A 1153433-nucleotide genomic window follows, 5' to 3' on the forward strand; every position below is an offset into this window, starting at 1 on the left:
GAATCGCCTTCTCTTCTTAACTTTTCCATACATCTACTCTCCATTCGTCCATGTGCTTAATAGCTGCAAGACATTTGGATTGACGTAAACCTCTAAACTCTCATCATAAAAAAATACCTACGGCTAACACCGAACAATTTATGTATTTATCTATTCACAGTACTACATTTAATTTACGATTTTATGGACATAAGTAATAACAATACTATTGTATTAGTGATTTCGGCTTAAATTTCAATCGTCTGTCCTTTTCTATAAATTTAAAATGCAATTTATATTATCTCGAAGACATTGTAAATAACTGTATATATTTATTTTTTACCTGTTTTATTTTTGTTGTTTTTTACGCTGCATTTCGTTTTCAAGCTCAGTGTTCTATGCACCACTGGGTGCTGAAAGGGCAATGATGATGATATTTTTACCATGAGGAATGTTCCTCTAAAGTTTCTCGTTCTGGCCCTGAAAAACTGTGTATATTACAAAAATAATAACGTACCTATCCCTAACTCCATGAGACCAAAAGCCCTGTGTTGAGTTAGGTTACAACATAATGGAAAATGGAAGCATACGTATGATTTTAGAATACAAAAATAACAATTATAACATAAACATCAACTTCGATCGCCATATAAATCAATATATGCAATATTTTGCAGCAGTTTCCTGCAATGGTCTCTTCCCCTAGACAAAATCCAAATATGATATTTATATTTTTAAAAAAACGTTTATTCTGTGATATAACAAAATCTTATTTTATCTCTAATTCTTAATATTTTATATTTTTTTATATTTTTGACACTTGTGCAATAATATTTACACACATGTCCACCCTCATTCCATAATAACACCCACCCAGCTTCCCTCTCACACACTTACACTAACACAAACACACTAGCATGTATTGTACGAGTATTTAATGTATTTCTGTGGATATCTGTCATTGGTTTTATTCTCTGTATATTTTATTTGTTATATTTTTTTTACATGTATTACTGTTGATATCCCTAATAAATAAAATAAAAATAATAAAAAAAATAATAAAATAAAAATGTCCACCAATAGCCTATTATAAGAAAAAGGTTCATCTAACTGATTAACATTTGGTATTTTAATTCGTGAATAATTGTCTGACTTATTTTTATTCTCTTACGGACTTTCGTCGTGATCAGACGTGACGGTACGTGAAGTTATTCGTATCTTGTTTTTACGTAAATGACTCTATTTTGTATTATGATTTCCTTTTCTCTATGATCTCTTTTTCAAAGTGTTAACGACAACACAATGTTTGCTGTATCTAAGATGAACATGTTTTAGTATAAGGAAAGCGTGTCTCATATTTGTTTATTATCTATAAAATTAATCTTCAAAATTAAACAAAATCGAGATCACGCCAAATCAATAATAAATAAATATGTTTTGGCGCGTTTCTAATACACAAAAACTTTGGAAATTATGGTAAAAAAATAAATAATAAAATAAACGGCAAATATAACAATAATACGAATTAAAAAAAAAAAAAATTAAATAAAAGTTGAACCCATTTTTACACTTTGAAGTCTTGATTTTCGTCAGATTATTTTGTTAATAATGTACATCGATAAAAGAAATAAAATAAAGTCGTAGATTAATCGATAATGACCCGTCTCACAGAGGCCTTTGATCTTTCTTTTGTCGATCATTGTCACCAGCGAATTGTGACTTGAAATTATTACCTGTGTTGGATAAATACCTGCTAATATACGAGACTTCGTGTGCGATTCAGTTTCGCATCGCGTGCAGGCTAAAATATTGGCGGTGTGTGCCTCACTCGTACAAGATGCAACCTCAGTCCTTGTGGCCTGCATACTAAATAGCACCACAGGATTCTGATACTTCCAATGCCAAACGGAACCAGACAAAATGAAAAGTCAGTGTCGCCGAAATCCTGTTTAGACTCCATACAAAAAGGTATAAAACATACTTCCAGATACCCGAGCTTTTGAAGTTAAAATTTGAATCCTTTGAATATCTACTTATCACTGACGTCACATAAATAGACCCGTCACTCCTTTACTAGGAACATTAATCTAAAATAAAGCAAATATTGCGTTGCCCTCATCAATAAAAAAAAAAAATAGCATAGTATCACGATACACACGCTCTCATTCGTGTAAGAAAGAGATATACACATTTCTTTAGTTCATTTTTTTTATGTACCTTGTTACCTAGATACGACACTATTTGGCGACTGACGACATTTTGAAAAAAGCTACTCTAAATCACGAGGCCGATAAAGAGAAATATTCGCGTTCTTATGATTTATCTAAATATTTTAATTTTAGGGGCCCAGTTTAACATTTTTGCGTATATTAAAACATCTTTTTTTTAGATAAATATTTACGTTCTCATGATTTTACCCAAATATTTGATTTAGAGGGCCATTTTCAAACGAGTTGTAAATAACTTACTATTAGAAAATGGGAATCAAGTTGGGGCAGAGTGGGATTCGAACCACGGACCTTTGAGCCGTGAGTCCGAGACACTGGCCACGGGACCACAACCCGATTCATCTGTCATCATCATCCCCCCTTTTGCACCCAGTGGTGCATAGGGTAAACCAAATGCAGCATAGTTTAATAATCTGTTTTATGAAGGTAAGATGATCAGTCTTACGCTTCAGGTGCCAGTCCAGAAACAACGAAAAAATTATAATTCTCTTCGTATTAAATATCTGTAAATCTTTTGTGAAATAAATTATTATGAAATACCAACGTTAAACTATTTTCGAGCTTTATTTTTTTTTTTAATGTACAAGCTACTGAGTTTCTGATCTTAGTATATGAGTTTCTTTTTAAATCAGCATCGTCATCGTTATTATGAAATTTGTAATACGATTAACACACTTTTTTACGTTTCATGAATGCATCTATGTAATCACATGCAAGTTACAAAGTAAACTTATTGTAAGTTAGATGTGATGGAATTCGGTCGATGTTACCTTTGTTACCTTAAAATATCTTTTGAATTGTGCTTTTTAGCACCTGTTTCTGTATTTACCGTTTAACCCAACAGGTATCAACAGGATACAGGAGACAGGTACGGGATAGTCAGGATTCCTTCCTAACAATAGTAGGGAGACCCTCCCTAAATATATCATAGCCTTAGCGATGCAATGCTGAACAACTCAACACCTTTATTCAAAGCTTTTTGTATTATACATACCTGGGATTAGTGCACATTTTTGCAATGGTTCTAATGTGTAAACATACATTCTGCTTTTTTGAGGGTTTGAATTTGCTAATGCACTATTTGAATGTCGGCAAATGTTATTCAGCGAATCGTTTTTACTCTTTGTTATTTTTTTTATGGATCACTTAAGGGCCGTTTGCGTAGGGCTGAACACGTACACAATAAATCATTTTATATTTTTATACATAAATATATACTATTTACCTAAGTATTAGTTTTAAATAATAATACATATATTTTTTATTTTTTTCGTTTAATGTTATTCAAAATTGTTTTCTTACTTGTTTTTAACTGGTTCAAAGTATTTCTAATACCAAATTATCTTTTTTTATCGATAATTCTATAACTGGTAATATTTTATTCTTTTATATAGTCTTTTTTAGACTTTCTTAATTTGTCAATTAATAATATTGTTTTAAATGCTCTGTATTACTTATAATTATGCTAACGTGTATGTATATTATATTGTATTTGTAACTAATATATAAAAGGCACTAAGTGCCGTTTATTTCAATAAAATACAAAAAATACCATATTGTTTTGTCCCAGGACTCGACCATTGTCCACATGTAAACAACAATTTGTAGGACAAAAAAATATCCCGAGACATCGCCACTGAGATAGACGGGCAGGCTGTCCACATTTGATGATTGTGAGTTATTTACAACTCGTTGTAAATGGCCCTCAAAATTAAATATTTGGGTAAATTATAAGAACGCAAATATTTATTTAAAAAAAATAATTAAACGGCCCTTTACACTGCATAACAAACTCTCGTTTTTTTTTTTAAATTAAAAGAAAAACAAAACTGTAAAAAACAAAAATTCCTCAATGAGTTTTTTTAAATCTCTCTAGGAATGCTGGGTAAAATTATATATAGTTTGATTATTTGTTAAACCAACAGAGAGGGGAAAAAATTAAGAAGAGAATATCAAAGTCTAAAAATTTACAAGGCTGATGACCTGTCACCGGCTGGTTTAAGTGGTGACTATAAGCACTGTGTTTGTACATCCTCTCTGTTTGCAATAAATTTCAATATTTTTAAGAACTAAGTAAAATCCAGCCTTGTCTACATACATTTTGACGTACTCAAAATATTGTTGTATAAACCACTTCAATTTTCAGCCATACCTGTACGTCGACCTGTTTTAACTCAAGTTAAATTTAATTGAGTATTTATTATAGAAGTTTTTGGTTGATAGTTTGACTTATTTCTAATCTTTTAAGATTGTCTAAACGAAAACCTCTTTTTGTGTCAAATTTCCGAAAATATTCCATTTATGATTTGTTTTAACTTTTTTTCATCTTTCTTTTTTTTATTTCCCTCAATATTTTATAGTATTAATAGTGACGCAAGTAAAATGATTAGGTATCCTTGAAACCGGTCGACGTACAACTGAACATTAAAGTGGTTTATTCAAATTTACGTAAAGTGTCACACCACAAAGTGAAAAATGTTTTTTATATTAAAAATGTGAAAGTGTTTTTAAATCGTTAAGTAAAAGAGCTCCAATGACAGACTTCCATATTCCTTTCTCAAAAATGTTTTCCCTCTCTGTTGAAATAAATTTAAATAAATAGATCAAAGATCTTTTATTTGAGGCCTTTTTCTTAACAACTCTAGACTTATACATAAGTCTCCTAGTATAAGTTCCTTTCACAAATTCCTCGTTCCTTTTTGTTGTAATTAGTTTCAGCCCGTAGTATTTGTCTACTCCCCCACTCGAGGGCAGGTTCCTCTCTCTTCTCCGGAGTATTGAATCTCCTTTCCTCTCCGGTGGTCTCCTCCAGTTTCCCATAACATCTGTTTCGATCGCTTCTGATTAAATTAGCCCTGATGTCACGGGACATCATTCATAGAGATAATGCCCGTGGAAACTGTGAAAATAAGCGTTTCACGGTAGTTAGTTTTAAATTCAAGATATTAAAATAAAACTTTTTTTGATTTGCTGGTTTGATTTAGTCATAATATTATTTTTCGGCATATTTTACACGCAGTTTTAAAACCCTTTTCCTGGCAATGTATTCTATAGGTATAGACGATGGGAAGGAAAAGTTACTAAGCATGTAGCAATTTAACAGAAGAGCAGATTTAAGTTTTACTGCTTTTTAAAAATTAGTTAAAGAATCTAACTATTTGGCATAATCCTTACATAATTTAAATAAACATTTTAAATACGAGATTTTTTATTAATTAAAAAAAAAACTTAATAAGGAAATATCACGTTTTTTTTACATTTTGAAAGCAATAAAGGTCTATGAAATACTGTCCCGTTAAAAACTATTTTTTTGTCAATTGTTAGTAGCAAAAAAAAAACTTTTTAATTTGTAATTTTGAATTCTTGCAAAAACAGCCATTCCATTAGTCACGGCCTTTATACTCCACGATTCATGTTTATTTGTTCCTGGTCATTGAACATTGTTAAGAACAATATCACGAATCTTGACGTTACAATAACCAAGGCCAAACACGTCGCATTTTTTAGTAACGCATTTTTATTAAATTTCTTTTTTAAATTTCTGTATGAAAACATTTCTCCACAGCATCCATATTGATTTTGAAAATACAAATAATTATTCTTAATCCATTTCAAATATTTTTTATCGGTATTCGTAGTATGTGATATTTTTCTATTGACTCTTCTGTAATGTTGCTATATGTCACTTGGTAACTTTTTTTCTTTCTACCGTCGATATCATCTTACCTTTTGTCAAACTTAAACTTAAACAAGAGCAAAACATTTTCATTAAGTCTCATATTTTTCATTTTCAACTGTATTATAAAAATCTGTAATAAACTTTGGTGAAAACAAAAATATATTTGGGATTCTGAAGCGTTTTCAATTATCTAGTGTTATTTTTTCGTTTTGTCAAAATAAGGGTTAAAAATCAATTCAAACATCCTAATTTACATATTTTTTGTGACTATCAAGAACTTTTTTCGAATTGTAATTATAAATAATCTTAATTTGTTGCAATAGAGAAGGAAAACATTTTGAGAAGGGAATATGAAGTCTAGGCTTTCCCTCTCTGTTGTAAGAAATTTAGTTTTAAATAACTCCCCTGGGAGGAAATCCAGCCTGTCTGCAAGCATTTGGACTGACTCAAAACATTATTGAAATGTAATTAACTTATTTACTAACCATCTGAATACACAAATGCCCATATATATATATAAATATATATTTGGATAATTTATATAGCGTCGTTTTTGTGAGAATCACCTCAAGGGCGCTGTACAGTAAATAAATATCCTACCACGTCAAGATGTGGTAGGATATTTATTTAGGTCAAGACGTGGTGCTATCCTATCCTACCACGTCAAGACGTGGTAGGATAGGATAGCAGCTACAGAGCGCATGGACGGTTGGGATTCTTGTTCCTCGTCTCTAATTATGATATACAGGAGCTAGATTACAGCACGTCTTGCAGCTACAGAGCGCATAGACAATAAGAAATCTAGCCCCTATTTACATTTTTTATTAAACAATATAGTTTAGAGATTTAGTGATATTTAAAAAAAATATATAAAAAACAAATTTATAAAAATAGAAGTTAGATAACAACAAGTCTTGCAGCTACTGAGCGCATGGACGGTTGGAATTCTAGACCTCATTTACTAAATTTGGATATTTGATAGTTGATAACATTTACCTATTGAAGCTAGATTACTAATCGTCTTGCAGCTACAATGTGCATGGACGAGTGAAATTCTGGCAACTTAAAATTATCAATAAATTTACAAAAACAAACATTGAGCATAATAGTAAATTTGTAAAGTGTTCGTGCTAAAAAGTAAACGATAAAAAACTAAACCCTTAGTCGGTTATGACGAAACGCGGTCACTAGTAAAATACTTAAAAGTGGTCAAAATTCAATATTTCTTCAAGAAATGAAGACAAATGCAATTTATCACAAAGTTGTGTTAAGTTGGCTTAGTCGGGGATCGAATCCGGAACTTCCTATCGTTGTTAATCACGAAATTGTATTATAGAATAATTCCGATACCTTGCGGGAAGTTCCTTAGACTGTAGAGGTGTAAACTCAGCTCTTCGAATCCAAGTGTGGTCTCAACACCAATAAAAAGCTAAAAATAATTAATCGCCACGACCGACGTATTTATTCGGCGATAATTTCGCATTCCTGTTTTTGATGACAGCTGCTTAATTCTCCGTTTAATTAAATATTTACGATCGGTTAAAATCACATTTCTGTTGACAATTTCTACATCTCACATTTTTTTAAGATTCTTGAATCGATTTGGAGACAGTTAAAATATTTAGTAGCGCAGCTTGAAAACATTAACATTAAATTTGTGCATGTCATTCTACAGTTTTATTATTTAATTTCTCCGGATACGCGATAATCGTCAATAATGATTACAGGAAATTGGCAGCATTAAAGCATGTTGTAATGTAGGTACTTTTAAAAAACAGCTGGTGAAAAATAATATGTAAACGTACTTCCTAAATCACTCATCAAATTAATGATATACGGTAGGGTCTCAAAGGTTCCATTAAGTCGACGGTTCTAGGGACTATACTTACCATTTATATAACGGCACATCAAAATCGCCAAACGCCAAAACTGTGTGATAGCGTATTTTTATATCAGCTTTTATGTACATTTAATAAATACACAAAAATTGTACTTTGTTTCCAAATCATCAATTTATTTACATACAGTAAAGACATGTCCATGGGATTTAGTTACTATGTCAAGTTGGGACGGATAGTACTATAACAAAGAAAATTATTTTTTTTTATATAAGATCACAGTATCACCCACATAATACATGTATTTTAATGGTAAACTGATGAAAAAAACAAATAGAGGCATTTCAATTACTGAAAACCAATATTTATATCATTGTGTGCATCAAGGACTTTTAAATTCAAATTTTGAACCTTTGGGAAAATTCCGTTCTGAACATTTCTCCTAAAATTTGATTTTTTCATCGCGAGTAAAATACGTTCTTCCAAAATATTTAAAACTCGGTGCGATAATTATGGTTCGTCCGATGTTCGTTTGGCCACATAATTGGCATTGCTGGTCCGGGGTCAATGAGCACCCGACAGCGAAATTAACACCAAAATTAAAACACTTATTACGAATGGAAAGAAGCGAGCGGCCATTTTTTCAACAATTGAGCAATTATCCAGTAAGCATTTTGAAATATGGAGCCAATTTATCTTAAGACAATTAAGGTTACAAAATAACCTTTTTTCAAGAGTACGAACCGAATATTAACAATTCAAATCTCCTTCTTCATAGAGTGCTAATAAACTTCGTCATAGTTTAGCGGTTAGAGCTTCGGGATCGCATCAATGACGTCCGGGAATTGATTCCAATAACTGTTATATTTATGTATTTATTTGAATCTTTTGATTATTTATCAAAAAATGAAGATGATTTTACAAATTCGTGTTTGTCTCGCAGTGGTTTATTGTGCCTGGATTTTGAAAAGAAAGAATTGAAGTTCCAATGCTCTCGTCATGAAAATTTTATTTTGTAACTGTATGAGTATATTTTGAACCTGGGGATTCGGGATCCTATGATCGATGGATCAAAACTCCACTCCGCCAAAACAAGTCTCTTACTTTAAAACTCAAGACTTAATTCTAAAAGTCATAGTTTTTTAAATCACGCACGTTTAACTGTTTAATTCTAAAAAAACAGGCTTTAAAAAATGTTTTCATGCCGTTTTTATATACCTAGAGCATTCACTTAGCTAGCTGTTTGAATAATAATTAGACTTTTTAATCTTACACTTATCTTCTTTAAATGGTTCATAGTTGCATCATTTCATGGGAAAAATCATTGTGGTACAGAAAAACAATTAAACGTTTTTATAAAAAAATCCAATGTTGTAACGTTATGTTGTAATGTTATAATCAATATTATTTTCTTGTCCTTATAGAGCGTTATGTCCATTGCAAATAATTAAATTGGTACGTATTTATGATTTAAATTACAAATCCTACTGTTTTTTCTTTTCTGATTATGTTATATAAAAACAAGTTTACAATTACAATATTCATAATTTTCAACAGCACATACGTTTTGGTTGATTAATTTATAAAACCTTGAAATTTCCTAGACCAGAATCGTATTGAATTACATTCGGTAGATTGTTTCAACTCGCAAATTATTATCATTAGCTTGTTGATATAACAATATACAGCTGGTCACTATACACATAATGGAGATCTAAATCTCTGTGTCGTTACAAATGCTTGCCATATTTAGCGAGCCACGAAGCTAAATAAAACACCCAGCCAAATAACTCGTCGCGAAAGGAATTCCCCCTTTTAATTTATGGTCTTATCCTTTTTTTCTACCGGCAGAAAACGGAAAATAAGAATACTACACAAATCATTGTTAGTAAAGGAAACTATAAGCGAGAGAATTATTTATTAGGAATTTGTTTTTAAAAATCTCGTCTACGATTTGATTCAATTGACCACAATGATTCCACGTAGAATCATTTTTATTTTTCAAGTGATTATTATAATATTTATAAGTCTTTTAAAATATTTCACTCACAGATTTTCAGGGTACACACACAGACCTTATGTAAATTTGAGGCTTGTGTCGTTGTTATAAAAAATGTTTGTAATTTTTCCATGAGTGTATTTTTTTATACAATGCAAGTACAATGCCAGTATAGCTATAATAATAGATAACTTATATAGCGCCATTTTCGTAATATAATACCTCAAGGGCGCTTTACATAGTGATTCTATAGATAAATAAATTTAATAGAAGCTTTTAAATAACGTATGAGAATAATAATACAGAACTCAAATGTATTTATAAGCACTTTTTTTAAAAAGAAAAATTTGCGTGCTTACCCAACTATATCAATTTTGGCCATTTTCAACGAGTTGTAAATATCCCACTATTAGAAAATGGGAATCAAGTTGTTAGAGAGCGAGAGTGCGAACCTTAGACTATATTCCGCGAGTCCACGACAATAGCCATGGGAGCACAACTCGAGTTATTATAATATTGTCGCGTTTCTGGAACAATTTGATAACTACTTTTTTTTTTTTAAATGAGATTAAATTATTACTGGCATCAAATGTTTTTTTTTTAAGTAAATAAAAATATTTCTTATTTCGTAAATACAAAAATTTTTTTTTTATTTAACTAGCAGTTTTATTTAAATTGTTGATTTGGGATGAGATTTTAATTTCAAAAGTGCAATATCTCAAATTGTGTATCCGTATTCAGTATCTATAAATGTAACATCGGTTTAGATTCCGGGTTAAAGACATTTTCAATATAATTTTTTTGATTTTTTTTTTCTATTGCACTAAGATTGTACTACTAAAAAGTAGCGTTCAAAAATAAAATTCAGCGTAATTTAAAATTCCGAAACAACCTTGTTACAAGCCAGCGTAATCAGCAGGATTTTCTTAATTCAGTTTACTGTAGGTATTACTAAAAATCTTCCGGCTTATCTTGTGTGCTTCAGCCGCGGAAACGCTACGTAAACGTTTAAGACAATTTCAGTTGATGGTGTTTTAGATAGATAATTATTTTAACGAGACTTTTGTTAAACGTTGCTTCCCGATGTGTTAAAATCATGGCTTCGGTAGAGTGATTGATGAAACGACTAAATTAGCGCGCCGCACTTCATAAACTGTTCCTCATATTTCTTTCAAAGCAAAATGTTGAATTCCAGCCGACGTGGCGCGGATTCGGCCATTTCTTACACCTTTCTTGTGGCGTTTTGGTGATGATAGATGAACCGTTCTTGCGGTCTGCGTTGATGTTTGTTTTTTGCTTCGTTTCGTGTATTGTTTTATTTTTTTGCTTCCGAGATTAAGACATCGGCAGTTCCCGGCTTCGCGTTAATTTATCATTTACCTTTTGTGTGCGCTGGAGAATTAACTCTTACGAATGACTCCGCTGGCTTTGTTTCTTACCTATTTGTTTTGTGGTTATTTCGAAACCATTCTCACCTCAAGTTTCGCTACGAGACAAATGGAATTAATAGAATTAAAAGCAATTATCTGTATGGTCTTTGTTTCGGTCTTCATTCGTTAATCTTTCACTCACTCCGCGTCAATAGTAAATTACGCTATTGTCATTGAACTAAGCACTCCTATTTTAGACAGGTTTTATGTTTTTCGATACTCACCGAAGCCTTTTAAAGTAAACACAAAACACAATACGGTTAAATTTTCTTCGTACAATAACATCTTCGAAGCTTACTCGGATGTTTTGTGGCGTCTTCTATTTTTGGTACACGATCCATCAGTCAGCTTCCAAATAAGGCAAATTTTCAGACGTTCCGTGAATAAAGTGGAGATTTTTATGAAATGTCATTATAAAGTTTTATGTATACATTCATTACAATACTCAAAACGTGACAGTGATGAGTGTGCTCGAAGTAATAACCGCTGTTACTTGAAATGAGATTAATTTTTGTTTTTGCTCTTAATTATTAAGAAGAAATGTGATCATTAAGGTTATTCAAATATTGGTATAACTTAGCCTTGTGATTATGTTTTGTAACTGGTAAATTTCGTGTGAATCTTTTAGTCATAAGGGAATTTCGTTATGTCTGTTAAGTTCAACCACATAAGTAAAGTGTGAACGTCTTTGTGTGAAGATTGTTACATATTACTACATTGGAACACGTAACCTGATATATTGCTCTAATTATACAATTAATTACAACTGTAATTACTTGGGTTCTCGAAGATTAATTACTTCACATGCTCTATTAAACTAAATTCGAAATATTTGATCTCGCTTGTGTAATCCTTCGCATTATCCTTTGATTTAAAAAACAGCGTTCAGCTAATTAAAAATTTGAATAATTGTGCTATTGCGAATATATAAGCGCATTGGCGGTGAATTCAAACGAACTGTTTAATGTTGTCTGCATAATTTTTTTCACTCCTTTAGCAGTAATGAATATGATTTAATCCGCATAATTTTTTAACTATCCATATTTATGTCCTTTCCCCGATTTAAGTGTCTAAACAGGTTTATTGTTTTCCATATTACACGTCATCAGACCTCACCTTTCATTTGTGATATTGTTATAAATACATATTTTTGAAATAATAAACAGTCTACATGTTACCAACAGAAAAATACTTCTATTAAATCAGTGAATTTCCTGTGTATATTTATTTATTTATTTATACTTTTACATTGTTTGTATTATTTTTTTATACGTAATAATGTTCCCTCACTGGGGTGTGTCCCGTTTACAAAATGTGAAACATGCCTTAGATTAGTTATTAAACAAAGTTAACATAATAATACGTAATTTATCCAATTAACCTAATTATCATTAACATAATAAACAATAAAAAACTAAAATAATCATTAAAAACATAACCAATATATATAGACCAATAGAACAAATTTCATAAACAGTACACATATTTTACCTATTTGGCTTGATCCACTCATCAATCCGTGTGCAACCCACCTCCACTATCCATTTCTTAATAGCTATTTTATATTGTGAGAACTTACTTATTGTCCTTATGGACAATGGAAGTAGATTGTACACTTTAACCGAGTAGTAGGCCAATCCTCTTTGACCGAAAGTTGTATTTATTTTTTTGCAGCATCCGGGTGGAGTATCTAGTAAGTCTTGTATTTGTAACGGAAGGTAGAGAATAATGTTTACGTGCGTATATTAACAAAGCTTGTACATAAAGTTGTTTTATAGATTTTACATTAAGATTTTCAAATATACCGATAGAGCTACATATTTCTGATTGGGACTCTTAAGATAATTTTTATTAAAGCTTTTTGTGCAATTGTTATTTGCTTGATCGGTGTGTCATTTGCACATCCCCATTGTTAACCTGTTTGAGAATTCTATAGTGATTGAGTAAAAAATTGAATAATGTTAATGCGATTATTATGTATTACTAGTATTCTAAATTAAAGCGAGCAGCTTGAAGTTACTAATGAAAGTTAGTTTCAAAATCATATCCAGCCCATTTTCGAAGTTGTTGACGCTACATTTTAAGACCAACTTTTGTCCCAGCTTATTCCTCTCCCATCAACAACCCTTTGCTCAGGAAATGCTTCTATGGGTTATAATAATAATAATGTTTGGATAATTTATATAGCCCCATTTTTGTGAAAATCACCTCAAGGGCGCTGTACAATAAATAAATGTCCCAACACGTCTTGCAGCTACAGAGCGCACGGACAATAAGAAATCTAGCCCCTATTTACATTTTTATTTAAAAAAAATTTTAATTACAATGAAGTTTAGAGTTTGAGTGATATTTTAAAAACGAAATAAAAAGCAAGTTTATAAAATTAGAATTTAGATAACAACAAGTCTTGCAGCTACTGAGCGAATGGACGGTTGAAATTCTAGACCCCATTTACTAATTTTAGATAATTGATAGTTGATAACATTTACATAATATGATAAAAATAATATGATCGCTAACATCACAAAAAGTCTTGCAGCTTCAAAACGCATCGACAAATGGAATTTCAACAACATAAGAATGATTTTAAAAAGTTAATAATAAAAATAATTTTAAGAAACGCAATAATAATACATTGAACATAACGTTGAATCTGGTTTTCTCCACCCCGAAACTTTTGCCTTAATGTCGAGCGCCATGTTTTAGTTTGCACTTAGAATAAAAATGTAATTATTTAAGAATTTTGTATCGTATATCTATCGAGTCACCCTTTTCGCTGTTTCTGCAGCGTTTTGAGATCGAGCAGCCTCTGCACATATGGAAGTCGTTTCAGGCTCGGCGACAGCTTTGTTGAAATTTGATATAAAAATAAATCAAGAATTAATTTTGTTCTTTTAGTAAAAGTAACTCCTCAGTTGGTCTAGTATGAATGGACTCAAACATTTTCGTGAGCGCTGATTGTTCATACAATTTGTAAACAAACTTTTTAATGAAAGTGTGTCGATCTGCAAGTGTTGGAGTACCAAAAAAATGTTGTCGCTAACATACAATTTACACACATAAAACGACGATCACGAATTATTCACTATTCGGTAGGAACTAGTAACTAAAAAGATTTTATTGTTAAGATTGACGGTTTTGCACGACGACCGTTATATATCTTGTAATTCGGTTGGCTCTGTTGTGCAATAATGTTTGATATGAAGTCCTACATGGAAATGTGTTTAAAATTCAAACAAATTATCTGATAATAATAATTTATTTGTTAAACAATTTCATGTTGTATTTTTGATGTCTATAAATATCCATACTCTGGTAATAAAATCGCATTTATGACATACCGTGTCTTTCCCAGTCTTCCTCGATTTCTGCAACCATAAACTTTTTAGGCGTTCTTTCGCTGTCCATTCGCTCTGCGTGTGCAAACTAACGCAGCACTCATATTCGGCGTTAGTTTGGACACGCATATTTTTTCGATAATACTTGTCCCAGCTTTGCATGATGCACGAATCTCGACAGTTGTTCACCTGTCGTAATTTTTTTTACCAGATATTCGCCCGAGAGATGACATTTCGACGGCGTTCAGCCTATTTCATCCTTTATTATTATAAAAATAGTAACTTTGTTTTTAGTATTACACGTTTTCTTATCTTATTTATCGACGGGTGATATAAAAGTTTGGTATAAGAATGCTCTCCCGAAACTATAGTTTTTTCCTTCTAAGAGAATACAACGTGTAACACTTATAACAAAGTAATAATTTATAATGAAGTGTTACGAAGTAAATGCCGATTGATATTACTTCATCCTTATTTTTCTATTCCATACTTCTCTTTCATTCATAAAGCTCGACACCAGAACTCCATTACAAACTGTTAATTTGGTCTCCTGCAAAAAACTACGTAATAATAATGTAAGTGAATTAAGCTTTAAAAAATAAATGTATTATATTTATTGTTACACTTTTTGTATTTTTCTCTATTAGAAATATTGATATTTCTACATCCAATTACAGAAGTTATATTCTTTGAAAAAAAGCGGGACCGTCTTGCTCTGGCAACAATAACCGGTCAACCTCTTGTTCTTTAATAAGGATAATTATTATCTTTATCAAAGGACAAGAAGTGATAGGCCACGTGTTAATTGCCGGCCCTGCATTGAACGAACCCTCAGCGGTGTCCTGGACTATTCATTAATCCGAATCAGAACCACCCACGTGCCTACGCCTAGTCGCAACCAGTTTCCTACTAACAACTTATCTTAACCTCTAAACTCGGGTTAAACTGCATAAATTAAGATGCATTAATTAGCTACTCGAGCTATTAATCATTGATTGTTTGTAGCTTGAAATATTTTCCAAAAAAATATATCAAACAGGGTTCTAGTCCCGTGGTAATGTTGCGGACTCATGGATCAGAAGTACGATGACCAGACTCTACTGTTCCATATCTTGATGACATATTTGTTTAAATTGAAATATTCAATAAATGTATATAGTTTTTCATAGTGATAAACATTTTATTACATTTTTAATATATTACAATCCATTCTTAAATTTACTTTCACGAGATATTTAAATTCGCCGTGCCTTCATAAAAATGAAAAAAACTCACGTGCTAAGGAAAAGGATATTAAACTTAAAAATTTTAATAAAAAAAGAAATAATTATGAATATAATTCGGGTTGTGGTCCCGTGGTAGTATTGTAGACTCACGAACCAAAGGTCTTAGGTTCAAATCCCTCTATACTACAACTCGATTTCCATTTTTCCAGCACAAGTTATTTACGACTTTTAGGAAATGATCTGAAAATTTAAATATTTGAGTAAATAATAAGAACTCTAGTATATATATATTTTTAATGTATTATACCAAACACAATGAGTTAGTTTTGTGTTATTATGCCGTGTGTCGTTCACTGTGTCACTATGCCGTGTGTCGTTCGCACTCTTTTCTGGGGTTAATGATCTTCTACAAAAGTTAGAGATCTTCTGAAATCAGAAAAAGATCGAGACCTTCTCGAAGCTGACTGACTGTATTTACACCTAGAGTGAAAGGCTGTTAAAACAAATAAATCATTTTGCCCTTTTTAGACAGAGAGGAAAGAATGCTATATCACTCTGTTTTTGCATACATACCTCGCTTCCTTTTTATTCAAACATCTTCTAATGGACGCGCGTCGATAATTCCTATATTTGACATGCCCGTTTAGCTCTACATGTCCAAACCAACGTAGAACTCCTTTATTGATTTTGTCGATAATGCTTATCTCGGCCTTACATTGTGTGCGATCTCGACTAGACAGTTTATATTGCCTTAACGTATCAGATGTTCGAGATACGTTTCATTTATTATTTGGTGCACGGATTCAGTGCCCTATGCACCTTAAAGTCTGATAAGATTATGATAATGCTGATTTTATAACTACAAACGAGCTAAATCATTTGAATAAATCCGTAGCACGTGACAACAAAATAAATTGTTTTAATTAAATTACAAATTTAAAAGCTTCAATTAAATTAATTAAACAATAGAATCACCATGTAAAGCGCCTTTGAGGTATTTTATTACGAAAATGGCGCTATATAAGTTATCCATAATAATAATAATAATTAAAAGCACATTTGTGACTTTGAAATTAGCCCGACGATAAATATGATTTTATAAACCTTACTTATGTACATGTCACCTCGGTTGGAAAAACAACATTGTTAATATATTAATCCAACCAATCAATAATACTTACCATAAAAACGAGTTTCCTGATTATAGCGATGACATTTGGTCAAAATTATTATGATAATGACATCTTCATTACGTTATTCGGCACCATTTTGGTTATTCTGAGAATAAATTTAACAGCTTTTGGGAATTGGACACTCGTTTTCAATTATTATGTCGCCATTTTGAATAAATAATACTTCGCGGCTAATGAACCAACTCAAATCCTTTGAGTATTTTTATACGTCTTTTTTTCGACATATCCGATTGGTATATAAATATTTAAATCAGTGATAATTTAAAAAATAATAATAATGTACGCATCGTACACATGAATCTAAAAATTAATAAAAAAAAAATGTGGAATTTATTTTTAATTAAAATAGTTTCTTATCACGGGAAATTTTTAAATTGAAAAAAATTGGTTTTATAATAATTTAATGAAGTTTATAAAACTAAAATAAAAACCAGAATTAGATACTCTTTTATTTAAGTAAAATTTTTAAAACTTGGTAAAATTTTCATATGACGCGTTTCAATAATTAAAAAAAAACAATGAGTTTTCGACTTCACTTTCAAAACAAACGTAAATTTTGGATCAGATTCCGCCAAAAAATGCTGATCATTGTAGGTTCCTTAGCTTAAAAAAACCTCTTTTAGAGGAACACTAAATCTTTATCACACTCATTGATATTTGCTATTTCATTTCATAATAATTTTTATTCGTTATCTCCTTCTAATGGTGCATAGGGCACATCACTCATACAAAAATTACAGAGTTTCATCATTACAAGGCACTGCATTGGTACACCAATCGCAGCGTATCTTGATCATTATTTGTAACATGAAGGTTCTATGATCAGTCTTACGCTTCAGGTACCAGTCCAGGGACTATGAAATATCCTAGCGTGAAAACACACTTTTAAATTTAAAAAATCACCTCAACCATGTCGGGAATTGAACCCAAGACCTCTCCATGTCCATGGTAGGCGAACGCGCTGACCATTTTGCCGCAAGGCCGACTGTCAGTAGACAGAGTATCACTTACCTAAATACGAATAAATGCGTACCTATGCTTGTGATGCCTTTCTACGTTATGACAAATACTGCTGTAAAATCACTTTTTTAAAAATAATTTATATAACATTTCTTATTTCCTTGGCCGATCTTATGGTGCATATGATACTGCACCGATTTACAATTCTCACTGTATGTCAAACGTTTTTGGTTACATGACGTACGATTATTTTTTGGTCTTACGTGCTAGTTCAGAGACTACGACATATTTAAAAATGAGTAGTTTACATAAGTTATTATGTTACTATGTTCATATACATAAGTTACTATGTGACTATCTTCATATACATAAGTGACTATGTTCCTTAGATGGTTTGCAAAAAAAAAGTTTTATGTCTACCATGTTAGGAATATTATGTGTGATAGGCAAACGCGTTGGCCATTAGACCACGAGACGGACAAATCAGTAGTGTGTATTTTACAGTAATATATATTGGTTAAATGGAGGTACAAAATTTCACCCAAGAGTACGAAAATTTATCTGTGTCCAGGCGGATAAAGAAGATAGTTAGATAGTCCCAAAAACTAGATTTGGAGATCGTGCTTTTGCCGCCGCCGGCCCCTCTGCCTGGAACCAATTGCCTTCAAACTTACAAATCATCGACAGTCCCAGTCAGTTTAGATCCCAACTAAAATCCCATTTCTTTAAACTATCATACACTCAATTTTAAATCTGGAAATATAATGTATCACTTAAGTTTAGTTAGAATGTAAGTTTAGATATACAATTGTAAAGCGCCCTTGAAGTGATTTTTTACAAAAATAGCGCTATATAAATCAGCCAAATATTATTATTATTATATTATGTGTGTGAAATAGAACCAGGACTCAGACGAGTGTTTTCGACTCGATGGCTGCTTTCAGGTATAAGTACGGAATAAGGAAGTCGAGTGCAGATAAGTTCGCCTTATTGTGTAGTGGTTGGCGCGTTCACTTTACATTCTTGAGGTCCTGGGTTCGATTCCTGGCAAATTCGGATTTTGAAGGTTGTTGAAAATGCAATATTTTATTGTTCCTTTACTGGCATATGAACCATAGTACTGATCACCTTACCTTCATGTAACCGAATCAGATGATCGAAATACGCACTGCAGTGCGTCCCTGGGTGCGAAGAGGGAATGAAGATTTACCAAAGTTTGTAGGTAGACATGTTAATGTAATTTCATTAATTTTGCCCTGTTAAATTAAACATGATGGGGAGTATGAATAAATTGTATTTAGAGTACAAAATATATTACCTCCTAGGGTAGACTAATGGTCGCTTATTGGATTTACCAACATTTGAAAGCAAAGGTTTAAATTAACTTTTCGGTTTACGCTTCCAGTAAATTAACACGAAAATATGACATACCAATCTAGTTATAATGTAATATATACGTAATAATGTAATATTTTTTTAATTTGAAAATTTATTTAAGCACAGTAATTTCCAATAAAAATATGTCAATCGAAGGTAAACTGGCAGTGCACAACGGAGTTTTAGTCCCAACACTTATGTATGGAAGTGAAACATGAAACTGGCAGGGAAGGATGAAAGCCGAGTAAACGCGGTTGAAATGCGATCTCTTAGACGAATGTGTGGGAAATTAATGTATGACAGGGTTACGAATGATGAAATCAGGCGAGAGTGTAAATCTGAGTCAAGTATAATTGATAAGATTAAGAAACGGTCTCTGAGATGGTTTGGTCACGTAGAACGAATGGACGACGAAATAATGGTAAAACAAGTATATATGGCGAAAATGAACGGCAACGTGAGACGAGGACGACCAAGGAAGGCGTGGCATGATCAGATAAACCAAAATCTTAAGTCTGGTCATGTCAAAAGCAGACAGAACCGAAGGGCATATATGACAAGATGTATGAATGTGGAGGAAGCTAGGAATGTATGCCAGGATAGACGTGTGTGGCGGTCCATTCTCTCTGCCTACCCCTACGGGGAAATGGCGTGATGGTAGTAGTAGTAGTGAAAATTTATTTATAAACCCTTACGGATTATTACATTCATTTTACATAAAAATAATATAAACATTTTTCATTCATACTCTGTTGTTCAAAATAATATTTTTTACATCTTTTGAAAAGTTTGTCTGAGTCTTTTGTTTAGTTTTGTCTGGTAGTTTGTTGTATAATTTCAGTCCCTGGTTTATTAGTCTTGATTGTCCTTGTCTTGTTTTAGAATGTTGTATATGGTATTTGTCTGATATTCTCGAATTATGTCTATGTTGACTACAATTTTTTACAAGTTTTAGTTCTTCGTCTACAATTACATTAGTGGCTAATTTATAGATAAATTTTAATGATTCTAGTTGAAAGAGTTCAGTTATATTTAATTGCTTAGTTTGTTTAAAAAGTTCTCTAGTTGCAGTTAGATAGGGAAGGTCATATACTAACTTTAATATTTTATTTTGTTGTCTTTGTAGTCTGTTTATGTCATTTTGATATCCTGCTCCCCATAGTAGTTGCGTATAACATATTTTAGTTTTTACATAGGCTTCATACATTATAATTTTTTCCGTTTTTGGAACAAAGTTTTTGATTTTTAAAAAATGACTCGATAATGTCGCCACTTTGCTAAATTAATTGTTGATATAAATTGTCCATGTCAATTGTCTGTTTATTGTTAGTCCTAAGTATTTAACACGCTCAATTTCAGTAAGTCGTTCATTGTTTATGTAAGAATCTACTTTATGTAATTTTTTTCTTTATACCAAATGGATAATATTACATTTTTTTTCATTAAGTGTAAGTAAGTTTGTGTTTGTCCATTTAGTCAACATAGTTAGGTCTTTGTTTATGTCATTGTTTGTTAATACGTCTGTTTGATTTTTATAGAATAGTCCAATGTCGTCGGCATACATAATAATTTTTCCCTTGAAATTGCATATAATATAAACGTAAATTAAGTACGTTTAGATTCGGCCTCGTGGTGTGATGGTCAGCGTGTTTGCCTACCATTCGAAAGGTCTCGGGTTCGATTCCCGATATGGTTGATATGAAATATTTATTTATTTATTCATTAAAAATTACACTAGTTTAAATATTAATGAATTTATTAAGGATTTTTAGGCTATGCCCGTGTCAAGCCACAATAAATAACAATTAAATTACGTAGTAAAATTAATTAGATCAAATTATAATAATGACATAGAATAACAATCTAGAAAAAAAGGTAAATGTAATAAATAATATAATTCCGAAAAATACAATGCAAAAAAAATAATCAGAAATAATCTTTAAAATATAAATTATACAAATTAAGAATCACACATAATCAAATATATAAAATAATGGTATCATTCAAATCAACAAAATAATAGTAAAATATAGAAGTATAAAAAAAAAACAAATAAGAGTATCCTTGAAATCAACAGAAAAAGAATATATATATAAAAACACAATTGAAATGATGATTGAGATATGTTTTCTTATTTAAATGGATGTTTTCACACTAGAATATTTCATGGACCCTGGACTGATCATCATACCTTCATGTAACGAAAATGATTAAGATATGCTGCGATTGGTGTACCAATGCAGTGCCCTATGGACCATTTGGTGCGTAAAGGGAATTATATTTATTTTATTAACTTAAAAACGGCAATACTAACATATTTGGCTTAATATTATTTTTTTTAAAAACATAAATTTCCTTTTACCCAAGATTAATAAAAATTTAAACCTAAAAATCACACAAAATTTATGAAAAGAATATATATAAGTGTAAACAATTTAAGAATCAATTAAAAAACAAATTAATTAGTATAATATTTTAAAGTAATAAAACAAGAAAATCGTAAGTACTGTTTCATACAGCTGGGCAAAGTGAACAAAAATTGTGTATATTATGAAATGTTTAAATAAATAAATATAATTACCATTCACCATCGTTAAAAAAGTTCAAAAGGTTTGTTCCATACGAACAATACCCTACACTAAATATATCTGATACGTGGGAATAACTATCGCCGAGTTCATGAAGTCTGTTCAATACGGCATTACAAGTATACACTGTCCGTGAATTGTTGCTATGATGTAAATATAAAAATAAAATATATACTCGTACATAAATGCACATCTGTTTTATGCAAAACAAATAATTTTATAGATTACAAAAAAATATTAAACAAATGTGTGCAAAATAAATAATGGTATAAAATGGGTTTTTATATTTTCAAAATTTAAGTCCATGAGCAATGTTTAATGCTCGTGTCCGTTTGGCTACGCCAATCACAGGACGTTCTGCTAACGAATTCGCGCCGAAGTGAGACCACTGACAGTTGTGCGGCGGAAAAATTAGATCAGAGGAGGTACCTGTCAATTTTTTATTGGAGATACTATATTTTTTCCATTAGCTACGTTACGATAGTTAGAAATGATAGATAGTTTATTGATTTACCACGTATGGCAATGAAAGATCAACAGGATTCAAACATTAGGCTTTACGCAATATCGTTATTTTATCGGTTGATTTGACAGTAGTAACAATTGTTAGCTAAATCACCGGGACATTTCTCGATTTTGTATTAATAAAATTTGTTTGTGGTGGATGCAGACAAGCTTGTGTCAAATGTATATTAATTGTGTAAAACCATTGCAACCTCCGTGGAGGATACCCTTGTTTTACAGTAGATTATCATTTTTTTTTTTTTTTTAAATGTTTACTTTAGTTTGAGAAAATTGTAAAACTGTCCTACTTTTGTTAAGTAAGATTTTAATTTTTAATCAAAAACATTTATTGAGCAATGAACCGGGTATTCGTCCCATGGCTTGGTATATTCACGGATCAGAGGTCCGAGGTAAAATAGCCATCAAAATTGAAATATTTGGGTACATCATAAGAATGCAGATATTTCTTTTGAAAAAAAAACTCTCAATTTTATCCGTTTTTGATAGTAGCAAAGTTGGGTTTAGATTTTCAAAGCGCGTTGTATTTTGGAAATGATAAAAATAAGCGTTCAAAAATATTACATTGTTAACTTGAATCAGAGCTTTATGTCACCAAGGTGTCGGAAATTTACTATCAAAAATTTAGGATGCACAATAAAATGCATTTTTTATGTTTCTAATGGCGTCCCATTTAAAATCAATTACGTGACTATCTCTTCTACGATTCGTTAGAACATTACTTCAATAAGATTTTTTAGTTGGAATATTCTGTCTCTCGATGAACGGGTGTTACCTTAATGTAAAATACATGTAAGACCATTAACGATAATACGTTTTATGATTCCTTATACGAAAAACATCACCCTCGGATCATTAGCAATAAAATTATGTCTGTAAAACTTCCCGCCTTGTGAGTTGAAAGTAGATTGTACTAATGAAAAGGTCTCATTTTTGTAAGCTGAGAAAGTTAGTGAATTGTGTTAAGTTAATTGCATAATAATGTTCTTTTCCCCTAGTTAGGATTGATATTGTTGGTAAAAATGTTGTTTGTCAAGAATCTATACAAATATTTTCAATGCGAAAGTGTGTTTGTTTGTAATTCCTTCACGTCTCAACGGAAAGACCGATTAACGTATTTTTTTGCATAGGGATAGCCAGAGAGGTGGGAAATAAAATATAATACTTATTTTTCACCCCGAAAAAAAAAAAAAGTACAACGAAAAAAATATATAATATGTTAACAATGAGCAACAGTATTTTATAATGAGGAAGTAGGCGGTAAGGTAAAAAATAATCCATTTGAAATTAATTCTTTAAATTTCCATAATTTACTTGATTTATCTATGTTTAGTTCAGTTGGCTTTTTGTTTTGATTTTGTAGTAGGATTTCGATTTTTTGAACAGAATAACATCGATAAACAACAAAACGAATTAATTACTTTACTAATGAGAGCAAAGCCTCGAGTAAAAGCTAGTAATAAATATAAATAAAAATCCATGTTTTATTTTTTAATTTAAAAGTTCTATAAAGTTTGCAAACCGCACCACATTGGTCGGGACTGTTCCGAATTCGGACCTTTGTTACATAAAATAGTGATCAAGTGTCCCTGAAATAAACGTGTGAACGTATATCGACCAATATCATATATACCTGATTACTTGCTGTCAAATGCTCTTTCAGGCGAATGTGTGTTAAAACTATATACGATAGGCACACAAATGTCGACTTCCGTGCGTAACGTAAGGCTAAGACGAGCATTTTCGACAAAATAAAGGAGTGCTATGTTAGTTTAAATGTTTAAATGTTCAAAATTCATGTGTATAGCGAATGTACAGTAGAAAATCGGCGATTTATCATGTAAATGTTGATGAATCCAGATAACGAAGACCGAGAAAGACATGACATGACCAAATTCAACAAGAAGATGGTCTAGTCAAAAGTCGGAATAATCGCCGTGCGTGTATGACAAGAGTTTTGAATGTAGAAGAAGCTAGGTCTGTTAGCAAATACAGATTGGTGAAGCGATATATCCTCTATGTTGAGATACTACGAGGAATATATAATACATATTGTTCATAGTACCAAGAGTCTTCAACGGCTTGCCGCAGAAGCTCAGGGAATAAAAAAAATGGAAATAAAAATATGGATTATAGACCTATAGGAGCAATTAGTGGAAAACTTATTTTTTTTTTGTCGTTTTCATAAAGCGTATACTCTTTAACTTTCTTATTTATGTTTTTAAGAGCCAAAGCACTCGCAAACGGCTGAAATCCTATATATATGTGTAATATGAATATTTATATTTAGCGCAATTCGATACAGGGCTACCTAGTGAGGCAGGTAATAAAGAAATAAAATGATTTGTAAAAATGAAATTAACAAATAAATAAAATAAAATTAAAATTGGAGTAGTTTTTTAAATTACGGGTAGCCACGTTTTGTACTTGGCTGTCGACGATCGATCAGCTACTTTAGTGGAATGTTATTCGGCGAATAGGTTTTAGTTCTAGTTGTCAGAACCGGCTTTGATTTGTATCAGCAATAACAATTAATACATAAATATTATTGGTACGGCTTTATGGAGCTGGTTTTAATGCCTATTCTTTCAAAAGCGATTGTAAGAATTTAGAATTGGAAACCTACAATAACCCTAATACTGGGCGTTATCAAATTATAAGCAAAAAATATGTTAGAATTAAATACATATGTCTTTAATCTGTAAAAATAATTAATTAAAAAATAATCCGACTACAAAATATGCAAATGTTTAAAATGAGGTAAAAACTAATTGAATGAATAATGTTTGTATTTAAATTTGTTGCAACAGAGAGAAAAACATTTTGAGAAGGGAATATGGAAGTCTAGGCATTTACAGGGCTTATGACCTGCCATTGGCTGGTTTAAGTGGCCACATTACACACTGTGTAACATTCACCATTTTGCTTATGTAAGAACATCCATATTTCCTCAACTCTTCCATCTGTTGACGTTTGTGAAGTAAAAGAGGTAAAGAATGTTTGAAAGGTGAAATCTCATAAATGTTTTCCCTCTCTTTTGCATTTTTTTAAAATCTGAATAACTAGGGAGGAAATTTAGCCAGTCTGCAAGCATTTGGACATACTCAAAACACTGTTGAAAAATGTTAGCATTAAAATCATATGTACCCATGTTTTATTTTCTTTTATTCAGGAAACATTCAGTACAATATAGTTTTAGACTATACAAAATTAGATCTGATTCTAATGGACCAGTGAAATTTCCATATTTTATTAGATGCTAAGGTTATCAAATTTTTTTTAATGATTTTAAGCACAGTAATATTATAAGTGATAAAAAAACAAAGCTGTAAGTAGAACAATTAAAATTAAAATTAAAATCAATGAAAACATGAAATTAAAAACATACTCGAAGCAATTCCAGGAAAAAGATACACATAAAGTATCATAAACATGAACTGGATTCAACTCCTCTGGGAGTTATTAATATTAATTTATTACAACGGAGATGAAGAACATTTTATAGAAGGCTATAAAGAAGTCTAGACGGAATCAGTATCACTTAATATTTAAATTATAATCAGTGCACGGTAGCGTTAGCTACTAAAAGCTTGTGTCCTATTAGTACACTGTTTTTTTATATTTCTGCGACTATGGTGAAGGTGTATAGGTTATTAGCATGTCAGTTTCATTAGTGTCCTGACAAAGAGACGGGTTCACCTCGAAAGCGGTAGACATAGAAAAGTCTGTAAATGGTTGCATAAATATTTACTATTTAACAATATTTTGAGTTTGTCTAAATTTTTGTAGAAAAGGACTGGATTCAACTCCCTGGGGAGCTGTTAACATTAACACATTACAACAGAAATGAAGAACATTTTAGAGAAGGTAATATAGAAGTCTAGGCATCTACAAGGCTTATGACCTGTCATTGGCTGGTTTAAGTGGCCACTTTACACACTGTATCATTCACCATTCTGCCCATATTTGAACATCTATAATCCTTCAATTCTTTCATCTGTTGATGTTGTTGATAAAAATTTCATATTGTTGATAAATGCATCTGGTCCGTGAAGAAGTATAGAAATTGAAAAAACCTAATTTTCAGGCGTTGCCTAGTATGTAGGTGAAATAATTCAATTAATTGAATCTCACCCGCATTAATAAGGGTTTCAGCTCTTTAACTTCACAAACATCAACAGATGAAATGGTTGAAGGAATATAGATGATTGAATATGGGCGGAATGGTGAATGTCACACAGTGTGTAAAGTGGCCACTTAAACCAGCCAATGACAAATCATAAACCCTGTAGATGCCTTGACTTCTATCTTATCTTCGCTAAAATGTACTTCATTTCTGGTATAATATGTTTATACTACTTAGTAAAATTATATATATTTTCTTTTTTTGTTTTGTTGAACCCAGTATTTAAGGCAAGTAGTGTAGTGGATATGTTTAGTAACTGGTTCTGAGATAAACCAAACGAACGACCAGTGCATATCTTTCCAGGTGACAGTACGGGCAATCGCCAGTTTGAATCATACGGCTCGGACAGACGATGTTTTATATTGCGGGCTTCGGACGTTTATTTATTTATTTGACAATCATTGTCGTTGCTTCGCGAGATCATTAAAAGCTCCAGATAACCAAAAAAACTTGTTTATTATTTTACTATCCGTGTTCAAGTTTCTACCGCTGACTTTTTGCGCCATGTTTTATTGTCGAATCAATCGACACGTTTGCTAAAAACACAATTAAAGCTTGGCACAATCAACATTACTCATTTTTATTACTACACTTAATTTATATATATAACATTATCAAATATTAAAAACTGAAATATTATTTTATCGTAGATAAAATCAAATTACAACAGGGATGTAGAATACCTTAGAAAAGGGAATATGGAAGTCTAGACATCTACAGGGCTTATGATCTGTCATTGGCTGATTTAAGTGGCCACTTGTAACATTCACCATTTTACCTATGAAACATCCATATTTCTTAATTTCTTCCATTTGTTGATTTTAGTGAAGTTAAAGAGCTGAAACCTTTATTAATTGTGAAGAGATTCATCTGACTGAATAATTTTACATACTAGGCATCGCCAGCCAATGACAGGTCTAAGCCCTGTAGATGCCTAGACTTTCATATTCCCTTTTCTAAAGTTTAAAAAAAAAAAAAAAAAGAAATATTTGCGTTCTAACGATTTACCCAAATATTTAATTTTTAATGCCATTTTCAACGAGTTGTAAATAACTCACTATTAGAAAATGGAAATAAAGTTGGAATAGAGTGGGATTCGAACCACTGACCATTGGTCCGTGAGTCATGGACACTAGCCACAGGACCACAACTCGATTCTTTCTATTCTCCATCCCTGTTGTAATTTGTTAATCTTAATGACTCCCGAGGGGGTGAAATACATTAAATTTATTTTTATTATTTTTCTACAAACATTTGGACAAACTCAAATATTGTCATAGAAATAATCAGTTATTGTTTTGAATTTTTGAGTTTTGCTGTCAATGTGTAATATGTATTATACGGTATGGATGTACGTATTGTGTTTTTTTCTGTCTGATGATGTAGTGATTAGCGTGTTAGGATACAAGTAACATTCATATCGTTCCGGATATTTTTAATTTTTTTATTGATTAATTTTTTTTCCACAAAATAAACAATGATTACCAATAAAAATAACGTAATTCACGACAAGGTCAAAATGAAATATTTATTAAAAAATGTTTTCTAATTAAAGTTTTAGACTGCAGTTAGGGCTAGTTACACAAAAAAATTACAGTCGAACGTTATGACGAGGAAGATGGAACCGACTGAATTCGATCGTTATACGCATTACTCGTTATACGTTACACCAGGGCCCCGATTACAATGGGAGGTTAACAGAGTTATCTTCAAATGTCTATATAGTAACATCGATATTAGTGTACGAAAATGAGTATATTTGCATGAACATTTAAAGTAATTTCGTTTGTAACCTGTAATTGAACATGTGTAGATGAAATTGAAGATAAATGTTAACTTCCCATTGTAATCGGGGCCCAGAGGAAGGGAAGAAAATAAAAAATCCAATCATAAATACTGTCACTATTGAAAATTATAATAAATGCTTACAAAAATCATTTTCTAAATTTCTTTTGCTGATAAATAAATATTCGTATTTTTTCACAATGTTGACACTGTGAATAAGGATAGAGAAAATTTTATACACACTCCCAACATTTTTCTCGCAACGTTCTATTTCACAAATAATTGCCAATTTTTCACGAATTGAAACACTTCTGCTTGTTAGCAGTTATCTGACATCACCCACTAGTAATGTTAATTTGGCATCGACCATAGAACATTAAAAAAAAAAGAAAAACATTGTGGAAACCCCCGGAACAAGGATGTCATTCACAAAGTACAAAGAAAGTTGTAAATTTCAATTAATTGCCGAGCCCATACTTAATAAGTTCACAAAGCTTGGATTTTTTACTCGCAATAACAACCATACGTATGATAATTTGTCAATGTTATATATTTTATATATATTTGGATAATTTATATAGCGCCGCTTTTGTGAAAACACATCAAGGGCGCGGTACAATAAATAAATATCCCACCACATCTTGCAGCTACAGAACACATGGACGGTTGGGATTCTTGTTCCTCGTCTCCAATTATGATAAACAGGAGCTAGATTACAGCACGTCTTGCAGCTACAGAGCGCATAGACAATAAGAAATCTAGCCCCTATTTACATTTTTTATTTGACAATAAAGTTAAGTGATTTAGTCATATTTAAACAAATTTAGTAAAAAATAAATTTATAAAAATAGAAGTTTGATAACAAAAAGTCTTACAGCTACTGAGCACATGGACGGTTGGAATTCTAGACCTCATCTACTAAATTAGGATATTTTATAACATTTACCTATTGAAGCTAGATTACTAATCGTTTTGCAGCAACAAAGTGCATGGACGAGTGAAATTCTGGCAACTTAAAATTATCAATAAATTTACAAAAACAAACATTGAGCATAATTGTAAATTTGTAAAGTGTTCGTTAGCGATAACAGTAATGAGGTGCTTAGACACTTACATATGTGTTATTAACGTAAACCGATCCCCCATTTGGATTTTATTGCTTAGGTTCTAATAATTTTGTTAAAGATTAAAGAGTTTTCGCTTAACTGTTGACAATATTTTTGTTCGGTGTGTCCGAGAAGTAGCTCGATAAAAAAGTGAATAAATGTATAGAAAAAACAACAGGCTAAAATGTCAACTAACGTTTCCTTATTATATCCGAGATCTCGCTATTTCCGTGATCGTTATAACTAAGTTCAACTGTAGTTTAAAAAAAGTTCAAAGTAAAATGATTTATGCCTTTTCGTCAAAGTGGGCAAACTTTTTGTTATTCTCTTTATATACGAAAACCCAAATTTAAAACTTCTTTTCATGCAACTGTGTCTTAGACCGTTTTTTTATTAAGAAGATCTTTTTAAATGTTATACTACTTTCGATAAAAAATGAGTATCTTATTCTTTATTCCCTTTCCGCACATAATAGTGCATATAGCACTGTATTGGTACACTGATCGCAGCGTATCTTGATCATTTTCTATTTCCGGTCCAGGGATTATAAAATATTCAGGCGTAAAAACACCTTATTAAATAAATATTTTACAGCAAGCATGTCGGGAATCGAACCCGAGGCATCTTGCGTGGCAGGCAAATGAGTTGACCACTGCACCACGAGGCCGTCTGAGTATAATAAACATTTATTTATACGCACTGATCAACCAAATTTGTTAAATTCAGCGAACAATTAAATTTTGGGCAATCGCTTCAACAGTTTTCTTGACTGCGATCTTTCGTCTAATCATCTTGCTACTATATAAAAAGTGAAATATTTTACTATACGATACCTTGTACACAACCGTACTTAATCTGCAGTCAAAATATAAAAATAAAAAAAAACAATCAATGAAATGGATCGCTCTTGCCAACTTTCTGTCTGTTTGGTGTTTTAACCGCCTGTGTATATATGATTTTACAGTATAAACATCTGTAAAATCACTTGATGAAGGTAAATAATACAATCACGCATTGAGAATTCACCATTCAATTTCGTGTGTATTTCGTACGAGAAACGCTAGTTTACATGACAATGGATTATGTCGTCAATATTGAAATCGTATTCAACAGTGACTCTAAATATAGGACCATTCTAGGTTCATTTGCTCTAGCAAAACAATCGGAAATGTATCGATCAAATAATGACGCGTTGTATCGAGATGTATTATATACAGCTATTACTGGTAGCGCTTGGTACCACCGCCAACGGCCACTAAAGAAATCACTATTTGAATACCTATCGTTTCGTCAATATTAGCGTAAACTTCAAAAGTCAAAATTGCATGTAGAATAGGACACATTGCGTCTAACAACTTCAATATCACCATTAGTAAAATAGATTATGATTAACAAATTACAACAGGGATGGAGAATACCTTGAATAAGGAAATATGGAAGTCAAGGCATTTACAGGGCTTATGACCTGTCATTGGCTGGTTTAAGTGGCCACTTTACACACTGTGTAACATTCACCATTCTGCCCATGTTTGAACATCCACATTTCCTCAACTCTTCCATCTGTTGACTTTTGTGAAGTAAAAGAGCTGAAACATTTATCACGTGAAGCATTTGGACATAATCAAACATTGTTGTATTCAATAATAGTTTTTCATCGGGTGCTCATACATTAGTTTTAATTAATAATCAAATAAAAAGAGTACAGACATAATACTGTATACGTGTAAAATAATAAACATAAAAAAAAAAAAAAAATTGTTTTTTTAACACATATATAAATAGTGTGCTCATAAATGTAATTTTAAATTGTAAATCCAAAGGATGAAAGATAATGAAAACTTTGATTTTCTTTACTCTTCGAAGTCTCCTCACGGAGACACGGTACGCGGTACGCGGTACACGGTGCGCGGAGTAACCATTCTATATGTAAATAAGACTAAACAAGTCCCGAAGATTACCTCGGTTAGGTGTACTGGCCTAACTACTCATTAATATAATAATTTGTTGAAACATTCTTTAGATTCATAAAAGGCTGCATAATAATCGAATCGCGTTTGTGTCTTTTTTCTTAAATAGAGTATCTAAAATGGCCATATCATAATATAAGGAATGATACAGTGTGTAGTTTTTTTGTTGATGTTGTTCTTCTCATTTCAATTCCACGAGTTAACTTCCAGACTACACCAATATCTCAATCATTTAATACTTTTTAACTGGTCCAATGTATTTTTAATACTCGCAGTTGCATGTCGCTTTAGATTTTTTGGATGGTGCTCTCAGCGGACTCGTCTTTTATGATCCGTATTTTGTGCCCTTTACTACGAGTACATGAAATAGACGAAGGCTGGGGTTCCCCAGGGATCCATTCTGGGTCCCTTGGGTTCTGAGCACCTGACGACGAACGGTAGGCCCCATTATACACCTTGGTAAAAATCCACACGGCACGATGTAACAATAGTATAGGGTTCATTGATTTTTGTTGCATTATTATCCTTTTTTTATTTTTTTTATTTATCTAATGCCAGACCAACGCAACAACCAGTACATCACGAGGCAGACTAATCTCCACTCGACTTCCTTTTGCAAGATTTTTACCTACGAGTAGCCACTGAATAAATAAAAAATAAATACAAAAGAATACAATAAATGTCAATCGACCCTAATTTCACCGGGTCTCCTGAACTTGGACGATACGCGAGAAATGGGCCTTTAAGTAAATTATGGGGTGATTTAATTCTTGATTTTTTTAACGAGGTTTAAAAAATATCAATTTTGCTATGGTAAGTGAATTACTACTACTACTACCATCACGCCATTTCCCCGTAGGGGTAGGCAGAGAGAATGGACCGCCGCACACGTCTATCCTGGCATACATTCCTAGCTTCTTCCACATTCATACATCTTGTCATACATGCCCTTCGGTTCTGTCTGCTTTTGACATGACCAGACTTAAGATTTTGGTTTATCTGATTATGCCACGTCTTCCTTGGTCGTCGTCGTCTCACGTTACTGTTAATTTTCGCCATATATACTTCTTTTGCCATTTTTTCGTCGTCCATTCGTTCTACGTAACCAAACCATCTCAGAGACCCTTTCTTAATCTTATTAATTATACTTGGCTTTGATTTACACTCTCGCCTGATTTCATCATTCATAACCCTGTCATACATTAATTTCCCACACATTCGTCTAAGGGATCGCATTCCAACCGCGTTCACTCGGCTTTCATCCTTCCTCTGCCAGTTCCATGTTCTTCCATACATAAGTGTTGGGACTAAAACTCCGCTGTGCACTGCCAGTTTAGCTTCGATTGACATTTTTTTATTGGAAATTACTGTGCTTAGTGCTCCGTTCATTTTGTTGCCCGCATTCACTCTCCTTTCAACATCATTTTCTACCCTTCCGTCTCTTGAAAACATGCTTTACACAAATTCTTCTACTTGTTCGAAACATTCGTTGCTTACATTTATTATGCAGTCAGTAATCTCACTATCCCTTTTAAATACCATCACTTTTGACTTACTTTCGTTCATCGCTAATTCGCTCTCCAGGCTTACATCATACATTCTAGAGACTATTTGTTGCAAATCATCCTTGCTGCTTGCTAACATAACTGCATCATCAGCATACAACAAGCAGCTTACTGAAAAATTATACATTTTTGCTCCAATTCCCATACATTATATCTCTTTCATACAGTTGTCCATACTTGTATTAAATGCAAATGTTTCTCAATTATGAAATTCATGCATGTTACGGTCGACGATAACTCGAAATAAAATAAGATGATTGTTGTCCGCACGATAAATTAAAATATTCTGAATCCGTCGATAGCTGTTCATGATAATTTTGCTATATCGTAATATTTCGTGCAATTGTGTGAACAGCAGCGAGCGTAAAAACAAAATGACGCGTTCACCGCTCATTATCGTTTTGGATCTAATTAACCCTACTATTCGTATTACTCATGATGTGTTTTGTAGATTTATGATTCCAAATTCAATTGAGTCGCCCATTTCAAAAAAATATTTTGTCAATTTTGCTTTGTGAGATTTTCACAAAAATGTGTATGAAACAGACCTCTGTATTAAAAAAGAAATCTCTAATAAAATTTACATCAATTTTTAGCGTTAACGAAAAACATAACATCGTCGGGTTTCTGGCACAAGTTGGTAGCTTCAAATTCTCAAAAAATGAGATTGATTCATAACTGGCACAAAATAATCTTTGTTTGAAAAGTAAATAAAAATATATCCTATTTTATAAATTCAATTGCTTTTATAATGTTCTACTGTGGTTTTATTTAAATTGCTAATTTGGGACGGGCTTTTAACTTTTATGATCGGGTTGTGGTTCTGTGGCTAGTATCTCGGACTCACGGACCAAAGGTCTGTGGTTCGAATCCCACTCTACCCCGACTCGATTCCCATGTTCTAATAGTAAGTTATTTACAACTCGTTGAAAATGGCCCTCAAAATTAAATATTTGGGTAAATCATAAGAACGCAAATATATATATATATATATATTTTTTAAAAACTAAAAATGTGAAATAAGTCACAATTAGTGAAATATTAATTACCAACTAGAAACCCGATGATATAAAATATAGTTTTTAAAAATTATTTAAAGATAAAACATGGACAAGAAGATGACTTTTAACTGTCTTTAGTATATTATTTATTATAACGAAGAACGAGTATTACAAAATATTATGTTACGTCACTATGAACAAGATTATTTAGAAATTGGAACCGGAGGGACAAGATGCGTTTTGGAATTGGACGATACTTTTCAGCCATTATACTGACTGTAAATGATAAATTCTAGAATTTTTTTATTGAAGACATAAACTGCCAAAGTTAGTTCATTTTTTATAAAATCTGGACAGGATGAATTTTGGAAATGGGCGACTCAATTCCATTTACCAAATTAACAATTTGCTTAAATTTTCGCGTAACGAACAAACGCGATTTACTACACATTATATGTATTTGTATATAATTCGATCACTGCACCAATTAATTCAACATTAAATAGCATTGAGACAATATATTCCGATGGTGTGCATAAATTAATTGTATTCATTCGTTAATGTATTTATACTATGTGCCAATATGGCGCTAATTCACCATTCAATCATTATCGCTTTATGCGACACATTGCACAGAACCCACCCCAATCAAATAATTTAAATGTGCTCAAGTAGAAGGGCGGGCCATACAGACGGAAAAAAAAATATTTTTTTAAACGTAAAATGATATATATAAAAAATTATTTAAGCTTTCATATTGATCCAAAAAACGTATTTTTTATAAAGTATTATTGTAGCATTATTTTTCTTTTTCATTATTACCTAGCTCAATACTAGCCACTTTATGTTTGTGTTAAATTATTATCAATTTTACTTTGTTACATTTATATTTAGAGCATAAGATTTTCTTACTTTAATTGTTATCTTTTATTTGTCATCTTGGATATGTTATGTTTCTTTTTTACGTTATTGTAGTGTTTTTTTTTCAAAATATTTTACTTTAACAATTTGTTTAGTTTTAATTATTCAGTTGAATTATTAAGTAGCAACGAGGTACAATATTGACAACCATTTAATTTCGTAAAATAAGGCATTGTTATATTTAAAAAAAACAATGAAGTTGACTTGAGCCCCGCGGGGCCCCGTGCCGAAAAGATTTTGTTGAATTACAAAATAAAAAATAAATCACGTATACCCTTCTACGTAGGCATAATTCAATTATCTATTTATAGTATCATTATCATAATCAACCCATTTCCGCGCCCTGTGGTGCATAGGGCACTGAATTGGTAAAACAAATGCAGCTTAGTTCGATCATCTTTTCCATAAAGGTAAGGTGATCAGTCTTACGCTTCAAAATTGAAATTTTCAATAAAATTATTATGTTTTTTTTAAGTGTATCATTATCATATACGGTTCTTGGTCCGAATATGTATGCAGGATCAGCTTCTAAAATGCTCGAATTTATTTCTAGAGTACACCTATATAATGTATTCTAAGAATTACAGTTATTTTTAATAAAATACTTCTTTAACGTACTTATTTAATAAGTACATTTATTAAATAACCACACAGATAATATTATTTTTATAGAATTAATAATATTTTTTTCTGCTAATAGTATTATTTATTTTACTGCTCATTGCTATAATCAATCAAATACTGCTCATTGCTATACATCGAATCGTTCGAAATTTTTTGTAGAACATTACTTTATATTTTACTCATTTTAAGATTTTATTACGACGAGACGGCAGTATACTTTTACATACACCGACGCTGTATTAATTTATTGACAATAATTAGTAATAGTAATATCTATAATTCCAAATATCGTCGATATATCGTATGAAAACAATTGTTTGTCAGCCTCAGCGCGTTTGCCTACCATGCAAGAGGTCTCGGTTTCGATTCCCGACATGGATGACCTGAAATATTTATTTCAAAAGGTGTTCTTACACTAGATTATTTCATAGTCCCTGGACTGGCACCTGAGGCGTGAGACTGATCTTTTTACTTTCATAAAACTAAAAAAATGCGCTGTGATTTATGCGTGTACCAATGCAGTGCCTTATGCGCCATTAGGTGTTGAGAGAGAATGATGATCATGAAAAATAATACATGACGGATAATATCTGATATCAGAAGTATGGTAGTCAAATATTTGGTCATATTTCTTGCTGTAACAAATTATCTAAAAGCTTCTGTTGTGAATATTTCGCTCATTTACTTTTTGAGTGCAATATGCAACTCATTGTCAATAGTGCACCCCAAAACCTGACTATATATACGTGAGGGAATTTGCTTCAGGCAAATATTCAGCATGCTTTCGAGTTTTGCCTTTGGGTACTATGCCAGTTATCCGACCCCATTCTCTAATTAAAATCCTCCGTTGCTTATGTTCCAGAGTTTAATGAGGGATGATAGAAGACATTGCGGTCAAGCAAAAATCACACACTGACAGGTGTATTTTTGAAGGGCTAATTACATTCAAACCGTCAAGTTAAAATCAAACAAAAAAATGGGTTGCATAAAAAATATCACATCCACTCTACATTTTATTATGAAATCGTAACTATGTATTATTTTATTTCAATTTTCTTTTAACTTGGCTTATTTAGTGCAACTGGAACATTGCTCATAAACAATATAATTTTTTAAAAACCGTTTCAATTAATTTTAAAAAAATAGAATAGAGAATTTGTGTTAAATTGATTTTTTTTAACAACATTACTGAAAACTCTACATAAAGGTATCTCCGCTTATTTTATTATGATGCAAATTATTTTTATAAAAAAAAAAAAACTATCGAGGTAGCTTACATGAATATTCATTAACATTACTATAATATGCAGAATAAATTGTCAATTAACATATTAACCGAAATCAGGCGATAAATTATGTATTACACATTTTTTTATTTAAAAAAAATTATGGCACTCATGATGAAGATAAAGATGAGATGGAAAACAGAACAAATTAGTTCAGTTTTTTTAAAATAAAAAAATAAATATTGTTTAAAGGTTTATTAATAAGTACCTAAACATATATTTCTTTTTTAAATGTGGTTCACTGTAGAAAGTAAATATTTTTGAAAATGTCTCTACAACATTTGGAAAAGAAAACTTGCGAAAAAATAAGTATGATAGGGATAGAAAGAATATCTGTATCATGAGACATAGGAAGTCGCACTTACCTTACGAAGAACCAGCGAAAAGCGGCTCCTAAGGCTGCATTTTCCAACGTCTATTCAGACTTGGAATAAAGACCAAGCTATCTATAACAAATAATGTGTGTAATTGTTTTTAAAATCTAATGTATGTATTTTGTTGTTACAGATCTGGTTCTTTACTGATGCTGATAGTCCTGTGTATCAAGAAAAAACAAGTTAGTCGTATGACTAGAATTAAAATACTTAGTTGCTTTAGTTGGATTAGGTGTAAAAGTTTTAGTATTTTTTATTCAACTATTATTTTTAAAAATTTATTTATTTACATACATAAGTTTATTGTAGTACTGGTTTGACATCTCTAAAGGAGTCAAACAGGGATGTGTAATGTCACCGTGGTTATTCAACATATACATGGATAAATGTATGAAAGAATTGAAAAGTATGGATGTGGGAGCGAAAATGAGTAATCTAATTGTCAGTTGCCTTCTGTACGCCGATGACGCAGTCCTCCTAGCTGACAGCGAAGAGGAACTGCAATCCTTGGTTACAAAGGTTTACGAAGTGTGCAAGGAGAGTGATTTGCTAATGAATGTGCAAAAGTCGAACGTCATAGTCTTTGAAAGAAATGTAACTATGACTGAATGTAAGATTGTAGTAAATGGAGAAAGTTTGAAACAGGTCGAAGAATTTGTATGTCTGGGTAGTATGTTTACTAGAGATGGAAATATGGACAAGGATATTGAAAGGAGGGTTAGTGCCGGTAACAGAGTTAATGGTGCCTTAAAGTCTGTCGTAGCAAATAAGTGTTTATCGCAAGAGGCTAAATTAGCAGTTCATAATGGAGTTCTGGTACCAACCCTAATGTATGGAAGCGAAGCATGGAGTCTGAAAAAAAGGGACGAAAGTAGACTGAATGCTGTTGAAATACGATCCCTCAGGCGAATGTGCGGAAAAACAATGTATGATAGGTGCCCTAATGTCGAAATTAGAGCAGAATGCAAGGCTGAGTTAAGCATTATCGACAAAATTAAGAAAAGTCTTTTGCGATGGTTCGGTCATGTGGAGCGAATGAATGATGAAAGAACGGCTAAAAAGATTTATGATGCGAATGTGTCTGGTTGTAGAAGTCGAGGAAGACCGAGAAAGACATGGCATGATCAAGTACAACAAATTCTTGAAAGTGGTCATGTGAAAAGTCGGAATAATCGACGTGCGTGCATGAGAAGATGTATGAATGTGAAGGAAGCAAAGGAAGTGTGCCAGGACAGAGTGGTGTGGCGTTCTATCCTCTCTGCCTACCCCTCCGGGGAAATGGCGTGATGGTTAGTTAGTTAGTTAGTTAGCCAGGAACTAATTGCCTTTAAACATACGAATCATCGACAGTCCCAGTCAGTTCAGATCCCAACTAAAATCTTACTTCTTTAGTTTATCATACCCTCAATTTAGAATCAGAAAATATAATATGTCACTTAACTTAGTTAGAGTGTAAGTTTAAGTATTCAATTGTAAAGCGCCCTTGAGGTGATTTTTCACAAAAATGGCGCTATATAAATCAGCCAAATATTATTATCATTAGGTGTGGATGAGTGTCATTATATACTATGTTTTAATTCTATACTCTCGACAACTACTCCAGGATTTGGACCACATCAACGAATGGACTAAAAACTGGCTAATCTTGCAGTAAGCTGAATAACGTACTTTTCTTTACATAGGCAAAAACAATCCTATGTATACTTTTATATTGGGTGGTGTCTAACTCAAACCCGTAAAGCATCAAAAGATCTTGTCATAATTATATCAATGGATTTAATATGGGAAGCTCACATCATCATCTATCGCCAAGAAAGCCAAGTCATTTTTTGTTGTTGATAAAAATGAATTCGAAAATGTACATCGAAGATATTTCAAAAAAATATTCAACACCTATGTAGACCTTAACCGAAGAATAGATATCAAGTATGGAGTCCTTACTTCACTAAAGACATCAAGCTACTGGAAATAGTCCGAATATGTGCTACAAAAATCCCCAAATTACTCACTTCTGCTCTTCCACGGTAGCTTTAAAAACATTAGGACTTACGTAATTATAAAAACTACAGAAGATAGAGGGACTTGATAGATACATATTAAATTAATGATTACTATGACTGCCCACTGCACGAGATGCATCAATTAAATCCCAACACAAATGTATGTGGTCAAAACTGGAAGCTCTATCGTCCCTAATGCTACCTCAATGCCAAGAAAGATTTCCTTTCCAGCAGGGTAGTTTCAGACTGGAATAAATTGCAAGGCCTAGTTGTCAATTCAATTTTGGTCAACCAGTTAAAAAGCCGTTAGGATGCTTTTAAGAAGGAAGAACAACGCAGACAAAAAGCAGCACGAAAGTCACGAAATATAGGCGCACCAGCAAAGGATGCCTGCCTATAACGAATTATAATTAATAAATAAATATTTCATATATATTCTAGCGAATCTTACATCATTCTAGACCCGGGTGTAAAGTAAATGTGGCATGTATATTATAATATATACTATACCTATTGCAAAAATGTTTTTTTTTTCAAAGTATTATGATTTTTTTTATTTTATATTTTTTATAATATTCCCCTTTTAAAAATGTTCTCCATCTATGTTGGATACGTACATTAAAAAAAAATCCATATGGAAGTCTAGGTATTAACAGGACTTATGATAAATGTCATTGGCTGACTGAAGTGCCCATTTTACACCCCGTCTAACGTTCACCATTGTGGCTATTTTTAGCATGCTCATTTCTACAATTCTTCCAGCTGTTGATTTTTATGTAGTTCGAGAGCTGAAACTCTTATTGATACGGGTGAGATTCATCAGATTAGATTATTGCATCTACTTAGTATTGCCTGAAAATACTTCTCAATATTCATACTTCTTCTTGGGGCAGTTGGTTAAATCAACAAACTACCAAAGGGTGAATGGCACACAGTGTATAGTGAATAATTAAACCAGACAGTAACTCGATAACTCCCCAGGAAGTGGAATCCAGTCTTATCTACAAACAATTTGACTTACTCAAAATACATTTAAAAAATAACTAAAAATAATATGTTATAACCTTTTCTTCTCTCTTAATATAAAAAAAGGTCATATTATAATGCATTAGTATTGTAGATTTGGTATAAACCATTATTTCTAAATCCGCCTATGAAAAAATATATCAGAACTGGATCATATACGAGTTTATAAATCTTAAATGTAAATCGAATCGTAAATTGTACGTCTATAGTTTTTTTCTGATGAATAATTAATATGATCGTCGAAAACTGAGTGGGCGCGGTCCGCCTCCTTTAACCCTCTATCCCCCAAAACTACTACTTATTCAAAATTAATGAAAAAATAACATGAATTTATAAGTTACAATTGAAAAACGAATAAGCACAGTGAGCATTTTTACCACTAAACGAGCATTTGTTATTGAAAATATATTTACTAAAGTACTTATTACTAAGAATAATTATTGCCAGTAAATTTCATGTTGAGTATAAATCTCACTAAAAATTATCAAGTTTGTTAGTAAACATTCTTGGTAAAAGGTCATTGAAATTTTATAGATACTACTTGAAATTCACCAAACAAATTTGTAACAACAAGTTACCAATTTCATCGCTTTTGCGAAATCTTCGAGACTCGTATCTTTATTATTATACCAGTTTTAAAGAAAGCTATGAAATTTATTCCTAATTTGTAGATTTAAGTATCATTGGTAATTTATTTCTTGAGTGAATCTCAATTGACTATATTTTACGAAAATCATCTAAGATTTAAGTTATGCGTCAGATATTCATGATTAAAATGTTCGTCGCACATAATTTTTATATTGTTAAGACAGTTTAGTTGTCCTGAAGGCAGGTTTCCTCAACTTGAAAAAAAAAAAACAATTCATTGATTTAAACCAATTTTTTTTATTTGCTTAATAACGAATGGTTTAAAGGGTTATTGGTAAACCAGTCTTGAAGTACTAACTGCTGCTCACAGATTCGACTTTCGAACCGATTTTAATACCATTGATCCGAAAGTTATTCTTAATTGGTTATTCGTGAATTAATTAATTTAATTTTAATGGTAGCCGTTCTGAGCGTCAAACAAATATAAATATTCATCCTTTGTTTAACTGGAACCAAAATATCCACCCCGCGATACAAAGGAAACTCATAATATAATATGGCTAATTGTATTCACAGACCAGTTTTTGAAGCTCAAATGTGAGAATTTTAGATGTTTATTTTTCGGAATTATTTCTATCTTGAATACACGATAGTTTAGTTAACGATAAAGTTACGCCGTATTTTCATGGCAGTATCTTGGAATTAAAGGAAGTTATCTCATTTTTGTATGATTGCAATGTTTTAACATTTGATTGAATTTCATTCAAACCATCACGTCACATGACTTTGTCTTAGCATACAGACTTAGCTGCTTCGACATTAATATATTTTCTTATTATTCTGACTTTCGACATGTCCAGATATATGTTTTTTTTCATCAACATTCGTGTCATCAATATTTTTAGTTATTTTTGCTGTATATTTGCTCTCCACGTCCAAATCAACGCCTCACCTCTTGCTTGATGTTGTAAATAATGATCATCTCAGGCTTACATAAAACATATAGTGAACCTACCGTACATAGGTTTACCACACATTCACCCGAGAGATCGCATTTCGACAGCATTCAACCTAGTTTCATCCTCATTTTTACAATTGCATACTTCGTTTCCATTGATAATAATTGGCACCAGGACTTTGAATTTGACTGTGATTAAATTTTTGTGTAATACACAAACTAATAATAATAGAATAATGCTTTTTATTTTTTCAATAATAATAGAATAATGCTTTTAATTTTTTCTATAGATCTTGTGATCTGCTTGATAGGATATTAGTCTCGATTCTGCAGTGCAGACGTCCAACTTTCCCTCCACCTCTTCGGTTGTCGTCCTGGTGGACGGCGTCCTTCTATGATTTCGTGCATAACAATCTTAGGAATCCTCGATGAGTCCACCTGCCTACTCCATCTCACAATGTCCTCTAAGTTGCACGGCGAATCATTTAATTTGGTATCCTATGTCTGAGGGTTGTACCTGCGATAGGTCGCAACGTTTTCATTCTGAAGTTCTAAGGAGATGTTTTGTTCGAGCAGTATCTGCTCTTGCTGATGCATTTTTTAAATATATTCTGACTTTGCTTTCCACCAGCATATGCTCATTGGCCCAAACAGTGTCCTTCAGGTATCCGGAAACAACCTCTTCGGATTAATGCAACATACAAAATTATCACTTTTTCGATCAAAATAAATAGTTTTAACTGTAAAGAAAAAAAGTTAATTTTGTATACTTAAAACTTTAAAACCAGATCTTAACTCAAATATGCGTACATATTTCATAATATTATTATGTATATTAGAAATGTCGAATTATCTAGGTATGTTTTCAATCAAAATTCATTGCGTTAATATAGGTTGATTGAATTTATAATATGATTATTACAGACGTATGTAAGTAGGTAGATATGTAATTATTACTTATCTAAAGCAGGTCATTCAACAATAAATTTTATCATAGTAAATTCCATGGCACAGTGTTATCAAACAAATATTATTATTATGATTACAAAATTATTCTATACTCCAGAAATTAATATGATATTTATGGAAAATACTTTTCTTTGCAAGTGTACTCGCTTGTAAATTTTGTCAAAGGGTTCGGCTTAAGCCTTGTCCCTAAGGGCCAATTGCGAATCAAAAAATTTATGAAAAAAGAAAAATAATTGCGTTTTCGTCGAAATGCTTTATTTTATTCAACCTAGGTATTTTGTCAACTATGACGCAAGAATTTATTTTTAAACATAAAGTTTTCATAAACTTGATTTTTTTTATGCAATTGTAATTAACCAATAAATATTTAAGACTTATTTTAACAATGTTTCAAAATAATCTTAACATTAATAAAATATTCAATCTTATTTTGAATTATCAGCATCATCATTTATCTTTCCACACCCAGTGATGCGTAGGCCACTGCACTGGTAAAGCAAATGCATCGTATTGCGATTTACTGTTACATAAAGGTATGGTGTTTAGTCTTACGCTTTAGTTGTCAGTCCAGAAACGATTAAATATCTTAACCCCTTAAATCAATATTTTCCGTCCACCCTGAGAAGAATCGAAACAAGGACCTCAATAATGGAAGGCGAACGCCCCAACCACTTTACGACTAGTTGGATGTATCTTCACTCGATTTCCTTATTTGATATTTTTACTTGATAGCAGACATCGAGTCGAAAACACTCGTCCAGTTTGGGATCTATTTTACGTAATTGTATTCTTCACCCGCCTGGACACAGACAGTCAATAAACAAGAAGTTTAAACAATTTAAAAAAATGTATTTTGCAATTATAAAATAGCAATGCTAAGTACTCCTAGATCGTATAAGTTACTGTGAACAGCGGTAATTACATTTTAAAGCTAATTCAGTAAATGAAATAACTAAACTTATTGTAAAGATGGATAGAGTAAAAATTCGCTCCCGCTTATAGAGATGCCCTTTCGCTATATTGCATAGAACAAAAGCGTTCCAAATTTTTGTTTTGGTTTTTGGTTTAACAGCACGGTTTGGTTTAGCTAACTTCGTTATTAAACTCACCCTCACACCCAAATACACTCATACACATATTCACATACCTACCAAAACCACTCACTTACCCACGCATCCTCACACACATGCACTTCTGCGTGTATTAATATCTTACTGAACTGGATTTTTATAATTGTGTTACTGTGAAAAACTGATTTGACTTTATTTTATGTTTTTTTTATTTTTTATAATGTTGTGTATATTTTTTTGTACTGTTGTTTTTCTAAATAAACAAAATTAAACATTAAAATTGAATCATATGATGGTTTTTGTCCGTATTGGCGACTCTTTAAGCCTCTGAGGTAGTACCTATACCGAATGCTTATATTTGAAATTGCCATTTCTTCGTAATAAAACTATTACCAAACGCAATAACATCTAACCGTTTAATGTAGAAATTTTTTTTTCTTATTTTTTATATAAACCATGTTAGAAATAAAACACATTTAATTTGTACATCGAGTAAATTAAAACTGGAAGTACAAATTACAATTTTTAGTTGGTTTTTAAAAACAGTTTTTTAAATATTTTTATTTCCTTATAATTTAAAAAAAAACCCTTAAGAGTTATAAAATAAATTATAAGGTCAAGTTACGTTATGTCTCGTCTGGTTAGTGTAGTCATTCCGTGTTTGTCTTCTTTAGTTTGTCTGTAATGTCACTCTAGTCTACGACAGAGACGCTGTTCTGTGACCGGCGTTTGTGTAAAACAGATTCAACCGGTTATTGACAGTGATGAGGGACGCACGCGTGTAAAATGAGCAGCGTATTTATGATTTTAAATTTATTTTGCCATAACAGGGCTAAATTATATGTTTGTTTTTATAAATTATTGAAAAAGAACTGTTAAACAGTATGTCTCCATGTATTTTTTTAAATATCTGAATTAAAAATATTCCGTCTTTTGCTTGTGGTAACACGGCGTTACATCACCGCGCGCAAAGGACTTATTTACCACAGCTTTTAAGAGTTAATCTTGATTTTAAATTTGTATTCAAAGTAATTTTATGTTTTTTTCATTTTTTATTTTCAATACGTGTTTTGGTATTATTTAATTTAGCACTTAGTCTTATTTGGCATATTATTTATTAATCCTATTTCTTACTACGGTGTAAAGTGAGTTTATAGAAACCATATCTCAATTATCATTTCAATTATGTTTTTATATATATATATGTACATATTCTTTTTCTATTGATTTCAATGATACTACGAGTATTATTTTGTTTTTTTTCAATACTAATATATTTTACTTTTATTTTGTTAATTTCAATGATACTTTTATTTTGTATATTTGATTATGTATAAATCTACATTTGTTGTTACATTTGTTTATAAAAAATATTTTTTAATTAACATTTTAATATTTATGTCTGATTATCTTTTTTAAATTGTATTCTTTGAAATTTTGTTATTTATTATTTATAAATATTTTTTCTGGATTTTTATTATATTGCATCACATGTCATTATATTTAAATCTAATTAATTTTGCTTTGTATTTTTTATTGTTATTTATTATGGCTTGACACGGGCATAGCCTAAAAAGTCTTAATAAGTTCACTTATATTTAAATGAGTGTAATTTTGAATGAATAAATAAATAAAAAAATCAAGTAGTAAGGCATGTCACTATAGTTAGCACATTTAAGTTCATTGTGTAGTATTTTTGCCTGTTCTTCGAAATCGTACATAAATAAATATATCTACTATGTTACCTGAGGCATATTTTGAGAAATAAAACCATATTTTACAAAAGGGTTATCGTTGCAAAGGAATAATGTTTAATTTATTGCTGTTAAACTAGGTGTATCACCGAACAGGTGTTAAAGAATTTCAGGGAATCCTCGGCGACACCTACTCGGAATTTATTATTTAACCCCTTTGTCCTTAGTTCTGGAGAATTTAGTTATTTTTCATTATACAAGTGTGATACAATTTATTCACATTATTGTGGTGTTAGAAAAGGTATCCAAATTCTAAGTATATTAACATATTACAACAGAGATGAAGAACATTTAAGAGAAAATAATACAGAAGTCTAGGCATCTACAAGGCTTATGACCTGTCAATGGCTGGTTTAAGTGGCCACTTTACACACTGAGTAACATTCACCATTCTGACCATATTCGAACATCTTTATTCCTTCAATTCTTTTATATGTTGATGTTTGTGAAGTTAAAGAGCTGAAACCTTTATTTATGCGGGTGACCTAGTATGTAGGTGAAATAATTAAACAAGATGAATCTCACCCGCTTAAAGAAAGGTTTCAGCTCTAACTTCACAAACATGAAAAGATGAAAGAATTGAAGGAATATAGATGTTCAAATATGGGCAGAATGGTGAATGTTACACAGTGTGTAAAGTGGCCACTTAAACCAGCCATTGACAGGTCATAAGCCCTGTAGATGCCTAGACATCTATATTACCTTCTCTTAAATGTTCTTCATCTATGTTGTAATATGTTAATATAAACAGCTTTCCAGGGAGTTGAATCCAATCCTTGTCTACAAAAATTTGGACAAACTCAAAATATTGTACTAATGTTTTTTTGTAATTTTCTTTAAATTTTAATTCGTCGTATGTAAATTTTATCATCAACAGCAGGAATCTGCATTTTTCTGTAATTTTTGATAAATCAAAACAATTTCTATCCACCGGAAATTCAGAAAATTTTACTTAAACTTTTAAGGCAGCATTTATTTTATTTATATGAGCGGCTTCCCCGGTGCAAAAGTTAAGAGTTTTAATTTATACGCACGGTGGTTCCAAGATCGATTATTGGTAAGATCACAGTAATCAAGTGTGTTTTTCTCCAGCCTGTATGTTATATATGCTGTATGGTTGTGGTTCCGTGTTAGTGTGTTCCAAAACTTCTAGATGTAGGTTCTGCAGTGCAGATGAGGAAACACCTATACACATTATATGTGAATGTGATGCTTTACATCATAAAAGGAGCCTAGTCCTCGGAGGACCACTGGTTAAACCTGGCGATGTTAAAGAGCTCGCCCCCTACCCAATAGCCCGATACTTTACGTATCTGGGCTTGGAGGGGGAGATTTAGCAAAATGTAAATCTTTATAGACATGGGCTTGGAGGGAGAGAACTATTCACGAGGGACCCGTCAAGAATAATAATAGCGTAATGGAATCTCGCATCAACGTTCCGAAGTTCAAATCCGACTCGATTATTTTTTTTTTAGCATAACTCATTTACGACTTTTAGGAAATGATCTAAAAAGGCAAGTGTTGGGGTAAATAAAAAGAATCCAAATATTAGGCGTAATATGTGAAATGGTTTAGCCGGATGAGTCACACCCACATGATAAAGGTTTCAGCTCTTTTACTTCACAAAAGTCAACAGATGGAAGGGTTCGGAAAATGTGGATGTTTCAACAAAGGCAGAATGGAGAATGATACATAGTGTGTAAAGTGGTCACTTAAACAAGTCATTGATATATCAGAAGCTATGTAAATCCCTAGACTTCCATATTTCCTTTTTAAAAATGTTATCTCTCTCTGTTTCTACAAGTTATGACTCAATTTTTTTTTTTTTTTTAATGATGTATGTATGTATACCAATGTGATTAGGATTTTTGGTTAGTTGTGTTTTAAATACATAAACGAACAGTAGCCATATTTAAAATTTCAGGTTACTTTAGAATACAAATCCATTTTCATTATTTATTTCTGATTCTGAATGACTTGAATTGATTTAGGAATTTGATTCCAACTGGACTGTTTTGAAAAATTATTAACATCGCAGTGGCGGTTAATGATCAAACTTTTAAAATTCCTCGATGGCAATTAGATTAATTTTTCCTTACTCCAACGCGAAGAATTCGGAGGCTGTTATTAGGGTACTCGGAGATGCGCGGGTTGGGCCCGCTACTGTGAACAAACCTGTGAATAAATTAAATTATTCCGCCCCTGGCGATTGGGTAATGGCCCGCCCTTGGGGCGTGCGGCCGGCTCACATACCGCGTACACAAGACCGCGACCGGCTCGTGGAGAAATAATTACCCACGAAATTACACAAATTATTCAATTTTTTAATGCATTGAAACAATCTCTGAATAATGCTTGTATGATTACACAAACATTTTACATTGTATGGCCCTAAAAGGCTGGCGTTTCTCTCCAGGAAGCTTCCTGAAGTACTGGAGACAGAGGCAAATAAAGGCGAATCCTGGCGACGCGCTCCCCTTGACTACTGTCCCAAATAATATTTAGACGTATTGTTACGTTATTTTCACTCTTATTCTTAAATAAAGTTGTTGTTGTTGTTTTTCTTAAATATGAAGGTTAGTGCTAAATGAGCTCGTTGCTGCAACCTCTGTACACCTATTGTGACAAATGACCGTAAGTTTTTTTTTTTTGCGGCTTCTTTTGCTAAAAGCATCATATTCACATGCATAGGAGTCTTATCATTTACACTGCAGAACCTAGATCTAGAAATTTAAAAAAAAATCAAGGATTGGTACAATTTTTATCTCAGGAGGAGAAATTAGCAGTTCATAATGGAGTATGGAATTGATAAATAGAACTAAAGTATACTGAATGTAGAAACATAATTCACAGACAAATATGTGAAAATATGTCCTATGTAGCTTCACTTTCCAATACTCTTATTTATTTAACTTTTTATACATAATGTAATTTGTACATTGGCGGGCTTATTGCCAAATGGCAATTTCTTTCAACCAACCAATAAAATAAAAGTTTTATTTTTATAATTCAAGTTACAGAACATATTCAATCGGAAATAAAGATTAAAAAGCTAAAGATGTATAAAAATAGAAATAAATGTATTTGTTTATAAATTACCTTAAATCAAAACTATTACTCAATGAGAAAAAGGAAAAAAGAGGAAAGAGGGAAAAGGAAAGGAGGAGAGATTAAGGAAGAGAAAGGAGATGTTTCTTCAGACGTGATTTAAACAAAGATAATGTAGTAACATCTTTGATGGTGGATGGGAGATGATTCCTCAGTCGAGCCGCATGGACACTATATGAGTTAGAGAAGAAAGAGGAATTGTGGATGGGTATTAAGAGAGTGCCTTGAGAATTAGAACGAAGAGGTAAACCATGAACTGATAAGCGTTGAAATTTTTCACGCAGGTATATAGGAGCGTTAGGACTATGAAGTACATTGAACAGAAGTGAGAGGGAGTGAAAGTCTCTCCGCTGTCTAATTTTGAGCCATTTCAGTTGCCTACGATAATCCGAAATGTGGTTATATTTCCTAAAACCAAAAATGTACCTTGAAAAAACCCAAAAATATGGCATGATTGAATTAATCAATACTCTAAAATAGGCAAGTCAATATTGACAATAATCATTGCACGTGTATGAACACGCATGAATGTAGAAAATGTGGGAAACATGTTTGTAAATTTATGGTGGTGTGGCGTTTCTCTCTGCCTACAATACCTACCCCCACCGGAAAATGGCGTGATGGTCTGTTGTGGGCGTTGTTGCTGTATAAAAAAGCACTGATAACTAGGTTTTTTTATTTCATAAAAATGTATTTTCCGATACATTTAGTCAACAAAAATAACACAAAATATGCGTTTTTTTTAGCAATTATTATAACATACGAGAAATTGGATTTTAAAAACTGTATTCTTTCAATTGCTAAAACTAAAAATTAAATGGTTTAATTGTGCGGCGAAGTTTCTTGAAAATGCATGAAAAAAATGATTTTAATAAAAACAAACTACTTTGCATGACGTCACTAGTTTTTCCGAATCAGCCAATGAAAGACAGTCGTGACAGGTTTACGGTAAGTCAACTGACGAATCAGCAGAACTCATCGAGAAGAAGGGGAAGATAACTTGAGACGTCACACGCACAGTAACTTCAAAAATAGTATTTAGTGACCAGTACGGCATTTTCGTTTTCTAATTAAATACTTAAACTGAATATTTCAATTTCACGATTAAATAACACGGAATCCAATTGATTCTCCATTTTCTTAACAAGTACATTCCGATAGAAAATTTTATATTTTTATTAACGCTAGAATTAATTATAAAAATGGTGAAAGGCTCTTCAAATCGACATCTGAAAGTCACTTTTCCTTCGGAACGGATTTGGCCGAGTTTAATTTCCGGCAGCTTACATTCACAGTACCCGGTCTATTGACATTCGGAAACGTAAAAGGAAGTGATTGGCAATATGAAGCTTTCAATTATACCCCACCAAATCCGTATTTCGTATTAAAGTAACTGTCATATTTTCGTTACTTTTATTACAAAACTATTAAGGTAGTTATACTTTTCTACCGAAAATTAATACTGAGGAAAAACAGAAATGTGTGATGGTCCCCATGGCTGTTCAACTTATTTCTAGAAAGCTATATAAAAGAACTGAACGGTTTAAGAATAGTGATTTAACCTTAGAGTAATAACCCATATGAAGATAAACTATTGTATAATTATTGGCCATGAACTTAGCTACATATTGCTGCAATACAACGGGCCGTAGGCACTTGGGTTGAGAATAGCGAGCGTAAACCAAAACCGTCTTCTACATGTTTGTTGTTTAAATTTGGAACGCGTTGGTTCTATGCAATAGAGCTTAAGGGCTTCTCTAGATAATTTTTACTCTGAGGATTTAATTATCAATTGTCGTTTGTTTGCTGATAATGCCGTGCTTCTTGCTAGCAACAAAGAGGACCTGCAATTTTTGGTAACAAAAGTCTACGATCTATTCGAGGAAAGCGGTCTGCTGAAGAATATTGATGAATAGAATGTTATGGTTTTTTAAAGAATGAGGAATAATTTGAAGAATCAGACCTACGGGAAATTTGGTTTAAAAAATGTATTTTTACGCGCGGTAAAAATAAGAGCATTAAATTGTACGGCGAAGTTTCTTGAAAATGTGTAAAAAAAATATTTTAATAAAAACTGTTTTGAACGGCGTCAATTTCGGCTACAAAGATTTGCGATGCGAATGTTGATGGGCGCAGAAATCGAGGAGGACCGAGAAAGACATGGTTTGACCAAATCGTATTTTATTTTTTGTGATCTCACCGGGAATCGAAACCGGAACCCTTAGTTATTAAATCAAGCGTCTTACACCACGGATGCCGTATGCTTGCTGCTTACGTATATTTTTTGATTTGTCTGCCTCGTGGTCCAATAGTCAGCGCGTTTGCCTACCATGTAAGAGGTCTCGGGTTTAATTCCCAACACGGTTCACATGAAATACTTAGGTACCTCATTACTTAAATGCCACAGAATTTATACATTTTTTAAACATCTTTATATTCTATCATTTTTCATTCCCTAAAAATGTTTTTTACACTCGAATAAATTTTGAGATCCCTAGACTGGCACCTGAAGCGTAAGGCTGGTTGTTTTACCATCATGTAACAAAAATAATCGAGATCAAATGCATTTGATTACTTAAATGCAGTGCCCTATGCACCATGCACCATCAGGCACGGGTATGGAAATTATGATTTTTTAATTTCAGATTTAAAAAAGTACTTGGGGAGGGTTGATAACGTTTTCCATAACGATGCGTCGATATATAAAACATTGGTATGTCGTCACGAAGATACTTCGGTACCTAAATCTGTTAACGTCCCTCTATAAGTGCCTGTTGTTTCTGATAAATTGATACTCAGTTTCTTATCACGTTGCATTCTTCTTCCACTTTATCGTCGCAATGTTTTATCGTTGCTCCTCGTATCAAAGTTATTGTACCGAGGGATTGTTATTCTTAGTAATTCTTATCTTAGAATATTGTTTGGAAGATGCAGAGATTACCACCCACGTTTCAATTCACGAATACAAAGGAACATTCGATAACGTCGATAAATTTAAAACACCTGTTGAAAGATGTTTATTTTTAAGAGTACAAATACAGCCCTTGCTTATCTAAGCTTTGGGTAAATAATAAAATACCTACAATATTACATGTAATATGCACTGATGAGATTCTAGTGTTATTTTGAAAATTCATGCGTATTAGCTAGTAAATTCATTCGTTTTCGTTCATTAAAAAAAAAATATTTTTGCTGTAATTCGAAATATTTTTAATACAAAATTAATTTAAGACTCCTCCTCAACAGGAAAACCTGTTATAAGGATAACTGTGCTTTTAATTTTTCTTTACGTATTTCACATTACAATACAAAATTTTTATTATATTTACCGACTCACCACACAAATGAAAAAATATCGTTTCCACATTTAAATACAAGATTTTAAAATATGTTTTATATTAAATGAGAAAGATCCTAAAAAAACATAAATATTTTCATTTCTCTATCCGTACCCATTGGAATGGGGCATAGGGCACTCCATTGGTACTCCAATTTTGGCGTATCTCGTTAATTTTTAGAGAGGTGATTAGTGGTAGTACTCTTCAGGTGTCAGTCCAGGAACAGTGTAATATTGCAGTGAAATCGCTTCTTCCACATGTCCAAAAACCGGTTAAAGGACCTTCTTTTTATTGGTTTCAGTTTATACTAAAAAACATTTTTTTGTCAATAAACGAGTTGCTTTTTAAAATTTCAATTTAAAACATGGCTATTTTAATGTAATTTTACTCCACTGTTTAAATTTCCCCTATCACTGTGAGTGCAAATTGAATGAAAGGTTTTTATTATAGTGGATATTACAACTACGCGAATCGTAACAAAAGTAATATTGCAATATAAAACCACATTTAAAACAAATATTCTCTACTCACGTCCACCGTGCCAGGAATCGAACCGAGGACCTCAAGCAAGATGGGTGATCGCTCCAACCATTATCTCCCACTGATTTTGCATTTTAGGATTTTTACCTGTGATAAGCTATCGAGGCGAAAACTTTAGCATTCTGGTGTTATTTCACACATAACTGTATGATTCCTCATCCGCCAGGACACGAAAAGATTCAACAAAGCTATAAAAGACTACTGCATTAATTTTATTCTCTATTAGATGTAATAATGTTTAATGCTAATACGAAAAAGTAGTAATTAAAAAGATAAATTTTTTTCTTCACCTAATTTCAATTCATTCGAAATATCTGTAAAGTTTAGTCAAATCACAGAAAAATATCAACCTGTTTGTTGGGAAAAAAACCTTTAAAATAGTCCAGTGACGACACAATTGAAAACTACACTACCTTCCCGTTTCTCACATTTACTAGCATATTTCATTTTAATTATTGCTTAGCTTATGTATTATGTTAATTAACCACTCACGTACGCCTTACTTAAGGGCTTCACTTAATTACCTGTGAAATAGGATATGGATTAAAAATATAAAGATTAAATTTTATCTCAATGCTGTTAACGTCGGAGAGATTAAGCTGTTAAATATTTTATAGAGTCGGGTATTTAACCCGAGACATTAAGATTAACAAGTTAGTACTAACACTTCAAAAAGTTCAAAGTTATATAGATTAAAACTCGCTGTAGGGTTTTTAAATCTAAGGATGCCATTTACAACTAATTGACAGAAAATTATGACACATGAGATTGAATTATGAAATATTTCGAAAAGTAAAATTAGAAGACTGTTTTCTAGCACCAAATGATTTTAATACGATATACATTTTATTTATTTATTTTATAAGGTAATTCGACAAAGATACATACTAGAAAACATACAGTTTGTAGGTATTCGACGATAGAATTTCACACGCATATACATATATGTATCTTCAATTACAGAATTACACAAAATAAATTGATTTACATTTGTCGTTTTTTTAAATACATTTTTTTATTTCTTTTACAATATACAATACAATAAAAAATAAGTTGCTCGTGTGAGCTTTATAATTAAGAGATAATTAGCAAAAATTGGAAGAGTATAGGTGTGTGGTATGTTGCAATACTTGAAAACAAAGGCAGTTTAAATATGTCCCGATGACTGAGTTCTCCATCCCGCGTTTGTTTGTATTTTATTGAGAAGGTTAGTATCTATTTAATAGTTTAATATTTTACAGGAAAAAAAAGATAAAATGATTAGTGTGATGCACTTTTTATATGATACAAAATGCCAATTATTATCGATCCTATTAAATTTGTGGAGGTTTTTGCTTTTTTAAAGGAATAATTCGCTAATGTTTGATTATGTCCAAATGCTTGCAGACTGGCTGGATTTCCTCCCTAGGGAGTTGTTCATATTTAGATTTATTTCAACAGAGAGGGAAAAAGTTTTCGAGAAGAAATTTGGAACACAGTGTGTAAAGTGGCCACTTAAACCAGCCAATGACAGGTCATAAGCCCTGTAAATGCCTAGACTTCCAAATTTCTTCTCGAAAACTTTTTCCCTCTCTGTTGAAATAAATCTGAATAATTCGCTAATTAATACATTAATTCAATACTTGAAATAGGAAATATTACAGATTCAACATAGTTCATGACACTTCATTGGCTAGTTTGACTGAAGAGAAGTCTTACGTATGCAAAATTATTATTGCTTAGTTGTGCATACGGCACTTAATTGCAATAACAAATGAAGACAATATAAAAAAATTGTTTCATGAAGTTAAAATGACATATTTTACGCTTCTATGTCGACATTGCCAAATTTGGAATTGAATCTGGAACCTCACGCATGTAAGTCCGACGACTAGCATGTGTGAGGTTAGAAATTGCAAAATATTTGTATGTTTTGAATTAAAAAAGGAAGTATTTTTGTAAGCTCGGCCCTAATCTTAAAAATTACATACGTAACATGCTGTTTTAATTTGTAATGTTATTTTTTTTACTGAATCTTTTAGTAAAATTTTCCGTTAAGTACTTAAAAATCGTTTCTCCACTCCGATTTCTGGGCAGTTTTTTTTTAAAAAGAGTAATTACTTTAGCTCTTATTTTTTACTCAAATATCAAAATTTTCAGACCATTTCCTTAATAACTTGTGCTGGAAAAATGGAAATCGATTTGTGGTAGAGTGGGAATTAAACCTCGGACCTTTAGCCCGTGAGTCCACAATATTACCACGCGACCACAACCCGGTTATAAAGTCAATTACATAATGAATGTTGGTCACCATTAAATTGATTTCGTTTTTTTTCTTTTCTTCACACCCAATCAGCAAAACAGTGCGTGCATCCATGTTGTTTTAGTAGGTAAGACATTACGTATTTTAGTTACGAGTGTTACAAAATGTATTATCTGACCTTGAAATTATTGAAAACATTGATTATTTTAGAATGTAAGAGAGATTCCGCATAAATTAATGTCTTTCAATATTATTTGCATAAAATCCTACATCTGGTCGGACTAATGGCTCAGTCTCATTTTCAACTAAACATCTCGTTAGTACGATGACGTTCACACCGATGTCAATGCCCTTCACTTAGTGAAGTGAAAAGCATGTGTAAAATATTAAAAAAAAAACTTTTTTTTTTGCAGATGGCCATATGATCAACACCAACTGCTCCTCGTCACACAATCGCAAAGCTCTCTGCTGCAAAATGGCTGTGGAATTTGATGTTTTCCTAGAAAGTGATAAGAAGTAAGTTTTTGTTTATGTTTTTTGTTACCAATTTTATAACATTGAATGGCGTTGTTTCCTTCACCAAATTGTTGTTTTATCTGTAAAAAGTTGTGAAATAGTATTGACTTTTTATCGAGTTTCATAACATATTTAGAAACAATATTTAATAACATTACGTTCAGTAGCAAATGTTATCAACAATGTATTTTTTAAAATTAATTTGAAATATTTTAAGCCTTTTCCTTTTTTTAAATTTATTTCTTTAAGTCACTCATTGTTCAATTTAAAACTCTTATTGAATGAGTTTTGAGACTCTTCTTTTCTCTTCATAGGTAATCTTTTATTATTTATCTCTAGTTTCGCATTTAATTTTACTAGTGACATTCAAACAATATCATTACAAAAAGTATACAAAATAGCACAAAATTAAATAAAATATTCAAAATACATTTCCAAATAAGATTTTTTACAAATTATCCAAAGGTATGAAGAATTTTTATACAAAATGTAAAAAAAAACTGAGTAGATATAATAATTAAAAAAAAAAAATATAAACATTAACTTATTAATAAATAAAAAAATCGATTTGTCATTACTTCAATACATATAAAATGTTATAAATAATAACCTAATGGTGCATAGAGAGATTGCATTGACACATAAAACGAAGCGTATCTTGATATTTTTTGTTACATGCAGGTACCATGATTAGTCATACGTTTGCCAGTCCAGGGACTGTGAATCATTAAAGTGTAAAAGCATCTGATTGAATAAATAATATTTCGTGTCAACCATTTCGGGAATTGAACTAGAGACATCTTGCATGGTAGGCGAATCACGCGCTAACCATTTGCTCGCGAGACGGACAATCTTATCTTAAAATGAGTTTTTATAAATATGCGGTGTGTGTTGGACAGGCTGTTTATTATAGTTACAATCATTACGTTTTTACAAAAAAATATCACGTAAAATAAAGATAAATATATATTTATTTAAGTCAATTCTTTAAAGCGTCTTTTATTTAAAGTCCTTTAAAGGACCAATATTTATTTTTAATTTAACCATGCGGTATGTGGCTGGTTCTGATTTAGGTTGTTTCACTATAAATTTATAATAATGAAGTACTGACACAATAATCACTTGAAATGTAAATAAATTATATAAATAATTATCTCATAAGCCATAAGTCCTGTAGATGCCTAGACTTCTATATTACCTTCTCTTAAATGTTCTTCGTCTCTGTTGTAATATGTTAATATAAACAGCTCTCCAGGGAGTTGAATCCAGTCCTTGTCTACAAAAATTTGGACAAACTCAAAATATTGTTGGTAAATTACCTGGTCCATGAAAAAGTATAGAAATTGAAAAAATAATATTTTCAGGCGTTGCCAAGTATGTAGGTGAAATAATTCAATTAGATGAATCTTACCCGCATAAATAAAGGTTTCTTAAATAAAAGCTCTTTAACTTCACAAACATCAACAGATGAAAGAATTGAAGGAATATAGATGTTTAAATATAGGCAGAATGGTAAATGTTAAACAGTGTGTAAAGTGGCCACTTAAACCAGCCATTGACAGGTCATAAGCCCTGTCGATGCCTAGACTTCTATATTACCTTCTCTTAAATGTTTTTCGTCTCTGTTGTAATATGTTAAAATAATTATCTATAATATTTTGAGTTTGTCCAAATTTTTGTAGACAAGGACTGGATTCAACTTCCTGGGAAGCTGTTAATATTAACATATTACAACAGAGATGATGAACTTCACAAACATCAACAGATGAAAGAATTGAAGGAATATAGATGTTCAAATATGGGCGGAATGGTGAATGTTACACAGTGTGCAATGTGGCCACCTTAACCAGCCAGTGACAGGTCATAAGCCCTGTAGATGCCTAGACATTTATATTACCGTCTCTAAAATGTTCTTCATCTGTGTTGTAATATGTTAATATGCATATTTATTTTATTATCGCTTTTAAGGACCCATTTTTTTTTGAATGAAACCATTCTAACACCTTAATCCCCCGAGATAAAATTCTGGTCACCTTTTTGTGGTGCGCTTATATTTATATGACGTTTATCTCTTGATAAAACCTGAATTGGACGTGTTAAGTGTCCGCTTTACTCGGTCGGTAAAACGGTTTTTTGTGTTCCAAAAATTATTTCTTTAAACCTACCGAGACTTACTTTGATCGGCGTTCAGAAAGGATTATGACATTAGTAACTGACAGACATAATATTCTATTTCAGAGTTGGTATGTTTAATCGTTCGTGAGATAAATAACAACGAAGAAAAGCATGCGGATTATAGATTATAGATCATAATAGGCTCTCTAAAACAGGTTCTATAAAAAATAAACTAAAAAATCTGATGTATATTAATTTATTGATTGTAAGTTAGGTAAGGTAATTTGAATAAATCCGTAGCATGTGATAACAATGTTAATTGTTTTGCTTAAATTACAAAATAAAAAAGTTAATATTAAATATATTTATTATTAATATTCAAAGCATTAACTTTGTGGTCCAACATTTTAATATTATGTTAATAAAACTTGTATAAAACCACTCACCGACTTATCTGTCTCCCGGTTTCGAGACGTAACCCGTCTCTTCGTCAGGACATCAACACTACACCAACATATTTATATAACTTTTTGTACATAATGATATTTGTACGTTGGCGGGCTTATTGCCAAATGGTAATTTCTTACAACCAACCAATAAAATAATAGTTTAATTTTTATAATTCAAGTTACAGAACATATTCACTAAAAAATAAAGTTTTTTTTTTCAAGCTAAAAATATTTTAAAATTGAAATAAACGTATATATTTTTAAATTACCTTAAATCAAAACTATTCCTCAATGGAAAAAAGGAAAAAACAGGACAGAGGAAAGGAGGAGAGATTAAGGAAGAGAAAGAGGATTATAATTTTAGAATCATAATGTAAACACAATAATATATATTTTTAATTAATCTTGTAGATAGGAAAGTATCCCGTAGCGGAAATAATGTGTTGAAATAATAAAAAAGCTGCAAAAAATATTATGCTTGCAACAAAAGGCTAAGCTTACTGTCGAAACGTGTTAGGGTGGCTCTGCACGTTGGCCAGTATGCTTACGCGCGTATTGGTAACGAAATCGCTAAACTGCCCGCATGCTGGTGAGTCGTTTAGTACATGTCCATGCGAGCCGATGTGCTGAAGTCAAAAACGCACTAAGAATCACATGCGCCCTCTCCGGTAGAACTTTTTTTTGACCGGTCCAACGCGTGGACAAGTGTTTAGCCAGCGCCCTTTCATCGGTGGTGAAAACATGTGCCAGCTCTGCCGCCCACAAATACTCAATCTACACGTTTGGCAATACGTATTTGCCAGCGTGTAGGGCCGCCTTAAGCAGTTGAAATAGACTATAAAATGGCGTTATAAACATTATAACCGTAGAGTTAAGGCCCCTTTAACTTCTGATGTATAATATACGAGTATAAGACTCAATTCATCGATTTATGTGTTATATACCTACGCGTTTCGTAATAATATATAGAAGCTGTCAATACACCTTTATGGAGCGTTTAAAATTCGTTGTAAAACAATAAAACAGCTCTGCCACCTGGTTATTTTAATTGACACGAAACAACTCTATTAATTATGCCACCAAGTAAAAGTTTTTTTAATATGACTATTACTTATCTTTATGTCTGTGGAGAACGTTCGTAACACTTTTTAATACATCTGGGAAAATTCAATTATTTGGTGATTCGGACGAGTTATTCTCAGTAAAAAATATCCTTTATTGAGATTGTCGAGAAACTAATTCCGTATGACCATCGGAACTTGTTTATCAAAAAAAAAAAAAGTGTTTTATAAACGTACAAAATACACATTAAGGCAAAAAGTAAAAAAAAGAAAAAACGATACGAAATATTACACAAGAAAGAGACAACCTCTTGTGCTTGGTGTGGGATTTTATAATGTTAATTAAACTAAATTTAGAAGGTTATAATATTTTACTGTTTTTTTAATAATAAGGAATATTTTTGTGCTTTTTAAAAATATTTTTTATATCCTTTTTTAATTACTATAAAAAGAATACCATATAATCTTTTACAGAATATTTTATTTTTTCTTTCTTATGTTACACAAAAATATTATAACGGTCCATTATTTATTATAGGAGCAAAAATTCATTAATGCCTTTGTGGGATTTTTTGTTTACTATTTTCACTATTAATTTGTATTTCATTGCTATGTAATTATGCTTTATTTTTTGAATACTCTGTTTTATCACTTATGTTTATTGTAAAAAACATAAACAAACAAAAAAAAAACTCTTTTATACTGATTTTATGCATCTCACATGATATATATTTTTTTAAAAACGCAATCTAAAGTTATTAAATAAATAAAGTTATAATATATAATACAAAATTAACATACCTATCATGGTGATTGCCTGATAAATACAATAATGTTTTTCTTCTTCTTCTCCACGTGTCATGTCGGCCCCCCGACGTTGACGATCACTCGGGAGAAAGTTTCCCTATCCTGAGCAGTGCGAAACAGCTCCTCCACAGTTCTAATCCTGGTCCATGCTCGGATGTTTCGAAGACAGAAAGCTATTTTCTTCAGACACCTCTACGTCCTTCGATCTTTCCTTCATGACAAGCTGAAGTATGGCATATTTATCACCTCTCAACACATGGCCAAAATAAGAAATCTCACGCAGCTTATCAGTGGTGAATAGTTCTCTATTAGTATTGGCTCTGCGTAATACTTCATTGTTGGTTATAATATCAGTACAAGATATTCTTAACATTTTACGGTGGATCCACATTTCAAATGCGGTTTATAATATTAACTTTGTTTTTAGTTATTAGATTACTATTCTATATTATATGCTTTAAAACACATAAAATCTCTTATTAATATTTAGAAGTTAAAATTCATCCTCAAATGGAGAAAGGCAAAGGCACATTCATTTAAATAAAACTTACACAGAACATATTGATTATTTGGCTGTGCCTTTACCAACGCCTGAAAATACTATTCAGTGTAAAAAACAACATTTTGTAGTTTATACTAAGTGATTCGTTATGGAGTTCATTTTATCTCGTTGTCTTTGTCGCTCAATAGCTTTTTCTGCGCGCGGGAAAACCATCACAAAGCGATGAAGATGTATCTCGATTACTCTTTTCCTTGGCCGCACTTTCATTTCTTGGCACAAGTTATGTGTTCCTGGTTGCCGGTTCCTGGGTCCCAGTCAGCCGCACGGGGGCATTCGATATATATTATATTTCATACAAAGCAATATTGGAATATCTCTCATTTTATTCTCATATTTCTCGTTCAGCTCTTGTTTGGAATCCATTTGAATAATTCCTGCAGTCTCGCGCCATATCATAGTTTTAGGAAAAAAGTTTTCCAATATCCATTACTTTCAATTTAACACTAGATACTTCTGGAAACTCATTGCATAAAACGAAAAACAAAATAAGATATGAAAATAAAGAATAATTAAAAAAAATACATCTACTAATGGCAATCATGAAGTTTCGCATTATAAATAAATTGTCGATGTTTTATGAATGCATGTATGTGTATGCGCATGGGTGTATGTACATGGGTGTGTATGTATATGTGTATATATGTGTATGGGTGTATGTTTATGTGTGTATGTGTGTATGTATATGTATCAAAATGTATATTCGAGTAGGTTTATATTTTATTAGTCTGTGCTTTATATTAACTTATTTCACAAAGTTAACATAATAATAACAATAAAAAATCGTAATAAATCCAATTAACCTAATTATAATTAACATAATAAACAATAAAAAACTAAAATATTCATAAAAAACATAACCAATTTACATAGACCAATAGAAAACATTTCTTAAACAGTTCACACATTTTACCTATTTGGCTTGATCCACTCATCGATCCGTGGTGCGCAACCCACCTCCACTATCCATTTCTTGACTAAACTATTATTATGTATCAAAATGTAATTGCCTAGCTTCGAACGGGGTATGTACCCTTGTTAGCTGGGCAAAGTGAACATAAAATTGTATACATGATAAAATGTATAAATAAATAAATAAATAAAATAAATATTCATAACAATCATGAATTGAACACATCATCGAAAAAAAATATTAGCCCCATTATTTTAGCGTGGTTAAATATTAGCAGCAATAATGACTTGGATACAAATTCTGAAAGAAGAAGTTATTTTTTCCTTTTTTGTAAGTTTACAGTTAAACTCCATTTTTATTTCCGAAAGAGTTAAAATAATTATTTTCTCTTTGATGTAGTGGATTTACGTCAGAGTATATTAAAGTACGGTAAACTTTGAAAGCAGTTTTACAACGGGTAGAAAAAATCTCTCTGTGAAATGAACGGTGTTAAATCAAAATTAATCAATAAATGATTTGTTGGATTTAAACGAATTAAAATAAGTTTTTGATTTATAAAATTTAAAATTATAACAAATCTATTTATTTTTTTCAAAATTGTAGGTTCGTACTTAATTTCGCTCGTATCTAACAGTATGGGCGAAATTGATATATTTAATTATTAATGTTTATAATATGCAGAGGGAGTTTTTACTATCCATATACGTTATATTTTTATAAATGAATTTATTTTACCCTAAATATTTTAAATCTAAAGAATCCGTTTAGGGGATAGAAGAGGGTTAAAAAAACAAGAAAAGAGCTAAAAATAATAAGTGGATAATTTCTTTTTGAAACTTTACTTCTATCCAGTTTCTCTGCCTCTCAATTTCGTGTATTTTCCTCTCTTGTTAAAATATTTTCGTACTATAATCTTCCTCTATGTGTCTTTCTTCTACAAAGTTTCCAGCTGGCTCACTTTACCTATCCTTAATCTTTATTCCTTTCCCCGTCTTGTTCCTGTAGGTCGTCGTAGATTTATTACCGGGTAGAGTAGACGGTAAAACTAATGAAGATTTCACTGTGATTGGGGTTCAGTTTACCCTTTTAAAAAATCCTTAAATCATGTCTTTTTTCAGCATGTCAAATAACTAAATCTCTTGCTTTGTTCTCTTTTGGATTTCATGGTATTCACTGATTAAAATACTTTTTTACTGGCCAAAACCATAGTCTAAAATGTAGTACGTATCCCTTATAAACATGTTTGTATCTTTTGTTGTTTTATTCATATCTTCTCTATTGGATGCTTGTTTTAGAGAATCTTCTTACAGAATTATATATAAAAAGAATTGCGTAGATATTTGTCAATCAATACTTGACTTATTTGCCTTTGACGTTGAATTATTGTAAATTTATTTAATTAACAAATTGGCAAAAACATACGCTGGAAAGGGCTTATTAGTAACTACCAAAATTGATAGTGAAAGCACTCCATCCATATATCGAAAACCATTTTAAAGACCACGGGTCATCGGTTTCTCTCGTACTAAAAACATAATTTTCAATCAATAATAGAGTAAGTTTTTTGAAATTTCAATTTTAATTAAATTTAACAGTAATGGTTACCCGTGAATTTGGCTAATTGTAGCCGTTTTTCTTTTAATTTAAAACTCGATGAAATTCTCTAGCAGACCAAACGCCAACGTTTGAATTATTAGGTTACAAAAACTTCAGCGACACATTTTATCAAGTTGTCTCAAATGGCCTCGTGGTGTAATGGTCAGCGCGTTTGCCTACCATGCAAGAGGTCTCGGGTTCGATTCCCGACATGGTTGATGTGAAATATTTATTGAAAAAGGTGTTTTTACACTAAAAATATTTCATAGTAAATGGACGGTACCTGAAGCGTGAGACTGATCATCTTATCTAACAAAAATGTAATCGTAACAAAAATAATCAATATACGCTGCGATTGGTGTACCCATGCAGTGCCCCTTGCACCATTAGGTGCGGAAAGGGTATGATGATGATGATCATGATGATCAGATTGATGAGTGTCCCGCTGTTTATTTTTCTGTTTAATCACTTTATAATTTATAAGTTGATAAAGAACCACAAGTTTTGTGTATTTTTTGTACAATTTATAGGTAAATAGATACTTAAAAAAATATCGTTTTGTTAATATGTTATTTTGATAAGTTTGCATCAGTAGAAATTAGTAGAAAAATATAGCTATCCCACTATATTTTGTTTATTTTTTTAAAAGTTATTTACATATAAAATACACACATGTAAAAAGTTCAAGGATGACAAGTTTGATTGTCTTTTTGTTAACCAATGAATCTTTTGGTAAAATCATAAAATACAATTAAATGTTGGATATGTTTATATTTTTTTTGGCCTAATCGTACTAAACATAAGTATTGCATGTCAAAGAAAAAAATACGAAAATAATAATAAATACGTAAAATATATAAGAATACGACATTTCTGTAGACTACAACTGGGTTCAACCTTTTGGGGAGTTAAAAGGCCTGTAAATGCCTTGACTGTAATATTTCCTTCTCTTTAATGTTCTCCATTTCTGCTATAAGAAATTAAAAGAATTTTATGCTTTTTGCTCTTCTGAACATTGCCGATTAACACGTTTTAGCCGCGTACCCTTCAATAATAGAATTGACAGGTTCTTTGAAATTTATTTCATGTTTCGCGGTTTTTTACGTATGTGTTTGCATGCGAACGCATTCTTTTCGCAATCGTTGTCGTTGGTTGTTAGAAAGGTGGTCGTTCTAGTTGCTGGCAATATTAAAAGAAGTACATTCAATCCCATTAAACTACTGTAGATACTAATGAAGCCATTAGGTTCAGTAAGAGAGCCGTACTAACGTATATCGATTACACTTTAGTTAGCCGGAACTAATGCGGAATAGAAAATTGCGTGAGTTTACGAATTGGATCCTGGAAAACTATAAATCTTCATTTAGCGTTCTACTATCGCTTGCATCTTGGGCTGCTTACCGGAGATCCCGGGAAAGTCTTAGGGAAGAATGAGGTCACTTGCAATAGGAAAAAGCGTTTTATTTATTCTAAATTAATTTAATATCGTCATCAATTGCTAATAATAATTATACGTAGGTTCCAAGTTTTGGCAGCGAGTGGTTCTGGACATATTGGAAGCGTAAGACTTTTTATGACTGCATATGTTAATCTGTTTAAGAGATGAGAACAGCAAAAATCTACTAAAAAGGGGTCCCAAAATTGAAATATTTGGATAATAAAATATATTTTTAATTAGTTATTATTTTCTTTGAAAATCTGATGATAGTCAGTTTTTATTACATCTTTGTAAAATAAAAACTTTGTTGAAGATTTCTTCTTTTTTCGGTGCCTTGTCAGGTCCCCCTGACGTTGGCGATCATTGCAGCGAAAGCATCTCGGTCCTGCGCTACTGTTGTATTCCGCAGCTAAGACAACTGCCTATTGCATGTACTCGCCATAGTCATTTCTGGGAAAAAATGACCAAAGTGGTTTTCCGTTGCTTTCTCTGGTGGATTTTTCTGTCGGGGTTTTTTATTATCTGTTTATTTTTCCATACGTATATTATTTACATAGAAATATAATTACAAAAATACACTTGAGAAAAATACATCTTAAAATTAAGCTATAACATAAATTGGAAAAAATGCCCACAAAGACTTCAGCGTCTGGGCGGTCTCAAGCACTATCTATAATTTAATCAGCTCATTAGTGGGCATCCCTGGGACCTCGTATTCCTCGGTATTCACTCGAGAACATCCTTAATTCACCTATTTTACACATTCAAGCAATATGGCCATATTCTTTGTGACACTAAATCTATTTTGACTTTAAATTTAAGTAAACCATTTCAGTGGTACAAACTATTTTGTCATCATGTGCTCTCGGTTTGACAAACACGTAACAATAATTACTTAACATTTTTCGATACTACTGGCTTAGACTTATTCGTCAGAGCCGCAAATTTACACAAGTTTAGTTGATTTATTTATGGCTTTACATGCAACACATACATTTATTTATACTTTACATATACATATAAATGCTGGCATATTTTAAGTCGTCGAAATTTAAAAATGTCGAGATCCGTGAAGTGTGTAAGGCTGAGACATGCATTATTGACAGAATTAAGAAAGGGGTGCTGCGTTGGTTTGGACATGTAGAGCGAATGGACAGCGAAAAAACGACTAAAAGGGTCTACGATGCAAATGTTGATGGATGCAGAAAACGAGGAAGACCGAGAAAGACATGGCACGATCAAGTCCATCAAATACTTGAATATGGACATGTCAAAAGTAGGAATAATCGGCGTGCGTGCATAAGAAGATGTATGAATGTAGAGGAAGCGAGGTCTGTATGCCAAGATAGAGTGTTATGGCGTTCTATCCTCTCTGCCTACCCCTACGGGGAAACGGCGTAATGGTTTGTTGTTGTCGTTGTTGTTATTTTAAGTTATTTCTTCCTACCTACCCAAACCGTTCAGTTCGAGAAAATTATAAGTACATTGACATATTCTAAGTAATTATACAGAATCTTATAATTTTATACAAAATTTGAAACAAAAATTAACTAAAAATCTACACTATACTATGAAAAAGGCCACAGAAATGATAATTCGATGACATTGCCTCGAAAGCCGGTAAAACATGGGTGATGAAAGCGGGTAAGGAAAGAAGGCGTTTGGAAAAAGTCTAAATCCAGCAGTGGAGAGAATACGGCTGAAGAAGATGAATACTATGAAGTGAGGAGGGAGGATGAAAAAAAAAGAAAAAGGATAAAGGAACAACCAGATATTTAGATAGTGACATTTCAATCTTAGCTTAAAAATAAATAAAAAAGGGGTGTCTCTAACATTAGTAGGTAGATTATTCCATAATCGAGCAGCTACTACTGTGAAAGAGGAGACAAAAAAATTAGAACGTTATGTTCGGGTGTATTCAAAAGTGACTGGTATACATGTGTCTTAACTGTCTCAACCGTCACAACTGGTCCGCGTACCAACTAACTCTAGTGACGATGATTATTAGGTTATGTAGCAATTATCCCCGCTATCCCCCACCCGACATACCAGAGAAACTAGTAAGTACCAGAGAAGCTGGACTAGTAGAGCTTGGACGCGAACGAGATAAATTTCCCCCGTAATTAATTAAAACATCCAGGCCGTTGATGCAGAATTCCAAGTCTCGTGTTATTGGCTTCACGTGAAAGGTTAATGGAAGGTAATGAAAGTGCCCTTTAAGGTGAAATAAGCGTGTTTTTACTCAAAATAGAAACACATTTTACAAAAAGCTCGAATAAATACATTTTAAATATGAAATTTTCTAAGCGTTATTTGTGTTTTAAACGCATTTTTGTAATTTGGAAATTAACTCGACTTTTTTTACAAAATTTTTAACTTCACTCTTAAATAATATCTTTACCTTAAAGTATAAGTCGCGAGACTCACATTGAACGAAATGTCCAGGAAACAAGATTGTGATTGTGCGATTTCCAAAACATTATAACTTTTGAAACAAATGAAATAATTTCAAACTATAAAGAGCTTTCATAGTAAAAGAATGATTATTTTGATAAAAATAGTACATATCAAAATAGCGCATCCGGCACAACTTATGTTTTTTTTTATTAAAAATTTCTTTTTCAATTAAAAAAATCTTTTTTATGTTGAAAGTGGTCTTCGGGTTTTTATTCACGTATAAAATAGCTGCATTTTTAACATCAAAACGGCAAAACGTGGACTACCGTTTTGTGTCTTCGATGGTTCATATATAATTTACACTATGTGCTTTTTTAAATATATTTAAAAAAACATTTTTATTAAAGAAGGTAAAAACATGAACAGAAAATATAAAAGGAAAAACAATGAAACCCACTAAACCGCGAAACCGGCTTGTCAGCAGGTTTCTTATTTTTCCTTTACAAAGAGAAACGTTATAGAAATTACATAAATTTAAAAAGTAATATAAACATTATTAAGAACTAAAAGCACACCTAATTTTTACTCAAAATTTATTTATAAAAATTAAAATAGATGACATTAAATGATAATCAGTATAAAGCTTTGTTACGCATCAACCATTTAATTATTTTTTTCTTAAATGCTTTGTCAACATTTTCTTTTAAAATCATCTTAGGAATATTATTAAACATTTTTTGTAATTATATAATGAAGTGTTCTTTGGCCCTACTTGTTTACAAACCTCGGTACTGACAAGCTTTCACGTTGTGCTAGCCTTGTATTATGTGAATGTAAATGCCTTTTCTGGTAGTTACTATCAAATCGGTATCTAGTAACAAATTTGAGCCATAAAATAGCATTTACAGACAGGCACCCTTGCTTTTTAAAAAGTTCGGGTACCTCTTCCTTACCAATTCTAGGTGATCTGTTAATTAATTTAAGAGCCGAGGTTTGTAAAGATTGAATTTTTTTTATGTTGGTTTTACAAGAAAGGCCCCAACTGGTAATACCGTACCTAATAATTGATTCTGCTAATGCTTGATAAATAAGTTTTAATGTTTTGTCTTTTCTAAGTCTTTTTGCTCGTAAAAACTATTATTACCAATAAAAATATAAAAGTGCACTGGCGGCAAAAAATGCATATAAACTTATAAACACGCAGTCAAAGCTTGATTTATGATTATGAGAAAATCATTTAATCACTTTGCAAATCAACCTTTGGGTATTATTACGAAAATGCCGCTTTATAAGTTATCCACAGTTAGAATGATGTTAACTAGCACGTAATTTGTTGGGAAACTTGGTGCTTCGGGCCTCATTTAATCGGCCCTTTGGGTCTCGGTTAATTGGAATCTCGGACACGACGGCCCTTTGGGCCTCGCAGTAAATTTTTGTTGTCTGGAGCGATCATTATTTGATAAAGAAGAACCTGTCACTTCAAACAATGCCACAACAACCAAACCAAATATTTATATTGATTAAAAAATCGCAAAAATAACCGTTATTCCATCATAAGTATAATAACATATTACAACAGAGATGAAGAACATTTAAGAGAAGGTAATATTGAAGTCTAGGCATCTACAGGGCTTATAACCTGTCAATGGCTGGTTTAAGTGGCCATTTTACACACTGTGTAACATTCACCATTCTTTCCATATTCGAACATCTATATTCCTTCAATTCTTTCATCTGTTGATGTTTGTGAAGAAAATGTTGTTGTCTACAAAAATTTGGACACACTCAAAATATTATTGATAAGTATAATACATAAAATGACTAATCAGTAAAAAGGGTCAATACCTCTCGGTCAAGAACCTTAACAACTTTTGAAATTTTGGACTTCGTAGTTTTATATTACTATCCTCGGTATTATCTACCCATTAATGTTAGAGACGCCCCTTCTTTATTTACATTTAAGTCAAGATTGAAAAGTCACTATCTAAGAATTCAAATTGTTCCCTTATCCTTATTCTTTTCTTCCCATCCCCTCTCCTCTCTTCATAGTATAGTGTTAATTTTTTTTGTGTATTTTTATTTTGTTAATCTTTGTTTTTAATTTTTGTCTAAAATTGTAAGATTTAATATGTCCATGTATTTATAATTTTCTCAAACTGAACGGTTTAGGCAGGTAGGAAAAAATTGCCTTAAGGCAATATGCCCGCCCTTATATGCATATATATTGTACATAAAGTGTCAAATAAATAAATAAATGATAAGCGTCAAATCCCGGAGCAGTGAGAACGCCGCGGTGTAAACAAATGAAAATAAGAACTGGAGAAAATCATACAAAAATTGACCTTTTATATACGTGTCACCATTCATTGTGCAAAACAGAGCCTCCGTTGAGTACGATCATTATAATATAGATAAAAAGTTCTAGTGTCAAGCATGTTGTATCAACGTCTCAAGTAGAACATTCGAGACAGCTCACCTGTTACATAATAAAGTGAAGGTACATAAACCTGTCTATTATCCTTATCTATGCGTCTTGTATCTAAGGTTTTTGGGCTCTGATAACGCGTCACTCCAACCTGCGTCCCTGATAAGGTGCCATTCTAGTTGTAGTTCCAGATAAGGTCGTCTTAAGTCAGGATACGAACGTGGAATTCGTCACGAGTTCGGATTTATCGTTTTGCGTAGGAAATGTAGAACACCGTTTCTATGGGATTCGTGTGCTGTACACGCAAAAAGCTTCAGAGCTAACCCTAAATGCGCACTTAATCTTTTATTCAAAAATTTAGGCATTAAAATACGAATTCAGAGAAGTTTGTAATCCGAAAAGCTTGTTTAAGTGTTGTAATTATTAATTAGCTTTCATTAAGCGTGCCTTTATGTACCTACTGAAATAAAACTTTTGCAGATTTAATGTGTCATGTAAAGTGTTTGCCAATTGACATGACACATTTAAGCTTCAGTTTGATCAAAACTAATGAAGCTTTAACGTGGCGGCTTGTATGTAGATTTTAAACTACCTTTTCTCCTTCAAAACCCAATACAAACTTACCTTAAATAATATTTACATAAAACATTTCGTCAAGCATCAAAAATAAACACGATCTCTTCATTAGGAGCCACTTTTTTTACTGTTAGCTTCTGCAGCAAAATAGTGGCATTTGACTCGTACAGTATCTGGAGTTCTCTTATATTATAATACTGAAGATTTTCAGCAATAAAATTATTATTATGAGTATGGATAAATTGTGTAGTGCCATTTTCGTTTTATAAAACCTCAAAGGGCGCTTAACGAAGTGATTCTGTAGGTATTGATTTTAATTTGTCTTAAAATTTAAATAAAACAATTTATTTTGTACTCGCATGGCACGGATTTATTCAAATGATTTAAAGTAAATGTGGGTTTTACATTTTTTTTAAGCTTCACTATTGCACATTTGCTGAGATAGCATTGTATGCTGTATGTGATCTAAGGGGCAAAATGTCTGAAGGCACACCTTAAATATAAAATTATTTTCAGTTTTTACTGTTTTTTGTGATTTCAATTATATCCTTCAATTAAAGCTGTAGTCGGGTAAAACTAACGAAAAATGAGAAAATCATACAATTATGCCATTTTAAACTAAATGTTTTTTAAAAATCGCGCAACAATAAAAAATAAGAAAACATAAATTAAATAAAAACAATATTTTTTAAATGTATTTTTATTAAAAAATATTCTTAAAAGTTTTATGTAAGTAAAATTTATTTTTTTTGACCGGCAGATTACGCCATTTCAAATTTAGACTAAACTTTGGGGCGACGAGTCTTATATAAAGGAGCTAGGTATCAAACCAAAATTCGTCATAATAAATTAAACATGAAAATGGCCGAAGCAAAATCTTAATTTTTTGTTTTGAAAAGAAATACAAGCATTTTAAATCACATAAATTTTTGTGACATTTTCCTTCATTTCTACGTAAAATTTTGCCTTCGGTAATACTGTTATTGAAATCACTGAACTTGAAGATGGACATGTCAAAAGTAGGAATAATCGGCGTGCGTGCATGAGAAGATGTATGAATGTAGAGGAAGCGAGGCCTGTATGCCAAGATAGAGTGTTTTGGCGTTCTATCCTCTCTGTCTACCCCTACGGGGAAACGGCGTGATAGTTTGTTTGTTTGTTGTTTGAAATATTTTCGTTGAATCCCTTTTTTGTAGAATTATATCATCTTTTTTTAAGATGATAATTCTGATTCTAATATTCAATTTCTAACAATAAGTTATTTAGGTTTTTATTATCTCCATACCAGTACCGGTAAGGGCAGTTCAATTTATTATCTTTAAATTATTACAACAAATTTTAGTTCAATACTTAGTCTTTATATGAGATTCGTCGCCCCAAATTTAATCTAAATTTGAAATGGCGTAATCTGCCGGTCGAAAAAAAAATATTTTAGTTACATAAAACTATATACAAAACACAAAAGTATATTTTTTAAAAGAAATACCTTGAAAAAATACTGTTTTTTATCTAATGCATGTTTTTTTATTATTGCGCGATTTAAAAAAAAAACATTTGTATTAAAATGGCAAAATCGTATGATTTTTTCATTTTTCGTACGTTTTACCCGACTACACCGTTAAAATACGATTTCCTTATTTTTCATATTTCTTTTTACCCTTTCCAGCATTAAACGGGTTAAAAGCTATACTATTAAATTACATGCACGTTTTTTCTGGTTGTTGAAGGTTCCCTCGTCTGTAGCAAGAGTAAAAAAACCTGAATGTTGTTTCCTGAATCACTTCGTCCGACGTAAACTGCGGTAACTTGACACTAACTGGTTTAGGAACACATTACAGATTTTGCTTACTCACCTGTTAAGGTTATATGCTAATGCATCCCCTTATATACAAAGACAGCGTGTGTTTTAGAATTGAGAACTTAACAATTTAAAAACCGTGTAGTTATTTTTAAAATTCTTAGCCTCTGCCGTACAATAAATTATCATTTTATTCCTGTACTCCCAAGATTTGTTAAAAAAAATTGATTTCAAAGAAATATTTGCGTTCTTATTATTTTCCCAAATATTTGGACTTTAGGGGCCATTTTCAACGAGTTGTAAATAACTCACTTTCAGATAATGGGAATCAAGTTGGGGTAAAGTATGGTTCAAACCTCGGACCTCTGATCCGTGAGTCTGTAACACTAGCCACAGGACCACAACCCGATTCAACTTTGATTAAAAAGTACGAAAGAGTAATAAATAAATATGAACTAAGAAAATATGTGTATCTGTTTTTTTTAATTAAGACTGTTGTCTTATTGAATGTAAGAAAAATAATTCGATTTTGACTTTTTAAAACGCCGTTGCTTCTAAAGCATGCTATTAAAAAGAGTAAACATGCATTTTCTTAAGGTAAAAATTAAACTTAAAAGTTTTATTTAGATAATTGAAATGTAATTACTTTTTGACCGGCAGATTACGTTTGAAATTTAGAAAAAGTAAAGTAAATTTTGTTGAATTATTTAAAGATATTGGAATAGGAAAAATATCGAAGAAAAAAAAATTGGTTTTCATAAAGAAAAGCATTCAAAATGACACATTTTTTTTTTTTTTAATTTTGGGTTAAATAATGCATTCTATAATCGTTTAAACAAAATGAAACGGTTAAAGAATTTTAGTTCATATACTTTTCAATGGAATCATAGGTTTTTAAAAAAAAATAGTTTAATCAATATTTTGAGTTTGTCCACAGCCAATGACAGATCATAAGCCCTGTAGATACCTGGACTTCTATAGTACCTTGTCTTAAAGGTTCTTCATCTCTGTTGTAATATATTTAAAATCTTAGTATATTTTTAATCTTATTATTTTTTTATCAAACGTAGGTACCTTAAAAAAATATTGTATTTTCCATTGTTTATTTTTTTTATTTTTAGAAAGGTGTTTAATTTGATAAAAAAAAGCGTTTTTAAACGGTCCAATCAGCGTATGAATTTCCTACTTTATATCAGACTATAATCTCTACGATTACATGTGTATCACGATATATACATATGTTTTTCAAATTTTTAAGGGCATTTCTGTTTTTCTATAGCTTAGATGTATGTATATATATATATATATAAATATTTGGATAATTTATATTGCGCCGTTTTTGTGAAAATCACCTCAAGGGCGCTGTCCAATAAATAAATATCCCACCACGTCTTGCAGCTACAGAGCGCATGCACACTTGGGATTCTTGTTCCTCGTCTCCAATTATGATATACAGGAGCTAGATTACAGCACGTCTTGCAGCTACAGAGCGCATAGACAATAAGAAATCTAGCCCCTATTTACATTTTTTTATTTGACAATAAAGTTTAGAGATTTAGTGATATTAAAAAAAAAATAATAAAAAACAAATTTATAAAAATAGAAGTTAGATAACAAGTCTTGCAGCTACTGAGCGCATGGATGGTTGGAATTTTAGACCTCATTTCCTAAATTAGGATATTTGATAACATTTACCTATTGAAGCTAGATTACTAATCGTTTTGCAGCAACAAAGTGCACGGACGAGTGAAATTCTGGCAATTTAAAATTATCAATAAATTTACAAAAACAAACATTGAGCACAATAGTAAATTTGTAAAGTGTTCGTGCTTAAAAGTAAACAATAAAAAACTAAACAGATTTAGCTACTAGTATAGGAATAATGGGTCTATTTAATAAACGCCATCGGTGAAAAGACCCTTTTAAATCAAAATAAATTACGACGACATAATTTAGTTTGAAACATGAATTAGAAATAGCAGGACTGTAAAAAAGCACTACATTGTTTAGTTTAATGGGTTTGTCTGTTGCCCATTCAAGTATGTGAGAAGTCGGAGGAACTGCATCTCTGGTGCAGCATGTGTTCTGTTTAGTAGTCCATAAAGTGAACTTTGTTTCGTTTTCTGCCGATTGTTTTCTTTTGAAACATTAACTGACGCCGTCTCCCTTACTCGCAAGATCCTATTACGTCCTTCACCGAAGTCCCAAGTTGTGAATGCTGACGCCATCTGTGCACCGGCATGCATCGCATCCTTTTAGGTCGAACTGAATAAGCACCGCTAGCTAGTGTTGGCTTTAAACGCTTAATAAATAAATAATAAATAATTATGGATAACTTATATAGCGCCATTTTCGTAATATAACACCTCAAGGGCGCTTTATAAAGTGATTATGTAAATTTAATTTTAACTTTTTAAATTGAGAAAAATAATGTACTTTGTCACCACATGCTAAAAAATTTATTCAAATGATTTAGAGAACAAGTGGGTTTTAAGCTTCTTCCGAAACATCACTTCACTCTCACAGTTTCGGACTTCTGCTGGGAGAGCATTCCACGCCGTAGGGCCTGCGACCGCAAATGCACGTTCGCCGAATTTAGTGCGCTGTTTGCGTAGAGGTATAATAACTTTTCCTTTCGACGTAGATGTAGCTGATTTAAGCATAAGACGTCTGTCAGCTAGTTCATCTAGAATGCAGAGTTCCCTTAGATATTCTGGAGCAGAGTTGTGTAGTGACTTATCTATAAGCCAACAGAGTTTGTATTCCACCCTCTGTGGAAAACGTAGCCAGTGCGATTCCCGAAGTTGACATGAAATATTTATTCAAAAAGTTGTTTTTATACTAAAAATATTTCATAGTCCCTGGACTGGTTTATGAAGCGTGAGACTAATCATCTTACCTTCATGTTACAAAAATGATCAAAATACGCTGCGATTGGTTTATCGATGCAGTGCCCTTTGCACCATTAGGTGCGGAAAAGGAATGATAATGACGATGACGATGTTGGTATATTTATTATCATTTTGTAATTCTTGCCAAGTTAGACAAGTTGTTATTTCATAGTGCATTGCCTTTATGGAATTCTTTTTTTTAACGTCTATATTCGAGAGACAAAGTATGCTGATTGCAGTATCAAGACTGTGAAAAAGAAAATAAAGGTCTACTTTTTAAGAATACATATACTTTTTGCAGTATTTTTTGCTAGAACATACTTCCTGCCTGTGATTTTTTAGTTTCTGGGTCGGATTTGACAGTGAAATGTAGTTGTGGTGTTGTAGAAATTAATTTCAATCGGATGAATCTCACCCACATCAATAATTAGTTTTAGGTTAATGAACGTGTAAAGTGGCCACTGAACCCAGCCAATGACAGGTTACAAGCCGAGTGAATACCTAGATTTCCACACTTCTTTCTCAAAAAAGGTTCTCCATATCTGTTGTAATATGTCAATGCGCTTATTATATTATCAAAACCTGTCCGAACAAATAAAAAAAACTAGCTTCAATCGCTACCAAGAATGGAAATAAAATAACATTTTATTTATTTATTTATTTATTTATTTATTTATTTAATTTTACAATACGCCCAAGGGGCATTTACAAAAAATATACAGTTAAGTACAAACATAGTGCGTAAAAATTTAAAAGATAAACAATACATTTAGAAACAATAAGAAGCATACTGCCATGCAAAATAAAAAGTGAAACTTTACATAGTAAAAAGAAAAAATAATTTTATATGGATATAATAAAAGTAATTGAATTAAAAAGCAAATTGTAAGTAACTTGTAAAGAATTCAAACAAAAAAATAAATACATTTTCATATATTTATAAGTGTAAAAATAAATAATTTGTTAATTCATCATGAGATAAGTAACGGATTTGGCCATTTCCGGCCGGTGAAACTGATCACGTAAACCGGGACAAAAAGCGGGACTTCATTACTTACGCTGTAAATCCATTTTGTTTTTCAATGGAGACTTAAAAACATAATCGAGAAATTTCTTTTCAATACAGCGAAAGTGTTTCGATTCATTGCTCATTCAAAATTCATTACATTCCCATCACCATCCGCACCACTACTACTGCTACTACCACCACACCATTTCCCCGTAGGGGTAGGCAGAGAGAATGGACCGCCACACACGTCTATCCCGGCATACATTCCTAGCTTCTTCCACATTCATACATCTTGTCATACATGCCCTTCGGTTCTGTCTGCTTTTGACATGACCAGACTTAAGATTTTGGTTTATCTGATCATGCCACGTCTTCTTTGGTCGTCCTCGTCTCACGTTACCGTTCATTTTTGCCATATGTACTTTACCACTCTTTCGTTGTCCATTCGTTCTACGTGACCAAACCATCTTAGAGACCCTTTCTTAATCTTATCAATTATATTTGACTCATATTTACACTCTCGCCTGCTTTCATCATTTGTAACCCTGTCATACATTGATTTCCCACACATTCGTCTAAGAGATCGCATTTCAACCGCGTTCACTCGGCTTTCATCCTCCCTCTGCCAGTTCCATGTTTCACTTCCATACATAAGTGTTGGGACTAAAACTCCGTTGTGGACTGCCAGTTTCGCACCAAATGGTGCATACGGCCTTCTTTGGTACTTCAATCGCGATTCGTGTATCAGCGATCATTTGTAATGTAAATAAAGGCAATATGGTCAGTCTTACGCTTTAGGCGTCAGTTAAAAAAACATTAAATACTGCTTCTTATTCTTCTTTTCCACATCCTCTCCTAAGTGGAGCATGTGGACACCACCAGTTGTCTCCAGGAGACCCTATTGCTAGCCAGCATTTTTGCCCCTTCCCACGTCCAGCGCCCCTTGATTACGTCGAATAAAGTCAAAAGATCGTAATTGACGGTCTTTCAGGACGGCGTGAGCCCGCAGGTTTAAAGAAGAGGCAACTTGGGTTTAGGTTCTCCTGAGGCATGCGCAGCACGTGTTCAAGCCAGGCCTACCGCCGCATCCTCAAGGAATAAATACTGCAGTACAATATAATATATTTCAAAAATATTTAAATCGATCTTTCCGGGAATCAAACCCAGGACCAGAGATGATTATTTTTAAGATTTTTTACCCAGAGTGACCATACGCTATACGTTATATCTTTATATCTTTGTTTCTATACGTTATAGCTTTAATCTTCCTTAATTTGACCACATAACCGAATACCGCACCCAGCTACACTGGTTTCTGTATCAGGCATAGAAGAAACATTCACATTATATCTCTTCTTCACAATATTTTGAATAATTACACTTCGCCTATTTATTTGAGAGAGCTCTTCCAACCTCTATTACAACATAGAGTATCTTTTTGCTCTAGTAATAAAAGAACCCTTAAAAACACTTTCACCGCTCTAATTTTCTTGCCTCCTCTTTCGCAGTAGTTGCTGTTCCATTGTGGAATTTATTTTGTCATCACATGTTACGGATTAATTAAAATGATATGGAGAACAAGTAGATTTTAAGATTTTTCCTAAATGTCACTTCATAATATCCGTATAATTTGTACATGGGTATCTAGAAGTATCTGAACAATTTTTATATCACCTTAGTGCCACGTTCGTAAGATCTCGCCGCACTCCGTGGAACATAAAGCCGCGTTCTTACGACCTGTCGTTCGTTTCTCTAAAGTAATTAAAACACTTCTTTAATAGTTTTCTCCGGAATAGGAATGCAGTACCCAGTTGCAATAGGCGCCCTTCTGATGTCAACTCCGTAAAGCTAAACTCAACATAAATTAATTCGCCCAGTCAAAGGAGTGGACTATAAATTCATTTATTTTTTTATTTTACAGAAACAAACAGTCGACAATGATATAATAACATTAAAAATGATACGGTTTAAGAACAGAAAAGCGATGTTTCGAAAAAAAATCATACATATTAAATTGTGGTACAACAAAAGGTGTGTTTATGTGTAAAAGTATAGGTGTGTTTGTGTGTATGTGGGAGTTAGTGTTCAGGTGTGTGTAAGTGTGAGCATAATTAAAAAGCAAGTGGGATCGTATCGCAGCCAGAAAGAATGAGTCTTAATTTATTTTTAAATAAATTAAGGGGCGTGTTAAATATATCAATTGATGAAAAAAAAGCATTAAAGTTAGAGCAAGAACGATAGAGGAAAGACTGTTGTGCATAGTTAGTGCTACTGACTGGCAGATGGAACAAATACTTATTTCTTGTCACGCGAAAGGGCACATTAAAATTAATTTTGGAGAGTGGGTTAAAAGAGTATAATTTATTATTTAATAATTTATATAAATAGCATAATTCAGATATAGTGCGTCTATTTTCAAGGGTAAAAAATCCATTTTGTTTGGCAGATTGGCTGTAAGTGCAAGGCGTTTGATTGTTTTTATAATCTAGGTATTTAAAAAAAATTCCTTAAACATTGTCAATCCTTATTAGGTATTTAACAGTTATAAATCCTTGTATGTATTATTTTAATTAAATAAATATTACAAATAATAACAAAAAACTGTTTAAACACAAAACAATAAAAACTAATAACAGAATTGATCAATAAGCAATTTGTACAGGAAATAATTTGAGATAAATTAATTGGATTCTTAATCCTTTGTACGCAGCGCTTTTGAATATCAATTCTAAATCTGTTGTACGTAGCATGTTCGAATATCGAAGAAGTTCAATTTTCAATGTTTCAAAATCCGAAGTGAAAAGGCGTTCCTGTTTTGAATGGATAATTGCCGAATCTCATCACAAAGCGCTGCTCCATTATAATTTGTTGTAGTTTGGAAATCCAATAATGAATGCCGGCTACGATATTCGGGCAGAGTATGCTAATGTGCCTAAGTCGGCTCGCCTGTAACACGGCGTATAATGTCCGGTTTATAGAATATGATAATTTTAAATCCATCACCGTGTCTGAACGCGGCTTTATAATCTAATTTAGCGTGGCGGTCAGTGACTGTTAAATCTTTAGGTTCTGTGCACACCCCTTAACTAGGCCCTAAAGTTGCATTGAAAAATCCCTCCCACGTAAACAATCGTAAGTCGCAAAGCAGTAGTATACATCGAGTTCGTTAAATTGTTTGATTTTGATTTTTTTTGTTTAAAAAAACATAAAAACTGATTTGCAGCTGACAGCAGCTGACGGTACCACGGCAGAAGAACTGCTATGGAGATAGAACAGTGGGGAGTGTATTACCAAAACTGGACAATTTAATACCAGCTGAAAATCGTGAGGAAAAAAACCTAAATTCATTTAAAAAATAGTCAAAAAATTATTAAAAACAGCAAGTGAAACTTAAGTGTGCATATAAATATATTTTATTCTTCATTTATTATTAAACTACGTACTTACTGATAATTTTATTTTTTTAATGTAATGTAACCCGCTGACAAGCCTTGGCTTTGCGGGAGCAAAAATACGATTATGTATGTTACTGATTTGTTAAAATAAATAAAACTTTAAAAAAAAAATCATTTTACCCTCTCCGTCCGACGCTAGACTTCCGTAGATTTAGATTTTAATTAAATTTTTTCCTTGGGTTTAGATTTTAAATTAGTTTTTAATTCACGATCTCATAATTTCTACAAAGATTTCAATATTGGTGTTCATTTTCTTGCATTAATAACCGCGTTTGAAAATGGGAAACAAGTTGTGGTAAAGCAGGGTTCGAACCTTAGGCCTACTGATCCGTAGTCCGCGACACTACTCACAGGACCACAACTCGTCTCTAGCATTAATATAATTTTTGAAAATCTTTGAACGATATATGCTAATACATTATGTACTTATATACGAAATCAGTTGATGCTTTTCTATACATTGTTACTCTTATCTCCATATCTTGGTGTATAGTGCACTGAATACACAATTTGTTTTCTGGAGTATCTTATCCTTGCTAATTAGTCGCATATGTATTTTAATTTTAGACCAAAGGAACCAAACATGACTGTATGGTAGCTATCTTTTTAATATTTTTTTATAAATCATATAACACAAAGTATTTTACAAGTATAATACGTTGAATTACATTGCCAGGAGTTACAACAGCTTAATTCGGGACATAAATAATATTAGCATTTAGAAAATAACACATATTGAGAACAACAATGAGCTAATCACTACAATACGAAGCCGACATTTATAATTGAACGTAGTTATGCAGAAAGCAGCCAGTCCACAATTTTGGAAAAATGAGATATTGATGTTATCGGGTGCAGCAAGGTCGATTCTATGTTTTGCCAAAAACGGACAGACCGCTTTCATACAAAAAACTGAATTAATCACCTTCGGAAAAAGGTGTCGATCACAAAAACGGCATTTCTCAATTTGCAGAAAACACCCACAAAACTAGAAAAATCTTATGGTACTTTAAAAATCCTTTAAACTGGTCCGATACATAATAGGATTTTTGTTTGTAATAAATGAAAAAAACTTATGTTTTCATTGTTTATCGTTTGTTAAAGTCAAAAACATTCCAACTATTGTGTAGATTTTATATTTCACTATTTTCACAAAATGGCTATTATCTCAGTTTCACTTTTCTATGGCTGGCTGCTTTCTGTATAACTACGTTCAATTGTTATAAAGAAATAAGTTAATACATTTTAAATACAAAACAGTAAACTGTGAGTTTGTTCAACAGGTTTCGAAATGATAATTGAGGTGTTGAAGAGATTAGCAGACCGCATTTAGTTCAGTCCAGTACTCTGTGGTGCTTCCCGTCGTGTAGCGTTTATTTCACTGTATGTACATCGCACACTGTACGTGGTGCTCTGTATACACCATAATCTACTCTACAAACTCATGCTCGTGTTTCGCATACCAAAAAAAAAAAAATACAAAATAGGCAAATTTAGCAGTTCACAACGGTGTCCTGGTCCAGACCCTGATGTATGGGTGCTAAGTATGGACTTGAACAAACAGGGATGAAAGTAGGCTAAATGCTGTCGAAATGCGATATATTAGGTGAATGTGTGTTAAAACTATGTACGATAGATGCACAAATGTTCAGATCCGCACAGTATGTAAGGCTGAGACAAGCATTATCGACAAAATCAAGAAAGGAGCTTTTGCGCTGGTTTGGACACGTAGAAAGAACGGCTAAGAATATTTACAATGCGAATGTTGATGGATGCAGAAATAGAGGAAGATCGAGAAAGACATGGCATGACCAAATCCCAGAAAAACTTGAAAATGGACATGTCAAAAATCTGAATAATCAGCGCGCGTGCACGAGAAGATGTATAAATGTAGAGGAAGCGAGATCTGTATGCAAAGATAGTGTTGTGGTGGTCTATCCTCTCTGCCTACCCTTACGGGGAAACGGCGTGAAGGTTTGTTGTTTGTTGTTATAAAATCCGTCAGCTGTAGGGGTCAATGAAATAAATATCGTATAAGTATACAATACTTTTTTCCAATTTTACTTTACGAACATGTACAGTCCATTCAAATATTTGAAAAAAAAACCGTTGTATATGTTTGCGTGACCCAACTATTTAAAAAAAAAAAATGCGTTCTTATGATTTACCCGAATGTTTCGTTTCGAGGGCTATTTCCGAGTTGTAAATAACTCATAATTAGAAAATGGAATCAAGTTGTAGAGTGAGATTCGAACCACGCACCTTTGATCCGTGAGTCCGAGACACTAGCCACGGGACCACAACCCGGCCTATAATTAAATAAAATATTCCAGTGTGCCTACTAACGCGAACGAAATACAAAGGCTTATTAAGAATTCAAACGCACTGTACTCCAGTTGCCTATATATGTATAGACAAACATTTATTGGTACTTATTTTCTTTTGTTTGCTTTCTGTGTTTATTATTTTTTTGGAACAATAATAACAAATTACTAGCCACATTTTCATAGCCACGCAACATACAGAAAACGAGGGATACCGAGTAAAATTGCTTAGAACGGGGTATGTACCCTTGTTAGCTGGGCAAAGTGAATATGGAATTGTATTTTGATAAAGAGTGTGAATAAATAAATAAATAAAAATAAATAAATAAATAAATAAAATGTAATAATAGCTATGTTAGAATGTAAGCTAACGTATACAATTGTGAAGTGCCCTGAATGATTTTTCCCAAAAATGGCGCTGTGTAAATCTACCGAATATTATTATTGTAAAGAGATGGCATGACCAAATTTAACAAATACTTGAAGATGGACAAGTCAAACGTCGGAATAATCGTCGTACGTGTTTGAGAAGATGCATGAATGTAGAGGAACCTAGGTCTGTATGCAAAGATATCGACGCTGGAAAGGAAAAAGTTACCTAGCGACATGTAGCAACTATAAAGAGCTTTTTTTAAAGTTTTTTTTCATGAATAAAAAATTATAATACATAAGTTATGTACATGTTATTTTGGTGTGATTTCTACATAATTTAAATAAAAAATTAAAATACGAGATTCTTTGTTGATTAAAAAAAACTCTTTTGTATTTTTTTTATTTATTTGAAATTGATTTATTAACCCTTGCGGATTATTACATTCATTTTACAAAAATAATATATGTTTTTTTATTCATATTTTGTTGTTGATCATAATATTTTTTACGCCTTTTGAAAAGTTTTTCTAAGTCTTTTGTTTAGTTTTGTCTGGTAGTTTATTGTATAATTTCAGTCCCTGATTTATTAGTCACGATAGTCCTTGTCTTGTTTTGGAATGTTGTATGTGGTATTGTTCTGATATTTTTGTATTATGTCCATGTTTATTGCAATTATTTTCAAGTTTTAGTTCTTTGTCTACAATGATATCACTTGCCAACCTATGAATAAATGTTAAAGATTCTAGTTGAAAAAGTTAATTACCATTTAATTGTTTAGTTTCTTCAAAGAGTTCTTTAGTTGGTGTTAGATAAGGGAGGTCATATACTAGCTTCAATATTTTATTTTGCTGTCGCTGTAGCCTGTTTATGTCATTTTGTTTTTTTCCCCCCATAGTTGTAGCATATAACACAATTCAATTAGCTCTTTTGTAAAAGTGCTATATGTAGCTTGGTAACTCTTTCCTTTTCAGTGTCGATATATTTAAGTGGCGATCTATCTTCGCCTTCTCAATTTGTCTGATCAATCAAACAAAGTAAAATAACGGCAATGGCTGGCTCAGGAGCTCAAAAGAACGCTTTTACTACTGTGATATTTTCTACATAATATTCATATTTAAGATTGCAGTGTAGGCATTATTTACATTTTTGTAACATTATGCAGGCTCCATGTTGATCTCGTTGAACCCTAATAAAGCATATTCGCTCCCCCCGGGATACGAACAGAGAATAGAGCTTGGTTTTATCTTACATGGACCTCACAGCATGGTGCCCATAGGGCCATTGTAAATTGAGTTAACGTATTAACGTATTTCCTGCTACTCTCAATAACCATTATTACATTAGCCAAACAGAATTCAACTATGATTTCGTTTTATGTGGCTATAATGGTTGAATTAATATAAGTAGATGGAACTCGTTCTATTATATTAGTATGATTATTATTTCGGATAGTTAATAGTTCGCCATTTTTGTCAAAATCTACATAACAAAAAAATTAACAAACCATCACGCCGTTTCCCCGTAAGGGTAGGCAGATAGGATAGAACGCCGCATCACTCTATCTTTGCATACATATCTCGCTTCCTCTACATTCATACATCTTCTCATGCACGAGCGCCGATGTTTCCGACTTTTGACATGACTTGTGACTCATGACGATGGACTTGATCGTGCGATGTCTTTCTCGGCCTTCCTCGTTTTCTACATCCATCAACATTCGCGTCGTAGATCCCTTTAGCCGTTCTTTAGTCGTCCATTCGCTCTACATGTCCAAACCAACGCAGCACCCCTTTTTTGATTCTGTCGATAATGCATAACTCGGCCTTACAGAGTTCACGGATCTCGACATTTGTGCACATATCATACATCGTTTTAATACACATTCGCCTACAGGATCGCATTTCAACAACATTTAACCTACTTTCATCATCATTTTTCCTATTCCATACTTTGCTCCCATAAATTAGAGTTGGCCCTAGAACTCTATTGTGAACTCTTAATTTAGCCTCCTGCGATAAACATTTGTTTGCCAAAGTAGATTTCAGAGCACCGATCACCCTGTTCCCGGCACTCCCTCCTTTCAATCTCTTTCTCGGTCTTTCCGTCCCTAGTAAATATACTTCCCAGATACACAAATTCTTCTACCTGGTTCAGAATATATCCGTTCACACTGATCTCACATTTAATTATATTTTTATCCCTCTCAAAAACCATCACTTTCCATTTATCAACATTCATTAGCAAATCGCTTTTCTTGCATACATCGTAGACTTTAATTGCCAAGAAGTGCAGGTCTTCTTTGCTGCTAGCAAGAAGCGCGGCATCATCCACATATAGAAGACAGTAAAGTTAACAGTTATACCACTCATTTCAAAAATAAATTATCTTATAAATATAATAATGCACCGGTGGCAACGACTGCACATAAACTTATAAACACGCAGTCAAAGCTTGATTTATTATGTTAACGAGAGAAAATCATTTAATCCGGATGTACGCAAATGATTCGCACGGCGCACGCGCGTGGGAAGCGCACCGCGTACAATATTGTAACTGAGTTAGGTGTGTGGTGCGGCGTATACGCGGACATAGTGCACCCAGTGCATCCAGCGTAATGCCCTTTCTGAATGTGAAATTACCACTTCTCATTGCGACCATCCTGCCGTAGACCGCTAATGCGGTATCCGTAATGCATCTAGCTCAACCCTGGTCGTGGAAAATTCAATTTAATGTAATATTTATTAGTCCCTGGACTGGTACCTGAAACGTAAGACTTATCATCTTGCCTTCGTGTAGCAAAAAAAAATATGTTCAAGATACGCTGCAATTGGTGTACTGATGCAGTGCGCTATACACCATTAGGTACGGAAAGAGACATATGATGATGATAAAATGTAGAAATTTTGAGATATAAGCATTCAGCATTCTACCTTATGTTTGTGATTTCCACGTCTCCACAACATTTAGAAATTGTACGTACTTGTCAAAGAAGCCGAGTTTTCGCGTTATTCCAAATTTTCTCATTAGTGACGTCTATATTTTTCGGTTATGCTTTCAAAGTATTCTTTGTTTATGCGATTGACCATTATTTCGAATTATTTTGTCTACCGCTAAAAAACTTGAAATACTAATCATTTTTCAATTGATTAAAAATCGCATTTTAACTTTTTGTATTAAACCAAAAAATTCAATAAGACTCGCATTCACTACTCTTCGTTTTAAGTGAATTTTGTTGTAGAAAATAAATACATGTGTTAAATTTCAATTTCACACAAAAAACTATTTAAGAACAAACTGTCGTATGGCTTACCATACCTATGTTTATTACTTTACTGTGGTGTATAAGACTCTACATTAGGGCAATAATAGCAGGCCATAACTCCTGTAAATGCCTAGATTTCCCTTTTCCCTTCTCTAAAATGTTCACTTTTTCTGTTGTAATATGTTAATAATAACAAGCTTATTGAGGATGTGATATTTTCATTGTTTGTATGTTATAATATATGAAAAAAAATAATGTTGTGAAATTAAAGGTATGTAGGTACTTATCCTCGTATATTTTTTACTTTTGAAAAATAAACATACACATACGAAAAAAAAATTGGCCATTTTCAACGAGTTGTAAATAACTCACTTTTAGAAAATAGGAATCATGTTGTGGTAGAACGAGGCGCGTGTTCTGCAATGCAAATGATGAAACACTTAGGTACATACATTATCCGTTAATGTTTTTTTTATATCACAAAAAAGGCGCATCCTCGGGGGCTCAGCGGTTAAATCAGAAAATCTGAAGATGTCGAGCGCTCGCCCCCGAGAGACTCGCCTACAGTCTGTATTGAATGCCGCAGCGAGACTTATTTTTGGAATCTCTAAGTTCAGTCGTATAACTTCACCAGTTCGGGAATTTCACTGGCTACGTTTTCCAAAGAGGGTGGAATACAAACTCTGTTGGCTTATGTATAAGTCGCTGCATAACTCTGCTCCAGAATATCTATGGGAACTCTCCATTCCAGATGAAATTGCTGACAGACGTCTTACGCTTAGATCAGCTACACCTACTTCGTGAGGAAAAGCGCACTAAATTCGGCGAACGCGCATTTGCGGTCGCAGGCCCTACGGCATGGAATGCTCTCCCCGCAGAGGTGCGAAACTGTGAGAGAGAAGTGATGTTTCAGAAAAAACTAAAAATCCACTTATTCTCTAAATCATTTGAATAAATCCTTAGCATTTGAAGACAAATTACAGTGTTTTTCTTAAATTACAAATTGAAAAAGTTAAAATAAAACTTATTTCTTTATAAAATCACTTTGTAAAGCGCCCTTGAGGTATTATATTACGAAAATGACGCTATATAAGTCCATCCATAATAAAAGTATTTGGCACGTGGCCCTGGGTTTAGAGGGCAAACACAAATTTACGCAGACCCGTCACAACAGAGCTACGCAGGTCGCAGTGACGTTGGGAGCTTATGGAGCACTGAATCCCATTTTTCAGAATATAACAGAATTGCTAAGCGGAAATTATTTTCAAGTACTAGGAGTGGCAGTCGTGGTCATCCCTTCACTGTTTCCACTCTCAATATCTGCAGCGAGTGCTGGATCACAACCTAAAATGGCCGTCCTGTCGGGTGTTAATCAACGCTATTATTGTCTGTCATACTTCATAACTTCATACTACACACTGTATACAACACTAGCGACCAGAGGATGTTGCCACTTTTGTATCACCAATTGTCACGTGAACAAATTGACCAATTTTTCAAATAAATCATTTAACTCGACGATATGAAGTCTGATGGTGTGTTCAGCATTGCGATTTGCTCTCGCCTTAAGAGACGTATTTATGTAGATTTTCTCTCCCAAAAATGATGTTCCGTTTAAAAAAGCTAATGGAGTGAAGTTTCTATAAAGGTCTACAGCTGATTTTTTTTGTATTCTAAGAAATTTTGAGCAGATAGATGTCAAATGGCAGAAATTAAAATTAATTACAGAATTTAAACCTTATTAATTATTATGTAGTAATAAGTAGCGCTGTATAAATTATCCAAATATAAATAAATAAAATAGAATTAAACATACAAAACATGAATTTATTATACCTGTCGTCGAAAAAAAATAACTGCCGGTTTTAAGTCTCGAATTTGGATATTTTTTTATCAAATACATGAGCTACATACAGTATTTTGCGAATTAATAGACTATGATTTTTTTTAAACGGACTATGTTTTTTTTATCATGTACTGAAAGAAGATGTTTTGGGGCTGCTTTTCGTTTATGGGGACCGGATCTTTGATACCAATAGAAGGAATGATGAATAGTTTAAAATATAAAGCTCTATTGGAGCAGCATTTGAGTACAAAACTCAGTAAATGTTGTCCTAATGGTGGGGCTGTATTTCAACAGGACTCAGCTCCTTATGCTAAAGTATTTCAATGATAAAAAGAAAACTCTTTTAGACTGGCCTGGAAATTCACCTGACCTTAACCCTATAGGACATTTTCGGGTGATTTTACAAATCACTTTTTATATCTAGAATACAAAAATTGGACTGCACCACTAAAATAAAGATGATAGAAGCTATTATCCCGATGTAGTTTCGAGATGGCAGAATAAAATAATATTGCTCAAGTTTAATTGATTCCATGCCAATACGTGTTCAGGCTGTTATAAAAGCAAAAGGAGGACATACATTCTATTAAATAAAAAATATTTTATGATTGTACGTTGCCTGTAAGTCAAAATATTAATAAACAACGTATTTTATGATTACAAGGAATTTTATTCCATTAATTCGCACAATATTGTAGATATTATTATTTCTTCCGAATCCTCAACTAGCACCAGTATCTCGTGCTGTTAAGTATCTTTTTGTAAAGCTTCTGTTGCGACATTGCTATTCCTACTCTCTCAACTCTCAATTAATTTAGTTTTAAAAAAATACATCATAAGTTTTAATATTTTTTGTAAGTACATTTTTATTTTGCTTTAATGCTACGCTCGTTGTTCCTTTAAGAAAATTGTTAAGAATGAACATTTACCGTCGCAGTTTTTCTCGGATGAGAACACACGAAACATTTATCAGTAGTCGAAAAACAAAAGTAAATTTATTTGTAGCATTAAGTCCGGGAACAATAAAACCTTACAATGGCTGAAGCTGAATGTTTGTGTACAGCGCTACGTACTCGTACTTCAATATATCTTTATTAAGTTGTTTTAAAAACTATTGGAGAAGCCGTGTAAATAGACTTCTCTTTTGCAAATTTAAATATATTTTTTATATGGCGGACAATTAAATTATTTTCTCCAAAACTGCCAATGTGAGCTAGTGGATTATGCAGCCAAGAATCTATTAAATGTACTCGAACCAGAGAAAATCAATATGTAAAAACACTGACTAACCTGGTGTTGAGTCTTCTTCTTTGTCGGCGATCAGCTCACGCGCTAACGGGAAAACTGGCGATCGGGAAAACTGCATACACACAATTGTCTGGAGTCTGGAGGCGGCGCGGCGGATGATGAATTAATGGCGATGGATGATAAAATGTTCGCGGCGTTATATTAACTTTTACGGCGAAAAGCGAGAAATATTTTTCAACATAATGAAAAGCGTGTGAACATAACTCGTTGAAAAAAGCGAAGAATCGCACGGAGGACGAGCAGTGTTGCCAACCAACAAATGTCCCGTCAGGCGTGGCAACCTCACAAATCAAAATTAGCCAGTATCTACTTACATACGATTCTTCTGGCTAAAATACATTGAAACAAATTATCGGCTAAACCAACTATCTCGGTTTTTTATTTTACTTATAAATGAAAACGTTATTTAAAAGAAAAGTTACTTACATGGATTATCAATTTATTTATCACCGCGCCACCAAAATTAATTTGCTTTCACGGACATTCATTGGTCATATGAACAGAAGATATATATAACGATATAGTCATTAATCGTAAATAATCTTAAGCTTCAAAACCATGGTTACATTAACATGGAAAGATGCATGAGTAATCTTCAGATACTTTGTAATAGTTTCATACTTTTTAACATATTATTTAATATAAATTACTCATTAAAAGTCACATTTCCTGATGTTCCAAAATATAGTTACATAATTGATTTCGTCGATACTTTGACGACTTCAGAGTTACTTATTTTTTTAAACCGTTGCCCACTGTAAAATTCGTTTTTAGACTGTTTCGCTCGTCATTGGTGATCTAATATATTTTTATATCTAATATATTGGTTTTATACGTAAATATAGTTATTGATGAAATTTGATTTAACCCCTTAATTATAATATAAAAAAATATTTCAATTATTGTATTGTACCTTACATTTTGAACGAATTTGTTTTATTAAAAAAAATTGCCCGTATCATGATTGGTACCATAATACTGACAAAAGTAACTTAACAAGTTGAACATATAATTACGTTCTCATATCATTATTTGTTTGCAGTAAATAATTCGTCACATACATTTTATTTAAGTATTTTAATACTTCCTTTCCAATCAACTTTAAATGTTGATTCTCTGGATTTAAGTTTGCAATACACCCTGTTAACATTAATACCCCGATGCAGTTTTATGTATTTCCTTCAACATAACAAATGAAAACGGCTCCTGTTTAAATTACCAATAAATCATGCTTTTGACGTGTGGATAAACATATTTGGCGATGTGTTAATGGATTTGAACGCATTGTGTTAATACGTGAACTTTGATCGTCAGCAATAAAGAAGATTGGTGATTTTAATTAAACTTAAGTGCTCATCCATTAAAAGTGATCTCCATTCTTTTTTTGAACGCGCAACATTTTTAAATTTATAGTTAAGAGTTTTTACCACGTAATGCAATGGGTGGAAAACTATTAGCTCAATTAATTAAATTGGTGCATGGCGTATGGCAACATCGCTTGGCGAATTAAAAAAAAAACCTCATTTGCATTACTTTGCGTTGGTTAATTTTTTGCATTCACATTATTTATTCAATTCAGTTAATTCGTTTTATATAATTTATCAATCACAAAAAGAGCAGCGTATAAATATTAGTGATTGAGACATTTTAATAATAGCTTATTTGTATGTAAGTCAGTATTTACATAAACAAATTACTAAAAGTAATTAGAAAGTATGAATTTAAATAAAAAAGAATAAAAAAAATATTCCAACTTGAAATATACAGATACATATTTTAAGGAATTTGAAAAAGAACAAATGAGAAGCAACAACAAAAGAAATTAAAGCCAATGAATTTAAATTCATTAAAAGAAACAACTTTAAAAGTAATAACATATTACAATAAGAAAAGCAACATATTCTTTTTAAAGGCAATTTTAAAAGTAATTAAAATTCATTTTAAAATATAAAAACATGATCAGAGTAATTAAAGGTAGTTTGAAAATATAAAAACATGATTAAAGTAATTAAAATAAAAAAAACACAGCATTTCAAGTTATCATTAAAATCTTTAAAAAAAAGAAAACATATTTTATTTGCATTAAAAGAAACGGCTAAATTCTATAGTATATTTACTTATACATTCAAAATTACACTCGTTTAAATATAATTGAACTTATTAAGGCTTTTTAGGCTGTGCCCGTGTCAAGCCATAATAATGAACAGTAAAAAATACATAGTAAAATTAATTAGATTAAAATATAATGACATGTGATGAAACATAATAACAATCAAGAAAAACAAGGTTTAAGTAATAAATAATAAAATTCCAAAGAATACAATTAAAAAAAGATAATCAGACATAAATATTAAAATTAAACTAATTTAGATTCATACAAAGTCCAATATACAAAATATAGTAGTGTTGAAAAAAAAACAAATATCACTGAAATCAATAGAAAAAGAATATATACATAAAAAGTGTTGAAAAAAAAACCAAATATCATTGAAATCAATAGAAAAAGAATATAAATATAAAAACATAATTAAAATGATAATTGAACGTAGTTATACAGAAAGCAGCCAGCCATAGAAAAGTGAAACTGAGATAATAGCCATTTTGTGAAAAGAGTGAATTATAAAATCTACACAATAGTTGGAATGTTTTTGACTTTAACAAACGAGAAACAATGAATACGTAAGTTTTTTTTTATATATTACAAAAATAATCTTATTATGTATTTGACCAGTTTAAAAGATTTTTAAAGTACCATAAGACTCTTCTAGTTTTGTGGGTGTTTTCTGCAAATTGAGAAATGCCGTTTTTGTGATCGACATCTTTTTCCGAAGGTGATTAATACAGTTTTTTGTGTGAAAGCGGTCTGGCTGTTAGCAAAACATAGAATCGACCTTACTGCACCCGATAACATCAATATATCATTTTCAAACTTGTGGACTGGCTGCTTTCTGCATAGCTACGATCAATTGAGGTATGGTTTTCAATTAACTTTTGTAGTCATAATAATATTATTGAACTTTTGTTTTCGCTATATTTATTGTCCAAGGCAAAAACTTTTATCCTGTATCAGTAAAAACTTGGGTCATTATTTACCTAGCTTTCTTAAAGCCCTTATGTGTTGGTTTCACCCTGTTACAACGGCAGTCCTAATAGATTGCTTTCTCGATAGTTTCAACACGTTCGTGTTGCATTTGTATTCCATCCGATTTAGCACACCTCTGTCTCCGAGTCAAAGGTGTCGCACGGATTAATTCCTCGGAACTCGTGACGGCTCTACAAGATCCACATTTCACCACAAAATCTACTTAACATTACTCGCTTTCGAGTGATTAGCGCCGCACAACAACAGAATGAACCCACGGGAGAAAATGGCAAAAAGGAACACGAAGACAGTATTAAAATTCACCGTGGTCTCGAAAATAACATCACCCCTCCATCGAATTGGAGTTCACTTCCTTTAAGTTTGTTTTTCTACGGTTCATGCGATTTTGCACAATTCCGCGTTTTCTAACGATAAAATTGTAAAGAGGAACGTAAGTTTCATATCGTAATAGTTTTGAAAAATTCGAGTTATATTTGTCTTTTCTTTCAATTGGCTTCTGCTTATTTCGGATTTAATTTTCTCCAGTTCTGATTTTGCGTGTTTCCCGCGCATTACCGTCCCAGTGTCGGTAAAACAAATGTCTCTCTTATCGACGCGCTCCATCGCGTGTGCGACAGTGTTGTTTTTATTTACTTTTGCTCTGTAACGATTTTAAATCTAATTTTAAATGGCGCTTAATGTTCCCGCTTTTATTTAGTTTTGCGTTAAGTTTATACGTGAAAGATGTCACGAATTTTCACTGAATACAATTTTGCTTTTGGAGAACTTTTTTCAAAAAAGCGGGTGTGGCAATAAGTTCCAAGGCAGAAACTAGCGTGCCGCCGACGTTTGATGTTTTATGTACTTACGCCCTCCCCCATCCCGCCTTAAATTTTAAAAAGTTTACAATGAGGAAGTTCAGTGGTTTAAAAAAATATAAATATTTGTCATAGACTATTAAACTAAGCCAAAAAAATTTGAAAGCGCTACAATTTTCTAAAGTTTTGCATTTCTGAAATAACTCCGCGTTTGACGTCAGCAGTTCATTTCCGCTTAGTCTCGATCAGTTTTTCTCATTGGTCCATTCACGGCAAGGAAACCGTAAATCTTCCATAGCTGTCATATCATCGGTTGAATTATATGAACCAGTGACGTCATTCAAAGTAGTTCGATTTTATTAAAATGTTTTTTATAATTTTTTTAGTAATTTTCTGGAATTTTTGCTGTACAATTAAATGCTCCAATTTTTACCGCGCGCAAGAAAACATTTATTGTATCCATTTTCCTGTGGGGCTGGAATTCCTCAGTCAATCTGTGACATGCGCACAGCTCAAATTATTTTTCGAAATTACAAAAAAATAAATATATTGATTCTATATATTAAGAACGCCGGGCGTGAATACTCCAATATTAATATCTTTAGAGACAAGCGGTTTTAGCGTTTCCAAATTTTCCCAAAGATTGATTGAATTACGTTGATAATTTAATTAATTTGAAGTGGAAGGATTTCAATAAAATATTTGTAGCAGGCTCACGGAGCATAACCGAAAAGGTATTTTTGCGAATTTTTACGTAAGTTCTTGCATTTATTTCTGATGAGATTAAAAAAATATTTTTTTTAAAGAGATTTTAATCACTTTGTACCTTTTGGCCTTGTGATGTAGTGGTCAACGCGTTTGCCTACCAAGAGGTCTCGGGTTCGATTCCCGATATGGTTGATATGAAATGTAGATATAAAGGGGTGTTTTCACACTAGAATATTTCATAGTCCCTAGACTGGTACCTGAAGCATTAGACTGATCATCTTATCCGCATGTAACAAAAAAATATCAGGATACGCTGGGATTAGTGAACCAATTCAGTGCAAAACAATATAAAAAATAAACCTGGGTGTTCTGCGCTATAATTCTTCAATGTAAGCTGGCCGCCTGGCCTGTTGTAAAGTAAAAAAAAAACTCACCTATTATTCATTCGTGCGCGTGCTGTACTGAATAACGAGCATGTTGCGGTTCACCCACCCGTCATTTTGTAACCCAACCCAGCATATTAGTTGATAGTTGCTAACTTCATAGTCCATTGGCCTCACTAGCCCCTCGTGACCTAACCTGATCTGGTCAACTGTCTTTCCCACTTCCTACATTACCAAGTAGCGGGAACTTGCCTACCTACATCAGATACCTCCTTGATAAATTATTATCATTTGATAATATAACGTAGAACGCTGGAATTTTATTTTTCGTGAATTATTAATACTATGGAGAACTTATATACCGCAATTTTCGTAGCATTGCTTAGTTTTAATTCTATAATATGGTCTCCTAATTATGATATTCATATAACGCGGATTGAATCGGTGCAACGTAAATTTTTTAAATCGTTAATATTTAGAATCGGATCAAATTCTTTCATAATCAACTATTATGATTGTCTAGAGTACTTTCATATCTTTAGTTGACAATTCTGAGAGATTTTGACTGGTTTTATATTCTTGCACAAATTAATATCTAGCTGTATAGATGCCCATGATACCCTTGCTCAGATAAACCTTAATGAACCTCGCCGTAACTTGCGTACCAATCCTGTCTTTGCTGTGGGAAATTATAAAACTAACATCGGATTCTTTTCCCCTCTGCCAAGGACCCTCAGAACAGTGAACGAAATATCACTAAACGGTACTGTCGATGTGTTCCTACAGCAGGGGCAGGCATTTAAGAAGCAAGCGGTGTTGTCTCTCCTGACTCGCGATGTCACACTTTCGATTTCCGCCTAAATTATGCTATATTTATACCTTTTGTTAGTTATGTATTTTTAAAATTCAAGTAGATTTTAAGGCTGTTTAGATTAAGTATTACTTATTAATGCCAATTTATTAGGGCTTACTTAAGCCTGTTGATTGGCTTAAAACAAAAAAAAAACGTAATACCTTAAAAGCGCTTTACAGAATTTTTCAATTTTAGTCAAACAATTTACTTTGTAATCACATGCTATGGATTTCAAACGATTTACAGAACAAGTGGGTTTTAAGATTTTTCCAAAACATCACTTCACTCTCACAGTTTTGCACTTCTGCTGGGAGAGCATTCCATTCAATAGGGCCTGCGACCGCAAATGCGCGTTCACCAAATTTAGTGCGCTGTTTGCGTAGATGTATGATAACTTTTCCTCTCGACGTAGATATAGCTGATCTAAGCGTAGGACGTCTGTTAGCCAAGTCATCTGGAATTCAAAGTTCCCTTACAAATTCTGGAGCAGAGTTGTACAGTGACTTATGCATAAGCCAACAGAGTTTGTAATTCACCCTCTGTGAAAAACGTAGATAGTGTAATTCCCGAAGTAGTGGCGTCATATGACTGAACTTAGAGATTAAAAAAATAGGTCTCGTGGAGGTATTTACATACTGTAGGCGAGTCATTCCAGACTAGAAATTGTAGGTTAATTTCTTCCTAACCGATTTCGTAAATACTTGCAAACTTTTTGCAAGGTTGCTATTTAATATTGATAATCAACTCTTATTTAGCACATGTTAGTTTTTTATTACATATTCACATTCACAAATAAATTGGTTTGTGGAATAAATGTAAATAACGTTGCCTTCACTACAATTTAATATACCGACGTTTGTTTTTATAGTAAATATTTATTTAATTAATTTATATATAACGTCAGTAAGTTATTCTGTTAGAAATAATAATTAATAAATGAAGAAATAATAATAATAAAGAAATAATAATTAATTAATGAAATAATAATTAATAATTAATAAATGTAAATGTCGTAATGTGCATTGATGGAAGGTAATTTTAGAAATAAGTGTGTCCCGGAAACTTTAGTTCTTCTTTAATTGTTAAAACAATGCACAAAGTTACGGTAATATTATTTGTTATTTCACTTACCAAATATGAATAGTATAAATAACTATAATAATAATATAATATTAAGAAAGAGATGGGTTGTGGTTCCGTGGAAAGTGTCGTGAATCTGGATCAGGAGATCCGAGGTTCAAACCCCGCACTACCATGACTTGTTTTCCATTTTTTAACAGGGTTATTTGCAACTTCTATAGAAAATGTTTCCATCGACATATTTGAGTAATGTCATAAGATCATAGAAACGCAAATATTTATTTAAAAAAAAAATCCGATCAAAGAAATAAAACAAATAATCCAATTAACATATTATTACAGCGATGAAGAAGATTTTAGAGAAGGTAACATAGAAGTGTAGGTATCTACAGGGCTTATGACCTGTCATCGGCTGGTTTAAGTGTCCACTTTACACATTGTGTAACATTCACTATTCTGCCCATAGTTGAACATATATATTCTTTCAATTCTTTCATCGGTTAATTTTTTTAAGCTTTAGAGCTGAAACCTTTAAATATGCGAGTATGTAAATACTAACAGCTCCCCAGAGAGTTGAACCCAGTCCTTGTCAATAAAAATTTGGAAAAACTCAAAATATTAATTAATAATCCGATTGTTTAAGAAATTTTATTATCATCGTCACTCCCTTTTTGCACCTAATGGTTCATAGGGCACTGCATTGGTACACCCATCGCTGCGTATTTTGATCATTTTTGTTACATTAAGGTAAGATGATCAGTCTTACGCTTTAGGTACCAGTCCTGGGACTATAAAATATTCTAGTGTGAAAACACATTTTAAATAAATATTTCGTATCAACCACGTCGGGAATCGAACACGAGGCTAACAGGCATTGTGAGAACAGGACATTTTTCACCATTTATTTCAAGGTCATCTATCTCTGTGATGACGCCATAAAAAATATTTTATCACTCTGTAAGAGTTGATAAAAATCATCAAAGTACTTTGATACAGTTTTAATCGTGGATGGCTTGTCTTATAAAATTAATTATCGGCTGCGTTGTAGATTATATGGAATTAGGGGTATAGAGTTACTTAATAGCAAGAACGGTGTCTTTGTTACCTAATCTCCCGAGGAAACCGAACCCGCCCGTGTCTGGGGACCGGGGTAGAAGGAGAAGCTGAGAGCTGACGCTGATCGCTGCTAACAGCCAACGTGATGAGCAACGAGAGATATGATCTCATACAGCCCATTATGGCTTCGTTAACATGCCAGTCATTACGGCTGAATAGTGCGGGACTTGCCAAATGGGTTATTCACTTCAGGGGATGAGATGCTAGAATAGTGATGCGAATAACCGATAATCGTAATCGAATGATTTCGTTTATAAAACAACATATTAAAAGTTTGCGTGATAGAAATGGCGAGATACCTTATGAAACAAACGATTGAGATGCGCTTTAATTGTTCGATTGGTGTGTAAATGCATCTTCTGGTGCTAGTGAGGATATCTACCCAAAATAATGCAAAGATTATAATTTAACATACGTTAATAAGTGTATTGTATTAATTTGCATTATGTGAGACGAGGACGACCAAGAAAGACGTGGCATGATCAGATAAACCAAAATCTTAAGTCTGGTCATGTCAAAAGCAGACAGAACCGAAGGGCATGTATGACAAGATGTATGCATGTGGAAGAAGCTAGGAATGTATGCCAGAATAGACGTGTGTGTGGCGGTCCATTCTCTCTGCCTACCCCGTTTTCCGTCTATGTTGACCAAGACAAAAAAATAAATGAGTGTAAACTATTTTAAAATAACTTTTTTGATAAACTTAAATTATTTTTAATATTGTTCACAAGGTGGCGTTCTATACTCTCTGCTTACCTACATGGCGTAGCGGTTTATTTGTCCACAGAAAATTTGCGCTTTTTGCTAAGCCGATTGTGTTGGTAACTAAACAAGTACAGGTTAGCTGAATTCTTTTTTATTTTATTTTTTAATATACCAACGAATCGTTCTAAAAACCGAGATGAGAGAATTTCGGCCTAAAAAAGAGACACCAAAAGTTGAAATGGATAAAATAAATGCATCGTTTTCTCTGCCGTTTGATAATCACTATTATCAAGACTTAAATGATCGGTTATTTTCATAGCATTACATATTCGATCTCTTTCAAACAGCACGGCGCATCGCTAGGTACAAGTACTAAACACGAGACCTAAGTAGCGTCTAGGCGTTTGGAATCTAAAGACAAAACTAACATATCTACCCGTGTCACTCGAATTTCCAATAACATTACAGTAATCTTAGTTTGTAATTATATATAAAGTTATGATATTATACCTGGTTATGGCAGGTTGCAAATTTATTTATTTATTGTGGATAACTTATATAGCGCCATTTTCGTAATAAAATACCTCAAGGGCGCTTTACATGGTGATTCTACTGTTAAGTTAATTTAATTGAAGCTTTAAATTTGTAATTTGATTAAAATAATTTATTTTGTTGTCACGTGCTACGGATTTATTCAAATGATTTAGAGAACAAGTGGGTTTTAAGTTTTTTCCGAAACATCACTTCACTTTCACAGCCTCGCACCTCTGCTGGGAGAGCATTCCATGCCATAGGGCCTGCGACCGCAAATGCGCGCTCACCAAATTTAGTGCGCTGTTTGCGTAGAGGTATAATAACTTTTCCTCTCGCCGTAGACGTAGCTGATCTAAGCGTGAGACGCCTGTCAGCTAGTTCATCTGGAATGCATAGTTCCCTTAGATATTCCGGAGCCGAGTTGTGCAGTGACTTATACATAAGCCAACAGAGTTTGTATTCGACCCTCTGTGGAAAACGTAGCCAGTGTAGTTCCCGAAGTAGTGGAGTGATATGACTGAACTTAGAGATTCCGAAAATAAGTCTCGCTGCGGCATTCAATACAGATTGTAGGCGAGTCATTTTGTTCATTGGTAGACCTGCATAGATACCATTACAATAATCGACTCTAGACACTACAAACGCATTTATTAATTGACGGGCGGCATCAACCGGCAAATTTTTGCGTATGCATTTAATTTGTCTCAGCTGGTAGAAGCATGAAGCATGAAATTTGTGTATAAATAGGAGAGAATATCATGTTACCTTTGTATAATTACCGATACAGACAACGCTATAAATAGTGATTTAATTGCGTTTTCCTTTGAAGTGCAGAAACAGATATAAATAAAAAGCTTTCGTGGCATTTTATTGTCAACCGCAAATTATAAAATGTATTAATTTCTATAAATCAGCATAATGTGGAATGAGCACATCAGTGGTAATAATTACCTAATCAAAATTCTGTGAAATGCACAATTTGATGAGACGCGTTTTTATTAATTTGTAAATAATTATGATTGCAAATCAATTTCACTAATGATGTGAATATGAAATAAAAAGCATTTTGTATGTATTTATTTTAAATACAATTTATCAACTTGTATTCTGATGCATTATTTCAGTTTTGATTTATTCATGTTGGTTTTGACAAATCAACTGTTAATTAATTATTTACTCGGTCAGTATTGTTTGCACTGTTAATTTAATTACCAATTGAATTTTGCATAACGTAAAATCGTTTAGCATATATTTTTTTAAAGTTCATTACCAATCGCAACATTTTGGAGCGCATGAAATAATTTGCAACTATTTAAGATCTAGGCAACACAGACCATTTGTTCTTTCTAAATGCAATACAAATTTACCGTCGATGATGCCTGTGGGGAAAATTATTGCTCTTTTGAATAGCCAACCAAGAAAGGTTGATCTTTTCCATGCTGGGATTACCAGTTTTAGACTCTCCCTCACGAACTATGTATTATTTATTTATTTGTTTTATTTGGTAAACAAACAGTATGTACATAAATATTGCCATTTTTTTTGTATTAGTGTAAGAAACTCATGCACACACCAAAAAAACTGTTTAAACTTAATACAATAATTTAAATTATGTTCAATATAATAAATGTAAAAAATATGTACATAACAATTAAGTTAAATATCTGCTTCTCTCAAAATTTCTATAATTTTTTACCTAAATTTACATGCATTGTCACAAAAAATATCAGCCTGGGTAAATATATTGTTATATTGGTCGCATATTCTAGGTATTGTAGATTGTTCAAAATAGTTTGTTGACACGTTTTCAGTGTAAAACAAAATATTTTGTCTTGTCGGTCTAGATGGCACACGGAATGAAAGTCTTTCAAGAAGGTTAGGAGAATCAATTTTATTATTTATTAATTTGAATAAAAATAACTGGTCTAACATTATTCTTCGATTTTCAAGAGAGTTTATTCCATGGTACTGCAAACTTTCAGCATAATTAGAGAAGTTAATGTTTAACCGTATCATAATGTGATTTAGTGACTTATTCACCTTCGTTTACTATTGGTTTTATGGACTATATATTGGATCTTAATAATCTATTGTGTTTTTTTTAAACATGTTTTTGTAATTACCTAATAATACCGAAAACTGCCTTGAGATGGTCAAACCACCAAAACAGGAGTCTATTAGAACTCGGAATTATTGTTGTATGTCTGCTATTTATGTTTTATGTTTATATCAATACAGTGTTATCAATTATATTATATACTAGCGGACCCGACAGACGTTGTCCTGCCCGAAAGTTGGTTTGCCTGCTATTACCTTAGTAAAGACATTCATTCATTAATAAGTTGGTACCTAGACACTTGTTAATGATTAAATTCCAAAATTCAAAATTGATTGTATCCAAATATTGAATTCAAATAGGTACCCGGGTACTTGTTTATGGCTGAATTCCAAAACATAAAATAAATATTTTTTCAAATACGGCAATCTTTTTGCAAACGTCAAACTCCGGTCTTCTCACCAACACAGGGGTGTTCTTATGTAGGAATACAATTTTTAAATGTGTATTGAATTCAATATTGTTTTAGTATTATTACAAAAAATCCAGTAAAAAGAAATAAATTGGAAGAAATTGTAAGAAATGTAAAGAAAGAATCTGATTAAGATCATTAAAAGCGAATGTTGTATGTAATCATTAAAAAGCAAAATTTTTTTATACACAAAAAAAATCTTTCCAATTTTTTGTAAATGCATTCTCCTCAAATGCAATCCTGGTAGATCGATGAATAAAACGTTTATGCTCCTTACTTCTTTTTTACATATTTGATTGAAGATTTTATTATCTACAAACACGCTCAGCGCAAAGATCTATATTTCTCTGAAAACCGCACGTAAATCGGTTACATCACACGTACAGAGGAATTATATATATAAAAAGATTATTTATCATGTACATACTAGAACATAATATAAAAATAATGTAAATTAATGCCATCAACACAAGTTATGCTAGGGTTCATATAGAAAAGATAAAATATAAAGTGTTATGTAAAATAAATCAAACAAAGTTCCTTGAGTTCTTACAATTATAATTTGGTACTAACCCTGTAAAAAAAATTCGAAATTTTTATTTTTTCTCAAACGATTACGAACAGGTAGGATTACATTGTTGTATCAAAGTTTTAACACTTTCGTTTCCTGTAAGTTTAAAATGAATAAAAATTATGCGTTTTTCTTCATTAATTAAATTAATTATTGGATACATAATTCAACGCCAACCTCTATTTTTTTATGAATTAAAATAGTACAGGATCAGAAAAATAAACTTGATTAAATATTAAAACATTAATTCAAAATCAGAAAAAAACTTTTGTTGAGATTATTATTTATTCTAGTAGATCTGTGACTTGGATCTAAGTTGGCCATTGTCGCAAATTGCAATCTTACAGGGGAGTAATTTTTAGCCATTTTGAGGCGGTAAAATAAACGATTTGATGTGTTTTATAGCGAATATTTATAAATTCATAACCACATATATATTTGAATATAAAAAGTTCAATAAATTAAAAATAAAAATTGACATCGACTCTCTACAAAATCTTGGCTAGAATAAAATGAAATCTGACTTTGGCCCTTTTATATCCAAGCCACAGAATTGACGCAAATAAAAGTGAAACATATTTTTTATCACTGAAAATGAGGTCCCACTGCAATATTAAATTTGCTGTTTCATCTACATAATGTTTTATTTGAAAACCCTTCTCTGACTTAAATTTGCTTTCACAAAATCGATCCCTACTCGATGCGAAGGGGTTAACAAAAAATAACCCATAATAAATAGTTACCCATACACTTTTTCCACCGTTTTTGTGTCTCGTTTATTCTTAAAACTTTCTATACACGCATGAGCGAGATGGAGAACAATTGGTTTTATCGTACCTATATAGACATGGCAAAGATGTAGAGAAAATGAGGTCACGTATTGTTGCAATGTACGTGAATGAATTCGGCTGCAATCGGGAACATGTTCGGGTGCCTTCGTTATTGTTGGGCTTACAAAAAGCGCCATGATTACCCGAAAAATAATAACCCCACTGGCAAAGGTAATCGAAATTCTTACAACTTGAGGCAACCGTTTTTGTAACGACATAGGCATTTTTTGAAAGTTTTTATTATATTCCCATTTTGATTAAAACACGATTTCAATGCCTTTTGAATGTTTTTTTTGCTGCTGTTTTAATTATATTAATTTGACCGTGATCGCGGTAACTTGTCAGCTGATAAATGGTAAGGGTAGGCGCTGAGAGAAAGAAGATCATAATGCTCTGGTTAAAAGTACCTGATCAGTACCAGCGAAGGAATTGATAAAAGGGTACAACAGATTTGTTTTTGACCTAATAAAGCTCAGCCAAAATCAAGTGAGGGTTATCACTAGAGCTCGCCCAGGGCACTGCAGATTGAACAAACACCTTGCTAGAATGAACCTTTCCGAAACTTCTAGATGTAGGTTCTGCAGTGCAGATGAGGAAACAGCTCTATGTAAATGTGATGCTTAACATTATAAAATAAGCCTCATCCTCGAACATGAGCCTTTAAACATCCATATTTCCTCAGTCTAACCGATTTTATACAAATAGACCGTTCTTTAAAGTCACGAGAATTCAAGTTAAACTTGTTTCCAAAAAGTTCCGGCGAGTCACAAATTACGCAAGTGGTCGTCAAGTTACCTGGAAACTTGTCATAATTTTTGTTTGAAGCAAAAAAGAATTACGAAATAAATTTCAGTGACAGTTAAATATGGTTAATTTCGACGGTCCCTACGTATACTATCGAATCTGAATTTCGCAAGGTTTACAGGAGAACAAAAACAAAACTTTTTTAAGAAGCTATCAGATACTACAAAATTGACAAACATTCGTGTACGGGAATACAATAGATGCATGTTTGGCAATGCTACAGCATCTGATAGCTTCTTTAAGAAATATTAAAGATTGTTTTTGCTCTCCTGTGAACCTCGCAAAATGCAGATTCGATAGTATACGTAGGTAGCGTCGATTTAAAGAATGAGCATACTTTTACTACGTACTGCACAGATCTCACTTTTTTTTACCATTGTAAAGTATTAACATAATCAGTGAGAAAGTTATTTTGTTATTTATTATGCTTATTTTTTAGTTAATAAACTATCGAACGAACCTAAAATTAGAAATAGAAAAGTCCATCTTATTATGTTCGCTATGATTTTTTAAAGTTAAGACTAACTAACTAACTAACCATCACGCCATTTCCCCAGAGGGGTAGGCAGAGAGGATAGAACGCCACACCACTCTGTCCTGGCACACTTCCTTTGCTTCCTTCACATTCATACATCTTCTCATGCACGCACGTCGATTATTCCGACTTTTCACATGACCACTTTCAAGAATTTGTTGTACTTGATCATGCCATGTCTTTCTCGGCCTTCCTCGACTTCTACAACCAGACACATTCGCATCATAAATCTTTTTAGCCGTTCTTTCATCATTCAAGTTAAGTATTTTTTTAATAACTCCGTCTGTCCGTCAAATAATGCCACGACTGTTACGAGTTGTCGTTGTCATCGGCGAGTCTTGCTGGCATTTAAAATTAGACCCCGTAGCCTCCAAAATACACTTAACGTTGAAATAAATGGCTACCCGGAAACCGAAAATCGATCACGGAACAACACTATAACTGTTTGAACACTAAAACACAATAACTTGTCACGTCTTACAGTAAACCATTTTTATTATTTTTCATACATTTTCGAGAAACTTCGCAGTACTAATAAATGCTCTAATTTTTACCGCGTGTTAGAAAACATGCAAACAATTTGATCATTTGTGGAAATAAAATAAATAAAAAATAATTTGAATTCGACGTTTAGAAAAAGTCTTGTACATATAGGTAGATAAAACGCAATGACTAGAAAAATCATAATAAAATTTATTGTAAAAAATAACGAAATAATTGAAACGTATTATTTCAATAGAACAAATACTACATAAATATCATAACAAGGAACAGTTTGAAAACAAAAAAATATATACAGAATTGATCAATAAGCAATTTGTTCAAGTAAGAATTTGAGATACATTATTTGGAAAAGTTATAAAAACCGTAATTAAAATATCGAATAATTTTTGCCTCGCAGTCACTAAAGGACATACAAAAGAAATGTGATTAAGATCTCCAAAGCCTCCACATTCGCTGGCATTGGAGTCTAAAATTTTAATTTTAAACACATTGGATAGAGTGCAACAGTGGCCAGACATGATATGACAAAAAGTTACAATCCTAGACCTATTAAGTTCACACGCGCTATTATACTTAGGTTCGGAGGGAATATCAGGTTGGATATTACTTTAAAAAGTTCCTTTTGACAGTTTAGAAGAATTCCACTCCGCTTTCCGAGAATCAAAATTAACTTCTCCGATGAAATTTGAGATATCTGAGAAATTCAATGTCGTATTTTAAGTTACCAACTTCGGAACCCCATCTCGCAAGAGAATCCTTGTTTTCATTGCCAAATATTCCAATGTGGCTTGGAATCCAGGCGAATAATCAATAGTTAATTTATGACTTTAAAATCAAAAGTAAAGGCTTTGAAAAAGAATTCTTTTTGAAATACAGAAATGGCAAACATTATGTGTAAAATACTCACTATTTTCGATATAAACCATTACTAATGATAAAACAACCAGACTTAAGTATTATCAAATATTTTTTGTAACGACGGTTGTTATTTTATGTCTCATTCTTTTATTTGAATGTATTTTTTTTTTAAAACCCATTAAAAGCTTAGATTTGTTTAAAAGAACAATATTTATGGTATCCTAAATAAACACTGCAGCAGCCAAACGTATGAGGTTCTGTTATTTTTGCTTTTAGCGTTGGCCATCAATATTTTCTCAATTATATTTTTGTTTATCCAATATTTCTGGGTCTCTTTTATTGAAAAGAAATATTTTGTTAGACGCACAGGTGTTTCAACCCTTTAAACACAATACTCTTTAATGTATTGCATTTATATTGCATCTAAACCCTCCAAAACATTCATAAAATTACAGCAGAAATTATCTCAGAATTTCATTACTAAAATTATAAAAATGACAGGTTATACGCCCGCCCTGTATGTACCTAGACGTACATATGACTTTTTAAAAAATGTTCTCAAGTGGTGCATAGGGCACTGCATTGATGCTTCAATTGCAGCTTGTCTCGGGTTATAAAAGGGTTCATTATTACCAATAAAAAATGCTATAATATTCTTGACAAGTACAGTAAAACTGCCTGTAAGATAATTGCCTTCAAATCACTGAAAAAAAAGCATTAAATATTTAGGCATTATAATTGATAAAAATATAAAATGGAAGGAGCAAATAAATAATATTGTAAATAGAATGAGAAAACTTATATATGTATTTATTAGATTAAGAAATATATTAACTATCGAAAAATAAAAATCAATTTACTTTGCATTCGCCCAATCCATATTACAGTACGGAATAATTGGATGGGGTGGTGCTTTTAAAACAAATATTTTACCGGTTGAAAAAATACAAAAATTAATTATAAAAGTTATTTTGAAAAAACCGTCTACTTTTCCCACTGTTCAGTTGTTTAAAAAATTTAAGGCTTTAGATATAAAATTGCTATAAAAAAGAATTGTTTGCTTAAAATACACAAAGAAAAAATAAATAGTAGTGTTTCTAGGTCTCAAAACGTAAGTACGCGACCTAGAACAGGTGGTAATATCTTAATTCCTAAATTAAAAACAACTACTGCACAGCATCATTATACTTACAGAGGAATATTTTTATTTAATGAAATGAACGAAGATTATAAATAGTACAGTCAGAAATACAATATATTTAAGAAAGAAGTAAAAAATTACATTTATAATTCTTCTTTATTTAATACTGATTGAAAACATCGTTTATATCGTTTTTCTAAAAATATTATTAATTAAAATAAAATAATCTATTGTAAGACGTCACTCCCCATTAGGTACACAAGAATTGTCTATTTCTTTTACGCAATGGGAAACGTTAATGTAAATATATGTATTTGATTCATGTAAAAAATTGTATTTAGTTGTAATATTGTATTTTTATTTGTTATTAATAAAAATAAAATAAAAACATTCGTCGCAACGTCTACGTGGGTAAATCATAAGAACGAAAAAAATTTTTTTTTATAAAAGAAATAAAAAAGTAATAAAAGGGCTAACAGTTTATTATTTATATCACCGGACTTCAAACCTACAGTAAATATATTTTTTTAAACTTAAATATGGAATATCTCTCGTCTCAGCTTTGTTATCTTTTGGTTTGGGGTTTTGTTGAAGGAGTTCTTTCGGTAAACATAAACAGACGACAGTAGTTTGTTTTCGGAAGATTTCATGTGTGGCTTTACCCGTTCGAAGTGTGTGACAAATCTTGTAATGGTAGAATAATTTTCACGAGTACTGCTTTTTAAACACTCCCGAGTTTAGACACAAAAACATCAATGTAATATATTTAGCTTTTTTACTCCTTCATAGGGACTCATTATACATTTTGAAACCTTTATTGAAAACATTATTTTGAGGTCAAATAAGACTTCTGGCATTCTTAGTTAGTTTTAGTTTACATTTGCGGTGCATATAAGATGGTAAGCAGGTGGAAAAGTAGACCTTTTAATATCCTCCGAATTGTTTCTTTGACATAACAATAACCGATGAACCAAAGATTCAGTCTGTTTGTATAATATACTCATAAAAGGCCTACTTAATTTTATTTTTGCTGAATTTGTGTGCCTATGTAAGATTTACGAACCTAAACTGCATATCTTATTTACTATTTTTCCTCTATACTTCACTGTTTTACTATAAATGTTTTATTATTTTTTACTATTTACTTTAGTTGTGTTTACATTGCTGTGTGAAGGACGCAAACAGACAAACATATAGAGACCGAAAGTCGGTTAAGTTGATTTTATTCCGATACAAATGGCATGTTTACTTTATTTTTTAAATATTATAACTACCAATTTAGCTTTGTGATTGTTTCGTTCCAACTTATCGATAATCTTAGTGACTTATTTAAGTTAAAGAAATTTTATTATTTAAATTATCGATAATCCAAGTGACTTGTTTACTTTTATGTCATTTCGTGAATAAATAAAGATATGTATTTGGTGACCTGATTTGATCTTATAAAAATGTGTAATAATTTATTTATCTTATTTATCAAAGTGCTTTTGTTTATTTTTTTCTTTAATTTAATAATGACTCAGTAAATGAATGTCTTGTTTAAACTTATAGTAATTTATTTTTCTTTTCTTCATAGATCTTCGGTATAATTTTTAACTCAAATTTTAGTGCTTACTTCGAAAAATACAAAATAATCGATGAAAGAATACAAAGGTGTCATTCTTCTTTTGCAATTTCCCAAAAAAATGTTTTTTGAATTGAGTCGTTTTCGTCTTAACGGTTTGATGTGTTCATTTTCTTAGCGCTCACGTGTGAACTGCCGCCGAATTTTTGTATTGTCCCAGCGTTCTGTCCTGCGTGGTCAAGGCTGTTCGAGACAATAATTTCATGTCTATTGTATTGTCCACATATAAACGACCCTTTAAGCTGCAAGTGCCAGTACAAGAGCAGTTAAATACAGTCCTCGGCCCTAATTACAATGAGAAGTTAATGTTTTAAACGAAAATGTAAATATTTGTATAAAATATTGAAGTATTTTTTATCGCTTAAGTGTAATTGAACATGCTTCAAATGAAAAATCATGAGCGCTCTAAAAACTAGACGTTTTTAAATAATGATCCGTCAAATCTTCCTAGGCCGATAGGTATCTCGTAAAGTCAAAATACTTTCAAGTTGTTGTCATCTACAGAGTAATTGATTGCGTTAATCGATTGAAAAGTTCCTTCTCGTCCATTCAGGTGTTTGATTTATCACAGAGCATCGAAGGTCAACGAAGGAGTCAACTTTATCTTTGAGAGTCATTTATCTCAACTAAGATATTGTTATTCATTGTTGAGCTAATCAGCTTTATTGTGTTAAGAAATATCCCAAACGAAACACCTACTCTCAAAGGCACTATTCTTGAACACCCGTTGAAATTTACACCGCTTGTAGGCGCGAGTTCCTACGTTTTCTTTCCAACCTAAATAAAGATTTTAGTACTATCAATGAACTAAAATGAGACAAAAATTTCGTTGATCAGTTTAATTTCATAGTGGTTACGCCTATAAATTAATATGATTTGTATTTCCTAAGAGCTTTATAGAACAGGATTCTCTTTTACTTTTCATCATCATCATTCCCTTTCCGCGCCTAATGGTGCTATGCACTATTAGGCGCGGAAAAATTAGTACACCAATCGCAGCGTATATTGATCATTTTTGTTACATTTGTAAGGTGATCGGTCTTACGCTTCAGGTACCAGTCTAGGGACTATGAAATATTCTAGTGTAAAAACACCTTTTTAAATAAATATTTCATGTCAACCATGTCTGGAATCGAACCCGAGACCTCTTGCATGGTAGGCAAATGCGCTGACCATTACACTACTAAACCGACAAACTTTTACTTTTAACCGAGAAAATGCTACGTACCTAACTTAAAAGGTCTTTTGAAGAAGAGTTAAAAAGTATGTTTTGAAATCTTCGTTCTTTAATTCAGAGGTATACTGTTTATTCTTCGCAAAAAAGCACATTTTGCTATTTCAAGCAGAAACAAATAATTGTTACTGTCAATTATATTTTTTGCACATGTGTCCAAGAATAGACAAGGCTGAATTTCTCTCCTAGGGTGTTATTAAAATTGATATTTTTTTCAACCGAGAGTTTTGAGAGTTACTTCACAATAGTTAAGAGATGGATCAGTTGAGAAAATGTGGATGTTTGAATACAGGTAAAATGCTGAATGTTACAGTATGTAAAATGGCCCCTAGCAAAGGACAGGTCATATGCCCATAAAATTTGAAAATGTCTGCCCTTCTTAAAAATGATAAAAGTTATTTGTATTAATTATATTTTTCATATTTTACAAGTGCTGTTATATATATTTTGTCGACTTCGTGGTGTAATGGTCAGCGCGTTAGCCTACCATTCAAGAGGTCTCGGGCTCAATTCAAGACATGGTTGATATGAAACATTTACTAAAAACGGTGTTTTCACCCTAGAATATTTCATAGTTCATTGACTGGCACCTGAAGCGTTAGACTGATCATCTTATCTTCATGTAACAAAAATGATCAAGATACGCTGAGATTAGTATATCAATGCAGTGCAGTGAAATGTTATATAATATGTTGGAAACATATTAAAAACGCCAAAGTATGTATGTTTGTGGTTTATTAACCTTAAAAAAAATAACCATCGCCAGCATGGAAGAATAGCCACCATAACTACATAATGCATTTCTGAGCTGAGATTTTTATTCAACCTTTTCATGCTGTTGGTTGCTTTAATTCAATAACAAATCGATTCATTTGTCTTGATAAATCAAATTGGAAAACGAACATGTTCTGTCAATGTCTGGTTAAATCATGCGAAGTGAAACCCGAGCTTTAGTACCAGCTACGAAAGTACCGCGATAGACTCCGTAATTAATCACTTTTCATAAATTCGATTGTACCAAGTCTGACGGCATGTGTTGATTTGAAAACATCATTTAGAACGGTATATTCGTATGTGGATCGATACATTTCTAATTGTATTTTGAAATATAATACTCAGTTCTCTTCGCTGATTGATATCGCATTACGAACATGAAAAAATTACTCTTATTAGACCAGTACCATACTCTTGTACTCTATATTTATACCCAACAAACTAATTTAAACCTTTTTGCACCAAGACCGGCCAGGAGGCCGAATTAGAAATTGAATTACGTTGAGAAAAATCACAGTTTGTTTTTTTTTTGTGTTCTCATCGGGAATTGAATCTGGAACCTTCTGTTTGAAAGTCAAGCCTTTTAGCCATTTCACCACGTAGGCCGCCATAAATAAAATTGCAAAGAAATCAATTTATCACTACGTTTCACCCTTAGAATAATAACCTAATAGAGTCACCTATACTGAGAAAACCCATTCTACGATTATTGATCACGACGTTAGCTACATATTACAGAAGAAAAAACTTAAAACCCACTTGTTCTCCAAATCATTTGAATAGATCCGTAGCACGTGACAACAAAATAAATTATTTTAATTAAATTACAAATTAAAAAGCTTCAATTAAATTAACTTAACAATATAATCACCATGTAAAGCGCCCTTGAGGTATTTTATTACGAAAATGGCGCTATATAAGTTATCCATAATAATAATAATAATACAGAAATACAACGGACCGTAGGTACTTGGGTAGAGAATAGGGAAATATCACCCCTTTTTTTACAATTTAAAGTAATAAAGGCCTATGAAATACTGTCCAGTAAGAAAAATATTGTTAATTATTAGTACCATAAAGTATTTTTTTAAATTTGTAATTTTTAATTACCCCAAAAATGGCCATTCCATTGGCCACGCCCCTAATAGGTAACGATTCATGTTTATTTGTTCCTGCCATAAAATTTTGTGAAGAACAATTTCACGAATCTTGACGTCACAACAATCAAGGCCAAACACGTCGCATTTTTATACGAACGTATTTTTATTGAATTTCTTTTTTACATTTATGTATGAAAACATTTTTCCACAATATCCATATTGATTTTGAATATACAATTAATTATTCTTAAACCATGTCATATCTTTTTATCGGTATTCGTAGTATGTGATATTTCCCTATTTCGAGCGCTAACCGAAACCGTTCATTACGCGTTTGTTGTGAAACTAAAATCCAAACTAAAACCAAACCAAAAATTTTAAAACGCTTTTGTTCTATGCAATAGAAAGGGCTTCTCTAGATAATAATTACTCTAAGGTCTCACCTAACATTAAGAATATATATCATTTTGTTAACAATAATTAAGGTAGATATGACTTAATCCTTTTGAAATCTTTTTAGAAACTTTATACATTTCTCAATGCTTCGTCTAGCTTGGAAACCAATCCAATTTAAAGATTTCTAGGCTATAAAAAAAACCCAATCCAACAAAAGATGTCGCTAGTATTCTTCATACTTTTATTTTCTATAGTGGGCTATCACGTATGTGAAATATAATATTGAAACCATGCATAGGTATATAGATAATACAAAAATGGCATACATGAAAGTGGCAGTCAACTGCCTATGGGCAGAATGGGTTCTGTGTCATACCTCACCTATTAGCTTGTATTTATTCATAAATTATGTCGGTTAACAGGTAAAACTCATTAAGTATAGATTTATGGTAAAATGACCTTAGTTCTATATTTTTGACAATCTCTTACAGAACTTCTGTGAAATTAAACAATCTTACACTGCTGTTTCGTGTTGCTCATGGACTTGAGTAATTTTTACATGCAAGAGATTATAAGGTAGAGAACATAAAGTCACTCTACTATACATAAGTTTGTATTTAATGAGTTTTGTCTATCAACTGACGATTTTACCTTGATAAAGGACCGCGTATTATCTCAGACACCTGTCTGTAAGTAATAAATAAAAAAGTGGTTAAAAACAAAGTATTTTTATTTTAATTAAGTTATCAATAACCACAAAGTTAGTCCTTCAAATATAAATTAAAAAATGATTTTTCTTTAACGTCTTTGAAAACGTTTCAATACATGAAATGTACATATTCTTAAAAAATTAGTTTTCGTGTATTTTTGTTTACTTTTGTTAAACAAAAAAACTGATAATAAACTGAATTTATCATTATTTTTGTTTCTTATACTTCAGTTTATGTGAAAATTCAAACTTGTAAACAGAAGCTGGGTTATGGCGTCACCGGCCACTTCAATTGACTCACCATCCGGTCATTTCCAACAAAAATAAAGGCTCAATTATCTCGGAATTATCGTCAGTTAGTTTCCACCCACGCCGCCCTAATACCGAACACCATTATCCTTGTGGTATTGGGTTCTGTTCCCACCGCGTCCGCCGGTACTAGCGACTAGTGACAGACCTCAGCATTCATCAGCTGCCTTCATTAACAGAATCTCCAAATAAGCGAGGTTTGTTTGTTCGGTGGCTTATTGAACGCGTGGGAACTTAAAATCTCGCGTTGCTAGTGTAAAACATGCGACGTCGGATATTATAACCTAGCCATAATAACTCAAATACTCAAATATTTACATTCTGGAACCGTTTCAAAATATTAATGATTGAAGAATAAAATGTGCTACTGCGGGGTTCGATCCTTGGACCTCTAGGCCCGTATTACAATGACAAGTTAATAGAGTTATCTTCGATTGTCGATAATGTAAAATCGATTATTTTTATCAGTAGTATAAAGTACCTGCATCAGTAACGTGCAATTAAACATGTTTTAATTAAATAATCGTTAAAATATACATTTTTTTTTACAGAAAAATCGAGTTAACTCTGTAGGTGGTGAAGATAATTGTGTTAATTTTCATTGTAACCGGGGCCCTGATCTGTGAATTTGCGGTTGCGGGATCACAACCCGGCTAAATTATTTTCCAACCCTGGGTCAACTTTAATTTTGGTTAAAACCTTTTAAATCCTTCAAATAAAAACAGAATGCGTTTCAATCGAGTACATTTTCAAAAGTATTCGTACGCTTGTAAACTTTGTACGAGTCTGCAAAGTACATATTATACATCGGTTTATTTGCGAAGAATAATATTTTGCAGTCATCGTTCCGTGGAAAAGCGACGAAAGTTCTCAGACAAGTAATAACTTTCTACATTTAACGTAAGTACTACAATGCGAATAAAAATTGTCGTTAACTTTAGTGCAGTGAGCAAGATATACTCGTACTAAGCTTTACTATCCTCGGATTCTGATTAAACTTTTCAAATTATGCACGAGAGTTGTGAAAACATAACATTTTATTATTTTTCAAATACCGTGAGGAATATTAAAAAAGTGTTGATATTTTTTTTTATTTATTTACAATTTTTAAAAACCCGTTAGGGTTCATTTTATGTCTCGTCTAGTCTAGTTAGTTCAGTCATCATGTGCTTTTTCAGATTGATTTTAAATTTGTCTCCATTAAAAGTTTTCAAGTAGTAAGGTAGGTCGTTGTAGTGTTTAAGTCCATTATGTAGTATTTTTGACTGTCCTGTTTTTGTCTTTGCTTTTTCAATATGATAGTGTTTTTGTTGTCTGGTGTTATATTTGTGTATCTCAGCATTTTTGACTAATATTATGTCGTCGTCTTGTATGTTTCCCAGTGTTATTTTGTGCACAATTTTTAACGTCTCAATTTTAGTCAAGTAGTTTATGTCAAACTGGTGTGTTTTTTGTACAGTTCAGTCGTAGAGGTCAGGTAGGGTAGGTTGTATGTTAGTTTAAGAATTTTATTTTGTTGTCTTTGTATTCTTGCTATGTCTGTCTTGTTACCAGTTCCCCAGAAGGCGATCATGTAACTCAATTTACTTTTGACATAGGCTTCGTACATCATAATTTTTTCCTTTCTTGATATAAAATCTTTAATTTTGTAGAAGAGGCTATGTAGTGATGCCATTACTTTAGTGAGTCCGTCTATGTGTTTGGTCCATTTTAATTGTCTGTCCATATCAAAAAGGACAATATGAAATAAGGCTGTTTTTTCTAGTGTGGGAAACAGGCCAGTTAATTAAAATTGCAAGGTATATTGAGGAAAATTCCATTGTCATGCTTTACTACTAGTATTCTTCTAAAATATGAAGAAAAATACATTGAAATGGTAAAATCTTTATGCAGGTAAAATACTCGTGTATTGTAAATCTGCCATAGCTTGTTAATGTCCGATTGTTACATCATTTGACGAAAATATTAAGCCCTTTCTTGAAAATGTGATTGATATTCAGCTAAAATATTCGATAACGCCATAATATAATGTAAGAAAATAATGTTATTGAGAATGGGATTGATAAATTCATTAATGTAGTAGCTGTTTACGCCATGTTTTTCTTGAGTGTGTAGTTGACTCACTTTGTGGCCATAATTCGATTTTATTTTATCTTTAAGAGCCATGTTGATTACATTGAGATTTCATTTCGTGAGACGTGTTCGTCTACTGGGATTTTATCATATAAACCGCGTTTCATGTTCCTTCTCTCATAAAACTCCTGTGAAGAAAGTAAACCAAATAATATTGAATTGTAACAAAAAAACTCCAGGTATCTTTTAGCAATCGTGTAAAAGAGAAAAATCAGTTGATGAAATAATGACGGAAGACATTGACCTGAGAGGAATGAGATAGCTAAATAAACGAAATGGGACTGCACAAGGGCATAAGGAACAGCGGTTTGACCAGTACAAATCTTAATTAATAATTTTTAGCAGTTTTTCATTAAGAAGAATCTCGCTAAACAGTTTCAGCTTTTAGAGTTTAGCAATTTTGATTGTTTGATTTCTTGTAAGTGCCTTAATTATTATTCTTGCCAAGATGAGGTAAAAGTTATCCACCCACAAACTCTTACAGGCTTCTGAAACGCCATGCAACGCCTGTATGTCCTCCAGCGTGAGGTACGCGTCTGTAATCAGACATGAACATTACTGCCGACGGACTGTCAGTATTCTTCCATCCAAGTGCCCAATCTTTACGTGTTTCTCTTACTTGTTTCAAATTACAAACGGTCTGTTATCGCGTTGTAGTTTCATGTAAATGATAAATGATTGGACGATTTGGGGTTTTGAAAATTTCTCTCATGTTGAATGTCCAGTTTCTAATTTTAACATTTTGAGCTCGACGCTGCGCTTCGCTGGTTGAAATTTCTAAAAATACCTTGCTGTACCTAACAAAACGTTTCTTTTGAATATTAGTTGCAGAAATGAACATTTTGAAACACTTCAGATTACTGAGGTCTGTTGATGCATGCTAAGGAACACTGCAAACTATATTGCACTCAAAGCACTTTTTTGGATATTTACTATTACATCATCATCACTCTTTTCCGCACCCAGTGGTGCGTAGAGCAGTGCATTGGTGGACCAAGTGCAACGTATTAAATCAATGTGTTCAATATTCCATGTTCAACTTGCCAGAATCGAACCCAGGACCTCAAGAATGGTAGACAAACCTGCCAACCACTACACAACGAGACTGTATCTGTACTCGATTTGTTTGTTCGGGATTTTTACCTGTGAGCCGCTATTGAGTCGAAAACAGTCGGCCAGGGTTCTGGTGCTGTTTCACACCCATAATTGTATTCTTAATACATCTGGACACTGAATTTACTTTTTAGACAAAACTGTTATGATAAGATAAATAAAAACTACTTTTTTTACCACTTATTTTTTATTTTTTCTACTGACAGGTTTTTTATTATTTTTATTTATCTTTTTATTTTTTAATTTTATTTATTTATTCATTCATATTTTACTCTTACAAACTATAAACAACAATAAAAATAATGTGTCCTCACTGGGGTTATCCGTGCCGAGGACACTTAACAATATCCCTTTTTAAAATATTTTTACATTTCAGAATAAACAAAGTAGACTAACTTCATAAACAGAGATAATTAACAAAATATAGTACACTTAACAATTGAATTCTATCCTATTTTATTTTATCAATGTTTACTAAATATTACACTTCAAGTTAGCTTGTAAGGATTGGAAGCGTAATGTGAAATGGATGCGATCTTTAGAATTAGACGAGTGGACTAAAGGAAATATTTCCAGAGAGAGAAAGAGTAACCACAAAGTTAGTGCTCCGAATATAAATTTTATTTTGAATTATCATGATTTGATTTCATACTATTCCTTGTTTTTATTATTTCATGAACATCAAACACAAAGATACTGTCTTATTACTGTATTAATGCATTAAAAAAAATTATATCGTTTTTTTATCTTCGAAAGTTGCGTAACAACCACGCGTGCGTTTGTTTGTACGGCTACTCGTTTCAAAAGCTTGTTTTTGTTTGTGTTGAGAACGAACATAATAATAAACATACAAGGATAGGTACTGGAGAAAAATACTCAAAGAGAAGCGTTCAAGAATCCCTCCCGACTCCCGACCCGACAGCAAACGCAACGACACTCGACTCGATCGAGGACAGACACCTACCACATTCAATATTCGAACATGACTTGATGTATTCGGTTTTACAAACAACTGACACCTGTATACGCGATAAATAATTACAATACAATAGTGCATTTTCCAATTTATTTTATTTTTGATCCCATGGGCGAATCGAAAGCACATAATAAATGCAAATTAATTTGATAAAATCAAATGTTTTTGAAAATAAATCACTGAAAATTAAACCAAATAAAAATATAATAGTAAGAGAATGTTTTCAATTAAAATATTAAAATTTGTGTTGAGATTATATTGATTCTCAACACAAACAAAAATTATGTTTACTTGGTTCACCGACACATTTTGTTATTGAACATTCAAAAGCACTGAGCGTAGAAATAAATAAAATATGCAACATTATGAACGGGGTTCTTTACCGTAGACTTATGGATCAAAAGGCAATAGTTTAATTAGGTTTCAGCTCTACAGCAATTTGATTTCTATTTTCTTGCATAGTTAGTAACGAAAATGATTCCATAGTATAATTATTTAGATAAATAATTAAATCGTTAATATTTTATTTTTAAACAAAAAATTTTGTTTTTGAAAACATTAAAATCAAATTTCTTTACTGAAAGTAATATTACATTTTGTTCTAATATTTACTATTGTTTTGTTATATAGACAAATATATTTTACAAATAAACTGAAAAATAACATAATTCTACATTGTGAAACTAAAGTCTGTTGCGTGTTTTCAACGTTTTAAATGCGAGAAGTTTAGGCGTATAAAAAAGCCTCGATTTAAGTTTTTTTTTTGTAATATCGATTTGTAATAATTTAAAAAGAAATTAAATACGATCGATACTATAGTTTTGAGACAGGTTACGGTTTCGCGGTAGTGCCGCGGACGGATCAGGAGGTCAAATATTTACGACATCATCAAACAACTCGAAAATTGAAAAAATTGAGGGAAATCGTTTCAAAAGTTCGTTTTTACTTCCACGAATTTTCATGTCAAATAATTTAATAAATACGCATAAAAATTAATTTATTAGAAACGACTATTTGTGAGTTAAGGAAGTTGTAAACAAAAATTGGAATTAAAAAATGTAAAATAGTAAGAATCATCATATGCAGTCCATCCATGCCCGCTCCCTATTTGAAACAGCAGATTGCAAACATTACAAACAAACTTACAGACTTACGTATACATATATTCAAAACAATTTGAAGTATAATTAATGTAAAAGAACTTTTAAAGATTTATTTTGCATTGTGCCAATCAATTTTGGGGTATGGTGTAATCGGATGGGGTGGTTCGAGTGACACAGATTTAAACGGTGTATTTGTTGCACAAAAATCCATAATTAAAATAATACTTAAAGTCCCGATACAGACATCCATTAAAGAATTAATATATATAACCTACTTCCACTGTCTATTAAAACAATTAGAAATGAGAAAATGTTAAAAAAGGCTTTAAAAAAATGAATAGTGGAGCTGGATAGAAGTAAAATGGATTGCCTCATTCGCCCAAATCCATTTTAAATCAACTGCTCCACAAATGTACAATATTTTATGTCATGTTTTTGTTATTTTTTTGTGCGTTTTATAATATAAATTATACAGGTGTACAAAAATTAAATATAAACTTAAATATTTGTATTTAAAACTGTTTGAACATTTTGTTAATTATCTCTGTATATTATGTCTTCTTTCTTTATTCTCACATGTAAAAATATAATATCAAAAAAAAGTAGGTAAATTGTTATGCGTCCTCGGCATGGGCAACCCCAGTAAGGTCACATTATTTTTATTATTAATCTTTGTTTATAATGAAAAAAATAATGGTTTCTACAAACAACTTATAGGCCTCTCTGTCGGCTCCTAGCTCCTGCGCATCATCTGACATGAACTGCTCACGAACCGCCAACCGTGGACGCCCCGAGAACCTGATGATTTGCAAAGTAGGCAAATGTGGTTAAAGCTCTTAGAAGGCTTCCGCAGAATATTGCCCCGCCAACCGTATCGCCTCCGCTTGATTTTATCAGAGTTTGTCGCGTCCGTTCTCCTATTTCTTAATTCCTTACTAAATCGAATGGTATGAAACAGGAATCAATAAACGTCACGAATTTTAACTTAATCTGATTTAAAACTTTGAGATGACATTCATTACCCATTCAAATATAATTATTTTTTGTTACGGCGCGATTTCCCATTTGTAACTTAGGATACCAGGGTGACATAACGACCTAGGATATTAGGTATATAAGAACACCCGCAGCGACCATAAACAAATTTAATCACACTATCATGCAGACCTCATGTTGGGAGTTGTCCATTCGATGCGCGCCCCGAGGAATCTGTGGTAATAATATCAACACCATAGAAAAACATTGATGACGATCGTTCAGACTCGGACCATAGGAAAATTGGAATTTGTCAAAGTTACTCACATATTTTTTTATTAACGCCTTTACTTTTAATACTACTCAAACCATGTAGGATATATTCAAAATTCGAATAATAATAGTTATAACGAAGTTTGTTGCTGTAATTCGAGGGTAGGTGAATATTTCGGACTCCCAAAATCAAAAATCCAGGCAACTTAATAATAATAATAAATAATCTGTACCATAAAGGACTTTAATAATGTTAAATGGGTTGCCAAAACACAAAAAATAAAACCAGAATCCTAGACGAGTGTTTTCGACTTAATGACTCGGGTAAAAATTCAGAAAGATGAATTTATGCGAAGAAATGTCCGCCTCGTGGGGTAGTGGTTATCGTTTTCGCCTACCATACTTGAGACCCTAGGTTCCATTCCTGGGAAGTCAAGATGAAGCTTAAGACATATCACCTTATCTTCCTGTAACACATGATCGAGATATACTGCAAGTAATTTTCCAATGCACCACCGGGTGTGGATTAGGGTTTGATGATGGCGAATTCCGAATTGATCAATCAAAACAATAAATTAAAATTCACCTTCCTATCCTCTCCTCTACTTTATTTCCTCATCCTCAACCTTCTTGCAGTGCTTTTCTTTTCTTACGTTATATTTTCTTCTTAGCGAATAACATCTTCTACTATAGTATGATATGCTTTGATGTTCCCTAACTTTTCAATTTGATCCATTGTTTCAATTTATAAAGGTACTGGACATTAGACATTTTTTTTTAAAAGAGCCAGTGCTACATTTCTGGTCATGCGGTTACAAGAGGAGATCTCAGCTAAATGCTCGAACGAGGTTTTCTTGTAGTTTAAATTATTTGATGCCAATAACACAAACGACTCGATCAGAGAAATTTATCTTTTGTGGTCCCAAGAGTGTGTAATGTCCTGGATAAACATATTGAGTTCTCCAAAACGAAAACCATTTTCAGGAGAAGGGTACAGGTTTGGATTTTTTTTTGCACCACAACAGGCCAGGAGGCCCAATTACAGTGGTGAATTACATCACAGAACACCCAGACTTGAGAAAAATCACATTTTAAATGTTTGTGTTCTTACCGGGAATCGAACCCGGAACCTTCCGTGCGTGAGTCAAGCGTCTTGACCACTAGACTGCGGAGGCCGAATTTCGTCTAAGAGAAGAGACCATTGCAGGAAACCGCTGCAAGACATTGCGTAGATTTATATACAGGCATTTTGTCCAGATGTTTATTGAAATTTATGTTTATGTAATAGTTTTTATTGTTAGTATTATTTTATAATATGTATGCTTTCACTTCATATTATGTTGTATCCCTACTCAAGCCTCATAGAGTTACGGATACGTTTTTTTTTTTTTTAGAATATGTATCTTTATATGAATGAATAAGTAAATAAAATAGATAAGTATTGAAATTTATGAAAAACTTTAAACTGACGTATTTACTATTTTTTTATTTGCATGAATTCAGTTGATTTCCGTGATGAAAAAATATTTAAAAAATTAGGAAAACAATTGATCTGTCTGACAAAGTTGATAAAATATATTTTATTTGACGTCAAACTTTATAATGCGACCAAGTTCACCCCATCGAAAAAAATGCTCAGCCTGAAATAATGAAAAATAAAACAATAAAATTGTAAATAGCGAACCTTAAGGGAAGTTGACACGTGTCATATTATTAACCGAACGCTCCTGGCGACAGAAGTGAGAAGCTTCTTGACAGTTAAATAATATGAAAGCGAACTGGACGTATTGGAATTGTGTCATCTTTGTCAACTCGGAATATAATAATATTTTGAGTGTGTCCAAATGTCTTTAGAAAATTATACTCTTGAGCTATTTACGATTGAAAGATGCAAACAATAAAAACAGAGATGATTAATACTTTGGAGACATGCGAATGGAAGTATAAGCATTTACTGAAATATTGTTGAAAGAGTTGCAACGCCGAAATGGCTTTAGGCTGGTCATGTTGCTCGCAGCTCAGACAATAGATGGATAAAACGCCTCCCGTGCTGACGGCCTCGAACTGCTACTAGAATCCCCGGATTGTGAAGCATTCGAGAATAGCGTGGATGCAAATAGCCCAAGCTCATTTGGTATGGAGAAGGATGGAGGAGGCCTTCGTTAAGGAGTGGACGACTACAGGCTGAAGAAGATGTCAATTATTTAATTTTTAATAATAATATGTTTGTTCTGGTATGATTTACTCATATATTAAACTTATTGAGACAAATCTTGTGATGTTGCAGAGCGGTGTTCAAACCTCATACCTGGGCCGCGATTACTATCTTCATCGGTACAAATCGATACGGTGTGAACTAAAGTCGATATTTATGTTTAAAAATGTGTATATTTGTATGAAAATTTGAAGTCCCGTAGTCGGCGACCTGTTATTGAACATGTTGAAATTTTTAAAAGAAAGAAAACTTAATTTTACTTTGTAGATAAAATTGAAGATAAATGTTAACTTCCCATTGCAATACGGGATTGCGACTCTGGCCTCGGGACCACGAACCGTCTCAATATTCCCAGGAACATCAAGACTTATGTCATGTCATTGGCTGGTTAAGGTGATCAATTTACACACTGTATAATCTTTACCTAAGTGCTTTTGATTTAACTGATATAGTCCTTTTAATCAAACTCAGCTTTGTCTATAAAGATTTCAGGTCTCTCGTTTCACAAAAATAAAAGTAGCTCAAATAGATGGAAGATAGAAGAATTAGAGAAATATGAAAATTCAAACTTGCGGGCTCACGCCGTCCTTGCAGGCCGCCGATGACGATCTTTCGCCTTTATTCGGCGGAACAAAGACGCGCTGGTTTGACGTGCGGGCAGCCGATAATGCTGGTCTATAATGCGATAGGGTCTGCTGGAGGCAACTGGTGATGTCCACATGCTTCACTTAGGAGCGGATGTGTAAAAGAAGAAGAAGAAGAAGAAGAAAAAAACAAAAATATCCAGCGCTGCTTTTCCGAACACTCGCGGCCGTAGAAAACACTTTTTTTAGCGCGTATTTAGTTTGTGAATACGCGCTATAAAAGCTTTTCTTCGGCCGCGAGAGCGTTTGGAATAGCAGCCCAGGTCGTTGAATAAGAAAAAAAATAATAATCATTGTTTATTAACAAAAATAACAATTACTTTATTTACTACATACATACTTAGGTAATAGATTTCTCTGGATCATGTCTAGTCTGCCTAACTAGGTACAACCTGTTTTAAGGCAGACATTTTAATGCAAAAAAAAACAATAACATTACTACCTACTAGTTAATTTACTATACAGTTATGCAATATTAATTTATTAGGAATGTATTTTGAGTAAATTTTCCGATTTTGTTGCTAGGTATTAAATGTGCTAACATACACCAGGTGACAGGTAATAGGCCTTGTAAACGTCTAGACGGCCATATTTCGCTTCTCAAAGATGTTCTCGACTCGTTGATCGGCCAATTTGTAATAGGCAAATAATTCACCAAATAATCATACTGTGTTATTCTTAGTGTTGCCACAAATGGAGCTTCCCTAATTGTTCCTAACAATTTTCCGAAAGGTCCACGCAATCCCGTCGTTTCCTTTTCCTCTGGGTGACGAACGTAGCAGGACTGGTTTAAGGCTAAACCTACCAGAGCATGGGGTAGTTCAACTGATTACTCAAAGTGGTAGATATTATCACGGAGCTTGGCTTAATTGCTGGTAGCCTGAGGGTGTATTCATTTTATCCGTAATGCCGTCGGATCTGATTCACTATTGTGAACGTTTAAAGCGGAGTTTCTTAATCTTTTTGGGTTTGAGCTACGAGCTCTATTTTCTCGACCTGTTTATTTAATTATTTCACAGTTCAGTGAACTTTTTTATGACACATTAAAAATACATATTAGCGACGTCAATACGTTAGCATCACACGCGATGGGCTGTGTGCTCGATTGGCAGTGTTTTAAAGGATATGAGGATAATATCTGTTATTTTTAATATTTTTTACTTATGTATATTTTATACTAATGAATCATTTTTTAAGAAAAGTATTTTACTGATTTATGTGTTAATACCCCCTTTATATTTAAACGATCAAGAAACCAATGAGGCAGATAGGAAAATAGATGTATGTTTTTTTAGTTGAGAACCTGTGGTTTGGAACCTTTGATTGAGCTAATGGGTAGCTACCATATTCTTCCAACCACCCCCATCAGTTGATTGAAACAATCTGTATAATGGTTGTCTTTTGGAAATGTCTTTTCGTAAACCAGCCTATTAAAGTGATTATATAATGCCTTGCGGGGGTGGGAATTGTTTTAAGTGATGATAAGTTATAAAACAGAAGACATCTTAATAGATTGTTAGCCGTTTTCCTAAAATTTAAATTATTAATTAGTCAAATTATTTTTATAAAGCAACGGTAAAAAAAGATTTACAATTTATTAATAATATTCGTCGAATTTGAGGGCTGATTATATATTTTTTTTGTTTATTTTAGGTCAGTTTTTAACGCTTTTCACTGTTTATTATACTGACTAAACGTCGCGTTATAATAATCTAAGTATGGTAAAACTACAATTATTCCGATTAATGAGTGCCAGTATTTACTTCTTTTGAAATAATTAATTACATTAAAAATTTGTTTAAACATGTCCAGCATAGTTAACTGCAAAATGATTTTTTTATTAAAAACTGTCTTTATTTTTTTATTTCTTGATAATGATCTGGATATTTCGCAATTCGGATGACTGGAGTTTGGATAAACACAGTTCTTATGTATTTCTCATTAGATATTAAAAGCTTATTTTATGAAATTAATCTTTAAAAGGGCTCTTATTTAGGTCTAGTTGCTACTTAGTCAATTAAGTATTAAAAAGTTCAAAGTTAAATTACTTTTGCATTTTTGTTAATTGGCGTATCTTAAATTAATCATTTGTATAAACATAGTAATTAAATAAAAAAACCTAAAAAGTTTACGACCGGTTTTAAGTTGACCGAGTCATATAGTTTTAAAATTGTTTTAATTATAAAACTCACATAGCCTCTCTTAGCTGTTTAGCTCATCAGCGTTATCGTGTGATAACAAAGTACATTGTTTGACTTCAATTACAAATTTAAAAAGTTTAAATAAAATTTATTTATTCATAGAATCACTTTGTAAAGAGCCTGTGAGGTAATTAATTGCGAAAATAACGCTTTATAAGTTATTTATAATAATAATAATAGATATTCGAAAATCACGAACTGAGTAAAATATAACTTTTCAATGTTCTCTAAATAAGGGTTTCCATTGGTAGTGATAACTAATGATACATCTGAGTTTAATAGTTAGGTCTATATACACGTATGTAAAACAGTAATATCAAGACCCAGGAAGCTATATAAAATGTTGAACTAGAATCGTGGAGCGTAGGTCCATGAAGGAGCAATAATTGCACGGTTCAAGATGTAGGGATGTGCCAGAAATTACTCAAATATTTTTTTATAATTTATTTTCTATTTCACCATCATTTAAAGGTATGTGTGTATATTGCTACTATATACATAGTTTAAATAACAAATTTGTGAATAACAGTCGAAATGAATGTATCAGTGACGTATATATGATAAATCAAGAAACATGGACGTCAAAAGTATCGCGAAGACGAGATAAACAATTGGGAACAGCCACAGCCAAATACAACGATTTAAATATTGAAATGAATTGTAAGTTAGAATGCGTTAACTAAAAAATATTTTAAAAGCAAAGAAAAAATACAATTATTGATCGATCTATCCAAAACACTTAAAACATGATAGAATTCAAAATATTGACATTTACATTCATAATTTTTTAGATCGATCTTCTACGAAAATCAAAGTATGGCTTGCTTTAAAAAAATCATTTTTTTGTGTGTTTTCCTAGTGATATATTTCTTGTATTTTCTATTTTTGTGACTTTCATTTCGCCTAGTGGCATTATCCTAACGCAAAAAAGTGTATTTAAAAAAAAAAAAAATTAAAAGCAAAATTTAAATTCTTATTATTTATCCTAAATTTTCAGACCATTTTATTATGGTCGTAAATAGTTTGTGTTTGAAAAATTGGAATCGAGTGACATTAGAGTGGAATATGAATCTTTGGTCCGTGAGTTGAAAACTCTACTATGGTAGCACACCCTGGTTTAAATTGACCAATACCCCGTTATTGAAACTACTTACAAAAAATACAAAATAAATGGAACCTTTTTACAAACAACTAGTTATCACGCCGTAAGGGTAGGCAGAGAGGATTTGCATACAGATTTGCATGCACGCGCACCAAATATCTCAACTTTCGACATGTCCATCTTCAAGCATTTCTTGGATTTTGTCATGCCGAATCGTTCTCGGTCTTCCTCTGTTTTTGCATCCAACAACATTTGTACTGTAAATATTTTTAGCCGCTCTTTTTCTTGTCCATTTGATTTACATGTCCAAACCAACACAGATTTTCTTTCTTGATTTTGTCGGTAATGTTTATCTCAGTCTTAAATAATGCACGGATCTCGACATTTGTGCATCTATCGTACATAGTTCTACCACACATTCGCCTGAGAGATCGTATTTCAACAGCATTCAGCCCTTTTTTACCTCTGTTTCTCCAAGTCTATACTTGGCTCCCAAACATCAGGGTCAGCACCAGGACTCCATTGTGAACTGTTAATTTTGCCTCTTGCAACAAACATTTATTTGTTAAGGTTAATTAAAGTGCACCGTTCACTCTGTTCCCGGCACTCGCCCTCCTTTCAAAATCTTTCTCAGTCATTCCATCCCTAGTTAAGATACTTCCCTGGAACTTTTTTATTATAAAAATAACAGTTTGAATATTTCTCACCAAGAATTTTCACTAATAAACTTGAATGATGAAACCGATAAATGTATTTCTTTTTACGGCGTGCATTTCGTGAAATTTGTTATTAGTTTTTTTGGCAACCCTGTTATTTGACACGACTGAGGTAGAAAGGGCGTAAGGTCTCCTGGCACGTGGCCTAACTCCCGATCCTGTCGGTCGTGCCTCTCCCCCTCCCCTTCGCCCCTCCTTCACCGCTCCTCCTCCCCTGGGCCGGTATAAGCGTGCCGCCGGAGATCACGACTCCGCCACGCCACCTCGCCCTAACAACACATCTCACAATCATTCCACACAGCGGAATTATACGGAAAATAAAGCGTTAATTTGCGAAGACCCTGTGGCAAGTGACTGATTTATTCGTTAACTCGAAAATAATCTACATCTACTGTCAAAAATTCTGAAGCTCGGGTGCGGATTCCAATTTTATTTTAGACGAAATTACTAAATAAAGTTCACTGTCTCCTCTGTAACTATAATGTCACATATCTTGATAGAATACAAGACTTGATGTAATATCTCTTAATTTTTTGAAAATAATGAAGTCGTGTTTTGCTACAACGTGTCGTGTATTAAATTATATTATTGTATCATAAATGATCAACTTTCTGGGGAGCTGTTTATAATATAATTATTAATTATTCAAAATATTGTACATTAAGAAATATTTGTTGGAGTATTTTCCAACTATTGTCCGACTATGATCGGGACATCAAATAAAAAATTGAGTATTTTAAACATGCGGATTGAATCTGCTTTAAATCGACGTTGTGAGAGACTGGATATATTAAGGAAAAGTTTCATGTCGGTATAGTTATCTTTTGTAATTCCTAGTTTGTATGAAATTTTTCTTATATATTTTTTTTTTATATATATATATTTTTTATATATATATATATTTTTTTTTGCACCACAACAGGCCAGGAGACCTAATTACAGTGGTGAATTACATCACAGAGCACCCAGGCTTGAGAAAAATCGCATTTTATTTTTTGTGTTCTCACCGGGAATCGAACCCGGAACCTTCCGTGCGTGAGTCAAGCGTCTTGACCACTAAACCACAGAGGCCGCCAAAATTATGCTGAGCTGATTTGGATGAGTAGCAAATGAAGGAGACCATATCACGGAGGCGTATTCGAGAACGGGACGAACCAATGAGCAGTAAAGTGTTTTTAGAGTTAATATGTTTTCAATATCGGATGTAGCTCTATTAACAAATCCAAAGAATTTAAGAGATTTGTTGATGATTTAGTCAATGTGTTCATGAACATTTAATGTGTTGTCTAGAATCACCCCGAGATCTCTTATTGAAGTTACAACGGAAAGAATTTGGTCATTAAGTTTATAATCAAAAGTAATATTTTTTACAGATCTACGGTAAGAAATTATTTTGCATTTGTTGATATTTAATTCAAGGTTATTTATTTTGCACCAGTCATGAAAATAATCAATATCATCTTGCCGAGCAATACAGTCAGGGTCAGAGAATGCACTACAACATAAGTAACAAATAAATTTAAAAAAACATACACATAATACATATGAATTCTCCTTTCTTTTACCGTGTCGTGCGGATCGAGACAACACGTGTGAAATGGGCCTATAGCATTAAGTAATATTGGAGAACATATAAACCAGTATTGTGATTAATTTATTTTCTTGAAATTGTGAATTGTAACTCTTGCACTGTCATTACGGATTAGCCGCTTAGAATGGCGAGATTTCCGCTCGGCGGCCATCTTTGAAGAAAATAATATCAATATAATTTAATTTACTATCAGACAGTTCAGAGGATCCAGCTTGGGAAGAAAAGGTACTTTATCGCCATGAAAGTAATACAAAGTTTATTTTAGAAGTTATGAACTTAGTCATGTTGTTTTGAGTTCATGTTTCGGTTTGTGGTTTCTGAAGTAATGTCTTTTTGAAACGCCCATGAAGAGATAAGTTAAGTTACAATTAATTAAAGTATCCAATTTAAATTAGCAGAAGTCTTTGTGTAAAATCTCATTCCACCAAAGAACTAAATGATTTACTAAAATATGTTTTATCACGTTCTGAAGCGTTGAAAAGCAGATTTTCGGAAACAAAAAATGTAGTACAAAACGATCTTATTTAATGTACTTTTTATTTTTATTTTTTAGATTTACCATATTTTAGAATTTTTTCACTATAATTCTTATTTAGGATTTTTACAGGTCTAACATAAAAAATAAGTAGAAATATATTAACAATACTAGAGCCAATTAAAAAAATCCACTGTAAACCCAATAATACATATTATATAAGGGTTTACGTAATTGTATGTGTAACGTTTGTATTCATGTGTGTATTTAATGTGTGAATGCGTGAATGAATGAGAGAGGGTACATGTGTGTGTGGTAATGAATAAGGGAGAGGGTGCGTGTGTGTGGGTGCGTACGTATAAAAAAAATAAAAAATTAATACTTCTAATTTTATTGAAAGGGGAACAGGAAAGAGCTTGGTAAGAAGTTTGATTATTAAAAAAATATAAAAATATATACCTACTTTGGAAACCTTTTTGTTAAAATTGAAGTCAAGAAATGTTATAAATTGTATTTTTTAAAAATTATGGTAAATTTCAAAACCTTATTGTAAAAAAAAGAGTTTTAAAAAAATGATTATTTATACACACTGAATGAATAATCAAATATCGCGATATTTAAGAGATTTGCTATTACCATTTAGTTACTTTTTGTTTACTTTTAACACTTGAAAACATACTACTTTGCTTAACGTATATTTTTTATTAAATTCTTTATTAAATTTATATTTTTTATTAAATTTTTATCAAATACGCTCATGGCAAAGATCTACGTTTCGCTGAAAACCGCACGTAAATCGGTCGAGTAGTTATTAAGTCCATCGAGGACACAGATACGAAAATTGTTTTTAAATATACGAGCACGGATAGATTTATAAAATTAAAATTATTCTTTGGGAAAACAAAACTTTAACAATGTAATCCTCGGCAAGGGATTTCATTCAAATCACGTGTATCTTAATATAATGATTTATTTCTGTTGACGAATTTTAAAATATACATTTCGACATCTGTTACGCCTTTTGAGAGCTCGCCTGCATGACGATTTCTTTACAATATTACTACCGTATTCAAGATACCGAAGGATCTTACCGCAAATCGTCAGTAATAATAAAATGAATATTATAATTTATTATCAGTTAAAAAACACTGTGTGACACCTCAAATCTTTGCTTAAATTTGTACAAAAATAATTACCAAATAAATAAGCCAAATTTTATGTTATGAAGCATCAGTAATTGGTACAAAACACGCACTTAAAATACCCAAGCGTTAAATCGATTTAAACTGTTATTTATCTTGAAGTTATTAGCGATTGTAAGTTTCGCTCTCCATTCTTAGATAATTTACGCTTCCTACAGCAACACGAAACATTATTTAGTAGCCCGATAATTTATGTACCGCATTAAGATTTTTTTGACGTGCCCACATGTCTTCGGCCCGGACATGTCTCAAATATATCGATCAACTTTCGTTCCATCGATTGTCAGCCTAATTAATAAAGCATAAAAGAGAAAGGTATTCGTTCTGTATCCAGCCTTGTCCGTTGATTTATGTGGCCTTACAACCGGCCCGGCCGATTTAAGGAAGGGCGTTGTCGGATCAAGAATAATCGTTAATCAATGTGTTCGAAAACGTAATACCGCGAGTCGAATGAAATTTCGTATTGAGATCTTGATATGAGGCGAGATCGCCTGATCAATCATAAAATCAATTCGAACAGATTTAATTGGATCTACACAAAACGTTTCTGTATTTTATTACAACGATAATTTTAATACGAAATTCAATATAAAAATATATCAAATGATACTATACTTTTGTGGCTCGGATATATTAGGGCCAAAGTCGTAAATCGTAATATTACAGGAGAGTAATTATTAAGTCATTTTAGCGTTACAATAAACTGTTTGACGTCGTTGATAACAGAAATAATAAGAAGCATTACAACTCGTGTATGTGTGTATAAAATACTTGAAATATACAAGTTTTTGGTAATATGAAATCTGAAATTTCACTTCTAGATCCAAGCCACAGATTTTATACTTGAACTAACGGACCCGACAGACGTTGTCCTGCCCGAACGTTGGCTTGCCTGCTATTTATTACCTTGGAAAAAGACATTTCATTGATAAGTAGGTACCTAGGTACTTGTTTGTGATTAAATTCCAAAACTAAAAATTATTGATATTCAAATAATATTGCATTTGAGTAGGTACCGAGGTACTTGTTTCTGGTTGAATTCCAAAACATAAAATAAATATTTTTTCAAAAACGGCATTCTTTTTGCAAATGTCAAACTCCGGTCTTCTCAGCAACAGAAGGGTGTACTTATACAGGAATGAATGTTTCGATTTAATATTATTTTAGTATTACCTAAAATCCAATAAAAATAAATAAACGGGTAAAAGTTATAAGGAATTTAAGGAAAAAATCTGATTGAGGATCCACAAAAAACAAATGTTGTTTGTAAACATTCAAAAACAATTTTTTTACACACAAAAAAACAACATCTTTCCATTTTTTTGCAAACGCATTATCTTCGAATGCAACCCTGGTAGATAGAATACATTTTTGTGCCGTTCTTGAATTTTTCAAATATATATTTTTTTTTTGCATAATTGAATGCAACACTACATAATATTAACCAGTCTGAAGTTTTCCGTTAGAGGATGAAAGCGCTCATTTGTCAAATAAATAAGTGGAAGTACACATACACACATATGTTGAATTCAAATATTTGATATTTTAGACGTATATTACAGTTTTATGGTCAAATTATTTGTATATTTTTCATGCTAATAAAATGCATAAACAAACTTTTTAAGAGAATGCTTTCATTCATTCGGATTTTGTTACGTATCACGTGCCTATTTTTTTTTAAATGCAATAAGTGAAAGTATTAATAAATTAATGTCATGTATCAGATATTGATTGATCGTCTTTTAAGTCCAGTGATATCATATCAATCTCTCATTCAAATTGTATACATGGCATATGTATGTACATCAATAAAAAATCCTTGGGTTGAGTACAAATATTAAAAGTTCCTCGTCTTACCGTTGCTGTGATTAAAACAAGTATGTACATGAATTATATTCAAATATTTAATTTATTTATCAGGGTAATATTTTTTTATCCTCCAACAGCGCAATCACAAATAACTATTGACGTGCTTAAAACATGCTAAGCATTTGAGCGATCACAATGAACAACAAGAAACATGCTTAAGTTATCGTAGTCATAAGTCAACCCTCGTGTCGGTTTGTTTTTTGTTTTCCTCGTAAATAAATACAGTTTACTAGCGATCGGCGTTTACTATAAAAAATATACAATATATTGCATTTGCCAAATAGTAAGGAGTATCTAATACAAAAAAGTAAAAAATTAAATTACAATTACTATGGCGACTGCTTTTCTTGACATTTGGCTTGCCAACCGCCGGCTAAATGCCATAAATAGCTAGATAAATAATAAATAAATTAATAAAAATAGCAGTTTTGGAATATTGGTGATTGCGCAACAGGATTATACGTCGCGAAACGTAAATACTTTGACATTTAATATTAGGTGTTCACGGATGTTGCATTGTGATCGCGAATACGACAAACAACCGTGGCTAGAAATTGTTATCGCGTCGCTTATTAGCCCGTCGATAGATATTTGTGATTGCTAATAATTTACTAAATAATTTAAAAACCGATTTTATTCTTAATATTTCTTCTAGAACGTAAAACCTTGTTTCTGTTGTTAGCATTTCTCTCATCTGTATTTTTCTAAGGTGTATTTTTATAATTAAATTTATTTCAACAGAGAGGGAAAACGTTTTGAGAAGGGAATATGGAAGTCTAGGCATTTACAGGGCTTATGACCTGTCAATTGCTGGTTTAAGTGGCCACTTTACACACTGTGTAACATTCACCATTCTGCCCATGTTTGAACATCCACATTTCCTCAACTCTTCCATCTGTTGACTTTTGTGAAGTGAAGGAGCTGAAACCTTTATGATGTTGGTGAGATTCATCCGGCTGAACCAAATCACCTACTAGGCAACGCCTGAAAACAATTTTCCAATTTTTATACTTTTTCTTTTACCAGGTAGTAATTCAACAATGTTTGAGTATGTCCAAATGCTTGCAGACTGGCTGGACTTCCATACTCCCTTCTCAAAACGTTTTCCCTCTCTGTTGAAATTAATTTAAATATGAACAACTCCCTAGGGAGAAAATCCAGCCAGTCTGCAAGCATTTGGACATACTCAAACATTGTTGTATTTTTATATTTTATACCTGTTGTACCTTGGATAATAAAACAATGAACCCACCTTTTGCCGCTTTGAAGTTAAAAATGCAGAAATTATCGCAATATCTTTGAAATCCTCAACCGAAGATATCATGTCGTCCTAGTTTTGATTGTCAACCTTGGCAGAAACCGATCCCGGGACTTTAAGAATGGTAAATACGCTAAACACGGGTGGGATACAAAGATTTTCGCGAAGCGTGTGGTTATTTTATTGGATAATGTAAATTAAATGAATTATTTTGATTTTTTTTAAACTACCCATAAAGTCAACACGAGGGTTATTCTTGAAGAATACATGTAATAAATTAATATAAATACTTTTGCAATGTCTATGTCTGTGATCTTAATTTCTGTCTCAGTACTACTATAACTCTATATTTATATGCGATAATTAAACTGTCATTACGAATTAAGAGTGCAGCGCACATTTCGCGAGTCGCAGTTTCCAAGAAACCGGTCATTAGGATTTACTTAATTCCACTTAATTGCGTCCTGCGCGCAACCGTTCTGCGCATGGGAGGCGTGAATAATTTGCTCCGATTCTGCACACCGACATTTCGACCGATGACCTTTTGTTGGTTACACTTGTTTTATAATCAAAAGCTAATAACTCCATTTGATTTTTTAAATCGTCAAAATTGAATTTTTGGCACATCAACATGTTTATATTTTATTTTTGTTATTTTTTGAAAACCACACGCCAATCCCAAAACATAAACCCAGTAAACTTAAGCATTAATTAATTTATTTATTTATTATGGATAACTTATACAGCGCCATTTTCGTAATAAAATACCTCAAGGGCGCTTTACATAGTGATTTTATTGTTAAGTTAATTTAATTGAAGCTTTTAAATTTGTAATTTAATTAAAATAATTTATTTTGTTGTCACGTGCTACGGATTTATTCAAATGCATATTACATTACCTTCTAAATTACTCCGTCTCTGTTGAGAAATCTTTATATTTATCCATCAAGTAAATACATATTACTATAGTACCTAATTGTTTACAAAGTTTTAGACAAAAGACTCGTCTGAAAATAAATAAACAAGTGTTCTTATTTTTTTCTTTAATAGTATTTAAAAAAATATACTAGCTTTATTTTTTCAGTTGATTTATGTGTTATAATTGATTAACTGATATTTGATGTTTTCTGCTGAATATTCCAAAACTTCTTTTGATTAAGAAATCACAAGTTTTGAGTTTTTCATTGTTTTTTTTTATTTAGATTTCGCCCGAATCCAGCCCAAAAACTAAAACACCGTCGATTTAACTAACTGGTACCGAGAAAAAGTAAAAAATAATAAAAAAATATAAAAAATTAGGCGATATCTAGTATGTAGGTGAAATAATTAGTCAAATGAATCTCACCGGCATCAATAAAGGTTTCATATCTTTAATTTCACAAAAATCTACAGATGGAAGAATTGAAGAAGTATAGATATAAAAAAAATAGGCGGAATAATAATTGTTACACAGTGTATTAAGCGACCACATAAACCGGCCGATGACAGGTCATAAGCCTGATAAATGCCTAGACATCCATATTCGTTTCACTGAAATGTTCTCTATCTCTGTTGTAATATTTTTATACAAGGTGTTAATATCGGAGGTTACCATGTTTTCTGCAACTACGCTTTCTCAAACCATCCGAATATGGAGTTATTTACTTTCGCATTTATCTTACTCATGCACTTCATATATCTTTTTTGCAGCTTGCCTATTTAAATGCAAAACTTGTTCCAATCAAGGTTTATTTTGCACCTGCCGACTTTAAAGATGAGGTGATTTTAACTGCAACAATTTAACTTAAGGAAGTCATTCGTTAAACATGCTGTATTTTATTATCATTAAATGGTTTATTTATTTATTTCTTCATTTAATAAATCCGAGGCTATTTAGGTACGAGCGTTGTTTTATAAGAATAATGCTTTCCTAAAGTGCTTTAAAGTTCTAAAAACATCTTCTAAACTATTGACGTTATTTTACAACTGCCTAAATTTAAATACCTTTTTCACGGGCCAAAGGTCCTAGCTTCAATTCCCGCTCTACCATAACTCGATTTCCATTTTTCCAACACAAGTTATTTACGACTTTTAGGTAATGGACTGAAAATTGAAATATTTGAGTAAATAATAAGAACTCAAGTAATTCTCTTTTTAAATTAAAAAAAAAATATATAGGAAAATATTATTATATTATAAATAAATAAATAAATAAATATTATTATATTATATTTTTGTTGTGATAAAAATATATTTTCATAATATACATATCGTGTGTTCAATTACACGTTGGTATATAAATAAATTTATCTATTTTTGTACTGAAAGACAATTCAGAGATTATAGTTTCCTTTGACTCTAATCACAAGTATTTTTATTTGACCATTTTTCATATTTAAATTCTAATGTTTTTTTTTGTGTTATAAGCCTTGAAAAATATATATTTTTTGTTGAACGTATTAAATAAATAAATTGAAACTCGGAAAAGACAAGACGGAAAAGAAAAGATAAAATTCGTGTTTTTTTAATAAATATATATTATTTTTGTTGTTCAATAATTGTTGTGTTTTATTACCAATTTGTATTTTTATTTTAGTTTTTTTATTTGCTTTTTTTCTTAAACACAAAAGTTTCGTGCTAAAAATATATAAATGCATTAAAAGTATCCTTAACTTGGATTAACTAGGATGAATACATTGTTTGTGCTATACATATTTTAACCGTTTTCAATTTTATAATTATTCTCGCAAAAGGTAGCCCAATAAACCTCTGCAAAGCTCCCTTCATAATATTATTAAAAGTAAATGTTGGAAAGCGGATGTTTAAGCTCAGGAAAAATGGAAAAAAAGGTTCACTGGCTGCGGCAGATGTGTGCCCCGGGTTAATCCTCTCGCCCACGTAACATTCAGGTCGCTCAACTATTTAGTCGGTTCTGTAGAGTATCATAAAAATTGATCTCATGGAAGTGTCGCGCATCCGAGGTTTGAGTCGCGCTTATCGCGTCTTGTTCTGTATTTTTTGTTACGGTTATATTTACCTACGACTACCATAAAGATGCCCCAAAATACTAATATTCATATTTAGGTTTCATTATACATATACGCTTGAATGTATACAAATATATTTATAAATGATGGTTTGGGTTCAAGATTCTACGAACTTAAATACAACCAATTTTTGAAATACGAACTTAAAGACGCTTTGAAGATTTTGTCTAACGGTGAATTTATTTTATATATGTAATAAAATGAACAGAGTACTTCTGATGACAATAAACTTCTCAAAAGTATTTCGTTATACGCTTTTTTTCCATTTTATTTTTTACAGGTTTTTTTTTAGCATATATCTGTGAGAAAAGGGAAAGTATAAATAAGTGGATGTTAAATTTAAAACGAATTAACTGCGGATTATAAGCACTCAGTATTATATGCTATACATTTTGGTAAAAACAAATAAATAAAAACTTTTTTTGAGAGATGATTATAATATGTAGAAATCTACTCCAAAAAAGAAAGTATATGTATGCTTCCCGAAAAATGATTTTTAATGTTTAAGTAAATATGTTTAGAAACATCGTCGTCTCGAAAGTGAAAAAAACTGCTACTTAATATTATGGTTTTGAGAAAAATGACTTTTAAGTCGAATAGATATACAAAAAAAGATCATTCCGTTTTAGTAGCGACATTATTTAATTCAGTTAGGCTAATGAAAACATTGGAAAATATTAAATACCGAAAATAATAATAAATGGATTGCTAAAAAGACTAGTCATAATTTTAATTTCTTGAAAATCATTTCTCATAATATGAATGTAGGTATGTTTTAGAATCTTTTTTCGTATTTTTTTTCAATTTTTACACAACAATTGATGTGAAAGTGTGTTCTATTATGATTGTATAAAATCAATAATACACTGACACCTCGGAACGTGCCTGCGGGCCAGTGGAGTGGCTACATATATTAATAAAAAGGAAGTTAAATTGAATGTACCAATTGTATACACATTTTCTTTTGTAAACTATGTATTTGTATTATATATTGGATTAAATAAATAAATAAAATAAAAAAATACTATTTTAAAAAGAAAATTGTCACAATCACGATGATGACATGTAGTTGTTTTTTTCGTCGGTCGGCGTCGGACCGATTGTGGTCGTGCAAGATGGCTTACACTCCATGGTGGTTAATTGCATTAGCTTCGCTACAAAAATTACGCAGCCCGTATAGTTCCTCGCTTATTGGATGGAAATTAACTTTTAAAATGGTTCTAGTTCAATAAGGGTACGTTTACGTTAATCTTTTCCGTTACGTTGATCATCGAAGTATCAGAAAGTACTCATGTATTGATTACGGACGTTTTCTGTTTATTTTTTCCATAGATTTTTTCATACATTTTATGTTTTTTTTATAAAAAAAAAAAACAACATTGTTTAATTCTTATTTACTGTTTAATTACGAAATCTGTAACAAGTTATTATGAAGGTTTAAAAATTACATGTTTATTTTAGGAACGTTTTATTTTTGTCAGTTTTCTGATTTTCCAATAATCACTGTTTTAATTTTGTCCATTGGTAAAAAATTACGTATTTCTTTTTGATTCCAATCTTTGCAATTTATTTACTTCATTTGGCGAGCATACAATTTGTACAAGGTGTGCAATTGGCTGTAATTTAAAAATAACTTTAAAACTGTTATAGTACTTCAACTATGTAAATAAATATTTTTGTTACTTACAACTTTAAAAAAAGTCGATCATGTTGGTAGATTACTAGGTGCAGTTTCAAAATTTAGACATCATTTGTACACCATTATCTTTTTAAGAATAACTCGTCAATTAAACGAACTATAGATGTATAGAATGTAAATTTAAAATTGAATATCTTTATTTATATTGATCACGGAAAATTTCGAAGTACATATATGTATATAAGTACATATATGTAAACATGTGACTTCGATAAACAGAGTAACATTGATTATTGTTTGTATTTTTTATTCAATGTTTTCGAATAAGAACGCGGTTTTGAAATTTTATCGTACGTTAACATATTACAACAGAGATGAAGAACATTTAAGAAAAGGTAATATAGAAGTCTAGGCATTAACAGGGCTTATGACCTGTCAATGGCTGGTTTAAGTGGCCACTTTACACACTGTGTAACATTCACCATTCTGCCTGTATTTGAACATCTATATTCCTTCAATTCTTTCATCTGTTGATGTTTGTGAAGTTAAAGAGCTGAAACCTTTATTTATGCAGGTGAGATTCATCTAATTGAATTATTAAATTTCTTAAATGTTCTTCATCTCTGTTGTAATATGTTAATGTAAACAGCTCCCCAGGGAGTTGAATCCAGTCCTTGTCTACAAAAATTTTGACAAACTCAAAATATTGTTTATCGTACGTACCTATATTTTGGTATATAACATACAAAAAACCATGTACCAGGGGCGGAGTGGCTATTTTAATTGGTTCGCTGGTCAATTGCCCTCCAGCATTTAGCTGCCGTACGAAGTGGAAACTGTAAACTGACGGCAAATTGCAACCCTGGTTTCTTCCGCTGGTACTTATACTGGTATATTATTAATCATCGACTTGACTTATGGAAAGCAGTTCATAAATTCTCCCGTAATTGGCTTTGAGCATATGCTAATTCCGCTGTATTTGTTCTTATTTCTCAACTCAATTGGCCAACGTGATTTTTTGTTATCAGCAACACCTGATGATTTATGTACAGGAAGTAAACAAACGAGATATTTTGACTGCGATAATTTGGTTCGATCAATTTGAAGATCTAAAGAGGGATTAATTTTTATATTGAAAAATATATTTACTTACATTATTTAAAATATTTAATGGTGATAAAATATATTTTTATATTATTATTATTTTTATTATATTAGCTTTTTTTTACATTTTGAAATAGGGCACAAATGTTTTTTTTGTTGTTTTAAAATTTTATTTATCATTGTTCACAAACAATAAACAATACATATGACATTGGTATAATAATTACAAATTCTTATTCCAGATATTGTTTATCATGCACACAAAAAGAAAAAAGGTTATAAATGATTTTTCAAAAATTGGTTAGCCTAATTGAGTTCTATGATTGTTAAAAAAGTTATACAATAAATTATTACTTACAGGTTATTACAGTTATTACAGACTTTCAAGAAACTAAAATCATATTCTGATATATGAAACATATTCCTCAGCTTCCTGTCTAGTCTTTTTAACAATCCATCTATGGACTCGAGCTTTGAAAATATTGTTTTTCATTTTGTTAACCAATATGTCCTTGCTTAAAAAGTTGTATAGCTTAGGGGCCAGAAAATATATGTATCTCAGATTTTTCTTCTTGAAGTATGGAATATCCTTTGGGGCTTCAAAGTTTACAATTATGCAGGGAAATCAGTGCTATTTGTGTGTTCAATGAAAACATGCATTTAAAACGAATATTTTGTGTTGCGTTACGTATTTTATATGTTTTTTATAGAATTTTTTTATACCGTATACTATGATTTATCATTTTGTAATGTACCAATTACCAAGGTATGTAATTACAGGACCATTAGTTTAACAGGTACTCTCCAGTTCCACAATAATTACACTGTCCTGCTAAGGTTACGAGGCGCGGGCGCGATACCAGTACTCCCGCAATTACCAGGAGCGTAGAGCTTCCAAGGAGGTTACCGATATTTTTTTTCCCCGTAATGGCGGGTTAGATCGTATCTCCCGCCAATTTGTTCTCGAGTGCGGATTCGCTCCCGATCGGGCTAAATTTCTTTTAGATCGGCCATTTTTAAATTCAAAGCCAGGCCAACGTTGCGACGTCGTTAAATTGGCTCTACACACCGGTGAACGCTTGTCAATGTGTCCACACGTTGGCCCAGGTTTTGATATGCTACAATTTGCCGGAGAGGACGCACCTGATTTTTTGTGCGCTTTTCCGCACATTGGCCCGCACTGACAGATGTATGTATATAGATTTACGGAAAAAGTATATTTTTTACATGTATTTTAACGAAAACAATCATAAACAGTTACATAAAACTAGAAACGCAACAATAAAAATAAAATGCAAAGAAAAATAGGTATGTTTGATAAACATATTTATTTATAGAAATATATTTGTTGGAGAATAGTAAAGAGAAGCTAAAAAAGTTTGAAATAGCGTACATTAAAAAAAAATATATACATTAAGAATTACATATACAAGCTAAAACGGTAAAATATTGAAAATTATGTATTCAAGAATAGTAAAAATCGGGTTGTGGTCCTGTGGCCAGTATCTCGGTCTCACGGACCAAAGGTCCGTGTTTCGAATCCCACTTTACCACAACTCGATTCCCATTTTCTAATAGTGAATTATTTACAACTCGTTGAAAATGGCCCTCAAAATTAAATATTTGGGTAAATCATAAGAACTCAAATATTTCTTATAAAAAAAAAAAAAAAATGCGCTTTCTCTGGATTTAATTATTTGAAGTACTTCTGGATAAAAACATTATTCAATTCGCATGTCCTGTTTCTGTATTTTTCTATTGGTTCTTTGGTTCTAAAACTTGTGGTTTTAAAACTCTAAATTGGTTCTAAAACTTTGTGGCAATTTATTAAATACCTCGAAGCCTATGTATTGCACAGATCTACACCAAACTTCGTATACTTCACAGGTCCAATATAAATGTTATATTTTGATCGAGTACTGTACTGGTGGATGTCTTTATTCAATGCGGGCTTTGTGTTACTGTGCATTGAGTCGAGAGTGGTATTAATGGCAGTGCTATTTATATTGAAATAGTGATGCTAAGTTACTTTTTGTTAGACTATGGCCTCAATGTTATGTAAAATAAAAAAGTGTTATTATTGTTTCTTGATAAAGTTAGTAAGAAGGTATAAATGATGTGAAATGAAAAATTAACTTAACATTCTATTTTTAGGGTTGAAGCAGTCCGTTATATGATGATATATATATATACATTAAATACCTTTTAAATTTATTCAAAATTGTAAATTCAATGTGGGATTGCCCTAAACTATTATCTCTCATCAACTTCAGGGTGTCTGGAAGAATGACTAGACAGGTGCCACCGTTTTGTAGCAACAATTCACGGACAGTGTATACTTGTTATGCCGCATTAAATAGACTTAATGAACTCGGCAATAGTTAATCCCACGTATCTGATATATTTAGTGTAGGGTATTGTTCCTATAGAACAAACCTTTTGAACTTTTTCAAAGATGGTGAATGGTAATTATATTTATTTATTCATGCATTTTATAATATATATATATAAATATATACATATATATATTTATATATATATAAATATATATCGAGTTTTTTGTTCACTTTGCCTAGCTGTGTGAAACAGTACTTATGATTTTCTTATTGTTTTACTGTAGAATGTTTTATTATTTTAACTTTCTACTGAATATGCTCTATAATTTTTATGTTATTTTTTAAATATAAATCTTGTATAATATTTGGTTTCATTTTTTTAAATATAAATGTTGGGTATAAGGTAATTCATGTTTAAAAAAAAAAAAATATATACTAAGCCAAATATCTTAATATTATAAATGTTTGTAAAAGGCAGATTTGCCGTTTATGTTTATAAAATAAAATAAAATAAATAATTAAAATATATTGTCGTGAGCCGAAAAGTTAATAGAATTTAAAAACTGTATTACGTGTCATAATTAATTAATTTGTTTCTATAATTTTTTTATCACTCACAATTCTGTTTTATCTTTTCATCTTTGACTGCCGGTTTCAAGTACGACTTCATAAAATTTACCGTTAAATTAAAATTATTCGTACCTTTGAACTCCATCGTAACTTCGCGTCATCAATTTTATATATTTTGCTATAAAATTTGGATGTTAAATCTAGAACTCCGGTGCATCGCGTATCTTATAAAAAAACTCGTAACTCTTACGTACGTCAATATGAAATAAATTTTATAATTAAATTCTTATAATTTACGATACATTTTATTTCGACTATCACCATTAAAACCAATTTTACAATCAAGCAGGTAGATTAATGGTGTGGTCCAAGAGATTATAATACCTCCTTAGTGGATATTGTACGTGCGAAGTTTTTCTTTTTGGCGATTTGATTTAAATATTAATGACTGAATAGCTTTAGCGATCTTTGAGGATTGGAGGTGAAAATGTTTCATTACAAACCTCTTATTTTCAGAGATAGCCATCGGTGGAAGAAGGTGTTAGAAAGAAACCTGCGTTTGAAACACGATGATTTTGTATTTATTTTCCATATGCAAAAGATTGTTTACAAGTAATTGAACAATTTTGTCAATAAGTTTGGCTTGGATGCATAATCTGGAAACCTTGAAATGATTTCAATGAAAATGGTGCTAATAATTATAACTAGGAATACACTAATAATTACTTAAATCCAAACATTTTGAATAAAAATGTTTGAGTATGTCCAAATGCTTGCAGACTGGCTAGATTTCCTCCCTAGGGAGTTATTCATTATTAAATTTATTACACAGTGTGTAAAGTGGCCAATGACAGGTCATAAGCCCTGTAAATGCCTAGACTTCCATATTCCCTTCTCAAAAATGTTTTCTCACTCTGTTGCAATAAATTAAAAAATGAATAACTCCCTAGGGAGGAAATTCAGCCAGTCTGCAAGCATTTGGACATGCTCGAACATTGTTGAATTACTGCCTGGTAAAAGAAGAAGTATAAAAATTGGAAAAATGTTTTTAGGCGTTGCCTAGTAGGCGATTTGGTTCAGCCGGATGAATCTCACCCACGTGATAAAGGTTTCAGCTCTTTTACTTCACAAAAGTCAACAGATGGAGTTGAGGAAACCTGGATGTTCAAACATGGGCAGAATGGTGAATGTTACACAGTGTGCAAAGTGGCCACTTAAACCAGCCAATGACAGGTCATAAGCCCTGTAAATGTCTAGACTTTCATATTCCTTTCTCAAAAATGTTTTCCCTCTGTTGAAATAAATTAAAATTTTGAATAACTATTAACCGATTTGATCACTTTTGCAACATCTTCGAGTCTGGTATCTTTGTTAAAAAAAATAAATATATATACATAGTTATGATAAAGAATAAAAAAATGTAGATATTGAATTGTATTATTTTTCAAAGATGTCGCAAAAGCGATGAGACCGGTCACTGGTTAAAATAAAGTTGTGGATTTTGGTATTACTTGACTTTTATTTTTAAAATATGTATTTTATCTATAACAGCATTTTAATATCTAATTTCAACTTTTAGTAGAATGTAAATTTGAGTGATTTTTATAGTAAGAAAATTGCAAAGCTTAAATTACGACAAATATGTATTTTTCGTTAATGTATAAATAGAAATCGTAATTGTGCCTTTATTCCAATTTTTTCTTGTTAACTCAATGCCTTCCCAGCCCTTGTCAATGAGGAAGTTCAGTTCTACGGGAAAATGGATACAGAAAATGTTTTGCCACACGCGGTTAAAATAAATAAGAGTATCCAATGATTGTACCGTGAAGTTTTTTTTAAAAGCATGAAAAAATTAATAAAAATGCACTTAAATGACGTCACATGTTCTTCTAAATCAACAAATGATAGATAAATGTTGTGATAGATTTCCGGTTTGCGGTTTTACTATTCGCCGAAGAGAACTAGTGACTTCACGCGAAGAGTAATAAAAAATTAGAAAACTTAAAAAATCGTTGCGATGATAATGCGATACATAAAATGAAAAAGGCTTTGTTTGAAAGCCTATTTACTCATAAATTGTTTTTTTTAACCACTGATCGTCCTCATTTAGATCTTAACTTAAATCACATATTTTCTGTTTATATTTATGTTATAATCTTTATTTTCGCGCCTTAGTTGCTATTGCTCAATGTTATTAAAATAAATATAAATATCTTAGTTACAATGACTGACCAAAATTTAGATTTTGGCCAGTTTCGGCCGCGGTTTGATTTTCGGTTAAAAGTCGGCCAAAACTTCGGCTAAGCTGAAACCTGCGGTCGGGATGTGTCGGATTACGTTCGGCTGTTCTCGGGTAGAAAATTAGCACAATTAGAGATATTGGATCGGTGTCCATTCAAATAATTCGTTTTTGTATTGCCTCTGTCTAACATAAAAAAACTACACTGATTTTGTGTTTTTTTTTTACTGTACCTGCATACATATACATAGTTAGTAGTTCTTAAATCTTTTAGATCAATATTTTTGTAATTCTTTTATTGTTAGTAAGTTCCTGTAGTGTACATCGGAGAACTGGTAAGTATAAATTATATGTATAACATAACCGTTAGCCATTAAATTTATTTCTTTTATTTCATCGTGTATTTTATTTAACACTTATTTCATTAAACTCGTAAGGTTTAACTTTTTAAAAAGACTTCACTTCTTAAAAAAGTTTTGGTTTTGACCAAAACTAGAACAGAAGCAGAAATTCGGATTCAGTTTCGGTTTTAACTGAAAATCTTGTTTCGGTCGGTCACTAGTTATAAGAACAAAGTGCCAGAAGTGATTTTTCACGAAAAAAAGCGTTTTATAAGGTGTCCAATTAATATTTTTGTCTAATATTTTAATTCATATGCGGACAAAAAAGCTTGTATTTAATTCTGAAATCAATCAATCAAATACAAAAAAGAAGAAATATAAGTGTGTACTAAGTATAAAGGTTTTAAATTAGATTTTTTTGTAAGATTAACGAATGGTTATTGAATAACAGTCATTCAAATCTCTCGAGAGTTATACTCGTATTGAAATAATTGATATTGACGTAATATTTATTTAATGATTAATTACGGTTTATATTTACCGCTTCTATTACAACTCGTCTTATAAACTCACCTAATGATATTTTCATAACACTCAAATAAAATATAGCTCGACGTAAGCGGAGAATGCCTCATGTTAAAAACTACATACACTGTCGGTCGAAAGTACTAAAGCGTTCTTACCAAGCAATTATACGATGTTTTCAGAAGTTGAATATTTGAAAAAAATCTTGGCATTCTTAAAAACAAATCCAAGCATTTTAAGGAAATTACTTCATAATTAAATTTTATGATTGTTAAATGATAACTTTAGGATGATAGCGCCAGACAGCACCCCGAGATCCCTGGACGTCGACGCTCTTTCAAGCTTTACGTCCAAAGTAGTTTGTATTTCATTGAATTTTTTTAATTCGTCAGCAAATCATAAAATTTGGAAATCATTGCCAACGTCATTTATGAATATTCTCGTTTAATGAAATAAAATTACACAAAATATAATAAATCCTAATGAAAATGTTATGTTAGTTACAATAATTATTCGTAGTTATTATGTTTTTTGTAAATATTTCTTGATGAAGTTAGTTTACGATTTTGATAAAAATGTAAATAAGAATGTACAGATAAAAAAATATAAGATTAATGAGGAGAAAAACAGAATCTCAAAATAAATTGTAAAAGTGTTTAATACTCTAAAATGTGTTACCTGAAGAAATAAATATGACTTTGATCAATTTTGATGTAAAGGTTTTATTATTTATTAAAGAAAAAGTGTATTCTGCCAGTTAAAAACTAATCATATATTATTTTTTTTGCAACAGAGTGAAAATATTTTTGAGATGGGAATAAGGAAGTTTATTTGCTCTACATGTCCAAACCAACTCAGAGCTCCTCTCTTGATTCTGTCTAAAATGCTTGTCTCTGCCTTACACAATGTACGGATCTCGACATTTGTGCATCTATAGCACATAGTTTTACCAGACGTTTGCCTGAGAGATCGCATTTCGAGAGCGGATAAAAAGATCTACGAAGCGAATGTTGATGGATGCATAAATATAGGAAGACCAATAGCATGACCAAATGCAACAATCCCTTAAAGATGGACATGGAAACTGCGTGATAGTTTGTAAATTAGGAAGTCTAGACAATTACAGGGCGTAAACCTGTATATATGTATACAGGGCTTGTGACCTGTTATTGGCTGGTTCTAGTGGCCATTTTACAGACTGTGTAATATTCACTATTCTAAAAAAAAATAATCACTCGCATTTTCGGTTTTATTTGACCGGACCGTCTGCGTCACTCGTCGTTTTTAAGCTTGGAATAATTTTAAATAAATAATTTATAGCTGCGTTTAAACATTTGATCAGTAGTGTACACAGATATAATATCTGTATAGCACATTACTATCAACCCGTTCACTTCATTAATCACCCGCGGTAGAGAATCAACCTCTTGACTTGTAATTCCGAGGTGTTTGTTGTCAGAATCCTCCCTTTGTACCGGACGGCTCGGATCAAAACCGAAGATCTTAAATGGATTTCTGACTGTATTTAAATTTCACGCTTACGCTCTTTAGCGCAAGGCCCATTTTGTCGCACGGAGCGAAGCTCACTTGGAGGTCTCTGAATAACAGGATGCACCTGCCCTTATACCCTTGTCCAATCAAGAACATAGGATATCTTGGATACTTTATTAGGAGCATAAAGAGTTTAATTAAACTTGGAGTTACCTTGGTTTCATGACCTCAAGTACAGTTCGTTTCGTAAGGTAAATCTCTAATAGGTTCATTTCAGACGGGTACTTTCATACAAATTCACAAGAGCGGGTAAATAATAAAATAATAAAGCCAGGTTGATTTGTATTACTAAATGTTATTAAATATTTGTAAATAACCACTTACCGACATTTCTATGTCTACCGGTTTCGAGGCGTACCCGTCTCTTCGTCAGGACACCAATTAAACCAACATGCAAACCAACATGCAAAACCCACCATACACCGTCACTTGATTTGTATTGTATTATTTATTTCCCATTACCGGGGGCAATGAAGGATACTGTTGTTTGTGAAATAGAAATGTTGATATTATCCAAGTCCCGAATTGAGTTATTTTAACTCCTGGGAATGTAATTCATATTATTTATTTTACTTTGTGTTATACGATTTATAAATAAAATAAAAATAAAAAATGTATAGAATTCTGGAAAAATGTTTTTGATGTAATGGCTACTCTTAGATAAAATCTTTAAAAAGGCAACCTAGTGGCGATTAGTCCGCCTAGTGTAGTGGCTGCAACAGATGATAGAGATGCGTTGTTTTTGTTGTGCCAATGCCTTGCCCTATGCACCATCAGGGCCAGTTATGACAATTATGATGAATGATTTGAATTTATGTTTCTAAATATAGTTAATTATTAACCATAAACCTGTATATACAAATATCTTTATCTTTTTATTATATAAATAAAAGACGAGTGATACTTTAATCCACAAATTTGGAATATCCAGTGACCGGTTTCATCGCTTTCGCGACATTTTCGAGACTGGTGGTGACTGTCATTATCAACTTCCTGAACCAATCTGCCTCTGGTCATGCCGATAGGAAGAACAGTCAGGCAGCTGAACATAATTACTTTGGAGACCGACATATTTCACAGCAGTGAAATTATGTAGAGGAAGCAAATACTCTTTGTATTCGATGGTATTGTTCCTTAATAATATCGGACCATTGCTCGAGGGTTCCTGGCGTGATATGTTGTTCCAATTTAACACCTTTGAATTTGATATAGCTAACGCATTTATTTATTGTTTTAGGTGGTTCTGTCACTTCGACGATGACAATTACGTGAACGTTCCTCGGCTAGTCAGACTGCTCCATGACTATAACCCCAAGAGGGACTGGTACCTTGGAAAGCCTTCCATCCAAGCTCCTCTTCAGATACACAACAGAGACAACACCAAGGTATTTATTTTATTCTTTTTCAGAGATTTATTGGGAAAAAAATGGTTTTTAATACTCAATATTTTAAGTTGGTCAAATTGAGTTAAAAAACCCTGAGGAAATTTAAACATTTGGTATATATATACCTATGTGTACATATATACAGGATGGTCATTAAACCCTGTCACATCTGAAACCACGATGATCAGTATGAGCAAGAAGACATATTGGCACATTAAAATATTTTTTCGGAAAGAAAAAAAAAAAAAACTTTAAAAAACCAAATGGTTGCTTACTTCTGCAGACAAGAAACAAGGAGAGTAGGGGGGAGTCTGATGCACGGACAACCGAGCTTCCCTCACATCTCCCCTGCAGAAGTAAGCAACCATTTGTTTTTTTTTAAATTTCTTATTTTAAAAACATCTTTGTTTTAAATATTTTTTAAATATGCCAATATGTCTTCATGTCCATACTGATCATCGTGGTTTCGGATGTGACAGGGTTTAAAGAACACCCTGTAAATTATATATACTCGTATATTGCTTCGTTTCAACACGGTAATATTTTTTTGTTCCTGGACTGCCATTTGAAGCGTAAGATTGATCAGTCATCTTACCTTCCATGCAAAAAATGATCGAATTCGCTGCAGTTGCAGTACCAATTCAGTGACAAAAAATAGTCAAAGCTCTTATGAAAGCTCATTTCATACGTTTCTTGAAAATACATGGTGCATAATTCGTATTTCGCGGTCAATCGTTTCACAGTTTAGCGACCTGAACAATGTATGCATTTGTGAAAAACGGCGTATGATGACGTGGGATACAAAAATATCTTTCTTTCAAAGCGATTTTTAAAGAACTCTTCTTCTTCTTATTCTTTCTGTGCCTAATCCCATTTCATTTGGGTTTGGATCTTCTTGTCCTACCTCTACTGTTCCCTACTCTTGGCCATCGTCTCGTTCAACTGGGCACCCTTTACCTCCCCTTTTACAGCACTCCACCATGTGGTAGCGAGTCGACGTCTACCTCTTCGGCCGTCGTGAAGTGTAGCGCCGTACACACCGTATTTTCTTCATGTATCGCTTAGAGCCTTACCATATGTCTGCATTCCCGCATCCTTTCTGCAACTGGAGCCTCCCCGAAACTAAATGCCTTACTTTATCCAGCCTTGTCACAGCCTCTGAAGCCCTGACAATCTTCTTCTCATTTGTGTGGTTTTTTTGTGATATTTATGGAACTATTCATCGACGAAAAATTTTTTTTCAATTAAGCGCAAGTGCATTAGAAAACAGCACGCTTAATTTATTACTTGACCTAAGTTTATTCACAGTAAAAAACAATTACTTAGCATTCTGTCCATACGACGCAACCTAACATACATGTTGTTTGATATCTGTACGCAATGAGATAAAATCAGACAGGTTCCTACATCGTCATATATGGAGCACCACGATTTCTCTATATCACCGAATTCAAATCACGAACTCTGCTGCCGTTCTTTTGTTTTCATTTTTATTTTGATTTCCCGCCATGCCTGCAACCTCGTTGCCCGCAATTTGGGGGAAGCTGGGTGGAATAAAGAACGCAAGCTGTAAACAAAAATATTATTATACGAGAAATAAGATTCGATAACAATTTATTGAATTCGTCTGACGGATTTTTTTACGAGTTACAAGTTTTTATGTTTAACATAATACCAGTAGTACCTACTAAAATATTGAGATTACGTGATAAGTACATGTATGTTTTAAACAAATAAATCAATCCATCCACCTACCCTTAAACCGTTTAAAAGAAAGAGTTTTCCCATTAGTTTCACTCGAATTAAAAAATACATTTTATAGTGTTAATAAACTTACCTTTGAAAATTTTAACTTAATACACCTTGATTTTAATTAATTTTAAGTGTACTGCTTTCATTGCGATTTCACTGTGAGTTTACCAAATTATATGGAGGGCTTATGTTGGATATTGTCATTATTTCTCATGATCATATTACAAAAATTAATTTCGTTAACACTGAATGTGCATTTTATTTTTCTTAGTATCTATGATTAAGGTTAAAAAACAATATTTTATATTATTTATAATTTTTTTACTGTGCTTAATAAATTCATTCAACCTATTATTATAGTAGGCGGTCCCCGTAGTGTAACTGCTAACACACCTTGACTCCCGGTGAGATCAGAAAAATAAAATGATTTTACCAAAGTCTGGGTGTTTTGTACTGTAGTACACGACTGTAAATTGGTCCCCCTGGCTTGTTATATATATGTTCCTAGAGTTTTAAATGAACTTTTCTTAGTAATTTATCCAATAGAATATACGTAATTTCATTTTGTCTGATGAACTAAATCGTGAGTAAAACAGCATTCAGTTAAACCTGCTTAACCGTATTTTTAATTCTAAAATTATCACGATTCACCGTATTCTTCATTCATGAGTTATCACGACTGTTTAAGATTCTGAACTTTGATTAAAATAATAAAAAAAATTGTGTAAGATTCTGAAGCTTTTCCATCCATCAAAGATGTGTAAAAATATTTTTTTGCGTTCTGCCAAGATAAGGATTAAAAAAGTATTGATCGTGAAATAACAACATAGTTTTCCAATTCAACAAAAAAACTTCAATACCTAACATAAATATAGTGTAATATCTTCCATTTACTTTTTTGAAGTGTAATTTGTCTGATCGTTTCAGAAAAAACGGTCATTTTTATAATCCTTACGATTTATTTGTTAAAATTTTAATAGGCACTCATAATTTATATGGATAAATAAATACAATTTAAATTGATTCGGATACTGAATCATTCTGCTTTATCAAAGAGCATCGTGATTTTTTTACATAAGATACTAATTTTCATTTATTTTTGTTTGATTACCTTAATCGTCTTTCTCCTGAACTCATTTAAATTGTAACAGCGCAAAATCGGATCGATTAGCATTTCATACGGGGAGCATTTAATATGAATTCCTGTTGTATAACAATATCTGGCTTGTTCTTGGCTGGGTACGTCATCATCTTGATAGTCGGGAGCGTAGTCACGACCTGTTCATCCGATTGTATGATGACCAGAAGGGTAAACAGTGCAGATGGAACTGTAAGATTACCGGTGTATGAATAATGGAACTTTACTAATGGTTGCAGCCCTGTAGCAGAAAATAAAAAGAAATCATCGGTCTTACATATTTTATTTTGCCGAGAATTTGTTGGTTCATACAAACATGTGTATTGTTTTGACGGTAGCAATCTGTTACAAAGCTAGAATATTATTTTTTCCTCGTTGCCTACTGTGGCCCAGTAAAAGCTTTGGCAAAATGAGTTTATTATTATTATTATTATTATTTTATTTGGATAATTTACATAACATCACTTTTGTGAAAATCACCTCCAGGGCGCTGTACAATAAATAAATATCCCATCACGCCTTGCAGCTACAGAGCACACGAACGATTGGGATTCTAGCTCCTCGTCTCCAATTATGGTATATTACAATTATGAAATATAGGATCTAGATTACGGCCCTTCTTGCAGCTACAGAGCGCATGGATAGTAAAAAATCTAGCCCCCATTTACATTTTTATTTATTTGACAATGAAGTTTAGTTTAAGTAATATTTAAATAAACAAATTTACAAAAATAGGAGTTAGATTACAACAAGTCTTGCAGCTACTGAGTGCATGGACGGGTGGGATTCTAGACTCCATTTACAAAATTTAGGTATTTGATAACATTTATCTATTGAAGCTAGATTACCGATTGTCTTACAGCTACAATGCGCATGGACGAGTGAAATTCTAGCGACTTAAAATTATTAATAAATTTACAAAAAAAAAACATCGAGCATAGTAGTAAATTTGTCAAGTGTGCATGCTAAAAAGTAAACAATAAAAAAACTTAACAGATAAAGCACCGTTTTAACACTACATATAATAAAACAAAATAATAATATTCGAAGGGCAGCTTTCGTAGATTTTGGATAGTTACTATCGCACGCGTGGCTAACAGGCTGTTAGCTAATTCCTGGAAGATGATTGATGCCCACGTGTCGTTATGAGAGGAGGGCTGATGCCTATTGTTAAAATGACTTTGTATTCATTTTGGTCTGTATTATTTCGTTTTATAATGGGCACGCTAAATTCCCGCTCAATTTTATTTTTTTACATTAATATTAGACAAACGCGTGTATGAGAGTGGTTAAAGGGTTGACGTATCATTTTGTATGTTATTATAAAGACGAAGGTTCTCAGATATAAACCAATTTTTAAATGTCAACCAAGTATGAAGTTTTTATGCAAATCCGACTATATCTATCGTAGGAATTTCCTGGAGAGGCGGATGCAGTTTCATTTAGCGTAGGGGTGTTTTTTCTGAAAATCTACCGTAAGTATTCATATCTCAAATATCACTTTATTTATATTGAAAAAAAAACAAAATAAAAATGCGCGTTGAACAAAAAAAATGCATTTACTCACGTAATTAATATCACAATCTAAAAACTAATGCAAAAACCATTAATTATTAAATTATTTTCGTATTAATATAACTTCACTTAATTGCTAAATATATATCTTTTTTAAAGTAATCAATCATCATCATCATCATTCCCTTTCAGCACTTAATGGTGCATAGGGCACTGCATTGGTACACCAATCGCAGCGTATCTTGATCATTTTTGTCACATGAAGGTAAGATAATCAGTCTTACGCATCGGGTGCCAGTCCAGGGACTATGAAATACTCTAGAATGAAAACACCCTTATAAAAAAATATTTCAAATCAACCATGTCAGGAATCGAACCCGAGACCTCTTGCATGTTAGGCAAACGCGCTGACAACTACACCACGAGGCCGACGTAATCAAATATTACCGAAACGGTATATTTAGTATTTTTACTTGGGATTATTTCTTAGAAGCCAATAAAGGTTATTTTTAATTACCAAGGTAAATGTATTTTTAATTTGCGAAACCTCTCCAAGAGTTTTAAATTGCTCCATTTATTTTGCAAGCTATAATGTACCCACACAGTGTACGACTTTGAAACCTTTTAAAATCTTGCAAATAATTAAAAAGCTCGTTGTGCAAATTAATTAAAATGGACTTTTCTGCTATCTCAATGTTTTTATTGTATTATAACGAAAATTTTTTTTTGCCAAAAATTCTTACCGGGCCGATTTAAAAACCACCGTTCATGTATTTTTCGGCTATTTAAACATGTTTAGAGTTTTTGTTCATATTAAAATATAGTTTTTAACAATTTTTGTGCTTTGTTTTATTGTTTAATGTAATAGAAACTGTTATTTTATTGATTACACTACAGCTTGCCCACCACATACCGCACACCGCATCTGAGGACATAAGTAAATTTGCTCTTTGTCAAACGAGAAAAGCTGCCCGAGGGAGCTCTCTGAAATCTGGTAGTCTTAGCATATTTGTTCTGATATAAAGTAATCCAGAAGTACATAATATGTACTTCATTGGATTGAGAAAAATTAAATTGATTGGACATGATTAATTCGCCGAAATGATTTTTAAAAGCCTTGAATTTATTTTTGGAAGCTACCAAATCTGTATATCCGACAGGACCTATAACAGGGCCACGTATAGTAGCGAGAAGCTCCGTTTGGTAATCATAGAGAAGAGGAAAGGGACAAAACCACATGATGTCTTCAGAAGATTACACTACAGGAAATATTACTGAGTTGACTTGAAATATTTTAACATGATCAAGATACACTGCGGTCGGTGTACTGAAGCGGTGTCCAATGCACAACCAGATACAAATACGGGTTGGATGATGTTTTAACCCGTAAAATATATACATAAAAACTCTACTTACCATATACCCCCACCTACTAACAAACTCATATTGAGACTCGCCGACATATTATGAGGGTATTAAAAGCAAACTCAGAAATTCCATTGAAGGAGTTACTGAGATATTTGCAAAAAAAAAAATAAAAAAAAATCTTATTGAACGTATGCAGAAAGCAGCCAGCCATGGAAAAGTGAAACTAAGATAAAAGCACCTTTATGAAACGAGGGAATAATCAAATCTACACGACAGTTGGAATGTTTTTGATTTTGACAAATAATAAACAATTAATACATTAGTTTTTTTTACATTACAAACAATAATCTCAGTATGTATTAGACCAGTTTCAATGTTTTTTTAAGAACCGTTACATTTTTAAAGTGATGTGGGTGTTTTTGGCAAATTCGGAAATGCCGTTTTTATGATTGACACTTTTTTCAGAAGATGATACTCGTAATTACAGTTTTATTGTATTAAAGCAGTCTGGCTGTTTTTAGCAGAACATAGAATTGAAATTTATTTCAACAGAGAGGGAAAACATTTTTGAGAAGGGAATATGGAAGTCTAGGCATTTACAGGGCTTATGACCTGTCATCGGTTGTTTTAAGTGGCCACTTTACACACTGTGTAACAACATTCACCATTCTGATCATGTTTGAACTTCCACATTTCCTCAACTCTTCCATCTGTTGACTCATGTGAAGTGAAAGAGCTGAAACCTTTATCACGTGGGTGAGATTCGTCCGACTGAACCAAATCACCTACTAGCCCTCTCTGTTGAAATAAATTTAAATATGAATAACTCCCAAGGGAGGAAACCCAGCCAGTCTGCAAGCATTTGGGCATACTCAAACATTGTCGACATAGAATTGACCTTACTGCACCCGAAAACACTAATATCTCATTTTTTCGAAATTGTGGACTGGCTGCTTTTTGCATAACTACGTTCAATCATGCTTCAGAATGCTTAGTTTGCGGTTTCAAAAAGTATAATTGGAATATGTTTTTGCAAGATTTGAAGACGGTTTTGAATTACGCTATTATTTAGGTAGGTAAGTTTTTATGTGTAGTTTATTTTGATATCATTAACTAAGTTTGCTTCTGATACCCTCAAATAGTCATCTCTCTTCAATCCGCTCCTCATGTCTAAGGATTGGTATTACGCCTGACTCCAGGCATGGCTCGTCTGTGGACAGTTTCCCTCCACCTGGGATGGTCTTGGGCTCTTCTATAGGCATTCGTCAACAAACCTGTGTTTCTCTGTTTCATTGATTATCAAAAAGCTTTTGACTCTGTGAATTGGAGCAAATTACGGGTTGTCTTCAATGGGACCCCTAGCACACCTTATTTACCTGATAAAATCAATTTACAATAACAGCTCAGCAATTGTGAATTTTAACACAAAATAGTCATGCAAAAAAGTTAAAAATATAATATAATATTTACTGATGAGTCTATATAATAATACGGCCTCGTAGTGTTATGGCAGCGCGTTAGCCTGCCATGCAAGAAGTCTCGGGTTCGATTCCCGACATGGTTGATATGAAATATTCATTTAAACGGATGTTTTAACATTAGAATATTTTTTAGTCCCTGGACTGGTACCTGAAGCGTAAGACTGATCATCTTACTTTCATGTAATTAAAATGATCAAGATACGCTGCGATTGGTGTACCAATGCATTGCCCAATGCACCATTAGGTGCGGAAAGGGAATGATGAAAGGATGATGAAGATGAATTTATTCAATTTTTTATTTTTCAAATACTGTTTATTGCTTTATAGATTAATTTTATTACTTAATAAAAGTAGGCAGTATTACTTCCCAAAAAGGTGAAAGTCCATTCTACTAAAACAATATTTATTTTCGCTGTAAAGGCACTTAATTTAATTTGTTCGCGCATTTATACGACTGCCGTACCGTTCTCACGGCGCACAGTGTTTCGTTTCATACAAGCTAGAAACTAAAAATTCTGAATGTACTTTTAACTCACGTATGCGATTCATTTAATCCTAAAAAGAGGTTTTTTTATTAAATATGTAATAATAATTCGTTTTATAAAAAATATGTCACATTTTGTTATTTAATAAACGAAATAAATTTTCTGGAAATTGATATCTGCATCCAATAATGTATTTAAGGGTCATAAATAATTGAAATTATTACTTTAATTCTATTGACTGATAAATCGGTCAACCTATAAAATAAATCATTGAAAATTAAATTAGATACTTAGGCATAAAATAAAGATTTCACCCGAGAGAACTAATCTGCCTTCACTTGTTTTGTCAGAATAACCATTTTACAGCTGATTTTATTATGTTAAACATGAAAACTCAAAGGGTTTAAATAAACTTAAAAGTTTGACATTGTAAGGAACACAGAAGTGAGGCAACGGACACAGTAACCCTTGGTATCTACTGTCATCCAAGGCGTTTTGGCTGGCAAGGCCATGTACTACGTATGCCTTCCGAGAGACTTAACCATGCTTGCCTATGTTACAAGGTATCAGGTTCTCGGCGTCCTGGGCTGGTATTCCAAACGAAATTATAGCGCGCTATAATGCATATTTAGTACGTATAAACGCGCTATACCGCGCTATAATTTTGTTTGGAATACCAGCCCTGGTCGTCCACTGTTGACAATTTGTGGGCAGTTTGCGTCAGAGTTGCGGTACGTGGACTTAACTTGGGAGGATGTACGGGAGGTCGATCGCTTGGCCGGAGGCAGATTATGGAATCCATATGCTCCACATAGGGAGCGGATATGGTATGATGATGATAAAACTTAAAGGTCTTTAAATAAAACATTTGTTATAAGTGATTTTCAAATAGATTTATTTTGAGAAATATAAAAAGAGCATGTAATGTAGATGAGCCAAAGGAATAAAATTCTTGTCAAGAAGCTCTATTGATACTAATAGAGTTCATTTCACTGGGTTTGGCGCCACAAATATAACAGGACATGGTTGACTTATTTTTAGCCAAAACGTTGCAAATTTTACCATCTACCATTGTTAAAAGCATTTTAAATTTTATGGACAATACTACACCTCCAATATTAACATTAAAATTTTCAAGTTTTTCAATTGCATCTTGAAGTTTTTTGATTTCAGACTTAGTAAAAATATCAGTTTCTTTGGCGAAAATAAATTTAATAGGACGACAATAAGAGGTTGAAGGGCTTAAATTTTGCCAAATTACTATATTAGGGTCATCATTAGCCTTAGTTGTATTGGAACGAATGACAAATAAATAAAAATTAATTCTATTGCATGCTCTGTGTGAAATTTCTGTTTATAATTACTATGTCCCGAGCTTCCATCTCCACCGCACTTGCATATAAGAGTCAGTACAGAACCTGAAGGAACTCTTTCTTTTAAGACTTCTGATTCTACATTTAGCAATCGTTCCACCGTATGATTTAAAATCGCTTGTAGCTGGATTTCTGCACTAGTTTCCGTTATTTTGGACAAATTCCTCGCTCAGGCAACATGCTTCTTTTGCTTTTCTTAAACTATAAAATGCCGGATATATGTTGGGCCGGTTTTTATGGCATTTTTACGCATAACTTTGTAGGAATGCGAAGATAATTTACAGTCAACGTATGAACTTAGCGCTTCCTCAATTGTCAATGCCCGCTGTTTGTTTACTTGTTGATGTTCCCTACGTATTTTTGCTACTTCATTGGGAGTAGCTTTCAAAATTTTCTTTAGGAGATCGGCAACTGTGCGTTTTTCTGATGCTCGAATAAATACCTGCGTGGCAACGAAAGTTCTTCAGATGTCTTCGTACTCACTAAATTACGCACTTTTGTCCTTTTGCACTGATCACTGCATACCCCAAAATCCTTTGCGGGCCTTCCAGTAGACGTAGATGGTTCATTCATGTCTACTGAAGGACTTTGTCGAAAGTTTTCACATATCAAAATATTTTCACTACCGTCGAGCCACTCAATTTTTTTTTTAACAAATCTATCTAATTTACAGCCAGATTTGGTCCATTTTCTGCTTATATTTAAACAAATAAGCTTAATTTGATTTTTTAACAGTTTTTCACCACTTGCACCAAGTTCACCGACTTCAAATTTACTAACAATATTATTTAACATTCCTTGAAGCCTTTCTTTCTTCGTCAAACTCTTCCACATCACGTACAATTCTTGCCTGGAAATCTCGTATCTGGTACCTGTAAAATAACAAAATAAGATAGATGCAACTTCGTGCGGTAAAATATCGAAACTGTAATAAATTAACAATAAATTGGTCTATTGAAAAATAAAATAATATTTTTTGCTACTTTGATATACTCTCCGAGATAAATTCTCGAGAAGTTAGAATTGATATTTTTTAACTACTGAAAAATACATAAGTTAAATTATTGTTTTTTTAAATACCTAAATGAAATACATTAAAATAATAGAAAAAAAACTATACAACATACCTTCCTAAATAGCTTCCATTTTTTTTTAAATCGAAATAAAAAACTTTAAACTTGATAAACAACCTTTACACGTCGGACGCCAAAATGCAAATAAATGTAATTAGGCTTTCAAAAACCAATTATCCGACTTTCATATTCTGGTATGAATCACCCCAAGCATTAATCACCCCAATTAGGCTTACAATCGTCACACTAACTATCTGGTAATGCCCCCATGACGTCATCGTTTAAGAATTCAAAAGTGACTTTTTATCTTGTAGCTTGTATGGGTCAAAACACTGTGCGGCGCCTTTGCTTTATACTATACACTCGTACCTTCTTTTTAAGCAGTTCTTGAAAATTTCTCATCTTGTAAATTCATATTTTTTTTCAGAGTTTGTCTTAAATAAAGGAAAATGCAAAACAGGCACTAGATTGAAACCAAAAAGTACGAGATTTGCCAATACTTGTCGTTATACTTGACTTGAATTTTCAGTCTCATTTTTAAAATATTTTTTATTCAATTTTTATACTGTTTTGAGGGTTACAAATATTTTCTATAGAAATAGAAAAAGATAAAATATTGAACTTTCTTGACTTGTCTTTAACAATAAAAACATGGATATCGATATCTACAGTAAACCAACATATTGCACCTTTAAGACGAAAACGACTCAACCAAAAAAAACTACTTTTTGGGAAATTGCAAAAGCAGAATTTAAATTGTGACATCTTCTTATTCTTTTGTCGATTGTTACGTATTTTTTGAAGTGGGTACCAAATTTAGGTTAAAAATTATAACGAAGACTTTCAGCTATGAATCTATCAAAAAGTGTAATGAAAATAAATTATGATAGGTATGAAAAAAACATTAATTTATTGAGTCATTATTAGATTGAAAAAAAATCAAACAAAACCTCTTTGATAAATAAGGTAATGGCAACTTTTATTAGGTCAGATCAGGTCACCAAACACATGTTTTGATTTATTCACGAAATGACATAAACGTAAATAAGTCACTAAGATTATCGATAATTTAAATTATAAAATGGAATTAAATTAAATAAGTCACTTAGATTCTTCGTAAGTCGGAACGAGACAACCCAAAGCAAAATTGGTCATTTAAATATTTTTTAAAAACAAAGTAAACATGCCATTGTATCAGACTAAAATCGACTCAACTGGCTGTCGGTCACTATATGTTTGTCTGCGTTGCGTTCTTCACACAGCAATGTAAACACAACATTTATTGCGTCACTTTCGTACTGACACGGAATCGAATTTTTTTTAGTAGTAAAACATTGCAAAGAAATATAGGATTAACAAACATTTGATTTACACGAACAAGTAATTAAAATAATTTAAAAATCGTCCAAGAGTTTCTATGTAACACAAATGTTCTAGATTTATTGCAGTTTAAGTATTAATACAGTATCCTATTCACCGCCGGGTGTGGTTAGGGATTTTTTTTTTTAAACAATGAGAAATTAACTGTTTATTACGGTTGAAATCCTAAAAAATGATATGGGGTTCATCTTGTCCGAATGTTTTCAATTCATTGCTTACTACTTGCGTTCTTCAAAAGCTGATATTATGTTTCGTGTACACACCTTTAACAATATTTACTGATGAGTCTATTGTACTTCCTGTCTCTTTGTTAAACTCAGGTGTACAATCATTAAAGGTGTTATTTAGCCATAGAGGTGTGTGGTATGAGCTTCTTTCGAGCTGGCTTCGAGAATGTTCGAGATCCAACAATGGTAGTGATTGAATTTGATAAGACGTGATTTATCCACTGTCATATGTATCTGAGAAACGTTTATTTATTTTGTTCTTACTTGAAAAGTATACGCGCATAATTTACATAAATAACCAAAATGATTTCAGACATTCCAGTTTCAAATTATTAGGTGTCAGAATGTTTCTGATCTACGGAGATGAATAATTTCTTGAAAAGGATGTAAGAAAGTCTAGGCAAATGGCCTGTCATTGGTTGGTAATCTGTAGTCATTGTGAGTTTATTAAAGTTGCCCGTTTATTATATACATATTCACCAACTAGTTTATAATGCCACTTATTAAAACTTTTAAGGTATGGAGCTTAATCCGCCAAGTGTACAGTAGTCACAGAGCTTTGCTACGATTGTTTTCAAAATCTTGTAATAGAATATAAATATTTTTACAATACTTTTAGTTTGTCCAAATGTTTGTAGATAGAAGACTGGATTTCACCCCCTAGGGAGTTATTATGATTTACAAACTATACAAGAGATAGACAACATTTTACAGAAGGAAATATGGAAGTCCTGGCATTTACAGGACTTGTGACCTGCCATTGGCTAATTAAAATGGTCACACAATACAACAGTAACATTCAGCATTTTGCCTATATTTGAACATCATTATTTATTTATTCATTCAAAATTACAAAATTAAATATTTATGAACTTATTAAGGCTTTTTAGGTTATGCCCGTGTCAAGCCACAATAAATAACAATAAAAAATACAAAGTAAAATTAAATAGATCAAATTATTATGACATATAATAACAATCTAGAATAAAAGGTAAATGTAATAAATAATCAAATTCCAAAGAATACGATGCAAAAAAGATAATCAGAAATAATTTTAAAAATGTAAATTATACTAATTAAGAATCACACATTTTATTTATTTATTCACACTTTATTTATTTAATTCTTCCACCTGTTGATTTAAGTGTAGTTCAGTTCTTTAGCTTATAACTCTTAAACAACTTCATTGATCCTTGCTTTACCCTGATCCTTGATCTAAAAAAATAACGATGATTTTTCTTAAGCTTGGGAATTTTGTGCTGTAATTCAATTTCATCTCCGCCAGGAGATGAAATTGAATTACAGCACGAAAAAAAGCTACGAAAATTAGTTGCAATAAAAATAATGTGATAAATTATGAAATTCATAATTTATTAAAATAATACTCACATAAATAATTAAAATATTATTATTCAACTATGTGTGTTTCATTTTGTTATAGTTTCGCAATTTTTAATTGTATTTTTTTCACTTTGCATGTTCATCAAAAACAAATAAATGTATATTTTATCAATTTTGATATAAGGTGCTATTAATATTCGGGTTGTGGTCCCGTGGCTAGTGCCGCTGACTAACGGATCAGAGGTTCGAGGTGTGAACTCCGCTTTACCCCAACTTGAATTTCATGTTGGAAATACATGAAAAAAAACATTCAATGATTATTGACCACAAAGTTAGCTACAGATTACAACAAAACAACAGGTCGTAGGTACTTGGGTTGAGAATTGCGACCCAAAACTAATCCGTTTATTACACGTTTGTTGTTAAACTAAACACCAAACTAAAACCATATAAAAAATTAAAACGCTTTTGTTTTATGCGATAGATCGTAAGGGCTTCTCTAGATAATTACTACTTTGAGGTTTTATAAAAGTTTTGTATATTACTATCTTAGTATTTTTTGTATTAGTTGTATGAACAGTGTAAGAAAATAATTTGGATAAATAATGAGAACGCAAATATTTATTTTATAAAATATAAATATTTATCGACAAATTGATTTATTTTTAAATAGGTGCGAAGGTTTTCACGGTCACTGTTATCAATATTATGTATCTTTTTTGGGTAATACCGTGTATGTTGGATTTGATCCGACGTTTCGGCTACCATTGCAGGAGCCATCTTCGGGGAAAACTGAACAGTTTGTGAACAACACGAAACGTCGGATCAAATCCAACATACACGGTATAACCCAAAAAAGATACATAATATTGATTTATTTTTGTTTATTTTTTTTTTTTTAAATAAATACTTGCGTTCTTATGATTTACACAAATATTTAATTTTGAGGGCCATTTTCAACGAGTTGTAAATAACTCACTATTAGAAAATGGAATCAAGTTGGGGTAGAGTGGGATTCGAATCACAGACCTTTGGTCTGTGAGTCCGAGACACTAGCCACAGGACCACAACCCGATCAACACAGTTTTATCAATTGCATGTAAACTAATACGTGTAAGAAATACACACCGTTCTCTCCGTTATTTTGTTCCTCGTGTCTGTTTATTCCGAAGTCGATCAAAGCAGAAACATAATTATAATTACGTCGAAACAGAATCAGACAGATAAATCCCGCTGTGTTATATCTGTTGTATCTATTTTTTCCTCTTCCTTCTCCGTTGATTTGAATTAAACAATTATGACTTGCTCTTTATGATTATTATTGCTCACCTGGACAAAAGTCTCCGATAAATTTAACGTAGTTATGCAGAAAGCAGCCAGTCTACAATTTTGGAATACTAAAATTGGTGTTATTGGGTGCAGTAAGGTCAATTTTTTGTTCTGGCAAAAAAAGTCAGGCCGCTTTCATGCAAAAAACTGTTATAATCACCTTATGAAAATAACGTTGATCTCAAAAATGACATTTCTCAATTTGCAAAAACACCCACAGAACTAAAAAAAATCTACCTTTCTTTAAGATGATTCTAGATTGCTAGTTCTTTTAAATAAATTCAAGTGGATAAATTCAAAAGCATTTTTATTTAAAAATTCATTGATTCAAAATACCTGTAATAAAAAAATATGTCTCAATACAGAATGTCACCTCACACATTCAATGTTTGAATGAGATATCATTCAATATGATCGAGTTGTTTTCCTCAAAATGATTTAAGGTTGTCTAGTCGGCCAGACTCGAAAAAATCACTAACTTTTCCTTAACACAATCAAATCAGTTTAAAAATTATTATAACAAAGTAATAAAATGATTATTTAAAATTACGAACCCTAAAATATAAATATAAATAACATGTTCTATACATAATGACACAACATACATCACAGTTTTACAAGGGCTGGTAGTTTTTTGGAAAATGCACATCTTAGGTAGCCAGGATTTAAAAAACATTAATAATGTTCTAATACATTTTTTTGGAGCATAAAAAAACATTCCAACTCTTGTGTAGATTTGATTATTCGCTCGTTTAAAAAAATGCTATTATCTCAGTTTCACTTTTCTATGCTACTACTACCACCACGCCATTTCTCCGTATGGGTAAGCAGAGAGAATGGACCGCCACACACGTCTATCCTGGCATGCATTCCTAGCTTCTTCCACATTCATACATCTTGTCATACATGCCCTTCGGTTCTGTCTGCTTTTGACATGACCAGACTTAAGATTTTGGTTTATCTGATCATGCCACGTCTTCCTTGGTCGTCCTCGTCTCACGTTACCGTTCATTTTCGCCATATTTACTTGTTTTACCATTCTTTCGTCGTCCACTTGTTCTATGTGACCAATCCATCTCAGAGACCCTTTCTGAATCGTATCAATTATACTTGACTCAGATTTACACTCTCGCCGGATTTCATCATTCGTAACCCTGTCACACATTGATTTCCCACACATTCGTCTAAGAGATCGCATTTCAATCGCGTTAACTCGGCTTTCATCCTTCGTCAGTTCCATGTTTCACTTCCATACATAAAAGTTGGGACTAAAACTCCGTTGTGCACTGCCAGTTTAGCTTCGATTGATATATTTTTATAAGCAATTATTGTGCTTAGTGCTCCGTTTATTTTGTTGCCCGCATTCACTTTTCTATGTCTGGCTGCTTTCTGCATAACTATGTTCAATTGATGACTTCAGTTGATTACCTCATGGTGTTGTGATGTCCAATATTTCTGAGCCGATTTTCACAAAGGAGTTTCTCCTAATTTCTTGAATGAAGACATTCCCGGAACAGCATAAGCGGGCTGGTCATAAACCTTGTAAATGCCTCGACTTCTTTATTACCTTCCAAAAGTGTTCTTCATCTTTGTTGTAATATGTTAATGGTGGATAAGTTTCTTTGTATAAAAATCAATTTTCTATTAAAAAAAATAAAACTTGGCTTCGTTGTTCAAATATCGATTCGCAATTGAAAAAATAATCGTTTATGTTTTTATTAATAATCTGTTTTTATTGTACCATAATTTTATTAAAAAATATTACATGGCAACGAAAATCTTAACGTAGATTTTTCACTATTATATTTGCACCTTAAAAGATAAAACACGGGAGTCCACTTGTTGCCGTTTAGAAGATAAAATTGCGGAAATTATCAAGTGAATTTTTTAGGTTGAAATAAAAATCTTATGTTCACTTTGTTTAAATGTCAATAATCCCACGTACGCCATTTTACTATGTACTATTATTAACGAAAAATCATTATTTTACAATGAAAGTTATTTATGATCTCATTCGGTTCAAAAGTTTCTATCACAAAATCTTGTTTCCTGAACATTTCGTTTAATGTGACGTCCGTCGTTTATCATGGCGGCCTCCGTGATGTAGTGGTTAAGACGCTTGACTCACACACGGAAGGTTCCGGGTTCGATTCCCGGTGAGAACACAAAAATTAAAAATGTGATTTTTCTGAAGCCTGGGTGTTCTGTGATGCAATTCACCACTGTAGTTGGGCCTCCTGGCCTGTTGTGGTGCAAAAATAAATGAAACGACATGAAATTAAATCATTTATGGTACAAATATTATCCTTTATCATGAAGCCTAGTAAGTCAAATAGTGGTGCTGGTAATTCCAAAAACAAATAGTATAATTATGTTTGCTAATACCCATTTTTATTATTTTTTAAATTAAACTTTCAACAGTGTTTTTTCAAAAAGGTGTAAAAAGAGGATCCGGTTCATTTAAAAAACGTATTTTAAAAAAATAAACATAATTTTAAATTTTTGTAACTCAAAGTAATCGTAGGTTAGTATTTTTTTAATTCGCTTATAAAAATATTTTTTAATTGTAATATTACATTAAAAAAAAAATGTTACATATTTATTACAGAAATTCAAATTTAATTATTTATATAAGAGATTAATTGTGTCGTAAAAGTATGCAAACATATTTTTTGCCGGTGTCATCTAAACTGCCTAACTAGGGAAAGCTTCTCCGTTTTAAGGCAGTAAATAATGTATTTTGATAGTTATTTTTGTCATAAATATCATTTACTTAAATACAACATTTTTATCCATTTTGATCGGTTTTCAAACCTTACTCAAAGTTAAAAAATAATACATTAAAAATTATTTATAAATGAGATACATGTATATACAGTATTATTACTAGTGCACACATCAGAATATGTCCATGTGTGCCCTAATTCCAGATTGAAAATTAAATAATAAATTTACACAAATAAATAATAAATACACCACAAATATCTAAATCCTATGCCATTACCATCAAAACTAGAAATCAGTTTATCTATCCATTTTTATACATCCCAAACATAATATTTTTTTATTTGAAATAAATATCATATAAAAAAAATAACAATATTATTTTTACTATAAAAGCGCACATAATACGCGCCATTTGGAATACGCCTCTCAGATATGGAATCCCCAGTATGCCATATATATAAGTAGAATAGAAAATATTCAAAACAAATTTATAAAGTACCTTAAATACAAAACCGGTATTTCTTATGTATCTACTCTCACTGTCTCCACCTTCCATGGAATCATTTCTCTACAATACCGCAGAGTGTGTGCGGACCAACTACTGCTTTACAAAATTGTGACAGGAATGGTTGACTGTACAGAGCTGCTTGGTTTAATAACAATACATGTGCCAGCCAGGATTTTTAGACGGTACCACCTGTTTCATGTACCAACAAGTAAAACATCGTATGTTAAAAATGCTTTTTTTCGTAGGACTTTTTCAATGTACAATACAAAATTTAAAAATATAGATTATACAAACATCACTCTGTCAGATTTAAAATTTAAACTAAAAATGTATTATGTAACTTAGTAGACATTATAATAATAAATATGTACATCTCCCCCCCCCCCCCCCTCCTTATCCTATCTTCAAGCATTTTTGTCCTTATCCCGCCCAATTTACAGTAACTTAATGTTCTTAAAATTAATATTTAAAAAATCTTTGATTATTGAGTACTTGAAATATAACATTTTTATATGTATAAATTGTATGTATTTATTTGATATGTAATATATATATTCTTTACTAACTTTGTATACTATGTGGAAATCTGTTATTGGTTCTGAGTTTATACACTATATCTGTTTGTTTACTAAAAATATGTATGTAGAACTGTTGATTTCCCTAATAAAATAAAAATAAAATAAAATAAATAAAATAATAATTTGTCCATGTGTGCCCTTTGTCCAGATTTAAAGGTAAATAATAAATATATCATAATAATGCTAAATAATTTAGCTGTTTTTAAATAATGACAAATATTGGAATTTATTCTTCAGTGAAATTTTTTGAGTTATGCATATTTAAAACGTTTGATAAATGGTTAGTGCGATTCGTATTAATTTAAAAAAATATTTTATTATTAAACATTTAAAAAAATATATTTATCTAATGTGGATTTATAACAGTAGTAAACTTTAAATTATTCATTTGTTCACAGCAGAAAATATCTTTCTGGTTCGCTACGGGGGGAGCTGGGTTTTGCATCAGCAGGTCGCTCGCTTCCAAGATGATGCCGCTGGCTAGGTGAGTGACGACTTATGATTACTGCTAAACTTACTATTGCTGTAACCTCTGTCAAATCAATTTTGACCAACAATATTACAGTTTCTTATAATACGGAAACCCCGACCTGACACGAAAAGTCAAATGATTTGACTCATACTGATATTACTGATATCCAGGCATTTGGAAGGCTAACGACATGTCATTGATTGATTTGAGTGATCACTCGACAATCTATCTACATTTGAACTTTCGTATTACTCCAATTCTACCATCTGTTTACTTTTTTTTATCCAACTTTTTCAGAAAACAAATTATCAAAAGCGTATAAAGTAAAACCGGCCAATGATAGGTTACAACCTCTGCCTATCCCCAGACTTCCATGTTCCCATGTTTTTCGCCTCTGTTTTAATATGTCTTTAATTGATGACTTATATTAATACTTCACGAGGTAAAATTGCGATACATATATTTTGGACAAAAAATGATACAATTGATTTAAACTTAGATTACAGCTTGAAAATTATTGTAATAAAATAAGTAAAGCAACTTTGTTTTTAACCACATAAAAACCATTTCAAATAAGTGGTTAAAAACGTTGTTTTATTTATTTTGTTATAATGAATAACCACAAAGTTAGTGCTTCAAATATAAAATTTATATGAAAATTATTGATTTACGATTTTAACTTTATCTCTGTCCCCCGATTGCAAAGCTCGAAATTCCTTTCCCGCAGCTGCAAAAGACTTGTCCGTTAGCAAATTGATGTAAATAACTTAATAGTCCTCAGTTCAGGTGCACCTCGCGATATCTGTCAAGCTTCCCGCAGAATTCTCCCTCGTCATTTTTAGCCCCTACATATTACACATATTCCGCATATTTTCAACCCACGTTTGTGCTCTTGTCTTTGTCATCAAATAAACCCACATCAAAAAAGTAGCGAAGAATTCGATTGCTTTATCAAAATGTCTAAATATTATTTTATCTCAGCATTCCACAATCCCTAAATTAATAACAATACAACCACAAATCGACAGATATTTTTGATAACAATTGAAAATTCATAGAAATATTAAGAAAAGCGGTATTTAGATGGGTGTTCTAAATTTTAAAAACAAATTGTGTTCAACAATGTTTGAGTATGTCCAAATGCTTGCAGACTGGCTGGGTTACCTCCCTAGGGAGTTGTTCAGATTAAAATTTATTTCAACAGAGAGGGAAAACGTTTTTAAGAAGGATATTTATTATTTATTTATTTTAAAGAAACAAACAATCGACAATTATATAGTAACATTAAAAAAATACAGTTTAATGACAGACCAGCAAAGTTTATATTGAAGTCTAGGCATTTACAGGGCTTATGACCTGTCATTGGCTGGTTTAAGTGGGCACTTTACACATTGTGTAACATTCACCATTCTGCCTATGTTTAAACATCCACATTTCCTCAACTCTTCCATCTGTTGACTTTTGCGTAGTATAATACCTCAAGGGTGCTTTACAAAGTGATTATATAAAGATGTATATTTAATTTTAACTTTTTTAATTAAAAAAAACAATGTACTTTGTCACCACATGCTAAGGATTTATTAAAGTGATTTAGAGAACAAGTGGGTTTTAAGTTTCTTCCGTTGTATGTCAATGTCAATTATTTTACTTTTAAGTCATCTGCCAGTCCTGACTTAACGCGAAAACATGAAAGTAGAGGCGCACATTTGCTGTGAATGACAGTAATAATGAAATAAAAAATTCTTACATGTACATTAAGCACTCATATTTTGTCTTATCGCGCAATTTCAACTGATTCTCGCACCCTTTTCTTACAAAAGCATCCCCTTTCGTTACGCCGAGCTCTTCCCCGAACATTCAACCCTCCACCGCATTACATTAATTGGGGTCAATCAATTTTAGTTAGAGTGAGCTCTGTGGAAAATCAAGCCAGAGTTAGTAACTTTTATCCATGTGGAAGCATTACATTATACCCGGGAGACTTGTTATAATCATCTCTATGGCTTTGTTCGTAGCTCTGTATTAGGTCCATTTTTGAACCATTCCTATCTTTGCCCCAATTTTCGTATCTATGAAACTATTCGGTGCGCTATTTTCTCTATTAGGTTGGAGTAATATAATATGCTTTGAAACTATTTTGGATTATAATTTCGATATTTTAAATTGTTTTAATAAATTAAATCATTGAAATTAAATTAAATATCCTCGATGTTTTTTGTTGATATTTCTTGATAAAACTCCAAAGTTAATGATTATTGATTGTCAAAAATGAAGTATTTAGCTAACTTTATCTGTTAAAATGTGTATTTCCCACTCTGTTGTATTTCGCCATGTGTTACTTTCTCACCTTTTAAATAAAAAAAGCTTAATCCCAATTTCGGTCCAAAAACTCCCAAAAATGAACTGCTTAACAAACTAGTTGTAAATATTTATGTTTCTGTCCCCTGTTAAAATACTTATTTGATCTTATCTTCAAAATATGTTAAGAATAGTATAAAAACTGTAAATGTTGTAAACAATTCACCAGTCTTGAAGATGCCTACTTAAGCGAAAGCGCTCGTTGGTCAAAATTATACAAAGTAAAACTAAACCAAGAAGTTTCATTGATAATTTTATTTATAATTTTATCATTACTATTAAATATCCTAAATTCTCAAATAGTGTGAACAGTTATCAAAACTATCTAATGACGTGTCATAAGCCGTATTAATAGCCAGATATCTGTAAAACCTTCACAAAAGATTATTCGCCTCTGTTGAAGTATCTATCAACAGGATAAATATGTATGTTTTAGTAAGAAAATGTGTTGATGTTGATTAAATCACTTAAACTAGCCTGGAGATGGGCAAAAATTTTTAAGAGCGGGCTTAGTAAATAAAACAAACATAAAATTTTGTTAAAAGGACATCTAGTGACTTTACAAATATGTTCACGATTAAAACACTATATTGCTCACTTGTTCGTCCTCTTTTAGAATATGCATCCGTAATCTGGTCTCCCTTCTATGTAGGCCGTATAAATCATATCGAATCGGTGCAACATCGTTTGCTAAGAAAAGTAGCATGGACGATTGACCTCGAGAGGGGAGACTACACTTACGGAGAAATGGAGTCAATGTTAAAAATCTCAAGTCTACAACAACGCAGAAACAACATTGACTGCATATTTATGTTTAATTTACTGAATGGCTTAATTGATGTACCATCGTTACTGGAGCAAGTGGCATTCAATGTTCCAATCCGCCGGTTGCGAAGTAATAATGTGCTGTTCCTCGATCAACACAGCACAAACTATGGCTTTCATGCACCAATGTCCCTCGATTGTAAACTCGAGACAGGTTCTGGACTTTTTTGGCGTAAGTCTTTATAGATTAAAAAAATCACTAAGATAGACCGGATCTTGTTTTGAGGTAGTAATTTTTGTTTGTCCTAGCTTTAATTTTATTCAGTAGTATTTTATTTTATTAGTGCCTGTATTTATTATAAGAAATTGTACTGACCATCGTTAGAATGGACTGCATAAGTCCGTCAAATAAATAAATAAATTTAAAGCACTACATTTGAGTTTATTAATTATAATTAAATAGTTAATAAAATAACTTTGTTTTTGATCACGTATTTCATATTTTATTATCAACCGGTTTTAAAGCTACACAAATATCCTTATTAAGGTAAACTTTAGTAGTTTTACCTTCATAGGAAAGCTCGTATAAATACGAAAACGATCCGTAATAAAACATAAAATAAGTTATTAAAAATGTTTTTTGTTTTTCATTTAAATCAAAAATAAATTTGGTATTTAGATATCTTTTATTTTGGACCCAAAATTTTATAGTTGAAAATTTTACACCTGACAAGGGGTGTTTTTGTTAATGTTCCCCCTGTGGCGTTTACGCCTTAATTAACATCTACACGGCCTCCCTCGCCGCAGGTGACGAAGGCGGGAAAATGTAGTTTTCCGGCTGAAATTGTTTTCCGGAAATGCTCCTGCTTCCGGTCTGATAGCGATCACATGATTATAACACCAAGGGTTTTCGTTTTACCCTGAAGAGCAGATAATTTATTCATAATAAAAACTCTTGAATTTAAATGGAAGGCTTGTTACTTTTTGCAAGGAATGAAAGTGTTTTTAAGGTTTAATTAGTTTAATGTTCATGATTATTCTATTGTATATTTTACTCGTAATGTTTAACGAATATCACGTGATAAAATTTGGTTTGTATCATGAAATCTTTAAAGATAACCTACGAAAAGAGGATATGCAATGGTAAAGCGATTTTATGAATAGGTATTTGCATATAGTTTTTCCGCCACTCCCCTGGAGATGTTTTCCCGAATTCTGTGCAAAAAAGATAACTGTAATTCAGACCGATTATGCTTAGCTAAATTCTACAAAATAAAGGTCTCGATTGTGATTTATTTTTAGAACAAGTATCAGAAAAAAAAATTGTATCGGCACGTATTACTTTTTTCAAAAATAATTATCATATTTATATACCGTACGTCTGACGATGACAAGTAAAACCCGATGCTTTTAAGGGTTTTTAGACGGTCCTAGCTCCTATAAACGACAATTTATAAACTAGAAAAAAACTATAGGGACACGCCAATGGTGGATATCTATAGTGTTAAAAAATCATAGTCCTTGTGCTATAATCTAGAGGAAAAATATGGAAATACTCATGCATGAAGAAAAGCGATAAATATTGAAAAGTTATCATGTAAAAAATATCAAAACTTAAAGAAGTTTTCAATTTTTTTTATTGCATTTTTTTTATTTACTATGGAAATCAAAGAAGACTTCTATTTAAATCTATAGATTTGGAATAACCTGTGACCAGTTTCATCGCTTTCGTGAAATCTTCGACTGGTATTATAAAATGAAATGTATTTATACAAAAACAGTTATGATACAAAATAAATAATTTCTAGTGCAATCGCGGATACTAAACCAGCTTTTAATTTCCTCTATAAACCAAGTTTTTCGGGCTGCAAAAATGGCTCCAATAATTCAGTCAGATCTCCAATCTCATCCACATCAAAAAAGGTTTGAGCTCTTTGACTCCTCAAAATTAACGGGTGGAAAAATTGAAGAATTATGGATGTTCGAACATACCTAGAATTGTGAATGTTAAACTAGCCAATGACAGGTCATAACAATTCAAATTCAACACAATGTCCCATACACTATGAACATGTTTATACAATTTTTACCCCTAACGAATTTAATTACATTATTTTAATTGATTGGTTATTTTTCGGCCTTTTTCAAATTGAAGCACGGCTTGTCTCTTAGGCGAAATAATATATTTGTTGATTGTAGATATATGTTATGCTTGTAAGTTTTGTGTACCGTATATCCAACATTAATAAAGTTTCAGCAATAAACTGTCTTCACTATCGCGATTTTATCAGCGCCCGAAAAAACCTCTCTGCATCGATGCTCATTAAAATTATTTGATAGCTTCTTTATAATTACACAATACACATTTAAGATAAAGCGTAAAGATTATGCATTTTATTATATGGAAGACTAGCTTTATAAAAATATTTTTTGCGTCAAATGCGTTCTGATAATCTCTTATAATTTTCTTATAATCTCTCAAAAAAAACATTCAAAACGAGTCGTCGTATATACAGGTGATTGGTAGAGAGTAGAACAAACAAAATTGGGGACAGAGGTCATTTAGAACAAATTTGCCATAGTGAAACAATTTTTTCATGTTTTTGATAATATTTACCCAGATTTTGGTCTTGTGACTTCAATAAAAAAACCTAAAGCTTGTATCAGTTCTAAATAAATAAGGTTGTACCGTTGTACTAGACGAAACATTTCGTAAAAACAATATTTTGATTAAAAAAAAATTCGTAACAACGAACCTTCCTTTACTGTATTTTATATTGAAAGTTTATATCATTATTATTATTTTTAATTCGTGCGATAATCACTGATCAATCTCTCAAAATCAGCTAAAAACGAATCGTCACTGAGGAGTGAACACTTTTTATTTTAATTTTATTTATATTTATTTCTTATGCTTATATTTAAAAACAACATTTTATATTTGTTTATAATGATAGTAAATTTTATTTTAGCAAAAAGGCGGAATAATGCAGAGCCAATTTTGCCACATTAAAGCAAAAAAATAATGTGAAAAACCAATTAAAAATATTGGTCACAGTTCTATTTATCAATCAATTATTTGTTGCAAATATATTGGATTATTTAATTATATTACGAGCTTAAATATTTAATATTGAGAGTGGTTATTTGCTTTTGAATGTTTATCTAATAAAACCCAGACATTCTGATATTAAAGTTTTGTTTTGTTTTGTATTTTCAATATCAAAGTAAAATTCTTCGATCGATTAATTTACGTTTATATTCTCCCGGTCGACATGGTGCGAGTATAATTGAAATTTCTTAGTGATATTACTGCTATGTGGGTGTTAGTCGATTCCGTTTATTTTCCTTACAGCGTATCTTTTATTCATTAATGAGTTATTTTCTATCTCCTGAAATTCAACTATCGCGAAACTCAATTTAAATGTCCCGGCAATAAATAATGATGTTTCTTGTTTATTATCAATTAACTTTATAAATAGGTACACCCCGTGGGAATATTTTCCTCTTATAAACAAAAATGTCCTTTGATTAGGTTCTGAATTCCCCAGCCAAAACTCGGACTTTTAATGTTTTATTTTGTATACCTGTTTTTAATTTGGCAACATTCCGTTCCGTGAATTTAATCCCTAATGAGGAGAAATTTTTAGCATAGCTCTGGCAACCCTGAGATACATAAAGCGGTGTATGTAAAACGAGAAAAGGGGTTATGAAAAACAGAAAAAATGCCGCGAATATTTTTACGTCGTTTGTTGACGTGCATAAAAATTGATATTTTTCGTAAAACCAGGTTCATTACGTATTCTATCTCTTTAGTAATGGCTTCTGGTGTGACTTAATCTCACGATTAAGTTGGCTTGTGTATAGTTAGGACGACAGTTAATAAAGGTTCAAGTCTAGAAGGATATTTTATTCATGCAATATACATAATTTATTGTAGGACATCTTTTTTTCTATGATATTTTGTTGCCCTTTAATAATAAGGAATATTTTTTTTTTTTTTTTAATATTTTTTATTTCCTTTTTTAATTACAATAAAATAATAAAGTACCTTATAATCTTTTATAGAATATTTTCTTTTCACTTTCTTATATTACACAAAAATATTATACCTGTTTATTTATTATAGGAGCAAAAATTCATAAACCTTTCTTGTATACCCACGAACAGGCCATATAATATGTATTTCATTAATATGTATTGCATTAATATGTATTTCATTTCTATGTAATTATCCTTTATTTCCTGAATACTTTGTTTTACCTTTTATGTATATTGTAAAAAAAAACAAACAAAAAATAAAATTTAAAATAATAAAATACTGATAAATTTTGCGCCTTTTGAATTATGTTGTATTTTCAGCGGGTATTGAAACGATTTATTATGATTTTTGTTTAAGCTTGTATTTGAGCAAATAAATCTATGATTTGTCGTGAACAAAAAGCGTATTTTCTTCGAATTGGGAAATGTAATAAATGATTTAAAAAAACATCTTCTTTTGCTCGTAAATATATATTTTCTAACGTATCATAGTAATTTATACCGTACTAGCTCTAATAGATTCTTAAAATGAATTACTTTTTCGAGAAATGCAATTCTACTCATTCATAAGAGGTTTCTTTTTCAACAATACATTGGATGAATTTTCCGAATGCAATCGATTTGTATGCAAACGTCCTTTGAAATCGGTTTAATCGGTTATCCGGATTACACAAACACCTTTTAAACTAAATAAGCAGCTGATATATTTAAATAGTTTCTCGATCGACAGATTTTAATCTCGATAATGTCTCGGAATGAGTCGCGACTGACAATTTAATGAAGATTTATTCCCAAATCCCAATAGCCCGAAATGGACGCCGATATTCGGAACATGTCCGTTGCATGAGTGTTGTATTTCTGAATAACATTATCTCGTTTCGTGGTAAGTAAGGTCCATTACAAGAGATTAGATCTGAAACCTCCAGCGGGTCGTAAACAGAAGCCATTTTGTAGCCATTGTTTTTCTTGGATTCCTAACAAATAACGACACTTTTATAATTAAGTATGCTTTAGCGATTGAAACTTCAATTTCTTTTGGACATACCTAATAGTATTTTGTTTTTAAAACCAACTTACATGAAAATTAAAACCTTTTAGCAATAATCAGTAGTCTGTATGTTTGACATATGGCATACTCTATTATTTTTTATATATGTGCCAAATTAATAGTTCAAAGCGTCTCACAATATATGCATTATCTACATATATCAATAGCATATTTGAGCAAAATCTAAACTTTTTTTATTAATAATAGAAAAATATATAATCAGAAGCATTACTATTTGCAAGTATTACAAGTTTCACATTTGAATTCATTGCTGTTTTCGAATTTAAACTAAATTGTAATAAACCTATAAACCGAACGTCTGAAGTTGTGTTTTCTTATTAAATTAGTATGAAAACAATTTTATTTAGATTTTTTTATTTAACCAAATGTATTCAATTTTGTACAACATACCAATGATTTTTTTAAAAGATATCACAGTTAGTAGTATTGACATTAAAAACTATGCGAAAATGGCATATTAATCGTTTATATTTGTAATTGAATCTTTTTACAAATTTTATGACGCATTTTGAAATAAAATCTACAAAGATGATAAGATAACGTATAGAAATAAATGAAAACTCTTAATATTCTGAATAAATTTTGAAATGACATAAAATTTACCGACTTGTTATTTTTGATCCTTATTGATAACGCTGGGATCAAAGATTCTAGAAATATCCATTAACAAGATATAGGTATTATTATTTTTAATGTGAGAAATAATAAATAAAACGGTTTAGTGAAAATAAAAATTTTTCGACGAGAAGGAATTCAACTTTAAGCGTTTGCAAGATGAATTTTCATATCTTTGTACGGAACATACTTCTTTAAAAAAAAATAGTAAATAAAATGAGTTAATACGTTTTGTCGTTTAACAATAGAAATTTTCCCCATGGAATGATGTTTTTCTTCGGGTTAAAAAGTAGCCTATGACACTTCTCAGCTCTTTGGCTATCCTCACTAAAAACTCACGTTGATCGGTTGCTCAGTTGCGACGTGAAGGAAACGCATAAAAACAGACAAACACGCTTTCGCATTTATAATATTCCATCTCGGTAATGAGTAGGTACTGAGGAATTAATATTTTTAGAATTAATGTAATTTTTAAATATTCCTAATGTAATGAAGTTCAGTTATTGAATGTCATTTTAATATAGTTTTATTTTATTTTATTTTCCAATAAATCTTATTTTAGTTGCATTTGTGAGCAACCGCCATATTTCCTTCTAAAAGCATTAAAACCATAATCAATGTAAATGCTCATTCTTAAATTTAACTGCATTTTTTTCCTCCCTTCTTTTTCATACGTTTGAACTATTGTAAACTATTTCGTTTTGATTTGGTAGAGATTTTATTTGTATTATTACCTTAACACTAATGTCTGAACACCAGAAGACTAACTTAAAAGTTCATATTTTATCGGAACAACCATGGTTTGATATTTTATAATGTAAAATAATATTATGATATTAAAAAAAAAAATAGTCTTTCTTAGATAGGTATAAGTACATGTTCTACTTATTGAATTATGAATATGAAGGTGTCTACATTTTTTAAAAACTTATTGCTGTTTTAATTGTATAGTTATTTCGATTTTTTTTCTATTAATTTCTGCAAAGTTTACAATCAATACTTACTTCCTGACTCTTACTCACCCTTTTACTTGAGTCCAATACTAAACGAAGCCCTCCCGTTTGGACCTCCGCAATTCCCTGTCAGCCCTTTGTCACCTTGGACCTGCAACCCTTCTGATGTCGTCGTACCATCTGTTCCGGGGTCCCCTTCGCTTCTGCGTCGTGTTCTCGGGCTCGAGTCCATCACTTTTTTCGTCCATCTACCATCAGACACCCGAGAAACATGACCCGCCCGATTCCACTTAAGCAGTCAATGACGTTTATTTAATCAGCGCATAAGGCCCACATTGGTCCAAATAAATGTTGTGTATAAAAATACATTAAAAAGGACGTTTCGTCTCTAATTGAAAAAGCGCCTTGAATTCGCAGTAAGCTTAAATTAATACCATCAAAAATCATTTCTGTGAATGTTGATTATGTAAATGGATTCATTTATAAATTAATCCGAAACTTGATTCATTATGCTATCGGAAATGAACGAACGCTTTAATAAATGCTGATTTAAATCACGGAAACGCTAATTGATCGATTTTTAAACCATTGAAAAAATAATATTTGCTTTAATTGCACATTCACTTAAAAGAAATTTGATAACAAATGATCCACTTTTAAATAAAATAAATGAAATAAATAAAATAAATAAAATAGATAAATAATAATAATAATAATATTTGGCTGATTTATATAGCGCCATTTTTGTAAAAAATCACCTCAAGGGCGCTTTACAATTGTATATCTAAACTTACATTCTAACTAAACCTAAGTGATACATTATATTTCCAGATTTAAAATTGAGGGTATGTTAGTTTAAAGAAGTGGGATTTTAGTTGGGATCTGAACTGACTGGGACTGTCGATGATTCGTAAGTTTGAAGGCAATTGGTTCCAGGCAGAGGGGCCGGCGGCGGCAAAAGCACGATCTCCAAATCTAGTGTTTAGGGAGCGCCGGATTTCAACAAGTTTTCCTCTTCCTGAATCAAATGCTGACCTAAGAGTAGATTTTCTTTGACATGTATTTTCCCTAATACAAAGGTCCGATAGGTATTTTGGAGCCATTTCATGAAGGGATTTGAATACTGTCAAGCACAGCTTGTATTTTATTCTCTCTGGGCTTTTTAACCAGTGTAAATCTCGAAGATGTTGTGAGATGTGAGAATATTTTTTTATTCCCGTAATAAGCCTTGCTGCTGCATTGAAAACAGATTGAAGTTTAATAGTTTGATATTTTGGGAGATTTGCGTATATTCCATTACAGTAATCTAGACGCGAAACGACATACGCATTTACAAGAGCTTTAGTTGCATCTATAGGAATATTTCTCCGCACGAATTTGATCTGTCGGAGATGGAAGAAACCAGCACTTACCGTTTTATTGACCTGAGAATTAAGAGAAAGATCTGAATCTAAATGAACACCCAGTAGTTTAACATTTGTACTAGGGGTAAGATCACAATTGAAAATAGATAAAATTGATAAAATAAATAAAATAAATAATAAAATAAAGTAAATAAACAAATTTCATGAATAAAATAAATAAAATAAATAAAATAAATGAAATAAATGAAATAAATAAAATAAATGAAATAAATGAAATAAATGAAATAAATTAAATAAATGAAATAAATTAAATAAATTAAATAAATTAAATAAATTTAAAAAAATAAATAAATGAAATAAATTAAATAAATTAAATAAATTAAATAAATTAAATAAATTAAATAAATTAAATAAATTAAATAAATTAAATAAATTAAATAAATTAAATAAATTAAATAAATTAAATAAATTAAATAAATTAAATAAATTAAGTAAATTAAGTAAATTAAGTAAATTAAGTAAATTAAGTAAATTAAGTAAATGAAATAAATTAAATAAATGAAATAAATGAAATAAATGAAATAAATTAAATAAATTAAATAAATTAAATAAATTAAATAAATTAAATAAATTAAATAATAAATAAATTAAATAAATTAAATAAATTAAGTAAATTAAGTAAATTAAGTAAATTAAGTAAATTAAGTAAATTAAGTAAATTAAGTAAATTAAGTAAATTAAATAAATTAAATAAATTAAATAAATGAAATAAATGAAATAAATTAAATAAATTAAATAAATTAAATAAATTAAATAAATTAAATAAATTAAATAAATTAAATTAATGAAATTAATGAAATCAATGAAATGAATAAAATAAGTAAAATAAAAAAAAAATAGTTAAATAAATAAAGTAAATAAAATAAATTAAATATATTAAGTAAAGAAAATAAATAAAAATATGAAAACATGTATGAAAATTTGAAATCAGGGTTAGTTGAGTTAAAAAGTTTTCAATACATTGTGTTTTAAAATTTGTAAACATTTACGATAGATATCCGTTTGTACTCGTATGTGATTGAAAAAACTGTTCAAATTAAACTATGTAAAATTAATTATATTCAATAAAGGAGACACTGATAAAATCGAATTTTGAATCGGCCAGCAAGGAGAAGAAGCAGAGGATACTTGGAAATTGGTGCCTAAAGTCTCCATACATGACCCGGATAAACAAAAGAGTAAAAGAAAAAGACAGCCGTTAATATAGACAGTAGGAGAAATATATTTTAAGGGTACCACCTTCTTTTGTACTCCTGGCCATTCCACTAGAAATAAGAAATTGATGCTCTTTTATTTAAAAATAGTATTTATGAGAAAAGTTGAGTCGGAACGGAGTTTCTGAGATATAACGATAGTGTATGATTCAAGAAAAATATTTATCGTCTCTATAATTTATTATAATGGTAGGTACTTTAAAATATATTACAAACTGTTGGTTTAAGAGCTTTCCAAAATGTGGCTATAAAGATATATCTGAAAAACGATTTAAAGAAAATGTCATTGGTTCATGTCATTTATCAAGTTTTTATCTTTATATTGTACACCTAGAATGGTTATTTTGACCGTTTTTACTGATATTGTTTTTCTTTTTGTAAACAGTCTTTTTTTTAATATTCATGTTTTGTTACCTGCTATTTTAATTATTATTTAATTTACTAGAGTATTTCGAAATATATTATCATGGGTACGAGTCAAATAGTTAGTTAAAATGAATGCCTCGACAGGAGTTGTACACATTGAGGGTTCATACAAAAGATAAAAAAAACTACTAAGTACATAAATAAATAAAAATATGATAATTGATTTTACATACCAACATATTCAAACTGTAATAATATACACATATGTAAATGTAAAACGTGTATACTAAAAATAAAATCGAAATCAAAATAAAATATCCTTCAGCAGAGCTAGACCGAAAATCTATAGGTTTTATGGATGACCAAATTTTTTTTTAAATATGTTAATAAATCTACTTAACAAATTACAAAAGGGATCTCTATCCCTGTTGTAATTTGTTAATCTTAAAGACTTTAGAGGGCGCGAAATCCAGTCATTTGTCTACAAACATTTGGACAAACTCAAATATTGTAATGTTAACATTTTACTTTTGTGTTTGTGTGTTTTTTTGGAAACAAAGATAAAAAACTAAAAAAAATATTTTAAAAGAAAGAAAAATACCTACGACTTGCTGTCTACTAAAAGATAATAGAAGAATATTGGAATTTTATTTTATAATTTAAAGTACGACTTAATGGTCATAACTAAAAAAATACTCGTTAATATCAAACAATGAAAAAATATTAGACATTGCTTACAAAATTGATGTGTAAACCTTGTAGATCATACATTATATATTAGTATATTTTTTTATTCAGATAACAAATAATATTACTAATAAATAAAAAAAAATTGCATTAATTAAATACATATATTTACATTAACGTTTCCCATTACGTAAAAGAAATAAACAATTCTTGTGTACATAATGGGGAGTGACGTCTTATAATAGTTTATTTTATTTTAATTATTAATATTTTTAGGATAACATATATAAATTACAATATATTTATATATAAAAAAGGGTGTTTTTAATCAGTGCTACATAAAGAAGAATTATAAATGTAACTTTTCACTTCTTTCTTAAATATATTATATTCCTTGCTGTACTTTTTATATTTTCGTTCATTTCATAAAGAAAAATATTCCTCTGTAAGTATAATAATGTTGTGCTGTAGTTGATTTTAATTTGGGAATTAAGATATTACCAGCACAGTTTTGTGACTTAGAAATACTACTATTTATTTTGTCTTTATGAATTTAAAGCAAACCATTATTTTTATAAAATAATTTTATATCTAAAACCTTAACCTGAAAAATCTAAAACCTTATTGAAGCCTAGTACCTAGTATTTAGTATTTAGTACCTAGAATTTTTAATTTATTACCAAAAGAACTTAAATTTAACTGAAATTGTAACAAGAGCAAAATAAGAGAGTGGCTACTCGATCAAGAGTTTATATATGAATAGTAGCTTAGGTGTAAATATTTTAATTTTTCATGTATTTTCTTGTATTTAAAAAATAAATTTATATGTTATTATTTGTATAAACATGTTTATTCTGATCTTTCCGGCTGTTAATTTTTATCTGTTTTTCATTGTTTTTATAAATGTAAATAATATTATTAAGTCAGTATATATATAATCTTCACCAACAAGCTACAAAAAGTGGCTTGGTCGGATTTTAGTTTTAGTAAAAATATAAGAAGTGATTTTTTTTTAAATTGTAAAAATGTATAATTATGCTATTAAATAAATAAAAAAAAAGCTAAGGAAATATTTTAATACAAATTATAATTCTGCGAAACAATATTGTCGATTTAATGAGATTGTCCATTTTTTTAATGTTCGAGATTAGTTATCAGCAAAAATTGACAAATGTGCTTTCCTTCCATACTTTTACTTTTATTTCCTTTTTATATATCTAGATATTTTTTTGTTTTTCCATTGTGTATTTTTGTATTATTTAATTTAGTTCTCACTCTTATCTGGCATATTATTTATTTCTCCTATTTTTTACTATGGTATAGAGTGAGTTTCTAGAAACCATATCTCAAAATCATTTCAAATATGTTTTTATGCTTGTATCCTTTTTATATCGAATTCAATAATAATATTGTTTTGTTTATTTAGTTATGTATGTATCTAAATTTATATAATTTATATTGTTATATTCATATCTGATTATCCTTTTTACATTGTATTCTTTGGATTTTTATTATTTATTACTTATACCTTGTTTTTCTGGATTTTTATTCTATTTGATCACATGTCATTAAAATTCAATCTAATTAATTTTACTATGTACCTTTTATTTTTAATTTTTATGGCTTGACACGGGCACAGCCTAAAAAGCCTTAATAAATCATTAATATTTAAACGAATGCATTTTTTAATGAATAAATAAATAAAATAAATACCGTTTTGATTTATTTTATTTGTCGTCTCTTTGTATTCTTCATTTTCCCAGACACAGAAAAAAATACCGGCACAATTAATGAAAACAATAAAGATATAAAACATTCAAAAAAAAAAAAAAAAAATATTTGCGTTCTTATGATTAACCCAAATATTTAATTTAGAGGGCCATTTTCAACGAGTTGTAAATAACTCACTATTAGAAAATGGAATCGAGTTGGGGTAGAGTGGGATTCGAACCGCGGACCTTCGGTCCGTGAGTCCGAGACACTAGCCACGGGACCACAACCCGATTTATAAACCATAAATATAAAAGAAAAACTACGAATTACGTATAACAGAAAAGTATAAATACTATGTACGTACATACTTTTAATTTTATTTTATCAGTCAAAGTAGGGATTTATAACTTATTTATTTTATATGATGCTAATTATCAGATTAATAAAAATATAATGAGTTCAGTTAATCGTTCAAATTTAAAATCATGAGTTTCATTCCATTTCATCATATATTTTAACAAAACAATTGTTGTTTCCAAAATGGTGGCCTAATTGCAAGCTGCTTTGGCACCGTTCGCATTGGATTTTAATTAGATTTTCATTGGTGCAGATCGCCGATAAGCGAAAGGAGGACCCCTGCCGTTCACAGCGGCTTCAACAATCAAATTGCGTTTAGGACAATCAAAGATTCATTTCGAATAAAGGACCACTGTGTTCTCCCGTGTTCCAATTGCAACTATAAAAATTAAACTCTAATTGGTTTAAGATAATAGACGGTTTTGTATTCGTGGAAGTGATTAAATGTACTTTTTATATGGAGATTAGAAAGCTGGAATGAATAGAAAATCATTTGGGACCATTTGTTACTTAGGTAAATAAAGTTCCTGTAAAGTAAAAAGCCTTCAAATAGGCAAATGCGCTCGTTGGTCAATAAATAAAAAGATAAGTAAAACTTTATCTAAAAGTTCAGACTGGTGCCGTGACGCATCTGCGTCACCGTCAACTGGGGTTGAACCAACTGGTTAGACTAAAAATGTGAAACTAGCGTCGCTGGTTCGATTCCCGCCAGCTGCCAGAAGAAATCAAGAATGATTTTTCTCTACAACAACAAACTACCACACCGTTTGCCCGTAAAGGTAGACAGAAAGAATATAACGCCACATCGCTCTTTCTTTGGACACAGATCTCGCTTCTTCTACATTCATACATCTTCTCATACACGCGCGCTGATTATTCCGACTTTTGACGTACCCATCTTCCATTTTAGCTCCCATTCTTAAGCCTTGCAGTTTTTTCATACGGTAATCGATATATACGTTGAACAGCCATGGTGACGTCACACATCCCTGTTTGACTCCTTTATGTATGTCCAACCACGATGTGTATGATCAATTTACCCTAACACATTCTGTGTTGTCTTTACACAGAGAAGCAATAGCCCGTTTCAGATTTCCGCTCACTCCATCCTCCGATAACACCTTCCATAATTTTTCTCTGTCAACTCTATCAAACGCTTTTTGAAAACCGACAAATGCGCAGAAAAGCTTCTGGTTTTAGCACGATTTTTTTCTATCATGTTTTGGAAAGCAAATATTTTATCCATACATCTTCTTCCATTCATAAAACCGCTTTGTAAATTTTTGCGATTTTTTTCTCATTAATATTAAAAGCATAACCTATGTGGTTAAACATTTTACTGAATGTTAATTAATATTTTATATAACCACTTACCGACCTTTCTATATCTACCGGTTTTGAGACGTACCCGTCTCTTCGACAGGACACCAAGAAAACCAACATGCAAAACCCTATACACCATCACCATAGTTGTTGCACCCTATAACTATTAAATAACGCCCCTCCCTTCATCCCCTCGCCCTATTTTAAAATTATTTCTCCTACAATATGAAATTATTTTCATCACCTAATCAGTGCATGTGACGGTAGCTTATTAAAATGCATGGCTTGTTGGTCTTATATTTTTGTGCAATAACTATGGTGATGGTGTATGGTGGGTTTCGCATCTTGGTTTAACTGGTGTACGTCTCGAAACCGGTAGATATAGGAAAGTTGGCAAGTAGTTATATACAAATATTTAATAACAATATTTAGTAAATTATTCCTCAATTGGTATTAGTGTTTTGTATACATCAAAACTTCCTTCCAAATGATATCTTTCCTTACCCGCTGACAAGCGGATTACTCCTTAAAAAAAACTTTGTGTTAATGTTATTAAATACGGCGTTTTATTGAAAAATATCGACAAAAAACATCAATATTCTTTTACATTTTTTAGTCTCCTTATCTCCAGTTTATCTGGTTTCCTCACACAAGGAGTTTGCCCTCTCCCCCATCAATCTCAATCAATGTCTCCAATCTATGCGCTCTGATTTCAATGGTGACAACGCCAGCGTTCACTCAATATCCTTTATTTCTTACAAAATCTTCGTTGATATAACGCCTCTTGATACATTGATCACCGACCCGAAATCCAAATCAATAAAAACAATTAATCATCATCATCATTATCATCACCTGCGTGCATATGTTTAATCATCCACATTTCCTCAACTATTCCATCGGTTGACTTTTGTGAAGTAAAACAGCCGAAACTTTATTAATGAGGGTGAGATTCATGAGGCTGAATATAATAAGAAGCATAAAAATGTTTTCAGGCGTTGCCTTGTTGGTGATATAATTTAGTTAGTAATTATTGTTATGACCTGTCATTACATTGAAAGTTTGAGTAATAATAATAATTATATTTGTCTGATTTATACAGCGCCATTTTTTGTGAAAAATCACCTCGAGGGCGCTTTACAATTGTATATTTAAACTTACATTCTAACTAAAATAAAATGACATATTATATTTTCAGATTTAAAATTGAGGGTATGATAATCTAAAGAAGTGAGATTTTAGTTGGAATCTGAACTGACTAGGACTGTTCATGATTCGTAAGTTTAAAGGCAATTGGTTCCAGGCCGAGGGGCCGGCAACGGCAAAAGCACGACCTCCAAATCTATTTGGGGAGCGCCGGATTTCGACAAGTTTTTCTCTTTCTGAATCAAATGACCTAAGAGTAGATTTTCTTTGACCAGTATTTTCCCTAATACAAAGGTCCGATAGGTATCTTGGCGTCATTTCATGAAGGGATTTGAATACTGTCCAGTAAAGCTTGTATTTTATTATCTTTGAGCTTTTTAACCAGTGCAAATCTCGAAGATGTTGTGAGATGTGAGAATATTTTTTTACTCCCGTAATAAGCCTATTAACCTTCATCGTTCCGTGTAATTGAACATCCAAAATTCTTCTTTTTTTTCAGTGTGTTAATTTTGTAATAAATGTAAAAAATCAAGGAAAAAACTATATAAATATTAATAACTCCTAAGGGGCTTGTATCCAGTTCTTGTCTACAATTTGGATAGACTTAGAATATTGTCGATAAAACAAGCTGGTCTAAAAAGAAGTATAAAAATTTAAAACTATTTTCAGACGTTGCTTAGTATGTTGGTGAAATAATTTGGTCAGAATGTCACTCAAATCAAAAGAGGTTTCAGCTTTTTAACTTCACGAAAATCAACAGATGGATGAATTGAAGGAATAAAGATGTTCAATCATAGGCAGAATGGTGAATGTTACAGTGTGTGGCCACTTAAACCACTCAACGACAGGTCATAAGCCCTATAAATACCTTCTTCTTCGTCTTCTATTATTCCCTTTTATAAAATGTTCTTCATCTCTTTGATAATATATTAATATATACAATTTTACGACGAAATACAATTTTATATAAATTTGATATTTATTTTAACATTTCCCATTATGTAAAAGAAAAAAAAAAACAGTTTTTTGTACATAAAAGGGGAGTAGTGATGTCTTACAATAATGTAATTTCTATTAGTGAATATTTTTATTGTACAATATCAATTACAAAAAATACGAGTTTGAATGCGGTTTTTTTTAATAAGTTTTTTTTCATGTTTTACAAAACGCTATGTTTTTAATAAATTCTTTCCACCACCTTTACGACAATAACATGCATACATATATACTTCTAAAACCTACGTACCTACACACGATAAACCAATACAGCTTTGCACACAGATCATGGAACACTCCTTAACATGTATGTACACCGCACTACACATTTCTTCCCTGTTTAAGTCGCTTTTCCAATTAGCCCATAAAGCTCATTCTCCCATAACTCATGTCTGCTCCACGCGGATTAAAGCCGCAGAAGCGACTACTAGCAATCAATCGATCGGTATCCGAAACCAACCCTTGTATCTTTAACTGCCTCGTAGTCTAGTCACGTGCGTGATGATCAGTGGAAACAACGAAACACGTGTAGAGTATGTGTATTTGTGTCTGTAGGAGTATTTGTAGACGCGGAACACCGAAGTAGAAATAATTCTTATCCAACCTGCCTGTTTGATTTATAACCAGCTCTATTTTATTCATGTGTTTCCATTTGATGTCATGATTATATCGAAAGCAATATTAATTATCTGATGTGTCGTACGCAAGATTCTATCACGAACGTCGTTTTATATTGTTTTATTTTTTGTAATGTACTACTACTTCTACTACCTACCATCACGTTTCCTCGTAAGGGTAGGGAGTGAGGATGGATATCCACACACGCCTATCTTGACACACATTCCTAGCTTCTTCCACGTTCATACATCTTGTCATACATGCCCTTCGGCTGTCTGCTTCTCACATGACCAGACTGGAGATTTTAGTTTATCTGATCATGTCATGTCTTTCTTGTTCATCTCAGTCCTACGTTACAAATTCTGTACCTTTGCGCCATATATATCTGGTTTACCATTATTTCGTCATCCATTCGTTCCGCGTGACCAATCCGTCTTAGTGACGCTTTCTTAGTATTATAGATTATATAAGTCTCATAACTACACATACCTACGTCTGATTTAATAATTCGTAACCCTGTCATTCATTCATTTATTTATTTATATAAACGCTTAATGGAGATTTTTAAGGATATATTTATACATAGAAAATTATTATAAAGGAAAGTAGAAAGACATAATGGTATAAATTAGACTTGGTGGGGGTGGAAGCGGGAGAGAGGTGTTTATAATTGCATTTGATTCAGTGATCGTTTGAAAGAAGGCAACTTGTTATCAAAGTAACCAAGACTGGTATGTTTGTAGGAAGACCTAAGAATTCTGGGCATAGGGTAATAAAAACCATAGTTAGTTCTATGGTTATCGGTATGAAAGAGTTAGTTTTGTCTGAGGTTTCTAGTTGGGATATTTAATTTTACTGAGCTTAGTAGTTCAGGCGCATCAAAAAGTGAGTTGAGAATTTTAAATAGGACTAGAAGGTCGGCTTTATTTCGACGGTCTTAAAGAGAAGATATATTTAAGCTTGTTTCTAACTCATTGTACGTATATTGGTATCTGGATAAGCCCAACCTCCAGCCTATCTTTCTTAAAAATCGACGTTGAACTGATAAAATATTTTTTTATGTGAACATCATAATACGGAGACCAGATAACAGATGAATATTCTAAGTGCGGGCGAACTAGGGAACAGATGAACGTTTTAAGGGTATTGATATTTTTGAAGTCAGTTGTGCTTCCCAAATATTCAAGTGTTCAAGTGTAATTCAAGTGCGTTCATCCTTCCTCCGCCAGTTTTATGTTGCATTTTCATGCATAGGTATTAGGACTACCCTAACTAACCTAACTAACCCGTTGTGCATTTAGCAGACGTAAAATATATTTTATTTACGACTTTTCATTGATTCAGCTCAATTAAAAAAAGTATCTCTGGGAACCATTCGTCGCCGTTCAGGCAAATGTCACTAACCCTAAAAATTATAGTTTTGAGCTAAATATGCCATTCGAAGTTTAAGGCAAACGTCACCAAGGTAAAGTAGTTGCGTAAATTCGAATTATCATTGTTTTTTTACTATGTGACTTTATATTGTTACATATAACAAAAAAAACACGTTAAAAAATATTTCTTTAAATTAAAATTATTTTTTGTTTATTCACAACATTATGTTAATTTTCCTAATATTTCCTTTCTTTTACAACCTTTTACAAATTTTTTTATAAGAAGCATTGTGCAGATAATAATTAAGCAAAAGTTATTTTGTCAAATTCCAGCCACCTTGTCTCATTAAAAACCTTCCAGATATTTTAAAATGTACAAAATAAAAAATGTTACCAATGGAATTTATTAAAAAAACACAATTAAATTATGCTCTGTACATTGAATCTCCAAAATTTCAAATTGCGATTTCTGAAATTGCTGTTTTTTGGGTTAGTACTTTTGCCTGAACGGTGACCCGTCGTTCTCAAAGTTGGTGCATTTTCTTGCTACGAGTCTAAACCACGTAATTTTAAACAGAGTGAGATATTTGTTATCACACAACTATCTACAAGATAAATTAAAATTTACTTTCATCCTCAGAGTAATAATTCTCTAGAGAAGCCCTTAAGCTCTATTGTGTTTTAAGCCTTACAATTTTTTGGTTTGGTTTTAGTTTGGTTTTTAGTTTAACATCAAACGTGTTAAGAACGCTTTCGGTTCGCGCTTGCTATTCCCCATATAAGTACCTACGGCCCATTGTATTGCTATAATCTGTAGCGATCTTCGTGGTCAATAATTATAACATGTTTTTTTTCCGGGCGACTCTATTAGATTATTACTCTAAGCTTTCATCGCTTTTAATATTTGTCAATACTGCAGCAAAATAATGGATTTAAAAATACTTACAAATAAAGTTTTCTTATTCTGATACATAGACGAAAAAAATGTGTATTTCAGATAAGATCGTTGTAAATCTTATTTATTTTAGTTCTCATCTCGGCAATAAAATATTCCTACAAAGACATAATAATCCTTTACAGCTATTATTCGCTAGTATGCACATCAATTTCTCAAGTTGATTCTCTAAAAGGAAATAACAAAGTGAAGTAAATTCATACGCCGCGTCAGTAAACAAGATAGTGTCAGCAGACGAGTTAGGGACTCACTCATTGTGTTCAATTCAAATTAATTTCATAGACAAGTATTGTGTTTTATTCATGTAATACCAAATGTGAGGATTAATTTCCTAACGCGGTGAATTATCGTCAAATTAAATCACAATTCGATGCGCGTGAGCTAATTTGACAGTGAATTAGCATATTTTTTAAACATCAAAAACGCCATATTCAGTTCGTGAAATAATATTTAGATACCTCGGAGAAATAAATGATTACTAAAACTTGTACTTTAGGGAAACATAAAAATGTTTATTTACTATTAAAGCCAAGTACATCTAGACCGTAATTTAATATTCCGAGGTTTAAAATGTATACCACTCTAAAGTAACTAGTATCAATTACTACGGTTTTTTGATGCTGCGAATTTTTAGCGACGCTCGTCATTAATCTCCGCGACATCTTGACAGCTATAAGACGATTTTTGCTTTACCAAACAATTAAAACAAATGTTTTCACTACTTGGAAGGCCTCGATGATTGTCTGTCCGTTACCCGGACAAATGTCGTCCACTTCGCACTCCCGCGATGTCAATCTGCATCGTTTACCTTTCCTTCTCTCCCGTCGCTTGCCCACCTTCGCCGCCATATTTCTTCCACTAATTGGACGCTAGTCCTTCAGCCTATCGGAGCTGCCAGACGTCACCGTCGGGTTTCTTGCTCTATTTTCAGTTTCGGATATCTGGGATGACTGTGGTACTTTAGTTGAAATTATCTCCAATCTCCTGGTTTGGGCGGCGACTGATCAAGGGAGCGTTTTTACAGCCGCGCCTGCTCCAGGTTCAAAATGAGCACTTTTAATGGCCAGACTTCTGTTGTGGCTTGGGCGTAGTTACTCGGGCAATAAACGGTGTTTTCGATTTAAATGCAATCGCTTAGCCGGCAACTTAAAGAATGCATTTAAATTCCAAAATTTATTGCCAACTTTAAAACAAAACGCCCTAAACCGACCACTGTCTTCAACGATGCTTAATTTACACGATTTTCAATTGTAAAAAATCATGAAATACTTATTTTATAACCGCATCGTAACACCCTATTCACGAAGCTTTATCATTACCTGCAATAATTAGTTAAACCAATTATTCCCCATTTTTTTTATTTTAACGTCATATGAATAGATTTTATATTTATCTAAATTCGGTCATATTAAAAAAATCCTAATTAGAGAATCAAAACATTTCTATATTCGATAACTAATGAACTACAATTCTGATTACAGATATATGGTAATATAATGTTTGTTTTCTCTATTAGATGGGACGTGCATCTGTCGCGGAGAACATCACTAGACTTTATCTTATGGATGAAAAAAAATGCGTACATTCAATTAATCGTCGGAATTCAATTAGTACTTTTAACTTGGAAACCGGTATCAATTTATTTACCAATAATATAACTATACCAAAAATTCAAGTACACTCACAGCTACTTGAACGATAAAATAAAAGTATTTTTTTTTAAAGGTAAACTATAAAGTGCATTTAAAACGATTTTAACAAAAAAGCTTCTTTTGCTGAATTCACGTAAAAAAATATAATGATTGATAAAACAAAATGAGTGCGAGATGATTGAATTATATTTCATAAGACTGGTATGATGTGTTTCTAAGGAAAAAAGTCCTGCTATTTAGACATGCAAATTTATAAAGTATAGAAACTCAATTAAAAACATGCGATTAATTAAACTCGTTTTATGCATATTCCTATGTTTTTAAAATACCATTTGCATCGATTTAAAGCTAAGATATACAGATAGCAAATATGGTTTGAACAAAACATCTTAAATATTGAGATTATTTGAAGTGATAACCAATGTTTAATGTTAAATTATGCATAAGATTTTCGGTTCGATTGATTTGAAAGACAACATAGCATTTTATTGAATATTTTCGTACGTATTGAGTTATAAATGGCAAAAAATCTTATCATTTGCATGAATTGTGAATTAAAAGTGAACAGATTAAAGATATTTTTTAGATTTGTTTTAAAATATTTCAACTTTACTTGCATATTATATTCCTCTGAATATTTGTAAACGCTGCGCTGGATTTAAAACTAAAAAAATGTGTGGGTGGCGGCTGGCGATACGATGCTAAGAACTATGTATATATTAGTACTATTTAACTTTTCTACAATTTGTTGCTTATAATAATACAAATTTATCTTTTGTGAGAACGTTATTAAGGAAACTCTTGTTACTAAGGCAAGTTAGTGGGTAAGACGTTTTTAATATTAATGCAGGTTAAAATCCCGTTTACCTTAGTAATTTACAGCGACAAACGAGTCACTAATGGCTGATGCCGTAGTTAATAATTAATTTGTCAAAGCTACCACCCCCTTATATGCTTTTACGTATTTAACCCACGTTAAATTTCCTTTGAGCATTCTGTAACACTTCTTGCAAAATATATTATCAACTATATGATCATTATTACTTTTAATTCATAATTGACATTGACAGATATTTCAACAAAGATATAGAAACATATTACAACAGAGATGAAGAACATTTGAGAGAAGGTAATATGGAAGTCTAGGCATCTACAGGGCTTATGACCTGTCATTGGCTGGTTTAAGTGGCCACTTTACACACTGTGTAACATTCACCATTTTGCCTATGTTAGGACATCCATATTTCTTCAATTCCTCCATTTGTTGATTTTAGTGAAGTTAAAGAGCTGAAACCTTTATTGTTGCGAAGAGATTCATATGACTGAATTATTTCACATACTAGGCAACGCCTGAAAACAATTTTTCAATTTTTAAACTTCATCTTGGACCAGTTGATTTCATTATCCTCATCATATTCTCCATCTTTGTTGTAATTTGTTCACCTTAATGACTCCCGAGGGGGTGAAATCCAGTCTTTTGTCTACGAACATTTGAACAAACTCAAATATTGTAATTATTTTTATTGATATGCAATTTATTATTTACTATGATTGTATGTAATTTAAACTATATAAGTTCATCCACTGATAACCATGATAGGTGTAAGAAAAAATACATACATAATTACTGACATCGTATAGCTAAAAATGTATTCATATTAAACATTTTTCCAAGAACAACTCTTATTTTATGTAAAATAGTAGAAGGCACATTGGTATAACCATCTAAGGAAACTATTAAATTAGTAAAAAACCGCAAATAAATCGCAAAATCGGGATATCAACAAATATATTTTAAAATTCTTAACGGCCGACATAACATTCTTATCTTTGAATTTCTCGTTTTGAAATTTTACATTAGTTTAATGTATTTATACGAGTAAAAATGAAATCGTAGGTTTCCGTGTTATCATTAGGCAATCTTGCACTAAGTGCTTTTGAAAAATAGTCACTGGAAGCGCAATAAAATAAAAAGGATCGTATTAGTATGACTAATGTTAAAAAGATTTTCTGTGCCCGGACGTCTGACTTCTAACTATGCTAGGACAGTTTTATGAATTCGATAAAATACTTCTGAATGCGAAGTAGAACCAGAACCCTGAATCAGTGTTTTCGACTCGAGGGTTACTCTAAGATAAAAATCCTGAAAAAGGAAGTCCCGGGTTCGATTCGTGGTAGGGTCGACGTGAAATACAGATGAGCCGCCCCGTTGATCGTGGGGGATGTGTTCTGGACATGGCCGCGATAAGCGAAATTTCGCGATCAACGGGGGATTTTTCGCGGAACTCTTTCGGATACTTTTCAGCTGATATCACTTTTATTTTAAGGCAATGCAAGTTTGATCGTTTTTAACCCGATCAAACCAACCATTGCTTTCTTTAAAAACAATTTCTGTTCGCTTTTTTTTTTCAATTGATCGCACTGTAGACTCGGGCAATTTGAAATCTCTACCTACTAGTGCAGTTTTACCACCATTTTATATCATTTTGATTATTTTAGTTTCTTTTTGTCACAATAGATCTTCATAGGTCGCAGTGACGTCAAAAGCTTGTATAGTCTGACCCCCGCATGTAAGAATAAGAAGATTAAGAACGTCACTACATTCCGAAAAATATCGCGTTATTACGAATCCGCAATCGCCGGGGTCGCGATCAACGGGGGTTACCTGTATTTGTTTAATGGTGGTTTAACCCTGCCAAATTGCACTGTCTCTAGATTGACAATAAAAGCGTTAGACCAGCCTTTCTTAAAGTGGGTAGTCTAAGTGGATTCTGGCTGATAAAAAACAAAAAAAAAATGGAAATTTTGTTTTTTATTTTTATATATATATATACTAAATTTAATTTCGTTCTTATCTCAACCTTGTTTTTGTTTGATTTATCATGGCTTTCTTAGCCTTGTGGCGTGTTGGTTGCAATTAGGTAAGTTCTATTAAGTTTTTGTTAAACGCGTCAGAATTATCGGTTCTTGTTCTAACTTGCTCAGTACGAATTCGGTCACATGTGAACTTCTGAGGTTCTACAGGAAATTGGATTGAAAAGGGTGTTTCTTATGCGCGATAAAACTTAGAGCATTACATTGTACCGCAAAGTTTATTGAAAACGTATAAAAGTATTTTTTTACACGAAAGTTAGATGATCAGTCTTATGCTTCAGGTGTCAGTCCAGGGACTGTGAAATATTCTTGTGTAAAACACAGTTATAAAGAAATATTTCATGTCAACCATGTTGGGAATCTAACCCGAGACCTCTTGCATGATAGGCAGACGCGTTGATCACTACACCACAAGGCGGAGAATGTCTAAATGGACAACTAAAACCAGCCAGTGACTGGTCGTTAGCTCTGTAAACGCCTTGACTTACACATTCAAGAGAGGTTACATTATACATGATAATTATAGTTAAGGTAATAAAATGTGTATGACAGCAGGGCACAAAATGCCGAACACTCTTTAACTTGAACGTGGTTATGCAGAAAGCAGTCAGTCAACCATTTTTGAAAAAAATGTATGTTGTTGTTAATGGGTGCAGTAAGATCAATTCTATGTTCTGCAAAAACAGCCAGACCGCTTTCATACAAAAAACTGTAGTAATCATTTTCTGAAAATAGTGTCGATTACAAAAACGGCATTTCTCAACAGGGAAATATCGCATACTACGAATACCGATAAAAACATATGAAATGAATTTTGAATAGTTAATTGTATTTTCAAAATCAATATGAATATTGTGGAGAAATGTTTTCATATATAAATTTTAAAAAGAAATTTAAAAAAAAGTCTTAAGAAAAACGCGACATGTTTGGCCTTGATATTTGTGACGTCAAGATTCGTATCAATGTTCTAAACAAATTTGAATGGTCAGGAACAAATTAACATGAATCGTGACTTAAGGGCGCGGCCTATGGAATAACCGTTTTTCTGGAATTCAAAATTTCAAATTAAAAAATATTTTTTATGCTACTAAAAAGTAACAAAAAAAAATATTTTTACTGGACAGTATTTCATAGATCTTTATTACTTTAAAAATATAAAAAAGCGATATTTCCTTATTTGCAGAAAACACCCACAGCACTAGAAAAAATTTACGCTACATTGAAAATCATTCAAACTGGTCAAATACATAACATTTGTCATAGACAAAAACATTCCAACTGTTGTGTAGATTTGATTATTTGCTATTTTCACAAATGTGCTATTATCTCAGTTTCGCCTTTCTAGGGCTTGCTGCTTTCTCTATAACTACTTTCAGTTGATCGGAAGGTCTGTTGACGAACAATGACAGTCCGCCTTCTCCTGGCAAGTTTTTTTATAGTTTCTTCGTCATTAGAAGAAATGCGGAGAAGCTTCTAAAACGGGCCACAGCCGGAACATCCAACCCTATCCAAAGTATATTATTTTTTAAAGTAAACAAATAAATAACTATCCTTTTGAAGATAGTGTACATTAGAATCCCTTTGAAGATAGTGTTCATATAAACAAAGAAATACGTGTTTTCTTCTATAAAATGTTCACGTTTATAATTTCTGTTAACTACATGTGAAATGATTAACTAGAAAATTATACCACTTACACCGTATTTATTTCGCTATCGAAGTTTGTTTTCCGCATAATTTAATTCCAAAATAACCATGAGAATACTCATAAAACTACAGTTCCTGTATACGGGAAGTTTCTAACTATTAATTGAGCATTGCTCCTAATTTCTGCAATGCAAAACAATTTTAGGTTCGAGGCTATGAGTTATTGTAGCAATCGGAAACTTTGCAGATTAAATTCAGAATCGTACAGCTGAGGAGAGCTGGCAATTTGGAGTTCCGTGTTAGCGCCTTCAAATTGTCGACACATTGATTAAAGAAAGTTAGTAGATAGAATGATTTAACAAATCGTATTGAACTCTCAATATTGCAAGTTTGGTAAACAGCCAGATATTTTATGAAAATATCAATATGAAGGTTATTATTTTTCAACTTGAGAATTTAGATTCACAGTTGTTAAAAAAATCACGATTCAAATGACTTATCGTTGTTTGGTAGGGAATATTGGCCATTTTATTTCTATTAGGAGAGGCAACAGGCCAACTTAAAAGCACTTTCTCCACATACCCGAAACCTTTTTAAGACCATGGGTCTTTCTATCGTTTTCACTTATTCAAAAAAGCAATGTCAACAAACGAATTACTCATTTAAAATTTTCCGCAATTTTAATTGAATACTATTTTTACTGCCCCGCCCCTGTGGACTGTGATTTTGGCAAATTATACGGAAGGCCTTTGTCGGATATTGTCGCTCATCCTCATGAGCACATTCATTTTCTTTTTATTTCGGATGTATTCATTTGTATGATATTATGTATTGTCAAAAAAATGATTTTTCTTATGTACGGTCCCAAATGAGTTTCTAATAACTCCTAGGAGTATAATATGTAATTTTTGTATTATATGTTTTAGTAAAAATATTAAAAAAAATAAATAAAAAAACACGAACGGTAGAAAAAATTGTGTTTACTTATATCACAATAGCCTATGCCCAGAATAGTAATCTTAATAATTTAGTAAAGTAAGCTTATAATATATTTATTTTTAGAAAACAACAGCCATTACAAAAAAAAAATATTTACAAATACACCAAAATTATAGGCCAATTATAGTTTTCTATACATTACTAAATGCAATGTCAAAAAAATAAGAAAAAAGCGTACATTGAAATAGCCACTCCGCATCATTCCACACGTAAAAAATAAATAAAATATTACAATAATAATGAAATAATAAAAAAATAAAAGAAAAAGTTTTTTGTTCACTCGGACTCAAAAATCCTTTCGCTGGCGGATCCATACGGAGTAATACGGAGCTATCAGTCCTCCCTTTTTTCTTCTTTCAAACAAGAGAAAATAATTGCAGTATTAAAGCGCACAAGAAAATATATTAGGTAGGTACAGTTAGATTATATTATAATTAACATTATTTTTTAATTTCCTAACTCCGACGCCCTTTACATAAGTTAGGAAAAGATAAATCCCATTATCATGCTTGTAGCACTGCTTATTTAAATGCTATCATCTACACCAATTTAATAAGTCACAGTAAAAGGGATTGTTAGTGGTTAGGTACTACGTTTGTCAATTTCAACATCAAGGGTTAGCAACTTTACTTCCCTTTAGTGGTAAAGTACGCCACGAAATATTAATTCAGTTCATATTTAAATACATTGGGCTCTCTGGACAGTATGTAAAATTTAATTTACAAACCATTCTTTACATTTCCTCAAAGGCAAAAAGTATCGGTCACCAAGCATTAGGCTAGTGAACACGCGTGAGTTAGGTATTTTATACGATTCTCAAAAACACGCCTTTCGTGGGATGTATTAACAATACCTCGAACGACGCCATATCCATCCGACTCTATTTTTTTTTTAAATTTCAGACAGATTTTTTTAACACAAGTTTGCTTTCGAAAGAAAACGTAATTGCTATTTGGTTCACACCATTTAAATTTATCTAAAAATCGCGCACGACAAAATCAATCAATAAAGAGTGTTTAAGTAAATGGTAGAACAAATACACATATCTGTATCTGTTTTTCGGCCTCGTGGTGTAATGGTCAGCGCGTTTGCCTACCATGCGAGAGGTCTCGGGATCGATTCCCGACATGGTTGAGATGAAATATTTATTTAAAAGGGTGTTTTTACAATAAAATAATAAAATATTTCATAGCCCCTTAGACTGGCACCTGATGCGTTAGACTGATCATCTTACCTTCATGTTACACAGTTGATCAATATACGCTGCGATTGGTGTACCAATGCAGTGCTTTATGCAACATTAGGTGCGAAAAGGGAATAATGATGATATTTTTATATTTATAATGTTCTTTATATGATTAGACTTTCAATTGGAAATCATCACATTTTTTTTGACACTTCAAAATTACTAAGGGTCTATAAAATACAGTCGAGTACAATTTTTTTTTTTTATACTTATTAGTAAAATAAAAAATATTTATAATTTTAGATTCCCGCGAAAACGGTTCATTGCATTGGACACGCCCCTAATACGTCACGATTCTGTTAAATTTAAAACTTTGTTTGTGATGGTTTAAATTTAAATAGAACATCGTCACGAATCTTTACTTCACAACTTTCAAGGCCAACGTAAACCCTTTTACAAATATTTATTATAATATAGATATGAATTTTTTTTGATAACTAGTCGATGACAAGTCACAAGCTCTGTAATCACCTAAACCTTGACATTTCCTTCTCGAAAAGGTTCTCCGTTTTAAAGAAAAATATCTGTCAAATACGACTTTTTTTTCTTCTTATTTAATTCTAGGCCTGAAGGGGTTTAGGGTGTATATTGTGCGTATTACATTTTCTCCTTTTCAATCTTGTTATACAATCTGGTCTTACTGAGACTAATCTTAGTAAGCCAACACGTGGGCGCACACGGGTCATGCGACAGGGTACTGGAGGGATAGTAGGGGGTAGTGGATAGGGGTAGGTTTGGAAAAGGTTAGTGTAACAATCTCGATTCATAACTGTTGCCTGCCTACCTTACTTCTTAAATAAAATATCACGGTGTTAAATGTTTCAGTGTAAAAAATGACTTTGTCCCAAGAAAAGCAGTGCCTAGGTAATTTCAACCTTAATTTCTTTATTCTAATCATCATTAACCTATCCGCACCCAGTGATGCATAGGGCACTGCATTGGTAAACCAAATTTCATGTAGTTCGATCATCTGTTACTAGAAGGAAAGGTGATCAGTCTTAAAGGCCCTTAACATGTTTTTTTAAAAAAGTAATATCCCGCTAAGCCTCTATTTTGCGGCTTGTCAGCAGCTAGGATAGAGGATTTGGAAGAAAGTAATGAAAAATGCACCACAACACCCAGACCAATTGAAGAAAAAAATCTTTCTTGGATTTTTTTCTTGCAACTGGCGGGAATCGAACCCGCGGCGCCAGTTTCACAGTCGGCCGTCTAACCAAGCTACGCCACGGCGCCTGCCATTTGTGCATTTACGATATGAAAATTCGGCTGCAGTTCACACGTGAGCGCTGTGAAAATAAATACCCGACGGCGTTTATAACGACCGAGTTCATGAAAAATACAATTTTTTTAATGAATTTAAAAAATGATTTTGTTCTGCCTCCATTATTGGCAGAAAAATCGTGGAGAAGCGACACGTTCACGCCGAGCACATCGCCATTATCACAAGGTCCTCTCCGTGCGTGTTACCACGAGAACAATGCGGGCGGTACGGTGGTGGGAGTAATCATTGTTCCACGGAGATAGCCTGCCCATCTATCTCGGTGACGATGTCTCGGGACAATTTTCGTCCCACAAATTGCTAACATGTGGACAATGGTCGAGCTTGGGGACAAAACAATATTGTATTATCCACATGTAAATGGCTTATTAGGCTTTAGGTGCTAGTACTGGGACAATAAAATACTGCATTTATAAAAACCTCTGAAACCAATATTTTACGTTCGCTCAGGAATCGAACCAAGGCCTACAATAACGAACGCGTCAACCACTAAACAATAAGGTGGACTTATCGCCACTCGTTTTCCTTATTCTGAATTTTAACCCGATAGCCACCATCGAGTCGAAAATACGAGTCCAGGATTCTGGGCCATTTTGACTCACAGAACTGTATTCTTCACCCGCCTGGACCCCGATAAAATAAATAATGTAAAGTGTTTTTTCACTGGATTTTGCAAAAATATGACCACGTTTTAATGTCGCCTTAAATTTGCTAACAGCTCGATGATTTCCTTGAGAAATTATTTGTTTCTGTATTGGACAGATACGATAGTATTATACTTCCAGTTCTCCAGTTTCCTGTTCTCATTTCCAGATGGGTTCATTTCTTGAAATATATCGTAATTCTTCAATTACGTGGGTATTTGTTTTCCTTTAACTCAAGAGCGATTTGTTCAACATACATATTTTATCAACCCCTGACGTAATCTGCTACTAACCAATGATTAATCGACTCCAGAAAACTGCCCTGAATCATCAAAAAATAATATATTAACCATCATTTTTAAAAACCAAAATTTTTGTTAAGCAAACAACTTAAATAAAAACTATTTACACGATAAAAAATATCTAGTTTAACAAAACTTCAATAACTTTAGGAAAGTTCTTCGATTGGAAATAAAATACGTATCAATATGAAATAATAAGAAGATGTCTAAGTAAATCATTTTTATCTTCTATACTTTCAAACTTCAGCCTTTATCGAATAATATTGAAAATCTCTTTTTTTAAGGGTATGTACAAATTCTACACGATTCTTCTTCTCTACATCCGCTCCTAAGTGGAGCATGCGAATATCACCAGACGCCTCCAGGAGACCCAATCGCCACGTTGACCCCGCGTCCCTTAGTTCCGCCGAATAAAGCCGAAAGATCGTCATCGACACATCCAGGGCCGCGGCGGCGGGAGCCTGCAGGTGTAAAGAAGAACTCGGGTTTAGTTTCTCCTGAGGCCTGCGCAGCTTTTCTTTGAAGACTCCCATTACAGTGTGAAAGCGCTAATCAAACAAATAATTAAATGGAAGGGTTCCCGAATAAAATGATATTGATAATAAAACAAAACAAGTTCTTTAGGAAAATATTTTAATTTAACCACTTATATTAAAATACCTAGTTAATGAACATGAAAAAAAAAATCAGACATTTTTCAAAATAACATAGTGGCGTACGTTTACATTATTTTTTAAATGGCTATGCACCCAACAACGCAATTCGGTAATTGAATTTTATTTTCGGAATAAAAATATTGTAAAAATAGATCAGCATATTTTTGTATATTCTAGTATGTTAATTCAGCCCTTCAGGAAATTGGATACAAAAAATGTTTTCTTGCGCGCGGTAAAAAAGGAAGCATTAAATTGTACGACAAAGTTTCTTGAAAATGTACGAAAAAAATAACCAACTTTTTTTTTACAAAAATGCACTACTTTGAATGACGTCACTAGTTCATATGAACCACAGATATAGTGTATTATATATTCAGTGATATGAACCAACCAATAATATGAGAACTTTGAAGGATACCCGTTTTGCTTTCTGTAAACGAACCAATCGGAAGAACTGACAAAGAAGAACAGTGGAGTTGTTTCAGAATTACACAACTTTAAAAAATCATAGCGCTGAAAATACGATATATAAAAATAAAATAATCAAATTTTTGGCTTAGTTTATTAATCTACTAACAAATAAAAAAAGAGACTTCCGCATTCTTATTTGCTAAAATGGTGTTATTTAGAACTCGTGTAAAATGGCCCAAAAAATTCAAGTAATTCGGTAAATCATAAGAACGGAAACATTTTTTTGTAATTGAAAAAAAAACTTATGTTTAATTTAATACACATTCAGGATATGTACCCCGCAAACTAAATTATTTTAAAAGTTTATTTTTATCATTTATGTGGAAATCAACATAAAAAAACTGCAGCTGCTATATTGGTGTAAAAAAGATTTTGATCTGTCGTTTTTCTGTGACGTATTAGTTCTATGAACTCTGCAGGTGCTAAGATTCCCCGGTTAGGGTTGACACAAAATTTAAATACAATAAATCGCGAAAAAAAGGGTTGAACAATTTCAGAACTGTAAGATATTGTTTTATCTTTTTAGGCAATTAAATACCAGTAAATGTATTAGTATAATTTTATATTTATTTACTAAATATATGAAAATTATTGATATTTTTTTTATATCTCATCCTTATTTGAATTATTACGATATTACTCTATTAAATGGCGTGGTTTAGAGAGGTAGGATATAAAATATATATTTTTTTTTAAATGACATGATATTACTGAAAATTTTTTTATTTTCAAACTGAAATTTATTGGACATAAAATTGAATTTTAACAATGTTATACTTTTTGATAATGAAAAACAGATAGTTAGGTAATTTAAGAAAGTGTAAATATTAATTACTAAATACTAATTGAAATATAAGTCAACTTAAGAAATACATTTTAAAAATGTTTTAAGTATAAATATTATAAATGCCCTTTTTAAACAATAAAACGAATATTTTAACCACATTTGATATTCCTTGTTTATACAAGTATCAGTAGATAAGGTATTTAATAATATCTCTTTTATTCTATTTATTTTATTTTCTTACATTGAAAAGCCAACATATATTGATAAATTTGTAAGATACAATTATACTATAAGTACATATCAAAAAGTACAATTAGAGGCTTCCACATAATATTGTTATTGTACATGTTGTCACATAAAAATCATACAAAACATAAAATAATTAATCATAAACAACTTATAATATTACTTAAAATGTAGATGTAGTACATATTATTAAAAACATACCTACTTTTGAATATTTGTCACACAGTTGCACATTATAATATATAATACAACAATAGTTGATCATAAAGTGTACATTTATTATGTGCCTACATACAAAACTGCACATAAACGGCATATTATAGACGTGGATTCAAGACGCAACATCATAAATTGTTTTTTTTTTGAGATTTCGTTTTCAAAGGAAGTTAAAGATATTTTATTTATTTATTTTATTAACATAAATGGCAAATCTGCCTTTTACAAATATTTATATAACTAACATATTTGGCATAATATATGTATTAAAAAAAAAAAACATAAATTTCCGTATACCCAAGATTTATAAAAAAAATTAACCCAAAAATTATACAGCACATTCAGTAGAAAGTTTAAATAATAAAACATTCTACAGTAATACAACAAGAAAATCATATAAGTACTGTTTCATACAGCTGGGCAAAGTGAACAAAAAACTGCATATATTATGATATGTTGTATATATTATGATTATTAAATATATGTTATTAAAATCAATACAATTTTATTAATGATTACACATATTGCAAGTTCTATTTACAAATTAATTTTGAAAAGATTTAGTAGAACTGTTAGAAATTTTGAATAGGGATAGGTTTCTGGTTTGCGTTACTGGGACTCTAAAATTAATAAGTGATAGAATCTTAGGGCAATCAATCATGTTATTTAAAGTTTTATACAAAAAAAAATGGCGTCAGCCATGTTCTTGCGAGTTTGGAGTTTAGGTAAGTTTGTGGATTCATCTGGACCTGTATTCAGAGTCAACCGTTTAAAATTGCAACACAATACAAATAAAATATTTTTTAATCTGGACTCTTGGTCATTTTGTTGAGCCCTGTTTTAAAAGCGCTTCCTTTTTTGTGATCGACGAATTCCGCCGCGCGCCCGTTTAGATGCCTGTATACCGCGGGCGGTCTTAAGGTTTTGGGGTGTGACCAGGCATTGTTAGGTAGGTAGTTTACGAAGTATCTACCAAATAAGTAGAACTACCTTACCACCAGATAGTACCTACTCACATCAAAATGGGTATATCTTTCACATTAGTGAAACTATGTTTAAGAGGCAAATACTCTTGCTATTAGAAAGTATTATACCTTAATAATGTCGAATCATTACTCAAGGGTTCTTGATTTGATATAAAGTTCCAATTTAACGTCTGAAATCCTTTGTTATTTGTTATGTTACTTTGTGAATAAAATAATTTGAATTTGAATTCGAATATTATTGTAATAAAATAAATAGAACAACTTTGTTTTTAACCACTAATTTTTATTTTTCACCGACCGGTTTCAAAGCAAACAAGCTTCTTTGTTAAGGTTTACGTAACTAATGAATTGATTCCTTTTTATTTTATTTCTATCATGTTCACTAAATACTACACGTGGACCCAATAAATCAAGTGGTTTTTTCTTACATGGGTGGTAATTTGATATCCTTATTTTCGAAGTAAGCCAGGAGAGGACTAAAAGAAATATTGTTAATTTGGTTATTAATTATTGTTTTCTTATTATGAATAGCTTTTTTAATTTCTAAGTTGTTCTATTTATTTTATTATAATGAATAACCACAAAGTTAGTGCTTCAAATATAAACTTTATGTATAGAATATTATTGCTTATTTTTAACTGCAAATAGGTTTTAGATTTTCAACCGTCCATCGCTCTATAGACCCAGGATTCTATTTGTAAATGATTATTTATTAATATATTAAAATAAAATAAAATCACTTTGTTTTTTATGTCAATTTGTTCAATTAGTTTAATTTGTTCAATTTTTTCAATTTTTAAAATATTTTTATGATTTAAATTTATGTCAACAGAGAGGGAAAACATTTTTGAGAAGAGAATATGGAAGTCTACGCATTTACAAGACTTATGACCTGTCATCGGCTGGTTCACAAAAGTCAACAGATATATTGATTTATTATTTATGTAAAACATTTTTTTATCTCTCATTGAACACATTTTGTTATTTTCTTAGGTAAACCTTTTCTTTTATTTCTTTCTTATTTTTTACAGCCTAGCTTGGAACGGGGTATGTACCCTTGTTAGCTGGGCAAAGTGAACATGGAATTGTATTTTGATAAAGAGTGTGAATAAATAAATAAATAAATAAATGTAATATAGCAAGAGTATTTAAAATTGTTTTTTGTCCTAAAAGTTAAGCTTCCATATGATTTTTTTTTACTTATATTAAGAATCATTACAAACTTTATATTTCAATGTCACTTTAATCTTTTGTTTATTATTTCAGTGCTTTAACCTTTTCCAAAAGTCTGGCTCGCTTAAATATTCCCCTCCCTCATTACAAAGGATACCTTGTCTACCCTTGAAAGTCGATTTTGAATTTAAATTTTAACCCTTGAATTTAAATTGTAAATTTTATGCCACTTTGCCGAGTATTTTTATCTTAAAAATTTGTTTTTATTTATTTTCATTTTCTTTTATTTCAGCGGAGGGAAGTTCATCAGTATCGGAGACAAAATTAGGCTTCCTGATGACGTCACGATGGGCTACATAATTGGTGAGACAAATTATAATTGAATATTCTCTGAAAAACAATTACAATAAAGTTATCATTATCACCCCCTTTCCAAACCTGGTGGTGTATAGGGCACTGCATTGGTAATCTAAATTTATCTTTTTTTTATCTTACTGTATTAATACTTGTCTCTATGGCATACACTACGATTGGTCTGACACACGTTTTATGTATCCGAATCTTGCTTCCAATCCGCATGTGTTTATACGCATACGAAATTTATTGGGCATCTAGGTGTTTTACTAACTGAAATGGATATGTTCTTATCATAACTGCTACTATGGCTGCATCGTCTGCGTGGCATAAGATCTTAACGACCTTATCTCACTTAGTTCTAGATTTACCACTTCCGCCATTCTTGAAAGCTTTATTATATATTTATTTTGTTTGTATAAGCAAAGTTATTTAGTTAATATATTGTTGTGTTATATTTAGTTATGAAGGAGCTTAACTTGCTTCGTTTCTTTGTTGTTCTTAATATGTGTTTTTTCTTTAATGTTATTCATATAATATTATTCAAGTCCTGAATTAAGTCGTAGTAACTTCTGGGAATATAATTTATGTGTAATGTACTTGGTAAAATACTTTGTTTTGTTTGATTTATAAATAAATAAACAATTATAAAACATTGCAGCGTAGTTAGATCATCTGTTACATGAAGGTGAGGTGTTCAGTGATCAGTCTTACGCTTCAGGTGTCAGACCAGAAACAATAAATTATCGCAGTTAAAAAAATCTTCAAATTAAATATTTCACGTCCACCGAGAATCGAACGAGGACCTCAAGAATGGTAGGCAAACGCGTCAATTACTACAAAACGAGGCGGAATTATCTAAAAAATGTATACGTAGGTACCATTACACATTATTTGCTGTTAACGGTTTTAAAAATTGCACCTAAGTGAATGTTTGTTTTTATGAGTAACTTATGTAATGTAAAGTTTTATTCCATTTTATAGACCTGTTTGTCGCTAAAATAATCTGGCAAAGAGGGTCAATGCTTTCCTAATAAGTCACTCTTTCAGTTTATCCACCCCTACCCCAACTTAAGGGATGATAATATAAATCAATAGGTCTGATCTTCTAGTGAAGTTTGCGTTTCGCATTTCGAAGCTGAATTTGCTGATTTTATTTTATTGCTGAAATGGCCACCATGAATGATAATAATTTCGGTTACCATCAATTTTAGGAATGCGCTATTTTACTCTAAAAAATACCGTGAAAAAATACCGTAAAATGTTCAAAAGTCTATCTATATTCTCCTTTGTATGAGTATCAAGAAAATAAATGTATACTTTGTGTTTGGGCGGATAAAGGATACAGTTCTGTGTCTGAAATAAAACCAGAATCCTGGACGAATGTTTTTGGCTCGATGACTCCTCTCGGGCAAAAATCCTGAAAAAGGAAATCTTCGCCTCGATGTGAAGCGGTGGGAGCGTTTGCTTATCCACGCTTGAGGTTCTGGGTTTGATTCCTGTGTTGGTAAGCATTAAATAATGGTCATAAGGTGTTTTAACACCGTAATATTTTAATGTCCCTGGACTGGCAGCTGAAGCGTAAGACTGATCATCTTACCGTCATGTAACACATATATAGTTGGATAATTTATATAGCGCCATTTTTGTGAAAATCACCTCAAGGGCGCTGTACAATTAATAAATATCCCAGTACGTCTTGCAGCTACAGAGCGCATGGACGGTTGGGATTCTAGTTCCTCGATTCCAATTATGATCAATAAAAAATTATAACATATAAGAGCTAGATTACAGGACGTCTTGCAGCTACAGAGCGCATAGACAGTTAGAAATTTAGCCCCCATTTACACATTTTAAAAATTGACAAATAAATTTAGTGTATTAATGATACAAAAAAAAAAAAAAATATGAATAATAAAATGGAGTAAGATTACAACACGTCTTGCAGCTACTAAGCGCATAGACGATTGAATTTCTACACCCAATTTATAAAAAATTAGGTATTTTAAAGTTGGTATATGAAAGATAGATAACCAATCATCGTGCAGCTACAAAGCGCATGGACGAGTGGAATTCTAGCAAAGTTAGAATGATACCAATAAATTTACAAAAAATAGAGCATAGTAGTAAGTTTTGTCAAGTGTTTATGCCAAGAAGTAAGCAATAAAAAACTAAATAAATAAAGCACTGTATCAATTCCATGGTTAACAAAGGGAGATAGATGTCCGAAGAGAATCTTTTGTAGACAGTAGGTAGATACCGTCACCATGTGGTCCACTGGCTGCTGGAGAATTTCTGGAAACGCACGTGTGTAGACTGGGGGATTATGCCTATTGTTCCAACGACTTGGTGTCCATTTTGGTCCGTATTATTTCATTTTATGAGACGCAACATTCCTGTTCAATTCACTTTTTTACATAAATATTTTTTTGTATAAGTTAGTTATAGAAGTTTGATTTATCATTTTGTATGTTATTAGAAGGCAGATATTTGAAATATTATATATTTATCAATAAATGTCAGTTCACTTTTAATAGCACTGTTGTAATTTATTAATTATGGGTGTAGTGTTCCAAATGGCAAAATTTAGGTACTTTCGCGTCAAAAGCTGATGGATTCTTAAAGGGTTTTAATGATTCACATAAAAATTTATGATTTAAAGGCTACAGGCGCACTATTTTTTTAAAGTTTCTATTGTTCATTATTTGTCACATATTTTGTTAAGAATAAAGTATAAAACAATGCTATTAAATAAATAGTGTTTTTTTTCCACTGTTTGTCTAAAACATGACTACACTACTACACACTAACGACTCATAAACATAAACTCATTGTTTTCTAACATATAACAACTTATTTTTAAATTTATTATAAGATTATAAGCTACGTTTGGAGAGGAACTATATTTCACGCCCAGCCCGAACGGTGGCTGAGTGGATACATTTTCAATGCAGTACTCTATGCACCGTTGGGTGCAGATGATTATTTACGGTATTTTTAATAACATAAAGCTGATTAATTCCAAAAAGTGTCATATCTCAAAATATGACTTTTTACCTTTTTGCTTATTTTCTTATTATAATCGATCTATGGAACTGAGCCATCGATATAGCCTTCGATTTGTTTACCCTTACGCTGATTCTTGAAGAGACAATACTCGACAGTCGTAGGTTCCGGTTATTGCTTTTTTTCCTGAATTCCGGCCGAATAACGCCTAAACTCAGAAATACGACCACTCTGGATGGTACACTCTATTAGTTTTTGATTTACGATCTCCCCTTAAAGTTCCTGACTCGTTGCAAGTGAAGTTTATAAATCACTATCAAATATTTACGCTCAAAATTCACATTTCCACTTTTTACTGCCGGCACGATGTAATATTTAGACGGCTAAATTGTTTTAGAGAGGAATGATCGTAATGGATGAAGTTATATAACTGTAGAAAAAAAAAAAACTTAATTAAATATTTATTATATAAATAAAACACGAGTGATACTTTAATCCACAAATTTGGAATATCCAGTGACCGGTTTCATCGCTTTCGCGACATCTTCGAGACTGGTATCTTTAGTAAAGAGTTAAATGTATTTATACAAAACAGAGGTAAAGATAGATAATTCAAAGTTAAATGTAAGTAAATTAAATAAAGTTATTTTTATCTTCAGGATCATTATAAAAAATAAAAAATAAATAAATACTTAAACTCATTAAAATAGCATTATATCAACTCATTAGTTAACCCAAAGAACATTTTTTATATATGCTAGCAACACTTTCTCTAGGGGGTAGAGAAAGTGTTGCTAGCATATAATTTACGTACTAATTACGAGCTAGCAACGCTTTCCTTACCCCCTAGAGAGCATTCAGAAGTGTACTGTAGGATGTGAAAAATTATTTTCAAATTAAAAATACGTTTTTTAATTTTAACAATTGCATATTTTTTCAAACATTTTAGAAATGTTCGGACATGTATTTAAATGTAGGTAATGTAATAATATAAATTCTATCATCCTTTAAAGGTCGGTGCGTCCGTTACTCACGTCTGTTGTTGTTAGTTCTTTGTTTGTATTTTACGATTCCTAATATAACTTTTTGTTTGTCCCCAGAACATCTACTTGGGCAGCCGCTGACGGTGGTGGATCAGTTCCATTCTCATCTGGAACCCATGAAGTTCCTGCGGAGAGATCGTCTCCATGACCAGGTGTCATTTTCCTTCTCCAAGAACAAGGATGAGTGGAATGTCGTCAGCGTGGATGGCTTCGAACTCAACCACGATCCTAACAGGTAATATATATAATTTTTTTTACTTTGCGTTACTCTTCCTTTTAAAAAAAGATTGTTGGAAAAAGTGGATGACGAAATAATGATTAATTAGAAGAGGTGTATAAGGTGGCAGTGAATAGTCACGTAGGAAAAAACTCACCAAGAACACGATTGAATGTAGTACTAGTATTTTGTTTCAACGTGATAGAGTAAACATAATGGGATTGCGTATTCCTTAAAAGTTATTTATTGCAAATCAACCAATAAATCAATTTAATTTTGGTACTCAATGGAGGATGTGACATCCAAAAAATTGCCTATAAGCTTCTTGGTCAGAACTTAGTAAAGTCTGGTTTGAAAGATTTCGGTGTCCAAAGTATTTTTGGGATTTCGCAATAAGACGATTTAAGAGTAAACGCCGAAGCAGAAAAAATTGATGAATAGGTATGTGAACATAGTTCTTATGTCACTATCTCGCAGAAGCCTCCCCGAAATTGTAAGAAAAAAACAACTGCACATCGAACTGATTATGCCTAAGTTTTATTATTTTTTTTAAAAGAAATATTTGCGTTCTTCTGATTTACTCAAATATTACAATTTTAGGGTAATTTTTAACGAGTTATACATAACTCACTATTGGCAAATAGGAATAAAGTTAGGAAGAGTGGAATTCGAACTAAGGACCTTTGAGCACTAGCCACAGGACCACAACCAAGTCAAATCGACAAAACGGGGATTTCGTTGTCCCGTTTTCCGCACCCCAAAACTGAACCGATTTTCGTGGTTTTTTTAAGAAATTAATTTTCTGTACTGGTATTTTTAATATTTTTCAAAATTATTTACTATTTTTTTATACCGTTAATTATATAGTAACGTCCGAAGACGCCAGATAAAACTGGACGCTTTCATAGGTTTTTGGATAATCTTAGCTCCCATATTAAACCATTTATCAAAAAATCAAAACGATAGCAACATATCAAAAATAAATATCTATACTGTGTAAAAAAAATACTGCTCTAGTGCCCATAATCCAGGGAGAAAATACAAGAATACGTTTACATGACGAAAAGTCAGACCGCATTTCCTCTTAAAGAAGTAAGGTAATTCTCTTCGCACATGCACTGTCAAGGCTTGAGGTCTGCAAGTGACTCCTGAGGTCAACTTGACCTACCTAATTAAAATCTGGTGGAAAAATTAAGGTTTACAATGAAGGTGCAAAAAAAAATTGTTTGCTAAATTTTTACATATCTCTAATTATTTTTGTAAATACACCTGTTTATTTGAACCTACTGCTATAATGTTATGACTAATACAAAGAGATAAATCTTGAACAAAATGTTGGTCTCTTTAAATCAATTAATCATCTTAGGGATTTTCAATGTGTCTACAATTTAATATAAAATAATAACTCTTCTTGTACAGAACATTATCTCTCCATACCGTTGAAAAATACACAGCAAGCATTTCATGTTATTGAAATTATATCTATCATTATTTATTCTTATAAAAACATGTTTGTAATCTATATAGACACCGAGCTTCTATAAATCATTAAACGGTTGAATCAATAATCCTTTATACACAATACCCAATATTAATTTGTCTTATTTTTTAAGACTTACACAAACATTAAAATATTTCGGGGAATCGTAAAATAGATCCCATGTCCTCATATTTTAACTTCACAGCGTGATCCTAACTCAACAGTCTTTATACTCGGGCTATTGGAGCTCCAGACGAGACGATATAAGTTCTGTGTTATCATACAAACGTGTGTAATTTATAGTTTATCAAAGTAGATAAAAATATCAACGCTATCTATATCGTAATCGTTCAGGTATATAACGTGTCACAATTTGAAAGTGATGAAAATATTCTGAATTTTGTCATAATATATTTATTTATTTATAATATTGCTAATGTTCTTCTCCTCTCTTTGGTTGATAATATAGTACTTAAAGTAAAAAATCAATACCATTAAAAAAAAAAAAAAAAACCTAATTAGATTAAATAAAAGAGGGTGACATGATTTGATATTTTTGATACTGGCGCAATATAAAACATGTTTTTTTAAACTTTAATTTATTTATATACTACTTGAAATATTTTTTAAATAAACAGAGTTTTTATCTTTCTTACTAGGGAAACCTGGTCTAAGGAAGACTGTAAGTAGTCATAAAATTTTCAAAATATGTTACTTTTATTGCTTGTATGATGTAAAAGATGAGGATTTTTCAATTATACAGTATTTTCAGTGCATCCAAACGTTTATAGACAAAAGAAATTCTTAAGTGAATTTATCAATATGCATGGATATTTTTTTTTCCATTCTGAAATTAATAGTTTTCCCATCTTTTTGAGATGTGTGATTCTCGTACGTAAACAGTAATATTCTGGATATAGTTAATCTCCAATTATCTGGATTAATGAGTGCCAGACGTTCTCGGGATACGCATAAATCCGGATAATGAAAACATTAACCATTAAGTTAAAGAAATGTTTTGACCGAAAAGGCCAAATTTATTGTAAGATGACTATTTATGATCATTTTATACAATAATTTTCACTTTGTTACTCATTTTGGCCTAATGGTGTAATCGACGCGTTTGTCTACCATGCAAGAGGTGTCAGGTTTGATTCCCGGCATGGTTGATACGAAATATTTATTTAAAATTATGTTTTCACACTAGAATATTTCTTAGGCCCTGGACTGGTACTAAGAGCGTAAGATCTCATCACCTTACCTTCATGTAACAAAAATGATTAAGGTACGCTGCGATTGGTGTACCAATGCAGTGCTCTATGCACCATTAGGTGCGGAAATGGAATGATGATGATGTTACTCATTAACAACACAACGTTAGGCCTATAATCAAGAGTATTTTTATTATAGCATCTTATTTTTTTTGTTTCTGTTAACGATCCGGATATTCGGCAATCCAGATGAATGGAGTGCGGATAAATGGAGTTCTACTGTACCTGAAATATATGTTCATGTCAAACTCTAGGGGTGCACAATGTAAACCATTCATTCAATTAAAATTTAATAAGTTGTACCCAACATTTAATCATTTTTACAAAATGATCAATATTTTCAAGTGTTTATAGTAACGAGAATATTTTGCGAAACGGACGCTTAATTTGTTCCCTGTCACTGAAAGTAATGTGACAAAAAAACAGAGAAACCAACCAACGACCTTTTGTGGCATACAATTTATTTTCTTTTAGATGGAGACAGCAAAATGTTATTTGAAAACTCAATTTGACTTAATTAATTTTGTGTATTTTTCTTTCAGATTTCTCTCACTTCATTGCTTCCTTTTCCCTTACTTCAGCTTCTGCCCAAGATAGGACTGAAGACTTCGAAATTATTTTTAAGTGCAATGGACACGTAATCAGAATAGAAAATCTCCTGAGCTTCCATAAGTGTCTGAATACGAGGGCTTCCAACATTCAAGATGAAACATTTTAAAAATCGTTTAAATAAACATATACGTATACTAAAAATAAAACCGAAAAAGTATCAGCATAACGTGTTCTACAAGCAAAATGGTTTGAGTGATTTTTCCAATGGTTGCTAAAATTTTAGTTAATAACTGTAAAAAGTTGTATAAAATGTAAATAAATCAAAAATATTTATCAGCTTTGTAAAACAAGTATTTATATTAACTAAAAAAATATGTACTGAACATAAGTCACGTAAGTTTATATCTTTCTTAATAAGTCATTGTTTTATGTAAAAAAACAAAAGAGTCGTTTGAGTTATTCAAAACATTTTATAGTACTTTAGTTTAAAAAGAAGCCATGCCTTATTCGCATATTTTATATATAAAACATTATACTCAAATGTGTTATTTTGTTCAAAAAACCATCTGAAAAAATATATCTTACTGAATTGTTGTAAAAAATCAAAATAAACGACATATATTTATTGTTCTAAACCATTAAAGTTAATAAAAAAACATGATTTTAGTAACCAATGTTTTAAAATATTAGTATATACCGATTTCGAGACGTATCCTTCTCTTCGTCAGGACACTCACTACACCAACATGCAAATACTAAAATAAACTTTCACCTTTGCCATCACCGTATTATGCAAATTATTAACGAAACAATACAGAAATTACATCTAGAGTTAAAAGGGATGCAAACACCACCATGTCCGAAATAAAAATATGCACTAAATTAGGTTTGTAATATTTAGTGGTATGATGCAGAATGTGTGGTGGTGGAAGTTTGGGAAGGGGAGGGGCTAGAAGGTGTATTTTGGTATTTGCATTTTGGAGTAAAGAGACGAGTACGTCTCGAAACCGGTAGACATAAAAAGTCGGTAAGTGGTTATACTACTATACTAGTATATAATACTTATATTTACTCGCATTAGTAAAAATCTTTGACCACAAAATTAATGCTTTAAACATAAATTATATTTTTTTAATAATTTATATTCAGTATTACTATTAAGATATTTCTTGATGGTTCGTAAATTTAATAAGTATCGATCAAAATAATATTGACAGTAGTTTTTTTATTATGATACTCCATAAAACGTGTTTACAGTTGTTTTTTTAAAGATTGATTTAAATTGATGTTTTTTGATAAAATCGTTTTATAAAAATAAACAAGAATATTTTTGTGTATGCCGTTTTTTACAGGTTTTTTATATTCATTTCAGTATGTTGGTATTTTATAAAAAAATGAATCGAAGCATTCCTACACTAAACAATTGTATTAAAATAACAACAAAATAATTTGTACTTGATGTGCACTGGTTTACCATGTAAAATAAGGTTTAGTAAATTCGTACCTTAAATAAATTCGTAGGCGGTTTTTTGTTTTTGATTTTAAAGCTTCTAACGTGCCTTAAAAACTTATTGCCTACACTTCAGGTATATTGTTTTTCAAGAGTTTAAATAAGTAAAAAAGTGAGATTATTTACTTATCTTTGTGAAGAATTCTCACAGCATAGAAAATCATCGGAGGGTGATAAAAATATTTTGTGTTCACGTTGTTGTAACCAGATAAAACATAATATCCCCACTGCGCGGGAGGTATTCTGAATAAAAGTTAAGCACCTTTAGTGTACAGACATAAACAAATAACGTTTGCGTAGGAGGCTGAATTTCCCTATACGAGATAATGCATGTAAATCGTAGATAAATTATTATCCCCCTGTGAACTGTGTTGATTCTTTTAAAAATCACGACCAACAATTCCGACCAAAACATTAAATTGAAAAGTAGCTTTACTTTACCTCAGCATAATGAATTATATTGTATTATTGAATAAGGAAGTTCAGTGCAACGGGAAATTGGATAAAATAAATGTTTTTTTACCCGTGATAAAAATTAGAGCATTACGGCGAAGTTTCTCGAAAAGGTATGAAAAAATATTTGAACGACATCACTAGTTCTCCGAAATCAACCAATGACAGAGTTTTGAGATACATTTCCGGTTACCGGGAAGCCATCTTACCAATCAGGACAACTGACCGTAGAGAACTTGTGACGTTACAGGCGGAGTAATTTTAATCTCACAAAACTTTGAAAAATCATAGCGCTGATAATACGATATATAACAGTATTAAAATAAATCGAATTTGATTAGTATGATTTTTTAAATCAAGAACTTCATCATTGTTTGATTTCAATCATCTTATTTAAAACCACGTTTAATCCCCTATTAATTTACTGTCTAAGTTTTTTCGATTTATAAAAAAAATATTTCAGAGCATGAAGTTTTTTTCGTGTTTATGTGGCGTGACAATTGGGACTTGGCTATTTTTATAGGATGATTCCTGACGCTGTTTATGAAATAAAACCTAAATGTTTACGCTCTATTGATGAGTTAATGTACCTTTAGTAGATTTTCTAACATAGTTACCTTCGACTTACAGAAAAGTTAGTCGAACACGAATAAATTAATGAATTTGGGAATGAAGCACGCAATTATATTATAATTAAAACAATTATATTACTTCGTATTTAGTTTGTGTAAAATCACTCAAATAAATTTATATAACCGACCGGCTTAAATTTTATTTTACATGAAAAATCACAAAGTTAGTGCTTCAAGTTAAAATATTAATTACATATTTTATTTTACTTAAAACCTGATTGTTTTTTCAACTTAACAGCAACACATATGTGAAATTTAATGGTCAATTTTATTTTTATCTGTCTTTTAAATGACGATAATTATTTTTGAAAATCGATTTTGCCCTTATATACACTATTAATGTAATGTGCTTCCAAGCAATGTAAAAATGTATTAATTATATAGAAATTATCATATTTGAAAAGTATCTGTGATGTCTTTATTATAAAGATTTAGATTTAAGTTTTGATATAAAATATATTATACCTACTGTGCCTTAAAGTTAAAAAAGTTATATATTATATTTTCAAAAAATACATTGGGTGTTAATTTAAAAACAATATAAAACAATTGCAACAAATTTGTCAGTTATGTATTGTCCTTCATTTATTGTACAACAAATAAGTCAATAAATCGTAGAATCTTCACCGTACACTGTGGTTGAACGCGATCAAAGGAGGTGTCGAAAATGCTCACTTTCGTCTACTTGACATTCCATTTTGAAGGCATGTAATAAAATAATATAATACTTTTTACGTAAAAACTAACACAATATCTTGGAAGAGCAGAAATTTTTCTTTCGAATTACGAAAAAAACAAAAGACGCAATTTATACAAACACCTAATAAATTAATTTTTGTGTATTCTTCAAAGGTTGTGTTTCTATATGATGGTCGGTAATTTATGTTTTTGAGATTTAATTAAATATTTATAAGCCCTTATTTGAAAACACAATCTTCATTTTACATTTCATTATTATTTTATATAATTATTATTGTAAAATATTTTTTAACGCATCTTTTTTTACGTTAGAAAACGTTTTATTTTTTTAAACGAATCTATGTTTGATTTCATTCAATTTCTTTGAAAAACATCCGCATTTCTTCTAGTCTGAATGTATTTTTTAAACAACATTGATTTGTAAATATTTTTATGTTTAATTTTTTTTTCTAAAATAAAAAAAGCAACGTTAAAACAATGCACATATGTACTTGTAAATAGGTACTATAAAATATTTCCTTATAATTTATAAAAAAAATTATACATTTATAAGCTTTTGTACATAGGTTATATTGTCATTTACAAAATGATTGTTATCTCTATACTAAATAAAATGAATATATTATTAATTGTTGCATTTTATTTTTATTTTTAATCTACTGATTATTTGAAAATAAATATATTACAAAGCACTTTCTTCCACTTACTCCATCATACTGAATATTGAAATGAGCTGCAGTGCCTCATGCACAATCGGATGCAAATAAGGGTGTGACGGTTTTATATTTGTCAACGAAAATGAGTTTACTTGCTGTTTTTGACAAATGCTTAATTTTCCCTAGAGAAAGCAACGCCAGCTTCCCCATTTATTTGGAAAAATATTTTACTTCAATTTCGTTGGACATTCCCGCAATTCCCCGAATTCCCTAAAGATGTTGGCATCCAAATGAATTTAGAAAAGTTTTCTTTATTAAATTTATGAATAAGCTTTGTTACATTATGAAGTTGGAAATAGAAATGGGGCTTTGAGAAAGTGGGGCACATTTATAGCGAGCCAATACAGAACTCAATACCGACACAATTAAAAGTTTGTTACAACATCTAGGTCGGATAATCGGTATTCTTCGACTTGTAGTTGAAAATTTCAGTGTTCGAAAGAAGCGGATTGCAGAATCAACCTTCAGAACAGAGAAAATCAAACGGTAAAACCCCCTGAGTTTAAACTTAGCGCAACAGAGAGGGAAAACATTTTTAAGAAAGGGAATATGGAAGTCTAGGCATCTACTCGTATGTTAATATGACCTATTGGCTAGTTTAAACAGCCAATTTATATCTTGTGTAACATTCACCATTCGGCCTATTTTTGAACATTCCCATTTCCTGAACTCTTCTACCTGAGGACTTTTATGAAGTGAAGAGCTGAAACTTTTTTAGATGTGCTTGAGATTCACCTAGCTAAATTATTTCACCTACTAGGCAACGCCTGATAAAACCTTTTAATTTTTAAATCAGTTATTTGATTCTTCTATCAGATAGTTCAACTAACATAAATATTTGTAGACGTACTGGATTTCACTGGAAAGATGTTGCAATAAATTTAGATCATAATAACTCCCTAGGGAGTAAAATCCAGCCTATCTATTAACATTTGGATACACTCAAAATCTTGAGTTTGTTCAAATTGTGGACAGAGAATCATTATGATCTTCAGCCTTGTTCTCTCTACTGCTAAATAAAGACTAAAGCAATGTCGTCCACCCATATTTTTTGTGGCTTTCCAACACTTCTTTTGTTAGCCCATGTTTTCCAATTAATTATTCTGGGTGTCTTCCCGCCATCATTTTGCCTTCGTCAAGTGTCCTTCCCACTGCCATTTTAATTTTGCTTCACGATTCGTGATATCTATGACTCCGGTTCTAACCTTAATTATTCATTTCTTATTCTGTCTCTTAGACATACACCGAGCATCTGTCTTTCCTTGAATCGTCACGTGCATTTCGTTTCTGGCTTCTTTTCTGTGTCACAGATATATTTTCTAGTCCGCATGTTATCATCAGCAATATACACGATTTATAGACTTGTCTTTTTAAGCATATTAAGGTTTGTTTATTTTCTATACTTTGGCTTGCCGAAAGCAGCTTAACTTAGCCCTATTTTTCTTGGCAATCAATATGATAATAAGGAAAAATGTAATTAGGGAAATTATTTCGCATCGAAGATCCACAAATTTCGATACAAAAAGAAAACGTTCCTCTGTGATAAGACTATCTTGGCGATTGAATTCCTTAAGCGCAAATATGCCAAAGCTGTCAGACAGACGACAGAGGGCTCCTTCGGGCAGGTTTTTACATTCAACAAAGATAAATTTTTTATTTTATGTGATTTTTCAATTTTTCCTTTTCCTGTATGTGGTTAGCAAGTTGCATATCAAAAAAAGGTCTTTGCATTGAGGGACCCCAAAAGCCTAGCATTACGGACCAACACATCGTCCTCACCCTTTCATGTCTCCGTTTTATTTTATTCAATAATAAAATATACTTGTATACACAATTTACAAACAAATGAAACAAAACAGTAAAAAATGACTAAAGACTGTAGTTATTTAACTCTTGGCCATATTTTTGTTATTTTGAAATGACGTTTTTTCGTTATTTTAATTAATATTCAATTCCACCAAGGAATGTCGGCAGAGCAATGTGTTTTATAAAATACATGTATGTAAATACAAATGAATTATGCCTTAGGGATTTACACATTACTTTTAGAAAATATAAATAAATGACGAAGAAAAAACAGCTATGCTATTGCGGGTTAAGTGTTGCAGTATTAAAATGAGGCTCTCTCGAGGTTTGGAATTAAGTAGTCAGCAACAGTAAGCTGGAAGTTAGTATTGCTGGGGTTGATAAGACCCCGCACGGATCACGTTAACCCACATCTGAAGTTTTCTTTGTACTAGTTCTGCCTTCTGGGGGGCGATGACAAATGCTATCGTCACCGGTATATATCGAAACGGTATACTAACTTTTCTGTTGTTTCTTTCTACCCCGGCATTACGAAGCCGGCTCTGTCGACAAGTTGACTCGTATTTTCAAAAAGATAAAATCTATCGATAAAAAAGGTTTTATTTATTTTTCGGAGTGGTAACATTTCTTCCAAAGTATTGCCATTGCATTTTACGGAGCATGCGTATTGTGTCATCTCAAGCGCCAAATGATTTGACGCATGCGCTGTAACCACCTCGAATATGTTATCACTTATGTCTCAACTGTCAAACTTTACTCCGCGCTCAATGTCAAATTAGACTTATTTCTCTTTCGCATTTTAAATGGGCTTCTATGATAAAAAGTAGCCATATCACTTCACCAATCCTAACATCATAGGATTTTAAAAATTATGTTTTTGCGTAACACTTTGTTTTATGTTTTTATGACATACGAGCCAAACTCGGCAATGCTTTGCTATTACTAGATTTGAGTGCAAACTTGTATATTAAATGAACTCAATCGAAAGTTTGATATCAATTATTGTATTTAGTAAAAATTGGATATGTACATATTACAATTTTTATTTTTGTGTTTTGGATTACATAAATTGTGAGGATATGCGGTGACGAAAATTTTTGAAAAAAAGGTGTTTGAACATCGTCACTGTCTTAAAGATGCCTCCCCGATTCTATGCAAAAAAGACATCTGCATTTCGGATTTTTTATGCATCGACGTTAAATTTGTCCCTTTTTCCACATCTCAAAACTGAACCAATTTCGTAATTTGTCTTTAACAGAGAATCAAAAAAAAAACTGTATTGTTACGTTTTGTGTTCTTAAAAAATAGTCATCATATTTGTATGCCGTGCGCCCGAAAACCGCAGATAAAACTGGACGTTTTTATGGGTTTTTAGATGATGTTTCCATAATAAACTATTTATTAATGAAGCAAAACTATTGAGACACTCCGATGGTAAATATTTGAGTTCCATAATTCAGGCTGAAAATAAGGGAATATATTTGTTTAAAGGAAAGTCAGACCACGTTTCCTCTCAAGATAAAACATTATTAAGTATACTTACAAAGTTTGCTTCATAATTCTTTTACGTAACCAAAAAAACAGGTTCGGATTTCTTAAATAAAACCTTTGACCTATTAGTACACATAGGCGCACTTTGAACCCTCTAAACTTATGACACCTAACTCATGCCCAAATGTTTAGTCATGGGCAACGTGTATTAAGTCGTTCTATAACCGTCAGCCGGTTCCGACGTGAGCTTAATATTTCATTTGAAACCTAAATGCATAATTGTGCGTGAAAGCGCGTAAAAGCTGTTCGGATAAAAAAAAGGAAAAAAGATCGTGTGACTTTTCGTCAATAAGTAGGAACCTAGGTATTTGTTAATGATTAAATTGCAAATCCAAAAATAATTCCTATTCAAATGTTGAGTTTAGGTGCTTATGTTTGAATTCCAAAACATGAAATAATTGATTTTAATATAAATAATTATTTTTGCAAATGTCAAATTCTACTCTTCTCGCCAACAGTGGTGCACTTTAGTTAGGAATACGATTTTCGAAAATGTATTGAATGTTAGTCAATATTTTTAAGTATTTCCAAAAAATTCAGTAAAAAGAAATAAATGGGTAGAAATTATCAGGAATTTAATGAAATAATCTAAATGTAAACATTCAGAAACAAACTTTTTCTAGCCACAAAAAAATATAACCTTCCATTTTTTTATATGCATTCTTGGCGAATGGAGCTCCTCCCGGTGAACGCTGAAAAAAACATTTTCGCTCCAATTTTTTTTTATTTAAAAATTTAATAAATGAAAGATTTTAAGAGTTTTAAATATGCTCATGGCAAAGATCTATATTTCGCTGGATACCACACTTACACTGGTCCATTAGATATTCAGTCTATCAAGGATACACGTACAAACATTGCCTTTTATATATATAATGTCGTATTTGTGTTGTAATGCTGTTGTTTCCCTTTAAAAATAAATTAACAATTCGATAAAAACAATCGAAGAAATCGCAATTAAATAAAAAAGTTTTCATTTGGACATGTTTTTTGTCACTTCCAATACGTGGATACCACGTGGATATCGTGGGGTACGGCGGCGGCGGTACGGGCGTCCTTGATAGCTATCGATACACATATCTCAAATCTCGAAGACAGCGGGCCGATAGTGTGTCTTCGTAATCGCTCGGGAGAATTTATCTTCAACTATGCCGTCATAGCGAAGGTACGGCATCCGTATCTTAGGATTGTAATCGCCTCCTTGCGCCTTGGTGCCACAATACAGAATAATATTATGTTCACAGTACACTGCAGTAGGCAAGATTGCGCTGGTGATTTAGCACAAAAAATGCTGAGTTGAGGAATAATAGAGATTAAAGTCTTTTAAAAACGGAATACAGAAATCTTTTGACAGGTGTGTAACAATTTATTTTTTTTGAATGACAGTATATTTACAGGGTATGTATGGTAATTAAAATTATTCACATTTGTTGCTATCAAACATTTATAAGTATTTTTTAATACCAATACTTTGAGTATGTCTAAATGTTTGTAGATTTCACTCATTTATCTCATAATCTGTCCTGATTATTTATAAATATATGGTAGTTTATTTATTAATTTATTTATTTACACGCTCTACGGGCTTTTACATTTATTAAAAATACATTCAAGTGCAGCAGAAACACAAGTATGTAAATTTAATCAAAATTAAAGATAACATAAGGAAAACTAAAAGATACAATAATAACTCAAAGTAAGAAAATGTACCAACATACGTATATGCGTATAAAGAAAGATATAAAAACATACATACACATGCACATACATGCATACTCATACACATACATGCATGTAAATATATACATTATTATAGAGATACATGAAAAAAAAATAGTAAATAAAGAACAATATTAAGCGATTTTCTACATATTGTTTTAAAACCTTTTGAATACTTAACCTATAATTATATAAAGACAGACGAAATATATCAACTTCGCCATACTCGTTACCTAGCCGGTGTAGTCTAGGTATTGGTGAATTGTAATAATAATTGTGACTGCCAGGAGATAAAAAAAATAACTTTAGCTACGGAGTATTTCGAACAGGTACTTTTAGGCTGATAACACTAGTCAATTCCAGAACGTCCAATACGCCATTTGCTATTTTATACTAATTTAATAAATCATTTACAATTCTTCTTTTACTAAGAGTTGACATATTTAGTGTACATAATAAATTATCGTTATCAATATTTTCAGTGGATCTATTAAGTTTGTAATTGATGAATCTAAGGAATTTACGTAGTACTCTTTCTAACTTTAACATATGAACATTGTAATAAGGTGACCAAATTGTTGAATTGAATTCTAAATTACTTCTTACTAAGGCAGTAAATGGTACTTTGAGGGTAGCGATAGAATTAAAATCTTTTACAGTTCGCTGCAAATATCCAAGACATTTCATAGCCTTATTAGTGGTGGTATCAACGTAATAATTTACAATTATGGTACCAGTCTTAAAGATATCTCAAAAGCCGTGAAACTTGTTTATCCTCGGGTTTTTAAAATTATTGATTTACAGTATCTCTCGTACACTTTTTCAAAAAAATATTCACTTTAAGTCATGGACCTGGGTATTCGTTGTATTTTAAACCGGCATTAAGTCTAAGATGAGACGTTTATCGGATATGCGGTGGAAGATAATTTTTGTAGGAAGGTATTCAAATATTGTTTTTCTGTCACTCTCTAGCGAATGCTTTCCCGATACTGTGCGAAAAAGAGAACTGCATGTCGGACTGATAATGCCTAGCTAAAACAGACAAAATCGAAGTTTTGTAGTCCCGTTTTCCGCACCCAGAACTGATTTTTTTTTTCTGTTCATGTTTTACCTTCTTAAATAAAAATGAATACAAAAAAAGGAACTATTAAACAGAATGTCTCAATGTTTTTTTTTTTTTTTAATGACTGAACTTTAGAATATTCTGTCTTTTACTAGTGGTAACAAGATGTTACATCACCGCGCGCAAAGAAATTATTTACTACAGTCTTTTAAGAGTTAAAACAATAATAGTTACAGAAACCACATTTGAGGTCGCATGAGTTCAGAAGGGTGGTATCAGGATTTGTCTTAGAATTTTGCCAGTACTGTCTTGATAATTTAATTAACGAGTACTTAAACTTTTATCCAGTAAGATGGACGTTCAAGATATTCTATCTAAAATTACATCAATGTACCAAGTCGCGCCACCCGCGCTAACACTTTATTTGCTGTGGGAAACTACGGAGCCAACACTCGTTTCTTGTCACCAATTCCAATAACGCTACGGCTTTACAATGAAGCATCCAAAGACAGCTCGGTCGATATATAGCAGATAAAATGGCGGCCTCCGTGGTGCAGTAGTCAAGACGCTTGACTTACAAACGGAAGGTTCCGGGTTCGATTCCCGATGAGAACAAAAAAAAGTGATATTTCTCTAGCCTGGGTGTTATGTGCTGTAATTCACAACGTATTTGAGCCAGATGTGGTGCATTTTTTTTTTGAACCGCAAAGGGCTAAGAGGCCAAATTACCAGTGGTGTTTTACAGTACAGGACACACTGGCTTAAAAAAAATAATTATTTTTTTGTGTTCTCACCCGGAACCTTCCGTGTGTGAATCATGTGTGTTATCCATTACATTACGGGGGTCACCAATTAAGAAAAAAATATTTCACGCTCTCTTTCTTACGAATTGAATCCAGGACGTCAAGCATTGTTGGCGAACGCGCCTCTTCACTTCGAGGCGGATATATAACTCCACTTAATTTTCTTATTCAAGATTTTTACCTTCGAGTTCGGGTTCTATTTCACAGACGAAAAAAGACAAACAATCGTCTTTATGAAGAGTTTCGGGAAAGAGGGGGCGCTTTCATTTTATATCAGGTACGTATTATTATGCTATTTTGTATTTCACATTCTGTACTGGTAACAAATGTTCATGTCCTATTGCCATTCTACTCAAGTGGGCAATTTCTCAGTGGAAAGCCTCAGAACAAATCACTGCAGAAGCAAGGGTTGCATGTTTGTTTGGTAAATCGAACTTACAAAACTGATTTGTCGTCCCCTGCTTTCAATCTATTTTTCGATACCAAAAAGGTGGATTTCCCGTCTAATATACACAAGTTCGTGTTTTTCATTTGAAAAATCTCACCCCAGCGTATACGATGTCAAACAAATATGTTAATTGTTAGTATGATTTTTATTATAAAATTTGATACAGTATAAATACAAAATGGGGAGGTTCAACCCGGGAAATAAAAAATGTCTTCTTACACGCTGTAAAAATTGGAGCATTACAGTACAGCGAGGTTTCTTGAAAATGTACGAAAAATGTATAAAATTTATTTTAATACAAACGAACTACATACTTTCCATGTCGTCACTATTTCTTCCGAATTAAACAAAGATTCGACAGTTGTAATAGATTTCTGGTTAACGGTAAGTCAACTGACGAATCAGTAGAACTCATCGAAAAGAAGGAGAAGAGAAATTGAGACGTCACGTGAAGTAATTTAAAAAGTACAAAACTTTAAAAAATCATAGAGCAAATAATATAGTACGTTACGTCATTTAAAAAAAGGTTAAGTGATAGTTTATTAACAATTTTTTTTTTAAACCACTAAACTTTATCATTCTGCAATTAATATTGTCATTGATACTTGGAAAAGGGAAATGGATAAAAATATGTATGTTTTAGCTGTGTTTTTGGACTTTAAAAGGGCATTTGAAACAATAGATCGAAAAAAATTACCACAAAAACTTGAAATAATAGGACTATCAAATGAGGCCCTCAATTTATTCAAAGAATATCTTCAAGGAAGAAAACAAGTAACTAAAATAGAAAACAAAATATCTGAACCATTGGAGAATAATTTAGGAGTTCCCCAAGGATCAGTTCTAGGACCAATTTTATTTATAATATATATAAACGACATCACAAATATAATAAAACACTGCAAACTACAATTATTTGCCGATGATACATTAATCTATATAGCGGGAGAAAATTATACAGAGACTTTACAAAAATTAAACGAGGACTTAAACAGAATATCTGAGTGGCTCAAAATTAATAAACTTCAGCTTAATGTTGGAAAAACAAAATACATGGAGTTAGGAAGGAAAAAGCCAAACCCAAGGATGAATGTACTTATTGATAATGAAACCATAGAAAAGGTTAATGAAATGAAATATTTGGGGATAATACTTGATTCAAAATTGACATTAAATGCAAATTTTGAACACGTTAATAAAAAAATATCAAAAAAAATATTTTTCCTTAGTAGATTGAGAAATAAATTAAATAAAGATACTGCAGAACTAATTTACAAAACAATTATTCTTCCACATATAGATTACTGCTCAACAATATTATTTTTAGCAAACAAAGGAAATTTAAATAAACGAGAAATTTTACAAAATAAAGCGATGAGAATAGTTCTTAAGAAAAATAAATATAGCAATGTAAAAAAAATGAGAGATGAACTAAAATGGTTATCTGTAAGAAGGAGACTTTAATTTAATATGTTGATATTTATACATACATTTTTTCACGATAAATTACCAAAATATTTTAAGGATAAAGTTGTCTTAAACAAAAATTGTCATGAATATGCTACTAGACAAAAGGATAAAATAAGACTACCATTATTGAAAAGAGCTGAGTCGCAAAATTGTTTGATGTATAAGGGTTTAAAAATGTATGATGAGATGCCTGAATGTATGAAGAATGAAAAGTGTCTGAAAGAATTTAAAAATAAATGTATAAGTTACTGTAAGGAAATGTAAATATATATAGATGATGTAAATGTACATAATAGTTTATATTAGTTTTAATATAAGCTAACTTAAGAAATAAATAAAAAAATAAAAAAAATTTGACCCGACGCGTCGTGTTGGTACTAGTACTCTGATAACCTTTACGATAAAGCTAATTACCTTTCCTTAATGTAACAGATGAATGATATACGATTAATTGTCTGTAACAGTGCAGTGTTCTATGTACCATTGAGTGCAGATAGGAGTATGATGAAATAGTTTTTTTTATTTTTAATTCGCGTCGCGTTGCATTGATATTCTGCATTGATATTTGCATTGATAATTATAATTTATGAACTTATATAATTATAAACTTTACCTTCTGAGTCAACTTAGGTTATTTTGAATTTATGTTGGTTTTTACATGAGCTCCTGTTTTTTATTTGAAAAATCTCACCTCTGCGTATACAATGGGATATGAATATATTTATTTATCTTGTGATTTCCATATTAAAATTTGAAGGCGTTAAATTTGATGTTTTAACTTTTATTCATCGTGACGCGTTGCAAAATGTCAAATTAATAAATTTGTTGATTTCACTTTTCTCAATAATGAATTTATAAGGAGTTATAGTTTGAAATAATTTTAAAAAGTACTTTTTCATTTGATAACCTCGGACATAAGTCAACAAAGCATTCTTCAGTGAAATTATTCGAAAAATAATACACATTACATCTACGGGTATGTATATATTTATATATTCTTCTTCTTGCGGTACCTTATCAGGTGCCCCCGACGTTGGCGATCACTACAGCGAAAGCACTTCGGTCCTGCGCTACTCCGAGGCCAGGACAACTGCTTGTTGGATGTACTCGCTGTAGTGATTCTCGGGGGAAGATGACCGGAGTGGTTTCCCGTTGCCTTTTCTGGTGGATTTTTCTGTCAGGGTTACCTTCCCTTAGCTGCTTGGTTCTGGTTCGGAGGCGCCAGAAACTAGCCTTTCATCCTCTCGTTATCTGCTGTGCTCACACCGTTATAAGTGTAATCTCATTGCTTGGGGGTTGGCGACGTGGACGCTAACGAGTAGGAATATTTGGTAGTGTTGCTAGTGGAATGCAACTGGGCATTCACAGCATTTAATAGAATCACACCCTCCAGCAAGATGTGACTCACTGCGACTCCACTAACGGTTCGAACCCCAAAATCGGTTGTGTATATAAATATATTTTTCAACAATATTTTGAGTTTTTCCAAATTTTTGTAGACAAGGTCTGGATTCAACTCCCTAGGGAGCTGATAACATTAACGTATTACAACAGAGATAAAGAACATTTCAGAAAAGGTAATATAGAAGTCTAAGCATCTACAGGGCTTATGACCTGTCATTGGCCGGTTTAAGTGGTCACTTTACACACTGTGTAACATTCACCATTCTGTCCATATTTGAACATCTATATTCTTTCAATACTTTCATCTGTTGATGTTTGTGAAGTTAAAGAGCTGAAACCTTTATTTACGCGGGTGAGATTCATCTAATTGAATTATTTCATTTACATACTAGGCAACGCCTGAAAATTTTATTTTTTCAATTTCTATACTTCTTCATAGACCAGGTGAATTTATCAACAATATTTTGAGTTTGTCAAAATTTTTGTAGACAAAGACAGGATTTAACTCCTTGGGGAGCTGATAACATCAACATATTACAACACAGATGAAGAACATTTCTAGATTATATTACCTTTTCTGAAATGTTCTTCATCTCTGTTGTAATATGTTAAATATATTTATGTAATGTATGCCAATACATATTTATCTTAGATTTTCAAAAGTTGTTAAACTTTCAAACAATCCCCTACTATAAGCAACCTACAGAAGTTACGCAAAATTAAAATAAATTTCATAATATTTGCATTCTGAAAGGAATTTTTCGCCCCCGTTGATATATCTGTAACAATTGGTCTCTTTTTTATTTTAACAAATATTAAAATCATAATAATTTTATGAATATACTATTTAATATAAATAAATAACTAATTAAAAAATGATTTTTTCAAGCCTGGATGTTCTGTGTCGTATGTAATACATAGCTGTAATCGAGCCTCCTAAACTGCTGAGGTTCAAAAAAATAAAACATGAATCTTAAACAGAAAAGTGCTTATTTCACAAATTGATATGCATTAAAATAACACGTGTTTGTATACATTCTAAATATGTGTTTCCACGTGATTAGCGTATTTATTCCCATTTCGGTTGGAAAAAGTTTATGAACGACTTTTTGAAAGTAAAAAAATGGGGAGCTTTCAATGAAGATAAGGGTTTTATGAAGGCTTTCAAAGAAATTTATTAACCCTTGGTAAATTAATAATTATTATGACGTAACTTGCTTTTATTATAGACAGCCATTTGACTAGCGTTTTGAAGGGAATATTAGGAGTAGGTCACATGAAAAATAATATTGCTGATAATTTGTGACATTTTGATTTGGTGTCATTCGAAATCAACATCACCATTTTATTATCCGCAACTAATGATTATTAGGACACTGCACTCGTACTTCAATGTCTCAGTATCTAGGCAAGATAATAATTCTTAAGTCTAAGGATTATAATAAAATAATTCATAGTAAAGTTGTATTTATGAAGCACTAGATCATGCCACGAACTAATCTTTACTGTAATCTCTTTGATTGCATTTCTCATGATTTCAATATGAAAGAAGCCATGAGAAAACTTTGCATGTTGACAGGCAGATCCGAAACCAGTTAAAACGCCTGCTGATAGGCAATTTGTGTACCAACTGCACTCTAACCAACAAATATATCTGTACCTTAGAGGCAGACGGATGCAAATCCAGAATTTGATAAAATGACATTTCGATTTTCGTATCCAGTTTATGAACATACCCATTGATTTTAAAGGAATGTAAGTCTAACAATGAATGAACCAATGTATTAAGATACTAAATATACAAATTAATGTTATAAATTATTAGACATCATTTAGAGAAAGTAGATTTTTTAGGCTCGTGTTGAACATTTGACGTTTGGATTTATATCCGTCTGCCTCTGAGGTACAAATATATTTTTAAATTTTACTTATTACTTATTAAAATCTTTTGGTAAGATATATTACAATAGATGATCCAGATTTTTAGGATTATGTCCTGCCTGTTAGGTGTTAGTTATTTTAAGGCGAACATTTTGTAGAGTTAAATTGGATATACGAAAAAAAATAGTTAATTTTATTTTCTCTTAATACGATAATCGTCGGCCTCGTGGTGTAATGGTCAATGTATTTGTCTACCATGCAAGAGGTCTCGGGTTCGATTCCCGACATGGTTGATATGAAATATTATTTGGAAGGGTGTTTTTACACTAGAATATTTCATAGTCCCGGGACTGGCACCTGAAGTGTAAGACTGATCATCTTACCTTCATGTAACAAAAAAAGATCAAAGGGAATGATGATGATGATGAATATGAAACTAGTATTCATAAATAAAATAAAAAACTGAAATACAAACTTTCAACAGAAAAACTTATTTTCAGTTAAAAAAATGTTATTGTTCTCCGTCAATAATTATTTCTCTCTATTCAATAACTCACATAGCAATACCAGAATAACACTTTCATAATCCGGGTCAAACCGGAAAATTCGATCCAAGTAGAATCGGAAAATGTTCGTGTATTAGACCATTATCCGAAACGTGACAAGAGTGGAATATGTAATTTCATTTGTGAGAGAGTTATATTATTTTCGTTTAGAACTAAGGATGTCTGATAACAGGGGAAGTCTAATAAAACAATATAAAAGGAGAAAAAAATATAGCAAAATAAAATAATTCATTGCTCGTGGAAATTTGATATTCTAATTTGGATATAAGTTCATATGCAGTTTCAAAGTTGATTTAGAGTTAACAAAAGTTGTGGTGAAATTCAGATTATTTGAAACAAGTTTCAAGACGTCATTTTTACTCTAAATTGCATATTATATTAGCGCAAAGCGCACTGTACTATGAATTTTATTTTAACATATTTTTATATACGAATAGGATCAAAGCAATAGTAAATTACCACCCCCCAGTAAATGACCATTGGTTAATAAAACACAATATGATAAGAATTACTACATGTGTCCAGTCAAAAAACTTTTAACACTAGAAACTATGACAAAAGCAGTAGGCGGACATATCGTTTGGTAAGGAACAAATCTATTAGTTTTGAACTGTGAGTTGTCAAAAGGTATTAATGCGTCTTCCCGTTATTGTTCTGAGATTGATAGTGTTTTCATAAGGAAAGGTGTGGTAAGTGTTTTATTTTATGCTATTTCTTATGCAATTCTTTGAATATAACCATATTCTACGGTGTTAGGGTGTTTTATAATGTTATGATGTAACTAATTTTACTGGGGTAGTAATGGTCATTTACGGATGATTCTGCTATTTTTTAGAGTAATTTTAATTATAATTGCAATACTCGTATTTCAATAAAAAAGTAAAAGTACTTTCTTTTATTTTGTACGCTTAACTAATGAAATTTATACCTTTAATGTGGATTTCACTACAAGCAGTACCTTAAACGGTCATTCATTGGTGCTTTGACCTTATATAGATTAAAACAGATATTAATATTGTTAAGTCTTTAACATTATATTTTGGTCAGTTCAGAAAAATTAATAATTATTGTCGTGACAAAACACCTTTCTATTATTACTCAAATATTTATTTGAAAAGGTGTTTTTATACTCGAATATTTCACAATCCCAGGGCTGGTACCTGACGCGTAAGACTGATCATCTTACCTTCATGTAACAAAAATGATGAAGATACGCGCGATTGGTGTCGGATTGGCGGTGGTGGCGGATTGGTACCAATGCAGTGCCCATTATGTGCTAAAGGGAACGATGATGAATGTAATTTATAAACAATATTTTGAGTTTTGTTGAGAAATTTGTATTTTAAAAACCTACAATTTGTGGATATTCGAAGAATAAAATTTCCATTTGAACTGGGTTGTGGTCCCGTGGTAGTATTGTGGACTCACGGATCAAAGGTTCGAAGCTCAAATTTCACTTTAAAAAAAAAATATTTACATTTAATTTTTTTATTTACGTTGAAGTAACAGACAAATATCATTTTCGAATTTTTATTCTCTATATTTTTTTTAATTTCTCCAGACGCTTGACAATTTTTTTAAGAATATAAGATAGAAAAAATACGGCTGTTATGATCGATCTGTTGACGTGACGTCAATTTGTTTTACCGCCCATGGGCACTAAATAAATTCCTTATTCAATGAAGTAAAACACAGACCCGCGAAAATACTTCCCGCTTAAGCACTCAGGTGTGAAATCTTATTACTTCTTTCTACTCCACAGAGGAAACAGCCCTTTACATTTAATGCTTAGTTCACACTCCCCAAAGGTCAAAGGATATTAACTTCAGCTAACTTACAATGAGAAAAATGTTCAATCCCGTCATTTCGACCAATTTTATTTACGTGGACAAATAAAATAATACAGTTAAATAAAAATGACAACACTTTGATTCTTACCACTTAATATATATTTTATTACCGACAGGTTTCGGAGCTTCACAAGCTTTCTTTTCAATGTTTAATTAAGTTATTAATATTACCCTTTTTTATTTTAAGTGACTGCTAAATGCTTAATCTATTTATTTAATTAAATAATTATTATATTATTGTTATCAAAAACATTTTTCACTTTGTGGTATGACATTTTACACTTATTTGTTTATAAATTTGTATAAACCACTTAATTTTTTAATTACACTTCGACCGGTTTCGAGGTCACTACCTCCGAGTACTACTTCGAGTCCTCTTTTAAAACTATTCCCGTTATGATTTATTTTATCTTCTTTCTCTCTCTTTCTTTCAATTTTCTGTCACTTTCATACAATATTTTATTATATAAATAGCAACGTGTGTAATTAAAAGTTAGTTAAATTTCTGACGATGAGGTAGTAACCTCGAAACCGGTCGAAGTATAATTAAAAAATTAAGTGGCTTATACAAATTTATAAACAAATAAGTGTAAATAATTATTAAATTAACATTGTAGTAATTAAAAAAAAAAATGTTTTATTTATTCGTTTACAAATCCAGTTTTCAAAAAACTCTGTTCTGACTCTGTCAAACCAAGTCATTGATAGAGTCGAGAGTTTCAAATACCTGGAAGTACATTTTAAAAAGAACTGGGAGTGCGGCTAGGGATAGCAGGCGCCGCATTCAACAGTATGAAGGCTGTCTGGAGATCGGATATTTACTCTGCGAAAACCAAATGCCGCCTATATAACGCCTACATAACACCTTTTCTCCTCTACGAATACGAATCGTGTCAAAATTAGGGTATCCTCATTAGAGTCCAAAACAGTGAAATTCTGAGTTTTAAAAATAGATGTCTTAGCAGAATATTAGGTGTGTGGTGGTTTGACTTTGTAAAAAATAAAGAAATACGAGAATGGACGCATAAAACTCCAGTGACAACTTTTATCAAGCGGGAGTGATACAGTTGGCTTTGGCAAATGTTGCGGAAGCCTACTGAGAGCCTAAAACACGCTTGCCTACTTTACAAGGCTTCAGGTTCTCGACATCCTAGACGTCCACAGCTGACTATTTGTCGGCAGTTCATGTCAGAGCTACGGGACGCGAACCTGACCTGGGACGATGCACAGCGGCTGGCAGCTGACAAAGATGCCTGGGGGATCTTTGTGGACACCAGGAGCATGCGTTGAGGTTTTTGATAGGGAATGCAGTCACTTGGTACTAGGCATATTCATAAATAAAATTTGTGCCAACTACTAACACAGAAATTAAAATTACGTGCTTTGAAATAAACTAAAAAAAAAAATTATGCCATAATTTCAGCATAAAAGATTTATATTTCATAGTTTGATACTAGAATGCCATCGTGTCAACCGATTTAAGTGCTAAATTCATTTTCAAACTGCCACAATACATAGAACATAAACCTGGATGAGTTTGTTAGAATTGGTTCCACAGATTTCTATTTGCGAATGCGTGGACTTGTGAAATTCAGTACTGTGGAACCACCTTAAAGGAACTTAAACGCTTACGCAGTTCCATATTCCAGAATCAGACAGAGCATAGTGTATTTTTTACCAGTTTTTTTACTATCGATATGCAGCAGCTATACTTCAGCAGTAAATACTTCTAAATACGTCAGCACTTGTAGAACTCTTTATGACTGCCGGAAGATGATTAAGAAACTTAGGGGACAAAAAGGAAAAGCTTGTTCGTGCCAGCTTTGAGTAAGTAAACAGGGTAATTTATTATTCCCGCAGATCAGGTCTGTACATGTTGTTGTGACCTTATTTTATCTTTAGATTTCCAGAAGTTCACAGATGCCTCATTAACAAATAGCTGCCGCAAATCAAAAACATTCCAGCATTTAAATAGTTCTTTTGATGGGTAGCGTAGAGGACTTTTTTAATTGTAGGTACAACTTTTTGCACTTTAAAAACTGGATCCAATATGCCAGCAGCGCTGCCTCCCCATCTAATTATACCATTCGTTGCCGTTGATTGAAAAAAAATACATGTATTATACCTACATGTTTTCTATTTTTTTGTATCATTGACAATAGCTAGGAGTTAGTACTCTATAATAATGGTTAACTTAGTACATAAGAAAAAAAAATAACCAGCTAAACCTCTATTTTAGAGACTTGTTAGCAGGTAGGAAAGAGTAGATATGCAAGGAAGATATTACAAATACATCACAATTCTTCATGGATTATTTTCTTGCAAATATGAGAAATTGAACCCGCAACGCCAGTTTCACAGTTGGCCGTCAAACTAATTGCATTATGGCACATGATAAATAATATATTTAAAAAATAACGTTTTTTATTTATTAAAACTTATGTTTATTATTTATGTATATTGAATTGCCATTAATTTTCTATGTCGGATTTTCGATTTTAAAATACATGACTTTTGTGTTTCCTCAACAAATTGTTGTGGTAGTTATTTTTTTTCTCTGCTTTCGTGTGGGTTATTGCCATTCTTAAAGCCCTAGGTTCGATTTCTGGTAGGGTGGACGTAAAGTTTTGATTTTAAAAGTTGTCAAAACTGTTCATTGTTCCTGGACTGGCATCTGAAGCGTAGGACTGATCACATTTCCTTCGTGTAACACTTAATTTGATTTACAGATGCGGTGTCTTATGCACCACTGGGTGCTGAAAGGAATTGACGATAATTTGTCTACTTTAAAATCACTAGTTTTAAAACGCTAGTCAAAGCCCTAAACACTTAACTTCGAGAATAATGGCACGATCACTGTTTAAAGTGGATTAAAGTTACAAATGCGAGCATTTTAGTGTATAGCCATTTTAGCAATAAAAATATAAAGTTTCTTCGCCTTTCCACAATTTTCTATTAGTTCCTGAAACATTTTTAATAAGGACTGGAAAGCGAAGTTAAAGGAAAATTGCGGTTATCATAAAATCTGAAATGACTTCCTACTATTTTTAAATGCAGTTCGCGAATCCACAGGTGAGATGTTTCGCTTCAAAACTTTTAAGAACATTTATTAAAAGCATTTGATATTCAGATTATGATCTAGAACATTAAATATGGATATCAATAGGTCTACATAAAGGTTTAATCTTATATTACCTTACCATGATGAAAGGCGGTGCTTCTCTGTAGATATTTATTATTAAAAAGTAAAAGTTATATCTGCAAAAGCCTCCTAAGAGCCTTAACCACGCTTGCCTACTGTACTAGGCATCAGGTTCTCGACATCCTGGACGTCCACAGCTGACTAATTATCGGCAATTCATGTCAGAGCTACGGGACGCAAACCTGACTTGAGACGATGCACAGCGGTGGCAGTTGACAGAAATGCCTGGAGGATTATCATGGACACCAGAAGCATGCGGTGAGGTTCGATAAGGAAAGTAGTCACTTGATACTTTGCACATTCCTAGGTAAAATTTTTGCTGTCAACCGATTTAAGTGCTAAATTTGTTATAAAACAGTAACAATACATGAAACATAAACCTGGATGTGTGTGTTAGAATTGGTTCTACAGATCTCTATTTGCGCATGCGTGGACTTGTGAAATTCTGTACTGTGGAAGCACCTTCAAGGAATAAAACAGTTACGCAGTTCCATGTTCCAGAATCAGACAGAGCGCAGTGTATTTTTCGCCAGTCCACAGTTGTGTGTTATCGCATTTTTTAGAAGTTATCAATGAATTGACATCGAATCCATCTCAGATCGCAACGATTAAAACAATAAACTGATAGCAAAATACTGATTGTAGTTATTTAAAAGATTAGTTAGCTTATTGCTGATTTTATTAAATTAAATAAAATGTAGATACTGATTGTTAAGAGGTATTTTTTAGGGAAGCAACTTCCTTAGGGAAGGTCTACAACTTAGGCATTTTTTTGTACCGAAACTGGCTATAATCAAAGTTAAATCAGATTATGACAGGTCATTTGCGTTATAAACGCCTATACTTCAATTTTTCCTCCTCCAAAATGTTTTTCGTTTCTGCTGTTACAAACGTTAATCTCGATAACCCCCCCTTGGATGGAATCTGGCCTTTTCCTACAAAAACTGGGAGTAACTGTAAATGAATAACCGACCAAAACAAGACTTTCAGCGAAAATCGAAACCCAAACCGAATTAAGGCTTCTTTTCTAGTTTTGGCCGAAACCAAAACCTATTTAATTCAGTTAAAAGTCACTTCAAAACGCCCAAAATCGGGCGTTTTTACTGTCAACCCCTACGAATTTATTAATATCAGTGATAAATAAAATAAAAGTAAAAAAAAAAATATGAGTATGCAATATTTGAGTTTGTCCAAATGTTCATAGACAAAAGACTGGATTTCACCCCCTCGGGGGTCATTAAGATTAACAAATTACAACAGGGATGGAGAATACCTTAAATAAGGGAATATGGAAGTCAAGGTATTTACAGGGCTTATGACCTGTCATTGATTGGTTTGAGTGGCCACTTTACACACTGTGTAACATTCACCATTTTGCCTATGTTTGAACATCCATATTTCTTCGATTCTTCCATCTGTTGATTTTAGTGAAGTTAAAGAGCTGAAACCTTTATTGTTGTCAAAACCTGTGGTCAGGATGTGTCGGATAACGTTCGACTGTTGTATTGGTGCATTTTATGACTCGTGACTCGACCTTTTAGCGTACATTGAAGAGCTGTTACATATAAATTAAACGTATTTTGTATAACATAACAACAAACCAAAAAGCTCTAAAAATTAACAAATATACTCATATTAACAAATTACAAAAGGGATGGAGAATACCTTAAATAAGGGAATATGAAAGTCAAGGCATTTACAGGGCTTATGACCTGTCATTGGCTAGTTTAAGTGGCTGGAGCTGGAGTTTCGGCTAATTTTTGGTCAAAACAGAAGCCGCAGCCGAAACTCGATTTTCGATTGTCGGTCACTACTGTAAATATTGTGGGTATGAAGAATAATCAAAATAATTAAATAATTAAAAATGACACAGAATAGATTCTAACATAAATGATAAACGACTGACTGAAATTGAATATGTTAAATACTTAGGACAAACAATAGACAGGCAATTGACATGGATAATTTAAATAAAAAATTTAATTAGAAAAGTGACGACGTTATCGAGTTTTTTTTTAATCAGTCAACTTTGTTCCAAAAACGGAAAAAAATCTAATGAACAAAGCCAATGTTAAAATTAAAATATCTTGTATGGAGCACCTACAATGGGGAACAGGAAATTGATATGACATAAACAGATTACAAAGACATCCATCCTCTCCCTTATCTAACATCAACTAAAGAATTCTTTAAACAAACTAAACAAAAATGTGACTGAACTCTTTCAACTAGAATCCTCAAAAGCCATTAATAGATTAGCCACTGATGTAATTGTTGATGAAGAACTAAAACTTGAAAAAAAATCTAGTAAACATGGACCCAATACGAGAATATCAGAACGATATCATTTACAATTTTCTAAAACGAGACAAGGACAGTCGAGACTACCAGGCAAAACTAAACAAAAGACTCAGACAACCTTTACAAAAATGGAAACAATATTATCATTAACAGTAGAATATGAATTTAAAAAAAAAAGTGAAATGTATGTAATATGTAAGGGTTTATAAATAAATAAATTTCAAATAAATTTTTAAAAATAAATAAAACACAATTATTTGAAATCTGGATAAATAATTTAACCTAACCCTACAAGATTAAATCCAATAATTGTCCTCAAACAATGGAACATATTTATACATCAACAGGCTTTTAGGTTTTAAATGTTTTTACTATAAATCAATGTAAGTTATTAATAAATATAAGCTTTTGGTAAATGTGAGTCGTTTTCGAATGTAGTCCAAATCCCCTCCCACGCACTAAACAAAAGCTCCCGTTTAATACAGTAACGGTTTATGTGCCCTTTTCGCACTAAAAGGGTTCATATTATACTCGTTACTGTTATTTCAACTTTATTGATACGACAGTCGTTAAGAGTTAGTACGAATTTATCTTAAATTACTTTCTGGAAAGATCGTTTGGGTTCATCAATGGCGTCGGCGTCGTCTTTATTATTTCTTAAAGAAATGGAATTAATTGAATTGATATCAATAACAGCAAATTTAAACCTTTCACCGATAATGTCTTATTTTCGTTTTCCTCGTTTCAAAGAAATATTTGCGATCTTTTACTCTGATATTTCAATTTTGAGGGCCATTTTTAACGAGTAGTACATAATTTACTTTTAGAAAATGGGAATTGAGCTACGATTTATAGAATAATATTATTTTGTTTTGGAATCTTCGAGTTGTTAATTATTTATTGTTGTTTATTGTGTTTTACTCAATAAAATCTATGACTTAATAAAAAATCTAGATGCAGAAAATATAGATTCTTGGAAAAATAATAGTAATTGTTAAGAAAACATTCCAAACGATTAATTAAAACGTAATTAATTCAAACTTCATTTTTATTATTTCATATAACACGAATCAAATTGCATTCTTATTGAATTATGGATCCATCACTAACTCGTCATACATACCATGCCGTGGAGAGCCTAAACCGCCGTAACTCACATTTCGTCGTTTTTTAAATTTATTTAGTGATTCGTAATTAGAATTTAATAAGCTATAAGTGTATCCAATCTTTTTTTGCTACGACAACTGGATGGTTATAAAATAAATATCTACTCGCGAAATAACATTTCATTTTTACCCCAAAAATGATTTTAGTACTTTCTAAAATGCGTTTAAAAAAATGTGTTTAGCTTGATTATGTTGAATATTTTTACATGTAAAAATAAAGACATTTTGTAAAAAAACAAAAAGCATTTTAATTTGATGTTTTTATTAAAAAATAATGTGTGTTTGAATTCAAACTGCCTAAGGCTGTAGTTTGGTAAAACGAACGCAAAATTAGGAAATCATACGATTTTGCCATTTTCAAACGACTGTTTTTTTTTAATCGCCCAATAATAAAAAAAATAAAAAAACATGATTTGGATATAAACAATATTTTTTAAAGGTATTTTTGTTAAAAAATATACTTAAAAATTTTATGTACTAAAATATAATTACTTTTAGACCGGCAGATTACGCCATTTCTAATTTAGACTAAGCTTATGTATCTGGAATCTCAATAAAGACTAAGTATTAAACTCATATTCATTGTATTTATTTAAAGATAATACATTTAACATAAAAGTGGCCTCAACCAAATTTTAATTTTTTGTTTTTGAAAAAAAATACAAGCATTTTAAATCACATACATTTTTGTAACATTTTCCTATATTTCTACTTAATATGATGCCTTCGGTAATACTTAAAAAAATACTATGGAAATATTTTAGTTTAAACCTTTTTTATAGGATTATATTCTCTTTTTTTGGAAAAAGAAGATTATTCTGGTTGTAATATTCAATTTAAAACAATATCTTATTGACTTTAAGATTGACCTTCAGACCAGCCCTAATTGCTTTCGAAAGGGCTGGTTTGAAGGCCAACTAAAACGCAGTCTTCTTCTTCTTGTATTTCTTAAGCCTTGTTCTCTCCACTGCTGGATAAAGACCTCTTCCAAACGTCTCCATTCCTTCCTATCACCCACTTTTATCATCCATGTTTTACCAGCTATCGAGGCAATGCTATCGACCCACCTTATAAAATACTACATTTTAGACTATAATACTTACTTAAAATAACAAAAAAGCTTTTTATTGCAGTATCAAGCTTTTGACTAGTTTTGGGTAAAATTTTTGCCTGCAGTGACCGATGTGAATTTGAATATCTTTTTTTTTTATGACTAACATGACACCCCTTTTCCGCACTATAATCTTCATCGTCACAAAGCCTTACAATGATTTTTTTAAAATAGAAGTTTGCATCAATATCATTGCAATTTACTATTTAATTTTTTTTAAGCGTTTTTTCGAAAGTGGATTTTTCATGTTACTGTGATTTAGAGATTGCACGGCAGTGCAGTGAATGGTTTCCTCCTTCAAATCTATTTTGAATCAGGAGAGAAGCAATTGTTACAGCCTTTTAAGTATATTGTATATTACATTGCACACATCACATAATTATATTAGAAATAAGAGGCAAAACAACAGACCGATTTCTACACTGCGGATCAGTAAAGTTGTAGTAATTTTTCAATATAACATTCCACGAAGCCCGTTTTACAGTATCTGCCACCAGGTCATAAAAAATAAAAATATAATAATAAAAAAAATAATTGTGGAGTAATGTTTTGTTTCTCACATTAAGTGCTTATAAAGTACCTACTTGTGGTATAATAAAGCTGAAAAAAACTTTTTAAAATATATATATTTTTTTTTTGAAAGTTAAAAATACCTTTTTTTGTGGCCCACTTTATTTTTTCACACAATCGACTATTTTCGGCAAAAATACGTTGCTATATTCAGGGTTACTTAACAACTAAACATCCATAATATACAAAAGAAACGTCGAAATTCACTGATAATGTGATATTTGATAAGTGTGACGACACGCGAGAATATGGGAGAAGTCATAAGATTTAAGGCTCTGAGAACTTCAGGTTAGCTTTTAGGAAGATATTGATGTACTCCAAATTCAACCTTATATATAAACGAGTAAAGATGTATTTGATTTTGATCAAATCAACGCTCGAACATTAACGCGTGAAGTGCTTTACTAATATTTCCACAGGCGAGCTGTGCCTGCGTCATTTTAGACCACCAGATCCATCCAGACAAGCTGTGCCAGCGTTTCCCAAACGCCAGCTTTACCAGGGTTCCAGCATTCGTCACGCCTCATCCATCAGCAGGTTAGTGGAGTTGCGCAACCTTCCTTCCTAACAATACAGTCCACTCTAAATTTTCCTCCTCCTAGGACGAGGTATTCTTCACACCTCGTCCACTCTCCAACAGATTTGTTTCAAACACTTTATGTATCCAATAGCGGTTTTGTTTATTCGAAACTCGATTGTAACATTTATAAAAATAAAGACGTATTTTGCTTGTAACCTATGTTTTTTTAAATACAAACCGACAACTAAGGCAGTGGACTAAAGATTTTTTGCAAAAAACTGTCATTTGTGCAAGAAAATTGGTTCGTTTTAACCTTATTATACATATATATGTTAATGATATTATTTCTTTGAAAGCCGCAGCCCCACTTTCCCTCCCTGTAAAACCGCCACTGTCATAAATTATTTTTACCGTGTTAACTCGGTGAAAAATAAACCTTATGTAAGTAATGCTCATCACGGATCATTTAACTATCATAACAAATTAACTAATCTGAATTCGGGATGATCTATATATTATACAAATACAAATATTCCGACAAAACTCAGATTCAACGCACATGTCCATGATATTGTAATACGTACTTCTCGGCTGGTTACAAATGATAGGATCTTATACGTCGGCTTCCGCACTATATCACACGGAGAGTAATAACAAATAAATTGCGAGGCGAAGGTGAATTCCAGAAAGCACGAGTTTCTCGATATTTCTTGGCAAAAATGCTGCCGCCTGGTCTGATGGATGTAAGTACATCAAATTTCATGGCAAAACAATATTAGAAATATTGCCACATCTGACGATAAGTGATAAATATGAAATATACACATTTCACGCATTATGTAAAACCCATTCAAGTCTTAAATAAACTCAACAAACGCATTTTTTTAAATGTAAATAATTAAAATGTGCGTGCTTACACAAGCAAAAATTTACTTAGTTCACCGACAAGCACACATTAAAAAAAGTTTATTATTTTTCTGCCTAAAACTTCATAGGAAAAAATCACAAATATAAAAAAAATCACAATCTCTCTAGTATATATTTTATTTTATGTATAGGTGCACATGAAGTTTTACAAAAATGTAATTATATTTTTTAAACTTTCTTCTTCTTTTCAATTGACTTTTATTTTCAGTCATTTTTTTTCATTTTTGCTGTAAGTAAATTTTTTACTTACAGCAAAGTTGTATTTTTTTAATCTGCCAATTCTGCCAATCTGTATCATATTTGCAACTATTGTTGAAATTGATTAATAATTTATCAAATCGGTACAACAGTACATTTATGTATTAAATAAAATAGAAACGGATCCCAAACTTCTTGAGACCAAAAAAGTCTAACGTTGAGTTTGGATACAACATTATGGAAAGTGGAGCATACATATTTAAAATAAAAATTATAATGTCAATAAAAAATTCCATACTACTATTTAAATACGCAACACCATGTGCGCATCAAAGTATGATTACAAATATACACATTTGATCAATGTCTCGTAGCAGTCTCCTGCAAAATGCTTCGAATAGAGTTTCAGTTGCAGTTTTTCTTTGAAAATCAAAATGTTCAAAATTGTATAGGTACATTTTAAAATCATAAGTACAAAAAAGCGTATTAAATAACACTTTTTTTTAATGTTCGTAGAACAATATATTCATTATGAATACACATACTTGTATGTAATTGTACAAAGCTACCGTACATTAACGGATACTGGACCGTTGGCGCTGTGCACATGCAAACCACGAGCCTTCTGCGTGATATCGCATGATTGGCCCATTTCACACTACGGCAAAAATCTACACGGCATGATAAAATACAATACGCTAGATCGATATTTATTATCTTACAATTATTTATTTATTTGATGCCTGGAAAACGCAATAACTAGTACACCATGAGACCGACTAATCTCCAGTTGATTTCCTTTTGCAGGATTTTTACCTGAGAGATTTCGCTCAATTTAAATAATGCTTTTGATAAAATTATTTTGATTAACAATATGACAGGTCTGACGTGATAAACAGGCAATAGTATGACAAATGACAGCCCGCGCATCAGAACTAGAAACACTAAATTCGCTTAACATTATACGAACGTTATAGGATACTAAATTCGTACTAATATCATGTTATTACGCATGTTCAAAGTGACATTGCAAACCAACTTTAAACTTCAAATCTGCGCATGCGTTCGCAATGCCCGGAGTAAGTTCATTATCTTCTCCCTCTAACGCACGATTCACCGGTATAAAGCGTTGTCCATCTCGCTCAAATGACACGGTCTTAGAAGAAATTACATATTTCATACAAATTCAGGGTAAAGAATTGTGCAAAACAGAACATGCACGGGGACGATTGCGCATGCGTAGACAAGATGAGAAAATGTCCGCTATAGTCGATTTCGCTAGATCTTTTGGCTATAGTATTGAATATTATGATGTTTACGAGTATAGGACTCGTCGCACATTATTCATTCGATGTGTATCAGTTTAATTTAAAAAATAAAATGCTTTTTTTTTCAGAATACGGTTTTGAAATTTAACATACTAAAAAAAAAAAAAAAAAAACAATTTATATCATTTCGTCATTTGAATTTTAACAAAAAGGTTTCTAACTTTTTACTAAGCTCTTTATTGTACCATTTTTAATACAATTTACAAGTTTTAAGCAAATATATTATTTTCATACTTACGCACCCATACACACGCACCCTCTCCCTCATTCATTCACGCATACACACAATCACATACACATGAATACAAACGTCACACAAATACAATTACTAAACTTATTTTCTTATATATTATGTGTCATTATATTTACAGTGGATTTTTTTAATTGGCTTTAGTATTGTTAAGATTTTTCTAATTATTTTGTTTATGTAATAGCTGTAAAAATCCCAAAAAATGAAATAAATAAATAATATTGCAACGAATGCCTATTTTTTTGTGCCTTTAACATATTTTTAGTATTAATAAAATTACTAATTTATTTCCACATATTTTTACTTGGCAGTGGACTGCACTTATGCACATACTAAGGAACCGCCTCTGATTAATATATATATTTATAAAAATTATTATTGATTAAATTGTTATGCGCAAAGCGCGAAAAAGATGGATTCTTTTTATTAGTGAAAAGGTAGTAATTTTTTTAAAATTTTTTTTAAACTAATACACACTCGGAAAAACATAACATTGCCAATCAAAAATAATCAAGTTCAATGATAAAACAAAAATAAATTTACTCAAAACGAAAGCTAGAAAAAAATATATGAAAAAAATAAATGTGAAACAACTTTGTTTTTATCCAGTTATTTTTATTTTTTTCTACCGACCGGTTTTAAAGCTACATAAGGTTCTTTGTCAAGGTAAAATGAACTAATAATCTTACCACGTTTTAGTTTAACAGTGTACCTATACTAAATATTGAATCGAAACCTGTAGAGCTTGTAGTCAAGTTTTTTTGTCATTTTATGATTGTTGTAAAAGCTTTGAAACCGGTCAGTAGAAAAAAAAACCTGGTTTAAAACAAAGTGGTTTTATATTTATTTTATTATAATGAATAATTACAAAGTTAGAGCTTCAAAAATATAAGACTTACAATGAAGATATTATAATGAATAGATTATAATGTTTTTTTTAACGCGCTGTTTAGTAAGAATATTAACTTAGTATGTTCATTTGAATTAATAAATATTTAATTGTATTTTGGAAGTATATAAACATTATGAGTAAGTAGTAGGTACCTTTTTCCTGCAAAAACTACAGTAAAACAGTTTCGTGCGCACCTGCCAACCTGCCACCAAAGGCCAAATAAAAACCCATCCACTTTTATTGCGCCATAAAATTATCTGATTAAATTTGCCATTATTTCTTCTTCAAATTTCGTTACAGGTAATGGAAAAATAAATTGATATTATTCACTCCGCGACTTGTTATCCTTGGAAAGTTCAAAGGACGAAGTATGACGGGCGAGCCATATCGACTCCCGCCAGGACGATATATCATATAAATGGCTCTTTATATTTTATGGGTCCGATATGCCTCGTGCGATTTGACGATTTTATTTCGGTTTGCTTATCGCGATCATTTCTTCAAACGACCCATTGTTTTGTAAACGGAAAATGAAAAATGGAAACCCTTCCGACCACCGTTAGTCATTTTTATAAATTGATTTGGATGTTGAATGAATTTTGTACATAATTTATCACCGAGGAGTGATTTTTTATCATCATCAAACCCATGTTTCCACCCGATGGTGCATCAGTACTTTAAATGCAGCGTATATCGATCATGTGATGCATGAAGAAAACATTTACGTCTGTGCAGGAACATGAAATACTGCGTTGTAGAACCACCATTTTTTTATTAATAAATGTCATAAAAGGTACATGTTTTTTAAAAAATTCTACACATTCCTACATTTACACATCTAGTAAATGTTGTCACTGTAATTCTCCAAAAAAGAGACTAACTCTTGTGCTTGGAGAGTGACTTACACTGTTGTAGTTGCTAATTGTTTATTATAAGAGTTTATATAATTTTAAATACGAGTATATGAGAAAAAAATGAAAACATAGAAAATATAAAGAAAAAACATAACTAACTAACTAACTAACCATCACGCCATTTCCCCGGAGGGGTAGGCAGAGAGGATAGAACGCCACACCACTCTGTCCTGGCACACTTCCTTTGCTTCCTTCACATTCATACATCTTCTCATGCACGCACGTCGATTATTCCGACTTTTCACATGACCACTTTCAAGAATTTTTTGTACTTGATCATGCCATTTCTTTCTCGGCCTTCCTCGACTTCTACAACCAGACACATTCGCATCATAAATCTTTTTAGCCGTTCTTTCATCATTCATTCGCTCCACATGACCGAACCATCGCAAAAGACCTTTCTTAACAAAAAACATAAAACAATGATATATTCATACTAATTAAAATTGAATGAAGTTTTTACACGTGTTCAAAAAATTTCTTTAGATTTACTTAAAATTTATTTATTGATATGATATTTTTCATAGTTTTTATTTCATTGGGAACATTATTATAATTTTTTACACCTTTGAAGACGAAGCTATTTTGACCATGACTTGTGTGGAATTTTAATATTCTGTTGGTATCTGAGTGACTTATTCATCTCAAATTCTTTTATTTTTTATATATTTGTATAATATAATTTATTTTATAAAGAGTGTTTACTGTATGAATCTTAAATATTTTAAATAGACTTTCCGTACCGAATGTTGAGGGTTTCTTTAGAATTACTTTAATAATTCATCTTTGTACTATTTTAAGAGGGTTTAATATATTGGCGTATGAACCACCCCACTCTACAATACCATATTGTTACAAAGATTGTACAATTGAGTAATAAGCTATTTTTAAATGATTGATTTTTAAAATATTCCTTCATCTAATAAATATGTATTTATATTTTAATCAATATTTCGATTTTGGTGATGTTTCAAACACAGAATTGTATTCTGTATCCTCTTAGACAAGGAAAATATGCTTGTTCAGGAATAAATTTCTTCCAGGAAATAAATTCCCTAGTTCATCTCTTTGTAAGTCTTCCTAGTTTGTGTTTCTTCTCGAAACTCAAACGGTTATTCAAAATTCATTCTTTCTGCTTCTGAAATCGGATATCATTTCTTCAATCTATTTTAAGATAAATATCATCCTTATATAAGAATACGACAGAAAATGTAATACTTTGCAATGCGACTAGCGTATAACGGCAAATTCTTAACAGATAAGCGTGAAACTCTTTTGTAAAAGCTTTCTTGATATATTATACAACAAATTATTGCGCCGTTTCCTCATAGGTAGTCAGAGAGGATAAACTGCCATATACCAATGTATGTGTTTGTGTAAGTTTTGTATATGCATGTAGATGTGCGTATGCACGAGGCGCGTGGATGCGGCGCATCCCTTAAAAATTAATAAATGAAATAAATTTTACAAAAAAAACATTATAAATACGAAATAAGACCTTCAAATATGTATTTCTAAAATTCAAAGAACTCACTGAGAACGTGTTCGGGTGCACGCGATTCAAATAATATCTTCAGTATACATACCTAGCTACATTTGCGTATTTCCTATATCAACGTACGCGTACGATCTGAATATCTAGGTATCTTGTTTTTGATAGTATTTGATGTATACGCTGGATGCTGCTTGTCGAGTTGCGTCTAGTTCCCATAGCAATTGTTCAAATTTTCGCGCACGCGCTTTAGGTTTATAAGGTTTTAGATTTCACTTTTGAGACTCAGAGAGATAAGAAGCATCCAATTTGCATAATGCAAAGAAAAAAAACTACTCTAATAACGTTTATCATAAAGTTCGAAGCAAAGCATTATTGACACTTGGCCCAAATTTAAGAACGATTGTCTCGGGTTTTGTTTTAGGTGTTTTGATGTTTATATTGTTTATCTCCTTTTCACACCTACGGGGACCGTCCTGAAAGACCATCGATGGCGATCTTTCAGCTTTGTTCGGCGGAATTAAGGAACGCGGAATTAACGTTGAAGGAGGCGAGAGTGCAGCGTATTAAACAAAATTTAACTAAACCTACTAAAATAAGAAACGTGATGGTTTTTTGTCAGCATTCTTACTGATAAAAGTCACTGCACGCGGTATGCATGTGTGTATACTGAATATATATGCGTTCATATATGTGTGCGTGGATGACTCAGAGTGTGCATTTGATACTTTTGCTTATAACCAATAATAACCTCCATGGAAAACGCAAATGTTAACGATTATTCTTTTCTCACTTAAGCTTTTCATTCATTTATTTTTTGTCACATTTAATGTAAATATTTGACATAATTTATAAAAACTGAATTGGTCTTTTTATGTCATAAAACTCTTGTTTTTAATACTTGTTATGTATGACTTTGTTTTCTGAATACAATAAATGAAAATAAAACGAATTAAAAAATATCGCTGTCTTTGCAAATAGACCTCGCTTTCCCTACATTTCTTCAATTTCACATGCACGCGCGCCGTTATTACAACCGTTTTTTCCCCCTTATTTTTTTAGCTCTTAAAATCTTTGTGGGTTATTTAGTTTTTAAAAGGTTATGGTAAATTTAATCAAAATATTTTGATAAAAATACCTTAACCATCCAAAGGCAGATCATAAGCCCTGTAAATGCCTAGATTTCCATATTCTCTTCTTAAATTGTTTTCCCTCTCTGTTGCAACAAATTTAGATCTGAATAACTCCTTAGGGCGGAAATCCAGCCTATCTGCAAACATTTTATCATACTCAAAACATTGTTTTCAGGCGTTGCCTAGTTAGTAAATTGGTTCAGCCGGATGAATTTCACTTACATGATATATATTACATGTTTATATCCCAATTAAAAAACAGCTGTTATTTTTATATTTTATTTTAACATATGTTTGTTTCTTTTGAAATATATTTATGATTTTTTTCGAACAAAATTTTGACTAATCTATTCTTTTAACCAGTCAGTTATTTGGTTAACTAAAAGATATTGCTTTTAGCAATAAGTCCGCCAAAGTACTCATTCTTCATGCTTGAATTTTTAAATAAATAAATGCCTAGACTTTCATATTCCCTTCTCAAAAAATTATTCCCGTCTATCTCTCTCTGTTGCAAAAAATTAAGATTAAAATATTTCTCTTTTAGAATCACGTGACCAATGACGTCATAGGACGTGACATTCCCACTCCGATCTCCGCATCGACGATGTGCTTTAAGATCAGACGTGATCTTCCTGTTTCTTAAGCCGGTGATCTGCATGTACGTGTGCTATTCCGGTTGAAAGGAATCCCCAGTCGTTGAAAAACATTAGCATATTTTGGCACTCTCTTGTGTTCTTTCAAAAATGTATTCAAATGTGATTCAAAGCAGAAACGATACAGAGACTTTGTATGGATGTAAATAATTTATGTAGATTTTTAAACCTTAGCAAACGTGTAAACTTTTGAACTCTTTATAAACCTTAAAGTGCACGAACATAAGGGACTGTTGAAAAAATAATAATTCCAAAATAGAATTGTTTGTTAAATGTTAAACTGCACTGCTAATAGATTAAGGTAGTCAATAACAAAGGGGTTTAGCGAATTTCTTAGCGTTTAAAGCATTGCATTGAATAATCTTTATCAGCGCGTAAAATATGTGGGGTTCATAGTCCATAATCGATGACACATTCGCTAAAACATTTCACCTGAATAGTACGATGACCAATAAAGCAATGTCATTGTTTTCTATAGAATCCAATACAACAAAGTATGCAACTCTAACAGTATCGCACATAAAAACGAGATCGTCGTCCTGCAGTACATTCACATTGTCCCTACCATGGATAAATGAACAACAAAGGAACGCGGCACTTGGTACCAGCATGTAGTTCAAGTGCAGTCGCTTCAACCCACCATCGCCGCAACACTCGCGCAACACAATTCACTATTTATTCGCCATGTAATAAATACGCATTAAATAGCAACCTCGTGTCGCCTGTTAATCTCTAACTGGGGTAGGAGCTACAACCCTCAACAACCTAATCCTACAAATATATTGTTACCCTCCATTTAAAACAACCGAATTGCATATTATATAAATGAGTTAATTTATTATTTAAATTTCCTGAACACCCTTCTTAAACAGAAAACGTTCGGTTAGGAAATATTTATGTACGAGCTTACGCCTACGTCACGTGTGACGTAATGGAAATGGGCGTAGCTGTTACATAGGTATCTAAAAAGGTTTCGCGCAAACTGTCAAAACCCTACTTGACAAGAACCGGCTGTTGACAATATGATACTTAAATAAAGTATAACTCGGGCGAGTAATAACATTTCCCACACCGATAAAATCAAAACAGGAAGTAAAAAGGATTGAAGTCAAAATGTGTTCATTTTTTTGGTTTTAGATTTGCGTTATCCCTTTTAAGAGCTTGTTTAGTTTTGTTGATTTTCGAACCGTGTTGAAATTCATTTTCTATCAGGAGGCGTATCAGCTTTACAAAAACATTCTAATTACACATGGCTTTTTTATATGAAAATAAATATTTGAAATATTATGGATTAATAGGGGACTAAACGGGAAGCGGGAACAGTTTATAACTATAATTATTAATTAATTGCATGTGGAATACAACAACAACCCCGGGCGAGTGTTCCAATTCGATAGTTCTTGTCAGAAGAAAGTCCTTAAAAGGAAATCGAGTGGAGATAAGTCTCCTCGTAGTAGCTAGCTAGTAGATAGCGAGTTTGCCTACCATGTTTGAGGTTTTAGGTCCAATTTTCGAGAGCAACGTTAAAGGCTGGATTCGACGTTCAAGACTGGGGTGGATTTGAATAGAAAACTCCTTGATGACTTTTTCGATTACTTCAATTGACTGGTTATATTACGCAAATCAATTATTTTTCTTTGTTTGTTCCTTACTGTATTAAAGCTCCAGAGGCGGATCAACTATCAACAGCGCTCTAGGCAAGGAACACTTAGCGCCCCCCTCCACCCATTTGATAATGAAAAAAATAATATTTGAAAGTTTTTTTTTAATTTTGAGCGTATGGATATCTCACAATTATGTTTTTTTTCAATATTACCCGGCTACTATGTGCAATTAAACGTAGTTATGCAGAAAGCAGCCAGTCCACAATTTCGGAAAAATGAGATATTGATGTTATCGGGTGCAGTAAGGTCGATTCTATGTTCTGCTAAAAACAGCCAGACCGCTTTCATAAAAAAAACTGTAGGTGTCGATCACAAAAACGGCAGAAAAAAACTCAATTTGCAGAAAACACCCCCAAAACTAGAAAAATCTTATGGTACTTCAAAAATCTTTTTGACAGGTGAAATACACAATAGGATTCTTGTTAGTTATATATAAAAAAAAACTTATCTATTCATTGTTTATCGTTTGTCAAAGTCAAAAACATTTAAACTATTGTGTAGATTTTATAATTCACTCTTTTCACAAAATGGCTATTATCTCAGTTTCACTTTTCTATGGCTGGCTGCTTTCTGTATAACTACGTTTAATTGTATCTGTGACTAACTTCACAATTACAAATACTTGTGACTATCGATAAAAACAAATCCATTTTTCTGGCGCGATTCGTGTATCTTCGTCTTCGGCAAAAGTGTTACGTTAACTTCTAAATATCATTAACAAGTGCTAGCAGCGCGCGTCCCTCAAAATTTGGCAGCTGCCTAAAGGATAATCCGCCTCTGAAAAGCTCCTCCCACTTACCTGAATCCATTTTAAAAGTCTTATGCCCCCTTTTCAGATCCGCACACTGTATAAACAATTTTTTTCATATCTTGAACCATTTATTATTTTTTTTAAAAATAAATCTGTCATAACAAAAGATTCGCGTATATTTAGAATTTACATTTACCGCTTTCAATACCTATACCCGTCAGAGCAACCTCAGTATACATATAGTCGATTCGCCTGTCACCCTCAATTTAATTTTCTCAATTTTTACTGCGATGGGGTATGTTAGCTCATAAGTTTGGCCGACTATCCGGGAGAAACAAATCCGATCGGGAGAACCATAACCGTCACCACCCCTCCACCGGCTAAATAATTCATCATAAACTCGCTCTATTCCTAGAACTATCCTATTCAAGACGAAATCCTAACACCAATCTTTTCAAACCCTGACATCTTCCTAGTCAAGACTTATTAACCAATCTATCATCAAACCTTATTGATCCCACGCAATATGAAAACCCAGTCCAATACATAACGTTCTTAATAACACACCACGGCAGCGGAGGAGCGGCTCAGTCCGACCCTTGACCGATACACCTCCGGCTACTTGCATTATTTACTGAACATTCATTTAATTATTTTTTTTCCATTACAATGATCAATAATAAAAATAATGTTACCTCACTGGGGTTACTCGTGCCGAGGACACTTAACAATATACTTTTTAAAAATAATTTTACATTTGAGAATATACAAAGAAGACTTAATATACAGAGATAATTAACAAAATATTCAGACAGTTTATTTATGGTTATATTTAATTAATGTATACCCATATTATAATGGGGGGTTATTTTGGACGGCCACAATTAAGTAGCTCTATACCACGCTGTCCAGACGGGTTGGTATGGGAGATTTTTCGGATCTCCTTCCTTATGTGCTACGGGTATTTAAGTCCGAGACAATGTTACGGTTATCCCGCCGATTTTCGGTCGTCAGAGCCTCGTCAGCTATCTACCTATATTAGACTAAAGGGGGAGGCCTATGTTCACCATCGGACAAGAGACGGTTGATGATGATGATGATGATACCTATATTATCAATGTTATAAAACGCACAAAAAAAGAACAAAAACATAACATAAACTATACATTTGTGGAGCAGTTGATTCAATATTGGTTTGGGCGTATGAGACAATCTATTTTACTTCTACCCAGCTCCACTATCCATTTTTTTATAGCCTTTTTGAACATTTTCTCGTTACTAATTGTTTAAATGGACAGAAGAAGTAGGTTAAAGATTTTAATTGCATAATACATATGTATATACTGAATATATTATTCTTTTTCTGCTTTCTCTAGGACTGCGTCCTGTTATTACTCGGAACCAGTTCCTGGGATGCGGACATAAAACTGTCCCGCAATCTTTTTGGTGGTCTTCCGGGGGGGTTTGCTGCCAACTTGTGTCGCATCTGCAGCCATGCTCATCACTCTCTCCGATTCTGCTCTCTCCGATTCTGCTCTCTCCGATTCTGTTCTCTCCGCGTGGTCTTTCTAGAAACGTATTCTCGATCTTTTTCATCGCACGACATCTTCGACGCCGCTGATCTATCTGATTTCGGAATTTCTTACTCTGTCTCAAACTGTCGTTCCACGATGGGTAGGAGAGATTTCATTTCAGTGGTTCTTAGGAAATTTTGCATTCTAAGGGTGTCGGCCATTCTTTAATCCGTTATATAGTGATAGCGCAATAAATCTTAATACATGATTTTTCAGAGCCAGACCGCGAAACTTCGTAGAAACATTTCTCATGGTGAGCTGTAGAAAAAATTCTAATAAAATTTTTCCAAAAAGTCATTTAAAAAAAAATGTAATCTCTAAATGTAGTACATCCTTCATTTCTCGGACAGGCAGTCACTCCACAAACCCCTACCACTCTCCTACCCAGCCGCTTTCCTTGTCTGCGTCTGGTGCGTATCGCTTCGTTGGTCAAATACGTTTAAATCGCTTTTTTTTGTCGGGGAGGGGTAAGGGTTTGCGGAAAGGATGTTATTCAAATAAATTAAAGATTTGCTTCATTTTGAAATAAAATATGTATATATTTTTTAATGACTTTTTGGAAAAATTTTATTGGGATTTTTTTTAAGCTTGCCATGAGGAATGTTCCTCTGAAATTTTGCGGTCTGGCCCTGAAAACCGTGTATATTGATATGTGTTTGTTATTTTTTAATGATATTTCGTTATACTAGTATATTGTTCGTCCCAACCCTAACACTGGACTTTAGTCCCACGTAGTTGGGTATTGTGCTTCATAAATGTAAATAAATCAATTTTGTTCGTCGAAGAAAGAAACTTTATATGGGATAATATCCCTAATATGGAACACCATCATTTCTTTCAAACAAACAGTTCATGACGCAATACAATACCTCATTTCCTCACTTACGTATCGCACTCATTTTATCTTGTCATTCCAACGAACGCTGTTGGAGTGGCGCAAGATTTTTGTTTTGGCAGTGAAAAATTTTCTTCTTCTTCTTTTCAACATCCGCTCTTGAGTGGAGCATGTGGACATCATCAGTTGCCTCCAGGAGTTCCTCCGAATAAAGTCGAAAGATCGTCATCAACGGTCTTCCAGGACGGTGTGAGCCCGCAGGCTTAAAGAAGAGTCGACTTGGGTTTAGGTTCTCGTGAAGCATGTGCAGCACGTGCCCAAGCCAGGTCCACCGCCGCATCCTCAAGACGCTCGATATAGGAGGCTGCTGCGTCGATCTACCTTAAAATCGATCTACCTTAAATATATATATATATATATATATCTTTTATCAATTTATTTTTTATAACCAAACCATCTTGAAATTTTTTCAAGGTACGTAAAAGTTATAAAATTTTGGTTAATTTGTTGAAAATATTACTGTGATTATACATTCAGCAAGCCGTATTTCATCTTTATGCGTTTCAAACGTTTTATTGTTTGTGAGTTGTTATTTGTAAAGTTTACAGATAAGTCACTTTATGGGATATTCCATATTTGGGTTCTAATACTTAGGAAATTAAATATTTTTTAATATTTTTTTTTTTAAATTTATTTTTGGAACATTGTCGTCAAGAAAAGATTTAGTGCGAGATGAAAGGGGGAAAATATTTCACAAAGGAAGAAAAGCTTATGAAAAAGAAAGCAAACCAAGAAGTAAAAAAAAAAAAAAATCCTGGAAACTAAACTTTTTTTTCTGTAGACAGTTAAAATGCCTTTCTGTTGTCTGGACAAATAATGACTGCGCTGGTCCCGTACCTGGGTTTGTGATTTTTGGAAGTAGATTAAGCTCGATCCCTTAAAAGGTAAATAATATTTGTGTTATTTAAAAAAAAATAACTTTGACTCTTATTCTAATATTTTATATTTGGATATCTAGTCTTTAAATGGCTAATTTGTGTTGTCAAAATTTTTAAACAATTTGAATTTAGCGATGTTTGATTGTGTCCAAATGCTTGCAGACTGACTGGATTTCCTCCCTAGGGAGTTGTTCATATTTAAATTAATTTCAACAGAGAGGGAAAACATTTTCGAGAAGGGAATATGGAAGTCTAGGCATTTACAGGGCTTATGACCTGTCATTGGCTGGTTTAAGTGGCCACTTTACACACTGTGTAACATTCACCATTCTGCCCATGTTTGAACATCCACATTTCCTCAACTCTTCCATCTGTTGACTTTTGTAAAGTAAAAGAGCTGAAACCTTTATCACGTGGGTGAGATTCATCCGGCTGAACCAAATCACCTACTAGGCAACGCCTGAAAAAAAATTCCAATTTTTATACTTCTTCTTTTACCAGGTAGTAAAATGCCTAGACTTCCATATTCCCTTCTCAAAAATGTTTTTTCTCTCTGTTGAAATGAATTTAATTTGAATTTATATTAAAACTTTAAGACTTACTGAATTCAGCGAAAATGCATTACTTATCAAGATTACTTTTAAAAGTCTTTTTTGTCAAGAAAACAAAATGGAATTCCATATTTGGTCACTTTTCTCTAATATATAAATTCCTGGTGAGGTGAACGTGAAATATTGATTGTAGAAATGATTGTACTTTACAATATTTCATGGTTTCAAGTCTGAAACCTGAAGCGTAAAGAATAATCACAAAAAAATGATCCACAATATTTTGAGTTTGTCCAAATTTTTGTAGACAAGGACTGGATTCAACTCCCTGGGGAGCTGTTTGTATTAACATATTACAACAGAGATGAAGAACATTTAAGAGAAGGTAATATAGAAGTCTAGGCATCTACAGGGCTTATGACCTGTCAATGGCTGGTTTAAGCTCTTAAACCTCACAAACATCTACAGATGAAAGAATTGTTGGAATAAAGATGTTAAAATATAGGCAGAAAGGTTAATGTTACACAGTGTGTAAAGTGGCCGCTTAAACCAGCCATTGACAGGTCATAAGCCCTGTAGATGCCTAGACTTCTATATTACCTTCTCTTAAATGTTCTTCATCTCTGTTGTAATATGTTAAAGATGATCCAGTTAAGTTGTAATCGTAGTACCAATGCAGTGCCTAATGCACAATGCGGTGTGGATAGAAAATGATCAAATTATATTTAAGGCATCACGTATTTATTTATTTATATACGGCATTTCTGCCATTTACATATATGTGGTATAAAGAGTGCTTAAAAATAAAAATATTAAAAAAAAATTGAGTATGAAATATTAATATACTCGTACTGTACACATTATTAATTACTTGAAATACATATATATTTTAAAGAAATTATACAATAACAAAATACATTAATCAATCAAATTATAACTATTCCAACCCAATCTTCTGAAGATGATTTGCTCTTTTTGATAAAAATATGTTGGTCACTTTATTTTTTAAGTTAGGCAGAGATAAACTAAATATATCAAAATGTGATGCATATTCATTCCCGGTATTCTGTAATCTAACAATAGGTGAGTTATATTGAGCTACCGTTCGAGAATTTTGACAATAAAATATTGTAGATGTTCTGCTCAATCTAGGTGGTACATAGAATGAAATCAATTTCAGTAGATCAGGGGTATCAAACATTGGTTTTATTATTTTATATAAAGTCATAAGATCGGTCGATGTTCTTCGTTCTTGCAATTTAGTTAATTTAAGAAAGTCTAAAATTTTGTTTAATTTAATTGATTAGTAGAAAAACCCATCTTAAAACGTATGGTGTATGTCAGATATTTTCTCCCACGTTGTGCCCGAGACACGTATTGTGAAGGCACTAATTACACATTACACCCAAGTTAGTTAGTATTTCCTGGGAAGAATCTCGAATGGTAGGCTTACACGGCAGAAGGGTAGAAACATAAGGGAGCTTTTTGCTAGACTTAATGCTACGATGTAAGATGCTTGAATACTTACTAAAACAAATAAAACTTAGAAAGTAAAACTAGTGTTTTGTTAGGTTTAATGTTACTCTGTGAGATGCTTGAATACTTGTGAAAATATTTGCAGATAATAAATTTAATGTTATGTGATTCATGTGTTGTGATAAACAAAATGTTAAATCAGTTTTAATTAGTAAGAATCGAAAACATAAAAAAAATAGTCTTAATTAGTAAAGACTAGTCTAACTCGTACAAGAAAAAGTTTAGTATAGATTTTTTTCTTAAATCCGACGTTGCGTAGTAGGTGAAATAATTCAGTCAAATAAATCTCACCTGCATCAACAAATGTATCCACTCTTTAAATTTACAAAAATCGACAGGTGGAAGAATTGGATAAATGTTAATGTTTAAAGTTAAAACATAGGCAGAATGTTAAATGTTATACAGTGCGTAATGTGGCCACTTAAACTACCCAATGATAGATGGAAAGCCCTGTTACTGTCTAGACTTAGGTATTATTTTTTCTTTACTAATGTAAATGTTTTCCATCTCTGTTGTGATATATTTATGGGTAGAAGTATTATTTATTTTACTTTAAATCAATCGATTTAAGAATTTAAAAACATAGGCACTATTCCACAGAGTTTAATACGATAAATTAAAGAAGAATATATTTCTTATATTTCACTTAAAGATTCTTCGCATCGTTTCTTTGAATCCCTTAAAATAAATATGTGTTTATGTTTTTCCTTTTTTAAAAAAATGTTATTACTATTTTATTTTATTTTTACATCTGAGTATGTTTTTCATTCTTTATTTCCATTCTTAATTCTTAATTACTCTTACAAATTTTCTTCATTTTTAATATTATTTCCATTTGTAAATACTCACTACAAACTACAAACCTTAAAATATATTTTTTTCACTTAAATTTAAATTTTCAAACAACTTTCATTTATGTTTTCTTTTTCCTTCTCTTTTTTATACTTTCATAATTAACATTAGATTTAATTGCTTTTTAATATGGAAACTTCACTGGTCCATTAGAATTAAGTCCAATTGTGTAAAATATTAAACTTTGTAACTGTACTGTATGTTTCCTGAATAAAAGAAAATAAAAATAAAAAATAAAAGCCGATGACAGGTCATAACCCCGGTACATGCCAAGATATTCCCTTTTTAAAACGTTTCTGCATCACAAACACAATAGCTATTTAAAAAGAGTTTTAACTTATGTTTTAACTTATCAGATTTCGAAACAACTTAATTATCTGATTATCTCTGGTACATTATTCTCATTAATTACTCTTGTCCGTATAGGTTTGCCAAACAGTATTATAATGAATATTAATCCACCCCATGTGGTTAGAATTAATAACCATGTCCCCTGTTTCATACTAAAGAGTACAAAAATAAAGTAGAGTAATTAAATATTCATACAAAAAACCATTGATTTGGTGTTTGGCGTTGGTATGTACACGTACAATAAATGTCAATTATTTATAATAGCGCTCTTCACAATACCAAAAATACTTTGAATGCATTATAGAATATAAAAAAGTTTCCCTTGTATTTTGATAACATTTTGATCAAGGTTAATTACAATATTTTACACAGTATACGTTGTTTTTAAATTATTGGTATAATGATATGTTTTTGTTTAAAAAAAAAAAAGCATTTCTATGATTTACCCGAAAATTTAAACTTCAAGTATAAAAATACAATATATTATGCACTTAAGCAAACTTATTGCTAAAGGCAACACCTTCCAGCCAGCCAAAAACATGCTTATGAGAAAATTGACAAATTAAGTTCTTTAAAGCGTAATAACACATATTTTTTAAAAATTACAGCTGTTTTTTTTTTAATTAACTAATAAAAATACTTTTTTTGTACATAATACATGATGAAAAATATGGGATCGGGGAGGAAATGGAAAGGAAACAGGAAGAGGATCTAGGAAAGAAAATGAATAAAATGTTAAGAAAAGTCAGGGTTTTAAGCATATAAACTAATGTTTCAGGCGTTACTTAAAGGTGGCCAACTTGTTATAGAAAGGCGCATTTTTTATTTGAAGAGTTTTGATCTTAATTTAGGTATCTTGAAGAAAAAAAAAAAACTGCAATGATACATCGGATTTTAGGGGGGATTTCAAACGTGTTGTATCACATTATTGATATTTAAAGTATTAACTTTGTAGTCAAACATTTTACTAAATGTTCTTAAATATTTGAATATAACCACTTATTTGTATATAAGTTTTAGTCCCAACACTTATGTATGGAAGTGAAACATAGAACTGGCAGAAGAAGGATGAAAGCCGAGTGAACGCGGTTGAAATGCAATCTCTTAGACGAGTGTGTGAGAAATCAATGTATGACAGGGTTACAAATGATGAAATCAGGCGAGAGTGTAAATCTGAATCAAGTAAAATTGATTAGATTATGAAAAGGTCCCTGAGATGGTTTGGTCGGGTAGAACGAATGGACGACGAAAGAATGGTAAAACAAGTATATATAAGGCGAAAATGAACGGCAACATGAGACGAGGACGACCAAGGAAGACGTGGCATGATCAGATGAAAAAAATCTTATGTTTGGTCATGTCAAAAGCAGACAAAACCGAAGGGAATGTCTGATAAGATGTATGAATGTGGAGGAAGCTAGGAATGTATGCCAGGAAAGACGTGTGTGGCGGTGCATTATCTCTGCCTACCCCTAAGGGGAAATGGCGTGATGGTAAAAGTAGTAGTAGTACCACTTACCGACTTTTTTGACGTCTACCGGTTTCGAGACGTTCCCGTCTCTTCGTCAGGACACCAAAAATTTTATTGACATTAACGATCATCAAAATCAAATGTAATTTAACATTTTCTGAAAACTAACTAACTCGGATATATACAGTAATTGGTTACTCATCTAACCACCCGACTTCCCAAAAAGATTCCGCATTCCATTCAATGTTGTATCGTTTAATAAATGTTCCTCTTTCTTAATTTTACTTCGAAAATAAATTTAATTTAATTTAAAAGTTACAATTAATAATGGATACAATTGATTTAATAAATACTCTTTGAAATAGGCAACTAGAGAAAAAAACAACCGAACAAATTTAATATTCTGTCAACAGTTATTATAATAATACATATATTGATAATGAATGGAGAAGAATTCCTTACTTAAATACCGTATCCACAAATGTGTCCAAATTTTTACCAAAAAATACCACACCTGCTTTTTATACAAAAAAATAACAATATTGGTAAATTATTGCTTAATAATAAAGATAACTTTTAGATAATAAATGTTATTAAATATTTGTATGTAACCACTTACCGACTTTTCTATGTCTACCAGTTTCGAGACGTACCCGTCTCTTCGTCAGGACACCAATTAAACCAACATGCAAACCAACATGCAAAACCATCTCCATATTTGTTGCGCAAAAATATAAAACCAACACGACATGCATTTTCATTATCACATGCACTGGTAAGGACAAACATGCACTATTTTGTTTGAGAATTAATGAAAAAGTAGAGGGGTTGGAGGGAGGGGGTAAGCTTAATAGGTTTAATAGGGTGACCATTACAGTGGAACATCGTATAAAGGACTATATGGAAGTTTGTTTGATTATTGATCAAAGGAACATTATTTTTTAAAGCTTTCCTAATGTGAAATATTTCCATATTATTTACTTTTAACCCTTTATTATTGGTATGTAAGATTTTAACTCCTGTATTTTTATTCAAATCATTAGTTAAATTGATTAGGTGATTTGCAAATTCAGAGAAATTATTATTGTGAAGACACCTCATATGTTCTTTAACACGAATATCAAAATTTATTGTTGTTCTTCCAACGTAAACTGAACGACAAGAATTGCATTTTAATTGGTAAACACCTGAATTATTTAATAAACTATATTTATTTTTATTATTAAGCAATAATTTACCAATATTTTTATTTGTATAAACGTTTAGTTACCTCACGATAATGCGCCGTCTCACACATCTCTCGTTGCACCGGATTATTTTGCCAAAAACAACGTAAAAGTCGTTCCTCATGCACCGTATTCTTTATTCGGATTTTTTCTGTTCTATATTGAGGAATTCCAGCCCAACCCGGAATTAAAATTAAAAAATGTTTTCGTGTACACGTGAATATTTAAACATTATGAAGTAGGATGAAATATCTAAAAAACGCATGCAAAAATAAATAAAAAATGATAAAAAGAGTATTCATTTTAAAATTAATTAATAATGACGTCACTCCTTATATCTACGTGTAGTATTTCCGGTTTCCGCTTTGAAGCTCCCACACCTTGTAAGGAACGTTTTGACTATAGAAAAAAAAGAGTATACAGTATAGAAATAGAGAGTATATAGAGTAAAGAAATACTTTGTCGACATTTCAACCAGAGATTATGTCAACTTTCTAGGTTTTTCTAAATAGAAACGTTCGTAAAAATAACGATAACATAGAAATAAGCAAATTACTATAAATTAAATGAAGTAATCAAAGCAATATTCCATAGATTCTTGTCAGTTTTGTAATTAGCTGGAGAAATACAACTTACCGCGGTCGGTTAAAGTAAGAACGCCAACCGTTTCATGACGTCACTACTGAAAAGTGACACACTGATTACAGTCATTTGGCGCGGTATTTGATAAATGTAACTTTAAAAAATCATATCTTTGTAAATAACGCACAAAAAAAAACATTTTGCTTAGTTAAATAGTACGCTAATAGAAAAAAAAAATTAGAAAACAGTGGAATTCCTCATTATTATTTTTTAGCAAATTTCGGGTCATATTTGAATATAAGGTTTTTGTCAAGTGGTTTAGGTACCTTTATTGTATTACAATTTGGTTGCTTTAAATAATAAAAAATACATGGAAAGTAAAAAATAACATTTTCTAAATTACAAATTATTACATTACTAAAGAGAAGCATGATAAAAAAATAAAAAATATTTGAGTAAATTACATAAAATTTAAATATGTTTAATCGTTCGTTAACTTTGAGTGTCCAGTTATTACAAGGAAAGGCGTGGCGTTATTAGGAAAGTGGGTTTTGCCAACTGGATTCCTTTTATCTCTTCATTAATTTGCACGAAATGGCCGTCGTAATCGGCGGAATGTTGAAAATCTTTACTCTTTTGTTCCTTGTTCCTACAAACTAACGGAAATCCTTTGGTCACGGAAATGCTGAGTTTCGCATTTCGACAAACGTTTGTCAAATGGAAAAAAACTATGACCCTAAAAAGCTAAAATTCTTCTGCTGAAAAACAGTTTGAACTAAAACGTTTACGTGTAATTTAAAAATATTTATTTGTTTAAATTAAACGACGTATTTTTGAGTATGCACCATAATATAATTTATTGAAACCTATCGCCAGCCACTTATTGCTAGGTGTTAGTTAAAATATTATGTTTGTAAAAAACACAAAAAAGCGGTCAAAATAAATAATATGTAGATACAACCTTGCATTTATAAATTTTTTGATCTTATAAAAATATTAACCTTTAATAGTAATTAATGGACCGAGATACAAATAATGAAAAAGAGTGCAAACTCGTAATTTAGAGTGCCTTATTCGTAACAAAAATAATTAAAGTACCCTACAAGTGGGGGAATAAGTCCGCCTTGTAGCATATTTGAGGTTTTTGGTTCGATCCTGGGAAAATCAAAAATAAATAATAATTAAAGGGTTATTTTACATTATTTATTTAACAAATGATCAAAATACGCTGTACTTTGTGCAGGTACCACTTTAGTATTCTATGCACCACATGGAGCTAATGGGAATATGATAATTAGGATAATCAATAAAATTGTTCTTCAGGCACTCGTAGATTCCACAAACATGAAAGTTTTTAAATAATCATTTATTAATAAAAAACAAATACAATTCGCTATACGGAGATGCCTCATTGACTTGGACAGCGAATGATACTAACCGTTATAAAAAACAAATAGAAAATGATCAAACGGATCATTAAGAATGAGATTAATGGAATAATAATACAAAACCGACAATTATTAATGATTTAATTGAGTACGCATCATTATCCGCATTTTTCGATAAATATATCAAAAGTACAAAGATATAAACAAATTAAGTTTGTAAGTGAAAATTCTTGATGGAAGTTCATTGTAATTTACTATAGAAAATAAAATACGAGTGATACTTTAACCCACACATTTGTAATATCCAGTGACCGGCTTCATCGCTTTCGCGAAGACGATTAACATTTTCTTTATTTTTCTAAAAGCATCCACGCGTTAAGTGCTGTGTAGTCATTACACATGCAAAAATTAGAGAATTTACAAATTAAAAAAATTTGTTCATGGGCAATTGATGAAATTATTTATGGTTAAAGTCAAAAGTGATTATATTTTTAACCTAATTACTAAAAACATAATAAAACCATTAGATCATGCTCGCAGCGCGGGCAAAACAACCGCCCCTGAAGAAAGTCGGATTGCTACTGACTCACGCGTGTGACGCGTGCAATTATCTCTCTCGCTCCCAAATGTACTTGTATTATCGAGAGTGAGAGGTAAAGAGTGTGTGAGACTATTAAATGTATTAGGATTGATATTTTACTACGTACTCTGCAAGTATTTTCATACAAATTTGTGTGGAGTGAACCGAGTGAATAATACTATTTTATGTTGAATGCAAGCTTAGTTTTTGAAGAAAATATTTGATATACACATTGGAGCCGGATGGGCGTTGCGTCAACTGAGGTATTATTAATACATTTACTTACGAAAAAAGTATTTTTGTGGATTGTATAAAATATCTAACTGGCACGTGCTCGCTAGCCTACTTCCTCTCCTTCACATTTAGATTTATATATTTTTTAACTATTGTGAATTGAAAAATTGTTTTATTTGTTGACAATCACTAAATATCTTAAGTTTTTTAAATAAATTCTTTATAAATCATCTGTTACCATAAAACATTGTTACACCACTAACCAGACATGTGAATAAAAATTTCTATCAAATAGCGGAAAACGTCATTTCAATGAAAAGCGAAATACAAATGTAAATGTTTTAACCGCAAGACAAGCCGTCGAATTGCTTCTGAAATATTATAATAGAACAAAGAATTTGCTAGAAGTAATATCTACAAAGTATTTTATCAGTGTCATTTCCATAATCTACCATAAGCGAGACCTGGAAACTGGAACAATAACCAAATCGAGCAGAGTGTGCCAAGCGCATGATATATACATATTTCAACCACACTGTATTTCCCTACCGCCATAGCGTATTGTTTGAAGCAATAATATGCTGTACGTGAACTAAATATACCTGGAAATTAACAGTGTTACTAAAAAACATGAAATAGAGAAACTTTTTTTATAATAAAATATGTGATTCAGAAAATGATTTAAGTTGATTTATTTTTATTTGAAATTTATTTATTAACCTTTACGGATTATTTCATTCATTTTACAAAAAATATTATTTTTTTTCATACTCTGTTGTTGATAATAATATTTTGCACACCTTTTGAAAAGTTTTGTCTGGTAGTTTATTGTTTAATTTTAGTCCCTGATTTATCAGTCTCGATTGTACTTGTCTCGTTTTGGAATTTTGTATGCGATATTGGTCTGATATTTTTGTATTATGTCCATGTTTATCACAATTTTATTCAAGTTTTAGCTTTTTGTTTACAATGATGTCAGTGGCAAACTTATGAATAAGCTTTAAAGGTTCTAGTTCGATAAATTCATTATTATTCAATTGTTTAGTTTTTTTTTTGCAGATTTCTTAAGTTGGTGTTAGATAAGGGAGGTCATATACTGGCTTCAATATTTTATTTTGCTGTCGTTGCAGTCCGACTAAGTTGTTTTGGTTTCCTGTTCCCCATAGTTACATATAACATATTCAAGATAGACAAGATTTTTTTCGGCTTTTGGAACAAAGTTTTAGTTTTTTGAAAAAACTCGATAATGTTGCTATTTTGCTAATAACGTTATTGATATGAGTTGTCTATGTCAATTATCTGTCTATTGTTAGTCTTTAATATTTAATGTGTCCATTTCAAATAGTTGTTCTTCGTTTATGTAAGCATCTTTTTTATGCCATTTTTTTCTAGATTCAAAATATTTAATATTACTTTTTTTTTCATTAAATTTAAGTAAGTTTTTTTTTTATAAAGTTTATATTTGAAGCACTAACTTTGTGGTTATTCATTATAATAAAATAAATAAAACAACTTTGTTTTTAACCACTAATTTTTATTTTTCACCGACCGGTTTCAAAGCAAACAAGCTTCTTTGTCAAGGTTTACGTAACTAATGATTAAGAAAATTGTACGCATATTTTATTTTTCGGACAGAAAACTTTATTTTATTTTATGGATCAAATTTAGGAAAAACGTTAATTTTAACGATAACTCTGTTAACATTCCATTGCGATCGGGGGGCCTGGGCCCCGATTACAATGGGAAATTATCATTTATCTTCAATTTTATCTGCAAAGTAAAATTAAGTTTTTCGTATGAAAAGCAGAATATGCGTACATTTTTTTTCTTTTGAACATGTTCAATTATAGGTTACCGATGAAGATACTTTAAACGTTCATGCAAATATACTTATTTTCGTACACAAATATCTATTTTGTTTTATAGACAGTCGAAGACAACTCCGTTAACTTCCCATTGCAATCGGGGCCCTGGGCTCATATTACAATGGGAAGATAACAGAGTTATCTTCAACATTGTTTTGAATTTGTTTGCGATAACGACTGAATAATACCCCCCAAGGAGTTATTAAGATTAACATAACTTCACAAAAATCAACAAATATAATAATGAAAGAAATATGGATGTTCAAACAAAGGCAGGCAGGTGAATTTTACACCGTGTGTAACAGTTTAACAGTACTTAAATCAGACAATGGCAGGTCTTAAGCCCTGAAAACGCCTAGACTTAAATATTTTTTTATGTTCACCATCTCTATTTTAATATGTTAATTAGTTTAATATTCAATGGTCAATAAAATAAAATCGAATTTCCTGTACGAAAATGAATATATTTGCATAGAAATATAAAAAAACACTGTCGGTAACCTGTTTCGTATGGAATATTTTATTTTAATTTAGAAATGGACAATTTGAAAGAAATTTTGTTAACTTTCCATTGTAATACGAGCCCAGCGAAAATAGAAAAACAACTTTTGAACGAAAGCTGGTTCAATTTTGTAGTCCCTTTACCCAGAATAATTATTTTCGTATTACGGGGCATTAATTTTTGATAAGAAAAATGGAAATGTTTTTTGAGAGCTATTTTCTTGCTTTCTAAGCACATTTATAATTTGATTCAAACGACGTGTCTATTTTTCTTTTGTAATGTGTTTCTCTACCAAAAAGGCACGAAATCAAAGAAAATTATTATAACAAGGAGCTAGCGATATATTTGGTTTTTACACCGAGCTAAAAAAAATTCTGCCATTTTCACAAAAGGTCTGTATACAAAAGATTTCACCTATTTCTTATAAAAAAGGTAGAAAAAAGACCATTAGGGGTGATAGTAGGGACTTTTGTAATCTGGAAGGTTTAGTTTTAGGGTGGTGTTGTAGATTTGGTTTGACTTCACTAGACCCAAGAATTAAATTACAAGGGATTATTCTGTTTTCTTCCCACTAAATAATGTGGTGCAAGAAAATGACGGAGTTATGAACGTACTTTAAATTAAGACTAGTATTTTGGTAGAGACATGAACATTTAATAAATGACGGTTTATATATTCATATTACATATTCCATTTTATTACATATTTTATTTGTACTAAATATTCCCAATCAGCAAAAGTGCCGGTATGAAGGGATATTATATATATAATAACACAATAGTTTAATTAAAAATTCAATAAAATAACATCACATATCACTCGTTACACGGGCTGTAAGAACTGTTTTATTTAGGTTTTTTTTAAGTACGCACATGTTTTGTATATTTTTAGATCATTAGAAAGTGAATTGTAAAAATTTATTTCTGTATACAAAAATCTGTTTCTTTTTCTGTTGGTCCTAGGTTGTTCGCAAGTTAAATTATGTGATGCTCTTGTATTTATTTTATGTATGTTGTAGTTAAAATTAAATTTAACATTTGTCTTTATTTTATTCTTTTTCATCTTAAATATAATTTTTATTTTTTCTGTGTAGATCAATTGTGATTCCTTTTTCTAACAGTTTTCTCCATGTTTTAGTACTAAATTTCCCGTGAAGCCTCAATATATTTTATACTCCAATACTGTTAGACTGAGATAATCAATATTGATTACTTACACTACATACAGTACCATGCAAGAGGTCTCGAGTTCGATTGCCGACATGGTTTACATGAAATATTTGTCCAAAAGTGTTTAATATTAGAATATAACACAGTCCCTGGACTGGCATAACATAGGACTGATCATCTTACCTCTATACAACAAAAAAATATTTATTTATGCTTTATTAAGTTAGTTCATAACATTTTAAGAACTAATATAAACTTTTAATAATATTACAATTTTTTTTAACAAAATTTCTCAATTTTAAATTTTTTCAAATTAATTTTAAATATTTCAACTTTATATATTTCTTTTATTTCTTCAGGTAACTCATTGTACAGCTTCAATTCCTTGTACAATGAGTTTTGAGATTCTGTTTTTTTCCTCATTGGTAATCTTATCTTTTTTTTACCCCTTGTTTCATATGTATGATATTGTTGGTTAAATTTTATTATTGTTTTTATTTTATTCATCCGCTTAATTATTTTATGGATAAAAATTGCCACATTATATTTAATTTGTTGCTTTACTTTGAGCAAGCCAATTTCTTTGTGCATTCTTTCTACATTAGAATATATTATTTTTTTTAGTATAATCCTCATTGCCTTATTTTGAAGAATTTGTATATTTTGAATTTCTCCTTCATTACATAAAAAAAGAATGGAAGAACAGTTATTTATGTGTGGGCATATTATTATGTTTTATATATAAGAATAAAATGAAAAAAATGATCAACATACGCTGTTATTTATGTACCAATGCGGTGCCCTGTGCACTATTAGGTGTGGAAAGGGAATGATGATGATGATAGTATGTTACTGAATAAGTATAAAAAAAAAAACGGCAATAAAAATAAACGTGCGCACGTCTTTTTGAGCTTCGACGATGCAGTGTCCATCTCCTCTGTGGTTTCCTTACTTTTCTCTTATTTTCGTTGGGTATCCAATTGAGTATTCTGGCGGTCCACCTATCAACTTCTTGTCTCGTCTCATACTCGCCCACTGCCATTTTTGCCTTCCATTATTTTTTGTAGCCAAGCATACCCTGGTGAAACTCGGCCGGGTGGAGTCAAGAACCAACCAGCATAATCATAAACTTTCTACAAAATGCTGCGAACCCCCAGTTGCATTCCACCGGCAACACTACTGACTAGTCCAACTCGTAAGTGTCCACGTCGCGAGCCCTTGGCGATGGAATCACTCTCGTAAAGCTAGGGTTTCCTAGGACAGCGGTGCCCGTATCTTTACGGCCGTAGTGAACGGTGATGCGGTGGACAGCCGTCGTAACGGTGACTAGAGAGTTGTTTCCTAAGAAAACGGTGTTGATAACACCGTTAAACAATAAAACCACTTTCTAGCAACCTCTACGACGGCTGTCCACCGCATCACCGTTCACTACGGCCGTAAAGATACGGGCACTGCTGTCCTAGGAAACCCTAGCTTAACGGTGTGAAAACAGCAAATAACGAGAGGATGAAAGGCGAGTTTCTGGCGCCTCCAAACCAGAAACAGCCGGCTAAGGGAAGGTTAAAGGTTTTGAAGCAAGAAATAAACATGAAGTTAGACTACCATTTCGTAAGAAAACAAATACACAGAACTCGTTAGCGCACCGAGCTGTACAGTTATATTATAAGGAAATACCATTAGAAATAAGAGAGCAAAAAAATATTATTTCTTTTAAATGTCAGTTAATAAAACATGTGTTTGGCAGATAAGTTTGTTTTTAAAAAGTAATCTTATTCGTGTTAGCTTTATAAAAGTATTCTTTTTAAGTGTACGTATATTGTTTAGAAATGTTAATAATGAGTTTATTTTTTAGTAATAATTAGAAATAAGGTAATATTAGGACATTAATTTATTATGTTTGTACTACTTTAAGACCAAATAAAAAAAAATAAAAAAAACCCCGAAAAAAAAATCAACCATAGAAGGCAACAGGAAACCAGTCTGGTCGTCTCTTTGCAGGAAGGATTGCGGCGAGTACATCAATAGGCAGTCGTCCTGGCTGCGGAACATAAAAATAGCACAGGACAAAAATGCTTGCTCTGCAGACCCGACAAGGGACCGTAAGAAGAAAAATAATTAATTTAAGAATGCAGAGCCCTATGCACTACTAGGTTAGGAAAGGGAAATGACGATGATGATGATGGATGTTGATGAAATAATTAATTGTTTATTCAATATCCGGTATTAAAATTGACCGATTTACAAATATTCTGTGTAAGATAATACAACTTAAAAACCTTACTTGATATTACTCAAACTATGATGTGCAAAAACAAGTTTTTAATATTTTGCAGTCACGGGTATTTCGCTTTATAAAAGCGTTTTACAACAAACTTCAAATTTTTGTTGTTAAATTGACAAAAAATAACATGAGAAAAGAGTATTTCATATTTTCACTGAATCTTTAAGCAATTTGAAATTACAAAGCGCTTTTGCGTATGAATAACACATCATTGAATTCATTTTTCCATATTGAATTATGTGGCGTTTGCAAAAAGGGATGAAGTAAACAAAATTTTTGTTTATCATGATTGATGCACATATTAATTTAAACAAAAGTAAATTATTTCAAACATGGAACTTTCGAAAGAAAAACAAATTGAGGACAATTTTTTATATGTTCAAAAACAATTTCACGCTTCTGTAAGGCGTAAAACTAAATTCCGATTATTCAACCCTTGATAATGCCAGTACTCCTTTGAGGGTGCGAATCCTAGCACCTTTCTAAAACTTAAAATTCTAATCTAGATGTTAAGAGTTTATGTCGTGTATTGAATTCTAATCTATTCTTAACGCGAATTTTCCGAAAAGTTTTTTTTGTACAGAATATGATTTTCTGTGTTTTTTTTTCTTTCTATATTATTTTATATGTCAAATATGTAATATTTTTTAAGTTTAACCTAAACGCCAGTCACTTAAAATCATTCTTTTGAATTATCATAAACCCCAAGGATACTCTTGAAAGGTAATTATTCTTTGAAATTTTTAGACGATTTTCTCACTTTGATGAAATTTTTTCATCTAATAATAACATAGCGTTTACAATACTCTGGAACGTACAGTTTGTAAAATAGCTCTCCTGCAAATTTTATGTTTTGGCATTTGTGATGGTTCATAATTAAATACACTGTATATTATAAAAAATACTAGGTTAGGTATAAAATAATTAGTGAATATACATCAATCAATTGACATAACATTATGATAGCGATATTTGAGTTTGTCCAAATGTTTGTAGACAAAAGACTGGATTTCACCCCCTCGGGAGTCATTAAGATTAGCAAATTCCATATTCCCTTTTGTAAGGTATTCTGCATCCCTGTTGTAATTTGTTGTTTGTTGTAATCTTAATGACTGCCGAGGGGGTGAAATCCAGTCTTTTGGCTACAAACATTTGGACAAACTCAAATATTGTAATAAAAACTAACTGGTCCAAGAAGAAGTTTAAAAATTGGAAAATTGTTTTTAGGCGTTGCTGATATGTGAAATTATTCAGTGAGATGAATCTCTTCACAACAATAACGGTTTCAGCTCTTTAACTTCACTTAAATCAACAGATGGAAAAATAAAGAAATATGGATGTCCAAACATAGAAAAAATGGTGAATGTTACACAGTGTGTAAAATGGCCACTTAAACCAGTCAATGACAGGTCATAAGCCGTGTAAATGCTTAGACTTCCATATTCCCTTTTCTAAGATATTCTCTATCCCTGCTGTATTTTTTTAACCATAACGATTTCTTAAAAATAATAAATAAATTAAACAAAAATACAAATACAAGTATACATATGAAACCACTGTGAAAATATTAGAAATTAGGACAATACGTGTACAATAGTGTTGGATGGTTAAATGTAAGTGTCGTTGGGTAAAAACTGTATTAATTAGTCTAATCGTAGGATTAGTAACTGAATAAATCAAATAATTAAATTAAACTGAAGAGTTTAGATAAGTGCTGAAGAGTATGAGGTATAAGGTCTTTTGATTTGATAATCTGATCAATCTTAAATTCTGAGAGCGGACGCAACAATCTCCTATAACGAGGGTCTTTCAGGGCGATGGATCTTTCTTGGACATTTTCTGCAAATACCTAAGTAGAACCTTTATCCAGGTTGCTTATGAGGCCTTCCGCCATCCCGGAAGGTCATCGATGTCATTTTTCCCCCTCCATTTGGCGGGATTTAGGGATTTGTCGGAGGAGGCGAAACTACTGGCTGGCGATATGGTATTCTAAAGGTGACTTGTAATGTAGACATGTTTCCCTCGAGGTGAGCGAAATAAGAAGAAATGAGTCGATAAAGCTGCGATGGGTACGAAACGCAGAAAGAATGCGCGGCGGTAGAACATCAAATGTTCAAACCATGTAGGTATTTCAGTGGAAGAGGCCAGAAAAAGAAGAAAGAAAGGTAAGGATAGCGAGTGATAGTAGGTGACAGAGAGCAGAAGACAAGAAAGTCACATCCCACTAAGGGATAATGCTCGAGGAAAAGATGATAGCTATTTAAAAAAAATATTTAAATCTTAGTTCATTTGTAATATGTATTGTTTTTACTTCTGCATCGCTTGTTCAGTCATCAATTCACCGTACGGTATAAATTAATGTATAAAGTTTACTGGAAGAAATTTGTTGATGAAATTATTAATGAAATGAAATTCATATTTTTTTTTTTATTTTTTTTTTTTTAATTGAATCGGCATTCACTTCGTAACACTTCATTATAAATTATTATGAAAATAAAACTTTGTTATCAGTGTTACACAATTTTATTCTTTTACAAGAACACAACTATAGTTTCGGGAGAGCACTCCTCCCATCGACGGGTGATATAAAACTAATATAATAAACACAGAATATTGTTCACAGTGTCATCGAATCTAAACAAAAATAAACAGATTAATCAGTGAAACTTAGAGCAGGGGGTTTTTATTCTTATCTAAGGTGTTGGCATATGAATGGATGGTTATCTTAAGTACAGATATGAAAACATGGACAAAACATTAAGTCGAATTTATTTCTTCAAATTTAGCACATAAGTGGAAGTTGCAATAAGTAAGTCTAAGATTTAATGTGTGGGAAGACATCGCTCGGCGAAGAGAGTGCTGAGAACCATTCATATGCCAACACCTTAGATAAGAATAAAAACCCCCTGCTCTAAGTTTCACTGATTAATCTGTTTATTTTTGTTTAGATTCGATGACATTGTGAACAATATTCTGTGTTTATTATATTAGTTTTATATCACCCGTCGATGGAAGGAGTGCTCTCCCGAAACTATAGTTGTGTTCTTGTAAAAGAATAAAATTGTGTAACACTGATAACAAAGTTTTATTTTCATAATAATTTAAAATGAAATTCATGTAACGTCAAAATTTACGGTCAATAATAATAATACGCAACAGATTTAATAAAAACAAAAACCCTTTTTTTTTTTTAAGAAAAGCAAATTTTTGGACCCACGTTCATCTTCGTCTAGGTACTTAAATTTTTTGGGTGAAACTGAAAGAAAGGTCGAATAACAGGCCACGTCTTATTATAAACTATTCATTTGAAATAATTGTTAAGTATTCGAATAATAGAAAAAATGATGACAGGAAAAGAAAGTATGAAAAATATGTGCAGGAAAGAGGCTGTCGTTGAATTTCATGTGAAATTTTACACCAGCATCTCATCATCAAAGCACGTATCAGCGTTCACTTTAGCTCTTGTGAACATATTCCGTTCTGGTGCACACCAACAGACAACAGACAGAGGAATGGAAACGGTTTTAAGTGAGGGATCACTTTGCATATTTTCCTTTGAACAAACAACATGCCCAGACACATCGGACAAAGCAAACACCCCTTGTTTATAAACGATATGCTTGAAATTCGTACCGAGACGAGGCTTTCATTTTGTCTACTTCAATTTTAATTCAATGTGCAGTGTTTAATGCTCTCAGAGTACATAATAAAAGCTGTTTATTGTTGGTAGTAGAATCCTTAAATTGATGATAAATTTTAGTACATCTTATTGTGTTTTACATTCAAGAATTCTCATTTTTCTTTTTATGCCAATCAACAGGCTCGTAAAAGCCCTATTAAATTGGCATTCATAAAATATAATTGAATAAATCAACTTAACCTAAACAATCTTAGAATCTATTTAAATGTACAATAGTCATGGCATGATTGAGGCAGACATGGCAAGTGTGTCATCTTAGGTCAGGAGTGATAACTCCGCCTGCTTCTTGAATGCTTGCCTTTGCTGTAGGAACATATCGACATTACTGTTTTGTGAATTTTTGTTAACTATTCTGAGGATTCTAGGCAGGGGGAAAAAGAATCCAATGTTGGTTTGAAAATGGTTATTATCTAATGATAACTTCTTTCTTTGTCCACGTTTTTTTATTTTTTTTTATTTTTTTATTTATTTATTTAAAGAAAACAACAGCCATTACAACAAAAAATACAGTATATACAAATCAACCAAAATTTTAGGCCAATTATAGTTTTCTATATAAAAACTAAATAGAATGTAAAAAAATTAAAAAAAAGCGTACCTGTATTAAGCCACTCCGTATCATATCACTTGCAAAAAAAAAAAAAAATAATAATTACTAAAAGTACAAAATTTAATTCATTATTATAATTTTTAAAAAATTAAAAAAAAATAATCATTTTACGGATCCCCACGGAGTAGCTTCAGATCAGCTTTTCCTCTTAGACATAAATACAAATGTACAAGTATATAACAAATTACAAATGTTAAATAGATAGTACTGATTAAGTTAAATGATTATTATCTGCAATTATAGCCTTGGCATTTTTCTTATAGTTAATTAAAGTTAGAAAATATACATCAATTTCAAAAAAATGTTTGTTATAACTATTTAAGATTCTGGGAAAAGGTGCATTCTTGTTGTTATTTGTGCTTGATCTTCCAACATGAAACAATTGCTGCAGCCGAGTTGTGCGCTGAGGGATACGAATTTTAATTTTCTCAAGAAGTTGGGGACAATCTAATTTGTTATTTACTATTTTGTCACAACTCATTTCAGAATAACTACGATGTTTAACATTTTATTTTATTTTTTTATCCCAAAACAACAATCAGTTACTATCCTCTAGATCTAAGCTAATTGAATAATTTTTCATGAAACTCAACTACTCTTCTCATAACAACATCTTTCTTGTATCCGTTTTTTATGATAGTTTATCTTCCTATCATCAAAACATTTGTAAGAGAAAAATGTGTTTAAATTATTTATTTGTCATAACAGAAAAAAAAACAAATGTTAACGTAAATAATAGATTCTATCAAGAAAAAATAATTTTTTTTCAACAAAACATGACACTCAATTCATTCTCGGGTATCAACAAGCGTCATTTCCTTTGAAAAATCTCGTTACCAGCTTTTTTTACATTTCAGTAGAACGGATATAACAGAATACTAAACATTCGGAAGAGTGGTCTTGCTATACTATTTTTAGTAATGGTAAATAACGAGAAATTTATCGTTACATTAGAAAATATGTATTTCGTCCGGTAGTTATTTAACTTTTTCTGTGCCGCTAGTTACTGCTATGGCAATTCCCAGCAGGCCACGAAATATTTGGCAATTTCTACAAACTCGTTTGAACCGCTGTCATGTTGATAATTTTAATAATTCCTCGCGTCCTAGTGTTTCATCAAGCTTCTAACAGATGTCTCCGAGTAAACAAAATCTAAAATCGTTCGGAATACTTGACCTCGACGCGTAACGCGCGTATACAGGCACGCTTCTTTATACGCTATTTTTGTATGGCCGGGCCCTCTGACGGAAACGAAAAGCGTGTTAACGCGCTTGTGGTACTTGTTCGGTTAAACGTTAGGTAAACTTAAAGCCTCAACTCAACCAAGCAAAAACTCTGTGGTCAAATAAAACAACATAATTTTCGTGATTTTGAATAATTTGAATCGAGATGTGGTCCTGTGGCTAGTGTCTTAGACTCACGGATCAAAGGGCCGTGGTTCGAACCCCATTCAACTCTAACTTTATTTACAACTTGGTTGGTTGGAAATGGCCCTTAAAATTAAATATTTTGATAAATCAAAAGAACCGAAATATTTCATTTCAAATAAAAAAAAAATATTAAGGTGTTAATTAAAAAATACATATAACCAAATATGGATCAAAACATACGAAACAAGAAAAAAAATGAAAATAAAAAAAAAACCGTACAAAACTCTTGAACAAGGGAATAAAATTATACAATAAGTTACCTGAAGAAATAAAAGAAATGCAAAGCCCAAAAATATTTTTTACCAATTGGGAAAATAAGTTTTGGTATAAATGATCGTAATGTAATTAATAGTCCATATAAGCGTAAGATGTTTTGAGCTAACTTAAAGCAAAACTACATAGATTAATAAAAACATTTCAAGAAATGTATTAGTGAGTATTTGTATTTAACCACTTACTGACTTTTCTAAGTTTAGCGGTTTCGAGACGTACACGTCTCTTCATCAGGACAATTTTTATACTAACTGGCGAACCCAATTTTAATATAAAAAAAAACATATTATCTCGGTTTCAAAAATCTTTTATTAATGAATAAGAAAATAAACGCAGATATGCATCGATAAGGGTTTTAAAAAAAACACTTTGATTCTAAACGTTAAATCCACCTGGTCCATGGAGAAGTATAGAAATTGAGAAAAATAAGATTTTCAGGCGTTGCCTAGTATGTAAGTGAAATAATTCAATTAGATGAATCTCACCAGCATAAACAAAAGTTTCAGCTCTTTAACTTCACAAACATCAAAAGATGAAAGAATTGAAGGAATATAGATGTTCAAATATGGGTAGAATGGTGAATGTTACACAGTGTGTAAAGTTGCCACTTAAACCAGCTATTGACAGATCATAAGCCCTGTAGATTTCTAGATTTTTATATTTTCTGCTCTTAAATATTCTTCATCTCTGTTGTTATATGCTAATTAAAGGCCACATTCACAAACTGACATTTTGGTTTGGAAAAAAACTTTTTAACGATTCCATGTTTTCAGGTACGACAAATTAATAATAGTTAACAAATAATATACATATCAGAAACAAAAATACATCTTTTTGCATTGAAAGATCTTCAAATATGAGCTCAATGGTTGATTTTTTAAAACCTATTTGAAAATATATTTTGTGAGGAAAACGCGAGATTTTAATTTTTGGTCAAGTCCTCCGAGCAAGTCTTTTGTTTACATGTTTAGGATTCTGGTAAAAGAATGGTAGGAAGCTTGTCAAATAGTTGTTTCAGTGAACCTGAAGTAGATAGCTCCAGGCTCGACTCGCTATTGCACCAATATGCAGGCAGAAACACTCAATCCACTACTGCAGAATAAAATGTAAATGCACAAGTATTTTCAATCTTCCGTTATGTTTTTTCCATTCCCAAAAAAAACAAGAAGTAATTTGGATGTTGGTTTTACATAAACATTGTTAATCTGACACTACGTGCTGTATTTGTTTTTCGTATCATTATGTATATAATCCTTCAGTGCGTGTGATGTCACTGATCTCCTCCTATACTGCTTTACCGATTAACATGCGGTTTTTTGCATAATAATGAGCTTTGCGTTACGCGTGTTCGTAGATATTGAAATTTCAATCCAATCTGATCTAATCTAAAAATAGGAGCATAAATGTTTTTTTCATCGACCTACCAGGGTTGCATGCGACGAGAATGCACGTACAAAAAAACGGAAAAATGTTGTTTTTTTTATCTATAAAAAAAATTCTTTTGAATGCTTACAAATCAATAATATTCGCATTTTATAGATCCTAAACAGAGTTTTTTAAATTCTTTATAATTTTTACCCATTTATTTCATTTTACTGGATTTTTGGTAATTCTAAAATAATATAAACTGACATTTTTAAAATCGCAATACTATAAAGTGTTCCACTGTTGTAAGAAGAGCATAGTTTGACATTTGCAAAAACAATTCTGAATTTAAAAAGTTTTGGAACATAACCATAAAAAAGTACATTGGGTACCTACTTAAATTTAATATTTTTTTGATTTTGGAATACAATCATTGAAAGGTACCTACTTAACAATGAAAATTGTATTTCCAAGCTAATAGCAAGCATGCTAATGTCTGGGCAGGACAACGTCTGTCGGGTCCGCTAGTATTTTATAAAATATGTCAATCACAATTACATCTATCTACTTAGTAATTTTCAAAAAACATTTTTTTTTGTATTACAGGACAAATTATATGATTACATCAAGGTATTAATTTAATTATCAGCGTAGTAAATCATTTTTGACGTATTAAGTTATTTCAAGTAACTTAGGATTAGAAGTCTGATATAACTAAAATATTGGACATTCTGATTACGAGAAGCGCTTTGTTAACTAAACTCTACATTGCTTATATTAATAATGAAATATTTTAAAAATTTATTTTATAGCTTCTTATTTTATAAACGTGTTAAGTTTTTCTTTAGAAAGCACTGAATTTTATTATTAAAAAAAAAAAATATTTTTTGCCCAAAAATTAACATTAAAAAAAGATGATTTTTATTTTTAAAAAAACTACAACTTCACAAAAAAGCGTAGTCAGAGAATTAAATCGTGCCTTACTCAAGTAGTATTTTTTACAGTAACATAGTAAGTACAGTTTTTTTACTGATAATTTCTATAAAAATATTTTTCTTTTCGAATTACCAATGCTAATACTGCTGATTTATATATTTTATACATGCCAAAGGGTGTTTTAACATCAATAAAAAATATGGTTGGAATAAAATAAAAATTTGATGCAATGATTTATAGATACTTTATTATGCAAAAAAAGGAACATGAAAAACAAAGGAAAAAAAAAACCACTAATTATTACGTTTGAAGATATTACAAAGAAAAAATGTATTAATAGAGATGGAAAGAACAAGAATATTAGAACATTTAAAGTTTTTTCAATTTTAATATGAAGGAAAGCGCTTAATTACTGGAAGAGTCCAATCTAGAATTATTGTTAGCTATTCTTATTCTTGTAGATTGGGGTCATTGCCAAATAAGCTCTTGACATCAGTACGACCTGAGCAGAACTATTGTAATGGGTTTCGAATATTAATTCTTGCCCTCCAGCCTAGGTCTTTACAAAGTCGGTCTAATAAGTGGAAGGCGAGTGCTTTCATATCTGCGGAGGTCAATGTCAAAGCAACAACCGAAGAAGCAAGTCAGCATTTTATGTTAAATACAATTCTTCATATTTTGCAAGAGCAACAGTATTGAACATAAGTCGTCTATCAACCTAAATGTCACATCATGCAGTAATTTAATTTTATTTCCGCCATGGAGACATAAAGAATAAAAAGACCGCAGGGCGTTGTAATGTAAGTCAGCCCAATCAGTCAGCCCAAGCAAGTCAGCCCATTCAAGTCAACTCAACCCAGTCGTTTCAAGTCCGTTTCAGCAAGTAACCAAGTGCAGTCAGTTCACTCATCATCGCCGTTACTCTCGTTTTCCACAACAACGTACCGTATACCGATTCGGCATGTAATAAACCTTAAAAATAGTTTTTTCGGTCCACCTCCAACTGGGATAGGAGCTCCAACCAAAAACAAGCAAAATCATACATATCTATGCCTAAATTTTCTCCTCCAAGTCTAAATCCTTAAAGTATCATCATCAGGTTCAACCAGTGGTACCCCAAAAAAACGGCGGCATTTGTGATCAAAAGCATAAAATACATATAGGTAGGTGTTTCGTTGTCTACACTTCAGAACTTACATTTAGAAGGTTTAATCTTTATTGTTAGCTTACCCGCGACCCTGCAAAAGGAAGAGTAATAACTGTTTTACTCGTAAGTTCTATGATTTTCTGTACGAAAATTTTTATTCTTGTTGCAAAATATTTGGCAAGATATAAATAAATTTATTTTCAGAATAGGTTGAATATATCTGCAAAGCGATAAAAGAGTAGTTTTTAACTTCAAATCTAGAAGGAATCACTATTATTCTAGATACAACTATATGACTGAACATTTAGCCTTCGACAGAGCGAACGGATCGGGTATTACAACACCTTTTAATACATTTCCATAAATAGTTTCACAAAGGTTTGAAAAAAAACAATGAATTAATAATTTGAGCTATTATGAAAGCTTAGATTTTAGATAAAATAAAATATACAGAATAATTTTACCTGATATGTTTTCTTAGTTATTGTGTAGTGTATTATTTCTCTGTTTTACTATGTATACATTATTATATCGCCACTTGAAAGGAAAAAGTTAACAAACGACATATAGCAACTTACGGAAGAGCCAATTAAAGTTGTTTTTATTTTTAATATTAAGAATCTCATATTTTAATTTTTTATTTAAATTATGTAGGAATCACGCCTAAATAATACGTTTGTATGATATTTTTTTAAAAATTAAAAAACTTCAATAGGCTTGTCAAAGTTGCTACATGTCGCTTGGTAACTTTTTCCTTTCCAGCGGCGATATTTATTTGTTAATATTATTGACAGTAAAAAATAACTTGATAATGCTCTAATTACAAAGTAACTGTGAAAAATGGTAAAGATATAAAACATCGTTTCATTCATAGGTTAACACAATTATTATTTTTTTCAAATATTTTTTTTGGTAGATACGTACATTTTTTACAATTTCAAAGGCAGCAATAGATGACAGCTAGTTTTGTAACTATGCAAATGATTTACGCAGCAATAAATATGAAAACAAGAAATTTGTATATGTCTTTTTTACATAAATGATTGCAAGTGTATCATTGTGTATTTGCTATACTTATTTTTTTTTCGAATTCTTGACGACAACGCAATATTTATATAAAATGTTGTTGTTTATAAAAACCATATCTTTCAATTTTTAAATAAATTTTAAATTAAAATAATTAGACGATCCCGCCTAAATAAAATATATCTAATACTTTAGGTGTGTATAAAAAGGACAACAAAACTACTTTGTGAATGTCATAATATCAATTATATAAACAAGAATTTATAAATGATTTGATGGATTTTGTCTGTTTACGGTTCCTAATAAATAATCGCAGTGTCAACCATGTAGTTTGAAATAATTTTCCATCAAATTGGTCCCAAAAAAAGGATTTTCGTAAATATTCGTGACGACGAGTATTAAAACCTGAAAGTTTAATAACAACAGTGACTTAAACTTTTCTGTCAAAAATTAGTGATAATTTCTGAATAAATTTTTAAACACGTTGAGTTAATTTTTCTTCTCCTGTTATTTTATAAATCCTCAAATTTAGGGTTCTACCTGCTATTTTAATTAAACTTTAGAACTGAAAGCACGTTTTTTAAACGTAAATTAAAAACGCCTCAAGGAAAATGTTAAGATTGGAGATTGGTAAAAAACGGAAAAGGACTTTTCTTGTCTGTGATTCCAAGGCAGTGGATGTCATCAGTATCGCCAGAAGGGTGGAAACTGAGACTGCTGATGGCGGGTACATCGTGAAGCCTTTTGCTAGTTTTGGGTGATAGACGCAAAATGAAAATAGGGGATTTTCATCATTTTTTAATCTCTTTCTATTAAAAGTAAATAACTTGTAATTCCCAAAAACGCTTTTGATTACATTTGCATATAAAATTTAAGTAAATCATCACATGTTTATATTTTTTTAACGTTTCTACCTCTCTGATGGAGCCGGATGCTGCGGATGGAAGTTCGTTTTGCAATTTATATTTCAGATTTTAAATATTCAAAATTTGAAAAACATAAAAATGAACATATTTTAGCACAAAAATTATGAATACAGCAAAATAGTTAGGATAGAGTAGGTTCTATGTGATTCTTTGATTCCCCGTGTGATATTGGATTAAATTTCTTTTGTATTTTAAATACTTTTTATTTCAGAAGGCAATTCATATTTTTTTTCGAGAAGGAATAATGGTTTTGTGCTAAACCTGTGTACGCTCAAATTTAAGGGAAATCTTGTTTTTTAGAAATTCAGTTTAATATTTAAAAAAAGATTTTTTCCTCTCTGAAAACTTGTATACCGTAAAACCGACTTTTTTTGCCAAAATTCTTTAAATACTCATAATAATAAAACGGTTACGTCTTTTAGTTATAATCTCAAAAATGTTTTTTTTAATGCCGCAATATTTTAAGTAAATCAGAGCACTGACATTTATTATATAAAATTATGAATGGTTTACTTCTATTTCACAATTTAACGAATGTTAAATGAACTTACATTTTGACTTTTCATACTTAATTAACGCAAAAGGAGCGTAAAAAGAGTATAAATATTCATTAATGATAAAAAATAATCAGATAATATTTTCACCAGACAAATACATTTTGATGTACGGATTTGTTACGGATCGCGAGTAAAACCTTCGGCTTAAATTAATCAAACTTGTGATATCCGGAAAAACACTTCACAATTTTTCAGTTGAAATTCAGAATTTATTTCAAGCTAGCTGAAATAATAATTTCAGCGATCGACGAGACAACAATTCTGTAATGGATTCAAAAGTGGCGCTGTTGTTTTATTGAAAATGAAAAACTGTTCGCGACTTCCAGGAAACTAAAGCTGCATTGAAAGCTGAACAGAATGACTGATGCGCAAATAAAGCTTTTAAAAGCGAGATATCAGAACAATGCAAATAACACCTTCCTATTGTAGATATGGTTTTAGTTTATATTCGTTTTGAAAATAGTGTTCACAGAAGTTTTTATGGCTTTAAATTTTAGGTCGTATTTTTATTCATACAATCGACGCCAACATTTGTTGTCGGGAATGTCTATCAGTCAGATGTTGGCGTTAGCACTAAAGGCGATTTTTTTTATTTTTTTTTTATTTATTTATTTATTAATGAAATCATACGGTCTTTATATAAAAACAAGGTACAAAAGAACAATTTTAAAAAGTAAGACTAATTACAGATTTCACACTAATGAATGCAGGAGGAGAGGGGAAAAATAATTTAATTCTAAAAAAGTAAAAATAAAAATATTACATAAAAAGTTCATAAAAAGGAGAAGACATTGTAAAGCTACTCTACTTTCCTCCCTCTCTCTCTGCTTCCATGAACATTTCAATTTAATTGTAAAAAAAATCACAACTAACAATAAATTATTCGATGCAGGTAGTAGATGTAGGTAAGTATAAATTAAGAGTTGAAATCAAATTATTAAAATTAAAAGTAAAAGTTAAAATTAAAATGAAAAGTTTAAATTAAAATTAAGTTAAAAGTTTAAATTAAAAGTTAAAATTAAGAATCAAAATTAAGAAAATTAAATTGAAAGACATAATTAAGAATCAAATTAAAAGTTAAAAGTCAAGAAGGAGATAAATTTAAAATGTCTTTAACTGATCTGATAAAAATATGGTATTTATAAATTTATAATTTTTTAATGTATTGTTTGGTTGCTACACTACGCCACATGTACGCCAAAGTAGTAAGTATTTTTCAGTGAAATTTGACAAAATTAAGTCAACGCAATTAAGGAATCAATTATACGAAAATAAAATACTGAATTACTTATAAGTTAGAACGATTGCAAAATATTTGTGTACGTTATATCTTTGATCTTCGCAAATTTGACCACGTAACCGAGTATCGCATGCAACTACACTGGCTCAGTATTAGGCATAGAAGAAACATTCACATTCTATAATTTTTTCACAATATTTTAAATAATCCCATTTCACCTGTTTATCTGAGAGAGCTCTTCCAACCTCTTTCACAACACGGACTATCTCTTCGTTCTAGTGACGAGAGAACCCTTTTAATACCCTGTGACCCTGTCATCGCTCTAATTTTCTTGCCTCCTCTTTCACAGTAGTAGCCGCTCGATTGTGAAATAATCTACCCACTAATGATAGAGAAAAAATAGCCTCTTCTTTATTTACATTTAAGTCAAGATTGAAATGTCACTATCTAAATATTTAAATTATTCCTTTATCCTCCTTTTTTCCTTCCCATCTCCTCTCCCCTCTTCATAGAATAGTGTTAATTTTTTTATTTTGTTAATCTTTGTTTTTAATTTTTGTGTAAAATTGTATGATTCAATATGTCCGAGGATTTGTAATTTTCTCAAACTGAACGGTTTGGGTAGGTAGGAAGAAATTTCCTTAAGGCAATTTGCCCGCTCTTTTATGTATATGTATATTGCATATGTATATAAAGTGTTAAATAAATAAATAAATACAAAATAAACATGTATTACATTGAAATGAAAAATAATTTAAAGATATTTTTTTCTTATTACGATTTATGAATAAATCTCATTGAATTTTGTAGGCATTTTAGTCGTCAATAAACGTCTAAGTTACCAAAATATTTCAGGAGACTACCTGGCATACTTCTGTTTTATTTTATTATTTTTATTTATTGCCCCACAACAGGCCAGGGCGCAATTACAGCCGTGAATTACAGCACAGAATGCCAGACTAGCACATAACTCACTACTGGAAAATGGGAATCAAGTTGGAGTAGATTGGGGTTTGAATCTCGGACCTTTCATCCGTGAGTCCACAACACTAGCCACGGAAACGCAATCCGATTTCAAACAACCGAAAAACAATGCCTCTATTAAAATGTAACAAAAAAATATTGTAAAATTAAGTAGTTTTTTTTTCATAACTTTTCAAATAACATGCATCCTAAACATTATATTTTATGAATATATTGATCTATACAAAAAAAATCAAATTATGAGTAAATACATTTTTATTAAATACGTACATTTTTTTAAAAAAATATTTTATTTACTTATTTAAGATCGTTATTTTTAAAAGTACTTTAAATAAAAAACATATATTTATAGAAGACAAATATATATTATTTTTGATTTATTTTAATTTTTTATCTCATTTTGATTGCATTAATGAGCATCAACTTTTTTTTTCTTAAGTTTCAAATACATGTTTATTAATTAAATTAAAACTTTTTTTCCATCTTTTGTTGTACTTTTTAAAAATAAATTTAAACCATTTTATATTGTTTTGTCGAAATTTTTTTTCTCTTATTACTATTTTTAATTTTGTTAAAGCATCAAAAACAAATTAAATATAAGTTCGTTTTTTTATATGTGTACAATATTTTGTCTGTACTCTTTTATTTGAATCTTAATTAAAACAAATATCTGAGCATCTGATAATGAACTTTTGTTTAACAGTTTTTTTATAAGACTATAAAAAAAAATAGTAAGTATTATATATTAAATAATTATTATATTTACGTCGGCTGAATTTACAGCTATAAAGAAGTTAAACGGAATTTTCCATTTCTACGCCACAATATATCACTTTGGTCTAAAGTTTTGTATATACATACATATATGCTATTTCATTACTTTATCTCAGGTGACGCTTTAAATTTAGGACTCTATAATATATACGTAATCCACATAGAACCGTAGCATTTTCAGCAACAGTAAAATGGGATTTCAGTTTGCACAAGGGTTTGTTTGTCTCTGTTTTTCACCTTAGGTAGACAACACTGCACCTAGGAGTATGCACAATGCAAAATTCATGGCGAAAACACTTGTTTACTTTGACCAAGGGTTGGTTTATGCGGGACCATTCTAAAAACCATTTAAATAATAAATATAAGAACTTACACCCGTATTTTATAATTTATCTATTTGATTTGTAAATTACCTTTACTTTGTGCCCTTGCGCAAAATTTAAAGTTATTTCTAACAAATTAAAATTATGGTGTTACAACACGTCTGATTATATTTCAATAATTTTATTGACTCAGTTCAAGCAAAATATATCGTCAAAGCTCTAGAAAATTAAAGAATAGAAATATCGTTGGTTACACGAGTTGACAAGCACTGATTTTAAAGATCGAAAGGCGGCAGAGTTATTGTTTCAAGACACGAGGATGATTTATGATTCCGGGTGGCCAAACACGTGGTGCTTCGGACAGCCGAGCTCTTTCTTTCTACTGACTGATGTCTCGATCCGTATTTAGAAGTTGCGAAAGGGCCTAAAAGCCACCATTCCACCAACCATAAACCTTTTATAACACTACAAATACGTGAAACACAAAATTTCAAATAAACATAACGAATTCAATTTGTTTGGTATGAACTTGGTTTGTAAGCGTAAACATTTTTAATTTTTTAATTTTTTATTTTATATACATTTTTAATATATTTTTAATATTTTTTATTTTGTCTTTAAATAGTACAAACATAATAAATGAATGTCCTAATATTAACTTATATCTAATTATTATTAAAACATATACTAATTATTAACATTTTTCAAACGATATATGTACACTTAAAAAGAAAACTTCTATAAAGCTAACACGAATAAGATTACTTTTTAAAATTTATCCGCTAAACACATATTTTTTTAATTGACATTTAAATGAAATAATATTTTTTGCTCTCTTATTTCCAATGGTATTTCCTTATAATATAACTGTACAGCTCGGTGCATCAACGAGTTCTGTGTACTTGTTTTCCTACGAAATGGTAGTCTTACTTCATGTTTATTTCTTGTTTTATATACATGTTCACATTGATTAGAAAAAACCTTTTGAGTCAACTCTTTTGAGGTATAACCATTAATCATTTTATGAACAAAAAACATTACATTAAAAAATATTAGTTGACGTACTGTCATAATTTTTGCTTGTTTCAGCATCAACTTTATTCTGATGTATTTATTTTTTTTCAAAATTACTCTCATAGCCTATTCTGCAGAACAGTGAGTTTATTTTTTTCCCCTTCAGTTGCCAAAAACAAAATACTACTACAATAATTTATATGAGGCACAATTATGGAGCTATAAATCATCCTGCACAAATCTGCAGTTATATATCTTCTGATTCTTCCCATAAGAGAAACCTTCCTTGCTATCTTATTTGTCACAAATCTTGAATTCTGGGAAAAGGTCAATCTAGAATTTATTATAATCCCCAAATATTTTATCGCTTTCAAATCCTTTAATATTTCTGCATCCATCATTATTGTTGGTGAAATAGGATTTTTTTTTCCTATGTTCATAAACTTAGTTTTATCTATATTTATCTTAAGTTTATTCTTCTTCAACCATATTTCGATATTTTTTTAGACACGTGCCGCAGTTGCCTCAAGAGCGCCTTTACCAAAATTGCTCCTTTTCGGACTTGCGGGTTTTTTGTCGTTCTGGAAGGTCTTGGACGTCAATTTTTCAGCTGAACTCGACGGGACTTAGAGACGCGGAATAAACATCAAAAAAGGTGAGAGTATTGGCTGACGGTAGCGTTTCCTAGGGCGTCTGGTGATGTCCACTTAGGGCGAATATAGAAAGGAACAAAATATATGCTGATCCTACCTAAAAGAGTATCTCGAGTTCTTTTTTTAAAAAAAAACGAGTTTTCAGGCCATTAATATTGTGAAATGAAGACATTTTTTTATTTATCTGGTTCAACTAGAAAGAATATCAATAGTTATTTCATGAGTTCGAGTTCGAGGAAAGAGTTCGAGGCATGTTCAGAAAGTAAGTGTACTGTGACCATAACGGGGTGTGGTTTTTTGTTTTTTGAGGGTTGGCAACACTGAATGGCAGAGGGGGATCTCCTGACAGAGGAAGGATTGCAAGAACACATTAGTACGTAAACTCACGCTGCTGTGTCCAGTTGCGTAAAAGATGTCGGTAAGAAATCCCCCAAGTGAGAGCTACTTGTGGAAGGAATAACATCTACCAATTTTTTTTCGCGAATTAAAATGGTTTACCTCTTAGGTATTATGAACAGAACGACTGTGTCTAATTGGTGTAGAGAGTTTTCGAAAAAATCGAAACTATTATTACGGTCAAAAAAATCATGACCTCTGTGGTTTGGGACCAAAATGCATAATTTTAGTTGAATTTCTGTCACAGAGGGAGACTATCAGCGCACAATGATATTGTGAGACCATAAAAAACTAAAAGATAGCATTGAAAACAAAAGGAGGTAATGCTGACTAGAGGAGTGTGCTTGTTGCACGACAACGCTAGTCCTTACACAGCCTCAGCCATCAAGGTGCTCTCGGACTTATTAGGTTAGGATGGTTTGAACCACCTCCCGTATTATTCTGACTTGGCGCCTTCAGATCATCATTTTTTCACATTCCTGAAGGCACACATGAGTGGAATTAAATTTTCAACCGATGAGATGGTGCAGAAAGAGGTTTTGAAGGTGGAGAAGGAGCTGGTGGTAGAGTTCTTCGAGGAGGGCATAAAGAAGCTTGTGCTACGGCTCACCACATGCATTAAATGGAATGACGATTATGTGGAAAAATTGACAATAAGTGTATCAACAATATCGTGTTTTTTTTTTCAAATGCACTTTTTTCTAAAAAAATATGAAAATCTAGTACACAAGTTTGCACATAGGTAACAACGTTAACTAGCAGCTGATGAAACTTTAACTTCTCGCAATACATGTCTTTAAAATATACCGTCTAACAGAAAACAAATATAACAAATGTAAAATAAATGTATTTAATCACATCCCTGCTCGAGAATTTTAACTCGCGTCAAGGAATTCCACTTTGAGGACTAGAAGTAAATGTTTGAACGGTAAGGGAGAAAATACTGCAAGGGATGACTTCTGTTCTTCTCTATATTGCGTATCATGATATTATGCGTTATTTTTCAATGTGAATTCTTGGGGTAAATTCTGAAAGGTTTGCATTTCTGAGTTAAATCCATGACATTAACGTTAGTGGTCTTAAATCATATTGTTTCAGAGTACGCAAAAAGATAAAAAAATAACTCGAAACATTTAAACAAAAAGTCAAACAGCTAAATTTATATTTTAACGTAAAAGAAATAAAAATATTTAGGTTACTGACAATTAATACTTATTTTACGTAAAAAGAATGCGGTGGGTTCAAAATAAAATACAAAATAGAGACGGTAACAAATTGTATAGGTGCGTTGGGTACCGCGCACATGGATAATAACTTATTGTCGTCACTACTTTCTTGTCCCCATAGTTTATAAAATAAAAATGAACACAAATTTAATGAATATTCTTACTAATCAACATATTACAACAGAGATAAAGAACATTTAAGAGAAGGTAATATAGAAGTCTAGGCATCTACAGGGCTTATGACCTGTCAATAGCTGGTTAGAAGAAACATCAACAAATGAAAGAATATGGGCAGAATGGTGAATGTTACACAGTATGTTAAGTGGCCACTTTAATCTGCCATTGACAGGTCATAAGCCCCGTAGATGCCTAGACTTCTATATTACCTTCTCTTAAATGTTCTTTATCTCTGCTGTAATATGTTAAAATAAACAGCTCCGCAGGGAGTTTAATCCAGTCCTTGTCTAAAAAAATTTGGACAAACTCAAAATATTGTTGAATATTTTTTTGATTTCTTGAAATACTGTAATTGTTATTTTTATTTCAAATACCCATATAAATCAAATTGTGGTAATGTCGGTTGTTGATTTTACTGATATGGAATGCAATTACCACTTCAAAAACATATACGAGTACATATATTTCTAGAAGTCTTATTAATGCATCGCTTTATATTACTTATCAGTAAAAGATTTAAGAGATTTCAAATTGTGTTTGTTAACGAAACAAACAATCTGTTAAAATAGCATTTAAGGAAATTATCGTATTAATCAGACGAAATCAAATTAATTTTGTTCAGTACCACAAAGACACGAAAGCGCGACGTTTTTTTTTATTTTAAAAGTTTAGAAAAAGTTGTGCGTTCATATGAACTCCACTAATCAAATAATATATGATTATCAGTTGATAAATTATCCTTATACAATGATGACTTACATTCACAAATTCACATTATGCTAAAACATGTGGTGAATTTTGATAGGGTGACTATTTAATCTAAATAAGTTTAAGTCCACCACTCGGCTCCATTATAATAACTTGATAAGAGTAATTGAAGCACAAAAACAAACATTGTAATATATATACAATAAAACTTTAAGCGTTTTAGTGATTAAGATTATGTAATACTTTATATCGCCACAGTCAAACTTAGTGGTTTGATAAAACAGATAATCTCAAGTTTTATCACCACTTTGACCAACCACATATTTCGGTTGCAAGTACTTTATAAGGATCTAGCCAAGATGGCGTTTATAAGTCGAGAAGTTACCAATGTATTGTCTGGCTTATTGTGAAAAGATCCTTTTAAGGGTGCCGATTTAACGCTTTAAAAGTTTTATCCATCCACTCTCCTTTTAATCCTCATCTCATGGGACTCCTTTAGAAGCACCTTTCCCAGTAAAACAGAAAATAAGAGAAGATGAGTGAATCTTGGAATTTTTGTTCAGAAGTTAAACAAACCCACTTCACCATAGCGAAGTACACAACAAATTGAATTATAAAATTTTGCTTCAATGAGAAAATTATTTTCCCAAGAAACAAGAAAATTTATTAAGCCCGTACCGTGCTTGCCATTCATCAAGAAAACTTATTCAGAAATAATGCTTATTTTAGGGAATATTTGGATTTTTGTTAAATTTTAAATCTGAGTTGTTGGAAAGTTATTTAAGTGATAAATGGAGTTAGAAAGTTTCAAAAATAATTGTGTATTTTTTCTGCTTCTAAGTTAGGATGTAAGATGGAGGACTTTTGAAATATTTAGGTGGTTTTTTTAATTCTATAAGCGTTTTTTATCGTTTTATTTTGCAAGTAGAATCTAATAAATTTATTTTTGGAACAATTTTGACTCATGGAATGACATTGTGAAAAAGTAGAAGGAATTATTGCTATTAGCTATTTTACAGGTGAATGAAACGACAATTTTCAGTTTCACCGTAAAAATGCCTTTTTAAGGTGAAACTGAATAAAATAAACTTGTATTTTCGAACGTAGGGACAAACATTTTACTTATTCTTAAAGCTTTTAATTAAATATTCATTATAACTTGCCGCGAGTTTTATTTAAAAATACCGCATTACACCCACAAAGCCTTTCTCCAAACTTAGTTTCAAATTCGAGCAGTAAATTATACTTCATTTTCAAATATTGAGTACTTTCTCTTTTGGACCGCGTGAACCAATTTTCAAGTTCGGAAAAGCTCGACCGAATAAGTAAGAAAAAGCTCGACCGAGCAAAGTAAAGAAAGCTTTCAAAGATCACGGTGCAATCTTATTATATGGCAGAGGTCATGTTACTAAAAGACTTTATAATATAAAGAATAAACAAGGAACAAGAGAAAGTAAATAAACTTTTATTTAAATATAAGAGGTCATTTTCTGAATTCGTGCACCCATCACCACCTGTATTCCTGGACAACAACAGTTTAACGGTAACCGCAAAAGTCAAGTATCTAGGGCACATACTGACTGATGATTATAAAGATGATCAGGGCACAGAGAGACAGAGAAGAGTCATCAATGTCAGGGCCTCTATGCTAGTAAGACGCTTCTTTCAGTGCAGTAACGAAGTGAAGAAAATCATCTTTACATGGTATTTGACGTCCATGTATACAGCGGAACTATGGAACCATTATACACAAGCAGCGTGGAATAAATGAAGGGTCACGTATAATAATTCAACTAATGATTTAATTAAAGTTTTGATTATTATTTCGAATTAGACATGAAAGTCGAAAAAATTTTAATATTTTATTTGTTAGTATCTGTATATCCGACTTCTGTTTACTATAAAATTAAATCAAACCTCTGCGTTCTGATTCTGAGAATGAATAATGGTGACATTCCTCTTGTTAAGAAAGTCACAACAGTTCTGCACCATTTTAGCATGAAAAGAACCAAGAATTTTACTTCAATCCTACAGCGGTTCCACAGTTACACGAGTTCCATAAATTCCCTACAGGAAGTGAGATAAATTCCGTTGCAGGGAAGAGAAGGATAAAAAGGGGTGAGAAAGGGAAGACCGGGGTAAGAGAAGCGTAAAATAAAAAGGCTTTTATACGTTGGGCAGCCAAAAAAAGGGATTTGCAAATTTAAGGATTGTATGTGCTAAATTTAAGCAGTATCACGTTTTGCTCATACAGTAAAGAGCATATTTGATTACTCATATACTTCAGAGCATTAAGTGCTTATTTTTTAAATAAATAACAATTAAGAGAAAATTTAAATCTTAGAAAACAAGTAGATACTAACATATTACAACAGAGACGAAGAACATTTTAGAGAACAGAATATCAAAGTCTAGGCACATAAAGGGTTTATGACCTGTCATTGGCTGGTTTAAGTGGCCACTTTGCACGCTGTGTGACATTCACCATTCTGCAGATATTCGAACATAAATATTCCTTCATTTATACCGTCTTAAATTAAAATATCAATAGGTTTAATTTGGACATAAGACAAAACTAGGCAAAGAAAATCAAACGGCGGAACTGCCAAGACAAAAAGGAATGAGAAGGGCAGCTTTCGAAAAACTTAGAAAACATATGAATCATGTATATGGAAAGATCCATGCTTGGTAAAAACCTAAGAGATAGAATGAGAAATGAGGAAATTAGGAACAAAACCAGAGTAACGGATATAATGAATCTCCTAGCAGGACGGAAGTGGCAATGGGTAAGACATGTTGCGAGACAAGACTCTTCAAAATGGACCCCTAAAGTTTTAGATGGCGATCTTAAGAGAATAAGCGAGGCGTCGGATGACCCTTAAAAAGATGGTCCGACGACATAGCTGCTGTAAGGGGTGAAATTGGCTGCAAGTAGCAACTGACCGAGAAAAATGAATGGATATGAAAAAGGCCTATATCCAGAGTGCATGACAGAAGGCTGAAGAAGAATAAATAAATTGATGCGGGTGAGATTTATCTAATTGAATTATTTCACTTACATGCTTGGCTGAAAATATTTAATAATTTTTGTAGTTCTTCTTGGACCCGGTAGATTTACGAACAATGTTTTAAGTTAGTCCGAATTTTTGTAGACAAAGACTGGATATATAGTCAAAGCAAAATTGTATAAATTATAATTTGGTGTCTGTAATATAATATGATATGATAATATTTATTATTTGAATATAGATGAATATTCAACATTTCTAAACTATAATTGAAACTTACCATCACAATACTAACGAAACATTTTCAATTTGGGGAAGAACTAGAAGATTTTTTGATTTATGCAAAATCACCAACAACACAATCTCTGAATAACACACTTCCCACCGCAGAAGCACATTATCTTATGAAACCATGACAATTTTTAAACGGATTCGCCGTATTACTATTTTTTAAATCTAAATTTTAAATTAATTTTATTTTTACTTGTCTGTTTTACTTTTTGTACATAATGTTACTTATACATTAGCAAGTTTTTTGCCAAATGGCAATTTTATAAAGTTTTATTAATTTAATTGAAGTTACAAAACGTATTTTATAGAAAATAAAATAAAAAGCTGAGGATATACAAAAATATAAATATCTGTATTTATATAAATACTACGAATGAGAAAAGAGTATAGATTAAGGAAGAGAAAAAATATGTTTCTTCAGATGTGATTTAAATAAAAATGGAGAAAAAATAGGAACAGGAAAATATAACATCCTACAACTACCGATTTAGAAATAAATATTATGTTTTCAAAATCAATTAAGATATTGTGGAGAAATGTTTTCATACATAACTTTATAAAAGAAATTATAATAAAATATTTCCCTACAAAAACGTGGCATGTTTGACCTTGATAATTCGTGACGATGTTTTATTTCAATTTAAACGGTCACAAACAACGTTCGACATTAACATGAATTGTGATGAATAGGGGCGTGACCAATGCAATGACCGTTTTAAAATTAAGATTATAATATAAATAAAATAAAGAAATATGCTACCAAGCAGAAAATTTTTTTTTACTCGATAGTATTTCAAAGACCCTAAATTTTTTTTATTTATTTTTTCAATAATCATATTTCCCTATTGTGAATAGTTATTTAAGTGCTTTGAAAATCAGAACGAAAAGGGAACCATGAACTAATAATCGTTGAATTTTTTAACGGAGGTAAATAAGTGCCATTGGATTATGAAGTACAGTTAACTGAACTAAGAGGGAGTGATAGTCTTTACAACATAATTGAAATTAAAAGCTAGATTTAATACTGAAAAATTTAATCATTAGAAAATTATATAATTTAATTATTTCGATTTGTAAATAGGGGCTCATTTTGTTCAATTAATCATCTTGTGTTGTAGCAACGTCTTTTTTGTTTTATTTTCCCCTGCCGAAAATAGGATGTATCTCTGTTGTGGTTGTATCTCTCGTTCTTCCCTTAATCTTTCAGCGAGGATAATAATATTGTTCCCTGGAAGGAAAGTAATGTGATAAAAAAGCTTTGCCAAGTCACCTACCATAATTTGAAAATTGACAATGAAAAAGATTCACATCTAGCCGTAATTCCATTATGCTACTTTACTTTATAAAATAAAATAAAAATTAAATCAACAATGTTTTGAGTATGTCCAAATGTTTGTTTGTTTGTTTCAGGAAGTTATTGAGATTATGAAAATAATAATGAAAACATGGCCACATTTCACACCGTGAAACGTTCACTTAAACCAGCAAATAACGGTTCATAAGCCCTGTAAATGCTAAGACTTCTATATGCCCTTTTTGAAAACGTTTCTCCTGTCTGTTGCAGTAAATTTAGAAAAATGAAATGTGAAAATTTTTATCATGTAACAACATATATTTAAATACAATTAATAAATTAAAAATATTTGGCACATCAAATGGGCATTTTCAGTCTGGTAAATATAATAAAGTGTATGTATCATTTATACAACACTAACATTTATTTTAAGCAATCGTTAAACATGAAATAAAAAGTCGAATGAGATACAATACTACTTCAACTTATTATTATTTCAATTTATTATTATTTTAATTTTAATAATTATAAAGCTTTTACATAACCTTTTTAAGATTAAAAAAAAGAACCTTAACGTCGCATTTATCCCACACTAGTCGTTGTTCTACGATTACGACGATTTTATTTAGCTGCCAAAGGTTCATCAGCTACCAAAATGGACTTCATAAATTAAATTAAACATTTTTCTTCCGCTTTTCCGTGCCAATTCTCATTAAGTATTAATTTAAGCATTCGTGGTGTTGCCATGTTCACCGGACGGAGTATTATTTAGGTTACCCTTTTCATTTATATCTGAACCTTTGATGTGGGAAGCTATTGATGATAGCAACATTTCACGGTAGACTTGTGGAGGGTTACTAAACTCTGAAAAGTACACCCAATTACGTCCAAGTACTGAATATAATAATATATATTTTATGTGGGTCTTTTGGTACTTCAGTTTTAAGTAATTAAAGATCTGAGACTTAGAGAGATTTCAACCGGTTCATAAAAAAGTACATTATTTTATACATATTAAGGATGAGAAATTTTAAATCAGGTAATGAGTCTGGAAGGAGAGAGAAAGAGGAACCAAGGGAAGATGAGGATTTTTTTTTTTAAACTGTTAAATGAAGGAAGGTCGGGGTTCTAAGGATATATAGTCATATTTCTGGCGTTTCTTGAAGGTGGCCAGAGAAGGTGCATTTTTTATAAGAAGAGGTAGCTCATTCCGAAGTCTAACACCTTGAACAGAAAAAGAATTGCTGATAAACGATATGCTATGTCAAGGAATCGAAAGTGTTCTTTTTTGAGAAGAGTGAAGTGAGACCATGATCAGAAAGATAAATTAAATTCTCAGCAAGATGCTTAGAAGAGCAAAGGTTGTAAAGAATATTATAAATAAGTAAGAGATTTGAAAGTTTATGCGCTGATAAAAACGAAGCCAATAAAGTTCTTTCATACAGTTATCAATACTATCAGTATATTCGTTGCACAGCCATGGTGACATCAAGCATCCCATTTTTTTATTTTTTTTAATACATTTGGACTCCTGTATTTAGTAGCCTTACGTGTCATGTACAAGGCTAAGGTACTCTGAAAAAATCGTGTTTTGTTTTTGTTGGAAATGGGATGTTCGATCACTGATTTTGGTTTATTACCTTTATGAGTCCAATCACAATCGTTGCAAAGTCCAAGAACAATGGCGCATGATAGCTATTTTTTACGACAGTGTGGATATCTGTTAAGAATATTCCATCTTTTCTGCATTCTGCCTCAAGATTATAGCGTTGTAAACTAAAAAATGGGTACAGAAATAACAGATTTTCGATAATCTGTGAAGAAATATCATCGCATGGACAACAGACATCCCTGTTTGACTCATCTAGGGATGTCAAACCACGATGTATATGTTCCATTTACTCTTAACACATACTGTGATGTCCTTATACAGATAAGCAATAGCCCGTGTTCACCAGCTTTCATCTTTTTTTTCAAATATTTGAAAATGCCATATCTAGCCAAAACAGTTGTCACTAAATAAAATTGTGGATCACACTTAAACTAATGACTGTTTTATTTCAATGTACATAATATGGTGTTCTTAAAACAATCGTCGAAATCGTAGAACAACGAAGCAAGTGATTTTTTTTAATTCAACGTAAGAGTGGTTTAAATTTTGAAACACAACTCGTTAAGTACAAAAGTACACCATTTGATACGTGGATTAGTTATACATAGTTTAAAGCCGGGTAAAAAGGCCTTCGCTTAACTTTTTCAATATCAAATATGAAACAATATTTAGAGTTTGTCCAAATTTTTGTAGACAAGGACTGGATTAAACTCCCTTGGGAGCTGTTTATATCAACATATTACAACAGAGATGAAGAACATTTAAGATAAATTATAATGGAAGTTGAATCCAGTTCTTGTGTAAAAAAATTTGGACAAACTCAAAATATTGTGGATAAATCCACTCGGTCCACGAAGAAGTACGGAAACTGAAAAAATAATATTTTCAGGCGTTGCTTAGTATGTAGGTGAAATAATTAAATTAGATGAATCTCACCCGCATAAATGAAGGTTTCAGCTCTTTAACTTTATAAACATTGACAGATGAAAGAATTGAAGGAATATAGATGTTCGAATATGGGCAGAATGGTGAATGTTACACAGTGTGTAAAGTGGCCACTTAAACGCACAAATACATGCATATTTTATAGGCCCAAAATTTTTTAATCCTTTTTTTACTGATAATATTTCATTGATTCCACTTTCAAATTTTCCTTCTTTTAAAAAACATGCACTATCCTGGATTCAAACTAAAGATATGTTTTTTTTTCTATTATTTATTTTGTTGCCCTTTAATAATAAGGAATATTTTTGTGTTTTTTTTTTAAATATTTTTTACTTCCTTTTTTGATTACTATAAAAAAATACCATATTATCTTTTACAGATTTTTTTTCTTTCTTATGTTACACAAAAATATTATAACTGTCCATTATTTATTAAAGTAGCAAAAATTCAATATTATGTATCTTTTTTGGGTGATACCGTGTATGTTGGATTTGATCCGACGTTTCGGCTACCATTGCAGGAGCCATCTTCAGGGAAAACAGTTTTCCGTGTAACAGTGATAACAATGATGACAGTGTGATAACAGTGACCGTGAAAACCTTCGCACCTATTTAGCAAAAATTCATTAACATTTTCTTGTATACCCAAGAACAGAAGTTTTTGTGGGATTTTTTGTTTACTATTTTTACTATTAATGTTATTTAATTGCTATGTAGTTATGCTTTTTTTTATTAATACTCTTTTATCATTGATGTTTATTGTAATAAAACAACAAAAAAAAAAACAAAATTAAAAAAAAAAAACAGGCAATGAAAGGTCATAAGCCCTGTAGATGCCTAGACTTCTATATCACATTCTCTTAAATGTTTTTAATCTCTGTTGTAATATGTTAATCAAATATAAAAGAAAGACAAGATCGTATTTTTGCACATCCGTTGTTGTTTTACAAACCCGACGATAACTTTTCGATAAATAATCAAATAAAGTTAGTAATACATTTTGCTTATAAAAAGTTACAGGTAGTATTTTCCTAGTATATGAACTACGCTATATTGGCGTAGTATTTTGTAATTTTCATGTTACTTTATGAAAACGTGCCTCCGGTATCTCATTTTTCATAAAAAATAACCAAGACGTTCTTAGAATTTCCATAAAGTCAAGACTTCGCTAATTCCAGTAAACGATGAAGTAATATTATTTTATGAACACCATAATTCACTTAAATATCACAAAGTCGAGTTAGAGCGAACTTAATTCCAAAAATAAGATTCCTTAACAAACATTAAGAGCTTATTGTTCTCAAAGTACACTTTTCGTAGGTACATACTACATACATAAAAAACGTCAATTACATTAAATTAATCGCGGTAAAATTCTGTACACAAATGACTATTCGTCTACAAAGAATTCGGCGTACTAAATCATTTTTAAAAAGGAATACATAAGTATGTCTATTTACAACTTTTGACTCGTTTCAAATTGTAATTCAAACGATACTTTTGATACGATTTGGTGGGAGCGTAAAGTATTTATTGCATTATTTTTGGGAAAAACAAGAAATTAATCTGAAGAAGAGACTCAAAGTTATATCATCTAATCTTTCCAAATTGCATTAGGGGACCCCTATAATTCAGTGCCAAAACTTTTGGGAATAATAACAGCGGCCTTGAGAATTTCGGTCCGGCAATTTAAATCATCAAGTTTTGTTTTTTCCCCATTTCAATGAATATTGCTTTTATATCGAAATTTGCATAATTTTACTTGGTGTTACGAACGCTGGCGCGGCTGTGTCTATTATTGCCATTTGTATAAGTTGGGCGAGAAACAATTTTAATGTGAATTTTTATCTTTTCTCTCTTGGAAATTATTTTAATTATCTTGAACAAAATACATATTTGTACATTTGAGAGTTTATCGCCAAAAGGCAATTTCCAATCACCTGTTAGCATATTTTCATAATTTAAGATCAAAAATATATTGGAGAGAAAATATTTTTTTTTCTTTATTTATCAAGAGCAGATAAAAAATAACATATAAATTATCAAGTCTTACTGAACTTCATCAAATGCAGTTTGTCAACGGGTGCTTATAGTTAAGTTCTAATTTATATACATAATCTTATTTCTTAAATTCTATAAACATATAAAAACTCTTATTACTATGGAAAAATATATATATATATATATATTTCCATGTACATCAAAAATAAAAAAAATAAAAAAAATTTCCAAATGAAAAAAAAAACACAAAAAAATTCAATGTAAAAAAACACGTTCTAAAAACCGGATTTTCAGCAGGCGTCTTTCTCTTGAGCTAGATAAGTTTTTTTGATTTTTTATATTAAATGAGAGCATATTATTCATTTTTGGTACATTGCACTCTAGTGTTATTTTCCCGTATTTATTATTAAATTTAAGGAGGAGAGCTTGTCCTCTACACTAGTGAACCGAGTATTATATACATGCTCCAATTTATTTCTATATCCAGATAGAGACGCATGCTGAGAAACCAGCTTGGACCATAATAAAGCTCTAATGGATAAAATATTTATAGATTTGTACAATAAGGATATTGAAATATCGTGTCGCTGATAGAACATTTTTTTTAAATTAATAATAATGATCATTGAATTTGTAAGTTCTAAACATGGTTTATGTTTGTATTACTGGAAAAAACCCATGAAGTTAAAGCAATGTTTTCAATATTAATTGCAATATTTGTGCATCAATTAATTGATATTTCTAAGTCTTCCATGGGCAAAGGGAATAGAGATAGTGGAATGGGGAGACATTAAGGAAGAGACAGGAGGTGTTCCTTTAGGCGTGATTTAATCAAAAATACTGTGGGAATTAAGAGGTTGCTTTGTGTTTAGTCTAAAACCGCATTTATCGATATTATTCCTGGCCGAATACCTTTCTTTCCGTCCTTCCCTTGACCCATCCTTATGGTACCCATCTTACATCAAGACAGAACAATTACAAAAATAGAACATTTAGATAACATATAAACAAAATATTGACATCACATTAAACAAAGGATCAATATTCTTGGAATCGTTGCGCGTCGTTTGAAAATTATTATAGTAATAGTATATTATCATAATTCATCGTGAACTTTCATCATCCAGTGCCCAAATAATATCCTCATAGCATCAAAGGTAGGTTCATTTCCATGCTCCTTTCTTTTCTTCAAACGTTTTCAACCTTTTCCAGAAATGAATGAAATTCGTTTTTTCGCTACCGTCAACTTTTGGTTAACATAATAAAGATAAGAACAGATTTAGCTAGAAATTTCAGTTTCGCTTTTAGAATAAAAAAGAAATCATCTAATTGCGCATTTACATTCCGCATTTCACTAGATGATACTTATTTTTAAAAACAATTTATTACAATAAAACCGATCGCTAATAATAATGTTTATATTGAGAACTTAATTTATAAAATATTAAATTAAAAATAAAAACGCAAGTTACTACTAATACTACCGTCACGCAATTTCCTCGTAGGGGTAGTCAGAGAGAATGGACCGCCACATACGTCTATCCTGGCATACATTCCTAGTTTCTTCCACATTCATACATCTTTATAAATAAATATGTATATTCTACTTCCACAGTAAATAAACCACCTAAACAATGTAGGCAGACTCTTTTTATAAATGACGTTTTTTCTACAATTATCTGATTCCCTACCATCAAACATAAAACCTGCATTCTAGACAACTAACAAAATAGAAACATTGTTAAAAAATCACAAAGACAAAGTCCATAAATAAAATAAATCTGGTATATACTTATTAAATTGTAATGATTACGATTAAACTAACATTGGAAAAACTAAAAAAAAACCTGTAATATAATTATATAATTATATATAATTGTAAAAAAATACTTAAAGTGCCTAAATAATAATATTTTTTCTGAATTCGCAAACCATCTGATAGAAAATAATCATAACTTCGATAAAGACACTGGATTAAAAGTAATTCATGTTGAAAATAAAATATTAAAATTAGACAACTTGGATATCCTAGAAATTAAAAAAGCGATTCGCAATAAGAAAAAAATAATTTATAACCAAATAAAAAATATTTTTTTTAGCCCATTCCTGTCTAGTTTCAAATATATGCATCTCAAATTACCACCCCTTTAGGAAAAAATACTTGATTTATTAGCTCTACGTGTAAAATAAAATAGGAAATAATTTATTAGTTACGTAAACCTTGACGAAGGAGCTTGTTTGCTTTGAAACTGGTCGGTGAAAAACAAAGTTGCTTTATTTATTTTATTAGAATATAAATGTTTATTTATAAATTTGCTTTATGTTTTTGATTGAATATTTTATCAATTGAGTTCTCATTATATCCATTTTTATTAGCAATCTGTTTTATTGTATTAAGTTCTTTTTTTAAATAATTAGTAGCATCTAGTGGAACGTTAATTAAACTATGTATCATTAAATGGAATACTAAATGTTTCTGGGCAATTTGATGATTTGAAGAATTAGATAAACTGAAAGAAACTTCAATATAAGAAAACTAAAATTAACTTTAATATTCGAGTAAAAAAACACTTAACGTGTCAAAATAATTATAACTTTTCTGAATTCGCAAACCATCTGAAAGGAAATAATCATAATTTCAATAAAGACACTGAATTAAAAATTCTTAATGCTGACGATAAAATATTGAAATTAAACAACTTTGAAATCATAGAAATTAAAAAAAGCGACTCGATACGGGTAACCTCAGGAAGGTCACATTATTTTTATTTTTAATTGTGCGGAAAAAAAGTATAAATGAAATAGATTAACATTCACCATTCTGCCCATGTTTAACTAGACTTCCATATTCCCTTCTCAACAATATTTTCTCTCTGCGTTGAAATAAATTTAAATATGAATAACTCCCTGGGGAGGAAATCCAGCCAGTCTGGAAGCATTTGGACATACTCAAACATTGTTAAAGCTGGCATGCTTAAATCAATTTTAACGAAAGTTAGTTGTTTGCGCGTTTTAACTTTTTCGAAACAAATCTAGTCTATTTTTGAACTCATTGAGACTCCACATTAAGATTAGCTCCTGTGGTAGCTGAATCCAACCATCAATGACCCTATTTCTCGGGAAATGCTTCGGTGGATTCAGATTGAATCTCGTTTTCTCCAGCCTGAGAATGTGGCCTCGAAGACAAGAATCTTGTTTAAGCTTCAACATCTGATCCAAATTTGGGCAGCTATAGTGATTGTTGAGTATCTTGTATGTATCTATCAGGTCACCCCTTTCTCGCCGTTCCTGCAGCGTTGTGAGACCAAGAGTTTCCGGTCTCTCCACATATGGAAGCCGCTTTAGGGTCAGCGACAACTTTGTAGCTTGTCTTTCGACTCTTTTCAAGAAGTTGATATTCTTAACAAAATAGGGCTGAAACCCGTATTTGAGAGTGGGTCTGATAAAGGATTTATATATTTTTAGTAGCATATTCGGTGTTATGTATGAGAACGCTTTATTTTATCAAGCCGATAATTTAATTTTTTTTGTTATGTTTAGTAAGTGACATTCCCATTTTAAATAATATTTTTTTGTTATTCTGCGGTCTTTTTGTTGTTTCACAGCTTTCAAATCTACACCATTTAGACTATATGTAAGTTAGGCGTAGTTCTGGAAGTTTTTAAACAATAAAAGCATCTAGAATAATGAGGAGCCTAGATTGTAAAGTTTTTCTTCAATTTGGTTATTAAAATTAAATTCTGAGAACGTGTTATTTCGAGTAACGCGTCAGTTTAAAATTTAATCACATAAGAAAATTACATGCATGTTAGCTGGAGACTACTGTCTGGGAGCATAAGGTGTATAATATTACTATTTATTCAGTAAACTCAAGTTTGTACATTCCTTATTCCGGCAGTATTCTGTTCAGAAGTTTGTTCACTAAAGTAGGTTTGTATTGTCATCAAAAGCCTCTTGCGTTAATTAAACAAAATGTGGCTCGCACACCCCAAGGCTAAGTGGTTTCACTCTACAGCCATTTAATTTCACCTCTCGTCTCTAGTTTCCACCCCCACTTGTGTATATAATGAACATCCCCTTCGGCAATTTACATTGTAAGTCTGATGGAGCCTTGCGTTGTTTAAGATTGAGGAATACACACAGAACATCCCGGAACACTGTAAACACGCTCTGAACTTGAAATATAATTGTATTGCAACTATTCAACTACTGTATAATTATTTAAACTTATGTAATTCTTAATATATTTTTAGAGAAACAACAAATTGCTAGCAACTATCTTACATACATATAAAAATAAAATATAACTAAGCTATTAATCCTTGTCAAATCGAACGGGCTACCTAATGCGAGTTACGAAAATCATTAGAAAAAATGGAAGAAAAACGTTAAATATAAGACATTTTTAATTTTTTTTTTTATTTACAATTTTAAAAAACACGTTAGGGTTACATTAGAAATTTAATATTGTCTAGTAGTATAAAACATTAACAAAATAAAATGGTTAAAACTGAAGTATAGTAAAATAAGGATTCTGAAAGGGGGGGGGGGGTGAAAGCAGATCTTTGTTTTCTTGAACGGGGGGGGGGGGGGGGTCGCGTATTCAAAAAGGTTGAAAAACGCCGTTCCGCGGTAGCAATCATTACAAAATTCTTCCCTTGAAAATGCTTAATGACTCACCAAAGATATAAATCTTTCTCTCAAAACTGACTGCAAATATATACTGTATACACATTTTAATCGTTTTTCTTGAAAAAAAAATTTAGCAATGCAAAGACCTCTCGGAAAAAAGAAAAGGAATATACATCAATAGGGATTTTGACGACTCATCAGCTGATTTATGTGATTATTTCAAATAAAATTTAGGCAAAAAAGCTAATTTTGATGAGATTCTATCGAGTGATTTTTTATTATTTTTTATTTATTTAACCATTTGTTCATAATGTTATTTGTACATTGGCGGGCTTATTGCCAAATGGAAATTTCTTCCAACCAACAAATAAAATACAAGTTTCATTTTTGTAATTCAAGTTACAGAACATATTCAATAGGAAATAAAAATTAAAAAGCTAAAAATATATAAAAATAAAAATAAACGTATTTGTGTATAAATTACCTTTCATCAAAACTGTTACTCAATGGGAAAAAGGAAAAAAGAGGAAAAAAGAAAGGAGGAGAAATTAAGCAAGAGAAAGGAGATGTTTCTTCAGACGTGATTTAAACAGAGAGAATGTAGTAACATCTTTGATGGTGGATGGGAGATGATTCCACAGTCGAGCCACATGGACACTATATGAGTTAGAGAAGAAAGAGAAATTGTGGATGGGTATTAAGAGAGTGCCTTGAGTATTAGAACGAAGAGGTGAACCATGAACTGATAAGCGTTGAAATTTTTCACGCAGGTATATAGGGGCGTTAGGACTATGAAGTACGTTGAACAGAAATGAGAGGGAGTGATAGTCTCTCCGCTGTCGAATTTTGAGCCATGTCAGTTGCCTACGATAATCAGAAATGTGGTCATATTTCCTAAGACCAAAAATGTACCTTATGCATGTATTCTGACGTCGTTCAAGTTTATCGAGTTGCTCACAGCTTAAATCAGTCATGTAAACATCAGCGTAATCTAGAATGGGTAGTAGTAATGCTTGTACAAGGGTGCATTTAGTATTAACGGGTAAGAATTTTTGCAACCTTCTTAGTGAGTGTGACTAAATAAAATTTTGCAGCTTAATTCATTAGTATGAGCTCGCCAGCATAGATATTTTACTCACTAGGAAACGCCTGAAAACAACGATTCAAATAAAAACCCAAATAGTAAACTATCAGACGTCCCGAAACCTTAAAAGGGATGCGCTGATTTGAATTACAAACGAAAATTTTCATTGCTTTATTATTGGATACAATAATCATTACTATGAAGCCATTAAAGTATACGAAAGTTCAGATTTACTTTATCTCAAAACTTGCAATGGCTTACTGAAATCATCATAGGTACAAATATATGGATATTCGAAAAAAAATCAATGTCAATAAACGGTTGTTGTAAATTAAAATTCGAATACCGAATAAACTAAGAACAGGTTATTCTTGTAATCAGGACTCTTAAATAAATGTTTAATACCCTTTTTTTTCATGTTATCCTAGTTAGGAGGGCTGGTAACATGTTTTATACCCTTTTTTCAGATTATTCTAATAAGGAGGACTCCTTAATCAATGTTTTATAACGACTTTTTTTCAAGTCATTTTTATATTTATTATTTGAGTTTGTCCAAATGTTTGTAAACAAAATACTGGATTTCACCCCCTCGGGAGTCATTGAGATTAACAAATTACAACAGGGATAGAGAAAACCTTAAAAAAGGGAATATGGAGGTCAAGGCATTTACAGGGCTTACGACTTGTCTTTGGCTGGTTTCAGTGGCCAAAACCAACTGGTCCAAGAAGTTTAAAGATTGAAAAATTAATTTCAGGTGTTGGCGTTGCCTAGTATGTGAAATAATTTAGTCTGATGAATCTCTACGCAATAATAAAGGTTTCAGCTCTTTAACTTCACTAAAATCAACAGATGGAGGAATTGAAGAAATGTAGATGTTCAAACATAGACAAGATAGTGAATGTTACACAGTGTGTAAAGTGGCCACTTAAACCAGATAATGACAGGACATAAGCCCTATAAATACCTAGACTTCCATATTCCCTTATCCAAGGTATTATCTATCCCTATTGTAATTTGTTTGTATTTATTTATTTTTATTTCTCTAATCATAATATTACTATGTTTTTATTTTATTATATCGGGTTGTGGTCCCGTGGCTAGTGTCTCGGACTCACGGACCAAAGGTCCGTCGTTCGAATCCCACTCTACCCCAACTTGATTCCATTTTCTAATAGTGAGTTATTTACAACTCGTTGAGAATGGCCCTCAAAATTAAATATTTGAGTAAATCATAAGAACGCAAATATTTCTTTTTTTTTTTAAAAAAAAAAATGTTTTTGTGTTACAATTTTTTGTTTTCTTATTTTTTTAAACTATTTCTTATTTTTTTTATTTTATAGTGTGTTTGTAGGTTTACAAGTTGCTGTATATTTAGAAACCTTATCCAACAACATTTAAAAGTTACTGTAAAAAAAAAAATGCTTAAAAAAAAGTTCTTCCAACATTAATCGGACTTTATCGTAATTCTAGTGACAAAAGAAACCTTTTAACACTCATTCACCGCTCCAAATTGTTTGCCTCTTCTTTTATAGTGGAAGTAGGTCGATTGTGAAATAAACAATCTTCCCTCTAATGTCGCAAACGCCCGTTCATTGTCCAGTTTAAGATCATCGTTTAAATGACACTTATTTGAATATTTTATTTATTTCTTTTCTTTCCTCTCTTTCCCACGTTACCCTCCCTCCTCTCTTCATAGTTTTGCGACGACTTCTTTAATGTATACCACGCAATTATTTATACTATTTTTTTTCTTCTATTTAAATGTTTGAGTATGCCATAAGAAATTGACTCAACGTTGAAGCCATATATACGAGTAAATGCAAGACCAAAGTTGTTATTTATTTATTTACATACATAAATTAATAGTACATTATTTGAGACAATAAGTCCCAACTCAATGGGACTAAACGTCCTGTGTTGAGATAGGACAAGCAATTATATGACAAAGACACGTGAGTATATAACCACAAATATAGGATTTAAAACATGAAAAAAAAATTAAAAAAATTAAAAAACATATATATGGCACATTAATATGGTTAACAGTAAACTCAAGCATTCGGAAAATCATCAAGGAGTTTTCCGCTCAAATCCCTCCCACTAAGGAAAATCCGGTCCTCAACTCCTTTCTTGAAAATATTTTTTGTCTTTGAGAGTTTATTACGTTCTTTCAAAATATTGAACACTCTCGGTGCGATAAATGAGAGATGTCTCTTAGCAAAAGTCGTACGAGTTTTGGGTATGACATAATTCATGCTCTAGGAAAACCTCGTACGGACATTTTGCTGAGACCTATCCTTATTGTTTGAACAGAAGTGTGTAAGTGCTTCTTTTAGGTACAGTTGTCTCATATCCAGCACCTTCATGTATTGGAACAGCTGTTCTGACGAGTATGTTGGGGGGCGCCATAAAAAAAAAGTATTAAATAAATTAAAAATAACGTAAAACGTGAAAAAATTAGGTAAATATTATGATTATTTTTTAATTATTGCTTAACTTTGTTTAAAATTATGCAAATATAATGGAAAACTTGTATTGGATATTGTCATTTTTACTCATGACCAAAAAACATTTTTAAATTTCAATATTATGTTAATAAAATTTGTATAAAACCACTCACCGACTTATCTGTCTACCGGTTTCGAGAAGTAACCCGTCTCTTCGTCAGGACAACAACACTACACCAACATGCAAATACCACTACATTATAGACTCAAATCATGAATTTAATAAAGATACCGGTGTTAAAGTTTTACACATAAATAATAAAGGACTGAAAATAAATAATATGGAGATTTTTTACATAAAGAAGGCTTTGAAAAATAATGTCCCATTAATTAATAATCAAGTAACTTTCCAATATAGTCCATTATTCGATATTTCATTGTAATGGTCACCCTACCCTCCCCCTCCCTTTTTCCTCCTTTTCCGATTGTTAATCCTTTTGAAATATTAACTTCATAAGTCATTAACCCTCGGTGGTGGTGAAGTGAAGCATGTGTCTAACCTGCATGTCGATTTTATATTTTTGCAAATCTACTATGGTGAAGGTGTGTAGTGGTATTTGCATGTTGGTGTATTGTTGTTGTCCTGACGAAGATACGGGTTACGTCTCGAAACCGGTAGACAGATAAGTCGGTGAGTGGTTTTATATAAATTTTATTAACATAATATTAAAATGTTGGACCACAAAGTTAATGCTTTGAATATTAATAATATTTAAATTTAAATTTCAATTTATTTATGAATTCGTTTATGTATAGTACATTACAAAAAAATACATTCAAGGCATATATAACACGAAAAACATTAGCAATACAATTTGAAAGTGAAAAAATGGTAATAAAAATACTCAGAAATAAAAGCAAAAGACAACTCTCCCCTTTGAACTTTCTATCAGTGGATATCGATTTTCAAAGAGATTCGTTTGATATAAACAAAAATAAACAAATATACAAACAGCACAAAAAAACTGGGTTTATTCACTTGTATAATTGTAGTGTCCATGCATTATATGTTAGTGTATAGGTTCTAACATAACAATGTGTGTGTACATTATAAATATATGTTTAAATTGCGAGCGGCGCGAGGCAACCGGCTTTATTCATTCGGGTTTTGCCTTCCTAGTCACTCACATGTCCTTACTATTATAATTGTATTGAACTCTCTTATCTTCTTTTTCTTCGTTCCCTTTCCGCACCTAATGGAACATAGGGTACGCCAATTCAAAGTATCTTGATTATTTTTCTCACATGAAGGTATGATGATCAGTCTTACGCTTCAGGAGCCAGTCTAGGAATAATGAAATATTCACGCGTTAAACCCCTTATTGAATAAAAATTTTTAATCAACCGTGTCAGGAATCAAACCTATGATCTCTTGCATAGCAGACAAGTACGCTGATTACTACACCACGAGGCCGACGATTCTACTACTAAATACTACAACTCTCTAATAAAATTGCTATTTGAAATAAAACAGTTTTTTTATTAATGTAATAAGTATTTATCGAACCTAGTAATTGTTATCACTTGCGTCTGGAGTATTTAAAAACCGTATGAAAAGAGTATGTAAAATTAAAAAATTGGAGTATTTCACAATAATCCTGTTTAAAAAATCAACTTTCATTATAATAATAATAATCATCTTGGTTTATTAACTTTAAAATAGATAGATTTCTTTGGATTATCTGGTCTGCCTAACTAAGTACAACCTTTTTGAAGGCAGACATTTAATTCAAAACAAACAATATTATGACTACCTACTACTTTATTGTGCAGTTATACAGTATTTAATTAAAACATATATTTTTTAAGAATGTTTTTAAGTATGCTTTTTGTTATACACCTACTTTAATTATTTTACTATGACTTTAAATATGTTTCTTACTGTATATTTTGTTTTTATTTCGCATTTTTACTGAGTTTAAAAATATTTTTGCAAACATATTTATATATTTTAATGGTTTTTACTATGTTTTCACTACATTTATGACTTTGTTTTTATTATGTTTTTGCTTCGTTTTTTAACTAAATTCTTACTATGTTTTAACTACATTTTTTACCATTTTTTTACTCCATTTTTTACTATGTTTTCACTACATTTACGACATTTTTAACCATGTTTTTACTCCATTTTTTACTTTGTTTTTCACTTTGTTATCTATCTTTATAACTGTTTCTATATATTGATTACTCTTTTTAATTTTTTTTTCTGTCTTAGAACGGAGTAAATAACCCTAGTTAGGCAGTCAAAGCAACTTTGTATAAATTATAATGTTGTGTTTGTAATATAATAATAAAAAATAAATAATGTAAGCTTTTCGATATTTTTTAAGCTAAATCCAGAAACCATTTTTTTACAAATTTATTTAATTGAATCCGGGTCATGGTTTCGCAATGATCGGGTAATATATGAAATATTTTGGGGCCCAGAAACTTGATGGTATTATAAACATTGAATTTACTGACAATGATTTGGATTATTATTATCATAAATTTATTGTAAGTAAAATATTTCGACCCATTATATTATTGTTTAATATTTTATGTGCAATTTATACTAGTGACTTCAACATCATAGCCAATAGCCGGATTAAAATACCAGGGCTGTTGGTTGAGCCGAAGTTAAGCCCCCATTTTAGCCCCGAGATTAAGTTTTTCAATAGATTACCGAACGATTTTCGTCGCTATCGTAAAGTTTACTCAGTTTTAAGGATCCCGTAGTTAATAGAGCCAATTTAGTACGGAGTGGAATTTAAGCGTCGTCGGAAAGACATAAAATTAACAAGTATTTTAAATATGAACTCCGCCTTGTGGAGTAGTGGTAAGCTCATTCAAAAGACTTAGGGTTCAGTATAATTATAAAATATTTATATTTTTTTGTGATCAAACGTTTTATTAAATGTTAGTCCATAATTGTGTATGATCACTCATCGATTTTTCCATATCTACCAGTTTTGTGACGTATCCCTTTCTTCGTCAGGCAACTAATAATAATAACATGCAAATTACACAACCGCATTACACAAACATGCACTTTAGTTATACCGAACAACATCACGTGACCTATTAGCACGTTGGTTTTATATTTTTGTGCAACTACGTTGTATACTACTTAGACTAAAAGTAGTATCTGCTAAATTGCAATTTTTACGGAATATTACTGTTTTATGCTTTGCCAAACGCAAAACATTTTTTTCAGATACGACTTTTAGGCTTAGCGTGTATGCGTGTTTAGTGGGATTTGCATGTTAGTGTCCTGAAAAAGAGACGGAAACGTCTCGAAACCGGTAGATATAGAAAAGCAGGTCATAAATAATTATTTATTAACATTAAAGGAAATATTTCTGTAAAAATATAAATCCTTTTTCTATATTAAAATTAATCTCTCTATTTAATATTTCAGTGAAACACTGGTAAATCGTATTAAATAAATAATCATCACCATTCTAAGGGTACATAAGGCACTGTATTTTTATCAAAAATATTTATTCCATTACACTATGTCATATGATGTACGAATGTTTCACTCAAATATGTAATTACTCCGCCCGTGACGTCACGTCGTCGTCGGTAAGTATTGGTGACATTTAAAAGTAAACCCCTGCAGCTGTTAAAATAGACAAAACGTTGAAAAAATTGGCTTCCTGAAAACCAGAAATCTATCACTACACATGTTAACGCTTTTGATTGATTGATTCACAAGAATTCGTGACGTCAGTCAAAGAAGTTCATTTTTATCATCACCATTTTTATACATTTTTTATGCATTATCGAGGAACTTCTCATTACCTACAATTAAATGTTATAATTTTTACCGCGCACAAGAAAAAAAAGGTTTTTAATTTCCCCTAGCACTAAACTTTCTCATTGTAAAAGGAACTGCATTGCTTCTTCAATCGTAGCATATAAGCGATCATATTTATAAGAGATGATCGGTCTTACGCATCAGGCGACATTTCAAGGACATTGCCGTAAAGTAAACTTATGAAACAAATATTTCACGTCATTCTTGCCGCGAATCGAACCGGAGACCGTAGATTTCAAGGTAGAGAAATCCTCCGATCAAATTATATTTGTAAGTATTTTTACGTGAGAGTAGCGAACGAGCCAAAGGCACTCGTCTAGGGTTCTAGTTCAAAAAAACCTTAGGTGTGATAAAAATGTACACAGGTAGAGCGGCATATACAGCCCTTATTATATTGTTATCGTAGAAGGAACTACCCCACGCGGAAAACTTATGTTTTCTGAATTTAATTATTTTTGCAATCAATAAATATAATTTTTAGTTTATTGTGCAGAAATTGCTAATTTTGTTTTTTTTTTCAATATCTTTTACACAGTACCCTGTTACAACATTATAAAAAATAAACGATTAAAAAAAAAAACACACGTTTTAATGAATTTGAGTCCAATTTAAACCCCATGGTCGTATCCCGGTATAATCCCGGGATTTTGCGATTACACATCAAAAATCCCGTAAGCCCGGTATTAATGAAGATTCTCGAGATCGTATGCTCTGCGTTATACGTCACATTCAGAAATGTATTCTTCGTTCTGTCCAGAAACGGGTAATACGAAATAATACGATTTAATTTTTTTAAATAAATTTGCATTAATAAAATTAATATTTGAAGTAATTACTAACTTTGTGATTTTCCACTATAAATCACATAACGAAATATTCACTTTGTGTAAAATCACTACATATTTTAAATCTGCAGACCGGTTGCAGAACAAGACAGCTAACACATTTTTGGTGTTGTTTTGTCCAGCCTCTTTTTTCTTAGAAAAGACAAGGTAGTTCGTTGTAGGTATCGGAATAAAGTATATTTTCAATTATTTAACATTTTTAACAAAGAACTGTTACTTAAATCATTAATTTGGATAAAGTTTATTAATTTATTGACAGATTAGGAATTTCTTTTTTTTAAAAATAATTATCTCAAACGGCAAGTATGTATGTAAGACTTCATTATTTGTACTGATTAATTTCAACTTCTTCTGAAACCGATCTGCTGATTTGATTTATGTAATGATTTTTTACACAGTAAATATTTAGTTACTTATATTATTTAAGTCTTAAAGCCCACTGGCTCAAAAGCACGTACTTTTGACAGTGGTAAGTCAGATAAGACCGAGTTTTAAAAGTCGGTTTTTAGCAATTTTTTGTGGGTTTTTCAGTATTATTTATTCTCTGAATCAATATAAAGAGGTTTGATAAAGTTTTCTGTACAATTTTTTTATTATTTTGTTTATGAAAATGACGCATACAATTTAGTTTTCATATTTTCCATAATTTTCAATATTACAGGGTCTTTTCGGACCTATTTCCGGCGGGTATAAGTTAAATATGTATTAATTGTCGATTTAACGTGTTTCCTCATAACAAAAGGCCAAATAGGCCTAATTAAAGTGAATGGCAGCATATGACACCACCGAGTGTGAGTCAAGTGTCGTAGCCACAGAGGACACCAAATTAAAAATTATTACTAAGTTATTTCCTATCTTTAAATTGTATCAAGAATCTTTACAATTATTACTCCCAAAATGATTGATTGCGTCTGTTCTTATACTTGAGAACAGGAATTTAAGCCTTATTATTGTGGTATCAACGCTTAATCAGGGCCATTTTCGTCTGTTAAAATTTGACTAATTGCTATCACCGTAAGATAAAATTGTCAAAACTAAAAACGGGTATTTAAATAAATGTTCAAATCCAAAAAGATATTGTGAATTATGTGCGGTTTTGATGGGATTGTATTGAGTGAAAGATTCGTCTTTACTACGTTTAGGCAGCTCCAGAGAGCAAAAATGAAACTCAGAGAATCAAAGGGATGATATAGTTAGGCGTCCGGGATACCAATCAACCAAGGCCCAAAGATACGAATATCTTAGCATGTAAACATGTAAATTATGTTTGAAAAGTTGTGCTATAACAGTACTTTTAAAAACGGAATATCTCAGATTACCTTACCTAGCAAGACGATAAAAATAAATTATTTCCGGAAACGGGGGCGTTGAAACTAAATTCACGCTTTTTACGTTCCGGAAGTGACGCGACTATCGCAACCCCACAAAAGACACTCGAGGTACCTATTCGTGTAGGAAATAGTTCTCGGCGGTAAACTTACCCCGGCGGACTTGCTTGAATTTTAAATAAATTCAATTTGCAAATGTGAAAAGAGCTACGTGGTAAGGGGTAGCAAGGAGCAAAGATAATCTAGCAACCAACTAACGTATTGTAAATGGGAACTAAAAAGTATTTACAAAGACAAAAACATCTACAAAGATTTTTAAGCAAGCCCAAATTTTATGTCAAATTTGTTACATGGAAAAATAAACAATTTGTTCGCATACATTATGATTTTTTTGCGACAGATACTGAAAACATTTATAAGAAGGGCATATGGTATATACTCTTGGCATCAATTGGATTTATCACAGAACCTGACATTGGCTGGAGTAAATGATCACTGCAACATTCACCATTAAAGGCCTGTAAAGCTTGGGCTTTTATACTCCTTTCTGAAAAATGTTTTCAGCCTTTATTGCGATAAATTTCAATCTTGAAAACGCTCGGTGGAATCCAGCGTTATTTAAACAATAGTTTTTTCTTTCAAACAATAAACTAAATTGAATTATTTTAATTACTAAAAGCATTAACTTTGTGGTCAAACATATTAAAAAATGTTTTAAATATTTTTAAATAACCACGAAAATAGAAAAAAAAAAAGATTATGACTTTTTTCGAATTGCCAGCTTAATTGAATTCTATGATTGTTATGAAAATTATCACAATTAATTATTACTAGCAGGTTAATTTAATTAACTAAATGTTTTTAAATATTTGTATATAACCACTTACCGACTTTTCTATGTTTACCGGTTTCAAGACATACCCATCTCTTCGTCAGGACACCAATTGAAATAAGCCAAATATTTTTTTTCGACAAAATGGCGGCTTGTAATGAAATACGATTATTTACCAAAATTTTTAACTTAAATTGTTTATAAAAAAAGAAAAATTCATCGGTGAGAAAAAACCTTCGATTAATTAGGTACTAAAAAATACACCTTTAAAGTTTGTATTCAAATTTAAGACTGCTCGGTTTAACCGTTTCCGAGAAATCTTGGTTACCGACTTTACCGAAAAACACAGTTTTGAGAAAAACGCATTTAAAATTTCAAAAGCACTTACATAAAGTTTTTTTTTTCAACTTACATTAAGTCGTCTATTTCAGGGCTATATAATTCATCCTCCGCCCCTTCGGCAGCTTCTAATAACTCGAGTCGGTGTTGTCTGCGGACCATTCTTCCCTCTCGTGTCCTCTTAATAGGCAGGTAAATAAAAGGAAGAGCGTTCTAGGTACTGGTGGTTTAACTTAAGCTGGCGCGTTTAGAAAACTCACACTTAAAATCTCCAGATTGTTGAATAAAAAAAATGTTGTATAAAATTTTAACCAAATGTGCTATCTTTTTTTAAAATTCGGTGTTGGATTCGAGGGTTGTGTATATGAAAAAAAAGTACAATGGATTAAGAAAATATAATATTAATTTACTAAAATACTTTGTTTCATTATTTCATATTTTTCAAATCATTTTTTTTTAAATGTTGCATTTTACTAATTATAGTCCTTCCAAGAACAAGGAGCAATTTAAATTTGATTTTTTTTATAGTCGATCTAGAACTAGAATGCGAAATTGTATAGATTGTTTTAAGTTTATAAACAACAAAATTTATTGTTTATCAATAAGTGTGTGTACATATTTTCTCCAATATAATTTTAACTGTGCATTTTAATTAAATTCTTTTAATTATTATTATTATTATGAACACAAAATATTGAATAAAAAACATGTTTGATTAAAAATGAATACTCGTAAATATATGACATTTTCTAAAACAATTGTTTTTTGCTCAAATCCAAAAGATTTTTTTTTTAATAGTCGGGTTGTGGTCCCGTGGCTAGTGTCTCGGACTCACAGACCAAAGGTCCGTGGTTCGAATCCCACTCTACCCCAACTTGATTCCATTTTCTAATAGTGAGTTATTTACAACTCGTTGAGAATGGCCCTCAAAATTAAATATTTGGGTAAATTATAAGAACGCAAATATTTCTTTTTACACAAAAAAAAAAAAAAAAAAAAAATATTAAATTTAACAACATATAACTTCAAGATTTTTAATATCAGTTTTCTGTACATTAAAAATGTTTTTGTGTAAGTTTTGCGAAAGCGCCATCACTACATAATTGACCTTTTCATGATCCGATGAAATGAAATTACCTACATATTTATAAACCAGTGTTTTTAATTCATAACTTAAAACTCGTACATATTATTATATTTTTACTTTTAAGAATCGCAGCGAAATTCAGACGAACGCAGAAGCATCCTGTGTTTTTTGCATTACCATATCATTGGCAACTAATAAAGCAATAGTTGTCTATGTCACGCTCATAAGCGCGTCTGAGCGCGAGAGAGACAAATATTATTTTCATAATGCGTATGCCGTGCGATGTTATACCACGGGCTTTTTCACGGATACTACACAATGCATATGTGTAAGTCTAGCGCACGCGCCAGCTTATAAAAGTCCACCAGTAAACAAAAAAAAAGTTTTCTACCCTCAAACGCTCTGATACGTTTTTACAAATTAGCTTGTAACTTCGAAAATAATCGCGGAATTTCTGTCTTTGTACTTAAATACATGTACATTACGAAAAAAAAATTGAAAAAAAAATCGATTTAACTGTGTATAACCCCTTAATGCCTAGACTTTCATATTTCCGTCTCTTATATGTTCTCCAGCTTTGTTGCAATATGTTGACCTATAGACAGAGTTCTTTAGGTCAAGTAACTGGAGCAGGGGATCGTTTTTGTCACTAAATTGGGCCAAGGCAACCGGTACTTTATATTGTATCAACACCGTATAAAATATGCACTGTTTATCGATTATTTGTATGACTACAATTATTTATCGTTTACCGGATCGTAGTCTGGTGGTTAATTAATTTCCCACAGTGCAAGATATCTCGAGTCGGGAGTCGAACCCGAGACAATGCATGAAAGACAAATAACAAATCCCTGAAGGGGATTTGCGATGACTGTCAATTTCGATAAATAGATATTTGAACATTGTTTTTCAATCACTCTCTCGAAAACGCCTCTCCGATATTGTGTGAAAAAGGCAACTGCTCGTCAGACTGATTATGCCAAACTAAAATCTATATACACGTTTCGTTGTCCCGTTTCCCATGCTCCAAAACTGAACCAATTTGGTTGATTAAGTATTTTGAAGTTAAAAAGATTTAGGAGGAAACGACTTCGTACCCTTTTCAAAGTATAAAAAAATACTTAATTTAAATACTCTCAATGCTAAAAATGATTAAATCTACGAAGAAATTTTTGTTTTCTTTGTGGTCGAAACCTCGATTGGTTAACCTCGACCGGGACCTGAAGCATAAGACTGATCATCTTTCCTTCAAGTGATAAGAATTATCAAGCTACATTAAGGTTGGTACATTAATGCACTCCGCTATTCGCTATTAGGTGCGGAAAGATGAATGATATAAAAAATAACATCACAAATATTTAAACGATAAAGCGATAAACGATATTTTGGAGCAAAATAAAATAATTCCGGAAGCCATAATCAATTGAACGTAGTTCTGAAGAAAGCTGCCTGTCCACAACTATGAAAAAAAAGAAATGTTCATTTCATCGGGTGCAGTAAGGTGAATTCTGATCAAGATACGCTGCGATTGGTGTACCAATAAAATGCCCTATGCACCATTAGGTGCGGAAAAAGAATGATGATGATGAAGGACAATAATTTTTTCTACTAAAAACATCCCAACCGCTTTCATACAAAACATCTTCTGAAAATAGTGTCGACCACAAAAATGGCATTTCTCAATTCGCAGAAAACACCCACAGCGCTAGAAAAATCTTACTAAACTGGTAACTGGTCAAATACGTAATTAGATTCATGTTTGTACTATAAAAAAAGCTTATGTGTTCAGTCTTTTAAATGCTTTTACATTCCCACCATTGGGTAGATTTGATTATTCAATTTTTTCACCAAGGTGCTATTATCTCAGTTTACTTTTCTATGGCTGGCTGCTTTCTGCATTACTACGTTCAGTTATGAAGGGATTACGTATTCCATTGTTTCTGTCAGCCCAATAATTTGACAAGAATAAATTGGAATTGCTTTTCAAAGGCCAAAAAAGACGCAAAGTAAAAGAATAAATATACTTAGATGAAAGGGAATTTGTAAAGAAGCGAATAAAGTTTTTCTTGTGATATTCGAATTTGAAAAGGAAATACAATTAATACATAATAAAACATTGAACAATAATAAACTAACAAAAATAATTCCCTTATTTTCTTACAACAGAGATGGAACACATTTTTGAGAAGGGAATATAACGGTCCAGGCATTTACAGGACTTATGGCATGTCATTCACTGGTTTAAGTGGCCACTTTACACACTGATGTGAAATATGTTTCCTCTCTGTTGCAACAAATTTAGACCTAAATAATTCCCCAGGCAGGAAATCCAACCTGTCTTCAAACATTTGGACATACTCAAAACATTCTTATCAAAACAGAATAATTACATTTTACTGCACCACTTCGTAAAAAATATTTTATTTTAACATATATATTGTTAAGAATGTATTTATGAAAAATATTATTAATAATTTTTTAATTATTTTTTATATATTTAATGTTGTGCACACAGACCTACGTTAGTTTTATGGAACCTAACCGCGAACAACTTAGTTGAACAACGCTAGGCTGCCCACGCAATCTGCACTACGCCACCGACTTCCGTCGACCGGACGAACAGACCTCTTTCGATCACAGCTGGTTGCCGACGTACTTACAATGCGGACAACCTATAGCTTTTTTTGTTAAAATCCCTATATTTTGAGTTCACCTATGACTACTTAAATCTCATGTAAAAGCTCCTATTAGAGTTTCAATAATTTTAGCAAGGACTTTATATGAAAACATAAACGACACTAAAATTACTAAAACCATCAACAAAGGCGTACAGAAACTATTAGAAAGTAAAATAAAATATTACTTAACACTTAATATGACGCTTAAACATAAGAGTAGCTATCTTTATTGCAAGTAAAAGTATATTGTATGATCGATACATATAACCATTTGAGTTTTTGATACTTTTAAATTGTTTTCTTTGCAAAATGGGTATGTGTCAACTGAATATTGTTATGTAAAACAATATAAGCAGTCATAAACTAAAATGTCTTAAAAATTACGGTGGCTGGAGTTTGTTTTTTAGCGTAACAAATGTAAAAAAATGTGATAAAATACACTTCGGAACACAAAAAAGTACCATAACATGAACACAAAAATAAACGACGAAACTCTTAAAGAACTAGAGCATGTGATGTACTCAAACGTCACCATGCACAGACAATAAAAATGGACGAAACACATAGACGAAGTCACCAAAGTAGTAGCATAATTATGTAGCCTCTTCAACAAAATTCAAGTTAAAAGCAAATTAAGCTACGTGGACGCCTTCTGGGAAATCGGTAACAAGACAGACATAACAAGGGTACAAAGACAACAAAATGAATTAATTAAACTAATATACAACCTACCCTATTTTACCCCTGCGATTGAACTCTACGAAAAATACACCAAATTGACATAAAATACATAACAAAAATTGAGACGGTAAAAAGTGTACATGAAACTGCATTGGAAAACATACAAAACGATAACACAAAATTAACTAAAAATGCTGACATGCTACATTAAAATATTACTAGAGAGCAATTTTGACAATGAACTATCAGATGTCTTCTAGTTCGAAAAGGCGTTAGACAGGGTTGTATTTTGTCTCCAGACTTGTTTAATTTGAGTGGTGAATATATCATTCGAAAGGCACTTAATGGCTGGACAAGTAAGTTCACAATTGGGGGAAGGAAGTTATCCAACCTGAGATATACTGATGACACCACACTTATTGCATCGTCAGAGATTGAAATGAAAGAACTGGTTGACCGAATAGATGCTGCTAGTTCAAACCTGGGACTCTTAATGAATATGAGCAAAACTAAGCTTATGATCATTGATCGAGCTAATAAAGTAGCACCATTATCCTGATTGCAACTTAAAAAGAGTTAACAATTTCATTTATCTAAGTTCTCTCATCAGCAATGGTGGTGGGTGTGAAGGTGAAATACGGTGACGTATAGGTATGCCAAAAGTGCTAACAGCCGGCTGGTGAAGATTTGGAAGAATCGTAGTAAAACATTCATGTACGGTATGGAGTGTTGACACTGAGGGAATCTGAAAAGAAAAAAATCAAAGCTTTCGAAATGTAGCGAATGCTGCGGATTCCATGGATGGCCAGACGTACGAATGCATCTATACTCCAGGAACTGAACAGAGGAGAAAGATTAACATCCATGTGCCAGAAAAGAATCCTGCAGTTCTTTGGACATATTTCCAGGGGGAACTCTGATAGTTTGGAGAAAACTATTCTCCTGGAAAGTGTCAAAGAAACAAAGTCGCCTGGACGTCAACCAAAAAAGGTGGAGCGGCGTAGTCACTGAATTATCAGAATCATCACTGACGAATGCCTATAGAAGAGCACAAGACCTTCAAGATGGAGCAAGACTATCCACAGACGAGCTGTGCCTGGAGTCAGCCGTGATCACCACCCTCAGACAAGATTAAAGATTAAAGAGAGAGAGACAACAAAAACACTTCCGCATTAAAAAAGCAAAGACAAACGCAGAACATTTAAAAATAATAAACACAAAAACTAACCTTACTATTTGAAAAATTATGATATTTCTTATATAACCCTAACGGGTTTTTAAAAAATATTGATAATTAAAGGAACACGTCATTACATACATTATATTTTATTTCTTAAAATCAGTAAATTTGTGAGCTGCTAAATTCATTTCAAGTATTGTCTGCATTTCCATCCCAACTGTATATTTTAAGTAACTGTTACATTCAAACAAAATTGGAGTTAATCATAAATTTTTAATTCATATTCATGAATATTTTCGTATCTATAGAATACCCAACCTTATAACAAAACTCCCGGTGTGTCTAATTATAAATATTTATGTTGCACTCGTCACAACCACGCCATAGTTTTACACGAATATCATTCACTACAGTATAATACGAGTATAGATAAATGATAACAAATAAAATTAATTCATCACCAATTGCGTTTACATTACTTAGCCGACAAATTTACTTGTGATATTGACATTTTTAATACAACAATTATTCATTTAAAAATGTTCTTAAATGCATTGTTTAAAACCAATTATTAAAGTCGTAATAAAACTTTATTTTTCTTTCGATTTTTTCTCTTTTTTTGATGTGTATTACTATTTATTTATTTATTTATTTATTCACACTCTTTGTCAAAATATAATTCCATGTTCACTTTGCCCAGCTAACAAGGGTACATACCCTGTTCCAAGCTAGGCAATTACATTTTAATATATTATAATAGTTAACAAATTAATATAGAGCACAGACAAACAAAATATAAACTCATTTAGATACACATTTTGATTCATATACATACAGACATACACATATATACACACATATATATAAATATACACATGTACATACACACACACGTACATACACCCATGCGCATACACATACATACATTCATAAAAACATAGAAAATTTATTTATGCGAAACTTCATGGTTGTCATCTATAAATATATATTTTTTGAATTATTTCTTTTTTTTTTTTTCTTGACATCCAGTAAGGTTCTCCAATCCGTGGCATGCATCAACTTTTCTGACTCTCTACGACCAATATCATGAAAGAGCGAGGTCAACACCTTCCGTAACTTGACAACACTCCCGTCTTTCCACGATTCTGGCAAAAGGTTATGGACCTTTTTGCCCTTCATTTAGTATCAGATCCCTATTAAAGTATTTTGTATTATGATTGTGGTTGACGCTTGGGTAAATGTCTCTATTTATGTGTGTAACCACTACCGTTCTCAATATATACTGTTGAATAATATTCAGTACTCTGAATTCTTTGAAGAGCAAGTCACTTGGATAGCGAAATGTTTTTTTTAAGATGACTCGGATTAAAGATTTCTGTGCAATTGCTACAGGTTCAAGGGCGGTTTTTGTGCAAGCTCCCCAACCAATCAGACCGTAAGTCAACACAGAATTTGCCAGTGCATGGTATAGGTGTTTCAAGTCCGGGACTTTAAGTATATTATCTATTATCTTATCTCTTTCTGAAATTAATTTATCAAATATCTTTGTGTATATATTATTATCTTACAGTCAACTAATTGTTATTATTTGTTTTTAACATTAATTTGTTAATACCATAGATATGAATTGAAATTTTCGATTTACTTTGTTTTATTTTTTATCTTGTTTTGATTACATTTATGAGCACACACTATTTTTATATGTGTTTAATTTTTTCCTTATATTTAAAATATATTCGAGTGAATTTCTATTCTTTAATTTTAATTGTATTATTTTACTCTATTTTCTTACTTTAAAAAAACATATCTTTAAACTATTTTTTTTGTTTATTATTTTATACGTAGGTAAACAGTATTATTTTTGTACTCTTTTTATTTGATTATTAAATAAAACTAATGTCTGAGCACCCGATGACAAACTATTATTGAATAGTTTATCAGGACAAAATATATTTTAATACTTTGTTTTCTTTATAATGTATTAATATTGTAATAATGTGTATATTTTATTGAATAAAGACTCTATGAAACCTAAAAATACAAAAAAAAGAGTTGTTTATTTTTAAAATTATTCCTTACTATGTTTGAAACTACCTGTATATTTTTTGTAAATGCTCCTCAGGCGTATTGTAAAAAATTAAATAAATAAAAAATAAAAAATAAATTACGTACACAACACAATAAGTTCTAAACGGGACTACAAGATGTAATGATAATAGATATTTGCAGAAGATTTTATTTGTGTTGGTGTTTTTATTGTTATGTGAGTTTAAAGTGCGATGTGTGAAGTGTGGTGTGATGAGTGTTAAATGTGTTGTGTATTTTATGTTCGAGTGGATTTAGTTCTAAGAAAAAACTTAATATTATTTTTGTCAATAATTCTCAGCTTCCGTTTGTAGCGGAGAGTTGTCGTAAAATGTATCCATCATACCTTATACTCATTATACTGTTATTTTAATATACATATATGAAAATATGTATATAAAATATATTTGATCATGGCCTGGTTTTTTCATTTCCGTTGCTCATCAAAAAATATGCAGGTATGTATTTTTTATTTTTTAAATAGAAGCACTAAAAATATTCAATTATTTTTACAAAATTGTCTTGGTTTAATTAATAAAAAAAACTAACAAAATAATACATTGAATGATTTCAATTAAAAGTATCAGATTGACTGTTTGGTTTTATTTGTACCTTTTGAATTTAAATCAACTGCTTTTGCCCAAGCAGACACCAATAACTTATGTGTTTTAAAAAATACTAATGTAATTAAAAATTCAATGTCCCGGCTAATCTGTTACAATGACTTGGAAATTTTATTTCGTGATGTTTTCAACAAACTGAAATCTCACGGGACAATTTCTTCCAGTCAAATCTTACGGAGAAAATATAAGATCAGTTCTAAAACTGCCGCGAAATTCTAACAGTAAATAACCCTCTTACAAAAATGAGGAAGTTAATTGGATTTTTGCATTCCGAAAGACGAATGATAAGTTTGATTTTTCTGCACTGGGGATGATTTTGGCGGTGTTTTTCAAGTTTTGAGGTTGTGTTTTCACACACACGTTCACAATCGATCGCAGCGCGCGCCGATTTCAGGAACGAGCTGTATATTACCACGCATGCGCCATTAATGCGCCAATTCCCTCCAACCCTTACTATTCTCGGCCAAGTCGCTCAGTGCACACAGAGCGCTCTGCTTGCGCCAGGAGCGCAGCTGATGATCTCGTAGCGGCGCCAAAACCACGTTACCTTTTCAAACTCACGCGGTCGAAATGGAGGCAATTCCCGTGATTGGCCAGGTATTAATAAAAACATTTCACCCCTCTCGTTCCTAATTTTGAGCCACGCGCTAAAATAGTTCTGTGGTCAATTCAAATGTTTGAATCAAATCTGTGTTAATTCGCGGCTTTTTGAGTGTGGATATCTTTAGCCTTGACATAATTTTTGGCGCGTTACAGAGACTACAAGCATAACGTTTAAATGTTTTATTTCTTAAATTTTGCTTATTATTACTATTGTGTTAAGTTGTTAAAGTGCCAGATTTACTTTCAAAACTAATAAACTGTGCTCAAAGTAATAAAAAGTTAAGTAAAACAGATCAAATAGTAATTCAACTATAAAATGTTATCGAAATGAATAAAATTACATAGTAAAATGTATGTTTAATGACAACAATAAGTGGTATATTCCTTATTTTTAACATAATCTAAAACAAGTCTAATAAAAAGTGTTCAATAATTGTAGATTATTGTAAATTAAAAAGTAATCACGTAAAAATACTCTAATTTAAACTACATATTAAAACTGAAATAAGTAAATAATATACTTAATAAAATATAATGTAAATAAATACAAATCAAAATAAAATTACTAAGAATAGTTTAAACAAAAAACTTAATTATAAATTGTCAAAGTTGAATCTAGTAAACTTATAACCAACAAACTAACATAAAAGCAATTATTCTCAACTTAGATATACAACTCGCAAATTATATCGTGTAGCAATGTGATAAAATAATATTCCAAGTTCCAAATGTGTGTAATAAATCCACGGGTGCAATTAAGATTAATGACTTATTTGGGGATTGAATGGCAAATGAAACCCACCCCCACACAGGGGTGAGTTGGAGAACCAACCCCTAAGTGCACCACCCCCTGGGAGGTGGTTTCAAGGAAATATCCTCACTGAAAAGGAGGGATCACGAATAGAGAAGACATGGGAAGAGGTAAGTGTCGTAGATGATTGATTGCCATATCTTTAACGGTATTATATCAGAAAAAAAACATATGTCGAATATCCCTATTGGATATAATGCACATTGATATTTGTATAAGACTATTGAATAATTTTTAATCTTAATGAAGAAATGGACTTTTGAATCTCACACCTTTTTAATAAAATTTATTGCAAAAAGAGTTTAAGTTTAGCGTCACAAATTATGGACAATATTTTTAGTTCGTCCAAACGTTTGTTCGCAAAGACTGGATTTCACTCCCTCGAAATTGAATTGATTTCAAGCATTGTCTGGTAGGTGACATAAATCAGTCAGATGAATCTCAAAGGTTTCAACTCTTACAATTCACAAAAATCAATAGATGGATGAATGGAAGAAATATGGATGGTCAATATATTTGAATCGGGTTGTTTTGTGGCTAGTACTGCATACTTAAGGGTCCGAAGTCAAACCCCACTCTTCCTAACTAGATTCCCATTTTCTAAAATTAAAATATTTGTTAACATTTAAAGCATTAACTTTTTGGTCAAAAATTTTACTAAATGTTATTAAATATTTGTATATAACCACTTACCGACTTTTCTATGTCTACCGGTTTCGAGACGTACCCGTTTCTTCGTCAGGACACCAATTAAACCAACATACAAACCAACAAGCAAAACCCACTATACACCTTCACCATAGTTGTGGTTGCACAAAAATATAAAACCAACACGACATGCATTTTAATAAGCACATGCACTGATTAGGACAAACATGCACTGATTGTAAAACCAACACGACATGAATTTTAATAAGAGCATGCACTGATTAGGACAAACATATATTAGGACAAACAATGCATGTCGTGTTGGTTTTATATTTTTGTGCAACAACTATGGTGAAGGCGTATAGTGGGTTTTGCATGTTGGTTTGCATGTTGGTTTAATTGGTGTCCTGACGAAGAGACGGGTACGTCTCGAAACCGGTAGACATAGAAAAGTCGGTAAGTGATTAAATACAAATATTTAATAACATTTAGTAAAATATTTGTGTAAATCATAACAACGCAGTATATCTTTTAAAAAAACAGGCGAAATGTTAAATGTTTCACAGTGTGTAAAATGGTGCCTCAAACCAGTCAATGGCAGGTAATAAGCCTTATAAATTCCTAGGCTTCCATATTTCATTTATTAATATGTTTGCCATCTGTGTTGTTATAGGCACCATAGAATAATTTTTAATCAATAGAATCCTATTTACACTTTTACTAAAAACTTTGTTATATAACGTACGTACAATAGGTAATTTGAACTCATGAACAGTTATTTGAAAACGGAGGAAAAAAACAGATTTAGGGAGACTGTCCACAGATGAGCCGGCGTGAGTTAGGCGTGATTACTATCCTCAAACATAAGGCACGGAATAAGAGAGAGATATGAAAACAAAAACGACAATGAAATAACTTAATCCATCGAAAAAGAAGCACAGAAACTTTTAGAATGGACAAACATAAACCTTACACTAAATGTCAAAAAATGCAATATAATCTAGTTTTGAACACAAAAAAGAACCAGAACATGAACATAAAAATAAAAACTGAATTTTCAACAAGAACTAGAACTAGACTTTACAAATTTACTATTATGCTTAATGTTTTTTTTTGTAAATTTATTGATAATTTTAAGTTGCCGGAATTTCACTCGTCCATGCAAGACGATTAGTAATCTAGCTTCAATACGTAAATTTTATTTACTATTAAATATCCAAATTTAGTAAATGAGGTCTATAATTCCAGCCGTTCATGCGCTCAGTAGCTGCAAGACTTGTTGTAATCTAACTTCTATTTTTATAAATTTGTTTTTAATTAATTCTTTTAAATATCACTAAATCTCTAAACTTTATTGTCAAATAAAAAATAAAAAATGTAAATAGGGGCTAGATTTCTTATTGTCTTTGCGCTCTGTAGCTGCAAGACGTGCTGTTATCTAGCTCCTGTATATCATAATTGGAGATGGGGAACAATAATCCCAACCGTCCATGCGCTCTGTAGCTGCAAGACGTGGTGGGATATTTATTTATTGTACAGCGCCCTTGAGGTGATTTTCACAAAAACGGCGCTATATAAATTATCCAAATATATATATATTTATATATATATACAAGACCCAACGTACCAAGGACACACCATGCACAGACAATTAAAACGGACGAAACACATAGACAAACACACCAAAGTTATTGCATCATTACATGGCTTTTTCAGCAACATACCGATAAAGAAAAAATCATCATTTACGATATTTATTTCATAAGCAAATTGAGCTACATGATCGCATTCTGGAGAACCGGTAACAAGACAGATATAACAAGGATATAAAGACAACAAAATCAATAAATTAAACTAATATACAACTTACTCTACCTTATCTCTGCGATTGAACTGTATGAAAACACTAGATTGACATGAAATACTACGAAAATTTTGAAAAAAGTATTAAGTGTATCCATGTATTTCATCATCATTCCCTTTCCGCTCCTGATGGTGCATAGTACATTGCATTGGTATACCGATTGCAGTGTATCTTGATCATTTTTGTTAAATGAAGGAAAGATTATCAGTCTAACGCTTTAGGTACCAGTCCAGAGACTATGTATAATAAATCACTTCCACCGTCCTACAAAAAAAATATCTATTAAGTGCGCCTAGCCCATCTTTTTTTCTTCCTTCCCGTCTTCTACCAAAACATGATAATATGGCCAAATACATGTTACATTAACTTACAATAAACATAAGAACAACACAAACAGAAAGAAATAACAATATAGATACAAACAATAGACAACAAAAATATATGTAGAAGAATAACATAAAGTAATCATTTTAATAATAAACATATAACTAAACTAACATAATTTCAACATTAATTGAAATAGGCACTAACAGAAAAAAACCACCAAAAGCTGATAGCGCCTATTTAACAGAAAAGATAAACATACAGTAAAATTATATGAAAAGGAAGATAGAACCTAATAACTAGAAAAATTACAACAAAATAATCAAAATATTAAGAACACAATATTTTATTGATGATAAATTTTAACTATTAAAATTAAAATTAGAAATAAAAAATAAACGTCAGGGATTAATAATGAAGTAAAAACATTTTACATAAACTTAGAAATGTCAGATAAATTTACTGTAAAAAAATAAAGAATTAATTTAAGCATAATTATTTCAATGAAAATATCCCGTTTTCAGTGAACGATAAAACTGGCCGATTACCTCAGCTTATTGCTCCATACAAAAAAGTACACTATATTTTACGTCTTTTACCTTGTGGCGTTTTTTTTTAGAACTAAAACAAGTTTGCAGATTACAAATATTATTTAAAGACTACCTATTTGGAAACTAGTATTTGGAACGTTCTTTCCTAAGGACTATTTTTCTTTGTTAGGATACCGTTGACATAATTTTATGTATCACATAGGACATGCGGCGTTTGCAGTGGCGGTTTTTTGCTTTATTAATTTTAAAAGAAATCTGACAGTGCTCGGTGTTGACATCAAAATCACAATGGAAATATCTGCAGGATGTCATTGTTAAATTTTTTAATAAACTTTTGTCCAAGTACTGAATTGAAATAGTATATAATAAAGCTACCTATATCGCGTGGTTAATAATAATTGTTGTTTTAGTTGATTTTCACAGAACCACAGAAAAAATGGTCATTTATTTATTTATTTTATTAGGTAAACAAACAGTATGTACACATATATTGCCAATTTCTTTGTATAATAGTGTAAGAAACTCATGGATACACCAAAAACATTGTTTATACTTAATACAATAATTTAAATTATGTTCAATATAATAAATGTAAAAGAAACGAAATGAAAAAATAATAATAATAAAGTTACATATCCACTTCTCTCAAAATTTCTATAATTTTTGACCTTAATTTAGATACATTGTCATAAAAAATATCAGCCTCGGTAAATATATTGTTACATTAGTCGCATATTCTATGTATTGGAGATTGTTTAAAATAGTTTGTTGACGCGTTTTCAGTGTAAAACAGAAGATTTTGTCTTGTCGGTCTAGATGGCACACATGTCATTTATAATTACATTACTTACATTTTATGTACTTATATGTAGGTACAAATTAATGAACATTTTTTGTAGATTACCTTTAAAATAAATTACGGCTCGCTACTGGTAGATACTAGGAGCCGATAATTAAACAATTAACAAATGTAAAAATATTTCAAATTATCTAATACGAGTATATAGAAGCAAATCAATCTATATTTCCTCTGAGTTACATCCAATGTACATACGTACATATATACATAATCTCACGAAGTGAATAATTTCAATTTTCTCATTCAATTTGTTGGAAACTCCAGAAGTATAAAGAGCTCGTCACGGAAATACGTACTGAGAATACAAAACACATGTGCGGTAACTTACAATATACACACTGAAAACACATCCATCTACGCTTGTGGTATAATACATGTATCCTTTGTAATCATGTGTCCCATTTACGTAACCCCATTTAGATCCGTAAAAGTTTTCCATTAAGGGGAATTCAAAACCCCATGATTTACTCGGTTATATTTTATATCAACCACCCATTTTACAGTAAAAGAAGCTTTCTGAGACTGATGTATATAGTAAGGAAACTGAATTATACGGGAAAATTAAAAATATCGTACTGTTATTCAATTTTGCATTTAGATACAGACTTTCGAAAGTTTTACCGAAATTTTCCGAAACACATCACAACAAAAAACATGAATCAACAATGACAACTTTGGTACCAGGATTCATGCAGTTAGGATAACCAATTAGGTTTTTGGCGATTTAATTTTTTAGATATTCATGGCCGTTTAGAGAATCAACCCAAACCCTGAATATAAAGATAAACCAAGTTGTAGACGCTGTAATGCAATCCGAAACATCGGAAAAATGTGCGAATGACACACGGCATACTAATTCAAAAAAACTATTTATGCATTATTTTGTTCGTGTTTTTTTCAATGTGCAAATATAGGTGTGAGTCAAAGTGTAAGTATGTGAAAGGGTGTGGAGTAATTGTAAATGCGCGGGTGTGTGGTTGTGGTTTTGTGAGAGTGAAAGTGAGAGTTTAGATGAAGGTGAGAAGAGTATAAATATATGAAGAAATGGTATGAAAATATACCCCTGCTACAAAGAATATAACAAATATATTTTTTTTTATTTATTTGAATAATCCCATAAAACAAAATACACATATGAAGATATAAAATACATTTTTTTTCATATAATTCCCTTTGTTGTCGGTTTACGCCATTGGATTAAGCGAATTATCTGTTTTACATATCTTCCACATAAGCGGAGTTTGAAAAAAAAAAACTCAAATTTGAAACTGAAATAAGAAAAAAGAAAAGTTTAAAAATCCAAAAATCCAAACAAATCCAGACTTGAAATTAATTTCTGACGTATAAAGGTTATTCCTCAACTTTTTTCCGGTCCATTTAACCATCCATTTATGGACTAAGATTAAGTAAAATTGTATTTTTGATAAAAGGTGTAAATAAATCAGTAAAAATAAAATTAAATGAATATCAACCCACCTTAGGTGCGAAAATGGGCCGTATTTTCAAGTATGATTTATGAACGATTTAAATGAATCCCTAACGCAAGTATAGGATGATATTTAAATTTATTCTTAAATACACTTTATTCACGTTAAAAAAAAAACTAAAAGCATTGTTATTTTATTTATAGATTATTTTTATACCATACGAACATTATAAATGCAAAAGAAACGGAGCAACCGATCGACTTATTTGCACAGGAATGGCCAGAGAGGCAAGATGTAAAATACGTTACTTTTTTGTACTCACAAAAAATAATAAAGTACACCAAAAATCATTGTTTTCTGGTAACAATGAGCAAGGTTAATTGGAAATGAGCAGCGAGGGTGCGACGTCAAAAATAAGGCATTTGAAAGAAATCATTTTAATGTCTTTAATTAACATGTTTTTTCTATGGCGTTTCGTTAGCTTGGCTTTCCTTTTTGGTTTTGTCAATGGATTTTGGATGTGTGTGAAAAAATAACGAAACGACATCACCATAGACTAACAAATCGTCGTTTTTCTTTCATAGCGATAGTTAAAAGACCAAGCTTCTAATTTTATTGATAAAGAACGACTTATCAATAAACGACACTAATATTTTTTTTAACAATAATTTCTCCCTTTTACCACGTGAGCAAAGCCGCGGGTAAAAGCTAGTGGATTATAAAGTTGAAATACCATAAAATTGTAATGCTGCTGTTGTTCAATAAAAATCGATGACTAATTAATTTAACAATAGAGTTGTACACAGTCAATTTAACAACAAAAAATTGCTATTTTGTAAAAAACAGAAACATTTCGTTATAACGAGGTGCCGTTAAACCGTAAAACAGTTAAAGCGGGTTTTACCGTATTTCCGAAGTTCCATGATTTACGTGTACGGTTTGGTTACACTATTCCAGTTCGGCGGCAGTATCCAGAATACTGAAATGGTGACAGGTTATACATTACACTCCCTCGGGACTCGGTGACGTCACATCTCTCCGTGTGCTGTGCTATTCCGCTGCGGGGCCAGACCCCTTTACTGCGACAGTAAACCACGCCAATTTATTACGAAGGTCGTTTGGAGGTAATCCCCCGTAGTTTGTAGTTAGATATAAAAGTTTTTTTCTTTTGATGCAGATTTTTTTGGAAAAAATTCTGTTTTTTCCTTAGTACTGTAATTTTTAAAGGGCGTTATTTATTTATTCCCTTTTTTAACCAATGATCTCTGAAGAAGTATGTTGTGTCTACGAACATTTGTGAATAGTGAAAAGTATGCAATTTTTCTTTACTAATTTTATTTTATTTGAATCCAACATTTTGACATTTTGAAATAATTATAAAAAATCTTGAGTGGTATCAGAACCAATAACAGGTTTCCGGAAATTGTGAAATGTAAATCAATGCATAGTAAGAATATTATTTGTAAAATCTTGCCAGAGATTGAGAGTACATAATGTATACTATCTTCAGCAAGGCGTTTGATATGGTTTCGCATAAGCTTATGCTTGGCAAATTATTTAATTTGGGATTCCACGGAGTGTTTTTAGATTGGTTTAAGGCCTTCCTGTCAAGACAGATTGTTGCATATTAAAATTTAAAATTCTTTACTTTACTCTTCTTTGTAATCAGTGATCTTTCGCAAGGCAGTCATGTAGGTCCTGTATTGTTTTTAATTTTCGTAAACGACATGAGAACATGTTTTCGAGATGCTAAGGTTTTGTTATTTACGGATGATATAAAAATATTAATTTAGAAAGGCAACAAACATAGGTTGTTGCATAACTCTGCAACCTAACTTAAATTGTTTGAATGTGTGGTGTAAAAAATAACAACCTATAACTCAATGTTGATAAAAGCAAATTTTTGAATTTTTGCTGAAATAAAAACCCAATTACTTTCAACTACATTATAAGTTCTTCAAATTAAGAGCTAGTGACTAAAATGAACAAACTTGGTTTTATGTTTGACAAAAAATTAAACTACACATATGTATACATATAAAGAGCGTTAAAATAAAAAAGTATGAAAGCACCGCTGAAGTGCAGCGGTGCCGTATTGCAGTTTGACCATAAGATTAGGACGGAAATGCATGTCGAGGGTAAAGAAGGGAAGGTAGAGTTCAAATCTTTAAAATTTATTAGTAATTTTCCAATGTTATTTTTAGTATAAAAATCAGGTTGAATATGTTTTAGCAAGCATTTTCAAGTATGTTGGTGAAGTGAGTGTTCTGACAAAGAGACAGGTACATCTCAAAACCGGTAGACATAAAAAAAAGGTGAGTAGTTAACCACTAAAACTAATATTTACTTACATTAAGTAAATATATTATTAAATCTTACCAGTAAAAGTGCCTAAAACACATTCCCTCATATAAGTTCAATGCTTTACGTTCAGATTATAGATTCCCCGATAATGTATTATAATTATTAAACAATTTCAGTAAAATATATAAAAATAACTATAAAAACATTATGAATACGTCTTTTTAAGTTTGCAACACGACAAACCAGGAGATCAAATTACAGTATAAAATTATGGCCCAAAATACTCAAGCTTGGAAAAAATCACATAGTGAATTATCTGGGAATCGCACCAAAACGCTCGACGTATGAGGCAAGCGTCTTTAGCCCCGTCAGACTACGAGGACCACAACTTCGGTAAATTATGCGGGGATCATTTTTACTCTTTCACAAAGCAATAGTCGTGTTCAAAAACCAGCTGGCATATTTTCATCGAGGTAGTGATTTTACACAAATTGAATAATAGGTAGTTAAATTGTTCATAATGAAAAATTACAAAGTAAGTGTTTTAAATATTTATTAAAAAAATAGTTTATATCATTCGCACATAATGCCAAACAAACTAATAAGTTTTCCATTTTGAACGGTGTAGAAAAAATAGTCATGTCCTTAGAAGAGGAAGAGTTTTTGTAATCTCAAAAGGTCTCAGAAGGGCGAACGGTCAGATATTTCTATAGCCATCAGGGGGAAACCTTTGGAAATAATAGGTTGAGGGTGCAAAAGAGCGAAGAAAGAAGGGGGAAAGGAAGGCAATAGGGCACATAAAGGAAATGAAAATGTGATTGATACCAGGCATCAAATTTCGAAAAATACATGGAGCAATTTCTATGTGAACAAATAGGATTCTCAAATGGGTAAATATCAGAAAATGTAGATTGTTAAAAAATGTTTTAGGTAGTAGGGAAAAAATCGTATAATAAAGAGAGATTTTTTTAAAACATATTATGTATACAACCTGCCGTTGTAATATTCCACTAAAATAATTTACTACATGCAAGTTAATTTACAAGGTTTTTAAAGGTTGTTTATTTCCAGACGGTTAAACTGGGGTGTCCACCTTAAGTCCACTTCTGGTTGGGGGAATCTATCGTTCTTGCGATCCCGAGTTTAATTCCTGACTTGGTCGAAGTTAAATACATGTTTTAAAGAAGGTTTAAAAATGCAATATTTCTCTGCGAAGACTAATAACTTTTTATATCTGTAACATACGATCAAGATTCGCAGCACTTGGCATTCAAATTTCCAATAAAGTGCCCTTTACAAGTTCTTTAACGACGGCATAGCCGTTTATCTCCCCAAATCCTCACACAATAGTAGTTAGCAGGAACATATTTATCTGTTGCAGTACATAATTATATGCAAAAGTACAGAGAAGCATACGAAATGAAGACTTAACGATAATCAAAAATGCTGACAGATATATAACATTATGATGACTTACCTCAGTAGTTAAAAATGATAATGGAGACTAATTTAAAATCAACACTAAAAAGCACGCGATGACTACACAAACCATATTAGAAGTAACAATACTTTACCTTACAACATATTTATCATATTTTCGTCAGCTTAACAGCTTCTTACCGTGAAAAGTCTTTTCATTTCCCGTACGTATTTACAAAGAAAAAAAGATTGAAAAAACACAATTTCACACCCGTAAAATGGCAAAAGAGAATGATAAATAATGCTATCAAAGCGCGTTAAAGTATACATATCTTTATGAAAAATCTGTTATTCATACAGCAGCTTAAAAAAAATCCGCTTTTTATAACCACCTTTTTAAGCCAAACAAAAATTGCAAGCGTTATATTTTAAAATATTATATTTCATTTAATTAAAAGTTGATATAGTACAATAGAGATGGAAAACGTTTTCGGGAAGAGAAAACATGGATGTCAAGGCACTATCTGTAATATTCACAGTTCTGCTATTATTTGAACTGTTGTATTTCTTCAATACTTCCAAGTGTTGATTTTCGCGAAGGTGTTCGATAGGTAGAATGGTGAATGCTACACACTGTGTAAAGTGGCCACGACAGATCATACGCCCTGTAAGTGCCTACACATGCGCGTTCTCTTCTCCAAAATATTCTCCATCTCTGTTGCATATGTTCATCTCAACTCCCTAAGGGATTAAACCCAATTTGTTTACTAAATTTAAACAAACTTAAAATATTGTCGATAATTTATCATGTTATTGTTTTTAAAAATGTACACGTTACTCAAAACAAGGTTAAAGAACATTTCTTTTATTTACTTTGAAAAATTGAGCATCATGTAACTAACCTAAATAAAATTTAAATATCTAGATTTGGAACAGAGAGGGAAAACATTTTTGAAATGGGAATATGGAAGTCTAGGCATTTACATGGCTTATGACCTGTAATAGGCTGGTTTGAGTGGCCACTTTACACACTGTTTAATATTCACCATTCTGTTCTCTCTTCCATCTGTTGACTTTTTAAAAGGAGAAGTATAAAAATCGGAAAATTGTTTTCAGGCGTTGCCTAGAGGGTGAATTGATTCAGCCGGATGAATCTCACCGACATGATAACGGTTTCAGCTCTTTTACTTCACAAAAGTCAACAGATAGAAGAGTTTAGGAAATGCGGATGTTCAAACATAGACAGAATATTTTGAGTTTGTCCTAATTTTTGTAGACAAGAACTAGATTCAACTCCCTGGGGAGCTGTTTATATTAATATATTACAACAGAGATAAAGAACATTTAAGAGAAGGTAATATAGAAGTCTAGGCATCTACAGGGCTTATGACCTATCAATGGCTGGCTTAAGTGGCCACTTTACACACTGTGTAACATTCACCATTCTGCCTATATTTAAACAAAAAAAAATACATTTTCAGGCGTTGCCTAGTATGTAGGTGAAATAATTCAATTAAACGAATCTCATCCGCATAAATAAAGGTTTCAGCTCTTTAACTTCACATACATCAACAGATGAAAGAATTGAAGGAATATAGATGTTAAAATATAGGCAGAATGGTGAATGTTACACAGTGTGTAAAGTGGCCACTTAAACCCGCCATTGACAGGTCATAAGCCCTGTAGATGCCTAGACTTATATTTTACCTTCTCTTAAATGTTCTTCATCTCTGTTATAATATAATAATAGGCAGATTGGTGAATGTTACCCACTGTTTAATTGGACCACTTAAAACAGCCAATGACAGGTCACAAGCCCTGCAAATACCTAGTCTTCCATATTCCTATCTCAAAAATGTTTTCCCTCTCTGTTGCAAATTTTGATATGAATAACTCCCTAGGCAGGGAATCCAGCCAGTCTGCAAGCATTTGCACATAACAAAACATTGTTGAAAATTGAAATAAATCAATTTGTAAAATAATTTATGCCGTGATGGCGGGATACGTTGAGACCACCATAAGTGCTTCAAATATAAAATCTATAGGATATTTTTTTTATATGGTAGAATTGTTTGTACGTTATGTATTCATGTTTTCAAAAAAAATGAATACATAACATATCATAGATACCTAGGCTTTTTTTTAAATGAGGCAGACTCATTTTTGAAATTATTTTTCTACCACTCATCCCTTCAATTTTTTGTTGCTGGAATAATTCGAAAATTTCATTCAATTAGGATCAGTCGTTGCAGTCAGACTTCATATTTATGTTTAATTTACTGAATGGCTTAATTGATGTACCATCGTTACTGGAACAAGTGGCATTCAATGTTCCAATCCGCCGGTTGCGAAATAATAATGAACTGTTCCTTAATCAACACAGCACAAATTATGGCTTGCATGCACCAATGTCTCGATTGTGCTGAATTGTAAACCCGAGACAAGATCTGGACTTTTTTGATGTAAGTCTTTATAGATTTAAAAATTCACTAAGATAGACCGGATCTTGTCTTGACGTAGTAATTTATTTTTTTTGTCCTAGCTTTAATTTTGTTTAGTTGTATTTTATTTGATTAGTACTTGTATTTATTATAAGAAATTGTTTTGACCATTGTTAGAATGGACTACATAAGTCCGTTCATAAATAAATAATAATTAAAACAATTGCTCAAACAGTTGACTGAATAACAAAATAATAAAATAACATCCCTTTCTTCTGCTTCTTTATACGTCCAGGGATGCTATTCGAAACCACTCTCGCGGCACGAGAAAACATTCCTTCTCGTGTATTTTGTATGTAAATACACGAGATAATACAGCTGCGAGAGCGTTTGGAATACAAGCTCTGGCAGATGAAAAATAAGGTTCTATGTTTAAATACCTCGACTTGTTGACAACGTTACGTTCGATACGTTTGTAAACAAAACAAATCATAATGGTTTTGTCTAATACTGTTATTTTCTTTTCCGCATCAGTTGAAAACCAAATCAAAATAAAAAACAAATACCATTATTTTTTAAGTATATGTGGCTTCTAAGAAAGTGTGAAACATAATAATTTCACTGGAGCACGCGAACGTCGCAAGCGCACGAGATTCAAACATATTTTGTTTCTTGATCTTTTTCTGGATATTTTGAAGTAAAGTACTTAATTTAACTTTTCACAAGTCGTTTCGTGTTATGTTTTCCACCTGATTGTTTTTCTTTGAATCGTTTGAATCGTCGACAGAAATTTAAAACGTTGCGAAAATATTCAGAAAAGCCAAAAGTTTTTTAAACGTGTAAAAATATTATATTTAAATCAAAAAAGCCATGCCAAGGACACTTAACAATATATTATTTTTAATTGTTTTTACATTTGAAAATAAACAAAGAAGATTTACTTAATAAACAGAGATAAATAACAAAATATTCAGACTGTTTTAAAAACTAGGTACATATGTACATTTATATTATTTATATTACAAAACGCACAACGAAAATAACATAAACCTAACATAAGCTATCACTCGTGGAATAGTTGATTCAATATTGGTTTGGGTGAATAAGGCAATCCATTTTACTTCTACCTAGCTCCACTATCCATTTTTTATAGCGTTTTCGAACATTTTCTCGTTACTAATTGATTTAATAGATAGTGGAAGGTAGGTAGGTTATAGATTTTAATTGAATAATACTCAAAACTTTTTTGTCTGAAAGTGGTATTAGTTTGTATTTGTGTAAGTTGTCATTGTGTTAAGGATCTAGTGATTATATTATTTGTATGTGATGTATTGTAGGGGTTAGGTCTTTTATTTGAGAAAGAGTAGTTTTTGAATCTGTAAGTGAGTATTGTTTTAGCGTATAATTGTTTTGGTGTCATATATTGTGATTTGTGGAATATTTCTTCAGTAGATGTTTGTATCGAGACTCTGAGTATTATTTTAATTACAGATTTTTGTGCAACAAATACGCTTTATAAAGCTGTGTCACTCGCACCACCCCAACCGATTATACCGTACTCCAAAATTGATTGGCACAATGCAAAATAAACCTTCAAAAGTTCCTGTACATTAATTATATTTCGAACTGTTTTGAATAAATACTTTAGTCTTTTAAGTTTATTAGTAATATTTTCAATCTGCTGTTTCCACTTTAAATTCATATCCACTTTAAACTCCTAAGTATTTGACATTGTCTGTCCTATCCAATATTGGGCAATTACAATGAGCATTTTGAAGACAATTATTGTTATGTAGTTTGGTGTTAAGATAAGGATTTTGTGAATAGTTTTATAACTGATTTGGAACGGAATGAAGTTAGTTTTAGATTTATTAAGAGTTAAGTAATTAGTATCTAGCCATGCCTTTACTACATTACATCAGTTCAATTTTTAGCTACCTTTTCTAACAAATTTAATGGCGTGTGTTATATCAGTTTTCAATGCAACATGTTTTCATATACCACAGACGTAAAACAGCCCAATAGGAAATAATCCAACAGCGTCAAATCATAGAAACGTGGAAGCCGAATTAAAAAGGACCATATCGGGGAATATTTGGGCTAAACTTGTCACCCAGTAAATTCATAGTTTCACGGAGGTGCCTGCACTATACGTTTGACGAACTGAATAATGATTTTTTAAGTAAATTTTAATGATTTTAATTGAATTTATTTTATCGAATAGTCAAATGTAAACAAAAAATATATTTTTAATTTAAAACTATTATTTTAGTATTTTAACAGTAAAATAAACGATTTATTTATTGAAAAAAATAAAAAAACAGTTTTTTTTTAAAAATACGATATTTACGATTATATTTATATATTTTAACACAGATGTTATTTTTTACCATAAATAAACGAATATCAAAATCCCGTCTCTTAGGTTATTTTAAATTCCAATCTATTTGAATAATTTCCGTGATTCAAAAAACACGTTTATCTGTGAATCACACATTATTCTCAAACAATAATTTTAATCTTTTTGTTTTTCTTAGGTAAATTTAATGCTTTAGACTTATTCACACAATTCAAGACTGGTAAAATTTCCGAAAGTCTGGGTACCTATTTCATAGGGAAATCTCAACCCCCCAGTAAAGGTATAATAAAGCAAGTCGAGCGAACCCTACCGTAAAACGTGCTCTTGATAACCGCCCCAAGGATAGAAGAGGATGTGCGTAAATTATTATCGTCTCAAACATATTCGTTAAACGAAATTATAGGAGAGAATTAATAATGCCGATTACCTTCGTCAAAGTTGGCTCACTGTTAACCTTATTCAAAATCACATAAATCGATTTCACATCACAAGCAAATTGAAACTCTTATTATATTTTTCATATATTTTTATGTTGATTATATAAATAAATAACCATTGATAACAATTAATAAGTATCACAGAAATGAAAATTATTATAAAAAAATTTATTCCAGTAAACTGCCAAATAGTGCAGACCCAATTCTACCATATAAAAAAAATATTTCGTTCTCATAGAACAATGTAGACATAACTGACATGGGTATTAACATAAGTTGTGTCATTTTTTTTCCAAAATAATAGAACAAGAAGACAAAGTAAAAAAAAAACAAATTAGTCAAAAAAAATTTTATTGTTTTACAAATAATTATTCTAAATAAAATGTTCATTTGAAGAACAAACATTGTAATAAAATAAATGAAGCTTTGTTTTTAACTACTATTTTTTTCCACCGACCGGTTTCAAAGCAAACTTCTTCGTCAATGTTTACGTAACTAATGAATTTTTTTCTATTTTATTTTTATCATGTTTACTAAATACTACACGTGGAGCCAATAAATCAAGTCTTTTTTTCCCTAAATGGGTGGCAATTTAATATGAATATTTTAGAGGCTAGACAGGAGTGGACTAAAAGAAATATTGTTTGTTTGGTTATTAATTCTTTTATTCTTATTATGAATCGCTTTTTAATTTCTAAGATTTCTAAGTTGTCAAATTTTAATATTTTTTTTCCAACATGAAGTACTTTTAATCCAGTGCCTACGTGAAGTTATAATTATTTTCAGATGGTTTGCGAATTCAGAAAAATTATTATTACTAAGCTTGTTGGGTGTTCTTTAACCCCAATGTAAAAGTTTATTTTAGTAATACTAGTAATAAAACAACTTTAAAATGAATCTTGTGTAGCTTTGAAACCGGTTTGTAGAATCAATGTTTTTAAAAAATAAGTGGTTTAGAACAGAGTTGTTTTACTATTATTTTTAAACGCATGTGAAAGAGTTGTTCACTTTCGTCTGCTCTTCGTTTTATTTTGAAGGCTTGTAAAATAAATACATTAATGTTAAAGCAAACATATCATCTTGTAGAACAGAAAATTTTCTTTCGAATGAAGCAAAAGTTTTATTATTTTATTTTTCTTTTGATGCTCTAAATTAAATTTGGAGAAAAACTATCAAAACAAATATTAACACCGGATAAATTAATTTTAAAATCTTTAAAAAAATAGTAACGTAGTTTATAATAAGTACTAAATTTTAAAAGGAATAATAATCAACGACTTGTTAGGAAAAAAAATGTATGTATGTAAAAGATAAAAAGCAAATAAATCCATTCGATAAAGATTTGTAGAACTGACGGGTATTATTAAAAACACATCTAAGTGGGACATGTGGGTATGTGAGTACGACGTGTTTAAGTATGTGCAAGTAAAAGTGGCAAGTATGAGTGGTGACGGCCACTCAAGCAAAAGCCCTCTGCTTAGTAATACATTCCGCATTCACTCCTTTTTTCAAATTTTAGCACCAACAAATCAGCGTTCATTTCTTCAGAAAACGTTTTTTCTTACAACTTTATTACAAATACTAGAAAAACACATCAATCAAATTTTTTAAATTAGATACGTTCATATATAATAGTCATCAGTAATATGCAAGTATGTCTGTGTAGACACTTAAATCCGCCAATGATTGGTCGTAAATACTTACACCTGCATATCCTCATTTCCTGTTAAAATATTTGTCAATAAACGAAAAGCCATATAGCTGAAAAACACGTCCTTCTTATTTATAGTTACATAATGATAAAAATTTTATAAATTAGTTTTTTTTTTTTTATAACTTCATGTTAACAATATTAATCACGTGATCTGTACCAGCTTTTTTATTTTTTATTTGTTTATTTATTGTTACTAACACTGTCATTCTAACTAAACAGAAAACACTAGTATTTTTATCATAGAAAAAAATAAAAAAAAATAAAAAAAAAATAAAAAAATCCAATGAACTTCCATCAAGAGTTTAAATTACAAACTTTATTATCCTAATATTTTACCTATAAAATAATAATAGACCCACATATAAATAGCTATTCATTGATACTTTATGATATAATAAAAAGTAAAACGAAAACATTCTAACTCTACAGAATAAGGCAAAGAAAGTGATATTAAAAATAAATAAACATAATATTTTAATGTAGAAAGAAAGCATAAAGAAATGTCTGTCTTCTAATAAAGTAAAAAATAAAATATGATGTTGCACTTATCCTTTATAAAATATTTTAGGGGTTAAATGAAATAGAAAATATGATTAAATTTCACAAACAATTCCATAAATACAGACAAAACTAGAGATTCAAAATGTACGATTACCAATGAGGAAAAAAACAAAGTCTCATAAGTCATTGTACACGGGTTTAAAATTGTACAATTAATTACCTAAAAAAATAAAAGATGGGGAAAGTTTTGGAATATTTCAGTTTGATTAAAAAAACACGTTCTTAATTAATATTGATTTACGGGGCGGGGCGGAGCCAAATAAGTAGTTTTAAAGGATCACTGCTTGAGCTGGCATAAAAATTAACAAACACGAGAAGTCACTATTGTTATCAATACTAGAAGTGCATCGAGGTTTCGTCGTGCGAGTGTTTTACAAAAAATAACTGTTCGGTGATCGCCACGCAAAGGGCTTCTTTTCGTCACTTCGCCAGTTCTGTCTCTTCAACTAACACAATTAAATTTTAGATTTGAAAATTGGAAAAAACTAAAAGTACCTTAAAAAAAAGTGGATATTTAGCATCCAGAACAGTTAAAATTCCAAAAAACGTGCAGTTAGTAGACCAGCATTTAAGCAGTTTCCAAAACGCTCAGCTCGAAAGCACGCGGTTTTTTTTGGGACGACATACCGCTCTTTGAAGTAAATTCTTCACTAAGGTTTGTCGATGTATCTCAAAAAACTAATGCTTGTTTAAGAGTTGAGTGTTATTTATAACACAAACCGCTAAAATAGATGTCATATTTCTTTTAGCAAACCCCTCAAAGTTGCTTTTTGGCGATGTGGCCTATTATTTTCATCTCTCTGGAGCTGTCACTATTGTCAATTGGTGCACGTCAAAATTTTCGTTACTGGACTAAAAAAACCGATGGCAACTCTACAAAAAAACTCTATTGAAATCGCGTCCATTCTTATTGAATTGTGCCAAAAATCTTGCAAAAACATCAGAAATCGCCTTCATCGACCCATTGCTGCTGACGGTCGCGGTCTTGTTGATATTTTTTTTAAAGGATGATATAAAAAAAAATTACCTAATAATATTAATAAAATTGTCTGTTTTTCTCTTAATTATTTATTAAATTTATAATTCATTTTTAAAAGTTAGAAATAATTATTTACTGAAATATTGTAATTGTCAGACCATTTCCTAAAATTCGTAAATAATTTCATGAGTCCTGTAAATAATCATTTAAAACTGTTAAGTTTGCTCCGCCCCACCCTGCACAATAAAATGCAATAGTATTAAAAGTTTTTATTAGTTTTTACGTTGCCATGAACTAACTAAATAAAGCATAAATACATCAAAACAAAATTAATGAATTCACACAAAGTAACAACAAATAACGGCCTCCGTGATGTAATGGTTAAGACGCTGGACTCATAGATTGAAGGCTTTCAAGTTTGATTCCCGGTAAGAACACAAAAAAGTTATATTTTTAATGCTCAGTTTCTGTAATTAAAGTAGTACCATAATAAAAAACAAAACAAATAGTTCACCAAGAGTTAAAGGATATGTAATAAAAAAATAAGATGGGAGAGTAGGGACGAAAAAGAACCAACATTTTACGTCAACCCTGCCAGATATCGAACACATGACCTCAAGCGTGGTAGGCAAATTGACTATAAGGCTGACTTATCTACACTCGATTCCGTTTTCAGAATTTTTATCTAAGAGTATCCATATTCAATAAACAATTTAGAATTACTGGTCTAGAACTACTTTTCTGTATCATAAACAAAATTGGGTTCTTCATCCCCCTGGAAATGACAAAAATACGGTAGTAAGAATTTCTTATTATATTTAATGTCCAAAAAAAACATCAAATAAATAAATAAAATTACTTACTTTAATGATATATATTTCACGATTCTCCCCACAATGTAATTCTCTAGACAGTGTTATTTGGAAACCTCACGCGTACCTTTACTTACAATACTTGCAGCCCGGAGTTAAGGCGACCCCATTAGCGGGGGTGGTTTTGATGAGCCCTTATACTTTCGTAATATATTATTCACATTATCCCCGCTTATCATTCCCGGGTTGTTTGACGGCAGGCAACAGGGATTTATAACAAATATTTTACGGCGATGTTTCCAAAGAAAACGTAAGCTGATAACGAGAACAAAATATCAAAGGAGTCTGGTTTGCGTTGCTTATACAAATATTGAATTTTGTCGAAAATCAAAATACATATTCAAATTTAAAAAAACACCCTTAAGAAAATTTGTTCATCGTATAAATAAAGGAAATCGAAATAGAAATTTCACGAAAAAATCAACAAAAGTTCAAACAAGAAGTATCAAATAATGCCGAGACTAAACACGGATTTTCTAGCGAGTCGCGACAAGTTCACAAGCATGGGCCATTCCTGGTTGTGTCACTATTAAACTTAGTCTAATCAATTAATGTATAATGTTTTTAATTTTTACAAAATGTTTTTGTAACCAAATTATTCTTCTTGCGGTGCCTTGTCAGGTTTCCCCGACGTTGGCGATCACTACAGCGAAAGCGTCTCAGTCTTACGCTACTCTTACAGTCCGCAGCCAAAACGACTGCTTGTTGGATGTGTTCGCTACAATGATTCCTGAGAAAGAATTACCAGAGTGGTTTCCCGTTGCCTTCTCTGGTGGATTTTTCTGTCGGGATTACGTTTTGATGGGCCAGAATCTCGCCTTTCATCTTCTCGATATCTGCTGTGATCACACCATTATGAGTGTGATCCCATTGCCCAGGATTTTCGACGTGGACGCTAACGAGTAGGACTAGTCAGTAGTGTTGCCGGTGGAATGCAACTGGGCGTTGGCAGCATTTTATAGAATTACGCACTTCAGCAAGATGTGACTCACTGCGACCCTACTGACAGTTTAAACCTAAGATATGTACAACTTCTGAAAATCGCAGAGATCTGGAAATCATAAGAATTGGTGGTGAAGAAAGAAGTGGTGAATATTACCTAGTGCGTAAAGTCAACTTTTTAATGAGGAAGTTCAGTGGTTTTTTTCAAATTTTTTGTTTGTTAATAGACTGTTAAACTAAGTCAATTTTTTTTTTTAATTTTTACATATCGTATTATCGGCGCTACGATTTTTTAAAGTTTTGTTTTTCTGAAATAACTCCGCGTGTGACGTCAGAGGTTTATTTCCGCTTATTCTCATTCAGTTCTTCCTATTGGTCCAGAAGCGACAAGCAGACCGGAAATCTTCCATAGCTCTCAGATCTGATCTCTCAGGTTGATTCACATGAACCATGTGCGTTTTTATTAAAATATTTTTTATTATTTTTTCTGTACATTTTCAAGAAACTTTGCGGTACAATTTAATGCTCTAATTTTTACCTCGCGTAAGAAAACATTTTTTCCCGTAGGGCTGAAGTTCCTCATTAGACAATGACTGGTCGTAAGCCAATTTCCACTGATTGTTTAAGCTCAGTGTCCTTCGTCTCAGTAACTCATTAAATTTTTTATTGAGATAGGCATATAAAAAATGTTGGATAAAGTGTCTAAAGACAGCTCGGTTGATGTATTCCTACAGCAAAGGGAATTGCACAAAATATAAATAATTAGCTCACTTTTCGAAATATGAAACTTACTGACAGGTCTTGTCCCTCTGAGATAATAACTTTTTTAGTTTATTTTGTTGTGTAGTGTACAATATGTAACTAAATGTTGTTTTGAACAAACTTTTATATTTTTTATTAACTAGCTGTTTTTATGCTAATTCACGGGAAATTATTTAATAGCTTGTCGATTGGTTTAAATAAAAATAATAAATAATAAACATTGCAATATTTGAGTTTGTCCAAATGTTCGTAGACAAAAGACTGGATTTCACCCCCTCGGGAGTCATTAAATTAACAAATTACAACAGGGATGGAGAATACCTTAAATAAGGGAATATGGAAGTCTAGGCATGTGCAGGGCTTATGACTTGTCATTGGCTGGTTTAAATGGCCACTTTATACACTGTGTAACATTGTATTTACATTGGTTTTTCTTCCTAATTAAATGTGAAAATTCATAATTTCTATTTTTTATGGCTTTTCTAAAAATATTCCTTTTTGATTTTCAATGTAGGTGAGGGTAATGTAACTTTAGGTAAAGCCTTGTGACTTGTAAGATTATGAAATATAACCTTCCCGAAAACTTTGCAAACTATCGGAATATTTAAACATAACCCTATTTAAAACTTTGTTACAGATCTGAATACCAAAATACGCTTTTGGTATACTGTGTTATCCGTTTTAAGAAAACGTTTATTTTTACTTTTTAAATATGGTGAATAAATTATTTCCTTTTTAAAGTATGTTAACGTTGTTTACATTTTAATTTTGTAGTTTCTCACCAAATTTTCGGCAACACAATTTGATTTTAAAGATAAAAACAAGTCATTATGATAACGTTTGTGACATTGCGAGGTTGTTAGTAATTTTGACATAAAACGTGACTGATGTTAAGTAGATGGCAGTGTGTGTGTTTTACTATGATAAATTAGCATATGTTAACGTTGTAACAATTGAGTTAATGTCTACACGCAACATTTCAATATAAAAATACGTTTGTAAAGGGCTTCTTCGAATAGAGCATCGCGTGTAAAATTAAATCTCCTCAAACAATATAAGCACCTGCCACAAAGTATAAAACGCTGTATTTATAACGTGGACATGAGGAAATTTCATACAATGCACGTAGGGAGAAACATGTGCTGTGGTAGTTAAATTCTAAAGCCAGCACAAAAACCGCTGAAACAAGGAAATTCCAAACTACCGCTTAGCAGCAAACAAAAGGTCAGCACAAACAAAAGAAAATTTATTCGGGACTTTTATTCGTTCTTGGTCAAACACTCCTAAAAAGCCAAAAATGGGAGACCGGAGAACGAAATATAGCCGGAATGGAAAAATTTAAATAGATGCAATGAAATAGGGTCAGGTTGGAAAGTAAGAGGAAATAAAATATAACAATGTCATCATTATTCTACTACTATGCCTAGGCGTAATTTTATACCAGGCTTATAAGTAAGATCCTATAAATATGAAATTACACTTCATTGAACAGATCAGAGTTCTCTCTCTCTGTAATGCGAGCATCATGTCTGAGGATGGTGATCACGCCCGACTCCAGGCGTGGCTCGTCTGTAGACAGTCTCCTTCTATTTGGAATGGTTTTGTGCTGTTCTGTAAACATTTGTCAGTGAGACTTCTGATTTCTGATAATTCAATGACCGAACCGCTCCGTCTCGTCGGTTGACGTCAACGCGACCTTGTTCCTTCGACACTTCCCAGGAGGACAGTTTTCTCCAAACTATAAAAGTTCCCTTTGTAAATATGTCCAAAGAACTGCAGAATTATTTTATTGTACATGGATGTAAGTCTTTCTTTCATGTCTAGTTCCTCAGATCAGAGTATCTAAAATTAATTATAGTAGTTATGGAAAACAGAGTAAATGCAATAATTAAAACCTTGTGTGAAATATAACAGAGGAGAAAAATTAGAATAATAGGTAATAAGTATCATTATCATCCTCCTTCCCACTACCGGTGGTTCATAGGGCAATCGATACGTTATTAATTCAATTTCAGCATAGTTTGATCATCTGTTATATGAAGGATAAGAGAATAGTTTTACGCTTCAGGTGTTAAAAAGACGTCTAGAAAAGAAAGAAAGAAGTCCAGAAACAATGAAATATCGCAGTTTAAAAAATCTTTCAAAAAAAAATTTCACGTTCATCCTGCCAGGAATTAAACCCAGGACCTTAAGAATGAAAGGAGAATGCGCAACCATTTTATGTATTATTTCTATTCGATTTCCTAATTCATAACTTTTACCTGGGAGCAGCCATCGAGCCGAAAGCACTGGCCCAGAGTTCTGGTTCTATTTCACACACAGAATTGTATTCTTTATCTACCTGGACACAGATAATTAATGGTATTTCGTATAGCTGCTTTGAGATAGGAAAACTTGCACAAAAAGTTACTAGTAGATGGCAGGACGGAACAATTACACAAACAATGGAATTCAAACATAATAAATCTGGTAAGATTGGATTGGATAGAAGTGTTTGATAAAAAAAAAATCTAGGTAGAAAGATATGGTATGAAATGAAGAGTAGAATTTTTAGGGGCTCTGGTTGAAACTGCCCAATACACCTTTAAAGGTGTTCCACGTAAGTAATTGGTTGATTTAGGATTTACTCATAAATAGTTATTGCTTTCATACACGAGAAACGCTCATAATCAAAATATTTATAAGGGGTAAACCGAATTCTAATCGCTCATAACGCTGTGAAACGTTGTATAAAAGTGTGTTTAAGTATAAGAATTTAATTTTAAAATTATACGGGTACTGCTCCAAATATTCAATAAAAAATAACATGGTTACCATATTAAATATTTTGTAGCGCCACATAACAGTATTTGTGCTTACACTGAAATTGACAGCGAAGATAAACAACAAATCAAAATCGATTTTTACAATAACAATTTAACTTAACAGAAATGAGATTTACGAACTCGTCTTCTGATCTGTCGTTTGCCGGATTATGTGATTTATTTTCATTCCTTGTAGTAATCATAATTATTCCAATCTACAAAAATATTTATTAAATTGTGACGGGTAAAATTATCACTTGAACCATCTAATTACATGTCATAAGCTCTGTAAATGCTTAGACTTCCACATTACCTTCTGAAAAACTGTAGCTGTTTAATATACGAGTATTCGTAGGCATCGTAGGCAACTGAAATGGCTCAAAATTAGACAGCGGAGAGACTATCACTCCCTCTCACTTCTGTTTAATGTACTTCATAGTCCTAACGCTCCTATATACCTGTGTGAAAAATTTCAACGCTTATCAGTTCATGGTTTACCTCTTCGTTCTCATTCTCAAGGCACTCTCTTAATACCCATACACAATTCCTCTTTCTTCTCTAACTCATATAGTGTCCATGCGGCTCGACTGTGGAATCATCTCCCACCCACCATCAAAGATGTTACTTCATTATCTCTGTTTAAATCACGTCTGAAGAAACATCTCCTTTCTCTTCCTTAATCTCTCCTCCTTTCCTTTTTCCTCTTTCCGCTTTTTTCCTTTTTCCCATTGAGTAATGGTTTTGATTTAAGGTAATTTATAAACAAATACGTTTATTTCTATTTTTATATATTTTCCACTTTTTAATCTTTTTTTTTTTTTTTTTTTCTATTGAATATGTTCTGTAACTTGAATTATAAAAATAAAACTTTTATTTTATTGGTTGGTTGGAAGAAATTGCCATTTGGCAATAAGCCCGCCAATGTACAAATAACATTATGTACAAAAAGTTAAATAAATATTCGTGCATTTCGTTAAATTTCCTAGTGGATTCATCTTCTTTTTCTTATTCGCATCCAGTGGAGCATAGCACACTGTATTGCACCCCAATTGCACCGTATCTGAATCATTTTCGTTACATGGAAGGTAAAATGATCAGTGTTACGCTTTAGCTACCAGTCCAAGGACAATGAAGTATTGCACTCATCTAAAAACAATTTTACAAAATCATAACTGTTTAATTTTTATTTTTAATAAGATATTTTTTTATAATGTAACAACAGCTTCCCGCCTCGTGGTCAAGAGGTTAGCGCGTTTACTTAACATTCAAGAGGATTCTTGACATAAAATTCATTAAAAACAGTAACATTCGAATAGTATTGTAGATGCTTGGACTAGAGAGAGGTAAATTTTCATATGCTGATATAGAGTCAATGTTAAATATTTCTAGTCCACAAAAACGTAGAACTAATATTTACTCCATATGTAAATATGTTCGGCATACTAAAGGGTATAATCAATGTGCTATTATTACTGGAATAGGTCAAATTCCATATTTCGACTCGTTGGTTGAGAAACAATAAAATACTGTTCATCGATTAGCAAAGAACAAACTATTGCCTTAATTCTCCAATGACCTGTCTTTGTCGTATTTTTAACTCAAGATAAGATCTGGACTTTTTTTGTTTAAGTTTACTACAATTTAAACGAGCACTAAATAAACAGTCCAATTCTTGTCTTGATGTCCCTTGTGTTTGTCAATGCTTCTATCCTTTTTTGAAAATGTTTTTAACTATTCTTATATTGTAATATTAATACCCTATAAATTATATAAATTGACAATGTCCGTTAACAAATAAATAAATAAAATATTGGTTTTAAAAGCTATTTTTACCCCGCAATATTTCATAGACCCTGGACTTGCGTCTAAAGCGTAAGACTGATAATTTTATCTTTGTGAAAAAAAAATGGAGATATGCAGCAATTGATATACCAGTACAGTGCCATATCCAACACAAGAGGTGAAAAGGGAGAATTATGATGATGATGAAAAAAAATTTTGAATGTATAATTTTAATAAAAAAAATAATATTTACATTGTAAAAAATGCCAGAATAGGCGAAAAAAATTTAAAAAATTTCTCCATATGATATAAAATAAAAGCAAAAAAATCTTTCCCAATTTATGTTAATTATAAAATAACCTCCCGTTGGTGTAAATTATTATTTTTTTCTTTTTCATTCCCTTTTCGCACCTAATAGTGCATAGGGCACTGAATAGGTACACCAATCGCAGTGTATTACAGCGCAGTCTTACGCTTCAGGAGCCAGTCCAGGAATGATGAAATATTCAAGCGTGAAAACACCGTATCAAATAAATACTTTGGGAATCGAACCCGGGACCTCTTGCATGGCAAGCAAACGCGCTGACCACTACACCCCGAGGCCGAGGCCAATAATTATATAAGAACGTAAACATTTATTTAAAAAAAACATGCTCTTATATAAAATTTGCCAACTCCAAGGCCTGCGCACAAATAATAAAATCCAATAATATGTATACGTATCTTGATCTTTTGTTATTATATTTGTAATTTGATTGGAAATGAGGCCGCCATTTAACTATTTATAATGTATACCTTTGTTTTGCTTTTTGCATTTTTCTTATATCCATATTTTTTAATCATGAAAAGTTTCACTTTGTATTTTGCATTGCAGTATGTTTTTTTATTTTTTCTACATGTATACAAAAAAAATGTTGTTTATTTTTTAAATTATTACTAACTATTTTTGTATTTACCTGTATAATTTTTGTAAATGCCCCTCGGGCGTATTGTAAAACTAAATAAATAGAATTTATAAAAAAAATATTACGGTTAGTAAAGATTTTAAGAATTTGTTTGAGTAAGTTCAAATGCTTGCAAACTGGCTGGATTTCCTCCCCAGGGAGTTATTCATATTTAAATTTATTTCAACAGAGAGGAAAATCATTGTTGAGAGGGGAATATGGAAGTCTAGGCATTTACAGGGCTAATGACCTGTCATTGGCTGGTTTAAGTGGCCACTTTACACACTGTGGAACATTCACCATTCTGACCATGTTTAAAATAAAATTATTATTACTATTATTCTTGGCTTGTGAAAATACCCCATTACGTTCGTAGTTCAATTAACGCTTTAATTAAGTATGCTTAGTGAAATTTTTACATATTTTGAACAAAAAAGTCTATGTACCTACGTAAATATCCCAAAATACGAACGCCGTATTTTTACCCTTGCGTGATTAAGACACATTTCCTTTCAAATAAATCTTTTTTTTCAAAGCTGGTTTTTGAAAATGGGCCACTGAAATATTTATTCATTTTGATAAGGTGCGTATTATTTTTGAAAAAAAGTGTGAAAGTGAGGTAATTTATAAGTTTAAATTCACCTATTCTGTGGCCGGGCGAATGAATACTATAATTCTTTCTGTAAAATAGAAGCAGAATCCTGATTTGCGATTAAATTGGAATCTACGGACGTTATACCTTCACCATGACGGTAGAGTTGAACATAAATTCTCTTGAGCGATTACAAAGATACTATACCGACCCTCTAACCTTTGAGTTTTGCTTAGGTACATCGATATGTAATAAGGGGCGATTCCTAGGCGATTACGAAGATACACTACCGATCCTTCCACACACAAGTTTTGATGTAAGTACATCGGTTTGTAACCCTCACGTCGCGACGGGCCTAGTTACTCTCGATACGTATTACGTATTAAAAGTGACAAAAAATTAGGTTCACGGAGCATTTTTTTCCGTAAATTACGATTTATTTAAATTTTGAATCGTTTTAAGGTTGACCTTATTTTTTTTAAAAGCCCATTAAAAATATGAGAGAGAAATAAGTCAATTTTGAAGTCGACTGACAGTTTTGAAAACGAACGCCTAGATGCACAGATAATGAGGCTAGATTTGGCCTTATTTTTAAGTTTAAGTTATTGTATTTTTTCCATGCGTTTTACTATCTTCCTGAGAATACGCTCGGTAGATAAATACAGACGATCGTTAAGCAAACTGTCTTGGTAATTGTCAAAATTCATTAAAATCAAGAGAACATTTTTCGCTTGAATTTTGAGTCGAGTCGTCTTTTAAAAATATTCCCGTCATGAATCATTTTATCTTCTTTCTCTCTCTTTCTTTCATTTTTCTGTCTCTTTCATACAATATTTAATAATATAAATAACAACGTGTGTAATTGCAAGTTAGTTTAATTCCTGACGATGAGGTAGTAACCTCGAAACCGGTTGAAGTGTAACTCAAAATTAAAGTTGTTTGTACAAATTTATAAACATGTAAGTAAAATAACTTTTTTCAATAAAGTTGTAATTGTTTGTGCATAAAAACGCCATTTAAACGCGATAAATTAGTCATGATCCATCGTGATCGATCAAGTTGTTTTAAGAGTTTTTGATCCCATCGATAAACGTCTGCGATTGCGCAACTGATTTTATTTCCCACACGAAATTGTATTCTTCATTCAGCGCATAATTTTTCTCCGTGTCCGGGTGAAACGAAGAATATCATTTTGTGTGTAGAAATGTAAAACAGTGCATTTATTCTTTTTCTCTCTGTCTGATCTCCCATATTTGCCTTTTTAACGCAATCAAAGTTACATGCTAATCAATACACGCGAGATCAATGACTAGTGGTTAGAAAACTAACAAAGTGAGATATTTTATACGAAGAAGGTAATGAAAAACTTAAAAAGAGTTATCGGAATACAGAGAAGGACGTTTAAAGAAAAAAACAGGACGAATTCAGAAAATGGATTTCCTCAAATCCTTCCACTTTTGAAAACAAAAACCCAGATTTAATATGAAAAGTTAATGTGTAACGAGATTGTTTCAACACGTTAATGTGTAACGTGTTGTTTGGGAAATCGGATTAGTTTGTACTCAAATACTTTTTTGATTTTTTTTTGATTTAATAAAATAAAAAGCTTTATCATGCTAACTAAAATAAATACATAATAAAGCAAAAGTATAAAAACAAAAAACGAAACGAAATAACACACCAAAGGAAGCAACCTCTTGTGCTTGCCGTGGAATTACAATATTAATAATTTAAGGACAAAATACACATATATTTCAAAAAATAAATGAAGGTACATAAAACATTTTTTTATAAATAAGTGCATATACATATGCATGCAAATGAGCATACACACGTACATACTCACACGCACACTCACTCACACGCACATACACATTCATCCACATACATAATATAACATAGTGAAGAAAATTATAAAATAAGTTACTTAACAAACGAACTTCAAGTACTTTAGAAAAAAACATATTTATTTAATTTTAAATTAAAAAACTTACATTATAATAAAATGCTTTTCTCTTTAAGTTTAAGAGTTTTTGTCTTGTTTTAGGATATTCCTTGAAATAATACTTCTATTTTATTTTTTAAGTAAGAAAAAACTCTAAATGTACATGTGTTTATGTCGCCGCAAATAGTTGAATTAGCCACTCAATTGGTAAGCTAGGCTGTTCATTAAATGCCGGCATTCGATTGAGTGGCTAACGGACGCTTAGCCAAAATATTGAAATCAACGCTTAATGAAAGGGCTGAACATCGCTTGGCCTTTTTATTTTTAATACAACAATAATAATTGTTTTATTTTGATTTTTTTATTGTTTATGTGAAGTTAGATTAGGTTATGATTAGTTGGGTTTAGTTTAACACAATAATTTTAAAAAGTTATTTTTACTTGACATAACTTAATAAATTCACACTTAACCGACACTTATTACACTAACGTGCGAATGCTACTATACACCTTTATCATAATAGTCCTCTCTTCATAGTATAGTGTAGATATTTAGTGAATTTTTATTTCTTAAAAAACATGTTTATCAATATTTTGTTTTAAAAAGAAAGTTTTAAAATATCTCAACAACATGTTCATATTATCATCATCATCATCGTCATTTCCTTTCTGCACCTAATGGTGCATAGGGTACTGAATAGGTAATCCAATCGAAGTGTATCTTGATCGTTTCGCAGTGTAGCTTCAGGTACCAGTCCAGGAATGAAAATTCTATTACTATATGTATGAAATATTATACTACTACTTTATTTACAAGAGTATTTTCTTTTAAAAGATACAAGTCGATAAATATATGATATTTTGATTAAAAAACATTTCTCTAATAGAAAATGATTATAACAAACGAATACGTTTAGAGTAAAAATACGTTTTTCTAATGGTACAAAATACAATAGTAGACACACCTGCTTTAGCATTAAAAACGCCACAAAGCTGTATTGGACTATGCAGGGGTGATGGGGGTATAAAGGTGGGGGTGGAAACCCATCAACACTGACAAAGCAAAACTTTTAAGTCTTGCAGGTTATAGACGATACTAGAGTTGCAACGGAGCGCAGCTTTGTCATAGTATTTTTAATGTATTGTTGCCCGATTCAAATAGATTAAAGGTATAATGGATATAGAAAGGAAGAATAAAGTTTTTAGATGATAATTGGTAGAAGATGGCAAAGTTGATAAGTTAAGGAAACGCCTGACAATTTTTTTAATTTTTTTAAAAATTTAATTAGTAAAATTCATGTTCATTCATTCGGTACACGTTTTTTAAAATTCTAGACATATCTACTTTTACGCATCTGGTAAATGTTATCACTGTAACTCTCCAAAAAGGGACTAACTCTTGTGCACTGTTGTAGTTGTTTATTGTTAATTTTAAGAGTTTATATAATTTTGAATACGAGTACAAGAGAAAATAATAAAAACATAGGATATATAAAGAAAAAACACGGACGGATACACTAGTGGACCCGACAGACGTTGTCCTGCCCGAACATTGGCTTGCCTGTCATTAGCTGGTTCAGCTAACGTTTTTTCGGTATTCGAATTTCCGACAAACTATATACTAAGTGACATTTGAATTTAACCGAATTTGTTAATAAATTAAACTATAGTAAAACTCCTATTTTATTAACGATCAAGCAACCCTAGGTTCTTGTTTGTGATTAAATTCCTAAACTAAAAATGGTTAATATTTAAATATTGAATTTAAGTAGGCACTTAGGTATTTATGGTTGAATTCCAAAACGTACAATAAATATTTTTTCAACTATGGCATTCTTTTTGCAAACGTCAAACTCCGGTCTTCTCACCAACAAAGGGGTATTTATATGTAGGAATACGATTTTATTTTATTTTTCACTTAAAATAAAAGTAAATAGTTTAAGTGCAAAATTCATAAATTCACAATCATTATTTTTTCTCTAACTCACATAGTGTCCATGGGGCTCGGCTGTGGAATCATATTCCATCAACCATCAAAGATGTTACAAAAAACAACATCTCTGTTTAAATCACGTCTAATGAAACATTTCCTTTCTCTTCCTTAATCTCTCCTTCTCTCCTCTTTTTTCCTTCTTCCCATTGAGTAAAGGTATTGATTTTAGATCATTTATACACAAACACATTTATTTTTATTTTTATATATCTATAGGTTTTTAAAATTATTTTCTATTGAATATGTGTTTTCTAACTCGAATTATAACAACTCAATTTTTATTCTATTGGTTGGTTGAAAAAAAATGCTATGTGGCATTGTAGTAAATTTATAATTTACATTATATACAAAAAGTCAAAAAAATCATTGAGTCAAAAAAAATAAAATATGAACTAAAAATATGGCTTATGACATGTTTGTGTTAAGAACTTTTTTACGAGTGTAAACTCTTCATTATTTACTGAACCATTTACCGCGGATACCATCCGAGAGAATACATGTGTTTATTATAATGTAAAAGTTTTTAAAATGTGTACGCATTAAAAATAAATCTTTTTAATTAAAATATTTGTGCAAAATAAAATTTGAACAGCAAAATATTTTATAAACGTTTTTATTGGGTATAAACTTTCAATGAGAATTAAAATAAAAAAATGTATTATTCAAACGCCCATTTTCATCCCTCATTATGCAGACTTGTGAAACAATAGATAGCCGAAAGCCCTCAATGGAGGGTGGATTATAAAGCTGTGGTTTCATCCCTTTACCGACCGAAAACAACAAAAACAACCAGCCTATCTTTAAAATACTATGTGGATATTTTCCCTTAAATCTACCCTCAAAGAAGAAATTCGTGTTTTAAAAATATAACAAATAACAGCTTAAAATAATGAAATAAAAAAACAAAATGAAAAATATTCCAATTCTTCAGAATACGACGAAAGGGAAAATATTTATACTCAAATGTAGGAAGAATGCATAAAGATGTTCGCTTTCTCAGTTTTTTTTTCTCATCTTATGTTGCAATTATTATTCTTTACTACGACTGCTACTATCATCACGCCATTTAGGCAGAGAGAATGAACCGCCATACACGTCTACCCTGGCATATATTTCTAGCTTCTTCCACATTCATACATACCCTTCGGTTCTGCCTGCTTTTTTATTTTTTATTTAAATCTTAAAGTAGGGCACACATATCATACATATTGTTATGTGTGTTCTAATAATAACATTGAAAATATATTTAATTTATAAATTGTTTATCACATATGTCTTGACCATTATTTTAAATTTTGACATGTTTTTTTCTTCATAAATTTTTTTTTCCATTTCGTAATACTTTTTAATTGCTTTAAATAAAATTGAATTTTGTGACTTTGCCTTTTTCCTAAATGGAAGTCTAATTTTGTTCTTTTCTCTAGTATTGTGATCGTGTTCATGCTGGTTCCGATCAATTTTTTTCCAAAATTCTGTTTTTTTATTAGAGTTTATAATTTTATGAACAAATATCATTGTATTGTAAAATATTCTTTGTTTATATATTAATAATTTCATTTCATTTACCATCGACTTTACCCTCGTATATCTGTTTTTTTTCAAAATGATTCTAAAGGCTTTATTTTGTAATACAGTTAGTTTATCTATGTTTTCTTTGTTTGATAAAAATAAAATGCTACAACAGTAGTTAACGTGTGGTTCAATAATTGCTTTGTAAATAGTTTTGCAGGAGTCCTTATCAATAAATCTTCTGATCCTTCCGAAAATTGATATTTTTTTTGCAATCTTATTTATTACCATCTTAGCGTTTTGGTGAAATGTAAGTTTTGAATCCAACATTACACCTAAATATTTCATTTCAGTGACTTCATTAAGTTTTTCATTTTCTATTACAATTGATGGTGTAATTTCTATTCTTTTGTTTCTTATATTCATATATTTAGTTTTGTTAACATTTAATGACATAACATTTGACATAACAATAACATTTTGACATGACCAGACTTAAGATTTTTGTTTATCTGATCATGCGAGGTCTTTCTTGGTTGTCCTCGTCTCACGTTACCGTTCATTTTCACCATATATACATGTGTAACCATTTTTTCATCATTCATTTGTTCTACATGACCAAACCACTTCTGAGACCCTTTCTTAATCTTATCAATTATACCTGACTCAGATTTACACTCTCGCCTGATTTCATCATTCGTAACCCTGTCATATATTGAGTACCCACTTTTAAGCTCTGGAACGACCGGTATTTATGTGAAACTACTAGACAGGTAACTAAAATATATTTTTTAACAATCTTTCATGCTTTTGATTTCAAGAAAACGCAGCAAGTTGGCTACGAACTGACTCAAATCCTTACAGGCCACGGAGGTTTTATGAGCTACCTTCACCGTTTCAAGCTCTCAGAAATCAATAGCTGTCCATGTGATGATGAGACACCCCAAGATGTCCCTCATTTGTTGATGCATTGTCCCATTTTCAGCTTAGATCTAATGCAGCTGGAGGAGCGATGCAGAAGTCTGGATGAGGACCCAGAAGATATCGTAATATCATACATGGTAAAAATAGTGAATGTAATTGTTGAAATAAATAAAAATAGGACACAAAATGCCGAACGCTCTCAAAGTGGAACGGAAGATCTGCTTATGCTTGTCAATAGTCCAGCTTCTCCTGTATGAGTTTCCACCACCAGATCCTCACCCTATAGTCAAAAAATTTGAAGGAACATACCTTTTGCAGTTACTATAAGAATTATACATAATAAGAAAGGCAAAAAATATGCAACTCCTTTATTAAAAAAAAATTGTTCCCATACATTCATCTAAGAGATCTCATTTCAATCGCGTTCACTCGACTTTTTAGAAAGTAAGATGATCAGTTTTACGCTTCAGGAGCTGGTCCAGGGATACCAACAGCAGAAATTCTAGACACTAAAACCATAGTAGGAGAACGCGCCATCTACTACACTCCGAGGTGGACTTTTCTCCAATTAATTGTCACGTTCCTGAACATCGCACGAAGTTCAAGGCCGGCCAACAGAGGGCGCTATCGAAAATTCAGCACTAACAGGTCGCTCTCTTTTCCACGCCATTAGCCTCCAAACGAACACGTTACTTTTAATTGTCTGTAGGATTTTTTTCCTGAGAAGCCGTCGAGTCAAATACACTAGAAAATAAAATGAACAGAAAGACTATAGAAAATATTTATAACCAATTTAAAAAAAAATGTTCCTGATATATTTGAATGTTAAATGTGGTGCAAATTAAATGTTAATATAAGTTATTAAGATTGTATTTACTTATTTCAAAAATAAAAAAAGTAAAGCGTAGCTAAAATTTATGATTACTTTTCTAAGCATATAATCTCTAAAATTTATTATACAGCTTTTATAATCTCCCATAAATAAGTTTTATCCCGTATTCGATAATAGTGGAAATGTATGACATGTTATGTTCAATTCTTTTCAGCGACGCCGACGCTTTCGAACCTCAAATATTTGTCCCCTAAAACTGGCGTCGTGCCAACTTTAAGTAGGTGATCCAAAGTACTGCCGCTTTCCTGAAACGTGAACAATTTCAGAAGGAAGGTACGGAAAAATTAAGCTCTGTGCATAATAGGAATAAAAAAAATATCAATTGTATAACGCCTTACACGGAATTCAGAAACCGTTAACATAAATATGAACGTTTGTTTTTTTTTTTTTTTTTCAACTGGGGTAGGAGGGTGTATGAAGCTCCTACCCCAGTTGAAGATGATAGACGAAAATAACGCCACGCTTCGATGTAATTTTTTTACAAATTGAATAATATAACTTATTCGGGAAATATCTGGAGGTTTATGCTGTAAAGATGTGACATTTTGTCACCAACTCGACAATAGTCGATTGGGCATCTCGATTGCTTTGTCATAATGCTATTCATGAAAACCCTCCGACAATTTAATTACAAAGACGAATGAGAAAGTGGCAACACTAACATATCCGTATTTATCTATGGCTCTCCTGGTCTCCTGCCACACGTAAACCTTTATTGTTTGTTGTCAGACTTCTTCTATTGAATATTTTGTTTATGGATATGTTCTTTTATTTTTGACATAATAATGTAAAAAATAAAAAGAAATGTTTTACTGAGACATTGCAATATTGATGATTATTGTTTGCTTTTGACATAACATATATCTTCATGTTATTAAAAATATTTTATTTTTATTTAATGGATTTTAAAAACATTGTATAATATATATCTCAAATACGTATTTTGACAATTACAAGCGATAAAATAATTTTAAAATCATGATTCTAGTGAAATTTCATTCGATAATGGATTGAAAATAAGTACAGTTATATTTAACAACAATATTTTGAGTTTGTCCAAATTTTGGTAGACAAGGACTGGATTCAACTCCCTGGGGAGCTGTTTATATTAACATATTACAACAGAGATGAAGAATATTTAAGAAAAGGTAATATAGAAGTCTAGGCATCTACAGGGCTTATGACCTGTCAATGGCTGGTTTAAGTGGCCATTTTACACACTGTGTAACATTCACCATTCTGCCTATATTTGAACATCTATATCTCTTCAATTTTTTCATCTGTTGTTACTTTCTCCTTATGTTCTTTATCTCTGTTGTAATATGTTAATATAAACAGCTCCCCAAGGAGTTGAATCCAGTCCTTGTCTACAAAAATTTGGACTAACTCAAAATATTATTGATAAATTACCTGGTCCATGAAGAAGTATAGAAATTAAAAAAATAACATTTTCAGGCGTTGCCTAGTATGTAGGTGAAATAATTCAATTAAATGAATCTCACCCGCATAAATAAAGGTTTCAGCTCTTTAACTTCACATACATCAACAGATGAAAGAATTGAAGGAATATAGATGTTCAAATATAGACAGAATGGTGAATGTTACACAGTGTGTAAAGTGGCCACTTAAACCAGCCATTGACAGGTCATAAGCCCTGTAGATGCCTAGACTTCTATATTACCTTTTATTAAATGTTCTTCATTTCTGTTGTAATATGTTAACAGTTATATTTGTTGCACATTAATTTTTTGATACGTCATCATCATAACATTGATCAGTGTTGTAAGTTTTAAGTTAAAATACAGCAAAAATACCTACTCGATATTCAAACATGAATGCCGAGCGTTTTACAAGAAGGAAGTTCGACAGCTGTAGTTACGATGTCGCATTCGATTGTCGATTGTTTTGAGATAAAGTCAATTGGTTTTCGATCGACTGCATTTGTATGGGTGGTTCAAGAATGCTGTCACTCGTCGAATTGCGGAAGTCGCATACGATTCTACAGACGAATGAGTCCAGCATAAGGCCCCTGGTCCACTCAAATACTGGTAACTGAGGGTACAACTGCTTTTATAGTAGTTGTCTCTTGGTCAGTCAGTCAGTAAGTTCAATGTGCACATTCAAATTAAAATGAATAATCTTCTCGCTACCTGTTATACCACGCACAAGTTGCACATTGAACTTAAAAGAAATAGTATTTTTGCTGCTGGTTTAGTTGGCTTTCTCAAAAACAGTGATCATCCAAAGTGGAGGGTCTTGCATTTAACCTCTCAAGTGAGGAATTCAGGTGATATTCGATTTTACTCATTGACAGATTGACAACCGTGCTGGGTTATCAATTTTTGTTCAGTAAATGCACGATTCACTTTCTGCATTGTCCTTTAAGAAATAGTAGATCAAATAAAAGTGGACAAAGGTTTCAGGGCGAGTGACATAGTTTTACTCAGTTTTAGTACATCACAGTAAATTTTTACCCTATAATATTATGGAAAACTGCTTTCACTTTCAGTAGTCTAGCGAAACTCGTGGGTTTTGATATTTTTCATTGATTTAAACTAACTATAATAAGGAAATTCAGCCGTTTCCTAAAAAAAACATTTGCCAACTCTTAAAAGGCTGTAAGTTGTGGTACAACCAAAAAAAAATATGAAAAAAAGCTTAAAATCATACTGCGGAATAATTCCTTTTCAACAATGTTTTGAATATATTCAAATATTTGTAGACAAGCTGAATATCCTCGCCCACATGATATGACTTTAAGCTCTTTTACTTCTCAATAATAAACAGATGGAAGAGTTGAGGAAATGTGGATGCATATGCATACGCATACGTCAATGTGTCAATGTATCAAAGTGTTTGCTTATTTCTTTTTCGCGAGGTCGACATCCAATCCCATATCATTATATATTATCAAACCAACCTGTTCAGAGAGTTGATACCGTACGCGATTTGGGTGTTATTCTTGATAGCAAACTTACATTTGAGAATCACTTCGATGACATACTGACCCGTGCACATAGAAACCTTGGTTTTGTACTTCGTACATGTCAGGTATTTAAAGATATCGCGTGTATTAAAATGGTCTACTTTGCTCATGTTCGCAGTTTGCTCGAGTATGCCTCTTCTGTTTGGTCTCCACAATATGTCACACATAAAGAAAAGTTTGAGAAAATTCAATGGACATTTCTTAGACATCTTAACTGGAGATGCAGGTATACCGATCTCAATTATATGTCTTCCTGCAAAAAACACCACTTGCTTACTTTAGAAGATCGCCGTCTACTGTTGGACATGGGGGTGCTTCATGACATACTCAGTGGACGCCTTGATAGTCCGGCTCTTTTGTCGGAGTTATCATTAAATGTCCCCGGCTACCGCACTCGTCACACGTCGAGCTCTCTATTTCATGTGCCAGCAGTTCGTACGAACTATGCCCAGAACTCTCCGCTTATACGTTTTGCTAGTGAATATAATTTGAACTTTCCCCTTATTGATACATTTGATTGTAAAAAAATAACATTTAAAATGCGCGTCTTAAAACATACTTTTTTGTCTTATACTTAGTTTCAATAATAAAGTTTTATTTTATTTTATTAAATTTTATCTCTAATTCTTAATATTTTATATATATTTATATTTTCGATACCTGACACCCTCTTTCCAATATAACACCCACACACCCACCCTCTCACTCACTTACACTCACACAAACACACTAGTATGTATTGTACGTGTATTTAATATATTTCTGTGGATATCTGTCATTGGTTTTATTCTCTGTATATGTTATTTGTTATATTTTTATTACATGTATTACTGTTGATATCCCCAATAAATAAAATAAAATAAAAATAAACATTTACAGAATAGAGGTTGGTACAGAGCGTGTGAAATGACCACATAAACCAGCCAATAAAAGGTCATAAGCCTTGTGGATGCCTAGACTTCTATATTATCTTCTGTAAAATGTTCTTCATATCTGTTGTAATATGTTGATAAAAACAACTTCCTAGGAGGTTATATCCAGTCCTCGTCTACAAAAATTTGGAAGAAATCAAAACATTGTTCATCATTATAGAGATACATTAAAAAGAAACAGTAAGTAAAATTTAGTAAGTAAACAAAAATATCAAGAAATTAAAAATATATTACCAACAATTAGAATTAGTAGGTACGAGTATAAACTGCAACACATTAATTCAGCTGTCAAACACAACGGGTGTACTACTCCATAACTCCGTGCTTATTGCTAGAATAATCTATTGTTATTACATGGGGTGTGAAAAAGATTGATTGCTCGAAGATTCGCGATCTAATGGAGATAAAATTATACCGAAACTCCCGCCATTTTGTTACGTCATATACCATATTCTTCGTCAAGGAAGCCGGCAAAGTTAACTATTTTAACTCGATAAGGGAAGTTTTATATTGTTCGTTCCTAGGGCTGAAGTGGTTAGTTGGAGCGTTGTGGTTGTAGATAGTGATTGATGATTTTTGTATCGGAAATTAATGCTGACGGGGACTTGTAAACGTCCGTTAATAAAGAAAGACCCACGATAATGCTTAATATATTTAAAATATAGATTTTGGGTGGTGTTTTATTTATCCGTGTCCGGCCGGATTGAAACGAAAAGGATAAGGATATTTTGTAAAATAATTTATACCAACGTATATATATTGCACAAACTAAGTTATCGAAGCGTAGTTATCTGAGCTAAGTTAGCGAAGAAGTTACTCCCATTTCCGCATGTTTCCAAGTTACTATTCACATCTGGTAAAGTATTTCCTTTGACAACTGCAACATATATTTTTAAGCTGACAAAGCTTGGAAACATTTCACTTCTGATAACTTTCTCGAAACGCATTTACCTTTTTAACATCTAGTGTATTTACACTGTCATATTTATGTAACATATGGATGAAAAATTAACTCTCCATATATATTTACTCATTTACACATGGCATTTCAGCCATTTACATAACAAATTATTTAAATAGTGTTTATAAAATAGTATTTATTTACTTATCAACAATTTATTACACATTTTTCGAGCCATAAATCCCAACTCCATAGGACTAAAAGTCCTGAATGGAGTTGAGATGAATAATTAGTTAACACAGACATCCGAGTATATCACCACAAATATAACATAGGATCAGAAACATAATTAATATGTTTTTAAATATGTACATGGCACATCAATATGGTAAACAGCAAACTCGAACATTTGATTTACATAAAATAAAAAAGAGAGAAAAAATTGTAGTATAATGAGATGCACATCTATATTTTTTTTACATATTTTATACTTTAGACATAATGATTTCCAATAAACTAACCTAAAACATTACACAAATCATAACTATTCTAACCCGATAAATTGAAGTTTGAAATTGAAGCTTCCTACAGTGAACTTGTCTGACGATGTCTTTCACGATGAAACTCCGTCACTGGTGAACAATTTTGGTTTATTTTTAGCAATCCAGGGTATGTAAAATAATACCTAAGACGCCTGTTTCATCAACGCGAATTTTAACAACCCTTATTTAGTTTTTTATTATATAAATAAAAGACGAGTGATACTTTAATTCACAAATTCGGACTATCCAGTGACCGGTTTCATCGCTTTTGCGACATCTTTGAGACTTTGGTATCTTTATTAATGAGTTCAATATATTTATTCAAAACAGAAGTAAGGATAGGTAATTCAAAATAATATGAAAGTAAATTAAATAAAGTTATTTTTATCTTAAGGATCATTATCAAAAACAATTTGGGTTAACTAATGAGTTGATATAATGCTATTTTAATGAGTTTAAGTATTTTATTTTTAGTGTCCCGTCCTTTGTGAGTGTGATTTTTGTCAATTATGATTGTAATTTATTTTCACTAACGACTTTTGCCCTTTGTTTTTCAAAAATCAAAATTGACAAAAATCACACTCACGAAGGATGGGACACTAAAAATAAAATACTTAAACTCATTTAAATGGCATTATATCAACTCATAAGTTCATCCCATTTTTTTTTGATAATGACCCTTAAGATAAAAATACTTTTATTTAATTTACTTTCATATTATTTTGAATTACCTATCCTTACCACTGTTTTGTATGAATACATTGAACTCCTTAATAAATATGAAAGCGATGAAACCTGTTACTGGATATTCCAAATTTGTGGATTAAAGTATCACTCGTCTTTTATTAATATAATAAATTACAACAAACTTCCATCAAGAATTTTCACTTGCAAACTTAAATGTTATAGACCCTTATTTAGGCTTACGCTATAATTCGATATTATAATTGGGCCGCCTGTGTGTCGGTTTTAATAGACGCCGACAGTTATCAGAAACTTTGTTAGACGCATCTGAATCACGGCTAAAAGGGCATACTTTTTTTAGAAAACATTTAATAAAATCAAAAGAACAATACGAAAAGTTCCACCGTGTCTCTGTAAAAGTTTTTTCAAAAGGCAAAAAAGAACACTTACTTATTTGGCAAGAATAGAAGAATGTTTATCTCTACACATAGTAATGAAGCATTTTCATTCCTGAATATGACAGGCCCGTGAAAGTTTCCCGAGACAGTTGGGAATACGACAATAATCCCTAATGGTCGCTTCTTCTTCCCGTTTCCAGTTTCTTATATTTCTTTCTCCTTTCCAATGAACGCCTTTTGTTGTTTGCAACAGAAACACCCGGAAACAAAGCTGAATATTTTAGATGCGATAAAAAAGCGACAATTTTCGTCATTACAATGAATTGGGAATTTTCGCGAGAATTCAAAATTATTAAAACGTGTTATTTTCCTGTGACAACGATTTTCTAGAAAAAATTTCGGGATGTTTAATTCGTTTTCTGTTAAAATTCTTGAATTATATATTTTTTTTCTTAAGAAAAACCCGCTTAGTCTCTATTTTGAGGCTTGTCAGCAGGTGGGATGGAAAGGATATGGAAAAAGGTAATGAAAAATACACCACAACACTATTCCTAAATATTTCTTGCATTTTTTTCTTCGAATCGAACCCGCTACGCTAGTTTTACGGTTGGCCGTCTAACCAACTGTAAAATAAACGTGTAGTCATAGAATCAAGAATAGTCCAGAAAGAGCGTAAAATCATATTTGAATACATCGGACTGTGTTCAATAATTTTCCAACTTAGACAAACTTTCGCCGCGCGCATACTTGAAGTCACCGAGTAATATTGCCAGATCGCGAAGAATATAACCATAACACAAATGTAAGATAAAAAAAAAACAATTTGTTAATTTTTCTAAATTTTTATTGTGCACTCGGAAACATTGATTGACACAACAGAGTAGATAAGTAAAGGGTCATTTAAAAATAGTAATTGAATTAATAAACTTTGAACTTAAAATATAAAGCAAATTTTATTTTATATATAACGGATATTTTTATATTGTGTTAAATAATATTTTATGATTAAAAGATAATGTCGGCCAAATGTCCACCACGGAGTTGTTTAATCCTAGGTTCAATTTTCATTATTTCTCTTATAATATGAGCAAAGAAGGGTAAAAAAATTTACTACCCTGGCAACACTAACGAAATTTTTATTTTGTTTCTTCGACAATCTGTCGGATGGAAAAATAATTCAATTTTTATGTAATGCATTTGTGACAAACACATTCATTTGATAATTACACATGAAATGTTTAAGATCCTAGCAGTATTTTAACACTTTAAAAGGACACAACACGGCATGGTTAAATTCAAATCAGGAGTTGCGTACTGAGCAACGTCTACAAAGAAACTAATGGGTCAAAACATAAACCTACTCATTTATGAGTAGTTGAGTCGCCTTCTGTTTGATGTGCGTATGCGGTTTCTGAACTATTCTTAATTCTATGTAGGTACGTATCTTTGTAGGATTATTGAATAAAATAAACAAATCGCAATCGAGAATATAATTTACATTTCCAACTTGATAAAATATTATTTAAATTTCGAATTTGGATGGTTCCAATAATTCAAATATCCTGTTCCAACAAAGGCTAAAAGTCTTCAAGCGAAACGTGTACATTTAAACAGGGTAAATGGTATTTCAGGATGTTTAGTTAGACGGCGCCAGGTGGTTTCACGGAAAACCCGGTGTTTTGGAGGTTCAACGTTCTAATGAAAAACGCGCGCAACGTATTCAGAATTTTCCTTGTTTCCATTAATATTCCCCAGTTATTTACGCCATGCTTAATGTAGACTTAAACGTAAGGCAGACTTGGCATTAAGCGTGAAATCCTCCAGTTAAATTCAACATACGCGACGATTCATACATCCATACGCACGCATTCGGTAAATTTCTTAAGCGCTATTTCGAGAAATACTTACTAAATAAATTGTTCAATCAAAATCTCATTTGAGTTTGCGAAGCTTTGTAGAAACATTTCATTTGTTGTTAAAATTAAAATGATCATTTTCAATATTAAATTCTTTTAATGTTTTTTTCTGGCGTTGGTAGAATAATCTTCGATTGACATTTAATCCCTGCGCCGCGATGAACGCTATCGTCATCGGTACATATCTATTAAACGTAAAAAAAATTGAACACGTGAAATAGAGTGGGCCGATAATGTATGAGGTTTTTTATTTTTTTTAGACATCAAAGTGGAAGGGGTCTAAAAAGTTGCATTTTAAATCACGTTGAACGTAAAAATTATTTAAAAAATATTCCATACTACTTTTGGCCCTCAACCGAGGTTTGAAGTTTATCACAGTTTGAACATTTTGTTAATTATCTATATTGATAAAATTATTTTTTGTCATTAAATAAATAACTTAATTACATTACCAATTCGAACACGCTTTAAAACTACCGAAACGCAAAAAGTTTACACTCGGCGGAACTGATTCCGTCGAGCGCCTGACTAATATTGACAAAAACAATAGCCCATTACAACAATGCTACCCATTTATTACGAAACAAAGTGCAACTCGCGCCCTTAGATGCTTATTCAATAAGATTTAATGCAAATCATAAAATTTAATTGGACTGATTTACTTACTCAAATTCGAAATGACAGCCGGTTTAGAGCAAAAAATTGACTTGTTCGAAAACTTCAAGCTCTGGTTGAGGGCCAAGAGTAGTACCGAATATTTTTTTAAATATTTTTTGCATTCTGAGTAATCCAAAACGCATCTTTTTAGACCCCTTTCATTTCTAAACTCGGAAAAAAAATATCGGCCCACCCTAACGTGAAATCAAATATGATGTTTTTTTTATTTCGAACATTATTGTGACCTTATGCATTACCCAAAACACTTAATTCAATTGAATTTACCAAACAGTATTAGTTTTATTTCCGTTTTTGCAGCAGTATTATACAGCATTTGACGTTTAATCGTTAGTGGCTATTATACGAAGCAAAGTCTCGTCACCAAAAAAAAAATCTTCAAATTAATCACTCTCTAGAGAAGATCCAAAATATCACCCCTGGTGAAGACATTTTCAAACGAATTTTTCAAAAGGATCAAACAAATATTCGTTTGAAAATGTTCTAACAGGACGAAACAATTGTCTGAGTTTTTCTGTTTTTTCGTTTAAAAAAAAGATTCTAAGTATACTAAAATCTGTGATTCATTTCACTATCAAAATTTGTCGTCAAAAATTTCTAAAAATGTAATTAAATATTTGTCTACAGGGCGTTCTTTAATCCCTGTCACATCCGAAACCACGATGATCAGTATGAACAAGAAGACAAATAAGCATATTTAAACAAATATTCAGAACAAAGAATTTTTTTTAAATAAAATATTAAAAAAAAAGAAATGGTTGCTTACTTCTGCAGGAGAGAAATGAGAGGAGCTCGGTTGTCAGTGTATCAGACTCCCTCCTCCCCCCTCGTTTCTTCCCTGCAGAAATAAGCAACCATTTGCTTTGTTTGTTTTTTAATTTATTTTATTTTATTCGTTCCAAAAAAATATTTTAATGTGCCAATATGTCTTCTTGCTCATACTGATCATCGTGGTTTCGGATGTGACAGGGTTTAATGAACACCCTGTATAACCACCCACAGACTTTTCTTTGTCTACCGGTTTCAAAATATACCCTTCTCTTCGCAAAGATACTAATTTCACTAACATGAAAATCCCGCTACATGTCGACCTTCCCAGGAATCGAACCCGGGATCTCACATATGGTAGGCGCACGCGCCAACTACTGCACTGCGAGGCGGAGTCATCATCATTCGATTGTACCACCATACATATAAAAAATAAATAAAACACATTTTAAATTATGTTTGATATCTCCTTTTTATTATATTTAATTTTGTAGCGAGTTGGAGTCAGCTAGTGTCGCGGACTCACCGATCAAAGGTCCGAGGTTCGAATTCTGCTCTATCACAACTTTTTTCTAATTTTCAACCAGTCAGTTATTTATAACTCGTTAAAAATGCTCCCGAAACAAACATGTTTGGGTTATTCATAAGGAAAAAAAAAATATTTGTTTCAAAAAGAGAATGCACAAATACTTTCAACGTCAGATATTTTTTACATGCATACGAAACGTTTGTATCTATTTTTTGTATAATTATTGCTGTCGCATATCGGAATTTCAGGAAATGAAAGAGTTGATCACCTAGCAAAGGAATCATGCTTTCATGGAAGCATCCCTCACTCCTTTAGTCGTTCTACTGATGATTGTGTACCAACTATAATTAATAAAATCAGATCTGAGTGGACAATTTTCTGGTAGAATTCTTCGACTGGGTTGTTTTATAAGAGTATCCAATGCTCTATCCCCATTACACCATGGTTTGAAATCGAAAAGCAATCAAAATTGAACATCTCTTTAATATCAAGAATGAAAATAGGACATTATCTCGTTGCCTCGCACTTATCGAGAATATGTGTCTTTACTTCGGCAATGTGTCTTTGTGAAAATGACGATGAGACATTAGATCATCTGTTCTTTGACTGTCCCCTCTACGACAGAAGCGAATTGCTTCAAAATATTTGTGAAGAATATAATACGTTCCCTCTTAACGTAAAATTTTTACTCGCCCAGAGTGATTGAGATACTTATTTACTTCTGACTAAATTCTTAAGGACAAATAATAAAAATATTTTAAATTTTTTTAATATTATTTGACAAATTTAAATAATAAGTCTAATTGAATGTCCCTCTTTACTTCTGGCCCAAAATTTAATGTTATGTTTACGTTTAATTTAGACGGTAATAATATTTTATTGTCACATAACTCTTTCATACTGATTTTAACAACCTCACATTATATTATATTTTTTCGTGGGTATGGGTTTTTTTTGTTGTTCACTGAAGCGTATATTCTTTTTTCTAAGAGCCAAAATCACTCAAACAAACGAGTGGAGGCGTATAAAAATAAATATATATATATATTGCCGTCAAGTTATTTAGATGTACGTACTATGCTAATAAATATTTCGTACAAATTCAATAGTGTATTCATCGCAGTGCATAAAATAAATATAGCTGATATTTTAAAACAGTATAAACCAAAGACGAATCAATACTGTAACATAAATTTTGCGAAGCAGTAAAATAGGAATTCAGTCATTTGAATAAATTACTCGGATATTAAAGAAAGCGGGATCGCCAAGCTTACTGCTGATCAGTCAATCGAAATTTTTCATATCCCGTTCAAAATTAAAATAATCAAATTACGTCAAACGACATTAAGTCAAAAATGCGTTCAAGATTTTTGGAAGAAACATCTGCTGCTATTTTTCAATTTTGTAAACAAGTTGGTTTAATCAGAAATATTTTGAGCGTGACCAAACCTTACTACGTTTTTTTCGTGTTGTTTAGTGGGTAAAATATCTCGGTAAATTTTACCCACATAATAAAACGTTTCAGCTATTTTCATCATCATCGTTTACCTATCTGCACCCAGTGGTGTAAATGGCACTGCATTGGAACATCGAATGCAGCATATCTTGATAATATATTGCCGAATGTAAAATTTATTTATTTATTTAATTTTACAATACGCCCAAGGGGCATTTACAAAAAAATATACAGGTAAGTACAAACATAGTGCGTAAAAATTAAAAAGATAAACAATATTTTTTTGTATACATTTAGAAACAATAAGAAGCATACTGCCATGCAAAATAAAAAGTGAAACTTTACATAGTAAAAAAGAAAAAAAAATAAATGGAAGTAATTGAATTAAAAAGCAAATTGTAAATAACTTGTAAAGAATTCAAGCAAAAAAATAAATACATTTTCATGTACTTATAAGTATAAAAAAATGGTCTCAACAAATTATTGTTAAAAATAAATAATGAAAATTAGTTAACAGTAAGTATATATGTGAAAATATTATAATATACGGTACACAAAAATATTTGATAAATTAATATCAGAAAGAGATAAGATAATAATAATACACATCAAAAACAGAGAAAGAATTGTATGAAAAAGAAAGTTTTATTACGACATTAATAATTTGTTTCAAACAGTGCATTTAAGAACGTTTTAAAATTGATAATTGTCGTATTAAAAATGTCTATTTCACAAGTAAATTTGTTGGCTAAAGCTAGGGTTTCCTAGGACAGCGGTGCCCGTATTTTAACGGCCACAGTGAACGGTGATGCAGTGGACAGCCGTCGTAAAGGTGATTAGAGAGTGGTTTCCTAGGAAAACGGTGTTAAATGGTGTTGATAACACCGTTTTTCTAGAAAACCACACTCTAGTCACCTTTACGACGGCTGTCCACTGCATCACCGTTCACTACGGCCGTTAAAATACGGGCACCGCTGTCCTAGGAAACCCTAGCTTAAGGAATGTAAACGCGGAATCGGAGAGTGTCGTGCATAGTTAGTACCCACGTATGTACTCGTAGTTGCAAACAACTCCGTACTTCTAGTGACTCGATTAGGTATTTTGAAGTTAATGAGATTCAGGAGTTCATAACAATCGAGCTCCGAATTTAAAATTTAAAATAAAAAAAGGAGGTCATTTATTTTTCTACGATCTTCTAATAAAATTAAATGTAAAGTGTCTAATAAAATGATCACAAAATGCTAAAATATAGCTCAGAGCTAGGCACCACAGACCATTTCTTCCTTAATGCGGGACCCAATTTATCGTTGATTATACCTGGGAGGAGGAAGATTGGTCTGTTGAACAGCCTACCGTTAGAGATGGATCTTTTCCATGCTAGGATTACCAGTTTCGGACTCTTCCTATCTAACTATGTATCGTAATGTACGAGGGTTCGGTAAAAAATAATGTTCTCAATTTTTTTTCAAGTTAAAGGCATTTTTACTTGAAATGAAAAAAATATCATTGGAAAGCTTGATTTCTTAACTATTTTTCAACATAATCACCAGATTTTTCAACGAACTTTTGTTGACGACTAATCCACTTTTGTAAACCAGCTTCAAAGAAGTCCGCCGCCAGTCCGTGGAGGAATTTGGTGACCGTCCTGCTTGTTCAGTTTAGGACTCGAGGGACCACAATAAATTCGGAAAATTATTGCGAGACATTGAAAAAACTCAGAAGAGCCATCCAAAATCACCGGAGAGGAAGACTGACGAAAGGCGTTAGACTGCACCACGACAATGCGCCCCCCGCACGTCTCTCGCCAAACCAAAGATTAATTCGAACATTTTGGCTGGGATCTCGTTGAACAGGCTCCCTACAGCCCTGATCTTGCACCGAGTGACATCCACTTGTTTCTAAAATTAAAGCAACACTTGGGTGGACAACGTTTCGAGACTGATGAAAGAGTGCAGGAAGCGGTCACCAAATTCCTCCACGGACTGGCGGCGGACTTCTTTGAAGCTGGATTACAAAAGTGGATTAGTCGTCAATTAAAATGAGTTGAAAAATCCGGTGATTATGTTGAAAAATAGTTAAGAAATTAAGCTTTCCAATGATGTATTTTTCAGTTTAAAAAAAAATGCCTCAAAAAAATAATTAAGAACCTTATTTTTGACACAACCTTCGTATATTGGTGATTTAGTTGTCTATTTTATCATTGTTTTTGTAGACTTAACGTTTATTATACGTATGTACTTGAATGTAATAGAAAATGATCGTAAAATGTCAAGCGATGTTACAGGTCAGAATCTGACATTCAGAGCCATGTCTTTCGAAACCCGGATTTTTCATAATCGCGTATAATTATCTTTTTATTGTGTCAGAAAATAAATCAGTAAATGCATAAATTAGAGAAATAATCTTGTCTTTAGCTTTTTAATAACTTGCAATTTCAACATTGGCATTTCACTAAAATGTATGAGAATTTAAAGCATATTTTTTCCCAGTAAAGATTTAACGGAAATTCTTCTGTGATGACATAATTTTAAAACTATCGTATATTTTATATCAAGTATCTAAAATCTTTGCTTTTGACGCTTAAATATATATCGTAAACAAGCATTTGCTATTATATGCAATAACGTAACAACAAGCGGACTATATGCATTCGCACATGCAAATGCGTATAATTCAATGTGATCTGTTTTACTTTTTAGTTGCTTTACTTTTAAAAAATCAACTTTTGGAAGAATTAAAAAGAGGTTTTTTTTTTGAGGGCACCGGATTTGTGTCCCCTGGCTCGTATCTCTGACTTACGGATTACCTTTAGCCTAATTTAGCCCTGTAAATGCCTAGACTTCCATATTTCCTTATTTAAAATGTTCTCCATCTTTGTTGTAGTAAATTAATGTTAATACATATGTAGTCAATGTATGATTATATACCTGTTTACTGAAATCTAACCACAATATGTGGTATGGCTGCGGTGTAACGGTATGTTATTCAGAGCTGAGCTTAACAAAACACCATACTTAAAGTATTCTCCTGTCTGCAGCTTTATCAAATATTTCAACTAGCTTTCAACTTCCAGCAAAGCTACTGAGTTGAAGATATTTCCTTTTACTTAACCGCACTATGAACATTCAAACAACTCCAGAGCAGAAGTATTTGCAGAACGGAGATGCAAAGGTATTTCTATGAAATGCTTTAAGCATAGTTCATGCCATATCGAAGAATTACATTGAAAATTTATACCGTAAGTACTAAAAAATGCCTCAATATAATTTGAGTTGAATCCTATAATAAAGTATTCGGGCAAGTGAAGACTATACTTCTGTGTGTGAAATCGAACCAAAATCCTAGTCGGTTGTTTAGTAATAGTTGCTTCGGTTACCAATCCAGCAAAAATAAGATAATTGAGTCTCACTAAGAGTATTTTTTTTATTAAATATTTCTGTACCTTAAAGGATAAACCACAGGAGTCACATTGAACGAAATGTTCAGGAAGCAAGATTCTGTGATTATGCGATTTTCAAAATATCTTAACTTTCGACTTAAATGTATTAATTTCACTAAATGTTATTGAATGTTTGTATGTAACCTTTTACCGATTTTTCTACCGGTTTCGAGACGTACCCGTCTCTTCGTCAGGACACCAATTGAACCAACATGCAAAACCCACTATTCATCTTCACCTCAGTGCATGTGCTTATTAAAATGCATTTCGTGATGGTTTCACATTTTTGTGCAACAGCATATCTAGGACTACTGATGTTTTTTTTTTCTACTGAAAAAAGCATTTAAATGACGAAAGTGGATTTTGGTGTTTCATTCACGTGTAAATTAGTTTTTTTTCGATAACTTCTGCATTTTTAACATCAAAACGATAAAATATGGGCTTCCGTATTTTATTCCCTAAGACGTCTTAGATACAGATATTATTCGCCCAGGAGTAAAAAAGAACTCGTGTGGGACGGCATAAAATAAGTAAATTTTTGTGACACTTAAACACAATTTAATAACACAAAACAAATTTAAAACATTAAAAGTATAAAAATAATATTTATATGAACGATCACCATCAAAACTGATGAAAAAATATTTTTTAAGTGCTACACTTGCGATTTACTTGAAGTACACCAGACAGTTTATTAACTCTTTATTGTGACAGCTCTACTTTGGTAAATAAAAATAACGGCACTCCATTATCCGCATAGTAATATAATATACTACCATATATTTATATCAGGCGTCTTTAAATAAGGCTTACAGAAATCTGAGCTTTATTATACGCACCACTCAACCATTTAAAACAACCGCATCCCTCAAAATCTTATATTATGCATACGTTCACAGCCATCTTGAGTTTGCATCTGTTGTTTGTAATCCTCGACATACAATTTATATATCACAACTAGATAAAATACAGAATAGTTTCCTTAAAATTCTGGATCGTAAATCTCTTACATATTTTGACTCGTATGAAGACTCTTCTTCCTTACATAATTTAACTTCCCTTACTAAACGTAAAAGCATTTCTGATCTGTCTTTCCTCTTTAAAATTTTAAACAATGTTATCGATCGTCCATATCTCTTAGAGCGTATTTCAATCAATTGTCCCGTAAAGTCAACACCACAAGTTTATTCATAGCCCAAAAAATGATTATGTTCAAAACTTGTTTATTTATCGTAGCTGCTTCAAATTTAATTAACTTTGTCCCCATTAAGATATTTTTAATACAAAATTTTGTGACTCCAAAAAAACTTTTTGAAACACTAAAATGAAACATTTTTCAGCGTGTAATAAGTTTATGTTGCTTTAATTATGTTTATTTTATTATAATATCAAAATTTTGAATTGGTCAAATATATTATGAAGATCCCTCTTCACTTCTCCACTCTATTTCATCATCCCTTAACCTTCTTACGAGTTTTATTTTTTTTTTCTCATGCCTTATATAATATAATATTTTCCTCTTAAGTGTGTAACATGTTCTCTCATTATATTTGTGAAAAACTTCAACTGGATGTATGTACTATTTTTTATATATTGTTTTTTTATATAACAACTGTTGTTTTTCCTTAATAAATAAAAAAAATCATTTTAAAACTTTATGATATGTATAGTTGTATTGTTTTTGTATTATTTTATAGTTTTGTAATAGAACAGTATTGTTTTTAATGTGTATATGTTTATGCTTATAAAGTGCCATGTACACTAATATATATATATTTTTTTTAATTCATTTTAAATCAATGTTACACCACAGGAACAAACCATTTAATGGAATTAAAGTACATTTTCTCATCAACAGATATCATCAACAGTCTTAATTGTTAGTAAGTTTATTTGAGATTCACTCGCCGTGCCGTGAAACTAATAGGGACACGTATTTGAAATATTAAAAAAAATGTTTATTGATCATATTAAGAACATATTTTGCTCTTTGTTAAAATAAGCAAAACAGTTTCTAAAATATATTTCGTTAATTAAAAATACTTTTGGGCATCACACAATGCGATAAAAAATGCCACACTTCAATTTTCTACCGATTTTTCATTTTATTATGCACATTTTGAAAAACTTAAAAGGACGTGTTTCAATATATGCAAAAAGCTATTAAAACACCCGGTATTTTGTATTACAAAGAAATTGACTTATGAAGGGTTAAATTGTGAACGGCCAATGTTTTCCGGAGACTTTTAGCCAAACTTGCCAAAGCGAAATTAATTGTCGCGTTCGTTGTTTGAGATCCCGGGCTCGAAATCTTGGGAAGGTCGACATGAAACCGGTGTGGTCCCGTGGTTAGTGTTGCGAATTCGCAGGTCAAGAGGTCCGAAGTTCAAACCTCACTATACCACACCCTGAGTCTTATTTTCTAGCAGCGAGTTATTTATAACTCAAATGCTTCTCAAAATTGAAATATTTGGGAAAATCATAAAAAAGTAAATATTTATCTGGTTCAAAACAAAAATAATGTTTTAAATGTGATTATGCACTGATATACGAGTAGTTCACTGTTCTTAGACGGGCACCTGGAAACTTAGACTCACATTTAGAAAATGACCTTAACATTTTTATACATGACAATACTTCATGACTTCACAAAAATTAACACAGGAATAACAAAACGGATTTTGTTAGTTCAAAAGCAGGCAGAATGGTGAATATTACATAGTGTGAAAAATGGCCACTTAAACCAGCCAACGCAAACTCATAGGCTCTGTAAATTCCTGGAAATCTATATTCACTTCTTAAAACAAATATCATCTCTGTTATCATGTTAAATAGTTTAACTTAAGTATTTCATTTTATTTTTTTGAAATCAAATTTTATTTGTACACATTAAAAAAAAAACTTATTTTCAAATCCTTACTTCTAAGGCTTTAAACCCGCCTCCCCTGAGGAACTGTATTCCCGCAGTTAGCGCCCCTAGCGGCACGTCCGACCAATTTAAAGGATAAAGAACTCTATGGCAAGCATCAACCCTCGTCTACAATGTTCAAGGGCGAGATAAAATTAAATGCCACGATTTGGAAACGCACCATCCCCCACAAGGACACTTCTCAACACCCAGGAGTTAAAATATATATTTTGGTTAAGTGCTTCGAATTGGAAACGTGATTTTCTGGATAAATAGTTTAGGAGGCGTTTGGAATTCGTATCATTTTCCCATTCACCCATTTAACTATTAAGAATGTTAGGTTTAATACCGAATTCCTGGCAGGCCTGTGTTAGATGCCAATTGATAATTTTGAAGGGTAAAATAAAATAAGCGAATCGGAAATCCGTAGGCTGTAGATACTTAATACAATATTGGTCTCTTTTTATGCATTTTGAATATTCTATTTATTAATTACATCCTACTGATCGCGCTACCTGCGCCTATGGGAAAATTATTATGATGACCCTGATTAACAGGTCTCTTGGCTCGCGGGTTTACATTGATGTTTTGGTTACAAATTTAGTTATCAACAATGCTCCTAACTCCAACACAAAATGACAACAGTCGCTTTCCTTATACTACTGGCGTCCACTTTATTGTCTGAATATTTTCGCCGTCAGGCTCACTAGAATAATGTTTTGAACTGGATTGCTGTGACAATATTCGCGCGCGAAGACGCGATGGATTTGTAAAACTTTAATTTTGGATAATTTTAAATATTGTGTTTTAAATTTCTTTTACTTTACATTTTGTAAAATACATTTCTGACTGTATATTTATTTGTGGAAAACATGTAAAAGCCTACAGGGCGTTTAAATAAATAAATAATTAACTAATAAGCAATTGCTCGGTGCTAATATTTGAAAATTATAATCGGGGAATATCACATACGAATTCCGATAAAAATATTTGCAATGGATTCAGAAATATTAATAGAATTTTCAAAATCAATATGAAATTGTGGAGAAATGTTGTCATACATAAATGTGATGTAAAAAAAAAATGCTAGAAAAACGCGACGTCTTTGGCCTTGGTTGTTGTGACGTCAAAATTCGTGATTATGTTCTAAACAAATTTCGATGGTCAGGAACAAATAAACATGAATCTGGACGTATTAGAGGCATGGCCAATGGAATGACCGGTTTTGCCGGAATTCAAAATTACAAATTAAAAAATCTTTTTTATGCTACTAAAAATTAGCAAAAAAAGTTTGAACAACTATGCTGGATTCTAATACAAATAATATCGCTACAGGGTAATATCGCACATTATATTGATTTTTTGTACAGATATTTCTTGATAAAACTTCATAGTTAATGATTTGGATAAAATTATATTAAAAATTATCAATACTTCTTGGTTTAGTTTCACTTTTATTTAATTTTGACCAACGAGCACTTTATCCTAAGAAGGCATTATCGGGACTGGTAAATTGTTTACAGCATTTGGAAATTTATAATATTTGTAACAAGGTTTGGATATAAAAAAATCACACAGTATTTTATTAAGGGCAGACAACATATTATTTTAATATAACTACAACTGGTTTACGAAAACAGTTCGTTTTTAGGAAAGTTCTCGACCGATATTGGGATTGAGTCCTAGTATTTTTTTTTATTTCATATTATTTAAAAGGTAAGGAAAGAACTCATGATAAAATATAATGAAGTAACATACACTTTTTGGTCGATTAACTTGGCACTCTAGATATTTTATTTTTAGTTAGTTTGAGCCTCAAATACCATCATTGTTATTTAGATTTATTTGAGAGTAAAATAATAAGAAACAAAAAGACCCATACAAGCGACAAGGAGATGATGATAAATTTTAATACACTTTAGCGTAAATTACTGTTTTAAGAACGCAATCATGTTAAGACGTGATTTAAAACAGAAGCCGTTAAAAATACTCCCTGCCAGTGACGAATACTGGCGGTATAAGAAAAGTTTTATAAACTCAACTTTCTTTGGAGAACTCTCTTGATTACATAGGCAAAAAGTTGTGAATAGCAAAAAATAAACTTTTCGTGTTTTCGTTGTAAGGAGAAACGATGCCAGTTCTACGCTTTATGGCAGCTTTGAGTAAGTTTTGTAATACGAGGATTACTCGTTTCTACGGTTTGCTAAGTTGCAGGAAATATCATTAAAACTATTCTCTATAAATAAATATCCCGGACATGATTGCGTTCTATAAATTGGTTGAAGGGAACGCTGTGACTATAATCTAATCTTATAAAAGCCTCAGAGAATAGTGACTAATACTTTGTTTGTTAATTAGGTGGTGATCGATCAAAGATGGCGCATATAATATTTATTTATAATTTTGTTTATTGGGAATATCAACAGTAACAAGGATAAAAATATAATAATTAAAAAATATATATATATATATATATATATAATATAACCAATGACAGAAATACATGAAGTATACGAGTACATCAGTTACGATGTTTCTTCGTGTGTTAGAGATTGATTATGAGGGTGAATACGTGTGAGGGTGAATGTGTGAGGGTGAATGTGTGAGGGTGAATGTGCGAGGGTGTGTAGGTGTACATGTGTGCGTATATTAATGCGCATGTGTCAAATATACATAAAATGTAATTTTATTAATATTCTCCAATCGTCAGACTAAACCGGCTCGTAAACGAGTATGGAGAAATTTGTATGTTTCGTTTTTCATTGTCAGTTTTTGGTGTAAAAATTCTTATGGCGATAAAATTTAAATAATGCCGTAAAAATCACGACTACTTTTTCTGTTTTATTTACCTACACTTTAAAAATACCTACTGTAAACTAATTTTTTTCCCCTAAAACTGTTAAAAATTTTCAACTCATTTTATTTATTTTGTCATGTCATGTAGCTGCTCATGTAGTTGTAGACGAAAAACTAAAAATTGTAATGAACACGGACATAATACTAGAATATAAAAACCTCAGATTAATAATGCGTAACCTAGAGAGATGCCCTCACAGAGAGCAGAGATCACTATGTTTCATAGAACGCAAGTGATGTTGGTTTGTTGGTTTGTTGGTTAGCAACCAATAGGTGGCCATTTTGTTTTATTTGACAACATAAACATAACGGTTCGATCAGATGCTTGGCTTTGTTTGTAAATAATTTTGATATTTACGTTATAATAAATAAAAATTGACTATGGTGAATTGCAGTATGTTTGGTAGCAGCAGTAAGAGCGTCAAAGGTGTTAAATGAGTCAATTTTGACAGGTTATTAATTCCGAATATTTTCCTATGATTTACATTGATTTTTGGCATTTATTGTCCCAACACGTGTATTCTGTTGCTTAAAAACTTTCCTTATATCCACATATTTACTTTAGATACTATTTTTCTTAATTAAGGGGATAAATTTGTGAATCAAAGTTTGTTTACTGTTAATAATGACAGTTGATTATGAGCAATATGTCAGGGCCGCAATAGGCATCCATATAAAGTTTGAGTTTTTATCGAGTAGAGGTGGATTAAAATTTTACTCGAAAATAGCAACGTTAACCTTGAAATCGCATCTAAAATGACGTGTCCAAATTTCAGGCCGCTACGACTCGCCATTTCGGAGATATGACGGACAAACAAACAAACTCAACACAGGACTTTGGTTCAATGGAGTTTGGATTTATGCCTCAATAAATATAACATAAATATATTGCGAATAAAATGAATAAATAAATAAACACATAAATGTATTTTCAGTTTTAAAAAATAAACAAAGGTGAATTATGGAAAAATAAATTGGAATAACCCGCAATAATAAATACACAGGTACATATTAAAAAATATTTACAGTACAAATCAATATCCATTTGGCAATTGTTTTGCTGCGAACTGTAGCTAACCTAATACCCAATAGTCATAGAATGGTTTTCCTACGTTTGGGCTCATCTCTAGGTTACGCATTATTACTCTGAGATAAAAACGACGTCACATACAATATTCTAAAACGAGACAATGAGAAAAAAAAAATATTCGAGTCTAATAAATCAGGGACTGAAATTATACAATAAACTACCAAACGAAACTAAACAAAAGATTCAGACAACCTTTACAAAAGATTATAAAAAGATTATCATTAATTATAAGTTTATAAATTATTTTCAAATAAAAAATCAAATTTATTGAATATGTAGCGATAGGCAGATTAAATTAAAAAACCCCGTTACGAAACCGTCCGTTACATTTCTGTTGTTAAACCAAAAACCAAACCAAAACATGCAACTTTTTTTTTTATGCAAAAGAGCAAAAGGGCGACTGTATAAGCAGGTCGCGAATTTTTACTCTGAGATAAAGACACAACAAAGCAGTCAAATAAATATACATGGATCATTTTTTATAGAACTAAACTGTTTTTTTTTTTTACTTTAGAAAAAATCATTCGATTGCTCGTGATCGATAGAGACTTAAGAATAATTGCGAATTCCTCTGATATCCTTGATTTTTCTGCGAATTCGTTTATGCCGATGTCAACTGGATTAATTTTATTTTTCCGGCTTTGAGTTAAAGCTTTTTACTTAAGTTATTACCTCCATTTGACGTCACGCTGGCTGGTCGTGATATAAAGCAGCTCAAATCCGACCTTCGCCTTTATTTGTTTTGCCGATTCAGGACCGGCTAGCGAAACACAAAAAGTCTGGTGATTATTTACATGAAAGTATTTATTGCCAGTCGAAGGAGGGAGCAAAACTAATAATATTTATTTTCCTCGCTTACCATTCCTTTTTGTTTCTGCTAAAAGGAGATTTGTGCTTTGATTGATGGCAACTCTCCCCTCGGCGGGAAAGTAATGCCGTTTCTTGGTTACGTTGCGACTTAATTCAATTTTCCGAAATGAAAACGAACCGACTGAAAAGCTTCTAGAACGAACTTAACTAAAGAAACTAAGATTTTTCTCAGATTGTGGAAGGGTTTTCGCCCTAATATCCGACGTGTTTACATGATACATATAAAATTTCTTAAATTTTATACAGTAAGAATAACATAAAACTATTTTATTTATTTTTTATTTCAAAATACAAAAATGTACAATAACATAATCGTATTCCCATGAGTTAACAAACTCATTCTGGGATAGATACAATTAAAGATTATCAGATAAAAACATATTTAGTAAAACATAATTAAAACAAAAATGGACAAATCGAGTAAACCTTTTTAAAAACAAATTATAATCTATTATTTAACATTAACTTACATAAGTCAAGGGTTATCGAGAAATAATTTAAGAAAATATTTTTTTAATGGAATTTGATTACCATTCGTTGACTGGAAAGAAATTGATTTAATGTGAATAGGCAGAAGGTTATATTAAGTAGAGGCAATGTAAAGGAGAGACCTCAATCCGAATTTAGTTTAAACTATATTTTAGGTTAATGTTTTTTGTTTAATTGATTTTGTATTTTGTTATTATTCCTAGAATATTCTTATAGAATTTTAGTTTATTATACTGTTTTGTTCTGAATATTTTTAATTTAGTAAAAAACAAATTACGAACAAAAAATAATTCATGTCCTTTTTTTCAGATCGCGTCATTCTTGCCCTTGCACTGGCGTTTCTATGCGGGGTAGGTTGCATGGCCGATCCCGATCCCGATCCAGAACCTAACGCCAACCCGAACCCTAACCCGAACCCAAACCCGAACCCGAATCCAAACCCGATCCCGAATCCAAACCCGAATCCGAAACCCAACCCCGAACCCAACCCAGAGCCGGCCCCCGCGCAGCAACCCCCCGCCCCCACGGCACCGCCGCCATGCAAGATGAGCGAGTACGCTTGCACCAACAAGAGATGCGTCCCTGCAAATAGATACTGTGACAATGTTAACGATTGTGGAGACTCGTCTGATGAACCCAGGCACTGTACACGTAAGTATTTTCAATGTCACTTAATACTTGTTTGTAATTTATTACAAAAACTTCGACTATCGACTAGTTTCGATGTAACTTTCTCATCTTCAATATTTATTAACTGTAACTTAGAATAACACGCTTTCCTAATTAAATATTTTACATACTATTGAAAAAAATCTAGAACGAATGAGAGTTATTTAATTAAAGTCAATTTATTTTTCATTAGCATGGAATAATTGGATGAGGTGGTGCTTTTAAAAAAAATATTTTAAATATTTATTGTAAAAATAATTTTAAAATATCGTCTATTTTTCTCACTATCCAATTGTTAAAGTAATTCGGGGTTCTAGATATAAAATCGTTATTGAAAAAGAATTGTTTACTTCAAATCCATACAACATACATTGTAGTGTTTCTATGTCACAAAACGTAAGTACACAACCTAGAACAATAATTATGCCAAACTTAAAACAACTACAGCACATCATTATACTTGACAACCTCGAAAAAGGTAATTAAAAGTAAAAATATATAATTTTAAATAAAAATTATTGTTAAAAAAAAAATCGTTATATAAGGCGTGGTGCATCGTAGGGGGAGGCGGCATCTGGCTGCGGCGACAGGGGTAGCTGGGACGGCGGCGTCCAGCTGCGGTGAGATGTGCCGCGAGGACGGCTCGTCATGAGCGGCGGCGTGGCTTCCTGTCCCATGGCGGGGCATGAGAAGTGACGTCGGGTGCGTGGAGGGACGCACGACGTGGGCGGCTCGTCATGAGCGCAGCGGCGTGGGCGCGTTGGCGCGTGGGCTGCGTCACCGTGGTGCGGCGACGTGAGCGCGTGGGGTACGTCGTAGGCGGCAGCGTCGGGGCTGCGACGTCAGGGCTGGTTAGCCAGCGTGGTGGCTTTTCTAGTGGCTGCTGACTGGGCTGCTGACTGGGTTGCTGACTGGGCTGCTGACTGGGCCACGGGGATGGCAAGGCACCCGCCCGTGACCCTTGAGGTCAACTGACGCAGTAGAAGAGAGTCCGTAGAAGAGAGTTGAAGTGGAAGAGAGTCTAACAAGGAAGAGAGTCTCCGTCGAAAGAGATTCCGTAGGAAGAGAGTTGAAGTGGAAGAGAGTCTAACAAGGAAGAGAGTCTCCGTCGAAAGAGATTCCGTAGGAAGAGAGTCCGTAGGAAGAGAGTCCGGGAAGCGGGCGTCACGGTTTTTATCATCTTTTAGACGTCCCCCCTTCCCGGTTGGTCTCGTCGCTCTCATTGGCGGGCGCACGCTTCGGTTGGGGCGGTCTTCTTTTCCCGCCGAATCCCGTCTTTCCCGCCAAATGGTGTTCTTAAAACTTATTCTACTACTTAAATATTAAATTAACCTAGTCTTATAATTAACTTATGATAAGAATCGGAATAATCGGCGAGCGTGAACGAGAATAGGTATGAAGGTAGAAGAAGCGAAGTCTATATGCTGAGATAGAGTGACGTGGCGTTCCATCCTCTCTACCTACTTTTACGGGGAAACGGCGTGATGGTCGCCGTTATAATTTTCATGTAAATTGTAAATATGTTATTCATGGAAATAAAGTGATATGGATTTCAAAATATAAATATTATTTTAAACTATTATTATTCGCGTTTTTAAAAGTGTCCTGAGCTTCACAAGTATTGACATGTGGCTGGTTCTTAGGGGGTACCTTCTCGGCAAGAACAATAGGCTCCCGATTGCCTGGGCGAACGGACTTTTATTACTTTCAGCGACCCTTGCGAAAGGCGCAATTCGGGTCATTGTTGCTTCCAAAAAAATCTAACGGTATTTTTTTAAAGATAGACGCGTTCACAATAATTATTTTTAAACAAGAAATTATAGAATTGATGGATTTGGCACAGCGGTACTTTCGGTCTATATCATACTTTTAGGGGAATATTTTTATTTGAGGAAATGAACAATGGAAATAAAAAGTGCAGTCAGTCATACAACATATTTAAGAAAGTAGTCAAAAATTATAATTGTTATTCTTTTTTGTGTGCTAAAAACACCGTGTGTTTTTTGTTATTTATAGTTTGTACTGAATATTTTTACTTAAAGAAAATAAAATAAACACATAATTGTAAGACGTCACACGCCATTATGTACAGTAGAATTGTTTTTTCTTTTACGTAATGGGAAACGTTAATATCAATATAATGTATTAAATTTATATAAATATTTGTAATATTATGTACCTTTATTTTTTCTGAATTAACTCAAAAAAATATAATATAGTGAACAAGTATACATTATTTTGTTTAAATATTGATATTTTGACTTAAAAATAAAATCGGTGTGAAAGCGATACTCGCAAAAGAGTTTTTTCATAGGATTTAGATTTAATCATAGATATTTACTGTTTTATTGTTTTCATTGTTCGTTTTAAGAAATCATAAGAAAAAAAAATATTATTAGACATTTTAAACATTTTAATTTCCTATCCTACGGTGTTCAGTTGAATCAGAAAGTTCAGTGAAAAATTGGATGTAAAAAATATTTTTATAAGCGCAGTTAAAATGGAAACATTAAATTGTCATGCGAAATTTCTTTAAAATGCATTTAAACATAAATAAAAAGTATTTTAATAAAAACTAAATATTTGTATTTATTTTTTTTATTTTAAATATTAAAAGAAAAAAGCAATCATTGCAACAAAAAAATACAATATTTGCAAATAAACCAAAATTATAGGCCAATTATAGTTTTCTATAAATATTTCAGTAAATATAATGCAAAAAAAAAGAAATAAAGCGTACCCGTGAAAAGCTACTCCGTACAATTCCACTCGTAAAAAAATTAAATATAACAATAATATTAAAAAAAGAACAAATGAAATCTTTTTTTTCCTGTTGCTCTGGTCTTTAAAAAAATCCTTTTGTCAGCGCATGCACATGGAATTACCACAGATCAGTTTTCCTTCCTTTTTTCTTTCAAACAAGACAACTTAATTATAAAATATTATAATATGAAAGTATACAAAAAAATATGTCATGTAAAACCTTTTTAAATTACTTGTCACAAGTTCTTTTGAATAAACCAATGATATGGTATTGTGATAGCCTTCCGGTTTACTGAAGCCAATTCTCTAATCACCAGAACTCACCAAAAAGAACTTGTGACCTCACACGTTGAGTAATTACAAAACTTTAATAATTCTTAGCGCTGGTCAAACGATAAACATTTATTATTTTGAATTTCTGGATTGTTTGATAGTCTTAAATACGTTTAAAAATAGAGAACTTTCTCATTGGTGCATTACGCTAGCATTTTCAAAGATTTTTTATTAAATTTACTTTTATAAAAACCAGTTTCTCCGAATATTTTCTGTACATAATAATATGGCGTATCCTTTCCAAATCCAGTTTACAAAATCCCCAAAAGCTCCCTCTAAAATGTATTAAGCCGGCGTAAAAAGTGCTCAATATTTAAGAGGGTATAACAAATTTACGTAGGTTGTCTTTGGTTTTTAATGAAATTTACGTCTTTGTCAAATTCACTTTTAAAAAGAGCGCGAATTGAGAATTTGAAAGGAAAAAAGATCCTTTTGTAATGTTTTTTCATTGTCAAAATCTTGCTACAAGTTTATTTGCCAATTTTATAAATATTGTCAAATATTTACTTGGTTTTAGATAGGTACGTACTCGTATCTCGTAAAATAAAACTTTTGTATTTTAATCACTTGAATAATGTCTTTTGTGAGTAAATCAAATCCATCAGAAACGACTTATTGCGAATTATGAAAAAAAAAAATTGACTTCAAAATAAAGTTCTCCATTAATTTCAAAGAAAAACGATATTTTTTTATTACCTTCAAATATTGAAATAAAATAATATCTTTTTCGAATGACCGATACTTAATAATAATTATTTATTCCAGGGTTTTTGAAAATAAAACTTTTACGCCACGCCAGTTAAGATCGTTGGCTTAAGGTCACCATCTGAGTTTGTGAAGGTTGCGTTCTTGCACCGTTCCTTTTTAAAATCCTTATGGACTTCATTCTGAGGAGGTGGATTTTACTAGGGCGAGAAGTATCCATCTTCTATTTCCAAAAACTCTGTGATTTAAAATATGCCACTGATGTAGTTTTAATTAACAATTTAATCAGCAGTCTTCAAGTCACTGTTGATTGGCTATAAAGGTTCTCTGCACGCATGGGCTTAAAAATCAATATTGCAAAAGCCCACGTATTGTGTAATACTTTGTCCCTTGATGCCCAATATCCCCTGACTCTATCAAACCAAATTTCTCGAAATTGTCAACAGTTTCAAGTATCTGGGAGTATATGTAACGGAAAATGGCAGCTTTTAATAAAAGCTGAAAGTGCGTCTAGGAATAGGCGTCTATTCAACAGTGTCTGGAGATTGGATATTTATTAAATGAAAACCAAATACGGCCTACAAAACGCCTGCACAATAGCACCTATTAATTCTCCTCTACGGATGAGAATCGTGGCTACTTCTTCATCATCATCATCATCTTGTGCATCGGTAGTTTATGTCAGAACTATCGGACGCGATCCTGACTTTTATATTTTCTTTTTTTTACATCTACAGAAGATCCAATTACAGTGATGAATAAAATCACAGAACACCCAGTTTGATAACTTTTTTTTGTGTTCTCACCGGGAGTCGAACGCATTTTTTTTTATGTGTGTGTCCAACTTTTTAAACGTACATGATTACACTGCGGGGGCAGAAGAAGAGACTTGGTAGGATGCATAGAACCAGGCAGCTGGATGGAAATATCTGGAAGCTCTTTGTAGAGAGCTCATCTTACAACTAAAGAGCGAATGTAGAATTATGATAAATAACGTTAAAGAATAAAACGGAAGTTTAGGCATTTAAAAGACTTTTGATATTAGGTCACCAAAAAACAAGATGATCAGTCTTGTGCTTAAGATTCCAGTCCAGCGGCAATAAAATATCGCAATTATAAAAACAATAAAAAATCAATATTTCATAAAAACCTGGTTCTGAATCGAAACAGAGGCCTCCTTCACGGTAGACAATTACCTAACCAAACCACTAGACCACGGGGTTAGGTAGTATTCACTCAATTTTATTTCATTGTTAGTATTTTATTTATCTCCTCTATGGATACGAATCGTGGCCCCCCCTAGGTGTCTCAGAAGAGTCTTGGATGTGCGGTGGTTTGACTTTGTGCGGAATGAAGTAATAAAAGAACAGACGCAGCAAACTCCGGTGACAACTGTCATCAAGCGAAGGCGATACGGCTGGCTTGTCCATGTACTGCGGATGCTTCCTGAGAGCCTTAACCACGCTTGCTTACTTTACAAGGCATCAGGTTCTCGACGTCCTGGACGTCCACTGCTGACTGTTCGTCGGCACTTCATGTCAGAACTACGAGACGGGAACCTTGACAGGAACTTGGGAAAATGCACAGGAGCTGGCAGCCGACAGAGATGCCTGGAGGATCTTCGTGGACACCATACGCTCCAACTAGTGAGCGGACATGGCATGATGATGATGATTATTTTATAGTATTTTTACGTGAAAGTAACCGTCGAACAAAGACTTCTTCTTCTTCTTCGATGGTCAAAAATGATGATCAAATTGAGCCTTGGCCACCTTCTAAATTTGCCTTCAATTCCACCTGTCCTCAGCCGTCATCTTCCATGCTACTTGTAAATGCTGTACTGCATCTTTCTTTACGCCGTCTTCCCACCTCAGCCTAGGTCTTCCAAGCCTTCTTCTACTCCCTGGATTTCCAGTTGACTCTCTTAGGTACCCACGCATTCAGCATTCTTTTAACTTGCCCATCGAAAGCTTCATCCACTTACCCGGAACGGTCTTATGGGCTCTTTTCAGATCCGCACATTGCAAAAACATTTTTTTTAATTTCGATAAACGGTATATTACTTCTTTTTAATTTTTACTAACATTCTTTGTTTCCAAAGTTTCGCGTTTTCTTAGAATTTACATGTATTGCTTTCAATTCCCCAATCACAGTCAGTCAATTTGTCTATCACTCTATTTTTTTCAGATTCTGATGGCGTTAGGTTATGTTAGTTCATTAGTTTGTTAATAAATCGGGAAACATAATTCCGACCGGGAGAATCAGAGCCGTCAGCGCCTGTCCATAGGTCATTCTATATCAGCTCGTACAGAGCAATCTTTCCACATTTTTTGTATGTTTCAAAGACACTCAGATTCGGACATCAATCAACAGCCAAAACATTCAAACCTATCATGCCCAAAAGTACATAAATTTCCTCTATTTCCAGAATCATCTCATTCAAGACAAAAACATAACGTCAACCTATTCAAAACCTTTTCATTTACATGTCTTTCCCATCTTAATATTTTATTATTTATGTATGCTTTATTGAGTTAGTTCATCACGTCTTAAGAATTAATATAAACTTTCTATAACATCACAATTTTTTATCGAAATTTCTCCAGATCACATTTTTCCAAATTAATTAAAAAACTTTTCAATGCTTTCTATTTCTTCAGATAACTGATTATACAGCTTCAATCCCTTATACAATTAGTTTTGAGACACTGTTTTTCTCCTCTTTGGTAATTTTATCTTTTTTTATCCCTAGTTTTATTTGTATGACATTGTTGGTTAAATTTGATTATCATTTTTCTATTTTATTTTACTCATATCCTTTTTTATTTTATGTATAAAAGTAAATACATTATATTTTATTTGTTGCTTTACTGTGAGCAAGTCAATTTCTTTGTGCATTCTTTCTAAATAAGAATACATATTTCTTTTGAGTATAATCCTCATCGCCTTATTTTGAAACATTGGTGTTTATTTTATTTCTCCATCATTACATAAAAAAAGAATGAAAGAACAGTAACTTATATGATCAGTCTTATATGTGTTGCGATTCTAGGGGCTTCATGAATGCTGTTCAGTTCATCATATCATATTATGCGTCTCTCGTCTCCACTTTTCACAGGACCACAATTTGCCAAGAACTTTCCTTTTAAATATATCGAGTGTTTCAGCGGTTAAGTTAAAACACTATTCGAACATTCTAATTCTATTTCATATAAAGACATGTAGATATATATATATTTTTTATTTATATCCCTACAGAGATGAGGTAGAATTTTTTTTCAAATTCAGGATTATGGATATTCGAGCGTTTACAGGGCTTATGACCTGTCATTGGCTGGGTTAAGTGGCCACTTTAAGTAGGTACTACAACATTCCCCATTCCGCTTATTAGCGAATATCCACACAGGTAACATTTTTGATTTTTGTATATATGTTACTAAACGAGAAACCATCCACAAGCGAGTTGGAGCGCCATCTATGTATTGATATTGAAGTCAAGTATTTTAATTAGCAGATTACTTTATTTTATGTAGTTAAGACTCTTCCGAGTTAAATTAAGTACTAGTAATCGCCTGCAGATGACTCTGCAATTTATTTTTACTTATATTTGATCAGATCTTATTACACAACATTATTTTGGTACGTGTATTTGTATATACACAAATCTGGATTTTCTCCCATCTCTGTAGGGATATAAATAAAAAAAATATATATACCTACTCCCCCTTGGGAGAAAATCCAGATTTGTGTATGTACAAATACACGTACCAAAATAATGACATGTAGATATACTTTATTCCATTCAGATACGGATATTGTTTATTAAGGTGCTTTAAATACCGAAACTAACATACTATTTTAAAATCACTTCTGTATTTAAAACACTCGCTGAAATTATCGAATTAAATTCGAGACTCAATTTAAAAACGAAGGGTTTGTTTGCCTCTATGTTAGGTTACTGTTTTTCTTAGATATTACCTTTGTTTAAAATGTCTGATATCGTGACCAGGTAGTTATTGAATGACTGGCATTTACTTGAAGTTTGAGTAATTATTTTATCGCATTACCATAAAAACCTTTTAACTGTTTCCTTGCTTGGCATGTGTTCATGCAAATCATATCTACTTTGTAAGATTTATAGCAAGTACTGATTTTTTAATCAAAACCGCCTAACACACTACATAAAACATTAAACCTGCTTCTAATTAATTACATTGTTTTCCCCTAATGTGTTTCTTAACAAAGAACCTCATACCCATACGTCTGGTAAAAGCAATATTTAAAATATTCTAGGAATCAAACGAACATTAAAAATAATTGACTGTCCCACATAGAACAGGTTGGTTTATCTAGTAAGGAGACTCTTAAATAATGTTGTATATATATTTATTCGGTATGGTATAATAAAAATACTTAAGTTCTTATTGTTAACTCGAGTATTTAAATTTTCATTCCATTTTCCTAAAAGTAATAATTTCTATAGGAAAAAAAAAACAAGAGGTAAAAAGACCATTGCAAAATCAATGACAAAAATAATGTGATAATTGCAAAAAAAATATTACCTACATGGGCGAAATATTACGGACATGACTTCTCTCTGGAATAAATAAATCGATTGGAGAAGAGTACACCTCGTAGTGAAGCGGTTGGCGCGTTTGCTTAAAACGCTTGAGGTCCCAAGTTGGATTCAAGGCCATGGCAAGGTCAACATGGAAAGTTTGATAAAATTTTATTTTGATATAAATTTAATCTAGTACAATAAGTTTACTATTTACTCGAAATAATAATGTAATTTCTTTTAACGTAAAAAAGATAATACGAAGGTATCAAAATTTTAATTGTACTTAAAGTCTTCAATAAATATATAAACATATTTTTTTCAATAAAAAATAAATCTTACTTTGTAGTATGCTATTATAGTTATTTGTTAATAAATTTATATAACCCCATTAATTTTCAGTTATACGTCAACCAGTTTCGTGGTTACTACCTCATGATAATAATTACTTATATTATCATTTTACTTATTTTTAAAATTATTTGAATTATTTTTTAATTATTATTATTTTATTTTTTTTACCATGGAATGATTCCTAATATTGTGAACCTCAAATCCGGCCGGCATCTAAAGTGGTTTACATAAATGTGTAAACAAATATTTTAAACATTTTATTCTACAAAATTTAAGTCAATAGTCAATTAGATAACTTTTGTAAAATTCGTAATTCAAAAAAAATTCCCATCTCTAAAATGCTTTCCATCTCTGTTGTAATTTGTTAATTTGCATGACTCCCTAGAGGGTGAAATCCAATCTTTTGTCTGGAAACATTTAAATAATCTCAAAATATTGTAATAAAACCAACTGGTTCAAGAAGTTTAAAAGTTTGCAAATTGTTTTCAGGTGTTTCCTAGTATGTGAAATAATTTGATCAAATGAATCCTTCACATCAATTAAGGTTTTAGCTCTTTAACTTCACTAAAATCAACAGATGGATTAATGGAAGAAATATGGATGTTCAAACATAGGCAAAATGGTGAACGTACACAGTGTGTAAAGTGGCCACTTAAACCAGCCAACAACAGATTATAAGCCCTGTAAATGCCTAGACTTTCATATTTCCTTCTCTAAAATGTTCTCTTTCTCTGTTATAATTTGTTAATCAAAAAGAACAGTTGAAATAGATTTTGAAAAATTGCTGTGTTCGTGATCCTTTCAAATATTTGCTTTGAGAAAACATTAATTTGTTTTTCATTTAAGTTCATCGATTTTATATAAAAATAAACATTTTAAACAGTCTTGTACATCCCCAAAAATCGAAATTTATTTATTTTTGTCAAAGATCGAATCCTTTTATTGGACAAAACATATCAAAGCAGTTATATAAAAACTGGGTCCAATTATTGGAATAGTGAGAACAGAAGTCTTTGATAAAAATACACAATTAATGATATTTAATGCTTTCATACTTCCACAATTTGTATATGGATTAATAATATAGTCACAATGTAGTAAACAAATGCAAGAATCAATACAAAGAACAATGAATAAAGCACTTTAAGTAACATTTAATTTTAATAAATATACCACAGATTTATATAGAATAACAAAAATGCTCAATTTAGATGAATTAATTTACACAGAAAGGATAAATATGATATTTACGATGATAAATAATCAAATAAAGACAAATATTAAATTTTATTTAACTAAAATATACATCAAATAAATACAAGAGCGTCAAATAAATTAACTCGCGAACAACCTAGGACTAACAGACAAAGAAACAGTTTATAGTATACGGCAATAAATTTTTACAATTCACTTCTAATGACCTAAAAAACATTTACGTTTTTAAAAAACACCCAAATAAAACAGTTCTTACAGATGTTTTTTTATCGACTTTTTATTAAAACTATTGTGTTATAACATATTATATCCCCTAATACCAGCACTTTTGCTGATTGGGAATATTTCGTACAAATAAAATATGTAATGTAATGTAATATGAGAAGCTTAAAAACCTTATACTTTGTCATAAATAAATAAGTCTAAATCTTCTAAAATTCTCATCCAAATAAAACGTGGAATCAAAGGGAGAAAAAAGTGTGTGTGAAAAACCAGTTTATTGTGCCGACTACCCTTTGGCGGGAGGAGTATCAAACGTACAGTTTATTATAATCCCGAGTTTTCTTGACGCCATTTAAGTGTGAATTTATGCTTGGCCTATGTCCAATGGAGGTAAAATCCCCGGGAAGGTCGAAGCGACCAAACTGAGATAGGGCGTCCCAGAATCCCACATTGCCAACGGCATAATACTATGTACGACCCAATTCCGAGAGTGTACGTTGGTAAAAGAAAATTATTGCTATTTGCACTTGATTTTATTAGCATGTGAATTAAAATAGCATATTTTGGGAAATGATATAGCTATATGCTTATTAATATTATTGTTTGGTCAGTTCTGCCTATGTTTAAACATCCACATTTTCTCAAATCTATAATATATTGACTCATTTAAATAACTCTCTAGGGAGGAAATTCAGCCTGTCTACATACTTAAAACATTGTTTGATGAATATCAATTTAATTAAAACTTATAATTTATGTATCGGGTTTTGGCTAGTGTTACGGACTCACGGATCAGAGGTCCGAGGTTCGAACGTCACTCTACCACAACTTGATTTCCATTTTCTAATAGTGAGTTATTTACAACTCGTTTCAATTCAAAATGGCTTCTAGTTGGGATATTTCATTTTATTGAGCTTAGTAGTTAAGGTGCATCAAAGAGTGTGTTTGAATTTTAAATAGAAATAGAAAGTCGGATTTATTACAACGATCTTGAAGATAAGATAAATTTAAGCTAGTTTCTAACTCATTATACGTATATTGGTCTCTGGGTAAGCCCAACCTCCAGCCTATCTTTCTTAAAAATCGATGTTGAACTGATTCAATATTTTTTATGTGTTTTATGTACATCATAATATGGAGACCAGATAACAGAGGAATACTCAAGGTGCGGGCGAACTAGGAAACAGAAGGGAGTTTTAAGGGTACTGATATTTTTGAAGTCAGTTGTGTTTCTGATAATTAATCTTTAAAAAAATTCATGACATTTTTAGAGATAAATCTAAATATACATGACGCACAGGCATTGCTTTACGGGGTAAAAAGAAAAAGAAAAATACTTAATGAAATATATATGCAATATTTTGAATGCTCTTACATCACTTAAATCAGCACATTGAAAAATTTAAGAAATATGAATGTTCAAACACAGGCAAAATTGTAAATGTTACCCGGTCTGTAAAGTGGGCACTCAAATCAGCCAACGATAGGTCATGTAAGCCCTGTAAATGCCCAGACTTCCATGTTCCCTTCTCTGTATTCTCCATCCCTGTTGTAATTTGCTAACGAAAAATAAATGTTTTTAACTCTTAAAAGGCTACGCTACAAAATTCATTTACACGCGGTGATGTAACACGTGTTACCACAAACACAAGTCAGAATATTAAAAATCTCAGACATTTAAAAATCAAACGTACCTAACACTGTTAAATAATTCCTTTTCTATAATACATAAAAATTATAATATAATTTTAGCCTCTCATAAAAAAATATTATCGGCCAAGTGGTGTAATGGTGAGCGCGTTTGCCTTCCACGCAAGAGGTCTCGGGATCGATTGCCGACATGGTTGATGTGAAATATGTATTTAAAAGGGTGATTTTACACTTAAATATTTCACTGTCCCTGGACTAATATCTGAAGCGTAAGATGATCATCTTACCTTCATATAACAAAAATGATTAAGATACGCTGCGATTGGTGTACCAATGCAGTGCCCTTTGCACCATTTACGATGGTACATGTTTAAAACTATTTTTATTATATTTTACGCACATAACTGTTTTCTCAATCCGCCCGGACACAGAAAAACAAAACAAATTAAACGATTTATTTTTTTTACAAAAATTAAAAATTCTGTATCATCATCATTCTCCTTCCGCACCAATGATTGTATAGGGCACTGCATTGATACAACAACCGCCGCGTACATTGATAATTTGTATTACATTTAGGTAAAATGTTCAGTCTGATCAAATATTGATGTGTAAAGACACCATGATACATCATCATCATTATCAGCCGTCTCTTGTCCAATGGTGAACATAGGCCTCCCCCTTTAGCCTCCATATCTCCCTATTCTGAGCCAATCGCATCCAACCACTTCCTGCAACTCGTCTGATGTCATCAGACCACCTTGTCTGAGGCCTGCCGACACTTCTTCTACCCGTTCTGGGATAAAAATTCCAGGACTTTTTTGGTCCATCTAGAGTCTGTGGTTCTGGCTATATGACCAGCCCTGCTCTATTTCTGGTTGGCAGCCCTGTGGACTTATTTTGGACGGCCACAATGAGGAAGTTTAGTGTCTTTTTTTTTCTTATTTGTTAATAGAATATTAAACTAAGCCAATTTTTTTTTTTTTATATATCGTATTTTAAGCGCCATGATTTTTAAAATTTTTGTATGTCTGAAATAACTCCGCGTGTGACGTCAGAAGTTGTTCTATGACAGTTCTTCAGACTGGTTCGTTTACGGTGACCAGACCGGATGTCCTTCAAAGTTCTAATATCATTGGATGGTTCATATGAACCAGTGACGTCATTCAAAGTAGTGCGTTTTTTTAAAAATATTTATTACTATTTTTTTGGTTCCTTTTTAAGAAATTTTACCCTACAATTTAATGCTCTATTTTTTCAGAAAAAGAAAACATTATTTGTATCCAACTTCCTGTGGGGCTGAAGTTCCTCATTAAGTAGCTCCATACCAAACATGTGTGGAGTAAAATCCGAGACCTCTTACATAGTAGGCATACGCGCTGACCAACAGGCGGACACGAATAATATTTTTAACTGTAAGAAATTAATACCAAACAATTATATTCTTCCCATTTGGTCTCAATTTCAAATAAAGTGGCGAACTTATTATTTCGATCAGTTCTGAGTTTTTTTCAGCAACTTTTCCAATAATATCTCCTTCCGCTAAAATGGCGGAAATTTTCGACGATATCGACAGTCTTGTCATCGTATCGGTATAAACCGTCATCTTTATGACAATTCGGAGCACCTTTTTCTCACGGTCGCTCGGGGTCGTTAAATTTTATCCCATCCCTTGTCGCGAGGTGTTGTATTTCATATCGATTCTGGAAGAGGTGTCGACTCATAAATTGATACCAGATACAAGCGAGGCTTTTCAATTCAGCGTGATGATATAACACATGAGGTGGGAATAGTGGAAAATACAATGTGATTTTTTTACGAAAAATCATCGCTTAGGTAAACACAATGCATTGGAATGCGGATGTGCCGAATATGGAATATCTTGTGGGAAAAAAAAGATAATTTTAATCGAATTGTTTAATACGAATTGAAATTGTTGGAAACATAGTTATGTTAAATAAAATTTCATTGAAAAATACATTAAAATAAAAAAAATAAAACAACTTTGTTTTTAACCACTAATTTTTATTTTTCAACGACCGATTTCAAAGCAAACAAGCTTCTTTGTCAAGGTTTACGTAACTAATGAATTGATTCCTTTTTATTTTATTTCTATCATGTTAACTAAATACTACTTAAAATAACTTATAATTCGAAATATATATTTTTTAAATGCAAATACTATTATTTTAATAAAAAGTATATATTGTTCGAAATATATATTTTTTATATTTATTCGAAATATATATTTTTTAAATGCAAATACTATTATTTTAATAAAAATTTTACGTAACTAATGAATTGATTCCTTTTTATTTTACTTCTATCATGTTCACTAAATACTACTTATAATAACTTATAATACGAAATATATATTTTTTTAATGCAAATACTATTATTTTAATAAAAAGTAAAACAATAGAAAAAATGTGTTTTCAACATTATAAAAACAAAATTAGGACTATAATATTGTAGTTCAGTAAAAGATTGATAATTTTGTGGAGAAAAAAATTTTATAAAAAAAGTGGAACTTACATAAAATACTATGTTTAAAAAACCGAAAATATACCTACTAGAAACTCAATTATTTTTCAAAAATTTTAAGGATAATTGGTTCTTGAATTTTGATAATGTTAAAGCAAATTTATCTATTTTTTTGTTATCAGTGTGTTTGTTCCCGAGAGAGGAAATTGTCGGGAACAGAAACTTAATGTTCAACTTTGACTTATATATATTTATATAACTAAAATAAATATGACGTCTCATCTATTAATTAGATTGAAATAAATACTTTTGGCCAAATCAAGAACATCAAAAATATTATTTACAACTTGGTATAAAAAAAAAAAACAGATAAGATATTGTACTTCTATCACTTACAAACACATTAAAGTTTCCGGAGAAATTTATGCTGGATTTTTTAAATTTTGTTAGAATGGGTAGCATAGAGAGGTGACCAAATTGAAGAACTGTATTTTGACTGACTCCTTACAAACGAACAATTTAATTTTTTTATTTATAATATTGATCTAAAATCTTTTTCTGACCTCGATACAAATCCCAGCATTTGCATAACCTTATTTGATATACATATAATCAATATGATTACCATAATAAAGTGTTACATCAAATATAATACCGAGGTTTTTAATTTCTTTTACAGAAGCAAGCACTGTCGAGTGAATAAGGAAAAGAATGAGTCTTGAACGATTGCATCTAATTATTTGGCACTTACTAACTAACATTTAAGAAAAGGTTGTGTACTTTACACCTGTTGTTTACGTTGATGAAGAATTGTTTGAAATTTATTGAGTGGTAGAGAAGACAATATTTTTTTGGTGGAGTTATTTCGAGTCAATTAAAAACACAATTGCTGGCAAATAAAGGGGTTCTTATTCGCGGCGAAAGTATTTATCAAAGGAAAATACAATGTCTAAAGGCTTTTTGGTCGTTTATTCGCTAAAGGTAATTAATTATTCATATCTAAATTTGTTTCCACAAAAGGTCATCATTTACGAACTTTCTCCTCGTTTTTATTCCTTTGGATACCATTTTATCATCTTACGATGTCATAATATCGTGTCATAAAAATATTATTTTGTTTATGAAGTTGACATAAAAAAGGCCTCTGGTTTCTAAATGGCAAATTTGTGTTATTTTAAGGATGAATATGATAACAAGATAATATTTTTTTCTAGTGTAGATAAGTCCGCCTCGTAGTATAGTGGTTGACGGGGTCGCCAACGGCTCTTATTTGTTTATTTATCACTTAATATGCATATACATTTTATGTACATATAAGGGCGGGCATATTACCTTAAGGCAATCTCTTCCTACCTACCCAAACCGTTCAGTTTGAGAAAATTAGAAGTATAGGGAGATATTATAGGTATAAACACAGAATCCTCAAATGTTATACACAATTTGAAGCAAAAATAAACTACAAAATAAAGAGGTCTCTAGGTCCTGGGTTTGATTTCTGGCTGGGTAGAAGTGATGTATTGATTCAAAAAGTTTTTTAACTTCAATATTTCATAGTTCTCCTGGAGTGTAAGACTGATCACCTTACTTTCATATAACTGGTGATCAAATGACGCCGCACTTGGTTTATCAATGCTGTACCCTATACACAACTGGGTGCGAAAATAAGGATTTTGATGAGAATTGAAAAAAATATTTGCATGATTGTTTGAATGGATTTAATCACCATCATCAAACCCTTATCTACACCTGATGGTGCATAGAGCACTGTATTAGCAAAGTAAATACACCATGTCTCGATCATATATTTTTTGTATTTTTATTTTGACTACTGGACGGGTTATTAAATAAACCTTTAAGGATTGATGTTTTAACAAGTATTTAAGAAATAAATGAAATTAAGATAAAAAATATGATCAAAATAACATAAGTTACATATTGTAAACAACGTCGAATCGGGTTGTGATCCCGTGGCTAGTGTCTTGGACTCACGGATCAAAGGTCCGTGGTACGAATTTGATTCTATCCCATTTTGATTCCCATTTTCTAACGGTGAGTTATTTACAACTCGTTGAAAATGGCCCTGAAAATGAAATATTAAGGAAAATTATAAGAACGCAAATATTTTTTTTTTCCTTAAAAAAGGTATACGAAAAATTATACAAAGATATCATTATTATATCTGAGAGACAAGAGACGAGACATGATTGCCCTGTCGGTAAGTTTTATGTTTCGCAAAGTTTATACTTTTTTTTTATAACTTTCTTTGCTGTAGGAAATCATCAACCGAGGTGTCTTTGGACACTTCATTATAAATCCTAAGCATTGGTAAAAAGAAGCCAGTGTTGATTCTGTAATTACTCACAGCAAATAAAGTGTTAGTACGAGTAATGAAATAATTACAGTAATTGCAGTAATAAAGTACGATAGCAGTAAGGTAATGTGATCAGTCTGACGCTTCAGGTTCCAGTCCAGAAAATATAAATATCGGTGTTAGAATCCACTTTCAAAACAATCATTTTATGTTCTTCTCGGGAACCGATCTTAGGATTTTAAGCATGGTAGGCGAACGCGCAAACACTACACTACGAAGCGAACGTTTCTCCTTTTACAAGTGGTACGAGTGATTTAATAGCTGTTATGAGTCAGTTGAAGACGAGCGACGGTCGGGACATCCTTCGACCCCAAAGAAGACGAAAATGATTCGTTCAAACAGGCAATTGACTATTCGAGAGCTTATTAAAGAACTGAACAGCTTGCAAGGGTCTGTGCAAAACAATTTAATCTATAATTTGCTAATAAAACGAGAGAGTGCCAAATTTGTTGCGAATCGGTACGCAAGTTTATGACCTAAAAAAATCGAGAAATCTGTCGGAAAATATATGGGGGTGTGTGTACCCATCCTTTCTAAGTTGCAGTTAACTGTTGGTCTCAAGCATGCCCGAGAAGAATGCAGTGAGATAGAGCCACGAATAACTACCATACTCTCTCATGTAAAGATACCTCAGATTTTTTTTCTGAATCCTCTCCAACATGAAGGAATATCTCGCCTCATGCGGACTGGGGACTTCATATCATCGAGGCACTCTCAAGCCTGGTCCGAACCAACGAGTTGTGCAGGGTTCCGAGTGCATGGAGATTATTAAAAACCCTGCCAGTTCGGAGAATAAAACCCAACATCTTCAGCACAAGGTCACACGGTATCTCGATGTGAGCATTAAAAGTCAATCTGCTTTTATAGATGACCCCAAGATACTGAATTGTCAAGACACACATGAGTAAGCGGTCATCCATTGTGTATCTGTTTATTTACAATATCAAGTTTATTTGTAGCTGCTCGTCAAGCTATTATTGACAATTCAATTCCATAAATTAAAAAAAACACTTACCTTTTTATTTTTATTACCTTATACTGGTTGTTTATTTTTTACTATTATATCAAATTGCATTGTAGTATTGGCAAATACGCATTTCATATAAACGTATTTTTATTTCTTCTTTTTTCGCGATCATATATGCTTGCTTGTTTATTAATTTAACTGAAATTTGTATTTTTTGCTTACCGGAACATTTTATTTACTGTGTTTGCTTTGCAGAATTTATTTCATTAGCTTATATCTTTGCATTTTTTGTTTATATGCTTACCGTTTTTTCTTGCATACCTTTGTTATTACTGTTTTTTTACTTTGTAAAACTTTTTATTATTTCCTTTCTAACTAATTTCACATATTTTTTCTATATATTCTGTGTTTATTATTGAGTAAGTTAGATTTTTTTTTGTAAATGCCTTTTGGGCGTTAATGAACAAAAAAAAACAATAAATAAATATACCTGCACAGTACGCAATGTTCTAGTGAAAGATAAAATAACGCGTTTTTGAAATATTGAAATACATTTTGTTAATAGTACTCCAGTCTAGGATATTGTATATATCGGACTGTTGGCGCAATTATAACTCTGTTGGATTTAATTTAAATGCGTTCGAAAGATACGAAGCAAATAATAAAAATACTTTATATTTACTTGTACATTTACGAAAGCGAACGAAGCCTTTAATTTACATTTACGTTTGCATTGAGAAATGGCGCCCCTCCAAGCCGCTACTCCAACTAAATTTAACATTCTACATCCCTATTCTATATAACATACATAATAGTTCTAGTCCTCTACTCTAGTGGTACTCCCGCCATGCGCACCCTCTCGACGCTGTACAAAAACCCTTAACTCCGTTTTTCACCCTTCCCGAGTAAGCTCGTTGCGGCTTTACGTAAATTTACATTTTACTTTTTGCTCTATCATGTCTGTTCTCTAACAATTTGACTTTGTAGCCCACGTTTACCCTACCTCAATTATTTCGGCAAACATAATGTGTTTGTGGAATTTCCTTTACGTATTAAAGCTTCGTCATATTTTCAGCATTTAACTAAAACTTGTCTAATCGATATATTCATACGCGCTTGCAAACACTTTAATAAGTATAAATAACAGGGTCTACATAGTACATAATGGAATTCCTCAAGATTTATTTGACCATTACAAGTTTCAGCAGACTAATGGTTATTTTTAATAAATTAAGCGTCTTTTAACGATATTTGCCACCACAACAAGCCATTCACCCTGTGCGCTCTGTAGCTGTAGAACACATTTTAATTTTACTCTTATTTTTTAAGAAAAAACACCAGAAAGTCAAATTTTCAATTATGTAAATAGGGGCTGGATTTCATACCGTCCATGCGCTTTATAGCTGTAAGGCGTGCTGTAGTCTAGCTCTCGTCTGTTATAAAATCAAATCGTAATTGGAAACGAGGAACTAGAATCCCACCCCTCTATGCGCTCTGTAGCTGCAAGATATTTTGGAATACTTATTTAGAGCGCCCTTGCGGTGATTTCCACAAAAATTGCGCTGAATAAACTATCCAAGATAATCATAATAACGTATTCCCCTTTCTTTTTTCTTTGAAAAGGCTGTGGTAAAAAAATCCTGTGCGCGCGGAGACATTAAAAAAAAACATAGAGACTGACTAGTTGAATAATTTATTCTAGATAATTTAATCAAAATAAAGTTTAGCCCTGTTACAGAAAAAATAATTAAAAATTATAAATACGCCAGTCATCTTACATACCTGCCCATTAATAATACTACTGCTGCGACTGCCATTAACTGACTGAATCTCTTTCACGCTAACACTGGTCACAACAGCGTCTCTGTCTTCCTTGTTATGAGTTCTATCATCGTGCTCTCTTTCATACAGATTTATTGCTGTATTGACGTCAAATTCATTGTTCGCATGGCAAGGATAAATATTTTTTGTATTAAAATCCCGCATATTTATATAAATGTTACTTTGCAAAACCGGTGTGAAAATGTCCATTTGAAGATTACAAAAAATACAACTTCATCATTAAAAAAATAAAAGGGGTGGATCAAGTATGCACACTACAGGGGCGAAACGTGTATAGAAGTGATTATGCGCAGCTTACCATTATATTTGACTGACCATGATAATGTTTTACTGTAACCTTATTTACAGAAAAACGAATAAATAATTACTAATTATTTTAAATCATTTCCACCGTTTGTATTTTTATCCTAATATAAATATAAATATTAAACTTGCAGATTTCACAAACTATTTGAAGATTCTTGATTTGAAAAACAATATTTCAAACATTATTTCTTAAAGGCTATTTTTCTTTGAGATGGTACTTTTGACATAAGATCATAATTACTTTCAAGCGTCATATTGCAGCGCTCAGCCTCCGTACCGGCTGGGCGTGAATTATAGTTTTTCTCTCCAATCGTAGCTTAAAATTCGAAATTAAATTGTTAACTGTTAAACAAACATTGTGTTAGTGTTTATAAGTGGTCGATGTGTAGACAAAAAGTGGAAAAAGAAGACTATTCATTTTAAAGCATTATTTTGCGCTTTATTTTTAATAAAATATGTGTGAAGTAGTGAACAACGGAAACTTTCAAACAACAATGCGCCTACTTTAAAATAAATAAAAAAGTATTAACCCATTAAAATTGTTTAAGAATATATTCATTTTTTATGCTGATTTACCAAGATTTAACTATCTGGAATTCTACCTCCCACGATAAATTACAACAGTGCTACTAAAAGAGAACTTATTTCTTTCCAATATACTTGTACATACAAAATGATACGTCAATCCTCAAACCACTCTCATACACACGTTTGTTTAATAATAATGTAAAATACAAATAAAATTGAGCGGGAATTTCATACTCACTATAAAACGAAATAATACAGATTAAAATGGATACAAAGTCGTTGGAACAATAGGCTTCTTTCATCCCTCCGGCAACTACACGTGGACCGGACCATCTTCTAGGAATTACGACAGAGACTAATGACTACAAAAACTACCCTTCGGATATGTTTATCTGTAATGTTATCCACAGTGTTGAAGTGCTTTATCTGTTTAGTTTTTTATTGTTTACTTTTTAGCACGAACACTTCGCAAATTTACTATTATGCTCAATATTTGTTTTTGTAAATTTATTGATAATTTTAAGTTGCCAGAATTTCACTCGTCCATGCACTTTGTAGCTGCAAGACTTGTTATTATCTAACTTCTATTTTTATAAATTAGTTTTTTTTTTTTTAATTATCACGAAATCTCTAAACTTTATTGTCAAATAAAAAATGTAAATAGGGGCTAGATTTCTTATTGTCTATGCGCTCTGTAGCTGCAAGACGTGCTGTAATCTAGCTCCTGTATATCATAATTGGAGACGAGGAACAAGAATCCTAACCGTCTATGCGCTCTGTAGCTGCAAGACGTGGTGGGATATTTATTCATTGTACCGCGCCCTTGAGGTGATTTTCACAAAAACGGCGCTATAAAAATTATCCATATATGTATATAAATATGGTACTACACCCGGCCGTTTTTAGCACTATTAATTTCTAGAACAATTCGGTCAGTTGACATTTCAATATGTTCAATTAAATACCTAATATATACTAAATTCACAATGCTATTTTTTATTTATTTTTTAAGGAATTGTGTTTAAAAGTAATGGATAAAAAATCTATATAATATAATATATTTCGTAATAAGTTACGTCGTTTGAGTTGATTTCATGAATAAGAGTTGTTGTATCACACCACAGAACCACAGAAAAATATCAATTTATAGTATATATTACTTACATTATATTATATACCTTCCATGTGGGTACAAATATATACTATTTTTATAGCTTACCTGTAAATAAAATCACCATTTGCCACTGGTAGACTAGTGTGACATTACAGCAGCACAAGATTAGAAAATATATTTATGTAACGAAATATTTACATCTTTGAAATATGAAAAAATATCGCTATATTTAAATGTTTTCTTTACGAAAAACTTTTAGGGGACTTTTATTTATAATTTGTTGAAACTATGAGTATTAAAAAGGACTTCATCATTCTATTTACTTTGGTACTTTTTTTCTCAAATCGGTAACATGTAATCACAACCCTATGTTCAATTAAAATGAAACACCGTTTATTTGAGAGTTTTGTGGTTTGTTAGTATTTTAATATAACACCAAATACCTAAGGTCTAAAAGATAATATAAACAGAACGACTAATACGTATTAACTGAATCCTAGTTCCGCCTAAACTAATAAAAAAGTCATGAATTTACTTAGGAAGGCTTTTGATGTGAGCTAAATTTTAGGACCATGTTTTTATGTACACGTATTAATCAATGAAAATACCCACAACAACCCTTAATGGAGGAAGAAAAATGATATGGATTAGTCATTCCAAAGCTCCTCCCCAAGCTGCTATTACAACTACTGACTATCCTGAGACTTAATCGTCCCATGGCCTCCGTTAAAACGATGGCTATTTCCCTTATGATTGTGACTGAAATAACGCCAAGGAGAGAAAACATTCAACCCTTTTCATCTAATCTTCCTACGATTTTTGGGTCTACTTATTCGTTGAAAACATTAAAAAATGTATATATTTAAATATAAAATCATTCAAAACAGATGAAGAACATTTTATAGAAGGGAATATAGAAGTGTAGCCATTTAAAGGACTTATGACCTATGGTTAGTTGGTGCATGAGGGTGGCATTTTGACATAAGTATTTTACCTACATACTACGCAAGGCCTAAAAACATTTTTTAATTTTTATTCTTCTTCTTGAAATAGCTAGTTTTATCAGCAATATTTTGAGTCTATCCAAATATTTGTAGAAAAGAACTAGATTCAACCCCTTCGAGGGTAATTAATATGAATAAATTACAACAGAGATGCGGAATATTTAATTGAAGGGAATATAGAAATCTAGGTATTCACAGGGGTAACGTTCACTATTCTGCCTATATTTAAATATCTATATTCTTCCAATTCTTCCATTTTAACGTTTTACTGGAATGAAAAAAGCAATATCATTTATGACAAAATTGACAAACAGGTTTGTATGAGGTAATGCGTTCAATCCCCGATGAGGTTGACATGAAATATTAATTTTTAATACAGCAGTATTTCAAAGATCTTGGACTTGAAACAGTGACAGCGAAAATACTTCCTCCACATACCCAAATGCCGTTTTAAAGACGAGGGCCTTCCTTTGTACATACTTTGCTTAAACTAATTTTACTTGTAAAAATCGAGTAACTTTGTTTAAAAAAAATAATTATTCCATAAACCACGATTTTATTTTGATTTAACTTTACAACTTTCATTGCTCATTTCACTGTGAGTTTGGAAAATTATACAAAGGGCACTAATACTCGTTGTTATTCTGTATATTTTAACAAATTTAAAATGTAAGTAACAAATTGAAGTAATCGTAATAAGACTAATTAGTTAGTTTTATCTCCAAGCATTTTGCTGTCTTTCACGCAAATATAGGCTTAGGTTATTATAAGATGGATTGAACGTTTTCGGAGTTTCAATTATTGTACGTTTTTTAGATTACACTTCTTACTTAAAATCACATTTTCGTTTTATATTTATTTTAAGCATAAGCGGGATCACTCATTAACATTTAGCAAAATATTTTTTTCTTCCTTGGAAGTTAATATATAAACATACATGGTGAGTCCGGAAAGTAATATCAGTGAGTCAATTACAAAGAAAAAAATTATCTGATTGGTTGAAATTAAGTTTAAAGTAAAGTTACAAAAACAATTTTTTTTCATCGCTGGAACTACATAGAAAGAAACGAAAACTTTTCATTACGTTTTTTTCGAGATCCTGTTAATAAGAAATCTCGTTAATAAGAAACAGCGCTTCCAAGCTTTGTTATTTTCTAAAGCTTTCTCGTTCATTTGCTTTAATGTAAAAGCGCTGTATTTTTATTAATATCAGAAACTCATTCAAACTTAGTGTTAGGCATTAACTTACGTTTAGTACCATTTAAATGTCTTACAAAAACGGAATACTGAAGCGTAAAAAACACTTACATATTATAACTATCGCTAACTGTTTTTGTTCATGTCCAAACTAGTGTTTTTGACTCGATGTCTGCTCTCAGATCAAAATCCTGAAAAATGAAACCGACTGGAGAATCAATTTTGAATTTTTAACAATGTTTTGAGTATGTCCAAATGCTTGCAGACTAGCTAAGTTTTCTCCCAAGGGAGGTGTTCATGTTTAAATTTGTTGCAACAGAAAGGTAACACATTTTTGAGATGGAAGTATGGGACTCTAGGCATTTATAGGGCTTATGACCAGTCATTGGCTGGTTTAAGTGGCCACTTTGCACACTGTGTAACTTTCACCATATGTTACAACGAAATGCAAAATTTTTATACTTATTTAATACATATGAAATCAACGTTTTCCATTACATAAAAGAAAAAAACAATTATCGTGCACATAAAAGAGAGTGACGTTTTACAATAATGTGTTTATTTTATTTTGAATTAGTAAAGTAAATATTTACAATGGATAACAAAAAAATATGCAGTGTTTTCGTGCTACATAAAAAATAAATTAATATAATTTGACTTCTCCCTTAAATATATTGTAATCATGAAAGCGCATTTTATTTCATTTAATAAAAATATTCCTCTGTAAGTATAATGATGTTGTGGTGTACATGTTTTCAATTTTGAAATTAAGATGTTACCAATTATTCTAGGTTGTATACTCATGTTTCGTGACGTAGAAACACAACTATGTATGTTGTCTTTATTGTCTAGGTCCTTGAATTTCTTAAACAATTGAACGTAGTTATGCAGAAAGCAGCCAGTTCACAATGAGGAACTTCAGCCCTTCGGAAAATTTTATACAAAAAATGTTTTCTTGCGCGCCGTAAAAATTAGAGTATTAAACTTCTTAAAAATATACGAAAAAGTATATTTTTATATATTTTAATAAAAACGCACTACTTTAAATGACGTCCCTGGTTCATATGAATCATCCAATGATATGAGGACTTTAAAGGATATCCGGTTTGGTCACCGCAAACGAATCAATTGGAAGAACTCTCATAGAACAACCTCTGACATCACACGCGGAGTTATTTCAGACATACAAAACTTTAAAAAATCATAACGCTGATAATACAATATATGAAAATAAAAAATATGAAACATTGGCTTAGTTAAATATTTTTTTAACAAATAACAAAAAAAAAAGACACTGAACTTCCTCATTTTGAAAAAATGATATATTGATGTCATTGGGCGTAACAAGGTCTGCTAAAAACAGCCAGACCGGTTTCAGAAAATAGCGTCAATCACAAAACCGCAATTTCTCAATTTGCTGAAAACACCCACAACACTAGAAAAATCTTACGGTACTTTAAAAATTAATAAAACTGGTCAAATACAATGAAAGTCATACATTCCAACTGTTGTGTAGATTTGATCATTCACTATTTTCATAAAAGTGCTATTATGTAAGTTTCACTTTTCTATGACTGGCTGCTTTCTGCATAACTACGTTCAATAGGCAGTAGGAAAAGTAGACGGTTTTAAAATAATTCTTGTTCACCGCGAAGTGCAGGGTTTGATTCCTGGCAGATTAAAATTGGCTCTAGAGGTGTCACTGCAATATCTCATTATTCTTGGACTGACTGAGCACCTTGCCTTCACGTAGCGTATAATCGAGATGCATCGCATTTGATGTTCCAATTTTTTTTCATTTCAGCTTGTAATCGGACATACTACGGAGATCTTGGGAGGACTTATGACCTGGAGCTCCATAGACCTAAAGAGGAGCGATTACCTTTTATTTGCCACATAACCCTCACAGCTGGTGGCGGAACACACGGAGACCTGATTCAGGTAAACCGGAATCCAATCTTAATTATGATTGTCTAATGTTGTTGAACAAAAAAATAATCTGCGTATTAAAAAATATAATTAACTCTACAAGGCTGGTTTTTTTCGGAAAAATACATCGGTCTATCATTGTAAAAGTACTACAGTGCCGAAGATTCAGAGGAAAGATGGCTAAGTGTGACATGTAACTTTTTTAGGTATATTGCTTATTTATGAATGCATTGCAAGTTCCCCGACTCAACACGGATTTTTAGCGAGTCAGGGCGGGTTCAAAGACATATGTCATTCCTGGTTATTTCACTATGAACTGTATATCTATAATCAACGAATCTTTATATTTATAATTCTTCTGTACGTGTGATGTCACTGAACTCCTAAACGGCTGAACCGATTTACGTAAGGTTTTCAGCGAAATGAAGATCCTCGCGCTGCGCGTGTTTGTAAATTTTTCAATCGAATCAATAAAAAAAAGAGTTAGAAGCATATTTTTTTTATCGATCTACCAGGGTTTTATTCGACAAGAATGCATATGCAAAAAAAAATGGAAGGATGTTATTTTTTGTGTTTAAAAAAGTTTGTTTTTGAATGTTTACAAATAACATTTGCTTTTTATGGATCCCATTTAGATCCTTTCTTTCTATTTCTTATCATTTCTTCCCATTTAAATCTTTTTACTGGATTTTTGGTAATATTAAAATAATATTAACTTATATTTAATGCATTTTTGAAAATCGCATTCATGAATAAAGAGCACCCGTATTTGTGAGAAGAGCCGAATTTTACATTTGCAAAAAGAATTCTATATTTGAAAATGAATTATTTTACGTTTTAGAACTTAACCATAAACGAGTACCTAGGTACCTACTTTCATTCAATATTTGAATATTAATAAATTTAAGTTTTGAAATTCAATCATATACAAGTGCCTTAGTACCTACTTATCAATGAAAAGTCTTTTTCCAAGCTTATAGCAAGCAATGCAACGTTCGGGCAGAATAACGTCTGTCAGGTCCGCTAGTGTATATATATAATGTTCTTAATAAATAAGTAAATAAATTAATATTGAGTTATATATATCACTGTAGAGCGTACGGCCGCGGTCCCAATTTGGAACAGACATTGTATTCCTTCACGGTCATGCTGGAAAATAAGAAAAAGGTGATTGTTTTGACCATGTGAATTTGATTGATCACAAATTGACACAGTTTCGGGAAAGGGGTGGGTGCTTTTATTGTATATATTATTTCACCGGATTCTTCTCGATTAAGTTTACAATCTGGCAAAATACGGTATGTCTTCGTTTAAAAGTGTAAAATATTAACAGTGCCACTTAACAGTGTGTCTTTTTTTCTATTTCCAAAGAAGGAAAATTAAGATATGTCACTTAACAACAAACATGTACCATGTACCTTTTAAACGTACCCGTCACACCAAATTATTTTACTGCACCGATGTAAACACTAATATAGCTAAAAATTCGTGATTTATAGAATATGCAACTTATACAATAATATTATTGGAGCCAATACGAGTGATATATTAAACTTGAATAATAATAAATTCAAATTAAGTAAATATGATATTATTTTTTAATTTAATTTTAAATTTACAATGGTAAATATGTTCGAACATTTTATTTATGGTTTTCCAAATTCTTTTCTTGTATAATATAACTTTATTTATGACACATTACGTTTATTGATAATTATAAGTTTGAGATCATTTTTAGTCTAGTTTAAGGTACCTATTATATTATAACCGTATAATGACTGTAGATTTTAATAAACCATTTTTTTTATTAAAAAAATAACACGACAACAGACGCGCCGTACCTACCATCTTTAGAAATTGAGTAATGGTCGACAATTTATGATATGCCTAACACACCTTGTTTTACCGTTTTTGTTGGATGGAAAAATATAATACGTCATATATCCCTTGTTTTGACAAATATTATTCTATTTTGAAAGATGGTATGTTATATCTGTTGAAAGATGGCTAAATATGGTATGCCAAACATATCGTGTTTTGCCGTCAATGTTCTAGATGGCTAAATAACATTTTGGGAAAAAAATTGAAATTATTCAATGCATCCATTAACACTAGAATTAGGTTTTTAAACAAAAATTCAGATTTTTCATGGCCCATAAAATTATCAATTTGCTTTCCTTAAAAATTCATAAAAAGTTACTTACAATACTTAACCATCTTTCTACTGAATTATTGATGTGAATTATAACGAAAAATAATTTATATAAATTTAAAATCAACATCTTGCACCTATATTAAAAAGTATTTTAAATATGTAAAAACTGTTAATTCATTGTGTCAGTAAAGCCTCGATATTTACTATTTATAACAAAAACATAATTAAAAAATACATGAAAAATCAAATAATAATAAAAAAACATGCAATAAAAAAAGATTTTAAATATATGGAAAAAAATCATTCAAAGAACTATTTTTATTGATCACTAAATATACTCGTATTTCAACCATAAATCACCAGTTTCAAATTTGGATAAAAGAAAGAAAAAAAAAATGGGAAAAAACTTAAAACCCTTCTCTTGTTGAAAAACTTGTTCTCTAAATCGTTTGAATAAATCCTTGGCATGTGATGATAAAGTACATTATATTATTAATTGAGTCGGCATTCACTTCGTAACACTTCATAATAAATGATTATGATAATAAAACTTTGTTATTAGTGTTACATAATTTTATTCTTCTACAAGAACATTACTACAGTTTCGGGAGAGCACTCCTCCCATCGACAGTTTTATACCAAAAGCTTTATACCACCCGTCGATGGGAGGAGTGCTCTCCCGAAACAGTAGTAAGTTCTTGTAAAATAATAAAATTGTGTAACACTAATAACAACGTTTTATTTTCTTAGTAATTTTCAAAGTACATTGTTTTTCTTAAATTACAAATGAAAAAAGTTGAAATTAAAATTATTTCTTTATATTTTCATTTTTTAAAGCGCGCTTGGTATTACGAAAACGGCTCTATATAAGTTATCCATAATAATAATATATATTATTTTGTACCTAAAATGATATTTATACGCATCGAACTAATTGTTTATGCGTGTTCAAAGAATGTAACATTCTAATTCAATAAAAAATATTTTATTTTATAAAACGAATTACACTAAACACAACGCCTCAATACAAGGGCGGGGTTAAATTATTTTTTTTAATATTCCGTATATATTTAGCACGGGTCTTGAACCTTCATACTGGTGAATATTTTGTTTTTAACATATCCTTTTAAAGACGAGAATTCCCTTTAAATCCTTAAGGATCCGCCTTCGGGACAGGACGGGAGTGAAAAATACATTCCACGCTCCGCGAGGTCTGTCAGACCCTTTCTGCAATTCGTTTCGCTAAACTTATAGGGGTATTTTTATTAGAAATATATGGCCTTTTCAATTTCGTACAATATTTTTACTTCATTCCCAAAATGAGATATTCAACGGGTTTGGAAGCGGAGGAATTCAATTTTGAATAAAAATGTAATCCCATTGGAATGTGGTTTTTGTGGAATTCGTATCAGTTGGTTAGTTTTCCTAAAAAATCCCACACGTATCCGAAGCTCGAACTTATATTTATTAGTTGCAACAGAAACTTTTCATCAATAAAATGATTTTTCAAATACTAACATCGAGCGTTTTTTAAATTTTTAACTTTAACATTTTAACAAGTATAATAATTCTCGCCGATCATTTAACTCTTTTACCCCTATATGGTCGCAAATTCTGGCACCTTACTTAAACTCAAAACACCAAACTTCTGAGTTTTGAGAGTAAGTGCTTGAGGAGAATATTACGTCTAGTATTCTTCTCAAAATCAAATCGGGTTGTGGTCCCGTGGCTAGTGTCTCGGACTCACGGCTCAAAGGTCTGTGGTTCGAATCCCACTCTACCCCAACTTAATTCCCATTTTTTGATAGTGAGTTATTTACAAATCATTAAAAATGGCCCTCAAAATGAAATATTTGGGTGAATCATAAGAACACAAATATTTATTTTTTCGAAAAAAAATGGTGGTTCTATGTCCACATGTTCCTCTTAGGAACGAATGTGGAAAAGAAAGTATATTACTTTTATTTAATGAAAGAGCCTCTGTTTTAGAGGCTCATCAGCAGGTTGGAAGAAAGGGATGCAGAAGGATGTTTTTTTGCAACTGACGGAAATCAAACCCGTCACTGGGACAGTCTTTCATTATAATTAGTAAAGGCAATTTAAATTTCGGTAATGGGTTTGAAATTATAAGCAGCACTAATCATAAGATAAGAAAATATTGAAAGAAAATAATAAGGGAAGAGAAAAAAGATATAAATCTGAAGACTGAAAGTACAATTTAATTAGTTATATTTTTTACAATATACGTAAGAGGTAAAACAGAGTATTAAAAAAAATAAAGGCATGGCCTGTTCGTGGGTATACAAGAAAAGTTTATGAACTTTTGCTCCTTTGATAAATCTTCTTCTTTTCAACATCCGCTCCTAAGTGGAGCATGTAGACATCACCAGTTGCCTCCAGGAGGCCCTACCACCAGCCAGCACTCTCACTTCTTCCCATGTCAATCCAGCGCCCCTTAATTCTGCCGAATAAAGTTTAAAGATCGTCATTGACGGCCTTCCGCAGGTTTAAAGAAGAGGCAACCAGGGTTTAAGTTCTCCTGAGGCATGCGCAGCACGTGTCCAAGCCAGGTCCACCGCCGCATCCTCAAGACGCTCGTTATGGGAGGTTGCTGCGTCCGTTCTCGGACTTCAATGTTAGTTATAAAATCGAACCACCTTATACCTAATATTCTTCTCAAGCACTTACTCTCAAAACTCAGAAGTTTGGTGTTTTGAGCTTTGGTAAGGTGCCAAGATTCACACCCATATAAGAGAACTGGCATTATACAAGAGTTGAATAATCGGCATTTCGTTTTGAACGAGTATAGACTAGAGTTCCAGACAACACGCATCATGTTAAAAGTTGTATAATAAATAGACAGGTACAATATTTTTGGGTAATTTAAGAAAGAGAAAAGCAAATGTCCTGTAAAAGACTTTCAGGTACTTTTTTATCTTATAGTAATTAAAAAAGGAAATAAAAAACACAAAAAAACATAAAAATATTCCTTATTATTAAAGAGGAACAAAAAATATCATAGAAAAAAAGAGTTATTATCTTTGGTTTGAATCCAGGATAGTGCATGCTTTTTAAAAGAAGGAAAATTTTGAAAATTTGGGATCAATGAAATATTATCAGTTAAAAAATAATTCAAATTTTTGAACCTATAAAATGTGCATGTCTTTGTGCTAGCCTCGTTTTACAAAGTGGTATTTCTAACCCACAATTGTTTCTTTTAAATACTAATTTTTGTAATAAAATTAGTGACGCGTGTAATTGTAAGTTCTAAGGATGAGGAAGTTATCTCAAAACGGGTTGACGTATAAATGTAAATGAAAAAATAAAATCTCTAACCATAACGCACAAAATATTTTAGCAAAATTTGAATGCCGTCCAATGGCCAATTTGAACGTAGAAATGGAGTATTTACAAACAAAATATTTTTCTTAAAAAAGAGTTGGAACTAAAATATTTTAAATATTTTTTTGAAAGATTATTGAAGGCTTTAAACGTAGAATTTAAGAAAAACGTCACAATATTTTTGTAACTTAAAATGATTGCTTTAAAAAATATTTATAACTGATTTAATCACTCCTGTATTTATTTTATTATATTCCAATCAATAAAATATATTTTACACTTATACTTTAACTTTATATGATTACCAATGTACGTACGTTTAATTTAAATACCAAGAAGCGTAATTTGCCGGTCAAAAAGTAATGTAAATATAATATTTAAACATGCTTTTTATCAGAAATACCTTGAAAATCTATAGTTTTTATTTAATGTTTATTTATTGTATTTTTTCAATCGTGCAATTTTAAAAGAACGGTCTTTTAAAATGGCAAAATCGTATGGTTTTCTTACTTTTTTACAGACTAAAAAAAACATTTATATCCTTAACCTGTTTCCACGCATTTTGAAAATATGTGTTTGCCAATTTGTAAATTGTGATTACAATAATGGCAGGGGAACCCAGGGCAGAACGGGGTACCGGGGCGGAAGGGGTTTTTGAGCCCCCTATGGGCGAGAGAGATACGTGACCTTCGGGCACAACATTTACATCGCTACGCTAAGCAATATCGAGTAGCCGTTGTCAGTGTCAGAGTGCGCTTAGTTCAAAATTGATTAAATGTTTGAGAAATAGCTCGCAAGTTCTAATATTTGGTCTTCTACAGTAAGATTAATTACTTATACAGTATTTGCTATTCAAAAGTTTACATTACTTGTTTATCTAAAGGCCAATTATTATAGCAGATACAATTCTCCTGTTTTAAAGTACGCTGCTCTTAGGGCGCAATGGAGTGGTACCCCGTCACACCCCTGATAATATTTCTATGTATACTAATTCTAAGTGATATTATAAAAATATATATTGTTAAGTATCCTAGGTACGGGTAACCCCAGTAAGGTCACATTATTTTTATTATTAATCTTTTTTTTAAGGGAAAAAAATAAAAGATAAATAAATTATAAAGTAAGACTATATGCTTTGCGTTTACGTCTCTAACGTTACTTATTCAACCGCTGATGGTGCAAACAAATATAATAAAAATTAGCTTTCAGTCCTGATCTACGAATGCTATACATCTTGCTTTTGGTGCAGTCGTAAGTGGAGAAATTGGATACATGGTGAAGTCTAATCGGTATGCACCAGAAATAAACGTTTAAAAAAAGGAATAACCTACTTTGTTTCTACTTTAGAAGCTTGTCAGCAGGTGAAAAAGAGAGGATATGGAAGGAAGTTATAAAAAAAATATACTACAAGTTAGGTTTATCTATCTACCCCATTCTGCTCCGGGTTCCCCTAAATTATATAATTGTGGAGCGTTAGCAGATAAAATTAACTAGGCAAAGTATATTTTGCACATTAAAAAACGCAAAGACTATGCTTGTTATGATACACTTGTATCTATAAAAAACCTTGTCGAAACGACGAAAATGTATTCTGAACTAGATATAAATGGAAATATATGGGAGTACTTATTTATTACGTATATATTACGAAAACGTATTTTCGTTTTCGCAAGACTTCAGTATCAAGGTAAATATTATTATACATCTTTTGTAATCCTTATTCATACACATTTTCCACCTGTACAATTCCTCTCACGCTCATCTTGTGACGTCACTCTAGAATGATATTGGAATGCGTGATGATACAGGTATGACAAGGGGGAGACTGCTTATAAAATAATAATGAAATTGAAGGAATATGGGTTTTTATACGTGGTGAACGCTACGTGGTGTGTATATACTGTATATTGGCCACTTTAGCCAGCCAATAATTGCTTACAATCCTTGTAAATGCCTAGGCTTCTACACTTTAGTATTTCACATGTAAAATACATATTCATTACATTCTCAGGAGTTACCACAACTTAATTCGGGACCCAAATAATATTAACATTGACAAAAACAAATGTTGAGAACAACAAAGAAACAAAGCAAGTTTAGCACCTTTATAACTAAATATAACACAACAATATATGAGCCAAAACCATTTTTTTACACAAGCAGAATAAATATATAAAAACGCTTTCAAGAATGCAGGAAGCGGCAAATTGGCCACGCAGACGATGCAGCCATAGTGACAGTGATGATTATAACATATCCATCTCAGTTAGTAAAACATCCGGATGCCTGAGAAGTGTCGTATGGTACGATGAACACATGCGGATTGGAAACAAGATCCGGATATACAAAACGTGTGTCAGACCAATCATGGTGTATGCAATAGAGAAGAGGATAGATAGAGAGAAAAAGGAAATATTAAATAACTGCTCAGAACGTCAGAGATGAAAGTACTAAGGGTTGCGGGGAAAACTAAGGGGCAGAATCCGGAGTCAAGAAGTTAGACGGCCTTACGATACCCAAGGCACAGTAAATAGATTTTGGAGAGATTACGTCAATATAATAGACAACTCTAGAATCCCCTATACCATGGCCTATGAAATCCCAGCTGTTCGCTGTCTGCCCGGAAGAACACCAAGGGGGGGAAGAACAGCTGGAACTCAAAGTTTAGGAGTTAGCCTTTACTTCGATCCCATGGAGTTGGATCTAGTGTCTCAACAAATATAAATTAAATTAATGCTGTGAATAAATCAACGCCCATCATCACTTCCTTTTCCACACCCAGTGCAGGATAGGGAAATCAGGGGAATGCATTGGAAAACCAAATGCAGCGTATTTACATCATCTGTCACATAGAGGTTAAATATTTCAGATATCAGTCCAGTAACAAAGTTATTTTTCAGTTTAAATGACATTTGGAATAAATATTTCTTGGACACTCTGCCAGGAATCGAATCCATGACATCAAGAATGGTGGTGGAACGCGCTAACCACTTCAAAACAAAGCGGATACATCTCCTCTCAATTTTCTTACTCTGAATTTTTACCCGAGAGCGGCCACAGGGTCGAAAACACTCCTTCAAAGTTCTGGTTCTATTTCACACTCAACTGTATTTTTCGTCCACCTTAAGGCATTGATATATATTTATTCACTAGAAACCACACTGAGCACCCTACATATGCTCCATTCACCATAGATTCTGGAGCTTATCTTGTATTTGGTGAGAAATTGTAGCAACAATTCACGGACTGTGTGTACTTGTAATGCCGTATTAAATAAACTTCATGAACTCGACAATAGTTATTCACACGTATCGGTATTGTTCCTATAGAACAAACCTTTTAAACTTTTTCAAAGATGGTGAATGGTAATTATATTTATTTATTCATGCATTTCATAATATATATATACATACATATATACAGTTTTTTGTTCACTTTGCCTAGCTGTGTGAAACAGTACTTATGATATTCTTGTTGTTTTACTGTAGAATGTTTTATTATTTAAACTTCATACTGAATATGCTGTATAATTTTTAGGTTAATTTTTAAAAATAAATCTTGTATAATTTTTGGTTTATTTTTTTTTTATAAATCTTGGGTATAAGGAAATTCATGTTAAAAAAAATAAAATACTAAGCCAAATATGTTAATATTATAAATGTTTGTTAAAGGCAGATTTTCCGTTTACGTTGATAAAATAAAATAAAGTAAATAAAATAGTGTTTTTCCTAGTATACCTTAAGCAAATGTGATTTAAATTAAGAGTAAGCGGCACTAACAGTAAGTCCTTTTTACTCTGCTACACGTTTTGCACTGCAATGTTGTTCTATAATTTTTACTGGACGATTTCCATTTCATTTCTAAGAATTTTCCAGAAGAAGTAATATATTTTCGGAAAAAAAATAATTTGTGACACTTGTCAGCTCTCCGGCTACCCCTTAGCGAAAAATCACTCCTATCGGTCGCTCCGTGAAGAAAGAATGAATTTTTTCCGCTAAAAACTTTCACGAGTGGTAATTTTTTCGAGATGAAAAGTAGCCTAAGACATTTCTCAGCTCTTCGGCTATCCTTATCCAAAAAACTATGTTGATCCATTCTTCTGTTGCGACGTGAACGAAACACAAACAAGCCGACAAACACACTTTTGCGTTTATAATATTAGTGTGGATATTGTTAATAAACAATAATAATAACAAAAATGAATGACATATTTATACTCCGCGGGTTAAAATGTTCAATATCCTCTACGATAATCGTCGTTTTTCTGTTTTTACACTCGGCGTAGCTTGTGAATTCACAGTTCACTTTGCAATCTACGCCATGGTGTGCATTAGCGACATTTTGTGACAGACGATTGGATTCAGATTTAAGTATGCATGACTGGTCTATGCAGCTGGTACTCATAACCTATCTAACGTTATCTACTACCCGTAGCGCATTGCAGATCCGATATTATACGCTAGAGCTTTTATTTTACGCCAACTAGCGGGAGAGATGTTCTTAAATGCCCCATTTATAGACTTTCTTTTTTTGAATTTGTACATTTCCAGGCTTAAGTTAAGAATTTTCTTTCAAACTTAAAATGTTTGAGTTCTGGAAAGCTTTTAGTATTAGTTTTACGTTACGTCGGACGTTTTAGAAATATTTTTAAACAGTTTTGTTCCGTTTAACGTTAACTATAATTGTCACAGTGAAATCATTTTCTCATAACTTACAATATTGTTGATAAATCCACCTGGTCCATGAAAAAGTATAGAAATTGAAAAAAATAAAAATTTTCAGGCGTTGTCTAGTATGTAGGTAAAATAATTCAATTGGATGAATCTCACCCGCATAAATAAAGGTTTCAGCTCTTTAACTTCACTAAAATCAACAAATGGAAGAATTGAAGAAATATGGATCTTCAAACATTGGCAAAATGGTGAATGTTACACAGTGTGTAAAGTGACCACTTAAACCAGCCAATAACAGGTCATAAACCCTGTAAATGCCTAGATTTCCATATTCCCTTATTTAAGGTATTCTCCATCCCTGTTTTAATTTGTTAATCTTAATGACTCCCGAGGGAATGAAATTCAGTCTTTTGTCTACGAACATTTGGACAAACTCAAATATTGAAATAATTTATTGTTTTCATTTTCACTACATGATTGTATTTATCTTCTACCAATACTAATAAAAATAGTTGTTATTAATTCCTATCCATAGAAACAATACAATGTCTCAATTCTTAAAGTTTACGGAGGTACAATAGTACATTAAGGGGAAAGGCGGTCTGACTTTTAATTATACAAATGCATACGCTCATTTTCTCTCAGGATAATCGCAAAAGAACATTGTTTGTTTACGCTTTATTGTATATCTAACATTAAAGTCCGAGAACAGACGCAACAGCCTCCTATAAAGAGCGTATTGAGGATGTGGCGGTGGCTGGCTTGGACACGTACTGCGCATGCCTCAGGAAAACCTAAACCCGAGTTGTATTTTCTTTGAACCTGCGGACTCACGCCGCGCGCCGTCCTGGAAGGCCGTCGATGACGATCTTTCGACTTTATTCGGCGGAACTAAGGGGCGCTGGATTGACGCGGGAGGAGGCAAAAATACTGGCTGGCGATATGGTCTCTTGGAGGCAACTGGTGAAGTCCACATGCTCTACTTAGGAGCGGATGTGGAAAAGAAGAAGAAGATATTTACCATCGGCGTGTGTTTATCATTTTGATTTTCTAAAAAAAAAAAAACAAAAAAGCGCCTAGTTTTATTTGCCATCTTCGAACGTACGGTATACAAATTGATATATAGTTTTAAAAAATGGAAAAGGTACCGACGCAGTCAATTTTATTTTAATACTATTTCTTAAAAAAAATAATAAAGTCTGTTCAGTTTTGGGTTGCGGGAAACGGAACCGCGAAACCTCGGTTTTATTTTTCGTTCAAATTTCTCTGAAACCGCCTGCGCCTATCCTCTTAGAAGTGAATTTAGAAGTCAAACGAAGCTGCATGTTGCAGGCGGTGGCAAAAGTACCTACCTAAGTGGTTATATTTACGTAAATTTCAAATAAATGTTCGCAACCAATAAAAATCAATAAATTATAAAGCAATTTTATGCCATAATTTTAGAATAAAAAAATTAATATTTATATTTAAAGCATTGACTTTGTGGTCAAACAATTTAATAAATGTTATTAAATATTTGTTTATGACCACCCACCGACTTTTCTATGTCTACCGGTTTCGAGACGTGCCCGTCTCTTCGCCAGGACACCAATTAAACCAAAATGCAAACCAACATGCAAAACCCACTATATACCTTCACCATAGTTGTTGCACAAAAATATAAAACCAACACGAGATGCATATTAATAAGCACGTGCACTGATTAGGACCAACAGACACAATTGACCAAAGTTTTCTTATTGAAAGATTAGAAGTCACTTTTAAAATTTCTGGGCTCACTAAAAAGTTTTCATTTACCCTTCTTAAATCTGGCGTCGCACAAGGTTCCATGCTTGGTCCAACGCTCTTCACACTGTTCATTAACGATGTGTCCAAAATTATTCACTCATTTGGATTACTTTCTCACTGTTATGCGGATGACCAACAAATCTATTTTTACTGCTCTCCTCAAGATATAAACAATTTGTAAAATCGCGTGTCTCAATGCATCCAAACCGTCAGCAACTAGATGTCATCTAACAGACTTAAGCTCAATCCATCTAAAACTGAGCTTCCATTGACAGCGACAAAAAAGCGACAACACCTTTTAGACCAATCTCCAATTTCAATCACAGGTTGTGATCTTACTTTTAGTATAAATGATAAACTACTGGGTGTTTATTTAGATTCAGATCTTTCTCTTCAATCTCAGGTCAATAAAACGGTAAGTGTTGGTTTCTTCCATCTCCAACAGATCAAATCCGTGCGGAATAGTCCTATAGATGCAACTAAAGCTCTTGTAAATGCTTATGTCGTTTCGCGTCTGGATTACAGTAATGAAATATACGATAATCTCCCAAAATATCAAACAAATAAACTTCAATCTGTTTTCAATGAAGCAGCAAGGCTTATTACGGGAGTAAAAAAATATTCTTACATCTCACAACATCTTCGAGATTTGCACTGGTTAAAAAGCCCAGATAGAATAAAATACAAGCTTTGCTGGACAGTATTCAAATCCCTTCATGAAATGACTCCAAAATACTTATCGGACCTTTGTATTAAGGAAAATACATGTCAAATAAAATCTACTCTTAGGTCAGCATTTGATTCAGAGAGAGGAAAACTTGTCGAAATGCGGCGCTCCCCAACACTAGATTTGGAGATCGTGCTTTTGCCGTTGCCGGCCCCTCTGCCTGGAACCAATTGCCTTCAAACTTACGAACCATAGACAGTCTCAGTTAGTTCAGATCTCAACTAAAATCCCACTTCTTTGGACTATCATACCCTTTATTTTAAATCTAGAAATATAATATATCACTTTCGTATAGTTAGAATGTAAGTTTAGGTATACAATTGTAAAGCCTCCTTGAGGTGATTTTTCACGAAAATGGCGCTATTTAAATCAGCTAAATATTATTATTATTATTAAATATTATGCACTGATTGAATTATGAAAATATTATGTTGTTTGAGAATTAATAAAAAAAGTAGAGGGGATGGAGGGAGGGGGTAAGCTTAATAAGGTGACTATTACAGTGGAACATCGTATAAAGGACTATATTGGCAGTTGGTTTGATTATTGATTAAAGGAACATTATTTTTTAATTAATATTAACATATTACAACAGAGATGAAGAACATTTTAGAGAAGGTAATATAGAAGTTTTAACTTCACAAACATCAACAAACGAAAGAATTAAAGGAATATAGATGTTTAAATATGGGCAGAATGGTGAATGTTACACAGTGTGTAAAGTGGCCACGTAAACCAGCCAATGACAGGCCATAAGCCCTGTAGATGCCTAGACTTCTATATTACCTTCTCTATAATGTTCTTAATATGTGTTGTAAAATGTTAAATAAAAAGAAATAAAAAATTCAGATTTTTTAAAAATTACTACATTTTATAAACTTTTTAACTAACTAACTAACTAACCATCACGCCATTTCCCCGGAGGGATAGGCAGAGAGGATAGAACGCCACACCACTCTGTCCTGGCACACTTCCTTTGCTTCCTTCACATTCATACATCTTCTCATGCACGCACGTCGATTATTCGACTTTTCACATGACCACTTTCAAGAATTTGTTGTACCTGATCATGCCATGTCTTTCTCGGCCTTCCTCTACTTCTACAACCAGACACATTCGCATCATAAATCTTTTTAGCAGTTCTTTCATCATTCATTCGCTCCACATGACCGAACCATCGCAAAAGACCTTTCCTTATTTTGTCGATAATGCTTAACTCAGCCTTGCATTCTGCTCTAATTTCGACATTTGTTCATATTCAAATTTATTTCAACAGAGAGGGAAAACGTTTTTGAGAAGGGAATATGGCAGTCTAGGCATTTACAGGGCTTATGACCTGTCATTGGCTGGTTTAAGTGGCCACTTTACACACTGTGTAACATGCCTAGACTTCCATATAAACTTTTTAAATACTTTTAAATATCCTAATCAATTATATGTTTTCAAATTTATTTCAACAGAGAGGGAAAACGTTTTTGAGAAGGGAATATGGAAGTCTAGGCATGTTACACAGTGTGTAAAGTGGCCACTTAAACCAGCCAATGACAGGTCATAAGCCCTGTAAACGAATTAAATTTAAATATGAACAACTCCCTAGGGAGAGAATCCAGCCAGTCTGCAAGCATTTGGACATACTCAAACATTGTTGAATTATATGTTTATTAAACAGGGCAGTTCTGTGCAGGGCGTCACATTCAGTAATACTGACTTAAATATGGCTCACTCCGCTTTTGGCTAAATAGAAGAATAAATTATTACACCACTTAAACATTTCAAAGTGGCAGTTACGAACGGATTAACACAATTTAAACATGCATCTATATTAACGTAGACAGAGTTAATTCAAAATACGTCGCATCGCCCAATTAATGTTACGCTATGTTTATATTATATTTTGTATGAGCAAATATAACGTGACGTATATACCAATCCTTTCAGCTTAAACAAACTGTGTTGTATAAATAAATGTGCAAATATTTACTCTGAGTGATGCCTTATTTTTGCTAGTTGTGTTATTTTCCTCTGTTTGTCCTTCATTTTAATTACTCGATGTGTTTGGAAAGCACGAACATGAAATCTCCCTAAACCCCAATGGATTTCTTTATAGTAAAAAAATAAAACAATTCTGCAACCCTTAGAAACCACTCCATAAAAAAGGGAGTAATTTCAAATATACAAGGGGCCAGACGCTCAAGAAAAAAAGTTGTGGTTATGGAACATATTTAGACTTGTTAAATAAAGGTTAATCACAATCAACAAAATGTGTACCGTTTTCGAAACATTGTATTATTACTGTTTTTTTTCCCTTGATTTCGCTTTAGTTACCTAAAATTATATTTTAGCGGATAAATAATTAGTTTCTCATGATTTTCTTTATTTATAACAATAAATTATTCAATGCATTATCCCATAAAAGTGACATCTATCACATTACCGTAAGTCTTAAATAATTTATTGTTTCATCATTTTGTGGAAAAATATTTTGAATTTATTTCAAATTAGACACTTTGTAATTTTTACCACATAAGAGTTTAATAAATTATAACATAACTAGTTTTAGGTATTCTGAATTACCCATCATCAGGTGTAAATATAAATTTTATATTTGAGGAGCACAACATGAAGGTAATTAGTTTTATGCTTTAGGTGCCAGTATAGGGACAATAAAATATTTCGGTGTAAAAGTAGCTTTTTTCAGAAATATTTCATGGCCACAAGTCGGGAATCAAACTTATGAACTCTTACATGGTAAGTAAACGAGCTGACCACTAAACCACGAGTTATTTTGGAATAATTTATATATTTTTATCACTTTGTCTAAAAAACGTAAAGAAATTGCAGATTACGATTTGTAAATACGAGTACATTCTTTAGTCTTGCAATACAATGCTTTAATTATTTAATACTGAATTCGAGGTTAAGATATTAAATAAAAAAGAAAAACCAGTATGAGTTGAGAAGATCAATGAATCGAAAATAATGAGTCATTGATTATGGAGAACTGGTGAATTAATTGACAGTAAATTACATAAAAGAGACTACTCTCAAAGGGCTTGGGGGTACTGTCTTGTGAAGATAATTCTGTAGTACTTAATTTATGTCAGCAATTTTAACGGTTGCATTATTTTATTTTATTTTATTTGTCACTTTATATACATATACAATATATATATATATATATATATATATATATAAGGGCGGGCATATTACCTCAAGGCGATTTCTTCTTACCTACCCAAACCGTTCGGTTTGAGAAAGTTATAAATACATGAACATATTGAATCTTACAATTGTATACAAAAATTAAAAACAAAGATTAACAAAATAAAAATATAAATAAAAAAAATGAACACTATACCGTGAAGAGAGCAGAGGGGATGGAAAGGAAAAAAGAGGGATAAAGGAACAATTTAAATATTTAGATAGTGACATTTTAATATTGACTTAAATGTAAAAAAAGAAGGGGCGGGGTCTCTAACATTAGTGGGTAAATTATTCCACAATCAAGCGGCTACTACTGTGAAAGAGGAGGTAAGAAAATTAGAGCGATGACATTAATTAGGCCCCACGAAAATCTCTTAGATACTATTCTTAAAAATTAAATATTGGCGTTCCTAATCTCTTTACCTATATCGTGCGTTCCTAATCTTTACCCATCCTTCGAATGTTTCCTGTATGTATACGAGTTTTGTGTCGTTGTTTGTCTTCATGGTAATACTACGTTCTTCTTCCTTTTCTAAGCGGGTCTGTGACATAGAGCCGCGATATCCATTAGGAACTAACACTGTATTCCTTCACTGTTATAGTGGGAAATTAATATATTGTGAATGTACTGACAGTGTATATTTGATTGATCTCAAATTGATAAAACTGCAGTGAGGGGTACAATAAAACCTTTAAGGTTTCCATATTTTGTTATTTTCGCGGTTTGATTATAAAGAAAAATCACAATGTTGCTTAGCCAAATGTAACAAAAAACTCAAGATGAGCAGCGATTGGTGAACTAGTGCAACGCCCTGTACACCATTAGGTGGAATAAAAGATATAACATTAAATACTTTAAAATTAATAATTTGTTAATCATACAAAATGTAGTTACAAACATAAATCAGTGTACAAAATAAAAGAATTATTAAAATTAATGAAATATAATACAAAAAGATAACTGTAGTTATAATTCAAACATGATATTTAAAGTGAAAATAAAAGTAATTAATCATGTGTTTTTTTTCTGACCCCGTGTAAGTCGGATTCGTACCGGAGATATCTTTTGGGTAAACTGGATGTTTTGTAGAAAAAAAACGTGCTCACGTACTTTAATTTTGTACCGTGTCGCAGTCGGCAGTAGCCACATACCGCGTCAAAAATAACACGGAATGTGCCTCCTGCGGACCGCAAAAATTTATGCACTGGTTTATAGGATGTAAAATAATCAAATGAAACATCAAATTATATAAAGAAGAAATAAGAATTAAGAAGAAAAGCAATAAGGGATTAATAATAAATAATTAAATGAATTCAAGAAAGTTTTTACTAGTCCTGAATTATGAACAGCTTGACAACTTTGTCTCCGTCAATATACAGCAGCCTATACATACTTGTTACTAATTAAAAAGAGATTCGGACATTAACGCATAATAAATATATACGTTCTTTCCGAACTACATACATCTCAGTTTTATCAGATGTTGCTTTTCTCAACAAATTTGAAAAAAAATAATACGAATTAAATGCAAATTTACATATGAAAGATATGCAATGAAGGCAGCTTCCTACAAAATTAAATACCTTATTTTACGTGTTTGCAAACGTTGTAATTTAATTATACGTCATTGGATTCAGGTGTTTGCCTCAAATAAATCCCGGAATAGGAACCACGACGAAAAATAATTGTCAGTAAAATATTTTTCAGCACCTACCTGGTTTACAAATTACTCGTAGCATGATTTGGACATTACGTTGGAATGGTTTCAAAATGTATTTCCGGTCCACAATTGCATTACATGACATGTTATCCGAACCAAGCCCAGCTCTAAAGCCCCCCTCACTGAAGGGTGGTAACAAATTAGGGTTGAACATGGTCAATTACTCCCTGAAACTGACTTTTCGGGGACAAGATTTTCACAAGCGTAACTTCACAAATAATGATATATTGGCTGAGTACTAGATGTGGCTTTTTTATATCAAACTAGGGAAAAAGTTCATTGATTGAATTGGCATTCCTTTAGTAACACAATATAATAAATAGTTATGAAATAATATACATACATTCTGTATATTTTATTGGTGTTAGTAGTTTTTTTTTTAAAGTTACTACTTGGTTTTGGGAGAGAATTCTTCCAATCAACTCTTCAAGTTGACAGGCAGTACCTACCTATCTATAAAATTTTAATTAGTTCATGGAATTGAAGACTTCGTTCTTAAGACATCGAATGTCCAAAATTCACCAAAATCATATTACTGGATTTTATTATTATCTGTCTATTAATCCATACAATTGTTTATAAATACAGGTAAACATCGTTTTACGCCGAGGCTCCGTTCCGAGAGACACCGGCGTAAAAAAAATCGGCGTAAAATAAACAAAAATATAATGGAATGTTAGGAATGAAAAGGTTCCGTGTCAAAATTTAAAAAACAATCTAATATGTTAATCCAATACATACTCTTTATCTATTCCAAATAAATTATAAATGTATTTAATAAATACAGTTTAATTCGTTTACAAAATAAATAATAACCTCTTGGTAAAAGAAACGATTTTTTTAATAATAAATACTAACTCACCAGTTCGTCGGTACCAAACTAAATTCTCACACTTTTTTTTAAAAATCATCCAATTTCATTTGCTTTGATTGTTGCTTCTTTTCTTGCAGAATCATAGCAAAAACTACACATATTTAAATATTCTTTAAATTTTAATCAAATAAAATATAAAATATTTTTTTTTTTTCTTAAAAACAAAACGAAAACTAACTCTGAAACAATTTCACACACACAATAGGCTGCTCGCGTACACGGTAATAGAATAAAACAACGTGTAAAAGTGTGTTTGCTATTAGAATTGCGGCGCCTACTGTCGTCTGGTGTCGACCGAACCGAGGAATCCCGCGCCGGCACCAACAGGCGTAATTATAAATCGGCGCAAAACGACGTTCACCTGTATTTAAAAAAAATCGTAGGTACCACAAATTTACTGTTCAAAGTACCGTGTTTTTGTGAAAACAGCTATTGTCCACATAAATTTGTTTGTTAACAGAATTGTCCACATCTATGTGTTTGAATGAACTTAAAATATCCTTTCCTACCACTATGAAGCGAAACTATCACTCTCGTTTGAGAGTTTAAAAAGTGTTCCGGATAGTTTTGCATAGTTTGTTATGTATGTTTTTAACGGTTTTTAATTTATATTTTAACAAATCTAAATATGGAGAGTTCACTACTATATAAATTTCGAAAAAACTGCAATTTTTATTTCACCCATCCAATTTCTTCATGGTTTGCACTAAAATCCACAAATGTCCAAATAATGTCAAATCACAGCAAATGTTCCACTGACATTTTATTTAATATTTAAATATACATGGAATATTTATTAAAAAAAAAAGTTATGTACAGTAGATTAAAATACATAATATGATTTTATTTCATTAAAAGACTTAAAAACTATGGTATAACCGGGGTATTCAGTTAAACAACTCTCCTGAAAAATTGTTGGTGTGTGACATTTAAAGTTTTTAAAACAAGTTTTTCAGCTTCTTCTTGGAAGTTCATAGGAATAAATCTCATATCAATATTAAAAATATTTACTTTGCAGTCAAACATTTAGGAATTAATGTCATTCAATAATTAAGCGTTTTTCTTCCGCAAAACCATGTGGCTATACTTGTTAAATTTTACTTATAGCAATAATGACTGGTGACGAAAACGGAGGCGCGAGTGCGGGGGCGAAGCCCACCGGCTTCTACGTTACTATTAGCGTAGTGGACTGTATTTTTCCGAGTATCTTACTATAGCGAGAAAATATGCGGTGTCAATCCTCATTCACATCCTCTACTTAGCAAGGTGGACAATAATGGGAAGCCACTAACCTGTTCCAATCTATTTTCCTTCCTTTAGCACTCGGTTGGACCTTGACACTTGTCACTATAGAAGATGCGGCACCGATACCGTAAAGCCAAAGGTCTTCAGCCGCGAGCCTCTGGACACCACACAGGCGCGGTCGGATGAACAATATATTGAAAAGTGGCGCGGCGGTTGATAAATAATCTTGCGGGTTAACCCCAGGTCAAGTAATTGCGGGCGGCAAAGGAATACTGGCTAGTTTAGGCAAGGTAGATTGGATGTTGTAATTGTGACAATAATTGACACCACATATGCGCAGTCAATGGCATACTTAAATAAAATCCTATCTCATTTTAAAATTAAAACAACTATTTATAATATTTGACAAAACCCATGTATTAAAATATTTAATATTTAAATAATTATTTTCTTTAATTACTTTAAAAAAAAACATTTACATAGGTGCGAAGGTTTTCACGGTCCCTGTTATCAATATTTTTCATTTTTGAATGATACCGTGTGTGTTGGATTTGTTCCGACGTTTCGGCTACTATTGCTGGAGGCATCTTCAGGGTAAACAGGGTCGTAGTCGGCAGGTTATTTAGTTAAACTGATCATGGTTTACAGCACTACATACTACAAGAATTAATAAAAATGTGCCTACTGCCGACTCTACTCGGTTAAATTTACTAGTACTTAAACACATACTTTTTTCTACAAAACACTGAGTTTATCCTGAAGATGGCTCCTGCAATGGTAGCCGAAACGTCGGAACAAATCTAACACACACGGTATCACCCAAAAAAAAAAACATATTGAATATAAACAAATATCTATTTTTTATTCACATAACATAAAGCAAATCACAAGATTAAATGGACCGCACATTTTGTAGTACATTAAATAATGTACAGAGCTTGTTTCAGATTTATCGACTTATTGTATTCAATCTCCAAAGTAGATTGGAAAATTACTTTAATAGATCAATAAAAAGCTTCGCACGATCTCCAATTTGATTCGTGATAAAAGTTACAGAGGTTCACAATACAAATTCGTTTTGAGTTTATTAAATTACAGAACAACTGCAATATACGTAACTCTACAGGTAAAATAGATTAGATAGATATTAATATAATAATATAGTGGCATCTCTGTGTCCTGGCGGGTAAAGAATACTGTGTGTGTGAAGTAGACTCGAGGGTGGCTCGATGATTTGGGGGCCACATGAACTGAAGTACTCTCTTATGATAGAGAAAATCCAAAAGAAGTTTCTGAGATATCTCTACATGAGAGAGTGCGGGTATTATCCTTGGCTCTACCCGACCGAGTTTCTCCAGGGTATGCTTGGCTACAACAGTTTAGAGACTAGAAGGAATGTGTATTTGACTACACATTTTTATCGATTGTTGCGCGGTATGATCGATAATTCTGAAATTATGATGAGCATTGGTTTGTATGTTCCTGATAATTACCTAAGACAGCGTCAGCATAGATTGTTTCATATTCCGATATTCAGGACCAACCTGCCTATGGTTATGCCTGTTGGAAGGGCTACCGCTATGCTGAACAACATCGCTCTGGATATTGATCTGTTCCATGTATCCGAAGGGGTTTTCCGGAGCAGGATTCTTCGACTACTTTGACATGAGTCTCTTTCGTGTATTTTTTTTTCTTTTTTATAATATGTACGTATTGAATATATTTTTGTAATGTATATGTTATATTTAAAATAAATAAATTGAATTGAATTGAAATTGAAGTAGAACCTAAACCCTGGACGAGTATTTTCGACTCGATGGCTACTCTCAGGTATAAAACCTGAATAAGACAATTGAGTGGCAATAAAACCGCGTCGTTGTGTAGTGGTTGACGTATTTACCTACCGTTCTTTAGGTCCCGGGTTCGATTCCTGGCAGATTGAACATGAAATATTGATTTTAAAGGCTGTTTAAACTGCATTATTTCATTGATTCCGGTCTGGCTGGCGTCCGAAATATGAGAATGATAACTATTTTTTTTATTTTGTTATATTTAAATTTAGAACATCTGATTACTTAACACAACCAAATATTATTATGTTAAGCGTTTAATTCTCCCTTTCCGGTGATGTGTAGCTAGTACACATAGCATCTAATATCTTTGTTATCTCTATAAATATATAAAATACTGAATTAAGATTTTCGGTAATCCTTAGATATAAATTATTTATTGAATATAATATATTTTTAAAAAATAAACAAGTCCCTGTACATTATTTGTTGTTACAACATTTCAGGAAAAACAATACGAATTTATTAAATATTGAACAATTTGTAATTTTTACAACATACGATTTGAATATATTATATTATAACACAAATAGTTTCAGGTATTCTGAATTACCCATCATCAAATATAAACTAAACTAAAATACATACACAGATTAGTATTTTGGTACTGATAGGGTCGAGTGAAAGGGGCAAGGCAATATGTGACGGAGGGGGAGGGGTTTTCCTAATTATGGGGAATATTGATAGCAGGCATAAAGCATTTTTTTTCGTTCCCATAAAATTTAACTTTCACATTCTGTCACAACTAAAGGTATTATAATAAACAACTTAGAAAATATAAGAATACAAAAAAAATTCAGAGAAAACTTTGATCAATTATACTCCGAAATTCTCGCTGGTGCTGCGCGCGTGTTTTTGTTATTTTTTCATGATTTAAAGCATTATATTAAAAATATTATCGCTATTGACTCCAACTTTAAATTATTGAAGCAATTGCTTATGAAAATTCCATTTTTCAGATTTAAAATCTATCAATTTTGAATGTTTACCGACTACACAGCACCGGAACGCGCGGATGTTTTTGGTACAGTAAGAGAAGTTTCAAATTAAACTGACTGAAAAGTAGAAATGATTTCTCATTTAATATTTTTAAGGAGCATCGTGTTTTTCAAAATTATTTCAAAACGCGAAGCAATTTTCCGCGCTAAATAATGTATTTTTCTTATAAATTTGCGCTGAATCATAATTGTATTAAAATTATATTATTACGCTCTTTGTTATTCCATTTTCAGCGGTGATGTGGTCTATTTTCAGAAATGAAGTATTATTATGTTCCACTGAATTCCTCCGGTGGAAAGTTAAGCAACCCTTATTTGAAAAGCTCTCAACTGAAAATAAAAATATATAAACGGTTCCTTTGTTGTTGCTCTTCAATCCTGTCGATTGCTTTAACTTCAGTTCTGACAATTGACGAAACAATTCTGCCACTTCCTTTCATTTTATTTTTACAAATACGAATAATAAAAAGAGAAAAGAATGAATCGTAAATAATACTCGTGCATAGGTACTTATCTTAGACGTATATTCACTTAATCCTCTTAATGTCAACGGTACTAATATTCAATCCAGAAAATCCGTATAAATCTAGAAGTACTAATGGATGAACATCTATGCTGGCGAGCTCATACTAATGAATTAAGCCGCAAAATATTTTTCAGTCTACACTCGCTTAGAAGGTTGCAAAAATTCTTACCCATTAATACCAAATGCACTTTGGTACAAGCATTACTACTACCCATTCTAGACTACGCCGATGTGTCCATGACTGATTTAAGCTGTGAGCAACTCGATAAACTTAAACAAAATCAAAAAACATGCAAAAGGTATATTTTTGGTCTCAAATATAACCACATTTCTAATTATCGTAGGCAAATGAAATGGCTCAAAATTAGACAGCGGAAAGACTATCACTTCCTCTCACTTCTGTTCAATGAACTTCATAGTCTTAACGCTCTTATAGTATACATGCGTGAAAATTTTCAACGCTTATCAGTTCATTGTTGACCTCTTCGTTCTAATTCTCAAAGCACTCTCTTAATACCCATTCACAATTTCTCTTTCTTCTCCAACTCATATAGTGTCCATGCCGCTCGACTGTGGAATCATCCATCCACCATCAAATATCTACAGTATCTCTGTTTATATTTTTTGTATGTTCATTATTGTATTTTGTACCTTTTACATTATTTTTATATAACTTTTCTCTTTTCTTATTGTTTAAATTTAAATTTATCTTTTTTCTATTTACTTTATTTTTATAACTGTATATAAATACAGGTATTTTTATTTTATTTGCAACTTCTAAGTGCCTGACATTTCTTATTTGTTAAATTGCTTTTATTTTAATACAAATAATGTACTTAATCAATAGCTTACACCACTGTGGAAGGTTTTTATTGACTGTTTTCACAATTTTCGTTTAGATATATTCTTATTGTCTGTATACAATATATGTAAAAACTGTTGTTTTTTTCCCAAATAAAAATAAATAAATAAATCACGGCTGAAGAAACATCTCCTTTCACCTCCTTAATCTCACCTCCTTTCCTCTTTTTTTTCCTTTTTCCCATTGAGTAAAAGTATTGATTTAATGTTATTTTTATACAAATAAATTTATTTATATTTTTACACATCTTCAAATTTTTTAAAATATTTATTTTCAATTGAATATGTTTTAACTTGAATTATTAAAATAAAACCATTATTTTATTGGTTTGTTAGAAGAAAATGCCATTTGGCAATAAGCTCGCCAATTGAAAAAATAATAATTTAAAAAATACATTACAAAGTTTTTGGGCCCCCAAAAAAATGTCGATTTAGTATAATTGGCAGACATCGGTGTTTTGATATAATTCAAAACAACTGAGCTGTTGCGGGTGAGTGTTCATAACATTTAGCGATCAATCAAGCAGGAGACTGCTGCGAGATATTGCATAGATTTATATACTGTTAAGCGTATTGTCCTGATGTTTCTTGAAATATATGTTTAAGTAATATTTTTTTTATTTTTGCAATTAATTTGAATTTGTGAGCTTTTGTTATAATGAGATCAATGATCAAATCAGAATCAACATGTCTGCATATGGCGATTAATTCAGCTTGTAACACCTTTATTTTACTTCACAAACAAAAATATATTACCTCCCGGGGCAAATGGGCAGCAATAAAAGGGGCAAACGGACACTATTTTGATTTGTGTAATATAATCCAAACCAAGTTATTTTTTTAAAGCCATGGTTCGTAATTGGTAAAGAATTTCTCAACGACGCTATTGAAATGAAACATATACAAAACTTGAGCAGCGTATGCAATACAAATAAATAAAATGTCTCTACTGACTGCTCCTACAACCTTCAATATACCGAGAAATCCGCTCAGAAAAAGACCTCATTCCGAACTTTGTGGATCTTGCAATCAGAGCCTATGCCTTGGGTAAAGAGTGGGTCTAGTGCACGGAATGCTTGATTTGGTACTATTAGCAGTCTGATTCCAATGGGGAGGTTCAACAGTTCTCTCAATCAATTTACGTGTCACTACAAACAATTTTTTCACCTGTCAAATCTTCCAAATCTAGCTTTGGCTTCAACTTCCCAATGTCAAGAATGTGTGGACTAGTAAACTCTTCCAATGACTTGGAGTTTCTTGGACTGGATCTTCCTGCGTTTTGCCGATCTCTTGCTTGTATCGAGAAGAGTGCGGAGGAATGCCATGGCTAAACTGAGCTAGTGTAAGAATTGGAAAATTGTTTTCAGGCGTTGCCTAGAAGGTGAATTGGTTCAGCCGGATTAATCTCGCCCACGTGATAAAGATTTCAGCTCTTTAACTTTACAAAAGTCAACAGATGGAGGAGTTGAGGAAATGTGGCTGTTTAAACATAAGCAGAATGGTGAATATTACACCATGCGTAACGTGTCCACTTAAACTAACCAATGACAGGTCATAAGAGCTGTACATGTCTAGATTTCCATATTCTCCTTTCAAAAATGTTTTTTTCCTTCTGTTGCAACAAATTTAGTATTGACTGACAATTTGTCTATACCTTTGTTCCAATTTACTGTCCTTATTTTCAGTCTTTATCTTAAGTAATATTTTCTGTATTTATAAATTATTATTTGTCTTAATAACATGTACATCAACTGTACAATTTGGCTTAGGCCATTAATAAATAAATCAATCATAACGTGAATTATGAAAAAAATCCACAAAATTGCCTTTTGGTGTCGGTTTGCCGTGAGGTTGTCCTATGTTATGAACGAAATATTTTCTAAGTGCGCGATCATCATCAGCGTCATCAAATACGGATTACTTAATATCTAGACACAACGTTGCTCAGCTCTAGCACGGAAGGTTCCGGGTTGGATTCCCGGAGATAACATGATAGTTAAAATGTAAATTTTCTTAAGACGGTATGTTTTGTGGTATAATTTACTAATTTAATTGGGTCTCCCGGCCTGCTGTGTTTAATTTGTAGGTTTATAATTCAATTATTGGATCAGCATACGGAAAGTCTTCGCTTCTGATCTCGGATTAATTCGTCAAGTCTTAAGTGTGTATATTAAGTCACACGGCATTGTATATTAATGTCCTAAATTGATTTAATGACTTATTGCCGACTTGAATGCCAAGATACATAAAGCTCAAAGTTCTACCTCGATTTACAGAAAGCTCGTTTTGATTGTTATTATATTGTTTTAAATACGAATTTCATTAAACAAGAATGCTTCGAGGAATCTATTTAGTTCATCATATAATTATCCCTTGTTATTGTGTTGATTACATTTTCAACCACGAGTTTATTAAGTCGATGTAAAAGTTTTTATAGCCTTCTATTTAATCATTTGAATTTTGTATTTTAGTCGCATTTGCTTGCGACATGTTCTATTTTGTTTAAATAACATTTTTTTTTTTAATTCCATTTTGTTTGGCAATTAATATCATAATCATCACCAAACCCTTATCCGCATCCTAAGATACAAAGGGCATCGTACCATTAAATCCAATGCAGCGTATTACGATGAATCTTTTACAGGAAGGTAAGGTGATCAGTCGTACGCGTCAGGTGTCAATCAAATTTATGTGAAAACCACCACTAAAAACAAATATCTCATCTTAACCTTCCCAGAAACCGGGATCACAATCATGGTTGGCAAACGTGACAACCACTAAACTACGAGACGGACGTTTCTTCACTCGATTACCTTTTTCAGAACCCGAGGGCAGCCATCGAGTCAAAAATACTCGTTCAGGATTCTTGTTCTATTTACACACAGAACTGTATTCTTCATCCGCCCAGACTCATGCGGTTATTAAGGAAGACAATAATGAATATGCGCGGTAAAAAATAATAAAAGTGCATTTTTTTATTTTTAAAATGTTACACTACTTTTGATTTAATATTACATTTTATCTAATAAATGTCGTAAATATTTTAAGAAAAGTTAACGGATTTTTTACAATATATTTAGGATACAATAAAGGAGTTTGAAAGTTTATTTATTTATATTTTCATTTCTGATAGGTATAGGTATGAGTTACCTTTTTGGTTCTGTAAAGTTTGGTATTTTTTGTAAAGTCAAGTTCTTAAAAAGCAAAATATGTATATTATTAAAACTAAAGATGTCTCCAAAAAATCCTTCATTATTTGCATAACCAAAAAAGTAATTATATCTTCTGTACGCGCAAGTACCTAATTTTATTTTATTTCTTTCAGCTAACTCTCGATAGCTTCACAATCGGTCGCTTCGTTTCATTCACCGCAGAGGGCTGTCCAGATGGATCCCTGCAGATCGGTGAGCTCGGAAGGCCCCTCGTCGGTGGATCCTGGTGCGGTACATCCTGGGGACCAGCAGTATACTACAGCGAAACCAGATCCATCACCCTCACTGTAAAGTTGCTTCGACTCTCCGTCGACCAGACTGGGTACAATTTCGACTTTAGAATAGAGTACAAAGTTCTAAGAAGAGATTTGGCAACCGTACGATACGGTGGTGGAGAACCTATTTCTGGTAAGTGCCTTACATCAATTGATGAATAAACCGTGATAAGTTTTCCGGAAAATAGTAAAGTATTGTGTTTTGAATTTGCAGATAATAACATACCCTACGCACCAATGGGAAACTTTTCACGCTTGCACGAGAATCCTGAAATTCTCCCTCTTCCTCCGCCTCGTCAAGAATACTATCTAGGAGATCTCATTTCAGGAACATACTGCTCTCGGATTTTCAGTGATTGCGATAGGAAAATCTGCAGACTCCAATCGCCGAACTTCCCCGGAGTATACCCGAGGAACCTAACTTGCTACTACGCTGTCAGGCAGCACGAAGTTCCTCAAGGAAAGCACGCTCTGATTACAGTTAAACAGAAGAAAGGCCAACTGATCTCCATCAGAAGCCAATCGGCACTCTACGCTCCAACGCAACAGCAACAGCAGTCCAATACTTACGTCAGGACTTTAAAAGTTTGGACTGAGTGCGATGACGTGCAGGATTACGTGACAATCTACGATGGATACACCACTAGAGACCCTGTTATTCTTAAGTTCTGCGGAGGTGGAGAGTCAGTTCCTGAGGCTGTATCGAGTGGACCAGAGTTATTAGTGGAGTTTACTACGTCACCATACGGGACATTCTTGCACCCAGCTCCCATACAATCACTACACGGGTTTCAACTGGAAGTAGAGGTGAGAATGATATTACAAAGGAAGTTGATATTTTTAGATGAACCGTGAATCAGGTTTCGAACTTCACATCTGAAATGTAAAAATTAAAAAGTTTTAAAGTATATTTAGTTATTCGTGTGAAAGGATCACGATTTATTTACCTGCAACAGTGCTGATTTTTGAGTCCTTATAAGCTATCTCCACATTAATTTAATATTAAAGTAATTAAAAGTTCGTCAAGAAAAAATGAAGTCTAGGAACAGTTTCAGATTGCGCAATTTGCGCTTAATGTTTTATTTGTTGTTTGAAAAGTGTTATCTTCCCCGCATCTTAACTCCAAGAACTTTGTTTCATTCTCCAATATTTATGTACGGAGTATTAAGAACTTTGTTTTCCTGCTTCAGAGTAACGACTTAATAAAGTGCGGTAACTTTGGAGAAATCCTTTGTAGTATTTACGTTAATCAGATCGATTAATTTTTGGCTAACCGATAACCAATAAATCTGTTTCAACTTAAGCGACCATTTTATTTGGAGAGTCTGTTGTGCTTTAATCAGATTGTGGGTTACTGAAAAAAGAAAAAGTTCGTAAAGCATTTTAAAACCGAAACATTTAATGGAAATGGGCAGTATTTAGCTCACATGGGTAATTAATCAATCAATATGAACCCGAAACCCATTTTATAATAGAGAGTTGAAACAACGCATTGAAATTTGGCCTCCAAAAATCAAATATTCGGCCAAACCATAAAAACGCAAATATTAATTTTATTTTTAAAAATATAAGGTTAAAAAAAAAAAAAAGAAATGTAACTGATTGCTTAATTGAAATCACAATATTTATTTATTTCTGGTACAAAAAAATTACATAATTTCGTATTTTTTCAACGATTTTTAGCATTCCGATATTATTAACTCTTAAAAGACTGTGGTTAATAATCCCTTTGCGCGCGGTGATATAACATCGTGTTACCACTAGTAAAAGACGGAATATTCTAAAGCTCAGACATTAAAAAAAAAAAAACATGGAGAATACTGCTTAATAATTCTTTTTCCATAATTTATAGGTAAAGACATATAATTTAGCCCTGTTATAGCAAAATAAATTAAAAATCACAAATACGCCGCTCATGTTACGCGCGTGTGTTCCCCGCCATTTTCATCAACCAACTGAAGACTAAATCTGTTTAAGACGACACAAACCGCAGAACAGCGTCTCTGCCTTCTTTGTCATAACACGTCATAACTTATATCTTCGTGCTCTGTCTTGTAAAAGGTATCTGTATAGATATGTTGCTGAATTAGCGGACATTCATTCTTCGCGTAGCAAGGATAAATATTTTTTGTATTTACATATAGCATAGTTATACAAATTTTACTTTTCAAATCGGGTGTGAAAATGTCCATTTGAACTTTACAAAAAATATTAATTCATGATTTTTTTTAAATAAGAGAGATATATCAAGTCTTGTGTCCTATGTCGACTCGTGTGACATCACAGCCACACAAGGGATAATAACAAAAATTACGTCGTTTTATATTCCATGTGTTTAGAAATGTTTCGGAAAAATCGATTAAACAAATATTTTATTGGTATGCAATAATTCTTAATCGTCAAAAAAGTAGTATAAAAATTAATAAATCACTGTAGTTTGGAAAAGAAAATGATCAGCTAAATCTTTATTTGCTTTCAAATTCATTCTGGATTAATCTTTCAGATGTTTCTTTCTGACAGATGTGCTTCCTTAAGGAAATTAAAAGTTAAAGAACCAGATTTGTTCTAGCCGAAATATTTTTAAAACCGATTATCTTTTACGTTTGAAGCCTATTCGATAATCGATGAAAGCGAATCTATGAAATATTTTAGGAATTATTTTGTCGCCACGACAAACATAATTTTTAAATTTATCTTGACGTTTTCAACAATTTCAAAGTTTTACAGCTATGACTAAAATAACTCGATTTTAAATTTCATGTACACGTTTTCAATATAACCTCATTAATATTTTGCTTATTTGCTTTGTTATATGTAAAATATTAATCGAGATACTTAGATATAAAAGTAGACCTATTTAATACGGAGACACTGCCAGAGATATATTTTGATATAACTCGTTTAGCAATTTTCAAAATGACTATATAATTTTATACCTCAAAAATAACTTAGGTAATTCAAATGCATAATTTTTCTTTTTATTTTGATCATTCATGCCATATTTATTTATTTTTTAAAGTGGTTTCAATTTCAGAGCTTCATATATGTTCTTTTAAGTTTCATGCCGTGGACATTTATAAAAGATATAATGTTTTATTTTGTAAGTGTTTGTGTACATATGAGTTATTTGTTAAGGTGGTAAATTAACAGATCAACTAAAATTCACTTACTAGTATAACACTTTGATTAATTAAAAGTTAAAGTAAATTAAACTTTTCTAAAAAACTACTTAATACACAAATTAATAATCTCTTACCATAAAAAACAAATAGAACTTCTCTCAAAAAGTAGAGATGCTTCCAACTTCCCTGAGCCTTTGTGGTAACTCATTAAATATTTTTAAACCTTTACGGTAAAAGTTGTTTGAGTTTCAGTCAGTCTCACCTCAGAAAGCCTGAAATCATCTCCAATTGCGTTCCATAACTGTGGAAATCCTTATTGTATTGCATACTTTTCATCATGTACCCAAAAAGTAGTCCGTTTTTCAACTTTTAAACAAAAGTTAGAGTGTTGAACAGAATTTTTCTATCATAAATCTAATCCTGGTATTCGGACCACGCCTTAATAACGCTTTCATTGCCCTGTTCTGGGAACTTGAATTTTTTTAAATTCTCTGTACTTTTCAAGAAATTGGACAGTGGTGCGATAGTTAAAATGTAGAATTACAATACATTAAAATACTAATTATTCATTATTATTATTATTATTATATTAAATACTAATTACAAAAAAGACTCAGTCAATCCTGTCCTGACCCTGATCAACCTCTCTATAATAATAGGCAGAGGATTGAGAAAGTTGACAGCTTTAAATACTTAAAAGTTCACATAACTGAGGATAGAAGCATGCACAAAGAGCTCGCAATCCGCCTAGGAATAGCTGGAGCAACTTTTAACATGATTCGTGTTGTCTGGAACTCAAGTCTATACTCGGTCAAAAGAGAAATGCTGATTACTCAACTCTTGTATAATGCCAGTACTCCTATATGAATGCGAATCTTGGCACCTTACCAAAGCTCAAAACACCAAACTTCTGAGTTTTGAGAGCAATTGCTTGAGAAGAATATTAGGTATAAAGTGGTTTGATTTTATAGCCAACATTGAAGTCCGAGAACGGACGCAGCAGCCTCCTATACCGAGCGTTTTGAGGATGCGGCGGTGGACCTGGCTTGGACGCGTGCTGCGCATGCCTTAGGAGAACCTAAACCAACGTTGCCTCTTTTTTAAACCTGTGGGCTCACGCCGTCCTCGAAGGCCGTCTATGGCGATCTTTAGACTTTATTCGGCGGAATTAAGGGGCGCTGGATTGACGTGGGAAGAGGCAAAAATGCTGGCTGGCGATAGGGCCTCCTGGAGACAACTGGTGATGTCCACATGCTCCACTTAAAAGCGGATGTGAAAAAGAAGAAGAAGATATTCTAATAAGAATATATTGGATTACTGATAATAACATATTAGATTACAATATTATACTTTGTTTTTGTTTTTCAGCAAATGAAACAAATCATTGTAAATACTAGATTTTGTTTTCAGTGATAGTAAATACATTGTTTTCTATTAAACTACTATAGATTATATAGAGAACTCTCATCAACACGAGGGAGTACCTTATCAGAACCAGTCGTGTTTTTTATTTATTTATTAATTTACATACATGTAGTTTATTACACATTATTTGTGACATAAGTCCCAAAAAACTTTCACTATGAAAAACTTGACTACCCTGAAAACAGTAAAAAAAAATTAAGTGACTTTTAAATCAGTAAATAAATTAAAATAATTTTAATGCGCATAGGTGAAGTTTGTGGATCAGCAAAGCCCAACTTACGCGAGGAATAAAAGGGCCTGCGAATTTTGGTTGCGAGGCACCGGAAAGGGGATTCTGGAAAGCCCCCAGCATTCCCTCACTCCCAACACGACATGCCTGTACCACCTCCAGGGCATCGACACGTCCATCCCCACCTCGCCGGGGCCCATGAGACCCCTGGCCCCCTACCCCTGGCGCAGATCCGGGTTCACCTACCCTCCCCCCAGGTTCAAGGTCTGGCTGTCCGTCCTGAAGTTCCACGTCACCTCAGCCATCGGTCCTCAACTCCCCGAGGAGGAGATCTGTGCCAGCCACCTCAACGTCTGGGATGGGCCCCTAAGGATAGCGCCGGGCTGCAGTGATATCTTTTGGTGAGCAAAAAGTTTTTTTAGTGAATAATTTATACAAGCGGGAATACGGGATTTGCCCCATAAGGGGACGAAAGTTTCAGGATTTGAAAGCAAAACGTCGCTTGAATTATTAATAACAACGTTTCACAACTATCATCGTCAAATAACGGTCGTATTTCCGTTTAACATTAAGCGCACGAAATATTATTTTTCAGCGTGGTAGTGTCACGGACTCACAAATTAATCAGAATGCAAACCCCACTTTACTACAGTTAAAAATATTTTGAGTTTGTCCAAATTTTTGTAGACAAGGACTGGATTCAACTCCCTGGGGAGATGTTTATATTAATTTATTACAACATAGATGAAGAACATTTAAGAGAAGGTAATATAGAAGTCTAGGCATCTACAGGGCTTGTGACCTGTCAATGGCTGGTTTAAGTGGCCACTTTACACACTGTGTAACATTCACCATTCTGCCCATATTTGAACATCTATATTCCTTCAATTCTTTCATCTGTTGATGTTTGTGAAGTTAAAGAGCTGAAACCTTTATTTATGCGGGTGAGATTCATCTAATTGAATTATTTCATCTACATACTAGGCAACGCTTGAAATGTGAAGAATAGAAATTGAAAAATTACATTTTCAGGCTTTGCCTACTATGTAAATGAAATAATTCAATTAGACGAATCTCACCCGCATAAATAAAGGTTTCAGCTCTTTAACTTCACAAACATTAACAGATGAAAGAATTGAAGGAATATAGATGTTCAAATATGGGCAGAATGGTGAATGTTACACAGTATGTAAAGTGGCCACTTAAACTAGCCATTGACAGGTCCTTAGCTTCTTCATCTCCGTTGTAATATGTTAATTACTACAGTTACTTCCCATTTTCTAAATAACAGATATTTACAACAAAATGGCTCTGAAATTTTCATATTTGGGTAAATAACACAGCTCAAATATTTACTTGTAATATTTTTTTAGGTCACATTTTATTTAAATATTTACACATTAAATTTAAAAAAACATTGAACTAAAATATTCTTCAAAACACTATTTTTCTCGTGGCCAACTTATAGAGTAAAATTACAAAATTAAATCCTTATCCAAAAAGGCGTCCGATGGAATAAATAAAAATTAACGAACGACAAACGCTGTGAAAAATTCTCTAGTATTTCATTATTTATTTTTTTTTAAAACCATCCCTTGTTTTTATCTCTTTTGTTGTTTTCCGGACGTGAATGTATTTTGGGTTTAATTTTTTAAAATATGTTGTTTTATTTTATGTTACTAATAAAAATACGTATGAGGCATTTGAAATTGGCTCTGGGCATATCCAAATCCATTATTAACATATTTTTCTCTCGACGCCGACGCCTTCCTGAATTAAGTATGTCGACACTTGTAAATAAATATTCTAGAAGAATCCCTGCACCAACTCGTATAACCTTAAACATTCATCTCCCTTCTGGCATGAATACCATTATCTTTAGGCTCCCGTTTCCGCTCCGCGCAAGGTTGCAGGGTGGCTTTTGAATAAACGCGTTGAATACCAAAATTACATCACAATATTTCATTCCGTTCCGATACATTGTAAGCAAAAAAGAAAATACATTTTCTGCTTGGACGACAGTATTCAAAAGTCGAATCAAGTCTTCCAGATCAAAGGTATTATTGGAAATCATGCCACACACAATAGAATAGAGATTTTTCAAGTAAAAACGAGTCTACATTCATTTTTATATTACATGCAAAACTTACATTCCAACGTATTTGTGCAAAATCACTAAATCTGGATTCTGAACGTTCGTAGACTTAAATAAATTGACGGTATCTTAGATAAATGTATAATGTATTCTATGTATAGAATTAAAAAATATATAATCGTTAACATTCTTACTTTTAAATCGTTTCATTTCACCTACGCCTAAAAGACCTTTAAAAGCACAATTAATTAAGATGTAACGAAAACGATAAGAAAAAAATATACACAAAATATAGGGAAATAAAGATAACTAAAATAACAATTCAAAAGTATTTACAACTTAAAACAAAACAAAAATCGTGATTTGTATTGACAAAACACACAGTGTGTAAAGTGGTCACTTAAACCAGCCAAAGCCCTGTAAATGCCTAGACTTTCATATTCCCTTATTTAAGGCATTCTCCATCCCTGTTGTAATTTGTTAATATGAATAATGAGTTGTTTAATTAAATATCTTGTATTTCATCATTTCAGGTATAATAAAATAATCGCGCTTTACTATTTTCTTATCCGTGTCATTTAAATTTTTATATTTTTAATAATTTAACACAAAATGTTGACCTATGATTCAATAGTAGTAGAATATACAAACTTTTTTTTCTGTGACTGTAAAAAACTATGAATTAAAATAAATAAATATTGGAAATTAATTCAAAGAAATACATAACTTATCATGTTATCTAAGGGGCAAATTAATTTGTCGCCAGAAAAAACGTTTTTTTTTTACTTTTAAAATTACGCAATAATTTATTTCATTATATAGGTTCTATTTTTGTGATATTTTCATGTATTTTTCAATGTATTATATAATTAACTATGATATTTTGGTAAAACGATAATCTAACAAGGATTCCACTATCATTACAAAACCAAAAATAGCTTTATAAGATCAACATTAATGTAACAACAACTTGTAGGTAATTTTCCAATTATTACATGTATCGTCAATTAAAATAACGAACGTTATAACAAACAGTATTTTCATGACTAGAATGAACTTAATTAATAATAAATGTTTAATATTATTATAATTTTGGTTGGAGATCCGATGAACATAATAGGAAGAAAATAAATTTGCACATTTTTTTTGTTTTAGCGATAGAGAAAAATGGAAAGCCACAAGAACCGGTAGCTTAGACCAACCAGTAACTGTTGGAAAACCCCCAGGAAACGCAACAATCCTCGCTCGATATTGCAGAGACCGCGTACCGCGCTCATGCGATCATTCCCTTCTGGGGGTGCATGGCGCCCCAGCCAGCCAAAACCCATCAAAGGGAAAGGGATCAGATCACTACGGCGATAGGCCTTCTACGAACTTCAAGTCACTGGACAGACAGACTTATTCGATGGATCACGGGTCGTATGGACCCGTCAATCAGTTCGACAGACGAGGCAGTCTGGATCAGAACCCTTACGGAAGCCACGATACTCTGACAGACTATACGCTCAAGGGACGAGGAGTTGATGTTAGACTGGCTTCCGAAGGACGTGCATTTTACGGGGTGACTTCCGCGCCTCGGCTGCCTCGTCCTTGTGCCCTGGCTGAAAGTTTTATTTCTACAGGGGATAGTATGACCCTCGAATTGAGACTTGCAGACTCCACTGCGCTTAAGTATGATATTTTTATTATGTGTTTTATTTCATTTATATGTTTATACTCTCCTTTTCCATCAAGGGGAAGTTGTGTTGCCTATATAATTTAGATATCAAGGGAACAGGATATTTATTTACTTATTATTTTCATGGCCTTAGCCAATGAGGAAGTTCAGTGGTTTTTATTTGTTATATTTGTTAATAGACTATTACAGTAGCCAAAAAAAAATAAAAAAAATATCAGCGCTACGATTTTTTAAAGTTTTGTTTATCTGAAATCACTCCGCGTGTGACGTCAGAGGTTCTTTTCCGTTTATTCTCATTCAGTTCTTCCCATTGATCCATCCATGGCAAGCAAACCGGAAATCGTCCATAGATTTTTAAACAACTTTCATTTATGTTTTCTTTTTCCTTCTCTTTTTTATACTTTCATAATGAACCTTACATTTAATTGCTTTTTAATATGGAAACTTCACTGGTCCATTAGAATTAAGTCCAATTGTGTAAAATATTAAACTTTGTAACTGTACTGTATGTTTCCTGAATAAAAGAAAATAAAAATAAATAAATAAATAAATAGATCTCATATCGAAGATTATTTTATATGGACTAGTGACGTCATTCAAATTAGTCCGTTTTTATCAAAATGTTTTTTTTCGTACATTTTCAGGAAACTTTGCGGTACAATTTAACGCTCCAATTTTTACCGCGCGCAAGAAAACATTTATTGCATCCAATTTCCGCAGGGCTGAAGTTCCTCATTACAACAGCTATATGAAAAAACATATGTACAAGCAATGAAACAAAAAGAATATAAAACTATGTAGCAAGGACAAACAAGGGCAATAAAATAATGGTATACGATATATTTAAAATCACGATCAACATATTAGACATACAACTATATGTTGATCGTGTTTTGAGGGCAAGAGCTAACCATGCCAATCCATCTTCATCCCATACTGTGTTGATGATGTAAAGTAAAATAAATAATTAATGTAAAAAAATTAAGGTTGAAAATATCCGACATAAGCCCTCCATATAGTTTGTCAAATATACAATGAAAGCAGTAATGTTATATTTGATTAAAATCGCGATTAATGAAATAAAAAACAATATAGTAAATAAACCTATTCGATTGTTCACCAAAAAAATGTATCAAAAAAGTATAAGCGAAACCGATAGGAAGATCCATGGTTTTCGTGTATGTGGAGGAAGTGCTTTCCATGTATGTGTTTTATTATTTTGTGGTTATTATTTATCAGAAATCTAATCTAATAACTCACATTTGGTCGAAAGTTGTAAATCATCAAAAGAAAACATTAAATTTAATGAGCTGTGTGCAATGAAAAGAAAGATCCGATATAATATACACGTACTTATACAAATTATTATTAGATTTAAAAAAAACATGTTTGAAATTTGAGGGCGATATACTGCTTTCTTAATTATTATTTATTTTTAAATGTTCAAAGCAATCAAAAAAAAAATCAAAGATAATAACTCAAATTCCTTGGTGAATGAACAAATTTATTTTAAACCGGGTCGTGGTCCCGTGGCTAGTGTTGCGGACTCACAAATCAAAGGTCCGAGACTCGAATCCCATCAATAGTGAGTTATTTACAACTCGTTGGAAATTGTCCCCGAAATTAAAATATTTGGACAAATCTTATGATATGAACGCAAAAAAAAAAATATTACGTAAGAACAACGAAAAATGAAGAATGCTTGAATCAAAATAAGATGATAATTTTGACTTTTTTTATTCTACAAATTATGTCACGCATCAAATGTTTTTAAGGTCATAATTTATTAAAGAATAAGGAAGTTTAGTGGTTTTTATTTTTATTTGTCAATAGACTATCAAATTAAGCCAAAACTGTTTTGAAAAATATTTTTATGTATCGGATTATCAGTGATATGATTTTTCAAAGTTTTGCAATTATCAACTTATTCCACCCATGACGTCACAAGTTCTTGTCGGTGAATTCTGGTGATTGATGAGTTGGCTTCCCGTAAACCGGAAACCTTTCGCGAAATTGTGACGTAAAAAGAGAACTTGTGATGTAGTTTATTTTCATTGATTTTCGAGAAACTTCGCCGTACAATTAAACGCTCTAATTTTTACCGCGTGTAACAAAACATTTTTAGTATCCAAGATCCCGTAGCAATCCTAATTCTTTAAAATAAACACCAATTAAATCATTGCATAATTTTAGTTAAACCATGTGAATATGCATTTATTTATTTTTAAATTACAAATTACAGACCCGTGACCTTCAAAGCTTTGTATGAGTTTGTAGACCTACAGCAAGATGGTGAGGCGTATGGCTCTGGAGTATGTTCACGGCGCTTCTTTAGCCGATCTACAGATGCCACTAGTGAACCTCCCCAAAAATTTGCGGCTCCCCGCGACGTATTCCTTTTTGGAAGAGGTGGTGCAAAAAATCTAAGGTAATAGTGAAAATATAATAGTATCAGGTGAAGTGTGTCAATATTTTTCAAAGTGTGGCAGAGTTTTCAAGAATCCCAGTACACCCAAAATCCTTTACAACTCGTTGGTTCGGAGCAGGTTTGAAAGTGGTTCGGTGATATGGAATCCACACGAGGTGAGATGTTTTCTCATGTTGGAGAGGGTTCATAAAAAAAACCTACATGAGGAAGCATAGTTATCCGTGGCTCTATCCCACTTTATTCCTCTTGGGCATGCTGGGGACAAACAGTTTGCAATTTAGAAGGGTTTGGTTCCCACTGACCTATTTTTTTCAGGCTATTTTTTTTTATATTATTATTTATGTCGAATACAAAAAGATGTTCAGGTTAAATGAAAATAAATAAAAACTATAAAAAATGTATTCATAGTAGGGTCTGCCATCAAATTATATGTATTCACTAAATTATACTGCAATAGAGCGACGACGGTTTAATGTTAAACTATATAAAGAATAAATCGTTAGTCAGATGGCAGAAGGGACCATTTGTAATTTTTTCAGCTTTTTAGTTTTCTAAAGTTTTAATGAATATTTCAGTAAATACACATAGAAAAAGAATTAAAATAACAGTATCATTTACAGTGGTAATTTATTATCGAAAAGTTTTCCGAAAGTATTTTAGTTTGTTTATTAAAGTTTTAAAATTGAGTGTTATTTCAGCTCTCCCGAACACATTTCAAAATTTCAAATGGTTCTTTCTGCCATCTGACTACCGAAATATACTATGTGTAAAAATAAAAGGAATATGGACAAAACAAGGAGATAGTGGAAAGGAAAATAAGAAAATTGATAAGGAGTGGTGAAGGATGATTAAATGAAAGTAGGAGTGGAAAATTGAATTTGATTTAACGATTAAGAGCAAGAAAAGAGACAAAACGTCTATTCTCTGTTATTCTGAATCAAGCCTATTAGTTCTCTTCTGTACCTATTATATGGAGTGTTAATATATCAAGACTATTAAAATTCTTGTTAAATGATTCACATATACGAGGTATCGTAGAATGTTTCCGATATTACGAATATAGAAAATTTTAGAGAGTCTATATAGAGAAAATATCATCTATCAAGCACTAAGCCATTTTAGAGAGTATCAGTTTTTATGTTCCAGGGCCTCAATTGTGATCGTTTTCTTCAACTGTATATATCGAGACAGTATACTTAACTTCTGTACTATTTGTATCTACCTCGGTATGCTACCTACTTGTCATATCGACATCATATGATCGAAACAAACCAATGAATGACCGTTACAATTTAGTCCGCGTTCCTTACGTCATTAACATTTAAATTAGTTCTTATTTTTATTTCCTTACTTATATTTAATCAATTGCAGGAGTCACATTTTACAAATGAATCAAGCATTAAATATTTAAAACAACAAAGCTTATTTGGCTAAATGACCGAATGACCTTTCTTTTTCTATGCCCGGGCGTTAGTGTTTTTGACTCGATGGCTACTCTTAAATAAAAATCCTGAATAGAGAAATCGAGTAGAGAAATCGAGTAGAGAAAAGTCCAATGGCATGTTAGCCTACCATGCTTAAGGTTCGATTCTCAAGAAGATCGACATAAAATATTTGTTTATAAGGTGGTTTTACATTGCAATATTTCACTGACCCTGGACTGCGACCTGAAGCGTAAGAATGATCACGTGATCACCTTACCTTCCTGTTACAGATGATTGAGGTACGCTGCATTTACTTAGCCAATGTAGAGTGCTTAAAACCTTGTTCATTATAAGTAAGCTCAATAATACTTTAACTCCCATAAAAATCGGATGCGGATATGGGTTTGATGTTGACGAATTTATTTTTTACAGCTGCTCGTTTCGCTTTGAAGCGCAACGTGGGGAGAGAGTTAAAATAATTATTACCTCCCTCACCGTCGACAAGAAGAAAAAAAATCGCTGCCTGACGCACGACAGTTCTAGGACTTCGAGGTTCGCTTGCGTCGGTAAGCCGAGAGCGTCTCTGACCATGTACGAGGTCCCGTGGTCAGGGGCTCCGGCTGTTTCCAGAGACTGTCTCTGCTCCTCCAAACAAGGAGTCCTGCCCTTTACATTCGTGTCTGCTACTCACGTCGTAGAAGTGAGATTCGAGGCCTTCAACATGAGTGCATCCGATGACTTCAGCAACATGTATTTTGAGGGAACATACGAATTCGTCAGATCCCCAATTTGCCCCAAAACTCAAAGGGTAACTGGCGCCAGTGGGGAAATTAAACTGGGAGTCCCAAGTGTTTTTGAAGATGAGGTAATCAACGATTAATTATTTTCTAAATAAATTGTTCGCTATATTTTTTTTAAATATTTATCCGTGACCGGGCAGATATAGAATTCAGCTCTGTGTGATAAGTCGAAGCATAACCCTGGATGAGTGTTTTCGACTCGATGGCTAATCTCAGGTAAAAGTTGTGTAGGTGTGAAAATCAGAAACATAAGGCAGAATATTATATGTTACATAGTGTGTAAAGTCTTCCTGTTCTTCCTCTTGGTCTAGGTCATATGACCTGTTTGTGACGGAGGCTGTCCTAGGATGATGACACCCAGCTGCCCTTACATATTTTTGGCGGCCTTCCTGGTAGTCTTCTGCTGTGGGGGTTTTTAGACTCGTATCTTCCATGCGGATCTCATAGTCCCTCCGAAAGTGCCTTTTGCTTCTTCCCCCCTCACTATGTCTTCAACATGTGAGTAAAGTGATCACTTAAAACCAGCAAGTAACATGTCATATATCTGGAAAAAGCATAGATTTCCAGATCATCATCAGTGGCTCTACAACCCGTTGTGAGCCTTGGCCTCCTCTAACATCTATCGTCATCTCCCTCTATCTTGTCATATACTCCTCCACTCCCTGATGCCAATAGCATCCACATCCTGCTGCACTCCATCAAGCCATCGGAGTTTGTGTTTACCAACGCTACGTCTACTTTAGGGCTTTCTGTGATCTTATTGGGCACTCTCATTCACTTATTATTTCTACATGCCCTGCTCATCCTAACCTCCCTATTTTAATAAATTGCACTACGCTGGGATCTGGGATCATTGTAAATATTGCATACCTTTTCGTTGTACCTTATCCTCCCAACTCTGTTTTCTTGCATCGAATATCTTTCATAGTATTTTCCTCTCAAATATGAGGAGAGATGTCTCATATTTTTTACCCAGCGGTATTGAGTAAAAAGGATCACAGGTCGTAATTGTGTTTTGACGATGATGACTAATGGAATATGACAACATCAGCTGCGATAAGACTATATATATGCTGGCCACTAAAACCGTGACTAATAACCAGATCACAATCATCATTTGAGGGTATTAGAAGCAAACTTTGAAATCTCCATCAAAAACGGAAAACTAGAAAATAGTAGAATTATTGATGTCAAAATAAACTAAACATAAAAACCTACCTACCCAAATAATAGCGTAATTCAAAAGCGTCTCTTAATTTTGCAAAAACAGATTTCAATTATATTACTTGACACCGCAAACTTAGCATCCTTCATTGAGTTAGTGACGCATAATTAGAAATCTCACCAAAGTTTTTCGCAAATATCTCAATAACTCCTTCAATGGAGATTTCTAACTTTGCTTCTAGTACCCTCATATACTCTCTCATGCTATATAACGCATTTATAACTTCACCCATCATCTCGAGTATTGTCAAGAAAAACAAGTCACCATAGATTTCCACATTCCCCAATATATCTTCGATGGGCGGACATAAGAGTATAACTGCAAAATAACCTTTCACGAGACCAAAAAACATTATTATGAACCCAATTATTTAGCTACCGAACTCTTATTTTGCGAAATGGGTTATTATTTTATCTGTTCACCACATTCGAGTAATTTGAACAAATAACAGAAATATTCCAGATATACTTTTAGAACCATTAAAGATGGAACAGAAATTAGTTTTCTTATACTATTAGAACTAACTTATACTATTTGAATCACAAAATGAATTATATAAATGAGTCTACTTATGTATATAACTGAGACCATATTGTACTATTTTTACCACTGAAAATATGACACAAATGCGCATACTTATTTTATTAAAACCAAAGTTTAATAGGCACAAAGTTATTTATTTATTTCTTGAGTAGTTGTATAAGTGTAGGTACTGTTAATATCATTGATGCAGGCATACGCAAGAAACATTTTCTCACATAAATCGCAAAATGAACGAAAATACAAAAATACTCTTATGTCCTCCCATCAAGAATACATCAAAAAGTTTATTTCCTTCGACTCTCTTGAGACATTGGTCTATTTAAATGTAATCCTGACTTACTTACTCAGCCTTCTTCTTGTGTCCAGTGTTGAACAAAGGCCTCCCGTTTGGACCTCCAATATTCCCTGTCAGCTGACACTTGCCTCTACGATTTAATACATCTCAAGCAAATGACTGTAATAATAAATGCACTGTATTTTATTGAAAATATTTGTGGAGAGATTAATCATCGACATTTATTAACTTTAAGCTTTCTGATTCCTGTACTGAATATTTACTTTTTTTTAGCTAAACTGCCTTCATCATCCCTGGCTCATAGACCCTTCAATAGGTCATTATTTGTATGTGCAAATTAAGGGAACTCTAATGAATGAACCTGTTATAGACGAGCACAACCTATCTAATAATATAACAATACTTCACGAGGATAAAGATCAATGCCACACCAGAAACCGAATAGCCATATACCCCGGCACACTTCCCCCTGTCATAGTCTGTCCAAACCCTCCTCCAAGTCAGAAACATAACATAGTTAAAGTATTCTCGGAGGGATGGGGTGTAGCTTCCAATACGATGGACCTGCCTACTTTGACATCTATTCCCACAATAGATAAACTTGGCATAGATTTTGCAAGAAGTATAGCTGTTGAATTAATTGGAAAGGATACTGGAACGTATTCAGTTACGTGGTTAGAATTATCAAGAAGGTAAGAGAAACTCGGTGCATTATCTTTATATTTATAATTTTTCTGTACGTGTGTGTGTCACTAGACCGATTTCGATGTTTTTTTTTCGAGTGTTTAAGCGGGCCCCTGGATGGTTTAGATTTACAATTTGGCCCGGTACATTGCACTCTTTTTATTTTGCTTTGGGTAACAGCAAATCACACAATGGCGTAACGAAAAGATTGAAATTTCAAATATCATAAGTGATAAACTATATACTAAGGTATATAGTTTATCGAAAATTCGAATATCGAAAAAACTTTTACTGAACCAGCTAATAGCAGGCAAGCCTACGTTCGGGCAGGACAACACAGGCTAGTTTTTTATAAATTTATAAAATAAAACTAATTTTTTCATGTCATTTAAGGAACTTGCATTTAAAGGTGACATAAAAAAATCTCCACAACAATTTTTTGCTCCCATTTTATACTTGCTAATCGATGTTTTATTTAGTACCGGAGCCACGATCCTAAATGAATCCATATTTGTCAGTATGATATATACGAGTAGGTAGTACCAACAAATATAATTTCGATTAGTATTCCATTTCTAGTTGACAATTTTACCAAAATTAATTTAAGATCGAGTTTTACGAATGCATGAGAATTGTGTCTACTGTCTAGCATACTATAAACTTAGCGAATTAAACTTATTTGAATTTCAGAAAACATAACACGTATCCAGCAGTCTTTGCGATGCTCGATGTTTGCCAGTTCAGATGCCCCGAGTTGAACGCTTGTATCAATGCATCTCTTTGGTGCGATGGCATATCGCATTGTCCTTCCGGTTATGACGAATCTCTTTCGCATTGCTCCTTTCTACTCCAACTACCCATTCAGTATTTGCTGGCTTTCTGCGCTGCTATCATATCTGGAGCTTCGTTAACAGTGTTTTTCCTGCTGAGGATTAGAAAAAGACGAAGAACCTCGGCCTTCCAGAGAAGACTGGAAAGCATGTCATCAGACACAGCTGTTTTCGGGGACAAGGAAGTGATTTGCTGACACAGCGACAATTCTGTTAGGTACGTGGAAGTTGACCGTGTAACAACGGTGTGACAATGTTTTGTGACAAAACTGAGTTTGCAGAAACCAAAATTAGGATTGGGATTGTGATTGTTTCTGTACACAAGTCTCTGTGGTGTTACTCATCGCTCCATGTGTGCCTAAATTTGCATCAAGTGTCGATAAACTATCGTTGATTCATTTCAAATTATTTCATTTCGACACGCAAGTGGTTCCAACGATTTATTAAACTACTTACTTATAATACACTCCCTGAGATGTATACGTACGCACAAAAGCAATCTCGCTCGGTTTCATAAAACAATGCTTCCAATGTACTAACAGAATTGTGATATTTAATTAAAATTTTAATTACTACTAACATAATTAGGTACGTGATTTTATTTGTAGAATTTATTGGACCAAAATATTAAAAATAATATTAGGGTACCTCTGATTTAAGAGATCACGAGATACGAATTCTCGATGATTATATAAATACATGGTGAGTTATATTTCTTCCCTATTAGTGATTAAATAAATATTTTTTACAATTTGAAAGATTTGCTGATAATATTGGTAAATGTGTTGTGTTGAGAAATAGAGTTTTATAGGTTGTTGTGTTTGAAAGAGGTGGTGATAATATAATACATATTGACATACGGAAAGAAATAGATTTTATTTATAACTCTTTTGGTATTCCGTATAATATATTAATATTTCATTCAGATACATAGAAATTTTATTATATCTAGATAATATCTAGGACATTATTAGATATATTCATATCAGAAAATGGCTATTATCAATACATATTTATATTTTATATCATACATACTTATTTATTTACAAATCAGTGCAGAGACAAATACTTAAATATAAAAATTGCATTCAAATTGTATAATACAATGTTTAAAACTCAATTAATCACTAGTAGGAGTTAATAAATAAATATTTTTCTTACAACTTATTTGATTTGGCTTCAATCGTTATCATTTTAAATACCCGTTCGTAAAACAAGTTTGCATTTTACCATTTAAATTATTGTTTCCAATTTAGTTTTCTGAATTATCATCATTCCTTAATCCGAACCCAATCTTATGTACCTTGATCATTTGTTATAAACATGGAGTCAAGGTGATAAGTTTTACAATTCACAAGCCAGTCCATATACTACATAAAGAGTCTATGAAATATTACATACATATAACAGTACCTATCAAAACTAATAGGGACATTGCTTTATCATTCACACAAAATTTCAATTAATGATTAACAATTTTTCACCAGAATACTGATTTTATATTTTAATTTATATTTCAAATAAGACAACGGTTTTTTTTTTCATTTTTTACTATGCTTACAAATATTATTGTGTCGATAAAACAAACCACGTTTACGTCTGTTTTATTTATTATCGGAGATTATTATTAGGAGATATTTTAATTGCGTAGTTAATACATAACTTCAACAAACACAATTATTAAATGACAATTACTGACGAATACGAATGTTTTTATAATTATTTAATATTTATAAATCTTTAATTGTCGGGAGAGCGTTTGTTTTAAAATATTATTTTAATAACTACGAGTAATTATCGCAATTTGTGTTTCGTAAAATTTTATTTATCTCTCCAGAGCTCCAAATTATTTTGTTTTTAATTTTTATAAAAATAATAAAAATCTCTGTAATAATAAATAATAGCTGTAAAATAAATCATGTCATATCTTAGATTTTAGATGAAGCGTAAATAACTAGTGATATTAAATAATCCATTTTAATAATGAATATTTTAAATCTCAAATCTCAAATTGCCCTTAAATTGAAAATATATACAATAATAGTAGAATAAATATATACGCAAACTTGACATAGGTAGAATATACATTTTTGAGTTTTAGGAAACAACTATTATACCATAGTGTGGAATACACAGTATATACTGCTATATTAACTTTTACAATATTATTTTAACTCACATTATCTATGTTTTTTTTTCAAAAGAAACATTTTTCTTTTATAACATATTTCGTTTCAACGTTCTTTAGTGCAAACAATATGGAGTCAATATATAAAATTACGTTTTGATGTGTTTAATATAATATAGTTTTTTGTATAAAAATGTTTTGCATGTATGTATAATGAAGTGTGTAAAAGCGAATATAAAAACGAGAATACAAACTCATGTTGGCATTTTGTTGGTTTATTTTTTCGTATTTTGTTACATAATATACTAAGTATTAAATAAATAATACACATTGTTTAACAAATGTATCAACTTATTCTTTTATTTTGTCTTGTAATAAAAATAGAATATAACACAATACATAACGAACTCAGAATTCTTAAGTAATTTTTCTTCAACTCTTTGGGTACTGGAAAACACCCCGATCGATAGAATTTCATTAAATGCTTATCTTTTACAAAATATATGGTTTTCTTTTCTTACTTATCGACTCGTTTTATTTCGAAAATTACTGTTGCACAAAAAACAATAGACTCATAATTTGAAATAAAAACACCGTAGTTTTCTATACAGAAATCAATTTTACATTTTGTTATATACATGCTCGAGTTTATTTATTTAAGTTGTGAATAACTATCATTTTCAGTCAAATGTGTATTAGTTTTTTTTAACCTTTTTATTATTACATTTTGCAGCCATAATATAAAATATTCCAATAAGGTTGTTGAAATTTAATAAGACTTATGAATAACTAAATGGTTAATCTTCATTAATGTTTATCGATAAAATTTAAGAATAAAAATACTTAGATAATAAATTGCGTAGGTATTGAAATAAAATTGAAAATGTCTGAAATCGAATAGATAGATTCGCGGCGAGGAGAAATACTTTTAACTGAAATCATGCAGGAATACACGTGGAAAAATGCAGTAAACATATTGATTTTAATTTACCTAAATTCATTTCGTCAAATACTTTGCGCATATAAGTTCCAAGCAGATGATAACTATTTCAAAATAAGCACCATAAACCATTTATGTCATACAGATGTGTGACACATAATAATGTATTGTTTTGCCGACTTCAATAAGTTGTCTACTTTTGATCTTATTCACCTCATCCACTCTTTTTAGCAGACTCAATTTTTTCCCTCTTTTTCATTGCATTGCCAATTTTCAGGAAACGATTTTTCTATGATTTCTTTTAAAATTCAGTTTATTTCTTATGACTTCTCTGCTAATTTAAAACTAAAGTAAAAAGACATGCAAGGTATGAAAAAGACTTGGACGATTAGTTTAAACAAAATTATTTTAGAAAACTGTTTCCACAATATGTTCATGTTTACATTTCTTAAATTTTATTAATTGTATTCTCGTGTAAAAAAAACTAGATATGCATTATTTTTCATCATTAAAAGCTGTAAATTGGCAATAAAATCGTTTAAAATGTTTGCCTGTATTTTATTGTAATCCCAATATTATGATTTGTTTATTTATGTAATTGGTACTTGAAATTATTTGTGCATAATTTAGTGATTGAAACACCAATTGATGCGTTTCTTGATTACTTAGGTAGGTACCAAATAATCGACTTTTATAATTCTATGGTCGGTACTAAAATTAAGATTAAAACGATCTGTTTTACTTCTTGCGTATCTACAAGGAGAGTGATAAATATCAAGTTTTTTTTTTGCTATGGTCTGATCGAGATCTTTATAACATTGGGTAGCCAACCTTCAAACCGGTATAATATTATGCAGGTAGTATCCAATTATGTATTTTACCAAAAGACCAAGAAAATGTTGCATCTTCTGAAAGAATCTAAAAATATATATTCATTGCCCTTTCGTACTTGCCACATGTTCAAACATGTCCCTATGGACATTTTTAAATTACGCGGTAAAGCCCTAACGCACACACAAATAATTTATTTATTTAACTTTTTGTTCATAATTTTATTTGTACATTGGCGGGCTTATTGCCAATTGGCAAATTCTTCCAACCACCCAATAAAATAATCGTTTTATCTTTATAATTAAAGTTACAGAACATATTCAATAAATAATAAAGATTAAAAGGCTTAAGATATATAAAAATAGAAATAAACGTTTTTGTTTATAAATTACCTTAAATCAAAACTATTACTCAATGGGAAAAGGGAAAAAAAGGAAAAAAGAAAGAAGGAGAGATTGAGGAAGAGAAGGGAGATGTTTCTTCAGACGGGATTTAAACAGAGATAATGTAGTAACATCTTTGATGGTGGATGGGAGATGATTCAACAGTCAAGCCGCATGGACACTATATGAGTTAGAGAAGAAAGAGGAATTGTGGATGGGTATTAAAAGAGTGCCTTGAGTATTAGAACGAAGAGGTAAACCATGAACTAATAAGCGTTGAAATTTTTCACGCAGGTATATAGAAGCGTTTGGACTATGAAGTACATTGAACAGAAGTGAGAGGGAGTGCTACTACTACTACCATCACGCCATTTCCCCGTAGGGGTAGGCAGAGAGAATGGACCGCCACACACGTCTATCCTGGCATACACTCCTAGCCTCTTCCACATTTATACATCTTGTCATACATGCCCTTCGGTTCTGTCTGCTTTTGACATGACCAGACTTAAGATTTTGGTTTATCTGATCATGCCACGTCTTCCTTGGTCGTCCTCGTCTAACGTTGCCGTTCATTTTTGCCATATATACTTGTTTTACCATTCTCAATCTCTCCTTCTTTCTTTTTTCCTTTTTTTCCCTTTTCCCATTGAGTAATAGTTTTGATTTAAGGTAATTTATAAACAAAAACGTTTATTTCTATTTTTATATATCTTAAGCCTTTTAATCTTTATTATTTATTGAATATGTTCTGTAACTTTAATTATAAAGATAAAACGATTATTTTATTGGGTGGTTGGAAGAATTTGCCAATTGGCAATAAGCCCGTCAATGTACAAATAAAATTATGAACAAAAAGTTAAATAAATAAATTATTTGTGTGTGCGTTGGGGCTTTACCGCGTAATTTAAAAATGTCCATAGGGACATGTTTGAACATGTGGCAAGTACGAAAGGGCAATGAATATATATTTTTAGATTCTTTCAGAAGATGCAACATTTTCTTGGTCTTTTGGTAAAATACATAATTGGATACTACCTACATATTATACCGGTTTGAAGGTTGGCTACCCAATATTATAAAGATCTCGATCAGACCATAGCAAAAAAAAAACTTGATATTTATCACTCTCCTTGTAGATACGCAAGAAGTAAAACAGATCGTTTTAAAAAAAAACAGACACCATTTACTTATTATATTCTCCAAAAAAACTTTAAAATACGAAACACTTTTTCTTAGCAAAATAGAGAAAGATTATCTTTATAGCCATGTGCATTATAACAAAAAGGTATAATACATAATATATTTTAATACCAGTGTAAAATAAAACAAAATCATTTTTTTTAAATTAAAAGTAAGTAATGTTTATGTCACTTGATATATAAAAAACAAAAATTATTTTATTCTTAGTGCCCCTGAATAAGGAATTACATGTCAAATTAATGACAAAAATATTTTGATTTCAATAAAATAAACTTGAAATGTCTGTCTTCCTATTCCTTCCTATATTTTTGGGAGTAAAATTTGTTCACCACAGGTGATTCCATTTTTACTATAACTTTTGACAGCTCGCTTAAAAGTCGCTAGAATTTATTTGTCGCTAAAACAATAAAAAAAGTCGTTTTCAATGTCAAAATGTCGCTAAGTTGGCAACACTGGTTCACCGTATCAAATATTATCGGAAGATTAAAAATTGCTACAAAATGTTTAGGTAACTTCTTTAAAAAGTGTTCACCTTACAATACTTATCTACACAATATAATACTTAAGTAAACATTTTACGTACATCGATAAATTATTTTCTTACAATACTTTCAACTACGGAATATTTTGTGTTTTCTTCCTCTTTTTTTATATTTTCTTCTTACTTATTTACATGTGTTGCTATTTATTTTTTTATGGAATATATAAATAAATTATTACGTTAGGTGAGGACGTGGTTATGATGTTGCTTTCTATAAATGTGAAAATCCAGAATGTGTCTCTTGTTGACCTCATAATATATGCCCATTCCTTCTATATGGAATTAGTTTTAAAACAAATGCAATAAATAAATATAGTACACATATGACTTAATTAGACGAATACATAATTTGTCGCAAAAGCTAAAAATCATTCTAGGATTTTCAATTATGAAGTTAACCATAATAGTTTACACCAAAACAATAGACCGCAGGTACTCAGGTCGAGAAAAACAAGCATAACGACAAAACCGTATGTTGCACGTTCGTTGTTAAATCAAAAACCAAACCAAAATTTGCAAGGCTTTTGTTCTATGCAATAAAGCAACAAAGCTGTAACGTTTCTTATAGCTGAAACGTTTTATTTATCTGTGAGGTAAATAATACGTAATTGAATCCATATGAATAAATATTGTTGAAATAAACTATAATCAATTAAAATAGATGAGCATGAGTTGATGGCTCCATTAATTAATTAAATATTAATTATCAAGGCACTGTCTCTTTTTCTTTCTTTTTTCTTTTCTATCTCGTATGGTGTCCATGCGGCTCGACTGTGGAATCATCTCCCATCCACCATCAAAGATGTTTCTACATTATCTCTGTTTAAATCACATCTGAAGAAACGTTTCCTTTCCCTTCCTTAATCTCCCCTCCCTTCCTCTTTTCTCTTTTTTCCTTTTTCCAATTGAGTGAATTTTTTGATTTATGGTAATTTATAAACAAATATGTTCATATATCTTTAGCTTTTTAATCATTATTTTCTATTGAATATGTTCTGTAACCTGCATTATAGAACAAAAACTATTATTTTATTGGTTGGATGGAAGAAATTGCCATTTGGCAATAAGCCCGCCAATGTACAAATAACATAATGTACAAAAAGTTAAATAAATTAACAGATAAAAAAAATAATTAAATATTTTGTGTAAATATGTATTTATCCAAATAATATTTTACAAGGGTGGGTAACCTTTTCATTTATTTTTAATTGGGTTGTTGATGGTTGGAACAAGTTTGGTGCTGGTTTTGTGGTGTGTGGTAACAGCTATTAGATCCGTGTGGTTGGTAATATTCTAGCATAGATACATGTGAGTGCATGTTTTGTCTATGGTGCTGATTAGTTGGTGTTGGAGTTTTGAATTTTGTCCAACCAACTACCAACGGCGCCAACTTTTACTAACATTCTTTACTGTTTGACATTTGAATTTAGTTGTTGTTTTTTTTTTTTTACTGTTTTACGTAGCGTTATTAATCAAATCAAAATCATGAAGCAACGACAAATGCAGGCTCTTTTTTCGGAAAATAAAATTCTGCTCAATAAATTACACTCTCTTCAGGAACGAATAGATCAGACCGAAGAAAGGTTAAAATCTAGCGGCGATTGTCATTATGACAGGTAAGTTGATAATGTTCCCAGTGTACTTTAAATGTATTTATTATAATTTTCAGACATTGAAATATTACATATATGTTATTTTCCATGCAATATTTCAGTGTTCCTGCGATTACTGATTCAGTTATAGCGGGTACTGCTTTTGGAGAACCTGAAGAAGAAAGTATTGAAATGCAAGGGAAGTGCGTTCATGCTACTGAAGAAATTTTAGGAATCTCTGTACTCCATTATTCGAGGTCTCAAGTTTCTCCACACGAAGGGTACTATTATAATTGTATTGCCAATAAATATCAGGATTGTTTGTTTAAATTTAGGGTATGCTATTTATAAGTATTGAACATAAATAATATGTGGCTGTGTGTGTATTTCTACCTAAAATATAAAGAATTATATCCACGAAAAATTCTTAAGAAGAAGACTGAAGATTTTTTATATTCTTTGTCATTTTCATCTACTTCATTTTAGGGATTTGATTTTTAAAAATGTACTTAATATCAGATCGACTGAAATATGTTACCAACAAAAACAACTGTAATGTTTTGAATGAAACATTTGAAGAAATTTCAACATGTTCTGTAGATTTACGAATTATTTGTTAGCTGTACCTATATTTATGATGTCAACGAAGCCAATTAAGTACACAAATGAAAACTGTACACAATACTAAACTGCTTAAGGACGAATAGATCATACAGTAATATCTTTCCCAAAGACCTCCAAATTGCAAGAAGAATCAACTAGTGTCTACGCATTCTGGATATTAGGACATAAAAACTAGATTTATTCTTAGTAACAACAAATGTTGACTTCCAGTAACACAGTTGGAAATTTATGAAGAGATAGTTTGCAACAGAGATAGGAAAATTACTTAGAACAGCGGTTCCTAAAAGTTGTTCCAAGAGTTAGGGCGTATTGTTGTAGAAAACAGGCAGTCAACTTTTGTCGGTAAATAGCTTCACCTTTAAAAAATGCCGCCCTCACCTACATAATCCATTCACAAATCAGACCAAACCATCAATATTAACCGTGTCAGTGTATGAGAATTTGATCAATATTATGTGTTTGATTTCTAATATTATAAGTTTAAATATGGAGTTCTACAAAATAAACACCAAATCAATAAATTGTTTTATTTATTTTATTAAACTCTTTTCATTCATAATTTTCGGATTTAAAACGAGCACATACAATTTATGCTCATTAACAATGTTAATGTTAATTATTAACAAAAAAATTGAATATTAACAATGTTGATGAGCATAAATCATTAACAATTTGATTTATTTAGTACCTATTCAGTTTGAAGATGCTGATTATTGTTGTTTTCAGATTAACTGGAAGGTGTTATGAGATCAATATGAATCTCGTCATTTTGGGAACACTTAAGGTGGTACTCAATGTAGTGGAAAGAGAGATGGTAAGTGAAAATTATTTGGAAAATTACATACTAACTTGAAGCATTAACTCTTCAAGTACGAGCGTGACCATATATGGTAACAGTGGACTCTGTCGTGCAAAACTATCCTCAATCCCGCTGTTTTTTAAGATATGTTCTTTAGTATGTTTTCGAAAGATATGTTCTTTAGTATGTGGTGTGCCCTTAGAGTAATAACCTAATAGAGTCGCTCATACGAAGAAAAACCTTTCTGTGATTATTGACCTCGAAGTAAGCTACAGATTACAACAATACCAGCACTAACCGAAACCGTCCATTACACGTTTTTTGTTAAATTAAAAACCAAACTAAAACCAAACCAATAATTGGGAACGCTTTTGTTTTATGCAATATAGCTTAAGGGTTTCTCTAGAGAATTATAACTTTGAGGGTGTGCCATAATAAAACAAACAGTATGTGGAATGAATGGCAATTTTTTAGTAGTAAAAATAGTTCATAAGAAAAAAAAATCCTTGTCCTTTAAGGGTTAACTTCTTATCTGCTCGTGTGTTCAGTATTCCGCATCCAGACTACAGATTCTCAATAAAAGAGTAAGGAAAAATATTAGATTAAAAAAAAAATATTTAACCAAATATTTTTTGTAAAACCAGTCTCAAGGGATTTGAACTCGTTTGCGGTTATGCCTGCTATTGCCATCAAAATCGTCTCTCATTTAAGTAATGACGGCCAAAGCCGTCAGTCCAAATCATTTTGATAGTGAAAAGACGACTATAGCCTACTGATGTAATTATATGGTCGGAGATTTTTCCATTGGTAAAAAGAATAACGGCTATTATAGTAATCGATTTTCTTTTAGCTGGATAACACAAATTTCCGCATTTTTTATTTCAAACCATCAACTACAGTCCAATCGAAAATTAAATATTCCAAAAAGAAAGAAAGTTGTGATAGTGTCCATATGAGTGGATCCTATGAGAAAAAAGTGACCGCGAATGTGATGGCTGGTTCAAGTGATCGCTTTACACACTTTGTGACATTCATCATTCCGCCTATTTTTTAATATACATATTTTCATCTGTTGAGTTTTGTGAAGTAAAAGATGTGAGATCCGGCTAAATTATTTCACCTACTAGACAATGCTGAAAATACTTTTAAAAATTTGTACTTCTTCATTTTTATTTTTAGGAAGATCACTTCAAAGTCCTGTCAACACAAGTGGCCGTTAGTGAATCTTCACCGGCACACGGAGAACTGTCTTCTCTCGTGCGTCAATTCTGCGGGGAAGAGGGACTGAACCAACAGCTCTTCCTGTCACTGCGAGAGTATGCACAGAAGGCAGCTAGTCGAAAAAAGGTGCTGAAAGAATTTAGAAGACAATATGGAACACATTTCCACATTGAAACAGCGGTAAGCAAATTTGTTGTCATAAAGTACTGGCCTTTATCCCCTAGGAAATATTTAAATACATTGCATTACAATATTGGAAGTCCATTTACGATTATTACAGTTGTGGGGGTCAAAGTCCAGTGATCAATGATGCACACGATTTTACCTGAAATATCGGGCATCGGCACAAGGCACTAACCATTTTCTATTGAATACAACTATGCAAGACCAACAGTGTTCCACGCAGGATGTTAACTCAATAATGAAATCGGATTACATATTTCATTACAATGTCCTGGAGTACATTAACTCCATTCCTGCCATGGAGACATAAATAACAAAGGCACACTGCTTATAAAAGGAACCCAGGGCATGGTAAGGTCAGTCAGCTCAACCCAGTCGTGCGGCAAGTCAGTCGGTCAGCCCTTCCAACATGTAGTCCAGTTGGACTCATCATCTCCATACTCTCGCGTTTCATAACAAAGTGCAGTACCTTATTCCCCATGTAATAAATACACGCATACAAACATCAACCTCGTTTCTTCTGCCGATCTTCAACTGGGGTAGAAATTCCAGCCCCCCACAAGTGGGCAATTTTTCTCATTTTCCAACGAGCAATTTTTCATTGTATGTGGGCACCGCCGAGGATGTGATATGTGGTGGGTAAACTGTAAATGGCATAAATTAATCAATGTAAATTGATGTATTTTTATTTCTTTATTTTAGGATGAAGGAATTGTGATTCAGTGGCCTCGAGTATTCCATATGGCGTGGTCAGTACAATGGGATGAGGATATTGAGAGAGTGGTGGACTCGATTAATTTTGAATTAAGCGTACAAGGTGAGTTAAAAAATCATCCTAAGATATAATTATAGTACTTTTTAAATAGACTTAACCTTTTCGGGACTGAATATAAAAATAATCCGCGAGTTCTTGAGGGGGTACCAGGAATACCCCAGTTAAAATACTATTAATGCGAAATTTAAAACAATAAAAATGTCATTATGGTTGTCACGGTAGTGTTTATAATACTGTTTCATAATATTTTAAGTTTCCTGCTAAATTCGTATCTTAAAATACTGTTGCGAGAGGATGTTATATGACATCGCGCTGTGACATGTTGAACAGCACTGACCTAAATTTTCGCTACACGTTAGCGAGGCGGTACATCGGGTATTTGGGAGGTGGAATGCATGTAAAATGTAAAACAGGAAATTCGGAGTTTTGTGTTTATGGCTGGCAAAAAGCAGACATCTGAACTTAACTATAACGTCTATAGACAGGGTAAATCATATTTTAATGTATATTCGCCTATTTATTGAAAATATTTTACCAGTCCCGTGTCGTTTAACCTGTCCGGGAGTGAGTTTCTGCCGACAAAACTGTATCTGGGGAGTGAGTTTTTTTTCATGTTTTTTTTTTACTTTTTATAATTTTATATCATTGTCAATGCTATAAGCAACATATTTTCTTGAATGAAAATAATAAATTATACCAGTAAATATGATTTATATCAAAATTATCGATGTTTTATTTCATGGGTTGTCAACCATCGGTTTTACAAGCCCAAATTATATTTCTGAAAATAATCGGACGTACATGTACGCCCATACTCCATTGATGAAAATTTTGTTTGGACGACCATGTACGGCCATACTCCCGGACAGGTTAATGCAATTGGTTCTGTCGTTATGAAAACTGCGATGTCGCTTAAAGTAAATAGCCTTTCCAGCGTCGATATGACTAATTGGTTTACCTTTGTGTAATTAGCTAGTGTTTTAATTGTAGTAGCTTATAGCTCATTAGATGTGGATACAGAAAATAGAGAAATGGAAATATACCACAATATGAACGCATATTTTTTTTTAACCACTAATCATTGTACATTATGTGCTTTGTTATTATGTATGGTTTTCCAGTTTAAATCTGTAAAGGGAATAATTATGTAGGTTTCTGTAATTAATTAAATATTATGTTTTTTTACAGCCGGTGTCCACTTTATTAAGTCATGCGAGTCAACTTTGAAAGAAATGACAGAACCTTCTACTTCCCCTGAGGCTCGACTTGTTTGCTTGAAGGAAATTGCATCAAGAGCCATACGTTGTTAGCCCATAAAATATCTTAATATTATAGACTCGTCAAGAAGTCTACCTCAAAAATATGCACCCAGCCTGCTGATGTTATGAACGCCATCATTGACACATCAAATCATGAGATGGAATTTTGCATCTGAATGATGCAAAAAAATTACAGTTTATCGCAGTTTATTGGTTGATACAATCAGAAACACACAACCAAATAATCTAAGATGTACATTATTGTTTAACATTTTTTTTACATAATACATAAGTATAATAATATAGCCTGTTATTTATTTGTTTTCATATAATATAACTGAAAACATTAAACAAAATCCCACATCCTATAAACCATTACAATCAATTTATCAATCAGGTTTCTGATGGGTGTTTATTGTAATTTGTTTATAAAATCCTCTGAAATGAGGCATCAACCTTTTTATAGCACGGGTTAGAAACTTAAAATGGGTGAACACTGATTTATTTGACCCACAATCTTGTTGGATCAGTTTCTAAATATTATAACTGTGCTTAAATACTTTGGAATGGGTCATAGTTGCTTAATAAAGTTACCGAGTCAATCAAATGCAATTTAAATAATAACTTTAATAAATAAATACCACGTATAGCTTCTAACTACTGTACAATACAGGCAATATTGTTTCTAAAACATAGTTTGAGGGATATATGTATGTATATCACTGTTTATATATCAAGATAAATATCATATTTATGGCTGATATTTATAATTTAGTAATGAGGAAGTTAAGTGCTATGGGAAATTGAATATAAAAGATTTTCTTACATGCGGTAAAAATTAGAGAATTTAATTGCAAGGCAAATTTTCTCTAAAATGTATGAAAAATTAACCACTTAAAATGATGTCACAAGTTTTTCTAAATCAACCAATGATAGTGTTCTGATAGATTTCCGGTTTTCAGGAAGCAAACTCACCCAGCATGACAATTCGCCAAAGGGAACTAGTGACATCACGCACGAAGTAATGAAAAAATTATTCAACTTTGAATAATCACAGCGATGATAATACGGCACTTGAAAATAAAAACTTTTTTTTGGCTTAATTTGATAGTCTATTAACAAATAATTTAAAAACCGCTGAACTTCCTCATTGCCTTTATTTTTATAAGACATTTATGTGTTTAACTTCGAGATTCTCCGGGCACCATAAAGTAGGTTTTGTTGTGTGTTGTGGACCAGAATAAGAATTCAGCCGGAACAGGGGAATAATATGCAGCAACAGCAACTATAGAGATACTTTTCGTCCTTTGGTTTGGTTCAGTCTAAACTTAGAAATAGCCCGGGTAATGAAATGGCCTTAAAACTGGTATTTCTTTAAATATTTCAACCAACACATTATTATTATACATTACACAACACAAATATTTCAACGAAACTAGGCATACTGATTTGGGAAGCCGATAGCCAAGATACTAATAAAGATTCCTCGCCGTCTGATGATATTTCAATACATAAGAGATTGGTTTCTGTTTTATCCTTTGTGATTTTACTTGTTTAATAAATATTATATTATAAATGTATTATCTACCTAATTAAACTGCCCGCAGACCTCAGGCCTCGGGAGCGTAGGGCTAATCACCTTACCTTCTTAAAACTTTTTGATTACTAAACCTCCACAAAAAATTTCGGACATCGGCATCCTGACAACGTAAAACGGACAATGATTTCGAAAAAAGCACTCCTATCTAATAACTCTTCCCTGCACGTCGGTACATATAACATGCAGGTCCTCGGAATTAATTTTGTGCAGAATAAAGTAATAAGAGAGCGGACGCAGCAAACTCCAGTGACAACTGTCATCGAGCGGAGGCGATACGGTTGGCTTGGCCATGTAATGCAGATGCCTCCTGAGAGCCTTAACCATGCTTGCCTACTTTACAAGGCATCAGGTTCTCTACGTCCACTGCTGACTGTTGTCAGAATTACGGGATACAAACCTGACTTGGGAGGATGCACAAGAGCTGGTAGCTGACATCAATGCCTGGATGATCTTCATGGACACCATATGCTCCAACTAGGTAGCGGATATGGAATGATGATGATGACCTAATTAAATTGTATTTTTAATGTCTGTTTCCCTTCCCTTCTTACAAAATATATATCAATGAACTCTATGTTAAAATCTTTGATGTGGTACACAAAACATCTTTAATAATGAATGAAATAAACTATTAGATATTCCTTGTATATACCAAAAAATGGAAGCCTAACGCTTTCACCTGAGATTCTCCGGTAAGCATTTTACAAGCTTTAGCACTGGAATTCCTCATTGATCTCTCCCAGAATCCTATAATTTGAGTGCCTAGAGAAATATAATTTTTAAATGTTACCTACATTATTTATAAGCAATTGTCTAAAATATTAAAATGAATTAAAAATATATGGATATGTAGATGCATTTGGCGAATAGTTTTTACGCATTCTCTGAAAAAAAAACCTATTAATTGCTTTTCAATGAGCTTGTAAATAAAATAGGTTTTTTTCCGTTCAAAAATATTTAAATTAGGTACATAATTTCAAAATTATTTTATTTATGCGTTTTAAAGCGTTGGAACAAGGTTGTTTCCTATTTTTGAAGGTTCTAGATTGCGTCATGGTGCCAACTATAGAAAAAGAATATTTATTATGTCGAAACGTCATTACCCGCATACGTCATTATTTCGCGATCGATGGTGACATAGTGACACGTGATATCTCTCTATGCATCAAGTTCTTAGAAAATTTCTTCCAGTGTCTGACAATTAGATTTTGCTGACGCTCTCGCTTGTCCTTGGGGTTACTCATCGATAATTTGACTGCTCGTCATAGCGCAACAATATTCGTATTCAGTATTCAGCGTCATTGTAACAAGAAGTGCCCTAATAGCCGGTATCGGCATTCTCGTTGGCGTCTCCGAATTCAGTGGCTTAAACATTATTCGCGGGTGTGTCTCTGTGTCCATGATATTGTAAATTTGCTGCACGTACCGAGTATCGAGTCTGTCGCCGGCTTTGATAAATAGCATTATCTTTTACGAGCTTCAAACTTATTTTTAAAAATGAATCCGTATCAACAGGTTGGTTCAAAATTGTGTATTTTTATATATTTTTATTATATACACTATCAACAATGGCTTTGGTTTACTAATATAATATTAAATACGCTTGTTGTTAGTTTAACTTCTGATTATAATATTGCTTTTTCAATTTAGTAAACATCTTGGTAATTTATCCCAGAATAGGTGACAGTAACCTATACTTAGCTCAACTTCTTACATTGCTAGAATAGTAACAAATCAATATTTCTTGTTTTCAAAGTAGCATCGCACATTATTTTTATTACTAAGTATTATTTAAATTATTTCAGTACCCTACTTTTTATCATTTACTTACCTGCTTTAAAAAAATGTTTCATTCGTTTTTATTTCTTGCAATAAGTGCTTATGGCTTCTAGATATAGTTTTAACACTTGTAGTTGTCCTTAGATTTTGCATGTTTTCGTCAATACTTTGTTTTCCCACTAACCATTAATTTATTCAGTTGGCATTTTCCCTTTTAAATACATTTTTTGCAAATAATTTTCCTTCTACCAAGGAACTTCCTATGCATAAGGCTGTATTCCCATTTTAAAATAACGCTTAAATATCACAAAGTATTTCGCTCTAATGGTTTTGTAAGACAAAACAATTAATGAAGACATGTAAAAAATAAGTTTATAGTTTTTGATTTGGCTAAAGCATTATCGTTTTCATTTTTAAAAGGGCCAACCGGGAGCGCCACCGCATCCGTCCTACCCACAAATGCCCTATGCACCGCCCCAGGCCTACATGCATAACATCGGGTTCAGCGGGGCTCCTCAGTCGTTTGGGATGCCGATGCCCTATGGAGGCATGCAGCACCCCACTCCTTACCCTCAACAATATCCCTCCCCTCAACAGTACCCTCCCCAGGAGGCCCAGCAAGGCTATCCTTCCCACCAAGGGGGCTACCCCCAGCCGGGGGGCTACCCCCAGCAAGGGGGCTACCCTTCGCACGGGGGCTACCCGCAACAGCCCACCCAACAAAGCCATCATTACGCGCCTCAGTACGCACCTCCACCGTCGCAACAAGGTCCTGCAGCCAAGAAGGTAACAGTCAACTCTGTTTTTAAGCCTTTTACTGACCTTAAGCGGCATTTCACTCAGTCATAACAAAGCACACAAATCCCTATAAGCATATTGTTTAACAAATAAAAAAAACCTTTTTTAAATTTGAACAGTATGTGCATGAGAAATTGTCATGTTGGTTACACTTTACACCCATGTACCGAACACCTTCAATCACAAACAATGCTTGATGGTACCCTATAGTCTCTTTTCTCTTTTGTCTAATGTATTCTGCATGAATTTTTTTGTTTTAGAAAAACAAATGTTTGCGTTATTGTGATTTGCCCAAAGGGGGGAACATTTTCAACGAACTGCAAATAACTCACTAGTAGAATATGGAAATAAAGTTGTAGTAGAGTGGGTTTCGAACCTTGGACTTCTGATCCGCGACACTAGACACGGGATCACAACCCGGTTAAATTTACATTCTTACTTTGATTATTGGCTATAATACTCTACCAGTCAATAAAATAAAAAATAAAATTACTGCCACTTAAATCACGCAGTGGGAATAGAGATTTAAGCTCTTGCAGTTTGTGGTGAACTGTCTGCATGTGGTTTTGCTCCACATTACATGCCGTTAATAAAAATATTGACCTACCAAAATATCTATGAATTGATGACGGAACTCCCTCTCTGTTTGATCATAATTTATAATTTTGTAAATTCTTAATAACACGTAACCAATGGAGATGTCTCTAATGCGGCAAAGTTGTTGTATTTAGAAAAATGTTCTGTATCCCTTGTGTTGTGATTCTAAAACCTGTTCTTCGAGCAGTCAGAATGCTTCATATTTCCAAGTGTTAACTCATAAAGTATACTTAAAACCTACCATGGCATAAAATTGGCAAGGTAGTGATAACATTTTTCAGTCCGAATCTACAATGCGCCACGGCCATTCGAGAGATGCGGTTTATTATTTTATCATTCATCACAAAATCTAAGAGTGAAATACTTTGCGCTGGCATCATGCATTTTTATTTTGGTCGTGAGCAAGACTCGGTAATTTAGTCATCATACTTATTTATTTTTAGATGAGACCCACAGTTGTTCCCGTGGAGCCTTTCAATCCAAGGGGTGATGCTGAAATTCTCCGTAAAGCTATGAAAGGATTTGGAACTGATGAAAAGTCGATCATCCACGTTCTAACCAAGAGAAGCAACGTTCAGAGGCTGAAGATTGCCTTTGAATTCAAAACTCTCTATGGAAAGGTAAATTGAAATATTAAGTCTTATAGCATGATTCGATGAAATCACCATTTGTAAATAAATATTTATTAATTTTGTTAAGTAAATCGCGGAAATATTAATAATCAGGTTATATGTTATCCTTTGCATAGCCTGATCAGGTCATGCATGGGATACAGAACAATCTCCCTGGTATCAGCTCAGGTTTTGAGTGGATTTCCCGATTCTAGGAAGTACCTGATTGGCCCACTTCCAGTATAGAATATGCCTCCTGATCTCAACACTCAAAGATAAAATAAAGGTTTATATTAAAGTGGAAAAATCCACTTTTATGAACCATAAACCTTGTACATAATAAGCAAGGTAAATAATAAATGCAACTCCCGTTTAAAAAATCAAAACCAAAAAAAAGTGTTTTTTTTTTTCGAACTTGTTTGACATCTCCGCAAACCCCGTTAAAAACTGCGCGGCCAATTGGCTTGTGCTGAGTCCCGCGTTCCGCGCCGCAAAAGCACTTATTGCTCGTTAACCTGTCAGATTTATCGTAATATTTTTTAATTTAATGTTCAAATTGACAAAATGTGAGAAAATACTCCTCCAGTGTTTTTGACCAGGAGCTGTCTGTTAGTACAAATATTTTTTTCTTTTAGTTTTTTTAATTGGGTAGGAACTTACCAGTCATGTCTTTATTCTGGATATCTGGTATCTACCTAAATTAAATAAATATCTATTTCTTCTCTAATCGAACTTTTTAAATTGTAATTTACAATTATTTTTGGTACCAAATATTTTTTTTTTATTAGCATTTACAGTGAATCCCGGTGATTTTATTTTAAAACTCCTGAAGCCTTTTTCCAAGTGATATGAACAATGTACTCAATTATTACCACCTGATTAAATAAACTCTTATGCAGATGACTAACAATTTCATATTGTGGCTTCTCATATCAGACAATGTTATTTTTAGTACATTATTAATAAAATTATCATTATTTCATGTACTTACTTACTGGCAGTAGACAATAATTACGGTGATTAAAAAAAATATATATTCAGCGCCGTTTGTATTCTAAACAGAAATGTATTTAGGAAAATCGTGGAACATGGACAATTGTAATCATCGTTTAGCCCTTATTCACACCTGATGGTGTATAGGGCACTACATTTTACGAGTAAATGCAGCTTATATTGGTCATCTGTACAGGAAGGTAAGGCGATCAGTCTTACACCTCGGGTACTAGTCCAGGGACAATGAAGTATTTACCTGAGAGTAGCCATCAAGTCAAATACACAGGATGCATCCGCCCAGACATAGACTAAATAGAAATTTAACTGTAATTTAAAATTGCTGCCTATGTAATTTTGTTTAAATTTGAATTTATTATTAAATTCTATCAACTACTTCAAAAATTTTCCCTTCTAATGCATTATATTCTAAATGCCTAAGAATTAATAATCTATGAAACCAAAGCATTTGAGTTATTATTCTGTTTATTATTTTAAAAAGCCATTTCAATTTTTTATGTATTTTGTTAAATATTACATCTTATTTTTAACTCGTTCACGGTTATGCAGCCATTGCCTTCAAAATCATGTCTCTCATTTAGGAAATGTCGGTAGTAAAGAGACGGCTATAGCCTACTTAAAATCGAAGTAATTATATGTTAGGAGAAGATATTGTGTCCCTATAAAAATCAGCCGGCAACAAAAATATCCCAGTATGTTCAAACGAAATCAACTTAAAATCATCTACTACGGTTCAATCAGAAGTAAAATACTCACAGAATGTAGAAGTTATATGTGTATGTGAAAAAAGTGTCCGTGAATGTGTAAATTTGTTTACCATCAAATGTTTTCTCCTACAGGATTTGATTGATGATCTGAAGAGTGAATGCACCGGGCACTTTGAGGAAGTAATTGTGGCTCTTATGACCCCCTTGCCACAATACTATGCCCAAGAGATGCACGATGCAATTAGCGGTGTTGGAACTGATGAGGATACTCTCATAGAAGTCCTTTGCACAATGTCTAACCACGAGATCAAAGTCATCCAAGATGCCTACCAAACCAGTAAATATTTCATTTTCTTTTTTTTTCAATCAGCATTGTGTCTCAATGAGATTGCGCAATATTTATTTATTTGACTTTTTGTCCAGACATATTTGTACGTTGGCAGATTTTTTGCCAAGTAATTTCTTTCAAGCAACTAATAAAATAAAAGGTGTTATTTATATAATGCATGTTAGTTTTTATTGTTAGTTATAATTGATTAAAAAATATAACTAGTTATATTATCTGTATATAAATTCATTATTTTGATACTAGTCTTCAATGGAAAAGAGAGGAAAAGATGAGAGTTTAGTTATTTGTTGAATGTTATTAATGCGTAATTAAATTATTTTTTCAGTGTATATGACATCATTGACTGAAGACCTATCAAGTGACACTTCGGGAAGCTTCAAGCGGTTACTGATCGCTTTGTCATGTGTAAGTTATTTTATATCCGTTAGCATTTGTATTTACAACCTTCTTTCCATTTTTCTACAATACAACCGAACAATTAACCTCTTCCGTATTATTGCCGCACAGTTGGGGCAATGCATTTATTTTGGTAACTGACAAAAATTATGCCAAGATTGTGACTTTCAACGACACCCGTGGGTCAAAGAAACCAATAAATTAGATATTATCTTAGCTCTCTACTTTAGCGACGGTTCAAACAGAGTATTTAAATACCATGTGGCCACTGCGCCAGTTTCAACGAGATTGTCAACCATACACATCATCTTTTTTGGCTGATCCCATCGTTGGATTGGTTCCGACGTTTCGGCTATCATTGCAGGAGCCATCTTCAGGGTAAACTATGTTCACATATTGATAACGGTGATCGTAAAAATCTACACACAGATTGTCAGCCGTTTGTCCACTGTGACTCACAAAAAAAAATTCTCCGTCAAATATTAAATTCAACATTTTTCTTTATTAAAACTTTTTATTTGCGATATTCTGTTTAGTTTTCATGTAAAATATTCTTTAGTGCTAATGGTTGGCGACATCTGGAAAGGAGATAATTTTAAATTAGTTTTTTTTATTGTGGACTAGAATTTGATTGCAATTTTGGTGGTTAGTGTCATAAATACATTTAAACAACACTTATTTGTAAATTCGTATTTAAAAAAAAAAAAAACTAAATCATCAATACACAACTGAGTACTATTTGTAAACCCAGCAAAATCCACCTTTCTTTACATTCTGCAAATCACAAAAAACTGATACAACAATAGCCAATTAATATTTTATATGTAACTAGTAATGAAATAATCATGATTAGGTCAAGAAACAATAGTGAAATAATAACTTCAGTTTTATAGATTGGCAACTTTGCACTTCTAAAGTAGAGGTTGCCATGTTTGCAACAAACCCAATTATGTATTTTATTTTTAACAAAAGAAAAATTTGCATTCTTATGATTTACCCAAATATTTGATTTTGAGGGCCATTTTTAGTGATGCAGCGGAAGTGTCATAACAGGAGCAGAAGTGGAAACAAAAACGGGAATGGATGCGGAAGTGTAAATACTATGGAAAAAAAAGTACATTTTTTACAAATACAACTTTAATCAAATTAATATTCATAATTAAGTAGTGGAAAGTAATATTTTATGAAAAGTAGTTTGGCCGCTTTTACACCTAATAATTTGTTCCGGTGTTTTTCATATATAAGACCAGCCCTGCTAAATAATTGCTCACTGGCGACGCTGCTGGGAGGAGCTGATAAATATTGACACACTAATGTCAAAAGATTTGTATATTTGTACAAATTTAATTTCTATGTAAAGGCAATCGTTTTTCTTTTTTGTACTGCCAAAGTTGTGACTGTGTCTCCAAAAATAGATTGTCATTCTCGTTATTTGTAATCGAGTCTTACTGGTCTTCATTTATACTTAATGTTAATTTTAAAATTATTAATGTTGAATTCATCATTCTCAATTTGAGTTCGTCACATAGTTTACATCTGGCTGTTAGATTGTCAATTTCAACGAAATAGTTCCAAACCCGACTTGTTTTTGGTTTCATAATTGCACTTACGTTACACACAAATGAATTACTATAACAATCATAAACACAAAATATTATCAGCTTACACTCACATCACGGCGTATAATAAAGTTAAAAGAGTATGTAAACAAAGGCGTTGCGACAAGTGCCAAAAGCACGCGCCCGGCTCGCTCGCGGTTGGCTGGAACGCCTGGAACACCCCTCCCTTTCGGTTCCATCAAGTTCCCCTAAAGTTCCATTCAAATTTCCGTCATTAAAGTTGCGAAAACAATGAAACAATGGATGTCAAAAAACGTGCAGAACTTCCGCAGTTGCGGAAGCAGAAGTCTCTTGCATCACTAGCCATTTTCAATGATTATAAAATGGGAATCAAGTTGGAGTAGAGTGGGATTGAAAGTCAGATTCTCACAAATAAAGCTGTATTTTGAACTGATTATCGTAAACAATTGTATTTGGAATATGTTTCAATTCATATCTCCCTTTTTTTAGATTTTGGATTGTGCTAAGTTTGCAAGTAATACCTTCAACATTTCTATTATCTTAATACGGAGAGGTTAACATACTAGAACAATGTAAAAATAACATACATAACAAATAAAAATACTTCAAGTTAATCACAAGTTTTTCTCATGTTATGATAACATTGGTATGTACCTGCTGTGTTGTATTTGTTATCGTTCAGTTTAATATTTGACATGGTTTTGTGGTTGAATAATTAGATCCGTGGTCAAATAAAGCGATGAAAAACAAGCATTTTAATCACCAAAAAATAACTTTTAAATCTGAGGCCCGTGACGTTATATTGTTTGTCAATATTTACTCTGCCTTTTGTCTTCATGCCTTTTTAATTCAAATAAGTTGAATGTTTTTTTTGTCTTTGATTAACAATATAACCCTTTCTCTTTAGTTTATTGCTATCTATCTACAGAAACAATTTATAATAACATGAGTGTTTATATAAATTTATATTTCTGTGTCCAGGCGGACGAAGAATCCAGTTCAGTGTGTGAAATAGAACCAGATTCCTGAATAAACGTTTTCAACTCGGTGACTACTCTTAGGTAAACATCCTGAAGAACGAATTCAAGCGGCCTCGTACTGTAGTAGTTGCACATTCGCCTACCATTCTCGAGGTTCCAGGTTCGATTCCTGGCAAGGGTGACGTGAAATATTTGTTGTAATAGTAGTTTAACACTGCAATATTTTACTGTCCCTGGACTGGTACCCGAAGTGTTAGACTCATCGCCCTACCTTCCATGTAACAAAAATGATCTAGATATGCTGCGATTAGAGTGCTAATGCAGTGCCCTATACACCACTGGATGTAGATAGGGAAATTATGAGGAAAATCGATGAAAAATACTTGTTTTTTTAAGACGTCGAAGAAAATATTATCAATAATTATTTATTTATTTTCCAGGCCAACAGAAATGAAGGATTTGATGTCAACGTTGACCAAGCCCGTTCAGATGCTCAATCTCTATTGCGAGCTGGTAAGTTCATACATTGTTAAGTCATTACTATTATAGATAATTTATAAAGCGCCATTTTTGTAATATAAAAGCTTTTTGGTTTTTTTTTTCACAAACATCAACAGATGCAAGAATTGAAGGAATATAGATGTTCAAATATGGGCAGAATGGTGAATGTTACACAGTGTGTAAATTGGCCACTTAAACCAGCCAATGACAGGTCATAAGCCCTGTAGATGCCTAGACTTCTATATTACCTTCTCTAAAATGTTCTTCATCTCTGTTGTAATATGTTAATATAAAGGGTTGTTTGCACAAGTGATTCTATGATGTTTTCAATTTAATTTGAATGTGCTGATTGCGCAGGGGTACTTTTATGGGTGATTTTAAGTTTTTTTTACTGATTTAATTAGTTAATATGCAATTTAGGGTGCTATTTTAAAATAAAATTTAAATGCTTTAGAATGAAATATATGAAGCGATACAAGTCATATTGTATTTTTTCTCATATTTGGTTTTTCCATGTTTTAGGAAATTTTAATACAAGTTACATGTACTTTTTTGCCTAATAGTACTTTCAAATTATACGATGGCAACCAATTTTATTATCGATATATTAAATGGAATAAATTTTTCCTAATGTTTATCTCTTTACTCAACCTTCCGTAGACCTTATAGATTGGAACTGCATACTTAACTCATTTTCTCTAATTTAGTGACATGTATCTCTTTACCTAAATGCAACAGAATTCAGTCATTTATGTACAGAATTCATTCAAATAATGTAACATCTTTAACCACACACATTATTTATACTGAATATCAACAGATTATTAATGGATTATCAACAGATTCTCCAATAATACATTTAGTTTTATTATAAATTGAATTGAATTATGGTGTTATTTTCATTATGTATATTTATGCGTCACAATATTTATAAATCTATCTTAGCATTGACTTTAGTATTAAGGAGTCCTGACTTAACACGGAATTTTCTAGCAAGCGGGGACATGAAAATCAATAAGTATGCAATTAGGGAATTGTGTATTGTGTGTATTAATAATAATAAATAAATAAAAGTTGATGAAATAGGTAGGTATGTTTTTTTTATGAAACTTAAATATTTGCATTGTTATAATTTACCTTGAAAAATTAAAATTTTAGACCCATTTTCAACGAGTTAATAAAAAAAGGAAATTAAGTTGTAGTTGAGTAGGGTTCGAACCTCGGACCTCTGACCTTTGATCCGTGAGTCCACGATACTAACCACAAATTAAAATATTACAATGGTTTTAAAAAAAAGAATAACCCACTAAGCCTTTATTTTGGAGACTTTTCAGCAAGTAAAAGGGAGGATATGGGAGGAAATTATGAACAAATTTTTAAAAACCTATTAGGAATAGAACCCGTGATAGCAGTTTCTCAGTTGGCGGTCTAACCAATTACTCCATGGTGCCTGCTAATGTGCAAATTAGTTTGACATAATAAAATTATCTGATATTAATCGTTTAAAAAGGGTGCATAATTTTTTAACTCATATTCAGATTTATAAATACAATATGATATTAAATTAATATCACACTAAACTCTTATATACAATCTATCTATACATGAAATAAGTTACATTACATTATTTTTTTTGCACCACAACAGGCCAGGAGGCCTAATTACAGTGGTGAATTACATCACAGAGCACCCAGGCTTGAGAAAAATCACATTTTTAATTTTTGGGTTCTCACCGGGAATCGAACCCAGAACCTTCCGTGCGTGAGTCAAGCGTCTTGACCACTACACCACGGAGTTGTTATTTTACTTATTATAATCAGTGTTGTGCATTTCATATAAGTAAATAAGCAGTGCCTACCCCACTAGATTATATTTATTTACATAATTATCAATAAGCAATCAAAAAATTATGTGAGTGTACCAAATTATTGCAAGAATTGAAAAATTCTCACATACTAGCAGGTATTTACCGCAGCGTCACCATGCCTATATGCACACCATCACATAAAGTGCCTTGCCAGTTTGTTTAATTCCTAGTCCACTTGCGTCAAATGGTAAACTTTTTTTACATGGCAAAATGCGTGTCTGAGTTTATGTACATTTTACTTCAGTTGACTTTGTATGTATGGGTGATCTTCGCACCGCTCCGCTTCTTATAGTACAAAATGAGCACAGCAGCTTGCAGATACTTAGGTTAATATTATGAGTAAATCTGAAAATGACAAATCTCACCGACGGCCAAAATTGATTCTCATGTTATCATGATCAGTAATATCAATTGTCATGTGCTCATTTTGTGAAAAAAATATGGAAATTGAAAACTGTGCTGGTGTAAGAAGATTAAAACATAAAAGGTAAAATAAAAGATAAAAAAATAAGCAGTTATATTTTCGTGGTGGCGTAGGTAAGCAAAGGTTTGATAGTTGACAGACAATATAAATGTCGGTACATAGGATCTGTGTAATTGAAATATTGCTCAGATTTGATAAAATAGCTATCGGCTGTGCAGTAAACAAATTTCCGTTTATCCAAATATCTACAAAATGTGTGTAAAGTTTTTCTTTTTAGCAACGTTAATATTAAAACTCAATAATTTTTTGAGTTTGTCCAACTTTTTGTAGACAAGGACTCGATTCAACTCCCTGGGGAGCTGTTAATATGAAAATATTACAACGGAGATGAAGAACATTTTAGAGAAGGTAATATAGAAGTCTAGGCATCTACAGGGCTTATGACCTGTCATTGGCTGATTTAAGTGGCCACTTTACACAGTGTAACATTCAACATTCTGCCCAAATTTGAACATTTTTATTCCTTCAGTTCTTTCATCTGTTGATGTTTGTGAAGTTAAAGAGCTGAAACCTTTATTTATGCGGGTGAGATTCATCTAATCAAATTATTTCACCTACGTACTAGGCAACGCCTGAAAATTTTATTTTTTATTTTCAATTTCTATGCTTCTTCATGGACCAGGTGGATTTAATAAAGATGTTCAAATTTGGGCCGAATGGTGAATGTTATACAGTCTGTAAAGTGGGCGCTAAAACCAGCCAATGACAGGTCATAAGCCCTGTAGATGCCTAGACTTCTATATTACCCTCTCTAGATTGTTCATCTCTGTTGTAATATGTTCATATTAAAATAGTTTGAAATGACATTTAAGAAATTTCAGAGCCATCAAAGATATAATGTCAATATGTGATAGGGTACACTCGACTTTTTTTGAATATGGATAAATGAAGCGGTTACTTTTATTGGTGTCTGAATCGGTTACTAAAATCCTCCATGTGAAGAAGGTATTTTTATTTCAGTTAAGTTATCCGACTGCCTAGCCTGATTAAAATCCTCGCTTACTCTGCTGATTATAATACATTTCTGATTACAGGTGAGCTCCGTATGGGAACTGATGAATCAGTCTTCAACGCTATTCTATGCCAGCGCAGTTTCCCGCAACTCGCTGCAACGTTCAAGGAATACGAGACGGTGACCGGACATGAGTTTGAGAAGGCCATTAAGAACGAGTTCTCTGGTGACATCAAGGATGGTCTTCTGGCCATAGGTACTTAGCATTTCTTTTATTTGTTTTGCAGGTAAGTTGGTATTAATAATATAATACGTCTTCTCGAAGATGAGGACCTTATCTGTAACAGACGCGGCGGATCACTGGCTTCCATAGCAATCGCGCCGGATCACTGGCTTCCGTAGCAATCGCGCCAGTCACAAGAACTGTATACTATAGGTGCTGATGTCAAAGTAGAGTGGCCGGGCGTAGGCGGGCCTCGGCCGACGAACGATAAGCTCCGGGGGAGGTATCGCTGCCTAGAGATCCCTTGCGGGGTCGCTAGTGAGTAGCACTGGCGGCCGCAATCCTGAAGCAGGCAACCGGGTTGTAAGGCCGGTATCTCTTCGTCGGCGGGAACGGCGGGGTGTGTTCCGGGGAAGTAGCCAAGGGTCCAAAATCCAATCCAAAGAGTATCCGAGTTCCAAGTCCAGGGGGTAGCGGCGGTCGAATATTCCAGGTGGCGGTGAGGTCCGGTTTGAAGCGAGGCAGGGAGACGAGGTGGAGAGTAAAAGCCCTTAGTAGCGTGACGAGTTGACTGATTTATTATTTGCCCGGCGGGGCTATATATACAATACATTTTGCCGTGCGGCGGCGGTGCTAGGCCAATAGCGGGCGGTACTAGGTTGACCAATCACACGGCGAGAGAGATAGCGAGCACATTCGCCTGCTCTATCGGTCTCTCTCGCGCCACGTATAAGGACGCCCCCCTCTTGCTACCCGGCCGCAGTTCCCCGCCGACCGCGCGGCGATCAACATTCAAACAGAATAATGAACAAATTTATTTTTAGGATACATTAAATAACATAGTGGGCAGTCAATAATATTACATTAAATGATTCCTATTCTATACATGCTTCAGTATGGCGATGACCACCCCCGAAAGTGACGAATACTGGTCTTTATTGGGGAGGTAGTACCTCGCTTACACATACTGAAGTCCCTATGTTAAAATTATAATGAAAGGCCCCAGGAAGGGCCGCCAAGTAGACGTCGGCAACATTATCCTTTTTTTTTTTGTCGTGTTATCTTGCAAAAGGTCACAATAGAAATAATGAAGATAAACATGCCATTAAAATTGAGTAAAATTTTGTCATATGCCACAATATTTTACTGAAGTTGAAATATAAAATTTAACAAACAGCTATCAGTAATAAGATTTAAACATATTATGTATTGAAAACAATATGGTTTGCTAAGCATTGCACCCACTTCTTAGTGGTGATCAACCGATGTTTTAGTTTCGGACATCTCCATCCGAAACTAAAACAGAAGCCTGAATTTTGACTAAAAATCTAATTTCGATCGGACATTACTGCTTAGTCATACTGAAATAAGTAATTAAATATTATATCAGCTTAAAAATCCTTGCTGAAAAATTAGCTTTTAGTTCTATGGATATTTTTTAAAATACCATTATTGACACTCTCCTCATTGTCACAGGGTAGTGCCTTTATTTATACATCTCTCAGTAATCCGGTAGATATCTGACTAGGGTACTGCCGGATTACTGGAAATCCCTAATAATGACACATTTAAATGGCAGAAGATGTGTTTTATTTTATACATATTTGTACGAGCTACCCGCTTAGTTTCTGCCCATATAAAAATGCCGGATTACTGGCAGGGCCGGAGAAGTGAAGTGCCGGATTAAAGAGGGAGTACTGTATTTTACAAACATATTTATATACAAATGTAATATTTTTTTAGTGAAGTGTGTTCGAAGCAAGTCAGATTTCTTCGCTGAGCGCCTTCACAAGTCCATGGCTGGAATCGGAACAACCGATCGTCAGTTAATCAGAATTATGGTGACGCGTTCTGAAGTCGACCTGGGGGATGTTAAGGATGCTTTCGAGGCCAAGTATGGCAAGTCCCTGCAAAGCTGGATTGAGGTAATCAATTTTTTATTTTTCTTTTAATGCATGTATTTAAACATGTCTCGGAAAAGTTTCAAATTTATATTTTATTTCATTTTAAATTTGTGTATTGTTAGATTTTGTTTTACAAGTCCAATAATGGTTGATGAAGATACATCAATTGAAATCTGTATCATAAGATTGCGAGGATTATATTTAAAAAAAAAAGATAATTGGTCTTTATTGATTTTTGTTTGATTATTTTATTTGGGAAAATGACAGTTCTACGTACATATTTATAGTAAACAACGGCTATACTCGTATTGTATAAACTCGGAACCAATAACAGATTTCCACAAATTGTACGTTATTTATGTGAAATATTTATCAACAGTCAAAATACATAATGTTGGTTTTTTTTCCAGGGCGATACATCTGGTCACTACAAGAAGTGTCTGCTTGCATTGATTGGCTGTTACTAAACTATCTTTCCAAATTATTTTTATGCATACGCTGAACCACCTCAAACTGTAAGAAATAATGATTTATTTCTTGAACATGCATACAGTAAAACCCCTGTTTTACGTTTTTCAAGGGAGCAGCAAAAAACTGAAAAAAACTTAGGAACTTAGAACTGAGGAAAATGCTAAGTGAGAAATGAAAAACTGCAAAAAAAATGTAAAAGCGGTCATAACTGGGGATTATTTACCTATGATTTCATCAAAAATATTTTGTATTTTTTCAGTCAGTACCACATAGTGTTTTTTTTTATTAAATTTAAAAAAAAACATGTTTAAATAATTTTATGTAGGTACTTAAGAAACAAAAATAAAAATTTTAATTTTCATAATTTTATAACAAACATACATACTCATGCATGTTATGCATACAATGATATTTTCCCTAAATATTGGGAAATTTTGTTTAAATGGTATCACCTTTTTAAGTCTGGCACACAGAATTTCAACTGTCATTTACATCGCGGAAAAACTGTTTCACACTTTTATGATAACTGTTTAAACAATCTTCTTTCCAAATTATGTTTATAACTTCAAATAATATTTCTATTGCCAAATTTTTAAACTTTCTGCATCGTAATTTATTGATGTAAAGACTTTATTCTTCCTAAACATGTGTCAATCGCATGTCACAATTTAGTAAAATTTCAAAATTAAACACATAAACTAAATGGTCAATTACACTGAACCTACTTTGAATTTAGTTTGAGGCAACAATTTACGCATTTTTTTATTTACCTTGATTTTATCCACCATTTTCTGCAAACGCGGCGGCGTGCGGCTCGGCGTCTTTCGACTGATCTAATGAGTTTCAAAATTTTTTAAAACAACACTGGGGTTATGAAAAACGTTAATTGGGGGAGTATTTTAATGATAACGGATGGAAAAAATGGGACCTAAACATTTCGGCGTAAAAAGCTGGAAAATGACAAATTGAGGAATGTAAAGATGAGGTTTTACTGTATTTTAAAATTTGTTTTTAAAGTATCTTAACTAGTTTCTTAAGTTTTGTAACTTGTCCAGAACTATACATATTATTCCTTTTATGTGAATCTCACGTTTCATAACTATAATATAAAATGCACAAGTTCTTTAGCAAAAAAAAATTTAAACAATCACATTATGGAATGGTTTTTGTTAAAAATTTATTAAATCAATCTACTGGAGTTTATTTTTAGAAATTAACTATAGTATTTCTTTTATTCTGTAGTTTTAATATCAATTCTTGATCAGCTTATTTCGGTCACAAATTGTTATTTATTTCAAAAGTTTATTTATTTCTTGAGTTTAGTCTGTACAGTGGAATTTATTTAAGACAAAGATTTTACAACCTAACCTAATATTATAAAGCGATTATAAAACTACATTCAAGATTGTTTATAAACATTATTTAACTTTTGAATTTGAATAATCAGTTGGGTTCCAAATAAGCAAATCAATACTTTTTAAGGGGGCCTCATTTAGCGAAGTTGCATCTGTGCAATAAACCACTTAATTGCTAAATAATAACTGATTGTTATTTCCTGACTTGTTTCTACATCCGAAAATTCAAGCACATTTTTATCATCTTAAATAACACTTAGGTATGCTTTCTTTGAAAAAAATCACTAGTTTTTGTCTTAGACAATATCCACTTATTTTTATTGGAATTATATTTTTTCGTACTATGCGTATTGGTTAAGGTTTTTGGTTCAAATTAATGACCATTTTGTGCTTTGTAGGTGCCACTAAAGTATATGTTCGATGTAAGTTCTTTTGTCAGGTAGTTTTCTCACAAAATGAATACATTGCCAAAATAAAAACATGTGCTTAAAAATAATGTGTGTAATCAAATGATATTTTTTTATGAAGTGTTAACTTATAACAGTCGAAAGTTCTCTTATTAAAAGTGCCAGAAAATCTGAAAATTACTTTTCAGCCAGCCAATTTTGATGCCTATGTTGTGCCTTTCAAAGATTTTTCAATATGTATACCATGTTAATTTGTAAGTTGTCAATTATAATTAATACATAAATGCTAATCTTTATCTGCCTTCTTGTATTTCCCCGATGTTAGAAACATGGTTATTTACGTTATTTACCTATCTGTGTAAGAATAATAAATGAGAATACACAATCTCATAATGATTTTTTAAATGCAATTTTTAATTTCTTTCCATTATAATATTTTTCAATTTGAAGAAAGTAAAATGTTTATATGGTATATAGGGTTATATGTAATTGATTTAGTCTTAAAAATTCATAATAATAAATCTAACTTTAAACGTTTAAATATTTTTATAACTAAGATCTTTTAGATTTTTTTGAATGTTAATTTATATGCTTTGAAAATAAACAACCCTCCGCTAATCTGTATTTTATAAATCAGATACAAAATTTTACAATCATAGTCTATTTATACAATGTAGTTGTCTTTTTAACGGGAAATTAAGTACTAATTTTTAAATGTTTCTTTTTTCATAAAAATCCCAATTAAATAATTAATTTTACTTTATGAAAATTAAAATATCACTTAAAACCTGAAAAAGAGATTGCGAATTCTTGAAACTATTTTTTTTTCTATATAAATGTAATTGTTCTGTACTGTCTTGTTGAATTGAAAGGTAATTCATAACATTACTGTATTATAAAAATACTGTTTTGAATTTTACAATGATACATACATACCTATGTAGTATAATTCAGCTTGAAGTCAGAATCAAGTACCTAACCTTAATTCCTTAAATAATTTTGGTTACAGACTCGACTTGTTGAGATTGATAGACCCTGTATTGCTTTTCCTTTATTTGCAGATGGCAAACTATTCAGTTGTTTTACCTTTTAGTTATTTTCACATCTCTGTCAGTGCAACCTAGTGGGAAATTTTCTTATTTTAATTAAAATATTTTTAATGATTGGTTTTCAACCATGACCAATAAATTGGCCTATTTGTGAGTTTTACAACCCTTGAATTTCATAAGCTAAATATTGGCTTTTACGGCCAGTCTAAATTTAAGTTCTTAAAAGAATGTATGTTCTGCAGAAATATATGTTTGTTAATTAAACTTAAGCAAAAACAAATTTTGAACTCTAATAAATGTTTTATCTGACTTACTCTGATCTTTTCACTCATTTTTTAAAACAATATCTTTAATTTTATATCCACACCATTATTAAGAGGTCTGATGATTGATGTGTTATGAAAATGAAAATCAATCTCAACACAGAGCCCTGTCACAATTTCGTTTTATAAGTTCATTTGTTTTTCATATATCCACCGCACTCTCAACGTATTTCGCCTGTGTTCCTGCTCAAATGATACAAATGAATTTATAAGACAAAGTGGTTACAGAATGAGGCCTCAGCTCTATTGCAAGAGAGGCTTGCATGCCTAAAATGGAATATTATGGAAAAAACACATTTCCCACATAATTGGTTGCTTTCGTGTTGTAATGGCTTTACTGCAATGAAATTACAAAACGAAGTAATTACAGAATAAGGTCTAGCTCAGCTCTATTCAAGAGAGCTATCTAAAATGGAATACATATTATGAAAAAAATATTTTTCTCTTGATTGCCTCTTTGTTGACGCTCGACTCAATGGGTTCCGGGTTCAATTCCCGGTGAGAATACAATTTTTTTATTATTTTTAAATCCGAGTATTCTGTGACAAATCCACCACTGTAATTGGCCTTCTTTGGCCTGTTGTGCAAAAAAATAAAAGGCATACATAAATATATTGAATATTAAGATTTTTCAATAAAAAAGTACATCTATTTTGACATACTGTGGGTTTGGGCGTGAAGTCAGATAGTTTTGGTAATTAAAAGTCCAGTTGATTAGTAATTGAAATATATTTAAAACGTTTATTAGTATACACAATGTACAATAGTTTCAAAACATGATTAATATGATGAAGTCAAAAATTTCTTATTTAATAATATATTTAAACATGTTGATAAAGATGGACTTATGAAGTGTGCAATATAATTTTATAATATACGAGATGTGGATTAAGTGTTAGTAAGAAAATGGTTCGAAAAGTCAAAAGTCATATTTTATTTAGGTAAATTAAGTTTTTTAGGTAAATGGGAGAGCCTTCGTCATGGTTGTGTTGCCATTTTTATTCTTGCCGACTCTCGGGATTTGTTTTGGATCTCGGCTGTTCTTAGAGTGATGCCGAAGATATCTTCGTGATAACGATCTTCCTCCTGAAACCACAGAATTTATAATATATTTCAATCTAAATAAGTGTAATAAAGCTGCATTTAATTTTTCTGTTTACAAAAGTATTTTTTCATTTAGTTTATCTGACAATTTAAAAATCAAATTTATATTTACTTCGCGATACTTTCTGATTTCTATGTACAGTAAGCAATCTTTTGTTCTAACAAAACATGAAAAACAACAGAAAAAAATATTTTACCTGTGTACATTGTTTGCTAACTGCCATAGTTTTTCTATCATATTTAGTAAAAGAGTGAATCAAATAAATATATTTACAGATTAATGTTGGTATTGCTTATTGACTGGGTTAATGATTTTAAAGTATCGAGATATTTTCTAAAAGGAAATGGAACAACCATTCAGAATAATAAATAAAGGTCACCTTCAATCGAAGAACGAATTCATGAGCATCTTGATCCGTCATATCTCCGTACTTTTTGACAATCTTTTTGAGCGTTTGGCAAACGTGTTCGGCCATCGTGCAGTCTCCACATACGTAGAAGTGTCCTTGTTGCTCCACTAGTATGTTGTATAGCTGCTTCCCTTCCTGCTCTGCCAGTCCTTGCACATAGGTCTGCAAAATTCGGACAAATGTAAATACTTACCCAGACATAATGTTGCTCGGAGAACCGGGAAATATTGCACCACAACAGCATGAAAGGTCCAACTGTGACATTTGGCACAGAACACCCAAGTTTGAGATTTTTTTTTGCTGTTACCTCACCGGAAATCAATTATGTAACCTCTGAACATGAGACAAGCATCGCCATTACATCACTGAAGTCAGAAATATAATTATATTGTAATGATTGTAGAACAACGGCGCATGTGATTTTCTTCAACTTTACATGAGAATGGTTTAAATTTATGTCAACTTAACAACAATTAACTAACCCAAGTATCAATATATACAACCATACATATTTTGTTTTCAAACCTTGAATATAAAGCCTTTCTTTTTTTTTTAAGCCAATCAACAGGCTTATGGAAGCCCTAACAGATTGGCATTAATGAGTATACACATATATATATAATACATAACACTTTTTAACAGATTTAACGTAGGCTTCGTATATGATTTTATTCTCTGTTTGATAATCTTTTAAATAAAAAATAGATAGCTTAATGATGCTACTTTATTCATTAGAATTTTACGAGTAACTTAAGAATCTTAAGTCTTACGAGTAAGTATGCAATATTTGTTTATACCTTGGGTATGCCTTCCTCTCTAGATAGAGCCAAGAACACCTTGCTGAGAACTCCCTGCTCCTTCATCAGCTGCTTCTCCTCGCTGTAGAGATCCATGGTCCTGGTGCGACAGCCGAAGAAGAGCCAAGCTTCGCCTATGGCAACCCCCTGCTTCAGAGCCTGATGCTGGCGGTGGTGCCAGAAGCCTCGGAAGGGAGCTATTCCAGTCCCAGGACCGACTAGGATAATGGGGCGAGAGGTGTCTGCCGGCAGGTGGAAACTCAGAGCACTGGAATTCATGTTTACAATTATTAAAAAAAAAACATATGTACATAGGGCGTTGGTACTCCAATCGCAGCACATCTGGATTTTTTTTGTTACATAGAAGATAAAGTGATCAGTCTTAGACTTCAGGTGTCAGTCCAGAAACAACGAAATATTGCAGTGCATAACCATCTTTAAAACAAATACTTAACATCTCTCTATCATCATTTCATGACATTGAGATGGACATTTCTACGACACCTAAACTGGAGATTCAGGTATACCAATCTAAATTACATCTCTTCCTGTAAAAAGCACCACTTGCTTAGTTTAGAAGATTGCCGTATGTATCATTAGTGATGGCCCCTGGTTACCGCCTCATTGAGCTGTCTCTTTCATGTGCTAGCCGCTTGTACAAACTATGCTCAGAATTCTCCACTTGTATGTTTTAGCCCATGAATATAATCCTAACTATGTTTTATTTTAATGTTTTTTAGAATTGTATTTGTGATGAAAAATGCATTACCATTTTTAAAAATCAAATATGCTTCTAATACTTAGTAGCTTTACTTTGGATATTTGTCATTAGTTTCGTTGTATGTATATTTTGTTTATTATATAGTTAATCTGTGTTCCTGTTGATATCTCCGAAAACTTAATTAAATAAGATAAATAAAAATAAAATAAGGTAATCGTTCTTACGCTCCTGGTTCCAATTCAGGAATAATTAAATATTGTTGTAACAATTAAATATAGTGCAAACCAATATTTCGTGTCTTTTCTAAAAGAAATTGAACCTAGGAACTTAGCATGGTAGGCGAACGCGCCAATCACAGCACTGCAAGGCGGAATTATCTCCACTCGTGTACCCTTTTTGGGATTTTTCCATGTAAGTCAGGATTTTTACAGTCTAAATTCTGGTTTTATTTCACATATAGAACAACCATATTCTTTATCAGCTCAAACACGGAATTTACACTACCGGCCCTTATAGAATTTCAAATGACCTTATACAATACATGTTTATCTTAATTTAAATATTTATTTTATTAATTACAATGTACAGAAGATCATTTGATGTTTTATCATACTTATGGAAAATATGGTGAGGACTGATCGAGAGGTGATCCGTTGTAACAAATATAAAAATATTAGAGCGAGTGATAGTGGATCGTTTTGCTGTTGCTTTTTGCTATGTTGTCTATGGGTGCGATAGACACCTACGTATGCCCCACCACCACACACATCATACTATCTTGGACCGGTCGTACTTACTTAGATACATGCAATATATACATGGGAAAACATAATGTATTGTATTCAAGTAATACAATTATCAGGAATTTTGCATATCCTGATAATGCTGGCACTCGTGAATCTAGATTATTTGAGTTTTACTGTATATATAAGAAAAGTTTATACATATATTGTAATTTTCTACTTATGGTATTACTATGTAAATGTGAGTTATTTATACCAAAATAAAGATTATCGTTTCTTGATATATTTTTGAAATTTCCGCGATGACCTATACTTTATTCTACTCTACAGTACTTACTTCCTTATGAATACATAAACTTCATCTCCTGGTTTTAAATCTTTCAAGTAGTTTGAGCACACGCCGTAGTGGGTATTACCATCTGAAATGAAAAAAATAAAATAGTATCCATATTATTTATTTTATATCTAGATATTTTATATCTGAAATGAAAAAAATAAAATAATATCCATATTATTTATTTTATATCTATATGACCATAAAACTAATTATGCTTATCACTCTGCCTTGCCTATAATTCTTAGGTCTGCCATCAAATATCCCAGTCTTGATATATTCAAAAGCATGTTATTTTGTTTCATGCGATCACTGAATCAAATTCAACTGTAACCATATCTCTCCCATTTCCTTTCCTAGCTTGTCAATTTTTTTTCCCTTAAGGACATTAATGTTATATGATATCAATTGTATCATCATAGATGACAAACTTAAATAGGAGGCTTATTCTGAAGCGCTAACTAACAAACTCGGAAATTATTAGAGTTATATTAAAAAATCCTTTCCGTTGTGAATCGGAACATTTATTTCATAAAGACAGCATATTAAAAGTAAGACAAGTGTTCATGAAGACACTTCTATAAGACATTTATAAAAACAAAACATCACACATCATCACCCATACGAAAAACACTAGATATTAAACTGAAGGTAAATTAATATTCCAAAGACATTTTATTTTTATGGACCCTATACAACATGCTCCCACAAGAAATATTGTGTTTAGCTGGAAATAAATTAAAAAATTGTACAAAAGAGTGGCTTTTAAAAATGGCAAGGAGACAGTTGGAGCTTGTTTTTTAGTCAGTGTGTCGTATTTCGAAAAATTTTATTTTAACAAATTTCACTAGATTTTATTATTTTCTATCAGTTTATACCTTTTTTGAGTTTTCTTATAAATATTTCTTTCAGTTTCATGCAAAAATAAAATTAAACATTTTTTTAACTCCATCATTTTTGTAAGATTTTCATGTCTTTTTTAAAATATTATTTAATTTTTATCAGTTTTTTAAAATATATTACTAAGACTAATGAATGCTGAACTTTATAAAAAAATATGTAAATGCCGCCTACATCAGAACAGGTACTAAAAAATACCTAGTGAGGATAAACAGTGTCTAATACGTTTACATATGCATGAATTATGTCATACCCAAAACCGGTACAACTTTTGCTCAGAGACATCTCTCATTTATCGCACCGAGAGTGTTCAATATTTTGGAAGAGTATATTGAGCTCTCAAGGACAAAAACTATTTTCAAGAAAGTAGTTAAGGACTGGATTTTCCTTAGTGGGAGGGATTTGAGTAGGAAACTCCTTGATGATTTTCCGAATGTTTGAGTTTACTGTTTACCATATTGATGTACCATATATATATGTATTGAAAAAATATATCTTCTTTATGTTTCTGATTCTATATTTGTGGTGATATACTCATGTGTCCTGTCAGTAGTTAATTAGTTAATTGCTAGTCCCATCTCAACACAGGGCTTGAGTCCCATCGAGTTGGGACTTATGTCTCAAACAATGTACAATAAACTTATTTATGTAAATAAATAAATTTATAAATTTTATTTTATTTTTACTTCATTGTATATACCACATACCATTGTCACTGTTTTGCAAACAAAACATATTGTATTATTTACTATAATAAACGCTGATTTTCGAACTGAACCAAATAGTTTTATCTATATTCTTGAACTTATTGCTATAAAATAATATATTTTTAGCAATAAGTACTGTATGTATATCGTCCTTTTGTATATAGAGGGTGTTCTTTAAACCCGGTCACATCCGAAACCACGATGATCAGAATGAGCAAGAAGACATATTAGCACATTAAAACAATTTTTTAGAACGAATAAAATTTACAAAAATAAAATATTAAATAAAATAACTGGTTGCTTACTTCTGCTGGGGAGAAACAAGGAGAGGGAGAGGGAAGTCTGATACACTGTAAACCGCGTGGCCACGCCCCCCTCGCTTCTCCCCTGCAGAAGTTAGCAACAATTTGTTTTTTAAATATTTTATTTTTAAAAATTCAAATTCAAATAAGAAAACTGACTTTGGGTTTGGTAGGTGACCACAGCAACAGTGATGTGGACACGGTTGGGATGGGCCAGGGGACTGGAGCTGATGCTGTAGAACCTCGGCTGAAGAGGTGATAGTTGGGCGGCCAGGGCAGCAGCATGCGGCTTGGCAGATTTGAACTGTCGTAGAGTATCCACCAGCGTCGGTGTGCCCCAGTGACGCCAGTCCTCGAAGGCATTTGCGTCCTACAAAAATATTAACATTTTGTTTACTAGTACTAAACATAAAAACATCACGCACTCCTGTGAGTTCTTACTTTTATTTATGTCTTAGATTCAGTGTTATTAATTTGTTTTTAATTTCAAGGAGACACAGAAATGGTAGTAGAAGACACATAGAATTAAGAATAGTCCAGAAGAAGCGTTGAATCATATTTGAATACATCGGACTGTGTCCAATAATTCTCCCACTTAGACACACTTTCGCCGCGCGCATACATTAAGTCGCCGGGTAATGTTGCTTGATGGGGAAAAAAAATAATCATAACACAAATGTAAGGTAAAAAAAAACCATCTGTTAATTTCTCTAAAATTTTATTGTGCACGCGGAAACATCCATTGACACAACAAATTAGATAAATAAAGGGTCATTTAATAAGAGTAATTGAATTTACGAACTTTGAACTTAAAATATAAAACAAATTTTATTTGACACAAAACGGATATTTTTATATCATGCCAAATAATATTTGATGTTTTAAAGATAATGTCGTTCAAATGTTCCCCACGGCGTTGTTTAATACGGGGTCTAATTTTCATTAGTTGTTTTATTAAATGAGCAAAGTAGGGTAAAAAAAATTCTACCCTGGCAACAATAACGGAATTTCCATTTTGTTTCTTCGACAATCTGACATATGGAAAAATAATTCAATTTTTAAGTAATTCATTTGCTACTTAAACATTCGTTTGTTAATTACACATGAAATGTGATGCCATCCCGTTTCTTTAAGATCCTAGCAGTATTTCTACACTTTAAAAGGACACAACACGGCATAGTTGTATTCTAAACAGGAGTTGCGTACTTAGCGACGTCTGCAAAGAAACTAATGGGGCAAAACGTAAACCTACTCATTTATGAGTAGTTAAATCGCCTTCTGTTTGATGTGCGTATGCGGTTTCTAGACTATTCTTAATTCTACGAGAAGACATCATGATCTCTCAAATGCTGTATTGCTTACTCAGTGAAATTGTTTTTTTTTTTTTCTAAATATCTGCAAATTCAATCATTTCGTTTTAAAAATATTTTCCTTTGAAATAAATATACCCCTAAAAAGAATCCTTTACTGAGACAATTATTCTACAATTACAAAAAAAAATGTTGATTATGATGATTGTGATTGTTTCATGTGTAAAACAAAAACCAATTGTTTTCAATTGATGTTGTATCATTTGAACTATAACATTTCAACTATGTCGGCCTCGTGATATAATGGTCAGCGCGTTTGTCTACCACTCAAGAGGCCTCGGGTTCGATTCCCGACATGGTTGATACGAAATATTTATTTATAGGGTGTTTTCACACAAGGAATATTTCATAATCCCTGGACTGGTACATGAAGCGTAAGACTGATCATCTTACCTTCATGTAACAAAAAAAAAACAAGATATGCTGCAACTGGTGCAACAATGCAGTGCCCTATGCACTATCAGGTACGGAAAGGAAATGATGACGATGAACTATAAAGGTGAACTTTACAATGCATTAGGCATGTGGAACTCACCCGGAAACCAATTCCCACTGTCATATGACCTACCGTCATCTTAAGGACGGTGCAGAAGATAAATAATGCCTATGGGGATATTTGTAGTATACATAAACAAAAATTAAATCAATCAATCAAAAATACTGATTACCTAGCACTGATATCAAATTACCGACAGTATGTAAAATAAAAGACGACCCCACTCGGAAGTAAAAAGAACACTACGGACATCTATTGTTCGAGCAGGTAGCATCAGTTAATCAATCCGTAGAAGAGAGTAGTCAAGAGTTCCATTCAGATACTTATGTAGTTGATTAGATTAGTGGCATTCAATTAGCACCATTGTTTTCGTGCTGCATAACCAATGTCTGTATTTTATTCAACATGCAATAAATACGTAGCGAATCATAAAGTTGTTTTCTTTTGTCACCTCCAACTTTGGTAGAAGCTCCCTGCATCCACAAACATGTATCCTACAGCCATAAAATGGACTTTTATATCTTGAAAATGAATTTTTTTTTTATGTAAGATGATTTCATTTTATTATTTATTATTCTGCTACAGGTAATTTTAATATTGTTTTGTTCAGATATTTAAAACTTGATAAGAATGTGTTAATGTTTGTAAATAATGTCTTATTTTTTCGTACCACTGACAAATACTCTAGCTTTGTCTTGTCCTCTTGGTCATCACAGCAGGAAGCCAGGTAGGCAAGTAGACTCGTGCACGGAGATGATGTGATATCCAAAAATCTGGCGAACAGTTCCCTGAGGGTGCAAGTTGGAAGACGCTCGTGTTGTTCCCATATGCGCTCCACACCTGGAAAACATAATGTTTATTACACAATGTACCATTTTACTCTCTATCATTAGAAGCTTTCACAAGAACTTCCATATTCTTAGTCTGGGGGATCGTCATCTGGTATCAGACAAGGGGATCCTTTATAATCTTGATAGCTTGATCTTGATCCTACAAATGATCGAATCCAACCAATGCATTCATATGAAATTGATCATTGATCCCGAAAATTTAGTCCGCGTTTCTTACTTAATAAAAAATTAAAATAGTTTTCATTTATACTTAAAATAGGCTATTGTGATAACATCATTTTCATATTACTTTTGACAATTACCAAAACGGTATGCTAAACGATCGTCTTTATTTATCTACCGATCGATAACAAACTTGGCCACTTTAACGTTTACGTTTAACGATACGTTCACTCAGGAAGACAGTAAAACAGATGGAAAAAGAGTATAACTAAATTTATTTTTTATAGTGGCAACATTTTACACCTAGATGTTTTTATATGTTAATAGAGCAAAATATAGCCACATTATCTGTACATCTAGGCGCTCGTTTTCAAAGCTGACAGTTATGTCAGAATTTAATTCGACTTCGAAATTGACTTATTTCTATCTCATATTTTAATAGGCTTTAGACTAATAGACAAAAACAAAAAAAAAACACGTTTTCAATAATTGTCACAACTGAAAATTAACTCCTTACCATTGGATGTATGGTTCTCCCTGAGCAATTGCAGTTGGATCGGCTTATCTGGGTCATCCACTCCCTGAACTCTGGTTAGAAGTTCATCAACCATTTCCTTCCTGTTGCATGGTAAGATACCCACGTGGTCTCCAGGTTGGTACTGCAGTTCTTCCTATAATTTTAAGGAATTGCACGGCGTGTATATAAAGTTTTATACAAAGGCTAAAACCGTAATTGGAAAAAGCACTTAGAAGAATTTAAATTCAAAACAGCGAAAAAAAAGCGACAATACAATTTATTGATGTGAGTGAGACGATTTTGTTTTGATTCCCGTGTTTAGGCGGAAGAATACAGTCCTGTGTGAGATAATAAAAGTTCTTTTTTAGACTCAATTGGTAAAATTTCTTGAAAACATAAATTCGCCTCACAGTGTACTGGTAAGCTTGTTCGAGTGAAAGCAGGTTCGATTCCTGTCAAGGTTTACATGAACTATTGGTTTAAATGGTGATTTTACGTTGCAATACTTTATTGCCTGCGGACTGACACCCGAAGCGTAAAATTAGTCAACTTGCCTGCATAAAATAGATTATTCAAAAACGCTACATTTAGTTAAGCGACGCAGTGCTCCATGTCCTGATGGCCAGTGTTTGAAAATATGTACTGTTCATTTTTTGGATCAGTTGGTTAACGAACCCTTATCTAGGCAGAACGATTTTTTTAAAACATATTTCACTGTTAAAACGGCTTCAGAATCTTAAATTGAATTGAGGATAATGCAGATAATAACGAAAAACATGATAAAGCAGTTTTAACTGAATGCGGTTTTACTTGTGTTTTAGTTCATGAAATCATATTTTGTATCCTATAGATCAGTGGCGAACGGTGATTTTATTTACAGGTAAGCTATAAAAAAAACATTTATGTTTACCTACATAGTAGGTACATAATTATATTATATTTTATATATATTTTTTTATATTTTTTATTTTATTAGGGAAATCAACAGTTCTACATACATATTTTTAGTAAACAAACAGATATAGTGTATAAACTCAGAACCAATAACAGATTTCCACATAGTATACAAAGTTAGTAAAGAATAAATATATTACAAATCAAATAAATACATACAATTTATACATATAAAAATGTTATTTTAAAGTACTCAATAATCAAAGATTTTTTAAATATTAATTTTAAGAACATTAAGTTACTGTAAATTGGGCGGGATAAGGACAAAAATGCTTGAAGAGAGGATAAGGAGGGGGGGGGGGGGGAGATGTGCATATTTATTATTATAATGTCTACTAAGCTACATAATACATTTTTAGTTTAAATTTTAAATCTGACAGAGTGATGTTTGTATAATCTATATTTTTAAATTTTGTATTGTACATTGAAAAAGTCCTACGAAAAAAAGCATTTTTAACATACGATGTTTTACTTGTTGGTACATGAAACAGGTGGTACCGTCTACAAATCCTGGCTGGCACATGTATTGTTATTAAACCAAGCAGCTCTGTACAGTCAACCATTCCTGTCACAATTTTGTAAAGCAGTAGTTGGTAGTAGTAGTAGCAGTAGCAGTATATATACATACTATAAATTGCTATTTTTTCTGAGGTTCTGTATCAACTCTCATCTATGAAATCAACTCAAACGACGTAACTTCGTGATATGTTATATTATGTAGCCATATTATCCATTAATTTAATACATAACTTATAAAAAAGTTTATAAAAAATTGATCAATGAATTCAGTCAGTATTGGGAATCTCATAACGATTAAAATGTCAACTGGCCGATTTGTTCTGAAGATGAATACTGCCAAAAACGGCCGCGACGAGCGCCACATGTGTTGCGAGTCATTTGTCAAAAGTATCATCTAAATGAAAAAGTGGCCCTCAAGAAATAATGTTTGAAATACTGTTTTCTAAATCGAGAATCTCCAAAGAAACTGTGTAGTCTGCAAGTTTACTCCAGGAGAAAAATCCCGCCACTGGGTTTAAGGTGTTCAGAATATAGTACACTTATTTGTATGAAAAAATAAGCTAGAGCACTCGGCTAGTTCCTTGGCTCATTGCTGGTGATGTTTTAATTGGAAATGACATGTGGAATGTGGATGCTCACATATAAGCAAAAAGGAGAATTTTACACAGTACCCATGTAAAGTTATTGAAGGTATTAAAAGGTAAAAGAAAAAAAAAACGCAAAGAAAAAAAAGGTTTTTAATAAAGACGTATCTTCAACATACCCCGATTATGAATTCCAAGAACATAGTGGCGCGGCTGGAGGACTCTCCATGCAGGTTCCTGACCTTCACCACGGGGCACGCGTACACCTTCCTGCTGGTGCTGCTCCTCAGGGTCTTCAGCAAGGAAACTCCAGTCTGGCAGTCGTCCGGAACGAAGAACCTCACGGTACTGTTGGACAGGGCCAAGGTTCCCAGGGCGTCGGTAACGTCGGACATGGTATTCTCGTCGTCGAGACAAAATGCCTCGCAGGACACCTTTAATGTGATAAAAGGAAGATATTAATGTATATATATCAGGGTGAAAGATCAGGGGATTCGTGAAAATCACTTTGACTTTTTGTATTTTGCTTGCACGCACTTAAAAAATACCTACCGTAAACTTATTTTTTTTGCAAAAAACTTTAAAAAAATTTCAACACATTTTATTATGTACCTACCCACTTTAATGTAGCATTGTACCTTTATTGATGTATATTTAAAGCATAATGTAATTCGACAGTATAATTTTTTTTATTATTAGATAAATACTCACATTTTAAATGGTTATAACATGAAACACTTGAATTTTAATTTTATATCTGTCATGTAAAAGCCCTCTGGACGTATCAAGCAATATATTTACTTTATTTTTATTTTTTATTATTATACGTCTTTATTCAACAAAATACACACGTTATTACAAAATAAATACTATTTAAGAATGAAAATATAAAGTATTAAAACATATTTGTCCCGATAAACTATTAAATAATAGTTTGTCATCGGGTGCTCAGACATTAGTTTTTATTAATATTCAAGTGCAGACATAATATTGTACACATATGCAATAATGAACATATATTTAATATGTTTTTGATGCTGTGAAAAAATAAATGATTTTAATATTTTTGAAAAGAGAAAAACGTGCCTTCATCGATACTCTTTCTTAAAAAAAATTTTGGCTGTTTTGGGGTGCGCAAAACGGGAACATGAGACCTTGATTTTGTCGATTTTAACTAAGCATAATCAGTCCGAGGGGCAGTTGTATTTTTCGCACAGTATTCGGGAAGGCATCTACAAGAGAGTGACAGAAAAAACTTATTACAACTCGTAACAGAAATTAGAATATTTGTATTAATCAACAAACTATTGAAATAAATTATTTTTAAAAAGGTTTTGCGTTATTTTTTTATATTTTTTTAAAGGAATAACCCGCTAAGCCTTTATTTAGAGGCTTGTCAGCAGGTGAGATAGAGGGGATATGGAAGGAGGTAATGAAAAATACACTACAACACCCAGACCGATTGAAAAAAAATCTTTCATGGATTTTTCTCTTGCAACTGGCGGGAATCGAACCCGTGACGCCAAATTCACAGTTAGCCGTCTTACCAACTGCCCCACATCGCCTGTCTATAATAAAATATCTATCAAACTTACAATATTATTTTATTGTTTTTTTTTCAGAATACGGAATACGGAAAAAAAACAATTTATATCATTTCGTCATTTGAATTTTAACAAAAAGGTTTCTACCTTTTTACTAAGCTCTTTATTGTACCATTTTTAATACAATTTACAAGTTTTAAGCAAATATATTATTTTCATACTTACGCACCCATACACAAGCACCCTCTCCCTCATTCATTCCCACACGCACATGTATCCTCTCCCTCATTCATTCACGCATACACACATTCACATGAATACAAACGTCACACAAATACAATTACTAAACTTCTTTTCTTATGTATTATGTGTCATTATATTTACAGTGGATTTTTTTAATTGGCTTTAGTATTGTTAAGATTTTTCTAATTATTTTGTTTATGTAATAGCTGTAAAAATCCCAAATAAAATAAAATAAAATAAATAAAATAAAATAAAATAAAATAAAATAAAATAAAATAAAATAAAATAAAATAAAATAAATAAATAAAATTATAAAAAATGGCATGTACTCAAACAGTTTTATTTTTAACCTGAGAATATTAAAATCATAAATCATAAGCTTTTAACAAACCTGAGACTTATGAGGAAGAAAATAAGGTTCGTATTATTTGCAGTCCGCCCTTAATATATTTCTTTTCTTAGAGTAAAAATCTTTTTCGTTTTATGATTGTTGAGGAACATCAATCCGCGGTTCTCCTTTATAATGTCATAGTGAGGAATACCCCCGTGGCGTTTTATTGCCCATCAGGCAACAAGGCAGAACATTGTCGTAAATTTATTTCTAGAGCATTTGCACAGAATCCCGTGAATTTTATTTTATATTAGGCCATCAGGAACAACAAATTGCAAGTCCAATGTAATAGTTACACGTTATTATACACGTTTAACAAAAATTCATTTCAGAGATGGAATTCGAATGAATTCGTCCACTTGAACGTATTTTTTACAAGAGAAAATGACTTGATGAATGTGAGATTGGTCTGATTATTTTCACCAACTAGACAACACCTGCAAATGCTTTAAAAAAATATATTTTTAAATTTATATTAACTGTACTTGTCGGCCCCGTGTGATGTAATGGTCAGCGCATTTGCCTACCATGTTGATATGAAATATTATTAAAAAGGGTGTTTTTACACTAGAATATTTCATTGTCGCTGGACTGGCACCTGAAGCGTAAGACTGATCACCTTACCTTCATGTAACAAAACTGTTCAAGATACGCTGCGATTGGTGTACCAATGCAGTGGCCCTACGCACCATTGGGTGCGGAAAGGGAATGATGATGATGATGATGATGATATAATATACAAAGGTAACTTAATAGTCCTCTTCACTCGGAAAACTGCTCTGAGGACTGAGTACAACTGTTTTTTTTTTAACATATTTGTCTCATTTAACATAATCATCTCATTTTTTTTTTCAGACAGATTTTTATTTTTCTTTTTGAATGTATGCTTTTACTATCTCATCATTATCTGTGTCTAGGCAGACACAAGAATACAGTTCTGTGTGTGAAATAGAACCAGAACTCTGGACGAGTGTTTTCCTCTCGATGACTACTCTCGGGTAAAAGACCAGAATAAGGAAATCGAGTGGAGATAAATCAACCTCGTTGTGATGTGGTTGACGCGTTCGCCTACCATTCTCGAGCTACTAGGTTCGATTAAGGCAGGGGGACGTAAAATATTGATTGTAATGATTTTTTATGTGCAATGTTTAAATGTTCCTGGACTGGCACATGAAGCGAAAGACTGACCACCTTGCATTTGGTTTACCAATAAATTGCCCTATGCACCACTGGGTGGAGAAAGGGGAATGATATTGTTTATTTTTCAATGGGAATTTAAACATTTAAATAAAATAACAACAATAAATATCGATAAAATTTACCCTTATAGGTATCAGCCTGTTCATGAGTAGGTATACCAACTTTTATGTTAAAATAAAATAATAACATATAAAATGCGTTTCATTAAAAATTTAAACAAATAGTTTTTACTAACATCTTATGTTGTTACAAAAATCTAAACAACTTCACTTTTCCACAAGCCTTTCAGAAAAGCATTTTCTTTTAATTTTCTTAACAAAATGTTTTCTTTATTCGCTATTTAGCAGCGTTGAAAGGACGGAACTTGAGGAAAAAAATACATGGATTCTGTTTTCTTTAAACAACTGGCCAGACTTTGAAGGCTGTAATCTGATAAAAAAGTAGGAAAATCATACAATTTTGCCATCTTAAAACGTAGTTCTTTAAGAATCGGGCTATTAAAAAAATTAAATCAACGGATGATGTAAAAAATATTTCTGAGGTATTTCTGATAAAAAATGTACTTAAAAGTTTTATAAAGTACAATTACTTTTCATCCGGCAGATTACGGCTCTTGAAATTTAGACTAAACTTAGGTACATTGGTAGTTATATAAAAACAAAGGGCCACACTCATAAACTTGGTATAAAGTTAGAATATGAATGGGAATATCATCCTTATTATAGCGTTAGAATAAGGGGTGTACTCATATTTATTCTACCACTGTGCCCCGGCGTAACTTTATACAAGGTTTATAAGTGAGATCCGAAGTATTGAAATAAATTGTGTTGTAATGATTTAAAGATAATAAATTTTACTAGAATGTTCAGATCGATTTTTAAAAAGTCACACAATTTTTGTGGTATTCAAAAATTACAGGTTGACCCTTTGTTCCCTAAACATGTATTGAGTAGAATTTTTCCTTTTGAATTGTGTTGTTTATAGCATGAAAACGTTTTATAAAAATAAAACTTTTATTTTTTTGGTTGGTTGGAAGAAATTGCCATTTGGCAATAAGCCCGCCAATGTACAAATAACATTATGTACAAAAAGTTAAATAAAAAAAATCTTAATTCCGACACACGTTTAAGAAATATGTCTTAAATAACTTATAAATAAAATATATGTACAATGTATTTATAAGAGCACACATAAAAATATTTTTATGTGTGCCCTATTTCAAGATTTAAATTATGAAAATATAAAATAAAAAATACATGAAAAATGTTTATAGAATTTTTCAACTTCGCTTTGATAATGGGTCTCGTAAGTTTTATGTTTATGAACACATGTTACACAAGAGCCGTTTGCAGTTTATCTGGTGATTGTCATTCTGGTTATATTAGTACGTTCGTTGTTATTTGTAAACACTGATGTTGAATGATATTATACAATGATTAAAACCACATAATCTGTATATATTTATCGTTTATTCCGTTTTGTTTATCAATACAGCGATTTCTCGAGTTTATAATTTGATTGCAAATTATTAGTTTTTGTTTTTTCTATAGTTTTTTGTGGAGTTTGAAACAAATTACGCAGACAAATTTAAGGCATATTTTTTCATCAGTAAAATTACTTTCAAACGTTTTGTTTCCATTTACAATTATCGAGAGGTTTGGAATGATAAAATTGGGTCATAAGCCATGCAAATGCTTATAACTCTATATTCTTCTTTAATTCCTTAGCCACGGTTAAGATATCAAACAGTTATTTATTTTGTTTCTATTAAGATATGTTTAGTTTACTCAAAATTAACTAGAATGAACATTGTTCACATGGCTTACGAGCCAGTCAGCACTTCAATTAACAATTTTATGTTTTGGGCCCCAGTAAGGTACCACGATCCGTATTCGTAGAGGATATTTGATTTTCACTGAATTCATGATATAACATTTTTTTTCCATTTTGATTTCTGTATTTGTTTATTTTACATATAGTTTAAAGTACATATCATTTTGCAGTAATGTTTTCAAATATATAAAACTATTACGTATTTTTTGATTAATAAATAAAAAAAAACATTTGCATTCTTGTGATTTACCCGAATATTTAAATTTTGGGGGCATTTTCAAAGAGTTGTAAATAACTCATTATTAGAAAATAGAAACCAAATTGTGGTAGAGCGGGGTGCAAACCTCGTACCTGTGATCCGTGTGTCCACGACACTAGTCACAAGACCGCAATAAAAATAAAATAAATTTCTTTTCTTCAGACAGTCTTCATAGTGATAAATGCTGCGCCTGCTATTCCTAGCCACACTCCCAGCTCGTTTTTCAATCTGTTTGGTACTTGAAACTCTCGATCGTGTCGTGAAGAACATTGCTCTTAAATGGAAATCAAGTTGTGTTCTGACTTGTGAGGTTTGAACCTCGGAGTGTCTTGTTGATTAAATGACTGTTGTTACTCGTTATTAAGATTTTCTGTAGGTAATTAGGTTCTAAAATGACTATCGTTTCTAGTCACTGAGATCTTCCCTTGGGTAAGTGGTAGTATAAATGATAATGATGGAAAAATCCCTAGGGTAAGGTTTTTAAAGCTGTAAAATTTTTGTATAAAGACGTTTTGGACTCGACACAAATTTTGGCGTAACAGCTTCAGCTCGTGAAATGAAAGAGCCAAGAATTCTATTTACTCGGCGCCGGCGATATAATTACGGAAAATGGAAAAAGGGCCGTTAAAAAGTACAAACAAGTACCGCTGGGAAAATCATAAATGTCGGGATTTTTATTTCTATGCGACGTTATTTTCGACTCATTTCTTGATTTTATTTTAATTAATTCGAACGAAATTCGGTGCGATATTTACGAGCAGAAATGTAATTTACACTTGAAAAAAGAAAACGGAAATAAAAAACTTTTAATATTTTTTGGGGTGTAATTAAATCCATGTTATAAATCCATGTACACCCTTCTGCTACTCATGTAGGTATAAATGTTATAAATAAACTTTTTATTAATTTTAATTATCACCAAGCTTATTACAGCGAATTATTGAGTTTTGAGAATAAGTGTCTTAGAAGAATCTTGTGTATGCGGTGGTTTGACTTTGTGCGGAATGAAGTAGTAAAGGGAGTGACAACGGTCATCAAGATGAAGCGATACGGTTGGCTTGGCTATGCACTGCGGATGCCTCCTGAGAGCCTTAATCACACTTGCCTACTTTACAAGGCATCAAGTTCTCGACGTCCTGGACGTCCTCTGCTGAAAGTTCGTCGGCAGTTTATGTCAGAGCTACGGGACGCGAACCTGACTTTTTTTTTTATTTTTTATTTTGTCTTTAAATAGTACAAACATAATAAATATATATAATATTTACTTATATCTAATTATTATTAAAACATATACTAATTATTAACATTTTTCAAACGATATACGTACACTTAAAAAGAAAACTTCTATACAGCTAACACGAATAAGATTACTTTTTAAAATTTATCTGCTAAACACATGTTTTTTTAATTGACATTTAAATGAAATAATATTTTTTTGCTCTCTTATTTCCAATGGTATTTTCTTATAATATAACTGTACAGCTCGGTGCATCAATGAGTTCTGTGTTCTGTTTTGTGACTTGGGAGGTCATACAGGAGCTGGCAGCCGACAGAGATGTCTAAAGGATCTTTGTGGACACCATATGCTCCAACCGGGGAGCGTACATGGAATGATGATGATTTTTACCGAAAATAACAATCTCTTAATAATAAATACAGAAATAAAACAGGAAAAAAAATGATATACGAGCATAATTAAAACAATAATGACATTTAATCACAAAATTCAGTGAAAATCATATCTCCTCAACAAATACGGATCGTGGCACCTCACTAGAGCCCAAAACATCAAAATACTGAATAATGTTTTGAGTGTGTTCAAATTTTTGTAGACAAGGACTGGATTCAACCCCCTAGGGAGCTGTTAATATTAACATATTACAACAGAAATGAATAACATTTTTGAAAAGAGTATGTAGAAGTCTACGCATCCACAAGGCTTATGTCCCGTCATTGGCTGGTTTAAGCGGCTACTTTACACACTGTGTAACATTCACTATTCTGCCTATATTTGAAAATCTATATTCCTTCGATTCTTCTTTCTGTTGACGTTTGTGAAGTTAAGGAGCTGAAACCTTTATTGTTGCTGGAGAGATTCATATGATTGAATTATTTCCTCCACACACTACCAAAAAATATTTTCAGGCGTTGCCTAGTATGTGGGTGAAATAATTCAATCATATAAATCTCACCCGCAACAAAAAAATAAAGGGTTCAGCTCTTTAACTTCACAAACGTCTACAGATGGAAGAATCAAAGGAATATAGATGTTAAAATAAAGGCAGAATGGTGAATGTTACACAGTGTGTAAAATGTGGATGAAACATAAGCCATGTGCATGCCTAGACGTCTACATTCCCTTTTCAAAAATTTTCTTCATATCTGTTGTAATTTGTTAATCAAAATACTGAGTTTTGAGAATAGGTGTCTCAGAAATATCTAGGGCGTCTTAATGCCGATTTTTCCAGGAATCGCACCCGGGACCTCAAGCGTGATAGGCGAACGCGTCAACCTACACTACGAGGCAGACTTATCTCCACTCGATTCATAATGTGTACCTGAGAGTAGCCATCGAGTCAAAAACACTCGTGATATTGTGTGTCAAATTGCAAAACAATTTCTTTTATAACAGGAAAGTTATTTTATTTTGTAAGTAAACACGCGCTATCCTGTAACTTTATATGACAGAAGACTGTAATACGTTGTCACTTCCATCGCGCTCAATGAGAACTGAGTGTCACCAACTAGCCAGTAGCTACTCGGGGAAAGGCCAATACCTACACTAGTGATGTAAGTAACAGTTAATAATAACAGTCCGAAAATCTGTTATTTTAATATGTTTAAAGCACTAAGTGAAACATTATTGATCAGTACGTTAAAATAAAGTAATGATATATTCACTTATATTTACATCTAAGTTACTAATTTTTATTTTTTTTTTTTATTTTTTATTATTACTAATAAAACATATAATACAAAAATGACATATTATACTCCCAGGAGTTATTAGAAACTCATTTGGGACCATACATAAAAAAAATCATTTTTTTGAAAACACATAATATCATACAAATTAATACATCCGAAATAAAAAGAAAACATTATTGTATAAGAAACATAAAACACCATCTTATATAAACTATATTAATAATTATCAATATCAAAAAGATTAAAGAAATATTTTTTAATTGCGACACTTCTGGATTTTTAATTCAGTTTTTCGTGTCTTAGCTCATTAGGCAGTTTATTATATTCGGAATGGCCAATATTTTCCAAGGACCCACTGCCAAACTTTGTTGAGCGAAACTTAGGCACATGGAGATTCCGTGAATAACGTGTATTGTAATTATGAATATTATGACCAAATGTGTATTTTAAATTTGAGTGAGCAGAAAAGTTGATGAAGTTTAAAATAATATTGGTTATGTCATGCAGTGGCATAACCTTTAAAGGAAGTATCTTTGTTTGTCGGTAGATATCCTTGACATGGGAATCCCGTTAAGTGCAAGAATGTTGAATATTAAATAAACTTGTCACACATCAGGGGGGAATTCCTCATAATGAGCTTTAAAAAAAATCCTTGTTATTTTTTTCCAAAAAATCATTTTTTTAAAAAATGGTCTCAAAATGTAGTGAATCTTTGATTTCTCGGACTACCGTTCCTCCGCAAACCCCTACCCCTCCTCGACAAAAAAAATGCGAAATAATGTATTTTACCAACGAAGTGATACGCACCAGACGCGGACAAGGGAAACGGCTGGGTAGGGAAGGGGAAGGGGTTTGTGGAGGGACTGCTTGTCGGAGAAATAAAGGATTTACTACATTTCGAGATTACGTTTTTTTTAATGACTTTTTGGAAAAATTTTATATGGATTTTTATAAAGTTTACCATGAGGTGTGTTCCTCTGAAGTTTTGCGGCCTGGCCCTGAAAAACCGTGTATGCAATATTTTTACTAGAGCACATATAATAATGTGTCCATGTGTACCCTACCTCCAGATTTAAAAGAAAATAATAACCTAAACAATACTTAAATCCCTGAATCCTATCCAAAGCTTGCCGACGATACGCAATTTTTAGATAAACGTAAAATCAACGTACCCTGAACACTTCTCCGGCCCACTTCTTGAACGCCTGATCCTGCCCGCACATCTCGTCGCCGGTCTCCATCCCCGCGAGCCGCTCCCCGCCCAGCTGGCCGAGCAGCGAGTCCACGTCCTTGCCGAACTTGCAGAAGTTGGGGTAGGCGCTGCTGCCGAGGGCGAAGACGGCGAAGCGCACGTTGGACAGCGGGCCCAGGTCTCCCTCGCCGCCCGCGTCGGCCGACGAGCCCCGGAAGGTGTCCGAGCGCGCGAGGCCGGCGTCCAGCATCTCCGTCTGGCTGTTGGCCTTCATGAAGGACTTGGGCGTGTGCATCTGAGAGCTGAAAAAATAACTCATTATTTATTTATTTATTTTACATAAACGGCATAAATTGCCTCTAACATATATTGAACATAAATATGAAAAAAAATATATGCATAAAAACATGACAAAAAATAATTAAATTGCATAACTATAACAATAGTAACAAATAGGTTAATACACATAAGCAACCAAAAATATTTACGAAATAAATACATAAATGAAAAAATAAAAAAAAGGAAAAACATTTTTAAAAATAAAGAAAAGTTTAAGAATAATATTGCGAGAGAAGAAAATAAATCAGACTCGTTTTATAACTATCAAGTCCGGAACCAAATATATCAGCCTTGTCCTCATACTGATTGCCATATCTATGGAGCCTAGGGATAGGCGAGTGCATGTGATAGTTGGTCCTAGAACTTGCAGAACAAAAAGGAGATCTGTGGCAGGTATGTCGACCAGGTACACGGAAACACACCAACTCTAGCAAATCAGGACAGTCAATTAATGAATTGATCACTTTAAAAAGTAATATCAGGTCAATTAGGATTTTTCTATCAGAAAGTCTTAAAAGATTTGCTGAAGAAAACAATTGATTATAATAAAAAGCATAAAAGCAGCTGGAATATAAAGTTTGAAATGAACATATTTTAGAAATTTCTTCTGATATATTATAGTAGGGGTCGTAATGACATGGACTTGCAAAATGTGATTAACTCTTGTGCCGCTGTGGTGTCACACTACTCTACCTTGCGCTGTCCGTTCATAGAATGCATGGAACCGTTGGTTCCTCTTAATTTTGACAAATAATGTTTATAAAATAGCATGTTTAATAAATTAATTATCAGCCCTAATACCTAACATTTAGATTACTTTAAACAAATAATAATTTAACGTATTACAACAGAGATGAAGAACATTTAAGAGAAGGTTATACGGAAGTCTAGGCATCTACAGGGCTTATGACCTGTCAATGGCTGGTTTAAGTGGTCACTTTACACATTGTGCAACATTCACCATTCTGCCCATATTTGAAAGTTTATATTCCTTCGATTCTTTCATGTGTTGATTTATTTATTTATTTATTCATTCTAAATTACAGTAATTTCAATATAAATGAACTTATTAAGACTTTTTAGGTTATGCCCGTATCAATCCACATAAAATAACAATAAAATTAATTAGAACAAATTATAATGACATAGAATGACAATCTAGAAAAAAAGGTGAATGTAATAAATAATAAAATTCCAAAGAATCTAATGCAAAAAAGATAATCAGAAATAATTTTTGAAATATAAATTATACAAATTAAAAATCACACATAATCAAATATACAAAATAATAGTATGAAAATCTACAAAATAAAAGTGAAATATAGTAGTTATAAAAAAAAAAACTAAATAAGAGTATCATTGAAATCAACAGAAAAAGAATATATTTGATAATATGTGACGTTTGTGAAGTTAAAAAGCTGTAACCTTTATTTATGCGGGTAAAATTAATCTAATTGAATTATTTCACCACCTATGTACATACTAGGCTACGCCTGAAAATTTTACTTTTTAAAATTTCTATACTTTTTCATGGACCAGGTGGATTTATCAACAATATTTTGAGTTTTTCCCTAATTTTTGTAGACATGGACTGGATTCAACTTCCTGGGGAGCTGTCAATATTAACTTATTACAACAGAGTTGAAGAACATTTTAGAGAAAGTAATATAGAAGTCTAGGCATCTACAGGTTACACAGTGTTTAATCTGGCAACTTAAACCAGCCAATGATAGGTCATAACTCCTGTAGATGCCTAAACTTCTATTTTATCTTCTCTTAAATGTTATTCTTCTCTAGTCTCAAGTGAAGGCTAGTTATCTAATCGACGTATTTTTATTTTTTTTTATTAATTAACTATATTACAAACATATAAAATACTCATTTAACAGTATGTCTCCGTTTTTTTTTTTCAGATTGAAGTTCAGAATATTCTATTTTTTGCTTGAGGTAACACGATGTTACATCACCACGTGTAAAGGAATTTCGCAACACAGTCGTTTAAGAGTTAAGCACGTGAGAAAGCATTTTATTATACTATTTTCCGTGGGGCCAACTTACTCATTGCTATTTTTTTTTACGCAATTAGGAGGTTCTCGGTTTTAGAGTGGACAGCAAATTTCTCTGGCCTCTCTGGTTACCGAAAACTACCGATTTACTTTTCAGAAATACCGATTTTTACTTGATAAGGGTTGATAATGCTGGTAACGAGCTGTATTGAATATCATTGTAAAATGGGCTTTATTGATACGTTTCGAAGTCGGTAAGTTGGTATATACTAACTAAAATTTATTTAAATGTTTGAGAACAATGTTAATGTTAAGATGTTGTTCTCACAGATTTTCCAAATATATGAAACCTAAAATTCTGTACAAGTAATTAAATTTAAAAACCTACACAATGTTTCTAGAACTGGAAAAAACGTTGACGAATGTTGTGTACCAGATACTTCCGAATTTTCCCCTGAATATTGCAAATTCTTGTGTTAACTCAGGAATCCACACGCTAACAAGATGTTTGAGATTCGAGAGATTGAACGAATTCTATCGACAAATATCTGTAGACCATTCTACGGTACAAAAAGAAATATTTTTCGGAAGGAAAAAGAACGGTCGTTTTATTTCGTCCAAAAGTTGAAAGTACAGATCCAAAATGTATTGCGAAATCAATGAATTCCATATTTCACAAATTTAAGGGAAACGTGCATTGTACAGGACTGCATACCAAACATTATACGAAGGGGATGAAAATTTTTATGGCGTTAGAAAATTTCCTGCACATTTATTTCCTTTTATGCTGTCCTAGAAATGTGTTTTATATTCTTTGAGTAAATACATCTGTTATATTTCGTTACAAGAAAAATGCTTGATGTTGTATGTAATACACACGTGAATTTAAAATATAGGATTTAAATATCTTTTAAATTAACAGTATTTTAAATATGTTCACACATTTGTAGTCAAAGCTGAATTTAACTAAAAAGTTTTGAAGATTAAAATTTATTGTAACAGATAGAAATCATTTATATATTCATAAAATTTTTAAAATTTTTATTTTTATATAAACGTAAATTGTGTATTTTTGTATTCCTCTTTTGGGCTATAATTGTTTTTGTATTTCTTTAATATTATTTTAATTTATGGAAAACATGTTCGATAACCATATTTGCCGCAAAAATTGGGTTTCTTAGAACAGGCATTTGCCCATTTAGGAACCGATTGCAACATTAGGCGTACTAATATTTCTGGCTTGCTGACCCTTCATATACTGAGCCTACTCCTAGTACAAGCAAAATATGTCAGAGTGTTTTTTGTGCAATTTTGTCTAATATAAAATGAATGTATGCATAAATAAATGAATAAATAGAAAAAACATTTTAAAGAAGGGTGTTTAGAAAGTCTAGACATTTCCATGGTTTATAATCTGTCATTTGCTGGTTTAAGTGGCCACTTTACAGATTGTGTGACATTCACCATTCTGCCCACTTTAAAAAAATATTTATCCCCCACACGCACTCAAATTTCAAAGGCTACATTACAGTGACGTCATCATTCTTCTTTCCGCACCCAGTGGTGCATAAGGCATTGTCAACCCAAGAATAGCGTATTTCGATCATTTTTACATGGTGGTAAGGTAAGTCCTACACTCAGTTCCCTGTCTAGGAACATTAAAATATAGCAGTTTAAACAACATTTAAAATCAATATTTCACACTCACTCTGCTAGGAATAAAACCTAGTCTGACGATGTCGGTCACGACAAAACCCGGTTACTGGTAAAAAAATTATAAAAAAATATAAATAAAGTGGAATAAAACTATAAAGTATTTTTATTATTATAATTAAAACCTAGTACCTTTAATTAATATTCTTTTAGGATAAAATTATCTAAATATTAAATTTATGTCAGGATTTTTGAAAAAATTAACGTTTTCTAAAATTACTTTTTTTGCACCCCAAAACTTTAGAACAAGAATCAGAATTTAATTATCTGTGTTCGTACTTTTTTCGTTTTTCAAAATTATTTATTTATTTATAAAACTGGGCGTTTTTTTTTAGTTTTTGGATAGTCCGAGCTCCCATAAAAGGGATCTATCAATAAAGCAAAACAATAGAGACACGCCAATGATAAATATCTATAGTGCAGAGGCGAATCGTCAAAATAAGCGATTACGCACAGTTTATCATTCTATTATACTTTCGATATTAATGTTTTATAGTAACAAAGTTTATTGGAAAATAAATAAAATAATTGTTACTTATTGTAAATCACTACCACCGTTTATTCCTACAAAAAACATCCATGAAGTGCGTCTAGCGCCCAGCCCGTTCTCAATGAACGATGAAACTAGCAGATTACCCCAGCTTATTCCTTCATACAAAAAAGTACACTATATTTTACGTCTTTAACGTCAGCTTTTTTAGTACTAATATAAGCTTGCAGATTAAAAATATTATTTGAAGATTCTCAATTTGGAAACTGTATTTCGAACATTATTTTTCTTTGATAGGATACCGTTAACATATTATGTATCACATAGGACATGTGGCGTTTACAGTGGCATATTTGGCATTATTTATTTTAAAAGGAATTGGTCAATGCTCAGTGTTGACAGTTGTCATTGTGATATTTGTACAAGTAGTATATTAAAACAGTGTATAATAAAGCTACGTATATCGCGTGGTTAATTATAATTGAACGTAGTTATGCAGAAAGCAGCCAGTTATAGAAAAGTGAAACGGATATAATAGCACTTTTGTGAAAAGACTGAATAATCAAGTCTACACAACTGTTGGAATGTTTTTGACTTTAACAAATGATAAAGAATAAAGACATTGAAGACATGACGACATGAAGACAATGAAGTGCTTTGGGTGGTTTCTGTAAATTGAAAAATTCCGTTTTTGTAATTGACACCATTTTCAGAAGGTGATTAATACAGTTTTTTTTTGTATAAAAGCGGTCTGACTGTTTTTAACACAACATCGACCTTACTGCACCCGATAACAGAATTTTTTTTTTTTCAAAATTTTGGATTGGCTGCTTTCTGCATAGCTACGTTCAATTGTTGTTTGAGTTGATTTTCACAGAACCACAAAAAATGTCATTTTTAATTATATTACTTACATATTTTGTTATTATGCTTAGGTACAAATAAATGAACATTTTTGTAGATTAACTATAAAATAAATCAGGGCTTGCCACTGCTATAGTGTGCAAAAAATCACTACTCTAGTGCACGGTTCCATAACTTAAGGAGAAAATACTGCAATACGCTTGTATGAAGAAAAGTCAGACAGTTATTACTCTTAAACGTTTAATAAAATCAGGAAATTTAATGATTATAAGAAGGCACTTTTATATAGATACATGAAAAGTTATTTTTTATTCTCTTTGAATTTCCAACACTTCTTTTATTATTAAGAAGTTTCCAAACTCATTCTTTTAAATCTTTCAACTCGAATTAACAAATTTAACTACTGACCGCGGAAACATTGAATAAATTTAAAAACGAAAGGCTTAAATGAAAAACTTCCTGAAAACTCTGAAATTCATAATGCATTAAATCATAGCTACGGCACAGGAAAAATTAATTGCGAAAGCTCGAGTTTTTTTAGATGTAATTATAAAACCCTGTTTCTGGTTTGCGGGGGCAGGAATTATTTTAATACAACCTCTTCGGAGCTTTTATCTAAGCTTTTACGTCGGAAATAGGCCCCACAATTTAGCATGTTTGAATTGTCAGTAATGGCGTTCAAAGTACATAATGATTTTTGGTTATCAATTTTTTTTAAAGTCTTTCGCTTGATAATAGGAAGTTCAACCAGTAGCTTTTGGCAATGGTTTCGTAAACCGTATTTGATTTGATACAACAGTTAAGCCGCCCATTTCCGAAATTCATTTTGTCAAGAATTATCAAAGAAGCATATCAATTTAGAACAAAATGTTTATATTTAGTAATTTAGTTCGTACGATAGTTAAAAAAAACATCTTACAAACAAATAGCATCTTGTGCATCTACTTCCCATATCAAAATAATTTCATCCTACCCTCAAAAAGTTACATATCATTTTGTTTTATTACTACTACTACTACCATCACGCCATTTCCCCGTAGGGGTAGGCAGAGAGAATGGACCGCCACACACGTCTATCTTGGCATACAATCCTAGCCTCTTCCACATTCATACATCTTGTCATACATGCCCTTCGGTTCTGTCTGCTTTTGACATGACCAGACTTAAGATTTTGGTTTATCTGATCATGCCACGTCTTCCTTGGTCGTCCTCGTCTAACGTTGCCGTTCATTTTTGCCATATATACTTGTTTTACCATTCTCTCGTCGTCCATTCGTTCTACGTGACCAAACCATCTCAGAGACCCTTTCTTAATCTTATCAATTATACTTGTCTCAGATTTACACTCTCGCCTGATTTCATAATTCCCTCAAAAAGTTACATATTTCCTCAAAAAGTTACATATTATTTTGTTTTATTAAATAAATAAAAGACAAGTGATACTTAAATCCACTAATTTGGAATATCCAGTGACCGGTTTCATCGTTTTCGCGTCATTTTTGAGACTGGTTATTAAAATATCACTCGTCTTTTATTTATAAAATAAATTACAATGAACTTCCATCAAGAATTTTCACTTACAAACTTAAATGTTTTTATTATTTTGTTTACTTCTGAACTTATTATGTGTAATGAACTAAACAACCTACTTTAAAAACTACTTTCGAAAATACTTCCTTAATTAAACTTAGTTATGCAGAAAGCAGCCAGTCATAGAAAAGTGCAACCGAGATAATTGCACTTTTGTGAAATGAGTGAATATTCAAATCTACACAACAACTGGAATATGTTCAACTTTTTTATTGTGTATGCAGGTAGTTGGTAGAATTCCGTATTAAGATTTGGTAAGGTATCCAAAATAAAACACTTTTACTGGATTTAATTCTGCTTTTATTTTTTTTGGATATGTGACGCGTTTCGTTTTGTTAGGACATTCTTAAACTAACTTAAACATTTACAAAGTTTCCTTACATACTAACAATAATTGCTGTTTATAAAATGTAATCAGGTTATCCTAGTTGATTTTTAATTACGTTACTTTTCTTGGTCTATATCCTAATCCTCAATACTTTTAATACCCCTCATAAACTATTAACACTTTAATACAACTATATCATCAAACAGCAATTATAGTTAGTTATTAAGGAACCATTGTAAATATTTGAGTTAGTTTGATAATGTCCCAACAAGACGAAACGCCTCAAATATATTGAAAAAAATCTAAGAAGAATTAAATCCAATAAAAGAGTTTTATTTTGGATACCTTACCAAATGTTTAACTTTGATGAATAATGCATACATTCGCCTTTTTCACAACATAAAAAATAGTTTAATTGTGTATTTGACCAGTTTCAATGATTTTTCAAATCTGGCTGAACACACAAACTAAAATGTACATTTGGCAGAAAAAAGCCAGCCCTAGTAAAACTCTGCTGTACTTATGTATGTTGTATCATTATGTATTGAACAATCATTATTTTATATTTATAAAAGAGTAGAGTGCCCGTCACTTAACCTTTCAAAAACTAACACTTGAACAAATCATTTGTGTAATATACAGGTATGTAAATGTGTTGTAACAATCCCGTCTTCTGATTGGCTAATATCGATTCCGTATGGTTAAAAATTCAAAATGTACTTGTCAGTTGTCTGTTTGTTTCAATAAACCAAAGTAACCATGTCAAAAACTGTAAAGTTGGGACAAGAATTAGCTTTGTGCGAACAAACCAAAGAATTCGTTTTAAATTTTTGTAAATACATTCAGAATAAACATGAAGCGTCGATGGGGGGTAATTATTATGTGTTTATATTCGTTTAGTTAACATCCTCAAAACTATAAATAAAAAATACATTAATGAATGCAAACATCAATAACCTTATTCAAACTTTGAATTTATGAGGTGACATTCTGTATCAAAACATGTTTTTTCTTATTACAGGTGTTTTAAAATCAATAAATCAATATAATCAAAATACTTATTTGTTCATCCACTTTAATTTTTAAAAGAAAAATAGATTTTCGGAGGTATTAACCTTTCCATTAGCATATATACTGCAAGATTTTTCTAGTGCTGTGGGTGTTTTCTGCAGATTGAGTAATGCCGTTTTTGTGATCGACACTTTTTTCAGAAGGTGATTATTACACTGTTTGGTATGAATGCGGCCTGGTTGATTTTAGCAGAACATAGTATTGACTTTACTGCACCTGATCATACCAATATATATTTTTTTCAAAATTGTGGACTAGCTGCCTTCTGTATAACTACGTTCAATTAATTTTGTCCCTTCAAAACATTTTCAAACCCCACAATGTCCATAAGACAATTATAAAAGTCACCTTGTCCATGATATATCTTTAAATTTTTAAAAATCGGTCGATCGTTTTTTTTAACGCCAAATATGATTCCATTAAATGGAATATTTTTTCCTTTTTTTGTACGGAGCTATCCACATTTTTGTGAATATTAAAAACAAACCAAAATGGGCAAGTCGAACTTTTAATATAGGTGACTCCATTATATTAAGATACTTGGAATACTACAGAGAAGTAACAAATAAGTTTTAATTTAAATAACATTTATTAAAATTTTTAATGTATTCCGAGAAGTTTTTGACAAAAATCTCATTTATGAAAAGGCAAATAACAACACATTTCTCCGTACAATTATGTTCAAAATTTAATACAGATGAAAAACCTTATTCTTCAAGTTAACTTTTATTTGTTTATTCATTCATAATATCGGTTTTTCATTATTAAGAAAAATAACGACTTTTTATTTGAGACTATCTTTTTTGTTGTAGATTGAGATCACGTTTGATTTACACTTTTTTATTTATTTTGTAATTTGAAGTTATATGATTTTAAATATACATGATAATTTTTTTATTTGAAATGAAAATAATTTTTTATATTTTTATTTCTTTAAATTTACTGAAATATTAATTTTAATAGTTTTGAGTTCATTGGGGAGATTATTGTAATTTTTTGTTCCTTTAAAAAAAACTATTTTGACAATAACTTGAATGGAATTTATGAATTTTCATATTATTTTGGTATCTGAGTGACTTATTTATCAAAAACTTATATTAATAATTGAATAATAAATTATTACTCGAGTTTTTTATTTGTTGTAATTATCAACAATATTTTGAATTTGTCCTAAATTTGGTACACAAGGACTGGATTCAACTCCCTGGAAAGCTGTTAATATCAACATTTTACAGCAGAGATGAAGAACATTTTAGAGAAGGTAACATAAAACTTCTGTACAAAATATTGATGGTAAATCCACCTGGTCCATGAAGAAGCATAGAAATTATTTTAAAAAAAAATCAGGCGTGGCCTAGTATGTAGGTAAAATAATTATATTTATCATCAAGAGTGGTGGCCAGATCGTGGGCACGTGGCTGCACAGACTTTTCAATCTCTGCCTAAAGGAAGGACATACGCCTTTGGATTGGAGGAGGGTAGTTGTTATGCCTTTATATAAGGGAAAGGGATCTCGTGCGGAATGTGAAAACTATAGGGCCATCAGTCTTCTGAGTTCTGTCGGTAAACTGTATGGGAAAATTATAATCGAGAACGTAAGAAAGGTGACGAAAGACAAAGTGTGGGACGTGCAAGGAGCCTTTATGAATGGACGTGGATACACGGATCAAATTTTTGCGCTGCGAATGCGAACGGAAAAGTTTTTGGCAAAAAGTCAAAAACTATTCTGCGCATTTGTCGATTTGCAAAAAGCGTATGATAAAGTAGATAGAATGAATTTGTGGGGCGTGTTGGAAAAGTATGGAGTAGACAATAAACTTATACGTGCAGTATCGTCTCTCTATGAGGAGAGCTCAGCGTGTATAAGAGTTAATGGGGGATTTACATCTTGGTTTGCAATCTCAAAAGGCTGTTTCACAGGGATGTGTAATGTCACCATGGTTGTTTAATCTATACATGGACAACTGTATGAAAGAGATAAAATGTATGGGTATTGGAGCAAAAATGGATAATTTTTCAGTAAGCTGCTTGTTGTATGCTGATGATGCAGTTCTGTTAGCAAGCAGCAAGGCTGATTTGCAGCAAATAGTCTCTAGAATGTATAATGTAAGTATGCCTAGAGAGTGAATTGGCGATGAACGAAAGTAAGTCAAAAGTGATGGTATTTGAAAGGGATAGTGAGGTTACTGACTGCATAATAAATGTAAACAACGAATGTTTCGAGCAAGTAGAAGAATTTGTGTATCTGGGAAGCATGTTTTCAAGAGATGGAAGAGTAGAAAAAGATGTTGAAAGAAGAGTGAATGCGGGCAACAAAATGAACGGAGCACTAAGCACAGTTATTTCTAATAAAAATATGTCAATCGAAGCTAAACTGGCAGTGCACAATGGAGTTTTAGTCTCAACACTTATGTATGGAAGTGAAACATGGAACTGGCAGAGGAAGAATGAAAGCAGAGTGAACACGGTTGAAATGCGATCTCTTAGATGAATGTGTGATAAATCAATGTATGACAGGGTTACGAATGATGAAATCAGGCGAGAGTGTAAATCTGAGTCAAGTTTAATTGATAAGATTAAGAATGGGTCTCTGAGATGGTTTGGTCGCGTAGAACAAATGGACGACGAAAGAATGGTAAAACAAGTATATATGGCGAAAATGAACGGCAACGTGAGACGAAGACGACCAAGGAAGACGTGGCATGATCAGATAAACCAAAATCTTAAGTCTGGTTTTGTCAAAAGCAGACAGAACCGAAGGGCATGTATGACAAGATGTATGAATGTGGAAGAGGCTAGGATTGTATGCCAGGATAGACGTGTGTGGCGGTCCATTCTATCTGCCTACCCATACGGGGAAATAGCGTGATGGTAGTAGTAGTAGTAGTAAGCTATATTTATAATGATTTATTCATCTTTTTTCTCTTACACGAATCTCACCCGCATAAATGAGGGTTTCTGCTTTTCAACTTCACAAGCATCAACGGATGAAAGCATTGAAGGGATAAAGATGTTCAAATATGGCGGAATGGGGAATGTTACACAGTGTGTAAAGTGGCCACTTAAACCAGCCAATGACAGGTCATAAGCCCTGTAGATGCCCATACTTATGAATTACCTTTTCTTGAATGTTCATCATCAGTGTTGTAATATGTTAATGTTGTAATTATTTTATTTGTTGAAAAAATAAAAATAAACGTTCTCATAATTTATCCAAATATTTCAATTTGGTGGCCATTTTCAACGAGTTGTATATAACTCACTATTAGAAAATGGAAATCAAGTTGAGGTAGAGTGGGGTTCGAGTCTCGGACCTCTGGACATTGAGTCCGCAACAATAGCCACGGCACCACAACCCGATTTCATAATTTCCCTTTCTGCAACCATACCACAAGAAGGTGAGATCTTCAGTCCTATACTTTAGGTGTCAGTCCCAGAAAAAAAAAAACTTTGCGGTTTAAAAAACTTCAAAAAACAATGTTTTACATTCACTCTGCCAGGAATCGAACCCAGGACTTCAAAAATAGTAAGCGAACGGTCCAACAACTACAAAAAGAGGCGGACTTATCTCCACTGGATTTCTTTATTCAGAATTTTTACCTGAAAGTAAAAAACGCTCGTTAAGGATTCTGGTTCTATTTCACACACTGTACTGTATGTATAATAATCAAATCACGTCTTTAAAAAGGATTATACATTAATTAAGATTTGGAGAAATTGAATTCAAACGATTAATCTTAATATCATAAATATTTAAAGCATTAAATTGTGGTCAAATTTTTTAATAAATGTTTTTAAATATTTGTATATGCCAGTTACCGACTTTTCCATGTCCACCGGTTTCGATTTTTTTTTCAGTATCAATTTTAATATTGACTTACTAACGATAGAGGAGCTAAAATCTTACAAACCTATAATGTAGAATTAAAAGTAAATAATACGGAGATGTTTCACATTAGGAAGGGATTTAAAAAATAACGCCCCTTTAACCAATAATCAAACAACTCAGTATAGCCCATAATGCGACGTTCTATTATATTAGGTTATCCTGCAACTATCAAACTGACTTCCCTTCCTTAATCCCCTCCCTTTTTTCAACTATATCTCCCACATCAAACATTTTCATTAACTAACCAGCTATGAGGCTTTAAATCAGCAAGTTGGTTCAAAGTTGTAAAGTGGGTATTGCATGTTAGTTTAATTGGTGTCCTGAGGAAAATCTAGGTTCGTCTCGAAACTGGTAGACATAGTAAAGTCAGTAAGTGTTTATAAACAAATATATAAAAACATGTAGTCTTAATGTCATTTAAACGCTGGAGTTGGATTTAAAACCGTACAAAAAACAGTTTTAAAAACTAAATGTATGCATTATGTGCAAGCTACAAAACCGGAAGTAGTAGATACATTATAAAGTTATCTGAACTTTTATTTCGTTTTGTTTCCCGGGAATAACTCTGTGCCACAAATTCCATATCCGATTCACCTGTCCGCTTGCATTTGTTCATACAAAGATGAATGGTAAACATGGAAACTCGATATAGGCTTTGCCGAACTAGGACACGGATCTAGACTGGTAGCTTTTAATGGAAACTTCGTCCAGAGCTGGTTGCAACAAAGTAATGTGTGTGTGTTTACCGCGCAAAGGCATATTATAAGCGTACGGGGCGTTAAATACAGCCAGGTACTAGGGGATACCAGCCTTGGTGAAATTATTGTATTCATAAAAATATAAAATAAATGAACATACAAATTTACATTTCTCAATAAGGAGGTTCAGTGCTTCGGGAAATTGTACAAACAAATGTTTTTTTAACGCGGTAAAAATCAGAGCATTTAACCGCATGGCGAAGATTCATAAAAATATTATTATTATTCGTTGTAGGCAGGCAGCCTTTGCTGATGCACCTATTTTTCGTGTACTGCTTTTTGTCTGCGTCCTTTTTCCTTCAAAAAAGCATCCAAACAGTTTTTGAACTGGTTGACCGAAATGGAATGGACAATTAGACTTGGCAATTTATTCCAGTCTGAATCTACCCAGCTGCAAAGGAAGTTTTCTTGGGATTGATGTGGAATCGGGGACAATACAGCTTCCAATTATGACTCCATAAATTTGTTTTGGAATTTAATTAATACATCTCATGCGGGGAGCAGTCACAGTAAATATAAGTTTCTATCAAGTCCCCTCTCTTCCGTCGTTCTTCCAATGATGTAAGTCCTAGTGCTTTTAATCTACCGTGGTAAGGCATCCTTTTGAATAATTTGTGGATTTTCTTAGCACATCTTTGGACTTTTTCCAATAGCTCCAAGTCTTTAGTAAAGTAGGGACTCCATACTTGATATCCACACTCCAATAAAGGTCTTACATAGGTAAAAATGGTTCGAATAAAAATGAACCACTTATAAATGTCACACGCTCATGAGAACCAATCAAATATGGCGTTGTTTTGCATTGTGATAGATTTTCGGTTTCTGGGTAGCCATGTTTTTGAATGCTTAGTGTGTTGTGACAGGTACGGGGTTATCCTTTTAAATGTCAGGAAAACTCACACACTCGTGACGTCGTGGGCAGTGTTATTTAAAATTATAAAACTTTAAAAATTATCGCGATGATAATACGATACATATTTTTCAAAGGAAGTTTGATCGTTTGTTAACAAATAAAAACAATAAAAAAAACACTCAGCTTTTTCGTTATATTTTTCAATGAAAAGTGCAGATCTCCGTGTTTATTTTAATAAAACTATAGTTAAACAGGCGACGTAGCGCAGTTGGTTAGACGGCCATCGCGGATTCTATTCCCGTCAGTTGCAAGAAAAATTTCAAGACAGATTGTTTTCTCAATTGGCCTGGGTGTATTAGTGTATTTTTTATTACTTTCGTATCTTCTCCTAAATAGAAGCGAAAGGGGTAATTTAAAAAAAAATGAAAAAGGGATTCTTTGAATTTATTCTTCGGTTAATTTAAAATCAGCAAACGAAAATATACGCATTAAAACTGAACGAAATTTTGATTTCTTTCAGAATTCATATTTTAATTCGCGCTTTTTTAATCCCAGAATTTAAAATTCATTCAAAGTTTTGTAAAGTTGAGGCCTCTTTTTGATAATTGTAAAGTTAATCTCTTTAAATACATACAATTTTAGAAGTACAAAAATACCTTTTGAAAACATGCCAATCATCATCATCATCATTCCCTTTCCGCACCTAATGGTGCCTAGGGCAATGCATTGGTACACTAATCGCAGCGGATCTAGATAATTTTTTGCTACACGAAGATAAGATGATCAGTCTTACGCTTCAAGTACAAGTCCGGGGAAGATGAAATATTCTGGTGTCAAAACACCCTTTTAAATAAATAGTTCATACAAAACAAAGTCGGGAATCGAACCCGAGACTTCTTGCATAGTAAGCAAATGCGCTGACCATTACACCATAATGCCGACCATTATCTCAATGGATATCATTAACTATGATAAATTACAAACCGAACGAAAACTACCTTTACTTAACTGACGGAATAGACATGTTTAGTTTTATGCTGCCGTATAAAATAGTCAACAATCTATTCAATTGCCCAGAAATCGTTCAATAAATAAGATTTCATGTACCGCAAAGACGTACAATGCAACACATGTAATTTCTCGAAGAAAATTGCTGAATCGGTATCAATTAAAATAACGTTATTAATAGGTTGGCAATTATTGATAATAAATTTGGGAATATTGTTGGGAATACCGCCCCATATAGTAGTAAAGTGTTACCGAAACTAGTCAGTTTAAGTTGGTTGTTTTAGTTGCAGTTTAAGAACTTTTTTTTATCAAAACCATAAAATTGACTTTTCGTTTTTTTGTAAACAATATAACGTTATTAGCCTGTTCTCTCTTATTTTACATTATAAACCCTAATGTAGGAGTACGTGCATTCCATGAAAAACTAATAGTTTATTGAGACGATGATTATTTAAATTAGTTCCTTATGAATGTTAAATAATATTGTAATTTAATAAGTATTTTTTTAATAAGAACTCCAAACAAAATATCTGTTCTTTGGAGGATAAAACAAAGGAGTCCATTTTTTGCCGTTTTTTTATAATTTTTTATTATTAATTGAACATATAATACATATAGCACATATTATACTCATTTGGGACCGAACATATAAAGATAACATTTTTGTGACAATTCATAATAGTATACATCCAAAATAGGAATAAAACATAATATAAAAAACATAAAAGACAGTACTTTACACCATTTATATAAATTACAATAATAACTATCTCTATCAAAAAGATTTAAGTAATATTTTTTTTAATGTGACACTTTTGGATTTTCTATTCGTTTTGAAGCTAAAAACGCAGATTCACAAAAAGCTATTTTATGCATAAAAAAAACACCAAACTCTAGTTTTATTGCAAAAATGCTTATTTATGTTTAAAAAAATCTGAATTCCACTTTGATTTAATGCAAAAAACATCAGTACACAATTATAACATGAACTATTATTATCAAAATAATAATTTTACCATAGAATAATAATTTATAGATTAAAATGATCTAATTTTGTTCAAAAGTAATAATCTTTTGGAAATCGCACAATCACAAAATCACCATTTTCTATAAATATTTAATATCAACCATGTCGGGAGTCGAATCCAAGACCTCTCGCATGGAAGGCAAACGCGCTGATCATTACACCACGAGGCCGACACACAAAAAGAAACATATTGATCACAAAATCTTGTTTCTTGAACATTTCGTTCAATGTGACTCCCGTGGTTTATCCTGTAAGGTACAAATATACATAACGTAAATAGAGTGTGAAAATATTTAATTTATGGTTATATTTACCCAAATGTGCACTTCTATCATAAAGCCATTAATTATTGTATTAATAAAACATTATATTTCGTAATATCGCGAGTAATTTCCACAACTAGATAACTTCAAAATCAGCAGTTAACCACCAAAATCACATCTTTGTATTCTTCTCCATTTATGCCACATATGGACAAGTCGTAATGCACTCAAATAATATTATCTTTAAATATATAATTCTTCTGTACTTGTGATGTCACTGAACTTCTCTTAAAAGGCTGTTTAGAAAACCGATTTACGTGCGGTTTTTAGAAAAATGTAGCTCATTGCCCTGCGCGTGTTCGTAGATATTAAAATCTTTTATATTTATATAGACACTTTATATACATATACAATATATATATATATATATATATATATATATATATATATATATATAGGGCGGGCATATTGCCTTAAGGCAATTTCTTCCTACCTACCCAAAATCTAGTGTGTAAAAAGGAAGTTAGGAGCATAAATGTTTTATTCATCGGTCTATCAGGGTTGCATTTGAGGAGAATGCATGTACAAAAAAAATAGAAGGATGTTGTTTTTGTGTGTATCAAAAATGTTTGTTTTTGTATGTTTACAAACAGCATTCGTTTTTTGTGGATCTTAATCAGATTCTTTTCTTGAATTCCTTATAATTTCCAACCAAATATTTATTTTTACTGGAATTTCGGTAAAACTAAAATAATATTAACTGATATTCAATACATTAAAAAAATCATACTCTTACGTAAGTGCACCCCTGTTGGCAAAAAGAGCGGAGTTTGAAATTAAGAAAAAAAACCCATATTTGAAAATATTTTATAAGGTACCTAGGTACCTACTTAAATTCAATATTTGAATATTAATTATTTTCAGTTTTGGAATTCAGTCATAAACAAGAACCTAGGTAACTACTTATCAACGAAAAGCCTTTTTCCAAGGTAATAGCAGGCGAGCCAAAGTTCAGGCCGGACAACGTCTGTCGGGTCTGCTTGTAATTTATATAAGGATACAAATATGTATTTTAGTGGTTAACTAAAAAATTCTGAACTTGATGTTTCCTATAGCCAGGGTTGACGTTTAAGGCGTACGAAGGAATGCGGAGGTCTGTTTTGACGCTGTTCGGTTGAGTTTCGATAAAAAATTAACCCTCGGTATTCAAGAATAGAATACGTTTCTGAATATATGAAGTAATAATATAACGGACGCAGCAAACATCGGTGACAACTATCATCAAGCGGAGGCGATACGGTTGACTTGTCCATGTACTGCGGATGCCTCCCGAGAGCCGCAACCACGCTTGCCTACTTTACAAGGCATCAGGTTCTCGACGTCTTGGACGTCCACCGCTGACTGTTCGTCGGGAGTTCGTGTCAGAACTACGGGACGCGAACCTAACTTGGGAGGATGCACAGGAGCTGGCGGCTGACAGACTTGCCTGGAAGATCTTCGTGGACACCATATGCTCCAACTAGGGAGCGGACATGAAATGATGATGAAGATGAATATCGACCAGCTGATCGTCACAACACACTACCACATTCCTTCCGTGCATCTTGAATGTAGACCCCCACTAAAGTTGTAGTAATTACCCTTCGACAGTACGAGTAAACTCCCAGTTGTTAAAAAAACTAATTTAGAACTATCTCAGTCAAGTATACCTTGATAAGGAAGCTTGTGTAGCTTCGAAACCGGCCCGTAATTTTTTTTAAAAAAGTGGTTAAAACTAAGTTGTTTTATTTAATTTTAATGAAAACATGTTTTTATAAAAAATGTGTTTTCACAACATAAATATTGTACGAAAATAAATTTGTGGGCTGTACTTTGGTAATCCGTATTTATGATGTAGAAAAAAGTGTATAGAAAAGTAGATATTTTACTTAAATGTGTATTATACAGTAAATAGCGTTAAAAGTATGTTTAGTATGGTTACTGACAGTATTTATTAAAGTATATTTTTACACCGTAAATTTGCTGAACCGTATTTACCCAAGTAAGTAGGATATTATTTTATGGAGTTGTAAAAGGAATATAAAAACACAGATTATTTTCCTGAACCCAAGTTTTCGTTTACGTGAAACTTCTACTTTCTGCTCTAAAACAATATTCGTCCCGCTGACTTTTTTTGTTTTGAGGAAGTTCGGTTCGTTTAAAAAGAGAGAAAGAGAGAGTAAACAAATATACACACTTGAAGTATTTTCACAAATTAATTTATTCTCTCGCTTGTTAGAAGAAAAACCGATTCAATCCGATTTATTCACAGAAAATAAATAACTTTATATTTCAGGGCAGCGATTACAATTGCTTTATTCATCTGTACATATTTATTTAACTTTTTTTACATAATTTTATTTGTACATTGGCGGGTTTGTTGCCAAATGGCAATTTCTTCCAACCAACCAATAAAATAAAAGTTTTATTTTTATAATTCAAGTTAGAAAACATATTCAATAGAAAAAAGATTAAAAAGCTACAGATATATAAAAATAGAAATAAACGTATTTGTTTATAAATTAACTTTAATCATCACTATTACTCAATGGGAAGAGGTAAAAAAGAGGGAAAAAAAAGGAGAAGAGATTAAGGAAGAAAAAGGAGATGTTTCTTCAGACGTGATTTAAACAGAGATAATGTAGTAACATCTTTGATGGTGGATGGAAGATGATTCCACAGTCGAGCCGCATGGACACTATACGAGTTAGAGAAGAAAGAGGAATTGTGGATGGGTATTAAGAGAGTGCCTTGAAAATTAGAACGAAGAGGTAAACCATGAACTGATAAGCGTTGAAATTTTTCACGCAGGTATATAGAAGCGTTAGGACTATGAAGTACATTGAACAGAAGTGAGAGGGAGTGATAGTCTCTTTGCTGTCTAATATTGAGCCATTTCATTTGCCCACATATCGGGATGCTATAAAATAAAATCGATAATTATGTACCAAAACGTGAATATTTCAATTTAAATTTAAAGTATTTTTGTCAGTTAACTGTAATTGAACATGTGTAGAAATGAAAATTTTATGTTTATTTTAAAAAACTGATTTTGGGTTAAGTACAATGTACATAATAATAATAAATTATAAAAATCTCATATGTGGCAAACAAATATACATAATTTTATAGTTTCTCTTAATTTTGATTTAATGCTTCTGTTATTTTGTATTTTTGATTACGTTTGTAACTATGTATAATTTAATATTGGTACGTATTTAAGGGTTTGAACCTCGGACCTCTGATTTGTGAGTCCGCATTTGAGCAGTGACCAAAAGCTCAGCAGAGCAGTCGCTCAGCTCAAAAACACGCGGTCGCTTCGGAAATATCAAACCGCTCTTTGAAGAGAACTATTCATAGAGATTTGTTGTAATCCGTAAAAACTAATGCTTGTTTAAAAGAAGGCGTTTTTAACTACGTAAACCGCTAAAATCATTGTCAGGAAATGCTTTAGCAAATATCTCCGAGAGCAACTTGTTTCTGTAGCGACGAGGTCCATTTTCATATCTCTGGAGCTGTCAATTGTCAAATTTTCACGCATCTATGATTTTGTAGAAATTTAGGTTTCCAATTTTTTATCTAACATTTGTTAATCCAACAAATTGCATATTTTTTGAGCCTTGAATATAATAAATAATTTTATCCGCCTCGAAGCTAAATCCAAAATTTATTCCTTTGACAGCTCCCATCACACACTTAATTTTCAATTGAACAAAACGGCCAACTTATTCAACGTGTATACATCCATATGTGGAAATATATTCTGATTTTATCTCGCTGATACAAATCTCTTCGAGACATTTTGCAAATTGGCACGAAATTCTTTTATCCAAAGATTTCGTCATGGCAATCCATATGCAAAGTAAGGTACTTAAGGGCGCTGTCTGATCTTTTCTAACCTTAATAATAAAAACATTTATATGGCGTCACTCCGTAGGGATAGTTTTCATCCGAAATAAAGCGTGAATTAGATAAAGCTGGTGTAAATTCTTCGTATATTTAGTCCCAAAGAAAAAACAATTTGACTCCTATTTTTGGGACGTCAATAAATGTACTTCTGCTAAAATATTTTCTTATTTTTACATTATTTCAATCAAAAAAGTTTTTCACTTATATATTGATTATCTTGTTTAGAAAAGGGACTTTGTTTAACAATGCATTTTTATATTCAATTTTAAAATATTTTTTTTAATATGTACATTTTATTACAAAAAACGATGAAACATGGGTGCTAGGATTGAGTGGGTTTCATATGATTATTTGCTTTTGGTTTTGAATATATTCAAAACTGTTTTTTTTTTATAAGGAACAATGATTTAGTGCCGGTCTAGTTTTGTACCTATGCACGCTTATATCAAAGGAAAATCTTGTTTATTGAAATTTCCCTCATTTTTGTACGTGTATTGACTACATAGCAGCGAAATGCGCGTTTTTTTTTAGCACAGTAGGGGAAGGATTAATAATACACTTTTGCAAATAAACGCCGCAGACAAATCAAAAACGAATTAAACGATTAAGTAAATTGATGATTTCCTAGATGCAAAAGACCGTTGTGATATTCCTCTAAATAAGCATTGAATCGCTCAAAAATCATCTAAAAATACATTGATACGCCTCTGTAAAATGTTTATAGTAAATTGTAAATTCCTTATCAGACCTGTAGCTGCAGACATAACCCGGTTAAGTATTGCCGTGTGCCACATTGCGTCGCGTTAGTGTGAACACGAACCACAAGTAACATGGTGCCACAAGCGCCTCATTGCGGCCTCATGCGGATTAAAACTAATTGAATACGGGATACAGCTGTCCTACACTACACTCCTGGTCGGAAAGATCATAGGCCTTGGGTGCGAAATAATAAATCTGTTACTAGTGTTCTAATCCCAAGGTTAATCATAGTGAGAACCTACCTGCTCAGTAAATATTGTTATCCATTAGGTTAGTGTATTTAAAACCGTTGGAAAAGTGTGTATTCAGAAAAAGATATCTCAATTTATGACTTCGAAATTTTAATGTTTTATAACAAAATAACGGTGAGCAAATTTGAAATCGGGTTGTGGTCGTGGTCCCGTGGCTAGTGTCTCGGACTCACGGCTCAAAGGTCCATGGTTGGAATCCCATTTTCTAATAGTGAGTTATTTATAACTCGTTGAAAATGGCTCTCAAAATAAAATATTTGAGTAAATCATAAGAACGCATATATTTCTTTAAAAAAAATTATATATTTGTTAAATAACAAACTATACGTTTTTCTTTTTCCAGAGGACAGGTGTTGAGAGAATATGCAGCGGAAGAGCGTTTTAATTAATCATTTTATGTCCGCTCCTTAGTTGGAGCATATAGTGTCTACGAAGATCCTCCAAGCATCTCTGTCAGCTGCCAGCTCCTGTGCATCCTCCCAAGTCAGGTTTGCGTCCCGTGATTCTGACACTAACTGCCAACGAACAGCCAGCAGTGTACGTCCAGGACTCCAGGAGAACCTGATGCCTTGTAAAGTAAGCAAGCGTGGGTAATACTTTCAGAGAGCATCTGCAGCACATCCAACCGTATCGCCTCCGCTTAATGGCAGTTTTCACCGAAGTTTGCTGCGTCTGTTCTCTTATTCTGAGACACCTCTATTCTCGAAATTCGAATTTCGCTGATTTGGACCCTAGTGAGGTGCCACGATTCGCATCCGTAGAAGAGAAAGGGTGTTATGCAGGCGTTATATAGGTGGCACTTGGTTTTCACTGAGTAAATATACGATCTCCAGATAGCCTTTGTACTGCTAAATGTGGCGCCTGCTATTCCTAGTCGCACTCAGATTTTTTTTGAAAGCTGACATTTTGATATATAGATATTTGAATATTATAGTTTTCCTGTCATTCTCTTGCAAATGTCTCCCCGAATACTATGCGAAAAAGACAACTGCGATTTTGCCTGACTAAAATCGATTGTGTGAGGTTACATACGAGAAAACATATTTTGGTTTTGATATTTGAGAAACGAGAATTGTTTTTAATACTGCAACTAAAATCAAATTGAATGAAGAACAAAATTAAAAGCTCTAAAAAGAGAAGGAAATAATTATCTCGTTTATTTTTCTCACTGAACGAATCAATGAACGCTTAGCTTTCCTAATTAATAGCTCAGAATCGATTACCTGTCCGTAGAACTCGTCAATTTGTACTCATTGACATTCCTTACTCAATGGCTAATTATATGAAAAATAGCACTCTTCGAAGAATACAGATTACCCATAATGACAGTTTTAGTGACATCGACATATTGCACTGTAAATACCATATTTTTATCAAATCTGTTAAAGACATTTTAAATTTATCTCCTGCTTAACTTTTAACTTTATCTTTTAATTACAGTTTTTTAATTTTAATTTTTAATTTAAACTTGTAATATTAAATTTTTAATGTTAACTTTTAATTTCAACTCTTATTTTTTTACTTATTCATATGTATCTAATTAATTATTGTTGGTTGTGAATTTTTACTAAGAAATATAAATGTTCATAGAAGCAGAGAGAGAGGAAGGAAAGTAGAGTGGGAGCAATACAATCTCTTCTCCCTTTTATGTAATTTTTATTTAATATTTGTATATTTTTTTATTTATTTGTTTTGGAATTTAATTATTTTTTCCCCTTTCTTCCTGCGTTCATAATAAATTAACACGAAATCTGTAATTGGTCTCACTTTTTTTAATTGTTATTTTGTACCTTTTATTTTTATGAAGACTGTTGATGATGACCTTAAAAAATATATGAAAAACCACTTCTTTTTTCTTCCGATCAGAAACAGATTGCTAATAACAATGGATATAATGAGAAGTTAATCGATAAACATTAAATCAAAATCAAAAACGCAAACTTGTAAATCAATATTTACATTCTACACCTACAATAAATAAAGCTAACCCACCTAAACAATGGAGGCGAATTCTTTTTATAAATGACAATTTGTCTAAACAATTAATTTATTTCGTACCATCAAACATTGAACCTCCATTCTACAATAATAAAAACAAAGAAACAGCGTTAAAAATTTACAAAGTCCATAAATATAATAAATTTGGCATATACCTATTAAATTGTAATGATCGCAATGAGCGATTCCATCTACATTGGAAAACCAGAAACAAACTTTAATATTAGAGTAAAAGAAAATTTAAAGGGTCTTATTTTTTTTTCTCTTTCTGAATTCATGAACCTTTGGATAGAAAATAATTATAATTTTAATGAAGACACTGGATCAAAAGTTCTTTTTGTTAAAAATCAAATATTTAAATTAAACAACATAGAAATCTTAGAAACTAAATAAACGATTCATAATATAATATTTTTTTATTTTTTTTAAATAAACAATATTTCCTTTAGTCTACTCCTGTCTAGTTTTAAAGACCGTATCCATCTCACTTTACTCTTCCCATCTTTAAAAAAACAACATGACAAAAAAACTTGACTTATTAGATTCATATGTGGTAATAAATATTAAAACAAAATAGGATAGTATTCATTAGTTAAGTCTACCTTGATAAACAAGATTGTGTAGCTTTAAAACCGATCGGAAGAAAAAAATAAAAATGTGCGGTTAAAAACAAATTTGTTTTATATTTATTTTTTATAATGAATAATCACAAAGTTAGTGCTTCAAATAAAAAAAAAACGAAATAACATAATTTAATTGTACCTAATCAGGTAAAAGAAATGAATTGCTTTTCATAAAATCAAAATGAAAAACCATATTTTTTTTGTTGTATTTTCTATGGATCATTAAAAAGCAGTCAGTAAGTGAGCACTGTAAAATTAATTTAAATGAACGAAGCAAATATATACATTAAAATGTATTTTTCTTAATCCTAACAAAAAGGGAATTATGCAATTTATTTGATTAAGTTGCATTGAGATACAAAAAAAGGACGAAACATTTTCAAATGTACGTAAGCTTCCGCAGTACGTATTTCTACGTAAAAAGCTTCTTTACGACCTAACTGGAGGGATTTCCGTTATACACGTCATGTTTATTTAGAGATCCGCCAACATACGAGGGTATAATATAAAACATACGTTCGTATATAAGCAGATGTAAACCCTTGACACTTAGCATCATCTAGAGCGAAGATCTAGCGAGAAAAGGACATTCTAAAAACAGCTCAAGCCAGGGAGAATTTTTTACTTTCGAGAATATTTTTTTTTTCTTTCTAAAAGTTCCTGGTTACCGCACCGGCAGTTTGTATCAACTACGCGTAGATTTTCCCCATAATTTGTATGGTTTGGAATTACAATTTGTGCTTCAAGCACAATAGGTCTGAGGGGTTGTAGTCCGTTGATCAATGACACACACACGTGCAATGATTTCACCTAAAATATAGAGCAGTGACCGACGAAACAAGTCATGTTATTTTATACTTCTAATTTAAAAACAGTGTTTGAGTTTATATTAAAAGTATAAATATGGAATTCTACAAAATAAACGCCAAATCAATTAATCTTTTTTTTTTTATATAGCACAAAAAACGTCTTTCTACATAAGAACAACGTCCTGCAGTACATTCACACCATGAGACATAAATAACAAAAGAACGTGGCCTGTAAAGAGACCACAGGGCGTGATCTCACCCAGTCAGCCCAAGCAAGTCAGCCCAAAGAGTCAGCCCTGCCAAGTCAACTTAACGGAGTCACTCAGTTCCAGCATGTAGTCTAAGTGCAATCAGCTCAACTCCTCATCACCGTTACTCTCGTGCTCCACCACAAAGTTCCGTGTATTTATTCGCCATGTGATAAGTACACCTTGAAACACTAACATCGAATCTTAGGTCAATATCCAACTGGGGTAGGAGCTCTACAACTCTCATCCAGCAAAACCCCACAAGTCTATTTTATTGTAGAAAATCTACATTCGAAATAAGAGTTGTTTTTTTTTTTAATAAGAAATATTTGCGGTCTTATGATTTACTCAAATATTGCCATTTTTGAAAACCAAGTTGAGGTTGTGGAGTTCAAACTTCGGACCTCTGATTCGTGAGTCCGCAACACTAGCCACGGGACCACAACCCAATTCGCAGTATACAAGCTAATTTGTCCCTATATGGTTTTTCTGGTGAGCGTATTTCACTTCTTATGTATGTTTTTCACACACAGAACTGCATTCTTCATTCGCCTAAACACAGACTAAAAGTTGTACCCATACACAACGAATTACTTAATATAAACGCGCATGTTGTGATACCACCGTTTCTCATTTCCGGGTAATAATTATAACCAACGGTAACCACAGGAATCTAACCACAACTAGAAACATTTTTGTTAATCGATTGGTAATAATTTAACATTCCTTGACGGAATGGCATATTGAATGTATATTTAAAACCATATTATTTGATATTTTGAATCATCTTTTACGTTTGCTAATCTAATCTGATCGTTACACGTAAAATAGTTTAAAACATTACTATTTGGTCACCTTACCATAATATTAGTATTAATAGGCTAGAAAGAGACCAACATTTTTTTTAAAACAAGTCGACTACCGTTTAAACTGTAACCTCTCTAACTATGCTGAAAGTATGCTGTACCATGGAATAAACTCTACATGAAAAATAATGTTAGACCAGTTATTTTTATACAAATTCATAAATAATAAAATTGATTACTTGAAAGACTTCCATTCCGTGTGCCATCTAGACCGACAAGACAAAATCTTACGTTTTACGCAGACAACGCGTCAATAAACTATTTAAAACAATATACAATGTCTAGAATATGCAAGCAATATAACAATAGATTTACCGAGGCTGATATTTTTTGTGACCATGTACGTAAATTTAAGTAACCAATCATAGAAATATTAAGAGAAGCAGATGTTTAGTTATTTTTACTGTTTTATATAAATATTTTATATTTCTTATCTTTTATATTTGCTATATTTAACTTAATTTAAATTGTTGTCTTAAGTGTAAACATTTTTTTTCGGTGTGAGCATGAGTGTCCTACAATAATACAATATAAAGAAATTGACAATATTTATGTACACACTGTTTGTTTACCCAATAAAAAAAACCATCATGGATAACTTATATAGTGCCATTTTCGTAAGATAATGCTTCAAGGGCTCTTTACAAAGTATTTCTATAAATAGTGTTACTTAATTAAAAATTAGTATAAAACTAATCAAATATCCAAGTGAGAGTTGATCGTAAGTTCTTTTGAGTTTTAAAAGACCGAAAAAGACATGGCATGACCAAATCCAACAAATACTTGAAGATGGAGATGTCAAAAGTTACAATATCCGCAGGCCTTCATGAGAAGATGTATGAATACAGAGCAAGCGAGATCTGTATGCAAAGAAAATGATATTGCGTTCTTTATTCACCCTATGGGAAACGGCCTGAGGGTTTGCTGTCGTTGTTGTTGTCATTTCAAAGCATTATTTATTGATTCATCTGTAAAAATTGTGACGTTATAAATACTAAATTTTAACAGCGGTTTTTAAAAAAGTAGGGTGTTTTGTGAAGCCTAAATGTTTTTTATAATTATTTACGTTCTTACAATTTATCAAAAATTGCAATTTTATGAGGGCAGTGGGCAGGACACTTGGCGTGGCAAAATTATGACAAGTCTACACACATAATAATATGGCGGAGTCCATGGGCAAACAAAAAAAGTACTCGCAAAAATGATGGGTCGATAACATTGCCTCAATAGCCGGTCAAACATGGATGATTAAAGCAGGTGATAGGAAGGAACGGAGACGATTGGAAGAGGCCTTAATCCAGCAGTGGAGAGAATAAGGCTGAAAAAGAAGAAGCTTTTACTATAACAGACCTAAATTATATGATTATTTTTTTTTAAATTTCAAATCTTCAAAATATTAAACAATTTTATCGATAGTTCATATCACTTATAGCGTATTTCAATGAACTGACCCGTAAAGTCAACACAAGTTAATTTTTTTTTAAATCCACTGTCCAAAAAAAATATGTTCAAAACTCGTTTATTTATTGTAGCTGCTTCAAATTCAACTTTGTACCCATTTAGAAATTTTTAATACAAAATTAAAAAAAAAAAACTTTTTGAAACACTGTGAAATGAAACATTTGTCAGTGTGAAATAAGTTTATGTTCCTTTAATTAATCAGTCAACTATATTATTAAAATCCCTCTCCTTTACTTCTCCACTCTATTTCCTCATCCTTTTACCTTCTAGTTCATTTTTTATCTTCACTGTGTAACATGTTCTCTGATTGTATTTGTGAAAAACTTCAACTGGACGAATGTCATAATTTTTTTATATTTTATATCTTATCTTATATGACAACTGTTGTTTTTACTAAATAAATAAAAACAAAAATAAAATAAATTATCTAAACAGATCCTTAAACAGTAAATACATACATATATAAAATTTTGGTTTTCAAATATCTACATTTTAAATCAATCGTCCTTTGCGTGGTATAACACGTTACAGCACGGTTTCCGGAGGAGTTTTTAAACACAGTATTTTAAGAATTAACGTATGTATTCAGAAGTAATGCGTCGTTGGGTGTAAATATTTAATACAAGTAATATCTTTTAAAAATATGTATTCTACGAAATATAGAGCGAGCAAAGACAACTAATTAACTGTGGAAGTTATAAGATATTAGTAGTCAAAGCCTCCCAAGATTAGAATATGCAAACATCAATATAAACTCGGAGATCATTTTAAAGCTCTCAAAAGCTGCTAATTCGTACTTATATAAACATTACTCAAAGCTTGAAGCTTTTGCACTGACGAGAAAACGAAAGAAAAACTCTAGAAGCTGCTATTTTACATAACGACTGCAGAATTGTTTGAACCCGGAATTATTCCAAATTAACTCGTTTGTATGAAAATATATTATGATGGGCAAAGTTCCCACTGTTTTTAGTTATAAAAATGTGCGAATAAATCTTTTGAGATTATTGCAAATTATCTGTCATAAGATGCGAATGTTAAAGCATATGGCTACCATTTTTGAGATTCCGGGTTTATTTCTGCTTATTAAATATGTATTTACATATTGTTAAAGTATTTATTTTATTCACATTTTATATCGATTTAACAACCGTCTTATTTTTATGATATAAATTTACGATAGTGCATCCAAGCAGTTTCCTGTAAGTGGTCAAGAGTAAAACAATGATGATGAGAAATAAGTTAAATGTGCCAAGAAGTAAAAAAGTTGAAAATTGTTTTCGAGCGTCGCACTGTGGAACTAAATTCAGAATTCACGATAAAAAGTAAAAAAATAAAAGTTTTTTTTTCTATGTTATTAACTATTTTTAACTTATACTCAGATAAATTTAGAATAAAAGTGCGTTTTCAAAACCAAAAATGGTGGTCATGGGGTGGAGAAGCAACACTGTGAAATCATGCGTTGGCCCGTCGCTTTAGTCGTATTCCAATTGTGGGCAGAAGCATATATAATATATTGGCGTGTTGCAAAGAATCACAGTGTTTAAATGTATATCTGAAAGAATTTTTCTGCTTATTTTTTACAGTTTTTCCACCGCCATGTTTTCTAATGGTTCTGAAATCATAGACTTATATTTGTTACCAATCGGAAATCTTTCAGAAGAAGTGAAAATGAGGCAAGAAGTAAAGACGTAAAACGTTTCGTAGAAGTTTTGCGAGGAAATCCTCAAAAATCAATATCAACGAGGATATATTATGAAATATGCTGCTCATATCATTTATTTGTATGCATCATATGTATCTTAACTCCAAGATCTACATAACACAAAAAAATTGTAATTATCGGAAGTGCCTGAGTTGCTTGTACTTCCAAATTTTAGAAATTTAACAGATAGTTGTGGAGAAGAAGCACAAAATGTAGATTTCAATATATGATTAAAAACATGTTAATGATAAAATGGAGACTAGAAAGTGTTGAATCTGATTCAGCAGATGGTGAATTTTCAAAACAATATAAATAACGTTTAATAAAAATAGATATATTTATGGTAATATTTCACCGTGGCGGGGAAACAAGGTTCTAGTAGAAATGAAGAAATTATTTTATCCATTATTTTTTTTTTTAATATTGTTTTTTTTTATTACTTATTTATAATTAAGGATTGATTTTGTTTTTCTTTAATATTTTGATGCAGGCAGAAGTGATATTAAAGTATAAATAAAATAAAAGTTTAATGTAAAAAAACTTATTTTTTTATAAAGAACCTTGTTTCCCCAAACCTGACAATTTGCTAGGTATTTTTATGGTTGAACCCTAGAAACGAGAAAAAAATATTTCAAACACATTTTTTAGCAATAAACGATCAAAACATATTTTTATCGCGTTTTGTGAATGAGGGCCAACAGTCCGTTGCCTAGTAGGTAAAAAATTCAGTCAGGTGAATCTCACCAACACCAATTAAAGTTTCAGCTCCTCAAGAAGATATTTTATTTTATTTTATTTATATTTTTATTTATTTGGATAACCAACAGCTATAATTATATCAAATTTATATAACAAAACAAATAACAAATAAGCCAATTACAGGTTTTCACAAGTAGCATCACAGTAAGTTAAAAAAGATTCTCGAACATAAAATGAATAGTAGTTAAATGTAAATTTAAAAGAAAAGAAGAAAATACTACGAGTTATTTCGAAAGCAAACGCCGCACGTTTTTAAGATTATTTTCAAATAAATCTATGTTAAATGATTTATTTATTACATTAAAATTATTAAAAGTTCGCCATAAATATGAATTTTGCCTATAATTAGATGAAACAAGAGGTATGTGAAGAAGAGGGTTATTTCTTAAAACTTTGGAAGGAACATTGATAGAAAGTTTGCAATTTGCGATGCCTAACAATTTTAATGAATATGTATAAGAAAAAAATAATTTTTGTCACTCTTTTGTAAATGCCTCCTCAGTGCGGTGCGAAAAAAACAACTGCACGTCTAATTTTGCCTAACTAAAATCGATGTTTTGCTGTTCCGTTTTTTGCACCCAAAAACGGAACCAATTTGGCTATTTTTCAGGTGTGTATACGTTTAAAAATAAGCAATTTTCGTCTCCAATTATTTTTCCGTCTTGTAAAAAATTGATCTGAACAGATTTATTTCCTTCTTTATTGGCAATTTTTCTCTCTAACCACGGCTTGACTGGTTGTGGGGGCTAGAAAAAATCGATGTTTTGCTGTTCCGTTTTTTGCACCCAAAAACGGAACCAATTTGGCTATTTTTTAAAAAAAAAAAAACAAAATGTAATTTCTTCTGTCGGTAGCTTTTCATCAAATATGATACATAACTTTGATACGTATCAAAGTTATGTATCATATTTGTATACCGTACGTCCAAAGATAGTAGATAAAACTGGGCGCTTTTTTGTGTTTTTGGATGGTCCTAGCTCCTATAAAAAACAATTTGTTAAAAAAGCAAAACGATAGAGACACACCAATAGTAAATATCTATAGTGTGTAGTAAAATAACATATTAATTACGATAATCCAGGGGGGAAATAAGAGACGCGAGACAGCGTTTCCTTTTAAGTTCACAAACATCAACAGATCGAAAAATCAATGAAATATGAATGTTGAAACATAGGCAAAACGCTAAATGCTACACAGCGAGTAAAGTGGCCACATATACCAGCCAATGACAGGTCATAAGTAAAATAAAATAATGTCCTAACAAGACAAAAAGCGTCACATATATTTAAAAAAATAAAAGTAGAATTAAATCCAATAAAAGTGTTTTATTTTGGATACCTTACCAAATTTCATAATGGAATTCTAACAAATTATCTGCATGCACAATAAATAAATAAATATCCTAACACGTCTTGCAGTTACATAGTGCATGGACGGTTGGGATTATAGTTTATCGTTTCTAATTAAAATATAATCTAATAACAGATAGGATCTAGATGACAGGATGTCTTGTAGCTACAGAGAGCGTGGACGGTATTAAACCTAGCCCCTTTTTTAAAATTAGTTTTTGAACAATATCTATCCATATACACGTTTTTTTACTGTATCTTTTACTATGTTTGTACCATGTTTTTTCTTTTTACTACGTCCTTTACTATGCCTGTTAAAAAATACGTTTTTTTACCATAGAAATAAATATTTTATACCATGTCTTTTACTATGTTTCCTACTCTGTAAATTGCTTTTCTTACGTATTTTATTGGGTTATTAAAAATGACTTTTACTTGATTTTTTACTATGTATTTTATTATGTTTTTTAGTATGTCTACTACCTTTATTTATTTTTTTTATGTATTGAATACTGTTTTTTATATATTTTTTTGACTGCTTAGAACGCGGTAAATAACTGTAGAGTCAAAGCAATTTTGTGTAAATGTATAGTTTTATATATATATATATATATATAAATATACAATATGATAATAAACAAATAAAATAAATAAAATTTACAATATTCAAAATTAGAATCTTCGTTTTTTTAAATTATTTATATATTTATATTTATCTACAAGAAAAACCGAAAGTTGTATATTTTAAACTTGTATAAATTCTCCGAAAATCTTATTTATGTAATCCGTAAATCCCTTGACTTATTTTCAAAGTTCTTAAATACAAGGATTCTTTGAATTCATCATTTGGTTAATTTAAGATGCGCAAAAGGTAAATTTTATTCATGTGCATAAAAACTGGATGAAATTTCCATTTCTATCATAATTCATATTTTGGCTTGGGCAATTTTAATCCAAGAATAAAAAACTCATTGAAATTTGTTTGGAAAGTTGGAGTCTCTTTATGATAAACAATATTTTGAATATGCCCAAATGTTTGTAGACAAGGCTGAATTTCGCTCCCCCGAGAGTTATTTAGAATTTTTTTATATATTTTTTTTATGTATTTTACAGTTTTAAAATGTACAGAGTTTCTTTGTTTCAGGTCCCGACTAGCTAGGAAATTCCTGTGTTTAGGAAGGACCTTATTTTTAACATGTGTTTTTTTTGTTATTTCATTAAATGATGCTTAATAAATTCAAAGAATAATAATAACATTAGAAAAAATCAATATAAATATAAATTAGAAAACATGCAATTAAGTTCAAAGGAGAGAGGAAAAATTTTAAAAATAGAATTTACTGGACTTTTTTGAATTTGTCATCATTTCACAAAGAAGCGGGCTTCATTTATCCCCACTCGATTTTGTTTTTCTGGATTTTACCTAGGAGTATCTATCTTGTCAAAAACACTTGTTCAGAATGTTGGTTCTATTTCACACTTAGATTGCTATTCAGCCTGGGGCACAGAAAAAAATATGAAACACCGCATAATTTACTAAATGTTGTTAAATATTTTTATATAACCACTTATCGACTTTCCTATATCTACCGGTTTAGAGACGTACCCGTATCTTTGTCAGGACAAGAATTAAAACGACATGCAAAATCCACTATCGACCTTCACCATAGTTATTAAAAAAAAAAAAAAAAACCAACACGACATGCATTTTCATAAACAACCGTTACATGTACCGATTAGGTTATGAAAACATTTTATGTTGTGGAAGAAAAAGTAAAAAAAAGAGGGGAGAAATCAGTAGACATAGAAAAGCCGATAAGTGTATATATACAAATATTGAATAAAATTTAGTAAAATTTTTGACCACAAAGTAAATGTTTTTAATATTAAAAATACTTACTTAATTATTTGAATCGCAAGAACGCAAATACATATTTTTAAATCGTTAATTTGCGCCTTTAACCGAGTATAAAGTAATAATAAACAACAATTATAAGGAAACAAAATACGAAACACCGGTACAAAAGTGAAGAAAATAAATATCCTAAAATCAGCAGAAAATAAAGAAATTACAGAGGAAAATTAAACAAGAATATTTAATAACTCTTTTGATGTGTACGTGCTTGTCGGTAAACCCAGTAAAAGTACACATTTAGTTTGTGTAAGTAGGCACACTAGAATGATTGATTGAAATCACGTCTTAATCTCATCTTACAGTCCATTTAAATCTTTGATAAACTTTGCTCATGTGTGCCAGACAGAAAGTGTTCAAATAAAGTATTCTCGGCTGTCTTCTGGCACACACAAAATGTGTTTGTTTAATTTATTGTTTGTATTTATTTTAGATAGTTGTTCAAATGCAATTTGTTAAACCTTAACAAATGAACAATTTATATTAAAAATTTTTAGAAGTTTTTAAGAAACATTCAATTTAAATTAGGTTTACCTTTGTCAGAAACAAATTATAAATCCTTGATGACTAATTTGAATTTACCATTACTGTCTAGCAGGAGGAAAATAAATGACCTCATTTTTATTTACAAATAATAAAATAATAAAATAGATTGCCTAGAACTGTTAACTTTAATAAACTTTCGTATTCCACATAGACCGACAAGACAATTTTTTTTGTTTTACAGTCATCATCGTGGTACTCATTATTCATCAAATTCACCAGGTATTCGCACGCAGCGACATGCAAATTAATTCAGAGATGATTTAGATTTATTTTATACCACGCCGCTGATGGGATCAAGTCCTGTATTTTGAAAAAGAATTAACAATAAAAAATTCAAATAATGATTGATTCTTCACTTTTGTTTTAATTCTTTACTCTTGCGGGTATAATTATTTTTTTAAACTTATTTAGTATTAATATTTATATAAACTATGAAGTAAACTTTTTTCATTTCCTTTTAAAGCATTTCACATTTTTTTCTTTCTTTTTTTTCCTCTCATCCTCTTGTTTAAAACTGCTATTTTCTTTAATTTACCTTTTTTTTTTAAACTAAATATTTATCTTTTTATTTATTAATTTGTGACATATGTAATATTTCGTTTTTTATAGATAAATACTGTTAACCATTGCATACTTTTTTCGATTTTTTTGTTCTTTTTTAATAAAATAATATTTTTTGTTGTATTTTTTATCACTGGTTTTATTATAATTACATAAAAGGTTCATGGAACCGTAAATAAATACATGAATATGGTTTACAAAAACAATATTTAATAAAGGCAAATATGTCAATAATACACATTATGATACATAGTTAGAGAGAAAGAGTCTAAAACTGGTAATCACAGCGTGGAAAGGATCCACCTCTCTCGGTAGGCTGTTCAATAGATTCCCTTCTAAAAATGTTTTTTCCTCCGTTAAATAATAAATTTTGATTTTTTAAATATAATTTACATGTACCTGTGCATGTAACAGTCTTATGGGCATCACAATTAAAACAAATAAAATTCAAAGAAGAACCAAATATAAAAAATACAAAGACTTAATCTTTTATAAACATTAAATCTTTGAAATTTATGTAGCGAGACTAAAATTTGCACCTTTTTTGAATTTATTACACGCTGTAAATTTGGAATACGCTTTTCATATTCTAAGACGGTTAGGAGTGGTAAAGAAAAATGACCACGCCTCCACCTGTATCGTATTATATATTTTAAATTTTAAATGTCGACAAGACACGCCGTCCATTTTGAATGCAAATCTCCGCGGAATATGTAGATTCGCCCACGGTGACGGGAAACAGGTAAATTGGACCAAGTTTCACCAGGTACTCTTGAGATAAGCCTCGTCTTGACGGACAACAGGGGTGCAGATTGGAAAAGAGAGAAATTGTAAATTAGTCGGGATTCCAGGTGAATTCAATTATTCACCTTCACCATTTTTCACAAGACTTTTATTCAAATTACTCTTAATTCCTAACTCGCAGAGGTTTGCCATTTATCTCGAATGGTTAATTTCTAGAAAGGTTCCAAAATGTTTATATATTTTTCCTATTTCTGTTCAAAGAATTTACCTTGTGTTCAAACATTTCTCTAAATGTTAGAAAATATTAAAATTCACCCATTTTTATTAAGGATACAGGAGTTAAAATTTTACATTCAAATAATAAATAAGGACCTTAATTAAAAAACATAGAGGTGCTTCACATTTAAATAGCTTTTAAAAAAATATATTCCCCTGATAAATAATCAAACATCTATTCAATATAGGCCACCTTTAGATTTCAAAATTAACCAATCGTGAATATTCAACCACTTAGCCCTTACTTTTCCTAACCCCTCTCTCACACATTCTGTGACGTATCGCTAAATATTATTAACCTAATTTAAGTGCATGTTCGGAGATGGTGGTGTTTGCTTCGCCTTTATCTCTGAATGGAATTTATGTATTTTTTCGTAAATATGTACTTTGTATGCTACGGTGACGGTAAAAGTGATAATGTATTTAAGTATTTGTTTGTTGGTGTAGTAAGTGTCCTGACAAAGAGACGGGTACGTCTCGAAACCGTTAGACAAACAAAGTTGTTGGATGGTTATTTTTCTTTTAATTTACGTGAATTTAAAAAAATAAAATGATAATAATGAATGAGCAATAATCATCCTCACCATTATACCATCCACACTTGATGGTGTATAGGGCACTGAATTTGTAACAAAATTCATTATTTATCGATTACTTACATTAAGGTAAGATGATATGTCTTACACTCGGGTTCTAGTTCAGGTTAATTGAAATATTACAGTATACAACCACTTTAAAAGCCCATGTTTTAAATTACCCTGCCACAAATCGAACCCAAGACCTCAAGTATAATAAGCGAACGCGCCAATCACTTCACTGCTAGGCGAATTTATCACAACTCAATTTTTTGTTTCCTTTATTTTTATCTGATAGTATCCACCGAGTTAAAAGCACTCGCCAAGAATTTTGGTTCTATTTCACAAACAGAATTGTAATTTTCATACGCCCGGACACAAACAAATTTGCAAGTAATAATGTAATGTTTTACATACATATTCAACAATATTTTGAGTTTGTACAAACGTTTAAAAAAAATTGTTTTCATTATTTGTTCTCCATCTCTGTTGTAATATATGTTGAATTTAATAACTTCCTAAGGGATGAAATCTAGTCTTCTTCTTCAAACATTTGAAAAAACTATTTATATTGATTAAACCGACTGGTTCAAATAGAAATATATAAAACGAAAAACGTTTTCGTGAAATAATTCAGTGAGATGAATCTCACACACATTAATAAAGGTTTCAACTCTTTAACTTATATACAGATATTTAAAAATAAGCAAAATGATGAATGTTACACAGAGTGTAAAGGTGCCACTTAACCCTAGTTAGGCAGTCAAAGTAACTTTGCATAAATTATAATTTTGTGTATGTAATATAATGATAATAAATAATAATAGGAATAATAAAACTTGCCAATAACAGGGCATAAGCCCTGTTTATGTCTAGAGTGTCATATTTCCTTCTCTCATACCAGGCTAATATTTATTAATAACGTTTTATGGTAAAACTTACCTGAAAATATCGTTCGCTCCGGGATTATCGACAAATCTCATCATATCTCCTAGATCGTTTGCAAATCCCTGAAAAAAAAAATATTTGGTCTTAGCAAAAATATAAAAATCATGATATTACCTTTGTTCTCAGTTTTAAGTAGCAAGAAATATATTTAATATTAACATAACCACAATGTTTTAAGTATGTCCGAATGCTTGCAGACTGACTGAATAGACTACGAAGTTATTTTGATCTCAATTTGTTGCAACAGAGAGGGAAAACTTTTTTGAGAAGGGAGTATGGAAGCCGAGGCATCTAAGGGCTTATGACCTGTCAATAGCTGGTTTAAATGGCCACTAGCATTTGCACATACTGAATTGTTGAATTAACTAACTGGTAAAATAAAAAGTATAAAAATTGGAAACTTGTTTTCAGGCGTTGCCTAGTAGGTAAATTGGTTCAGCCGGACGAATCTCACCCACATGATAAAGGTTTCAGCTCTTTTACTTAACAAAAGTCAACAGATAGAAGAGTTGAGAAAATGTGGATGTGTAAACATAGGCAGAATGGTGAATTTTACACAGGGTGTAAAGTGACCCAGCCAGCCAATGACAGATCATAAGCTCTGTAACTGCCTAGACTTCCATATTCCCTTCTCAAAAATGTTTTCCTCTCTGTTTTAACAAATTTCGGACATAAGTAATGTCCGTTTTTTTTTTAATTTAAAAGTGTGAATCAAAATTGATTAATTTATACGCCATTCGAAAAAACTTTTTTGCTCTTAAAAATGTATTTGCGCTTGCGTTACATGTATTATTTTATTTGATCATAAGCCTTCAAAATGAAATTTCACGTTGACAAAAGTGAGCATTTTTGATACGTTCGCGTTTCGCGTTCAATCGAGGGAATAAAGGAAAAAAACATTATCAACTAATTTGTAGTAAAATAATATATTATTGATTAGTTTGTGGTGAAATAATGAAAGATAATTAATACATTACTGACTGATTTGTTGAAATTTGACCTCTTGTTTTCTTCGTTTTTAAAAAAACTGACAAAACTTAGTTGAACACCCAATTGATAAACGAATGCTTTGAAACAGAAAATTATTGATTAACGATACTTTTTGATTTATTAATATTGTAGGTGGTTTACCGTAGATCATTTTGTGCATTTTGTGTAAGTAAATCATTAGTCATTTCACAAATAATCAATTTGTAACACAATGGCAGACTACAGATACAACAACAGCAAATTGTTCTTTATTTTTTCGCAATCTAGATACAATAAAACCTAATCTTAGATATTCGCTATTGTTCAACACGAAGCTGTATCGATCATTGTTTCTATTTGCGGAGCTTAGTTGAAAAGACGAATAAAAAAAAACAGTTTTTTTTCTTTCAAATAATCGTAATTTAGTATGCCTTGTAATGAATGAATGAAATAAATAAAACCTTTACATAGGAGCCAAACGATCCAACCTTGTAAAAACGAGGCAGGTAAAAAATTACATCTCGCTAAGAGAACTTTAACGGTTGAAAATAAAATACGTTAGTACAAAAAAAACTTACAGCTTTGAGCTCTTTTACTTTACGATAATCAACAAATGAAAATATTGAAAAAATATAGTTATTCAAATATAGGCATTGTTAATTTTACGCAGTGTTTAAATGACTACAAAACACATCCATGTTCTATTTTTTTCACTTTTAATCTGTAAAATAAACCAACATATACTAATGTTTATATCAACTTAATATGACGTATAACTATGACATTTTACAAGCTTGAAGTTAATGATATTTCAATTCGTAGGTAATTGCCTTCTGTGCCTTCATTTTCTAGCGGACTTATATCGTGATCAAACGTGATGCTACTTTTAATGCACTCTAACTGTGAAAAACAGAACAAATAATGTAGTGTCCATCCAGTATGTGTTAGTGTATAGACACTTACATAGTAATGTGTAGGTGCATTATAAATGTTCAAGTAGTGAGCAGCGCGAGGTGGCCGGCTCTATTCATTCGGGTTTTGCCTTCCTAGTCACTCACACGTCCTTGAAATTATAATTGTATTGAACGCTCTAATATAATCGTTTTAAGAAATATAAGAGTTTGCATTATTAATCAAATAAGTAACTATCGAACCTTTCGATTGTGATCACTAGCGCTTGAAATATTTAAGGATCCTAAGCATTTTAAAGATGTTTTCTAAGGTAATGAAGTCCAAAAAAAAATGAGAACTAAAGGAAAATGTTAACTTCATTCTTACATTAATTAGTGCATATGCATATTGATTTACAAAAAATATTATTGAAAGCAACAGAATATTTGCTATATTTATATATGGCTAGTTTTAAAAAAACGTGTCTATTATACGCCAGTGAGAATACTCACCATTTTGAAAATTTATTATTAAAAGCAAAAATGGAGATTTAAATTAAGTGTATTTAACTTGATTTTTTTAAAACATTTGCGTTCTTACCCGTTAACCCAAATATTTTAATTTTGGGGGGCATTTTAACGAGTTGTAAATATCTCTGTTAGAAAATGGAAATCAATTTAATGTTGTTGGTAAGGAACAACGTGTTTATTTATTGTATGCACCTACGTTAAGAGTTATGGATTTAATGTACTAAACTTTAAAATATAACACCATTCTCTTTAGAAAGACACGTTTTGAACAAGTACGTAGTGAACACTTTATTTTTCTAATTTCATTTTCAAAGGCAAAATAATGTTTCCGTGTTGCTTTGATTTCTCTTCTTTTCTTCTGGAAGTGCGAGTATCTAGTTCTATGAAGCGTGTTCGGAATATCTCAAATTGTATCTAAATCCCTTAAATTATCGTGATTCCGGGATCCGCCACGTCTTTTGCTGTCATTCAAATGGAAGAATTTTCAAAATAGACTCAATTCAAGTCGTGCTGTGGAAAAGAAACCCAACATGTGAACTTTTTTCAACATGTGTTGCTTATTGGCACCAATAAACTTATTCATATGACGTGTGATTCCAAGTTTCAAATTCGAAACAAGTATTTTAAATAATGACGTGACGTCAAATCGAAATGTTTAAAAATTTCCTTTTAAAGAGAACAAAAAGGAACCTACTTATTTGAATAAGAACCTACTGATAAATCGCATGTTTTAATTTCAGAACGATAGCAAATTTTGCTTTTTTTATAATTACCTGAATATATATGACATGCCTGAACATCGCACGATACGCTAAACCGTACCGATCGTTCCCTTTTCCACGCCGACAACTTCCGAAGTAAAAATATTATGATTTTTCATTAAGATTAAGTCCTAGATTTTTAAGATTTGAAGGTTATTTGCATGGTTGGGCGAAATGAAAAATATAGTTTAGTATCATATTTTCTCGGGGGAAACAAAATCCTGAAGAAGGAAATTAGATGGAGGTTAGTTCGCTTTGTATAGTTGGATAATTTATATAGCGCCATTTTTGTGAAAATCACCTCAAGGGCGCTGTACCATTAATAAATATCCCAGTACGTCTTGCAGCTACAGAGCGCATGGACGGTTGGAATTCTAGTTCCTCGTTTTCAATTAAGATCAATAAAAAAATATAACAGATAGGAGCTAGATTACAGGACGTCTTGCAGCTACAGAGCGCATAGACAGTTAAAAATTAAGCCCCCATTAACACATTTTAAAAATTAACAAATAAATTTAATGTATTAATAATATTTAAAAAAATAAAAAATATGAATAATAAAAAGGAGTACGATTACAACATGTCTTGCAGCTACTAAGCGCATAGACGATTGGAATTCTAGACCCCATTTAACGTTTACTAGTTAAAGCGTTTATCTACCATGTCTGAGGTCTCGGATTAAATTTCCGGTGTTCAGTGTAGAGTTTTAATTTTAAAAGGTGATTTTTTAAATATTATATATATTATAAGGTGATTCAATCAAATATTTCATTTTTCCTGGACTGGATTTCAAGCGCGAAACTAATCATCTTGGGAATTTTTTGACGTATGTCTAAATGTTTGTAGAATAATACTGGAGATACTCTTTCAAACGTATTTTAGTGATAGATAATGTTATTCGAAATAATAGTCGTTTGCATAAAAAAAGAAAAATCGTGTTATAAAATGCCATAGGACGCTGGTAAAAACTTCATAAGTGGTATATATTGTTTGTTTATTTTACGCTTCTGAAAATGGTGTAAATGTGAAAATCACAAACATTAGGCAGAATGGTGAATGTTCTGTAAATGTGTGTAAAAGTGATCACTTGAACCAGCCAATGACAGTTTCGGAAGATAATAGTGTTTATTACTCATTTTTCTCTTTACGTACCCGGAGGTGCATAGAGCACTGCATTAGTAAACCAAATGCAGCGTGTGATTATTATTTTACACGAAGGAAAGATGGTCAGTGTAATTTTTCATGTGCCAGTCCAGGAAAAACTTCAAAATCTATATTCCACGTTCACCCTACCAGAAATCAAACCTTGAAAGAATGGCTCCCAAATACGCTAACCACTACAAAATGAGGCAGACTTATCTCCACTCGATATTTTTATACAGACTTTTTACCTCAGAGCAGCCATAGAGTTGAAATCATTCGATCAGGGTTCTGGTTCTATTTCGCATCCCGAACTGTATTCTTCATTCGCAAGGACACTAATTTACTACTCAATATACGTACATTTTACCGTATTTATAAATAAAAAAGTAACTTATCGAAGAAATCCCTATTTTATTTTTATATGTTATACCTAATGATAAACTAAATTAATACGTATGAAAAAGTTAAATACCTCTCCATTTTCTGGTGGATCTCCATTGCCGAATGTTGAAGTGACTATCATCAGAAGGGCCTCGTGTTCGATGGACGAAACGTCGTAATCTGTCATACAATACACCTGAAAAAAAATTATTTAACCAATTATTTTTATTTAATTTAAATATCTAGATTTATTTGAAAAACCACTAGATACAATTATTACACGTATATTTTTAAAGAAAACAAATTAAAATATAACAGGTTTTAACAAGTAGCACCAATTCATAAATATTTTCTTAAAAAACTACGAGTATATGTGTAATAAGCAGTACCACGATAATTTTTATTTTTATTTTAAAGATCTATTCGGGTTTTTACTATTCACACATATATTTTAATTTTGGTGGCCATTTTCAACAAGTTGTAAATAACTCTCTTTTATAAAATGGGAATCTAGTTGTGGGAGGGCGGGGTGCGAACCCCAGACGGAAGATACTAGCCACAGGACCACAAGCCGATTCTCGGAAAGCAAACGCCGCACCGCACAATATTCTGACTATTCTCAAATAACCCTACATTTAATTATTTCCTAATAATTGAATACAATAGGGAAATATCACATCTTACGAATATCAACAAAAATATGTGAAATGGAATTAGAAAAAATAATAGTTTCTTTAGAGAAAAATATTTGTGGATAATTTTCAAAATCAATATGGATATTCTAAAGAAATGTTTTCATCCATTTTTTAAAAATATGTCTCCTCAAAAACGCGACATGTTTGGCTTAGATAGTTGTGATGTCAAGATTCGTGACGATGTTCTATTTAAATTTAAATGGTCACAAACAAAGGTAAAAGTTTTACTGAATCGTGACGTATTAGGGGCGGGCACAATGCAATGAACCGTTTTCACAGAAATCTAAAATTATGAATAAAATAATATACATTGTGCTAACTAACAAGTAATAATTTTTATTCGACAGTATTTCATTGACCCATATTAACTTTAAATTGCAAAAAAAAGTTGATGTAATAATTTCCTCTTAAGGTTGTGTTTGTTTTAATAAATAGTCGTCATAAATATGAAAATTGCCTATTTTTTAAATTGATTTATTTATACTTTTACAATTTTGTATTATTTTCTTATACAGAATAATGGGGTTTCCCGTGCCGAGGGAAACATTTTACATTAAGTAGTATGAAAAATGCCTTAAATAAGTTATTTAACATAGTAAACATTATAAGAAAATAAAAACTTTTAAAGATATTCTGTTTGCTTTTACGCTACATATACTATTTTATTTGATTATAACACTCCAAAATGAAATGTCAAGTAGACGAATGTAATTATTTTCAAAACCTCCGTTTATTCGCGCACAATCGAAGAAATAAAACTGCCAAAGCTGCTAGCGATATTTGCGCAGTGTACGCTGAAGACGCGATGATTTGTTGCAAAATAATGAAAGAGAATACATTTTTTTTTTTTTGTCTTTTTGTTCTTTTCATTTGGTAAAAAACGTACACAAATATAAAAGGAAAATATCACATACTACGAATACTATCACATAGAGGATAGAACTCCACATCGCTTTAAATTTGGATACATATCTCGCTTCTTCTACATTCATACATCATCTCATACACCCACGCCGATTATTCCGACTTTTGACATGTCCATCTTTAAGTATTTATTAGATTTGGTTATGCCATGTCTTTTTCGGTCTTCCTCTACTTCTGTATCCATCAACATTTGCATTGTAAATATATTTAGTCTATGTAATAATCTAATATATAGATGTCACTGAAAAACGCGACGTGTTTGGTATTGATATTTGTGAAGTCAAGATTTGTGACGATGTTCTATAAAAAAATGAACGGTTAGGAACAAATTTGAAAATTAACACGAATCGTGACGTGCTGGGGGCGCGACCAATGAAATGACTGTTTTTGCGGAAATTCAAAATTACAAATTTAAAAATATTTTTCTTTACTCCACAATATTTCATACACCCTTAATACTTTGAAAATGTTAAAAATAAACCGTATATTTCTCTATTATTTGCTAAAACTATCTATTTACTATCTTTAATCTTATAATATTTCAACACTTGCAATGAACTTCACGGCATATTATCAAAATTATAGAAGCATTCATTAATAGAATCGAGAATGTTCAAAAAAAATTCCTGAAAAAACTAGAATACAAATTTCATTTGCATTTTCCAAATTATTTAGCTTCATTAAAATTTTATAACCTTGTTTCATTAGCACACAGAAGAGATATGTTTGATCAGATCCTGCTTTACAAAATTGTCAATAATAAATTCGATTCCCCGGAACTCATTAATCTACTTGCTTACCGTGTCCCCTCCAGGCCAACTAGACTCTCTGATATTTTCTATATTCGTAAATTTAAAACTAATCATCGGAAACATTCTACAATCCCTCGTATATGTGAAACATTTAACAAAAAATTTAATAGTCTTGATATATTTAACACTCCATACAATATGTACAGAAGAGAATTAATAGGCTTGATTCATTCTCTTCATTCATAATTCGTTTAATCAATAAATCAAATGCAATTTTCCACTCTCACTTTCCTTCAATCATCCGTTACCACTCCTTATCAATTTCCTTCTTTTCCTTTCCACTATCTCCTTGTTTTGTCCATATTTATCTTATTTTAATATATACTATATTTATTATTTATATAGTTTAAACTTCAAGCCGTCGTCGCTTTATTACAGTATTATTTAGTGAATACATATAATTGGATGGCAGGAGCTACTATGTTTACATTTTATACATATATTTTTTTTAAATATTCATTTAACCTGTACATCTGTTTGTATTCGAAATAAATAAAAAAATTATATGAAATATTTGACGGCAAAGTTAATAATCCCACGGAGGGTCGAATACGAACTCTGTTGGCTCATGTATAAATCACAGCACAACTCTGCTCCGAAAAATCTCAGGGAACAATGCATTCCAGGTGAACTAGCGGACAGGTGTCGCTTAGGTCAGCTACGTCTACGGCGACAGAAAAAGTTATTATACCTCTACGAAAACAGCGCACTAAATACAGAGAACGCGCATTTGCGGTCGCAGGCGCTATGGCATGGAATGTTCTCCCAGCAGAGGTGCGAGGCGGTGAGAGCAAAATGTTTCGGAAAAAACTTAAAACCCACTTGTTCTGTTATCATTTGAATAAATCCGTAGCATGAGATAATAAAATATTAAAAAAAAATAAAATTACAAATTTAAAAGCTTCAATTCGATTTTTTTATTCATATAATCACTTTGTTAAGCGCCATTGAAGTATTATGTTACGATAATGGCGCTATATCTAATAATAAAAATTAGAAAAATATTTATTATTTTCTCAAGCGGAATATAGTTATAACTAGTGGACCCGACAGACGTTGTACTGCCCAAACGTTGACTTGCCTGCTATTAGCTGGTTGAACAAAAGTTTTTGCGTATAAAAGGCATGCGTTATTTATTTTGGTCTTTTTTGAGCTATTTATATATTCGTAATAAGGGTAAGTTTTTCGTTTGACTTCCTCATGTTATTGGCTGAGAGGCTTTGTGCTCAAATTGTAATTGTGCAAAATCACTATTCTAGTGCTATAATCCATGGATAAAATACGGGAATACGTATTAATGAAATTATTATTTTTTGATACAGTCCGATTTATTCAAATACGATTCCGCGCTCCTTTTGGACTATTCTTAATTCTATGATATAGATAACCATCTCCGTTTAAGAACACTACTTAGTATTTCGTTCTTGCATCACACCTAGTGATGCCCGTCATTAAGTTACATCTTCGGAAACATCTGCATGGAAACAAGTTTACATCTTATTAAGAGTTTTAGCCTATATTCCCGACATGCCACACCACAGGCTGCTCTCGGGGAACTGTTCCTTTGGTGACAGCGAGGAAGGCAATTGCGAAGTTCCTTGTAACAAAGTTAGTCACACTTTACGGCTGCTATTTGTAGTCGAACTATCGTATTATGTTTATGCAACTGTAGGATACCTCGTCAAAGCGGGGAGGGGGGGGGTGCATTACGTGTAACCCGGAACATGTGTTGCGATTATAAAGGCTATCTTCATCGGTACATAGCGAGACGTTATACATAATTTCTGTATTATCTCTATCTACCTCGGTATGTTCAACCGACTTGTCATCTCGACATCACATGATCGAATCCAACCAACAAATGCCCCCGAAAATTTCATCCGCGTTCCTTACTTAATTAAAATTATAAATAGTTATCATTTCATTTGTTCAAATCATCAATCATATCAAATGCTCACTTGAATATGATTTTTATATGACTTTTTACAATTACTAAGGAAGTATGCTTAACGATCTTCTGTATGCATCTACCGAGCGATTACAAAGCCGGTTCCTTCAACGTTTCGATAAGTGCTCTCAGGAAGATTGTAAAACAAATAGAAAAAAATATTTATATTATTATAATATAAATTATTATTTTTTACGGTGGCAACATTTTTACGCCTAAGATGCTCTTATATATTAATAGGGCAAAATCAAGCCACATTATCTGTGCATCTAGGCGATCGTTTTCAAAAGTGACAATTATGTCAGAATTTAATTCGATTTCGAAATTGACTTACTTCTTTCATGTTTTAATAGGCTTTTAAGAAAAAAAGTGCCAGCCTCGGAATTATAAATAAATTAATAAATCGTAATAAAAGAAAAAATTCCCTTGTGGAATTAAGTTTTGTCTTTTTTAAGGCGTAAATATGTATGTCGAGGGGTACTAGACCCGTCAGTAGTCCATTCTAGAGACCAAAGTATCAGCTATAAAATATGAACGCCTTAAATATTGCTCTTCGCTGAGAATGGCACAAAATACCATCAACCCACATTCGTGCAGCGTGTGAAGTCGTTTTGAACAGACTCGATGCTTTTATCCGCGCTAAAGGTAGCTACATTAAAAAAAAATTAAACTTTTTTACGATATACTGAAGTTTTTGAATTAAAAAAAAATCAAAAATGACTAAACTACTGAATTTTTAATTGGTAACACTTCAAATGCCGACCCTTGTATTTACGACGACGTGATTTTTCAAAATATTTATGTTGTCTTAAATGTGAGAAGTGTGATATATTTCATATGCGAATTCATTAAATAATTATAGCACAATGATCATAATGCGATGATTATTTCTGGAAACAATTAAAAATAGATGTCACAAATGAGTAAAATTTAAGTGGTGCCTTTGTTTTTGCAAAAAAATATAAATGATGGCACGAAAGCATTTTAAAACACCTTTCTTTTGATATTGCGATATCAAAAGTTTTTAATAAAAAACATTAACAAAATAAACATTACATAAAAACATTTATTTTTTCAAATATTTAATTCACAAAAAAAATGTAATTACTTCTCGACCGGCAGATTGCGCCTCTTGAAATTCAGAGTAAATACAGGTACATTGGTACTCACATTAAAGCAATGTTTTTAACCCCTTACATAATAAGTATAAAAGAGAATATGTATTTTTTTCCATTTACAAGAAAACTATCACTTGATTTTGAATGTACATGAAGTGCCAAATACGGCTAAGGAATGCTTTGGGGTTTAAATGAATGCAAGGCTTTGTATGTCCCGATTTAGTGTACTTTAGTTATTTTTTAATGTTTTTCCTGGATCATTTTATGTCTCCTACGTAACATAAGGTTTTTTCAAACCGAAAAAAACCCATGCGGTAATGGGTTAAGTAATTATTTTTTTTTAAATTAGAAATTTAAACGGATTACACACATTTAACAAATACGAGGGGTTACCCAAAAGTAGCGGGAATCACGCTGTGGTGGAAAGGGAGAGTAGGGATACCCATTTTTTGATCCGATGTCCGTTAGAAACACGTTTTTTGAGTTAGTGTGCGAAGTTCTGTTGCTGTGAGTGTATCAATTCGTCTGTGGGAATTTTTTTAGTGAAACAACTTTTTCCATTTCGCCGAAAACGTGATGGCCTATTGTCGAGAGCAACGCGCGGCTGTGAAATTTTGTTTCCTGTTGGAGAAATTGGCCGCGGGAACTATTGTAATACTTAAGACTGCTTATGGAGATACTGTCCTAAGTAAAACCAGAGTCTATAAGTGGTTTTGAAATTTAAAAAATAGAGAAATGTCAATTGAAGACCCGTTCGCCCTCAAAAAACGCTTCTCAACGTCAAGAACTGACGAAAACATCGACAAAATCAATGCTCTCGTTCGTGAAGACCGTCGCCGAACCATTGATCAATTCTGTAAGATGTCTGAAATATAATTAAGTTTAATTTAGAGGTTTTGAAAAGATTAAAGGAGAGTATTCGGAAGATAAGGGCAGATCTTTGGCGCACAAGAGACTGGTTTTTCCATCATAACAACGCGCCGGCCCACACAGCTCTCTCCGTAAATCTGTTTTTGACGAAAAACGGCATGACTACAACTGTTTACCCCCTTTACTCACCGAACCTAGCCTCCTGTGATTTCTTTTGTTCCCCAGACTCAAAAGAGACCTGAGAAGATAGCGTTTTGTCACTCTGGAGGAGGTGGAACAAAAATCGCCGGAAGGCCTAAAGAAGATCCCGATAAGTGAATTGAAAAAATATTTTGAACAATGGAAGGATCGTTTGCTGAAACGTGTTTTAGTAAAAAAAATACTTTAAAGGTGATCAAAATTTAGTGAAAAAATATTAAAAAATAAAGAAGTTATGATAAAATTCCGTTTTTTTTTTGGGTCCCCCCTCATATATATTTTTATGTTTTAAATTTATACTCTACTGTTAATGACAATATTTTTAACATTATTTTGAAAGCTTTTGTGAGTCTTTTGTTTAGTTTAGTCTGTCCTAGTCTCGTTTTTGGAAAGTTGTGTATGATATTTTTCTAATATTCTCGTTATGTGTCAATGTTTACTACAAAGTTTAAGATAGCCCAGAAATTGTTAGAAGCATTTCATATCGAGTCCCTGTCCGTAGAACTCGTAAATCTGTACTCTTCGACATTCCTAACTCAATAACTAATTATATAAAAATTGTACTCTTCGAAGAATACAGATTACCCATAATGACAGTTTTAGTAAAATCGACATATTACACTGTAAATAGCATATTTTTATCAGTTCTATTAAAGACATTTTGAATTTATCTTCTGCTTAACTTTTAATTTTAACTTTGAATTTTCACTTTTGATTTTAACTTTAAATTTTAATTTTTAATTTAAATTCTTCATTTTTACTTACTTATATCTACTACCTGCATCTTATTAATTATTGTTGGTTGTGAATTTTTACTAAGAAATATAAATGTTCACGGAACCAGAGAGAGAGGGAGGAAAGTAAAGTTGGTGCTATACAATGTCTTCTCCCTTTTATGTGCTTTTTACATAATTTTGATATTTATTTGTATTTGAATTTTTTAAATTGAACAATTTCACCGTCTCCTGCATTCATAATAAATAAATGTGAAATCTGTACCTAAAATTTTTCTTTTGTACCTTTATTTATTTTTTAATTTTTTTATACGCCTTCACTCGTTTGCAAGTGATTATTTATAAAAAGACTGAATGATTTCCTTAATAAATTTATATAGTTTTATTTGTATTTAATGAGTCAAATGTTAATTTGATTGAATAAAACAATACCTGGGCATTGAAGGCGTGTCCGAAGATTATCCCAAGCTTCTTGGCATACTGTTCAGACTTGCCAGTCTCCGTAGCGTAGAGGATCGTGGCCTTGATGCGCCTGGACAGCGCTTTTCCGAACAGTTTCGACGTGAATTTGACGGCTCTTGCTATCTGCTTGAAGTGGAACTTCCTGCGAGGTTTCTTGGAGACAGAAGAACGGTCTCCTTCCTGCTCTTTGCGGAACTTATGAGTTTTCCAGGCGGGTTCCTATAAACACAGATAATAATTACAGTAAAAAAATCCATCGACTATGAGCTTAGATGATGGGTATGATCATTTTTCATAATTTTGCAATTGTACAGACGCAGACGGCAGGCGCGTGCGGTTAATATTATTGGTAGGGATGCTGACAAAAAATAATTATGTTTTAACATTTAGTGGGTGTGATAGTAGTCTAGAGGCGGTTCCTTAGTATGTGCATAAGTGCAGTGCACTGCCAAGTAAAAAATTTAAATAAATTAGTAATTTTATTGATAGTAAAACTATGTTATAAGTAGTTAGAAAAAAACAGGGATTTGCTGCAATATAATACACGTAAACATCATACTATTCAACACTAGCGCCAAAAGATCTAGCGAAATCGACTCTAGCGGACGATTTTATCATCTTGTCTACGCATACGCAATCGTCGCAGTACATATTCTGTTTTGCACAATCTTTTACCCTGAATTTGTAAGAAAGTTATCATATCTCCTAAAATCGTCATTTGAGCGAGACAGACAATGCTTCATACCGATGAATTGTGCGTTAGAGGGAGAAGATAATATACATATTCCGGGCATTGCCAACGCATGCGCAGATTTGAAGTTTGTTTGGAATGTCATTTTTATTAACATGCGTAATGATATGATATTAGTACGAATTAAGTACACTTTAACGTGCGGCAGGCCCTACTATGTATACATTTTATAAAGTTTTTTTTTTCAAATATTCATTTAACCTGTACATCTGTTTGTATTCGAAATAAATAAAATAAAATAAAAACAGGCCATGCCTTTGTGGGATTTTTCGTTTACTATTTTTACTGCTAACGTGTATTTCATTAATATGTATTTCATTGCTATGTAATTATCTTTTTTTTTTAATACTCTGTTTTTGCTTCTTATGTATATTGTAAGAAAAATAAAAAAACTACCATCAAGGCCAAGGTACCTTGATATAGGAAATACGTATTTAGGTAAGTAAATTGAAAATATTGTTTAAAATTGTATATTGCGTCCGCTCGAACATTTTCTGCGATGATTTTAGAAATATTTTTCCATTTTTTTACCATACTTAAAATTGTTAATTTAAAAAATACATGTTCTTATTTTCAAATATTTAAGGGATGCGCCGACTGAACGCGCTTGGCAGACATTAGTAAAAACAACTGATGTTTAATTGCAAAGTCCCGTTACAAAAATCATTTTCTATAATACATATTTTGAGTTTTTCCAAATTTTGTAAACAGTGACTGTATTACACTCCCTAGAGACTTATTTAGATAACCATATTACAACAGAGATAAAGAACATTTTTAATGAAGGAAATATTGAATTCTAGTCACCACGGGGCTTATGCCTTGTCATTGGCTATTTTATATCACTTATTTTTCTCCTCTGATTCTCTTGACGCGTGATTATAATTTATTTTTCAATAACATAGACATATTTAACTGCAGTAAACTCACTTTTAAAACCAAAATTAAAAAACTATTATATGAAAAAAATTATGTTTCTTTATATAAAAAAATAATATATTTTTACATTATAAATTTAAGTTGTTTCTATTCACTCATATCAAACACACACTTACCCTGTCCCTAAACCTACCCTCACACCCATATACAATCACCCACATATTCACATACCTACCAAAACCACACTCCACTTTTTTACACACGCATCCTCACACAAAAAAAAAACTCGCACACTTGCACTTTTATGAATTATATCTAACTGAACTGGATTTTTATATTTTTGGCTATATTTTATGTTTTTTTATAATGTTGTGTATATTTTTTTGTATTGCTGTTGTTTTTCTGAATAAACAAAATAAATAAAATATAGTACACACCGTGTAGCATTAATTATTTTACCTATATTTGAAAAATTTGCTAGCTAGATGAATCTTACTAACATCAATAACGATTTTAGCTCTTTTACTTTCCAAAAATCAACAGATGGAATAATTGGAGAAATATGGATCCTCCAACACAGGCAAAATAGTTATTTCTAGTATGTAAAGTGGTGACTCAAACAAACCAAAGGCAGGTCATAACCCTTGTAAATTCCTAGAATTCCATAAACTCTTCTCTAAAATGTTTTTCATTTATGTTGTAATATGTGTGTGTTATTTATGCGTGATTCCTAAATAATTTAAATAAAAATTTAAAATACGAGATTGCATTTTACTTGAAAAAAAAACTTTTATTGTTCTTTTATAAAGTTGATACATGTTGCTTGGTAACTTTTTCCTTTCCAGCGTCGATATAATGTAAGATGTTTTATTAACATATTAAAACAGAAATGAAGAACATTTAAGAGAAGGTAGTATAGAAGCCGAGGCATCTACAGGGCTTATGACCTGTCAATGATTGGTTTAAGTGGCCACTTTACACACTGTGTAACATTCACCATTCTGCCTATATTTGAACATCTATAGTCCTTCAATTCTTTCATCTGTTGATGTTTGTGAAGTTAAAGAGCTGAAACCTTTATTTATGCGGGTGAGATTCATCTAATTTAATTATTTCACCCACATACTAGGCAACGCCTGAAAATGTTATTTTTTCAATTTCTATACTTTTTCATGGACCAGGTGGATTTATCAACAATATTTAAGTTGGTCCAAATTTTTGTAGACAAGGACTGGATTTGACTCCCTGGGAAGCTGTTTATATTAACATATTACAACAGAGATGAAGAACAGAATATTGTTGTTAAGACGTTTTATTTAATTTTTGGATTAAGTTTCAGATTAACGGACCGTTTTCATTAAAACTGTACGTTTTAATTTTTTGTTTAAAAGAAAAAAAAAACTATTTACTCCTCTAGTACAAATAAAATATAAATATTTTTTTATGTTCACGGGAATTAATTCAGCTCTTATACAAAATTGTACAGGAAAATATTTTATTTTAACCAAAATTGTTAACAATAAAATAAAAACTGTATACTAAATATGTGTATTTATTTAACACCACGATGTTACATAGTGAACTAGCATTACGCTGTGATGATTTTGGTGCCGACGGCAAATTCATATTAGAACCAATTAAGTTGGGATAAGTTGATAATATACGGTAACTGGTTTCCACTATACGGCAAGGAAGATTCCTCTGAATAATAGAGAATACTCTTTTGCATCACATCGTCTAATATTATATTTTATTACCAAATAATTGTTAAAAAAAAATGCTAAACATAATAATAATTTTGAAATCGTAAGAAAAAAAAAAAACAAATTAAGTGGCCACTTAAGACACTAACATTCACCATTCTGCCTATGTTCGAACATTCGTTCTTCTACAATTCCTCCATCTGTTGATTTTTGTGAAGTTAAAGAGCTAAAACTTTTATTGCTGCGACTGAAATTCATTTGACAGAATTATTTCACATACTAGACAACGCCTGAAAACAATTTTCCAACTTTTAAACTCCTTGGATCAGTTATCGCAACAATAATGTTAACATATTACAATAGAAATGAAGAACATTCAAGATAAGGTAATATAGAAGCCTTGGTCTAATGATTTTTTCGAAGTTTTACTCAAATGAAAAGGTGCATTATCTTGTTTAATATTCACTTCGATGGATTGTCTGGTAAGAAATCTCCTATTAATGTCCGCAATTAGAGTTAAAGGGTAGTTTCCTGATTTAAAAAAAAATTCAGTACCGTCTATAGTGTGTATAACACCTCCTTTTAACAAGCATTCCCAAACCATGATTTATTTATTTTTTTATATTTTTTTTTTTTTTGCACCACAACAGGCCAGGAGGCCTAATTACAGTGGTGAATTACATCACAGAGCACCCAGGATTGAGAAAATCACATTTTTAATTTTTGTGTTCTCACCGGGAATCGAACCCGGAACCTTCCGTGCGTGAGTCAAGCGTCTTGACCACTACACCACGGAGGCCGCCTATATGAATAAATAAAACACAACAATATTTTGAGTTTGTCCAAATTTTCGTAGCCATGGACTGGATTCCTCTTTTAATATTTCAACTCCCTGAAGCGAGACGTACTGATGTTTGGAAAGCATTAGTGATAGATGCTGATGAAGATTTCTCATCGTTTGATGATATTCCAATAGTTAACTTGATAAAAACAATATTTTGAGTTTGTCCAAATTTTTGTAGACAAGGACTGGATTCAACTCCTTGGGGAGCTGTTTATATTAACATATTACAACACAGATGAAGAACATTAAAGAAAATGTTATGTAGAATTATAGGCATCTACAGGGCTTATGACCTGTCATTGGATGGTTTAAGTTAGCTTTACACACTGTGTAACATTCACCATCCTGCCCATATTTGAACATCTATATTCCTTCAACTCTTTCATCTATTGATGTTTGTGAAGTTAAAGAGCTGTAACTTTTATTTATGCTGGTGAGATTTGCCCAATTGAATTATTCCTTTTCCTAGATTTCTATATTACCTTCTCTAAAATGTTCTTCATCTCTGTCGTAATGTGTTAATGTTAAAACCTCCCCAGGGAGTTGAATCCAGTCCTTGTCTACAAAAATTTGCACAAACTCAAAATATTGTCAGTGAATTTGTTTTTCGGATGCTTTTAGGGTATCGATTACAATTAAATTTTAATGCCGACAAAATCAGCGTTTATTTTTATTTAGCACTATTCAAATACCTATTTATCAAAATACTCTGTTACCGCATGCCCTTAGAATTTATGTAATCCGAAACACAGAAATAATATTGTAAATATAAATATCTAATTTAAACTAAATGCAGTAATCAATATCAAATTCGACAGTGCTAATTTAATCAATATATGAGTTTATACTCAAATCTAGCAATAGCAAAGCATAGCCATTGATATATTTAACACGCCCCTTAATTTATTTAAAAATAAATTCAAACGAATTATTTTTGGCTGTGGGACGATCCCACTTGCTATTAAATGATGCTCACACTTACTCCCACATACACACAAACACACCTATACACTTACTCTCAAAAATACATACATAAACACACCCTTTTGTTGTACCACAATTTACTATGTATGATTTTTATTTAGAAAATTCGCTTATCTGTCCTTAAATCGTACTTTTTTATGTTATTACATCATTGTCGACTGTTTGTTTCTGTTAAATAAATAAATAAATAGCCGGGTTCAGCTTGTAAACCATGAAACTTAGAAATTCATCGAATACGCGAATCACGAGAAGGAATATTACTTTGTTTTATATACGAGTCTCCGTAATAGAATTTGCAGGATAATTTTTATGTTCCAGAGTTCAGATCAAGAATACGAGAAATAAGATGGCGGAGAGACGAGAAATATTAATAGAGTTCACAACTGCAGTACCAAGATTTGTAAATCATAACACCTCCTCGGAGATGAACTAATGTTATAAGATTTGAGACGCTGAAATTAGTTTCAAAACTTTGTAAATTCGTACCCCGTATAATAAACCTTGTTAGGGCATGTTTACGTAACGTTATTTGTTAAAAGTTTGAAACAGATTTTCACATTAGCTGAATGATGTTTTCACAAACTTATTTAATTTCGTTAGGAAGAGCTGGCAGAACAATACATTTACTCATTGCGCTTGTGTAATATCCATGAATAAGCGCATGGTATGACATCGCACGGCGTACGCATTTTGAAAATAATCTCCGTCTATCTCGCAAGCACTCAGACGCGCTTATGAGCGTGACGGAGACAACTGCTTTGTTTGTTGCTAATGATATGGTAATAAAATGTACAAAGGTGCTCCCGAGATTTTCAATTATAGCTTTCGAGTTTAAAAAAGAGCACATACAAAACGGCTCGTAGTTGGCATCACTTTATTTTGACGTCACGCGTTATGACCGCCAACGGCGCTTTTATTAAACATATTGTACAAGTTTTGCGCCAAACGTCATACGTGCCGTTTGTCCCACAGATCGCGAAACAACTCGCTTTTGGAAAATTAAAAATATGCATATTTTAAACCTTCATAGAAAATTTGTTAGGAATAAAATATTAGTGCAGTTACCATTGTATTTTTTTGTTATTTAGTTACGAAAATATTTAAAAAACGAGTAAAGATCCTATTATGTCGCGCGAGTATTACTGCGATGAGATGTTGAAGAACTGCACTTGGACTACATGCTGGAACTGTGTGACTGACGCTGACTGGCTGAACTAGCTGAATTGAACTGAACTGTACTGCTCGTTGACTGTGTCCTGTGGTCTCTTTATAGGCCACGTTCTATTGTTCTTCATATCTCCATGGTAGGAACGATGTTTTTGTACTGCAAGACGTTTATATCGTATTTCGTAGAATGTAATGTATTGAATTCAATAGAAAACGCTGACTTGCTTCATCGGTAGTCGCACTATAATTTCAGGTAAAATTATAAATATTTTCACCGCTAAAGCGCGTGTGTGTATCATCGATTAATGGACTTACAATGAAAGCACCCTCCCCTTTCCCAAAACTGTTCATAAAAACTTGAGTCTTTCTTCAGTTTTGTATATTCACTATCAATTTTCGAAAACTAACTAAGCGAAAATTTAATTTTTCTTTATAATCAAACCGCTGAAATTAACAAAACAAAGAAACATTAAAAGCTTTCATTGTACCCCTCACCGCAGTATTGTCAATTTGTGATCAATCAAATACATACAGTCAGTACAATCACCTTTTCCTAATTTCTCAGTATGACTGTGAAGGAATACAGTGTAAGTTCCAAATTGAAATCGCGGCCGCATGCTCCAGATTACGTTTCAGAAAGGAAGAAGAACGCAGTAATACAAACAAATCAAAAAATGACATAAAACCCAAATATATATAGGAAACATTAGAAGAATTTGCCTTATACAACATGCGCTCAAGCAACACAAGAAAATCAAAACGCATACCAAGCACATAAGTACATCGAATTATCAAGACACTACTGGCAAAGTCCTAACACAGATTCTTACATGATCCTTATCAAACTCAGGCGAAATTACCTCTCGTCAAAACACTGATCCCTCACAAAAAAACCCTAATCTTCCTAATACCAACAGTAGGAACAATCTTGTGCAAATACCTTAATCGTCCTCATAACCTCTTAGACCTTAGACCAGACAAAATGGGTCATAGAGCATGGTCAATTGACTATAAACCCCATATATATACATGTACAGAGGCAGCCGGCTCTATTCATTCGGGTTTTGCCTTCCAGTCGGTCACACGTCTTTGCTATGCTAATTGTATTGAACTCTCCAATATAGTTGTTTGGCAAAATATTAGAATTTATATCATTTATCAAAGTATATATAAAAATGTAATTGCCTAGCTTGGAACGGGGTATGTACCCTTGTTAGCTGGGCAAAGTGAATATGGAATTGTATTTTGATAAAAAGTGTGAATAAATAAATATAGATCGAACATAAAATTGTGATCACTTGTGCATGGAGTATTTAAGGGTCCAGATAAAGGATTTCATAGCAATGCAAAAAAAAATAACACTACACAAAACCCTTATACCATCTAAGCATTCATCCAATACATTACGCACTAAAACAACGAAGGAAAAACAATTCGCATTCCATAGAACAAAAATATATCAAATTATCGATACAATTGCCGAAATCATAACATATTATTTTAAGTGCAACTGAATTATTGTTATTGATTATTAAAAACGGTAAAATATTTTCACAATAAATAATGCTCATTTAGTAACACTTGTACATAATTTGCTCTGTGGATTGCAGATTATTTAACGTTGAAACATTTTGACAATTACGTGGTATTATTGTAAACGTATGTAACAAATTTGATTTTAAACAATAAGTTAGTTATGCTAATATTGTACTTACGATACTTTTATTTAAACTCATATTGAATAACTTTAGTAGCAAGTTTATTTTAAACTGGGAAACTCGGAAGTTGAAATTAACGTAGGAAAGAAAACTTTTCGTTGTTAAAAATACATCATATTATTAGTTTGCTTCAACTGGAAAACTAAGTTTGTTACCAAAACATTTAAAAAACAAAACATTTAAAAACTGAAAAAAACATTTCAAAAACCGTTGAAATTAAAAACGTTTTTAGTATTGTCAAATATTTGTAGAAAAATTCAGTATTCTGAATATTATGTTATATTTTAAATAATATTGTCATCATTAGGGGAGCATAAGGTACAGTGGATCAATTTTTTCAAACCCCCGTGACTCTGAAGTTTATTCTTAAATTCTGGTCTTGATAAAATTGAAAACAGCATTCATAGTCTTCAAAGCAATTGTTTTGATTTGCTATTGTATAAATTATTTAATAAGACACTGCTGCGAGTTATTGCATAGATTTATATACTATTAAGCGTGTTGTCAAGATGTTGATTGAAATATTTGTTCATGTATTTTTTTTTTATCTTATCATCGGCCTCGTGGTGTAAAGGTCAGCGCGTTTTCCTACCATGCAAAAGGTCTCGGGTTCGATTCTCGATAAAGTTTATATGGAATATTTATGTAAAAGGGTGTTTTCACACTAGAATATTTCATAGTCCCTGGACCTAAAGCGTAAAACTGATCATCTTACCTTTATTTAAAAATTATCAAGGAACGCTACGATTGGTGTATCAATACAGTGCCCTATGCAGGTGCGAAAAGGGAATTATGATGATGATGATGATTATTTGATAATGTACATGCTTCCACTTTCCATTATGTTGTATCCCAATTCAACACAGGGCTCTTGGCCTCATAGAGTAAGGGATACGTTATTTTATATTTTTGTAATGTATATGTATTCTTTTCATTGGTTTGAGGCAATCGGTCCATTGCGACCCTGAAGTGGGCCACTGTGGATCAACTTTTAGGCTTTAGCGGGTCATACTTGAATACACTGAATTATTTATTTATTTATTTATGCTTAATTAAGTTAGTTCATAACAACTTTGGAACTAATATAAACTTTTAATAACAGAACAATTTTTTTATTAAAATTTTTCAATAACAGATTTTTCCAAATTAATTTGAAAAATTTTGGCCTCTTTTATATCCTTTATTTCTTCAGGCAACTCATTGTACAGCTTTAATCTCTTGTACAATGAGTTTTGAGATTCTGCTTTTCTCCTCATTGGTAATCTTATCTTTTTTTATCCCTTGTTTCATATCTATAACATTGTTGGTTAAATTTTGTTATTAATATTATTTTATTCATCCCCTTAATTATTTAATGTGTAAACATTGCTACATTATATTTAATTTGCTGCTTTACTGTGAGCAAGCCAATTTCTTATTGCATATTCTTTCCACATTAGAATAAATATTTCTTTTGAGTATAATTCTCATCGCCTTATTTTGAAGAATTTGTGTATTTTTAATTTCTCCTTCATTACATAAAAAAGAATGAAAGAACAGTAACTAATACTTTAAAAATAAAATACAAAGTGCTCGTTTTAGTAATAATCCGTCTGTTTTTTGTTGTTACTTTGAAGAAAAAAAATCACTTAATTTTTTTTTAGTTTAGAGTTTATTAGGGGAATCGGTTTGCAATAATAGACTTTACATCTTAATGCTTTTCCCTCCTTCTTTGGACCTGTTTTTGGTAATGAACGAAACTGGAAATGACTTACAAATTATCACTTGTATAAAAAAAGGGATCTACAGTGAACCAAGATGAAATGATTCACTGTAACCCAATGACAATTTCCGTAAATACTAAAAATAAAATAACAATCTTCTCCCGCATCAAACTCAAAATAAACTTACATACGAGTATAAACAAAACATTAACCAATAAAGTGGAATATCAAACCTTTCAAATTTACCATCTATGCTTAAATGAAACATTTAAATACACGTAAAAAAATAGTTTTATCCTAACGTATTGACCAAAGCGCCGTTGCAAGTCCTCGAGCTTGGATGTCGTGAAGGTAACAAGTGTGGCAGAAGTTATTGAAAACTATCCAATGTAACCCGTAATCCACTCTTACCCATGCTCCCCTATATTGCATAGCTATTCATTTTATCAACAATGTTTTGCGTATGTTCAAATGCTAGTAGACTGGCTGGATTTCCTCCCTAAGGAGTTATTCATATTTAAATTTGTTGCAACAGAGAGGGAAAACATTTTTGAAAAGGGAATATGGAATCTAGGCATTTACAGGGCTTTTGACCTGTAATTGGCTGGTTTAAGTAGCCACTTTACACACTTTGTAACATTCACCATTCTGCTTATGTTTGAACATCAAAATTTCAAAAGTCACAAAAAATCACAAAAGTCAACAGATGGAAGAGTTGAGGAAATTTGGATGTTCGAACATTGGCAGAATAGTGAATGTTACACAATGTTTAACGTGGCCACTTAAACCAGCCAATGACAGATCACAAGCCGTGTAAATGCCTAGACTTCCATATTCCTTCTCAGGAATGTTTTCCCCCTCTGTTGCAACAAATTTTAATATTTCATTGTGTCATATAATATGCCTATCAATATAAACTGTTGAGGATAAGGAAGTCTGGTCATTTACTAGAACAGTGAAAGTTACACAGTGTGTAAAGTGATCAAGTGCATAGAAGGCCAGACTGGATTGGACAGAAATGTCAGTAACTGGTTTCACTTAAATGCTTTACATACTGTGTAATATTCACCATTCTGCTTATGTTTAAATATCCACATTTGATCAACTTATCCATCTGTCGATTTTTGCGACGAGAGTTAATTTAAACACTTTGTTTTTCTTTTGGGCTTGATAGGTTTGAATCGTTTTTTGTTGATAGATTTCTGAATCAGGGCGTTTTTGAAACGGGTAAAATAAATAAAGTACAAACTGTTACAGAATAGCTGGTCGAGGGGTGACGACGACTATGGTTTCCCCGATCAGATAGATTTCTCACGGTCTACTAACAATCTAATAAACTAACGCACCCTGTCCCCTTCAGAATTGAACAAAATAGATTGAGGGTAAAGACAAATTGATTATGTACTGAGGTACACTAAAGGTGATAGAGTCATTGAAAGTAGTAAATGTAAATTCTAAAAAAACGTTACTTTTTTGTAAAAAAAAATATAAAAATAAGCAACAAAATTAACCGTTCATTAATTTTTTTTTTTTTTGGCAATATGCGGATCTGAAAAGAGCCCACAAGACCTCTAAAACGGATCCTGGTAAGTGGGTGAGGCTTCCAATGTTGACTTTTGTGAAATAAAAGATCTGAAACCTTTAGTGATGAAGTAAAGATTCATTTGGGTGAATTATTTAACCTATTAAGCAACGCCTAAATGCTCTTATAAATTTTTGGGTTTCTTCAGTAACAATATTTTGAGTAGTTACAAATGTTCATGAAAATGAGTGAATTTCGCTTTAACAGTAATTTAATTTAATTTTTGTATTCATCTATCTTTTTTATTCCCTTCAGTTTGATTTTATCTTTTATTAGTCATTTAAAAAATATTATCATTAGGTTAACACGTTGTTTGAGTATGTCCAAATGCTTGCAGACTGGCTGGATTTTCTCCCCTAGGGAGTTATTCATGTTTAAATTTATTTAAACAGAGGGGGCAACATTGTTGATAAGCGAATATGGAAGTTTAGGCATTTACAGAGCTTATGGCCTGTCGTTGGCTGATTTAAGTGGCCACTTTACACACTGTGTAACATTCACATAATAAAGGTTTCAGCTCCTTTACTTCACAAAAGTCAACCGATGGAAGAGTTGAGGAAATGTGGATGTTTAAACATGGGCAGAATGGTGAATGTTACACAGTGTGTAAAGTGGCCACTTAAACCAGCCAATGTCAGATCATAACCCCTGTAAATTCCTAAAATTCCATATATCGACAATGTTTTCCCTCTCTGTTGAAATAAATCTAAAGGTTAACAAATCATAATAATTAATCTGAAAAATATTTTATTGGGAAATTAAAAAAAAAAGTTGTAATGTTATCAAAAGTTTATATTAGTTTTCAAGATGTTGTAAAGTAACTAAATAAAGCATAACTAATCAGTAATATATTTTTTTAAATGTATAAGCTTTAACTGCAAACTTTGTTTATCCTGAAAACTACGAAATGCATTTTTACAATGTTCTTATGAAATTTCTTAAGCAATTTATGAATAATTTATCTACAACTCTAAACCAAACAGAATAATCGATCTGAAAACTCTTTATCTTACTCAAACAGCCCTCAACCGAAATATGAATAATTTAAAAAGCCAGTTTGCGAACTTCACGGCGAGCCTTTTTTCATAATTCGAATCAAATTCACCCCGTGAACTCAACTGAGAGCGTTGGAAAAGTTTTCAGCTCGTGACGTCACAACTCTTTCAGCAACAAGTGTTCTGAAAGAGAACAGCGCACTGCCTGAAATAATTGAAAACTTTGAAAGGAACTCGTTCAACTATTTCAATAACATTTTCCATTGATTTGATATCTTTGCAAACTTACATGAAACCCTTAAAAATAATTTTACCATGTTATTTTAAACGCATTTCATACTGAAAACGTTTAAACATTATATTTAATCGGGTATATTTACATTTTTGCACCATAAAAACACTATCTTTACAACCAATCAGTAGCATATAACCCTTTCCTTACTGTGGCAAAAACATTCTCGCGTTACGATGCTGTGTAGTCAATACACAGATTTTCAGTCGGAAAAAAGAAATATCCAGAAGTATTTGCTGCAATTATTTAATGTGGAATATTCTAAATCCAATAACTTAAAACATGGAAAAACCATTAGTTTAGAGAGGTCCACCCTTAAAGAAGCGCTCGTGCAGCTACTAGCGTACTGCACTGGCAACATGATGATTCGCGCGAGTAACATATGAAATAGTCTCTCTCGTTCCTGAGTGTACGTGTAGTATCGAGAGTTAGACATAAGGAGTGTGTAAGACCATCGTATATTCTGTATTATTTTACCTCATACGCCGTGACATGCGACACATGGCTAAATTTTTGAATGTATTAGTGGTTTATCTCCGATTTTTGATAAAATGCTCTTTCTGTGCCGAATGAGTATTTATTTTCAATAAAAACATATTTTAACCAATACGTAGATGTTTAATTAATGAATACTGGAAATTTTAACCCAGAATTTATTATAAGTTACAACATAGATATAGATGCAATGTGTACTACCTACACATTGGCGGGAAAGGAGGGTTAAGCAACATAATATCGGCGGCAGTAATTTGATATGCTGTACGACAAAGGTAAAATCAAAAGAGAAAAGGGTTGTTTTTTTAAATAAAAAAATATTATGTGGGAGGGAAAAGATTCAAAATAAATTCTTCTGAGTTTTTCAGTAAATCAGAATACCAATCTTTAGACAGCCTTCATACTATATTTATGTAGGTAATTTGTAAATAAATTTGTATTTATAATTAAACTTGTAATTAATGTGCAATTTGTAAATAATAAAAATGCTTTATTTCCAATATAGCCCATTACAAGATATTTCATTGTGATGGTCACCCTACACCTAGTAAATACATACTCCTCCCTTCATCCTCTCCCCCTTTCATTTATTGTTTAACAAGTTTAAACATTTTTTTATTATAATCAGTGCTCGTTGGTTTTACCTTCTAATATACACACCCCATTTTGTACACAAGAATTGTTTATTTCTTTTACATAATGGGAAACGTTAATTTAAATTTATGTATTTGGTTAATGTAAAAAATCGTATTGAGTTGTAATATTGTATTTTTATTTGTTATTAATATGTAAAAAAAAAACAAAAAAATAGCATCCGTTCTGTCAGAATATTGCTTTCATAATTTTGTGCAACTACCGTGGTGAAGATGAAGAGCGGGATTTGGATTTTAGTTCAATAAGTGTCCTGACGAAGATCGGATACGTATTAAAACCTTTTAACTGAAAAATTAGGAAGTGATTATTTACAAATATTAACTAACAGTTATGAGTTAAATTTCCTTTTAAAAATAATGCAATTGAAAACCAACGTTCAAAACTCTTTTTTATTTCCTGTGTACAGATTTAGAGTTAATGAAAATATCTTGTTTTAAGAAATGTAATAACAACATTAAAGAGAAACAAATGAATTAAAAACTGTTATTTACGAAAGAAAATTGTTTGTGACACCTTTTATAATACATTTAACCAAAGTAAAAAGTATTTTTTTCAGGGCTTGAAGGATATACATAATTACATCACAGTTCAGAAGAAATTTCTAAGGTATCTTCAGAAAGTACAGATACTATCCTTGATTTTAACCGCCAGACTTCATACTGGGAATGCTTATCTACAGAAGTTTGGAGAAAATGAGAAATGCATGTTTGCCTACACATTTTTATCGATTGATGCGTGGTATTACGATCAACTTAGGTGCAATAGAGAGTATTTTTCTATTTGTTCCTAATGACTTTATTGGCGCGGAGGTTTAGGCTGTTATATCTTTTTGCTTGTAGAACCAGACTGCCATGAGCCAATACTCAATCGTATCTCTTCGGATATCGAAATCTTTCGTGTTACTGAATTTAAATAAAATTTAAAGAAAATAGCTTCCTTTTACCCTTATTTCTGTGAATTTTAATTTTTAGCATTTAAACAGTACTGCTATTTTTATTTCGTGTTATGTATGCCTTGAATATATTTTTTGTAATTTACAAAAACGAATTAAATAAATAAATTAAAAAATACCACAATACAAATCGAGATATTTTAATTTATTTTATTTTATTTTATTTGGGAAACCAACCATACATATTTTTATAGTAAACAAACAGATATAGTGTATAAACTCAGAACTAATAACAGATTTCCATAAAGTATACAAAGTAAGTAAAGAAAATATGTTACATATTAAATAAATACAAATAAGTTTATACATATAAAAATATTATTTTTATGTACTCGTAAATATTTTTCAATAAGCAATTTTTTTTTTTAAAGAAGAGTAAGTTATTATTAATTGGGTGGGATTAGGACAAGGATGCTTGAAGAGAGGATAAGGGGGGGAAGAGAGATGTATATTTTTATTATTATAATGTCTACCAAGTTACATAATGCGTTTTTAGTGTAATTTTTTAATCTGAGAGTGATGTTTGTGTAATCTATGTCTTTAAATTTTATATTGTACACTAAAAAATTCCTACGAAAAAAAGCATTTTTAACATACGATGTTTAACTTATTGGTACATGAAACAGGTTGTACCGTTTACAAATCCTGGCTGGTACATGTATTGTTATTAAACTAAGTAGTTCTGTACAGTCAACTATTCCTGTCATAATTTTGTGGAGCAGTAGTTGGTTTGTAATATCATGATATTGATTGCGTCATAGGTATTTAAATTTTAGTAGGTGTCTTTGTTTTTACAAGACATTCCCGCGTTCCTCCGAATTAAACTTCACTGAGATTCCCCGGGTAACATAAGGCCGAGTTTGCTGCGTGTTGTGGACCGGAATGGGACTCTCACAGAGCCGGGGAATAATATGCAGCAACAATTTCTTAAGAGTGATACTTTTCACCCTTTAGTTTGGTTCAGTCCAAACTTATAAATAGGCGGGGTAATGAAAGGCCTCAAAACTGGTATTCCTCTTTTAATATTTCAACTCCCTGAAGCGAGACGTACTGATGTTTGGAAAGCATTAGTGATAGATGCTAATGAAGATTTCTCATCATTTGATGATATTCCAATAGTTAACTTGATAAGAACAATATTTTAAGCTTGTCCAAATTTTTGTAGACAAGGACTGGATTCAACTCCTTGGGGAGCTGTTTATATTAACATATTACAACAGAGACAAAGAACATTTAAGAAAAGGTAATATAAAAGTCTAGGCATCTACAGGGTTTATGACCTGTCAATGGCTGGTATAAGTGGCCCCTTTTTAAATTTCTATACCGGTTTATGAAAAAGTAAAGAAATTGAAGAAATAATTTTTTCAGGCGTTGCCTAGTATGTAGGTGAAATAATTCAATTAGATGAGTCTCACCCACACAAATAAAGGTTTCAGCTCTTTAACTTCACAAACATCAACAGATGAAAGAATTGAAGGTATATAGATGTTTAAATATGGGCAGAATGGTGAATGTTACACATTTTATAAAGTGGCCACTTAAACCAGCCATTGACAGGTCATAAGCCCTGTAGAAGCCTAGACTTCTATATTACCTTCTCTTAAATGTTTTTCGTCTGTGTTGTAATATGTTAACTTGCTAAGAAATTGATTTCTGCTTTACCTTTTGTGATTTTTCTTAATTCATAAATATTATACACATATCAACTACGTAGTTAAAGTGTATTTGTTAACATCCATTTTCTTTTAGCAGTATTCGTACAAAATAAATATTATTTGTTGTATATCAGATATATTTATGAGTATCGATATTTGTCGAATATTTAAATACTTGACATGATATTTTCGAACTCTGATTTATCTTTAGGTGCCTAATATGGCTAGAACATTTACTAATGCCTTGAAAACAGTCGAAGTCTTTACATGAATCTGACGTCATTTCGTTTATTCTAAAGGACCGTCAAAGAAAGCGTCAAGAGTCAACCTCTTTCCTCAATATGTAATCAGGTTTCATTTTGAAAATTATCATAAGCCACTGATTAAATTCGCTTATGTCAACAATAGAAGGTGGGGTGTTCGATTTTCTACCCAAACATTTGTAACCCTTTGTCCACAATTAACATGGATAGTTTGAACTTTGGTATATAATACATTTAGCATTTTAAGCCATACTTAAACTATTTGCAGTTAAATACCTTAAGGCACTATAGCCAAATGATTGCCCTATAAGTTCATTTACATTCAAATTTCTAATTAATAAAAAAAATTTTTTTCTTTATAAACGCCTTACTCGACACACCCGTGTCGAGTAAGGCGTTAACATTTTAAAAAATCTCTTTGCTTTAAATAATATATACTCAAATATAAATCTACATAATATATATGTACACACACATATAATTACATAAATTAAAATAATAATTTGGCAGATTTAAGCCGAACATAAGGCCACTGCACTGCCATGAGCCTTATTTTTTTATAAAAACGGTTTTTATTTTTTAAATAAAAATAAATATTTTCGCTCTTATGATTTACCCAAAGATTTTATTTTTATGGCCGTTTACAACGAGTTGTAAATAACTCACTATTAGAAAATGGGAATCACGTTGGGGTAGAGTGGGATTTGAACCACGGATCTTTGAGCCGTGAGTCTTAGACGCTGGCCACGGGACCACAACCCAATTCAGACCCGATATCACAGAAAAGTAATAAATAGATAGGTACGAAATTAAAATTGATCATCGATATACCTATAAAAATAGTAACATAAATACATGCCTTGAAAAAACTTAAGAAAAATTATGAACCTAAGCTAAAACGAGAAAAAAGCACTGCGTGGTAGTTATGCTTTCTGCATAACTACGTCCAACTGGTCCAAGAAAAAGTTTTAAAACTTGAAAATTATTTTCAGGCGTTGCCTAGTACGTGAAATAATTCGATCAGATGAACCTTTGCACAACAATAAAGGTTTCAGCTCCTTTACATCACTAAAGTCAACAGATAGAAGAATCGAAGAAATACGGATGTACAAACATAGGCAAATTGGTGAATATTACACAGTGTGTAAAGTGGCCACTTAAACCAGCCAATGGCAGGTCGTAAGCTCTGTTAATGCCTTGACTACCACATTCCCTTCTCTAAAATGTTCTCCATCTCTGTTGTTATTACATTTTGTAATGATTCAAAATACGTTTTTGGTCCTGACTGGATAGGAATTTTTCGTGTTTTGACAAAACCATTTAAATTCCTGTAGCTCAATCACAAATAACTATCGACGTGCTAATAAGCGACGTGACAACAATTTTTCACCGTGGTTGTTTATCGTATTCACGATCACAATAGAACATCTGCGAACACCTAATATTAAATGTTAAAATATTTAGGTTTCGCGATGTATAATCCTGCTGCGCAATCACATATTTGAATTCCACCGGTGTAAATATAGAAAATATTCCAAAACTGCTATTTTTATTTATTTATTCATTATTTATCACGCTATTTTTTGCATTTACCCGGCGGTTGGCAAGCCAAATGTCAAGATAAGCAGTCGCTATAGTAATAGTTTATAATTCAATTCTCAGTTGTTTGTATTATATACTCCTTACTATTTTGCAAATGCAATATATTGTTTAATTTTTTATAGTCAACGCCGATTTTTCGCCAATGAACTGTATTTATTTACGAGGAAAACAAAAAACAAACCGACACGAGCGTTGACTCAGAGATTACACACGCGTTGACTTATGACTGCGATAACATTAGCATGTTCATTGTGATCGCTCTAATGCTTAGTATTTTTTTAAGCACGTCGATAGTTATTTGTGATTGAGCTTTTGGCATATTAAAGAGTTTTAGTTATAACAGCCAGACGAATATTATAATTTTTTTTTCGTGGATTTGATTTTGTATTAAAACAAGGTCATAACTTTACCTGGTACTCGTATGATGGCTTCAGATAATAAAGCGCCATTTCCTGATGAAAGACGGGTGTGACAGAAGCAGACATTGGGGGCACAACCCACACCCAATCGCTTGGGCAACCAGATCTGTGGAAACAATATTAATACATACAATAATTAAGGGTATTCCTTGAAAAAAGACATATAATACATGCATCATAATTCCCTTCAGCACCTAATTATGCAAAGGGCGTTGCATTGGTATACCAATCACAGCGTACTTTTTTTATTTTTTTTACATGAAGGTAAGAAGATCAGTCTTACGCTTCAGGTACCAGTCCAGGGACTGTGAAATATTCTAGTGTAAAAACAACTTTAAAAAAAAGAATATTTCATGCCAACCACGTCGGGAATCGAACCCGAAACCTCTTGCATGGTAGGCAAACGCCCAGACCACTACACCACGAAACCAACACGTGTATATGACAAGATTAAATTATTTTAAAAGTCTGGCTGACCACACAACCTAAGATGTAAATTTTGCAGAAAATCGTTTGAATTCTGTTAAAAAATTATGAAGAATCACTTAATTAATTTTTGTTAAAACTTTAAAAAATATTTGTTTTTTTCTTTCGAATTCGAATTTTCGTGATTTTTATTATCTGGCTGACAACACACCCTAAAATATACTTTTTGCAGAAAACCGCCAGATCTAATATTGAATGAAACGTCATGCAATCTCAGAATGTATGAGACGACATTTATTTTTATGACGCATTGACATCATTATATTTTCAGAAGGCTATTACAGCTATTCGTCGACTGCGATCAGTTCCAGAAAACAGGTCGTAAGTCGATCTGGTCGTAAGTCGGATCATGCAATACTTTTTTTGCACATACAGTTACTTACGCTGAGTGATCATATTATTATACCACGAAAATAAAATAGCGTGTCACTGTCATTCATCAGGTTTCTATATTATTTTGGGTTAGTCTGTGGTTGAATAATCATTACCTTACTTAGAAATCTCGATTTTTTGTATTTAGCGCAGGCGGACAAATGATCGCGGTGGTTGTAAAGTTGAACAGTCGTAAGTTGCATAGGTCGTAAGTCGACGAGTAGCTGTGTTACAGTTTGTTTGTATGAAAGCAGCCTGGCTGTTTTAAGTAGAACATAAAATTGACCTATCTGAACTTAATAAAACCAAAATCTATTTTCTTCAAAATTATGGACATGACTACTTTCTGCATAACTACGTTCAATTGGTCAAGTAATTTAATGTTACTTTGAATGTTTGTTTTCCTCCCTTTTGCACCCAGTGGTGCATATGGCACTTTATTGGTAATCCAAATGCAGCGTAATTAAATCATCTGTTACATGAAGGTAGAGTGATTAGTCTAACGTTTCTACTGCCAGTCTAGGATTAATAAAACACTGCAGTTAAAAAAACTTAAACTTCATGTTTATACTGCCAGGAATTGAACCCAGGAACTAAAAAATGTTAGGCAAATGTCTCAATCACTACACAACAATAATAACTTAATTACCCAATTTAGGATTTTTATCTGAGAATATCCATCGAGTTAAAAGCACTCGTCCAGAACTCTGGTTCTATTTAAAACACAGAACTGCATTTTTTATCCGCCTGGATGCAAAGACAACATTCAAATCAATTCAATAAATAAATATTTAATATAATATAAATAGTATTTTAACGGTACGAACGCCTACCTGAGTTTGCACTCGTTGTCCAGGTGCTTCATGAAGGACTCGGAGGCGGTGTGGTGGTCCACAATGGTGACGGTCTTCTGCTGGAAGCTGTGCAGAACAGCCACGTTGGCCTCCACCAGAGCCCGGTCCCTCCACAAAGACACTGACGTACTGGTGTCGAGCCCCATGAGAATGGCTATTTTCTAAATGAGAAAATAAAATATTCTTATCATTTATAGCTTAACATATTACATATAGAATATTTAAAAAAAGGGTTTGGCATTAACAGGGCTTATGACCTGTCATTTTTGGTTTGTGAGGACACTTTACACACTGTGTAACTTTCATTATTCTGTTATTTGGACATACATATTTCTTTAAATTTTTCAATTGATAATTTTTGCATGTAAGTGAAATAGCTAGTATATACATTGGTGAAATAGTTTGGCCAGATGAATTTCAACGTCATTAATAAAGGTTTCAGCTCCTTACTTCACAAAAATCAACAGTATTGCTTGGCCCTCCCTGGTCGGGAATCGAACCCGGGACGTCGTGAATGCTAACCACATAATCATGTGCCTAATTTTAATTTGAATCATTTTCAATTTATTCTTTTTAATGACACCTAATACTTCATGCCCATAGTACGATTTTTTTTAATGAACGCTTAACGTTTGGGCAACAAATAAATCTATTTTTCATTAAACCTGTAACAATACATTTATTTAAATTTATCCTAAGTTCAATATCTAAGTTTTTCAAATATGTATAAATCATCAAATAAGCTCTCAGTGTCTGGCGAGGGTTTCTGAGCATATATTTGTCAGTCATACCTAAACCAGACCATTAACCCAACTCCAATGAATCGCGGGGATGGGCACCTTTTAATTCACTAGACCGAAGTGTTCAGGTGGCTAAATTCGGATGAAGACCCAATATTGCGGGGTATGTAGCGATCCCTTTGACATCACTACGGATGAAGACCTCAATTGCTGTGATGGGGTATATGAAGTGCATTAGAAGGGCGGAACAGGCGGAAGGGGCACAAATCTTATCTCAGACCACCCGACATACGAGGGTTGGCTGAAAACTAATGCACACATTCTTGTATAACTTAAACAAAATGACTTTAAAAAGTGCGCCAGGTGGCATGTGAAAGTAACATTCCTCCCCTATACGCATGCGCAGATTTGAAGGCGTTGCGTAATCCAGAGTATTTTGAGAAGCGAAAGTGTGGCGACGAGATCTAGTGCTATGTAAAAACAAATTAAATAGCGTGCTTTTATTAAAATATAAGTTTAAAAAAACTTGACCTTGTTGAGCCTTGCTATATGTTTTCGTTCGTGTTCTACAAGCATGTGTGCGCATTATCTTTCAACTGACCCTCGTTTTTTTGGCTATGGGCTCTTGGAAGACACTGGTGTTGGGGAAGACGTTGTGTTGAAGATGGCAGCCGAGGAACAATAGTCCCCATTTACGGTTTTGGCGTCAGGTGGCAACCGGCCGTTAAAAACCAACCAAACAATAAATATCTTAGTTCGACTTGTAGACTAGGAGGAGAGACCCCAAATAAATTGGACATCCAGCCAAGAGGAGGAAAAATCTTCTTGAATAAACGCAACTAAACTAAAACAAGAAATAATTTATTACGACAAATTTCTTGTTATGAGATTTTCCGCTTTTTCAAACTTGTGTGATTTCTTCTCTCTGAATGGAAGAAAAACTACTTGGATACAGCATTTTCATCTGGGAAAATACACGACAAATTGGTAGTATTAATATTAATATGTAGTTGGAAAGACACCCTCATAACTGTTGATAGGTGTAACCGAATGTGTCGCGGTGACTTGACGAAAATCATTTCCTTCACAACACAAAGCTTTACGAAGTTCTATTTTGATAGAACGATGACTCGAAAGGTTTCTATATGACTCCCTTGCGTGGAATTATGCTCAAGAGTCGTAGATTACACTCGTATAACTTGATGAAAGTCGAACATATATTATAATGATATATTGTTTAAGGTATTGCTTACGCAATATTATCATTCGTTTAATGACACAAAATACGAAACTCACTTAAGCATAAATATTTACTTTTTAAAATAATTTTAATACTAAAATTTATCACTGATTTAAGTCTACTTAAAATTGTTTATTTTATTTTTTAACACAATGACAAAAAAATTAACTTAATACGTTCAATAAAATAAATTAAACCACATTGTTTTGAACCACTTTTTTTCTAAGCTATACAAGCTTCATTGTCAAAGTATTCTTAACTAATAAATTCTATCCCATTTCATAGATAAATCAGTGTTATGATACACATATTGAACTAATAAATCAGGTTTTTTTAAGCTTAATTTGAGATGGATACGCTCAAAACAAATACAATATGGTATTTTATTTTTTAAGAAATATAATGGACTAAATATCTACACTTTACTATGAAGAGAGGACTATTATGGTGAAGGTGTATAGTGACATTTGCACGCTAGTGTAATAAGTGTCTTGACAATGTGACGGATACGTCTTGGATTCGGTAGACATAGAAAAGTCAGCAAATTGTTGTATATGTCGATGGACCTTACTTATAAACCTGGTATAAAGTTGCACCTAGGCATAGTGGTAGAATGAGAATGAGAATACCATCCTTATTGAACCACTGTTAAAAATGTATATTCCCATCCTCTAAGTTACTGAGTTTATGAGTAAGGCCCATTATATTATAAATTGATGCATTTATTTTTATCGTTGTTAAATACCTATTTATAATATTTTCACTTTTTAAGTCTTGTTTTTTTACACATAATGCACGAGAAATATTGAATCCTTTGTAAAATAGGAAGGTGTTAACATAAGTTGTGTCCGATTTTCAGTGCTCAAAGTAAAACAAAATGATAAAGGTTATATTTTGTCAATCGAAAGAATGTTATCTATTTTATAAGACGTGTTGGCTTTTGCGTAACATTTATTATTTTATTTTGTTACAAGTCTTTAAAGTGCAATTTCAAGTAAACAAAGGAGAACATTTTTGACACCTCTTGCTCTTCGCGTTAGATAAAGGGAATAAAGCTGCAAAGCTACTTGCGATTTTTACGCAGTGTACGGTGAAGATGCAATGAATTATTGACTAATTTATTGTAAAAGAATAAAGGAAAAAATATGATTCGATTCAGGTAGCAGTAGAGGAACAGTTAAATATTGAAGTTTTGAATTTACCGTCGATCCTAGCAGCAATCAAACCCGGGACCTCTAGAACAGGTAGGTTTATTTGCTAACAACTAAACTACGATACCGATTTGTCCCTACTCAATTTCCTATTTCAGATTTTTTACCTGAGAGCATCCATTGAGATGAAAACGCTCGTCCAGGATTCTGGCTCTCTTTGACACACAGAACTAACTGTATTCTTCAACCGCCTGGATATGGAATACAAATATTTACTAACATTTATTAAGGAAAAACATCTCTTTTTTGCAATCTCTAACGAATTTTGGCATGTGTTGCGTATTGTTATTTGCTATTTCTTTATTTATTTATTACTGTGGATGAATTAAATTATTATAAATTATCTCAGAGTTTACTTTAAAAAATATTTACATTTCAAAACACATTATCAATACGTACAAAAAAAAACGTTTATCGGAATATGAAGAAATGTAATAGATATGAAAAGTAGTGTACTTATCTTTAAAACAATCATATGTCAACACATAAATTTCTGTTCTACCATTCTTTTTTTATGAAACGAAGGTAAAATAAAAAATGTACAAATTCTTTAAAATAAGGGGATGAGGATTATATTCAAAATAAATATGTTTTTAAATGTAAAAGGATGCACAAAAAAATTGGCTTGTTTACAGAAAAGCATTAAATAAAATGTAATGTAGCAATTTTTATGCATAAAATAATTTTAAGGGGATAAATAAATTAAACAATCTAATCAAATTTAACCAACAATGTCCTTCATATGAAATTATTGATAAATAAATATAAGCGTTGTGTTCTCCTCATTACCAATGAGGAGAACAACACAGTCTTAAAACTCACTGTGCAAGGGATTGAAGCTGTACAATAAGTTATCTAAAGAAATAAACGAAATATAATGTATTGAAATATTTAAAATTAATTTGATAAAATATCAATATTATGTATCTTTTTTGGGTGATACCGTGTATGTTGGATTTGATCCGACGTTTCGGCTACCATTGCAGGAGCCATCTTCAGGGAAAACTGTGTGTTTTATAGAGAAATGTATGTGTTTATGTACTAGTAATTTGTACCGTGTCACAGTCAGCAGTAGGCACATTTCTAGTTTTGTAGGAAAGAATAATTATGTTTATGTACTAGTAATTTGTACTGTGTCGCAGCCGGGAGTAGGCACATTTCTATTCTTTGTTTCGCCTTTGAACCAAAAATTCTACACAAACCTAGTAATTATAGTGCACGAATAATAAAAGAGGCAATTGAAATACACAGACATCCAAATAATATAAACAGAGACGACGGGCTGAAATTAAATTCAACATGGTTCCCAGCACTACGTATGACAAAAACGAATAGAAATGTGCCTATTGCCGGCTGCGACACAGTACAAATTACTATTACATAAACATAATTATTCTTTCCTACAAAACTAGAAATGTGCCTACTGCTGACTGTGACACGGTACAAATTACTAGTACATAAACACATACACACAGTTTTCCCTGAAGATGGCTCCTGCAATGGTAGCCGAAACGTCGGATCAAATCCAACATTCACGGTATCACCCAAAAAAGATACATAATATTGATAACAGTGACCGTGAAAACCTTCGCACCTATTTGATAAAATATGTTCTTGAGAAATTTTGATAAATATCGTAATGTAATTAAAAATTTATAAAAGTTCTTAAGATGTTATGAACTAACTTGATACAGCATAAATATTTCTAATCGAATTGTTAAAAGGAAACGCGGTCCGATTTTTCTTCATACAAATGTATTCCCGTATTTTTTCCCTGGATTGTGGCAATAGAGCAATGATTATTTTATACACTTTGGATATTTACCATTGGCATGTCTCTATCGTTTTGCTTTCTTGATAAATATTTCTTAGGAGAGCTAGGACCATCCAAAAAAAAATAAAAGCACCCAGTTTTATTTCTCGGCTTTTGACGTATGGTTTACACATATGATAAATAATTTGAGAAATGGAAAAGGTATCGACACAGAAAACTTATTTTAATGCTTTTAAAAAATAAAAAACATTCAAATCGTTAACATTTTGAGGTGCCAAAAACGGGACAACGAACCGTCGATTTTAGTAAGACATATTCATTCCAACGCCGACGTGCAGTTGTCTTTTAGGGCATTATCGGGGAGGCATTTGCAATAAAGTGACAATAAAAAAACTGTACCTAAAAGAAGCACTTACACACTTCTGGTCAAACAATAAGGAGAGGTCTCAGCAAAATGTCCGTACGAGGTTTTCCTAGAGCATAAATTATGTCATACCCAAAACCCGTACGACTTTTGCTCGGAGACATCTCTCATTTATGGCACCGAGAGTGTTCAATATTTTGGATGAACGTATTAAGCTCTGAAGGACAAAAATTATTTTCAAGAACGGAGTTAAGGACTGGATTTTCTTTAGTGGAAGGGATTTGAGTAGGAAACTCCTTGATGATTTTCCGAATGCTTGAGTTTACTGTTTGCCATATTGATGTGCCATATATATGTTTTATTAATATTTTTCAAATTATGTTTATGTTTCTAATCCTATATTTATAGTGATATACTCATGTGTCTGTGACATATAATTGTACGTCCCATCTCAACACAGGACTTTTAGTCCTATGGAGTTGGGACTTATTGTCTCAAATAATGTACAATAAATGTATGTAAATAAATAAGTAAATAAACAAATGTTTAAACACCTCCTTTTACGGGCAACGCAATATTTGCTAAATAACATATTCTGTTAGTTTGTAAATAACGTAACTACATTTTATACGGAAGTGGTATTGGGTCTATTTTTAAAAGTGTAACTAGGTTGTCATATGTTGAAATTATCCCAATCAAGTGTAAAATAATTGAGCTGCTAAGGTTCAGCGAATTTCTAGTATAAGATATTTCAACAGTATCCCCAAAACATAACACCTTTGGACCATTTCAAAATCTAATCATAGATATTGAACAAAAGCTCGTCTACTATGTTTCTCGTTATTTATGTAAGAGAATAATATTAATTTATTTATACACATTAACATTTTTTTAAATTTAAACAAAAAATAATATTAATCAGTTAATTATTCATTTTATTTTAACAAATAATTATCTCATTTAATATAGTGCAAAATGCAATTTTTCTCCGCCTTCATATTTCCAAATTTGAAGAAAAATATTTAAAAATCCAGTCGTTAACTACTTTCTTGAAAATAGTTTTTGTCCTTGAGAGCTCAATATACTCTTCCAAAATATTGAACACTCTCGGTGCGATAAATGAGAGATGTCTCTGAGCAAAAGTCGTACGGGTTTTGGGTATGACATAATTCATGCTCTGGGAAAATGGATATTTTGCTGCACCTATTTGAGCACCGGCCGAATACACATAGAATTTACCCAATACCCGGCCCATTTTTATGAAAAAAAAATGAAATCTCATGCTTTGTGAAGGGTTTCTTAAACGTGTCATAATAATGAAAATACTAGGTCAAACAATTTGATAAGTCATTTTTGTATGATAGTTTTGCCAAAATTGGCCTTTATGGAGAGCCACATTGCAATGTTCGCACATATACCTACAGCGTCTCACTCCTTTTTTTGTGCTTTGTATCCTAGATCCATGTAAACACGTGATTATATTAACCACGCGTTGTGTCCCGGTTCCGTTTTTTTACGTAGTTTACCAGCAGCGAAAAAGTACTGATTTCATTAAAATGCACTTTTTTGAACAGCTGGTAAAAAACGTGAAAACACGGGACCGGGACACAACGCGTGGTTATTTAATCACGTGTTTATTTTATTTGACACTTTATATACATATACAATAAATATACATATAAGGGCGGGCATATTGCCTTAAGGCAATTTCTTCCTACCTACCCAAACTGCTCAGTTTGAGAAAATTATAAATACATGGACATATTGAATCTTACAATTTTATACAAAAATTAAAAGCAAACATTAACAAATATAAATATTAAAAAAAATAACACTATACTATGAAGAGAGGAGAGGGGATGGAAAGGAATGAAGAAGGATAAAGGAACAATTTAAATATTTAGATAGTGACATTTCAATCCTGACTTAAATGTAAACAAAGAAGGGGCGTCTCTAACATTAGAGAGTAAATTATTCCACAATCGAGCGGCTACTACTGTGAAAGAGGAGGCAAAAAAAATAGAGCGATGACAGGGTATTAAAAGGGTTCTCTCGTTACTAGAACGAAGAGATAGTCCGTGTTGTGAAAGAGGATGGATGAGCTCTCTCAGATAAACAGGCGAAGTGGGATTATTTAAAATATTGTGAAGAAGTGATAGAATGTGAATGTTTCTTCTATGCCTGATACTGAGCCAGTGTAGTTGCGTGCGATACTCGGTTATGTAGTCAAATTTGCGAAGATTAAAGATATAACGAATACAAATATTCTGCAATCGTTCTAACTTATCAAGCAATTCAGAGTTAGCATCTGGATAACATACATCCGCGTAGTCAAGGAGTGGAAGAAGTAAGCTCTGGACTAATGTTTGCTTAACATTAATTGGCAAGAAATTCTGTAATCTTTTAAGTGAGTGCAAACTGCTATAAAGTTTACGACTAACTTCGTTAACCTGATCGTGCCACTCTAAATGCTTATGAATGATAATACCTAAGTTTTTGACTGAAGTCAATGGAAATGGAATGGAATTTCTGTACCATCTATTTTGAAAAGAGGAAGTGTGGAAAAATTCACCTTTGAATACATTTGTTTACTACCAACAAGTACAATTTGGGTTTTTGTTGGATTTATGAGAAGTCCATGTTTTTTTGTCTATGAAGAGATATGGCCGAGTGCAAGTGACATTACTCTTTGTGTTTTAACAATGTCAACGGGCTCGAAATGAATATACAATTGCAAATCATCGGCATATAAATGGTACGAACAGTCATTGTGTTTACACGGCTCCGGGATACAAAGCGGTAATTCTATGGCCGAATGAAGGAATCCATTTTGCTTCAACCTAGCTCCACCATTTTCTGAATGAGTGCGTAAATAAATGATGGTTTACCTCCAGCATGTTCAGACGATAAGTGTCGCAAATCGTCCTGCATCCTATTTCGGTGGACATGTACCAGCCGTTGAAGGCGCAGCCCGTGAACTCCAGCCCGCCGCAGTCAAACCGCATATTGGCTACCGCCGGGACGACATACCAACGCAGCTTCAGTTCTTCGAACCACGGGAAACTGTAAATAAATAAATAAAAATTGAAATAACAAAAATAAATCGATTTAAACAAGTCCGCTGTAGTAGGAATAACGAGTAATATTAATAACTAGCGGACCCGACAGACGTTGTCCTGCCCGAACGCTGGCTTGCCTGCTATTACCTTGGAAAAAGACTTGATTGATAAGTCGGTACCTAGGTACTTGTTTATGGTTGAATTCCAAAACAAAAAATAATTCATTTTCAAATATAGAATTATTTTTGCAAATGTCAAACTCAGCTTTTCTCACCAACAGGGGTGCACCTTATTCATGAATGCGATTTTCGAAAATGTATAGAATGTCAGCTAATGCTTTTTTAGTATTACAAAAATCCAGTAAAAAGAAATTATAAGGAATGTAAGGAAAGAATCTGATCGAGGTCCACAAAAAAATGAATGTTTTTTGTAAAGATTCAAAAACAAACTTTTTTTTATACACAAAAAAAAAACATCCTTCCATTTTTTATACATGCGTTTTTCTCGAATGCAACCCTGGTAGATCGATGAATAAAACATTTACGCTCCTTACTTCTTTTTTTACATATTTAATGGAAGATTTTACGAACACGCGCAGCGCAAAGATCTACATTTCTCTGAAAACCGCACGTTAATCAATTAAGCCGTTTAGGAGGAGTTCAGTGACACGTACAGAGAAATTATATATATTAAGATAAGTGTGCACATATAAATGTATATCGTAATTCCTCTGCTCAGAAACATTTAAAAAAAAGAAACGTGGCCTGACTTTTCTTCATGCAAACGTATTCCTGTATTTTTCCTTAGATAACGCCACTAGAGCAATTATTTTTTTACACACTTGAGATATTTATGTCAGACAGAATGTCTGCGTACGTTTTATTTTTAGCCGTCGCAAATTCGACCACGTAACCGAATACCGCACGCAGTTACACTGGCTCAGTACCAGGCATAGAAGAAACATTTACATTCTATCGCTTCTTCACAATATTTTTACCAATCCCTATTTATCTGAGAGGTTTCTTCCAACCTGTATCACAACATGGGCTATTTTTTCGTTATAGTAACGAGAGAACCATTTTAATACCAATTCACTTCTCAAATTTTCTAGCCTCCTCTTTCACAGTAGTAGCTGCGCGATTGTGGAATAATCTACCCACTAATGTTAGAGAAGCCACTTTTTTATTTACATTTAAATCAAAATTGAAATGTCACTCTCATTGATTGAGTATTTGCCTTTGTTGTTTTTCCTCCTTTTTTCCTTTCCATTCCCCCTTCTCTTTTCATGGTATGGTTAAGATTTTAAGTCAATTTTTGTTTCTTTGTGAAAAGTGTACACATATTAATATACCTGGAATGTGTCGATAGAGCTACTATTTAGGTGGGAAGAAATTGCCGTAAGTATATAGTGTTCAATAAATAAAATTTACCATTGACGTACCTCTATCGATCTCGTATTTTGATAAAATGTTTCTGATGGGAGACTAACCTAACCAGACGATACTCCATATTACTGTCCAAGTGCTCTACTGGTATATAGATTCCCTGCTAATAAAATGATGCATATTTATGCAACTTTAAAAAAATATTTCGATTTTGAAATAGCTTAAAAAGTGTGAAATCCTTGCCTCGTTAGATTCCTTATCGTCTTATAAATAAAAACTCCAGTAACTTTTAATGCTGTTTATTCGATAAACCTGGTTTGGTCCAGAGCGAAATAATTGTTGCCTTTTCATCGAAATACGCAAAATAAGATGTTCTGAGTCACTTTTTTCATGCAACCCATTTTGTGACAAAAATGCAACTATTAGTTATTTTCAAACTAGCTTTTTTTGCAAATGACCATTAATCCGTGCGACCAACAAAGAAAGCAAAACCCGAATCACACGGACCAGGGGCATTGTACTGGAAAGCGTGACATTTTGTCACCAACTCTACAATAGTCGAGTGGTCATCTCGATTGCTTTGTCGAGTGCTATTCTTGAAAACCCTTTCACAATTTAATTATAACAAAGACGTACGAAAATGTGGCAACCCCTTAGAGAGCTGTTAATATTAACATATTACAACAGGGATAAATAATTTTTTAGAGAAGGGAATATAGAAGTCTAGGCATCTACAGGGCTTATGACCTGTCATTGGCTGGTTTAAGTGGCCACTTTACACAATGTGTAAAACTTAATTATTTATTGAGAAAAAAAAAATCACCCCCATTAATGTTCTTATTACAATGTACTTTCAATCCTGTGTCATATTTTTATTAATTATATTTATTTGCAACATTCTTATAACTTTGATTTCCGTCAAATATTGCACGTCTCTTTTGATTGCTTTTCCACCGTCTAAAATAAACCTTTACGGATACTAAATTTGTATGAAAACCATTACGTGTTTCTTCAGACATAAATTTGTCTCCGCAGTAACAGAAACGTGAGGCGTGACTTCTCGGTACAAAAAGTTGATTTCTCATAAAAGCAAAATGCGCCGAGCAGAAGAAAACACAGGTAAACGAAAAATAAAGTTCATTCGTTTACCAACGCAATTCATACGTTAAAGTTTATCGAAAATGAAAACAGAATGTTAAAAATTCACACAAAAAAGGATAGCTTTTCGCAAAAGATCTTAAAAGCTACGTTGGTTTACTTTTAATTTGACAAAAGCTAACATTAAAATATTTACAATGCCGTTTGTTTAAAATGCTTTTGATGAATAACGCTTTAAATTATTATTTTAACAATATTTTTGCATCCCCAAATGTTTGTGGATAATTGCCGAATTCCACTCTCTTGAAGCTATCGGTAACGGAAAAGGAGATTTGTAAGTCTAGGCATTCACAGGGCATATGACCTGTCATTTGCTGATTTAAGTTATTATTTTACTCACTCCTTAACATTTACCATTCTCTCCATGTTTGATCGTACATATTCAAGAGATAGAAGAGCTGAGTAAATATTCGCATGGATAGTCAGAATGATGAATAATAATATTTGGCTGATTTATATAGCGCCATTTTGTAAAAAATCACCCCAAGGGCGCTTTACAATTGTATATCTAAACTTGCATTCTAACTAAAATTAAGTGATACATTATATTTCCATTCCGTTAAACTTATAATCTAAGAAATCAAACACTGATTTGAACTGAACTGAACACTTGCCCTTAACTATTGGTTTTTCCCTCAATTATGATTAATGTACGTACTATTGTTAATATGATTATTTTTATTTTCTACGAAAGTACCTTGCATTATATAACTATATCTAATCTTCACATTCGTTTGAAAATGCCCTAACAAGGCGGAATAATTGTCACGAAATTTTTGTTTTTATATTTTTTATAATTGTAAAAAAAAATAAAGTGTTCAGTAGACTCAAATCAGTGTTTGATTTCTAATATTATAAGTTTAAATATGGAGTTCTACAAAATAAACACCAAATCAATCAATGATGAATATTACTCAGTATGTAAATTGGCCACTTAAACCAGCCATCAATATGTTTTAATTTATGTAATGCCTAAACTTCCATATTCACTTCATAAACATGTGTTTTCTCTCTTTTTAATAAAACTTTTTTCAAATAAAATTTATATGAGATATTGTCATTCTTCATTATACAATTACACAAACTTAATAAAACCAAAATGTGTGTTTAATCACTATTGAATTAACGGGTTGTGGTCTCTGGACTTTCCGATTTTAGAGGTTCGAACCCCGCTCTACTCTAACTTGATTCCCCTTTTTTTAATATTGAGCTATTTACAAATTTAGAATATTTATAATAAGAAAAGATAAGAAGGCAAATATTTTCATTTTTTTAAATAGAAATATTCCGGGCACAATGTGTCACTCTATCAATAAGGGTTTTAACTTTTATTATTTCACGAAAATTACAAATGATGGAATTGAAAAATAAAGAGTGTAAAAAAATTAAGAAAGTCATAAAAATTACATGAAAGACTTCTGCAAGTGGTATGGTGCAGATTAGTTGAAAAAAAAACAGAAACGATTTACATTTTCTGTTTATAAAAATATCAATTATAAAACGGAATATGATTGAAGGATTAGATATGAAAGCAAATAATATTCAAAGCGAAACACAAACATCTATAGCTGATTCAACAAGGTTACTTCCGTATACATTGATTTTATTTTCAATTTGAAAAGAAAAGTTGCACGTGAATCTTACTGATATATTTTTTTTTAAATTTGTAATATTTTTCAAAAGCTTAGACGTTAAGACGCGAGTCGAAGAATTGCGCACAATCTTGTTTATCGAACCTAAAAAAACAATTTATTTTATTCATACAAATACATATATATTAGAAAAAAAATAGTAACGTAATAACAATTTTGTGAAAGTCAAGTGGGATTTTAGTTGTGAAATCAATTGAGATTCAATAATAACTCCTCACCCCCGGTTACCACCCAATGCTACCAGAATTTAACGAGCATGCCAACATCTCTCTTCTAGGAGGATAGCGCGCCTTCGTTTCGAACAAGAGACTTTAAGGCAGGATCAGTACAAATAAGTACTGGAAAATTGGTTACTTCCTGAAGCCGAAAAATGTTTTCCTGGTGGCCCAGAGTGCATGTTTATGCACGACCCCGCATCCTGTGTTATAAAACCAGAACTTTCGCTGCATTTCTAGCTGAAAAAAATGGGAAAGTTTTACCTTGGCCGGGGAAATCTCCCGGCATTAATTCCATTGAAAACCTGTGGAAGCTCAAGAACAAAGAAATTGCCAAGGACGTGATCATAACCAATCACCAGCTCATCGAAATCCTCATTCAAGTATAGCCTTACTATCCTTAATTAAAACTTATTGTATCCCATGACTTGTACAATCTGAAATTGTGGCTAGAGGCGATATCACAAAATATTTACATTCTATCCGATAATGTTTATTTATAATTGAACTAAAAAAATAATCTCAAATTAAGAACACAAAATGATCTTTAAATTTTTCCAATGAAATATTCATGTTTTTTTGACTTTTTAACAAAAATTAACGTTTATAATTTTTTATTATGTTGTGTGCGTTTTATGTAGAATAAGGTATTATTTTTCCAAAATAAATCAAATAAAGTGCATGTTAAACCGTGTCGCTTAAGAGGCACCCCTCTTAAAAATAATATCGTCTCCAAGATATTGTGTTTACTCAACAAAATGGAGGAAAAGCCTACCTGTGAGACCGATTTATTAAATGTCGATTTGGCTGTGTCAATATCAGTATAAAATAAAAATTGTAGGGGTGTAGATACAAAAAATATGCTTTCGAAATTACAAAATGTTATTGTACAGAGTGTGATGGAACTACTGACGTGTGTATACATATAAAGGTATATCTGTATCTATTTTTCCGGGCGCATGAAGAATACACGTTTCTGAAATTGAACCAGAAGCCTGAATGAGTGTTATCAAATCGATGGTAACTCTCAGGTAAATTTGGCTCGTTGTGTAGTGGTTCGCCTATCGTTCCTGAGATCCTATGTTCGATTTCTGACAGGGTGGACGTGAAACACTTATTAAACAGGTTATTGAACATCTAAATTTGTTGCAATAAAGAGGGAAAACATTTTTGAGAAGGGAAAATGGAAGTCTAGGCATTTATAGAGCTTGTGACCTATCATTGACTGGTTTAAGTGACCACTTTACACAATGTGTAATATTGACTATTTTGTCTATGTTCAAACATCCACATTTCCTCAAGTCTTCCATCTGTTGACTTTTGTGAAGTAAAAGAGCTGTAACCTTTATCGTGTGGGTGGTTCATCCGGTTGAAAGTTGTTTAAGAGCTTAAATCAATATTAGTTGTTTTAAAAAAAAATTTCGTCAAGATTATTCCGCTTTATAGTGTAGTGGTTGGTATACCACGCTTGATGTCCTGGGTTCGTTTCCTAGCAATATTGTAAATCATATTTAGATTTAAATTTAAAACTGGTTGCCCCGGTTTCCACTTCAGCGCATTTCTCGTAATCAATGGTGCGCAATTCAAACAGTATTATTTAATTGAGGAGATTTAGGCTTCAACAAACACCGAAAGAGTACCTTTACCAGTTTATCTCGCACATTCTGGGGGTTTATAGAATTACGCACAACCGTAAACATTATTGCGAGCAAACAGCCCCCCGTAATTGGCCGTCCATTTAACGATCGGAATAATTGGGACGAATTTATGTTTTAAAGTTAATTATTTCAATTGAGACATGTCAACAACTTTTTTTATTCTAACACCGAAACGACTAACTAATTGAACAGCTATCGAAATGTTTGTACATTTTTATGTACCTACTTATAGATACACGTACAAATACATCTATGAAATTACCATTTTGTATTGGAAAAATAAACTTTATTTCATGAATGTGAGAGAGAAGAAGGTTGCGAATGTACGGGGCAGGGTGTGTGTGTGTATGCGAACAAGTATCAATTTTTTCTTGAAAAGGAAAAACGCAGTATCTATTTACATTTTAAAATTGTAAAATTAAGACATAGTAAGAATAATTGTTAAATAGATTAGGATACGTAAACGAACAAAAACAATTTGGAATATCACCAAAAACTAAAAGGGTAGCATTTAGTTTTAATTTTAAAGCTTGCATTTTGAAAGTTATTTTATTACAATCGAAAGTGTCAATAGAATGAACTTTTGAATTTTTTCGAGAGAAAAGTTTTAACAGATGGTAAATGGAATAAACAGTTTAGTGTGACGAATACGGTATCTAGGAGTGTTAAGCGGTATTTTAGAGACTAAATATGAGCTATCGAGACGTTCTTTCAATATAAAGTGAAGAATTACCGATATCCAGCACAAGACGACGACCACTCAGACTTGGTAAATTATAAGTTTTACAAAAAGATGTACAGTTTACGTCAGTAAATTTGCATCTCCAATTAAGATTCCGAAGAAATATCCATTGAGTTTTTCCAAATCTTTCTATGAAATTAATGTATTGCGGAGACTAAGCATAAGGGGCGTTTTCAAGTAGACTACGAACGTTCGCAAAGTACAATATTTGAATACATCCGATATTTTCAAATAGGTACTTCATAAGTTTGGAGGATGAAACCCAGATTTCTGTATACTCAGTTAAGTATTTCATCAAGATGGTTCACAAAAACAAATTTTTTATTCAATGTTACACCTAAATTAACCGTGGTATCAGTTCTTTGAAAAGGTTGATTTCCAATATAATATTTATAATGTATGGGGTTCCGACTTTGTAAAAAACATTAAGTCACGTTAAAATTTATGCAGATTTTTGTATGATATTGATTTAGGTTAAATTATCTTGAAGCTTATGACTTATCTATAAAGTTTCACCCTTTGATTGGTAGTTAATGCCTTTTCTGTAATACCACATAGCACGGTTAAGTTCCCTGGTTTATTGTACTAATAAATTTTGATTTTTTACTGCTTTTATTTTATTTTGATTTATTGGCTCTACAGCTACTATTCTGTTTGTAAAATATAATAGGGGGAGGTCCTACAGCACCGCCACTTTAAGATTTTTCCTCAATTTTACTATCAGATAAATTACAAAACGATAATTAAAACTCACGCTAAGCTGTATATTAATATCATAAAAACAACACAAGGTGTTAGATAAAAAACAGTTTCGTTACAAAAATAGCCAAACACGAAAAATTAGGTCTAAAAAAAGTGGTCGCCAGTATCGGCCGTCGAAAATATGAATGATGAAATCTTACAAAAACCAAAAATATACGTTGTCATTATGCAGGCGCAAGCTTCGTGCACCCAGATTTTACAACTTTTGCATTGAATCCAATGTTTGTTATGGGACACATTGTCACTTCATGACAAGCAAACTTTACGGCTGCACCGACAATCCTCCCTTGGTGGCATATATCTCTGTATTAAAATTAAACAAGCAGCGACAGCTTCACACCCCGCGAAACATGTATTTGTGTGAGGACATTACGCAACGATATCTGGAGTCAGTATTCCTTAAGTTAACCGGCCGATTCTATAGGCCGGCCGGTACTGTAGGACTTCCCCCTAATAACACTAGACAAATACCGTTGATTCTACTTTTTCAAAACTTTTTGAGAAAATAATTTATGATCAAGTATCTAAAGCACTTGAATCTTCCTTCAGTACTTCACAACGTGGTTTTATATTTGGTAGATCTACCGTTACAATTTTAGTTTATTATACTAATTATCTTCTAAAAAGTATGGACAACTGATTCCAAGTTGACTCAATCTACACGGACTTTAGTAAAGCCTTCGATAAAGTTGATTATAAAACTTTACTACTAAAAATAAAACGAATTGGCATCAGTGGTGATTTATATCGATGAATGTGTTATTATATTGATAACAGATCACAGGCTGTAGTAATTACTGGATACAAATCCAACTGCTTTTTTGTTACATCTGGCGTACTACAAGGATCAATTCTAGGACCCCTACTATTTAACATATTTATTTACGACATGCAGGAATGTTTTCATCATGCCAAATCAGTACTCTTTGATGATAGTAAAATATTTTTGAAAATAAATAAAAAAAGGACTGCAACTTCCTATAATCTGATTTGAACCGCCTTTCAGATTATTGCCGCATCAACCATCTTACCCTTAAAATATATAAATGCATATGTATATATTTCTCGTGTTAATAGAATCTTTTCATTTTTAAGTATACTCTAATGAATAAAATGTCTCAAAGGAAGAACGTTATTAGAGACTTAGGAATAGTTTAAAATTCCAAGCTTGTATTCAATATTCACATTAATGAAATAATTAATAGGCCATACAAGATACTAGGTTTTTTAATGCGAATGTCTAATGTCTTCAAAAACATAAAAAATATTAACCCTGATGCATAACGCATATGTGAGAAATCAGAATATGCTTCCATCATATGGAATCCCCAATATAAAATATAAATAAACAACCTAAAAAAGATACAGAAGAAATTTATAAATTTAATAAAATACAAATTTTATTGTTTACCAAATGCAATTCAACCTCTGAAGTCTAAAAGAGTGATTGCAGATCAATCATTCCTATTCAAACTAGTGAACAACGTCATAGACTGCTCTTTACTCTCAAATTCTTTAGAATATCTTGTACCCAACAGAACAAGACTCCATACTACATTCAATTTGCCTATACCTAGACTGACTCGAGGAAAAACGATTTTTTCTTTAGAGCATGTCATTATTATAATACGGTTCTCTCCGGTCACGCAGACAATTTTTATCTCTCATATATGAAATATACAAGATTCCTTATAGACAGTACACCTGCTTAGTTATACGATGTTAGTAATTATGTATGTATGTTCATTATTATATATCGTACCTTTTACATTATTTTCATAAAACTGTTAATTTTTTTTTTTCATTACACTTTCAAATTTTTTACTATGTATATACATATCATAGAATTAAGAATAGTCCAGAAGGAGCGTAGAATCATATTTGAATACATCGGAACATGTGTCCAATAACTCCCCCACTCCAGGTTACTTTCGCCGCGCGCATTCGTGAAGTCGCCGGGTAGTGTTGATTGATGGGAAAAAAAAATCATAACACAAATGTAAGGTTAAAAAAAAGTAATCTGTTAATTTTACTAAAATGTTATTCTGCACGTGGAAACATTGATTGACACAACAGAGTAGATAAGTAAGGGGTCATTTAATAAGAGTAGTTGAATTAATGAACTTAGAACTTAAAATATAAAACAAATTTTATTTCACATAAAACGGATATTTTTATATCATGTTAAATACTATTTGTTATTTTAAAGATAATGTCGTTGAAATGTCACTAAAAGTAATTTGTTAATTTCACTTAAATTTTACTGTGCACGCGAAAACATTGATTGACACAACAGATTAGATAAGTGAAGGGTCATTTAATAAGAGTAGTTAAATTAATGAGCTTTGAACTTAAAATATAAAACAAATTTTATTTCACATAAAACGGATATTTTTATATCATGTTAAATAATATTTGTTATTTTAAAGATAATGTCGTTCAAATGTCCCCCACGTCGTTATTTAATCTGAGGTCTAATTTTCATTTATTTTTTTTATTAGATGAGCAAAGTAGGGTGAAAAAAATTACTACCCTGGCAACACTAACAAAATTTCCGTTTTGTTTCTTCGACAATCTGACAGATGGAAAAATAATTTAATTTTTAATTAATGCATTTGTTATATACACATTCATTTACAAATTATTGATGTAATGTGATTGCATCCTGTTTTTTTAAGATCCTAGCAGTATTTCTAAACTTTAAAAGGACACAACACGGCATAGTTGAATTCAAATCCGGAGTTGTGTACTGAACGACGTCTACAAAGAAACTAATGTAAACCTACTCATTTATGAGTAGTTGAGTCGCCTTCTGTTTGATGTGTGTATGCGGTTTCTGTACTATTCTTAATTCTATGATACATAAATGTATTTTCATTTTATTTTCAACTTCTACGTTCCTATCATTTTTCAATTTTCAAATTGCTTTTATTATTATATCTATAATGTACTTAATCAATAGCTTACATCACTGTGGAAAATTTATATTGACTGTTTTCATATTTTAGTTTTAATGTATTCTTATTTTCTGTACGTAAGATATGTATAAAAAAAGTTGTTTTTTCCTTAAATAAATAAAGTGACAGATTAAAAATAACAAATCGCATGGCGAAGTTTCTGAGCCACTGAAAAATTCATTGAACGTACCTCTAGAGATATTAAAATATTATAAAATAAGACGCTTTGCAGACGATGCCTTAATATATATATTAGAGGAATATTACAAAACAATAATGGACAAATTGAATCATGATCTAAATAATGTATCGCCATGGCTAAAAATAAAATAAAATTGAATATATACTAAACAAAATATATTAACATCGATAACAAAAGAATAAAAGTGACACCGTCAATTACAAAAGCTAATGCAAAACTTAATAAAGTTGGTGATATTCAATATTTGTCTGTAATAATCGGTTTGAAACCTTTATTTCATCAAAACACTAAGATAGTTACGAAAAAAAATGCAAAAAACCGTTTTAGAAGAAAAATTAGAAAATTTGTTGATAAGGATTTATGGAAAATTATTTACAACACAATTATTGAACCACACATTTACGACTTTAGCAGCATATAATTTTTATCAAACCGAGAAAATTTAAACAAAGCCTGAAGAAATTATGCTGAAAAAAAAACCGGCACAGGGTGCGAATTCGATGTTAAATTAATTAAAAGTACCAACATACAAATAAATAATATTTTACAATAAGATGATATTTTTTTGTGCTTAATATTATTATTTCTTATATTATTAAAACACATAATATTGAAATAAAAGTGATCAAAGCTAACATAAACATGGTCACAAGACCAGAGAAATTGTAAAAATCAGACTCCCATTTAAAAAAAATGGCGAAGTTGCAAAATTCAGTTTAAAATAAGACAATAAAAAAATATTATATGAGAAAAAACATTTATGAAAAAAAAAACGAATGAAATTTAAACTCAGGGTTAAAAAATATGTTAACAACTTATAAATGAAATGTTTAAACATTATTATTATTAGAGCACATGTGAAAATATTTTACATACTTTAAAATTCTAAATAAAAAAAAAGGAAAAAAAATAAATTAATTAAGCCTTTTTTTGCCGTATCGTGTGAATTCGAACGATGCATGTGAAATAAGCCATGGACTATAAAATACTTAGAATATAGTTACCATCGAATAACCAAGTTTCATCTCGTCTATCCCAATCTGTTTCTCTCGTCTCCTATTCCCCGAGTGCGATGTTTCTCCCAAAACAATTTAATAACACGTCCTCCTACGTTCTACTTTTACGCTTGTTGTTCAGTAGTCTTGGTGGTTGGTTTCTCTCCATTATTGAAATATCAGACAGGTAGACTTTGAATTATTAAGTAAAATTAACCAAATTACGGGATTACCTACATAGATAGATGCAACAAAAACAAACATTCAAAATTATTCTAAGAATTCAAAATTACAATGACTAATATCATGGAAAATAGGAAAATATCCATTGTTTACAGTTTTGAAGTAATAAGGGTGTATGATATACTGTCGAGTAAAAAAAATATTTTTGAAATTATAATTTTGAATTCCTGTAGAAACGCTCGTCATACGTCATGATTCATTTTAATTTTGAACTTTGTTTGAAACCGTTAAAAATTTTTTAGAACATCGTCACGAATCTTGACCTTACGATTATCAATGCCAAATATGTCGCGTTTTAATAGGGACAAATATTTTTTTTAAAGATATGTATTTTTTAAACATTTCTCCACAATATCAACATTGATTTTGAAACAACAATTAATTTTCCTAAATCCGCTTCACAAACTTTTATCGGTATTAGTAGTATGTGATATTTCCCTATTCATTGAAACCAAAGAAATTGCCACTAGAATTTGACATTTGCTACAAATTATTACCACTTTTATAAAAAACACAACCGTCAATTGACAGTTGTGTTTTTATCTATTGAAATATAATTATCTTTACGAAAGGTTAACGGTTCGTGGTGCTGACGGAAATTCGATGGATTGTTTATAAAACCGGCTCTCAGTGAATAAATAATATTACAAAACTATAAAATGTTTACTATAAAAAACACAGTTTCACGAAATGTTACTAACTTGGGATGCGAAAAATGTATTTCCATAACCAGGTCCCTGGGGATCTCAAAGAAGTCAGGATCCTTTCCATTAGCGGACAGCACTAGCGGGAGAACGTCCCAGGCGGTCTTGGCAGGTTTCCATCCGAGGCTCAGGCATAACTGGAAGTTGATAAAATATTACATTATATATCCACGAATCCGATTCTAATATAAAAACAATCCTACATGAAACATGAAAAACATATCAAGCGTGGTAAACAACATTTTATCCTATGTTTGTTTACGAATATCCTATGATGTATATACGTATACACTTTACTCCAGGGTTAGTGTGCGAAAATTCATTTGGTTACTTGTAAAAATAATAAAAGAAAATCCTTTGAATTTATACTCTTTGCGAAGCCCAAGTGTTTAGCAAACTTTTTTGAAAAGAGGCAAGGCCCCGATTACAATGAGGAGTCAACACAGTTATCTTCAATTGTCCATATAGTAAAAGCGAAACTTCTGTAAGAAAAATTAAATATTCATTTGATCGATTTTAGAGTACTGACAAAGATATTGTTTTTTATAAATATACACAATTTCCTAGATAAAATTTTATTTTGTTTTTTTGACACATAAAGATATTATTGTAATCGGGTCCCAGAAAGCGAACTCGAGAATATTGACATAAATTTCGTAGATAATTCTTCTCATTGGTACATATTTTTTTTTTTATTTACGGACATTGTCCATATAAACAACTCATAGGGTAATTATACTACAATATAAAAACAGTTAAAAACATTAAAAAAATAAGAAAGAAGCATTGTCAAACATAAGGGACATCAAGACAAGATATGGACTATTTACCTAGTGCTCGTTTAAATTGTTGTAAATTTAAACCAAAAAAGTCCATATCTTGTCTTGAGTTAACAATACGACAAAGACGGGTATAATATTATTTTAGATGCGATTTCAAGGTTAACGTTGCTATTTTCGAGTAAAATTTGAATCAACCTCTACTCAATAAAGACTCAAATTTTATATGGATGCCTAGTGCGGCCCCGACATATTGCCCTTAATCAACTGTCACTATCAACAGTAAACATACTTTAATTCAAAAATTTATCCCCTAGATTAAGAAAAAATAGAATCTGAAGTAAATATGTTGATATAAGGAAAGTTTTTAAGCAACATAATACACGTGTCGGGACAATAAATGCCAAAAATCAATGTAAATCATAGGAAAATATTTGAAATCAATTACTGGTGAAAACTGACTTTACTACTTTAACACCAATGTTTTGAGTTTGTCCAATTTTTTTTAGACAAGGACTGGATTCAACCAACTAAGAAGCTGTAATATCAACATATTACAACAGACATGAAGAACATTTGAGAACGTAAAAAGACCCAATAAGGAAGTTCAGTGTCTTTTTTTATTTGTTAATAGAATATTAAAATAAGCCAATTTTTTTTTTTTAAATTTGTGTATCGTATTATCAGCGCTTTGATTTTTTAAAGTTTTGCATTCCTGAAATAGCTCCGCGTGTAACCTCAGAGGTTGTTCTATGACAGTTCATCCGATTGGTTCGTTTACGGTGACCAAACCGAATATCCTTCAAATCTCTCATATCATTGAATGGTTCATATGAACCAGTGACATCATTCAAAGTAGTGCGTTTTTATTAAAATATTTTTTTTTTGGGTACATTTAAAAAAAATATTATTTTACGTGCTCTAATTTTTACCGCGCGCAAGAAAACATTTTTTGTATCCAATTTCCTGTAGGGCTGAAGTTCCTCATTGTAATGACGGCGAATTGTGTGTGCGTGGTTCCGCTCTGTGATATTGAGTATTTACCTAAAGACAAAACGATATTGAAAATAGCACGATATTAAAAAATTTAATGCTCTTTTGTTCCGACAAATATAATTTCGGTATTTTATACTCGAAAAAGGTCAGTTGTATATTTTTTGGTGGGAAGATTTATTTGCGCTTTATTTATTGGATTTTAATACTTAGGGACAATTCTCTCGTGTTGTTTAAAAACGGTTACGCATTTTTTAAAATGTTTAAATGCTCCCACAACATACGCCACTTTTTAAAATTTACATGTATTGGTTAAAAAAATAATCCAAATTACCAAGTAAAAATTAATACTTTAGTTATACGAACATTAATTTTTCTAAATTATTATCGAATGAAATTATTACTTATTAATATATTGTTAGTAAAATATGTTGTACTAGGTTTGCTATCTAAGTATCTAGATAATATCGTCGGCTTTCTGGCAGTTGTAAGATTTTTCAATTTTCAATTCTGAAGTTTATTCCAAATCGTGAATTAAAATAAAACCTGTGCTTTTGTAAAACTTGTAGTTGACTATTCCAAAATATTTTTAATTGTATTTAATCATAAATTTTGACTAAAAACAACAAATTTGCTTCACTAACTGACTTTTGTCCATTAATCTAATGAAGAAAAGGAAATCAAAAGCGTCCCAGAATTGCTTTATGTACAAGGGAATAAAGTAATTTGAGGAAATGCCAGAAAGCATAAAAAATGGAAAAGTGCAAATATAGTTTAAATTAAGTGTGAAGAGTATATCTGTTAAAAATACAAGATTATATTTATTATAAATAGAGAAAATACATAAATTAATATTTATAAATGTTGATATAAAAGAACAGTTTGAATATTATAAATTAGGATAGTAAGTGTACAATAGTAATAGATAATTTAAAAATAAGTTTAGATGTAAAAATTGTATTGTAAACATAAAGTTACACTATTTTTATCATAAAACAAAAAAAAAATAATTTACCAATTTTGCTTGCTAATAATTTGACTTCAAAAGCAGTTATTAAATATGAAACTGAATGTTAATATTACTTTGCAAAATATTTTTTATTATTTCGAAAATTACAGTTTAGAAGCAATTAATAATTAATCCAACATTAATGTAAAAATCAAACAAAACAAAATATATATTATTGCTAAACATTTATTTAAATAATTTTTTTTATTCTTTTATATTTTTTTTATTATTAATTAAAACTAATGTCTGAGCACCCGATCACAAACTATTATTGAGTAGTTTATCGGGACAAAATATATTTTAATACTTTGTTTTCTTTATAATGTATTAATATTGTTACAATGTGTATATTTTATTGAATAAATTTTCCTCACTCATAATTAAATTACTTATTTTTGTAGAGGTTTTTTTTTAAAAAAAAAAAACAGTTTTAAATAGTTAAAAATAACTTTATTCATAATAGACATAATAACACGAAACTTTGGGATGTGTACTGTTACCACGGTTGTTTAATCTATACATGGATAACTGTTTAAAAGAGATATAATGTATGTGTATGTATAGAGCAAAAATTGATAATTTTTCAGTAAGCTGCTTGTTGTATGCTGATGATGCAGTTTTGTTAGCAAGCAGCAACGAGGATTTGCAAAAAAGAGTCTCTAGAATGTATGATGCATGCCTGGAGAGCGAATTGGCGATGAACGAAAGTAAGTCAAAGGGGAAGTATTTGAAAGGGGAAGTGAGGTTACTGACTACAAAATAAATGTTAACGACTAATGTCTCGAATAAGTAGAAGAGTTTGTGTATCTGGGAAGCATGTTTTCAAGAGATGGAAGAATAGAAAAATATGTTGAAAGGAGAGTGAATGCGGGCAACAAAATGAACGGCGCACTATGCACAGTAATTGCTAATAAAAATATGTCAATTGAAGCTAAACAGGCAGTGCACAACAGAGTTTTAGTCCCGATACTTATGCATGGAAGTGAAACATGGAACTGGCAGAGGAAGGATGAAAACCGAGTGAACGCGGTTGAAATGTCATGTCTTCGATGAATGTTAGGAAATCAATGTTTGACAGGGTCACAAATGATGAAATCAGGCGAGAGTGTAAATCTGAGTTAAGTATGATTGATAAGATTAAGAAAGTGTCTCTGAGATGGTTTAGTCATGTAGAACAAATGGACGACGAAAGAATTGTAAAATAAGTATATATGGTGAAAATGAACGGTATTGCTAGACGAGAACGACCAAGGGAGACGTGGCATGATCAGATAAACCAAAATCTTAAGTTTGGTCTTGTCAAAAGCAGACAGAATCGAAGGGCATCTATGACAACATATATAATTGTGGAAGAAGATAGGAATGTATGCCAGGATAGACGTGTGTAGCGGTCCATTTTCTCTGCCTACCCCTACGGGAAAATAACGTGATAGTAGTAGTAGTATTGGTGCATGAAACTTTATATGCTTTTTACTGTTTAAAATACTTTTAATGAGGAATAACAAAAAATACACCTAACTAAAAATATAAATAATAGACTAATGTCGGTTGGTAAGTGCTAACATGCCATATCCACAGTAATTGATTATGTCAGGCAAAAATGGGTTAGTGAAATTAAAATATTCATCCAAATAATATTTTAACATCTGGGCACTTAACTCGTTTCCGGTGATGAAAAAAAGCTTTTTTTCAAATAAAAATCAATATTTGCGTTGTTATGATTTACCCAAATATTTAATTTTGAGGCCCATTTTTGACGAGTTGTAAATAACTAAGTATTAAAAAATTTTTAATCAAGTTGGAGAAGGGTGGATTCAAACCACGGACCTTTGAGCTGTGAGTCCAAGACACTAGCTACGGGACCACAACACGATTAAAAAATTTTGACTTATAGAATCAGTTACTAGCTTTTGCCAGATAAACAAAAAGTACAAAAATTTTTTAAAAATATTTTCAGACGTTGCCTAGTAGGTAAATGGTTCAGCCGGAGAAATATCATTTACTTGATAAAGATTTCAGCTCTTTTATTTAACAATAGTCAACAGATGGAAGCGTTTAGAAAGTATGGATGTTCAAACATACGCAGAATGGTGAATGTTATACAGAGTGTCAAGCGGCCACTTAAACCAGCCAACAATAGATCATTAGCCCTGTGAATGCCTGGACTTCCATATTCCCTTCTCAAAAATATTTTTCCTCTCTGTTGCAACAAATTTAGATCAAAATGTCATACATCATTTGAAAGAAAATTTTCTGCTCTTCTAGATATTGCGTTTGCTTTTACGTTACATGTATTATTTCAAAATCGATTATCAAGTAGACGAAAGTGACCATTTTTGACACCTTTTTCTGTTCGCGAACAATCGAGGAATTAAGCTGCTAAAGCTGCTGGAGATATTTGCGAAGTAAACGGTGAAAATGCTTTAAATTATTGAATAATTTGTTGTAAAATAATGTAGGAGACATTATCAACATTTTTTTGTACTTTTTGTTCTCTTCTAAGTACAAGGTGTCCAGCGGCAGATCTCCGATTTTGAAAATTTATTTTAAAAAAAAACGAAAACATGTAGATCAAAACTCTTTATTATTTTAAATAGAGGACAAAAGTGGAAAAAAAAACACCTTTTCTAAATGTCGACCATTATTTTGTACACACTCCAAACTATTCTGCACATTTTGAATCGGGTTGTGGTCCTGTGGCTAGTGTCTCGGACTCACGGACCAAAGGTCTGTGGTTCGAATCCCACTTTACCCCAACTTGATTCCCATTTTCTAATAGTGAGTTATTTACAACTCGTTGAAAATGGCCCTCAAAATTAAATATTTGGGTAAATCATAAGAACGCAAATATTTCTTTTAAAAAAAAAAAAAAAAAAAAAAAAAAAACACGACCACAAACTGCACTGGAAATAACGTTTATTTTAGATTGGATATTGTCTTTTAATTATGCGAAACTGGCAGACTAATTTTTGTAAGCGAAACTTTTGAGATAGTCCTAAAAAAAAGTCACATTGACTGAGATCGGGAAATCGGGAAATCAGGCGATGTCGCCAAATCTGGAGATCATTTTTCCTGGGAATATGGCCGGCAGTGTGGGCAATTGCACCATCTTGTTGAAACCGTGTGTTTCTATTGAAAAAAGAACCATATTTAGCAGTCTGTCCAAAAAACGTGTCAATCATTTCGCAGTATCTTTCAGAATTGACGGTTACGGATACGCCTCGCTCGTTTTCAAAAAGGTAAGACCCTATTTTGCCGTCATGAGAAAAAAGGACGCATCTAACATTTTTTTCGAAAATGATTTAAATTTGTATTTGGAATTAGGAAAAAAATAGGCACCCACTGGTACTTGAATTGTCTTCCTAAAATAACAACAGCCCTATTATTTTCACTTATAAATTAGACTTGACCGCGAAAAGTCTTGAAGATTACTAAATATAATAGGCTGTTCTGACTTAAATAATTATACAAGACTGATTCAAATTCTTATTTTTTCTTCTACTCCTCTTTTAAAAACATCTGAAATTAATGAATGTACCTACTTGTTTTCAATTAAATTTAAGATCTGCTGGTAATTTCGAAGTTAACTGCTTTTTAGGTCGGCGTTACTAGTTTGAAAAGCAGTAAATGGCAGAAACGTATATTTTATTTAGTTGAGAAAAATCTATTGGCATATTAACACTAAGAAAGAAAGACGTTTACTTAATTACTTAATAAAAAGGGCGTTTCTAGTCAGAAACGTCTTTTCATTGCAGTATAACATGCTTTCTTGAAAATTTTTTTATTAAAAAGAAAATGTTGATTTTAAATATAAAACGTAAAATTAATAAAAATTAAGATCCATATTCTGTTAGGGCAAATCATAATCCATACTGCATAATAATATACTTATTTTTTGTAGCGTTTTTCAAACAGCGATTTTTCAATTTCCGAGTTACAAAATATTTGTTTTCTGCTTTTTTTATTATATGTAGAAACGTCTTTCTTTCTATCTTGCTGAAACAGCACTCCAAACAGTGCTTTTTTGAATGCGTAGTGGTATCTTATACTAGGATCTAGGATCTTGGATATCTAGGATCTTTTTTTCTTTAAAATTGTTTACAAAGTCGACCTGGAGATGCCCAAAACCGTAGAGCTTTTGCAGATCTACAGTTGAAGATTTTCGCCTACAGAATCACTGACGCGTTGCACGTTACCTTCGGTTGATACCGTCGGACTTGGACCAGGCCCCGGTTTATTACTGAAGCTGAAGTTTCAAACTATGCTACCCAGTTCTCAATTAATTGAGTCAATAACGTATCACAAATGCGGCGTATCTTGAAGCGAGCACAAAACTTGCTCCGCGCTGTAATGGACGAAAAGCTATTGGTTAGGCACGCCTCAATATCGTAAGCACGCTGTTCTCCTGTCCAGCGCTCCATAGTGCCTGACAAATCCGCAACCTTCACGATACCAAACCCCCCCTGCGTCTTTGCCGCACTTTCCAATCAAACATTATCTCAATTCTAAATCGGAAATCTGCAGTTGGACACCTTGTACAAATAAGAGCCTTAAAGCCAGGCGCCGTGTCGTAGTTAGTTAGACGGCTAACTGTGAAACTGGCGTTGCGGGTCCAATTGCGCGAAAAAAATCCAAGAAAGTTTTTGTTTTAATCGGTCTGGGTGTTGTGGTTTATTTTTTATTACCTCCTTCTATATCCTCTTTATCTCATCTGCTGACAAGCCTCTAAATAGAGGCTTAGCGGGTTATTCCTTTTTTTAAAAGGCATTTTTTAATTGAGAATAAATTTCAAAATACATTTTTACAAGCATAAAATACACGAACAACAACTGGATATTCAAAACAACTGATTTGAATCTCATTCAATATTTTTGTCAGGTAAAAAATTGCTTTTGCGTATGGATAAAAACGTCTGCATCCGGGAACATTTTTTGTGATTATCATTTAGATTGAACTTGAAAGCATACTTCAATAATCCACATATCTGTACAACTTATTATTTAAGCCATCGCATTCGAGATAAACCTATTTTCCACGGGTCAGATTTAAGGAAGCGCTTCCATATAATATTTCAAAGAGCGGTGGAAAAAAGCGCTTGCTATCGATATACGAAAATGGAATTCTTATTGTAAAGAAGAAAATAAGATAACAAAATTTGGTTTGCTTATAAATTAATTAATGAATTTTGTCAGCCTCGTTGTGTATTGACCAGCGCGTTTGCCTACCACGCAAGAGGTCTGGGGTTAGATTCCCGACATGGTTCATATGATGAAATATTTATTTTTAAGGGTGTTTTTACATAATAATATTTCATAGTCCTTTGACTAGTACTTGAAGCTCAAGACTGATCATTTTACCTTCATGCAAGATAAACAATCAAGACACGTTGCGATTGGTGTACAAACGTCGTGCTATAAGCACCATCAGGTGCGGAAAGGGATTAATGAATGAATTAACATTTTTTTAATTAAAAAATCAATTAATTATTCTTTCGCGTGGCAACGGAGCCTCTGATTGGTGTGATTTTTTGCAATGCGACATGTTTCGGATTCATTTTCTTTTATTCAAGTGTCAAGCCATTCCTTCCTTTGATTCCGGTGGTCCTTGTTTTGAATCCCAATGTACCTACTCCTCCCTGACGCCGAGTCAAGAAAGCAACGCGTGACAACACAACAATAAAACACACAACGAAAACCATACCGCGAGCGTGACAGTGATTTCGAATCACCAACATACGAGAAAACGTGCAAAGTGACCAATGCAAACGATAACGGTGTTTTTCTGGACCAGTGCCAAAGGGAGGAGATCGTAAGTCCTTACTATTTTCATTAATTCCAGGATTGACACTCAAAACCATAACGTCAATTAGTTTTCCTAAAATCAAACGTTTTCTGTTTTCTTCGAACACGCGTATCGCGAGAGGGCAGGTCTTGTTTACAGTCCCGAGGTCGAAAGTGTCGAGCATCCAACAAGCTATTTTTCATATCAAAAAGAATATTTCTAGTTTGGGAATTTTTTTTATGGAAAATAAATCAATATTGAAACAGAAAAACGATGCTACGTCGCCATAGACTAACGGATCGTTTTTTGTTTTTTACATAGCGATGATATTTTTATTTTTTTTACAATAAAATGGCGTTGGATAATAAATTTGATGCTTTTGCCAAAGACATATTGATTTATTTTCCAAACAAATTGGTTTGCAGTACGCAACCAGCAACCAGGCCCAGCAGTCGGGTCTGAAAGTAACATAAACATAGGTAAGTCTAACAGATCCGAGAAAGTTCTCTTCTTTCACATTTCCAAAAAGGAGAATCCCTCCACCAAACGATCAATCCTCCACCCATACTCATGCTACTGTCACCAATCCAACAACAGGCTCCAGTCGAGCACTGAAAATCGATTCCGTTATTTTTTTAAAATTTCAGCAAAAGGTTGTATATATATATATATGGATTCCTGCTGGCTAAGATGAGTTGGATATTTGTAGGAAGATAAATTAGTGGGACCAAAGTCTCGAAAAAGGTTGACATTTGTTTTTTTTTTTTTTTAAGCCAATCAACAGGCTTAAGTTATTCTTAATAGATTGGCATTAATGAGTTAAACTTAATCTAAACATTATAAAAATCTACTTAAATTAACAAAAGGTATGTATGTATAAAGCATAATCTAGGCGGAAATGGCAAGTGTGACATCGCGAGTCAGGAGAGACAACACCGCTTGCTTCTTAAATGCCTGCCCTTGCTGTAGGAACACGTCGACAGTACCGTTTAGTTAGGTTTCGTTCACTATTCTGAAGATCCTTGGCAGAGGGGAAAAGAATTCGACGTTAGTTTTATAATTTCCCACGGCAAAGACAGGATTGGTACGCAAGTTACGGCAAGGTACATTAAGGTTTTATCTGAGCAAGGATATCATAGGCATCTATACATTTAGATATTAATTTGTACAAGAACACCAAACCAGACAAAATTCTTGTGAATTCTAAACTTAAGATATGAAAGTACTCTAGACGATCATTATAATTGATTATGAAAGTATTTGATCCGATTCTAAATTTTACCGATTTTAAAAATTTACGTTGCACCGATTCAATCCGCGTTATATGAATATTATAATTAGGAGACCATATTATAGAATTAAGTTTAAGCAAACTACAAACAAGTGATTTATACAACGTAGTTGCAATTTTCGGGCTTTTGAATGGCTTAGATATTCGCAAAATAAATCCACAGATTTTAGACGCTTTCTTTGAAATGTGGACAAAGTGATGGTTGAATTTAAGTTTGTTATCAAAAAGTGTCCTAAGATCTCGAATTGTCTCGACGTTTATTAAAATTGTGTTATCGATTGAATAATTGAAAACGACTGGGCAAACAAAGAATAAGTGGTTGAGATCTTTTTCTTCAAAGCGACAATCGCAAATGGGGAGAAATTCAAAGACACAAAATCTAACTGGGTGAGTCCTCGTACAGCAATACCCTATTATTCCAGCGTTAAATTACGAAACTAATTAATTTACTAATTCCTCCCTACTATCAAGCTAGATAAGTCGCGGGTAAAAGCTAGTTTACAAATAATTACAAAATAAATAAATGAATAAATAACAAATAACACTTTTCTGCTGTGTTTTTCTGCGTCTATTTATTTCAGAACTATTTATCAGAAGGCGGTTGAACGTGATAGAAAGAATGATGCGATCCTCGATTACATTAAAATTCGCGCTCATCCTTTTTTCTTCTTGTTTTCCTGTTCAGACTCTTTCTTCGTTTCTCCATTCGTATTCAAATTTTATAAAACGGATGACATTAATCGAATCGAGACTCGTGGCGCACCGTAGATTTGGTTTTGCGTTAGACAAATTGGAAGTGTTTCTAGAAACAAAAAATCTAACTCTTGTGTGGCTATAATCTAACATGAGTACATAGAATACAATACCGGATATATTTTTAAAATAATAAATTCGTATTTTACTAAAAAAGATATAAATAAAGTTATTTTTATAAATTATGGGAAACAGATGATTATTAAACAGTATTAAAAGTGCTAACGTTTTGTTTTTAAATACCTGTATTTTAAAATATCTAGTTTTTGTTACACGACTTTACAGCTGCATCATAAGCTACGTACGAAAAATCTGTTTGATTTTCCACGCATCCTACAATAGTTAAGTATTTAAGTGTGTTCTTTGAAGCAATATTTGCAAATTAAAATAGAATAGAAATATTGATATATCTGCATATACGGATATTATTTTTATATGGCAGAAAAATATTGCAACTCACAAAGTTTTCACATAAACCAGCAATTTTTTGGTCATTCGCCGTGTAAAATCATATTTGTTTAATTATTTTTTTAATACAATTTATCGCATTTATTGAAAACAGTGACTTACCCGAAAAAAATGTTTAATAAGAACACGGGAATCAAATTGTAGTAGAGAGGGGTTTGAACCTAGACCTTTGATTTGTAAGTTCGCGAAACTACCACGGGACTAAAACCCGGTTCATCGGTGATCTCCTTGTATTAAACATTTTCAAGGAAAAGTGCTAGGTGTTTCAATTTTGAATCTATTTTTATCTAAGATAAGGACTAGAAAATAAAATTAATGTTGCAATAGAGCGGGGTTTGAACCTCAAATCATTGATCTGTGAGTCAAATACATTTTTTTAAATGTTCAAATTTAATACAATTTTTCTTTTGACCAGTTTGTTTTTTTGGTTTGCTGAAAAATATTGCTTTCAGCAATTAACGTGACAAAATGTATTTATTTTTGTATTTGAAGTTTTAAATAAATAAATACACCAACACGAGACTACGTCTTTGTTCTCTAAGTATTTCTAAATGATTGATTTGAAAGGTTTTTATTTATTTACATATCTTCAAACACTAAAATTTATTGTTTATACGAGTGCAAAAGTCTTTTACGATTGTGTTTTTAATTTTTTTCCCGAGTTTTGGAATAAAATCAATATTACTTGCATTATTTTTCTTAAATTACAACTCGTTGTGTAAATTTCAATTTTATTCGTTTTCAAAATTAAGCAGAAAAATTCGATTTGTTGTAGGCCACGTGTAGGCGTAAAAAAAAAAAAAAAAAAACCACTTACTTGATAGCTAAATATATTTGATTAAATATCAATGAATATTAAGTTTATTTAATAAAATATAAACTTCATTTTTCATGCAAACTCATCATGTTTTACATATACCAATTTGATTTTACAAAATATTTAATAATATTTTATTTTGGGAGTATTGATGATGCTAATGAAGGTATTATTTTGTTATTCTCTAACTACCTTTTGTCTGAAAATTCTTCGTTTAACGAGAGTTCGACTTATTTTGTTGTCAAAGTCATTTGGAGTATATGGAGGAGAAGAATGTATTTGCACTTATGAATTTAATTAACGTGGACATTTTTAAAACTTGCTTAGATAATCCAAACTTTCTAAGTTTAAGCAAAAGTTAAACAATTGATATTTGCAATCCAATATATTAAAGTAAGGATATTCCGGTTCAAGAACAACACAACTAGAAAATTGGTTCTTGTGTTTTCAATACAAAACTGATATTCATAACGAAGAATATAAAATGTTCATTTTTGAAAGATTTTTGTACTGTTTATTAAAGGAAAAACTTTTTCAAAATAACTTCTAAACATCTGTAAACGAAAGAGATTTTAAAAGTATTTTAAACCAAATTGAGCGTGAAGAATTTCCTTTTTCTTAAGTTTGAACATTCAAGCAGGATTAACCCTTGGGGGAATTAATGGCTTTATTTTTAAGTTAAATGGACGATTTTGAATGTTGAAATCAAAGCTTTACCATCGTTTCTTTATTCACAAAAATAAATCTTAACTTTGGTGTTTGAAGTTACTTTACTATATTTTACAATCTAACAAAGTTTGTGGGTTTTTATATTGTTTTGAGGAAACACATACAAAAAAGGCTTTTTACATACATAGATAATACCGAAAACGACCATTGTAAACGCCACATGTCCTATGTGATACATAATAATATATCAACGGTATCCTATCAAAGAAAAATATTCTTTCGGAAATAATGTTCGAAATACTTGTTTTCAAATAAAGATTCTTATTTATTATTGTTTTAGTACTAAAAAAAATTAAAGACGTAAAATACAGTGTACTTTTTTGTATGTAGAAATAAGACGAGGTAACCGTCTACCTTCATATTTCACTGCGAACGGCTGAGCGCTGGGCGTACTTTATAGATATTTTTTTTGTATCAAAATATAAACACGAGTTATGATTTATGATAAATAACCATTGTTTTATATATTTTACAATAAACATTGTTACTTTAAAACTTTATAATGGAAAGCCAAATATAAGCTGAGCATAATCGCTTATTTAGATGATTCGCCCATGGCATCAAACGATCGAGATAAGCTGCGAATAAATTAAGAATGTCACGTCCTATATATATGAAAAAAAATGAGGTGGTGTATACAAACTTCTAAGGGTCATTTTATATAATCATCATTTTCACATTGTTCAGTGATTTATTTTATTTGTAAATAGACTTATTATAAACTAAGCCAAAAAAATAAATCTGTATCGTATTATCAGCGCTATGATTTTTTAAAATTATGTATTTTTGAAATTATTCGCCTGTGACGTCTCAAGTTCTCTGTCCTCGGTGAGTTCTGCTGATTCGTCAGTTGACTTACCCTAAACCGGAAACCTATCACAACTCTCTTATCATCGGTCGATTTGGAAGAACTAGTGACGTCATGCAAAGTAATTCGCTTTTATCAATATCGTTTTTATGTACAATTTAAAAAGTTTTGTAATCATTTCGGCGAATTGATCATGTCCAATCAATTTAATCTCAGTCAGTGAAGAATTCAGATCTCTCTTTTTTTTTAATCCAATGAAGTCTATATTAGATACTTCTGGATTACTTTCTTTCAGCACAAGGATGCTACGGCTACCGAATTACAAAAAGCTCTTTTGGGCAGCTTTTCTCATTCGCCAACGAGCAAATTTTCCGTTTATGTGGGCATCGCCAAGGAGACTTATGTCTTCAGATGCGGTGTGCGGTATGTGATTGACAAGTTTTAAAATTCGATGTTCTTACTTTTACCGCAAACTTCGTCATTGCAATGTATCAGGATCAATTTTTTACATGGATGGTAGATGATGAGACTTACGCTTCAGGTACTAGAACAGCAAAAATTAAACATTTTACGTCTATCTTGCTCTTCTCCTACCTGAAGGTAGCCACCGAATCGTTAACACTTTCAGGCTCTGGTTGTAATTCGCACACATAACTGTATTTTTTAAATTATAAAGATAAACGACAAAAACTCAAATAAAATACGAAAGCGTACCTCAGTAAATTCGACCATCATGGGATCCCCCGTCACAGTTCCATCAGGATTCTTATATCCTGCGTATCCTAAGAGCTGGTTATTCCAGATCCTGTAGTCATGTTTGCCATCAGTTCTCTGCTTGAAAATGGTGATGGCAGATCTAAAATAAACAATAACAACATTGGATTACTATTTCAATACTGCTTAATAGTCCTCCGGTAAGGTCTTCAAATAAAAAAAGGACTGAAAAAATACCCACTTCATACCTTATCGGAAGTGTTAATTAGTAAATGTATGACCTGGTTTGAGCTTCTTTTTTATCTGATTTTTCTCGTGTGATTTCTTTATGTAAGTTCACATAAAAATATTTCAAAATCTTAATGCTAGTAATAAACATTATCCTACAATGTTTTGAGTATGTCCAAATGCTTGCAGACTAGCTGGATTTCCCCCCTAGAGAGATTCATATCATATAAATAAATGTATATATAAATAACTCCTTAGGGAGGTAATCCAGCCAGTCTGCAAGCATTTGGACATACTCAAAACATTGTTGAATTAACTACCTGGTAAAAGAAGAACTATAAAAATTGAAAAATTGTTTTCGGGCGTTGTCAAGTAGTTGAATTGCTTCAGCCGGATGAATTTCACCCGCACGATAAAGGTTTTAGCTCTTTTACTTCACAAAAGTCAACAGATGCAATAGTTGTGGAAATGTGGATGTTCAAACATAGGCAGAATGGTGAATGTTACACAGTGTGTAAAATGGCCACTTAAACCAGCCAATGACATGTCATAAGCCCTGTAAATGTATATTCCCTACTCAAAAAAGTTTTCCCTTTCTTTTGCAACAAATTAATATCAATCCATTATACTTCACAGATAAAAATAAAATATTTATACTTTTCTGTTTTTTTATTCAATTTTACAGACTTTGGTTGTGGTTATTTAGTATTGCCTGTTTATGGATTGTTTAGTCTATGTTTGAATATTCACCAATAACAGTGGAATGTTTAAATGTCACAACAATGAAAACAGTGCCCTGAACAGCTTATTTTTTCTTGTGACAATAATATTTTGACTGGGTATTTGAGTTTAAAAACTTAATTATTTACTCACAGCTATTAAAATTCTTGAAATTATATGTACACTCGATAACTTATATACTGATCTTCAATTGAGTTGTATTATTTCTTAATATAATCCATTTATTCATTTTTATTTACAATATTCGTACGCGAACAGATTTAACACGTCAGGTTAAAAGCAAATAATATGCCGGTACTGGATAATAACAAAAAATGCACCTTTTCTAGCCACCTTCAAGAAACGCCTGAAATTATTTTTTATCCACAGAATCCTGAACTCCTTGAGATTACATTGCTTTTTTTTTTCCTAAATATATCTTAATATATGCCATCCCTTTTTCTTTCGTTGGTTCCTCTTTCTCTCTCCTTCCAAACTCATTATCTGATCCCACATTCCTCATCATTTATAAATATGTACATATAACATAATGTACTTTTTTTAAATTTATGATTTTTTTTTTATAAAAGAAATATTTGCGTTTGCGTATGATTTACCCAAATATTTCATTTTGAGGGCCATTTTCAATGAGTTGTAAATAACTAACTATTAGAAAATGGGAATCAAGTTGGGGTAAAGTGGGATTCAAACCACGGATCTTTGAGCCGCGATTTCGACACACTAGCCACGCGACCACAACCCGATTCATTGATATGTGCAAGCCTTATCTCCCAAATTACAAACACCTGTTATTTGAATGAAAGAGGTTTTTTAAATATTTTAATTTATGTATGTATCTTTTGATATATATTTATGGTTTTTCAGTATAAAATTTTGACCAATCTCTTCTTTTGACTAGTTTGTTTTTTGGCTGGCTGGAAGATATTGCTTTTAGCAATAAGTCCGCCCAAGTACTTATTCTTTGTACTTAAAATTTTGAATGAATAAAAACAACTTGCTGACTTTTCTATGCCTAAAGATTTTAAGACGTATCCGTCTCTTCATCAGGACACTTATTATACTAATATTCGAAACCCACTTTACACCCTAATTAAAGTATTTGAACAAAAATAACTAACTTGCCGATAGGACACACGCTATTAGAAGCTTGCACTTTATTTTATTATTTTTTCACTTTTGACGCTAATTTTAAAATTTGAAAAAAAACGGACCGAACTCATATTAACACATAACTTAAATTTGTTTTAAAATAAATTTTAAGCAATGAAACTGAGTGTAAATTATTTTTGAATATTCCGAATGCTTTGATTTTTTAATAAATACAAAGAATTAAATTACTCCAGAAACCGCGTATGCGCAGTGTATGCATATCGTATTGAAGCCGACAAAATTACTCATAAATGAGTAGTTTTACATTTTGTCTATTAGTTACTTTGTTGACGTCGCTTAGTACGCAACTGACGATTTAAATTAAATTAAATAACGGCGTGTTGTGTCGTTTTAAAGTGTCTAAATACTGCTGGGATTGCTAGGGAATATCGCATATCGGTTGAGATCGCATTTAATGTGTAGGTAGCGAATTCACAGTAACACTTTTCAAGAATTCGATTATTCTACCGTCTGTCAGATTCTTAAATAAAACAAGGCGGACGTTTTGTTAGTATTGCCAGGATAGTTGAACTTTTTATCCGGCTTTCTATTTATAAGCCTTTGAACTGTTTAAATTTTACTTAATTACTAAATGATTATATTATGATGTTTTTTTTTTCGTTTGCCTAATAAAAGTATTTGCTTTTCTTCTATGGTCCAGTCAGTAAAATATATTTTTGCGGTAAAACAAAACATGATAAAACACAAAATAATCATATATTTTTTAATGATAATATGTTGTTCCCGATTTGGCAAACCTTGCGCGTAGGTGGGAAGGCACATTTGTCAAACTTTTTTGGACAGAGTGCGATATATGCCAACTTGAATCTACGCGCCTTCTGGTATATTGTAATTCTATGAATATATTATTTATTTATTTGACACTTTATATACATATACAATAAATATACATATAAGGGCGGGCATATTGCCTTAAGGCAATTTCTTCCTACCTACCCAAACCGTTCAGTTTGAGAAAATTATAAATACATGGACATATTGAATCTTACAATTTTATACAAAAATTAAAAGCAAAGATTAACAAAAAAAAATATACATATAAAAAAAAAAAACACTATTCTATGAAGTGAGGAGAGAGGATGGGAAGGAAAGAAGAAGGATAAAGGAACAATTTATACTAATATCAATTTATACTAATATCAATTTATACTAATATTATAGATTATTGTGTTTGTCTGTGGTCCTTCATGTCTCAACCATGCGACAAATTGACATGTTTTTTGTACAAGAATAGCCGGAAAGATGAGAAGTAAAATGGACGGGTTGTGATCTCGTGGCTAGTGTCTCGGGCTCACGGCTCAAAGGTCAGTGGTTCGAATCCCTCTCTACCCCAACTTGATTCCCATTTTCTAATCGTGAGTTATTCAAAACATCTTGAAAATAGCCCTCAAAATTAAATATTTGGAGAAATCATAAGACTGTAAATATTTAATTTTTTTAAAAAAATTTTTTTTGTAATTAAATTAAAACTATTCGCTTTAAGGTGTTCATATATAACAGAAATATTTTTTTCCATATTTTCACTCTTAATTACCCCAATTACGGACTCAATAGTGTCAAAAAAACTAAAACCACTTTAACTTGTCAATAAACCAATTATCAGTAATCGTAAATAATTAGTATTAATGAGGCCGTATACCTATAATTAAACCCATTTCAACAAAATTAACTGTTTTAAGTAGATAAATAAACACAGTATTTCAAAATAAAAAAATATTCTATGTTATGAAGAGAGAAAAGGAGAGTTGATAGGAAGGAAATAAGAAGGAGAAAGAAACAACCTAAATATTTAGATAGTGACATTTCAATCTTGATTTAAATGTAAATAAAGAAAGTACTAATATTAGTGGGTAGATTATTTCACAATCGCGTAGTTACAACTGTGAAAGAGGAGGCAAGAGTGGTGAGGGGGTATTAAAAGGGTTCAATTTTAACTTGTTGCATTGCATTTTCTTAAAAATTAGCGAAACAGAGTGTTTTCACATTTTTCAAAACATGTTTAAATAAGCAAAAAATAACCATGTTTGATTATGTCCAAATGCTTGCAGACTGGCAGTCAGCCAGACTGGCTGACTGCAGACTGGCTGACTGCCAGTCTGCAAGCATTTGGACATAATCAAACATTGTTGAATTACTACCTGGTAAAAGAAGAAGTATAAAAATTGGAAAATTGTTTTCAGGCGTTGCCTAGTAGGTGATTTGGTTCAGCCGGATGAATCTCACCCACGTGATAAAGGTTTCAGCTCTTTTACTTCACAAAAGTCAACAGATGAAAGAGTTGAGGAAATGTGGATGTTCAAACATGGGCAGAATGGTGAATGTTACACAGTGTGTAAAGTGGCCACTTAAACCAGCCAATGACAGGTCATAAGCCCTGTAAATGCCTAGACTTCCATATTCCCTTCTCAGAATTTTTTTCCCTCTCTGTTGAAATAAATTTAAAAAAATAACAATACTATGCGTTTTAAATTTATTTACGTATGCCTTCAGGCAACTTTTCTACAATGGTTTTAAATACGCAAATTTTGAATTCCCTGAAAACATGACGTTTCGTGATCTATGGGACAAACGGCACGTATTACGTTATCGCGTCATGCTTTTAAGCGATGTTTTTTCCCCTACATTGCGTCTTCTTTTCAATATAAAAACGTGAAAAAATTAAAATCAGTGGGTAAAAACCAAGTTGTTATATTTATTTTATTATAAAAAAATTATTTGAAAAACATCACACTACTTTGATGTGTATATAAAGTAAAAAAGTATTCATAATTCGTAAAATTGATACCGCTAATCAACTTGAAGGCTTCTATTCCGTGTGCCATCTAGACCGACAAGACAAATGCTTCTGTTTTACACAAGATAACGCGTCAACAAACTATTTAAAATAATCTACAATACCTAGAATATGCGAGCAATATAATAATAGATTTACCGAGACTGATATTTTTTATGACAATTAATGTAAATTTTAGTAAAAAATGACATAAATATTGAGAGAAACTGATATTCAATTAATTTTATTACTATTTACATATTTTTCATTTCTTATCTTTAACACTTGTTATATTTAACGTAATTCAAATTACTGTCTTAAACGAAAACAATTTTTTTGGTGTCTGCAAAAGTGTCCTACACTAATATATTAAGAAATCGTCAACATTTCTGGATCTACTGTTTGTTTACACAATTTAAAAAAAATAAAAAATAGGTTAAAATGCATTTACAATTTAAATAAATAACTCACGCAATCAAATAAGATTTCATTAAGTTTATACGTTTCATAGTTAAATTTATCTTCAGGTTATTTCGATAAAAACTTCAAAAAGCACCTTAAGAAATTTATTTGAACTGTTAACTAAGTCTCAGCACATATCAATTAAACTTTTTATGTAGAGTTTAGTAATGCGAATAAAAACATATAGTCGTAATCCTTTTACATTCAATAAATTACATTTATTGAACACTCTACAAATCTGTTAAGTACGAAAATGCTAAAAGATTTTCTGGGGCAATTCGTTATTTTTTTACGAAAATTATTTATTTATTTAATTGCTAAAAATTATACAGTATACGAGTATAAACTTTGTACCTTAGAGCTGAAATGCTGAAATTCACATTTGGTAAATTGTTCAGGAAAGCGGTTAGAAGTTGTAAAACTGTTGCTGTTTTTTGGATTTATAGGCTTTTGATAAGAATATTAAAGAAAAAAACATTTAAAATATGGACTATCACATAACTGTAGGACTTCAATGTTTTTTGTTCTAACCCCCCGACCCGCGCCCCAATTCCTCCCCGGACTTTAGTATAAAAAGTATTGTAGAATATTTAATGAAGAACAATGTATTTATAAAACTTTTTTATGCTAAAACATTTAATTGCGTACCATTAATTAAAAAAATAAAGATTTATGAAAATAACAGATAAATATAAATTTAATGAAATGATATTAATAGCGATAAAACAGTAATTGAAAGTAAACAGTATGTGGAAAATAGCAAAGTAAAATAATGAAATTAACGGCAAAAGAAATCACATAATCGTTAAGTACGGTTGATTATGACAGTAAAACTTAATTTTGTGCAAAATATTTCGCTGCATTATAGGTAGTTAGTTATAAAACCTGTAGAATTTAATCGGTATCCACTTCTTTAATACCAGAAAACTATTGAATTTTGTTGAAAGCATGAGTATTATTACTGAACTGCTGGTGTTTTAGAACAAACTATATCAGTTGCGGTGTACCGGATAACTCCAATGTTTTTAGCATTAATAGAATCTGAATATATAAACAAAATGACATTCATAACTCAATTTTTCAAAAAATGTGACTTCCAGCCTTTCAGCTTTAAGGTACAAAACTAATATTTACTCTGCCTTTAATATTTATCTGTGCGATACTATAACACTTAATTTGAAAAAATCTTATTTTCTCAATAAAATTAATTACTATAAAACACATTTTTATTATATTTATGTTTAAGTTTTGCCTATTCTAGATGTGTTTAAATCATAGTGGGAGTAAGCTAAAGTTTTTAATTGAAATTTGTTAAATTCCATGCGAAATAAATGCTGGAACTTAGGTAGAAACATGCGAAAATGCCATTTGCCACCTGTTAGAGATATTTTATTAAAAAATAACTCTCTTATCCCAGATAAAATAAGTTTTTTTTCATTCAAAAATCTAAAAAAACGGTTGGCCATGGTGCGGCGGTGGTGTTCTGAAATAATTATAACACTACATTAAATTATTTATCTGTTTGGATAAATGCTTTGAGCTGGATGCAAGTCGGTTTTCACCAACTAGTTTAGGCCTTGGGCCACAAAGCAAATATTTATTTTAGACAATAAGGAAGTTCAGTGTTTTTTGTTTTTATTGACATTTTTTATATGTTTTTTGTACATTTTTTTAAGTAGTACCGAACTTTTTTATTCGAAAAAATAAGTACAAATAAACATCTGTATAGAATAATAAAAAAAATTAATGCAATATCGAATTTACCTGATGTTTCCTTTGTTTGTGGCATACTTGATGTGGTCACACAAAGTAACGAACATACCACTTGTTGTCGTGATTTTGCGCCCATCGAATATCTGTGAACAATGCATTTATAATCATATTAGATAAAAACGAAAATTATTTAAAAAAAATATATAATCCAGAAGTACCAAGCCATGACAGAGGAACAGTGGAGTTCCCAAACCGAAAAATAATTTTATTTTATTGATTATACACAAAAATGCGCAATAATATTTAAATGGAATTAAATCAATAACATAATATCGTGTAAACGTAAATAAATAAATTATTAGTGAATGAGTACATAAATAAAATGTACTTTATTTTAGCCTATTAATATTTCCATGATTATATGTGAAGATTTTTAAACCTCTGTAGATAAATGTGCTTTAAAAGTTTTAATGTTATTGCTATTTTGATTTTCATTTTAAAAAAATATAGTAAAATTCAGTAATTAAAACAGTTCTTCTAGATACTATCTATGATTTATTAAAATGTTTGCAAACATTGTAATTACTCTTCCAGGTACCTCACCAAAAATTAAAGTTACCACCGAGATTAAAATGGTAAATAGTGAAGGCACAATACACTGGGCGAAAAAAGACACAACTGTCCAATGACAGGTCCAAGGCCTTTATCATATGAATCTAACAAATTCACAAATGTTTAAATTACCTAACTAGGATCGATTGATTTCTACTGTACTTTTTATTTGTTTATAATATAGTCGATTGACTTGACCCGAGTCATCAAGATTCTTGTTTTTAGCGAAAATTAATAATTCCGTTCTGTTTGAAATATAACGCGAACCTTCGACTGATTATGAGCTTATCTCAGGTGTGTAAAAGTCCTGCTAATGGAAATCGAATCGAGATTAATCGAACTCATGGTATACTGGTTAGTTTATTTATCTGCCTTGATTTTCATATATTTATTTGATAGTATCTATCACGTGACGAAAAAATCCCATCGAATTCAACTACAAACTGAAAAATGTATATCTTTCAAGGATTTCATCAATAAAGGATCTTGGCATTAATTAAGGTAGTAAAATCTCCTATTGTGATCACATCGATAATATTGTAAACCAAAACTTTCAAACTTCCTGGTTTTATCAATAGAATGATGACGGACTTAAAAAAATATGAATACTATTAAAACTCTTTACTGCTCATTAGTTCGACCCCGTCTAGAACATGCTTCCCCGATTTGGTCCCCATTCTATAGGACTCATTTGACCATATCAGTTCTGTCCAACACAGGTTTCTGAGAAAAGCGGCATTGTTACTTGGATTTCAAGTAAATTATTCCTATTTTGAAATAAAGCAATCTCTTAATCCGTCTTCATTGCAGAAAGAAGAACTTAGATTTAAAATAATTTATGCTCTAAGTGATGTTTATTTATTTATTTATTTATTTATTTATTAACTGACATTGTCCATGTATACAATTTATAAGGTTTAAATATTACAATAAAAGAGTAGTTTAAAACATTTAAAGAAAAAAGAAAGAAGCATTGACAAACATAAGGGACATCGAGACAAGATCTGGACTATTTATTTAGTGCTCGTTTAAATCGTTGTAAACTTAAACCAAAAAAGTCCAGATCCTGTCTTGAGTTAACAATACGACAAAGGCGGGTCATTGGAGAATTTAGGCCATAGTTTGTTCTATGCTGATCGATGAACAGTACTTCATTGTTTCTCAATCTACGAGTCGGAATATTGAATTTTACTAGTCCCAGTAATGATGGAACATCGATTATACCATTTAGTATGCCGAACATATATATGGAGTCAATATTAGTTCTACGTTTTTGTAGACTAGAAATATTTAACATTGACTCTATTTCAGCATAAGAATAATTATCTCTCTCTAGTCCAAGCATCCACGCTATTTTTCGAAGCAAGCGATGTTAGACTGATTCAATGTGATTTATGCGATTGACATATAATGGAGACCAGATCACTGAGGCATATTCAAGAAGAGGGCGAACAGTTGAGCAATAAAGAGTTTTGATTGTACGGACATTAGTAAAATCAGAGGATATTCTGTTAATGAAGCCAAGTAATTTCAGTGATTTATTTGTTCTATCTTTGTTGCAATAAATTTCTTTTCATGTTCCCAACCGTGTCTCCAGTGGTCAAAATCTGTTATTTATCAAATTATCTAAGAGCAACTTTAATGTTAATGCCTCAATGCCTAAAATGTATAGATTAGTCAGTTTGTCACACAACTTGGAATTCTTTGGGATAGATCTTCCGGCTTTTCGTAGATCTCTTCGACACAAAAAGTGTGGAATGAAAATGGATTGGCATGGGTTAGCTCGAAGTTTTATAAATTGATCATGTTTTTTAATGTATTAAATACCATAAGTTTATTGCCCTTGTTTGTCTTTACCATATTTTTTTTAATTTTATTTTATTATTTTTTTTTTTGTTTTTTACAACAAGCATAATAATAAAACAGAGTATTAATAGAAAAATAGTAAACGAAAAATCCCACAAAGGCATGGCCTGTTCGTGGGTATCCAAGAAAATGTTAATGAATTTTAGCTTCTATAATATATAATGGACAGTTATTACACAATATTTTCATATAACATAAGAAAGAAAAAATAAAATATTCTGTAAAAGATAAAATGGTATTTTTTTTATAGTAATTAAAAAAGGAAATAAAAAATATTTAAAAAAACACAAAAATATTCCTTATTATTAAAGGGCAACAAAATAAATCATAGAAAAAAAGAGTTCACATCTTTAGTTTGAATCCAGGATAGAGCATGTTTTTTAAAAGAAGGAAAATTTTGAGAGTTTGGAATCGATGAAATATTATCAGTAAAAAAAGAATTAAAAAAATTTGGGCCTATAAAATATGCATGTCTCTATGCGAGCCTTGTTTTACAATGTGGTATTTCTAACACACGATTCCTTCTTTGACTTGGTATATTTGAATTACTTGTAAATACATTTTGGTTGTTAAATATATATTTTAAACATTGGAATCAATATATTTGTCTTAGATCTAAAAGTTTAGCTTCTTGAATATAGTTTTATGTTCTTTTTATTCAGTTACTAATACATATGTTTCTTGATTTAACCGTTGTAATTGGCTCAAGCTGTATACTCGTGAATAATGAATAAATCAATTTCCGGCAGGATTGATTGACTTGAGATATTTGTTTGATGGATGTCTTTTTACTGCAATATTCCACAGTCCCTATTTACCTAAAGCATAAGACTGATCACTTTGCTATTACGTATTAAATAATTACGATACGTTTCAGTGAAATACAAATTCCACTTGGTGTGTATAGAGACACAATAATAAAAATGAACAGTATAACAATAATTAATTTACCAAATTTTACTTTTTTTTTAAATTTAAATTTTACTTTTATTTACCTGGCCCCGCGCTGTGTGAATTTTTACGATCTGTGTGAAATTTAAGCCTATAAGTAAATCTTCCGCATCACTTTCTCCTAAACATTTTTTGTATCACCTTTAAGATATATTTTCTCCAAAATTTTATTTGTTGATCCAATCTTATTTGCTTTTAATATCAATGGTCGAATTAAACCATCGTATTCAAGTCACGTACAGTAAACGAGAAAGTATCTTAATTTTTTGTGTGGCAATGACACACCCATCCATCTACATTGCATACCAATTGATAAATAATCAAATTTATCAAAATTCAGCATTAAATAAACAAATAAAAATAAAACTTAAAAATGTGCATGATAAATAAAAGAAAATAAAAGAACCCGCCAAACCGCGAAACTAGCTTGTCAGCAGGTTTTTTTTCCTATTCAGAGAAAGTTGTACACAGGAGTTCAGAAAACAATAAAGGTATAAACACCATTAAAAACTTATTAATTTGCATAAATATTTATGAAATTGTTTTAAAATAATATAAAAATTCAACCAGTAAATGTAAACCAGAAATTAGAATCAACTATTACATGTCAGCCATTTGTTTTTTTCTTATCAAATGTAAGGTATATATCGGGATATTTATCGGGGATATATATCGGGTTCTGGTCCTGTGGCTAATATTAGCGTTCTTATAATCTACCCAAATATTTCAATTTTGGTTGCCATTTTCAACGAGTTGTAAATAACTCACTATTAGAAAATGGAAATCAAGTTGGGGTAGAGTGGGGTTCAAACCTCAGACCTTTGATCCGCGAGTCCGCAACATTAGCCACGAGGCCACAACCCGATTCAAAATCTATCGTAAGTAGTTATTTTTTTTATACGTAGAAGCTTCGCCGTTCAATTAAATTCTCAATTTTTTACCGCGGAAACGTAACTCTTTTTACGTAAGAAATCAATTTATATACACAATTTCCTGCACTGAATTCTTCATAGAATCGAAAACACTTGTCCAAAATCTATATTCTATTTTATATAAATACGGAAATGTATCTTTATCTTGTATTCAAAATACTTCCAGCATTATTTGTGTTACATTTATGTTTCCAAAAACGAAATGTAAACGTTATTCCGTATTTTGACGTAATTTCGAATACTGTCGAAATAAATACAAATGCTGTCACTTGTTTTATTGGAAACCGAGATTGAGGGATGTTCCGATTAATTAAAAGTTACATGTTTGGTTTTATTTGTTAGTAAACATCCGCCAACTGTTTTCCCGTTAGAGGAGAACATATCAGTGGTTTCTACTGCATCATATATTGGAAAACCAAATAGTTGTTTTAGAAAGTTTCGTAGGACGTGAGATTCAATAATCCAATACAGACAAATTACAACTAATTTAAACTAGATGTTTTCAAATTGCAAACAAAGTATTTAGTAAAAAGGTACTTTACTCCCGTATTATGCCAATAGGCTGTATTCTACTAACTAATTTAGACCGTTTAAGAAAAATTGAGAGCGAATATTTTTTTTCATAAAAAAAAGGTATACGTGAAATGTATTGAATATCGCGAAAAAACATATTTTTTATATTATGATTTCTATTTGAATTTCTTGGTTCATGATTTTTCAAGGAAATGGGTAGTTTCGAAGAAAAATTACTTTAAACAGTTATGTGTGGCTTTGTTTGAGAGCTTTACAAAGCTTGTGAAAATATACAACCGCGATTTCTAAATTTTTCCACAGCACACACAGTAAAATGTTTAATTTGTTATTTATGCTTTTATATGTATGTATTATGTCAATAGACAGAGATGTTCACTTTTTACTAGACGTCTAAAATTTAAAGAAAAAATGGTGTTTTCAATATTCATAGGGACTTTTCAAGAGAGGTAAAATTATACATGACAAATATAATAAAGGCAATAAAAGGTATCAATGATAGCAGGACACCAAATGCCGAACACTCTTCAAGTGGATCGGAAGATCTGTTGACGAATTACAACGGTCCGCCTTCTTCTGACGAGTTTTCTGTGGTTTTCTCGTCACTAGAGTAAATGCGGAGAAGCTTTTGAAACAGGTCACAGCCGAAACATCCCACTCATCCTTCCATAAAATAACTAAATAAAGTTTTTCATTAAAGTAAATTTAATATATATTTTTTAAAGTAAACAAATAAATAACTATCGCTTTGAAGTAAATATAAACCTTGTACATTACAAGCAAGGTAAAAAAATAATGTAACTCACATATAAGAATAAAAAAAATAAAATATTTTTGACTGTTCTAGGTTTGTCTATGCTTTTTTAATCTGTTAGTGTTGTTGTTGTCTGGTTTTATATTTGTGCATGTCAGCATTTTTGTTTAATGTTATATCATCGTCATGTACGATAATTTCTAGAACAATTTTGTGTACAAAGTATTTTATGTCAAACTGGTATGTATTTCAAACAGTTCAGTCGTAGGGGTCAGACAAGCTAAGTTGTCTTTTTTTATTTTGTTGTCCTTGTATCATTGTTATGTCTGTCTTGTTACCGGTTCTTCATAAGGCAATCATGACTCACAATTTGCTTTTAACATAAGCTTTGTACTTCATGATTTTATCTTTTTTTTTGGTGTAAGGTCTTTATTTGTGTAGAAGAGGCTATTTAATAATGCCATTACTTTGGTGAGTCCGACTGTGTGTTTCGTTTACTTTAATTGTCTGTCTATGGTGAGTCCTAGGTTTGTCACTTGTTTTAGTTCTATGCGAGTTTCGTCGTCTATTTTTATGTTCATGTTATGGTTCTTTTTTTGTGTTCCGCAGTAATATTGCTTTTTTGGCATTTAGTGTTTTTGAAACTAAAATAATTGAACTAAAAATAATTGTTAAAAAAAGCTATTTGAAAAATAAACCTTTGTGTATACAGGAATAGTAATGCCTAGTAAGTTTTTTTACGAAACGCCTTTATCAAGTAAAGAGAAAAGGGACAAGCTCTTAAGTACATAGGATGACCAAAGATCCACATAATATTATAGAGCAGTGTTTTTTGACTTGTGGGTTGCGACCACCTGGGGGTTTACAACTACCGTGTGACAGCGAGCCATCAAATCAGAGGTAGTTTTAAAAAATTTACAATTTTTCTCTCGTGACAGCTAAAACAATTTCTCTATGAATATTGAACTAATAAAAAAAAATAAAAAAAATATTGTTTTGAAACATTTTTTATTTTTTCTACCGACTGGTTTCAAGGCTATTTGTTGTTTTTATTTATTTTATATTATTGAATAACCATAAAGTTAGTGCTTCAAATATAAATTTTATAAATTAAATTAAAAACGATGATATTATTAAATAACCTAATTTTTTTCCCACGCTGCTTTAATAAATTATTTGGGAGGGTTGGACGAAAAAGGGGGGTCGCCAGCTATTATTCTATTCGCAAGGGGGTCGCGTAAAAAGGTTGGAAAACAATCTTATAGATATTGTGGGAAATTTACGAGCAAATTGTCTCTTAAATACATTTTCTCTGTGTGAGTTCGAATTAAGTTAATTAACAATGAATTATTTAAGCCATCAAAAAAATAATATGTTTCTGGTTTTGCATTTTTATGTAATTAGTGTCTTAAAGAAGAGACGTGTACGTCTCGAAACCAGTGGACAAAGAAAAGTTGTTTATGTGCATATATGGTTAACTTTTATTTAAATTTGTTGCAACGAAAAAAGAAAACATTTTTGAGATGGGCATATGGAAGTCTGGGTTTTTATAGGGCTTATAACCCGTCATTGGCTGCTTTAAGCGGCCACTTTAGACGCTGTGCAGCATTCACCATTCTACCTGTGTTTAGACATCCACGTCTCCTTACTTTTCCATCTGTTAACTTTTCTGAAGTAAAATAGCTGAAACCTTTGTTGATGTGGGTGAGATTTATCGGGCTGAATTATTTCACCTACTAGGCAACGCCTGAGATAACTTTTCCAATTTTCATACTTCTTTTTTTATCGGTTAGTTCAATCAACAATGTTTTGAGCATTTTTAAATAGGCCACTTAATCTGGCCAATAACCGGTCATTCGCTTTGTAAATGCCAAGAATTCCATATCTTTCTCTCAAATTTTTTTTTTTTTCATCTTTGTTGCAATAAATTTAGGTCCCTAGGGAGAAAATTCAGCCTGTTTACAAACATTTGGACACACTCAAAACATTGTTAATCAACTTTAATCTTTCTTATCTGTTTGCTTGTGTCTTCGAGCGTAAATAAGATAAAGTTAATTTTCATAATACAAGTAGTATTAAACTACGTAGACACTAAAAAAGATTTAAAATATTGTAATATTCGAGTATAAGATATTCTATATAAATACTTGGAATTTATACAGTAAAATCCGTAGTTCAGTTACTCGATTTGATTTTACCTAATATTGAAATCTGTTTGTTTGGCTGAAATATTTTACGATCCTTGGACTGGCATCGAATGCGTAAACCTAGCTTGAATAAATAAATAAATTATCGTTTACACGTGGACAATACAATAGAAAGGACAATATAGTATTGTTCCAGCTCCGTGAACAGCCTCGACCGCGCAGGACAGAACGCCGGGACAAATTTAGACAATTCGGAAAAATGAATGAGGTGTCTTGAAAAGCTGGTAGTAACTTTGACAGTAGAGGGTGAGCGAGCAAGCAACTTCTGAGTTATGAAAGTAAAACTCTGAGAAGAATATTGTCAGTGGCTCAATTTCATTACCTACATTAAAGTCAGTGAAGCAGTGGACCTGGTTTGGACACGTGCTGTGGATGGCCCAAAAGAGCCATAACTCCAGTTACCCCCTCATCACTCCTGCGGGGTTTTGCCATCCTAGACGGTCGTCAATGAATATTTTTCGGCCTTATTTGGCAGAACAAAAGGACGCTGGATTGACGTGAGAGAAAGCGAGAGTGCTGGCCAGTGATAAGATCTCCTTAAAGCGTTTGGTGATCTCCACGTGCTCCACTTAGGCGCGGATACAAAAAAGGAAGATGAATAAAGAGCGAAAGTGTAGACTAACCAAATAAAATAACTAACGGACTCACTAAACGCTACCCTCGACTAGGAACTGGACCAAGAGGAATGAAGGCGTTTTATACAATTGACATCCCCGGAGACAACGAGCTTTACCAATGACGTAGTATATACATCATTAGGATACAAATAATGGTATGAAATAGAAGTTATGGTATGTTTTTTTAATTACTTCGCGTTTTTTCAGGGTAATGTTGGCAGAAAATAAGGTTTACGATTAAGAATGTGACCAGAATAAAAGAATCAGAAGCCGTACGAACAGCAAGGGACAGTTAACCTCGAGGTAGCAGACCTGAAAAACGACATCCAAAAAAATAAAAGGACAGCTAGCAGTCCACCTCTCAAGAGGAAACTTGATTATTTTATTATATTTTAATAATTTATTTACCGTGATTTTGTAAAAATCACCTCAAGGACGCTGTTCGATAAATAAATATCCCAGCACGTCTTGTAGCTACAGAGCACACGGACGGTTGGGATTCCTCGTCTCCAACTTTGATATATTACAATTATAGCATATAGGAGTTAGATTACAGCACGTTTTGCAGCTACAAAGCACATAAACGGTCAGAAATATAGCCCCGTTAACATTATAGTTTTTATCTATTAACGAAGTTTAGAGTTTGAATAAAATGAAAAAAAAACTAAATAACTTATTTATAAAAATAAGAGTTAGATTCCAACAAATCTTGCAGCCACTGAGCGTATGGACACTTGTAATTCTAGACCCCATTAACAAAATTTAGTCATTTCATGGTTAATAACATTAACCTATCGAGACTATATAACCAATTGTCTTGCAGCTACAAAGCGCATAGACGAGTAGAATTCTAGCAATTTAAAAATTATATCAATAAATTTACCAAAATAAATATTGAGCAGAATAGTTAATTTGTCAAGTGTTCATGCTAAAAAGATAAAAATAACCATACAGATAAAACACCGTTTCAACACTATGAATATGTTGTGATCCCGTGGCTAGCGTCTCGGACTCACGGACCAAAGGTCCGTGGTTCGAATCCCACTCCACCCCAATTTGATTCTATTTTCTAATAGTGATTTATGTACAACTCGTTGAAAATGGCCCTCAAAATGAAATATTTGGGTAAATCATAAGAACGCAAATATTTTATTTTTTTCTTAAAAAAGAAAATATCCGAAGGGTGGCTTTCATAGATTGTAGGGATTTACGGCTGCACATGTGGCTACAGGCTACTTGCAAATCCCCGAAAGATGGTATATACCATGTTTAGTTACCGAAGGGAAGGATGATGCCTATTGTTTCAATGATTTGGTGTCCATTTTGGTTTTAGTTGGATGCAAAGAGTAACAGGCCAACAGGCTTAAATCAAGCGATAGAAAAAGATAAAGAAGTAGTCGATTCAATTTGCCAAAACATAATGTTATATCTGTTTTTAATTTAAAATTCCGACAAAGTTAAGCTCTTCTTGCATTGAATATTGTTGGTTGTATTTTATTTTAATTCATTATAAAGGAATCGGAAAAGAATAGGGTTTTTAATCTAAAAATAGTGTCATATTTGATATCGGCTTTGTTTTCGTATGAATATTTAAAAATGAACATTATTTTTATTCTAGCGTGTAAATGATAACCAAATATCGCGAGCTCTATTTTCAGGTATGAAATCAAATAAAAACACAATTAAAACAGCATTGTTTGAAATTGATTCGTGAAACAAAAAGACTTGGCAAACATACATCATTAAACAACGTTTTTGATTTAAGTAAACACCTCTCGAACCTTTGATTTCCTAATTTTTCAGTCAGCGAATTCTGTAAAATAACTTTGCCATTTTCGGTTTTTAAACAAGACTTTATTTCAACGAAATGTTTATGTGGTAACATTTTCAGCCCATAAACGAGTTTCAATAATTTGCAGATCAGCAAATCCACCCATAGGTAACTTACTCTTGAAGGCACATCTTTTTATTTTAATAAAAATATTAAATAAGTGTAAATGTCCAGAAAAATATATGTCACATGATAAAATGTACAAATATTTTTTTTTTAAATATTAAAAAAACAATTATTTCTTTCACAACCATATGAGTTTGTCAAAATTTTTGTAGACAAGGACTGGATTCAACTCCCTAGGGAGCTGTTAATATTAACATATTACCACAGAAATAAAAAAACATTTTAAGGAAGGTAGTATAGAAGTTTAGGCATCTACAGGGCTTATAACCTGTTATTGGCTGGTTTAAGTGGCCAGTTTGAACACTGTGTAACCTGTAGATGCCTAAACTTCTATATTACCATCTCTAAAATGTTATTTAACTCTGTTGTAATAAGTTAATATTAACAGCTCCCCAAGAAGTTGAATCCATTTTTTGTCTACAAAAATTAGGGCAAACTCAAAATATTGTTGATAAATCCACCTGGTCCATGAAGAAGTATGGAAATTGAAAAAAGGAAAATTTTCAGGCGTAGCCGAGTATGTAGGTTGGTGAAATAATTCAATTAGATTAATCTTACCCGCATAAATAAAGATTACAGCTCTTTAACTTCATAAACATCAACAGATAAAAGAATCGAAGGAATATAGCTATTCAAATATGGGCAGAATGGTGAATGTTACACAGTGTGTAAAGTGGCCACTTAAACCAGCCAATGACAGGTCATAAGCCCTGTAGATGCCTAGACTTCAATATTACCTTCCCTAAAATGTTCTTCATCTCTTTTTTAATATGTTAACAAAAAATAAATATAATAAAAATTAATGTTTCGCAAATATTTGAGAACACTTACGGCTATTTATTTAGACGACCAAGAAAAAACATGCAATTTTTTAGAACTGGATTCAACCCCCATGGGAGTTACAGATATCAATATATTACAACAAATATTAAGAACATATTATAAAATATTTTTTTTTATCACGAAGATCAACAGATGAAAGAATTTAAAGAATATAGATGTTCAAATATAGGTAGAATGGTAAATGTTACAGAGTGTGAAGGTGTGGTCGCTTAAACGCCTAGTAAATGCCTAGACTTCCATATTCACTTATATTAAATCTTCTCCATCTCTGTTGTAACCGTTGTTGTGGTCCCGTGACGCCTGAGGTTCGAATCATATTCTACCCCAACTTCATTTGCATTTTCTAAAAGTGAGTTATTTAAAATATTTAGTCAAATTCTAACAACGCAAAAAATTATTATTAAAAAAAAGAACTTAAAAAAATATGTTTACCTGTATAAAATATTTAATATTCATTGTAAATTATCTTTTATAAATATATCTATACGCCACAGCACCCAATCAATTATCCGTTTTATTTATCCTATGAAAAAGATGGGGTTGCTTTTTAAACGCGAACGTAAATTTATGTTTTAATTTGAAAAACAATGTGATTTTGACTGCTTTTAAATGGATGGGCCTGTTTTTGTAAAATAATCTTTCTTTTTCTCTCGCTAAAGGGGCGGGCTTTAATTAAGTTTGTTTAAGGTAGCTTTTTTAATTTATTTTCAACGAAATGTGCTATTTTTAATAGCAAGTCTGAAGTGACATATTTCCTCTTATTATGTTTTTAAATTAAGCTATAGTTTGATTGAAACGCAAAAGAGACATATTATTGTAATATTATGTAATTTACCAAACGATCATCATTATCACCAAACCTAAATCCACGCCCGGTCGTGCATAAGACGCAGGACTAAAATGTTTGCAAAGTGATCAGTCTTACGCTTCAGTTGCCAATCCATGGACAGGGAAATATTGCAGTATAAAAACATTTAAAAAGAAATCCTTTATGTTTAACAGGAATCGAACCCAGGACCTCAAGAAAAGTAGATGAATGCGCCAACCGTTTTCATAATTTTTATCAATTTCCTTTTCAGGATGTAACGTAAGATTAACCATCAAGTCGAAAACGTTCGTAAAGGATTCTGGTCCTATTTCACACACAGACTTGAATTTTTCATCTGCCCGGATACAGACTAACAAACAATGGGATGTTTTAATATTATTTATTTTTTTAATCTATTTTTTACTTTCAGATTACACATTTAACAGAGATGGAGCTCATTTCAGATAAGGACATATGGAAGTCCAGGCATTTACAGAGCTTATGACCTGTCATTGACTAGTTTAAGTGGCCACTTTACACACAGTGTATCATTCAACATCACCATGCGAAGGAACTGATAAAAAGGTACTCGCAAATGTTTGTTTTCGGCCTGATAAAACTCGGCCTCGAACTCAAGTGATTGTTATCTGCAGTACACTGCAGATTAAACAAACACCTTGCTAGAATGAACCTTTCCGAAACTTCTAGGTGTAGGTTCTCCAGTGCAGATGAGGAAACACCTGTGCACATTATATGTGAACGTGATACTTTACATCATAAAAGGAGCCTCATCCTCGGGGGAGATTTAGCATGATGAGAACTCTCGCCTTCCACACAGTAGCCAGACTCTTTATAGACCTGGGCCTGGAAGGTGAAAACTATGCACGGGGATCCGTCACAGTAGATATTTACTGGTCGCAGTAACGTTGGGAGCTTGCATAGCACTAACTCCTACATCTAAGAATAAGAATAACATGTAACATTTTGCCCATGTTAGAACATCTTTATTTTTAAAATTCTTTCATCTGTTGAAAATTTTCTATACATTTTTTCTTATTGTTGTGAATACATTCATCTGATTGAATTAGTTTACATATTAGGCAACGCCTTAAAACGATTTTCCAATTTTTATACTTCTTGGACCAGTTGGTTCAATTACAATGTTTGAGTTCATCCAAATGTTTGTAAACAGAAGTTTGGGTTTTACCCCCTAGAAAGTTATGAAGATTTTTATATTACAACAGAGATGAGGAAGATTTAATTATTAGTGTCAGCTCGTTTGCCTACCATATAAGAGGTTTCGGGTTCAGTTTTCGACGTGGTTGCCCAGTAAATAAATAGCTTAAAAATCCACACTAGCCTCTTCCAAACGTCTTCATTCCTTCCTATTACCCGCTTTCATCATCCATGTTTTACCGGCTATCAAGGCAATGTCGTCGACTTACTTTTTTTGTGGCCTGCCAACACTTTTTTTGTTTGCCCATGGTCTCTATTTTATTATTCTGGGTGTCTACCTGTTATCATTTTTCCTCACCAAGTATCCTGCCTACTGCCATTTTAATTTTGTTACACGATCCATGATATCTACGACAGCAAGTTGGCACATTATTTCTTCATTTCTTATTGTGTCTCTTAGACATACACCGAGCATCTGTCTTTCCATGGACCGTTGCGTGTATTTTAGTAACTGGCTACTTTTCTGTGTCACAGGCATGGTTTCTAGTCCGTATGTCGTCACCAACAATACGAGTATACACGATTCATAGACTTGTCTTTTTAAGCATACTAGGACTTGTTTATTTTTTTTCCCATTTACTTTTAAAAAATATATTTGCGTGCAAGCGGATAAAGATAACAGTTTTGTGTTCCCTGGATGAGTGTTACATGGGCAATCGATCAGGAATAAGTCGGCCTATAGTGTAGTGGTTGGTGCATTATACTTTTCATCTATCATGTTTGAGGTCCCCGCTTCGATTCCTGTCAGGGTCGACGTGAAATATTTGTTTGGAATGTGATTTATCACTTCAATATTTCACTGTCCCTGGAATGGTATCTGAAGCGTAAGACCAAAAATAATCACCTTTATTTTATGTAACAGATGATAAAGGTACGCATTTCGACTGCTCCAAGGAAGAAGGCAGTTACTCCGAAATCGAGGTTTTTGAATTACTCACATTTCTAAAAGTTATAAATCATTGTCTTCCTTCCAAGAAGACTTCTATAACTCTATCTCTTTTAAATTGGTTAATTAATTAATATAAAAAATAGTTGAATAGCAACAAGCCATTTTTTTTCATGGAATTAAGAAGTAAGTTGATTTACTTCCTTACTCTCCGGGAAATATTTTTCATCTATGGTTGTAAGTCAGACTTACTTTCTTCTTCGATCGATAAATAATAATGTGTATGAAACTTTATTATTTGAAATTTGATAGGTTGAATTGCTGGTTAAATTGCTGGTTGAATTTCTGGTTGGTTAGCTAAGTTTGCTTCAGTTTTACTAACTTGTCTCGAGTAACTAGTATATTGTTTTTCGATTGAGAATAGAGAGAAATATGTACAGTGTGGTGTGTTAAAAATGGGTGTATCAAGTAGAACAGCCAAAATAATAATGAAGTATCTTAACGAGGAAACGGGAATGTTCTACGATGCTACTGATACAACAGATGTAAGATGGAATTCCTATCACTGTGTATTGCGTCGATACTAAATTGTAGATACTCGTACATACTTAGTAACATGAAAAATGAATATGTCGGTTTAATCAATGATTTATTTTATTATACAGAGTTCAGAAGATTCATTTGATATTGTGGGTTCCGTAATAGGTATATCTTCTGCTCGGAAAAGAAAGATGACACCAACCGATAAAAATGTGCGCAAACGCACAAGAAACTTCGATGACCGGGGTTGTTAACAAAGCTAGAAATTTGTACAATTTAGGTCTAGAACATAAAAACAGAAAAGGACAAATTAAAACAGCCCCAAAAATGGGACAAGCTTGCATATCAAACTGCCTCCTCGAATGCAAGAAAACTTTGCAAAGGAATCTAAAAAAATAATATTTTGTGCATTCTGGAAATTAGGAAATCATCACAATGCACGTAATATATTTGTTTTCTCTATGTTAGAATATGCATCTCGGACGTTGAAAATTGACATCAATCATTGTTTTATGGAAAAAAGACATACACAAAACGAGTAGACCAATACATGCCACAATAGATAATGCACCTAAAGGGAAAACAATTTACGTGGCTGAACAATGGGTAACTCTAATTTAATGTGCGAAGGTTTACCATATAAAATCAATGAAATGTCTTAACAAGACTTTTGAATTTCAAGTCATTAGTTTTGGAAAGAAATTGGAAAAAATCAAATGATTATTCGTTTGTAAAATGGAGCGAAATACGTAAGGTGACTGTTAAATGTGAAAAACCATCGGAAGATTTGATTCAGTATGGACACATGGAAGAACCTTTAACCGTCATTCTTGTAAAACGAACTAGACGGAGGCAGTCTGCGAGAATGGTTGAACCTGTTGTACCTGTGTATACAATAAAAAACAAACAATTGACAAACTTAAGCAAAACGATTTGCGATCATTGTGTAACAATTTACTAATTCCAAAGGAGTATCATAATTTTTATTTATCATTTGATTCTGAAATTGAAAATTTTGATACAAGAAATACTGTACCAGACGAAGAAAGTGAATGAATTTGGAATTTTCCGATTTGTCCGATACGGTATCATTTGTAACAGAATTTTCATTATATTTCTGTTTTTTGTAATTTTAAAAATTATGATCCTTCAACATCAACAATTATTTTTAATTTATCATGATAAATGTAGGTTTTTAAAGAAATGAGATAAATTTTTGTTTAAAATCTCTTAATTTTGTAATATTTTGAGTATGTCCTAATTTTTATAGACCAACTGTATGGCTCGAATAGTTTTATTTATTGGGATTTTCAAAAATATCATAAATTTGGGTGGTTTTTATGTTAATAATGGATATCTTTTTCATTTTTTAAAACAAAATAGCTCATTGAAAGTTGAATTATTTATTTGATTTTCCCTGGAATAGAGAAGTAAATCAACATACTACACATAGCTGAAATATAAATTCCGAAGAAAACAGCACTATGTCCCAAAACACTATAAAATAGTAGGAATTCTTATAAAATACTAACATTTTACAACAGAGATGAAGAACATTTAAGATAAGGTAATATGGAAGTCTAGGCATCTACAGGGCTTATGACCTGTCAATGGCTGGTTGAAGTTTTTGGTTCACAAACATGAACAGATGAATTGAAGGAATATAGATGTTCAAATATAGGCAGAAAGGTGAATGTTACACAGTGTGTAAAGTGGCCACTTAAACCAGCCATTGACAGGTTATAAGCCCTGTAGATGCCTAGACTTCTATATTACCTTCTCTTAAATGTTCTTCATCTCTGTTGTAAAATGTTAATATAAACCGCTCCCGAGGGAGTTGAATCCAGTCTTTGTCTACAAAAATTTGGACAAACTCAAAATATTGTTTATAAAATACTAGATTACTTAGAAAATGAAGACCAATAATATATTTTTACAATTTTTAAAAACTACTGAATCCTGACCCAAGAATATGGAAAAAAAAACAAACTTATAATTTGCTTTCCCGCAAAACTATCTCTTATGACTTAGTGCTGTCTTACTTGGAGCAGTCGATTTGATGTTGTACCAATGTAGTGCCCTACGGATCGGAGAATCTTTTTTTAAATATGAGTTTTTGTAGTACCTACATAAAACTATGTTTTTATAATTTAAATTGCGCAATAAATTAAAGTGGATTTGATTGGTCATTTGATTATGCTGTAGGAAACTATATTTTTATATACGACTTTATAAATATTCAAATTGCCTGAAAGCTTTCGATTAATTTACAAGTTCTTATAGTACTAACATAATATTAATAATGACGTTTTTAAAACACTTTTTTTTTTGTTTATAATAAATTCAGGCGTATTTTATTTGTCACTTCATTATGTTGTACGATACTTCATGTTTTAATATAAGACATTATAAATATTCAAATTACCTGAAAGCTTTCAAAGAATTTTCGCTTCTAAGATAAACCTTTAATATATTTTAATTCTTAGTCCTTAAATTTTAGGAGCTGTAAACTACAAAAACTAAAGAGAGAAGTTAAAACATGATGAATATCAAATATTCTCTCTCGAAATAAATCTTATTACCGAACAAGGACTATGTAAATATTAAAATACATTCAATTTATTTTGTTAAAAACTTATTTCAATTAACTATTAAAACATATATGAAGAACATTTTAAAACAAGAAAAAACCGTAGTTCAGGCATATACCTGGCCTACGACCTGTCTTTCGCTATTATAACTTGTGAAATATTTTATTTTATGAACTTATTGCATAAATAAATACACATATTGAATACCAGGGAATCTTTATAAAACTAGTAAATTAGAAAATAAATACGGAGCGTCCTCTGGTTGGAATAGTCTCCATTTAACATGACTCGATTTTTTTTATTGTATAACATGATTTTTTATGTTTTAAAGTGAAAAAAGTTCTATAGTAATATAATAACACAAAAAAAAAACTTCCTAATTAAAAATGGATAGCCAACTAAATATATTTATTTTTATTTTTTTTTATTTGATTTAATAGCCTAATTATACATTTTTACAATTTAAAAAAATTTCACTTGTTATATTTTTACTAAAACTAAAATCCCACCAAGCCACTTTTTGTAGCTTGTTGGTGAAGATTATATTTATACTGACTTAATAATATTATTTACATTTATAAAAACAATGAATAACATATAAAAATTAACAGCCGGAAAGATCAGAATAAACATGTTTATACAAATAATAATATATAAATTTATTTTTTAAATACAAGAAATATGAATTGAATAATGATTATTATATTAAAATAAAGCAAATAGGTATGTTACAATCACTACGAATGCTTTTCGTGTCAAATATATAATTTTTTTATTGATGTTGTTTTGGGACACGACTTTCTAAAGATGGATTAAAAAAAAAATTTGAGTAATTTTTAGGTTTGCAAATTTATTACACTTTAAAAAAAATCTACTTTTATCAAAAATAAAAACCTGCTGACAAGCCGGTCTCACGAGTCAGCGGGTTTGTATTTTTCTTGTATATTCAAGCTTTTTTGTATCTTTTACATTTTTAAGAAAATATTGTCAATGTTTCACAGTGTATACAATTCACCAGTCTACCTTTGTTTGAACATCCATTTTTTTAAAAATCCTTCCATCTATTGATTTTTGTGGAGCTGAAACCTAATTTGATGCAGGTGAGATTTATACAGCTGAATATTTCAATTTCGTACTAAATAACCTATATCCTTAATGGACCGTTTAATAGATAATCTTATGAGTTTGTCCAAATTTTTGTAGACTTAGACTGGATTTCGCCCCCTAGCGAGTTATTAAGATCATCATATTTAATATTTTTTTATGATTTCTTAAGTAAGTTCATCTTAAAAACTAATATAAACTTTTAATGTCTTTACAACTTTTTATCAAAATTTCTCAAGAATATATTTTTTTAAATAAATTAAAAATATTTTAATCCTTTCTATTTCTTTCCAATATTGAAACTGATATTGATAACATTTTAGAAAAAAAAATAATAATTATAAAACACAATTTGTTATAAGCAAAGCAAAATAGATATATATATATACGTTGATATAATTTTGTCCGGCTTGTGATTGCCATCACGTTTGCTTTAGATTCAAGCAGTCCCGGGTTCGATTTCAAACATGTTCGACATGAGACATTTATTTAAAAGATGTGTTTTACTAGAATATTTCAATGTCATTGGACTTGATTCTGAGGCGTAAGACTGATCACTATACTTTTCTTGTTACAAAAATGCTTCAGATACGCTGCTATAGGATACCATTGCATAGCTCTATGCAGCACTGGGTGTGGATAGGAAAATTATGATAGCTTTATATTTTCTCCGTAAAATAATAATCATAAAATAAAAAATAACGGAAAATAAAAATCTCGGCATTTTTATGACTAAACGCCATATCACTTTGTCTTTGGAAAAATGCCACCCTTCCTGTACGTTTTTTAATTTATTTACTTATAAGTAGTTTATTACACATTTTTGAGACAAGTCCTAACTCCATGGGACTAAAAATCCTGTGTTGCGTTGAGACGAGTAATTAGTTGACAGAGACATACGAGTATATCACCACAAATATTATATTGGGTCAGAAATATAATAATAATAAAATTAAAAATATATATTGCATATCAGTCTGTAGCACTATTTATGCACAACACTTTTTCCTCTATCGTTTTTGCTCTAACTGTAATGTTTTTTTTTCATCTATTGATATATTTTACATGCCCCTTAATTTATTTAAAAATAAATTAAGTCTTTTTTTTGGCTGCGATACAATCCCACTTACTATTTAATGATGCACACTCCTGAACACTTACTCCCACACGAATACACATAATCACACATCTACACTTACTCTCATACAAATACACATAAACACATCCTTTTTTTGATAATATGTATGATTTTTATTTAGAAACTTTGCTGGTCTGTTTTAAACTATATTTTAAAAAAAATGATATTTTTTTATTTTTATTTTATTTTGCACAACAGGCCGGAGCCCAATTACAGTGGTGAATCACATCACAGAACACCCAGGCTTGAGGAAAATCACAATTTAATTTTTGTGTTCTAACCGGGAATCGAACCCGGAACCTTCCGTGCGTCAGTCAAGCGTCTTGACCACTACACCACGGAGGCCGCCACGTTATTTTATCATTGTCGACTGTTGGTTTCTTTAAAATAAATAAAAATCAAACCGAAACATTCGAAAAATCACCAACAAGTTTCCCGCTCAAATCCCTCCCACTAAGGATAATCCAGTCCTTAACTCCTCTCTTGAAAACGGTTTTTTTTTTTTTTTAACATTAACATGTCTATTCTCAAGTATTTGTTTTCTTCCATTCATCTTCCGTAAAACTTCTTAGCCATTCTTTTGCCGTCCATTCACTCTACATATCCAAGAAAACCCAGAACTCCTTTATTTTTACATATTTATTCGGTCGATAATGCTTCCATCTTTAGTGATGCATGGATCTCCGCATTTGTGCAACTATTACACTTGAACAAAATGACTCGCCTACAATCTGTATTGAATGCCGCAGCGAGACTTATTTTCGGAATCTCTAAGTTCAGTCATATCACTCCACTACTTCGGGAACTACACGGGCTACGTTTTCCACAGAGGGTCGAATACAAACTCTGTTGGCTTATGTATAAGTCACTGCACAACTCTGCTCCGGAATATCTAAGGGAACTATGCATTCCAGATGAACAGCCGTCTCACGTTTAGATCAGCTACGTCTACGGCGAGAGGAAAAGTTATTATACCTCTACACAAACAGCGCACTAAATTTACTGAACGCGCATTTGCGGTCGCAGGCCCTATGGCATGGAATGCTCTCCCAGCAGAGGTGCGAGGCTGTGAAAGTGAAGTGATGTTTCGGAAAAAACTGAAAACCCACTTGTTCTCTAAATCATTTGAATAAATCCGTAGCACGTGACAACAAAATAAATTATTTTAATTAAGTTACAAATTTAAAAGCTTCAATTAAATTAATTTAACAATAGAATCACCATGTAAAGCGCCCTTGAGGTATTTTATTACGAAAATGGCGCTTTATAAGTTATCCATAATAAATAAATAAATTAGATTTTCCAAACATTCCCCAGCGAGATCGCATCACGAAAGCATTAGCCTAGTAATGATATGATTAACCAAATTATTTTAGTACTTGTAAAAAGACGGATCATCTTACCTACTTGTAACAAAAATGATCATGGTACGCTACAGTTATGCACAGACAAAGATATAATCGTCCTAGAAAATGGGAAACAACTTGTGCCCAAACCAACGCAGAACTCCTTTCTCACTTTGTCCATAATGTCGCAGCCTCACATGATGCATAATTTAAACCTCAATAATGATTAAAGTTTTGTTGATTTTTTAAAACTAAATTTAAATATAAATTTAGACTATTTTTATCCAATCCATTCAGAAAGGTTGCTTTTAAAATACAAATGTACGCGCGTTTACGTAAAGACTTGGCAATCTATTAAGGTAAATTTAAATCAATTATTAAAGAAATTCAATTTGCATATTAAATTATAGGAACCTACTTGAAAAAGTAAAACGGGACAAAAACTCTTCACTTAAAAAAGCATTATCTTTACAAATTTACGGTAAAAAGAGGTAATGAAAATGGTTCTGTAGAGTAATTTTCTTTTATATTATCAATATTTAAAGCATTAATATTTTAAGCAGATATTGCGGGTATTCGTTGTAATTTTTTTTTTTTCGTTAAAGAAATATTTGCGTTCTCATGATTTCCCAAAATATTTTATTTTGAGGGCCATTTTTAACGAGTTGTAAATAACTCACTATTAGAAAATGGTAATCAAGTTGGGATAGAGTGGGATTTGAAGCACGGACCTTTGAGCCGCGAGTCCGATACACTAGCCACGAGACCACAACCCGATTCAAATAGGAATAATATAAATAAAAACGCTGTGTTGTGCAACAGAGAGGGAAAACAGTTTTGAGAAGGTAATATGAATATATAGGCATTTACAGGGCTTGTGACCTGTCATTGGCTGGTTTAAGTGGCCACCTCACACAATGTGTAACATTCAGGATTCTGCCTAAGTTTGAACATCCACATTTTCTCAACTCTTCCATCTGTTGACTTTCGTGAAGTAAAAGAGCTAAAATATTTATCATGTGATCAATATTGATCTTCCGGCTTTTCGTAGATCTCTTCGCGACTAAACAGTGTGGGATGAAGTTGGATTGGCATGGTTTAGCTCAAAGTTTTAGGTCTTTTGTTTTTTTGAATATATTGTATACAATTATTGTTTTGCCCTTTGTGTGTCTTTGCTAAATAGTTTTATGTTCTTTTTGTTCAGTTTCTTGCATTTATGTTTCTTGATGTAACTGTTGTGATTGGCTCAGGCCGTATATATAAAAAATAAATAAATGTGGGTGATCTGAACATTCATCATCCAGCTGAACCAATTCACCTACTAGGCAACGCCTAAAAACAATTTTCCAATTTTTATACTTCTTTTACTAGGCAGTTAATTTAAAAATGTTTTAAGCATGTCCAAATGCTTGCTGACTGGCTGGATTTCCTCTCTAAGAAGTTATTCATATTTAAAGTTGCCATTTAAACCAGCCAATGCAATAAATTAAAAATTATCCTATTTTATAATTTTAACAGTGTCTACTAAATACTGAATCTAAAACGTATGGAAGTAATAAGTCAAGTCTTTGTGTCATATAGCATTTTGTGTTTGTGGCATGCCACAAACACCGTGGTAACCATGGTACCATGGTAAAAAATTCATTCACAACTAAAATAAAGGGCCGTTTACACTTGGACAATACAGTATTGTTCTGCCCCAGGGCTCCACCATTGTCCATGTGTAAACAGAAATTTGTAAGACGGATCATTGTTCGGAGACATTGTCACGGAGATAGACGGGGAGTCTATTTCCGCGGAACAACGATTACTCCCATCACCGCTCGCGGCTGCATTGTCCTCGTGTGAACGCGCGCGGACAGGACCTTATGACAATAGCGATTACTCGACGCTTGGGCGTTGTTTCCATCAGATCTTGAGGCAAAACATACTTTATTAACGGTAAATAACATCAATAAAATATGTATATAAGATTCGCAGTTTTTAAAACTCACATTTACTGCTTTTAATGCTCTATCAACGCCGGTGCACTTCAGTATATACAGTGAATTTGTCTATTGCCGACAATATTTTTTTTCCCAATTTCGAGGATGATAGGGTATGTTAGTTCATTAGCTTGTTATTATACCGAGAGAAACAATTCCTATCGGGCAAACTAGAGCCGTTGCTACTCCACTAGCAATTATATAAAAGTATATTCATTCAAGGCAGCTTTTTAACGGCATTTTGTAATTTTGAAGACACCCTAATTCAGACATCTATTAAAAATAAAACCTTTCGGACCCAAGAGAAAATCGTAGTTCATAAGTTCAATCTATTTCCAGAATCACCCTATTCATGAGAAGAAGTTGGCGCCAATCTATTCAAAATCTGGCATCATCCTAGTCAAGAGCTATTAACCACAAAATTGCGGCCATGGAGGAGCAACCCAGCCCGGCCCCCGGCCGGTACACGCCTCCCAGCCCCTATTCGTTAGTGCACTGGTAGCCGAATCCTCTTCCCTCTAACGGAAATGGACAATACATGATTTTAGTTCCAATACTCCCATAAAGACCGTTCGATTAAGTACGTTTATTATGTCACGATTTCGTTTCGTAAGTTCGTTCGTTCGCTATATATTCATCTCATTCTAACGCAATCAAAACCATATTTTGCTTCCCTCTCGATAAATTTACGAAACAAATTAGTTACAACATAAGGCCACAGATCTCTGCCGAAAGATGATACGGATTATTTCGTGCTTGTCTCTCCGTATAAAACGCCCGTAATACTCCGTATTTGTACAACATTTTGAGTTTGTCCAAATGATTGCAGACAATATACTGGATTTCGCCCCCTCGGGCGTCACCAAGATTAACAAATTGCAACAGGTATAGAGAACATTTTAGTGAAGGGAACTTACAGGGCTTATGACTAGACAGCGTCAGCATAGACTGTTTCATATTCCAATATACAGGACAAAACTGTCAACGGTTATGCCTGTTAGAAGAGCTATCTCTATGTTGAACCATATTACTTTGGACATTGACATTTTCCACGTGTCTGAGGTAGTTTTTTGTTACAAGATTCTCTTACTGTTTGAACATATTATTCTCTGGATATTATGTAGACTTATGTGTTATTTTTATATATTACGAATTTTACTTTATTATATTTCCATATGTATGAAATAAGATATTCCATTTTGTTATGTATATATATATGAATAAATAAAATTTTAATTGGCTGGTTTCATTCATTCATCATTTACCATTTTGGCTCTGTTCAAACACCCATATTTCTTCAGGCCTTCCATCTGTTGATTTTAATGAAGTTTAAGAACTGAAACACACAAAAATAAACGTGTGTTAATGGGTCATTAGATCTGTCAATGCCTAATTTTCACGATCCCTTTTTTAAATGTTCTCCGTATTTCTTATAAAAGTTTGGTAAAGTAGGATTTGAACCTCAGCCTTTTAAACAAGTGACCGCGGTACTACCACGGGACCACAATCGTTGCATTTACAAATTTTGCTCTTTGTTTTTTTCTTTTTATGTTGCGTATAAATAATACAATCCCAAGCATCTTCACTAACCCCGGGGTTGCGGGATTTTTGATGAGTTATCTTGTGATCCCGGGATTATCCCGGTAAACGCCCGTCTGGTATATTTGGCTCGAATGAAAAAAAACTTACCTAATTATTTTTAATCATTTTTTTATGAGCTAATTAATTAGTAGTAACAGAACATCGTATCAAAGATACAAACAAAAATAACATAACAAGGTAATTCCTGCATAGAAGTATTCTGCGCGGGGAAGTCCCTTCTACGATAACAATATAATGAAGGCTGTATGTGCCACTGTACCTCTGTAGGTTTTTTTTATCGTATCTCAGGTTGATACGGTTGGTTTTTTTATCGTAATAAAGTGCCCTTAATACAATCCAAATGAGGTCATTTAAGACGGAATGTAAACATAACTTGTTGGTGACAATCCCGGCAATTCCGAGATTAACCAAGTATAATCCCGGGGTTTTTGGGGCTTAAAAAGGCCAGAATCTTGGGACTATATTCTCTATTTGTATATATCATTATCTACTTAATGCTATAATAGATGTCCTAGCTCTATTGTGAATTATTTATTTTCATGTTCCTAGCGTCCTACCGTGTCGCCAGAAGTCAAAAATTGCTATTTATAAAATCTTATAAATCTTACCGCTTTTCGTAGATCTCTTCGCCATTAACACAGTGTGAGATGAAGATGAATTGGCATGGCTTATCTCTTAATCTTATATTTAGATCATGTTTTTGAATATATTATGTACCACTGTTTTATGGCCCTCGTTTGTCTTTTCAACATAGTTTTATATTAACATATTACACCTTCTCTTAAATGTTCTTCATCTCTGTTGTAATATGTTCATATAAACAGCTCCCCGGGGAGTTGAATCCAGTCCTTTTTACAAAAATTTAGACAAACTCAAAATATTGTTGATAGTTGTATGAATCATTTTCTTGTAATTTATTTTTTATTTTTTATTTTACGGCACAATCCTTTTCCAATATAAAATATATATATCCTTTTACAATATAAAATATAGCAATATAATGAGTTAGTTAGATATACAAAAAAAAAATTCTAATTCTTCGTGCTGCTATATTAATATTTATTCAATCCAGGAGTTCGCAACAATCGAAATTAGAATTAATGATTTTTTATAAAAATATTAGGACAGTTATTGTCTTGTGATCCTTAAAAGTAGGTATATTAAAAATAATTAACAAAGACATTTAGGAATATATATGTATATTATAGGAATATTTCTTCTATGGAAATATGCAGTTTTAAATTAATGAATCTTTAAAAATTTCGTTGGACTCTTTCATCATTATTTATGTGAACTTTATATGAAAGGATCCATATATTAGAGTTGTACTCTAATTGGCTTCTAATCAAGGATATATACAAGAGTTTCATTATTTACTACTACTAATACCATTACGCCATTACTACCATTTCCCTGTAGGGGTTGGCAGAGAGAATGAACCGTCACACACGTCTATCCTGGCATATATTCCTAGCTTCTTCCACATTCATACATCTTGTCATACATGCCCTTCGGTTCTGTCTGCTTTTGACATGACCAGACTTTAGATTTTGGTTTATCTGATTATGTCACGTCTTCCTTGGTCGTCCTCGTCTCACGTTACCGTTCGTTTTCGCCATATATGCTTGTTTTACCATTATTTTGTCGTCCATTCGTTCTACGTGACCAAACCATCTCAGAGATCCTTTTTTTTCTTATCAATTATATTTGACTCAGATTTACACTCTCGCCTGATTTCATCATTCGTAACCCTGTCATACATTGATTTCCCACACATTCGTCTAAGAGTTCGCATTTCAACCGCGTTCACTCGGCTTTCATCCTTCGATTGCCAGTTCCATGTTTCACTTCCATACATAAGTGTTAGGACTAAAACTCCGTTTTACACTGCCAGTTTAGCTTCGATAGACATATTTTTTATTAGAAATTAATGTGCTTAGTGCTCCGTTCACTTTGCTGCCCGCATTCACTCTCCTTTTAACATCTTTTTCTACTCTTCCATCTCTTGAAAACATGCTTTCCAGATACACAAATTTTTCTACTTGTTCAAGACATTTGTTGTTTACATTTATTATGCAGTCAGTAACCTCACTTCCCTTTTCAAATACCATCACTTTTGACTTACTTTCGTAATCGCCAATTCGCTCTCCAGTTATACATCACACATTATTTCAACTGATTTAAAATCCTTCATGGTTCTAAGAATGAAACCCAAAGTTTTCATATATGTTTCTTTATATAACTCGTGTAATTGGTTAAGGTCGTATATACTGTATAATAAATAAATAAATACCTAGCAAACGTCTTTTGATTTTGTTTAGCGGTAAATTTCAGCTTTAAAGTTTAGAGGAAACCTTTAGCGTGGGAAAAGGGGTTTATCAAAGTAAACAGTTGTTTGGCTGTGGTTGCGAACAGACAGCTTTTAAGGGTTAAGTTCACTTGTTTGGTTAGCTGTTTAAGGTAGGTATGTCACTTGAAGTGATTTTAATTGCTTGTTGAACTACGGAATCTAATTTAATTCCCTTCTATCTGGTCCAAGAATTACACAAAAAGTGTTGATTTAATTCTGAGGAAAATTCGCGCTGTTTTTGTCGCTTCATTTCCCACTTAATAAAACATCCAAGAATTTTGGTAATTATGTCTTAAAGCCGTTAGCACCGAAGACTCAGATAACAACTAGTGAAGCAAATAATCGGTTAAAATTATCGAATAAAAATTTTCATAAAATAATCGAATGTATCACATTTTTTTAAGCATTGATAATAGGTTGGTAACATAATTTATTTAGTGTTTGAAAGGCATCAAAACCGTGTTGTCAGTTTCGTGTTAGTTATGATAATTATATATTATAACCGTTAAGCATTAATTAAAATTACCGATTAAAAACACTTTATTTATTAATTTACACGCCCAATGGGCTTTTACATATTTTAGAAATTACATTTAAGTGCAGCAGTGAAACATAAGTGTGTAAATTTAGTCAAAATTAAAGATAACATAAGAAAAGCTAAAAAATACGATAATAAGTAAAAATCAGGAAATGTACCAACATAGGTATATGGTACATAGAAAAATATTTAAAAATTTACAAATGAAAACATATACGCATACATATACATACATATGAGTTTATACATTATTATAGAGATACATGAGAAAAAAAAAGTAAATAAAGAAAAATATTAAGAAATTTTACACAAATTAATTTATAACCTTTTGAATACTTAACCTATATTTATATAAAGACAGACAAAATATATCAACTTCACCATACTCGTTACCTAGCCGGTGTAGTCTAGGTATTGGTGAATTGTAATAATAATTGTCACTGCCAGGAGATTCAAAAAATAACGTTAGCTGCCTAACTTATCTAATAATAACTTATCGAATAATTGAGGGCATTAAAAGCAAATATAGCAAACTCCCCTTTTCGTGTTTTCGAGAAAAATAACAAAAACTGCCACACTAATGCCAAAGAGAAATCATGTTAGAAATGTTATTTTCACGAAACTTAAACTTTAAGACACTAATAAATTAGCTTTAATAGAAACATGAATATTTTTATTTTTTTCAATATTTGTGTGGCACGGCTATTTTGAAAATTTGAATCTCAAGCCTGTCATTGGTCGAATAAAATGGCTGATGTTTAATGCTATGTTTGCTTCGAAACACTATTTTCAAACCATTAGAAGTATGATTTTAAACTACATTTGAAACTCAACTCATGATTTTTATAAAAATAAAGTTGGTAAACTATAAAATGAAATTATAAACAAAACAAAAAAAAAAGGCCGCCATTTTTGTTTCCAATACCCTTAATTGATTTTTCACATATTTTTATTTTTCTTCTATCCCCCTCTAACCATTCGTTTCGGTCACATGGGGCAACCCCTGGCCTGCGAGCTATATCCGGCTCGTGGAACGTTGTTATCTGGATCTAAACAATATTTTGTTATCTGTATGCAGTGTGCATGCATTATTTGAAAATATTTGTTTTTATAAAAAATATTTATTGATAATATATATAGAAATTATTTGACATATATTGTTAAGAAACCCTGGATCTCAAACTGATAATTGATCGACAAAATTGGTGTAATACGAGCAATTTGATTAAATTAACAAATTATGTTTATCTTACAGTACATCTTTATTCAATCAAATTAGTTTAATTTAGTAAAATATGTTCATACATGCCTTATATAAAATTAAGACGAGTGATGGAAATTTACTCAAAAACTAACGAGCCAGCCAGAAACCTACGTTTAATATAAAGAAATGAACTTTTCTGTCTAATGCCGACCACCAACCTAAGCAAAAAAAATAAAGACGGATACCAAAAGTAAAAAATTAGACTTCTTGCTTTTTAATTACGGGAGTGAACTGATTTTGTGTTTTTTTGAATATCTATTCATCCAGGTTAACAGGATTAAACAAGTCTCTAAAAAAATCGGTTTGAAAAATCCATCGAATATTAAAATAACATGTTTCTCTTTATTCGATTACGTTTATCAATTAGCTATGGGAATTGCTAGCATTTTATCATATTTGTCTTTTTAATTGGGGTTTAAGGATCGTAAATAAAAATAATTACATAGGATGTAATCCTAGAATATTCTTATTAGGTAACACAACATAAATTTAATTATTTTACAGTTTTTTTTTTATAAAAACGATCTCCAATCCTTAACCAGTTTTTAATCATGAAATGATTTGAACAAAGTCATCCTTTTTATTTATTTTATCATATTTGCCGCACATACACACATAAAAAGGTCTAAAGTATAACTTGATTATAATTTTTTTATTTATTTTTAGAAGGTTCATTTTCAATGCATATGTATCATATGTATGTACATGGGTAAAAGGACACTGCGGAATTAACGGGTAAAAGGACACTGCAAAATGCTATGTAACGAAAGAGCGGGTGAAAAGTATTGGAAAGCGAGGTTTAAAAGGACAGCTCCCATTTTTTAGTTTTGCCAAAAAAAAATCCGTTTATTTCAGGAAAAAGCAACACATGAGCTTTGAACTCAAATAATTCCTCATCAGCCATGGCGGGTTCATAAGCTACTAAAGCCGCGATTATGAACGACTATCTGCATCGGTATGTACCGAGACGGTAGAAACTAATAAATCGGGTTGTGGTCCCGTGGCTAGTGTCTCGGACTCACAGACCAAAGGTCCGTGGTTCGAATCCCACTCTACCCCAACTTGATTCCATTTTCTAATATAAAGTTATTTACAACTCGTTGAAAATGGCCCTCAAAATTAAATATTTGGGTAAATCATAAGAACGCAAATATTTCTTTTCTTATAAAAAAAATAAATATATATCAATCAATTGAACTTAGCTATGCAGAAATCAGCCAGCCATAGAACTGTGAAACTGAAATAATAGCATTTCTGTAAAAAGAGTGAATAGTCATGTCTACACAACTTTTTGGAATGATTTTGATTTTGACAAATAATAAACAATTGACTTTAACAAATGAGTTTTTTTTATATTACAAACAAGAATCTTACTATGTATTTGACTAGTTTCAATGATTTTTGAGTACCATAAGATTTTTCTAGTGCTGTGGGTGTTTTCTGCAAAATTCAAAAATGCCATTTTTGTGATTGACATCATTTTCAGAAGGTGATTAATACAGTTTTTTTTTGTGTATTGCGGTCTGGCTGTTTCGAGCAGAATATAGAATTGACCTTACTTATTGCACCCAATAACATAAATGTCTCATTTTTTCGAAATTATGGACTGGCTGATTTCTACATAGGAACGTTCAATTTATGTACGAAAGTGTGTATATCTGTATGAAAATTCAAAGTATCTTTTTCAGTTACCGGTAATTGAACATGTTTAGAAATTATTTTTTTGAACATTTGAGTATCCTATTTTTCATTCAGATAACTTAATTTTACTTTGTGGATAAAATTGAAGATAAATTTTATCCAACAATGTTTTATGTATGTCCAAATGCTTAAAGACTGGCTGGATTTTCTCCCTAAGGAGTCGTTCATATTGAAATATGTTCAAACAAAGGCATAATGATGAATGTTACAAAGTGTGTAAAGTGTCCACTTAAACCAGCTAATGACAGATCATAAGCTCTGTAAATGCCTAAACTCCCATATTCCCTTTTCGCAAATGTTTTTTTCCTCGCTTTTGCAACAAATTGAAATAAATTTTATCTTACAATCATAATCGAGGCTCAGGGCCTGTATTCTAATGAGAAATTAAAATGTATCTTCAATTTTATCTACGATATAAAATTATGTTTTTGTACAAAAAATAGAATATGTATCCAATTTTTTTAAACGTGTTCAATTACAGGTTACCGACAAAGAGTTATTGAATTTTGATATAAACACATTTTTGTACATAAATATCGATGTGACTTTATACCGTCTCGATGTGTACCGATGAAGCCAGCTTTTGCAATCGCGGCCCTGCACTGTTTTATTATTAGTATTATTTTATTTTTATTCCAGTAAAATGGATATATAGTGCAGAGCCAATTCTACCATATGTACATGAACATAATTATAAACATAATCATAAAAATAAATATAAATAAAAACATAACAATTAACATAAATATAACAATAAACATGAATATAAAGATAAAATAATATTTTATATTTGCAGCACTTATAGTGGTCTTAGCATATCGCGCCATCGCTCGGACAACGGTGGATGAATCCACCCTTCAGTGGCTTGGAGAATTCAAACATTCCGAAATCAGCAGCTGACCACGTGATGATGAAACCCCCCACGATGTTCTCATTTACTGATTCATCGCTCCTTTTTAAGCGTCGGAAGATATAAACTCGAGGGGCGACGCAAAAACGATGCTGAGTATCTGTGCACATCGATTCCGTTATACGCCTTGATGGCTTATCATAGGGGGTTGTATCTTAGATGGTTTTAACAGTGCAGATAATAAGGACAATTTATTCTATTAAGATATAATATGCCGCGATCTCTTTGAGTAAAATGGTTGTTTACTGATGTCTTTTAATAGTCTTGCTTCTCTTGAATGAGTTTTCTCTGGTTTTCTCTTCATTAAGCGAATGCGGAAAAGTCCTTATAAAGGTCCACAGCCAAAATACCCTTCCTGCCTACACTACTCGGATAAAGATAGCCAGGAAACAAAATTCAATTTTGAAATATGAACCTTGTTCATTTTAAACAAGGTAAATGCTGCTACAACTCCCATATAAAAAATAATTTAAAAAAATATATGGACATGACAATCGTAAATTCTTAAGATAAGCTTATTTGATTGTATAATATAATACCAGAGATCAAGATAAAACTATCAATGAGAAGAAAAATAAACTCTTAAAACTAATTAGAAAAGAAATTCAAATTGTAAAATAAGTCACTCGAGAAATAAAATCATAAGATATTTTGGTTATTTTACATTTATTTATTTTTAAGAAACAAACAGTCGACAATGATATAGTAACATTAAAAAAACAGTTTAAAGACAGACCAGCAAAGTTTCTAAATAAGAATCAAACATATCATTAAATTGTGTTACAACAAAAGGATGTGTTTATGTGTATTTGTATGAGAATAAGTGTAGATGTGTGTTATGGGTTTTAGAGTAGGAGTAAATGTTCAGGTGTGTGTAAGTGTGAGCATCATTAAATAGTAAGTGGGATCGTATCGCAGCCAGAAATAAGGTATCTTAATTTTTTTTTAAATAAATTAAGGGGCATGTAAAATATATCTATAGTAGAAAAAAAGCATTTTAGTTAGAGCAAGAACGATAGAGAATTTTGGAGAGTAGGTTAAAAGAGTCAACTTTATTATTACTGTCTACTTAAAGTGTTTTTTTTATTTTACTGTTTAAATCGTAAATAAATAAATGGATTGAATCTTATAATTCTATTAGGCAAAACTGATATGAGTTTTTTAGGTACAGCGAAATTTCATGAAAAAAAGTTTCCTCCCAGACCTCTGCTTTCGAATAAGGAACCAGATAAAAACATGCAACATAATTAATACATGTAATTAAATGAAATTACTTTACCATTGATCATTGAGTATTTTATCATTCCAGTCATTTTGTAATATAACAGCCTTGATATATAAATACCCAAATTTTTATTCATAATACTTATTTTATATTCAACTTGAAGAATTTATAGTTTCTAAAATTCTAACAACGCAACGTTTTGAATAGTGTTTCGATTGTTTGAATACAAAGTCTTTCTTACGAAATCAGTTAATTTCACAATAAAAGTATTTTCACAGAACGCTTTCAAACCAGGGGCGAATCGTCAAAATAAGCGATAATGCACAGTTAAACAGTACTTTAGATAATAATGAGTTATGGTAACTATGTTCATGGGAAAATAAATAAAATAATTGTTATGTTTTGTAAATCACCACCATCGCTTATGTCTTTCTACCAAAAAAAAATGTTACTATAAAGTGCACCCAGCGCCTAGCTCGTTCTTAGTGAACGATGGAACTAACCGATTACCTTAGGTTATTCCTTTATAGAAAAAAATCACACTTTATTTTACGTCTTAAACCCAGTCGTGGTTTTTTATTACTAAAAAAAGCTTGCAGATAACAAACATTAATTGAAGATTCTCTATTTGGAAACTAGTATTTCGAACATTATTTCCAAAGGTCTATTTTTCTTTGATATGTTACCGTTGACATATTATGTATTACATAAGACATGTGGCATTTGAAGTGGCTGTTTTTGGCATTATTCATTCTAAAAAGAATTGGCCAGTCGGTATTGATATTTCAATCATAATGAAAATATCTGCTGCATGTCGCTGAAGTATTTTTTAATAAACTTTTGTACTATAGTTGTATAAAAATAATTTAGAATAAAGCTAAGTATCGAACAAATTAATGATATTTTTTTGTTGATCAACTATAAAAAAACTCCAATAAGAACCTAAAATAAATCCTATCTATATGATTCCTTCTACCCGCTCGCCAGTACTATGTATTTTTTCATTGTGTACAATAAACCTTTATATCATATAAAATGGCTTCATGCATCGACCTGGGAGCCTCAAAGGGTATTTGCATCTTTCCACTGAGCAGTCTGACCTCCCAACATAATTAATACTTTTTAGTATGCTTAGCTTGTAAATTACCGGTAAACCTGTAAAAATACATCCACAAACGAAAAAACATATAATGAAAACAATAACAGATATCCACAAAAATATATTATATATAAACAATTAGATATATAATATGATTTGGTATGTGCGTGAGAGAGAGGGTGAGTGAGGGTGGGTATGTGTGTGTATATGAAGATATGTATTAGGGTGTGAAAGGGAGGGTGTGTGTATATGTAAATAAGATTAAATTTTTTCTTGAAATACTAGAGTGCATACGTTTGTATTTGTAAACAATATAAAATTAAAAGACATTTTTAGAATAAATCTTAAGTAGAGTAGAGTACGTAAACGAACATAAACAATGTGAAATATCAACAAAGACCTTAAGACCAGCATTAAGTATTAATGTAAGAGATTGCATTTTTAAAGTCATTTTATTACAATCAAAAGAATCAATAGAATGAAAACTTGAATTATACTTTCTAGCCAGCGCACAGAGAGAGAGTTCTGGGCATAGTTTGTACGAACTGATGGTGCTGTTGGAGTAAATAGTTTGATATGTGACGAGTACGGTAGCCAGGAGTGTTAAAGGCTAATTTTCTGCCAACAATAATGTCGTCGTTCAAATGACAGATATATGCTATTTTGTATGGTAAAAATATTTAATCGAAATCTCAAAAACAAAGAAACATGGTTTTCATTGTATTCAAATAGTGGCGACGGCAACTCATAATATATTGCTTACATTGGGAAAAAAATATTTATTAAAAAATTAAAGAACAGATTTTACATTAAGAACTAAATAAATATGTTTGTAATTAAAATAATACATAAATTGTTTAAAAATTAAATTTTTAAATAATTATTATTTCAAATTATTGTATGTTAACAAATTATAACATAATAATGTTTTTTGTAATATAAAATAAAATAAATTGAATTATTAATGCGATTTGTAATGAAACTGCGAGGCTAAGCAAAAACTTATTAAACTTTCTAAATGAATAATCATTTGAAGTGTCCATACTTTTGACAATTAGCATTTTAAAGACTTAAGCAACATCAAAGGGACTTTGATACAATGTTGTTTGGCTTTTTTCCCTTGCTTTCTTTAAATTTTCTGTAAAATCTTCATGGAAAGTAAGATCAAGAGATCGTACGAAATGAACACTCAAACTAAAATTAAATATGCAGCAGATTAACAATAAAACATATATAGTAGATATTTGAACACAGGTGGAATAGTAAATATTTTCAAACGTAAAGTGATTCCTTAAACCAACCAATAACAGGTATAAAGCCTTAAAAATGCATCTTTCATTCCATCCATCTTTAGAGTAAAATTCAGAACTTGTTTGGAAAAATTTAGACATACTGAAAATATGGTTTACTAAACCAATTGGCGTTAAACGTATACAATATTATTAATATTTTCAGGCGTTTTTTAGTCAGTGATATTATTCAGTAGAATCTCACCCACATAAGAAATACATAGATTTCAGCTTTTTTACCCCACTAAAGGCCGCTGATAACATTTTTTTAAGAATCTTAAGTGAAAAGATCACAGAAACCAGCCAGTAACATGTCATGAGTCCTGTAAATGCCTAGACTTCCATATTACTTTACTAAAAATGTTTTCTTTTCGATTGCAATAAACAAAATGAGAAATCCATTTTAGAATGACAATGTCATTTGAAATTAAGCCCGGAATCCCCGTGCGTGAATAAATCATCTCAGCAAATACTATTAGTTGTTAACATAAGTTCATTCCGTTTTTTTTTTTCAAATGAAAGAAAGAGATGTTGAAAATGCTCACTTTTGTCTACTTGACAATCTATTTTGAATGCGTTTTATCAAATAATACAATATGTGTAACGTAAAAGCAAACACAATATCTTGTAGAGCAGATTTTTTTTTATGAATGACGTAAAATTTTCTCGATTTTTTTTAAACTTTTGGTGCTAATTCTTTAATTTGAAAATAAAACAAAAGAAACTTATCTTAACACCGAATATTACGCTTTATTTTCACTTACGAGTGAGTATAAGAAGCCCTTCGATATTCTTAATCAAATGTATAATAACGGTCATTATTTATTGAATTAAGTTTCCCCGTAAGAAAGTTTCCTTGATTATTAATTTATAAGCGAGACTTGAACATAATTCGGAAATCTCGTTTGTATTTTAAAATTAAAGGTTTAATTGTAAATGGGATGTCAAAACGTTCATAATAATTTGATGACAACGATTTGTTGTTTGACAAAGATTTTTTTTTAAATAAAAAAATTAATAAAAAAGCAAACGAACTTTCTAAAAACAGTCTAAAAATTAATGTTAAGAAACGTTTGATTATCAATAAATAAATCAAATTTAGCACCAGACACCGAGAGACACAAACAGATACATGACTCTAGACATCCCCTTTACGATCACCGAATGGCTCCTCCGAGACTGGAATCAAGAAAAAGTTTCCTCAAAGTCACAACTGACTTGGAGACTTCTGCAGAAAAACACAGAGAGGATCTGTGGAGAGAAGAACAAGGGCGATAGGCTCTGGATAATGCCATCCAAAAGCACAAACACGGCCCTCAGTTTGACAACAGACTGAGGGTAGGGGTGACTTTGTGAAAATATAATCAATAGAGATGGGGTTTTTTGGAGGAAACTGACACAAACTGCGGCTGTGGAGAGGTTTAGGATGATCGTCATTTGCTGTGGTGTCCAGAAATGATTTGAGTATCGCGACTGACAAGGCGATATCTGTCGCTGCACACTGTGGTGGTAAGGTCTGAGGTCCGGACTCAATAAATTAATAAGCATTAATAATTTATTTTGAATTCTGTCTTTTTTCAGTTCAGAACAAAAATATATTATCAAAAATATTTATACAAAAATATATTATATCGAATCCGGAATAACACGAAGTTAACCACACTGAGTTAACAACACTATCTCGAGACCGACTAATCGACTTGTGTTTTGGCTAACAATTTGACAAGTTTAGGCACTTTCAAAACCCTGACTCGTTATTGGCCGGTTTACGTCGTTGATAAAGATGCCAGTTCTTTTTTCAATTTAAAATCAACAGATGGAAGAATTGAAGAAATATATATGTTCAAACATAGGAAGGAATGGTATTAAACCAAACCTTTAAATGCTTTGATTTCTTTATTTCTTTTGTAAATAGTTGGTATGCACGGCTGAGACAAAATTGAGAATGATTTTGGTTTAGACGTGTAGAGCAAATGGTCAATAAAGGAACAGCATTAACTATGCGAATATTTACGGATGATGAATAGAAGACCTAGAAAGATAGAGCATGACCAAATCCAACAAATACTTGAGGATGGACATGTTTATAAGTCGTTATAATCAGTGTGCGTGCATGAGACGATACATTTATTTATTTATTCATTTACAATGTTCGTATTATTTTTTAAGAAATCAAAGAAAATGTTCCCTCGCTGGGATGTGCCGTGCCGAGAGAAATATTTGATACATGCCTTATTAAACATAATAAAATCATATAAAAATTACAAACAAAAACATTATAAATAAAACCATTTTTCTACCTATTTGGCCGGATAAACTCAATCCGTTAGCAACCCACCTCCTTTATTCATAGCAATTTTTTAGTGATAGTACTTACTAATGGTCCTTATGGACAATGAAAGTTAGTTGTATACTTTAATGGAGTAGACCAGTCCTCTGTCCATCTGTAGGATTTTTGTGTGTGTTGGTGATCTTCTCCTGTTTGGGGGTGGACCGAAGAGGTTGATGTTTGATGCGTGTTTATTCCATGTCGAATCAGTGGCACTTTGTTATGGGGCGCGAGCATAACAACGATGAGGACTTGAACTGATTGGACTTGAGCTACATGCTGGAACTGATTGACTGCGTTGAGCCAACTTGGCTGGGCTGACTCTTTGGTCTGACTTGCTTGGACTGACTATTCGGGCTGACTGACGTTATCACGCCCTGTTGTCTCTTTATAGGCCGCGTTTCATTATTTTTCATGTCTCCATGGTAAGAACAAAGTTAGTGTACTAAAAAACGTCACTCTTGTGTAGAAGGGCGTTTTGTGTGAAATACTGTGAGCCTTGCAGAATATGTTACATTGTATTCAATATAAAATTATGGATTTCTTTATCGATCGTAGACCTTTATTTCAGGGGAAATGATTTAGCGCGTGTATGTGTAATCAATCAATGGACTGAGACCCTAACGAATCAATGTAGAAAAAGCGAGGTCTGTGTGCAAATACTGAGTTGTGTGGCGCTTTATCCTCTTTATCCATTCATACGGGGGAACAACGTAATAGTTTGTTTGATTGAAATATTTATCAATGCACATGAATGGCTTTATAAAATATAAGGTGCTGAGTAAAATCACAAATCATACACAAATGTGTACGTAAAAGGGTGTATATTTTTTCCAGTGGGTAGATGTATTTTGCCAACGTGGGTATTTAAATTCTATATACGAAGCCAAAGCCGGCAAAGGGTAGGCCGGATTAGTTTATACGAAGGTTGATACCTCTTTTACGTGGCGTAATATTAAATTATAAGCAAGATGCCGAATGACTAAGAATTCGTAACTCTCTAAGGAATATCTTAAGATTCCTCATGCAACAAAGACGTAATGTTACAGCCGACATAGCAGAAATGCCTCATATTAGCCATACAACCAAACCCTGAAATTTTTATTTACACGTAATATATATTTTTTTTAATACACCTAAAACTCTCATTTTTTTAATTTTAAAGCGCGTACTCTCTATAGTAATTGTAATAAGCATTGATTGCAAGGTCATTGGGTTGTAAATCTTTAAAAAAAATATAAAATGCATAATAATAATAATGAACGTTTATTTAAATAAAGAGACTGGATATTGCAGAGCTTAGGATTACCATATAAACAAAAACAACAGTAATCAATATATAGTCGGTAATACTGCGTAACTGTCAATTGTTTTTTTGTGGCAGAGAATCCTGAAAAGCGTTATGTTAATGTTTTACTCACGATTTTAATCAATGAAAAATACTACTGGAGTATCAGAAAAATATAATTATTTAGAGTAACCATATCAATAATTTTATACCCAACGGCTCGCAGTTCTTTTGACTAATTTATTTTAGTAAAACATTATTGAAATAAAGAACTGGTTGCGTGGTATTACAGAATCACCGACGATATTGTATAAAGAAGAAACATAAAAAAATTTAACCAAAAAACCACACTGCGAATCAACAAAAATAATGATATTTTGATGTCATCAACGTTGCTAGCCAAACCGTTAATAGGGATAAGCAGATCAACCCTACGGTTGCTTTGGAGAAGCGTATTATTTGAGCTTCGGAAGCTCTTTGGTAATAAGTAACCATAACTTTTCATATTTTCTTATTACATATTATGATGTAATATGGTTTTTGAACTGGTGAAAACATCCTGTTGGATTTTGCAAGTAGTTTTTCTTGATTTAAGCGAATCCCCGCACGGTCCAAAATAAGCTCTTCAAAAGATATGTGCAGAATAAAACTGTTTTTTACAGGGCTCAGAATGATGAAACACAATAAATAAATAAAAAAACAGAATACGCGAATAATCAGTTACGAATTTTCCACAGCGTAATACATTAGATACTGGTGTGTGTCGTGTCACAGAATATGCTTCTAGAATCATCCGAAACGGCTCCATTAGCTCGTCCATTGTTCGGGTTCTATTGTTTTACTTTTCCCAATATTGTGGTAGCATTATTTCCCGCCACTAGTTGCAACCGAACTGTCCATTCGGAATACTAAATATTCAGAGAACACAATGCAACTGTAGCGAGCTAATCACGACGATACGCTGCGCTAAACCAAAAGCTCGGTTAGTTTAAATTGTTTGACTAACCTATGCAGTCTGCTAAGGGTGCTAAAAATTTATCTTTTAAAAATATGTCGGTAGTCAGGTGGCAAAAGAGACCATCTGTAATTTTTAGGAATTTTCAGGTGTGCAGATGTAAGGCTCAATTTCAAGGCTTTAATCCTCAAACTAAAATATTAAAAAAAAAAAAAAAAAATGTTTTTGACCACTAATTTTTATTTTTCACCGACCGGTTTCAAAGCAAAGAAACCGGTCAGTGAAAAATAAAAATTAGTGGCTAAAAACAAAGTTGTGTTATTTATTTTTTTATAATGAATAACCACAAAGTTAGTGCTTCAAATATAAACTTTATATAAAATATTTTAGTTTCACTTTTTGATCAAAATTAAATTAAATTAAGTTTTTGAAAACTAAAAAACCAAAAAAACTGCTCATAAAAACACACATAAAAAACATCATTGCCGTCTTACTATCGATGTTTAATTAAGAATATAAAAACCATAGTAAAAAAAAATAAAAAAATAGAAAAATTTGTACAAAACCGAACGTGTTGTACCGTTAAATTTCGTACGGTGTTTACATTTTCTTCGCGTTGCTTCGATGTTCTGACAGAACATAATAAACTTGCGAACAAGATCGTCTTTCGAAAGGGTGTTAAAAAGGTTCAACCAAATAGATATGATGCTTCATAAAACGATAGGTTCAAATTATGTTGTAAAAATGAGCGTTATCGCGTTATGAGCATCAACGTTGCCGTGAAAAACACGTAGTGGAGTAAAAAGAAGCGTAAGAATTCAAAGCTGTATGTCGCGCCCTTTTACGCTGCTTTGGTGTGCTAAAATGGCATATTTAGTCGAAATTTTTGATTACTTGAATTGTGTCAATGCCAGCATTTAAGGAAAAAAATCTTAATGGATATTCACTGACAAATTGACAGCCTTTCGGAAAAAAGTAAATTTTTGGAAAAATCGCATTTTAGAAAAAAATAGTAGGTATGTTTCCTTCGTTAAATAAAAACACTGCTCAGAAAATTGTTTTATCAACAGATCGTACTCTAAAAATAAAATTCTCAGAAATAACTTTGGATGAATTTTGGATTTTTGTTCAAGACCCAGCTCTCTCCACACGGGCACTGAAAATTTTACTACAATTTTCAACCATTTTTGTGAGGGCTAGGTTTCTCGACATACATCAAAGTAAAACGAAGAAACGCGAAAGACTTAGCAATTTGGATGAAGAAATGAAAGTAGCTAGATCAAATATTAGACCTAATATTGCTGAACTTTTTTAAAATATTAGACCTAATATCGCTGAAAAAAGGCTGGCAAGTTCAGGTGTCACATTAGAAAAGAGTTTCATTGAAATATTTATGTTTTTATGTATTTTTTAAATTAATGTACTTTTTAACTTGTCTGCAATAGCATAATCAGTTTTATTTTTAATAAAAGTTATCTCTGTGTGTTTTTTGAACCATTAGTTTTTTTGTACCGCGAGTTCTCCTTGCGATCAAAAGTGCTCTCTGACTTCAAAAAGGTTCAAAACCACTGGTCTAATACAATATATTTACAGAATACCAGAATATTTACATCTATACTTATTCTAACATTATTTATGATCATTGATCATCAACATTTACATCACTGTTTATCTTAATATATCACAAAAATCTAACAACTGAAATAAAACAGATGTTTAAAATATAGGCAGAATGGTAAATGTTAGACAATGTCTAAAGTGGGCACTCAAACCGGTCAATGACAGATCTGGACTTCCATATGCCTTTCTCTAAAATTTTCGTCATTTCCGTTGAAATATGTAGAGTTACAAATATTATAAAACAATTCCTAATAATTTACGTTTCTTTGTCCCGTTTTTCGCACCCCACAAACAAAACAGATGTGTTTTTTTTAAAGAAAGAATATTAGAATGAAATATTCCGTGTCTGTACCTTTTGCATTTAAAAATAATAGTTTTCATATTTTTATATCGTAAGTTTGAAGACGGCAGATAAAATTGGGTACTTTTATAAAATTGGATACAACTTTTTCATGGACCAGGTGAATTTATCAACAATATAGAAGTACTATATAATTAAAAAAAAAATTTTTTTAGGCGTTGCCTAGTATGTAGGTGAAATAATTCAATAAGATGAATGTCACCCGCATAAATAAATGTTTTAGCTTTTTAACTTCACAAACATCAACAGATGATAGAATAAAAGGAATATAGATGTTCAAATATGGGCAGAATGGTGAATTTTACACAGTGTGTAAAGTGGCCACTTAAACCAGCCAATGACAGGTCATAAGCCCTGTCGATGCCTGGACGTCTATATTACCTTCTCTAAAATGTTCTTCATCATGGTTGTAACATGTTAATATAAATAGCTCCCCGGGGAGTTCAATCCAGTCCTTGTCTACAAAAATTTTCTGCAAACTCAAAATATAATAGTGATTACCGTTTTACTTAATAATGAATGGTTTTTTAACTATGTAAATTTTTATATTTTTTAATGATAATTATTTTAAGTAAATTTGTGCTGCATACCTGCAATTTCGACCACTGAATTCTGCCGATACAACGCGGAGCGTTTCTCCACGCAAGCTTGGCTCCATAGGCCAGCTCTGTCTCAGTAAGGTCGTATGTTCCAGTGGTCAAAATCTCGTTTTGGACGTTCTTCCAACGAGCCTCGTGTTGGGCACTGTTAACTCTGGAAACGGAAACACTGGCGTTACATTTGATTTGGAAAAATCAGAAAAAACTCATTTATTGGCCAAATTTCAAGATGTTTGTTGACCAGGTAGGATTTCACTCCGTATAAAGTTATTCAGATTGAAATCGATTGCAAGAGATGGGAAAAACATTTCTGAGATAGGAATTCTAGGGCGAAGTTTTTTCAGGTAGGTTGTAGTAGGTGAAATAATTCAGCCAGATGAATTTCTCCCGCATTTATAAAGGTTTCAACTCTTCTACTTCACAAAAGTTAAAAGTGAAAGTACCGTTTCACTCATACAAAAAGGCCATATTTTATTGTCAATAAACGAGTTACTCATTTAAAATTTTCAATTTCATATGTCACGATTTTAATTTAACTTTTTTAATTTGCATAACTCTTCCTAGGGAGTTATTCATATTTAAATTTATTTCAACAGAGAGAGAAAATGTTTTTGAGAAGGGAATATGGAACTTACTTTACTTCACAAAAGAACAAAAGAACACAAAGGAACTTACTTTACTTCACAAAAGTCAACAGATGGAAGAGTTGAGGAAATGTGGATGTTCAAACATGGGCAGAATGGTGAATGTTACACAGTGTGTTAAGTTGCCATTTAAACCAGCCAATGACAGGTCATAAGCCCTGTAAATGCCTAGACTTCCATATTCCCTTCTCAAAAACATTTTCCCTCTCTGTTGAAATAAATTTAAATAGAAATCATTTGAATCATAAAAGTCAAGTAAATATTACACAGTATTAAAAGCAGCCACCTAAGCCAGCCAATGACAAGTCATAAGCCCTTTAAAGACATCCATATCCTCCTTTTGAAAATGTTTTTCCCTTTCTTATTGCAATAAATTTAAATTAGTGTTTTTTTTCGAATTTTTCAAATAGCTTATTATTGTAAGATAAATTGTCCAACCATGGAGTTAGTTATCTAGGTTACCTGATATATATCACGGTATTACGACACGGGAAGAAAAGAGAATGATCTTGTTAAATAGGGGATGTAGGTTGTGAAAAGATAATGTTATTTATTTTGGGATTTATGGATCTGCGTTAAGGATCTTGTTCGCCAAACGGATATTTTTTTCAAGCCAGACTTTGCCGAAATACTCTTGAATTTATTTTTCGTAACAGATGACTTTACAAAACTAACGTTGCGCAAAACTGCTTCGTGAGAATACTTGAATAATATGTTAATGGTTTTAATCTTTATGACCATTTTACATAAAGGTTTCTTTTTTGGACGTCGCTTCTGTGCAAAGGTTTATTTTTAGAAGTTGGGAGCAGGAGGGCTCCGTTAGTACTGGCGTAGACCGCTGAACATGACTTTTATTTTCGGGAGCTAAGCAAGACCCCCACTAGACCGAAATACATACATATATCGCGCTGCGCTTATGTGTATAGTGGGTAGCTCCACATATGCACAAAGTGGCCAGAAAAGTGACGTCCAAAGGTAAAATGCAGGTGCCTCATATTGAGGGGTATCCGAATCATCCCCATGTATGTTTCGCGATTTTGCGTAGTTTTCGAATTATGATTTTTTTAATGAGGTTTTGAAAATTTTCGACCGTGTCAGTTTTTAATTTTTGGAAAGTTTTTTCAGGACTTGTTTTTAAAAATTATACTTTCACGCATAAAATAATCAGCTTCGTAACATTAATGGAAGTTACAAAGTTTTGACCTGATATGCAGAAGTTAAGTTCGTCCTAGTCAATAAAATTAAAAACCTAGTCCTAATATAAAGCTAAAAATCGCATAAATTCAAATCAGGATTTTAATAAGTATACAGGAGATAAAATTTTACATTTAAATACTAAAGACTTTAATTAAATAACATGTAGGTGTTTCACATTAAAAAAGGTGAAAAAAATAACATTCTCCTAATAATAAAATATCTTTTCAATATGGCTCACTTTTTTTATTTGAAAACTAATCAATCGTATAAATTTCAACCTCCTAGCCTCTCCCCTTCCCAAACCCCTATCCCTCTAATTCTCCAACATACCACTGAATATTACTAACCTAATTTTTGTACATGTTCGACGCGGTTGTGATTGCACCCCCTATCACTTTCCTGGTGATTTTTTTAAATTTTTATAATAATAGGTTTAGTACGATGAAGGTGAATGTATATCTTAGTTTTTGCATGTAAGTATCCTGATGAAGAGACGGGTACGTCTCGAAACCGTTTGAAGTGGTTATTTACTAATATTTACCAACATAAATTAATTAATTAATTAATGGTTTTAACATAAATGACATATCATTATTCTAATAAAATGTGAGTGTTCTCAAGCCCCAATGTACTGTGCTGTAATTCACTACTGTAATTAGGCTTCAACGCCTGTTGTTGTGCAAAAATAAATAAATGAAAAACATAAAAACCGATACTTTTTCAGCGTTTCTTTACCAATCTGTTATTATCAAATACGTGAATTACTGTCTCTGGCACTGATTACCTTTAATATAAAGGAATACATTATAATACGTTGCCTTTGTCACCCCAATACTCCTCCTAATAATCACCCTTTTAATTTTTATCTGTAGTTATTATGTTACGTAGGCTAAAGTGATGCGTTTAAGTGTTTATGATCAAATTTATTAATTTTGATGTACGAGTATTTCTATTTGTTTAAATCATTTTGTTTATATACACAAGTATATCGCACTTTTAAATCAATTAACTTTAAATTTTGTTGAAAGCATAAGCCGTTGTATATAAAAAAAATATGATTACTTTTAAAAGTCAGAATAGTCGGCGTACATGCATAATATATATTTGGCGAGGTTTGTACAAAAATAAACAATATTGTGGTATTTCATCCCTTCTACCTACTTTAATATAAAACAACAGATGTAAGTAAAAAATATGGTGGAGCTTTACGATTTAGAAAAACAATATTTCTAATTGTTTTAGTTCATTTTTTTTTGGTCGGTTTTTAATGACTAATCTAAATAACTTATTACAACGTGTGTTCATTAGAAAAAAAACCTCAACACGGGTCTCCCCAGTATGAGAAGATCGTTATAAACACCTTCACTAACATGTACAATAATAACACGGGTACACTATTCTGCAGGCAATTTAAGAAAAGAAAAAAAAGAAGAGACTCTTGACGTTTGCACGCTCATGAAGTTCTGTAAATATTGACAGTTAATAAATAAAAGCCGTACTTTATCGTTGAGTCACTGCAACAGTGACGTACCACCGGAAAACTTCACTATCGATCGACAATATTTCAATTATTTAAAAAAATATTATTGCATAAAATAAGTAAACATATTTAATAACCGGGAATCTATATAAAACTTGTGAATAGAAAATGAAAACGGAGTGTTCTCTGTTTAAGATAGTGTCCATCTAAAATGGCTCAGCCTGTTCTAAGATGGATATTTTTTATCTTTTAAAGTATAAGTAGTTCTTTACTAATATAATAAGAACAAAACACACTAAAACTACTTAAATGTAAATGCCCAGCTTCTCAAATGTAAGAAATTAATAATCGTTATCATACAAACATAAAGTATATATATGTGCCAAGAATACATGTTACTTAAACATAAATAATATAGTATAATTAGTAAAAAACAAATTTAAAGTTATGTTACACAAAAAATAAAAACGTAAATAATATGTGTACCAATTATATAAAGTTATCATATCGAAGTTTTATTGAATATCGAATTTTATTGTGCGTGTTCATTTTAGGGGGTTCGTTTTACGATTAATTAAAATTAATTGTCGATAATTTTGGCGTTAAAGTTATTTATGCGCCAATTTAAAATAGTTAAACTTTGGTCACTAAAAACGAGACATGTTTACGAATTAGTAACTTTCGATTTCCAAAAAAATGTTTTTATTATTCTTGTTTATGGTGACCAGCGGCGTGAGCGCGGATTATACAAGTCACATTTTCATCGTGTTATCCACAACATGCCGTAAAAAGCACTATTTCACTCGCAATTATTATTATGTGGTCCATACTCAGTATGTTAAAAGATAACAATTCCGAGTTAATCTTAAAAAAACGGTAATTATTTTTATTATAATTGTAAAGCATAAAGCTATTTCTATCACTATCTTTGCCGTACTGTAATTACTGTGGGAATCATATTATGTATTTTTATTTTGTTTTATTTGATTTACCTTGATTCATGTATTCTTGTTAAATTATCAAATAAAACAATTAAAATTACTTTTTTGTATTCTTTAATATTAAGTTATTCACTAATGAATATATAAACCCGTTTCTATTTACCCCATTTGACCAAAAAATATTCAAAATAGTTATCGGAAATCGAAAGAAAAAATACTGTCACAACACTATTGTAATCTGTCTTATATTGCCTAAACTGTAAGGTACGTAATTTATGCAGGTCATAAGCCCTATAAATGCTTAGACTTCCATATGTCCTTCTCGAAAATGTTTTTTCTCTCTATTGCAATACATTTATACTATTTAATATCATCTTACGTGGTTTTCATCAACGTAAATTTATCGCTTTATTTCCACTATTTAACTTAATGCATTTTTTTTTCTAGTTCAAGTATGTTAGAAATTGACGCCCATCCTTTGTATCATGTAGCCTTCGTATATTAACGAGATATGTTATGTAATTCATAATTTTAATACTTAATACATAGAGCTAATGGCAAGCTCCGGTGACAACTGTCATTAAGCGGAGGCAATACGGCTGGACCCTTAGGCTTAAGCACGTTAGCCTACTTTACAAGGAATCAGGTTTTCGACGATGTAAACATCCAATGCTGACTGTTTGTCGGCAGTTTACACCAGAACTACAGGACGTGAACCTTACTTGCGAAGATGTACAAGAGCTGGCAGCTGACAAAGATGCCTGGAGACTATTTGTGGACACCATATGCTCCAACTAGGGAGCGGACATGGAATGATTAAGAAGTTTAATAGTAAAACTGCTCATTAAAATTAACCTGTCTAAAAAGCGCATTTGCGTCTCGTGGTCTGGTTGTTAACACGTTTTCCTGTCATGCAAAAGGTTTCGGATTAAATTCCCGCTACGGTGAATACGAAATATTAATTTAAAATATTTATGGGTTTATTCACTGAAATATTTTATAATCAAAATCATTGCTTCACCTTGACAAAAATACCAAGATACGCTGCGGTAGGTGTGAATGCTTTATGCACCATTAGATGCGGAAAGGGAACGATGATAAAAGGCCCAGTTAAAAATACAAATGAAAAATTAACGCAAAAAGTAATAAATATATTTTTTGGATACTTGTTCTCTGATCGACCATTTTATTGAATCGGAATTGGTTTTCATTGCTCATTAGTCGCAAAGACTCTCTTCTTTTGGTCATTTGGAACAATATTTTTACTCCAAATAGCCAGGAGGCTTAATGATTTTTCACTCTTTGAAACAGTCCGAAGTCAGGCTGGTAACGTCAGATTCTGTAAAACTGTTTTTTACTGGGACCCTTTGTAGTTTGGTGTTTAACATTCTTTTCGGTAAATGACTCTCGTTAGTATTTTTAGGGAATTTCAAACAAATCGACAAAGACAGGAATGAAAATTTAAAATGCTATGAAATCATAATAGGTAACTGTGGCTTTTATTTTTACAATTTTAAATTAAGAACGGTCTTAAAAAAATGTCAAGCAAATGAATGATTTTTTTTACTTATCATTGGCATCAAAAATATTTTTCAATTTATAACATTAAATTCCCGCTGAAACGTTCATTGCAAAGGCCACGCCCCTAATTCGGTTCGGTGATTCGGGTAAATTTTAATTTTGTTGGTGACCGTTTAAATTCAAATAGAGCATCGTCACAAATTTTGTCAATCGACAACGCCAAACATATCGCGGTTTTGTAGGGACATAGATTTTTAATAAATAATTTATTTTTTAAAGTAATTTAGTAAAACATTTCTCCACAATATCCATATTGATCTTGATAATACATTTGATTTTTCTAAATCTATTTCATATATTTTTATCGGTATTCGTAGTACGTGATATTTCCCTGTTGATTTTTTTCGATGGCATTATAAAATATTGGTACACACGCGCAAAACATATTGAAAATAATTTAGTAATATTCAAGGTTAATTTTATTTTTTATTATTTTTTTTATATTCATATTTTATAACGGGTCTGAAGAGATAAAATTTTGTATCTTTTTAAAAAATAAATGCAATAGTTAAAATAACAAAATTAATTTCTATTGTTTAGGCACTAGCTTTTACCCGCGGCTTCGTTTACGTGGTATTAGAAAGAAATTATTTCATTAATTATCTTTTTTGTATAACAATAATAATTTGTTGATAAAAAAAAAGGAGCTCGTATCGATTTCTGGTCCTCTTAACTATCGCTTTGCAAAAAATACGATGATCCGTTATTTACCGTCCTGTATTAATATTTTTTCATTTTTGCTCATAGGGAGTAAGATTTATTTTTCGGAACGAAAAGTAGCCAATGACACTTTTCAGCTCTCCGGCTATCTCTATGTAAAAAATCACGTCGATCAGGCCCTCCGTTACGACGTGAAAGAAATACTAACACACTTTTGGATTTCTACTATTTGTATTGGGTAAAAAATGGGAATGGTTGAAATAAGTTATGGTAAAATGGAGTTTGAATATAGGCTTTTGATCTGAAGTCCATGGCATTTGCGCGCCACGGAGCCTTAATTTTCCTTATTTGAAAGAGTTCTAACAACAAATTGATCGAAATTGGCAGATATTTTTATAGAGTTATATATTAATGTAATTATAATATTATTGTAATATGTTAATATAAACAGCTCCCCAGGGAGTTGAATCCAGTCCTTGCCTACAGAAATTTGGACAAACTCAAAATATTATTGATAAATTCACCTGGTTCATGAAGAAGTATAGAAATTGAAAAAATTACATTTTCAGGCGTTGCCTAGTATGTAGGTGATATAATTCAATTCTATAAATTTCACCCGCATAAATAAAGGTTTCAGCTCTTTAATTTCACAAACATCAACAGATGAAAGAATTGAAGGAATATAGATGTTCAAATATGGGCAAAATGATGAATGTTACACAGTGTGTAAAGTGGCCACTTAAACCAGCCATTGACAGGTCATAAGCCCTATAGATGCCTAGATTTCTATATTACCTTCTCTTAAATGTTCTTAATCTCTGTTGTAATATGTTAAGAGTTAGTAATATTTTCTAACATCCGATAGAAACTGGGCTTTAGCTTTTCTTCGAACTGAGCATCTAAATAATACCGGAGAGAATCCAAACTAGATAAGTATGAAGCGATCGAGATTTACAAACACCTGATACTATAACAAAAATAATGGGATGCGATTAAAATCATCCTGGTACCCTACAATAAATTATAGAAAAGCGTATTCTTTGAAATGACACAGATCTAGGGTAGAAAAGCTGCATATTCCAATGACTGCGACGTAGTACAAATCCTAAGTAAATAAAGTAAATTAAATACCCACAAAAATAATATTATATTATTCATTATACAGGTACAAGTGCATCAACCTTTTGTAAATTATAAATATGAACATTATTCAAAACCTCGTAAAAAGTATCAACAACCCAGAAAAACTTATTGAGCATCTAAATTCCGATGAAAATCTTTTTTTTTTTACTAATCTGCTTGTATTTATTTATTTTGTTTATAACATCTAAAGAACTATTTATTATTTTTTCAAATTAATTTTAAATATTTCGATCTTTTCTATCTCCTTTATTCCTTCAGGTAACTCATTATACAACTTCAATCCCTTGTACAAGAGTTTTTAGATTCTGTTTTTCTCCTTATTGGTAATCTTTTTTTTTTTTTTATCCAATGTTTCATATGTATGACATTGTTGGTTTAATTTTATTATTGTTTTTATTTTATTCATCCCCTTAATTATTTTACGCATAAAAATTGCCACATTATAATTAATTTGCTGCTTTTCTGTGAGGAAGCCAATTTCTTTGTGCATTATTTCTACATTAGAATAGATATTTCTTTTGAGTATAATCCTCATCGCCTAATTTTGAAGAATTTGTGTATTTTTAATTTCTCCTTCATTACATAAAAAAAGAATAGAAGAAAAGTAATTTATGTGTGGACATATGATTGTTTTATATATTAGAACACTGTTCTTTAAATCTATGACATTTTGCAATCTTCCCACAAATGAATATTTTTTTTGTTACATGCTGAGAATGTGTTTTGAAATTCAAATATGTGTCTCAATATACATCTTAGTTCTCGTCTTCAAAGATTTGGAAGTATTTAAAATATTTTTAATTAATGAGAGGAAGTAGGGTAACGAGCGTGGGTGAGTTAGTTAATACGATGCACAAAAACACATTTTTTATAGGCAGATTTATCAACAATACCTCAAGCAACTCAACGTCCATCCTTCTTTGATGTTTATTTCAAACCGATGTTTTAAAAATACTTAGTTTTCGTTTGAAAAATAATTATTATTCACTTGGTTCTCTCGATACTAATTTATATGAAAATCATGCACCACAAAATCATTGAAGCTGAATAATTTTTAAGTAAATAACAGAACAAATACAAATAGTTTTTTATTGGCTTTATAATGTTCTTCATTGAATTGAGATTTTTTTCTAAATTAACATGTTTGTTTGACTTTTTATTATGCCTACTGCTAAGGCATTTTTTGGGGTTTTTGGCCATACTTAGGTTTGATTATCTGTACTGACGTATTCCATAAATAAAGAATAGTTAGTTTATAGTAAATTTGAATTTTTTTTTTCACAGTTTTAAAATGAACAGAGTTTCTTTGTTTCAGGTCCCAACTAGCTAGAAAATTCCTGTGTTTAGGAAGGATCTTCTTTTTAACATGTGTTTTTTTTATTTCATTTAATGATGCTTAATAAATTCAAAGAATAGTAATAACATTTAAAATAATCCATATAAATATAAATTAGAAAACATGCAGGTAATAATAATAAAAATTTAATCATAAATCTAAATTAGAAAATATACCATTAAAAGTTAAGAAATGAGACAAAATTATTATAAATTAGAAAATATACCGATAGTAATAAAAATTGAAGCACAAATACAAATTATTAAATATTGCATTTGTAATTAAGAAATAAAACATAAATATAAATTGGAAAATATAGCGATAATAATTAAAAATTGAAGAGCAAATATAAATTAGAGAATATACCATTTATAATTAAAAAATTAAACATACGTGTAATTACTAGTATGAATAAGAAAAATAAAACAAATATAAATGAATAAACATAAAAAGTAAAAGTAAAATATAAACTCAAACAAAAAGGAGATATTTGGCAATTAAAAGCAACACAATTTTTAGTGATAAAAATCATTTACAGGGTGTAATATTATTTAAAAAATATATTTTAATATCTTATTTAATGCAAAAATTTTCCCATTGCGCACCCTCAGGATTTCGTTACATTTGTGTAATGTTTTAAGTACAAAAGAGTGCTTTTCAGGAATAAATTTAGGAGATCGGTTGGCACCGTAACACAAAACGTGGAATTAACTTGTAAGTTCGGTATAATACTGTAATTAAATGCTAAGTCTTTACAAATATCTTGACTCTGATCTGCTAAGTAACGGCATAGTGTGGCTTTGGGTAGTTTAATTGTTTGCTGTCGTCAACGTTGGGGTTTATATTAACCCACCTCCCTGTAAATGTAGGGTAGAGGTATCGGGGAAAAGCAGGTGTTAGCGTTTTTGAAAACTACCCCTTCCCTTTATTCTGTTTGCACAACTGGTAACAGAAGAACATCAAAACTAGACTAAACTACCGAAATTAAAGCGATTCTGAAATCTACCACGCCAATTACATTCCAAATCATTGAAATAAAACTTTACCATTGATTCCGCCTTGTTGTTTAATGATCAGTGTGTTAGCCTATCATGCAAGAGGTCTTGGATTCAATGCCCGTTAAGGAAGAGATTTTTATTATTTTAAAAGGTGTTTTTGTAACGAAAAGTAATGTGAAGTTCAGTGCATTAAGAAATCGGATACAAAAAGTGATTTTTTACGTTCGGCAAATACTAGAATATTTCATTTTGAGGATAAATTTATCTAAAATCAGCAAAAAAATCAACAAAAAAGATTTTTATAAAAATTAATTACTTCAAACGACGTCACTAGTTCTCTTAAAATCAACCAATGACTAAGTCTTGTAATTCTGGATGTAAAATTACGTAATTTTACCAAAAGGCGAAGTAAAATATCGGTTATTTTCATATATGTATGACGGTAATTTTACCGTGGAAAAGAAGAATTTTATATTTTTTTTTAATGGAAAAAATAAATATTTGCGTTCTTACGATTAACCCAAATATTTCATTTTTAGGGCCATTTTAAACGAGTTGTAAATAACTCACTATTAGAAAATGGAAATAAAGTTGGAGTAGAGTGGGATTCGAACCACGGACTATTGGTCCGTGAGTCCAAGACACTAGCCACAGGACCACTCCGATTCATTTACTTAGTTTATCTTACCTAGACGCACAGTTTGAGCTTTCTTCGTACCAATTACAATAGTATAACAGTGGTGCAGTGTCGGCCACAAACAAAGCTAATAATAATAAAGCTGTTTTGATGTTAAAATAATAAGGTTTTAAAGTTTGCCAATGCTGGTCAACTTAGTGGCCCTTCCTCATCATGGTCAAACCCTTACCCACACCCAGTGACATATAGAGAACTACATTATTGAATAAACTGTAGCATATCTCGATCGTCTGTTAGGGGAACTTAATGTAAACAGTATTACGCTAATAATAAGTGATTGTGAGACCTAAGAATAATATCCTAAGTTTGTGACCTTAATCTATCGTTACTCGCGTCAAAATTCCTTAAAAAATGTCGCTTTCAATCAGTAACCGTCGTGTGTTTTTTTCCATTTAGGTTTCAAAGTAATATATCTATAAAATATTTGTTACCTTTATACCATGTCCATATAGTTGTTGGTTATATTGTTTAGTATTGAATAGTGTCGATTTGCTCCCTTTCACATGCAATTCTTATTAAATAAAATTGATAGAGGGTATAATATTGCAAATAGCAAACTCAAACTTTTGACCTATGATCTATGTCATCATGACTTATTTAATACTTTGAAAGCATCTAAAAAACGTTCCGCTGATGGTTTTTAAAATATTTTTTTGCTCGCAGTCGCGTGTTTAGATTCAAGTATTGAAATTTACAAATATACAGGTGGTAGGTATTACAAATACTTCAAACAGTGTTCATTATGGTTTAAAAATATTTTTTTATCACATAATGCTACTTCAGGGGTTCCTTCTTTAGAAGGCATCGGGTTCTCGACGTCCTGGACGTCCACCGGTAACTTAGTTGGAATTTCATGTCAGAACTACGAGATGCGAACTAGACTTGTGAGGTTGCACAGGAGTTGGCAGAGATGCGTGGTGAATCTTTGGGAACACCACATGCTCCAACTAGAGAGCGGACATGGAATGATGCCGATGATCATGACTTTAGGTTGGTCAACTTACGGATAATTAGTAAAAAGTTTGTGTAAATTCCGCTTTTCTGCTATTTTAATAAAATCTTTTTGACGTTTAAACCTGTATCTTGGAAAGTATTGGTCTGAAAAAAACTTACAAAGATATTTTGTAATTTAAGGGTTTTACAATATTTCGTAAATTTTTAGTTTTTTTTTCTATTTTTATTTACTTTTATTGTTAATTAATCATTCCCTACAAAGAATGGCCTGCAGCATTACCACTGGAGCAATGTGCTCTACTCCAACTACATCAATGGAAGATATGTTATGCCTCAATCATCTACACAGTCATGTGCAGGTGGAGGCGGACATGACCATGCTACGTGCAATGGAGTCAGGCAATGCCAACCCTAAATCTAGAACTATAAGATATTCGCAGCAATACGTCATCGATAATCCGATATTGACTATGCCATCGAATGAAATGACTGTGGATTTGAACTTCCAAAAGCATCTTATGATGCTTATACTTGATAGGGAACAATGTCTGCCTGACAACCCTTTACCCTGCAGGGTAGGAGACATTGTGTGGTACGCCGATGGCTCTAAGAAACATGGACAAGCAGGTGCTGGTATACACGGAATTAGACCCACAAAAAGATTTTCCATTAGCCTAGGGCTCTATGAAAATTTGCGCAAACATTACAAAAACAAAATAGTTTATATTTTTTAGACAGTCAGGCTGCTCTAAAAGCACTGAACTCTGTCAAGATCAATTCAAAATATTAAAAAAAATAAGATTACTTGCAGCGCCAACGGGCGCTACATTGCTTGGACACTAAAACATCGACGTAACGAGACAGCTGATAAACTGGTAAGGCTGGGAGCTGAGACCGCCTTAATAGGCCCTGAACCCTACAGTGGGTTGTCTAAATGTGCTCCTCGTGACGAGCTTAGGTCATGGGCCAGGAAGCAGAGTGTAATGCTCTGGAAAAAAATACCTGGTCAGCACCATGCAAAGGAACTGATAAAAGGATACTAGCAAAGTTTGGCTTTTGACCTAATTAAGCTCAGCTGAAATCAAGTGAGTATTATCACTAAAGCCCTTACAGGGCACTGCATATTGAACAAACACCTTGCTAGAATGAACCTTTCTGAAACTTCTAGATGTAAGTTCTGCAGTGCAGATGAGGAAACACCTACACACTTTATATGTGAATGTGATGCTTTACATCATAAAAGGAGCCTCATCCTCGGGAGACCACTGGTCAATCCTGAAGATGTTAAAGAGCTCGCCCCCTGCCCAATAGCCCAATATTTTACGGATCTGCGCTTGGAGGGGGAGGTTCAGCAAAATGTAAACTCTCGCTTTCCACACAGTAGCCAGGTTCTTTATAGACCTGGGCTTGGAGGACGAGAACTATTCCCATCACAATAGATATTTATAGGTTGCAGTGACGTCAGGAGCCTGCATAGCACTGATCCCCACCACTAAGAATATGAATAAGAGTAATTACTCATTCTCTTTTGTAACTACATTACGTCATGATTTTTATTTTCTCGTTCTTCAAAGATACCTATATTTTGGAATGTTAACGTATTTTGCTTTGTAGCAGGCCTTCATCATATAATTCAATTTATAAATTGTGGAAAAAAATAAAATAATCGCTACGTATTAAAATGTTATTGTTAAGTACCGGTATTTCAAGCTATGTGGTATTTTGAATGAAACGTGACGTTACAAAGTGTAAATACGAAGTTATGTGGAACTAGTAAAAATGAGATGTTTTATAATGTTTACATGCACGAATGAAAATAATGATTATTTAAAGATTCAACGATGAAATGAATATATGTCATAAGCACAAACGACACAATGAACGAGTGAACAAATCAGAGTAATAATTTACCCTAATTAAGCAAGAAAGTTCATATTTGTTCAGTAAATTAGTCGTTTGGTGGCACGCATGCCTTAGCGTCCTAATAACTTGTGAATTTCATTTCGAGAGCATGTTTAATTTTTGACTTTGGAGTTTCGTGCAAATATCGAAGGGCCAAGAATGTGTAATTTCCCGAGTAAATATTGACGCCTAAATTATTTTTCGAGAGTTAAAACCGATTCCTGCAGAGAGGTATTTGCATTCAACATAACGACAAAATGTGCGGAAAATCGAATCCATGTTAAGATGAATTTAATTTAAGTATATCTGAGTCGGCGAGATGGCGAACATTTTTTATATAAAAATAATTTGTAGGTCTAAGAAAGTCATCACTGTGTAAGATAATACAATCTCAAGACTTTTTTTATAAACTTGGTATAAAGTTACGCCTAGACATAGTGGTATAATACGAATGGGAATTCCATCATTATTATAGCGGTAGAATAAGGATGGTATTCCCATCCATATTGTATCACTATGCCTAGGTGTAACTTAATCAGTTGAAGGCGTCGGTAGAGTTGAGGTCTTTATACTCTAAGGTTGAGGTATAGTTTCTGGGAGAGCGGTGCTGTCATCTAGCGGCTGTCATGTGGCGGCGGATGACATTAATAAAACGTTGTCTGTACAAATCAATCGCGGTGGTTACCCAGAGAGCGTTGTTTGCGAGCAGAACGTTAAACATCTCGTGTAGCGGTGAACATTCTTGCCTGTCAAAGCTATCAAAATTGGTGCAAACGCGATATGGACTAGTAAAATTGACGAAATTTTTATTGATTTTGTCAACAAATCATGAAGTTTTGTATATTGTGAAGAGCAAAGGCTGTAAAAGAGCCCAGTTAAAACAACATTTGTGGAGAATTATCAGGACAACATTTGAAATACGAGTACCAAATACGCATATTTTGTTTATTATACAAATATTCAAATGTATTTTTTTTATTACAAGAAAAAAGTTTATCATCTGTTATAATACTGTTTTTTTATACGAGTAGGTACATCAAATTATTTCTTATGATGATATTATTTCTATATAATTGATTTTAACGTAATGACTACTGAAAAATATGACAGATCATTGGCGGTTATCTTTGCGCAATTTTTTTTACAGATAAACTGTCACGGCCGCCAGAGAACGACACCGCTTTCTCTCAAGTTCACATCTCTAGACACCGTTAACCTTTTTTTTACGCCCACCGCATCAAGGTATATTACGACCGCTAGATAATGACACCGCTTTCCTAAGAAACCATAGCGTTAGAATAATGGTGATAATAATCTTATAATGCTAATGGATTTTTGTAACAAGATTATACAAGAGAATAAATAGTTTTGCTACTATTTTCGTAATTGCAATTTTGTCATACGGAAGAATGACAATATCCGATATTAGCCCTACATATAATTTTTTAATCACATGGTGAAAGGATCAATAAAAAAACGGAGTCAAATTCGATTAAAATCGCGGATCATTAAATTAAAATAAAAAAATTATAAATTAAGTTGCTTGATTTGTGACCAAAATAATGTTTTTTTTTAGGCTGAGCCAAACCGATAGAAGGACCTTCGGTATTTAAAACTGTTTTCGGGTATATGGAAGAAGTGTTTACACTATTAAAATCATTAATAGGCGCCAATTTTGAAACTGGCGTCGCGGGTTCGATTCTTACCAGTTAAAAGAAAAAAAAGAACAAAGATTTGTTATATGTCTTATGTAGTGTATTATTCATAAATTCTTTCCATATTCTCTCTTTTCTACCTGCTGACAAACTTCTAGAAAAAAAAAAATCAAGTTACTCCTTTAAATAATAAATTGAAACCGGTTATGAATTCTCTGAATACTTCAATTTCGTTTTTGACAGAGAAACTGGCGTACGCAGTTCATTTAATTTAGATTATACCCAAACAATTTTATTGCTGATGACAATGTAAGTAGCATTTTCATTAACAAAGACATTGAATACATCCAAATATATGATACAAATAACGATCCAGGTCCGGTCCTCGTGGTGACCGGATACATCCAATGGATATTTATAATCAATTGCGCTCAAAAACTGCGTCTTACTATCACTCTTATTTTAATCACACTATGAAAAGTGTCCGTACAAGTGAAAATACAATACAAGTAAAAAGTATTATACCGATTGATAAAAGTGGAAATAAATATCGACAGTTATCGCACTATTTGCATGCTTCCAGTATTCAGCAAAATGTTTTAAATAATATAATGAATAATGATTATTAAATTTATACCCATTTGCCATGAAACTTTTCTGAACAGCTGCATAACTTTCTAAAGCTAGGGTTTCCTAGGACAGCGGTGCCCGTACCTTAACGGCCGTAGTGAACGGTGATGCGGTGAACAGCCGTCGTAACGGTGACTAGAAAGTGATTTCCTTGGAAAACGGTGTTAAATGGTGTCGATAATACCTTTTTCCTAGGAAACCACTCTCTAGTCACCGTTACGAGTGCTGTCTACCGCATCACCGTTCACTACGGCCGTTAAGATACGGGCACCGCTGTCCTAGGAAACCCTAGCTTAAGAAAACTTTTCTCTCAACTTAAAAATAAAATTCTGGTAGACGTTATCTAAACTGACAATGCGAAAACCTTTAATAGAGTAGATCATCTTACTTTTCTTTTAAAGATTGAACATACATGGAGATCTTTTGCTATGGCTTTCTTTTCATATATTTTTTTTAAGGAATAATAACCCGCTTAGCCTCTATTTAGAGGCTTGTCAGCAGGTGGAAAAGAGGGGATATGGAAAGAGTCTTACAAATCATACAAAAAAATACAAACTTACCAATCGTTGTCAATCTATATCTATCTATCCAAACCAATATTATGAATGCGAACATGTGTTTGTGTGTTTGTTTGTTTGTTTTGCCTTCACGTCTCAATGGAACAACCGATTGACGTCGTTTTTTGCATAGAAGAAGCCAAAGAGATGAGAGTTAAAAAACCAAAAATTTTTTTTACTCAAATTAAAAAAGTACATCGAAAAAAAAAACGCATGGGCAATAATATTTTAAAATAAGTAGGCGGTAAGGTGGAATGTCAAAAACAATAGATTTGATTTTTTTTTTTTTATTTACATGATTGACTTATCTATGATTAGTTTGGTTTGCTTTTTATTTTGGTTACGTATTCGAATTTCAGATCTGTATCAAATGTATATTCTCTAATTGTATATAACCATGTGACGTCACTATAGGCTAACGCAGTGGTCGGCAAACCGCGACTCGCGGGCCGCATGTGGCTCTTTAGCCACTTGAGTGTGGCTCGTACAACCACAGTTTCACTCTTTTCTTATTTTGTCAACGGGTCTCAATTAAGAACTTTAAGGATTTTTGCCACTGAAAGGTCAAACACGAAGCGAGAATATTGCAAAAGCTGTCATTAATGCACAAAGAGACATCATCTTACACTCGATAAAATTGTTTCAATTTAAACAGATTGGACAAAAAGTTTGACCGGAGAGATAAAAGGTTTGGTCACGAAATACTTGTTTATCGTTGCATCAAAATATATATTTTTTTTTTTTTTAATTGGTTTTAAAATAGTTTTCACTTCTCTTTTTGAAGTATCTAATTTTAAGTTTCAAAATGTTTTTTATATTATTTTTCTATAATAATTTATCTGATTCCTCACTGAATAAAAAAAAATGGGACTTTTATCTTTAAAAGCCTCATACTCACAAGGGAAAATGATTTTTTTGACGAATAAACAAACAGAACACAACAGTACAATCGCAACGTTTCAGGAATGATTCTTACGCTTTACGAACAATAAAACATGGAAGTGTAAAACTACTAGATGATTTAAAGTTTATTTCATGTCAACCGATAGTAATTATTTATTTATATTCAAATATACATAATCAATATTCGAGATGTGAAGCAAAGCTATCCTTTTGTAATTCAATTGTAATTTCTGAGAAGACTTTGATCTGTTGTAATTAATTCAGCTAAGAACGATATCATCACCCCCTCCAATTGCATTATCACCAGTCCTTGAAAACTTGGAAAATTTCTATCCTCTATAATTGGATAAGAATTAAACTGGCAAGACAAAACCAATTTATGAAGGATGAATAATAAATTTTGAATGAAAACCAGCTGACATAATAATGGGAAAAATGTTCAGCAATATTATGAAAACGAGAAAAATCATTGATTCTTAGGCCGAACACAGAACATACATTTGTGTCGTTACAAGCATTGCTTCACGTTAAAATGGTGATAATATATAGGTATAATATTATTTATCACTCCCGTATACCTGCATAAAAGTAAGCACACTGGAGACGCAAGTAAGGATGTAGCGAGGCGACAATTATTGCGACATCAATTTTTAAATATTTTTTAAAAATATTTATTTCATAATACTTTGTATCCCGGAGCCATGTAAACACGTGATTATACAACCACGCGTTGTGTCCCGGTCCCGTATTTTCACGTGGTGCATTTTATTTTAAAAAGTGCATTTTATTGACATTATCTTGTGACTTTTAGTACTTTTTTGCTCCTAGTAAACTACGTAAAAACATGGGACCAGAACACAACGCATGGTTATTATAATTACGTGTTTACACGGCTCTGGGATACGAAGCACAAACAAAGGAGTGAGACCCTGAATATGTGCGAACATCCAATGTGGCTCTCTATAAAGGCCAATGTTGGCAAAATTATCTTACAAAAATGATTTTTTAAATTGTTTTAAATAAATATGAAAAGTTTCAATTTTTGTACCCAGCATTTTCGTAATTATGTCACTTTTAAGAAACTTCAGAAAGCATGAAATTTCACAGAAATGGGCCGGGCACAGGATAAATTCTATGTGTATTCGGCCGGTGTTTAAAGTTTTGCTTATATTACAAATAGTATGTTAACTTATATTAAGGCTTATTTTCATAACATATCTATTTACATCATCTTACAGTAAACATAACATTTCTAATTAAATTCATGCGAACTCTTTTCATTATTCATACATTTTGGCATCTCTTCATACATTTTGAATAGAATGCGGGGGTTTTAGGCGGTGCGAAATTTATTTATTTATTATTTTCGATATTTGCAGCACTAACTTTGCTGTACATAATATTTTTGAAAAAATAAAATAACTTTGTTCCATGAACCACTTTATTCGTTTAGTTATAACCGACTAGTTTCTTATTAGAGCTTTTTATTTAGGAAAACATAGCGTTCATTTAACATTGGAATAAGAGAACACGTGAGATGTCTCACCAATACCAATGTTTTGGAATTTGCTGGCCACATTTAAAAAAATGACTACTGCTTGAATTGAAAATCCGTATATTATGTAAGGCTGAGACAAGACTTATCGATAAAATCAAGAAAAGAATGCTGCGTTTGTTTGAATATGTAGAAAAGAGAGAAAATGGGCGGCGAAAGAACGGCAATAACGATTTTCGACGAGAACTTTGATAAATGCAGAAAACAAAGAAGACCCAGAAAGACGTGGCACGACCGAATTCAACAAATACTTGAGATGGGCATGTCCAAAGTCGTAATAATCGGCGTACGTGCATTAGAAGATTTATGAATGTAGATGAAGCCGGTCTGAATCCAAAGACAGAGTAAAGACATTGTAAATTAATTTTAGTCGATTTTATTATATCTTATATGTTTTTAATTTTTCTTTTCTTTTATTTAAAAAAAAAAAATTTAATTTCTTATGTTTAACTCAATTTTATTTCTTTAAATCAATCTTTATTCTTATCTTTCACTTTACTTAAATTGATTTCACACACTTATCTTATATAATATATGAAAGATGGTGGAGTTCTGTAATTGAGAATATATATATAAAGAACGTTAGTTATGCTTACTTAAAAAATGTATGTTTTTTATGTATACTTGTTGAACTTCCAAATAAATAAAAAAAAAGCGGTGTTTAATCCTCTCCCACGGTGAAATAGCAAAATTGTTTGTTTGTTTGATAAAAAATCAATATTATTTTTAACATAATGTGCGCGCAAGGTCAAAAAAAATATAGATGTTTTAATTATAACACGCTCAAATTAATCTTATTGTGGAAGCTGTATTTTTAACATTATTTCCATACGTGCCTTTCAATTTACTCACAAACATTATTCTGAATTTAGTAAAATTTCTATGAATCCACTACATTTATTATTCAAAATAACACATAATGAAAATGACTTAAGGGAGGATTTTCCAAACATTTTAACTCTCCTTTTCCAGTAATATGTAGCCAGTTCACATTGCATCTAATAACTTTTATATCTTCGTAAATATAATAACTTAAATACTTAAAAGATGTTAGTAAAAAATACATTTACTAATCAATTTCAATAATTTATTAATAAGTAATAAATACTTCACGGGCACAGGAGAAGCATTTTATCATAAATTAGAGATAAATCACGTATTCAATGCAACGATTTGTTCATGGAGGATATATAAATAAAATTTAAATTGAAGATTGAACGCGTTTGTCCGAAAATGCATTATCGAACCCGCGATCTCCATATCCAAAACCAATCGACACCGGCTTGACTATAACGCTAGAACATGACAGGAATAACTAGGCTCAAAGTGTACAACAGAAATATATCAGAGACCAAATTTTTTTAATGCATTTTTTTATTTTTTACAGGATGTGAATTTTTTATGCTAGAATTTAAACCTTCATTCATGTTATTTTTATTTTACTACCTAATTCTTGAATCATTTAAAATTCTTATTAAACTAATTTTGGTTGGAATATTATAAGTCACCATTTGATTGAGCTATTCTGAATAAAAAATATTCTAATTTTTTTGATTTTACAGAAATATTGCAAATAAGAAGTATGACGAAGCGTGAACTTTGTTATCTTGAAAAGGGTGGTCATGGCCAGTTTCTTCAATAGTCTGGGGTGTTCAATTTCAAGTCCTGATCATTTCCGGTTTGGTTTTATTTATCAGAATAAGTGATTGAGGCTTCCATTTCCAGCCATAACCTCATCGACAGAAAGTTTTCGAAAGACACCCACGTAACAGTTTCTTGATTTATATATTCTACAAAATCGATTTGTTGCCCTTATTTTATAATGTGCAATGATAAATTTATGGATAAGATTAATAATCTTGATTTTTGAATTATTCGAAATTAATCAATCTGACTAGCAAAAACGTGACGCATGAATAAAAGTAACATTTTCGCATCGAAAATAGGTTATAAAATTGTTAAAATAAAAAAAGTAAACTATAACTTTCAATCAATGATTAATAGGATGTCTAGAGACACTAAATCGGCAAAAATAAAAGTAATTTAAAGCACTTACACTCAAGGTCCCCTTCATGGAAAATTGTACCCGAATCAGTTCACATTACGTTACGGAAGACAGCTTAGAAAAAAAATGTATTAGTAGATGCGTTCGCCACAGACAAAATAACAAAGATTGGTTTAATATTATCTTTGACGTTTAGCAAATGAAACCCGTTTCAACAATCAAAAGCTTACCGGTTTGTCGCATTGTCGCAGCGATGAAGTAAAGTTACTAAATATACGATTGTCTCAAATACGCTTTACGTTTCACTATCGGCGCTATGGATATACGAGTGAGAAAGTCGATTTCACGCGCGATGCTAGCCTTACTGTACTACTGCCCAAAAAACGCCAGTTGCTCTCGGAGTTCTGCTAAGGGTGGTCTGTTTTCTCTTCTTCTTTTCTTTATTAAAGTTTAAAGTTTAAAGTTACTGTAATTATTATTCATTTAGCCTCTTTGAAAATAAACAGAAACAATTAATACTAAACTAGGTACTACCAGAATACACACTACATAAACACCACATCTTATACACATCACTCCATACACCTCACTCCACGCACTACATTTCATACTCACAACAATAAAAACACAATCACTAGTAAATTCACACAAAGCACAAATTCTTCTTACATCTTGTTGTACTGTTAGATAGTTGTTTCATATATTGTGTTGTGTACGTAATTGGTGCTGTGTTAGGTTTATTTTTTGTTCGTAATATTGTCTAGATTTATATTAACATAGCACTGTGTGCACAACATTAAATTTAAACAAATAAACAAACAAATTATGTTTTAAGTGATTACTATTAAAATATTGTCACTATTGACTTCAAATACACAGTTTATTGAAGCGATTGCCTATGGGTGTTCCATTTTTCAGATTTTAAAAGATTGACTACACAGCGCCGGAACGCGCGGATGTTTTTTTAGAGTAATAGAAGGGTTAAATACCACATTTACGTAGGTACAAAATACACGCCAACTATAATGCTTACAAAATCATTAGAGAAAGATTATTCAAATTTCATAAGAACCATTCCATCCCATGATCTTGTTACCATAATATTATTTAATATAAAACATAACATAATATTATGAGAAAATTATTCAAAATCGGTTTCAGATGTTTGGTAATCTCAAAAACTCATTCCATGGTCTAGAAATTCCAAATGAGTTCCTGTACCTCGGATGTCAAATTAATAACGAATTGAAATAAGGAGAAATCAAACATCGCATAGCCATTGCTAAAGGTACCATGTCTAAGCTCGACAAAATCTGGATAAATAGAGGCGTAAATAGCAGTATCAATATAAGGCTCGTCGAGAGTTTGGTCCACTCCATTTTCCTATATGCTGCAAAAACACGGGCCATCAAAGCAGTGGAAAGACGAAGAATTGACGCTTCTGAAATGTGATGCTGGAGACGCATGCTCAAAATCTCGTAGACAGCTAGACGTACCAACGATTTCATCGGTCAGGTGTTGAATCTTTACAGTTTGACTCTGTTTAATGTTTGTCTAAGACACATTCTCCAATTCTTTTAACACGTTGAGCGCAGCAATGATAATAGCCTGGAGCGGTTGGTTGTAATCAGTGGCGTGAAGGAAAAAGAGGAAGAAGTAGATCCCTTACACGATGGACCGATCAGGCTAAGATAGCGGCAGGTACCTAAGTAGTTGGAGTACTGCGTGCGGCGCAGTCAATAGAGAGTTGGAAGTGAAATCGGGGCGGCCGCAAGGCACAAAGGGTCACGATCCTCAGTCATGAGGACAGCGACTAAAAACAGAGTCAAAATTTTTGACTCAGGGCCAGTTTTACAAAAAAAAAAGTTCAGTTGGTGTTACACAGGGTGAAAACTCCAATATTTCTATATTACCTTTTTAAAAATGTTGCAACAAATTTGAACAAATATATACCTAATAGGAATTTCGAATTCCCACAAAAACGGTCATTGCATTATCCACGCCTCTAATATGTCACGATACGTGTTCATTTTCCACTTGGTTCTAAACCATTTGATTTTTTTTTAATATCGTCACGAATCTTGACGTCCCAATTATCAATGCCAAACATGTCACAATATCCATATTGGTTTTGAAAATACAATTAATTATTCTCAATCCATTTCATATATTTTTATTGGTATTCATAGTTTGTCATATTTTACAAATTTTAAAATTGTTACAAATAAACACGTTTATGAAACAACAAACTTTAGATTCTTCTATTCTAAAATGATGCAATCAAATTGAACATGGAACTGCAATATTTATCCACTTGGATTGTTGTTTTTATTTCACCTAGAAAAATGTCTCAATTTTGCGGTTCAGTGATTTGAGAAAATATTCTAAAGAATATAAATGATCGGCTGGAGTAGGGTTTTCCGGACCTCTAGTATGGAGTCTGCCTTGCTGCCACGTGTCCACAACCTGATTTTATTTATTTTTTCTGAAAGTCATCATCATAATAATAATTCCCTTATCCAAACCCAATGGCGTGCCCCGCATTGATACTCCGATTGCAGCTCTCCTCGATTATAATAAATTATAAACGTCCAAAAGAGTCTCATAACTTATTGTACAAGGTTTTAAATATAAAAAAAGGATTCGAATAGGTTTTGAATAGGTTGATGCTAGGTTTTCGCCTTAAATAGGGTTTTGTTAGGAATAGAACGAATTTACGACCAATGATTTTCTGTTGGGCCTAATAGGTTATAATTATTTAACCAATGAAAGGGTGATAACGGATCTGGTTCTCCCGATTGGACTTGTTTCTTCCGGTTTACTAACAAGCTAATGAACTAACATACCATATAACCGTCAGAATTGGGAAAATTGTATTGAGAGTGACAGACAAATTTACTTTATATACTTAGGTTGCTCTGAGGGCGATAGAGGCATTGGAAAAATTAAATGTAAATTTTAAAAAAAGCGAATCTTTTTAAAAAAAAAAAATAATAATTTACCTTTCAAGTTATGCATATTTATTAAAAAAATTACATGCATATACATTATATATACGTATAAGAGGGGGCAAAATTTATTAATGCAATTTCTCCCTACCTACCTTAACCGTTCAGTTTGAGAAAATATGAAGCATATGGACATATTCTAGGTATTAATTAATACAAATTTTAATTTTATATACAATTTGAAACAAAAATAAACTAAAAATCTATACTTTACTACGAAGAGAGAAGGGAAAATAGGTAGAAAAGAATAAGGAGAAAGGAAAAACGCAATTTTTTTTTTTAAAGAAATATTTGCGTTCTTGTGATTGACCAAATATTTCATTTTTATGACCATTTTCAACGAGTTGTATTTGCTAGAGCGGTAAATTGATATTAAAAGGGATTTCTCGTTACTAGAACGAAGAGATAGCCCATGTTGTGATAAAGGTTGGAAGATCTGTCTCAGATAAACAGGCGAAGTGGGATTATTCAAAATATTGTAAAGAAGTGATAGAATGTGAATTTTTCTCATATGCCTGGTCCTAAACCACTGTATTTGCGCGTGGTATTCAATTTGCGAAGATGAAAGATATAATTTGTCCAAATATTCTGCAATCTTTTGAACTTATCAATTAGTTAGGAATAGGGCACTAAATTAATAAACTAGCGTAGTTTGATCATCTGTGACATAAAGGTAAAGTGATCAGTCTTACGCTTCAGGTGTCAGAAAAGGAATAATGAAAAATTACAGTTTAAAAAAACCTTTTAAATCCATATTTTACCTCCACCCAAGAATGGAACCCAGAACCAGAATGGTAAACAAACACGTCAACCACTACACGACAAAGTAGACTTATATCCACTAGATTTTTTACCTGATAGTACGCATTGAGTCAGAAACACTCGACTAAGGTTCTATTTCACACACTCAACTGAATTCTTCATCTACCTGGATGCAGAATAGGGTAAATCACAGGAAACAAAATATATTTTTTAACATGGTCAATTTTACAATTTTTTTTTATAGTATACGTACAATCTGTACAAATTAGCAAAATTGGTTAACCAACTCGCACTTTCTGAAGAACACTGATGTGACATATTTTTTGCCTCTTTCTTAAAGGAATACTCACGTATTTGCACGACTTTTTTAAGCGAGATATACCCCAAACTTTGATATTCTTTGAAATTAATATTGAAAATTAAAATTTCAAGAAGAATACACTAGAGTGTTATTTTCATACTTTAGCAGTCAAATAAGCAAATTCCACAAAATGACTGATCATTATCATCTCAATATATATTTAGTTACAAGCATTATTAAATGTTGAAAAGTTTGTTTTTTCTCTCCTCCAAAATGGCTGATTTTGACATACGACAGTGTACTTCTAGGGGTGTGAAATATTGTTGAGAATTTTATTATTCTCAAACGTCTTAATCTTTTCCTTGAGAAAGATAAATGAGGTTTTATAGGAAAATCGCTACATCACAAAATAATAATATGAAATATTTCAGAAATTGCCTGTAAATAAACTTTCACGAGCTTTCGATGTGTAAAAAATACCATCAACGCAACGATTTTATCCATTCTTATCAACTCCAGAACACTCCAACCACCTTTCGCATATTTTTAGGTTATTAATCAGGGTTCGCATAGAATTTAGCTTAGATATCAGTGTCAGATTTAATTAATACCCCATGAAGCGTGAATTACATTTTTTTAAAGTGAGACGTAGAACCAATAATCATTTTACTTTGCCATTAATCTTTCACCACGAACAAATTATAATTTAACAATGCTTTGAGTATGTCCAAATGCATTCAAACAGGCTGGATTTCCTCCCTAGGCAGTTATTTAAATCTCAATCTGTTGTAAATAGTCTACGCATATTATTTTATATTTTGTTACTATGTGTTATGTATTTAAAGTAAAATTTATTTTGCTTTTAATAAATATTTGTTATAGTTACTTGATACAAGTTTTCCTAAATTCTTTTGTATATTTAAATATTTCAAAGCCTGTAATTTTTTTTATATGATTTTCTTTACTACTTGCTTACCACGGTGGATTTATAGAAACACTTGTTTAACCATATATTTTTTTTTAAACAAATTTATATTTTCTTTCTATATACAATGTAAGTCAAAGCTAAACTGGCAGTGCACAACGGAATTTTAGTCCCAACACGGAACTATGGAAGTAAAATATAAAACTGGCAGAGGAAGGATGAAAGCCGACTTATCGCGGTTGAAATGCGATCTCTTCGACGAATTTATAATCAATGTATATATATAAAAATCAATGTATGACGGTTACGAATAATGAAATCAGGCGAGAGTGTAAATCTGAGTCAAGTATAATTGATAAGATAAAGAAAGGGTTTCTGAGATGGTTTGGTCATGTAGAACGAATAGACTACGAAAGAGTGGTAGAACAAATATATATGGCGAAAGTGAACGGTAACATGAGACGAAGGCGACCGAGGAAGACGTGGCATGAACAGATAAACCAAAATCTTAAGTCTGGTCATGTCAAAAGCAGACAGAACCGAAGGGTATGTATGACAAGATGTATGAATGGAGTAGAAGCTAGGAATGTATGCCAGGATAGACGTGTGTGGCGGTCCACTTTCTCTGCCTACCCCTACGTGGAAATGGCAAAGTAGCAGTATTAGAAGTACTTTATACATGTAAATTGTATACGTTAACACATTAAAACATTGATGAAGAATGTTTTAGAGAAGGGAATATAGAACTTAAGGGATCTACAGGGCTTGTAACATGTCATTGGCTGGTTTAAGTGGCGACTTTACACACTGTCTAACATTCACCATTCTGCCTATTTTTGAACATATCTATATTCAAACATAGATCTTTATTCTTTATATTTGAAGCTTTAACTTTTTGGTCAAACATTTAACTAAATGTTATTTAATATTTGTATATAACCACTTACCTCCGGGTACGTCTCGAAACAGAAAAGTATACATAGAAAAGTCGGTAAGTGGTTATATACAAATATTTAATAATATTTTGTACATCTATATTCCTTCAATTCTTTCATCTATTAATCTTTGTGAATCTTTAATTTCACATAGGCAGAATAAAGAATAGCGTGTAAAGTTGCCACTTAAACCAGCCAATGACAGGTTATAATAATTATTACAAATACATCTTGTACAATTAGACCGTTTTTGACCTAAACAAGATTTTCAGCCGAAACTGAAAACAAAACCGAATTTCGGATTCTGTTCTAGTTTCGACCGAAACATATCGTCGTTCGACATGCAACACCGCGAATTCGACATTTTTTCAAAAGTGATTTATTGATACCATTCGATTCGTTATCTTTTTCTCCATAAATGAGCACACCCAGAATGTCAAATATTTTTATTCATCGTCATTTTAAAGGGCAAAATGTAACACCGCGTATGTTGTCTGCACTGCAACACCGCGAATGTGTCATGGCGGCCATAGTGTATTCACAGATTATATAGTACAAGAGTGTATTTTTGACAGCACACCGAACGTACGCCTCGCTGCTTAAGGTGAGGCGTTTTTTCATTGTAAATTGTGTTTAGGTCTCCAATTTAACAGTAATTAAAAATAAATAGTAAAGATGATGAGTGAATTAATGAATGTGCAATTATTTGGCTTTAAAAAAATGACACAACCGCGAATGTGAACGTAACAGATATAGATATAGATATGGATATGTTAATAAATATTTTTTTTTTAATAAAATGCTTTGTGCCTATTAAATATGTACACACTTCTGTTTTGGTACTCCGGTTCTGTATTTATTTATATTTTATCTTAAAATTGCGTTATCATTCACTTATTTTTTGCTTTTTTTTTACATCTTCTAACTATTTTTTTGAAAGCATAAATTACATGTACTTTTTTTCACTCCCTATATTTAAGTTAGTAGTAATTATTATTATAAAACCATGTAGGACTATCATATGATTAATTGTAAAGGATCTTTACAGACAAGCCATATTCATTGGCTTGGTGAGTCCTGTAAAAAAAAAAAAAAATTTAAAAATGTTTTAAAATAACTAAAATGTAATATTGTAATAAGAACTGAGCTGTCAACGAATGTACATGTGATTTAATTTTCCCAGCGCGATCGCTAAGAATTAGTTTTAGCTATCAATAAGTCATGTCGTGTTATCGTACGAATTTGTAGTCAAGAAACCTACAAGTGCCCATCTGGCCTAAGGATCTGATAGAACCTGCCGTAAGAGAGAAGTTGGAATATTAAGGTGCTAAGAATCTCAGTACAAGGTAGGTTATTGCACTTATTTGTATTGGGTTTCGGTGGCAAAGAACCTAAAGATAACACAATACCAACGCCAAATCTGCGAACCAGAAAAAAACGCAATATTTGAGCGTCCAGCTGCTATCTGGCGAGTGACGTGATCACTAGTTTTTATTTTTTTGTGATATACCATACAATAACAAATTATTTGAATGGACAACAATCCAATATATCTAATTATGACAACTTTTTTGCATGAATTGTAATGTATACTTGGGATACTTCCGTACAAAATTAAAAATACCAATTCAAAAATCTGTTCATAAGACAATATTAAAAATCAGTGGTGGGGATATTTGAAAACGCCTGTTCGACCCGTACGGATGCTATTAATGTAATCCGACACACCCCGATCGCAGGTTTCGACTGAGCCGAAGTTTCGGCTAATTTCTGGGTGAAACTAACCGAAGTCAAAACGTCGGACTGTAGACGTAGTTGCTTTTTTTAAATATAAATAATTTGCATGTTTCTCCAGCAACACAATATAAATTGAATAATATCATGCCATAGATGAATTACTAAATGATTTTTAAAAAATCTTTATTAGTTAGAATTGGATCAAATCCTTTCAAAATTAGCTATCTGATCGTCTAGAATACTTTCATATCATCAGTTTAGAATTGAGAAGGATTTTGGCTGGTTTGATATTCTTGCACAAATTAATATCTAACTGTATGGATGCCCATGATATCCTTGCTCAGATAAACCTTATGTACCTCGCCATAACTTGCGTACCATTCCTGTCTTTGCTGTGGCAAATTATAAAACCAACGTCGGATTCTTTTCTCCTCTGTTGAGGATCCTCAGAACAGTGAACGAATCCCATTGAACGGTACTGTCGATGTGTTCCTACGGCAAGGGCACGCATTCAAGAAGCAAGCGGTATTGTCGCTCCTGACTCGCGATGACACACTTGCCATGTCTGCCTATATTATGCGTTTTACTTTGCCATTAATCTTTCACCACGAACACATTATAATTTAACAATGCTTTGAGTATGTCCAAATGCATTCAAACAGGCTGGATTTCCTCCCTAGGCAGTTATTTAAATCTCAATCTGTTGTAAATAGTCTAGGCATATTATTTTATATTTTGTTACTATGTGTTATGTATTTAAAGTAAAATTTATTTTGCTTTTAATAAATATTTGTTATAGTTACTTGATACAAGTTTTCCTAAATTCTTTTGTATACTTAAATATTTTAAAGCCTGTAATTTTTTTTTATATGATTTTCTTTACTACTTGCTTACCACGGTGGATTTATAGAAACACTTGTTTAACCATATATATTTTTTTAAACAAATTTATATTTTCTTTCTATATACAATGTAAGTCAAAGCTAAACTGGCAGTGCACAACGGAATTTTAGTCCCAACACGGAACTATGGAAGTAAAATATAAAACTGGCAGAGGAAGGATGAAAGCCGACTGATCGCGGTTGAAATGCGATCTCTTCGACGAATTTATAATCAATGTATATATATAAAATACAATATTATATAATACATACATTCAAGAAGCAAGCGGTATTGTCGCTCCTGACTCGCGATGACACACTTGCCATGTCTGCCTATATTATGCGTATTTAAACCTTTTTAAGACAGCTTACATTAAGTGTTATAAATATTAATTAACTCCAATCTGTTAGGGCTCACATAAACCTATAAATTGGCTTAGAAAAACCAATGGGCAATAAAAACCATCAAAATACCTTTTACTGGAAGTAAAGTACTGGTCCAAAAACTCCTTAGCTTGCTTGAATACTTCTGCCACGTCCCTCGGCTCATCCCCTCGGCCGGGTATACCCATAACACTTCCTAGGCATGTTGTTTCCGTGCACATCGGGTTCTGTAAATAAAATTTAAAAATATCACTTCTCTATTCCAATCTACCGAAATACTAAAACATTCCATTCATATCATTTATTTATTTATTTGACACTTTATATACATATACAATAAATATACATATAAGGGCGGGCATATTACCTTAAGGCAATTTCTTCCTACCTACCCAAACCGTTCAGTTTGAGAAAATTATAAATACATGGACATATTGTATCTTACAATTTTATACAAAAATTAAAAGCAAAGATTAACAAAAATAAATACATGTATGAAAAAAATAACACTTTACTATGAAGAGAGGAGAGGGGATGGGAAAGAAAGAAGAAGGATAAAGGAAAAATTTAAATATTTAGATAGTGACATTTCAATCTTGATTAAATGTAAATAAAGAAGGGGCGTCTCTAACATTAGTGGGTAGATTATTCCACAATCAAGCGGCTACTACTGTGAAAGAGGAGGCAAAAAAATTAGAGCGATGACAGGGTATTAAAAGGGTTCTCTCGTAGCTTTAAAAAATCAAAAAGCATTTAGCAAAATTTTTCAATTCAATGATTTTTGTTTTTTTTTTGTCTAAAATAAATATTTGCGTTCTTATGATTTACCCATTTTAATATTCTCTTTTGAGGGGCATTTGCAACGACCTGTAAATAACTCACTATTAAAAAATAGGAATCAAGTTGGGTAGCATGCGATTCGAACCACGGACTTTTGAGCCTTGAGTCCAAGACACTAGCCATATGACCACAACCCGATAGCTTTTAAATGAATCCCCTAACATAAAATCGAAAGGGTAAAGCCCACAAGTTCAGTACTGAAAACAAAATATTTATAGATAGTTTGCAAATGTTACTATACTGAATATGTCTTACAATAACTAGATTTTGAATTTTATATTTGACTTTCCCACAAGATTACAAAAATTATAAAAATATGTTTACATTTTGTATACTTTTATCTCCATCAAAGTTTAATAATAATATTTGTCTTCCTGTGCACATTTTTTATACTTTAGTCCTACAAATGTTTTTTTGTAGTTACGTAGTAGCGCATTTTTTACCTAATGATTTTTAAATGTTTATTTTAATTTTCCTGTATACATAATAATAATTTTACTAGACTGATTAAAGGTCATTAAGGAAAAACCTTGATAATATTTGAAAATGTCTAAAATTCAATAGTTTTAGTTAACGGGCGTTAACTAAAAAGTTAATGGGTGTTCATTAAAATATTTTTTTTTTTTTTTACCCACTGAAATTCAAATGCGGGGAGTTTACTTTTTAATTACTGGAACCCCTATTTGCGTGTCTATTTTTTAGGATACGTCAGTAGTCAGCATTGTAGAGAAAATTATTTTTTACTTTTGACAGCTGACATCTGGCTGGTTTGTTTATTTTAAAGCGAATCCCTGTCGTTTTTTAAAAAAATGTTTATATAAATCAAGTTTTAAACGTATTTGAGTAAAATTCAATTAATTTGATCGAAAAAACATATATTTTAAAATAATAATAAATTTAAGATTAATTTTGTCCGTTGATAATTAGTTTGAGACCCATTGTTTATAAAAATATCATATTAAATAATTTCTAAAGTATGAAAGACAGAAAAACATCATAAAATACCGAAATATATTCCTTTAGTACACGCTTAGTGAAACTTAGGGAAGAAATAAAGATCCTTAATGTTCTTCATCTCTGTTGTAATATGTTAATATGAACAGCTCCCCAGGGAGTTGAATCCAGTCCTTGTCTACAAAAATTTGGACAAACTCAAAATATTGTAAATAAAGATAAATTAAAAAGAAAGGAAAATCAAAAAAACATATTTACACAAAAGTAAATAATAGCAATATGTATAAATATATTTCAGTCGTGAAAACAAAATTTTAGCCTCGTGGTGTAGTGGTCAACGCGTTTGCCTACCATACGAGATGTCTCGAATTCGATTCCCGGCATGGTTGATGTGAAATATTTATTATTGAAAAACGGAGTTTTTATACTCGAATATTTTATAATCTTTAGACTCTAGTCATGATCATCTTACCTTCATGTAACAAAAATGATCAAAATATGCTGCGATTGGTGAACCAATGAAGTGTCCTGTCCTATTGGTGAATGATGAAAAAAAAGTTCATTTCTTTTGCAATTTTTAATGCAGAAAAAATAAAAATTATAAAATATGATTTGGTATTTACATATGGGTACCGACTGTTAGAATATTTCGGTTTCGTGGTTTATTAAAATTAAATATAATATCGAAATTCCAATAATGTATAGGTTTATATGGATTTCTTGGGTTGTGAAATGAGTATGAATGTTTATTCAAACAACAATAAATGGCCAGGAATTGGTCGCTACTAAGGCAAACCAAATGGAAAATTATATTCTGCCTCGAGATTTCATCTAAATTTCTCAGGAAGGCTTTCTCAAGTTTACCCTTTGTGAATTTAATGCTCGTATATTTAAATTAACTTATATTTCTTACTGTTCATTCAACCAAAAAGTACAATTGTATTAATTAATATGTGTGTGTTAAAGATTTTAATTTTAGTCCGAATGTTTATGATTTATCAGTTGGTAAGCCGACAATTAGCTCATAATTAAGTTGACAAAATACTGAACGATGAGTGAGGGCGTTTGAAAATAAATATTAACGTTATTTTAAACAATTGTTTGATATTATAAACAACCACTGAAGCAACTGTGTTTAGGTATTAAACATTTCCAAATAAATTAATTTTAAACAAGTAAATAAATAAGAACAAGCTAAAAGATGGATTGATATGTTCTCATCATCACTATGGCAGCATTATCTGCATGGCGTGTGATGTTAATGACATTATCTCCCTTAGTAGATTCACTCCTTTTTTTATTCTTAAAAGCGTCTTTTTATATATATTTATTCTGCTTGTGTAAGAAAAGGTTTTAGGCGTATATATTGTTGTTGTATATTTAGTTATAAAAGTGCTAAACTTGCTTTGTTTCTTTGTTGTTCTCAACATGTGTTATTTTCTAAATGTTAATACTATTTATGTCCCGAATTGAGTTGTTGTAACTCCTGGAAATGTAATTCAATGTATTATACTCGTAAAATACTATGTGTTATATGATTTATAAATAAAAAAATAAAATAATTTTAAAAAAATATTTTTAAAAAAAGCGGTATTTGGATTTGACTTGAAAGAAAAAAAAGTTGTTTACAAATATTTTCATATCGTTTTAAATTACGACATTGAGTTCAACGTTTAACGTTTTAGATTTTATGAATCCGTTTAAACTTTACTTTATTGAATCATGAAAATCGATAAATAATTAGCAAGATTAATTTATTTACGAAATCAAGATAAATCAAACCGTTTATTGCTACTAAACAAATAAAGTAGAAACATACTATATATTAGAAATAAATCATTAGATTGTCTTTCAAAAGGTTTGAACAAACAGCGGAATCTCATTAAATTTTGGTATTACCGATCTAATTAAATTTGTACTGCAATTAAAAGGAAACGCGGTCCCCCTTTTTTTACATACAGACGTATTTTCTCCCTGAATTATGGCACGAGAGCGGTGATTTTTTTCGCATTATAGATAATTATCATTGGCATATCTCTTTTGTTTTGCTTTTTTGATAAATTGTTTACTATGGGAACTTGAACCGTCCAAAAACCGGTAATAATGGCCAGTTTTATCCGCTATTTTCGGGCCCACGGTATAAAAATTTAATAACTATTTTTGAAAAATGCAAGACGTACCGATATAGAAAATGTTATTTTGATATATTTTGCAATCAAAATAAGCAAATCGTTTAAGTTTTGGTGTGCAGAAAACGGGACAGCCAGCCAAATGTCGATTTTCACTATGCAAAATTTCTCCGACGTGAAGTAGTCTTTTTTGCACAGTATCGGAGAGACATTTGCGAGAGAGGAACAGAAAAACGATGTTTAAATTTCCATTCATCAAAATTATCGAGCATTGCTTATCCACATAAAGCGCTCTTACAATCTGCTCAGTGAAAATTATTGTAAAAAAATACATAATGTACAATATTTTTTGACTAATTTGTTTTCTCTATCGCAATGCTTATTAACATATTACGACAGAGATGAAGAACATTAAAGAAAAGGTAATATAGAAGTCTAGGCATCTACATGGCTTATGACCTGTCAAAAGCAGGTTTAAGTGGCCACTGTAAGTGTGTAAACACTGTGTAACATTCACCATTCTGCCTATATTTGAACATCTATATTCCTTCAATTCTTTCATTTGTTGATGTTTGTGAAGTTAAAGGGCTGAAACCTTTATTTATGCGGGTGAGATTCATCTAATTGAATTATTTCACCTACACACTAGGCAACGCCTGAAAATGTTGCTTATTTACTTAAATTTACAATTAATTAAATGATCCGAATCTTAAATCAACTTTTAAAAAAATATTGTTACTTTCTGCAACATATTATTTCTCTACACTTATACGAGATGTTATTGTATTGGGCGTAGACGCATTTTAAAAAAATACGCATGGATGTGTAATATTTTCTATTTATCATATCCCGTACTATTCAATCAAAATAAACTATATTTTAATTTTTTTTATGTACGAGTAAGATTAAAATAAAATACCGCAAAAAAATAAAGCTTGGTGGAAAAAAATTACGACCGCTCACAAGATCTGGTATATCTTAGTAATGGTTTAAATCAAGAAAGACTTCCTAGGTTTCCGGGTTTCACATATAAATGGCACTAGCGGCATGTGTAGAGAACATACATGTCAAAAATAGTTTTTATTTTATAGGTTTAACAGTTGTCAACAATAATTTGTCGTAATACCAACACACATCGCAACGTAAAAATATTTATTTTAACAACGAAGGTGTCAAATTGTGTGCCAAATAAACAGCATTTGCGGGAAGTTTTGCATTCCTGCTTCAACTAAAAAAAGTGCAGATCTAAAAATTCAAATGCATTATTAATTATTTATTTGCTGTTAATCAATCATACAGGATATTAATATAATGTGATCTTGATGAATAAATACGCTGGGTATTATTATATGAGGAACATTCATGAAACGATAATCTAGCTATCACGAGCTACGATTAATTACACAGAAGGAAGATTCGCTATTTATTAGGGATCTCTGCGTTGTTAGACACTTATCCTCGAGAGTAACTTCTCCCGTACACCGTATAAAATACAAGGTCGCTGACATCCGAGATCAAATTAATTCTGGCGATCAAAACAATATGATAAACAAAATAGAGAGCGCTGTAGGTATGTCAGTGTGAAGGGACGCTTCCCTGTTCCTTAATATAATTATAAAACCAAATAAGAGAAATAATTAATATTGCTCCTAAAGGCCGTAAATAGAATAAATCAAATATCTTCGAAATCAACATATTTTTTTATTTCCCCCTCCTTTTCCACTAAAATAAATTTAATTAATCTTTAATAGCCCTCCTCTGAGTGTAGTTGTTAAAGTGTTTTCCAACCATGCTTGAGGTCACGGTTTCTGGGAAGGTTCAAGTTTCATATTTTTTTATTTAAAAATAATAGGGGTTGTCCCGTGCCAAAGAATTTTTTTCACATAATTTTGATACATGCGTATTTAACATAGGAAAGCCAATTTTGCTTTTACGTTAATCCTTTAAGTAACACTACAAATAAAACACCTTTTCACTTATTAGCCTGATCCAATTTTTAATTCGTGCGTACAGAAAATCGAAAAATGGCATTATTTAATGTGGAAATATATACATATAGGTAGAATGGTGAATGTTTCACCCAGCCGATGACAGATCATAAGCTACGTAAAAAATAATAATTAAATGTTCAGGACTAACAATAGACAGACAATTGACATAGACAACTCACATTTACAATGTAATTAGCAAAATAGCAACATTATCGCGTCTTTTCTCAAAAATTAAAAGCTTTGTTTCAAAAAAGGGAAAAAATCTTATGTTTGAAGCCTGTGTCAAATATAAAATATGTTATATGCAACAACTAAGGGGGACAGGAAACCAAAATGACATAGAATAAAGATTAACAGACTACGACAGCAAAATAAAATATTGAATCTAGTATAACGCGAACTAATTAACTCTTTAAAAAAACTAAACAATTAAATGTAAATCAACTTTTCCAACTCAAATCATTTAATGTTTTCATAAGTTTGCCACTGATATCATTGTAGACAAAGAACTAAAACTAAAAATTTGTAAGGAACATGGATATAATACAAGAATATCAGAACAATATAACATACAACATTCCAAAACGAGACAAGGACAATCGAGACTAATAAATCAGGGACTGAAATTATTCTATAAACTACCAGACAAACTTTTCAAAAGATGTAAAAAATATTATTATCAACAAGGGAGTGTCAATAAAAAATTACACATTATTTTTGTAAAATGAATGTAATAATCCGTCAGGGTTAATAAATAAATTTTTAAATAAAAATAATCATAAAAATTTTGACTTTCATATTTTCGACAATATCATCTCTGTTGAAAATTAATATATAAATAAGGTTAATTCCGTCTGGGAAATATTCAGAATTTGTTATTGTAAATAAAAGTTTTTTTTTTAACATTTTGGTATTTTCTGACACCAAAACAAATTAACTGAGTTAATTTATTTTTATATGTTATTATGTTGACTATTTGTTTCTGTAAAATAAATAAGTATAATTGATGATTTAATCAGATATTACTCACCGCGTCATTCGCGTGTTAGGCTTATGCCACTGTATAGACACGCGTACACAAATTATTAATTCCACGCTTAGCAATGGTTCAGTGGCGCTGGTAATCCGGAAAGGCGGGTCGGTTGATTTTAATCATTTATTGAAAAGGTGTCACACAAAAAGCTACGAATTTATTTGTGAAACGCGTGAAAAAACCTACAAGTAAATTACAATAGTTTTTCATACCATTTTTGTAATTGCAATATGGTCATGAAAAATGTCAGTGTACTACATAAGTCTTCCATACAATTCGCCAAACCCACAGACAAAGAGGCAATGAAAGCAATTAAGTTTGATTAAATTAAATTTACAAGAGTAACTCGCTTACTGAAAAAAAAATTGTTGTATTAGTGAAACCAATAGAAATACCCTCAAACTTTAAAACGGTTGCTTGGAGTGCTTTTGCTGCAGATAGTAATTACTCTCAAAATCAATAAGGTGTAAGTTGAATATTGGCAACAAGACAGTGAACAGGTAATGAGTTTCATACATCTGGGAGAAGAAATCTAAAGTCATAACCATCTGAACACTGAAATCCGAGAACTAGTCAACAAAGCATCAACGGTGTCGGGGTGTCTGAGGAATTTAAAACGAAGAAATAAAGATATGCGTATCGACGGTAGGGTCAGAATATACAAAACATGTTCGAGAGCCATCATGACGTATGCTGTGGAAGTGCCGCGCCGGCTGACACTGTTCTTTCTCAAAACTGCTGAAATAAAGGGGTTAAGGTCCATTACTGGAGACCGAATCCGAAATACTATGATAAGAGATACGTGTAAGATAAACGATATCGTACGATGGAGCAGATCCAGACGAAGATACTGGAGGGACTATGTGGACAGAATGAGCAGCAACGGACTTGTGGGCATTGCAATCCCATCTGGACAACGTCCACTTGGAAGATCGCCCAAGAGAGGAGGATCAGTTGCACCTCATTATCTCAGGAGAACAACTATTTTTCTGTAACACAGATCTTAGGATCTCTTAAAAAATTAAGAAGAAGAAGAAGAAAATCAATCTCCTAATGAAGCAATTGTTGGACGCCGTTTTGAATTCCCAATAAGTAATTATTAAGATATTTTGTTGCATCCGAAAATTATGTCATATGAATCTAGGAATTTAATCGTTTATATCATTTTCCTGTCTACACAACGTGGTGAATAGGGTACTGCATTAATGTTACCTGTGTCGCCATATGGTTTTTTTTTACGTGAAATATAAGCCAGGCTTTAGAACAGTCCAGGAATAATGAAATATTGCAGTGTGCTTAAAAACCAATATTTTATGAAACCGGGACCTCGAACATGGTATGCGAACGCGCTAATCACTACACTGCGAGGCGGACTGACTGACTGACTTTTATGCTTTGATTATTTTAGCTCTCTTTGACTTAAAATCAAAAGCTTTCCATACTGACAAAAACGACTTGTTTCTTGGCTCTCCAAAATCTGATAATATATGTATTTTATCAACTTTATGTAAATTTTGTTCAATGAATCGAACCTAACAAATGTGATTTTCTTATCACATACAACTAAGGAAACGTAGCGATATATGTTCATAAATTAAACAGTATATGTTTCTAATAAATAAGACGACTACTAAAACACAAAATAAAAAAACAGACAGATATTTAGTTCGAGTTAGTCCAATAATCGTTCTTGTAAATTTGGACACCGTACGTCCTCCTCACAACAGATTTCCTCGGTAAAGAGAACTCTTAAATTAATTTTATATTTAAAAAAAAGTTACATATGGTAATCCAAAAATTAAAACAAGTATGGCTTGGAATTTAACCAAACTGGGCAAATCTATTTTGATTCTTTTTATAAAGACATTCTTACGTAGCTGTATTTTTCATTGCCCACCCAGAAAAAGGGCATTATTTATTTATATAAAAATGTAGGTTCCGTATGTTTGTGACCACAAATCTCGGAAAGTAATCGATGGATTAACTCAAAATTTTACAGAATATTATATTTTTTGTAAAAAAATGTTTTTGTATACTTTTTATTTGGAAGTTTTAACAAAAACGGAACATTCTATGCGTTTTAAATTGACTCATAATTTGTCCTAGTTAACAAGGACTGAATGACAGTTTTACTCAGTGCTGCCATTTTACCTATTTTAGCCAAAGTCACTAAACTTTATTTTCCGTTCAATTAAGAAAAAAATAATTTGATAGGATTTAAATATAGAATCATATCTGGAAAATGATATTGTGGGGACCAGCGAGTGAGAGACGAGGATGTGTTGTTGTCTGGCCGCAGTGCTCAATGGAACTATGAAAGGGCGCGTAACACGTCATCCGCCCTTCTCTGTCTTCACCAGTATTCAAATGCACTTTAGAGTATTCTTTGTTTAATATTTGTATTTTCATATGTAATAAACCAAAAATTGTAAGTTACTTAAATTATTTTATTCATTTATTCTTTGAGGTTAAATCCGTCTAGTAAAATACAATAAATACACCTATACAAAATAGTGATCCACAATTTTTAGATATATTATATTAATAAAAGAACAACGTATACTCCTACTAAATAAAAGCAGTTTGTAGCTAAAAATAGAGCCCGTTTAAATATTTTAGTAGTCCTAATTTGTGTTTAGTTCAAACATTCTATTCTAGAGTCTACCCACCTGGGTAAAAGTTATTCGCAAAGTACATTTGTCACGCGCGACATCAAAAATACTTGTATAATTATAAGAAAAAAGCATTTTATGTACATTTTTTATACAAAATAGTAAAGCAAACGTGTGGAATTTAAAAAATTTTATGGTGCAGTGTAAAAAAAACAAAAAAAAGCGTCTTGCACCGTATATTCCTAGCCTCCTGATATTTGAACTTAACCTCAGGGAATACTGTGTGTTTGTTTGTTTTATGAACATAAACGGCAAATCTGGCTTTTGAAAAAAAATAATAATTCTAACATATTTGGCTTAGTGTTTTTTTTTTTTAAATCATAAATTTCTTTATACCCAAGATTTATAAAAAAATTCAACCTAAAAATTATTCAAGATTTATAAAAAAAAAATTACCTAAAAATTACACAACATATTTAGTAGAAAGTTTAAATAATTTAAGAATAAATGTAAAAAACAAATTGAATAATAAAATATTTTTGAGTATTATAACAAGAAAATCATGTTTATAGTTTATATTTACACCTGCGGATGGGTAATACTGATTACCTGAAACTAGTCGTGTTTTAATGTAATTAACTCTTGTGTGGTAAATTTAAGTGTTTTATTTCAAATAAAAGAAAATCATGAGTACTGTTTCATACAGCTGAGTAAAGTGAACAAAAAAGTGTATATATTATGAAATGCATAAATAAATAAAATTACCATTCACCATCTTTGAAAAAATTCAAAAGGTTTTTTCTACAGGAACAATACCCTACATTAAATATATCAGATACGTGGGAATAACTATTGCCGAGTTCATGAAGTCTGTTCAATACGACAATAAAAGTATACACTGTCCGTGAATTGTTGCTACAAAACGGTGGCACCTGTCTAGTCATTCTTTCAGGCACCCTGAAGTTGATGAGAGATAACAGTTCAAGGCAATCCCATATTGAATTTACAATTTTGGATAAATTTGAAAGGTCTATATTTTTTCTTCCATAGATAAGTTTTAACAATTTTAATGTTTTGTCGTTTTAATTCTCGCTTTATAAAACAGCAAAATCGAAATAAGTATGTTTTTTTTGTTATTAAAACGAGTCTGGTAAAGGCAGAAAGCCCCGGAAAAAACGTATATTCGTTATTAATATTTTTGTATTTCCACTGGTCCGGGTATGATATTCATAATAATTATAGAAATAAAATAAAAACGTATTCTTATAAGTAGAATAAAATATCTCGCTAATTTCCAATGTGCTTACCGTAAAACGATCCAATTAAAATAAACAGAGAACAAAAAAAAAAATATTTAAAAAAACTTAACACAAGTGAAAAACTTAAACGTTGCTTTTTTATAATTGTTTTATTAATCTAAAAGAATTGACAAAATTCCTTGAAATTCCAAAAATATTTTATGCCCCAAGAGTAAATTTTCAATTAAAATTCATAAAAGCAGTCTACAGTGAGTTCATTGAGAGAAAGTCGTCATTTGCATATTCTTATTTTGATTGAATAATTTTACTCAATTAAATATGAAAGCATTGAGATTTATTTATTTGTGATTGTAAAAACATGTAAATTAGTAAAACTGTATCTGTTAACATTGCATAATTTATTTGGTTTTTTCTAAATTCAGATAAATATTTTTTTAAAATTTAATTTTCAAGTTTTCTTTTTATATTTTATTTTCAAGCTAATTAACAAGCAAAAAGATCTAGATTTATCCGTCAAATTCCTGTTTTCTTGATTCCATTTATCCCTTTCTTTATTTTGAAAGAGCAAACTCATTAGATTCTCACCACTTTCGTTAGTTGGGACTTCGTAATTTTGGCCAGAAGGGGTCTACGCCGAAGGATTCTCTTATTTCATTATTATTAGTCCTACCCACAAATCCTTCGGGATTCGACATTGTCCTGGATTCTAAGCCAAGGAGACTTACACCCATTGGAACATTCTTGAAGCATTATGACATTAATAATATGATACAAATCTGCAAAGTAAATCTCGAACTACTTCAATAAAACCTTTTTTGTAGGCAAAGGAAATGCACACCTATCTTTTCCTTACATTTTTCGCTGATGATATATATAAAATGACAGAAGTTTCATTTTAAAAAATTCAGCAACAACAAAAAATATATAAATAATCAAATAAACAATATTTCGTGTGGTCCACTCCTGTTTAGTTTTAGCAATAAAGATCGTGCCCCCCTCATCCCGCATCTCCTACCTTTACAAAGACAAACACTACCCGACAAACAGGCTTGAACTATTGCGTACGTATGGTTAGATTTAACATTTAGTAGTAATAACCTTCACTGTTAAAAATAAAATAGGGAAACATGCAATAGTAAAGTATACCTTGAAAAGGAAGCTTGTTTAGCTTAAAAACTGGTCGGTAAAAAATAACTTGTTTAAAATAGAGTTTTTTTGTATTCATTTAAATTATGTTTACTAACCATAAAGTAAGTGTTTCAAATTTAAATTACATAAATATAAAAAATCAGTTTCTAAAAATTTTTATTTGGTTTTTTTACAAATACTTAAAAATTTATAATTTTCATTACGGCGTGGGCACACCGTATTATTTTTTTTATAGATGGTTAAATACAATAGTTTAATTCATGTAATTGTGAGATTAAATTAAATAGTGCAAAATGTGTACATACATTCTAACATAGTTTTAAGGAAATGAATTATTTGAATAGCTTATATTAATATGATCTTATAACCAATACAATATACCGACCAATAGTTTGTTTTACAAACAACGGTGCAAAATGTATATTAATTCAGATTGATATGCACCGTATGTAGTTCACTTCAGTGCATGATGCATTTAAAAAAGGACAAAGTGGTCCAGCACGGCTTGAGGTGTCCGTGTCAGTAAAGAGTTTTGCAATACGCTGTCGGACTGCAGATAAATAATGAAAATTAGAAGCAAGAGAGAGAGGGTAGCTAGACTCAAACTTAAACAAGAAAACTTTTAAAGAGGGTAATAAAGTTCCTACATTGTGTGTTTTTAAAGGAGGCATAATTGAATTCAATATACGTGAATCAATTAACTTCTACAAGCCTACAACGGTTACTACATCACCGTCCTTTTCAACATCCCCTTTTTACGTCTAATGGTGCATGAGGTACTAATCGGAACACCAACCGCAGATAGTTTATATTACATGAAAGTAAATTGATCAGTCTTACGCATCAGGTGCCAGTACAGGTACTATGAAATATTCTAGTTTGACATTTGTGTTGTATCATCAATATTTTAAGTTTGTCCAATAATCGAAGACAAGGACTAGATTCAACTCTTAGGGACCCATAAAAATTAATATATTATAGGAGAAATGATTAACATTTATGCATTTCCAGGGCTTATGACCTGGTGTGTCTTTAATTTCTCAAAGATCGACTGGTGGAAGAATTGTAGGAATGTAAATGTTTAAACATAAGCAGAATTGTGAATGTTGCACAATGTCGAAAACACTTGCCCAAGGTTCTAGTTCTCTTTCATCTTCAAACCTGTATTTTCCATCCGCCTGGACAAATAAAATTAATTCATTCATAATAACTTTTCACGCCTAATGGTGCACAGGGTATTGAATTCATACGCTAATCGTAACATTTTTTTGTAATTTTAGTTACGTAAAGGCAAGATGATCAGTCTTTTACTTCAGGTGCCAGTCCATGGACTCAAGAATATTCAAGTGTTTTTTTTCAATTTTGAATGTTGCAACAAATGTTTATTTAAATAACTCCTTCACAAACATTTGGACATACTCAGAACACTGTTATTAAACTAATAGGTATAAGAAGAAGTATAAAAAATTAACAATTGTTTTTAGGCTTTGCCTAGTAGTTGAGACGGTTCAGCCGGATGAATCTTACCCACATGATAAAGATTTCAGCTCTTTTACTTAACAAAACTCAAACGTGGATGTTTAATCACATGCATAATGGTAACTGTGTATAAAGTGGTCCCTTAAACTAGCCAATGACAGGTAATAAGCTCTGTAAATGCGTACACTTTTCCCGCTCTGTTGCAACAAATTTATAAACCAATTTCATCATACTTGGAGTTACCGTAGTTAACCTTTCGTATACGGATATTATTATATTAATGAATATCAATCAACCGATTTTTATCGGACCTCAACCGGACAGTACCTGCATCCCAGCACACTGCCGCATTCCATGGACCCGTCTATATATCAAACAAATAAGCCTAAATCTAACGAGATTCGCACGCATGTTCGCGCTTTAACGAATGCAAACAGACGAGCAATTAAAATCACGTATCACTTCAATACCTGAAAGGGGTTTAACGAGCCACCGTATGCACAAACGGAAAAGTAGTTTGTTATACGTCTTTGTTTTCCTTGTCATGTATTGGGTAGATTGGCGCCATGGGTGTTTATTCCCACCTTATAGTGCCGCTGTTTACCTTTAAAGGAGGAGTGCAAATAATACTTGTTTGTTTGTTTGTATTTACATTCTATATGACGTCATTTTATTTTTTAATATGTTTTTCCATTTGCATTTTACAATAGGTCAGGTGTTAGTGTCATGATAATTTAATGTTCCTCTGTGATTTGGAATAGAAACGTATTGTTTTTCTTCTGTTGCTTGAGTGCATGTTGTATGGGGCAAATTATTCAAATGTTTCCTATATGTATTTGGGTTTTGTGTCGTTGTTTGATTTGTTTGTATCACTACGTTCTTCTTCCTTTCCAAGGCGGGATCTGGAGCGTGCGGCCGCGGTCTCAATTTGGAACTAACACTGTATTCCTTCACCGTCAAACTGGGAAATTAGAAAAAGGTGATTGTGCTAACCATGTGTATTTGATTAATCACAAATTGACGATACTGCAGTGAGGGGTACAATGAAAGCTTTTAAAGTTTCTTTGTTTTGTTATTTCCGCGGTTCGATTCTAAAAAGTTATTAAACTTTCGCTTAATTCGTTTTAAAAAAAATTGATATTGATGTGCGAAACTAAAGAAAGACTCAAGTCTTTATGAACAGTTTCGGGAAAGGGTGGATGCTTTCATTTAATAGGTTAGGTTGCAATAGTGCAAATATTTCCTCGTGAAACAGATTATTCGTAATGATATTCAATCACGCCTAGTTAGTAGAAACTTTATTCATACCTATTATTACTCTATCTTAACTCTTTTAGTGTTAAGTCAAAAATAAGTAAATGTAGCCAAAACATTTATTATTTACTTAGGGATTTGCGCAATACCAGATCCATGCATTTAATGTCGATAAATATTTTTTTAACTTGTAATATTTAGTTAAATACAACATAATATTATGATCATCATTTCAACGCTTTAAATGTTTTGTTTCCAAAATATGTTGGGCTCTCTTGTTCATTGCTTTGTCAATTTATTAGCACTAAAAAATTTGACATTCTGGTCATCTACATGTTTCACCAGATCTTAAAATAGAAAATTATTTGAAGGGACTTATGCATTGCATCTGGCTTTTATTTACTAGGTTATATTTATATTATTATGCTGTGCATTTTTTTAGTTTAATCGTATTCATTTATCATATATAATTTTAAAGTTTAAGCATATTATAAACCTAGTAGCTTATATAGAACCTTCCCATTAAACATTCATTTTTAGTTCAAGTGTACATTACTCTTGTTTTTTTGGTATATTTGATGAACTATTAAAATAAAGCTATCAAACATATGTTTACCTGTATGCAAACACTTAAAAAAATGTTTTATGGATAAGCTTTGTGTGGGGTAGCGAGACTTTATATTTTTATACTATATTTTAGCTAAAAGTCTTCTTACAGTTTATATTTTCTTAATTGTATATGAATATACATATTTGATTTGATTTTTTTAGCTAATTATTACCACTGCCATATTATGATTCTTTGTATGTATACATATTAATTTATTCATTTGTAAACTATATATAAAAATAAAATGAAAAAAATAGTTAGTTACAAATACAAAGTACCTATACTATTACATAAACGATGAGCGAAATTGAGACCTTCGAACTTTGGTTGCGCAGAAGAATGCTTCGATCTCATGGCCTGACCATGCCTCCAATGAAGCGATTTTAAGCATTATGAGAGAGAGTTAGTTAAAGTGGGCCGATGATGTAAGAAGTTTAATTTTTAGATATAAAAGTGAAAGTGGTCTAAAAAGTTGCATTTTGGATCACATTGAACGTAAAAATTATTTAAAAAAATATTCCCTACTACTTTTGGCCCTCAACTGAGGTTTGAAGTTTATCACTGTCTGAACCTTTTGTAAATTATCCATATTGTTTTTTTTTGTAAAGATATAACTTAATCATATTACAAAATCGAACACGTTTTTAAACTACCGAAATGAAAAAAGTTTACACTCCGCGGAACTGATTCCGTTGAGCGCCTGGCTAATATTGACGAAAACAATGGCTCATTAAAACAATGCTTCCCAAAGGAAAGTGCAACTTTTGCCCTTAGATGCTTATTTAATACGATTTTATGCAAAAAAAATAATTAGACTGATTTTCTTGCTTAAACACGAAATGACAGCTGGTTTGGCGTAAAATCGTCTTTTTAGAAAACTTCAAGCTCTGGTTAAGGGCCAAAAGTAGTGTCGAATATTTTTTTTTATATTTTCTGCATTCCGAGTAATCCATAAGGCAACTTTTTAGACTCCTTTTATTTCAAAATTCGGAAAAAAAAATATCGGCCAGCCCCACTGACCACTGTCAAAATAAAAAAAGCCTCGTACTTTAGACATGGGACGGAAAAGAGCATCGTGGCTCAGAAATCTCAGACAGTGGTTCGGTGTGTGCCCGATGCAGCAGTGCTGATAAGACTGGCCCAGGATCGTGATGAATCCAGAATGGTGGTCGTCATCCTCCGGTAGAAGCAGCTAAAGAAGAAGAACAAAAAATCCCACAAAGGCATGGCTTGTGTGTGGGTATACATTTTATTTTCAATTTCAATAAAGGCTTCCGGAAGAATACGATAGATATAAAAATAAATAAATGCTCATATTAGAACACAATGTTTTGTCATTAAAAATGAGAACATAATAATAAATAAACCCTTTTTAATTTAAAAAAAAGCAATTTTCATGTGTTTATTTTATCCATTATTTCAACGAAAATTGAAATGGAAAAAAAATAAATGATTAATTTTTAAATCGGTTAAACAGTTCTAGGGCCCCGATTACAATGGGAAGTTATCTTTGACTAAATAGATGCGAATGTTTTCACGGTCCCTGTTATCAATGTTTCTTTTTTGCGCTTCTTCGTCAAGGTTTAAGTAACTAATGAATTTTAATTTATATATATTTTTTTTTAATGCCAAAAAAAAAACCATATAATCTTTTACAGAATATTTTATTTTTTCTTTTTTATGTTACACAAAAACATTGTAACTGTACATTATTTATTATATGAGCAAAAATTCACTGACATTTTCTTGTATACTCACGAACAGGCCATGCCTTTGTAGGGTTTTTTTGTTTACTATTAATATGTATTTCATTATTATGTAATGATGCTTTATTTTTTTAATACTCTATTTTATCACTTATGTTTATTGTAAAAAAACAAAAATATATATATATTTCCTATTTTATTTTGTCCATGTTCACTAAATACTACACGTGGAGCTAATAAATCTTTTTTAAAAAGTCTTTTTCTCCCTAATAGGGTGGTAATTTGAGATGAATACTTTCGAAACTAGACAGGAGTGGACAAAAAGAAATATTGTTTATTTGGTTATTATTATTTTTTCTTAATTTGAATCGCTTTATTTATTTCTAATACTTTTTTTTTTAGAAGTTGTCTAATTTGAGTATTTTATTTTCTATATAAAGTACTTTTAATCCAGTGTCTTTATCAGATAGTTTGCAAATTCAGAAAAATTATTATTAGAAAAATTGACTGGATTTATTAGCTCCACGTGTAGTATTTAGTAAACATGATAAAAATAAAATAGAAAATAATTCATAAGTTCCGTAAACCTTGACAAAGAAGTTTTTTTGCTTTAAAACCGGTCGGTTAAAAGAAATAATGGTTAAAAACAAAGTTGTTTTATTTAATTTTTTAAACAAAACTATGATTATTTATTTATTCATTATTCCCTTTCCGCATCCAGCGGTTAATGGAGCACTGCATTGATACACTAAAAAAAGTATGTTGAAATTTTTTGTTACATGAATTTGTTACAGATCTTCTGGGGCTAAGGAATATTTTGGTGAAAATAACCTTTCTAATGTACCTACCTAATATTTTGTTTTTTTGTGCAATTTAATATTGTAATTATTTTCTCTTTTTTGAAAGAAGAAAGAAGGGAGGACTGATAGCTCCGTATTACTCCGTATAGATCCGCCAGCGAAAGGATTTTTAAGTTCGATTAAACAAAAAACTTTTTATTTTTATTTTTATTATTACATTATTATTGAAACATTTTATTTATTTTTTACGTGTTGAATGATAAAGAGTAGTTTTCTCAATATACGCCTTTTTTCTTCTTTTTTGACATTGTATTATGTAATGTATAGAAAATTATAATTGGCTTATAATTTTGGTTTATTTGTAAATATTTATTTTTTTGTTGTAATAACTGTTATTTTCTTTTAATAAATAAATTTTTAAAATTAAAAAAAAACAATATCTCACGTCAACCACGTCGGGATTAAACCCGAGACCTGTTGCATAGAAGGCAAACGTCCTAATTATTTTACCGCAAAGTTGATTCATAATAAAATGATTTATTATAAAGGATAAAATATTCCACAAAATAGTCACATACCCTAAACTCCGTGAGACCATATTACTCCATATGTTAATTTGAAATACCAAATAATGTATGGAATAAGTAGAGGCATACATAATGTTGAACACAAAATAAAAATCATAATACAAACATAAATTTTATACAAACATCTGACTGACGTGTAGCACTAAAATAAATAAAGGAATTAAATTAAATTGAACTTTGATGTCAGTATGCATACATTTAATTGTACTTTTTTATTATATATTGTTATGTTGGTACCAATTGTATAATTTAAGTTTAAGTTTTACTAAATGTACCTTAAACTTAAAGTCTAGCTAAAACCTTTACAACATGTTATAAAGACAGGAAAAATGTAAAAAAATTAAAAATACCAAATGTCCGTTTTCATTCTAAAATTTACGTTTTATCAAAGCAGAATATTATGAGACAGCTAAGAAAAAAATGTGTGAAAGCAGGGCTCAATTTTCGCCCAAAGTAATATTTTCTATGGGGGAGATTTTTGTTTTCATCCCTTTCGTTGTTCTGTATGTAATTCGATACTGCAGAGAAAGCTGAGATTGAAAATATTGTGATATTCTGCGAAATACTTCGGATTGTCCGCAATAAATTTTAAGGGAAACCTTTTGCGAATACAAACATTGATAAAAGTACGAAAATAACAAAAACTCATATCATATCAAAAATAAAGAAGTAGTTAATTAGAAACTAAATTGAAAATTACCTATATTTCATAAAATGAGTAATTTATTTCGATTATGCTTTAGCGATCATAGAATATTTCAAAATGTAACAATGAAATGTACAGTATTTTTTTGATAATCCAGTGCAGTTTGGATTCGTTCGGACGTTTTGATTACCGATGCAAGAGTCATATTTAGAGCTAGTTTATACTACACACGTAGTTCACCCTGAAGATGGCTCCTGCAACAATAGCCAAAACGTCGAAATAAATCCAACCTACGACAGATCACCCAAAAAAGACGATACATCCTGACCGAGAAAATCTACGCACTCATGTAATATTGTCATTTTTCTGTGTCCGGGCCGATAAAGAATACAGTTATGTATGTAAAATGGAACCACAACCCTGGACGAGAGTTTTCGACTCGATGGCTACTCTCAGGTAAAATTCCTGGAAAAGGAAATAGAGTGGAGACAGCTCCGCGTCTTAAAAAAATGCTGGGCGTGTTATTCTACAATGCTTTGAGTTTTTAGGTTCGATTCTTAATGGGATAGATTTAAAATATAGGTTTTTAGGGTGATTCAACAGTACAGTATTTCATTGTTCATGAACTAATATCTGATGCCTAATATAGATCATCTGGTAAATGAGGAGTTTGTATCCATCAGTCAAGGTTTCATTATTGTTAACATAATAGTACGTAATTTATTTATTTATTGTGTAGCGTCTAAAATTTCAATGCTTAATGTGGCTCTCTTTCTGTATTCTTAAAAAAAAAACGGACTTAATTTATTCTTCAGATATTCTATATTTTTGTCGCGTTTCTTTGAATGACTGTTTCTGCAACTGTGATTTGTATGTAATGTTATGTAAAAAAATTCGTTGTGATCTTAAAAGAACGACGGATTTGCGAAAAATCCCACATAGACTTTCTTTCATATTTGGTTTTATTAAAACTTTATATTCCAGGTTGAAACAAAATAAAAAATATATGCAAGTAACCCAAGTATCAAAAATGAAATACTTCTGTACTAATCAAGTTGTGATATGAAGTGTAAAAAATATAACTAAACAGTTTTCATGTAAAGTTGAAGAAAATCACAAGCGTCGTTATTCTACGATCATGGCGATTTGTAAAAGCCGGGCGCAAAAAAACATAAAATTTATTGCTTAATAAAACAAAATGTTTTTAATCTGAACGGTAATTTAATTTAATTATAGGCAAGCGTCAAGTAGCGTCGAGTAACGCCAAATAGCGGCAACTATGACAAGCAGTGGCAAGAATTGACAAAAAGTGAAAAGAATTGACAAGAATTGACAAAAGTAGTTCCAAGTAGCGGTGAAAAGTGACAAATTAAATGTTGTTTCTTTCGTAAAACAGCTTTTAAAAAATAATGAAATTGACCTACTTTATTCGACAATATACTTATGTTATACCTTTTTAAAATACAAGAAAATTCGTATTTTTTTCCAGGTAAATTTGGGTTGATTTGGCTTTCAGATTTTTAACACTTTATACCAACGATACGAACTTGAAAGATATCGTTCCAATATCATTTTTTCTAAAGTGTTCTTTAAACTCCTGTTTTAGATTAAAATCTTTTTCGTTTTCTCGCGGAATTGCTAATCAAAATCAAGTACTCTTGAAAAGGTTCTAACGCTGACTAAATGCGTGGTTATTAAATTAATTATCTAATAAATTCATTTATAAATCCGAGAAATGTAAATGAATACCCGCAATTAAATTATTCGAACAATTTTACGAGACCCCCTCAGCGGAGAACCGGGTAGCGAAGCTTTTCACATTTTTTCACATTTTAATTAGATTTCATTTGGTTCTTCCACTCCTTGCGGGTAGAAACTGATTTTAGCGTACTTAAAGGCGACAGGTTGCAATCAAGTATTTTCACTTACACGAAATGGCGTATTACCTCGTTTGTAACTTCTATGAATTCCAATTTTGTCACGAATTTGAATTATTCTGAATTTAATTTTTTTTTCAATAGCTTAAGTGGATTTAATCACATCTTTTTTATTAAATTTATTCTTAAATAATTGAATAATTATGATGGTAAGGTTAATAATATTTCTTCCTGTGACGGATAAATTTTCTACAATGGTTTAAAGTACGCATATTTTTGATTAACTGAAAACAAAAGGTTTCGCGACCTATGATTAACGGCACGTATGACATTTTCACGACATACTTGTACCCAATGTTAATTAGAAGCGCAGTCTGCAGGCATGACGCATGACGTCAAAATGACGTGTTGCCAACTGTGAGTTTTGTATTGAAACCGTATTTTGAATAAAATGATAGTTATATCGTAAGAATCGTAATTTTTTCCTCTAAATATGTATTATGTTTTTAACGTTATTCCCGACTTTTGAAAATACTATATTGGGTACAAGGCGGACACCATTGATTTGAATTGTTTTAGATATTTTTTAACTTTCTGATTGATTTCAAATTACCAACGTTTTAAATAAATTACAGCGTCTTACATAAGCCTAGATGATCGGAAAACGAGGAGAAACATTAGCGTCTTATAAGAAAAACAAGGAAAATTTTATTTGTTTTTTTTAGTAAATTTTGTTTAGTAATTACTGAAATACTTGTAATGAGCGTAAAATAAACAACACAATTAAAAAAATAAAATCAATCGAGTATGGAGTGGCGAAATGTGACTGGCGAAATGTGACTGATCTAATATCTAGACACGATTTGCTGGTATGGCGTTTAACAAGTCCCGATCTTCACTAATAACGTAATCTAGGACGAAAATACTCCCTATTTTCGTATTTTATTTTTCTGGACTCTATATCATTCAAATATAAGTTACATACTACATAATATTCCAAATCAGGCATGGATAACCCTTTTTAGACTAGTCTTAGCCTTTGTGGGATTTTTTTTGTTTACGTTCTAGTGCATTTTGTATTTTTAACATTTATTGTAAAAAACAATATATACATAATTAAAACGTAATATATCCTAAATTTGTTGCAACAGAAAGGAAAAATATTTTTAACAAGGAAACATGGAAGTCTGAGCGTTAATATAAAACTAGGCATAACTCCTGACGGAGGAAATCCAGCCTGTCTACAAAAATTTGGGCGTACTCAAAACGTAATATAATATTTTTTACTGTTTTACGACTAATTAAATTTACAATACAAAAGGCCCTGGAATGATACTTGAAGCGTAAGACAAAAAATTATAATACACATTGCGACTGGTGTAGGGGCGACCTGTGTACCTTTGGACGGTTTTACCTCTGGACGGGTATACCTTTGGACAATCATCCACTAGCAATATAGTAGATAAAAAAAACAACTTTTATTAGCTGGCCACACATTTCTGTCAAACTTGTCATTACTCATGAAACATATTTGTTACAGTGAAATGAATTTATTTGCAACAAAAGATACATTTTCTTGCTATATATGCTCTATTTTTACCACATAATTAAGTCTGGTTTATACTATTTTTATGAAAACCGTGTAGTTAAAAGTTTTCTTTATTAGCTAAAGCATGTGTTTGTTACACTTCTAACCTCAAATTTAAAAGACTGGTGAATTTTATGTTTCGCATATTTTAAATGTACTTATGAACATTTTTTCTTATTTATTTATTAAAATGTACAATACAGCATTACTGCCGATTACAATGTGCATGAATTATTTTATTGGGTTACTAAAAAAACATGATAAAAAAAGCACAATAGATATAAAATTAAGGTCCATATAAACAATAAGTCACTAATACACATTATGATACATAGTTAGAGACTAGTAAACTGGTAACGTGCATGTTCCTGTAGCCTTGTGAAGATCTCAATAAAATAAAATGCTTCCCATTTCTAGCATATTCAAAATTACTGTGTTATAGGCAATTTAGCAATCATAAATCTGAAACAGAAACAATTTTTTTACATACGATAAAAAAAAACAATCAAGAAAAAAAATGTCCAAAGATACACCACTTGCTCCTACTAATGCAGAATTTAGTGCCTTATTCGACATTAGATGCGGGTTGTAAATATGTGATGATGATTAAGATTACTTTTTTTTTTTGTTTTCTGGTACTTAGGTACCTATCTGGTTAAATTACCGCGTTTTACAAATGAATTCTAAATTTGAATGGTAAAATGTATGTGTTACCACGAACAATCGAAATATCACTTCAAGACGTGTCAAGTGAAATAATCATGGAATCTTTTCACCCAAAATTCTCCGTCAAATTCCAACAGATTTTCTGAATGTTGCATTAAATTTAAGTGTTATGTGAACAGCGTTTGACTTTCTATTGAAATTATTGTAATTAGGAGAAGCTATGGCGTACAAGTATTCATATACGCCAGCGGTGGAAGCAGATAGAAGATTACTCGCATACAAGACATATGAAGATTACTTGGACTCTCTTGTACAAATTAAAGACCTACGTAATCTTCGGAGTACGCACATTGCGAGGATTGTCGCTGCTTTGGGATACAGGTTAGTTCATGATGCTTTTATATTACCCCGATTATGTTTCTAATTTTAATTGATAATACTTAGTGAAATATACCTGATATCAGTGACTTTTAAAAAATAGACACGTTTTTCCTATTCTAACTTCATCTTTAGCTGGTTCATTTTAGATAATATGGCAAATATTGCGTTTCTCTCGACAATTTGATGAAAAAAAGATGACGTAACGAAATACCAGGCAGCTAACGTTATTTTTTAAATATCCTGGCAGTCATAATAATTATGTTATCAATTCCCCAATACCTAGACTACACCGGCTAAGAAACGATAATAGTGAAATTGATGTATTTTGTTTGTCTTTATATAATTTAAGGCTAAATATTCTAAAGGCCATGAATGAATAAATACAAAATAATATTATTCTCAATTTACTAAACTTTTACAAATATAATAATTTACAAATTTATTTGTATGTGTGTGAATAAATATATGTGTGTGTGTGTGTGTACATATATACATATAAATATAAATTTACATCTACATATATGTGTGTGTGTGTGTGTGTGTGTATGTATGTATGCATAAGGGTGTGTATGTATATCTATATATATATATATATATTGCATAATGCGATCTCTCAGGCGAATGCGTGGTAAAACTATGTACGATAGATGCACAAATGTTGAGATCCGTACATTATGTAAGGCTGAGACAAGCACTATCGACAAAATCAAGAAAGGAGCTCTGCGCTGGTTTGGACATGTAGAACGAATTGACAGCGAGAGAACGGCTAAGAATATTTACAATGCGAATGTTGATGGATGCAGAAATAGAGGAAGACCGAGAAAGACATGGCATGACCAAATCCAACAAATACTTAAAGATGGACAGGTCAAAAGTCGGAATAATCGGCGCGCGTGCATGAGAAGATGTATGAATGTAGAGGAAGCAAGATCTGTATGCAAAGATAGATTGTTGTGGCGTTCTATCCTCTCTGCCTACTCCTACGGGGAAACGGCGTGATGGTTTGTTTGTTTGTTTGTAAATAAGCATACATATATTTAACACCAGAGAATCTATATAAAATTAGTGGATTTAAAAAAAATATGGAGCGTCCCCTGTGAATATAAAAAAAATATGAATCAATAATATAAAATGTAAATATATTTCATATCTTACTAAATACCTACAAACCTATGGGTGTACATTTACTTATTTTGACTTATTATTGTTTCTTTAATTTTTCTCATGTTATTCTTACTTTTATTACTTATTTATTTATTGCTACATTGCTGCACTTGAATGCATTGCTAAAAAATGTAAAACCCTATAGGGCCCATTAATAAATAATCATACAATGATACACATGGAATCATTCATGTAAAAAAGAGATATACATATTTCTTTAGTTTATTTTTACTTTTGTTAAACTTATGCACGTGTTACCATATGCACGATACTAGCTGGCAGCTGTAAACATTAAAAAAAAATTACTCAGAATAGAATTTTGTCTAGTTATTCCATAAATTGGATTATTTTTACGAATAAAACGTTTTTTTTTTATTAATTAAATTTAAGCGATCCTCATTACTTTTTCTATGTCTTTTACTATATTTTTAAATATCGTTTTCCTATTTTTTTTAATATATGGATGTTCAAATATAGGCAAAATGGTGAATGTTACACAGTGCGTAAAATGGGCACTTAAACCAGCCAATGACAGGTCATAGGCTATGTAAATGCCTAGACTTCCATATTCCCTTCTCTGGGGCGTTCTCCATCGCTGTTGTAATTTGTTAACATTTTTTAATATTACTATTTTTTATATTTTCGCTATGTTTTTTATTTCGTTTTTTACAATGTTTTTACTTCATTTACTAACTTTTTCTACAAATATTATTTTTAATTGGTTTTTTCTTTGTATTAATTATTGTTTATATATTTTGACTTAGAACGGAATAAAAAAACATAGTTGGATAGTTAAAGGAATTTCGTATAAATATACAGTTTAATGTTTATGATATGATAATAAATAAACGAAAAAACGCATTTTTTAAGTAGTTCAAATAAAGCACTTTTTCGTCACATATTTCTGCATAGCATGCGTCTGATCATGGTCTCCGGAAGAGAATGAAGGAGCGAATTGAAATAAAATTTTCTTTGCGCTGGTAACTTCTGTATTTAATTATACATCATTGCCTGACATAAAAAACACAATTTACCTATCGGCACCCAGTGGTGCAAAAGGAACTGCATTTGCATGAAAAGGTTATCAATTGCATGCTTCAGTTGACAGTCCAGGAACAACGGAGTGTTGCAGTGCAGAACCACCTTTAAAATTAACATTTCTCGTCCACTTTGACAATTAAACCTAGAACCTCGAGTATGTTAGCGAAAGTTCTAACCACTAAACTACGAGAAGGACTTATTTGCACTCGATTTATTTTTACAGGATTTTTATCTTAGAGTAGCCATTGAGTAGTAAACAGTCGTCCAGGTTTCTGTTAAGACGCTTAGCTGTTCGATTCTCGATATGATTACAATATTTAGATGATTTATTTATTTAATTTTACAATACGCCCAATGAGCATTTACAAAAAATATACAGGTAAGCACAAACATACCAAGTAATAGTTTTAAAAATAAAAAAAACGTTATTTTTTGTTTACATATAGAAACAAAAACGCATGCTGCAATGCAAAATAAAACTTTGCATAATAAAAAAAATAATAAAAAAAATATGGAAATAAAAAAAATAGTAGAATTAAAAAGGAAATTGTAAATAACTTGCAAATAATTCAAACAAAAAAATGGCATTAACTAATTAATGTTAAAAACAAAAAATAAAAATTAGTTTACAGTAAGTATCTGTAATATAATAATATTATATACGGTACACAAAAATATTTGACAAATTAATTTCAGAAATAGATAAGATAATAATAATACACATCAAAAACAGAGAAAAAATTAATGAAAAATAAAAATTTATTACGACTTTAATAATAAGTTTTGAACAATAATTGTTGTATTAAAAATGTCTATATCACAAGTAAATTTGTTGACTAAGGAATATAAACACGGAATCGGAGAATTTCGTGCAGAGTTAGTACCTTCGTATGTAGTTGCAAATAACTCCGTACTTCTAGTGACTCGATTCGATTCGATTATATTATTATTCCGTACGTGTATACGTCACTGAACTTCTCCGAAACGGCCAGACCTATTTTGATAAACTTTTTGTGTTTTTGAGTGGGTCCCTGGATGGTTTAGATCCACAATTGGACCCAAATCGTATGAGCAAAGCTTATTTATTCATTATATCCAACATTCATAAATGCAGTGGAGAAATTGAAAAAAAAAGATTTTCAGGCGTTGCCTAGTGTGTAGGTGAAATAATTCAATTAGATGACTCTCACCCGCACAAATAAAGGTTTTAGCTCTTTAACTTCACAAACATCGACAGCTTGTCCACCACATACCGCACACCGCATCTGAGGACATAAGTCTCCTTTGCAGTGCCCGCATAATCGGAAAATTTGCTCGTTGTCAAACGAGAAAAGCTGCCTGAAAGAGCTCTCTGAAATCTGGGAGTCTTAGCATCTTTGTGCTGAAAGAAAGTAATCCATAAGTACATAATATGTACTTCATTGGATTGAGAAGAGAGGGAAGTGAATTTTTCACTGACTGGGATTAAATTCACAAACACCAACAGATGAAAGAATTGAAGGAATATAGATGTTCCGATATGGGCAGAATGGTGAATGTTACTCACGGTGTAAAGTGGCCACTTATACCAGCCATTGACAGGTCATAAGCCCTTTAGATGCCTAGACTTCTGTATTACCTTCTCTAAAATATTCTTTATCTCTGTTGTAATATATTATTTATTTATTTATTTAGTAAGGAACTCATAGTCTTTTTTATAAATACAATTTACAAAAGAACAATTTCAAAAAGTAAGACCAATTACAGATTTCACATTAATTTATTATGAATGCAGGTGGAGAGGGGACAAATAATTGCATTCTAAAAAATAAATAAATATTTGAAAATTAAATTAACAGTACATAAAAGAGGAAAGACATTGTATAGCTCCAACTTTACTTTCCTCTCCTCTCTCTCCGCTTCAATGAACATTTATATTTCTTTGTAAAAATTCACAACCAACAATAATTAATTAGATACACTTTATTATTATTTACAAAACAAAAAGATTGAAATGTCAAACTCAATGTAGTGACGTTAAGTCACTCAGTGCAGTAGGTATAAAGTTTATCGAAAAAACGTTTGCTGAACCAACTAATAGCAGGCAAACCAACATTTGGTCCGCTAGTATTTAATATAAGTTTTGTAAGCCTAGGTGTGATGTACTGTAATTCATAACCAGTACACAGGTACGCAGAATTAATATATGGTACAAATTACAAATGATGGTATTTTCTTGAAATAAATAACAATTAAGCAAGCGGTGCTGACGGTTGTTCCGTTGTTACCCATTTTAAGCGAAAATTGTATTTTGAAGCTACATTTTATGTTCGATTTTACGCAACATTTCGCGTATTTTTTTGAGCAAACACAATCTTTTACAATAAAATAAATAAAACAACTTTGTTTTAATAATATTATGTATCTTTTTTGGGTGATACCGTGTATGTTGGATTTGATCCGACGTTTCGGCTACCATTGCAGGAGCCATCTTCAGGGAAAACTGTGCGTCTTATAGAGAAATGTATGTGTTTATGTACTAGTAATTTGTACCGTGTCACAGTCAGCAGTAAGCACATTTCTAGTTTTGTAGGAAAGAATAATTATGTTTCTGTACTAGTAATTTGTATTGTGTCGCAGCCGGCAGTAGGCACATTTCTATTCGTTTTTGTCATATGTAGTGCTGGGAACCATGTTGAATTTAATTTAAGCCCGTCGTCTCTGTTTATATTATTTGGATGTCTGTGTATTTCAATTGCCTCTTTTATTATTCGTGCACTATAATTACTAGGTTTATGTAGAATTTTTGGTTCAAAGGCGAAAAAATGTCCTGTGTCTATAAAGTGTTCCGCTATTGCGGATTTGTCTGGATGTCCAAGTTTACACGCACTTTTGTGTTCGTCAATTCTCTTCTTTGCTGTGCGCTACTAGTACATAAACACATACATTTCTCTATAAAACACACAGTTTTCCCTGAAGATGGCTCCTGCAATGTTAGCCGAAACGTCGGATCAAATCCAACATACACGGTATCACCCAAAAAAGATACATAATATTGATAACAGTGACCGTAAAAACCTTCGCACCTATTTAACTTTGTTTTAATCTACTAATTTTTTTATTTTTTTTACACCTACCGGTTTTTTTGTTTTTTTAACAATAAACATAAGTGATAAAATAGAGTATTAAAAAAATAAAGCATAATTACATAGTAATGGAATGCATATTAATAGTAAAAATAGTAAACAAAAATCCCACAAAGGCATGGCCTGTTCGTCGGTATACAAGAAAATTTTAATGAATTTTTGCTCCTATAATAAATAATGGACAATTATAATATTTTTGCATACATAAGAAAGAAAAAATAAAATATTCTGTAAAACATTATGTAGTATTTTTTACGGTAATTAAAAAAGGAAATAAAAAATATTTTTAAATAACACAAAAATATTCCTTATTATTAAAGGGCAACAAAATATATAATAGAAAAAAAAAGTTCATATCTTTAGCTTGAATCCAGGATAGAAAAGTTTAAAAGCAAACAAGCTTCTTCGTCAAGGTTTACGATACTAATGAATTAATTCCTTTTTTATCATGTTTACTAAATACTACACGTGGACCCAATAAATCAAGTCTTTTTCTTCCTTACAAGGGTGGTAATTTGATATCAATATTTTCGAAGCGAGACAGGAGAGGACTAAAAGAAATATTGTTTATTTGGTTAATTATATTTTTTTTCTTATTATGAATCTTTTAATTACTAAGATTTCTAAGTTGTCTAACTTTAATATTTTATTTTCAACATGAGGTACTTTTAATCCAGTGTCGTTATTGCAATGATGATTTTTTTCTATCAGGTGGTTTTAAGAAGAATTATTATTAGAAAAATTGACTGGATTTATTAGCTCCACGTTAAGTATTTAGTAAACATGATAAAAATAAAATAGAAAATAATTCATTAGTTACGTAAACCTTGACGAAGAAGCTTGTTTACTTTTAAACCGGTCGGTGGAAAAAAAAGTTAGTAGTTAAAAACAAAGTTGTTTTATTTTTTCATGATTATTTTTTTTATCCATAAATTTCATAAAAAGGACATGTTTTTGTAAAATCTAAACATATCTACTTTTACATATTTAGTAAATGTTATCACTGTAACTCTCCAAAAAAAAAGACTAACTTTTGTGCTTGGAGAGTGACTTACGCTGTTTTAATTGTTTATTTATAGGAGTTTATATAATTTTTAATTAAAGTACATGGGAAAGAAAAATAAAAACATAGGATACATAAAGAAAAAACATAAAACAATAATACATTCATACTAATTAAAATTTAATGTTGTTTTTACTAGTGTTCAAAAAATTTCTTAAGATTAACTTTAAATTTATTTATTGATATATTATTTTTAATATTTTTTAGTTCATTGGAAGATTATTATAATTTTTTACACCTTTAAAGACATTTAATTATTTTATTTTATTATAATGAATAACCACATAGTTAGTGCTTGAAATATAATCTTTATACAATCCTTTACGCCCTATGCCTTTATTCTTCCACGCAAAATGCAATATTACTCTCCCACATTACTTCATTTATCCTCTACCACGCCTTGTCACTTTTCTTATTTTCCCCCAACACTTCCGTGTTTTGTCGGTATTTCTTTTTTTTTCACTTTTTAATCTTGAATATTATTTTAATTACCTTTTATCTAATACTAAATACTTACTGTTTATATTGTTGCTTTATACAGTTAAATTTTAGTTAATACGTTTAATTGAATGGCGAACCTTATTATGTTTTTTTTTTCCATCTATATTATGTATTTTAAACCTGTTCATATGTTTGTATCCCTAATATAAAAAAAAAAACTTTTAAATAAATTACGAAATATTTGTTTTTTTTTGCCATCTAAGGTTCTTCTAAAATATAATCTATAATGGGATCAGCATTGTATAAACTATTTTTTAAGTACTTGCCATCGATTTATTTTTTATAGTTTACATGTCGAGTATATTTAAGCAAGTCATGTATTTTTTTATGATCCAGGCTTTTTTTGAATGCCTTTCTTTTATATCCTTTTATCCCAAATTCGGGGATAAAAAATACATAAAATATTTCTGTTATACAGTAAGTCTACCATTTACATGTTTTCTTATGCGTGCATGTAATTTATGGTTTGCACTTACAGTAATTATCACGTGACTAATTTATTACAGAAATAAAAATAATTAGGTTCAAATAAAAAAAAATTGTATAACTAAAAATATATTTCTAATATCAGTTTCTATCAGGCTTCTACCGGCCATTTACAAAAATAATCAGTTACTCGACATAACACCCGTTAAATGATTAATAGATATAAGTCATATAAGAACATTTATATATAATAATGTTTGTTCTATTATATTCATTCCTTATTTTAAAGAAACAATCACTTGACAATGAAATAATAACTTTTTTTCTAAAAATACAGTTTAAAGACAGACCAGCAACGTTTCTTAATAAAAATCATACACATTATTAAATTGTGTTACAACAAAAGTATGTGTTTATGTGTATTTGCATGAGAGTAAGTGTAGATGTGTATTTATGTGTATTAGTGTGGGAGTAAGTGTTCAGGAGTGTGCATCATTAAATAGTAAGTGGGATCGTATCGCAGCCAGAAATAATAAGTCTTAATTTATTTTTAGATAAATTAAGGGGTATGTAAAATATATCAATACATGAAAAAAAAACATTATAGTTAGTGCAAGAACGATAGAGGAAAGAGTGTTGTGCATAGTTAATGCCACAGACTGGCAGATGGAATAAATACGTTTTTCTTGTCACGCGAAAGAGGACATAAGGTATGAATGAAATTTGAAAATAAAATGCTTTTTACGGAATAAGGTTTTCAATCTTACAATGCGTTTAAAAAATACAATTATAAAAATTCTTGACTAAAATATTTTCAAAAAGTTTTCGAAAGTAGGTTTAAACTGTTTTTTTTTTAAAACAATCAAACTTCTTACCAAGCTCTTTCCTGTACCCTTTTCAATATAAATACAATGTTTAAATTATAATTTTTTTATACTTACGCACGACACACACGCACGCTCTCCCCCATTCATTCACACATGCACATACACACCCTCCCTCATAAATATAAACGCCACACACATACAGTTACGTTTTTTTTTTTCTTATATATTATTATTTTTTTTAGATTAACTGTGGATTTTTTCAATTCGTTCTAGTATTTTAATATATTTTTTCTCATTTTTTTATGTAATAGTCGTAAAAATTCCAAATAAAATAAAATAAATAAATAACCTAACTGAGTATATTATACAAAGAACAACCATTCTATGATTATTGACCACGAAGTTAGCAACAAACTATGGCAATAAAACGGGCCGTAGGTACTTGGATTAAGAATTTCAGGGCGCAAACCAGAACCGTCCATTACACGTTTGTTGTTAAACTAAAAACCAAACTAAAACCATACTAAAAAATTTAAACGCTTTTGTTCTATGCAATAGAGCTTAAGGGCTTCTCTAGAAAATTATTACTGAGGTTAGAAGGCTATTCTGTATTTGTTCAATGTTATATAGGGAAACCAGAATATGGTGAAAGAACTAACCATGTGTTATTTGAAAGATCACAAAATGACTATATTGCAAATAAGGGTACAATGAAAGCTGTAGAAATTTCTAAGTTTTCATTTTATTGTTGTTTGACTTTTAAGAATATTACATTTTTAATTTATAAATATATAAAAAAAATAGTGAATGTACGAGACTGGAGTAAGAGGCTTGTCTTTATGAACTGTTTCGGGAACGGGCGGGCGCTTTTCGTTTTGTTTTTTCCAAGGGATGATTTGTATGTATCATGTATTTCTTTGTCAGGAGAAGTAAATTCAATTTTGGTTAACATAAAACAATCGACTGTACAAAGAAAAGCCTAAGACTTTTATCTCGTATCATTTAAGTAACGTATTCAAATGTTTTTTTTCTACTTCATAAACATCACAAAATGTGCTGAGTAATCAAATATGAGTTTGGTACATGCATAAATCGTCATTTTATTTCATTTTAATTTAATTTAATTTATTTTGAACTTTTACAGCTATTACATAAAAAACAAGTGGAAATTTACTAACAATACTAGAGCCAATTTAAAAAATCTGCTGTTTATATAATAAAACGTAATATATGTATAAGAAAAAAGTTTACAAATTTGTATGTGTGCGAAGGGTGTATTCATGTGTGTGTATATGAATGTGTGTGAATGAAAGGGTGCGTGTGTGTTCGCAAGTTAAAAAATGTAATTTAAAACGTGTATTTATATTGAAAAAAGTTAATAGGAGATAATTTGGTAATAGGTTTGACTATAATAAAAATAATAAAAATAGTTTATTCCATACCAACTTTCGAAGCCTTTTAAAAAGGTTTTTCATAAGTTATGTTATGACGTTTTGATTGTATTTTTAAAAAGTATGGTAAGTTTCAAAAACTTGTTAATAAAGCATTTAAATTAAAAAGTCAATTCGAACATATTGAATGAATAATGTTCATATTAGAATTAGTTCGAACCAAGTAACATTTGCCTACCTCGCTTTGAAATTTTAAAGTGTTCTTATTCTTAGGCTAGCGATCACGCGTAAGTTGGATATTTTGTACGACGCGCGATGTACAAAACCGATTTTTCATATTTAAATATACGGTCTTAGCTAATTACAACAGTTGCCTGAAGAGAATATATGCAAGAAACTGAACGACAGGAACATAAAACTATGTAGCAAAGTCAAACTAGGACAATAAAATAATGGTATACAATATTCAGGTAAACGTCGCGTCGTTTTGCGCCGATTCGCTTTACGCCGATTTACAATTGCCCCGGTTGGTGCCGGCGTGGGAGTCCCCGGTTTGGCCGACACCAGACGACAGTAGGCGCCGCGATTTTAATAGCAGACACACTTTTACACGTTCTTTTATTCTATTACCGGCTACGCGAGCAGCCTATAGTGTGTGTGAATTGTTTCTGAGTTAGTTTTCGTTTTGTTTTTTTTAGAAAAATAAAAAGGTATGTTTATATTTTTTATTTGATTATTATTAAAATTAGAAGAATATTTCAATATTTGTAGTTTATGCTATGATTCTGCAAGAAAGGAAGCAACAATCAAAGAAAATGAAATTAGATGCTTTTTTTCAAAAAAGTGTGAGAATTTAATTTAGTACCGACGAACTGGTGAATTAGTATTTATTATAAAAAAAAACCTTTACTTATATCAAGAGATTATTATTTATTTTGTAAACGAATTTTAAATGTATTTATTAAATACATTAAAAATATGTTTAATATATTCAAGGTATGTATTGGATAAACATATTCTATTGTTCTTGGAATTTCGACACAGAACCTAACCATTCTTTACCTTCCATTGTATTTGTGTTCATTTTACGCCGATTTTGTTACGCCGGTGTCTTTCAAAACGGAACCTTGGCGTAAAACGACGTTTACCTGTATTCATAAACGCGATAAACATATAAGACTTCGTGAAAAACCATGCCAATCCATCTCCATCCGACACTGTTTTAGTGGCAAAGAGATCTATAAAAAGCCGGAAGATCTATTCCAAAGAGATCTACGAAAAGCCTGATGATCTATTCCAAAGAATTTCGAGTTATGTGATTAATTGATTTTGGGCATTGGAACGTTTAAACAAAATTTGCTCCTGGATGATTCAATTAATAGCAGATTTTTACTTCTGGTAAAACGGTTGGGAAGATGAAAAAAATTGATTGCAACTGAGACGGGACATCACTTATAGTATTCAGTGTTTTAAATATGTAGTTCTACTACGATCGCTTAATCCCTAAATTACTCCAACGAAGTATTTTTCAGAAAGATTATTATTAAAATACGCTTTTTATACGCGTTTCTGATCAGAATATCTAATAAAAATTATTTTCTTTACACCTGAGCATGTTTTTCATAATTTATTTTAATTACTTTTCCAAACAAAAAATATTGATTTTTAATATTATTTCCATTTGTAAATACAAACTTCAAACTGACGATACAAGTCTGACGATGTCGGTCACGACGAAACCCGGTCACTGGTAAAAAAAATAAAAAAATAATAAAATAATCATAAATAAAAGTGGAATAAAACTACAAAGTATTTTTATTATTATAATTAAAATGCAGTTTCACCAAGAAATGTCAGTAGAAAAACTCAATATACAAACTACAAACTTTTAAATACTTTTTTTACTTTGATTTTAATTTTTAAACAACTTCCATTTAAGTTTTTTTCCTTCTTTTTTTTATACTCATTATTACTGTATTTATTTATTTATTATGTTCATTAACGCCCAAAAGGCATTTACAAAAAATAAAAATAAAATACATGCTAACATACTAAATAATAAACACAGAATATACAGAAAAAATGTGAGAAATTAGTTAGAAAGGATAAAATAAAAAGTTTTACAAAGTAAAAAAAAAACAATAATAACAGTGGTATGCAAGAAAAAACAGTAAGCATATAAACAAAAAATGCAAAAAATAGTTCAAGTATTTCAATATTAAAAAATAGTTCATTGATAACCTAAGATATAATTATAATCTAATATGCAACTTCACCGGTCCATTAGAGTTAAGTCTAACTGTGTAAAATATAAAACTATGTAACCCTACTGTATGTTTCCAGAATAAAAGAAATTTAAAAAAAAATATAAACATCATGTACTAAATTTTTGTCCTCGTAATTTACATATTCGGCCTTATGTGGAGCGGTGGTGAGAGCAACGTGGTACAAATACAAAACACTTCTCTTGATCCATACTCAATATTTACTACCGGTTTCTTGACTTTATCGAGTCAAATGTAAGTTATTCTACGAGTATCTTCCCCGTACAAATTTCGCTACAACTTTCGGTTATTGAGTTTATATTTTGCATGACTCGCGAGATTCGCCCATCTTGTTGGGGCGACATGCCCCCGTTCGGTATAAACATTGAATGCCGGTTCAATATTAAGTAAATGATAGCTGAAATCTGTTCTACATTTTACATCGTGTATACAGAGGTTGATATTTATTTATTTTATTGGGTAAACAAACAGTTTGTACACAAATATTGACGATTTCTTTGTATATTAGTGTAGCATACACCAAAATAATTGTTTACACTTAATACAATAATTTAAATTATGTTAAATATAATAAATGTTAATGAAACGAAATGAAGAAATATGTACATAACAAAGTTACATATCGGTTTTTCTCAAAATGTCTATGATTGTCGACCTAAATTCACATACATTGTCACAAAAAATATCAGCCTCGGTAAATCTATTGTTATATTGGTCGCATATTCTAGGTATTGTAGATTGTTTCAAATGGTTTTTTGAAGCGTTTTCTGTGTAAAACAGAAGATTTCGTCTTGTCGGTCTAGATGCTACACGGAATGGAAGTCTTTCAAGTAAGTTAGGAGAATCAATTTTATCATTTATTAATTTAAATAAAAATAACTGGTCTAACATTATTCTTCGATTTTTAACAAAGTTTATTCCATGGTACTGCATACTTTCAGCATGGTTAGAGAAGTTAATGTTTAACCGGTTGTCTGCTTAAAAAATGTTTGTTGGACTCTTTCTAGTCTATATAAGTAAGTAAATCTTGTTTACTTGATAAAAATACATCTTTTTAGTAAATATGATTTTCGTTGTGATTTTATGATATTTTTTTTACTGTTCATTTTTTTTTAAATATCTTCCTAAGAGCTATAATATAGTTGTTGTCAACAAGCATTTGGACCAAATCAAAATTATGTTGATTGAATCAACTAATCTCAGAAGAAACAAAAACATCGAATAAAATTAAGTGAAATAATTCGAACCTGATCAACATCAACAAAGGTTGCAGCTCTTTTACTTCACAAATCTCACAAATGGAAGAATTGAAGATATATGAATTGAATTTTATAATCCTGAACATCTTGAATTGTATTGTTTTTTACAATACACATTCTATCCCTCTTTTCCTTGGTTTCTATTTCGCTCTCCTTCTAAACTCACTATCTGAATCAACATTCCTCAAAATCATCCTCATTCCTTAAATATGTACGGCAAAATGTACCTTATCTTACTATTGAGAAACAGCTGTTTTTTTATTAATTTAGTTATATATATGTAGGGTCTATAGTCCATAATCGATGACACACACGTGTTTAATTAGTTCACTTGAAGTAGACTAATAACCGACGATGCAATGTCATCGTTTTCTATCGAATCCAATACATTCGTATAATGCAACTCTTATAGTATTGCACAATAAACCTAAAGCATAGTTCTGCAGTATGTTTACATCGTCCCTACCATGAAGAAATGAACTATAAAGGAACGTCGTCTATAAAAAGACCATAGGACGCAACGCCAGTTAGTCAGCCCGTTCAGTCAGTCAACCCAACAAGTTCAGTTCACTTCCGTCCAGATCGACCACGTCACTCAGTTCCAACATGTAGTTCAAGTGCAGTCTCTTCAACCCACCATCGCCGCTACGCTCATGCTACACAACCAAGTGCTGTATCTTATTCGACATCTAATAAATGCGCATTAAACAGCAACCTCGTATCTTATCTGTCAATCTCTAACTGGGATAGGAGCTCCAACCAACCCTCAACAACCTAAATCCTACATATACATTTTTATTTATATTTTCGTTTTTTAGTACATATTTTTGACTAACTCTTCTATTGACCAGTCTGTTTTTTAGTTGGCTGAAATATATTGTTCTTTAGCAATAAGTTCACTCCGTAAATCGTCCGTAAGTCAATATATAAATAAAGTGAACACTTAAACCAGCCCTTAAAAACGCTTAAGATTCTATATTCTCTTCTCTAACATCTTCTCCATCTCAACTGTAATGTTTTAATGTATTTTTTTCAATACCTTTATAAAAAAATAAAATTAAATATGTAAATAGTAATTCAGAACAAACAATATGTGTATTGAAATACATTGATTAGATTCTACAAACGAAAGGGGAAATGAATGGCGAGAAAAGGGAAAGTCTTTGTGTTTAAAGAGAGATGGGAAAATATGTTATTGCATAATATGAAGTTACGGGGGCCTCATTGGTGTAGTGGTAAAGACATATGACTTACCAATGGAATAAAAAATAAATAAATAATAATGTCATTCCTGGGAGCTATGCGCTGTAATTGAACCTAATGGCCTATTGTTGTGCAATTTTTTTTTTTTTTTTAAACATATGACTTTAGAATTATAATATACCAATAAAAAATGTTTGATCAGTCTCACGCTTCAGGTAGTAATTATAAAAGTAATATATGCTCAGAGTAATAATGCATTGTAATATGAATTTTGTTGTTATATTAATTTTCTTTGAAAATATTTTTAAATGTGTACCTGTGTATTTATTTTTGCAGGGTTATCCCAATTTATTTTTCTATAATTCGACTATATTTATTTTATAAAACTGAAAATATATGTGTGCGTTTCTTTTTTTATTTATTTATTCATTTTATTCAGAACATACTTATGTTACATTTATTGAGACATAAATCCCAACTTCGTGGAACCAAAGTCCTGTGTTGAGTTTGTTTGTTTGTACGTCACATCTCCGAAATGGCGAGTCGTAGCGGCCTAAAATTTGGGCACGTCATTTTGGATGCGATTTCAAGGTTAACATTGCTATTTTCGAGTAAAATTTGAATTGACCTCTACTCGATATAAACTCAAACTTTATATGGATGCCTAGTGCGGCCCCGATCAACTGTCATTATCAACAGTTAACATACTTTAATTCACAAATGTATCTCCCAAACTGAGAAAAAAATGTATCTGAAGTAAATATGTTTATATAAGGAAAGTTTTTAAGCAACATAATATACGTGTCGGGACAATAAATGCCAAAAATCAATGTAAATCATAGGAAAATATTCGAAATCAATTACCTGTGAAAACTGACTCATTTAACACTTTTGACGCTCCTACTGCTGCAACCAAACATACTGCAATTCACCAGTTTATTTATTATAACGTAAGTATCCAAGTTTTTTACAAACAAAGCCAAGCACAGCTACAAAAGCATCCAATCGAACCGTTATGTTTATGTTGTCAAATAAAACAAAATGGCCACCAATTGGTTGCTAACCAACAAACCAACATCGCTTGCGTTCTATGAAACACAGTGATAGCGTTTCTCTATAGGTTACGCATTATTACTTTGAGAGTATATGATATTCCAGGGACTGGATGGTTGCATGGTTGACTAATGGTTGGTGTAAATAATTCCATTGACGCAATATCGCAGTTTCGTAACGTTTTATTTTATGAAAAGTATAATATATGTATGTATGTTTGTTGGTAGGTACTACTTACATTATATCAACTTATTGGTTAGCCACCAGCTCGGTTATCACGTTTATAGAGCAGTAAAAGTTATATTTTAATAGTAATATAATCCGACGCCTTGGTGCGTCGCGACATTGACAGCAATCCTTCTAGAACTGGAGAGATGAAGGCATAATCGAATTAGTGTGGCAATTTTGGGCCCGCTTACATTATTACACCTGGCGAACACGTGACTCACTTTTACTATATTATTCATCGAGTCCCGGTCTACGCCTACGTACAAAACAGATGTCAGAATTTTCTTCGAGAGACAAAAAAATATTCGATACATGACTGAAAAATTCCACCGAGCAGCCCCAAAATAATAATATGTATAATCGAAAGCGGTTTTGTATTGGATATTAACATAAGTTGTGTCAGTTTGTTTTATTTATTTAAAAATAAGCACCAAAAGTAGAACACAATAGCAAAGGTTATACTAGTATATAGTACTTCATTCGAAAGAAATTTTTTTGCTCTGAATGAAATAGTGTTTTATTTTATTATTTTTTTATTATTATTACATATTTTTCTTATTTTATATTTATTATAAAGTAATGCCTAGTAGAAGAAGACCCGCGCTTATTCAGACCAACATATAAGTTTATTTATATTTATTATGACGATATACATACACACGTGTGTGTGTATGTATTTCGTTATATACACACACACACGTGTGTACCCTTATAAACATTCATACACATGCACACATATATACGCATACATACACATATATACATGCATATATACACATACTTTTTGCTTTTACGTTGCACATATTATTTTATTTGATTTCAAGTCTTCAAAATGGTATATTAAGTAACCGAAAGTGAACATTTTCGACACCTCCTGTTCGCGATTAATCGAAGGAAAAGGGCTGCTTAAGCTGCTTGCGATATTTGCGCAGTGTACGGCAAAGATGCTTTAAATTACTGACTAATTTGTTCTAAAATAATTAAGGAGAATACATTATTGACTCATTTGTTTTTTGTGTCTTCTTATTCTCTTAATTTGGAAAAAAAACGAACACAACTTATGTTTACACCGCCAAATGAGTAAAAAATGTAGTCTGCTTCTTTATTTTACAATCAATGAGACAATCGTAGCATCTTTACCGTACACTGCGCAAATATAGCGAGCAGCTTTGGTAGGTTTGTTCCTAGGTTGAACACAAACAGAAGGAGGTATCAAAAATGCTCACTTTTGTCTAGTTGATATTTCGTTATCAAGATTAGTATTCAAATAAAATATCATTTGTAACGTAAAAGCAAACGCAATTTCATGTACCGCAGAAAATTTTTCTTCGAATGACGTATAACTTAACCATTTTGTTTTACTTTTAGGGCTCATTTTAAAATTTGGAGAAAAAAAGACACAACTTAAGTTATGTCCTAATGGTATTTGACAAAAGTTTTATTTCCGGTTTCGATTCCCGGTGACATTACTTTACTAAAATGTTTTATTTTTGTAACCGAGAGGGAAACATTTTCCGGAAAAAAATGTGGAAATCTTGAGCAACCCTGCGCTCGTTTACAATCTTTCACACTTCTGGCCGAACAATAAGATGAGCTTTCTGTAAAATTTTCGTACGAGGTTTTCCCAGAGCCCGAATTGTGGCATATCCAAATCCCCTACGATTTTTGCTCAGAGACATCTCTCCTTTATCGCACCGAGAGTGTTCAATATTTTGGGAAAGCGTATTGAGCTCTCAAGAACAAAATATATTTTCGAGAGAGGAGTTAAGGACGGGATTTTCCAAATGTTTAAGTTTGCTGTTAAATTTAATACATTATTCTTTTTGATCCTTAATGATATTTGTTGTGGTATACTCGAATGTCTATATCAACTAATTACTCTTTCCAACTCAACACAGAACTTTGAGTCATATAGAGTTGGGACTTATTACTCAAAAAATGTGTAATTAACTACGTATAAGTAAATAAAAAAACAAACCTCAAATTTACAAAAAAAAATGTACGTAAAGATTAAAACAAAATATTTTATAAATGAACCTTTATGTAGGTATTTCAATTTCTTAAGTTTTTTTCTACATATACGTAATAACCATAAATCTCAAATAAATGGTACAGGTATGGTGTATTTTGAGAACAGAGTTACAAAATAAAATTATTGCGGAACTTCCTTCACATTATTTAACATTAAACGATACCTTAATAAATAAACTCACAATATAATAAAATATTTCATAAAAAGCATGGTATTACGTTTCAATTGTTGCATTTAAGCCTTTTTTTTTTCTAGTTAAAAAAAAATATTCTTCATCAATGTTACAAGCTAAGGTTAAATTGGAGATTATTGATAGTAGGTTATCGGATCAATAATATATTATACAATTAAATATACTGCTATGAACAAAAATAACTTAAATTGAACTTGTTATTGAAAGTTATTAACTATAACATAATTTAAAGCAGGTATGCAGTAATTTTAACCAAAAATCCAATGTTTTGCCGCATAATCCTGTAAAAATCCTTCTCTCAGAAAAAACGAACAATAAAAGCCTGAATTTCATTCCAAGAAGGAATATTTTAAATCCCTTCCATAAAAATTCTGCTTTTGCTAAAATACCTGCCCTACACATATATTTTGTTTATATGCTAGAATGAGTTTTAGAAATAGTAGTAGTAATGTAAATGAGAATTCCTTTTTTTTAATTTTATGTTTATTACTAAGAAACTTACATGGTGTGTCCGGAAAGTAATGTCAGTGAGTCGATTACAAAGAAGTTATTAAACTTTTCGTTACAACACATAGACATCCTTTAAAACAGGCTCCTCCTGCGTTGATGCATAGGTTTCAGCGATTTTTCAAAGCATCGAACGTGCCATGGTAGGCCTCCTCCGAAATGCTCCTTGAGGCCGCGGTACAAGCTGCTTGGATTCCCTTGATAGTCTCGAAATGGTTTCCTTCCGTGGGTCTTTTCAGACGCGCAAACAAAAAAAAAGTCAGGGGGAGCCAGGTTTTGGACTAAAGGGGGGCTGGAGAATCATTGGAAAACCCGCTTTGGCCAGGTAGTGATGCAACTTCCAGTCGTCTGCGATGTCCGGCCGAACGCTTTAAATTCTGTGTTTCAGTATTTTTAGCACTTCGACATAAAATTTAGCTTCCACAGTTGTACCGGGTGGTACAAACTTGCGATAGGTATTAATTGTTCTTGCCAAATTTTAAAACCAGTTGACTACATTAAATTTCTGGGAATAAACGTAATGAGCATCGTCTTGATTTTGGATCTGCTTATCCTGGCCTTCTTAGGGCGAGAGGACGCCAAACTTTTGTTGGTACGACAGAACATCTTCTTTAAAAGCTGTTTTGATCGGCCAAACAGTTTCCGCGGCAGTCTTGCCAAGTTTGACACAAAATTTGATCATCCTTTGCTCTACCGAGTGCTGCATTTTGACTGTTGCACGAAGTCTCAAAATAACTTCCGCCAAAACGCCTGTCCTCACTCTCCGGGTGGCTGGAGAAGATTGAGATACCAAGCGTTTGTAAGCTGACTTCTTCCCTTACCCCATTCTCAACCGGTCCGCGCGCGCTCCGACATACAGTCGCGTCAAAAAAAATACTTTCCGGACACACATGTATGAGTAAATGTCGGCAGAGCATATGACCATTACACTACGTTGCCTACAATACAGGATTAAATGTCAATAAAAAAAAACAATTCATTTGAAATACATTTATAAATCTTAGGGATTTTAAAGCAATAAAAAGTATAAAGGGTGGCTCTAATCAATAATAATAATAATTATTATAATTCTTTATCAACCGTAATATAACGTGTATGATTTATATCATTAATTGTAGTGCTTTCACACTTATAGATTACGCAGACAGGGTATAGTCTAAGCTTATAACCGAGTTACACAGTTTAAACCCGTGCTGTGCCAGTGGGTACCCTGCAAGACATCGGACCCTCCCATAACAATGTCATACATTAAAAAATAATAATAAAGGTATACACAGTTAAATGGTAGACTTATTTCCAATTGTAATTTCAAACGGTTTAACTAAAAAATAAAAACTAAAAATTAAGAAACTAATTTTCCAAATAAAAAAATTATTAAAAATTAAAACTAAAAACAAGAAAATAAAATAGTTTAGTATAACACAAACAGTAAAACCATTACACAAGATTATGGTGTCTATTGCTTACATTAATTATATTTAATACATTTTACATTACACATTACTCTATTACATCTTCCAAATATTCATTTATATCATAGAGACCTTTATTGATTAGAAACACTTTTAACACACCTGCAATTTTTTTAACACAATTCATTTTATTAATTTTATTGGGGAGCTTATTATATATTTTAACTGCCATGCATACGGGCCCTCCTTGTATAAATGCTTGTTTCTTTAATGTAATTATTATTTCATTTTTATTCCTGGTGTTGTGAAAGTGTATTTTTTCCTAAAATGTTCAGGTCTTGAATTAACAATAAGACAAAGTTTCATTATATAAATACCAGTCACTGTTAATAAATTTAATCTAATAAAAATTGGCCTACATGTAGCCAGGTAATCAGCATATAACATTTTCCTAACACATCTTATTTGAATTTTAAAAAGCATCCTGTACATTAGTAGAGTTTCCCCGAAAAATCATACCATATTTTAAAATGAAATATACATATGCATAATAAGTGGACATAACACATTCGTTGTTTGCTATTTTATTCAGTTTGTCTGTTACGTTTAGAAGGCACTGTAAAATTCTTGTTAGATGTTAATTTTATTTTTTTTCCTTAATACAAAAGATAAATGTGAAGAATATTAAAAAGCGAACAAAAAAAATGTATGTGATTTTGCCGTTCGCAATTTCATATAAATTGATATAGAGTGAACCGAGCGAATAGCTATTTACCGTCGAACTTAAACTTAGCCATTAAAGTTTAGTTTGAGTTTTCGTTATGTTTATACATTGGAGCCAGATGGATGTCGCGTCGATTCAGGTATTGCTGATACTACCCATAGAAAATGTGTTTTTGTGCATCGTATAAAATAAAACTCACTGGTGGTCGCTAGCCTACTGCTTCTCATTAGTGATTTATTGATTTGATTTTTTTGTATACTCATTAATATCTGAGCAAAAGATATATACAGACATAATTCGTAGTAAAATAGCATCAAATAAATTACCCACATCAAATGAATTCTTGTAAAGTTCAATTCTTTCAATCATTTTGCTTTAATAGACGAATCGATTGAGTTTGTATACTTTGGCAAGCTCGGTTAAGCTTTATTTAAAAATATATCACATTCTCAAGCTTACTATTGAGTGATTTGTAATATTTACAAGTAAATAAATTAATTGCAAATTATTTTATTTTATTTCGTAATTGAGGACCGTTTTCACAAAGCGAAATATCTACATAAAAAAAAATATTGACGGAAATAGATTCTTTTATATAAGATTTATCGACCAGGGGAAAAAATCATCAAAATGATATAAATATGTGCAAAGTTGTGGCGGGTCGAATTGAATTTAAAAAAATTTGGAAAATTACCTAAAAAATCGTTGCATGAAAGTAAAATTTGGAGAAAATTTTAGTAATGATAGTGTTGTGTATATGGGAACAACTCAAGGATCAGTCTTCGGACCGATTAATTACTTAATATGTTGTAATTTAATGAAAAACCATGTAAAACTTTCGAATTGCTTCCAATTTGTAGACGATACTGCCCTTGTAATAAGCCATTCAAATGTAAAAACTGCCCAAAAAATGCTTCAAGAAGATTTTTCAAATCTCATTAAATGGGCGCATGACTATGGCTTAGTAATAAATTCTAAAAAACTAAAATTGTTCATGTATCCTCACGATATATTACTAAATGTGAATTTGAAATAGAAATACAAGCTCATATAAATTTTTGCTTTCATTCAAATTTAAATATAGAATCAGATAAATGTAATTGTCCTATTATAGATGTTGTAAATATTTAGGATTAATTATTGATTCTAAATTTAGCTGGGGTGTTCATATTGATGGAATCTGCGACAGATTAAGGTACTGACTTAAGATGATTTATGAAATCAAAAGCATATTACCTTTCAAAACGTTAAGGTACATATATACCTTGCTCATTGAATCCATTATATCTTACGGAGTGCGTGTTTGGGGTCTCACCTTCCAGTCTCCTCTTGGTAAAATTTATGATATTCAGGTGAGACTGTTGAGGGGGATTGAACCGGATAGCATAATCCGTGAGGCGAAACATTTGGGTGAAGGTGTATATTTTAAATTCTATAATGTCCTGCCGGTAAAACAACTTTGTGACTACAAATTGATTGTAGATCACTTTGTTGATCCGGAATATAAAAAAAAAATTCCACACTCACAACACTAGATTCAAAACAAAGGGCTCCCTGTTTGTTCCCCGAATTACTTCGGAGAGCGAACATTTTATTGCGTTGTTCCAAAGTTGTTCAATGATCTTCCACGAACCATCATTAACATGAAAGATCTTCAAATGAAAAATAAAAGGAACTGAAAAAATATTTTCTAGATACTTTATAGTTCCTGTTCATAGATAAATTAATAAAATATAAATAAAATAAATGTAATATAAACCTGTCATAAAGAATAAAAAAATGTGTCCCACCGAAAAGTTTTTAGACTTAGTGGGTAACAAATTCATATAAGTATTTTTTCATTATTAAATAAACGCTGCTTTCCAGAACTGAAATTGAATTAAACTATCATTAATTTGGGTAAAAATATAAAAATATTTCAGAAAAAACATAGCCAAGAGTATTTTTAATTTATTTATGTTTATTGATCTTGGTCTGCAAATTGCGAATTGAAAATGTAAAAAAAAATCCGTTTATTTGTTAATCGATTTTTCTTTTTTTGTTTCTATTAAATACATCTATTTCTAAATAATTGTTAATAAAAACACAAAAAAATTATAAATTATTTTAGTTGAAGTTTTTTGCGAGCGGGGTTTTATGATTTGTAATACTATTCGTAAAAATATTTAACTCTTCCCATTCTTGCTTTTATTGTTTTTATTTCTAGATCCACTGGAGAGACCTTTTCTGAACAGGAGTTTGACAGTCACCGGTCAGTCATCCAAGAAGCCGTAAAGCCCACTATTCGGCCTTACCAGTGTGCGAGTGAAGGTCTTTGGCCTGTAGAGCGACTTGCTCAGGCATTGGCCGCGAGGGAAAAGGCCAATCGCTTAGATCAACTTAATGTAAGTTAATTAATATAAATACCACAGAAATACAGGTATATTTAAAACTTGATTATAAGTTTTTTAAGCTTTGGGTTTCAAAATCATTTGGACAAATTACTCCGCATCCAAAATAAGTATAATTTTCTCAATTTATTTTCCATCTCTGTTGTAAAATGTAAAATCTAGTCTTTGTCTATAAAAATTTAGAAAAACTCAGAATACTTTTTGTTTAACCAGCTGGTTCAAAAAGAAGTACAAAAAATAAATTACACTTTTTGTGGCATTGCCTAGTATGTAGGTGAAGTAATTCAGTTAGAATCTCACCCGCATTAATAAAGGTTTCAGCTCTTTTAGCTCACAAACATCAACAGATGGAAAGGTTAAAGGCATATAGATATTTAAACATAGTTTGAATGGTAAATATTACAGTGAGTAAAGTGGCTTGTTAAACTGGCCAATGACAGGTTATATTTCTCGTAAATGCCGAGAAATCCCTGTTCCCTTTACGAAAAATGTCTTTATATCTGTTTTAAAATACGAATATACTCGTATTTATCTTATTAGTGTTAACGTCAAAATTGTTTTACATAATATCTATTTAAAGTAGAGCATGTAATAAGGAGATCAAAAAAAGTAAAAGAATATAAAAAAGACCACTGCAACAAGGTTAAGGATAAGAAAATTAAAAAGTTGAGGAGATGTTTTTTTTTAATAGTAAAACTGTTTTCTGAATACGGCCGATATGTATACATGTGTATTTTCTAATAAGTAGGGTTGGTGCCTTAGTAATTGAACAGCCTAAATCTAATGGTAAAATATAAAAAAATGTAATGCGTTCATTTTAAGAAAAAACTGACATGACTATTTTAAGGTGGAGTTAAATTCTTACGCAAAATTATGTTTAACCATTAGATTTGGTGTCCAATTTCTATAGCACCTGCTTTATGTATATCCGTCAATTTAAAGTGGTAAGTTTTTTAAACATTAAACTCTATTTAAATTTGTACGTTTTACCGATGGCTATGGTCAAAATTTTGCAAATTTTTCAATAATTTATTGAATATGTTGTGAAGACGTAATATAGAGATTCTATTATGTGCACAACATACTTGGATAAGAATAATTTGATTCGCAAATAGCTCGTAATATATCTACTATACGTCTACGTCTACTACTATAAAGATTAGCTGTATAGTTGCTAGTTAAATAAGTTTACATTCTGAAATTGCTCTTATATTTGTACGTGATGCACGAATGACGGAATATGTGCAATTAAAGGTCACATATTCAAATATTTATGTAATAAATTGAATGAAAATATTCTGCATTTCAATTTTTTTTTTATTTGATTTACTTTATGTAGATTTTTGTGAATAGTCACTCCATTGGCCCATAGGCACGTTTCTAGTTGTCTTATGCAATTATTTGTTTTGATTTATCCCATGAATTTACATCAATAACAATTGTCATTTAGTTTTGGTGAAAAATACATTATGAAAAAGGGGAATTTAAAAAAAAAGTTTCAATGCATTCATATTTCTTCGCTAGTCCTTTTAATAATGCATTTATGGACTAGAATTGCTAGGCGTTGATTTTTATTTTACTTCCAGTGTATCAATACTTACGGCCAGTTGCAAAGAAGGTAAAAAAAAATAGCCAACAACTGTTTTAGACTTAAACTCTTTTATACAATTAGATCTATCGATTATATTGCTTGGGTTCATCTATTTTTTTGTTAAATGTAGTTCACCATACTAAAGTACAAACCCCTTTTCGCGTCAAAAGATAAAACAAGAAACATGTTTGTCATTGTCAGTCACATATTATGAAAATACGCTTTTTTATTTAAAAAAAATATTATTTTAAGCCTTGTTTGTGTATTCATTTAATTCTAGGGTTTTATTTTTTGTCCTATAAAAATAAGGGTATTATTATTTTCAGTAAGAAAAACAGAAGTGGAAAATAAAAAAACCATCTACAAATAATTATATTAGAAGTAAATATTTAAAAGCTTCTTAAAAAATTATTGTAATTAGGAAATTACGATACACAAGTACCTAAAAAATGCGTTTAATTATCTGCATTTCAATACCGAAATGTATTCATGTTTCAATATATTACAATGTACAATGTTTCGATATATTAGCAAAAGGAATCATACTAACTAATTCTAATAATTATTAGTTTGAATTATTTCTTTGTTCGTGTTAATTAAGTGAGATCTTAGACATATTTCGCTCAATTAAAAGAAGTTTTCTGTTAACAAGTTATGAGAGGTTTAAGGAAACCCATAAAACGCATCCATTCGTTACATCATCCTGGTTTCTAGGATGAATGGTCAAAGTATACATTTCAAGTAGTAATAATGTAACTTCTCCTAGTTAAACTAATAAAAAATAAAAAATTGTTTCAGAAATTAGCCATAAAATAAAGCTTTACTATATAAAGTACCTATCTAAAGAGTTACAATAGATGTTTAAAAAATTTCTGTTTATTCTGTGTTTATTTTTTAGTATGTTAGCATATATTTTATTTTATTTTTTTGTAAATGCTATTTGGGCGTTAATGAACAAAATGAATAAAGTTTTTAAAAAATGTAAAAAGATGATTCCTTAGTTCGTAATTAACTTTAAAAATTGTAGACTCTAAGCTTTTGTAATAATACAAAAAAGTCATACTTAAGATGTTATTATTCGCTGTAATCAGCCTTCAGAGATACTGAGGTGGTAAAATCTTAAGGATAATTTTGATAGAAAGTGTGTAAACTAACAAAAAATAAATGTTAGAAATAAAATGGCGGCACGAGTAGCAGTAAACACAAGGTGAGAACGACCGAGGAATTTTCCACCTCGGTATCTTTAAAGGCTGATTTCAGCGAATAATAGCGCAATAAATACATTTTTTTTGTATTATTACAATAGTTTAGAGTCTAACGCATTTTTTAAAGAAACTTAGAAACGGTTTTTTTTGGTTTTTAATTTTTAGTAGAAAATTTAAGTATTCTGGATAATTTAAGTTCGACTCCCTCGAACCACCCTGTGTCATTAAAAATAAAACAAAATTTGTGCCCATATTGTGCCGAAAATTCCGTATTGTATTGAAAAACTAATGCTATAAATTATTTTATTAAAATGCATTTTGGAAATCTTGAAATTCAATCCATGCTGGATAAAACAGCGTGTTATGATTTTTCATGGCAAATAGTTGTTTTCTAACAACTAAGATTTTTCATTGAGGGTTTTTTTTAACCAGTTTGTTAAACTTTCTATGGTGGTTTCTCACCAAATAATATTTAAATGCCCTGGGTAGTTATATACTATTTTTTAAGACATGTAAATACAATTTTATAAATGTCCTTTATTAGCATAAGGGTAACCTTTACTGAGTGATAGATGCAAGCGTTTGAATGCAAACTTTAATTAAAGCTGTAGAATTTTCATTGAATTTAAATGAATTTCATCCCAAATTAACATTTTAAGTGGAATTTTATTTTACTATTCGTCGACCCATGGCAGGGAAATCATTGTCAAGGGAATTAATTAAAACATTAAGCTTTATTCTTTTCTATACATATAAAGCACGCTGTTTCTGGAAATTAACATTAATAAATCATTTGACTTATGTAAATTTCTGGAAAATGAAACGAAAAGTGGAATAAAACGGGATTAACCGGGAAAAAGAAATATGCAGGTAACCCTTCATTTTATGATTTCACTTTACCTAATAAGTCCACATTCCATATTTTAATTATTCTTTAATTTATTGAATTCGTATAAAAAACTGAAATACATCTTGTTTTAGTACAAAATACATCTGTAGTCCCGAATATGCCATTTCAATACGTGGTTTAACTATCAAAATAAAAATTATTTTGCATTTATACATTTAAATTATCTCACTTGGTTGAAAAGTTACGTTTTGGAAATCGTACAATCACAAAATTTCGTTTCCTGAACATTTCATTCAATGTGACTTTTGTATATTATCCTTTAAGGTACAAATTTATCTTTAAAAAAAAATGGGATTCTCAAAGAAATTTAATAAAAACAAATATAAGATATATAAAATATAAATATATATATTAAAACAGATTTGAATTGAATAAATTAAAAATATACCATAAACAGCATTTAGTTTATGTAGTAGCACTAATTAACAAAATTAATAGCACAAATCCGTATTCGAACCAAATGACTGAAATCATTTTACTAAATAAACAAACTTTTTCTCAGGTTTTCTCTTAATCTTGTAAGTAAATTTACAAGATATTCCTGGATGTATTTTTACTAAAGGCAAAGTAGTCGGAAAGTGTACTTTACTTATGCTAAAATATTTTCCTTCTGCTTTTGATTCACTTCCTTTAACGGATCTTGAAAGCTGATGCAATCGTCTGTAGTTTGTAGCTACTAAAGATGAAAAGATAATTCAATATTTATATTTGTACAAAAACTATAGTATCTTGTCGTGGTATTTTGCCCTCATTTAATGTTCATGGAAGTTTATGTTTAATAGATTTAATTTATGTATATAATTTACCGGTTTGTATTTCATGTAAAAATACGATAAAAGGGGATATAATTTTAAGGAATAAAGAAATAAAGGATAAGAAGTTTTGGTTTAGCGAACACACAAAAATACTATGAAGTGAATCTGAATACTGGCGGAGGTAAAAAAGGGCAAGTGACGTGTCGCGCGAGCTTATATAGATACATTCGGCACTGCGCGCATACACAATAACACGTTGTTGTCTCTCATTATATGTTCCGCTCATAGTTAAATACATCTCAGGTTTATTTCCAATGTAATGTTGCAGTTTAAATTTTAAATCATTTACAACACGTAAAGATTTTTTTCGTCCTTACGCTATTTCAAAATATTTCTATTTTCGTAATTATTATTAACGAGTTGTACATGACTCACTATTATAAAAAAAAATCAGTGGGATGTGGTCTAGCGGGATTTGAACGTCAGACCCCAGATCTATAAGTTAGCAAAACTACAGCAGAACTACATCCCGGTTCAAATTTAGTGTATCTCCAAAACAGATAATAAATGTATTAAAACATACTGAATGGTATTTGTTACACGGCGGCGGTATGTAAAGTGATTATTGAAGCGCGGTCTTCACACAAACGTATTTCCGTGTTTCCTCCTTGGATTATAGTATAAGAGCTATGTTTTTTCTACGCGCTATAGATATTTACCATTCTTATGTCTCTATTGTTTTGTTTTCTTAATCAACTTTTTGTTATCCAAAAATTCCTGAAAGAGCTTAGTTTTACCGCTTCAGTCATACGATATACAAATACAAAAAATACCGATACAGACAATTTCATTCTGATATTCACAATGGGTTCTGTTTTTGAGTGGGGAAAACGAGACAGCGGAACGTCGATTTTAGTTAGACGTAATCAGTCCAGTTTTCTTTTTCGCAGAGTATCGGGGAGGCGTTTGCAAGAGATAGCGATAGAAAAACAATGCTCAAATATCTATTCATTAAAATTCACGGCCTCCGCATATCCTCTTAATAAATCAAAACAAAAACATGTCATTAGCCTTGTAAGAACGACGGTGGATTTCAATGATCGACTACAAACATTTGTACTTACTAAAAGTACTGATTAATCAATTAAATAAATATTTCTATCGTATCGACATTTAGCAAAGTGGTTATAAATCTGAATGCCCTCGTGTGAGATCAACATACCCCCTCTCTTTCCCTTTCACTGTGGTAGGCGGAGGTGATAAGGCCTAAATGCAGTAACAGAGTGCTAATGGATCCCCTCTAAGCTAAAAGCGCCGTTAACGCCCCTGTACGATTCTGGCCCATACAAGGAACAGTGAATAGTGCAAAATAGTATTAATATACATAACCGGTTATAACAATCGAATAATATTTTAGATACAATTGAACAAAAGAGTGGTCATGAGAACCGGACTGTGTCCCATAGTTGTCTCGCGGACTCTCAGATTTATGGTTTAAACCCCGCTCTACCACAACTTAATTCTAATTTTTGGGGCACAGTTTTATTCCGACTATTTGAAGCACACTTTTATTCCGACTATTCAAAAATAGCTACATAATTTAGATATTATTTGAGTAAATCGTTAATCATATTCATTTCTGTGGCCATTAACAGTTACCGGCTATTATCCATAAAATTTTCAATTCTCTATCTAAGGAGATAAAAATAGCAAAGCTAAAATAGCTTAAATAAAAAGGGCCCACAAAAAAAATTAAATTCATTCATTAACATATTACTGAAGAACATTTAAGAGAAGGTAATATAGAAGTCTAGATATCTATAGAGCTTATGACCTGTCATTTGCTGGTTGAAGTGACCACTTTACACACAATGTAACTTTAACCATTCTGCCCATATTTGAACATCGATATTCCTTCAATTCTTTCATAAGTTGATTTTTTGAATTGGTAAATCCACCTGGTCCATAAAGAAGTACAGAAAATAAAAAATAAAAATTCAGGCGTTGCCCAGTATGTAGGTGAAATAATTCAATTAGATGAATCTCACCAGCATAAATAAAGGTTTCAGTTCTTTAACTTTACAAACATCAAGAGATGAAAGAATTGTAGGAATATAGTAGACTTCTATATTACCTTTTCTAAAACGTTTTTAATCTCTGTTGTAATATGTTAATGTTAACAGCTTCCCAGGGAGTTGAATCCAGTCCTTGTCTACAAAAATTTGGTCTCTCAAAAACTCAAAATATTGTTGTGTTATATTTATTCATATAGTAAATAGATAATTTCATTGTACGGAGATGTTTGTTAAGAAGGGTTATTTTACACATTATATACGGTACTTAATTTTTTAGTTAAATCATGAAACCACCCTTAAACTCTCATTGCGGAACTAATTTGAAATTCTTTATATTGTTTACATAATTTAATCAATAAACGCCACTATGTTGCAATGAACTATTGTAAAACCATCAGATTGCAAATTATAAGCCATTGGATGTCTTAACTTCTGTAGTATACCCTTCTCAAAGAAGTTCTGCATATTTGATATCATACCTATCAATGAAGTATTCGATTATTTCATTCAATCGGTCAGCACTAGTGCTGAAAGCTCTCTCCTACAACTGATCCGATTCAGACGCGGCAGAGCTTAAACGAAGAGGCGTAATGTGTACTGAGCAGGTACGTCCATTAAACGTATCCGTACAAGATTTATACTAACTAGTACAAATATTATTTAACACTTTATTTCTTAAACAGATTTTTTTATATACTTATGCATCTATTTTTGAATTTTTTACAGTGTATATTATTTTTTTATACACTTAAGCTTTTTATTATTAATTATTTGCCAACAAAAATATATGCAAGCGAAGTATGGAATTGGAAAAATAATCATGTAAGTAGGTTGAATGCTGTCGAAAGGCGATCTCTCAAGCTAATTTGTGGCAAAACGATGTATGATAGGTGCACAAATGTCGAGATCCGTGAACTATGTAAGGCTGAGACACACATTATTGACAGAATCAAGAAAGGGATGCTGCGTTGGTTTGGACATGCAGAGAGAATGGCCAGTAAAAGAACGGCTAAAGGGATCTACGATGCGAATATTGATGGATGCAGAAAACGAGGAAGACCAAGAAAGACATGGCACGATCAAGTCTATCAATTACTTGAAGATGAACATGTCAAAAGTAGGAATTATCGGCGTGCGTATATGAGAAGATGTATGAATGTAGAGGAAGCGAGGGTTATATGCAAAGGCAGAGCGATGTGGAATTCTTCGATGTGCATTTACAGGGCTTATGACCTATCCTAGTAAGTGAATTGGTTCAGTGGGATAAATCTCGTCCCACATGATAAAGACTTCAGCTCTTTTACTTCACAAAAGTCAACAGGTGGAAGAGTTGAGGAAATCTGGATATTTAAACATAAGCAGAATGGTAAGTGTTACACAGTGTGTAAAGTAGCTATTTAAACCAGCCAATGACGGGTCATAAGCCATGTGAATACCTAGATTTACATATTCCTTTTTCAAAAATGTTTACACTCTCTGTTGCGTTTAATTTAGAGAAAAAATATGTTTTAAATGTGCACTCGTGGAAGTTAAATATTTAATTTGTAAGTTTGAAACATGTTAAAATTGTAATTTAATCCTGCGAAAATGTTATAACCTGCTCTGGCGGATGAAGAAGACATAATGTTTGCCAAATAGAACCAGAAATGGACGAGTGTTTTCAACTCGATGGCTGCTCCCGGGTAAAAGTCATGTATGACATAACCATCACGCCGTTTCCTTATAAAGGTAGGCAGAGAGGATAAAACGACATATCATTCATTATTCGCACGCAAATCTCGCTTACTCTACATCCATAGTCTTCTCGTGCAGGCGCGCCGATTATATCGACTGTTGGCATGTCCACCCTCAAGCATTTCAACTAAGATCTCATAAACTTAATTATATTTATTTACAACGCGCATAAAATTATTATGTCAATTATTTCGTTTCGTAGATATTAAAGTAATTATAAGTGATTACGCGAGTTTACATTCAATAGAAATTTTTCAAATTAAGGGCGTTATTTTTTTTTTTGTTATTAGATTTGTGGTGGAACGATATTAAAAATACGTTAAGTATCACAATAACAACTTTATTAGGCTACAAACAAATTGTGTCAAAAACAACACACAATATGATAATTATTCTGTATTTTGATTAATATTTAATCTCTCGTTAATGTTTTGTAATTTACATTTTTTATATTTCTCTTATTATTACTAGAATTTACATTTTTGTTTCGTTATAAATGGCATAACTTCTAATTTATATTTGTAATTCAATTTTTATTATTATCGGTATGTTTTCCAATTAATATTTATCTTTAATTTTTTTAATAATCAATTATATATTTTCTAATTTTTATTTACGTTTCGATTTTTACAAATATCAGTATTTTTCAAATTATGCTTCATTTTTTAATTATCAATCGCATATTTTAAAATTATTATCGGTATGTGTTCAAATTTACATTCATGTTAATTTTTTTTATTATTATTAGTATATTTTCTCATGTATATATTGACTCTCTTATTTTTAATGTTATCGGTATGGTTTCCAATTTATATTAATTTTAAATTTTTTGATAGTATTATTATTATTTGAATTTTTTAAGCACCATTAAACGAAAAAAAACACATGTAAAAAAGAAGGTCCTGCCTAAATACAGGAATTTCCTAGTTAGTCGGAACCTGAAACAAAGAACCTCTGTACATTTTAAAACTGAAATAAATATAATAAAATAATTCACTAGCAGAAAACAAACTGTTACATGGTATTAAATTAAGCCATTTGGACCTCATTCAACTGCCTTCCAGGCCTTTTTCCCTCTTTCCAGAGGGAGTGAGATGTTTTTCCTGTATGAAAAATTAAGATGTGACACTTGTCGGCTCTTCGGCTATCCCTATAAAACAATCACTTCGATCGGTCGCTTCGTTGCGACGTAAAAAAAGCACATACACACAGACAAACACATTTTCACATTTACAATTTTAGTTAAGAAGTTTGAATTATTTTTTACTTAGTATAATTATATGTAAAACAATTAACATTTAACAAATAACCCTTTTTTTATAAAAAAAAATACCTTGGTGTAAATTTGTCTGTATGAATAGCAATACAAGTTATATATGATAATACCAAAAAATAAAACATAAAAAAGCAGCAGGATTTAATTTTTTGTTTAATAAATACAGACATTTGCAAATAAATCAAAATCATTGTAAATTAAAATTTAAGAAATCGGAAAATTCTCCAATTTTTTTTTATTATTCTTCCCACAAAATCATATATTAAGAAAAAAAATAAAACTATGCTTCTTTATGTTGGCTACTAACGGCATTTATCCAATCAGTACATTGGTTTTATATTTTTGCGAAACTATTATTATGGTGAAGGTGTATAGTGGGATTTGCATGTTTTTGTAAATAGTGTCATGACGAAGAAACGTCGTATGTAAGTCTCGAAACCGGTAATCACAAAGTTGATTCGTCAAATATTTTTAATAAAATAAAAATCCTAAGTTATTTCAAATTAGTTTTTAGAAAAGGGTTAAAAATAAAGCATAATGTTCATTTTTTATTTAAATGTTTAAATTAGTTATTACCATCCGTAAAACCTAAAAAAAAATCCCCTACGAATGAACTTTACAAAAAAACACGTCTGTTTGACATAAAATGCAATTCTGCTTTTTATTTTTTTATGTGTTTAACTTGTATTCTCATATTTGAATACAAATTTTATAAATAGACAATGTCTCTTAATAAATAAATAATAAACTTGGCGAAAATTGAGACGATAAAAATTGAACACAAAATTGCACAGGGAAACATACAAGAGGATGGCAAAAAAAAAGAAACTAATCCAAATTGGCGAAATGTTGTTAAATATTTTGATATAACCTTTTACCGATTTTTCTATGTTTACCGGTTTTGAGAAGTACCCGTCTCTTCGTCACGACACTTTTATGCCAGGTTTAATTGGCGTCCTGACGAAGAGACGAATACGTTTCGAAACGGGTAGACATAGAAAAGTCGGTAAGTAATTATTTACAAATATTTTTAAAAAATTAAGCAAAATGTTTGACCACTAAGTTCATGCTTTAATTATTAAAAATAATCAAAATTTAATGAAGAGGAAAAAAAATATTCTTGTTGTAATAATGAAGCTATGGGTATGTATATTATACTTATTCTTACGATAAAATTTAGCTCGCTCTTTTAAATTTCTACTTGATTAATTTTTAATTACGTTCGCTTATTGCTTGTCAAACATTTTGATCATTATTTTTCTATTTTGAATTCCTTTATTATTAATTAAAATTTTCACGATTTTTTGTCGGACCGTGGAAATTGAACCAATTTTTACCGTTTATAACACCTGTCACTGACAGACGTCAGTGGGCGATATAAAATAGGAACATTTCCGTTTTGCATACCCCGCAGTGAAAACAATTAGCTTGTCTTATTCTAGCAAACACTACCTTTCTGTCAATACTCGTATTTGATATCAATTCGTTACATGTATTTGCTGTGATATTCGATAGGTCGATTATCCGGTTCAAAAATAACCTACCTATGAACGGTTAATAAAAAAATCAAAACAAATGCAATGGGTAAATGTAACAAATGTATGTGGGTGTAATGAAATTAATCCAACAAATATATTATGTTCAATTTTGAATTAATTTAAAACTGAAAACTTTATTAATAGTGTTACACGTTTATTACATATATTGAAAGAACGCAATTATTAATTGCCGGCATACTCAAAATGGCAGTTTTTGACAAAAATCACGAAATGGGTTAAATATGAGCTCTTCTTTAAGAAGTTTCTAACTATTCGATATAAGGCAATGGGCAGTAAAAAAAGTATTTCAGTACAAAAAACGATGAAATGTTTTGTTTTTTTTAAAGCTATAACACAATATTCTATTTATTTTTCGTATATACGGCCTAAGCCAATGACAATTATTACATGAAGAAACATAAATATATGAAACTGAACAAAAAAAACATAAAACTATGTAGCAAAGACAAACAAGGGCAATACAATAATGGTTTACAATACATTCATAAAAACGAAAGAAACTTCGAGCTAAACCATGCCAATCTAACTTCAGAGTCGCGAAGAGATCTACGAAAAGCCGGAACATCTATCCCAAATAATTCCAAGTCGTGTGATGAATTGACTTATCTACACATTCTGGACATTGGGGCATAAACAAAAACTGCTTTTAGAAGATTTAATAAATGGCAGATTTTGACTTTCAGTGACACGGTTGGGAACATGAAAATTAGTTGTCGTTGTTAATCACTTATAGCATTAAGTATTTTGAAAATGCAAATAAGATCCATCTCAGTTCTACGTCTCTCCAATGAAAACAAATTAAGAGATCGCTAAATAATTACCCCTTTTGTTATTCGAGCAACCATGACACTTTTCTTAGAAAATGGTGTTAGACAGACTCAATATAGCCAATATGAGTCCTTTAGAATGGAGACTAAATAGGAGAAGCGTATTCTAGAAGGGGTCGAACTAGTGAGCAAAAAAGAGTTATGATGGTATTTATATTTTTAAAGTCCGTCGTCATTATATTGAGAAAACCGAGAAGTTTGAGAGATTTGTTTACAATATTATCAATGTTTTCACGATAGAAAAGCTCACTATCCTAAAGTAATGTCAAGATCCTTATCAATATCTAGAGATCCACAGTCAAAAAGTCAGTACAGGTATGACACACACAAGTACTGCTTCAGAAACAATTGACATGCTGTGTTACTGACTGCATAATAAACGTAAACAACGATGTCTTGAACAAGTAGAATAATTTTTGTATCTAGGAAGCACGTTTTCAAGAGATACAAGAGTAGAAAATGATGTTGAAAAGAGAGTTAATGCGAGCAACAAAATGAACGACGAACTAAGCACAGTAATTGCTTATAAAAATATGTCAATCGAAGCAAAACTGGCAGTGCACAACGGAATTTTAATCCTCACACACTTATATAGGCAGTGAAATGTGGAACTGGCAAATGAAGAATAAAAGCCGAGTGAACGCGGTCGAAACGCGATATCTTAGAAGAATGTGTGAGAAATCAATGTATGACAGGGTTACGAATGATAAAATCAGGCGAGAGTGTAAATCTGAGTCAAGTATAATTGATAAGATTAAGAAAGGGTCTCTGAGATAGTTTGGTCATGTAGAACGAATGAATGACAAATGAGTGGTAAAACAAGTATATATTGAAATAATGAGCGGTAACGTGGAACGAGGACAACCAAGCAAGGCGTGGCATGATCAGATAAACCAAAATCTTAATTTAGTTATTTCAAAAGCAGATAGAACCAAAGAGCATGTGTGACAAGATGTGTGAATGTGGAAGAAGCTAGAAATATATGCCAGGGTAGACGTGTGTGGCGGTCTATTCTCTCTCTCTACCCTTGCGAGAAAATGGCGTGATAGTAGTAGTAACAGTAGTTGACATTCTGTGCTTTTATATGATAAATACTAAAATGTGTCAAATCTCAAACTATGACTCTTGCAAACAACTGCCTCTTTGCTTATGATAGCCGTATAGTTTCGGTAGAACATTCCTCTCATCGACAGGTGATACAAAACTAATATTATAAATATAGAATATGGTTCACAAATTGTAAGATTCCGTGTGTCCATGTATTTTTAATTTTCTCAAACTAAACGGTTTGGGTAGGTAGGAAGAAATTGTCTTAAGGCAATATGCCCGCCTTTATGTGTATATGTATATAAAATGTTAAATAAATAAATATATAGGTATATGTGCTAACACCTTAGATAAGTGGAATAACCACCTACCAATCTAATTTTAATTTCTACCACTGATTTTGTTTGTTTCTTGTATAGATTCTATGATTACACTGTTAAAATATTATGTATTTATAATGTTAGTTTTGTATCACCCGTCTATGGGAGGAGTACTCTTCCAAAACTTAAGTTGTGTTCTTTTAATACAATAAACATGTAACTCTGACAATAAAGTTTTTGATTTAATTACGTAATAATTCATAATAATGTGTCGATTTAAATATCGATTCAATCAATAATATTGTTTAATTTTTTAAATCAGAGAAATACTTGAGTTCCTATTATTTATTCAAATATTTCCACTTTTCCGGCCATTTCCTAAAAGCCATTTAAAGTAAACACAAAAATTATTTAACTCATACCGGAAAAATGAAAGTCGAGTTGTGGTAGAGTGGGATTCGAACCACGGACCTTTGACCCGTAATTTCACAATGCTACCAAGGGAACACAACCCGATTCAATACCACTTTATTTTTCATCACTTATTTATATTTTTTTCTACCGACCGGTTTCAACTTAGGGCCCTGGCCTCATAGAGCTAGGGATACTTTTTTTTTATGATATGTGTCTTTATATGAATAAATCGACAAAATAAAACAAAAATATAAAAATCAATAGAAGATTATTTATCAAGGTATAATTTAGTAATGAATCTTATCATATTTTATTTTAACAGTGTTCACTAAATATTGAATCTAAACAAATGAAGCTAATAAGTGAACTCTTATTGTCATGTTGTTCTTCTATATATGGGAGATGTGAAGTAAGAAGAATACGATCTTTAAAACTAGACAGGAGTGGACTAAAGGAAATAATGTTTATTTTGTTTTCTTATTATGAATCGCGTTTTTCAATTTCTTAGATTTCCAAGTTGACTAATTTTAATATTTTATTTTCAACACGAAGAACTTTTAATCCAGTGTCTTTATTGAAATTATGTTTTTCTATCAGGTGATTCGCCTTAAAATATTTTTTTTAGATACCTTAAGTGTTCTTTTACTTTAATATTAAAGTTTATTTTAGTTTATGCCAGATTTATTGTATTGAGTTAAAAGACTTTTTTTATTATAATAACCCACAAGGTAAGTGCTTCAATAATTTAAAAATATATATATTTATTTATATTAGGTTTATTCAAACTTGTTCACGTCTTCGCAAAATTGATTGGGCTTTTAGGACCTAGTAATAATAAAAGTTGAGATAAATTTAATAATTAACAAGTTCCATTATAACGCTGAACTTGTATTTTCTGATTCTTTTTTTACACTTTTTTTAAGTATCCCATTCTAAAAGAGCCATGTGTTTCTCGGGTTAAGATAATTAACATTCAAAGTGACCATCAAACTAATACAGCCATGTTTTTTTTTAATAAAATTTTAATTGGGGAGTGTTTTTGACGAGGATATTAGTACATTGAAAACATTTTTGCAAAACAATTGCTAAGAATGATTGTAAAATATATAATAAAAAATTATGTGACATTCCTTTACTTGTTGTGCCTATGCAACCATACCTGTTTGTTTTAAAACTTCAAAAAAGATGTGTTAAGAAAAAAAATGGTAAATGCCGATTACCTGGCAACGTGTAGACTATTTTTTATGAGATTTTTTTTTACACTGATTGGCATTTATATAATGAAACTTAGTCTTACTGTTAATTTAAGATCTGAATATTTACGTACACAAGAAAAAAGCCACTTTCATAGCAGAAGGAATAAATGTAAATTAAAAATTCCATTAACGAAATAATAATTTATACAATGAGGGCCCATATGCATGGTGGTAAAAATTTATAATTTGCTTCCCAAAAAAATTAATTGAATTAAAGTTTTTTCAAAAGTGTTCAAATTGTCCAATAAGTGTTTCAATAATTTAAATAATATTTGGAACATGAAATTAAAATGTATTAAATGTAAATAACGTAAGACATAGACACCAAAACTTGTTTAATTTTTTTACTGTTTCCATTTTCTTGACTATTTATTTTTTCACTTTATCTTTTCATTTTTCATTTATTATTAATATTTAAACCTGTAGAATTGCAAATATTACAGTGTGTAAAGTGGCCAGTTTAACCTGCCAATGACAGACCAAAAATTCTGTAAATACCTAGAATTCTACATTTCCTTCTCTAAAATGTTTTTCATCTCTTTTGTAACATATTAGTCTAAATACCTCGCCAGGGTGTTAAATCCAGTTCTTGACTACAAAAATTCAAACGAACTCAAAAAAATGTTTTTATTAATAGTAGTACGAGATATTTAATTTTGGGTATTTATTTCAGACAATAATATTTCTACGCCTCCGTAACAAGGTGGGTTACGAAGTATCGGGATATATCGACTTTGCAGCTCGTCTAATGGCAGAAGACTGGAAACCACTTTTCAAGGAAGAGGTGAAGCTGAAGCCGCTTGCTTCTGACCTTAGCTATTACCATTGGAAGAGCGGTACTACGCAGAGTAACATTACCAGAAATTTCAAGGTACATATAGTTTATTTTTATGTTTATAAAGGGCGAAATGTATGTCAAATTTAAATGTGAATGCATAGCTACATAATATTTGTCGTGTTGGGTTGGAAATTATAAATATGTTTGAGGCCTAAGAGCCAGTTAAAAAAAAACTAATGTTGTTTTCATCTAAATGGACAAAAGGTGTTTTAGGAAAAAAAAATGATTAAGCAACCTTTTAACCTGTTTTGACCAAAAGTAATAATTATTTCATTTAAGGGGGGGGTAAAGTTTTGAATTTTTTTTTTTTTGCATTTTTTACATATCTTTTTTTTATTATTTTTTATTTGTCTTTAAATAGTACAAACATAATAAATGAATGTCCTAATATTAACTTATATCTAATTATTATTAAAACATATACTAATTATTAACATTTAAATAAATGTATAACACTTCAAGTGTGTTGCGTCAAAATTTATGTTGACCGAAGCAAAATTAACAGGATTTCGAGTATGACGACTCCGTGTAAGTATTACATAATTATCGAGTTACATTTTGAATTTTTCAGAATGCAAAATATTAAAGTGTTTTTCTCAAACTTATCATTTTTGATGTCGGTAAACACTGTAACTTAAATCCAATGCACCGATTCTTTTGAAATTTGTACACTATTTTTAAACATAAATCACCATGTAACACCGTCAATTTTTATCATTAATTTTTATTTCACAACAATAAATTTGCCGATTATTAAAGCGAAAATCGCGTTTTTGATTTCCAAGTGCTACCAAAAATGGTATAACTTGCAAGCATTACCTCGAAAAAAAAATCACTTAATAAACGCATTGTGATTTTTTTGTTTAAAATGATCCAGTGACAAGTTACAGTGTTCACCGCAAAAAAACTTCTATTCAAAGCACCTGCGTAGAGTTTCTACCACTGGCTTATTTACCAATGTAACCAGGTAATGGGTACCCTGGATATCTTATTTGAACACTGAATTTTAAATGGGCGTCACGATTAGAAAATAGAAGAACAAATATCCGCCTGCATATAGCTGAACTATAAAACGTTGATATTACAGTGAACAACACATGATTGTGAAGTGTGTGAGTGTGTGAGTTTGTAAGTTGAGCCGAGTTTGTACGAGAGTCTAGGAAGTTTATAAAGGATGATAAATATGTGATACGCAAAGATTTTCCTTTGATCTAACCCCTATTTGAGCGCAAGATTTTCTAAGCTGAGATACTCTATATATAATTTTTTTATTATATTAATATATTTTTGCTATTAAATTGATTAAGTTTCTTTAAGTGTCACTACTTAAAATAAAAGTACTGTATAAAGTGATTTTTTTTTAATAATTGATTACGTAAAATGGAATATTAATACTTATTTTTATTCAAAATATTCTTCTTTATTCTCAATCCATCTTTGACCATCGCAATTTCGAAATTATTTGAAATATAGAACTCTTTTATTCATCTGAACGAAGTAAAACGATCGAAAATATTACAATAGAGAGGGAAAACATTTTTGAAAAGAGATATGGAAGTCTAGACATTTGCAGGGCTTATGACCTTTCATTGACTGGTTTAAGTGGCAACTTTATTATAAAAAATTATTGGATAAAAGTTAATTGTGAAACTTACGTAGGTATTTATGTTTTATAACCTTTAGTTTTTGGGTAGAAATAAACAGCAAAGAAGTTGTTTTTTTGTTTTCGATGTCGTCGTGTGGAACTTTCCTCAAAATAACCCCCTCAAAACATCCCCCGTAAAGGCGTAGATTAAACAACAAAATCGTTTCTCAGTCGTAGAATTCTCTTAATACCTCATGCCTATTGAAAAGCCTCATATCGTCATATCCATTACAAAATTAAATATCTATTAAACGATTTTCAGTTATAAAGGAAAATTGAAAAGCTGTTAAAAAAGACAAGAAGCGAAAAAAGCTTTTTTTTATATTAAATCGTAATTTTAAAAATGAATTTTCTACAGAATACAAAATTGTTTTTTATGGACAAAATATTGTTACAGTTTGTCAGGAGTCACATAAATTATTTCTAAAATAAAATGAATAACTAATCAACAAATACTTGCTTATTCCTACTCAAAATATTGCAGATCCTTTATTTTTTTTAGTTATTCACAAAATATATTCAACATTGTTTGGGATGTTCTTGAGTGTAAAATTTACTAACTAAATTGAGAGGCAATACAAAAAATGAGAGGCATTGAATTAGTAAAAATAAAAAAAGTAAAGAATAAATCATTTTCAGGAAATACATACGAATAAGTCAGAGTAAAAGAAATTATCGTAGAAATAATTCAAATGAGTTGCACGAAAAAGGAGAAATAGTGATTCAAATTTTGATTTATTTTAAACATGATCTTTTTCAACAATGTATTCAGTTTTTCCAAATTTAGACGTGAAATAGATTCAATCTCCTAGGAAGCTGTTAATATTAATATACTACAACAGATATGGAGAACATTTTAGCGAAGGAAATGTAAAAGTTTAGACTTCTACAGGGCTGATAATCTGTCATTGGCTGGTTTAAGCGGCCATTTTGCGCACTGTGTAACATTAAACATTCTGCCTATATTTGAACATCTATATTCTGTCATCGGTGCCTAGACTTCGTGTTTCTTTATCTCAAATGTTCTTCATCTCTGTTTTAGTATGTCAATGTTCTTTTTCGATAGTGCTGGACCCAAAAACTGCTAAATTAAACAGTTTTTTCACCCTTCTAGAGAACGCGGGTTCAATTTGTAGATGTTTAATTTCGCAATGGAGTGACGATATCCGCCCGATGCCTGTATGATGCCAACCGCCCACCGCCTGTGCTCGTATACGAGATAAGGACGAACGAACAAACTTCCCACGATTCCGAGATTCTAAGTTACTTGTTTGGAATCCGCACTTAGGGGGCGTTATGTGTTTATTATGTAACTGGTTATATTATTATGATTCTTTATGCCCCGCTTTTAAAATGCTTAATCCCCGCGCTTCATAGAGGGATCATTGTTTGGGGGAGATCAGAGCCGGAGGCAAAATATACGTAAATGCTCAATACTCTCTTGTCCGCTTTGTAGTGTATTGACTGAGCAGTTGTCTACCATACAACTTCTTTATTTTACTTCCACGACACAGGACCAATAATCAACCGCAAATATTTTTTAATAAGTGGTGTTTCACTGCAATATTTCATGCCTAGTTCCTGTATGGGCGCCTGAAATCAGGCTAATGCCTGATTATCTTACCTGCATGCTTAAAATATGGATCTCTAAGCATTTACCATTCCGTTTATAGGTGGCTGATTTTCACATTTTCTTATGACATTTTCTTAATTCCCTTTATATGTTTGGTTTATATACTACATGCGTGATGAGAATTCACTATAGAGAATGCAAATATAGAGAAAACTACAGACATCCATTGTTGATAAGAGTTACATTTTCGGAAACTGAAAATTTATATTGATAATTCAGATGGTTGGTTATACACAATAGGGAAATATCACGTTTTATGTTGTTCACATTTTAAAGTAATAAAGGTATGTGAAAAAAAATAAGAATTTGTATTTTTTGAGACTTTTTTGTTCCCGACCATTCAAATTTGTTAAGAACATTGTCACGAATCTTGACGTCATAACTACAAAGGCCAAACATATCGCGTTTTTCTAGTAACTTTTTTTTTTAAATTCCTTTTTTCAATTGATGTATGAAAGCATTTCTTCATTCTAAATCCGTTTAATTTATTTTTATCAGTATTCGCAGTATGTGATATTTCTCTATTTATATTCATATCCTGATTGATTTACACAGAACTACGTGTCCCATGTTATATATCATTTATTATTTTACCTAGATTAGATGCTGCAGAACTAATCTGCCAATTGTAATGCCACGGCCAGTGAGTAGATCGTTTTTTTTGCTAAATGGTATCACCTAGGATATTGACGTGTTTTATTACGCATTTTATAACATATAAAATTATGTGTATCCTAAGTACCAAGCAACTTGGTTTTTTCAATTCGTTGAAATTTGTGTGATTACTAAGATTATTTTCTTGAGCCGGCCTAGATCAGCAGTGAGTAGTTACAGCACAGACGGAGCCAGTGACGCTGGATTGCTCGAGGCAATTCAACATTTTATGTTCTAGCGTTAAAGTTTTTGCGAATAATGCAGGATTTGTTCTCGGGGCGAGTTGTGAAAACGGCGGGATAAGATTTCCACGCGAAAATGCAGCCCCAAACACCGCTGCGCTGCCCCGAACTAGGGGTGAAATGCATTATGTACCAACATACTTCAACCGTCCACCGGGGTTGATTGACGTCTTTTTTTAATACAAACGAAATCAGAAACCATTTTCCTCTGTTGTCGTTCAACGGCACGACTTTTCAGTTGAGTGGTATTTTCGAATTGCACTCTAAGGCTGAAGTGAAAAACCGAAATGTTATTTAAACCGTTATTGGATTTTGAAATCGATTCGGTTCTCGCGTAATAACATTTTTAAAACTGACAGGTAGATTTAATTAGGTACTTATTTAAATATCTTTTGAAAGGTGTTATAAATTCATTAAAGTTGTACAGAGATTTTTGGAGAACCGGCACGATCGATAAATTATAGAAAATTAGTATTTATATGGCTCGGATCTATAAGGGTCAATATCAGATTCCATTTTTTTTTCTTTCCAACATTTTGTAAAGGGTTGATGTCAATTGAAAAAAATAAATTCAACTCATTTATCGACACATGCATGTGAGCTTATATTTTTTATTAATATTCGTTATTAATTAAACAAGTCAAACAGTTCATTAAAACGAAAATTTGAAACAAAATATAAACGAATAAAACATAGTAAACTAAAACAACAGAAAAAGGTTCATTTAGTTCACTTGTACTGTATCACATTTTAATAATCTGTATATGTGATTAAGTAAGACGGTTTATAGAGCTCATTTTTGTGAAACTCGTTTTAAGAGCGTTCGTAGTAAAAACGGTCAAAGTTAAAAATATTTAGCAAAATTATAAAAACGCAAATATGTATTTGTAGAAAAGTCAGATATTTATAAAAAAGATACCAACTAAAGATCTCACCTAACCTGGTCAAATCGGGTTGTGGTCACGTGGCTAGTGTTGCGGACTCGCGGATCAGAGGTCCGAGGTTCGGACCCCACTCTACCCCAACTTGATTTCCATTTTTTAATAGTGAGTTACTTTAAACTCGTTGGAAATGACCACCAAAATTTAAATATTTGGGTAAATTATAAGAACGCTAATATTAATTTTTACATAAAAAATACGTTTATCAATTTATACACTGTACAAAATTAACTTTTCTGCCCGCTTTTAGCTTTTATATTTTTTTAAATAATGTTTTTTTTTAGCCTTATACGGATAAGAGCATAGGATTGTATTTCCAGAGCCGCCATGACCACATGATAATTCAAGTTGATCCTGCTGCGCCCCCCGGACCAAACACAGTACGCAATAGAGTCTACTCCGATTCTTACGTACAAGCTGAACTCTACGATCATGTGTTGAGGCGAAAAGTATGAAAAAGCGAAGATTAAGATATTGTATTTACTCGTATTTAAGTATTTGTTTAACTAAAAGCTTTTATCTCCGTTATCGATAAAACGTGCGAAACAGACACAGTTAACCTTTTTTATAGGATATATCGTGGGTATTCTACGAAAAAGCATTCAATCAATTTTTTTTTCTTTTGACTAAATGATGACGTAATATTATTCATTAAATGCTCTTTAATCTACAAAAATGCACTGAGTTCTTTCTACGCGACAGGCCAAATTATTTTTCGCGATATTATTCCCTTTTCCTACTTTCAATTTCTTTCATATGGACGTTTTAGAAAAAGAAATTGTGAAACTTAGCCTATTTAAACATGTCTTGTATTATTATAGATATATAGACGACATTTTTAATTTGTCTCACTCTGTTCCATTGAAATATTCCGTATTGTACATTTTTCAACTTATTTTTAAATATACCTACACTTAAGATAATATTTAGGTTTATATAAATTATTCTTACACAGTATAATGTTCACCAGTCTGAAGATGCTTATTAGAGGGTGAAAGCGCTAATTGGACAAATTAATAAGTGGAAGTGTACCAAGTATTTTAAAATTAATAACTTATATGTAAATATAAGTTATTACATCATTACAATGGAATTTCATCAGGAATTGTCAATAAATAATTTAAATAAAATTAAATATATGTGCATTACAAAATTGAATGTCTTTATTCTGTATGAATACGTATGTAATATGGGCATAATGAATATAAAAGGGTAAAATCAGGTATATATAAAAATAATACATATGTATACATAATATCCAGAGAAAAATATGTTCAAAAAGTAAGAGAATCTTGTAACGAAAAACTCCCTCAGAGACTTGAAAAATTTTAATGTACAAAGTAATATTATTCAACATAGAGATGGCCCCTCCAACAGGTATAACCATTGGCAGGTTAGTCTTGTATATTGTAAAACAGTCTATGGTGACGCTGTGTAAGGTAATATTATCCGGAACATAAAAGCTAATGCTTCGCATAATTTCATGGTGCATGGGCAACTGCACTGGTACACCAATCGCCGTGTATCTTGTTTTTTTTTACATGTCGGAAAGATGATCAATTCTACGCTTCAGATAGCAGTCCAGGGCTATGAAATATTCTGGTGTGAAAACACCCTTTCAGATTAATATTTGATTTCAACCATGTAGGGAATCGAACCCGAGACCTCTTGAGGCCGACAAGAAACAAAATAAAATACTAAATAAAGCAATGCGATTACAATATAAGAAATGATAAAACAAGTAACAAAAAGTTACTTTATTATGTGATTTGCACGTAAAAACGTATCTTATTCAGGAAGTATGGTATTATGTATCAGCGAAATGCATCCATAACACTCTATTATTTAAAAAAATACATTTAAAAAAAACTTTTTTTTGTGATTACTTTTTTATTTTTGTTGATTGATTAATGTGTCATTTTTTTAATTTCGTTTTTTTTTTGTTTTTTTATTTTATAAAATTTTTGCCCATAAGGCATTTACACACAAACGAGTTATATTAAACACGAATGTATAGAGAGCATAAAATTTTCAAAATACACTAAAAAGAAATAAAAAGAAAGAACACCGTTTAGAAATAAACTTGGTAGAGAAAATTTAAAGAACCTATAAAAGAGAGAAAAATGTGTACGAATTAATAAAAAAAAACTAGATAAACAAGTATAATATCAACATGATGTAACATTTAAAACCGAAAACTGTTTAAAAGTAAGTAGAAAGGTACATAATATTGTAATACAATATAAACCGAACATTTGATATGTAACATATACATTGATTTTTTTAATTTACAAGACTCAAGTTCAAGACTTCGATGTTGTTAGCATATTAGTTCGCAAGTACATGCATCCGTTTTCGCCCTATTTCAAATCTTCCCATCGTATCAAAAATACTAGAAAAAATAGTTTCTCATAGGCTCGTTAACTATATCGAGCGGAATTCTTTATTTTCGGTAAGACAATCGGCATACCGACGTTTTCATTCCACGGAGACAGGAGTGATAAGAGTACTGTCTGACATTATAACGTCGGTGGACTCTGGTAATCTGGTGTTGATGGCTCTTCTGGACATGAGTGCTGCATTTGATACTGTAGACCATAATATTTTGCTTGAACGTCTGGAGAAAACTTATGGTATCCGTGATCAGGCACATATGTGGTTCAGTTCATATCTTAATAAAAGAGAATATGCGGTCGTGTTCCAGGGTAAAAGCTCAACCAACTTTCGGGTGTCTACAGGAGTGCCTCAAGGGTCAGTACTCGGACCACTTCTCTATCTCCTTTACACTAAAGATATAGAGAACATTATCAAAGAATGTGGATTGTGGTCGCACTGCTATGCAGATGATACGCAGATTTATTTTTATTGCAAACCAGGCGAGAGAAGTGTGCTTGTCAATTTAATTGATGGATGCATCAAGAAAATAGGAAACTGGATGGCTGAAAACAGACTAACATTAAACCCATCAAAAACTGAACAACTGTGGGTGGCTTCAGCCAGACGACAGAATTTGATCCAGGATACGGCTCTACCTAATGTAGGGAGTACCGCTTTACCCACTGGGAGTTTTACTCAATTCTGACCTATCTCTTGACGCTCAAATTAGTAGAACGATAAGTTCATGCTTCTACCAGCTGAGACAAATTAAATGCATCCGCAAAAATTTGCCGGTTGATGCCGCCCGTCAATTAATAAATGCGTTTGTAGTGTCTAGAGTCGATTATTGTATTGGTATCTATGCAGGTCTACCAATGAACAAAATGACTCGCCTACAATCTGTATTGAATGCCGCAGCGAGACTTATTTTCGGAATCTCTAAGTTCAGTCATATCACTCCACTACTTCGGGAACTACACTGGCTACGTTTTCCACAGAGGGTCGAATACAAACTCTGTTGGCTTATGTATAAGTCACTGCACAACTCGGCTCCGGAATATCTAAGGGAACTATGCATTCCAGATGAACTAGCTGACAGGCGTCTCACGCTTAGATCAGCTACGTCTACGGCGAGAGGAAAAGTTATTATACCTCTACGCAAACAGCGCACTAAATTTGGTGAACGCGCATTTGCGGTCGCAGGCCCTATGGCATGGAATGCTCTCCCAGCAGAGGTGCGAGGCTGTGAAAGTGAAGTGATGTTTCGGAAAAAACTTAAAACCCACTTGGTCTCTAAATCATTTGAATAAATCCGTAGCACGTGACAACAAAATAAATTATTTTAATTAAATTACAAATTTAAAAGCTTCAATTAAATTAACTTAACAATAGAATCACTATGTAAAGCGCCCTTGAGGTATTTTATTACGAAAATGGCGCTATATAAGTTATCCATAATAATCCGTGTACTAATAGTGAATTTGCGCTGTAATTAGTCGATTATTGACCGCATTAGAATGATGTATTACATCGGGCGACTCAACCAGGTACTCGCATACCAATAAAATTTATTAGTCGACCACAATCTAATATAGGTATTATTTTTTTTTTTTAAATAAAACAACTCGTTTGACTTTCGTATTTTTTCTTATTTTTGTATATTCAAATATGTGTATTTTATATATTCAATTGGTATATTTAGTTTAAAATTAAGAAAACGTAAAAAAATATGCTCAACGCTTTTACTGTCCTTAACATGAACCCTGTAATACGTAATAATTATAAAATTGTTTGAAAATGCATAATAAACTTTTAACCTCAAATATCTTTAAACAACTATCAATAATGAATGACTTAATGTTTTTTCGCAGAATGCCTATAATAATAATATTAATAATCATGGTTTATTCACAAAAAAATACAATTTCTTTATCTACTACTTGCATACTAAGGTAATAGATTTATCTGGATTATGTCTAGTCTGCCTAACTAAATACAACCTGTTTTAAGGCAGACATTTTTATGCAAAAATAAACAATAACATGACTACCTACTAGATAATTTATTATACAGTTATACAATATTTGAATACACCATTTATTATTTTGGAATGCTTTTGAGTAAGTTTAACGATTTTTCGCTACCTAAATCCAGTAATTATTTGTCACAAATTTATTTAATTGACTTCGGGTCATGGTTTTGCAATCTTTGGGTAACAAATCGAATATTTTGGGGCCAGAAACCTGAAATTTCTTTTTCCGAATTCAAAGTTTGTGGTAGACCCCATGACCCATCCTTTAGTTTGACTTCTAGTAGTGTGGAAATGTTTCTTTTGGGATTTAGTATAATAATTGGCTTTCACAAACATTATTTTCTAGATATATATAATTGCCTTATATCTAATACATATATCAAATTCCTCGAATAACTTGATAATATATCGCACCTTGAAAGGAATAGTCGACAGTGTACGAATTTTGTCGAATTCGAAGTGTCACTTAAATGTATTTTTAATAACTATATGAAATTGCTACGGTTCTTTTTTTGTGCACCGAGATACGAGTGCATAATATGTCAGCAATACAGATCCAGGTGAATCTACAAACTTACCCAAACTCCAAACTCTCCAAACTCGCAGGAACATGGCTGACGCCATTTTTATATATAAAACTTTAAATAACATGATAGATTGCCCTAAGGTTCTATCACTTATTAATTTAACAGTCCCAGTGACGCAGACCAGAAACCAATCTCTATTTATAATTTCTCCAATCTCTATTTAAAAATTTTCGTTTCAAAATTCAGTTTTAAATAGAACCTGATATTAATAATATATCTTTTATTTCCTTTCTAAATGAAATTTCCAAAAAAGTTCAAGTTATGATGTTGCGCCTTAAATCCGCAGCCTATAGTGTGCACGTTGTGTGCCGTTCTTTATGTAGGCACATAATAAATGTACACTGTATGGTCAACTATCGTTGAATTAAAAATTATAATGTGCAACTGTATGACCAATATTCAAAAACAGATCTATTTTTAAAAATTTGCATTACATTTTCATTTTTCATAATATTATAAATTGTGTATGATTAATTATTTGATGTTTAATTCTTATGTGACAAAATTTACAATAACAATATTATGTGGAAGCTTCTAAATGATCTTTATGAAATATATTTACAATAAAATTATATCTTAAATATATTAATGTCTGTTGGCTTTCCAATGTAATAAAATAAAATAAAATATTTTGGGTATGTCCAAATGTTTATAGATAAGGGTAAACTTCACTCTATAGAGAGTTAGAAATATTTAAATTTATTGCAATTGAGATGAAAACACTTTTGAGTTGGAAATATGAAAGTCTAAGCAATCACAGGGCACCTGTCATTGGTTGATTTATCTGGCTACATAATTGCTTTTTTAAATACACGAAATGGGAGTATCATTCACCTTTTTTAAATTTTTGCGATGACAGCTGGAATATTTTTATTTGTTATTTTTAAATGCCCCTTTGAGTTTTGTAAGAAATATTATAAGGTCTAGTCTGGTGAGGGCAATCATTGTGTGCATTTATAGGTTGATTTTAATTTTGTCTCCAGCGCAATTTTTCAAGTGGTTAGGTAAATCATTTTGATGTTTAAGTCCATTGTATAGTATTTTAGACTGTCCTACGCTGGTATTTGCTTTTTAAATGTGGCAGTATTGTTATTGTCTGGATTTATGTATTTGTTTGTGTTGCGTCATCGTCTTGTATACTTTTAGCTTTGTGTACAATTTTTATAATATTTTTTCATGCAGTTAAGTAGGAAAGGTCACATAGGGTGAGTTGTATGTTAGTTTTATTGTTTTATTTAACCAATTTAATTATTTTACTCGGAACTTTGGTGTGTAAAACAAACATATTTTAGGCTTTACATTACGGTGTCAGTTAACATGTTATACGGCGAATAACCAACACATTTAAATTACTCTTCCCACATATTGTCATAATTCCAAAATTAGTACGCTAATCAAATATACCCGTTTATCTACATAGAATAGAAATAGATTCACAGATTTAGAAGAAAAAATTGAAGGAAAAAGTCGTCACAATATTAAAGCGGAGATTTAAAAAACTTGAATCTCTAAAAAAGTTTAAGTGGCATCCATTGAATTATTATATACCAGAAGGCGCGTAGAATCAAGTTTGCATACATCGCATTGTGTCCAAAAGATTGCCAAATGCTTCCCCCTCTGCACGACATCCCACCTGCGCGCACGCGTGAAGTGGCCACGTAATGTTGCCAAACCGCGAACAATATATTATCATGATGGGATTATACTTAAACGGGGAGAGGAATTTGTATATCTGGGAAGTAGTTTTACGAGGGATGGAATGACTGAGAAAGATATTGAAAGGAGGGTGAGTGCCGGGAACAGAGTGAACGGCGCACTTAAATCAACCCATGGAAAATAAATGTTTGTCGCAAGAGGCAAAATAAGCAGTTGACAATGGAGTCCTGGTCCCGATCCTGATGTATGTGAGTGAAGTATGGACTTGGAAAAACAAGAATGAAAATAGGCTGAATAGTGTCGAAATGCGATGTCTCTGATAAATCTGTTGATTTTTTCTGTATGATATGGCGTTCTATCATCTCTGCCTACCTCTAAGGGGAAACGGCGTGATGGTTTGTTTGTTTTAATTTAATATTCCATTTTATATCTAAAGTAGGTGGGTAGGTAAACTTCACTAAATTTTAAATTCTAGAGAATAAAACTAAACCTAAAACTAGAACCTTATAATACTTGCTACCTAGATAGGTGCATGCTTATTGGTTGTACATAGGAAGTAAGTACTACTGACTTTGCAACAATAACCGGATGAACCAGAAATTCAATCTGTTTGTTTAATATACTCATATAAAGGTCTATTTATTTATATTTTTGCTGAATTTATGTGCCTATGTAAGATTTACAAACCTAAAATGCATCTCTTTTTTACTATACTTCACTGTTTTACTATAAATCTTTTATTCTTTATTTACTACAAATTACTTGTACTGAGTTTAGCCATAACAATAAACTATCTTTTTTTTGTATTGTGTTTAACTTTAATTTTGTACAAATTGGTTACGGCCTTAAGTTATAGTAAAAAAATAAATAAAAATACCAAATATTCACATCTTTCCTAAAAAAAACTATGATTACATTTTTGCTAAATATTTTCACAAATGTATTATTGCAGTACTTACGCGTTTAAGTGCTATAACTGCAAACGTAATAACTGTTTATCGAAAATATGCAAATAAAACTAGCAATCAGCTATTATATTTTCTCATTAATCGATAAAATATTTGTTTAACATTCTTATGTGAAAATAAATAACATTTTTAGTACGTGAATCAATAACGGTATGAAGTAAGTGCTTTTTTGTGTGTTCGATAAAGCAGATATTGTGATTTTAAATTAAATAAAAAAATGCAAAACATTAAAATATTTCTTGCATTTTTTTGACATTTTTAAACCAGAAAGTATGTCATTGTTTTTATTTTAATTGTCTTGGTTTTTATTCTTTTTTTATTATTTAATTTAAAACTTTAGTCCCAAATAACGACAGAGCTTCGAAATGTTTTTTTTTTCATGCTTATAGACTATCAAACTAAGTCAAGTTAAAAAAATATTTTTATGTATCGAATTGTCAAAGGAAAGATTTTTTAAAGTTTCGTAATCTTGAGTTTACTCCGCGTGTAACGTCACGAGTTCTCTTCAGTGAGTTATTCTGATTGGTAAATTGGCGTAAAATTGTGCAAATTGTTACGAAAAAAAATCAAAAATAAACTTTATTGATTTTTCGTTAAAATCTTTTTTATATATTTCAAATAAAAATATGTTTTTGGGAATGATGAGTTTTAGACTAAAAAAATAATAATCTGTGGAAATGTTCTTCTTACAAATATTAAAACCTACATTATGATTGCGTTATTAGTAAAATATTAATGTACTTACATAATATATGACATTGACTGATATATTAGTATATTTTAAAATAACTTCACAAACATCAACAGATGGAAAAATTAAAGGAAAATGGATGTTCAAATAAAAGCAAAATGGTGAATGTTACACAGTATGTTAAGTAGCCACTTAAACCAGCCAATGACTTTTCAAATTCTTCCATCTGTTAATTTACAGTTCAGAAGCCCTGTAAATGCCTAGACTTCCATATTACCTTCTCTGAAATGTTCCTAATCTCTGTTGTGGTTTGTTATTTATAATGACTCACTAGGGGGTCAAATTCAGTCTTTTGTCTATCTACAAACATTTGGATGTACTAAAAATTTTGTAATAAAACCAACTGGTCAGAGACGAAGTTTAAAAATTGGAAAAATGTTTTTAGGCGTTGCCTAGTATGTGAAATAATTCAGTCAGATGAATCTCTACACAACAATAATGGTTTCAGCTCTTTAACTTCACTAAAATCAACAGATGGAAGAATTGAAGATATATGGATGTCCAAACATGAGCAAAATGGTAAATGTTACACAGCGTGTAAAGTGGCCTCTTAAACCAGACAATGACAGGTCATAAGCCCTGTAAATGCCTAGACTTCCTTATTCCCTTCTCTGAAATGTTCTTCATCTCTGTTGCGGTTTGTTAATCTTAATGACTCCCTAGGGAGTTAAATCCTGTATTTTGTCTACAAACATTTGGACAATCTCAAAACATTGTACTGAAGCATATGTTTAAAATACATGTACACTTTTTACGATAGGTAATTATTTGTTTTCTAATGACACCATCGACTGGACAAGTAAAACACCTTCCTGTCAAAATTCTTATGCAAAACATAAATAAATATTTTATACGAATGATGTGTAAAATTTCGAACCATCTCAATATTTACTTTGAAATTGCTTTGGCAGATAGACATATAAATAACGGTAGGAAGGTATTATCTACATTGCATAATATATAATATTTTAAACAAATAACCATAATACATGTTTGTAATTTAAGTATTTTTTTAGTAACTAAAAGACATTAATTTAGTTACAGGACTTAAATGACTATTGTGTCAATCATTCTAATTACAAATTAGTTTTAATAATATCACTTGCGAAAAATCAATTGAATTTATAAACTTTTTTATTTTTGAAAAATCAGGACCGAAATATTTTTGTATACATAATAAAACTCACACACAGAACACGAGAAATAAAAGTAAACTCAAAACTCCATTGGCAAAAACCCATTATTTCCAAGAGGACCCTATGTTCAATGTACATATATATATTAAATTAAATGTATTTCATTATATCACAGGAATAATGTTATGAACCTAAATAATGCTAAATCCCTTTTGAGATAAGTCGATAATTTTATTATTTCTTTGAAATGATTTATCTTATACATCCATACTATTATTCATAATCATCATCCCTCTTTCACACCTAATGGTGCATTAGGTACTGCATTGGTACACCGATCGTTACATGAAGGTAAGATGATCAGTCTTAAGCTTCAGGTACCAGTCCAGGGACTGTGACATATTCGTGTGTGAAAACACCCTTTTCAATAAATGTTTCACATCAAACATGTCGGGAATTAAACCCGAGACCTCGTACATGGTAGGCAAACGCGCTGCCTTTAACATCACGAGGCCGATCATACTAATATTATAAATGCGAAAGTGTATTTGTCTGTTAATTTGTGTTTTCTTCGCGTCTTAACAGAGCGACTTTTAAATATATTTTTTTGCATAGAGATTGCATAGGCGAGATGTAAAAAAGGATATTTATTTTTTATTTTGAATTTGAAAAAAGTCCAATGAAAAAAAAAATAATTTAATAATGAGCAACATTATTTGAAAATGAGAAGGCGTTAAGGGGTACATCAAAAATAATCTATTTGAAATTAATTATTTAAATTTGTATAATTTACTTGTTTTATCTATGATAAGTTTAGTTTGATTTTCGTTTTAGTTTTGTAGTAGAATTTGCATATTTTCGCCAATGTTTTTTTAACTTATACTCCGAATTTGTATTTAGAGTCCTTGCAAGATGTTGACATAGGAATTAAAATAAATGGTAAAGTAATCAATAATTGAAGATTCGCTGATGATACTGCCACTATAGTTGATACTGCCGATCATCGACAGCAGCTTGTCGACAACGTAAAAAATGCAGGTAAGGAATTTGGACTCAAAATGAATGCTTTAAAAACCAAAACTATGGTGGCCAGCAAACGGAGAGGCATTAACATCCATCTCACTATAGATGGTAGTGGAATAAAACAGATTGCTCGTTTTTAATATTAAGGATGGTGTCTTAATAATGTGTGGAATCTTGATTCTGAAATAAAGACCAGACTTGAAATTGCAAGGTTTATCTTCTATAGAATGCAAAATTTCCTTAGCAGCCGAGATAGTGAGCAATAAAAGTTTTTGTATATAGTATATAACCAGTGTTGCCGTATGGAGTGGAGGGTTGGACTCTTAATTTCAACGATGAACAAAATTGAGGCCTTTAAACTTTGGCGGTGCAGAAGAATGCTTAAATTCTCATGGGCTGATTGTGTCTCCAATAAGGCAGTTTTAAGCATTATGAACAAAAAGAGGAAGTTACTGACCACTGTCAAAAGAAGAAAAGCCTCATACTTGGGTCACATATTCTGCAGTGAGAAGTATGCCCTTCTTCAACTTATTATGGAAGGGAAAATGGAGGGCAGGCGGGGTATGGGACAGAAAAGAGCATCATGGCTCAGAAATTTCAGACAATGGTTCGGTGTGCCGGATGCAGCATCGCTGATTAGAATGGCCCAGGATCGTGATGAATTCAGAGCGATGGTCGCCAGTCTCCGGTAGGAGCGGCAAAATAAGAAAAAGTAGAATTTAGGATTTGTGAACATAATATCGTTGCTACGTTGCCATAGTCTAAAGGAGTGCATGTTTTTTTAACCGGAAATCTACTCAAGCTACGTTTTATCTAAAAATATATATATATTATTCCATCGGGAAAATTCTTATTAATAAACGACAAAACTAATTGATTACCCATCTAATTTCTTCCCAATACCATGCGAGCAAAGCCGCTAAAAGCTAGTAATCCATAAAGATAATGCATTCTATTTATCTCATTTCATGCCTCTAGAAATTCATTGCGGGGTTCTCAATAGTGATGCCAATATTGCAATAGGTAAATATCACGTACCACAAATACCGATAAAAATATTTTAAATGAATTGAGGAAAATTAATTGTATATTTAAAATCAATGTATATATTGTGGAGAAATGTTTTCGTATATAACATTAAAAAATAAAATATTTTTTAAAATGTCACTAGAAAAACGCGACATGTTTGGCATTGATAGTTGTGACGTCAAGATTTGTGACGATGTTCCATAAAAATTTGAATGGTTTGGAACAAAGTTAAAAAGGAACATGAATCGTGACGCGTTAGGGGCGTGGCCAATGCAATGACCGTTTTTGCAAAAGAAGCAAAAAAAAATTTTTTTTTACTGGATTGTATTTCATAGATCCTTATTACTTTTAAAATGTTTTTTTAAAAAATGTGATATTTCCCTATTGTTAAGAGAATCAGTTAACCCTTTGCTCCGGTGGTACAAACTTGTCCTGATGTAAAATAACTCCTATATCTCTTATATTAAAATGCATTTGATGTAACTAATCACCATCCGAACATATTTTGACATTTTTTAGTAGTTTTTGCCATAAGTTCCAAAAAAATACTCCGGAGAATCAGTTTTGCGTTGAGCTGTCTCACGTTTGGTTTTGTTTTTACAAACTTTAATATTATGTTACAATGGCAAGTAAGCTTTTTTTGCAATATTTTTGTTGTTTATGTTGATTTTTTTTGTCAATTTTAAAAAAATATATCGTATTGTAAAAATAACAACTTTTTGTATAACAAGTACCTGGCGGTGTAAATTTTTACAACTTTAAAAAAAATACGCATGGTTATGGAAAACATATATATAATCGTTTTCAAGCTATAATTCGTAATTCAAAACGAAAAAATAAACCTTTCTCTGCATTGGTAAAGTAAATGCAACGTATCTCGATTTATTTTTTAAAGGCAAGGTGATCAGTCTTACGCGTTAGCTACCAGTCCAAGAAAAATGAAATATGGCGGTGTAAGCCACCTTATAAACATATATTTCATGCCTGTATTTCCCATAATACTGAATGCCAGGGTACAGCCTATCAACATTATTTTAAATTAAAAAAAACTTTGAGCTTAAGATGTCGAAAAATTATCGCATTATAACCGCAATAAAAAAAATCGAATGAGAAAAACGATTAACTGAAAACTTTTATCATAACCGAAATTTTCTCTTCCTTATCCAATTTGCAACAAAAACCTTATTTCAATTCATAGATAAATCATTTTAAAGTCATTCGGTATCAAATTAAGTACATTAGGAATTTGATCTAATTTAATGTTTTTTGATACAATCATGAGATTATTTCCAACATTCGATTTTGCGCCCCACTTATTTAGAATCTTCTGACATGCGGTAATTGGCCTACTACAAGGCTGTAAGCTTCGAGTTTCGGACAGAGAATATAAAATGGCAGACCCTGAAATCCCTTCGCCAAACATTTGCGCAGCAATCATTTGAAACTATCCTCTCGGAAAATTTCCATTGTTGGACAGACCATAGTGATCAAATACTTTTGTGAAGACCATTATGCTAGAGACTTGATGTTGTAAAAGACATCTGCTTTATAGTCTCTTTGCAGACTGGATCGCCTTACGTTTAATACCAATGTAATTCAAGATAAAATCATGAAACTTATGATCCTTTGTAAGAAAGATCTGCATGTTTTCCTTGATTTTTTTTAATGTTCTGATTATAACAATAAAAAACTGCTTATAGTTTTAAATCAAATAAAATAAAATATTAAATAAAACAGGATAAATAAAAAATTAAAATATTTTTAATTTTCTTTAATTCAAGCAAAATTACACATAGTTACTAATAAAATGCTTTCTTAGTCTACAAATAGAAATTATAGAAACAAAAGTCAAAATTATAATGTGTTTATATATATTTATTTATATCTTATTTCAAATCCTTATGATATTATATCTTTAATTCGGTGCATGTATTGTATATATTATGCCGAAAATTTATTCGTAAATATTTTCAATTACTTGAATATAAGATAAAGTTCTTAACATACATAAAAAAAACGTATTTTAATTGCATTCTATTACGGTTATTTTTATAATTAAAAAAAAATCAGGCGATAGTCTAAATCTGAGTCATGTATAATTAATAAGATTAAGAAAGCGTCTCTGAAATGGTTTGGTCATGTATAACATTTTTGAGAATATAAAATCAATACTATTGCATATGGAAAATCACAAAATTATTGCAAATATTTATTTTATTCATATTTGAAGCACTAGTAAGTCATCACTTAACACACTGTGTAAAATTTATTGTAACGTTTTTTAGGATTTGGTAACTACATAAAAGAGTTCGGAGGAATTATTACCTTTATCGATAAAAGTTTCAGCTCAAATGAGTCACCGGAAGTATTGTAATTATAATACGTAGAATGCTACGGCTGTACGGGTAAACTCCTTAACTGCCCTTATTCACCAAAGAGCCAGGATTCTATGGCAACGCTTAAAAGCTTCCAACGATAGGCTTTTCCCAGCCTCTGCAGAGTGGATACACTCACGTCTGTTCAAGCAGTGAGTACGAATGCTGAGGCCGCCAAAAAGACATATATGATAATAGTTTTAGTTTTATTTCTTTCCAGTGAAAATTATTATTTTTTCTTTCATTACCGTTTGTTAACTTTTATTATTTTTTAAATATTTTTTATTTATTTTTTAATGTATATCTAAGATAAACATATATAAATTTACGTTTTGCTATATAGTAAAATTGTCTCTGCACAATGAATCATTTGTATTGTAGTAAATTCTTCCAAATGTTTATACCTGTAAAGTAAACGAGCTGATACTTGTTATTAACATGGTTGAGATTCTTTAGTACTATTTTACTTACTAGGCAAATACCGGTGGTAATTTAAATATTTTCTTGGACCAGTCGGTAAAATTAAAAAATCAATTTAAATACGCGGAAGATTATAGGGACAAAACGGTTGAATCTAATTCGTGTCTCCAAAGATTTGAACGTTAAATATATGTCTACTCACTATTAAAGTAATTGTATAAGGATTTATTGAATAAATAAAACAAATTCCATCTAACTCAGTGGGTTGTAATTGGTAATTTGACAGCTAAGAAAGGTAAAACAATATGTTTTCCTCTATTAAATTAAGCTAGCATGCACATGAAACATTTATTTTTAGTTAATTTTCTTATTAGGAAACCCTGGGTTTGAGTACATTGCTTCATCAATAATTCTTTGCTTTACATTTTATGAGAATGGTTTTTTATGTAGGTATGTATCATTTTGGCCAAAGCCAAGGTTTTTGGGTAAAATTAAAAATATTCAGTGTTTTTAACAATCTTCTTAAAATGTTTAGTCCGATAAAAAGGAACAAGAACATTAAACATTGTTTTTATGTGCCAGCGTAGAGCTATTTTTCTGACCTGACTAATTTGCAAATCATCCTTAACAAGATTTAAAATTTCTATAAGAGTTATGTTTGCTAGACATTTAGTTAATTATAATGTTACACATCTCACAAAGTTAATAGGTCCATTAGTAAAAGACTCGCCACCCGCATAGTGGATTTTTTCATCTTGTGTAATAAAATAATATGTCTAACTCTATTCTCTGACAAAATAAGTATATTTAGTAGCATTTTTGCCATCCAACAACTAAATTTTTTTAAAGTAACAAAGATGGAACCACTTACAACTATCTATAAAACTAAAAAGTAACAATGAGTGACTTAATAATATAGCTAAAATATGCGACTAAATTTTTTTTAAATTGTTTTTTAAGAATAGATCTTGATCGAAAAAAAAAGCAAAAAAATATTATTGGCCGGAGAAAAGAAAATAGACCGAAAATAACTCAGATAGGAAATTGCAAGATCATTGATATATATAATATTTATCGGGACTCAATGATTGTAAACAGGGGAGGATGCGATGCTGAAATTGAGAAGAGAAATTAGCTGCGATGGAAGAGTTGGAAAAAGTTTGGCAACAATAGATTATCACTACGTCTAGATAAATAAAAATGATCAAAACCTTATGTTTTTTCCATATTTTTATACGCCGCAGAAACATGGACCTCAAGAGAAAGAGAACGAAGAAAAAATGTGATGCTGGCGGAGAATGTTGCGGATACCATAAACAGCCCATAGGACCAATGTTTCTAAAATTCGCGAATAGATATCAAACAGCGTCTTTCTTCCACTGTGCAAATCCATGTTCTCGGGTACTTCGGCCGCGTTACGAGACGGAGAGATTTTAATTTTTATTTCATTTACAAAAATTGTATATTATTACCAAAAAATAGTAAAAACGTATCACTAACTCTATGTTAACATGGATAAATTGGTGGTACATGAACGACTAGAGGGAACTCGCAGGAGAACTCTTTTCTGTCATCCATTTACTGCTTCCCTACAACCCTCTTCCCGCATTCGTTTTCAGCCCATTCGCTCTTGTATATTATTTTTGACCGGAAATGTTTTATTTCTCAACTCTAGCTCTTTTTTTCTAAATGCACGAGCAAAATACATTGTACAAAAGTTTAAATAAGCATTTTAATGTTGTTAAAGTCCTAAACCTATAAAATAAACTAACAACTGTACCTTCATATAAGCTAGTTGTACCACAAAATGTTAAGTTTAAAACACTTCAAATTTAAATAATTGTTGCATTTGAAACCTGCGTAAACTTGTATTTAATCTTCCGTTTTCAAGCAGCACATTTTCTATTTTCTAAGGAAAACGCAATAATAATTCAAAAAATATTTATTATCTCTTATGACAAATATTTGAGTTCATAAAGAGTCAGAAGAATCTTGAGTTTATAAGTCAAATATTTGAGTTACTAGACACCTCACTTTAATGCTTCAAAAACAACTAAAAATGAACACGACGTTTGGTTGAAGGGGATTGCACTATTTTTATGTTAAGGCTGTATGTAGTCTGACAAAAATAAAGGGAATCATACGATTTAGCTATTTAAAAAAACACTTTTCTTCGAAATCACGCAGTTAAAAAATTAAATAAAATAAACAGTACATAAATACAATTGTTTTAAATGTATGTTTGATAAAAAATAAACTTAACAGTTTTTTCTGATAGGAACATAATAACTTTTTGACTGGCAAATTACGCCTTTATAAATTTAGATTACGCTTAGATTCGTTGGTATTCATATAAAAATAAAATATTGAAAGAAGAATTTGTTTAAAAACTCATGGATAATCGATTAAACAAGAAAGTTGTGAAAAAAAACTCTAATTTCTTATTTTAAATTGTTTTCAGGCGTTGCCTATTATGTGAAATAATTCAGTCAGATTATTTTCTTCACGACAATAAAGGTTTCAGCTCTTTAATTTCATTAAAATCAACGAATGGAAGAATTGAAGAAATATGTATGTTCAAACATAGGCAAAATGGTAAATGTTACACAGTGTGTAAAATGGCCACTTAAACCAGCCAATAACATGTCATAAGCCCTATGAATGCCTAGACATCCATATTCCCTTATTAAAAGTATTCTTCATCTCTGTTGTAATTTGTTACTCTAATTTCTGTTTTTAAAAAGAAATACCTACATGCATTTAAAATCATTTAAATTTTGTGCTTTTTTTTTCAAATTCTTATTTTAAATGACTTCAATAATCGTTAAAAAAAAAACAGGTATTATAATTATGTTTATACTTTGTTTTATGGAAATGCATATTTTTAATTTATTTGAAGTGCGAATGTAGGTTACGCACAGATTAAAGACTGGATCTGGCCAAATACGTGAAAATGTGTTTTTATTTTTAGTGTTTCTTGGTAAAATTTTATTTTATATGTTTTTAAGGCAAATTCAAAATTATTTCAAATGGATCCCTCGAAACATTATTATTTTAAGTACAAAAATTGCAAAATAATAAATTAATGTACTGACGATTTTAAATTATTTTTTTTTTTATGCAACTGGCTTTACGTTGGATTAAATTTTCGTATTTCATACATGAGCTGCCGACGAACTGTCTGCAGCTGACGTCCAGGACCAGAAAACTTGATAAAGTAGGTGCGCTTGATTTATCTCTGAAGGCATCCACAGAATATGGATAAGATACAGAAGAAGTACAAATGAATAGTTAATAAAAAATTAGTCTTACCGTAAAGCTGAATTGAGCATTTAAGGAATCCACCTCGTACACCATGGAATCCACGTTCTTCAATCGAATTTTCTTGTCATTTTTTCTCAGTGGACCCGATCGGATTATAACATCCTCATATTTTAAACCATTATTAGGACAACGCGGTTTTTGATGAGCCTCACTTGTTACTAAATCCATCTTAGATGAAATCAAAACAACTCAAAATGTGTATATGCAAATCACTTATCAAATTGTCGGTGTGACGGTCCGCACCAAACAAAATACAATATTGCTAGAAGATATATTTATAGCTTTCCGCAATTATTTGCTTTAAACGCTACGTCATCATAAAAAGTCCAAATTATTAACAAACAATTTCGTTAAATTATTAATGCATATAGTATGTATTGGTTAACGAATTACGAGTACCAGTTGTTAAAATAAATGTTTTGTACAACAAATTATATCTGTGTCCAGGAAAATGAAGAATACAGTTCGGTGTGAAAAATAGAACCAGAACCCTGGACTTGTGTATTTGACTCTATGGCTGCTCTCATGTAAAAATCCTTAATAAGTAAATCGATTCATTTGTGCGCCTCGTAGTGTAGTGGTTGGCGCGTTCACTTACCACAATTAAAGACCCAGGTTCGATTCCTTGGAAGGCGATATGAAATATTTATTTAAAAAGTAAATATCTCATGCCTATTTAGTTTATATGTATTCGTTTTATTACATTATTTTTTTTAAAGAAATATTTGCGTTCTTATGATTTACCCAAATATTTCATTTCGAGGGTATTTTTCAACGAGCTGTAAATAACTCACTATTAGAAAATGGGAATCAAGTTGGGGTAGAGTGGGATTCGAACCACAGACCTTTGGTCCATGAGTCCGAGACACTAGGCCCACAACCCGATTCAATTTTTTAAAATATTTTTATTGCTTACTGTTCTGTGCAAGTATAATAAATCTTTTATAACTATTTGTGGATCCATAATTCTTTGTTTTCAATTTTTGTTTTAATTATTCGTTAACATTTTTTTTAATTATTTGGCATTTTGTATTTTTTATTGGTGCATAGAGCACTGCATCGGTACACCAATCATAGTGTATCATGTTAAAAAAAATGTTACGTGAAGGTAAGATGATTAGTCTTACGCTTCAGATGCTAGTTCGGGGATTATAAAATATTCTAGTGTTAAATAACTTTTTTAAATATTTCATGGCAACCGTGTCAGGAATCGAGCCCGAGACCTCCTGCATGGTAGGCAAACATGCTGACCATTATACTACGAGGCGGACGCGAAAAACAAAACAAACGCATTGAAAGGTATCCTGAGGAGTGTTAGCCTCTATCCGTACATCCTTGACCACCCTCATTTAACTGCATAGAGTTCGTTTTCCTTGGAAATATTTTTGCCAACTTTCCTTGGTGCGCAGCTGGCAGACAGTTTCCCAGGACTATTAGAGCTGCGAGTGGATGGTGGGCTATTCGATCCCTACAATGCCATATTTTATGTTCTAGAACTGGACGTTGAAGCGTATGGAGCGTAAGGATGATCACCTTACCTTAATTTACCAGATGATGATACACGCTGCATTTATTTATTTATTTATTTATTTATTTATTTATTTATTTATTTACGGACAAAGTCCATTATAAACATTACAATTAAAAGAAATTTTTACAAAGGAATAAAAAAATATAAGGAACAGAAATAAGCAGCAAAGACAGATGATAGATTTTTTAGATTAAGTAAAAAGCATAGGCTAACTATACAGATTCTTTAGCTGATTTGTAAAGAAAGACATCCTTACACCATAATAATCAAGATCTTGATGATCGTTCACCCGCCTGATCATTCTGGGCAAAGGCGACTGTGCACCATAATTGGTCCTGTAGTGACCGAGGAAAAGCATTTCATTATTTCTTAGTCTACGGGTGGGAACGTTAAAAAGAATCTTTTGCAAAATTTCAGGGGCATCAATGAGACAGTTCATAATTTTATACATGCAGATTATATCTGCAATGCATCTGCGTTTTTCAAGACTTGATATGCTTAAAAACCTCTCCATATCAGAATATGAATAGTCTCCTCTTTCCAATCCCATCTTCCATGCAATTTTTCTTATAAAACGATGTTGAACTGATTCAAGGCGCTTGATATGAACAGCATAATGAGGGGACCAGATTACAGATGCATATTCAAGAATAGGGCGAACTAAAGAGCAATAAAGTGTTTTAAGTGTAAGCATGCTTTGGAAATCAGACGTAGTTCTATTAATAAAGCCTAAAATTTTTAAGGATCTGTTTACTATATTATCAAAGTGTTCCAGAAAAGTTAGTTTATTATCTAGGATCACTCCAAGATCTCTTATAGAGGTGACAATCGAAAGAACTTGGCCATTAAGTTTATAATCAAAAATAAAAGGATGTTTACATTTATGGTATGAAATAATTTTGCATTTATCGATGTTAAGTTCCATGTTATTAGTTTTGCACCAAGTATGAAATGCATTTATGTCTTCTTGGAGTCTGACACAGTCATCAATATTTTTAATTAGCTTAGTGTACCAATTCAGTGTCCTATGTACCATCGGTTGCAAACAGGGGTATATTTATGTTGATGTAATATGTATATATTAGAAAATAAATAATTACAGTAAAACTCCGTTTATCCGAACTCCAGTTGTTATCAGAACACTAAAATAAAGCAGATGTTATAATAACAAATGAAAAAGTGCGCAGGACATGTTAGAGTAAGTTTTACTACTGTTTGTAAGGATTTTTTGTATTTATAAGTAGCATTGGCCACGCCTAATGCGTCACGATTCGGTTAAATTTTAAACTTTGTTTTTGACCGTTTAAATTTAAATAGAACATCGTCAAATTTTATGTTTCAAGTTATCAAGGTCTATGAAATACTCTCCAGTAAAAAAACATTTTTTGCTACTTATTACCAACATAAAAAATAATTTGAAATTTTGAATTCCCGCAAAAACTGACACGGCCATTGGCCACGCCCCTAATACGTCACGATTCGTGTTTATTTGTTTTTGGCCATTCAAATTTGCTAAGAACATTGTCAGATATCTTGACGTCGCGTCACAACTATCAAGTCCAAACATGTCACGTTTTTCTAGTGACGTATTTTTTGAAAATTTATACATGAAAACATTTCTCCACAATACACATATTGATTTTGAAAATACAATTAATTATTCTTAATTCATTTCATATATTTTTATCGGTATTTGTAAGATGAGATATTTCCCTATTTTGACTAAAATACAACGTTGACACAGTGCGACTTGAATACTGCCATACTAACATATTTTGTGTCCAGCGTTCAATGTTTGCCAGTATGGTCTTAATAATTTGATGTTTGTGTTTTGGAATGTAAATTGGCGAATTATAAAACTGGATATATATTTTTTTTTAAAACAGTTCTCCGCCGAACCTGTGGTCTCGTAAAAGTTGGAGAAAAGTGGCGCATTAGGCAAAATGCTGAATTATTCAGCCCCTAATATCTCGACCCACATAAAACTGCTCAGGTTGAGTTGGACTGGACACGTACAAAGAATGCCCGATGCGCAAGTAACTAAAAAAGTCATAACTGGACATCCGGGGGGTAAACGGAGGATTGGAAAACCTGTTGAGTTGGACTGGACACGTACAAAGAATGCCCGATGCGCGAGTAACTAAGAAAGTCATAACTGGACATCCGGTGGGTAAACGAAGGATTGGAAAACCCAGACAGGTGGGTAGATGATGTAAAAAAGATACTGCACAGCTTCTACAAGCTGCAAATTTGAAAATGGCTACTGAGAACAGGCGGAGTTGAAGGCAACAGTTAAAGGAGGCCAAAGCTCGATTTGGGCTGAAGCGCCATCGAAGAAGAAAACGAGCTCAAGAACATGGTAGATAATTTTAATATCGCTCCTAAAAGCAATACTCTTGATGACGATATAGGAATACCTTTTATAAAATTGCATCAAGATCATAACAAATGAGACCTGTGAACGAGACCCTCTATTTTAATTATTCAGATAAATATTATTGAAAGAATAATAAGTAAATTCGGTGGGCCGATATTTTTTTTTCGAATTTCGCAATGTCTAAAAAGATGACTTTTGGATAACTCGGAATGCAAATAATATGGAAAAATATATTTGATACTACTTTTGACCCTCAACCAGGGCTTGAAGTTCTCGAAAAAGACAATTTTTTGCGCCAAACCGGCTGTCATTTTGTATTTAAGTAAGAAAATCAGTCCAATTAAACTGTATTATGTGCATTAAATCTTATTGAATAAACATCTAAGGGCGTGAGTTGCACTTGTTTTGTAATAAATGAGTGGCATTATTTTAAGGAGCCGTTGTTTTTGTCAATATTAGCCAGGCGCTCAACAGTCAGTTCCGCGGAGTTCCGCGGAGTGTCAACTTTTTGCATTTAGGTAGTTTTAAAACGTGTTCGAATTTGTAATGTGATTCAATTATATCTTAAGTAAGAAAAAAATATTTTTTCAATACAGATAATTAACAAAATGTTCAGACAGTGATAAACTTTAAACCTCGGTTGAAGGCCAATGGAATGTTTTTTTTTATTTTTTTTTATTTTTATTTTTTTTTATTTTTTTTATTTCGAATACAAACAGGTGTACAGGTTAAATGAATATTTTTTTGAAAAAACTATATAAAATGTGTACATAGTAGGACCTGCCATCCAATTATATGTATTCACTAAATAATACTGTAATAAAGCGACGACGGCTTGAAGTTTAAACTATATAAATAATAAATATACTATTTATTAAAATAAGATAAATATGGACCAAACAAGGAGATAGTGGAAAGGAAAAGAAGGAAATTGATAAGGAGTGGTAAAGGATGATTGAAGGAAAGTAAGAGTGGAAAATAATTTTTACCTTCAATGTGATCCAGAAGGCAACTTTTTAGACCCCTTTCGCTTTGATGTCTAAAAAAAAACAAAAGACTTCATACATCATCAGCCCATTCTATTGGTAAATTAGTATAAATATAAACTTTGTTTTAAGCATGGAAATATAATTGATTTTAAAATAAATAGGTTACCGCTCCATCACATGATTCGTAAATATATATATATATATATATAGAGAAACATGCTTCTAATCGTTAATAATATACATATGTACCGATTAATTATAAAATCAATTATAAAATATAATTTTTAAGCTAAGGAAATGAGGATAATACTCGACAGCAAATCCATACCAAAGAGTGTCTGTTTTTTTTTCACGTCGCAACGGAGCGACCGATTGACGTGATTTTTAGCATGGAAATAGCCGAGAATCTGGCATCCCAAAAAAAATCTCCCTCCCTCAGAGGAAAAAGTCATTCATCTTTCACGTCGCAACCGAGCGACGAATCTAAAATTCTTATTGAGAAAATTAAAACAGAATAACGGTGCTACGTCGCCATAGACTAATAGATCTTTGCATAATAATTGTTGGAGGGCCGGCTGTCGGTACAGGCTTCTCTTGATCCTGAAAAATGTATCATTTCATTAGGAAAATGCTAATTGCTAAGCGACAAAATCAATTAATTAAATCATTTATTATTAATGGGGTTCAAACTGTCAGTAAGGTCGCAGTGAGTCACATCTTGCTGGAGGATGTGATTCTATAAAATGCTGCGAACGCCCAGTTGCATTCTACCGGCAACACTACTGACTAGTCCAACTCGTTAGCGTCCACGTCGCGAACCCTGGGCAATGGGATCACACTCATAACGGTGTGATCGCAGCAGATAACGAGAGGATGAAAGGCGAGTTTTTGGCGCCTCAAAACCAAAACCAACCAGCTAAGGGAAGGTAACCCCGACAGAAAATCTACCAGAGAAGGCAACGGGATACCACTCTGGTCATCTTTTCCCAGGAATCTAAGGCGAGTACATCAATAAGCAATCGTCCTGGCTGCGAAATGTAAAATTAGCGCAGGACAGATACGTATGCTTTCGCTGTAGTGATCGCCTACGTCGGGGGGACCCGGCAAGGCACAAGAAAAAAAAATGATTAATACTACCAAGCGAAGCTGCGTGTAAAAACTATGTGTGATAATATATATATATATTTTTTTATTTTTTTTTTTTATACGCCTCCACTCGTTTGCGAGTAATGTGTGATAATATATTATGAAGAAATAAAAATGCTTATGCACAAACATTGCGTTGTTAATACTTCGATCTGCGGTTTTTAAAAAATACATTATATTTTGTAATTAAAATTTCTTGTAATTCTACTGTATTTGCATAAAATTAAAATAAAAATGAAAGTATTACAACAGAGATAAAGAACATTTTATGGGAATATAGAAGTTAAGATATTTACTGGACTTATAACCTGTAATTAGCTGGTTTAATTCACCGCTTTACATTTGTAATATATAAATATTAATAACTCCTAAGGCGGTTAAATTCAGTTCTCGTGTACAACAATTTAGACAAACTCAAAATATTGTTGATGAAACCAACCGGTCCAAGAAGTATAAAAATTAAAAAGTGTTTTTATTCGATGTCTAGTGTGCAGATGAAATAATCCCTTCAGAATCTCACCGGCATCAATAAAGGTTTGAGCTCTTTAACTTAACAAAAATCAGCAGATGGAAGAATTAGAGGAATATACATTTAGGCAAAATGCTGAATGTAACGCTGCGTGTAATGTGGTCACATAAACAAGCAAATGACAAATCATAAGTGTTGTAAATGCCTAGACTTCTTTAAAATGTACTTCACCTCTGTTGTAATATATTAATATTGATCCCAAGGGGGTTGAATCTAGTTCTACTACTACTACTACCACTACTACCATCAGGCCATTCCAACGTAGGGGTAAGCAGAGAGAATGTACCATCTATCCTGGCATATATTCCTCGCTTTTTCCACATTCATACATATTGTCATATATACCCTTTTTTCTGTCTGCTTTTGACATAAATAGACTTACGATTTTGGTTTATCTGATCATGCCACGTCTTGCTTGGTCGTCTTCGTCCCACGTTACCGCTCTCTCAATATATACTTGTTTTACCATTCTTTCGTGGTCCATTCATTTTACATGACCAAACCATCTCAGAGACCCTCTCTTAATCTTATCAGTTATATTTTACTCAGATTTACAGTGTCGCCTGATTTCATCATCCGTAACCCTGTCATACATTGATTTCCCGTAGAGAGATCGTATTTTAACTGCGTTCACTCTGTTTTCATTCTTCTTCTGCTAGTTTAATGTTTCACCTCCATACATAAGTGTTGGGACTAAAACTCCATTGTACACCACCAGTTTAGCTTCGATTGACATTGTTTATAGTAAGTAAAAATTACATATTTATAAAAAAGGGTTTCTATAAATCCACAGTTGTATGCAATTAAAAAAGAAAATAACGTCGAAAAAAATTACACGCTTTGAAATGTTTTTATTGGCAATATTGTTGATAAAATAAAAAAAAGGAATTTTCCAGAACTTATATTATTAGAGCAGGTTTTTCAAGTAAGAAGAGCTCTTACATTATTTTTTTATGCATGCTTTTACATAAATTAAAAAAATTAAAATGCTATCATTAACAAAAATAATAATCTTAATAGCTACACTTGAGTCAGTGGTTCCAAGTTCAATTCTTTAAAAGACCACAGATTTTAATGTTTTTTTTTCTAGTTAAGAAATGTATTTCTGTTATTTGCTGATACACAAAATAGTTGTAATAATTATTTAATTCGTTGTTATATTGACACGATGCAGTCACGATGTTACCTCAAAATATACTAATTCGATTTATTCGATCAAAATGGCATTCGTAGCGGTTACATCAATTGAATATTTATGCATGTGGTTGTGGTATTATTTTCCCAGCGGAAAACTGAAATACCGACATTGGTAATATAATTTAATTTATTTTATCAAAGCAATGAATATTACATTTTTTTATATCACACAATGACGGAATTCAATGTTAAACAATAATTAGATTAACAAATTACCACAGAGATGGAGAACATTTAAGAGAAGAAAATATGGAAGTCTAGACATTTACAGGCTTTATGATCTGTCATTGGCTGGTTGAAGTGGCGACTTAAGATACTGTAACATTCGCCATTTTGCCTATGAACATCCATATTTCTTCAATTCTTTCATTTGTTGATTGATTTTTGTGAAGTTAAAGAGCTAAAACTTTTATTGCTGCGACTGAAATTAATCTGACAGAATTATTTCACATACTAGACAACGAATGAAAACAATTTCCAATTTTTAAACTCCTTGGATCAGTTGTGTATTATGGAATTTAATTGCAATGATAAGGTTAACATATTACAACAGAAATGAAAAACATTTAAGATAAGGTAATATAGAAGTCTTGAAGATTTTTTCAAAGTTTTCCTCAAATGAAAAGGAGCATTATCTTGTTTAATATTCGTTTCGATGAATTGTCTGGTAAGAAATATCCTATTAATGTACGCAATTAGAGTTTAAGGGTGGTTTTCTGATTTAAAAAAAACAAGTACAGTACATAATGTGTTAAACACCTCTTTTTAACAAGCATCCCAAACCATGATATTATCTATTTACTATATGAATAAATATAAAACAACAATATTTTGAGTTTGGACAAATTTTCGTAGACAAGGACTGGATTCAACTCCCTGGGGAGCTGTTAACATTAACATATTACAACAGAGATGAAGAACATTTTAGAGAAGATAATACAGAAGTCTAGGCATCTACAGGGTTTATGACCTGTCATTGGCTTGTTAAAGTGGCCGCTTTGCAAACTGTGTAACATTCACCATTCTGCCTATATTTGAATATCTTTATTCCTTTAATTCTTTCATCTGTTGATGTTTGTGAAGTTAAAGAGCTGAAACCTTTATTTATGCAGGTGAGATTCATCTTATTGACTTATTTTACCTACATACTTGGAAATGCCTGAATTAAAAAAAAATTTCTTTACTTCTCGTAGACCAGTGTTGATAAATCAACTTGGTTCATGAAAAAGTATATACATTGAAAAAAATAAAATTTCAGGCATTTCCAAGTATGTAGGTGAAATAATTCAATAATATCAATCTTACCTGCATAAATGAAGGTTTCAGCTCTTTAACTTCAATCTTCTTTAACTTCACAAACATCAAAAGATGAAAGAATTGAATAGTTAAAGATAATAGACATGTCAATGGTAAATACCTTAATGTACAAAAACATCGCAGCTCTAGTGTTATAATCCAGGGAAAAAATATAGAATACGTTTGTACGATGAAAAGTCAGACCGCCTTTTCTCTGAAGCATAATCTTGTATTTATGTACCTAAAAAACATATATTTTACAAATCACGTTTTCCTTTAGAATATAATATCAATTGTTCCTATGGAAATTGTTGTATTATGCGTTAACATAAGTTTTCCTAATTTAAAATGAGCACCAAAAATAAAACCAAATGGTAAAGGTTATCTTTTATTCGAAAGAAAATGTTATATTTTTTAAAACATTGTTTTTGCTTTTGCGTAACAGATATTGTTTTATTTGATTACGAGCCTTTAATATGGAATGTGAGCATTTTTTTTACCTCTATGTATTTATTTTTATTTACTTATTTAAATACTTAATAAAATTAATCTAACCTCACTGGGATTACCCGTGCCGAGGACACTTACCAATATACTTTTTTTTTTAAATATTTTTACATTTGAAAATAAACAAAAAAGACTAACTTCATAAACAAAGATAATTAATAAAATGTTCAGACAATTTAAAACACTACGTATTTATGTATATAATTAATTTATGTACATCTATATTATTTATATTACAAAACGCACAATGAAAAAACAAAAACATAACATAAGCTATATACTTGTGGAGCAGTTGATTTAATATTGGTTTGAGCGACTGAGACAATCCATTTTACTTCTACCTTGCTCCACTTACCTATGTTTATAGCCTTTTTGAACGTTTTCTGGTTACTTATTGTTTTAATAGATAGTGGAAGTAAGTTATAGATTTTATTTGAATAATACTCAAAATTCCTTTTTCTGAAAGTGGTATTAGTTTGAATTTGTTTAAGTTGTCTTTGTGTTGAGGATCTAGTGATTATATTATTTGTATGTGATGTGTTGTAAAAATTATGCCTTTTATTTGAGTAAGATAAGTTTTTGAATCTGTAAATGAGTATTGTTTCATTATTTGATAACTTTGGTGTCATAAGTTGTGATTTGTGGAATATTTCTTCAGTAGATGTCTGTATCGGGACTCTGGGTATTATTTTAATTATGGATTTTTGTGCGACAAATACACTAGTTAAAACGTGTTTGTTTCCAATCGAGGGAATAGAGTATCCAACTCCACCATAAAAAAGAAGTTGAAAACAAACTTTATGACCAAATTAAGGTGTTATTTTATCAATAATTGTATTGGTGTTCAAAACTTTAATCCCAGATATTTCTGCATTTTGTTTTTGTCACATAACACTTTCATCTACTCATGCATTTGATTGTATTTCGTACAATAAGTAGACCAACTACATCTTTATACTAACTCAAGCTTTTTATAGTGAAAAATCTACAAAGAAAACACTGAACAATAATTATAGCTAATCGTTTATAGTAAAAGATACAATTACTTCTGCGCGTAAAATTTTTACAATTTTCTTTTTATTCCCCTGCCGCTCTTGACGGAGGCTGGCGATCATTATTCTGAATTCATCACGATCCTGGGCCAGTCATATTAGCACTACTGCATTCGGCACACCAAACCCCTGAGCCATTATGCGGTTTTTCGTCCCTTACTCCACCTGCCCTTATGTTTCCTTCCACGACAAGTTGTAGAAGAGTATAGATACTTATCATTGCAAAACACGTGATCAAAGTATTAGGCTTTTCTTTTTTTGACAGTGGTCAGTTATTTTCACTCTTTATTCGTGATGTTTAAAACCTCTTCTTTGAAAACACGATTAGTTCGTGAGATTCGAATCATTTTTACGGGTAACCAAATCAACAACCATATTAACAATACGTAAATAGGTCATTTTCTGTGTAAATGCTTAGATTTCAACGATCCTTCCCAGATACTTTTTCCGTTTCAATTGAAATATCCGTCAATCTTTAGTATTTGTAAATATTTATCAATGTACGTGTTTCGCAATGACATATTTTGACATAAATGTGTTTTATATTTATTTATCAAATACAAATATTTGATATATGCGCTCAAATACAATCTTGTTTTCTACAGAAAAATCTACAGCTAGTGCTTAAAATTTGCGTAACTTCTAACAAAACATCACTGGCATAATACTTTAAAAAATAAGATGACCGCTTATTTGCTGCGGAATTTGACGAGTGGCTTTTTTAAAGTTATACTTATGTTTGTATGAAAACTAAATATTAAATCAATTTTGTCTCTGCTGAAAAGGTCCTGCGTGCGGGAATCGACAAAAAAGGCATTTTCACCGACTATTATCTCGGAATCAAATTGTTTATCCTATTAAAAGTTATTAAAATTTCAATAAAAAAAACAGCAAGATCCGGCAAGTATTGTGTCTGACGAAGAGTATTCAGCATCAACAGAGGTACAAAAACAATCCATTGTATAGTCCAGGCATTTAATAAACAATCTCAAATGAAAGTAATTTAATCCACTGTTTGACTAAAAATTTTGTATTCAACCAATGAACACTTTAAAAACATTATAATGTACGTATTTTGACTGCTGCAAGAAATATGGTGATACTCTAGCTCATTTTGTAAAGAGTTCATTCGGCTTTGTAATGAAAAATCGCCTCTCGGGCCCGCAATGAGCAGCCGAGGCTCAAGCACGGTCATATCTCCGCCTATTATTGCACCCCTTAAAGCCTAGTATTGTAGGACTAGCTTAAAAATTGAAATATCTCCCAAGCCCGTGTGATTCATATCAGAAATGGGAATGTTTGGGGCCTTTAACAGGAAGAGGCATATGTTTAATCATTCCACGGCTTCGCAAACTTTGTTCGCATTATTCAACCGATTAGATACGTGGAGAAAACTCGTAATCGCCTCGAATTTTATTCGCATCGATAACATCAAACACTTGTGGAGAAAAAATGTATGAGCGTGATGTAACCTTTACGCGAAAGGAATCTGCTTGCTCGTCTAGCTACACAATTCGTAGGTATAGTCAAAAGGGAAAAACATTTCGATAAAAAGTGATAAGACAATGTACTAAAATTATCTTTCTAACCACGATATCTGTATCATTTAAAAAAATTATAATGCTAGTTGCAAACAAAGTATAGGTACTCATACATTCATCATTTTTTAACATTTAAATAAAAAACTGCGTGTTTTCACGTCACACATAATAATATTAAAAGGGTATGCGGTAGCTAATAATTTTGACGAATTGGTACGTATTTGAATATTGACCTTCTGTTACTCACCCTCATACCCCCCGGTACGGTGGAAAAAAAACAACTGCATGCCAGACCGATTTTTCGTAAATTAAATCAACGAAATTGACGTTTCGCTGTCCCGTTTTCCGCACCCCAAAACTGACTTATAAAATTTTCTGTGTCGGTACTTTTTCGTTTTTCTAAATTATTTATCATATTTGGATACCGTATATCTGAAGTCGGCAAAAAAAACTGGACGCTTTTTTAGGTTTTTGGGTAATCCTAGCTCCCATAAGAAACTATTTACCAAAAAAGCAAAACGAAAGAGGCACGTTATCTATTTTATCTTGTTTTATTAGATTTTTTTTCAAAATCATTTAATGCGTTCATTATTTTATATAAGGTGTAACATTAGGTGTATCTGCTTTTTTTCTAAATTTTAAAATGAGCACTTATAGTCAAACAAAATGGTTAAAATTATGCGTCATTCGAAGGAAAATTTTCTGCTCTACAAGATATTGTATCTTCGCCATACACCGCGCAAATATCGCAAGCAGCTTAATCCCTTCGATCAAATGCGAACAGAAGGAGGTGTCTACTTGACATTCTATTTTGAAAGCTTGTAATTAAATAAAATAACATGTGTAACGAAAAAACAAGCACAATTTCTTTTTGAGCAGATAATTTTATTTCGAATGACGTATAACATTAACCATTTTGTGTTACTACTATTGGTGCTCACTTTAAATTTTGTAAAAAAAAACGTGCGAAACATATATTGACACCTATTTATTTTTTTTAAACTTCAAGTAAAAAGAATAAATACTTTGGTGGACTCGTTGATAAAAGCAATATCTTCCAGTCAACCAAAAAACATACTGTTCAAAAAAAAAAGCGGGTTGAAATTATGTACTTAAAAACCATAAATATGTATCAAAAGATACACACATAAAATGAAAATAACCTAATAAATTCAAACTAACAGCTGTTTTTTTTAATTGGGAGATAAAGCTTGCACATTTTTAAAAAAATATATATTTTGTTATACATATTAAATTATGAGGAATGTGGAATCAGATAATGAGTTTGGAAGGAGAGAGAAAGAGGAACCAAGGAAAGAAAGGGGATAAAAATATTATATATTTGAAAATAAAAATAAAAAAGGAGTAAAAACTGGATGAAAACTGTTCGGGATTCTGGAGATATATAATAATGTTTCAGGCGTATCTTAAAGGTGGCTAAAGAAGGTGCATTTTTATATAAAGAGGTAGCTCATTCCAAAATCTAGCAGCTTGAACGAAAAAGAGATTAACTTATACAGAACATTTTTTTCATTAAAAACATTAAATTTGTTAACACTTAACGATAAAAGAAAAATCATAGACCTAAAATTATGGGATTGTCCAGAACTGTTATCTCTCATCAACTTCAGGGTGCCTGGAAGAATGACTAGACAGGTGCCACTGTTTTGTAGCAACAATACACGGATAGTGCATTCAATTGTAATGCCGTATTAAACAGACTCCGTGAACTCGGCAATAGTTATTCCCAGGTATCGGATATATTTCGTGTAGGGTATTGCCTTTTAAGAACATACCTTTTAAACGTTTCCGACGATGGTGAATGGTAATTAAACCTTTAGTAATTATTATTAAACAACTATGTAGTGTGATCATATGTTTTCATGTTAATGATCTTTACCGACAAGCCATATAAATTGACTTGGTGAATCCTGTAATATAAAAAAAATGTTTTTAAAAAAATAATAAATATGTTGTCTTATATGTAAATCATAAATAAATAAAATTTAAAAAATAATTTTATAAAAAACAGTTCATCAGAAATTTCTTGATACACTAATTTTTTGAAATATTTTATTATTTGATTTGATATTTACATTTATTTCTAAATTGTTTTAATCTTCTAATAAATGTGTTATATAATTTTTAGATTAAATTTTTTGTTTCTAAATCTTAGATAAAAAGTAATGTTTGTTTTTTTTAAACAATAATATCAAATATGTTCACATTATAAGTTTTGTAAAAGGCGGATTTGCCGTTTATGTCAATAGAATCATAAATTAAAATGAAACTTGCGGGATTAGTAAAACGTGATGCTCTGATACTACTCATCCGGCACCCGGTTTAATTTATTGTCACTTAGATTACCAAATATTTTTTTTAACGTGAGGTAAAACCACCGTTTTAAGTTTATTTCCAATAAAATATTCTAAGAGATCGCTCCAGGAGATGTTAAACCTTCGTAATAGGAGATCTCACAGTTGGAAGCGGTAATAAACACAATGTATGGGTAAAATAACGATTAAACGCCCGTAATTCATTTAAATGTATTTCACTTGTAAAACTGAACTTATACCTTCGGTTTAATGAAAAATACCAGTCGAATAGATAAATGCTTCGCCAAGAATTTTCACTCTTTTCCGGGGCTTCGGAGCAATTCATGTATAAACAGCGATTTTAGTTCACGGGGTGGATTTATAAATTTCCTTTTTTATCGGCGCATAAATGTTTTTACACAAACGCACGTGAAATAATATTCTACACCAACAGTAAAGTAATTCCAAACGTGTTCTGTAACAACTGTATATAAACCACACATAAATACTTCATGAAATTACTCGCCTTGTTAAAATAATATACCGTCTGACTAACTTGCAAAACTCCAATCTCCAAAAATACAAATTTTACAGGAGGGTGAAAAAACAATATAATTTAAAAAAACTGTACTTTTTTTTCACCCTCCTATTTTTGAAGATTCGAGTTTTGCATATTAGTCAGACAATACAAATTAGAAATGCCTCGAATATTCGGCTGCTATTTGGTATTTGGCCTATCCGGCTACTTTTTTATTATTTGGTATTGCGTATTTTATACTTTTTGGCCGAATACCAAACTATGAAAAAAGAACGCACATATTACTTTAAAATGTACTCGAATCTATTTGAATCACAAATGATTAGTTTAATACTTAAAATCTATCAGTGGTAAGTTGAGATTAATGAAAAAAAAAATTTCAGCATTTGTTGGTAGCGAACGATTGCACTTTTCTTCATAAATAATACCTCGCGAGATCTTATTACACAGTAAACACACACAGTTTATTATCTTCACGACAAATCTCGTAATATTCCTAAATAGGTGATTTTTTATTAACTGGTGCCATTATGTATACTGAACAAATAATTGCCTATAACTTAAAATTGCTACTAATAATGACTATTAGTTACACAATATGAGGGCATTGGAAGCAAAGATAGCAACCTCCAAAAAAAATATTTTTTTAGTTATGTTGTCATTCTGTAGTTTACCAACTTTATTTTTATAAAAATCATGAGTTAAGTTGCAAGTGTGGTTCAAATCATACTTCTGATAGTTTGCAAATAGTGTTTGGAAGCATACATAGCAATATTCATCAGCCATTTTATTTGACCAATGACAGGCTTGAGATTTAAATTTTCAAAATGGTCGTTCCATACATATATTAAGAAAGTTTTTGAATTCGTGTTTTTATAAGAGCTAATTTATTAGTATCTTAAAGTTTAAGTTCAGTGAAAATAACATTTCTAGCATGAAGACTCTCTTTGGCACTATTGTAGCAGTTTTTGTTATTTTTCTCGAAAACACCAAAACGGGAGTTTGCTATCTTTTCTTCCAAAGCCCTCATATGATGTAATTATAAATAAATATATGTAATCTTTTCACTTTGTTTTTAATTTTGTAACTTTTTTCAGAAATTTTTTATGTGTTCTATTTTTGTAATTTCTTCATTTCGATTACATTACAAAGAAATATATAATCATTTGTATTATTTATTTGTAGTATATATAATATATACTTCATATAAAGGGTTATATATGTAGCTCTAAAATAAGTATTTTTGTACGAAGCTGCTACGAATATTTTCTTGCGATTTTTCCATATGAAACACTTTCTTTGTTTTATTTTGTATCGCAAGTATGTACTTAAGTTATATATTTTAATTATATTAATTATATCTGTTATTCATTGTTTTTATAAATGTAGAAAATATTATATAAGTTAGGATAAATATATTCTCCACCAACAAGCTACAGAAAGTGGCTTGGGGGGATTTTAGTTTTGGTAAAAATATAAAAATTGAAATTTGAAAACGGTAGAAAGGTATAATTAAATTAATTCATTGGAAGAAGAAAAATAAATTGCCATTTTGAATTTTGCCAATAAACGCCGTATTTTGGCACTGAATGAGGAAGTTCAGTGGTTTTTTTCAAATTTTTCATTTGTTAATAGACTGTTAAACTAAGTCAAAATTTTTTTTTTAATTTTTACATATTGTATTATCGGCGCTACGATTTTTTAAAGTTTTGTATTTCTGAAATAACTCCGCGTGTGACGTCAGAGGTTCATTTCCGCTTATTCTCATTCAGTTCTTCCTATTGGTCCAGAAGCGACAAGCAGACCGGAAATCTTCCATAGCTCTCAGATCATAGGTTGATTCACATGAACCAGTGACGTCATTTAAAGTAGTGCGTTTTTATCAACATATTTTTTATTATTTTTTCTGTACATTTTCAAGAAACTTTGTAGTACAATTTAATGCTCTAATTTTTACCCCGCGTAAGAAAACATTTTTTGTATCCAATTTCCCGTAGGGCTGAAGTTCCTCATTGATCTGAACCGAAAAACGCGTGTCGCGACACGATTTACTCTCAAATGAAACAAATACGCCCGCCCCGTAACCCCTGCACGCACCGCAACGAGTCAGCTGGTAACCTGGCACGCGCGAAATGCACACACCTTTTGCCGAATATTTGACGGCAGAATGTTCGGCACTACGACCGAAAGCTTTGCCGAATATTCGGTATTAGGTACTCGACCAAATCAGTATTCGTGGCATCTGTAATACAAATACAACAATGTTTGTAGGCAGGCTGGATTTCCTCCCTAGGGAGTTATCTATAGGATCTAAATTTGTTGCAACAGAGAGAGAAAACCCTTTTGAGAAGGTGTATGGAAATCTAGGCATTTACGAGGCTTATGATCTGTCGTTGGCTAGCTCAAGTGATCACTTTACACACCGTGTAAAGTGATCACTTAAGTAATACGAACAAATATGGGTACATAGAACTTGCAGTTCCGTGTCGAGTCTTTACATTATTATTTTTTAATAAAAATCATCATGATCAAAGCCTTATCTTGACCTTAAAGTGCACAGGGAACTGCATTGGTAAACTAGATGCAGCTTACCCCAATCATCTGTTACACTAAGGTTAGGTAATCAATCCTTAGTTTCAGGCGCAATTCCAAGAACATGAAATATGTTAGTGCATAACTTCCTTTTTAATCAATATATCATAGCACTTTCTCAGTAATCGAAACCCGGACCTCAGGCAAAACTTATCACCACTCATTTTTCTTATTCAGGATTGTTACTTGAAAAGAACCATCTAGTCAAAAACACTCATCCATGATTCTGGCTCGATTTCACACTTATAAGTATTCTTAATCCGCCCAGAGAGAGTATTGATATTATTAATACTTGGCAAGAGAAAACAATATAATCTTATTACGACAGAGATAAAGAGCATTTCGATACCCCAGATCTATTTGGAAATAAATCAAAATCTGTTTTTTTTTTAGTTAATGATGGTAGATAGTAAATAAGTACTTCATTTCCATACTTCAATAAAAAAATAAGTCAAATTTAACTAGGGAATATTATAATTAATGTTAATAAAATAATACATAAATTGTAAATGCACAAATAAATAAAAAGAAATAATTTATATGTTATTTTCCTATGGAATTGGGGGTATCGTATCGGATATTGTTTGCAGTAGTAACATTATGTGAATACTTTTGATAGTTTTGTATTTGAAGCATAAAAAATCCAAGATAGCAAATTTTAAAATAAATGCATTACATTTTATTAATATGACAACCATTTTACGTAAAAAAATCTTGTATTTAGTTTCATTTTTCAAAAGGTTAAATAAATCAATCTAAATATACACCACATGTCATAGGTTTATCTCTTAAGAATTTTTTTTTGTAAGCTGGACAGAACTTCTTAAATGGTCCACATTTTCCCTTTCTGGTTAAATCGCGGTCAGGAGAAGGGTCTTACGGGCCAAGCGAGGTTATCGAAAGGGTCTAGTGTCAAGTAAGGGATAAAGAATTATATTGATGCATGCGGGATTCGTCAATTCAAAATCCATTTACTGATAAGTGAGTTAATCAAATGAAGAAAAGATACAATTTTGAAAAAAATTGCCACATACAGAAAAAAATGAAAATATATTTTAACTTCTTAAGAAATTTATTTACAAGTATATTACATAACGTTTTGTAGTGGGGAAATAATTTTGTACCGCGCAGCTGTAAATCGTTTTAAATTATTGCCGAAAATCTTATTTTTCCCATTGAAATTTTTTTTTCCAAAATACGGGACATCAAAACTTTCGCAAAACAACAATTCTAAATACAACAAAATGCACATTACAAAAAATATAGCTTCGAACTATAAACCAGAAAACCTATATTTGTAAAAAATACCCACGAAGACTTCATCTTCTGAACGTGGGACATTCCTTTTTTTATTATGTTCAACCTCCAGATATATGTTCGGCATACTAAATGGTATAATCGATGTTCCATCATTACTGGGACAAGTAAAATTCAATATTGCGACTCGTAGGTTGAGAAACAATGAAGTACGCTTCATCGATCAGCATAGAACAAATTATGGCCTTAATTCTCCAATGACCTGTTTTTGTCGTATTGTTAACTCAAGAGAGAGATCTGGACTTATTTGGTTTAAGTTTACAACGATTTAAACAAGCACTAAATAAATAGTCCAGATCTTGTCTTTATGTCCCTTATGTTTGTCAATGCTTCTTTTTTTTTAATGTTTGAAATTAATATTTTATTGTAATATTTAAACCGTATAAATTGTTTATGGACAATGTGGGTTAATAAATAAATAAATAAATAAACCTCTGTTGCAATCCATTTCTTCTCATCTTCCCAACCATGTCACCAGAAGTCAAAATCTGCTTTTGATCAAATCTTCCTTAGAAGATTCTCTTAATCAACATTTATTTTTACGCCCCAATGTCTAGAAAGTGTAGATTAATCGATTCGTCATACAACTTGGAATTCTAATTCTACCTTCCGGCTTTTCGCAGATCTCTTCGCCAATAACAAAATGTGGGAAGAAGATGGATTAGCATGGGTTAGCTTGAAGTCTCATAATATATTGATCGTGTTTATGAATATATTATTTACCATTATTTTATTGCCCTTGTTTGTCTTTGCTACACAGATTTTATTAAATTTCCTGTTTCTTCATGTAACTGTTGTAATTGGCTAAGGCCGTATATTTAATAATAATAATTCAACTATATTTACTTAATTTGTTACTACAGCATATATGTTTATATGTAAATTTTTATATTTTTTTAATTTCCAATTTTGAATCTTCACATATTTATTATTTATTTATTTGACACTTTAAATACATATACAATAAATATTATATTGCCTTAAGGCAATTTCTTCTAACCTACCCAAAACACATACGTGGCGCACCACACATAAACATATGCTTATGTGTGCTCTATTAATAATAATGCACTTTTATTTATCAATTTTACATTTTTTGAAGCACTACTTTTGTGGTTATTTATAATAATAAAATAAATAATAACAAAAAAAATATTTCCTTAAGTCCACTCCTGTCTAGTTTTGAGCGTATCCATCTCACATTACCATCCTTATAAGACAAAAAGACTTGAGTTACAAGTTCCATACACAGCATTATACTGATAAAATAAAATTTTATAGAATTTATTAGTTAAGCTTGTATAACTTTGAAACAGGTCGGTATAAAAAAAAATAAAGGTTAAAAACGAAGTGGTTTTATTTATTTTATTACATATTTTTGCATTACAAGTTATTTAAAATTTATTTCTTAATCTTCTGTTTGAATTCTGATTTTTTTGTCATAAATGTTTTTTCCATTTCTGAGGTACGAGTATTTGTTTTATTTATTAAACCTACACTGGAACAAACTTATAAAGGGGTAAGTAACCTATTTTAGTTGAAAAGCCAGAGATAAATTACCCAAATTTAAACAAAAAATAGAGAAAACGTATTAAAACAAAAAAACTTGGATAGCAAGAAAATAAAAACTCATTTTCATTACTTAAAAATATACAAAAACTTACTCAAATATTTACTAGAAAAGAAAAACAGTATTATAGTATGCTGCTATACATATACGAGTACATGACTCAAAAACTTTCACAAAAACAATATTTATTTCCAGCACAATAATAATTATTCAAAAACGGTTTCTATAATTATGTGTTCTGTACGCGCAGGGTTGATTCGTGTTTTTGGAATGGAATCGCGGTTACGTACCCTCAGCTAAGGATAAATAGCTAAACAAATCTAGATATCCCACCTACTCTTTAGGTGCTTTAAGTATTAAGAAAGTAGAGATAGAGTTATCGCACCGCGAGACGTAAATGAAACACAAACATTTTAAAGCTTTCTCCTGAATCTTTGTTTTTTGTTTTTTTTATGTCTAATTGTAAGTGTACTTTGCTTTTTCAAGCTTGAATTTGTATTTATATATTTGAAAAAATAAGAATGGATGTACGCGTGGAATATGTTTTAATCAATAAAAACTTTATATTTTGTAATCAAGTCATTTTCATTCGATTATATTATCTAGGCTAAACTAGCAGTTCACAACGGAGTTCTAGTTCCAACTCTAATGTATGGGAGCGAAGTATGGAATTGGAAAAGTGAAAGTAGGTTGAATGCTGTCGAAATGCGATGCAATGTGTGGCAAAACGATGTATGATAGGTTCACAAGTGTCGAGATCCGTGAAGTGTGTAAGGCTGAGACATGCATTATTGACAGAATCAAGAAAGGGGTGCTGCGTTGGTTTGGAAATATAGAGCGAATGGACAGCGAAAGAACGGCTAAAAGGATCTACGATGCAAGAGTTGATAGATGCAGAAAACGAGGAAGACCGAGAAAGACATGGCACGATCAAGTTCATCAAATACTTGTAGACGGACATGTCAAAAGTAGAAATAATCGGCGTGCGTGCATGAGAAGATGTATGAATGTAGAGGAAGCGAGGTCTGTATGCCAAGATAGAGTGTTATGGCGTTCAATCCTCTCTGCCTACCCCTACGGGGAAAAGGCGTGATGGTTCGTTGATGTTTTTGTTGTTATATTATCTACAAAAAACCTCAACCAGCTGGTAAATTTTAAAAGGAATTTATAAAAACCTCAAATAATATTTTAGTCATTGTGTTTTCCAAAGATAAGACAAACCTTTAAGTTAGATTTATATCCAGGAAGTGCAAAATTAGCAATTGCCGCATTACGTCAATTCGTCCTATATAAAGCGAAAACACGTAGCCTAATTGTTTTTTTATTCTTTTGAGACTCTTTGATACAAAGCCGTCACGTTAGTGTTATTAGTCTTCACACTGTATAATTGAATTGTTAAAAATTGTACTGTCAGGAACACTAACTATATTCCAATATCCTTTTTGTATAAATCTATAAATATTTTATCCGGTCGAGCTTTATTATGGTCCATGCTGGCTTCTCAGCATGCGTCTCTATCTGAATATAGAAATAAATTGGAGCATGTATATAATACTCGGTTCACTGGTGTAGATGGACTAGCTCTCCCTAAATTCAATAATAAATACGGGAAAAGAACACTAGACTTACAATATACTAAAAATCTATAATATGCTCACATTAAATAAAAATAAAAAATAAAAATATCTGACTCAAGGAAAAAAACGTCTGCTGAGAATCTGGCTTTTTGAACGTTGTTTTTCGTATTGAAATTTTTTGTGTTTTTCTTTTCTATTTGGACAATTTTTTTTTTTTTTATTATTTTTTTTTCGATGTACATATTTTCTTCTTTTTTATAGGAATAAGAGTTTTTATATGTTTAAAGAATTTAAGAGATAAGATTTGTATATATATTATAACTTAACTATAAGCACCTGCTGGCGAACTGCATTTTATGCAGTTCAGTAGGACTTGATAATTTATATGTTAATTTTTGTATGCTTTTGATAAATATATATTTTTTTTAATTAAAAAACAAATGGGTCATCTGAATCTACACCACGCAAAAACAACCTTTCATCTGATTTCTGAGAAGATTTAAATGCAAAGAAAATCGATATCAAAAGTGGGATTGACTCCCAATACAATCCAACATCAGCCGCTTTCAAGAACATTTGATTACGCATTCCGAGGGACGAGAAATATGAGAGTCGCTTTGATATCTTCAAAAACGGTCAAAAGTCACTCTTATCTCCATGCTGTTGCTTGAATCGTGTTTTTCAAGACTCAAGCTGTCAGAAACTGTTGGTATCTACAAACCCCCGAAAGACTGACTAACTTTTACCGTTGCAGTTCACCGGAACTCTTGGAGTCGCCATTCAACATTCATCGAGCGTCCGCGCTCATCTCCAGTGCCTGTTTTTATTTCAGTAGGGGAACGCGGAGCTGAAAGTTCCCGGGGCAGGTTGTTCCGATGAGAATATGTACGAGAAGAAAAGGGATAGTGATACGCATGAAGTGCATCGCGAAAGAGTAAGATACTGCGCTGTCGTGGGAGTCCTTTTAGTTGCTCCCAAGACAGCGGAAATGTGGGTGCGTGCATAGGGGGTACAAAAATTTCACGTAAATATTTTTTTTCGTGCTCCAACTTTGAACTTTTCAGTCTATCTCGTTTAATTGAAATTTCATTCACGAATTTGGAGTCAAAATATTTAGAAGTCATATCGTTGTAGTATTTTATTTCAACGCTTATTCCAGAATATATTTCCGTGTTGTAAAGCGGAATATGGGGTTGATGAATTCTGTCTTAGTTGGAATTCTAGGTATTTATAGAAAACTTTGTAAACATATATAAACTATTAACATTTTTTCAACAGGGTGATGTGGCATTTTATCCTTTCTACCTACCCCTACAGAAAACAGCGTGATGTTTTGTTTGTGTGTTTTTTTTTTAGTTTGATTGGAAAAAAAGTCAACAAATTCTGTTTGAAACATTAAAAAATATTCTTCTGACTTCCCAAGTGGATCTTTATTATTGAAAAGGGGGGTAAATAAAGATTGGTATATCTATTATGCATTTTGAATGCTTAATTTAGCCGAAGGAAACTATAACATGACTAAAAAAGAGCTACTAGCATCAGCGTGGGCTGTAAAACGTTTCAGACCATATCTATTCGGAAGAATCTTTAATATCATAACTGATCGCAAACCGTTTGTCGGAGGCTTAAATTAGAAGAACAAGATTATAAAAGATGTCTCAAGACCTACTTAATTTTTTTTATTTTATTAAAATACATGCTGCAGTTGAATTTCGAGGGTGTTATCTTTTTATTGTAAAATATGGACACGGAGATTACGTGTGGAATGTGTTTGATTCCTTCCAGATGACAGAAGAAAAACAGCAAGATTTTTCCTCAACTGGTCCGGGTTTTGTGGTGTATTTTTGTATAATTTCCTTTCATATCCCCCCTTTCCCATCTTGCTGACAAGCCTCTTAAATAGAGACTAAAGGGGTTATTTTAATTTTTTTTTATGTTTACATCTACGGTGTTCGATTTTGAAAAAAATCCCGTATATCTTGAAATTCTTTAAAAAATTCTATGGGTACTTTTATTTTGACTTATAATAACCATCTAAATAAATGTAAATATTTAACTTCTCAGGCACACAAAAAAGCCAGAGAAAACATGGAAAAATCTAAAATAAAATATAAGGAAAGTTATGATATAATCGTACTTGTTTTATCAATGGCTCATTTAGGACTCAGAAGAATTATGACCTTATAATAATTGCAAAGAGTTTCGATAAAATTTTGTAGAACATCAAAATATTTTAAATAAATATTTTTTTCTGATCTCCGCTACTAAAATAATACGTGATAAAAACTTTGGAATTTTTTATTTTTATTTTATATTGTGCGAATCGATGGAATGAAATTCCTTGTAGTCATAAAATACGCTTTTTTATTAATATTTTGAGCTACGTACAATCATAATATATTTTTTATTTATTAAGACTTATATTCTTCCTTTGCTTTTATAACAGCTTGAACACGTTTTGTCATGGAATCAATTAAACTTGGGTAATTTTCTTTTACTCTCTCATCTCTAAACCACATCTGAATAACAGCTTTTATCATCATAATCTTGGTGGTGCAGTCCAGTTTTTGTATCCTAGATTAAGAAATCGCCTAGAAATTTTCTATAGGGTTAAGGTCGGGTGAATTTTCAGGCCAACCTAAAAGAGATCTTTTTATCATTAAAATACTTAAACATAAACTTCGATACGTGACAAGAAGATGAGTTCTGTTGAAATACAGCCCCACCATTAGGACAACATTTACTCAGTTCTGTACTAAAGTGCTGCTCCAACAGAGCTTTATACTTTAGGTTTTTCATCATTCCTTCTATTGCTATCAAAGATCCGGTCTCCATATACAAAATGCAGCCCCAAAACATCTTCTTCACAGGATATTTCACCGTTTGGTCAATATGAGCCACAGTAAATTTTTAATCCCAACATTTTTTGTGCGATATCCCTGCACAAGAAAGTGGGTCTCATCTAAAAATAGCACCTTCCTCCAGTCTTCTGCAGTCCATTTGGTATATTTTCTAGCCCATATGAGCCTTTGCTTCATCATTCATTTGAAATCTCCTTCTGTTTAATATGCAAGCAATTTATAAAATTAGTCCTTTATTGAGAAAATGTTAAAAAAAACAGATAGCACACCAACAAACAGCAATATGAGCTCTAAAAGGATTTATGAACTGTCTTAATTTTTGGCGCTAAACAACTGTCAAATTGATACATGAGTGTTGCTATACGTAAAAAATGTCAAAAATTACTCTTATTCCATTAATTCGCATAATACTGTACGTCTACACCATAGATTTTATTTATTCTAGATTTAGTATACCCCCCCGCACAATCTGTGTCTGTGTGGGATTTTTTGAAAATAAATACAGTGATTTTATTATTTTTATTTGGGAAAAAAACAACAGTTTTTACATATATTGTATAAAAAATAAGAATACAAATGAACGAAAATTGTGAAAACAGTCAATAAAAATTTCCACAGTTGTGTAAGATATCGATTAAGTACATTATCGGTATTCCAAATAAAAGCAATTAACAATTATTAGGCACTTAGAAACTTTCAAATAAAATAAAAATACATTTACTTATTTACAGTTATAAAAATAAAGTTAATAGAAACAAGATTGATTTCAATTTAAAGAATAAGAAAAGAAAAATTTATATAAAAATAACGTGATATTAATAAGAAAATGTAAACAAAAAAATATAAATTATACAATTTCAAATAATACCCCTGATAGAAAAATAACACCAGCCGTGTTCCTGCTAGTTTAAAGTTGGATAATACTGATTACTGCCATTCTACTGAACCATATTTTTCCAAAAGACAGTAAAAACTGCTTTCAAATCAAATCCAACAATATATACTTTTATCCGCGATACTGTTATTCTTCATGAAGCTCGCCTTCTTTTGGCCCCACGCGTGTCGTGGGATTAGGAAACACCCAATAAGAGTTAAAAGTCCCCCAAATATGAAAGTATCATTTTTGCCAAAATTGTGAATTGACGGTAATGCACGCCAACCAACGATACGCATTTTTTCAAACTGACGGTGAACATTTTATATTTATTTTGCAGTGTCGAAATAAATTTATAGCGTTTTAAATTTATTGCGTATAATTTTTCCATCTAGTCATACATATCCATAATTATGATAATTGGGTTTTGTAATATTTTTTGTTTTTCTTTTACCCATTCCTTCAAAGCTTCTCTTAAGGCCATCGTGAGCGCTTCATAATATCCGAACCTCCGAAAACACTTACGGGAAACTTTTTTACTTTGTTACATAAATCGTATAATTTGATTTATTCATACCAGTGTGTTTCCATATATACTTTCTTTACCTGCTTTCAGCTTCCGGTTTATTGAACAATTACTAAACACGAATATTATTTATCTATCTAGATAATATACTTTTGATATAAAAAAATTAAAGATCTAAAAATTTCCAGGTGGATAAAAAATCAAATTCTGAGTGTGGAATAAAATCTAAACCCTGGAAGAAAGCCTTTGACTCGACATGTACGAGTAGTCTCAAATGAAAGTCCTGAAAAGAGAAATCAAGTCGGAATAGGTCGGCCTTGTAGTACAGAAGTAAGCGCATTCTCCTATCATGCTTAAGTATCGTGTTTTTTACCAAACTCACTGTGAAAGTGGTAATGGAAGCATGAGAATGAAATTAAATTAAAATCACGGTTCATGAAATTGAATATTTAAAAATAATGTTAATCGACTTTCAACAAAAAAAAAGTTTTTTGTATTAGCGAAACCGATGGGAAAATCGGTCTTTAAAACGGTTTAAGAATATGTAAGAAGTGCTTTTACTGGAATATTTCACTATCCTTAGACTGGTATCTGAAGCTTTACACATATCACTTTACTATTGCGAGATATATTATCGAGATGCGCTGCGTATGATGTTGCGTCGACAAATTGTTCATAATTTTATTTCGCTTAGAAATCAATTCACTTAAAAATATTTTTTATGAAGGTACATAATAAATGTAATTCTGCGTGCCTACTTATGTAAACCGTTCAATGGAAAAAATCAAATCGCCATACCAAAATCCACATTCCTTGGATTAAATTTGTGGATCAGCACATCTCTTGGAAAAACTGCCAGACAACCTTTTGTTTATAAATCGTACTGTGTAAATATTATGCGAAAAAAATTATGACACGTAGCAAAACCAAATTGTATTGTTTATTATATTTCCATTCTGGGAAGTTCTGTTCTCAAATAATCTGGTCCCAAAAAATCAACATTGAATAATGGTTCTTAACGACTTAGGATTAAGGGTGATTTAGGTTTGGCGACGAATCGTATTTTACATAACTTTTCGAATTATTTTTAGCTATCTCCTTTGAAAATTTTATTGCAATTAATTACACTCAGAATTTCAAACCATTGCCGATACAATAATCCTTCTTTGCGTCCATTTTTCGAGTGATTTATTGAAAAGCTTAAAGCATAATTCCTTTCTATAAATGGAATCAGTGGCCATTGTTTTACTTATTTAGTCCGGATTAGGCTATTACGTTTTCAATAAAAATATTTCAATAACAGGATGATAAATCTTTGTATTTTTAATCCCTTTTTTATCAAAACTTTAAACGAAATGTAATGAACAAAATTCAAAATGACGTCATTAGATATTCCTAACAAAAATATGAAATATAATAAAGACAATTCCAATTGATTAAATTTACCGCAAAAATATGCACAAAAAACCTAGTTGCACTTTATTAAAAAAGTATTTAAGACAAAACTACTTCAATATTAATTACTATAAATTACTTTAAACTTATATAAAGTTTTTATTTGAAGCACTAACTTTGTGGTTATTTATTATAATAAAATAAATAAAACAACTTTGTTTTTAACCACTAATTTTTATTTTTATTTTAACTTTTTTTAGAGAGAAAAGAAAATAACTTTCAACTCTTTATCATAACTGATTTGGTATAAATAAATAAATAAATTATTGTAACTCAATACAATAGAGATGGAGAACATTTTTGAGAAAACGAAAAATAAAATAAACATTTTGACACACTTAAAATATCTTTAATTTTATATTGGTAATTTATTACATAAATAAGTATACATATTTAATACCAGTAAATCTTTATAAAACTAGTGAAATAGATTAATAAAGAGCGTCCTCTGGTTAGGATAGTCTCCATCTAACATGGCTCAGCCTGTTCTAAGATGGAAAATTTTATGTTTTAAAGTATAAGTAATTCTATACCAATATAAGAAAAACAAAAAAACTTCAATATAAATGCATAGCTAACGAAATATAAGAATTTAATAATCATTAAATAAATACAAATTTACTTATGTTCAGAAAACAAAATGTTACTTAAACATGAATTAAATAGTAAAAAATATGACAAAAAACGTAATGTAATTAATAAGAATATAAATTATATGCTTACCAATTATAAAGTAATAATTATTTGTATGCATTTATTTTTTAAATAAAAATGCCTTAAAGATATCTCGAAAACAATGAAGCCGGTTATTGTACCACCCGTCTTTTATTTTCAACTATAGTTGTACTATATATAGTTAAAAAATTATTTTCAGGCGTTACCCAGTATGTGAAATAATTGATCAGATGAATCTCTTCTTAAAAAAAGAGGTTTCAGCTCTTTAACTTCACTAAAATCAACAGATGGAAGAATTGAATAAATATGGAAGTTCAAACATAGGCAAAATGTTGAATGCTACACAGTGTATATAAATTGGTCACTTAAACTAGCCTATGACAGGTCATAGGCCCTGTAAATGCCTGGACATCCATATTCCCTTCTTACAAATGTTTACTCTCCCTGTTGCAACAAACTAAAATAATAAGTTTTTTGAATTTGTTGCAACAAAGACGGAAAACATTTTTGAGAACGTATTTTTTTTTTATTTCCTTTTATTTAGGAAACATACAGTACAGTTATAAGTTTTATATTTTACACGGTTAGACTTAACTCTAATGGACCAGTGAATTTTCCATATTATAAAGTAATTATATGTAAGGTTATTAATGAAAGTACAAAAAAGAGAAGGGAAAAAAAACATAAAAGGAAGTTATTTAAAAATTAAAACTTAAGTAAAAAAGGTTATTTTAAAGTTTTTAGTTTGTAGTTAGTTTTTACAAATGGAAATAATATATGTAATATGGAAGTCTAAGCATTTACTGGACTTATGACCTGTCATTAGCTGGTTTGAGTGGCCACTTTACACACTGTGTAACATTCAGCATTGTGCCTATATTTGAACATCCACATTTCCTCAACTCTTCCATCTGTTGACTTTTGTGAAGTAAAAGAGCTGAAACCTTTATCACGTGGGTGAGATTCATCCGGCTGAAGCAATTCACCTACTAGGCTGTATATATATAAATTAACTCCCTAGGGAGGAAATCCAGCCAGTCTGCAAGCATTTGGACATACTCAAAACATCGTTGAAAAAGTTTTCTGTTTACTCGATCTTAAAAAACCTTTTCGCTAGCCGATCCATACGGAGTAAACCCCCCCCAAGCATTCCCATTTTTCTTCTTTCAAACAAGAGAAAATAATTATAATATAATATGAACGAAAAATTCTTTTTTTTTAAATGGGAACAGTAAGATTAAATAATTATTTGCAATTAAGGTTGTAGCATTTCTTTATTTATTTATACATTTAACCATATTTACCTTTTTTATTAGAAATTTTGCCCAGCTTACAATAGTACATACCCCGTTCTCAGCTAGGCAATTGCATTTTAATATGTTATCGTTTACAAGTTAATTTATTTTTAATAAAGAAAAGACATATTTAAATATATACATATTCATATATATATATATGCATAAAGAATACACATTTTTTTTGTTACTTTTTATTTTATTTTCTTTATAGCTGTTTAGAGTGAGGAAGTATACATAAAAAAATTATTAATTAATAATTCTGCGAAAAGATGCATTCTTATTATTATTTGTGTTTAAAATCCCTACATAGAACAATTATTGCAGCCGAGTTGTACGTTAAGGGACACGAATTTTAATTTTTTCAAGCAGTTGTGTGTCAGATATTACTATTACACATTGATAAAATAATGTTTTTAAAATGTTTGCATCCTGTTACTTCGAAACCACGTAAAAAGGGGAACCAGTGTAGTTGAATGTGAACCATTGCAAGGCTCTGTGGTATGCCCTGATAATACGCCATACAGCGTGCAACCTCACCTTTGCGACTATTTAATAACTGAGATTAGGGATGTTTCCACCCGCTTTAACCAAGGCTGTTATCCGAAGCAGGAAACAAAGCTAAACTCGTTATGACGCTGGAAAAATAAGCGAAAATTTCTGTCATTTGCAGGGAAACCTGGCCTGCGATTATGATGAGAAGATACGGAAGTTATACCTTCACCATGTCGGTATAGTTGAAGTTGAAGAAATTCTCTTGAGCGACTACGAAGAAACACTGCCGACTCCCAACCTTCTAGTTTTGGAATAGTACATCGATATGTAACAAGGGGAAGCGTACGTCACGGTACACATATCTACGCACTCAAGTAACATAGCTTTTATATATAACCTATTAACAAGGAGAGGTCTCAGCAAAACGTTTCTACAGGGTAATAAATTATGGTAAACCTAAAATCCAGACGATTTTTGCTCAGAGACACCGCTCCTTTATCGCATCGAGAGTGTTTAATATTTTGGAAGAGCGTGTTAAGCTCTCAAAGACAAAATCTATTTTCAAAAAAGAGTTTCAGGACTGGATCTTCCTTTGAGGGAGGGGTTTGAGTGAGAAACTACTCGATGGTTTTTCAAATATTTGAGTTGGTTTCATTTCAATTGAATTTTTGTTTTTACGTATTTTTGAAATGTTATTTTTTTTGTTGCGTGTTATTTTTAATATTTGATATGCCATGTGTTTTTTAATGGTGTTTTTGATACATGTAGATATTGACTGTTAAAGTTTCATACAAATATTCATCCCAACTCAATACAGGACTTTGGTTCCGTAGAGTTGGGACTTGTGTCTCAATAAATGTTAAATAAAACTATTGTGAATAAAACAAAATTAAAAACAATAAAAATAAATATTAAAAAAAAACGTAAGAGCATCTAGGCGTAAAGATGTTTTTTCATTAAGTTATTATATTTCATTTAAATTATTTATTGACAATTCTTGATGGGATTCCATTGTAATGATATAAAATCTTATATTTACATATAAGTTATTAATTTTTAAAAAAACTTGGTACACTTCCACTTATTTATTTTGACTGTCATTTATTTTGACCAATTAGCGCTTTCACCCTCTAATGGGCATCTTCAGACAGTCTAAGAGTCAAAATAAATAAGTGAAAGTGTACCAAGTATTTTTTTAAATTAATAACTTTTATGTAAATATAAGTTATTCCATCATTAAGTTATTATATTTTTTCAAACTGTTTTACTATCTTCCAACGTTATAGGAGCCGGGTTTGTAATTGATCGGTAGATAAATACGGACAATCGTTAAGCACACCGTCTTGGTAGTTGTCAAAAATCATTACTTTCTTCCATATCCCCTCTATTCCACCTGCCGACAAGCCTCAAAATAGATGCTTAGTGGGTTATTCCTTTATTTAAAAAAATATATTTATTTTTTTTAAATTTGTAAAAAAATTAATCGAGAATTTTTTGGTTGAATTGAGACTTATTGGAGTTTACAATCGCTTTAAAGTGGACACTTTTCATCACGGAAGTCTATTTAAAATATGAATGAGAACTGTTTTAAATTTCAATTAATTAAAGAACGCGGACTAAATTTTCGGGGTTTTTCATTGGTTGGATTCGATCATGTGATGTCAAGATGCCGAGATGACAAGTTGGCAGAACATACCAAGGTAGATAGAGATATTACAGAAGTTGAGTATATCGTCTCGGTATGTAACGATGAAGATAGGCTTTATAATCGCGGCCTTGTTCCAAGGGTTCGGCGAATAACGCTAACTCTCAAACAGTCTTCTCAGCTCTTCCAAACTGTGTGGGTACAAAAAGTAACGCCCGTATCCTCTTTAACTATCTCTTGTATAAGCAAATTGACAGATCCAGAATGCGGTTTAAATATTCCTTCAAACGAATAGACTCGGATGCATCTTTTTAATTCAATTCAAGCCAAATATAATCGGAATAACGGAAAATATTTTTTTTTTTTCAATCAATCAATCAAAAATATCAACAATATTTTGAGTTTGCCCAAATTTTTGTAGACAAAGACTGGATTCAACTTTCTAGGGAGCTGTTAATATGAACATATTTATTTTTTTACGGCACAAGTGCCTTTTACAATATAAAATATAACACTATAATGAGTTAAGTTAGATATACAAAAATAACAAAACAATAACAAAACGTGGGTATGAAACGAAAAATAATAATCACAAGAACGGTATTATATATATACACTAGTAGACCCGATAGACGTTGTTCTGCCCGAACGTTGGTTTGCCTGCTATTACCTTGGAATAAGACTTTTTATAGGTACTTGTAAATGATTAAATCCCCAAACAAAAAATTATTAAAATTCAAATATTGGATTTAAGTAGGTACCAAAATATTTGTTTATGGTTGAATTCCAAAACATAAAGTTATTCATTTTTAAATATATAATTATATTTGCAAATGTCAAACTCAGCTCTTCTCACATGTCTATTGTTTGTATCTATATTGTTATTCGGGTTGTTCTTATGTTTATTGTAAATGAATGTAACTTGTTTTTGGCAGAGGTTATCATGTTTTGGGAGAGAAGGCCCTATGACATGAAGGAAAAAAACCGGGACGCACTTTATTAATAAATGCGATTTTCAAAAATGTATTGCATGTCAGTTAATAATGTCACAAAAATATCATCCTTCCATTTTTTGGATTTGCATTCTCCTCAAATGCAACCGTGGTAGATCAATGAATAAAACATTTATGCTCTTAACTTTTTTATCACAAATTCGATTGAAGATTTTAATTTACAAACACGCGCAGCGCGAAGATCTACATTTCTCTTAAAACCGCACGTAAATCGGTTAAACCATTTAGGAGAAGTTCTGTGACATCACACGTACAGAAGAATTATATATTTAAAGATATATGTAACATAATACGATATGTGTCAGCATACAAAAGATGCGGCCTCCGCGGTGTAGTGGTCAAGACGCTTGACTCACGCACGGAAGGTTCCGGGTTCGATTCCCGGTGAGAACACAAAAATTAAAATGTGATTTTTCTTAAGCCTGGTTGTTCTGTAATGTAATTCACCACTGTAATTGGGCCTCCTGGCCTGTTGTGGTGCAAAAAAATGAAATGAAATTAATTTATTTATTTTAAAGAAACTAACAGTTGACATTGAAATAATAACTTTTTTTTAAAAATACGATTTAAAGACAGACCAACGAAGTTTCTAAATAAGAACCATACATATTTTTTAATTATGTTACAACAAAAGGTTGTGTTTATGAGTATTTGTATGAGAGTAAGTGTAAATATGTGTTTTTGTGTTTTAGTGTGGGAGTAAGTGTTCAGGTGTGTGTAAGTGTGAGCATCATTAAATAGTAAGTGGGATTGTATCGCAGCCAGAAATAATAAGTCTTAATTTATTTTTAAATAAATTAAGGGGCATGTAAAATATACCAATATATGAAATAAAAGCATTTTAGTTAGAGCAAGAACGATAGAGTAAAGAATGTTGTGCATAGTTAGTGCTACAGACTGGCAGATGGAATAAATACTTATTTCTTGTCATGCGAAAGGGGTCATTAAGATTAATTTTGGAGAGTAGGTTAAAGTAGGTTATGTAGGAGAAGGATATAAAAAAGTCAGTTTATTATTTATTTTATTATTTATTTATTTTATTTTATTTGGGAAATCAACAGTTCTACATACATATTTTTAGTAAACAAACAGATATAGTGTAGTAGATAACTCAGAACTTATAACAGATTTCCACATAGTATACAAAGTAAAGAAAATATATTACATATCAAATAAATACATACAATTTATACATATAAAAATGTTTTTTTTTTATGTACTCAATAATCAAAGATTTTTTAAATATTTATTTTAAGAACATTAAGTTACTGTAAATTGGGCGGGATAAGGACAAAAATGCTTGAAGAGAGGATAAGGAGGGGAGGGGAGATGTACATATTTATTATTATAATGTCTACTAAGTTACATAATACATTTTTAGTGTAAATTTAAAATCTGACAGAGTGATGTTTGTGTAATCTATATTTTGAAATTTTGTATAGTACATTGAAAAAGTCCTACGAAAAAAGGCATTTTTAACATACGATGTGAACATAAAATGAGTTAACACCAGATCGTCAGCATAAGTAGCTTTTGCAAATTAATCGTTACTGTAGAACATCATAAAATACTTATAAAGAGATGCTTTGAATTCACCGAGACTTGAGTTAAAAATGTCGATATGAGAGGAATGTACATTCATTCCCTAGTCTGTGTATGCACGGTATAGACGGTATAGGTGAATGACAAAGATAGTTGGTTTGAGAAGGGTGACAATAATACAGAATATTTAGTCTAGTTCTACGTGCTGGTTTATTAATATTTATTTTATACAGGAATTAACAACAATTGAATTTAGAATTAATGATTGTTTATCGAAACATTAAGTCAGTTATTGTCCTGCAATCCTCCAGAGTAGATAAATTCAAAGAATTTGACAAAGATGTTTGGTTAATTTATTTTATAAGAATTTGCTATTAGAAATTAATGAACCTTAAAAATTTTCGTTGCACTTTTTCAACATTACTTTTGTAAAAAAGGGGACCATATAGTAGAGTTTAACTCTAATTGGCTTCTAACCAAGGATACATACAAGAGTTTCATAATTTTAACTGATTCAAAATCCTTTATAGTTCTAAGAATGAAACCCAAAGTTTTCATACTTTTAGAAGTTGGTTACGCCACATTAACTCTATGTGTACACATCCATATACAAAGCACAATTGCTAGGATGAGGCCTTTAAATTTATTTTCTACCTCCGGGGCCTTGCTTAAGATGTTGCATTTACCTACCGTGGGTACTGATATAGTTCCGGCGCCAGAATAACAACGGAATTTGTCATGTGAACATGTGTTTTTTTATATTATCACCGCGGTCAAAAAAATATATTTTGCGATCAATAACTATTAAATCCACTGTTTTGGGAAATCATCAAATGCCCACAACCACAAAATCGGATCTGATCCTGACTGCCGTGGCGGAAGTACGAGACAATACAAGTGCCAAAACCCAGAATAAGGTAGGTTATTGCATTTATTTTATTTAGGGTTCTGTAGCAAAGTAAATAAAGGATAACGCATTCCGCGAACCAGCAATTCGAACGTTCATCTGATAACGGGCAAGTGGCGAGATCAAAAGTAATGTGGTTGATATTGCTTTTGAATCCAAGTTTTTAGTCAAATGTGACACCAAGATCTTGAATCTCTGTGACTTTTACAAGTTGAATGTTGTTAATTGAATACGGAAAAAATTGAAATTTATTTTTTAAAAAGATAATAATTTAAATTTATTACAACAGAGATAAAGAAAATTTTAGAGAAGGTATCATAGAGGTATTGGCATTTATATAGAGCAGGTTATGCAGGGCTTATGACCTGTCATTGGCTGGTTTAAGTTACCGCTTTGTACACTGTGTAACATTTACCATTCTGTCCATATTTGAACATCGGTATTCCTTCAAATCTTTCATCTGATGATATGTCGAAGTGAAGTTAAAGAGCTGAAACCTTTATTTATGCGGGTAAGATTCATCTGCTTGAATTATTGCAACTTCATACTAGGCTAAGCCAGATAATTATATTTTTTTCAATTTCTATACTTTTTCGTGAACCGGGTGGATTTATTGACAATATTTTGAGTTTGTCCAAATTTATATAGACAAGGACTGCTTAGTCTGTAGGTGAAAAAATTCAGTTAGATAAATCTCACCCGCATAAATAAAGGTTTCAGCTCTTTAACTTCACAAACATCAACATATGAAAGAATTGAAGGAATATCGATGTTCAAATATGGGCAGAATGGTGAATGTTACAGTGTGTAAAGTGATCACTTAACCCAGTCAATGACAGGTCATAAGCCTTTTATTTATTTGACACTTTATATACATATACAATAAATATACATATAAGGGCGGGCATATTACCTTAAGGCAATTTCTTCCTACCCAAACCGTTCAGTTTGAGAAAATTATAAATACATGAACATATTGAATCTTACAATTTTATACAAAAATTAAAAGCAAAGATTATCAAAAATAAATATATATATAAAAAAAAATAACACTTTACTATGAAGAGAGGAGAGAGGATGGGAAGGAAAGAAGAAGGATAAAGGAACAATTTAAATATTTAGATAGTGACATTTCAATCCTGACTTAAATGTAAATAATGAAGGGGCGTCTCTAACATTAGTGGGTAGATTATTCCACAATCGAGCGGCTACTACTGTGAAAGAGGAGGCAAAAAAAATAGAGCGATGACAGGGTATTAAAAGGGTTCTCTCGTTACTAGAACGAAGAGATAGTCCGTGTTGTGAAAGAGGTTGGATGAGCTCTCTCAGATAAACAGGCGAAGTGGGATTATTTAAAATATTGTGAAGAAGTGATAGAATGTGAATGTTTCTTCTATGCCTGATACTGAGCCAGTGTAGTTGCGTGCGATACTCGGTTATGTTGTCAAATTTGCGAAGATTAAAGATATAACGAATACAAATATTCTGCAATCGTTCTAACTTATCAAGCAATTCAGAGTTAGCATCTGGATAACATACATCCGCGTAGTCAAGGAGTGGAAGAAGTAAGCTCTGGACTAATGTTTGCTTAACATTAATTGGCAAGAAATTCTGTAATCTTTTAAGTGAGTGCAAACTGCTTTAAGTTTACGACTAACTTCGTTAACCTGATCGTGCCACTCTAAATGCTTATGAATGATAATACATAAGTTTTTAACTGAAGTCATGAATGGAATTTCTGTACCATCTATTTTGAAAAGAGGAAGTGTGGAAAATTCACTTTTGAATACATTTGTTTACTACCAACAAGTACAATTTGGGTTTTTGTTGGATTTATGAGAAGTCCATGTTTTTTTGTCCATGAAGAGATATGGTCGAGTGCAAGTGACATTACCCTTTAGATGCCTAGACTTTTATATAACCTTCTCTTAAATGTTCTTCATCTCTGTTGTAATATGTTAATAATCGAAAATATGTTACTTATTTACTTTCTTTTGCTTTTTCGGGTTTTTAAACGGTCCTATCTCTCAGAAGAAACAAGTTTTTAAAATTTATAGATAGAGACACGCCAATGATAAACATCTATAGTGTGAAAAAACATGACTGCTCCTGTGCCATAATCCAGAGAGAAAATACGGTATTAAGAATTGTATGCAAAGAAAATGTAAATATTAACGTTTGTATGCACTACTAGGAGTGCACAGATAAATGATGATGATGATAATATAACATCCCCATTCTTAATAAATGGTAAATTTATGTGTTAACAAAAATACCTGGGCCTCGATTATGATGGGAAGATAAAGACGTCATACCTTCACCTTGACAGAATAGTTGAAGGCAAATTCTTTCTAGCGATTACGAAGATACAATATCGAGCCCCCACTCTCAAGTTTTGGGTAGGTACATCGATATGAAACAAGGGGGAGCGTACGTCACAGTGAACAGATCTACGCACTAAAATGACGTAGCTTCAGTATGAAGTCATGGTTGAAGATAGAATCCTCCCGACCGATTACAAATATACACTACCGATCCCCCCACCATCAAGTTTTGATGTAAGCACATCGGTTTATCCCGTCGGGTCTAGAACCCTTTGATACGTTTATCTACGCATTAAAAGTGTAAAAAAATTTGCTCTGCCGAGCAAATTTTCCATTGATTACATTTTTTTTTAAATTTTTAATCGTTTTGAGGTTGAAATTTTTTCTTAAAATCCTATTAAAAATATAAAAGAGAAATAAGTCAGGTTTGAAAACGAGTGGCTAGATGCAAAAAGTAACGTCTGAATCTAGTTGGAATTAATATAGTTCTGCCCTATTAACATATAATAGTTGTTATATTTATATCTTTCTGAGAACCTCTGTATCGAGACGTTAAAGAAGCCGGCTTTGTAGTCAATTGGTAGATAAATACAGACAATCGTTAAGCGTACCGTCTGGGTAATTGCCAAAAATCATATAAAAATCATGTTCAAGCGAGCATTTTTCGCTTGACTTGGGATTTATTGGAGGTTAAATTGCTTTAAACAGGGCACTTTTTATCACAGAAGCCAATTTAAAATATAAATCAGAACTATTTTAAAGTATAATGACGTAAGAAACGCAAACTAAATTTTTGCAGTCAATTATTGGGTTTTGATTATGTGATGTCGAGACGACAAGTAGGTAGAACATACCGAGGTAGAAACAGATAGTACAGAAGTTAAGCATACCGTCTCGATATATATAGATGAAGATAGCGTTCATAATCGAGGCACAGATGTATGTTTCCACCAAACCCGCTCATTGTTATAAATTACGTAACCCAAAACAAAAATATTCCCGGTTACAAATCCTCTTCTTACGCTTTTACCATCAGTGTCATAATAAAATAAAGAGTCTGCGATTACCACTGAGCGGTTTTCGTGATTTCTCTTCTCTTCCGACTAAATTCGATATATTTTTCTGTTATTAACGGGTTACAACCGCTTCTACCCCTGTTTATGAATATATAACCCACATTTCTACATTCAAAGTGACAACTTATTTGATCCTTTATACATTTTTATACCTTGAAAATATTTGAAGTATTTATCAGTAATCCACAGAATATATCAGGAAAAGGTTCAATGCGCCAGTTTTGTTAGAAAAGGAATTTCCATTTTTCGTTTCCGAATCGACATAGACAAATTAATGTAAACGGAAACACCTTTCAGGTGCAAAAAATGTTATAATTTATACAACAAAGTATTTGTATTTCTTACAATAAAAATTTCAACAATAAAACGCTGATTCGATAATTTGGTCTGTCCCTTTAATTAAAAAAATACACGCGTATTACTTATTATAAAATTCACGGTTCCTTTGTCAAAATAAAAAAAAATAATTATATATTTACATATTACAACAGAGACGAAGAACGTTTTAGAAAAAAATAATATAGAAATCTAGACACATGCATATAAACTGTCAAACCTTGAATGATGCAGGTGAGATTCTGACTGAATAAACTCAACTCTTTCACTTATATACTCAGGAACGCCTAAAATACTTTTCAATGCCAAGACTTTTATATTCCCTTCTTTAAAATTTTCTTCATCTTAATATATTGCTAATGATAACTACCAGGAGGGTTGAATCCAGATATTGTCTACAAAAATTTGTACAAATTAAAAATATCGTTTATTATAAAAAAACTATTGAATATGCCTTAATTTTATTGACATGACAACGAAGTACAAAAAATCCTAATAAAAATTATTACAGTTATTACTACAGTTATTATTTCCAGTTCTCTGTGCGTTCGACAAATTAAAATTACTATAGCCGACTTTAACATCCTAGCAAATTATGCCTTTTGGGTCTCGTTATATCGGTCCTACGGGCCTCAATTTTCGGCTTTTCGTGCCTCGGTTGATTATTATTTCGGTCACCTGGAAGTATCACCCCTTTGAGCCATTTTTTTTGTCATTCGGAATAATCTAATTGTAATAAGAAATAATCTCTTCATCAAAATAATACTACAAAAACTGCCCAAAAAAAATTACATGTGTTTTGATTTTTCGTTAATACCAAGATTATAAGGCTCAAATAATCAATAAATTTAAGAATATTCATGTTACAGATATCATCGTATACCGTTTACATTAACTTAACATTGGCGGCCTCCGTGGTGTAGCGGACAAGACGCTTGACTCACAAACGGAAGGTTCCGGGCTCGATTTCCGGTGAGAACACTAAAATTTAATGTGATTTTGCTCAAGCTTGGGTATTCTGTGCTGTAATTCACTACTGTAATTGGGTCTCCTTGCCTCTTGTTACGCAAAAATAATAAAAATTACATATTTTTAACAAAATAAAAGGCTTAAAAATTTGCATGAAGCGCTTCATTACGCATTTCTTTAATTAAATTCATTCAAATGATGTTGTTTATTTTTAAATCTTTACATTCACACTCAAACATTAATTTGGCTGTTTGATATTTAATTACAAGTTTTTACAAAAACAAATCCAACCGTAACGCAATCTGTTTCTCATTCCCTAAATTAAATTCTGTAATAAATTTGCATCCCTCATCCTCGCGGCCATAACCTCGAGGGGTTGTGGCCAAATCACTCCCTCATACCACCCCACTGAATATGCACTAACTGGGGTAGTATTAACACTATGAGATTTAAATCTAATTTTATTTTGAACGTTTTAACCATTGATAGTTTCCTAATTTACCTTATTGAAATTTTTTAAATGAGTTATTTTATTTTTCATTGATAATTTCAACTTGCGTAAAATTTTCCTTTTTGGTGTTTTTTTTTTGTGAAAATTCTTATTTTTTCTTTTCATATCTCAAATTGTATATGAGTTTTAAATTAACAAAACTGACATTAAAAAAAAAATCTATGATATTTATATTAAAAATGTCCTTCAAACTGTTAATAAAGTAAAATGAAAAACTTTATCTACCAAATTTTTCTTTACCTATATAAATATAAACATTTATAAAATCAATATTGCACAACTCTTCAATGTATTTTATACAACATAGAGCTGATTCAGAGTGTAACTGTTTTTTTATATAATATATTTGAATAATCAACTGTATTTTTTCACGTTACCATATTTTCCACTAGCCATTCTGTAGCACTTGTTAAAATATTTTTTAATTATAAAAACATAATAATACATTTGATAGGCCATGATCAATGACACACAAACATGCTCAATAATTTCATTTAAAATTATAGTGCGACGACCGATAAAACAAGTCAGCGTTTTCTATAGAATCCAATACAACATATTATGCAACTTTAACAATATTGCACATAAAGACAAGAGCCTCGTTATACAGTACATTAACATCGTCCCTACCATGGAAATATGAACAACAAAGGAGCGTGGCCTATTAAGAGACGACAAGGTGTGATAACGCCCAGTCAATCAGTCAACATCAGTCATTCAACGTCAGCCAGTCCTTCAGCAACTCAGATCCACCATGTGAGGGTAGATTGTTTCATTTTTAGGGAATTATCAAATCTTAGTCTGATTATGCCATCAAGTATCAAATACGTTATTCAGAACAAACTCTATGTGAAATATAACTTGCAAGATCTTAAGTCTGGAGGGAAAGCACGGATTAATGAAGTGTTGCTATCTTTAGAAAACTTTCATTTATCATAAAATTAAAATATTTTTTAAAATATGTATTTCTATAAAAAAAAACACGTTTTAACGTTTCTGTCCGAAAGGGTTAATAATTTACTATAACCTATTCCTGCGTAAAATAATCGTCTAATCAATCGTTACATGAAGGGTTAACTTTCCATTACACTTTAACATTTATAATTCATTTTACGGTCATATACAATCTGTCAAAAGTAGATGCCTAGTTTAGTTCATAATGTTTCCTTCTCAACGTCTGCAACTCTATTAAGACACCTTTCTATAAATCCTGTATAATATTGAAAAAAAATACGTATTCTTGATTTAAAGATTTGATTATTTATCTTACAACTTACAAGTACTAGAAATAAACTAAACTGGTATTTAAACCAAAACATCCTTTTTTGCATTTGTGCTCTGAAACAATATTTAAATAACTTATACAACGGCTTACAATCGAACAACGCCTGCGAATTGTCAAAAATTACATTAAAAATCAGTATTTGTTTTCTCAACTATAAGACACTTTGTGACACCATGAATTTATTGTTTTTTTTTAAACATGTATTTTTATAAAAAATTGGTAAAACATCCAAAATTCAACACTTTGATTGGATTCACTTTTACTTTTTTTTTTTTTAAATATATGTGACGCGTTTCGTCTTGTTAGTTTTTCAAAAGTTTCTCATATTCCAACAATAATAACCGTTTAATGGTATAGGTGTATAATATTAATTAATTAATTACTCAACAATGTTTGATTATGTCCAAATGCTTGCAGACTGGCTGGATTTCCTCCCTAGGGAGTTGTTCATATTTAAATTTATTTCAACAGAGAGGGAAAAAGTTTTCGAGAAGAAATTTGGAAGTCTAGGCATTTACAGGGCTTATGACCTGTCATTGGCTGGTTTAAGTGGCCACTTTACACACTGTGTAACATTCACCATTCTGCCCATGTTTGAACATCCACATTTCCTCAACTCTTCCATGGTAAAAGAAGAAGTATAAAATTTGAAAATTGTTTCCAGGCGTTGCCTAGTAGGTGATTTGGTTCAGCCGGATGAATCTCAACCACGTGATAAAGGTTTCAGCTCTTTCACTTCACAAAAGTCAACAGATGGAAGAGTTGAGGAAATGTGGATGTTCAAACATGGGCAGAATGGTGAATGTTACACAGTGTGTAAAGTGGCCACTTAAACCAGCCAATGACAGGTCATAAGCCCTTTAAATGCCTAGACTTCCAAATTTCTTCTCGAAAACTTTTTCCCTCTCTGTTGAAATAAATTTAAATTAATTACTCAATTGCTTTACTTTTTTGGTCTTCAAATTCCTCAATACTTGTTTAATAAACAATTCTCACTTTTATACACCTAAATCATTAAGTAGCTATTATTGTTAGTTTGTAAATATTATATTATATTTAATTCAGTTCGATAATGTCTTAACAAAACAAAACGCGGCACACATATCAAAAAAATAATAAAAGCAGAATTAAATCCAATAAAAGTCTTTTATTTTAGATACCGATACTGATGCCGATACTTAGATCAGGGTTTAAATATTACAATAAAAGAATAGTTAAACATTTTTTTTTTTTAAAGAAAAGAGGCATTAACAAACATAACGGACATCAAGACAAGATCCGGACTATTTATTTAGTGCTCGTTAAATTCGTTGTAAACTTAAACCAAAAAGTTCAGATCTCGTCTTGAGTTAACAATACGACAATGACGGGTCATTGGAGAATTAAGGCCGTAGTTTGTTCTATGCTAATCGATAAACAGTACTTTATTGTTTCTCAACCTACGAGTCGGAATATTGATATATTTTACTTGTCCCAGTAATGATGGAACATCGATTATACTATTTAGTCTGCCGAACATATATATGGAATCAATATTAGTTCTACGATTTTGTAGACTAGAAATATTTAACATTGTATTTATATCAGCATAAGAATAATTACCTGTCTCTAGTCCAAGCATCCTAATAGTGGATAGGGTACTGCATTGGTACACCAATTGCAGCGTATCTTGATTATTTTTGTTACATGAAGGTAAGATGATCAGTCTTACGCTTCAAGTACTAGTCCAGGGACTATGAAATATTCTGAAACATGTCGGGAATCAAACGCGAGACCTCTTGCGTGGTAGGCAAACGCGCTGACCCTTACACCGCGTGGCCGAGGCTGGTTAAAAAGAAACATTACATTTACGCTTACTCAGATTTAAAAAATAATTATAGTTTATATGCGAAACCGAAGAAAGACACAAGTCTTTATAAACAGTTTCAGGAAATAGGTGGGTGCTTTTATTGGTCAGGTTAAAAAATATCATTTATATATATTTTGTTGTTTTCTTAGGTTTAACTTTTCTTTTATTTCTTTCTTATTTTATTTACATTTTTTAGATCTTAATTTTAATAGGTACTTTTAATTTTCTTATTATTTTTATTTTTTCTGTAGATATGAATTGAAATTTTAGATTTACTTTGTTATATTTTTTACCTTGTTTTGATTACATTTATGAGCACACACTATTTATGTATGTGTTTATTTTTTTTCTTATATTTAAAATATATTCTAGTAAATTGCTATTCTATATTTTTAATGTATTATTTTACTCTATTTCTGTACATTAAAAAAAATATATTTCTTTAAACTATTTTTATCTGTTCATTATTTTATTTTATTTTTTGCTCATTATTTTAAACGTATACAGTATTATATCTGTACTCTTTTTATTTAATTATTAATTAAAACTTAAGTCTAAGCACCTGATAACAAACTATTATTGAATAGCTTTTATAGACAAAATATATTTTAAAACTTTGTTTTCTTTATAGGGTATAAATATTAATATAATAAAAACTTTAAAAACGTTTACAACCTTATAAACAGAAAAATATTAAGAATAAAATAAATAAAACAACTTTGTTTTTAACCACAATTTTTTTTTTTTGTTTTTTTAGTTAGTGCTTCAAATATAAACTTTAGAAAAATATTATTTCAACAAAAAAATTTTAAAGTAAAGCTCAAACGTAAAGCTGTTTTTAATATGTGCTGATGCGAATTGCATCTCTGTGCAACTCCCTTTTTGTCATTTTAATTAGGACGTAATTCAATCGTCTCGAACCTGTGCAAAATCGCCACGTCACGGAAAAATAGGCGTAAGATTATTTACGTCCAGTTGATTCCTGATTAATGTGAGCCATTATAAACACCTTTACGGCAAATAGCTACCCCTAATAAAGAAGAGAGACGTAATGAAAGGGAAGACTTTGCGGGAAACCTTTTCTATCATTTTAACATTAGTCATAAATCAGAATGGTTTCGTTGTAAAAATAACAGCGAAAATAAATTTAATCCACCATTACTGCAAAATTTATTTATGTTCAGATTAAGATAAATCTCTTCACACGACGGAAATTTTATTTATTAATGTTTTTTCATACACCCATAAATAAACATTATTTTAGAGTTAACTCATTTTGGGATATTTTCAAACAATACAGAACTAAACGATTTTTTGAGTTTTTCCAAATGTTTAAAAGACTAAATAAAGGTTTCAGCTCTTTAACTTCACTAAAATCAACAAATAGAAGAATTGAAGAAATATCGATGTTCAAACATAGGCCAAATAGTGAATGTTACACAGTGTGCAAAGTGGCCACTTAAACCAGCCAATGACAGGAAATAAGCCCTGTAAACGCCTAGACTTCCATATTCCCTTCTTGAAGGTATTCTCCATCCCTGTTGTAGTTTGCTAATAATGAGTTCAGTTAAACAAAAATAAAAAACAATATTAAAACATGGATATATGTAAATATATATGTATGTCTGCATACAACAGCAGATCGTTAGCATAAGTGGCTTTTGCAAATTTATCGTTAATCGTTACTATAGAACATCATAAAAAAAAATTATAATGAGATAATTTGAATTCATAGAGGCTCAAGTTTAAAATGTCGATACTAGAGGAATATACATTCATTCCCTAGTCTGTGTATGCCCGGTAAAGATATTTAAAATATAAATGAGAACTGTTTTAAACGTTAATGTTAACAATATGACTTATTTATTTATTTGTTTTGAAAAAAATAACAGATAAAATTAAAATACAGGTTAAAAATATGTACATACCAGTGGCGAGCGGTGATTTTTTATAGGTAATAAGCAAAAAAATTACCATAAATTTGTACCTACACATAGTTACATATGAGTGATATATAAAAAGCTATTATTTCTATGGTTCTGCAAACATAATCTCTTTGCTTTAGTTGTTGACAACTGAAGATTATTTCCAACAATCCATCAAATCAATTGCCAATGCCAAAATGGGCCACATCTAACGCCACATATCCTATGTTCTATGAATGTCAGCTGTATCATATTCAATAAAAATAAGCCTTAGAAAATCATGTTCGAAATAGTATTTTTCAAATAATATCTGTAATTTGCAAGCTTACTTCAGGAGGAAGTAATGGCAATTGGTTATTTAAACACACCATACATATTTGTATTCCTAAGTTATCTGCTAGTTTTTTCGTCCATTTAGAACGGGCTGGGCGCCGGGCACGCTTTACCGATATTTGTATATAGTTTTGAAGGAATAAATAAATGGTGACGGTAATTTTTATTTGAACAAGTATAATTTTATTTATTTTCTCATAAAATATTTTTAATGGATCATCATCATCGACATCAGCCGTCTCTTGTCCAATGTTGAACATAGGCCTCCCCCTTTAGTCTCCATATTTCCCTATCCTGAGCCAACCGCATCCAACCACTTCCTGCAACTCGTCTTATGTCATCAGACCACCTTGTCTGAGGCCTGCCGACATTTCTTCTACCCGTTCTGGGTCGCCATTCCAGGACTTTTTTGGTCCATCTAGAGTCTGTGATTCTGGCTATATGACCAGCCCAGCTCCATTTCTGGTTGGCAGCCCTATGGACCACATCGGTGATCTTTGTTCTCGCTCCAATCCGTGTATTGGTTTTTCTGTCTCTCAACGAAATACACAGCATTCTCCTTTCCATGGCTCTCTGTGTCACTGATAATTTGTGTAAATTTATTTTTCGTGAACACAAAAGTTTCACAGCCATATGTCAGTACAGGGAGAACACAAGCATCAAAAAGTTTCTTCTTTAAGTAAATTGAATACTTCGGAGATTTTAGGATATATGAGAGTTTACCAAAGGCGGCCCATGCTAAACCTCGACTTCTTTCTATTTCTACCTCTTGATTATCTTTGCCGAGCTTTATTTCATGTCCTAAGTATATATAACTATCAATCTTTTCAATTATTTCTCCATTTACTAAGATGATACATGATTGATTTGCATCAATCATAACTTTAGTTTTTGAAGCATTAATTTTCAAGCCTATTTTCAGGAATGCTGTATTAACTTCGTTTATCTTGTTTTCTAGTTCTTTCTCATCTTTAGCAAATAGGACTATATCATCTGCGTATCTGAGATTGCTAATGAGTTCGCCGTTGATATTAATACCCTAGTCGTTCCAGTCAAGAGTTTTGGAGACATCTTCCAGAGCTAGTGTAAATAATTTTGGGGATATTGTATCACCCTGTCTTACTCCTCTTCTTATGCGGAACTTTTCGCTTGGTTCATGGAGCTGTACAATAGAGGTGGCATTATTGTATATGTTTTTTAGGAGTTCTGAGTACCTGTGATCCACTCTACAATTATCTAAACCTTTCATTACTGCCTATATCTCTACATAATCAAAAGCTTTCTCAAAATCAATGAATGCTAGTTGTAGTGACATATTATATTCATTATATTTCTGGATGATATTTTTCAGGGTCTGTATATGATCGTCCGTGCTGTAACCTCTCCTAAATCCTGAATTTTTAATGTATAATCTAATATAATTGCAAGCCGCGCATAATCGCTTAACAAACTAATTTATGCGTTATCTTAACCTATATTTTAACGTCTTAAATTCATTGTACGGTAAATTAAAAAATATATATATATATATATTTCCTCGGTATTTAGTTACCTATTTAACTTGTACCGCCTAATAATATATATTGAGTTTTTCTACTGACATTTCTTGGTGGAACTGCATTTTTAATTATAATGATAAAAATACGTAGATACTTTCATTTTACTTTTATTTACAAATTTTTACCAGTGACCGACATCGTCAGACTGGTGGGAGACTAAATAAATTTCTATAACAAATGTATATAGCATAGTAATTTGTTTAGTCTCCCATCAGTCTGACGATGTCGGTCACGACGAAACTCCGGTCACTGGTAAAAATTTATAAATAAAAGTAGAATAAAATTACATACGTATTTTTATTATTATAATCCTAATAGCATGTTCCGTGTTGTGCCATATTAAAAGCAGAGTTTTTACATCTTAAAACGTGATCTGTAACAAAATCGATACTTCTCGTTAGTCAATACCCGTTTAAAAACCCCCGTAAATGTGATGCAAAGTATTTGGATTGTAGATTATCCATTACAAATTGTATGTTAGATAATAATGTACCTATGTTTAAGCGAATCGCAGCGTAATCGGATTACCTAAGATAAAAAAGGGTTTCTCCAACTCACAATAATTTGGATTCACCAAATTTGTAACATAACCTAAATTGTGAAGAAAAAAAAATAACTATGCTGAAATTGAAAAACCTCTTCCTCGACACGGGTTTTCCGAGAGAAGAATAAATTGTTAATACAATTATTTAATGTATTCTTGTGAAATATTAAAAAAAATACATTTGTATATAATCCGTCTTAGCATTCCTCATTGAGTAAAAAGATAATCAAATCGGAGCGAAACCCAAATTAGAATCTAGACTCACAGTTACGCACTAAAATGTCCAGTGAATTAATAAAGTATAAGCCATGGAACATTTTTTTAATGAATATCATGTCGAACTTTGCATATCTGAACACTGGTTAAAAATAGGAAAAGAGGTAGCTATAAATTCTTAAGGTACTCACATAAATTAAGGTGTCGGTATATACAGATGCCCGGAGAAGTGACGTCCAAAGGGAAAATGTAGATACCTCATATTGAGGGGTTTTCGAATCACCCCTATGTTTCGCGATTATGCGTAGTTTTCGAGTTATGATTTTTTCAATGAGTTTTTGAAAATTTTCGCCAGGATCAGTTTTAATTTTTAAATTTTATTTCTGAAAGGTTTGTTCCGGATTTTTTGGACTCATTTTTTTTTTTTTCTTTCACGAGAAAAAAAATTGCTTCGGAACATTAATGGAAGCAAAAAAAGTTTTTACCTAAAATGCAGAATTTAATTTCGAGCGAGTCAGACTTGAACTTTCTACTTCAAATTAAAAATCAAAATAGCAATTCCTTAGTTTCTGAGTAATTTTTAAAAAGCAGTAGACTCTAAGCTTTTGTAATAATGCAAAAGAAGTGGTACTTAATTTGCTATTATTCGCTGAAACTTCACTGAAATTCACTGAAACTGTGCAACTTGGTTAAATTTTGACCATACCCTGTCTGCGTAATTAACAAGTACGATAGCACTCTAATCAATTAAATGAAATATGTGCTTTAGATATGTCACTTAAATTTTTCTTTTCAATTGATATATTATTAAGTCCATTTAAATTTGCATCAATATAAATTTAGTTTCAATTGTCAGGGGTAAAAGGGACCAGAACTACCAACTAGTGCACAGGGGATGAAAGAAGCAATATATCAACGTCACCAGTAGCCACATGGCTAGCTAAAGAATTATTAGTAAGAATGGAGAATAGAGGTTATGTAGTTTCCTTTTCTATGACCCGCCCAAACATTGCGAGTTAGTTATTTATTATAAAACACTTCACCGCGTACAGGTGAGAAATTTGACACCTGAGAAAAACAATGCAGTAACTTAAATTTTGTGATGAGACGAATTGTGTCACTTTTGAATATATGTGAAAGAATAAATTCATTTTCGATTGCAGAGAATTTTTTTTTAATTGAAGAGAATATGAATAAAAGGAACAGCAAAAAAATTGTTCAATGAGTATCTTATTTTAAGCGGGAAACATGCGTCTAATAATAACTAACAAAATTAACAAGAAGCGGATAAATCCTTTGGTACCTACACTACGCACACAGATGCGCATCTATTATCATCTACGGGGGAACAGCCAAATGTGAACCAAATGTTTTTACAGTCATTTAGTAGGAAAAGGACAAAAGATCCTGTAAACTGCATACCAAAATAAAACAGAGACCGTTCGAGTAGCGTCTATCATCTTGTTAATCTTAATTATAAGTTAAGGAATGCTGTATTTGTCTAGTTTTTTTATATTTTAGTTTTTGTGCTGTTACATGTTCACTTTATTGCCGTACTTACTAGTTCTTTGCTCAATGTATTATTATTGTGTTTTTTTATTATTTTTTATTGTTATTTTTTAAAATCATTCTTAAATTGTTGGAATTCCATTTGTCAATGCGTTTTGTAGCTGCAAGACTTTTTGTGATGTTGGCTATTATATTATTTTTGTCATATTATGTAAATGTTATCAACTATCAAATATCTAAATTTAGTAAATGGGGTCTAAAATTTCAACCGTCCATGCGCTCAATAGCTGCAAGAATTGTTGTTATCTAACTACTATTTTTATAAATATGCTTTTTATTTCGTTATTTAAAATATCACTTAAACCTTTAACTTAATTGTCAAATAAAATGCTTAAAAATAAAAATGTAAATAGGGGCTAGATTTCTTACTGTCCATGCGCTCTGTAGCTCGAAGACGTGCTGTTATCTAGCTCCAATATACCATAATTGTAATATATCATAATTGGAGACGAGAAACTAGAATCCCAACCGTTCATGCGCTCTGTAGCTGCAAGACGTGCTGGGGTATTTATTTATTATACAGCGCCCTTGAGGTGATTTTCACGAAAATGGCGGTTTATAAATTATCCAAGTATTATTATTATTTTTATTATTATCTGAGTGATTTCAAAGAACAAAAGTAAATGACGAAGTTAAGGAGCCGCTAAAAATTGCATTGGGATTACCATAAGTATCTATTCTCAGACCGGCTTTATTTATTATATACAAAAACGATATTGTAGATACATTAAAATATTCTAAAATATGATTCTTTGCAGACGATGCTTTTATATATCTACCTTAAACGATAAACCACGGGAGTCACTTTGAACGAAACGTTCAGGAAACGAGATTTTGTGAATTTGCGATTTCCAAAACGTCATAACTTTTGAACTATTAGAGCCATTTTAATATATCAAGAACTTTTAAAGGCTAAGAATTATTATTTTGAGAATAATAGTACATACCAAAATACCATATCTGGGACAAATGATATTTTTTGCATTAAAACAAACTGGAATTTAGATTTTTATTTCAATTTAAAAAAGCATTTTTATAACGAAAGTGGATTTCGGATTTCGGTGCCAAAATTTATATATTTTCAACTTTAAAACGGCAAAAAGTGGACTCCCGTATTTTATTCTCTAAGATATAAACATATATATATAAACAAGAGAAAATTATAAAACAATAATGGACGAATTGGATCATGATCTAAATAATGTATCTCTATGGCTAAAAACGTGTAAATTATAATCAAATATAAACAAAACAGGAGATATGAATAAAGGAAATAAAATAAAAGTAACGCCAAATAGTAGATAATGAAAAACTTAATGAAGTTAGTGAAATGAAATATTTGAGCATAATCATAGATTTCTAACTTACATTTCATCAAAATACTAAAATGTTAACCAAAAAGATTGCAAAAAAAAAATTTGGGAAGAGTTGGAAGATTTGTTTATTTTCCCTTTTTAAAAAATATTTATTTCATAAGTTAGCTTATATTACAAAACATTATACAGAAACTAATATTTACACTTTTTTTACTAACATATCTATTTACATCATTTTATAGTACACATAACACTTATTTTTAAATTCATTCAAACTTTTTCATTCTTCATACATTCAGGCATCTTCATACATTTTTAAACCTTTGTACACAATAGAATTTTGAGATTCTGTTTTTTTTTTAATGGTTACTTTATTCTACCCTTATTTCTGGTAATATGGTGATGTGAATTTTTATTTAGCACCTTTGGGCATTTGATTGTTTAAGAATTTTAATACATTTAATTTAAAACAAGTCTATTATATATTAGTCTTTTTTTATAACAATTTATGCGAAATTATTTACTTTATAAAAATTTTTGTTCCGCACATTTACTACTGTAGCAGTATCAAACCAATAAAATTTAAGCAAACTAACCATATTGCAAAACAAAGCCTTAAGAATTCTTTTGGAAAAAAACGGAGACACAAGTGTGTATAAAAGTACAAACATCTGTTTTAAAAGTTTTGTAGCCTCTTTTGAGATGCGCACATTGCATTTTTTTTTAGTTGTAATGAAAGGTAAATTTATTTATTTTCCAAAAAAATATTCGTGTACAAAGATTTGCGTTTTTTTATTTTTTTAATTTACATTTACTGCTTTCAGTTGCTTTACCCCTATCGCCGTCAGAGCAACCTAAGTATAAACAGTAAATTCGTCTGTAGCTCTCAATAAATAAATTCCAATTCTGACGACAATGGGGTATGTTAGTTAATTAGCTTGTTAGTAAACCGGAAAAAACAAATCCGATCGGGAGAACCAGAACACATAAGCAAATAATATTTTAAATTACGATGATATTTGTGAAACACAAAATTTTGGACAAGAAATATCAAAGCCAATACAAACATGCACACAATACTAGAATACTAGAAAGGGTAAAAACCAGACTTCCATTTAGAAAATAGGCTTAGTCACAAAATTTAATTTTGTATAAGACAGTAAAAAAATATTATTATTTGGGAAAAAACATTCATGAAGAAAAAAAAACAAATAGAACGTTAAGAAATATGTGTTAAATACCTTATAAATTTTAATAAAATATATGTACATTGTTATTATTAGAGCACATATAGGAATACAAGTATGTTTATGTATGCTCTCTTTCAAAATTCAAAATAAAAATAAATACAATTATGAAAATGGAATACTACCAACTAACTGATTCCACTTTCATATTTACTGATGGATCTAAAGCAGCCCAAGGTTGTGGTGCGGCATTTTATATTCCAACTTTTCAATTTATTTTTTTTTACATATTTATTATAGCAATTTTACAAATAATTATTCATACAACAAATTAATTAAATAGTAAAAGTAAACATATATATTTTTTTATTTTGCTGTTGGTTCATCTTAACTGCCTAACTAGGAAGAGCTTCCCCGTTCTAAGGCAGAAAATTATGTATTTTATAATGATATTATTTTTTATTAATTAAGTAGACTTTTCATATTGCCTTCCGATTCCTCAGTTTTTACTGCCAAGTGCATTGCACTAAAAGAGGCTTTAATGGAATTTATACACCTGGAGATTCCTATGTCAATAATATTTACTGATTCTCTAAGACTGATCTAAAAGATGAAATCTGGAATTTATGGTGGTAATGATGGACTAATTTCTGAACTGAAATATCTTATATTTTTTGCGTTCAAAAGAAATTTCAAGGTGACGTCCCTCTTTACTTTTGTTGAATTTAGACGGTAATAATATTTTATTGTCACATAATTTTTTCATACTGATTTTAACTACTTCACATTTTATTATAATTTTTCGTGGTTATGTTTTTTTTTTCGTTCACTGAAGCGTATTTTCTTTAAATTTCATATTCTTGTTTATAAGAGCCAAAATCACTTGCAAACGAGTGGAGGCGTATATAATAAATCAAAATAAAAATACAATAAATTTAAAAAACTAACTGATTTTAAAAGTGAATTTCCACAATTATTGTCAATTTTTAGGCGATCTATCATTCGATTGAGTATTGTTTCAGATCGCAAATGTAAAAACAAACTTCCACAGTTAGTTTGACAGAAGACAGATTCATCAAAAGAAAGTTCAATGGCGACAATAAAATCCTATTTTCATCAAATAAATAAATATATTCCCAAGCATGAAATCGTGATGTAATGGGTCATACAATTTATAAGTTTCTAGGAATATTGTGAAACTACCAGATCAATTGTTTGTTATCCGTGTATTTTTTCGCACCTGTATCAGATAAATCCATCGGAATTCACTTTTAACCGAATCATTTAAAAATTTTTCCCCTCATTAGGGTTTTCGGTCGATGTTTGGGTAAGCATAAATCAACAAATGGCCATTTCTTATCGAGTAGTTAGCTTAGGGGATGGAAAAACCTAACATCAACCTCCGATAGAAGAAGCCTCCGTGATGTAATCGAGCCTAAAGTTCTCTGGCAGGTAAATCCTTTCGTCTGAAAAAATAACGAAAAAAGGAGATAAAAGAGTTAAAGTTCCAGAGAAATGACTGTAATGAATCGAGTCGACATTTCGGGAACGCAGATTTCATTTTATTTGGATAAATGACAAGTTATTTTTAGAAGAAAAGTGGGACGAATCATTTTTTATTTTGATAAAAAAAAAGTAATATTTAACTTCACGTCTTAAGGAAATACAAACGTAGATTTTTACACAAATTTTTACGTTTCAGTTTCGGCCAGTTTCGGTCAGTTTCGACGAAAAATAGGCCGAAACTTCGGCTCATTAGGAACCAGCTGGGATGTAACGGATTACGTTTGGATGTACTCCAGTGCATCTTTTGGCTCGTTACTCTTTTATTTCATGAGTTCTAAGATCTTTCATATTTATATTTTAGTAATTCCTTATTGTTAATAATATATTCTCGTGGTTCCTTATAGCTTACATTAAAGAAACCAAATATCGCAAAAAATAAACTTTTAATCGTTAAATATACGTCTTTTATTTTATAGTGTATTCTATTTAATACTTAGGTTAATGAACTTGTAAGGTTATAAAAAAAAACTCCTAATTTTGGCCGTTTTGAAGTGGCTTTTAATTTATTAGAACAAGTTTCGGTTTCCGCCAAAACTAGAAAAGAAGCCGAAATTCTGTTTTGGTTTCTACTGAAAATATTATTTGGGTTTATCACTAGTTTTTTGGTTGTCCGCCTTGTGAAACAGTGGTTAGCATTTTTGCCCACCGCGCGTTAGGTTCCGAGTTTAATTCCTGATTCGTCAAAAAAAATAAAAAAAATCAGTGTATTCTTTCATTGAAATGCTTATTTTTATTTACTTCTTAAACACTTCATGTACATGTATTGTTTATATACACATATACTGTAAACCTACTCTCCAAAATTAATTTTAATGTCCCCTTTTGCGTGACAAGAAATAAATATTTATTCCATCTGCCAGTCTGTAGCAATAACTATGCACAACACCGTTTCCTCTATCGTTCTTTTTCAAACTGGAATTATTTTTTTCATCTATTGATAGATTCAACATGCCCCTTAATTTATTTAATAATAAATTAAAATTCATTCTATCTGGCTGCGATACACTCCCACTTGCTTTTAAATTATGCTGACGTCATATTAACGTTGACGTGTATTTTTTTTTCTCTCTGTGTGGATTTTAATATGAATATGTAATGTTTTATATGTATTTTATATATATATTTTAGACACTATAAGTATAATATATTAAATCATGTAAATGAATGCCTCGACACGGGTTGTGCCCAGTGAGGTATTCATATTTTTTAAAAAAAGTTTTATGTAAAACGTGAAATAATAAATTAGTAAATAAATAAATGACTTATTATTTGAATGGATAACAATCCGATATATCCAATTGTGCTAACATTCCACCCGAGCACAGCCGAACGTTGCCCGACACAACCCGGCCGAAGGTTTCGGCTGAACTGAAGTTTCGACCAATCTTTCGCATAAGCTGGCCAAAACTGAACCTTCGGTCGGTCACTATTGTCTTGTTATAATAATCTATGAAGATTATTACAGCATCTTAACATTCTGTTATGGACCAGAGGTTTATATTTACCATTATCGCATGCTATTGAGCCCCGTGTATAGCATAATAGCATCCGTCCGATCTTATCTTGTAAGATTAAACCGGATAATATCAGTTCTGAATGAAGACATGTAATCTGTACGGTAATTAGCTTATTACTACTAGAATCAATTTCAATTACAGGAAACGTCACTAATCAGTTCCACGGATCATCGGTAAATTGTTAAGGTTACCTGTGACTAAGTTATTAGGACAATTGAACGTAATTATGCAGAAAGCACCCAGCCATAGAAAAGTGAAACTGAATAAATAACACTTTTGTGAAAAGAGTGAGTTATTGAATATACACAACAGTTGGACTGTATTTTACTTTGACAAGTGATAAAAATGCATTTTTTTTGTAACTCAAAAAATGATTCAATGATGTAGGCATTTGATTAGTTTTATTTTTTTTAAAGTCTGGGTGACCACTCAACCAAAGATGTATATTTTGCAGAAAACAGCCAGCTCTAGTTACGTAAGAGAAAGAGTAAAACTCTTTTGTATGCTGCGTCATTATGAATTGAACATATTTTTTTTTTTTTTGGCAATGTATCCAAAATAAAACACATTTAGTGGATTTTAATTCCACCTTGTTTTTTAAAATATCATCATCATCGTTCCTTTTCCGCACCTAATGGTGCATAGAGCACTGCATTGGTACACCGATCGCAGCGTATCTTGATCATTTTTGTTACATGAAGGTAAGATGATCAGTCTTACGCTTTAGGTACCAGTCCAGGGACTATGAAATATTCTTGTGTGAAAACACCCCTTTAAATAAATATTTCACATCAACCATGTCGGGAATCGAACCCGAGACCTCTTGCATGGCAGGCTGACTATTACACCACGAGGCCGACGATTGTTTTCAAATATACAAGAGAGTATATTGTTATGCGTTTCGTCTTGTCAGGACATTCAAACTAACTTAAATATTTACTAAGTTTCCTAATATTCTAAAAATAATTGCTGTTTAATGATTAAGGGTTTCTATACAAGCCAAGATATATCAATCTGGGTCTAATGAGAATATTTTATTGGGTACATAATGGGTATATTGGGGAAAGCCTTCAATTATTAACAAATATTTGTAAAGGTATTACTAATTGCAATTTTAATGTTGTAAAAAATTAAATTACGTAGTTACCTACAGTGTAGGTCCTACACATGTGTCTAAATATTGTGCGAAGGCGTTAAATTATTTTTTTTAGTTTAAACATACTTTTCTCAACTATTATTTATTTTAATTTATGTCCTTTTCAAGGTACACTACTGGCCCATTCATGGGAGGTGTTTATGAATGGGACATATTTAGACTTTTGTTTAAATAGATTTATAGGTACTAAAGTTTAAATTATTTGAAAACAATATTTTGGATATTTGTTACTTAAAGATTGAGTAAAACAAGCCACGTTTACTCCCGTTTAGTGAGAAAAGTTGGAGAAATTAAATCAGAAATGTCCCATTCATAGGCACTTCCCTATCTGCCCTATCAATTGTACAAGTTAAACCTGCTAGCTTCGTTTTTATATCATCTCACAATTACTCGGCGCAACCGTTTGGAAATTTTCCCAGGAATATAAATAAAAATATCAGGGCCACAGTACAATATTCTTGTTTACCATTCCTGAAACGCTTTTCTCCAGTCCATTTTGTGCCATTCGCGTTGTGAATTTTATTCCGGTAAATTTAACAAAGGGTTTTAATAAACAAACAGCCTTATAATACATATTCGGTCAATTCTACTGAGCTGTATCAACTAAACTTACTTTATAATTCAATATTATTTAATCAAAGAAAATATTTTTTACATTTATTTATTTATTGAACTTTTTGTAAATAATGTTATTTGTACATTGGCTTATTGCCAAATGGCAATTTCTTCCAACCAACCAATAAAATAAAAGTTTTATTTTTATAATTCAAGTTACAGAACATATTCAATAAAAAAAAAAGGTTAAAAAGTTAAAAATATATAAAAATAGAAATAAACGTATTTGTTTATAAATTACCTTAAATCAAAACTATTACTAAGGAAAAAAGAGGAAAGAGGAAAAAGAAAAGAAGGAGAGATTAAGGAAGAGAAAGGAGATGTTTCTTCAGACGTGATTTAAACGGAGATAATGTAGTAACATCTTTGATGGTGGATGGGAGATGATTCCACAGTCGAGCCGCATAGACACTATATGAGTTAGAGAAGAAAGAGGAATTGTGTATGGGTATTAAGAGAGTGCCTTGAGAATGAGAACGAAGAGGTAAACCGTGAACTGATAAGCGTTGAAATTTTTCACACAGGTATATAGGAGCGTTAGGACGATAAAGTACATTGAACAGAAGTGAGAGGGAGTGATAGTCTCTCCGCTGTCTAATTTTTACCATATTTACCATATTTTAATGATAATACGGATTGATTTAATTTATCACGTCAATAATTTTAATCTAAAATGACAACCAGCAAGACGTTATGTAAAAAGGGTCTCATCTTCAATAAAAAATTAAATTCTATCGGCACGTTGTTTTTTATATATTTTTTAGAACTACTATGATGAAGCTTTGCATGATGGTGTAAGTAGTATGCTGACAAAGAGACGGGTTTGTCTCGAAACCTGTACACATATAAAAGTCGGTTAGAAGTTATCTACAAAAATTTACTAACATTTACGGAAAGTTATGACCATAAGACTTATAATTATTTTTCATCGTACAAATTTTCCAAGCTAGGTCCACCGGCGCATCCTCGAGACGTTCGTTATAGGAGGCTGCTGCGTCCGTTCTCGGACTTTAATGTTAGTTATAAAATCGAACCACCTTATACCTAATGGTTGCGCCGATATTACATACTTATTTATTTGTATTTATAATTGTATGTACATTTATAACACCCACATTAATATTAATATTCCCACTCTCACCTGTATTCATGTCCTTATCCCCCCAGTAATTTAGTTAAAAATTGACCACCGAGTCGTCTTGATCACCACACATTAGTGGTAAATTTCTACAGAATTAGATGGTAAAATTGTTTGGGTCACAACAAAAGTATTCCAAGTGTCCTATTAATAAGTCCACAATTACTAAATATAATTTAGAAAGATAAAAAAAAACATGCACATATCGACAATATTCGAATCACGTGTTCATTATATCGGTTTTTTTTGGTATCTCTTAACTTGCAATTAAGATGTCTGAATAACGAACCGAACAATCGAAGCATTTAAAAAGCTTACATATTTTAATTGTATAATGTACATCATACATAAGTACTATGTGTGTATGATTTTTTATACCAAATAATGTTATTTATAGTTTTATTTTATTTTATTTGGGAAACCAACAGTTCAAAATACCTATTTATAGTACATTATATAAACTCTGAACCAATAACAGATTTCCAAGAATGTACAAAGTTAGTAACGAAAATATGACACATATATAGTTTATAGGACTAACAATAGACAGACAATTACATGGACAACTCACATTAATAATTTAATTAGCTAAATAGCAACATCGTCGCGTCTTCAAATCAAAAATTTGTTCCAAAAACAGAAAAAAATCTTATGGATGAAGCCTATGTCAAATCTTAAATATACTATATGCAACAACTATAGGGAACAGGAAACCAAAATGACAACAGACCACAACGACAGCAAAATAAAATATTGAAGCTAGTATTTGACTTCCCTTATCTAACACCAACTAAAGAACTCTTTAAAAAAACTAAACAATCAAATGTAACTGAACTTTTTTAACTGGAATCATTAAAATTTATTCATAACTTGATAGAGATTATAACGGTAAATATGTACATCTTCCGTTCCTCTTATTATCCTTTCTTCATGCATCCTTGTCCTAATCCCGCCCCATCTACAAAAACTGTTCATTAAAAAAATATGTATCTTCTTTGAATATTAAAATATAAACATATATGTATGTACGAAAATAAAAAAAATATATGTTTAAACTTTACCATGCATTATACTTTTTTACTAACTTAGTACAATTTGTGGAAATCTGCTATTGGTTCTGAGTTTATACAATGTACCTGTTGTTAACTATAAATATGTTTGTTGAACTATTGGTCTCCCAAATAAAATAAAATAAAATAATTTAGCCAGTGATATCATTGTAAACAAAGGACTAAAACTTGAAAAAAAAATGTAATAAACATGGACATAATACAAAAATATCAGAACAATATCACACACAACATTCCAAAACGAGACAAGAACAATCGAGACTTATAAATTAGGAACTGAAATTGCACAACAAACTCAATCAGACAAAACTAAACAAAAGACTCAGACAAACTTTTCAAAAGATGTAAAAAATATTATTATCAACAACAGAGCGTGAATAAAAAAATAATACAAAATTAATGTTACAATCCGTAAGGGTTAATAAATAAATTTCAAATTAAATTTAAAAAATACATTTAAAAATATTTTTATCATTTTTTTTAAATAATAAAATAATATTTAAACATATCAATAATTATTTTAAATGAACTGTAAATGGGGTAGGATTAGGACAGGGATGCATGCAAATAGGATAAAGGGGGGTAGGGAGATCGAGAGATTTGTCAAGTTACATAATGAATTTTAAGGGTCAATTTTAAATCTGACAGAGTGATATTTGTGTAGTCTATATCTTTCAATTTGGTAGTGTGCACTGAAAAAATCCACGGAAATAGCATCTTATGATGTTTTTCTTACTGGTACATTGGAACGGGTGGTACCGTCTTCAAATCCTGGCTAGAACATGTATTGTTATAAACCAAGTTATTCTGCTCAGTCAATGATAATGATTATGTTAATATACTATATGTTTTATTAGAATAAATAAACAATACATTTAGTAAAAAAATGGAACACTTAAGGTTGAACTTGCCAAAAAAGAGTCTGGCTCTTGTGTTTGGCAAGTTTACAAAATAACATAAAAAAGAAACAAAAAATGCAAAACAAAATAATAAAATAATTAAAAAAAATTAACAATTTTAAAAATTGAGAAAATATAACACTAAAAAATATTAAATTAAAACACAAAATTTATAAACACAGGCACATATTACACATGCATCTCTATTTGTTATATTTATTTATTTATTTTACGCCACAAGTGCCTTTTACAATATAAAACATAACAATATAATGAGTAAGTTAGATAAATAATTAAAAAACAACATGGGCATAAAAAGAAAAATAAAATAACAAGAAAAATATATATTTATGTCTATCAATGTTAAAACGATTTTGTCTCATTGCACTAAAAACAATAAAAACTATAAAATTTTAAGCTTATAGAATCAGCTCTCAACGTTTTAACCTACCCGAAAAATCTTTTTGAAATTCTTCCGTTTGTTAAATATTTGCGAATCTGGATTCTTATGAGCAATGTTTACAAACAAGATTAAAACTACTCCTGTTAATTTTAACCTACCAACTTCACAAATGAAGTTTGGAAAACTTTATTTCGAGTTACAGAGAGAATCCTCAAATAGTTTTATATTGTTTTCAGGAAGATGCTTTCATAGATGCACCTATAAAAATATTTGCAGTGAAATCTTACAATAGCAGTTTGGAAAAAGGTTTTGTATAGTTATATTGATGTAATAAAATTTAAAATTAAAATAAATAAAAGAAAATTTTCTCAGTTACTTAATCAATAATCAATTACTTGAATCAATATGTTTAAATCAACAATTTTTATGTTTTTTTATTTTTCTGTTCCTATATTTGTGGTGATATACTCATGTGTCTGTGTCAACTAATTGCTATCCTTTATTGGAACAAAGTTTTTGATTTTAAAAAATAGACTCGATAAAGTCGCCACTTTGCTAATTAAATTGTTGATATGAATTGTCCATGTCATTGTCTGTCTATTGTTCGACCTAAGTATTTAACATGTTTAATTTCAGTTAGTCGTTCATTATTTATTGTTTTTATATATTCATACATTTACAGTAAACAATATTATAATTGAAATAACTGGCACGATCAAGTTCAGTATAATTGAAAAGACATGGCACGATCAAGTCTATCAAATACTTAAAGATGGACATGTTAAAAGTAGGAATAATCGGCGTGTGAGCATGAGAAAATGTATGAATGTAGAGGAAGCGAGGTCTGTAGGCAAAGATAGAGTGATATGGCGTTCTATCCCCTCTGCTTACTCTTACATGGAACCGGCGTGATGGTTTCTTTGTGCTTGTTTTGTAACTAGACAGGCGCACCATTTACGCCCATGTAAAATCATCCATATTTAGTGCAGGAATTATATCATAATAAACTTTTCATAATATTTTCATTTATTCTGATTTTTTATATTGACATCTACTCGTTTTAAGTACAGTGACATTTTTTTTTATTTTTATAACTATTAGGTCCATTTAACAATAAAATTCAATTTAATTAAAGAAAATAACGCGAGAACAACAATAAAATAATAATTAGTACCTCAAGATATGTTCTAATTTATCTTAATGATTGTTTAAATCTATAAAGACTTGCACCAAAAAAGTCCAGATCTTGTCACGAGCTTACAATGCGACACAATTGGGACATAAGCCTATTTTTGAAAAAATAAATAAATAATAGTAAACAAAAACAAAAAACACTAAATCTCTTGTATATATAAAACAAACGCCACATTTTACACACATCACTCCATGAGCCACACTTAACACATATTTCACAACAATAGAGATGCCAACACAAATAGAGTCACGTCTTACACATCTCGTCACATTTTGTTGTCCTGTTTAGAAATCGTATTATACAGGTGTTATTTAAACCCTGCCACATTCGAAACCACGATGATCAGTAAAGGCAAGAAGATATATTGGCATATTGGAAAAAATATTTTGAACGAAGAAATTTAAGTTACTTCATTGCAGAAGTAAGCAACCATTTAATTTTTTTCCATATTTAATTTTTTAAGATTTTTTTCGTTCTAAAAATTTATTTTAGTGTGCCAATATGTCTTCTTGCTCATACTGATCATCGTGGTTTTGGATGTGAGAATGTTTAAAGAACACCCTGTATATTTTTTTGTGAACGTAATTGGTGTTGTGTTAGGTTTACATATTTTTTGTAATTATATCACTGTTATAATATTAGAGCACTGTGTGCACAATTGTAAATAAAAAAATAATTTAAAAAAAGGCAAGCCATGGTTGCTGTGCTGATCAAAGAACAGCACATTATTTTGCAACCGGCGGATCGGTACATCGGACATAGCTTATAGTGACACAACGACTTCCTGATTATAATTTATGATAGAAAGCATTTGGACGATTTTTCCTTAAATTTAGTAAGCTGATCTTTCCTCAGTATGCTTACAAAGCGTTATAAAACCTTTCTCAAGCACCTTTAGAAACTAGGGACTTTTGGGATTCTCGCTAAACCATCTTTCAATTTCTTTGAAGACTTGATTGACACAATAAAACATCCCTCTCGCGTCAATCACCCCGAAGTGTTGCAAACAAAAGGATGAACATTTTAGAATATTTCTTAAATATGTGTGTGCTTCTGAAATGTTTTAGACTACCTTCTCTGGGGGCTGATTCCCAATATTCACATCAGTCACTCAATACTGCTATTTCATTAAACCTACACGAAAGGCTCAGACACTCAAAGGGTTGGTGAAGAATTTTCTTCTATAAGAATGAAATTCGAAGTATTTACGACCAGTCATGGTTGAGTCACTAAAAAGACATTTGGATTAAGCTCGGGACAAAATTTATCTAGGGATTACAGATTTCTAGAGGAATTTACTTGTAATATCAACTTTAAATTTAATTTGAATGGGAGAACAGCTATTTAAAAAAAAAAAAAAATACTTAACTACTAACATCACTTTTATCACATGAAAGTAAGATGATGAGTCTTTCAGAGCCCAGGGACTTTGAAATATTTTAGTATAAAAATACCATTTTAAATAAACATTTCTATCCAACGATGTCGGGAATCGAACCCGTTACGTTTTTCATGAGCATGGACCACGAAGTAATTTTTTTTTGAATATTTAAAAAATATATTATTTTAACTTCCAGAAGGAGCCCTTGTATTTGAAACTTTTCTGTGGCTGTGGTGTTACACGAGTCTACATAGAATACAAGACTTGATTTATCTTCTTTATTTATTTAAATGGTGAAATTGTCATTTTTAATAGACATTTTTCAAATCGAATTTCCAAAGTAAAATTTGTATAAATATACAAACAACATTTATCATTACTATGCTAATAAAGGTGATGTCAAAACCGCAAAAACCCCGTTTTGTTATATAAAAAAGAGCACGAGAATAGAACTTATAACAAGGGAGACAAAACGCTGTTTTGTGGCCGGTGTTTGTGTGAAAAAGACAAAAACAAAGGCAGACAAGTTTAATCGGTTGGTTATTGGCAACATATTAAAGTGCAAGTTAGTTATATAACCAGCGTATATACGATTTTAAAAAAATATATTTATAACGGGTCTGAATTATATCATTATATTTATCAACTAAAAAGGAGTTATTTAACAGAATGTCTCTCTGATTTTTTTTATGTCTGAACTTCAGAATATTCTGTCTTTGCTTCAGATAACACTATATTACATCACCGTGTATAAAGGATTTTTGTAGCACAGCCTTTCAAAAGTTTACTGAAGTTTAAAAATAAGAATATAGTTGCCTTCACTCCCTTTTATCGAAACAAGCAAAAAAACAAACAATAAAATATCTAAAATACTTTACAATATGTGTTCATTGTCTTTAAAAGGAAGCGGAAAATAATGTACTGATAGATGAAATGTGACTTCGCGAAAAATATAAATAGCTTCTACTTAAGCGTGCTTAAATTCTTCCCAGGAAATGACATTATACATTATGCATTGATCCTTCAAATTTCAAACAGTAAATAAATAAAACTCGCCTGGAAGCATTGACAGGTTTCGCGTTTTTTATACCACGCAATAATTCTTAATATTTTAAGGTGGGAGTCTGTTTCACGTGAGATTAATTCATTTTTTACCTTTTATTATTATTATTACGGATAACTTATAAAGCGCCATTTTCGTAATATAATACCTTAAGGGCGCTTTACAACGTGATTATATAAAGATATAAATTTAATTTTAACTTTTTAATTTAAGGAAAATAATGTACTTTGTCACCACATGCTAAGGATTTATCCAAATGATTAAGATAACAAGTGGGTTTTAAGTTTCTTCCAAAACATCACTTCACCGTTTCGGACCTCTGCTGGGAGAGCATTCCATGCCGTAGGGCCTGCGACTGCGAATGTGCGTTCGCCGAATTTAGTGCGCTGTTTGCGTAGAAGTATAATTACTTTTCCTTTCGACGTAGATGTAGCTGAACTAAGTGTAAGGCGTATGTCAGCTAGTTCATCTGGAATGCAGAGATCCCTTATATTATATTCTGGAGCGGAGTTGTGCAGTGACTTATACATAAGCCAACAGAGTTTGTATTCCACCCTCTGTGGAAAACGTAGGCAGTGTAATTCTCTATGACTGAACTTAGAGATTCCAAAAATAAGTCTCGCTGCGGCAATCAATACAGACTGTAGGCGAATAATTTTATTCATTGGTAGACCTGCGTAGATACCATTACAATAATCGACTCTAGACACTAAAAACGCATTTATTATTTGACCTTACGTAATATACCATATGTTCTTTAAAATTCAAAATATGGACTAAGTAACAATGTCATTTTTATTATATTCATAGTGTATTATTGTAAAAAACTATTTTTTTACGAAAATATGTGACTAACGTGTAAAATATGCATCCTTTATTTTGTATTTGTATACACGTCGTTTTCTAAGAAATGTTTTATGGAGATGAGGCATTGTTTTGATTTCAATTATGAAAAATATTTTTTCATGTGTATATTTAAAAATAGTTCATTTCGGTTAATACACTAGAATATCTCATCGTCCTCGGACTGGCAACCGAAGCGTATGTCTGATTATCTCACCTTAATGTAAAAAAGGTATAAAGAAACGCTGCAATTAGTGTACCAAAGCAGATTTCATTATTAGGTGCGAAAACATATTTATTATTACATTGAATATTATATTTCCAAATATTTAATTATATATTTTTTTTATTTTAAGACCGAGTTAATAATTTTAAAATAATGTTTTTTTATTTATATGTTTTTTCATTACTATTGTATTTTTTTCTTCATTTTACAAGTAAGGTGCTACGGAGTGACTTAACACAAGTATGCCTCTTTTTTGCTTTGTATTTAGTCATACATAATATAAAGAAAACTCGATCAGTAAACTTTGTCGGTATCGTGGTGCAATGTCAGCACGTTTACCTACCATGCAAGAGGTCTCGGTTTTGATTACCGACATGGTTGATTTGAAATATTTATTTAAACGGGTGTTTTCTCACTTGAATATTTCATAGTCCCTGGACTGGTAAATGACGCGTAAAACTTATCATCTTGTTACCTTAACGTCATAAAAATGATCAAAATACGCTGCGATCGGAGAACCATTACAGTCCCCTATGCACCATTAAGCACGGAAAGGGGAGCATGACGATGATAAAGAAAACTGTAATTGGCCTTTAATTTTTGTTTGTTTGTTAACGTCGTATTTTTGTTGTAATTTGTTTTCTTGAAATAAATAAATGTTTTCAGTAACTACAAAAAATATATTTCAATTAGTTGGTTGTTAATCGTAGCGATCTAAATTGAGTTTGATGTTTATTCATTAATAACTTCTAAAAAATTACGACAAGCCCACACACAACCTTTCGCACGCGCAGTTTTGCGATAACTGAAGTAATATTCACTGCGCTCCATCTAATTCTGAAAATGGGAACTGCATAAGTCTGTTGGTTCCTATGAAACAATCGTCCAGTACTAAATTCACAAGTCCACGCACGCGCAGGTTGAGATCTTTAGTAGCGCTGTGGAAGCAGTTCTTACTAACCAATCCATGTTTATTTTTCAAATATTCTAACTGTTTAATTTTAAATTTAGCACTTGAACCGGTTGACACGATGGTATTATAATATTAGATTACGAACCATAACTATTTTATGCTGAAATTACGGCATGAAATTGATTTTTAGTTTATTTCAAAGCATTTAATTTAAATTACTGTGTTAGTAGTATGCACATATTTTGCCTATACACCTAGTACCAATTGACTGTTTCCCTTATCGAAAAGTTCTCTGCATGCCCTTGGTAGGTACGTAATACTGTATTTTAGAGCCGTATATTTTGTAATTGAATTTTTAAATCGATTAAGTATTTTAACAAATTCCTCAAAAAAATAGTTTATGGTGTACATTTTACTCTCTTGTAACAAAAAAAACTGTTGATATCTCTTGTGAATCAAAATCAAATGGAAATTATCTCTTAGCGATATTATTATTTATGATATCTTTGAAGTTTGTCTTTAAAGACTCTCCTCTTGACACTGCGTTTGAAAATCCAACGTTAATATAAAATTTATGAATCAATCAAACTGTTCACAAACCTTTTCATAGAATTTTTATATCTCCGAGGTTTTCTAAACCATTTCTACTTTGAAAACAATGAATCGTTTAACATTTCAAATTGTTTATTTGTAGAGTATTTTGCCTTCGGATTAATTCTAAAGTATCGTTCAAACGAGATCAGTATAATAGTTTACAGTCCCAGAATCGGATCTATTGTCTTCGTGAGAACAGAAATTTAGAAGACAAGACAATGGACCGAGAAATTGTCTACCATAATTGCGACTACCGTTGCGCGCATCCGCATTATATTTGTACGACCGCGCACGAACAGGACAATAGCCACTTGCTCAACGCATGCATGTTGCTCCCGCGATTTTTTTCTTCTAAAACTATCGGCAGAAAAAATGCCTTCTTATTATTCAGTTTGAACCGAAAAATTCCAATAAATTTCGACATAAATTGAATAATATTTTTCCCAAACTCGCTCAAAACGTACGTCGCGACGACGCGTCGTCGCGTATTCATTTTTACAGGGTTCAACGTGTGAACTACGGCCGACTTATTGTATTGTCTCATTCTTCTGTCCTGTGTTGTCGAGCTTGTTCATGGAGTTAGGATAAGTCAATATTGTCCTGTCTATTATATTGTCTTCATGTGAATCCCACTTGACGAAACGACGAGCAATTTTGTAATACAATTGGCGGTCTCTGACTTGTAATAGCTTAGACACACACCTCAAGCAATGCGGAGATTGATTCCTAATGAGAAAATGTAATTATACGACCACTTTTGAACTTTGATTTTTATGAATGTATTATAAAAATCAAAGTTTATTCCATTAAGTAAAACATTTACTAGAGTACCCGCTCATAAATTTTTATTTCAATGCTTGGGTGGCCATTAGGCCAAAATAGTAAACGATTTTTTATTGTTCTGTTTGAAAGACACCAATCATAAAACAATCTTTTATTTAAAGATAAAAATCACAACATAATTTGTTGCAACAGAAAGGGAAACATTTTTGAGAAGGAAAAATGGAAGTCTAGGCATTTACAGAGCTTGTGACCTTTTATTGGCTGGTTAAAGTTGCCATTTTACACACTGTAATATTCACAAATATCCCAATTTTTGTACTTCTTTTTTTACCAGTTAGTTAATTTAACAATATTTTGAGTATGTCCAAATGTTTGCAGACAGGTTGGATTTCTTTCCTAGGGAGTTATTTAGATCTAAATTTCTCGCAACAGAGAGGGTGTTTTCGCACACGCTTTAAATGACTACAGGTAAAAAAATATCGATCAAATTGACACCCCGTAGGTCAATCACAAATTACTATCGACGCGCTAATAAACGACATGATAACAATTTTTCGCCGTGGTTTTTTATCGTATTCGCGTTCACAATAAAACATCCGTGAACACCTAATATTTACGCTTTGCGACCTATAATCCTACTGCGCAATCACATATTTGAATTTCACCGGTGTAAATATGGAAAATATTAAAAAACTGCTATTTTTATTTATTTGTTTATTATTTATCACGCTTTTTATTGCATATAGCCGGCGCGGCGGATGGTAAGCCAAATTTCAAGAAAAGCAGTCAAGCAAATTGCAATTTAATTTTCATTTTTTGTATCAGATACTCCTTACGTTTTTGCAAATGCAATATATTGTATTATTTTTCATAGTAAACGCCAATTTTTTGCTAGTGAACGGTTTTTATTTACTAGGAAAACAAAAAACAAACAGCGTTGACTTAGAAATAACACACTCGTTGACTTATGACGGCGATAACTTAAGCATGTTAATTATTATTCATTGGGATCGCTCAAATGCTTACCATGTTTTTAAGCACGTCGATAGTTACTTGTGATTAAGCTACTGGATAACTATAGTAGTCCGTGCGACAGGAGCGAATCATCCATATAAGCGATTACACGCAGCTTACAATAATATTTTGTAGTTGATTACTTATAAATAAAATTTATGATAAAATAAAGAAAATAAATTTTATTTATTATAAATTACCGTCACCTTTCATATACTCCTCCAAAAATTAATATAATTGTCGGCGCTCAGCACCAAGTCCGTTCACATAATAATATTAACTTTTTTTACAAATGTTGTATTAAAATAGTGTAGAATATGGCTACATATATATATCGTGAAATTACAAATAATCCTTGATTAGATTGATTATTGTTAATAACTTTCTATTGTCATCAGGTTAAGCAGAGAGATGATGTTTACAGAACCACAGAAAAATATTCCTTTACATATTACTTATACGTTAATCTGACTTATCACGGGTCTCCTCATAAAAGACATTACTCGAAACTGCATTATCCTGTGTAATTAATAAAAATCATTTTTTGCAGATAAACTTTTAAAAAATCACCGCTTACCACTGGCGCGCGAGTACTTGTAAGGACATCAAAACACCTATGTATATGAATTCCAAATTGAGAAAAAACTACAAGGTTTGAATATCATCATCATCAAATCATAAGCCACACCTGATAGTGAATAGGTCACTGCATTGGAAAAGTACATGCGGTGTACATGATCGCCAGTCTAACGCTTCAGGGGTGGTATTCTGGATCTTCTCCACCCCCTAGAGAGTGACTTATTTGATTTTTTTACTTTTTTATTTGTTTCATATAATGGCCACACTGATGATTAAACGTCAAACAAATTCGAACACGTACAACTGACTATAACAATTTTCATTTAGACCATTATTGCTACTTTAACCATTACCCAAAACACATAATTAGGGTAAATTGGCCAAACCGTAGTAGTTTTTTTTTCGCTTTTGAAACAGTTTTATACACCATTTGACGTTTGATCATCAGATTGGATATTATACAATACAAATAAAAAAATTAAAAACTTCAAATTAATCACTCTCTAGGGAGTAGAGAAGATCCAGAATACCATCCCTGGTTCCAGTCCAGGAAAAATGAAATATTGCAGGGTAAAAACAGCTTATAAATTATACAATATTTCATTTCAACCGTCCTAGCAATCGAACCCAGGACCTCAAATATGGTAGACGAAAACCCCAACCACTACGCTACGAGGCAGACTTTTTTTCGCTTGATTTCCTTCTCACAGAGCTGTATTCATCATTCGCCTGGACACAGACATAGACAATGATAAAATAATACATTTTTGACATATTCAGTACTGCATTTTTGTAGGTGATGGTTCCAGTTTGTCAAGTAAACACAGGTAATGCTATTTTTATTTAGTTGAACTATTACGGAAGCATAGATATATATTTATTTAAATGCGTTGCCGTTTCACAAAGTAAGGTCAGTATTTGTTTTGATTACGCATATATATTTATACATGAATGATCATTTTAATTAAAAATGTTGATTAAAAGGTCTCGGCGAAACTAATTTGATCGCACGCAACAACAAAAATAAAATGATTAGTATATAATAATTATCAACATGCTTTGATAAGAGCTTTTTATGTATTATACACACATCATTGCTGACATTATAAATAAAGACACAGGGAAAGTACTTCCTCCACATACCCGGAAACCATTTTAAAAACCGAAGACCTTCCTATAGGTTTTGCTCATACTAAAAAAACTAATCATTTAGTCAATAAACGAGCTATCTTTAAAAATTACAATGAGAAACGTTAGTCCTACGGGAAATTGAATACAAAAATGTTTTCTTACGCGCGGTAAAAATAAGAGCTGTACGGCAAAGTTTCTTAAAAATATTAAAAAATATTTTTATAAAAACGCACTGCTTTGAACGACGTCACTGGTTCACATGAACCAACAAATGATATAAGTTTATCTTTTAAGTCCACAATATGAAGTTTATTTGTAGCTGCTCGTCAAACTATTATTGACCCACTGAGTTTCTCCAGGCTATGCTTGGTTACAGCAGTTTGAAGACTAGAAGGAATGTGTATTTAACAACGCACTTCTTTCGATTGTTGCGCGGTATTATTGACAACCCTGAAATTATGCGGAGCATTAGCTTTTATGTTCCTGATAATTACCTTAGACAGCGTCAACATAGACTGTTTCACATTCCAATATACAGGACCAACCTGCCAATGGTTATGCCTGTTGGAAGGGCTATCTCTATGTTGAACGATATCACTTTGGACATTGACATTTTTCACGTCTCTGAGGGAGTTTTTCGTTACAAGATTCTCTTACTTTTTTAACATATTATTCTTTGGATATTATGTATCCTAATGTGTTTTTTTTTATATATACCTAATTTTACCTAATTATTTCTATATGTATGAATTAAGATATTTTATTTTGTAATGTACATATATATGAATAAATAAATGATAAATGATAACTGATAAATGATAACTGATAAATGATTGACAATTCAATTCCATAAATTAAAAAAATACTTACTTGTTTATTTTTATTATCTTATACTTGTTTTTTATTTTTTACTATTATATCAAATTGCATTGTAGTATTGGAAAATACGCATTTCATAGAAACATATTTTTATTTCTTCTTTTTTCGCGATAATATATGCTTGCTTGTTTATTAATTTAACTTAAATTTGTCTTTCTTGCTTACCGTAACACTTTATTTACTGTGTTTGCTTTACAGAATTTATTTCATAAGCTTATATCTTTGCATTTTTTGTTTATATGCTTACTGTTTTTTCTTGCATACCATTGTTATTATTGTTTTTTTTTTTTACTTTATAAAACTTTTTATTATATCCGTTCTAACTAATTTCACATATTTTTTCTGTATATTCTGTGTTTATTATTTAGTATGTTAGCATGTATTTTATTTTTATTTTTTGTAAATGCCTTTTGGGCGTTAATGAACAAAATAAATAAATAAATAAGAGCTGTGAAGGACATCCAGTTTGCTTACCGTAAACGAACCGGTTGGGAGAACTGGCAGAGAAGAACCTCTGACATCAGTCACACGCGGAGTTATTTCAGAAATAGAAAACTTTTAAAAAATCATGGCGTTGATAAAACGCGATACATATAAAAAAAAATGATTTGGTCATAATATAGTCAATTAACAAATATTTTTATTTTTTCTTTAACCGCGGCTTTAATTTAATTTAACTCATTACTTCGACTGCCATTTTGACGGTAAGTTTACCAATTAAAAGGTTTATCGTCGTTACGTTAGCAATATCTATTAAGTAACATTGTATAAATAGTAAAAGATTTTAATAATAAGTTAACTGTACGAAATTCGCAGTTTAATAACAATACGTGTTTCAGCCAGGATTTGTAGACGATACCACCTGTTTCATGTTCCAGTAAGTAAAACATCATATATGTTAAAAATGCTTTTTTCCGTAGGACTTATTCAGTGTACAATACCAAATCATAGACTACACGAATATCACTCTTGACTGAAATTGAATCTCTTGTGTGGTTGTGATATCACACTAGTTGACACACGATACAATCGATATACTCGTATCTGTCTTTTTTTTTATAAATGACGAAATTGCATTTTTTGAAATCTTCAAATGGACATTTTCATAAAGGAATTGGAAAGTAAAATTTGCATTATTATTAGATATAAACCTTGCTACCTAAAGAATGAAGTCCGCAAATACAGCACTACATCTGTATTAGAGAAAACGCGAAGATAGAACACATAACAAGGAAGACAGAGACGCTGTTCTGTAACCGGTGTTGGGTGAAACAAATTCAGTCAGTTGTTGACACTGATGGGGGACGCACGCGTGAATTATGAGCGGTGAATTTATGATTTTATTTTTTTTGCTTTAACAAGGGTAAATTATACATTTATTTTTATAAATTATTGAAAAGGAATTATTAAACGGTTGGTATCCATGTTTTTTTTTCAAATGTCTGAGCCTTAGAATATTCTGGCTTTTGCTTGTGGTAACACGATGTTACAGCTCCGCGCGCAAAGGAATTATTTACCACAGGCTTTTAAAAAGTTAAAATGCATCATGTTACTTGATAGACACTATATTAATAAATGTGTACATCTCCCTTCCCCTCCTTTTCATCTCTTCATGCATCCCTGTCCTAATCCCACCCCATTTACAGTTCATGTTTATAAAAATATATAAAAAAAAAATTATATCTTTGTTCCTATACATACTCGTATATATATAACTTCATTCATTATTTAAAAAAATAAAAAACAATGTTTACGTGTACGAGGGCGTATTGATAATGAAGCTACCTAGCGCTAGATAGCAGCACAAACCCAAAAAAGGTTATTTTTTTCTAAATTGCAACCTGTCAAACGGCAGCTGTTAAAATGTCACCCCAATTAATCCATCAGTTTATTAAATTTGTTGTAGTCGTTTGAGGTAAACAACTTTTGTGTTTCTTGAAAAATGGAAAAAAAGTTAATTTAATGCAGTGATTAAACACAATTATTTGAAAGGGGAAACGGCGAAAGAGACAAAAAAAAAGCTCTATGAACATTACGGTGAGTCTGCTCCGTCAGATTATATGGTAAAATATTGGATTGCTGAATTTAACGCGGCCGAACAAGCTCTGCAACAATATCATCAACAGGAAGGCCAAAAGGGGTGGTTACTGAAGAAAATATCAAGAAAATCCTCGATATAGTTCCCTAAAACTATACCTAAATTATAGACAAAATGAACTTTTCCACCGCGAAGTAATCGACATAAAAATTGACAAATAGACAATTGGGTTTGTGAATGATGAATTTCCTGGCCAATCCAGTACAGTTATTGTATGGATGACCACTTAATCATAGAAATATCCATTTTTAAGGCACCGTTGACATGATAAAACTGGATAACGTTATTTAAAACAATATAAAAACTATTAAATTACCTTAAACAATCTTAAAAACGTATGAACATAATCTGCAATACTCGCTGATATTCATTAAACATCAAAATGGCGACTGTGTTGCCAAAACATGTTTGATAACTGTTGCCAAAGTTGAAAATCCAAATAAAAAGGTTTGTTTCAATTAATCTGTTCGGGTACGCATCATTTTTTTGACAAAAATGTGACAGTTATATTACATAACTTTTTGTAGAACAACTGGTCTTAAGACGATGCTTAGTTTTGAGTAACTGCACCACTATTATACGCCATATTTGTTTATTTATTCATTTTTCAGTTTACAAAAATACAAAAACCCATTTACGTACTTATTTAAAAAAATGAAAATGCCCACTAAGGGAATTAAAATCATATTGAATAAAAATAATATTAATAACTTCATTTTAAATTTACTTATATAATGTAATTATTACTTTGTATTCATTTATTTTAAATAATTGTTTGTAATTGTTCATGATTCTTTAAATGATTTATCATTCAATGCTTTATAATATTTGTAATATTTCTTTATACGAGAATATACGAGATATTAAGTTATTATATTTGTGTCAAAAGAGTTACATTAGCTTATTGGAGATAAAGCTCTATGAGCAAAAAACTGTTTACACAAGTCAGTTAGGCAAACAGTTTGGCCCTTAACTACTACCTATTGGCGATCACAGGTAACGTAGGGAGATTAGTCACGTTTCTCCCCTATATAGGCCAATCCTACTATCGCCTCCCCTATCACTCGACCTTTGCGAGAGCGTCATATCACCACCTGTGTCTATTTTATGAAGATTTTATCTCGTCCAAAGTACAAGGTCAGCTCTAACAATAGAAGGGTGATAATGCCGTTGCTCTCGGAACTTCCGAATGAACGATCTTGCGTTTTGTTTCCAAGTTCATAAATTACTTTCCGGTTTTATTTTCAATGCGAGCTATTTTTATAGGTTTGATGTTCAAATAAAAACAGTCCTATTTATATTTTGGTGAAATGCAATGAAAGCTGGAGTAATATATTTCTATTTCAGGATTATCAAAAATATCGTTGGTGCAAATTTAAAGAACTGGGAGTGCGGTTAGGAGTGGCAGGCGCCACATTCAACCGTATGAAGGCTGTCTGGAGATCAAATATTTAGTCAGTGAAAACCAAATGCCGCCTATACAACACCTGCACCACACCTATTCTCCTCTACGGGTGCGAATTGCGGCACCTCACTTGGGCCCAAAACAGTAAAATTCCGATTTTAGAGAATAGGTGTATTAGAAGAATCTTAAGTGTGCGGTGGTTTGACTTTGTAAGGAATGAGGTAATAAAAGAACGGACGCAGCAAACTCCGGCGATAACTGTCATCAAGCGGAGACTATACAGTTGGCTAGTTCATATACTGCGGACGCCTCCTGAGAGCGTAAACTACGCTTGCCTACTTTACAAGGCATCAGGTTCTCGACCTCCTGGATGTCCACTGCTGGCCGCTTGTCGGCAGTTTATTTAAAAAATTCGAGACGAGAACCTGACTTGGGAGGACGCAAGCAGTCGATAGAGATGCATGGAGGCTATTTGTGGATACCATATGCTCCAACTAGGGGACATGGGATGATGATGATGATGATGATGTAAATTTAAAGAACTATTTACTATTATATGTAAAAAGATAATTATTTCCGCATTTATATGATCTCATATTTGGGAATTTTAAGATTTTCAATGCCCTTGTATATAATTTTATTAAATTTCGATTGTTAAAACGACGATCTAAACATTTTTTTGGATTTTTTCCATATTATAAAGGAAAAGTGTCGAAAGTTTTAGTAGTTACACTTCAGTAAAATTATAGTACATTTAATTACAATATAAACAAATATATCTAAAAACATGTTTCTGAAAAATAATATTTAATTTTTTCGACCAATGAAAATATGTGTATGTTCATATTTTTATTTTATTTCACAGACATTTTAACTGATATTTTAATTTTAGTGTTTCTCTGAAATTTTTCTACAGCATTTTTTCCTCCAGCTGGACACGGAAAAAATATGTATGAAATTTGTTGTTAAAAATTCACTTACCCCTTGAAACGTACTTTTGCATTTCAGGCATTTTGAGATTGCGTAATGAACGTTTTCAGCTTGTGTAATAAACTTTCAGTTTTAGTTTCAGCATCGTTTGAAATAAAACCTCTCAAGAGCGAATAATTTCTGTCGATAATTGAAAGTCTGATTTATTTCCAACATCAAACTAATAATCGTTAACACTTCGCAGCTCTTTGAAAATGTACATTAAAGCGTTAATCGGTAAATAATTATTAATAGGTTCAATAAACAGCGTGTTTGTACCAAGAACAGGTTTATTTTTTTTTTATGTGGTTTCAGCGATTATCAATGAATTCTGATTTAATTGGTCAATTGATTAAGTAGTAAAATAATTTATTCCCACAGCTTGTAAGGTAAATGATGTATACCTTTCGTTTTATCATATTGACTACATACTCGTATTATATGTTGGCGACTCATTTTCTTTAGATTATTATTTTCACTGTTACTAACTTGTTTTAATAATAATATTTTATTTCAAATTTGTAAAATTATTTGTTTACATTGTAATATTAATCAATTACATTTGTGTGTTTGTTTTTTTTTAAAGTTTTTTTTATTTACTCGAATATTTTTTTTTTGTTGTGTTGGAAAAATGGAAATAGAGTTGTGGTAGAGTGAGATTTGAACCTCCGACCTTTGGCCCGTGAGTCTACAATGCTACCGTAAGACCACAATCCGGTTCGCTAGAATAACTTTAATTACATTCGTTTTATCTTTTTAAACATGTCTTTATTTATATTACTTTTGGCCTTTACTGTGTCCAAGCATAACTGCGAAGCAAGCATATTTATAAGAGCAAGCGTGTTGAAAGTATTGTCAATATAGTATTTATGAAAATTTGGAAGATACTACGGGGTCAATTTAAATTAACGTATTTTAAGTTAATAATATAATCACTTAACACCATAATGTTTAACTTTTTTATTTAAAAAAATACATCATTTAAATTATTATTTGTTTTTGATCTGACTAAAAAAAAATTACCAGCCATATTTCCGCCATTTAACCGTGTATACCTTTGATTTCTTACCTTGTGTTTATCACATTGTATACATTATGTTTTATATTGAATGAAGATTTTTATTCTTAAATAACTTGGGTATTTGTAAAAGTTGTCTATGCGTTTAATTATGTTTTTTTCAAATTAAACACTGTATAAAATGATCGGAAAAACAGCCAATGACAAATTTAAAAAAAAAATAACTGCACATATAAATAGTGTAAGGAGAGATTTTTGTTAAATATATATAAATCAAAATACGTAATACTTTATATAATTCGTACACATATTGTTTATATTTTTATGTTTTTCATTGCTTTAAATTTTTTTAATTATATATTATACTATATTATTTATGTTTAAGTAACATTTATTTATTTATTTATTTAACTTTTTGTACATAATGTTATTTGTACATTGGCGGGCTTATTGCCAAATGGCAATTTCTTCCAACCAACCAATAAAATAAAAGTTTTATTTTTATAATTCAAGTTACAGAACATATTCAATAGAAAAAAAAATATATTAAAAAGTGAAAAATATATAAAAATAGAAATAAACGTATTTGTTTATAAATTACCTTAAATCAAAACTATTACTCAATGGGAAAAAGGAAAAAAGCGGAAAGAGGAAAAAGGAAAGGAGGAGAGATTAAGGAAGAGAAAGGAGATGTTTCTTCAGACGTGATTTAAACAGAGATAATGTAGTAACATCTTTGATGGTGGATGGGAGATGATTCCACAGTCGAGCCGCATGGACACTATATGAGTTAGAGAAGAAAGAGGAATTGTGTATGGGTATTAAGAGAGTGCCTTGAGAATGAGAACGAAGAGGTAAACCATGAACTGATAAGCGTTGAAATTTTTCACACAGGTATATAGGAGCGTTAGGACTATGAAGTACATTGAACAGAAGTGAGAGGGAGTGATAGTCTCTCCGCTGTCTAATTTTGAGCCATTTCAGTTGCCTACGATAATCAGAAATGTGGTCATATTTCCTAAGACCAAAAATGTACCTTATGCATGTATTCTGAAGTCGTTCAAGTTTATCGAGTTGCTCACAGCTTAAATCAGTCATGGAAACATCAGCGTAATCTAGAATGGGTAGTAGTAATGCTTGTACAAGAGTGCATTTAGTACTAATGGGTAAGAATTTTTGCAACCTTCTAAGTGAGTGTAGACTGAAAAATATTTTGCGGCTTAATTCATTAGTATGAGCTCGCCAGCAGAGATGTTCATCCATTAGTACTCCTAGATTTTTTACGGATTTCCTGTACTGAATATTGGTACCATTGACAATAAGAGGATTAAGTGAAGGTATGTCTAGCTTACTAAGCAATCTTTGACTACCTGCAAACATAATTTGTGTTTTAGACGGGTTTATTAGTAAACCATACTCTTTTGTCCACGTTGACACGCAATTTAGTGTTTTAGACATCGATTCTATTGCTTTGCTGGTGTTTTCAGGTCTGCAATGAAGATATAATTGTAAATCATCTGCATAGAGATGATATGAACAATTGAGACAATCTGCAATCGGATTAATAAACAGGGAAAATAGTAATGGTGATAAAACTCCACCTTGAGGTACTCCAGCGGCAATATCGACCCATTCCGATTGATGATCTGGTGTTTTGATGCACTGTTGTCTATCTCGTAAATACGATCCAAGTAACATGTATTCCTGGCACATATATATACTTTATATTTGTATAATAAAGATTTTTAATTTCTTACATTTGATAAGCTAAGCATTTATAATTAAGTAGTTTTAGTTTTTCTTTTTTATGTTATTGTTTTATTAGTATAAGACTACTTATGCTCTAAAGATAAAAAAATCTCCATCTTAGAACAGGCCTAGCCATATTAGATGGAGACTATCATAAACAGAGAACACTCCGTTTTTATTTTACATTAATTAGTTTTCTATAGATTCTCTGTTATAAAGTATGCTTATTATTTATTTGCAATAAATTTATAAATAAATAATAATATTAGAACAATGAATGTCTATCACTATTTTTTTTATCTTAAAATAGGGCACATTTAAACATTTAATGTGTTTTCTGATAATAACAATGAACAAACATTTAATTTATAAGTTGCTTAACACATATTTCTTAATCTTTTGTTTGAATTCTATTTACTATGTTTTTTAGATATGTATAGTATATTTTTACTGTGTTTTTGACGATGTTTTTTTATGTGCTTTTTACTTTGTTTTTACTACGTTTACTAATTTTTTCCAAAATGTTGTTTTTTGTATACTTTTACTTTGTATTTATTTATTTAATATATGTACGGCCTACGCCCACAGTTATATATATTTTTTTATTATTTATTTTATTTAGTTCTATGATTAACATAGTCTAATATATATTTACAACTCAATATTTACATCTATACTTATTCTCACATTATTTATCACTATTATACACTTAATATCCTAATTTATAATATTCACTGTTTCATATGTACATTTTTATTAATTATATTCACTATTTACACTATATATTACGTAATATTTTTCACATATATACTTTTTACATTAAATTTTAAATACATTTACATTTATTTCATTTTTCATGCTTTCTGGCATTTCCTCAAATAATTGTATTCCCTTGTACATAAGGCAGTTCTGGGACATTGCTTTTGATTTCTTTTCCAGTCTTATATTTTTAGTATAAAGTTTATATTTATAGCACTAACTTTGTGGTTATTCATTTTAATAAAATAAATAGAACAACTTTGTTTTTAACCACTAAATAGTGGTTATTAATTAGTGGTTTAAAACTAAGCTGTTTAATTTATTTTATTATAATGAATAACCACAAAGTTAGTGCTTCAAATATAAACTTTATATAAGATGCGAGTACGGCAAAAGAGCACAAAAAATTAGTGGTTAAAAACAAAGTTTTTTTATTTATTTTATCATATTTTTAGATTCTCTTGTTGCATAGTTATGAAAGAACTCATTATTTTTTAGTTTATTTTGATATGAAGAAACATATATACAAGAAACTTAACAAAAAGAACATAAAACTATGTAAAAAAAACAAACAAGAGCAATAAAATAATAGTTTACAATATATTTATAAACACAATCAACATATAAGCCTTCGAGCTAAACCATGGCAATCCATCTTCATCCCACATTTTTTTGGTGGCGAAGAGATCTACGAAAAGCCGGAAGATCTATCCCAAAAAATTTGTTGTGTGACGAATTGACTAATCAATACATTCTGGACATTGGGGCATAAAAACAAAAGTTACTCTTAAAAGATTTTATAAATAGCAGATTTTGACTTCTGGTTGGGAACATGAAAAAAAATTGATTGCAACAGAGATGGAACATCACTTATAGCATTAAGTATTTTTAAACTGTAAATAAGGTCCATCTCAGTTCTGCGTTTCTCCGATGAAGACAGAGTAAAAGATTGCTCCATTTCAAAATAGAAATAATTACCGCTTTGCAATCCGAGCAACCATGCCACTTTTCTTAGAAAACGGTTATGAACAGACTCGATATGGTCAATATGAGTCTTAGAGTGGAAACCAAATTAGAGAAGCATATTCTAGAAAGGGTCGAATGAGTAGTAAAGAGTTTTGATAATATTAATTTTTTTGAAGCCCGTCGTCATTCTTTTGATAAAACAAATGAAAATAAAAATCATTATTTATTTTTACATTTTGACTGAAAATGGGAAAAATAATTCTATTTTGACAGTCAACGCGACGTTTTATAAATGTATTATAGTATATGATTATTAATAAATAAATAAAATAAATATTTCTTTACCCTTTTTCTTGATATGCTTGCATAATATACACAAAGCGCCCTTATAACACCCATATATAAATCTGGTTCAAAAAATGATATAAAAAATTATCGTCCAATCTCAAAATTAACTATTATCAGCAAACTTTTTGAAAAAATAGTCTACAGTCAACTTTATAATGCTGTCAAAAACACTATCATCGAGAACCAACATGGTTTTGTTAAATTTAGATCCGTCACTTCTAATCTTGTTGTATTTTTGGAATCTGTTTTAAAAGCAATGGACGAAAGAACTCAGGTAGACGTAGTGTATACTGATTATTCAAAGGCTTTTGACACTGTTACGCATAGTATATTACTCAATAAATTATGGAATTTGGGTATCCACGGTAATCTACATAGGTGGCTGACGTCTTACCTTAATAATAGACTACAATCAGTAGTCGTAAACGGGTTTAGTTCCGATGTTGTAAATGTACCCTCAGGCGTTCCACAAGGATCGCATTTGGGGCCATTACTATTTATAATTTTTATCAATGACATTGGTAACTGCTTTAAATTTGCAAATTTTTTACTTTTTGCTGATGACATGAAAATATATTCAAAAATAAAATCTAATTTAGACTGTGTCAAACTCCAAGAAGATCTCGATAGATTAAATTTATATTGTAAACAAAACTTACTAAAATTGAATATTAAAAAATGCTCTGTGCTCACATTTTCAAGGAACAACTTTAAAATCATCCATAATTATTGCCTTGACTATCAAGTACTTACTAAAGTTAATGAGATGCGGGATCTCGGGGTTCTACTTGACAATAAGTTAACGTTTGAGGCACATGTCAACTCAATTGTGAAAAAATCATACCAAATGTTAGGTTTCCTCTTCCGTATAGGGAGAGAATTCAATCATGCGCGCACTCTTAGAACTCTTTACTTCACATTTGTTCGAAGTCAATTAGAATTCGCATCTCCCGCTTGGAGCCCTCAATACAAAAAATACATTAACCGAATTGAATCTATACAATCAAAATTTTTATCGTATTGCAATTTTAGACGGTTGACTCAGAATACAGGTCCAGATGAGTCTATAAACTTACCTAAACTCCAAACTCTCCAAACTCGAAGGAACATGGCTGATGCCATTTTTATGTATAAAACTTTGAATAACATGATAGATTGCCCTAAGATACTGTCACTTATTAATTTTAGAGTCCCAGTAACGCAGACCAGAAACCAATCTCTTTTTAAAATTTCTAAATGTAAAACTAAATCTTTTCAAAATTCATTTGTAAATAGAACCTGCCATATGTGTAATCAAAAATTAAATTGTATTGATATTAATAATATATCTTTAACTTCCTTTAAAAGTGAAATTTCCAAAAATAATTCAAGTTATGATGTTGCGCCTTGAATCCGCAGCCTATATTATGCAGGTGATGTGCAGTTCTGTATGTAGGCACATAATAAATGAACACTGTATGGTCAACTATAGTTGTATTATTTATTGTAATGTGCAACTGTGTGACCAATATTCATTTACATTTCTAGTAATATTATAAGTTTTGTATGATTAGTTATTTTATGTTATGTATAATTTTTATGTGACAACATTTACAATAACAATATTATGTGGAAGCCTCTAATTGGACTTTATGATATGTATTTATGGTATAACTGATTCTTATAAATGTACAAATGTCTGTTGGCTTTCCAATGAAATAAAATAAAATAAAAATAAATAGCAGTAAAATTATAATTCAAAAAGTAAAGCTGCATTTAAATATTGCAACCAGATTAAAGCATTAATAAAATATTATCATTTCCGAGTCTGGGTACGTACTCTGATAGGAAGATAAAATTTATCTTCAATTTTATCTACTAAGTAAAACTCCGTTTTTTGTATGAAAAAGAGAGTTTGTTTAATTTTTTTTTTCTTAACATGTTTAATTACCGGTTACCGAAGAAGATACTTTGAATTTTCCAACAAATATACGCACTTTCGTACATAAATGTCGATATTAGTTTATACCGTCTTAGTATATATCGGTGAAGATAGCCGTTCATAACCACGGCCGTGGGGAAAATGAAAATGTTATGCATTCATAGAAATAGATTCACGAAATAGACATAATCTTGGACTATCTTAGACGAATTGAACCCGGGATCTCAAACACGGTAGGCGAACCCCCAACCGCTATTCTACGAGGCGAACTTATCTCCACTCTATTTTATTATTCATGATTTTTATCTAAAAGTCTATTAAGTCAAAGTCCCCCTTTTACGAGTACTAACAGAACTGAGTCCTTATTCTGTAACTACTTCGTTTCGTAAATTCATTCTTATCGCATCAGCGGGAACGAAAGCGAAATAGAATTTTGATTGCTTTAGAGTGCGATGGATGTATGAGAAACGAACGAACTTACGAAACGAAATTGTGACATAAGGGTTATGTAGTCTTATTCACTTGTTGTCATCGATGATTGTTAAAAGTATTTCACTGTGTGGAATAAATTTTTTTGGGTCTTTTTAGCGATATTTTTATTTTTTATTTTTATTTTACTGACCTATATGACAGCTCTTCTGGAAAATAATGATCCTTATTTTGACATTCAAATTCAATTATGAAATTGAGTGACACGTTCTTGTAAAAATAATCATGTAAAACCGTAAATTTGTTTTTTAATAACACTCGATAAATTGATGGCTCAATTCCATAGAGGGATAACGCAAAAATTTAAGTTTTTACTTATTTATATTTTTAAAACACTCCTTTTTAATTTAACAAATGCGAAACTCTTAAAAAGCTGTTTTTTTATATTTTTCTTAGTCTTAAAATAGAACAAACATAATATATGAATGTACTTATATTAACTTACATCTAGTTATTTTAAAAATATACGTATATTATCAACTTATCCCAACTTAATTGGATCTAATATAAAATTGCAGTCGGCACCAAAATCATCACAGCGTAATGCTAGTTCACTGTGTAACATCGTGGTGTTAAATAGGTAAACAAAGTTAGTATATACATAGTTTTTTTTTTTTTTTTTTTAACTGTTTTAGTTAAAATCAAATATTTTCCTGCGCAATTTTATGTTAGAGCTGAATTAATTCCCGTGAACCTAAAAAATATTTTTATTTTGTGTGTACTAGAAGAGTATTTTTATTTTTTTTAATTTTTATTATAATTTTAAAGAAAAAAAAATCAAAGCGTTCAGTTATAATGAAAACGGTTCGTTAATCTGAAAATAAATCCAAAAATTAAATAAAACGTCTTACATTATATCGACGCTGGAAAGGAAAAAGTTACCAAGCAACATGTGTCAACTTTACCAAAGAACAATTAATTAAAGTTTTTTTTAAGTAATAAGGAATCTCGCATTTTAAATTTTTATTTAAATTATCTAGGAATCACGCCAAAATAACACACACATATTACAACGTAAATTAAAAACATTTTGGAGAAGGATGTATAAAATTCTAGGCATTTACAAGGGTTTTTTTTTATTTTTAGTGCAAACGAAATAAATGAATGTCCTAATATTAACTTATATCTAATTATTGTCACAACAAATACGAATTATTAACATTTATAAACAATAGACGTTCACTTAAAAAAAACCTAATTTAAAGCCAACTTGAATACGATTTCTTTTTAAGAGCTAACTTATCTGCTATGCTATACACATGTTTTTTTTAAATACATTTATTTATAAAACATTTAAGTTTGTCAGTGAAAATTCTTGATGGAAGTTCATTGTAATTTATTATATAAATAAAACACGAGTGATACTTTAATCCATAATTCCAAATTTGTGGATTAAAGTATCACTCGTGTTTTATTTATATAACACATTTATTTATTTTTGTTTTCTTATTTCTAATGGTATTTTCTTACAATATAACTGTGCAGCTTGGTGCATCAACGAGTTCTGTGTTTTTGTCTTCTTACGAAATGGCAGCCTTATTTCTCTTTTATGTCTGTTTTCTCTTGTTAGACAAATGTTTTTATTTAGAAATAAATGAACTTAACAATGTCTCAGCTCTATAACAAACTAAACCCTTGAGATTATTTACGTAACAATTTTAATCTTAAAACTAATGACCATAATGTATATATTTCACTTTCATATGTATAAATATGCGTCTGTAAAGGTGATATGAAAAAATAATTTAAAGAAATCAATTTAGATCTGTCAAAACTTTGGTCAGCCATTACTCAAAACTAGCTATTTATAATTACCTCTGTATGGGACTAAGCCATTTAAATGATCTTGAACTGATATGTACAGCGCCCGTAATATGGAGAGATTTATCGATGTGATAAGAGATTTATTGATATAAACTAGAATTTGAATGTTTGGTGTGATTTTAGATATTTTTTTTTTATATTTCTATGATTTTAGTTAAGGTCTAGACTAGCTAGAAATTCCTCGCATTAAAATATTCATATTCTCATTTGTTTAAAATTTTATTTCCCGGAAATAAGACCATCACACTGCGCTGGATAAATGCCTTCGAGGACTCCTCGCAGATAAACATCCCGACTAAGAATCGATTGAAGATACGTCCGCCTCGTTATGTAGTGGTAAACGTGTTCGCCTTCCATTCTTGAGATCGCGGTTCCTTGCAGGGTGGGCGTTCAAATATATAATTTAAATGTTTTATGAACTGATGAATTTTATTGTTCCTGGACTGGCACCTGAAGCGTAAGACTGAACACCTTACCTTTATTAACCAGATGATCGAGCTAGGCACCATTTGGTTCACTAATGCACTGCCCTATGCACCACAAGGCATAAAAATAGGGGTGATGATAATAATATTATAATAACCCATATACATTTTAGTAAATTCTTATTTCCACTTTTTTTATTTCCAAAATTAATATGTAATATGGGTACATATACATTTTCTAAATCATGTACGGTAATATTCCTCACGTCTTTTTTTTACATAACTACATTTTAAAATACGAAATCATTAATAAAATCTAAAACCATGATTTATTACAATGCTATTTACTAGTATTACAACTATTTTAACTGATTATAAATATTTTAATAAATACGTATCTTATTAATTATTACATTTAAGCATTTAATCTTTCGGTGGGCTTCTACAACCGTATTTTTATTTCAACTTTGACACATTTAAAAAAACCTTAATGCGTTATATAAGCAAACGACCTCAATTTTTATTTTTTTGACTAAGTATCTATCTAGCCATTAAACGCCAAAATATTGAGTGTTTTATTTTTAATGTTTAATTATTTTCAAATTGAAACATGTATTTTTAGAAATTAAATTTTATAACAAACAACATTTTACCATGGTTTTATACAGCAAAATGATTCACATCGAATCTGCTTAGTCAATATATTTTATTTTCTTTAGACAATTCCTGTAACGATATTACAGATCCTGATGCTAAACATAATGGGTTTTACTTATAAACCTGGTATAAAGTTTGAAATTCTACCTCTATAATAAGGATGGTTTTTCCATTCTTATTCTACTACTTTGTCTAGGCGTAACTTAGTAGGTTTATAAATAAGAGCCAATAACGATGTTATTTATTTAAATATTACTACAATAAATTAAATTAAATTATTGAAATGGCTTACTGGACATCCCCGATTTGACGAGACCGATAAGTATCATAGTACCAAATATATGTTTGAGTTTACAGTCTACTTTTGTTGTGGCGTCTAGTAGACTGAATTATTTTGTAAGTTCTTCAATCTTCAGACTACACCGGCACGGAAGCGATTATGGAGAAATTGACATGTTGCGTTTTTAAATTAAAATTCTTTCTTTATTACCTTTCCGCACCTAATGGTGCATAAGGCACTGCATTGGTACAACAACCGCGACGTATTTTAATTATTTTTATTACATGAATGTAAGATGATCAGTCTTACGCTTCAGTAGCCAGTCCAGGGATAATGAAATATTTAAACGTAAAAACACCTTCACAACATCGGAAATTGAACCCGACACCTTTTGCATGGCAGCCAAACGCGCTGACCACTGTACCACGAAACTGACAATTCTTACGATGATAAAATCAAAATAACTTTTATTATTCGAATGCTGTAAAAATTACCGTCTTTTTGTGATTTAGTTACCTGCACTTATTTAATTTCCATGGTTAACTGATTATTTTATTGTTTTGCCTAAGCTCTTATGATTTTTTTAAAAACTTACCTACCTACTTTTATGTAATATTTTATCTGTGTATATATATATAAACCATAACCCATCCACCTACCCCTCTCATACTCTATTTGAAACAACAAATTTACTAACTGTCACTCAGCTTTATGTAAGGGAAGTTCTAACTTATTTCTGGTCTTCAATAAAAAATAGAACACAACAAAATATCAAAACAAGAAATGAGCATAAATTTTGGGGTACCTCAAAGTAGAACTGCTTTTTTTCAGAGACATTTTGCAGTATTGGGCCCTAGGGTTTTTAACATAATGTACTCTGACATAAAGGCGTCTGTCAGTTACGATGTTTGTAAGAAAAAAAGTGAGCAAGTGGATAAGGAGTAGACCTTTTTACATCCAGTAAATTTTTTTCATGATTAAAAATTGTGTTGTTTTTAATTGCCAAATATCTCCTTATTGTTTTTATTTATATGTTATTTTTACTTTTCCTGTTTATTCATTTACATTTGTTTTGATTTTCTTATTATTTCTATGTTTTAATTTTTCATTTCATTCTCCAATTTATATTTCGGTAGTCAGATGGCAGAAGGAACCATCTGTAATTTTTTTAAATGTTCAGGAGAGCAAAAATACGTCTCAATTTAAAGACTTTAATTGCACAAGCTAAAATATTTTAGTGTTGCTTTACAAAAATAAATTACCGTTGTAAATGACTTTTTGGACGATTGTAGACGATTTTTTTATTTTTTTGCTGCGTGAATTTACTGAAATATTAATTAAAACTTTTGAAAACTAAAACATAGACAAAAATACCGATGGTCCCTTCTGACATCTGACTACCGATTTGTACTTCAATTTTTATTATAATCGGAATGTTTTCAAATTAACATTAATGTTTTATTTTCTAATTAATAATGGTATATTTTCTAATATTTATTTTTGATTCAATTTTTATTGTTATTACCTGCATGTTTTCTAATTTATATTTATTTGGAATTTTTTTGTGTTATTATTATTATTTGAGTTTATTGAGCATCATTTGATAAAATAAAAAAAACGCATGTAAAAAAGAAGGTCTTTTCTAAACACAGGAATTTCCTAGCTAGTAGGGACTTGAAACAAAAGAACTCTGTACATTTTAAAACTGTGAAAAAAAAATATAACTAAATACTTTAAAAATATATTTATTAGACGTGCATATTAACTTTTATAATAAAACGCTTGAATTGTAATTTTGTATGTGTCATGTAAAAACCCTCTGGGCGTATATAATAAATTTAAAAATGGGTTAGTTAAACAGTTAGAGTACGATTTAATTAACAAGTGAGCAATTTGTTCGTCTTAAAAAATAACCATTAGCGATAGCTCGATAAAAAAAGTTGTATTGAATTCTCTATTCATTGCTGCATCCGGATTTGATTGTTTAGAAGGTCCGTTTCTACTCGGGAATCCTCATGAGGTTAGGAACGGGTTTTCCCGCCTCGCAGTCCCCGCCTTAGTCATTTATTATTTTTGAATTAAGAACGGGCAGGTACCAAGTAAGACTCGGTCCATTAAATCTATAATTTAATGACCGCGAATTCTTCGAGAGTAGATATTGAAGCCAATGTTTAATAAATAGTGACCGACTGGAGTTTTGGTTTTGGGCAATAAAACGAGTTTCGGCCGCGGTTTCAGTTTCTGCTAAAAGTTAGTCGAAACTTCGTCGCAGCCGAAACCTGCGGTCCGGATATGTTGGGTGTATTTTATGGCTCGTGACTCGTAAAATTCTCGTGAGTTCTAAGATCTTTCATATTTATATTTTTGTAATTCCTATATAGTTGATAAGTTAAAATTCGCAAAGCGTACATTTAAGAACTGTCACATATTTATTTATTTTTATTTATTTATACTTTTACATTGCTTGTATTCTATTTTTTACACAGAATAATGTTCCGTCACTGGGGTGTCCCGTGCCGAGGGAAACATTTTACAAAATGTGAAACATGCCTTAAATAAGTTATTTAACAAAGTGAACATAATAATAATAATAAAGATACGTAATAAATCTAATCAACCTAATTATTATTAACATAATAAACAATATAAACTAAAATAATCATAACAAACATGACAAATTTATACAGACCAACAGTTATATTTACTAGGTACGTTCAGAAAATAAGAGATTTTATTTAATTTCGCGGGCTTGGAGACTCCGACTGTCAATTTTTTTATTTATTATGTTGGTATTTATGCCCTTTAAGTATGCTCGGCCTCGTGGTGTAATGGTCAGCACATCTGCCTACCATTCAAGAGGTCTCGGGTTCGATCCCTGACATGGTTGATATAAAATTTTTATTTGAAAGGGTGTTTTCAGACTTGAATATTTCATAGTCCATGGACTGGTACCTGAAGCGTAAGACTGATCATCCTACCTTCGTGTAAAAAAAAAAGATCAATATACGCTGTGATTGGCGTACCAATGCAGCGCCCTATGCACCATTAGGTGCGGAAAGGGAATGCTGCTAAAGTATGCAAACATTTTCAGCTGTATTAATTGTTTACTTTGTCTGTGGCAGCCGTTAAGGTTCGACGTGTTCGGCGAGCTCGACGATTTTCGTCTTGGCGATCCAAAATGCCTCCTCTGGAATGGAATGATTGAGCCTTAGTTTCGACGTCATATCCGTAAACTCAGATTTTGTCATCTGTTAGAGCACGTTTTAGTAATTCTACATCCTTTTTGATTTCATTTTACAACACCTGAGCAACTTCCATTCGCCTCTGTTTTTGTTCAAAATTCAACAATTTTGGAACAAATTTTGCTGCCACGCGTTTCATACCCAAAACATTCGAAAAAAAATCATAGCATGAGCCAACCAATATGCCAACATCATCAGTAACTTCTTTGATTATGGTTCGGCGATCATTCAGAACCGTTTCATTAACTTTTTCCACGTTTTCATCGATTGTTGATCTGCTGGGGCGTCCTGGCCGTTCTTAATCTTCAACGTCTTCACGGCCATCTTGGAAACGCTTATACGACTCGTAAGCGCTTCTTTTACTCATACCAGACCCACCGTAAGCCTTTGTTAATATTTCACACACTTTGTTACACTTTATTAATTTTTTTACACAAAATATGATACAAATTCTTTGATCCAGATTTTTAAATAAACAAAAATCGCCGAGCTCATGAAAACGTCTAACTTTATCGGCTGCCACAGACAAAGTAAACAATGAATAAAGCTGAAAAATTTAGCGTACTTCAGGGGCATGTATACTAACATAATAAAATATAAATTTGACAACCGGACTCTCCGAACCCGCGAAATTTAAAATTCTTGTTATTTTCTGAACACACCTCGTATAAAACATAACAACGAACTAAAAAGCGCTAAAGATAAAAAAATACTAATTTAATTTCTACCTTTTAAATCAAGGTGTATTTTACTAACATATTTTAATAAACTCGTAAAGGTTAACAATAAAAACACCTAATTTCGGGAGTTTTGAAGTGACTTTTAACTTTACAATGTTTTGAGTATGTCCAAATGTTTGAAGACTGGCTGGATTTCTTCCCTAGGGAGCTATTTATTTACTATTTATTTAAACACCTTTTAGGCATTTACATATTTTTCATACATATATACATATGAAAATAGACATGTATATTACACAAAAGTAGCAAAAAATAAAAATGATTTTTCGATAAAAAAAACCTTGGTATTTGATTATTAGTATTTTGCTATACCATCAAAACACCAGTTAGTAGATGTGAAGCATTTCAGGGAGGTGATATAAAAAGAAGCTTAGTATTTAATTTCATTTAGTTTTTTATCTATCATTTCCTATAGAAAAACTTAAATGCTATATCAAAACCGCTCACATTGCAATGGCTTATTTACCTATTATTGGCTAATTTAAATTAATATTTAATATTTTTTTATTGACTAAACGGCTAGATTGAATTGACTGTCAAAGACATAGGCGATCCACAACTCAACTTCAAAGTAAAAACTCCACATGATGTAGCCTAAAGAAACGAACTAGATTCGTTCCATTTCTGACACATGGTATTCCCAAGACAAATATATCCTACCTATCATTCTTCATGTTTATAAACACTTTATTTGTCTTTTTTTTCCTCCTACATTATCAAATGACAAGCCGTTAAATCACAAGTTTATACAAAAATCCCTTATTTTTCTGTGACTCCCATTTGATGCTATTAAAATTTTGTTAAAAACATACTCTAGAAAAAAAGAGAGAGAGAAACAGTTCCATAGAAAGAACGTTTGAACTGAAATGTTTTTAAATATTGAAGGCATTATTTTTCGCGATTTTAAATAATAGTATATATATTTTTTTAATCAAGATTTTTCTTTGATATCTTTTTCATTTATTTCCAAATCCTTGAAACAAACATGACATAATTTGCCGTTATATGAGTACCACTGTGTCTATGTTTAGTTTAAATATTAATATGCGTAATCTGTCAGTCGAAAAGTAACTATATTTATAAAACGATTAAGTATATTTTTTATCAGACACACTTTTCATCGAGTATATATATTTTAGATAACGCGCTATTTCGAAAGAACGGAGTTCTTTTCCAATCTGAACGATTTCCTTACTTTTTATCAGACTACAGCCTTAAATATTCATCATAAAAAATATGTTTATTTTTTCGTCGTAGGTATTTATTACCTTCAGATATCAATTAAGCTTAGTTAATTAAACATTTACGAATTTATTAAAAGATAACGTTCTAAAAAAGTTTGTGACAAAACAGACAATAGTTATTTTTCAGTAGGGCCACTGCAAAGGAAAATGTGTTCAAAAATAGTTGGATTATGATATGATTCATATATATAGGCGGTTGTTTATTATGTGCATAAGTTCAGTACCCTGCTAAGTAAAAATAAGTATATACAATTCATTGATTGTAAAAATATGCAATACAAAAAAAAGGGATTCCAATTTAGTTTTCACAATTTTACCTTGATAGGAAAGCTTGTGTAGCTTCGAAACCGGTCGGTAATAAAATATTACCACAAAGCCGGTGCTTAAATATAAATATTACACTCATTTAAAACATTCCGATTTAACCTAGCCAAAAACCATGGGCCAATGATTTGCAATGTTCAATATTTATAGCTTTTTGGTCCCAGAACATACATTTAGTAGAGTTTTTGAACTTTTTATTTTTGCAATAAGTTATTTATCGACCAGCTTGAAAACGATTAGATTTATTTCTTTTTTTTTTTTAACGTTATAGGAAAAACATTGATCCTAATTTGTACCGTCAGGGAATTTAAAGATAAAAAAGTTAATATTTTGTCAATAAAATAAAGGTATTTGCAAAAAACAATGAAAAACTAACATTATATTCAAACAATAGAAATATTGCGAAACAAACGTACGCGCTATTATAATTATAATATTGAAGTTTGTAAAGGAGTAGTAGTTTACTCAGCCAAACATATGACAGCTCCATTTCATACTCAAAAAGGGCCAAAACTACTAAAAAACGTCCAAATATATACCGACAGTGATTAGTTACATAAAATGCATTCTCATATACGAGTTATTTTACAAAAGGGCGTATTTATACCGTCGTTGAGTTAAGATAAAAAACTGCTGCGAGAAATTGCATGAATATATTTACTATTGATCATAATATGGTTCAAATAGAATGATGCGTGTTGGTCGATTGTGATATGGAATCAATTTTTAAATTTAAATTATAATTTTTTAAATAATATTTATGCTTCTTCTTTCTATAATGTTGTATCCCAACTGAACAGAGGGTTTTCGATCTCATTGATTTTGGGATAAACTACTTCTTTTTCTCCCTGGCTTCATCCAAACTCACTCTCTGTTTAGACTATTGGGGTCAGCTCTTCTGGTCTTCCGTCTGAAGATCCTTCTATTCTGGATGACGTTTTCCAGGCCGTACTTTTGCACCCAGTTATCTCTTTTCACTATCCACGAATTCTTAGGACTTCTTCTGGTTTTTATGCAAGGAAGATCCGTGAAGTAGGCTTAATTTACAATGTGATCGGATGCTCTGCGTCCAACGTGCTACTATTACAAAAGGATCTTTTAGTGTTTTCTTCATTATTTTTATTGTTAAATAAACGAAAATTACGATAGTTGTGGTTCTTGGACAAGTTATAATGCCCTTAAAACACAGTGAATTATTTATGTATCATTATTTTTTTTACTGTTTATATGTACTATATACATGTTTATGTACTTGGGTGGTCCGCTGTCATTCGGGTGAACATAAAAATATTTGAGCTAGGAATCGTGGATCGCCTTGTTATCGCTTTTTGCTGTGTTGCCTGAGTGTGCGATACCATACACATACAACTTGTATCTATCTTGATATGGCTTTACCTACAGAGATACATACAAAGGTTTAACAAATAACTTATATTAGAAAATATACATAGTACATTGTTCTGTACTAATAGGTATAATAGATAAGTATACACTGTATATTATATAATTTTGTGTTATGTAAATGAGATTTTTTTCTTATAATCCTAAATAAAGATTAATAGGATTATTATTAATATTATTATTAAATAAAAAAGTGGCTTACTTAGCATGGGCTAATAGAAGTTCCAAATCAATTAACTTTAAAGTGATAAGAGAGTTTGCAGAAAGAAAGTGAGAACGGAATCGCGCGCCCTTTTTATACACCGTTTTTCAAAGACAGACCGCGAAACTTTAGAGGAACATCCTCATGGTAGGCTTAAAAAAAATATTTTAAAATTATTCCAAAAAGTCATTTTAAAAAAAAAAGTATGATGTCAAAAAGAATAAATCTTTAATTTCTCGGACTAGCATCCTTTCCACAAACCCTTACCCCTCCCCAACAAAAAAAAATGCTTTAAAAACATATTTGAGCAACAAAGTGATTTGCACCAGACGCGGACAAGGGAAGCGGCTGAGTAGGAGAAGGGTAGGGGTTTTTGGAGGGACTGCTTGTCCGAGAAATTAAGGGTTTACTACATTTTGAGATTACAAATTTACTTATTTTTTTAAAAAACGACTTCATGGAAAAAAAAACGGGATTTTTTTTAAAGCTTACCATGAGGAATGTTCCTCTGAAGTTTCGCGGTCTGGCCCTGAAAAACCGTGTTTAGGTACAGCTAATTCAGTTCTAACATAGACGCTAATTCAGAGTACTTATCACAATAAAAAATAATATTCAATTATAAAATAACATTATGATAAAAAAAAAACGACCAAATACATTTTTATTAATATCATTAAAATCGTAAAAATACGCTCTAAATATTTGTTCTCTTTTTAACATTATTTCCGACTCGTGAACATACTCTATTGGTTTTCCTCCATCTTACTTTTAATATATGTGAAACCAAAGCTTCTAAGAACACGTATGCTTTTTATTTTATTTATTTAAAACTTCAAGTACAAAGTACAAATACTTAGGCTGACTTATAGCTAAAAGCATTATCTTCCAGCCAACCAAAAAAACAGACTGGTCAAATGAAGAGTTGGTCAAAAATTTGTACGAAAAAAATGTATATCAAAAGATACATACACGAAAAAATCTAAATAAATTAACATAAAAATTGTATATTATGTTAGACATATTAAAGGATAAGGAATTTAGAATCAAGTAAGTTTGGAAGAAATGATTGCTTACGAACAAAATTTTGGATACATTATTACTTTTTGTAATACAATAATATGTACATAGGGTGTGGTTGTAATAAATAAATAAACTAATTTTTTTTTTTAAGATACAATTGATTTTTTGCAAATATTCTGATACGAATGGTAAACTGTTTTTTTTCTAAAGGTGTAAATAGCTTTACTTTTTTTTTAAGAAAATGTTTTTGCTACCTCATCAACTATTAACTCATGTAAATTATGATTATCATCATTCGACGTGCTCTTTAAGATTAAAATCACAATCATTACGTTTTATTTCTAAACTAGTTATGATCAAATTTCAAAAACAAATCTACCAATCATGTTGGGGTTCGAGGTGTGTTTCGGGGAATATTTCTTTGGCATTTAGGTAAAGAGATACACCTCACTATTAGCTAAGTGTTCAGAAGAGCAATTTAAAATTTATTTGTGGTTCATTTCTATAACATAGAATTTTGGGTGTTATCTTAGAATATATTTTAAATCCTTAAACTTATGAATGAAATACGTTGACCGGTACAAGCCGTATTGTATTTTTTTCCATTTTTAGGCTTTCTATGTTGTTTTTTTTTTACGATATAGTATCTTTAAATTATACGACGTTAGCCAATTTTATTATTGAAATAAGTTTGTATGTTCATTCATGTAACATTCTGCAATTGTAATCAACTAGAAAGAGTTGATGACATCAAATATTTGGGGATTTTTACTGACGCTAACCTCAATTGGAGAAAGCACATTGATTATCTACTGGGTAGAGTAAGAAAACTGATATGTGTTCGTAACGTTATGTAATATACTGTCTATGATAGACATACGAAGTGTATATTATGGACTCTGTAATTCTGTTTTGGCCTACGGATGTGTCGGCTGGGGAGGAGCTGCTAGGATTATATTAGACCCACTAATAAAAGCTCAAAAATCTGTTTTGAGAAATATTCTAAAAAGGCCATATAGGACCCCGAGTGAAAAGTTGTTTGAAACTCTACAAGTTCTTGATGTAAAGCAATCTTATATTTTTTTTTATTGAAACCCATAAACACTGGGATACCCTAGACAGAGTACACCATGCACACGAAACACGAAGTTCTGTGAAGAATGACTTCATGATGCCTAGAGCGCGTGTAGCGATGTTTCAAAGATTTTTTATTTTTACGGGACCAAAGATGTACAATTTAGCACCTTACACCTGTAAAAACGAAAGTAGAACATATTTTGGGCAAAAAAAATGGCAAATGGTTGATAGACTGGGAAGCAAAGAGTCAGAAAATTTGTTGACAATTATAACTTAATTTGTACCTATATGTTATATACATACTTATATATTATGTACATATTTATTATATTATATACATACTTATAGATTACATTCATACTTATTATAATACGACCCTAAATGATGATATAATTTTTGCCGCAACATATCAGTTCCTTAGAACAGGCATTACCTATATAAGAACCGATAGATCCTCTCAAGTATTCCGCTATAACGCACTCCTTCGCTCCCTTGATTTTTCCTTAGTGTTCAAGTAGAATATTTGTTTGTAATTTGGCCTATGTGATTTTTCTAATATATAAATACATTGAAATAAAATGTATTTCATTTTTACGTATTTGTCTCAAAAATTTATTTTTTTTGGTGTAGCGTCCCAAATGATTTTTTTTGTAACTCCTCTGAGTATAATATATTGTTTATGTATTTTAAACATGTTTTTTATTTAGAGAAAACAACGGTTGTTTTATAAAATATGAAAAATAGTGCATACATCAAGTAAATTTTTTTCACAAATATAATAAGAAAACATGTTGTACAGTAAACCGAAAAAATACTACATTACATAAGATAAAATACAAAAAAGAGTAACAAGGTGAAGAAATTAGAAAATAGAGTAGAAGAGTGGAGGTGAGGGATTTTCATAATAAAGTGATATGGTAATAACATGAACACAATTAAAGGTACATTAACTTATTACAAACTGCCAAATGTTTCATTTTAGTGTTACAAAAAAAAAATTTTGAAGTCACAACTTTTTTAATTAAAAATATCTAAAGAGGGAAAAAGTCAGTAAAATTTGGAACCCAAAAAAAAAAAAAAAAATTTTTTTTTGGGCACTGGATTATAAAAAAAAATAATTTGTGTAGACTTTGTGGGTCAATTTATTGAAATACGCTCTAAGAAATAAGCACTATCGATAAAATTCTTTTAAATTAAAATAAAGGAATAAAGGCAGATCAGAAATGCTTCTACTTTTAGTAAGGGAAGTTAAACTACGAAAGGAAGAAAAGTCTTTTTACGAGTCGAAATAAGTGCTCACACTTATTGATATGCTAAATGCTTAACAATATACACTCAATATGCTTAGCAAATTACAACAGGGGCGGATAATAGTTTAGAGAAAGGAATATGAAAGTCTAGGTAGAACAGGGCTTATGATTTGTCATTGGCTGGTTTGAGTGGCCACTTTACGCACTGTGTAACATTTACCATTTTACCCATGTTTGAACATCATATAAAGATAAATTTTAACTTCCCATTAGAATACGGACCCTGGTCGTACCCCGTTAAACTCAATGTAAATCGTGGTTTACGAAACTGAACTGAAAAAAAATCTATCAATTTTTTAGCACGTTCAAATGTTTTTAGACAGACTGGCCGACTAGTGTAAAATGTTACAGAGTGTGTAAAACGGTCATATAAACCAGTCAATGACAGTGCATAAGCCCTGTAAATGCCTAAACTTCCGTATCCCCTTCAATTTTTTTCCCTTTTTGCCACAATAAATTGAACACGAAACACTCTCCCGATTGATTCAAATTATCTAAAATAATGATTTGACATTAGTTACCTATTAAGGTAATAAGCAAAGCTATTTAGTTATCAAGTAATTATTTTTAATTAAAAACATGATTGTAATCAAATAAAATCGTACATAAAAATATTGAATTAAATACTTGCGTATTTAATACTCCGTATGATAAATTTAACAATGTTTTTTTAAACGGCACAAATTAATCAACAGATAATCTGTACATCACAGTACGAAAATATTTTTATGAGTAGATATTTATAAAACAAACAAACCATAACGCAGTTTCTTCGTAGGGGCAGGCAGAGAGGATTGAACGCCATATCACTCTGTATTTTCATACGGACCTGGTGTTGTGTCCAGAGGATTATTTTGACGCTATGATTATCCCTGTCAAGAAGGGATACATTTAATCGATTCAATAATTTTTGATTAAATGTGTAGTTGAATTCCTTGCCCAAAGGTGGCGGCCTTCGTTTTCGCTCGGTCGGTATTACCGCTCTAAAAGAAGATTCGAGGTGTGTAAAAATAAAAATGCGGACTTGACAATTTTGGCTTTTTCTGACTAGTTCTTTAAGATTTCAATCGCTGCATTGTGCTCACCAACCAACCAAGAAAAAAACGGATCAAAGTGGATGCCATTGGATATTCGAAGGTCAGTTTCCTTTATCCTTTTTTGACGGGTGATGATCTGTCGTGTATTGAACTGCTGGCAATAAATATTGTATGCCATTTTCTATTGAATGTTATAAACTAAACGCATAGCTTTAAAAAAGTATATAAAATTGAAGTTCTATTTACACGTACTGAATTAATTATACACCTAGCGTCCTCTTCATTCTTACATTTTTTTATGCACACTCGCCGATAGAACATGTCTGTTTTCTAGTATTTTATGGATTTTATCATGCCATGTCTTTTTCGGTCTTCCTCGATAGTGGATATGAGTATTTTATAAACTTACCAAGCCTTTGCCCTAGATTTATATAAAAATTCCAGATCCTGTGTAATTGTGGCTTGAAAGCACAGGCGGTTCCTTAATATATGCATAAGTGCACTGCACTGACAATAAAAAATAAGTGTAAATAAATCCATAACTGATGGTCAAAAAATATAATACAAAGAAACAGGGACTCATTGCAACATTATACTCGTTCAACAAAAGGTCTAGCGGTTGATTTTCTCATCTTATCATCGCACGCGCAATTGTCACCGTGTATATTCTGTTTTGCACGATCTTTTACCCGAATTTGTATGAAAAATATCATATCTGATAAAACTGTGATTTGAGCGAGATTGACTGCGCTTCATACAGCTCCGCCACACTATGCTCCTCGCACTGCCGCCCTCTAGCCTGATGTTGCCCTCTCCGCCCACACACTGCTCTACTCGCGCAATTAATCACGACGCTCCGCACTTGTCATTTGTCTTTGTTATACACCGCGCTTTGTCTGATTCTGGATTATAGAACTACGTAAGTGCTTAAGTTCCTTTAAGGCGGGTCCTCAATAAAGAATTTTACAGGTCCGCACATGCATAAATAGTAATCTTAATATCTGTGGAACGAATTCTAACAAACATATCCAAGGTTTTTTTTATGTAATGTGACGGTTTTATAACAAATTTAGCACTTTAATCAGTTGACACGGTGGCTTTATAGTATTAAACTATGATATATAACTCTTTTATGTTGAAATTATGGCATAAAATTTCCTAATAACTTATTTCAAAGCACATAATTTAAATTCCTTTGTTAGCAGTAGGCACAAATTTTGCATAGTACTAAATGACTGCTTTCCTGATCGAAAACTTCACCGCACGCTCCTAATAGATTCATAATATCGCCGTGTTTCTGGAACAAGTTGGTAACAAAATGTCTCTAATAATTGCAAGAAATTGCTCTTATAAAATTAAAAGCTCATCCCAAATCAACAATTTAAATTAAAACTCATTTTGGATTCATAAAATATGACAAATTTTCATTATTGTATATTTAAGTTGTATGTAAAGCATAAGTAGGTGTATTATGAATTAGTTTTCTTTATTTTTTTAAGTGTTTTATTTTTAAAATTGTTAATTGCGTATTAACTTATTATTATTATTATTTGTTATTCATTTTTGTTTCTATTTTTATATTATTTTTTACAGTTGCCAAACACAAGAGCCAAAGTTTATTTTTTATTTCTTTGCGTACAGTTTTGCGTTAAATCAAGGTTACTAATAGATAAAAAAAAAACATTTTTTATACAAGAATTATTTAATGCCAGTTATGAATTAATCTTTTTTTTTATTTGTACTTACCAACTTATAATTTGTTTTTTAAAAGATTTTCGGGATTTGTCCATTTTTGTTTTAATCTTGTTTTACTAAATATTTATCTGATAATCTTTAATTGTACCTATCCCAGAATGAGTTTGCTAACTCATTGGAATACAATTCGGTTATTGTACTTTTTGTTTTTTTTGTATTTTGAAATAAAAAATTTAAATAAATTTAAAAAACTTGTACCAGAAACCCGACGATATTATGTTGTTTTAAACCTGTTTGTCTTTAGGTCCTCACCCACTCTATTTTCTTTGGCGTATAATAACAATAGCATCGCATCATGTTAAGGCTACTCTACACGCTGGCAAATACGTATTAGCAAACATGTGGAGGGGGATATTTGTAGCAGGCAGAGCTGGCACACGCTGGCGGGCGATATGTCTGTTGTCAGTTTTTTAATACAGATCAAAGGGCGCTGACTAAATCCTTGTCAACGCGTCCACGCGTTGACCCAGTTTTTAGTGCGCTGCGAACTACCGGAGAAGGCGTGCGCGATTTTTGTGCACTTTTAACGTCCACACATTGGCCCGCACTGACAGATACTGAACGACTCACCAACGTGTGGGCAGTTTGGTAATTTCGTTGCCAATACGCGCGTCAGCGTACCTGCCAACGCATTGGCAGCGTGTAAAGCCGCTTATAATTGCTTTTGATATGTGTAACAATTTCGGAACACGTCATCGTATTGAAATTTGTGGTTAACAATCCTGTTGGTGACGTCATACAATTAGTTCATATTTTCTATGCGACAAGAATAATATTATTCGAATGCTTAACCCTTTACGGTATAACTTTATGATAATTTACCGCCTAAATGTAAAAGGATCTTACCCAGTTAAAATCATTACTCGAACTCAGTTAACATCATTTAAAAAATCTGTAATGTAACGAAATATATATTTTTAAAATTGTTATGAAAGTATATTAGAAATATTAAGAAACGTTTAAAAAAATGTCAACGCTCTTATCGGTCGTCGAATGGCGTTCAAATTTCGCTAAAAACGTGCTGTAGAAATAATATATATACCACGATTAGTTATCTTTTTTTTTAGTTCATAAATCCATAAAAAGGGGTATGAACTTGGACATTTTAACTGGGTTTTTAATACGACTATCAAAGGAATAATTTATCGTATAATTAGAGAATACCATACGTTATTTTAAACGCTTATATTTATTTTCAAAAAAATAATTATATTCTTTTGTTAAATTATAATCATTTAGACAAATTTAACATTAATACTGGGACTTTGTATGAGAATCAATCTACCAAAGTTTGGTCTAAATTTGAAGAGGTATAATCTTTGCAGAATAATGAGTTCTTTCATAACTATGCAGCAAGAAGATCTCAAAATACAAGACTGGAAAATAAATCAAAAGTAAATAATTTAAAAAATAAACAACGGTTTTTTGTATACATGTAGAAACAATAAAAAGCATACTGCTATGCAAAATAAAAATTGAAACTTTACATAGTAAAAAAAAATGGATATAAGAAAAGTGATTGAATTAAAAAGCAAATTGTAAATAATTTGTAAAGAATTAAAAAAAAATATATATATATATTTACGTATAAAAAAATGATATTAACAAATTAATGTTAAAAGCGAATAATAAAAACTAGATAATAATATAATATCTGGCGCGCAAAAATATTTGATACATTAAACTGTATATGTATAAAAAGTGTTAAATAATAATAATATGTAACATAAATAATGTGTTGTAAATATTATATAAGACTGTGTTTATTATAGAACTAAATAAAATAAAAACATAAAAAAATATCACATCCAAAGTAAAATAAATACCCGAGAGAGGGTTAAATCAGAATCCAGAAATAATTTTCTGCGTTTGATGTCTAAAAGACCGTAATCAAAATAGGTTTTTGACATTACCTAATATTTCAGCAAAATGGCGAGGGTTCATAACTCATTTTATTGTTCACGATAGATGATTTTAATGCTATACTTATAGAATTAGTATAGTCAGAAACCGCATACGCGCATCAAACTGAATCTGACTTGACTACTCACAAATGAGTAGTTTAACGTTTTAGGCATTAGGCACTCTGTGGACGTCGCTTGGTACGCAACTGCCGATTTAAATTAAAGTATGCCGTGTTGAATCGTTTGCAAGTTTAAAATTAGTGCTGGGATTAAATGGGGAAAACGGTAGAATCACATTTCATGTGTAAGAAGTGAATTCGTAAGAAAAAATATTTAAAAATTCGATTATTTTACCATCTGTCAGTTTGTTAAATAAAAATACCTGGAAAGTTTGTTAGTATCGCCAGGGTAGTCAATTTTTTTAATACGACTTTCTATTAATAAGCCTTAGTGTAATATTATACGGTAATCATTTACTTAATTACTCTATAATTATTTAGTGTAACTGTTTTTTTTTTATAGTCCAGTCAGAAAAATATTTTTCAATGTAAAATATAATACAACATAACACAAAATAATTATTATTTTTGTATATTGTTCACGGTCTGGCAACATAACGGCGCTACTTCACGCATGCGCGCAGGTGGGATGCCGGGTAGAGAGGGGAATTTAGGACACGGTACGATATATACAAACTTGGTTCTACGCACCATCTGGCATATTATTATTATATGGCTATACATTTGTTGAATCAATACCTTTATTGACTCGTGTTGTGGTCTTGTGGTAGTGTCGCAAACCTAAGTATCAGAGGTACGCAGTTCGAAGCCCCCAAAATTTTCTTCGATAGCTATTATCACGTATTGGAATTACGGAACACGTATTTTTATTTGTCTTATTTTACAACTTCATTTGTACATTGGCGCGCGCATCGCCAGATGGCAATTTTTTCCAACCAACCAATAATATAAATGTTAGATACATTGTTTTTTTGTATGGGTGAAACCGATAGGAAGATCCACGGTGTTTAAAACAATTATTCGGGTATGTAGAGAAAGTACAAAACCACTTGCCGACTTTTCTATCTCTCCCGCTTTCGAGACGTACCCGTCTCTTCGTCAGGACACTAAATAAACTAATATGCAAATCCCAGTAATCAAATACACCTTCACCATAGTTGTTGAACAAAAATATAAAACCAACGTCCTTTTACGACACATGCTTTTAGTAGCTAACACTAACGTGCATTGATTATAATTTATGACAACGTTCGATATTGTAGAAGAGATACTTAAAAAACGGTAGAAGAATGGTAGATAAAAGAAAAGAGCATGAGTCACTAAGTATAGGATGACCTTTTTAATGGTAGATTACATGGGTATAATGTGACCATTACAGTGGTTAATCGTATAATGGGCTTTATTGAAAGGTTATTTGATCATTGATTCATCATTATCATCATCATTCCATTCTCGTACCAAATAGTGCATAGGACACTGCATTGATACATTAGTCGCAGCGTATGTTGATCATTTTTTGTTACATAAAAGTAGTATGATCAGTCTTACGCTTCAGGTGCCAGTCCAGGTATTATGAAATCTGATGTAAAAACACCGTTAACGATAAATATTTCATATCAGCCATGCCAGGAATCGAACCCGAGACCTCTTGCTTTTATTAATTATTGATTACAGGGACATTATTTTCCAAAGCCTTCACAAAATTCAATGCCCCGCTGCACTCCGTACCACGCTTCCCCTAACATTAAATCTTCATCCATAATACCCATCAAAACTATTTATTTATTTATTTTACAGAAACATACAGTCAACAATGAATAAATTAATTTAAAATATATGGTTTGAAGACAGACCAGAGAAGTTTATAAATAAAAATCAAACATATTAAATTATGGTACATTTTTTAATGTGAGTGTGCGTATGTATATTATGTTATACATATATATACAAGTAAAAGGGTGTGTTTGTGTGAATTTCTATGAGAGTAAGTGTAGAGGTGTGTTTGTGTGTAATTGTTTAAAAGTAAGTGTTCAGGTATGTGTAAGCATGAGCATTAATAAAAAGCAGGCGGGAGCGTATCGCAGCCAGATCAAATGAGTCTTAATTTTCAAATAAATAAATTAAAGGGCATTTTAAATATATCAATGGATGAAAAAAATCATTACAGTTTGAGCAAGAACGATAGAGAAAATAGTGTTGTGCATAATTAGTACTACAGTCTGTCGGGTGGAATTAATATTTATTTCTTGTCACGCGAAAGGGGACATAAAAATTAATTATTGAGAAAAATTTTCAAAAACTATATTCTTTACCCTGAAAACAGAAAACCGGTATGCTAAATTAAAGTTTTAGTTTTTTTAAATGCATTTTAAACAGTGAACGCATTTAACTGTAATGCTATCGATGAAATATGTAATTTCCAAAATCGTTTAATTTTAACTTTTATAAAAAAAACTTTTTCAATAAAAAAAAATTTCAACTTTCCCTTTCATGCATTCTAGAAATAAAATGAAAATAAATGCTTTTATTTTAAGATTTCTTTTGACCAACTTTACCATGAAAGGAAAGCAATAATTCGATTGTAAAATAAGATACATCGGAGTGTCTAAAACTCCTTTATTCCATTGGAAAGTAGAAAGTAATCAAAATTAATTAAAATCAAACAATCCTTACTTAGAGAATGGTCCCAACTCGATTAATATTCCAGATAAAATTATTCAATAAAGTCGGGATTAAACGCACTTCGGGAAACAATGTGTATTTTCATAGAGAATTTATTATTATTGTCTCGTTTCAATCCCATATATTACTAAGCTGGTTATTCTTTTTTTTCAATCAGTTTATTATGGTTAGAGTAAAAACACTCATTTTTCTAATATTTTTGTATGCCGCAGAAACTTGGACTTTGAGAGAAAGCAAACGAAGAAAGATAGATGCGTTCGAAGTTCGGTGCGAGCTCAATACTGCAACATTATTTTGTTGATTACGTATTTTTTTGTATATAATTATGATAGGATTAAGTATTATTCTGCTTTTCCATTGCCATCACTTATTTTTTATATCTCTTTATGAAAACTCGCATGCATGTACCATATTATCAAAAATAAACGAGAATTTCTAATTTGAAATGCTTCTAAATTGAAGATCCTTCTAAATTGAACCACATCCTTGAAATATAGAAGGTTCAAAAACCAATTTTTTAATACTTATATTTTTAAGAAAATAACAACTATCTATTTTTGTATCCATCACTTTTTCTAGAAGGGATTGTGGATTACAACACTCTCGAATCTCGTGGTTAATTTTTTCTTGGGAAACATTTTATAGGCTGATTATATATTTTTAGAATAATAATGTTTGTAAAAGCAAATTATTCTACCAAATCCCAAAAGGAACACTCCCACACTACCAGAAGTCAAGCTAGAGGATAGGTCATGAGGTCTACCACAAACTCTGAATTTGGCCGAAGAAATTTTAGGTTTCTGGGCCCTAAAATATTTCATATGTTACCTAAACATTGCAAAACCATGACTCAAATTCAATTAAATAAATTTGTAAATATTGGTTACTGGGTTTAGGTAGAGAAAAATCGGAAATTTTTCTCAAAAACATTCTTAAATAATAAACAGTATAAAATAATATTGTATAACTGTTAAATAAATAAACTTGTAGGTAGTAATGTTATTGTTTATTTTGCATGAAAATGTCTGCCTTAAAACAGGTTGTACCTAGTTAGGCAGACTAGACATGATCCAGAGAAATCTATTACCTTAGTGTGTATGTAGTAGATAAAGAAATTGTTATTTTTGTTGATAAACCATGATTATTATTGTTATTAGTATTATTATCTTTTTTATTTTTTTATTTATATCCCTACAGAGATGAGGTAGAATTTTTTCAAATTCAATGTTCAGGATTATGGATATTCGAGCGTTTACAGGGCTTATGACCTGTCATTGGCTGGGTTAAGTGGCCACTCTATGTAGGTACTACAACATTCCCCATTACGCTTATTTTTAGCGAATATCCACACCAGGTAACATTTTTTGGTTTTTGTATATATGCTACGAATCAAGAACCCATCCACAAGCGAGTTGGAAGCGCCATCTATGCATTGATATTGAAGTTAAGTATTTAATTAGCAGATTACTTTATTTTATGTAGTTAAGACTCATCAGCCGAGTTAAATTAAGTACTAGTAAACGCCTGCAGATGACTCTGCAATTTATTTTTACTTATATTTTTACCAGATTTTTTATAACATTTTTTGGTTCGTGTACCTGCACACAAATCTGGATTTTCTCCCAAGACGGGAGTAGTAGAGTAAAAAAGTATTATTATCATTTATATTATTATTATTTTAATTATTATTATATAATCCAAATATACTGAAAGAGATCTCAAAATACATACTGAAAATATTGTTGCCAAAAATTAATTTTTATCAATGCATAAACTGTTTATAAGTAAAGAAAATTTAATATACTCCGGCGTCTGGTGGTTAACATACCCCTATTGCTTTTCTGTTAACTGGTCGTAATTGATAAAGTTTAACCCCAGAAACCATAAAGCCGGTCTCTCATAAGCTTTGCAAGGAAAGTGTCCATTAACTTGACCCCATTTTGCGTTCAATAACTCCAAACATGCAAACGTAAAAGGACTCTACACTCTGGCCAATATGTTCGCCAGTACGCTGGCAAATGTGTATTGGCAAACATGTAGAGGGGGGTATTTTTGGCAGGCAGAGCTGGCACGCGCCCTGCACTTGCGCAATCCGCTTTTTGCTAGTTTTTTAACACAGATATAGGGACGAATGAGGATGAACGCGTCCACACGCTGACCCAGCTTTTAGAATGCTACGAATACCGGAAAGGGCATGCGTGATTTTTTGGGCGCTTTTGACATCCGCACATAGATGTGAGCGGTTTAGCGATTTTGTTGCCAACATGCGCGCCAGCGTACTGGCTGACGTTCCGGCCAGCGTGTAGAGCCCCCTAATATTTGATATAAATACTGGCGGCAGGAAACGGAAACGAAATCACACTCTTTTTGATTCAATCAACCTTGAGCGATAATATTAGCGGCTAATATGATTAATAATTACTTTTTGCGGTTTTACAGGTGACGAAAACAGTAAACACCTATTTCAAAACCACAAACAAAATACGAGTTATTTATTTATGTATTTTTTTTATTACTTTTCTTTTTTTAGCTTTGGGTAAGCGTCACTTTACAGTAGCTGGTTCCTAGATAGTTCACATGATGGGCCGTGAAATAATGATAAGAGAAAAATAAATAATTATAGAATGCTAATAACTAATTAAATAACTCATATGAGAGGAGATTACTTTTTTAGGTTGTTGGGGGTTGGAGCTCCTATTTTAATTAGAGATTGGCGGAAGAAACAAGATTGATGTTCTAAAGTGTATTTATTACATGGCGAATAAATATATGGAACTTTGTTGTGAAGCACGAGAGTAACGGTGAAGTTGAGTTGAACTGACTGCACTTGGACTACATGTTGGAATTAACTACCTTGATATGACTTAGTTAGGCTGACTGACGTTACCACACCCTGTGGTCTGTGGGACGTTGTTTTTATGAGAATGGATGTCTTATGTGCAATACTATTGCCCTAGCAGAATATAATGTATTGTTTCAATATAAAATGCAGCCTTGCTTCTTCGGTCGTTGCTCTATATTGCAGGTAAAATCGTTTAGCGCGTGTGTTGTCATCGATTACTGAATTTTGACCTCCATCGATTAAATTTCCAGCACTAAGCAAAAGTTATTAAACCATATTCATTATGATTAAATCATACAATATTATTTTTTAATTGAATTAAGAATTAGTTTTTTTAGAACGTATTTCATTATTAAAATATGTACTCGATGCGCCACTAAGTTACCGGGTTTCACAAATAGATGGCACTAGTGGGCTGTGTACTGAACATACATGTCAGAAGTTGTGTTTGTTTTATAAGTTAAACAGCTGTCAACAATAATCAGTCGTAATCCTAACATAATATGTTAAAATTTATATTTCTGCTTCGCGATATATTATATCGCGAAGCAGAAATATAAATTTTAACAACGAAGATGTCGAATTTTGAGCCAAATAAACTGTATTTGTGGGAAGTTTTTCTACTTTAATTTTCAAAAAAGAACCGTTTAAGCACATCGTTTGATTGAAAAAGCTTACAGCAAACATGCACCATCAAAATCTACCTGTGAAGATTGGTTAAACACTTCAGAAGTAGCTATTTAACACTGTGCGCTCCGGAAGACCGAAGACACTTGAGGACGCTGATCTTCAAGCGTTATTGGATGAAGATAAAACGCTAACACAAGATCAACTTGCAGAGATGTTAAATACGACTTGACAAGGTTTTTTCGAACGTTCGCATTCCATGGAAAAAGATCAAAAGAAAGGAAAGTGGGTGCCGCATGAATTGACTGAGAGACGCATGGAAAATCAAAGAGCCTACTCTAAATTGTTTCTTTTGCGGCATAAAAAAAGAGTTTCCTGCGTATAATTATTATTGGCGATGAAAGGTGGATACATTTCGAGAATCCTAAACGCAAAAAATCATGATTTTCACCTGGCAAACCATGAACATCGATGGCGCGGCCAACTAGCTTCGGAAAGAAGTGTTTTGTGGTTTTTCAATGCTTTATTTTTGGTGGGACCAGAAAGGAATCGTGTACAATGAGCTGCTGAAAACAGGTGAAACTGTCAATGAACATTGCTATCGACAACTATTCAATTTGAATCATGCATTGCTTGAAAAATGGTCAGAAGAGGACACGAGACACGAACGAATTATATTGCAGCACGATAATGCTCTGTGCAATCGCACTTCCATCTTCCAGGGCTGATATTCCAAACGCAAATATAGCGCGGTAAAGCGTGTTTTTACGAACTAAATACGCGTTATAGCGCGCTGTAAATTCGTTCAGGCCAGAACACCATCAAAACACTGAAATGGGATCTGCCACCGCATCCGCCGTATTTGCCAGATCTGGTCCCTACTGATTATTACGTGTTCCGGTGGCCCATGACTTATCTGAGATACACTTGGCCAATTTTGAAATAGTGCAAAATTGGTTGAATGAATGGTTTCGGTTCAAAGACGCATTTCATCATCACGGTATTCTTGTGTTGCCAAAGAAATGGCACAAATTTATAGCTATTGAGGGGAGAGACTTTGAATAAACAAATGTTTGTATTTCTCTTAAAATTTGCTATTTTTTATTGATAAAAAAACACCCGAAACGAATTTGCGCACCTATAATTTGCCCCTACTAGAATATTTTTTTTTATTTTGAATCATCAAATTATTACATTATTGAGTAATACATATATTTGAAACTTGCTAAACTATTGTTTTGTTCATTATATTTATTTGACTTTTTGTACAAAATGTTAATTGTACATTGGCGGGATAATTGCCAAATGAAAATTTCTTCCAACTTACCAATAAAATGAGAATTTTATTATAATTCAAGTTACAAAACATATTCAATAGAAAATAAAAATAAAAAAGCTTAAGACATATAAAAATAGAAATAAATGTAATTATATAGGTATAAACTATTTTAAATCACTACCATTACTCAATGGGAAAAGGGAAAAAAAAGGAAACGAGGAGAGATTAATGAAAAAAAAAGAGATGTTTCTTCAGACGTGATCTAAACAGAGATACTGTAGTAACATCTTTGATGGTGGATGGGAGATGATTCCACAGTCGAGCCTTTTGGACACTTTATGAGTTAGAGAAGAAAGAGGAATTGTGGATGAGTATTAAGAAAGTGCTTTGAGAATTAGAACGAAGAGGTAAACTATGAACTGATAACCGTTGAAATCTTTCACGGGGGTATATAGGAGCGTTAGGACTATGAAGTACATTGAACAGTGGTGAAAGGGAGTAATAGTCTCTCCGCAATTTTGAGTCATTTAATTGCCTATGATAATCAGAAATGTGGTCATATTTCCTAAGACCAAAAATATACTTTATGCGTGTATTCTGTAGACGTTCAAGTTTATAGAGTTGCTAAAGCTTAAACCAGTCATGGAAACATCAGCGTGATCTAGAATTGGTAGTTGTTATGCTTGTAACAGGGTGCATTTAGTATTAATACGTAATAATTTTTGCAACCTTCTAAGTGAGTGTAGATTAAAAAATGTTTTGAGGCTTAATTCATTAGTATGAGCTCGCCAGCATAAATGTTCATCCATTAGTACTCCTAGATTTTTATAGATTTCCTCTGTCGGATATTGGTACCATTGACATTAAGAAGATTATGTGAAGATACATTAAGATAAGTTAAGTTGTTAAATTGCTCATCTTAATTTTTATTTCAAATGATGTGTTAATTTTTTGTATATTAAACGGTGTTTTAGGGCCAGACCGCGAAACTTCAAAGGAACATTCCTCATAGTAAACTTTTTTGAAAAATCCAAATATATTTTTTTCAAAAACTCTTTTTACGGTGAAAAAAATAATTATTAGAATTTGAAAATGAAGTAAATTATTAATGTCTCGGACTAGCATCCCTCCCACAAACTCCTACCCCTCCCCTACCTAGCCGTTTGCCTAGTACGCGTCCGGTGTATATCGCTTCGTTGGTTGAATACGTTTCTAATCTTAATGATTTCAAAAAAATTTTGATAATGTTTTCATTATTTTCTAAAAAATTGTAAAAGAAAAAAAGAACCTGCTGTCAAGCTGGTTTAACGAGTTAATTTATTTTATTTTATGAATTTGTTTCTAAATAAAAAATGAGGTTTTCCGAAATATTCAATAGGACATTTTTTAAAGTACAACTTTAATTAAATTAAATTTTAATAAAAATACTCCTCTGCATTTCGCGGTATGGTCCTGAAAAACTGTGTCCATGAATATGTCAGTCAAATAAGATATAAATATATTTGTGTATATTACTTGAATACAGTCCCAACTTAACACGAACAGTATTGAGTCGAAAGCACTGGTCCAGTTTTCTGGTTCTATTTCACAAACAGAACTGTATTCTTTATCCGCCTGGACACATAGGTAAACAACGAGTTTGTAAATCTTAAGAACGTTGTTTGAATGACACAGAGTCGCGATTATTTTTTAACCTTGATTTTTTTGAGTCCGAATTTACATAATTCGTCAAAACTTGTGTTTGCCATAGTTTATTTACCTTCGAAATTTGACCAACTTATGACAAACATTCCGAATTCTAACATTTTATGTTAAAAACTAAATATTAACGAATAATTCTGCCGCGCTTATTTTGCTAAGTCATTGGGTATTACGGAAGGAATTTCACGGCCATCAAAACAAACATCAATCTCAATACGATTGAATACTAATTGGAAATTGATTTATTTATCAATATCATCATCAAACCGTTATTCGCACCCGATGGTTATCAATTCGATAACAGAATGTCTCAATTGTTCATAGCATCTCTATGCAGATGATTTACAACTACATCTTCATTGCAGACTTGAAAGCACCAGCGAATTTCAACATTGACAAAAGAGTATGGTTTACTTATAAAACCATCTAAAACACAAATTATGTTTGCGGGTAGCCAAAGATTGCTTAGTAAGTTAGACGTATCTTCACTTAATCCTCCTTATGCCAATAATACTAATATTTAATACAGGAAATCCGTAAAAAATCTTGGAGTACTAATGGATGAACATCTATGCTGGCGGGCTCATACCAATGAATTAAGCCGCAAAATATTTTTTAGTCTACACTCACTTAGAAGGTTGCCAAAATTCTATCCAATTAATACTAAATGCACTCTGGTACAAGATTTACTATTACCCATTCTAGATTACGCTTATGTTTCCATAACTGATTTTAGCTGTGACCAACTCAAAAAACTTGAACGACTTTAGAATACATGCATAAGGTATATTTTTGATCTTAGGAAATATGACTACATTTCTGATGATCGTAGGCACTGAAATGGCTCAAAACTAGACATTAGAGAGACTATCACTCTCAATGCGTGAAAAAGTTTAACGCTTATCGGTTCATGGTTCACCTCTTCGTTCTAATTCTCAAAGCACCCTCTTAATACCCATCCACAATTCCTCTTTCTTCTCTAACTCATATAATGTCCATGCGGCTCGACTGTGGAATCGTCTCTCATCCACCATCAAAGATGTTACTACAGTATCTCTCTTTAAATCACGTCTGAGGAAACATCTCATTTCTCTTCCATAATCTCTCTCCTCTTTTCCCATTGAGTAATATTATTAATTTGATGTAATTTATATAGAAATACATTTATTTCTATTTTTATATATCTTTGCTTTTGTATATTTATTTTCTATTAAATACGTTTTGTAACTTGAATTATTAAAAAAAACTTTGATTTTATTTGTTGGTTGGAAGAAATTGCCATTTAGCAATAAGCCTGCCAATTTACAACTGACATTATGCACAAAAAGTTAAATAAATAAAATATGACACTGTTTTGCTAGTGGTAAGGTGATTGTATGGCGAATCTAAAGCAGAGTTCACACGAAGACAACACAATAAACATGAAAATTCTGTCCTGTCCCAGCTCCGTTAACATGCTTGACCGCTCAGTACACTACTATAATTGAAACGCAGTTCAAACGCGAAACGCTTCGAAAATGGATACACTACGACCGCGCGGTGGTAGAGATAAGCCATTGTCCTTCGGCGATAGCCTGCCTATCAATTTTTAGGACGTCCTGTGTTGTATTGTTTCGTCCTCCAAATTTCTGTTCGCACTAAGATGAGACAAGCCAGTATTGTCCTCTCCTCGTGTGTACTACGCATTTCGCTTCATGCAAAATAGCGTTTACACGTAGACAATACAATATAGTTCTGTCCCAGGATTAAACCTATTATCCACGTGCTAACAGAAATTTTTAGGACAGGACATTGTTCGGAGACATTGTCACAGAGATCAAGCTATCTCCACGAGACAATGATTACCCTTTACCACCGCGCGCAGGTCACGCAGGTCACAGTGACGTCAGAAGCTTATATAGTACTGACTCCTATTTTTCAGAGAAAGAATAAGAATAATAAAAAACAAAGAATTAAACTAATTGTTATTATAAACTGGATAAAAATATGTTTTTACCAAAAAATAGATTACCTACATCGCATTTGGGGGTATATTTTGATGTGTTGTATTTTAACCATATCTATTAAGTATTTAAGTATACTATATTTGCAAAGTCATTAAGATATAATATATAAAGAAGACATTTCATACAAATCCGAGCTAAAAAGTCGTCACCAAAGGAAAAGGAATGACCGGCGGAGGAAACAAGTGTCGTCACGTCATATCACGTCGACTTTGGTAAGCAAAACACGTAGTACAGTAAAAAGCACGGACTGTTTACATCGGTCTACTGTAAGTTTTATTCAGTATGTCGCTCCTTTCCCCATACGTGTCACCTTTGTTTGTCGTTTCACTAAACGCCCGACTAACTGAGCAGGACAGAGACAGGAGATAACTTACGAGTTGGTAACATATTAATAAGACGTTTTTTGACATTAAAATAGCTATTTTAAACAATGATTAATTAAGATAATAACATTATTTACCGGCGAAAGGTTATACCATCGCTTTTTCTATCTTTTCCGGATCAATTTGTGCAGTATCTTAACGTACATGTAGGCATTTTAGTAATTGCGAGGAGACAAAAGTTCAAAAGTAGCCGGGAACCGCTCGCAATAGACTAAAGATCGTTTTATCAAACATATGCCAATTGGCCATATTTCAAACACTCTTCCCTCAATACGCTAAATTCATTATTTAAAATGTAAATTCAGTCAAAGAAAACATTGACTATTTGAAAAGTCGTGAAAACGGAATATTTTGTAATAATGAATACATGGTAATATTATTGTATTGACTTACCGAGTTAGAGTTGAAGTACAAAGAATCATACGTCTCCGCCTTGGAGCACACATTCCTTAGCCTCATCGGTTTCTTCAATGGGGTGATATGGTGCTGCGAGGGATGGCGCGGGGCTGGAGTGGAGGAAGGAGCGGCCGGGGGCGGCGTGGACACGTGGTTCCCGCCCACGTGGTTGGCCTTACCCCCCGCCATCTCCGGGACCCCCGGCCTCTCCTTGTTCCCCTTCGCGTTGTTGCCGCACGTCAGGTTATTCTTGGTGAAGTTGCCTATCTGCTCGAACACGCTGCTCAGGTGTTGAGACATCATGCTTCCACGACGATAACAACCGGAGCTTCTGAAATCGACAGTCAAGTCAGTCAAACCGACGGGTAAACCGTTAACCGATCAAACTTATAGGTAGAAAGTCGCGTTGTGATTCGTGGTGGTCACGTCGCGGACTCCGGTTCAGTGATTCAAGGTTCAACCCACCGATCTATCACAAATTTATTCCCGTTTTGGCACAGTTATAAACATATTACACCGAAGATGAAGAACATTTTAGAGAACTTATTATAGAAGTCTAGGCATCTACAGGGCTTATGACATATCATTGGCTGGTTTAAGTGGCCACAATTCACCATTCTGCCCATATTTGAACATCTGTATTCCTTCAATTCCTTCATCTGTTTATGTTTGTGAAGTGCGTCGAATCCAGTCATTGTCTTCAAAAATTTGGACAAACTCAAAATATTGTAGATAAATCCACCTGATCCATGAAGAAATAAAGAAATTAAAGAAAAAAAAATCATATTCAGGCATTGCCTAGTTTGTAGATGAAATAAATCAATTAGATGAATTAAGGTTTCAGCTCTTTAACTTTACAAACATTGATAGATGAAAGAATTGATGAGATGTGTGTGTTCAAATATGGGCAGAATGGTAAATGTTACACAGTGTTTAAAGTGGCCACTCAAACCAGCCAATGACAGGTCATAAACCTTGTAGATACCCTAGACTTTTATATTACCTTATCTAAAATTTTCTTCATCTCCGTTGTAATATGTCAATATTAACAGCTCCCCAGGGAGTTCAATCCAGTCCTTGTCTACAAAAATTTGGACAAACTCAAAATATTGTAGACAGTTAAAAACAACCCAAAAATTTTTTTTAACGTAAATTACGAGGTTTTTTTTAATCCTACGAAGCGGTTAAATTATGGTAACAGTTGTTCTATGGCAAATGTTTAAAAGATAAATTTCAATGACTTTCCAGCACGTGTACAAGTATCTGTTGCGTCAGCTAAATATAAATGTTAAGGCTGTAGTCTGGTAAAACACACACAAAATGAGATAATCATACGATTTTTCCATTTAAAACGAATTTTAATTTTTAATCACGCAGTAATAAAAAAATTCAAACACAAATTAGATAAAAACAATCATTTTTAAATGTATTTCTGTTGACAAACATACTTAAAAGTTTTGTCACTAAAATATAATTACTTTTGGACCGGCAGATTACGCCATTTCAAATTTGCACTAAACTTAGGTATGTGGAATCTCAGTAAAGACTAAATATTGAAGTAAAACTTTTGATAACAATTTGAAGATAATATTGAACATGAAAGTAGACAAAGTAAAATTTTAATTTTTTGTTTTTCTCATCATCAAACCCTTATCATAGTGCATAGAGAACTGCTTTTTCAAATCAAATCGTCGTTGCGCCTGCAAAATCATTGAAAAATGACGTCATTTTCCTTTCATCATCATCATCATTCCCTTTCCGCACCTAATGGTGCATAGGGCACTGCATTCGTATACCAATCGCAACGTATCATTTTTCGTTACATGAAGGTAAGATGATCAGTCTTACGCTTCAGGTACCAGTACAAGGGCTATGAAATATTCTGGTGTGAAAACACCCTTTTAAATAAATTGTTCATATCAACCATGTCGGTAATCGAACCCGAGTCCTCTCTCATGGTAGGCAGGCGCGCTAATCTTTACACCACGAGGCCGACATAAATCCTTTTGGTATTAAAAAAAAAATACGCAAAAAAATTCACGATCAAGAGGTAGGTACATTGTTTAAATTATCTTTTTATAAAAAAAATATACACTTAACGGATATTTCAAACGCAATGATAAAATGCAGCGTATCTTGGTGGTCTGTTTCAAAGGTAAGGTGATCAGTCTTACGCTTCTGGTGATAGTTCACGGACAGCGAAACAGTCCAGTGAAAAACTACCAAAACAAATATTTCATGGCAACATTCCAAGTAATCGAACACTGAACTTCAAGCATCAACCACCGCGCTATAAAGCCGAAGCTTTTCAGGATTTAACTCGAGAGCAGCCATCAATCAATTCTGGTTTTATTTTATACACAAACCTGTATTCAATTTTAAGTATTTATATCCACAGGAATTAATTCTGGTATGATAAAAAATAACGCCTAAAGAATGATGATAGTTGCACTAAACTTCATTGTTTTGTAAGATAATAATATTATACCCACACGCATTGATTATTATGGAAATACAAGCGGAAAGAGCTATTTTAATTTATTATTAAAATTTTACACAGCTATCATAATGCAAACGTTTCTGTTGGATCTCCGGAAGATTTCATTTTTCACACCTTAAACATTCACAGAAAATAAATTCACAAAACAAAACGCAAAATAAAACAACTCATAAAACTAATAACTTATTTCACTGGTGTAAAACAAACACTTTGTAAGAAACTAATTATAACAATCTCCAATCAGCTGATAAATCCTTCGGCAGTACATCGTTCTCAATTATTGATCTATTGAATTTGCGATCTCGCCGAAATTAACTGCGCGGAACTATAATGAACAATTGATCGATGCCAAATAACGAGAAATTCTATTGTCTCTTTCTTATATACAACATAAAGGTAGAATGAATTGAGGTGATGACGTACTATTTTCGTATGCGGAAACAAGGTTTTTATAATCTATTCTCGATGTTATCAATATGTTTAATACCGTTGAATTCTACTTAGCCTGTTGTCAATCAAATTTCAATTATGATTTTTGGATAATCTGACAAACAATTTTAACTGCATCTTAAATAAGTAATTAAATTTCTATTTATGTTATTGTACTTTTATTTTGCCATCCGAAAAAATTCATTTATGTTAATGAGTCCGTTTTTGCCGTAAAACTGAAACCAAAACCAAATTTCGACTTTATTCTAGTTTCGGGCGAAACCGAATCAATATTTAAATAAGTTAAATGCAATTTTAAAATTAGTGTTTAATCGAATAAAAGAAATTAGCGCTTTTTGTTTCGTTGTTATGTTATACGAGTACATTCAACTTATATGTCAAAATTCTGTAATGCGCGCTGCAGGAATTAATTTTAACTTATTAACATAAAGGAATGACATGTATGTTAACATGAAAGATCTTAGAACAACTAAATTACTGTAGTCAACAAACCACAAAATCAGTCTAATTTTTATTTTTTGCATGTGTTAGACAATGGCAATACAATTACTTATTATTCGAATGGACGACATCTAATCTCTCTAATTGTGCTATTTTTTTAAATCATAATCGAATTTTATATTTGGCATACTTCAGTAAAAAATCAAAACTTAAATTTTGATATTTTTTTAGTTTTTATTTGTTTATTGTATTTTATTTATTAATATTGAGTCATTTTCTAAAAAACATATCATAATTATTATTTCAATTATGCTTTTATGAATACATTATTTTTCTGTTGATTTCTATGATACTCTTATTTTGTTTTTTTTAATACTACTGTATTTTACTATTACTTTGTTGATTTTAATGATACCATTATTTTGTATATTTATTATGTGTGATTTTTAATTTGTATAATTTATATTTTAAAAATTATTTCTGATTATCTATTTTGCATTGTATTCTTTGGAATTTTATTATTTATAACTTATACCTTTTTTTCTAGATTGTTTTTCTATTGCATCACATGTCATTATAATGTTATTTATTTAATTTTACTGTGTATTTTTATTGTTATTTATTATGGCTTGACACGGGCATAGCTTAAAAAGCCTAAATAAGTTCATTAATATTTAAACAAGTGTAATTTTGAATGAATAAATAAATAAATAATATATTTTTCTGCATTTTGCAATAGGTACCTTCATATAAGTTAAAAATACAATAAATATTTTAACATAAACACAAAAAAATCCCACAAAAGCATGGCTTGTGTGTGGGTTTACATTTTATTCTAAATTTCAATAAAAGCTACTGGAAGAATACGATAGATACTCGTATCAAAAAATAAGTGCTTATATTAAAACGCATTTTTTTCATCAATTAAAAATAAGAAAATTATAATTAAAGTATATGCTATTCATTAAAAACAAGGTATTTTAATCAGTTTTTTTTTCATCCATAATTTCCCCAAAAATTTAAATCAAAACAAATTCAAATAATTAATTCCCATCATATTTTCCTCATAAATTTTCAAATGTCTGCTTGTAAAAATATATAAAAATTCGGTGGTGGGGAGAATCAAAAACACCTGACCGACGCGTGCGGATGCAATTAATGTAATCTGATACATCCCGACTGCAGGTTGTTTCGGCCAATTTTCGGGTGAAAACGAAACCGCGGCCGGTGGGAGTTTTATTGGCCGAAACTGGCCGAACCGATACCGAAACTTAAATCGGTCACTAATAAGCGTACGTGCAACTTTTCACGCCTGTTAAGGAAGATCTCGAAATTCCCCCAACAAGGATTACATCATGTTGACTTTGTGGTCAATTACTTATATTCAATGTTTATATACAGGTATATTATGGGCAATGACTATGTGGTCAATTAATTGTATGCTCAGTTTCTTATATTTCGTACCTCTTAATAAATGAAAAAATTCTTTTATTAAAAGGTGAGGTATTTCCTTTTCTTTTTTTTATTTTAAATTTTATATCCGCATATTTTTTAAATTGTTCATTATTTTATTTTATTATTTATATCTAAGCATTTTCTTTATCTGAAACTGCTTTGTTGTAGTATTTACGTAAAATTTTTCTTTCCTTTTTTTTCTTTTATCATATATATATCTATTTTTTTTGTATGAAACTTCCGTGTTATAGTATTTATGTAACTTTTTTTCTTTTTCACATTATATTGAAGTGTTTTTTATTCAATTAAATTTGTATTTTTGTAAAGTAAAAGGCACTGCGTGCCGTGTGTAAATAAATTTATTTATTTATTTATTTATTATTATTATCATTATATTACATACACAAAATTATAATTTATGTAAAGTTGCTTTGACTGTCTAACTAGGGTTATTTACCCCGTTCTAAGACAGTCAACATATAAAACAGTAATTAATATATAGAAATAGTTATAAAAATACAGGACAAAGTGAAAAACAAAGTAAAAAATGGAGTAAAAACATGGTTAAAAATGTAGCAAAAACATAGTAAAATGTAATAAAAACATGGTAAAATTGTAGTAAAAACATAGTAAAAATGTAGTAAAAACATAATAAAAATGTAGTAAAAACATAGTAAAAATGTAGTTTAAAAACGTGGCAAAACAAATATGATAAAAACAAAGAAAAGTAAAGTAAAGTAATAAATATAAATATTCTAGAAATTTTAATTTTTTTTAGGAAATACGCAAGTATTTACATATTAAATCCTTAATTGCATTGTGTATCTAATTTGATACATATCATAAAAATGAACATAAAATTACCTAAAAAAACAATATAAATAATTTTCTGATGTTACAAATTAGATACATAGCCAAGATAGCACAAAAAAGGTCCCAAGGTTCAAGTTCCTCCGTTTGAAGTTCACAAGATGAAACGAGTCATTAGATGGTGTAAGAATCATCAAGGCAACGCTGTAAATTGCCTAAATTCAAATGTCAATGTGCTGTACAATTATGAATAGCAAATATAAAAATCGGTTTCTCACAAATCTCTCAACAAATGTATTTAAGATAAACAATTTTTTTCATCCCTCATATTTCCATAAGTATAACCATTGCAAATTTAATATGCATCTTTTTGTGAATAATTTCTATCTAGAATTTCAAATATTTTTTGACCATCCATTTTTGGTGTATGAAATATAATTTTTAATGCACTTAATAAAATGCATGCAAAAAAAGATTAAATTAATCATAAATATGCTTTTAATAAAGTGAACATTTTGACCAAATTTTACTATCAAACAAGTTTCGTTTATGGGTCTTTTTAAAAATAATCATAAAAATAACATATATTTACTTTAATCCACAAATTTTCAAAAATTTTTTATTTTTTTATTTATTAATAAAACATATAAGACATGAATATCATGATATTATATTCCCAGGAGTTGTACGAAAAAACTCATTTGGGACGGTACATAAAAAAATAGTACATTTCTTGTAACAATACATAGTATACATTTAAACAATAAAAATTTTAACAAATTTTAACAATCTATGAACTTAATATTAAAAAGAGGAAAGAAAACATTTAAACAATCTGTGAACTTAATATTAAAGAAGAAAATAAAAACATTCAAACAATCTGTGAACTTAATATTAAAAAAGAAAAGAAAAACATTTAAACATTCTGTGAAATTAATATTAAAAAAGAAAATAAAAACATTTAAACATTCTGTGAACTTAATATTAAAAAAGAAAAGAAAAACATTTAAACCTAAAACACAATATATAGACTATTCACAGAAACTGATCTAAAAACTATCACTTTCAAAAAGATTCAAGAAATATGTCTTCATTTCTGGTCTTTGAGATTTACCACTCGACATTTCATTTTTAAGGTCATCAGGCAGTTTATTAAATTGTATACGACCAATGTATTCCAGAGACTTTTTGCCGAACTTCGTGGAACAAAATTTAGAAATGTGAAGATTTTTTGCATGTCGTGTATTATAGTTGTGAATTTCATGATTAAATGTAAGTTTTAAATTTGTGTGAGCAGAAAAGTTGATGATGTTTGAAATAGTGTTAGTGATGTCATACAGTGCCATTACCTTGAAAGGAAGTATTATTTGTGGATTAAAGTATCACTCGTGTTTTATTTATATAATAAATTGAAAATGTAAATTACAAATAAATATGTCAGTAGAAAAACATGTTTGGCATTGATAGTTGTGACGTCAGGATTCGTGACGGTGTTCTATGAAAATTTTAACGGTTACGAACTAAGTTGAAAATTAACAACATTTGCGTCGTATTAGGGACGTGGCCAATACAACGACCGTTTTTGTGGGAATTCAAAATTAAAATACTTTTTATGCTACTAATAAGTAATATATTTTTTTACACGACAGTATTTCATGGACCCTTATATGCCCTTGTACATTAAAAATATTATTTTTTTAAATTTGATGTTTATCTATTGCTACACTGCTTCATGTTTGTGAGTCATTGTATATATACCATTGGTAGTTTATTGTAAGAGACGTAATCTACCGTATAACACGGTAGAGTACAGTAGTTTTAGTAGAAAACGTTTTTCTTAAAAAAATGGCCGTATAATCACATGATTAGTAACATTTGATTATAAGGCCCGTATTATACCATTAGTTTTTTATATTCAGAAACTATATTTGTGCAAGAAACCGTATAATACGTTAGAATACGGTATTTTTCTGCAGTTTTCAAAGAAAAAAAATTATAAGTAATATTTCATTATTTTTGTCCATAGCGCACTGCCTCATTTCAGTCCATAAGGCACTGTTTAAAAAAAAAATATTTTCGCCCTTCTCACGTAAATTTTCCGTAAAGAAGCTCTTATTGATGCTTGGCAATCGCGATGGGAATCTTCCCCTTCAGGGAGGGTTACCTTTCTTTTTTTTCCTTCAACCCGTCAGCGATTAGAATCTTCTTGGGTTATCCCCGATCACTGGACTACGCAGTTTTTATCAGGTCATGATAAATTTAATCAAAAATTATTTGTTTTTAATATTGTTGACTCCCCTTCTTGCTGTTGCGGACCAAACCAATCTTCTGAACACATCCTGTGGTCGTGTCCCTTTCCCAATCTCTATGATTACCGAATGGAGCTTCTCGCTACTATCCGTGGCCCTGTTATAGGTCCTGTCGGATATACAAATCTGGTGGCTTCCAAAAAAAATATCAAGGTTTTTAAAAAGTTTTGTAATCATTTTGGCGAATTAATCATGTCCAATCAATTTCATCCCAGTCAGTGAAGAATTCACTTTCCTCTTTTCTCAATCTAATGAAGTACATATTATGTAATTCTGGATTATCTTCTTTCAGCACAAAGATGCTAAGGCTACCAGATTTCACAGAGCTCCTTCGGGCAGCTTTTCTCGTTTGACAATGAACAAATTTTCCGTGTATGTGGGCACCGCCAAGGAGACTTATGTCCTCAGATGCGGTGTGCGGTATGTGGTGGGCAAGCTGTCTTGGTTGCGTAATATAAGAGTAACGCAGGACTTCTCTGTAGTGATTGCCAACGCCGGGGAACCTAACAAGGCACCGCAAAAAGAAGAAGTATTCAATTACAAACAATATCTTATTGACTTTTAGACTGACCTTCAGTACAGCCCCAATTGCTTTCGAAAAGGCTAGTTTGAAGGTCACGAAAAAGTCAATAAGATATTGTTTTAAATTAAATATTACAACCAGAATTATCTTTTTTTTTCAAAAAAAGAGAAAACAATTATTTAAAAAAAGACTTCAACTAAAGTATTTCAATATTTTATTTTTATTTTTAATATTACCGAAGGCATAATTTAAAGTAGAAATAAAGGAAAATGTCACAAAAATGTATATGATTTAAAATGCTTGTATTTTTTTAAAAACAAAATATTAAAATTTGGCCGCTGCCACTTTTATGTTAAATGTATTATCTCAAATTTTTATAATTTTTTTTTGTTCAATACTTAGTCTTTATCTAGATCCCAGATATCTAAGGTTAGTCTTAATTTGAAATGGCGTAATCTGCCGGTCTAAAAGTAATTATATTTAGTTACATAAAACTTTTAAGCATATTTTTTAAACAGAAATACCTTTAAAACATATTGTTTTAATCTAATTTATGTGTTTTTATTATTTTTTATTTTTGGCCGATTAAAAAAAAACTTTCATTTTAAAATGGCAAAATTGTATGATTTCCTAATTTTGCGTTCGTTTTTCCCGACTACAGCCTTAATGACCCTTTACTTATCGTCTCTGTTGTTTCAATCAATATTTCTGCGGGTACAATAAAATTTTAGAGAAATGAACGTATTGCTTTCTTTTAAATAAATAATTATCTTAAATTTGTGTTATGATTATATTTTTCGCGATCTGGCAACATTATGTGGCGACTTTACGATGTGTTTTATTCTATTTTTAAAGTGATTATTATTATTATTGTTGTATTTCTGATCCTATATAGCACATGTGATGATATGCTCATGTGTCTGTGTCAACTAAATAATGTGTAATAAACTGCCTTTAAGTAAATAATTAAAACTGTTGTATAACATAATGATTTATAGATACACATAAATGAAGATAAAATACTGCATAACAGTAGGTAGGTACATAATAGAACATGTGTTAAAATTATAACAGTTTTAGGAGGAAAAAATAAGTTTACATAAGGTGGTATTTACGTGCAGGTAAACAAAATACAAAAAATTAAAGTGATTATTGCAGCATTCGAGAAATGTAAGTAATTTTGAATTTATCATTGTTAGAATTTTAACTACGCAGTTTTTATCAGGTCATGGTAAATTTAATCAAAAATTATTTGTTTTTAATATTGTTGACTCTCCTTCGTGCTGCTGCGGATATCCTAATCAATCTTCTGAACACATCCTGTGGTCTTGTCCCTTTCCCCTTCTCTATGATTACCGAATGGAGCTTCTCGCTACTATCCGTGGCCCTGTTATAGGTCCTGTCGGATATACAGATCTGGTGGCTTCTAAAAAGAATTTCAAGGCTTTTAAAAAGTTTTGTAATCATTTCGGCGAATTGATCATGTCCAATCAATTTAATCCCAGTCAGTGAAGAATTCACTTCCCTCTCTTCTCAATCCAATGAAGTACATATTATGTACTTCTGGATTACTTTCTTTCAGCACAAAGATGCTAAGGCTACCAGATTTCAGAGAGCTCCTTCGGGCAGCTTTTCTCGTTTGACAACGAGCAAATTTTCCGTGTATGTGGGCACCGCCAAGGAGACTTATGTCCTCAGATGCGGTGTGCGGTATGTGGTGGGTAAGCTGTTAGAATTTCAAATCTTTAAACTGACAATGCAAAAGGAAACATATCAATTTCTCAATATTCATTTCCGAGCCAGGGTAGTCTGACAATTTGAGAATTTACAAAATAATGTGTCTACCAGACAAATAAATCATTTCTCATAAATAATTTAACTCAATCAAAAAATTCAATTAAACTGATTGATTGCAAAGACTTTTTTTTTTTATCAAGTCAACAATTTATTAATATTACGATGATTTGAATTTAAAATTTGAGGCCGCTTGATGGTAAATATATTATTATTTTTCTCCTAATCTCTCCTCCTTTTCTTTTTCTCATTGACTAATAGTATTGATTTAAGGGTACTTATATTCAAATACAGTTACTTCTATTTTTGTATATCTTTCGCTTTTTTTTTTTAATTTACGTTTTCCGATTATGTTTTGTAATTTGAATTGTATAATTAAACTTTTGTTTTATTAGTTGGTTGGAAGAAATTGCCATTTGGCAAAGGGCCCGCTAACATACAATTCACTTAAGGAACAAAAAGTTAAATAAATAAATATTTCTTGTATGATAACAGCAATACTAACGATAAGTCCGACTCCCTGACATCCTTGAGTGGTCCTTGTGATCCCGCGAGTCTGGGACAATGTGATTACTGATCTTACCATCAGGGTCATAGCAGATACGGAGAGGTCGTATGGCGAATCTTCGGCGTCACAAAACCGAGAGCCATCAGGTAAGGAAAGGTAACCCTTGCAGAAAATCCCTGGAAAAGGCAGCGGAAAATCACTCCAGTAACACTTCCCAGGATATCACTGTAGCTAAAAAAAAACCAGCAATAACTCAGAGCTTGGATTATTCTACAGCCCCGAGTTTCGGGCGACATTCGCCAAAAAGATCGGCAACGTCGGGGGATCTGACACGGCATACGAAGAAGAAGAAGAAATTTTAGTTATGGAATGATTGTTTTTATTTTTGTACTTACTTTTCTGGTTACTTTTTACGATTTATTTTATTCAAAAGTTTAACAAAGCAAGGCAATGGTTTTTTCTTTGCAAATACGTGCTACGTGCTAGTAAATTGTAAAATTAAATGCCATCTTATTCATTCTTTTAAATATATATGAAATTCTTGAAGGAAAATATTTCATTAAAGCTTTATTTGTTAGAGACAGCCGTCTTTTCATCTTAAAAAGTCGTTTTTAATTTTCTGAGACAATTTTATTAAAAACTGAGCAAATGAATTTCTATTTACAGAAATATATATGTTCTTTTAATATTTACATGAATTTATGTTTCGCAGATGATCATTGATTTTCAATATATTTTTATGGTTATTTGTTTTGATTTTTAAGAGCTTCTCAGAAGTTTTGGATTTATTTATTTTTTTAAGTGACCATAGGAAAGTAATGTTCCTTTAAATACCAGAGCATTATGAACAAAGAGTGGGAGTAACTGACCACTGTCAAAAGAAGAAAAACCTCGTACATTGGTCACATATTCCGCAATGAGAAGTATGCCCTTCTCCAACTTATTATGTAAGGAAAGATAGAAGGCAGGCGGGGTATGGGACGGAAAAGAGCATCACGTCTCAGAAATCTCAGTCAGTGGTTCGGTGTGCCGGATGCAGCAGCGCTGATTAGACTGGCCGAGGATCGGGATGAATTCAGAACGATGGTCGCCAACCAGTAGGAGCGGCAAAAGAAAAAGAAGGAATGCCAGAATTTAAAAGTATTTATCTCGATACCTAAATCCACAAATTTGAAATAACCAATGACCGGATTCTTCACTATCACGGTATTTTTTAAACTGGTATCTTCGTTATAAAATTACAGGAAGTTCGTTCAGTAACACTCTGTAAGGAGTTCTTCAGACCTCAAGAAATAAATTCAATTACTATTACATAATTTATGCCAATTTATTCCTTAAAATGTTTATTTTCGTACTCTATAACTCTGCGGTATTTCTCCATGTGTTATTTTTCCACCATTAAAATAATTAATATTACTTAGGCCCGATCATTAATCAGAAATAAAACGATATGGTCTGTCTATGGTGTTGAAGACATAGTGAGATGGGTAAAAAGCAGGAGGGCTTTTGGAGGGACCGTGTGGATCACGTGGAAGATACGAGGCTTGCAAAAATCATTAAGTCTGACAACCCCCGCAGCAGAATTCTACCAGGAAGACCACCCAAAAGATGGAAGGATAGCTGGATGGCATCATTTATGACAGCCTACTATCACAAACAGGAAGAAGAAGAAGAAGAAGACTTAAGTCCAATCGGGTAGAGGAATTTGTGTATCTGGAGAGTATGTTTACCACGGTGGAAAGACTGAGAAAGATATTGAAAGGGGGGTGAGTGCCGGGAACGGGGGAACGGTGCACTGCAATCTACCCTCAAATAACTTTTTCGATATCAAATATAATTGAAAGTCAATGTCGCATTTTTCGCACATCCGTCGTTGTTCTACGATTCCGACCAAATTTTTGCCCCAGGAGGCAAAACTAGCAACTCACAATTGAGTTTAAATCCCAACCCTAATGTACGGGAGCGAAGAATAGAATCGGAAAAATAATTATGAAAGGTTTAATGCTGTCGAAATGCAATCTATCGGGCAAATGTGTTGTAAAACTATGCATGATAGTTATAGCGATGCACAAATGTCGAGATCCGTTAACTATGTGGGGCTGAAACAATCATTATCGACAACCAAGAAAGGGGAGCTGCGTTGGTTTAGACATATAGAGCTAATGGAGAGCAAAAGAACGGCTAAAAGGATGTACGATGCGAATGTTGATGGATGCAGAAAACGGGGAAATCCGAGGAAGACATGGCACGATCAAGTCTAACAAACACTTGAGGTTGGACATGTCAAGAGTAGGAATAATCGGCGTGCGTGCATGAGAAGATTTATGAATGCAGAGAAAGCGAGGTCTATATGCATCCATGTCATATCGTCTATGCCTACTTCTAGGAAAAACGGCATGATAGTTTTTTGTTGTTTGTTGTACTTGAGCCCAATTTCGGTTTAAAAACAAACTTTCCCAAAAATGAGGCATTTTGCAAAACTAGTTAGTAATTATATTTATGCTGTCTGTCCCTTAATAAAATACTTATTTGATCTCTTTGTCTACCCCAACCTTGTGAGAAATTGGATAAAGTTGAAGATGCTGTAAAAAAATACCAGCCCTGAAGATGCCTACTCCGGCGAAAGCGCTCGTTGTTAAAATAAAGCAATGTGAAACCAGACTTTTATTGATAATTTTATTAAAAATTTTATCAAAATCATTGAAAATAACTTACTGTCATAAAATTTCGTATTCATTAACGTTCCTTTAGCCTTTAGCTTGTAAAAATGTATTTAGTTTTATGATAAATATTCCAGCCGTCGCGAAAGAGATTTAACCGGTCATGGATTCATGTATCACTAGTCTTTTATTTTTTAAATTAATTACAATTAACTCTTATCAAGAATTTTCATACACTTACTTGAATGTTTTATTTACCCATTTTTCTCAATTTTATATGTATAGTTTTTCCAATTCCATTGTTTGTTTATTCATTTATTATGTTTACAGCCCAAGCCAATTACAACAGTTACATGAAGATACATAAATACAAGAAATTGAACAAAAAGAACATAAAACCATGTAGCAAGACAAACGAAGGCAATAAAATAATGGTATATAATATACTGACGACGTATAACAAAAATCTTATTTAGTTGGTGAAAGCAACGTAATCACTCGGATACAGCAATGTATGGACAAGAAATGGGAATACAATGATAAGATGAACGGCAGACTCTCCCATCTTATATATCCAGGATCCAAATTATAAAATATATTTTTATTTATTATTATTTATTAACATACACGGCACGCAGTGCCTTTTACCTTAAAAAGATACATATTAAAAATAATATAAACATTTCAATATAATGTGAAATACTTAAAAATTAAATTTAAAAGTAATATTTTACTAAGTACTAAATATATATCACAGCAGTTTTGTATAAAAAACATATATAGATATAAAAATAAAATAAAATTAATTAAACAATGTGTGCAAATAAAATTTTAAAAGGAAAATAATTTATGTATATTTTTCTTTAAAAGGTACAAAATATAAGTATATTAAATACAATGAAATTATTTTGTATAAAAAAAATTTTTTTTTTCAAAATAATAAAAATGACAATTAAAGTCATTTAAAAAATAAGTATACACGTAAATATGGTACACAATAGTACCCATACAAAAGTAAACATAGAAAGCACTATAATCTTAAAAATGTAAATTACCGTTCATCATCTTTGAAATGATTAAATAGCGTTAATTTATATAAGCTATAGTTATTGCCGAGATGGAGTCGATTCAGAATAGCATTATTCGAATATACGGTACGTGAATTGTTGCAACTAAACGGAGGTACTTGACGAGTCATTCGTCCAGGTACCTTGAAGTTAATGAGCGCTAATATCTATCACTGAAGACTGAAGATTATATTCATAAAAGCGAACTCCTGGATTTTATAAATATTAACACGAAAAACTAGACAATATACATACTCCATATTATTGTCACCCTTCTCAAACCAGCTATATTGGTCACTAGGGAATGAATGTATCTCTCATATCGACATTTAGAACTCGAGTCTCGGTGAATTCAAAGTACCTCTTTATAAATATTTTATGATATTCTACAGTTCTACACTAACGATTAATTTACAAAAGCTACTTATGCTAATGATATGCTGTTAACTTATTTTATGTTCATAATATGCCAGCTTTTTATATCTTTTATATGCTGACGTATATGTATGTTTATAGATTTTTCATGTTATTTTTCTTTTTCTTTTAATATGTCCATGTTTTTACATTCTTTTTCATTTCTGTGTAACTGAACTCATTGTATTGTTATATTTTATATTATAAAAAGCACTTGTGCCGTATAACAAATAAATAAATATCTACCAGCAAATCAACACATTAGCAAAAACATTTTTTTCGGACTTTAATATGTGAAAATGTAGATGAGCTTAGTTGTCACTTTAAAGGAATCTACTTTAACATCATGAACTTCAATATTAAATTTTACATACTATTAAATCCTATTCAAACAGAACAAAATATTATCATTCTTACAGAAACGCAATTTAGATAATGTATCCCTTTCAGCATTCCGGCTATTAATTTATCTCAGTGCCTTCTAAACATACATCTCACGGTGGTATTTCCATTTTTCTATAATACTCATTCAATTACTAGTTTCACTATAACGGTGCCCAATTCAAACTAATCAAACACAATCCAATTATGTTTTACTATGAACAAAAAAACATGTTCAATAATTGCCATATACCGCTCTTCTTTACTAAATATTAAATCTTTTATTACTGAACTGAAGTTGATAATAGCCGAGGTAAGTAAAATTAATATTGATTTTTCTTTCATTGCAGAAGACATTACCTTAAACCTTTTAAATTCAGTTTTGAATCCATCAGCTAATGAGCACATAAATCTTCTTTATAGTGCAGGCTTTTTATCATACATAAACACCTCTACTAGACCAAACATTCTCACAAACTCGTGCCTTGATCACATTTTTCTAAAACCTAACCAAACCTGTCTCCCAAAATCTGCTACAGTCAAAATTGACTAAACTGACCACTTTTCAACTTTTTACTGCCTTGGCATGTTTAAATCTAACAATTCAACTTTCTCTAACGACCAACAAAGAAAAAAAAAAGAAAATTAACTATCAAACGTTAACTAATTCGCTACAATATAAAATGTGGAATTCGGTATTTTCATTTGACGATCCGAACCAATCTATTATCATTTTATATGAAACTCTGAATATTGCGAATAGTGGCCGACTAATAGCAAAAAGTAAACACAAAAAATTAAACCATGTATAACCCGTGGACTAATAAGTTATATTCAACAATGAAATAAACTATGTTAAATGTATAAAAATCATGGAAGTTTTTGTTTGTCTAATCACAAGCCCACTAATGAAAACAAACATAAAGAATACATCATTAACTGATTTTTTTAACATATCCTAATGAAAAAAGCAAAAAAAAAATTTAATCAAATCAGTTACAAATTTCAAACTCAGATCCTAAAAAAAACATGGAATTCGATTAATGAAATTACGAAAAGAAAAGAAAAAACACGTTTTTCCTCACAAACTAATAACCGGTGATAATATTGTTGTAACTAACGAAGAAGAAATTCAAAACAAATTCAACAATTTTTTCACCAAAATTGTTTCGACGCTCATAGCTAATAATCCTTCCTTAAAAACACATTTCAATGACATCTTGCATGTTCACAGATAGTAATCGAAAACCTTATATTAAACTCTCTCAATTTAAACGTATAACAGTAGCTGAAATTCAAAAATACATGGACCAACTCAATATTAACACTGCCAATGTAATGGGCCAGATGAACTAAGTACTGGAACAATGAAGCCTATTAAAATATTCTTAATACCACATTTACTTTACATCTTTAATCAATGCTTCGCAAAAGGAATATTTCCTCACAAATTTAAGTTATCTAATAAAGTGCTAATTTACAATACAGACTTCTCTATGAATAGAGTCTTATGCTCTTTTAACACATAACCAGTTTGCGTCTTGATCTAGTTATAACATAGAAGATGCAATATTTCATTTTACGAAATACACGTATTCTAGTTTAGATTCAAATAAGAAATGCCTAACAATGTTTTTAGATCTTAAAAAAGCATTTGATACCGTAAACTAATATAAATAAATATAGATATACCTTCTTGTAAATCCAGACTCGGGCAAAGACACTCATTTTTCATACCTCCAAAACTGTTGTTGTATTGCATTGCAATGCATTTTATAGGGACAATATGATAGAGGTTAATTATTTTAATTTGTCACGATTAAAAATTTTGTTAAAATTATGGATAAAAAAAGCATATAGCTTCTTTTTTTTATCAATAGCATATTTTTACTTTTATCATAATTTTCTAATTTTTATTGACATTATAATTGTGTTGTTATAAAAGCAATTATTTTTCATTTTTTTATATCTATCGTATTGTTCCAGCAGCTTTTATTTAAATTTAAAATGAAATGTATGCCCACCCACAGGCAATGCCTTTGTTTAATTTTTTTTTGTATTTATGTAATAGTTTTTTTTTTCTTTTTGTAACGTGTGTATACGTATTGTAAAATGCAAACAAAAATTGATAATAAAAAACAAAAAAATAAAAATATTCAGAAATACGATAAACAAATAAGACTTCTAACTAAACAATGCCTTATCCCACATTGTTTTAGTGGCGAAGAGATATACGAAAAGCCGGAAGATCTATCTTAAAAATTCCAAATTATGTGACGAATTGACTCATCTACACATTCTGGACATTGGGACATAAAAACAAAAGTTGCTCTTAGAAAATTTAATAAATAGCAGATGTTTACTTCCGGTGACATGGTTGGGAACGTGAAAATAATTTAATAGCAACAGAGAGATGGATTCGATATAGATTACATATTTATTTTCAAGTATATTTCAAATTTATTTCGTTCATTTTATCGATTAAAAATATTCCTCCGTGATTGCCTATATTTTTCAAGTGATTTATTTCCTTGCAATATTTGGTTTGATTTCGATAATTGGACTTTTCGAAGCGTTTCTATTTGATTGTTATTTGGCACACGTGTCGTTGATAGCCTTTCTTTTGTAATGTTTCGTACAATCTAACAACTTGATAGAAGTTGAAATAATGATGAGTCTTTTCTTTAACCAGAGACTCAATCTATTGACTTTGTTTCAAAAGTCTTTCCGAATATAACAAAACCAATTATTTCATTTATCGGCAGAAACTCGTGTGATCAAGAAATTATTATGGCAGGATGACGTATTAAAATAATAGACAATGAGTTTGGTTTCGCATGGTTTTGAAACGATAGGAGCGTTTTGTTCAAATTTTTTTTTTAATTAGTCAGTGCATGTTTGTTCTTTTCTACCATATAAAACAAAAACGTATTTTATTTTAATATAACAATGTAGAGGCAAAATATGCATAGCAAATAAATTGTTAAAAACAAAAGATAAAAACGTAAAATATTATAATATAGTAATTACATAATACTACTAATCATAAAGCAATCGAAAACTATATAAAATTTAGATAAATTACCTACTGAATTAATGGTCAGTATCGTTCAATTAAAAGGTAAAATATCGATTGTTTTGGAACATCACCATCAAAACGGTACAGCAATATGATGAACGTGAGTAGAAACGAAATAGAAGACTCACTATTAGAATTGGTTATTTGCGTTTAAAATCCAAAAGGTTTTTTGCGAACTGGCGACACTGGTCTCAATAATAATGTACCTTATTAGCACTTCCAGTATTATTACCAATTCAGTGCGTACATCCATATATTAAAATATATTATAGTATCGTCTTGATTGTCTTTTTCGGGTTGTACTTTTTTTAAATGTATCTCGTATGAAAAATAACCTCAGAGTAATAATTCATTGATCATTGGTACTCTAAGCAGCCATCGAGTAATAATACACCACTCGCTTATAGAGTAGCCCATTTGGACAAAGATCATTTTATGATTATCAATCACAAATTTAGCTACACTTTATAGCAAAACAACTAGCCGTAGGTACTCAGTTCGAGAATCAAACCGAAACCTTTCATTACACGTTTGTTTTAATACATACAATTCCCGTAGTTCATATTTCTGTGAAAGTAGACTCGTTGCAATTACTACGACACTCACCGTCAGTGTTATTATTAATGTGCTTTAAATTTTTGAGACATGCAGGTACTAAAAAATACCCGTAAACTAATAAATGAGATGTTTGTTTTTTTCATAGTTGGTGTATATTTAAAGCATTTCCTCGTCACACTCAATGGCATTATTCTGCGAAGTGTGACGTCTGATCACGACGATAGTCAACAAGCAAATGAAGACAAGAAAGACAACTACCTACAAATTTAAATGGCATCGTCACGTGTATAGCATATTGATACGTACGTCAATGCCTTCAAATTTAAAAAAGTTTTAGCCGCTTTTTAAAAAAAAAAAAAGAATACAGACAATGTAAAAGTATGAGTAAATAAATAAAAGTAATGAATTATTTAAATTTATATCAACAAAGTTTTGAGTTTGTCCAAATTTTTTTAGACAAGGACTGGATTCAACCTCCTAGGGAGCTGTTAATATTAACATATTACAATAGAGATGAAGAAAATTTTAGAGAAGGGAATATTGAAGTCTAGGCATTCACAGGGCTTATGACCTGTCATTGGCTGGTTTAAGTGGCCACTTTACACACTGTATAACATTCACCATTCTTTTAAAAGCAAATGAAATAATGCTGGAATCAACGTTTTGAAATAGGACCGAAGATCATGAACTGATAAGTACTAGTATTATTGAATCAAAATAAAGTTTGCATTGTATTACATTCAGAATGTTACTTCGAAAGAATTCAATTGCATTTAAATCCGTGGGGATTCAAATAAAGAGTGGAGTTTTATTTCCAATAAACTTTTACAATGTTATCTTAAATTATTAGATATTGTCTTCTGTTACTTTTTGTTCAATGCCGTTATTAGTATGTACGGCTGTTTTGCTCCTATTTATTATAATAAGATATGTCAGTTCGTGCTCCCGTGGAAATATTGTGGACTCACGGGCCAAAGGTCCGAGATTCAAATCCCACTTTACCACAACTCGATTTCCATTTTTCCAGCACAAGTTATTTACATCATTTTTATTTTTTATACATTGATTTTCAGTCCCACATCTCGTGAAGCTGTTTCCAAGGGATCAAATATCTCATTAATGTCTGTTTTTGATATCCCGACAATGTTGATGGCATCCGCATATCTGACAATTTGGCATCTTTTAAAACAAATATTGGAACCAGTGTCCAGAATTCTTTTTATGACATATTCGGACATACTACTGAAAATAGTCGGGGCCCGGGCATCTCCCTGTTTTATCCTTTGGGTACTGCAAATTCTTTTGTTAGTTTTCCATTTATTTGGACCTGACATGGTTGAATTGATAAGTTTAACCGGTTTTCGAGGGGTTTGACATTGTAGCAATATATCTTATGGACACCTTCGATCTATGCTATCATCCACTTGTTTAAATTCTATGAATAGTTGGTGTTTATTTACATATAACTCTCAGCATTATGGCAAAATTTGTCTAACGGTAAATAGCTGATCTGTACTTGATATACACATTGGAAACCTGTTTGAAAAATGCCTTTTTACACTGCAATATTTCATCTTCTGGAATGATACCTGAAGCGTAAGGCTAATCACCTTACCATCATGTAACAGATATACGCTTCATTTAATGTACCATTTCAGTGACTTATGCACCACTGGTTGGAAACAAGGGTACGATGATGATGATGATTATTCTTGATTGAATTTTTTTTTTTGGAACCATGGACCTTTAATCCGTCAGTTGAGGCACAAGCCACATAATCAAAACCCGATTCAAATTTAAATTACGTCGCATTTTATACTTTTTAGTTTTTGTGCTTTTTGGTTTCACAGTAGAACTTCGATTATCTGGACTAATTGGGGATGAGCGTAGTCCGGATAAAGGAAAATCTGAAAATCCGGATTGAAACAGCGGACGAATAGGCTGGGAAAGCAACTCTCAAAAACACAGTTCATGATTTTGTTGACTTTCTACTTAGTTTTGCAAAGAGGAAAACAAGAAGCAGAACTTTACAACTCTGGAATGATCTTTATACAACAGAACCCACAGAAAATGTGACAAAAATGTTTTTTCCATCTATTTACCATGCCTCAGGTTTCAGGAAACTGCAACGTGCAGGATACTGACGGGACATGATGGGTTTATGAGTTACCTGCCGAGATTAAAGATATCTGAAATTAACACCTGCCCGTACGAAGATGTTACTCTCCAAGATGTCTCCTTTCTGTTGATGCATTGCCTCCTTTTTAGTTTACAGATAATGCAACCGGAGACGCAATGCAGAAGTCCAAATGAGAATCTACAGGATGCATATATAGTTATTAGTCATAAGGACTTGTCACGACATGTAACATTATACATGATAGATATAGTAAAGACAATAAAATGCATCAATGGAAGAGAGACACCAAATGTCGAACACTCTTCAGATGGATCGGAAGGTATGTTAACGAATGACAACAGTCTGCCTTCTCCGAGTCCTTCGTCCGAGTTTTCTGTGGTTTCCTCGTCACTTGAGCAAATGCGGAGGACCTCCTAAACCAGCCCACAGCCGGAACACCTCACCTCACATATAATAAAAATTACGGTTTAATAAAGTTTTAAATTGAAAAAAATTTAATAGAACATTTTTTTTAAGTAAACAAATAAATACCTATCCTTTATTTTATATTTGAAGCACTTACTTTGTAGAGCATTAATATTTAAAATATTACAATAAATAACTTTGTTATTTTTGTATTTTTGTACTTACCACTTTATTTTTTATATTTTAATAACCAACTCGTTTTGGCAAAATGCTATGACTGCAATTCTTTTATATTGGAAAAACATCACCTACATTTGAAACTGGAATTAAAGAACTTATGAGATTTCTCAAAAACAGTAATTTTTCGTAGTTTGCAGAACATGTTCTTACAAATAATCACTCATTTTTTATTCATGAATTTTACACATAAATAATAAAGGAAGTAAACTCAATAATTATAATAATAAAAATACGTATATGGTTTTATTCCACTTTTTTTTATGAATTTTTACCAGTGACCGGGTTTCATCGTGACCGACATCGTCAGACTGGTGGAAAGCTAAACAAATTAATACGTTATATACACGTGCAAGCACCATATACAGTGCAAGCATATACAAGTGCAAACTTAAGTGATTTTAATTTAAACTCTTCAATTTCCATAATTATATAAAATCATTATTTACAACCCCTGCTTGTACTTGTATGTAACATAGAAATTTGTTTAGTCTCCCGCCAGTCTGACGATGTCGGTCACGACGAAACCCGGTCACTGGTAAAAATTTATAAATAAAAGTGGAATAAAACTAAATACTTTTTTATTATTATAATTAAAAATGCAGTTCCACCAAGAAATGTCAGTAGAAAAACTCAATACACTTAATAACTTAGAAATAAGAAAGGCTGTAAATAACAATTAATATATTATTAATAATCAAATATATTTATGTAATAATCCTTTTCTCAATATGTTCCCTCTCCCTTAATACACACATAAACTCCCAGTTTCCATCCCCTCTCTTTTAGTTTGTTATCAACCCTAAAAAGGAATAATATTTTGCCGAAACTAGTTATAATGTAATGTATTTATTTAGGTAATAAAAAATAAATAACAACTAGTTACAACTTACATATGAACAAAAATAATTTCAATATTTAATATGAACAAATAATAATAAAATAATCAATATGAATAAAAAAATATTCAATATGAACAAAAATAATTTCAGTTACTATATTACAAGTTAATAAATTCAGACGGATTATGTTTCCTAATTTTTTTCCGTATTTCCATTTGATTGAATCCTTTCAGTGGCGTTGTATGCGTCATCTCCCTGTTTTTAAAGTTCACGCAAAGGTTATTGTATGCCATTATTGGTTAGTTTTCCTCAATATAATTTTTTTATTAGGCATGAAATTATTAATTATTTTCATCACATAACGATATTCTTTATCATTCACTTCGCAAATAGACGTTTTATTATTCCAATTCCCTTTTTGATGATCCATAATTGGTGTTGTTTTGTTTTTTGACATCAATATACGAAGAAATCCAAAAAAAATAAGGCTTTAATTTGGTTATTAAATTATTAAAAATAAAGTAGTCACTGGTTGTGTTCTACATAAAAAAAATTAATTTAATCATACATTTCCTTTAGGGTGATCAGTCTTACGCTTCAGGTTCCAGTCCAGAAAATGAAATATCTCCATTAATTAATATTTCACGTCCTCCCGCCAGGATTCGAACCAAGGACCTCAAGAATTATTGGCGAATTCGTCAACCATGACGCAACTTGACGGAGTTATTTCTCTCGATTCCCTTATTTAGGACTTTTACCAGATGGCAGCTATCGAGATAAAAACACTCGTCTAGGATTCTAGTGGTATTTCACAAACAGAACTGTATTTTTCATCCGCCCGGATACAGAACAGAAATCAAACGCATTTTAAACTCTGCTATTTTGTAATATATTCAAGATATTAATAATTAAAAGTACCTTTTTTACAAAATCAAAAACCTATATACTGTCGAAATACTATAAAAAGTCTTTTCTAAAACTATTAATTGTGTGAATAAATAATTAATAAACTATATTTGTGAAAAGTACTTCTGGGTGCGGGTTTTCTCAACGAGGAATTCATTGATAATTAAACCATATACCTTATGTATTGTGGTGAAATATTAAATAAATAAATCAACATTATATTCCGAAATAACCTTTTTTACGAAACCGTACAATCTGTTTTTTGTCCTGATAAACAGTTTATGATCGTATGCTCAGACATTTGTGTTTATATAGATAAATTATAGCGCAGACTTAAATATTATATATTTTTTGAACATGTAACGATTACATTTTAGGAAATGTTTACTTAATCATTTAAATAAGAATTGAAGAAATGTGCGAATGTTTCCGTATTTTGTATCAATATTTTATAAGTAATCAAGCTGTACAACGAGTTGAAAGTGTTCGTGATCTTGGTGTGATTCTAGATAAAAAAAACTTACGTATGAAAACCACATCGAAATTATAGTGAACCGGGCATACGGAAACTTAGGTTTTGTTATCCGCACTTGGCAAGTTTTTAATGATATTGGTAGTATCAAATTGATTTATTTCGCTTACGTTCGCAGTATCCTTAAATATGCCACCTCTTTGTGGTCTCCTTAGTATTCCACACACAAGATAAGACTTAAAAATATTCAGCAAACATTTTTGAGACATCTCAATTGAAGGTCCAGATTTAAGGACCTTAACTATAAAACTTCTTGTCATAAACATTATATACTTAGTCTTGAGGATCGTCGTTTGGTATTAGATATAAGGATTTTACATGACATTCTTAATGGACGTCTTGATAGTCCTATTCTGGTTTCTGAGTTGGCCCTTAATGTACCTGGCTACCGCACCCGTCACACGAATATATCTCTTTTCTATGTACCTACAGTTCGCACCAACTATGCACAGAACTCTCCTCTGATTCGCTTGGCGCGTAATTATAATGTATTTTTAAATAACATAGATATATTTAACTGCAGTAAACTCACTTTTAATACAAGAATTAAAAAACTATTATATGAAAAAAATTATGTTTCTTTATAAAAAAAAAAAAAATTACATTATTAATTTAAGTTGTTTCTATTCACTCAAACCAAACACACACTTACCCTGTCCATGAACCCACCCTAACACCCATATACACTAACACACATATTCACATACCTACCAAAACCACACCCCACTCAGTTACCCACGCATCCCTCTCACACAAAAACTAACTGAACTGGATTTATATAATTGTATGTATGTGGAAAACTGATTTGGCTTTATTTTGAGTTTTTTTTTTATAATGTTATACATTTTCTTTTGTATTGCTGTTATTTTTCTAAAAAAATAAAAATAAAAAATAAAAAATAATTATAGAAATGTGCGAATCTTCATGCGCAAACATAGGCAGAATGGTAAATGTTATACAGCAAGTAAAGCGGTCACTCAAACCTGCCAGTGACAGTTATATGCCTGGGCTTCTATATTATCTTCTATCTCTTTGTAATGTTTTATTTTATTTCGGAAATCAGCAGTTCTACATACATACATATTTATAATAAACGACTCATATATTGTATAAGCTCAGAACCAAGTACACATTTCCACAAATAATATCTCAATATTATTCCATCTGCCAGTCTTTAGCACTAACTACGCAAAACGCTCTTTCCTCTACCGTTCTTCTTCGAATTATAATTCGTTTTTTTCATCAACTTATATATTAATATGAATTTATTTAAAAAAATATATCACTTATTCTATCTGGCAGCAATACACTCCCAATTGCTTTTTGATGATGCACACGCCTGCGCACACCTGAACGCTTACTCTCACACAACACACCCTAACACAAACACACCCTCTTACATATATCATGCACCCATTTAAGAATATACCATAATGAAATATGCATGATTATTATTTAGAAACTTCCCTGGTCTGTCTTTCAACCTTGTCTTTAATATACAATTAAATCATTATTGACTGTATGTTTCCATAAAATAAAATAATTAATTAGTTAAATAAACATTTATAAATTTGCATATACCAGTGTGCCCGCCGGCAGATTTGACACTTTAAATGGTTGAGTAGAGGCTGCAGAGGAATAGGACCTACATTCGACGCGATATTATTGCGGTTTTTTATTAATCATAAGTCCGTGGACAGGAGCCCATCAGGCTTTCGCGGGTGAGGCATATTTCAAGAACAAGAATTCGACCAATGTGGCAAAGCGACATTTTTGTTCTCAGTTCGATATCTGAAGATTAAGTGAGGCATCAAACTAGTTAATATGGACGTGCTGCAGAAGATAAAAAGAACGGGATCAGTCGGAAATAATCCTGTCTTTTAACTTCTGTTTTGAGCCTGGAAAACGTAAACCGTTGGGAGACAAAATTTTGCGAAACCCTCGCAAATTTGACTGTAAGGTTGCAGCATCTAATGGGATTAAAAAACTTTGATTTCCAACATTTGGAATATTTAAAATTCCATCACTACCGGCTTCAAATCATCCAACATTTAAAAGGAAATGAGCGCATACTGAGGAAAAACTATGCCAGAGTGATTTTTAAAGAATTTTCTATCCCAAAACATTTGAACAATATTTTTTTAGTGAAAAGACACATTTTCAAGTTGCAAAGTACGTCAATAAACAGAATAGACGCTATTAAAGCGAGGAAAAGAGTATATCAAAATCCACTTCATAGCCTGAAGACCGCTGTTTAGAGCGCCATTTTTGGCCGACGAGACGTATAAGTAGGACTTCAGAACAATATTGCGCGGTGGTAGATATTTTACTTTATACCGGAGCTACTGTACTATGATGTAACATGATGACATAAATAATATGTTCCATTTCCAGTGGGATAAAGTTACAGCATACATCACTAGAGCATCAATGACTAAGTTGTCTCCTTAGCTTTGCTAAACGCTGTATAAAACAAAATACGCAGCAGCGTTAGGAGGATCATTACCGCGCTTCTTCTACAGGTAAAATCACTAAAATGTTTTTCCCAACGCTGGCTAATGCAGCAAACTTCTGTCATCATCACCAAAGTACTTTCAAATCGACCCAAATTTTTACCGGACACGGAGCCATGAGAAGTTATCTATATAGGTTTAAATTAAGGAATGATGACTATTGTCCATGCGATGATATTTCTTCACAGAGTATCGAACATCTGTTATTTCAGTACCCATTTTTCAGTTTACAACGCCATAATCTTGAAGCAGAATGCAGGAAAGATGGAATATCCTTACCAGATACCCACACTATAGTTAAAAGTAGTTATCACGCCATTGTTCTTGAATTACAACAATGGTGATTGGACTCATTAAGGTAATAAACCAAAATCAGTGATCGAACATCCCATTTCCAAGACAAACAAAAACGATTTTTTTCGAGTACCTTAGCCTTGTACATGACACGTAAGGCTACTAAATACAGGGGTCCAAATATATAAAAAAATAATTAAAAAAGGAGGAGCATTTTTGAAAAATAATAATTAGTCGCTTTGGTAACATATGCTGGCTGCCGAGATCACCTGATTTTACTTCGTTTAATTTTTTCTAATGAGACTACCTCAAATCACGCGTGAACATCAATTTCCTTTTAACCGACATGAAATTTCAGCTTTCAGTCCGAGTTTCAGTCTCTACGAGCGAGTTTTTACCAATATGAGGTTTCGATTGCAAGAGTGTTTGCAACAAAACGGACAGTTTCTGGGTCATATTATTTTCAATATATAAATATGCATTATTTTTTATTATGAAAATAAATCAATTAGATTTAACACATAATTATTGTATTTTTTTTTAATTATCGAATTTGTTTGTGGACCTGTACACGTTTTTTACTTGAAACAGTCGTTTTTTCCCTACCAGCATTGGTACTCAAATTGCAGCGTATCTGGATCGTTTTCGTTACATTGAAGATAAGTTTTTCAGTCTTACACTTCAGGTTCCAGTCCAGAAACAACCGAGTATTGAAGTGAAGAACTATATTTTAAACCAATCGAACCCAGAACCCCAAACGAAAAGATACAATACTAAATAAAAAAATCAAGAATAACGAAAGAAAGAAATTTTTTTTACCTGTAATTTGTAAAATGTGGGGTATTCGTAATCACTTTTATTTGTCAAATTGTGTAAAAATGTACAAACAAACACTCCGAAACTACTAAAAATCTTTTTTTTAAATTACGAACAATCAATAATCAAAGAAAGTAAGTTTATTTGAAAATCTTTTCAATATTCTTTTTAACGAAATTATATCGTATTTACTGTTTGTGATAACGTGCTCTTTTATTTATTTTTCATATTACTTATTTTCCCGTTAAAATATGAAAACGTTTATCTTTATTAATAAAGCAATTTTTAAAAATCAGTATTTTTTACAATTTTCATCACCAAACAAAATGGTATTAAAATAAATTTATTAATTAAAAAAGACTTTGGAATAAATAAAAATTCATATGCACTGCATTTATTTTTACATTTTTTATTCCACTGCCTATAGTTTTTTAATTTTAGGTATTAAGAAAAACAAAAATACAATAACACATATTTTGAACTTATTGAGATAAATCTGGTAACGTATACCTTATTATGTATCGTTTATAATATCATGTTAAAATATAAATAATGAACTTACCCATTAAATTGTTCTAACAAAATAAAAAATATGCTAATTTTAAAAATTCTTTACCACTAGACATAAATTTTTATAAACAAAGCGATTAAAAACTTAGCCTTGTTAATTTATAATTATTAATAATATTTCAGTAGAATAGTAGATCGTTTTTATTCCTAATTATGAAAATAATTGGTTGTCATTTCAAATCATAGTTTTTTTTTTTTTCAAAAATTAAGAGAATAGTAAAAAAAATTCCCAATGAACGTTAATTATATTAAAATAGTTACCCCGTTTTTAATTGTTCGGCAAAAAGAAAGCGCAGTCGTCTACGATTTCGATTTTTTTTGTAATTTAAAACTTGCGGAAAGTTTTAGTAAGTGTTCGTTCCCGTCGACCGTCAGTGTCCGCGCGGCGCTCCGTGCAGGAGGTGGTGCTGGCAGCGGCGGACCACTGCCACTGCCGGCCGTCCCGACGCCGACGGCCGCGGCGCTCCGCAGCCCACGGCGGCCGCGCACCGCGCATGCGCTAGCTTGTGCGGACACCTGTCAGAGGAAAGCTCGGGACAATGAAGAGGCTTTTGATGACGCTGTAGGGAGACTTGAGACTTCTCGAAAAGCGCACTGTTTAGCGTTTAAGCTCTGCTAAGCTTTTAGAATGAGCGCATAATCTAACGTAAAATTCTACATTGTATGCATAATGCGCTCATTCGAAAAAATACGGTTAAAACCGTCTCATTTATTTTTTTTGTTTCTGTTGTTTTACTGTAAAATAAGGGATTCATCATTTTTGTTATTCGCTTAATGGTGCTTAGGGCACTACATAAGTACACAAATCGCAGAGTATATCAATCATTATTTTGTTATATGATGGCAAGATGATGATAAATTAGCCTTACTCTGCAGGCATCATTTAGGCATTAATTGTGCCTAACCTAATTGCTTTTTAAATAAGGTTGTCTTGAAGAAATCACCTTTAGCAACAAGTTTATTATTTGATCTAGGCAATGTTTTTGATTATAAAATAATCGCATATACATACATATTTATTACCAGAGATGTTTCATCAACAGATTAAAGAATTGAAGGAATATAGATTTTCAGAAATTAGCAGAATTGTGAATGTTGCATAGTGTATAAAGTGGCCACTTAAACCAGCCAATGACAGATCACAAGCCCTGTAGATGCCTAGACTTTTTTACTACCTTCTCTAAATTGTTCTTTATCTCTGTTGTAATATGTTTTGAAAAAAGGAAAGGAACACGGAAATGGGCCTACCTTGGATACGATGAGGATCTTCTTCAATTTTGGGGTCTGGATTATGAAATGTAGTATGAATTATGTTACGATTTATGATAACTTTTACAACGACGCGCGACGAATGCAAGAATTTTTATGCAATCTATTGTTGTGTCAAAAATATGCTTTTTTTCCAAATCCAAATATTATTTTTTTTGTACTCCTTCTATCTTGATGTTAGGTAGGTATCATAAGGGTGGATGAAGAGAAATGTGGAAAAGAAAGGTAATCAGCCAGGAATAATATCGATAAATGTTGTTATATACTAAACAAGTATAACAATAATTATAGCAATAACAGCGACGAAAAAAATTCAAAAGATAAAGTTACAATAAATTGTATTCAATTCATAAGAGTATTGAATGATTCAAAATAAATCTAAGGAAAATAATATTAGAGATATAATTTAAATTTTTTATTGAACGAATTTTAAAATTTGTGTGGACTATCAGTAAATACATCAATATCAATATCCTTTTCCACACCATAATACCACATCATGATTCGAGATAAGGAGTTACAATGCGCGATAATGCTATCGAATACGAGAATCACAAATATGTTGTTCAGGTGGTAATATAAATAAAATTGTTATTAATGTCATCATTTTTGTTTTTTATTTTTTATTTACGTGTTTCCATTTTTCATTTCCATTTTGTTGTATCCCAACTCAACGCAGGGCTTTTAGCTTCACGGAGTTGCGGATACGAGAACATTTATATTTTATTTATTATAATATGTTACTACTATTGCAACAAATTATATAATTTTGTCGGCCTCGTGGTGTAATGGTCTGCTCATTTGACTACCATGCAAGAGGTCTCGGGTACGATTCCCGACACGGTTGATGTGAAATATTTATTTAAAATAATGTTTTTACATTGGAATATTTCATAGTCCCTAGACTGGTACCTGAAGCATAAGACTGATCATCTTACCTTCATGTAGCAAAAATGATCAGGATACGCTGCGATTGGTGTACCAATTCAGTACCATATGCACCATAAGGTGCGGAAAGAGAATGATGATGTTGATGATGATGATGATTGTAATAAATAAATCAATTCCCTCTCTAACCCTGTCTATGACCAATATTTTTTAACCTGAAAAAAAATCTGTCACGGAAAATTTCAATCTGATACTGTTTAAAAAAAAACAACAAAATACGAGTAGGTTCAATTTTGGAGTGCTGAAAACGGGACAACGAAACGTCGGTTTTGTCGATTTTAGTCAAGCATAACTAGTCCGATGTGCAGTTACGGTTTTTGCACGAGTGACAAAAAATAATCTATAAATACCTATTCATCAAAATTCGCACTGCCCAAAACCACATCACATAGTATTTTGGATTACAACCTTAGAGTATATACATCTCTAAGATTACAACGGTACGCCTGGACTCAAGCAAACTGCAAAGCTTATTTTGTGCTTTAAAATGTGCTCTTTTATTTCTATTTTATTTTTTATATGGGAGTTGCTTTATTATTTACCTTGCTTATTATAAACAAGGTTTATAATTCAAAAGTGGATATTTCTGCAATTAAATTTCTTTAAATTTATCTAAACTGTTGGGAACAGGAAGGATATACTAATGTGAGCCAATCAGGAACTTCTCAGCATTTGCTCATGTACAGAGAAAACCACTTAAAACTCTTCAGGATAAACTTATATTAAAAAAACTATTATTTATTTACTAATATTTTTGTAAAATCACAGCTGTTATTTTAAAAAATCCAACTTTCGAACTAGAAGAGACAAAGCAGAGACAGCGCTAAAATTAAAAAATCTGATATAAACAATATCCTAGACTGGAGTATTACCAACAAAATAAATTTCAAAATGCGTAATTTTATCTCTCATAAGAGCATTGAGTATTGTTTATCACAGATTCTTAACAGATGATCCTGAACTCATGCGTGTTCTGACAATTAGGAATCTTGGGGTCATCTTTGAAAGCAGATTGACTTTTCATGCTCACATCGAGAGAACGTGCGACCTTGCACTGAAGACGTTGGGGTTTATTCTCTGAACTGACAGGGTTTCCAATGATTCCCCTACACTCAGAATCCTGGACAACAAGTTGGTTGGGACCAGGCTTGAAAGTGCTCCGGTGATATGGAGCCCGCACGGGGCGAGATATTCCCTCGTGTTGGAGAGGGTTCAGAAAAAAATTCTGATGGATCTCTAAATGAGGGAGTATGGTAGTTGTACATGGCTCTATTCCATTGCAATTCTCTTGGGCATGCTTGGGACTAACAATGGGACAAACAAAAGATGACCCACTTTTTCAAACTGATAAGAGATTTTATCGAAAACTCAGCCATTTTAGAGAATATCAATTTTAATGTTCCTGGCAATTATTTCCAACAGCGTCAGCACAGACTGTTTTACCTCCCGGCTTTCAGAACCAACCTGGCTCTGGCTATGCAGATTGGAAAAGCTGCATGCAGATAAAAAGCAACGTAACCTCCCAGCACATCCATTTACCAGCGCTGTCGTGCATCGTGCGCGTACTGATCGGCACGTACTTGCTACTGGCTTGCTGGATATCGATTTAAAGAACGATCGCGATGCAACCAAATTCAGAATTCACGATAAAAAGTAAAAAATGTAAAGTTTTTTAAATGTATTTTTTATTATTTTTAACTTATACACAGATAAATTGTGTATTAAAGTGCGTTTTTGAAATTTGAAATTTCTTTAATAGAGTGGAGCGAGAACACGATGAAATCACGCGATGATGATAGTCTTATCGATATCGCGAGCAAAAGCGTGTATCATACTCGTATATTGGCGTGTTGCGACGAATCTCCGAATTTAATTTTACCAATTATTAAAAAAAAAAACATTTTTTATTAAAACGTTAAGCAAGTGGTATATTTTTAATAAATATAATATGCATATTTAAATATCAAATTTTTAATTAAATAAAGGCAAATTTTGCTACCGTCTTTTTAAGAAATAAATATTTCTCGTTGATTTAAAGTAAACTTCCGCCCCCTGCTCTACACATCTTATTTTGCAGAAATGTTTTTTTATATGTCTAGTAAAAACCATATCCTAATTCATCCAACTTTTGGAAATACTTTTTTTTTACGTAAATAAGTCGTTCTGGTTTTCTCACACGTTTTTCATCAGATCTAAGTTTATGATTTTTTACTCAGTTTATTATTTTTTATCTCACAGCTTTATATACCTTAACTATATATATATTTCTCGAGAAGAGCTAATTGATAATATAAATAATATGTAATACGCATATTTATAAATAAAATCAGGTATTGAACATAGTCAAATTTTGCTACCGTATTTTTACGAAAAAAATATTTCGCGTTGATTTATAGTACACTTCCACCCCCTGACCTAGACATGTAATTTTGCAGAAATGTTCTTAAAAATAGCAAGTAAAAAACACGTTTAAATTATATCTAAGTTCATCCAGCTTTTTGAGATTTTTTTACTTAAACAAGTCGTAGTTTTCTCACGCGTTTTTCACCAGATCTGAGTTAATGAATTTTTATCTAACAGTTTTATATACTTCAACTTTATTTATATATATATTTCAAAAATAGGTATATGATATTATCTTATCTAAATTAGAGAACTCCAAGATTTACTAAAGATAAATAAATCATAGGAAGCGCGAGAGTTCCTTATACTTCTAAATTTTGGAAATACAATAGATAGTTGTGGAAAAGAGGCAAAAAAAGAAGATAATAATATATGATCAAATTAATGTTGATTATGAAAAGGAGACTTATGTTGATTCTAATTTAACAGATAGTTAATAAATATCTATTAAGCGAAAATTGACTAATCTGCTTTCCGTCCATACATTTATTTCCTTTTTATGTGTGATATTTTTTTTTTCATAATGTATTATTTAATTTAGTACTCACTGTTATTGGGCATATTATTTATTACACTCACTTCTTATAATATGGTGAGTTTACAGACACCATATCACAATTATCATTTCAATTATGCTTTTGTGTTTGTTTTCTATTGATTTCAATGATACTGTTATGTTGTATCTTTGATTATGCATTAATATAAGTTTGTTTCATTTATATTTTAATATTTATTTCTGAATATTTTTTCAGCATTGTTTTCTTTGGAATTTAATCATTTATACTTTGTTTTTCTGAACTGTTATTATATTGCAGCACATGTTATTATAACTCAATTAAATTAATTTTGCCATGTATGTTTGTTTTGTTAATTATTATAGCTTAACACGGACACCGTCTCAAAAGCTTAAATAATTTCATTTATATTTAAACAAGTGTAATTTTGAATGAAAAAATAAACAAATACATGTATTAATAAATATTTAAAACAATATAAATAAAAGCGGCTAACAATATTTCATTTATACTAACATTTGTTGCCTATTTTTACGGCAAAACCTTAAAAATAATATTTTAAACATGTTTTTAGTAATAAACCATTGAAAAATAATTTTTGTCGTGTTTTGTGAATTTGGGCCCACAGTGCGCCGTACCGAACGCGCAATCCGCGAGCAGTCGCAGACTAAAATTCTCACTAGGCAACGGAAGCAATCGAAACATACCAATACATTATTTTGCATGTAGTTTGGATGCGATGCGAACGCAACGCTGTGCAGCACATATGCGATTTTGGCATTTAGGCGCTGAACATAATATTATAATAATTATTTTGTGGTGGAGTAGGAATACAAAATAAAATGTAGAATTTTATTCAAACATTACATCAATATAATGTTGATTTGTTTTGAGAAAAAACTTTATCTACTACATATGATGATTTTTCGGGTTAAATAATGACCAATTATTTTTCGTTGAAAAATCATGTTTTTCAATAATATAATACGAGTACCTATCTATTTTAATTTCACTGCATTTTAGTCAAGTAAAATATAATGCCATAAAATACTTTGCACTTATTTATTATAGTATTTATAGTGAAGTTGGTTGATTTGTTGTTACAATTTATTACTGGATATGTAAAATTATTGTCATTTTTTCAAATCATATGTATATGGTTGTTGTATGCTCGATACCTTCGACCTCGGGACTGTAAACAAGGCCTGCCCTCTCACGATATGCGTGTTCGAAGAAAACAGGGAACGTTTGATTTTAGGTAAACTAATTGACGTTATGGTTTTGAGTGTCAATCCTGGAATTAATGAAAGGAGTAAGGACTTACGGTTTCCTCCCTTTGGCACTGGTCCAGAAAGACACCGTTATCGTTTGCACTGGTCACTTTGCACGTTTTTGTATGTTGGTGATTCGAAATCACTGTCACGCTCACGGTACGGTTTTCGCTGTTGTTCGCGGTACGGTTTTTTTTTTATGTTGTCACGCGTTGCTTTCTTGACTCGCCGTCAGGGAGAAGTAGGTACATTGGGATTCAAAACAAGGACCACCGGAATCAAAGGAAGGAATGGCTTGACACTTGAATAAAAGAAAATGAATCCGAAACATACTCCCCCGCGCTGCGGAATATGACGGCATATTCCCAGTAAATGGTTCTGTTTTGGTTAACGGTTAAAGAAATATGCCGACCGATGTGATGTATGATATGATGAAGGTTTGAATAATACGATTGTGACTGCGTAAATATGGAAAATAAGTGATAATGGGTGATTATAAACAATGTCTAATGAGGGATGATTATGAATGAGAACTCGATACTTATTCACCCGGAATAGGGCATAACTTTACAAGTGGTCTTTTGATCAAACCACTTGCTGTTTGCACTGATACGATAAGATGTTTTCGAGGCAATAAAGCTGGATGTTTTTGGTAGGCACGTGCCTCCATTCAGCACACGGTAGCTTACGTTGAATGTTGGAAATTCGATTTCCAACAAAAACCTTATATCGAGTTGATTGTGATTGAATCCAAGATAATACGATAGTTGAATCTGACCATGCATATACTTTTGTTATATTGCTGATTTCTGAATGTGTTTTAAGAATGTAATGCATGAGATCAGCTAATAATGAAGCTGCACTGAGTTCTAAACGCGGTAACATCATGCGCTTTACGGGTGATACTCGAGATTTGGCGCATACAAGTGCCACCTGGTGATGATGATTTGCTGTCGAACTGCGTAAGTAAACAACTGCGGCATAACCAGATTCACTGGCATCACAGAATCCATGAACTTGATATTTATGAGATCCGTTGTTAGTTATACGTCGGTTTAATTTAATTTGTGTAAGATTAGGTAATTGCGTAGTGTACCTTACCCATAGGTTATGTATGTCACTCGGGACGGGGTTATCGCAGCAGCCACAGTCGTTGTATTAATAACTTGGCCAAGAATGTTACAGGCGATAAAAATCCGAGGGGGTCGAATATACGGGCTAGCTCTGAGTGCATAGTCCGTTTTGTGCATGATCGGTTAAGCGGATTGATGTGATAAATAAATTAATCTTCTACAGAATTCCATTCAAGTCTTAAAATTTTGATAAAATCACGATTAGAATCGAATTGTAGTGACGAAGCTCTGTGTTCTTCGGGTATAGCATTCAGAAACTGTGGTTCATTACTTGACCATTTTCTCAACTCAAATCTTCCAGAAGACATGATACCGTTTAATTGTGTCTGGAGACTCCGAGCTGATTCTAGTGAATCACAACCCGATACTACGTCATCAACATACAGGTCTTTCATTATTACGCTAGATGCAAGGGGACACGAATTTCTCTCATCTTGTGCTAATTGATGCATATTACTAATAGCAAGGAAGAGAGCCGAAGAAATTCCAAAAACAATTCGTTTGATTCGATATTCTTGGATGGGTTCATTAGAAGAGCAACGGAATAGAATACGTTGATAATCTTGATGACTTTTAGTCATTTTGATTTGGCGATACATTTGACGTATGTCCGCCGTAAAGGCGATTGCATGAAGACGAAATCTCAAAAGAATTTCTACGATATCTGTTTGTAGTTTACTCCCTGTCAACAAGGTGTTGTTTAATGAAGAACCTCGCTCATCCTTGGCCGAAGCATCAAAAGCGACGCGAAGTTTTGTCGTAAGACTTTCGGGTTTCACGACTGCGTGGTGAGGAATATAATATGCAGATGAGGATTGACATTCACCGGGAGGAATGGGCTATATATGATTGCTTGATAAATATTTCATGATGTGATCATTGTATTCCTTATAAAAAATATAATTTTTTTAATAGCCGCTTTTCAAGATGATAAAATTTGCCGCAGGGCAATTGAATAAGAATTGACGAACGATGGTGTCTCTGAATTGCGGAAAGGTAAATTCACTACATAACGCCCATCGGACTCTCTGGAGTGAGTGTTCTGGTACATCTCTTCACATCGTTGATCGTCCGCAGAGAAATTTAATGACTCAATGTTAGGTATGTTTTCAATCTCCCAAAGTTGTTGCACAGCACAATCCAGTCGGGTGTCATCAATTACAGACAATGAATGTGACAGTAAATTGATTTGATTGCTCGAGTTAGCAGACAAGACTCTTCCCATTAAAATCCAACCGAAAACGGCATTTACGGCTGCCGGAGCCACTTCATCTCCTTCTAATTTGCCTGAAAGAAGAAACTTGGGAAACAACTCACCGCCTATTAAAATATCAATGGGACGAGGTTGATTATAACGATTATCAGCAAACACAATATTCGATAGGTGACGATATTGAGTAGTGATTTGGTGGGTTGGCATGTCACCGCAAATACGCTCTAGTGTGACAGCTTCGGTAAAATATACTGGATCTGGTTTACCTACTGGACGTAGCTCAATGCTCACTTTATGAGAAGAGGTAGTAGGTACCTGACCAATGCCTGACATCGGGGTATCTACCTTACAACGTTTTAAACCTAATCTGTTTACGCAGCGATTTGAAATTATGTTGATTTGACTACCAGGATCGAGTAAAATACGAACAACTTGATAATTGCCATTATAATCCCTTACTTCAACTTCAGCTGTCGTTAAGAGGACAAAAGAAGGTGTAGGGCGTGATGCCGAATGCATATTGCTAAGAGTAGTAGCTGGAATGATATAATTATTTTTAGAAGTGGAAGCGATAACTTCTGGTGAATTATGAACTTCAGAGACGTTTGAAGAACACAGGTTCGTATTATGACGAGAATTGCATTTTTTGCAATTAAAAGTTGATTTGCAATTTGATAAGTTATGATTTGATCTCAGGCAGTTTACGCACAGTTTTAGTTGCTTAACGACATTCCAACGTTCTTTCGTGGGTTTCTCCTTAAACCGTTCGCATGAATATATAAAGTGATTTTCCGAACACAAAGGACACGTTTGTGTATTCGCCAATAAGGTTGATGAGGATTTTGGTTTGTTAAACGGAGTCTTCTTGGCGATGACGTCAGGAGAACGATCTCTGGAAAGACGCGATCTCTCCAAAGCCTGACATCTTTCTACAAGAAACTCTTGTAATGTTGAAAAAACTGGAAAATCTACCCCTTTAATGGATAATTCAAATGCTTCGCGTGAATTTTTATCGAGTTTAGTCAAAAGAGTGTGAAAGAGAATAAAATCCCAGTCAGATGTCGGAAGTCCTAATCCCTTTAGGATAGAAATATTTTCCAAAAAAATGTCTAGAATTTTTCTTAACGCCTGAGGAGTATTAGTAGTAATTTGTTTATTATATAAAATCTCTTCCCAGCATAAAAATGCAAGATGTCGTTTATTATTATATCGCGCTACTAACACATCAAATGCGTCACGATAATTATTAGCCGTGATTGGATATGCTCGCATAATGTTTACAGGCTCCCCTGATAGTGACAATATTAAATATTGGAACTTTTCCACGTTCGATAAGTCGTTTCTACTGTGCACTAAACTTGAAATTAATCATAAAACACAGAAAACTCTTTTATTTTACCTGTAAATAAAGGTAATTTTATTAACGGCAATTTTGCGTGGTGCTTCTTTTCACACGTTTCGGACTGGACTTCTTTCTTCAATGGTGGTAAAACCAGTCGCTTGATGCTGAAAATCACACACACGATTTCATCCATTAGTTCCTGAATCTCATTGTTCTCCCTTACGGCAGCTTCATCTTCAGAAATTTCGGACAAAATTTTTATTTGTGTTTCGTTAAACATATCCATTATAGGATCTATCCGCTCGCACCACGATAAAAAACGTGGAATGTTTTCTGGATCGGACATAGCGTTTTTTCCCGATCGTAAAGCATCCTTCAATATTTTTAGCGCGTGATTTCGCCTAGTTCTATAAACATTTACGCTAACACTCATGATTCTAAGTTAAAATAAGTGAAAATGATTTATAAGTTGCTAATGCTAAATGCTAAATGCTACTGCTAAAAATTATCGTTTGCTTTGCGGGACAGTACACGCGCTTATTATTGACGCGCGAAGAAGGTAGTTTAAAAGTTTTTATGCAAATAAGAAAAAGAGTATGACGAAAAGGTTCACAGAGATTTATGTAAATGAATGTTGTCAATGTTTTTATGATGATTATAGGTTAATAATATATTATATATAAATATAAATTAATGATATGTTATGATATGATGAGAATTTAATCGTTAACCAATGCAGGTTTATTTTCATCGACAACGTGTCGCGAAAGGGCAAAATGTCCGAATATATTAATTATCCGGTTCGCAAGATAGACCAAATGTTGGAGGCTCGATACCTTCGACCTCGGGACTGTAAACAAGGCTTGCCCTCTCGCGATACGCGTGTTCGAAGAAAACAGGGAACGTTTGATTTTAGGTAAAATAATTGAAGTTATGGTTTTGAGTGTCAATCCTGGAATTAATGAAAGGAGTAAGGACTTACGGTTTCCTCCCTTTGGCACTGGTCCAGAAAGACACCGTTATCGTTTGCACTGGTCACTTTGCACGTTTTTGTATGTTGGTGATTCGAAATCACTGTCACGCTCACGGTACGGTTTTCGCTGTTGTTTGCTTTTTTTGTTGCTTTCTTGACTCGCCGTCAGGGAGAAGTAGGTACATTGGGATTCAAAACAAGGACCACCGGAATCAAAGGAAGGAATGACTTGACACTTGAATAAAAGAAAATGAATCCGAAACAATGGTATTTAATTTCTTAAGGGCTGTGTATATTATTATGTACGAATTATTTATATATTAATTACTTCCCCAATCGAAAACCCCACCTCACGTCCCTACTAAGCAGGTTCATTGAATTACGTTAAATTGTCAATAATAAAAATGTAATAAATACAAATATTATTTATGGGATAAAATCATAAAACCTCTGCAACCTAACCTGAAAAGGTATTTAATGGCAGATTTTATGGCAAACGACGGTATATTATATGGATGAATCCCTATATTACATTCAACCCTTAAAACAATCAACGGAATTCGATCTACTGCCGTATATTGTGAAATAAAGCCTTTAAGGGCTAAATGATAATAAACCTTTCGGAAAACGGATCAAATTATGTGATTTCTGTTTGGTGTCAATATATGACAATATTGTCTTCTTCAGTTGTTATTATTGACAGAGTATCAGATTCCTTATTTACAATAGACTTCTTGTTGGTCATTTTGTCATAATAAATAAAGTGTTTTCTCGTATATTAAAACAGAGATGTAGAATTTTCAGAGGGGAATTTGGAAATCTAGGAAATAAGAAAGCACTGTTTAATTTTATTGACAGTCACCGCGGCGCAGTTTTTTACACGGCCAATTTTGTCGACCCCGACGCCGCCAATCCCAAAAAGATATTTTCTTAATTGATCTGGGGGTATGATGTATTTTTCATAACTCCCTTTCATATTCCTTCTTTTATACCCTCTGTTAAGCCTCAAAAGCAACTATTTAATTTATCAATACCCAAGTTTAGTCTAAATTTCAAGAGGCATAGTCTAAATTTCAAGATGGTTTAAAAGTTGTTTTTTTTTTTTACAAAATATTCTTGGTTCAATGATTTGCCCAAATATTTCTATTTTGAGGCCATTTAAAATAAGTTGTAAATAACCCTGTTTTAGAAAATGGATTTTTTCGTGAAAAGTTGGGGTAGAGTGGGATTCGAACCTCGGACCTCTGATCCGTGAGTCCGCTGCACTAGCCACGGGACAACAACCTAATTCATTTTTAGTTATTTTAAACTTAAAAGTATATTTTTACCAAAAATACTTTTCTCTCTTTCTTACCTACTAACAAGCAAGAGTTATAAAACTCTATTTTGACGAATTGACGATCCGTTACCTTTGCAAGCAATGTGTTACAAATTATAAATTAATAAAAGTGATAATAATTATAAAACCTTAAGAAACATGTTTTTAAGGTAATAAAAATAAGAACAATTAAAAAAAGCGTTTCGAAAGAAGAATATTTATTATAAGAGTTTTAATAAAACTCCTGATAAAAAAACTAGGAAAATTAATTTAAAATTCATTAAAGAACGGGTAGAAAAATTTTGTTACGGTTACTTGTAAAATTTACTTATTTATTTATTTATTTTGTTCATTAACGCCCAAAAGGCATTTACAAAAAATAAAAATGAAATACATGCTAACATACTAAATAATACAGAATATACAGAAAAAGTTTGTGAAATTAGTTAAAAAGGATATGATAAAAAGTATTACTAAGTAAAAAAAAAAACAATAATGACAAAGGTATGCAAGAAAAAACAGTAAGCATATAAACAAAAAATGCAAAGATATAAGCTTTTGAAATAAATTCTGTAAAGCAAACAATAAATAAAGTGTTACGGTAAGCAAGAAAGACATTTTAAAGTTAAATTAATAAATAGCAAGCATATATTATCACGAAAAAATAAGAAATAAAAATATGTATCTACAATGCAATTTGATATAATAGTAAAAAATAAAAAACAAGTATAAGGTAATAAAAATAAACAAGTATTTTTTTTTAATTTATGAAATTGTATTGTCAATAATAGTTTGACGAGCAGACAAATAAACTTGATATTGTGGACTTATAAGATGGTAAAGAATTGGACAGAATGTCTGCAGCCGTTCCATAAGTGTAAAAAATAATAGAAAAAAAAAAGATAATAGATTATTTTTTAATTGACTAGAGAAATTCCTAAAAATGTCTATATCTTTCTTGTTGCTCTTATGAATCTTATTGTTAATTGTTTTACACAGAGCAGTTTTAAAAATTTTAATAACAAAAAAAAAATGCCAGTAAGCATATTATTACATATAATAGCAGTTTCACAATAAATGGCTTTATAAAAGCGAATTTTCAATGTAAAAAATTCAATATCCTGATAAATATTATTAAATATTTGTATAAAACAACTTACCGACTTTTCTATGTCTACCGGTTTCAAGACGTACCCGTCTCTTTGTCGGGACATCAATTAAACCAACATGCAAAACTTACTATACACCTTCACCATAGTTGTTGCACAAAAATATAAAACTAACACGACATGCATTTTAAAAAGCACATGCACTGATTAGGACAAACATGCACTGATTAAATCATGAAAATATTATGTTGTTTGAGAATTAATGAAAAAAGAAGAGGGGATGAAGGGAGAGGGTAAACTTAATAGACGAAGAGACGGGTACGTCTCGAAAGCGGTAGACATATAAAAGTCGGTAAGTGGTTATATACAAATATTTAATAACATTTATTAAAATGTTTTTAAATATTTGTATACCGTGATTCTGAAATCGTAATTTATGTTTTGTTTAGTGAACTATCGTACTCGGTAAGGAATACTTTTAAATAATTTAGTTTTTATTTTATTTACTAAAAAATAATGTTTTATTTTAAGACAAGTTATAAAAGTCAGACGTCAACAAATATGCATCTGTAAGATCGGTAATGAATAATACAGTTTTATAAATAACTTTTTCGATGGTCGGGTTAGAACTTGAAATAGCTGTGCGGAAGAATCGATGCTTTTTATCGAGTCTTTACGGGTTCCAGTTTTTTTTAAATTATGTTTTTTTCCAATGTATTTTTTTGCTAATCAAATGTTTGTGCTACATTAGAAAATATTTTAACTGAAGCAATGTTTTGAGTATATTCAAATGCTTGCAGACTGGCTGGATTTTTCTGGATGCCGAAGCCAGATGTATCTCACACGCATGATAAAGGCTTCAGCTCTTTTACTTCACAAAAGTCAACAGATGGAAGAGTTGAGGAAATTTGGATGTTTAAACATAGGCAGAATGGTGAATGTTACACAGTGTGTAAAATAGCCATTAAACCAGCCAATGACAGGTCATAAGCCCTGTAAATGCCTAGACTCCCATATTCCTTTCTTAAAAATGTTTCCCCTCTCTGTTGTAACAAATTCGAATATGAAACTATTAGCCGCTGTTGCCATTTGTTGTTTTATTTTATTTTATTCAGAAAACACACATACAGTCATACAAAATACGTATTAAAGAAAACAATTTTTTAACATAAAAAGACCAATTAATTTTTTATGTTATGGATTATTTATCAAATATAAAATAGACCTGTTGTTTTTTATGTGCCATACTACCGCTATGGACATTTTATCTGAATTTTCGTAGCTTACCTATCTTAACACTCACCGTTCGTACTGGTAATGAACGGACAATGCAATGTTGGATTCAAAGGTACAGCGATAAGAATTTAGATTTACAAAATAAGCCACGTGGAGGAACGTCTAGTACCATTGACGACGCTGAATTGTAGGTGGAAGTTGAGACTAGCACGTCAACAACGGTACTTCTTGCACAGAAGTTCCACGTATACCCTGATACCATAAGCCGTAACCAAGCTCGGATCGATGAAGTGACAAAATTTGATAGATGGATACCTCACGGGTTAACCGAAGCTAATAACCTCCGACGGTTAGAGGTAGCCACTAGAAATTACCATACAATAAAAAATGGAGTAGGGATACAAGATCCTACTTCATCTACCTTATTCACCGAACCTTTTTCCTGCAGATTACCATCTATTTTTGAGCCTGAATCACCATTTACGAAACACAAACTTCTTCAATCGGGGCTCTGTAATTTCGGAAATCGAAAATATGTAAACAATTTTCAAAGGCGGAATATTCAGCTCCCAGAGTGTTAGCTGTTACTGTAATAGAAGATGATTCCACAGATTACCTTAAAATAAATATTGTTTGGCTTTTATTTAATTTGTACGAAATCTAACATTCGAGGTACAACAAACTAATAATTTGTCCAACTGAAAAAAATATGTGTTCTTTTTTCTTGTATTTAGGCTATGAGGACATTAGTTTTACCGAATTCCATTTACATTTCAAATTCCTCTTTGCTTTTTCAAAAAGCCTTCTCGATTTTTTTTAGGGGTTGACATGCCTAATATCAGATTTACCAAGCAAAACTAAGGGTTATCTCCGAAGGTTTAGCTAAATTATTTTTTAAAGCCCCCTTTATCCCGAATATGTACCAAGTACAAAATAGGATACTCCTCTCCCCAACGTTAACCTGAACCTTATTGGAAAATATGGTGATCACTTTTCATGTGTGATGATATCAAATTTATTACCTTTTTAATATCCTACGAGCTATCACATTCTTCACACTCGAACAGGAACTAAGTGAATTAGGAAAAATAATTTTCGTATCGTCACCCTAGTAAAACAATGACGCAACTGCAAATTTATGACATTACTTCAAAAAGGCATTAGTTTCTAAATTAATGACTCTGCGGAAAAAAACACTGTATTTAACCACTCTCGGCCACTATATAATAGTTAGGAACTTTCATCATTATTCCCCTGTCCACATCCGATGGTTCATAGGACACTATTAGCGTATTTTAATAATCTTTCAGATAAAGGTGACGTCATCGGTCTTACGCATCAAGTAACAATGCAATACGGAAATGAAAAACCACCTTTAAAAAGAAGACAAAAAAATATTTAAACGTTCATTAATTTATTTTTTTTATTATATTTAAAAAAAAGTATTTTGACAATATAACCATTACATTTAATGCATGCACAAAAATCTTTTTTTAGTACTCTGAATGAAGTGCTGTATATAAAATCCTTTCTTAACAATCATCACGTCGTTTTTCCATAGGGGTAGGAAGAGATAGAACGCCATATTACTCTGTCTTTGCATACAGTCCTCGCTTTCTCTACATTTATACATCATTTCATTCACGCACGCTGATTATTCCGATCGCCTTGGTCATGCCTTGACTTTTTCGATCTCCCTCATTTGCATCCATCAACAGTCACATCATTAATCCTTTTAGCCGTTCTTTAACCGCCCATTCGCTCTACTTGTCCAAACTGACGTAGAACTAGTTTCTTGAATCCTTTCAGGCATTAGTATTGTATTATTTTATTTGCACCACAATAGACCAGGGGAACCAATCATAGTGCTGAACTACACAGAACAGGCAGGTTTGACCTAATTCACATTTTAATTTTGTGATCTTTCAGAAAATCGAACCGTTCGTGTATTAAGCGTCTTAGCCATTAGGCTACGGGGACCACTATTGGTAAAAAAGAAGTGTTTTATTATTTAAAAAAATAATATTTTACATTGACCCTGCCAGAAATCAAACCCGTGACGTCAACCACTACAAGCGAATGCGCTAACATAACATTACGAGGCGGACTTATCTCCATTCGATTTCCTTTCTCATGATTTTTACCTGAAAGTAGCAATCGCGTCAAAAACACTCCTCCGGGGTGGCTTTCTGGCACTAACAAAACATTTTCCTTCCTAAGGGAACTACATTTTGCCAGGTCGATACACCATTCTTTCTGTTTTTCCTCTTCTTCAGATGTCAAGACGGTATCAGGACCCATGCCTTGATGTCCCTTTTTAACACGATCTTATGGTATAAAAAGATATGGGAAGATTACGAAATGTAATAGATATAAAGAGTACTTTTATTGTCTATTAAACAATCGTATAACTACACATAAATTACTGTTCTTCCATTCTTTTTTTATGTAATGGAGGGGAAATTAAAGATATACGAATTCTTCAAAATAAGGCAATGAGGATTATACTCAAAAGAAATATGTATTCTAATGTGGAACGAATGCACAATAAAATTGGCTTGCTCACAGTAAAGCGGCAAATAAAATATAATAAAGCAATTTTCATACATAAAAAAAATAAGGGGAATGAATTTAATGAAAAAAAAAATTTAACCAACAATGTCATACATATGAAACTGAAAAATAGGGATAAAAAAAGATAAGATTACCAATTAGGAGAAAAACAGAATTTCAAAACTTATTGTACAAGGGATTGAAGCTGTACAATGAGTTACTTCAAGAAATAAAAGAAATAGAAGGAATGGAATTATTAAAAAATATATATAAAAAAATACCGACTTGAGAAATTTTGATAAAAAAACTTATGTTAATAAAAGTTCATATTAGCTCTTAAGATGTTATGAACTAACTTAATAAAGCATAAATAAATAAAGATGATCGTGCAGGATTCCTAAAGATACTTTATGTACATCAACTAAAATTTTTAAAAAAACAATAAAAATCTCGCGAATCCATAAATGTAAGTTTTATTATGTTTTCGATTTGAATTTGTCAGAAAAAAGTTTTAGAAAGGAGTGAAAAGCATTTTTTTTAATTACTGAATCCGTTACTGAAGAAGAAAAAAACAGTTTTAACTCTCCTGCAGTCTGATTCTAAGCTCGCAATAATTTAACACGAGCTCGTGTTAACAGGGGTGCTATTCTGAACCACTCTCGCGGCACGAGAAAACAGTTTTTCTCGTATAATTTGTATGTAAATACACGAGATAATACGGCCACGAGAGCGTTTGGAATTGCAGCCTAGAATACAGATTTGAATTTACGTTCGAAGTAAAGCGCGCCCGTGTTAATTTCAGCGTTAACTTGCGATAGCGCGGACCCAGAATCAGAACGCAGATTTGGTATTAGTATTTAAATTTGTTATTTACAAGACATAGCGGACCCGACAGACGTTGTCGTGCCCGAACGTTGACTTGCCTGCTATAAGCTTGGAAAAAGACTTTTCATTGATAAGTAGGTACCTAGATACTTGTTTGTGATTAAATTCCAAAACTAAAAGTTTTTAATATTCAAATATTGGATTTAAGTAGGTACCTAGGTACTTGTTTATGGTTGAATTCCAAAACATAAAATAAATCTTTTTTTCAAATATGGCATTCTTATTGCAAACGTCAAACTTCGGTCTTCTTACCAACAGAAGGATGTACTTATGTAGGAAAACGATTTTTAAATTTTTTTTGGTTTTAATATTATTTTAGTATTACCAAAAATCCAAAGAAATAAATGGGTAGAAATTATAAGGAATCTGATCAAGATCCACAAAAAACAAATGGTGTTTGTAAACATTCAAAAACGAACTTTTTTTATTCACCAAAAAACAACCTCTTTCTATTTTTTGCAAATGCATTCTCCTCGAATGCAACCCTGGTAGATCGATAAATAAAACATTTGTGCTCCAAACTTCTTTTTTACATATTCGATTGAAGATTTTAATATCTACAAACACGCACAGCACAAATATCTATATTTCTCTGAAAACCGCACGTAAATTGGTTAAGCCGTTTAGAAGGAGTATGGTGTCATCACACGTACAGATAAATTATATATATAAAGATATGGAGTTGAAAAATGTAGTTCTCAGCCACAGACAATATTTTACTTTTTAAGGCTCCCGACTATAAGATCCGTGCAAATAAATTCGCTTGTGGTGGTTTTTCCATATGCTCAATACCACAAACAGATCGTATTATTAATTAACTAACAACGTTTATTTATTATTTCTTACAGAAAAATCTTATTGTCAGCCATGTGGATAGCATTTGGAAAAGTTTACTCAATATGACTCCTGAAGCTCACAAAATGTGTAAAATTAAATTAATATAAATTTATTTAATATTTAACTACAAAAAAGGGCACATTAATTGTAATATTTTCAAATAACGTTGAAAAACTTAGTTTTCGAGCACTCATCACACTTGTAGAAATAAACAAAATGGCCGCTTTTGCATCGAGAGCTTGGCACCAACTGAATGAATGAAGATATCATTTTGAATTTCGACACCAGATGTCACCCAAGTTCTGATTAAATGTGTAATTAGGTGGCTGAGCGCTGGGTACCTTTCAAACTATTTGTCTTTCAATAAGTTTTTATTACAATGCGATTTGTCGAACCCCACTGATTATCGGAGGTGGCTGACAGAAGCACCTACCCTATTTGTTGGCCGTTATTATTGTCAGGTTTTTTTTGTTAAAGTGTCAGCAAAAACATTTTTGTTAAATAAACATTCAATTAATCACTGATCGTATTGAAAGTAAAGTACGAAAATTCAAATAGCTTTATCTGACAATACGCCGTACGCACGTTCATCCATCGATGTATTTGTAAACTTGCTCGACAGCTTTTACATAAAAATGATTATATTTTTATTCGTATGCAAATCACAACACCTTTAGTAACGTTGTACGTAAATATATACCTAGTTCCTTTCTTTAATGAAATATTACGTATTCTGGTATTTTTAATTTCAAGCACTACCCGACCCTTTAATCTCACTAAAACTTGTCAACTCTCAAATATTTTAAGTTTGTCATGTATTTGTGGATGACTATATACGCAAGACGATTTTATAATACAATTTTTTAAATCTCGATGATGATCTTGTGTTTCAAATTGAAACGCGGAAATGTCTGCCTTAAAACAGGTTGTACCTAGTTTGGCAGACTAGACAGAGAAATCTATTACCTAAGTTTGTAAGTAGTAGATAAAGAAATTGTAATTTTATTAATAAACCATTATTATTATTATTATTATTATTATTATTATTATTATTATTATTATTATCATTATTATTATTATTATTATTATTATTATTATTATTATGGTACGATAGCTTCAAATGTGTTAGGTTTTACGTGGGTTTTACCAACTCTTGTAACAGCTTGCCCACCACATACCGCACACCGCATCTGAGGACATAAGTCTCCATGGCGATGCCCACATACACGGAACAGTTGCTCGTTGTCAAACGAGAAAAGCTGCCCGAAGGAGCTCTCTGTAATCTGGTAGCTTACAATGGGTATTATTATATATTCCGTGGGATGTCTGACAAATTTTCTACAATTGTTTAATATATGTATTTTTGAATTACGTGAAAACATTAAATATCGCAGACTGTGGGAAAAACGGCACGTATTACGTTACCGTGCCATAAATTGGACGCAATGCTCATTAAAATCGCATTCGGCGGGAACGACATGTAACAACAATATGACGTGACGCCAACTGCGAGCCGTTTTGTATGTGCTCGTTATTAATTCTATTATACGGTATTATATTACGAAAGTGGCGCTATATAAGTTATCCATAATAATAATTATTATTATTATAGAACATCGTCACGAACTGGGGCAAGTTCACAAACATGGGTCACTCCCGACTGTGTCTCTGTCCCTAATAAATACATGTACGTATAATGTTATTTATAAATAAATAAAAAATCTTGAAGTTACAATTATCAATGCTAAACATGTCGCGTTTTTCGAGGCATAGCCAAATTTTATATGGAATTTTACCAATTGTCTGCATACACAATAAAAAAATAAAATAAATGAAAAACTAACCTGGTAGGTGGTCGTCTTGCTTTACGAAATAAATCAGAGATTATAGCACGTGCTTTACTCCTATACATTTTTTCGCATATTGCTATCTTACTTTTACAACATAGTTAAGTATAGCGGCTCTTCTAACATATGCAGTAGGTTTGCATACTCTATTAAACGCATTCCAATGCAATGTTCTGACATCCCTTCAGCCACCCGCGCTTACTTCAAGCCCCGCGAGGCCCCTAAATTTGTCATCCTCCCTTAATATTGGCCTTTGTAAGGCAGAATTCTAGCTCCAGAAATCAAAGTAATCCGGGTCGTCTTCTAACCTTTCCGCTTACCTATCTTCTTGGTATTTTTTGGTAAAGACATCTACTCGGGGCTCTCCAGCGAATCAGCTTGCTTTCCTTTTCTGGAACTCTTTGGTACTAGGCTACGCCTTGGTTCTCATCCTGTACGGTCATATCATATTGTTTACCATTGCTAACATATAATTTGATTGATCTAAATCATAGTAATTGATCCCGAATACCTACTCAGTGAAGTATGAATGTTGGCTTTTAGGCCCTTCCGCAAATTTCTGAACACGGTAGGAGACATCACTTACTAGGAAAGAATAGCTAGGCTGTCCAAAGCACTACGTGTTTTGGCCACTCGGAACCATAAATCATTATTAATACGTACTAAGCTCTAAAGAACAAAAACTATTTTTGGATTTTCCTTAGTGGGAGGGATTTGAGTAGGAAACTCTTTGATGATTTTCCGAATGTTTGAGTTTACTGTTTACCATATTGATGTGCCATATATACATAAAAAAATACGTATTAATACGTAATTTTATATGTATTTAAAAAAAAAAAAATTATGTTTCTGATCCTATATTTATGGAGATATACTCATGTGTCTGTGTCAACTATTTGCTAGTCCCATCTCAGCACAGGACTTTGGGACTTATATCTCAAATAATGTACAATAAACTTATGTATGTGAGTAAATAAATAAATAAATGCTGTGTTGCTCCGAGGACAAAATGTGACTTTTTAATTTTCTTAGGTATAGTTTAAGTCCCTGATTTATAAATCTTTTTTTAACTTTTTACGTTTATATTACATATGGTACATTTCAGCCGATTTTAGATAATGTGAATGTCTACCACTGTTTTTTACCATATTTAATACCGCGGATTTAAGTTATTTAAACATTCTTTTTTAAATTTGTTTGGGTGTCTCTAATTGATGAAGTTCAAGGCTAGTATTCTGAACGCTTTCGCGAGCATAGAGAACGCTTTTATTACGCGTTTTAGTAACCAAATACGCACTATTAAAGCGATCTTACCGCTCGTTTAAGGCTTCAAAATACAACTCGTATTTTATTATTTTGTTTTGTCTTTTAACATACCTCTCCTGCTGGGGTTGTATTTTTAATGATGGTAACCCTTCACTTTATTACTGACCACTACTTGCATTAAATTATTTTTAATACTAGTACCGAATTGGAAAAGATAAGAATGTTAACGCGTCTTTGTATCTAACCCTTTGTGAAGGTTGGAGAGGTTAGATTTTATTAAAGAATGTGATCTGAAAATTCGTTGTAAAGATTTCCGAACGCTGTCCCCCCCAATCTACCTTCGACTCCTGGCGGACCTTTTGTTCTAGCTATCGACATATCTGCTCCTCCATCCGGATCTCGCACCAGATTGAATGACAAAGCAAGTCCTTAACCTTTTCACTTAATACGAGTACGTCGGCCGCCGGACGCCGCCGCAGCACGCAGCATCCCCCGTGACGAGCACCGTTATGTAAAGATTTTTGTCGCGGAAAATCTAAAACTTGTACTCCATTTGAATCATTAAAAAAATTTGCTCATGCGTCCGTAACAAACTGTTTTCAACTAAATCATTCAAATGGGCGTGGTTATACGAGAAAAAAAGGCTTACTTGTTTCCCGACAGGCACCAACACATTAACATATGTAGGTAGGCCACAAACGTAATTTAACGTTGTTGATAAATTGAAGATAAATGCTAACTTCCCATTGTAACACGGGCCGTAGGTCATGATTTTGATAGGAAAATAAGGACTTTGTACCTTCACCTTGACGGTATAGTTAAAAATAAATTCTCTCGAGCGATTACGAAGACTCACTACCGACCCCCCACCTTCAAGTTTTGGGTAAGTACATCGATATGAAACAAGGGGTAACGTATATCACGGTACACATATCTACGCACTAAAGTGACATAGCTTAATTTTGACGTCATAGTTGAAGATAAATTTCTCCCGAGCAATTACGAAGATACACTACCGATCCCCCCACCATCAAATTTTGATGTCAGTACATCGGTTTGTACCAACAGGTTTAGTACTCTTTGATACACATATCTACACATTAAAAGTGACAAAAATGTTGCTCCACCGAGCAAGTTTGCCTTTAATAATATGAGAAAGAAATAAGTTAATTTTTATGTCGAATTAAATTCCAGCATAACTGTCAATTTCAAAAACGAACGCTTAGATGCAAAAAAGAATGTGCCTAGATTCTTATTAACATATAAGAGTATCTAGGTAATTTTCAAAAGTCATGTAAAAACCATGCTCAAGCGAGCATGTTTTTCTTGAATTGGGATTAAATTTATTGGAATTTATAATCGCTTTGAAGTGTGTACTTTTATCACAGAAGTCTATTAAAAATATAAATGAGAACTATTTTTAATTTAAATTAAGTAAAGAACGCGGACTAAATTTTTGGGGTCATTCGTTGGTTAGATTTGATCATATGACGTCGAGATGACAAGTTGGTAGAACATAATGGAGATAGATTTCAATAGTTTAGCTGACTGGATGAGATTAAATAAATTAAGTTTGAATGTTAAAAAAAACATCTTATTTGATTTTTGGGAACAAAGAGGACTTAAATATCAATATTTCTCTCGGAACTGGCTATATTGAAAAGACCAATGTAACTAAATACTTGGGACTATTTATCGACTCCATTATTTCATGGAACTACTGATTTGAGCATGTAAAATCAAAAATAGCACCCGTCACTGGCGTATTGCATAGACTTCGAGGCTTGCTTCCTCATCCCGTTTTGTTTGCCGTCTACTACGCTATAATTCATTCCTATTTATCTTATCTATCGTGTATATGGGGTTTTGCTAGCAAAAATCAGATCTCGGAAATACAAGTTCTTCAGAACAGAGCTCTAAGAAACATTCTTGAACCTAAATGGGATTCCCATATCAAGGATATCTACCGACAAACAAAGATACTTTCTTTCAAGGTAATGCCACTGCATTAAATAACCAAAACTATTTTGAGTGTCATAAACTTTTCCGCTCACACAAATTTAAAATACACATTTGGTCATGATATTCACAATTACAATACGCGTTATTCAGGGAATCTTCATGTGTCTAAGTTTCGCTCAACAAAGTTCGATAGTAGTTCTTTGGAGAATATTGTCCATTCTGAATATAATAAGCTGCTCGATGAGCTAAAACACTAAAAATCTCATAAAAAACCCAGAAGTGTCGCAATTAAAAAATATTACTTAAATCTTTTTGATAGTGATAGTTGTTAATGTAATTTACGAGAATATATATGGTGTAAAGTACCGTGTTTTATGTTTCTGATACAATAATGTTTTCTTACTATTTCGGATGTATTAACTATGTATGAAATTAGGTATTGTCACAAAAAATGTTTTTTTTTTTATGTACGGTCCCAAATGAGTTTCTTTAATAATTCCTAGAAGTATAATATATACTTATATGTTTTATCAATAATATTAAAAAAAACATACCGAAGTAGATAGAGCTGTCGGCCTCGTGGCGTAATGGTCAGCGTGTTAGCCTGCCATGCAAGAGGTCTCGGGTTCGATTCCCGACAGGGGTTGATGTGAAATATTTATTTGAATAGGTGTTTTCACACTAGAATACTTAATAGTCCCTGGACTGGTACCTGAAGCGTAAGCCTGATCATCTTACCTTCATGTAACAAAAATGATCAAGATACGCTGCGATTGGTGTACCGCACTGTAATGCAGTGCCCTATGCACCATTAGTTGCGGAAAGGGAACGATGATGAATGTTTTCTTACTATTTCGGATGTATTAACTATGTATGATATTATGTATTGTCACAAAAATTGTTTTTTTTTTATGTGCGGTCCCAATGAGTTTTTTTAATAACTCCTGGGAGTATAATATATACTTATATGTTTTATTAATAATATAAAAAAACATACCGAAGTAGATAGAGCTAGTACAAAAGTTAAGTGTTAAGTGTAGATGAACATAGCGTTCATAATCGCGGCACTGATGCTACGAGGATGCGGTATACGAAGTGCCACCCAACGACCCAACACGATATAGATGCGAAGTTAACTTCGATTTCTAGATACAAATGAAGTTATCCGGGACGAATCAGCCTACCATCGCAAATCTATTTATTTCCTAGACTAACGTTCGATGTCACTTCAATTTAGCAACCGCAAATAGAGAGACGAGCCACTGAACCAACTTCGGAAGCACTTGGGCCAAATTAGGGGAATGTAAAACACGTCAACGTAGAGTCGAGGGGATATCACTTACTCGGAATTTGGTTTTGATATTTCCGATGGGATAAAACGGCTGAATCTAATCTAAATATCTTAATCTTAATATACAAACCTACTTTTCTGTAACGTTTAGGTAAGGCGTAAGTTGATAAAAATTCCCAGGTGAATATAAATTGGTTGTATCTTTAAAGTACATTCTCAATTTCGTACAATAATTAGCTACTAAATTAACTTTCTAATGTTAACTCGATAATTGAACGTAGTTATGCAGAAAGCAGCCAGCCATAGAAATGTGAAACTGAGATAATAGCACCTTTTTTAAAAGAGTAAATAAACAAATCTACACAACAGTTGGAATGTTTTTGACTTTAATAAATGATAAACAATGAATATATCAGTTTATTTTTTATATGATAAACAAGAATTTGATTATGTATTTTACCACTTTTAATCACTTTTAAAATTCGATAAGATTTTTCTAGTGCTGTGCGTGTTTTCTGCAAATTGATAAATACCCTTTTTGTAATGGACATCATTTTCCGAACGTGATTAAATCATTTTTTTGTATGAAAGCGGTCTGGCTGTTTTAACAGAACATAGAATTGACCTTACTGCACCCGATAAGATCAATATATATTTTTTTCAAAATTGTGGGCTGGCTGCTTTCTGCATAACTACGTTCAATTTATGTAATATGTACCTGCATACTCGTTCAAATGGAATGTTTTTTGCCTTTTTTGGTAAAAGTTGTCGACCTAATCTGGATTATATTAATTGAACAATATAAATAAGGTAAGTCCAAATTATTTTAGACAAAAAAATATTGTATTCATCATCATCATTTCCCTATCCGCTTCCACTCCAATTGCAGTGTATCTTGATAACTTGAGGCATGAGGGCAAAGTTATTAATCTTACGCTTCAGATTCAGTCTAGTGATTATAAAATACTATGAAAATCACATAAAAAAACATTCGCCGGGGTTTCGGTTCTATTTTTCATTAAAAAAATATTTATTTCTCATGCCAAGACAATATTTTTTAAAAACATTAACTCTGTGTTATCATTTTCCAGAGTTTCCCAATCATCTCATAAATTCAAATCATGATTTTAATACAGGAGTTGAAATTTTACATTCAAATTCTAAAAATAGACTTAAATTAAATAACATTGAGTTGCATATAACATTTAAATTTGTTTAGTCTCCCACCAGTCTTAAGATGTCGGTCACGGTGAAACCCGGTCTGGTAAAAATTTATAAATAAAAGTGGAATAAAACTATATAAAGCTTAAGAAAAAAATATTCCGCTAATAAATAATTAAATTTGATCCGAAGAGAAAACTGCCACGAGGATTGATTATAATTGTCATCTTTTTTTTTTTGCACCACAACAGGCCAGGAGGTCAAAATACAGTGGTGAATTACATCACGGGACACCCAGGTTTAAGAAAAATCACATTTATTTTTTGAGTACTCACCTGCCAGAAGGTAAGAGAAATTCTTCTCATAAGGTAAGCATTATTATATCTGATCATCATCCAGGATGAAACATAATTTTGTTTTTAAATATATAAAAAAATAGTATTGAAGGTTATGACATTATTTGGGTGGATTGGTTGGCCAAAAATAATCTTATTAGAAAATATACTTTGTAATCAGTTATCGTGCCAGTTCTAGATTAGATTTACGATATGAAAACTATTTAACTCACGATTTCGGTTTCATGATGGACTTCATGGGAGCCTTTCCCGGATTTTATCCGTCTCATCGTCAGCGAAATCACACGTGTTCCCGCACAATCGCCATTTCGTCTTTGAACTGTCCGCGCGTTGATCGTTTTGTCTTGGGCAGTCTTGCCAGGTGTGAATTGATTTCGCAAAAGATTAGGCATGGCGCATGTTTAGCTAGTACAATGACAACGTAAGCCACATCTTATCGGTTTAATCTTAGTAGATACGATCCACATGTGCAACAAGGGATGATTCTTTTTGTTCCATCGGCTTCGTTTCCATTTTGAGACACAACTTTAGAGTAGAACGTCCATAATAGAGGGCGCAGCAAGCCCGCTTAAAATTTCTAAATGTATTTTTTACACTTTTGCCGATCGTTTGTATACTTTACTGACAAAAAGTACCCGGAAATTTGGATTTAAATAAACCGATTAAAAGGAATCGGTAAAAAAAAATGTCTTCAGATTGGTTGACGATCTGTCACTCGTGCTCGGCGAATTTTACGATGGAAAAATAGTGGAGCAACGCGTTTGTTTAAAATTTTGTGTCGCAAACAAAATTTTGTGGCAGATTAATTAAAAATGTTAAATAGGGCATTTGGTGATTCATATATGTCCAAAACACAAGCTTACGAGTGGCATAAGGAGTTCGAAGCGGACTATGAAATCGTCAAAGATTTGCCTCGCTCCGATCGGCCATCGACCTCTACGACAGCCGAAAACATCGAAAAAATCAAAACATTAGTGGTTTTAAATCGCCACATGAGTCGACAATGTCAGCTCATGGTATTTTGAGTGACATTTTGGGCATGAAACGCGTCGCTGCGAGACTAGTTAGGAAAGAGCTTCCAACGCGCCATCTCACCGAGCTACGATTGTGACCGAATATAAGGCCAAAAACTTAGTAAATACGATCGATCAACCACCGTATTCACTGGATATGGCTGCGTGTGATTTTTTCTTATTTCCAAAACTAAAATTGCTACTACGGAGTCGCCGCTTTAAAACAATAGAGGCCGTCAAACAAAATTCAACAAAGGCGATAATTTCGGCGGCCTATGAGGAGTGTATTGAGGTTTAGTTTTAACGTTGGAATAGCTGTATTGCCTTCGATGGAGCCTTTTTTGAAGGGAATAAAGTAAATTTGGATGAATAAATAACAATTTATGTGTTTTTTTTCCAATTTCCGGGTATTTTTTGTGCATAATGTAAGGTTTGATATTTTTATAATTTCGTATATTGTGTATTTATGAAAAAACATATGTATACTTTAAGTAACACTGTTCTCTATATGTAAGCACTCTCATATTCATTTATACTTTATTACGACAGATAGTGTTTCAGATAATTAAATGAAACCCGAGAAACTGGAGCTGAAATACTAAGATCAGAATGAATAAATGCGATTCACCAAATTTAAAATGTCAAAGCAACTGGATCTGGTGAAGTATTAATGAAGTTAATGTGGTTTGTAAATCACAATTATATTATTTTTGTAGCTATTTAATCATATACTGCCGGGATAGTACAGAAAGAATGGCTCAAATCGGAATTTATTATCCTGGCAAAAAAAGTGAACACACAAAGATGTGGTGGATACTGAACAATAAGCCTCATGAGCCACATTCTAAACATTTTCCTGAAAATTACACATGGAAGAATACGTAAATAGTGCTAGGAAAGCTTTAGCAAATCACAGTTCGGTTTTAGGAATGGATATGGTATAAGAAAAGCTAACTGTTGTATTCCATTGCTTGTTCAAAGTACGCGTGTTTCATTGACTTTTGTAAAGCATTTATATTAGTTCTTTGCATCGTACTTTATTATTATAAAGTACGATGCAAAGAACTAATATATATTGTATGATGATTCAACCTAAATTCTAAAAATAAATATATTTAAACCTCTTCAAATAGTACAAGATGAATTATTTCAGTAATGTTAAAGAAACCCTCAACATTCAATACGGAAAGTCTAAATAAAATATTTCAGGTTCATACAGTAGACACTCTTTATAAAAAAAATTATACTATACGAATTCATAAAAAATAAAAAATAAAAGAATTTGAAATGAATAAGTCACTCAGATACCAACATAATTTAATATTCCTAGATTACATACAAATCATGGTCAAAATAGCTTTGTCTTCAAAGGTGTAAAAAATTATAATAATCTTCCTAATGAACTAAAAACTATTAAAAATAATATATCAATAAAGAAATTTAAAGTTAATCTAAAGAAATTTTTTGAACTCGTGTAAAAACAACATTAAATTTTAATTAGTATGAATGTTTTATTGTTTTCTGTTTTTTCTTTATATATCTGAAACGAAAAACCAATAAAACTTAGTTATTTTATTTCTCAACAATATTATAAAAAATCTAAAGCCTGAACGGCAAATTTTTCATCTTACCTAGACGGATTTCGAAATATTTATTCATCCTTCTTTAAATTATTTATTAATTTTGGATCATTTGTATGACGCCATTTTTGTGAAAATCACCTCAAGGACGCCGTACAATAAGCATCTCAACACGTTTTGCAAACTACAGAGCACATAGGCGGTTGGAATTCTAGTTTCTCATTTCCATTAATGTAATTTTAATAACGATACAAGAGCTAGATTACAATACGTCTTCCAGCTACATAGCGCATAGACATTTAAAAATCTAGCTCCTATTTACACTGCACAAAAAAATTAGTAGAAAGTGTTTATAATTTATCAATAACCGTTTACAAATTGAATCTAGATTACATGTCCTGCAGCTACAGAGTGCATGGGCGGTTAAAAATCTAGACTCCATTTAATTTTGATATAATATAAAAGCTAGCATTACAAAAAGTCTTGCAGCTACAAAGCGCATCGACGAGCGGAATTTCGGCAACATGAGAATGATTTTTAAATGTTTACTACAAAAAACAACACAATAATAATAATACATTGAGCAAAGAATTAGTAAGTATGGCAATTTAGTGAACGTGTAACAGCACAAAAAGTAAACGATAAAAAACTAAACAAAGATAACATTCCTTAACTTATTATTAATGTTAACAAGATGACGGAATCGGTGGCCGATACTCGAACTCGAAGGGTCCCTGTTTTAAGTATACAGTATACAGGGTCTATTGTCCTTTTCCTAGTACATAACTGTAAAAACATTAGTTGTTCCCTGGGAGATATTAGATGCGCATCTGTGTGCGCAGTGTAAGTACCAAGGGATCTATCCGCCTTTGTCAATTTTGTTATTATTAGACGCATATTTCCCGCTTCACACTTCTGATTATTACTATTTTACTTTGATTAAGATGTCAGATAAACTTGTGTATTACTTAATTAATCATATTTAAGTAATTTTACGTGATACAGGAAAAGAAAACTTAACTAAGGAATCTACCTGATATTTTGTAGAGTTATTATCCATTATACAACATACTATTTTAACAATGCGGGTCAGAGATGGGAGGATAATGAATGTAACACTATATACTCACAATTAGTGATTTGAACTACACCGACTCTCTCTCCTTTACAAATACCCACATGTGTACATATTTTGAACTAGTTACCCATTTATATAATAACCCACATTAATATTTGATTCGCAGAGTTACAAAATCAGCTCTAGACAAATTTATAGAAAAGGGATAAGAGTAGGAATACTTTATTAATGTTTAAAAAAATATACAAAATAAGACGACTTTTCACATTGATAAGTCGCAAATACCGCGCCTTTATTGTGTTCAAAATTAATATTCAGTGTGTTACAAACCCGCTCCGGCTCATTCGTACAATTAAAGGGCTGTAGTCTAATAAAAAATGAGGAAATCATACGATTTTGCCATTTTAAAAAACCGTTCTTTCAAAATCAATACAATTAAAAAAATCTAAGCTTTTTCTGATAAAAACTATGATTAAAAGTTTCATATACCCCGGCATATCGGTTTACTGAGAGCTTCAGGTACCAAGGTTTCTAGAATTCCATTCGTCCATGCAACTATATATTCCCTATTCCCATATTCCCTTAAATAAGGGAATATGTAGGTCTAGGCATTTACCGGGCTTATGACCTGTCATTGACTGGTTTAAGTGGCCACTTTTTTTTTTTTTGTTATTCCAGTAAAATGGCTATAAAGTGCAGAGCCAATTCCACCATATAAACATGAACATAAATATAAATATAAACATAAATATAAACATAAAATAAAATTTTATATTGCAGCACTTATGGTGGTCTTAACATATCGCGCCATCGCTCGAACAACGGCGATTGGATCCACTCTGCAGTGGCTTGGAGAATTTCGTTATTAGAGTTTTTAGGCACTGTGTGACATTCACCATTTTGCCTATGTTTGAACATCCATATTTCTTCATTTCTTCCATTTATTGATTTAAGTGAAGTTAAAGAGCTGAAACCCTTATTGATACATACAACATAATTATAGCTATCCGTTTGTGTAAGCTCTTCTAAGTGTTATTTTTACTTTTGGGTTTTTGAATTTTTTCCAACATGGATTTAATTTACAACCCTCAAATTCCTGCCGAATCGTTCGTTCGCCATATTTGCCAAACGAGGTTTTAACTATGGATAAGGTACTCCCGAAGCTTTCTTCAGAAAAGTGAGAGTGAGAAAAATAATCTCTGCTGGCAGCCGAGTTAGGCGCGAGTTACGACTCTCATTATACTCGCATTATTTGCTACCTTCAATACGCTTTAAACCTTTAGAGGGTGAGCGTCGCATATTACAATCTTTCACAAAAAAATTAAGTAAAACTCTTAGTTTGACTGATGTGAAATAAGATCTAAATAGATAATAATATAATTCTAATTTACTGCGTTACTAAGTATGTTAAATATAATGCATCCCTTAGTTGTATAAGAAGGTATGTACGATGAATAAATAACTGTGCAATATATTATGGAAATAAAAGACAAGTGATACTTTAATCCACAAATTTGGAATATCCATTGACCGGTTTCAAATACATTAAACTTCTTAATAAAGATACCAGTCTCGAAGATGTCGCAAAAGCGATAAAACCGGTCAGTGGATATTCCGAATTTGTGGATTGAAGTATCATTCGTCTTTTGTTTCCATAATAAATTACAATAAACTTCCATTAAGAATTTTCACTTACAAAATTAAAACTATGTAATATGTATAACTACGTATTTATATTGATTTTTAGTATTTCATAATTTTAGATAGAACACTGTTACGTTTTAATGTTTTCGTTTATTAAATGCATTGGTGCCGTGTACACTAGTAAAATAAAATAAATAAATAATTTTAAAAAATAAAAAAAGGAAAATAATTAAAATAAACAAAACAAATCAAATAAATTCTTTCTTAGTGCCCTGCCAGGTATCCCCAAAGCTTGCAATCCACCTGGCAAAAGTCTATATGTCCTGTGCTGCCCGAAAAATCTGTTCAACAGTCCTCAACAGTCCAGTATTGTATATTGCGCAGCCAGGACATCTGTCTTTTTCCAGCCCCTCGGTGACCCTCAATCTTGCCCTTCAAAACTAAATGAAGCAAGTAGTACTTTTCTCCCCGCATAACATTTCCCATTTACGAAATTTTACTAACTTTTATGGTGGTTAAAAGTTCTTTGTTTGTTCTAGTTCGATTTAAGACTTTTGAATTCGTTATTAGGTCTGTCCAAGATATCTTAAGAATTCTGCGATGCAACCACATCTCAAAAGCCTCCAGCCTGTTCACCTTCAGAGCCAAAGCCTCACAGCCAATATAGTTTAGATTAGCACTGCAGAAGAGGGATTTCATTTTGTTAAAAGCAGCTCTTGTTGCCTCAATTCTGAATATAATTTCTATATCCGGGTCAAGGGTCTCTTGTTAGAATGCTGCCGAGGTACTTGAACTTATCCACCTTTTCAATGTCACTACCCCTTTAATTTGAGAGAAAATGCGGAGTAATCAAGTTGACCAAATGTTATCTATTTTGTTTTACCAACATAAATTATTAAACCCAGTTGTTCGCTAAATAAATCCACAATATATTTAGTCGTTTGAACACATAGGTTAAATATCTCAGTTTATTAACAATTATTTCAAGATGATTGGTTCATTTAAGTTGACAGTCAATGATAACGATAACGTTCAGCGCTTTCTTAAAAACATAGTCAGAATACAAGTTGAAAAGCAAGGGGGACAGGATACAACCTTGTCGCACTCCCCTCTGAATGGGTATTGCATCTGATATTTCGTTTCCGCGTCTGATTTCAGCTGTTTGGTACCAGTAGAGGTTTTGGATACACATTTGATCTTTGGTGTCTATATTACACTCCCTCAAAATTTCCATCAAATTGAATGTTTTACCCTGTCAAATGCTTTTTCATAATATATGCAACATGCGAAAATCTATTTTCTCTGATCACGGCACTTCTGCAACAAAACATTGATAGTCAATAAAGCCTCTCTTGTGCCGAAGGCATTTTTAAGGCAAAACTGCGTATCATCCAGATCCTGTTCGCACTTATTCCGAATCCTCGCACGTATAATTCTGAGGAAAAATTTCAGTATGTGTCTCTTTAGACTAATAAGTCTGTAGTCACTGCATTTTTTTGGGTGTTGTTTTTTGGGCAATGTCACAAAAGTAGATTTCAACCAGTCTTAGGGGAACCCTGTGTCATTAAGTCGGTCCCCCAATGACCACCATGAACACTTCTGATTAGTCTGTTCCTCTCCAGTCTGTCCTCAGTCCGACGAACCGACGGTGTCTTATAGAGCATTAAATAACCTAAGCACGTTGTCAATATTATCTTCACTGATAAGCTTGAATACCTCAACTGAAATATTATCTGGTCCGCAAGCCTGTCTTTTTTCTGAAATGTTTATTGCATGAGGAATTTCCGATTTCAATATTGGTGGCCCCACGGTGGCCCGTACAAGTCATTATCATTATAAGTTGTTATTTTAGATCTATTATCTTTAAATACGTCAAGAATATACTTCTCCCATGTAAAAAAATATATATATACGAGTATATGTCTCATGATGTACCAATGCAGTGCCCTATGCACCACTAGGTGTGAAAAGGGGATGATGATGATGATGATGATATGTCTCATTATTTGACGTATCTCAACCGAGATAAAGGATTTAGGAAATGTGGAAGACTAGGCATTTAAAGGGTTTATGACCTGTTTTTGGCTGGTTTCGGTGATCACTATACTCACTATATAACATTCATCATTCTGCCAAACGTTTGAACGTAAAACATGGTTCGGTTATTTTAATATTTCTCATAGGCGACATCTTATGATTTTTTGTGTAGTTTGTTTTATTGAAATTAGATTTTTTTACTTTGAAGACTATTAAGAACTATATTTACATTAAAGTGGGCCAATGATGTATGAAGTTTTTTATTTTTTTAGACACCAAAGTGAAAGGGGTCTAAAAAGTTGCATTTTGAATCACATTGAACGTAAAAATTATTTTAAAAAATATTTCATGCTTCTTTTGGCCCTCAACCGAGGTTTGAAGTTTATCAGAGTCTGAACATTCTGTAATTTATCTATATTGATAAAATTATTTTTTTGTTAGTTAAGATATAACTTAATCTTATTAAAAATTTGAACACGTTTTACAACTACCGAAATGCAAAAAGTTTACAAAAAAAAAAGTTTATGGCTCATTAAAACAATGCTACCCATTTATCACAAAACAAAGTGCAACTCACGCCCTTAGATGCTTATTTTCAGTACAATTAAATTTTATAAGGTTTAATGCACATTATAAAATTTAATTGTACTGATTTTCTTACCTAAATACAAAATGACAGCCGGTGCAAAAAATCGACTTTTTCGAAAACTTAAAGCTCTGTTTGTGGGCCAAAAGTAGTATCGAATATTTTTTTTGAAATTTTTCGCATTCCAAGTAATCCAAAAGGCAACTTTTTAGACCCCTTTCATTTCAAAATTCGGAAAAAATATTATCGGCCCACCCTAATTTACATGTTTTAATTTTTATAAAAACCTTACGTACAAAAAAATGTATACACTTTGACGGAATCTTCAAGTCAACTAAAAGCATACTTTTAAAAATTGGACATAATAATTAGTTATATTTATTACATTTTTTTATTATTGCAATATTTTGCTCAGACATGTTTTTTTGGAAATCTGTTTTAAAATTCAATGCAGATGTCTCGAATCCCTTTCAAAATAATGCGCATTCGGAATATCAGTCTTGCTACTGTATTTTTATAATATTGTACGCTGGTTTTACCGGGGGTCGGCAAACTACGGTCCGCGGGTCAACTTTGACCCGCTACCTATTGGCAGCTTAAAAAAATGTTCAATAATTTATTTAACACTTTATATACATACACAATTTATATGCATATAAGCGCGAGCATTTCCCAGTTTCTAATATTTATTTATTCTCCTCGTCGCTATGGCCATGTCTACGGGCTACGGTTGCTATGAAAACATTTTTTTTAAATATCTGTTCGGGCCAAAACTAAATTTATCAATATTTCGTTTATTAAATAATACGTTTTGTAAAGAACGCATTCAAATCACTAGCAACATTGTTCTAAAGATTTGGCGGGTTAAAATAATGCTTTATTGGTTAATTTTAAATACTGATTTGTAATTTTGGATGTTATTGTTCTGCCACCTAACATGTTTATTTCTTTTAAAGGTGTCGGATATCGTAAATTATTGTTTTATGCCCTTTTAAATGTTTTCTACTGAAATTGAGATATTTATTGTACTCTGTATACTGTGTACCCTTGTATTTTTTATATAATATGTCAAAAAACTGGGCATTTGTCCCATACATACTTAAGATATTAAGATCATAGTTTATTTTATTGTTTTCTTTTTCCTAGAATGTCACTTATATTGTAATTATTGAGGAAGTGAAATCTTATATTAGTTTTACAAGGTCTCAGAAATATTTTGTTTAGCACTAAAATGTCAGTATTATTTTTGTGGAATGCAATTGAAATAGGTTTTGGGAAAGCTTGTGGGAGAGCAACAAGCTTCATTCTTCATCCTAGAGTCTACAAGTGTGCTTGTAAAGTTGCTGACGGAAAGTTAAACCGTAACAGGCAAGGATTGTACGCATCCTTGAGTGCTACGTGTATTAGGTAAATGTGTTTACCTACGTAATAATTAAAAGAAACTTCAATTAATTTTTAGAACAGTTGCAATAATTATTATTTGTGTGGCCTTTACTTTATGATTAGTAGGTCTTTAGAGACGATGACGGAAGGTTTTAATAGACAGGTGAGGCTTCAACATTAACAATTTTGTTTTTTTTTGTCATCAAGTTCGTCTGCCCACAACCGCATGCTCTGTATAAATTGTTTTATCAAAAACCGCATGCATCATAATTTATCTGCCCGCATTCACTCGCCTTTTAGTCATCTGCCAGCATCCGCACACCTTTACATTTTCTGACCACCGCGCCACCACATTCCTCGATATATTCCCCGCATAATTATAGTGAAAGTGCTGTGTTTGCCAAAAAATGAAACAATACCCAGAAGGACTTTGAAATTTACCATCCGTATTCGTGTCCCTGATCGGTCGGATTTTTGTTTGCTGTGGTTTGTTTGGGCGCATACTGTTTTTTCCGCATCGGCCATCATCGCGCAAACGCATCTTTTCTCACCCCGCAAAAAATAACACAGATCAACGATTCATTCGGGTAATATCCACGCAAATGTAAATCGCTAACCCAACGGGAGTTAAACTACCTTTAATTCAACGGGGATGCATTGTTCTTCAATGATTTAATAATCTTCACTATGACTACTTACCTACTTCCACTGTCTATCAAAACAATAAGAAATGAGAAAATGTTCAAACAGGCTATAAAATGGATAGTGGAGCTAGGTAGAAGTAAAATGGTTTGTCTCATTCGCTCAAACCAATAACCAACTGCTCCATAAATGTATAGTTTATGTTATGTTCTTGTTCTTTTATTGTGCGTTTTATAATATAAATAATATAGGTGTACATAAATTTAATATAAACATAAATAAAAAGTGTTTAAAGCTGTCTGATATTAAGTCTTCTTCGTTTATTTGAAAATTTATTTATAAACCCTTACGGATTATTACATTCATTTTACAAAATTAATGTAAAAAATTTTTATTCATACTCTGTTGTTCAAAATAATATTTTTTATATCTTTTGAAAAGTTTGTCTGAGTCTTTTGTTTAGCTTTGCCTGGTAGTTTAAATAAGTTTAAATAAGTGTCGTCCGTACGAGGTAACCCCAGTGAGGTCACACTATTTTTATTATTAATCTTTGTTTATAATGCCAGTTTATAACGCTCTATGCCAGTCCACATTCTTTTATGGCATAATTGGTTGGGGCGCTGCAGTGAAATCAAACCTAGATCCCTTCAGTAAATCACAAAAAGCCATAATCAGAATAATCTATAAAAAACCCCATCGTTATCAATCAAGTTTACTGTTTTCTGAATTTCCTGTTTTAACCATTAACCAACTGTTAAATAAATGTATACTTGTATTTATATAAAAATAAAATGGGAAATATACAGACAACATCTTAGGGATAATACTCGTATATAAATATTTTTTAACGTAAGTACGCATTGTATTAACATTATTATTAATATGTAAATGCGATTTTTCCTTAATGCCCAATAAAGATTATTATTATTATATTAATGGGAAAAAAAGAATAATTATTTTTTTAAATATTTTATTTTGACAACAACTTTCCACCGCAATTATTCCGAGAATTCCTATGTAGTTGAGATTTTGTTCCAAATCTTCTGTTTTTGATCTTAATGTAAAGGTAGGTGCCAAAAGAATGGATCAAGGTAAAGTTAGGAAAAGTTAGTAAGATAGGTAATCGGCCAGGAATAATATCGAAAAATACTGTTTTGTACTTAATTGGTTGACCACATTCAAACTGAATACTTTTTTTTTTAATGCAGTTTTTAACCGAAAGTTCCCTAACCCTGATTTATACGACGCGAAGAGAAACTTCCTAAATAGGAAGTTATAATGGCGTAGAAAAGTAAACATTCATATTGAGTATCTTGAACGGATTATAATTGATAAACTTTAGATTTGCGAGGGTAAAATATGTCATTTATTTAGTAGTTTCTGCGACCGATCGCCATTAAAAGTTTAAATTGCAAAATTCTGTACATATTTAACCATCTTAGCCATGGAATCGGGATACAGTAACATGTTCCCATGAAAACTTTGATCATGCGGAACTATCATTTATTTGCCTACTTATAACATTGAGATATAATATATAGAGATAACACTCCATACAAATCCGAGCTAAATAGTCGTCCCCATAGGAAAGGGATTGATCAGTGGAGGGAGCAAATAACGTCACGTCATATCACGTCGACTTTGACAAGCAAAACAAGCAGTACAGAAGAAAGCACAGACTGTTTACATCGGTCTACTGTAAGTTCTATTCTTGCATCAGGGTAGAGGAATTTATGCATCAGGGATGTAAGTTCACTGGGTATGGAAAGACTATTTAAACATCTCAGCCACGGCTTCGAGCCTATCATATTAAAGAAATACAGTAACATTTTATTTTTTTTAAATAATTTTGAGGCTTGTCAGTAGGTGGGATAGAGGGAATATGGAAGGAGGTAATGAAAAATACACTACAACACCCAGACCAATTGAAAAAAAATCTTTCTTTGATTTTTTTTTCTTTCAACTGGCGGGAATCGAACCCGCGACGCCAGTTTCACAGTTGGCCGTCTAACCAACCGCGCCACGGCACCTGTCAAAATGAAAACTTTAATGATGTAGAAATATATTAGATGCATAAATGTCGAGATCATAAATGTTATCGACAAAATCAAGAAAAGAGTTTTGCTTTGGTTTCGACACGTAGAGAAAATGGACAGAGAAAGATCAGCTAAAAATATTTGCGATGCGAATGTCAATGGATGCAGAAACTGAGAAAAGCCGAGAAAGACATGACATAATCAAATCCAACAAACACTCAAAGATGGTATAATCGTCGCGCGTGTATGAGAAGGCGTTCAAACATAGCAGAAGCGAGATCTGTATTCAAAGACGTTCTACACTCTCTGCCTTCTAAACTTTTGAAATCTATTGACAGCAATGTCTAAAATATGTTTTTATGCGCCAGCATTTATTTCCTAAAAATTTAAGAGATCTAGTCAAAGATTGAATAGTTTACTTGAAATCCCTTGTTGTAAGTCCAGACTCGGGCAAAGACACTCATTTTTCATACCTGCAAACTGTTCAATGCATTTCATATAGACAATAGGATAAAGATGAATTATTTGAATATGTTTCGATTTAAATTATTGATGAAATTATGGATACAAAAAAAGATTTAAATAGTTTATTTTTTTAATGAATAGAATATACTAGTGTCATAATTTTCTCATTTTTAGGAGAAAATTATGATTTTTGTCGCTTGAAAATGTCAAAAATATTGTTTTCTAATATCAGCACTCATTTCCTAACTCTTTGATATCTATTGTATTCTTCCAGTAGCCTTTATTTAAATTAATAATAAAATGTATATCATCACACAGGTCATTCCTTTATAGGATTGTTTTTTTGTGTTTGTAACTTATACCAGAATATTTCATAGTCCCTGGACTTGGCACCTGAAGCTTACGACTGATCATCAGCCGGCACACTGCGCAAATATCGCGAGCAGCTTTAGTAGCTCTATTGAAGGCGGAAAGAAAGAGGTGTCGAAAATGCTCAATCCCGTCTACTTGGCATTCTATTTGAAGGCTTGTAATCAAATAAAATAATACATTTATTTGTTTGTTTATTTATTTTACAGAAACAAACCGTCGCTAATGATATAAAAACATTAAAAAGATACGTTTTTAAAGACAGACAAGCGATGTTTTTTAAAGAAAAATCATACATATGTGTGTTTTTATGTGTATTCGTATGAGAGTAAGTGTAGAAGTGTGTTTGTGTGTATTTGTGTGGGAGTAAGTGGTCGGATGTGTGTAAGCGTGAGCATCATTAAATAGCATGTGGGATCGTATCGCAGCCAGAAAGAATGAGTTTTAATTTATTTTTGAATAAATTAAGGGGCTTGTTAAATATATCAATAAATGAAAAAAAAACATTATAGTTAGAGCAAGAACGATAGAGGAAAGAGAAATGTAAAACCAAACACACTAACTTGTAGAGCAGAAATAAATATTTCGAATGATGTATTATAGCCATTATCATTTCGTTTTACTTTTGATGCTCATTTTGATGATAACATGTTTTATACGTGTATTATTCATATCATTAATTGTAGTGCTTTCACACTTATAGATTACGCAGACAGGGTATAGTCTAAGCTTATAACCGAGTTACACAGTTTAAACCCGCGCTGTGCCAGCGGATACCCTGCAAGACACCAGACCCTCCCATCGGAACATCCAATACAAAAAATCATTTAAATAATACAATGCTATTAGAAGCGAAATGTGTGTAATAAAATCCAAATCCTGGACATGTGTTTGCGACTTGATAGGTTCTCTCTGGTAAAAATCCTGAAAAGGGAAATTGAGTGAAGAAAATTCTGCCCGTAGTGTAGTGGTTTGCACATTCGCCAACATGCTTGAGGTCCCGGGTTCAACTCAAGGAGGCCGGCATGAAAGATTTGTTTTCAACTGTGACAAGATGATCCACACATCCTGTGGTCTTGTCCCTTTCCCCTTCTCTATGATTACCGAATGGAGCTTATCGCTACTATCCGTGGCCCTGTTATAAGTCCCGTTGGATTTCAAAAAGAATTTCAAAACTTAAAAAAAGTTTTCTTATCATTTCGGCGAATTGATCATGTCCAATCAATTTAATCCCAGTCAGTGAAGAATTCACTTCCGTCTTTTCTCTCAGCATTACTTTCTTTCAGCACAAAGATGCTAAGGCTACCAGATTACAGAGAGCTCTTCCGGCCAGCTTTTCTCGTTCGACAACAATTAAATTTTCCGTGTATGTGGGCACCACCAAGGAGACTTATGTCCTCAGATGCGGTATGCGGTATGTGGTGGGCAAGCTGTGACAAGATGGTTTACTCTGAAGTAAGTATTTCGTTGTCTTCGATCTGGCACCAGAGCATAAGACTGATAACCTTACCTTCCTGCAACAGATGATTGAGATAAGCTGCATTTATTTAATAACACAGGGCCCTATGCACCATTTTGTGCGGATAGGGGTTTGATGAAGATAATTAGGAGCGAATGCCGAGAATAATTAAAAACTCTTTTCCGCATAATTTGCTCTAAACCAAAAGATTCGTTTTAGCTTTTAAAACTGTTCCGAGTGACGGTACTTTTTAAGGACTGATTTTTTTCTAATTAGCTCGCTGTATATTGTGTTTGGGAAATTCGACTAAATTATCCAGTCATCGCATCCTTAAGCACCCTTTCAGTTAAAAATAATTTCATTAACAGCGATTTCTCAAAAATACATACCCGAGAAATGGTTTTCCAAAACTAATTGTCTTCGACCGACTCTTAAATGACTGAAAATAAATTATGAAATATGACATCTTGACACCGAAAAAGGAAAGGAACGAAATCGCTCCACGTGCTAGACAGAAATACGAAGATTCAGGATTTTTGACGAACAGAATCGCGAACATTCTTCACTGTATTTAATTACGAAGTCTTTTTAGCCCTAAATTATTATTTTTGTCGGTGAATTTTTTTTCGTTTTTTCTAATTTAAATTAAGTTAAACTACAATATTTGAGTTTGTCCAAATGTTTGTAGACAAAAGACTAAATTTCACCCCCTCGGGAGTCCATATTCCCTGATTTAAGGTATTCTTCATCCCTGTTGTAATTTGTTAATCTTAATGACTCCCGAGGGGGTGAAATCCAGTCTTTTGTCTACAAACATTTGGACAAACTCAAATATTGTAATGAAACCAACTGGTCCAAGAAGTTCGGAAATTGAAAAATTGTTTTCAGGCGTTGCCTAGTATGTGAAATAATTCAGTCAGATGAATCTTTTCACAACAAAAAAGGTTTCAGCTCTTTAACTTCACTTAAATCAACAAATGGAAGAATTGAAGAAATATGGATGTTCAAACATAGGCAAAATGGTGAATGTTACACATATTTTGACATTACATTACATATATTTTGACATTGAAAACTACTTTTTCCTTTTTTTAGCGACAAATGAATTCTAGCGACTTTTCTAGCGACATTTAAAGCGTCGTATTTTATATCCATAACAAACTTCGTAAAAATCATAAATGTTCGGCAACCGTAGATAAACGAGAGATAGAGGAACCAAATAAATTCCAATAAATACTTGTCGTTAAACACCAGAGTTCCCGAGTAGAACATATCAACATATTTACATATTACAACTGAGATGAAGAACATTTTAGAGAAGGTAATATAGAAATCTAGGCATCTACAGGGCTTATGACCTGTAAATAGCTGGTTTAAGTGGCCACTTTACACACTGTGTAACATTCACCATTCTGCCCATATTTAAACATCTATTTTCCTTCAATTCTTTCATCTGTTGATGTTTGTGAAGTTAAGGAGCTGAAACCTTTATTTATGCGGGTGAGATTCATCTAATTGAATTATTTCACCTACTTACTAGGCAACGCCTAAAAATGTTATTTTTTCAATTTCTATACTTCTTCACGGACCAGGTGGATTTATCAAAAATATTTAGAGTTTGCCCAAATTTTTGTAGACATCAACAGATGAAAGAATTGAAGGAATATAGATGTTCAAATGTGGGCAGAATGGTGAATGTTACACAGTGTGTAAAGTGGCCACTTAAACCAGCCATTGACAGGTCATAAGCCCTGTAGATGCCTAGACTTCTATATTACCTTCTCTAAAATGTTCTTCATCTCTGTTGTAATATGTTAATGTTAACAGCTCCCCAGGGAGTTGAATCCAGTCCTTGTCTACCAAAATTTTGACAAACTCAAAATATTGTTGATATCAACATATTACTAGCATTTATTTATGGAGCTTCCCGACGAGCTGTCAAAAGCTAAAGTAAAAAAGTAAGTAACTTGTGATAAAGAAAATTTATTCCCAAAATATAGAAAAGAATGGGAAGAGAGACATTTTAAGTTTATTTTATCAAAATTAAATATTTTTGTCATTAATATGACATGATGAAGACGTGTATTTACTTATATTATTTTATTCTGGGGCACTAAAAATATAGTTATTTTTGTTTTTTTTATTAAGTGACAATACCTACTTTTAATAAGAAAATCAATTTCTTTGTTTTATTTTATTTTATACTGGTATTAAATTATGTTATGTATTTGTACCTTTTTGTTATAATGCACATGGCTACAGAGATGCTACGAGAATTTCACTATTTTGCATAGAAAAAGCGTTCCGTATTGTTAAGTTTTTTTTTTTGTGTAAACTGTATATTTCATCCGCCCGGACACAGAGAGTAAAAGTATATAAATATTTATAAATTAAATTATTCCCTGATCTTTTTATTTGATTGAGACATACATTTTTTGTATATTTTAATAAATTTTAAATCAATGTCGTACTAATGCCATCTACGTATAATATTTAAGTAAACCTTTATGGTTAGACTAAGAAAACGAAGTTATTTTTTGTACCAACAGATGTCACTTTAATTCATCAACAAGTTTTATTAATGAAAAAGTTTAGTTTTTTTATTATTTGTTAATAGACTATCAAACTAAGCCAATTAAAAAATATATATATTTGTGTATATAACAGAATATCAGTGCTATGATTTTGTAAAGTTTTAAAATTTCGAAATTACTCCGCGTGTGACGTGTCACAAGTTCTCTTCGGTGAGTTCAGCTGATTAATGAATTATCATCCAGTAAACCGGAAATCTGTTTCAACACTACTAGTGACGTCGTGTGAAGCAGTTTTTTTTTTGCAAATAAGTTTTGTTATTTTTTCATACATTTTCATGTAACTTCGCCGTACAATATTTTCTCGTGCCTTAAAAAATATGTAATTAAATATATCAAATACATAAATTGAAAATATAAATGAACTAAGGAAATATAAATAAATTAAAAGTAAGAAACGTGAGTCGCTCTGAAGTGTTCGTTTAACTTTGTCAGAATGCTTAATTTTTTACCGCGTGTAAGAAAAAAAAGATATATCCAATTTCCCGTAGCACTGAACTTCCTTACTGAGTAGTAGGTATCCTAAAAATGACAAGTTTTAGAAAGTTTAAATTTTCAAAATGGTTACTTCATGGAAGGGCTGTTTTTTTAAATTATACTGAACGCGCACAAATGTCATTCTCTCCAAACCAATATGTGCACAATAAGTAGTCATTTTCGACATGCTTAAAAAAATACATAATTTTACTATTTTTTCTAATCTTTGTAGAAAAACACTGGATTCAACTCTCGAAATATTAACAAATTACAACAGAGATGAAGAACCTTTTACAGAATGGAATAAGGAAATCAAGACATTTACAGGGCTCGTGAACTGTCATTGACTGGTTCAAGTAGCCACTTTACACTCTGCGTAACATTCACCATTCTGCCTATATTTGAACATCCATGTTTCTTAAATTTGAACCGATTGCAACTTTAGGTAAACGAATATTTTTGGCTTGCAGAACTCTTCATTTATTGAGCCTACTCCTAGTACAAGCAAATTTTGCCATTATGTTTTTTGTGCTATTTTGTCTAATGTGAAATATATGCATTAATAAATAAATAAGTTTAGTTTTCATCTTTACTATGAAAAATGATCTGGGATTAATTCAGGCATAAAATATTCGTAAGACGCACTTAGAATACATTTGGTGTCAGAAAGGCTTTGAACTTGGCAGAGAGACCCATTTGAGTAAAGTTGAGCCAAGGTAATATGACACGCGCCGTGAATCTCCTGTGACCATCATCAGGTTTACCCAATCAGTGTGACGCTGTCTGCCTGGGCCGGACATTCAGGACATTTGAGAGAAAACCTCAATTAAGAGTGTTTTTCCAATTGTAAACGCTACTAATTATTATTGGGAAAGAACTACTATTTAGAAGAAACAGTTCACAGCAAGTTCAACGAAAAATACTAAATAAAGTGAAATCCAGCAAAAACATTTTCACTTAATTATGTTGTGGAAAAAAATTAATATTCATTCCCTTACTAACTTAGGGTCTCTACACAGGATGGTTAGATCTTATAAATGAAAGGAAATTTATTATAATAAATAATTATAATAAAATTTCCTTTAAGCAACTATACTATTTTCCCGTATTTTCTCCCTGGATTATGGCACTAGAGCAATATTTATTTATTTTTACATAAACGGCATAAATTGCCTTTAACATATCGTCGTTGCACATCAAATATGAGCCATGTGACTCGAAGCACATTCTGAGAAAATCGATAAAAACGATTTAAAAAAAAAACTAAACCGAAAATAACACTTCTGTGTATGGACGAAATAGAAAAAATACAGTTTTTTCAATAAAGTAATATATTTATTTAAAGTACTAATTACTTTATGCCAAAAAGTCGCATTTTGATGATTTTCTCAGAATATGCTCCGAGTCACATGGCCCATATTTGATGTGCAACGACGATATATTGAACATTAATATGGAAAAATACACATAAGTAACCAAAAATATTAACGAAATAAATATATAAATATGAAAAAACAAAAAAAAATATTTTTTTTTCTCACTATTTTACTATTGGCGTGTCTCAATCGTTTTGCTTTGTTGATAAATTTGTTACTTATAGGAGCTAGGACTTTCCGAAATCCCAAAAATGCGCCTAGTTTTATCTGCCATCTTCGGTCGTACGGTGTATAAATATGATAAATAGTTTTGGAAAACGGGAAAGCTACCGATATAGAAAATTTCATTTTGATACTCTTTCTTAAAAATAATAACCAAATTGGTTTAATTTTGGAGAGCGAAAAACGAAACAACCATAGTCCTTAAAATGTAACATGATTAGAATGACAGTTGTCAGAAAAAGTGACGACATAACTTTGTAGTACCGTCAAAGGAGTTATTTATATTGACACACGAAAAATAATTTGTATGTGGCCTGTTAATTTATTTTTTTAATACAATGCTTGAAACATAAATCAACATTAATATTTAAAATCAGCTTTAAAACTAAAAAAAAACGAAAATAAACCAAATTATTAACGACGTTCTTACAAGGTTACATCATTTTGCAAAAACGTTATAGATGGGACAAATTGATCAATGTAAATTGATTGAATAAAAAAATAATTCATTTGATGTTCTTCATGAAAAAAGTATAATTGTCCCATTTTTTGTGAATAATTGTGTTAAACATACTATAACATAGTTTTGCGTTTTTTATATCAATTTTCGGAAATAGAGTTTCATGATGACTGATAAAATCGATTTGATCAGTGATCAGTAATTTCCCATCACTAATGAAATTATTTCGACAGCTGTCATTCTAATCAAGCTATATTTTAAGGACTTTAAACTTCAATTTTGTCGATTGACGCCGACGCGACGTGCAGTTATCTTTTTGATACTTTCGCAGTATCGGAGAGGCATTTGCTAGAGAGTGACAGAAAAACAGTATTCAATTAGCTATTCATTAAAATTGTTTGGAATCGCATATTCCCTTAAAGGTATCGTACAGATAAATGTTTTAAAAACTGGTGTGAAAAGGAGTAAGTCGATTTGAAAGCAGTCTAAAATATATAATGTTCTGCCACTTAGTTCCTCTCTGTTGGCCAGTATTGGTATTCGCCTATCATACGCACGGCAATGTGCTTTGAGGAATATTAAATTACTGGAAAACTACAACCATACATATTAATAATAATCACGAACGCGCGTGTGAATATAATGACGCATGTGTTACATAAATAAACGACGAAAAGTAGCTTCCTTATTCCTTGTTTTGCTATAGTGTTATGATGACACGAATTGAGCTAACTTGTCTATCTAAAGCTAGGGTTTCCTAGGACAGCGGTGCCCGTGTCTTAACGGCCGCGGTGAACGGTGATGCGGTGGACAGCCGTCGTAACGGTGACTAGACAGTGGTTTTATTTTTCAACGGAGTTATCAATACCATTTTCCCAAAAAACCACTTTCTAGTCACCGTTTCGACGACTGTCCACCGCACCACCATTCACTACGGCCGTTAAGATACGGGCACCGCTGTCCTAGATTTTTTATGAATACCTAGACTACAAAACAACATTTAATGTAAAGCATGGAAAGACCTCGGTGACTGTCAAAAGTCTCGATGAACTTTTTTTTTAAATATTATTTTATTGTAAGTATAATTATTTTAATGTATATATTTATAAAGATTTTTAAAAAATGTTTTAGTTGTTTAAAATGTTTAAATAATGATCTTTTCAGATATGTAGGTAGGGTGGGGTGGTGCATACGCCAATATATTAAACCCTCTTAAAATAGTACAAAGATTAATTATTAAAGTAATTCTAAAGAAACCCTCAACATTCAATACGGAAAGTCTATTTAAAATATTAAAGGTTCTTACAGTAGACACTCTTTATAAAATAAATTATATTATACAAATATATAAAAAAGAAAAGAATTTGAAATGAATAAGTCACTCAGCTACCAGCATAATATTAAAATTCCTTAATTCTACACAAGTCATGATCAAAATAGCTTTGTCTTCAAAGGTGTAAAAAAATATAATAATTTTCCCAGTGAACTAAAAACTATTAAAAATAATATATCAATAAATAAATTTAAAGTAAATCTAAAGAAATTTTTGAAAAAAAAACACGTGTAAAAACTACATTAAATTTTAATTAGTATGAATATATTGTTGTTTTGTGTTTTTTTTTAAAAATATATTCTATGTTTTTATTTTTTTCTCATGTACTCGTATTTAAAATTATATAAACTCTTATAATAAACAATAAACAATAAACAACTACAACAGTGTAAGTCACTCTCCAAGCACAAGAGTTAGTCTCTTTTTTGAAGTCACAGTGATAACATTCACTAGGTGTGTAAAAGTAGATATGTATTGAATTAAAAAGAAAAAAGGAACCGCTTATTATTATTTATTTTTTTAATAAATATATAATAGTTTATATCTATTTCTCCAAAGTTACATAAAAAAATAACTTTTAAAGTGATGAAGTGAACAGATTTAAAATCGTATTCGTAAAAAAAAAAACAATTTGTGGCATTAAAAAAAAAACGTATTATATTTATTTCATTTAAAATTCGAACATTATTTTATAGTTGACCCTTAAACTATTTAAAAAATACATTGAAATGTGTCAGTAGCAACATTGGTAAGAACCACTTATGATATGCCGTGTTTCTACCATTTTCCATACTGCGCCGTGATTATCCGCCAAGGTTCTGTTTTTTGTTTGCCCGGTTTGTCGAGGCCTTATTGTATATCCTTTTAATTAAATTTGTCCCAATATTATTTTTACGACATCAATTAATACGCTGTTTCTGGAAGACATAAAATAAAACTTTTAAGTATTGAAATCGTGGTGAAAAAGCGAACATAAATATGCAGGTTCCATCGAGAAAACTTATTACGAATAAGCTATAAATGCACGCAAACTCGTAAAAAATATGTAGCCATTTATGGTTGCACTGTGAATTTCTCAATAAACGTCTGCGTAAACAGAGATATTATGGTTTAAACGGTTAGTATGTTTTAGTCACAAAACTTAATAATTACTATCTCTGTGTCCAGGCGGATAAAGAATACAGTGTGTGAAATAGAACCAGAACCCTGGACGAGAGTTTCCGATTCAATGGCTCCTCTCAGGTATAAGTCCTGAATAAGGAAATCGAGTGGAAAAAAGTTCACCTCGTTGAGGAAGTTTGGATTTTTTTTAATCGTATTTATTATCAGCGCAATGATTTTTTAAATTACTCAATGTGTGACATTTCCAGTTCTCATCCTTCTCAATGAGTTTTGCTGATTGGTCAACCGTAAACCGGAAATCTATCACAATTATCTTATCATTGGTTGATTTTCAAGAACTTGTGACATCGTTCAAAGTAGTTCGTTTATTTTTTTTTTCATACATCTTTAAGAAACGTCACTGTAAAATTTAATGTTCTACTTTTAACCGCGCGTAAGGATACATTTTTATATCCAATTTCCCGTAGGGCTGAGCTTCCTCAGGACGCGTTCGCCACCATTCTTAAGGTCCTGGGTTTAATTTTTGGCAGGGTTGTCGTGAAAATTTGATTTAATTGGTTACTTTGAACTGCAGACCTTATTATCACATTTATTCTTTCCGCATATTTTGAACTACTCGTATTTGTCAAAAAACCTTGGGTTTACTTTTAGGGTTTACTGCTATTGAACTTACTTTTGCTATTTAATGAACACTTTTAGCCATTTGTGCAAACTACTCTTATCCTTAAAGTGGCATATGGGACGTTGTTTGGAAGAAATAACATAGTCAAAAATAAACAGCTTGACATTCAATTTGAATTAGACTCAACGTATTGCTTTCAGCATAACAATTAAAGGATAACAGAAATCTTATTTAAATATTAATCTTCATGACAGCAAATGTACAACAAATTTGCAAATGTCCTTCCTAGCCGTTGCACCCGTTGGTGGATGGTATGAAATATTTAAGTTCACACATTGGTTCACTCTTATTTATTTAAAAACTTATACAAATATTTCTGATTATCGTAGGCAACTGAAATGGCTCAAAATTAGACAGCGGAGAGACTATCACTCCCTCTCACTTCTGTTCAATGTACTTCATTGTCCTAACGCTCCTATATACCTGCGTGAAAAATTTCAACGCTTATCAGTTCATGGTTTACCTCTTCGTTCTAATTCTCAAGGCACTATCTTAATACCCATCCACAATTCCTCTTTTTTCTCTAACTCATATAGTGTCAAAGATGTTACTACATTATCTCTATTTAAATCACGTCTGAAAAAACATTTCCTTTCTCTTCCTTAATCTCTCCTCCTTTCCTTTTTCCTCTTTCCTGTTTTTTCCTTTTTCCCGTGGAGTAATAGTTTTGATTTAAGGTAATTTATAAACAAATACGTTTATTTCTATTTTTATATACTTTTAGCTTTTTAATCTTTTTTTTCTATTGAATATATTCTGTAACTTGAATTATAAAAATAAAACTTTTATTTTATTGATTGGTTGGAAGAAATTGCCATATGGCAATAAGCCCGCCAATGTACAAATAACATTGTGTACAAAAAGTTAAATAAAAAATAAAAATTTAAATTTAAAAAATACAGTGTGCATATTTAAATGTGCATAAGGATGGGCATATTGCCTTAAGGAAATTTCTTTCTACCTACCCAAATCATTCAATTTTAGAAAATCAGTGGTATAAGAACATATTGTAGTCAGGTTATAATATTTCCATTATGAAACAAAATGTTGTATCTTTATATATGTAATTCTTCTGTACGTTTAATGTTACTGAACTCCTCCTAAACGGCTTAACCGATTTACGTGCGGTTTTCAGCGAAATGTAGATCTTTGCGCTGCGCGTGTTCGTAATTATTACAATTTTCAATCAAATATGTAAAAAAGAAGTTAGGAGCATTAATGTTTTATTCATCGATCTACCAGGGTTTATACACAAAGCCATATTAAACAAAAAAAAATGGTAGGATGCTGTTTTTTGTGTATAAAAAAGTTTATTTTTAAATATTTACAAATATAAATCTCAATCAGATTATATTATATGTAGTTGCCAACAAAAAACTATAAGCAAATTGGATTTTGAATGGAATTGTAAAAACCAACATGTTTTTCTTATATTGTGAATCAACGCTAACGAATAAAATGTTATTTTATGCACGTGGCGATTCGATGTATTCAGTAGATTCGTCACCAGATTTACAACTTATTTTCTTTGTTGTATACGCCTAAATAATATATACATACATAATCGTTTACATATTTGAAGGTGTTCAGAATAACAAATCCCAATAGGAATTATTCCTACATTTCATTGTGTATGTATATTCATTTAGATACTATTAATTGTTTAATTATTAACAAGTATGCCAAATGAAAATATTTACATGCATTCAATTATTATTGTGTTTGTCATTGACTCGCCAATCGAAAACAACGAATATGATCATATTGACCACCATTTGATTATTCATTTTTGTTTTTCCATCAAAGAAATTCATTATTTAACCCGAACCCAATGTTTTTTTATTACTTGTTAAATCTTCAGGCCTAGTCGGTAGGCAAGTTTATAAAGAACCCAAATAATGTACATTATATTGCACGATAAAATTGATTAACAGCATCAAGACGATTTATGGGTCAGAGTACTCTACCGGTATTTATTATTTATAGATACATTCTGTAATTAAACCGTTTATGTGCGAGGTATAAAATTCGCTACCAGCGTCGATTGAAACATAATGTCACTAATAATTATAGTAAGTGGTCTTATTTAAAAGGAAAATGTTATCTCAAGACCAATGTCGTTTATTTTTTCAAACTTTACATCATAACTAATCATTTAAATTATAAGCCATTAAAGTTTTGCGCTTTTACCTTTTACTTCACTTACATAAATTTAAGTATTATTTAAGTTTTTACCTTTATAGTAAAGAGATCCTCTGATAATGGAAATATATTATAAAAGTCGTGTATTTGGTTAAATACCCGGTGATTCATCTTGTGTATACATGTAAAAAACATAAATATATAGAGCCATAATCGACGGAACAACGTAAGCGACACTTTTGGCGAATCGCTATTTTTTAAGGAAAAATGTTCCTTATTGCCCCCTTCACAATTGCTAAAAACATAAGGATTATTATTTATTAAAAGAAAACAAAAAAAACAATAGTTACTAATAAACCAAAATTATTGGCCAATTATAGTTTTCTAAGAATTGAAGGAATATAGATATTCAAATAAGGGCAGAATGGTGAATGTTACACAGTGTGTAAAGTGGCCACTTAAACCAGCCATTGACAGGTCATAAGCCCTGTAGATGCCTAGACTTCTATATTACCTTCTCTGAAATGTTCTTCATCTCTGTTGTAATATGTTAATTTTCTATATATATATTCTATATATACTACACATCATTCCACTCGTAAAAAATATAAAATATGTGGCTTTTAGCGTTCAAACTTATTGACATATTTTTTTTAAGCTAAGCAAAACAACGTAACCGACAACAGTGTAGCGTTACCGCCACTATCTTCAAAGCGAAAGGTATTTAAACAATTTGGCTGTCATTTTAGTATTGGCAGTAACCAACCATTATAAATCCCACTCACCGAATTATTACAATATGTATTTATGGAACAAAAACATTAAAAACCTTCTCCTGCACAATTCACTATTTGTCGCTTAGGTTGTTCTGCCGATTATGGCTCGATGTCGTGTACATGGTTGACATATTTACACTATTCGCCATAAGATTTTTGAATAAAACTAAGCATTATTGTTCATTTACAATCAATTTAGAAATATTCCATTCTAATACCAAAATATTATAACCGCAAAAGTCATGGTTTTTATGGTTTAGCCATATTTTTTGGTGAATTGTAGAATAAAGACGTACATTTTTTTCCGGCGTATGATGGTTTATTTATTTATTTATTTTACAGAAACAAACAGTCGACAATGATATAATAACACAAAAAAGATACGGTTTAAGGACAGACCAGCAAAATTTCTAAATATAAATCATACATATTAAATTGTAGTACAACAAAAGGGTGTGTTTATGTGTATTTGTATGTGAGTAAGTGTATAGGTGTGTTTGTGTGTATGTGGGAGTAAGTGTTCAGGTGTATGTAAGTGTGAGCATCATTAAATAGCAAGTGGGATCGTATCGCAGCCAGAAAGAATCAGTCCTATTTTTTTTTTTAAATAAATTAAGGGGCGTGTTAAATATTAATAGTTGAAAAAAAAGCATTACAGTTAGAGTAAGAACAATAGAGGAAAGATTGTTGTGCATAGTTAGTGCTAGAAACTGGCAGATGGAATAAATACTTATTTCTTGTCACGCGAAAGGGGGGACATTAAGATTAATTTTGGAGAGTAGGTTAAAATAGTCTACTTTATTATTTCATAATGTATATAAATAGCATAATTTAGATTTAGTACGTTTATTTTCACGGGTAAAAAATCCATTTTGTTTAGCAGATTGGCTGTAAGTGCAAAGCGTTTTATTGTTTTTATAATCTAGGTATTTTAAAAATTTTCGTTGAACATTTTCAATCTTTTCTATGTTTGTTATGTATTGTGGGCTCCACACAACGGAAGCAAACTCCAAGTTACAGCGTACAAAAGTGTTGTATAAAGTTTTCAATGTGTTTGGTTTTTAAAGGGTTTGGAAATTCTTAAAATGAAGCCCAGCATTTGGTAAGCTTTTTCAACAATAGAATTTATGTGAGACGCAAACAGCAATCTACTTAAAAAAATAACATAACAATAAGTCTCACTACACCGTGATATTGAATTATCTTTGATCGTATAATTGTGCGTATTTTTTTTTTACTCTTAGTAAATGTCAATTGATTTTTATTACAGTAATCAAATAGACGATCAAGATCTTCTTGGGTATTTACACAGTGCGATATATCGTGGACATTAGCAAAGATTTCTGCATCATCAACGAAAAGTAGAAATTGGAAAATTTAAAGCACTGATTTATATCATTAAAATAGAGAGAAAATAAAATGGGGCCTAAATAGGAACCCTGCGGAACACCAGAGCTGTAGTATTTGAACTGACTATCAGGATGTAGAAGGCGGAAAGGATGGAGGCGTTTGGCATAAAGAGTTAAATATCTTTAAAAAGCCTGCTTATTCAAATATCGTAAACATAATAATTTATGAATTATAAAAGGCATCAAATGATGTATATGTGTATGCTTCTCTAAAAAGAAAATGTTGGAAAAGCGGTATAATAATTTTCAAATTTCAATTGATTTTTTGAAGATTCTAAGTAATAAATGAAGTTATTTTTTTTTATTTATTTATTCACACTCTTTATCAAAATACAATTCCATGTTCACTTTGCCCAGCTAACAAGAGTACATACCCCGTTTCAAGCTAGGCAATTACATTCTAATATATTATAATAGTTAACAAATGAATATAGAGCACAGACAAACAAAATATAAACTTATTCGGATACACATTTTGATTCATATACATACAGACATACACATATATACACACATATATATAAATATACACATATATACACATGTACATACACACACACGTACATACACTCATGCGCATACACATACATACATTCATAACAACATAGACAATTTATTTATGCGAAACTTCATGGTTGTCATCTATAAATATATTTTTTTAAATTATTCCGTATTTTTTATATTTTATTTTTGACATTTTATTTTTAACAGATATGTAATAGATATGTAATACAATTTAGCTATCTAAATTATTGAGCAAAATCTGCTCTCTGAATCATTGCTTTTTCGTTCGGTCAATTGTGATTGTATGGTAACAATGTACATATTATTTATAGGTATATTAATATTTCGCAGTTTTCGCTGTTTGCAGTTAGAATTATTAATTTCCTATGCTAAATACCAAATACACATTCCTGCTAGTAAATTACAGTCACGTTCTAAAGTATATAATATTCCGTTCTATCTTTACCGCAGCACTAAAATAATGTTCAGAATGTAAAGATATTTTGCGAGCGCATTAACTCACGTTTCCTCTGCATTGTCAGAAATAATTTCAATTTTACACTTTCTAACGACAGCTTCTTAACAAATTGCACTACGTTGTTATAAAATACCTCCTTTTCGATGGTTAAAAATAGATCTTCAAATACGTAAACATTTAAAGTAATTAAAAAATTGGGTGAGTAAAAGTTACCTGAAAGTATTCGAGTATTACAAAATATTTATTGTGTTAGCTTGAATTTAACTGACATGGGAATTTTCTTACCAAACAAATGCATAACCCTCGTAACAAACAAGGTTTGTGAAATTTTTGGACTTACCGTGCGAAATAAACAATTGTACAATCAGTTTGTTTTACGGTGATTTGCGCTCTCGAATATCGTTATTATTATACCCAAATTAATCAACATTTATCGAATTTTCTGTACGAATAAGTGTATATTCATGTAAAAAATTGTTAATAACCTAATTGATAGCCCAGAAATTGTTAGAGGCATTTCATATCAAGTCCATCTGTCAATCTGTACTCTTCGACATTCCTAACTCAATGACTAACTATTTGAAAAATAGCACTCTTCGAAGAATACAGATTACCCATAATGACAGTTTTAGTGACATCGACAATTACATTGTAAATACCATATTTTTATCAGATCTGTTAAAGACCTTTTAAATTTATCTCCTGCTTGACTTTTAACTTTTAATTTGACTTTTAATTTTATCTTTTAATTTTAACTTTTGATTTCAACTCTTAATTTATACTTATTCATATGCATCTAATAAATTATTGTTGGTTGTGAATTTTTACAAAGAAATTTAAATGTTCATGGAAGCAGAGAGAGAGGGAGGAAAGTAGAGTTGGAGCTATACAATGTCTTCTCCTTTTGTGTACTTTTTATTTAATATTCATATTTTTACTTTTTTAGAATTTAATTATTTTCCCCTCTCTTCCTGCATTCATAATAAATTTGTGTGAAATCTGTAATTGGTCTCACTTTTTTTAATTGTTCTTTTGTACCTTGTTTTATATAAAGACTGTATGATTTCCTTAATAAATAAATAAATAAAAATTGTCTTTCTTATCTTCCGTCGGTAATCTGTAATCAAACACGTTTTAAATATAAAAAGCGTAAAAATATATGCGTACATTTTCCTACAGAAAGCTCGAATTTACTTTGTAGACTGAAAATAACACTGTTAACTTTCCATTGTAATCGCCCGCCTGACAACTTTCATCTACAAGATAAAGCTGTGACGTAGCAATACCCTGTTCAACATTAAGTTTCGATGGGGTGTTCGAGAGAAACGGAGGAACTGAAAAAAAATCCGCAATAATACCAATTGAAACCCTTCAAATACATATATTTTTTGCTGATTATACGATTAAAAATAGGATAGATTTTTTTAATTTTTTTTGCAGTCGGTAATATTTGAGGCTAAGAAGTTCAAGGCTATGGGAAATTAAATAAAAATATATATTTCTTTATTATCATCATCATTCGCTTTCCGCACCTACTGGTGCATAGAGCACTGCATTGGTACACCAATTGCAGCGTATCTTTTTTATTTTTTTTACATGAAGATAAGATAATCAGTTTTACGCTCAGGTACCTGTCCAGGGACTATCAAATATTCTAGTAAAAAAACACCCTTTTAAATAAATATTCCATAACAACCATGACGGGAATCAAACCGGAGACCCCTTGCATGGTAAGCAAACGCGCTGACCATTACACCACGGGGCCGACCGGCCGCCGATGTTTTCTCACACGCGGAAAAAAATAGAGCATTTAGTTCTACGGCGACGTTTTTCTAAAATGTATCTACTTCAAATAACGTCACAAGTTCTTCTTCATCAACCAATGATAGAGTGTTTTGATTGAGCTCCGAGTGTCAGGAAGCCAAACCACCAATCGGGACTACTCACCGAAGAGAACTAGGAACGTCTCGCGCGGAGTAATATTTTTTTTTTATCAAAACGTTCACAAATCGTACTAACGATTTTTTTACATAATTTGATAATCTATCAACAAATATAAATAGTAAAAAAACCACTGGACTTCGTCATTACAAGTGTTTTATAATGCCATTTTATACATTATCAAGTATTCGATGTTCGTATACTATAAATATTATGTATTTCTAATAAAAGTAATGTATTTTCTATTCGGTTTAGTTAAATACTTGTTTATATTGGAAGCTAAACGTTGCCATTTCCGTAAATGATACTAAACTTGTTAGTTAAGTAAATCCACCAGATTGATCGGTTAGTGGGTCATGTTTATCCATAGATACATTACTAGTTTTTAATAGACGTATTTCAACATAGTTAATAATACATAAGTATAAAAATAATGTTTCTAACTAAAATTTATTTCACAATGCGTCATTTATACAGGTGTTCGTTAAACCCTGCCACATCTGAAACCACGATGATCAGTATGAGCCAGAAGACATATTGGCACATTAAAATAAATTTTTAGAACGAACAAAATATACAAAATAAAATATTGAAAAAAACAAATGGTTGCTTACTTATGCAAGGGAGAAGCGAGGGGAGGGGAGGGGGAAGTCTGATACACCGTCGACCACATGGCCATGCCCCCCTCCCTTCAAGCAACCATTTGTTTTTTTAATATATATTTTTTTTTAATTCTGCGTTTTAAATATTTTTTAAATATGCCAATATGTCTTCTTTCCAATACTGAACATAGTAGTTTCAGATGTGACAGGGTTTAAATAACACTCTGTATAGATATTTATTTTTTAAGAGGTTACAACATATTTTATGACTAGACACACAAACCACATTTTGTATAGTTATGAAAAATTTTACGTTATTTGTATACAAATTTAAATATTGCCTTTTTAAATTCTATTTTTTTTTTAATTTGTTGCAGCAGTGACGGAAAACATTTTTGAAAAGGGATAATGGAAGTATAGGCATTTACAAGGCATATGACCTGTCATTGGCTGGTTTGAGTGGCCACTTCACACACTGTGTAACATTCACCATTCTGCCCATGTTTGCAACAAATTTAAATATGAATAACTTCCTAGGGAGGAATCCAGCCAGTCTGCAAGCATTTAGACATACTCAAAACATTGTTAAATTAACTTACTGAAAAAGGGAGAAATATAAAAATTTAAAATTGTTTTCAGGCGTTGCCCAGTAGGTGAATTGGTTCAGCCGGATGAATCTCACCCACATGATAAAGGTTTCAGCTCCTTTACTTCACAAAAGTCAACAGATGGAAGAGTTGAGGAAATGTGGATATTAAAACATGGGCAGAATGGTGAATGCTTTTTTTTATTCTTATTTCATATCGCCAGTATTAGTAAAATAAAACATTATTTTCTGTTTCCAGGTGTATAAAAAATACAGTTATGCGTCTGTAATAGAACCAGAACCTTGGACGGGTGTTTTTGACTCGATGGCTGCTCTCAGACAGAAATCTTAAATAAGGAAATCGAGTAAAGATAAGTCCGCCTCGTTGTATAGTAGTTGTAGTATTCTTGAGGTTCTGGGTTCGATTTTTGCCAAAGTGGACATAAAATATTTATTAAAAAGGCTGTTCTTGAAATGGCACCTGAAGCGTAAGACTGATAACCTTACCTTTGAAAAAATAAGATGATCGGAACACGCTGCATTTGGTTTACCAATGCGGTGCCCTATGCACCACTGGGTGCGGAAAGTGGAATTATGAAACCATTCGCTTTTATTATCAAGCCGACATTCAATTTAAATGGTCTTTTGTCGGCCTCGTGATGTAGTCAGCGCGTTTGCCTAGCATGCGAGAGGTCTCGGGTTCGATTCCCGACATGGTTGGAATGAAATATTCTGAATTACTTGATAAGTTAGAACGATTGCAGAATGTTTGCATACGTTATATCTTCGCAAATTCGACCACATATATTCTGGCTGCGACACGATCCCACTTGCTATTGAATGATGCGCACACTTACACACACCTGAACACTTAATCCCACACAAATACACACAAACACACTTCTACGCTTACTCTCATACAAATACACATAAACACACCCTTTGGTTGTCCCACAATTTAATATGTAAAAAAAATATTTAGAAACGTCGCTGGTCTGTCTTTAAACCGTATTTTTTTAATGTCATTATATCATTGTCGACTATTTGTTTCTGTAAAATAAATAACCAAATATCGCACGCAACTACACTGGCTCAGTATCAGGCATAGAAGAAACATTCACATTCTATCACTTCTTCACAATATCTCACTTCGCATGTTTATCTGAGAGAGCTCTTCCAACCTCTATCACAACACGGACTACCTCTTCGTTCTAGCAACGAGAGAACCCTTTTAATACCCTTTCGTCGCTCTAATTTTCTTGCCTCCTCTTTCACAGTAGTAGCTGCTCGATTGTGGAATAATCTACCCACTAATGTTAGAGACGCCCCTTCTTTGTTTACATTTAAGTCAATATTGAAATGTCACTATCTGAATATTTAAGTTGTTCCTTTATCCTTCTTCTTTCCTTCCCATCCCCTCTCATCTCTTCGTAGTATAGTGTTATTTTTTTATTTTGTTAATCTTTGTTTTAAATTTTATATAAAATGTTAAGATTCAATACATGAATTCATGAACATTGAACATGAACATGATTAATATACAATACACAGGCCATGCATGTGTGGGATTTTTTTGTTTACTATTTTTACTATTAATTGTATTTCATTGCTATGTTTTTATCCTTTATTTTTTTAATACTCTGTTTTACCTCTTATGTATATTGTAAAAAAAAAAAAATTTTTTTCATAAAATATATCCATTTACATGCAATTTCTCAAACTGAACTGTTTCGGTAGGTAGGAAGAAATTGCCTTAAGGCAATATGCCCGCCCTAATATGTATTTAAATTGTATATTGAGTGTAAAATAAATAAATATTTATTGAAACGGGTGTTTGTACACCGGAATATTCTTAGTCCCTGGATTATAAGACTGATCATCTTACCTTCATGGAACAAAAAATGATCAGGATACGCTGCGATTGGTGTACCAATGCAGTGCCCTATGCAAGATTAGGTGTGGAAAGGGAATGATGATGGTGAAATTTAATATCACATAACATTGTTCATCAAACATTTAGATAATGCCCTTTTAAGGCGAAACAACTCACGAAAATAAACCAGAACTAAAAATGTGTGTTTTTTAATTTAATCATTTAAGTTATCCACCAATTCGGTAAACAGAACACTTTTTAATTACATATTTGGCAACATTTTCTTATAATACTTAAAATAACACATTGCTACGCTTTAACCTAAATTATAAAGTATTTTATCTATTGGTAACTTAATCTACAGTTCACTTTTTGTTTACCACAGGAACATTTACTGCACATCATCCGATGCTCGTCGCACATGTCACGATAGTTTTTTTTATTTCTTTAGTACGGACAGATGGGTCCAGCGGGGTAGGGAGATTTACCGGGAAAAGCGTAAGGATTCGGATTGATAGTTCTGCATATTTCCTTGTACGACCTCCCTCCGGAGGCTCTCGGTCCCCCTGAGTGCCCTCCCCCCCGGTTCCTGTGCCTCTTCTCACCCCCGTACCCTCCGAACAGCACATCTAGAAGATTCGTCGGCTTGCTGCTGATGGAAACGACCGCGATACTCAAAAACAGGGCAACAAACAGCCAGACAAACCTGGAATGAGCCATTGTGGTCGATTAAAAACACTTCGCCGGAATCAGCGCTCTCGAGCTATTTATAAATGAAGTGATAATTGTTCGAAATCGCGGCTATTTTCCTTGGAGTTTATAGGTATAATATTACACAGTTCGCGCTCGAGTATCGTTCGGTGTCAAGTCGTGGAATTTTCACTGGGCAAATTCCCCAGCAACTGACCACTCCGATATCTTTGAGTAACAGGGTTCGCAGCAAAACTTGTTGTGCCTTTTTATAAGATTGGAGTGTCGGAGACTAGACTTGGCCGACGTGTTTGTGTGTGTGGGTGTGAATGTATCTGTGTGTGTACAAGCAACGGCCGTGGCCCCACGGAACAGTATTATCACTCCCGGCCTTGATACTGCCCGGAGAAATTATTAATCATCGATAAACCTTCAATATGACGAAAACAAACACTCTGTGTTTTACGTTGCACTTTATTATGATGCACTTCTACTAGCAAGTTCCATGAGTTTCAGCAGTAAATCTCATTCTGTATCATCGCTTGCATGTAATGAATTATGCTGATTTAATTTAAAAAGAAGATACCATTTTTTTGTCTGCATTAAATATCTGTGGTTCACAATAAACTACGAAATGTTAGTCATATTTTTGTCAATTCAAAATTCTGGATATTTTAGTTTCAAATAGAATGTACGTAATATTTATTTTAATAGTAAAACAAACTAATAAAGACTTGATTGTCGTTGACACAACATTTACATTTCCCATATTAAAAATTCAAATTATTAATATTTAAAAATAACATTTTATGTAAAATGTTAAATGTTTCGTCTGTACTGTAATAATGAAATAAAATATTGTATATTTGATGTTTGAAGCACTTACTTTTTTAATATATTAAAATAAAATAAAATCACTTTGTTTTTATGTACCACTTATATTTTTTTTTATAATTTGACAAAAGTTTGAACCAATTTGACAACCACAAATTATTAAAAAATATATAAGTCGTACATAAAAACAAAGTGATTTTATTTTATTTTAATATATCAAAATATTGTATTTCATTTGCTAGTAAGTTTTGGTCACTTCATTACCTTTTATGTAAATAATATTGTTTATTAGCTTGGTAAAAAAAAAATTGACATACATGACTACTGATTGTTGTCATACTCACAAGTATTATATAATTTACCCAACGATAATTGGTTCGTTCGGTTATTTCGTCATCCCACGTGTTTGTGATTGGCCAAGTACAGTAGAGTCCCGCTAATCCGAACGTCTGGTTAATCCGAACATGCCCCGGAACGAAACAATTAGTTTTTTTTATGTGACCAAAATACGCATTTCTTAATAAATTAATGCTTAAAGGGGTGAAAATAAATTAATTAAAAAACAAATTAAATATTTATTGATAAAGTACACTTTTTTATTTAATACTTAGGTTTAACAGCACATTACGTACAGTACAATGTAACTAGCTAGCAAAACAATGTAAGATCTTAGGCTAAAACATTAGTTTAAAATTGTATTCTGTACTACATACATACTTCTTGTTACAAGACATAAACTCGGTGATTGTCTTTTGAAGCAGTGAAGAGAGTCTATTGGAGGACGCAAAGTTTTGCCACCGCCTCAGTAACATTACGGCAGATGTAGCAGTGGCCTCGAGGCCTGTTGCTCTAGGTATTGTAGTGCAAGGTCGAGCGCTGCTGCTCCGTCTGCGTGTGACACTAAACCTCCTTTATCATTTTCGGGCTTGTCACTTCCTACCTCCTCACACACCGTTGATTCTTCGGCTGCAATATCATCGTCGTCATCAGAGCTCTAACCGTCTGCTGCCATCCATCCGTTGACGTCTGCTGCGACTGCTTCTTCGCAACCAGGAATTATCTGCACTAGCTGCAGCAGATTTTCCCCATCATGTTCGGCTACATTGTCTTGTTGGCCATAGTTTTGTCCAAGATTTTCTTAACATGTGGACATTGTGCACTGTAACGTTCTCCCAAGAAGCGGCCCAGTAAACAACATCCTTAATGTTGGATATACGAAAACGTATATTTACTATACTATACGCCACTATTGTAACACAGGAGACACGTTCTTCCGCTTCCAACCGCGTTATCGCGGTTATTTCGGCTAATCCGAACAATCAGCTAATCCAAACAAGATCCGGTCCCAATTAGTTTGGATTATCGGGACTGTACTGTAATTGGCAGTGTTAATATTTTTTATTCCTCTGTGGGTAGGTTCCAGTGCATAAGTTGCATATTTTGGTTTATATGTGAAGCTATCCACCGAGGCTATATTTATGAGGCAGTGAAATAGGCTCTCATCCTCTTTCCTGCTCCCGCCTTCCTCGCTTAACGCCCGAAATAACAGTTGTGTTGGTACAGCAGTACCCATTTTTGCGGGTCCCTGCAGTAGAACCATAGCCCTCCTGGCTTAACTTTAATCTCCCAATAATAAATCTCGAAAGGGAAGCGGCATCTTTAATTACCGTCCACAGTTTCAGTAATATAAGAATGAACCTCTTATATTAAATTTCGCGTACGACTAAACTTCCTTATTAATTTATAAATTTTATTTACAGGAAATCAAAAGCATGATCTTACTTTTTGGCATATCACGTCTGGCCACTGTTGCGCTCCATCCCATCTGTTTAAATTTAAGATTTTATAGATCTAAATTACATTTTTTAGTATGTCCTTTAATGACTGGGAGGCAAAAATTGTTTGATATTTTGCTTGTGTTTTTTATAACCTTTCCAATTAATTTATCTCAAATTCTTTCGTGTACAAATTGCTTACTGATCAATTTTGTTTATATTTTTTTGTGTTCAAACTGTTCCTTGTTATGCTATGTAATATTTGTTTTATTATATTTAGTTTTGAAATAATAATACGTGGTTCAATTATTTCATTATTTTATACAAATTTCTCTTACATTTCTAGGTTTATATAAAACATTTTAACTTTGTTATTGCTCCCTTGCGTTTATTCTTTAATATTGTGAAAAATTGTCAGTAATATAAGATTATGCTTGTTATTATTTGTTGTATTTTTTCAAATTATTAAGTTTTATCCCATATTTATTTTACTGTAAGTATCTCTTTTCTGTTAAATAGGCGCATCAGGTTTTTAGAGGGTTTTTTTCTGATAGTGCCGATTTAAATTTATGTTGGAATTTTGTTAGTTTGGGTACATGTTTATTGTTTTTATTCTTTTTAATATTTATTTTTTAAATAATAATACAAGATTTTGTAAGAATATTGTTACAAATATTATTTTATGTTATTCTTGTGCATATATTTTTGTTGTCAATTGTTTGTGTCCATATTTTTATTCCTTTATTTTGTGTTGTTTTAATGATTATTATAATTTGTAAATCCATATAATTTGTATTCGGCGGATGTTATCATATTTTGGTAAAAGGCCTTAATAAAGGAGAAAAAAAAAAGCATACATTATTTTGTTGAACAAATGTTATATTAAAACATTAAATGCTGGAAATATACTTTCGAAGCATATTGAAACATAAATGAAATAAAGTTCAACGTGAATGTTATTCATTGCACTTAATACAAAATGGTTGAAAGCAAAATTCGAATGTGACAAACGTAACAGTTACGTAACAAAACTATGGAAAATCGCCATTATATTATTATGTTTATTTATCTTATCCACGAGAGCTATCCGTTCAATATAAAATACATTTATTATTTCGAAAACAATCAATAATAATAGTTTCCTAGAATTTTAACGAAAATATTATGTAAGTAATAAAGAAAACCACATCGAATGTTTTTGACGGAAGTTCGTCGCCCATAGTTGTAAAATGTATATGTACCTACAATGTACATATTATTATGTATTGTTGTTCGCAAAAAATATCAGTTTTTTTAAACTTATTAATAAAAATGTATTTAATACGCATATAAATAAAATGTCTGTGGTTTCTCACGAGTCAACCAAACGCCATTATTTTGTTTATCGCGAACTAGATAACAACATAAAATACCTCATAATTATAATTATAGTGGCATCATCGTCATCGTCATTTTCTTGGGTGAATAAATAAATAAATAATGCATGTTTAATAAATACTAATTTATATGAGATATTTACAGTTTCGTGAAATACCTGCAAAGATGTTGACACATTTAAATTACGGACGATTTAACCAAAAATAAGTACAAACATCGAATAGTTCAAGCGTGTTCTAGCAGGAAGTGAAATAATTCCATAAAATCTCACCCACATCAATAAAAGTTTAAGCTCTTTTACACTCAAACCAGCTAATTACTGGGCTTAGGAGCCCTGGAAATGCCTAGACAACTATATTTCCTTCTCAAAAACAGTTTTTCTCCCAGTTAAAGTATTGGTCAATATGAATAAAATAAGAATAAAGTCGTTGTTTAATTAATCACTAATTACTAAAATAAATCAATATACCAAGCAATATAACGAATGGGGTGCTAGAAATTCCATATTGGGAAAATCAACACTCATTTTTCATAGCCCCGAAACTGTTAGTTAGTTAAATGTTATTAAATATTTGTACATAACCACTTACCGACTTTTCTATGTCTACCGGTTTCGAGACGTACCCTCCATCCCCTCCTCTTTTTTTAAAGTATTTCTCAAACAACATTCATAATCTAATCAGTGCATATTTGTCCTAATCGGTGCATGTGCTTATTAAAATGCATGTCGTGTTTGTTTTACATTTTGGTGCAACAACTATGATAAAGGTGTATAGTGGAGTTTGCATGTTGGTTTAATTGGTATCCTGGCGAAGAGACGGGCACGTCTCGAAACCGGTGGACATAGAAAAGTCGGCAAGTGGTTATTTACAAACATTTAGTAACATTTATTCAAATGTTTGACCACAAAATTAATTCTTCAAATACTAAGAAGATTTAAATCGTTTATATTTTAATGCTCAGCTTACATATTCTTTTCATTTTTACTAACTTGTTTTTTTATGTATATACAGGCCATGCCTTTGTCACTTATCGTGTATTTTGTATTTGTAATATATTTATTGTAAAAGGACCAAGATAATAACGTGGACACCTGAAGAATTTAAAAATGGTAATATCCAATTAAGAATACTACTGTCTGAAGCTTACTTACGCGCTTGATCCAAATACATACATATATCTGAGAGCATTTGCATTTATTTACCCTTGTTATTTTAATCAAAAGGAATTGAACGTGCTCTGGAGTTCAGTGTCAAAAATATAAAGGCAAGGGCCATTATTGTATTATCTTCAAAAGTGGAGCAACATAATGGGCATTGAATGCATAATATTATGATGGGAGCCGTTTTGTATCTGGCGGATAGGAACGGTAAAAGTTTATTGATTTGTTCGATCAACAAACGTTGCTCTCATCAGCCCTTAAAGGGATGAAATTAAATTCATTTTAATTTGTTGCAGCAGAGAGAGAAAGCATTTTTGAAAAGGAAATATGGAAGTCTAGGCATTTATTACCTGTCATTGGCTCGGTTTTTTTGTTTATTTATTTATACATTTTATCATAAATACAATTGTATGTTCACTTTGCCCAGCTAACAAGGGTACATGCTCCGTTCCAAGCTAGGCAATTACATTTTAATACAAGATAATGGTTTACAAGTGAATATAGAAAGCACAGACTAATAAAATATAAACTTACTCGCATACACATTTTGATACATATGCATACACACATATACATACACCCACAATAATACACATATACATAAACACACATACATACATACATACATACACACACATGTACACACACACCCATGCGCATACACATACATAAATTCATAAAACATAGACAATTTATTTAATATAATGCGAAACTTCATGATTGCCATTTGTATATATATATTTTTTTAATTATGCTTTTTTTTAGATTTTATTTTTAACATCCAGTAAGCATCTCCAATCCGCGGCATGCATCAACCTTTCTGACTCCCTACGACCAATGTCATGAAAGAGCGAGGTCAACACCTTCCGCAACTTGACAACACTCCCACTATTCCACAATTCTGGCAAAGTTATGGACCTTCTTGCCAACGCAATAGTGATGTCTCGATGCCAGAACAGTGTTGACCCCTTCACTTAGTATCAGATTCCTATTGGAGTATTTTGTATTACGGTTGTGGTTGACGTTTAAGTGGCTTAAGTTGTTTAAGTGGCCACTTTACACACTATGTACAATTTACCGTTCTGCCCTTGTTTAAACATCCACATTTCCTTAACTCTTCCATCTGTTGACTTTTGTGAAGTAAAAGAGCTAAAACATTTATCACGTGGGCGAGATTTATTTGATCCTATGTAATTCTGTGATGATAATATACTAATGTCCCAACTCAACACAGGACTTTTAGTCCCATGGAGTTGGGACTTATGTTTCAAATAATGTGTGATAAACTAATAAATAATAAATAAATAAATGGTTTGAGCTTTTGTAAAAATCAAAAGATAGAAGAATTGAACCAATACTGATGTTAAAATGATCCAGATACCCTTGCAGTGTCCTATTCACCACTGATGATGACGATGATTTTACAGTGTGTAAAAATATAATGTAACCAACCAACGACATGTCAAACACCCTGTAAACCCCTAGACTTCGATCATTCTCTCCCATAAGAATTTCCTTTTTCCTCGAGATATACAGCTTGACCGTCAGCCACCAGCCCCGCATACCGCGTCTGGAGACAAATCCTCAAGACTCGAGAGTCTACTTCGCGGTGTTCAAATACAAAAAAATATAGTTTGTCGAGGTATAATATAATAACGCAAATAAATAAATATTTCATAATATTCAATAAAATACTATTTAGTCTTTATTCAATAAAATACTTATAAAAGTATTAAAACATATTCATCATCATCATTCCATGTCCGCTCCCTACTCCTAGTTGAAGCATATGGTATTCACGAAGAGCCTCCATGCACCTCTGTCGGCTGCCAACTCGTTTGAGTCCTCCCAAGTCAGGTTCTCGTCCCGAAGTTCTGACACAAACTGCCGACGAACTGTCAGTCGACGAACGTTTAGGACGTCGAGAACCTGATGCCTTGTAAATTAGGCAAGCGTGGTTAAGGCACTCAGGAAGCATCCGCAGTATATGGCCTAGCCAACCGTATCGGCTCCGCTTGACGACAGTTGTCACCGGAGTTTGCTGCGTCCGTTCTCTTATTACCTCATTCCTAAAAAAGTCAAACCACCGCACAACCAAGATTCTTCTGAGACACCTATTTCCAAAACTAAAAAAAATGCTATTTTGGGCCCTAATAGTAAGGTGCCACGATTCGCATCCGTAGAGAAGAATAGGTGTTATGCAGGCGTTATATAGGCGGCATTTGGTTTTCACTGAGTAAACATCCGATCTCCAGACAGCCTTCATACTGTTGAATGTGGCGCCTGCTACTCCTAACCACACTCCCAGTTATTTTTGAAAGCTGCCATTTTCTGTAACATATACTCCCAGGTATTTGAAACTCTCGGCCTTTTCGATGATTTGGTTTGACAAAGTCAGGTTCCTATATTTTAGAAAAATTGACATTTCTTTCATTGGCAGCATACTGATAAAATAAAATAGGGAAGAATTAATTAGTTAAGTAAACCTTGAGAAAGAAGCTTGTTTAGCTTTGAAACCGGTCGGTGGAAAAAAATTAAAAATTACTGATTAAAAACAAAGTTGATTTATTTTTTTTATTATTCAGTAATAGTTTGTTACATTCATTTAAATAAGATTTAAATAAAAGAGTACTATATATTGAACACATAAAATAACTAACATATCTACTTATATTTATTTTATTTTTGATGCTGATAAAGAAAAAAAACTCAATAAAACCAGATAAAAAGGTTTTTATATTTTAAAAAGTATAAAAACAGAGAAAAAAATACGATTAAACTTAAGAATTAACATGTACATTACGATTTTGAAACTTCAAAAAAAAATGTGTGTGCTAATAAATGCAACCAAACAAAATAAAAATTAATCAAAATTTTAAATACATGGGCTAAAAAGTTAAAACACATTTTTTTGGTTAAATTCTAGTATTATTATTTAATATAGTTGCCTTCAAGGGCGATATCGACGGAAAAATTCGTCTGTATTACGGTTGAATATCGCAAAACATCAACACGTTGCTTTTGATCGATTGTGAGCACGCGCGGCACCCACTTTGCACGCAGCTTTCGCACGTCCAAATATTCCGGCACGATATCTTCAACACGTTCCCTTGATATGTTTAGGGTCTCAGCTATCTCGATCAACTTCACTTTACGATCATTCAAAGTTATTTTGTGGACTTTTTTGATGTTTTCGTCAGTACGCCCGTAGCACACCTCCGCCTCCGCTGCGGAATACGAGTAGCGGAACCGCTGAATGAATTCCGCTGCGATCAAGTGTAGTTCGAGTGGCGGAACTGGGCGTCGGAACGTCACGCGAGTCAGTTGAGTTCAGGCAATCGGAGCGAAATGTCGTCGTTATCAGAGTCAGATAGGGAAGCAATATTATTGTGGACTTTGACTTTGAAAAGGCGTAAAACTCGTAGCATTTGGGTGCATGAGATTAATGAAAAAACGAAGAAATTAGGAGTTAACCGATTATGTAAAGAACTAGAGTCACATGAATGAGCCCAGAGAGTTTTGAAGATTTACATAATCTTGAAGCCACATATTACAAAACAAAATACAAGGTTTAGGGAAGCCAGCTCTAGCAGAGAAAGATTAGCCTTAACTTTGATGTAAGTAAATTAAATACGAACTTTTTCATTAAAACGTACAAGTACCTTTAAATGCCACCTGATTTTAATTTGTATTGTTAATAGAAGTAGATAATGGTAATAGTAGCGGTGGTATGATTCACTGATGTGTGCCACCATTTTGACGCTAGTGTGATCTTAATTAAGTAGAAATAAATCATTAAACATAATACCTGTACTTAATACATAATGTTATCTTATGAACAAATAAATAAATATATAAATACATGTAATACATTATTTTATTATTATAAAAAGACTACATACCATCCTCATTTAATTCCTTCAGGATTTCTCTCCATGCCTGCAATTTTTTCATATTATTTTTGTAGTCTGGATGATTTAATAAATAGATAATAGGTTTATTTCTAACCTCTTGAATTAATTTTTCTGTAAAATCGACGTTCATTATATGAAAAAAAAGTAGTTCCGCTTTTTATTTTTGTCGATTTCCACAAACAGGTGCGAAAACAACGCGGCACCGCAACTAAGTGGCGGCCGTAGCGCGGAAGTGTGGCTGGCGTCGGAGCAGATCAACGAAACCGCGCGGGGAAAGCTTTTTTTACTATCATTTTTTTCACAATAAGTAGTTTCACTCACAATGCTCTTTATCTCACAAACCAATTGTCCGACAGCTAACAAATTTATACACGTGTCTTTTCAAGGTTTGTATCACAGACTACAGATTGGGACTAACTAAAAATCATATGGATTTAATTCTAGTAACACCATTTATGTGTCAGCCTATGAACTGTTTAGCCTAACTGTATCTACAAAAAAATAAAAATTAAAAGTACGTATTAAAATTAAGATCTAAAATTTGTAAATAAAATAAATAAGAAAGAAAACAAATGGTTAAAAAGAAGAAAAAAAAGGATTGAACGAAAGATAAAAACATTGAGGTTTTTTTAATTAATGTCATTTTATTTATGTTATTTTCTTTATTTTATTTTATTTTATTTTATTTTATTTTATTTTATTTTATTTTATTTTATTTTATTTTATTTTATTTTATTTTATTTTATTTTACTTTATTTTACTTTATTTGATTTGATTTGATTTGATTTGATTTTATTTGATTTGATTTGATTTGATTTGATTTGATTTGATTTGATTTGATTTGATTTGATTTGATTTGATTTGATTTGATTTGATTTGATTTGATTTGATTTGATTTTATTTTATTTTATTTTATTTTATTTTATTTTATTTTATTTTATTTTATTTTATTTTATTTTATTTTATTTTATTTTATTTTATTTTATTTTATTTTATTTTATTTTATTTTATTTTATTTTATTTTATTTTATTTTATTTTATTTTATTTTATTTTATTTTATTTTATTTTATTTTATTTTATTTTATTTTATTTTATTTTGTTTTGTTTTATTTTATTTTAGTTTATTTTATTTTATTTTATTTTATTTTATATTATTTTATTTTATTTTATTTTATTTTATTTTATTTTGTTTTATTTTATTTTATTTTATTTTATTTTATTTTGTTTTGTTTTATTTTATTTTATTTTATTTTAGTTTATTTTATTTTATTTTATTTTATTTTATTTCATTTTCTTTTTATTTTATTTTATTTTATTTCATTTCATTTTATTGAAATAAACGGCACTTAATGTCTTTTACATATTAGTTACAAACACAATCAAATATACATACATGTAAGCATAATTATAAGTAATACAGAGTATTTAAAACAATATTATTAATTAACAAATTAAGAAAGTCTAAAAAAGATAAACTATATAAAAAAATATATGTATTACCAATTATAGAATTATCGATAAAAATTATAATTTGGTATTAGAAATACTTTGAACCAGTTAAAAAAAAAAACTAAGAAAACGATTTTGAAAAACATTAAATGATAAAAAAAAGTATTATTATTTAAAACTAATACTTGGGTAAATATCATATATTTATGTATAAAAATATATAATGGTGTAAGAAAAAAATGATGAAGATAAATATTTTGTACGTAGAAACGAAAAAAGAAAAAAACACTAATAGAGAAGTTTAAACTATTTTTAACAATAATAGTTACAAATGTTATCTCGAATTATTACCAATGAAATACAGGAGAAGAGCCGTTTTATATGTACTAAATTTCATGTGAAATGAGTCACCAACGTCTGTCTTTTAACCATTTTCGTAATAAAAACATAATTTTATTTATATAAAGGCATGTTTTCAAGTCAAGTGGCAGCATATTATCTATATATATATATATATTAGGAAAAATATCATCTAACTTTCGCTGTCCATAGTTATTTTTAAATTTTGGTACAACACTAGTAATAGTTCTACATTATCTCTGGGTACAACTAGACCATCATCAGTAGGTGTAAATCGTGTTAGATCGGTAACTGATAAATGAAAAACATAATTGCATACCAAATGTAGGTACCTAAATAAATATTGAAATTAAAATACGAGATGCGATACGGTTAGTAGATACATAAATCATAAATTGATTTGCACTATTATATTCAATGTAAAATGTATCATTTTGCCATTATTTATCATGAAATGCATTTTAAACACGCGTCAATCAAGTTAACCTAAATTGACTACCATTAAAAGTGACAATAATACTTGTTCGTTTAATTAAACATATTTAATAATTTATGCCGCTTTTACGGATAATATTCAACATCTTGAAAATAATGTTGTAATTAATTTCGCCGCAAAGCACCCGAATTTAATCATTTTGTAGTTTGTCATTTGGATACGGATTATCCAAAAACAGCAAAGGGAACATATTGCCAACAACTCTTAAAAATCGCAACGAATACGGATAACAAATCTATCGAAATCTACCGATTTTAGCTTGAAGTCGGTAATAAAGATTTTCGCAACAAAGCAAAAAAAATCTGCCTTGTAATCTGTCGATGTCCAAGCAATTGAAAAATATAATTCTGTGCATGAAATAGTAAAAGAATCTTTGACGAGTGTTTTTCACTCGATGGATACTCAGATAAAAACTTGATAAGGGATGTCGAATGGGGATATCTCCACCTGATTCTAATTCTAGTAAGTTAATGTGGTTAGCACATTAACTTACTAGAATTTTAAGAAAGGTGGGTCGCGAAAAATGCGTCACTACAGTACACAAAAACTTCATTACGGCTGTGCCTCGCTCGTTTTCAAAAAAGTAAGGCCCTATAATGCATCACGCTGAAACGGCACACCAAACAGTGTTTTATTGACTGTGCGACATCTTATGCCATAGAATTAAGAATAGTCTCTCATGCATTTATCTCGGATTGTCCGGACCCCAGTAGCGACAGTTTAGTTTATTAACATAACCGTCGAGATGAAAATGTGCTTTATCGCTAAAGAAGACGTTCCCTATTCGATAATCAGTCGAAAATCTTAATTTTTTTATTAAGTATTGAACGCGGACTAAGTTTTCGGGGTAATTCATTGATTGGATACGATTATACGATGCCGAGATGACAAGTCGGTAAAACATACCGAGGTAGATAGATACCGTCTCGGTATGTACCGATGAAGACAGCCTTTATAATCGCGGCCTAGGAATACCCCGGCTAAAATGCTTTAAATCGGTCTTAAAAATAATATTTTTAAACTTGTTATGATTGTCAATTGTCATGGCAGTGTTATAGAATTAAGAATAGTTAAGAAGGAGCGTAGAATCATATTTGAATACATCGAACTGTGTCCAAAATTCCCACAATCATAACACAAATGTAAGGTTAAAAAAAAGCAATTTGTTAATTTCTCTAAATTTTTTTTGTACGCGCGGAAAAATTGATTGTTACAACAGAGTAGATAAGTAAAGGGTCATTTAATAAGAGTAATTTATTTTATGAACTTTGAACTTAAAATATAAAATAAATTTTATTTTACATAAAACTAATATTTTTATGTCATGATAAATAATATTTGATGTTTTATAGATAATGTCGGTCAAATGTCCACCACGGCGTTGTTTAATCCGAGGTCCAATTTTCATTAGTTCTCTCATTAGATGAGCAATGTAGGGTGAAAAAATCCTACCCTAGCAACATTAACGAAAAATCCATTTTGTGTCTTCGACAATCTGACAGATGGAAAAATAGTTCAATTTTTAAGTAATGCATTTACTACTTACACACGCATTTGCTAATTACACGTGAAATGTGATCCTATCCTGTTTCTTTGAGATCCCAGTAGTATTTTTACACTTTAAAAGGACACAACACGGCATAGTTGAATTCATATCGAGAGTTGTGTACTGAGCGACGTCTACAAAGAAACTAATGAGTCAAAACGTAAAAGTACTCCTTTAAGAGTAGTTTCGTCGCCTTCAATTTGATGGGCGTATGCTGTTTTCTGAACTATTCTTAATTCTATGGGTAGTGTTTATAAAACTGTTTCATGAGTCGGGTTGTGGTCCCGTGGCTAGCATTGCGGACTCACGGATCAGAGATCCGAGGTTTGAGCCCCACTCTACCCCAACTTGATTTCCATGTTCTAATAGTGAGTTATTTACAACTCGTTAAAAATGGCCACCAAAATTTAAATATTTGGGCAAATTATAAGAGCGCTTATATTTATTTAAAAAAAATAAAATAATAATAATATTTCGAGTTTTCTGCGAAATTCAACATCGAATAGTTTTTAATAACTCATTCCATATAATACGATAATTACTTACCCCATAACCACGATAGTGGCACTAACACATTTATACACGCCGAACTGTATAATATAATGCTTCGTCTATCGATAATGAGTGTTGCTAATGTCAATTTTTTTTTCAGACAGTTAAAATACAGTAAATAGGCAGTAAATACTAGTGTCCTTATGGAAGGATAGTAGGCGTATCTGGGTTAAATACTGATGCGAGAGGATGCTATATAGCATCGCGCTGCTCTCTCTGCAAGTTGAACAACAATGATCGAAAATCTCGCTACGTGTTAGCGTGGCGGCACGCGGGGAGTTGGGGGCAGGAATGTATGTAAAATTTAAAGCGCGAAATCCAGTTTTTTGTGGTTCTGGCTGGATATTAGAGCCCGAATAGCAAAAACTACACGTGCTAACTGGCCATATATTATATTAAAGATTAATAAACTGAAAAGCGATGAATTGTTATGTTTACTGTTTGCACACGCACAGGGAGAAAGCTAAGACAAATGTGAATTATTGTTGAAAGGATTCGGCAGAAAAATGTTTTAATTATGATTGTTTAAGGATTATGCAAAAACTAAAAATACGACAACTAACAAAAAACTTATTGAAAACATATGCTACCTGGGGGACCCTAGACCCTTAGACGCGGAAAGGTTAATTACAGATCAATAAAAATAAAGATTTGTTGATAAAAAAAATAATAAATTATTTAGAATTGTGAGGAATGTTTTTTTACATAAATATTACACATTAGAATAAATTAAAAATTTTATTCAAAATAACAAAACTGTGTTTAAAAAAAAAACTTTTATTTTAAAAAAGTCTTCTATATAAAACATATAAAACGCAAGCGATAAAAAAAAGAAATGCAAAGAATATGACAATTTTGTCTGTGAACTCTCTTCTTCCGTATTTCTTCAACAGTTTCCCAGATTGGCTAATAGTTCCAGCTGTGTTCTCAAGTTCATCTTTCGTACTCTGTAACATAAATAAAGTTGATTGACCGATAGTTGGATATCTTTCAAACTTATTTCTCTAAAAAAACGATACATTTATTTATCTCACTTTCAAATAATCATTTCGATCAGGGTTAGTTACATTTCAGCTCTTTATGTACAACCCGAGCCAAAATTTTCTGCAATAGTTTAGTACAATGTTTGTTCAATGACAAAATTGGGATATCGAAATAAGAATAAATAACAATATTTAGATATGAAGAGAATATGTGGAAGTTTAGGCATTTACATAGCTAACATTCAGATTCCTTCAGTTTTCCCATCTGTTAACTTTTGTGAAGTTAAAGAGCTGAAACCTTTGTGAGCGAGATTCATCTGACTAAATTATTTCACTTACTAGGCAATGTCTAAAAATACTTTTAAATGTTTATGGTGAATGTTACACAGTCTGTAAAGTGATCACTCAAACCAGCCAATGACAGGTCATAAGCCCTGTAAATGTCTAGAAAGCTATATTATTTTCTCAAAAATGTTCTCCACCACTGTTGTAATATGAGTGATCAATCTTAATAACTCCAAATCCATTACTTACCTGCAACAATTTAGCCATGCTCAAAATATTATTAAATAATATGTACATGTTTTTCAATGTATCATTTTAAATACAGCAATAAAAAAAAACTTTTTTTTCAATTCATCAGGAACAAAATACATCAATTAACATCTGGTTAATTTAATTACGAATATTTATGAATGTGAAAAAGTATAGAGGAATAAATGAGCCAAACACGAAGGGATTTTCTAAAATAATTCCTTTATCCACACCCAGTGGTACAAAGGGCAGTTCATTGTAACACCAAATGCAGCATATTAATTCAAATCTTTTTGTTCCTTGAAGATCAATATTATGCTTTAGATCCAGTTTTTCAGTGCAGTGAAAAATACATTATTTAAAAATATTTTATTTCGACCCCTAGGACCAGAACCAGGGCTGCGATTACAATGGGAAGGACGTCATACGTTTACCATCACGGTATAGTTGAAGACAAATTCTCCCGGGCGATTACGAAAATACACTACCGACCCCCCATGGCCTCCACCTTTAAGTTTTGGGTAGGTACATCAATATGTAACAAGGGAAAACGTATGCCACGGTACACATATCTACGGTCTAAAGTGACATACCTCTATTATGACGTCAAAGTTGAAGATAAATTATCTAGAGCGATTATGAAGATACACTACCGACCCCCCTTCAAGTTTTGAGGTAAGTACATCACTGTGTACTGACGGGCTTAGTACCTCACAGTACTAAGCCCGTGTCTATTCATTAAAAGTGTCAAAAATTTTGTTCTGCCAAGCAGTTTTTGCTTTAATAACAATTTATTTCATTTATTAACCGTTCTGAGGTGGCCAGATTTTATCTTAAAAGCCTATTTCAAATATGAGAGAGAAATAAGTCAATTTTGAAGACGAATAAAATTCTGGCATAACTGTCAGTTTTGAAAACAAAGGACTAGATGCACAGATAATGTGGCTAGATTCTGCCCTATATAAGAGCATCTAGGCGTAAAATGTTGCCACTATAAAAAATAAATTTGGTTATTATATCTTTTTCATCTGTTTTACTATCTTCTCGAGTCTACGTATCGAGATGTTAAAAGAGTAGGCTTTGTAATTGCTCGCTCCTTAAATAAATACAGACGAAAGTTAAGCATCCTGAGTCTGTAATAATTGTCAAAAGTCATCATCATCATCAAATCATATTCAAGCGAGCATTTTTTGCTTGAATTGGGATTTATTAGAGTTTATTAGAGTTTATAATCGCTACGACGTGGCCACTTTTTAACACAGAAGCCTATTTAAAATATAAATGTGAACTATTTTAAATTTTAATTAAGTAAGGAACGCGGACTAAATTTTCGGAGTAATTCATTGGTTGGATTCGATCATATGATATCGAGGTGACAAGTCGGTAGAACATACCGAGGTAGATAGAGAAAGTACAGAAGTTAAGTATACCATCTCAGTAAGTACCGATGAAGATAGCTTTTATAATCGCGGCCCAGAAAGCTCATATGTGGTAAACAAAAGCATCAATCACTACACCACGAACAGGCCAATATTAGTATCAGAAAATAGTATATATATTTTAATATTTGAATAGTCCTTTGACATACTTGAACACCAGAGCTAGATGTTGCTAGAGTATCCAATGTATCAGCACTTCTTTGTGTTGTATCGGCCAATTGACGACTGATAGATAGCAATTGATCTGTCACACCTTTAAATAAAAAAATCTATTATTCAAATGAGGAAATGTAAATAATATAATTTATTTAAGGAGAAAACAAACAAGGCCAGACCAGAGAACCTGGTGCCTTATAAAATAAGCAGGCGCAGTTTAGGCTCTCGGGAAGCAGCCACAGTATGTGGTCTAAGCAACCGAATTTGTGACAGGTGACACCAGAGATTGCTGATGTTGTCTTCTTTCTATGTTCCTTAACCACCACACCCCCAAAATTATTTATACTTTTTAACATAAAAACTAAAATATCACAGTCATCAATAAGTTAACTAAGAACCAGTTCTATAAAAAAAAGTGGTTAAAAGAGTGAATTTGTTATTTTTTTGTTAAAAAGGATAAAATAGGTTGCATGAAAAAGTAAGATAAAACGAAAAACATTTCGATGAAAACCCAAAAACGATTTAACTAAAAAAAAAATTGTTAACTTTCTTGGTACATCTGACCCTTAGTGGTTGATTGATGATAAAGGATAGTCAATAAAAACATGTTTTCAAATTCAGAAAAAATATTAATACCGACCAACAATCCGCTGCATGCGGGTGAATTAAGTACTGCCTGAAGTTACGAGTAGTTGACTACTGCACATAATTCATGCAATATGTTCATATCATTGGACAGATATTCAGCTAATTCAGTCAAGGCAGAGACCAAATATGTGTATGTTATCCAACCAAATATGTGTTGCAATAATCATTCCCTAATATCAACTGCTTCTCCGGAACTAACTCTATATTTTAATTAGAATGAACTATCTTAGAATGCACCTGAAGACATTTTGAGCAAGCTTGATTTATCAGTTTTCTTTCTTTGTCGTACTTCTCCATCACCAGACTTATATCCCAGTAGCTCCTCTTTCTGCGCCTTTTCAATAGCAAACGCACTAGCCAAATTAGCATTTTTAAATGCGTGAAGAGAACTAAAAGAAATAAGAAGTATTTAAGTCAAATATTTACTCATCCTACTTTCTTTCCTTAGACCTTTGACCATTCTTCATTTATGCCTACCTCCATCACTTTCCCTCCAAATTCTATCCACTCCTCAAAGTCATATTTATTTTTTAGTTACATTTTTAATATATTTAAAATTATAGCTGGTTTAGTATGTATTCTTTTTCTCACTCTATTCTACTGGTTCAAAGTTTCAATTAACGAAAAGTCTATAAAAAAATAAAAATTATGAGGATATATTTTTTTATGAGTAATCCTAATATCGTTGGTTTTCTGGCGCAAGTTGGAAATTAATATTTTACTAGTTGTGAGATATTGTACTTTTAATTAAAGTTAAAAGCTCATCCTAAATCAACAATTCAAAAAAATATTTCTGTACCTCAGAACCAGATGGATGCAAATCCTAACGTCAAATGTTCAAAAAAGCCTAAAGAATCTACTTTCTCTAAGTGGTTTCTAATCATTTCTTCTTTCTGTACCATAGCAGGTCTCCCCGACATTGGCAATCACTCTAGAGTAGGCATTCCGGTCAATCATTTATAGCATTAATTTGTATTTTCAGTATCTTAATACATTGGTTCTTTCATTATAAGACTTAGGTTTCTTCAAAATCAATGGACATGATCATAAACTGGATACGAAAATCGAAATGTCATTTCATCAAATTCTGGATTTGCATCCGTCTGCCTCTGAGGTACACATTTTTATTTGCTTTTTAAACAAAGATTATTTAATACCATTTATATAGACATCTAATTTTTTGAAGATTTGTAGTTACCAACTTGTGCCAGAAACCCGACGATTTATAATATTTACATTATTTTGAAATAATACTATTTGTGGAGTGGAGTTAAAAACCAGTTTATAACCTAAATCATAAACAACAAAATTGGAGTAAAAATATTTCATTTTCACACTAAATTATAAAGTTAAAATTGATGATAAATATGCCTCAAAATGTATACCTAAAAAAAAATGACTGGCGTACTTAAAGGCAGATATTGGCATCTATCATTACAGTTACATATTTGAGAATATCACTGTACTTCCTAGAAAAAATATCACATATAAAAAAATATAAAATGCATTTGCAGAAAGTTAAATGTACACAAAAAGAGACTGGTGAAGGCCTTGGTTTTCTCAGTGTACATGTATGGTGTGGAGTGTTGGACACTGAGGGAATCTGAAAAGAAAAAAATTGAAGCTTTCGAGATGTTTTGTTGGCGGCGAGTTCTGCGGATTCCGTGAATGGCCAGACGTACAAATGCATCTATTCTCCAGGAACTGGACATAGGAGAAAGACTGATATCCATGTGCGAGAAAAGAATCCTGCAGTTTTTGGGCATATTTCCAGGGGAGATTCTGATAGTTTGGAGAAAACTATTCTCCTGGGAAGTGTCGAAGGGACAAGGTCGCGTGGACGTCAACCGACAAGATGGAGCGGTACAGTCACTGAGTTATCAGAATCATCACTGATGAATGCCTATAGAAGAGCACAAGACCGTTCCAGATGGAAGGAGACTGTCCACAGACGAGCCATGCCTGGAGTCAGGCGTAATCACCATCCTCAGACATGAGGCACGGATTGAAGATATAAATGTACACCAATTAAATCCAATCTGAGTTCCAAAGAAATGATTTGTGATAAACCTCATAATCAAAATTAGAAGATCATTCTTAAATCACTACAAAATCACTGAGGTATAATAAAATAGAGGCGATACTTCATAGAACGATAGTTTTTAATTATGTTCTGAAAAATTCAATTCAATTCATTTATTTGAAATAATACAAACTAAAAATCTAAGACGTAAATATTATAAAAATACATAAAGAGACTCTTGTCAAAATAGTAGAAGAATCCTGCTCCGGAAAACCCCTTTGAATACATGGAACAGATCAACATCTAGAGCGATGTTGTTCAGCATAGCGGTAGCCCTTCTAACAGGCATAACCATCGGCAGGTTGGTCCTGTATATCGGAATACGAAACAATCTATGCTGACGCTGTCTTAGGTAATTATCAGGAACACACAAACCAATGATCATCATAATCTCAGAATTATCGATCATACCGCGCAACAATCGATAAAAATATGTAGTCATATACACATTCCTTCTAGTCTCTAAACTGTTGTAGCCAAGCATACCCTGGAGAAACTCGGTCGGGTAGAGCCAAGGATAATACCCGCACTCTCTCATATGGAGATATCTCAGAAACTTCTTTTGGATTTTCTCTATGGTAAGAGAATACTTTAGTTCATGTGGACCCCAAATCATCGAGCCACTCTCGAGTCTACTTCGCACCGAGGAGTTGTAAAGAGTTCTCAGTACGCGCAATTGTCACGTCAACATTGCCGTGCAAAATGCATAGTAGAGTAAAGAAGTCTCTATGCCAGTTTACTGTGAATTCAAAGCTGTGTGTCTTCACATTTACTGACTACAAATTAAGTTCTGGAACTTGAGTTGAATAGAACACAAGACGGTTGCTCAGTGCCGCATATAGTGTATACATATATATCAATGTATAAAATAAACAATAGCCATTTTTGTTTTCATCATAATTTACTTCCGATCGATTTGCACATTACTACTCACCTCGCAAGTTGCTGTCTGTGCGACTCTACTTCTATGGAGAGATTTTCGTCCAAATTATCTTTCCCATACTGATCTAGCAATTCTATATCCCTGCGAAGGTCGACTATATATCCTCTTCCCTGACAGTTTAATGCATTTAGTTCCTCCAATGATTCTCTGCAAGCGACAATATCCTAAAAAAACAAATAATCATGCTTTAAACATATCCATGGCAGAAAAATAGTCATTAAAAAAACTAATAGATGACCTGTATCAATGCTTTAACTTGAAGATCATGTTGAACCAAATTCTGACGAATCAATTCAACCGATACCGTATTTTTCTTATTCATTTTCACAAAGAGTTTGCAGCAACGTTTTCTTATTTCTTTTTGTCAGAATATTTATTCAATATAATTCATACGTCAACAAAAATAAATTCGACAACGAAATCGCTGACATTTCAACTCTCCTGACCATCTTTTGACACTAGTGTGACAGCTCACAGAAATGTAGCAAACATAGAAAATATATTTTTCACATAATCGAACATAAAAAATATTTTTTGCTACTGGTAATTATTAGTTTGACGGATAAAAAAGTTGCAGCTGTTCAAGTTTTAAAATTTGGTCATTGTTTGTAATTTGTAAGCATTTGGCCTTTTCGTATGAGCGATTTGGTTAAGTAAATTAATGTTTTGTGTGTAAATCTTGAATGTTATTTCGACATTTAAATTAATGTAATTTAAAACTTTTGTTAGTTAATCTGTGTATCTATTTTCATCTGCGAGTTGGTAAACAGCATACGAAAATGACGGAAAATGCTGATACTCAATTATTAGTTAGCTCTCCTATTTGGAAGAAACCTGATGAAGTTATGCAATTGCATAGGTTAAAACGAAAGAAGAAAGCCTTACAGGTAAATTACCAACAAAATAAATTAAATTATTTATTACCTGTATGCTTCTTTGCATTGAACACGTTTTTTTGAACGCTTTTTTGTTATATTATGTTTTTTACGTTGGTTTATCAATCTTATTCTTTTTTTAGGAACGAATGAAACAATCTTCAACTCAAATTTTCCCAGAAACTAAAACACTTGAAAATAAAGATTCAATCAATTTTAGTAGATTGTTGGGTGGAGATAAACGAAAAAATCCATTTTCAAAGTAAGTTTCCTTCTACTACCATCACGCCATTTCCTCATACGGGTAGGCAGAGAGAATGGACTGCCACACGTCTATCCTGGCATATATTCCTAACTTCTTCCACATTCATACATCCTGTCATACATGCCCTTCGGTTCCGTCTGCTTTTGACATGACCAGACTTAAGATTTTGGTTTATCTGATAATGCAACATCTTCCTTGGTCGTCCTCGTCTTTAGTTACCGTTCATTTTCGCCATATATACTTGTTTTACCATTCTTTCCATGACCAAACCATCTCAGAGACCCTTTCTGAATATTATCAATTATACTTGACTCGCCTGATTTCATCATTCGTAACCCTGTCATACATTGATTTCCCACACATTTATCTAAGAGATCGCATTTCAACTGCATTCACTCGGCTTTCATCTTTCCTCTGCCAGTTGCATGTTTTACTTCTATACATAAGTGTTGGGACTAAAACTCCATTGTGCACTGCCAGTTTAGCTTCGATTGACATTTTTATCTGCAATTACTGTGCTTAGTGTGCTGTTCATTTTGCTGCCTGCATTCACTCTCCTTTCAATATATTTTTCTACTCTTCCATCTCTTGAAAACATGCTTCCCGGATACACAAATTCTTCTACTTGTTCAAAACATTCATTGTTTACATTTATTATGCAGTCAGTAACCTCACTCCCCCTTCCAAATACCATCACTGACTTACTTTGGTTCATCGCCAATTCGCTCTCCAGAGACTACATTCTAGAGACTATTATTTGCAAATCCTCGTTGCTGCTTGCTAACAGAACTGCATCATTAGCATACAACAAGCAGCTTACTGAAAAATTATCCATTTTTGCTCCCATACCCATGCATTCTATCTCTTTCATACAGTTGTCCATGTATAGATTAAACAACCATGGTGACATTACACGTCTCTGTTTCATACCTTTTGAGATCGCAAACCAAGATATAAATTCCCCATTGACTCTTACAGATGCTGAACTCTCCTCATAGAGAGATGAAGTTTCCTTAAAAAATAAATATATTTGTTTATCTTGATAATTGTTTGAATAACTTTGATTTTAGGAACAATTTAGAACAAGATAAAAAGAAATTCTGTGATGCAAATGAATGCCATAACACAACGCTAGACGAATCTTCAGACTCAACATTATTTCAACTGCTAGCTTTATCTAATACCAAAATCAATGTAGGAAAACAGTTGAACAATGATGAAAAATTATCAACGTTTACAAATCTTTTGAACAAAATTACCAAAGAACGAAATGACACAGAATTAGTAAGTCCTCTTGATATATTATTTTTTATTACTAATACTTTTTATTTTTATTGAGGGTCAATATTATTTTCTTTAAAAAGTTAATTTTGTTTAAACAAATTGTTTTCATTTAGCTGCTGAAGGGTGAAAAATACTTTTGGCCACATCAAATGTTCTGCTAACTTTAAGATATATGTAATAATGCTGATGATATTTATGTGATGCTGGTTTTTGTGATGTGAGACAGGACAGGAATGGTGCCGCAGCCTTCCGCCAGCTGACTCAGTCAGTTAATTGAGACAAAAAAGGAAAAAAAGGTTCATCAACAAAAGAGGAAATTGGAATATAAAGAGTTGAAGCTCACAATATACAAAAATATTGAACTAAAGCCTTATTATGAAGTTACGGTCGTATCAGTAGTCATTTTTACTGGTTAAATGTAGATATGAAAATGTGTATTGAAAGTTTATATTAGTTTTCAATAATGTTCAGACCTGACTCAAAAAAATAGCTACGAAAAATAGCTAATAGTACGAAGGATAAAATAGATTTCAATTTGACTATTATTAACATCTTCATTTATCTTTTAAATGTTATTTTCACTTTCCATAAAAGTGGCATATTTAAATGATCCGATATTGTTATTATTAATTATACTAATACAAATAAACACCTATTGCAGATATAGTTTGTAAAATATTATCAATTAGGGAAATTGTGGCCGAGTAGTAGTTACCAGTTCACCAAATTCAAAATTAATATGTTTTACAATAAGTATTCCTTAGCTCCCACGGTGTAATGGCTAAGACACTTGCCTCATATACAGAGATTCCGGGTTCAATTACAGTTTTTAAAAAATGCGCTGTTTATTCACTACTGTAATGGAGCCTCTTGACCTGTTGTGAAGCAAAAAAAGACACTCAGTCTTAGAGTAATAATACACCACCCGCTAATAGAGTCGCCCATATGGACAAAATTCATTCTACGATTATCAACTACGAAGTTAGCTACAGGTTACAGCAATACAACGGGCCATGTGTACTCAGTTCGAGAATTGCTAGTGAATCAACCAAAACCATCCCTTACACGTTTGTTGTCAAACTAAAAACTAAACCAAATTTTTTTAACACTTGTTCTATGCAAAAGAGTTAAAGGGCTTCTCTTTAAGCGGGAGTAAATTATTACTAAGCGCTCAGTAGTCTTCAAAAATATCTGATAATAAGGAAAGTGGCCACATATAAACATTAGGACTTCGTAAGCACTGTAAATGCCTAAACTTCCACTTCTCCATCTCGGTCGGAATATCTAGCAATCTTGATAACTCTTTGATTGAACCAAACCATCTAAGAGAAGTGTTTTCAGGGGTTCCCTAGTAGGTGAAATAATCCAGTAGAAAGTCAACTACATATATGAATTAAGGTTTTAGCTATTTTACTTTACTAAAACCAATGTTGAAAGCCCCCTCAATTCAACTGGTTTTGTGGCATCTTTAAATCTGCACTTGCAAAACAACTTTTAAGATGTAATGAACGAATAATAAAAAATATTCTTTGTTCTTATTAAAAAAATCATTTACTGGTTTCAACGGCCCTATCACCGTCAGTACACCTAAGTATATATATAATAGACAAAAATTGACAGATTGAAGAGTTGAATAAATATGGATGCTGGGGCATAGATAATATGACTGACGCAGTATGTGTATATTGATCAATTAAACCAGCGAATTGCAGCTCTTATGACCTCCTAATGGCTTGATTTCCATATTCCCTCCTCAAAAATTATTCTCTCTCTATTTCTGTATTAATTATAATAACTCTTGTTTTGTACAAATTCTCTACTTAAGCTAAGCTCTTTTTATAGTTAGCTTCAAAGAGAAATCTCATTTCAAGTTCTAAATTTTTTTTGTGTTTGCTTATTGAATTTGGTAAAAACTTACGCAAATTTATATTTCTAGGAGCTTCCAACTATAGCCGGCAAGAAAAGTATCCCCATAGACTGGTCACTCAAGACCAAAGTCCGCTTTATGTCTCCTAGGCCTTTTGCATGGAATCAAAAGTTAAAAGCGAGTGAAGAAGCCTCTGGCATTACTGGGTAAAATACTATTTCTTAATATCATAAGCACGGCATTGGCTATGGATTATATTTCTGTAATAATGTCTGTTGGCTTTCTCACCGTAAAGCAACAAATAAAATATAACTGCAATTTTCATTCATAGGATGAGGACACAATGGAGTCCTGGTCCCGACTCTGATGTATGGGAGCGAAGTACGGTCTTGGCAAAACAGTGGTGAAAGTAGGCTGATTGCTGTCGATATGCGATCTCTCAGGCGAATGTGTGATAAAACTATGTATGATAGATACAAAAATGTCGATATCCGTACATTATGTAAGGCTGAGATAGGCATTATCGTCAAAATCAAGATGGAGCTTTGCGTTGGTTTGGACATGTAGAGCGAATGGACAGCGAAACAACAGCTAAAAATATTTACAATGCAAATGTTGATGGATGCAGAAATAGAGGAAAACCGAGAAAGACATGGCATGACCAAATCCAACAAATACTTGAAGACGGACATGTCAAAAGTCGGAATAATCGGCGTGCGTGCATGAGAAGATGTATGAATGTAGAAGAAGCGAGATATATATGCAAAGATAGAGTAACGTGGCGTTCTATTCTCTCTGCTTACCCTTACGGGAAAACGGCGTGATGGTTTGTTGCTGTTGGATAATAAATATGTAACCAGATATAAGACTACCAATGAGGAGGAAAACGGAGTTTCAAAACTCTTTACATAGTTACTCAGTTACCCGAAGAAATAGAAAGCTTTAAAATAATTAAATTTTTATAACAAATTTAAAAAAATATTAAATATGATATTATTTTATTTTTTTTATATTGGCTGTCAAGATCTTATGAACTATTTAGTTAGTTTTTATAAAGCATAAATAAATATATCAAATGCACCTTTTACCAATCAAAATATATTTATATTCCACTTCATCAAATATGATTTACATATATTTCACTTCATCAAATATGATTTTACATAAACATTTTTAAGTTGATGCAGACAATTTATGTTCATGTTTTTTTTTTTTTTAATTATGTTAATATTTTTTTTACTTACATAATTAATTGCATCATTAATATTTTGAGTATGTTCAAATGTTTGCAGACAAGATCTGGATTTTAGGCCCGAGGAAGCTTGTCGAGAGATGGAAAAGTTATTTGAGAAAACAATAAAAAAGTTTTGGCATTTATAGGGCTTTTGAACTGTCATTTGCTAGTCATTCTGCCTTATTTTAAGCATCCGTATTTCTTAAACTCTTCCACATGTTGGTTTTTGCAAAGTAAATGACCTGAAACGTTAATGCATGTGGGTGAGATTCTCATATGGACTACCATTTTTTTTCTGAAGGAAGTTCTCTATCCGTGAATCAACTTTTTTTTTTTTAAAAAGAAGTTTTTGTGCTTTACCCAAATATTTCAATTTTGGGCCATTTTCTACGAGTAAACAATTCACTATTAGAAAATGGGAATCAAGTTGGGGTAGAGTGGGGTTCGAACCTCAAACCTCGGACCTCTGATTTGTGAGTCCGCAAAACACTAGCCACAGGACCACAACCCATTTCTTAATAATATCTGCTGACTGTTTGAGTAATAATTATAAAAATAATGTTGGTTTAGATTTGTACGCTGCCTGGACACATCAAGTTCTTGCTCGCTGGATACATCACATCACGCTCGTTTCCATCAAAACTGTTTATACTGGCAACACCCGAGCCTCCCCTGGCTTAATCTCTTCCCTCGCACTGGTGGCAGAGTCGCCGTCAAAAACTTCATTGTGGCCAATGATGAGATAAAGAATGCACTTCACACACAATGGACTGAAAGTTTTAGATCTTTATTCCAAGTATGTTTGTAATTATTGTATGATGTATACACATATATAAAGGATATATATCGGGCCACGATCGCTGAAACACGATAACTGACGGGAGCTATATTTTACTTGAGAACCTCTTTTCTTCTTAATTATTAAGGAATGTATGTAGAGAACCATGTTTTATCAATAAAAAAATAGTAAAAACACAGTTTGATTCTCAAAGTGTGTTCCTTGTTAATACTGAGGAAGAAGTGTTCTCCTGTGAAATGTTGTTTTTGTCGGTTATGATGTTTTAGCCATCACGAATTGATATGTCGGGTTTTCTTTTTTTTTTCAAATCTTTAACTCTTCTCTCATTTTCAATTCACTTTTTTTATAATAATTATTAGTTTCGTTTATTTATATAATTATTAGTTTCGGTGCTGCAAAAACGTCTTTATTATTTTTAGTTGTATTATAATTTTAAATAATAATATCTTTCATGTGACTAAAGGCCTCCAGGAGATTTTTTTATTAAAAAATACGGTCGACTATGCCAAACTGGGAATACTTCTTGGGAACTTTAACCACGCTTGCCTACTTTTCAAGGCATCAGGTTCTCGACGTCCATCTCGTCTCGACGGGCGTTCACTACTGACTGTTCTTCAGCAATTTATGTCATAACTGCTGGTCGCTAACCTGACTTGAGAGGATGCACAGTAGCTGACAGCCGATAAAGACCTGGGCCCCGATTACAATGGGAAGTTAACAGAACTGTCTTCGACTGTCTATAAAGAAAAACTGATAATTGTGTACGAAAATGAGTATATTGGCATGAACATTCAAAGTATCTTCGTCGGTAACCTATAATAGAACATGTTCAGAAGAAAAAGTTGTATGCATATTCTGCTTTTCGTACAGAAATTTTACTTTGTAGATAAAATTGAAGATAAATGTTAACTTCCCATTGTAATCCGCGCCCTTGAGGCTGTTTGTGGACACCATATGCTCCAAACATGGAATGATTAATTTGACAGGCGCTGTGGCGCAATTGGTTAGACGGCTAACTGTGAAACTGGTGTCGCGGGTTCGATTCCCACCAGTTGCAAGAAAAAAATTCAAGAAAGATTTTTTTCTCAATTGGTCTGGGTGATGTGGTGTATTTTTCATTACCTCTGTCCATATCCCCCCTTTCCCACCTGCTGACAAGCCTCTAAATAGAGGTTTAGCGGGTTAGTCCTTTTAAAAAATAAAAATATTTACATTCTTGCGACTTGCCCAAATATTTACATTTTAAAGCTATTCTTTTATAAGGTTATAAAAAATACACCACATACCCCCCCAACTCAATTGAGAAAAATCTTTCTTGGATTTTTTTTCTTGCGACTGGCGGGAATCGAACCCGCAATGCCAGTTTCACAGTTAGCCGTCTAACCAACTGCACCACTGTGACTGTTCTCAAATTTTCGTAAATAACTCCTGTATAATGGAAATCAGCTATTGAAAAACGCAATTTAGTGGTTATTTTCTGAAATACTCTGTAATTATGGAAACGACTAAGGAATCCACAGAGTTAAACCTATTATTAACAGTGTGAAAAACTCGTTTTTTTTTTATTTTGGATCAACAAATAGATCAATAAATTTGCAGTCACGGAGCTATTTTACCGGCAGGATATAACAGAATTGACGTATTTGTTTACAGCTCGTTCGAGCCAGGCAGTGTCCTTACTTTTATGTCTGCTCCAACACTTTTACATGCTTATTTCAAGCAGCTGGAATAGGGGGACAAATGGAGACTTGCGCTTATCTCTCGCCTTCCACCAGAGGACTGAGACAAACATTAAAACAAGAAGGTATGTAATATTTTTCTTTTTTATTTATTCTTACTTAAAACTTCAAAATACAGAGAATAAAATAGTTTTTATTTAAAATCCGGAGTTTGGGTGTTGGTATAGTTTTGTTAGATGAGAGCTCCTACACAAGTTGGAGATGACAGGGATATGGCTTTGAGATTTTGATGTATATATATTTATTGCATGGTGAATAATAAAATACAGAATTGATTATGATGGCGAAAGTTAAATACAAACTGTTTAAAATTGCTATGTAAATCTAGGACTGTTAAACTGCTAAGGATTTATTGAAATATGTATTTGAAAATAAGTTTATAATAATAATTGTATAATCAATGTTCACAAACTGTCAATCTCTTTCAAAACTCTTTCTGTGTTTTCTGTCCTAAATAGAGGCTTATTTTCTTGTATCTGTTTTTATTTGCTGTAGATATCTTTCACATTATGTGCACAGTACCTAATTATAATTGCGTTCAATAATGAATTTCGGTTCTTTCTTAAAATTATCTGAAAAATTTGCAATGTCTTTTACAAATACACACTTTATTATGTATCTTGTAATTTTATTTGAAGAAATCGAGTACACAATGCCGTTGAAAAAAAACTACTCTAAAAGAAAATCTGAAGAAACTAATTCCACACAAGTCAACGGGGAAGAGAAGGGAGAAGGTGACGGACCAAAGAACTCATCCTTCGATAGCTGTTACGATACAATGGACAATACTAACGGTCAGTCTCCACCGGCTGATGGGAGCGGAGATCGGGAGGAAGCATCGGGAGATGAAGATGACATGGAATCAGAGCAGTGGTTACACAGCTTAGGAGTTGCTGAAGATGAAATCAAGAAAATTAATTATTCTCAAGTAAGCGTTTCCAATGTTTCACAAATAATTGAATTATCAAAAACCGAAATCTCGACATTTTGGATAACAAAGAGAAATTAACCTTAATACAAGTCACTAATTATATGTCAAACTGTTTCTTTGTTAAGATGTACAAATAAACTAACAAAATATATCTAAATTCTAGAAAAACTGTACAATATGTCATTGCACCAGCAACAGTAACAGTAACACTGTAAAAATTGTTAAGGAGATTAATAAAACCATGGTCCTTTTTATATATTTTTGAAATTTTATTTTGAAAAATATTTAAGTTTGTATATTTTGTTGAAACATAATTGTGTAATCTTAGTGAGAAATCTAAAATACTTTTAAGAAATAAAAATCACTCGACAGATATACAATTCTATATTCTTTCAGATACGAAAGTCAAACGTGATGGAGAGTATGATTGACAGTGGTGAAGAATCGCTAATATTTGCTCACGGTGTAGATGCTCAAGCTCTCTTCAACTTCTTATTAAACTGCAAGTCATCCATTCCGGCCACGGGACCATTTGGTGGGATCCCACCCACTCTACTCGCCCCCACGGCTTTCCAAGGCGGCACCTTACAACCTCTGAAGGTAAGAAATATAATCTATGAAATGCATAGTGTAAGTTTACAGAAACTCTGACCTAATCAAACCATTTACTACTTTCAGGTTCGCGAAAGTATTGTACATTCAGAAGGTGGCAAGTATTACTCGGTGGAACTCAGGGGACCAATTCTTCCCACTACCGTCCACTCCTTGTGTACTTTACTTAGGAGTAATTCCAATTCCTTTAGTGGAACATTCGCCAACTTGCCGCATAGTGTACCATTCACCAGAGCGGCGAAAGTTATGGCAGATGGTAATTAGATAAATCATTTACCCCCGCATAATCTACATATAAAAATATATGAAATAAATGCCATTTTCATTATATTTTTTATTCACCTTTTCTGAGCTGCTAGGAATTGCTATGGCAGTTCTCAGCAGGCCGCGAAAATTCAGATAATTTTTAGAAAAAATAAAACCTAAAATAATTCATTTAAAAACATATATTATGCATGTCAAAAAAGTTGTAAAAACTTATCAAATAAATACACGATGTGTCATTTAAGACACCATTGCCTCAGAAAAACACAATCAAAATTTTCACAAAATGTCAGGATTGTCACTTGTCACTTGCCACTTACATTATATTTTACAATTCTACATCATATCTTTATTCATCGTACATTCATATTCTCTATCCATTTGGAGTCCATAGAAGAAAACAAGATTTTTTCACTAAGTTAAATTTAAGCAATGTTTAGCCATTGAAACAATATTTATTATTTAAGTAGGGAAAACTATTTTTAAAAACTAACAATATAATGTTAACACATTTTATTTAGGTCCCGATAATGAAACAAAATATTGTAAAATGAACAAACAAAGACTTGCGTGCTATAAAACCGAGGCTTGTAAGTTGAGAAATAATATAAAACACTGTTTCTTCTATCAACAAATAATAGTTATATATAATAATAATAATAGGGAAGGAAATAAACAATAAAACCGCGGCAAAATAATAAAACAAAAGCATCAGGTATTATGACAAAGTATGTTTGAAAAAAAAACAAAATACTAAAGAGGACTACCAAAATTAAGTGTCAACCCTGCATTATCGAGGCGTGTTAAACGTCTAAATATATATATATTTTTTCGATGAGTTCATGATAATCACCTCTCAGGATTTGTTTATCTAATTCACTTTCATTAAAGCCCAACATTTCTTTAATTTCCGACTCACTAAAAAACATTTCCACATTCTCTTTGCCACTTTGAAAATTACTGTCATTGACACTCTCCCATCTTTCCCTAAAATATTTAAAAAGTGATATGTAGGACTGCTTGTTATATTACTTACTTTACATTCAAATACACATCGTAAAATAAATTCATATATGTGATGAGGGCACGGAAAATACAACAATTCCCTGTCCAATGTTTGTTCAAGTAAGTCACGTGCTCCATTAAAATGATCTGTGTTTAATGCTATTGTGTCACAGCAGAGAATTTGTACTTTTTCTAAACCTCCCAATATGCAAATGCATCGCAAACAGTGTTCAATTACCAGAAGAATTCTGTAATTTTGGAACCCCATGAGCTGCTCACTGTCCCCAAGTGCAACAACAATTGGAATTCTTTCTTCTTTTGAGTCCCTGACATTTAATGCAGGCGACAGTTTATCCATCCCAAGAATAGTAAGAATTGCAGGTATATCATTCTTGAAAGCAGATTTAATTGTTTCACAACTTTTCTTCTCCTATTAAGAAAACCTTGGCACTGTGAAATTGATGTGACATTATGTTAGATTAACATTTTGTGACACGATGGATAACAAAGAACCGACTGACTGACTGCATTGCATGTACTGACAGGCTCCGGCCTGACTTAGCTCTGGGCGGTAAGTCCAGACCTGTTCTTCATATTAGTTCGCGCTCAAGTCGGCACGGGTTAGAATACTCCGATCTCTACAAAATTTTATATGGGCATGTTTTAATCATTCGAACAAAATTGGATGTGTAAGTGTTAAAAAATTTCAAAATCGGAAAATAAGGGACATCCTAATATACCCAAAACTGCATCGGACATAAAAGGCAGTGTCAAAGGGATATGAAAAAACTTATTCAAATTTTGTGTTATCGTCAGTTAAATCAGATAAATTCTCATGAGCTATGAGTGTCGTCCTCTCTCTATATCACTTGCCCTAAATGTAGTATTGTATTACATACATAATTTTTCTTAACACTCAGCACCTGATAAAATAGACAATATCAGTAACGAGTATATAATGGTGGATATTCTTAATCTGGTTGATCTGAGTGAGATGGGATTACTCATAAAAAACGTTTCTTTCTTGTGTGTTTTCGATATCAACTCATTTTTAATTTGAATTTCTTTTATATTTCAGGTGACAAAATAGCGGAGAATTCTTCTAATAAAATGCCAAGTGTCTTTGGGAGAGAGAACTTATCGGATTGTGGATTGAACCATGGCATGTTAGAACAATTTTGTTCTTCTGATCCTATTACTATAGAAATACTCGACAGTCTTGCATATTCGGAAGAAAAAAATGTTTACACTTGGTCATGACGTTACATTTTGTTCTCCAATAAAATTGCCATAGATTAACAATGATTTCATTGTAAATAGTGAATATATAATTTTAAAATCTTCGCAGTACAAATTATATAATATTAATTTTTAAATACTAAACATAATTTGCATGTTAACTAAAAGAATTGTAGGTTTATAGATTAATACTCATCTAATACGGATCTAATGAAAAGGGATGGTATTAAAATGGGTTCTTAAATTAATACGGTCCACTTAGTTAGAGCATATAGATGGCAGCTTCTTAAACTATTGCATGTTGAAAACATCAACTTTTCAGGAGAGCATATTTAAGATGCGTAAATTTAACTTTGGCACTGTGTCCAGGCAGATGAAGAATTCAATTCTGTGTTTGAAATACAACCAGAACTCTGGAAGAGTGTTTTCGACTCGATGGCTGCTCTCAGGGAAAAATCCTGAATCAGAAAATCCAGTGGAGATAAGTTCGCCTTGTGTAGTGGTTGGTGCATTCGTCTGCCATTCTTGAGATCCTGGGTTCATTTCTTGACAGGGTGGATATGGAATATTGATTTTAAAGGTTGTTTAAACTGCAATATTTCATTCAGAGTGTAGGACTGATCACATCGCCTTCATAAAACAGCTGATTGAAATACGCTGCATTTGATGCCTCGATGCAATGCCGCATGCACCACTGGTCGCAGAAAGGGTGATGGTGAATTTACCTTTGTTAAGTATTATAGTTGGTTGAATTCAATGGACTTTAATTGGCTGTCCTAAAAAGTTAATTTTTCAAGAAAGCTGCAATCCTCTAGGCTTCCCCGATCAAGCTTAGACATCAACTGCCGACAATCAGCAGTGGACGTCCAGAATGTCGAGAGTCTTGATGCTTCGTTTAGCAAGCTAGTATAGTTAAGGCTCCCTTAAGCATCCACAATATGTGCCCATTATCTTATTTCTAAATTTCTTACAAAGTCAAACCACCACTCACTCAAAATCCTTCTTAAAACTGTTTGGGCCCTAATAAGGTGCCAACAAACAAAAAAATAGGTGCCACATATTATGTAATACATATTACGTATATTTAATTGTATTTGTAACTAATATGTAAAAGGCACTAAGTGCCGTTTATTTCAATAAAATAAAAAAAAATATTACCTTTAAATGGACCTAGTTATGCAGAAAGCGCCCAACCCTCAAAATGCTAAAAACGCGTTTAATGGCGGTTTCGATAGCTCGATCACGGCCATCACTGTTATATTTAATGGTGGGAATAATCGAATTGAAATAATCGAAATATTCGATTATTAAAAAGATCGAGACATTTCGAAATGCTTACATCTAATCAAGTTCACTCGTACTAATCGGAAAAATAATCGAGATATCTCGAGTGAATTCATTCGAAATGGTTTTCCGAGACAATCGAGATATGAATTCGGACTTGAAATTTCGAGACAATCGAAATATGATTTCGTACTTGACATTTCGAGACAATCGAAATATGATTTCGGACTTGACATTTCGAGACAATCGGAATATGATTTCGAACTTGACATTTCGAGACAATCGGAATATGATTTCGAACTTGACATTTCGAGACAATCGAAATATGATTTCGGACTTGACATTTCGAGACAATCGAAATATGATTTCGAACTTGACATTTCGAGACAATCGAAATATGATCTCGGACTTGACATTTCGAGACAATCGAAATATGATTTCGGACTTGACATTTCGAGACAATCGAGATATGAATTCGGACATGACATTTCAGAAGCAATGGTAATTAATTTGAATGATTTTTCGGAAGTGCAAAATATCATTCGTGTTCAATAAAATTCAAGTATGTAATGTTGACTAAATTGTTGCTATGTGTTCGTGTTTATAATATAAAGGGACTAACCTGAGCTGATTAAGTGTGGGTAAACATTCACAACTTTTAACACTTGTGTGTCGTATCATCAGCACTATGATTTTAATTTTGATTTTATTTTGAAATTACTCTGCGTGTGACGTATTTAATTCACGTCTGTTAGTTTGTTTCCCGATAATAGGATAACTATCATCATCAGCATTCCCTTTCCACACCTAATGGTGCATAGGGCACTGCATTGGTAAACCAATCGCAGCGTATTTAGATCATTTTGTGTTACATGAAGGTCAGATGATCAATCTTATGCTTCAGATACCAGTCCAGGGACTATGAAATATTTTAGTGTGAAAACACCCTTATAAATAAATATTTCAAATCAACCATGCCGGGAATCGAACCCAAGACCTCTTGCATGGTAGGCAAACGCGCTGACCATGACACCACGAGGCTGACATATAACTATCACAACGTTATATTTTTGGTTGATTTCGGCGAACTTTCTTTCATACATTTTCAAGAAATTTACAATTTATTGTTCTAACTTTTACCGTGCGTAATAAAACATGTTTTATATCAAATTTCCCGTGGGGCTGAACTTCCTCATTGTTATTTTGAAGTACTTTGTTATTACACATGTATTTTTTTACCTCCCCCACCCGACAGTCAGCAATGTTTTTTTTTTTTTTCACGTTAAAAAAATTTATTGATTCGATGTTTGAATTTGATTATTTGCATGTCTCGAATGCTTGTATTTCGATTATTCCCATCATTAGTTATATTAACTTAAAAAACGTCCAAGTGGTTTGACTGTTTTCTGCGAGTAATTTTTTTTATATTCTTTAAATTTCTTTGATTGACAAAGTATAGCACTTGGAGCTTAGACGTTTTCAGCACATCATAGTCTGCTATCAAAACCGGCATTAAACTCATGTTTAGCATTTTGAGGGTTGGATGCTTTCTGCATAGCTATGTAAATTTTAAATAATACATAAATATTTTGAGTATGTACCAGTTCCATTGGTTAGCAGGAAACTAAATAAAATCCTCGGAAAAGTTAAAAACTATCATTTTGATTTGGGATATAGAAAATTAGTGATTTTTTCTTCTGGCCATTTGAAAAAATTATTTAAATGACTTATTTGTTCTGGTGGTTTCCTCTTTTCATTATGATCTTTATTGTAACTGTGCTGAGCCATTTTCTAATATTTTTCATAAATGTAAATGTATTTTTAAGGTTATTTATTTGTGAAATTTATACAAATACATGTAGCGTGTCCAAAATTTATTTGTTTATTGAGTTTTATATACCCTTTTTTTAAGTATGTATTGCATTGTAAGCAATAAAATTGTTAAGAGACAGGAGCAGAAATACTGTCATACGAGAAGCTTGCAGCATATCGGACGATAGGGCAGGAAAAGATGAGGATTCTGGCGCGACCATGTGGAGAGAATGGATACTAGCAGACTTCCACACGTGGTAGTAAACAACACGTCAGAGGGTAGCCGCCAACCTAGAAGCCCTTCAAAGAGATGGCGAGACAGTTGGAGTTCGGTGTTCCAGGAGACCTGTTAGTAATAAACAGATCCCCGAATCTACAACAATATGAATAAGAAGTTTAACAAATCACAATCTGGAATAAAAAATATGGAGCGTCCATGTTTTTCTCATGGACAATTGTACCTATCTTGCACGCTCCCATGTAGAAAAACCAAGGGATTAGTTTGTATTTATACCAAATGGAATTACCAAAAACATTGTACATGCATATTATCCATGAGGATTGCAATAAACTTAAGAGTAAACGCGATCTCACTTTTCTTCATGCAAATGTATTCCCGTATTTTCTCCCTGAGAAAATAAAAAACTGAGAAACAGCAACCATGAAATTACTAGGCAACGGTGTTGCGGTTCCAGACTGGAAGAAAATAAGCTGGTTTGCTTTTGAATAACACACCAAGATTTAGTGCTAAGGGCTTGGGAATTGCAAATAAATCTACTCAAAAAGGAATAAGGTATAAAGTTAGCGCCGACAACAATCCATTACCGCATCGCTCAAATCGACTACTTTAGAGTAGAGATTAAAACTTTTTTATATGGGTCCAGTAAAATTACTTTTTTTATATTTGGGTAAATCTTACCTTTGATTTCCAAAATAACGCCAAATAGCGTACAACACTGATACAATGTACAAAAGGTTTTTTTTTTAAACGCTAGAATAAGCCAAATGAATGCAGATGAACTTCCTTTATTTATTCCAGTTAAAACCGAAAAGATTTCAAATATTTGAAAATTAGTCACTAAACGCTTTGGAAAAGAATGGAAGAAATTTTGATACTTTGAAAGAAAACTCCACTTTTTATGTAAATAAATGGTGACGAAGATGTTTCAATTTGATATATAATAATTAATAATAAGTAACTTATAATAATTTACTAAACGATAAACATATTTTTATTCATATTACTAAAAATATTTTTTCAATACCTACTCTTGCATTTTGCTTCTGAAAACAATCATTTGCCGCATTTTACTTCCAAAAACTGCTATTTACAAATACTGCTCCAAAACCTGTCTTGAATTCTTAAAATACGCTTAATGGCTCTAATATTTAAGTTATTTTATGTTACATCTTTTTATTTTACATTTTCATTTTATATTACATCATAAAAGTACTAAAAATATTTTTTTGCGGTTTTCTCAATAACGTGAATTGGTACTGGGCGCATCAAATATATTCTTAACACTTTCCAGGCCACGAATTTGCACCCATGCTAAATCTATCCGGCCATTCCCGAATGCAGTTTGTGACTAAATGTTCCCCTAACTGGCCGACTTACTTTATATCTAAGTACCATATATTCACAAATTCATATTTCTATAACCATCCCACACATTGAAGTATTTTTTTTGTGTATGTATTAAAACAATTCTTAGTTTTTATATTTCAAAAATAAATCAATGAATTTTCTCGTTTAAAATATATTTAATTTTTTAAAAACACAATAAAAAAAAAGCGAAAATAAAAACTCTTTAACAATATTTTTTTAAATTTTTTGTGTGGTATTTTTTTAAGCATTTTGAAAGACAGAGAGGGACATTACAGTCAGGGCAGTAAAAAGTATCTCTTTTCGTCCCCTTTTGCCAGTTTCCTTCTTGATGCGTTCCGCACGCACCTTGCTTATACCACATTAGCAGTACAAAATATGTTTAAAAAATAAGTACAGAAAATTGTCCTTTATTTGAGTATTATTATTGTCAACAGAAATCATATCACTGATTCACTGACTAAACTAATCATCTTCTTATGCAGAGAGCTGTGCAAGAGTATGTGTGTATGTTAAAAACGAACAGTCATATTAATGGGATTTTGTTATATAAATGCATTTTTGTATGAAAAATTGGTTTTAGGGAATAAATTTAGTTTTTTTTTTTCAATACAAGTCATTTTTCGCTATATCTCGTTTCGTTATATCGCGGTTATACTGTACTAGGTGTTGGCCTGAAAATTGTATTTTTTTCAATTTCTATACTTCTTCATGGACCGGTGGATTTATCAACAATATTTCAAGTTTATCTAAATTTCTGTTTACTTTTTAGACAAAGATTATTTGATGCCAGTAATGAGGAGATATCACTTTTCTAAAATTTGTAATTACCAACTTGTTCCAGAAACCCGACAATATGAATGAATGTTTCAATAAAGGATTTTTAAGCATAAATACTTATCTGTTCAGGAAATGTTACAAATGCTCGCTTTTAGTGATTGAATTATTCTGGCTTTAGGCAACCTAAAGTTGGACAGCCCTGACTTTATTGTACCTATTACATCTATAGGGTATTTTCGCTTGGGAGGAATATCGGATTTAACACACTGTGCATATAAAAGATTTTTCAAAGACTCTTGGTGTTTATAAAAGCCCTAATAATCAAGGATTGTATTCATAAATTTCGTTTGCAAAATTCACTATCCCAAAAACGTCAATTTCGTAAGCTGGCATTAAATTTAGTCAGTTTAGTTATAAATAAGTAATGCATTTATTTTAATGTCGATATTGCCACATAGAAATAAAAGAAGTATACTTAGTATAATTGTTGAATATATGTACTGCTTTTCCCCGCTCGCGTAAAATTTGTGCTGCTTCCCTTATTACCTTCCGCATTCCAGGCAGTGGCAGGTTCACGGGACCAGACCTCTCGACACGAGATGTATGAAGGCATAGTTTTTATGGTGTACTTATTGATGTTTTTCTACACATAGGCACAATGCATTGAAAAAACATTTTTTAAATGATAAATCACAGTTCAAAACTTAGTGTTTGACAAGTGACAGGTGTACAGCATGGTGTGAACAAACAATCCATAGAAACGGGTAGGCTAGACTAGCTAGTGTAGCTACTCTATAAAAACATGACTTTTCGAGCAAAACAACCTATGATGTCACACAGCATCCGATGACATCACTAATTGCTCATTTTCACTATATTAAAATGACGAAGAGTTCAATCCTATACATCTCCTAAGGTTGTAAGCAATAAGTTGCTCTACCAGTATAAAGTATAGTGTACCAATTGTCTCGTGATATTTTATACAGTTTTATTAATTATTTAAAAAATGTAAAAATTGCCCATAGCTTTCGTATTTCACTTTTGCCAACATCTACAAGGGATTTGTTTTAAGAGGTCCCAAAAATAATAAAACACAAATTGATGAATAAATAATGTAAATGTATTTCACGTATCATGTCTCTACTAATAAAACATGTTCACATTATACCATTGACATACAGTTCATCAAAATAGACAAATTAATAATACAAAGACAATAAATTATTCTTCAAAAATAGTTATAAATCGGAAAGAATTAATCTTAAATTGTAATATGTAGAGGAGATACATTCCAGTTCACACTAAAAGTCACTGCTTATATTCTATCACTGCTGAAACCCAAATCAGTTACATTCAAATGTATTTGCCTAACGATTTTAACCTATGTATCTTTTATGCTAAGTTCTGGCCGTTCACCATTCCTCCATACTCGAGATTTACTGTAAACAAAAAAACATAATTTATTATAGTATAAATGACTATAATTAGTCAATAAAGCTTAATAATTGCCACAATAAACCATACAATTTTGCACATGGAGCCAATCAATCCAAGCCACTGACAACATGAATTACAGACAATTCATTTTAATGCCAATTGTCAACATACGCAAAACACAGTGGCTTGATCCGTCTTCTCACGAGTCTGACTCAAATCTGACTCACTGAAGAGTTAAGTTAGAAGCTCGAGTTCACTGAATGACAACAGTGATTTATACTTAAGTTTATACTGAACTGCATACTTTCAAATTGCATAGATAAGAAAAAATTCACATTTTAATTTTCTTATGTCATCATACTCCTGTCCTAAATACACTAAATGCAGCATATATCAATAATCCGTTACATGAATCTAAAGTGATCAGCCTTACGCTTCAGGTACTAGTTCAGGAACATGAAGGTTGCAGTGCAGAGCCACCTTTTTAATCGATATTTTATATTGACCATCCCGGGAATCTAAGAGGGACCTCAAGCATGTATAAATTTCTAAACTATTTAAAACTAAAACATAACAAACTTCCACCAAGAATTTTCACTACAAACTTTAATGTTTATATAAAATGAAGGTGCATTAGAAACTTCGTGCTTTTGTCAACCCGTATCATAATCATTCCCCTATTCGCACCCAATGGGTTCACTTAGCGTTCATGGCATTGAAAATTCATTTTTCGAATTTTCACCTAAGAGTAGCCATCGAGTTTAAAACACCGTCCAGGGTTCTGGTTCTATTTCGCGCACAGAACTAAATTTTTAGTTCATAAATGGATAATTAATTTAGCACACAACCCATTGGTCATAGAACCGACACTAGTGTATATCAGTACTCACAGTCTGTGCACTGCTGGGCTGTGTCGGTTGACCGGGCACGGAGTATTGTGGCCTGAAGTTGGTGAAGTTGGCCGCCGGAGCAGCCGCACTGGAGAAACCGGGGAGAGTTCCCGCTTGGAACCCGGGGGGGAACTGAGACATCTGTTGAGCTGTTGAGAAACCAAACTATTTATTTTCACGATTCACTAATAGGATTTTTGTTAGTTATGTTCATTTAATATAAAGAAATCAATATTGATAGATATTTCCACATACATCAAGACGGGTTGGATTCATTAAATTAATTTTGCCAGCATCAATTCCACCTTTTTGCTTCAGAAAAATCAACAGACTGAAGAAATAGAGATCTTTAAACATAGGCAGAATGGTGAATTACGCAGCAGGTAAGTGATCACAACAGCCAATGACAAATCATCATCATTCCCCTTTTCACACCCAGTGGTGCATAAGGCACTGCATTTGTATTTCACATCCATCCAGGACCTCCGGAATATTAGGTGAATGTGCCAACCACCACACAACTAGGCTGATTTATCTCCACTGAATGTCCTTATTCAGGATTTTTACCTGAGAGTAGCCTTCGAGTTAAAAACACTCATCCAGGGTGCTGGGTTTATTTCAAACACAACTGTATTCTTCACCCGCCAGGACACAGATTTTTTTTAATTTTCTAAATTATAATTTAGTGATTACTTCATTAACATTATGTGAAAATATTGCTCAACAATCTCTAATGTACATATAAATATCGAGGCTTTACTGACAGAATGCAATAAGTCATTAAAACAAGTTCTAAGATAATCGCATTTAAAGATTTCTTTAAAGCTTTGAAAGAATAATCTTTATTCTAGGCATAGCATAAAATTTTGAATTAACATCTTGCAGCTACATTAAAAAATATTTGAAATATATATAAAGACTGTTGGCTTAATGCATTCTGTCAGTATAGCCTCGATATACACATTATACATTTATATGTATACATTGATTTATATCAATCTTTATTATTTAAAAAAAACTGATTCTATTTGAACTGTTCATATATTTATTTGCCAGTTACGCAATGCGTTACCTTGGGAGGCAGGATTGCCAGCGGTAGCGGCGAGCCGACTGAGGATTGAACGCTCCGACATTTGTAGTCTCTGAGCCACAGGAGGAATACGAGCCAAAGTTGCTGGTAAACGAGACACATCCGACTTCATGTCAGAGAGAAGTTCCTCTAACTGGTTCAAAACCTACAAACAAAAACATCGGTGTAGTAAATATACATACATCATATTTCAAATAGTAATTTGGTTGTGTTGTTGTTGAACAATTATTATATATGGGTATTTCATACCTTGTGCAATACAGCATTAGCGGGTTTGTTACCAGCCAGGGATTCTTTGCTCAAGTGCTGGTGAGATTCTGCTAAACATTCCACCTCGGCAAATCTTGCATTCAGTGACATGGCAGGGTGGTTAGGATCTTGAGTGAGATTGAGATATGCTGCCCTCCTTAGCTGTTCTTCTATCACAAGCGCTTGCTCCAAAAGCTAAAAAAAAATATTTTATTGATATTTACAAATGTAAACCGAATAGATTAATATATAATGCAATGCATTCAATTGACAAATTAAGTTGTTATCGTACCTTAAACCTCCTGGCCAAGAATTTGTTTTTAATTTCGAGGAAGTTTCCTTTGCCGACATCCATTTTGAAAGGTTCATTGATGATAGCAAACCGGATATCATTTTGGATATCTTGCCAGCGACCATAACCATGAGTGACAATACCAGCAAGCAGCCAATAGTCGTGGCGACGGTGCCAAATCTCGTATTCTCGACCTGGTGCTGCTGCTCTCTCCTCATTAAGCCAGAGAGTATGGAGTTCTGTAAAACCCCCATCAGCAATATTAAACATAAATTTACGTTTCTTGATTTCGAGCTTAAGGGCATCTTCCTCTTCTTGTTTGGCATCCGGTTTTTTGATATCAGATTCATCGTCTTTTACAATAACAACATCATCATCATCGCTACCATCTTTTTTATCATCTTTAGGTTTATCTGCTTTATCTGATTCGGTGACAACCTTTTCATCTTTTTCAGGTTTTTCGTCTTTTACTATTTCTGCATTTTCCTTTTCTTCCACATTCTTGGTGGTTTCCTTTTCTTCTTCATTAACAACCTTATCTTTGCTTTCTGGCTCAGCCTCTTCAGTCTTTTCAGCTTCCAGTTCACCGGTTTCCTCATCAACCGACATCTTCCTTTCTTTGGTTTCCTCAACAGGGGAAGGTTCTTTTTCTTCTATAACTGCATCATCGGTTTGTTCAATTTTCTTCTCCTCAGGGACCTTATCTTCTGTTTTTTCGGATTCAGGTTTTTCTTTGGCGCTTAAATCTTCAGGGGGTTTTTCTTCACTCTTATCAATCACATCTTTTTCTTCCAAAGGATCATTTTCTTTAACTGCCTTAATGTTTTCTTTCTCCGCTGGAACACCGTCTCCGGCCGCGACAGCGGGTGCGGGAGTGGGAGTGGGGGCCGGGGAAGGGGCGGCACTGGTGGTGGGAGTGGCGGAGGAAGGGGCCGGGGAGGGAGCGGCGCTCTCACCGCCTGCGGAAGCCCCTCCGGTGACCGATGTCTCCGCACTCCCGGGTGGTTTCACTGGATCACAAGGCTTTCGTATAAGTTCTGGCATACTATAGTAGCCATTTATGTGTTCAAATTCTTGCACTTTTTTTCGTATAAGTGACATGACACCGATTCTAGTAAGCACATGTTGCCTTGAAAGACCTTCACGGGGTACACCATCTGCAAATGTTTCCGAATTATCTGCACCCGGTTCACAGAGATGTCTCATGAAAAGAGAAACATAGGCTTTAAAGTTTCTTTCGGTTTTTCCGCGCAAATCGCGAACAAGCCATTGAGAATTGAAAGCGTCTTGAGGTGGCATACCGTAACGCATGATAGCATTGAGGAAGGATTTTCGCTGACGAGCGTTGAATCCAAGAACCTCCATATTTCCGCCTACTCGAGCTAATAAAGGCGGAAGTGGTCTGTCTCTTTCTTCTTTGCGTTCTAACCTCCTCTTACTACGCCTACTGAGGTCACCATTATCATTCTTTTCATCAAAGTCATCATCCTCTTTGTCATCATCCGAACCCTGAGAGAAATCAGAGTTGTTATAATCTGAAGCATTCTCTTGCCATGTTGAATCTTCTCGTGACTCTGTTTGTACAACTCCCCCGTCATTGTAGTTAACCTGCTTGCGTACCCTTTTACCTTTTCCCAGGGTTCTGGATATGTCTTCTTGTTGCTGCTCATAATGGTGACGCAGCAACTTAATCCAGTATGCGGGATCCGTATTTTCAGCTTCTTGTTTAATAATCTCTGTATCAACCTCCTCTTCGCCATCTCCTTCTTTGGTAGCGTATGAAGCTACTTTGAAAGAGCTCAGGTACTCATTAGCCCACGATTCCTTTTGCTCTATACCTAAATTAGATCTATCGAGTAATTCACTTACAGCCTTATCATCGTAATGAATGGCTTCTTCTTCCTTCCCTTCGTCTTCTTTGAATAATTCCTCTGTACCGAAGCGCAGAATATCATCCAACTCTTGCTTCGTGAAGTTGGCGCCTTTACCACCTAGACCAGGCCTGACAACTAAATGAGTCAACATCATTTTGCGTTTAGCTACTTGTGTCACTCTTTCTTCGACACTATTACGCGTGACAAATCTATATATCATGACCTTGTTTGCTTGACCAATTCTGTGGGCACGGGAGAAAGCTTGAATATCATTGTGGGGGTTCCAATCAGAATCGTAAATAATAACTGTATCTGCTGTTGCCAGGTTAATACCAAGACCACCAGCTCTCGTGGAAAGAAGAAACACAAACTGAGGAGCTCCGGGAGCATTGAAACGGTCAATAGCTTCCTGACGAACTGACCCTGTAATACCGCCGTCGATTCTCTCATATTTGTAACCTTGTCCCTCCAAGTAGTCTTCCAATATGTCCAGCATCTTGGTCATTTGGGAGAAAATGAGAACTCTATGACCTTGTTCTTTTAATAGTTTTAACATTTTCGACAGTAAAATGAGTTTTCCTGAAGCTTTAATAAGTGCTTGAGTTTCGTAGTTACCATGAATACTCAGAGGTGCTTCTTCGGATGCAGCCGGGAACAGGTAAGGGTGATTACAACATTTCTTCAAGTCCATCATAACGTTTAATAATGAGACCTGCTGTCCACCACTCTTAGGATTCAGTGCCTCGAAATTTCTAGTTAAAATATATTTATAATACTTTTTTTGCATAGGAGACAATTCAACTCTCACAATGAACTCAGATTTAGAAGGCATGTTTTTAAGTACATCAGCCTTCAATCGCCGCAACATGTGAGGTCCGAGCATCTCGTGTAAGCGTTTTACTTGTTCTTCTTTGGATACATCGGCAAACTCACTTTGGAAAGCGGACAGATCATTAAATTTATCTTTACTGAGGAAATTCAAGAGATGGAACAGTTCCTCGAGGTTATTCTGGAGCGGTGTTCCGGTCAACAAAAGTTTATAGTTGATGTTATACCCGGCGAGAAGTCGGAAGAATTTGGACTGGTTACTCTTCAGCCTGTGGGCTTCATCCACTACCAGTACTGCCCATTCTATAGAACCGAGACAAGTGGCATCGATGGAAACCAGCTCATAAGACGTCAGAAGAACATTGAACTTAATAGAGCCAGCTTTGATTCTAGATGGTCGCCCGCCCCGATTAGCTCCTTCTTCGAATGAAAGTTCATTTTCTCTTATTACGGAACGGGAATCTTTGTCACCAACATAAGTGATTACATAAAAATCTGGAGCCCAAAGCTCAAATTCTCTCTCCCAGTTAATGATAGTCGATAAGGGAACGGACACAAGGAACGGTCCTTTGCAATGTCCCTCCTTGTAAAGGGAATAAAGGAATGTTACCGTTTGAATGGTTTTTCCCAAACCCATCTCATCGGCTAGGATAGTATCGATACCCTGACCCCAAGAATAGCGAAGCCAGTTTATGCCTTCTAGCTGATATGGGTGAAGCTGCATGCCAGTTTCGTTGATGAATGGAGGTTGGTCCTCGTACTTCTTCTTGAGGTCAGTGGTTGGCCTATCGGGAGGAGCATTATATCTCCGGGTAAGGCGATCTTCTTCATCCACTTCCCCGCGACGACCCTTGCGTCCAGGTTTCCCCTTCTTCCCTTTACGTGGACCATCGGCGCTGCATGCTGTTCGGAGATCCTACAGGAACAAGTTCGTTGTTAGACCATGTAAATTATCAATAATATAAAACACAAGATGACTGGAAAAAAGGAATTTGTACCATGTAATACTCGATTGCCAATTTAAGGCCAGGAATATCCGCCGATTCAGACTCCCACGTGGCTTGATCGTAAGAAAGTTCTCTCCACTTGACGAGGTACAATATAGAGCCATCCCTATTAGTGCGATGATTAATTACACGATGAACTATTAACCATTCGGGTTTAACACCGTACCTAAAATACGAGATGCACCAATTAACACAAATTAAAATACACAATGTATTTATGAACTTTTGTCATAAATAAATAAGCTCCTACGTACTTGTAATATTTCTCCTCAAAATTTTTCTCTTCCCTGTCATGATCTGTAGTTCTATTATTTTTAATTCTCTTGTATCTGGAATCAGACTCATCCAGCGGTTCTTCGAGTTTGGGCGGCTCCTCCATGTCATACTTGCGAGTGTACATTCGGAACATCAAGGGGTGGAAAACGTCAATCTGTCGATAAATAAATATTTAATAACGATAAAAACTAACTGAAATTCAAACTAAAAGAGGAAATTATAGGATTAAAGAAAACACACCTGAAGCTCTGTGATCCAGCTACAGTGCCAGAAGGACAGATCAGCCCACTTAACGAAGAATTCTCTTCTTCTCTGCACGCGCTTTTTAGAGGAACCAGCTGATGGATCTATAACTTCTTTCCATCTCCATGTTATAATCTTGGACACTTTTCCTTTCAGCGGAGGACACTGAAAATAAGGATTTGATTAATGAACATTTTCTTTTGGAACTTTGTATAAGGGTTAGCGCAAATCAAAGGTTAACTTACCCCACAGCGAGGACACTTCCAGTCTCCATCGGGAATGTCATCAAGTGGTGGGTTGAGACAGAAGGTGTGATAAGCTGATGGACAAGAATCGCAGCACAGAAGCTCTCCGCCGTCCTTACAAACCCTGGTAATTTTTATTTTTTATTTATTTAATGTGTTTTATAAACAGATACGAATTTTAAAATATTAGGCTGGGGAAAGAGTAATTTTGTATTTTTCGCTTTATAAAAAGTGTTACAATCATCCGAATTAAGTCAAATATGTGCCGTTCTGTTCGATAATTTGTTGCCAACGAGAACCCAACTTTGTAATGCCCCTCTCGTAGACGCCCTTGTCCCTATTGGCAAAAAAACTCGGACAACCAATTTTCACGGGCCTCTATTGAGGCCAAATTTGTACCCCCGTGCGCATTGACCATAGACAGGAACAGGTGGTAGTCACTTAGTGCCAGGTCCGGACTTAAGACAGAAGTTTTTAAAAAATTCTGCTGTATATTTAGTGGTCAGCACGTTTGCCTACCGTGCAAGAGGTCTCGGGTTCGATTCCCGACATGGTTGATTTGAAAGGGTGTTTTTACACTAAAATATTTCTTAGTCCCTGGACTGGCACCTGAAGCGTAATACTGATCATCTTACCTTCATGTCACAAAAAAAATCAAGATACGCTGCGATTGGTGTACCAATGCAGTACCCTATGCACCATTAGATGCGGAAAGGGAATGATGATGATATTTAGTATAGTCTAGTATAATGATTGTATTTTTATGTGATTTCATTTTTTCCATACATTTTTTATTTCCTCAGTTTTACAATTTTTCTGCTGCTCCCTTGATAAGCGTAAAACAGGGGTTTTACTGTAGTTACTTTTGAAATTAGTGCACTGAAATATGAGTTTAATGGAGAGTGTACCACGTTGAAATTAATGCATTTTTTTATATACCAATTTAGGACTTTCGGGTGTTATTTTTAAATGATAGTTCAGATGAAGTAGATCAGAAGTAAACATAAGCGTTTACCTGCAAAACTCCTGATGCTCATCATCATCATCCTGTTCATTATTCCCCTCAGCCTCACAGTGAGGACATGACCACCTCCCCTCGGGAGTATCCTCCAGTTCTGGTTCCAAGCACACGAGATGGTACGCTCGGGGACACGTGTCGCACAGGATTATCTCACCACCTTGTTGGCAAACCTGAATGGAGAGGAAGTAACCTAGTTATTATCATTGAAATAAAACATTTTAGCTATTTCCTTCTTGCCCCCTTCCTGGGGATGCGATGATTATTCCAGAACATAAATAGTTTGAGATATATTATTATTATATGCTCTACATATCTCAGTAACGATATCCGTATTATAATTACAATTTATTATTTAAAACTACAATATATACAATTTATATATTTTTACATTGCAACACAAAGCCGGCGAATCAAGGTCAATTTGTCACTGACTCACAAAGCCGGCGATTCGCCGGTTTGTCTTAGAAGTGATTTTTTTACATAAAAACTGAATGACAATAACTATATTCATAAAAATTACATGAAGGATGACAGGCGGAGTACGGTGACATCACACGTACAGAGGAATTATATATATAAAGATATTGACAGTAAAGAAAGAAAAATATTACATAGATGTAAGTATTTTTGAACAGAATGTAGAGTTTGATACGTGTGAAAAAAATACACGATGATACTCAGCATGGGTTAGCGCAGTGGGGGCACATTATTTTATATTTATGAAGTATTCTCATTTCTCCTGGCTGCATGTCCCATTTACTTGGGGTCTGCCCTCCCCTAGTCTTCAATCTCCACATCGGTCTGTCGTGGATCGTCCCTTCTCCCTCCCATTCAGTTTCTTTTAGAAGAAGTAAATTTAAATAATTACAAAAACTTCCATCACTATTCTTACCTCGCAATAGTCCTGGTGCTCTTGTTCTCCATCAGGTCCTTCGGGGAACTTGCTCGTGGTCTTCAGCTTCTTCTTCTTCTTGGTCTTGTTCCCGATCTTGGTCTTGGCCTTGCGGCGGGGCTGGTCGGGGTCCGGGGCCTCCCCAGTCACGGGGGCAGAGCCATCGGTGGGCGCCGGCGCCAGCTCGGGGCCCCCGGTGCGGGAGCTGCGCCCGGACACCGGGGGAGCCTCGGGTTTCGTATCCTCGGCTTCAGCGAGCATCTGCTCAAATTCGGCATCGGAATCAGAGTTCCCGCCGCTGCCTTCTGGATCATCTTCCTAAAATTATTCAAAAGATGCGGAATACTTATTAAAAAAAGTACAGTTTTTGTATAAATGTAGATGATAACTGATGTGGCAGTCATCCTCTCTGCCTACCCCAGCGAGAAACGGCATGATGTTTTTTTTTTAAAAGTTTGTATAAGAGATGTTGTAAAATTAAATTTTAAAAATTTATCGTCGATTGACAGGTGAAACACACTGTACAGATTTACGGTAGAATAATGACTTTATGTCATAGAGTTCTATATTTCTCATCAATATTTTGCGCGACTGAAATTATACAATCCGTTTAGGATCTAGGTGATTCAGGAGTCGCTTAATGGACCTTTGGTAGGTGATTTTTCCATGTCTGAGATTGTCGAGAAATATAGATTTAAGTGACATATCTGCCATGAATCTGTACTTAGCGAGGTTTACCTGTCAATTGGCAATATGACAAGTTTAGTAGGTAAAATAGTACTTTTTTTTCTTTTTATATCAATAAAAATACAAAATAAACTTATGAATGTCAAAATGTAATTCAATATATTCTATGTAATTCTGTATTTAAGGATATTTGCATGTGGAATTACATCGACGAACATCTACAATTGCCTGTTTTTTAATGCATCTTTATTTAATTACATAATAAAATATTACAAAAGCGCAGTATTTAAAAAAAAAACTTTTTTTCTTTTAATAGAAAAGGAAATATTTGCATTCTTTTACCCAAATATTTAGATTTTGGGGCCATATTCAACGAGTTGTAAATAACTCAGTATTAGAAAATGGGAATCAAATTGGAGTAGAGTGGGGTTCGAACCTCGGACCTCTGATCCGTGTGTCCGCAACACTAGCCACGGGACCACAACTCAATTTATTTAATTTTATAAGGTAAATTATTTTGGCTCAACACAGGCTATGCTCAACATTAACAAGAAAAAATAATGACACATTAATTTGTAGAAAAATTTAAATTAAAAAACAAAAGTTTGTAGGTAATCAATAATGTTCTTACACTGCTAGCTCGCTTTCTCTTCCCGAACTTGATCTTGAGTGTGGGCACCTTAGGTTTGCGAGATGGTTTCCTGCCTGATGATGAGGGAGGTTTGTTACGTCTTCCTCGTCTCTTTACACTGTCACTCTCTTCCTCATCTTCTTCATCCTCTATCTCTTCAATGTCATCGTTCTAAAAATAATATTTAATGCTAATGACATTCGGGTACTTAATATCATTTCTCACATTCAAATTATTTTTACAATATTTTTTTGTAGATGAAAACATTACAAAATGTGGTTAGTTTTTACACTAACATTTTATTTATGTGTTGATTTTACAGATGTATCTGTCAAAATAATTCATGGATCAATATAATCAATAGTGACCAACCTAGCGCATAAAAAAATCAAATTATTATGTACCTAATAGTAAACCAACAAACAATAAATATATAATTGCATCATGATGGGAAAAGCGAATGAAGCTCATGTTAATTATAATCCCTGCCAAATCAAATTACAGCAAAACCTCGTTTTTACGTTCCTCGATTTTATGTTTTCCAGCTTTTGACACCGAAATATTTATTCCCATTTTTAGTCCCATTTTTTTCCATACTTTTTCATTAAAATATTCCCCCCAATTAACGTTTTTTACGTTTTTCATAACCTTGGTTTTACGGCGAAATTTTTGCATAACTTATTTGATCGGTCAAAAAACGAGCCGCGCGCCACCGCGGAAATGGAGAGTAAAATTGAGATAAATAAAAAAAATTGAAAATTATTGTCTAAAACTAAATTCAAAGTAGGTGCATTGTAATTAACCATTTTGTTTAAGCATTTAATTTTGACATTTTACTAAATAGTGACATGCAGTTGACGCATGTTTAGGAAGAATAAAATCTTTACGGAACCTTCCATGCGTGAGTCCAGCGTCGTAACGACTACACCAAGGAGGCAGCCGGGATTTTTAATATATTATAACTGTATGGTTTTGGAAGGGTTAGGGAAGATTATTATTTTTTTTAAATAAATATTTGTGTTCTTGTATTTTACCCAAACTATTTATTTATTAGAAAATAAGAACCAAGTTGTGGTGGAGTGAGGTGCGAAGTTTGGACCTCTGATCCCTGAGTCCGCTAAACTAGCCACTGGACCACACCACAGTTACCACAACATTATTATATTTAGATTGCTCCTAACAGCATAAAATAAATTGTGAGGCTCATATGGGTGAAACTTCACAGTGCTCGAGATTCTAATTAATCAACTGAGGCCCGCAGGGCTGATAAAGCGAGGCACAAAGGGCCGAATTTCCTAGCATGTAATAGTCGGCGATAGCCGTTATTTCATAACATGATTTTTTTCTAAATATTATCACATACATGATGTAAGGGCTTTGTGTAATTGTTTATTTTGTTGGTACAACTACATTCTTTTACCTTTCGAAGCAGGATTTGGAAAGTATGACCGCAGTCCAAATTTTGAACTAACACAGGGAAACCAGAATAGGTAAATGTACTGGCAATGTGTATTTGATTAATCACAAATTGACAGTACTGCACAGTGAGGGGTACAATGAAACTTTAAAAGTTTTTAGTTTTTTTGTAATTTATAGCGAATATGCGAAATTGAAGAAAGACACTAGTCTCCATGAACAGTTTCAGGAAAGGGGCGGGTGCTTTCATCGTATATACATGGTATGCAACAGGAATATGCATTGTTTTTGATCAAATCACTTGTGAACATTGTACAGTGTTGCGTTAAAAAGTTACCTTCGAATCCTTTTCCTTGCGACTGCGCGGTGTCTTGGTGTACTCGGAAGAAACTGAAGTATTGGTGTTCTCTTCCGAGCCTCCTCCGGGAGCTCCACTGCTGCCTCCACCCGGATTGGGGTTCAAATCGCTGAACTGCCTCCACTTGGCAGCCACCAGCATCATCAGCTTTGACATCGGTACCTGAATAAAACAACATTTGGCTGTCAATAGACGGTAGAAACACATTTCTACTTTGCCACTTAAAATACTTTTTTTTTTTTAATTAGCTTTTAGAGACCGTTACTATTGTTAGTTGTAAGTTGCCTTTCAGAATTTTAAATAGCTAATTAAAATCAAGAATATGAAATTATCCATGTTAACAAATGTTGACAATATGCCTTAACAGAGGATTAGGCTAGGCTAAGTAATATTTACAACATCACTAGTAAACTGTCGTGAATAATATCGTAAATTAAAAAAAAAAGGAAAACTTTACCTTAGGGTTTTCTTTAACAAGTAATGGCCTAACATGCTGTTGGAATAATTTGTATGTATTAAAATTCTCCAAATCCGCATCAGAATATTGGATATCAACGTCAGTCAGGCCAAATGAGGAGCACACTTCTTCTATTGTTGGCATTCCTGGAAGAAAGGCAAATGTCATTATACCGAGTCTAGACAACTATCAGAAAAATTATCATAATTTGGTTGATTAATGATGGTTACATTAATGATACAATTTTATTTATTTATTAATTAGTGAAATGTTTCACAAAAGTAATCCTCAATAAACAATTTACTATTTTCATTATAAATACTGCATTAATTGCACCACTCAGCTATATAGGACCTTAACTCATTCACTGCGGTGCTCACATACGTCTGTGAGCGCCTATGACGGCACTACTACTACGCGGTTCTCACAGCATATGCGAGTATTTTTCTTTCAAAAAGGTTCGTAGCTTAAGTATTCATCAAGTATAGAGTCTATATATTCAGTCAATAACGAAATTAGTGTTTAAACGAATAGATAGAATACGTAAAATATATGTTTGAACTGATAAATAAAATATGTAAAATCTTGAACGCGGGGAAAGGGTTAAGTTCAATGTGTGTCAAATTACATTTTATGGATTCCATTTCTTTAAACATAAGTAATTGAAGAAAAAAATAATTTATAGAGAAGTAGTACCTGAACCAGAGTCTGAAGGGGTGGTCGGGGGCTTCCCAGTACTGCTACGGCCCTTGGAGGCCCCTCCTCTCTTTTTCCCGCTGGACACGGCACTCAGGGCATAGTCACTGTCACCACCTTCCACACCCTCCTCCCCGCCAAACTCACTTTCCTGCAACACATCATTGCAAACTTTCATAAAACATTCAATATGTTGATTGCATTATGATGCATATTCTGTTTTAATCGGGTTGCGGTTCGAATCCCACTCAATCCCAACATGATTTCCATTTTCTTATACCAAGTTATTTACAACTCGTTGAGAACGGCCCCAATATTGAAATATATCAGTACATTTTAAGAATGCAAATATTTATTGATACAGTAAAATCAATATTACTAAACACTAATAACAAATCTGAAATTACCCAGTAATAAATTAAATGAACTAATAAATTAAAATATATTAAATGGCTTCTCACACTCAATGTTAATGAATCTACAGTTCATCACATCGGCTCAAAAACCCCCAAACTTATATCTGTACCTCAGAGGCAGACGGATGCAAATCCAAACATCAAATGTTCAAAACAAGCCTTAAAAATCTACTTTCTCTAAGTAATTTCTGATAGTTTCTAGCAATAATTTGTATTTTTAGTATCTTAATACATTGGTTATTTCATTACAAGGCTTACATTTCTTCAAAATCAATGGACATGATCGTAAACTGGATACGAAAATCGAAATGTTATTTCATCAAATTCTGGATTTGCATCCGTCTGCCTCTGAGGTACAGATATATAGTCTAAATGGTGTAGATTTGAAAGCTGTGAAACAACACAAGACCTCGGAATAACAGATGATTTAAAATGGGAATGTCACGTATTAAAAGGGTGCCTATACACCAATGATAGGTTTTAATTTTCACTAGTTTATTGTCGTACAAAATTAGTTTAGATTTTTTAATAAAACAATAGCAAAGTTTTTTTTTTCAGGAAATAACGAACTCTATTTTATGATGTTTAGTAAAAAAATAAGTAGTTAGATGTTTTTAATGAATGCTGTAATTTTTCTCTCATTAACAAATTATTAGAAATTTTTGTCATAATACTAAAATGGTTAAACTGTACATATACTATAGGTAATGAAAACTCAAATTAATAATATTCATTTATTATAGAAATAAAAGATGACTGACACCTAAGTCCGAAAATTTCGAATTACCAATGAACGGTTTTGTTGCTTCCCCATGTCTTCATGACTAGTATCTTTATTATAATTTATTATAAAGTTCACGGAATTTATACATAAACAGTAAAAAATTGTTCATCCTATATCACACTTTACTGGATTTGCGGCATACTACTGCGGTAGCTGCCTTAGCTTGTTGGAGATTGACTTGCGGCACTTTGAAAATATATTTTTGGGGGGGGGTTTGGAGTTTGAACGGTCGGGGATAAAAATTACTTACTTTAAACTTACAAAGGTGTGGAGTTACAATAAAAAATATCTATAAATTATCTTTGTTATCCAAGAAATTGTGAGTTACTGCTATTTAACACATAATAAAGGGTGAACAATTTGGTTTTGGCATGGTAATAACTCAATTTCATCATATTTGGAGTTACTGTAGTTTACCTCTCGCATACAGATATATGCATCACCAAAGTTAAATAAATATAAATTATTGATGTATAGAACTAAGAATGCAGCACTAACCTCTTCGCTTTCATTCTTTCGTTTTTTCTTTTTCTTTCTGCCCTTCTTATCGTCACCTCTAGCCTTCCTCTTTTTTCCTTTCTTTTTTTTCCTGCCGTCTTCTTGCGAGAACTCGTCCTCTTCCTGGAACATAATTGTGTTGTCAATAATCATGCGAGAGCTGTACCCAACAAGCTCGTGCCAGTGGCATACACATTAAATTGTATTTAAAGTAAACAGTTACTTAATAAATCGTATATAAAGTGAACAGTTACATAAACAGAAAAATATTTTCTACAAGATTTAAGTTTTATCATTTTTGAAATAGAATACTAAAATAAAACAATAAATCTGGTATAATTAGCGGATATTACTAAAAAGCAATAAACTGACAATAAGTAAGTTCGGTGCTACAGGAAATTGGATATAAAAAATGTTTTCTTACATGCAGTAAAAATTAGAGTATTTCATCGTACGGTTTCAAGTTTCTCAAAAATCTATGAAAAAAAAGAACATAAAAATGGACTACTTTAAAGGTTCTTGTGAATCAACCGATCAATGATAGTGTTGTTATGTGTTTGACATGATTTCTGGGTAGCCATTTTTTTAAACGTTCACTGTATTTTGAAAGCTACCGAGTTCTACTTAATGGCAGCACAACTCACCGATGACAACCCGTGATGTCACAGACGGAGTAATTTCAAAATTACAAAACTTTAAATAGCATAGGGGTGATAATATGATACATAAAATTTTTTTTTTTGGCTTAGTTTGATAGTCTATTAACAAATATTTATTTTTTTAAAAACACTTTCTTCTGGTTTTTACCAATTCGATTTTTAAATGCGTCTGAATGAAATAATTTCTTATTGTAAGTACCAGATAATGTTAGACATGTTATCTTGCACTGGCAGATGAACTATTTAATTTAATCTAAGATCATGATAGCATCACAATAGACGAACAAATAATATAAATAAGTAACACACATTGCAGTATTTAAAAATAAAACATATTTTAGGTAAATATTCTAGAATGGTCCATTACAATGTGGAAGTCCACAAGTATTAGTAGGGTCGGGAGGGGTAATAATGAGACAAAATTTATACCTTTCATATTTTCTCATTAAAGAATCTACCTAGTCCTGCCATAAATACTGTTACAAACTGTTTTTATTATAATAAAAAAAATAGTTAATTTTACAAAAAAAATAATATTGCTAGGCCAACATGCATATTCCACTAATTGAAAAAAAATATTTTATTCAAAATGTCCTCCTCTTGCCTTCACACGGGCCTTTAAACATGACGGCCAATCGTCAATGGCAGCACGCACGATATCCATGGGAAAATTGGCCACTGCTTTTTTCAAAGGCCGTTTCAAGCTCTCCAAATTTGGATGTCGTCTGCTACAGACCATGGTCTCCAACACTGACCACAATTTGTAATCCAGCGGATTTAAATCTGGGCTTCCAGAAGGCCAATCTTCAGCTCTAATAAACTCCGGTATGTGATTTTCCCGGCATTGCTGGGTAGATTTTGCCTTATGAGCTGGAGCAGAATTTTGCTGAAAGACCCAATGTCTCAAATTAAAAATTGTGTCATTGAGAGGCTTAACAACCTTCTCTAGAATGTCATCTTGGTACGATTTCGTACTTGTCTTCACACCCTGCGCACAAAAATGAAGCTCAGAAATCCCTTCGTAGGAGACACCCCACCAAATCATCACTGCTGCTGGATGATGACCTCTTTGAACTTTAGGAATGACTTGAGCGGCTTTTCGAGAGCTATGAGCACACACTCGATCATTTTGCTTTAAAGTTTTCTTCTATGTTAAATATTTTTTCTTCAGAAAACAGAATTTTGAGGTGCAAATTATTCGCGTATCGTGAAATAAGTTTTTTTTGCTCTGGTCTTACCAATGTTCCTTAAAGGTGGAGTAAGCAAATGACCAGTGCTTCTTCGGTAAGCCGCCATCTTTAGGTCAGATTTGACGATGTGAGACATACTTCGAGTCGATATATTCATCTCCCTGGACAAGATTTTTTGTTTACGGAGCAGATTTCTATGAATTCTGATGTCATTTCAATGCCTTAATAGCTCCTGGAGTCTGCACAGTTCGAGGACGTCTAGATCTTTGAATATTCTTGAACCGATTAATAGTTCGATACACAAACTGGCGACTTATACCTAAAAGTTTTAGAGTGTAAAAAATGTCTCCCGGCTTCTTCCCAACTTTGTGTAAGGCGGCCTCCGTGGTGTAGCGGTCAAGGCGCTTGACTCACGCACGGAAGGTTCCGGGTTCGATTCCCGGTGAGAACACAAAAAATAAAATGTGATTTTTCTCAAGCCTGGGTTTTCTGTGATGTAATTCACCACTGTAAATGGGCCTCCTGGCCTGTTGTGGTGCAAAAATAACATGTAAAAAAAAAAACGCGATTACAGCAATTCGGTTTTCTTTAACACCCCACTCCATGTTTACTTGTTGATGTTCAACGACTGACTAATTATAGCAACAGCATAAGGGTTGGTACTTTACCTGAAAAAAGGTTACGGGTCTCTACCTGCTATTATTTACATTTTATGATTTTTTGAACTCGTGTAACAGTATTTATGGCAGGACTAGGTAGTTTAATGTATTTATTTTTTGACATAAATATATAAAGTGTTTGAATAGTCTTTCATTATATTAGACATTTTCTTTGAAAATTGTAACTATTTAAGGGGGATACAAAAAAAATGTAAAAATAAAAAAAAACCTGTAATTAGTAAATATAACTAGTATTTTTTGTTATTGTTTTGAAGTAATTATGTATTAACAATAATGCTGTCTATTATTTACCTGACTTTTTCACTGTCTCATTTATACCCTACCTGACCCTATATAAACATTAACAATTTGATTATTATTTATTTATATTCTGTAGTATAGTTGGCGGACTTATTACTGGTCAAAAGAAGAGTTTGTCGAAATTGTGTACTAAAACACCATATATATATCAAAAGATACATGCATTAAATAAAAAAAACCTAATTAAAAATAACAGCTGTTTTTTTAATTGTGGGAGACAAGACTTGCACATATTAAGTGTTTAAAAAAAGTACATTATGGTATACATATTAAATGATGAGAAATGTGGAATCAGATAATGAGTTTGGAAGGAGAGAGAAAGAGGAACCAAGGAAAGAAAAAGGGATAAAAATATATGTTTAAAAAAAACGAGTAAATTTCAGGGAGTTCAGGATTCTGAGCATATATAATAATGTTTCAGGCGTTTCTTGAAGGTGGCTAGAGAAGGTTCATTTTTTATATGAAGAGGTAGCTCATTCCAAAGTCTAGCAGCTTGAACAGAAAAGGAATAGCTGAAAAATTATGTGCTATGTCGAGGAATGGAAAGTATTCTCTCCTGAGAAGAGCAAAGCGAAAGACCATGATCAGAAAGGTAATGAAGTTCTCAGCAAGATATTTTGAAGTGCAAGGGTTGTGAAGAATATTATAAAGAAGTGAGAGAGATTGAAAGTTTATGCGCTGATAAAAATGAAGTCACTTTAATAAAATAAATAAAACAACTTTGTTTTTAACCACTAATTTTTTTTATTTTTCACCGACCGGTTTCAAAGCAAACAAGCTTCTTTGTCAAGGTTTATGTAACTAATGAACTGATTCCTTTTTATTTTATTTCTATCATGTTCACTAAATACTACACAAAGTCACTTTAGTTCGGAGCAAAGAGGTGATACATGGTCATACTTTTTTCAATTGAAAATAAAGCGGAAAAATAAACGCTCCAGATGATCTATGAGTTCCGTATTGGCGTCAAAATAGCAACTATTGGCATAGCACAGAGAAGACAATAGAATAGATTGGGACAATTGTTTTTGGTTGTGGTTGCAAGAAAATTCTGTAGTCTTTTCAGTGAATGGAGGGTGCGATAAAACTTCTTCTCGACCTCAGTAATCTGTTCTTGGTTCCTCAGTTGGTCCATAAAAATGCCAAGATTTTAAACTGTTTCTGTGAAAGGAATCCCATTTTGGTTGATTACTGAGGCAGGAAAAGTTGAGAAATTTATGAAGGAGATTTGTCTATGGCTACCAATCATAATCCCCTGGGATTTTTTCGGATTGATCAGTAAGTCGTTATCTTTGGACCAACAAAAAATCGAACTTAAATCAAAGTTTAGCGTTTTAATAGCATTATTGATATTTTCTATATCAGAATCCAAGTAAATCTAAAGATTATCGCCATAGAGATGAAACCAAAAGTCTAAATGTGAAGATATTGAATTTATGAAGATGGAGAACAGAAGTGGAGACAGTGCACTACCCTGAGGAACTCCTGTGCTAAGGGTTATTAAATTTAGATGCCTTGTTTGCTAGTATGACACTCTTCTAATATCGTAGTACTGATTGTTTTTGGTAATTTACCAAATAATCATCTTTTGCAGTTCCTACTGGGAGATGTCCTACACAAACACGTCTACACGAACCAGAACACAGTTTGTGATCGGCCGATAAACAGAAAATGTCTACACGAACAGAGTCCGTGCTCGGCCGGATGAGGAAAAAAGACGCGCAAAGTTCCAGCCAGCCGGATGAGAAATTCATACCGAACTGTGTCTGGGCATGGCCTGGAAAGTGTTAATCATCTCAACCACCCATTTCAAAATATTGTGTAATGCCTTTGAGCTTATATCATCGGGTTTCTGGCACAAGTTGGTAGGCAACCAACGTTTCATGAGTTGTGAGATATTGCACTTTTAAAGTTAAAGCTCATCCCACATAAACAATACAAATATAACCACAAGTAGATTATTATAAAACATTATTTATTGTGTTTACAAAATACAGTATACTTCTGTTTATTAACAACAGAGATGAAGAACATCTTAGAGAAGTTAATATAGAAGTCTAAGCATCTACAGGGCCTATGACCTGTCATTGGCTGGTTTAAGTGGCCACTTAACACACTGTGTAATTTGGACAAACTCAAAATATTGTCTTATAATTATGTTTTTAAATGACTGAAGAGTTTATGCTCAACTGTTGAAAATATTTTTGTTCGGCATGTCCGAGAAGTAGCTCGTTATAAAAGTAAATAAATGTATGGAGAAAACCACAAACTAAAATGTCAACTAATGATTCCTCATTATACCCGAGATCTCGCTATTTCCGTGATCGTTATAACCAAGTTCGACTGTACTTGTCAATTTGAATAAACTCCCTAGAGAATTTAATTAAGAATTTGTGTACAAAGATTTGAACTATTGTATTTTAATTTTGCTGGACAAGTTTTGCCCCATACATACATTTCCTTTTTAAAGGCAACTAGCTTAACTCTTAAAACTGTGCTAAAAAATCCCTCTGCAAACGGTGAAGTAACATTGTGTTACATTAAGCAAGATGAGATATTTTGAAATACGGGTGTATTTCAAATCAAAAGTTTAATATACATATATACATACTTTTCAACAATCTATTTTCCATAATTATTTATAAAAATAATCATACAATTTAGGCCTGCTATAGCAAAATACAAGAGTGAAGAATACAGTTCGGCAGTCAGATGGCAGAAGGGACCGTCTGTCATTTTCAAAATTGTTCAGGGAAGCTAAAATAAGACTAATTCAATCTACAAACTAAAATATTTGAACATTCTGCCCAGTTTATTTTATAGATTGAATCAAAGTCTTATTTCAGCTCTCCTGAACATTTATGAAAACTACGGATAGACAGAGTTCGACTGAAATAGAACCTAAATGCTAGACAAGTGTTGTTGACTATTAAGTCCACCTCGTAGTGTAGTGGTTGGCGCGTTCGCCTTTCATGCTCGGGTCCTAGATTGATTTCCTGACAGGGTGGACGTATAATTTTGATTTCAAAGGAGTCTCTACACTGCAATAATTCATAGTTCCTGGACTGGCACCTGAAGCGTAAGAGTTATCACTTTACCTTCATGTATCAGATGGCCGAGATACGCCGCAATTAGAGTACGCACCACTGGGTGCAGATAGGAAAATGAACATGATGACCTTAATATGTTCGAATCGTGGTGACTGAATTACGCCACAGAACCCTCAGACTTGAGAAAAATATTTTGACTATACTGATATTCCTTATACTGTGTAATGGAGTGTTGGCAAGAACCAATGAACTCAAGAAATATATTTCTCAAGCATGCGTAGTGTTTTTATTTTTTATTTATTTAAATCTTAAAGTAGGGCACACATATCATACATATTGTTATGTGTGTTCTAATAATAACATTACAAATATATTTAATTTATAAATTGTTTATCACATATGTCTTGACCATTATTTTAAATTTTGATATGTTTTTTTCTTCATAAATATTTTTTTCCATTTCGTAATACTTTTTAATTGCTTTAAATAAAATTGAATTTTGTGACTTTGCCTTTTTCCTAAATGGAAGTCTAATTTTGTTCTTTTCTCTAGTATTGTGATCGTGTTTTTTTATTTTTTTATTTCAATAACCTACATCTACAATTATTATTAATAGGAGGGGGAGTCTGAACCGCACGGCCGCGCCCCCCTCGCTTCTCCCCTGCAGAAGTAAGCAACCGTTTGTTTTTTTTTCTATATTTTATTTTTTAAGATTTTAGTCATTCTAAAAATTATTATGTCTTCTTTCTCATACTGATCATCGTGGTTTCGGATGTGACAGGGTTTAAAGAACATCCTGTATATAAACAAAACAAATAAGCCGGTTCACAGTAAGATATTATATTCTCAATAATAATAGTAATAAGCAATAAACTAAACCATTCAACTTCTAAAAAAGACATAATACTCCGAAAACGAAAACAAACACCGCACGTTATTGATTATTTTCAATTAAATCAATTTTCAATGATTTTGTATTCAAATTAGTGAAAGTTTGCCATAAATATTCATTTTGCCTACAGTTAAATGAAACAAGAGGACTATGAAGGAGATGGTTATTCCTTAGAACTATTGGAGGAATATTAATATCTTTTTTTTTTATGTTGAAGGCAGCAAAATATTTACTAAAAGAATGTAGCTAGTATAGGAACAACGCGTCTATTTATTAAGAGTCAGTAACTAAAACTGTATCAGTATTAACATATAAAAATACTTCAATTAAAAATATTGCGTATTTTTTACGGTCTCTGAAAAATTGTAAGCGTTCACCTGATAAATGCCTACAAATAATAATAAAAAACTTCAGCCCTGCGGGAAGTGGATACAATAAATGTTTTCTTGTGCGCGGTTAAAATTGTAGCATTTAATTGTAAGGCAAATTTTCCTGAAAATACATGAAAAAAATAATAAAACACATTATGATAAAAACAAACTACTTTGAACGACATCACTGGTTCATATGAGTCAACCACTGATGAGAGAGTTATGGAAGATTTCCGGTTTGCTCGCCATGAATGGACCATGGGCAGAACTGATCGAGAATAAACAGAAGAGAACCTCTGACGTCACATGCGGAGTTATTTCAGAAATACAAAACTTTAAAAAATCGTAGAGCTGATATGATATACAAAAATTGTAAAAATATATTTTTTTAGCTCAGTTTAATAGTCTATTAACAAATAATATAAAAAATATGAAAACCACTGAACTTCCTCATTGTGAACTGTAATAAAAAACATTGTAAATCATCATTACCATAACACTAATTACATGCGATGGTGCATAGGGCACATTTATACACCAAATGCAGCGTATCTTGATCATGTGCTACATAAAGTCAAGGTGGCGGTTCAGGTGCCAGTCCAGGACCAATAAAATATTACCGTATTGAAAGTTTAAAATCAAAATTTCATGTCCACCCGGCACCCGGCCAGGAATCGAACCCGGGACCTCAAGAATGATAGATGGAATGGTTTTACCTGCGAGTAGCCAACGAGTCCAACACACCCGTCTAGGGCTCTATTTCACACACAGAGCTGTATTATTTACTAGCCCGGACATAGACTAATGTTATTTTGCAAAAATAATATGACTGGTGTGTTTGTGCAAACCATTCACCCGATTATCTTAACATTTGCTATTTTAAGAGTCTAAGGAAATTTAACAAAAATGTTTTCTATTTTACAAAATGATTCCTTATCTACCTACATAGGGTAATGCTATTAGAGTAAGAACTCCTTGATGAGCACTGTACTTGTTGTGCAATGGCATACTTAAGGGATTTAAAACAGTCAAATGCTTAAAATTTACCTTTGGCGGTCCATCATCAGAGTCTCCGGAGTTGTCAGGTTGACCATCACCATCCTCGACTTCGTCTTCTCCTAAGAAATTTCATTTTAAAAACGAATTAATATCCATTCATAATTTTTCAGAAAACGATATAAGAAAAGGTTTCGAGGTTAGGACCACATTTAAGATTGGCGGCAACTGCGATTCGTAGTTATCATTTGCTAATCTCTTTGTTTGTCGGCGTCCATTTTGTTAAGGAAGTAATGAAGGGTATGTGCATGGTCTATTCTGTCAAAACATTATTTAGAGGTATTTATGCATTACCTAAATTACAATACAAATGAAAACACTAAATGACACATACGAAATTAAACTAAACCGTTTAAATATACGAATATATGTTCTCCGAAGGGTTGTTTAAGGGTAAGTAATAATATGTAATTTTTAATTGCCAATATCGGAAGTAAACACATGATACCGCTATTCGGCTTGGCCTATGACATGCTACTGTGATTTTTTATTTTGCGAATTACCTGCAAACGATTCGTCTACTTCATCGTCGGATGCCATTACTAATCACAACCAATAATTCTATTTAAATGTTTTACTATTTTCACTAAGCTATCGGTACTTTAATTGCTTTAAATAAAACTAAAATATAAAAGACATTAAACCCGCCGACCCGGGTAGCTTCGCGCACAAATGGAGTCACCGGGCGTACCAACAAAGAAAATCTTAACATTGTACTACGAATTCCGAAAAACCATTGCCATACTAATAATTTTATAATTATTCGTTATGCATAGCTGGATATTCGTACAACTACTTTTATTTGTTTTTTTTCATTATTTCATCAATGTTTTTTTTCCACAAGAATATCTTAAAACTAACATGCATGTGGTATTTTTGTTGCGCATAGCCGAGTATTGTCTGCCGGTTACATTAAAAAAATTGTCGTAAAATAAGAAATCGCTTTTTTCACTTTTTTTTCTTTTCTCACGTTGACATTATATACTAAAGTTTTTAATACCTATGGAAACGAATGAAATATTTTTTTCTTCATTATTCTCTTGTCGTAAAATTATGTTTCTTTTGAGATATTTGTCAATTTCTCTTAAAGCACCTTTCGATACTAATTAAATTGTCAAATATACTGTTTTATAAATAACGGAAGACAGTAGATTGTATGAACCACAAAAAATGGCCCTGCCAAAAACACCTTGGTCGAAAAAAATTATATGATTAATGCGACCACAACAGTGGCCTCAATAGAGCAACTGAGAGTCATGATAATTATAGACGATGCAGGTGTTTGATACGAACAATCCAGTTGATTGTAACAATAAAAAAATAAAAACATTTCCAGTTTTGTGTATGGATGTGGATTTTATGTTTTTTTTTAAATGTGTTTTGAGCCTTGGATATATTTGTTACCGTAAACAATTTTCTTTCTTCCCTATTTCTCTTTGCATTTATTTTGGGTTTTGTCCTCGTCCGTACTATATAATCTGTAATCTGTGCATCTGTGCCTCGTCCAGCGCTCTGTCACTCTGGTTTTAGGCGTTATAGTTTTTGTTTTTGGTAGAGTTATATCTGTAGTCTGTGGTAGAGTTTTGACTTTTGGCCGGATTCAATGAGTTTTGGCTTTTAGCAAGTAATTTATGGCTGTGACTGTAAGTTTTGATTTAGTTCTGTCAAGGTATGGAATATTTGTGAACGTTGTGTGTATTATTATATTGATTATATCATTGCATCGTTCATAAAATGGATGAACTGTATTATACTTTCGAACTAAAGCTCGTGAGAGTAAATTCTTAAATTTTATCAATTTATTAAATAATATCAGTTCTTTATTTATACTCCGAAATTGTTAACTAAGACATGAATTCACTTGTCGCTGATTATGGAACGTCGTCGAGCGGATCCGATACGGAAAATACGGATAATGAAGAAACTATCAATGAAGAAGGGTAATTTATAAAAATAGATGTAAACTTTTCCTTTAATTCAGTATATTATTTACCTTCCAGCAATAAATACTCTTTCTTTCAGAAAAAACGGATCTACACCTCCAAAACTACCAAAACCGGATTTCCTCGGTTCTTCATCTAAACATTCGGTTTTTTCAAATCCTTTTGTTGAAGCGGAAAATGCAAAAAAGGCTATATTGGAAAAACATGTCAAAATGGTACAGGTTGACTTTATATTAGTTAGTTTCCATTAATCAACTTATGATATATTATGTCTTTATCACCCTTGATTACACTTGAAAATTTGATGAAAAATCTTTACTAAAACTGTTGTTCTTAAATTTCAAAAATATGTTTTAAATTTGTCTTATTTACTATCTTACAATGTCTGTAAAACCATACTGACAATTATTATATACAATGCTCAATCGAAAATTCTCTTTTATCATAATATCGTGAAGTACATAGGCTTTGAATGTTTAGGTGGCAACTAAAGGAAAAGTGGATATGATTAATGGGAAGAAAATATGTTGGAACTACCGGAAAGGAAGATGTCACTTTGGACATAATTGCACATTTGCGCATGACACTGACCTGCAGAGGAGTAAAGAGGAACTTGAGACGGAAAATCAGGTGACAACTTACTTGAAGAACTCAAATTAATGAAAACACTAGGCTTATCATTCCTCTATTGATTATTTATCAATAACCACTCAATATTAAATGTCCATAATCTAATTTCATATTGTGGGGTGATTACTGCAACTAGTAACTTAAAAACCAGGATTTTTTAAGTGGTGCATTTTCATCATAATGTTATTTAAATGCATCATGACTTGCCTATTCATTTGTAGCATTCATGGAGGAAGATACTAAAATGTGTTATAGTAACTACTATTTAACTAACTCCAAAATCCCGATTTTGAAGTTACCCAGTTGTAGTGATTACCCTGCCATATATATTTTTGCACCACAACAAGCCAAGAAGCCTAATTCCATTATTTAATGCACGGAATGCTCAGCATTGATAAAAAAACATTTCAATTGAACCTGCAATCCCTAGGCCTGTAAGCGAACTGTATCTGCATCTGTGGCAAGCGTTTTACTACACTGGGGGCTGCAAATGAAATATAATTTTTTTTTTAAATTATTACGTACTAGATTTCATCTACTAGGTTAAAATCTTAACTATTTAGATAAAAATATTTGATAATCTGATCTGACTCCACTTGTGTTTTTCACTTTTTGTTACCATTGACACAATGACATAATCATAGATTGTTGTTCCAAAGGTTGCTATAAACTTTATGAAAAAATATACATGTACATTAGTTCATAATAGTTTCAGTTACAGACCCACAAGTATAAGTTGGCGCGATGGGAGAGCACTGAAGTATATTTTAGGGTTGTCAGACTAAAATGTTTCCAGATATCGTATGGAATTTCAGAAATAAAAAAAAAAGAAATACATGTATGCATAATATATATTTAATTAAAGACATATCTTATAGAAATATCTAAAAATGCCTTTAGCTAAGAAAATTCATCTCCAGAAAATAACTAAAGCTTTTCGTTTCTTCAAATATAATTTTATTATTTATGTACATAAAATACAGGATAGTGTAAAAAGTCTAATTAATAAAGAATAAGAATAAAATATAAGTGTGATCAAACAAATGGATGCCTGACATTACCATCATCAAAACATTCACTTTCCGTTGAGTCTAAGCCCGATTCGGTGTCATTATTAAGTTAAAAAAGGAATTTATTAACATCAAGGTTTAGATAATCATCACTTTTATCGTATTCTTCCTCTTCTATACGGATGACGTGGTCACAGTGTGCTTTCCATTCTGCTGAAGTAATAGATTGAAATGCCTCTTCAATTTGAGGATTTCGACTTTGTCCCATGCAACATTCTTTTCTGCAACCTTTCTTTTAAACGAGCTCCAAATCAGCTCGATTGGGTTCAATGTCACAATGGTACGGAGGCAACCGTAATACTCTGACCATTTTGAGTAAGAATATTGTCAATTTCGTACACTGGAGGCTTTTTGTTAAATGAAATAATTTCTAAAAGTGCTGGATGCATTGTAGGTAGGTACGATAAATTGTGTTCCAATAGCCAGTCGCACAATTCTTGTATCTTGTTGTTTTGAGTGGGTGTTTTATTTAATTTGATGCTATGGTATGGAGCATTGTCCATAACAGTAATTGATGATTCTGGTAAATTTGGCAAGAGTTTCTCAACTAGCCATTTCCGGAAATTTTCGCATTCATCTCATCGTGGTCATCACTACTTTTTGTATTTGATTAAAAAATCAAGGAAACATTTTTAACAAAACCTTCTTCACTGCTAGCATTTACAATTATCCACCGCGTACCCAATGAAACATCTTTTAAAATTCCGGTTGTTTCATTAGATTGCCAACACTTATTCATTGAATATGATGAGTGGACGAATGTCTCATCAAGGTATATGACTGGTCGTTTATCATTACTTAATCGGTTCATTTTTAATTCAAATAAAAACAGTTTTCTCCATGCTTGGATATCATTCCGTTCAGTCATAGTTGCACTTTTAGGGTGACATTTTTAAAATTTGAAGTTCATTTCCAGAAGAATCATTTTTAAAGTTTCCTTCAAAATTAATATTGTTTCTCAGATCAATGAGAAGTTTAGGAATGGTAGGTACTTCCCTTTTTACTATGTAAAACTCTTGAATTTTTTGTCTAATGGCACAGTAATCAATGCTGTCAATTTTGATGTTTTTTTTCTCTTCCTCTGCTTTCCAGAAGTTGTTATTTTTGTTGAAGAAGTCTCGAGGGCAATTCTCTATACATCTACAAAAAAAAAACATTAGTTTACAAAAAATATGGATTAATAAATTTATAAAGCATTTACACAAAATTAATTTTATTTTTTATTTGCTGCATAAAATCTATCTATTAAAAATGTCTTTAAAAAAGTAGGGTAATTAATCTTGGTGTGACAACACCTACCGATCACAGCAGCAAAGCGAGCATTCACTTTTTCAAATGGAATTAATGGCCCATTTTTTCTTAGTTCCCTTTCACAAAACGCTTTAATTTTTAGAATAGTCTCTCATATACCACCTTTTATGACTTTCGGCATTGCTACAGAGTATTACTTTGGGGTTTGTTAGCATTAAATAACTTAAGAAAAGTAAAACTATGATTAGTTCATGTTTATGCAACCGCCAACCTATCTTGTGATTCTGTATTGTTATTTTTAATGTCCGTTTCAAAATAATAATAATTTTCTTGTTATATTTTACTAGGTATCCTATGTTTTGACTTTCACACGTACAAGTTCATCTTATTTTTCAATTTGTTTTATTATTTACTTTTAGACTCAATCTACTTTGCTGTGTGAAAATCCTACTGGGAATATCCGAACCATCGGTGGAATAAATCAGGCAGAAGATGTTCCTACAGAGGACCAGGATGAGTGGGAGACTCCAACACCTTCTAAAAAAAAGCGGCCGGGTTTAACTCCCGGACTGATACCTAGTAAAAAGGCTAAAAAGTACTATAAGAAAACTAATTCCAATATGCTATAGATGAAAATTCCTATATTGTGTACCTCCATTTTTTAATAAAAGATTTTAATGTTATAAACAATCTTTTATTTCAGTATTTGACCCAAAAATAGTGTTACATAAATTCATTGTAATTGTGTAAAGAAAAACCTGCTCAGGGTACATTTCTTGGACCAACAATGTTTTAAGTATGCCCACATGTTTGTAGACAGGCTGGATTTCCTCCCTGGGGAGTTATTTAGATCTAAATTTTTCGCAACAGGGAAAACATTTTTGAGAAGGAATATGGAAGTCTGAGCATTTACAGGGCCGTATTAGCTGGTGTTTTCCCTCTCTGTTGCCACAAATTTAGACATTCATTTCTTGGATTTTAGCTCAAGAAAAACCAAAATGAATCATCAAAGATATTGTACATATTTTTAAAATTTGTTTCTAATAATGTTTAATGTTGTTCTACGAATGATTGCTTTTAAAATTGATTTGATTTTAAATAAAGTTGATGAAACATTTTGCACAAAAATTGGAAAAAAAAACAAAAATAAGAAAAAAACTTACCTTTCTTATAAGCAAAAACATTTGTAACACTAATAATTCATAAAATTAAAATCATATCAACTTGGCTGTCGAATGAATGTTGTAAATAATCAAATGAATTGGGGTTGGGTTGTAGTCTGAGAGGTTTACACAGGTTTACTCACAGATCAGAGGTTCCCATGCACTAAAACTTATTTTTTTGGCTAAATCATAAGAAAGCAAATGATTATTTTTTTAATTAATCAGGTGTGAAGTTCGAGAAATTCTTTTATTGCCGATTGGTCCATTGGCATTCTATCATAATGAATCAATTCTATGAATTTTCATTTAATGTGGAGTTAAAATAATTCATCCATTAGTCCTTTGCATTCAAATGAATTATACAAGCACCTATTTATATATGCATTTAAATGATTTCATTAATTCCGAAGCAACTACCTTTCTTTAGAATAAATTCATCTGCGGAGTTGGCGCTATTTTTATTCATTCAGTATAACTGCATACTAATTAATTAGAATGATTATGCATTTTGACTTTTATTGTAACTAATAGAATAATCATTTTTATTCTAATTTATACGTACAGTATTTTGGAGATGCTTTTAGAATGTACAGCAAATATTTCATGATGAACTATGTACATATTTGCATGGATGAATTTTCGGTGTTAGACTAAATAAAGCCTTATTCCTCAACTTGCCACTTTAGAAATTTTACATACTTAAACGTCAACATCAGACCCCACCATACGTACTAGAGAAAACCGGGGAATAAATGAGTAGGTTAGGTTGGAAGTTTTTTTTTAATTCGTCATAAATTCAGACTGTAATATATTTAGAGGTGATCCACCCAAATATATTAATGGGTTTTGGATTTTTTTCTTGAATATCTTATGTTATTTAAATAATTTGCGCAAATAAAAAAATCATATTTAGTAACTCAGATTAAGCGTATTTATTAGGTGACAGTAGTATTGATGAACATTGAATTTCAATTAGATTTTCTAAATTAAACTATGGAGAACTACAAAAACACAGTGAACAATCATGCTGATTACATACTTAATTTATTATAATTCTATGACGGTCTAGTATGTTCTAATATATACTTAATGTTTTGTAAGAGTGACTGAATAATTATTAAGTAAATGTGAATCCAAATATTTACTAACAGTATCACAAAATTCAAACGTTTCTACGTTTCTGGCAAAAATATTTAGAGTACCTTTGTTAAGTACAATTTCAATTATCATTGAGAAGTAAAAATCAATTTCATATATTTATATAAAATACATCATATTTTTAAGTAAAATATATAACATTAACTATTGGCTGTGTTGCGTGTTTATTGAATTATGAAAAATTCCTCATAATACATATTTTGAATAAGTCAACCAAGCCAAAGAGTGTAAATGCATAATTTGTAAATATTCAACGCAAACATGTATTGTGAAAACCTACGTCGAATATTAGAGAAAAAACATAACGCAGAATAAAATGAAATATTAAGCACTGATAGCTCAGCTTAATTCAGAAAAAAAAACTTATATTAAACAATAATTTAGTCAAAATACATTGCAAAATGATTTTATATTAATTATTTCCAAATATCATAGGTACACACTCGACAGTGCTTAGCAACACTTGTGTACTGTGATAGACTAATCTAACATTATGTACAATATTTCTACCTCTCTGAGTCAATTAAGGCTTTTCAAAATCAGGAGTAAGATATTACATATACACACATGTTTCTTGACATTATTTATAAAAAGTTTAAGCAATTTTAAATATGTATAGCCAATATATTTTTTGTACATGCAAATAGAAATACAAGAATATCAGGTACATTATAAGATTGGTAATATTATTAAAAAAGATAATATAGCATTTACTTGCCTTTGGATCAATACACATATTGCACAGTAAAAATGGCCAAAAGACAAGATTTTTTTTAATACAGTACTTATTTTATTTTAAATTGCATGGGTTATAATTGCAAATGAATTATGCCCAAAACAGTATTACCTGTACAATTTTTATTGTTGTTTACAAATAGTTTTTTCCAGAAATTCTTAATTGGTCGAATAGAAATAAAGATTTTATGTACACATATGATTACAAACAGATCTACGCATGTATATTATATAAATAAACATGTACAATGTACAACAAACACCTAATAAATAAAAACTCGTGTTTTGTACAATCGAACCGGATTGTGGTCCGGTGAAAGTATCGCGGACTCGCAGATCAGAGATCTGAAGTTCGAATTCCTTTTTACCACAACTTGATTTTATTTTCTAATAGTAAGTTAATTACAACTCATTGAAAATGGCCCAAAAATATTTAAGCAAATCATAATGGAAATATTTTTACAGTAGAACTTGGTTATAACGATCACGGAAATAGCGAGATCTCGGATGTAACAAGGAAACATTCATCGACATTTTAGTTAACGGTTTTCTTCATACATTTATCCACTTTTATAACGAGCTGCTACTCGGACTTTGAAAATTGTCAACAGTTGAACAAGAAATCTTCAATCGTTTATAAACATAATTATTAAAAGAAGAACCCGAGTAATAAAATCTTAACGGGCGTCTAACTTAGGACCGTTGCCGCTGGGCATCGGGACACTATGTAAGTGTCTAAGTACCTAATTGGTGTTTTCGCCGACAACATTGAAAAAACATCACACACACTCGGCACCACATTACAATCACTTACGGCGCTTTCCAGTTTTAAAAAATGTTTTATGGTCAGTGCATAGTAAACAATACAAGTGGGTGATGTCAGAACAGTTAAAAATTAACCCTTGAATTATAAACATGTCTACTAACAAGAGGAAGTGTCTTTCAAATCTTGAAAAAGGGGCAATTATTTGTGAAATTGAATATGGCACAAAAAATCCTGAGGTGTGTTAAAAATCTTCTTATCCACAGTGCAAATATTATGGAAAATAAGAATGTTTATTTATCTGCATTTTGATTTAGAAAGTAGTATGTTTGTAAGAATTTATTATAATTTTCCTTAATAGTTTTATTTTTTTAATTGTCTGTATGAACTATATGTATATTTATTTGTTTACTTAGTGACAATATGCAATGGCGATTGGATTAAAAAACAACCTTTCTCTGGTATAACGAGCAAATTCAGTCGGTCCCATCTCCCTCGTAATAACCAAGTTCGACTGATTTATTTAAAAAAAGTTACTGTCACATCAAAAAATATTACATTTTTATTTATTAGATAGTATAAATAGAATTATGCACAATTTCAACAGATACATATTATTATGTAATATTGTCACCCTAACTTGTAAAACTCAAATTCACAAATGGTCAAAAGTTATATTTTGACATTTTCTGTTAGAACTTCAAATAATCTTTATGTGCATAAAACTTATATATCCGTACAGTGTTGCATTACAATTATTTTTAATTACCAAAAAAACATCGCTACTGAAGTAAACAGTTTTTACTCTCCCCTGAAAAAAGTAAGTTTGGGATATACGAGTTTTATAAGGTAGGCCAAAGATATGATTTGCAGCGCCCTTGAGGTGATTTTCACAAAAATGGCGCTATAAAAATTATCCATATATACATATACATACACGAATCGAAAAATGAATGAAGCCCTGCAATAGTTCATACTAGATGAACTTTGTACCGCAGTAATCGATTACAACTGAAACTTTTTAAAACTATTTTTCTAACAGATCCGAATCAGCAAATCGTATGTATATTTAATTTCTCTAAAAAGACTCATTATAAAATTGTTCTAATTATACTATATTATAACCAAAGACCATTTTTTAAGGTTTCCAGGCGGATGAAGAATACAGTTCTGTGTGTGAAATAGAACCATCGACAAGTTTTTTCAACACAATGGCTGCTCTCGGGTAAAAACCCTGAACAAGAAAATCGAGTGAAGATATGTCCGTCTCAGCAGAGTGTTTAGCGGATTCACCCACCATTCTTGAGGTCCCAGGTTCGATTCCTGGCAGGGTGGATGTGAAACACCGTTTAAACTGGAATATTTCATTGTTGCCGACTGAAATAAGCTACATTTGGTTCACAAATGCAGTGTCATATAAAATTGTTCTAATTATACATTATGCATGCACCACGGGTGCAGGAAGGGAGACGAAGATGATGATAACTAAACATTTTCAATATTTAAAGATACAAATACAATATTTTAAGTGATAGGATAAGTAAATGTACACTTTATATGCAATAATGTATGATTCGGAGTTTTAGGGTTACAAGATTAAGAAAATGACTTGATTATTGAACACCAAAAATAATTATTCTGTTGGTACAAAGGTGAATGAACCTAAACAGAAAAGTTAACACCAGGAGCCAGTTACTCGTAGAATATTGGTATTTACAGCTTTGTGTCACTGAAACTGATGAATTCATTTATCTATGGCGGCCCCGTGGTTAAGTGGTCAGCGCGTTTGCCTACCATGCAAGAGGTCTCGGGTTCGATTCCTGACATGGTTGACGAAAAATATTTATTTAAAACGCTGTTATTACATTAGAATATTTCATAGTCCCTAGACTGGCACCTAAAGTGTAAGACTGGTCTTCTTACCTTCATGTAACTAAAATGATCAAGATACACTGCGATTAGATGATTAGATAGGGAATGATGCTAATGAAATCCATAGCTGATTTTCTCAGTTTTGTCCTTGCAATTTTAAGTCCTAAAATCACTACAAATTGCTATGATAAATTGAAACATTCATATTAAAACTAATTGAAATAATCTATCGAGTAATCCATATTACAGTTAATCACCATTTATTGAATCATGAGTTAAGATACGTTTGAATGATTTGAAGATTAAAGATTATTGAAGCTATGTATGTATATAAAATATTCACAAATTTCAATAACATCTTAATCACAAATATAAATTTTAAATTCATAAAATAAGCAGGTAAAATATTTTCTTTATACATAAAATTATGATTTAAAAATATATGGAGTCAATAAAAAAAATGCAATAAATTTTATAATTTGGTCAATCATCAATCCTTTACCTCCAATTTTCATAGTAATAGATTAAAACATGTATTACATTTTTAACAGAATAATAATTTATATTGTGTGGTATAGTAAAATTGCAGCGCAGCAAAACCAATGACATTTAAACTGAGATGGAGAAGGGATTATGGAAGTTTAGAGATTCACAGGGCTTATGACCAGTTATCGGCTAATTTAAGTGGATGTAGATAGGCAGAATGGTGATGTTGGTGTGTAAAGTGGTAACCCCTTCAAATGCTTAGACTTCCATATTCCCTTCTCTGAAATAATCTCCATCTCCGTTGTGATATGTTAATTTATTAGCTCCCAGAGCTTTTTTTCAAAAATTTTAACAAACCCAAAATATTGTTTATAAATAAATCAATATACTAATGCACACATTTAAAAAAAAATGAAAGCTATAAATTGATAAATATCATTTTAATTTGTCTCTTTTGATGCTCGTTTAGTAAGAGGCAAATAGAAAAATATTAATATGTAGTTTAAATTTAACAAAATAAATAAAAATACATAATGCGGATGTTTAGTGCTACGGGAAATTGCTAACAAAAAATGTTTTCTTACATGCGGTAAAACTTTCTCTAAAATGGATGAAAAAAATCATATTAATGGACTACTCATTTTCAATGACGTCACAAGTTCTTCTAAATCAACCAATACTAGCGTTGTGTTAGATTACTGGTATCCAGGAAGCCTACCCACCAGTCAGAACAACTCACCGAAGAGAACTAGTGACGTCACTCACGGAGTAATTAAAAAATTACAAAACTTTAAGAAATTGTAGTGATGATGATACAAAAAATTCTTATTACAAAAAAAGTTTTAAAAAAACCACTGAACTTCCCCATCAGTTTTAAATTCAATTTTAAAAATACATACTGGAAAAAAAAGTTATCATAATTTGAATTATAGTTGGCTTATAAGGTTTGCCATGATATGTTAATTTACAATGGTAATGAGAAATCGATCATAAATGAGTGGTATTTTAATTTTTGTAACAAATATGTCTGAGAATTGGTTAGATTTCATGTATGAAATGAAAACATGAACAAAACACGTATGTGTAACTATCAACCTAATTCACCGCACCAATCAGCTATATTGCGTAACAATGATTTCTCAAACTTTCCCGTTAATTGCTCTTTTGTTTTCGCTTTTATGAATCCCGTTAATGGTTGGTTTGATGGGCACATCCCTCGAAGAGTTGTTTGGCGCGTTGCCTTTACTGTCACAGTTTGTGTTGTTACATACATGTTCCACAATTGATCCACCATTTACCATTTGCTTTTTCATTTCTAAAACTCCATTTGTCATTTTTGATGTAGAAGAATCGCGAGGCGTGGCACTATCCTCTTTATCTGTAATAGAAATATTAAATTTATGTATGTACAAATATTTCATTTACTTGTCCCGAAGATGGAAAATGAACGACCTAAACAAAAAAATTATTAAAAATGAATAATATTAATACATTCATACAAAATACATAGGTAGAGTAGTCCTCCATAGAACAGGTTATCAGTAAGGAGGATTCTTAAATCGATTTTGTTTACAATTTTTTATATATACATAGGATAGTAAGAAAATTGCATAAATATATAACCCTTTGCAACCACTTTCATATGAATGAGTTTGCTTTTGAAAAAAACACGACGAAAATATAATCCTTTTTGCAAATGACACTGATGTCGTCCTCTAACGACATTAAGTAACATGCTTATGTTTGAACTTGTCATCGGCTCTGACAGACGCTGAGAAAAATGGCAATATATTTTGCAAGTTAATATTTTAATTGTTATAAGATTTTGAATGTGGAATGTTATAAATGTAACTGAAGTTTTGATAATTTGAACTTCGAGGACACATGGAAAGGAATTCCATTTTAAGATAAATCCCATGACTATTCAGAGCTGCCAAAGAATCCTGTGAGAACTCCAAATAAGTACTTCCGGGACTGTTTTGATGAAGTGCATGTTTGAATATGTACACTCTTTGAAAAACTGGCAAAGAACTTAACACACATCCTTCTTAAATGTTAAAAATGATAGGTGTCCACATTATTATGGGATGCATACCATATGCCAGACTGCCAATGTACTGGCAGGCTAACATGAAACTTTTGTTGATCTCAGAAATGATGAGTCGCAACTGTTTTCTGGATTTACAAAATGCCTTTCACGTTGTTAAAAATGTTATTTGTCCACCTGAAGAAGCCCTCAACTCGGTTTGGAAAGTACAGCCTGTAATACCCAGAGTGCAGAATGCATGAGCCAAGATTGAAAGTATTCCGGACTACTATTCAATCGACGAACAAATTATTCCATTTATCGGACGATGTAAGCTTTGTAAGGTAGTTAAAAATAAGCCTGGCCCTGAAGGCTTAAATAATTTTGTGGCTTGATGCTTGATTTTACAATTTATCAGGTAGACAAAAACCACTTTTGGACACTTGTCATTAGGTGTTAGTCTATCCGTTATTCTACACTTAGCCAAAAATGTACCTCCTGGAAGCTGCCTTTATCACGATCAATATTTTACAACAGTTCATCTGATAAAAAAAATACACTCTGAATTTACATAGTACTGGAACAATAATAAACGGATGATGATTCAAATTTAAATGTTGAATTATAGTACCGTTTGTCATGAGGCCTCGGCAGAATTCTTTGGATGTATTCCAATCTTCTTTGAGGGACAAGTTAAACATGGAATAGTCAGGATTCCCGGTAACTTCCTTCTCTATATTCAAGAATTGTGGGAGAAGTTCCAGCAGTTGGGTTTTCTCGTGAGCGCTATATGTTTCCAGCAACATTAATCCTTGGCATCTGAAAAACATATGAGTTAAAATAAATTATAATAACATCAATAATACAGGTAGAGATATATATTATTTAACGTGTTTTTGTTGACTTGAAACTGAAAGTCGTTAAATACTTATTACAAGTTATAAATAGATGCACCAAAATAGTGTGTAGTTCATTTTGGATAACTATCTAACAAAAAACAATGAATCGGACTCTACATTATTTTGATTTGCATGGGTAACTTTCAAATTATTTTTTTAATATTTTTATTCACTTGTAAAGTGATACTACAAGTGAATCAAAGTGACACAAACCAAAACATATAAAAAAACGTAAGAATTAATTTTATTAAAAAAATATAATTAATTCTAAAATAAAGCCCCACTGGGTACTGCCACATACTCCAAACTCAGCAGTTAAAGAGTTTAAAAATGCAATAATTTTTTTTTTAATAAAAATTTATCCAAGCAAAATGTAGCCAAAATAATCTCTCCCCATTATTACACTCACTTATCCTTCCAGCAGAGTTGCCAGACTCGATCAAGCGAAAATATGTTGACTCAGAAAAATAAATCATTAGATTCAGGGGGTTGATGAGGGGGGGAGGGGGGAAAAAATAAATTTGACAGTTGTTCAAAATTAAAGCGCCGTTTCGCCTAAGGCCGTTGCTTTAAATAGTCGAAAACGCTTGAAAACCAAAAGGACTGCAATATGTGAATCACCAAAATATATTGATTCTGGCTTGCAAAACTGGCCCAGAATACGGGCAAATCTTGTTTTATTACTTTGAGGTTATGTTGATATTTTAATTTCTATTTCAACAATACTGTATTTTGTGTAACCAAACAAACTCTTCAAGGGTTTGAAGGCATAAATACTAATCAAATCACACTAAGTTACCCATGCATGCAATTTTTTTTATGGACAAAGATACATCGCTTGAATGTATTTTCATGAAATATATTCAATGATGTATATTAACCCTTATACTGCTAAACAACGATATATCGTTGTTGTTAATCCCTGTCATAAAGTTCCAACTAGACTGATGCTGACGTCATAATCCCCAAAAGGGTAAATGAATTCAGGAACTGCTTGTTGCACTTAACCGTCAGTGGTATAAAACATTTTCAAAACATACAAATTACTATTCGACGGGTTATTATTTAGTTTCGTACCTATTTCAGGCCTACGGAAAATTTAATACAAAAAATATTTTCTTACGCGCAGTAAAAATTTAAGCATTAAATTGTGCAGCAAAGTTTCTTGAAAATGAATAAAAAATAATGAAAAATATTTTAATGAAAACGAACAACTTTGAACGACGTCACTTGTTCATATGAATCAACCAATGATAAGAGGGTTGTTTAAGATTTCCGGTTTTCTAATCGTCAATGGACCAATCAACAGAACTAACCGAGAAGAAACGGAAGAGACCTTGTGACGTCACACGCGTATTAATGTCAGAAATACAAAACTTTTAAAGATCGTAGCGCTGATAATACGATACATAAAAATTGAACAAAAAAGCTTTGTCTATTAACATTTTTTTTTTAAACCACTAAACATCCTCATTATAAATTTACTTATGATGTTTAAATTCGCAGTGCTTTTAAGAAAAGAGAAACAAATAAACACAGGAAACTTCTAGCTAGTCGGGACCTGAAACAGTGAACTTTTTTACATTCCAGAAACAGTGAAATAAAAAATAAATCAATGTTAATAGCAAGATTTTTTATCACTTATATGACATTTGAGGAAAATAATTATATTCGGTGTTTTCCCCGCTATTAAACCCGATTCAGTGATTACGAAAATATTGATGTACTTCCGTAATGAATAACTAATTGAATACTTTACCTTTAATATAAATACTCTTATCTAGTGAGGTCCCTATATCACCGGAAAACCCCATAATTAAGAATATAAACAAATACGTAAAGAGCCATAAAACATAAAAATAATTCACCATGGAACCTAATGATTGTCAATTAGGACGTTTGAATATTAAAAAAATCATTTCTTAATTTATTATAATGGGTACCCACAGTAATGGGAAATCAAAATGTTTTAGCTGTTCATTAGGTAGTAATTATTACTCTACTAACAAAACGTAATTATTACTGTACAAACTCTATTCTACAAACAAAACGTAAATGAGGTATATCAGCTCGATATTGATCCAAAAATACTTCAGAAAAAGCTTCTTCGATTTCGTGATCTTCGTAAGAGTCATATTTTTAATTATTATCACTATCACTTAAAAAAATATCGTTATTGTCTAATTCACTTTCGGAATGGGTTCAGCTGCTAAGCCTCCGAGTTTCTCGGCGAGGTACTATTATTTCTTTATCACTTTCACTATCCGTTATCATTTGAAATGATATATTTTGTAAATTTTATTCATAATAAAAAGGACGCTTTGCAGAGTTAAATTGTTAGTTAGAGTAACAAAGTAAGATTAAAAATATATAAATGTAAAAAATATGTAATTTACCTCAGCTGTTTGTAATTTCGGCAACTGTTGTCTATCTCGCTCAATCCATTATGCGTGAACTAGCTATTAGTGTAACGGAATATTTTTCTTAGAAGAGATATCAATTTGTTAGACAGTTGTACAAAAACATTATTTTTAAAATTAAAATTATATTATAACAACTACCAAGAAATAATATCACTTCTTAGTACATTTACCGGTTACCTTTAAGTTTCAATCTAAATAACTCCCTACAAACATTTGGACATACTCAAAATATTGTTGATTAAAATAACTTGCATAAAAATAGTATTTTTAGGCATTACCTAGGAGGTAAAATAATTTATCCAGATGAAACTCACCGACATCAATAAAAGCTTCAGCTCTTTTAATTTGCAAAAGACAACAGATGGAAGAGTTGAGGTAATGTAAAAATAATCATGAATGTGGATGTGTAAACATACCTAGAATAGTGAATATTTCGCAGTGTGTAAAGTGGTCATTTGAACCAGCAAATGACAGATTATAAGTCCTGTAAATGCCTAGACTTCCATATTCCCTTGGCAAAAATGTTTTCCCTCTCTATTGCAACAAATTTCAAGATATATTTTACTCAATTTTTGTTTAGCATGCATTGATGGAAGTGGTAGGTTTGATAATATATAACAGAGCACTTTGCCCCGCAATCAACAAAAAAACTATCATAATTATTTCGTTTCAATAATAACAATGCGCCTTGAGATTGCAGTACGAGATCAGTTTTGTTTGTTTTTATTTTCAATTTAGAAAGGGTTTACAACCGCTGTACGAAAATTGTCTATTTGCGGCACGAATTTTCTATCTTGCTCACTCCATTGGGTTTGAATTAGATATTTATGGAATGAAAGATTTTTCTTGGAATTGCTATTAATTGGTAAAACAGTAGTGTGTTTGGAAAACAACGTATTCGATAAAATATTTTTGAAATGTATAAATAAGAGGATTTCTGATTAGATTCTTGAAAAACTGCGTAGCAGCGTAAGGGTTAATACCCGTTCTGTGAAAATTCAAGTATTGTGTATTGTAAACCTGTCAATGACTCGGTATAAATAGTTTTTTTTTGCAGGTAGAAGCGTCTTGCAGCATAGAGGCCCTGACATTGATGGGTCTTCTCTATCTCTCATGTCCTGGTCATTTTTACAATCATCAGTCAAACTTTGTTGTCAAACAAAATTGCCAAACAAAGAAATAATTTATATTTTAAAGTTCTTTAAATGTAAAAACTGTTAACTGCTGAAGTACTGAAAACATTGCTTAACCTATTCGACGCGACAAAAATATCCCCGGCTACGTTCACACGCGGCAGTCCTTTTGCCTAATCTTATTTATGACTTTAAACAATAATAACGCTCATATTTTAACATCTTGTGTTAATGAAATCATCACAAAGATTCTAAAGTACGTTTCTAAATGTAAATAAACACCTCAAACGTTACTAAAACTCGATAAATCATCGAAAATAATCTCCCATACAAGGCCAGCGTCGCCATAGCTAGACTACATAAGTAGATGTGTGCATATAGCATATAATAATACGTACCGCATAACAGAGCCATGCGCGGGTACCGCAGCAGACTACACCGCCGGGCGCCGTTATAGTTTTTATAGTAAACACTTGAAAAGGTCTTAGATTAAAAATAAAACACTTAAAAATACATAAACAACGAAATGTTTTCTATTATAACTGTCAGAGAAATCAGTATTTTTTTTTGTCATGATATATTTGAAAACATTTGTCAACGCACAGCGGCACATTACACTCCGCACACAAAAAATTAGTTTGTTTTCTCATTTTCGGTTTTAGTTTAGAAGTGGCACAGACACGACATCTTCGACGGGGGTTTGGCACTTTTTCTGTTGGAAGAATTTTAACGAGTATATGTTTATTCGTTATTGACGAGGATGCTCGAAGTGGGTTATCGCTTGATGTTGTAGGATGGAAAATATGGGGTATAACTTTGTGATATTTTTTCACTAATTGTTCAATTACTGCCAATTGGAAATCGGCCAAGCTAATTTTTTTTGATTTTATTGTTTGAAACATAATATGTGCAGTTAACAAATAAAGGTCGATAATATGAAAAGCAACTTTTCTATACCACTTAACTGATTTTCTCATGCAATTCAAGTTGCTAAGCATCATGTCTGCTTTGTCAACCAGCCCCATGTTTTTATTGTAATCTAATACACATTGCGGTTTTAAAATAGGTTCTCCTGTTGTCCTATTGGTTTTCCCCGATGACGCCATAGATTCATCGTGAAGTGTTGTAAGCATGTGTACTTCGCGTTTATCGAGCCATTTTATTGCTAGTAATGGAGACTGAGACTTTGATTGCACTTCTCCTTTTTTCAGTTTTTCGAAAATTGGCATATCTTTTCTGTGTTTTCGGACGGTGCCACAGGCGTTAGTTTTTTGGTCGTGAAGATACTTAAATAACTGGGGACTGGTATACCAGTTATCGCACCATAAATTATGACCATTTTCAAAATAGTCCGATAACAGTGTGGTTACTACAGCACCCGTAATACCGAGACCGTGCGTATTATCGATTTCAGTTTCAGCTCCGACGTATATAATAAAATCGAGAATAAAACCCGTTGTGACGTCGCACAAAACAAACATTTTTATGACAAACCTGTGACGTTTCGAAGGGATGTATTGTTTAAATAATAAACGACCTTTGAAAACAATAATGCTTTCGTCGATACATAGATTTTCATGTGGCATCATGGTTGCTTTAAAAATTGTTCTGGTATGGTCAAGAAGAAATCTAATTTTATAAAGTTTGTCAGTCGGTGTTTGGACATTACTGTCACTAAAATGGAGCATTTGCAACAATAATTGGTACCTGTCTCTGGGCATCGTCATTCCAAAAAACGGAGTGTGAAGTATAAAGTTTGTACTCCAATATTCTTCTATCGTCAAACGCTTAGTCCTCGTCATTGCGAAAGTTATAGCAATGAAAACATACATTTCCGAAACTGTTGTGTCCACCCATTTGTGAATTCTCGCCTTTTCCGTAAAATCAACAGTGCTCATTTTGTACTGATAAAACTTATTGGATTCGTTAACTATTTTTGTCATAATTTCTCTATAAAAAAAATGTTCAAAAAAGTCTAGTTCTACGGAATCTTCAGTTAACATTGTATTAGGATTAATACCTGATGCGAAATCATCGAATTCGTGTATTAATGGTACAAAAGGGCCTGCAATCCACGAGGCGTCATCACTTTCCTCGACAGTGATTTCAGTATCGGAATCATAGTTATCGGGTTCAACAGCTTCAGTACTATTTTCACTCTCAGTCATTTCAAAATCTGAGTCTATTGATTATAAATTATTCATAATTTCATCGTTGCTAAGACCAGGACCCGTCATTTTAAATTTTGGGAACTAAAAAAAAACACTTAAAAAATCAATTTCTAAAAAACACGCACCATAACTTATTAAATATATTATTTCAATGTTCAGTTTTTTTACTACGCGATACTAAAAAAAACACTTATAAATAAATAAATACGAGAAATATAAATCAAAAAAGTTTTAAACGCGATAATAGAAGTTTACTGATATATACTAAAATATCTCACTATGTTAAAGCATGTTACACTAAAAACAGGATGCACATTATTACTGTTTGCTTATTATATTTACTATCACATCACCGAATGAAATAAACTCACTAATAAAACGGAACCGATTAATTATATGTAGTTCTTCACATACGCAAAAAAGCAAAGAATACTTCGATTGGGAGTCGTTGCAGGCCGCCGCTTATCTGAACTAAATACCCACTTACGTCACCACGTTCTCAACGGCGCGGGAAGATTTAAAACTGCTGTCGATCAAATCAAAATTAGGGTTCGTCTTAAAACTGTTGCCTGATTAGCTGGGAACCATATTTTGGATAAAAGACGCAAGATGTCAGTAGTGTGATGATTCGAGATTTTTTAGAGACAAAGTTTCGACTCCAGCTAGTGTGTTTTCATTCAGATATCGCGTGAGAAACTCGCGACTCACCAGTGAGTCGCCCGCGTACAGGGCAAGTTCACGGTGGCTCACCGGTGAGTCGCCCGCGTGGATTGGGTTAAAACAATGATTCAACTAAATAGATAATCAACTGAAGAAAAACCATTTTTATATAAAAGGTAATCCCCTTTCATTTCTTCTTATAAGATAAACAAAGATATAAATGAGTTTTTCAATAATGTCATGAAATTCTATGGTCATGATTTATCATACCACAATATTATATATTTGAAAATAACCGGGAATCACCATTCACCAATACTAACCAATTAATTTCATTAATATATAATTCATTATTTTATTTTTTATTTTATTTTATTATTTTTTCACGCCCATAAGGCTTTTACATACATGAAAATTTTACAAAATATAAGTATATAAACAACATTAAATTTAAAAAATACAATATAAAGCAACAAAAGATAGAACGGTGTTAAGAAGTAAAGTTGGTATAAAAAAAGAAGATGAGTATATAAACAGCATAGATTTAAAAAAAAAACACAATATAAAGAAATAAAATAAAGGAACAAAATAAAGGAACAGTGTTAAGAAGTATAGTTGGTATAAAAATAAAAAGATGAGTGTATTAACAACATAAATTTAAAAAAAAAAATACAATATACTGTAATAAAATATAGAACTGTGTTTTAAAGTTAAGTTGGTTTTAAAAAAAAATTAAAGCAATATATATATATTTCTATTTTTTTAATAAGCTAAAGAAATACAATTAAAGGTTTAAAGCAGCTAGGTACATAATGTTATAAAATACAATATGAACAGAATATTAAGTTCTATTTGATAAGGAACATATACATTGATATTTAAAATTTACAAGACTCACGCTAAAGACATCGATGTTGTTAGCATATTGGTTCGCGAGTACATGCATCCGCATTACTGGCGAATTCGCGCTGTAATTGGTCGATGATGGACCGCAGTAGAACAAAGTATTACATCGGGTAACTCGACCAGGCACTCGCACATTAATCAAATTGATAAGTTCACAACAATCGAACATCGACATTATTATTTTAAACAAAAAAAGCAAGTCATTTAATTTTCGTCTGTTTTCTAATGTTTGGATGTTTAAATAATCATTTAAGTATGAGTAATTTATGTATTCAATCGGTATACTTAATTTAAAATTGATAAAACGCAAAAATTTATGCTGAACTCTTTCGATGTCCTTAACATGAACCCTGTAATGCGGTGACCATATAACTGAGTTATACTCGAGTTGACTTCGCACTAGGGCAATATACAATGTTTTCATTATGTTTATAGACTCAAAATCCCGTATCGTTCGCAGCAAAAATCCCAAGGTTCTCATGCTCTTATTTGTAATGTTTTGTATATGTTTAATAAAACTCAGTTTTTCGTCAAAAAGAATACCTAAGTCTGTCATCTCTGTAACTTTTTCTAAAGGTGAAGAATTTATTTTATACGTGAAAACGATGGGATTCCTGTTGCGGCAGAATGTCATAATTTTGCATTTTTGAATATTAAGAAATAAATTATTTTTTTTACACCAATTATACAAATTATTAATATTTGATTGCAGAGTTTCACAATGATTAATGTCCGATATTTTTTTAAATATTTTAATATCGTCCGCAAAAAGCAAAACTTCGACATCATGGAAACAGGATGTAATGTCATTTACGAACATTAGAAAAAGAACAGGCCCTAGGTGACTGCCTTGTGGAAGACCACTAGAGGCAGAAAAACAGTCTGATTTTACATTTTTGATTTTTACATATAGATACCTGTCAGATAGATAGGCTCGAAACCAATCAAGGATAGCTCCACGAAAACCCAAACCATACAGCTTACTTAGTAATATTTTGTGAGAGACTTTGTCAAACGCCTTAGTAAAATCGGTGTATATACTATCAACTTGATTTTTATCATTAAAGGCTTCCGATATGTAATTATGGTAAAGCATTAGGTTTGTGGCAGTTGACCGCGCCTTTATAAAACCGTGTTGTTTAGTGTCTATTATATTTGAGACATCATGTTGAATTTGGTCAAGTATGAGTGACTCAAAAAGTTTGGGTATGACTGATTGGATGCATATAGGACGGTAGTTTTTAATATCTGAGTCGTCCCCCTTTTTAAAAATTGGAGTTATATAGCTAGATTTCCATTTGGAGGGAAAACATCCCATTGACAATAGTTTATTGAAAAACGTGGTGAGAGGTTCAGCTATAACTGAGGCACATTTTTTGAGAAAAATAGGCGGAACATTATCAGGACCTGCTGATTTATTTTCATCTAAAGAGAGTAGTCTCTTCTTACAAGACAACATATTAATTTGACAGTTTGAAAGCGTAATTGTTTTATCAAAAGTAAAGGTTGGAATCTTATCATCTGGAATAGGTTCATCATACACTTCCTTAAAGAAATTTGCAAAAAGGTTTACAATATTTTCAGTGCCATTCACTAATTTTCCATCTAGATGCATAGCACTTGGATATTCGAAATGAGAATTGTTTAATTTTTTTATGTAGTTCCAAAGATTGTTTGAGTTTAACGCCGAATTTTCCATACTTTTTACATACGATTTAAAGCATATCTTGGAAAGCGTTTTACATTCGTTTCTTGTTTTGGAAAATTCCTGATAATCATGAATACTCCGACTTTGCTTAAATTTTTTGTGTAGTACTTTTTTTGAATTTAGTAAAATTTTAAGTTCAGCGGTAAACCACTTTGGATAGTTTATTTTAAGTTGATACTTGGGGACAAATTTACCTATAGAATTAAAAATTATGTCATACATATGGCAAATAGATATTTCTGTATTATCATTATTTAAAAAAGTCCAGTCAGTTTTAGAAAGTTGATTAATAATTGAATCAAAATCAGCCTTTTTGTAATTTAAAGAAATATCAGTGTGTTTTGAACAGGTTTCGTGTAAATATAATGTTAATTCAAGAGGAGGGTGGTAATCATCAATTGGCAAGATCGGATCAACGCTCTTTTCAACATTAAGGTTAGCAGAATTTGACAAAACTAAATCTAGCAACTTATTTTTCACGTTATAAATAAAATTATGTTGATAAAAATTTAAAAAGTTAATCATGTCCAGTATTGGTCGCGCCCGATCGTTCTCACTTTCACTATGAATATAGCCACTCTCACTATTTCCCCACGACAAGTTGGGAAGGTTGTAGTCACCAAATATAATTAGTTTGTTGTTAGGGTATTTTGAACACAAAAACTCGATGTCTTCACAATGCCTCAGATAATTTTCTGAATCTGTAAGTGGTGGAAAATAGACACATCCAATTATGAATTTTTCAAAAGCTGTGCTCACTTGAACGAATATTTGTTCTGAGATGAGATTATTATTTTTAAGGTGTTTTGATGAATATTTCTTATTAATCGCCAGCAATACTCCCCCACCTCTTGATTTAGTACTTGTAGAAGATGAGCGATCACACCTATAAATTTTATGGTTAGGGAAACCTAGTTCTGAAGATTTAATACTTGGATCCAACCATGTTTCGGTGAGTACAAATATATCGTAATGAAGTGTTGGTAAAATTAGTCTTAAATCATTTAATTTTGTACGAACGCCCCGGATATTTTGATAATAAAAGTGTAGTGGTACCCTTCTTAGTTTTTTGGTAGAGTTTGAGTTATTATTATTATATACTTATGTACAATAGATAAGGAGTTTTTTTAACAATCAACAGATGGCAACCTAAGTGAGCAAACAAACAATAAATTATTAACACATGTATTCGTTTTATTTGTATTAATATTTTTCTGTATGAAAAAAAATGAGGAAATGTATAGAAATCGGTAGAATTTCAATAGAATTCGGTAGATTGCTCCTAAAATCGGTAGTAATGGCAACGCTGCCTTTCAGTAACATTAAAAGAGTGAAAAGCAAAATAATACCTTTTGTGGCCAGGTTCCATATATATGTCTAACTGATAGTACTGATTGTTGATAATAAAACATCTTCTCTTCTTGAAGATGGTGAAGTGCGAGTTGTCTTTCTGCGTCAGCATGTTGAGGTAGTCGCGGTGCGTGAGTTGTGTCTTGACCTCTACAGATTGACCGTAGAGCTGGGGCCTCCGGATAGTGTAGGTGTAGGACCAGTGCCCCTTCTGGCCCCTCTTCCTGAGGCGAGCCTGGGTCTTGCGCCCGTTACTTTGGAGGTAATTGTGGACGACGTCGAAGTCCTGGAAGGGAGGGAAGTCTTCTTCCGGAGGAAGCGGTCCCCTCACCAGAAACTTCAACTTTCTCGAATTGCAGAGTAATCTGTCGCCGATATCTAATCCTATTTTTTGGCATACACTCGCAATCATGCGCTTCATCTTTGATTCGAAATCTGTGGTGTTATCAATCACATCGAAGTAAGGGTGGCCTATCCATGCAGCCGCTGCCTTGTGGTCCAGTTCTCGAGCTAGTTCGACACCTTCGGATCGACAGGCGTGGTCCTGGAAACCAAATAGTATTGTTTTACACGTAAAATATGACAAAAGCGACGAAATAAATTATCAGCTTTGGAATATACCTCTGTGGAATAGAAGTGTTCGGCTCCATTGGCAGCAGACACCATATGCACTATATGGTTGTAACGGTTATCTCGCAATTCCACATTATTCCATTTGTTGGCAGCTATTAACTGCTCCCATTTTTCCTTCGATATGACTGAAATGTTTCATACAAATAATGAAAATAAAATTAATAAATAAAAACCATCTTTGTAACAAATAATAACTAATCTCACCTACATAAATAAAGGTTTCGGTTCTATTACTTCATAAAAGTAAACAGTTGCAAGTGTTTTAAATATAGGCAGAATGGTGAATGTTACAGTGTGTAAAGTGGCCACTTAAATTAGCAAATGACAGGTCATACGCCCTGTAAATGTCTAGACTACCATATTTCCTTCTCAAAAAGATTTTTCCTCTCTGTTACGATAGATTTAAATAATAACTAATCGAAAATGAAGTTTAACAATAAATAAAAAAAATGCAAATTAGAAAAGATGGAGAATCACAAAAAAATAAGGTTATGTATATTATGTATTAAATTATAATTGACCTTAAAAATGAAGGCTAAGGAGATAAAACAATCATCAAATGGCACATGTAAATAAAAGTTGTCGATTATTCTAATAATGCTATTTGATAAAGGCTTATCAGTGCACAATGCTGGTTCTGAATTTTTATAAAATTTTTTTTTTAATGGTTTTAAAAGAACTACAAATTGTAAATTAAGAATGATTTTATTACATTGTTTTGATAAATACAACTTGTTTAATAAATTAATGAGGTAAACAAAGTTTCTTTTCTGAACAAAATGAATTTTATTCAATTAATTCATTCAAACTATCTGAAACATCTAGATATTGGTTCTGCAGTGCCAATGAAACACTTATATATTTATATATGTCGCCGCCAAATAGTTCAATCAGCCACTCAACTGAGCGGCTAGGCTGTTCCGGCATTCAAATGAATGGCTATGCCGTTCGTTGAATGAATGTTTACCGAAAAGGTTGAATGTCGCTTAGCTTCTTTAATTTCAATACAAAAAAATAGTTGTTTTATTTTTTTATTTAGTTTAGTTAGGTTGGTTTAAATTTAATAAAAAAAAACTTTATTTTTTACTTGACTAATTAATTAATCCGTAAATTAATAATTTATCGTTAACTTAACTTAATAAGTAAAGAAAAAAAACATGTTTTTAAAATTATTAAACTTAACCCAACCTATCCTAACCCAGCGGCTTTTGGTTCGGCCGTTTCCAAAGGGCTAGCTTTCAACCAGCCAACACATTGAACGTTGAGCTATCTTCATTCATTCAACGAACAGCCTACCCATTCAGTTGAATGCCAGCATTTAATGAACAGCCTAGTTGCCCAGTTGAGTGGCTGATTTAACTATTTGGCAGCGACATTTACATTTTGTGAGAATGTGATGGTCAAGGATGTGAGAGCGCTTGCCCTTTATCCAATAGCCCGATACATTGCGGACCTGGGCTTGGAGGAGAAGCCTTAGCAATAGAGCACTCGCAGACCTAGGCTTGGGGGGCGAGAATTAATCTACAGGGAAACGTTACAATAGATCTACACGGGCTGCAGCAACGTCAGCTTATTTAGAACTAACCTGGGGGGGGGGTTAAGATGGGTCTCAAGAACAACAGAGATCTTCCTTCTCTCTCACACACACTCTATACTATTTATGCATGTATATTCGTGGGTGTTATACCATGAGAGGTTTATATTGTTGATATTTCAATAAATGTATTTTTTAAATAATCAAATGAGATAATTTATAATTTAAAACTTTCAATGTCAATTATTTATAAAACTTTTAGCTTGCTTAACGTAGTGTATTTTTACATTATAACAAGAATGATTAAGTGGATCATATAATTTCAATGCCAAGAAAATAAAGTTGAGGATTTGCGATCTTTCGTCTGCACCAATATATTTATTGTAATGTTATAATATTATATAAGGTAAGAATGGAACTAAACTGGTCTACGTAACATTATTGGCAAAATTGAGTCTCAAAAAAATTCAATCTCTCCGAGTAAAAATTGTCAGTATGTTATTTCTGCACCCAGATGTCTATTACTCTCAATAGTATCACTTTGAAATTTACTTTAAATTTTATGCAATTCTGAAGTGGTATATGTACCAAGTTTTTATAAAAAAATATTATATATTTCAAAATGAAATCTTTTTAAATGCAGTGTTGTTAGGTTAACATCGAAGCTAAAATAAGAATATTAAAGATTCACTTAACAACATAAATAAATAAGTGCACGAATTTCATGTGTTTAATCTGTTTTCTCGAGTTTTTGATTTTGTATTACAGACCAGTTTAGGTTCTGTGGTGTAATGGTCAGCACATTTGACTACCATACGAGAGGTCTCGGGTTCTATTCCCGACATGGTTGATATGAAATATTTATGATATATTGAAATCTTACGAGCATTGGCGTCTATGGCAGCGCGATCGCTAATTATAAGACAATCCCTCTCGCAAGAGTTCCCCAGCTCTGAGAAGGTATTCTCAATCCGTATCATGGTTCGTAAAATGTTTTCTTGAAATTTGTCAAAGCCCTATTTTTCTTGAAATTTTAAAAGGGTGTTTTCACACCAGAATATTTCACAGTCCCTGGACTGGCACCTGAACCGTAAGACTGAACATCTTACCTTTATGTAACAAAATGATCAAGATACGCTGTGATTGGTGTACCAATGCAGTGCCCTATGCACCATTCGGTGCGGAAAGGGAATGATGATGATGACCAGTTTAGGTTCCAGGCTAGCTTTTTTATAATAATTTCATAATTTAGAACAAACGATATATTGAAATCTTACAAGCACTGGCGTCCATGGCCCCGCGATCGCAAATTATAAGACAATCCCTCTCGCAAGAGTTCCCTAGCTCCGAGAAGGTATTCTCAATCTGGATCATAGTTCGTAGAAGGTTTTCTTGAAACTTGAAGGCTGAAAAGAAGATACAAGTTATTAGTTAAATACTAATTTACACTTTTAAAAATATTTCTATAACATAAAAATGGTAGTGAAAATATTTTTTTTCATTGCCTGTTGTGGAGCAAAAAAAAACACAAAAATTCAACTGTAATGATTAATAATGATAATGACTTATTGCTACTGGCAATCTCTTATAGCCTGACAAAAAAAAATATATTTAAAAAGTTAAGAAAAAAAAAAACAGTAAAAATATTGGGTAATGGTATATCTTTTAATAACACTAATGAACTTCGATGATGATAACTCTAAAAATAAACAAATAATAGTAAATATAGATATGATATTTTTATAGAAATGCATAAAATTTTGTTATAAAATAAATAACAACCAGAAGCAATTGGTTCAGCGGAATATTTTTTTTGTCAGATAATTAAAATAAATTAATAGTGAAAAAGCACATAAATAATAGTGAAAAGTCATCCGAAGTTTGTATGCTATTTTTACCAGCAGGGTGCAAAATGGTGAGATCATAATAATTTGTCATTTTTACCAAGCTTAGTACTTTTTGTAGTAATTTACCACTGTAATGGGCCTCTTGACATAGTGTACATGCAAAAAAAAAACATGTCCATAGAGAGGTTGAAAAGCGAGAAAAACAAAAACTTTTTTTTAAATGAACTTCTCGGCAAGCGTCGGTGAGTTGAATATAATGACGCGCGTGTTGTTTTTCTGTTGTCCATTGTCAAAAATAGAGGTGATTGGTAGCGTAGCTGCGTTTTCTATTTTGTTTGTGACCGGTTCGCTCACGTCTCCTGACGCGACGCCGACGCCAATCAAAACAATACTTTGCTCCTCTGTACTAGGAACTGAGAACTGGGAGGCGCGGCTGCCGATTGCCGCAACTATGTTTACTCTCCTCGAGTCCAAAGTATCGTTTTCACGCGGACAATACAATAGATAGGACAACATTGTCTTGTCACAGCTCCGTGAACAGCCTCGACCGCGCAGGACAGAACGCCGGGACAAAAGGAAAATTCGGCAGCAAGCGAAAATGAATACACGACAGCGTTTATTACGAGCAAGTTCGCGAAAAAATTTACATATTTATTTTATACCAAGATAATTGGACTTGTTAAAGGACCGATAAAATTATAAAAAGTTTTTTTTTCTACCGCCATTTTCGGCAGAAAAAAATAGGGCGGGAGCGACCTATTCATGCGCGTTCACACGAGGACAATGTGGCCGCGCGTGGTGGTGGGGGAAATCATTGTCCCGCGGAGATAGCCAGCCTAATTATCTCTGTGAAAATGCCTCGGAGCAATGTCATGTCCTACAAAAAGCTGTTTACGCGTGGACAATGAAGGATCCTGGACATAACAATATTGTATTGTCTAGGTTTAAACGCTACTTAACCGTAAAAATTGTGACAATTTTTTTATTTTTTTAAAACTAAAAGATCAGAACAAATACAATTCGCGGAGAAATTACAAATCGCATTGCCAACATGGTACGCGTGTCGAGAATCGTGGCAATTTGTAAGATAAGTTCGATAAAAAAAAGTAACAGTTACAAAACAAAATCAAAAATAATTTTGATATAAAGTATCAATCAAACTTCTAAATCACATTTTTTTTCGTAAACTTTGCTTTTCCACATTATTATTAATCATATCGAATTTCATTAATTAGTCTAGTAAAAACATTTAAAATTATAATACCGATCAACAATATTATGAGTATGTCCAAATTTTTGTAGACCAACGTGCGCTTTCGCTCAGTCTTAAATATGTCTACATATCAAGAAATATATTTTTTAAGAACCTATACAGGTGGAAGAGTTGTTGAAGAAATGTAAATGTTCAAACGTAGGCAGAATGGTAAAAACAGTGCGTAAAGGGGCCACTTAAACCAGTCAATAAACGGTCATAAGCCCTGTAAATGCCTGGACTTCCATATTCCTTTCTCGTCAACAACCTTTGGACATACTCAAAACATTGTTGATCAATATTATAATTAAAAATGTTATTTTTTTATTAAACTAGGCTCAGCCTTTTTTGTCAATTAATTCGATTCTCTGATGGGATAAATAATAATTCTAAAAAGTTATTGGTTAATTTTTAATAATTAAGATAAAATATAAATTATATTGTAATAGAACAGAGAGAAAACTGCTAAAATAAAACACAACTATCAAAAAGCAAGACGATCAAAATATAAACTGTCGTACAAGTAATTTACCTTATGCTAATTCATTAACACGTTCAATGTGACCCGCAATAGCTCTGCTGTCTGCTATGAAATGTACATATTATTATGCTGATAGTGTCAATCTCGCGGCGGCCAAAAATCATGAATCTCGCAGCCAAACAATAAACAATGACCTGTCCACGAGACACAGAGGCGTTTGGTTTATTATTATTAATTAATTTTGCTCTTTGTATTCGAAAAATAAAAATAATCACGAAAAAAAACCTAATCTACATAAGAAAATTGAATATCATTATTATTATTATTATGGATAACTTATATAGCGCCATTTTCGTGATATAATACCTCAAGGGCGCTTTACAAAGTGATTACACAGGGTGTTCTTTAAACCCTGTCACATCCGAAACCACGATGATCAGTATGACCAAGAAGACATATTGGCACATAAATTTTTAGAACGAATAAAATTTACGAAACTAAAATATTTTAAAAAACAAATATGATAAATGATAAATGCCTCCAGAAATCTAGTTTTCTTAAATAATTTAAAGTGGATAAATACACAAGTATTTCAATTTTATAAATTCATTCATTTAAAAATACCTATACTAAAAAAATATGCTTGAATAACACGTTCGATATATAATGACACAACACACGGATCAGAGTTTTACTAGGGCTGGCAGTTTTCAGCAAAATGCACAGCTTAGACTGTGTGGTCAGCCAAACTTAAAAAATCAGTAAAACTGGTCAAAAACATGATCAAATTCTTTTTTGTATTATAAAAAACAAAATAAAGGATGTTCTCTAAACCCTATCACATCCGAAACTACGATGATCAGTATAGGCAAGACATATTAGCATATTAAAAAAAATTATTTAGAACGAATATTTTTTTTAAATAAAATATTAAAAAAAAAAAACAAATGGTTGCTTACTTCTGCAGGGGAGAAGCGAGGGGGGCGCGAACGTGCGGTTGACGGTTTATCAGACTCCCCCCTGCAGAAGTAAGCCACCATTTGTTTTTTTTCTATATTTTATTTTTTTTTAAGGTTTTTAAGATTTTAGTCGTTCTAAAATTTTATTTCAATGTGCCAATATGTCTTCTTGCTCATACTGATCATCGTGGTTTCGGAATAAGACGCTGTATACATTATTTATCATTTGTAAAAGTAAAAAACATTCCAACTGTTGTGTAGATTTGATTATTCACTCTTTTCACAAAAGTGCTGTTGTCTCATTATCGCTTTTCTTTGGCTGGTTGCTTTCTGCATACCTACGTTTAATTCCTCTTTCTTCTCTAAATTTTATTTTTTATCCACGAGGCTTGACTGGTCCACCAACAAAGATGTTGGTTTCTACAGTCTCTCTGTTTAAATCACGTCTGCAGAAACATCTTTATTCTCTTCCTTAATCTCTCCTCTTTTCCTATCTGTTTATTCCCACATCCCACTGAAGACGAATACCGATATTAATTCATTTATATACGCTCGTACACATATAGCTAGTTCTATTTCCGTGTCTTTTTTGTTTGATTGTTTTATTTTTTCTCGCATACATTTTGAAACTTGAGTTACACACATAGCACTGTTTATTTTATCGGTTGATTGGAAGAAATTACCGTTCGGCAATAAGCCCGCCAGTGTGTAATACAAATATGTATGCGCAAGAAGTTAAATAAATAAAAAATAAAAAATCACTAAAATGCTGGCAACACAGCGCAAAATTGATGGGCAAATAATGAATCGTAAATTATGAATTAATATCGTCATGTGAGAAAATTTTATTCACAGTAAACATGCAATCTCCTCGAAAGTATTATGCAACGCACTTTACTCGAGATACGAGGACAGAAATACCGGATTATATTGTTATCAGTGTTCGCGGTAAGGTTCCCGGGTTTGCCCGGGCAAATTAGAACGCTACATTATATCAAATGTACAAAAATACTTAACAGGCAGGCGACAGTAGGGAATCCGACCCTTCGGGCCTCGTTTTATCGGCCATGAGGGCCTCGGTTGATTGGGATCTCGAGCACCGTGAAATATCGCCACTTTGGGCCTCGCAATTTGTTTTTTGGTGTTTGGAGCAATCTAAACGTAATAAATACGAATCTGTCACTTTGTCACTGCTACAAAAACCACACAAAATTTACAGATATATGTTAAATATACTGGCGGCCTCCGTGGTGTAGTGGTTAAGACACTTGACTCACACACGGGAGGTTCCGGGTTCAATTCCCGGTGAGAGCACAAAAATTAAATTGGATTTTTCTCAAGCCCGGGTCTACTGTGCTGTAAATTGGGCTTCGAGGCATTTTTGTTATCAGCTATCAGCGACTGTTGGATGTTAGAAAATTCAGCCCTTCAGGCCTCATTTAATCAATACTGCGAGCCTTAATGAATCTGTCGGCATTATTAAATCAACCCTCAGTAGATCGGCTCTCGGGGCCATGATTAATTATGATCTCGGATGCGCTATATTCGTTTATCCATTATACTAATTAAAATAAATATTCATGAATCTTGGCGCTTTATAAATTAGTTATTCATAATAAAAATAAAATATGCATTATGTTATTTTGGATAAAAATTAATTATTTTGTAATGAAAAAATGTTTGTCCGCCTCGTAGTGTAATGGTCAGGGCATTTGCCTACCATGCAAGAGGTCTCGGGTTCGATTCCTGACATGGTTGACATGAAATATTTAAAACTGTTTTTACACTGGAATAATCCCTGGGCCGCGATTATGAATTGCTATTTTCATCGGTATATACTGAGACGGTACAAACTAATATCGATATTTATGTACGAAAGTGTGTATATTTGTATGAAAATTTAAAGTATCTTCGTCGGTAACCGTAAATGTTTAGAAAAAGAAATTGTAAACATATTTTATTTTTTATACAGAAAACTTAATTTTACTTTGTAGATACATTTTAACTTCCCATCAGAATACGTACCCTGGACTTGCACCTGAAGCGTAAGACTGATCATCTTATCTTGACGTAACAGATTCGCTGCGATTGGCGAACCAATGCAGTGCCGTATGCACCATTGGGTGCGAAAAGGGAATTATCACGATAAAAAAAGTTTGTTTGACTAAAAGTCAATAAAATGTTATCATTAAATACCTCAATTCTGATGGTATAATATGTATGTTGTATGTAGTGTATGTTGTAAGTAGTGTATGTTGTATGTAGTGTATGTTGTAAGTAATGTATTGTTTTAAGTGTCCAGTAAAGGATTAACTTAACTTTTTGGAGTTCAGTTGCACAGAAAAAAGTTAAATAATTGTCTCATTTTCATAAAAACAGGCGAAATGGGTTGCTTTATCTTGCTTTTTTCCATACAATCTATTTTGTAGGTTTTGACCAAAGCATGACATTTTTTGTTGCATAGTGAGTACATGCAGATATATATATATTTTTTCATAGTCTTTATTCAATAAAATATACACATTATTACAATATTAATACATTATAAAGCAAACAGAGTATTAAAATATATTTTGTCCCGATAAACTATTCAATAATAGTTAGTCATCGGGAGCTCAGACATTAGTTTTAATTAATAATCAAATAAAAAGAGTACAGACATAATACTGTATACGTATAAAATAATAAACATAAAAAATAGTTTAAAGATTTTTTTTTTAAGTAAGAAAATAGAGTAAAATAATACAATTAAAATTAAAGAATAGCAATTTACTAGAATATATTTTTAATATAAAAAAAATTGACACGTATATATAAATTATCCAAATATATATATATATAAATAGTGTGTGCTCATAAATGTATTCAAAACAAGATAAAAACAAAGTAAATCGAAAATTTCAATTCATATTTACATTTAAAAAAAATAAGAAGAACATTAAAAGTACCTATTTAAAAATAGGTCTAATCTGAAATTCAAGAGTTTTATAGGAAAATATTTTTTTTTATTACAATTCTAAATGAATAAGGGTCTATGAAATATTGTTAAGTAAAAAAAATTTTTTTTTAAACTTAGTAGCATAAAAAAAAGTTCAAAAATTGTAATTTTAAATTCCCGCGAACATCGTCCATTGCATTGGCCCAATACTTTACGATTCAGTTAAATTTTGAACTCTGTTAGTGACCGTTTAAATTGAAAAAGAACATAGTCTCAAATCTTGACGTCACACTTGTCAAGGTCAGATTTGTCGTGTTGTAAAGACATTGTTTTAACAATTACATTTTTAAAATTACGTTTGAAAACATTTGTATAGTGCAAGTTTCAAAATTTTTTTTTTCTAAACCCATTTCACATGTTTTTATCGATATTCGTAGTATGTTTTATTTCCCTATTATTTATTAGTTTTTCTAATAAAAATACTAACGATAAACAAAATCTTTTCACTGTTGATTTTACCACAGAAATGTGTTTTAAGAATCTTATTTGACGATGTAGTAAATTATAAATTAATACGATTTTGACAATTGCATACAAAAACACGTTTGGAAAATAATTCACTTTAAGCCATCAAGTACAGTCCAATTGGAAGAAGAAAGTCACGACATGTGATATGAGAATAACCACAAATTCATTAACATATAACTGAAGAGAATTCATCAGTTCTTCCACGTTCAGTTTTCACACAAAGCGTTTAGAGTAAATAAATTACATCGGTCTTAAGAAAGAGACTGCCGACTTAGTGAAGTGTCGTCTCTATGACGCAAGTCCGGTGTAAGTAGAATGAACGTATGAGTGAAAGAGACGGCGCTCTACAAAGCGAATTAGGCTGGCAGTGTCTTTCTGCCGGCTACTGTACCTTTCTGTTCTTTTGTTTTCTTGTTCCATTCAAAACTTAAAGCGTCGAAAATTTTAACATACGAAAATAACTCTGATTTAATTCAATAATAAGTTTCGAATTAATATGCGCTAGTATGCCCGGTCACCACAACAGAGCCAAAATCCGACCGGCACGATATAAAAAACATAGGCTGGAAAATGATTTAATTTATTAATTGGCAAGTAAACACACAAACAGTACCACATGAGGCCGACTGATCTCTTTTCGATTTCTTTTAGCAAAAATTACATCCGCGAGTGGAAACATAAGAAATTAAACAACAAAAAAATAATACATAAGTATCCACCCACCCTAATTTTACCGGACTGAGTCGGTTGGCACGATACGTGGGAAACGGTCTCGTACGGGACAGACGCAATCACTTAATTCTAGAGTAATTATTTTATAGAAAGGTTCACACATGTTAAAGTCGAAGATAAAATATTGAGGAAGTTCAGTGCGAAACGTGGGAAATTGGATAATTTCAGTGGGAAACGGGCTCGTACAGGACAGACGCAATCACTCAATTCTAGAGTAATTATTTTAAAGAAAATTTCACACATTGATAAGTCGAAGATAAATTATTGAGGAAGTTCAGTGCATCGGAAATGGGATATAAAAAAATATTTCTTACACGCGGTAAAAATTAGGTACTCCTGCAAAGTTTTTAGAAAATGTATGAAAAAATTAATAAAATGGTTTTAATAAAAATGAACGACTTTGAACGTCGCCGAAGTTCCAAGTTCTCGTGTATCAACCAGTAAATTATAGCGTAGACATGAGTTGTGATGGATTTCCGGTTTCCGGGAAGTCATTTTTTTCAACCTTCAGTATATTTTGATAGCTACGGGGCTCTACTTTTAAATGTCACAACAGTTCACTAAAGAAAACTAGTGACGTCACGGGGAAAGTAATTTACAAAAAAAAATCATAGCGATTAGAACACGATACACAAAAAAAAAACTTCGATTAATTTGATAGTCTATTAAGAATGATTTTTTTTTAATCGCTAAACTTCCTCATTCTAATCTGCAATGTTTTGAGTACGTTCAAATGTCTGTAGACAGGTTGGATTTCCCAAGTTTTAAGATCTAAATTTATAGCAACAGAAAGTGAAAACATTTTTGAGAAGAGAATATGGAAATCTAGATATTTACAGAGCTTATGACCGGTCATTTTAGCTATTTTACTTTACAAAAGTCAACAGATGTAAGAGTTGGGGAAATGTGGATGTTTAAACATAGATAAACACATTAAAAAACGCAAGTACCTATAACTAATTACAGATTTTCCGCTTGAAAAAAGTACTTAGATATAAAGTAAACACTTAAGATTTTTAAAATAATAAAAATACATTTTCTCTTTCTTGTGTTTCGTCAGCGGCAATTTCTAATGCTGAAGAGGCAAGGGACATTATGTAAATTTTATTGATCACGAGGGGGAAAAGAAAATAATTTTCAAAAATCATATTTCTAATTTTTCATAATACATAAGTAACATGTTCCAATTCTCGTTGTAAATATTTTTTTCCAATATACCATTATTGTACTCTAAAAAATATTTTTAAAAATACTATATAAAAATTGTAAACATATTTTATTTTTCATACTGAAAACATAAAAAATACTTTGAAAATAATAAATCAAAATAGCAGTTTTGGAATATTTTCCATATTTACACCGGTGAAATTCAAATATGTGATTGCACAGCAGGATTATACGTCGCAAAACGTAAATATTTTGACATTTAATATTAGGTGTTTACGGATGTCCATTGTGATCGCGAATACGACAAACAACCATGGTGCGAAATTATTATCACGTTGCTTATTAGCGCGTCGATAGTTTTTTGTGATTGAGCTACTGGGCCGCGATTATGAACGGCTATCTTCATCGGTATATACTGAGACGGTATAAACTAATATCGATATTTATGTACGAAAGTGTGTTTATTTGTATGCAAATTAAAAATATCTTCGTAGGTAACCGGTGATTGAACATGTTTAGAAAAAAAAAGTAAACGTATTCCATTTTTCATACAGAAAACTTAATTTTACTCAAAGATAAAATTGAAGATAAATTTTATCTTCCCATCATAATCGAGGCCCAGGTATTCATAAGGTATCTACTAAACACTAGCTACAGGCATACAAGATCATCTTTGCATAGGTGATCTTTGTAAAGATAAAATCATTAGTTCTTGTGGCTATAATCTCTCAGTACTTTTCCGACGTATAGCTAATAATTATTATGTAAAGAAAAGTGGCGTTGCTTGCCAATATTTTCTATATTCGGGAAATATGTACAACAACAAAGAAATTGTGTGTATATTAAGAGACGACATATTATCAGGGTTTTTAAATAAAAACAAATTACATCAATCAGAATTAAATGACATCTAAATTATTTTATTGCGTACATGCACCACCGTAAACGGAAAAAAAAACAAGGACGCTGTCGAAATTCGATTTCTCACGAATGTGCGGTAAAACATTGACAAGCATTGTCGACAAAATCGAGAAATTAGTGCTGCGTCGATTTGGACATGTAGAGCGAATGGACAGCAAAAGAACGGCTAAAAATATTTACGGTGCGAATGTCGATGGATGAAGAAAATGAGCGAGACCGAGAAAGAAATGGCATGATCAAACGCAACGAATTCTTGAAGATGAAATGTTGATGAATTTAATTCAAATCTTCGAATGTTGAAAATCGAAATAATCGGCGTGCGTGCATGAGAATATGAATGAATGCAAAGACAGTGATGTGACGTTCCATCCTCCCTGCCTATACCTACGGGGAAATGGCATGATGGTTTGTTTGGTGTATGCACAATGTAACTGTAGGTTACCCACCTCTAAGAGTACGTACCGTATCAATTTATTTTGATAGAGCGCCGATCATATAAGATATACATATTATATGATTTAATTGCATGTTTGATAACAATGCTAAAATTTTAGCTAGTTTTATACGCTGGGTGTTTCAGTTTGAATGTATCATATTTAGAGGGGCAGTTAAATATAAACTAAGAAAAATTGTGTTCTAATATCAGCATTCTTCCAGTAGCCTTTATTTAAATTAAAAATAAAATGTATACCCACCATGAGCGGTCCGTTCATAGAACGCAAGAAACCATTGGTTCCCTAAATTTAGCCAAATAATATTTTTGAAATAGCATGTTTTATAAATTAATTATCAGTCATATACCTAACATTTAGATTACTATAAGCAAACAATGTAATAGTAATTTTATAAATAATCGCGGTAAATTGCGGAGGAATGTTACTATCGCCTTATAAAAAAAATGTTAAAAAGCAACGCAACCCCCAAACACATCCATTTATCAGCGCTGTCATGCGCGTACTGATCGGCGCGCACTTGCTACTGGCTGGCTGGGTATCGATTTAAAGAACGATCGTGATGGAACCGAATTCGAAATTCCGTTCCAGCGCCGTACTGAACGCGCGATCCGCGCGCGGTGGCAGACTAAAATTCTCACTAGGCTACGGAAGCAATCGAAACATAGAAATACATTATTTTTCATGAAATTTAGATGTGATGCGAACGCAACGCCGCGCAGCACAGATGCGATTTTGGTATTCTGGCACTGAACATAATATTATAATTATTATTTTGTGGTGGACTAGGAATACAAAATAAAATGTAGAATTTAATTCAAACATTACATCAATATAATATTGATTTGGTATAAGAAAAAAGTTTTTAATCTACTACATATATTGATTTTTCGGGTTCAAATAATGACTAATTCTTTTTCGTTGAAAATACGTATTTTTTAACAAGATAATATCTATTTTGGTTTCACTGCATTTTAGTCAAGTATACAAATATAGTGAAGTTGGTTGATTTGTTATTACAAATTATTACTAGGTATGTAAAATTATTATTATTTCTAATCATATGTACACAGTATTTAGTTTGTCTTTAATTTAATTTCTTACGGGCAGTGTATATTATTATGTACCAATTACTTATACAATAATTGCTTCCCTAATCAAAAACAGTACTACGGCACAGATTCTTGCGAATCAATAAATGATGGGGTTGTTATGTGTTGTGATAGTTTTCCTGTTTCCGGGTTCGCCATTTATTTAAATGTTTAGTGTATTTTGGCAGATACGGAGTTCTACTTTTAAATGGCAGCACAACTCACCGGCGACAATTCGCAACGTCACGGGCGGAGTAATTTCAAAATTACAAAACATTAAACAAATCCTTACGAGGCTGATACGAATCATAAAAATATAAATGTTGGCTTAATCTCTATCAACAAATAAATAAAAAAAACACTTAACTTCCTTACTAATGAGCAGGGATCGCCGAAGTGTGGAAATTTTTCTCATACAAACTATTACCTGTAACTTTGATTTTTTTTATTGGTTATTCATCGTTCTCTTTACCGCCCATTTTAATATAATTTAAACTGAATAACGTGTATTTAACAACATATTTATATTGATAAACGCAAAAAAAACAACCATGTTTTTTAAACAAAAGAGACATTCTTACCTTGCAGACTGGCCAGATAACAATACCGATTTAACAACGTAATCTGATAATCTTGAACTAAACACAGTCATAAATGACATAAATAGGCTTACCATAATAACGAATCTCCAAACCGGACAAAATCTTTGTCGCCGTCTAAAGGGAAAAGAATTTAAATCCAGAAAGTTGCTTTATTATTAATATATATATATATACACGCACCAGTGACGTTCCGTCTATAGAAGCAATGTAGGTATTGCTTGCCAGAAAACATTTGAAAATCGATCGTATTTAACCATCAAACTAACTCGTCAAACCTTTTTAAATATCGCGCTATTTGTTCATAAACGCGAGTTAGTTTCATGTTCGTATTTTGGTCAGCCAATCAGCGAATGATGGAAGCAAATCTCGCGTTGCTTTAAATGTTCATGAAGTGCGTACACACAGACGCACGCATACATCGAAAAATTAACACAAACATGCATCCCCACATTATGTCATTTTTGTTCCTTTAGAAGCAAATTTTTAAACGCCTAATCAAACAGGTATGAGTGAGCAAAACAAATATTCCTTGGTCTTTCGCTCTACATATGTAGATGATTTGATTCTTTCTCTGCGTACCTAGGCTAACGCCTTACGCAGTAAATCTCAATGCGCGTAGTTTAAATTTTCTCTTCTGAGGAAAGATTAGTCTGCCTCGTAGTGTAGTGGTTGGCGTGTTCGCCTACCATGCTTGATGTCCCGGGTTCGAGTCCTGGGAAGGTTGACATGAAATATTAACTAAAAAGGTGAGTGTATACCGCAATATTTCATGTTTCTGGACTGGTGTTTGAAGCGTTATGTCTTCGTGTAACAGATAATTGATTTACATTGCATTATATGCACTAAAACAGTCCCCTATGCATCATCGAGTGCGTACATGGCAGGGGCGAATCGTCTAAATAAGCGATTATGCACAGCTTACCGTTATATTTTACTATCGATAATAATGTTTTATGGTAACTATGTTTATGGGAAAATAAATAAAATAATTGTTAATCATTATAAATCACCACACCGTTTATATCTTCCAACAAAAAAACTATTGAGTGCGCCCAACGCCCAGCCCGTTCTCAATAAACGATGAAACTAGCCGATTACCTAAGCTTATTCCTCCATGCAAAAAAATACACTATAGTTTACGTTTTTAACCTAGTCGCGTTTTTTTAGTACTAAAACAAGCTTGCAGATTACAAAAAGTATTTGAAGATTCTCTATTTGTATTTCGAAAATTATTTATTTATTTTATTTATTTGGATAACCAACAGCTATAATTATCTCATATTTATATAACAAAACAAATAAGCCAATTACAGGTTTTCACAGGTAGCATCACAGTAAGTTAAAAAAGATTCTCGAACATAAAATGAATAGTAAGTAAATGCAAATTTAAAAGAAAAGAAAAAATACTACGAGTTATTTCGAAAGCAAACGCCGTACGTTATTAAGATTAGTTGCAAATAAATCTATGTTAAATGATTTATTTATTACATTAAAATTATTAAAAGTTCGCCATAAATATGAATTTTGCCTATAATTAGATGAAACAAGAGGTATGTAAAGAAGAGGGTTATTTCTTAAAAGTTTGGAAGGAACATTGATAGAAAGTTTGCAAAGTAGTTCAGGACAGTCAATTGAACCAGAGGCCATTTTAAGTAAATAAATTATATCCGCTATTATAAGGACTATTTTTCTTTGATAGGATACCGTTGTCATATTATGTATCACATGTGGCGTTTGCAGTGGCCGTTTTTGGCATTTTTCGTTGAAAAAGGAATCGGCCAGTACTCAATGTTGACATTTCAATCATCATGGAAATATCTGCTTAATGTCATTGTGGTATTTTATAATAAACTTTTGTGCAAGTAGATATTGTATCAAAATAGTATAGAATGAAGCAACGTATATCGCGTGGTTAATAATAATAATTGTTGTTTGAGTTGAATTTACAGAACCACAGAAAAAATAGTAATTTATAATTATATTACTTACATATTATGTACTTACACGTACGTGAAAATCAATAAAAAATTTTTTTAAATTACATATAAAATAAATCACGGCTCGCCACTGGTACAGGGTACAATAAGATGATAATGATGAAGGTTAATAATACGTTATTTTAGATTTAAGTAACGACAAATCACCCACAATAGAAGTGGTGGAAAATGTATCCCTGTGGATAAATGTCATCGCACGTCACTGATACATTTAAAAAGCGAAGATTCATAAGAACTTATTAAATGCGTTTATGTTGAGGATTCTCTGTTAATAGCGCTACTTTAAACCGATTTTTAAAAATTTAATTTTACTATACCTTTTATTATTTTAATAATACAAGTATATTTATACACGGGAATATCTTACTATTAAAAGATTTAGCATTAAAAAAAAAGATATTTATATAGGTAGGTATTATCTGTATTACTATAGGCGGATCAAATCGATATTATATAGTCGTGAAAAACTTCAATTGGACTCATCCATTATATTATATGAATTGTTTATAATTTTTCTGTTGTTTTTCCAAATAAATAAATTCACATAAAAAGGATGAAGAAATTTATTAACCAAACCTAACCTAATCCTAAATATTACGCAAATCAGCACTATGATTTTATTTAATTATTGTATTGTACCAATTGTACTTTTCGCTGGAATGAACTTTTTACAGCACTTTTTTTTTTTTTTTTTATGCATGGCCGCGGCGTGCGGACGGGACAAAATGCCGGCAGGGACCCCAATGTATAAAACCGGGACAATTCCGGTCGCACCGGGTAAGCCCAGTCATACAGGAACACTAGATTGAAGTAAATGTAAATGTATTCACTGAATGTACTGAAACGCGCCGGCCATATTAGTCCGCCTCATGGTCCAATGGTCAGCGCGTTTGCCTATCATGCATAAGGCCTTGGGTCCGATTCCCGACATAGTTGACATGAAATATTTTTTTGAAAAATAGTTTTTACACTACAATATTTCATAGTATATGTATATGTAGTGTAGGACTGATCATCTTAGTCTCATATAACAAAAAATATTGCGATACGCTTCAGTTGGTATACCAATGCAGTGCCCCATGCACCATTAGGTTCGGATAGCGTTTTTTAAATATTTTATTCAAACCAATCAACAAGTTATTGAACCCTTATGGATTGGTCCGTTTACGGTAAGTAAACCAGATATCTTTTGCATCACTCTTATCATTGGTTGATTCATAAGAACTTGCGACGTTCAAAGAATCGTTTTTTTTTGTTTTTCGTACATTTTCAAGATACTTTGCCATACTTTTTAATGATCTATTTTTTACCGCGCTCTAGAAAACACTTTGTGTCCGATTTCCCGTAGGGCTGAAGATCCTCAATAAAATCAACTGTTTCAAAGGTACTCTTATTTCTGTTACAAAATATACGTAAAAAAAATATTTAATTAAAATACAATTATTTTTCGACGATACATTATATCAAAATGAAAGTCGATTAAAAAAAAATCATTATAGTGATTTGAAATTTGATGGATTTAACAGGAAACTTATAAAAAAATATTAAATTGTGGTTTTTGAAAAAAAAAAACATTTAAATCAATCAAATTTTTCCTTGAATACAAAGTTTAATAATCCCTTTAAAAGATGGTAATTTAAAAACGAAAATATTTTACTATAGGAATATTATGGTAGATTTTCCATAAGTCTATGCTACGATTATTAATAATTTTTGCGATTGTGAAATTAATTTTAAAAAGTTTCTAGTATACTTTATGAGTCAAATAAGGGCATATTTTTTTATATGTGATGTGTGAATTCGTAAAATGCTAATTTACTTGAATTTTAGCACCCCTAGAAATGATAGCGTGAAGTGGTGACATGTGTCACGTGGAATGGTAAACACGAGAGTAAAGTGATTCCGCATGACGGGCGAATAATTCGCGAGAATAATGAAATACACAACAAGAATGGTCTCATGACTCGCTAACGAGCGCGAGCTGACTTGGACTATGACTGGTTGCTTTTTGCTTCGCGTCATTTTAGGACCGATTTCTCGCAAACTTGTACATATTTTGTTCTTGTCCGGGCGGATAAAGAATACAGTACTGTACGTTAAGTAGAATCATAATGCAGGGCCCCGATTACAATAAGAAGTTAACAGAATTATCTATAAAGTATAAGAGAATTTAATGTACGAAGATAATATGTATATTTGTATAATATGAAAATTATCGTCGTCGGTAAAATAAAGAAAAGGCATTATCATCGGTAACCTGTAATTGAACATGTGACAAAATATAATTTGTATACATATTCTATTTTTGATACACAAAATTTTTAGATTTTTTTTTTGTAGATAAAATTTGTCTTAAATTTTATCAACAAAGTTAAATTAAGTTTTCTGTGTGAAAAATAGAAAATGTTTAGAATTACTTTTTATAAACATGTTACCGACAAAGAATTTTCATACGAATATACACATTTTCGTACATACATATCAATGTTAGTTTATATCGTCTCGATATGTACTAATGAAGATAGCATTTGTAATCGCGGCCCTGGTGTACTGTTTTCGATTCGACGGTTACTCTCGGGTAAAATAAGACCGCCTCGTGGTGGTTGGCGCGTTCGCCTATCATGCTTACTTCTTTATAAGACACCTAAAACAGAGTGGTACATAAATATACCACCGGAATTGAGGTATTTATTTTCTTATATTTCGTATTACTAATAAGTCTTATGTCACAAGAGCATCGCAATAACGTATACTGGTAGATCAGTTCCACTAAGCCTTTTCAAATGCAATGAGTTTATTATTTGAAAAAAATAAATATTTTACTAGGCTTGCAAGTTGCAAGATAATATGTAAATCAACAGAAAATATGTCTTATTCAAAGGTGGTTTTATGCATTGCTTCATTGTCCCTAGACTGGCACCTTCTGTGTAATACTGAAAAATAAATATTTAACGTCAACCTTGTCAGGAATCAAACCCGCGACATCGAGCATGGTAGGCGAACGCGGCAGCCACTTTACTACGGGGCGAACTAATTTTTACTGAATTTCCTTTTTCAGGATTTTTCCACCCATCGAGTCAAAAACACCTGTCGAGGATTCTGATCTTATTTCGGTAACAGAACTGTATTCTTTAGCCGCCAGGCCCGCCAGGACAAGGAATACATGGTGAATATTATATACTATACATATACGAAAAGTAAAACATCACGACGTCTCTTGCGCCGTCGCGCCGACAGGATAATATATATTTTTATTATTTTTTATTTAATGCACAAAATACACAATTTTACATAGCCACAATTATATGTTTTTTTATGTCCCGACTTGTTAGAAAATTCCGTGTTAAGTCGGGACTCTTCGATATATAAATCAAAAATAGTTATTTACATATTAAAACAATATACAGGTAATCAAAAAAATATGCAAAATAATCAAAACAATATACAAAATATACAAAATAATAATAGAAAAATAAAAATAATAAAAATTTATAATACATGTCGAAAATGGAATCAAAAGTTATATAATAATACGTATGACGGTGATGACATACACATATACGATATACGTATATGGATAATAATGAAAACAGCAGCGATGTTATGCATTTATTCCCGAAGCAATCTCATACAGTGGTCTCTACCCCTCGATACAATCCAGTTATGGATCTTCATCTTAAATATGGACGTTGTTTTGGAGAACTTAATATGTTCATCCAAGACGTTGAACACTCTTGGAGCTATATATGAAAAGTGTCTCCGAGCAAACATCGTACGCGTTCTCGGTATTAAGTAGTTTAGGTTACGCGAAGGCCTCGTACGGGCATTCTGTTGGGACCTCCTTCCGTAGTCGCCTGACCAGAAAACTGTCAATACATTCTTGATATAGATTTGACGAATATCAAGAACTTTTAACAATTGAAATAATGGTTCAGATGGGTAGGTCGGAGGGCACCGAAAAATAATATCAAATATATATCCTGCACATGAGACGGGGACGGTGTTATTAAAATATTATATATAATTACTATCGGACCCAACAGACGTTGTCCTGCCCGAATGTTGGCTTGCCTGCTATTAGCTTGGAAAAATACTTTTCATTGATAAGTACCTAGGTTCCTGTTTATAGTTGAATTCCAAAACATAAAATAATTCATTTTCAAATATATAATTATTTTTGTCAATGTCATACTCGGCTCTTCTCTCGAACAGGGGTTCACTTTATTTATGAATGCAATTTTCAAAAATGTATTGAATTTAATATTATTTTAGTACTACCAAAAATCCGGTATAAAGAAATAAATGGGTAGAAATTACAAGGAATTTAAGGAAAGAATCTGATTGAGATCCACAAAAAACAAATGCTGTTTGTAAACATGCAAAAACAAAAATCTTTCCATTTTTTTTGTAAATTCATTCGAGGAGAACCCTGGTAGATCAATGAATAAAACATTTATGCTCCTTACTTATTTATTACATATTATATTGAAGATTTTAATACCTACGAACACGCACGGCGCAAAGATTTATATTTCTCTGAAAACCGCACGTAAATCGGTCAAGCCGTTTAGGAGGAGTTCGATGACATCACACGTACAGAGGAATTATATATATATATATAGATATAAAAATAATGAAGACGTTTTTTATGCTACGATTATGTATTAAAACATAATATTTATTATACATAATGTACGCAGTACCTGCGTACTAAAAATGTATACAATATGACGCAGACAGTATATTATGGTGACCGAATCAGATTACGAAACAATAATTTGTAAGGTTATACCACATTATTAAATATAAACATAACTACTTATTTATACGCATGCTATTTAAAATTCATACATTAAAAAAATATGAAGATAAAGCTTCAATTTGACATATTTAAGACATTAAAGTTTGTTAGTGAATGTTTAGAGTGTCGCAAACTATTGAAATTTCAATGAAAAATATATATAATACGTTAGTCACAGAATTATAAATGTGAATTATACTAAGCGTTTATTTATATTCACAACATAAAAAGTTTCATTTTAAAAATAAAATTATTTCAAATATATATTATTAATCATTGTATAGCATACATATACACAAATAAAGAAATATTAGCGTTCTTAAAATTTTCCTTGAATATTTCAATTTTGGTGGCCATTTACAAACGAGTTGTAAATAACGTGTAAGTTCAATATTATATTTTGTACCTTTTGCATTATATTCATATAACTTTTTTATTTTCTTATTCTTTAAATTTATCTTATTTCTGTTTACTTTATTTTCACTACTGTATATAAATATGTATTTTTATTTTATTTGCAACTTTTAAGTGCCTAACATTTCTTAATTGTCAAATTGCTTTTATTTTGATGCCGATATTGTACTTAACCAATAGCTTACATCACTGTGGAAAATTTATACTAACTGTTTTTTACAACTTTAGTATATATTAATATTCTTAATTTCTGTATACAATATATGTAAAAACTGTTGTTTTTTTCCTAAATAAAAATAAATAAATAACTCGCTATTAGAAAATGTAAATCAAGTTAGGGTAGAGGGGGGTTCGAACCTCTGATTCGTGAGTCCGCAACACTAGCCACGGGACCACAACCCGATTCATATAAGATGAATTCATTCAAAGAGCTTATACGTAGTGACACAACCCGGAGCGCTATTATGGATCTTATCGCGGGGGTAGAGAAGAAATTTGGGGATTTATATTTTTTGCACGCGAATACACTTTGCTTCATATATGGCCACACTGGTGATTAAACGTCAAATAATGTTCTAAATGAAAATCATCATGTTTGATTTTAGGTGTTCATATTTATTTGACGTTTAATCAGTGTGGCCAATTATGAAAGCAAAAACACAAAATCCCTCAATTAACCACCCTCTGGGGGTTGAGAAGATTCAGAATACCATCTCGGGAACGACTCATGCCAGTGAACTTGCCCGGACTCTCTAGACATTTTGTGTTGCTTTTTTTAATTTATATTATAATTCATGAGGCAGTTGAAGAAATTATAAACGACGAACATAACACGGGCGGCCTCCGTGGTGTAGTGGTCAAGACGCTTGACTCAAGCACGGAAGGTTCCGGGTTCGATTCCCGGTGAGAACACAAAAAATTTAAAAAATGTGATTTTTCTCAAGCCTGGGTGCTCTGTGATGTAATTCACCACTGTAATTAGGCCTCCTGGCCTGTTGTGGTGCAAAAAAAAAATGTAAATGTAAAAATGTATAATTTCGATCATTCGGTTCATTAGTATGCAGTTTTTTGCAACTTCTACAGAATGAAATGGCAATAAAGTGTGTCTTTTTTGTCGTAATAGAACTTTAGATTGTTAATACTGTATGTTCAAACATGTTGTACACTAACAATGCTCAAATTAATAATGAAACGTATTTCAATCGAACAACGCTTGCCAAATTGTGAAAATTTACTATAAAAATCAGTGTTTAGTTTGCCAAACGCATAGCTCTTCGTGAAACCATGAATTTACTGCGCAACAAGTTCGGTGAAATTTGGTCACCACGCCACAGCGAAAATCGGGCAAGATAAACGAACAATAGGGTGGACTGATTGATAGTACACCATGAAGCCGACTAATCTGCACTCGATTTCTTTTAGCAAAATTTCCACCCGCGAGTAGAAACTAAATAAGTAAAATCAAAGAAGAAAATAATAAATAAGTATCCACCGGCCCTTATTTTACCGGACCGAGTGGATTGGCGCGATACGTGTGAAACGGGCCCGTAAACGACAGACGCAATCAATCATTTTTGGAATAATAGTTATATAGATTGCTCGGGATAAGATAATTTCCCAATGTAAGCTGTTATAGTGTTGGAAGAAGCACAATGGCACACTCCAAAGTAGGTATGTAAAAAATAAAAGAAGTTACGTGAAAAATTATTATTATTAAACGACAAAACTAATGAATTAGCTTTCTCAATACCATTGCGAGCGAAGGTAACTTGGGGAAATACGCCGCATTTGATAATATGGCGCACGACCATGAATCGCGCAAAAAATCCTTAGTTTATGCACTGATGTCGCTGCAAAAGCGCCCATTTATTCACCATTGACAATACTTATGCAGAACGGTTCGCATGGCGATCGCAGCGAAACAGTACCGCGAAACCGTCTAATTTTGCCCTGGATGGATATTTTGCCCAAACAGTTTAATCTATGATCAACCTTTAAAAAAACATATTTCCATTTGATTTCGGTAAATTTGGTACCAAATTGGAAAAATGTTTTTTTAAAGGTTGATCATAGATTAGACTGTTTGGGCAAAATTGGACGGTTTCGCGGTAGTTATTGAACAGCTGAAAACTCTAGGCAAGCCTGAAAATATATTCACTAAAAATTTCTTGAAACTGTATTTGTGATAGTTACTGTATCGAAAATAGCAGCTGTAGATGAATTTTTCAGAATAAATTTGGAAAACGAGGTTCATGACTTGCAACTCTGTGTTTGTTTGAGATGTCATTTTGAATGCGTTTTGTTTTGATGTTTAGAATGTCACGCTGGCTATTCGGGGTTATATGCAACAGTTAGTTGGGATCTTATGCTAACGTGCTTTTATTTATTTAAGAATGCCTCAACATTATAAAACGAAACATCTTCGAGCGCGATGGATGGTGGAATCACCGCAGAAAGCTGTAGAAGATAATATTATGCAGGAAAAAGGCTTTATTCGCGAGATCTCTAGACGTTTCAACGTAGCTGGACGCACTTTTATGCGGCGCATGAATGATTTTATTTTGGAGAAGATTCCTCTTGGTCGTAAGTGTTATCTGGGACAAGAAAATGAGATAAAATTAGTTGTTATGTGCTACAAACTTTTGAGAGAAGTTTTCGCATTAATTTTAATTGTGCCATAATACCCCACTAGTGGGGTAATACCGCATTTCGCCTGTGTTTTTCTTTCTTCAATTATAAAAGCTTTTAAAAAAATATTTTTACTTTTTAATGTTTAGTCGTGCTTAATTAATACAAAAAATGTTTTATGGTATTTGACTTTTGATAATATTCCTTTGTCGATATACGAAAAATCACAATTCTTTTTTTTGTTGCCATATTACCTCACTAACTATGCATTAAAATGTTATTCCGTGACATTTAAAAATTATACAACTGAGGTGGTATTCTGGATCTTCTCTACCCTCGAGAGAGTTATTAATTTGAAGATTTTTTATTTTATTTGCTTCATATAATGGCCACACTGATAAATAAACGTCAAACAAATACAAACGCGTGCAACTAAATATGAAATTTTTCATTTAGACCATTATTGCGACCTTAAGCAACACCTATAACACTCAATTAGGTTGAATTGAGCGAACCGTATTTGTTTTTTTCCGTTTTTGAAGCACTTTTATACACCATTTGACGTTTAATCGTCAGTGTGGCCATTATATGAAGCAAATAAAAATCTTCAAATTAATCACACTCTGTAGAGAAGATCCAGAATACCACCCCTGGGCTGATATTCCAAACGCTCTCGCGGCCGTAGAAAAACCATTTATCGAGCGTATTAACATACAAATACGAGATAAAGTGTTTTCTACGGCTGCGAGAGCGGTTTAGAATAGCACCGCTGGGGTGGTATTCTAAACGCAAAATCGCGCAAAGAGAATGCATTTTTAACGGGTATTTACGTACTAAATACTCGCTAACAGAGCCATCTCTACACCGCCAATGGGGAGAGAATTTAATGAAGCTTAAGTTCTTGATTTGAAGTGTTTTCCGTATCCGACACGACGGCTACTCTCAGGAAAAAATCCTGAAAGGTAAATTCGAGTGGAGATTAGTCCGACTCAAGGTTTACTGGGTTCCGTGTCTGATTCCTGGCATGGTGGACTGAGAATATTGAATAGGTGATTGATTACTCACTGCAATATTTCATGGTCCATGGATTCGAAATAATCACTGATACGCCGGGATCGACTTCTAATGCAGTTTCCTATGAATCATTAGGTGCGGATATGGAAATGGTGATAGTAATAGTTTTTTATTCAATGGATTAAAACTTCAAAGTTTATGGCGAACGGTCGAATACATTTTAGATTAAAAATGACTAGGCAATATCGCTTAAAAATGATCTTTGGCAATATAAATACGTAAGATTGTCAGGAACAGTATATTCGTAAATTTACTAAATACAATAATATGTAAACTTTTTGCACAATAATAAATGCTATTCCGTGAGATTGAATCAAGCGATAAAAAGTGATTTTTTTCTTTATTTTTCTGTGGTAAAGTGAACCGATTTTTTGTATTCAAATTCTGAACATACCATTGTGTCAAATAAGTACTTTTGTTATGAGAATATTTGGCAGCAAGTCGATTAGGGCAAGTGTTTTGATAAATTATGCAATTAATAATATTTAATTGAATCTTTAATTGAACCGCCTTGCCAAATTTATTTCAGATAAACACCACAGTGCCGTTGTCTTATACAAAAACATAGCGTCATTAGCCATTACAATAAATATTTGTTAAAGTTTTTGAATTCTTATTTTTAGGATAATAATACAGGTACCTATCAATCACCATTAATATTTTTTTTAATGTCTCGTGCAAGTATACACTATCAGCACCATGACGACAGGTGTTAGAACGACTAAATAAAAGAGAAGTATTTTTTTAGTGCTCTACTCGTAAATCAACGCTTACTTTCAAACCGAATCGTAATACTTTAAAACGACATAATACAAACAAAAAACAATTATTTTCTTATCTAGTTGTGAAGTTTTTACAACGAAATTCCATCATAACAAGAGTATGACAAGGTTTAATGCTCAACGAAGCAAATCAGAAATATTTAGAGAATATGCGGTGGTTTTGTAATTCTACTGTTGAACCTGGTTTGATGGCGTCAAATATAAAAATAGATGACAGAAGAATTATAAATAGTGACACGATATTCATTCATCGTTTCTGAAACAGGTTTAGTTTGATATTATCGAGCTTTTAAATCTGCAGAGTTCAAATAAAAATATAACAGTAAATACTCGAAACAATAGTACCTACACACCGAATAAATTTGAACAATTAATATTCAATAAATCCTGTGGCTAGTGTCTCCGACCCACGGACCAAAGGTCCGTGGTTCGAATCCCACTCTACCCCAACTCGATTCCCATTTTCTAATAGTGAGTTATTTACAACTCGTTGAAAATGGCCCTCAAAAAATTAAATATTTGGGTAAATCATAAGAACTCAAATATCTATTTGTAATTTTAAAAAAAAAATATATATACTATAAGAACACTATAAGGAAAGATATTCATTTACGAATGTCATACCTCAGTCGTTCAAAAAACAAAAATAAACTATTTTCTAAAAAAAAAAACGTTTCGCAATATATACAAGTGTTTCGTTCATTGTTTGATTATAATTGTTTTTTATTATTATTTTATAATTCGTTAAAGGCCTAAGCCGTTGAATAAATAAATATACGGGGCACGAAAGTTTGTTTTCCAACACTATAACCAACGAAGAAAAAAATCTTTAATCGAACAGTGATAAATTAATTACAAGATATTGATATCTTTGACGATACTTTAAATAATTATAGGAGAACTGTAACGCAATTTATAAAATCAAATAGTCCCTTATGTTAGATAGGTGAAATAATCTGTAGTATAATTTATTGTAATAACTTTCATAATATTAATATAATTAAATTAAGCTTGTACATAAAAAAAAAATACATTAACTATTTTTTTTACTTATTTGTGCATGTTGTAATAATTGATGATTATTATACCATTTTCGTATGTATTGTTTATTGTTTGTGAACAACAATAAATAAAATATAATAAAATAACAGTGCGGCTATATACAAGGTGGCCAGACATCCCTAGACCTATAAAATAAAGGTTAATCATGTGCAGTAAAATGGTAACCGTTTGAGATATCAACGTTTTACTGTTTTTTTTTCCCTTGATTTCGGGGTTTAGTTACAAAAAATTATATTTTTGTCGATAAATAATTACTTTTTCTTTATCTATAACAATAAAATTATTACTACAGTAACAATTAGATTGCGCTTATAGAGATGCCTTTCGCTCTATTGCGTAGAACAATAGCGTTCCCAATTTTTGGTTTAACAATGAACGTGTAACGGACGGATTCGATTTGCGCTTACAATTCTCGACTAGAGTCCGGCCCGTTGTACTGCTGTAAACTGTAGCTAACTTCGGGATTGATAATCATATAATGGTCTTTATCCGTATGGGCGACTCTATAAGCCGGTGGCGTGTTGTTATTATTATTACTCTGAGAAAGTATAAAATACTTGATCTCACAAAAAAAAATCTATCGCTTTATCGTAAGGTAAAATACAAGGATCTTAAAATAATTATTAAAATAGGTATCTCCGATACGCTTGTTAGGGACACTATTTTGAAACTAAAAATAATTAATTAAAAATAAATACGATTATGTGATAGACTTTATTGTTATAAAGAAAAATAAGATTATGTAATTATTTATCATTGATTGATTGATTTGGTGTTTATTTTGTAGAACTCCATATTTAAACTTATAATTAGAAATCAAACACTGATTTGAGTCTACTGAACACTTTATTTTATTTTTACAAATATAAACATATAAAAATAAAAACTTCGTGACAATTGTTTCGCCTTATTAGGGCATTTTCAAACGAATGTGAAGATTATTTGGATTGAATGTCCTTATATAGTTATATAATTCAAGGTACTTAAGTATAAAATAAAAATAATCTTATGAACTATAGCATGTACATTAATCATAATTGAGGGAAAAACCGATGGTTAAGGGTGAGGCTAATACCCGTATGCAGAGACAAAACTTAAGGTGAGGAAAGTACATTCTAATTTCAAATGCAGAAAATAACCCGAAGGTGAAGACAATAGAATGTACTTTCCTCACCTTAAGGTTTGTCTCTGCATACGGGTATAAGTGTTTAATAGGTAATGGGGAATTTAGGTATTTATATTTGAATTTCGGGGAAAATATAACAAAGTAAGTATTTATTGACATACAAGTATGTATTGTGACATACTTGTACATGACATACTTGTATGTCAATAAATACTTACTTTGTTATATTTTCCCCGAAATTCAAATATAAATTCCCCATTACCTATTAAGGACATTCAATCCAAATAATCTTCACATTCGTTTGAAAATGCCCTAATAAGGCGAAACAATTGTCACGAAGTTTTTATTTTTATATGTTTATATTTGTAAAAATAAAATAAAGTGTTCAGTAGACTCAAATCAGTGTTTGATTTTTAATTATAAGTTTAATTATTTATCCACTAAAATATAATTTTAGGTAGCGAAAGCGAAATCAAGTGAAAACAGTAAAAAAAAAATGGTATCTAGAAAACGGTTAGCATTTTTCTGCACTTGATTAGTTAAAACGAACGAAGTTTAAAATATACACGCACGATTATTCAGATGAAGCATAAAAAGTGGAATTTAGGAGTATCTTGTGATTGTTTTAACCGAAATTGAGTAATATTTCTACAAATTAATTCCGGATTACTTTGTGACAAGTGAAATTGTGAAGGACATAATATTTACCGATAAAAGTGAGTTTAACTTTAAAATATTTTGAATCTGACAACTGTCATTTCAATATAAAATAAGTAAAAGAGACAAGAACGAAGCTAATTCATTTCTTTAATCTAATTGGTCAACTGCTTAGCTCAGACGCCCAGCTAATTATTCACGTTCAGGCTCGAAACACATAAATTATTGATATTCTGGTGATCCAATAGATGGCAGTAGATTTCATCGATATTTTTTTTCGTGTTCACTCGATTGCATTTACTGTTAACAAGGCGTAACCCTTCATAACATAAAGAAAATGAATGACATTACTTGCAATAAGTGTTCTAACATCGTGAGCCCATCAAAAGCACTTAAGTGCTCACGGTGTTATGGAAGTACCCACTACTCTTGTATGGGCACATCCGCAGCAAATTTACGGAAAATGTCACAAATCACACGTTCAAATTGGAAATGTGATGTGTGCAAAACCCAGGACCCAAGATCCAGAGCGTCCAGTCCACACGTGATTAATGTCAATCCTACCTCGCCCATTGCCACCGCCACCATGGAGAACATATTGAGTGAAATCAAATCACTTAGGGAAAGCAACCAACATATACTACAAGAATTTAAAAGCTTTAACAGTAATATTTCCACGGAACTGAGAGATATAAAAGCTACGCTGGAGTTTCTTACAGGTGAGTATGATCAGCTTAAATCAGATGCCACAGTGAATAAAAAAACCATAATTAAGTTGATGTCAGACAACCAGACACTTACTGCCAGTAATGAGTTACTTGTCAGGCAGGTTAACATGCTTAATCAAATTAATCGCCAATGTAATGTAGAATTACAATTGGTACCCGAAGAAAAATCCGAAAACCTCACAGAGATCATCCGCAAATTAGGCGCCGCAGTAGCATATCCAATTGACGAGGAACAAATATTGGCCTGCTACAGAGCTCCTCAGATTAACAAGGAATCCATAAGACCGAAAAGTATTATTTTCCAACTACCGAGTATTCGTACCAGGGATGGACTTTTGACCGCAGTAAGAAATTTCAACAATAAGAACAAACTCAAGAAATTAAACGCGGAACACATTGGCATAAACAATAAATCTCCCATTTTTGTAATAGAGCATCTAACTAAGGAAAATAAAGACCTTCACGCTGCAACCCGGCACTCGGCTAGAGAAAAAAACTTTCGATTTACCTGGGTCAGGAATGGAAAAATTTTTCTTCGCAAAGATGAAAATTCTCCTGTTATACATATTGCCAGTAAGGAAAGTTTATCAAAACTGTAACTTGTTGGCTTTTTATTCTGTATTTTGCTCTTATTTTGTTTCTTCGTTCTCTCATTTTTTAAGCTTGAAAAACATATTATCTTGTATTTATTTTTATTTTATAAGTATCACAGATGTATCTTTTTGTAGCTATAACTTTTATCTTACAATTTTTGTATGCATATTCTTTTACATTTCTTGCTTTCATCTTATAGGTTTATTCTCTTATATTTTTAATTTGTATTTTAAAGATGGACCAGACACGTCTTTTTGTAGTTATATCCTTTATCTTAGAAACTTTATTAGCGTAGTCTTTTATATTTCTTGTTTTAATCTCACAAATTTAAGAAACATATTTTTCTTTATTTTTAACATGTATTTTAAAGGTATAACAGACATGTCTTTTTATATTTATAATATCCATATTACAAATTTTATTAGCACATTATTTTTTAATTCTTATTTTAATTTTATAAGCTTAAGAAACATTTTCTCATATATTTGTTATATTTATTTTGAAGGTATAACAGACGTGTCTTTTTGTAGTTATAACCTTTACCATGTAAGTCCTCTAAGCGTTTTGTTTTGCGTCGGTTGTCTCAATTTTATACACTTGAAAGGCGTTTTCTCTTTTACATTATATTTTTATTTTATAAATATTGCAAACATATATTTTTGTACATACAAACTTTATCTTGCATGTTTCAAAATCATTTTTTTCATTTGTATTTCTTATTTTCATTTTACAAATCTGAAAAACAAATACTCTAGTATTTTAAATTTTGATCTTTTAAATATTAAAGACACTCATATTTTTTATCTTTATTTTATAAATATTACACGCGCATATTATTTTGCTTTTAATATTTTTCTTACTACTCTTGAATGCACACAATTTTGTTTCCTTTATTTTAGATTTAAAAGATCGATAAATTGTTTCACTCGTATTTTTGATCTTTATTTTGTTATACGTATATTTTCTTATAGTTATAACCTTTATCTCGCAAATTTTATATGCATACTGTCTTGTATTTTTTACCTTTACTATATAAATTTTACAGGCATTTTCTTTTATATTCATAACTTTTATCCTTTAATATGTAAGAACATGTTTAATTTTATTTTTAACCTTTTTTTAACAGTCTTGAATTTTTGTAATAACCACTATTTTTTAAGTTTAAAATGCATGAGCTGGTCGATCTACTATTACTTTTTATGTTTATATTATGTACCACCTACAACTATAACAGGTTGGAAGCTATCAGATATACATTTACAAATTGCTTATTATATTTGTGTTATAAACATAAAACAAATCATTGCTTATTATACTCTTCAAAACCAAGGCCATGTTCTCAAAGTCTTATCCTCAAATTACCGGCGCTAGTTTTTTTGAAAATGTCTCTGACGTAAACCGGATGATGGTACAAGAACAAGTAACAAGAAATAGTGGAATGAGCTCTACAAACTTAGAAAAAAAATATTCCTTAATTCAGGATTATGTTGCTGTTGAGACCTCTCTGCGTATAATGTATATGAACGCAAGAAGCATGCGTAACAAAGTGGATGAAATTGAAGAAACTGTAAAAGCTGTTAATAGTATCATACATATCTTAGTAATAACAGAAACCTGGCTGACAGAAGGAGAGGAAGTTTTCTTCAACTTTACTGGATACACGGGCATATATTCATCGAGAAATAATGAACGCGGAGGAGGGGTCGCTATATATGTTCATACAACATTAAATCATAGTTTAATAGAAAAATGTAACTCTGATAACACCTTCCTAGGAATCAATGTAACTGGTAAAAATTTCAAACCCTTTAAACTTTATGCTTTCTATCGTAAACCGTCTGGCAATATCACAAACTTCTTCACCTGCCTTGAAAATATTTTACAAAAAACCAAACAAGACACAATTATTACTGGGGATTTTAACTTAGATATTCTTAAAAACAACGAACATACTAGTCGCTATATTAACACATTACAATCGTACGATTTTCGCATTTGCAACATGACATTTCCCACAAGAATCACGCAAAACTGTTCCTCTTTGATTGATCACTTTATTTTAAACACAAAAAACATATCCGGCGTTATTTCAAATATTGATGATCCTCTCAGCGACCATAACTTGCTCATATATGATTATAAAAACAACATAAAAATATGCCCAAATAACAGAATATACAAACTTCATGAAAATACAAAGATAGACTACCAAAAGCTTAAAACCTATTTTCAAAGCCATAGTTTTAATCATATAAATAATATCAATGAAAACTATACTAATTTTGATGAACATGTAAGAAAAGCGATTGTCCACAGCAAAAACTCAACTCGATCTAGAAATAGAAATGGATATCTAGGCAATACTCCATGGTTTGACCAAAAACTAAGCCTGTTAATAAAACAAAGGAATATTCTACACCGACAATGGAAACTTGATCCTTGTAATATTAATCTTATGCATCTTAAAAACAGAGCTAGAAATGATGTCACTAACTACCGAAGGATCGCTAAAGTAAATTATTATAAGCAACAATTTCAGGAAAACATGTACAATCCACGGAAAACTTGGAAAACAATCAATTCTATTTTCTCCAATAATAGATCCCAATCTAAATCTGTATGTGAGTGTCTAGATGTAAATGGAAAACAATATACTGATTCTAAACAAATGGCAACAATGTTTAACGACTTTTTTCTATCAATAGGTGAAAAATTATCGGCAGTTATTATTACTACATCGCCTGACCGAAATACCATTTACACACAACAGAAAGCTAATCAATCACTCTACATGCCACTTACAAAAAAAAATGAGATCGCAAAACTAATTTCTCTCCTTAAATCTAAAGCAGCTCCTGGATCAGATAATCTTACAGCATCTTTATTTAAAATATGTAAAAACGAACTTATTGACCATCTTGTTGTTATTATTAATCAATCATTGTCACAGGGTATTTTTCCAGATAAATTAAAGATCGCAAAAATAATACCAATTTACAAAGATGACTGCAGTAAAAATGTCCAAAATTATAGACCGATATCTATTCTCCCGGTTTGTTCTAAATTGTTTGAATATGTAATTAAAGATAGACTCACAAAATATCTAAACGCAAATGATATCCTTTCGAAAAGTCAATACGGCTTTATAAAACAATCTAATACAAAAGTTGCAGCATTAGATTTTGTTTCATCCATTCAGAGTTATCTTGATAAAGGCCTTTACACTGCGGCAATTTTTATAGATCTCAAAAAAGCCTTTGATACAGTCAACCATAAAATTTTATTGGAAAAATTGGAACATATTGGAGTTTGTGGTACTTCTCTTGATTTACTAACCTCGTATTTAGAAAATCGAAAATGTTTTGCTGAAGTGGGAGGTGAGCATAGTGAAATGGGGGATATTACATGTGGTGTCCCACAAGGTTCTATTCTTGGCCCACTTCTCTTCCTGATCTATATAAATGACCTACCGAACTTGAAATTCATGGGAACAATACAACTCTATGCTGATGACACGATTATTTACTTTAACAGTCCAAACCTTGTGAATTTACAAAATCAAATGGAACATGACGTTTCCCAGCTTACGACATGGTTAAAAATCAATAAATTAACATTAAATGCAAAAAAATCCCACTATTTAATATTTGGAAATAAACTTAATATAAATTTGAATATAGCAATTGGTTCAGATCGACTTGAAAAAAAATATGTTACTAAATATTTAGGCTTAACCATAGATTCAAAACTAACCTGGAATGATCAGTTTAATCATGTAAAATCTAAAATTGCGCCAATTGCTGGAATCCTGTATAGACTTCAGAACATGCTTCCGACAACACTTCTTCGGGCCGTATATTTTGCCATGTTTCACTCTCATCTATCCTATCTTACCTGTGTCTGGGGATTTGCGACGAAAAAGAGGATTGCGGAAATACAGGTTCTACAAAATAGAGCAATAAGAAATGTATTTCGTTTTCGAAGAGATAAAAGCATAAAGGAGATATATTCCGAGACAAATATAGTTCCTTTTAGTATTTTACCTTCATATGAAATAACTAACACTTTTTTACAAATTTTGCAACATAAATTAAACTCAAATTTAGCGCTTACTTTTAACAGTGATATACATAACCATCGCACACGATCTCATAACTGTCTACATTTACCCCCTGTACACTCCTCTAAATTCGGATTGAGGTCACTCCTCTACATTGCCTCTACTCAATATAACCTCCTGCCTATTCACTTTAAATCAATTTCTTACCAGTCTACGAATGGAAATCAAATAACACTAAAAAATCATTTCCTCAAATTATTTCTCGATAACCCTTAACCCATGTGATTTAATGTTAAATAATATATTATAATTTGTTTTTAAAAAGGTCTCCAAAATATGTCCATTTTTGTTTTAATTATGTTCAACAAAATGTATTTTTATTTTTTATCTGATAATCTTAAATTGTATCAATCCCAGAATGAGTTTGCTAACTCATGGGAATACAATTGTGTTTTTGTACATTTTTGTATTTTGAAATAAAAAATAAAAAAAAAAAAAAAAACCTTTATTTTACAGGTCTCAAGGTGTCTGGTCACTTTGAAGATTTTCATAGTACGCCGGTAGTGAGTAGTGAGCAACGCGAAACGCGAACGCCGCAAGATACGCGTATTAAAAAAATCGCTATTTATTTTAACACAAGAATATTTATTAGCTTAAATATTTTATTGCAATAGCGCGTGTGTAAGGTGCTCGAGTCTACTTACGTGACGGATTAGTTTGTCTGATTTTTAAGATTCATACAAAGTCACCCACCTTAAAAAAAAACATCATGAAAACGGTACGTCAAAAATAATTTAAAAACAGATCTTGATAAGGATGTAAAAATATCAATTGGAATTTTTATAATAATAAGGTACCTACATTCGGGATAGGAAATTCCTGAAAGTTAACAGTTTTATTTTATTTTTTTATTTTATTGAAATAAACGGCACTTAGTGCCTTTTACATATTAGTTACAAATACAATTAAATATACATACATGTAAGCTTAATTTAAGTAATACAAAGCATTTAAAACAATGTTATTAATTTAGAAAGTCTAAGAAATATAAACTATATAAAAGAATAAAATATTACCAGTTGTAGAATTATCGATAAAAAAAGATAATTTGGTATTAGAAATACTTTGAACCAGTTAAAAAAATAACAAAGAAGACAATTTTGAATAACATTAAAAAAATATATATATATGTATTATTATTGAAAACTAATATTTAGGTAAATAGTATATGTTTATGTAGAAAAATATACAATGATGTAAAAAAAATGATAAAGAGAAATATTTTTTACTTATAAATTAATTAAGAAAAGAAACGAAAAAAATTTAACATTGTTTATTTATTATCACTTGGGTAAATGTACTGACATAATTATTGATCCTATTATTGTATTTTGTGGTTTTATTTATATAATATAATTGCCATTTGTATTTTTGTGTTTGTTTATTTTGTACAGTTCACTTTGCAGCTTGTAAACCTACTCATGTATATTTTTCAAAATGTAAAAGCCCTCTGTTAAATAAACAAAGTTAGTTGAAATTAGCTTTAGTAATTAGTAATGTCACGCACTAAACCATTATCGCTATCACAACACGGTAGCTTGTCTGTAAGCTACTTTAATAAGAAAGCATTCAGACGAAATTGTTTAGCTGGCAAGGATCTTCATGTTTAGTAAAGATTATGAGTATGATAATAGACAACAAATCATGTAAGGTAACAATACTCATTGTAAATGTATTGAAATAATTTACTGTAATTGAAATAATCAACTGAACGTACGTGATACGTCTACATATTATATGACGTTCCTAATGGTATAAAAATGATTGAGATTGACGACTTTAATAACGTTGTAGAAAGATAGATGACAGTTTCGATATGGCGCATCGGATTAAGCGGGCTAGTTTACTGTCGTTTGATCAACTTTTGAAGTCTGCAGAGGCAAAGCAGGGAGGGAAAATGACCATAAGCGAGACCTGGCGGGAGTTAGTGGCTACACAATACCAACAGAGTGTTATGGGAACACTCACCCTCGCTGGAGTAGGCTCTGGAGGCGCAGTTGGCGCACAGGTCATCCTCGCCCCCCGCGCGCCCTGCAACATCACACCTGTATACCTCGACCTCACCCCCACCCCCTGCCGCACGCACGCGCTGGAAGACCATTTTCCCAAGAACGACCATTGGAAAAGTAGAAATCTTTCGTAAGCGGGAAATCGGTCATTAAAAGTGCCAAAATAACTAAGCGATAGGAATCCGAATAGTACGGGATTATCCCGGTTAACATTTATTTATTGGATTATATTATAAACGGGATTGTAACGGGATTATCAGATCATAAAAAACTTTAGATTAAAATTATATTGAACAATAAGCTATAACAATAGATCACTTAATTCCGTTGGATATTTTGAAGATCGTTTTCTATTTTTCAGACACGTAAATCTGTTCTATAATCGATATTATTGTCTAAAGACCCTTTTCCCGCCCATAGAAGAAATATACTTTGACAACATCTCTATCGTAACTCAGATTCCAAAATATGATTTTTGTAAAAAAACTAAAGGAAATAAAACAGAGGTCATCCTTTGAAAACAAACTTCAGCTTGACTTGTGATGTCGGGAATGTATCATCAACATTACTAAGATTTAAAGCTTCTATCTAGGAGTTTGAAAAATACAAACGAGATAAAAATACACTAATATTTTTTTCTTAGAACAAGGTGATATTTAGGAAGACTTCGGCGAGACAAGACGCGGCGCGGCGCGCGGGCAACGGAAAAATTCGCGCTTGTAGAAGGCGGGATCGTCGTCCATACTCGGTTACGAAGTAGGCATTTAGCAATACCAAATATATTAGCCAATGATTCAAGTATTATTATCAATCACAATAATTTTATTGCGACACGCTTTAGGTACACGAAGCGCGACGGCGGAGCAACTCGGGCAGAAGTTCAATAAACTAACGATGCAAAATATAAATTGAATATATTTTATGTTTATTCCACTACACATCACCCTACGAATAACATGTTTTACTTGACTGCGGTAGATATTAGTTATAGCTACAGTATAAAAAATACCCTTCGATGGTTATCCACAAAATCACAATAATAAGCAAATCGGTAAAAATGCAGTCTAATTCAATTTTAATTAGAACTAACCCAATTCTTAAATAAACTGTTACTTACACCAGTCATTTGTGAATGCCTAGTCTTCAATATTCCCGTCTCAAAAATGTTTTCCCTCTCTTTTGCATTGAATTTCGATCTTAAAATGATAAGTTTAAATTATCCACGTTGTTTAAAGATTATGGAAAATATTTTTTGATTTACTGACAATCCTTTAATGAGAAAATGAAAGTGTATTATAATCGACATGGGAACATTTGGGTTTTTCATAAACAACGCAAAACAATCTCTGATCTACATGTACATTAGTTGAAATTTATATCAAATTTTAAAAAAACAATTCATTGTTTGCACGATTTTATTTCTGTTCGTTTTCAAAGTGGGCTTCGAAAGATCGATAGAGAGGATTACAGTAGAGAGTAGAGTTGACACGCGACTGGAAGTAATTTGATTAGAATGAATATAAAATTTGCATCGGAATTTAAATACTGCGGATCCACTAAAGTAATAATAATTTACCATGGATCACGGAAAGCATGGTGTTGTCGGGAGCTAGCTCCGACTGTTTTCGGCCAGGGCAAGTCACGGTGGTACACTATTTGCATTAGCAGGCAGGTATTAGTTACAGAGATTTGAAAATTTTACAGTCGTAAAATCGTTAGTGCTGCGGCAACGTCCAAAATTACCAAATTATTTACGTAAACATTTATTCCGAGTCTTTTAACAAGCCCCTTAAACGAAATGTTTCCTCGTGGCATAGCCCTCGCTCGAATAATCTTGAAGACTTTTTGCTGCCGAATCTACGGAATGACAATTAACCTCTGTACAAGAAAAAAACGAGGCTGTTTATACAACACAAGAAATATGGCATTCCATTTGTCTGGCTTCACAAACTAATATCCGCTGTACTGTGGCTTATAGCGCTGTCCTAAAAAACGTAATGTATCGGAGACATTTAGAACAGCTGATAGATTGAACTGTCCTTATTTGAGTAAATAATATTGTGTACAACAGCGAGGCGAGGGGCTGACTTGCGTAATGGGCGGAAGGCATCTTCTGAAACTGAACCACGTCAGCGCAGAAACTAATATTACATACAAAGTCACGAGGAGACTGAAAATTGGCGTTGATTCAATTTTTGAAAACGAGCATTTTAAAATCACCGGACCGAAGTCGGTTTTAAGTTAGAGCCAGACCCCTCATTATTTACTGAATGTGACCAATTTTTGTCTACGAAAATAGGTTTTTTTTTCTCAAAAATGTTCGTCGCAGGCGAAAACGGTAGTCGAAAAATTAGGTGAGTAGAGATAAACGATTAAGAATAAACTTTTTCTGCGACCAAATGATTAAAATATATCATATTACAGACTTAAACAAGCGCCAATAAAAAATATCATCACACCTTAAATCCGATTCCATGTTTGATCAAAATAGTGTCAATTATACGACGGGTAAGGCGTTTTCACATCACAGCAAAAATCTACCCGGCCGCTGCCCTATAACAAAACATGGGGTGGATTGACTTTTATCGTATGTAATTTATTTATTTATTATTAACTGGCAGGTAAATGCACGAACCGGTGCACCATGTGGTCGAGTAATCTCCACTTGGATTTCCTTTAGCAAAATATTCACCTGGGAGTAGAAACCAAAGAAATAAAACGAAAAAAAAAAGTATCCACCCACCCTAATTTTACTGGGTCGGGTGGATTGGCACGAAAATGTGAAATGGGCGTCAAATGGACGCCAAAACCACGTGGTTTTTCAATATTATATTTATTGGGTTATCGCATTATAAAAAAAATTAAATTTTGTTCACGTTATAAGTGTGGGTATTAAATGTATCTGTTGATCAATTTGTATTCCAACCAAAAGAAATATTAGTTCTTAATTATTAAAAAGGTTAGCCTTATATTAGTTATGGAATAACGAGATATTTCGACACATAATATCGTCGGGTTTCTGACACAAGTTGGTGACTACAAATCTTCGAAAAATTCGATTTCTTTACAACTGGTACAAGTAATCTTTGTTTAAGAAGCAAATAAAAATATGTCATATTTTATAAATAAAAATAATAATATTAAACTTGCGGTTTTATTTGAATTGTTGATTTGAGACGAGCTTTTGACATTAAAAGTGTCATAACTAGTAAAAGGTTAGTTACCAACTTGTTCCAGAAACTCGGCGATACCTGACAGTAAGTTCCGCGTTCCGATGGATCGTTTGGGAGATAATTTTGAAACTCCGGATGGTAATGAAAACTATATATAGTTTTTGACCAAATACCGAGAATAGGTTTTTTTATATCTGCTTTTTTATCATTTCGTCGTTCTGGGTAAACACGTTTACTTATTCTGGATAACCACAAACTGGTGGGAATTGGCGATTCGGGTTTAATTCATGTTGATATTAGTTATTTACCATTTGGTTAAATAAAGTAAACATAAAACGCGAATAGATAAGATAAATTAAAACTAAAAATAAACCCAACTTAAGCAACCTTATTGTGGTATATATATTTTTTTACAAAATGTTTAGTACGTTCTAAGGTTTAGCCGAATGATACGATCTATTGGAGTCATTTATTTTATTTATACCAGTAATCAGCACTTTTTTTAAAAAATAACACAAGTTTTTAAAAATACGCCGTTTTCTTAGAAAAATTATATACTCCGAAAAGATAAAAAAAGATTTAGAAAGTTTAATAATGTTTTTCCAGTTTGCATTGGAATGAATCCTAAGTTTAGGTTCGAATTAAAATGAGAGTATCGTCGAAATGATACAATTTAAAATGCCTACGTGGCGTAAATAAATAAATGGATAGTGGATATTGACACGATAAGCAGAAATAAATAATTAGGGAAAACATTTTGTAAATAATTTAAAGAAATCGTTCTGTCCTGCGCGGTCGAGACTGTTCACAAAGCTGGGACAAGACAATATTGTCATATCTGTTGTATTATCCGCATGTAAACGATACCTTAAGAAGCGTAAAATTGTTTCATTCTCTACTGAATTGTCGAAATCATGATTATTTTTTTTCTATAAATTCCATTTTCGAGCATATTTCCAAAGATTTTTCGATCAAAAATTGCAAATTTGTTTGACAACGCATATTACAACGCAAATTTTGAAATAATAAAGGCGCAATTGTAAACGTGTTACATGGAGGCAAATTTTTTACATGGTTTTTCCTGCAACCGCTACATTGTACCTACTTTTTTAGCGCATCATGTTTTTCTATAAATGTTTTTAGAGCTATTTTAAGTTTTTCATTTCCTCGGTGACAACGTTTTTTTCGTAAGCACACGTAAGCTCGAAACCTGAGTATACTACCATCAGCTTGATTCATTTTTAAAATGGTCGATAACGCACCTACGCCTACGACAGTAAATTATTGATCGTGAATGAAAAGGTTGTGTACAATACCTAATAGTCAGAGAATATAAAAGAAAAAAGGACAAGTACCACTCAATATTTAAAAAATCTGTGGATTAGCAAAATCGAGTACTGAAAACACTAACGTCGTGCAGGATTTTTGCCTAAATTTACTTTGATGAATTAAAAATAATAGTTTTCTAGGCACACTACCAACCGTAGAAAATGAAATATCTATGTAGTATGGCATCATTAAAAATATTTACAGAAAAATTAGTACATCAAACAATGCCTTAGGAGAATTTTGGATTTCTAGTTACGTTAAGTAGTTAATCACGTGATTACGATTCACGTCAGTAAAATACCAAATGTACTAATTCTAGGTGAGTTTTCTTTGAACAATTTATCAGAACATTCTCGATAGCAGATAGAAGGTCCATACTATTCGTAGGTATATGTACATATTTAACGATACAAATAAGGCTGTCGGAGCTAATTGTATTGAATGAACGAGTTTCCCGGGAAAATAATTTGCTTTATAAAGTATGAAACCAACTGTTTTCTACGGTGTAATTTAAAACTGGGTGACGCAATGTGAATACCTCTTTAAATGGCTCCCTGAACGCAACCCTGGGAAGTCCGATGCATTTGCATTGCCCTCGGCCTTGACTCGACACTCGACAGTGTCAGAGGTGGGGGAGAGGCAGCGGCGTGGGAGTGAGTAATCCACGTGAGAATACTTCCACTTCCACAGGGCGGTTATTTCTTCTAAATGAGATTCGTTTTCCAATTGGCAATTCAGTAGAAAGGTTCCAGTTTTATCAGACACTTTATTGCGGATCAAACGACCCTTCGGATTACTGTCCTTCGTTGCGCATTATAATAATTAAAGAGTATTGCATAAAATGCGCGCGTTGTTACAACAGCCATGTTTATGAAATTGATTGCACCATACAGAATTGGGATAGATTTTTCAGTAAAAATAGTTATGGGCGTTTATTGCTGAAACGGTTCGACAATTATTGACAAAACAATAATACGTTTCAATATTTTGCTTCCTTGTAACAGTTCGGTTTAAATGTCAAATGTTATGCAATAAAATTGTTTTAATACGTCAAGTGTGCTTTTAACATACTTATACCAAATGTAAATATTTAAGCGTGTATAATATAAATAATATGCATGCGGGAATAAAGTACGATTCCTTCTATTACGATTTCATGACATGTGTAAGCTTTTAAGCCACCTGTTCAAATAGTACATAGAAATACATGTGTAAGAGCTAAAATTATCAGAAACATAGGTTCATAAAAACATGAATACACATAGGTACTAGGTATAGTGTTCTCTCTTCACTCTTCATGACATGTACAGGATTATTATCCAGCAAAAGTAATAGCAATATTCGATAATCTATATTAATGGCCTACACGTTATATACGTATAGTGCGGCTGTTTGCGGCTATCAGCAGACGTGTGAAAACAACGGATGGTCGGTTATCTTATCGAACTTCGCTGTATTAGACCTGAAATTCTGAAAACTAACGAGTGAATAGTAATTTACATTCTTTCATTGGGAAATTACCTTATTGGAAAGGTTTGATTGAAGCATCTCCGATAAGAGTTTAAATCATGTAATAATATGCAAGTTCGAACGATTTTAAATTGATAAAAACTTTTATTATTAGAAGCGAACATTAATCGATGGGTACATTTTCAAAGCAAAAAGTAAACATTCAAAGAAATTATGTTTTCCCGTGTAACGACTTGAGTTCTTTTTTAATCAGTTAGTAGCGTTGGTAAGAAGGTATTATTTAAAATAGAGTATTATATGAAAGAAGGTTGTTAGATCCAAAGCGTTGTTCTTAAAGTGTAAATGGTAGATACTAATTTACGTACGAAGGAATTTTGAACTCCGCTGCAGGAATATATAAAAACATTAAATTATCTAATAAAATAAATAAAACATCTTTGTTATTAACCATTAATTTTTATTTTTCACCGACCGGTTTCAAAGCAAACAAGCTTCTTTGTCAAGGTTTACGTAATTAATGAATTGATTCCTTTTTATTTTATTTCTATCATGTTCACTAAATACTACACGTGGACCCAATAAATTAAGTGGTTTTTTCTTACACGGGTGGTAATTTGATATCATTATTTTCGAAGTAAGCCAGGAGAGGACTAAAAGAAATATTGTTTATTTGGTTATTAATTATTGTTTTCTTATTATGAATCGCTTTTTTAATTTCTAAGATTTCTAAGTTGTCTAATATTAATATTTCATTTTCGACATGAAGTACTTTTAATCCAGTGTCTTTATTGAAGCTATGATTATTTTCTATCAGATGATTTGCGAATTCAGAAAAAATATTATTATTTAATCATCTTAAGTGTTCTTTTACTCTAATATTAAAGTTTCTTTTAGTTTTTCCAATGTAGATTGAATCGCAATCATTACAATTTAATTTGTATATTCCAGATTTATTATATTTATGGACTTTGTCTTTGTGATTTTCCAATATTATTAGTTGTGTAGAAAGCCGGTTTAATGTTTGATGGTAGGGAATTTGATAATTGTTTTGAAAAAATGTCATTTATAAAAAGAATTCGCCTCCATTGTTTACGTGAATAAAAATTAGTGGTTAAAAACAAAGTTGTTTTATTTATTTTATTATAATGAATAACCACAAAGTTAGTGCTTCAAATATAAACTTTATATTAAATTATCTATTCTTATCGAATATACCTTCTCGTATTCAAAAATCTCGTGTTGACGTTTATTTATTTTTAAATTATAAAAGAAATATAACATCCGTTGTAATATACGTTCAACGTTAACCTAACTACTGTTTACTGTAAATATATTTACTAATATATTTTGTATTTATGTAAGGAATTAATGCCAAAATTGCCAACGCCAACAAAAGCATTTACACTGATGCAAAATCATCAAATGAAATAGAAAGAGTCAAGTTTCTAGGGGTCTCCTAACTTAAGGGCCGTTTACACGTGGACAATACAATAGATTTGATAATATTGTCCTAGCTCCGTGAACAGCCTCGACCGCGAAGGACAGAACGCTGGGAAAATACAAAATCTCGGCCGCGGTTCACAGGTGAGCGCTGCGAAAATGAATACACGACAGTGTTTGTTCAGAGCAAATTCACCAAAAATATTATTAATTTTGTAGCAAGATGTATCGGCATTGTTAAAGGACGAACTAAATAATAAGAAGCATTTTTTCTGCGGACATTTTCGGCTGATTTTTTTTTTTGGGAGCGATACGTTCACGTCAAGCAAATTGATATTGTCACAAGGTTCTGTCTACAAATTGCTGTTTACACTTGGACAATGATCGAGTCCTGGGACAAAACAATATAGTATTGTCTACGTGTAAACGGCCTTTTATTATCTCCCTTGTATCCTATCATTCCAGAGCCGATACCCGACATAGCTATACGAGATCAATTAGCTCTTTCTATAACGACTTGTTATGAATTATCCGATACGTTTTTATTGATTGGTATTTGCATCACTATTTATACTTCCATTTTAATAAATAAGACCAATTTATTTTTAATGCAAACTTTCAAAATGTTTATTCAATAAATTTAATAACGATGAGCGGAGGAAGGTTTGTCATAAGTCAATTTTTTTTAAAGTTACCATTAATATTGTAGTTACCTTGGGGTGTATGGCGATATCACATTTTTACTCCAAATTGTAATATAACCTATGCACGGGAAAGTTTTGGGATTTTTTAAATTTTAGATATGTAAAGTACCTACTTAAATTCTTCCACCTGTAAAAAATTAACAGATGGAAGAATTGAAGACATGAATGTTCAAACATAGGCAAAATGGTGAATGTTATACAGTGTGTAAAGTGGCCACTTAAACCAGCAAATGACAGGTCATAAGCCCTGTAATTGCCTAGACTTCCATATTACCTTATTTAAGGAATTCTCTATCCCTGTTGTAATTTGTTTAAGTACCTACTATTTTACAACGCGAAAATATTTTTTTGTTATTTTAAAGCCAAAACGATTTTTTTAAATCACCGTTTTTTAACTCTGAGCTTGGTCCTCGTGTATGTATTAGTAACGCAACGCGGTAATCACTAAACCAAATAATTGTTTATAAAGGCTCTATAAAATACGTCTTTATTTATAATGGGTTGGGAAAAAAGTCATTTCGTATTTCGCGCCCTGTTTTTTAAACTAAGTATATCTCGTTCATTATTAGTCACATCGGATCTTACGATACGACGTTGTAAAGGTGTGAGTGTATACTACAAACGCTTCTTTGACAGTATTGCGCTTGGTCAGTTCAATCGTAAATTATCGTGCGTCGAGTATGGAGGTCTCAAAGAAAGAAATTTGCCATATTTTTCATTTTTACTACCTGAAAGGGAAAAACGACCAAAAAAATTTGTGATGTATACGGGGCCACTTTTTCGGTTTATGCTGCACAACGGTGGTTCGGGCGATTTCGTTCTGGTGTAGTGGTGGTGTATAATGCACCACGCTCTGGCAGGCCTGTCGTCGAAAATGTCGATAAAATCATGGAAAATATCGAGACAGACAGTCATGTTAGCAGTCATAGCATCGCCCAGGAGCTGAATATCGATCATAAAACCGTTGTGAACATTTGCAGAAGGCTGAATTTAAAAAAAAACTCGATGTTTGGGTGCCACACGAACTGACGCAAGAAAACCTCATGAACCGAATTTTTATCTGCGAATCGCTGCTGAATCGCAACAAAATCGACCCATTTCTGAAGCGGATGGTGACTGGTGATGAAAAGTGGGTCACTTACGACAATGTTAAGCGACAGAGATCGTGGTCAAAAACCAACGAAGCGGCCTATACCGTGGCCACGCCAAGACTGACGGCCAGAAAGGTGTTGCTGTGTGTTTAGTGGGATTGGCAGGGAATACTCTACTATGAGCTGCTCCATGGCCAAACGCTCAATCCTGTCCTCTACTGTGAACAACTCAGCCGTTTGAAGCTGGCGATCAAACAGGATGCGGCCAGCATTGATGAATAGGAGAGAAATGGTGTTTCATCAGGACAACGCCAGGCCGTACACATCTTTGCTGCCGCGGCAGAAGCTCCGGGAGCTCGGATGGGAAGTTCTTATGCATCCACCCTATAGTCCGGACCTGGCACCAAGTTACTACCACCTGTTCCTGTCTATGCTATGACCAACGCGCTCGGGGTACAAATTTGGCCTCAATAGAGGCCTGTGAAAATTGGCTGTCCGAGTTTTTGCCAATAGGGACAAGTGCTTCTACGAGAATGGCATTATGAAGTTGGATTCTCGTTGGCAACAAGTTACCGAACAGAACGGCGTATATTTGACTTAAATCGGATGATTATAACACTTTTTATAATGCGAAATATACGAAATTACTTTTTCCCCAACCTAATACAAAAACGGACATTTGCGTTCTTATATATATTTTTTTTATAATGTCTTCAAACTTTTAAGTGGCGGTCCCCAAATCAATGACTAGTAATTGCTCGTCATTGGACAAACAGTATCAAAACATCACATGATGATTCTCATATTTGATAGGTTAGATACATTGTTTCTTCAATTTAAACGGTGCTACCATTTCGATAAGGTAGACATTCAATTAATATGTCGATTGCGTGTTATTTGAACGGTTCGTATGCTGTTTATTTCTCGGAATACACAAATGTATCGTCATCATTGTCATCAATAAAGGTTTGTCAAGCGTCTCTCGTTGTTGAAAAATTTCACAACATTCCACGTAAATGTAAAATTTAAAAAAAAAACGCTTATACGACAAAAGAAAATCGGAAGCTATACGGGTTTGAAAACAACTGAATTTTTTTTTTTAAATCTGTACGAACGATTACCCACTCGATAATCGTTTTTTTTTACCATTCGAAATATAAAAGTCTGTTAGCTACCAAGCAAGCAACAGTTCCAGAATTCGATTCCCGAAAGGGTCGACAAGAAATATTCCAAAGTTTTCTGGACTAGGAAGTACCTGAAGCGTAAGAGTAATTAACTTTCCTTTAAAATATGAAAACTTATTGATTGATATACGTCTCAATTGAGGCATATGAAATTGTTCTATAAATATGTAGACCTGTAAATACCTAGACTTCCAAATTTTCTACTCTTGAATCTTCTCCACCTCCGTTACAATAGGTTAATTTACATTCAAATTTTAGAGAAGAGAATATAGAAGACATGGATTATGGTCATTGGCCGGTTTAAATGGCCACTTTACAGCGCATTCACCGTTCTGCCAAATTCGAGCATCCATATTTCCAATAACAGGTCATTAGGCCTGTAAATAAATGCCGAGACTTCCGTATTATCTTCTCTTTAGAGATCGACGGAGATACAGAACATTTTACTGTTCTCCATCTCCGTTGAAATGTGTTAATGTTAGTTACTCTCTGGGGGTGAAATTCAGCCATTGTCTACAAACATTTGAAGAAACTCAAAATATTGTTAATTTATTTCAAAGCCACAGTAGATTGTTATAAACGCAACTTGTCGATGAAAATGTCTCATTTGATTAACCCCTGTGGCTATGATGTCACATGAGTCTACATAAAATACAAGACTTGATAATATATGTATCTTATTTTTTTAAATAATGGAGTTGTATTTTGCTATAATATGCCTAAACTATTCGATTATTTTTAAGTTATGGAAAATAGATTATTAAACGGAACATAATATAGGTAACCAAGTGTTATATATATATTTTTTAAATACCTTTAATTAAAAACATGTCATATTTTGCTTGATGTATATTGACGCGTATATGACGTTACGGCACCGATTTCCCGATCACGAGATTTTTAGCAGTATTTTAAGAGTCAAGAAGTAAGTATGGTATTTGTGTAATTTGTGTTAGCATACAAAACCTTCGCCTTGTAATAATTATCGCCTATGCACTTGAGAACGAGGAAGCCATTTGGCGTACTACAAGAGCAACAATTGGATCATACTATTATTTTAGCATCACAGTACAATATAATGTAAATCCAATAACGATTTTTATTGGATTCGCGGCCGGGAGATCGATTCTAAAATAAATATACATAGTTATAAATAGCACAAGGTGATATAAATTTAACGTTTTGGAGAGCTAAACAATAAAGATTTTGTGATGGAATATTAATTAGACAATAGGTCCCTGGACTGAAACTGCGAGGACAAAACTAAACATCTTACATTTACCTAACTAATGATCGAGATACACTGCGATTGGAGTACAAATGCAGGATCCTTTGCAGTATTAGGTGCGGAGGGGAGGATGATGATTTTTATTCAGTTAACACAATATTTATTTCATAGGTATTTAGTCACCAGCATTTGTACACCAATTGCAGCTTTATGGCCCATTTCAGAGAGAAAATTCGATTTTACTTTGTAGACGATTGAAGATTACTCTGTTAACTTCTTAAGTTAACATTTATCTTCAATTTTATCTACAAAATAACTTTAAGTTTTCTGTATGAAAACCAGAATATGCATACGTTTTTTTCTTCTAAACATGTTCAATTTGTTACAATAGGTTGCCGACGAAGATACTTCAAGTGTTCATGAAAATATACTCATTTTCGTACACAAATATCGGTTTCTCTTTATAGACAGTCGAAGATAACTCTGTTAACTTCGCACTGTAATCGGGGCCCTGGGTACGTATTCTGATGCGAAGATAAAATTTATCTTCAATTTTATCTACAAAGTAAAATTAGGTTTCCGTATGAAAAATAGAATATGTTTACATTTTTTTTTTTGAACATTTTCAATTACCGGTTAACGACGAAGGTACTTTGAACTTTCATACAAATATACACACTTTCGTACATACATATCGAAATTAGTTCATACCGTTTCAGTATATACCGATGAAGAGTTCATAATCGCGGCCCTTAAGAAACATATTTTTATTCCATTTTTTTCATTGAAGACTCGTATCGATATTAATTCATTTATTAATACATAATATTCCCAGTTTTACTTTGGTACGTATTTTTCTCGCATACGTCTTTAAACTAAAATTATATAAAAAACGCCTTTTACTTTTTTAATTTTAAAAATAGCCATTTGGAATGAGCCCGACAATGCACAAAAGTGAAATAAAATCAATTGGTCAAAAAATAAGTATCAATAAAAAATATTTGTAGGTGTTGCCCAATACGCGAAAAATGTAATGGTTAATAAATCTGGGCTTATAATTAAAACTGTTAATATCTTCCAGGATTAAAAAAATGTACATACACACATTTTAATCCACAAACTAATCTCTACAAACGAAAATTTAATTTAATAATACCTCGACTCGTATATTTACGTAAATTTTCATTTAACATTACATTAAAACAGACAGGCGGTAAATACACATTGTGTAAAGTGTTCACAACTAACCATTGACAGATTATAAGCCCTGTAAATGCCTCAACTTTCATTTTCTCTTCCCCAATACGTCGCCATTGTTGAGATGTCAGTCAAAAAGGACGGCATATATTTAAATAAATTATTTTTGCACAACAGGCCAGGAGGCCCAATTGCAGTTACAAATAACAGAACAGACTCATGCTTAAAAATAATCACATTTAAATTTTTGTGTTCTCACTAGGAATCAAACCCGGAACCTTCCGAGTGTGGGTCAAGCGTCTTGGCCATTACGACACGGAGGCCGCCCAAGCAAAGCAAATATGTTTCTGAATAGCCCCACAATTAACGGGATGATTCTCAACAATATTTATGTGGCCTTAAAAGCAAAAATTTCAATGTTTTACTATATTTTTTTATTAAAATTCGAGAAATAATAAAAGTGATATGATCATTATGCCTCTGTTTTTTTTCCGAAAATATTTAAAACTAGATATCACCAGTGCATAAACATAAAATTAATAGTGTCTTTGATTTTGCAAATAAATGCTAGTTTATATCAAGCATGAGTGTGCGTAAAAACTGGTCTCCTGTAAAAAATAAGTTTTCATAGTTGTGCCCCAAATATTCCCTATGCTGTTACTTTTTTGTTTAAAACTTATAATTTTAAAAAAGTGTCTTCCAATAAAATATGAAAAACAAGTATTATTACTAACAAAGGTGAATAAAGCATTATTTGTGTTGCAAGGACACATTCTAATGGCAAAAAAATGTTGTAATGTATGTATATTTAGTTTAACACATGAATATTAAGCCTTTATAAAACATATACAAAAAAAAACTATAATTTGTATAAATGATTTAAATAAATAATAGCAAATACATAATATATATATTCTTTCATAATATTTTACAAAAAAATATGTAGATATTATAACAAAAAGTACAAAATAGTACAAAGTTATTTATTTAAGAACTCATTCACAAACTTTAAAAAATAAGAGATAAATCAGACTGAGAAATATCATGATCTTTTAAAAGTCCTTAAAAAAAAATATTTCAATTTTATAATATTCAAGTTTTCCTTTACAGAAACATAATATTTTAATAACATCTAAAAAAGTATGCTTTTATCTTAATGTTTCTAAAAATATATAAAAAATAAACATCAACAGAAAGTAGGATACTCAAAATGTATATTTATAAATCAAAATACATCATCGTTTTGATCTAAGACAGTCAAAAGTTAGATATAAATTTAGGTACCATACTATTTAGATCAATAATTAAGTACTACATAAATATTACAAATTAACTTTATCTCTGGAATCAAGAATTGGAGATGTAAAGGATATGCTCATTCTATATTTCATATCAATGTTAAGCTAATTAATAAATTCCTATGAAAAATAATAAATTTAGGTACCGCAGCATTTAAAAAAATGCAAAGTGTAAGAGTCACCTTATAATAGTGAATATATTATTTTAATGATAAATGGTTACAACACGGACTTACCTTCATCAGCACTGAGGTCAGAGAACTTGATACCACCACTGTAATCAGAAATCACACAATAACATTATGGCTTCTCGTTTTAATAATTTCATATCATAAATATAACAAAATGTCAGGTGCAAATTAAACTTATAATGAGCTATTAAAATTTAAAATGGTATCACTAAGAAACTCGGGAAAATGATTAACTAGTTTTCAATTGAAATAATTGCATAAACCTGCCAAATGATGTTCAGCGAGTTTAAAATTATAAAAATGGGCTTTAGAGCGATAAATATATATGAATAATTATAATGAAATGTATACATGTTGGCTTGGGTGAATCAAGCGTACCTTAGGAGAACGGTGGCAGTTTCTGGCACACGGAAAACCTGCAAATAAACGCATTGTGGAGCCATACTCTTCCCAGGAATGCCTTCTAAGACATTCCATATACAAATAAACAGAAGACAAATTGTGTGCCACTATGAGCAATTTTAATAAATCAGAAATTCAAGGAAAAGTTTAAGTGAATAAGATGAACGTTTAAGATATAGGGCACACATTTATAAGTAACATATTTCAAACATAATTTAATTATTGATTAATTACTGAAAAACAAATTACCTTCCATCCCAAATTTTCAAAGAAAGTACATAATCGAGATTGTCCTGTTGTTTTTCCGCCGCAGGGCCCTGTAATTTTAGAGGAAAATACCGTTGCCATGAAAAATGTGAAATTGATTGATATAAAACTTTTCTAAACTAGGTATGAATGATAAGGAGGGGATGAAAAATTTTCAATTTTGCGGAATGTCAAACTGACGTGAGTCGAGCACAAAATAATACCTAAATTGTCTTAACCACAAAATCCTAAATTATTTGAAACCTGATGTGATAATATACTGCGATCTAAAGCATGTTGCGAATTTCATGATTCAGAAAAATATATTTTTAGAGAATATTATTAATACATAATTGAGAAATATAAGATAAAGCTAATAGAAACTAACGATGTGAATCTCTATAAATACTAGGTACTTCTGTTATATAAATTGAGGACAAATGTGAAAAATACAATGGTTTAAAAATAATTTTACGGAAAGCCCATAAATCCTGAAGAAAGCCATGTGCTTTCAAATTAACTTACCGCCAGTCAAAACGATTTTGTGAACGCGCTTTTCAGGTTTAGAATCCATTGCGAATGTTGAAATAAATTAATTGTAAATTATTATATTTTACGAACACCAAATCACTTTTAATTTATTCATAATAAGGATCAAATATCATAAACAAGTAACAAAAATGGACATATTCACTAATGTACACCACACGACGAGACAACACGCCGCAATAGCATAATTTGAAATGAATTTAGTCGGACGTCCGATCGAGATCGGATCCCGGTTGTCGGCTTCGTCTGGTTCCGTCGTTCGTCGTCTCGTGCTCGTGCGTTCGTGCTGCGTTGCCAACCTCCATCATGTGAAAATCGGTAGATGCAGAAAAAGAAATCGGTAGATTTCGGTAGATTCGTTGCCTAGGGGCAGGGGGGGGGGGGGGGTTTGGAAGTGAGGATGCATTTTTTTTAATCAAAAGAAAATGGCGGCCACCTTGGACTAATGGCTGACGTTTGCCTGATACACGGAGGGATTCGATTTCTAGTAAGATCACAATAATTAAGGTAGGTAGTTTTTTTTTACATTTATCGTAATTTTAAGCTTAATTATAAAATAATGACTTCTAATCGCTGAAAAAGATTACTAAATTTGAGCAGAAAATAGTGGTAGGTGACAAAAACTTTCATTATTATTGAATGATCTGCTGAAATTTCATTGAATAAAATAGAAACTATATATATGAAGAGAAATAATATAATTTTATTTCGTCAACTTTGAATATAACCAGGAATTACTATTTACCAATACATACTAAATTAACCAATCAACGTATGAATTATTTGCGACCGAAGGATAAGTAGTATTCATAATAATAAAAAGATGGTGGTAAAAGTAACTTTTTGAGCAAACAGGAAATTGAGTATTTTTCGATTATTCATTTATAAGTGGGGTAAATAGTAAAACAAATATATATTTATTTTTTTTAATTGGTAGATTTTTTATTAAATACGGTAGATTTCACCCGAAATCGGTAGGATTGGCAAAGCTGCGTTCGTACCTCGTGTATTCTACGAAGTACGAAGAAAAATATTTTTCCCTATTGTTGGCAGTATTGACAGTAACAACATAAAGCCGTCGTATAAATACGTGTATGTATACAAAAAACACATCCAAAAAAAAAAAAAATCATGGTCGAATCGTGGTTCGTGGTCGAATCACAGATCTAGGTTCAATGACGTTGTTGTCAACAAAAATGTTGAAGAAAATCATACTAAAAATATTACTTCATCCAAATTCCGTAATGCGCATTGCTAATTTTTTATTATAGATCAATTGTATTGCCATAGTCATAAAAATACATTTTGGTATTTTCAAATAATATAGAAAATTAATGGAATGTTCACAAATCTTGCATATCCTAGACTTGTCAATCAAATCAATCTATTTTTGAAAGGGAATCTTTGTTCAAGCATGTTAAAAGAACTCGCGAGCTCAGCATGTTTTTTGACTCTTAAAGGACTTTAAACTATCCATTTAACACATTTTGATATCATAGGGTCAATGCTAAGCAAGTTCAGTAACATCCCTCTCCACTTTCCGGATCTGCTCTAGATGTCATCAATAGCTCTAAGTATTCTTTCCTTGAATCAAATAATTATAAACTTATTTTTAATAAGCCTCAAAATGACATTCATGCAGATTCACAATTTTCTAAATATAAATATTGACTCTTTACTCTCTAATAAAAAACCTCATAACTCTAAAAAGGGACAAAAAATAATCCTTGCAACCATAGAAAAATATCAAATTCCATCTAGCATCTAAGAGGCCTAACATGATGTCTATTGAAAAAAACAAAATGCTTAATAATATCATAACACTCCCTTAGGTGCAAATTAGTTATCAAGGATAAACCAATAGAGCTAGTATCCTACTAGGTGCAGAAATATCCGACCATAGCTGCTTATACTCGGAAGTAAGAGAGCAGTTTAATAAAACCTTGCTGGCTGCCTGAGAAAGGTAGTGTGGCGCAATAAACATATGCAAATAAATAGTAAAGTCTGCAAATAAAAGACATGCGTTAAGCTAATAATGACTTAAAGTGTGGAAACAAGAACCAAAAACTTCCTTAGTTCAGTGGAGATGAAAACCCTCAGGTCCATTGCAGGTGGAACCCTCAGGGACAGAAAAAGAAATTGTCATGAGACAAACGCGGAATAGGAGGCGGTTCTGGCGATACCATGTAAATAGAAGGAAAGGTTAAAGACTTGCCCGCATTACTGCAAATAAGATCCCCACAGGTCAATGTCCACCTGGAAGACCACCAAAAAGATGAAGGGATTGCAGGTCATCAGTTTTCCAGGAGTGTGGAACTGAAAAACAGATACTGGATCTAAGAGAAGTGTAAGAAGAAGTTACTGAAAGTCCAACATGTGACATGGATATTGCAAATGCTGTCATTAAATGCATGGAGCAATATCATATTAAACTCCATAAAATTGTTTCAATTTCAACAGATGGGGCAAAAAATGTGACCAGAGTAAGAAAAGATTTTCTTTACATGTTGAAGGCCAAAATGGATCACAAAATTCTTGTTTATCATTGCATCATTCATCAAGAAGCGTTTTGTGCGCCGACATTTCAAAAGTGGTCAGCTTTTAAAGACCTGGAATAGTTTCCGACTAATATGATAGTCAAACATTTGCTATTCTTTCACTTTTTGGCTCTACATATTCATGGGAATAATCTTTTTCAAGCATGAACAATATATAAAGTTTATTCAGATATTAAGACGTCTTATTATTGAGAACCTGAAATTCTGCTTGAAATTAAAAAGACCCTTTTTTTACATACTTTTAAGTTTTTTTATATTTAATATTTTTATAAGAAAGTCCGATATACTCCACTCCTAAGAAATATGTATTTATATCTTGTTAATCTTATCTTGACTTTGCCTGTAGATTTTAATATTTGGGCAAAGAAGCCATTTTTAATATTCTCACGCAGTTCAAACACGGCAAGAATTTTTTTGTTCACAATTTTCGTTCATTTCATTTTTATTTTCTTGGGTATTGTTTTTTTTTACAATCAAGTAGACAGAAAAAACACAAAGACTGATGGATACCGCAAAAGGAATCGGATTATAGAAAGGCCCAAAATAGTGTTTTTTTAAATTTCTAAACCAGTACAATGGCGTGAAATTTTGAGCTGCAACAGACAATGGAATGTGTAATTCTTCAATACCGAAAGCAAACTCGCAGGTCGGTCAACAGTCAGATTTAATCGTGGTTTTCGACTATCGTCATGTCTTAGCGGTTAACATTTAAACATATGTATCTTTCCATACAAATTTGCACCACGCTCTTTGCAACCCAAATATAATATGATACTTCGGCTGATCGTATCAAATGCGCAGTGATAGTGGTAAAAAAGCAATCAATTACTGCACAGACGGGGACCCCTAACGCCATGGGGGATGAGGTGTTTCCCGGCGAAGGCAGTTTTGAGCATCCGTTTTCAGGGCCCTGAAATCTTTCAGGAGTGGTAACATCTGTGCAGTACGAGGTATCGTCCTGTGACTTTCACTAAGCGATTAGGTTAGGTTAGTTCTTTTTGAGAAAAATATGAAAATTTATATTTTCAACATAAAATTTTATTTAATATATGATTTTTTTTATGTTTTTTGAAAATTTTATTCTGTAAAAATAAAATATAAACCAGTTCCCCAAGCCAATACCTCAATAAAGAAAAATAGTTTCCACTTTAGAAGTTGGCTGAGGTCTGACACTTGTCGATTCCTTTTCAATTTTCGAAATCTGTAGATAAATACGAATTATTAAAAATAAAAACCACTTGAGTTAAAAAATAAATAAATGTAAATAAATATAAATATATTTTAAAACATACATATTTTGCAATTATGCCATGACCGACTGCAGCACTGTGCAACTAAGTAAATATCACCGAAGACTTTTATTGAAATAAACATGCTTCTACAACTACCGATAGTCTTTTCTTCCACTTTGCAACTTCACTTCTCTCCGGCTCCAAGAATTTTTGTCCACTCCGCCCTGCAGCCCTGATCTTCACTTCGTCTAGACCTGGCCGAAGGTTCCTCCTGCTTGCAGACCGCTATATAAGCCAGGCTCTAGATGCAGTGATGAGAAGGTGCTAAGTGAGAAGGTTCTGCTCCGCAAACCTCCCTGCTGAAGCAGAATACAGGGCGATCGGTTTTCAAAAGGGATGGCAGCGTAAGTGCAACCCGACTACGGCCTTTCCCTGAAAATGGGAGTCCCCCTCTTATAGGGCTAAAACACCCAAAGGAGAGGTCAAAGCTAGGTGTACGGTTTCTGTATTCGTCTCACCGCGAATCACAGAGTCCCACTGTCGCTAGCCACATGTTGTCCGGTCACAGATTTACAACCTGGGGACAGGAACTTGAACAGTAATTGGACTGACAGTTTTTCATTTACCAGTATCCGGTCTGGGCCCACATGCGTGTCAGCAACACTGACATACAAACTTTAGAAGGAAATGCAAGGTTCACATTAAATGTAAGTTTTTTTATATCAGCGTAAAAAATTGGCAAAAAGATTGTTATTATGACATCTGGTTTTATTTAATGTAAATATTTAGTTTAAACCGACTCCAAAAAAACATGATTCTTGAAAAGAAATTCAGCTATCAAAAGAAATCTTATTTTTGGTTGTACTGCTGATCTTTAGCTCCTTTGACTTGTGAGTTTGCCGACCACTGCCCTATCCGCAATCGACAGTACTTACATTGGAGCAACTAATGAAGCATATCTCGATCATCTGTTACATGAAGGTAAGGTGATCAGCTTTACGCTTCAGGTACCAGCTCAGGGACAGTAAAATGTTGAAGTGTTAAACCGCCATTAAAACAAATATTTCTCGTCGACTGTCAGAAATCGAACCCGGGGTCAGTAGAATGGTAGGCGAATGCGAATACGACACTATGAGGCTGACTTATCACACTCGATTTTCTTATCCAACATTTTTACCTTAGAGTAGCCATCACCGTTAGAACCAGACAAGATAGATTTTATATACTGAACTATATTCTTCATCCGCCTGGATGAATATATTTCTTATTTTACACATTTTTTTTAATAAGTATTTATGTTTTTTTAGTTTTCCCAAACATTTCAATTTCGGGACCATTTTCTTATAGATTTAAATAATTATGTTAGAAATGGAAAATGCATTGTGGTAGAGTATAGTTTGAAATCATATTATCTTTATAGATCAAATGCCCGGAAAGTAAAAACAAAAGGTAAGTCATAGAATTAAGAATAGTTCAGAAGGAGCGTAGAATCATATTTGAATACATCTGGCTGTGTCCAATAATCCCCCCACTGTGCCCTACTTTCGCCACGCGCATTCGTGATGTCACCGCGTAATGTTGCTTGATGGGAAAAAAATAATCATAACACAAATGTAAGGTAAAAAAAAGCAATCAGTTAATTTCTCTAAAATGTTATTGTGCAAGCGGAAACATTGATTGACACAACAGAGTAGATAAGTAAAGGGTCATTTAATAAGAGTAATTGAATTAATGAACTTTGAATGTAAATAAAATATAAAACATATTTTATTTGACATAAAATGGATATTTTTATATCATGTTAAATAATATTTGATGTTTTAAAGATAATGTCGTTCAAATGTCCCTCACAGCGTTGTTTAATCCAAGGTCTAATTTTCATTAGTTCTTTTATTAGATGAGCAAAGTAGGGTAAAAAAAAAATTGTACCCTGGCAACACTAACGAAACTTCCATTTTGTTTCTTCGAAAATCTGACAGATGAAAAAATAATTCAATTTTTAAGTAATGCATTTGCTACTTAAACATTCGTTTGCTAATTACACATGAAATGTGATACCATCCTGTTTCTTTAAGATCCTAGCAGTATTTCTACACTTTAAAAGGACACAACACGGCATAGTTGAATTTAAATCAGGAGTTGCGTACTGAGCGACGTCTACGAATAAACTAATGGGTCAAAAACCTACTAATTTATGAGTAGTTTAGTCGCCTTCTGTTTGATGCTCATTTGTGATTTCTGGACTATTCTTAATTCTGTGAGGTAGTATTTGATTAAAATATTTATATTTGAAATAGATGCCTTTAAATTATAATGTAAATATAACTAACTACAGTTACATAATATTTTTTAAATTAGTTCTTCGGTCTATTTTTGCATCCAGAGTCGATGAGCTTCTTGTTTTCTCCATGTTACAAATAATGTACAGCAGTAAAAGACAAAAATCAATGTAAACACAAAACATAAATATATCAAATGAGCTATTAATTCTTGTAACGGGATTCTTTCATAGGGTAATACAAACAAAGTAATCTCCCTAGTCTTGACTCCATTAACAATGCACACATAATTTCCTTCGTCGTGCAGTTTTGTATTGGAGATATGTAATGTTTTAAAAATATCAATGTAACGATTTTGATGTTTGCCATGTTTTTTCTTAATAGGTGAAATAATTTTGTGATCTTTATACCAAGATACATTTGAATTTAATGACGCCTCCAGACAGCCAATTTCTATACCCTCAGTTTCATATGAAGTAAATTCACTATAAAGTATTTTATCACGGCCCTTAATACAATAACTTTTACAACTTGCATTACAATTTTCAAATAAAATGAAATTGGGTATATCCATAACCACTTTAGAAATTTCTGGAAATGTATTTTTTAGAATAATTGAGTGGCAAGATAATCGAACTCTATAGGGCTTAAAAAATGACTGTATTTTCTTGTACTGATTTGTTGCATCCTTCGATTCATATGATTCTGTTAATTTCACATAGCAAAATCCATATCTTTTACGAGCTGCAGTATCATATTTTAATTGTGTACATGTAGACCACACATCCCACTTGTAAAAGGTTTCAAAAAAAATTCCTATGTCCTTAAATTTTTTGTTTATCCTTTCTAATTTTTCAAGACAGTGTAACAACTCGGTTGAATTTCCATTTTGGAGTTCAGTATTATTGACAGTATCGATAAAATAAAGGATCCCTTTTTCATTATTTTTTTCTTGGCAGTAATAAAATCCACTATATTGAACTTTAATACTTTCTATTACTATTTCATGCCAAATATTAAGATATAAATATACATCATCGTAATCGGGACCTATTTCATCGAGAGTATTATTGAATATAACCTTTTTAAACCAACGGTTCTTGAAAATTGTGTAGCTTTTACTGCAGGAGCAACATTGAAGAATAACTTTGGTATTGACTAAGACCTGAATCATCATAGGGGCAATGTTTTTATCAGCTATCAACACTTCTTGGTCAAAACAATACTTAAGGCTTTGTGATTTTTTCACAAATAAAACAAAGATTGTGAAAAAAATATTTAGAACTATTATTTGGCTCATTTTCTTTAATGATCAAAATTATTCAAAATTGGAATTGAATCGCAATAAATCATATTTTTCAGGTAACTCACTAACAATTCATTATTTTGTAGTATAAATACTTTAGGGCGAAAGCAAATTAGAAGTACCAGTTTACTCAGATTTTTCAAAAATTGTTTTTTTTTTATATCTAAACAAATTAATTTCAATTGAGAGATTATTTGCCTGACACATAAAATGACATTTAGTGTCTGGGTATTTCAAAAGTACATTATATCATTAACTCTGAAATAATAAATACAGTAATAAATAGTATTTCAAGTATTAAACAATCATATTTCATGGAAACAAATAAAGGTAACTACTGTTTACAGGTAGAATGTAGATAGTGAAAAAAACTTGTATCCTTATAATATTTGTAACTAGACAAACCGCACAGGCAAATATAATTACATAATATTATTAATTGAATCGGCATTCAGTTCGTAACACTTTATTATAAATTATTATGAAAATAAAACTTTGTTATTAGTGTTACACAATTTTATTCTTTTTCAAGAACACTACTACAGCTTCGGGAGAGCACTCCTCCCATCGCCGAGTGATATAAAAATAATCTAGTAAATACAAAATATTGTTCACTGTGTCATTATAGAATCTATACAAAAAACAAACAAATTAATCAGTAACATACAGCAGGATGGTTATTCCACTTATTTAAGGTGTTAGAAGAGGGTGTTAATAGATGCGGGTCCATTTTTACGGAGATGGCAAGTGGAGAGAGGTAGGTCTGGTATCACACTGCAAAGGAAACATAGTCAAATTCACCCTAGAATCCAATGGCGATAATTCCCTAAACATTCTTGATTTAACTTTAAAAATAGAGAATAATAAAATTGCATTTTACATTTACAGAAAACCCACCCATACAGACTCCTGCTTTATCTTCACACCCTATGCAACATAAATTAGCCAGTTTTCATGCAATGCTTAACCGGTTAATCAATATTCCACAGAGCCTTTTCAACTTCCAATCGGAACTAAAAATTATTAAACTTATAGCCTACAATAATCAATATGACCCTAATTTAATAGATAAAATGCTAAAACGCAAACAAAATAAAAAAATGAATCAAACATTCTTATATTCTAGCAGTGGTGATATATCTAACGACCCACAAACCTGGCGTAGAACCATATACCTTGGACCTCTTTCTAGAAAAATAAGCAATCATTTTCCCACAACTATAAACCCGCTTTTTACACCAATAATAGTATTGTTAAATCTTTATTTAATTTTAAGTCTAAGACAGAGTTGCTAAACGAGAGTAGCATTTACCAAACCTCATGCAAATGCAAAAAAGTCTATATTGGACAAACAGCCCGAAATTTAAAAACTAGGGTAAACGAACACCGCCGTTGCCTGACCAATAATAATTTTTCAGAGTTTGCGAATCATATAATAGATAGTAACCACTCATTCCATAATCACACCCTAAAACTCCTGCACCAAGTAAATAACAAAGGCAGTAATATGAATAATCAAGAATTAATATAAATTTACAAAAAAATAAATTCCAAGAAGAATTTAATTAATAATCACTTATTTAATCACCCGTCGCTTTTGTTGACTATGTTCCCTTTGCAGTGTAATATTAGACCTACCTCACTTCACTTGCCATCGTAGAAACGGACCCGCGTCACCTTATTAGCCAAGTGGATGTCTTCCCACATACTAGCGTTTTCCTCAGTTTTACACTTTTTTTCTTGCTCCCTTGAAAATCGTAAAAAAGGGGTTTTACTGTAATTTGTTTGTTTTTTTTGTATGGATTCCATAATGACACAGTGAACAATATTCTGTATTTACTAGATTAGTTTTATATCACCCGTCGCTGGGAGGAGTGCTCTCCCGAAACTGTAGTAGTGTTCTTGAAAAATAATAAAATTGAGTAACACAAATAACAGAGTTTTATTTTCATGATAATTTATAATTATATTCTCTTAGAACAATTATTTTCACTAAAGAAAAAAGTTTAGAAGTATTTTTTTTTTTATTCATTAAAACCGGTAGACATATATTTATATATTAGGTTGGGGAAATAGTAATTTCGTATTTTTCGCTTTATTTCAATGCTTTATAAAAAGCCAAATATGCGCTGTTCTGTTCGATAACTTGTTGCCAACGAGAATTCAACTCATAATGCCCTTCTCGTACAGCCTTTGTCCCTATTGGCAAAAAACTCAGACAACCAATTTTCACAGGCCTCTATTGAGGCTAAATTTGTACCCCCAAGCGCGTTGCCCATAGCATAGACAGGAACAGGTGGTAGTCACTTGTTTCTAGGTCCGGACTATAGGGTGGATGCATAAGAGTATAAAGAACATCCGAGCTCCCGGAGCTTCTGGAGCGGCATCAAAGATGTGTACTGCCTGGCGTTGTCCTGATAAAACACGATTCCTCTCCTATTCACCAATGCTGGCCGCGTCTCCACCGCCAGCTTCAAACGGCCGAGTTGTTCACAGTAGAGGGCAGAATTGAGTGTTTGGCTATAGGGAAGCAGCTCATAATAGAGTATTCCCTGCCAATCCCACCAAACACACAGCAATACCTTACTGGCCATCAGTCCTGGCTTGGCCACAGTCTGGGCCGCTTTGTTGGCATTCACCCACGATCTCTGTCACTTGACATTGTCGTAAGTGACCCACTTTTCGTCACCATCCGCTTCAGAAACGGGTCGATTTTGTTGTGATTCAGCAGCAATTTGCAGATGGAAATTTGGTCCATGAGGTTTTCTTGCGTCAGCTCGTGTGGCACCCAAACATTGAGCTATTTTTTAAATCCAGCTTTCTGCAAATGGTTCACAACGGTTTTATGATTGATATTAAGCTCCTGGGCGATGCTATGACTGCTAACATGACTGTCTATCTAGATATGTTCCATGGTTTTATCGACATTTTCGACGACAGGCCTGCCAGAGTGTGGTGCATCATACACCAGAATGAAATCGCTCGAACGACTGTTGTGCAGCATAAACCGAAAGAGTATCGGCCCCGTATACATCGCAAATTTTTTTGGTCGTTTTTCCCTTTCAGGTAGTAAAAATTAAAAATATGGCAAATTTCTTTCTTTGAGACCTCCATACTCGACGCACAATAGTTGACGTCTGAACCGACCAAGCGCAATACTGTCAAAGAAGCGTTTGTAGTATACACTCATACCTTTACAACGCCGTATCGTATGATCCGATGCGTCCAATAATGAATGAGATATACTTAGTTTAAAAAAAGGGCGCAAAATACGAAATAACTTTTTCCCCAACCTGATATATATATATATATAATATTATGTTTGACACCATTGAAACACAAAAGTCTTTAAAAAATAATTATGATACACATTTTAAGTTATTCCTTTTGAATCCAGTTTGAGTGTAGTGTTTTTAATATTTGAAAAAATGTTTGAAATCTTCATGGTGATCTGAATATCTTGTGGAGCACTTTTTGATTTCTCTATATGAAGGCTTGTATAAGGTATGTGTTTCCAATATTTTCCAAGAGTAGGCTTTATTTCCACATTTTGAGTAGTTACAAATTCCTCTAAAAATCATATAATTTTATTAAAATAAAGATTTCATAACTAAAATCATTCAAAACTTGCCATTGCTACAAAAACATGAATTTTGTGAATTTAAAAACATATATATATATCAATCAGTAATTTAATATTAAATAATACAGGGCTTCAAGTTAAGTAAGGGTTCCATAAAAATACATGAAATATTTTTATACCTATTATTTCATTTGTTGCAACTTCAACCCAACGTGTTAGAAGGTTTATTATCATAATTGGAACATTATATGCAATGCCAATAAATCGAGTAACATTTACAAAATGGTTTAGAAGTCCTAAACCTAAAAACATCAATATACATGAAAAGAAAAATAATGCAAATATGCTCTACTACACTGATGCAATAATATTTTTAACGGTAAACCTTTAGCATGTTTGTGTATGAATGTAATAAAAAAAAAACTACCAAGGCTTGCTTACTAAAAGCATTAGCTTTCCCAATATTTTCCTATGGTGCGCAAAAATTTGGACCATAAACCAGAAGAAATGACAAAATAGACACGTTGGATATGTGGTGATGGAGAAGGATGTCGAGTATATTGTGAACTGAATGCCACACAAACTAATGCCTCCATCCTCCGCATTATGAAAAGACTCAACAGCCCATTATTCAAAAATACTCTGGTACTAGGGACAAGTGATAAGACAAAAAGAAGAACCCATTGGATTTTTTGTTATCCAGCCTATTTTGCATATTTCTCATAAATCCCAAACAATTTTCTAACAAAAAACATTAACTTTTTTTTTCTCCGTTATCTTTTAACTTTTGGTCTATTTATATAGCTAATTTAGCATGTTTACCAATTATCATTGAATGTTGCCTTAAAATTCTCATACTACTTACAAGATACATTTATTGAACGCAAACATTAGTATGAAAATTTTGTGGAATCTGTCACATACTTACACCGGTTGGGGCCGACAATTGTATTCAAAGGTTTAAGTTACTGTGGAAACAATTTGGCCAATTAAAAAAAATAGGTAATTATTTTTTAAGTGCTTGAATAATGTAGGTAGATACTGAAATATATTAAAACAGGGCCTTACTGTCTTTAGACTGGTCACCTTGAAATTGAAGCATGAGGGCCGGTAAAGAATCCACAACTATAAGACGAATAGTTTTCATCATTTTCTCGTTTGATTGCAATTCATGCAAAAAGGATATAAGATGATGCATATTAAATAGCCTTATAACCTTTATGCGTTCCAAATTCTCAGCCACCTCCTGTGAAAGTGTAAACTCATTACTATTCCATTTTATTTAAAACTAGGAAAAAAATGCGAGTGTATTTAGATAGTTGAAAATTTTCTATTATTATGTCAGTGCAAAGAATGAACTGAGATGTTTGGAGAAAAATATCAATAAACTCCCTTGAGGGTTGTACTCTTCTATAAATATTTGGACAAACTTGTAAATTTATTTAAAATTCTGGTATTTTAAACCTAAATACTTTGGATTCAAATGTTAAGCAAGATAAATTGTTGTTTTGGAAAAAAAATACTGCATAAAAAATTAAGTTCTTTTAAATTTATAATCTGTACTTATAAGGATAATATCTAGAAGTTAAACGGATACATACGTTATCTTCAGTGCACCTCTCTGATATAATTTGATGCAACCTTTTTGGATTAAAATCACATTTAGTATCAATATACAGAACATTTTGTTTCAATTCAGTTGACACATTTGACGCAATGCTGAAGGCTAATTGCGTTTTTCCTGAATCAGGTAGGCCACAAATTTCAGTTATTTTTCCACACCGCAGCCCTCCTTGAAGGATTTCATCCAAGCTGAAAAGATATTTAAATAAAAAGTAAATTCACCACCATATCCGCAATAATTTATTATGACATTAAAATAACTTTTTTTAACTTACTTGGCAATGCATGTTGGAAGTATTGCAAAAGTACAGATTAGTTTCTTGTGATAGTTACTTCCATTAATTACCTGAGCTCCATATTTCTCCAATATTTGCTGACGTATATGAAGCACACTCTTATAGGACAATTTTGTTATATTTACTAATCTGGCAGAATCTTCTTTTAAAAAATCCAATGTATTTAAAATATTATTATTTTTCAGTGTTTTAATTACTACACTGTCTAAAAAAGTACTTTCCACTGAGCTGAGTAAAGACATTTTCGCTACCTACATACTGTACTCATAAAATAAATATTTTAGATTTATCATGTAATCATAAATTAAAATAAATTTGTTTTTAAGGTAAAATAATGCAAAATGGACAAATCAAAACTTAAAACTGCGGAACCGAGCGGCATATTTCGACTTTGACGTTTGACATTTCACTTCAAATTTGAAATTAAAATGGCAACACTAATAAACGGATAAAAAAAATATTGTTTATAAAGCAAACAAAAATAAATTTCAGACAAAAAAATATCAAAGCATTATTATCATTTATTTAGTTTTTCTCGGTGACGTATTATCTATTATCGCTACGGTTGCCGGTCACGCAAAATGCAGAATATATTATATATATTTTTAATTAAGTATTTTTTAAATTTCGTTAGACTCCCGTGCAACTTTATATGCATAAAAAATATAAAAGCAACAATAAAAACCAATATTATTATTTCTTGCAACACAAAGAATTAATTTGACTTTTTTTTCAGAGCGTATTTTATTTTTGCAGATTTTTCAAAGTAAAAAAAATTGTCAACATGGATTTCATTATAGGAGGATTTGCTGCAGGATGTGCTGCTATTTTTAGTAATCCATTAGACGTCATTAAAACTCGTATGCAACTACAGGGAGAGTTAAAAAATGTGCAAGAGTTTAAAGAATTATATAAAAATGTTCCTCATGCCATATATATAATAGCTAAAACAGATGGTTTAACTGCCCTACAAAAAGGTCTTGTACCAGCAATGGGGTTCCACATGATTTTCAATGGTATTAGGTAAACACTTTTAACTTTATGTTAGCCATATTTAAATTAATATATAACTACCATACAATTAAGAACAGTCGTAAATACATTGCGTTTGGTTATTTTTCAATTTTTTTTTTAGGTTGGGTCTTTATGAAACCGCCGACAAAAACATGTTAACCGTAAACAAAAAAGGAAAGCCAAATGTGACAAACTGCATATTTTTTGGTGCACTATCAGGAATTGTTGGTGCATTAGTAGCGAGTCCTCTTTATTTAGTAAAAACTCATCTTCAGTCTAGTTCACATATAAATATTGCTGTTGGGTGTCAACATCGATATACTGGTACAGTTCACGCATTTCGCGACATTTATGCAAGAGGGGGAATAAAGGGTTTGTGGAGAGGATGGGAGAGTGCTGTGACGAGGGTTGGTTTCGGAAGCTCTATTCAAATAGCTTCGTTTGTGAGGTAGTTCACATTATTTTTTTACTATAATGATTTCAGACAACATATGTAAAGATGTGTAATATATGTTATCTAACATACTTACAGTTTTGCAGAGAAATTATGAAAGCCAATGATATTTATACTGACGAGTATCTGACTTCGGCATTTATATGTAGTAATATAAGTGCAATACTGCTTGCATTATGTATGTGTCCTTTTGATGTGATTTCAACAAGACTATATAATCAAGGTAATCAGCTTAAACATAAAATACAGCACGTCGGCTGAAATGTGCATTTTTAACTGTCAAGTCAAGGAAAATAAATGTATCTTTATTCATAATTTCTATCATCAGACGTTGTTTTCATGTAATTAATACTATACTTGGATATAATATCAAATATATCAATTGTACCTAATTCTCTATAAAAATAAAAGACGCCCGACCCAACCAGTCAAAGCAATATCGCCAATGCGACAAAACCGGTAATTGATCATATAAATATTTATGAAATATCTATTTTTCTTTAATTTTGTAAATTTATGAAGTTTTGAAACAGTAAAAAGTGTTTTATTTTTGTTTTGCTGTGTTTTGCTGTTTTGTACAAAAACGTAAAAGTTATCTTTAAAAATTTTAAGCGTTTCCCAAATATTAAAATTTACTTTATTCGTAAATATTATGTAGCTATTTTAAAAAATTCACAGAAAATCGATTCATTTTTGTCATGTAAATAAAACTCTGTAGCTACATTGTTAATTTTTTTATTTATTTTGAGCCTAGTCATAGATTAATATTTGATATTTGATGTATTATGTTATTGGGGTTTTTAAATAATTTAATCTACTTTCAGGCATTGACGACTACGGAAAAGGAATCAAATATAGTGGAATCAGAGATTGTGCATTAAAATCTATAAAAACTGAAGGATTTTTTTCACTCTACAAAGGCGTTTTACCTTATTATTTAAGAGCTTTCCCCCATAGTATTTTGTGTCTTTATTTCTTCGACACGATGAAAGAATTCGTACAATTAAAGGGTTTATTTTAAATATCTATGCAAATGGTTTTGCGAAAAAATGTAACATTCATATTAATATTTATATATTATTACGAATATAAATTTAAATAATATTATAGTATGAATGTGGCTGACATTGATACTTACTGGATATTAAGTAGTAGGTACATTTTGTTAAAAAATATTAAAAATAAATGCAAAATATACCGGTTTAAATCTTTTAATATGTGATGAATCAATATAATTTATATGTTTGCTGATCTTGACTTCTCGAAGTATTGTAAATTGTAACGTACTTTTGTAATGAGTACCAACTGAATGTCAAATTTGGTCCCGTAGTAGTGCAGACTCTGGAACAGAAACCCAAAGCCCCTACCCCGCCCCGATACACGATTATGAAAATTATTATTAATTAACTACAAAATTACGTATCTATAACACAATCATTCATTATTTTTTATGATCCGACTTGCTAAACCCCAACATTGAAATATCCTGATAAATTATAAAATACGAGTATCCAGACCATTTTTTATTTATTTAAATCTTGTGTGGCTATGATGTCACACTAGTCTACATACAATACAAGACTTGGTATATCACTCCTATTTTTTTAAATTATGAAGTTATATTTTTTGTAATCTTCAAATGGAATTTTTTACATCGGATTTAGAAAGCAAAATTTGAATAAATATGCCGGATTTCATTATTTTTTTAAATTGTCCTTGCTATGCAAATAATGAATGTGACGCCAGTACAGCAATAAATTTGTAGGAGAGCACGAAGATATATCTCATAACAAGGAAGACAGAGACGCTGTTCTGTGGCCGGTGTTTATGTGAAAGAGATTCAGTCATTTATTGGCAGTGATCGGGGGTGCACGCATGTAAGACGACCGGCGCATTTATAATTTTCAATTTATTTTGATATAAAAGGGCCAAATTACATATTTGTTTTGATAAATTATGGAAGAAGAATTATTTTACTGTATGCCTGTTTTCTTTTTTTTTAATATCTGAACATCAAGATACTACAGCCTTTTAAGAATTAATGCGCGTTAGGTAAAAAAACGTAATTAACTAATTTGGGAAAAAGTAGGTACATAAAAAAAAACAAATGGAATACCGTACCAAAAATACAATCTTTTGTGCTCATATATTCTTCTTCATGTTTTTATTTATTTACCTTCCAATAAAGCCGCAATATAAAGAAAGAAAGACGAAAATTCATAATATTAGAGTGAATGAGTTATGTGAGTATTCCAGAAAAAAATACGCGGACAAATATAAAAATACTAATAAATACAATGGTATTAAATTCAAGAATTTTAAATGACAAGGTAAAAATTCCTCAAGCCTTTATAAACAAAACTCAAGGTGAGGAATATACATTTTAATATTTTATGCAAAGAATAACTTAAAGGTGAGAACAATACAGAACTTACTTTCCTTACCGTGAGTTTTGGCAATTTTGCAATGCAGCATTAGGACATTTTATATAAAATTGTTTTGTGTATAGGCAAAAAATATCAGTACGACGGTACAGTGGAAAAGGGTCTTATTTTATCTTCTTCCATTATTTGATACTGTTAAATTTGTTATTTGAGGCCTCTTCCGAAAACATTACTTAGAAATATTGCCTTTCGATTTTTTGTTGCATAGGTACTTCAATAAGTAACCATAGATAAATTATTTTTCCAGGTAGTACATAGTACCTACCAATAAATATGAACGTTTACATACATTAAAATGTACAAATAAGAAATAATACAGAAAAATCATATGACAATTATAGGTTATGTATATTTTGTATTTATTTTACAATATTATCATTTCAATGTCATCTATTAATGTTTAAGATATTTATACAGTATTGTGTCATTAACAGTTAGACAATCTGTCACAGACATAATGTATTGTAAAGGTGTAGCTTTTGCCGAAGAAAATTGCTCAAAAAATATTACTATTCAAAAATCATTTTGTTTTGGTGCGAGTCTTGGTTTTTTCCAGTTATAGTAAAGGTACGTATTACAATTTTTCCTTTTATAAACATTTATTTATTTATTGTATTATTTACCCCAATCACAATTCCCCATCTTTGTTAAAGTATTAAAGTGTTATTAATTATTATACTTCTTTTGATTTCCAAATTACTTGACATACCCTTGAATATTGAATATTATATAATATACTTATATCTTCCTGAAGCATGCATTATGTCAATCTGGCCACTTCTGATACCCATGACCAAACCAAGCTTCTGAATATACCTATACTTACTCTTTTTTGAAATTCTATCAGATGGCCAAAAATATGTTGTTAAAACACTTTTTACAATTTATCTAATAAGATTTAATCAACAACAGTAATACGCGCCTAAATAAGCCTGGAGATTTGGAAATTTGTCATTCAACCAATTGAAAATGCAATTCATCTAATTTGTTGTCAATCGAAATTCACATGCTTATTTTCAAATTTACAGCTGGTTAAGTATATTGTATTATTATAATTTGTTTCTGACAAAAATTTTGCTGTATTTAAAAATTGTTAGTACTCAATACAAAGTGCCTAGAAACATACTTAACATTTGTCACTGATACATGACGATTGTCAAAATTCAAGCATATCTGGTACTAACTGGCACAATTTATTGCCGACAAGTGTTTCGATGATATTTGACAGCTATAAAATATTGAGCGTAGAACTCGTGTCACCTGATGATTGTCGAACTGCGACTAATGTCCTTTAGAAATATATTTTTTTTATTTATTTAACTTTTTGTGCATAATGTTAATTGTACATTGGCGGGCTTATTGCCAAATGACAATTTATTCCAACTAACCAATAAAATAAAAGTTTAATTTGTATAATTCAAGTTACAAAACATATTCAATAGAAAATAATAAAAAAAAAGTTAAATATATATAAATATAGAAATAATTGTATTTGTATATAAATTATTTCAAATCAATACCATTACTCCATGGGAAAAAAGAGGAAACAGGAAAGAAGGAGATATTAAGGAAGAGAAAGGAGATGTTTCTCCAGACGTGATTTAAACAGAGATCCTGTAGTAACAACTTTGATGGTGGATGGGAGATGATTCCACAGTCGAGCCGCATGGACACTATATGAGTTAGAGTTAGAGTTAGTTATTTTGAATCTGTTTTTCGTATTTTCTTTGTATTCTTCTTTTGCTTTTGAAGTTTGCTCCTACCAGGACAGTAGATAAGAAAGGTATTTGTTTAGCACAATAGCTTTCTTACCTGTTTGTTTGTACTATATTATAATTATTTGTAATGGTGATGTGGTTAAAGCGTGTAAGAATTAAAAAGTATTGGTGAGCTGATTTTGGGAATTCCCGCATGAGATTTTCATTTGTATTATTTTATTAACCATTTTTAAAGATGCCTAGTAACTTTCCGATCAACAAAGAAAAAGTTTTTGTGGTCTCAAAACCTTTAAACAACTGTGTTAAAATATAAGCACTTCTAACCTATAGAAACGGTTCAGTAACATGATGTCCTAACGGAAAAATACAACTTAATTAAAAAATATTTTCTGCATTCAAATACATATCCGAGGATTGAGATTGTTTAAATTTGTTGCAACAGAGAGGGAACATTTTTATAAAGGGAGTATGGAAGTCTAGGAATTTACAGGATTTTTTATTTTCTTTTATTTAAGAAACATACAGTACGTACATAGTTTATATTTTACACAGTTATATTAAGTAGTTATATTTAAGGTTAATAATTAAATTACAAAAAAGAGAAGGAAAAAAAACATAAATAAAAGTTGTTTAAAAAATAAAATTAAAGTAAAAAAAGTTAAGAATTATAACAAAGAATGAAAAACATGCTCAGATGTAAAAATAAAATAAAATAATAATAACATTTTTAAAAAGGAAAAACATAAATATACTCATACATGTTTTAAGGGATTCAAAGAAACAATGAGAAGAATCTTTAAAGAATCTTTAAATAAGACAATACATTTAAGTCAATTTAAAAACATCTTCAAAATTAATGACACATTATAGTAAGAGCAGCAATATATTGATTTTATATACATATACAATATAAGTAATTAAAAGTAGTAAAGTAAACAGTTATTGGCTGGTTTAATCACTTAGGCCATGCAAACCAGTCAATGGCAGGTCATAAGCCCTGTAAATGCCTAGACTTCCATATTCCCTTCTCAAAAATGTTTTGCCTCTCTGTTGCAACAAATTTAGATCTAAATAACTCCCTAGGACATTTGGACAAACTCAAAACATTGTTCCATCAACTAACTGTTATAAGAAGTATAAAAATTGATAAATTGTTTTCGGGCATTGCCTAGTAGGTGAATTGATTCAGTCGGATGAATCTTACCAGCATCATAAAGGTTTCAGTCCATTTTTTTTTTTCAGTTCAGTGCCGAAATTACAGCGTTTATTGGCAAAAAATTAAAGTGCGTACTTTCAATACAAAATAAGTATTTGACATGTAAAAATTGCAATAAAGTAATAAGTAATAATAATAATAAATAATAATAATAATAATTACTTCACAAAAGTCAACAGACGGTAGACTTGAGGAAATGTGGATGTTTAAACATAGGCAGAATGATGAATGTTACACAGTGTGTTAACTGGCCACTTAAACAAGCCAATGACAGGTCATAAGCCCTGTAAATGCCTAGATTTCCATACTTCTCAAAAATGTTTTCTCTCTGTTGCAACAAATTTAGATAGAATCAAGTCCCTAGAGAGATCCAGCCTGTCTGCAAACATTTGGACATACTCAAAACATTATTATTGAGATTACAATATTTTGAGTTTGTCTCAAAATATTGTAATCTCAATAATAATGTTTTCAGTATGTGCAAATGTTTGTAGACAAAATACTGGATTTCACCCCTAGGGAGTCATTGATTAACAAATTACAACAGGTATGGAGAATATTTAAAAAAGGGGAATATGGAAGTCTAGGCATTTACGGGGCTTATGACCTGTCATTGGCTGGTTTAAGTGGCCACTTTACACACTGTGTAACATGCCCTGTAAATACCTAGACTTCCATATTCCCTTCTCTAAAATGTTCTCCATCCCTGTTGTAATTTGTTAATTTATTATCGAGATTGTTTTTTCTGTGAGATAATTTTCATTTCTCAGATATAAAATATATATATACCGCTTAGTGTTATTAAGTCAATGCATAATTTATTTTATCAATTTAACAAACTGTTTTTAACTATAACATTTTTTTCAAATCTTTCTCTGATAATATCAATTTTTTTTGGTATATTAGGCCGTAACCTGGGAAATGGACTACTTGATAGGGGGGCTAGCTGGTGTCGGTGCGGGATTCTTTAGTAATCCTTTCGACGTGATAAGAACTAGAATGCAATTGCAGGGAGAGTTAAAGGCTCGTGGAAAGCACGCTATACATTATAGAAATGTGGTACACGCAGCGTACACTATAGTTAAAACTGACGGAATCACCTCACTTCAGAAAGGTCTTGTGCCCGCATTATGGTTTCAGCTTGTTGTTAATGGAACAAGGTAAGTTTTACATATTTCTCATTGTTTTAACAATAATAATTCGTATTACCTTATATTAGTCACAGCCCTGAGTTTCCTATACTAAAACTTTTAAATTAACCACATAAAATGTTTAATAGGTGTTAGTGCAAATTTTTTATGCAAATATCGCTTAAAAACTATGTGCCCAAATGAATTATGTTATAAAATGTTAAGAATATTTTTTTAATTAAAAAAAAAAGCCTTTTTTAAATAAATATTTGCGTTCTTACGATTTACCCAAATATGGTAGAATTACGTTTATTCGAACTTCAGTCATCCGGATTGCCAAATATCCGGATCGTTGTCAGGAAGTTAAAAATTAAAGATGATATAAAAACGAATAAAATGTTATAAACAAGCTTTTTCATCGAAGCAAATAACTTTGCTGGACATGTTTAATTAAGTTTTTAATGTTATTCCAATTTACTGTTTTACGAATAAGTATTTATATTTTGAGACCATTTTTTTTTATTTGTAAATAACTGTGTTAGAAAATGGGAAACAAGTTGCAGTAAGCGGGGTTCGAACCTCGGACCTCCTGATCTGGAGTCCATTATACTACCCACGGGACCACTAACTATTGCATTGATTTTTATGCATAATTACTTTTTTGTAATTGATTGCATTGTGATCTATGATAGATTACTTTTTCTGAACATGTAAATGTTTTGACAGTTTTAAACACTAGATTTTACTAACTGTCTATCCTGTTCAGCACTCTACTCTGTAGGTATACATATATGTTTTGGTAATGATATAAAAAAATGTGTAAATCTTTATAAATGAATAGTAAAGTATTAGTGTGAAATTTTCATTTCATAATAATTGGAATAGGTCTTTATATTGCATACATTGTCTTAATCGTATATTATAATATGGAGTTATTTTACTTTAATCTATTCCAAAATACTCTTGGTTATATACTAATCTAAGGTAATCACGATTCTAAAAATTGTAACCATTACTCGGTATTTTATTTTTTCAGACTCGGCATTTATCAAACAGCGGATAATTATAAATTAATAAGAAATGAAAATGGCAGTACTGATGTATTGAGCAGTTTATTTTTTGGAGCCCTATCTGGCGCTTGTGGAGCAGCTATTGGAAGCCCGTTCATGTTAGTTAAGACTCAGCTCATGTCATATTCAGATGTTAGTATTGCAGTTGGCCACCAACATGGTCATCCTGGAAGTTATAGGGCCTTCAAGAATATATACGACAAACATGGATTAAAAGGGTTATGGCGAGGTTCAACTTCAACGATGATTAGAAATTCCATTGGATCTCCATCACAAATTGTGACTTTTAGCAGGTAATAAAATTCTTCAAATTTTTCATGGGAAACATTTCTATAAGCTGATTTCTGAAAGTATATACAGTCGAACTTAGTTAGTTATTTTTTTTGGGTTAACTAATGAGTTGATATAATGCTATTTTAATGATTTTAAGTATATTATTTTTAGTGTCCCATCCTTCGTGAGTGTGATTTTTGTCAATTATGATTTCTGAAAAACAAAGGGTAATTAAAATAGCATTATATCAACTCATTAGTTAATACGAAAAAAATGTTAATGATCCTCAAGATAAAAATAATTTAATTTAATTTACTTTCATATAATTTTGAATTCTCTATCCTTACCTCTGTTTTGTATAAATACATTGAACTCCTTACTAAAGATACCAGTCTCGAAGATGTCGTGAAAGCGATGAAATCGGTCACTGGATATTCCAAATTTGTGGATTAAAGTATCACTCGTCTTTAATTTCTATAAAAAATTACAATGAACTTCCATCAAGAATTTTCACTTACAAAATTAAATGTTTTTTGTGAAAAATACGAATGTTTATTTATCCGAATTTGAATTTTAAAAACTGGTATGTTTGTAAGCATTTATTATAATTTTCAATAGTGACAATATGCAATGGCGATTGGATTTAACAAACTTTTCTCTGGTATAACGAGCAAATTCAGTCGGTCCCGTCTTCCTCCTATTAATTAAGTTCGACTGTATAATCCAAATATACCGAATGAGTTCAGTTTGTATATTCCCAATAATTATAATAGAGCGAGATCTCATGCACTGTTCTACGTACCCAGAAGCCGTACAAATGCAAGTCAGAATTCACCCATTAATAGGGCAATTCGCTTGCTAAACACCCCTTCTGCGAATAATATGGATGTATTTTTCTGTATATATCGGCAGTTTAGCAGCTATCTGTTTTCTATTAATTAAATTCTAACTTATATTTATAGTCTGCATTATGTGATGAGTTAAACAACTCATAAAGTAAGGCAGACTACAATTGTCAAAGAAATAAATAAAAAATATTATAAAACTATAAACATTAAGACTTTTATAGGAGAATCAAATAATTGTTGACGAATTTGACTTAGGGTGAGAGAATTTCTAGTGTGTCAGATTTTGTTTGCGAGCATTTGAATTTCATCACCTGTAAAGTTATTACGAATAGCTAATTTCACTTTTCAGCATTCTAAAAGCCTCTGTATACTTTTCAATTTATGGCAACTAAAGGAATATGTTATTATCTGCAGCTTTTGAGTTGATTCAAATAATTTCAATACTTTTTTTAAATAGGATAAAGTTTTCACTGGTACTCTTTGTTAAGTTTTATTTTTTATTTTTACAATAACATGGCGGCACTGTATCATAAATAATGAAGAAGTTCAGTGATTTGTTAAAAAAAAAAAAATTGTCAATAGACTATCAAACTAAGCCAAAAAAAGGCTATTTTTAAACATTGTATTATAAGCGCTATGATTTTTTGAGGTTTAGTAATTACTTCTGTGACGTCACAAGTTTTAGTCGGAGAGTTCTGCCGATCGATGAGTTGGTTTTCCTCTGAAACTCCGCCGTGCAATTAAATGCTCTAATTTTTACCACATGTAAAAAAATATCTTTTAAATCCAATTTCCCTTAGGACTGTACTTCTTCATTATAAATGAAATTATTGCCATTTTAGCAATGATATACACATTTATTAATCGTAAGCGGAATCTAGCAGTGAAAATGTTTGAATTTTAAAAAATTTTAAGATAAATATAAATAATTACAGTTTTTGTATTTGGGTTTTAAATAATTCATCATCATCATCATTCCTTTTCTGCACCTAATGGTGCTAGGGCACTTCTTTGGTACACCAACTGCAGCTTATCATGTTCATTTTTGTTAAATGAAGGTAAGATTATCAGTCTTATGCTTCGGGTGCTAGTCCAGGGACTATGAAATATTCTAGTGTAAAAACATATTGTCAATAAATATTTCATGTAAACCATGTCGGGAATTGAATACCTATTGCATGGTAGGCAAACGCGCTGACCACTGTTTTTCGTTCTTAACCACGAGGCAGACATACTTAATTTTGTAATTTCTTTCTAATCAAATAATTCTAACTCAAAAGGAGTTCTAAATGCTTTGTAATGACTATTTTTAGTAAACCCATATTCTTTTTTCAATGATAAAGTATTAAATAAATATAGTGTTGAAAAATATTTGTTCCCATCTTAATTATTATGTATAAAAGGTTTATTGGTCTAATAATTATGTTTTTTAACAGATCCAAAGAATACTTGAAGGAAAACGGTTGGTTTTCCGAATCCCCTTTGATTTTGGTATTTACTGCCAGTTTGCTAGGTGGTTTTGTCAAAGCGATTGTCATGACTCCCTTGGACGTTATAGTCACAAGACTTTATAATCAAGGTTAAACGATATAACTTTGTCATGCTTGCATCATCATTATTGGTTTTATTTTGTTATTTTGTTATTTCGCCTTATTAATATAGAATAGAATATACGTAATATTTTATTTCTTAATACTGTGCTTGATTGTTGGTGGTGAATTGTTTGCTGCTTCTTTTTTAGTAAAGTTAATACGCATACATCATATTATCGACATATTAATACACATTGACGCACCCTATAGAGTAAAATATATAAAATAATATTGACATGAAAACGTACCCATAGTTACCGAGTTTGTAAATTTATACCACGGCTAGATTCGGGGAGACTGTATATACTACAAAAACTGGGAGAATATCTATTTTTGGTATGTAAAAATGTTTGTAGTTCCGAACCACATTCGTTTTTGATGGGTCCCAATCAGATTCTTTTCTTAATTTCTACCCATACATTTATTTTTACTGGATGTTTCGGAATGCTAAAATAATATTAACTCATATTTTCAAAACCATATTCCTACAAGTGCACCCCGGTTAGAAAGAAGAGCTCTGTTTTAGTGTCGCTAGGCGTAGTTTGACATTTAAAATAAATCATTTTTATATTTGGATATTAATTATTTAAAGCTTTGTAAATCAAGTTACACCATTATTTTTTACACATTTTCACGACACATGCATGCATTTTGGTTTCGATTCTAAACGTCAAGCTCATGTCACACCTGGCTGGCGGGCAAAGAATGACTAAATACGCGTTGGGCATCACTGAGCATTTGGGCATCAGTTAAGTGTCATGTGTATTAATCAATGCGTGTCTTTGTGTATTAATAGGTTGATGCATCAATTTAATTATCCTAATAATTTACTTTGTATCCTGATAATTTAAGTTGGTTAAAATTTTGCATTTCTTCATTAAACTGAATGAGGATGTAATAATTATATAATTATTTATTTCTTAGACTCAGATCTCAAAATCTAAACTATTATTTTATTAAAATGAAAGTGCTTGCCCCTTTCCTGAAACTGCTCATGAACACTCGCGTTCAGTTTTGCATGTTCACTATAATTTTTTTTTTAAATCAATCCAGCAAATATGTAATATTCCTTTACAATCAAACCCGCGGGAAAAAAACATAGAAACTTTAAAAGTTTTCATTGTACCCCTCACTTCAGTATTGTCAATTTGTGATCAATCAAATACACATGGTCAGCACATTCGCCTTGTTCTAGTTTCCCCGCATGACAGTGAAGGAATACAGTGTTAGTTCCAAATTGATATTTAATATTAATTCTTAAAAAAGCAGAATGTTTATAAGCAAAGATGTGAATTTTAGGAATATAATGTATGCCACTAAAAGTGAAGCCATTTTGCATAGGGTTTAATAATATTAGTTATGTTAATTGTAAGTGGATCCATTCGATGGTAGATAGTGTGAAATTTAGACAATGTTTCAGGATTTTATAAAAAAACTTTAGAAATTGGAAGATCAGTTTAGAACAAAACCCATGTCAAAGCACATTCGTAATCCTCTTGAATGTAGTGTGATGATGATGTTTTAGTATGGAATTTTTCACTTATAATATTTTGATAATTGAGCTTGTAATCTTAACACATGTTTTTTTAAATTTGTGGTCCTAATATGTAATTTAACACTCTTCGTGTTGAGATTTTTTAGTGCAACCAAAACTGTATACCCGCGCACTTTACCCGGCAGCGATATTTAAATGTGTTGAAATATTTATATAATCATTCTTTTAACTGTTGTGTATGTTTTTTTAACTTAACAATTTTGGGTACACACCTGAATTTTGACTTTACTGAAATTCCATTAAATAAAATGTTTTTCTGATTCAATTTTCAGGCGTTGATGCAAAAGGGGAAGGTCTGGTGTACAAAGGCTTAGTGGATTGTGGTTGGAAAATTGTCAACACTGAAGGCCCACTGGCGTTCTATAAAGGTTTCGGCCCTTCTTTTTTTCGCCAAGGACCACATTCTGTACTCCTATTAGTATTTTGGGATGCTCTTAAAGATCTGCATAATTATTTTAGTAAATCAAATGAACAATAATTTTAACAAGATATAGGTATGCTTGTTATCGGGTTAATGCCAAAATCATAAATATACATGTCGGCCTGTTTTGAGTGAAGAAAGTTAAACACAGTAGGTATACAACAAATATAAAATTGTAGAATAAAATCAGTTAGTTTTTACCATATGGAACTGGTTTAAAAACAAATTTAATAGATACATTACTTCGAACCTAAAAATGATGTTTTTTGCAGATTTGCAATGACATTGACCCCGTGTTATATTAGTGTTTAATTTCCTAAGATATGTACTATTTATGTATTTAACTTCACATATTTATTTGTTGGGTTTATTTATGCCTTGTATTTATAGCATGTACTACATTGGATTTAATCCTCATTTTCTCTTTGCAAACTCACCCTTTAAATTTTGAATGCTGATCTGTAGATTGCAAAAGGTTGTCTATTTTGTCATAGTTTTTAATATATTGATTTAATATGTTATTTTGTTAAAATTTTTGATATGTTCTTTGTAACAAAAAAAATATGTACTTAAAAAAATTTCTTCCATTCCTTTTCATGTGTAAAAAAAATGATACTTAAATAAAAACAAGTCACTCTTTATTTCCTAGAGTTGATTAACACAACTCTGCTGTATTTGTAAAACTTAACATTCAGTTTTTTTTAATATGTCGCCATGTTCAGCCAAAATGAAATACCTGAGATATTTCATGTTTTGGTAAAGAATAACTATTGATTATAGTGCTTTTCTTTTATTGTGTTTTTTTATAAGTTTTTTTTTTAACATTGATTAACTTTTTTACCAATATAGAAATATCACATTTTACAAATATGGATAAAAATATATGAAATGGATTTAGAAAAATGAATTGTATTTTCAAAATCAATATGGATTTTGTTGAGAAATGTTTTCATACATAACTTTAAAATATGAATTGTTAAAAAATATGTCCCTACAAAAACGCGACATGTTTGGCCTTGGTAATTGTGATGACAAGATTCGTGACAATTTCAATTTAAACGGTCACAAACAATGTTCAAAATTTACACTAATCGCGACGTATTAGAGGCGTGGCCAATGCAATAGACCACTTTCGCCAGAATTAAAAATTATGATTTGAAAAATATTTTTTATGCTATAAAAGTATTTCATAGACCCTTATTAATTTTAAAAGTTTTTTAAAACGTGATATTTCCCTATAGTAATAAAGTTGATTCAAACATCATTATATCAAAAATATTTTTTTAGTTTTTACCTGTTCAATAATCTTATTGTTCTTAAATATATGAACACAATTATGTAATTAATATGTTTCTTAAACATATTAAAAATTATGTTTTTTTTTATCCAAATTATTTTATGAATATATTATTTTACAAATTGAATATTTTACATTGTTTTAGAGACCAAAGAAATGTTATTTTTAGGTTAGTTCAATTTATTTTGATTTGAGGAGCATTATGCCTAATGTCAGAGAGAAAAAATATATTAATGGTTTTGACTATAATTAATCTCTTCAATGATGCTGTTCAAGCTTGTTTCAAAGAAAAATAATTTCCAAATAAAACAGAAGGGTTTTTTTTTAATGCCAAAGTTTTAATATGGTCCTATCTTAATATACAACATAGTACCTCTCGAGTCAAGAAACACAATAATTTTCTATGCTAATGATAATATTCTCATTAGCATAAAAAATTTAAAATAGATGTCTTTATTTTGTGCATTTTCTAGTCAGATAACAAATCTGTGCTTTGCGTCTAAAAGGGCCGATGTCATAAATCGCAACATTACAGGAGAGTAAGTGTAGAGCTATTTTGTGACGTAATAATAAACTGCTTGAAACTATTATCAATAAAAAAAAACACTACAAAGTATGTATGTGTACATAAAATGGCTAAAGAAATAGAAAATAATTGTCATTTACCCTCTACAAAATGTTGGCATGAAAAAAAAATTATATGAAATTCGCCCTTTTAGACCCCAAGCCACAGAAATATAAGTAGAATAAATAATAATTAATAAATCATAATAAGATGGTCTATAGACAATAAAGCATGAATGAATAACTAAAATACTTACAAGATCAGTTTTTTTTTAGTATTTACCTTCATGCACAGTTAATTGTATTGATATAATATCCTCATTATATTAACTCATAACGCTAATTAAATAATGTCAAATATAAGTATACTGATGTGAAAACAGTATGATACAATTATTTTGTTAAAAATAAATATTTGCATTCTTATGATTTTCCCGAATATTCAAATTTTGGGGGCCATTTTCAACAAGTTGTAAATAACTCACTATCAGAAATACCCGGTAATGATATTATGTTTCTCGTAAATATGTACAAAATTTAGTGCAAGTTTTCTTAATCCGATAGAAAAATACGTTTTAGATAAAATTGCAGTGCACAACAAAAAAAATAATGAAAACAACATCAATAAAAACAATATATTTATTAGCATCTCTGACAAACGTTATTTTAATGTTTTTTTCTAAATTAGAGTTATGTACTTAATTGAAATGTTTTTTTGTTATTTTAAAGTTACATATGCTGGAAAAGGACAGAATAGACATTTAATTTATTTTTTAAAGCACATATCGACGCTGGAAAGGCTATTTACTTTAAGCGACATCGCAGTTTTAATAATGACATCTAATTACATTAAACGACACGGGACTTGTAAAATATTTTCAATAAATAGGCGAACACACATTAAAATATAATTTAACCCATCTATAGACGATGTTCTGAATGGAGGTATAATTTATGAGATATATTTACAAAAAAAAATTAAATGGCTCCTGTAAAGTTTGCAAAATGTCGCTTAAAGTAAATAGCCTTTCCAGTGTCAATGTATCCTGTCTATAAACCTATCCCCAGGATTGAGACTGCAAAGAAGAAGAAATACTAGAAAATAATTGATTGAGAGCACCGTAGTTATAGCTTTCTTCTTAAGGTAACACTTTAAACACACTACTGCAGTACTGAAATATAACGTTTGTGACCAATCATAAAACAAGCCACTTAGAATTTGTTGTTGCCAATTGAAGAGTGATTTTTCAAAGAGTCCTAAGTCAAAGTTTATGAATTTCAAAGTAAGAATGCCATTGTAATCACAATTAAAAGCATGTAATCACAATTTTCTTGTCACTAAATCCTTTAATGTTTAAATAAAGGCTTTAAAATTTTACATGTTACCTCAAAGTGCTCTCAAAAATCCTTATTTTAATAAGAATGTTGATGATGGCAAAATACCAAAGTGCATTAAAGTGATCTGATTGCATGACTCGAGTTTAAAAACAGTTTGACATGTTATGTAAAAGAATCACTTGATCTGATAAAAACGGACAAAACACAAATAACTATTTTTCTCTGAATGATCTTTTTTGACCTGGGCCATTTTTGAGAAATCACTCTTCGATTGTAGTTCTGATTTTTATAAATGTTTTTTTTTTCTCTTTTGACTTACACATGTAATTTTAATAATATTTATTTCTTGAATGGGAATAAGTTCTATGTGACTCACATATTTGCCAAAAAAATATTTAAATTTCTATCAACTTAATGCAAAACAAAAGTCCAATAAAACAATATGTTATCTAACCTATGTTTATATCAGATGAATCTTTAGGACTTTGTACTTCCGAAAAATTATTTTCTTGGAAAAACTGACCAGTTAAAAGTTTTTATCAAACACATAATCTTAAGGATAAATTGAACTGATATTATGTATGGATATGAATATAGAAAATGAGTCGGACCATAATAGTATTACTTTAGTTACTTAAATTATTTTTATATCATCACCAAACTTAGGAAGACTTGAATGAATAATGCTATAGTAAATGAGAACGGTGGCCTATCAGTAAGGTAACCTGGGGTGCAATTCTGAATTTTCAAGCGGGGGTAGTACGTGGTTAATTTGTGGATTCTTTTTTGTGCATACAACTACTTTGCTTCGTATATTTTTATTTTGAATCTTGAAATAGGGCACACATAAACATATTCTTTTGTGTGCTCTAATAATAACAATGTTCATATATTTCATTAATAAGTTATTTAACACATATTTCTTAACTTAAATTCTGTTTGAATTTCGACTTTTTTTTTTTCTTAAATGTTTTTTCCCATTTCATAATATTTTTTACTGCATTATATAAAATTTCATTTTGTGACTTTGCCATTTTTCTAAATGGGAGTCTGACTTTTATCTTATTATTATTATTGGTATTCTGCCGTCATAAGAAAGAAGGGCGCATCTATCATTTTTTTCAAAAATGAGTTTAATACATATTCGGAATCAGGAAAAAAATACGCATCTATTGGTACTTAAATTATCTTCCTAAAATAACCACAACCCTATTATTTTCACTAATAAATGAGACTTCTGACTGCAAAAAGTCTTGAAGATTACTAAATATAAAAAGCTGTTCTGACTTATAAAATTATAAAAGACTAATGAAATTTTCTACTCGTATTCAATTAAATTTAAGATCTGCTAGTAATTTCGAAGTTGATTGATTATTAGGTGGCGTTACTAGTTTGAAAAGGAGTAAATAACGTCAATTTTATTGAGTTGAGTAGAATCTATTAATAATGTTTGGATAATTTATATAGCGCCATTTTTGTGAAAATCACCTATTGGCACATTAATACTAAGAAAAAAAGACATTTACTTGATTACTAAATAAAAACGGCATTTCTAGCCAGAAACGTCTTTTCATTGCAGTAAAACATATTTTCTAGTATTTTTTTTACTAAAAAGAAAATGAAACTGTTAATTTTTAAATACATTATGTAAAATTTATGTACATATTCCGAGAGGGCAAACCATAATAATACATACGGTTGCATAATAATATTTTTATTTTTTGTAGTATTTATCACACAGCGAATTTTTCAATTTCTGAGTTACAAAATATTTATTTTCTCAGTTTTTTGTATTACGTAGAAACGCCCTTCTTTATTATGACAGCAGTATTGTGATCATCCTCATGTTGGCTTTAATAATTTTTTTTTACGAAATTCTGATTTTTTAAAAATTAATAATATTACACACTAGGCATTTAATAGTAAAATATTATTTGCTTATATGTCAGTACTTTTAATTCATTGAACATCAAATTTATGCTTGTATATGTTTTTTCTTTCTTTTCTAAATGATTCTTAAAGCTTTGTTTTGTAATATGGTTAGTTTGTTTAAATTTTCTTGGTATGGAAAAAAATAACATGCTGCCACAGTAGTTGATGCATGGTTCAATAATTGTGATAATTTTTCATGAATTCTTATCAACAAATCTTCTAATTCGTCCCAATTTTTTTTTTCAATCTTTTTCGTTACTATCTTAGTATTTTGATGAAATGTAAGTTCCATCGTTACATCCAAATATTTCGTTTTGTTAATTTCATTAAGTTTTTCATTATCTACTACAGTTGACAGTGTTACTTCTATTCAAATTTATTTCAACAGAGAGGGAAAACATTTTTGAGAAGGGAATATGGAAGTCTAGGCATTTACAGGGCTTATGACCTCTCATTGGCTGGTTTAAGTGGCCACTTTACACACTGTGTAACATTCACCATTCTGCCCGTGTTTGAACATCCACATTTCCTCAACTCTTCCATCTGTTGACTTTTGTGAAGTAAAAGAGCTGAAACCTTTATCATGTGGGTGAGATTCATTCGGCTGAACTAAATCACCTGCTAGGTAACGCCTGAAAACAATTTTCCAATTTTTATATTTCTTCTTTTACCAGGTAGTAATTCAACAATGTTTGAGTATTTCCAAATGCTTGCAAACTGGCCGGGTCGTAAGCCCTGTAAATGCCTAGACTTCCATATTCCTTTCTCAAAAATGTTTTCCCTCTCTGTTGAAATAAATTTAAATATGAACAACTCCCTAGGGAGAAAATCCAGTTACTTCTATTCTTTTGTTTCCTATATTCATATATTTTGTTTTGTTTATGATTGAATTTTTCCATTATTGTTTCATAATTTTCTCCCGATATAAAATATATTAATATTAAGGCATCGTCTGCAAAGAGTCTTATTTTAGACTATGTAAATGTCCTTACAATATCATTAATGTATATAATAAATAGAACTGGTCCGAGAACAGATCCTTGTGGTCACACTGATGATTAAAAGTAAAATGTTTTATAAAAACAGTTTTATAATAGGGAAATATCAGTTTTTTTTTTTACATTTTCAAAATAATAAAGGTCTATGAAATACTGTCCAGTAAAAAAAAAAATTTTTTTGCTAATTATAGGAGCATAAAAAATATTTTTAAATTTGTAATTTTGAATTCCCGCAAAAATGGTCATTCCATTGGCCACGCCCCTAATACGTCAGGATTCATGTTTATTTGTTCCTGCCTCCTGCCCATTAAAATTTATTTAGAACATTGTCACGAATCTTGATGTCACAACTGTCAAGGCCAAAGTTGCGTTTTTCTAGCGATATATTTTTTTTAAGTTCTTTTTTAAATTTATGCATTAAAACATTTCTCCACAATATCCATATTGATTTTGAAAATACAATTAATTATTTTAAATCCATTTCATATATTATTATCGGTATTTTAAAAATTTAAACATTATAAAACTGTTTAAATAACGGAAAAATACGGTTTGGTCAATTTAACCTAATCGAGTGTTTTGTGTAATGCTTAAGGTCGCAAGAATGTTCTAGATAAAAATCTTCATGTTTGGTTTTACACTTTTGTATTTATTTGAAGTTTAATCATGAGTGTCGCCATATATGAAGCAAAGTGTAGTTACATGCAAAAAAAATCTACAAATTTCTTTCTTCTCAACCCCTCGCAAGAAGATTTAGAATAGCATCCCTGAAAGCCACTCTAGTATGCAGAGACAAAACTTATGGTGAGGAAAGTACATTCTAATTTCAAATGCAGAGAATAACCCGAAGGTGAAGACAATAGAATGTACTCTCCTCACCTTAAGGTTTGTCTCTGCATACGGGTATAAATATATCTATATTTAGACAAACTTACTAAATGAGAATGAATTATTTCTATAAAGTAAGCTCAAATTTAAATCATAACTTAATTGTGCCTTTGAGTTGAATTTTTCGCCTATGAAAGTTTTTAATTGATTTATGAACTACATACTTACAAATTTACATGTAATGTATCGCAATAGTTTGATTTCTGTTAATTTTTTTAAATTGTGATATTTTCTATACACCAATACCACATTTTGTACTTTAAACATTGAGTAGATATTATGTAACTATAAATTTATTATTGATCATGTGTATATTAGAAATTTTATTGTTTTTAAATTGCTGTATTCTTTAAATAAAAAAAAATTTGCTCAAATATTTTTGTTTTCTTCATTTATTGTAGTATTATTTTATTCCTTTTTTAAAAATAAACACAACATATAGAAGAATTAAGAAGTGTTTTTTAAAAATATAAGCAGAATGTTGAATTTTACACCGTGTGTACGTTATTCACTTAAACAAAACAATGGTGGATCATAAGTCCTATAAATGCTTAGCCTTCCATTTTCCTACCTTAGAGGTTCTCCATCTTTGTTGAAATATCTGTATATCTAAATAAACTGCTTAAAGGTTTAAATGACTTGTCTGTGATGTTTATGAAAAACTTCAAACATTTTCATAAATTGTCATAATTTTCCACTGCTACTTGTGATTTGTAGCATCTCTAATTGAATCGTGATTATTCATAATTTATTCATTATTTCCCCTTCACACCCAGTGGTGCATAGGGCACTGCATTGGTAGACCAATAATTCAGCATATTTCAAACATCTGTTGCGTGATGGTAAAGTGACCAGTCTTACACTTGAGGGATAGTGAAATATTGCCGTACATCACCTTTAAAATAAGTATTTTTAGTTAACCCCGCCAGAAATCATACCACCAGCATGGTTGGTGAACTCACCAATCATTACACTATGAGTCGGATTTATCTCCACACATTTTTCTTTTTCGGGATCTTTGTAGCCATAGAGTCAAAAATGCCCGCCCAGGGCTTTAGTTCTATTTCTCACACTAAACTGTATTCTTCATCTGTCTGGACACGGAAATTATTATTGAATAAACTTAGTTTCTCTTTCGTTTACTAGGGCTGTGATTTTTAAAAATATTCCTATATGTGACTTAGTACCCGATTCAAGCCAGGTTTTTTCATAATTTTGACACACTGATTTAAAAAGATTACCCCATCACTGACCTAGGTGTTACTTTTGGTACAAAGCTTATTTATAAACGCCCTTGGGGTGTTTATATTGTGGTTTACACAAATAGTATAGATCATGGATGATAATCCATCACCCCGTATGTAATATCACCGCCATTTGGCGGTAAATATATTCAAACATTGCTTATTAAACCAAAACAAAAAAGCATGATATATAGTTATTGTAAATTTAGATTTGTAAAAAAAAAACATCATTTTACCGAACACACATAAAAAAAAAACATAATAATTTATTTTCTAAGGTGGTCAAATTTGAGTTGCGCAGTGATGGATTGCCGTCGACAATATATAAATGACAATAAAGTTAGGAACTTAATATAAAATCAAGTAAACTTAGGGTCTTTATGTAAAGTATTTTTTTATGTGTCCGAGCGGATTAAAAATAGAGTTCTGCGTGTGATATATTACACATCAGAATCCTGGATGGGTGCATTCGACTCTTTGGTTGCTCTCAGGTAAAAATCCTAAATAAGGTAATCGGGTGGAGATAAGTCCACTTCATAGTGTACTAGTTAGCACTACACTAAATACATAAATAAGGTTGGTAAATAAATCAATTGATTAATTACAAATGAGGCAAATGTTGTGTTTTAGATTAGAGCGCAATGGATTTTGCTGTCGGGGGTGTAGCCGCGATGTGCGCTTGTGTTTTCACCAACCCTTTGGAAGTAGTGAAGACCAGAATGCAGTTGCAGGGAGAACTAGAGGCGCGGGGACAGTACACAGTCCACTATCGGAACGTGCCTCATGCTGTATGGGCCATTGCACGCTCGGACGGAGTGTTGGCCCTCCAGAAGGGGCTTGCGCCAGCGCTGTGGTTTCAACTGTTCCTTAACGGCTTTCGGTAAATACAAATTTTATATTAGCAGTACTGCATATTTTTTCTTCAGCACTTTCAGTGCTGCAGAACACTGTTTATTCATTTTATTTAGTAACATACTTTTTGTAACTCTAATGGGTCTTAATAGTCTAGAGACTTTTTGTTGGGACACAATTTTTTTAAAACAGGTTTGTTTTACAGAAATATATTAAATAAACCCTGTCACATCCGAAAGCACGATTATTAGTATGGGCAAGAAGACATATTAGCATATTTAAAAAAATATTTAGAACAAAGAAAAATGTAAAAATTAAATATTAAAAAAAAACAAATGGTTGCTTACTTCTGCAGGGGAGAAGTGAGGGGAGCGCGGCGCAGTATCAGACTCCCCCCTTCCCCCTCCTCGTTTTACCCCTGCAGAAGTAAGCAACCATTTGCTTTTTATTATATTTTATTTTTTTAAATTTTATTAGTTCCTAAAAAATATTTTAATGTGCCAATATGTCTTCTTGCTCATACTGATCATCGTGGTTTCGGATGTGACAGGGTTTAAAGTACACCCTGTATAATAATGATAATTGTGTCAAACATGAACGACTAATTTCATAAAGTCATTTTACTAATTCTCGTTTTTATTTTTATTCATGTTTTCTTCGGTGGAATAAAGTTAAAGTCTACTCAATACAATTTCAAGATATATTTATTCATTTAGGATAATTTATATAGAGCCATTTTTGTGAAAATCCACCTCAAGGGCGCTGTACAATAAACATCCCAACACACAGTCTTGCAGTTACATATCAATATTTGATAAAACCTCGCATATAACATAATTTAACATAATTTGTGCCATTTAACTTCTGCCCTTTTCAAAAAAAAATTTCTTTGTCGAACTTTTTTTTCCCTAATATTGACAGACAATTTTGAATTTTTGTGTTTGTTTCATAGATTGGGTTGTTACCAAATAGCGGACAATTGTGGGCTAATAAGGAATTCCTCTGAGGAGACTATGGTCTTGCCTAGTCTGTTTTTTGGGGCCTTGGGAGGTAGCCTGGGGGCTGCATCAGGAAGCCCGTTTTATTTGATAAAGACACAAATGCAAGCTCAAGGGGCCTCTGAGATAGCTGTCGGTTACCAACATAAGCATGCCGGTATGGTGGATGCTTTAGTTAAAATATTTCGAAGCGACGGAATCAAAGGTGGGTAGAGCATGAAATAGGTTATTTTTGATTCTGGAAAGTATTATGTAACTAAACAAGACAAATTTATAATGTTTTGAGTACGTCCAAATGTTTGTAGCCAGGCTGGATTTTACTTCCTAGGGATCTATTAAGATTATTTTTTTTACAACAGAGAGTAAAATCATTTTTGAGAAGGGAATATGGATGTTTAGGCCCCAGGGAGTGAAATCCAGTCTGTCTATAAACATTTAGACATACTCAAAACATCGTAAATTAAACTAACAACCGGCATAAGAAGTATAAAAATTGAAAAGGTCACATCAATAAAGTTTTCAGCTCATTTGCTTCACAAAAGTCAACCCATGGAAGAGTTGAGGAAATGTGGATGTTTGAACAGGCAGAATGGTGAATGTTACACAGTGTGTAAAGTGGCCACTTAAACCAGGTCGTGAGTCCTGTAATGCCTAGACTTCGATATTACCTTCTCATAAATGTTTTCCTTCTCTGTTACAATACATTTAATTGAAATAATATTTCACTTATATATATATGTAAACACAAACATAAATGTCCAATGACTCAGACTACAAACCGTTTGCAGGACTAACACTTTGGAATTAAATTAGAATTGCAACAATATAGGGGGGTTGTGACTTTTTACACTACTACCTCCTGTTGTAGAAATGTCATTCATCCACTTCATTTATTTATTTATTGACTTGTTGTTTATTTTGTAGTGCTATTGTAATTTTAATAATAAAATAAAACACTGATTTAAAATAATTTATTTTAAACAACTGTTTCGCCTTGTTAGGGCATTTTCAAACGAATCTGAAGATTAAATGAACTGAAGGTCCTTATATAGTTATATAATTCTAGGTAAATTAGTCCACTTCATTCATAAAACAAATCTGGAAAACAGTATTTTAGTATGCACTTTTTTGTAAAAATTTTCTCCATCTGATTTACTGTACAGATAATAATTGCAAAATGGACACCGAACAATCTTAATGACGGAAAACATCTTCAGAATATATATAATCCTTGCGATACTGCTTGGTTTATTCAAAAAACATTTCAAATAATGTCCTAAACATTGGTTAAAAAAATCAATCGTGATAAATTGATAATATTAGATTTAAGATAACTGTTCAAAAATGAACACCAACACCTTTCTTTGGGCCATTTTTCCATTACACTTTCAAGGTGAACTGCTAAATATGACGAGGCCTGTGAATTATGACTTTTTATCGATTCCTTCCTCATACAAATAAAATACGAACACATCTGTTAACTTCGGCTGACCTCGAAATGAGTCGAAATACTAAACTTGCCGTATAACATATTCGTATGTGTAGGGCGAGTAGGACATTCACGTATCACTAACGTTTTTGTTTTTGCGGGTATACTTTCTTGTACCTGGACGTGCAGGATACGGCTTGTTGCGTTCGGGCGATAATATCGTGGACATATCACATACGTATGTATAGGTAGGGCGTAGACGTGGGTAAGCCCTTGTCACCGAGAGGATACGTATCACTTAATCTGCATCACTAAAGTGACCGAATTTTTTAAGTATATCTCTGCATCTTTCGCATCTTCGTATCATTTATGTCTTTATATATTTTGTGTCTTTCATGAACTAGAGATAGTTCGTTTTGTTCTTTTCTTTGCTTGAGCCAAATGCGTACAAGCGGTGAATAAAACAAATAATTCTAAACCTTTGGCCGGTTTGTCCGCATGATTTTCTTTATAGATTTTATAAAATTGTTCTTTAGATATTATAATATCACAAACCTGTAGAAAACAGATTAATAATTTTATTTACAAAAAAAACATTAATACCATAAGGCATTTTTTATGGCACAAATTAACACAGAAATTATGTTTCTTGCAAGGTTTATTTATTTTTACAATTAATGTTTTGTTTATTTAAGTTATAAATATTTTAAACCCCCTTAGCTTTCTTTTAAGGTAGATTTTTATATTTATAACATGTGCAGTTATACAATATATTAGAAAATAAGCAAATGCAAATGTAAATAATTTTTTTTTAAACAATAATCGGCCTCTACCACAAAATAGATAACTGACCTAAAAAGTTATTCCACAATTAGGTTTTTTTTTTTTTACATTGTTTCATTTGTAATTATTTTTTAATGTTATATTTTCCTATTGGATTGTTATTCTGTAATTGTTATATTTTAATCACTATTTATTTTAAGCTACTTTATATTTTTTATGTTAATTACACGGGCACAGCCTAAAAAGCCATATAGGTTAGTGAATATGAATGTTTTTATGATGAATCAATAAATAAATTAATTAATACAAGTGTTTCTTTAAATATTGATATTGAACAGAAAAATATAAAATATCTAATAAACTCGAGCGAACAAACGAACCTCTTGTTCACATTTGAGGGCATTAATGAAATATGAATACCTAATGTTTACATCTCAACGTAAATAATAATTCAAAAAATAACATTTTTATCCTGACATAATTAGTGTCAATTAAATTCCAAGTGCCATTTCTGTACCGGCCGGCAGCACCGACACGGCGCGCGGGCGATAAAGAAAAAAAACAAAGGAGCCAGTATATGCATTTAGATACCTAATATAGATACAGAGCGTATATGTCGGTACCTAATCTACCTACTAACTACAGAGATAAGGACACAATCTCGTTCAATGAATGAACTAAATGAGCTAGAGATCCAAAAGACAGGAAGATATAAAAGATATGAAGATCCATTTAGTTCGGCGCTCTTTTCGTTCGCGAACTAACTGACTGAGATGAGAGAAACATTGAACTAGTCAATGTTTCCAACCTTGTCAGTATGACTGGGTCATTCGCGAACTACACACCTCTAGTAGGGCAGTTAAAATAGTTATAATAATAATGTAATAGTAAGTGATGAGGTAAATTAACTGGAAACTATGGTAAAAGAACTATACAAAGCCTCTAGAAAGATTGTTAGGGAAATAAATATTAACAAAACCAAGATTTTGAGTCCAAGACCTAGCAACTTTTTTACTGTAAATAAAACTATTAGTGCTGTTGAAGAGTACATTTACCTTGGGCACAAAATCAAATTGGGAAAACTAAATCAAACTGCAGAATTGCCTAGACGAATCGGGTTAAGTTGGGCTGCTTTTGGAAAGCTGAAACACGTTTTCAGAAATATAGGAAATCCCAAACAATCTGAAGGCCTGTGTTCTGTCAACTCTTGTGTTCTGCCGGTGACCACATACGGGTTTGAAACCATGTCACTCACTGCCAGAAGTGTCCACAAAATTAAGTGCACTCAGCGGTAGATGCACCGTCCATAAAAAATAATAGATGCGTTAAATGTAATTTATAAATAATGTTCATTTTTGTTTATTACAGGCTTGTATAGGGGTGTATCTTCATCGATTCCCCGAGCGGCCATTGGATCAGCAACCCAAATGGCGTCATTCACACGATGTAAAGAATATTTATTAGAACGCGATATTTTCCCTAATTCTCCTCTGTTAACAACCTTTGTCGCAGCTAACTTGGGTGGAATTGTCATGACATTCTTCATGACTCCTTTTGATGTAGTGGCTACAAGATTGTATAACCAAGGTAAGAATTTCTAACCAATTTATACAATTTACAAATAACTCACTATAATAATAGATAAAAACTTCTTATCATTGTCAAACAGACTGGTCAATTAACAATGTTGGTTGCAATGAAACCCAGTTGTTAATCAAAAAATTTCTTCACATTTAAATCAACAGTGAAAGCACTACCTCCACCTGAATCCCCTTAAGAAACCGAGTGCCTTCCTAACGGTTTTCTCATATTTCGAACATTTATTTTTGGTAAAAATTCAATTTTCTATTTCACAAACCACGATTTTCATTGAATTTTACTCTACTGTTTTCATTGTCCCTTTCACTGTGAGTTAGGGATTTTGTATGAAAGGCGTATGTCGGGTCTTTTCATTCTTACTCATGACTATATTGCAATTGAACACTGTTAGCAAAAACTACCGTATAATAAAAAAAATCAACAGTTGAAATAATCAAAGAAACATGTATATTCAAACATGTGCAGAATGGTGAATGTTACCAGTTAACCAGTCAATGTCAGGTCATAAGCCCTGTAAAAGCCTAGACTTCCATATTCACTTTTCATAGGTGTACTACATCTCTTTTGTAATGTATATCAATTTTGGTAACTTCTCAGTGGTCTAAATCCAGAATTTGTATATAAACATTTTGACATGTTGATATTTTTTATGAATTAAAAATTAAATAAGTACATATATTTTGATTGTTTAAAGATGCCAGATAGAGAATGAAACTGATGAATGGCAAATAAACAAGTCGAGCTAATCATAGTCTGGATCCCGGCACATCTTGGTAATTGAGGTAATGAGATGGTAGATGAACTGGCAAAAGCGGCACCAATAGATGGCTCTCATCCTCTCGACTATTGTGTGTGTATTTCTGACATGTCCCCTCAAATTCAGAACGAGGCAAAAAGTGGATGGATTGCAAAGTGGGAATTGACTTCCAAATGTAAAGGAGTATTCTATAAAAGTATTCAAGAGAGAATTCCAAACTCCTTGGTTCCATTCAACAAACCCGTCTAAGAGGATCTCTCACATTAGTTGGTTACAAATTGGTCTCTGTTACACAAAAGCCATCTATGTATTTAAAATTAATGTTGTGGGGAGTCCACGGTGTGAATGTGGTCTGGACGACAGGACCACATATTCTTTTGTTGTTTAATAAGAGATAAATATAGCATGTACTTCTCTTTAAAAAAGTATTCTTCCCTATTGACATATCACCACTTCTCAAAATCTTTGGTCCTGAAATAATCCACCATGTTAGAAATTTTCTCTCAGAAAATGAAGTAAATTCTTAGGTTTCCAGATATGTAGATAAATATTCGTAATGCTATGCATATTTCATTTTACCCTTGGCAGAAATCATTCTTTTTAGGATGAATTGCCTAAAAAAAACAAGCCATTTATCAGGTTTTTCTTATCTTTATTCAATTTAAATTTAATTAAATTAAGAATTGTTATTGTCAATTAATTTCTGTCATAAATTACTTTTATTTTTTGGAAAGAATTTCTTGTTTTCAATTAAATTTTTCTTTTAAGGCACAGACGCAAAAGGAAAAGGCCTTCTTTACACAGGTGTTGCGGATTGTTTCATCAAGATGGCCAGGACGGAAGGACTCTTGGGATTCTATAAAGGAATCGGTCCCTCATACCTGCGACTCGGACCTCACACAGTTCTAGTTCTCGTGTTTTGGGATCAACTAAAAATCCTCCGTAGATTATTTCAATCACAAGAGTGACCAATAACCAAATATGTAAATTGTTTAATATATTATAAATAAACAAATTTTATTAACCTAAATCTAAACTCCAATTATAAGTTGTTATTTTAATAATAAAAGTACACTTTATGCTAGTTAAACATATAGCTGTGATAGACATATGTGTTCTTAAGACTTTAACTGCAATAAAATTTATTTATTAATAAATCAATCTTGAAAATTTTATTTATTTATAAAAAAAATAACTACTCTGATGTACCTCTCAATTTCTACCATACAGATTTTGCTTTCTCTACATAATTATTTTGATAAAATCTGTGTCCTGGCAGACTAAGAATACACTTCTGTGTGTGAAATATAACCGGGATCCTAGACAAGTCCTTTCAACTCGATGGCTACTCTCAGGTAAAAATCCTGAATAAGGAAATTGAGTGGAGGTAAGGCCACCTTATAGTGTAATGGCTGGCGCATTCGCTTACCATGCTTCAGGTTCCGATGGATTCCTGGAATAATCGCTATGAAATAATTAATGATAGTACAGGTGGTTCAGCATTGCAATATTTCATGTTCCTGGATTGGCAGCTGGAGTGTAAGGCTGATCATCTTACCTTCATGTGACAGATGATAGATATACGCTGCATATAGTGTAGGTACCAATGCCATGCCCTATTTACCATAAGGTGACGGGGGTATGATAATGATCATTATTTTAATTATTCTAACTTTTGTATTATCTACTATCAAAAAATTCTTTGGCTTGATCCCACCATTCTCGTGCTTTTTTCTGTCTTAACTTAATTTCTATATTCATCTATTGTAATGTAATGTGTTTTAATGTATTCACAAATATATTATGTTCTCTTGAGTATCCTTATACTGATAAGCTAATTTTTATCGATAGTCAACCGGACAGTGTCACAACACACTAAAGCATTCCTTTCCTGAGCCTTGAATATAGACCCATATGGGCATACATTTGTACTTTATATAGTTTTAGTTGTTTCTTCTACATGCTCAAACCATTACTGCACTTTTTTGTTTGTTTTTTCTATAAAGCTTATCTCAGTCGATATAAAATATTTGCAGAACATTTTTGAGAAGCGAATATTTATTTATTTAACAGAAACATGCAGTCAACAATGATTAAATTACATAAAAATAATAAATGTTTAAAGACAGACAAGCGAAGTTTCTAAATAAAAATCATACATATTAAATTATGGTACATTTTTAAATGTGTGCGTGCATATGTATATATATATATATGTAAAAGGCTGTGTTTGTGTGTATTTGTATGACAGTAAGTATACAGGTCTGTTTGTGTGTATTTGTGTGAGAGTAAGTGTTCAGGTGTTTGTAAGCATGTGCATCATTAAAAAGCAAGTGGGGGCTTATCGCAGCCAGATAGA

General features: G+C 31.9%; 16 protein-coding genes and 1 long non-coding RNA gene across 32 annotated transcripts; 11 read left to right on the forward strand and 6 right to left on the reverse strand.

Annotated features, from left to right (window-relative positions):
- Window positions 1-37308: 37308 nt before the first annotated feature.
- On the forward strand, window positions 37309-209905 carry fng (Fringe glycosyltransferase). Its single transcript, XM_088241899.1, has 7 exons — window positions 37309-37354; window positions 55179-55281; window positions 145493-145640; window positions 164314-164399; window positions 201831-201901; window positions 205999-206176; window positions 209452-209905. The coding sequence occupies exons 2-7, from the start codon at window positions 55187-55189 to the stop codon at window positions 209504-209506; spliced, it is 633 nt and encodes a 210-aa protein (XP_088098025.1). The 5' UTR covers window positions 37309-37354; window positions 55179-55186; the 3' UTR covers window positions 209507-209905.
- A 108660-nt stretch (window positions 209906-318565) lies between these two features.
- LOC148284274 (uncharacterized) lies at window positions 318566-448021 on the forward strand. The gene is made up of 11 exons (XM_088241905.1): window positions 318566-318878; window positions 376365-376706; window positions 402142-402278; window positions 429556-429850; window positions 429932-430524; window positions 434512-434894; window positions 437744-438259; window positions 440509-440694; window positions 442551-442983; window positions 445255-445673; window positions 446356-448021. Exons 1-11 carry the CDS (start codon window positions 318869-318871, stop codon window positions 446690-446692), a joined length of 3651 nt encoding a protein of 1216 aa, XP_088098031.1. The 5' UTR covers window positions 318566-318868; the 3' UTR covers window positions 446693-448021.
- Window positions 448022-453828: 5807 nt separating this feature from the next.
- Window positions 453829-459272, forward strand: LOC148284275 (uncharacterized). Its single transcript, XM_088241820.1, has 6 exons — window positions 453829-454134; window positions 454233-454391; window positions 455461-455548; window positions 456713-456934; window positions 457640-457754; window positions 458901-459272. Exons 1-6 carry the CDS (start codon window positions 454004-454006, stop codon window positions 459020-459022), a joined length of 837 nt encoding a protein of 278 aa, XP_088097946.1. The 5' UTR covers window positions 453829-454003; the 3' UTR covers window positions 459023-459272.
- A 2599-nt stretch (window positions 459273-461871) lies between these two features.
- LOC148284276 (annexin B9-like) lies at window positions 461872-476130 on the forward strand. Of its 2 annotated transcripts, XM_088241915.1 has the most exons (9): window positions 461872-462086; window positions 462771-463136; window positions 464189-464365; window positions 466207-466411; window positions 466749-466828; window positions 469820-469892; window positions 473266-473439; window positions 475150-475331; window positions 475721-476130. In XM_088241915.1, the coding sequence occupies exons 1-9, from the start codon at window positions 462069-462071 to the stop codon at window positions 475775-475777; spliced, it is 1332 nt and encodes a 443-aa protein (XP_088098041.1). In that variant the 5' UTR covers window positions 461872-462068; the 3' UTR covers window positions 475778-476130. The 2 variants fall into 2 exon arrangements, with proteins under 2 accessions (XP_088098041.1, XP_088098047.1); XM_088241921.1 differs by lacking the exon at window positions 462771-463136.
- A 3499-nt stretch (window positions 476131-479629) lies between these two features.
- On the reverse strand, window positions 479630-916608 carry Nos (Nitric oxide synthase). 3 transcript variants are annotated; one of them, XM_088241938.1, is made up of 22 exons: window positions 916488-916608; window positions 881822-882155; window positions 683505-683641; window positions 653635-653797; window positions 611661-611752; window positions 604523-604664; window positions 590378-590517; window positions 577537-577711; window positions 569299-569480; window positions 567599-567713; window positions 548920-549168; window positions 541280-541384; window positions 536508-536575; window positions 499957-500278; window positions 490566-490820; window positions 488330-488483; window positions 487470-487639; window positions 485093-485303; window positions 483028-483109; window positions 481227-481494; window positions 480400-480591; window positions 479630-480001 (listed from the first exon to the last, which is right to left on the reverse strand). In XM_088241938.1, the coding sequence occupies exons 2-22, from the start codon at window positions 882125-882127 to the stop codon at window positions 479894-479896; spliced, it is 3636 nt and encodes a 1211-aa protein (XP_088098064.1). In that variant the 5' UTR covers window positions 882128-882155; window positions 916488-916608; the 3' UTR covers window positions 479630-479893. The 3 variants fall into 3 exon arrangements, with proteins under 3 accessions (XP_088098064.1, XP_088098058.1, XP_088098073.1); XM_088241932.1 differs by lacking the exon at window positions 916488-916608 and adding an exon at window positions 910290-910417; XM_088241947.1 differs by lacking the exons at window positions 881822-882155; window positions 916488-916608 and adding an exon at window positions 768387-768635.
- On the forward strand, window positions 706669-795773 carry LOC148284278 (cilia- and flagella-associated protein 299-like). 4 transcript variants are annotated; one of them, XM_088241966.1, is made up of 4 exons: window positions 706669-706975; window positions 729616-729793; window positions 745442-745639; window positions 794922-795773. In XM_088241966.1, the coding sequence occupies exons 1-4, from the start codon at window positions 706815-706817 to the stop codon at window positions 795009-795011; spliced, it is 627 nt and encodes a 208-aa protein (XP_088098092.1). In that variant the 5' UTR covers window positions 706669-706814; the 3' UTR covers window positions 795012-795773. The 4 variants fall into 4 exon arrangements, with proteins under 4 accessions (XP_088098092.1, XP_088098101.1, XP_088098083.1 ...); XM_088241975.1 differs by lacking the exon at window positions 794922-795773 and adding an exon at window positions 787949-788064; XM_088241957.1 differs by lacking the exon at window positions 794922-795773 and adding an exon at window positions 751006-751839.
- A 37268-nt stretch (window positions 916609-953876) lies between the features above and the next one.
- Window positions 953877-954847, forward strand: LOC148284279 (uncharacterized). Its single transcript, XR_015825200.1, has 2 exons — window positions 953877-953952; window positions 954509-954847. It is a non-coding gene; the product is annotated as an uncharacterized LOC148284279 (long non-coding RNA).
- A 15128-nt stretch (window positions 954848-969975) lies between these two features.
- On the reverse strand, window positions 969976-970761 carry LOC148284280 (uncharacterized). Its single transcript, XM_088241992.1, has one exon. It carries the CDS (start codon window positions 970500-970502, stop codon window positions 970230-970232), a length of 273 nt encoding a protein of 90 aa, XP_088098118.1. The 5' UTR covers window positions 970503-970761; the 3' UTR covers window positions 969976-970229.
- Window positions 970762-984699: 13938 nt separating this feature from the next.
- Sec20 (vesicle transport protein Sec20) lies at window positions 984700-991214 on the reverse strand. Of its 3 annotated transcripts, XM_088242012.1 has the most exons (5): window positions 990963-991214; window positions 990716-990888; window positions 987936-988087; window positions 987044-987147; window positions 984700-984885 (listed from the first exon to the last, which is right to left on the reverse strand). In XM_088242012.1, the coding sequence occupies exons 1-5, from the start codon at window positions 991044-991046 to the stop codon at window positions 984721-984723; spliced, it is 678 nt and encodes a 225-aa protein (XP_088098138.1). In that variant the 5' UTR covers window positions 991047-991214; the 3' UTR covers window positions 984700-984720. The 3 variants fall into 3 exon arrangements, with proteins under 3 accessions (XP_088098138.1, XP_088098141.1, XP_088098147.1); XM_088242015.1 differs by lacking the exon at window positions 987936-988087; XM_088242021.1 differs by lacking the exons at window positions 987044-987147; window positions 987936-988087.
- On the forward strand, window positions 985726-1003835 carry hd (humpty dumpty). 2 transcript variants are annotated; one of them, XM_088241993.1, is made up of 10 exons: window positions 985726-985976; window positions 991743-991861; window positions 992935-993148; window positions 995085-995221; window positions 996820-997045; window positions 998702-998852; window positions 999426-999715; window positions 1000115-1000318; window positions 1000397-1000586; window positions 1002678-1003835. In XM_088241993.1, the coding sequence occupies exons 1-10, from the start codon at window positions 985866-985868 to the stop codon at window positions 1002857-1002859; spliced, it is 1824 nt and encodes a 607-aa protein (XP_088098119.1). In that variant the 5' UTR covers window positions 985726-985865; the 3' UTR covers window positions 1002860-1003835. The 2 variants fall into 2 exon arrangements, with proteins under 2 accessions (XP_088098119.1, XP_088098127.1); XM_088242001.1 differs by lacking the exon at window positions 985726-985976 and adding an exon at window positions 991261-991611.
- Window positions 1003836-1009418: 5583 nt separating this feature from the next.
- On the reverse strand, window positions 1009419-1033525 carry Mi-2 (chromodomain-helicase-DNA-binding protein Mi-2 homolog). The gene is made up of 18 exons (XM_088242031.1): window positions 1033309-1033525; window positions 1032797-1032867; window positions 1024608-1024730; window positions 1022910-1023060; window positions 1022214-1022359; window positions 1021736-1021918; window positions 1019983-1020153; window positions 1018665-1018982; window positions 1017767-1017942; window positions 1016752-1016875; window positions 1016504-1016671; window positions 1016242-1016417; window positions 1015979-1016153; window positions 1012279-1015896; window positions 1011987-1012181; window positions 1011720-1011882; window positions 1010648-1010796; window positions 1009419-1009759 (listed from the first exon to the last, which is right to left on the reverse strand). Exons 1-18 carry the CDS (start codon window positions 1033343-1033345, stop codon window positions 1009757-1009759), a joined length of 6147 nt encoding a protein of 2048 aa, XP_088098157.1. The 5' UTR covers window positions 1033346-1033525; the 3' UTR covers window positions 1009419-1009756.
- Window positions 1033526-1034243: 718 nt separating this feature from the next.
- On the forward strand, window positions 1034244-1038386 carry LOC148284284 (uncharacterized). Of its 3 annotated transcripts, none has more exons than XM_088242063.1 (4): window positions 1034244-1034745; window positions 1034828-1034984; window positions 1035229-1035378; window positions 1038119-1038386. In XM_088242063.1, exons 1-4 carry the CDS (start codon window positions 1034657-1034659, stop codon window positions 1038326-1038328), a joined length of 606 nt encoding a protein of 201 aa, XP_088098189.1. In that variant the 5' UTR covers window positions 1034244-1034656; the 3' UTR covers window positions 1038329-1038386. The 3 variants fall into 3 exon arrangements, with proteins under 3 accessions (XP_088098189.1, XP_088098197.1, XP_088098203.1); XM_088242071.1 differs by having other exon boundaries at window positions 1034828-1034963; XM_088242077.1 differs by having other exon boundaries at window positions 1034293-1034474; window positions 1034828-1034963.
- Window positions 1038387-1044885: 6499 nt separating this feature from the next.
- Window positions 1044886-1110093, reverse strand: Ttd14 (TRPL translocation defect 14). 2 transcript variants are annotated; one of them, XM_088242042.1, is made up of 9 exons: window positions 1109760-1110071; window positions 1109238-1109305; window positions 1108965-1109002; window positions 1108632-1108669; window positions 1060597-1060725; window positions 1057774-1057910; window positions 1057152-1057696; window positions 1046534-1046721; window positions 1044886-1045254 (listed from the first exon to the last, which is right to left on the reverse strand). In XM_088242042.1, exons 1-9 carry the CDS (start codon window positions 1109806-1109808, stop codon window positions 1045016-1045018), a joined length of 1431 nt encoding a protein of 476 aa, XP_088098168.1. In that variant the 5' UTR covers window positions 1109809-1110071; the 3' UTR covers window positions 1044886-1045015. The 2 variants fall into 2 exon arrangements, with proteins under 2 accessions (XP_088098168.1, XP_088098174.1); XM_088242048.1 differs by lacking the exon at window positions 1108965-1109002 and having other exon boundaries at window positions 1109760-1110093.
- Window positions 1110094-1115116: 5023 nt separating this feature from the next.
- Window positions 1115117-1125310, forward strand: LOC148284286 (solute carrier family 25 member 35-like). Of its 3 annotated transcripts, none has more exons than XR_015825260.1 (5): window positions 1115117-1117488; window positions 1123417-1123683; window positions 1123796-1124122; window positions 1124207-1124351; window positions 1124953-1124962. XR_015825260.1 is itself a non-coding variant. In XM_088242129.1 (5 exons), the coding sequence occupies exons 2-5, from the start codon at window positions 1123445-1123447 to the stop codon at window positions 1125147-1125149; spliced, it is 900 nt and encodes a 299-aa protein (XP_088098255.1). In that variant the 5' UTR covers window positions 1115117-1117488; window positions 1123417-1123444; the 3' UTR covers window positions 1125150-1125310. The 3 variants fall into 3 exon arrangements, 2 of the variants coding, with proteins under 2 accessions (XP_088098255.1, XP_088098262.1); XM_088242129.1 differs by having other exon boundaries at window positions 1124215-1124351; window positions 1124953-1125310; XM_088242136.1 differs by lacking the exon at window positions 1124953-1124962 and having other exon boundaries at window positions 1124207-1124357.
- On the reverse strand, window positions 1120506-1123062 carry Rad51D (Rad51 recombinase D). 2 transcript variants are annotated; one of them, XM_088242095.1, is made up of 5 exons: window positions 1122640-1123062; window positions 1122343-1122553; window positions 1121828-1121987; window positions 1120921-1121043; window positions 1120506-1120728 (listed from the first exon to the last, which is right to left on the reverse strand). In XM_088242095.1, the coding sequence occupies exons 1-5, from the start codon at window positions 1122900-1122902 to the stop codon at window positions 1120532-1120534; spliced, it is 954 nt and encodes a 317-aa protein (XP_088098221.1). In that variant the 5' UTR covers window positions 1122903-1123062; the 3' UTR covers window positions 1120506-1120531. The 2 variants fall into 2 exon arrangements, with proteins under 2 accessions (XP_088098221.1, XP_088098214.1); XM_088242088.1 differs by having other exon boundaries at window positions 1121810-1121987.
- A 1575-nt stretch (window positions 1125311-1126885) lies between the features above and the next one.
- LOC148284288 (solute carrier family 25 member 35-like) lies at window positions 1126886-1143788 on the forward strand. The gene is made up of 5 exons (XM_088242107.1): window positions 1126886-1127139; window positions 1130413-1130666; window positions 1131673-1131999; window positions 1134264-1134406; window positions 1136247-1143788. Exons 2-5 carry the CDS (start codon window positions 1130428-1130430, stop codon window positions 1136450-1136452), a joined length of 915 nt encoding a protein of 304 aa, XP_088098233.1. The 5' UTR covers window positions 1126886-1127139; window positions 1130413-1130427; the 3' UTR covers window positions 1136453-1143788.
- Window positions 1127002-1152235, forward strand: LOC148284289 (solute carrier family 25 member 35-like). The gene is made up of 5 exons (XM_088242117.1): window positions 1127002-1127139; window positions 1145287-1145536; window positions 1146461-1146711; window positions 1150087-1150305; window positions 1151843-1152235. Exons 2-5 carry the CDS (start codon window positions 1145298-1145300, stop codon window positions 1152040-1152042), a joined length of 909 nt encoding a protein of 302 aa, XP_088098243.1. The 5' UTR covers window positions 1127002-1127139; window positions 1145287-1145297; the 3' UTR covers window positions 1152043-1152235.
- Window positions 1152236-1153433: the final 1198 nt, after the last annotated feature.

This window comes from Micrasema longulum, unplaced genomic scaffold (genome assembly GCF_059751315.1).
Source record: "Micrasema longulum isolate JH-2025_06_02 unplaced genomic scaffold, ASM5975131v1 h1tg000133l, whole genome shotgun sequence".
Taxonomy (NCBI): domain Eukaryota; kingdom Metazoa; phylum Arthropoda; class Insecta; order Trichoptera; family Brachycentridae; genus Micrasema; species Micrasema longulum.

Excerpts from the sequence above, each read along its gene's own strand:
- LOC148284274 (XM_088241905.1), top strand. Across the intron at positions 402,279-429,555 it reads CACACGGAGACCTGATTCAG|CTAACTCTCGATAGCTTCAC; the intron begins GTAAACCGGAAT and ends TATTTCTTTCAG. Across the intron at positions 445,674-446,355 it reads TGGTTAGAATTATCAAGAAG|AAAACATAACACGTATCCAG; the intron begins GTAAGAGAAACT and ends TTTGAATTTCAG.
- LOC148284275 (XM_088241820.1), top strand. The coding sequence starts at position 454,004 with ATGAAGCAACGACAAATGCAGGCTCTTTTTTCGGAAAATAAAATTCTG. Across the intron at positions 455,549-456,712 it reads ATGTAGTGGAAAGAGAGATG|GAAGATCACTTCAAAGTCCT; the intron begins GTAAGTGAAAAT and ends TTTTATTTTTAG. Across the intron at positions 457,755-458,900 it reads TTTTGAATTAAGCGTACAAG|CCGGTGTCCACTTTATTAAG; the intron begins GTGAGTTAAAAA and ends GTTTTTTTACAG.
- LOC148284284 (XM_088242063.1), top strand. The coding sequence starts at position 1,034,657 with ATGAATTCACTTGTCGCTGATTATGGAACGTCGTCGAGCGGATCCGAT. Across the intron at positions 1,034,746-1,034,827 it reads GAAACTATCAATGAAGAAGG|AAAAAACGGATCTACACCTC; the intron begins GTAATTTATAAA and ends TCTTTCTTTCAG. Across the intron at positions 1,034,985-1,035,228 it reads TACAGGTTGACTTTATATTA|GTGGCAACTAAAGGAAAAGT; the intron begins GTTAGTTTCCAT and ends TTGAATGTTTAG.
- LOC148284288 (XM_088242107.1), top strand. The coding sequence starts at position 1,130,428 with ATGGACTACTTGATAGGGGGGCTAGCTGGTGTCGGTGCGGGATTCTTT. Across the intron at positions 1,130,667-1,131,672 it reads CTTGTTGTTAATGGAACAAG|ACTCGGCATTTATCAAACAG; the intron begins GTAAGTTTTACA and ends TTATTTTTTCAG. Across the intron at positions 1,132,000-1,134,263 it reads CAAATTGTGACTTTTAGCAG|ATCCAAAGAATACTTGAAGG; the intron begins GTAATAAAATTC and ends GTTTTTTAACAG.
- Rad51D (XM_088242088.1), bottom strand. The coding sequence starts at position 1,122,902 with ATGTCTTTACTCAGCTCAGTGGAAAGTACTTTTTTAGACAGTGTAGTA. Across the intron at positions 1,121,044-1,121,809 it reads AGGTGACCAGTCTAAAGACA|GTTTAGGACTTCTAAACCAT; the intron begins GTAAGGCCCTGT and ends TGATGTTTTTAG. Across the intron at positions 1,120,729-1,120,920 it reads TGCAACAAATGAAATAATAG|AGGAATTTGTAACTACTCAA; the intron begins GTATAAAAATAT and ends TATGATTTTTAG.
- Sec20 (XM_088242012.1), bottom strand. The coding sequence starts at position 991,046 with ATGAATAAGAAAAATACGGTATCGGTTGAATTGATTCGTCAGAATTTG. Across the intron at positions 988,088-990,715 it reads CACAGACAGCAACTTGCGAG|TTCTCTTCACGCATTTAAAA; the intron begins GTGAGTAGTAAT and ends TATTTCTTTTAG. Across the intron at positions 987,148-987,935 it reads CTTGCTCAAAATGTCTTCAG|GTGTGACAGATCAATTGCTA; the intron begins GTGCATTCTAAG and ends TTTTATTTAAAG.
- fng (XM_088241899.1), top strand. The coding sequence starts at position 55,187 with ATGATCAACACCAACTGCTCCTCGTCACACAATCGCAAAGCTCTCTGC. Across the intron at positions 55,282-145,492 it reads TTCCTAGAAAGTGATAAGAA|GTGGTTCTGTCACTTCGACG; the intron begins GTAAGTTTTTGT and ends TTATTGTTTTAG. Across the intron at positions 145,641-164,313 it reads ACAACAGAGACAACACCAAG|CAGAAAATATCTTTCTGGTT; the intron begins GTATTTATTTTA and ends ATTTGTTCACAG.
- LOC148284286 (XM_088242129.1), top strand. The coding sequence starts at position 1,123,445 with ATGGATTTCATTATAGGAGGATTTGCTGCAGGATGTGCTGCTATTTTT. Across the intron at positions 1,123,684-1,123,795 it reads ATGATTTTCAATGGTATTAG|GTTGGGTCTTTATGAAACCG; the intron begins GTAAACACTTTT and ends TTTTTTTTTTAG. Across the intron at positions 1,124,123-1,124,214 it reads CAAATAGCTTCGTTTGTGAG|AGAAATTATGAAAGCCAATG; the intron begins GTAGTTCACATT and ends ACAGTTTTGCAG.
- LOC148284278 (XM_088241957.1), top strand. The coding sequence starts at position 706,815 with ATGGCGTACAAGTATTCATATACGCCAGCGGTGGAAGCAGATAGAAGA. Across the intron at positions 729,794-745,441 it reads ATCGCTTAGATCAACTTAAT|ACAATAATATTTCTACGCCT; the intron begins GTAAGTTAATTA and ends TATTTATTTCAG. Across the intron at positions 745,640-751,005 it reads ACATTACCAGAAATTTCAAG|CCTTATACGGATAAGAGCAT; the intron begins GTACATATAGTT and ends GTTTTTTTTTAG.
- Ttd14 (XM_088242042.1), bottom strand. The coding sequence starts at position 1,109,808 with ATGGATTCTAAACCTGAAAAGCGCGTTCACAAAATCGTTTTGACTGGC. Across the intron at positions 1,060,726-1,108,631 it reads TGACCTCAGTGCTGATGAAG|CCTTCAAGTTTCAAGAAAAC; the intron begins GTAAGTCCGTGT and ends TCTTCTTTTCAG. Across the intron at positions 1,045,255-1,046,533 it reads CCGAGGCCTCATGACAAACG|ATAAAGAGGATAGTGCCACG; the intron begins GTACTATAATTC and ends TTTCTATTACAG.
- LOC148284289 (XM_088242117.1), top strand. The coding sequence starts at position 1,145,298 with ATGGATTTTGCTGTCGGGGGTGTAGCCGCGATGTGCGCTTGTGTTTTC. Across the intron at positions 1,145,537-1,146,460 it reads CTGTTCCTTAACGGCTTTCG|ATTGGGTTGTTACCAAATAG; the intron begins GTAAATACAAAT and ends TTTGTTTCATAG. Across the intron at positions 1,146,712-1,150,086 it reads TCGAAGCGACGGAATCAAAG|GCTTGTATAGGGGTGTATCT; the intron begins GTGGGTAGAGCA and ends TGTTTATTACAG.
- Nos (XM_088241938.1), bottom strand. The coding sequence starts at position 882,127 with ATGATGTCTCAACACCTGAGCAGCGTGTTCGAGCAGATAGGCAACTTC. Across the intron at positions 500,279-536,507 it reads GGAGCGAACGATATTTTCAG|CTCTCAGATGCACACGCCCA; the intron begins GTAAGTTTTACC and ends TTATTTTTTCAG. Across the intron at positions 490,821-499,956 it reads GGGCCGGAGAAGTGTTCAGG|GTGTCCTGCGAGGCATTTTG; the intron begins GTACGTTGATTT and ends ATCACATTAAAG.
- LOC148284276 (XM_088241915.1), top strand. Across the intron at positions 464,366-466,206 it reads TCAAAACTCTCTATGGAAAG|GATTTGATTGATGATCTGAA; the intron begins GTAAATTGAAAT and ends TTTCTCCTACAG. Across the intron at positions 475,332-475,720 it reads CCCTGCAAAGCTGGATTGAG|GGCGATACATCTGGTCACTA; the intron begins GTAATCAATTTT and ends TTTTTTTTCCAG.
- Mi-2 (XM_088242031.1), bottom strand. The coding sequence starts at position 1,033,345 with ATGGCATCCGACGATGAAGTAGACGAATCGTTTGCAG. Across the intron at positions 1,023,061-1,024,607 it reads GAAAGAATGAAAGCGAAGAG|GAAAGTGAGTTTGGCGGGGA; the intron begins GTTAGTGCTGCA and ends GATGTGTTGCAG. Across the intron at positions 1,016,154-1,016,241 it reads TTTGAGGAGAAATATTACAA|GTACGGTGTTAAACCCGAAT; the intron begins GTACGTAGGAGC and ends CTCGTATTTTAG.
- LOC148284280 (XM_088241992.1), bottom strand. The coding sequence starts at position 970,502 with ATGGCTCATTCCAGGTTTGTCTGGCTGTTTGTTGCCCTGTTTTTGAGT.
- hd (XM_088241993.1), top strand. The coding sequence starts at position 985,866 with ATGGGAAGGACGTCATACGTTTACCATCACGGTATAGTTGAAGACAAA. Across the intron at positions 999,716-1,000,114 it reads AGAAAATTAATTATTCTCAA|ATACGAAAGTCAAACGTGAT; the intron begins GTAAGCGTTTCC and ends ATATTCTTTCAG. Across the intron at positions 1,000,587-1,002,677 it reads GGCGAAAGTTATGGCAGATG|GTGACAAAATAGCGGAGAAT; the intron begins GTAATTAGATAA and ends TTTATATTTCAG.